Source organism: Callithrix jacchus, chromosome 8, assembly GCF_049354715.1.
Source record: "Callithrix jacchus isolate 240 chromosome 8, calJac240_pri, whole genome shotgun sequence".
Lineage (NCBI taxonomy): Eukaryota > Metazoa > Chordata > Mammalia > Primates > Cebidae > Callithrix > Callithrix jacchus.
The window spans coordinates 68,936,875-70,087,055 of NC_133509.1; the positions used below are offsets into that span (position 1 = coordinate 68,936,875).

The 1,150,181-nt window shown below is 41.8% G+C and overlaps 12 protein-coding genes, 8 long non-coding RNA genes, 6 other non-coding genes and 12 pseudogenes across 55 annotated transcripts; 16 read left to right on the top strand and 22 right to left on the bottom strand.

The window, feature by feature from the left end:
- Positions 1-14,967: 14,967 nt before the first annotated feature.
- Positions 14,968-20,473, bottom strand: LOC144577384 (importin subunit alpha-1 pseudogene; annotated as a pseudogene).
- On the bottom strand, positions 18,087-41,993 carry SPTSSA (serine palmitoyltransferase small subunit A). The gene is made up of 2 exons (XM_002753802.7): positions 41,849-41,993; positions 18,087-20,473 (listed from the first exon to the last, which is right to left on the bottom strand). The coding sequence occupies exons 1-2, from the start codon at positions 41,949-41,951 to the stop codon at positions 20,370-20,372; spliced, it is 207 nt and encodes a 68-aa protein (XP_002753848.1). The 5' UTR covers positions 41,952-41,993; the 3' UTR covers positions 18,087-20,369.
- Positions 21,492-41,764, bottom strand: LOC144577385 (uncharacterized). Its single transcript, XR_013521142.1, has 2 exons — positions 41,569-41,764; positions 21,492-40,120 (listed from the first exon to the last, which is right to left on the bottom strand). It is a non-coding gene; the product is annotated as an uncharacterized LOC144577385 (long non-coding RNA).
- Positions 41,994-55,716: 13,723 nt separating the features above from the next.
- LOC100391854 (large ribosomal subunit protein uL10 pseudogene) lies at positions 55,717-56,735 on the bottom strand (annotated as a pseudogene).
- Positions 56,736-57,453: 718 nt separating this feature from the next.
- On the top strand, positions 57,454-60,621 carry LOC144577232 (large ribosomal subunit protein uL23 pseudogene; annotated as a pseudogene).
- Positions 60,622-90,519: 29,898 nt separating this feature from the next.
- Positions 90,520-110,521, bottom strand: EAPP (E2F associated phosphoprotein). 2 transcript variants are annotated; one of them, XM_035260323.3, is made up of 6 exons: positions 110,376-110,521; positions 105,470-105,651; positions 103,160-103,255; positions 97,989-98,106; positions 95,445-95,555; positions 90,520-91,155 (listed from the first exon to the last, which is right to left on the bottom strand). In XM_035260323.3, exons 1-6 carry the CDS (start codon positions 110,447-110,449, stop codon positions 90,879-90,881), a joined length of 858 nt encoding a protein of 285 aa, XP_035116214.3. In that variant the 5' UTR covers positions 110,450-110,521; the 3' UTR covers positions 90,520-90,878. The 2 variants fall into 2 exon arrangements, with proteins under 2 accessions (XP_035116214.3, XP_078190890.1); XM_078334764.1 differs by lacking the exon at positions 97,989-98,106.
- Positions 110,522-110,566: 45 nt separating this feature from the next.
- LOC144577386 (uncharacterized) lies at positions 110,567-111,519 on the top strand. Its single transcript, XR_013521143.1, has 3 exons — positions 110,567-110,601; positions 111,241-111,321; positions 111,404-111,519. It is a non-coding gene; the product is annotated as an uncharacterized LOC144577386 (long non-coding RNA).
- Positions 111,520-113,523: 2,004 nt separating this feature from the next.
- On the bottom strand, positions 113,524-113,687 carry LOC118145445 (U1 spliceosomal RNA). The gene has a single exon (XR_004730550.1). It is a non-coding gene; the product is annotated as a U1 spliceosomal RNA (small nuclear RNA).
- A 2,799-nt stretch (positions 113,688-116,486) lies between these two features.
- Positions 116,487-116,650, top strand: LOC118145446 (U1 spliceosomal RNA). The gene has a single exon (XR_004730551.1). It is a non-coding gene; the product is annotated as a U1 spliceosomal RNA (small nuclear RNA).
- Positions 116,651-121,463: 4,813 nt separating this feature from the next.
- On the bottom strand, positions 121,464-184,810 carry SNX6 (sorting nexin 6). 3 transcript variants are annotated; one of them, XM_002753827.7, is made up of 14 exons: positions 184,773-184,810; positions 184,578-184,625; positions 164,297-164,401; positions 163,094-163,204; positions 160,023-160,144; positions 157,352-157,475; positions 152,597-152,692; positions 148,300-148,405; positions 141,718-141,793; positions 137,495-137,534; positions 132,899-132,985; positions 125,825-125,984; positions 125,488-125,573; positions 121,464-123,195 (listed from the first exon to the last, which is right to left on the bottom strand). In XM_002753827.7, the coding sequence occupies exons 1-14, from the start codon at positions 184,776-184,778 to the stop codon at positions 123,142-123,144; spliced, it is 1,221 nt and encodes a 406-aa protein (XP_002753873.4). In that variant the 5' UTR covers positions 184,779-184,810; the 3' UTR covers positions 121,464-123,141. The 3 variants fall into 3 exon arrangements, with proteins under 3 accessions (XP_002753873.4, XP_017832538.1, XP_054095842.1); XM_017977049.4 differs by lacking the exon at positions 163,094-163,204; XM_054239867.2 differs by lacking the exons at positions 121,464-123,195; positions 125,488-125,573; positions 125,825-125,984 and adding an exon at positions 128,623-129,329.
- On the top strand, positions 142,258-144,705 carry LOC118145052 (ubiquitin-conjugating enzyme E2 N pseudogene; annotated as a pseudogene).
- On the bottom strand, positions 167,221-168,207 carry LOC100397302 (V-type proton ATPase subunit G 1 pseudogene; annotated as a pseudogene). Its single transcript, XR_013521144.1, has one exon. The product of XR_013521144.1 is annotated as a V-type proton ATPase subunit G 1 pseudogene (transcript).
- Positions 184,811-205,686: 20,876 nt separating the features above from the next.
- Positions 205,687-205,827, top strand: LOC118145198 (U4 spliceosomal RNA). The gene has a single exon (XR_004730329.1). It is a non-coding gene; the product is annotated as a U4 spliceosomal RNA (small nuclear RNA).
- A 6,171-nt stretch (positions 205,828-211,998) lies between these two features.
- Positions 211,999-216,121, bottom strand: LOC128928799 (uncharacterized). The gene is made up of 2 exons (XR_008474382.2): positions 215,968-216,121; positions 211,999-213,623 (listed from the first exon to the last, which is right to left on the bottom strand). It is a non-coding gene; the product is annotated as an uncharacterized LOC128928799 (long non-coding RNA).
- A 59,103-nt stretch (positions 216,122-275,224) lies between these two features.
- Positions 275,225-279,325, bottom strand: CFL2 (cofilin 2). Its single transcript, XM_002753811.6, has 4 exons — positions 279,270-279,325; positions 277,985-278,292; positions 277,793-277,869; positions 275,225-277,711 (listed from the first exon to the last, which is right to left on the bottom strand). Exons 1-4 carry the CDS (start codon positions 279,270-279,272, stop codon positions 277,599-277,601), a joined length of 501 nt encoding a protein of 166 aa, XP_002753857.1. The 5' UTR covers positions 279,273-279,325; the 3' UTR covers positions 275,225-277,598.
- A 111-nt stretch (positions 279,326-279,436) lies between these two features.
- On the top strand, positions 279,437-571,078 carry SRP54 (signal recognition particle 54). 8 transcript variants are annotated; one of them, XM_078334776.1, is made up of 18 exons: positions 279,437-279,706; positions 296,570-296,685; positions 448,297-448,388; positions 537,947-538,057; positions 540,450-540,541; positions 541,505-541,589; positions 547,954-548,058; positions 549,228-549,294; positions 549,376-549,433; positions 552,727-552,877; positions 554,892-555,040; positions 555,349-555,449; positions 556,329-556,415; positions 560,008-560,081; positions 560,287-560,395; positions 566,951-567,121; positions 568,921-569,016; positions 570,593-571,078. In XM_078334776.1, the coding sequence occupies exons 4-18, from the start codon at positions 537,980-537,982 to the stop codon at positions 570,682-570,684; spliced, it is 1,515 nt and encodes a 504-aa protein (XP_078190902.1). In that variant the 5' UTR covers positions 279,437-279,706; positions 296,570-296,685; positions 448,297-448,388; positions 537,947-537,979; the 3' UTR covers positions 570,685-571,078. The 8 variants fall into 8 exon arrangements, with proteins under 8 accessions (XP_078190902.1, XP_035116218.1, XP_009004177.1 ...); XM_009005929.6 differs by lacking the exons at positions 279,437-279,706; positions 296,570-296,685; positions 448,297-448,388 and adding exons at positions 524,593-524,641; positions 531,157-531,293; XM_009005925.6 differs by lacking the exons at positions 279,437-279,706; positions 296,570-296,685; positions 448,297-448,388 and adding exons at positions 524,630-524,852; positions 531,157-531,293.
- LOC100398269 (small ribosomal subunit protein eS4, X isoform-like) lies at positions 290,807-291,898 on the bottom strand (annotated as a pseudogene).
- Positions 313,431-444,958, bottom strand: BAZ1A (bromodomain adjacent to zinc finger domain 1A). 6 transcript variants are annotated; one of them, XM_078334768.1, is made up of 27 exons: positions 444,898-444,958; positions 424,227-424,397; positions 412,326-412,604; positions 379,728-379,871; positions 365,941-366,042; positions 365,037-365,124; positions 360,442-360,576; positions 358,393-358,492; positions 357,201-357,367; positions 354,630-354,725; positions 353,721-353,859; positions 352,357-352,503; positions 346,405-346,500; positions 346,055-346,279; positions 344,103-344,268; positions 343,484-343,597; positions 339,941-340,065; positions 336,278-336,868; positions 334,052-334,215; positions 333,309-333,463; positions 331,159-331,307; positions 324,528-324,775; positions 324,215-324,441; positions 321,291-321,754; positions 318,315-318,457; positions 315,708-315,795; positions 313,431-314,415 (listed from the first exon to the last, which is right to left on the bottom strand). In XM_078334768.1, exons 2-27 carry the CDS (start codon positions 424,337-424,339, stop codon positions 314,219-314,221), a joined length of 4,662 nt encoding a protein of 1,553 aa, XP_078190894.1. In that variant the 5' UTR covers positions 424,340-424,397; positions 444,898-444,958; the 3' UTR covers positions 313,431-314,218. The 6 variants fall into 6 exon arrangements, with proteins under 6 accessions (XP_078190894.1, XP_078190893.1, XP_078190896.1 ...); XM_078334767.1 differs by lacking the exon at positions 444,898-444,958 and adding an exon at positions 424,874-425,092; XM_078334770.1 differs by lacking the exon at positions 346,405-346,500.
- Positions 398,762-398,826, bottom strand: LOC118145323 (U7 small nuclear RNA). Its single transcript, XR_004730445.1, has one exon. It is a non-coding gene; the product is annotated as a U7 small nuclear RNA (small nuclear RNA).
- On the bottom strand, positions 494,952-512,340 carry LOC144577389 (uncharacterized). The gene is made up of 3 exons (XR_013521147.1): positions 512,209-512,340; positions 495,346-495,447; positions 494,952-495,073 (listed from the first exon to the last, which is right to left on the bottom strand). It is a non-coding gene; the product is annotated as an uncharacterized LOC144577389 (long non-coding RNA).
- LOC144577388 (uncharacterized) lies at positions 556,813-580,657 on the bottom strand. The gene is made up of 4 exons (XR_013521146.1): positions 580,294-580,657; positions 580,144-580,214; positions 575,480-575,581; positions 556,813-556,945 (listed from the first exon to the last, which is right to left on the bottom strand). It is a non-coding gene; the product is annotated as an uncharacterized LOC144577388 (long non-coding RNA).
- Positions 580,658-580,841: 184 nt separating this feature from the next.
- On the top strand, positions 580,842-617,371 carry FAM177A1 (family with sequence similarity 177 member A1). Of its 4 annotated transcripts, XM_078334778.1 has the most exons (7): positions 580,842-580,907; positions 581,019-581,142; positions 591,702-591,875; positions 611,032-611,098; positions 611,673-611,747; positions 612,443-612,540; positions 615,488-617,371. In XM_078334778.1, exons 2-7 carry the CDS (start codon positions 581,047-581,049, stop codon positions 615,692-615,694), a joined length of 717 nt encoding a protein of 238 aa, XP_078190904.1. In that variant the 5' UTR covers positions 580,842-580,907; positions 581,019-581,046; the 3' UTR covers positions 615,695-617,371. The 4 variants fall into 4 exon arrangements, with proteins under 4 accessions (XP_078190904.1, XP_078190903.1, XP_009004171.1 ...); XM_078334777.1 differs by having other exon boundaries at positions 580,865-581,142; XM_078334779.1 differs by lacking the exons at positions 580,842-580,907; positions 581,019-581,142 and adding an exon at positions 582,009-582,117.
- Positions 583,580-584,444, bottom strand: LOC103795722 (protein PIMREG pseudogene; annotated as a pseudogene).
- A 1,660-nt stretch (positions 617,372-619,031) lies between the features above and the next one.
- On the bottom strand, positions 619,032-664,213 carry PPP2R3C (protein phosphatase 2 regulatory subunit B''gamma). Of its 3 annotated transcripts, XM_002753816.6 has the most exons (13): positions 664,091-664,213; positions 659,632-659,759; positions 639,624-639,728; positions 638,934-639,046; positions 637,299-637,396; positions 635,812-635,882; positions 630,247-630,379; positions 628,029-628,084; positions 627,878-627,953; positions 626,730-626,866; positions 623,306-623,443; positions 621,473-621,532; positions 619,032-619,347 (listed from the first exon to the last, which is right to left on the bottom strand). In XM_002753816.6, the coding sequence occupies exons 1-13, from the start codon at positions 664,146-664,148 to the stop codon at positions 619,159-619,161; spliced, it is 1,362 nt and encodes a 453-aa protein (XP_002753862.1). In that variant the 5' UTR covers positions 664,149-664,213; the 3' UTR covers positions 619,032-619,158. The 3 variants fall into 3 exon arrangements, with proteins under 3 accessions (XP_002753862.1, XP_054095846.1, XP_054095845.1); XM_054239871.2 differs by lacking the exon at positions 659,632-659,759; XM_054239870.2 differs by lacking the exons at positions 630,247-630,379; positions 635,812-635,882.
- A 313-nt stretch (positions 664,214-664,526) lies between these two features.
- PRORP (protein only RNase P catalytic subunit) lies at positions 664,527-828,947 on the top strand. Of its 4 annotated transcripts, none has more exons than XM_078334772.1 (8): positions 664,527-664,578; positions 665,139-666,415; positions 668,685-668,732; positions 669,615-669,747; positions 718,961-719,068; positions 822,254-822,402; positions 825,538-825,733; positions 828,336-828,947. In XM_078334772.1, the coding sequence occupies exons 2-8, from the start codon at positions 665,433-665,435 to the stop codon at positions 828,465-828,467; spliced, it is 1,749 nt and encodes a 582-aa protein (XP_078190898.1). In that variant the 5' UTR covers positions 664,527-664,578; positions 665,139-665,432; the 3' UTR covers positions 828,468-828,947. The 4 variants fall into 4 exon arrangements, with proteins under 4 accessions (XP_078190898.1, XP_078190897.1, XP_078190899.1 ...); XM_078334771.1 differs by lacking the exon at positions 664,527-664,578 and adding an exon at positions 664,743-664,954; XM_078334773.1 differs by lacking the exons at positions 664,527-664,578; positions 668,685-668,732 and adding an exon at positions 664,743-664,954.
- On the bottom strand, positions 701,206-702,237 carry LOC118144914 (septin-7 pseudogene; annotated as a pseudogene).
- Positions 735,775-735,913, top strand: LOC118145385 (small nucleolar RNA SNORA7). Its single transcript, XR_004730500.1, has one exon. It is a non-coding gene; the product is annotated as a small nucleolar RNA SNORA7 (small nucleolar RNA).
- Positions 817,163-818,002, top strand: LOC144577387 (large ribosomal subunit protein uL6 pseudogene; annotated as a pseudogene).
- A 6,317-nt stretch (positions 828,948-835,264) lies between the features above and the next one.
- On the top strand, positions 835,265-873,493 carry PSMA6 (proteasome 20S subunit alpha 6). Of its 2 annotated transcripts, none has more exons than XM_035260332.3 (7): positions 835,265-835,360; positions 862,059-862,153; positions 863,374-863,455; positions 867,723-867,878; positions 869,520-869,698; positions 870,918-871,012; positions 873,266-873,493. In XM_035260332.3, exons 1-7 carry the CDS (start codon positions 835,342-835,344, stop codon positions 873,321-873,323), a joined length of 684 nt encoding a protein of 227 aa, XP_035116223.1. In that variant the 5' UTR covers positions 835,265-835,341; the 3' UTR covers positions 873,324-873,493. The 2 variants fall into 2 exon arrangements, with proteins under 2 accessions (XP_035116223.1, XP_054095847.1); XM_054239872.2 differs by lacking the exon at positions 835,265-835,360 and adding an exon at positions 850,946-851,116.
- A 7,230-nt stretch (positions 873,494-880,723) lies between these two features.
- LOC108593459 (golgin subfamily A member 2) lies at positions 880,724-892,708 on the top strand. Of its 4 annotated transcripts, XM_035260333.3 has the most exons (20): positions 880,724-880,874; positions 882,538-882,657; positions 883,269-883,328; positions 883,474-883,590; positions 884,414-884,452; positions 884,711-884,740; positions 884,827-884,920; positions 885,017-885,123; positions 886,150-886,236; positions 886,344-886,451; positions 886,633-886,720; positions 887,096-887,331; positions 887,595-887,675; positions 888,822-888,897; positions 889,331-889,416; positions 889,666-889,896; positions 889,976-890,078; positions 890,173-890,255; positions 890,354-890,498; positions 890,585-892,708. In XM_035260333.3, exons 2-20 carry the CDS (start codon positions 882,553-882,555, stop codon positions 890,794-890,796), a joined length of 2,088 nt encoding a protein of 695 aa, XP_035116224.1. In that variant the 5' UTR covers positions 880,724-880,874; positions 882,538-882,552; the 3' UTR covers positions 890,797-892,708. The 4 variants fall into 4 exon arrangements, with proteins under 4 accessions (XP_035116224.1, XP_035116225.1, XP_035116226.1 ...); XM_035260334.3 differs by lacking the exon at positions 884,414-884,452; XM_035260335.3 differs by lacking the exon at positions 883,269-883,328.
- Positions 892,709-900,892: 8,184 nt separating this feature from the next.
- LOC100401908 (uncharacterized) lies at positions 900,893-902,020 on the top strand (annotated as a pseudogene).
- A 39,067-nt stretch (positions 902,021-941,087) lies between these two features.
- On the bottom strand, positions 941,088-944,746 carry LOC144577391 (uncharacterized). The gene is made up of 2 exons (XR_013521156.1): positions 944,367-944,746; positions 941,088-941,846 (listed from the first exon to the last, which is right to left on the bottom strand). It is a non-coding gene; the product is annotated as an uncharacterized LOC144577391 (long non-coding RNA).
- An 18,310-nt stretch (positions 944,747-963,056) lies between these two features.
- Positions 963,057-969,793, bottom strand: LOC100408191 (putative ribosomal protein uL10-like; annotated as a pseudogene). The gene is made up of 3 exons (XR_013521154.1): positions 969,685-969,793; positions 964,020-964,494; positions 963,057-963,715 (listed from the first exon to the last, which is right to left on the bottom strand). The product of XR_013521154.1 is annotated as a putative ribosomal protein uL10-like (transcript).
- Positions 969,794-979,057: 9,264 nt separating this feature from the next.
- Positions 979,058-982,293, bottom strand: NFKBIA (NFKB inhibitor alpha). Its single transcript, XM_002753821.6, has 6 exons — positions 981,970-982,293; positions 981,253-981,361; positions 980,712-980,922; positions 980,326-980,414; positions 979,958-980,218; positions 979,058-979,608 (listed from the first exon to the last, which is right to left on the bottom strand). Exons 1-6 carry the CDS (start codon positions 982,182-982,184, stop codon positions 979,561-979,563), a joined length of 933 nt encoding a protein of 310 aa, XP_002753867.1. The 5' UTR covers positions 982,185-982,293; the 3' UTR covers positions 979,058-979,560.
- Positions 982,294-986,773: 4,480 nt separating this feature from the next.
- LOC118145269 (U6 spliceosomal RNA) lies at positions 986,774-986,881 on the top strand. Its single transcript, XR_004730396.1, has one exon. It is a non-coding gene; the product is annotated as a U6 spliceosomal RNA (small nuclear RNA).
- Positions 986,882-988,822: 1,941 nt separating this feature from the next.
- Positions 988,823-995,290, top strand: LOC128928801 (uncharacterized). The gene is made up of 3 exons (XR_013521155.1): positions 988,823-989,010; positions 989,647-989,756; positions 992,697-995,290. It is a non-coding gene; the product is annotated as an uncharacterized LOC128928801 (long non-coding RNA).
- Positions 995,291-1,010,498: 15,208 nt separating this feature from the next.
- Positions 1,010,499-1,011,706, top strand: LOC144577392 (uncharacterized). The gene is made up of 2 exons (XR_013521157.1): positions 1,010,499-1,010,566; positions 1,011,222-1,011,706. It is a non-coding gene; the product is annotated as an uncharacterized LOC144577392 (long non-coding RNA).
- Positions 1,011,707-1,041,586: 29,880 nt separating this feature from the next.
- LOC100408561 (cAMP-dependent protein kinase catalytic subunit gamma-like) lies at positions 1,041,587-1,049,485 on the bottom strand (annotated as a pseudogene).
- Positions 1,049,486-1,150,181: the final 100,696 nt, after the last annotated feature.

The following is a 1,150,181-nucleotide window of genomic DNA, read 5'->3' on the forward strand; positions in this document are numbered from 1 at the left end:
AATAAAAAAGATACAACATATGAATATATGAATATTTTGGGATACCAACCCTCCAAAGTAAAATATAGAACCTAGAAGCCATGAAATGTGATTACATAAAAATAACATTTTTTTAAAGACGGGGTTTTCCCATGTTGGTCAGGCTGGTCTTGAACTGCCGGCCTCAGGTGATCCACCCGCCTTGGCCTCCAAAGTGCTTGGATTACAGGCGTGAGCCACCACACCCAGCCAAAAATAACATGTTATTACATAAGAATTAAAATCCTGAATATGACAATCAGGTCATACGTAGTTTGTAAAAACTGACAAGATTTCTATTTCTTTCTTTTTTTTTTTTTTTTTATACAGAGTTTTGCTCTTGTCACCCAGGCTGGTGTGCAGTGGCACAATCTCTGCTCAGTGCAACCTCCACCTCCCAGGTTCAAGTGATTCTCCTGCCTCAGTCTCCCAAGTACCTCTCCTGCCTCAGTCTCCCAAGTGCCTGGAATTACAGGCACACACCACCACGCCCTGTAATTTTTGTATTTTTTCTAGTAGAGATGGGGTTTCACCATGTTGGCCAGGCTGGTCTTGAACTCCTGACCTCAGTGATCTGCCCACCTTGGCCTCCCAAACTGCTGGGATTACAGGTGTGAGCACCATGCCCAGCCTGACAAGGTTTCTATTTCAAGACAGCACATTGCTCACACGTTAAAACATCCCCTTTTGTTTAAGAACTTAGGAATTACCACAAATAAAATAAAGAAATATTCATAATTATATGCCAAAATAATATGAGGAATCTCCATTTGATCAGAAACTAAGGAATCTCTGGAAATTGAAAACTCTGCAGGTAGCAGATGACATATAAAGGTCATTATTTCACTCTTCCTTAATCACTGAGATTTTTCAATGTGATTCAATGATAGACAAAGATTAAAGTGTAAATTTTAATGTATTTCCTTCTGAAGGTGCTTTCTTAGGATTCTGTGTGCTGAGCTTAGTAATTCTATACTTCATTTGTATCCCAGATGAACTTCAGTGGAAAATCTTTCATCTGCCTTTCAAAAACCTTGTCAAACTTTTCATTCTGCTCAACAGTCATGTAATTTTTTGTCTCCAATGATACTTTTGTGAAGAAAACGCCCTTCTTTACTTTTTCTCCTAATTCTAATGTTTAGTAGGTTTGCATAATTTACTAGTGGGTCACATTCTCAAATGTGGCATGTCTCACTGCAGCAGCCATGGACTCCTCACTCAGTTCTTTCCCCAGAAACTTGGAGAGTTTTAATACAGAACCTCTGAGATCCTTCTTCATCTCCTCATACATTATGAACTGAATGTTGAAATGGCTTTTGTGCTCATGCCAACATGTGATACGGTCAAATCAGAGGCTTCCTACCACTTTGCCTTCTAAAAACTGCTTCATAAAATCCTCAATGGTAGCTGTATGCTTACACATTGTCACCATCTTTGAAAACCGAAAATATGGGCTGGGTGCGGTGGCTCAGGCCTATCATCCCAGCACTTTGCCAAGGCAGGCAGATCATGAAATCAGGAGTTTGAGACCAGCCTGACTAACATGGTGAAACCCCATCTCTACTAAAAAAAATACAAAAATTAGCCGGGCGTGGTGGCACACACCTGTAATTCCAGCTACTCAGGAGGCTGAAGCACAAGAATCGCTTGAACCTGGGAGCCAAAGGTTGCAGAGAGCTGAGACTGCACCACTGCACGCCAGCCTGGGCGACAGAGCAAGAGACTCCGTCTCAAAAAAAAAAAAAAGAAAAGAAAAGAAAAATGAAAATATGAGCACATAGCATCCTCTGGGTTTCTGTATAGATACATCACTTTGACTTTTTTGTTCTTTATCCCTCTTGGAATCAAGTAGTATGGGAGGTGGGTGGCAAAAAGATGAGATGGTCTTTCACAAAAAAATCATGTTTTTACTGCTGTACTCAAGAAAGGGAGCTTGATACAGTGTTTCCAGATGTTCAGTTCTCTTCCAATGTTCTTCAAAATAAATCAAACTTAATATCTGCTGACACCAGACAGTTCCAGATTTGGGGTATGTGACTATGAAGACATCAACATCTCTAATTTCAAACTCATCTCAATTTTCTAAAAAGTCAGCATCAATGCTATCATATTGAAGATATTATCCTTTAAATGTTGCTAAAGATGTCTTTGTGTCTTCCATTTTTCAACTGTTTTTCAACAGAAGTTTTTCAACTTCTGTTTTTTGTTGAAAAAGCTGCCTTTGTTTTGAAATTATATCACCTGTGTTCTGAACTAAAATTATGGGAGCTCATTTTGTATTTACTTTGCAGTATCATGTAAATATGCAAATATTGAATGTAATATAGATTGTGTCCTCATTGAGTTTTTGGGTGATACAGTTTATAATTATACCAATTATACCTTCATACATTTGTCTGATTTTGAGCTTGTAAAATAACTACTTTTTACACATTTAATAAAAAAAGGTCTCTGAATTAAAAAAAAAAAAGAAAACTTAAAATCATGGTGGAAGGTGAAGGGGAAGCAGGCACAATCTTCATATGGCGGAATAGGGCAGAGAGAATACACATTCTTCCTAAGTACACATGGAACATTCTCCAGAATAGATCATATGTTAGTCCACAAAACAAGTCTTAACAAATTCAAGAAGACTGAATCTGGCCAGACACAGTGGCTCATGTCTATAATGCCAACAGGGAGGCCAAGGAGTGCAGGTCACCAGAGGTCAGGAGTTCAGGACCAGCCTGGCCAACATGGCAAAACCCTGTCTCTACTAGAAATTAAAAATTAGGCCAGGTGCGGTGGCTCACGCCTGTAATCCTAGCACTTTGGGAGGCTGAGGTGGGTGGATCACCTGAGGTCAGGAGTTCAAGACCAGCCGGACCATCATGGTGAAACCCCAACTTAAAAAAAAAAAAATTAAAAATTAGCTGTAAGTGGTGGTGCATGCCTGTAGTCCCAGCTACTGGGGAGGCTGATGCAAAAGAATCGCTTGAACCTGTAGGTTGCAGTGAGTGGAGATCACGTTATTGCACCAGCCTGAACAAGAGTGAGACTCCATCTCAAAAAAAGAAGATTGACATCACATCAATTAACTTTTCCCACCACAATGGTATAAAACCAAAAGTCAATAGGAGGAAAAGTGAAAAAATCACAAGTATGCAGAAATTAACACACTCTTAAAAGATCTCAAATAAGCAAACTATTATTAACTTTACACCTCATGGAACTGGAAAAAAAAAAAAACTAAACCCATGGTTAGCAACAGGAAGGAAATAATGAAGATTAGAGCAGAAATAAATAAAATAGAGACTAGGAAAACCACAGAAAAGAAAAACTAAGTTGGACCTTTAGCTAGACTAAGAAAAAAGAGAGATGACTCAAATAAATATAATATAAATATAAGAGGAAACATTATAACTGATACCACAGAAATACAAGTGATCATAAGAAACTACTCTTATGAAGAAGTATATGCCAACAAATTTTTAGATTTTTTCAATATATTATGAATATCTTTTCACATTATTTCAGATGGAGTTATCTAATTCTTATAATGAATAATGTTATGGCATTTCATTGTATAGATGTACTATGATTTATCTATCAATCCCTTTGATGGACATTTGAAATGTTTCCAATTTTTCACTATTAAAAGCAAGGCTGTAGACACATACGTTGCTGATAAGATTATAAATTAGCATAGTGGAATGGATAAACAAATTGCTGTGCATAGCCATAAAATGGAATAGGATATACAACAATGAAAATGAATGAATTACACCTACCTATAACAGCAGAATAAGTTATACAAACACAAGCAAAAGAAGCAAGGAGAATATGTCAAGCACTTTCCAGTTACATACATTTGAAAAATAGGCAAAATCAAAATATATTATTTTATGGGTACATACACAGGTGATCGAAATCTAAAGAAAAGGAAGAAAATCATTATCACAGAGTCAAGAGAGTGGTTACCTATAGAGCAGAGCTACCCAATGTGAAAATAATGTGAACTACAAAAGTAAGTGTAATTTTAAGTTTTCTAGTAGTCACATTAAATGAAGTAAAAAGAAATAGTTAAAATTAAATATATTTTGTTTAATGTAAGATATTCAAAATATCCTAACTTCTACACATAAATAATATTTAAAAGTGGCCAGATGCAAAGGCTCACGCCTGTAATCCCAACATTTTAGGAGGCAGAGACGAGCAGATTGCTTGAACTCAGGAGTTCAAGACCAAACTTGACAACATGGTGAAACCTCATTTCTACAAAAAAATACAAAAATTAGCCAGGCATCGTAGCCATGCCTGTAGTCCCAGCCACTCCGGAGGCCAAGGTGGAAGGATGGCTTAAACTTGGGTGGCAGAGTTTGCAGTGAACCAAGATTGCACCACCGCTCTCCAGCCTGGGTGACAGAGCTAGAATCTGTCTCAAAAAAAACTTTTTTTCAAGTATTTTCTTTTACATTTTCTTTTCACGCTAAGTCTTGAAAATCCAGGGTAAATTTTATACTTACAGAACATCTCAATTCAGACTAACCAAAATTCAAGTGCTCAGTAGTCACACATGGCTAATGCCTATCATATTAGACAGCCCATAGTTCTAGCAGACATGAGATTCAGGAAAGAGGTTACTTCTAAAGGGAGAATTATAATTGGGAAGGATACATGTTGACTTCTGAGCAACAGGCATGGTTATCTTTCTGGGTCTATGTGTTGGTTACGTGAATATTCACTTCTTAGTTGAGTCTTCAGTTCTTCATTAAACTATATATTAGAATTTAATAAACTTATTTGAATGTGTTTTACCTCATGCAAAAAAAGTTTCAAAAATACCAAATGTTCCTTCCTGTAGGAGAATAAATTAAATTTTTTTTAAATGTATTTTTTTCTATATTTATCATTATAAACTTGAGGAAGGTGTAACTACTAGATCAAATGATACAAACACTAAAACATTTAGTAACATTAAATCACCTTCCAAATGCTTGTGCTAGTTCTCATTCCCACCAATAACAATGAATAAGAATTCTCATTTATCTCCATTTGTACCATCACTGGGTTTGATCAATTTTAGGACATTTTTGACAATTACATGTAAGAAGATATTTGGAGAGTAAGGATCATTCAATGAGTATTTCAAGAAATTACAAAATATTTCATTTATTACAAATTGTCCTTTAGCATGTATAGACATTAATAATCAGGCGGTTGTTCCTTCTTATGCCTCTGAAATAGATGGGGCATCTACATTCTTGGGCTGCCATTTCTCTGCACCAGCAACTTCACCCTGCAGGTGAACAGTATGAGAACAGCCTTTCCTTGAAAATACATACCCCAATCCTCATACTGACTAAGCATTTCACCCTGCAATCCCCCACCTAAGAGCTGTTCACACTGTCAAATCTTACCTTGAGCAGTGGTCAAATGCGAAGACCTCAAAGCTGAAGATGACTCTAATACCACAGAATGTAAATCTTTCCATGTTGGTCCTAGTCCATACCTTTCTTCTCTAACATATCACCATAGTCTGTTTCCTTTTATCTGACATTTTAAAGTGTTTAAAATATATGTTTGGGATGCCACTAATAAAACTGCCTTTAGAGATGGATTATCACCCACACAAGAAAAATGGGTTTAATTACTCTATTATTATGAAATTTTCCTTCATTTGTCAAATTTTTTCTACTCTCTTTCCTGTCTCCCCTTCTTTCCTTCTTCCCTCTTTTATTCCGTAACATTGCTTAACTTAGTTCTGACCTCTTCTTCCTTTTTCTTCAACTTGAGCCCACAGCTTGAGTATCCAGAGCCTCCGCAACCAAGATCCCCAAGACCTTTAAAAGGTGGGCCACAGAGGAGCAAGGGATGCTGGAGACATATTGAGATCTTAATCACAGTCAGACTTGCCCACAGCACTATCAAGCAGCTATATGGAGGTAAGATTACATGACAATGCTGTTTGCTGGCAAAAGCAAAAACATGGGTACAAGCAACTTGGCACCCTAAGTGAAATCATCAGAAATTAAGTCAGGCTTGCTTGTACTCTTCTCTAAACTAAGGAAAGGAGGCTGATACTGTAGAATTACATGCCTCGCAGTGTAATCAACCAGTGTGGGATTCCTAGGCCCCATCACAGAGCTCCTGAATCAGAGTCATCAAGCATGATCACCTTGCTGGAAACCACCTACCAGGGGAAAGCACAGAGTTTTCCAGCCTAACAGATAAACACATAAATCTGCACCGACCCACCTACTTCAACACTTAATATGACCTTTGGAAAGTCTCAGTGAGCCTTGCTTTCTTTATCTGTAAAGAGAGATGACACCTACCACACAGGACTACATTCTGTGTGTAAAGCACTTACACATTATATTTCTCAAAAATAAGTAGTTATTATGATATTAATATGATGATTTTAACACAGTGTGATAGGTACCATCCAATTTTTCTGAAATTTGCTTTACAATAAGCTCTTGTTATTTTAAAATTAAGAAAAATAAAGCTACTTCTATTTTTGTTGTGGAATGACAGCAAATAATAAATTAGGTACTAGATACCAAAAATAAGAGATATAATTTTTTTTTTTGAGACAGGGTCTGGCTCTGTTGCCCAGGCTGGAGTGCAGTGGCATGATCTCAGTTCACTGCAATCTCTGCCTCCTGGGCTCAAACCATCCTCCCACCTCAGCCTCCCAAGTAGCTGGTAGTACAGGCCTGTGCCACCATACCTGGTTAATTTTAGGGTTTTATTTATTTGTTAGTTTGGTAGAGATGGGTTCTTACCATGTTGCTCAGGTTGGTCTCGAACTCCTGGGCTCAAGCTATCTGCTCACCTCAGCCTCCCATAGTTCTGTAGCTAGAGTACTAGCATTTTCTTGTATGCTCCAAATTTCACAGTGTAGCACAAAGAGGACATCTACACATACAGTGGGTGTCATTGTAGGAGAGGACCCCAAGCCTAAAGAACCCAAATCTTTTTATACTAAACAGTAAGTAAGCGTGCCATTTGTTTCAGAGGTAGACATTATATCTGTCTTCTAAGGCTCTAAGCGAATCTGCTTCTTTTTCTGGAAGGAGACACTATCTCTGTCTTCCAAGGCTGTTTGCTATACAAGCATCCTTGAAGAAATAGTATGGAACAAAGACAATCAGTGCCACTGTTCACAAGACATGCGGAAATGCAAGAGACCCAGAGAGAACTTCCTCCCAACAGTGGCCATAAGACTGTATGGTTTCTACACAGTGGCGGCTCCTGGAAATTTTTCCCATAATATGCCACTCCATCAGTCACTCTAATTAATTTAACAGAGACTGGGACCAAATCAATTTGTCTCACACAGCATTTAATTAAGGGCCCTATCAACAGCACTTTGTACAGCAAGATAAGGCCATCCTGCAGTATTAACCACAACCACAGCCCCCAGGGTCCTGGTCCCATCAGCCTAACAAATCCCATACACCATCATGGTTTACTTAAGAAAGCCAAGTGGCTTTCCCTTTGTTTCTATATTGACCTTTTCACTTGACCTGAGGCATTAATCCTGGCACAGCAAGATATATCAGAGATTGCACAGACTTCACCTGAGAAGTAAGTCTGGGGTAATTCTTTCATTCATAACAACACTGGCTAGTGAGCTGAGGCTGACCTGCTTTTCCTTTCAGGGTCCAGGCAGTGTCACTGAAAACTTCTGAGAAATTTTTACCACTTCACTTTTCTAATTGGATGACTGCTGTTACAGGGATAACTGCCAGCAAAGTATACATAAATAATACATGTTTGATCTTTTTTTTTTTTTTTTTTTTGAGACTGAGTCTTGCTTCTGTCATGCAGGCTAGAGTGCAATGAAGTGATCTCAGCTGGCTACAACTTCCACCTCCCAGGTTCAAGTGATTCTCCTTCCTCAGCCTCTGGAGGAGCTGGGATTACAGGCACACACCATCACAGCCAGCTGGGTTTTGTATTTTTAGTAGAGACGGGGGTTTCACCATGTTGGCCAGGTTGGTCTCGAACTCCTGACCTCAAGTGATCTTCCCACCTCTGCCTCCCAAAGTGCTGGGATTACAGGCGTAAGCCACCACGCCCAGCCTATGAATCTGTTACCTTACTGTGGAGATCCCTCCATTCCCTAAGAAAAGCCTCATTTTGGAGAGATCTTTGTGGTCATCTGAGGACCACATGATCTGTCAGTGGTGCTTCCTTAAACACTTGAAGGGATCTTATGATTACCCCTAAAGGTGTTTTTAGGGGAGACAAGCTAACTCCTGGATTCTACACAGGAAATAAAGACCTTAGGGCACACAGGGTGCCCCTGGAAAGCAAGTGTTGTTTACATTGCTGGCCTCTCTAGTGGAACATACATCATTCAGAGGGCATAGTTTGTCAGTTTCTCCAACTTGGCCCGCTGGTAAGCTGGTAACCCTTAGGGTTTCTGGTTCAGTTTGAATCATTGAGGCTAGTCCCTGTTTTTGCAGGAATTGCCTGAGGGCTGTCAGTCCAAAGTGTCTTATTTATCTATGCCATCAGACAGGTGTTGCTCATTCACCCCACAGAACGACTAAGCAATAGCTACGGGAAGGGAGGTAAGGAAGACATCCAGTGGTGTTAATCAATGTCTTGCATGGAAGATGTAAAAAATGGGGCAATCCTCTGCTTTATCTGATAGATGCTTGCTAAGGTGAAGGGGAATAATAATCAAAAGCATGCTCAGCACCATCGTGGGAGATGGCAGATTCAGCAGTTTCACCATTTAAAGTGCTTGCGACAGTTTGGGAGAGCTGCACCTGGGCATTTTTCTTCCTGAGGAAAAAACCAGGGATGGCTCTGAAGGACATTATTAGAGATGCTTCTTCCCCCTCCAAACATCTAAGATATTCTCACCTCATGTATTGGAGCTGCTCTCTCTCCATCACTATAAAATCAGCTTGTCCTATTCCAATAGTTATAATTCACCTTTTTCCAATCATCTCTACTCATACCCAGGCCTTTCATCCAAAAGAGTCAGGTACAAAAGGGATATGGCAATTTGATAAAACTTGCAGACTCATGCCACCTACTGTGGCCTGCATGAGCCACTGGGTAACTCCTGAAGCAAATTTACTCAACCAAGTGACAATTAGCCTCATGATATAGAGTCACATCAACTCAACAAGAGAATCTAGAAGCCTGAGCCAGAATTAAGTTGAAATCCCTATGCCCCCTTCTGGCTGGGCTACCAACCCACAGGGCTGGGACTGCCATTAGTGAACAGAAAGGCAGCATGGTCAGAGAGAATTTTAAAATAGCAATAGGTCATCCTGATCATCAACCAGGAAGTGGCTAAGAGATGATCTCTTTCTGAGCATAGCCACATTCAGTGACCAAATTGCCTAATTAAGGTATATGGCCCTGAAGGAGATGAGAGGGCTAGAGTAAAATTCTACTTGAATTAATTTTTGAAGAGGCCATTCAAGTATTCAATATTAGATGCTTGCGAATGATAGGGAGAATGGAATGTCCATCAGATACCTTGACTTTGTTGAGTAGCTTTTGTGATTAAAAAAAACAAGACGAAACAAACAAAAAAAAAACACTCTTTCGTCAAGCTGCAAAAGCCCAGAGGCCATACACATGACACAGGTTAGTTTCAAGGGCTACAATAGTCTAGCTGGAATCTGCTGATCAGGTTTGAACAGCAATATTGCATTGAAAGGAATGTAAAAGGCATGTTTCACATGGTGGCAGACAAGAGAAGGGAGCTTGTGCAGTGAAACTCTCCCTTGTATAATCATCACTGAAAAAGTATCAACAGCATTGCAACGCAGTGGGTAGCCCTGAGAAGAGATCAGAGGTCTAATGTAGTCACTCTGCCAAGAACATGGTGTGGGGAGGTGGAGATGATGGGCCATGCTATGCGACCCCCCTCACTGCAACACTTTAACAAGTCTGTCTTCCAGGTAGCTTCTGCATCAGAAACAGTGTCCTTTTCTTTATTTTGTGCCAAAACTATAATGGTAGATAGGTCACCATGTCCAGTACAATGATGGATCCATTCAGAAATGGTAGCAATCTGGACAGTGCAGTCTTGATCAGCAGCTTGATACCAGAGAACTGGCCCTTACTGTGGACATCTACATGAGTGACCCAACAGTTTAACTGTGATTTATTATCACATTTGGCAGCCCCAGAAAGGGTGTCTTTAACCTACCAGTCTGTAGTTTTCCAAGTGACAGACTAAACTTCCAGGCCTTTGGCTGTAGCCCAGAGGTTAGTAAAAATATAACAAGCTTTATCAAAAGGAACACTGGCCAGGAATATGAGAATAGCCTTGAGTTCTGCAAAGAGAATGGAGCAACTCCACCCATGTTTGGCTCTGCAGAGCTGGCACTGAGGCCGAACAGTGGCAGCAGCTCAATGAGCACCATCAGTTTGAAGCTTAACCGAGTCTAGGGATTTGGTGCCCTGCATCCCAGCCGCTCTAGACATGGCTGAAAGGGGCCAACATAGAACTTGGGACACAGCTTCAGAGGGTGCAATCACCAAGCTTCATCAGTTTCCACATGGTGTTGAGCCTGTGAGTGCAGAGAAGTCAAGAACTGGGGCTTGGGAACCTCTGCCTAGACACAGAGGATGTATGGAAACTCCTGGATGCCCAGGCAGATGCCCCTTCAGGGGCAGGGCCCTCATGGAGAACCTCTGCTAGGGCAGTGAGGAAGGGAAATGTGGGGTCAGAGTCCCCACCCAGAGTCCCTACTGGGGCACTGCCTAGTAGAGCTGTAAGAAGAGGGCCACCATCCTCCAAACACCCAAATGGTAGATCCACCGATGGTTTGCACTGTGTACCTGGAAAAGCCACAGACTCAATGCCAGCCCATGAAAGCAGCTAGGAAGGAGGCTGTACCCTGCAAAGTCACAGGGACGGAGCTGCCCAAGACCATGGGAGCGCCCATCTCTTGCATCAACATGACATGGATGTGTGACATGGAGTCAAAGGAGATCATTTCGGAGCTTTAAGATTTGACTGCCCTGCTGGATTTCAGACTTGCATGGGGCCTGTAGCCCCTTTGTTTTGGCCAATTTCTCCCATTTGAAATGACTGTATTTACCCAATCTCTGTACCTCCCTTGTATCTAGGAAGTGACTAATTTGCTTTTGATTTTATAGGCTCATAAGCAGAAGGGTCTTGCCTTGTCTCAGATGAGACATTGGACTGTGGACTTCTGAATTAATGCTGAAATGAGTTAAGACTTTGGGGACTGCTGGGAAGGCACGGCTTGTTTTGAAATGTGAGGACAAGATTTGGGAGGGGTCAGGGGCATAATATGGTTTGGCTCTGTCCCCCGCCAAATCTCCTCTTGAATTCCCAAGTGTGGTGGGAGGGACCCAGTGGGACATAATTGAAACATGGGGGCAGGTTTTTCCTGTGCTATTCTGATGATAGTAAGACTTATGAGATCTGATGATTATATAAAAGTAAGTTTTGCTGCACAAGCTTTCTTTTCTTGTCTGCTGCCATGTGAAACATGCCTTTCATCTTCTGCCAGGATTATGATGCCTCCCCAGCCATGTGGAACTGTAAGTCCAATTAAATCTCTTTCTTTTGTAAATTGCCCAGCCTCAGGTATGTCTTTATCAGTAGCATGAAAACAGACTAATACAGCATCTCTTCCCAATCAGTAGAATCACCTCTGGCACTTATAAACATTCAAATTTCAATCATGTAAAACATTGATACCATTTATACATTCATCAGTGGAAGCTACGATAGTACACTAAACAGGCAACAGGGTCACTTAATTCCTCTTCACTGCAAAAATTGCCCAAATCCCAGAATTAAAGTGCCCCCTCTTCCTAAGGAGCTGCAAAGGCTGGTGCCTTGAGTAGTTATATGCAACAGTGCCATAAAGTTGAATATTTTTCCTCAGAAGTTCCCCAGCATATTCAACCAAGAGCATAAGTGCATATTGGATCTTTTTTTTTTTTTTTTTGAGACAAGTTCTTGCTCTGTCACCCAGGCTGGAGTGCAGTGGTGCAAACACCACTCACTGCAATTTCAACCTCCTGGACGCAAGCAATCCTCCCACCTTACCCTCCCAAGTAGCTGGGACTACATGTGTGCACCACCATGCTTAGCTAATTTTTGTATTTTTTGTAAACATAGGATTTTACCATGCTGTTCAGGCTGGTCTCTCACACCTGAGCTCAAGTGATCCACCCACCTTAGCCTCCCTAAGTGCTGGGATTATAGGCATGAGCTATTGCGCCTGACCAGGTCTCACTCTTAATTATCTTTCTCCTTAATAAAGCTGAGGTCAGGGTAGGAGGCAAGGGAGAGATCAAGGACACAGAAGAGCAGCTTTCTTTGAGAAAATTGAGGCTTTGCATTCAATTTCATTTTCAAGTGGCCCTCACTCATGGCTCATCTGAATGAGCTTCTGAGGTTTTCAGACCACCAAAAGGTCTGTATTAAATAACATCTCCTCACTGCTCACATTATTTGTTTCCACTTTGGGGATTCCTTAGCTTAGTAGCCATAGCTACCATTGCCCCTAGTCCAGGACCATAGCACCTGTTGTCCCATTGTCATAAGATCCCTTTTTTTTTTTTTTTGAGATGGAGTTTCTCTCTTGGTACCCAGGCTAGAGTGCAATGGAGCGATCTTGGCTCACCGCAACCTCCACCTCCTGGGTTCAAACAATTCTCCTGCCTCAGCCTCCCGAGTAGCTGGGACTACAGGCGCACGCCACCAGCTAATTTTTGTATTTTTAGTAGAGATGGGGTTTCACCATGTTGACCAGGATGGTCTCGATCTCTTGACCTTGTCATCTACCCGCCTCGGCCTCCCAAAGTGCTGGGATTATAGGCATGAGCCACCGCGCCCGGCCAAGATCCCTTTTCTAACTGCCCAGAGGAGAGTAGCAACTGAGGCACCATTTAGGCAGCTGTTTCCATCCTACTTCTAAGTGCACAGCCCCTATCAATTAGAGGCTTATTAGGGGATCCTTATTCTCTTAACTCACCCAATACTTGGGCAAATGCATTTACCTCATGATCCAAGTTGTCTCATCTTCAAACCTAGTTTATGGGTTCATTATCCCTCCTCTTCCAGAAGACATCTGTCAGCACCCCATCCTCATCACCTAAACTGTCAAGAACTATGAAAAGTCTAAGTTTTTATTCTACTTGCAAGCTAGTCTGACAGTAGATGCTAGCAGAAGACATGAGATTCTGGGTAAGAGACAAAGAACTTTATTGCTCACAGCAATAGTCAAAATACCAACATTTTCTTGTTCTGTTTCCCAAGCCCCAGTTCCCACAGGGCAATGCAAAGACCAGGTGATATCCATACATGCAGATAGTTGCATTACAGGAAAGGAACGCTGAGCATAGGGAATCTAAAGTTTTTATAATGTCCTTTGGTCCAGAAAGAGACACTCTCTATCTTCCAAGGCTCTAAATAAACTTGCCCTTCATTTTGGAGGGAGACACTATCTCTATCTTTTCTATCATATAAACATCCTTGAAAAATAATGCAGTCAGTACATCTGCTTATAAGATACACAGAAACACAAGTGGTCCATGGAGAATTATCTGATTAGCTGTACCTCATTTTATTGCCCATCTCTTTGTTGTGTTTCACAGACATTGCATCTTTTACACACTGAAGGTTTGTAGCAACCCTGCCGATAGACCCTGCAAGTATATGACACCATTTTTCCAGGCTCAAGTGCTCACTTCATATCTCTGCATCACATTTTGGTAATTCCTGCAACATTTCAAATTTTCATTATTATTGTATCTGTTATGGTGATCTGTGATCAGTCATCTTTGATGTTATTGTTTTGGGGTGCCACAAACCATGCCTATGTAACAGGTGAACTCAATTGATAAATGTTGTGTATGTTCTCACTGCCCCACTGACCAGCAGTTCTTCTGTCTCTATCCCTCTCCTCAGGCCTCCTCATTCCCTAAGACATAACACTACTGAAATGAGACCAATTAATAATCCTACAATGGCCTCTAAATGTTCACATGAAAATAAGAGTCATACATCTATTTATTATTTTTTGAGATGGGGTCTTTCTCTGTCACCTAGGCTGGAGTGCAGTGGTGCAATCATGGCTGACTGCAGCCTCAACCCCCACAGGCTCAAGCGATCCCCCCAACATCAGCCTCCCAAGTTGCTGTGGCTACAGGTGCACACCACCATGCCTGGTTAAGTTTTAGTAGAAATGGGTTGTGCCATGTTGCCCAGGCTAGTCTCAAACTCCTGAGCTCAAGCAGTGCTCCCACCTCAGCCTCCCAAAGTGCTGGGATTACAGACAGAAAGCACCATGCCTGGCCACATTGCTCACTTTAAATCAAAAGCTAGAAATCTTCCAGTCTGCTGAAAGGGAAAAAATAATAAATTTTTTTAAAGCTAGAAATGCTACTCCTGTGAACACACAAATAGTAAAAAAGTATAACAGACTTATTGCTGAAAACGAATAAAGTTTTAACGGTCTGGATAAAACATCAAACCAGCCACAATATTCCCTTAAGCTAAAGTCTAATCCATAGCAAGGCCCTAACTCTCCAATTCTAGGAAGGTTGAGAGAGGTGAGGTAGCTGCAGAAGAAAAGTTTGAAGGTAGTAAAAGTTGGTTCATGAGGTTTAAGGAAAGAAGCCATCCTTTTAAAATAAAGGTGAAGCAGCAAATGCTAATATAGATTATGTGGCAAACTATGCAGCTATGGCTAAGATCACTGATGAAGATGGCTATACTAAATGAGATTTTCATTGTAGATAAAACAGCCTTATATTGGAAGACACCATCTAGAATTTACATAGCTAGAGAGAAGTCAGGGCCTAGTTTCAAAATTTCCAAGGCTGACTCTCATTAGGGGTTAATGTAGCCAGTAACTTTAAGTTGAAACTAATGTTTATTTACCATTCCAAAAATCCTAGGGCCCTTAGAATTATGCTAAATCTACTCTGCCTGTATTCTTTTTTTTTTTTTTTTTTTGGGTGGGTTTTAATGTTTATTTACAGGAGGCTGCAAGATATGAAATTCCACATAGAAATAAGAAATGTAGCCAGAGGATAAGCTTCATACAGTATGTACAGTTGGAACTGTTCAAGTATAGTTTCAGTGTAAAAAGTGCTACAATAATAAACCACATTTAGAAAGAGTTCTTCGTAGAGAAACAGGAAGACAAAATACCAAACATAGTACACAACAAATTTATACCTCAGCTACATGATCTAAAAGTTAAAGGTCCCAGGAGTCCCATCCTGAACTTGGAAGGTATAGCCTTCAGAGGTAGTTTCTGGCACAACATTTTGATCTTCCTCTTCCTCTACAGAGAAATACTTCTCAATTAAGTTTAATGAAGCCTTATACACAGACTCATTTTCATGGTTTTGTAGAGCTTCAATTTTGTCTAGGCCTCCACATCCTTCAATCATTATACTAAGATTCTCAGTTTCACCTAATTTCTCAGCAGCCTGAAAGATATTTGAAATGGCATCCAGGATAACCAGAATAATCTTGTTATCTTTTGCAGTTAAGAGGTTCATCAATGGTTCTGTTACGCCACAATGAACAAGGTACACAATCTGTTCAACTGTTCCACCACTGGTATAGTTGGTCACAGCCCATACAGCTTCCTTTTGTGTCTTAAAATCTGCCTTAGAAAGAACACTGACAAGGAATGGGACTAATCCGTGATTCACAACTTGCTGTATCTGGTCCTGACAGCCAGCCGTGATGTTTGACATTGTCCATGTAGCTTCCTTCTGAATGTTAGTTTTGGGGTTGGTGAGCAAGCTGGGAAAAATGGCAAGCGCTCCTGCATCTATCACAATCTGAGTCTGTTCATCTGTACCAGTCACAATATTCCCTATGGCTCTTAGTGCAGGAGTCACAATTGGCAATTCAGAAGCTCCTAGAAGCTTCACAAGTTGGGGCACAACTCCTGTTTTCACGACCATGTCGTGATGGTTCATTTGGACCATCAGTAAGGTAGGAAATAGCCCAGCAAGTATCTGCTAATACTTCTGGATCATCATGATGCAGGAGCCGAACTAAGGTAGGAAGAATCTGCTCAACAGCATCTAACGGGGGTGCAGGATTCTTGTTTCGGCAAAGATTTGAAAGTGTCCAGGTAAGATTACGTAAGTAACCACATGCCAGAGATGACGTATCAGGAACTGCAAGAAGAGCCAAGAGTGGGTCAACTGCACCGTACTTAATAACCAAGTCTCGGAACACTGAGCCATCACCTGCAATGTTTCCTAGAGCCCATACAGCTTGTTCACTGATGTGAGCATGGGGAGATGCCAACAGAGAAATGAATGCTGGGATGGCATCTCCATCTACCACAGCCTTGGTTTGTTCTGATGTCCCAGAAGCAATGTTAGTGAGTGCCCAAGCAGATTCAAACTGAATGGGACTACAATCAGTTCTGCCCAAGAAGAACACAAATTTTGGAATCAAACCAGCCCGGATTATGTTGTCTATGGGGGGCTGTTTTTCTCTAGAAAGTAGTTTCCTGGCAGCTTGAGTAGCTTGGAGCTGATTTTCCATGTTGTTGCTATTTATGCCTTTGACAATGTCATCAACAGACCAATTTACCGTGCCCTGGTTGTTGCGGTTTTCCTGCAGCGGAGAAGTAGCATCATCAGGAAATGAGCTTACATTTCTCCTCTTCAGCATCTGATCATCCTTCTTAGCTTTCCTCAGCTCCACATTGACTTCTATTCTGCGACGCCTCATTTCTGTACTGTCTTTTCCCTTGTTTTTGAATCTGTTAAGATGGACAGCAGGTGTATGTGCATTCTCGTTGGTGGACATGGTTATGAGACAAAGGGAGAAAGCTACGAAGCGGGCCCAGGCTTCCACAGGAGGCTTAAGCAGGGATCCGTGGAAATGGGGAAGCTGCGATAAAAACGACCACTTCGGGTTCAGCTCAAAGACCGTGTGGCCTCTGCCTGTATTCTATTAATGGAACAATAAAGACTGATGACAGCACATCTGTTTACAGCACGATGTGCTAAATATTTTAAGCCCACTGTTGAGACCTACTATTTTGAAGGTTCTCTTCAAAATATTACTGCTCATTAACAATGCATCTAGTCACACAAGAGCTCTAATGGAGATGCACAAGGAAATTAATACCATTTTCATGCCTGCCAACATATCCATTCTGTGGCCCATGGATCAAGGAGTTACTTTGACTTTGAGGTCTTTATTAAAGAAATACATTTTGTAAGGCTATAGCTGCCATTGGTAGTAATTACTCTAATGGACTCAGGCAGTCAAATGAAAACCTTCCAGAAATGATTTACCATTCTAGATGCAATTAAGATTTATGATTGGAGGGGGTCAAAGTATCAACAGTAACAGGAGTTGGAAAGAAGTCGATTGCAATTTTTATGGATGACTTGGAGAGCTTCAAAACTTCAGTGGAGGAAGTTAACTGCAGATGTGCTAAAAATAGCAAAATTACAAGTGGAGTCTAAGGATGTGACTGAATTACTGCAATCTCATGATAAAACTTGAACAGACAAGGTTTGGCCTTTAATGGATGAGCAAAGAAAGTGGTTTCTTGAGATGGTGGGTACTCCTGATGAAGATGCTATGAACAATGCTGAAATTACAACAAAGGATTTAGAATATCTTATAAAATTAGTGGGTAAAGCAGCAGCAGGGGTTGAAAGGATTGATTCCAATTTTGAAGGAAGTTCTGTTGTGGGTAAAAGGCTATCAAATAGCATTACATGCTACAGAGAAATCTTTCATGAATGGAAGAGTTAATCAACACAGCAAACTTTACTATTGTCTTATTTTAAGAAATTGCCACAGCCACCCCAACCTTCCGCAGCCATGACCCAGATCGGTCAGCAGCCATCAATATCAAGGCAAGACCCTCCAACAAAAAATTATGACTTGCTGAAGGCTCAAATAATCATTAGCTTTTTTAGCAATAAATAATTTTTTAATTAAAATAGGTATATTGGGTTTGCTTTTAAAGACATAATGTTATTACACACTTTAGACTACAGGATGGTGTAAATGTAACTTTTATATGCAGGAAAAAACCAAAAAACTTCATATGACTCACTTTATTGAGATATTCACTTTATTGCAGTGGTCTGAAACTGAACCCACAATAACTACAAGGTATGCTTATAAATACGTTATTTTAAACAAAAACTGAAAATGATTTCCCCATTTGTTATTTACTAACAAATAGATCAGACATTTGCATCAGACAATGAGCATAAACTTCCCTGATCACCTCTCAATAGACATGCTCCCATTTCCCTTTTGACTCTCCTCAAGATTTCCTGTAAGACTAAACTTTATCTTCCGTATGTCTCACAGGTCAGTGTTCATAATAACCATCAGTTATACAACAGCAATTTAATGAATTTCAGCAAAGACTGAGGACAAATTGCAGATTTCTGAATAGAAGGCCAGGATAGGTCATCTGGATAGCCACAGAAACTTGTAATTCTCAACTTCTCCTGCCTTCAACCCACCAGAGGAATATTAGACATCCACCTGTCAGTGGTTCTCTATGGGGTATAGTGGAGGAAAGCCAAATTTGGGCATTAGCAGAACATGAGGATTTATGTTAAATCCTCACGGTATTTTTCTTGAGATAGTATGACTATAGTTCAGATATGACCATATCCAATTTTTAACTACTTCAAACCAGGTAATTACATATTATTCTCACTACCTCTATCTAATTGTGATGATATAAATTGAGTCTAAAAAATATTAAACATTTATATATTACTCGAGACCTCTAAACTATAAAATACTTCAAAAGTCTAATCCTTAAAATTTAGGGCAAAAAATACCTAAATTTTGGCCAGGAACAGTGACTCATGCCTGTAATCCCAGCACTTTGGGAGGCTGAGGCAGCGGATCATTAGGTCAGGAGTTTGAGACCAGCCTGGCCAACATGGTGAAACCCTGTCTCTACTAAAGATACAAAAAATTAGCCAGGTGCGGTGGCACATGCCTGTAATCCCAGCTACTCAGGAGGCTGAGGCAGGAGAACCGCCTGAACCTGGGAGGCAGAAGTTGCAGTGAGCCAAAATTGCACCATTGCACCCCAGCCTGGGCAACAGAGTGAGACTCATCTCAAAAAAAAAACAAAAACAACCTGAATTTTAAAAATTAGCAAAACGTATACTGGAAAGCATGTTAAAACACATAATGCCTAATTTTTTTTAGTTAGTAATATTTTTATGTTGCAGGACATACAATAAGACATACTTACTGCTTTTCTGGTCCTCCACAGGCAATTCAGAAACATAAATACTAGATCAATATTTAACCACCAAGAAAAAGATATACTGCTACATCAGCTGATTTTTTTCTCTTTGCATTTAATGAATTTACATCAAAAAATTAGGTAATCATTTTACATTTAAGGAATAAAAGTCTTAAAAAAAATACAAAGAGTGAAAGGATTTTAACCAAGTTTACATTTGTTTTTGCTATAATTTTTAACAACAATTCATCTCATCATAACTTAATGCAGTGTGCAAATGCAGCACCCATTACAGTCATTAAATTTAAGGAAGTACACTGTTAACAGTGACCCTCAAAGGAAATGGATTTATCTTCTATTAAAAACTCTATGATATATAAGCATTACATAATAATGCTACTTAATTAACCACCTTTTGTCTCAAGAATTATCACCAAAGTTTTCTGGAAATAAGTGCACAAAGAATTAAATATTTAAAAGGCGAAATGTTCCTTATTATAACTTTAGCAAGATCTTTTCTTTTTCATTAAGAAATACTTTAATAGTTTTAAAGCAAAAGCTGTTAGAGTCTAGATAGCTAAAACTGTACTCCTGAGTTCAAGCTTACAGATAAGTCTTTTGTAAGTAGTTCTCAATAAAATATCTTCCCTCCCCATACCCCTACCCGAAATCTTATATTGTTCTTACAAAACTTTGGTCAAGAGTAGAAATATATCCAGGCAGATGTATATGCCATACAATAGCAAGAGCAGTAAAGCCCAACTAAGGATTTTGAGTTTTAAAAATAGAAGGCAATTAAAATGTACTCAAAGTTACATTAAGAAAAGCTTCACGGGGGTAATATTGAAACAGTCACAAAGGTTAAGAAAATACTGATATCAAAGTACAAATGGCTACAATGTTAAAATAGACAAAAATGCTATACAGGAGCCTTTTAAAAATCAAAAATAACACAACACATGAGTCAGGATGATTTTCCTGTTCTACTCATGAATTTTAGTCTTTATAAGGTTGGTTATGTTGACATTTAGTAGAGTTTATCACATCTGATGGTCTCATTCCAACTTCATAGGGTGGGTCTTCCCCAAGGAACCTCTGATCGTGGTCGCATCTCGGTCATTGCACAATTTCAAAGTAGTGCAATATCGCCATGATGTGCTGGGGCATGAAGACGTATCCTGTGTATAGTGCCATCCCCACAATGGAAACCAGCATGGAATCTGAGGTGTTGTTAAGAAAACTTATTATTCTTAATTTATTCAAAACTAAATCCCCAAATGTTTTCAATGACTCTTGTATGTTGAAGTACCCATTCGCATAGTGTTTTCTGGTTTATGTCAAGTACTGATGAAGAAGTAATAACAAGAACAATAATGCTAGCCACTAACAACCATGCCTGGCACCATTCTAAGCTGGTTTTTGTTTTGTTTTGTTTTAGCTCATTCTATCTTTACTATCACAATATAAAGTAGGTAATGTTATTCTCCCTGTATAATTGAAAACATCAGACTGCTTAAAATTTTTTTTTCTTTTCTTTTTAATAGAAACAGGGATTCATTCACCATGGTCAGGCTGGTCTCAAACTCCTGACCTCAGGTGATCCACCCCCTCAGCCTCCCAAAGTGTTGGGATCACAGGCATGAGCCACCATGCCCGGTCGGACTGCTTAAAATGAAGCATAGAATGTGATACTGTTCAACCTAAAAAATAAACACATAGAAATAAAATTCTATTTAATGACTGTAAAAGGTATACCAACTTAACTAATAAGAATGTATCATCAAAGAACTTTAGAATTAGTTAGACTAGAATGTAGCTAAAAGTATTTTTAGAGTCAGACAAAGCTAAAATCAATCATACGCTAGCTTAGGGATATAAAATGACAGCATCTGCTACTATCAAACATTTATTTATTATTATCACTATTAAACATTATTATCACTATTGCTCCTATTTGCAACAACTTCAAATAAAAGACATCTTGATAACCTAAACAATAGCCTTTCTCTACTGTGTTCCTTTCTTTTTATTATAAAAGGAACTGAAACTGTATATATAGAAGTCAACAAGAGGCCTCTCTCTGGGGCCACAAAAAATACTGCTAACAAAAATTATGTCTAAGGGCTTTTGGCTTTGCACGGTTACACGGCATGCTAACAGGAACAACTGTTTTTGAACTGGGGTCATGCTTTATTAATTTACATATTCTCATTTATTCTTTCTCCTCTTTCACTTGCCTTTTTCCTTTCTCAACTCTACATATCTTTCAGCTCTACATACTATTATTTCTAACATAACTTATATTCTTCTATGAGAAGATAGGGTTTAAATAAACAATGTGCTTACTACCAACTAATATTTGTATTACAGGTTAGTTGACAAATCTGTTCCACAATTACATTATCTTACTTAACCCTTACAGCTTTCCTATGAAATGTTTATTACGTTCATTATTAATCAGAAGCTGAGAAAATTGAGTAGCTTGTTCAGGGCCATACAGGAAGGCTGTCTTTAGAGCCAGAGGTCAAACCAAGATTGCCTGACTCAAACAATAAACTCATTCTCTTCATCCAGCAAACAAGGGCAAAAAGTCTCTCTTTTTTTTTTTTTTTTTGAGACGGAGTCTCGCTCTGTAACCAGGCTGGAGTGCTGTGGTGCCATCTTGGCTCACTGCAACCTCTGCATGATTCTCCTGCCTCAGCTTCCCATGTAACTGGGACTACAGGTATGCGCCAAGTTAATTTTTGTATTTTTAGTAGAGATGGGTTTCACCATGTTGGTCAGGATGGTCTCCCCCTCTTGACCTCATGATACACCCACCTCAGCCTCTGAAAGTGCTGGGATTACAGACATGAGCTACTGCACCCACCCCAGTCTCTTACAAACTTTTTTCACAATTTACTTTTTAACCTCCCTTAATCCAGTTCTTCTTTAAACTACTACCTTCTATTTACTAATTTCTTTTTTTAAAAAAAAAAAAAAAGAAAAATATACAGATTTGCTGTTTCTATATCATTGCCATATATCTGTTCATCACCAACACACCATCTGATTCTTACTACTCGACTGTAGGCATTGTTCTAAGCTCACTGGTGGTCTCCTATCAAATCCAAAGGCTGTTTGAATTTACAAGTGCCAGTCCTTCAAAACCCTTTCTATTTATGCCTGTAGTCCCAGCTCTCTGGAAGCTAAGGTGAGAGGATCACTTGAGCCCAGGAGTTCAAGGCTGCAGTGAGCCAGAAGGGCACCACTGCACTCCAGCCTGGGCAACACAGCCAGAGCCTGTCTCAAAAAACAAACAGAAAACAGAACAAAAAAAACCTTTCCACTCTTCAAAACTCTACTGTGGACTGAGAAACGTGTTTCTCTAAGACCCTCTTTTAATGTCTCTTACCATTTCCCTGTTTTTCACTGGCTCTTTCCTTTATGATGGATGATAGATTATTAGAGTGAACTTTGTGCTTTCCTGGCAAGCATCCACTCTACCTTGCCTTCTAGTACAGCAGCCATGCCCTTTTGGTTGGACTAACTCATCTTCATGGATAAGTCCTGACTGGTCTTAACCAATTAGAGGGGATTCCTTTTTCTTGGTAACAATGCCCTACCTCAAAACTGATTAACCAGCTCAAAGCTTAGAACTTCTGCCAGGAATTGAGGAACATAGATGCTCTCTCCTAGAATATGCAGCTTGCTGATGGAATCTTGCAATCAACTGGAGTCACTTTACCTCCATGAGGAAAGCAAGATTCAGAACAAAGCTGACTCAAGAAGGTGGCCAGACAAAAATAATCACAGAAAAAATGAGTCAGAATCCTCATTAAAAAACCCTGAAGCCCACCCTACCACTGGATGTTCACATACTAACTTAATAAATCCCCTTTACTTTTTTTTGAGACAAGGTCTCACTCTGTCATCCAGGCTGGAGTACAGTGACAATCATAGTTCACCACAGCCTCGACCTCCCAGGCTCAGGCAATCCTCCAACCTCAGCCTCCAAGTAGCTGGGACAACAAGCACACACCACCACCATGCCCAGCTGATTTATTTATTATTTTTGTAGAGAAAATAAAATAATTATTTTATTATGATGCTCCCTACGATGCTCAGGCTGGTCTTGAACTTCTGGGCACAAGGGATCCTCCCACCTCGGCCTCCCAAAGTGCTGAGATTACAGGTGTGAGCCACCACAAGTGGCTGGTCAATCCCCTTACTCTTTTTTTTCTTTTTTTTAAATAGAGATGGGGTTTCTCCATGTTGGCCAGGGTGGTCTCAAACTGCTGACCTTAGGTGATCTGCCCACCTCGGCCTCCCAAAATGCTGGGATTACAGGTGTGAGCCACCATGCCCGGCCAATCCCCTTACTCTTAAAGGAGATTTTATTGTTAGATTTTATTACTTGCCACTGAAAACATTCCAGATAACAAAATGGAATTCCCATTGTTTTGTCTTGGGCCTCACACGCTCTCATAACTTAAACAACTATAGGTTGAGTTTTCCTTATCCTAAATGCTTGAGATAAGAAGTGTTTCAAATTTCAGATTTTTTAAAATTAGAATATTTGCATCATACCCACCAGGTAAGCATATGTAATCCATCATCCAAAATGCTCCAACGGTCCTTTCCTTTGACTGTCATGTTGTTGCCCAAAAGTTTTGGATTTTGGAGCATTTCAGACTTTCGATTTTCAGATTAGAGATGTTCAATCTGTAGCTTAATGCTGTCAACCTGACCTCATCTTCCATAGTGCAGACAGATATTTCTTCCTACTTACTGTACATTTCCATCTATGACATTCAACAAGGTAACTTAAATTCAAACTGAACACATTCACCTTCTCCAACCACCTTTTTCTATGAATCCTATTTTTCCAATTGACATAACTATTTGCCAAGTCATCCAGTCTAGAAGTTTTTTTATTCCTTCTCCCATATTCAAATTACCTATGACATCTCAGTTATTTCCCAACCCCTACAAATGACTCTTAAATCTCACCTCCCCTATCCTAATCAATGATAAATGATTTGAGGCATTTATCATCCTTTAGGCTTCTAGCCACTGTCCATGCCCCTCTTTAGTAGAATTATCCTTTTTAAATCCATTAGGTTTCCAATGCCTACAGGACAGCACTTAGGATTTTAAGGCAAGTATTCAAGGATTTTTTTGATCTAGCCCCAAGTCTTAGGATCCACAGAAGTAGTTAGGGACTGAGAGAGGAAGACAAGGATTCTTGTACAAGATATTTATTGAGGGAGTGAGTACAGTAGAATAGAGCAGAGTAAATAAGCTAAGTAGGCACAGAGTCTCAGCCTTCCACAGGGTACTCTGGAGCATAAATTGTACCACACAGTTGATACTGCTTTGACACAAGGGGCCTGACCTTTTTATCTCCTTATCTGTCAATCATTGGCTATAGGGTGGAATAAGGAAACGCCACCTAAGAAAGCTGCTTGGCAGAGGACAATACTCTGGAGAAACGGGGAGCTATAAGTCATTAGCAGCCAACACTCACAGAGACTGGTGGGGTACATCAGCTATTAAAGGGGACTTAAGCTAGGTGCAGTGGCTCATGTCTGTAATTCCAGCACTTTGGGAGGCCAAGGTGGGAGGATTACTTGAACTCAGGAGTTTGAGACTAGTCTGAGTAACATAGTAAGACAATGTTGCTCTACGAAGAAAAAAAAAATTAACTTTAAAAAAAGAAAAGCCAGGCATGGTGGCTCACACCTGTAATCCCAGCACTTTGGGAGGCTGAGGCAGGCAGCTCACCTGAGGTCAGGAGTTTGAGACCAGCCTGGCCAACATGGTGAAACCCCTTCTCTACTAAAAATAAAAAATTAGCTGGGTGTGGTGGCGCACACCTGTAGTCCCAGCTACTTGGCAGTCTGAGGCAGGAGAACCGCTTGAACCCAGGAGGCGAGGTTGCAGTGAGCCCAGATCACGCCACTGCACTCCAGAGTAGGTGACAGAGTGAGACTCCATCTCAAAAAAAAGAAAAGAAAGGGGGCCTAGGTGAGGACCAACCACATCTACCATGCTACTTTTCCACTCTACTTCCCAACAGACCAAACCATTCCCTAATATACATATATCCTACTTGCAGCCATATCACAAGAGTCTCAGAAAACAGTATTATATACTTCCATACTGTTCTGGCTTTGCTTACTGTTTAATAATAACATAAGTAAGAATAATAGTGGCAGCAGCAGCTTTCACTTTGTGAATGTCTAGTGCGCGTCTGGTACTATGCTAAACACGTCATCTAGTTCCAGTCACTTCCCTAACAACAAAGTAAAGGGGCCAGCTCCAAACCAAATCGTCCAATCCCAAGTACCTGTGTTCTTAACCACGATGCCATATACTTTCCTACATATGAAAAGCCCTATTCCCCTTAGTAAAACCTAATAGTTCTAGGAGCTCAGTAGTTATTTCCTCTTGTATAACTTCCCTGGCATTCATAATTTTTCCCATTCTTACCCCACCCCGTGGCAGAACTAATTATTCCCTAATGCTCAATAAAGCTCCTGTAATACTCTGTATTAAAGTGAGTAACACAGCACTTATCACCTGACATTACCTATTTGTAGAGGTACTTATCTCACTCAAATCATTAACTCCTTAACCAGAGAAATAATATTAGTTTTGTATCTCCAACATCTAACACAAAACATACTAAATAGACATCTGCTGAATAGAGGCGTTCATTTGACTAGATTCATTATGATGCTTTCTCCATATTCCACACATTATTGTGGCTGACAAATTGGATAATGACTACAGAAAAGACAAAACCAGTTTCTAGGCAATACTATGCTTAAGAACAAAGTTTGCTTTTTATAGTTTTTATATAAACCTTATAAATTTATATACCAAACAAATGAAAACGGTATAGTAATAACCTTAAGGTCATTGGCTCAATTTCAACTCCAGCCTTTTGGATATGTATGTTACATAGTCTTTATGGTACTAATCATTCAATTAAGTATGGAGAATATATCATTTAAGGAACATGCATAAATTAGTCTAACAGAGATTATTCACTAAAAATCAAGAATCTGACAGCTAAGTTTGTGAATATTAAATTGTCAGGCTTTTAAATCTTTTATATGCATATAAAAGCATGATTTTTTTATTCTAAGTGAAACAAGAACATATCAAAACTTGAAAACGTTTTATTGCCTGGTTAAAATACAAGATACTAGAGTTCAAGACTGTATATACACTCCAGCCTGGGCAACAGAGTGAGATTCTCCATTTAAAAAAAAAAGTGGCCAGGCAAAGCAGCTCACACCTATAATCCCAACATTTGGGAACTCAAGGCAGGTGGATCACTTGAAACCAGTGAGGCAGGAAAAAATCGGCTCTGGAGGCAGGGAACATAAGGCCAATTCACACTTCAGTTATGATAGAAAATATCCTCTCCACAGGGTGTAGACCAAGTAAATTACTTTGTAACTTTTCTACATCCTCTCCATTTACATAGGGCATACTCCAGGTAACCAATGGAATCCCCCATTGGTTAAACGGCAGTTAAACTCCCAAAAATTCTGTAATGGGGCCTTAGAGCCCTTATGCTCAGCTCAGGCCCAGTCCCATATTGTGAAGAATACTTTCATTTTCAGTAAAACCCTTCATTCCTTTCTTGTTCGTTTGTGCATTTTGAACAATTCTTTGTTCAAAATGCCAAGAACCCAGACACCCTCCACAGTTAACATATTTTGGCAAGTCAGCAAGGAGGAAGAGGTAAGCCCAGATGTCAGGGTCACTGCTCATGGGGATATGTCTTGCAGACCTTGACTTCACAACAGATGAATGAAGTACACTGCCACACAGATATTATGCTTTGCCAGTTTGGCTGAGGGTCTGTGGACACTTACAGACTCCTTGGAGAGTGCGGTAAACAGTTGCAATTGCTGGTCCCTACCAGCTAGTGAGACTTGCATTTATTTAGTAAAGTTTAATTGACAAAAGCTTGAGTCAACACCACTAGAGAGAAGAGATTAAAGGACAGGTTCTAATGCCCAAAGCAAACACTATTAGAAGGTAATCTCCTTGGTCGATCTCCTCCTGGGAGGGCTATCTGGCTGAAAGGTTAGTTTTAAGACCACATGAGTAAACAAGTTAGTTAGGTAAATGCTTCCATATACCTTAGCTACTTGCTTTACTTACTAACTAAATGTAAAGGGGATTTAGGCTGCCTTCAGCTAAGAACTACAGAAAAAACTTTTAGGCCTTCCAAAAGGGTTTGAGACTATATTCTATAACTTTCCATATTGGCCAAGCCGGTCTCAAACTCCTGGCCTCAGGTGATCTGCCCACCTCGGCCTCCCAAAGTGCTGGGATTACAGGCATGAGCCACTACACCCAGCCTGGGCATTGGTTTTATTGTGACATTTGGAAGGCTGGCAAACGTGTGCCCTTTATCTTCTTAGAAGTGCTCTCACAAAGCTAAACTTATATATAACAGAGTATACCAGCTATAATTTGCTATCCAGCATAGATTTCTCAATCCATCTCATTTCACAAACCTAAACATATATATAACAGAGTATACCAACTATAATTTGCTATCTGGAACAGATTTCTTAATCCATCTCATTATGCAACAAGCCTCTCAAAATTTAAAGTATCCTTAACACACTGAATTATAAGAAATTGGTATTAGAAACAATACAACACTGGAGGAGACCCAGGTTTGAGTCATAACTCTTCCATCCCTGTGTCAAAAGCTCTCTGAATACCAGTCTCCTTATCAATAAAATGTGGACACACATCACCTATCTTTCAGAGTTGTGAGAATTCAGAATCGAATCTATTCTGCAAGAGAAGGCAATGTAATCCTCATTAAAACTGTTCTTTGAGGGTTTGCGCATTTAACATCATGACTTATACCTATGTTTGCCCAAATTCATCCTGCTACTAATTTGTTATTAATTTATAGTGTAATCCTGGGATGTCACAACCTCTCTGGACCTGAGTTCCTTCATAAAATGAGGTCCTTTCTTTCATTAACATGTTAGGATCCTGCTTGTTTGAAGAGGACATTTAGGTACCACCTCTCAATCGTCCGTAAAGCAATCTTCTGTTTCACACATACACAAAGAAAAAAATGTAAAAATGAATCAGTGTTATGCAATACACATATACTGGAAGGTAATATACAAAGTAATAATCTTTCTATTTACCAAACTCTTGTTGTTGTTTGCATAAGTATCAGTAGCTATATACAAATTAATCAGGTCTATATTCAAGAGGGGGTTCCATGACTCAAGCAATAGAACAAAGTGCAATCTAGAGTACAACCTCAAACTGAAAAATGGGCTGTTCTGTTTTGTGTTTATGACCTGTCTCTAACACCGACTTTTAAGTGTTTGATGGAGCACCTCTACTGAGCCTTTGCTTCCAGCCATAGTACACTGCTTGGTAAAAAAGGTGCTTCATGAATCATCCCAGAACTGAGCAAATAATGTGCCAGGATACTATGCAGGTGCTGAAGATAAATGTTTGTTAAAGGGCTGAATGAACAATCAGAGGTCATTTATAACCTGGGCATAACATAAATATTTTATGGGTTCCATGGACATAAAAGCAAGTAGATATGAAGGCATATATAGAATCTTTATGTTGTTTTCTCTTTCTTTAAGAGGAATTTCCTAAACATAAGCTAATTTTCCAGCTGGCTAGGAAATAAATAAGGATTTTTTTTTTTTTGCCCATAAAAAGGCCATTGTCAGCAACCTTAAAAAAATTTTTTAGAAGTCCCATAACAAAGAGAGGAAATGCTTTGAATATAAGTACAGTACATCAGAAACAAAACCACAGCAACTAACATTTCCTGTCTCAATTAGTAACTCTAAACTATCATCACCCACCTTGGTAATCTAATCACAAGACTTTTGAAAAATTAAAGGTTTCTTATTGGGAACGGTCATATAGACCTTTGTTCCAGTGGGTATGACTTATACAACTTCACTAGTCTAAACAATTTCAGTGATATCAGTCTCTGATTACACTAGCCAAATTAAAAAGCAAAGCTAAAACAACATTTAAAGCAATCCATGGCCAGTCTCAGCAGCTCACACCAGTAATCCCAGCACTTTGGGAGGCCAAGGCGAGTGGATCACCTGAGGTCAGAAGTTCAAGACTAGCCTGGCCAACATGGTAAAACCCCGTCTCTACTAAAAATACAAAAAAATTAGCTGGACACTGGTGGCAGGAGCCTGTAATCCCAGCTACTGGGGAGGCTGAGGGAAGAGAATCGCTTGAACCCGGGAGGGCAGAGGCTGCAGTGAGACGAGATCATGCCACTGCACTGCAGCCTGGGTGACAGAGCAAGTCTCTGCCTCAAAAAAATAAAAATAAAGCAATCCAATCCTATATTAATCAAATTTCTTTTGTAAAATCAATTCTAAAATGCTATTTAACCTTAGAAATACTCAAAACTTCTGACAAATCTAATTTAAGAAATCATCTTAATGAAAAAATAAAACAAAGCATTTGATGAAGTATTATCATAGGCTGTTTACGGAAAAGCAATCAAAGCCCTAAGTGAAACCAGCTGCCAGCTACTGAATGAAACCCCAAACAGGAACTCTTTCTTCCTTCCATCCAGTCTGACTATAGTTTTCTTCTCCCCTGACCTCAAAAAACTGCAGATCCTCACCAATGGAAATGTAAAGAAAGTTAATTTTTCCAGTGGGTTCGGTGGCTCATGCCTGCAATCCCAGCACTTTGGGAGGCCAAGTAGGTGGATCGCCTGAGATCAAGAGTTTGAGACCAGCCTGGCCAACATGATGAAACCCCATCTCTACTAAAAATACAAAAATTAAGTGAAACAGGATTGTGAAAAATAGGTAAAAAATATTAAAAATTTTTTTTTTAAATGCAAAGCTTAGCGCGACACGATGGCACATGCCCATAATCCCAGCTACTCGGGAGGCTGAGGCACAAGCGTTGCTTGAACCCAGGAGGCAGAAGTCGCAGTGAGCCAAGATGGTGTCACTGCATTCCAACCTGGGCGGCAGACCGAGCGAGACTCCATCTCAAAAAAAAAAAAACCAGAAAGTGAATTTTTCCTGGATATAAAAACTATCTCTTGATAACTTTTCCAGTTGCCTTATGTTGAAGCAGGTGGAAGATACTATACTGTCACAGTCCTCTGTACCAATCTGATATTCATGGATCATGTTAAAGGATATCACATCAGTATCAGAAGTTAGTGTTTAGCAAGCAAAACCCATTCTCTGAGTTTTCTATAGTGTGCTGATTATACAAACCTAAGCAAGAAGATTGTTTTTAGAAACTACAACTTGATGACGAGCTCTTTTAAAACTAAACAAACAAAGCATGCTGCGAAATGAGTAATGATCACGAACTGAAAATTTTTCAGTGTGGACTAAAATCCTGGAAATGGTTTGTAGCTCTAATCCCAGAGACACTAAGGTTATGATGTCTCTGGCACTCATTTTTTGATTTGAGTTGCTATTACCCTCTTGAAGATTTAAAGTCCCAGTGTCATGGGGAAAAAAATTCCCAGTCTGCTCTGAAATATCTGTACTGCTACAGTACATGTTTCTGTAACATCAGATAACCCACATATGACTAGTATAGTATAGGAGCTTTATTCCTTCATATGGGATATTTCATCAGTGGGAAAATAACTAAGTGACCCTTGAAAACATGAGTTTGAACTGTGCAGGTCTACTTATACATGGACTTTCTTCTGCCTCTACCACCCCTGAAACAGCAAGACCAACCCCTCCTCCTCCTCCTCCTCCTCCTCGTCCTTCTTCTTATGATTTTCTTTCCTCTAGCTTACGTTATTGTAAGAATACAGTATGTAATACATATAACACAAAAAGTATGCATTAATCGACTATTAACGTTATCAGTAACACTCCAGTCAACAGTAGACTATTAGCAAAGTTTCTGGGGACTCAAAAGTTGTACACAGATTTTCATCTGCCTGGGAGTGAGGATGAGGGCCTGGGGGCAGACCCAAGTGAATCAAGGGTCAACTGTATCACCTTCATCAGGAAACCTCTCTCAACTCAGCTGCTATACAGGCAGAAGTCCCTTTAATTCTATTTTAAGAAAATTAGAAATTCACATTTGCACCCGGTATCTCCCTTCAGAGAAAGGCACCTCCAGGGTAGCACAGCTCTCAGTCAGTGGCGGGTGGCACTGCCCCTACACTGCCTCAATGGCAGCCCACACTGTCTGCATTACATCAGCACCCACTGCTGACATTTCCATTCAACTTTGTCCATGCATTTTTGTTTTTATTTTTTTATTTTTTGTCCATGCATTTTTAATGTCCCCTCGGGCAGCTTCCAGCAAAGCTGAGCAGCCGGCCTCTCTGGGATATCCACGTTATTCCCTCAAGATGCCAAGTATTGTTTTTGCTAGTGCTTGCTTACTAAGTTGCATACATTTTTAATGGTCTGCCCCAATACTATTTTTCCATAACCCTATTATTTTGCAGTTTTTCAGAAACATATATAATATATGCTGACCAAAATCCTTGTATTTGTAAAACTTCTATTTCTCATAACTATTGATCATAAATACAATCTTTCTACCATTCCATAACTACTATTTATTGAACATTCCAATTTATATATATATATATATATATCCTCTATATATATATATATCCTCTATCAAGTACATCTTCTGGAACACATAGCTTAAATTGTTAAATTTGAGCATTTGAGGTTTGTTCTTTAAAAAAAAAAAAAAAAGGCCAGGTCCAATGGTTCACACCTGTAATCCTGGCACTTTGGGAAGCTGAGGCAGGAGGACTAGGCAACACAGCAAGACCCTGTCACTACTAGAAATTTAAAACTTAAGCATAGTCCCAGCTACTTGGGAGGCTGAGGCAGGAGAATCACTTGAACCCGGGAGGCAGAGGTTTCAGTGAACCAAGATTGCACCACTGCACTCCAGCCTGGGCAATAGAGAAAGACTCAGTCTCAAAAAAAAAAAGGAACTCATTAAGAAAAAATGTCTAGGCCGGGCATGGTGGCTCACTCTCGTAATCCCACCACTTTGGGAAGCAGAGGTAAGAAGGTCACTTAGCCCAGGAGTTCAAGACCAATCTGGGCAACATGGTGAAACCCCACCTCTAAAAAATAATTTAAAACTGTACCAGCCTAAGCAACATGGTAAAACCCTGTCTCCATTAAAAAAGAAGACAAAAATTAGCCAGGCATAGTGCTGGCTCACACCTGTAGTCCCAGTTACTCATGAGGCTGAGGCAGGAGGATTGCTTGAGTCTGGGAGGCAGAGGTTGCAATGCGCCATGATTGTGCCACAGCACTCCAGCCTAGGTTATAGAGCGAGACCTTCAGAAAAGAAAAGAAAGCAAGGAAAGGAAGGAAGGAGAAAAAAAAAGAAAGGAAGAAAGAAAAGAAAGAAAGAAGGGAGGGAGGGAGGGAGGGAGGGAAACTTAAAACTTAGGCAGGCAAGTGGTGTGTATCTATAGTCCCAGCTACTTGGGAAGCTTAGGTGGGAGGATCACTTGAGCCTGGAAGTTTAAGTGAGCTGTGATCACACCACTGTACTCACGCATGGGTGACAGAATAAGACCCTGTCTCTAAAAATAAAAGAAAGAAAAAGAGAAAGACTCTGGTGAACTGAGGTTTTAATTATAATTCCCTTTATTGACTAGCTCAGGAAAGACAGATAGTGACTTAAACATGCCCACTGACCAAACATAGGGTTTTTCTTTATCAATTTTGCTTTGTCTACTGTGTCCATTTACAAAATATACTTTACATATTAAAAAAAAAAAACAGGCAGAGATACTAATTTAATTATAGGAAATCATACCAATCATTATTAGTACCTCCCCAGGTGGCATACCAAAATATATTCCTCAAATGCCTCTTTTGGCTTATAAAAACTTTGATATCACCAAACTACACCAAAACAACACCTATTAAGAGTATTTTTTATATATTCACAGAATATCTCAGGAGATGCACAGGAAACTGCTGACACTGGTTGTCCCAGGGTGGCTTGGGTAGGGATGGAAAGAAGACTATCGCCAACTACCTTTTTGTATCTTTTGTGTTTTCAACCATAAAAATGTATAATCTATTTTATTTAGAGCTTAGAAATTCATATTTTTGAAACTCCCAAATACTTTAATTACTCTAGTATACACAGATGCAAAAAAAGGAAAAAAAGGCCTTTTGGCAGGGTATGGTGGCTCACCCCTGTAATCCCAGCACTTTGGGAGGCTGAGGTGGGCGGATGACCTGAGGTCAGGAGTTTGAGACCAGCCTGAACAATATGGTGAAACCTTGTCTTAAAAAATTGAAAAAAAAAAAAAAAGAACAAAAAAAAATGTTTATACGTTCTATTTTTGTCCATCCAAAATGAAAATAGCTTGGAGTTCCAGGGAGAAAAAAAAATTATATTTTTTAAATCATTTTATTTTATTTTTTAGAGACAGGGTCTTGCTGTGTTGCTTAGGCTGGTCTCAAACTCCTAGGCTCAAGTGATCCTCCCACCTCAGCCAACCAAGTAGCCAGTATTACAGGTGCAAGCCACTGTACCCAGTACTTATTATTATTTTATTCACCTGGCTGCAGGTGGGCTAAGGCTGAAAAGGGCTTAGCCCACTTATTATTTTTTTAATTGACACATAATAAATAATTATACCTATTGGCAGGACATCATGGCTCATGCCTGTAATCCCAGCACTTTGGAAGGCCAAGGCAGGAGGATCACTTGAGGCCAGGAGTTCAAGATCAGCCTGGCCAACATGATGAAACCCCGTCTCTACTAAAAACACAAAAATTAGTGGGCATGGTGGCAGGCACCTGCAATCCCAACTACTTGGGAGGCTGAGGCGGGAGAATCACTTGAGGAGGCAGAGGGTGAAGTGAACTGAGATCTCGCCACTGTACTCCAGCCTGGGTGACAGAGCAAGATTGCATCTCAAAGAAAAAAATATTATTATTATTATTATACCTATTTATGGAGTACAATGTGATATTTTGATATATGCATACAGTGCATAATAATCAAATTAAGATAATTAGCATATCCATCTCCTCAAATATTTATCATTTCTATGTATTGGGAACATTCTAAATCTGCTCTTTTAGCTATTTGAAAATATACAATAAATTGTTAATCAGAGTCACCCTACAGTACTATAGACACTAGAACTTATTCCTCTTACCTAGCTGTAATTTTGTATTTGAAAACCATCCTCTGTCCATCCCCTTCCCAACAAAAATGGGAAGGAGATTTCCCTTACCTTTCCCAACAAAAACGTATATTCTTATGGCTCATTTTCCTACTTTATTAAACATTAAAATGTCCATGAAAAAAAGTGTTACTGGATTTTAACCAGTAAAGGTATTGAAAAGGTCTGAGCACCTGCATTCATGTTCTCAAATCAGCCTGAGAGGCCCTTCATCATCTGACCTTTCCCACTGTTCAGACCCCACTTCATTTGGCTCCAGCCACACTGGCCTCTCTGCTATTCCTAAAACATGCCAGGCTTCCTCATGCCTCGGCATCTGCACTTCCTATGCCTTTTGCCTGGAATGCTCATTTCTCTAGACTTATCCCCCTGCTTAAATATTTCCAAATGTCCTCTCCTGACCACTCTAGCTAAAATTGAGGAGGAAAAAAAAAAAACTCAGCTGGGCATGGTGGGTGGGTCACACCTGTAATCCTAGCACTTTGGGAACCCAAGGCTGGTGACAGATCACTTGAGCCCAGCAGTGGAGACCAGCCTGGGCAACATGGCGAAACCCTGTTTCTAAAAAAAAAAGAAAAATTAGCCAGGCTCAATGGAACATGCCTGTATTCCCAGCTACTCAGGAGATTGAGATGGGAGAACAGCTTGAGTAGGAATCATGCCACTGCACTCTAGCCTGGGTGACAGAGCAAGACCCTGTCAAAAAAAGAAAGAAGGAAAGAAAAAGAAAAGAAGGAAAGGAGAGAGGGAGGGAAGGAAAGGGAAAAAAAACTCCTTCTTCCTTACTTTCCATCCTGTTCTGTTTTATTTTTATCCATAACAACAATATAATAATCTATATATTTCATTTATTTATCTAGTGGCATTAGAGGAAAAAAATTATGTTTTATTTACAGTTATAGCCCCAATTTCTAGAATAGTATCTGACAAATAGAAGGTACATAATAATACTTGCGAAGTACAGAATTCAACATATACATTATACAAATGAGCAAGCAAAGCAATGTAAATTTTGTTAACAGCTCCAAGATAAGTCAAAGAAGTTCTCCTTCACTTTGGGAGGCTAAGGTGGGAGGACCATTTGAGGCCAGGAGTTTGAAACCAGCCTGGTTTCATAGCAAGACCCTGTCTCTACTAAAAATTAAAAAGAAAAAAAAAATTACCCCAACTATTCGGGAGACTGAGGGGGAGGCTAAGGCAAGAGGATCACTTGAGCCCAAGAGTTCAAGTTTACAGTAAGCTATGATTGCACCACTACATTCCAGCATGGGTGACAGAGGAAGACCCTGTCTCTTAAAAAAATAAAATAATAACATTTTTTTTAAAGTTCTCCTATTCCCTTTAAATTTAAATTCTCTCTGATAACTGAATTTTGTTCATCAGAAACAGCCAAGCTCCAGCGCTACTCTAAAAGTGGTTTGAAAAACATGCCTGTAATCCCAGCACTTTGGGAGGGCAAGGTGGATGGATAGGTCAGGAGTTCGAAACCAGCCTGGTCAACATGGTGAAACCTTGACTCTACTAAAAATATAAAACTTAGCCAGGCATGGTGGCAGGGCTGAGGCAGGAGAATCAACTGAACCCAGGAGGCAGAGGTTGCAGTGAGCCGTGATCCCGTGACTGCACTCCAGCCTGGGTGACAGAGTAAACCTCAGTCTCCAAAAAAAAAAAAAGGTCTCTTTTCCTACTCTCAAATACTCCTGTAATTGGTTTAAAATAACAAATGGGCTAGGAGCAGTGGCTCACTCCTGTAAACCCAGCACTCTGGAAGGCTAAGGCAGGCAAATCACCTAAGGTCAGGAGTCTGAGACCAGCTGGGCCAACATGGTGGAACCCTGTCTCTATTAAAAGTACAAAAATTAGCCAGGTGTGTTGGGGCATGCCTGTAATCCCAGCTACTCAGGAGGCTGAGGCAGGAGAAGTGCTTGAATCCAGGAGGTGGAGGTTGCATTGAGCTGAGATCGCACCACTGCGCTCCAGCCTGGGCAACAGAGCAAGACTCCATCTCAAAATAAAATAAAATAGCAAATCAATGTATAAATAACTGTTTGTTTTGTTTGTTTTGAGACAGAGTCTCACTCTGTCACACAGGCTGGAGTGCAGTGGCATGATCTCAATTCACTGCAACCTCTGCCTCCTGGGTTCAAGCAATTCTCCTGCTTCAGCCTCCTGAGTAGCTGGGATTACAGGTGCCTGCCACCATGCCTGGCTAATTTTTTTTTGTATTTTTAGTAGAGATGGGGTTTCACCATATTGGCCAGGCAGGTCTTTAACTCCTATCTTTGTGATACCCCCGCCTCGGCCTCCCAAAGTGCTGGGACTACAGGTGTGAGCCACTGCACCCAGCCAATTAAACAACTGCTTTTAAAGCATTAATTGTGTGCCCAGCACTGTGGTTTAAAAGTGGGGGGGAAAAAAGTTTTCAAGACACATGAACTGTCTTTAAAGGGGAATCTAATTCCTAACATAAAGCAAAAAACTGCCCACATTCTGCTTAAAATAAAATGCCATGGAAACATCAGCAGCAGCAGAGATAGGCAAATACAGCCCAGTGATTACATACTAATATAACTTTACTTTTTTAATTAATAAAACAAGACTAGGCCAGGGGAGGTGGCTCATGCCTCTAATCCCAGCACTTTGGGAGGCCAAGGCAGGTGGATCACCTGAGGACAGGAGTTCAAGACCAGCCTAGCCAACATGGTGAAACCTTGCCTCTGCTAAAAAATACAAAAATTAGCCAGGCATGGTAGCAGACACCTGTAGTCCCAGCTACTCAGGAGGGTGAGGCGGGACAATCGCTTGAAACCAGGGGGCAGAAGTTGCAGTAAGCCATCCAAGTTCGCACCACTATACTCCAGCCTGGGCAATAGAGGGAGACTCCATCTCAGAAAAAAAAAAAAAGATTAAAATAGCATACTTCTGATTCAAATTATTATTATTTTTGTTGTTGTTACTGTTGAGACAGTATTTGCTCTGTTGCCCAGGCTGGAGTGCAATGACACGATCTTGGCTCACTGCAACCTCCGCCTCCTGGGTTCAAGCAATTCTCCCATGTAGCTGGGACTACAAGCACCGACCACCACACCCTGCTAATTTTTGTATTTTTAGTAGAGATAAGGATGCATCATGTTAGCCAAGCTGCCCTTGAACTCTTAACCTCAGGTGATCTACCCACCTTGGCTTCCCAAAGTTGATTCAAATAATTTTAACACACTATTTTTAATTTTCTCACCTCTCAACAAGCATGGTTACAATGTTATCCAGTGAGGTACTTCAGACGGTGTCTCACTGTTACAAAAGCCTGTCTTGGTCACAAAACCTGGTCTTTTCTTTCCCACCTTTGGATGCCAGTTGGGAAAGGAGGCTTTGGAAACATATGTTAAAAAGGTCCCCCCCTGAGATGAGGTCAGTGGTTCTCAGTCTAAGCAGGTCTCCTTTTACACTATATACTGTAATACTACTTAGCACTGATTAGATTCTTTGTTATTGTTATCTTTTGTCTTGATGCAGGTGTCATGTCCCATTTTTTCGTAAGATAGAAACATGTTTGCACATAGAAAAAGTTCAAATACCCCTTGACAAACCAAAAGCCAATGTATCACTTCAAATGTCTTATCAGAAGACAGATGGGGGCCAGGTGCGGTGGCTCACGCCTGTAATCCCATCACTTTGGGAGGCCTTGGCGGTGGATCACCTGAGGTCAGGAGTTCCAGAAGACAGATGGTAGCCCAGACATCATGGCTTATGCCTATAATTGATCCTAGCACTTTGGGAGGCTGAGGTGAGTAACACTTGAGGTCAGGAGTTCAAGACCTGCCTGGCCAACATGGTGAAACCGCATCTCAACTAAAAATATAAAATATTAGCTGGGCATGGTGGCACAGCCTGTAGTCCCAGCTACTTGAGAGGCTGAGGCAGGAGAATCACCTGAATCCCAGAGGCAGAGGTTGCAGTGAACCTAGATCACACCACTGCAAAAAGAAAAGAATATAAAAGAGAAGAGAAAAGAAAAGACAGATGGTAAAAGAAAACTTAGCATATAGGCCCTAGCCAGGAAGAATCTACAAAACTTACTTCTGAATCTTACTGTTTCAAGAACTATTTACAATGTGTCTGACTTGACTCAGATGCTTTTCCTTAAAAACACATCTTAAAATCTTTTTTATAAATCGCAATTTTCTAACCTAAGTTGAAAAACACATACTCACTTGAGAGTTTTTTTTCTTTTGAACAGGTTCTCGTTCTGTTGCCCAGGCTGGAGTGCGGTGGTGCCATCTGGGCTCACTGCAACCTCCGCCTCCCCAGTTCAAGAGATTCTCCTGCCTCAGCCACCCAAGTAGCTGGCGTGCACTACCACACCCAACTAATTGTGGCATTTTTAGTAGAGACGGAGTTTTGCCATGTTTCCTAGGCTGATCTCAAACTCCTGGACTCCAGCTATCTGCCCGCATCAGCCTCCCAAAGTGCTGCGATTACAAGTGTGAGCCACTGCACCAGGTTGGAGACTGACTTTCTTTTGTTTTTTTCGTTTGTTTGTTTGAGATGACGTCTCACTCTGTCGCCCATGCTAGAATGCAGTGGCACGATCTCGGCTCACTATAACCTTCGCCTCCTGGGTTCAAGCGATTCTCCTGCCTCAGCCTCCCGAGTAGCTGGGACTATAGGCGCGTGCCACCACGCCCAGTTAATTTTCGTATTTCTTCCCCCCCCCCGCCCCCCCGCGAGACGGAGTTTCGCTCTTGTTACCCAGTTTGGAGTGCAATGGCGCAATCTCGGCTCACCGCAACCTCCACCTCCTGGGTTCAGGCAATTCTCCTGCCTCAGCCTCCCGAGTAGCTGGGATTACAGGCACGCGCCACCATGCCCAGCTAATTCTTTTTTTTTTTATTTTTTAGTAGAGACGGGGTTTCACCATGTTGACCAGGATGGTCTCGATCTCTTAACCTCGTGATCCACCCACCTCGGCCTCCCAAAGTGCTGGGATTACAGGCTTGAGCCACCGCACCCGGCCTTCTTTTTTTTTCATAGAGACGGGGTTTCACCATGTTGGCCAGGCTAGTGAACCGCCACCGCACCCAGCCGAGATTGACTTTCAGTTTACAACAGCTGTTAACTAACTGCTAGCTATTTGATTTGGGAAGTGGAGAAGCAAATAATTTCTACACATCCATTCAGATGCTCAAGAATGCCCCGGAAAGCATAGTGATAGTAGGTTATCAATATCCCCTGAAATTACAATTTCAATTTTTTTTTCAACTTGGTGAAACCCCATCTCTACTAAAAATACAAAAATTAGCCACGCGTGGTGGTGGGGCGCCTGTAATCCCAGCTACTCAGGAGCTTGAGGCAGAAGAATCGCTTGAATCTCTTCAATCTTGCACTTGGAGAATTATAGCCACAATGACCTGCAGAACTTAAAATAACACGGTCTAAACAGTCACAGTTTATAAAGCACTTCACACTTAACATTTGATTCAGCCTCCCACAAAATGACCTTGAGAGGCCAATAATGAAGGCACAATTATTCCCATTTCAAAGGTGAAACTGAGACCCGGAGAGGTGATTTACCCAAGATGGGCAAAGGTTGCGGTGAGCGGCGATCACACCACTGCAGTCCAGCCGGGGCGAAAAAGCGAGACTCCGTCTTAAAAAGAAAAAAAGAAGAAAGAAATTAATCTGGCCGAGCGTGGTAGCCTGTAATCCCAGCACTTTGGGAGGCTGCCGCAGGAGGATCACTTGAGGTCAGGAGTTTGAGACCATCCTGGCCAACGTGATGAAACCCCGTCTCTACTAAAAATACAAAAATTAGCCAGACATGTTGGCATGCGCCTGAAATCCAGGCTATTCCAGAGGCTGAGGCAGGAGATCGCTTGAACTCGGCAGGCAGAGGTTGCAGTGAGCCGAGGTCGTCCCATTGCACTCCAGCCCGGCAAACAAGAGCAAAATGCAGTCACACCAAAAAAAAAAAAAAAAGAAAAAATTAATTTTAGGATGTGTTATGTCAGTCAAGATACACTTGCTTCTACTGAAAGACTTCTATTAAATATGCATTTAAGTATATATTTTACAAGGCATGACCCTGTGAGCCCTAAAGAGTGAGACTAAACTGCAGCTACAAACAAATGGTGCAAGAAATCAAAGCAAACTATATTCGGAGTCCAAATCCAAAATATGCATTCTGGTTCTTAAATTCCAGGTTTGGAAAGAAATGCCAATAGTAATAAAAAAATAAATCGCTTTGAAAGCATCTAAAATTCCTCAAAAGTGCTGAAAAGACTCAGCTTCGAGTACAACCTTATGTTATTTCAAAACAAATAAACAAATTCAATAAGGCTTGGAATAAAATCACCTCAGTCATTCACTGGAATGCAACAATGCATTCTCAAAGTTGTTCTGAAGTAAGCCACTCCAACTAAACCACACTGAAAAGGAGAGAATGTAGATAAACATGTTTTGTGAAATATCTGTTTCGTATTGGCCTGATATTTTTAAAAGTTACATTTCATTATCAGTATTTATTGTGCAAGAATATCATCAAAGGATGTCAATGCGGACAAGTAGAGACAAGAAACATCAGACTTTCAGGGAGCTTATCTTCACAATCCTGAGTTATTAATTGAAGTTCTCAAAGTTAGCTAAGATAACAGACAACTTGCTTTGCACAATTGCTTTGCTTATAGTAACCACTCAATAGTTATTAACAAGAATTTATTAACTATCCACCAAAACAGTTTCAAACCCTACCGACAACTAACCACAAAGTGCACTTCTCTGGCCCAGCTTCTACGGACTGTGCGAAGAAGCAATAAATACACTTTTGTAACTATCCACCTTGAAGACCAAAAAGATACAGTAACTTAAACTGCTTTCCAAAACTACTGGAATGTCATGCCTACAAATTCAGAACCTGGCTTAAAAGCTGGTTAACTGGTCAGAATTCTCGGTAGACCCAAAGCCAACTAAATCAGGAACACTTAAAGGTCAAAGGCGTCCAAGCCGGAGCGATGTGCTCCACTGTTACATGATCCCCGCCTCTTACAGGAACAGGGGACTGAACCAAAGGAAGGCGCGGCAGAAGTGCAGGGGACATACCGGGTTACACATCACCCTCGCGGATTTCCTCCAGGATTCAAGACGCTTCCACCTTGGGTCCAGCGACTCACGGGTGACCCCGGATCTCAAGAGTTCTCGCCTCCCCCAACCCCTACTTAACCCTGCCAGCGCAGTCCTCGGCCACCAGACCTCCCCGGCCCCCGGCTTCCGCGCGCTGAACCCGCGAGGCCAACCTCCCCCAGGCCCAGGGCCTGGGAGCTGCGGCCCCGCGGCCCGCGCCCCCACCCCGGCCCCCGCGCCCGCGGCCCGGACAGGATACTGAACACGGTCCGCTCCCAGGGCTCCAGCATGTAGAGCGCCGTGACCAGCAGGTACTGGTAGTAGAACCAGGACATCTGTTTCCAGGCCCGCGCCAGCGCCATCCCCGCCTCACGACTCCCGCGATGCAGCTTACACGTCAGTCTGTCCGGCCGGCCTCCAGCTCACGTCCTAAAGCCCCCGGCCGCCAGGCCCGCCCGCCCGCCATCCGGCGCCCATTGGCCCGCACGGCCGCGCCGTCACCCGCGGCACGCCCAGCTCCGCGCGCGCCCCGGCCGCCGGCCTCGAGCCCCGCCCGGCCCGCGCTCATTGGCCAGGCCGCTACCTCGCGTCGCGTCGTCCCCTCCCGCTTCCCGGCCCCGGCATCGCCCAAGCGAGCCGGAGAACGGTCCCAACGGGTGCCCCTGGCCGCGCCCCGCCCCGGCCGGTGGTGGGCGGGGCGACAGGGCCGGCCAGAGTCCCCCTGGGGTCCCCCCGGGTCCCCTCAGCTCAGCGGGCGCTCAGTCCATCCAGACCAGCCCAGGGCGCTTGCGGAAGAAGTATTTCTGGAACACTTGTTATGCCTCAGGCATCCTTCTGGGGAGGGGGATTGTCAGAAAGAACCGGAATGCCATCGATGGCTTACCTCTTGCAGCTGGCGGTCTAGCGAGGGAGACAGGCGTTAATCAAGTCGTGATAGGTGTAAGAGAATAAGGGGATGAGAGAGGGTGAGGAGGCGAACGCCCCTTATGGAGATTTGGAAGGCGTCTCTGTAGAAGGGATGCACACTTGGCCTCCTTCCTCCCTTCCCCCACCCATGCACACACACAAAAACACAACAACCTAAACGGACATAACCCATGCAGTCCCTAACCGAAAAACCACTTACCAAAATTATCTATCTGCCCACCTCTTAGTGGCTATAGGTAACCACCAAGTGGGTCAAGGCCAGAAGCACGCTGATCTAGTGGGTTCTGCAGATGATAGGCAGTTTGAGATTGGTGTGAGGGCTGGTCACACGCACTCCTGGATACCCAGAATTTTCCCACTGCCAAATGGGCCAGCAACACTGCACTGGCCACCTGGAGCTCCATGCACTTTTTAGCATGTGAAACGCCACAATTAAATGGCCTGCTGTTTAAATGTTAAAAGTCTTCCAGGTTAAACAGCCTACTGCTTATTAGCCAGTCTTGGTGGCTGGTGCCTGTAATCCCAGCCCTTCGGAAAGCTGAGGCAGAAGAACGGCTTGAACCCGGGAGTGGTTGCAGTGATCTGAGATCGCCCCATTATACTCTAGCCTGGGCAACAAAAGCAACACTCCAGCTAAACAAAACAAAACAGGCCGGGCTCGGTGGCTCACGCCTATAATCCCAGCACTTTGGGAGGCCAAGGCGGGTGGATCACGAGGTCAAGAGATCGAGACCATCCTGGTCAACATGGTGAAACCCCGTCTCTACTAAAAATACAAAAATTAGCTGGGCATGGTGGCGCGCGCCTGTAGTCCCAGCTACTCGGGAGACTGAGGCAGGAGAATTGCTTGAACCCAGAAGGCAGAGGTTGCGGTGAGCCAAGATCCTGCCATTGCACTCCAGCCTGGGTAACAAGAGCGAAACTCCGTCTCAAAAAAAAAAACAAAGAAAAAATAATTTGCAGCCAGGCACAGTGGCTCACACCTGTAATCCCAGCACTTTGGGAGACCGAGGCGGGCGGATCACGTGAGGTCAGGAGTTCAAGACCAGCCTGGCCAACATGGTAAAACCCCTCTAAAATAATAATAATAATAATAATAATAATTTGCTTTCAGAACAAGACTTGGGTGTGGGTAGCAGCCTGGAGGCTGCTGAGGAAAAAAACAGGTTGGGAAGACATTACAAACATAGAACCTGTAAATAGGACCTGCGTAACCCGAAATCACTTAGAACCCCCTTAGCCCTCAGAGATCCAGTTACACTTGCCCTCCTGCTTTCAAACCTAACTGTTTTGGACTTCTCTCTGTCCCTGTTCCTGTTCTGACACAGGCAAGCTCTGTTCCTTTTATGCTTTTTCTTTTTATGTCTTTTTGTTTTTTTCCTTTTTGTGGAGAACTGGGGTCCCACTATATTGCCTGGGCTCAAGCTACCCTCCCGCCTCTGCCTCCCTAAGAGCTGAGATTACAGGCGTGAGCCAAAGCGCCCAGCCACTCTGTTCCTTTTTCCTTGAGAACTGGAAGAACCTGCATCACTCAGCAGCTCGGTAAAATTTACACAAGATTGGAAGCATCACCCATAGCCACCCTTCCTTCACTGGGCCATCTTCCTAACACCATTTCTTTTTTTTTTTTTTTTTTTTTCTTTATTCTCTGTCATTAGAAGTCTGGACCCTAACACCATTTCTGCCAGGTGGTTGTCCTCACTGTTAGGAGCCCCCAATCTACTGCATGTCTCCCGGAGACCAGCCCTACCACCTCCTCTCACTAAAGTTGATAACTTAACTAGAAATGAGGGAAAAAGGCTGAGATCCTAGGTGATGACAATACAATGAATCCAAGGGAAGAAGTTTGGCTGAAAAGATATTTACTTTGTTAGGATGAAGCTCTGTCTGAGGTACATGAGGGAAATTTAACTGGAGGCGTCCAGGGGACAATTGAGTGTATGGTTTGAAACTCAGAAGTGAAGTCTGAAGAGAGCTAGAGGCTTATGAATTTTCAATATGTCCCTGGTCGTTGAAGCTAGAAGAGCACATGAGGTCACCGAAGGAAAGCACATAGTAATGGGAAGAGCAGGGTACAGAATAAACCCAGAGATTCCGGCATTTGGGGAATGAGAGTCCAAAGGAAGCCAATATGGGAAAGGAGCTACCTGAGATTTGACAGCAATGAGGAGAGACATACAGGAGAAGCTAACAGATGAAGGGACAGCCAGCAGGGAGCATAAACAAAATGATGAAGGGAAGTGCCAATTTGTTTTGTCCACATGGGGCTAGATTGATGACTCAGCATTTCATTGCGGATTGATGATAGGTCAGAAGCCAGGTTATAGAAGGTTGAGGAGAGGGCGCACGCAGTGGCTCACACCTGTAATCCCAGCACTTTGGAAGGCCCAAAATGGTGGATCACGAGGTCAAGAGATTGAGACAATCCTGGCTAACATGGTGAAACCCCATTTCTACTAAAAATACAAAAATTAGCGGGGTGTGGTGGTGCATGCCTGTAGTCCTAGCTACTCAGGAGGCTGAGGCAGCAGAATCACTTGAACCTGGGAGGCGGAGGTTGCAGTGAGTCACGATTGCCCCACTGCACTCCAGCCTGGTGACAGAACAAGACTCTATCTCAAAAAAAAAAAAAAAAAAAGAGGCCGGGAGTGGTGGCTCAAGCCTATAATCCCAGCACTTTGGGAGGCCGAGGCGGGTGGATCACGAGGTCAAGAGATCGAGACCATCCTGGTCAACATGGTGAAACCCCATCTCTACTAAAAATGCAAAAAAAATTAGCTGGGCATGGTGGTGCGTGCCTGTAATCCCAGCTACTCAGGAGGCTGAGGCAGGAGAATTGCCTGAACCCAGGAGGCGGAGGTTGCGGTGAGCCGAGGTCACGCCTGGGTAACAAGAGCGAAACTCGGTCTCAAAAAAAGAAGAAGAAGATTGAGGAGAGAACAGGAACTAAAACAGTGAAGACAGTTATGCAGGAAGCTTGCCTGTGAAGGGAAGGGGAGGGGATAGTAAAGACCACATGAAAGGTAGAGTTGTCCAGAACCATGGCAGGACTCAGTGTCGAGAAGGAAAGTCTACAAAGCAAATGTCAACGTCTTCAGTGAGCATGGAGAAAAGCTCAGGAGACAGGTGGAGGGAGGGGCTAAGCCCAGTGGCACATGGTTTTGTTAGGAGGCAGGGAGAGCAAGCAGAAAGCCAATCTCAGCCCCACTCTCAGTTCTGTGGTAGGAGGACTTAGGTCATATCCTCAGGGGAAAAGAAAGAGGTAGAGTGTTCCCGAAGGGAGTGACAGTAGAAGAGCCTTTGTTTATATAGGAAAGTGAAGTCTGGGGCAAGAAGGAGAGGGTTGGCAAGAAGGGTTCGGTTCCAGGGATGTGCCTGGAAGATGGGCAGAATGGGAAGGCAGAACATTGGTACCTTAGCAATGTAGCACTGATGGCAAGGTGGGCCAGGCTGCTGCAACATCTGACTTACAGCAGCATCAGGACAGATACCGGCAGGCCCCAGGCAGCCCATACAGGGCTATGGGGCAACCACTGCTGTCCAATCAGCAAGCCAGGACCCTGACTCACTTTTCAGCCTTTCAAATACATGTTAGTAAGAAGTCATTTTAGGCCAGGCGATGTGGCTCACACCTGTAATACCAGCACTTTGGGAGGCTGAGGCAGGCGAATCACAAGGTCAGGAGATCGAGACCATCCTGGCTAGACATAGAAACCCCATCTTGGCCGGGTGTGCTGGCTCACGCCTGTAATCCAAGCACGTTGGAGGCCAAGGTGGGCGGATCACCTGAGGTCGGGAGTTCAAGACCAGCCTGACCAACATGGTGAAACCCCATCTTTATAAAAAATTTTTTAAAAAAAATTAAAAAAAAAAAGAAACCCCATCTCTACTAAAAATACAAAAAATTAGCCAGGCATGGTGGCATACACCTGTAGTCCCGGCTACTCGGGGTGGCTGAGGTAGGAGAATCACTTGAACCTGGGAGGTGGAGGTTGCAGTGAGACAAGTTCAAGCCACTGCAGTCCAGCCTGGGCAACAGAGCAAGACTCCGTCTCAAAAAGAAAAAAAAAAAAAAAGCAGGGGGGGCCAGGTGCGGTGGTTCATGCCTGTAATCCCAGCACTTTGGGAGGCTGAGGTGGGTAGATCACAAGATCAGGAGTTCAAGACCAGCCTGACCAACATCGTGAAACCCCATCTCTACCAAAAATACAAAAATTAGCCAGGCATGGTGGCGTGTGCCTGTATCCCAGCTCAGGAGGCTGAGGTAGGAGAATCACTTGAACCCGGGAGGCAGAGGTTGCACTCCATTGCACTCCAGCCTGGGTGATAAAGCAAGACTTCATCTCAAAAAAAAAAAGTCATTTTATGTGTTAGCAAAGCTCAGCCCTGTGGCAGCAGATGAGGCAGGTGATGGAAGCAACAAATAGCCCATGAAGACTGCCCAATCTCAGGCCCTCTGCCCAGAGAGGAGAGGGGGCATTGGAAAGCATGTCAGCCCAGGGCTGCCAGCTTCTTCAAAGCAGACCCCTGGGTCAAAGCTATTGACACAATTAGGTCTGAGTTGAGTATGCAAAAAAAAAAAAAAAAAATAGAATGCCAACTGCAGCAACTTAAAAGAAACACACACATACACAGCCACATAGCTGTATTCAGAAATAAGTTCAATGCCTAGCTGAAATCTAATAAACAGACCTTAATTCAACCAGCATTTATTAAGGATCTGGTTAGTATATATTTCCAGATTTGTGTAAAAATTAACAGTTTTTAGTTGGTTATGAACAATGAATATTTGAGCCGGGCATGGTGGCTCACCCCTATAATTCAGCACTTTGGGAGGCCAAGGCAGGCGGATCACTTGAGGTCAGGTTTGAGACCAGCCTGGCCAACATAGCAAAACCTCATCTCTATTAATAATATAAAAAATAGCTGGGTATGGTGGCATGCACCTGTAGTCCCAGCTACTCTGGAGGCTGAGACACAAGAATCACTTGAACCTGGGAGACGGAGGTTGCAGTGAGCCAAGATCAGGCCACTGCACTACAGCCTGGGCAATAGAGTGAAACTGTGTCTCAAAAAAAAAAAAAAGAAAGAAAGAAAAAGAATATTTGTATTTTCCAATTTTTGTATGCTTTTTATACTACAAGAAACATTTGCTCAATATCTAGTATTTTTTTCCAGGACAATTTCACAGCCTCTCGTCTTAAACTGCCCAATTCTAGCCAATTCTCCTTTGCTCTGCACTCAGTGGGCGGCCTCCCTCCCGTCTGCCTCTCTTGTGCTCTGCCAATGCTCTGAGATCCTCCAAACATCCTTTATGAGCCCTCCCTCCCCTTCCCCACAACCATCACCACCCTACACTCACCTCACATTTTCTCCCAGCCTCTTAAGCTCGAATCTGTAAAGCTATGCCCTCCTCTTGGTCATTGTCACCTTCTGTCACAGATCAAGAGTCTCCTCTCTCTCCTCTCCCACTTTCCTGCACCTTCCAAACATTCTCAGCTAATCTTTCTGCCTTTTTTGAACTACTTCTCCCTGATTTGCTGGTCCAAATCCTTTTTTGGAATGAGAGTTAAAAAATTCTATGAAGCTATCTTTATTTGGCTGTGAAGGACCTACAGTTGTGATGATACCTAAAGCCACCATTCCTTTCATCGGGTACCTTACAACCTAGTCCCAACCACCCCTCCAAAATATACAAAATCTGGGTTCTCTCCGTCAAGCCAAAAGCAATGAAGTTTAATCACCTTCTTGGCTAGGCGCGGTGGCTCACGCCAATAATCCCAGCACTTTGGGAGGCCAAGGCGGGTGGATCACGAGGTCATGAGATCAAGACCATCCTGGTCAACATGGTAAAACCCCGTCTCTACTAAAAATACAAAAATTAGCTGGGCATGGTAGTGCAGCCTGTAGTCCCAGCTACTCGGGAGGCTGAGGCAGGAGAATCGCTTGAAACCAGAAGGCGGAAGTTACAGTGAGCCAAGTTCATGTAACTGCACTCTAGCCTGGGCAAAAGATCGAAAATCTGTCTCAATAATAATAATCACCTTCCTTACTCAACCTCTCTGCAACACATCACACTCCTAAACATTTCTTTTTTTTTTTTTTTTTTTCTTTTTTTGAGATGGAATCTCGCTCTGTCGCCCAGGCTGCAACCGCCACCTCCAGGGTTCAAATGTTCTCCTGCCTCAGACTCCCGAGTAGCTGGGACTACAGGCACACACCACCATGGCCTGGCTAATTATATATTTTTAGTAGAGACAGGGTTTCACCATATTAGCCAGGCTACTCTTGAACTCCCAAACTCAAGTGATCTGCCCGCCTCAGCCTTCCAAAGTGCCGGGATTACAGGCATGAGCCACCGCACCCGGCCACTGCTGAACATTTCTTCCTTCTGAAAACTCCCCACAGTCTTGGTTTCTACCACACTGCACTATCCAAACTTCTCTTGGAGTTCTCACTGCTCCTTGGATTCCTTTGAAAGAAACTATTTTCTTTCACATTCCTAAAAATCTGTTGGCTCCTCTGCCTCTCCCCCATTCATGCCTGCTTCCTCAGGTGACTCGGCCTTCCCTTTGCATCCCAGGTAGCACTTCAGGTCTTTATTCTACCAGCTGGCAGGATGTATTTAAATATAATTAAAATGATAATGTTATCACTAACACATTGCCATCATCTGTTCCATCCTAGTTTACAAAGTGCTTTCAGCATCTCATTTCCTCACAAAGAGCAAGTACAGCTCCTATTTAATAATTATGGACACAGCTAATTATAATTAATAATTATGGCTCATGCCGGTAATCCCAACACCTCAGAAGGCTGAGACGGGCTGATCACCCGAGGTCGGGAATTTGAGACTAGCCTGGCTAACATGGTGAAACCCCATGTTCATTCATTGTCTCTACTAAAAATATAAAGTTCAAGGACACAAACTAATCTTGCACCACAAACTAACTTATATTTCCACGTTTCTGTTTATATGGCAGAAAGAACCTTGATTTTTCAGGCCAGAAATCACATGCCAACTGTATGTCCCTTCTCCTCCCACCACTCCTTATTTCTGTTTCTGGGTGACATTGAGTCATTCCTCCAAGTGTCTCAGGTCCGCCTCCTTTGTTAGGACATGTCCCCATACAACCTCACTCTCATCAAACGCATACGCTGACTATTGTCACCCAAATGTGGCTTACCTGCTGCTGCTGGCTATCCCTGTTTATTAACCATGACTCATCTCATACTTTCAGATTCAAGAAAACTTTTATACTAACAATACTCCCAGCCTACGAGAAAAAAATGACAGGGTTTCAGAAAACAATTCCATGTGGTCTTCATCCTGAAAGTTTTCACTTAAGTTCTCTTTTCAGTTCTATTGACCCAGTAGTTCCACCCACCCCTTCACTTACTGACCACTACCATATGCCCACAATACAGCAGCTGAGCCAGTGCCAAGTTACAGAAAGACCTATGTCACATGACTTCTGCTCTCAGAGAGTCTATGGTCTAAAAAGAAATATGTTCATATGGCCTATGGAAACGATGGTATGATTAAGTTTAAGACTGTACTGGCCAGGCAGAGTGGCTCACGCCTGTAATCCCAGCACTTTGGGAAGCTGAGGCAGGTGGATCACCTGAGGTCAGGAGTTCGAGACCAGGCTGGCCAACATGGTGAAACCCCCGTCTCTACTAAAAATACAAAAATTCACCAGGCATGGTGGCGGACGCCTGTAATCCCAGCTACCTGGGAGGCTGAGGCAGGAGAATCACTTGAACCTGGGAGGCAGAGATTGCAGTGAGTAGAGATTGCGCCATGGCACTCCAGCCTGGGCAACAAGAGTGAAACTGTCTTAAAAAACAAACAAAAAAAACTGTATTAAGGGCCTACCTTTGCCAGGAGCTGTGGGAGTGGTAAGGCAGGTAGCATAGAGACAGCCCTTAAGGAGTTCACGGCCCAATGCAGGAGACATGTGCACACAGGAAGCCCACAAAACAGGGGATTCCTCCTGCCTGGTAGGTTTTCATGATGTTCTTAGATTGACAGCCACAGTAACCTCTGGGTTCTAGGCCTGAGTCCCTCCTTCATATTCCAGAAGCAGGGAAGAACTGTTTGTGGGGAATGAGAAAGAAAAGGAGGAGATGAAAACCTAGAGGGCTCTGGGGCCAGCTGATGGGAAAGCAGGGGTGACATGTGGTTCCCAGGGCAGAAAAAGTGCTGATCTGGTGGCTTGGTATAGGGAGGAAAAAGATGAACCAAGGCTAGTAAACTCGAGTATAAATGAAAGAAAACCCTAAAGATATATTATACAATGTCTCAAAACACAGTAAATGCTTGCTAAACTTTCATACATTTTTTATTATAGCAAATACTGAAAGGTACAAATAAAGAAAATAAACAGAACTATTATCAACATTTTATCCATATGTATTTTATTCAAATAGGCTCTCATTGTGGACTAAGAAGAGAGTTCAGCAAATGCATGTGCCTCAAAATGGGACAGAATCAGCCAGGGGTGATCTCATGCCTATAATCCCAGCACTTTGGGAGGCCAAGGCAGGAGGATCACTTGAGGTCAAGAGTTTGAGACCAGCCTGGCCAACATGGTGAAACCCCATCTCTACTAAAAATACAAAAAGTAGTGGTGGCATGCAACTGTAGTCCCAGCTACTCAGGAGACTGAGGAGAGAGGATCGCTTGAACCCAGGAGGTAGAGGTTGCAGTGAGCTGAGATCGTGCCACTACACTCCAGCCTGGGCACAGAGCAAGACTCTTTCTCAATTTTTAAAAAAAGGGCCGGGTGCAGTGGCTTACGCCTATAATCCCAACACTTTGGGAGGCTGAAATGGGCAGATCACGAGGTCAGGAGTTCAAGAGCAGCCCGACCAACACGGTGAAACTCCATCTCCACTAAAATTATAAAAATTGGTTGGGTATGGTGGCGGAAGCCTGTAATCCCAGCTACTTGTGAGGCTGAGGCAGGAGAATTGCATGAACCCAGGAGGTGGAGTTTGTAGTGAGTTGAGATTGCACCACTGCACTCCCCGCTGGGCAACAGAGCAAGACTCCGTCTCAAAAAAAAAGCGGTGCGGGGGGTGCAGAATCAAATTTGGAGCTTCTCTCAGCAATGTTATGTGCAAAGGTAAACACATTGAACTCTGGCTAAATATGGTAATTTCATTCAAGATAAAGGAGTTCCAAGAAGGTTAATCTAACCACCATATATACACTTAGCTACTGTTTGTCAGGTCACAATGCCTGATTTCGAATTTTTTATTTATTTATTTTGTTGAGATGGGGTCTCACTCTTGCTCAGACTGGAGTACAGGGGCGTGATCTCAGCTTACTGCAACCTCCGCCTCCCAAGTTCCAGCAATTCTCCTGCCTCAGCTTCCCAAGTAGCTGGGACTACAGGCACGTGCCACCATGCCTGGCTAATTTTTGTATTTTGTAGTACAGTGTTTCACCATGTTGGTCAGGCTGGTCTCGAACTCCTGACCTCGTGATCCACCTGCCTCAGCCTCCCAAAGTGCTAGGATTACAAGCATGAGCCACTGCACCTGGCCTCCAAGGTCTGATTGTTGACACTCTTCTTTGGCATCAGCTTACTCCCTAGTGACTTCTGAGAAATCAAGGAGCAGTTGAGGATGTCCTGGTAGACCAGGACCCCAGATGTCAGCTGAAGTCTAGGTGTCAGTCCTTTAGGTGGTTTCCTAGATGAGCCACTGGCAGTGAGGGTTTTTATCCCACCACACACGGGCTTCACTGCCAGCACCATCAGTCCCTACTCTGACCTCAAGTCTTCAGGAAAATGAAAACTTCGTTGAAAACTTGGTTTTCCTTGCAAAATGCACATCTACAGACCTGTGGGAGGAGAAGAGTGGCAGGATCTTGTCCTCCTCCGACCAGAAATAAATGCAAAGCATTCATTCAAATACCCAGATAAATCAAAAAGGAGGCTAAGGGAGGGAGGTCCAGACTGTGAAAGCCAATGAGAATGGAGGAGGCCAAGGAGCTGAGGCTCCAGATGTCAGAGATTGAGGATGCAAGGAGACAAAGAGGCTGAGACTCCAAAGACGCAGAAAAGGTTGTGGAGGTTGGAGAGGCAGAGAAGGCTGAAGAAGCTGAAGAAACCGAAGAAGCTAGTAGGCTGAAGAGGCTGAGGAGGCTGAGGCACTGAGGCTGCCGTGAGAAGGGGTGGCCTGGAGGAGCAGTGTTTGGCTGGAAGGCTGGGGTTCTGCTGTTTGGAGGAAGAGAAGTTCAAGAGCAAGAGCCAAGCATGCCCTGTCAGATGCCATCCGTCTTGAACGGGCCTGTCTCTTTAGCAAATGACTCATTCTAATTTCCAAGTCCAAATACAGTAGTGATTTCACAGTTAGCCTCCTTTATGTTGCAAATAAATAGCAGTCCATGCCCATTGTGTCATTCTTTATATCCTTTATAATAACCTCTGGGGATACATATACAATAGCATATCAAATATTTTGCTGTGAAACATGGCTGTGAAAAGTGAATCATTTTGACAGGTGACCAACAATTTTAGGGTGCTTAACTAAAGTCTAAAATTCACAATGCAGGTGATTTGGCTATTTTAGAGAGAGATGACTCGATTAGCAGTTCACCTATGAGGCAGAATTCTATAAAATAATAATTTGATAAGGTAAAAAAGTTCCCTTTTATAACTCTGAAAATTATATCAAATAGTTTTTAGACTGTGCTATTTGATCTGGACATAACTGAATCGATTTAAGGTCCTGAAAGAGTTTGTACAAATTCAAAGTGGAGGTGGTTTCCAACTATTTGCTTAAATTGCACATCTGGTCATTAAAGCAAATTAGTGTTTTGTGTCATTGATGCTAGAAAAGCCAACTGCTTTTCAACAAAGCACACAAGAACATAAATTGGGGAATGCATAACCTGTTTAATAAGTAGTGCTGGGCGAGGTCAGGAGTTTGAGATCAGCCTGGCCAACATGGTGAAACCCCCGTCTCTACTAAAAATACAAAAATTAGCCAGGTGTGGTGGCAGGCACCTGTAATGACAGCTACTTGGGAGGCTGCGGCAGGTGAATCGCTTGAACCTGGGAGGCGGAGGTTACAGTGAGCTGAGACCGTGCCATTGCACTCCAGCCTGGGCAACAGAGCAAAACTCCATCTCAAATAAATAGATAAATAAATAAATAAATGGTGCTGGGGAAACTGGCAAGCTCACAGGTAGAAGAATGAAAGTGTACCCCTATCTCTCACCTTATACAAAAATCAACTCAAGGTGGATCAAAGACTTGAACCTAAGACCTGAAATGATAAAAATTCTGGAAGACAACACTGAAAAAATTCTTCTAGACATTGGCCTAGGCAAAGAATTTATGATTGAGACCCCCAAAAGTAAAGGCAACAAAAACAAAAACAAAAATAAGGAAATGGGACCTAATTAAACTAAAAAGCTTCTGCACAGCAAAAGAAATAAGGACAGTAAACAGAAAACCCACAGAATGGGAGAAAATATTTGTAAACTATGCATGCAACAAATGACTAGTATTCAGAATCTAAAAGGAACTCAAACCAGCAAGAAGAAAACAAATAATACCATCAAAATTTGGCAATTAATATAAATTGTTTTGTTTTGTTTTTGAGACACAGTCTCACTGTGTCACCCAGGCTGGAGTGCAGTGGTGTGATCTCAGGTCACTGCTACCTCCACCACCTGGGTTCCATTGATTCTTGTGCCTCAGCCTCCTGAGTAGCTGGGACTACAGGCGCATGCCACCACACCTGGCTAATTTTTTGTATTTTTGGTAGAGACAGGGTTTCACCATGTTAGCCAGGATAGTCTCGATCTCCTGACCTTGTGATCCACCCACCTTGGCCTCGCAAAGTGCTGGGATGACAGCTGTGAGCCACTGCACTGGGCCGTGAATAGATATTTCTGAAAAAAAGACATACAAATGACCTACAAAACATATGGAAAAAATGCTCAACATCACTAATCATTAGAGAAATACATATTAGAACCACAATGAGATACCATCTTACTCCTGCAAAAAGGGCCATTATTAATAAGTAAAAAAATAATAAATGTTGGCATGAACACAGGGGAAAGGAAATGCTTATACACTGCTGGTGGGAATGTAAATTAATACAACCTCTATGGACAACATTATGGAGATTCCTTAAAGAACTAAAAGTAGGGCCAGGCACAGTGACTCACGCCTGTAATACCAGCACTTTGGGAAGCCAAGGCGGGTGGATCACAAGGTCAGAAGTTCGAGACCAGCCTGACCAACATGGTGAAAAGCTGTCTCTTAAAAAAAAAAAAAAAAAAAAAAGAACTAACAGTAAATCTTCCATTCCATCCAGCAATCCCACTACTGGGTATCTACTCAAAGGAAAAGAAGACTTTATATGAAAAAGACACTTGCACACATATATTTATAGCAGCACAATTCACAATTGCAAAGGTATGGAACCAACCGAAATGCCCATCAACTAATGCATGGATAAAGAAAATGTGGTATATATACACCATGAAATACTACTCAGCCATAAAAAAAATGAAATAATGTCTTTTGCAGCAACTTTGATGAAGCTGGAGTCATTATTCTAAGTTAGGCATTATGCTAACACAGGAATGGAAAACCAAAAACTGTATGTTCTCACTTATAAGTGGGAGTTAGGCTATGACTACGCAAAGGCATACAGAGTAACATAATGAACTTTAGAGCCTGAGAAGGGAGAGGGTAGGAGGGAGTCTAGGGCTAAAAAACTACGTATTAGGTACAATGTACACTACTCAAGTGACACGTGCACTAAAATCTCAGAATTCGCCACTACTTAATTCATCCACGTAACAGAAAACCCCAAAAGCTATTGAGATATATATATATATATATATTTTTTTTTTTTTTTTTTTTTTTTTTTTTGCAGAATCTTGCTCTGTTGTGCAGGCTGGAGTGCAGTGGTGCAATCTAGGCTCACTGCAACCTCCACCTCCGCCTCCTGGGCTCAAGCAATTCTCCTGTCTCAGCCTCCTTAGTATCTAGGATTACAGGTGCCAGCCACCATGCCTGGCAAATTTTTGTATTTTTAGTAGAAATGGGGTTTTGCCATCTTGGCCAGGCTGGTCTTGAACTCTTTTTTTTTTTTTACTTTTTAAAGAAGACTTTATTTCCTTGTTTTGCAATAAAGCTGGCTAAGTTGGTTGCTTTCTAGTGATTAGTCAAAGAAACCAAATCTCATATCCTTGTCCAACTCCTCCAACTCTTCCTTGGCTTCAACCTTAGCTGGGGCTGCAGCAGCAGCAGGAGCAGCCATGGTGGCAGCAGCCACAGGGGCAGCCGCCGCAAAGTCAGATGGATCAGCCAAGAAGGCCTTGACCTTTTCAGCAAGTGGGAAGGTGTAACCAGACAAGGTCAGGACTCGTTTGCACCCACTGATGATAGAATGGGGTACTGATGCAGCAGTTGGGTAGCCAATCTGCAGACAGACACTGGCAACATTGCGGACATGCTCCAGGAAACAAGAGTGCAGAGTTTCCTCTGTGATGTCAAGCACTTCAGGGTTGTAGATGCTGCCATTGGTGAACACCTGCTGGATGACCAGCGCAAAGGAGAAGAAAGAGATGTTGAGCATGTTCAGCAGTGTGGCTTCTCTGGCTCCCACTTTGTCTCCAGTCTTGATCGGCTGCACATCACTCAGGATTTCAATGGTGCTCCTAGAGATTTTGGTGGTGATACCTAAAGCCTGGAAAAAGGGGTCTTCTCAGGTCCCAGACCAGTGTTCTGGGCTGGCACAGTAACTTCACACGGGGCAATGGCACCAACACGGGCAGCAGCTGGGACCTTATTGGCCAGCATCATGTCCCTGATCTCAGTGAGGTCTTCCTTGGTGAACACAAAGCCCACATTCCCCCGGATATGAGGCAGCAGTTTCTCCAGAGCTGGGTTGTTTTCCAGGTGCCCTCGGATGGCCTTGTGCATCATGGTGTTCTTGCCCATCAGCACCACGGCCTTCCCATGGAGGGACATGCAGGTCTGCTGCATCTGCTTGGAGCCCACATTGTCTGCTCCCACGGTGAAGCATTTTGGATAATCATCCAATAGTTGGATGATCTTAAGGAATTAATTGGACTTCCAGGTCGCCCTGTCTTCCCTGGGCATCACGACGTGCGTCAGGGATTGCCACGCAGGGTTTAAAGACGATGTCACTTCCACGAGGACGCCTGGCGAGAGCAGTCTTGAACTCTTGACCTCAGGTGATCTGTCTGCCTTGGCCTCCCAAAGTGCTGGGATTACAGGCACAAGCCACCATGCCCAGCCTAAAAATATTTTTTAAAGAGACAGAAGCTAGAATGTGTCTAGGCAGTGGCTTATCAAAAAAAATAAAAAAAACAGAGAGAGAGAGACAGAAGCAGGCAGGGTGCAGTGGCTCGTGCCTATAATAACAGCACTTTGGGAGGCCAAGGAGGGCGGATCACCTGAGGTCAGGAGTTCGAGACCAGCCTGGCCAACATGGTGAAACCCCTTCTCTACTAGAAATACAAAAATTACCTGAGCGTGATGGTGCACACCTGTAATCTCAGCTATTCAGGAGGCTGAGACAGGAGAATCGCTTGAACCCGGGAGGCGGAGGTTGTGGTGAGCCAAGATCACACCACTGCACTCCAGCCTAGGTGAAAGAGCGAGAAGCTGGCTCAAAAAAATTAATTAATTTTAAAAAAAAAGAGGCCAGGCGTGGTGTGTCATGCCTGTAATCCCAGCACTTTGAGAAGCCAAGACGGGCGGATCACTAGGTCAGGAGTTTGAGACCAGCTTGACCAACAGGGTTTCACCTGTAATCCCAGCTACTTAGGAGGCCAAAGTGGAAGGATCACTTGAGGCCCAAAGTTCAAAAGCAGCCTGGGCAACATAGTGAGATCCTGTCTCTAAAAAATAAATAAAACTAAATGCAGCGATGTCTAAGAGGTACAGCCAAAGGCAACGGATTTGCAGAACAGGTTATACACTATGAATACATTGTCAGTGTTGTGCACTGAGGTACCCCAATGTCTTGAGCAATGTCTGGCATAAAAGAGGTACTCAGGTATTTGTTGAATGGATGAATGTTTGTTAAGAGAAAGATGTAGGAGGCCTAGAACCTTGTCTACCATTATCTCTCTTTTTTTCTTTGTAATGAAGACAGGGGTTTCACCATGTTGGTCAGGCTGGTCTTAAACACCTGACCTTGGGTGATCCGCCCGCCTTGACCACCAAAGTGCTTGGATTACAGGTGTGAGCCACCACACTCAGCCTACCATTATCTCTAGAGTCTCCCAGTGGCTGAGAAATTGCCTACGGGCCCATAGTATGTCCTTTAAAATTATATAACAGGACTGGTGAGGTAGCTTATGCCTGTAATGTCAGCACTTTGGGAGGCTAAGGCAGGAGTATCACTTGAACCTAGGAGTTCGAAACCAGCCTGGATAACATAGGAAGAGCCTGTCTCTACATAAAATTTTAAAAATTAGCCAGGCATAGTGGTACATGCCTATAATTCTAGCTACTTGGGAGGCTGAGGTGGGAGGATCAATTGAGCTCAGGAAGTCGAGGCTACATTAAGCCATGATTGTCCCACTGCACTCCAGCCTGGGTGACAGAAGGAGACCCTATCTCAAAAAGAAAAAGAAAAAAATACACAATAGTTACCAGCTACTAATCCTGACGTCAGGGATACTGAAAAAGAAAGAAAAGAGATCACTTTTTACTTTACATGATTCTATATTGTTTACCTTACAGGCATGTAATACTGTTGTGAAAATTCAGAATAGTAGAGGTGGGGAGCAGAAAGCCTGAAGTTCTGAGAAAAACATGGCTAAATAAGTATGATACCCTACAATCTTTTATACCTCAAATTGTTCTCATTTTCACTACTTCACTCAAGCCATTTTCTTCTAAACCTCTCTAGGTAATCCAGGAAAAACTAAAACTTAGCATCTGTATGACTGCTTGAGGAGGGCTGTTGCATTAAGAATCCCCTCAAGTCCACAAGTTTAAGTCTTAGGTAACAGGGATTTTTGATTATCAAATAGCCGTTATTTCTTCAATACAACAATAGCTGTATTTTACCACAGCATAAAATAACATTTGGGTATTGTTCTAAAATAACACTATTGAGTGATGTCCACAGTTCCATAGTTGAGTTTTTGGTTTTCGTTTTTGTTTTTGTTTTTAAGACAGGGTCTTTCTCTGTCACTCAGGCTAGAGAGCACTGGTACGACCATAGCTCACTGCAGCCTTCAACTCCTGGGCTTAAGTGATTCTCCCATCCTTACCTCCTGCCTCAGCCTCCCAAATAGCAGGGAATACAGGTGACCACCACACTCGAGAGTTTTCTTTTTTTCCTTTAAGTGGATTCCTGATTTGATGGCAGTAGTACAAAAGTCAACACAAAATAGAGGGAGATTTCCTGGCTCCGCTGCCCCAGTCAGTGCTAGCCTACGACCTTCAGCCACTGTGACAAGTTCTAATTCTCCTTAACTTTCCCATCAATCCCACCACACCCAGCTAATTTTTGTATTTTTAGTAGAGACAGGTTTCACCACGTTGGTCAGGCTGGTCTCAAACTCCTGAACTCAGGTGACCCTCCCACCACCTCGGCCTCCCAAAGTGCTGGGATTACAGGAGTGAGCCACCATGCCTGACCACGTGTTCTTAACCTTGGCAAAATGAACTTTCTAAATTGACTGGGACCTGTCTCAGATATCTGGGGTTTGCATTTTCAATATATAATATATATTTTCCCCCCAAATCTCCCAACTGAATCTGATGTTCCAAGGAAGACGTGAATCTATCTGGTGGTTTCAAGTCTCCCCAGCAAACAAACTGACTTAGATGCTAGTTCGAAAACCTGGCCACAGGTCTTTCCCACCTCACCTTTAGCTCTGACTTATCAAAATTTTCTGGCAATTACAGGACTCCAGGATCCATAGGCTTCAATCAATAGCTCACATCATCTCCCTAACAAATGGCTGTCCTTATCATCCCACTCAGAAAGCATAAGGGCCTCTGTTTTATTTTATTTTATACTTTTCTTTTTTTTTTTTTTTTTTTAAGACAGAGTTTCTTGTCACCCAGGCTGGAGTGCAGTGGCGCGATCTCAGCTCACTGCAACACCCCCCTTCCGGTTTCAAGCGATTCTCCTGCCTCAGCCTCCTGAGTAGCTGGGATTACAGGTGAGTGCCACCACACCCGATTGTTGTATTTTTAGTAGAGATGGGGTTTCACCAGGCTTGTTTCAAACTCCTGACCTCAGGTCATCCACCTGCCATGGGCTCCCAAAATGCTGGGATTACAGGCGTCAGCCACTGCACCTGGCCCAGGGTCCCTATTTTCTTTTGCATCTGGTAGGAATTCTTCTGTCCTTTTGAAGATCTCTACCATCAGACTGCAATCTCCTGGTTACTATAGTCCCCGCACCTGCTGGTGGCACCCACAGCCACAAAAGGCCCCTCCATTAATAAACACCACATGCTTACTCCTACCTTTATGCCTGGAATTTCTTTCCCGCTTGCCTCTAAGTGTCCAAGTTATGTTAAATCGTGTTCTAGATTTAGCTTAAATTTTCTTCTTAAATTTCAAGGAATTTTCCCTTTTCACAAGACAGAGCCAAAAGTGAAGAAGGAAGGTCCTGCCTCTCCTAAACTCAAAGCCAAGCAAAGGCTCTGAAGACCAGGAAGACAGTGTTGAAAGGTGTCCACAGCTGTGAAAAAAAAAAAGGGTCCGCACGTCACCCACCTTCCAGCAGCCTAATACACTTCGACTCCAGAGGCAGCCCAAAGATCCTCGGAAAAGCGCCCCTAGGAGAAACAAGCTTGACCACTATGCTATCAAGTTTCCCCTGAACACTAAGTCGGCCATGAAGAAGCTAGAAGACAACACCACACTTGTGTTCATCGTGGATGTTGAAGCCAACAAGCACCACATCAAATAGGCTGTGAAGAAGCTCTATGACATTGATGTGGCCAAAGGCAACACCCTGATTGGGCCTGATGGAGAGAAGGCATATGTTCAACTGGCTCCTGATTACGATGCTTTGGATGTTGCCAACAAAATTGGCATCATTAAACTGAGTCCAGCTGGCTAATTCTAAATATATGTATATCTTTTCACTATAAAAAAAATCTTTTTAATGGAATTTAATGATTCTCTGCTCTTCCAAAATGTAATAACAGCAGCAGTCTGCACCAACAATTTGGCACATCACTTATTTTTTTTTTCCTTTTTTTTTTTCCCTTGAGACAGAGTCTTGCTCTGTCACCCAGGCTGGAGTGCAGTGGCATGATCTTGGCTCATTGGAACCTCCGCCAGCCAGGTTCAAGTGATTCTTGTGCCTTAGCCTCCCTAGTAGCTGGGGTCACAGGTGTGTGCTACCAGGCCCAGCTAAATTTTTTTGTATTTTTAGTAGATATGGGTTTTCGCCATGTTGGCCAGGCTGGTCTCAAACTCCTGACCTCAGGTGATCTTGCCACCTCAGCCTCCCAAAGTGCTGGGATTACAGGCATGAGCACCACACCCAGCCTTCTCTTTTTTTTTTTTAGGCAGACTCTCACTCTGTCACCCGGGCTGGAGTGCAGTGGTGCAATCTTGGCTCACTGGAACCTCCACCTCCCAGGTTCAAGGAATTCTCCTGCCTCACCCTTCTGAGTAGCTGGGATTACAAGCCTGTGCCACCACACCCTGCTAATCTTTATATTTTTAGTAGAGATGGGGTTTCACCATATTAGCCAGCCTGGTCTCGAACTCCTGACCTGAAGCGATCCACCTGTCTTGGCCTCCCAAGTGCTGGACTATAGGTATGAGCCACTGCGTCTGGCAGACGCGCCCAACCTTTTCCTCACATTTTGGATAATGCCTTATCTCTGGTCCCTAAATCCTCAGCTAAACCATCCCAGTAGCCCTTTCCCTTCCCCCACACCCCAATTCCATCCCAAGTCTCTGTCTTAGTCCCTGTCTTGGTCCCTGTCTCCCTTGCCTTTCCAGGCCTTCCAGAGGCAATTATCCTGGCCTTGAACCCCAGTTCACCCTGCCTTCATTTCAGTGCTTCCTGATGGCTACCTGTTGCTGGTGCCAGGTGCCAAGAGGTTCTGCCCCAGGCTGGACACCTCCATGTAGCCTCCTAATGGTGGGTAGCCTCTGGGTTCCAAGTCTCTCAGACAGATGGAATGTTGGCTACTACATTTCTGAATCCTCCACAACTCAACCAAAGAAATTAAATTTATGTTGGGCCATGGTGGCTCATGGCTGTAATCCCAGCACTTCGGGAAGCCAACGTGGGAGGATCACTAGAAGCCAAGAGTTCAGTACGAGCCTGGACAGCATAGCGAGACTCCATCACTACAAAAAAAAATATTTAAAATTTAGCCAAGTGTGGGCCAGGCACAGTGGCTCATGCCTGTAATCCCAGCACTTTGGGAGGCCAAGGCAGGCAGATCGCCGGAGGTCAGGAGTTGAGGCCAGCCTGCCCAACACAGTGAAACCTCGTCTCTTCTAAAAATACAAAAATTAGCTGGGCATGATGGCGGGCACCTATAATCTTAGCTACTTGGGAGGCTGAGGCTGGAGAATCTCTTGAACTCAGGAGGCAGAGGTTGCAATGAGCTGAGGGCAATAAGAGGAAGACTCCATCTAAAAAAAAAATTAGTTAATTAATTAATTTAATTTAATAAAATGTATCCAAGTGTGGTGGCTTACACCTGTGGTCCTAGCTACTGACGAGGCTTAGGCAGGAGGGTCTCTTGAGCCCAAGCATTCAAGGCTACAAGGCTACGGTGAGCTATGATCACACTACTACACTCCAGCCTGGGTGACAGAGTGAGAAACTGTCTCAAAAAAAAAAAAAAAGCTGTATCCCAGGTGTGTGAATGATGGAAACTCAGAGATGGGTATGAGGGGCCTCCATTAAAATAATGCACAGGCTAGTAAGGAAAACCATCCAAAAGAGGCAGGGATTTTTTTTCTGCCTGGAACATCTGAGTGTTAGGAAGTTCTGATAGAAGAGATGACATTTAACATGGGCCTTGAAGGGTGTGGTGTGTAGGATTCCCAGCTTGAAGATGGAAATGGGAGGAGGGGTCGTGTGGAGACATTTCAGACAGAGGAAACTGCACGAGCCAGAGACATCTAGGTCTCGAAAGGTCCCAGCCTCTTCAGAATGGCAAGCCCATTGGATAAGCCAAAGACTGAGTTTTCACTAAATTTCTCCAATTAAGAAATGTTTTCCCATTTCCACATGAGAGAAGAAAACATTTTTTTTAAAAAAGAAAACAGAGCGTGGGCATGTTCTCTTACAAATCCTTACTGGGGGCAAAATTTACCCTTTTAAAGTAGGTCCTTTTTTATAAATATCCCAAAGTCAATTAGAGAATAATGTGGTGATTCATGTAGGTTACCAAACTGGTTCATGCTCTCTCGAATGTGTAAAAAAGATGACAAAGTAATGAAACTGATCTTGGCCCATACAGGAACTCTAAAGGCAATTTCCAAAGTTAGTGACCAAGCCGGAAGTATAGGAATTCTCCTACACTCCTCCCTCCCCCTCTCCCTTCACTTTAGATTACTGACGAAGATATATAATCATTCCCTAGCCATTGGATGACTCCTCTGTCCTGGTCACCTCCCTCCTTTCCTTCTCAGCCCATATCTTAGGTTAACCAGTGGTTCTCACCTGGATGAGCCAAAGGTGCAGTATGTGTTCTGGTTGGGTGGAAGGTGGTGGAAACTAGTTTGTCATTTTACATCTTGATGAAAAATATTTAACTGTTATGCTCTCGAAGAGCACATGGAACTGTGGGCTACATTTCAACATATATATACAGTTCCCGTAATGGATAGTTCTAACACATTTCTGAGAGTTACAATAGTTTTGCTTGTTTGTTTTTTGAGACGGAGTCTTGCTGTGTCACCCAGGCTGGAAGTATAGTGGTACAATCTCAGCTCACTGCAACCACCACCTCCTGGATTCAAGTGATTCTCCCGCCTCAGCCTCCCGAGTAGCTGGGATTATATGCATGCCCCACCAGAGCCAGCTAATTTTTATATTTTTAGTAGAGATGGGATTTCACCGTGTTGGCCAGAGTGGTCCCAAACTCTTGACCTCAGGTGATCTGCCCGCCTCAGCCTCTCAAAGTGCTGGGATTACAGGCATGAGCCACCTCACCTGTATTGTTGAAAAACAAGAGCCTTTCAACACCCTTTAGGAATCAGTGGGGGAGTGTGCCTGTTCCCCTCAGGCACCTCCCACAGAGCCTCCCCACACCCATGTTGTGCAATGAACAGCACTAGCCTCAGACCTCATCTTCCTTTCTTGTCCCCTAACCCAATCCTTCCTCTCTGCTGCCGGAGTGAATCTTCCTAGTACCTTTCTATTATTTTCCATCATCTCAGTAGGACAGGCAAGGTTATTCAAGCTTTCTTCTCCCCACCCGGCACACTGAACTATGACTCCTCTCTGTGGAACTCGCTCTTTCTCACTCCCCTGTGCCGGGAAGCACCTGAGTCCTCCTGGTGAATTCCAGCTCATCTGTTAAGAAATAGCTCCACTGCCTCCTCCTTCGTGCTGCCTTTGTTATCTCCTTCAGGCCCCAAGCAGCCCTTTCTGTCTGAACAAGGACACAGGCCCTAGCACACCCCTCCCCTGAAGCACCTGCTACCTGCATTGTCACAGTCTACCCAGGGGTTACACCCACCGTTCAGTGAGCTCCTGGATGACAAGCCCTAGACTTTTTCATCTTTATGTCCCCTGCAGTGCCTGGGGAAAATATAGATTCTCAACAAATGTTTGTCGAATTAATAAGTAAAAGAATGAACAAGGCCGGGTGTGGTGGCTCACACCTGTAATCCCAGCACTTTGGGAGGTTGAGGTAGGAGGATCGCCTGAGGTCAGGAGTTCGAGACCAGCCTGGCCAACATGTCAAAACCCCATCTCTACTAAAAATATGAAAATTAGCCAGAGGTGTGGTGACACACACCTGTAATCCCAGCTGCTTGGGAAGCTGAGGCAGAATTGCCTGAACCCAGGTGATGAAGGTTGCAGTGAGCTGATATTGCGCCACTGCACTCCAGCCTGGGCAACAGCAGAGCGGGACTCTGTCTAAAAGAAACCAAACAAACAACAACAACAACAAAAATGCTGGATCATGAGGTCAGGAGTTCAAGACCAGCCTGGCCAACAAAGTGAAACCCCGCTTCTACTAAAAATACAAAAAAAAATTAGACAGATGTGGGGTCACACACCTGTAATCCCAGCTACTCCACAGGCTGAGACAGGAAATTGCTTGAGCCCGGGAGGTGGAGGTTCTAATGAGCTGAGACTACACCACTGCACTACAGCCTGGGCAAGAGAGTGAGACTCCATCTCAGAAAAAAAAAAAAATTGGAATGAAGAGTTCTAACAATGTTTTAGCAAGAATAGCATCATAAAACTAAGCATAGTTTCCCAAAGTCATTAAGAATAAAATTATTTTGACAGTATCACCCATGATTTTGATGAACACACAATAAAATTCAAGAAACTGAAAAAAATCTCATTCATGTTTTGTAGGAAAGAAAAAAGAAAAAAAAACTTTAAAAATTCATTATTCAGATATGTATATTTTTTAAAATAGTGTCGTATTTACATCGGATGTCATGGGGGGAAAGTCATAGATTAAAAATATAAAGGTTTCAGTGACATCATCTCCTGATTTAAAAAAAAGATTAAAAATGTGTCATACTTAAATGCCTAATAGTCATGACTAATGTAAGGCCAGTTGCCTCGCCGGAAAGCCATACACACCCACCTCTGCACTCAGCACCTGAGTCTGCACCCAGCACCAGGCTCTGCAACTCAGCACCTAGCTCTGCGGCATGACTCCCCTGGAAGGCTCCGGCTGATGCATCCCTGGCCGGCTCTCGCACTGGAAAACCCGCCCAACAACCCGCCGACCAAGAGCGGCCCACCCCATCCCAATCCCACTCCCCTGGAGCCAATCAGAGCACCCAACTGTTGCTCATTCCTCATAGCCATAAAAACCCCATGCCCCAGGAAGTCAGCGCAACTTCTCCGGCTCCCTGTGTCGGACTACAGAACCTTGCCCAGGAGCCGATTAAATTTCTTTATTTCAATAACTGGCCTCAGTTGCCTCATTCGAACCTCAGTTGCCTCATTCAAACCTTATATTTGGTGCCAAAACCCGGGAGGAGCCTAGCCCCTCTTCCTTTCCCTTTTGGGAAGGGCTGGCTCCTCACCCAGAAGCTGAACCAGGAATCTGTCAACCTCCGAGGCATCATTGGTCACCAAGTGTTAAGACGCCTAAACCTGCTGCTCGGAACCGCACCCCCACCTACTTCCAGGAGCACTCCTGTCCGTAGTCACGGCCATGCCAGGAGGGCCCCTCCTCATTCCAGGTTAGAAGTTCCATGGAGACCTCCAGGAGCTTCCCCTGTCCGTTCAGAAAGCCAAAGCACCAAGGAGATGTCTTTCTGCTCTGGTCTTTCTCCGTTACCCTTGTACTCAGAACGAGAACTGGGACGCCGGTTCCCGTTCCTGACTACTCCATAGAGGTGAGTGAATTCTGAGCAGCAAATCTAGATTTGGCTGTATTCTCGGCTCCTGTTTCTGCTCCTATCTTTCTCTTTCTCTCTCTCTCTCTCTCTCTCTCTCTCTCCTCTCTCGATGGCAGCCGTTTCCCGTTTCCCTTCCCGTTTCTGTTTCTGTCTTCTCACATCCTTCTCTAAAATGGTTATCCTCCGTCTTCTCCTTCTATACTGCCCCTCAACTGTATGCCAATTGAATCCTACCCACAAATCCTCTGCCATATGTGGAACCTCAGCCCCCACCCCCTTCAGCTCCTCCTCTTCCTGGTTCCAACTTAGCCTCTCCTGTCAGTGCTCACACTCGCTCACACCGTGCTCCTAATGATAAAACCTCCTTCCTTTGCCCCCTTCTCAAGGTCGCCGGAGCGGAAGGTGATGTCCGAGCACATGTTCCCTCCTCCCTCTCTGATCTATCAACCATTAAGAAACACCTGGGGTCATTTTCCACCAATCCTACTGCTTACACCAGAAATTCCGCTACCTCACCCAGGCTTACGACCTCACCTGGCATGATACCCATGTAATTTTGTCCTCCACCCTCACTCCAGATGAGTGTGATTGCATCCTTACAGTGGCCCAGGCGCACACTGATCAGGTACATCTCACAGATAATCAGATGCCAGTAGGTGCGGCAGTGGTCCCCAAGGCCAACCCTAATTGGAACTATCAAACTGGTCAGGATGGCCGCCACTTCCAAGACCAAATGCTACAGTGCCTCATAGGGGGCATGCAAAAGGTAGTTAATTATAATAAGTTAAGGGAAATAACTCAACGTCCTACTGAAAACCCCGACGCCTTCCTCGACCAATTAACTAATGCTATAATCCTTCATACCTGGCTAGACCTGGCCTCTTTACCAGGGGCTACAATCCTAGCCACCCATTTCATCTCTCAGTCAGCAGCTGACATTAGAAGAAACTTAAAAAGGCTGAGGAGGGCCCCCAAACTCCCATATGAGACCTGGTAAACATGGCATTTAAAGTTTTTAATGGCCAAGAGGAAAAGGCTGAGGCCACCTGCCAGGCCCATCTACAGCAAAAGGTAAGCCTCCAAACCCAAGCTCTTATGGCAACCCTGAGGCCAGCAGCCCACCAGGCGCCTGATGGAGGGGGTCCATCAAAACCTGCCAAGAACTCCGGAGGCATTCTGCCTGGGCCCTGTTTCAAGTGCAGTCAGGAGGGATACTGGGCACGTCAGTGTCCATGTCCCTGACCACCTACCAAGCCCTGCCCAGACTGCAAGCAGCTTGGACATTGGCGCAGTGATTACCCGTCCCAGACTACAGGCCACACCTCTATGTGGAGGGCAGGCCGGTCCACAGGAAGCAACCCCATCACTTGAACTTCTTGGCCTTCTGGACAACTGACGCAGCCCAGATTTGAAGACCCCCATCACCCTTGCTGAGCCCAGGGTAATGCTGCAGGTAGCGGGTAAGTCCATTTCCTTCTTAGTAGAAACGGGGGCTACCAATTCTGTATCGCCTTCCTACTCAGGACCTAGCATACCTTCCCAGGTTTCAGTCATGGGAATTGACGGAAAACCTTCCTGTCCTAATCAAACCCATTCTTTAGCCTGTGTCCTCAAGGGACACCCCTTTTCCCACTCTTTTTTAATTATACCCTCGTGCCCAGTCCCCCTTTTAGGACAAGACATTCTCCAGACTGTGGGGGCCACTCTCCAACTCACTGGCCCCCCACACTCAAGCCCATCATCCGCCCACCTCCTACTGCCACTCCTAACCGACACCACGCCCTGTCTTAACTCCTGGCCCCAACCCAGAGTTCAAGACCAGCCTGGCCAACCCGGTAAAACCCTGTCTCTACTAAAAATAGAAAAATTAGCTGGGCATGGTAGTGGGTGCCTTTAATCCCAGCTACTTGAGATGCTGAGGTGGGACAATTACTTGAATCTGGGAGGTGGAGGTTGCAGTGAGCTAAGATTGCACCATTGCACTCCAGCCTGGGCGACAGAGCGAGACTCCGTCTCAAAAATAAAAAATAAAAATAAAAAGCTAGTATCGGGCCCAGACATGGTGGCTCACTCCTGTAATCCCTGTACTTTGGGAGGCTGAGGTGGGCAGATCACCTGAGATAAGGAGTTCGATTAACCTGGCCAACATAGGAAAACCCTGTCTCTACTAAAAATACAAAAATTAGCCAGGTGTGGTGGCAGGTACCTATAATCCCTGTTACTCAGGAGGCTGAGGCAGGAGAATCGCTTGAACCTGGGAGGCAGAGGTTGCAGTGAACGAAAATCAAGCCACTGCACTCTAGCCTGGGCAACAAGAGTGAAACTCTGTCACAGAAAAAAAAAAAAGTCTGGGTGCAGTGGCTCACACCTGTAACCCTAAAACTTTGAGAGGCCGAGGCAGGAGAATCACCTGAAGTCAGGAGTTTAAGACCAGCCTAGCCAACACGGAGAAACCCTATCTCTACTAAAAATACAAAAATTAGCTGGGCGTGGTGGCAGGCACCTGTAATCCCAGCTACTCAGGAGGTTGAAGCAGGAGAATCGCTTGAACTCAGGAGGCAGAGGCTGCAGTGAGCCAAGATTGCACCATTGTACTCGGGCCTGAGAGATAAAAGCAAGAATGAAACTCCATCTCACACACACACACACACACACACACACACACACACACACAAAAGCTAGTATCTGATTTACTTATATCATTCCAAGTATTTGATAGGATATTCATCAAATTTAAAGATTCTTACGGTCCTTCTTTGTCTTCTCAGTTGGCTTTTTTTTTTTTTTGAGACGGAGTTTTGCTCTTGTTACCCAGGCTGGAGTGCAATGGCACGATCTTGGCTCACTGCAACCTCCACCTCCTGGGTTCAGGCAATTCTCCTGCCTCAGCCTCCTCAGTAGCTGGGATTACAGGCACGCACCACTATGCCCAGTTAATTTTTTGTATTTTTGGTAGAGACGGGGTTTCACCATGTTGACCAGGATGGTCTCCATCTCTTGACCTCGTGATCCACCCGCCTCGGCCTCCCAAAGTGCTGGGATTACAGGTGTGAGCCACCGCGCCCGGCTGGCTTTTTTCTTCATCCTTCTCAGGTCAGCTGAACCAAGAGCTCATTTAATGACCTTTGTCCACATGCCAGACAGGCACTGTACTAGAAAAGACAGGCCTGACCGTGAAGAGGCTGGGGCTGGGAGACACCCCCTCAATGTAACTGCTCTGAAGAAGGGTCATTTTGGGGGTCACTGCAGCACAGATGGAGGCATCCAGCCCGGTGAGAAGCACCACTCATTCCCCCAAGGAGCTCATCTTATCACCTTATTTCATCAGCAGGCTGCCCTTAACTTTCACACTTCCTACTTCCACACAACTTTCATTTTTCAAGCATAAATTAATGTCCCCCAAGCAACCCTTTATGAGCAGAACTCAGCTGTCTTCCCCAGCTTGACCAACTTTATATCCTGGTACTTTTCATTCAAACAACAGAATCTTGACATCTCTTAAGCATGATTTGCTTATTCCCAACTCAGCCTCTACCCAGTCCATCTCCAAGGAAGTTTCACCCTCAGGTAGTCCCATTTATTCTCCTCTTTTTGTTTGTTTATTCAACAACAAACGATTGGCTTCAAGGCAGTCATGGGCAGATGTCCTTAGAGAAGTATTTGCATGTAAGGTTGTGATGGCCTTTGTGAAGGTTGTGGTCTTTGCAGTCTTTTGTGACAGATTTTGTTATCAGGCATAGGAACATGAGACTCTTCTCTTCCCGGCCTTCCCAGCTGTGTTTGTCAGAGGTTTTGTTTCTGTCTCTGTTTTTGTTTTAATTATAGTAACTCCGGTTTTTCTAGGGGGGCTTGGGGGAGGTTTTTTTGGTTGTTTTTTGGGTTTTTTTTGTTTTTGTTTTTGAGACAGGGTCTCACTTTGTCACCCAGGCTGGAGTGCAGTGGTGCAATCTGGGCTCACTGTAACCTCCACCTTCTGGGTTCAGGCAATACTCCTGCCTCAGCCACCTGAGTAGCTGGGATTATAGGTGCCTATCACCATGCCCAGCTAATTTTTTTTTCTTTTTTGTATTTTTAATAGAGACAGGGTTTTACCTTTTTGAACAGGCTGGTTTCGAACTCCTGACCTCAAGTGATCCATCCACATTGGCCTCCCAAAGTGCTAAGATTACAGGCGTGAGCCACTGCACCCAGTAAATATTAGTAACTCCATTTTGATTCTGACAATTTTTACGTATTCAAAACACAGTGGAGTCAGGCACTGTGGCTAACACCTGTCATCTCAGCACTTTGGGAAATCAAGGCAGGAGGATTGCTTGAGCCCCGGAGTTTGAGACTAGCCTGGGCAACCTGGCTAAACACAGTCTCTACAAAAAAAAAAAAAAAAAAAAAAATGCTGGGTATAGTGGTATACACCTGTAGCTCAGCTACCCAGGAGGTTGAGACAGGAGGATTACTTGAGCAGAGGAATTTGAGGTGGCAGTGAGCTCTGATTATACCACTGCTCCCCAACCTGGGCAACAAAACAAGACCCTGTCTCAAAAAGACAAAAGCAAAACACACTGGGGAAGGTACATTTCATGCAAGTCTGCATCATCGGTGTAACACTCTCTGGGAATCTCTAAGGAAGACACATGATATATTTTAACAGACTGTGATCCTCCCTAGGAATTATTTACTGCATGTCATACAGAGGAAAGCTGTCTTGCTGGGCATGGTGGCTCATGCTTGTAATCTAAGCACTTTGGTAGGCTGCAGAGGGCGGATTACCTGACATCAGGCGTTCAAGACCAGCCTGGCAATGTGGCAAAACCCCATCTCTACTAAAAGTACAAAAATTCAGCCAGGTGGGGTGGCTCACACCTGTAATCCCAGAACTTTGGGAGGCCAAGGTGGGTGGATCACCTGAGGTGAGGAGGTCTAGACAAGCCTGACCAACATGGAGAAACCTCATCTCTATTAAAAATGCAAAATTAGCCAGGCATGGTGGCACATGCCTGTAATGCCAGCTACTTGGGAGGCTGAGGCAGGAGAATTGCTGGAACCCAGGAAGCAGAAGCTGCAGTGAGCCAAGATTGCACCAACGCACTCTAGGCTGGGCGACAGAGGGAGACTTTGTCTCAAAAAAAAGAAGAGGCAAGCCATCTTGGTAACCTTGTGTTGCAGGGCTTAGTTCAGCTGAAGATGAAGATCTTGTGCATCCCACGGCCAAGACAACTTAGGCTCACAGACGGTTTGAAGGGCGAGTAAGGCAGGGTTTTATTAGGTAAAAAAGAAGAAAAGGAGGAAACAGGGACTGCCGCTAGGCCAGAGTCCCTGCTAGAACGCTTCCCACCCGCAGCTTGAATCTCAGGTTATACACAGGAAGAGGAGGGGCCAGGCCCTTCCCTGCTGCAAACGTTGTAAACTTCCCAAGGCTCCACCTCTGGGCAGGCTGACTGGAGTTTCTCCAAGGACCCCCTCCCACCTGGCTGTCTCACTTGTGTTATGATTACATTGTGGATGCAGGTAGTTAATAAGCAGGGACCACTATATTTGATTCAATAAAGTACTTCAGAACCGGAAGCTAAACACTTAAAAGCTGAAGTTGGCTGGGCGGTGGCTCACGCCTGTAATCCCAGCACTTTGAGAGGCCGAGGCTGGAGGATCACTTGAGGTCAGGAGTTTGAGACCAACATTGCAAAACCCCATCTATACTAAAAATACAAAAATTAGCCAGGTGTGGTGGCTCATGCCTGTAATGCCAGCTACTTGGGAGGCTGAAGCAGGAGAATCACTTGACCCTCTAGGAGGCATAGGTTGCAATGAGCCAAGATCATTCTATTGCATTCCAGCCTGGGAGACAAGAAGCGAAACTCTGGCTGGGTGCAGTGGCTCACACCTGTAATCCTAACACTTCGGCAGGCTGAGGCAGGCGGATCAAGAGGTCGGGAGTTCAAAACCAGCCTGGCTAACATGGTGAAACCCCGTCTCTACTAAAAATTCAAAAATTAGCCGGGCATGATGGTGCACCTGTAATCCTAGCTACTTGGGAGGCTGAAACAGGAGAATTGCTTGAACCTAGGAGGCAGAGGTTGCAATGAGCCAAGATCACACCACTGCACTCCAGCTCTGGGTGACAGAGCAAGGTTCCATCTTGGGGGAAAAAAAGAATAAGAAAAAGAAAGAAGAAAGAAAGAAGAAGAAGGGAAACTCCACCTAAAAAAAAAAAAAAAAAACAGCCAAAGTTACTCTATAAAGCAGCTTACTTGGTAAAAGAAGAAAAGAGATTATTCTGGCCCTAGTACCTAGAGCCCTGCAAAAACTAGCATTTCTGCACATCCATGGGAACCCTGGGGACCTCACACCTGTCGGGCAATTTAAAAACCCAGGAACAGATCCTAGCGCCTTCCTTCAGGCTCCCACCTGTAATCCCAGTACTAGGAAGCCGAGGCAGATGGATCACTTGAGGCCAGGAATTGGAGACCAGCCTGGCCAACATGGCAGAACCACGTCTCTACTAATACAACAAAAATGAGCCAGGTGTGATGCCGGTCGCCTGTAATCCCAGCTATTCAGGAGGCTGAGGCACGAGAATCACTTGAACCTGGGAGGCAGAGGTTGCAGTGAGCCAAGATGAGGTGACTGCACTCCAGCCTGGGCAACAGAGTGAAACTGTCTCAAAAAAAAAAAAAAAAAAAAAAAAAAAAAAAAAAAAACAGGAACAAGTAAGACAGGACAAGCCACTTCGTTTGAGAGCCTTTAAAGTCATTCATGTTAGCTACTCCTACTTCAGCACAGAGGAATTACAGACCCAAGTGGTCTAAGATGTTAAGAATTCATTTAAATATGAGACTGCTTCTTTTGGATTCTGTGAGTTGCTAACATTGAGAAATTCATGACTGTTGCTTACCTGTTTGCATTTTATTTAAGGATGTTCTGGAAGAGCATCATCACATTTTCCCATCAGAGCTTGTGTAAAGAGGAAGCGTTAGTGTCACATCTTCATCACTAAAGGAGAGGCCTTGCTTTAGAAGGCTGGGCCAGAGATTCTGTAAGCAGCTCAGAGCATGGCTTGAGGCTCTGCGTGAAGACTCAAGGTAGCGGATTTCGACACATACGGAAATGCAACAACCGTAGTCAATTGCGCTTTTACAGCCCTTGAGATTGTGAGGACAAGCTGGTCTGGAGACAGGCGGCACTCACTACTCTCATCTTGGATCTGTTGAGAGTTGCAGATCAGTAAAAACTTGGGAGCAACCTGGACGACTCGTCTCTGAGTTGTCTCAACAGTGTGTGCCCGGAACCAGCAGAACAAATGGACTCATCCAAAGGCCCAGCTCTCAAGACTCTCACAGCCTAGGTACGGAAGCAGATGATTACATACAATTCCATTACTCCTACAAGGCAAGCTGCTCACGCCAGCAACAGAAGCCAACCAGCCACAAGCTTCGCTCAGGCAGCTTTGGTTTTGTCTACAGATCCTTCTTCATTGTGACATGAACACTGATTGAAAAAGTAAAACTTTGGTAGGACTGAGAAAGTTAAAGATCTGCCCTGCCCAGGTTTGGATAACAGACACACATAAAGGCATCTACAAAATTAACAGGAAAGCATTTCTCCCAATGACACGTTACAGCTGTAAAGTATTGTCTTCTTTGAATGACCACTGCTCTCTTACTGAGAGCTTTTGTCTCTAAAATCACAGAGTATAGAAAATTTGCTGTTTGAAATTCTATTGGTAAGAATGAAACATTCCACTCTTGGCCAGGTGACTCTAAGTCACCTTCATATAGAGAAGCAGCCTTAATTGACAACCCAAGTCCAAGTCTTCCAAATGGGGATTTGTGGAAACAGCATTCCACATCTAAACTTTGCAGTTTCCAAAGAAACAACATTCTAAGGGCATTTTGCGGTTTTGGCCTGACAGTGATTCTTTTACACAAGCCCTGTTTTGCGCTTGTCAAAACAGTGCTTCATTTAAATTTTATCTCCACCCTTCCCCCAAATCCTACAGGAACTATCTAAACTATCCTTTGGGGCCAGGCGTGGTAGTTCACACCTGTAATCCCTCAGCACTTTGGGAAGCTGAGGCAGGTGGATCACTTGAGGTCAGAAGTTTGAGACCAGCCTGGCCAACATGGTGAAACCCCGTCTCTACTAAAAATACAAAAATTAGCCAGGCATGATGGCAGGAGCCTGTAATTCCAGCTACTCGGGAGGCTGAGGCAGGAGAATCGCTTGAACCTGGGAGGCGGAGGTTGCAGTGAGCTGAGATCACACCATTGCACTCCAGCCTGGACAAGAGCAAAACTCCGTCTCAAAAACAAAGAAACAAAACAGTCCTTTGGTCCTCTGGTATACGGTCTACCTCACTGCAACAGGTTAATGAACCTGACTTTCTGAGATTCTAAGTCTGTTCCTGAATGGGCTAGGACTGCATCACAATATATGAGAACCCTGCTGGTCTCTGAAAGTCTACATAACAAACTGTTTAGTTTACTATTTGGGATATAACTATACATGAGTGGCAGGGAAAAACATTTAGTAAATTGATTACTGAGATTCAGTTTCTTAATAAATATAGTCATTTGTTAGTTGAAACTTAATTCTGTCCTTGAATTACAATTATTAAAATGTGACAATAGCATTTTAAGAACCTTAAAATCTGCTATTAAAAAAAAAATAAAATGGTCGGATGCAGTGGCTCACACCTGTAATCCCAGCACTTTGGGAGGCCAAGACAGGTGGATCACCTGAGGTCAGGAGTTCAAGACCAGCCTGGCCAACCTAGTGAAACCCTGTTTCATTAAAAAATAAAATAAAATAATAAAAATAAATTTAAAAAATAAGATATGGAAGTAGGCATGATGCCTCACACCCGTAATCCCAGCAATTTGGGAAGCCAATGTGGGAGGATTGCTTGAGCCCAGGAATTTTTTTTTTTTTTTAAGATGGGGTTGGCCGGGCAGGGTGGCTCGAGCCTGTAATCCCAGCACTTTGGGAGGCTGAGGCGGGTGGATCACGAGGTCAAGAGATCGAGACCATCCTGGTCAACATGGTGAAACCCTGTCTCTACTAAAAATACAAAAAAGTTAGCTGGGCATGGTGGCGCGTGCCTGTAATCCCAGCTACTCAGGAGGCTGGGGCAGGAGAATTGCCTGAACCCAGGAGGCGGAGGTTGCAGTGAGCCGAGATCGTGCCATTGCACTCCAGCCTGGGTAACAAGAGCGAAACTCCATCTCAAAAAAAAAAAAGATGGGGTTTCACCATGATGGCCAGCCTGGTCTTGGACTCCTGACCTCAGGTGATCCACCCACCTCGGCCTCCCAAAGTGCTAGGATTACAGGCGTGAGCCACCATGACCGGCCTTGAGCCCAGGAATTTGAGAGCAGCCTGGGCAAAATAGTGAGACCTTGTCTCTACCAAAAAAAATTTTGTTTTAATTAAAAAGGCATGGTGGTGCACACCTATAGTCCCAGCTACTTGGAAGGCCGAGGTGGAGGATTGCTTGAGCCTGGGAGGTAGGGGCTGCAGTGAGCCATGACTGCACCACTGCACCCCAGCCTGCACAATACAGCAAGACCCTGCCTCAGATATATATATATGGAAAATTTGCATTCAGAGGAAAAAATTTCTCAGTTTGGTCAAAGAGAGCCTCACAGGGCTGAGTTCCTGGCTAATTTATACTAATCCTGTAAGACTTGGCTCAAACTTTCTGTCTTCTTGAAAGTCGTCCCTAATCCTTCTATACTCTGGTGGCACCTGGTGTTATATTTGTGCCATGGCACACGCCAACCACAATATTGGGGTTATTGGTTTACCTGTTTTCCTGTTCATTTCAACTCATTGAGAGCAGGGCCCCTGTCATTGATCTATAAATTGCACCTGGCACACAGGAGGAACTCAATTCATGATGAATAGATGAAGCTGTGAATGAAGGGGAGGTTGGGAGCAAGAAAACCAGTTGGCAGATGATTATAATGGTCCGCAAGGGATGAAAATAACCTGGACTCAGTGTTCGACTACATGAAAAAGTAGATGAGTATGGAACATTTTGTTTTATTTGTTTATTTTTGAGACGTAATTTCACTCTTGTTGCCCAGGATAGAGTGCAGTGGCATGATCTCGGCTCACTGCAACTTCTGCCTCCCAGGTCCCAGCGATTAGCCTGCCTAGCCTCCTCAGTAGCTGGGATTATAGGCGCCCGCAACCACGCCCAGTTTATTTATTTATTTATTTATTTATGAGATGGCATCTTGCTCTGTCACCCAAGCTGGAGTACAATGGCACAATCTCAGCTCATTGCAACCTCCGTCTCCCGGGTTCAAGCGATTCTCCTACCTCAGCTTCCTGAGTAGCTGGGATTACAAGCACGCACCACCAAGCCCGCCTAATTTTTGTATTTTTAGTAGAGACAGGGTTTTGCCATTTTGGCCAGTCTTGTCTTGAACTCCTGATCACAGGTGATCCACCCACCTCAGCCTCCCAAAGTGCTGGAATTACAGGGGTGAGCCACTGTGCCCAGCCTAATTTTTGTATTTTTAGTAGAGATGGGGTTTCGATATGGTGGCCAGACTGGTCTTGAACTCCTGACCTCAGGTGATCCACCTGCCCTGGCCTCCCACAGTGCTGGGATTACAGGTGTGAGCCACCGTGCCCAGCCTTGGAACATTTTAAAGGAAGAAGAGGCTGGGTGTGGTACCTCATGCCTGTAATCCCGGTACTTTGGGAGGCTGAGGTGGGAGGATCACTGAGGTCAGGAGTTCAAGATCAGCCTGACCAACATGGTGAAGCCCTGTCTCCACTAAAAATACATAAATTACCTGGACATGGTGGCAGACGCCTGTAATCCCAGCTAGTTGGGGGGCTGTGGCTAGAGAATTGCTTGAACCCAGGGGGCAGAGCTTGCAGTGAGCCAAGATCGTGCCACTGCACTCCAGCCTGGACGACAGAGGGAAACTGTGTCTCTAAAATAAAGAAATAAACACATAAATAAAGGAATATATAAAATAAATTAAAACTTGATGATGACGTGAAAGGAAGAAACAAAGAATAGAGAATCAAATTATTTTTTTTTAATGTGTAACCTACACAGATAGGAAGTAGATACTACAAATGCAATAGAGGAATCCTAGAGTAGCTATTTCGTTCATTTGCAATAAGATTTTCGAGATCCTCAGAAAACCTATTACACTTTTGGACATTCAAAATTAAAGTCAAAGCTCAAAATAGACTTAGGAGCCATTAACATTGAGGCTGAAACTTTTTTTTCTTTTTTCTTTTTTTGTGGATGTCTCATGAGATCTGATGAAACTTTTTTAAAAAGTGGATGAACTCTGTGAGAAGAGACTGTGTTGAGTACAAGGTTGAAGGACTGAAACTTGGAGAATACAAAGGTCTAAAGGAAAAGAGGAAAGGGGGAAAAGCAGCAAAGATGAGTGTATTCATGGAGAAACAGGGCAGTGCAATATCCCAGACACCAATGGAGAAGCGCTGCCTGCAGGGGAGGAGAGGAAAACCCAAGAGAATCACCTGAAAACCATTCAAACTCGAAGTTCAGCAAGGTGCTTAGTTACAAAGTATAGCAACCATTTACAATGATCGATGGCTTTCCTCCAACTATAGCCTGTTAGAAAATATAATGGACAAAAGATCCTATCTGTAATAGCAAAAGCCAAAAGATAATCATGACAGATAAACTTTTAAAATGTGTGGTACTGGGGGTGGGGGAGCGATTTAAAAAAATGTGTGGTACTTTTTAAAATATAATGGAAAAATACTATTTTCAATAGTAAACAAACAAACAAAATCCAGCCTGAGCAATATGGCAAGACCCAGTCTCTACAAAAAAAGTTTTAATTAGCTGGGTGTGGTGGTGCACACCTATGGTTCCAGCTACTCAGGAAACTGAGATGAAAGGATTGCTTGAGCCCAGGAGGTTGAGGCTGCAGTAAGCCATGATCACGCCGCTGCCCTCCAGCTTGGACAACAGAGCAAAACCCTGTCTAAAAAAAAAAAGGTGCAGTGGCTCATGCCTGTAAACCCAGGACTTTGGGAGGCCGAGGCAGGCAGATCACATGAGATCAAGAATTTGAGAGGCAGGCAGATGACCTGAGATCAGGAGTTTATGGCGAAATGCCGTCTCTACTAAAAATACAAAAACTGGCCAAATGTGGTGGTGTGCACCTGTAATCCCAGCTACTCAGGAGGCCGAGGCAGGAGAATCGCTTTAACCCCAGAGGCAAAGGTTGCAGTGAGCCAAGATCTTGCCATTGCACTCCAGCCTGGGTGACAAGAGCAAAACTCTATATATATTTTTTAAAAGCCACCAAAAATAAAAAAGAAAATGTCAAACACCTAGGAATAAACTTGTGTGGTACTTGAACTTTTATGAATATGCTACAAAAAGCATAGAAGATTTGAATAATGAGGGACATAGCAGGTGGAAAACATTATGAAGATATCAGTGCTCTCCAGATTTATACATTTAATGCAATTTCAAGCCAAAATAAATTTCAAGTGGACCAAGGAGATACACAAAAAACAAAAACAGATAAAAAAGAAAAAGAAAAGGCAAGGAAAAATGTTCTAGGCATAATCCCAAAAGTAGGACCTTAAGGAAAATGATTGATAGGTAAGATTCTGAACAAACCTGATTCCTAGAGCCCAAGACCTAGAGCTCAGGCCTTTGCAATATCATCCACAGTCCATGAATTTATGATAAGGACATTGCAATTATTCTTTCCATGATATTTCTGCCCTATACAGATGAATGTTAGCACACGATATTTCCAGGACCTTTACAGATAAGTCATCTGTCAGATTTCATCAAAGATACTCACATTCCATTCTCACTGTGGGTGAATCCACACTGTAGATCCTCAGATTCCACAACCACTCTCAAGGTATGATATAGCAAGCCCTCAGCTCTGAGCGGAGAAATAGGATCAAGAGCAAAGATCGTGCCATTTCTGGCACCAACAAGCTAAAAGCCAAAATTCCACATCATGAGTGTGCTTGGGCCTGGGCGGTTCTGGCCCTAGAAGTAGGTGAAACACACCCACTTAACTAAAAGCGGTGACCAAAAACTGGGAGGTGATAGTAGCAATTATCTGTATTAAGGTGAATATGTAAATGTTCTCCGGCTTACTTCTTCTTTGACATGCTTTTTTAGAAAATTGTGTTCTACATTAGTTCTCAAACTTTAGCATATATCAGAATCACTGAAAGACTTGTTAAAAAGAATACTGGGAGCTGGGCATAGTGGCTCATGCCTGTAATCCCAGCACTTTGGGAGGCAGGCAGGTGGATCACCTGAGGTCAGGAGTTAGAACCCAGCCTGGCTAACATAGTGAAAACCTGTCTCTACTAAAAACACAAAAAATTAGCTGGGCATGGTGGCAGGCACCTGTTAATCCCAGCTACTAGGGAGGCTGAGGCAGAATTGCTTGAACCCGGAAGGCAGAGTTTGCAGTGAGCTGAGATCTGGCAGATGCACTCATGGGCAACAAGAGCGAAACTCTGTCTCAAAAAAAAAAAAGACTGCTGGAGCCCACCCTGAATCACTCTGAATCACTGAAACAATTGGCCTGGATCTGAACCGGGTCTGCATTTCTGACAAATTCCAGTTGGTGCTGATTCTACTGGACTGGGGACCACACTATTAAGAACCACTGCACTAAGGCGGGGCGCAGTCACTCATGCCTGTAGTGCCAGCACTTTGGGAGGCCGAGGTGGCCAGATCACCTGAGGTTGGGAGTTCGAGTCCAGCCTGACCAACATGGAGAAAAATCTCTATTAAAAGTACAAAAAAATTAGCTGAGCATGGTGGTGCATGCCTGTAGTCCCAGTTACTCAGGAGGCTGAGGCAGGAGAATCACTTGAACCCGGGAGGCAGAGGTTGTGGTGAGCCGAGATGGTGCCATTACACTCCCTCCTGGGCAACAAGAGTGAAACTCCATCTCAAAAAAAAAGAACCACTGCACTACAATTGTGGTATTGGGTGTGGACCTGAAGGAAAGGCAAAAAGGAAGCTCTTGATTCTGTTTGCTCTTGACAAAGAAGTTCTTGGAAGAAGCATCTGGAGACTGAGACTACCCAGAGGGGTCGGAAAGTCTTTCAGGGTCTATGCAAGGCAATTCCTTTCTTATAAATACCCCTCCCTAAACCTTAGTAAAGTTACTACATTCAGAACATGCTTAGTTTGAGTAAAGTGTGTGTGTGTGTGTGTGTGTGTGTGTGTGTGTGTGTGAGAGAGAGAGAGAGAGAGAACTGCTGCATAGTGTCAAACCAACAAGAAAAAAACAAGAAGAGGTAATAGAACCATGGGGTAGCAATGTCAGGAATTCACTGAGCAGGGGAAAGAGTTTCAACTCTACAAAGTAGGATACAGGAGAAATTTACTAAAATCTCTAAGGGCAGGGAGATTCCAAGTGAATGTTCCAATCTCCTGATGCTTTACCTTAATTTGCATATACCTTTTCTGAGCATTCTGAATCCTCAACATATTTATCATCAACATGAATTCTTAATTTTTTCTAATTCTAAACACTATACCTAGCTGGGCATGGTGGCTCACCCTGTAATCCCAACACTTTGGGAGGCTGAGGCAGGTGGATCACCTGAGGTCAGGAGTTCAAGACCATCCTGGCCAACATGGTGAAACCCTGTCTCTACTAAAAATACAAAACAAAATTAGCCAGGTGTTCTGGCACATGCATGCAAATCCCAGATACTCGGGAGGCTGAGGCAGGAGAATCACTTAAACCCAGGAGGTGGAGGTTGCAATGAGCCAAGACGCCATTACGCTCCTGTCTGGGTAACAAGAGCAAAAACCTCTGTCACAAAAATTAAATAAATAAACACTATACCTAAAAATTCATAATCTGTAAAGAAATGTAACTGTAAAAGACTGGTCTCAAACTTAAAAGAATTAAAAGTCTCCTACATTTAAAATACTATTCTTAATTTCTCTGTTTCATACATTTGTTTGTTTTTTGTTTTTTGAGACTGAGTTTCACACTTGTTGCCCAGCGCAATGGCACGATCTCCGCTTACTGCAACCTCCTCCTCCTGGGTTCAAGTAATTCTTCTGCCTCAGCCTCCTGAGTAGCTGGGATTACAGGCATGCACAACCAATCCCAGCTAATTTTTTGTATTTAGTAGAAACGAAGTTTCACCATGTTGGTCAAGCTGGTCTCAAACTCCTGACCTCAAGTGATCTGCCTGCCTCAGCTTCCCAAAGTGCTGGGATTACAGGCATGAGTGACTGCGCCCTGCCTGTTTCATACATTCAATATTCTATAGCGATTTCACAAGGCAGCATATGTCTCTGAAATCCCTTCAAGATGATTATAAACTGTACCCTCTTTGGCCGGGCATGGTGGCTCACGCCTGTAATCTAAGCACTTTGGAGGCCAAGGCGGGCAGATCACCTGAGGTCGGGAGTTCAAGACCAGCCTGACCAACATGGTGAAACCCTGTCTTAAAAAATAAAAATAAAAGGGCCAGGCATGGTGGCTCACACCTGTAATCCCAGCACTTTGGGAGGCCGAGGCAGGTGGATCATGAGGTCAAGAGATTGAGACCATCCTGGTCAACATGGTGAAACCCCGTCTCTACTAAAAATACAAAAAATTAGCTGGGCATGGTGGCACGTGCATATAATCCCAGCTACTCAGGAGGCTGAGGCAGGAGAATTGCCTGAACCCAGGAGGTGGAGGGTGTGGTGAGCCGAGATCGAGCCATTGCACTCCAGCCTGGGTAACAAGAGCGAAACTCTGTCTCAAAATAAATAAATAAATAAATAAAAATATAAACTGTGCCCTCTTTAAAGACAGCGCCAACAGATCTACTACTTGATCCCCTATGTATTTGACTAAAGTAAAATCCTGTCAAGAACTATTTCTGCACCATGGAACTGAAGGATAACTTTGTTAAATTTCAACCCATTTTTAAAAATCCCAAAGTGTTGGGATTACAGGGCCAAGTGCAGTGGCTCATGCCTGTAATCCCAACACTTTGAGAGGCCGAGGCAGGTGGATCACAAGGTCAGGAGTTCAAGACCAGCCTAGCCAGCATGGTGAAACCCTGTTTCTACTAAAAATACAAAAATTAGCTGGGTGTGGAGGCACGCCCCTGTAATCCCAGCTACTTGGGAGGCTGAGGATCACTTGAACCTGGGAGGCAGGAGGTTGCAGTGAGCTGAGATCATGCCACTGCAATTCAGCCTGCACTACAGAGCAAGATTCTGTCTTAAATTAAAAAAAAGAACAAATTTTTTTTTCAACCAATTTTTAAATGGTGTTTCTAATTACATGAGTTTCGGATGAACTTTGAACATAGGACAAATGGAAAACTCCTCATACATTGAATAAACATCAGCATATCACATTCCCAAGGTAAGGGATCAGTTACCCTTTCAGATAAGGTTTACAAGAGTCATTACAACTTTCCGTTCAGATAAGCTGAAAGGTTATTGTAGTAGCCAGTCACCAAAGGTGCCAGTGATCCTTGCTTCCTGGAATTCACTTGCGAGTTTACACACCTTCCCACTTGTACTCTATGTTTGTACTCTATGTCCAACAGAATGAGGCAGAAGTAACAGCGTGTTGCTTCCAAGGCTAGATCATAGAAGATATTGCAGTTTGTATCTTCGTCTTGGTCTTAGATCACTTACTCCAGGGGAAGGCAGCAGTGAGGACACTCAGCAGTCCTATGGGTGAGGAGTCAATGAGAGTCCTGAAAGGCACAATCCTAAATGCCATCATCCTGAATGTTGAAATTCTGAAACATCAAAATCCTAAAAGTATAATTCTGGAAAAAATTATTTAAAAGTCTTGGCCAGGCACGGTGGCTCACACCTGTAATCCCAGCACTTTGTGAGGCCAAGGCAGGCAGATCACAAGGTCAAGAGATTGAGACCATCCTGGCCAACAAGGTGAAACCCCACCTCTACTAAAAAAAATACAAAAATTAGCTGGGCATGGTGGCGTGCGCCTGTAGTCCCAGCTACTCAGGAGGCTGAGACAGGAGAATTGCTTGAACCCGGGAGGCAGAGGTTGCAGTGAGCTGAGATTGCGCCACTGCACTCCAGCCTGGTGACAGAGCAAGGCTCTGTCTCAAAAAAAATTTTTTTTTAAGTCTTTAAGGAGGATTTATTTGAGAAATACATAAAAACACAACAGAAGGCTTCATAAACCATTTTACACAATAAAATAGGCAATAATAACATTCACTTTTTTGCAACTATAAACACTCAGATATACTAACAGTTGTGTGGCATAACAGTTATGAGCAGACAAGCCGTATTCATAAAGAAATAGGTCAAAAAAGGAAACATATAAACACACATCACTACAGTTGGTAACTGTGTGCCCCCAGCTTTATAACTGCAGTCATCTGAAATAATATGATGAACAACCTAAGTCTTTAATGAGATCCATCAAAAACCTTGATGGGTCACCACCACATATGCAGTCAGCCAAAGAGCTGAGATCTGGATGACTTTTTTTTTCTTTTGAAATGAAGTCTTGCTCTGTCCCCTGGCTAATTTTTTTTGAGATGAAGTCTTGCTCTGTTCTCCAGGCTGGAGTGCAGTGGCACAATCTCCACTCACTGCAACCTCCACCTCTAGGGTTCAAGTGATTCTCATGCCTCAGCCTCCTGAGTAGCTGGGATTACAGGCAAGCACCACCACCCTCGGCTAATTTTTGTATTTTTAGTACAGACAGGGTTTCACCATGTTGTCCAGGCTGGTCTTGAACTCCTGACCTCAGGTGATTGAACTGCCTCAACCTCCCAAAGTGCTGGGATTACAGCCGTGAGCCACTGTGACCGCTATTTTTTTGAGGCAGACTTTCGCTCTTGTTGCCCCGGCTGGAATGCAATGATGTGGTCTCGGCTTGGCTCACGGCAACCTCCAACTCCCAGGTTCAAGCAATTCTCCTGCCTCAGCCTCCCGAGTAGCTGGGATTACAGGCATGCACCACCATGCCTGGCTAATTTTGTATTTTTAGAGACAGGGTTTCTCCATGTTGACCAGGCTGGTCTCAAACTCCCAACCTCAGATGATCCACCTGCCTCAGCCTCCCAAAATGGTGGGATTACAGGCATAAGCCACCACACCATCAATCTGGAGAAACTTTATCACAAATGCAGGTGTATGAAAAGAATATCTCTTCTTTTCTCTTTTTCTTTTGAGACAGAGTCTCACATTGTCACCTAGGCTAAAGTGCAGTGGCGCCATCTCGGCTCACTGAAGCCTCTGCCTCCCGAGTTTAAGTGATTCTCCTGCCTCAGCCTCCCAAATTCCTGGGATTACAGGTGCCCGCCACCACGCCCAGCTAATTTTTGTATTTGTAGTAGAGATGGGGTTTCACCATGTTGGCCAGGCTGGTCTTGAATTCCTGACCTCAAGTGATTCTCCCTCCTCCCCCTCCAAAGTGGTAGGATTACAGGTGTGAGCCACAGCACCTGGCCATCTCTTCCTTTATTGAGGAAGTTTCAATGTTGTCACATACATGCACGCTGCTTACGTACACAAAGTCAACATTGTGGCCAGGCTTTATGGCTCACTCCTATAATCTTAGCCCTTTAGGAGGCAAAGGTGGGCAGATCAGGAGGTCAGGGGTTTGAGACTAGCCTGGCCAACATGGTGAAACCCCATCTCTACTAAAAAATACAAATATTAGCTGGGCATGATGGCAGGCGCCTGTAATCTCAGCGACTCAGGAGGCTGAGGCAACAGAATCACTGGAACCTGGGAGGAGGAAATTGCAGTAAGCCAGGATCACACCACTGCACTCCAGCCTGGGCGACAGAGTGAGACTCTGCCTCAAAAAAAAAAAAAAACTCAACATTGTGATAATACACATTCATGCAGTCAAGTTTCTGACGTCCAAGGCAGCAGAAGAAAAATCGTTCCCAGCTCTGAGAGAGACCAGTTTGGCTGCTGTATTTGTTCTCTCTGGGCCAATTGGATGGTGCCCACCAACACTGAGGGCATATCTTCCCAACCTAGTGCACTAGGATTCACACAGCAATCTTCTCTGGAAATATCCTCATAGTCACACTCAAAATAACACTTTACTGGGTTCCAAGGTATTCCTTACCAGTCAAGTTGACACCTAAAAGTAGGTTTGCCCTTTGTCAACTTGGCACCCATACACATCTACTTAAACCATACTTAATTTCCAAATAAAGACAATAACAAAGTAATAGTTCCACCTAACATCATGCAACTAACGTAATGCAACTATCCTATGGACAACTGAAAATTCACTAATTCCTTGCCCAGAATTTAGCTTTTGGGATTTTCATTTTTCAGAATTTTTATTTTCAGGATTTTTTATTTCAGGGATTTTAGACTTTAGCGATTTTGATATTTTGGGATCTCGACATTTAGAATTAGGGCATTCAAGATTCGGTCTTCTGGCTCATATCATGGCTCACACCTATAATCCCAACACTTCAAGCAGGATCTCTTGAGGCCAGGAGTGATGCCAGCCTGGGCAAAACAGTGAGATCCTGTTTCTATTTAATATATGATTATGTCTTTCAGGATTATGATCCAGACCTCTATGGATAGTCCATATAGGAAGGAACTACAGCCTCCTGCCAAAAGGCCACACCAACATGCCAGGAGATCCTCTAGCCCCAGTCAAGCCTTCAGATGACTACAGTCTTTTTTTTTTTTAATTATTTTTTTATATTTTAGGAAGGGAGGAAGGGAGGAAGGCAGAAAGGGAGGGAGGAAGGAAGGGAGGGAGGGAGGGAGGGAGAGAAGGGAAGGAAGGAAATCAAGCAATGAGAGAGACATTGCTGACCTGGATCTAGAGGTCTACAAGTTGATTTCTTTTTTTTCTTTTTTTTTGAGAGAAGGAAAGAAAAAAAAGGAGTGAAGGAGAGGAAGAAAGAGGAAGAAAAAGAGGGAGAGAAAAAGGAAATGTTGCTTTATTCTAAAAAAAAAAATGGCTATTAATAACGGCCAATCAATGTTTCATTTAAACCTATGAGTAGGTGTGATGTGGTATTGACAAGAATGTATATTTTGTGTATTTAAAGTGGAGAGCTCTATAAATATTTATTAAGTTTATTTGTTCCGGATCTGAGTTCGAGTCCTTGATATCCTTATTAATTTTCTGTCTCATTGAGTCTAAGTCTCTATGTATCTGGGTGTTAGGATCGTTAGCTCTTGTTGTTGCATTGATCCTTTTACCACTATATCTTTGTTGCTTTAAAATCTATTTCATCAGATACGAGAATTGCAACTCCTGCTTTTTATTTATTTATTTATTTTTGCTCTCCATTTGGTTGGTAAATCTTTCTCCATCCATTTGTTTTGAGTCTTTGTGTATCCTTGCATGTGAAATGGGTCTGGATGTAACATGCCGTTGGGTTTTGGCTGTATCTTTTGATTGGGGGATTTAGTTGATTTAAATTTATGATTACTGCCATTTGATGTTAACTGGCTGTTTTATCTATTTGTTGATGTAAATTCTTCTTTATGTTGATGCTCTTTACTTTTTGGTATATTTTTAGAAAGGCTAATACTGGCTGTTTCTTTCTATGTGTAATGCTTCTTTCAGAAGCTCTTGTAAAGCAGGCCTGGTGGTAATAAAATCTCTGAGTACTTGCTTATTCATAAAATTTTATTTTTCCTTCAGTTCTGAAGCTTAGTTTGGCTGGATATGAAATTCTGGGCTGAGAGTTCTGTTCTTTGAGGATGTTGAATATTGGCCCCCACTCTCTTCTGGCTTGTAGAGTTTCTGCTGAGAGATCTGCTGTAAGTCCAATAGGCTTCCCTTTGTGGGTAACCTGACCTTTCTCTCTGGCTGCCGTTAGTATATTCTCCTTCTTTTCAACCCTGGTGAATCTAACGATTATGTGCCTTGGAGTTGCTCTTCTTGAGGAATATCTTTGTGGTGTTCTCTATATTACCTGGGGTTGAATATTGTCCTGCTTTGCTAGTTTAGGAAAATTTTCCTGAATAATATCCTGAAGAGTATTTTCCAGCTTGGATTCATTCTCTCTGTCACATTCAGGTACACCTATCAAACGTAAATTTGGTCTTTTCACATAGTTCCACATTTCTTGGAGACTTTGCTCATTCCTTTTTATCCTTTTTTTCTCTAATCTTATCTTCTCGTTTTATTTCATTAAGTTGGACTTCGACCTCTGATATTCTTTCTTCTGCTTGAACAATTCGAGTGTTTAAACCTGTGCATACTTCTCAGAGTTCCTGCATTGTATTCTTCAGTTCCATTAATTCACTTATATTCCTCTCTAAGTTGTCTATTGTCATTAGGATTTTGTCAAAGCTTTTTTCAAAGTTCTTAGTTTCTTTACATCGGGCTACAACATGTTCTTTTAACTCACAGAAGTTTCTTATGATCCATCTTCTGAAGCCTGATTCTGTTAATGGGATGTGCTCCTTCTCCATCAAGTCTTGTTCCCTTATTGATGAGGAACTGTGATCCTCTTTAGAGGGAGAGGCGTTCTGATTTTGAGTATTCTCAGCCTTTTTACGCTGGTTTCTTCCCATCATTGTAAATTTATCCACCTGTCGTCTTTGTAATTACCAACTTTGAAATTAGGTCTCTGAGTGGACGTCCAAGTTGTTAATTCCCAGGGCCAAAATATGAGCAAACCACTGTGCCAGCCAAAACAGCAGCGTTAAGACTGATGGTGCTTTTCTGCCTGGGAAACTCCAGTCTAGATTCCTTCTTGAGTCCGTAATAGGCGACTCTGCCTTCCGGAGCTCCAAATCTCGGTCAGAAGGGGAAACAGTCCCGTTTACTCTGCACCAAGAGCTGCCACACCAAGGTGCCGGCACAACCGCTGCGCTGGCCACAAGAGTCGCGCTGGAGACCCGTGTGGCTCCTCCAAACCTCAGTCAGAAGGGGAACCAGTCCTGTTTACTCTGCACCGAGAGCTGCCGCGCCGAGGTGCCGGCCAGCGAAACCGCTGCGCCAGCCACAAGAGTCGCGCTGGCGACCCATGGAGCTCCTCCACTGAGAATCTTCTGCTCTGTGAGCGACCAAAATTTGTCTAAAAGTGTGGTGTCCTCTCGTTCTCTGAGCTTTCACTGGGAGCTGCAATCCCGAGATGTTAGCAATCAGCCATCTTGGATCGTTCTCCAGATGACTACAGTCTTAACCAACATTTAAACTGCACCCTGGCCAGGTGTGGTGGCTCACACTTGTAATCCCAGAACTTTGGGAGGACGAGGTAGCCAGCTCACCTGAGCTCAGGAGTTTGAGACCACCCTGGCCAATGTGATGAAACCCTCTCTCTACTAAAAATATAAAAATTAGTCAGGTATGGTAGTGCGTGCCTTTAATTCCAGCTACTCAGGAAGCTGAGGCATGAGAATCATTTGCAACTGAAAGGCAGAGGTTGCGGTGAGCCAAGATGGCACTACTGCACTTGAGCCTGGGTGACAGATTGAGACTGTCTGAAATGAATTAATTAATTAAAAATAAACTGCAACCTCTTGAGAGACCTCAGGTTAGAACTGCCAAACTAAGCCATTCCTTAAATCCCTGACCCACAGAAATCACAAGGTGACATTTGTTACTTTTTTAGTACCCTTAATTTGGGGGATAATTTGTTATACAGAAAAATATACAAAGGTAAGAGAGCCATTCAAAGGTCAAGATAAGAACATGAAACTTGCCAGGGGCGTGGTGGCTCGTGCCTGTAATCCCAGCCCTTTGGAAGGCCAAGGCAGGCAGACTGCCTGAGCTCAGGAGCTCTTGACCAGCCCAGGCAACATGGTGAAACCTTGTCTCTATTAAAAAAAAAAAGAAAGAATATGAAACTTTCATTAATATGGTTTCAGATTCCACAGTGCATCTAACCTTAAAGAAAGTAATACTTGTCAAGTTTTCATGTAGTATCAAAGCATATCAACAATTACCTGTCCGGGTGCAGTGGCACATGCCTGTAACCCCAGCACTTTGAGAAGCCAAGGCAGGCGGACAACTTGAGGTCAGGAGTTCAAGACAAGTCTGGCCAACATGGTGAAACCCTGTCTCTACTAAAAATACAAAAATTAGCAGGGCCTGGTGGTGGGCACCTTTAATTCCAGCTACTTGGTAGGCTGAGGCAGGAGAATCACTTGAACCCAGGAGGTGGAGGTTGCAGTGAGCCAAGATCATACCATTGCACTCCATCCTGGGCAACAGAGCAAGACTCTGTCTCAAAAATAAATTAATTAATTAAATAAATGGTGATATTAAAGACACAAATATTAATAACTAGATAATAAAGAAAGTCTCAAAAAATTTCAAAGAAGTTATGGCATACTAACTATGGTCTCTGTTCAAAGCAATTAAATAACGTATCAACTAGAGCCTCAAACTTCTGGGCTCAAGCAATTCTCTTGCCTCAGCCTTCTAAATACCTGAGACTATAGGTGCTTGCCACCACACCTAGCAAAAGATAGATACATTTTTAAAGTTCTATATATGTTTAGAAATTGTAAAAGAAGGCTGGGCACAGTGGCTCACACCTGTAATCCCAACAGTTTGGGAGGCTGAGGCGGGCAGATCATAAGGTCAAGAGTTTTAGACCATCCTGGCCAACATAGTGAAACCCCGTCTCTGCTAAAAATACAAAAAAAATAGCTAGGCATGGTGACTGGCACCTGTAATACCATTTACTTGGGAGGCTGAGGCAGGAGAATCACTTGAACCTGGGAGGTGGAGGTTGGATGAACTGAGATCGCACCATTGCACTGCAGCCTGGGTTACAAGCACAAAACTGTCTCAAAAAAAAAAAAAGATTAAAAATTAATGAAATAAGACTAAAATTAGATCAAGAAGAAAAGAGAAGACATAAATATTAGAAACGGAAAAGAAAGACACCACTACATATCCAGCAGAGATTAAAAGATAATGAGAAAAAGGTATGAACAACTTTATTCAACAAATTTGAAAGCACAGACAAAACGAATCCTGATAAATTGGCTGGGCGTGGCATAATCTTAGAAAATAAGAGGAGTGTAAGTTTTCTAATGCTATTTATATAGCCCAAATCATATCTTTCTTTTATTTACTTATTTTTATTTTATTTTTTTGAGATGGAGTCTTGCCCTTGTTCTCCAGGCTGGAGTGCAATGGTGCAATCTCAGCTCACCGCAACCTCCCCCGTCCAGGTTCAAGTGATTCTCCTGCATCAGCCTCCTGAGTAGCTGGAATCACAGGCACGTACCACCACAGCTGGTTGATTTTACATTTTTAATAGAGACAGGGTTTCACCATGTTGGCCAGGCTGGTCTCGAACTCCTGAACTCAAGTGATCCACCCGCCATGACCTCCCAAAGTGCTGAGACTACAGGTGCCAGCCAAGGCTACCCACCAACTCCATGCAATTGTAACAGTTACTAAATATTGTCATTCCATCATGTGGGGTGGGGGTAAATAAAGATACACCTTAGCAAAAACAATACAGACAATTCAGGAAACACTTTCCAGTTTAATTACATCAAAGCTATATCCAAAATAAAAATAACAGAAACAAAGATTGCTTATAACTCCAGAACAGTTTAATTCTAAAGAGCTTTAATAAACAAAAAGCCCCATAGTTTCCAAATGTTCATCAAAAAGAGAATATCAGTCCCATCCATACGGGGGAAAATCAAAGGAAAAAAAAGGAGAGGGTGAGAGATGAATGAAGGTTGACAACTATTCTCCTTTATAAAGAGAAAACACTGCTTCCTCAATGTCACTTAAGGATAGGAACAGGCAGGAAGAAAGTAACTGTCCATATTTGCCTTATATACGGTATTGGGTAATTAAATGCCAATTGCACTGTTTAGGAATGGCTTGCTAAAACATTGAAAAAATGAAAGACTTCATCCTTGTCATAGACTGCCACTTCAGTGGAACATTCGGTGCACATAACTGGGTAATAGATTTCTTCCACATCTGTCTCTGCCTTCTCGGCAGCATCTTCCTGGTTAGACCTCATCTTCTTATGGCCCCGCCTTTTCTTCCTGTTCTCTGAGGCTTTATATCTTAGAACCTCCTCTTTGTTAATAGAACAGTTCATCACGAACATCGCTCTATATTGAGTTTTGTACGATTCATGCCTAAGAGAAAAATAAAATGGAGAATTGGGGTGTATGCTCTATTTTAATAGTTTATCCATTTAGATAAAATTTGAGAACACAATAAACTTACTGAAATACCAACCAAAGTAAAGACATAGGAACAAAACAGCAAGTTTAAAGAAACTTTAAACAGTTGTTTTAAGAATAATTAAAATAGGCTGGGCACAGTGGCTCCTGCCTGTAATCCCAGCACTTTGGGAGGCCAAGGTGGGCTGATCACGAGGTCAGGAGATGGAGACCATCCTGGCCAACATGTGAAACCCTGTCCCTTAAAAAAAAATAATTAATTAATTAAAACTTGTGGACAAGGTGGCTTACGCCTGTAATCCCAGCACTTTGGGAGGCCGAGGCAGGCAGATCACCTGAGGTACGGAGTTCGAGACCAGCCTGACCAACATGGAGAAATCCCGTTTCTATTAAAAATACAAAAAATTAGCCAGGTGTGGTAGCGCATGCCTGTAATCCCAGCTACTCAGGAGGCTGAGGCAGGAGAATCGCTTGAACCTGGGAGGTGGAGGTTGCAGTGAGCTTAGACTGTACCATTGCACTCTAGGCTGGGCAACAAGAGCAAAACTCCATCTCAAAAAAAAAAAACTTGTGAACACAGCTCACTACAGACTTGAACTCTTAGTCTCAAGTGATCCTCCTGCCTCAGCCTCCCTAGTAGCTGGGATTACAGGCACAAGCCACTGCACCTGGCAGAAGAAACTTTTTAGTATATAATAGTATAAAGAAGAAATGTATCCTCTTGTCTACTGCTTTTTGAAAGTAACTTTTATCTCAGGGAAAAAAAAAATCATTTACTCTTCAAACTCAGACAAAAGTTGTTGGAAACTTGCCAGGTAATGTGCAGTAATCTTTGACTACTGTCTTTTCACAACGTGGCCTGAGACTTTGCCCTCTTCTCATTACAGATGGTGCCACTGTGGTCAACATTTTAGGAAAAGCTACATGTTTAATAGCTTAAGGAGCTTCTCACTTTACAATGTCTACTCTCAGCTATTATATATTTAATTAGTCTAGTGTCCGGGTCCCCAAAGCCCAGGCTGCAGACCGGTACCAGTCTGCGGCCTATTAGGAACTAGGCAGCACAGCAGGAAGTGAGCAGCAGGCAAGCGAGCATTACTGCCTAAGTTCTGCCTCCTGTTAGATCAGCAGCAGCATTAGATTCTCCTAACAGTATGAACCCTATGGTGAACTGCGCATGTGAGGGATCTGGGTTGCGTGCTCCTTATGAGAATCTAACTAATGCTTGATAATCCAAGGTGGAACAGTTTCATCCCAAAACCATCCCCCTATGTTGTTCACCTCATATATGTAATTTTCCTACTAATTTTCCCACTTAGTAAGTTGTTCTTCTTTTTTTCCCATTAGACCTCAAGCGACAAAAATACCTATCTAGCTAAAAACAGTGAACTCACACTGTGCCCTCATTAGTTCCAAATATTAATCTTTACCTTCACTATCACCATAACCACCTGGAATTAAGAATGTGTAAGTGGGCACTTCTCCAGGTAAAAATATAATCTAACCTTTCAAAATATCCTGAAACAAAAACAGTTCTAGTTTCCTGTGTATGTACTTGCATGACTATATCTGTCTCAGCTCTATAAGAATCCCTTATCATATGTTAATGTATATTTTTCCCTTTCTCTGTATCTCTTGTGCATCAGAACAAATCATTTTTCTAAACTTTTTTTCCTTTTCTTCCCACCTCAGCCTCCAAAGTAGCTGGGACTATAGCCATAGGCCAACACGCCCAACTAAGTATTTTCTGGTTTCATAGAGACAGAGTCTCACTATGTTGCAGGCTGGTCTCGAACTCCTGGCCTCAAGCCATCCCCCCGAAGTACTGGGATTACAGGTATAAGCCACTGTGCCCATGATTTTTTAAAAAATTATTTCAATCCCTTTGTTTCTGAACTGCCTGGGCTATCTTGGAGATCACTGAGTTTTCTTAAAACTGCTATTTTTAATTCTTGGTCAGAGAGCTCACATATCACAGTGTTGTTGAGTTCAGTCACTGATTCCTTGTTTTATCCCTTTGAAGAGGTCATGGTTCCATTTGCTACTGTGTCTTGTGGAGGTACATCTATGTCTTTGTATTGAAGGATTAGTTATTTATTCCAGTCTTCTCTGCTTGGCTTGTTTCGGTTATTAGATATGTTTACCTAGAGATTCTTTGCAATCTGCAGGTTGATATTCTCTTTTTTCCACTAGGTCACTGCTTCCTTTTTGGCACTAGATGGCACTTGAAGCCCTGGTTTGCCTCAGTTCAAGTAAACACTGAGAGTGCTGCCTGTCTCAAATGGGGGAGGTCCCAAAGAGGATAAGGATATCCCAGTAGGCTGGGAAGGCTGGCTAGGGGTTCACACCTCCACCCTGTGGAACAAACCTCCTATAGTGTGGTGCTGCTGAACAGACACTCTGTTGGCATTTCCTTTGGCAGAGTTAGAGTGGAGTTTCCAGGGTTGCAGATGTAGTCCTACCTACCCCTACCCTCTTTGTCTCTGGCCATCCTCAGTAATATTTTTCCCTTCAGGTACTCTCAGTTCTTCCTATGGGTTGAGGCAGGGACAGATCTCTCACCAGAGAACTCAAGAATGGAAAGAAGCTGTTTGTTCACTTCAATCTCAGTTTTTCTCATGTAAAGATCATGAGCTCAGAGGAATTTTTCTGCTCACTTGGTGCCAGGCAGCTTGTGGAGAAGAATGAGCAGATACAGAAGTCCAATTCTCTTACTGTCTGCTTTAAATTTTTTTCACTTCTTTGTGGCCCTAGAAACTGTCTCCTTATATTTAAGATCTGGGATACTGGTGGTGATAGCTTCAGTGCTATATAGTTGGTTTTGGTTTTCTGCAGGGGGAAGGAAAGCCAGTTTGCTTCCATGCTGCTATTTTGCACTAGAAAAGATACTCTTTTTTTTGAGAGATGGGGATCTCACCTTTGTTTAGTTGCCCAGGCTGCAGTGATGGTCCAGCCCACTGCAACCGTGAACTCCTGGGCTCAAGCCATCCTCTCACCTCAGCCTATTAAGTAGCTGGGTCTACAGTCTTCATCACTATACTCTGCTAATTTTTGGTTTTTTATTTTTTGTAAAGACCAGGTATCACTGTGTTGCCTAGGCTGGCCTCAAACTCCTGGGCTCAAGGGATCGCCTTAGCCTCCCATAGTACTGGGATGAAAGGCATGAGTCACTGTGCCCAGCTTAAAAAGTATAAAAGCTACTTTTTTTTGTCTAAAACAGGGTCTCACTCTGTCACCAGGGTGGAGTGCAGTGGTGCGATCTAGGCTCACTGCAACCTCTATCTCCCAGGTGCAAGTGATTCTCCTGCCTCAGCCTCCTGAGCAGCAGAGGCACGTGTCATCACGCCCAGCTAATTTTTTGTGTTTTTAGTAGAGACAGGGTTTCACCATGTTGGCCAGGATGGTCTCGATTTCTTGACCTCATGATCCACCTACCTCAGCCTCCCAAAGTGCTGGGGTTACAGGCGTGAGCCACTTGCACCCAGCATAAAAGCTACTCTTTTTTTTTTTTTTTTCTTTTTCTTTTTAAAGACAGGGTTTCACTATGTTGGTCAGGCTGGTCTTGAACTCCCAACCTCAGGTGATCTGCCTGCCTTGGCCTCCAAAGTGCTTGGATTACAGGCGTGAGCCACCACACCTGACCTTTTTTTTTTTTTTTTTTTTTTTTAATAGAGACGGGGTTTCACCTTGTTGGTCAGGGTGTTTTCGAACTCCTGACCGCAGGTGATCCACCCACCTCGGCCTCCCAAAGTGCTGGGATTACAGGTGTAAGCCACCATGCCTGGCCAAAGCTACTCTTAATAGAATTATATATAACCAAAATTCATTGTATAAAGATTAGTCACATAGTACCAAGAATATAAATACAGAACCTTATCAGAATTCCTGAGTACCACAAAAGTCTATTTCTGGGCTGGGCGCGGTAGCTCACACCCATAATCCTAGCACTCTGGGAGGCCAAGGTGGGCAGATCACTTGAGATCAGGAGTTCAAGACCAGCCTGGCCAACATGGTGAGACCCCTGTCTCTACCAAAAATTCAAAAACTAACTAGGTGTTGTGGCAGCTGCCTATAATTCCAGCTACTTGGGAGGCTGAGGCAGGAGACTCACCTGAACCCACAAGGCAGAGGTTGCAGTGAGGTAAGATTACACCACTGCACTCCAACTTGGGCAACATCTCCAAAAAACAGGTCTGTTTCTGATTTAAACAAAGTGTGTGTGTGTGTCTTTCATCCATTACCTTTGGCAATCAAGGCACAGTGTGGTCATGCAGGCAGGACAATTCAAGACAGCGTCACTATTTGGAACAGGCTGTTGTTGATGTGACCTCTGTCGTCCCAAACCATGGTAACTAGAACAGAAGAAGAAAGTGAAAGAAACATATATTAAAACCAGATCTTGGTTTCTAGTGTCATTTTCCAATAAAAAGAACGAGTCCTCTTCAGAGAAATGGCTAATTCTAGGAATCAGGAATGCAAAATGAACCTGGAGCATCTTTTAGTGCCAGAAAGGAAGGACGTATTCAAGAAAACAAAAACCAAACAATGAGGTGGTTATGACAAAGGGAAACAGGAGCCAACTAAGAGTCACCAACTGCCAAAGCTGAAACAAACTGAGCAACAAAATAAAGTAGGATTGGATTACAACCCAAAGTATAAAATAAATACCCAAGAGTCCATGCTAGCATAAATGTATTGAATAAATAAATCAATGGGGGAGAACAAATAAATCCCCACACAGAATTCTAAATGATCTATAAAGATGCTCTTCTCTCACAGTGGTGGAGTGTAACTCCCTAGTCCTTAAGTCTGGGTTGGACACAGTGACTTCCTTCCAAAGAGCACAGTATATGGTAGCGGGGTAAAAGACTAACTTCACAGAAGAGAAAGCTAACACTGGTTAGCAAGGTGATCAAGGCCAACATCAACACACAAAACTCATGCTGGTAGTATGTACTCTTAAAATAATGTGATGAAAATGGCTCTGTACTTCTGTGTTCTTCCTCATAAAAATCCATAATCTCATCCTAATTATGAGAAAAAACATCAGACAAATTCCCACAGAGGAGCCTCCTACATACACCTGACTAGTGCTCCTCAAAGTACATAAAGGCACTGAAAACAAGGGAAGTCTAAGAAACAGACGTAGTCAAGAAAAGCCTGTGGAGACATAACTAAACGTAATGTAGTATTCTACATGGGATCCGCAAACAGAAAACGAACATTACATAAAAACTAAGGAATTTTTTTTAAATTATGGACTTTGATTAACAATAATGTATCAATATTAGTCCATTGTGACAAATGTACCAAAAATAAAAGTTCATGAACTTTTTAAAAACAGTACAGCTACATTTAAAAAAGAAGCATACAGCCAGACATGGTGGCACACATCTGTAATCCCAGGCCAAGGTAGGCAGATCACTTGAGCCTAGGAGTTTGAGACCAGCCTAGGCAACATGGTGAAATCCTGTCTCTATAAAAAAAATTTTTTTAAATAAAATAAAAATAAAAATAAACAATCACACACCGGGCATGGTGGCTCACGCTTATAATCCCAGACCTTAAGGAGGCCAAGGCAGGATGGGATTGCTTGAGCCCAAGAATTTAAGACCAGCCTGGGCAACATAGCAAGACCTCGTGTCTATTAAAAATTAAATTAGAGGCCAGACACAGTGGCTCACCCCTGTAATCCCAACACTTTGGGAGGCCGAGGCGGGTGGATAACCTGAGGTCAGGAGTTTGAGACTAGCCTGACCAAAATAGTGAAACCCCGTCTCTACTAAAAACACAGGCCCAGCCGCATCTCAATTTTTAAAGATTGAATTTGTAAGTAGTTTAAATAAAAAAAATCATTTGAGTGCTAAATCCACAAAAACTTTTTTTGAGATAGGGTTTCACTCTGCCACTCAGGCTGGAGTACAGTGGCGTGATCTCGGCTCACTACAACTTCCACCTCCCAGATTAAAGCGATTCTCCCACCTCAGCCTCCTGAGCAGCTGGAATTACAGGTGTGCGCCACCACAGCCCCACTAATTTTTGTATTTTTAGTAGAGAGGGGGTTTTCACCATATTCATGAGGCTGGTCTCAAACTCCCAACCTCAGGTAAGTCGTCTGCCTCAGCCTCCCAAAGTGCTGGGATTACAGGCATAAATCACTGACACAGCTCATGCACATAACTCTTAATCTCAAAATAATTTAAAAACTACATCTGAGGCCAGGTGCAGTGGCTCACTCTTATAATCCCAGCACTTTGGAAGGCCGAGGCGGGCAGATCATGAGGTCAGGAGTTCAAGATCAGCCTGGCCAGTATGATGAAATGCTGTCTCTACTAAAAATACAAAAATGAGCTGGGCATGGTGGTGTGTGCCTGTAGTCCCAGCTACTTAGAAGGCTGAGGCAGAAGAATCTATTGAACCCAGGAGGTGGAGGTTGCAGTGAGCAGAAATTGCACTACTGCCCTCCAGCCTGGGCAACAGAGCAAGACTCTGTCTCACAAAAAATAAAAAATAAAAAAAAAACTGCATCTGAAAAAAAAATCAAGTTTTTCTTGAATGGAGAGACTGACTTAGCCTGAATCTAACAAGTTTTAAAAAAACCAACTGTCTGACTAAAATTTGTCGGTTATTTTCAAAATAAACTATTCAGCAGTTTTTTCCTCAAACTTTTTTGTTTGTGTGTGTTTGTGTAAACACATAAACATACATTCAATATATGAATGCAGTGGAAATCATCTTTCAATCATTTTTTTCTAAAGATTCTGAATATGAATTTAAGTTCTTACCCCCTTCTCTGTGCATCAACCCAGGCCTGATCTCTGTTATCTTTTTCAGGATCATATAGTAATTCATCATTTGTTGGAATCTTGTGTTGTTTCTTCTTTTTTTTCTTGGTCACCTGTACTAATTTTGAAAATGTTAGGATATGGCTAAGAATCACATCTCAAGTTCATACTTCTTTAAGAGTCTCATTTCCCAAGCTATACATTTATTTTCCTTAAAAAGTTAAAAAAGGCGTGGTGGCTCATGCCTGTAATCCCAGCACTTTGGGAGGCCAAGGCAGGTGGATCACAAGGTCAAGAGATTGAGACCATCCTGGTCAACATGGTGAAACCCTGTCTCTACTAAAAATACAAAAAATTAGCTGGGCATGGTGGCGTGTGCCTGTAATCCCAGCTACTCAGGAGGCTGAGGCAGGAGAATTGCCTGAACCCAGGAGGCGGAGGTTGCGGTGAGCCAAGATCGTGCCATTGCACTCCAGGCTGGGTAACAAGAGCAAAACTCTGTCTCAAAAAAAAGTTTAAAAAGGTGCTTAATAATGGGGAAGATTAAAAAAAGGAAAAAAGTTAAAAAAAGGGACGGACACAGTGGCTCACATGCCTATAATCCTAGAAGTTTCAGAGGCCGAGGTGGGTGGATCACCTGAGGTCAGGAGTTTGAGACCAGCCTGGCCAATATGGCAAAACTCCATCTCTACTAAAAATACAAAATTAAGGCCAGATGCATTGGCTCACACCTGTAATCCAGCACTTTGGGAGGCCCAGGTGAGCAGATGACCTGAGGTCAGAAGTTCAAGATCAGCCTGGCCAACATGGTGAAACCCTGTCTTTATTATAAAAATTAGCTGGGCATGGTAGTGGGCATCTGTAATCCCAGCTACTTGGGAGGCTGAGGCAGGGGAATCACTTGAACCCAGGAGGTAGAGGTTGCAGTGAGCCAAGATCGTGCCACTGCACTCCAGCCTGGGCAAGAAGAGCGAGACTATGTCTAAAAGAAAAAAAAATACAAAATTAGCCAGATGTGGTGGTAGGTGCCTAATCCCAGCTATTTGGGAGGCAGAGGCAGGAGAATCTCTTGAACCTGGATGGGGTCGGGGGCAGCAATGGTTGCAGTGAGCTGAGATGGCGCCATTTCACTCTAGCCTCTGTGAAAGAGTAAAAATTCTGTCTCAAAAAAAAAAGTTAAAAAAAACCCTTCATCCAAACAAGCGTTTGTCCAGGTGAGGTGCAGTAGCTCACCCTGTAATCCTAGAGCTTTGAGAGGCTGAGACAAGAGGCTCACTTGAGAGCAGGAGTTGAAGACCAGCCTGGCCAACTAATGAGACCCCATCTCTACACAAATAAAAATTAAAAATTAGCCAGACACACCTGTAGTCCTAGCTAATAGGGAAGCTGAGCTAGGAGGACGAGGATGCAGTGAGCTATAGCAGTCTGAGGAGTCTGAGGATGCAGTGAGCTATAATTGCACCATTGCATTGCTGGAGTCTGGGTGATAGAGACCTATCTCTAAAGAAGTAAAAAGTTGACAAAAATTTTAAAAATAAAGTTCTTCTCCAACTAATAAGACATTAAAATGAAAATGACAGAGGAGGCAAAAATTGTTTCTTTACCAAAAGCTGGTATCTCAAGGACTAAGTTCAAACAATGAGAATTCAGAGTCTCAAAAGAGCCACTCAAAGCAAGCCAAGAATAGAAACTGGCCGGACGTGGTGGCTCACACTTGTAATCCCAGCACTCTGGGAGGCTGAGGCGGGCATATCACCTGAGGTCAGGAGTTCAAGACCAGTCTGACCAACATGGTGAAACCCCGTCTTTAAAAAAAAAATTAAGAAAAACAAGAATAGAAACTATTTTTGATGGATGAATTCTCCACATATTCTTTTTTTTTTTTGAGACGGAGTTTCGCTGTTGTTACCCAGACTGGAGTGCAATGGCATGATCTCGGCTCACCGCAACCTCCGCCTTCTGGGTTCAAGCAATTCTCCTGCCTCAGCCTCCCAAGTAGCTGGAACTACAGGCGCGCACCAGCATGCCCAGCTAGTTTTTGTATTTTTAGTAGAGACAGGGTTTCACCTTGTTGACCAGGATGGTCTCGATCTCTTGACCTCGTGATCCACCCACCTCGGCCTCCCAAAGTGCTGGGATTATAGGCGTGAGCCACCGCGCCCAGCCCTCCACATATTTTTATATATAAAATGCTACTGAAATTAGAACAAAAATATTCCAAAAGTGAATTGAAAAAACAATCTATGTGGTCAGGCACAGTGGCTCACATCTGTAATTCCAGCACTTTGGGAGGCAGAGGCAGGAGGATTGCTTGAAGCCAGGAATTTGAGACCAGCCTTATGTAACCAAAGCAAGACCCTGTCTCAAAAAGCAAAAAAGCTAAAACAAAAAGAAAAGAAAGGAAGAGAGGAAAAAAGAAAGAAAATAGAAAAAAAACCTATGGCATCTACATACACTAGACTTTTTTGTTGTTTTTTTGAGACCAAGTTTCACTCTGTTTCCCAGGCTGGAGGGTAGTGAGGCAATCTTGGCTCACTGCAACCTCCACCTCCCAGGTTCAAGTGGTTCTCTGCTACAGCCTCCCAAGTAGCAGGCACCTGCCACCATACCTGTTTTTGTATTTTTAGTAGAGATCGGGTTTCAACATCTCAGCCAGCCTGGTCTTGAACTCTTGACCTTGTGATCCACCCACCTCAGACTCCCAAAGTACTGGGATTATAGGTGTGAGCCACCTCGCCTGGACCTACACTAGACTTTTTTTTTTTTTGACATGGAGTTTCGCTCTTGTTGCCCAAGCTTGGGTGCAATGGCTTGATCTCAGCTCACTGTAACCTCTGCCTCCCAGGTTCAAGTGATTCTCCTGCCTCAGCCTCCCAAGTAGCTGAGATTACAGGTGCATACCACGATGCCCAGCTAATTTTTTTATTTTTAGTAGAATCGGGGTTTCATTATGTTAGCAAAGCTGGTTTTGAACTCCTGACCTCAGATAATCCGCCTGCCTCAGCCTCCCAAAGTGTTGGGATTACAGGCATGAGCCACCACATTCGACCTAGACTCTTTTTTTTTTTTGAGACAGAGTTTCACCCTTGTTACCCAGGCTGGAGAGCAATGGCGTGATCTCTGCTCACCGCAACCTTTGCCTCCTGGGTTCAGGCAATTCTCCTGCCTCAGCCTCCTGAGTAGCTGGGATTATAGGCACGCGCCACCATGCCCAGCTAATTTTTTGTATTTTTAGTAGAGACGGGGTTTCACCATGTTGATGATGGTCTCGATCTCTTGACCTCGTGATCCACCCACCTCAGCCTCCCAAAGTGCTGGGATTACAGGCGTGAGCCACCGCGACCAGCTAGACTTTTTAAATGTATTCTAGCAGGCCTGGAGTGGTGGCTCATACCTGTAATCCCAGAACTTTGATAGGCCAAAGTGGGCAGACATCCTGAGGTCAAGAGTTCGAAAGCAGCCTGGTCAACATGCAAAACCCCATCTCTACTAAAAATAGAAAAAGTAGCCGGGCATGGTGGCATGCACCTGTAGTCATAGGTACTTGGGAGGCTGAAGCACCAGAATTGCTTGAACCCAGAAGGCAGAGGCTATAGTGAGCCAAGATTTTGTCACTCCTCTCCAGTCCAGATGACAGAGTGAGACTCTGCCTAAAAATATACATAAATAGGCCAGGCGTGGTGGCTCACGCCTATAATCCCAGCACTTTGGGAGGCCAGGGTGGGTGGATCACGAGGTCAAGAGATCAGGACCATCCTGGTCAACAAGGTGAAACCCCATCTCTACTAAAAATACAAAAATTAGCTGGGCATGGTGGTGCGCGCCTGTAGTCCCAGCTACTCGGGAGGTTGAGGCAGAAGAATTGCTTGAACCCAGAAGGCAGAGGTTGCGGTGAGCCGAGATTGTGCCATTGCACTCCAGTCTGGGTAACAACAGTGAAACTCCGTCTCAAAAAAAAAAAAAAAAAAAGAAAAAAAAAAATATATATATATATAAAGACATATATTTTAGCAAGTCAATATTTAAGTAATAATGCATAAAAGTATAATATTATTCTTTACCACAGAAATTTGTTATTTGAATATCTCAGTGTAATTACTCATATAATTAGTTTTAGCTCTTATCATGTTCAACTTTGCTCAAATTTTATAAAAATTCAATTTCGAAGCACATAGAGGCTGACTGAAAGCAACACTTTATGAAAAATTCTGCAGGAGGAGGCCAGGCGCAGTGGGTCACACCTGTAATCCCGACACTTTGGGAGGTTGAGGCAGGCGGATCACCTGAGATTGGGAGTTCGAGACCAGCCTGGCTAACAAGGTGAAACCCAGTTTCTACTAAAAATATAAAAAATTAGCTGGGCATGGTGGCACATACCTATAATCCCAGCTACTCAGGAGGCTGAGGCAGGAGAATCGCTTGAACCCAGATGGCAAAGGTTGTAGTGAGCCGAGATTGTACCAATGCACTCCAGCCTGGTCAACAAGGGGGAAACTCCATCTCAAAAGAAAAATACTGCAGGAGGATTAAACATAGAAAGTACTTGCAGTCATGAAAACAAATATTGCTGCTATAGAGAACCTAAAGGGGGAGGCGACAAGAGCCCTGAGGAGGGGAGGTATTAAGTTTGGAAACACTCTCATTCCCTAGGAACACCCAAGCAGCACCACTGTTGGTGCCATGTTCTCACATGCCTGCATCCCCAGCTTTTCTCATTAACCACTCCTGCTTTTGTTTTCACATCAATGGCATACAATTTCTTTTTTTCTTTTTTTGAGACAGAGTCTCACTCTGTCTCCCAGGCTGCTGGAGTGCAGTGTGGGAAATCTTGGCTCACTGCAACCTCTGCCTCCCAGGTAAAGCGATTCTCCTGCCCCAGACTCCCAAGTAGCTGGGACTACAGGCATGCACTACCACACCTGGCTAATTATTTGTATTTTCAGTAGAGACAGAGTTTCACCAAGTTGGCTAGGCTGGTTTTGGAACTCCTAACCTCAGGTAATCCACCCACCTCGGCCTCCCAAAGTGCTGGGATTAAAGTCATGAGCCACCATGCCTGGCTGCAATTTCTTAAAAGACCAAACTAGGAGGGAAATCCTAACATTCAATAATTGTTAGGTAAACCCTTTTAATAAAATGTAACTGCTAAACCTGGTAAATAGGTTACTCACCTGCTTTGTCTTCATCCTCAGAATCAGAATCAAAATATATATCATCATAGTATCTTGCTGGAGCTGTTGCAACTTTTCCATTTCCTGAGGAAGATCCTAATCAAAGTAGACGTAAAGTTTGCAGACTAAACCATACATAATTTACAAAACAAAAAACTCCATATATACTTCCATCACCTCAAAGCAATATCAACTCATTCATAGTATCATTTGATGGTGAAATATTTTCACATCAATGACTTACTTGATGTCTATGTCCTATGCAGGCACAGAGAACTGGCCCTCCTTAAAATGTTCCAAATCTTGAGAAAATTCTTCTCTCTCCCTTTCCACAAATCTCATTAAATAACATAGCCATATTTTTAGGTTGCCAGCACACATATGTCTACCTTTCAGTCATGCAGCATACTATGCAGAACAAAGAACAAACATTTTGTTCTAAAAACACTAGGAGAAAAAAGATAAGAGCCGGGCACAGTGGCTCATGCCGGTAACCCCAGCACTTTGGGAGGCCAAGGCGGGTGAATCACAAGGTCAGGAGACCAAGACTATCCTGGCTAACATGGTGAAACCCCATCTCTACTAAAAATACAAAAAAATAACTGGGTGTGGTGGCATGCGCCTGTAGTCCCAGCTACTGGGGAGGCTGGGGCAAGAGAAACACTTGAACCCTGGAGGCGGAGGTTGCAGTGAGCCGAGATGGCGCCACTGCACTCCAGCCTGGGTAACAGAGTCAGACTCCGTCTCAAAAAAAAACAAAGGATAAGAACCCTACTAAGAACCCTATAGGAAGGCAGGAGAAATGAGTCAAGGACACAGTCTTCTCCTCACTTATAACCAGATGTCATCATATGCCCACATCCCTAATTCCTCTTAATTAGCATCTGATTTAGCTTTTCTTATATTATTATATGCTTTCGGTTCTTTCCAGCTAATTGATAGTGTATCAACTGAAAATCAGTGCTGCTGAAGAGTCCTACTTTCTTTTTGAGATGGAGTCTCACTCAGCTCACTGCAACCTCTGCACCGGTCCCCACCCCCGATTCAAGAGATTCTCTTGCCTCAGCCTACCAAGTAGCTGGGATTACAGGTGCCTACCATCGCACCTGGCTAATTTTTTGTATTTTTAGTAGAGGCAGGGTTTTACCATGTTGGTCAGCTGGTCTTGAACTCCTAACATCATGATCCACCCGCCTCGGCCTCCCAAAGTGCTAGGATTACAAGTGTGAGCCACTGCGCCAGGACAGAGTCCTACTTTCACAAACCAGTTTTCAGGTTAGGTACATTTTACATAAAGACCAAGTATCAAAATGAAATATGTTTCATTACTTACTAAATGACACAGGAATCTGTGGTGATACATGATTAAAACTGCCACATATTAGTGCCATCTAACCCTGAAAATACTTCTGTAAGTTTGTGTGTTTTTTTTTTTAATCCTAGAGTAAAAACTGAAAAATAAAATTAACCAAGTAAACAGTACTAACTAATCTCTTTCCAAGAGCACAAGACAGTTCTCTGTAGTCATCAAAGTAAACTCCAGGCCAGGCACAGTAGCTCACCCCTAATCCAAGAACTTTGGGAGGCCAAGGCAGGAAGATCACTTGAGCCAGGAGTTTAAGACCAGCCTGGACAACATAGTTGAGACCCTGTCTCTATTTTTTTTTTGAGACAGAGTCTCGCTCTGTCACACAGGCTGGAGTGCAGTGGTGCAATCTCAGCTCACTGCAACCTTCATCTACCGGGTTCAAGTGATTCTCCGGCCTCAGCCTCCCCAGTAGCTGGGACCACAGGTGCGTGCCACCAAGCCCAGCTAATTTTTTATATTTTTAGTAGAAACAGGGTTTCACCATGTTGGCCAGGCTGGTCTTGAACTCCTGACCTCAAGAGATCCACCTACCTCAACCTCTCAAAGTACTGGGATTACAGACATGAGCCACCATGCCTGGCCGCTATAATTTTTTTTTTTAATTAGCTGGGCACAGTGGTACATGCCTGTGACAGGAGGCTGAGGTGGGAGGATCATTTGAGCCCAGGAGTTTTAGGCTGCAGTGAGCTATGATCACACCACTGTATTCCAGTCTGGGTGGCAGAATGAATCTAAAATAATAAATCAGTAACTTTTTTTTTAATGAGAAAAAGAAGACTAGCTCAGACTGCTAAATACATTTACTCTTTCATTCAATAAATATTTACTGAACACCTACTAAAAGTACTGGAGACACAAGAGCACAAATAAGGTTCCCACCCTTATGGAGCTTACAAATATATATATATATATATATATATATAATTGAACCAAAAGTTTACCAGTTCCCAGAGAGGATAACTTGTCCTCCATTGTTTTCATGGTAGAATTTAATTCAGCTTCCATTTCCTTTTCAAATTCATCTTCACTAGATGATTCACTTTCTCCAGTAAGACATTCTCTGATGAGTTTTCGTTTTTGGTCAGGAGTTCCATGTAAAAGCACATCCACTTCATCTTCAGAGCTAGCATACATTTTAATCAAAAAGAAGATGAATATTTTATAATTAAAATAATTTAAAACTCCCAGTATCTTACTGTCCAACAACAATTTTAAGTTTTACATGGTTGCATTTGATGTATATTACATATTGCTATTCTCAGTAGGCTAGTTCTGCATATTTCTAATCTTTTTTTAATTTTTTTTTTTGGAGATGGAATCTCACTCTGTCACCCAGGTTAGAGTGCAGAGCCATGATCTCAGCGCACTGCAACCTCCACCTCCCCAGTTCAAGTGAGCCTCCCACCTCAGCTTCCCCAGGAGCTGGGACTACGGGCACATGCCACCATGCCCAGCATTTTTTTTTTTTCTTAATTTTGTAGAGATGGGGTTTCACCATGTTGCCCAGACTGTTTTTGTTCGTTTGTTTCGAGATAGAGTCTCACTCTTGTCACTGAGGCTATAGTGCAGTGGCATGATCTCGGCTCAATGCAACCTCCGCCTCCTGGTGATTCCCCTGTCTCAGCCTTCCAAGTAGCTGGGATTACAGGATTCAGATACTCCATTTCACAAAATAAACAGAAAGATTAGATAGATAGATAGATAGATAGATAGATAGACAGATATTCTGGTTGTGATACTGCACTATAGTTTTGTAGTATGTTAACACTGGAGGAAACTAGGGAAAGGATATACAGGATCTCTCTGTATTATTTCTCTTATTCTTTAAGATAGGGCTATCACTGTGTTGCCCAAGCTGGAGTACAGTGGTGCTATCTTGGCTCACTGAAACCTCCGCCTCCCGGGCTCACGGCACCCCAACTGCCTCAGCCTCCCAATTAGCTAGGACCACAGGTATGCACCACCATACTCAGTTAATTTCTTATGTTTTTGGTAGAGACAGGATTTTACCATATTGCTCAGGCTGGTCTTGAACTCTTGAGCTCAACTGAGTCTCCTGCCTCAGCCTCCCAAAGTGCTAGGTTTACATAGGTGTGAGCCACTGCACCAGGCCTGTATTATTTCTTATAACTGAATGTGAATCTACAAAAACCTCAAAATAAAATGTTTAACTTAAACGGAATCACAAAGCAAGAGTTATTTTTTCTGCCAATTTTCTTCAATCCTTGTGATTATTTCAAGCGAAGTCTCAGTTTTCAGCACTGCTGGGAAAGGCAGTAATGCATCATGGATCTTGGATATACAAGTTAAGTATGCCAAGAATGCAAGGTTCTGACCACTGTTCACTTGAGCCATTTCTCAGGATTGTGTTTGCAGCAAACAACCTTGAGAAATGAGATAATGTCTCCTTCCAGGACAAAGAGCAGGTATATTCATTGTCTGCTATGAAAGAGGTGGATTCTCCAAGCTGAAGTATTCTTTAGCCATAATGCCAAACCACTGAACGTGCAGCATTCTTCTAGGACCCTCAGCGTAATACCTGTAGGGCTGAGAAGCAAGAGCAAGCGACACAAGCATGATGCTCAAGCTGCTTGCTGTGCTATGTGTAGTAGTCTCATGTCTTCAGTCAGTTTCTGTGAAACAGTGACAAGCTACGATGTATTAGCTTATAAATAGTGTAAAATTAAATCCTGACAGACACCTAACACTAATCTCCCTTTTTAAAATAATAAGCATTTGTCTTAGAGCCTCCAGCAAGCAATAGTCAGATAACATTGTTTTGTTTTTATAATATTCATCTTTACAGTTACCTTACCAGTAGCAACTGTCTCAGGATTATAAAGCTTCCTTAAAGAAATGTTACAATATGCCAGACTCCGTGGCTCAAGCCTCTAATCCTAGCACATTGGGAAGTCAAGGCAGATAGATCACCTGAGGTGAGGAGTTCGAGACCATTCTGGCCAACATGTTGAAACCCAATCTCTACTAAAAATACAAAAAATAAGCTGGGTGTGGTAGCACGTGCCTGCAATCCCAGCTACCCAGAAGGCTGAGTCAAGAGAATCACTGGAACCCGGGAGGCAGAGGCTACAGTGAGCCAAGATCCCACCACTGCACTCCAGCCTGGGCAACAGAGTGATACTCAGTCTCTAAATAAATAAATAAATGAGACGTGTGTGTGTGTGTGTGTGTGTGTGTGTGTGTGTGTATCCTTTCACAGACAGGACCCATACCTGAGACTCTTTTTCACAGGGAATCCTGGTATACATCCTCACTCCTCACCAAAGAAATCTTAACAGCAGTCTGATTTCCTATGTATCCAATGTCTCCCACGACAATATGAGGAAACATTGTTCTTTTAATTTTTTTTTTTTTTTTTTTAAGAAGTAAGATCTCACTATGTTGCCCAGGCTGTTCCTTTACTACTAGGCTCAAGAGATTCTCCCACCTCAGCCTCCCAAAGTCCTGGGACTACAGGCATGGGACACCACACCTGGCCAAAGTTGTTAATGAAAGCATGGCTTCACAGAAAGCTTCTTTGAACAGAATGAATGTTTTAAGCTTTAAGACTAGGATCTGGCCAGGCACAGTGGCTCATTCCTACAATCCCAACACACTGGGAGGCTAAGGCAGGCAGATCACCTGAGGTCTAGAGTTCGACATCAGCCTGACCAACATGGAGAAACTCTGTCTTTACTAAAAATAAAAAATTAGGGGCCGGGCATGGTGGCTCACGCCTATAATCCCAGCACTTTGGGAGGCCGAGGCGGGTGGATCATGAGGTCAAGAGATCGAGACCATCCTGGTCAACATGGTGAAACCCCATCACTACTAGAAATACAAAAATTAGCCGGGCGCGGTGGCTCACTTCTGTAATCCCAGCACTTTGGGAGGCCGAGGCAGGTGGATCACGAGGTCGAGATCAGGACCATCCTGGTCAACGAGGTGAAGCCCCGTCTCTACTAAAAATACAAAAATTAGCTGGGCATGGTGGTGCGTGCCTGTAGTCCCAGCCACTGGGAAGGCTGAGGCAGGAGAATTGCTTGAACCCAGAAGGCGGAGGTTGCGGTAAGCCAAGATTGTGCCACTGCACTCCAGTCTGGGTAACAACAGCGAAACTCCGTCTCAAAAAATAAATAAATTAATAAATAAAATACAAAAATTAGCTGGGTATGGTGGTGCACGCCTGTAGTCCCAGCTACTCAGGAGGCTGAGGTAGGAGAATTGCTTGAACTTCGGAGGTGGAGGCTGCGGTGAGCCAAGATTGCGCCATTGCATTCCAGCCTGGGTAACAACAGCGAAACTCCATCTCAAAAAAAAAAATACAAAATTAGCTGGGCATGGTGGCACATGCCTGTAATACCAGCTACTCAGGAGGCTGAGGTAGGATCATCACTTGAACCCAGGAGGCAGATGTTTCGGTGAGCCCAGAACACACCACTGCACTCCAGCCTGGGCAACAAGAGTGAAACTTTGTCTCAAGAAAAAAATAGAATCTGCTGACAGCTTAAGAAATAACTAGGGCCAGGCGGTAGCTCAAGCCTATAATCCCAGTGCTTTGGGAGGCCAAGGTGGGCGGATCACGAGGTCAGGAGTTCAAGACCAGACTGACCAAAATGGAGACACCCCCATCTCTACTAAATACAGAAATTAGCCAGGTATGGTGGTGCACACCTGTAATCCTAGCTACTTAGGAGGCTGAGACAGGGAATCACTTGAACCCAGGAGGCGGAGGTTGCAGTGAGCTGAGATTGTGCTACTGCACTCCAGCTTGGGCAACAGAGCAGACTCCATTTCAAAAAAAGAGAAATAACTAGGCCAGGCACAGTGGTTCACACCTGTAATTCCAGCACTGTGGGAGGCCAAGGCAAGCAGATCAGGAGGTCTAGAGTTTAACACCCCCTGACCAACATGGTGAAAACCCATCTCTACTAAAAATACAAAAGTTAGCCAGGGGTGGTGGTGCATGCCTGTAATCCTAGCTACTCAGGAGGCTGAGGCAGGAGAATTGCTTGAACCCAGGAGGGGAAGGCTGTAGTGAGCCGTGATCTCGCCACTACACTCCAGCATGGGTGACAGAGTGAGACTTTCAAAAAAAAAGAAGAAGAAAGAAAAGAAATAACTAAATTGGTGTAGAAATCTCTTAGCAACATAGCTTCAAGTTTCCCTGTAGAATAAATCACACCCTTCTAGAAATCCCACGAACTTTCATCTGTGCCTGTCTCAGGTCAATATTTTCTACAATGCTCTTCAAGATACCTACTTTATCTTATTACCCTTATCATACTACTAAGGCTCTGGAAGACAAGGACCTTATGATTTACCTCTGTAGCTAGGAGCAAAATAAAGCAGTCCCCCATGTAGGAAAAAAAAAAGTCCTGTTCAATATTCCCTTATTTCTGTTTACGGCAGTTTAGTCAAGATGGGTACTTCACATTAATTCCTATGAGCCTCTCAATAAATTTACATGTGTTATACTATGTTATGTAGCTTGTACAACTATAGGTTATTATAGTTACATTTTACAGGTAAGTAACATAAGATAAGTGACCTGTCTTCAGTCACTCTGCTGCCAAGCAGTAGAGGCAGGTTTCAGTCTCATTGCTTTTGAAGATTTACACACGTCCGGAGATTCCGGTAACCTCTCTCTTTTACAGAAAAATCGGCCCCACCTCCCCGGTAGCTGCACGACCCCATCAGGAAAGCCCTTTGGCCTCGCACAAATGACAGTGATGTACGACAGGCTCCCGAGCCGCATCTGCATAGGCTTGGCAGGCGCAACGAGTGGAGGCGACCAAGCCAGGCCTCCGCCCGAAGCCTCGGGTGCCAGGATAAGGCAGGGCCCACCTGCTCAAAGCCGGCTCCTCGTCACTAGGCTCTTCAATCGCGTAGGGGTCGTAGTCATTCGGCAGCCGGCTCATGGTGGCCTGCAGCGTCCTACACCGTCCACTGCGATCTGCACCGTCTCTGTTTACTCTGCAAGTTCCGTCCCTAAAGCGTCCCGACGCTACTTCCGCCTGCACTTCCGAGTCCCCCTTGCGCGCCTGCGCAGACGACGGAAGCGACGGGTCAGGTAAAAGGTGGGGGAGAGGTGGGGCTCATGCCTGTGATACCAACACTTTGGGAGACCAACGTAGGAAAATCACTTGAGGCCAGGAGTTCAAGACAACCCTAGGCAACAAAATGACACTCTATGTCTACAAAAGTTTAAAACATTAGCTGGGCAGGGAGGCTGACGCAGGAGAATTGCTTGAGCCCAGTAGTTCAAAGGTGCAGTGAGCTGTGATTGCCATTGTATACTCTTGCCTGGACAACAGAGTAAGACCTTTTAAAGAAAAAATGTTAACACGACCCCGCCCTCCCATCACCCTGTCTTGCCCTCCCCCGTAAAAATAAAATAATAATAAAAACGTTAACACAAATATCTAAAAACCACTGAAAAATTAGTGGATCACATAACCCGAATTCAATTTTAATTTCTGAATTGGATATTATACACAAAATTCCCACCTCATCACTGATGCTAATAATTTTTATCAAATTATCTATACCCCTTTAACTTTGAATTCTGAGGTGCTTATACACACATTTTTTCATGTCAAATTGTGTCTTACAAACTATTTACTATGGATGGGCAGTGCTAAAATAGTCACTTTTGAAGACTTTAAATTTATTATCAAATGTGGTTGTTTTTTGTTTTAATTTTTTGTAGAAACAAGTATCTCACTATGTTGCAAACTCCTGGACTCCAGTGATCCTCCTGCCTCGTTCTCCCAAGGTGTTGGAATTATAGGTGAGAGCCACTATGCCCAGCCACATGTGTTTCTTAATAGATAATTACTTAAGTAACTGTCCACGCTGTATACACTGTCCAGCCATCAACCACTAAGTAGCTGTATTGGTTGTCACATTACGGATCACAAGAAGACTGAGGTTGGCTGCGGTGGCTTACCCCTGTAATCCCAGCACTTTAGGGGGCCAGAGTGAGAAGACTGTACGAGCCCAGGAGTTCGAGGCCAGCCTGGACAACAAAGCAGGATCCTATCTCTCTTTATTTTTTTACTTTTATAAATAAAAAAGAAGATGCTCGGGGAAAACGATGTCCTGTCAAGTTGCTTGGGGAGATCTTAGAGCTTCATGTTTAACCGGGGTGGGGGGCGGAGGGGAACCCCGTAATAGTTGTGTCCTGTGGGGAAGACGTCTGTTGGGCTGGCGAAAAGAGAAGGGGCTGAAACTTGCTTTTTGCCGAAAGGAAGGTGAGCTCAAACCCAAGCCCTGCCGGGCCCAGGCGCTAGGTTCCGGGGTGGGGGGTGGGGGGTGGGGGGTGGGGGGTGGGGGGTGGGGGGTGGGGGGTGGGGGGGTGGGGCCGCGAGCTCCCTCCCCTCTCTCTCTCTCTCTCTCTCTCTCTCCTCTCTCCCCCCCCTTCCTCCCCCCCCCCGCGTCTCAAAAACAAACAAACAAAACCAACAAAAACCAATTCGTCCATTCATCAACCGTTTATTGAGCGCATAGCCTGTGCGCAGACACTGTTCTTCAGGCATCTGGGAGCAAAAAGGCCTCGGTGCCCACATTCTAGTTCGAAAAGGTAGGGGTGAGTGGCGGGGGGAGAAAATCGACCCCGGGCTCAGCAGGTAAATTAGTAGCTTAGGTGCTAAGTGCTATGAAAAAGCAAACAAACAGAGGGAAAGTGAGATAAGGAGTTGCAGCAAGGGGCAGGTGGCTGTGTTTCACCTACGAGCCTGTAAAATGAAAATCAGTTATTTACTTCCAAGGTAAAATGGGGACACAGGCATTGGGTAAACATCCCCATTACAAAAAGGGAGAAGTCAGCCAAAAGAAAAGGGCAACAGGCCCCACACAGTCTGAAACCCAACAGGACAGTCATTAAATCTTAATGCTCCAAAAGAATCTCCTAGGGTGGTCGGAAGAGGCTGTAATGAGAAGGTACCCTACGAGCAAAGGACTTGAAGCAGGTAAAGGGAGTTGGTCACGGGCCATCCCCAGCACGCAAACATCAGCTACAGCAAACGCCCAGGTAGGACTGGGTTTGGCAAGCAGCAAGGAGGCCCTGTGTCGGAGCAAAATTAAAGAGTTGTATAAAATTTCAGTCACGGCCGGGCGTGGTGGCTCACGCCTGTAATTCCAGTACTTTGGGAGGCCGAGGCGGGCGGATCACCTGAGGTCGGGAGTTCAAGACCAGCCTGACCAACATGGAGAAACCCCATCTCTACTAAAAATATGAAATTAGCCAGGCAGGGTGGCGCATGCCTGTAATCCCAGCTACTCAGGAGGCTGAGGCAGGAGAATCGCTTGAACCTGGGAGGCGGAGGTTGCGGTGAGCCGAGGTCCTGCCATTGCACTCCAGTCTGGGTAACAACAGCGAAACTCTGCCTCAAAAAAAAATTCAGTCACAGAGATGACTGGGTGGGAGTAAGATCATGAGGGTCTGGTAGACACCATAGTTAAGGCTTTAAATCTGGGTTAAACTTCAGTGCGGATGGAATGCACATTCTGACTCAGTAGATGTTGCAAAGGTGGGGCCCTAAGAGTGTGAGTTCTTAACTGAGTCACTCCAAGGTAGGTGCCAGGTGATGCTGAAGCTGCTGGTCGAGGGCCACACTGCTACTAAGTAGCAAGGTACTAAGTACTGTGGGGGGGGCGGGAGGAGAAAAAAGAGGCCGGGCACGGTGGCTCACCCCTGTAACTCCAGCACCTCGGGAGACCGAGGCGGGCGGACCACGAGGTCAGATCTAGGGCACTCAGGCCAACATGGCGGAACCCCGTCGCTACTAAAAACACAAAAATTAGGACGGAGACGAAAACTACAGCGAAACCAGACACCGGTTGGTAGTTAGGCTGGGAAAAAAACGGACGACAGCCATCCCACAATCTCCGCCAACCACAGAGACAGTGACCCGCCAACCACAACGAAAACATAACACCACTTAGAGACCACCCCAAGACCGCAATTTCTGACATTGCATGACACGAAAACCAGGGGAAAGCGCGAACGCAGTCCCCCACTACCACAAATTATGCAGTCGAGTTTCCCACATTTGGGGAAATCGCAGGGGTCAGCACATCCGGAGTGCAATGGATAAGCCTCGCCCTGGGAAAACCACCTTCGTGATCATGGTATCTCCCCTGCCAGGTAAGTATGAGTTGCTGTCTCCGCGTCCACTCCCTCCCTCGCGCCCGTCACACTCTGCACACACGGTCACTTCCCTCCCGCGACCCCAGTCCCCTCACCCTTTCGGAACTCCCTCGCTCCATCCTCTCCGCTCAGGGAAGCCACCCCGAAACCACTCCAAAGTCGCGGCGCGGGACGTGGCTGTCCCAGGCCGAGCGGGACCGGCAGCCTCCGCGCGCGTGCTTATCTGCATATGCCACGCCCTCACGGCCGGGGGACATCCCCGGCGCTTCGTTCGCTCCCCGTCGCAGACGCGAGACCTACAGAGGGCGCGCTCCGGCGCTGCGTAGGCGCCGGTCGGCGCGCGGCCGCGGGTCTGGGACCGGGGAGACGCGAGAGAGGAGCGGCGGAGAGGGGGCGGAGGAGGGCGGGGGAGGGAGCTCGCGGCCCGTGAGACATCTACTCTGACGTTCTAGTTAAAATGAGGATTATTTTGTAGCTTGAAGTTGAAAGTTAGACTGAGTCATTTGTCGTCCTATCTTTGTCTAACCTTTTTACTGTCGGAAAATCAGTCCCTTGAGCTAGTCAGGCCTCGGGTGGTGCCTCCTTTGTTTACGTTATCCTCTCCCTCCCTCTCTCATCTTTTCAGGGATTGGCTTTCTGTGTGGCAAGCCACCGCACCTGGCCACCAGTACCCTTTTTAAATAAGCTCCTATTTTTGTTGTTGTTTAATGGTTGTGTAACCACTTTTATTCCGTGAAATTGAGATCTCTACAAAGGATATCATTTTATACCTGACTAGGGTTTATCCTTTTGGTGAGTCACTGGTTTTACATATTTAGAAAATGACAGCCAGGCGCGGTGGCCCACGCCTGTAATCCCAGCACTCTGGTAGGCCGAGGCGATTGGATCATGAAATGAGGAGTTCGAGACCAGCCTCGTCAACAGTGAAACCTCGTCTGTTGTATCTGACCGAGCATAGACAGTCAACACCAGGACAAAAGTATGCCAAATTGCAGGATTTATTGCCGGCGACCACGGAAGACTCAGTCTCTCCAACCCGTGGCAGAGAAAGAAGGGTGACAAGACCTTTTTATACCCGCAAAACCGCCTTGGGAGTGGGGGTGAGGAGTGGAGATGGGAATTAAAGTCTGTAAATCACCTCTTGGGCAGAGAGCAGGGTGAGGGGGCTCCGGACATTCCAAGGACCAGGGGACTTTTGTCATTCCGATTGCCACTTAAGAGGTTTACAGAAGATAAACATTATACGTTATTTGGAGAGATGTGGGGTCCACATAATTTTAGGTTACTTAGCACCAGGCTGGAATTATCCGGGGGTGCTTACTCTGGTCAGTACTGGTAAACAGAGGCCAGCAATTCTGGCAGTTACAGATAAGAGAAGGTATGCAGCTTTACCTCTCTTTGCATTTTGCAAAGTAAACTTAGCAGTTTACAGAGGCCATGGCTAGCAGTCATTGTGAGGAGAATGGAAACAGTTTTGTCTCTTTATAAAATGGCAGTGTACAGGTTCTAACTCTAGGCTAGCTATATCACAGTCTCTACTAAAAATACAAAAATTAGGTGGGCGTGGTGGCCTAATCCCAGCTACTTGGGTGGCAGAGGCAGGGAACTGCTTGAACGCGGGAAGCAGATGTTGCAGTGAGCTGAGATCGCACCACTGCACTCCAGTCTGGGCGGCAGAGCAAGACTCCATCTCAAAAAACACATAAATACATACAAAGAAAAGGTGAAGCAAAGCCTGTAATTCTGTTACCGGAATGCCAGGGGTTCAGTTTAGGTACTGCCGCTTGCCACACAGAAAGCCAATCCCTGAGATGAGTATTGGCAAGAAAGCGTTAATTTCAGTGGCCGCGCTCTAAAGCTAAGGAGATGGCAGCTCAGTTTCAAATCCATCTCCCCATAGGAAAGAAATGCAACAATCTCTAAGAAAACAGGAACTGGGCAGGGGTGAGGAAGCAATCCTCATTAAAGAGGGGACCGCCTTTTATTTTCTGTCTGGGAAGATCTGGTGAATTTCAATTGTTTCACGCCCGTAATCCTAGCACTTACTCAGGCCCAGACAAGGAGGGGCGGGAGGGGGACGGAGGAGGGAAGGGGAGGAGGAGTCACGTGGTCAGGAGTTCGAGACCAGCCTGGCTAATATGATGAAATATCGTCTCTACTAAAGTACAAAATTTAGCTGGGCATGAGAGAGAGAGAGGAGAGGAGAGAGAGGATAACGTAAACAAAGGAGGCACCACCCGAGGCCTGACTAGCTCAAGGGACTGATTTTCCGACAGTAAAAAGGTTAGACAAAGATAGGACGACAAATGACTCAGTCTAACTTTCAACTTCAAGCTACAAAATAATCCTCATTTTAACTAGAACGTCAGAGTAGATGTCTCACGGGCCGCGAGCTCCCTCCCCCGCCCTCCTCCGCCCCCTCTCCGCCCCTCCTCTCTCGCGTCTCCCCGGTCCCAGACCCGCGGCCGCGCGCCGACCGGCGCCTACGCAGCGCCGGAGCGCGCCCTCTGTAGGTCTCGCGTCTGCGACGGGGAGCGAACGAAGCGCCGGGGATGTCCCCCGGCCGTGAGGGCGTGGCATATGCAGATAAGCACGCGCGCGGAGGCTGCCGGTCCCGCTCGGCCTGGGACAGCCACGTCCCGCGCCGCGACTTTGGAGTGGTTTCGGGGTGGCTTCCCTGAGCGGAGAGGATGGAGCGAGGGAGTTCCGAAAGGGTGAGGGGACTGGGGTCGCGGGAGGGAAGTGACCGTGTGTGCAGAGTGTGACGGGCGCGAGGGAGGGAGTGGACGCGGAGACAGCAACTCATACTTACCTGGCAGGGGAGATACCATGATCACGAAGGTGGTTTTCCCAGGGCGAGGCTTATCCATTGCACTCCGGATGTGCTGACCCCTGCGATTTCCCCAAATGTGGGAAACTCGACTGCATAATTTGTGGTAGTGGGGGACTGCGTTCGCGCTTTCCCCTGGTTTTCGTGTCATGCAATGTCAGAAATTGCGGTCTTGGGGTGGTCTCTAAGTGGTGTTATGTTTTCGTTGTGGTTGGCGGGTCACTGTCTCTGTGGTTGGCGGAGATTGTGGGATGGCTGTCGTCCGTTTTTTTCCCAGCCTAACTACCAACCGGTGTCTGGTTTCGCTGTAGTTTTCGTCTCCGTCCTAATTTTTGTGTTTTTAGTAGCGACGGGGTTCCGCCATGTTGGCCTGAGTGCCCTAGATCTGACCTCGTGGTCCGCCCGCCTCGGTCTCCCGAGGTGCTGGAGTTACAGGGGTGAGCCACCGTGCCCGGCCTCTTTTTTCTCCTCCCGCCCCCCCCACAGTACTTAGTACCTTGCTACTTAGTAGCAGTGTGGCCCTCGACCAGCAGCTTCAGCATCACCTGGCACCTTACCTTGGAGTGACTCAGTTAAGAACTCACACTCTTAGGGCCCCACCTTTGCAACATCTACTGAGTCAGAATGTGCATTCCATCCGCACTGAAGTTTAACCCAGATTTAAAGCCTTAACTATGGTGTCTACCAGACCCTCATGATCTTACTCCCACCCAGTCATCTCTGTGACTGAATTTTTTTTTGAGGCAGAGTTTCGCTGTTGTTACCCAGACTGGAGTGCAATGGCAGGACCTCGGCTCACCGCAACCTCCGCCTCCCAGGTTCAAGCGATTCTCCTGCCTCAGCCTCCTGAGTAGCTGGGATTACAGGCATGCGCCACCCTGCCTGGCTAATTTCATATTTTTAGTAGAGATGGGGTTTCTCCATGTTGGTCAGGCTGGTCTTGAACTCCCGACCTCAGGTGATCCGCCCGCCTCGGCCTCCCAAAGTACTGGAATTACAGGCGTGAGCCACCACGCCCGGCCGTGACTGAAATTTTATACAACTCTTTAATTTTGCTCCGACACAGGGCCTCCTTGCTGCTTGCCAAACCCAGTCCTACCTGGGCGTTTGCTGTAGCTGATGTTTGCGTGCTGGGGATGGCCCGTGACCAACTCCCTTTACCTGCTTCAAGTCCTTTGCTCGTAGGGTACCTTCTCATTACAGCCTCTTCCGACCACCCTAGGAGATTCTTTTGGAGCATTAAGATTTAATGACTGTCCTGTTGGGTTTCAGACTGTGTGGGGCCTGTTGCCCTTTTCTTTTGGCTGACTTCTCCCTTTTTGTAATGGGGATGTTTACCCAATGCCTGTGTCCCCATTTTACCTTGGAAGTAAATAACTGATTTTCATTTTACAGGCTCGTAGGTGAAACACAGCCACCTGCCCCTTGCTGCAACTCCTTATCTCACTTTCCCTCTGTTTGTTTGCTTTTTCATAGCACTTAGCACCTAAGCTACTAATTTACCTGCTGAGCCCGGGGTCGATTTTCTCCCCCCGCCACTCACCCCTACCTTTTCGAACTAGAATGTGGGCACCGAGGCCTTTTTGCTCCCAGATGCCTGAAGAACAGTGTCTGCGCACAGGCTATGCGCTCAATAAACGGTTGATGAATGGACGAATTGGTTTTTGTTGGTTTTGTTTGTTTGTTTTTGAGACGCGGGGGGGGGGAGGAAGGGGGGGGAGAGAGGAGAGAGAGAGAGAGAGAGAGAGAGAGGGGAGGGAGCTCGCGGCCCCACCCCCCCACCCCCCACCCCCCACCCCCCACCCCCCACCCCCCACCCCCCACCCCGGAACCTAGCGCCTGGGCCCGGCAGGGCTTGGGTTTGAGCTCACCTTCCTTTCGGCAAAAAGCAAGTTTCAGCCCCTTCTCTTTTCGCCAGCCCAACAGACGTCTTCCCCACAGGACACAACTATTACGGGGTTCCCCTCCGCCCCCCACCCCGGTTAAACATGAAGCTCTAAGATCTCCCCAAGCAACTTGACAGGACATCGTTTTCCCCGAGCATCTTCCCGGGTAGGCGGGTCAGAAATGGCAGTAACACAGCCGGCTGCGAAACCTCGGAAAACCTAAAGGAGGGGGGGCCGGGTGGGGTGTGGGGGGGAATCAAGCGTCTTACTTTGAAGGAAAGAAAATCAGGACAAACTTTGTTCACTATGCCAATCGTGCACCGGTCGGGCTGAGTGTATAACGCTAGATAACAGTTTTTAACTTGGAAATATCTGTAAATACAGTTATGTTTTATAGTCAATTCACAGGATCTGAGTTATTTATTCTGCGTAATCTGTTCAACCTTCCTTTTGTGCTTAGATGGTGAGCTATACTCCATTTTTTTTCCTTTTCTCTTTTTTCTTTTTTTTGGAGGCGGAGTCTCGCTCAGCCGCCCAGGCTGGAGTGCAGTGGCGCGATCTGCAAACCCCGCCTCCCGCGTTCTCCGGCCTCAGCCTCCAGAGTAACTGGTACTGTAGGCATGCGCCACCACCACGCCCGGCTAATTTTTGTATTTTTAGTAGAGACGGGGTTTCACCATGTTGGTCAGGCTGGTATCAAACTCCTGACCTCAGATGATCCGCCCGCCTCAGCCTTCCAAAGTGCTGGGATTACAGGCGTCAGCCAGCAACGCTGGCCTCTAATGTAAAATATTTTTTTTAAATATCTTTAGCTGTATTTTTATAACTCCCCCGTTTATTTTGAAATATTCATATGATTTCGACATTATCTCAAAATACACAGAAATTACCTGTATCTGCCTATACATTTATTACGTGCTGATGAAGAATACTTAACAATCAATATTTACGCATGCCAAATAAAACTTTTCCCAACTTTTTTTTTTTTTTTTTTGAGATGGAGTTTTGCTGTTGTTACCCAGACTGGAGTACGATGGCACGATCTCGGCTCACCGCAACCTCCGCCTTCTGGGTTCAAGCAATTCTGCTGCCTCAGCCTCCTGAGTGGCTGGGACTACAGGCGCGCACCACCATGCCCAGCTAATTTTTGTATTTTTAGGAGACGGGAGTTTCACCTTGTTGACCAGGATGGTCTCGATCTCTTAACCGCGTGATCCACCTGCCTTGGCCTCCCAAAGTGCTGGGATTATAGGCGTGAGCCACCGGGCCCGGTCCATCTTTTCCAAACATTTAAAGTTATTTTTTAAAATAAGCCAATTTATATTGGACATTTGGGTTACATGTGCATATGAAAGTCATATTCCGGCCGGGCGCGGTGGCTGATCGAGACCATCCTGGTCAACATAGTGAAACCCCGTCTCTACTAAAAATAAAAAATAAAAATTAGCTGGGCATGGTGGCGCGTGCCTGTAATTCCAGCTACTCAGGAGGCTGAGGCAGGAGAATTGCCTGAACCCAGCTGAGGCGGAGGTTGCGGTAAGCCGAGATCACGCCATTGCACTCCAGCCTGGGTAACAAGAGTGAAACTCCGTCTCAAAAAAAAAAAAAGAAAGTCATATTCCTCAACTGACCACAGATAGACTAGCATACAAGTGTCCTCCTTTCTGGATGGAATTACGTTTCAGAGGCATACATACTATGATAAAGTTTTATAAATTAGGCACACTAGAAGATTTAATAAAATAGAATTATATATGGTGTAATCGAAGCTTTTTCGATATGGTCTCTTCTTTTTTTACGCTGGCCTCGAATGTGCAGCCTTGCCTCCTCAAGCACTAGGACAACTGGCCTCAGGCACCTTGGCTCCCCGAATGTGGTCTCTTTCAAGTGCAGTGGCACAATCTTGGCTCGGTGCAACCTGTCTTCCAGGTTCAAGTGTTATTCTCCTGCCTCAGCCTGAGGAGTAGCTGGGATTACTGGCGTGCACCACCACGCCCAGCTGATTTTTGAATTTTCAGTAGAGACAGGGTTTCCCCATGTTGGCCGGGCTGGTCTTGAACTCCTGACCTCAAATAATCTGCCCACCTCTGCCTCCCAAAGTGCTGAGATTACAGGTGCGAGCCACTGTGCCCGGCCTCTCTCATAATACTGTATTGCATTCAGCCTCCTTTCTTTTGAGACGGAGTCTTGCTCTTGTCACTCAGTCTGGAGTGCAGTGGCGCGATCTCCGCCTCCTGGGTTAAAGCGATTTTCCTGCCTTAGCTGCTCGAGTAGCTGGGTCTCCAGTTGCGGCACCATGCGCAGCCAATTTTTTTTTTTTTTTTAGTAGAGACGGGGTTTCACCATGTTGGTCAGGCTAGTCTCGAGCTCCTGACCTCAGATAATCCTCTCACCTTGGCTTCCCAAAGTGGTGGGATTACAGGCATCAGCCACCAGGCCCGAAAAATTTTTTTTAATTTTCTTTTAGAGATAGCGTCTTGCTTTGTTGTCCAGGCTGGCCTCAAACTCCTGGGCTCATACAGTCCTCCCACTTTGTGTACAGCCTCCTAAAGTGCTGGGATTACAGGTGTAAACCACCACACCCAACCTCAATCTTGTTGTGATCTGTGACAACCAATACAGCTACTTAGTGGTTGATGGGTGGACAGTGTACACAGCGTGGACATACTGGACAAAGGAATGAATAACTGTTCCAGGTAGGATGGCAGGATATTTTATCACGCTACTCAGAACAGCATAAAACTTAAGACAAATTATTTCCGGAGTTTTTCATTTAATATTTTCAAATTTCAGGTGGCTGCTGTAACTGAAGGCAGGCAAAGTAAAACTGTAGAAACAGGGTGACCACTGGACTGCTGGTTTCATTCGACGCCGTTTTGAGAGTGCATTACCACAATAAGCACTCTTAACAATGTAAACCAGGGGCCAAGGGATGCAGCTTCCACTCTACCTCCTTCCCCAGGAAAGACCACCTTGGTAAATACAGAATAGCAAATGCTTAAGTGAAACACTGGAGAACTTTCGGCCCTATACTTACTATTTAACATTTACACAGCATCTTCACATTTCCAAAGCACAGTACCAACATTTATTAATCCTCACAACACCCCTGTGAGGTAGGTCAATATGCCCTTTATAGTAGAGAACTGAGGCAGAGATTGAGGAAAGCTGCCCTAGGCCACTGGGCAGCTGAGGAAGGGGCTAGACCTGGATCCAGAAGCTAGGGCTTTGGGTCCTGCATTCATCCACTGGCGGACATCACATGGGCTTATTTTTACCAGTGAATTTACGTAAAGGACAAAACACACTCAGCCAGCAACAGAAAATCAAGAGTTCAAACAGCAGTGGGGAACATGTCAGTAAACGAGACAAAACACTGACCAGCGCATACATGAGGCAAGAGAACATGCTGCTGAGGAAGGCTGGAATCATCACGACAGGTGAGAACAGGCGCTCAGGTAGGTTCAGGAAAATGTAAACAAACTAGGAACCCATCCAAGTGGTGACAGGCCCAAATGCCTATGGTCTCCAAGTCGTAGAAAAATTAGAAAAAGATAGTGGAAAAACCCAACCACTCCACCTAACTTTACACTAGGAATGACAGTAACGTTCATTAGAAAGGTCGATAATGTCTGTAATGTAACTACTGGTGATAGTATCCTATTTGTATGCCAACCTGTATCCCAAGTATTCTACTTTTCCTTCCCCACAGACAACAAGTGTTGTTCTTTACAGCAGACCTCTTTCCCTCTACATACCAATCTATACGCTGGCATAACTACTAAGTGGCTCAATGGTGTCTCGTGCTTAATTGGCTGAGCTAGGGACGGAATCTGGGAAATCCCAAGACTGTACTTTGCTCCTGTATTTCAGGAGTAACTGTCTCTAAGCTGCCTCTCTCCGATTCCACCTTTTACACACAGAGGAGCAGTTCATTCTTTTGTGAAGGGCTTGGTGGACTTTGTTCAAGATGCCATTTCAAAAGAAATGAGAAAAAAGAAAAACTAAGACCTGCAGTGTAAAGCATTACATGGGAGTAGATTTATTACAGCTACTCCACATTTTCCAGAGTGATACAATGACCACAGAGTTAAAAACTACCACTGTTATCGCTGTTTATTTTACAATAATTGGTTTAGTCTACAAGTTTAAGGCAAACATACTAATGCATTTACTTTTCTTCAGAAATCATACTTATAAAGATTACATAAAATCTGTCTCAAAACTTCTAAGAAATATTCAGTGATTAAAAATAAGTCTGATTAAGATGCTTTACCAGGATACATGAATGAACTAAGGTGGTATATAATGCTTTTAAAAATAAAATTTAAAAAAAAATTCAAAAAAGGCAATCTTTATCTTGTTTGAACAATGCATTCTGAAAAGGTTAAACTTGAAAAATTATTTAAAGGTAAGTAAGATTGGCAGCCATAAGGAATACTATTTATAAAATAAACACAGTTATAGAGGCTAGTTTAAAGAAGAATGAACTTTGGACTTCTGAGTATGACGAGTGCACGATGATGGCCCACTGTCATGGGGAACACAGTGCGGCGTCACAGCACACAGACTGGCATCGTCGGTGCTGTGTGCTGCTCTGCTCCATGGTTCTCAGAGAGGAGATGTACTTTGTCAGCTGTTTTCTGTTTGTTTCCAGTGAGCATAAATGCTTAACATCATTAAGAAAACAAAAATAAAATCTGAAGGAAGGCAGCCCTTTTTAACAGGAAGGCGGAGTGTGGCTTATGTGTCTCCATTTAACACTGCTAGGCAGTTCTGCAGCAACTGCAGGTTACCCTAAAAAAGGAAGAAAAAATAAATTATAAATTTTAGTTCAAAACAGTTTAGAAGACTCCTACTGAAACCACACTGTTAGAAACCACATAAATAACAGTGTTAGAGGTCACATAACTTTGATATATTAGAAATTTAAAAAGTCATTCATTATATACACATAAAGGCTTAAAGATATAAAATTAACATAATTTGTTTCACGTACAATACTTTTTTTTTTTTTTTTTTGAGATGAAGTCTCTCGCTCTGTCGCCCACCTAGGCTGGCGTGCAGTGGTGCAATCTCAGCTCACTGCAACCTCCACCTCCCAGGTTCAAGTAATTATCCTGCCTCAGCCTCCTGAGTAGCTAGAATTACAGGCACATACCACCATGTTTGGCTAATTTTTGTATTTTTTTAAGAGATAGGATTTTGCCATGTTGGCCAGGCTGGTCTCGAACTCCTGACCTCAGGTGATCCACCTGCCTCAGCCTCCCAAAGTGCTGGGATTACAGGCATAAGCCACTGTGCCTGGCCAATTTTTGTATTTTTAGTAGACACAGGGTTTCACCATGTTGGCCAGGATTGTCTTGATCTCCTGACCTCGAGTTCTGCCCACCTCGGCCTCCCAAAGTGCTGATATTACAGGCATGAGCCACCATGCCTGGCCAGTAGATAAATTTCTATTTAGGAAATTATTAATTTTTGGGTTACTTGACATGTTCTAGTGAGTACAAAACATGCACTTTGTGTTCAAGTTTAACTACTGAACAATTTCTGATTGTATGACAGGCTTTTTTTTTTTTTAATTGAGAAGGAGTCTCGCTCTGTCGCCCAGGCTGGAGTGCAGTGGCACAATCTTGGCTCACTGTAGTCACAATCACTTGGCTCGCAATCTTGCCTCCTAGATTCAAGCGATTCTCCTGCCTCAGCAAACTGAGTAGCTAGGACTACGGGCACTTGCCACCATGCCCAGCTAATTTTCTATTTTTAGTACAGATGGGGTTTCACCATATTGGCCAGGCTGGTCTTGAACTCCTGACCTTGTGATCCACCCGCCTTGGCCTTCCAAAGTGCTTGGATTACAGATGTGGAGCCACCATGCCACGCCCTGATTTTTAAATGTTTTTTATTAAGGAAGACTTTTTAAAAAACAACTAAAGTGATACTGCCTTCCATATTAGGTAATAGACTCTTTCAGACCTGATCATTAGAGACATTATAGATATACATTCTTAACTTAATTAAATAATCTTTAAAATCCCTCTCAATTCTAAGATTCTCTATTCTTAAAATTAAGGTTTAGGCCAGATTTTATATTAACTACAAGAGGTTTAATTCAAAGTAAACAACTAATGTAAAAAAGACCAGAGGACCAGGCATGGTGGCATACACCTATAATCCCAGCTACTTGGGAGGCTGAGGCAGGAGGATCAACTGACCTCAGGAGTTTGATGCTATACTGGACAACATAGCAAGACTCCAGCTCTAAAATATAATTAAATAAATACATTTAAAAAGCAAAACAAACAAACAAAAAGGCCAGGAATGGTGGCTGATGCCTGTAAGCCCAGCAGTTTGGGAGGCTGAGGAGGGTGGATCACCTGATGCCAGGAGTTCGAGACCAGTGTGGCTAACATGGCGAAACCCCATCTCTACTAAAAATACAAAAATTAGCCAGGTATGATGGCACGCACCTGTAGTCCCAGCTACTCAGGAGGCTGAGGCAGGAAAGCTGCTTGAACCTGAGAGGCAGAGAGAGGTTGCAGTGAGCCAAGATCACGCCACTGCACTCCAGTCTGGGCAACACGGTGAGACTCCGTCTCAAAAAAAACCTCAAGACTGGTTGGGCACAGGGGCTCAGGTCTGCAATCCCAGCACTTTGGGAGGCTGAGGCAGGAGGATCATTTGAGGTTGGGATTTTGAGGACAGACTGGCCAACACAGTAAAATACCGTCTCTGTTAAAAATACAAAATCAACTGGGTGTGGTGGCACATACCTGTAATCCCAGGTATTCAGGAGGCTAAGGCATGAGAATTACCTGAACCCAGGAGGCAGAGGTTGCAATGAGATGAAATCGTGTCACTGAACTTCAGCCTGGGCAACTCAGCAAGACTGTCTCAAAAAACAAAACAGAACAAAACACCCAAACCAACTATTTTGAAGCAGTGAAATAATCTTGTAAAATCTGATTCCAGTTCTGAAAGAGTTGTCACAGTATCCCTATGAAAACTGAGATTAAAGAATTATCAATGTCATAACTGATTCATTTCTAATTACATGTAACTTAAATTATTAACTCTTTATTACACTACCTTTGCATGCTTCAGTTCTAACTCTGCCAGTTCCACTAAATTTTTTCTGAATGCAGCAACTCTTCTTGTCTTAAAATCTATAAGTTCTGTGAACAAAAAAATTAGAATTATTTAATTTACAGAATAGTCTTTTTTTTTTTTTTTTTAAGACGAGGTTTCACCATGTTGGTCAGGCTGGTCTTGAACTCCTGACCTCAGGTGATCCACCCGCCTTGGCCTCCAAAGTGCTTGGATTATAGACGTGAGCCACCACGCCCAGCCTTTATTATTTTTATTTTACTTTTTAGAATAGTCATAAAGCATACCTTGTGATTAAAGGTTAACATAACAACAGTACCTTGTTTTGCAGACTCAGATATTTTTTCAAATTTCTGACAACATAATTGTTGGGAAGTTTCAGCCTGCAGAACATCTTTATTTTTTGCTCTTGCTTTATCCAGTGCTTTATTAGCATTTTCATAATCCACTAGTGATCTGGACCTTCGATACAGGAGATCCTGTGAAACAGAATGCTTCACAATAGTATATATACTGTATGTTTCCAGTAGTCACACCCAGCCGCCATCACCACCACCATAACCATCAGTACTAACACTTACATAGTGAACGCTACATGCCAGTTACTCTAATCTTTAAAGATTTTTGTAGAGACGGGGCCTTGCTATGTTGCCCAAGCAGGTCTCAAACTCCTGGTCTCAAAGTGATCCTCTTGTTTCAGCCTCCTAAAGTGGACTGATTACAGGCATGAGTCACTGCACTCTCCCCTTTTTTTAAATAACAGCTTTACTGAGATAATTGATATACCACATAACTCACCATTTAAAGTATGTAATTCAATGTTTTTTAGGAAGCTCACAGAATTGAGCATCACAACTTTTGGAACACTTTCATCACCCAAAGAGAAACCACATCCCCATTAACAGCCATTTGTCACTTCCCCATGTGTGCCCATCCCTAGACAACCACTAATATGCAACCTCTACAGATCTGCCTATTCTGGACATTTCATATAAATGGAATCATGTGCGCTTTTTGTGCCTGGCTTCTACCACTTAGCATGTTTCAAGTTCATCTATGTTGCAGCACAAATCAGTATGTCCGTCCTTTCTATTGCTGAATAATATTTCCCTATATGGATATATCATATTGATTTATTTATTCATGTTGATAGGCACTTGGTTTATTACCACTTTTTGGACATGATGAATAATGCTGCTGTCAACATTTGCACACAAGTGTTTATGTGGGCATGGTTTCATTTCTCTTTGATTTCTCACTATCGAGGAGTGAAACTGTTGAGTCATATGATAACTCTACACCAAACCTTTGAGAAACTGCAATATGGTTTTCCATAGCGACTGAACATTTTACATTCCGACCAGTACCATATGACAGTTCCAACTTCCTCACATCCTTGCCAATACTTATTTTAATTTTTATTTATTTTACTTAAATTCAAACATACTCCAGTATATATATATATATATATATATATTTTTTTTTTTTTTTTTTTTGAGACAAAGGCTTGCTCTGTCTCCCAGGCTGGCGTGCAGCAAGCAACATGAGCTGGGCACACTGTAACCTCCACCTCCTGGGTTCCAGCGATTATCCTCCCTCAGCCTCCCGAGTTGCAGGGATTAAAGGTGCCCGCCACCATGCCTGGCTAATTTTTGTATGTTTAGTAGAGATGAGGTTTCACCACATTGGCCAGGCTGGTCTCGAACTCCTCACCTTGTTCCCCTCAGACTCCCAAAGTGCTGCAATTATAGGCATGAGTCACCACACCCAGCCTTCTTTTTTTTTCTTTTTTTAAGATGGGGTTTCACCATGTTGGCCAGGCTGGTCTTGAACTCCTGACTTCAGGTGATCCACCCACCTTGGTATCCCAAAGTGCTAGGATTACAGGCGTGAGCCACCACGCCACCACACCTGGCCAGCCTTCCTTTTTTTTTTTTGAGATTGAGTTTCGCTCTTGTTACCCAGGCTGGAGTGCAATGGCGCAATCTCGGCTCACCGCAACCTCCGCCTCCTGAGTAGGTGGGATTACAGGCACATGCCACCATACCCAGCTAATTTTTTTTTTTTGTATTTTTAGTAGAGACGGGGTTTAACCATGTTGACCAGGATGGTCTCAATCTCTTGACCTCGTGATCCACTCGCCTCGGCCTCCCAAAGTGCGGGGATTACAAGCTTGAGCCACTGCGCCCAGCCTCTTTTTTTAAAATTAAGGTCATCTAGTGGGTATAAAGTGGTATCTCATACTTTTTTTTTTTTTTCCTGGGATGGAGTCTTGCTCTGTCATCTAGGCTGGAGTGCAGTGGTGCAATCTCGGCTCACTGCAACCTTTGCTTCCCAGGTTCAAACAATTCTCTGCCTCAACTTCCTTAGTAGCTAGGATTACAGGTGCCTGCCACCATGCCTGGCTGTTCTTTGGTCTTTTTAGTAGAAACAGCATTTCACCATGTTGGCCAGCCTGGTCTCAAACTCCTGATTTCAAGTGGTCCACCCACCTTGGCCTCCCAAAGTGTTGGGATTACAGGCGTAAACCACCATGACAGGCCTATCTGATACTTCTGATTTGCATTTCCCTGACAGCTTGTGAGCATATTTTCATGGTTTAATGGCCATTTGTGTGAGCCACAATGCCCGGCCTTGCATATTTCTTTTTCTTACTTTTCTTGAGATGGAGTCTTAGTCTACTGCCCAGGCGGGAGGTGCAGTGACATGATCTCGGTTCACTACCACCTCCACCCCTCAGGTTCAAGTAATTCTCCTACCTCAGCCTCCCAAGTATCTGGAATTACAGGCATGCACCACTGCACCCGGCTAATTTTTTAAAATATTTTTAGCAGAGACTGGGTTTTATCATATTGGCCAGGCTGGTCTCAAACTCCTGACTTCAGGTGATCCACCTGTCTCGGCCTCCCAAAGTGCTGGGATTACAGGCATGAGCCACTGCACCTGACCAGCACATTTCTTTTTATTAGGTAGTACTATTCCATTGTAAGGCTACATGATGACGTGCTTATCTCATTATCCATTAGACATTTGCATTGCCAGTTTTCAGCTAAATAAATAAATAAATAAATGTATATTTATTTATATAGTTATAAATAAAGCTGCTGTGAACATCTGTATGGACATATGCTTTTATTTATTTCTTTCCTTCTTTTTAATAGAGATAGGATCTTATTATGCTGCCAGGCTGGTCTTGAATTCCTGGCCTCCAGCCATCCTCCTGCATTTGCCTCCCAAAGTGTTGGGGTAACAGGGGAGAGCCACCACGCCCAGCCCTGCTTTCATTTCTCTTGACTAAATACCTAGGAGTGAACTGACTAGATCACAGGATAGTATATCTCACTTTTTAAGTACTATGAAAGTTTTCCAAGGTGGTGTACCACATTCCCACCAGCAGTATACGGTGGTTCCATTCGCTATGTATCTTCGCCAGAATTTTCATTTTAGCCATTCTAATTAAGGTGTGTCGTAATACTTTGTTGTAGTTTTAATTCTGACAAGTAAGTTTGAATTATTTTTTACAGTTACTAAGAAATTGTTATTGGCCGGGCACAGTGGCTCACACCTGTAATCCCAGCACTTTGGGAGGCTGAGGCGGGTGGATCATGAGGTCAAGAAATCGAGACCATCCTGGTCAACATGATGAAACCCCGTCTCTACTAAAAAAATACAAAAAATTAGCTGGGCATGGTGGTGCGTGCCTGTAGTCCCAGCTACTCAGGAGGCTGAGGCAGGAGAATTGCCTGAATCCAGGAGGCGGAGGTTGCGGTGAGCTGAGATCGCGCCATTGCACTCCAGCCTGGGTAACAAGAGCGAAACTCCATCTCAAAAAAAAAAAGAAATTGTTATCTATTAGTAACCACATTTGGCTGGGAACAGTGGCCCACATCTATAAGCCCAACACCTTGGGAGGAACAGGGAGGATCACATGAGCCCAGGAGTTTGCAACATACTGAGACACTTGTCTCAACAAAAAATTAAAACAAAAAACCCCATCACATTTGATAATAAATTTAAAGTCTTCAAAAGTGAGTATTTTAGCACTGCCCATCCAATGTAAATAGTTTGTATGACACAATTTGATATGAACAGTACATTTATAAGTACCTCAGAATTCAAAGTTGGCTGAGTGTGGTGGCTCATGCTTGTAATCTCAGCACTCTGAGAGGGTGAGGCAGGTGGATCACCTGAGGTCAGGAGTTTGAGACAAGCCTGGCCAACATGGCAAAACCCCGTCTCCACTAAAAGTGTAAAAATTAGCCTGGCCAACATGGCAAAACACCGTCTCCACTAAAAGTGTAAAAATTAGCCAGGCATGGTGGTGCGTGCCTATAATCCCAGCTTCTCAGAAGGCTGAGGCAGGAGCATCACTTGAAGCCGGGAGGCAGAGGTTGCAGTAAGCCAAGATCATGCCACTGCACTCTAGCCTGGGCAACAAGAGAAGGATTCAGTCTCAAAAAAAAAAAAAAAAATGCCAGGCGCAGTGGCTCTCGCCTATAATTCCAGTACTTTGGGAGGCCGAGGCAGGTGTTTCACGAGGTCAGAAGATTAAGACCATCCTGGATAAAATGGTGAAACCTCGTTTCTACTAAAAATACAGAAAATTAGCCAGGCATGGTGACATGTGCCTGCAGTCCCAGCTTCTCGGGAGGCTGAGGCAGGAGAACTGCTTGAACCTGGGAGGCAGAGGTTGCAGTGAGAGAGACTGCACCACCGGACTCCTGCCTGGGCGACTCTGTCGCAAAAAACAGAAACAAAAAAAGAAATCCAGCTGGGCACGGTGGCTCATGCCTACAATCCCAGCACTTTGGGAGACCAAGATAGGTGAATTGTGAGGTCAAGAGAAGGAGACCATCCTGGCCAACATGGTGAAACCCCGTCTCTACTAAAAAAAGTACAAAAAATTAGCCGGGTGTGGTGGTGGGTGCCTATAGTCCTAGCTACTTGGGAGGCTGAGGCAGAAGAATCACTTGAACCTCGGAGGTAGCGGTTGCAATGAGCTCAGATTCCACCACTGCACTCCAGCCGGGTAACAAAGCAAGATTCCGTCTCAAACAAAAAAAAAAAAGAAAAAGAAAAAAGAAATCTTTTTGCAATATGTGGCTCACGTCTGTAATCCCAGCACTTTGGGAGGCTGGAGCAGGTGAATCACCTGAGGCCAGGAGTTCAAGACTAGCCTGGCCAACATAAGGAAACCCCGTCTCTACCAAAAATACAAAAATTAGCTGGGCGTGGTGGCATTCGCCTATAATCCCAGTTACCCAGGTGGCTGTGGCAAGAAAACCACCTGAACCCAGGAAATGGAGGCTGCAGTGAGCCAAGAGACTGCACTCTAGCCTGGGTGACAGAGTGAGACTCCATCACAACAAACAACAACAACAACAACAATGGAATCCTTTCATAATACAAGGCTACGTGGCTCACGTCTTTGGGAGGCCAAGGCAGGCGGATCACCTAAGGTCAGGAGTTTGAGACCAGACTGGCCAACATAGGGAAACCCCGCCTCTACTGAAAATACAAAATTTAACTGGGCATGGTAGTTTGAGCCTGTAATCCTAGCTACTCAGGAGGCTGGGGCAAGAAAATTGCTTGAACCCTGGAGGTGGAGGTTGCAGTGAGCAGAGATACTACACTCTAGCCTGGGCGACAGAGTGAGACTCCATCTCAAAAAATAATAATAATAAATAATAATAAAAGAAATCCTTTAGCAATACAACTGTTATTTGAGGGTTTTACTTTTGTTTTCCAAGGCAGTTTACCTGAAGAAATAGACCAAATTCTTTTTTTTTTTTTTGAGACAGAGTTTCGTTCTTGTTACCCAGGCTGGAGTAAAATGGCGTGATCTCGGCTCACTGCAACCTCCGCCTCCTGGGTTCAGGCAATTCTCCTGCTTCAGCCTCCTGAGTAGCTGGAATTACAGGCATGCGCCACCATGCCCAGCTAATTTTTTTTTTTTTTTTGGTATTTTTAGCTGAGACGGGGTTTCACCATGTTGACCAGGATGGTCTCAATCTGTTGACCTCGTGATCCACCCGCCTCGGCCTCCCAAAGTGCTGGGATTACAGGCTTGAGCCACCGCGCCCGGCCTTCTTTTTCTTTTTTGAGACAGAGTATCACTCTGTTGCCCAGGCTGGAGTGCAGTGGCATGATCTTACCTCACTGCAACCTCCACCTCCCAGGTTCAAGCTATTCTCCTGCCTCGGCCTCCAGAGTAGCTGGGATTATAGGTGCCCACCACCATGCCCAGCTAATTTTTGTATTTTTAGTAGAGATGTGGTTTTGACACGTTGGCCAAGGTGGTCTCGAACTCCTGACCTTCAGGTGATCCACCCATCTCACCACCTCAGCCTCCCAAAGTGCTGGGATTACAGGCATGAGCAAGCTCCCCAGGCCTCATTTTTTTTTTTGAGTTGCAGTTTCACTCTTATCCAGGCTGGAGTGCAACGTCACTATCTCGGCTCACTGCAACCTCCACCTCCTGGGTCAAGCAATTCTCCCGCCTCAGCCTCCTGAGTAGCTGGGATTACAGGCACCTGCCACCACGCCCAGCCAATTTTTGTATTTTTAGTAGAAACAGGGTTTTGTTTTTGTTTTGAGATGGGAGTCTTGCTCTGTAGCCCAGGCTGGAGTGCAGTGGCGTGAACTCAGCTCACTGCAACCTCCACCTCCTGGGTCCTGGTTCAAGCAATTCTCCTACCTCAGCCTCCCAAGTAGCTGGGATTACAGGCACAAGCCACCATGCCCAGCTAATTTTTGTAGTTTTTTAGTAGAGACGGGGTTTCACCATGCTGGCCAGTCTGGTCTTGAACTCCTGACCTTGTGATCCACCTGCCTCGGCCTCCCAAAGTGTTGGGATTACAAGCATGAGCCACCGTGCCAGGCCTGAGACAGGGTTTTACCATGTTAGCCAGGCTGGTCTTGAACTCCTGACCTCAGGTGATCCGCCCACCTTGGCTTCCCCTAAGCATAGGGATTACAGGTATGAGCCACCACACCTGGCTGCAAATTCACCTTTTTAAAGTTCTAGATTATATCAGAAATATAATAAAGATGAAACTTTTATGTGGGGTTTCCCACATAAAATACGTACAGTTGTACACATACCTACAAATTCTAAAAGGAGAAATAAAATTTCTATTTGAAAATATAATTTAAAATCATATAAAGGAGATAAATTCATCATTAACAATCTGAAGTCTAACAAACTCTCAAGAAATGGCTGTTTGCCGGGCGCGGTGGCTCATGCCTGTAATCCCAGCATTTTGGCAGGCTGAGGCAGGTGGATCACCTGAGGTCAGGAGTTCAAGACCAACCTGACCAATATGGTGAAACCCTGTCTTTAAAAAAAAAGGCTGTTTATAAAATGGCTTATTTTAAAAAAGATTAAAATTACCTTAGCAGCTTGAGATTCTCTTAAGTAATATTTTAAAAGGTCAGAAAGTTTGAGGTCCTCATCAGCAGACACTCGGGCTTCTATTTTCTGAAAAGAAGAAAAAAATTAAGTTCTTAATCAACAACTACATTCTACTCTCAGTGGTTTCCTTCTTACCTACTTAATTTCCGACTTAATTTTAACTATTATAGTTAAAAAATTGAAGTTTTAACTATAATACCCATTCCTATTTTATCTACCTTTCCTTCCCTTTTTGCTTCTATTAGCCTGTTACTTTTCTTTGCAACTCTCACATAAAAGGAATAGAAATAAAGACCAGAGCAAACACTCATGAAATTATGGAAGGACTCTCTAATTTTTTTCTTTGAGACAGAGTCTCGCTGTCACCCAGGCTGGAATGCAGTGGTGCAATCTCTGCTCACTGCAACCTCCACCTCCCAAGTTCAAGCAATTCTCCTGCCTCAGCCTCTTCAGTAGCTTGAATTATAGGTATGCACCACCATGTCTGGCTAATTTGTGCATTTTTAGTAGAGGTGGGGTTTCACCACGTAGGCCAGGCTGGTCTTAAACTCCTGACCTCAAGAGATCCGCCTGCCTCAGCCTCCCAAAGTGGTGAGATTACAGGTGTGAACCACCACGCCCAGCCAGACTATATTTGATTCAAGTACTTTGCTATAATAAGTTTCAGTATCATCTTTAAGCTTCATTAATACTTTCTCAAGCCACTGCACTCTAGCAGTCTGTCTCAAAAAAAAAAAAAAATTTCTCTCTATGCATTTCTTGTTTCTTGAGAGGGAGTCTTGCTCTGCTGCCAGGCTGGAGTGCAGTGGTGCGATCTTGGCTCACTGCAACTCTCCCTCCTGGGTTCAAGCTATTCTCCTGCCTCAGCCTCCCAAGTAGCTGGGATTACAGGTGCATGCCACCATATTGGGCTAATTTTTTTTGTATTTTTGTAGTAGAGACAGGGTTTTGTCATGTTGGCCAGGCTGGCCTCAAACTTCTGACCTCAGATGATCCACCTGCCTTGGCCTCCCAAAGTGCTGGGACTACAGGTGTGAGCCACTGTGCCCAGCCTCTATTCATTTCAATTGTAATTGATATGTACACAGAATTTTAAAGCAAGGATGACTGGCATTGGTAGACTAGGTAATTCAATCTAATCTCCCTGCTGAGGACAACCAGAAAATTCAGTCAAAGCATTAATAAAATGTGCTTGAAGACACCACAGAACAATAAACAGATGTGGTATGTTTGAGGTGAGATGGAAGGGGAAGTAGCCAGATCAGACTAAAAAGATAGCTCTTCAGTGTGAAGGGACAGAGGATGAAGAAAAATGTATCAAGCAAATGAAATATATGGGACCTTGTTTATATCCTGACTCAAACTATACTATAAAAAGCCATTTATAAGACAATTGGTAAAATGTATACATTGGATATTTGATGATATTAAGGGGGAATCAGTAACAGTATTGACTATATTTAAAAATATATATTTTATATATATATATATATTTTTTTTTTTTTTGACAGAATTTCGCTCTTGTTGCCCAGGCTGGAGTGCAGTGGCGCGATCTCGGCTTACTGCAACCTCCACATTCCGAGTTCAAGCAATTCTCCTGCCTCAGCCTCCCGAGTAGCTGGGATTACAGGCATGAGCCACCATGCCCAGCTAATTTTGTATTTTTAGTAGAGACAGGGTTTCTCCATGTTGATCAGGCTTGTCTTGAATTCCCAACCTTAGGTGATCCACCTACCTCCGCCTCCCAAAGTGTTGGGATTACAGATACAAGCTACCATACCCGGCCAAAAATAATTCTTACACAAAAAAAAGAGACATATATGTATGAGGGACACAAAACAGAATGAAGATGGACTTTTTGGAATACAAGAACTTTAAGCAATGTAGAAAATGTTAATATTGATGAGGTGCAGTGGCTCATGTCTGTAATCCCAGTTTGGCCAACATGGTGAAACCCCATCTCTACTAAAAACACAAAAATTAGCCAGGAGTGGCAGCACACACCTGTAGTCCCAGGTACTTAGAAGGCTGAGGTAAGAGAATCCCTTGAGCCCAGGAGGTGAAGGCTGCAGTGAGCCAAGACTCTGCACCACTGCACTCCAGCCTGGGTGACAGAGCAAGACTCTGTCTTGGAGGAAAAAAAAAAAAAGAAGAAGAAAAGAAAAATGTTACTATTCAGAAACATGGTTAATACATTACAGAAATTCTTGTACTATTTCTGCAACTTTTCCGTAAGCCCAGAATTACTGTCAAGATAAAAAGTGAAAATAAGGCCGGGTGCCTTAGTAAGGCTCACATTTGTAATCCCACCACTTTGGGAGGCTGAGGTGGGTAGAACACTTGAGGTCAGGAGTTTGAGACCAGCCTGGCCAACATGGCAAAACCCCATTTCTACTAAAAGTACAAAAATCAGTCGGGCATAGTGGCTACTTGGGAGGCTGAGGCAGGAAAATCACTTGAACCTGGGAGGCAGAGGTTGCAGTGCGCTGAGATCACATCACTTCACTCCGGCCTGGACAATAGAGACTGCATCTCAAAAAAAAAAAAAAGTTAAACTAAAACAACTATACACCCAGCAGAATGGCAAAAATTAAAAAGGTAGAAAATGATGCTAAGTTTTAACAAGCTTGTAGGACAACCTAAATGCTCATATTTATTCTTGTGGGCATGCAAACTGGCACAATAATTATGGGAAACAGTTTTGCAGTTTCTGCTGAAGCTTTTCACATGGTATTCTATGATCCATCAATTCCCCTCCTAGTTATATATAGCCAACAGAGTTGTATACTTGTGTTTAGAAGGTATACAATAATAATCTTATTATAAAGAAGTACAAACTAGAAACTATCCAAGTGCCTATAACAGAACAGATAAATTAATAAAATACTATACAGCAATAAGAATAAAGGAACCAGGGCAGGTGGCTCATGCCTGTAATCCCAATGCTTTGAAAGGTGAGGCAGGAATTTCTTTTTTCTTTTTTTGAGACAGAGTTTCGCTCTTGTTACCCAGGCTGGAGTGCAATGGCACGATCTCAGCTCACCACAACCTCCGCCTCCTGGGTTCAGGCAATTCTTCTGCCTCAGCCTCCTGAGTAGCTGGGATTACAGGCACACGCCACCATGCCCAGCTAATTTTTTGTATTTTTAGTAGAGACGGGGTTTCACCATGTTGACCAGGATGGTCTCGATCTCTTGACTTCGTGATCCACCCACGTCGGCCTCCCAAAGTGCTGGGATTACAGGCGTGAGCCACCGCGCCCAGCAGGAATTTCAATAGAGGCCAGGAATTCAAGACCAGCCTGGGCAATGTAGCAAGACTCCCTCACTATAAAAATTACCAAAAATTAGCCAGGCATGGTAACCAACATCTGTAGTCCTAACTACTTGGGAGGCTGAGGCAGGAGGATGCTTGAGCTTAAGAATTTGAGGCTGCAGTGAGTTATGATCATGCAAATGTACTCCAGCCTAGGAGGCAGAGCAAGACTCCATCTCAAAAAACAACAAAACAAAAAAAAAACCCGAATGTCTACTGTTAGAAGCTAGGACAGTGTTACTCTTGTAGGAAGGCAGTGCCTTGGAAGGCAGCTGAGGAGGAGGCAGGGAATCTGCATTGCTGGTAATTTTCTATTTCTTTTCTTTTCTTTGAGATAGGGTCTCTGTCACCCAGGCTGGAGTACAGTGGCACAATCATAGCTCACTATAACCTTGACTTCCTGGGCTCAAGAATCTTCCTGCCTTAGCCTCCCAAGTAGTTAGGACTACAGTTGTATGCCACCATGCCTGGCTAATTTCTGGAAACTTTTGTATAGAGGGGGTCTTACTACACTGCCCAGGGTGGTCGAACTCCTGGCCTCTACTGATCCACCTGCCTCACCCTTCAATGTACTGGGATTATGGGCATGTGCCACCTGGCCTGGTTCCCTTATTCTTATTGCTATAAAGTATTTAATTAATTAGTTTATCTGTTCCAGGAGGTGTTTTGTTTTGTTTTGTTTTCCGAGAAACAGGGTCTCCCTGCTCTGTTGCCCAGGATGGAGTGCAATTGCACAATCATAGCTCACTGCAGCCTCAAACTCTTGAGCTCAAGCATTCTGTTGCTTCGCGCCCCAAGCAGGTCTACAGGTTTGTACCACCACACCTGAATAATTTTAAAAATTTTTGTAGAGACAGCATCTTGCTATGTTTTCCTAGGCTGATCTCAAATTCCTGGGCTCAAGAGATCCTCCTGACTCGGCTCCCAAAGTGCTGAGATTATAGAGGCATTAAGACACTGCACCCAGAAGAATATGAACTTTTATACAAATACAAAAGGCCATAACAAAAAATTGCATTTCCTGAAAAACTCCCAATGGAATTCAAATCTGTTTCATCATCCTTCTGAAACATACCATCTTGCTCAATAAAGTTAAACAGAAACACAAGTTAACTATTACCACATGCAGAGATTTAGATTGCCAGAAGATTAATAATGATTACTTTTAAAAAATTTCATGAATTGTGGTTAAAAACCTTTAACATGAACTACTCTATGGGCACAACATTATGCAGTATATCTCTATAATTTAGTACTTACTCTTGTTTTATCGAACAGTTCTGAAACTTTGAGAAAAAACCTGAAAAGGAAAATATTTTCATCATATGCTACATTCGAAGTAATTTTCCATTTCAAATGCATAAGAATATGCTCCCAAACCATATTAATAATGAATACCTTCTCTCATTATAATTATATTCAACAGCCTTATTAACTGCAGGCTTCAGTTAGTTTGACAAAAACCTCTCTGTACTTCTAACAATAAAACCGATTATTTGACATCTGTTTACAGATAGAGTCTCACTCTGTTGCCCAGGCTACAGTGCAGTGGCACAGTCTCGGCTCACTGCAACCTCTGCCTCCTGGGTTCTAGCAATTCTCCTGCCTCAGCCTCCTCAGTAGCTGGAATCACAGGCACCTGCCCCCATGGCTGGCTAATTTTTTAATTTTTAATAGAGATAAGTTTTCACCTGGTTAAAAATTAGCCAGGTGTGGTGGTGCACACCTGTAGTCCCAGCTATTCAGGCGTCTAAGATGGAATGATGGCTTGAGTCCAGGCTGATCTTGGACTCCTGACTTCAAGTGATCTGCCTGCCTCAGCCTCCCAAATTGCTGGGATTACAGGTATAAGCCACTGCGCGGTCACATTTCATTTTAAAATGACAGTCTAAGACATACATTAAACACATTTCTGTTGTTGAGACTAAGTCTCGCTCTGTTGCCCTAGCTGAAGTACAGTAGCACAATCTCGGCTCACTGCAACCTCTGCCTCCTGGGTTCAAATGATTCTCCTGCCTCAGCCTCCTTCGTAGCTGGGATTACAGGTGCCCACCACCATGCGTGACTAATTTTTGTATTTTTAGTAAAGAAAGGGTTTCACCATATTGGCCAGGTTGGTCTCAAACTCCTGACCTCAAGCAATCTGCCCACCTTGGCCTCCCAAAGTGCTGGGATTATAGGCGTGAGCCACCATACCTAGCCAACAAAATTTATCTTGATACATTTTAGCAAACAGGCTGAGGCAAACAGACCACCTGAGGCCAGTATGGGCAACACAGTGAAACCCTGTCTCTACTAAAAATACAAAAAATTAGCTGGGCGTGGTGGTGTAATCCCGTAATCAAACTACTGTTGAATAGTCTGGTGCTGGGATATTTTTAAATTGATATCAGCATTTGACAAACTCTTTAAACGTAAAAATAAATTCTTAAATAGAAATTGGCTATTCATTCTGCTTTTTTTTTTTTTTTTTTTGAGATGGGGTATTGCTCTGTCACTCAGCTCTGGAGCAAACCTGTGGTCCCAGCTACTCAGGAAGCTGAAGCAAGAGGATCACTTGAGCTCAGGAGTTCAAGGCTGTAGTGCTCTATGACTACATCTGCCAACAGATGTATGACTACATCTGCCGCTACTGTATTCCAGCCCGGGCATCACAGCAAGACTCCCCTCTCAAAAAAAGGATGCGGGTTGGAGTATTCTATAAAATATGTAGTTAAAATGACATTATAAATGAATTAGGGCAAATACTACTCAAAGCAAAAACAATTTTATGAACTTTGCTTTAAAGAACTTGCTTTGACAGGTTTATTTTAGAGAACAGATGGCAAGGTTGACTTTTCTTCTTCTTCCTGATGAGTTGAGAATTAACTCTTTGGGAAGGTGGCATGTTAATGAGTGTAAGCTATCATACCTCACTTTGATGAAAAGCTTGACTTTTAAATATCTGAGACAGAATATACTAGAGAAAAGGTCAAGGATGTGGTTTAGAGAAAGGCATAGACTATGAAAATAGTTTTCCTGCTTAAATTTTTTTTTGAGACTAAGTCTTGCTCTGTTACCTGGGGTGGAGTACAGTGGTATGATCTTGGCTCACTGCAACCTCCACCTCCCAGGTTCAAGTGATTCTGATGTCTCAGCCTCCTGAGTAGCTGGGTTTACAGGTGTGCACCACCACATCTGGCTAATTTTTGTGTTTTTAAGAGACGGGTTTTTGGCATGTTCCCAAGCTGGTCTTGAACTCCTGGGCTCAAGTGATCCACCCGCCTTGACCTCTCAATGTACTGGGATTAAAGGCATGAGTCACTGCACTCAGCCTAAAGTTAAATTTTATTTTATTTTACTCTATTTTAGAGAAGGACTCTCTGTGGCCTAGACTGATCTCAAACTCCTGTGCTCAAGTAATCCTCCTGCTTCAGCCTCCAAAAGTGCTAAGATTACAGGTACAAGGCACCATCCACAGCTAAATGATTTTTCAACTGAGAATTAGATTTAGGGCCCAGGTGACTTTCACCTATAATCCTAGCACTTTGGGATGCCGAGGCGGGTGAACTGCTTGAGATCAGGAGTTCGAGACAAGCCTGGGTAACATGGCAGAACCCCGTCTCTACAAAAAATACAAACATTAGCCAGGCATAGTGGCTCATGCCCGTGGTCTCGGCTGCTTGGGAGGCCAAAGTGAGATCGCTTGAGTCCAGGAGGTGGAAGTCGCTGTGGGCCGAGATCACACCACTATACTCCAACCTGGGTAACAGAGTGATTCTGTCTCATAAATAAATAAATAAGTTTGGCTTAAACAGTATTACAAGAGCAACTAAAATTAACTGCAGTTAGATTTAAAATGAAAAGTTAACATCAAGTAAATAAAAAACAGCTGTGTAAGCAACCTTTCAAGGAGCTTTCCATACTCACATAAACAATACCTGCTACACTGGTTTGTCTGAAGATTGCCCTAGATTCACTCAACTATAAACTCTAGGCTGGGTGCAGTAGCTCAAGCCTGTAATGCCAGCACTTTGGGAGGCTTAGGTGGGCAGATCACCTGAGGTCAGGAGTTGGGAGACTGCCCTGGCCAACATGGTGAAACCCTGTTACTATAAAAATACAAAAATTAGCTGGGTGTGGTGGTGTACACCTGTAATCCCAACTACTTGGGTAGCTAAGTCACAAGAATTGCAAGATCCAAGCACTTTGGAGGCCAAGGCAGGCGGATCACCTGAGGTCAGGAGTTCAAGACCATCCTGGTCAACATGGTGAAACCCCGTCTCTACTAAAAAATACAAAACATTAGCTGGGCATGGTGGTGTACACCTGTAATCCTGTGGTGGTGTACACCTGTGCCTGTAGTCCCAGCTACTCAGGAGGCTGAGGCAGGAGAATTGCCTGAACCCAGGAGGCGGAGGTTGCAGTGAGCCGAGATCGCGTCATTGCACTCCAGCCTGGGTAACAAGAGTGAAACTCTGTCTCAAAAAAAAAAAAAGTCAATCTGAGGTCGAGCATAGTGGCTCACGCCTGTAATCCCAGCACTTTGGGAGGCGGAGGCAGGCAGATCATGAGGTCAGGAGTTCAAGACCAGCCTGGCCAACACTGCTAAACCCCATCTCTACCAAAAAACACAAAAATTAGCCAGGTTACAGGTGTGGTGGCAGGCACCTGTAACCTCAGCTACTACTGGGAGGCTGAGGTGGAAGACTTGCTTGAACCTGGAAGGAGGAGGCTATAGCGAGCTATGGTCGTGCGACTGCACTCCAGCCCGGGTGAGAGAGTAAAATTGTGTCTCAAATCAAAAACAAAAACAAAACAAAACAAAGTATTCTGTGCATCTAGGCTGTCAACAGAAATTTTTCTCTGCTTTATTTATATTTCATATATACTTTTTGAGATAGTTTTGCTCTTGTTACCCAGGCTGGAGTACAGTGGTACATTCTCAGCTCACTGTAACCTCCACCTCCCGGGTTCAAGCAAGTCTCCTGCCTTAGCCTCCCGAGTAGCTGGGATTTCAGGCACCCACTACCATGCCCAGCTAATTTCTGTATTTTTGGTTGAGCGAGGTTTCACCATATTGGCCAGGCTGGTCTTGAATTCCTGACCGCAAGTGATCTGCCTGCTTCCTAAAGTGCTGGGATTACAGGCGTGAGCCACCAACTCCAGCCTGTTTTATTTTCTTTGGAACAGAGTTTCACTCTGTCGCCCAGGCTGGAGTGTAGTGGCGTGATCTCAGCTCACTGCAACCTCTGCCTCCCAGGTTCAGGTGGTTCTCATGTCTCAGCCTCCCAAGTAGCTAGCTGGGATTACAGGCACACACCACTCACACTTGGCTAATTTTTGTGTTTTGTGGTAGAGATGGGGTTTAGCAATGTTGGCCAGGCTGGTCTCGAACTCCTGACCTGAGATGATCCACCTGCCTTGGCCTCCTAAAGTGCTGGGATTACAGACATAAGCCACTATGCCCAGCTATATTTCATGTTTTAAATTAGAATACTTACTTGCATATATCTGTAGAATCCTGAGTTCCTAAAGCATATAAGGAAGAACCAATTCTATTGTAATCATCTGCAGCACCTAAGGAGAAAGTTTTAAGAATTTAGTATACTTTGATTTTGATTTAAAAATACTTGCTGAGCTCTTACCTGTTATACAACGTGTAATAAGAAACACTCTAGTAAACAAAATGACACAAACAATTGGCATGGTGGCTCATGCCTGTATTCCCACAACTTTGGGAGGCTGGGGCAGGCAGATTACCTGAAGTCAGGAGTTTGAGACCAGCCTGGCCAACATGGTAAAACACTATCTCTACTAAAATTACAAAAATTAGCCAGGTGTGGCGGCGCACACCTGTTATCCCAGCTACTCGGGAGGATGAGGCAGGAGAAATCACTTGAACCCAGGAGACAGAGGTTGCAGTGAGCCGAGACTGCACTACTGTACTCCAACCTGGGCGACAGAGCAAGACTCCGTCTCAAACAAACAAAAAAACAGATTGGAAAGCAAGAAGTATAACTTTTTTCATCAGTAGATGTGACATGATCATCTATGTAGAAAATCCTGGCCGGGTGTGGTGGCTCAAGCCGGTAATCCCAGCACTTTGGGAGGCCGAGGCGGGCGGATCATGAGGTCAAGAGATCGAGACCATCCTGGCCAACATGGTGAAACCCCGTCTCTACTAAAAATACAAAAATTAGCTGGGCGTGGTGGCATACACCTGTAGTCCCAGCTACTCGGGAGGCTGAGGCAGGAGAACTGCTTGAACCCGGGAGATGGAGGTTGTAGTGAGCTGGGATTACGCCATTGCACTCCAGCCTGATGCCTGGTGACAGAGTGAGACTCTGTCTCAAAAAAAAAAAAAAAAAAAAAAAAGAAAATCCTAAGGAATCTACAAAATAGTTACTACAACTAATAAATGAGTTTATTTAGCAAGGTTGCAGAATATAAGATCAATATGGAAAAAAGATGCCACATTTCTATATATTAGCAAAGAATAAAATGAAATTGAAATTTTTTTTGAGATGGGATCTTACTCTCACCAGGCTGGTGCAGTGGCGTGATCTCCACTCACTGTAACCTCCGACTCCCTGGTTCAAGTGATTCTCCTTTCTTAGCCCTGGGACTACAGGAATGCGCAACCATGCCCAACTGATTTTTTTATTTTTAAGAGACCAGGACCGTCTCAATCTCCTGACCTCATGATCCACCCGCCTCAGCCTCCCAAAATGCTAGGATTACAGGCATGAGCCACTGCGCCCAGCCCTGAAACTGAAATTTTTAAAAACATAACTTTTATTTATTTGGAGACAGTGTCTCACTCTGTTGCCCAGGCATGAGCGTGGTGGCATGATCATGGCTCACTGCAACCTCAAGCTCCTGGGCTCAGGTGATCCTCCCCGCTCAGCCTCTCGAGGAGGTGGTACCACAGGCACATGCCACCATGGGTGGCGAATTTGTTTTTATTTTTGGCAGGGAAGGGACAAGGCCTGACTCTGTCACCCTGACTCTGTCATCTTGGCTCACTGCAACCTCTGCCACCTGGGTTCAAGCAATTCTCATGCCTCAGCCTCTTGAGTAGCTGGGACTACAAGGGCATGCCACCATGCCCAGCTAATTTTTAAATTTTTAGTAGAGACGGGGTTTCATAGTGTTGGCTAGGCTGGTCTCAAACTCCTGACTTAAGGTGAGCTGCTTGCCTTGGTCTCCCAAAGCACTGGAATTACAGGCATGAGCCAACACGCCCAGACTAATTTTTTTTTTTGGCAAAGATTAGGTGTTGCCATGTTGCTCAGGCTGGTCTCGAACTCCTGAGCTCACATGATCCACCTGCCTCAGCCTCCCAAAGTGCTGAAATTACAGGTGTGAGTCACTGTGCCCAGGCTAAAAAATCGTAACATTTATAACAGCATCAAAAACCAAATAATCAGGAACCAATCTGACTAAAGATGTGTAAGATCTGTACAATAAAAACTACAAAACAGTGCTGAGATAAATTAACAAAGACTTAACTAAGTGGAGATATATTATATCAATGTATCAGAAAGATCAGTATTATTAAGACTTCAATTCTTTCCAAATTAATCTATAGAATCTACACAATCCCAATCAAAATCCCAGCAGGCACTTGCATAAAAAAAGACAACTGATTCTAAAATTCACCTGAAAATATAAAGATTCTCAGGCTGAGGGTAGTGGTTCACACCTGTAATCCCTCCCCTCCTTTGGGAGGCGGAGACACGTGGATCACTTGAGGTCAAGAGTTTGAGACCAGCCTGGCCAACATGGTAAAACCTCATCTCTACTAAAAATACAAAAATTAGCCAGGTGTGGTGGAATGCATCTATAGTCCAGCTGCTTGGGAGGCTGAGGCATGAGGACTGCCTGAACCCAAGAGGCAGCGGCTGCAGTGAGCCAAGATCACACCACTGCACTCCAGCCTCTAGCCTGGGTGACAGAGTGAAATTCTGTCTAAAAAAAAAAAGAGAGAAAGAGAGAGATGAGACCAGAGGCTGAACTTGGGTTCTGGTAAGACGGCCGGGCTGCCCCACAGAATCATCAAGGAAACCCAGCATTTGCTGGCAGAACCAGTTCCTGGTATCAAAGCAAAACCAGATGAGAGCAACACCTGTTATTTTCATGTGGTCATTGGTGGCTCTGAGGATTTCCCCTTTAAGGGAGGGACTTTTAAACTTGAACTATTCCTTCCAGAAGAATACCCAAAGGCAGCACCTAAAGTATGTTTCATGACCAAAATTTATCATCTAATGTAGACAAGTTGGGAAGAATATGTTTAGATATTTTGAAAGATAAGTGGTCCCCCAGCACTGCAGATCTGCACAGTTCTGTTATCAAGCCAGGGCTTGTTAAGTGCTCTTAATCCAGAAGATCCATCAGCAAATGATGTAGCAGAGCAGTGGAAGACCAATGAAGCCCAAGCCATAGAAACAGCTATCGCGTGGACTAGGCTATAGGCCATGAATATTTAAATTGATCCGGTTATGAAGTATGCATCACCTCTCTTGTTCTGCTAGGACTTCTTCCTTTTTGTTTGCATTTAACGGACACAGTCTTATAAACATTACAGAATAAAAAAGCCCAGACATCTTCAGTCTTTTGGTGATTAAATGCATGAAAGAAAGAAGAAAAAGGAAGAAAGGAAGGAAGGAGGGAGGGAAGGAAGGAAGAGAAAGAGAAAGAGAAAAGAAAAAGAGAAAGGAGGGAGGGAGCGAGGAAGGAGGAAGGAAAGAAGATAGAAAGAGGAAGGAAAGGAAGGAAGCAAAGGAAAGGAAGGAGAGAGTGAGGTAGGGAGGGAAGAAAACACAGACTCTAGGTCTGGGGTGGAAAGAAGGAAAGAAGGAAAGGAGGGAGGGAGGGAGGGAGGGAGGGAAGGAAGGAAGGAAGGAAGGAAGGAAGGAAGGAAGGAAGGAAGGAAGGAAGGAAGGAGAAAAAAATAGACTCTAGGGCTGGGGGCAGTGGCTCACACTTGTCATCTCAGCACTTTGGTAGTGCCAAGGTGGGCGGATCACTTCAAGCCAGGAGTTTGAGACCAGCCTGGGCAATATGGCAAAACCCCATCTCTAATAAAAATGCCAGCATTAGCTAGACATGGTAGCACACACCTGTAATCCCAGCTACTTGGGAGACTGAGGCATAAGAATCACTTGAACCCAGGAGACAGAGGTGGCAGTGAACCGAGATCATGCCACTGCACTCCAGCCTGGATGACAAAGTGAGACTGTCTCAAAAAAAAAAAATTGGAGGCTGAGCACAGTGGCTCATGCCTGAAACCCCAGCCCTTTGGGAGGCCAGAATGAGAGGACTGCTTGAATCCAGGAGTTCAAGACTAGCCTGAGCAACATAGCGAGACCCTGTCTCTATCCCCAACCCCAATAACAACAACAAAAATTAGCCAGGCGGCCAGGTGCGATGGCTCATGCCTATAATCCCAGCACTTTGGGAGGCCGAGACGGGCGGATCACAAGGTCAAGAGATGGAGACCATCCTGGCCAACATAGTGAAATCCCGCCTCTACTAAAAATACAAAAAAATTAGCTGGGTGTGGTGGTGCACACCTGTAGTCCCAGCTACTCTGGAGGCTGAGGCAGGAGAACTGCTCGAACGCAGGAGGCAGAGGTTGCAGTAAGCCGAGACTGCGCCACTGCACTCCAGCCTGGTGCCTGGCAACAGAGCGACACTCCGTCTCAAAAAAAAAAAATTAGCCGGGCATGGTGGTGTACACCTGTGGTCACGGCTACTCAGTAGGCTGAGGTGGAAGGATCAATTGAGGCTGCAAGGAGCCGTGTTTGCACCAATACAGTCATCCTGGGTGACAGAGCAAGACCCTGTCTTAAAAAAACAAAAACAAGAATAAAGCTGAATGAAGGACACAGAAAAGATGTTGAACTTTAATAGTCATTAGGTCAGTAGAAAAATAAACCGCACTGTGTTACCACCACTGACCTATTTCAATAAAGTTATAAAGACTTTGGATTGTACTGTGGGGGAAAAAAAAGACTGATTATCTTTGTTGGCAAAGATGTAGAGCAGTTGGAACTCTCATGCCCTGCTCATGGGAATGCAAAACGGTACAATCATTGTGGGAAACATTTTTGGCAGCTCTTTTTTTTTTTTTTTTTTTTTAAGGTGGGGTTTCTCCATGATGGCCAGTCTGGTCTTGAACTCCTGACCTCAGGTGATCCAGCCACCTTGGCCTCCGAAAGTGCTAGGATTTCAGGTGTGAGCCACCACGTCCGGTGAGTTTCTTAAAAAGTTAAATATTCATTTCCCATGACTCGGCCATTCTACTTCCAGGTATTACTCAAGAGAAATGAAAGCACAAGTCCATACAAAGAGTTATATACAGATGCCTCACATAAATAGTATCTGTAATAGCCAAAGCTAGAAACAAATAATTTTTGTGTATCCATACAATGGAACACTAAGCAACAAAAAGAATGAACTACCGATATACACAACAACTTGGATGAATCTCAAAATAGTTTTTTTTGAGTTTCAAAGACAGATAATAAAGAATACATACTGTATGATTCAATTTATACAAAATACTAAAAATACAAATCAATCTATAGTGACAGAAAGCAGATCAGTTGCAGTCTGGGGGTAGGGCAGGAGGTAGAGATTTCAAAGGGCCACAAGAAAACTTTGGAGGTGATGCACAGATTCATTGTTTTGATTGTGGTGAGGATTTCACACATGCTGAAACTCAAAGTGCCCACTTTGACTACTGCAGCTTACTGATATCAATTGCCCTCAATAAAGCTATTAAAAAAAAAAAAACCTCACTGGTTTATTTTGCACTTTGAGTGGTTCTCTTACATATGTGATTTTGTAGCATTATGCACTTGGCTGTTTGGAAAACACTGGTCCAATGAATTATTCAGATGTTCTAAGTGGTGACACGCTTCAATGTAGAATTTTTTCAAAAAATCACACTCACTAGTTCACCATCTAAAGACCTCTAGACAGGTCTTTATAATTACTGGGAAGCAAAATCATTGTGAGAGATGTAAAGTTTTACAAAATTCTACTTATTGCTTGAAAAACTGACTTCTCACTGGCAACAAACACTATCTCTGTTTTCCTTGAAATAATTTATTGATTTTTGGCCAGGTTCCTCTAACTTAAATAATTAGTTGATTTTTGAGAAAACATTTGCCAAATACTCATAGTTTGTCTGTCAGTCATTCTTTAAAGTAAAAGTAGTGTTCTATAAAAAAAACTAGCTAGTTCAATCATAACTCCATCACTAAAATGCTTTTCTAGAGAGAACCGTCATACTTCAGTAAGTCGCCAAAGTGCTTTATGCATACCTTCTATTTCATCACTCAGAATATTTTTAAAATGTATACTCAAAGGAAAAGATTACAATTAATTTTTACTGTTTAATCAGGGACATTCTTAAATGAAAGTCACATTTTTAAAACATTGCAAGTGCATGGCAGGAAAGAATATAGAGACTAGTCCAGTTTGTTGCCACTGCCTTGATTTGTACTTAGGCAGCACCAGCTTTATCATCCATCATTTGTGTAAATGTCAACATGGTGAAAAAAGAGAAAACTATTATACTATCATTATAAAAATAGTTGTGTTGTTGTTGTTATTGTTGTCTAGAGTCTCACTCTGTCACCCAGGCTGGAGTGTGGTGGTACAATCACAGCTCACTGCAGCCTCTACCTCCCAGGCCCAAGGCATCCTCCCACCGTAGCCTCCCTAGTAGCTGTTACCACAGCTGTGCACCACCACATCTGGCTAATTTTTTGTATTAGGTTGGTGCAATACAGAGTCTCACTCTGTTGCTCAGGCTGGTCTTTAATTCCTGAACTCAAGTGATCTTCCCGCTTCAGCCTCCAAAAGTGCTGTGATCATAGGTGTGAGCCACTGTGCTCAGCTGAAAATAATTTTGACTTCACAGACTCAATATAAAAGGGCCATGAAGCCTAGGCTCCAACTGACCACGGTTTGAGAACGACTGTTCTATATTAAGACTTTTTCAAACTATAATAGAAACTTTATAATTACTTCATTAAAAGATATAAGCTTTAGCCACAGAAAAATCTTACTTTTGTGGGATCTTGTCATTCTATCAGATTTAGCAGATGCATCCTTAACTCGGTTATGATATTCCAAAAGAAATGTTCGTTCATGCTCAAAGAAATCATCTACATCCTATAAATCAAAAGAAAATATAAACTTTCTTCACTTAATCTGCTTTAACTTAGTATGTAAATCACTTTATCATTACAAATATAAAAGACCATCAGTAAAATAGCACAGCTATCCTCTAATAATCAAATGTTATACTAATTTCACCAACAAGCTACAACTTTAATAGACATGCATTCTATCAAGAAATCATCTATGATTTTATAACTGAAGGCTTAGTGATAACCACTTTATTTTTTGTTTTTTGTTTTTTTTTTGAGACACAGTCTCACTCTGTTGCCCAGGCTGGAGTGCAGTGGCATGATCTTGGCTCACCGCAAGGTGAATCACTTCTGGGTTCAAGTGATTCTCCTGCCTCAGTGTCCCAAGTAGCTAGGACTACAGGTGCGCACCACTACAGCCAGGTCATTTTTGTATTTTTTAGTAGAGATGGGGTTTTGGCATGTTGGCGAGGCTGGTCTCAAGCTTCTGACTTAAAGTGATCTGCCCTCCTCAGCCTCCAAAGTGCTGAAGTGCTGGGATTACAGGCATGAGCCACCACACCCAGCCTCACATATTGTACCCTGAAACGTTCTGATTTGTGCTCTGCCTCTCCAATTTTGCCTCTTCAGTAAACATATTATTGCCAGCAGAAGTGATCAACTGCTTTGAAGGAAAAAGAAAAAAAAAATTCTACTGAACAGAAATGAAAACCAGTTTTTCTTGGCCTGTTAAGTATTTTATTGGCCATTCCTGAAGGCTGCCTAGCTTTAGTCATTAAGGCCCTTTCTGATTGCACTGAGGAACTATCTGAGAGCAACAATATGATTAACCATTGTCTTCAATCTTTTTTTTTAAACAAAGCTATATATACATTAAAAATAAAAATTACTATCTTCAGACAGAGTCTTGCTTTGCAATCCAGGCTGCAGTGGTGCGAACATGGCTCACTATAGCCTCAACCTCTCCACCTCAAGCAATCCTGACAGAGTATCCGGGACTACAGGTGCATGCCACCATACCAAGCTAATTTTTCTATTATTTGTAGAGACAGGGTTCTGTCATGTTGCCCAGGCTGGTCTTGAACTCCTGAGTTCAAGTGACCCATCTGCCTCAGTCTCTTAAAGTGCTGGGATTACAGGAGTAAGCCACTACACCTGGCACAAAAATAAAAATTAACAGTACTTTACCCCCTTCTACATTAAAAATCATTCACTGAAAAAGCATCAGCTGACAGGACATAACTGAAGACTCATATCAACAGAACACAAGCACCAAGAGTCATTACTGACAAAATATCATTAAAATCTGTAATTCAGCTGGGTACAAAAGTTCACACCTGTAATCCCAACATGTTGGGGAGGCTGAGGTGAGCAGATCACTTGAGCCCAGTAGGTCAGCCTGAGCAACATGGTGAAACTCTGTTTCTACAAAAAATACAAAAATTAGCTGGGTGTGGTGGCATGCCCCTATAGTTCTAGCTACTTGGGAGGCTGAGTTGGGAGGACTGCTTGAGCCTGAAAGGCAGAAGTTGCAGTGAGCTGACACTGGGCCACTGCATAGCAGCCTAAGGCGAGGCCCTATCTCAAAAAACAAAATAAAATACAAATATTAAAATAAATTCACAATATTTAACAGTCCTCTTGACTATAAAAATGTGGATACAACTAACTGGCAGAGTTGTTGTAAAGATTAAACAAGAAAATGTGGGCTACCAATCATCATAAATATTCAAAAATGTTATTACCTGGCTGGACGCGGTGGCTCACGCCTCTAATCCTAGCACTTTGGGAGGCCAAGATGAGTGGATCACCTGAGGTCAGGAGTTCAAGACCAGCCTGGCCATCATAGTGAAACCCCATTTAAGAAAAAAAAAAGTTATTACCCTACTAATAAAATTATCAAAAATCATAATCAACATAGTGGTTTTTATATTTAATAGCTAAAAAATGATATTAATGCAAAAGCAGCATCAAATGGAAGTAACGTGAGTCCTTATTGGAAAGCAGCCACAGCACATGCATTGTCAAGTATCCACTGACCTGTCCAGAGTATAAATCAAATAGTATTCTATATACCAACTTTATTATGGATGTGTCTATAAAAAGAGGCAATGATGGGCCAGGAGCAGTGGCTCATGCCTATAATCCCAGCACGTTGGAAGGCCAAGGCGGGCAGATCATGAGGTCAAGAGATTGAGACGTGGTGAAACCCCATCTCTACTAAAAATACAAAAATTAGCTGGGGGTGGTGGCGCACGCCTGTGGTCCCAGCTAGTTGGTAGGCTGAGGCAGGAGAATCACTTAAACCCAGGAGGAGGAGGTGGCAGTGAGCCTAGATCGCGCCACTGCACTCCAGCCTGGCACCTGGTGAGAGAGCGAGACTCTGTCTCAAAAAAAAGAGGCAATGACAAAGCAGCATCCCTTTTTTTCCTAGTATTTGCTTGCTAATTTAAACATTTTTCTCATTAAAAAGACTGAATGAGATAATACGTGTGGAAAACACCTAAATTTTTCTTAATGATGTTCTAAAAAATGATACAAGAGTTGATTTATCTGAAGACTCTTACCATTAAAATATAAGTCAGTAAGGGAGGTAGTATTAGTAACACCATTGTGAAAATGGAAACACTAGCCAGCTGTGGTGACTCAAGCCTGTAATCCTAGCACTTTGAGAGGCCGAGGCAGGTGGATCACGAGATCGAGAGTTTGAGACCAGCCTGGCCAACATGGTGAATACAAAAATTAGTTGAGCGTGGTGGTACGTGCCTGTCATCCCAGCTACTTGGGAGGCTGAGGCAGTAGAACTGCTTGACTCCAGGAGGTTGGAGGTTGCAGTGAGCCAAGATTGCACCACCGCACTCCAGCCTGGGCAACAGGGCAAGACTCCATCTTGAGGGGAGAAAAAAAAAAAGAAAAAGGGAAAACTGAGATCCAGAAAAAGGAAGTAACTTTTCCCAAGAACATGTAGCTCCCTTGAAGCAATACTGAAACTCAACTGGTTTTCAGTTGAGGTTTTTCCCAGGGGGGATTGGGGAGGGTCAGGGTCTCACTCTGCCACCTAGGCTGGAGTGAAGTTGCATAATCTCAGCTCACCGCAACCTCCGTTTCCTGGGTTCAAGTGATTCTCCTGCCTCAGCCTCCCAAGTAGATGGGATTACAGGCACATGCCACTACCATCCAGCTACTTTTTGTATTTTTAGTAAAGATAGGGTTTCACCATGTTGGCCAGGGTGGTCTCGAACTCCTGACGTCAAATAATCCACCCGCCTTGGCCTCCCAAAGTGTTGGGATTACAGGCATGAGCCACCATGCCCCGCCTCAACAGAGATCTTCTAACTCCAAAGCTGAACCCAGGTCCGCTCCTAACATTTCCAAGGCTAAATGTTAAATGTAAAAACAGAGACAGCACCTCTTGCTACACTCTGCAGCTCTGCCTGTCCTGCATCTAGGAGGACTTCACGTGCATATGGGTGGACATTCCAAACTGCACAATGTCCCTCCCGTCTACCTAGCTGCCCCATGGTCACCCCTTAACCATCCATGGAATACACATGAATGGCATGAACTAAGGAAGATGCCCACATAGGAGTTGCAAGGCTTGGGATTTGGGTAGGGAAATATGGGATTCCAGATACCTGGAACCTGGTCTGATGTGAAGGGAAGAGGTATGGGCTCCAACTGGGCAAATTCCCTTTGCTGAAGACTTCTAATCTCTTGCAGAAGGAAACTCTCTAAAGAGAGGAATCCAAGTCAGGGGGATTCCTCCTGTTCCTAGGGCTAAAAATTCTAACTGTCCAAACATCTTTTACTCTAATCCTGCACATTTGTTTTCATTGATTTATTTTTTAAGATGGAGTTTCGCTTCTGTTACCCAAGGTGGAGTGCAATGTGGTGATCCTGGCTCACTGCAATCTCTACCTTCCAGGTTCAAGCAATTCTCCTGCCTCAGCCTCCCAAGCAGCTGGGATTACAGGTGTGCGCTACCACGCTCAATTTATTTTTTGTATTTTTAGTAGAAACGGGGTTTTAACATGTTAGCCAGGCTGGTCTTGAACTCCTGACCTCATGATCCACCTGCCTTGGCTTCCCAAAGTGCTGGAATAAAAGGCATGAAGTATCACATCTGGCCAATTCTGCACATTTGAAATTTCAATCTATCTACCCTTTAAAGGAAGCCTCAACTAATAGCGCAGTTAATCAAATAAAATCTTACCTTTACTCCTGAAACAATTACTCCATCTGCTGATTTAACCATGTTTTTAAAGAAATCTTCAAGTTTCTCTTTTTTATTTTTTCCTCGCACACTCAACTAAAAGAAAGGTAACATAAGTTAACATTTTTTAAAGTTACAAATGGAAAGCAGTGCCTCCTTTATTCTTTGATATTTAAACAGCAAACTCAAAAGGACTCTAGTTTTTTTTTTAAGACGGACTTTTGCTCTCATTGCCCAGACTGGAGGGCAATGGCACAATCTGTGCTCACTGCAACCTCTGCCTCTTGGGTTTAAGTGATTCTCCTGACTGAGCCTCCTTAGTAGCTGGGATTACAGGCATGCATCACCAAGCCCAGATAATTTTCTATTTTTAATAGAGACAAGGTTTCTCCTTGTTGGTCAGGCTGGTCTTGAACTCCCGACCTCAAGTGATCCACCCACCTCAGCCTCCCAAAGTGCTAGGATTACAGGTGTGAGCCACAGTACCTGGCCAGGACCCTTGTTGTTGATCTTAATAAAGTAGCAATTTTATCATGTGTATCAATGATTTTCAAAGTTTAGGGCACAAAAGCTTGGTAATAATATAGATATTCAGGACTCACTTTCAAAGATTCAGGTTCAGTTGGTCTACAAGAAGGCCTAGATATTTCACATTCTATGAGCATATCTGATCATTCTGTTGCAAGCAGCTCTCTCACCATATTTTGTCAAACACTACTATATAAAATTTTAATACACAATTAAAATGTTAGCTCAGGAGTTCCTTAAAATATGTGAAATTTATTGGGGTACAACATGGCCACTGTGTAATGACGCAATAACTTTGAATATATATACTATACATTCAGAACTCTGTACTCATCCAAGTATCTCTTGTCTGGTTTTCGGGGTCAGCAATTTACAGCAACAAGGGCCACAAAAAGATGATGTTGAACAACATGAATGGTTATCCAAGGGCAAAACCAACAAGCAGCACCTAACTGACTCCTAGCACTTGCTGCATCAGGGTACCCATAAAGGAGCAACCCATCTAATTCCCATATATACTGCCATTGCTTCAATGCCCACCTTTATTAAATAACTTATAAATCTCTGTCACTACCTGCTATGGTCTGAATATCTAAGTCCCCCTAAAATTCAAATGTTGAAAATAAATTTTTTTTTGAGATGCAGTCTCCCTCTGTCATCCAGGCTGGAGTGCAGTGGCATGATCTCATCTTACCACAACCTCTGCCTCCTGGGTTCAAACAATTCCTCTGTCTCTGCCTCCCGAGTAGCTGGGACCATGGGCATGCACCATCATGTCTATTTTTATATTTTTAGTAGAGATGGGATTTCACCATGTTGGCTAGGGTGGTCTCGAACTCCTGACCTTAGGTGATCCAACCACCTTGGCCTCCCCAAAGTGATGTGATTACAGGCGTGAGCCACCGTGCCTGGCCCGTATCTTGAAAATTAATTCCCAAGGTGATATTAAGAAGAGGTAGGCCGGAGCCAGGCATAGTGGCCCGTGCCTGGAGTCCCAGCTACTTGGGAGGCTAAGGTGGGAGGATCATTTGAGGCCAGAAGTGTGAGACTGCAATGTGCTACAAATGCACCTGTGAATAGCCACTGTACAACTATTATATACACAGCTGTACACAGCTGCATATGTATAGCCCAGCCTGGGCAATACAGCAAGACTCCATCTCTTAAAAATAAGTGAGGCTTTTGAGAAGTGATTAGGACATGAGGGTGGAGGCTTCATAAATGGGATTAGTCCTTATAAAAGAGGCTGAGGGAATTTGTTAGCCTCTTGCCCCTTCCTCTGCCATGTGAGGGCACAACAAAAAGGTGCCACCTATGAAGCAGAGGGCCCTCACCAGACACCCAATCTGCTGGCACCCTAATTTTGGAATTACCAGTCTCCAGAGCTATAAATGATATACTCTGCTGTTTATAAATTACCCAGTCTAAGGTATTTTGTTATAGCAGCCAAACAGACTAGGATACTATCCATAAGCTCTTTCCTTAACCTTATATGTTATATCCAGTTGCCCACATCATTTCCTTACATAGACACTATAACTGTAACCTCATATTAGATGAGTCTAACACAGTGCTCCTTATAATCTAATATTCGCGCTGGGCATGGTGATTCATGTCTGCAATCCCAGCACTTTGGGAGGCCAAGGTAGGTGGATTACTTGAGGTCAGGAGTTGGAGACTAGCCTGGCCAACATGGTAAAACCTCGTACCTACTAAAAATACAATAATTAGCCAGGCACTGGTGGCTGGCACCTGTAATCCCAGCAATTTGGGAGGCTGAGGCGGGTGGATCACCTGAGGTCAGGAGTTCAAAATCATCCTTGACCAACATGGTAAAACCTCGTCTCTATTAAAAATTCAAAAATTAGCTGAGTGTCGTGGCAACCGCTTCTATCCCAGCTACTAAGGAGACTGACGTAGGATAATTGTTTGAACCTAGGAGGCAGAGGTTGCAGTGAGCCGAGATTGTGCCACTGCACTCTAGCCTGGGCAGCAAGAGCAAAACTCTTGTCTCAAAAAAAAAAAATTGCCAGGCATGGTGGCATGTGCCTGTAATCCCAGCTACTCAGGAGGTTGAGGCAGGAAAATCACTTGAACCTGGGAGGCAGAGGTTGAAGTGAGCCAAGATCGCACCACTGCACTCCAGCCTGGGCAACAGAGTGAGGCTCCTGTCTAAAAAAACAAAAAAATCTAATATCTAAAATTTCTGTCTTCCCCCTTTGATTTGTGACCCCTTCATCCCAACAGTCTCTCTGACTCCAACATGTTCCCTAAAATTCCATAGCTCTCATTAAATCTTGAAATATCTACAACTTCTTCCTTTCTCGCCAGCTCTAATTCTACCAGCAAATGACTGAAAACTGTCCCTTTCCACTCCCATTTTCCTAGAAGTATTCATCATCTCTTTCCTAGACTACTATATTGAACTATTAAGTTAATAATTCTCACCTTATTCCAATCCATTCTGTTACCTGAGACAGCTTTCCTAAATCAAATTTTGAGTATCTCATCCTTACACAAAAACCTTTTTTTTTTTGAGACAGAATCTCATTCCATCACCCATGCTGTGGCATGACCTTAGCTCACTGCAATCTCCGCCTTCCACATTCAAGCAATTCTTATGCTTCAGCCTCCCAAGTAGCTGGGATTACAGGCAAGCACCACCATGCCCAGCTAATGCTTGTGTTTTTAGTAGAGATGGGGGTTTCACCATGTTACCCAAACAGGTCTTGAACTCCTGGCCTCAAGGGACTGCCTTGCCTTGGCCTCCCAAAGTGTTGGGATTACAGGTGTGAGCCACCACACCCAGCTGGCCTCTTTTCCCTCCCTCACTTTCTCCTTCCCTCCCTCCCTCCCTCTTTCTCTCTTTTCTTTCTTGCTTTCTTCTTTTTTTTTCTGTTTCTTCTTTTTTTTGGAGACAAAGTCTCGCTGTTGGCCAGGCTGGAGTGCAGTGGCGTGATCTTGGCTCACTGCAACCTCCGCCTCCCAGGTTCAAGCAATTCTGCCTCAGCCTCCAGAGTAGCTGGGACTACAGGCGCCCAGGCACCCACCACCACACCCAGCTAATTTTTGTATTTTTTAGTAGAGACAGCGTTTCACCATGTTGGCCAGGATGGTCTTGATTTCTTGACTTCGTGATCCACCCACCTCAGCCTCCCAAAGTGCTGGGATTATAGGTGTGAGCCACCGCACATGGCCTTGTTTTTTTCTTTTAACAGAGACAGGGTCTCACTATGTTACCCAGGCTGGTCTGGAACTCCTGGGCTCAAACAATCCTCCTGCCTCAGCCTCCCTAAGTGCTGGGATTAACAGGTGTGAGCTATCACACCTGGCCAAAATTCTTTGATCTTGAGGTTAACCTGTAAGTAAATAAGCACTATGCTATATTTATTTTCTGCGAAAATTATGAACGAATCTTGTCATCCAAACACAGGTTCCAAGATGTGTATCAGCCAACCAGTAAAAAATGTTTCGCCAGCACTACGAACGAAGAAATCTTTAAAGCTCAACCACCTTGGCTAGATGCAGTGGCTCATGGCTGTAATCCCAGCACTCTGGGATGCTGAGGAGGGTGGATCACCTAAGGTCAGGAGTTTGAGAAAAACCTCGCTAACATGGTGAAATTCTGTCTCTACTAAAAAAAAAAAAAAAAAAAAAATTAGCTGGGCATGGCGGTGCGCACCTATAGTCCCAGCTACTCAGGAAGCCGAGGCATGAGAATCACCTGAACCCTGGAGGCAGAGGTCACAGTGAGCCGAAATTGTGCCACTGTATGTCAGCCTGGGTGACAGAGCAAGACTCTGTCTCAAAGAAAAGAAAAAAAATACAAACATTCTGGCCGAGCGCGGTCGCTCATGCCTACAATCCCAGCATTTTGGGAGGCCGAGGCGGGTGGATCACAAGGTTAAGAGATCGAGACTATCCTGGTCAACATGGTGAAACCCCGTCTCTACTAAAAATACAAAAATTAGCTGGGCATGGTGGCGCGTGCCTGCAGTCCCAGCTACATGGGAGACTGAGGCAGGAGAATTGCTTGAACCCAGGAGGCAGAGGTTGCGGGGAGCCGAGATCGCGCCATTGCACTCCAGCCTGGGTAACAAGAGTGAAACTCCATCTCAAAAAAAAAAAAATTCTAAAAAAAATGCCTTGAGCCTTTTCTAACTACTCTTGCCTTTTCCAATGACTCTCTAAAAAGAAAACTTGATCACCAATCAACTTGATACTCACATCTTGATTATATTCCAAGAAGACATGGAAATTTAAATCTTTTCTCAAAATAGGATGTGCTGCCACACGACACAGGAACACTTCATGCATCGCAACTGTCTTCTTGAATATTGCCAAATATTCACTAGAAGCAATACAGAAAATTAAAGGTAAACAAACTACATCAATTAAAAAGTCACCTGCAACAATTTTTTTCAGAAAATACTCTTTGGATGATTCCAAATGCAAAATCAGAGATACAAAGATATAATTCATGTAAACAAGGGTTTTAGTTGAACTGTCAATGAAATATATAAAACCCAGCTTTGAAAAAGATTTCATTCCAGTTAACAATATTTATATCTAAATGTTAATATTTTTAAGTTTCACAAATTTTTCTGACTATGCAAGTTGATGTTAAAGTTAACTATAGGGTTGTTTGTTTTCAGCTCTAGAGAAAGTATTCTACAAATTATCTGACAGAATCTTAATGATTCAATAAACAATTACTGCTTTTAAACAACTTAGTACAAAAAAAAAAACAAACCCAAACCTCAGTGAGCATATTTTCAACATTAATAATTATTTTCATCTAATTACCCAAACACACAAGAAACACACTATGAAGAAACTTATTTTTGTTTGCCATTACACCAAAGAATTGTGTTTAAAATATTTTAATACCAGTAATGAACCCCAGAGACCACAAAGTAATACATGTCAGTTTGAAAAACAAAACAAAACAAAATTCAAGGAAAAGGCCTGATATTCTTGCTTCAACTACGTGCAAGAAGGATAAGTTTTACATACCAGCAAACCAGCAGGACCAATGTTGGGAGAAGTTTGATCTCTGTGAGGGTAGTCATTCAGTGAAGACAAAAAAGAAGGATGCAGAGGATGGAGGTAGCAGTAGAATAAACCCAAGGTTCTCTGTTATCCAACCCCTAACCAGACCACAAAAGAATCATGATCAGGGCCTCTGGAAAATCACAGATTCTTCAATATTAATGTGCTCTGCTCATTTCCAATTTTCAGTCTTATAAACTTTGAATACATATCTGTCTGCTCTCAGACCACTGCTTGTATCCAAGACCTGCTTTACGATTTATCTTATCAAGAGTTGAGCATTCTGAAGAGAAGTCTAGCAGCAGTGTGAATATATAACTAAAAACTGAAACTAGTGGAAGACAAGAAGAAGAAATGCATGAAGGGGAGAAATGACAAGAAAAAGTGACAGAGGTGATGATAATGCAAGGAAAATTATTTCCTTGGACAACTCTCAAATATACAGCAAATCCAAAATTATTCCAAATGTTTAATAAAAGGGGAAAGATTCTGTATGCTCAGCAAATACACTAAATATGAAACATTGGTTGAGTATCCCTACCTGAAAATCTGAAATCCAAAATATGCTAAAATCTGAAATTTTTTGAAAAAAAGACACGATGCTCAAAGGAAATATTTACCAGAACATTTCAGATTTTTGGATTAGGGATGTTCAACCAGTAAGTAGAATGCAAATATTCACATATAAATAACTAAAAATCTGAAATGCACTCCCAGGCATTCTGCATAAGGGATATTCAATCTGTACATAATTTCTCTTTCTTCTTTTCTCTGCCTGTGGCTTCTGCCCAAAGGGGAAAGAATATAGAAGCGAAGTAACCAGAGAATAGTTAAAACTGTTTTCACTAAATGACTTTTAGTTTCATATATACTAGAAATGTATTAGATCCTCGCAAAAACTGTGATAATTCACACACATACATATGCGCTTTTTTTTGAGACAGTCTCTCACTGTCGCCCAGGCTGGAGTGCAATGGCATGATCTCAGCTTACTGCAACCTCCACATCCGGGTTCAAACGATTCTCCTGCCTCAGCCTCCCAAGTAGCTGGAACTACAGACGTGTGCCACCATGCCCAGCTAACTTCTATTTTTAGTAGAGACAGGGTTTCACCATGTTGGCCAGGATGGTCTCGATCTCTTGACCTCGTGATCCGCCTGCCTTGGTTTCCCAAAGTGCTGGAATTACATGCATGAGTCACTGCGCCCAGCCACATATGTATTTTTAAGAAAACAGAATATATGCAAAGTTGCTCAGTACATTCTCTTTTGAGAAATATGGTAGTTTGCACGTACTAAAAACAGAGAACTAGGTTGGTGGTGATTGAGGATTTGTAAATAGAAAAAAACAAAACAATGTCTATTTTGCTTTAAAAGGTCATGTTCTCAAGGCAGCAAATCACACTACCATGTGTGTACCTATGCAACAATCTTGCATGTTCTTCACATGTACCCCAAAACCTAAAACACAATAAAATAAATAAATTTAAAAAAAAAAAGTCATGTTCTCTATTTCTTTTTCCCCTTAAATTCAAGGATAGATTGGACCTTTTAAGTTTTTAAAAAAAGCTTTTGGATCTTCTGCTTTCAACTTTCAGGGTCTATTTAAATATGAATTTAAATAATTTTACAGTGGAGACAATTATTCTATAATTTTCCTGTAGGCTCTGATCATGATCATTAATACTGGTTGTATGACTTAAACCTGCATCTTCCAGAAATGGTCTCCGTGGTGAAACAATTAAAATGATGGCATATCAGAAAGTACCAAAAAAGGCATTAAAGCAAGCACAATTAACAGAGGCAACAACTACCACAAAAACAAAACAAAACAAAAAACCACATACGCTTCCAGTTCCTGTTTCATTTTTGTGAATTCTTCCTTTGTCATGGATCCTTCTCCTTCTCCAAGCTTCTGTAATTTTTCCCTTGAAGCATCAAAATCAGGTCTTGGTGGTGCTGGTGGAATCTGTAACAGAACCAAAACAGAACTAATTTTAAGGAACTATTTCATTTTTTGAACACTGTACTACTGCCACCATAAAAGACTGTCTGAGAAAGGTAAGGGTATCCAGAATGAGCTGAACACCAGGAATACCCAATTCATATTGGAGAACTTGACTAGTTCTAGAAATTAAGAGTTCTGAGGTCCTTTATACCAAAGAAGAAATACAGCATAGGACAACTTTCTAGTATTAGAACAACAGTTCTAATTTCAATCTGCAGACTCCTATAGCAACCCAGAGTCCTAAAATTCATGTGTGTACTAAGCTCTAACTACAGACTGAATATGTATAATACGCATATTACTTTCACAAACTATATAAATAATATGATTAAATACAAATGAATTTTTTAAAATTAATGAACTAGTAATTGCTTTATGCTTTTTTTTTTTTTTTTTTTTGAGACATAGTCTCACACTGTCACCCAGGCTGGAGTGCAGTGGTGGGATCTCAGCTCACTGCAACTTCTGCCTCCTGGGGTCAAGCGATTCTCCAGCCTCAGCCTCCCAAGTAGCTGGGCCTACAGGAGCAAACCACCACACCCAGCTAATGTTTGTATTTTTAGTAGAGATGCAGTCTCACCATGTTGGCCAGGCTGGTCTTAATCTTTTGACCTTGTGATCCCCCTGCCTCTACCTCTCAAAGTGCTGGGATTACAGGCATAAACCACTATGCCCAGCCCACTATTGTGTTTTTTAAAATTAGTAATAATTAATTAAAAAGTTTAAAATTAATGAATACATTACAGTCCAGCAAGGGATGTTAAAACAGGTCCTGGATTGGAGGAGTGTACCAGAAAGAAAAAACTGTTTTAAAAATAAAAGAACAAGGCTGGGCGCGGTGGCTCACGCCTGTAATCCCAGCACTTTGGGAAGCTGAGGTGGGTGGATTACCTGAGGTCAGGAGTTTGAGACCAGTCTGACCAACATGGCAAAACTCCGTCTCAAAATTAATTAATTAATTAATTAATAATAAAAATAAAGGAACAAGACACATTAATGAGTAACTTCATTCTATTCATCCACAGTCAGGGGGTAGGTAAGCAATTATCTTAAATAAAGATATAAGACCAAGAAGAGATATATCATTCAAGAAAAAGATACAAAAAAAAAATTATCTTAGGAGGAAAGGAGTATAAATAAGAACTGTTGGCTGGGCATGGTGGGGGCTCATGCCTGTAATCCCAGCACTTTGGGACGCCAAGGAATATCACTTGAGGCCAGCATAGGCAAAGAGTGAGACCCTTCTCTATAAAAAATTTTTGTAAATTAGCTGGGTGTAGACATCTGTAGTCTTAGCTATGGAGAAGGCTGAGGCAGGAGGATCACTTGAGCCTAGGAGTTGGAGGCTGCAGTGAGCTATGCTTAGCACTGCTATAATCCAGCCTGGGTGACAGAGCAAGACCTTGTCTCAAACAGGAAAAAAAAAAAAAAAAAGAGTGGCAGCCACAAGGATGGAGATGAAATCAGGTAATAATAATTAAAAAAAAAAAATCAAACAAAACTAAATTTTAGAAATCTGAATGTGGTTTCAGATTTCTAAACAGCTGAGACATGATAACCATCTATTCTCGATTATAACATCTGATACATATTTATTTTAATTTATTATTAAATTTTTTTTTTTTTTGGTAGAGACAGGGTTTCAACATGTGGCCCAGGCTGGTCTTGAGCTCCTGTGCTCAAGCAATCTGCCCGTATTGGCCTACCGAAGTGCTGGGATAAACAGGTGCAAGCCACCATGCCTGGCCACATCTGGTATATAATAAGATTAGGTAACCTGAGGCCGGGTGTGGTGGCACATGCCTATAATCCCAACACTCAGTGAGGCCAAGGTGGGTGGATCACCTGAAGTCAGGAGTCCAAGACCAGCCTGGTCAACATGGCGAAACCCCATCTCTAACCAAAAATTTAAAAATTAGCTAGGAGTGGAGGCATGTGCCTGTAATCCTAGTTGCTTAGGAGGCTGAGGCATGAAAATTGCTTGAAACTGGGAGGCGAATGTTGCAGTGAGCCAAGATCATACCACTGCACTCCAACCTGGGTGACAGAGGAAGATCTTTTTTTTTTTTGGAGACAGAGTCTCACTCTGTTGCCCAGGCTGCAGTAGCTGGGATTACAGGCACACACAACCACACCCAGCTAATTTCTGTATTTTTGGTAGAGACAAGGTTTCACCATGTTGGCCAGGCTGGTTTTGAACTCCTGGCCTCAAGATGATCCACTAGCCTCAGCCTCCCAAAGTGCTGGCATTATAGGCATGCCACCGCACCTGGCCTAGATAACCTCTTAAAGAGACTTCCAACTCTTAAGTATCTGTCCAACTACGGTTTTAAAACCAGTATGGTTTGTAACATCTCCTTAATCCCTAGGAAAAGCTCATTTCAATTTTAACAAACAGTTAAGAATTTAAGTTTAAATGAGGGAACATAACATACCCCCACATCCCCTAAGAAAACAATTCAGGATAAAAGGTGGTAACCAAAGATGTTTTGTAACCGGCAATTAAAAAAAATGTGACAGGCTGAGTGTGGTGACTCATGCCTGTAATCCCAGCACTTTGGGAGGCTGATGCAGGCAGATCACCTGAGGTCAGGAGTCCGAGACCAGCCTGGCCAACATGGTGAAATCCCGTGTCTACTAAATATCCAAAAAAAAGTTAGTAGGGCATGGTGGCGGGCGCCTGTAATCCCAGCTACTCAGGAGGCTGAGGCAGGAGAATCTCTTGAACCCAGGAGGCAGAGGTTGCAGTGAGCCGAGATCGTGCCATTGCACTCCAGCCTGGACGACACAAGTAAGACTGCGTCTCAAAAAAACTAACAGTTCACAAAACATGCTAAACAAGATTCCAAAACACAAACAAGTATCTAAAACCTCCTAGAAAATGGGATTAAATGGAGTCTCAATACTTACAATATAACCTGCATAGTCTTCATTTTCAACAAAGGAATCATGAAGCCAGATAAATTCCTCGTGTTGCCGAACAACGGAAAACTCGTTTTGTTTAAAATTTGGCAATGAACTCTGTAAAGATAGAGATTTTCTTGAATAAAAATCAAATTTACACTAAAAAGGTTTTTGAAACTGGGTCTTGCTCTGTCACTAGGCTGGAATGGAACAATTTCGGCTCACTGCAGCCTCAACCTCCCAGGCTCAAGCAGTCCTCCCACCTCCGCCTCCCGAGCAGCTGGGGCTACAGACACATTCCACCACACCTGGCTAATTTAATTTTTGTAAAGGTGAGGTCTAAGATGAACTCCTGGACTCAAGCGGTCATCCTGCCCTGGCCTCCCAAAGTACTGGGATTACAGGCATGAGCCACTGTGACTGGCCTTAAAAAGTTTTTAATAAATATTTTCTATCATTTAAAAAAAATTTTACCTTATTTCAAGACCATCAACGCCCTTTAAAGTATATCATAAAACCCTGAGATATCTAGACCAAATTTTCTTTGGACTGTTAAGAAAGTAGGCTGACAGACTCTTATACCGTACCGTTACCACTACAGTTACTTAAAAGTTATGTTAGGCTGAGCACAGTGGCTCATGCCTGTGATGCCAGCACTGTGGGAGACGAAGTGCATGAATCACCTGACGTCAGGAGTTCGAGACCACCCTGACCAATATGATGAAACCCCATCTCTACTAAAAATATAAAAATTAGCGGGGTGTAGTGGCTTGCACCTATAGTCACAGCTACTCAGGAGGCTGAAATAGGAGAAAGGCTTGAACCCAGGAAGCAGAGGTTGCAGTGAGCCAAGATTGTGCCACTGCACTCCAGCCTGGGCAACAGAGTGACACTCTGTCTCAAAAATAAATAAATAAAATAAAATAAATAATAATAATTTGTAAGGCAGTAATTTGACTAACAGAACAACAAAATTAAAAGTAACAAGAATGGTAAAAGCTACTAGTAAAAATCTGGAAAAAAATTACATTTGCTTTCTATCTAAGTTCTGATTCTCAGAATGCTAATCTAAAATGAAGTACATTTCCTATAACTATTTTTGTTAAAATAGTCTCTTTCCAATTACGTTTAAAACCCAAGTCCCAGTCAACATATCACATAGGTAGTTAACAAATGGCTAAAATAATGGAAGTACAACATCACGTTTACCTTTGTGTGAACAGTGAATTTTACTTTATCCCGCTCACTAAGAGCATCAGAAATGTCCACCTGCAGAGCAGCATCACTTTGAAGATCTACATTTATTGCTTTAAGCTAGGAAAAAAAAAAAACAGTATCTTAATGAAAATAATGTGCTTTTATATAATTTCATTTTTTTCTCTCAGATAGGACAATGCAAAAACAAAACAAAAATAACAAAAGATTATTAGGTCTAAAGAAGTACTCAAAACCATTTAACATACATTTTTGGAGCAGGTGCTCTGGGCAACGCGTTATCTTAATTCTACAGTATTCAATTCTAGAATTGTCATTCTATAGTATTCAACTATATTCTGCTTTATGTAACTCACTGAGCTAATCAGGATTCGTTATAGTTTAGTTATAGTTACTTATTTATTTATTTTTTTGAGATGGAATTTCGCTGTTGTTACCCAGACTGGAGTGCAAGGGCACGTTCTCGGCTCACTACAACCTCCACCTTCTGGATTCAGGCAATTCTCCTGCCTCAGCCTCCCGAGTAGCTGGGACTACAGGAGTGTACCACCATGCCCAGTTAATTTTTGTATTTTTAGTAGAGACGGGATTTCACCTTGTTGACCAGGATGGTCTCGATCTCTTGACCCCATGATCCACCCGCCTTGGCCTCCCAAAGTGCTGGGATTACAGGCGTGAACCACGCGCCCGGCCTACAGTTTAATGTAAAAAGGAAACTCTTTTCAGCCAGATGCGGTGGCTCAGGCCTGTAATCCCAGCACTTTAGGAAGCCAAGGCCAGGAGTTCAAGACCACCCCAGGGCAACCTAACAAGACCCTGTCTCTACAAAAATAAAAAATAAAAAATTAGCCAGATGTGGTGGTGTACACCTGTGGTCTCAGTACAAGGGAAGCTGAGGCAGGAGGCTTGCTTCAGCCTACGAGGTCAAGGCTACAGTGAACAGTGATCATGCCACTGCACTCCAGCCTGGATAACAGAACAAGACCTTGTCTCTCAAAAAAAAAAAAAAAGCAAACAACAACAACAAAAAACCTAAGGAAGTGGTCCATCTAAGTTCAAGAGTTCTAAAATTAAGGAACAAGTCTGCCTTGAAGCACAAGAAAATAATAAAAAGACTATCAAGCAACAATTTTAATTCTTACCTCTTTATATTCAGGAATATACATAGAAACTATCAAATATAATTAAATATATTAAAGTGCTAAGAAAGTAACTTCATAAGCTACATTTGAAGAAATGGATATGTTCCCTATTCAGTGCTTCTACTTTCTCATTTATAAGAAGACTCTTCTATTTATGATTTGTAAACTTCATCTGTTTTTCTTACTCTTTAAACAATATTTTAACTTGTTTCGGTAATTTTGCAGCTTAGGTAAAGAGTCAAAACACTAAAAGGTAAGTCTTAGCAAGCTGCAAAGACATGAAATACATTGTTTCAAAGATAGTACTCTAGGTGTAAAACCACCCCGTCTCTACTAAAAATACAAAAAATTAGCTGGGCATGGTGGCTCGTGCCTGTAATCCCAGCTACTCAGGAGGCTGAGGCTGGAGAACTGCCTGAACCCAGGAGGTGGAGGTTGCGGTGAGCCAAGATCGCGTCATTGCACTCCAGCCTGGGTAACAGGAGCGAAACTCTGTCTCAAAAAAAAAAAAATCTCACCTAGTGGGAGTGGAGCATTACACACTGGGGTTTGTTGGGGGGAAATAGGGGAGGGACAGTGGGGGTTGGGGAGATATAGCATGGGGAGAAATGCCAGATATAGGTGAAGGGGAGCAAGGCAGCAAATCACACTGCCACGTGTGTACCTATGCAATCTTGCATGTTCATCACATGTACCCCAAAACCTAAAATGTAATTAAAAAAAAAAAAAGAATCTCACCTAGTCATTAGTATCTCAAATTTTAATCACATTTTAAATGAAAAAAATGCTGAACGCAAAGCTGTTTAATCAATTATTTCAAACGTATGTTGGGGGGTGTGTGTGTGTGTGTGTGTGTGTGTGTGTGTGTGTAACATTTTACTTTGTTTTGGGGATGAGGTCTCACTCTCTTGCCCAAGTTGGGAGTGCAGTGGTGTGATCTCTGTTCACTACAACCTCTGCCTTCTGAGTTCAAGCGATTCTCCCACCTCAGATATAGGCACAGGCCCCCACACCCAGCTAATATTTGTATTTTTTGGTAGAGACAGGGTTTTGCCATGTTGGTCAGGCTGGTCTTGAACTCCTGACCTCAAGTGATCCACCAACCTTGGCATTCAAACTGTTTGACCTCAGGAACCTGAGATCAGCTTAGCTAACAAGGCAAAACCCCATCTCTACAAAAAATACAAAATTAGCTGGACATGGTGTTGCCCATCTGTAGACCCAGCTATTTGGGAGGCTGAGGTGGTGGGATGGCTTGAGCCCAAGAGGTGGAGGTTGCAGTGAGCTGAGATTGCACCACTGCACTCCAGCCTGGGCAACCAAGTCAAACCCTGTCTCCAAAAAAATTAAAAAGTAGGGCCAGACGAGGTGGCTCACGCCTATAATCCCAGCACTTTGGGAGGCCAAGGTAGGCAGATCATGAGGTCAGGAGATAAGACCATCCCGGCCAACATGGTAAAATACCATCTCTACTGAAAATACAAAAATTAGCTAGGCATGGTGGTGTGTGCCTGTAGTCCCAGGTACTTGGGGGGCTGAGGCAGGAGAACTGCTTGAACCTGGGAGGCGGAGGTTGCAATGAGCTGAGATCGCACCACTGTACTCCAGCCTGGTGACAGAGAGACTCCATCTCAAAAAAAAAAAAAAGAAAAGAGAGAGAACTCTGTTTATTTTTTTTAAATCACATTGAGGCTACTTTCTTTTTTTTCCCCTATTTCCTTTTTAAAATTTTTTTATTTTTATTTTTATTTTTTTTTGCAGGACAGAGAGTCTTCACTTTTAAATGATTATTGATACACCAAGTAATAACATGTAACAAGTTCTTGAATTCTATCATCTAGTAATTTTGGTTAAGAGAAACTAAAAGCAGCCCAATTACACTAGTATTCACTATTCTAACCATCAGCAAGAATGGACTACTTTAAGGCTGACTGCTGCTTCACACAGGTTATAAGTAACTATTTACTACTTTTTCATAGATAAAGCCCCTGACCTTCAAGAAAGTATTAGGGGAAAAAAATTATTTAATCCCTTCCTTTCTTCAAAGAATTGTTATGTGGTGTTTTTATAAAAACTAGATCTAAGAAAGAGAAAGTCAACACTGATATACATGTTGCTTGAGCCGAAAGGCATAGGAAAAAAGACAATATATGCCCATTAAATTCCTAAGAAAAATGAGGTAAAATGATGAAATTTTTAGGTAATCTAAGTCTGTACAAAAAAGCTAGATTTGCTATTCTCCAAAAAGTGGAAAGACCTACTACATAATATACAGAAATAATTTAATGCCATTTCATAAGAAGATAACTAGAGCTGTACTAAAGCTTCATATTCCATGAAGATCTAAAATGCCAATCCACAGAACAGGTGCTTCTCTCTTCTTTATCCATTTATGCGGTAGTTTTCATGGATTTCTGGCCGAATGTCACAGACAAAAGCCAAGAGATTATCCAAGACTTCATCCCTGTTCTACCGAAAGTAGGTCTGGAGGATGGTCATCTTCTCCTGGGTCTCCTTCTCCACTTCGGTGCTGCAAGTGCCATGGGATCCCAGTGCCGCAGCTTCCTTGGCCTTGAATTCTTTCTCCCTCTGCAGGCGGTACTGTTCAATTTCAGCCTGAGCTGCTGCTTTGGCCTGCTTCAGCCTCCGGTTCTTTCTTTTGCGGGCCTCAGACACCTTCTCGGCAGCCCACTTCTCGGCCGCCCGCTTCTCGGCCTGCAGCAGCTGCTGAATCCCCTGCGACTGACTGGCCATGGCGGCAGCGAGTCTGAGCAAATTTTTTTATTTTTAAATAGAGACAGGGTCTACCTATGTCACCCAAGCTGGTCCTGAACTCCTCAGCTCAAGCAATCCTTTCACCTCGGCCACCCAAAGTGCTGGGATTATATGCGTGAGCCACTGAGCCCAGCCAGTTTATTGTGATAGGCTGAATAATGGCTCCCAGGAAGTATCTATATCCAAATTCCAGGGAACAGTAAATGTTACCTTATATGTCAATAAAGGACTTTGCAGATGTCATTCAATTATGAATTTTGAGATGGAGATTTTGAGATTATCCCGGATTATCCAGGTGGGCCTTACATGCAATCACGTTTTTTTTTTTTCCCCCCTGAAATGAAGTCTCACTTTATCCCTTAGGCTGAAGTGCAGTGGCACGATCTCAGCTCACTACAACCTCGGCCTCCCAGATTCAAGTGATTCTCCTGCCTCAATCTCCCAATAGCTAGGACTACAGGGGTACACAACCATACTCAGGTAATTATTATCATTATTTTTGAGACAGACTTTTGCTCGTTGCCCAGGCTGGAATGCAAATGAGTGATCTCGGCTCACTGCGGCCTCCGCCTCCTGGGTTCGAGCAATTCTTCCTGCCTCAGCCTCCATAGTAGCTGGGATTACAGGGGTCTGCCAACACGCCCTGCTTATTTTTTTGTATTTTTAATAGAAATGAGGTTTCACTAGGTTGGCCAGGCTGGTCTCGAACTCCTGACCTCAGGCAATGCACCCACCTCAGCCTCCCAAAGTGCTGGGATTACAAACGTGAGCCACTGTGCCTGGCTTAATTTTTGCATTTTTAGTAGAGATGGGGTTTCATCATGTTGACCAGGCGGGTCTTGAACTCCTGACTTCAGGTGATCTACCCACCTCAGCCACCCAAAGTGTTGGGATTACAAGTGTGAGCCACCACGCCCGGTCAGCACAGTGGCGCAATCTTGGCTTACTGCAACCTCTGCCTCCCAGGTTCAAACAATTCTGTTGCCTCAGCCTCTCAAGTAGCTGGGAGTATAGGCGTGTGCCATCACGCCCCAGCTAGTTTTTATATTTTTGGTAGAGATGGGGTTTCATTGTATTAGCCAGGATGGTCTTGATCTTGCAATCCACCTGCCTCAGCCTCCCAAAGTGGTGGGATTACAGGCATGAGCCACTGCACCCAGCCTATTGTTTTTTTGATAGCACACTTGGCTTCTTAAATTTTAACTTTCATCTATATAAAATATCCTTGTACTATGCACATAACACTTTTATTTAGGTATTTACATACAATAAAATGCAGATTTTCAGTATATATTTGGAGAGTTTTAACAAATATATAGGCCACCTACCATACTCGCAGGCTTAAGTGATCCTCCTGCCTCAGCCTCCTAAGCAATTGGGACCACAGGTGTTCACCGCATCAGGCTAATTTATTTTTTAAGAGATGGGGTCTCCCTATGTTGGCCAGGCTGGTTTCGACCTCCTGTGCTTAAGTGATCCTCCCACTTCAGCCTCCCAAAGTGCTGGGATTATAGGCATAAGCCACTGCACCAGGCTAAATTCTCTCTTGTATACCTTATTAAAGCATGTTATCCATGAATATATTGCCTTAAGAGCTATTAACTCAATCTATCATTTGTCTTTTCCTTTTCCTTTTTTTTTTTTTTTTTTTTTTGAGACGGAGTTTTGCTCTTGTTACCCAGTCTGGAGTGCAATGGCGCGATCTCGGCTCACCGCAACCTCCGCCTCCTGGGTTCAGGTAATTCTCCTGCCTCAGCCTCCTGAGTAGCTGGGATAACAGGCATGCGCCACCGTGCCCAGCTAATTTTTTGTAATTTTTAGTAGAGACGGGGTTTCACCATGTTGACCAGGATGGTCTCGATCTGTTGACCTCGTGATCCACCCACCTCGGCCTCCCAACGTGCTGGGATTACAGGCTTGAGCCACTGCGCCCGGCCTGTTTTTTTCTTGAGACAGAGTCTCGCTGTGCTGCCCAGGTTGGAGTGCAATGGTGCAATCATGGCTCCTATAGCCTCATACTCCTGGGCTTAAGCAATCCTCCCTCCTCAGCCTCTGCAAGTGTTAGGATTAAAGGCGGGTGACCCACCTCACCTGGCCCAAGTCCTATGTTTAATAACCAAGATGTATAATGGAAAAGCCAGTCTCCAAAATAAAACCACCCGCACCATGAGCACAAAATTTAACTGAAAAGTTAATGTGCCATCATATTTCATCAGTTCTAGATGTATATTTCTTATACCTCAACATTATCTAGAACAGACATTTCTCTTCTTTTTTTCCTTTGAGACGAGTCTCACTCTGCTACAGGCTGCAGTGCAGTGGTGTGATCTCAGCTCACTGCAATCTCCTCCTCCTGCGTTCAAGCGATTCTCTTGTTAGTAGAGATGCAGTTTCATCATGTTGGCCAGGATAGTCTCGATATCCTGACTTCATGACCTGCCCACCCCAGCCTCCCAAAGTGCTAGGATTACAGGCATGAGCCGTCTTGCCGAGCCAGGAATGTCTTTGAATTGATGACAAATTACAATTTAATTTTAATTAACTAGCAACATTTTTTTTTTTTTTTTTTGAGAGGGAGTCTTGCTCGGTCCGTCAGGCTGGTGTGCAGTGGTGCGATCTCGGCTCACTGCAACCTCCACCTCCCAGGTTCAATCAATTCTCCTGCCTCAGCCTACCACGTAGCTGGGATTACAGGCACGCACCACCAGGCCCGGCTATTTTTTATATTTTTTGTAGAGATGGGGTTTGACCATGGTGGCCAGGATGGTCTCGAACTTCTGACCTCAGGTGATCTGCCCACCTCGGCCTCCCAAAATGCTGAGATTACAGGTGTGAGCCACCACGCTTGGTCCATTTTTCTTTTCTTAATGGTACATAAAAAAAGATAGTCTTTCGGGCCGGGCGCGGTGGCTCAAGCCTGTAATCCCAGCACTTTGGGAGGCCGAGGCGGGTGGATCACAAGGTCAAGAGATCGAGACCATCCTGGTCAACATGGTGAAACCCCGTCTCTACTAAAAATACAAAAAATTAGCTGGGCATGGTGGCACGTGCCTGTAATCCCAGCTACTCGGGAGGCTGAGGCAGGAGAATTGCCTGAACCTGGGAGGCGGAGATTGCGGTGAGCCGAGATCGCGCCATTGCACTCCAGCCTGGGTAACAAGAGTGAAACTCCGTCTCAAAAAAAAAAAAAAAAAAAAAAAAGATAGTCTTTCAATCAACTGCACCTCAGATTTAATGAAATATATTACAGATTTTTTAATTTTAGAGACAGAGTCTTGCACTGTTGCCCAAGCTGGAATGTGGTGGCACAATCATAGATCATTTTAACCTTGAACTCCTGGGCTCAAGTAATCATTCTGTCTCAGCCTTCCAAGTAGCTAGGACTACAGGCGCACACCACCATGCCCAGTTAATTTCTGAGATGGAATCTCACCATGCTGCACAGGCTGGTCTTGAGCTCATGGGTTTAAGTGATCCTCCCCACTACCGTGTTTGGACTCCCGAAGCACTGAGATTCCTGGTTTGAGATTCAGTGTTCATTACATAAAATGTACACAAATTATCCAGGTAGATTTTCTTCCCGGTTTAAAGAAAAGTCAATCATTTTAGAGGGTTTTATTAAGGACAAGGTCAAGCAAACAACTTGTGTTTCATAAAAATTTAACTGGCTGGGCACAGTGGCTCATGCCTATAATCCCAGCACTTTGGGAGGCTGAGGCAGGAGGTTCACAAGGTCAGGAATTCAAGACCAGCCTGGCCAAAATGGTGAAATCCCATCTCTACTAAAAATACAAAAAAAAAAAATTAGCTGGGCTTGGTGGTGGGCACCTGTAATCCCACCTACTCGGGAGGCTGAGGTAGGAGAATTGCTTGAACCCAGGAGGTGGAGGATGCAGTGGGCTGAGATCATACCACTGTCCTCCAGTCTGACAGAGTGAGACTCTGTCTCAGGAAAAGAAAAATAATAATCAATTTTCTGCAACTAGTGAGTTCAGTTTGAAGAAATTTCTAGTTAGGCTATATTCAATGGCTTAATTTTTTTCTGGGCCAATAAATATTGTACTGTCTTTTGTCAGAGGATGACTAGGTAAAACATTTGTGTTGCTGGTCAAGAGAAAGATTATGACAAAAAAAATATGGGTAAAGTAACATAAATGTAGTATCATTAGAGGAATAATTTAAAGACCCCGACCTGTTGTTCCATATATAATTACTTAGGAAAAGGCCAGGCACAGTAGCTCATGCCTGTAATCCCAGTACTTTGAGAGGCCAAGGTGGAAGGATCACTTGTGGCCAAGAGTTCAAGACCAGCATGGGCAACATAGTGAGATCTCATCTCCACAAATTTAAAAATTAGCTGGGTGTAGTGGTGCACACCTGTAGTCTCCCAGCTACTCAGGAGGCTGAGGCTACAGTGAGCTGTGATTATGCTACTGTACTCCAGCCTGGGTGACAAGGAGAAACCTGTCTCAAAAAAAGAAAAGACAAGACAGACAGACTTAGGAAGACATTCACTACTAGTTACTATACTGACTAGTGTACTATAAAGTATGCAGCACAGAACATCCCTAAAAGGTCAGTTGTTCATATTTTCCCAGAAAAGCAAATGTAGAGATGGACAAGTGGATGGGATGGGGCAAAGATGAAGGAAGAAAATGACTTACAATAGTCTCCCAACTGATGTCTTATTTCAGCCCTTGTCCCTCATAAATTCCCTAAATTTGCCCCTCATAAATGTATAGAGCCATCATTATGGTATCATTAAACTAGAAATTATTCCTCTGTAAGGAGCTTCCACTTGAAGAAAAGCTGAACATCTTACAGTGGCCTACCAGGCACTATAAAATCTCCATCTGATATCATCTGACTAATTTACCACTCCTCTAGCTCACTATAGTCCTGCAGTATGGCCTCCTTTTTTTTTTTTTTTTTTTTTTTTGTGAGACAGAGTCTCACTCTGTTCCCCAGGTTGGAGTGCAGTGGCACAGTATCGGCTCACTGCAACCTCTGCCTCCCGGGTTCAAGTACTTCTCCTGCCTCAGCCTCCCGAGTAGTTGGGATCACAGACATGAGTCACCACACCCAGCTAATTTTTGTATTTTTAGTAGAGACAGGGTTTCACCATGTTGGCCAGGCTGGTCTCAACCTCTTGACCTCAGGTGATCCATCCACCTCGGTCTCCTGAAGTACTGACGTTACAAGCATGAGCCACTGCGCCTGGCCCTCCTTGTTTTTGAACACACAAATATGCTGCTGTCTCAGGGAGTCTGCACCCACTGGTTCCCTCTGCCTGGAACACTCTGCCCCCAGATATCTTATCTGCACAGCTCACTTCCTTCAAGTTTTCAAGTCGTCCTCAGCAAGGCCTTTCCTAGCCATCCTACCTAAAAGTAAAGCTTGGCCGGGCACGGTGGCTCACGCCTATAATCCCAGCACTTTGGGAGGCCGAGACGGGTGGTCAAGAGATCAAGACAAGGTCAAGAGATCGAGACCAACCTGGTCAACACGGTGAAACCCCGTCTCTACTAAAAATACAAAAATTAGCTGGGCATGGTGGTGCATGCCTGTAGTCCCAGCTAGTCGTGAGGCTGAGGCAGGAGAATTGCTTGAACCCAGGAGGCGGAGGTTGCGGTGAGCCGAGATCGCGCCATTGCACTCCAGCCTGGGTAACAAGAGCGAAACTCCGTCTCAAAAAAAAAAAAAAGTAAAGCTTAAACCACCCTCTCTTCCTGGCCCAAAAATCCCTACTCCTCCCTCATTTTTCTTCCTAATGCTTATTCAAAACCTAATATACTTTACTTTTTTAAAATATCTCTTCATGACTATAATTCAGTTCCATGAAAACATAGATTTTTGTCTGGTTTGTTCATTGCTATACTTCCAATGATGGTTCTCAACAAATATTTGTGTACTGTAAAAGAGGGAAGAGGAAAAAAGAAAGGTGATAACCATAACTGGGCCACAAAACTATTTCCAGTTAATTATAGCACAATCAATGAAAAACCCCATGATAGAAGTAAATTTGATTGGCTGGGCACCATGGCTCATGCCTATAATCCCAGCACTTTGAGAGGCCGAGGCAGGCATGAGGTCAGGAGTTGAGACCAGTCTGGCCAACATAGTGAAACGCCATCTCTACTAGAAATACAAAAATTAGCTGGGTGTGGTGTCCGGTGCCTGCAATCCCAACTACTAGGGAGGCTGAGGCAGGAGAATCATTTGAACCTGGGAGGCAGAGGTTGCAGACAGCTGAGATCGTGCCATTGTACTCCAGCCTGAGTGACAGGGTAAGACTCCATCTCAAAAAGAAAAAAAGAAGTAAATTTGATTAAGCTCATTATTCAGGTCAAATTTCATACCTATTTAACTCCTAGTCCAGTTGTGACTTTGGAAGTCCTGTAATACATCATTTCCATCACTAATGTATGTCCTCCATACCCAGCAGTCAAATCAGTGGTTGATTATACACATATTTTCTAGAAATTGATATTTAATATCAGATTTCATCTCACACATACCAGAAACAATAAAAAATTACATTAATATCAGATTTCCTCTCACACATCATACCAGAAACAACAAAAAAAGTTTGACCTCATCAACACCTCCAGTGCTGTGACCTTTCCATTTATTTCCAGTCTGTCAACACTCTCTCTGCTTCACTCCTTTTCCAATCCACTCCACGATATGACACTCCAGTATCTTTCCTGATGGTCCCTTAAACTACCATTGCTCTTTTACCATACCTGGCTTACAAATTCCCATACTCAGGCCGGGCATGGTGGCTCACGCCTATAATCCCAGCACTTTGGAGGCCAAGGCAGGTGTATCACCTGAGGTAGGGTGTTCAAGACCAGCCTGACCAACATGGTGAAACCCTATCTTCAAAAAAAAAAAAAAAAAAAAAAATTCCCATACTCAGAATCTATTTATCTTTTATTTCACTTACTTACTTATTTATTTATTTTTGAGACCGAGTTTCGCTCTTGTTACCCAGGCTGGAGGGCAATGGTGCGATCTCGGCTCACCGCAATCTCTGCCTCCTGGGTTCAGGCAATTCTCCTGCCTCAGCCTCCTGAGTAGCTGGGATTACAGGCACGCGCCACCATGCCCAGCTAATTTTTTGTATTTTTAGTAGAGACGGGGTTTCACCATGTTGACCAGGATGGTCTTGATCTCTTGACCTCGTGATCCACCCGCCTTGGCATCCCAAAGTGCTGGGATTACAGGCGTGAGCCACTGCGCGCAGCCCAACACTATGTATTCTTAAAGCCTGCTGTTAAAATTTCTCACAAAACAATGTTTTCTTTTCTTTTCTTTTTTTGAGATGGAGATTCGTTCGTCGCCTAGGCTGGAGTGTAACAGCACGGTCTCACCTCTGTTTCCCAGGTTCAAGCAATTCTCCTGCCTCTGCCTCCCAAGCAGCTGGGATTACAGGCGCCAGCCACCATGCCAGGCTATTTTGGTATTTTTAGTAGAGATGGGGTTTCACCATATTGGCCACACTGGTCTTGAACTCCTGACCTCAGGTGATCTGCCCACCTCGGCCTCCCAAAGTGCTGGGATTACATGCATAAGCCACCGTGCCCAGCCAAAACAATATTTTGTTAGGGCAGTTAAGATTCTGTTCTACTCTAAATATCATAATAAAAATGTACAGCTGCTTAAAGATTTAAAAACACTGACATTAATTTTGCTTACTTGCTGCTTTATTTGATATGCTAGTTATTATTTTTGAATGTGCTGTCCCCTTTGTAAATCATATCAATATGTACTTCATGCTTTTTCTCTATCAACACTTTTTTTTTTTGAGATGGAGTCTCACACTGTCACCCAGGCTGGAGTGCAATGCTGTGATCTCGGCTCACTGTATCCTCGGCCTCCTGGGTTCAAGCGATTCTCCTGCCTCAGCCTCCCGAGTAGCTGGGATTATGGACACCTGCTACCACAGCCAGCTAATTTTTGTATTTTTAGTAGAGTTGGGTTCCACTAGTTGGCCAGACTGGCCTCAAACTCCTGACCTCATGATCTGCCTGCCTCAGCCTCCCAAAGCCACTGCATCCAGCCAAGACTCCCCTCCCCCATTTTTTTTTTTTTTCTGAGATGAAGTTTTGCTCTTGTTGCCCAGGCTGGAGTGCAATGGTGCAGTCTCAGCTCACCACAACCTCTGCCTCCCAGGGTCAAGCAATTCTCCTGCCTCAGCCTCCCGAGTAGCTGGGATTATAGGTACGCACCACCACACCTGGCTAATTTTGTATTTTTAGTAGAGATGGGGTTTCTCCATGCTGGTTAGGCTGATCTAGAACTCCTGACCTCAGATGATCCACAGTCCTGGGATTACAGGCGTGAGCCACCGAGCCTAGCCTAAGAGCCTAGCCTAAGACTCCCTTTCTTAAAGGTTCAACAAGATGATCTAAACTAAAAATGCAATGCCTAAAAGTTCTAATTATGGCAATCTATTTCTATCAGGACAAACACAATGTAAGGAAATTTGAACAGGCCAGATATTTCTGTTCCTGGAATGAGGAAACAGAAGGATAACTTTGTGCAGCAGTAATCAAATTTCAGCACTCAAACTCACTGGGCATTGGTTAAAAAAGCAGTTATCAGCTGGGTGTGGTGGTGCTCGCCTGTAATCCCAGCACTTTGGGAGGCGAGGCAGGTGGATCACAAGATCAAGACCATCCTGATCAACATGGTGAAACCCTGTCTCTACTAAAAATACAAAAATTAGCTGTGTGTGGTAGCATGCACCTGTAGTCCCAGCTACTCAGGAGGCTGAGGCAGAACTGCTTGAACCTGGGAGGGGGAGGCTGCAGTGAGCTGAGATCGTGCCTGTGCACTCTAGCCTGCCGACAGAGACTCCTTCTCAAAAAAAGAGAGAGAGGAAAAAAAAAAGCAGTTATCGGCTGGGTGTGGTGGCTCATGCCTGTACTCCCAGAACTTTGGGAGGCTGAAGCGGGCAGACCACTTGAGGTCAGGAGTTTGAGACCAGCCTGACCAATACGGTGAAACCCTGTCTCTACTAAATACAAAAATTAGCTGGGTGTAGTGGCATGCGCCTGTAGTCCCAGCTATCTGAGAGGCTGAGACAGGAGAAATGCTAGTACCCAGGAGGCAGAGGTTTCAGTGAGCCAAGACTGCGCCACTGCACTCCAGCCTGGGAGACAGAGTGAGACTCTGTCTTGAAAAAATAAAATAAAAATTAAAAAGCAGTTATCTGCCCTTATATAGAGGTGGAGCTGAAGACATCTAAGTGTGACTAACCATTTTCAATACTGTGTATTCCCCACCCTAAGAGATTCTGATTTAGTGAGGAGGTGAAAGCCAGAGACTTTCATTTTGATTTTCAAACACCCCAGGTAATTCCAATGCAATTACTTCAAGGCCACTTTGAGAAACAACATGCAGTGACTCTGATGTCAGAAATGTGGTTTAAAGTCCAGTTCTCCCACTCACTGCTGTGTGACCTCAGACTACTAACTTAAGTTTCTCTGCAGTTCGAATTTCTCATCAGAAAAACGGAGATACTGGCCGGGCGCGGTGGCTCAAGGACTGTAATCCCAACACTTTGGGAGGCCGAGGCGGGTGGATCACAAGGTTAAGAGATCAAGACCATCCTGGTCAACATGGTGAAACCCTGTCTCTACTAAAAATACAAAAAATGAGCTGGGCATGGTGGCACATGCCTGTAATCCCAGCTACTCAGGAGGCTGAGGCAGGAGAATTGCCTGAACCCAGGAGGCGGAGGTTGCCGAGATTGCGCCATTGCACTCCAGCCTGGGTAACGAGTGAAACTCCGTCTCAAAAAAAAAAAACGGGGCGGGGAGGGATACTAAAGGCTTTAGGGGACTGATGACAGAGAATATAATGAACCACTGTTTATGCAGTGCCCGCCTATAATTACATATTATGATTCACCCAGTTCCACCGGACAAAAATAAGAATTAGACAAGTGTACATATCCATCCTGAAGTCTAAAAGCATTCTAATTCATAACTTTTTTCCACTATCATATTAATATTTTCATCTACAGAATTCTATAAGAACATCTCAATCAGGCATGCTCTTTTATCTTCCAACTCCTTTAATTTTGTAATACATGAAAAAGTTTCTGGACAAATTATTTAAGTGCTTCCAGTTCCATGATCAAATCTTCCTAATGGCATAAAGCCATGAATATAAATATTCACCAAGAAATACTATTCACATCATCACCACACTCAAAAATTAACATTTTTACTGAACATTATAAGATCCTACAAGAAAGCAAATCCTGTTTGTGCTGGCAGATCACAAAAATAGGACACAGGCGGAACGATCCAAGATGGCCGATCGATAACAGCTCGGGATTGCAGCTCAGTCAAAGCGCACAGAACTAGAGGACGCCACACTTTCAGACAAATTCTGGTTGCTCACGGAGCAGAAGATCCCCAGTGGAGGAACCACACAGGTCGCCAGCGCGACTCTTGTGGCTGGCGCAGCGGTTTCGCCGGCACCTCAGCGCGGCAGCTCTGGGAGCAGAGTAAACAGGGCTGGCTCCCCTTCTGACCGAGGTTTGGAGGACCCACACGGGTCCCCAGCACGACTCCTGAGACCGGCGCAGCGGCTGTAATGGCACCTCAGCGCCGCAGCTCTCCGTGGAGAGTAAACGAGACTGGTTCCCCTTCTGACCGAGGTTTGGAGCCCAGGGAAGGCAGAGTCGCCCATTATGGCCACAAGAAGGAAGCCAGACAGGAGAATCCTGGGCAGAAAAGCACCATCAGTCTTAATGCCGCCGTTCTGGCCCTGGGAACTAACAACTTGGACGTCCAATCAAGAGACCTAATCTGAAAGTTGGTAATTTCAAAGAAGACAGGAGGATAAATTTACAATGATGGGAAGAAACCAGCGTAAAAAGGCTGAGAATACTCAAAATCAGAACGCCTCTCCCTCTAAAGATGAGCACAGTTCCACATCAACAATGGAACAAGGCTTGATGGAGAAGGAGCGCATCCCAATGACAGAATCACGCTTCAAGGAATGGATAATAAGAAACTTCTGTGAGTTAAAAGAACATGTTGTAGCCCAACGTAAAGAAACTAGGAACTTTGAAAAAAGGTTTGACAAAATCCTATTGAGAATAGACAACTTAAAGAGGAATATAAGTGAATTAATGGAACTGAAGAATACAATACAGGAACTCCGAGAAGTATGCACAGGTTTAAACACTCGAATTGTTCAAGCAGAAGAAAGGATAACAGAGGTCAAAGTCCAACTTAATGAAAGAAAACAAGAAGACAAAATTAGAGATAAAAGGATAAAAAGGAATGAGCAAAGTGTCCAAGAAATGTGGGACTATGTGAAAAGACCAAATTTACGTTAGATAGGTGTACCAGAATGTGACAGAGAGAATGAATCCAAGCTGGAAAATACCCTTCAGGATATTATTGAGGAAAATTTTCCTAAACTAGCAAAGCAGGTCAATATTCAACCCCAGGTAACAGAGAACACCACAAAGATATTCCTCAAGAAGAGCAACCCCAAGGCACATAATCGTTAGATTCACCAGGGTTGAAACGAAGGAGAGGATACTAAGGGCAGCCAGAGAGAAAGGTCAGATTACCCACAAAGGCAAGCCTATCAGACTTACAGCAGATCTCTCAGCAGAAACTCTACAAGCCAGAAGAGAGTGGGGGCCAATATTCAACATCCTCAAAGAACAGAACCTTCAGCCCAGAATTTCATATCCAGCCAAACTAAGCTTCACAACTGAAGGAAAAATAAAATCTTTTATGAACAAGCAAGTACTCAGAGATTTTATTACCACCAGGCCTGCTTTACAAGAGCTTCTGAAAGAGGCATTACACACAGAAAGAAACAACCAGTATTAGCCTTACTAAAAATATACCAAAAAGTAAAGAGCACCAACATAAAGAAGAATTTTCATCAACAAATGGATCAAATAGCCAGTTAACATCAAATGGCAGTAACCCTAAATTTAAATCGACTAAATCCCCCAATCAAAAGACACAGCCAAAACCCAACGGCATGTTACATCCAGACCTATTTCACATGCAAGGATACACAAAGACTCAAAACAAAGGAATGGAGAAAGATTTACCAACCAAATGGAGAGCAAAAACAAATAAATAAATAAAAAGCAGGAGTTGCAATTCTTGTATCTGATAAAATAGATTTTAAAGCAACAAAGATATAGTGGTAAAAGGATCAATACAACAACAAGAGCTAACGATCCTAACACCCAGATACATAGAGACTTAGATTCAATGACACAGAAAATTAATAAGGATATCAAGGACTCGGAACTCAGATCCGGAACAAGTAAACTTAATAAATATTTATAGAGCTCTCCACTTCAAACACATAAAATATACATTCTTGTCAATACCACATCACACCTACTCATAGGTTTAAATGAAACATTGATTGATTGGCCATTATTAATGCCCCCCTTTTTTTTTTTTTTTCCTCAGAAATTTTCGTTCACCCTCCCTCTCTCTCTTCCTCTTTCTTTCTCTCCTTTACTCATTTTTTTTTCTTTCCTTCTCTCAAAAAAAGAAATCAACTTGTAAACCTCTAGATCCAGGTCGGCAATGTCTCTCTCATTGCTTGAATTCATTCCTTCCTTCCCTTCCCTCCCTCCCTCCCTCCCCCTCTTCCTCCCTTCCTTCCTTCATCCCTTCCTTCCTCCCTCCCTTCCTCCTTCCCTCCCTAAAAAAAAAAAACCTGAAAAAAAAAAATACGTTACAAGAAAGGGATATTACACATCACTATATTTCACAAATACTGATGCAAAATTTTCTAACAATCTATTACAGATAAAATATAGTAATATACAAAAAATATTAATAGAATTTTAATAGGTTAATCCTAGGAATGCAAGCTTGGTTTGACATTTGAAAATCAATCAATGTGGCATACCATACCATAATAAGAGATTAAAAAAAAAAAACTACAGAATCAGCTCTGTGGACTCATAAAAAGCATTTGACAAAGTGCAACAACCATTTGTGATTTAAAACTTCTAGCAAATTATAAAGAGAAGGAACTTTCTTAATCTGATAAAGAGCATTTAGGAAACCTAAAATTAGCATCACAGTTAATGGTAAAAAAGTAAGTCCTTTTCCCCTCAGATTAGAGCAAATCAAGTATGTTTGCACCTCTATATATTTTACTGGGTGATTAAGTCAGCACAAGAAGAAAAAAACAAACAAACATAAAATTAACAAGAAAGAAGCCAAATTCTTTATTCACAGACAGCATGACTTTTTTTGATCCAAAATAATCTACAAAAAAAACATAACTAGCAAGATCATAGGAAACAAATTCAATATACAAAAATCCATTGTATTTCTATATACTAGCAACAAATATTTGGAAATTAAAATTTAAAAGTACTTTTTCAATAGCTTTAAAGATATGAAATACATAAGGGATACAAAATATATCCCTTATGTATTTCTCCTGCTGAGGCAGAAGAATTGCTTGAACCCAGGAGGCAGAGGTTGCAGTGAACCAGGATCGTGCCATTGCACTCCAGCCTGGGCGACAACAGCAAAACTCCATCTTAAAACAAAACTAACAAAAAAATCAAAAAACCCACAACATCAAAATTTTAAGTGCAAAACCTGTGCACTTAAAATCACAAGGGGGAAAAAAAATAGGACACAAAGTTATCTAAATTAAAAGGCCATATGCTTTATATTTAGAAAAATCAGTTTAATTGTGCTATAATCATTCCTCTCACACTAAGTAACTCTGCTAGTTTCCCCTATTTTAAAATCCAAAATGTAAGTTTTTTTTGTTTTAGAGACAGGGTCTCACTCTGTCACCCAGGCTCTCTCAAGCCATAGCTCACTGCTCTCAAGCTCTCAGCCTCCAAGTAGCTAGGACTACAGGTATATACCACCAAGCTTGCCTAAGTTTTAAAAACAAAAATTTGTTTTTTTTGTTTTTGTTTTTTTTTTGAAACAAAGTTTTGCTCTTGTTGCCCAGGCTGGAGTGCAACAGCACAATCTTGACTTACTGAAACCGCCACCTCCCGGGTTCAAGCAATTCTCCGGGCCTCAGCCTCCAGAGTAACTGGTATTATAGGCATGCGCCACCACACCCAGCTAATTTTTCTATTTTTAATAGAGATAGGGGTGTCACCATGTTGGTAAGGCTGGTCTCGAACTCAGGTGATCCACTTGCCTCAGACTCTCTAAGTGCTGGGATTATAGGCGTGAGCCACTGTGCTCGGCCTTAAAACTTTTTGGTAGAGATGGAGTGTTGCTACGTTGCCCAGGCTGATCTTGAATTCCTGCCCCAAACAATTCTCTTGCCTCCGCCTCCCAAAACGCTGGAATTACTGGTGTGAGCCACTGTGCCCGGCTGAAACTAATAATCTTGGAAAACAGCTAGTAATTCTATACGATGCTTTTGCTCTAATCTGAAATTCTAAATAACACTTTTGTTTACACTGAGAAATTAATTTATAAAAGTATGAAGCACCTTTTGCATCTTTCTTACTATTTAAAAGCTCAGCCCGGCACAGTGGCTCATGCCTATTATCCCAGCACTTCGAAAGGCAGAGAGACAGGAGGATCGCTTAGGCCCAGGACTTTGACACTGGCCTGGGCAACACGGTGAGACCCTGTACCTATAAAAACAAACAGGCCAGGCACGGTGGCTCACGCCTATAATGCCAGCACTCTGGGAGGCCGAGGCGGGTGGATCACAAGGTCAAGAGATCGAGACCATCCTGGTCAACAAGGTGAAACCCCATCTCTACTAAAAATACAACAAATTAGCTGGGCATGGTGGTGCATGCCTGTAGTCCCAGCTACTCGGGAGGCTGAGGCAGGAGAACTGCCTGAACCCAGGAGGCGCAGGTTGCGGTGAGCCGAGATCGCGCCACTGCACTCCAGCCTGGGTAACAAGAGCGAAACTCCGTCTCAGAAAACAAACAAACAAACAAAAAACCGAGCTAGGCATGGTGGCCCGTGCCAGTAGTCCCAGCTACTTAGGAGGCTGAGGTGGGAGGATCACTTCAGCCCAGGAGGTCAAGGCTGCAGTGAACTATATAATCATGCCACTGCACTCCAGCCTGGGCCACAGAAGGAGATGCTGTCTCATAAAACCAAATAAATAAATACAAGCTTTATAGAAGTCATCAGTTCATACTAACTACCGCATCTGTTATTACAAACAGCAACATCCCACAACATTTTATCACCTACCAAATAGGCACTCACAAATGCCTCTGTCACATTAAGACCGATAAGAAAAAGCAAAAGGAAAAACTGAAGTGCAGGCTGTTAAATATGAAGGAACCATGAAACCTTGCTGAATGGCAATTATCACATATCAATATTTTCCAAGTGCTCACTTGTACAAGGTACTATAAAGATCACCACCCTTCAGCCAAAGAAAAAGGAGTTGGGGAGTGGGGTGGGAGGGAGGAATCAGAGACCGGAAGGCTCTTTCTGAAGTAGAATGCAACTAACCTCAGGAGGACACCAAGGGTAGAATGGAGGTTACCAAGGGTTTGGCGGGGTGTGGGGGTGGGGGGGAGGCGTAGATGTCGGTCAAATGGTACATATTTGAAATCTGCTTAGATCTCAAATATTCTCACAAAAAAACTGGTAACCAGGTGAGGTGATGGACATGTTAGATTGACTGTGGTACTCATTTCACAATGTATTCTTGTATTAAAATATGTATGCCTTAAATATTATTATTTACTAATATACCTCAAAGAAGCTAAGGCGGAATAAAACACCAAGGGAATCCTGCCAAAACAGGATTTCTTGGATATTAGAAAAAGTAAAGATACCATTGGGTACCCACACTGCATCATCTAGTAGGGCACTGGACAAGAGTTGATTCGGCTACTGTAAAAATCCTTGCAAAATGGTAATGTGGACTAAACCTGTACTATATTTGAGAGAGAGAGAAGGGTGGGCAGGAGCAAGTTCGAGATGTCCACATTGGGAGAAAATTTAGGGTGCCGCCGGGAAGGTCCGAGAACCGGCTTTCACGGCCCCAAAGTGGGAAGGGAGGAAGGGGGCCTTCTAGCTCCCGCCTCCACTTCCACTTCGCCACCTGCACCCCGCCCCGGGTGGGGGCGGAGGTCCACCGAAGGGCCCTAGCCGTGGCGGAGGACAAGAAAGCGGCCGCGGGTCCCCGGGAATCCGAACGAGCGGCCCTCAGGGAGGAAGGGCTACAGGAGGGTGGGGCGCGGTGCAGCCAGGAAATCGAAAGGAGGACTACCGGGAGACAGCGACGCGCGCCTGGGGACTCCTCCCGTACCACACCCGGAGACCTAGGCTAGGGAGGGAGGATCCCGGGAGCGACAGGAAGGCAGAACTTACTCCGCGGTCCTCTTCCGAGAGGAAGTCGGGGCCGTCGTCCAGGCCTTCCTGCGGGGTTGGCGGACCCGGCGCGCCGGGGAAAAGGATGAGGTGGGGGAGACACAAAGGGAGACATTAGTGCCAGGCTGGCGCTGTCCCCGCGCCCGCCCCGCCGCCCCCAACGCGCGCCCAGGGCTCGGCGCCGCGAACACCCACCATCATGGCTGCTCCGAGGAGAGGGCCGGCGCAGGCGCGCGTCCCCCAGCTGCCGGAGGGCGCTGGCGATCGCGAGTGGGGCGGGGCGAGGGGAGGTGAAGGGGCGGGGCCTAGGGCTGTCCCGCCCCCTCCCCGGAGCAGAAGGCTGGAGTCTGTGAGCGAGGAAGGATAACAGGGCCCTCCGCCCAAGATCTAAGCACTGAAGTCTGGGAGAGCCTGAGGACCCAGACTTCAGGTCTGGGAGCACGTCATACCTGGCGTGCTCCGACCAGGGAAGGGCTGAAAGCCACCTAGGGAGCTCTCCAGTTCCCCTGCCCCGAGGGCTCCAGAGAAAAAACGTCCTGCTGAAGCCACAATACATCATATAGTCTTTATATTATGCCACAAGATAATTAATCACAATTAATATCATTTTGCCTTTGGAAGTTGCTGGAAACAGGACCTTCCACGCAGTCAGTAATCAGGAATGATAATCAAGCTTTTACTGCTGGCGAGATAATAACTACCTCAGAGTTTGGGGCACTAATGGTTGCGAACTATAAAAATGAGTTGTTCTCATTACAAGAATATTCCTTTCCTTTGTTCGAAGACATTTCCCCATACCTACTCTAACTGTCCAGCTGGTTAGCGTCGCACCGGATCCACAGGCATTTCAACTAACAGGAAAAAAATCGTTCTTAATCCTAGAATCCAGGTTTGGGGGTTGTTTAAAAAAAATCATTCCTCTCTCTCTCACACACACACCCCACGTTCCTGAGCTTGCATTCAGTTAAGGCACGGCATCTTCAGATATTCAGACCAGAAGCCCTTAACCCATTCCTTAACCTATTGAAATCCGTACTCTAGGGGCCGGTCGCTGTGGCTCACGCCTGTAATCCCAGCACTTTGGGAGGCCAAGGCGGGCAGATCACCTGAGGTCGGGAGTTCAAGACCAGTCTGGCCAACATGGGGAAACCCTGTCTCTACTAAAAATACAAAAATTAGCTAGGCGTGGTGGTGTGGGCCTGTAATCACAGCTACTCGGGAGACTGAGGCACGAGAATCGCTTCAACCCAGGAAGCGGAAGTTGCAGTGAGCCGAGATTGCACTACTGTACTCCAGAGCAAGACTGTCTCAAAAAAACAAAAAGAAAAGAAGAAAGAAATCCTTACTTTATCATCTTGTTTCTATAATTATCTTCCTTACCTCTTGAATTAGTCCAATTTTCCCAGTTCTCACAGCAATTACCATCAACATCTCGTCTAGACCTTTGCAATACTCTCCTGACTCTGCTAGTTTTCATCACTCTCTCCTATTTTACACACTGCTGCCAGTTTTCCTCCTAAAACACAGATATAGATGATTGTGCTATTACCCTGCTCAGTAATTTTTACAAGCCTTCATTACACAGCGATTCAATTCCTCAGCCTACTATTCCAAGCCTTCTACATTTGAATCCCTCTCTGTTAGGGAGGAGTTGTGCTGTCTCAGAAAACCCCCTCCCCACAGGCTGACCCCATCCCACTCTGATTGCTCTGCAGCTGCACTCCTAAACCTCTACCTAGGGGCCACACCAAGGCTGCCAGACAAGCGGCAATTAAGCAAAGCCTGATTACAGCCATCCGGGCAGCTCAAGGGAGGACAGGGAAAACATATGTTGGTTATCCATAGTCGTAAATTCCTGTTTGACACATATCTGTAAAAAATCCTGGTTTCGGTCCTAAAGACTGCTGCCACAAAAGTCACAGGATGATGTATTGTAGGTCTGTTGCAAGTTAATGAACTATCTCTCTGTCTGTCACCTGAAACCCCCTTATGTACCCATCACCCCATATAAACCTCTCATTTTGTAAGCTCAGAGCTGCTGCCTCCTCTGAGCAGCCCGACAGGTTAATAAACTTTCTTGCCTGACTTTGTGTCTATTCTCCTTTCTCTCGGCTACCCTTACACTCTCTACTCTGCCAGGACCTCCATCCTATTTTATTGAAGTGAAGCTCTCAAAACAATATTAAACTTAACTGATAATTTGGCCAGGCACAGTGACTCACACCTGTAATCCCAGCACTTTAGGAGGCCAAGGTGGGCAGATCACCTGAAGTCAGTAGTTCAAGACCAGCCTAGCCAACATGGTGAAACCCCATCTCTACTAAAAATACAAAAATTAGCCGGATGAGGTGGTGTGTGCCTGTAACCCCAGCTACTCGGGAAGCCAAGGCTGGAGAATTGCTTGAACCCAGGAGGCAAAGGTTGCAGTGAGCCAAGATCATGCCACCGCACTTTAGCCTGGATGACAGAGTGAGATTCTGCCTCAAAAAGAAAATAATAATAAATAAAAATTTTTAAAAACCGCTTAATTGATATTTTCATAAGACCTTCTTGTAGCTTTCATTTTCTATATAAGGAGAACTGAGGTATAGAAAGGTTAAGTTATTGCTCCAACAAAGGTTACGCTCCAAAATGCGGGGGAGAAGAACTTTATTTTTTGTCTTTTGTTTCTTGTTTCCCAGTGCATTGCGATGACTACTAAAGTAGTCTTTTTCACTGTGAGTCATGAGGCATCATGTGGTGTCATGTAGTGCGATGAAGTGTCAGGAGGAATGTTCCAGGAATTCATTACTGATTAAAAGTGCCACTATTTTCTATTGGTTTGTTTTTGGATTAAAGGTAATGTCGGTAAAGCTCTTCTGAGGTGGAGAGAAAGGAGTGGAGCTACAACAAATGAGAGGGATTTGCATACAACTGATAGGAAGGTCAAGTGCATCCTTGTGGACAAAGGTTGAGAACTGCCACAGAGAACCACCTCAAATGCTTCCTGTCATTAATCAAAAGTTTTAAATTTCAACATTTAAATAAAGTCCAGCTCAAGCGTGGTGGCTCACACCTGTAATCCCAGCACTTTAGGAGGCTTAGGTGGGAGGATTGCTTGAGCCTAGGTGTTGAAGACCAGCCTGGGCAACATGGTGAAACCCCATCTCTACAAAAAATACAAAAACTAGACAGGCATGATAGCACACACCTATGGTTCCTGCTACTTGGGAGCCTGAGGTGAGAGGATAACTTGAGCCCAGGGAGGTTGAGGCTACAGTGAGCCACAATCGAACTACTGTACTCCAGCCTGGGCAACAGAGTGAGACCCTGTCTCAAAACAAAAAAAACAAAAAAAACACACTTTAACAGGCTGGGTGTGGGGGCTCACGCCTAGCCCAGCACTTTGACAGGCCGAGGCGGGTGGATCACAAGGTCATGAGTTTGAAACCAGCCTGGCCAACATAGTGAAATCCCATCTCTACTAAAAATACAAAAAATTAGCTGGGTGTGGTGGTGGGCACCTATAATTCCAGCTACTCGGGAGGGTGAGGCAGGAGAATCACTTGAACCCAGGAGGAGAAAGTTGCAGTGAGCCAAGATCATACCATTGCACTGCAGCCCAGGTGACAGTGTGAGACTCCATCTCCCAAAAAAAAAAAAAAAAAAATTAAACAAAGTCCAGAAACTTTGTAATTCCCAAATGCCAAAACTTTAAAATCATTAATTATGAAAAAAGGAGGTAAGGTCTAAAATAAGAGAAACACAACTAAAATTACCAACAAAGACATGGTAATTATTGCAGCTATAATTCATAGCTAAACACTCACATGAGTAGAGAAACCAACCTTGAAATAATGAAGTTGTTAATTATACCACAGCTTTCCTTTCTGAGCAAAGGTCTCCAGCTATATTTTTTGAATGATAAATAGGAATTATCAGAACTGTTTCTAACAACTGTCAGAAGGCCAAGTAATAGAAATCAAGGAATTTCAGAAGAAAAGAAATTAAGACAGGTTTACATGACAGATTTTTCTACTACTGATAAAATAAGGAAGATATTAAGGCTGAACCACCTTTCTAATATTTGTAACCAAATAATCAAATTTTTACTTTGTTTTGATAGATTTCTATGAAATTATCTACCTATATACAAACATGCTGAACAAATTATGTTGGATTGCTGTCTAATTACTTAATAGATTTAGCTACCTTAAAGTAAAATGCTATGATTGTGAATAGTTAATAGTGTGCTTCAAAAACAAATGTATTGGGAGATTTTAGAGAAGAGCAAAATTTTAAAGAATTATGAATATTATTTTTAAATTTTAAAAATAAAAAATAGTATTTGCTTTGAACATTTTTGTCAAACAAAAATCAAATTTTTTTCTCAAAAAATTTTAATATAAAATAACAATTATTTAATAAGTTGTAGAAGAAAAATGTTTAATTCTTTCCTTTTATCATGTTCTGATCAAAGAACATTTCGCCAAAACATATTTTTACCAATTTCTCATTTCCTCAAATTCTAGAAGATCCCTTTTTGTTTGGGACAACCTGTGGATCCTAATTTTTTCCTCCTCCACAGGAGTTATGCTACAACAAAATTCTCTCTAGGAAGATTGCTGAACTCTGTTATTTCCAAGAGGTACTGTATCAATCAGGATGCCTTTAGCTGTAAGCAACAAATAACATTAATTCAAATAAACTTGAGCAGTAAGGAAATTTATTATTTCACCACCACCACCACAACAAAAAAAAAAATCAAGAAAAGGTGTTTCTGGGGCCGGGCGCAGTGGCTCACGCCTGTAATCCCAGCACTTTCGGAGGCCGAGGAGGGTGGATCACAAGGTCAAGGGATCGAGACCATCCTGGTCAACACGGTGAAACCCGTCTCTACTAAAAATACAAAAAATTAGCTGGGCATGGTGGCGTGTGCCTGTAATCCCAGCTACTCAGGAGGCTGAGGCAGGAGAATTGCCTGAACCCAGGAGGCGGAGGTTGCAGTGAGCCGAGATCGTGCCATTGCACTCCAGCCTGGGTAACAAGAGTGAAACTCCGTTTCAAAAAAAAAGAAAGAAAGAAAAAAGAAAAGAAAAGGTATTTCTGGGCATAGTACAACCAGTGGGTAATGATGTCATCAAGAACCCAGATTCCTTCCAACTCTCCACTCTGCCACCTTCAGTAACAACCTCATTCTACGGCTGGTTCTCTTCATGATCCAAGATGACTGGGTTTTACATCTTGACGTAACAACATCTACAAGCAGAAAAAAAACCCTGCCCAGGCCGGGCATGGTGGCTCACCCTGTAATCCCAGTACTTTGAGAGGCTGAAGTAGGTGGAGCACAAGGTCAGGAGTTCAAGATCAGTCTGGCCAACATGGTGAAACCCTGTCTGTACTGAAAATACAAAAATGAACCAGGCATGGTGGCATGCACCTGCATTCCCAGCTATTCAGGAGGCTGAGGGAAGCGAATCACTTGAACGGTGGAGGCGGAGGTTGCAGTGAGCTGAGATTGCACCACTGCACTCCAGCCTGGGTGATAGAGAGAGACTCTGTCTAAAAACAAAACAAAACAAAACAAACAAACAAAAAACTTGCCCAGAAGCCACCCCTGGCTCTCACATACTTCTCGTATTTCACAGACTAGAAACCGGTCACATCCTCACTCTTAAGCAATCCCAGGAAAGGGGACTGAAAGAACTGTGATTGGCTTAGAGTCTAAGCCTTAGCCAATCAAGATTGTTGGAGATATGATGCTCCGTGCCACAAAGAAAAATTAGCACTGAGACAAAGGATCTTTCAGCAACACAGTTTTTACTTCCTGGACTGCAGGAAGGGTACCCTCGACAGCCCTCGGGCCACGAGAGCACAATGAACAAAGGAAAACAGACATATTTATTTCTTATGCATTTGGGGTTGTCCTTACAGCTGTGTCTGATCTCCGTTTGCTGGAGCCAGACCTTACAATCTAAACTAAAACCCGATTGGCTAATAACTTAAAATTTTTCTAAACAGGTAAAAGCAATGGAAAGCTGGGACATGTCTGTGAGCACGTCCAGCGTAGATAGCTTGGTTAAAGTACAAGGACATAGAATGTACTGAGTGCCTGTAAACGTGGCATGTCTAACAGCTACATAGGACAGGGCTTAAAAAAGTTATTAGCTCTAATAGCATGAGAGGCAAGAAAAAAAGTTATTAGCACACTTATTCTTTAACAAGAAAGAAAAGTTTAAAAAGGAACTTTTCTACTTCCCACAAATATTTACCCCTATGGCTGGACGCTGTGACTCATGCCTGTAATCCTAGCTCCTTGGGAGGCTGAGGCAGGAGGATCATTTGAGTCCAGGAGTTCGAGATCAGTCTGTGCAACAAAGAGAAACCGTCTATCTATAAACAATTAGCTGAGCATAATGGTGTGCGCCTGTAGTCCCAGCTACTCAGGAGCCTGAGGTGAGAGGATCATCTGAGCCATAGTGAGCCTTGATTGCACCACTGCACTCCAGCCTGGGTGACAGAGTGAGACCTTGTAATGGATTTAGCTACATGAAAATAATTGACTTAGCTACATGAAAGTAAAATGATGGCCGAGTGCGGTGGCTCACACCTGTAATCCCAGCACTTTGGGAGGCTGAGGCGGGTGGATCACGAGGACAAGAGATCGAGACCATCCTGGTCAACATAGTGAAACCCCGTCTTTACTAAAAATACAAAAAATTAGCTGGGCATAGTGGCGCGTGCCTGTAATCCCAGCTACTCAGGAGGCTGAGGCAGAATTGCCTGAACCCAGGAGGCAGAGGTTGCAGTGAGCCGAGATCGCGCCATTGCACTCCAGCCTGCGTAAACAAGAGCGAAACTCCGTCTCAAAAAAAAAAAAAAAAGTAAAATGTTATGATTGCAAATAGTTAAGTGTGTTTTACTAGGGTTTTGTGTTTTACTTAATAGTGTTTTAAATTTTTATTATTATTTATTTCAAAATAAATACATAAGTAACTAACTTTTTTTTTTTTGAGACAGAGTCTTGTTCTGTTGCCAGGCTGGAGTGCAGTGGCACCATTTCGGCTTACTGCAACCTCCACCTCCCAGGTTCAGGCAATTCTCCTGCCTCAGCCTCCCGAGTAGCTGGGACTACAGGCGTGTGCCACCACGCCCGGCTAATTTTTTGTATTTTAGTAGAGACGGAGTTTCACCATGTTGGCCAGGATGGTCTCAATCTCCTGACTTCATGATCCACCCACCTCGGCCTCCCAAAGTGCTGGGATTACAGGCTTGAGCCACCGCGCGCGGCCATAATAGCTTTATATATTAAAGATAAAGGCGCTTTGGGCTGGGGTGGTGGCTCATGCCTGTAATCCCAGCACTTGGGAGGCTGAGGTGGAAGGATCGCTTGAACCCAGGAGTTCCGGACAAGCCTGGGCAACATAGTGAGACACCATCTCTTAAAAAAAAAATTATCTGGCAATGGTGGTATATACCTGTAGTCCTAGCTACTCAGGAGGCCAAGGTGGGAGGATTGCTTGAGCCCAGGAGGTCAAAGATGCAGTGAGCCAGGATCTCATCATTGCACTCCAACCTGAGTGACAGGGCAAGACCTTGTCTTTTGTTTAAAAACAAAACCCTTTGTTAGGTATGATAAAGTTATATTTTATTTTAATTAATTAATTTATTTTTTGAGATGGTCTTGCTCTGTCCCCCAGGATGGAGTGCCATGGTGTGATCTCAACTCACTGAAACCCCCACCTTCCAGGTTCAAGCGATTCTCCTGCCTCAGCTTCATGAGTAGCTGAGACTACAGGCACGTGCCACTATGCCTAGCTAATGTTTGTATTTTTTTAGTAGAGACGGGGTTTTACTATGTTGACCAGGCTGGCTCCAACTCCTGAGCTCAAGTGATCTTCCTGCCTCGGCCTCCTGAAGCGCTAGGATTACAGGCAGGAGCCAACACACTCAGCCGGATTTCAGGTAAACTCTTTTAAACCATGCTTTTCCTCTGCTCTCACACCACCACAACAATAATCAGCATAGAAGACTTCTATGACCAAAGTGGTTTGAGTTTTTCCTCACACACCAAGTAGTGGACACCAGCTAAATGTCCCCTAATTCAATTCTGACACTATCTACTTGGCCCACAAATTGAGGGTTCAGTCCCCAAGACCCCAGGTGCCCCAGTTGCACCTTTGGAACTTCTGACTGACTGGCTTGAAGTTGGAGTTCCCAGGAACCCCTCTTTGAGTTTAACTTATTGGAGTGGTTCACAAAACTTAGGGAAACACTTATGTTTACTGTTTTATTATAAAGGATATTTCAAAGGGTAGAGATGAAGAGATGTGTAGGGTGGGGTACGGGGAAAGGGGTGAAGAGCTTCCATGCCCTCCCTGGGCGTACCACCCTCCAGGAACCCCCACATACTTAGCTATCTGAAAGCTCTCCAAGCCCTATCCTTGTGGGTATTTATGGAGGCTTCATTACATAGGGATGATTGACAACCATGAGAAATGTGATTGAACAAAAAGCACATGATCTAAACCTAATAAGGCCTGTCCTGATTTTTCTTGGCCTTCCTGTGTAACATTCCTTCCTCTAGGGTATAGATGGGGATTCTCTCCTGAATGAGGGACTTTTAACCCACAATCAGATTAGAGTCCCGCCTTGGGCAGGTGAAAGAAGGACTGGAAAATGTCAGAGAGAGATTCTGTTTCCTGAGGCCCAACATACCCCAACATTATAACAAGGACTGTAGTAGTTAGGAGTCAGGAATCATGCATGATGTATATCCCAAAACCACAGGTGTTTTTCACATGCACGGGTTTTTAAAGTTAATGTAGTTAGATCCATCAACTTCCTTTAGAATTTTTTGTTTTTAATCTAAACCTTTTTTTTTTTTTTTGGTAGAGACAAGGTCTCTGTGTTGCCTAGGCTAATCTTCTGGCTCACATGATACTTCTGCCTCAGCCTCCCAAAGTGCTGGGTTTACAGACATGCGCCATGGCGGCCAGCCTAGATTTCTTATCTTAGTGATAATGCCGCAAAAGACCCTGCCTACTCTAAAATTACACAAATATCTACCAATTTTTCTCTAGTAACTTTTTGGATTGAACATTAGTGACCTCAGTTAATGGACCAAATCAGATGAACAAAATAATTTTGTCAACCTTATCACTCCTTGATCTCCCCCATAATTCAGACATTAAAAAATAAAAGCAAACCACATTTTTTTTTTTTTTTTTTTGAGACGGAGTTTCGCTTTTGTTACCCAGGCTGGAGTGCAATGGCGCGATCTCAGCTCACCGCAACCTCCGCCTCCTGGGTTCAGGCAATTCTCCTGCCTCAGCCTCCTGAGTAGCTGGGATTACAGCCACGCGCCACCATGCCCAGCTAATTTTTTGTATCTTTAGTAGAGACGGGGTTTCACCATGTTGACCAGGATGGTCTCGATCTCTTGACCTCGTGATCCACCCGCCTCGGCCTCCCAAAGTGCTGGGATTACAGGCTTGAGCCACCGTGCCCAGCCAACAAACCACATTTTATTTAAATAAATCAATAAGCAAGCAAGCAGTATATCTGGAAGGTCAAAAAAGTAAAAATCGGCCGGGCGCGGTGGCTCAAGCCTGTAATCCCAGCACTTTGGGAGGCCGAGGCGGGTGGATCACGAGGTCAAGAGATCGAGACCATCCTGGTCAACATGGTGAAACCCCGTCTCTACTAAAAATACAAAAAATTAGCTGGGCATGGTGGCACACTCAGCTACTCAGGAGGCTGAGGCAGGAGAATTGCCTGAACCCAGGAGGAGGAGGTTGTGGTGAGCCGAGATCATGCCATTGCACTCCAGCCTGGGTAACAAGAGCAAAACTCCATCTCAAAAAAAAAAGTAAAAATCATGTCTCAGTAGAATGAGAGTGGAAAAGCTAATGTCCCAGAGATTTAAATCAGTCTTAGAGAAATAATCAACTTCCACTTCCCTGGGATTCAGACCTAGGAATCAGCACCAATGGTGAAATAGTTTATCTTGACCATGGTGCCTGGAGACCAAGAGAAGAAGTGACCTGATCTCTACAGAAACCAAATCTTGGGGCACATGTAGATTGATTAACGTCAGTACCTCTAATTATATTTGGAAGAATTCTATCTGGAAACTAAAGACTATTGAACTGTAACACACTTCCTTTTGCCTATTTATAATAGAAGTTTCTAAAGGGAGAGACATAGACGACAGTTTAATTTTGCTTCATGCCTAGAACAGCAGCAGCATTCTATTAAATCATTTCTAGAGGAACGATCCAAGATGGCCGATCGCTAACATCCCGGGATTGCAGCTCTCAGGGAAGGCGCGGAGAACTAGAGGACGCCACACTTTCAGACAAAGTATGGTCGCTTACGGAGCAGAAGGTCCCCCAGTGGTGGAAACACACGAGTCGCCAGCGCGACTCTCGTGGTCCACGCAGCAGTTCCGCGGGCACCTCGACGCGGCAGCGCTCGGCGCAGAGTAAACGGGACGGGTTCCCCTTCTGACCGAGGTTTGGAGTCCTGGGAAGGCAGAGTTGCCCACTACGGAAACAAGAAGGAGGCCCGACAGGAGAATCCTGGGCAGAAAAGCACCATCAGTCTTAACGCCGCTGCTCTGGCCCTGGGAACTAACAACCTGGACGTCCACTTAAGAGACCTAATCTGAAAGTTGGTAATTTCAAAGACGACAGGAGGATAAATTTACAATGACGGGAAGAAACCAGCGTAAAAAAGCTGAGAATAGGCCAGGCACGGTGGCTCAAGCCTGTAATCCCAGCACTTTGGGAGGCCGAGGCGGGTGGATCATGAGGTCAAGAGATCGAGACCATCCTGGTCAATATGGTGAAACCCTGTCTCTACTAAAAATACAAAAATTAGCTGGGCATGGTGGCGCGTGCCTGTAATCCCAGCTACTCAGGAGGCTGAGGCAGGAGAATTGCCTGAACCCAGGAGGCGGAGGTTGCGGTGAGCCGAGATCGCGCCATTGCCCTCCAGCCTGGGTAACAAGAGCAAAACTCCGTCTCGGGGGAAAAAAAAAAAAAAAAAAAAAGCTGAGAATACTCAAAGTCAGAACGCCTCTCCCTCTAAAGATGATCACAGTTCCACATCAACAATGGAACAAGGCTTGATGGAGAACAGCGCCTCCTGATGACAGAATCACTCTTCAAGGAATGGATAATAACAAACTTTGGTGAGTTAAAAGAACATGTTGTAGCCCAACGTAAAGAAACTAGGAACTTTGAAAAAAGGTTTGATGAAATCCTATTGAGAATAGACAACTTAGAGAGGAGTATGAGTGAATTAATGGAACTGAAGAATACAATACAGGAACTCCGAGAAGTATGCACAGGTTTAAACACTCGAATTGTTCAAGCAGAAGAAGGGATATCAGAGGTCAAAGTCCAACTTAATGAAATAAAACGTGAAGAAAAGATTAGAGAAAAAAGGATAAAAAGGAATGAGCAAAGTCTCTAAGAAATGTGGGACTATGTGAAAAGACCAAATTTACGTTTGATAGGTGTACCTGAATGCTACGGAGAGAATGAATCCAAGCTGGAAAATACCCTTCAGGATATTATTCAGGAAAATTTTCCTAAACTAGCAAAGCAGGTCAACATTCAACCCCAGGTAATATAGAGAACACCACAAAGATATTCCTCAAGAAGAGCAACCCCAAGGCACATAATCGTTAGATTCACCAGGGTTGAAACGAAGGAGAGGATACTAAGGGCAGCCAGAGAGAAAGGTCAGATTACCCACAAAGGCAAGCCTATCAGACTTACAGCAGATCTCTCAGCAGAAACTCTACAGGCCAGAAGAGAGTGGGGGCCAATATTCAACATCCTCAAAGAACAGAACCTTCAGCCCAGAATTTCATATCCAGCCAAACTAAGCTTCACAACTGAAGGAAAAATAAAATCTTTTATGAACAAGCAAGAACTCAGAGATTTTATTACCACCAGGCCTGCTTTACAAGAGCTTCTGAAAGAAGCATTACACACAGAAAGAAACAACCAGTATTAGCCTTTCTAAAAATACACCAAAAAGTAAAGAGCACCAACATAAAGAAGAAATTACACCAACAAATGGATAAACCAGCCAGTCAACATCAAATGGCAGTAACCCTAAATTTAAATTGACTGAATTCCCAATCAAAAGACACAGCCAAAACCCAACGGCATGTTACATCCAGACCTGTTTCACGTGCAAGGATACACAAAGACTCAAAACAAAGGGATGGAGAAAGATTTACCAACCAAATGGAGAGCAAAAATAAATAATAACTAAATAAAAAGCAGGAGTTGCAATTCTTGTATCGGAAAAAATAGATTTTAAAGCAACAAAGATATAGTGGTAAAAGGATCAATGCAACAACAAGAGCTAACGATCCTAACACCCAGATAGGAGACTTAGATTCAATGAGACAGAAAATTAATAAGGATATCAAGGACTCGAACTCAGATCCAGAACAAGTAAACTTAATAAATATTCATAGAGCTCTCCACTTCAAATACACAAAATATACATTCTTGTCAATACCACATCACACCTACCCATTAGTTTAAATGAAACATTGGCCATTATTAATACCCAATTTTTTTCAAAATAAAGCAATATTTCCATTTACTCTCCCTCTTTCTCTTCCTCTTTCTTCCTCTCCTTTACTTATTATTATTATTATTATTTTCTTTCCTTCTCTCAAAAAAAAAAGAAATCAACTTGTAAACCTCTAGATCCAGGTCGGCAATGTCTCTTTCATTGCTTGATTTCCTTTCTTCCCTTCCCTCCCTCCCTCCCTCCCCGCTTCCTCCCTTCCTTCCTTCATCCCTTCCTTCCACCCTACCGTCCTTATTCCCTTCCTTCCTGCCTTCCTCCTCCCCCCCCAAAAAAAAAAATCACACACACACACAAAAAATCATTTCTAAATTACACTTCAATATTGATGATTTTATGACTTCATTCCTCCATCACAGAGCTGCAGTGGAAGCACAAGAGATAAAACCTGGAGAAATATGAAAAAGAAAGGGCCTAATACATGACGCTAATAAGTGGTCAGCAAAATTAATATAAAGGCTCAAGGCCAGGCACAGTGGCTCACGCCTGTGATCCCAGAACTTTGGGAGGCAGAGGTGGGTGGATCACTTGAGATCAGGAGTTCAAGACCAGCCTGGCCAACATGATGAAATCCTGTCTCTAATGAAAATACAAAAATAAGCTAGGTGTGTGGTGCATGCCTGTAGTCCCAGCTACTCAGGCGGAGGTTGCAGTGAGCCGAGATCAGGCCACTGTGCTCCAGCCAGGGCAACAGAGTGAGACTCCGTCTCAAAAAAAAAAAAGTGTGTGGGGCAGGGTGGGGCTCAAATTGAAGATTCCCAAAGTTCCTCAATTACCTTTCAGAAGAATTATACCCAGAAATAACTCTATTTTTTAAAGTCAGAAAAGCATCTAAAATATTTCATTTCCCAAAATTCTGTTTTTAGTCATATTGCTGAGAATATACCTACTGTGCAATATAAGAGTTAGTTGTGTTTTTTTAATCATAGGAAAAGAAGATTTTAAATTTTTACAAAATTGTTGTACTCTGTGCAGCAAGTAATCCACTATTTCTCTTTAAGAATTTTGACTGGCTAGGCATGGTGCTCACACCTGTAATCCCAGCACTTTGGGAGGCTGAGGCGGGCGGATAACAAGGTAAGGAGTTCAAGAGCAGCCTGGCCAACATGATGAAACCCTGTTTCTACTAAAGATACAAAAAATTAGCCAGGCTTGATGGCCAATGCCTGTAATCCTAGCTACTTGGGAGATTGAGGCAAGAGAATCGCTTGAACCCAGGAGGCAGAGGTTGCAGTGAGCTGAGATCACGTCATTGCACTCAAGCCTAGGTGACAGGGCAAGACTCCATCTCAAAAACAAAACAAAACAAAAAATTTCAGATTTCGACTGGGCACATGGCTAGGCACAGTGGCTCATGTGTGTAATCCCAGCACTTTGGGAGGCTGAGGTGGGTAGATCACGAGGTCAGGAGTTTGAGACCAGCCTGACCAACATGGTGAAACGCCATCTCTACTAAAAATACAAAAATCAGCTGGGCATGGTGGCACACGCCTGTAATTCCAGCTACTCAGGAGGCTGAGGCAGGAGAATCACTTGAACCCAGGAGGCAGAGGTTGCAGTGAGCCAAGATCACAACACTGTACTCCAGCCTGGGTGACAGAGCAAGACTCTGTCTCAAAAAAAAAAAAAAAAAAAAAAAAATTTCACCTGGGCACAGTGGCTCACACCTGTAATCACAGCAACTCAGGAGGCTTAGGTGAGAGGATAGCTTGAGGCCAGGAGTTAGAGGCCAGCCTAGGCCAGCTAGCGGCAGCCTAGCAAGACTCCATCTCTCTAAAATACATTTTTAAAAAATTAGCTGGGTGTAGTGACATGTACCTGTACTCCTAGCTACTTGGGAGGCCTGAGGTAGGAGGATCACTTGAGCCCAAGTTCGAGGCTTCAGTGAGCCATGATCATGATACTGCTCTCCAGTCTGAGCAACAGAATGAGACCCTGTCTCTAAAAAGAAAGAAAAAAGAATTCCTACCTTCAGAATAAAAAATACACTTCCCCCAAATAAAACATCTACTGCTTCTCTAAAGTTGTGACTTCCCCTTTTCTTTCTGTGTGTATGTGTGAAGTGTGTGTGTGTGTGTGCATGTGTGTGTGTGTGTAGCCTTTTCAACTTCCACTTTTTTCGGTATTTTGGAATCTGGATTTTTTTAAAAAAATTATCTTTATGATCACTGTCAAAAAATGAATTATTATTTTTTTTTAGACAGGGAGTTTCCCTCTGTCGCCCAGGCTGATGTGCAGTGGCACAATCTCGGCTCACCACAACCTCTGCCTCCTGGGTTCAAGCAATTTGCCTCAGCCTCCCAAGTAGCTGGGATTACGGACACCCACTACCACATCCAGCTAATTTTTGTATTTTTAGAGAGATGGAGTTTCACCATGTTGACCAGGCTGATCTCGAACTCCTGACCTTGTGATCCACCTGCCTCAGCCTCCCAAAGTGCTGGGATTACAGGTGTGAGCTGCCATGCCCAGCTGATTTAGCATAATTCTTAAAGGCCCTGGGATTTTTGGAATGGTAAATGAGCATCAGCTTCAATTGAAAGTCACCAGCTGGTTTAGTTCCTAAGAAGAGAGCTTGTCCTCTGAAGCTTTGAAGCCAGGCATTGAGTTCTCCTCTCTAGCTGTTTCTAATAGAAGTCTATTTTGTCTACACTGAATCTGTTGTTTAGTGTAACCACCTTCATTAGTTATCTGAGATCCACTGGATAACTTGCTGCTTCACTTTGCACTTTTACGTTATGAAGATGACTTGTTTCCTTAAACCTTATGAACCAACCGTGTTAGCTTAAAACTTTTCTTCTAGCCAGGTGCGGTGGCTCACACCTGTAATCCCAGCACTTTGGGAGGCTGAGATGGGTGGATCATGAGGTCAGGGGGTCAGGGGTTCGAGACCAGCCTAACCAACATGGTGAAACCCTGTCTCTACTTAAAAATACAAAAATTAGCCAGGTGTGGTGGCACACATCAGTGATCCCAGTTACTTGGGAGGCTGAGGCATGAGAATTGCTTAAACCCAGGAGGTGGAGGTTACAGTGAGCCGAGAGCTTGCCATTGCACTCCAGCCTGGTGACAGAGCGAGACTGTCTCAAAAAAAATACAGAAAAAACTTTTCTTCTGCAGCTTCCTCATCCCCTTTCAACCTTCATAGAATTGAAGAGAGTTAGGGCCTTGCTCTGGATTAGGCCTTGGCTTAAAGATAATATTATGGCTGGTTTGATCTTCCACCCAGACCCCTAAAACTTTCTCTATATTAACAATAAAGTTGCTTCACTTTCTTTTTTTGTTTGTTTGTTTGTTTTGAGACAGAGTCTTGCTCTGTCACCGAGGCTGGAGTGCAATGGCACTATTTCAGCTCACTGCAACCTCTGCCTCCCAGGTTCAAGTGATTCTCGTGCCTCAGCCTCCCAAATAGCTGGGATTACAGGCAGCTGGCATCACACCCAGATAATTTTTGTATTTTTAGTAGAGACGGGGTTTCACCATATTGCCCAGGCTGGTCTTGAACTCCTGGCCTCAAGTGATCTGCTCACCTTGGCCTACCAAAGTACTAGGATTACAGGCATGAGCCACCACACCCAATCAAGGCTGTTTCACTTTTTTTTTTTTAATCATTCATGCATTCGCTGGAGTAGTACTTTTAATTTCATTCAAGAACTTTTTTTTTGCATTCTTGGCTAAGTGTTTGACACAAGAAGCCTAGCCTTTGATTTTTCTGGGCTTTTGACATGCCTCCCTCACTAAGTTTAATTATTTCTAGTATTTTATTTAAAGTGAGAGACCTATAGCTCTTCCTTCCACTTGAACACTTAGAGGCCATTGTAGGGTTATTACTTGATCTAATTTCTTTCTCTATTTTATTTTATTTTTTTGAGACAGATTCTTGCTCTGTCACCCAGGCTGGAGTGCAGTGGTGTCATCTCAGCTCACTGCAGCCTTCGCCTCCCAGGTTGAAGCTATACTCATGCCTCAGCCTCTCAAGCAGCTGGGATTGTGGGTGCACACCGTCACACCCAGCTAATTTTTGTATTTTTAGTAGAAACAGGGTTTCACCATGTTGGCCAGGCTGGTCTCGAACTCCTGACGTCAGGTGATCTGCCTGCTTCATCCTTCCAAAGTGCTGGGATTACAAGCATAGGCCACCGAGCCCGTACTTGGCCTAATTTCAAGTCTTGAGTGTTAAAGGATAAGGAGGCCCGAGGAGAGACAGTGAGATATGGGAATGGTTGGTCAGTGAAGCAGTCAGAACACACACAACATTTATTAAGTGAGTTGTCTTATATGGGCGTGGTTCAAGGCACTTCAAAACAGTTAAAATAGTAACATCAACTAATCACAGATCACTACAACAAATATAATGAAAAAGCTTGAAATATTATGAGAATCACCAGCATGTGACACATACATATCAACTAAGCATATGCTCTTGGAAAAATGGCACCAATAGACTTGCTCGATGCAGGGTTGCCACAAACCTTCAATTTGCAAAATAAGCAAATATCTGCAAAGAGTAATAAACTGAGACATGCCTGTAAAGGTACACAGAAGAATATCTGGCACATTGCAGCAACTCATTAGGTGTTTTTTGTAGTGGTATTATTTTCTTAGAACTGTCCATCCCCCCATTCAAGGGAAAATGGGCACCCATGTTACTACTGGGGACAGTCAGTGCCTGGCCACAGCTGACTGGACTGGAGGAGAACATCTGATCCAAGCTGACTAAGCTAATCAGGTTCATTTGCTCAACAATTTTAGCAGAGACATACAGAGACTGAGAGTTAGAAGTTTAGTCACTTTAGTGGTAGTGTTCATCACAAGAGGCAAGCACCCCAAAACACTGCTGCTGAGGTTCCTGGAGCTGCCCTGACTCCAGATCTTTAAAAAGCTTGATGATTTTACTTCTCCATGTGTCAAGTGAGATACCTGAGTACTCTTACAGTAATATCTCCTTTTTTAAGTTAAGCTTTTGGTTACTTGTAAGAAAATGAAGTTTTAATTAATATGAATATGTGTTTATATTTTGTATTGTTAGCCATTATATATGTATGTGTGTGCATATATAAACACACACACATGTAATTTAATGGCAAAGAGCCATATTAGTTAAGGTAATGCTAGCTGCCTTAATAGATAAACCCAAAACCTCAATAGTGTAATCCCATCTGGTTTCTTTCTTTCTTGTTTCCTTTTTTTGAGATGAAGTCTCACTCTATTGCCCAGGCTGGAGTGCAGTGTCAGGATCTTGGCTCCCTGAAACTTATGCCTCCCAGGTTCAAGCGATTCTCCCAAGTAGCTGGGATTACAGGCTCCCAACACCACGCCTGGCTAATTTTTGTATTTTTAGTAAAGATGGAATTTTGCCATGTTGGCCAGGCTTGTCTTGAACTCCTGACCTGAGGCGATCCACCTGCCTCGGCCTCCCAAAGTGCTGGGATTACAGGGGTGAGCCACCGCCCCTGGCCTGGTTTTTTCTTACTTAGGTAAAATGTATTTGTCAGTGGGATATAGTTTGGGAGTAGACTCTCTGCTGTAGGCAGGTATTCAGGCACCCAGCTCTTCCCATCTTGTGGTCTTGCCACCCGTTTTAGAACAGTCATGGAGGCCACAAAATCCAGAGAATCCATTAACTTGAACGTGAAAAAATTTACATCTTTATTTTCTCTAGCCTTTAGGCAACAAACCACAGTGATATCAGTAGTACCCATGACTTTGTCACCAAGAGAAATTATAGATTTTTCATATTATATTACTGCTGTTGCACAATCTTGAAATAATGTTTATGCTCACCACTATTTTGAAATTTAGGTAGTTATTATAACCATTGCTAGATCTCATTATTTAATGTCTTAATAAAATAGCATATGGGCCAGGCGCAGTGGCTCAGGCCTGTAATCCCAGTACTTTGGGAGACCGAGGGGTGGATCACAAGGTGAGGAGTTCAAGACCATCCTGGCCAACATGGTGAAACTCTGTCTCTACTAAAAATACAAAAAAATTAGCCAGGAACAGTGTGGGCACCTATAATTCCAGCTACTCAGAAGGCTGAGGCAGGAGAATCACTTGAACCCAGGAGGCAGAAGTTGCAGTGAGATGAGATCATGCCACTGCACTCTAACCTGGGCAACAGAGCAAGACTCGGTCTCAAAAACAAACAAACAAACAACAAAAAAAATACGAATGATTGTATCACACTTTTAAACTATTTTATTTTATTCCCTTTTTTTTTTTTTTTTTTTGAGACAAGAGTTTTGCTCTTGTTGCCCAGGCTAGAGTGCAATAGTGTGATCTCGGCTCATTGCAACCTCTGCTTCCTGGGTTCAAGTGATTCTCCTGCCTCAGCCTCTTGAGTAGCTGGGGTTACAGGCATGTACCACCATGCCTGGCTAATTTTTTTGTATTTTTAGTAGAGACAGGGTGTCACCCTGTTGGTCAGGCTGGTCTCAAACTCCTGACATCTGGTGATCCACCGGCCTCAGCCTCCAAAAGTGCTGGGATTACAGGAGTAAGCCACCGTGCCCAGCCCATTTAATTCAATTTTGAAACAGGGGCTTGCTCTGTCATCCATGCTGGGATGCAGTGGCATGATCATGGCTCACTGTTGCCTTGATCCCTGGGCTCAAGCAATTTCCCACCTCAGTCTCCCAAGTAGCTGGAACTACAGGTGTGTGCCGCCATGCCAGTGTACTTTTCTTACTTTTGTAGAGACTGGGTCTCACTGTGTTACTGGGGCTGGTCTTGAACTCCCAGGCTCAAGTGATCCTGCCTTCTTAGCCTTCCAAGTAGCTGGGACTACAGGTGTGCAGCACCACACCTGGCATTTTTAATTAAAAAAAATATATATATATATATATATATATATATAGTTTTTATTTATATATATTTTATTTATTTTATATATAAATGTGTATATGCGTGTGTGTATATATATATATACACACACGCATATATATACATATATATACACACACACACACACACATATATATATATATATATATATATATATATATATACACACACTTTTTTTTTTTGAGACAGAGTTTCACTCTTGTTACCCAGGCTGGAGTGCAATGGCGCGATCTCAGCTCACTGCAACCTCCGCCTCCTGGGTTCAGGCAATTCTCCTGCCTCAGCCTCCCAAGTAGCTGGGATTACAGGCACGTGCCACCATGCCCAGCTAATTTTTTTTGTATCTTTAGTAGAGACGGGGTTTCACCATTTTGACCAGGATGGTATCGATCTCATGACCTCGTGATCCACCCGCCTCGGCCTCCCAAAGTGCTGGGATTACAGGCTTGAGCCACCACGCCCGGCCTATATACACATTTTTTTAAGAGACAGACTCTTAGTCTGTCACCCAGCTTGGAGTGCCATGATATGATCTTGGCTTATTGCAACCTCTGCCTCCTGGGTTCAAGTGATTCTCCTGCCTCAGCCTCCCTAGTAGCTGGGACTATAGGTGCACACCACCAACCCTGGCTAATTTTCTATTTTTGTATTTTTAATAAAGATGGGGTTTCACCATGTTGGCCAGGCTGGTTTCAAACTCCTGGGCTCAAGTGATCTACCTGCCTTGGCCTCCCAAAGTGCTGGGATTACAGGTGTGAGCCATCACGCCCAGCCTAATCTATATTTTTGTTTGTTTTTTTTTTGAGACAGAGTCTTACTCTGTCACCCAGGCTGGAAGGCAGTGGTGAGAACACAGCTCACAGCCGCCTGCACCTCCCAGGCTCAAGTGATTTTCCTACCTCAGCCTACCCAATAGTGGAGACCACAGGCACATGCCACTGCACCCAGCTAATTTTTTTTTTTTGTGACAGAGTCTCACTCTGTGGCCCAGGCTGAAGTGCAGGGGCACAATCGCAACTCACTGCAACTTCCGCATCCCAGGTTCAAGCGATTCTCACGCCTCAGCCTCCTGAGTAGCCGGGACTACAAGCATGTGCCACCATGCCCAGTTGATTTTCATATTTTTAGTAGAGATGGGGTTTCACCACGTTGGTCAGGCTGGTCTCCAACTTTTGACCTCATGGCCCATCCACCTTGGATTCCCAAAGTGCTGGGATTTGAACAAGGTATGAGCCACCATGTTCAGCCTAATTTTAAAATTTTTTGTAGAGATGGGTTTCCTTGTGTTGTTCAGATTGGTCTCTATTTCCTGGGCTCAGTCAATCCTCCCTCCTAGGCCTCCCAAAGTATGGGATTACAGGTGTGAGCCACTGTGCCTGGCCTTTTAAAATTATCTGTGAAGATTTCAATTCTCCTCAAAACTGTCAAAGTCATGAAAAAAAGGGAGGACTGAGACACTACCACAGACCAGAGGAGACAACTAAATACAATATGGTTTCTTGCACTAGATCCCAAACAGAAAAAGAACATTGGTGGAAAAGGATTCTGAATGCTTGCCCTAGAGCTGCAGATGCCGTTGAGTGATGGCACAGAGAGCACCTGGATCAAACGGACAGGGTCTCACATTAACATGGTCAGGTCTCACATTAACATTAACACCATGAGCTTTGCGCAATGGCAGTATCGTAGCCAATGAGGTTTATCTGAGGCGAGATTATTGCTAATTGAAAGCTTTTCCCAATACCTCACTGTGACGACTTGCAATACAGTCGGCACTGGTAATTTTTGACTGTCTCTACAGAGACTGATTTAAAACAAAACATAAACACCATGTTAATGTGAGACCTTGTCTCTACAAATATGTTAATACCTATATTTCCTATGATTTCCTTATTTTATAACTCAATTTTATGGCTTTAATCATTTTTCTGGAATCCTGCAAAATACCTGATCAATACTTCTCAAAACTGTCAAAGTCATGAAAAAAAAGGGAAGATTGAGACACTACTACAGACCAGAGGAGACAACTATATACAATGTGGTTTCTTGGATTAGATCCTGGAACAGAAAAAGGACATTGGTGGAAAAGCTAGTGGCAGTCTGGTGTCTAGTTAATAATAATCTAACAATGTTAGTCTTTTAATTTGGCAAATGTCCCATAGTAACGTAGGATGACCATTTTAGAGAAACTGAAACTGAGTAAGGAGCATGTGGAAACTGTACTTACTATCTTTGCAACTTGCCTGTAAATCTAAAATTATTGCAAAATAAAAAAGCTTATTTTAATTTATTTATTTTATTTTTTTAGACAGGGTCCCACTCCGTCACCCAGGCTGGAGTGCAGTGGTGCGCAATCTCACCTCACTGCAACCTCTACCTCCTGGGTTCAAGTGATTCTCCTGCTCAGCCTCCCGAGTAGCTGGGATTACAGGTGCATGCCACTACATCTGGTTAATTTTTGTATTTTTAGTAGAGACGGGGTTTCACCGTGTTGGCCAGGCTGGTCTCGAACTCCTGGCCTCAAGTGATCCGCCCGCCTCAGCCTGCCAAAGTGCTGGTATTACAGGCCTGAACCACCCCATCTGGCCTAAAAAGCTTATTTTTAAACAAGCATTATTCTGAGAATGGATTCAGGCATCTACAGCACAAAAGGATTCAGAATGCTTGTCCTAGAGGTGCAGATGCTGTTGAGCTGAGGGCAGAGAGAGCATCAGGATCAAATGGACAGTCTTGTGGGCCAAAACCTGGCAGCAGAACACCACTTGAGCCCCAGTTGGTCCTGTGGCCCTTCCTGAGGCAGCGGGTGTGGGAAATGCAACCCCTGCTCTGGGCAGCAGTAACTCTGAACTCTAGAAGGGGCACATGCCTCAGCTAGCCACCTGCCACATGAGTTCAAGTAGATCCTTTCTATCAAACAAGACTTAATAGGAAACAGATGACACTTAAATTAAGCTGATTCAAGGAGGTTCATTTACAAAGAAAAAAAGTTCAAAGTTGAAGGTGGGGATAATGCAGGAAATCAGGGTGAGCAGAAATCCCAAAGAATTTAAATCTCCTTAAGGGCAGGAATAAATTCACCATAGCAGTAGCATAGTAAGTCCTTAATGGAATCCAACAGTAGTTTTAAATGAATTGCAGTAAAATAGAATTGGCTGGGCACAGCGGCTCATGCCTATAATTCCAGCACTTTGGGAGACCAAAGGGGGTAGACTGCTTGAGCCCAGGAATTTCAGATCAGTCTGGGCAATGTGGTCCCTGTCTACAAAAAATACAAAAAATTTGATGGGGGTTGCACGCACCTGTGGTCCCTGCTACTCAGGGAGGCTGAGAGTGGGAGAATCGCTTGAATCTGGGAGGCAGAGACTGTAGTCAGCTGAGATCGCCCCACTGCACTCCAGCCTGAGCAACAGAGTGAGATCCTATCTCAACAACAACGAAAGAAGTAAAAAGCTGGGGAATATAAAGCAAGACGACCTTGAGCAGGAGAGTAAAAGAATGATTTTCTTCAAATGCAAAGACTTAAGTCAGACAAACTGCATTTGAGTCCTGGATTTGCCGCTCGTTAGTGAAACAGGACTTGTTTTTGTAAATATTAAAACAATAAATTTTTTTTTTTTTTTGAGACGGAGTTTCGCTCTTGTTACCCAGGCTGGAGTGCAATGGCGTGATCTCGGCTCACCGCAACCTCCGCCCCCTGGGTTCAGGCAATTCTCCTGCCTCAGCCTCCTGAGTAGCTGGGATTACAGGCACGCACCACCATGCCAGCTAATTTTTTGTAATTTTTAGTAGAGACGGGGGTCTCACCATGTTGACCAGGATGGTCTCGACCTCTTGACCTCGTGATCCACCGCCTCGGCCTCCCAAAGTGCTGGGATTACAGGCGTGAGCCACTGCGCCCGGCTGAATTTAAATACTTCTTCAAATTTTGTTCGATAGCTTCCTATCTCTGGACTGAAACCCTAGAGATTTACTGCCTCATGACAAGAGAGAGCAGTCACTGCCCTTTTTTGAAAGACTTCTGGGTAGTCTAGTTAGAATATCAAGCTCTGACCATTGTAAAGAAGATATTCCTGCCTCCTCCTAAGACCTTGCCCTGAGTCTAGAGAAGAGGAGGAGACAACGTTAGGTGGGGAGAAAAGGGCGAAGTGAGAGAGATAGGAAGAGGGAATGGACAGGCACAGAGATCTTGATTTCTTTAGGTCTGAAGGGAATTGGGGCATCAAACACTGTGAAGCAACTGCTGATGGTAAGGGGAGGTTCCTGCCCTGTTTCCCATTTTAGAACACAGAGATGACTTGTGTGGAGGGCTGCCCCTTTTCTAATCTGGCAGTTCAGCCCAGTCAGATAGGGGGAGATCTTGAACTTTAGCTTTCCCTGGAGTGTGACTGAGGCCCAGAAGTTTCCCAACCCTCAGCTCTTCCTTAAAATTAGAAGATAGCTGAGTTGGATGCTAGAAGGTCTTCCATATGTAAAGTTTGTAGCCAATATTAGCATTGAGTATTTCAGCTATGCAGAGATCTTCTGAGGACTGGAACAAAACTTTGAAAAGGTCTTTTCTCATCTCCATGCCTAGAGATCTTAGAATAGATCACACTTACTGGCCTTCTTGTCTCCTCCTCTCCCCGCTTCCCATCAGCTCCCCTCACCAACTGCACCTGGGATGATTTCAGTCTAGCGCTTTCAGAAGCAGAGTTCAGCCAAACAACCTCCTAAGGTTTCTTTCTCCTTTATGACTCAGAAAATGTATTGAATTACTTACTCTTTTATATTCTATAGCCACATGTTTTGGTCACTTCTCTGACCTTGCTATCTACACAATTTCCTTTGCCTTACAGTTTCTAAAAAGGACAGTAAAATAGAGTATATGTATTCTCATTTTAAAAGCATACTGGCAGCATGCAATAAATTCTAAATTATTAAAAATATCTCTGCTGGGCACAGTGGCTCATGCCTGTAATCCCAGCACTTTGGGAGGCCAAGGTGGGTGGACCACTTGAAGCCAGGAGTTTGAGACCAGCCTGGCAACATGGTAACACCCTGTCTCTACTAAAAATACAAAAATTAGCCAGGTGTGGTGGCACATGCCTGTAGTCCCAGCTACCTGGGAGGCTGAGGCAGGAGAATCACTTGAATCTGCGAGGCAGAGGTTGCAGTAAGCTGAGACTGCACCACTGCACTCCAGCCTGGGTAATAGAGGGAGACTCCGTCTCCAAAAAAGAAGAAAAAAAATCTCTTTCCCCCATTGCATTTAATCGAATGGTGTAAACATGGTATGGGAGGCTTTCAGAAATTCCAGTGAAAACCACCATCACCTGCCGCAGAACTCATTAAAAGGCTGAGACTGCAGTAGCTATAAAGGTGTGGTTCGAGGGGCTGGGCGTGGTGGCTCACGCCTGTGATCCCAGCACTTTGGGAGGCCAAGGCAGGTGGATCACGAGGCCAAGGATCGAGACCATCCTGGCCAACATGGTGAAACCCCATCTCTACTAAAATACAAAAATTAGGTGGCACGTGCCTGTAGTCCCAGCTACTTGGGAGGCTGAGGCAGGAGAATTGCTTGAACCCAGGAGGCAAGATGCAGTGGGCCAAGATCACGCCACTGCACTCCTGGCGCCTGGCAACAGCGCAAAACTCTGTCTCGGAAAAAAAAAAAAAGATGTGGTACAAGACAGGAGTGTGCTGTTCTTGAGAAGCTGAAGGATGGTCAGTCTGGCTGGTGGGATTCATGGTCTGGAAGCCTCCATGAAGGGATGTTGGGGCAACTGGCCCCAACTCTCTTTTCCTGGCCACATAAAGAGACTACATTGGCCTGGCCCCTATACAGATAGGAGTAGCTGTGTGCCTAAGTTCAATGGAACATGATTGAAGACGATATGTGCATCTATAGCAACTTACAATAACCTTAGTTACTTAAAACAACATAAATATATTCTCTATCTTTTGGAGGCCAGAAGTATGAAATGAGCTTTACAGGGCTTAAGTCAGAGTGTTGTTGGCAGGGTTCCTTCCTTCTGAAGCCCTAGGGAAGAATCCTCGCTTTTTCTGGCTTCTGGAGGTCTTCTGCTTTCCTTGGCTTCTGACTCCTTCCTTGCATTGCTCCAGTGTTTCCGATCTTCATATCTCCTACTTCTTTCTCCTTGACTTTCTTGCCTTGCTTTTATAAGGTCATTATATTTAGGGCCCATCCAGATAATCCAGGATAATATCCCCATTTTAAGACCCTTAATTTGGCCGGGCGTGGTGGCTCACGCCTGTAATCCAAGCACTTTGGAGGCCAAGGCAGGCGGATCACCTGAGGTCAGGAGTTCAAGACCAGCCTGACCAACATGGTGAAACCCTGTCCTAAAAAAAAAAAAAAAAAAAAAAAGATCTTTAATTCAATCACATCTGTAAAGTCTGTTTTGCAGTAAAGATAACAATCACAGATTCCAGAGATTAGAATGTGGACATCTTTAGGGGCCAGTATTCTGCTAACTACAGTGATCTAGACACTCCATCTCTCCACATCTGCCAGCTGAATGCAGAGAATTAGGAAGCCAAAAGAGATGGGGGGAGCCAAGCAGTAGAAGGAGCCCATGTTGCTGAATGACCAGGTAGAGCAGAGCTTCCTTGCTGACTACACTGGACTGTGAAATGAAGGAGAAAGTTAATTTATTGTGTTAAACCACTGTGGTAGGTTGGATTATTGGCCCCAATTTTTCAACACTCCCTATGTCTATATCCTTGCCATGGTCTCACTGAGGGCAGAGCAGACCTCCTGGCTCTTCACTTTAGGCTTGACCATGTGACTTGCTTTGGCTAACAGTGAGTGATTTGAAGTGACAGTGTGTCGAGGCCTTAAGACACTGCTTGTACTTCCACTTGCATTCGTTCATCTCTGCCATTGCCTCAAGCTCAGACTACATCAGCCAAACCGCGGCTGACCTACAAACCTGTGAATGATTATTGTCGTTGTGGGTTTGTTTGAGACAAAGCCTTGCTCTTGTCCCCTAGACTGGAGTGCAGTGGCCTGATCTTGGCTCACTGCAACCTCCACCTTCCAGGTTTAAGCAATTCTCCTGCCTCAGCCTCCCAAGTAGCTGGGATTACAGGCACCTGCCATCACACTCAGCTAATTTTTGTTTTTTTTTTTTTGAGACAGAGTTTCGCTGTTGTTACCCAGACTGGAGTGTAATGGCACGATCTCGGCTCACCGCAACCTCCGCCTCCTGGGTTCAGGCAATTCTCCTGCCTCAGCCTCCCGAGTAGCTGGGACTACACGCGTGCACCACCATGCCCAGCTAATTTTTTTGTATTTTTAGTAGAGACAGGGTTTCACCATGTTGACCAGGATGGTCTCCATCTCTTGACCTCGTGATCCACCCGCCTCGGCCTCCCAAAGTGCTGGGATTATAGACGTGAGCCACCATGCCCAACCTCCACTAGCACATTTAATGGAAAATTGCTTTTGTATCAATTGGCTCATTATTTCATTGTCTCCTAAATTGCAGAGACAAGAAATAGCATGAGAGTACTTTGCATATCCTCTATAGAAGTTAAGTTTTCTGATAAGGATACAATCCTGAGATAAATGAGCTTGATGTTTGAGTGCTCCTAAAAAAGGGCCTTCACATGCTTATAAACACTTCTTTCTTTCTCTCCCCCCTTTTCTTTCTTTTGACCTTGCTTTTTCTACTTGTGTAGAACTCACTTATTTCTGCAGCTCTAACGGCATCCTGAAGATAAAAAGTTCATTTTCCAACGAAGTTGCTTACATTGCCTTCTGAAACAGACTTGTTTCCTTTACTCATTATGTTTCATTTCATTTATTAATTTTTTTTAGAGCTAGGGTCTCGCTATTGTTGGCCAGGTTTGTCTTGAACACTTAGCCTCAAGCAATCCTCCTGCCTCAGCCTCCCAAAATGTTAGTGTCCGACCTACCCACTGCGGGAAGACTGAGCTCGTTCGGAAAAACCGGACCGCAGGCTAGAGGAAATTCCTTAAGTTCAGGCTTTATTGAGAGGAAAGAGCCTCTGGGCGGACCAGCCAGGAGGAAGAGGAGAATGGCCGCGCCGCTCAGAGGGGCAGGGTTATTTATAGGGGGCTGAAGGGCTGGGGGTGGGGAAGCCAAAAGCCGAGGTGGTGGGCAACTGTTGGTCAGTTTGAACTGCTGGGCGGGAAGCTGGGCAGCGGGAAGCTGGGCAGCATGAGGGCTAGGGCCGGTATCGGTATGTAAAGTGAGAGATAAGGGAGCCTCTTTGTGGGGGAGGGAAAGAGAGAGAGAGCTTTTGTGGTAGGGGCAGAGTTTTCCAAACATTCCCGACTCCTTAAAGAAAAGAAAAAGAGGGGGTCAGGGGCGTCGGTTGTCTCTCTGGCTACTTCCTGCTGACAAGGGTCGACGGGGGAGTTCTGAAGAGGTTTCTTTTCCTAAGGAGCCTGGATGGTCGGGGAGAGGTCTATTTCTTGCACTCGTTCAGGGTAGGGTTGGAGCAGCATCTGGTAGATGGTGACTCGAGTCAGTTCTTGAAAGCGCCGCTGTAGGAACTGTAGAAAGCAAGGAGCAATAAGTAAGATTAGGCAAACAGCTACTAGGGGCCCAAGCAATGGGGACAAGAGGGTATACATAGAGGAAGACCACCACGCTGTGGCTTCAGCCGAGAACTTCTGACTCTGCAGGTTAGTTTTGAGTTTCTGGAGGCTCTCGATTCGGGTTTCTACTAGGCCGGATTCATTGATGTAGTAACAGCACTCTTCTTGTAGGAAGATACAGGTCCCTCCTCGTTCAGCAGTGAGCAGGTCCAGGGCTCTTCGGTTCTGCAAGGCAACTTGGGCAACTGAGGTGATCTGTCATTGGAGTGATGCTAAAGACTCAGTAGAGTCATTAATAGCCGCTTGGAGTTGTGAGGTCAGTTGGGCTATGGCCAGGTGAGAGTGGACTAGTGCCCCTCCTCCTAATCCTGCTGCAAGTGCTGAACCAGCAAGGGAGACACCAACGGCAATGGGTAGGAAGGCAGCTCGTCGGGTGCGGCGATGGGGAGTTTGCAGCATCTGGAATTCGGCTGGGGAATATATAGTGAGTCGAGGGACTAGGGTTACCGGGAGGACTTTCTGTATTTTCAGATGGCTGGGTGGGTTGGGGAAGAGAAGCGTTGGCGTGTTCTTGGAGAAGGCTGCGAAGGAGAGTAAAGTAGGGGAGGTAGCTGTCTAGAGGAGTAGTCTCTGGCGGTGGGGGAGTTGAAAGTAGGAAGGGGCAACCATACAGCAGCTCAAATGGGCTAAGCTGTGATGGGCCCCGGGGGCCTGCTCTTACCCTGGTGAGGGTGATAGGAATTAAGGTTACCCAGGATTGGCGGAGCTCAAGCATGAGCTTAGTCAGATGCTCCTTTATTAGGCCATTGGCCCGTTCCACCTTACCAGAGGACTGAGGATGGTAGGCGGCGTGTAGCTTCCACTGAATTCCTAGAGAGGTAGAAACGGCATTAGTGACTTTGGAGATAAAGGCTGGGCCGTTGTCTGACTGTATGGTAGCCGGGAGTCCAAAGCGTGGGATGATGTCTTGAATGAGATGAGTGGCTACTGTCCCGGCAGACTCAGAGGCTGTGGGGTAAGCTTCAATCCAGCCTGAAAAAGTGTCAACAATGGTTAGCAGATGCCGGTACTGTTTGTGCTTTGGCATATGGGTGAAATCAATTTGCCAGTCTTGGCCAGGTAGGAACCTGCGTAGCTGATGAAGCTGGCGCCGGGGATGACAGGAACTCTGGGAATTAGTTTTCACGCAGACAGTACATGAGGACTGGACTTCCTGTATGGTATTGAGGAGGCGGTGGGGGTGAAAAAGTGGGTGGAGGAACTGGTATAAGGCTTTAGGCCCAATGTGGAGTGAATTATGGATGTCTTGGATTATCTGGTACCTTTGCTTTTCAGGGAGGATGAGGAGGTTATGCTTGAAGGCCCAGTCATCCTTGAACTGTACCCCGGGGGTAGACTGGAGGGTCTGGAGTTCTGAGGCAGAGTATTGAGGGCTAGGAGAAAAAGGCTGTGTGGGCTGGCGGTGGGGAAGGTTATGACGGCCTTCAGCTTTGAAAGGATGTCTCACCCCAGAAGGGGAACTGGGCAGGTGGGGATTACTAAAAAGGAGTGGGTGAAGGGAGTGGAGTTATATGAGCACATGAGTGGTGGGGTTTGATAGGGGATACTCGGGGTCCCATCGATTCCCATGACTAAGACCTGGGAAGGGGTGAGATGGCCAGAATAAGAAGGAAGTGCGGAGTAGGTAGCCCCCATGTCTTGTGACCCTAGGCTCGGCGAGGGTAACCGGAGTCGGAAAGCCAGGGCCCCGCTAGTCATCTAGCAGCCCTAGTAGACTGGGGAACGGAGCTCCCTCGGAGGTCGGCTCCTGGCAAGCAGGCTCCTCCCTACTGAGGGTGACCGCCGGCTGCGTAACGCCAGTGTGTCTGTTTTGAGGAACCGGCACCCTGGGGAAGCTGGGACAGTCTGACTTCCAGTGTCCCGGGAGCCGACAGATAGGGCAAGGCTTAGTTGGTGGCCATGGTTGTGGACAGGCTCGGGACCAGTGTCCTTCCTTTCCACATTTGAAACATGCCCCTGGAGGGGCATGGGTTTCGGCCTTGGGCTTCTGGTTCCCTGCCGGCCTTAGAGCCGCCACTAGGGCTTGGGTCTGGAGGGCAGCCTTCTGCTTCATGCGAGTTTGGCGGGCAGCCTCAGCCGCATCTTCCCTGGCATTGAATACTTTAAAGGCCATTTTTACCAGGTCTTGGATGGGAGTCTCTGGCCCCTCTTCTGCTTTCTTTAGTTTCTTTCTTATGTCGGGTGCAGATTGGGAGATAAAATGGGAGGCTAATACAGTGGCCCCATTTTGGGAGGCTGGATCTATTCGAGTGTACCGGACTAGGGCTTCTTATGTTTGAGTGAGGTATTGGAATTCTTTAATATAGGTGGACGGGTTGGCTGAGAAGGATCCTAAACGTTTCTCAATTTGGGACAGGTCTTGGAGTGAGAAAGGAACATGGACCCTGATTAAACCTTCTGCGCCTGCTACTTCTCGGAGTGGGGCCAGGATAGCTGGCTGGTGGGAGCGGGTGTGGGCCGCCACCGGAGAGGCAAGAGGAAGTGCGGCCTCTGAGGGAGGGGGCTTGGAGGGAGTAGAGGGAGAGCGAGGCATGGCCTCTGAGGTAGGAGGTGCAGAGGGAGTGGGGGAAGGGCGTGCCGTTGATGGCGAGTGGTTGCTGAGATTGGCAGGAGAGGACAGATGTTCAGGCAGATCCTCCGGTGAGGAGTAGGGAGGGGGAGAGGTAGTGGAGGAAGATTTACGGGGGGGTTCGAGATAAGAGGATTTGGTAGGTGGAGCACGAAGAACATAGGTCGGGGTGGGTACGGAGGTCCCAAAAAGCCTGGACGTAAGGAATTTCATTGTCCTTGCCCGCGCGGCGACAAAAATCGTCGAGATCTCGGAGGGTGTTGAAATCAAAAGTGCCAGTCGGGGGCCAATGTGACTGGTTACTGAGTTTGTATTGGGGCCAAGCCACGTGGGACAGGAAAATAAGCTTTTTCTTTCTGAGGGTTTGGGAATATCCCAATTTGGTAAAATTTCGCAGCAAGCACCCGAGGGGGGTGCTCAGAGGTATTTTGGACTCCGAATTTCCCATGGCAGGCGCAGCTACAGACTCTCTGGCGCGGATGGGCAGATGCAACGAAAAGGCGTCCCCGTTCGTTGCAAATTCCCCGGAGTACAATTAAGTACGGAAAGGGAAGCGGTCAGAGGGGCGTCCCCCGTCTGGCGGCTGTCCCTCGGAAGGCTCCTGGAGCGGGAATGGAAGACTACCTTGGCTCAGCCGAGACTAGGCAAGGAGTCCGTGTGGAACGCCGGAGAGGGAGCAACTGCACCATGCCGTAGGAAGAGGAGACGGGAAGCGGGGGAAGGCAAAGCAAGAAAAACTTGGCTTACCTTAATCGGAACGTGGAGGTGGCAGGGCCAGTGTTGGGTAGGTCGGGGAGGGGGGCCGTGGCCGGGCCAACGGCCCCAGCTCCCGTCCCGGGTTTCCGGCACCATTTGTCCGACCTACCCTCTGCGGGAAGACTGAGCTCGTTCGGAAAAAACCGGACCGCAGGCTAGAGGAAATTCCTTAAGTTCAGGCTTTATTGAGAGGAAAGAGCCTCCGGGCGGACCAGCCGGGAGGAAGAGGAGAATGGCCGCGCCACTCAGAGGGGCAGGGTTGTTTTATAGGGGGCTGAAGGGCTGGGGGGTGGGGAAGCCAAAAGCCGAGGTGGTGGGCAACTGTTGGTCAGTTTGAACTGCTGGGCGGGAAGCTGGGCGGCGGGAGGGCTAGGGCCAGTATGTAAAGTGAGAGATAAGGGAGCCTCCTTGTGGGGGAGGGAAAGAGAGAGAGAGCTTTTGCGGTAGGGGCAGAGTTTTCCAAACAGTTAGGATTATAGGTATGAGCCACAGTGCCCTGCCCCTTTCCTCATTATGAGATTGCAGTGGTGCATTTTTTTTTTTTTTTTGAGACGGAGTTTTGCTCCTGTTACCCAGGCTGCAGTGCAATGGTGCGATCTCGGCTTGCAGCAGGAGCGGTCATGGTTAATGGATCTCTTGGACACCAAATACAGGAGGAAGGAGTTTATTCGGCCGGGAGCAGGGTGGCATAGTTGCCTAATAGCCAAGCTCGCCTAACAAAGGAAGGTTCCTTCTTTATATAGGCTTATACTTTAGATGCTACACATGGAAGAATCTTAGGTTTATAGCTTAAGCATGAAAAGGGTCTGTTTACAGTCTCAGGAATTACATATGAAAAGGGTTTCCATTTATAGTCTTAGGAATTACATATGAAAAGGATCTCAGTTTACAGTCTCAGGAATTACATATGAAAAGGGCTTCAGTTTACAGTTTTAGGAATGAAAAGGGGAAGTTCACAGTCTTAGGAAGAAAGGGGAAGTTGATCTGAGATGCCTGGGTCTCCCTCTTCATCCCCCCCTTTGAGACCCTCACCACTTTATAATATTAGTGAGAGGTCTCACTTTCATTCTCACTTTTCAGATTTTCTGAAGAAACCGACTGATAATGTTTCATATAATACACTTATGATGTCATTTTTTTTGGCTAACTACAGTAGTGATGAATCCCCTAATCATCTGAAGGAACAGGAGGAGTAGACAAGAGAGCAGTAAACAAACACCTATTATTATTATAACACTTATGATGAGGGTTTTGAATCCTCCCAAGGATGAGAACAAACCTCCAAATAAGTTCTCAGGGTTAAATCCGTGCCACACCTGTACAGGCACGTGTGCCAGTTTGCTCATGTCTCGCACAATGTCCTCTACTGCTTGCCCCTGGTCATCTATGTGCAGATGGCAGTTGGTTAGATTGAATTTTCCACAGACTCCCCCTTCGGCTGCTAGCAAATAATCTAGGGCCAGCCAGTTCTGATAAATTGCATTTCTCATTTGAGTTTCTTGTCAGACCAAGAGGGACAGAGCTTTGCCCATTTCATTAGTGAGTATTTCCAAAATAGCTTGCAACCAGGTGATCCGGTTGAGCATGTAAATAGGGGTCCAGTATCCCCATGAGCCATCTTCAGCCCATGTGGCTGGCCCATAATACTCAATAATTATCTCCAGTGGCCACTCATCATCTGTCCAATTCCCTAGTTTTAAGTCTCTCTTCTCCCTAGCGGAGTAAACTGGATGCCCTAACAGCTCACATATCTTAACAGATAATAGGAAGAAAGGGTTTAATGATGCCGATGACACAGCTGCCTGTCCATCTCATGGATTACACACCTTCTATTGAGTGCCATTATATAAACAGGTTCCCTTCTGTGTGCCCGTACATTTATAAGAACTGCAGGACAAAAGAATGGCAGTAATTTTACATCCTACCTGGTGTACATACTGAGGGCATTCTTCAAAATTAGTTAATGTTCCTACTGTGCAAGTCCAAATATGAAGACGAACAAGTCCCATTATGAATCTCCTCATGCTTCGGCCGTGCGTGGACCAGCCAGCTTCCGGGACGAGGCTGGAGCAAGGCTTGTTGTCCTTTTAAGATGATTCTGCAGTCCTTGCCTTTTTCTAAGTCTCAGCTATTGCTGGTTTTTACACAGCTGTGGTGGATTCAGGCTGGGATTCCCTCTACCTTCACCGCTGTGGGATTGGTCAGGATCAGGTCTGAGGTCCTTTCCATTGTGGCTTTAGAGGGGCTGTACTCCCGTCCTTTATCCACACATGATTACCTAGTGAGAAAGGGTGAACTGGGGAGAAAAAGGCTTACAGGACATTTGTTATTTACTTAGGTTGAGGTATCCTAAGCGATTCTCCTTAGAGCTGGTTACTAGCATCCTAACTCAATCTCTCTCCACTCCTGAGGAGTTACTAGGAGTGCCCAAAGTAGGGGAGGGGGCCTATGGTATAAGACTTCATAGGGGAATATCCTGTTTTTCCTAGAGGGGGTGCCTCTAATTTTGAATAACACCAAGGAAAATGCCTGCACTCACTCAAATCTTGTTCCCTGACACACTTTCCCTAAGCTGTTTTTGATGGTCCGGTTCATTTTTTTTCCACTTTTCCGGAACTCTGAGGTCGGTAGGCAGTGTGCAGTTTCCAGGTGATACCCAAGCCCATTGCTGTTACAAATGCTGGTCCACTGTCTGCTCTGATGTGCAGTGGTAGACCAAACCTAGGGAGAAGATCTCAAAGCAGCACACAGTTTACTTCATGGGCTCTTTCAGTCCCATTCAGAGTATGTGCACACCAGGACCAACAAATACTTATGTCCTCCACACTTGGACATTTCATTAAAAAGACCTGAAGATCTTTAAAATGGAGCTGCTCCATAAGCTTGAATTCCAGGGGGAATAGTTGGACTCTGCCTCGAGTTGTGTTGCCGACATGTAATGCATCGCTGTGCCACAGTTTTGGTCAAGGCTGCTAAGTGTGAGATGTAAAAGTACCAGCCCAACATCTTTTCAAGTGACTCTTGACCTAAATGACTGGTCTCATGTATGGCTTGTACACCTGCTGCCCTCAGCAGCTGTGGTACTGCTATTCTTCCATCTGGCAGTTGGATCCATCCTTCTTTAATCAGTTGCCCCCCTTCTGTCTGGAGAAAGTCTCCTTCCACCTTAGAGTAAGTAGGTGTTAAGATCAGGGATCTGGGGAATCAGTGGGGCTGTAACTGCCGTTCGGTAGGGGGTAGATGCTGCCTTATGAGCTGCTGAATCCACTCGGGAATTTCCCAGGGCCACGGAGGTGTGGGCTCACTGACGTCCTCCGCAATGCACAACCGCCACCCTCCAGGGCTTCCAGACTGCTTCTAGCAGCTGCAAAATTTCATGCTGATACTTTATTTCTTTTCCCCCTGAAGTTAACAGGCCTCTCTCTTTATACAGTGGTCCATGTACTTGGAGAGTCGGGAAGGCATATCGAGAGTCAGAGTAAATGTTTACAACCTTATCTTTACTCAGCTCTAGGGCTTGAGTTAAAGCGGTGAGTTCAGCCGTCTGAGCTGAGGTGCCTTGAGGCAGGGATTCGGCCTTGATTACAGTGTCCAGAGTTACCACGGCGCGTAGCCAGCACATCTGTCCCCTCATGGATTGACAAAGCTGCTCCCATCCACATACAACTCCCAGTCTGCTACTGTCCATGGCTGATCCCAAAGATCAGGCCTGCTGGAATAGACTGTGTCCAGGACTTCAACACCGTTGTGTTCAATGGGACCCTCTGACATTGGGAGCAAAGTGGCAGGTTTTAAGGTGTTGCAGACTTCAATGGTGATGCGGGGATTTTCACATAGCAGGCCCTGGTATTTGGTCAGCCTAACATCTGATAACCATCGGTGCCCTCCGGTATTCATTAGAGTCACTACTGTGTGAGGTGCCTTGATATTTAGGCTCTGTCCCAGAGTTAGCTTATCTGCTTCTTGTGCTAGCAGAGCAGTTGCTGCCAGGGACCTTAAGCATCGGGCCCATCCTTTGGAAACTCCATCCAGCTGCTTGGAGAGGTAAGCGACAGGCCTGGGCCAAGGTCCTACTATTTGGAATAGGATCCCAACTGCCACTTTTTCTCTTTCTGCCACATATAATGTGATGGGCTTTGTTAAATCAGGCAGCCCCAAAGCTGGAGCTGACATTAGTTTTGTTTTCAGTTCCTGATAAGCCTGATGCTGCTCGGATCCCCATTCAAAGGGCTCCTTGTCTCACCTCTTTGTCACATCATAGAGGGGTTTGGCTAGTACTGCGAAGTTTGGAAATCTACAATTTACAAAACCCACCACTCCCAGGAGCTCTCTCGCCTGCTGTTTAATCTCAGGTTCTGTCACTTTGCAAGCCGCTTGCTTCCTCTCTGCTTCTAGGCTGCGTTCCCCCTTCCAGATGGTGAGCCTCAGATATTGCATTTGCTTTTTGGCAAATCTGGGCTTTCCTTTTAGACACTTTATACCCACAGTCCCCCAGGTGCCAAAGTAAGGCATTTGTTTACACATCCGACTGCCGTGGGGTGTCCCAATAAAAGGTTATCAGCATATGAGAGCAGCATGCAAGCAAGAAGCTTCTGGGGGGCAGTCATGGGCTGATGCCTCCCCAAGGATGATGAGAGTTTTTGAGCCCCTGGGAAGCTGGGTCCAGGTGTATTGATTGGTTACACCTGCTTCTGGGTTACTCCCATTGAAATGCAAATACTTTTTGACCCTCCAAGTCCAGTCCAATGCTAAGGGTATTCTTTAAGTCCAATTAAATGAACCAACTATCCTCTGCTGGCAATAATTCCAACTGCATGTATGAGTTGGGTGCAAAGCCACGCAAGCCCTGCACTGGCCTGGGCGATAATATCAGTCTTCTGCTTCTGGCTAGGAAGGCTCCACCCTCCTTCCCAAGGGACAATGAGAGCCTGGATGACCCCTGCCTGAGGCATTTTTAGCTGCTGGGAATCTCCTTTTTGAATGGGATAGTGGCCCTCGATTTTCACAACAGGTTTTGCCTGAGAAGGGGGACAGGGGCAGTCCATTAAGTACAAGAAAGTCTGTCCTCTTAACACCTTAGTAGCTCTAACAATATTGGTTCTGTTTTTTTCCATGGGTGGTTACAGGGCTGTCGTCCGGACTGTGGGCTCTTTGGGGGCATATGAGTCCAGCCCCCCTCTCTTTTAGTCCAGTGGCCCTTCCATTAGCTTGAACAGAGCCCTTTCACTTTTATCTGGATCCTCATGCTTAGGATCACCCTGTTCTCCCATTAACTGTGGGCATTTTTTTCCCCAATGTCCTATTTCTTGACAAAATGCACACTGATCGCGTTGCAGGCACAGGTGGGCAGACTGTGGGGCTTTCCAGGAACCCCCCTTTTTCCACACTCTTGGGGACGTTCCTCTCATAGCAGCAGCTATCAAGTCAGCCTTCCGTTGAGCCTGACGTTCCCTTTCCCTATGATTTTCCCTCTGGCTTACCGCCTCTTGGTTTACAAACGCCTGGTTAGCTACTTCCAATAACTGAAATATTCATGCATGCAAATCCTGCCTGTTTCTGCCACTAACTTTGCCTGGACTTGGGAGTCCGCGTTTCTCAGCGATGAGGGGGATGGTGGTTTCTAGCAGTCTATTCCTTGGTTACTTAAACAGTCACTGCCTGCTCTCTTAGCCACTTCAGAGGGTTTAACACTAACTGCAACCACGAGTCTATGTATGGAAATTGATCAAGGTGTTCCAGCTTGCCATATATAACCTCATGCCTTACTTTGGAGACAAGGGGGGCCTGTCTAGGGTCCCCTCTGGGGGCCAACCTACCCTAAATGCTGGCCAATCTTCTCTACATAAAACCCTTGATTTCTCTGGTGTCATAGTTACTTTATAATTCCCACTAAATTCCTTCTTGAAATTTTTCAGCATGGTTTCTAAAAGGGTGAAATGGCTATGGGAGTGAGCCATATTAACAATTCAAAGAAACAATTTCCACACTTAGGAGAGTATTAGCTGACTCACAGCAGTTCCCGCCTAGCAAGATGCAGCACCGAGCACTTTCCAATTTACCTTCACTTCAATTTTTTTACAACACCCAGAGACTTCTTCACTCAGCTTTATGTGGCTGTGTCTAATTTTTACAAATTGCTTGACGACACAGACACACATCCACACACACAGACACACATCTGATTGCTCTCCTTCCAATTCAAACCCATAAGTAAAAACTTCCACGGTTACAGAGAGCTACCTTTGTTATATCGAACTCAGCACAGAAAGTCAACACCAGAACAAAAGTATGCCAAATTGCAGGGTTTATTGCCGGCGACCACGGAGGACTCACGTCTCTCCAACCCGTGGCCCCGAAAGAAGAGAGACAAGACCTTTTTATATCCGCAAAACCACCTTGGGAGTTGGGGTGGAGATGGGAATGAAAGCTGTCAATCACCTCCCAGGCTAAGACGAGGGTGAGGGGCTTCAGACATTCCGAGGGCCAGTGGATTCAAGTCACCTTCTGGGCGGAGAGGAGGGTGAGGGGGTTCCGGACGTTTCAAGGGCCAGGGGACTATTTGACATTCTGATTGTTATTCAAAGGGGTTCACAGATGCTGAGATTAACATTCGTTTACACATCGTGCGGGTAGGGGCTGGGATCCATAGATTTTTAGTTGCTTGGCACCAGGATGGAATTATCTGGGGGTGCTTACTCTGGGAAATAAAGGCCAGCAATTCTGGCATTTACAGATAAGAGGAGGTATGCAGCTTTACCTCAATTTGCATCCTGCAAGTGATCTAGCAATTTACAAAAGCCAAGGTTAGCAGTCATTGTGAGGAGAATGGAATCAGTTTTGTCTTTTATAAGATGGCAGTATACAGGTTCCAACTCTAAGTTAGCTATATCACACCTTCCAAGGTGCTGATCTGGCACCCGTGGGTGATCAGGCCATGCTTCCACCCAAAACAGGGTGGGCTACTTTCCCGGGGTCAATCTTACCAAATTCAGTTGTCCAGACTTCTCCAAATGCTTGTTCCTCCTCAGTGTTCAGCCACTGGGTGGATCCACACTGCAGGGCCTCCCTGCTCTGCTCTGGCAAGGCTTTTCCACTGGGCAAAGACCTGCCCGGGAGCACTCTCAGGATGCATCACCCCAGCGAGCAGGATTCCCCCTGCAGGGATGCTCCACAGGGCTAGGCAAACCACCTAAGAGAGTTTTTCCCCGACGTCTGCTATCCGAGACCCGCTTCCTGACCAATGCACCAAAAATGTAGCAGGAGCGGCCACAGTTAATGGATCTCTCGGACACCAAATACAGGAGGAAGGAGTTTATTCAGCCGGTAGCAGGGTGGCATAGTTGCCTAACAGCCAAGCTCACCTAACAAAGGAAGGTTCCTTCTTTATATAGGCTTATACTTTAGATGTTACACGTGGAAGAATCTTAGGTTTATAGCTTAACATATGAAAAGGGTCTTAGTTTACAGTCTCAGGAATTACATATGAAAAGGGTTTTCGTTTACAGACTTAGGAATTACATATGAAAAGGATCTCAGTTTACAGTCTCAGGAATTACATATGAAAAGGGCTTCGGTTTACAGTTTTAGGAATGAAAAGGGGAAATTTACAGTCTTAGGAAAAAAGGGGAAGTTGATCTGAGATGCCTGGGTCTCCCTCTTCAGGCTCCCGGCAACCTCCTGCCTCAGCCTCCCGAGTAGCTGGGACTACAGGTGCATGCCACCATGCCCAGCTAATTTTTGTATTTTTAGTAGAGATGGGGTTTCACCATGTTGACCAGGATGGTCTTGATCTCTTGACCTTGTGATCCACCCGCCTCGGCCTCCCAAAGTGCTGGGATTATAGGCGTGAGCCACTGTGCCTGGCCCTGCAGTGGTGCATTTTTAATCCCAAACAGTGTATATGGTATGATAGGCAGAATAATGGCCCCTAAGAAGTCTGTGTTCTAATCCCTGGAATGTGGAAATATGTTACGTTACATGGCAAAAGGGAATTAAGTCAGCAGACGGAATTAAATTTGCTAATCACCTGACCTTAAGATGAGAAGATTATTGTGGATAATGTGTGAGCTCAATATGATGTAATCACAAGGATCCTTATGAGTGGAAGAGGGAACCTGAGGCCCATACCAGAGAGATGGTAGTGTGAGAGAGACAGCCCGACATTGCTGGCTTTGAAGACAGAAGAAATGCACCAAACTCCAGAAGCTGGAAAAGCCGAGGAGACAGATTCTGTCTTAGATCCTCCAGAAGGAATGCAGGCAGCCCTGTCAACATGTTGATTTTGGCTCCTTTTTCACTTCTGATCTCCCAAATGAAAGGATAATAAATATATATTGTTTTAAACCATTAAGTTTGTGGTAATTCAGCACAGTAGTAATACAAGACAAATATACGTGGCATTCTCAATTCTGTGAGCCATTCCAGGATCCCTCCAGCAAATCCTCCTTTTTCGTAAGCTAGTTTGGGTTGGATTTTGGTCTCCTCCAACTCAATTTACAAGATCTCTTATTGTAAAATAGTACTTCTCATTAGGACAACAATCAGACTTTCAGAAATAAAATACATATGTTAAACCCTAAACATGTCATGACAAGATTTCTTCTGCATGCTGAATGGATAGAAAAAATAAATTTGAAAAAGTAAAACTGTGACATGGTAATTGCCCCATAAACTGCATACCTTGACCATACCTCAGCTTTCCACTGAAACTGCTCTCTGTAACCCTAATGTGACAGGCAAGCAGTCCAAACCAACGCCATTTTGTCCCCTGTGCCATTTTAAGAAAAACTAAGACTTGTAATAAGTAACTAAGGTCTGTAATTTCCACCCTACTCAGACAACAAGTAAACTAATGCTTATCTTGACTTCTGTGAACCATTTATGTAACAATCGGAATGTCCAACGTCCCCTGGCCCTCGGAATGTCCGAAGCCCCTCACCCTCACCCCCACCCAGGAGGTGGTTTACGGGCATAAAAGGTCTTGACACCCTCCTTTCGGGCCATAAGTTAGAGAGACGTGAGTCCACCGTGGCCACCAGCAATAAAGATCCTGTAATTTGGCCTAGTCTTTGTCCCAGTGGTGACTTCCCACTCACTCGGTTACAACAAAAACTAGCATTTGACAGGTAAGATTATGTCACTGAATGAAAATATAGATAAAGGAGCCACATGTTCTAATTTCCCTCTGATTTCTTTTTTGTCCCATAGGTTTTCGGAAGTTCATGCTTGGTTTCCAGAAAGATATTCCAAATATCTTTCTGTTGTTGACTACTAATTTAATTTTATTATGTTCACAACATCCTTTGTATTATTTGAAACTTTTGTCCAGGTGGGTTGCCTCATGCCTATAATCCCAGCACTTTGGGAAGCCGAGGTGGGAGGATCACCTGAGGTCAGGAGTGGCCAACATGGTGAAACCATGTCTCTACTGAAAAAAAAAAAAAAAAAAAATAGCCAGGAGTGGTGGTGTGCACCTGTAGTCCCAGCTACTCGGGAGGCTTAGGTGGGAGAATCACTTGAACCCAGGAGGTAGAGGTTGCAATGAGCCGAGATCACACCAGTTTACTCTAGCAGCCTAAGTCACAGAGGGAGACTTAGTCTCAGGGGAAAACAAAACAAAACAAAAAGGCCAGGCACGGTGGCTCATGCCTGTAATCCCAGCACTTTGGGGGGCCAAGGCAGGAGGATCACCTGAGGTTAGGAGTTTGAGACCAGCCTGACCACCATGGTGAAAACCCATTTCTATTGAAAATGCAAAAATTAGCCAGGCGTGGTGGCAAGCACCTGTAATCCCAGCTACTCAGGAGGCTGAGGCAGGAGAATTGCTTGAACCTGGGAGGCAGAGGTTGCAGTGAGCTAAGATTGAGCCACTGCATTCCAGCCTGGGCAACAAGAGTGAGACTGTGTCTCGAAAAAAAAGGAAAAGAAAAGAAAGAAAGAAACCTATAAAATGTGTTTAGACTTGAAGCCATTATCCTCGGCAAACTAACACAGGAGCAGAAAACCAAATGCCACATGTTCTTACTTATAAGTGGGAGCTGAATGATGAGAACATGAGGACGCATGGGGTTGAACAACACACACTGGGGCCTGTTGGAGGGTGGGAGGTGGGAGGAGGGAGAGCACCAGGAAGAACAGCCAATGAATGCTGGGCTTAATACCTAGGTGATGAAATGACCTGTGCAGCAAACCACCATGGCATGTTTACCTATATAACAAACCTGCACATCCTGCACATGTACCTCTGAACTTAAATAAAAGTTGGAAATTAAAAAAAATGTATTTAGACTTGTTTTTTGACCCAGAAAATAGTCTATTTTGATAAATGTTCTGTGTGCTCTTAAAAAAGACATGTGTATTCTGAGAAGAATGTATACAGAATACAGTGTTCTATAATTGTCAGGTCACATTGGTTGATAATGTTGCTCAGTCTTGTCTACTTGTTCTATTAATCACTGAAAGAGGTGTTCAAATCTGTGACTATAATGGCGGATTTGTCTGTTTCTCATTGCAGTTCTATCAGTTTTTGCTTCATGTATTTTGAAACTCTGCTGCTAAGTGTATAAACACTTAGAATTATGTCTTCTTGAGGAATTTGATCCCCTTTTTATTATAAAGTGAACCTCTTTATTCCTGTTAATATTTTTTGCTCTGAAATCTACTTTCTTTGATATTGATGTAGCCCCTGCAGCTTTCTTTTAAATAGTGTTAACATGATATATATTTTACCATCCTTTTCTTTTAACCCGTTTGTGTCTTCATATTTGAAATGGCTTTCTTGTGGCATCATATACTTGGTTCTTGCTTTTGTATCCAAACAATCTTCTCATCTCTTCCTTTTAATTGGGATGTTTGAACCATTTATATCTAATGTGACAACTGATAGTGGATATGTTTGTAATTAAATAAACCATCTTGCTATTTGTTTTTTGTTTTCTATTTGTACCACCTGTTCTCTTTTCCCTTTCTCTCCTCTTTCTGCCTTCTTTGGGATCAATTCAGTATTTTTGTCAGCCCATCTTATCTCCTTTATTGACTTATTGGCTATTAAGTCTTTGTTTTATTTTTTTCTTAGTAGTTGCTTCAGGGTTTGCTATATTCAGAATGTTTACATTCCCCCAAACTTCATATGTTGAAATCCTTATCCCCATGGTGATAGTATTAGGAGATGGGACCTTTGGGAGACAAGCCATTATGCCAGAGCTCTCATGAATGGGATTAGTGCCCTTAGAAGAGAGAGTTGAGGCCAGGCACAGTGGTGGCTCATGCCTGTAATCCCAGCACTTTGGGAGGTCAAGGCAGGTAGATTGCTTGAGTTCAGGAATTTGAGACCACCAGGGCAACATGGTGAAACCTGGACTCTATCAAAAAGACAAAAAATTAGCCAGGTATGATGGCATGTGCCTGTGGTCCCAGCTGCTTGGGAGGCTGAGGTGGGAGGAGCTCTCAAGCCTGGGAGGTGGAGGCTGCAGTGAGCCAAGATCATGCCACTGCACTCCAGCCTGGGAAAGAGAGCCCAGTCTTTTCTCAAATAAACAAAAAACAAACGAGACTTGAGAGAGACCTCTCAGCCCTTCTACCACGTGAGGTTAGAGTGAGAAGAAGACTCTACAAGGAGGTGGCCCCTTACTACACCCTGAATCTGCCAGCACTTTGATCTTGGACTTTTCAGCCTTCGGAATGGTGAAAAATAAATTTCTTTTGTTTGTAAGCCACTCAGTCTGTGGTATTTTGTAATAGCAGTTCCAATGGACTAAAAACAGGGTTTATAATATACATCTTCAGCTTATCAATTTGACTTGAAGCAATAGTATACCACTTCACATCTAGTGTAAGGATTTTACAGCTGTGTATCTTCATTTCCTCCCTCCTAGCCTTTGTTGTCATACATTTCATTTTTGTTTGTTATAAACCTCACAGTACATAAGCAAAAATAATAAACACTGTTTATTAAAAATTGGCAGGGCGTGGTGGCTCACGTCTGTAATCCTAGCACTTTAGGAGGCCGAGGCAGGTGGATTGCCTGAGCTCAGGAGTTCAAAACCAGCCTGGGCAACATGGTGAAACCCGTCCTTACTAAAAATACATACAAATATATATATATATTAGCAGGGCTTTGTGGCCCATGCCTGTAGTCCCACCTACTCAAGAGGCTGAGACATGAGAATGCTTGAACCCAGGAGGCAGAGGTTTCAGTGAGCCGAAATTGTGCCACTGCACTCCAGCCTGGGCGACAGAACGAGACTCTGTCTCAAAAATAAATAAATAATGTCTTTTATGTTTACCCTCATATTTACAATTTTCCATTTTCTTCACCCCATTGTGTAGATCCTGATATCCATCTGGTATAATTTTCCTTCTAGCTGAAGAACTTCCTTTAACAATTTTGGTAATACTGGCATTCTGCTGATGAAATCTTTTAGCGTTTGTATATCTTTAAAAATCTTGACCAAGTATGATGGTTTATACCTGTAATCCCAGCACTTTGGGGGGACAAGGTTGGAGGATCACTTGAGCCCAGGAGTTCAAGACCAGCCTGGGCAATACAGTGAGACCTTGTTTATACAATTTTTTAAAAATTAGCTGGGTGTGGTGGCACACTTCTGTACTAACAGCTACTTGGGAGGCTGAGGTGAAAGGATTGATTGAGCCTGGGAGGCAGAGGTGGCAGTGAGTCAAAATTGCACCACTGCACTCCAGCCTGGGCAACAGAGTAAAATCCTGTCTCAAAAAAAAGAAGCAAAAACAAAAAAATATTTCCCATAGCTCACTGGTGCCTTGTCCAACTCTTTTGGTCTTTTTCTCTGAGTGTTTCATTCTGGATACTATGCCTTCAAATTCACCTCCAAATATTTTCTTCTTCGGGCCATAATCTGCAGTAATCGCATCTCAATCTCATCAGTGTAATTTTCTTTTCTTTCTTTCTTTTTTTTTTTTTTTTGGAGACAGAATTTCGCTCTTGTTACCCAGGCTGGAGTGCAATGGTGTGATCTCTGCTCACCGCAACCTCTGCCTCCTGGGTTCAGGCAATTCTCCTGCCTCAGCCTCCTGAGTAGCTGGGATTACAGGCACGCGCCACCATGCCCAGCTAATTTTTGTAGTTTTATTAGAGACGGGGTCTCACCATGTTGACCAAGATGGTCTCGAGCTCTTGACCTCATGATCCACCCGCCTGGGCCTCCCAAAGTGCTGGGATTACAGGTGTGAGCCACCGCGCCTGGCCCTCATCAGTGTAATTTTCATCTCAAATATGGTATTTTTCCATTTCCAGAAGTTTGATTTGAGTCTTTTTAATATTTTCTATGTCTCTAATTAATATTCTCACACTCTTCTACCATTTTGAACATACGGAGTACATTTATAATAGCTGTTTTAACGTCCTTGTTTACTATAGTTTTCTCATTTGTTCAATTTATATTGGCTTATTTTTCTCTTCAATATTGGTTATGGGCCGGGCGCGGTGGCTCACGCCTGTAATCCCAGCACTTTGGGAGGCCGAGGCGGGTGGATCATGAAGTCAAGAGCTCGAGACCATCTTGGTCAACATGGTGAGACCCCGTCTCTACTAAAAATACAAAAAATTAGCTGGGCATGGTGGCGTGTGCCTGTAATCCCAGCTACTCAGGAGGCTGAGGCAGGAGAATTGCCTGAACCCAGGAGGCAGAGGTTGTGGTGAGCCGAGATCGCGCCATTGCACTCCAGCCTGGGTAACAAGAGCGAAACTCCGTCTCAAAAAAAAAAAATATATATATATATATATATATATATATAGGTTATATTTTCCTTCTTTGAATAGTTGATTGGATGTTACACATAAATTTTACCTTATTGGGTGCTGGATTCTTTTGTTGTTGTTGTTGGTATTTCCATATTCCTTTAAATATTTTTCAGCTTTGTTTTTGTTTGGGTACACACCCTTCTTCAAATCACTGGCGCTCTCTCTCTTTTTCCAGCTCTCTCCCCAGTACTGGGGAGATGCCTTCGTTTTTCCAAATTATCAGTCTGGCTCCTTAACTCGGGGAGAACTCAGGGCTTCAGGACTCTACTTGGGTTCTCCGCTCTGTGCAGCTACCTGGAAACTCTCTCCAGGCGGTAAGAGAAGACAACTGTGAGGCTCATCTGTTTTGTTTCCTTTGAGGGATCACTGTCCCGTGCTACCTGTGGTCCAACGTCTGAAATTGTTGTTTCAGATATTTTGTTCAGTTTTAAAAAATTTAAAGGCAAGATGGCAAATTTCTTTTATTTTCTTTCTTTCTTTTTTTTTTTTTTTTTTTTTTTTTTTTTGAGACGGAGTTTCGCTCTTGTTAACCCAGGCTGGAGTGCTGGAGTGCAATGGCCCGATCTCAGCTCACGGCAACCTCCGCCTCCTGGGTTCAAGCAATTCTCCTGCCTCAGCCTTTCAAGTAGCTGGGATTACAGGCACGCACCGCCATGCCCAGCTAATTTTTTTTGTATTTTTAGTAGAGACCAGGATGACCAGGATGGTCTTGATCTCTTGACCTCGTGATCCACCCGCCTCGGCCTCCAAAAGTGCTGGGATTATAGGAGTGAGTCACTGCTCCTGGCCTCTTTCTTTCTTTCTTTCTTTCTTTTTTTTTTTTTTTTTGACAAGGAGTCTCACTCTGTCATCCGGGCTGGAGTGCAGTGGCACCATCTCGGTTCACTGCAACCTCCACCTCCGGGGTTAAAGCGATTCTCCCACCTCAGCCTCCCAAGTAGCTGGGATTACAGCCACGCTCCACCACACTCGACTAATTTTGTATTTTTAGTAGAGACAGGGTTTCGCCATGTTGGCCAGGCTGGTCTCAAACTCCTGACCTCAGGTGATCTGCCTGCCTTGGTCTCCCAAAGTCCTAGGATTACAGGCTTGAGTCACTGCACCCAGCCAAGATGGCAAATTTCATTTCCCTTGCTCCATTATAGCAGAAAGCAGGAGTCCCAGGAGCCATATTCTAGTTCCAGATGTGTTACTTTTTTCTCTGAGTAAGTTAGTTAATCTCTCAGATCTTACTTCCTCAAATGTTTTTAAATGATACACATGCCAGCTTCATTGAGGTTCCCAAGTCCTTTGGAATTCAAATGAGATTTGGTTCAAATACCTGTCCCATTTTCTCAGAGGATACTCTGGGGTTAGTTTCCTCTTGGCGTTCTCTGGTTCTGAAATCTTGCTTCCAGCAATGCTAGAGCTGCAGTGCTCCGTGTCTCTCCTCTCTTTTTCTCACTTTGTCCTCTCACTGGCCCTGGAGACTGCCTCAGTCTCTTCTCTGTGAAGCACCATTCATCCACACCGTATTATTATTGAAGAAAGAGAGCCATAGAAGGGGATGACATTCTAGGGCAGACTGACGTAATTTGGGTTTTAACATTTCTTAACTTAAAAATTCCTGGTCCAGGCCGGGCGTGGTGGCTCATGCCTGTAATCCCAGCACTTTGGGAGGCCGAGGCAGGAGGATTGCCTGAACTCAGGAATTCAAGACCAGCCTGGGCAACACAGTGAAACCCCATCTCTACTAAAATACAAAAAATTAGCCAGGCGTGGCAGCGTGTGCCTGTGTTCCAGTTACTCGGGAAGCTAAGGCAGGAGAATTGCAAGAACCCAGGAGGTAGAGGTTGCAGTGAGCTGAGATTGCACCACGGCACTCCAGCCTGAGAGACAGAGCAAGACTAAGTATCAAAAAAAAAAAAAAAAAAAAAATTCCTGGTTCATTCCCTTTTAAGGAGAAATCGTCTTGTGTCTTTTCCATTCAAGCTGTAACCTCTAGGCATTGTGCTGGGTCCCTCTTAAGGTCACTACTGGTCCTTATAGTGCCTTTGGGCACATTTAGAAAAAGGCACCCTAAGCCGGCACTGTGGCTCATGCCTATAATCCCAGCACTTTAGGAGGCTGAGATGGGCAGATCACCTGAGTTCAGGAGTTCAAGACCAGCCTGGCCAACATGGTCTTTACTTGCTCCAGGCCATCAAACTTACTCCTAAGGGCTTCGTTTTTATAATTAATTGTAAAATGTGCTCCTAAACCATAATAGTTCTAACTAACACTGGGATCAGTTTTGAATTTTCTTCCCCTGCTGAATGTACACCATGATGATGGCAGTGGTGAGGAAGATAATGACAACAGTCCTTAAGCCAGTATGTTTAAGTTATTATGTGAAGATCAAAAATGGCCTTTTCCAGGAAAATATATGCTGTTTTCTTTGACATGTAAGAGATTTTATGTTATACCCCTATTCACTACAAAATAGAAACTAGAGTCTCTAAAGTACTTTAAGCTCTCAAAAATAAAAATGCTTGACTCTGCAGATGCATTTGATAAATATATCTGTCTGGCAGCAAGCCAGCAAGTTCCTGAAAGACAACAGGATGTAAGCCCAGCTTTATGAAGCATATTTATTGTCAGAGTCATCACATTTTCTAACAGACCATGGGGAAGTAGGAGACATGGGCCACAGTTTTGACATAATGTTTTTCTGCAATTTTAAAATGCACCAACAGCATTTGGGAGAAACAATAAAGGGAACATGTTAAATGTTCACACCAAGTATAAGTTACATACTGATTTCAGAATTTTACAATGAGAACAATAAAAGCGTATCTTGGAAGCAGGGAGTGTAGTACTTTTTGTTTAGGTCCTCTATAGCATATTTCTCTATATCCTGAAGAAAAAGTCATTTTACTAATATTATTGCTAAATAAATGCACAATAGTCTTTAAAATAGAAACTAGAGGGCTGGGCATGGTGGCTCACACCTGTAATCCCAGCACTTTGGGAGGCCGAGGCAGGCAGATCACCTGAGGTCAGGAGTTCGAGACCAGCCTGACCAACATGGAGAAACCCCATCTCTACTAAAAATACAAAATTAGCCAAGCATGGTGGCACATGCCTCTAGTCCCACCACTCGGGAGGCTGAGGCAGGAGAATGTCTTGAACCCAGGAGGTGGAGGTTGCAGTGAGCCAAGATCGCACCACTGCACTCCAGCCTGGGCAACAGGAGCGGGGAAAAAATATATGTATAAACTAGAGAATCTGTATATTTATAACTAGATATAAAGTTGGTCTCTTTCTAGACTCCATAAAATATGGGATATGAAGAGAAAGAATTTGGAGAGGATAAGACTAGTAGAAACCATCCAACCTCTCTAAGACTCAGTTCTCTATTGTATATAATGGATAAAATAAGGCACCATTCCTATTAGGTTTGTATAATGATGAAATGAAATAATACATGTAAAATGCTTACTGGAATGCCTGAAGCTTAATACCGTCTACTCTTCCACAGAAATTCAGAAGGAATCACAAAGAGAAGACTACAGGATTATTTATTCCTGGTATTAATCCAATTAAACAAATATTTAATGATCATCAACTTTATTTTTATTTATTTATTTTTTTGAGATGGACTCTTGCTCTCTTGCCCAGGCTGGAGTGCCATGGCACAATCTCAGCTCACTGCAACCTCCACCTCTCAGATTCAGAATTAACCTGCCTCAGCCTCCAAAGGAGCTAGGATTACCAGTGTGTGCCATCATGCCCGGCTAATTTTTGTATTTTTAGTAGAGAGAGGGTTTCACCATGTTGGCCAGGCTGGTCTTGAACTCCTAACCCCAGGTGATCCACCCGCCTTGGTCTCTCAAAGTGCTGGGATTACAGGCGTGAGCCACCGCGCCCAGCTGATCATCAACTTTACGCTAAGAATTGGGCTGGGAGCAGGTATAGGAGGAAATAGAAAAGAATGCTGTGGTCAGGCAAACTGGCTAACATCTGTAATCCCAGCATTTTAGGAGGCTGAGGCCAGAGGATTGCTTCAGCCCAGAAGTTTGAGACCAGCCTGGACAACTGAATGAGACCCTTTGTCTATAACAAATTAAAATAAAAATAAATTAGTCTGGTGTGGTGGCATGCACCTGTTGTTCCAGCTACTCAGGACACAGAGGCAGGAGGATTGTTTGAGCCCAGGAGTTTAAGACTATGATTGCAGTACTGTACTCCAGCCTAGGTGACAGACTGTGATTCCATCTCTGAAAAAAAGAAAATAATACTGTGGTATCTTGTTTTAGGAAGAGGCAGCAGAGGACAAATATTGGATATATTTAATTTTATTAACTAAATCTTAAGTTTAAATATTGACAATGTCCTACCTGAATTATTGAATATATTTAACTTTATGAAGTATGTTATTTTGCTCTAAATATGCATATCTAGTTTAATGTGTATTGTTTTATGTAGATGACTTAGATATAATTTTGTGTTTGTCTGTAATTCTAACCACAGAATGTTATAGTTTTCAGTGGCACTAACACTCTCTTCTCCAAGAACATTAAAATAAGTGAGCCACTGGAATAGTCTCATCACCTCTAATTATTGGGCCTTATGAGTAAATGAATCAATTAAGAACTATACCTTACTTCTAAAATAGCAAGACATGACAGGTCCTTGTTCCTGATGACAAGGGTGAATGGCCTTGTAGAACTCTTAAAGGAGACAGCATATTAGCCTAGGTTTTGTGATAGCCAGTCTCCAAGATGGCCCTCAGTGATCTTTGCCTGTTGGTATTCATGCCCTTGTGTAGTTTCCTTCCATACTGAATTGGGGTTGGCCCTCTGTGACCAATGGAAGATAGCAGAAGTGATGGTGGGCCTTCCAAGGTTGTCATAAAATCCACTGATGCTTCTGCTTTGGTCTCTTGGATCACTCACTCTGGGAAAAGCCAGCTACAGTCCTACAAGGACTTTGAATAACCCTCGTAGAAAGGTCCATATGGAGAAGACCAAAGGTGCCCAACCAACAGTCAGCACCACTTTGCTAGTCATGTGAATTAGTCAGCTTGGAAGTGACTCCTTCAGCCCTACTCAAGCCTTGAGATGACTGCAGCCCTGGCCAAAATCTGATTGTATCCTTCTCAGAGCAAGAACTTCCAGTCAAACCCTTCCAAATTTTGTGACCCAAAGAAACCATGAGAAATAATATGTGATTATTGTTTTTCTAAGCCACTAACTAAGTTTTAAAATAACGTATTACTGATACAGAAGGTATGGAAGTGATGTGACTCATTTGAGAATTTTTTTTTTTTTTTTTTTGAGACAGGGTCTCACTCCTGTCACCCAGACTGGAGCACAGTGGTACTATCATGGCTCACTGCAACCTTGACTTCCTGGGCTCAGGTGATGCTCCCACTTCAGCCTCTCAAGTAGCTGGGACTACAGGCATGCACAACAACCCTTGGCTAATTTTTAAATTTTTTGTAGAGATGGAGTCATGCTATGTTGCCAGGGCTGGTCTGGACCGCCTGGGCTCCAGCAATCCTCCCGCCATGGCCTCCCAAAGTGCTTGGATTACAGATATGAGATGCTGCAGCCAGCCATAGACCTGCATTTTAGAAACAACTCTTCCTGAAGCCAGGCAGGATGGCTCACACCTATAATCCCAGTACTTCGGGAGTCTGAGGTGAGAGAATCACTTGAGGTCGGGAGTTCAAGACCAGGCTGGCCAGCATGCTAAAACCCCATTTCTACTAAAAATACAAAAATTAGCTGGGCGTTATGGTTCACACCTGTAGTCCCAGATACTTGGGAGGCTGAGGTAGGAGAATAGCTTGTACTCGGGAGGCAGAAGTTGCAGTAAGCCAAGATTGCACCACTATACTCCAGCCTGAGTGACACAGCATGACTCTATCTCAAAAAAAAAAAAAAATATATATATATATATATATGTACGTGTATAGTTACAATTTTTTGAAGACATCAGCAACATTGTCTGATTTTACCTATTTATTTATTATTATATAGTTTTTCTTTCTTTCTTTTTTTTTTTTTGAGACAGAGTCTCACTCTGTCGCCAGGCGCCAGGCTGGAGTGGAGTGGCACAATCTCAGCTCACTGCAATCTCCGCCCCCCCCGGGTTCAAGCAATTCTCCTGCCTCAGCCTCCCAAGTAGCTGGGACTATAGGCACATGCCACCACATCCAGCTAATTTTTGTATTTTTAGTAGAGACAGGGTTTCACCATGTCAGCCAGGATAGCCTCAATCTCTTGACCTGGCCGCCCGCCTCGGCCTCCCAAAGTGCTGGGATTACAGGCTTGAGCCACCATGCCTGGCCTATTATATAGTTTTTCATATAGAGGCAGGATATTGTTATGTTGCCCAGGCCGATCTTGAACTCCTGGCCTAAAGTTATCTTCCTGTCTTGGCCTCCCAAAGTGCTAGGGATTACAGGCATGAGCCACTGCCACAGCTCATAATCTGATTCTAAAGAGACAATTGGTTTACTAACCTGAATTTATTTTTAAATTTCATATATTTTTAAATTTTTTGAGACGGATCAAATCTTGCTCTGTCACTTAGGCTGGAATGTAGTGGTACGATCTCAACTCACTGAAACTTCTGCCTACTGGTTCAAGCGATTCTCCTGCCTCTGCCTCTTGAGTAGCTGGGATTAAAGGCACGTGCCACCATGCTTGTCTAATTTTTTTGTGTATTTTTAGTAAAGACGGAGTCTTGCCATGTTGGCCAGGCTGGTCTTGAACTCTTGACCTCAGGTGATCTGCCTACCTTGGCTTCCCAAAGCGCTGGGATTATCACACCCGGCACCCTAGTGAATTTCTTAATACACATGTTTAAATTTCAGTTTAGTAGGCCAGGCAATATGGGAATATGTCTGTTGAGAACCAACAGACATACTGATCACATTTCAAATGGTATCTGACCTGGCACATGGCTCACGCCTGTATTCCCAGGATTTTGGGAGGCTGAGGTGGGAGGATACCTTTAGCCCAGGAGATAGAGGCTGCAGTGAGCTATGATTGTGCAACTGCACACCATCCTGGGCAATGAAGCAAGCCTCTGTCTCTAAAAAGGAAATAAATAAAGTAAAACAAAACAAAATAAAATGCATCTCAGACACACTTAAAAAACATTCTACACATTCTTCAAATGTATCGGACGCACTTTTTTTTCTTTTTCTTTTTCCACAGGCTGGTGGTGTGGAATAAGACACACTTCTGACTAAGGAATCAAGTTGCTACTAAAGAATAGTCATTTTTCTCTCTTTGGGATAAGCCTTCAGAAGGTCACTCGATAAAGAAATCACAGGAGATTAAGGGTTATTATTTATGATGTTATTTCAAAAATAGTCTTTTGAAACCATCAGCTGCCTGGTTTTCAGAAGTTAAACAGCAGAGGGCACTCTAGGCTTTATGGATTGCAGAAAATGCAAGTGGATCCCTCCAGAAGTAGGGAGTTAGTGCCTTTATCTTCATAAAGATACTTTCAGATTATTATTATTTATTATTATTATTATTTTGAGACTGAGTCTCACTCTGTTGCCCAGGCTGGAGTGCAGTGGCATGATCTCGGCTTACTGCCTCCTGGGTTCAAGTGATTCTCCTGCCTCAGCCTCTTGAGTAGCTGAGATTACAGGAGCCCGCTGCCATGCCCAGCTGATTTTTGTATGTTTAGTAGAGACAGGGTTTCACCATGTTGGCCAGGCTGGTCTCAGACTCCTGACTTCAAGTGATCCACCCACTTTGGCCTCCCAAAATGTTGGGATTATACAGGTATGAGCCACTGTGCCTGGCCAATACTTTCAGTTTATGAGCTTGCCTGTTGGATAACTGTAGAACAGTTTCTTGGTAATAAAAACTGAAGCTTCTGAACTCCCAAATAGCCATGTTTATCAATATTCACAAATAATTTTGAAATAATTTCAAGAGAATGAGAAGATGAGCCACAGACTGAAAAAAAATTTGCTAAAGGCTTTTCTAATAAAAGACTTATTCAAAATATATAAAGACCTCTTAAAACACAGAATAATAAAAATAGCCTGATTAAAAAATGGGCGAAAGATCAGAACAAACTCACCAAAGAAAATATACAGGTGGCAAATAAGCAGATGAAAAGATTTTGATATGTCACTAGGGATATGCAAATTAAAACAACAATGTGATAAGACCACATGACCACACACCTATTAGAATGGCAAAAATCCAAAACATTGACATCAAATGCTGATGAGGATGTGGAACAACAGGAACTCTCATTCACTGCTGTTGGGACTGCCAAATGATATAGCCCCTTTGGAAAACAGTTTGGCTGCTTCTTACAAAACTAAATCTTACCACAAGATACAGCAATTGTGTTCTTAGGTATTTACCAAATAAGTTGAAAACTTATGTCCCCACAAAAACCTGCACAGCGATATTTATAGCAGCTTTGTTCATAATGGTCAAAACATGGAAGCAATATGAAAATGTCCTCAGCAGGTGAATGGATAATACATGGAGATAATGGAATACTATTCAGCACTGAAAATAAATGAGTTATCAAGTCATGAAAAGACATGGAGGCACCTTCAATACCTATTACTAAGTGAAAGAAGCCAATCTGAAAAAAATATTTGTATGTTTCCATACAAACCTATTGTATGATTCCAATTGTATGACATTCTAGAAAAGGCAGCCAGGCATAGTGGTGTATACCTGTAGTCCTAGTTACTTGGTAGGCTGAGGCGGGGGGATCACTTAGGCCCAGGAGTTCGAGATCAGCCTGGGCAACATAGTAAGACTCTGTTTCAAAAGAAAGAAAGAGAAAGAGAGGAAGGAAGGAAGGAAGGAAAGAAAAGAAAGAAAGAAAGAAAGAAGAAAGAAAGACAGACGAAGTCTCACTTTGTCCCCAGGCTGGAGTGTAGTGACTTGATCTTGGCTTCCTACAACCTCTGCCACCCTGGTTCAAGCAATTCTCCTGTCTCAGCCTCCCAGGTAGCTGGGATTACAGGCTCCTGCCACCGTGCTCAGCTAATTTTTGTATTTTCAGTAGAGACGAGGTTTTACCATCTTGGTCAGGCTGGTCTTGAACTCCTGACCTCATGATCCACCTGCCGCCTCAGCCTCCCAAAGTGTTGGGATTACAGGTGTGAGCCATCATGCCCGGCCATCTCTATACTTTCAACTTAATATTGCTAAGAACCTAGAACTGCTCTAGGGAATAGTCTATTAATGGTGGCTCACGCCTGTAATCCCAGCACTTTGGGAGGACAAGGCTGGCAGATTCACTTTGAGCTCCGGAGTTTGAGACCAGCCTGGGCAAAATGGCAAAACCCTGTCTCTACCAAAAAAAAAAAATACCAAAATTAGCTGAGCATGGTGTCTTGTGCCTGTAGTCCCAGCTACTCAGGAAGCTGAGATTGGAAGATCACTTGAGCCCAGGGGGTGGAGGTTGCAACAAGCCAAGATCGCGCCACTGCACACCAGCCTGGGTGCCAGAGTAAAACTCTGCCTCAAAAAAAAAAAAAAAAGAAAGAAAGAAAAGGAGTCTATTAAAAGCAATTTCTTAATCCTGAACACTGCTGAAACGAGCATGGATTATTGGAACAATACAGAGGAAATCAGCACAGATCCTGTCCAGGCTGACATGCACATTTATGAAGTGTTCCGTATTTAAAATAATAATGAGAATTCAATATTCTTTTATCTGTGTTTTCCATTATTAAATTTGTTCTTTTAATGAGTCACCTAGTGATACAGGTTTCCAGGAGATAATATACCCATGATTATCAGGATTTTTTTTGAGAGTTTCGTCTGTTGCCCAGGCTGGAGTGCAGTGGCTGGGATTATAGGCATGTGCCACCACACCCGGCTAATTTTTGTGTTTTTACACTATGCCTGGCCAGGATTTCCTTAATTATTTATTTATTTTTAATTTTTGAGACAGAGCCTTGCTCTGTTACCCAAGCTGGAGTACGGTGGCAAGATAATAGCTCACTGCATCCTCAAGCAATCTTCCCACCTCAGCCTCCCGAGTAGCTGGGACTACAGGTGCACCCTAGCACACCTGGCTAACTTTTTAAATTTCTTGTAGAAACGGGGTGTGGTCTCCCTATGTTACCCAAGTTGGTCTTGAACTCCTGGGCTCAAGTGATCCACCCACCTCGGCTTCCCGAAGTGTGGGATTACAGGCGTGAGCCACCACACCTGGTTTACCAGGATTTCTTAATCCCGAACACTCTTGCCTGAATCCACATTAATTGCCTGAACCCAAATATGGTGGAGACCTATTTTCACAACAGCATTTAATTAACCCTGCAAAGCACTGACATGCTCTGAGCAGCCTGGCAGGACAGCAAACCATGCTCTTTTTCACCTTCTATAACCAGTGTACCAAATCGGATTACCATTTCCCCACAAACATCCAGAAATAACTACAACTTTACCAGGAATAAGCTGTAGGTGCCTCAGATGCTGCAGAGTTCTTCTGGAGGTGGGAGGAAAGCGAGTATTTGCTGAAGACCTAGTATTCAGGCATTTGTTTTGCACACACAATCTCATTTCATTCCCCTGTGACCATGTCTACCTTATGGCTAGGGAAACTAAAATTGCCCAAGGATACACAGCTAGCTAGTGGCACAGGTAGAAAGATGCAAACCCAGATATTTTTGGCTCCACATACCTTTTCTTCAGAGGAGCTACCTCCATCTGCATTCAAACACTGCCGCAATTTTTCCTGGCGCTTGCTGACTTATGCTCCACAGTGGGGGCCATTTGTAGTGATTTCTGATTTTCCATATTTTAGAATTTTCCTCTTGCTTGCAATATGCCTTCTGTTCTTATGAAACTGCCCCAAACCAGGGCAATGGAGGTTAAACAACAACAACAACAAAAATAAGATAATTTTTGTTGGGGCTGGATGATGGGGGTGGAGGTTGGGTGAGGGCAATGAAGGGAGACTGGGTTTTTTATTCTGTGTACTTTCATAACGCTTGATTATTTTATGGTTAGGATGCATTTATGCATTACTTTTTTGAAAGAACAGACAAGGAAAAAAAGCAGCTTTCTAGGAAAATACACTAAAACAATGTAGAAAGAGTCACAATGCAGTATATATTCCATTTTTATGTTATATTTATAGTAGTTTAAAGATAAAGACCTCTGTTGAGAGAGAAAAAGAGGACCAAAATTTCATTATATGAATATTTGCTTCTCTTTGTCCCTCACGCCCTACACACAGAAACACAAACAAAAGCCTCTCATTGTTTCCCCTGATGGAACAACGATGACTAAGTGGCTGCATAAATCATCCAGAGTTACCACAACTTCATTCCCAGCCATTTGACACCATTTAGGGAGGACTGTGTTGGAAATGTGCAGCTGTTAAAGTCCCCAGCACCCTCACTTAAGAATTAGGTGACGTAAGAACAGGAAACCAGTCAATGCTACAGTCTCTAAATGGAATATGGGTGTTTAATTTAAACTGTCAGTCCAGCAATTTAAGGGTGAAAATATACTTCTCCTTTCCTTTGCCATAACTCAGGCACAGACTGTTTCCAAAATAAATAGAAGGCAAAAAGATTGAAAACTTTAGAGTTCAACTTGCAAATTAGAAGCCAATGAATTAATTCACAATCTTGTAAACAACTCTACAGTAAGGTTTGTGCTGGTGAACCGGAGTGCTGTGGGGTTAATTTCTCAGAGATGAAGAAGGGGTTAATCTCACCCTGATGATTCAGTATCTACTGAGAAGAGTTTACCACAGAGACGCAAGACAATAGAGACTGCATGCCACATCCCCCTCCTCTACTGCACACTCTCACTGCTTTCAAACCGTATTAATACCATGTATTGTGAATGCACTACTCATTCTAGCAAAAATTCCCTTGTTAGTTGGCAAGAGCACCTCAAACCTCTTTCAACCTTCAGCAGTTGGTACTGAACTTTCCCTTGCTCACAACACCTGAATAATCAGGAATGCTTTCACATTCATCAGTGCCTCCTTCAGGGGGCACGTTGTGTATACTAATACATAGACACACACATACACACACACATGCCTACATATATATATTTATAGGTCTATATACTTATACATATATGTGCATGCATGTGTGTGTGTGTGTGTGTGTGTGTGTGTGTAGTGTCATGCACCATATAACATTTCAGTAAACCACAAACCACATATACAACAGTGGTCCCATAAGATTATAACACCATAAACCGAACGTGGTGGCTCACACCTGTAATCCCAGCACTTTGGGAGTCCAAGGCAGGAGGATCAACTCATGTCAGGAGTTCGAGACCAACCTGGCCAACAAGCCAAAATCCTGTCTATACTAAAAATACAAAAATTAGCCTAATGTGGTGATTACACGCCTGTAATCCCAGCTACTTGGGAGGCTGAGGCAGGAGAATTGCTTGAACCAGGGAGGCAGAGGTTGCAGTGAGCTGAAATCATGCAACTGTGCTCCAGCCTGGGTAACAGAACGAAACTCCATCTCAAAAATAAATAAATAAATAAATAGATTACAATACCATATTTTTACTGCACCTTTTCTGTGTTTAGATCTGTTTAAATATACAAATACTGTGTTACAATTGCCTGCAGTATTCAGTACAGTAACATGGTGTACAGGTTTGTAGCCTAGGAGCAACAGGCTGTACCATATAGCCTAGGTGTGTAGCAGGCATACCTTCTAGGTTTGTGGTAAGTACACTTGATGATGTTCACACAAGAATGAAATTGCAGTGATGCTTTTCTCAGAATGTATTCTCCACGGTTAATACATGACTGTGGAGATATATATACATATATTCATATGTCTTAAGAAACTGAAAGTTATATAAATTTTCTCTCCTTTTTTTTTTTTTTTTTTGAGACAGAGTCTTGCTCTATTGCCCAGGCTAGAGTGCAGTGGCAGTATCTCAGCTCTCTGCAACCTCCACCTCTGAGTTCAAGCAATTTTCCTGCATCAGCCTCCCAAGTAGCTGGGAGTACAGATGCCTGCCACCACATCTGGCTAATTTTTGTATTTTTAGTCGCCGAGGAGAACATGGGACAAACATGTTGGCCAGGGTGGTCTCAAACTTTTGACCTCAGGTAATCTGACTACCTTGGCCTCCTAAAGTGGTCAGATTTTCCTTTTGCCTGCCTTTCTGTTTTTTTCTGTGATCTTTTAAAAATCGAGTTATTCATTAACAGCCTTGTTCTATATAAACATTTAAATCTAATTTTATGCTTAAGATCTACTTAATAATTTTGAGTGGATTTGCTACATTTATTGTAACTACATTAAGTTCACCTATTGGATAATTTTACTTCATTTTATTGGCTCTTAAGACTTTTCTTTTTACCTGTGCTTTTTTGGGAGTTTCCTTATTTATTGATTTAGTTGCCTCTTTTTTTTTTTTTTTAATCAATACAGAACATCACAAGAAGTAGTACAGCAGTGGGGCAGTTTTGCAGTTGGCTAACTCAGTGGTTCAGTGATGTCAAGGACACAGATTCTTTCCATTTGTTCCCTGGTCGTCCCAACCGAATTGGCTTTTGTCCTCCAGTTTGTCCCTTCATGTTCTCCTCAGCAACTTCTCTTCCTGATGATTATTCTTAGGTTTTTCCGTCTCCATAGTTCCCAGTGCCTACCCCTGTTTGCTTACCAAAAGGAGGAGTCTTGCCTCAGATCTGAGGTCTGGGTCTTTGAGCTTCTGGCCTGGCCTCCACCCTGCTTCTCCGGAGGGTTGTCTGATCTGACTCCAGCTGGCATAGCTCTGGGCCCCAAGGCCCCTCTCCTGGCCTGGTCTTGAGAATTAATTCACATCTTCTTTTTTTTTGAAACAGAGTTTCACCCTTGTTGCCCAGGCTGGAATGCAATGGCACAAACTTGACTCACTGCAACCTCCACCTCCTGGGTTCAAACAGTTCTCCAACATGAGCCTCCCAAGTAGCTGAGATTACAGGCATATGCCACCACACCCGGCTAATTTTTTATTTTTAGTAGAGACTGGGTTTCATCATGTTGACCAAGCTGGTCTTAAACCCTTGACCTCTCGTGATCCACCTGCCTCAGCCTCCCAAAGTGTTGAGATTATAGGCATGCACCACGGCACTTGACCTAATTCACATCTTGAATTAAAAACCATAAGCAGCTCAGGGATAAAATTCATTGTCTTTTCCTCATTATCTGTGCACCCATTCCTTCCTTGCCCCCTAGGACACCCCACTCCCCTGGATTTTCTGGGTCTCCAGCATACTCTGCCGCTTCTCTTCTGGCCTGGAAGTCTCCCAACATTCAGATGGGTCCTTCTCACAAAATATTCTCACCTCTGGGAGAAGTACCCATTTGTGGCTTCCCCTCTTGCTCTTTGTAGCTCCTTCTTTACCTTACCTAGGGAGAGATTCAGGTCTCATCTCCATCCACAGCTTGTCACCTGAATATTCAGTCATTACTGTGAGCTGAATGTGCCCTTAGCTGAATGCCCCCTGCCTTCCCTGCCTAGATCTGTCACTGTGTGTATGCTATGAACATTACAATTCTATTCAAATATTGTTTAAAGCTAAGAACTGAGAAATGGTGGGATTATATTCAATACAAGTCACTTCTTTTTTAAGTACATGAATCAAAAGTGAAGATATAAAATTACTGGGGCTTGTAGCTATGAGACCCACTGAAGTGAACACAAGTAATGGGAAAACAACAGCTCTAGCTCCGAAAAGAAAAGGGCTAAATTTCAGAAATTGACTAGGTCAGACATGACAATTAAATGAAATATGTGATTTTGTTTTTCTTTTTTCTTCTGGATCTTGGGTTTTAGAAATCTACAAAGGATATTATAGGAATAACTGGGAAATTCTGAATATGAACTGTATTTTCAATACAATAAAATTTCCTGAGTGAGATACGAGGAATATTACATAGGATGAATATTTTTATTCTTAGGAGATACACGCCAAAGTATTTTTGGATGAAGTGTCACAGTGTCTATAATTAACTCTTAAATGGTTCAGCAAATGATTTTTTAAAAATAGAATGTTCAATTCTAAATCTTCAAAAAAAAGGTAAATGCAGTAAAATTTAATTGATAAGTCTACATGAACATCTGGTGACATATGGTGTTCATCGTACTAGCAACTTTTCTAGCTTTGAAATTTTTCAAAATAAAAAAATTGTGAAAAAGCTGTGACAGGTGGACAGTCACTACTCTGACTTGAGGACTGTGTGTCTGTGTGTGCATGTAGGGGGTTTCACAGTTTAAGTTTATATTTAGAAACTTTAGCGGTATTATCATTCAAGAAAGAAGATCACATCATTTTCTATTTAAAACCTCCATTAACAGTCTAATGGGTGAAAGGGCTGGTGAGTGACACTGCTTCCTGAAGGCAGGGCCTGCCTCTATGCCCTCTCTGAAGCCTCCACCACTTGCAAAGGACCCTGCTTGCAGGGTACAGGCCCCACAGAATAAGTTGGCTGTGTCTCTGACTGCTGTAACTGTTCAGATATAGGCACAGTTGGCTTGCTTCTATCTCTTGGGTTGGGTCATCAAAGGAGGTGGGGAGTAGTAACATGTGGGTCCTGCCACTTGTCAGGCTCTGGTCTAGACTTTCACATATGTTCTCACATTCCATCTGCACAGCCTCCTGGTGAGGGAGGAATGATCATCCCCATCTACAAATGAGAAAACGAAGCCCAGGAGTGGTTTTCAGCCAGTCACACAGCTGGTAAGTGGTGGAGCAGGGATTCCAGTGGAATCTTTCCACCAGAGAAAACCTAACAAATACAGTTATAAAGCTGGTCTGTCTCACTCCATATGACCCTGACGGGAACACGACCTGTCAATTCCAGATAGTTTACAAAGTTATCAGCCGGGTTTCAGAACACATTTGCCAATTTGCTATGGAGAAGCTGAGGTCCTCTAAGTCCTTGTTCATCAACTAGAGGGTTGTCCAGATCCCACTGCCGCCCACTGTGATTTTGACACAAGTTAAATCAGTTTGGCTACATTGTTTCCTGCTCTTTGTCACCTTATTAAAGATTTGTGAGGGTCAAGGCTATTGCAGATGAGCTGCACTTCAGTGTATGAATCCATTCAGTGTCTGCTTCCTCACCTCTCTTTAGGCTGGCAACACCAGGTTTTTGTTGTTGTTGTTTGGGTTTATTTTTAGAAAGCCACTCAGGAATTAATTTCCTGAATGTCAATTGCCTTGCTTCCTACAGTTTGTCCTCCAGGTCCAGTAGTTTCAACATTCTGGGTATTTTTCCTTTTTGAAAATACTGAAATTGGATATGAACTTTATTTTCATTTTTTTCCTTTTCCAAGGAAAGGCTGTTTTAAAAATTTAAGGTAATACATTTATTTGTTTGTTTGTTTGTTTGTTTAGTTACTTATTTGAGATGGAGTCTTGCTCTGTGGCCCAGGCTGGAATGCAGGGGGGCAATCTCAGCTCACTGCAACCTCTGCCTTCTGGGTTCAAGCGATTCTCCTGCATCAGCCTCCTGGGTAGCTGGGATTACAGGCACGTGCCACCACAACCAGCTAATTTTCGTATTTTTAGTAGAGATGAAGTTTCTCCATGTTGGTCAGGCTGGTCTCAAACTCCTGATCTGGTGATCTGCCCACCTTGGTCTCCCAGTGTGCTGGGATCACAGGCGTGAGCCACCATGCCCAGCAAATTTCTTACCAAAAATGTGTAACCCGAAGCTAAGCGGTTATTTAGATCAAACTACCAGCTTACAGGAAATACAAGAAATAGATGAACAGGGGCAGGCCATCAGAAAGAAACCATTAGACAAATCCAGAAGGTAGGACATTCTACAGACAAACTGACTTAGTTTCTTCATCAAGTCAATGGCATTAAGAAAAAGTGGGATGAGGCGCGGTGGCTCAAGCCTGTAATCCCAGCACTTTGGGAGGCCGAGGCGGGTGGATCACGAGGTCAACAGATTGAGACCATCCTGGTCAACATGGTGAAACCCCGTCTCTACTAAAAATTACAAAAAATTAGCTGGGCACGGTGGCGCGTGCCTGTAATCCCAGCTACTCAGGAGGCTGAGGCAGGAGAATTGCCTGAACCCAGGGGGCGGAGGTTGCGGTGAGCCGAGATTGCGCCATTGCACTCCAACCTGGGTAACAAGAGCGAAACTCCGTCTCAAAAAAAAAAAAAAGAAAAAGAAAAAGTGGGAGGCTGGGGGTATTTAAGATTGTTCTAGATTATAAGAGACGTAAGCACAAAAAACAGTGTGTGGACTTTGTTAGACCCTGGTTTGAACATACAAACTGTAAAATGACACTATGGAGACAACTGGGAAAATTTGAATATAGATTAAGTATTAGATTATATTAAAAAATAGTTAATTTTGCTGGAAGTAATAATGGTCTCTCTCTGATGCACAGCCAAGGCTCAGAATCTCTGGTCTAGCTCTAGTAGGACTCAGGCAGTAGAACTGGGTGTTTGCAAGACGAAAAGTAGTCATAATCTTGCGAGATTTATCTCTGCAATGGGAAGAAAACCTCTGTTACAGAACTATCTCTGGATAAGAAGTGGCCGCTAAAGGTCTGATGCCTGAAAATTATGATTGGCAGATTTGGAATTCATAAAAATTCCAGTAAGACCAATAGCTTCTTGTAAGCATATGGATTTCATGGGAGTGAAAGTTGTTCTGGGTACCTCAAGGATCTAAAGTTAGGGTTGATTCGTTTCAAAAGTCAGTGAAAAGTAATGTGCTGCCATACTTTTCACCTGTTCAATATCATTGTCCAGAAAGAAACTGCCCCTTTCTGTTGGTGTTTTGGTAAAACTGTAGCACTGGTGAGTTCACTTATACAGTTCCTTCCTTATGTCCAGGCACTCACTCAGTAGGGGGAATGTGAAGAAGTCTGCATTAGTAAATTAGATTTTAAATTTTGCTTTACAATAGGTTTGTTTGCATATTGTGTGAGCTGAAGTTCCTGCTGCCTTGAAATGAAAAACAGTTGTGATGGTTTGGACTCTTCCCGCACCCCATGCCACCACCTGGTAATTTAACTATTCATAGAATATATTTTGCTCTTCCTAGTTATCTCACCTTAGTAAAATCAACCAGCAATTGAACCCCTGGATCATCAAGTTTGGATGGTGACTTTACCAGTTCCACTGACCTTGAGGTTTATGAATCTAATTCAGTTTTCACTTCTCTTACCTGGATGTAGAGCTTGCAGCTCCAAATCCTACATTTCTAAGTATTGAGAAAAAGAGGAGAGGAGGGAATTTACATTTCTGAGTAGCCATTATTGGCCAAGCATTATACTACTTTACCTATGTTCACTCATTTAACTGGGGAAAAATGTAATTTAGTAGGTAAGAGTGCTGGCTTTAAAAAATGAAATCAGAGAGAGAAACAGGGAATGTGAATCTGAAAAAATGTCAATAATTATTGCCTCTAAATGGAGAGATACAGGTACTCTGTACTATTCTCTCAGCTTTTGAAAATTTTCACAATAAAAATAATGTCCTCAAACAGTTAAACAGGCCAGGCACAGGGGCTCACATGTGTAATCTCAGCACCAGCACTTGGGGAGGTCGAGGTGGAAATCTCACTTGAGTTTAGGAGCTGGAGGCTACAGGGAGCTATGTTTGTACCATTGCACTCGAGCCTGGGTGAGAGAGCAAGAACCTGTCTCTTAAAAAAAAAAAAAAAAAAACATAATTATCATGTTCCTAGCATATGACAGCTAGGTACATATATTTTTAAGTTAAATGAAAACATACAACCACACATACAAACTTGTACACATTCATAACAGCATTGTGCACATATATATGTATTTATTTACTTTTCGAGATAAAGTTTTGCTCTTGTTGCCCAGACTGGAGTGCAATGGCGTGATCTTGGCTCACCACAACCTCTGCCTCCCGGTTCAAGCGATTCTCCTGCTTCAGTCTCCCAAGTAGCTGGGATCACAGGCGTGCGCCACCACGCCCAGCTAATTTTGCATTTTCTTCTCCATGTGGGTCAGACTGGTCTTGAACTCTTGACCTCAGGTGATCTGCCCACCTTAGCCTCCCAAAGTGCTGGGATTACAGGCATGAGCCACCTCGCCTGGCCCTTTTTTTTTTTCTGGGATGGAGTCTTGCACTGTTGCCTGGGTTGAATGGCACGATTTCGGCTCACTGCGGCCTCTGCCTCCTGAGTTCATGTGATTCTCCTGCCTCAGCCTCCCAAGTAGCTGGGATTACAGGGGCACACCACCACATCCAGCTAATTTTTTGTATTTTTAGTAGAGTCGGGGTTTCACTACGTTGGCCAGACTGGTCTTGAACTCCTGACCTTATGATCTGCCTGCCTGGGCCTCCCAAAGGCCTGGGATTACAGAAGTAATCCCACTTCAGCCTCCCAATGTGCCTGTAATCCCAGCCCTTTGGGAGGCTGAGGTGGGTGGATCACCTGCGGTCAGGAGTTTGAGACCAGCCTAAACAACATGGTGAAACCACATCTCTACTAAAAATACTAAAATTATTCAGGTGTGGTAGTGCACACCTATAGTCCCAACTACTTGGGAGGCTGAGGCATGAAAATTACTTGAACCTGGGAGGTTGCAGTGAACTGAGATCACGCCACTGCACTCCAGCCTGGGCGACAGAGCAAGACTCTGTTTCAAAAATAAATAAATAAACAGAGACAATGATTATGCTGTAGCACAACTTTCATAGTAATCCTCAAGAAAAAAATGTTTGAGACCAAACATCTCTGTCTTACTCTGGAATGGAGTTAGACAGAGATCGTTATGTATCAAATGCTTTAAGCAGGGGAAAAAAACACAGCATTAGTTATAATAGTGAAAAAGTGGAAACAACCCAAAAACTCATCAGCTAATGATTGGATAAACAAAATGTAGTATATCCATACAATAGAATATTATTTGGCAATAAAAAGGAATGAAATTAGGATACAGCTACAACATGGATGAACTTTGAAAACATTGTAAGTAATGATTTCATTTATAGAAATGAATTGCATTTATATAAAATGTCCACAATAGGCAAATTTATAGAACAGAAAGCAGATTAGTAGTTGGGAGTGAAGAGGTGGGGCTGGAACAATTGCTAATGGGTGTGAAATTTCTTTTAGGGAGGACAATAATGTTCTAAAAGTAAATTGTAGAGATAGTTGCACAATCCTATAAATATACTAAAAAGCCATTGGATTGTATTAATATGTTATATTTTTATTTTTTAGACAGGGTCTTGCTCTGTCCCCCAGGCTGGAGTACAGCAGCACGATCATAGCTCACTGTAGCCTCGATCTCTTGGGCTCAAGCAATCCTCCCACCTCAGCCTCCAGAGTAGTTAGGAGTACAGGTACATGCCACCACACCTGGCTATATATATATATTAGACCTTTGTTGGATGCATATATATATGTTTGTTTGTTTATTTGTTTTTAGTAGAGACAGTCTCACCATGTCGTCCAGGCTGGTCTTGAAATTCTGAGCTTAAGCAATCCTCCTTCCTCAGCCTCCCAAAGTCTGGAATTACGGGCATGAAACACTGCATCTGGCCTGTTTGTTTAATTTTTTTTTTTTTTTTAGACAGAGTCTTAGTTGTCGCCTAGGCTGGAGGGTAGTGTTGCAATCTCGGCTTGCTGCAACCTCTGCCTCCAGGATTCAAGCCACTCTCCTGCCTCAGCCTCCTGAGTAGCTGGGATTACAAGTGCCCACCACCATGCCTGGCTAATTTTAGAATTTTTAATAGAGATGGAGTTTCACCATGTTGGCCAGGCTGGTGCCTGACTTCAAGCAATCTGCCTGCCCCAACCTCCCAAAGTGTTAGGATTACAGGCGTGAGCCACCACCCTTGGCCTGGCCTGTTTTTTAATAGCCATTCTGACTGGCCTGAAATAATATCTCATTTTGGTTTTGATTTGCATTTCTCTGATGATTAGTGACGTTGAGCATTTTTTCGCGTTTGTTGGCTGCTTGCATGCCTTCTTTTGAAAAGTGTTTGTGCATGTCGTTCACCTACTTTTTCATGGGGTTGTTTTTTGCTTGTTGAATTGTGAAGTTTATTGTAGATTCTGGATATTAGACCTTTGTAGGATGCATAGTTTGTGAATATTTTCTCCCATTCTCTAGGTTGTCTGTTTACTCTGTTGATAGTTTCTTTTGCTGTGCACAAGCTCTTTAGTTTAATTAGGCCCTACTTATCAATTTTTGTTTATGTCAAAATTGCTTTTGAGACCAGCTATGGTGGCTCACACCTGTAATCCCAGCACTTTGGGAGGCTGAGGCAGGCAGATCATGAGGTCAAGAGAATGAGACCATCCTGGTCAACATGGTGAAACCCTATCTCTGCTAAACATACAAAAATTAGCTGGGCGTGGTGGCGCACACCTGTAGTTCCAGCTACGCAGGAAGCTGAGGCAGGAGAATTGCTTGAACCTGGGAGGCGGAGGTTTCGATGAACCAAGATCGTGCCATTTACTCCAGCCTGGGCAACAAGAGCGAAACTCCATCTCAAAAAAAAAGAAAGAAAGAAATAGCTTTTGAAGACTTAGTCATAAATTGTTTCCCAAGGTTGATGTGCAGAATGGTATTTCCTAGGTTTTCTTCTAGGATTCTTATAGTTTGAGGTCTGACATTTAAATTCTTAATCCTTCTTGAGTTAATTTTTCCATATACTGAAAGGTAGTGGTCCAGTTTCATTCTTCTGAACGTAGCTAGCCAGCTATCCCAGCACCATTTATTGAATAGGGAGTCCTTTCCTCATTGCTTACTTTTGTCAGTTTTGTCAAAGATCAGAAGGCAGCCATACTTCTGAGTTCTCTATTCTATTCCATTGGTCTATGTGTCTGTTTTTGTACCAGTGCTATGCTGTTTTGGTTACTGTAGTCTTACAGTTTGAAGTCAGTCAAGGTGATGCCTCCAGCTTTATTTTGCTCAGAATTGTTTTGGCTAGTCAGGTTCTTTTTTGGTTTCATATGAAATTTAGAATTTTTTTCCTAATTCTGTGGAAATAACATAGATAATTTGACCGAAGTAGCATTGAATCTGTAGTTGCTTTGGATAGAATGGCCATTTTGATGATATTGTTTCTTTTAATCCATGAGCATAGATGGTTTTTCTAGTTAACTTTTAAATTTTTCATAGAGATGGGTCTCACTAAGATACTCAGGATGGTCTGGAACTCCTGGCTTCAAGTGATCTTCCTGCCTTGGCTTCCCAAAGTGCTGGGATTACAGGCATGAGCCTCCGTGCCTGGCACTGGATTATATATTTTAAATGGGTAAAGCGTATGGCATATGAATTATATCTTAATAAGACGGTTTAAAAAAGGAAAAAGAGAGGCTGGGAGCAGTGGCTTATGCCTGTAATCACAGCACTTTGGGAGGCTGAGGCAGGAGGATCACCTGAGGTCAGGAGTTTGAGACCAGCCTGGCCAACATGGTGAAACCCCATCTCTACTGAAAATACAAAAATTAGCCAGGTGTGGTGGCGTGTGCCAGGGAGGTGGAGGTTGAAGTGAGCTGAGATGGCACCACTGCACTCTAGTCTGGGTAACAGAGTAAAACTGTCTCAAAAAAAAAAAAAAAAGAAAGAAAGAAAAAAAGAAAAGAAGAAAAAGAGAAAAAAAAATAAGAAAGAAGAGAAGAAAGAAAAGAGGTTGGATGTGATGCACCTGTAATCCTAGCACTTTGGAAGGCTGAGGCAGGTAGATCTCTTGAGCCCAGGAATTTGAGAGCAGCCTGGGCAACAGAGTGAGGCCCCATCTCTACAAAAAATGCAAAAAATTAGCTGTTCATTGTGGCATGTGTCTGTAGTTCCAGCTACTCGGGAGGCTGAGGTAGGAGGATCCAGTGAGCTGTGATCGTGCACCTGCACTACAACCTGGGAAACAGAATAAGACCCTGACTCAAAAAAAAAAAAAAGAATGACTGGAGTCACAACTGCCTGGGTTTGGATTCTGTCTCATTATTTTGTTAGTCACGTAAGCTTGGGCATGTTTATTTAACCTCTAAGCTAGTTTCTATTCTGTAAATAGAGTAAGTAGTAGCACTACTACTAACTTATTTTAGGGAAAAAGTACCCATAGTAAGTGCTCAATAAAAGTTAACTCTTATTAGCCAATATATGAGGTCAACCTAAGCATCCAATGATGAATGGACAGATTAAGAAAATGTGGCGTGGCTGAGCGCCGTGGCTCACGCCTGTAATCCCAGGACTTTGGGAGGCCAAGGTGGGCACATCACAAGGTCAAGAGATGGAGACCATCCTGGCCAACATGGTGAAACCCCATCTCTTCTAAAATACAAAAATTAGCTGGGTGTGGTGGTGTGTGCCTGTACTCCCAGCTACTCAGGAGGCTGAGGCAGGAGAATTGCTTGAACCCGGGAGGCAGAGGTTGCAGTGAGCTGAGATCATGCCACTGCACTCCAGCCTGGCACGTGGCAACAGAGTGAGACTCTGTTTCCAAAAAAAAAAAAAAAAAAAAAGAAAAGAAAACGTGGCATATGTACACAACGAAATACTATGCAGCCATAAAAATGCCCCACAAATTCTGTCATTTTCAACATGGATGAAACTGGAGGACATCATGTCAAGTGAAATAAGCCAGGCACAGAAAAATACTGCATGTTCAGGCCAGCATGTTGGCTCATATATAATAAAGCATATTTTGCTGTGTTGTATAATATATTATCTCCCCAGCTCTGTTTAAGGTAGAATGTTAAACTGCCTTCCTGCAAAACATTTAACCCTTCTTTATCGTCCCTACATTCTTAGCAAAGTTCCCAGGCATCTAGAAATTCCTGTTTTTCTTGCTGACCACCTGCAAGGTCACAGAACAAATAGAAACTGCGGAATGTGTTTCTCAAAATGTTACGTTTCAAATGTATAGTGTATCACAAGACATGTCACAAGTTGATTAACTGTTCTTTGTTCTGGCTTCTGTACCTGCTGTGTCATTCTAGGTGCATAAAAAGTACCCCATTTTCTTAGTCCTTTGCTCAGAATTAGGAAGCAATTCTGCTGAGCCCGTGATCACGTTAAATAAAACCCCCCCTGCAACCCGTTTGTCTCTCCAAATCTCTAATTTCCGCTACAAGCTGAGATCGAATCACTGCACTCCAATCTGGGTGACAGAGTGAGACCCATCAAAAAAAAAAAAAAAAAAAGAATGTTCTTGCTCATATGTGGAATCTAAAACAATTGATCTTGGTCGGGCGCGGTGGCTCATGCCTGGAATCCCAGCACTTTGGATGCCAAGGCAGGCAGATCACCTGAGGTCAGGAGTTCAAGACTAGCCTGGCCAACATGGCGAAATCCCATCTCTACTAAAATACAAAAATTAGCCAGGTGTGGTGGCAGCGGCCTGCAATCACAGTTACTTGGGAGGCTGAGAGAGGGAGAACTGCTTGAACCGGAGAGGTGGAGGTTTTAGTGAGCTGAGATCATGCCATTGCACTCCAGCTTGGGCAATGGAGAGAGACTTCATCTCAAAACAAATACAAAAACCAAAACAGTGTGTCTTACAGAAGTAGTGAATACAACAAAGTTTACCAGAGACTGGTGAGGGTAGCGGAAGGGGCAATGAGGACAGGATGTCAATCAGATACAAAGTTGTATTTAGAAAGGAAGGCTAAGTGCTAGTACCCCATTGCACAGTAAGGTGACTATAGAAAACAATAAGATACTGCATATTTCAAAACAGATGGAAGAGATAATTTTATGTTCCAACCACAAAGAAATGATAAATGTTTGAGGTGATGGATATGTTTGTCAGGTCTTTTAGGCCGACTGACTGTGCCATGAATGCTATGATGACCCCTGTGACCCGCATGTACACCTCTGGAGGGCCTTCCAGAACTAGAAAACCTGAAGTAGCTGGAAGATCATGAAAAACAGAGGAACGATCATCCCCTGGGGCGCCTAACTAACCTGACACGTTCTTCTATTATTTCTTATTCCGGCCTCAATTGACAAGGCCATTGGACTTTTGTAACTTACCTTGGTCAACCTTGGGACTCCAAACCCTATGACTCCCTCCCAGCTTGCAAATCTATGACCCCCTCTCAGCTTGCAAAAAACTGCCCTAAACTGTAACTTCTAAAACTTTCCACTGCCTACCCCAAACCTATTAAACCAACTCCTATCCCTCTGCCCTCTGCTGACTCCCTTTTCAGACTCAGCCTGCCTGTACCTGAGTGAAAAGACACTTGTTGCTCACACAAAGCCTGTTTGGTGGTGGTGGGGGTCTCTTCATTCAGAGTGCGCGTTTTAACATTTGGTGCCAAAACAGGGGACAGGGGTACTCCTTTGGGGAGACCAGCTTTCCCTCCATGAAGAGACCCACCTGAGACCTCAACACATCAGACAAGCCCAGCAGCTTGCACTTAGTGTGCCACCTTCAGATTGCCGCCTTCAGATCAGGTAAGCAGTCTCTCCCTCTTTTTCTCTCTTTTCCTTTAAATCCCAAGGAGACAAGTCTCTCCCTCTTTCTCCATCTTTTCCTTTAAATCTTTCTCTTCTAGTAGAGACAAAGGAGACACTCTGTATCCTTGTAGAGCAGAGGAGACAAGTCTTTCCCTCTCACTCAAAAACTCCAACATAGGTCATGGACTCAGGAAAACAAGACTCTTCCCTTGGTGTCTGGTCAATTTTTGGGGACGCCTGGCTTGATCACTCAGCCACGTTACAGCCCAGGATCAGTCAGGGACGCCTATTGAAAACCCTGGTAGCTGCTCACACCTTCTCTTAGTTTCTGCTCCTTTCCTTAAAACTTATCTCCTTTGCCATGGGCTATATTCTCCCTCTATTCCTCTGTCTTCGCCTCTTCACCTCTAGTCTGCATCCTAAAAAACCTAAAACCTTTTCAACTGTCGCCCGATCTAAAACCTAAAAGTCTAATTCTTTTTCAGTAACATGGCCTGGCCCCAATACAAATTAGACAATGGTTCCAAATGGCCAGAAAACGGCACTTTCAATTTTTCTGTTCTGCAAGACCTAAACAATTTTTGTCAACAAATGAGCAAATGGTCTAAGGTGCCAGACATCCAGGCATTTTTTTTACATTCTAATCCCTCCGTAATCTCTGCTCCTTTTCTCCCATCTGCCCCTCCTGCCTCTGCGGGTAACCCAGAATCCTCCTTGTCTATCTTCCCTTCCAATCTTTCTTTTTTTTTTTTTGAGACGGAGTTTCGCTCTTGTTACCCAGGCTGGAGTGCAATGGCACGATCTCGGCTCACCGCAACCTCCGCCTCCTGGGTTCAGGCAATTCTACTGCCTCAGCCTTCCGAGTAGCTGGGATTACAGGCACACGCCACCATGCCCAGCTAATTTTTAAAATATTTTTAGTAGAGACGGGGTTTCACCATGTTGACCAGGATGGTCTCGATCTCTTGACCTCGTGATCCACCCACCTCGGCCTCCCAAAGTGCTGGGATTACAGGCTTGAGCCACTGGGCCCGGCCCCCTTCCAACCTTTCTTCTCCCCACCTGTCCAAACCAGACCCTAATCGAGGCCCAACATCCCTCCCCTTCAGAGCCTTCCTCTTGTTCCTCTGCCCACACCCCACCTCCTTATGCTCCTCCTGTCACCTCCCCACCTTATACCTGGTCTGGCTTACAGTTTAGTCCTGCAGCTAACTCCTCTGACAATTCCCCCTTTGAGAGCTGGCTGAAGCCAAAGGCGCAGTTAGGGTGCACATTCCTCTCTCTTTATCAGACCTTTCCCAAATCAACCATCGGTTAGGCTCCTTTTCATCAGATCCTCCAGTACTTAACCCAGTCCTATAATCTCACCTGGAGTGACTTAAATGTCATCCTTACTTCTACTCTCACCCATGAAGAATGCTTAACATGCATTTTATCACTCAATCAGTCCCTGACATGACAAAAAAGCTACAGAAATTAGACTCCGGCCCTCAAACCCTTAACAGGAATTAATAAACCTTGCCTTCAAGGTGTTCAATAATAGGGAAGAAGCTGCCTGGCGGCAGTGCATCTCAGAACTACAGATGCTTGCCTGTGCCATAAGACACATCCCAGCCACACCACCGGCTCACAGACTTCAAAACACCCAGGCTGCAGCGTCCAGCCGCCCCTCCCAGACCTTCCTTGAAGTGTCAGAAACCTGGCCACTGGGCCAAGGAATGCCTGCAGCCCAGGATTCCTCCTAAGCCGTGTCCCATCTGTGCGGGACCCCACTGGAAGTCAGACAGCCCGGCTCAAAATGCTGTCTCTTTCCCAGATTTCCTTGGCTTAGTGGCAGAAAATTGACACTGTCCGATCGCCTTGGAAGCCCCCTGGACCATCACAGAGGTAGAGCTTCGGGTAACTCTCACAGTGGAGGGTAAGCCCGTCCCCTTCTTGATTGACATGGCGACCACCCACTCCACCTTGCCTTCTTCTGAAGGGCCTGTTTCCCTTGCCTCCATCACTGTTCTGGATACTGACGGCCAAGCCTCTAAACCTCTTAAAATTCCCCAACTTTGGTGCCAACTTGGACAGCATTCTTTTTTTTTTTTTTTTTTTTTTGAGACAGAGTTTCGCTCTTGTTACCCAGGCTGGAGTGCAATGGCGCGATTTCGGCTCACCGCAACCTCCGCCTCCTGGGTTCAGGCAATTCTCCTGCCTCAGCCTCCTGAATAGCTGGGATTACAGGCACGTGCCACCATGCCCAGCTAATTTTTTGTATTTTTAGTAGAGACGGGACTCCTTCTTAGTTATTCCTACCTGTCCAGTTCCCCTACGAGGCCAAGGCATTTTAACTAGATTATCTGCCTCTCTGACTATTCCTGGACTACAGTCGCATTTTATAGCTGCCCTTTTGCCTGATTCACAGCCTCTCTGACAGCCTCCTCTCACCTCTCCCTACTTCGACCCACGTGTATGGGACACCTCTACTCCTTCCTCAGCAGCCAATCACATGCCTCTTAGTATCCCATTAAAACCTAATCACCCTTACCCTGCTCAACGTCAGTACCCCATCCCACAACAGGCGTTAAGGGGATTAAAGCCTGTTATCACCCACCTAATACAACATGGCCTTTTAAAGCCTACAAATTCTCCTTACAACTCCCCTTCCCTACCTGTCCAAAACCCAGGCAAATTCTACAGACTAATCCAAGACCTCTGCCTCATCAATCAGATTGTACTTCCCATCTACCTGGTTGTACCAAATCCCTGTACTCTCCTATCTTCCATATTCCCTTCCACAACTCACTATTCTGTTCTTGACCTCAAAAACGCTTTATTTTCCAAAGCCCAACTTTCTTCCCCATCCATCACCTATCTTGGCATAGTCCTCAACAGAACACATGCGCTCTCCGCGCTGACTGTGTCCGGTTGATATCCCAGACGCCAACTCCTTTTACTAAACAGCAGCTCCTCTCCTTCTTAGGCGTTGTAGGGTACTTTCACTTCTGGATATCAGGTTTTGCCCCCCTAACCAAACCACTTTGTAAACTTACAAAAGGAAACTTAGCTGAACCCATAAATCCCAAATCCTTCCCCCATTCTTCCTTTCACTCTTTAAAGAAGGCCTTAGAAACAGCCCCTATACTAGCGCTTCCCAACTCCTCCCAACCCTTCTCTCTCTAGACAGCAAGAAGAAAAGGCTGTGCTGTCAGAATTCTTACACAGGAGCCGGGCCCACAGCCCAGCCTGTAGCCTTTTTATCCAAACAACTTAACCTCACAGTCCTGGGCTGGCCCTCATGCCTACGCGCAGCAGCAGCTGCGGCCCTGATAACAGCCGCAGCCCTTGCTGGTTCCCGTGGCATTTGGGTCCAAGGCCCCAGCACGCTCAGAACACTTTCTCACCTTTTCAGTTTACACTTCCAATTCTGTCTAAGCCAAGGACTTTTTTTCCCTCTGTGGATCTTCTTCTTACATCTGCCTTCCTACCAACTGGACACACACTTGTACCCTAGATTTCCTTACTCCCAAAATTCAGTTTGCCAATCGAAACAAAAACCTCCCTGTTCCCCATGTGGTCCTGACACGCCATAAGCGGGTCATTGCATTGATCCCCTTACTTGTAGGGTTAGGAATTACTACTGCACTCGGGACAGGCACAGCAGGCCTTACCACTTCAATCCTCACCTTCCCTAGCCTCTCTAATTTCTCTGCTAGCATTGTGGAATTAATCAATTACCATCCCTTCTTCAAGCTCAAGGAAATTCTCTAGCTGCAGTTGCCCTCCAAAACGGCAGAGGTCTTGATTTACTGACTGGAGGTCTTTGCCTATTCCTAAATGAAGAATGTTATTTTATGTAAACCATGCAACGACTTAAACCTTGTATCATATACAAGGCCTGACTGGTTTACATAAAAACAATTATTTATTTTTATGATTTAATTATTATTATATGATTTAATTATTTATTTACATAAAACAATTATTTATTTATATGATAGATTATTTAATCAATTAATAAAAAATTGAATAAACAATTTATTCAATTGTTTATTGGTTAAAAATAAATAATTGTTTGTTTATATGATAAATAATGGTATAAATTATTTATATGATAATTTATTTAATCAATAAACTAAAAGACAGGGCCCAAAGGCTCACCAATCAGGCAAATGGTTATTCTGTACCTGGCTGGACTGGCTGGACACTCTCTAACTGTGGGTCATGGCTTCTTCCAATCCTTAGTCCTCTGATACCTATCTTTCTCCTTCTCTTATTTGGATCCTGTGTTTTCTGATTAATCTCTCAATTCCTACAAAATCATATACAAGCAATAACCAATTGGTCAATATGGCAAATACTCCTTCTACCAACCCCACAATATCACCGTTGCCCCAGAATCTCCCAGCAGTCTAAATTCTTTCCCATTTTTAGGTTTCTGCTCCACCCCCAATCCCGCTTGAAGAAGCCCTGAGAAACATCACCCATCACCCCTCTGTGCTGGCCTTCCTAATATTCCACTGCTCTCCACTCTTCGTGTCTTTTTCCTTCATGTCTATTTCCTTTTTACTAATACATAAAGACAGGAATATAGGTCTTTTAGGCCAATGGCGCCATGAATACTATGATGACCCCCGTGACCCACACGTACATCTCTGGAGGGACTTCTGCAATTAGAAAACCTGAAGTAGCTGGAAGATCATGAAAAATGGAAGAGCAATCAACCTCTGTGGTGCCTAACTAACCTGACACATTCTTCTGTTGTTTCTTATTTCGGCCTCAATTGACAAAGCCATCGGACTTTGTAACTGACCTTGGTCAACGTCGTGACTCTAGATCCTACGACTCTCTCCCAGCTTGCAAAAAACTGCCCTAAACCATAACTTCTGTAATTTTCCACTGCCCACCCAAACCTATAAAACCAACTCCTATCCCTCTGCCCTCTGCTGACTCTCTTTTCGCACTCAGCCCACCCGCATGCGGGTAAATAAACAGCCTTGTTGCTCACACAAAGCCTATTGGGGGGGGTCTCTTCATTCAGAGTGTGCATTTTAACAATGTTAATTACTCTGCTTTGATCACTGAACAACATACAAATATCAAAACATCACATTGAACCCCATAAATATGTATGATTATTACATGTTGATTTTTTTTTTGAGAAAAGATCTTGCTTTGCTGCCCAGGCTGGAGTGTAGCTCATTGGAGCCTTGATCTCCCAAGCTCAAGTGATCCTCCTGCCTCAGCCCCCTGAGTAGGTAGGAATCCAGGTATGCATCACCATGCCCGGTTAATTTTAATTTTTATTTTTTGAGACAGGGTCTTGCTCTGTCACCCAGGTTAGAGTTCAGTGGTGCAATCTCAGCTCACTGCAGCCTCAACCTCCTGGCCTCAGGCAATCCCCCACTTCAGCCACTCCAAGTAGCTTGGTCTACAGGTGCACATCACCATGCCTAGCTAACTTTCTAACTTTTTGTAGAGACGGGATCTCTCTATGTTCCCTAGGCTGATCTCAAACTCCTGGGTTCAAGTGATTCTGTAGACTTTGCCTCCTGAATTGCTGGGATTACAGGTGTAAGCCACTGCACTCAGCCAATGTAATAGCTAGCTTTTATTGATTATCCAACAACTCTAGAGGTAGTACTATTTCTGTTTTCAGATGAGGATCTGACATCCAGAAAAGTTGACACTTTTCCCAAGGGCATGCACCTAGTATAAAGCAGGAGCAAGCATTCTAATAACACATCTGACTGCAAAAGCAAGGCTTTTCTACCAGGTAATTTTGCCTGCCAGTGTAGACATGTCTTTTGTGGTATGATAAGCATTCATAGAAGGTGCTCTAAGAATTATGTAACTGCATCAGAGAAAGAAACATGCTACAAAAATATACTTTTTTTTTTGAGATGGAGTCTCGCTCTGTCGCCCAGGCTGGAGTACAGTCATTGTGGCTCACTGTAACCTCCACCTCCTGGGTTCAAGTGATTCTCCTGCCTCAGTCTCCTGAGTAGCTAGGAATACAGGCGCACGCCCCACACCCAACTAATTTTTGTATTACAAAAAAACATTCTAATGTGACATAGCCTTTTATGACAAAGTGATATTTATTTAATATTCCCCCAATTTCTCTAGCTTGATCATTTGGTACAAAGGGGATCAATAAGATCCCAATTTGTCTTTGTGAAAAATAAATAAAATGGACTTTTCCTCTATTCATGTTGTATTTCTAAATGGCCTTGAGCGATTTACAGTCAAGTTAATGGAATTAATAATATACCATCAAAAACCATATAACGTATTATCTAAAGTGCAGCACAAACAGTTTCCTCTGTGTGGTGGCCACTGACATATATGGATGCTGCTCATTTACGATGGTGTCATGTTCGGGTAAATCCATTGTAAATTGAAAATATCGAAAGTTGAAGACTTTCAATTTATGATGGATTTATCTGGATGCAATACCATCATAAATCTAGAAGGGTTCTGAATGCGTGTCACTTTCACCATCATAAAAGTTGAAAAATCGTTTAGTCAGACCATGGTTAAACTGGGACGATCTGCATTTCTCTTCTTCTCCGAAAGCAGCTTTAGGGCAGTTAAGGATGCTACGCAGAGAATGTATTGACTAAATTGTTTTTAAATGAATGGACAAATACACGCACACCACACACTTCAACAATCATCACCTCTGATATGGCGATAGATTTTTCTACAGATTAAGTACTTCTCCCCTCCCCACCCAGATGGAGCCTTGCTCTGTCGCCCAAGCTAGAGTGCAGTGTCGTGATCTCCACTGACTGCAACCCCCACTTCCTGGGTTTAAGAGATTTTCCTGCCTCAGCCTTCGGAGTAGCTGGGATCACAGGTGTGCATTCCCACTCCCGGCTACTTTTTGTATTTTTAGTAGAGATGGGGTTTCACCATGTTGGTCAGGCTGGTCTCAAACTCCTGACCTCATGATCTGCCTGCCTCAGCCTCCCGAAGTGCTGAGATTACAGGCATGAGCCACTGTACCCAGTCCAGATTAAGTACTTTATGCTAAGAATGAGATGGAGAGTAAGGGTTGAGGTCTTCCTTACCCCAGAACAGGGCAAAAAAGCAAAAAAAATACCCTTATTGATTAAGCCATAAATTCAACCACCACTTATTTCCAAAAAGTCTGAAAGTTACCATTTAATCACCTTTCCCCACCCCTTTCCCCAAACACACACACACACACACACACACACACACACACACACACACGGATTTTCCCGTTTTCCTGCTGCTTCTTTAAACCTGTTAAAACAAACAAACAAAAAATAAACCTGTTAAACAATATCTGTTTAAGGTTAACACTCTACTATAGGATGTGCTTTAGCTGTGTAAGTGGTAGACACTGCAAAAAGTCTTCCAGTTGCTTTGACTGAAAAAGTCTGGATAGTTTTATGTGTCCCTGGAGGGAAACTAAACATCCGGAGTCAGTGCTGTGTTTGGTACATACTAAGCATTCAACAAATGTTTGCTGAATCAGTGACTGAAATTATCCACTTTTCTTTGACTCCTGATCATGTTGCCCACCTTGTATTTATGTATGTATGTCTATATGTATTTACTTGAGACAGGGTCTCACTCTGTTGCCCCAATTTTTGTATTTATTGTAGAGATGGAGTTTCACCTTGTTGCCCAGGCTGGTTTCAAATGCTTGAGCTCAAGCAATCCACCACTTCAGCCTCCCAAAGTGCTAGGATTGCAGGCATGAGCCACCATGTTCAACCATTGCCCACATTTTATATCAGCATTCTCATTTTTTTCAGGGACAGATTCGAGTTCCACTGTTTGGGCTAGGGGCAATGCTTTAGATAAGAAAAGATGAGGGATGTTTGAAAATCAGTCCAGTTAGAGAAAGAAGAAAGTGAAAAGATTTATGAACCACCAGAGTTCTTTTATGCTAAAATATTATCTTAAGGTTTGAACTCTGTGCAGGTCAATTCTCTTTCTTCTGTTGTCATGGTGATATGCAAGGGGAGTGCTGGGAAGGGAAGAGCGTGGTCCCTTTAAATGACACACAAGAGGTCATGCTCGGTGGTTTACGCCTGTAATCCCAGCACTTCGGGAGGCCGAGGTGGGTGGATCATGAGGTCAAGAGATTGAGACCATCCTGGCTAATAAGGTGAAACTCTGACTCTACTAAAAATAATTAAAAAAAATAACCGGGCTTAGTAGCGCAGGCCTGTAGTCCCAGCTACTCGAGAGGCTGAGGCAGGAGAATCGCTCGAACCTGGAGGCGGAGGTTGCAGTGAGCTGAGATCTGCCAAGGCACTCTAGCCAGGGCGACAGAGCAAGACTCTATCCCCCCTGCCCCCCCCCCCCCGCCAAAAAAAAAGACACGGAAGAAGGGAAGGGAAGTGCTGGGGAGAGGAGGGCGTGGTCCCTGGCTAGGGCTCCGCCCCTAGGGCCTAGGTAAGGGCAGGCATTTCCCAAGACCACCCTGGCCTGTCACACCCCCATCCTGTGCCCATAAAGACCCAAGACCCTAGCAAGGCGGAGACAGAAGCAGCAGCTGGAACTTGAGAGGAGCAAATCAGTGTAGGAACACACAGGTAGCTAGACGTCGAGAGGAAGGCATCGTCAGGCACCAGCACGCAGGCAGACCACTGACCAGCAAAATGAAGCGGACTTTGGAGTTTGGCTGGGTCAGTGGGAGGAGCGCTGGGGCCGCTGCCCAACTCCAGGGGAAAACCATCTCTTCTGGCTCCCCCATCTGCTGAGAGCTACTTCCACTCTATAAAACCTGATATTCTCCAAGCCCACCCGTGATCCGATTCTTCCGGTACATCAAGGTACACCGGGATACAGAAAGCCCTCTGTCCTTGAGATAAGGTAGAGAGTCTAATTGAGCTGATTAGCACAAGCTGTCTGTAGATGGCAAAACTAAAAGAGAACCCTGTAACACAAGCCCACTGGAGCTTCAGGAGCTGTAAACATTCACCCCTAGACACTGCCGTGGGGTCGGAGCCCCACAGCCTGCCTGTCTGTATGCTCCCCTAGAAGTCTGAGCACCGGGGCACTGAAAAAGCCAGGCACACCCTCTGCACGCCCTGCGAGGGGGCACAAGGAAACTTCCCGTTTCAATGGCATGGTCCCAAACCTGTCTGGTCCTTTGTTAATTAATGCCCTTGAAGAGGGAAAGGAAGGTAAACCAAGAGGCATCCGTTACCAAGATCCTATCTCAGACCAAAAAAAAGAAATCTCTGACATATTCATGTTATGTTATGTTGTTGCAGAGTATCTCCAAGTATTATTTACGTTCATCTACATATTAACTGTAGTAATCAGACTGCCAGTAAATATTATGTAATTTGTTAAAGAAACATACATATTGTGGTATCACAAGTTTTATATATTAATATAAAAAATGTGTATTAGTTCAAAAACATTATTCTGAAGAGTTCATAGTCTTTACTGGAGGGCCAGAGGATCTTTGAAAAAAGGTTAGGAAGGCCTGTAGAAACTCAGGGCTCCATGACAATACCCAGGAGGAACATGGAGTTCCCAATTGGTTTTTACTTTGACCCTAGGCCTTCTCCTAAATAATTTAATGGAAGTGGTGATTAAAAGGTCCTTTTTGTTCTTGATATTAAAGAGATTCTTAGTGAAGAAAGCCCGTTGGAACGTTTCAAATAACAATTCAAGGCTGGGCTCAGTGGCTCATGCCTGTTATCCCAGCACTTTGGGAAGCCAAGGTGGGTGGATCACTTGAGGCTGGGAGTTCAAGACCAGCTGGCCAACATGGCAAAACTCTGTCTCTATTAAAAATATAAAAATCAGCTGAGTGTGGTGGTGCACACCTGTGGTCCCAGCTACTTGGGACCGTGAGGCATGAGGATCACTTGAACCTGGGGGGCAGAGGTTGCAATGAACCAAGATGTAGCCACTGCACTACAGCCTGGGAGACAGAGCAATTCTCTGTCTCAATAAATAAATAAATAACTATATTTGAAGGGAAATGTCATTTATTTCCTCTAAGTGCTGTTTAACACTCACTTCTAGGCTGGGTGTGGTGGCTCATGCCTATAATCCCAGCACTTTGGGAGGCTGAGGTAGGATTGCTTGAGCCCAGGAGTTCAAGACCAGCCTGAGCAACAAATTGAGACCCCCATCTCTAAAAAATAAAATATAAAATTAGCCAGGCACAGTGGTGCACTTATAGTCCTAGCTACTCTGGAGGCTGAGGTGAGAAGATCATTTGAGCTGTTTAAGGTTGCAGTGAGCTGTGATGGCACAATCACACTCCAGCCTGGGTGATAGAGCAAAACTCTGTTTCAAAATGAATGAATGAATGAATGAATAAATAAATAAATGAATAAAACTCAGTTCTAGAAAATCTGTTCTCTTTTGGATCCTTATTTTTTTGTCTTGCATTCCTTGATGCTTATTCAATTGCTTATCACTGTATACTTATTAGTTTACAGGTCTATTTTGTCTTTGCAACTGGATTATAAAAGTGCCCTTGAGAAGTTTATTTCTCAGGATGACCAGAACGGTGTTCCACAAATAGACACTCCGTAAATGCTTCCTGATGAGTGCAAGGCCTCTCAGAAAAGTGAACTTATTTACCATAAAAGCAAGATGAAAAAACAATATAGTTATTTTACTACAAGGAGGTGAAAAAAGAGGAAGCTTTGATTCTGGATGGTACTTGTAAAAGGAATTGTGTATTTATAAACATTGTGTTTATAAATAACTTGGACTTACTAGTAAAAATTCAAATCTTCTTTAATAGAAAGTGATCTTTTAGATGACCTGAAAATTCCATTTTCTATCACCAGCAAAGAGGAGGCCAGGTTTTCTCTAATGAGCAGATTATATGATAAAGAACATTGCTAAATTAAGTTATTTATAAAATATTTGATACAGGGGCTGGGCACGGTGGCTCACACCTTTAATCTCAGCACTTTGGGAGGCCAAGGTGGGTGGATTACTTAAGGTTAGGAGTTCAAGACCAGTCTGATCAATATGGTGAAACACTGTCTCTACTAAAAAGACAAAAATTAGCTGGGTATCATGGTGAGCGCCTGTAATCCCAGCTACTTGAAAGACTGAGGCAGAAGAATCGCTTGAATCTGGGAGATGGAGGTTGCAGTGATTTGAGAGTGGGCTGCTGCACTCCAGCCTGGGTGACAGAGCAAAACTCTGTCTCTTTTTGAAAAAAAAATCAAGTTTCTGAAAATGTCACCAAATGGGGAAATGCTGACAATAATATGCTAGTTAAATTTAGTATTAATCCCAATGCAAAATCTGTATTAATCTCCATGATGTTAAAAATTCATAAAAACAAATTCTTGATAGAGGAATTTGGCCATGGCTTATATGTGGACAGACAAGTTTTACAGTAAAAGGAAAAACATGGAATAACAGAAAATATAACCATGATTTTGTAAACTATAGGATATTCCATTTCAAAGATGTTATAGCTATGATAGTTTAAAAAATTTCTTATCTATTGAAACCATTATTACATGTTGCTGCAAATCAGGCTTACAAATCTAAATTCGGATACAACACATGATTTTTTTTGGCCAGTGATTTACTTCATGCTATCAAAATGTTATCTTCATTAAAAATGTTTTAAATATATTTTTATTTCCACATTTATGAATTTCCTGAGCCAATTCTAAAACTTAAATGATCTTAAATTCTAAAACTTAAATGATCTTAAATGTTGGCAATACTAAAAGTATAGTCAATATCTTCCAAATAATTATTAAAGCTCTGCATCCTTTCATTTAATTATGAAATTAATCAAGTCCTGTCATTTCTCCTACATACCTCTCAAATCCACCCACCCCCAAATGAATTTACCGCTGCCTTGATTCAGGCCTCTTAATTGCCTTCAATTTCTTTTCTCCTTATGTACATTCTTATCATGGTCACAAAACAATCAGATTTGTATTTCAGAAAGATTACATCACTTCTTTGCTTAAAACCCTGAACCAGCTCCTTAGCACACAATTTCACATGGTATCCATGGCCCTCAATGATCTAGCTCATATCCACCTCTCCTGCACTCCTGTCATCACAGTACTTTACGCTTGACCCAGCAGCAGTTGTAATGAACATTTGCAAGGCATCTGCAGTTTTTCTTTCTCTAGGAAAATCCTTTCATACTGATTTCTCTATCATCCTTCACAACCCAGCTCAAACATTACTTCTGGTAGGCCTTCTCCAAGCCCATATCAACTCCAAAGTTAAGTACTCCCTCTTCTAAATCTAGTAGTAAATATGGTTGTATTTATCACATTGTATTATATCATAATTATTTGTTTATATGCTTGCTTTCCTTCCCTATATCATGGAAAGCTTTTTGAGACCAAGAAAGGTGCTTCATGTTTGTTGAACTGAATTTGATCTAATGATCTGAGCTGAGTAATTGGGAAACAGATGGGATGTTTCCAGAGTGATTCATAGTAGCCAGGATGATCATGTTTCTCCACAGCAAACATAAATCATGTTTCTTTAATCACAGGGATTACCAGACTTTCTTGGAATAGCACACAAAAGCAAACTCTCTCTTAGTTAAATGAACACTAAATATCCACGAGCAATTATTCAATATATGATCTGTGTAATTCGAACCAAATTAGTAACGATCACTTTTTAATCAAATATAATTGAGTGCTTCTGGCTTAGTGAAAAATATATACATTATGTTTTATCTTACATCTTTATATGAAAGGGACAAAGTAGATTAGAGGATGGATTATTTGCACCAGGAACTAGCAACTATTAAACTTTATCATACCAATAGAAGGGGAAAAGTAGAATCCTGATATATTGGATTTATTTTGTAAACTAATTCCTTTGGGGAACAGTACAAATCATGCACGGGATGCCTATTATCAATTCCCAGCATAACAAAAGCAGGTGGCACAAGAAACAGAAGAAAAGTTTTTGGTTTCAGATATTTATGGTAAATGGCCCTAAGTCATGCATCAAGCATTCAGGTAGGTGGAATGCATAATTTTCAAGATTCAAATCTAGGATGAAAAGTACTAAGGAATCTGCACAAACAGTATTTGAGTAAAGTTTCCATCTCACCAACATATACTGATAACTTAAAACCAGTTTAACTACAGGAGTCTTCCTATTAGTTATAATTGCTTAACACAGTAATTTGTAGTGTTTAAAACTAACTCATGATTTGGCTTTATTTGTTCTTTTCTATACTTTGCAGAGGTTCCCCACCAAACATGTGTTATTTTTGAAATAAAAATAAATACAATTTTGTGAGAGCCAGAATATTATTCATATTACTCAATTATATTAATCATATTGATCAGCCCATTTTTAGGATGTTCTTATGAGAATGTCATTAGGTTTTTTCTTTTTTTTTTTTTTCTGAGACGAAGTCTTGCTCTGCCGCCCAGGCTAGAGTGCAGTGGTATAATTTTGGCTCACGGCAACCTCCGCCTCCTGGGTTCAAGTTTCTTCCGCTTTAGCCTCCTGAGTTGCTGGGATTACCGGTGTTCACCACCATGCCCAGCTAATTTTTGTATTTTGGTAGATAGGGTTTCGCCATGTTGGCCAAGCTTGTCTCGATCTCCTGGCCTCAGGTGATCCACCTGCCTCAGCCTCCCAAAGTGCTCAGATTATAGGCGTGAGCCACCACACCTGACCAGGACATAAGGCACTTTTCATATCATCTTATATCTTGTGTGGTGCAGCTAAGTTTTATGATTTCTAGAACAAAATACTCTGCTGCCATTTCTACCTTATTTATTTATTTATTTTTGAGACAGAGTCTCGCTCTGTGGCCCAGTCTGGAGTGCAGTGGTGAGATCTCAGCTCCCTGCAACCTCCACTTCCTAGGATTGATTCTCCTGCCTCAGCCTCCCCAGTAGCCGGGATTACAGACATGGGGCACCACACCCAGCTAATTTTTGTATTTTTGTAGAGATGGGGTTTCGCCATGTTAACCAGGCTGGTGTCTAACTCCTGACATCAGGTGACCCACCTAGCTCCTGAGTAGCTGGAATTATAGGTGTGAGCCACTGTGCCTGGCCCATTTCTACTTTTTATAAAACTAGGTCTAAGCCAGGCGTGGTGGCTCACACCTGTAATTCCAGCACTTCGGGAGGCTGGGGCGGGTGGATCAACTGAGGTCAGGAGTGGTGGCACAGGCCTGTCATCCCAGCTAATTGGGAGACTGAGGCAGGAGAATCACTTGAACCTGGGAGGCAGAGGTTGCAGTGAGCTTAGATCGCACCATTGCACTCCAACATGGGCGACTGACAAGAATGAAACTCCGTCTCAAATAAACAAACAAACAAACAAGGTCTAATTATGCCAATTTGGGAACTGCCTTTCTCTTTGGTGATTTAGTTTGCAGTTAAAAAAAAAAAGTCCCCATCAGCTCACAGAAATACATATTAAGGAGGCTTTGGGCTATATGCTCAAGAATTTTGTAATTCAGTAACTATCAACTTTCCAAGGGAAATATTTGAAATTCCACTATTAAGAACACAAGAGAAAACGTGCCCCAATAATATACCATTAACATAAGTGCTTTTTCACATGTAAGAGAAAAATGACTACTCATTTGAACAAAAATCTGTTCCAAAGTTTTCTGTAATCCCAGATAAACTACTAAACTGCTATCTATGCAGAATCAAATCAGCTGTCAGAAGTCAAGAGTAAATGAAAAGTGTCTAGAGTACATGCATGAAAACCTAGCCGGGGTGCCGGGGCTCACACCTGGAATCCCAGCACTTTGGGAGGCCAAGGTGGGCGGATCACTTGAGGTCAGGAGTTCCAGACCAGCCTGGCCAACATGGTGAAACCCCGTCTCTACTAAAAATACAAAAATTAGCTTGGTGTGGTGGCATGTGCCTGTAGTCCCAGCTACTTGGGAGGCTGAGGCAGGAGAATCGAGTAAACCGGGAAGGCGGAGATTGCAGTGAGCCAAGATGGCGCCGCTGCACGCCAGCCTGGGTAATAAAGCGAGACTCGGTCTCAAAAAAATAAACAGAAAACAAATAAATAAAAATACAGAAATTAGCCGGGCATGGTGGCACACGCTTGTATTTCCAGCTACTCTAGAGGCTGAGGTGTGATAGTCTCTTGAACCCGGGAGGTGGAGGTGGCAATGAGCTCAGATTATGCCACCGTACTCCAATCTGGGGGACAGGACGAAATTATCTAAAAAAAAAAAAAAAATCTAATAAACTAAAAAAAAAGTCAACTGGGATTTTTTTCTTTTTTGAAATAGGGTCTCTGTTGCCCAGGCTGGAGTGCAGTGGCATGATGTCAGCTCTCCTGGGTTCAAGCAGTCCTCCTACCTCAGCCTCCCAAGTGCTTGGGGCCATAGGTATGCGTCACCTCGCCCAGCTAATTTCTCTATTTGTTGTAGAGATGGGGTTCTGCCATGTTGCCTACGCTGTTCTTGAACTCCTGAACTCAAGCAATCCACCTAGCTCGGTTTTCCAAAGTGCTGGGATTACAGGTGTGGGCCACCACGCCCAGCAGGCATTAATATTTTTAGAGTACTTTGCTTATCAGATCATTGTTCTTATAGCTTATTACTTGTTTCAATAATCTAAAAAAAAATCAATAAACCTTCTCTTGGCTGGGCATAGTGGGTCACACCTGCAATTCCAGCACTTTGGGAAGCTGAGGCGGGTGGATCATTTCAGGTCAGGAGTTCGAGACCAGCTTGGCCAGTATGGTGAAACCCTGTCTCTACTAAAAATATAAAAATTGGTCAGGCTTGGTGGCTCACACCTGTAATCCTAACACTTTGAGAGGCCGAGGCAGGCAGATCACATAAGGTTGGGAGTTCAAGACCAGCCTGACCAATAATGGAGAAACCCACTCTACAAAAAAAAAAAAAAAAAATTAGCCAGGCATGGTGGCGCATGCCTATAATCCCAGTTATTTGGGAGGCTAAGGCCGGAGAATCACTTGAACCTGGGAGGTGGAGGTTGCAATGAGCCGAGATTGCGCCATTGCACTCCAGCCTGGGCAACAAGAGAAAAAGAAAAAAAATTATCTGGGTGCAGTGGCGGGATCCTGTAATCCCAGCTACTCAGGAGGCTGAGGGAGGAGAATCACTTGAACCTGGAAGGTGGAGGTTACAGTGAGCTGAGATCACACCACTGCACTCCAGCCTGGGTAACACAGCGATTCCCATCTCAAAAAAAAAAAGGGAAAAAATTTCTAAATTTCTTTGTGGGCCTTTAATGATACAGGTACAGTCAACGGAGGTATGATTTCTTTAAATACTACTAATACTGCAGATGCCTCCCCGGGATACAGTAATGCCTCTTTTATTTACAGTTCAGCTGTCTTTTTAAAATAAATAAATAAATAAAAATCCCAAACCCAGAAAGTACACTACAAAATTATTTAAACAGCCCAGAAAAATAAGGTTCATGTGTTCAGCCATTTTTCTCTCAAGCTTTCACTCTGGGTCTATTTATTTGCTTATACACAATTATAACAAACCTGGTTTTCCAAATCCATGAGATGAAAAGCAACAATTAGCAGAAGCTGCTATAGATAAAACATACTAATAGTAGCAAAACGTAGTATCTGACAGTTTACAAGTATGAAAGTCAAAAGGAAAGCTATTAAAAAGGCTTAAAAAGTCAAATTTAATCTTTCCGAGGTTTACTTAATACTCATATACTTCATGAGATCCTCAAGTCAGTATGCTAATCCTTTATATAATTAAATGATCTTGAGTCTTTATAGTTCATTCTATTTTTCTGAGACACAGTCTTGCTCTGTTGCCCAGGCTGGAGTGCAGTGGCACGATCTCCACTCACTGCAACCTCCGCCACCCAGATTCAAGCAATTCTCTGCCTCAGCCTCCCGAGTATCTGGTATTACAGGTGCCTGGCACCATGCCCAGCTAATTTTTCTAATTTTAGTAGAAATGGGGTTTCACCATGTTGGCCAGGCTGGTCTTGAACTCCTGATCTCGTGATCCACTGCCTCGGCCTCCCAAAGTGCTGCGATTACAAGTGTGAGCCACTGTGCCCAGCCAGTTCATTCTATTTGAGTATTACATTTTAATACTAGCCTATACTTCTGAACCACACCTCTTGGTTTGCTTGAGATTGGCCTATCTCAAGCCTGTTGTCTTCGCATAATTAATAGCTCTCCCTTTCATTCTCAAAAAGTGTTCTGGTTTGGATTATAAATCTTAGGATTATCCTACTGAGCACTTATTATGTGCTAGGAACTATTCCAAGTACTTTCAGTTATCTTCACAATCCTGAGATGGAGTAAAATTATCTGCATTTTATAGATGTAAGCTTCCAAGAGGTTATATGATTTGTCTAACACCATTTACTATGTGTTAAAAGGCTCTATGTAAAAAAACAGGCAATCTAATGCCAAAATCCTAGGACTTAGATGCTGTAACATAAAGTACTATCTCTTCTTAAAAAGATGTGTAGGGGAGGGAGATATCCAAGTTTCTGGAAAAAAAGTAAGAGACACCAGCTTTCTGTAAATGTGTCTAAACAATCCTTGTTTCCCACAGATTCCATAAGTTGACGGTACTTAAATATTTCAGAGCGTCTTTTGAGATGTAAAACTTTTTAGATTTTTATGAGCGTGAGCTTTTTTAGAAAACAAAAACTCGTAAGACTGTTTTTCAAATATTCTTGAAAGATGCTGCTTTAAAAATAGACTAAATAGGGCTGGCCCAGTGGCTCATGCCTGTTATCCCAGCACTTTAAGAGGTGGAGGTGGCCGTATCTCCTGAGTCCGGAGTTCAAGACCAGCCTGGCCAACATAGTAAAACCCCATCTCTATATATACTAAATAGGCTCAGCCCAGTGGCTCACACCTATAATCCCAGTGCTTTGGGAGGCTGAGATGGGAGGATTGCTTAAGGCCAGAAATTCAAGACTAGCCTAGGCAACATCATCAGGCCCCGTCTTGCCAAAATTTTTTTTAAAAATTAGCTGCGCAGGCCAGGTGTGGTGGCTCAGTACTTTGAGAAGCTGAGGCAGGCAGATCACCTGAAGTCAAGAGTTTGAGACCAGCCTGGCCAACATGGTGAAACCCCATCTCTACTAAAAATACAAAAATTAGGTGTGGTAGCATGTGCCTCTAGTCCCAGCTATCTAGGAGGCTAAGGCAGAATTGCTTGAACCCAGGAGGCGGAGGTTGCGGTGAGCTGAGATCACGACACTGTACTCCAGCCTGTGTGATAACAGTGAGACTCTGTCTCAAAAAAAAAAAAAAAAAAAAAAAAAATTAGCTGGGCATGGTGGTGCATGTCTATAATCCCAGCAGGGTTGAGATGGGAGGTCATCTGAGCCCAGGAGTTCAGGGTTATAGTGAGCTATGATTGTGCCACTGCACTCTAGCCTGGGCAACAGTGAGACCCTGTCTAAAATACACACACACACACACACACACACACACACACACGGAAGTTACAAAAATAGAGGTTCAATGGTTTATAATACATCTTACTTTTAACAAAAACATTTATCTACTTATATACAGTTATTAGGAATGAGTAGTTTAAGCAGATTGTATTTACATAGCATTTTCCTGTTTTCAAAAACCATTTCCATATTTAGTGCTCAGGAAATATATGGTAGACAGATATTATCATTCCCATACGACGGGTTAAGAAACTGAGGCTCAGGCCGGGCGCGGTGGCTCAAGCCTGTAATCCCAGCACTTTGGGAGGCCGAGGCGGGCGGATCACCAGGTCGAGATCGAGACCATCCTGGCCAACATGGTGAAACTCCGTCTCTACTAAAAATACAAAAATTAGCTGGGTGTGATGGCATGTGCCTGTAGTCCCAGCTACTTGGGAGGTTGAGGCAGAATTGCTTGAACCCAGGAGGTGGAGGTTGCAGTGAGCCGAGATTGTGCCACTGCATTCCACCCTGGTGCCTGGCAACAGAGCAAGACTCTCAAAAAAAAAAAAAAGAAAAAAGAAACTGAGGCTCAGAGATTTAATTTGCCCAACTGCACTATGATAGGAAATTTAAGTGGAGGGATGATTCTTCCAATTCTACATGGAAATAAAGCAATTAGTTGGATGCTCCAGAGCAGAAGAGAAACCGCAGACTTCTTTATGGGCTGAGAGGAGACAGAGAACATCAATAAACTCATGCTATCTTCAAAAGCAGTATTTGGGCAGAGTGCGGTGGCTCACACATGCAATCCTAGCACTTTTGAGAGGCTGAGGTGGGAGCAGAGCTTGAGCCCAGGAGTTGGAGATCAGCCTGGGCAACATGGCAAAACTGAGTCTCTACAAAACAGACACAAAAATAAAACAAAGTAAAAGAAAATAATTAGGCATGGTGGTACACCTCTATAGTCTCAGCTACTTGGGAGGCTGAGGTGGTAGAATCATCTGAGCTGGGGAGGTTGAGGTTGAAGTGAGCTGAATTCCAGCCTGGGCAATAGGGTGAGACCCTGTCCAAACAAACAAACAAACAAAACCAACCAACAAAAAAAAAGGCAACATTCACTGGCACCTGCCTGCAAATCCTTAGTAGCTTTAATACTATTCATAGAAAAATGAACATTCATGTTGTTTTGCATCTCTTACTATTAAATTTGCAAGCAAAAACAGACCTATGAAGAGCAGAATGAGGTTGTTTTTTGAGTGGCAAACCTAATGAAGTGTTCTCAACCTCTCGATGATTTACCATTGTTGAGATTATTCCTTATGAAGAAAATAATTTTAAAAGAACTTCCTCCCAAAGTTTATTTGTCAGATTCCATAGATTAGCTGCTACAAATGTTCTGTATCAGAGAAACTCAAACCCAGTAAGAGCCTTCTTTTCCAATCTACGAAGAAGGCACATTTCAATACACAATGCTGGCCACACTATTTTAGATAATGATGGAAAATGACAGCTGAAAGCCAGTTTGGGCCACATGCCAACTGTTCCCATTTGTCTGAAAATGCTAAAATTAATTGCTATAATACTCAGTTTTCAAGGAAAATTGGTATCAATAAATGACAAAGTATTAACTAAAATCCTAAAAAACTGAAGATAATAATGCCTTTTTGATCTGAAATACCAGTTTTTAAACTTTTAATGTTCTGCAGTATAAGTAAACACATCTCAACAGCTTTAAATATTTTCATATATTTTATTTTTTAAACTCGTAACTTTGCAAGCTAGCAGTAAAATATTGCCTTCAATATTTTACTAATTAGCACCGTATACCTTTTAAAGCTAACTGGAACACTGATTCATTATAAATGATTCTAAAAGAAAATAATCATTTCAAATGCCAAATTAATCTCAAATAACAAGTGAACTATTAATTTTATCTTTTTTTGGCTCTATGCACAAAGATATATTTCAAAGATGAAATTAACTCTATTAATATCAGTTTTGTCAATCTAGCAAATCAAAGTATCACAGTTTAAAGCAATATTTAATCTCTGAAATTACTAGTGAGGCATACAAGAAAGTCAAGGAATCAGCTATAGAAACAAAAGATACTACATAACTGATTTATAGTCCCTTACTTTTTAAAAGTATGAGGAAATAAATGAAAAATTCCATGGTGCAAGTATCGGTTACGCATATTGTTTAGTATATGTCATTATTCTTTTTGCTTATTAGAGTTTGGCCTTACCACAAAAACCGTCGAAATGTCCAGGAAAACTCACAGGGGCAGCTGGAAGCCTGAAATAAAATTGCTCAGTGCAAAAAGATCCCAAACCATTCATATAATTTTAAGTGGACGCCTAGACATTTAAACCCTATTTTTAATGTTCATGTCTGAAAAACCTTTCAAAAATATGGAAAAAAACCTAATCATTCTCAAATTATTTCCACACATTAAAAAAAATTTTTTAAGGGATATTTTCTTTCCTGTTTTCTGATAAAAGCATTCCTCAGAGCTATGGGTTTCTGAGCCATGACTGACTGCTTACTAGCATGCCTGTTTTGCATACCAGTAGAATCAAGTCCAGTTTTGCCATTTGTGGATAACTATGACAAGATACAAAAGCATGTGTTTGCCATAAATAGCCCTGGCTAACAGCAAACCGCTCACACGGAACAGATCAAATTCTCTATAAGGAGCACAGCCTTGACCACAGCCAAATCCCACTACTAATATTTAAGACTGCTTTATCAATTCCTATTCCAATTCAATTTGCAAAATATATTCAGAAATAGGTGAAATGACTGTTCCAAAACATCAGAAATATTAAATGTGGAAGGACATTTTACAAATATTTTCATTTTGACCAAATAAGCAATGAGAGCTTCCTGCTACTATACAACTACTTATAAATGTAAATGTAAATAAAAAATAACTATGCTAATTTATCCAGAGAAATCAGATATTGAAAAGTATTTATGCCAAAGTGAAAAAAATAATTTCTGATCTTCATATTAACACATAAGGAAATAAATACACTAATGTTTATAAAAGTACCATTCTTTAACAATGGTATTTTATATTAGTTGGCTTTAAGACAGAATATTTTTTAAACCAAATAAATCCAACAAATCTGGAAAATATCACACATGAATGTTATACAAAAAAATTCTCAAATGACCAGTGCAGAGATTAATAGCTGTTCTTACCCTAGAAGTTGTTTCACATAACATTTTGCAAAATTTCCAAGGAAAACAAGGCAACGTTCTGTAATATGCCACAATTTTTATTGCAACGTGGCCATTTTTGTGAGGGTGGGGAGTTTGATCTCAAAACAATGTTCCATTTAAGGCTCTTTTATACAGAAATTGCCATCATGACTGATAATCAAAATATCTTTAGTGTTGCAGGACTCACATGGTAAACATAGAACTCCTACACTTATTCAGTAGTGTACACTCAATGGAAAACAAATAGGCATTAATAACAGCTATTTAAGAAGATATGCAGATAACAGGAATGAACACTGAGGTACTAGGATAAGTTGATGACACAGTCAACAAAACTTAATTGGCATTCCTTTTAGGGTATTAAACTTGTTACAAAAAGTGCTTTTAATGCATAGTGTTATATCCGTGCTGCCATGTCACAAAAATAGGCTTGCCAAGGCAGGTGAGGTGTATGAATGCACAAGCCTCACAGAACTGCAAACAAGTGCAACTACAAATAATACTGAAAAAAGTTGACCATCTGACCAGTGGATAACACTTTCAAGGCATTCAGTTAGCTTATCCTTTGTAGTATTCTAAGCTATTCACATTGATGATCACATTCATTGTAGTGTCTGCTGCAAGGGAGGCATATAACCAGTTGTTTTGGCTAAAATATGACAGGAAGGCATTCCTTGGGTTCTACGTAAAAGTAACAGTATTAAACAGTCTAATGGCAATCACTGATAGGCTGCTTAAATAAATGATACTTCCTTCATTATGTTGGAAGGGCCCAGTGGAAAAAGGGAAAAAAAAAAAAAAACCGAAACCTAATACTATTCCAATGGTCTGAGCTAGAGAAATGGAAGCTCCTTAAGATCCAGATGGCACTTGACTGTCATTTTACAATGGTTTTCCTTCAAGTGAAACTACTACATTGCCTCCCAATTTCTCTCCAAGTGTCGAACGGTCCTTAATATCGTCCAAGCCATTTACTTGCCACTCATGTTTAATACCTAAAAGAAAAAACATTATCCTATTACTTTATTATAATTAATAAAGAGTAATTTCTCTGCACAAAATATTCAAGTTTGTACCTGTAAATTTCTTTTTAATGGCATCTTTAGAGCTAGCGTAAATCATCTTGCTTTTTAAAGGTGCACTTTCAGGAGCCCTACAGAAAAAAAAAATTGTTTAATCCCACTTATAAGAAAAACAAAGGTATAACCGACTATGATAACAACAATCCTTGCATTTTAAAAGTACTTTTTTCTTTTGTTTTTACACACCAGAATATAAATACTAGGTCTTCTTTCTTAGACTCTTTTGTTTCGTATGTGGCATCGTACAAAGCATATCGGCAATCATTCAGAGGTAGCAACTTCACAAAAGATGTGTAGGGGTCCTCTACAGTATCACCAATGTCACCCACCAAGATCTGCTTTGCTTCCTCTACAATTATTTGTCTTTTGTCATCGCTTAAACAGAAGAGAACTGCTTTCTTTCTCTTTTTGATCTCCTCTTGCGTAGAAGATTTCCTTACTTTCATATCATTAAAAACTTTGATGACTTCATCATTCACTGTAACTCCAGAAGCCTGAAAATAAACACAGAACACTAATTCAGAACATGTATTTTGGTTTTAACCAAAATTACTGTTTTCCTAGAGAAGACTCACTTTAGTCTGGACATCAAAAATTGCACCGTACCATGTAAGTCGTCCAATCAGATTTTTTGTCACATTTTAAGAATCAGTAGACGATACAGCGAAGGAATCTAACTCATCCTGCCCATTCATCCTTCTTAAAGGGGTTTGGACGCGGAAGCGAAAGGGACAAATACAAGTTGTCCCATCCCTGAAATGTTTCCTATTTCACTGGGTGATGTCAGAGCTTCAGGAGCCGCAGCAAAAATACCTTCTGTATTGTGTCAACTCGGCTGGCCTTAAAAAAACACTTTTGGATTTCAGTTAATGCTTCTACTATTTTTTTCTTTAAAGTCATCCTAGCCACTAACGTTTCCTCATAAGGAAAGAGAATCAAGTATAAACTCCAAACCGCCCACGGCCCCACAGCTCACATGCAGACACTCCAAAACTAACGGGTCGAGTGTAAAAGCTTTTACCGCGAGAAAGCATTTTAAGAAAAGTGTTTTCCCTCTTCCTTAATCTCCCCGTAAGGGTTTCATTACAGGCCGTCCAGACCCCGACCCACACAACCTTCGCAGCACATACCAATTTTAAAGCCCCGCGTGTTAAATAAAATTAGGAAGCGAAAGCCAAAGGCGGCGCGAGCGGCTGCAGTCTGAAGACCCTCTCGCGCCTCCGGCAGCTCTGTCTTTACCCTCAACCCGCGCCGGCGCCCGAGCCCTCCCGCCCGGCAAAATCCAAAGAGCAGCGGGGCCCGGCCTCACGGCGGGAGGGCAGGCCGATAGGCTGGAGAGCAGCGGGGCCGCAGCGCAGATGCGCCCACCTTGGAGGCCAAAATCAGGTTAAAATGGCGGCCTCACTCCCCGGGCCGTGCGGGGGGCTTTTTTCGCCACGCCGCAGCCTCTCGGCCGGCGCGCCCCTCTTACCATAGTGCCCTCGGCTGTGGCTGCGGCGGCAGCTCGGGCTCCGGCTCTGTAGCACTGGGAAGAGAAGGAGGGGCAGGCTGGTGGGCAGCGGCGAGTGCGGGGCACGCCGGGAGCTGCAGCCCGAGGGAGGCGGCAGGGTTCGGCGGGCCGCAGGCGGCGGGCGGGGCAGTCACGTGGGCACGCCCGGTACCCCGCCGGCGCCGCCAGCTCCCAGGCAGGCCCTTCTGCCTTGCGGTCCCGGCCCCCCAGCTGCCCGCGTCCTCGACGTGACCCCAGAGCGCGAGTCCTGCAGGCCCGGGGAGCGACGCGGCGGTAGCGGAGTCCGGGGGTCTGGCAGAGCCGCCTTTAGCCCCCAGGCACCACCCGTCAGCCGGCGGGAGAACATGCTGGACTCCCAGAGGGGCGTTTCCACCGCCTCCGTGGGGCCCTGCGCCAGGGTGAGTGCGTGTGAGGGGAACTCCTGCGAAGGTGTCTTTCCTTATTTACCTGTGGTTTCCCCGAAAGAGGCTGGATTTCGACATTTTGAGCCTTTTTGGAAAATCCCCAGTTGTTCAGAGTTAAATGAGAATAAACACTACAAGGATTGCCCCAGTTGATAGTACTTACCTAGCAAAAACAAAATGATACGCAGTGTTGGAAAATCACTTTTTGAAACTCTAGTTGAAATAATAATGATGATTAAAAAAAATTAGGTGGTAGCATTCCTTAGTAATACTCTTTTACATTTTAGACTTCATAGGAAATAGATTGTACTCTCTTAGTCATTTCATGAAGCTCCAGCTATGACAGACAAGTAAGTCGACACAGCCTCTTCTAGTAAAGCCCATTAAACTGCGCCAAGGCAGCTTCTCTAACTTTTTTTTAAATCTTAACTCCTCCATGCTTCAGGGTTCGTCTGTAAAAGAAACTGTTATTAAATTATCGTTAAGGCCCTTTTCAGCTTTAGATTTCAGTTTCTGAGTATATCAGTGTTCAGTAGGAAATGGTGTGTTTGTGGTGGTCTCAGGATTAAGGTTAGGCATGGAGAATCATGAGATGGTGTTTGCCCTAGATTGTGTGATAACTTCTTTCAGCCAAAATTTACTGTATTTTAAATGGAACATGTTAGGCATTGAAACATAGACCTACTTTTCTATCTTATATCTTGGGTTTGTTTTCTTAATTGGAAGATAGACTTCACTTAGAGACAAAAATTGAAAAGGAATTTCCCATTGTCTAAGCATGAATCCCAAGCAAGTGAATAAAACTTCATGTCTAGCTGGCACATTATAATTCATGAAACCTTTCACTTTCTTTATCTGTTGAACTTCCAAGAAGTTATGGAGAATGGATCTCCAGAGTTCTGATTATCTGCTATGTGTAGGTATTATTAGCAAATCACTGTCCACTTCATCTTGGGGTCTCCTTCCCTTCCCGACCTCAAAGTTTTGCACCAGCCCCAGCAGAAACCAGGTCTGATGACACTGGGACCTAGAGTGGTTGTCAGACCCTCTCCCACCAAAGCTGGGGATTCCAAACATGTTAGCCCCTAGCTCGGACATCAACCCCTTTCCAAGCCTCCCATTCCCTCATACCTTCCCCAGACAGAGATTGTAATTCTCATGCTCTAGGATTCTTTTCCTGAAGATATTTTTGTCTTGCACATATTTTGTTACATTGTAATAATTTATGTCTTCTGCCACCCTGCTGAGCTGTAAGCTCCTTAAGGATCTGAGTCCTAGTTATCTTTGAATTTCTGGAACCTGTACATATTAAACAACAGTGGTGCTTAACAGATGCTGAAATAATAAATTTAAGATGCCTTAGTGGTATAAAGAGAAAAAAAAGGAAGCTTCTGAAGATTTCGAGGCCTTTCTACATGCCCTTGTGAGGATGGTGCTAAGAACCTCAGGGCCAGTAGCAGCTTTCTGTCTTCACCCCTGTGAGTAATAACCAGAACTTACCACCACTTGGTAAAGGTGCAGCATTGCCAATCATTGCTGCGTGAATTTTGGTCCCTGTGTAATGGAGGGATCTGAGTGCCAGACACCATATGTATTAGTGTTCGATTATTGCTATAACAAATTACCACAAAATTACTTGCTTAAAACAACACAAATTTGCTGGGCATGATGGCTCACACCTGTAATTCCAGCTCTTTGGGAAGCCAAGCCGGGTGGATCACCTGAGTTCAGGAGGTTTTGACACCAGCCTGGCCAACATGGAGAAACCCCATCTCTACTAAAAATACAAAAAAATTAGCTGGGCATTGTGGCAGTTGCCTGTAATCCCAGCTACTGGGGAGGCTGAGGCAAGAGAATCACTTGAACCCATGAATCAGAGTCAGAGTCAGAGGTTGCAGTTAGCTGAGGTTGTGCCACTGGCCTCCAACCTGGGCGACAGTGCGGAACTCTGTCTCAAAAAACAAAAAACAGAAAACAAAACCCACAAATTTATAATTTCTTGTCTTACAGGGTCAGAGAAATAAGTCTGTTTTTTTAAAAAGAGATAGTCGCTGATTCTGTTGCCCACCTAGGCTGCTGGAGTGCAGAGTGTGATCAGAGCTCACTGCAGCCTCAAATTCCTGGCCTCAAGTGATCCTCCTGCCTCAGCCTCCGGAATAGTTGGGATTACAGGCATGAGCCACTGCAACTGGCAGAAATAAGCCTGATGGGGGGCTAAAGTCAAAATGTCAGCAAGACTTCATTGCTTTTGGAGACTGTAGAGGGAGACTCTCTTTGCCTTTCCAACTTCTAGAGGCTGCCCATAATCTTTGGTCTGTGGCCCCAGGCAGCAATTGCATCACTCTGACCTTTGCTTCAGTCACCACATTTCCTCTGACTCTGTCTTTCCTGCCTCCATCTTTCACTTATAAGGACCATTATGGTTATTTTGGACCCTACTTGTTGGTTTAGGATAATCCCCCCTCTCAAGAGCCTTAACTTAATCACATCTGCAAAGTCCCTTTTGTCATAAAAGATAACATTCAAAGACTTTGGAGCTTAGGACAGAACATCTTGGTGAGGAGGGGATGCATTATTCTGCCTACCACACCGCAACTGTCCTGAGGAATTTCAAGCTCAAACAAATGGTTAACAGATGTGACAGAAAGACACAGTCTGGTACTAGATGCTTTTGTGCTGTAAACATCTAAGCTATATCCGTTTAACTAGACCACACTGTGGATGGCTGTAACAACTATTAAGAACTTAGTGAGAGTAACCGCTGAATGTAATCTCAGCTCAGACACTAGTAGTGGTGCAATCTCAGGCCATTGATTTAGCTGCTGTAAGGCTTGGTTTCCAAATCACGTGTGAAATAGGGATTATATGGCCTCCTCCCTGTCAGGATTATGGGGAGGACCAAGAGAGAGAATGCATGTAAAGCCCTTGTCCAGCAAACAAATAGGAACCCTGGAGCTATGATTACCCCCAGTGCAGAGTAACAATGAAAGCACTGATTTAATCAACTCATAGGCAATAGTCTTGAAGCCGTCCCAATCCTTATTGATTCTGAAAGCTTAGCTAAAATTTGTTTACTCAAGATTCTTAAAAAAAATTGGAAAAAAAATTAAAGATGAAACAAAAAAAATTGGAAAGGTGATCATCCCTTAATTTACATAATATATTTCCCCACAAAACAATCTATTTTTATTATGTATCTTTTTATTTATTACTTACTTACAGAGATGGGGGTCTTACTATGTTGACCAGGCTGGCCTCAACTCCTGGGCTCAAGCAATCCTCCCTGCTTGGCATGCTAAAGTGTTGGAATTATAGGCGTGAGCCACCACACCTGAGAAACAGTGTAGCTGGAGATTCTGTGGCATGTAAAAGTTTGAAAGAACTATCTAAAACTGAATCTGGAAGCTTATGGAGACAACTGTGTCAGCCCTACTCCCTGTCAGCAGACATCACATTCTCAGCTCCCACAGCCACTTCCTGACAAAGAAAAATGTAAGCATTTGTCTACCACTTCAAAATGTACCTTTCTACATACATGCCGTCTTCACTCTGACGTATACTTCCTAACCCACGCCTGAGCTAAAAGACTGTTGAGGAGTCAAGTCATATATTCTAAATCCAAGTTTGAATTTAGAACTAGAAAATAGACACAGTGGGAGGTGTTTTTTGGAGTCCGATCTCTGTGACTCACTCTGATCCACAAACTCACTTTGGGTTTTACGTGTCTCATCTCTGGTTCTTTCTAATTTAGGAGAATGACCTCATAGTAAAGGAATTTATCAGTAATCTGTGTCACATGAAGTGGTAATGAAGAGGTAGCAGTATTGAAATGCAATAATTAGTGAAATGTAGTTCAAAGTGGTCTCAAACTCTATAATTACCAACTTCAATGGTGTAAATACATACCAGCTTCAACTTATTAACTCAGATACAATTTATCAGATTCACTCACCAGTTATTTATAAAACTTCAATCACAATATTAACTAATAGTAATTCAATTGTGATAGTAAATAGCAACTGGTTACCTAAATTATACAAACCATATAAAACATCACCTGAGAAAAGAAACTTGCTAGTAATTTATTAAACACTCCTGTGTTTAAATTACTTTATTACAAAAGCAGTAGATTTTGACTGGGCATGATGGCTCATGCCTGTTATCCTAGCACTTTGGGAGGCCAAGGTGGGGGAATTGCTTGAGCTCAGGAGTTCGAGACCAGCCTGGGCAACATCATCATGTTGCCCATCTTCACAAAAAATACAAAAATTAGCTGGGTATTGTGGTGCACACCTGTAATCCCAGCTACTTGAGGGGCTGAGGCAGAAGGATGGTTTGAACCCAGGATGTCGAGGCTGTGGAGAGCTGAGATCGAGTCACTGCACTCCTGCCTGGGTGACAGAGCAAGACTTTCTCAAAAAACAAAAACCCAGTATATTTTATTTTTGTTTTTATTTTTAAAAATATTTGTTTATTTGAGACAGGGTCTCACTATTACCCATGCTGCAGTGCAGTGGCGTGATCACGGCTCACTGCAGGCTCAGCCTCCTGAGTAGCTGGGACTACAGGTGTGTGCTACCGTGCCCAGCTAATTTTTGTATTTTTTGTAGAGATGGAGTCTCTCTGTGTTCCCTAGTCTAGTCTTGAATTTCTGGGCTCAATGGATCCTCCTGCCTCAGCCTCCCAAATACTGGAATTACAGGCATGAGCCACTACACCTAGCCAAAAGCTGTAGATTTTAGAACAGGCTAATCATACAGACATGAAAAATGTCACATATAAAAACTGTATGTTAAGAGACATGAATAAGAGTCAGAGAGAGATCATAAAACAAATACAAGCATGAAGAATTTATAGATTCAATCCATTAATTCCTTTATTTCATTTATTGAGCACCTCTGCTGTGTGTTGGGAATGCAAAGATAAACATAGTTGCTGCCTTGAAGAAAGTCAGTCCTGTGGGAGCACAGCAAGGAAGCTGACATTTATGAAACAATTCCAGGCATGCTACAATGGCATATGCACAGGATGTCAGGTGAGCACAAAAGAGGGCCACCAGCACAGTGTGCAATGAGTTGGATCTTAAGGGACAAGTGGGCATTTACTAGGCAGATAAAGGAAGGTCACTCAAAGCAGAGGGAACCAAATGTACAAAGCTGCAGTGCATGAGTGAAGCAGAAGAAACCCCAGGTAGTTTGTTGGAGCCTCTGGGATTGGAGGGAATAAAGAAGGAGTGGTAGGAAGTGTCAGATCTTAGGAGCCTTATAGACAATCTTACAGTCAGAACTTTATTCTGCAGATGATAGAGACATGATTTTTCAAATTTTTAAAATAACAGGTATATTGAGATATTCACAGACCAAGAGTTTTGCCCTTTTAAGTGTACCATTTCATTTTTTTTTAGTATATTTAGTTTTGCAACCATCACAACTATCTAATTTTGAACCTTTTTATCACCCTGAAAGAGAAAACCCCATACCTATTAACAGTCACTTTACATTCTGTCTTCCTCTCAGCCCCTGGCAACCATTAATCTACTATCTTTGTAGATTTCCCTGTTCTGGACATTTTATATGAGTGGAATTTTATAATATGTGGTCTTTGTGACTGGCTTCTCTGACTTAGCCTAATGATTTGAAGGTTTGTCTAGTTTGTAGCATGTATCACTACTTCATTTATTTTTATGGTCAAATCATGTTGTTGCATAGCACTATCACTTCCTTTATTCATCAGTTGATGGACATTTCAGTTGTTTGTACTTTTTGGCTATTATGAATAATGCTGCCGTAAACATTCATGTACAAACTTTTGTGTGAACATATATTTTCATTTCTTTTGGGTATATACCTGCGAGTAGAATTGCTGGGTCATGGCCAGGCACAGTGGCTCACGCCTGTAATCCCAGCACTTTGGGAGACTGAGGTGGGTGGATCACAAGGTCACAAGTTCAAGACCAGGCTGGCCAACATGGTGAAACCTCGTCTCTATTAAAAACTACAATAATTAGCCAGGTACAGTGGTGGGTGCCTGTAATCTCAGCTACTTGGGAGGCTGAGGCAGGAGAATCGCTTCAACCCGGATGGCAGAGGTTGCAGTGAGCTCAGATTGCGCCACTGCACTCTAGCCTAAGTGACAGAGTGAGACTCTGTCTCAAAAAAAAAATTACTGGGCCATATGGTGACTCTATGTTTAACACTTTGGAGGGCTCTCAAACTGTTTCCAAAGTGGCTGCCCATTTTATAATCTCATTCATACATTGTATAATCTCAATGTTTGAGGATTTTACTTTCTCTACATCCTTGTCAACACTTTTTATTGTCTATCTTTTTAATTTTAGCCATCCTAATGGCTGTGAAGTGGTATCTCTTGGTGGTTTTGATTTGCATTCCCTAATGTCTAATGATGCTGGGCATTTTTTTATGTGCTTCTTGCATCTTCTTTGGAGAAATTCTTATCTTTGCTCCATTTTTAAATTGGATTGTCTTTTTATTCAGTTGTAAGAGTTCTTTATATATGCTGAATACAGGTGCCTTATTCGATATATGATTTGCAAAAAATTTTTCCCATTTTATAGGCTTTTTGCTTTCTTAATGGTGTCCTTTGAAACCAAAAAGTTTTAAATTTTGATGAAGTTCATCTAATTTTTCTTCTGTTGCTTGTGCTTTTAGTGTTATATCAAAGAAATTACTGCCTAATCTAAGGTTATAAAAATTTACTCTTATAAGAGTTTTATAGTTTTAGCTCTTACATTTAAGTCTATAACATTTTACATTAATTTTTTAATATGGTCAGGTAGTGGGACAATTTCATTCTTTTTTTTTTAGGCAAGAAGTGGGCCTGAAAGGACAACTTCATTCTTTTGCATATGGACATCCAGTTATCTTAGTACCATTCATTGAAAAGACTATTTTTTCTCTAGGTTTTTTTTTTGAGAAGGAGCCTCACTGTGTTGCCCAGGTAGAGTGCAGTCGTAGGATCTTAGCCCACTGCAACCTCCACTTCCTGGGCTCAAGTGATTCTCCTGTCTCAGCCTCCTGAGTAGCTGGGACTATAGGCACATGCCACCATGTCTGGCTAATTTTTAGTTGAGATGGGGTTTTGCCATGTTGGCCAGGTTGGTATTGAACTCATGGCCTCAAGTGATCCACACACCTCGGCCTCTCAAAATGCTAGGATTACAGGCATGAGTCACTGCATATGGCCTCTAATTTGTTTTTTTAAATGCCATTGTCGGGCATGGTGGCTCATGCCTGTAATCCCAGCACTTTGGGAGGCAGAGGCGGGTGGATCACCTGAGGTCGGGAGTTCGAGACCAGCCTGACCAACATGGAGAAACCCCGTCTCATTAAAAAAATTAATTAATTAATTGAAATGCCATTATAAGTATGCTAGCAGTCACATTCTAAGATGCCATCAATTTTTAGATGATGAACTAAACTGCTAACAAGAAAGGAATTTCTCTTGTATTTCACAACTAGATTACTTATGTGTTTGAAGATTAATTTATTAATGAATATCAAATAGAAACATATCTTTTTATTTAGTTAGTTAGTTTAGTTTTGTTTTTTTGAGATGGAGTCTCGCTCTGTTGCCCAAGCTGGAGTGCAGTGGCATGATCTCCGGTCACTGTAACCTCTGCCTCCTGGGTTCAAGTGATTTTCCTGCCTCAGCCTCCTGAGTAGCTGGGATTATAGGTGCACACCACCATGCCCAGCTAATACTTTGGATTTTTAGTAGAGATGGGGTTTCACTATGTTGACCACGCTGGTCTCAAACTCCTGACCTCAGGTGATCCACCTGCCTTGGCCTCTCAAAGTGCTAGGATTACAGGCATGAGCCACCTTGCCTGGCCAAAAACATATATATTTTTAAACCACTTGAGTTTCTACTATGTGCCTGGAACTCTGCTAGACACTGAGTGTTAAGATGGTATAGAAAACAGACACGGTTCCTGCTGTTGTGGCGCCTGTAGACTAGTGAGAGAATAACAGGTCCCTGATATAACCTCGAAGAAGTAAAGAAGGCTTATCTAGTTGAAAAGTCCTCCAAACGAAGGCAAAGCATGAAAAAAGATTGAGGAGCTTGGCTTGTTTGGGAAAATAAAAGACCAGTAGAACTGGAGTGTAGTGAACAAGAATAGCAGTAGCAGATGAGGCTGAAGAAATGGTCAGGGGTCAGTTAATGCAAGGCCTTATAAAACATGTCCCAAACTGTGTTTTGAGGCTCCCTGGGGTGTACCAGCAAACTCACCAGGACACTTTGTATATTTTTAAAATTTGAGGGAAACACAGCGACATCTGTCGAACATCATGGGAACTACTGCCTTGAGCTGGTTTCCATCTTAAATCCAGCTATATGTTCCTTTGGATGTGTTTTTTCCTCCTTGCTGTGATAAAACAAGACCTACGGGAAAATCAGCGTGGAGCAAGAGATGAGGATGGCTGTGTCCAATACAATTCTAAGGTTTCAGAAGTTATGGAGTGCCCAAAAGACACTAAGTTGTTAGGACATGAAAATTTATTGTTTGGATCTAACTACTTAGTAGACCAAAATGTTAGCTATTTCTTTTGGCCTGAGTGGGCCTTGAAAAAACTGAGACACTAAGGGCACCTTGAACCATGAAAATGTAGAGTGTTTCCTGTTAAGGAGTTTTGGGTTTTGTTCCAACGATTATAGGACGCTATGGAAGGGTATGTATGTATGTTTTTACTTGACAGGGTCTCACTCTGTCACCCAGGCTGGAATGCAGTGGTGTGATCTTGGCTCATTGCATGCAACTTCTGCCTCTTGAACATAAGCCGTTCTCCTGCCTCAGCCTCTCGAGTAGCTAGAATTACAGGTGAGTGCCACCATGCCTGGCTAATTTTTGTGTTTTTAGTAGAAACAGGGTTTTGCTATGTTGCTCAGGCTGGTCTTGAACTCTGGACTCAAGTGATATGCCCGCCCTGTCTCCCAGAGTACTGGGATTACAGGCATATAAGCCACCACGTCTGGCCTGGAAAGTTTTTTTTTTTTTTTAGATGGAGCCTCACGTTGTTGCACGGGCTTGAGTGCAGTGGTGCTATCTTGGCTCACTGCAACCTCCACCTCTGGGTTTAAGCGATTCTCCTGCCTCAGCCTTCCAAATAGCTGGGATTACAGGCACCTGTCACCACGCCCAGCTAATTTTTTATATTTTTTTAGTAGAGACGGGGTTTCACTGTGTTGGCCAGGATGGTCTCTAACTCCTGACCTTGTGATCTGCCTGCCTTGGTCTCCCAAAGTACTGGGATTATAGGCGTGAGCCACCGTGCCCAGCTGGAAAGGTTTTTTAAAAGAGGAGAGTGCTGTGGAGGCTTTAATATTTTATAGTAAAACAATATTTTAAAAATATAGACATTTTACCTAAAGTGATTTTTTGCTTTCACTTACTTGTTCAGTTATCACAAGGTCTTACTTAGGCTTGAATTTCAAAACTCTAATTAAAGGCTGTAATGTTTTCCTCCCTAACAGACAAGTTTGCCCCACGGCTAGTTAGAGACCAATCAAGAATGGAAGCAGAGGTGACTTCACTGGCTTTTAAATTGTTTCTCTTTCCACAAATTCCCTACAAAAGGGTGAGGGGCTGTGGGAAGGACTCACTACTTTTCTGATGTCCTTGGGATCACTTAAAGTCGAAAAGATGGGACAGACTTCCTAGGTAGATGAGGCCTATAAAGCTGTCTTCTTTCCAAGGTGCTTGAAATTTTTATCCTCTCAAATAATTGTTGTTGTTGTTTTTTAAAGGCAGGGTCTTCTTCTGTTGCCCAGGCTGGAATGCAGTGGTATGATTATACCTCACTGCAGCCTTGATCTCCTAGGTTCAAGTAATCCTCCTAACTCAGCCTCTCCAGTAGCTGGGACTGCAGGTACACGCCACCACCATGACTGGCTAATTTTTAATTTTTTGTAGAGACAGGGTCTCACTGTGTTGCCCTAGCTGGTCTTAAACTCCTAGTCTCAAGTGATCCTCCCACCTTGGCTCCCAAGGTGCTGAGATTGCAGATGTGAGCCACTTTGCCTGGCCCTTCTCACATGGGTTTGAAATATTATAGTAAGGCCGGGCGCGGTGGCTCAAGCCTGTAATCCCAGCACTTTGGGAGGCTGAGACGGGTGGATCATGAGGTCAAGAGATCAAGACCATCCTGGTCAACATGGTGAAACCCCGTCTCTACTAAAAATACAAAAAATTAGCTGGGCATGGTGGCACGTGCCTGTAATCCTAGCTACTCGGAAGCCTGAGGCTGGAGAATTGCCTGAACCCAGGAGGCGGAGGTTGCGGTGAGCTGAGATCGCGCCATTGCACTCCAGCCTGGGTAACAAGAACAAAAAACTCTGTCTCAAAAAAAAAAAAAATAGAAATATTATAGTAGAGATTGCTGGGACCACCAATGTCCATTCTTGCGTTGCACTTTAGTAAAAGAATATTAGTCCCCGGTTTATTTGGAGCTTATGTCCCTAGCTAAAAGACTGAATTTTCCATCCCCTCTGGTGAGATGGCTATGTGACTAATTCTTTTTTTTTTTTTCCCTTGAGATGGAGTTTCGCTCTTGTTACCCAGGCTGGAGTGCAATGGCGCTATCTCGGCTCACTGCAACCTCCGCCTCCTGGGTTCAGGCAATTCTCCTGCCTCAGCCTCCTCAGTAGCTGGGACTACAGGCACGCTCCACCATGCCCAGCTAATTTTTTGTATTTTTAGTAGAGATGGGGTTTCACCGTGTTGACCAGGATGGTCTCGATCCCTTGACCTCACGACCCACCCGCCTCGGCCTCCCAAAGTGCTGGGATTACAGGCTTGAGCCACCGTGCCCAGCCCCTATGTGACTAATTCTACCAGTATCAAGTCAATTTCCCAGAAGGCTGCCTAAAAGGAGCTGACTCAGCTGGCAGGTGTGTTCTCTCTGCCTTTCTGTCCTTCCTTCTTTTGGCTTGTGTCACAGACTTGCTGGTTAGAGGGCCATCAACTCTCTTGGACCATGAGGTGATCTTGAGAATGAATGCTAGTTGCTAGGATAATGGAGCAGAAAGAGAGAGGAAAGCCTGGATCTCGGATGATTATGGAGCCACTATGCCAGTCCTGGATGGCCTTCCTGTGGACTTTAATGTGAAAGGGATTTTTTTTTTTTTTTGCTATTAATCATGCCACATTATTTTTAATTATGTACAAAGATCTAACCCAGGGACCATTTCACCCACTGCTCTGTTTGGCTGCCAGTCTTTTGTCTCTTTCTTCAGCAATGGTGAGGCAGATACCCTTTCCTCAGGGAAGAGAAATCCATGGTTTGTTGATCTTGCCAATAACAAAAGTGTTGGAGAGTTGAGTGGTAAAGCTGTTGCCATTGTCATCTTTTATGTGAACCACATCAAAAGATCCAGGGTGCCTCTCTCTGTTGGTGATCACACCAATTCTTCCCAGGTTAGCACCTCTAGTCACCATGCACAAGTTACCAGTGTCGAACTTGATGAAATCAGTGATGTTGCCAGTCTCCAAATCAATCTGAATGGTATCATTCACCTTAATGAGGGGATCAGGGTAGCGGTTGGTGTGAGCATCATGAGTCACCAGACGAGGGATTCCTTTTGTGCCCACAAAGATTTTTCTCATTTTGCACAACTTGTACTTGGCCTCCTCAGGTGTAATATGATGTACAGCAAAGCAACCCTTGGTGTCATAGAACAGACGGAAATTCTCTCAATCATTCTCAGCATTGGCTGGTAACATCCATGAATCCAGCAGGGTAGGTTATATCACTTTGGACCTTGCCATGGATCTTAATGAACTGCTGCATGGAAATCTTCTTTACACTTGATCTTAGCCAAAAGGCTGAGAAGGAAATCTTCTTTACTTCATCTTCTGTCAGGGCACACTTAAGTCTGTTTCATAGGAAAATGATGAGGGGGAGACACTCTCTCTCAACTTGTGAGGACTGGTGGATGGACAAGGAGCAAACACACCAGTTTTTGCTCCAGCATCCAGTGCTTTGGAGCTGCTACCTTCTTAAGATGCTTCTTGGGACCATGAGCCATGGCTGTGTTAGTCAATGAAAGAGGACCTCCATCTTCTGGTGCGTGTCTTTTTTTTTTTGAGACAGAGATTTGCTTTTGTTGCCCAGGCTGGAGTGCAGTGGTGCAATCTCAGCTCACTGCAAACTTTGTCTCCCAGGTTCAAGCAGTTCTTCTGTCTCAGTTTCCTGGCTAGCTGGGATTACAGCATGTGCCATCATGCCTACCTAATTTTTGTATTTAGTGGAGACGGGGTTTCACCATGTTGGTCAAGCTGGTCTCAGACTCCTGACCTCAGGTGATCCACCTGCCTCGGCCTCCCAAAGTGCTGGAATTAAAGGCATGAGCCGTCGTGCCCGGCTGGAAAATTTATTTATTTTTATTTTTTTTACTCCTTGCAGAACTTACAGTCTGTAAAAGAAATTTCTGTCTCATTCAAGACACTGTTACTTGACTTCAACTACTCTTTGTTTTATATAAGCAGCTCTGTCTTAGTAGTGGTGATGTGGCTTCTGCCTGTAATCCCAGCACTTTGGGAGGCTGAGATGGGCAGATCACAAGTTCAAGAGATCAAGACCATCCTGGCCAACATGGTAAAACCCCTGTCTCTTCTAAAAAATACAGAAATTAGCTGGGCATGGTGGTGCACGCCTGTAGTCCCAGCTACTCAGGAAGCTGAGGCAGGAAGATCACTTGAACCCAGGAGGTGGAAGTTGCAGTGAGCCGGAATTGTGCCACTGCACTTCAGCCTGGCAACGGAGTAAGATTCCGTCTCAAAAAACAAAAAACAAAAGTTGTGATATATGATTACCTGAAATAAGGTTCTAGCCATTGAGCTCTCTGTCCTGGATGGGGACTGACACCTGAACAGATGATTTATTTAGTATTGAAGGATATTTTTTTTCTTTGGGCACTATTTCAGCCCCAAATTTATTCTCAATGTTTTTAGCCCAGGCCCTTCTTTGGCATCACTTAGGCAGTTTAGCAGAGTTAATTTTTTTCTCTCTTCCTCTCCTGATCATAGAAATAATTTCTCAATATATCAATTTTATAATCCATACTCAATAACAGTAATTCTATAGCAATCTTGAACCAGAAATGGAATTATAAATTGTAATGGATGGGAAAGGTGGATAGAGATGTAATATTTATGAGGCTTTCAGTATCATGTGGAAAGTAAAAAAGGAAAAGTAAGAACAGCTAATGTAATCTCAAAGTGAGCACATTCAATTCTAACAAGGTAGATGTTATTTCCATTTCTACAGATGAAGAAACAGGCTCAGAGAGTTAAGTAACTTGTTCGTAAAATAAATGTCCATAAAAATTTTAAACTTAAGATTGTTGGTTAAGATCTTTTTAATGTGTTACTCATGTGTTTGTAAAAATATATTGAACGATTTTTGTCATTAATTTTGACCCCTCTGTAGAGGGCTACAGAGATTATTCATGAGAATAAGATGTTGATTTCCTCAGCTGGTCGATTGGTGCACTTCCCAAATCTTATCCTGAGAGGCCCACCAGGGAACAGGAAGTGATAGTATCCTGGGGCTGGAGGGGATAGGGACAGGAAAGAACATATTTTATGTGGTACTGCGTGAAATCAGTTGTTTTCTCTTAGTCCACCCAAATTCAGAATGTGTCTTTTAATAGGAGTGCTGATAATGAAGCCTCTATAGGAATGACATTTTAAGAATATTTATGCATGAGAAAAAAGGAGAAACCTATTCCCTCACCTAAAACATGCCAAAATGGCAATTTGTCTGTTCTCACGCTGCTGATAAAGGCATACCTGAGACTGGGTAACTTATAAAGGAGAGAAGTTTAATTGACTCACCGTTCCACATGGCTGGGGAGGCCTCACAATCATGGCTGAAGGCAAATGAGGATCCAAGTGATGCCTTACATGGTCGCAGGCAAGAGAGCTTGTGCAGGGGAACTCCCTTAATAAAACCATCAGATTTCGTGACACTTATTCACTAAGTATAAGGGAAACCACCCACTATGCTTCAGTTATCTCCACCTGGCCCTGCCTTTGACACATGGGCATTATTACAATTTAAGATGAGATTTGGATGGGGACACAGCCAAACCATGGCAACAATCAGGTGTTGGTCCAATGTTTACTACGAAAAACAGACGTTTGCTCTGAATCATGGAGTACTTGACATTGTATTGTATTTCCTCAGAAAGGAAGTATCTTTTCCCATAATGCATTATTTATTTATTAAAATTTTTTTTCATAATGCATTTTTATCTCTGAAAGAAGAATTTCAGTCCTATAGATAGTTTTCACCTGAGACACACAGGCCACTGTTGAATTCCTGAGGTATTTATATTAACATCCATGTTTACTGATTGTAGTATAAATATTAAATATATAATATTTTTAAAAACAGGGTCTTGCTATTTTGCCTAGGCTGGAATGAAACTCCCAGCCTCAAGTATTCCTTTTGCCTCAGCCTCCCGGGTAGCTGAGACTATAGCCAGTGCACTGTGCTCAGCTTCAATATTATTATTGTTGTTATTTTAATAAAGAACATTCTACTATCTTCTAGGCTTTGGCAGTTCATGTTATTTAAAAATTTCTGGCCAGGCACAGTGGCTCACGCCTATAATCCCAGCACTTTGGGAGGCTGAGGTGGGTAGATCACTTGAGGTGAGGAGTTTGAGACCAGCCTAGCCAACACTGTGAAACCCGTCTCTACTAAAAATGCAAAAATTAGCCAGGCGTGGTGGCCTGAGCCTGTAATCAACCTTCTCCTGAGGCAGGAGAATTGCTTGAACTCGGGAGGCAGAGGTTGCAGTGAACTGAGATGGTACCACTGCACTCCAGCCTAGGCAACAGGGTGAGATTCCATCTAAAAAAAACAAAAATTCTTAGTAAATATTTGAATCTTTTAAAATTAGAAAATAAACATGTAATACTTTTATGAGATTAATATAATCCATATCACTAAACCGTATCCTTCCAGTCTAATTGAAACTTTGTACCCTTTGATCATCATCTCCCCTATCCCCATTCCCTTAACCCACCCATCCCACCTCTGGTCATTTTTTTTATCTGTTTTTATGAGATCAACTTTTTTTTTTGAGACGGAGTTTCGCTCTTGTTACCCAGGCTGGAGTGCAATGGCGCGATCTTGGCTCACTGCAACCTCCGCCTCCTGGGTTCAGGCAATTCTCCTGCCTCAGCCTCCTGAGTAGCTGGGATTACAGGTACGCGCCACCATGCCCAGCTAATTGTTTGTATTTTTAGTAGAGAGGGGGTTTCACCATGTTGACCGGTGAAATCCACTTTCACTCTTGACCTCGTGATCCACCCGCCTTGGCCTCCCAAAGTGCTGGAATTACAGGTTTGAGTCACCGCACCGGGCCTATGAGATCAACTTTTTTAGATTCTGCATATAAATGAGATCATACAATATTTGTCTTTCTGTGTCTGGCTTATTAACATAATGTCCTCCAGGTTCATCTATATTGTTGCAAATGACAGAATTTCCTTCTCTTTTGAGGCTAAATATTTCTTTTATGTATGTACGCACTACATTTGATTTATCCACTCATCTGTTGGTAGACACCTAGGTTGGCTTCCATATCTATAAGGCTATTGTGAATAATGCTGAAATGAACATGGAAGTGCAGATACATCTTCAACATACTGATTTCAACTCTACTAGATATATACCCAGAAGTGGGATTGCTGGATAATAAGATATTTCTATTTTTATTTTTTGAGGAACCTCCATATAGCCCTTCTAACAGGTGTGAGGTGATATCTCATGATATTATTTATGTTTCCCTATGCTTAGAGATGTTGAGTATTTTGCCCATTTATTAATTGGGTTATTTGTTTTCTTGTTATTGAATTGAGTTCCTTATATATATTGGATATTATCCCCCCTTTTTAAAAAACAAAACAAAACAAAACTAAGTTGTAAGGTAATTTTTTTTTTTTTTTTTTTGAGACAGAGTCTTATTCTGTCACCCAGGCTTGAGTGCAGTGGTGCAATATCAGCTCACTGCAACTTCCGCCTCCCAGGTTCAAGAGATTCACCTGCCTTAGCCTCCCATGTAGCTGGATTACAGATGTGTGCCACTATGCCAGGCTAATTTTTTATATTTTTAGTAGAGATGGGGTTTCACCACATTGACCAGGCTGGTCTTGAACTCCTGACCTCAAGGGTTGCGCCTGCCTCAGCTTCCCAAAGTACTGGGATTACAGGCGTGAGCCACCAGGCCCGGCCTAGCCCCTTTATAAATGTATGGTTTGAAAATACTTTTTCCAAGTTGTGTTATCTCTGCACTCTGTTAAAAGTTTCCTTTGCAGGCTGGGTGCGGTAGCTCATGCCTGTAATCCCAGCACTTTGGGAGCTGAGACAGGCAGATCACCAGGTCAGGAGCTCGAGAGCATCCTGGCCAACAGGGTGAAACCTTGTCTCTACTAAAATACAAAAAATTAGCTGGGCGTGGTGGTGGGGACCTGTAAACCCAGCTACTTGGGAGGCTGAGGCAGGGGAATTGCTTGAACCCAGGAGGCATAGGTTACAGTGAGTCAAGATTGTGCCACTGCACTCCAGCCTGGGGACAGACTGAGACTCCGTCTCAAAAAAAAAAAGTTTCCTTTGCTGTGCAGAAACTTTTTAGTTTGATATAAACCACTTGTCTATTTTTACTTTTGTTGCTTGTCCTTTTGCAGTCCTATTCAAGAAATCATTGCCCAGACCAATGTGGTGGAGCTTTTCCTCTGCTTTTTTTTTTTTCTAGTAGTTTTACAGTTTCAGGTCTTAGGTTTAAGTCTTTCATCCATCTTGAGTTTTTCTTTTTCTTTTGAGACAGGGTTTCACTGTTGTCTGGGCTGGAGTACAGTGGCAGAATCACAGCTCACTGCATCTTCAACCTCTAAGATTCAAGCAAGCCGCCTGCCTCAGCCCCCCAAGTATCTGGAATTACAGGTATGCACCACCACACCTGGCTAATTTTTGTATAAGAATGTTTGAATTAGAGATGGTTTTGCCATGTAGCCCAGGCTGGTTTCAAACCCCTGGGCTCAAGCAATCCACCCACCTTGGCCTCATAGGTGTAGCCACTGCACCTGGCTTTGAGTTGATTTTTGTGTGTAGTATGAGATAAAGGTCCAATTTCAGTTTTCTGCATGTGGATATCCAGTTTTACCAAAATCATTTATTAAACAAACTGTCATTTCCCCATTGTGTGTTCTTGGTACTTTTGTAAAAAATCAATTAACCATAAATAGTTGGGTTTATTTCTGAGCTCCCTGTTCCAGTGTAAGTGTTTTTATGCCAGTACCATGCTATTACAACAGCTTTATAACATGTTTTGAACTCAAGGAGTATAATGCCTCCAGTTTTTAAAAAAAATTTTCCCGCTCAACATTGCTTTGGCTATTTGAGGTCTTTTGTGGTTCCATTTGAATTTTAGAATTTTTTCTAATATTTATGTGAATTGGCATTGGAATTTTGATAGAGATTACACTGAATCTGTAGATTTCTTGGGTAGTGTATACATTTTAACAATATTCTTCTAATCCATGAACACCAGATATCATACCATTTATTTGTATCTTCTTCATTTTCTTTAATCAATCTTTTATTGTTCTCAGTATACAGATCTTTCATCTCTTTGGTTAAATTTACTCCTAAATTTGTTTTGGGTGCTATTGTAAATGGGATTGTTTTCATTCTTTCTTTTTTTATTGCATTTTAGGTTTTGGGGTACATGTGAAGAACATGCAAGATTGTTGCATAGGTACACACCTGGCAGTGTGATTTGCTGCCTTCCTCCCCTTCACCTATATCTGGCATTTCTCCCCATGCTATCTCTCCCCAACTCCCCAACCCCTGCTGTCACTCCCCTACTTCCTCCCAGCAGACCCCAGTGTGTAGTGCTCCCCTCCCTGTGTCCATGTGTTCTCACTGTTCAACACCTGCCTATGAGTGAGAACATGAGGTGTTTGATTTTCTGTTTTGTGTCAGTTTGCTGAGAATGATGGTTTCCAGGTTCATCCATGTCCCTACAAAGGACACAAACTTATCGTTTTTGATGGCTGCATAATATTCCATGGTGTATATGTGCCACATTTTTCCTGTTCAGTCTATCATCAATGGGCATTTGGGTTGGTTCCAAGTCTTTGCTATTGTAAACTGTGCTGCAATGGACATTCGTGTGCATGTGTCCTTATAATAGAATGATTCATAATCCTTTGGATATATACCCAGTAATGGGAGCTGGGTCAAATGGAATTTCTATTTCTAGGTCTTTGAGGAATCACCACACTGTCTTCCACAATGGTTGAACTAATTTACACTCCCACCAACAGTGTAAAACTGTTCCTATTTCTCCACATCCTCTCCAGCATCTGTCTCCAGATTTTTGAATGATCACCATTCTAACTGGCATGAGTCTCAATGTAGTTTTGATTTGCATTTCTCTAATGACCAGTGATGATGAGCATTTTTTCATATGTTTGTTGGCCTCATGTATGTCTTCTGTGGTAAAGTGTCTGTTCATATCCTTTGCCCACTTTTGAATGGGCTTGTTTGTTTTTTCTTGTAAATCTGTTTTAGTTCTTTGTAAATTCTGGATATCAGCCCTTTGTCAGATGGGTAGACTGCAAAAATTTTTTCCCATTCTGTTGGTTGCTGATTCACTCTAATGACGGTTTCTTTTGCCGTGCAGAAGCTGTGGAGTTTGATTAGGTCCCATTTGTCTATTTTGGCTTTTGTCGCCAATGCTTTTGGTGTCTTGGTCATGAAGTCCTTGCCTACGCCTATATCCTGAATGGTTTTGCCTAGATTTTCTTCTAGGGTTTTTATGGTGTTAGATCTTATGTTTAAGTCTTTAATCCATCTGGAGTTAATTTTGGTGTAAGGTGTCAGGAAGGGGTCCAGTTTCTGCTTTCTGCACATGGCTAGCCAGTTTTCCCAACACCATTTATTAAACAGGGAATCCTTTCCCCATTGCTTGTTTTGTCAGGTGTGTCAAAGATCGGATGGTTGTAGATACATTGTGTTGCCTCTAAGGCCTCTGTTCTGTTCCATTGGTCTATATCTCTGTTTTGGTACCAGTACCATGCTGTTTTGATTACCGTAGCCTTGTAGTATAGTTTGAAGTTCTGTAGTGTGATGCCTCCTGCTGTGTTCTTTTTGCTCAGAATTGACTTGGCTATGTGGGTTCTCTTTTGGTTCCATATGAAGTTTAAGGTGTTTTTTTCCCCAGTTTTGTGAAGAAGGTCATTGGTAGCTTTATGGGAATAGCGTTGAATCTGTAAATTACTTTGGGCAGTATGGCCATTTTCACGATACTGATTCTTCCTAACCATGAACATGGAATGTTTCTCCATCTGTTTGTGCCCTCTCTTATTTCGTCGAGCAGTGGTTTGTAGTTCTCCTTGAAGAGGTCCTTTACATTCCTTGTTAGTTGTATTCCTAGGTATTTTATTCTCTTTGTAGCAATTGTGAATGGCAGTTCATTCTTGATTTGTCTCTCTTTAAGTCTGTTATTGGTGTATAGGAATGCTTGTGATTTTTGCACATTGATTTTGTATCCTAAGACTTTGCTGAAGTTGCTTATCAGTTTCAGGAGATTTGGGGCTGAGATGATGGGGTCTTCTAGATATACAGTCATGTTTTCTACAAATAGAGAGAATTTGACTTCCTCCTTTCCTGTTTGAATACCCTTTATTTCTTTTTCTTGCCTGATTGCTCTGGCTAGAACGTCCAGTACTATATTGAATAGGAGTGGTGAGAGAGGGCACCCTTGTCTAGTGCCAGATTTCAAAGGGAATGCTTCCAGTTTTTGCCCATTCAGTATGATATTGGCTGTTGGTTTGTCGCAAATAGCTTTTATTATTTTGAGATACGTTCCGTCAATATCTAGTTCATTGAGGGTTTTTAGCATAAAGGGCTGTTGAATTTTGTCAAAGGCCTTCTCTGCATCAATTGAGATAATCTTGTGGTTTTTGTTTTTGGTTCTGTTGATGTGGTGAATTATGTTTATAGACTTGCGTATGTTGAACCAGCCTTGCATCCCCGGGATGAATCCTACTTGATCATGGTGGATAAGCTTTTTGATGTGCTGTTGCAATCAGCTTGCCCGTATTTTATTGAAGATTTTTGCGTCTATGTTCATCATGGATATTGGCCTGAGGTTTTCTTTTCTTGTTGAGTCTCTGCCAGGTTTTGGTATCAGGATGATGTTGGTTTCATAAAATGATTTGGGAAGGATTCCCTCTTTTTGGATTATTTGGAATAGTTTCAGAAGGAATGCTACCAGCTCCTTTTTATATGTCTGGTAGAATTCGGCTGTGAACCCATCTGGACCTGGGCTTTTTTTGTGTGGTAGGCTCTTAATTGCTGCCTCAACTTCAGACCTTGTTGTTGGTCTATTCGGGGTTTCGACTTCTTCCTGGTTTAGGCGTGGGAGGACACAAGTGTCCAGGAATTTATCCATTTCTTCCAGGTTTACTAGTTTATGTCCATAGAGTTGTTTGTAATAATCTCTGATGATGGTTTGAATTTCTGTGGAATCTGTGGTGATATCCCCTTTATCATTTTTTATTGCATCTAGTTGGTTATTCTCTCTTTTCTTTTTTATTAATCTGGCTAGTGGTCTATTTTGTTGATCTTTTCAAAAAACCAGCTCCTGGATCTATTGATTTTTTGAAGGGTTTTTTTGTGTCTCTATCTCCTTCAGTTCTGCTCTGATCTTAGTTATTTCTCGTATTCTGCTAGGTTTTGAGTTTTTTTGATCTTGTTCCTCTAGCTCTTTCAATTTTGATGATAGGGTGTCAATTTTGGATCTCTCCACTCTTCTCATGTGGGCACTTATTGCTATATATTTTCCTCTAGAGACTGCTTTAAATGTGTCCCAGAGATTCTGGTATGTTGTGTCTTCGTTCTCGTTGGTTTCGAAGAACATCTTTATTTCTGTCTTCATTTCATTGTTTATCCAGTCAACATTCAAGGGCCACTTGTTCAGTTTCCATGAAGCTGTGTGGTTCTGAGTTAGTTTCTGAATTCTGAGTTCTAACTTGATTGCACTGTGGTCTGAGAGACTGTTTGTTATGATTTCAGTTGTTTTGCATTCACTGAGGAGTGATTTACTTCCAATTATGTGTCAATTTTAGAATAGGTGTGATGTGGTGCTGAGAAGTATGTATATTGTGTGGATTTGGGGTGGAGAGTTCTGTAAATGTCTATCAGGTTTGCTTGTTCCAGGTCTGAGTTCAAGTCCTGGATATCCTTGTTAATTTTCTGTCTGGTTGATCTGTCTAATATTGACAATGGGGTGTTAAAGTCTCCCACTATTATTGTGTGGGAGTCTAAGTCTCTTTGTAAGTCATTAAGAACTTGCCTTATGTATCTGGGTGCTCCTGTATTGGGTGTGTATATATTTAGGATGGTTAGCTCTTCTTGTTGCATTGATCCTTTTACCATTATGTAATGCCCTTCTTTGTCTCTTTTGATCTTTGTTACTTTAAAGTCTATTTTATCAGAGACGAGAATTGCAACTCTTGCTTTTTTTTGCTCTCCATTTGCTTGGTAAATCTTCCTCCATCCCTTTATTTTGAGCCTTTGTGTATCCTTGCATTTGAGATGGGTTTCCTGGATATAGCACACCAATAGGTTTTGGCTTTTTATCCAATTTGCTAGTCTGTGTCTTTTGATAGGGGCATTTAGTCCATTTACATTTAGGGTTAATATTGTTATGTGTGAATTTGATACTGCCATTTTGATGCTAGCTGGCTGTTTTGCCCATGAGTTGATGCAGATTCTTCATTGTGTTGATGCTCTTTACAATTTGGTATGTTTTTGGAGTGGCCTGTACTGGTTGTTCCTTTCTATGTGTAGTGCCTCTTTTAGTAGCTCTTGTAAAGCAGGCCTGGTGGTGATGAAATCTCTGAGTACTTGCTTGTTCGCAGAGGGTTTTATTTTTCCTTCACTTATGAAGCTTAGTTTGGCTGGATGTGAAATTCTGGGTTGAAAGTTCTTTTCTTTAAGGATGTTGAATATTGGCCCCCACTCTCTTCTGGCTTGTAGTGTTTCTGCCGAGAGATCTGCTGTGAGTCTGATGGGCTTCCCTTTGTGGGTAACCTGACCTTTCTCTCTGGCTGCCCTTAGCATTTTCTCCTTCATTTCAACCCTGGTGAATCTGACGATTATGTGCCTTGGGGTTGCTCTTCTTGAGGAATATCTTTGTGGTGTTCTCTGTATTTCCTGGACTTGAATATTGGCCTGCCTTGCTAGGTTGGGGAAGTTTTCTTGGATAATATCCTGAAGAGTATTTTCCAGCTTGGCTTCATTCTGTTTGTACATTCAGGTATACCTATCAAACGTAGATTAGGTCTTTTCCCATAGTCCCATATTTCTTGGAGACTTTGTTCATTCCTTTTTACCCTTTTTTCTCTAATCTTGCCTTCTCATTTTATTTCATTGAGTTGATCTTTGACCTCTGATTCCCTTTCTTCTGCTTGGTCTATTCGGCTGTTGAAACATGTGCATGCTTTGCGAAGTTCTCGTGTTGTGTTTTTCAGCTTCATCAATTCACTTTTATTCCTCTCTAAGTTGTCCATTCTTGTTAGCATTCCTTCAAATCTTTTTTCAAGGTTCTTAGTTTCTTTCATTGGGTTAGAACATGTTCTTTTAGCTCACAGAAGTTTTTTATTACCCACCTTCTGAAGCCTGATTCTGTCAATTCATCACATTCATTCTCCATCCAGCCTTGTTCCCTTGCTGGTGAGGAGTTGTGATCCCTTGTACAAGGCGAGGTGTTCTGGTTTCAGGTGTTTTCCTCCTTTTTGCACTGGTTTCTTCCCATCTTTGTGGATTTATCCACCTGTCGTCTGTGTAGTTGTTGATTTTCAGATTGGGTCTCTGAGTGGACGTCCAGTTTGTTGATGATGAAGTTATTTCTGTTTTTTAGTTTTCCTTCTAACAGTCTGGCCCCTCTGCTGTAGGACTGCTGAGGTCCACTCCAGGCCCTGCTTGCCTGGGGATCACCTGCAGCCGCTGCATAGCAGTAAGGGTTGCTACCAGTTTCTTCTTCTGCTATCTTTGTCCCAGAAGGATACCCACCAAATGTCAGTCTGATCTCAGGATTGTTTTCTTAATTTCTCTTTCAGATAGTTTTTAGTATATAGCTATGGATATTTTTTTTTGTTTTTGAGACAGAGTTTCACCGTTGTTACCGAGACTGGAGTGCAATGGCACGATCTTGGCTCACCGCAACCTCTGCCTTCTGGGTTCAAGCAAATCTCCTGCCTCAGCCTCCCGAGTAGCTGGGACTACAGGCATGCACCACCATGCCCAGCTAATTTTTGTATTTTTAGTAGAGACGGGGGTTTCACCTTGTTGACCAGGATGGTCTCAATCTCTTGACCTCGTGATCCACCCGTCTCGGCCTCCCAAAGTGCTGGGATTATAGGCGTGAGCCACCACGCCTGGCCTGTTTTTTTTTTTAATTGAGAAAAGAATCTCGCTCTTTTGCCTGGGTTGGAGTGCAATGGTGTGCTCATGGCTCACTGCAACCTCCACCTCCTGGGTTCAAACAATCCTCCTGCCTCAGCCTACTGAGTAGCTGGAATTACAGGTTCCCATCGTCACACCTGGCTAATTTTTGTATTTTTAGTAGAGATGGGGTTTTTACCATGTTGGCCAGCCTGGTCTTGAACTCCTGACCTGGTGTTCCACCTGCCTTGGCCTCCCAAAGTGCTGGAATTAGAGGTGTGAGCCACTGCCTGGCTGAGTGACATACATTTTTAGCTCTACTAAGAAGGAGTTCAAGCTAAGAGTCTTTCTCTGATCTTCTAGAATTTCTAACACATGTGAACTCCACATGCTTTCTGTAATTCTACCAGAGGTAGCTAAATTGTTCATAGTGAGTCTAACAACTTATAACTTGCTTTAGTTACAGATCTCTTGCCTTCTATTATTGTACGGGATGGATTTTCAGATCCAGATGTTCTTTTGATTTGTGGTTTGCCTATTTTCCTCCAAGAAATTGTCAAAAATGGGCTGGACTGGTAGAACCTTTACCACAGTTTGTGCTGAGACAGCATTATTATGACAGTCAGTAAGTTAAACAAAGGCAAACTAGTTTAGACTAGAGGGAAAACAGCTGAAATGAAATAGAGGAAGAGTATTAAGGAAGAAGCATATAGCTTGGGGAAAAATATATCTATTTTTTCATTCTCTTTATTGTCTTTTTTTCCTCAATGTTTTTTTTACCTCCTCTTTGACCTGTGGATTATCTAAAACTATTTTGTTTAGTTTGGAGATGTTCCTGTTGTGTTTCCATTATTGATTTCTAGTTTGGTTTCATTGTGGCCACAGATTACACTATACATAATTTCAGTTCTTTTAAATTTGAGGTTTGTTTTATGGCCCAGGATATGATATATCTTGGTGTATGTTCTGTGGTTACTTAAAAAGAAAGTGTATTCTGTTATTGGGTGGAGTGTTTCTAAACCTGTAAGTTACTGGTTGATGTCATTGTTTAGTTATTTTATATCATTGCTGATTTTCTGCCTAGTTGTTCTAGTAATTGTTAAGAGAGAAGTGTTGAAGTCTCCATCTGTAATTGTGGGTTTGTCTCTTTCTCTTTTCAGTTCTATCAGCTTTTGCTTCATATGTTTTGCGGTCCTAAATGCATACACACTTAAGATTAACATTCTTGGTCGTACACCACTATTGCTCACGCCTGAAATTCTAGAACTGTGGGAGGCTGAGGCGAGTGGATCACTTGAGCTCAGGATTTTGAGAGCAGCCTGGGTAACATGGTGAAACCCCATCTCTATCAAAAATACAAAAATTACCCAGGTGTGGTGGCATGTGCATGTGGTCCTAGCTACTTAGGAGGCTGAGGTGGGAGGGTCACCTAAATCTGGGGAGGTTGAGGCTGCAGTGAGTGGAGACAGTGCCACTGCATTACAGCCTGGCGACAGAGTGAGACCGTGTATTAAAAAAAAAAAAAAATCCCCCCCACACTATTTATTCAGCTCTACCTCCCCACAACTCATAGTCCTTGACCAATCTCTATTTTTATTTTTATTTTGAGACAGGGTCTCTGTCTAGTGCCCAGGTTGGAGTGCTTATTTCAGCTCATTGCAACATCTACTTCTTGGGTTCAAGTGATTCTTCTACCTCAGCCTCCCGAGTAGCTGAGACCATAGGTGCTAGCGACCACTCCTGGCCAATTTTTGTATTTTTGGTAGAGATAGTGTTTCACCATATTGCCCAGGCTGATCTAGAACTCTTGAGCTCAAATGATCCTCCCACCCCAGCCTCCCAAAGTGCTGGGATTAGAGGTGTGAGCCACTCCATCCAGCCTAGATAACTTCTTCATTTTTTTTTTTTTTTGAGACCGAGTCTTGCTCTGTTGCCCAGACTGGAGTGCAATGGCGCAATCCTGGCTCACTGCAACCTCTGACTCCCAGTTTAAGCAATTCTCTTGCCTCAGCCTCTGAGTAACTGGGGTTATAGGCGATTGCTACAACACCTAGCTAATTTTTTTGTATTCTCAGTAGAGATGGGGTTTCTCCATGTTGGCCAGGCTGGTCTTGAACTCCTGACCTCAGGTGATCTGCCCGCCTCAGCGTCCCAAAGTGCTGGGATTATAGACATGAGCCACAGTGCCCAACATTTTTCTTTTCTTTTCTCCAGGTTCAAGCAGTTCTCCTGCCTCAGCCTCTCAAGTAGCTGGGATTACAGGTGCATGCCATCATGCCTGGCTAGCTTTTACATTTTTAGTAGAGACAGGTTTCACCATGTTGGCTAGGCTGGTCTCAAACTCCTGAGCTGAAGTGATCAGCCTGCCTCGGTCTCCCAAAGTGCTCAGATTACAGGCATGAGCCACTGTGGCCGGTCGACAATTTTGTTCTTGAATAAAACTTGAATAGTTTGTACCTAAAAAGTATTGTGCCTCTTCTTTCTCCCACCATTTTCTACTGTATTCTAATTGATTTCCCCTTATAGGTAAAGTAGCATTCATTTTCCACTGGCTATTTTCAGGATTTTTTGTCTTTAGTTTTCAGAAAATTAATTCTGATGTGTCTTGGCATGGATTTCTTTGAGTTTATCCTTTTCGGAGTTTGCTCAGCTTCTTGAATCTTGTGTTGTCTCTTGGGGAATTCTGAGTCATTTCTTTGAGGGTTTTGTAGCCCCACCTTTTTTCTCCTCTCCTTTGCAACTCTGATGACATGAATGTTAGTTTTTTTGTTATAGTTCCCTAAAGTCTTTTCAATTTTGTTCTGTTTTCTCTCTGTTGCTCAGATTGGGTAATATGTATAGTTCTGGTTTACAGATTGTTTCCTCTTTCCCCTCTGTTCTGCTGTTAAGTTCATCCATTGAGATTTTTATTTTGGTTATTGTGCCCTAAATTTTCCATTTGGTTCTTCTTTATATCTTCTGCATTCTGAGACTTTGTATTTCTTTGCTGAGTGTGGTAGGCAGAATGGCCCTCCAAAGATGTCCCTGGAACTGTGGCAAAAGAAACTTTAAACATGCGCTGAGGATTTGAATGGGGAGATAAATTATCATGGATTGCCTGGTGGGTGCAATCTAATTACATGGGTCCTTAAAGTCAGAGAACCTTTCCTAGTTGTGATTAGAGGAAGATGTGACAAAAAGGCACAGAGATGTAATGTTGCTGGCTTTGAAGATGGAGGAAGAGAGCCACATGCCAAGGAACATAGGTAGAAGCTGGAAGGAGCGAGGAAATGGATTCTCCCCTAGGGAATCTAGAAAGTGACACAGCCTGTGGACCACTTTAGCCCAGTTGTGACCCATGTCAGATTCTAACCTGCAGCTAACAAATCTGCATTGAGCTGGTGAATTTGTGTGATTTGTTATGGCAGCAATAAAAACTAGTATGCTGAAGCTACTTTGTTATTTGTTTCAGGGATGTTCATAATTGCTCATTGAAGCATTTTTCTATGGCTTCTTTAAAATCTTTGTCAAATTATTCTAACATATCATTTTGGTGTTGGCATCTTTTTTCTCATTCAGTTTGAGATCTTGGTTATTGGTATGAATGATTTTTGATTGAAATGCAGAAAATTTCATATTGTTTTGAGATTTTTTTTGTCACAAAAAGATAAAAATAAAGTCTCATAACAATATGAAAACGTCTGCATTTCAATCTGTCATTCAGGCTGTGGAGTACAGTGGCTTGATCTTGGCCCAGTGCAACCCCTACCTCCTGTGCTCCAGTGATTCTCTCATCTCAGCCTCCTGAGTAGCCGGGACCACAGCTGTGTGCCACCATGCCTGGCTAATTTTTGTATTTTTTGTAGAGACAGGGTTTTGCCATATTGCCCAGGCTGGTCTTGAACTCCTGGGTTCAAGTGATCTGCCCACTTTGGCCTCCCAAAATGCTGGGAATACAGGCATGAGCCACCATGCTCAGCCTATGATGAGACTTTATACCTTATTTAAACCTAGTGTTAGCTGGCTTTCTCTGACACCATTCTGGCAAAGAAATCTGAGTTGCTTCCTTGTAACTGCCAGATACAGATAGAAGTCCAAGTTCTTCTGTCAGCCTCTGTTGACATCAGAAAGGGGGTGCTCTTTGGTATTGGTGGGCAGTTGTGAGAATTAGCTCTCGAGACAGTCTGTACTGACACTGGGAGGGATTGGGGGTATCTCATGTCTGCCAGCAGGGATAAACGGCCAGGTTCCTTACTTGGTCTTCCCTGACACTCCTCCAGTGGTGCACTGTCCCACCCTCATTTTATCCTTCTGAGGATGGAAGTATAGACTCCCTACTTGTTCTTTGTTGGTGTGGATGTGGGTAGGGCCAGTTTTTTTTGTGGGATTTGGCTGGGGTTATTGTCTAGGTTTTCTGTCTTATTAGGCTGCCCCCGTCCTTGTTCTTTGGCTAGAGAGGCTTTTGTTGTAGCTTTACACTTTGTCTCTGCCTCTTGGCACTTCTAAGTTGCTTGCTACTTCAGCATCAAGTCTGGATATACGAGTCAAAAAGAAAACCTAAGGAACTTACCACTGTCTTTATTCTGGTCTTGAGCTCCTTTAGACAATCTGCCTTATTGCCACTTTTCAGTCTTATTTTTGTTTTATATAGAACATCCAGGGTTTTTAGTTATACTGAATGGGAGGAATAGGAGAAAAGATGCCTACTTTGTCTTCCCACAAGTGGAAGTCTGTCTAAAGACCACTTTCTTTCTTTTTTTTTCTGAGACGGAGTCTTGCTTGCTTTGTCGCCCAGGCTGGAGTGCAGTTACATGATCTCGGCTTACTGCAGCCTCTGCCTCCTGGGTTCAAATGATTCTCCTTCCTCCACCTCCCAAGTAGCTGGGATTACACAGGCATGCACCACCACACCTGGCTAATTTTTTATTTTTAGTAGAGATGGAGTTTCGCCATGTTGGCCAGGCTGGTCTTAAACTCCTGACCTCAGGTGATCTGCCTGCCTTGGCCTCCTAGTGCTGGGAGCCACTATGCCCAGACCTGGGACCCCTTGTTTTTCCTTTTTTAAACTGCTCTTTGTAGAGCAGGGCTATCCCATAGACAGCGAGCCCAGAGTAGCCAGAACCACTTTTTTTTTTTTTTTTTGAGACAAAGCCTCTCACTCTGTTGCCTGGCTGGAGTGCAGTAGCGCAATCTTGGCTCACTGCAACTTCCACCTTCTTGGTTCAAGTGATTCTACCTCAACCTCCCAAGTAGTTGGGACTGCAGGCGCATGCCACCATGCCTGGCTAGTTTTTTGTATTTTAGCAGAAACGGTTTCACCATGTTGGCCGGGATGGTCTCAATCTCCTGACCTCATAATTCACCCGCCTTGGCCTCCCACAGTGCTGGGATTACAGGTATGAGCCACTGTGCCTGGCCAGGACCACTTTTTAAAGCAGATTTTTTCTTCTTAGGTTTTTGGACTACATATTGGCAGATTTATTTTTCCAGCCCACATTTTCAATAAAGGTATACTCCTATGTGAGTTCTGGATTTATATGGGTTTTCAGTTCAGCCCTGATTTGAGTGATCCCAAGGGCCTATCTCCTGTCTCCACATAGGTTTTAAAATCTAAGTCCCTGGAGTGTTCAGACTAATTCTCCTTCGCAGGCTGGCAACTACCACACCACAACAAGGAGAGCGGTGGCTTCAGCTCATGTGACTTCCAGAATGGTTTTCGTCTCTCAAGTGTACTTAGCGATGCATTTTGTCAGATCAAATGCTTGTAGTATTTTACTTAGCTTTTCTAGGTATTTAAAAAATATAAATCAGGCTGGGCATGGTGACTCATACCTGTACTCCAAGCACTTTGGAAGACAGGAGGACAGCTTGAGGGGAGGAGTTCAAGACCAGCCTGGGCAACATAGCAAGACCCCATCTCTACAAAAAATCTTAAAATTAGCTGGGCATGGTGGCATACACTTTAGTCGTAGATACTGGGGAGATTGAGGCAGGAAGATTGTTTGAGCCCAGGAGTTTTGAGGCTGTAGTGAGCTATAAGTGAGCCACTGCACTCTAGCCTGGGCAGTAGAGCTAGACCATGCCTCATAAATAAATCAATACATTTACCACTTTAAATTATATATTTTTTGAGATAGGGTCTTGCTCTGTTGCCCAGGCTGGAGTACAGTGGCACTGTCACAGCTCACTGCAGCTTCAACCTCCCAGGCTCAAGTGATTCTTCCACCTCTGCCTCCTGAGTAGCTGGGATCACAGGTGTGTGCCATACCCATGATGTGCACCAAACCCTAATTTTTTGCAAAGGTAGGGTTTCAGCATATTGCCTAGGCTGATCTCAAACTCTTGGCCCACGCAATTTCCCTGCCTCAGCCTCCCAAAATGCTTGGATTACAGGTGTGATTTAATCATCTTAAAGTGTACAATTTAGTGGCATTAAGTGTACATTGTTGTGCAGCTGTCACCACTATCCATTTCCAGAACTGTCCATCATCTCAAACAAACTCTCTTCTGGATGTTTTTAAGCAAGTTTTTAGGTTATTTGCTTCCTCCTGGTGAAGTGGATGTAGAAAGGCATTTCAGGCAGAATGCACAGCAAGCGAGAAGGCATAGTCTTACAAGACTCCCAATATCTGAGAAACAACAGAGTCCAGTGAGCAGAAACCAGTACATAGCTGATATGGTGCAAGGTGATAGATGAGGCCCACAGAACAGTTTCAGATCATGCAGGCCAAGATAAATCCCATTACTGTAGATAATGGGGAAAAGAATGAATTTTACAAATAAGAAGTTGAGGCCGGGTGTGGTGACTCACACCTGTAATCCCAGCACTTTAGGAGGCCAAGGCAGGAGGATCACTTGAGCTCAGGAGTTCAAGACCAGCCTGGCCAACATGGTGAAACCCGTCTCTACTAAAAATGCAAAAAATTAGCTGGGCATGGTGGTGCACACTAGTCCCAGCTACTCGAGAGGGTGAGGCAGAAGAATCACTTGAACTGGGAGGTGGAGGTTGCAGTGAGCCGAGATCTCGCCACTGCACTATGGCCTGGATGACGGTGAGACTCCATCTCAAAAAAAAGTTGAGTTGCTTGGTTTTGTCATTTAGGAAGGTGACAGGGAAATCTTGTAGTACTTAGTCTTGCTGCCAGAGTTAGTTATTTTGTCTAATTTTTAAATTGTTTACAGCAGAATATCAAATTCTATCCCAATTCCTCCTCATGGAGGAGCTCATAGGATCAGGTAAAAGAACAAATACCAGTCACGAAAAGCTAAGCCAAGGAAGTATTTACAATCAAATGCCTATTGCTACTCTTCAGATCATTAGATCAGAAACAGCTGTTATATACATGAAATGTATTACTAACATGAGTTATAGTAGCCAAAATATCCCAAGGAAATTATAATTTTGTATGATCTAAATGTCATATGATTTCACAGTGAAAAAAAGATGTCATTTGATAACTGGTTAAATAAATGCAAGACTGAGTTATCTGAGAGAAGGGTTCCAAATGAGGTGAGATCTAGATACACTGGAGTACTGGACAGCTCACAAACAAATATATTACCAAATGAAATGTCTAACATAGGATTTCTGTACCATGATCCCATTCTGTTGAAGAAAGGAATCTGGAAAATTATACACTAAGTTTATTTCTATTTTATATATTTGTTGTTTTCTATTTTTATGGACAATCACCATTTGTTAATTTTATAACTAGAAATAAAAATTTCATTTTATTGGGGGGAAAAATATAGCTCTAATAATGGCCACAACAAAGGCTTAAGTCACAATATTAGATTTTAGAGATTTGTTCATCTATACTCAGTATTATTTTCTCAAAAATTTTTAATATAAAGTTGCTAGCTCCTAAGACAAAATGTTCACAGAGAAAAGAAATAAAGATTAGGCTGGGTACAGTGGCTCACACCTGTCATCTTAAGAGCTGTGGGAGGCTGAGGTGAGAGGATTGTCTAAGTCTAGGAGTTTCAGGTTACAAAGTTACAGTGAGCTATGATAGTGTCACAGACTGTATGCCAGCCTGGGCGACAGAGCAAGATCCTATAAGTAAATAAATAAATAAATAATTGATTGGTCATTTGCATACCAGTAAATAACATGTATATACTGATGTTTCTGTATTTTTCCCCCAATCTAGAAGTTTGCTTTAATGCTTTTAAAACCATAAACTTATTTATTTATTTTTTGAGGCAGAGTCTTGCTCTGTCACCAGGCTGTAGTGCAGAGGTGTGATCTCAGCTGACTGCAACTTCTGCCTCCTGGGTTCAAGCAATTCTCCTGCCTCAGCCTCCCGAATAGCTGGGATTACAGGTGCCTGCCACCACTGTAGGGGGCACACGGCAACATATTCAAGCTTATGTACATGGCATTTGAGGTCGGGGCATGGAAAAATACTGAGGCACCGTTTATGTTATTTGTGCATGGGAATGGAACTCCTTGACCCTGAAAACAGGACAGGGAGTGGAGTGTGTGGTGTGATAAGGAATGCTGAAAACAGCCTCCTGAGAATGCAGTTTGAGTGGTACAAGGTCACAGGTGCCTCAGCAACTCACCTCAAATGACCATCTTGTGGATGTTCGTACTTAATACAAGCCCTTTCAGTAAGTACTTGCTGGACGGATGCTGGGGTGAACTGTCTTGGAAGAACTATCCCCTAGCCCTGCTCAGCTGGAACTGTCCAAGTACTTAGTTCTTGGCATTCACTGCAAGCTGTTAAGCTCTGCAACCACACCTGGCTAATTTTTGTGTACAGGGTTTCACCATGTTGGTCAGGCTGGTCTCGAACTCCTGACCTCAGGTGTTCTGCCCACCTCAGCCTCCCAAAGTGCTGGGATTACAGGCATGAGCCACCATGCCCAGCCTAAAATGTTTAATTACTGCAGATGTGTATCGGAATAAATGATGAATTTGGCATATAAGACAATTTGGCTGTGCAGAATATAAGGTAATGTCTTGGCTGGGTGTGGTGGCTCATGCCTGTAATCCCAGCACTTTGGGAGGCTGAGGTGGGCGGATCGACTGAGGTTGGGAGTTCGAGACCAGCCTGGCCAACATGGTGAAACCCTGTCTCTTCTAAAAATACAAAAAATTAGCCAGTTATGGTGGCACATGCCTGTAATCCCAGCTACTCGGAAGGGTGAGGCAAGAGAATTGCTTGAAGTTGGGAGGTGGAGGTTGCAGTGAGCCAAGATCAGGTCACTGCACTCCAGAAGACAAAAAAAAGGTAATGTCTTAAATTTTAACTCAGTCAACTCAGTCTCAAAAAGGGTAAATAAATTGCAAGTTTTATGACTGACTTGCAGATTAAATAATTCCATAATTAGTTGGTCAGAAATGGTTCCTTAGTGTTTAGAGTGTAGAAGAAAATCTAATACAAAAGTTGCTTCTTATTAACATTAAACAATGAAGAATATTGACTGGGCACAGTGGCTCACACCTGTAATCCCAGCACCTTGGGAGTTTGAGGCAGGTGGATCACTTTGAGCTCAGGAGTTCAAGACTAGTCTTGGGCAATGCAGCAAGACCCTGTCTCTATTCTAAAAAATTAAAATTTTATTTAAAAAAAATGAAGACTAGTAATCAGATAACTCATTATTAAAATGTCACTGTATTTTCAGAAGTCTCGATATGTAAATGCTACTAAGTAAAATTATGGCATATAAAATTATACAAATTTGCCAAAAGTTACAGTTGTAGATGTATTCATGTAAAGAATCTAAAAATTGATAATCTCAAATTATATGAAAAAGAAATGAAAGAGGGGTAAACTTCCAAGGAAATTAATTAAATAATAATGCAGTATCCTCAGGATTTTAAGAAGATAGAGGGAAGGTTCTCTCCCATCTACCAGAGAGTCCCATAGAACAGGGAAGACACCTGCCTTCTGCATCCTGAAAAGTATGTTACAAAACTAAAGCCCACAGGGGTTTATGGAAGACACAGGTCTTCCATACCTAAGAAATAGCTCCTTTTATATCTGCGTGCAAACTTTAATTTCTAGAGTGTTTCTCAACGAGGTAAGTGTACTCCAAACTTTCTCTCCTGTTTTTAAATGAGAATCCATGCACATAATGTTACTGTTTTTGATTAAACAGATCTTACTCTTCAAGGGTTTGGGCAGAAAAATAAGCAAATTACTGCTATAGAGACTCAGGTACAATGAAACATTGATTCCTGTGGTCTGTTTGGATCACATGGAAAAGTCCAAATCTGATTGTAAAAACTACGGAATTCCAGATTACTTGAAAAAATGTTATTTTATTTGTACAGTTAAAAAGCTGTATATAGAAACTTATAATACAGTTCTGTAAAATTGAAAAACTGTCAGGGAAAAGGGAGGGTGTTACTTTTTTTGATTGATCATCAAGGAAGTTAGAGAAGTAAAAAACAGTAAAAAGTTGAAAACATTAAAGAACATTTATCAGGTATAAATTTTATAAATACAAAAAAAATTCACAAGTTACTTTCAATACTAAATAAATATCTAGTTAATAAACGCAGACTTAATACCTCCAGCCAGCACTGGTACAGCACTTCAAGGATATAAGATTGGATTCATTCATGTGTAGTGTTGAAAGAATGTATTCGTTAAACAATGAAGACATAAACACATTTTTCTAAACTGTGCTATAGAAGAATCATCCATGTAGATAATTCCCTCTTAATACCACAACTTTTAAAAAAATCATCAATAACAAAATAAATCATAGGTGAAAAAATATTTTCCAAGATCTCTAGACACATGAATGATCTCAAAAATGTACAAAAACCTCTGTAAACCAGTACTGTATCCAATATATCTATCAAACTTATTAGATACTGAACAAAACTGTAGCAAAGGACATCTTTCCTACATTCTCCTGAGTGCTTAATATTAAAATTGAGAATATAGTGCAGGCCACACTTTCATGTGGTCAATCAGTTGTTATTGCTTTATACATATATGTCTGCTTTAGAGAATGATTTAATGTTCCATTTTCATGAACAATTTGTTTTTCCTCATATACATCCTTTCAAAGGACAAAGTTAGATTCGTGACTTTTTCGTAGCCGGTGGTGTGCTAACTTGGTCTGCATTACTGGGTGTGACATGGAGTCCAAGCTTTTGAGCCTGAATATGAAAAAACGCTTGAAGCCTAGTTCCAGCTTTTGCTTCACTTGTGTTACGAGGGTTGTATTCAAAGCAGTTCGAAAACATTAACTCAATATCATCAATAAACTCAGCTAGAAAGGGAAAAAGAGTAAACAAGATTAGAATGAAAGTACATAAATTATAATAAAATTATTGTATCCTATCTGGAAATCTCATTAAGAAAAATGGATCCAGGGAATAGTAGCAGTTGAGGTTCCAAAAAAGAAAAAGAAAAATGGAAGCCCACATTTTCTTTAGAAAGAGAAGACTCTGCCTAGGCATGGTGGCTCAATCTGTAATCCCAGCACTTGGGAGGCTGAGGCAAGAGGATTACTTGAGCTCAGGAGTTTGGGACCATCCTGGGCAACACAGTGAAACCGTGTCTACAAAAAATACAAAAATTAACCAGGCATGGTGGTTTATGCCTGTAATCCCAGGATTTTGGGAGGCCAAGGTGGGAGGATCATTTGAGATCAGGAGTTCGAGACCAGCCTTGGCAACATGGCGAAACTGTGTCTCCACAAAAAATATAAAAAATTAGCTAGGCATGCTGGGTGCAGTGCCTCACGCCTATAATCCCAGCACTTTGGGAGGCTGAGGCAGGCAGATCACCTGAGGTCAGGAATTTGACACCAGCCTGGCCACCATGGTAAAACCCCATCTCTACTAAAAATACAAAAATAGCCCGGCATGGTGGCAGGTGCCTGTAATCCCAGCTACTGGGGAAGCTGAGGCAGAAGAATCACTTGAACCTGGGAGGCGGAGGTTGCAGTGAGCTGAGATCATGCCACTGCACTTCAGCCTGGAGACAGAGTAGACTCTGTCTCACACACCAAAAACAAACAAACAAACAAACAAAAAAAACCCGGCACGGTGGCCTCCATCTGTGGTCCTACTTTGGGAGGCTGAGGTGGGAGTACAGCTTGAGCCTGTGAGGTCAAGCCTGCAGTGAACCGAAATTTCGCCTCTGCACTTCCAGCCTGGGCAACAGAATGAGACCCTGTCTCAAAAGAAAAAGGATTCTGAAAAAAGGTAGCAGAACTGATGCTTAAAACTGTTTAATTGTAAATACTTTAAAATTGTTTTATTGAAACTATGCAATTCTGTGATCATACACATTATGTAATTAATAAAGAACTTCTTTGAGTGAGATCAGATCTATAAAATATCTTTAACTTACTTGATCCTAATCCATCGTTCATTTCCACATACACTAATAAGTACTTGTGGAACCTCATGGGATGCCATCTACACAACTGCATTAACACATGCTTTCAAAAAGAGAAAAACAGCCTCTACCTCTTTAAACAAAAATAAATATCAAAGGTGATATAACAGAATGTCTTAGAAAAATAAGTATCAAAGAAAAACATAAATTACTTACATGCTAATTTATATTCACATTTATTCACTTTTTCACGAATTATATTTAAGGCAATGGGCTTTTTGATGATGTCATAGTAGTCTGGGACCTGTAAGATAATTCAAATATCTTTCTCCACACAGAAAACTTAATTGGAAAGAACTGTTCAAATAACTAAAAGTTTTGGATTTAAAAGCAACTCAATATTAACCTCTGAATACTAGTGGTCTGCTAAAATCATGCAATATGTTTTGAGTAAATATATTATAGACGCCTAAGTGATACCACTAAAATGTTAATTTATTATGAAAAGAAAAAAAAGTATGGTCTTGCTCATGGCTCTCTCCTCTTTCTATGTATCTATACGTATACACACACCCCACTGTCACTTGTGACCAAAGAAAAAAAATTCCTTCAATCAGCATTACTGCATTTATAATAAGGAATAAAATGTATATAACAAAGTGTAACTTAGGACAAAAATTACCCAGGCAAAATGAGTCAAACAGATATAATTTTTTTGATGCTATTCAATATTAATTAATCCTTTTCATTCTTGCTCTAGAAATCTCAAAGTAGAATTCTGATGATGTCACTTTGTCATTCAGAAACCTTTCCCTCACACTGGTGAGTGAGACCCTTTATAATACAGTTGTGTCTGAGACTTTCTAACCTAACCTCATTCAAACCATACACCATTCACCATAGTCTAATTTCTGGGTGTCTACTTTATATTTCTTTTTCCCTGAAAACATCCTTAACTCCATTTCTCACTGTTGAAATTCTTTCTTCAATAACCAGTTCCAAACAGTTCTCCTTAAAAAAAATTCTAATTATTATTTGTCTCTCTGAAATGCTCAAATCAATCTGTCTTCTCTACTTCTGTAACACCATTCTAACTTCTATTATAGTACCATAACACTGTTCTACCTTTGCTATATAACACATCACATTCTGCCATACATATATAACCTAACTACTACACCATTTCATATCTTTCAATTAGGTTAGGCCATCACTGTTACCTAAGAGTATCTTTTTCTTCCCCTTTGGAGACAGGGTCTTGCTCTGTCACCCAGGCTGGAGTACAGTGGTGTTATCTCAGCTCATTGCAACCTCCCTCCACCTAGAAGCTCAAGTGATCCTCCTTCCTCAAAGTCCCGAGTAGCAGAGACTAAAGGCAAGCAACCACCACACTCGGCTCATTTTTTTTTGTTTTTGTATTTTTTGTAGAGTCAAGGTTTTACCATGTTGCTTAGGCTTGTCTCAAACTCCTGGGCTCAAGTGGCCCATCTGCCTCAGCCTCCCAAAACTGTTGGGATTACAGGTATGACACACTGCACCAGCCAGAATACCTCTTTTTTTTTTTTTTTTTTTGAGATGGAGTCTTGCCCAGGCTGGAGTGCAATGGCATGATCTTGGCTCACTGCAACCTCCACCTCTTTCAAGCGATTTTCCTGCCTCAACCTCCTGAGTAGCTGGGATTACAGGCATGCACCACCATGCCCAGCTTATTTTTACATTTTTAGTTGAGACAGGGCTTTGCCATATTGGCAAGGCTGGTCTTGAACTCCTGACCTTAGGTGATCCTTGGCCTCCCAAAGTGTTGGGATTACAGGCGTGAGCCACTACACCTGGCCCAGAATACCTTTTATATCAGTGTTTCTCAAAATGTGGTCTCTGGACGATGACCATCAACATCATCTGGGGATTTGTCAGAAATCCATGAGCTGGATATCATCCCAGACCTAATGAATCAAAAACTCAGGGGCTCAGGAATCTGTTTCAGCAAGCCCTCCAAATGATTCTGATGCATGCTGTAGTTTGAGAACCACTGCTTTACATAAAAATATGATTAATGGTACTCAATTAATTAACTCTATTCATATTCATTACATAGAACAAAAACAATGAGGTCACTATAACATACCCTCATCATTTATAAAGAATCAGTCTTGGCCAGGCATGATGGCTCACGCCTGTAATCCCAGCACTTCGGGAGGCTGAGATGTGTGGATCACCTGAGGGCAGGAGTTCAAGACCAGTCTGGCCAACGTGGCAAAACCCCATCTACACTAAAAATCCAAAAATTAGCCAGGTGTGGTGGCAGGTGCCTCTAATCCCAGCTACTCAGGAGGCTGAGGCAAGAGAATTGCTTGAACCCGAAGGAGGAGATTGCAGTGAGCAGAGATTGTGCCACTGCACTCCAGCCTGGGCAACAAGAGCAAGACTCCATCTCAGGGAAAAAAAAAAGTCACAAAATTAGAAAGGTTGAGAAAACTATTACCCAACTCTATTGTTTTCAATATAGGTACTGACCTTCAAGACCAGCCTGGCAATGAAGTGAGACCCCATCTCTTAAAAAAGAAAAAAATTAGCTGGGCATAGTGGCATGTCCTTGTAGTCCCAAATAAAGTGCCTAAGTTGGAGGATCATTTGGGCCCAGGAAGTTGAGGCTGCGTGTAGCCAAAGTCATGCCACTGCACTCCAGCCTGGGTGACAGAAACCCTGTCTCTAAAAAAAATAAATAAGAAGTAGACAGTGAGTAACAGGTATTTTGACTAAAGTTGTCATGTAGACTAAATCAGATAATGCACATGAATACATTTTATTAAGTCTGGTAATTACCTGGATTTTAGAAACAAGTTTCAAAAAAGGCCAGCTGTCATCATGTCGTACCAATTCTACAACAAGTTGTTCAAAAGCAGACAACTCATGAACTCCTCCCTGTCGGCCAGAACTCCTTCGACTCAGTGTCATAGGCGATGACTCTGAATAAATAATTTAAAAATTTTAGGTGGATAACAAAGCAAAATATTTGTTTACTATAAGCCAAACTGGATAAATAAATACCAAATTCAAACAAAAAAAGATACTCCATATACTGAGATGTTAAATATTTTCTGAGAGAGATGAAAATCTGGGCAAAATATTATTTCCTTTTGATCTTAAAAATGTCCAGTTGAGGCCGGGTGTGGTGGCTCACGCCTGTAATCCCAGCACTTTGGGAGGCTGAGGTGGGTGGATCACGAGGTCAAGAGATCAAGACCATCTTGGCCAACATGGTGAAGCTCTGTGTCTACTAAAAATACAAAAATTAGCCGGGCATGGTGGCATGTGCCTGTGGTCCCAGCTACTCGGGAGGCTGAGGCAGAAAAATTGCTTGAACCCAGGAGGTGGAGGTTGCAGTGAGCCGAGATTGGGACACTGCACTCCAGCCTGGCAACAGAGCAAGACTCTGTCTCAAAAAAAAAAAAAAAAAAAAAATGTCCAATTGAATTAAACATTCATTGGGAACAGATTTTCAGAGTGTGATGCAAAAGAAAAATCTAGAACACAAAGCTTGTGGATTATTTTTACTCAAACTTATTAAAAATACTTTTCAGCTACAGTTAACTGAAACTAAGCAATTCTCCAGTGTCTAAAGCATATTCTTTAGAAAGTAATTTCTTCAGATGTAGACACTAGGGTTATATAAAATTACCCTCCATAATGGAAAAGCAATTCTCACTAGTAAACGATTATTCTTACAGATCTTAATTTTATTTATTTATTTTAATTTTGAGACAGAGTCTTGCTTTGTTGCCCAGGCTGGAGTGCAGTGGTATGATCTCAGTTCACTGCAACCTCTGCCTCCCAGGTTTAAGAGATTCTCCTGCCTCAGCCTCACGAGTAGCTGGGATTACAGGTGCCTGCTACCACGCTCAGCTAATTGTTGTATTTTTAGTAGAGACAGGGTTTCACCATGTTGGTCAGGCTGGTCTAGAACTCCTGACCTCAAATGATCCACCTGCCGTGGCCTCCCAAAGTGCTGGGATTACAGGCGTGAGCTACCACATTTGGCCACAGATCTTAATTTTAATATCTAGAAAATGTTCTTAAACAAATGCTTTCTCACAGACCTAAGAAATGTATAGTATAATGAAATCTAAAGTATATGCAATGGTAGAAAGGGTAGTATAGTCCATATATGTATCCAGACATCTAAATTCTCTCCTGGCAGGGTAGGTCTAAATATTTCCCATTTTATTTGTCCTTAGTACAGGCTTAGCAATTTCACAAATCAATGACAAGAAATTTTTCTTCCATAGTTTTTTGAATAAAAATATTTCAATTATTATTATTTCTCCAAAATAGCTTGGAGAATTGGGGAAAGCAAAACAGATAAGGGGATAGGAAAAGCTAAATTAGATCTTTACTGGTGCAAAATTATGTGATACTTCCCCTAAAAAACGTGACAATCTCATGACTGCATAAACAGATTACATGCCATTCTTTCACCAGTTAAGTCCTTAATCCTGTTGTGTATATGAATAATGCAATATAACATACCTAAATTCTTTGAAGAACAGCGACTTTTTTGAGAAATAGTGGCATTTTTTATGTCTAAGTTCATTAAAACAACAACAAAAATAGGGCTGGGTGCAGTAGCTTACACCTGTAATCCCAACATTTGGGACACGGAGGTGGGATAGCTTTGAGCTCAGAAGTGCAAGACCAGCCTCGGCAACATGGCAAGACCCCGTCTCTACAAAAAAATACAAAAGTTAGCCAGGCTTGATGGTGCATCCTTGTAGTCCCAGCTACTTGGGAGGCTGGGGCTGGAGGATAGCCTGAGCCTGGGAAGCAGAGGTTGTAGTGAGCTCAACTCACTGCACACCAGCCTGAGCAACTGGTATACTAGTAACAATAAACTTAAAAAATCAAAATTTTATTACTAACATTTAAAACAAGGGACAGGATTGAAGAGATTATGAAATCTATGAATAAAGAGATTTGTCTATGAGTAATGATTACTATAAACAAAAATGAGAATTAAAAAGACAGCTGAGGCCAGGTGCGCTGGCTCACACCTATAATCCCAGCACTTTGGGAGGCTGAAGCAGGCAGATCACCTGAGGTCAGGAGTTCAAGACCAGCCAGGCCAACATGGCGAAACCCCGTCTCTACTAAAAATACAAAAATTAGCCAGGTGTGATGGTGCATTTCTGTAATCCTGCTATTCAGGAGGCTGAGGCAGGAGAATTACTTGAACCCAGGTGGCAAAGGTTGCAGTGAGCCGAGATCACATCAGTGCACTCCAGCCTGGTCAACAGAGAGACTCTGTCTCAAAATAAATAAATAAAATAAAAAATATAAAGACAGCTGGTCATCAGTTCCTAAAAATATTACTGCTTCCAACTCTACTCTTCCCCAAATTCAGTATTAGAGATGAGAACCTTACTAAATAACCTGATGCAGCTTGTCTAGGTAATGATGAGTATGTGCATTTTGAAGGAGGAAAAGGTAGAAGAGAGTAAAATATGTTATAATGTAGTATGCTGACACTGTTCAAATGCTGGCCAAATACTCCATTAAAAGCAGAACACCATTTTCAAGTTTATTACCCTGCTTCACTAGTAGAAAGGCTACTAATATAATTTACCTTTATTCATTAAATAGCTGCCCCTTCAACAACTATTATATTTCAGGCCAGACTATTCCCTAATAACTTTGTGTATCTTAGTGACTGTGAAAAATGATCCAAAGCATTTTAACATTCAATATGTCCAAATTATTCAATTTTCCTAGGGAAGGAAGAGTTTAAATTAGATTTCTTCATACCTGGAGATTGTCTTTTTCTGCATCTTCTTTTGGATTCATTCTCTTGGAGAGAAAGTTTTGAAGCAACATTTAAAGATCTTGATTGTTCACTTGACTTTGTGGCAATGACTCTGAAGTTAGGGAAGTTGGGGCTATTTTCTGGTGTATTATTAGCACTTCTCCTGCCTCTGCGTTTTCTGCGAGGACTAAGTAATTCCACAAATACATCTGCTTGCAGTGGGCTGTGATTGTGGCGAGTAGAACGACTAGCAATTCTTACAGATTTCGTTTCTGTAGGAGCAGCAGAGTTTATCTTTCTTAGGCTTCTACCAGTTTTAGAAGAAACAGTTGTTTTGAGTGTACTCTGCTGACTCCTTGAAGGGTATCTTCCAGGTTCTTGCTGTTGGCCACGACTTGAGAAAGAACAAAGTCTCCCTCTTGTTTTAACTGGCAATCTAACTTGTGGTCTTCCTCGTTTGGGTAGGCTTTAAATATTGTTAGAAAACACAATTATTGTACAGAGCAATGATGAACATATGATTAACTCTAATTCTCCTTGTTGTATTTAGCCAATGAGTTTATATACATTTTCTGTTTAACTGAGACTTACTCCTAGACTCAATTCCTTAAACTTAGAATCAACAGGTTTTCAAGGAAATCTTAAATGTGCTTTCATTTATTTCTCTGAAATGCAAAGAGAGTATCTGCAAAGAGAAAATTTCATATTTTCTTTCTTTTGGTGGGGGGCAGAGTATCACTGTCACCCAGGCTGGAGTGCAGCAGCACGATCATGGCTCACTGCAGCCTGACCTCCCTGTGATTAGGTGATCCTCCCATCTCAGACTCCTGAGTAGCTGGGTGTATACCACCATGCCTGGCTAATTTTTGTAGTTTTTTGTAGAGATGGGGTTTTGCCATGTTGCCCGGGGTGGTCTCAAACTCCTGGACTCAAATGGTCTGCCCACCTCGGCCTCCCAAAATGCTGGGATTACAGGCACAAGCCACAGTGTCCAACCAATATTTTCTTGGTAACTTCAGGACATCACCATGAAAAGCAAGTCCTAAATTCTGATAAATTGTAATAATATGCTCAGGAGAACCAACAAATAGACTTAGTCAATCATGTTGGAAAACTTAAGGGTAATGAACTAATCTGAAAATGAAATTCTTTTGTTTCCTTTTGCTACAGGAGACTGCCACTTTTCATTATCATTGATACTGAGGTAACCTACAGTTTTAGCCAATAGCTGCCAATGAAGTGGGCCTTAAACCCATGGTTCCTAAATACCACACCAAGAACCTCTCTGTTGTCTTCTGATTCTGACTATAAAATACAAAACTATATTTAATCTTTTAACTGCTTTTAATTAAAAGGATGTAACACCTCCATTAAGCCTCATTATCCATTTCCCCATATACCTGGACTTCAAGTTTATCCTGCGTACTTGCAAGAATTTCTCTCATTCTTTATCATCTTTATGCTGAACATAATATTGCCCTCACAAGCTACAGGGAAGATGGCTCTTCTAGCTGTTATTTCTTAAAACCTTGTTTAAAACAGATGTGGTGGTTCTACATTAACTTCTCTGACTGTGGTCCTTTCTCACTCTGACAGTTCTAGGTTACCCTTACTTCATACTCATTTTCCTGCTTCTGTAAGAATGGGGTTCAAATGTTTTAAAAAAAAGGGTATGGAGGGGAATGATAACAAGGAGCACAATGACTTCCCTGGTGTGAGGGCTATGGTCAGGCCTGCTGACAGAACACCCCTAGTAGATCTGTGTAGCTTATAGCTACTGGTTAGATACAAGCACACCTCATTTTATAATGTTTTATGCATCACTGCATGCTATAATTACAAAGTTTTCTTTTCTTTTTTTTTTTTAAACAAACTGAAGGTTTGTGTCAACTCTGCATCAAGCAAGTTTATTGGCATAATTTTTCCAACAGTATGAGCTCACTTTTTGTCTCTATGTCAGATGATTGTTAGCATTTTTTAGCAATAAATTATTTTTAAAGTATAAAAGTATAAAAATGTACTTTTTTTTTTTAAGACATGCTACTGCACACTTAGGAGACTATAATGTAAACATAATTTTATATGCCCTGGGAGACCAAAAAAATTTGGGACTTGCTTTATTGCTGTCAGCTGGAATTGAACTGGCAATATCTGTGAGGTATGCCTGTATATCTGCCTTGTGGATATAAATGTCCCTTTATTTCAGCCTCAACCAGAGGTTCAAGTAAGGGGAGACTGCCCCAGTGCTGCCACAGAAGGAAATATCCAGTCTCCATACTCATTCATTAGGCCTGAATGACACAGCATGCCAAGTTGCAGAATACTTAGTTATATGGCAGTATAGAAGCTGTTTCCAGGTGCTAATGTGGCAGGAGTATAAATATACAGTGTGCTTCCTGGCATTTATCACACTCTCTGAGATTCCCCAAATTATCAATACTACCTTGGGTATAGTTTTGAATGTTTATAATTTATAAAAATCAAGGGTAACTTCAGGCCATTACATATTAGTTTTTGTTTTGTTTTGAGATGGAGTCTCGTCTTGTCACCCAGGCTGAAGTGCAATGGCGTGATCCGTTATCCTTGGCTCACTGCAACCTCTGCCTCCTGGGTTAAAGCAATTCTCCTATGTCAGCTTCTCTGCTAGTTGGGATTAGAGGCGCCCACCACCACCTTGGCTATTTTTTGTATTTTTAGTAGAGACAGGGTTTCACTATGTTGGCCAGGATGGTCTCAAGCTCCTGACTTTAGGTGACCCACCTGCCTCAGCCTCCCAAAGGGCTGGGATTACAGGCGTGACCCTCTGCGCCCGGCCTATATATTAGTTTTAAACCAAGTTACACACCCTAACTGTTCCATTTGCATTTCAATAGTGGAGTAATTGCCTACGACTTACTGACTCATTTTATTGCATATTAGGACTTACCTGACTTCTTCCTCTTCTTGAGAGTCATCTTCATCTTGTTCTATCTCATACTCTTCCTCCTCACTTTGACCCTCTTCTTCATCACCACCAACTTCATCATCCTCACCTCCCATACTGTCTTCCACATCTTCATCACTTTCCAAGGATGGTCTCTGTCTAGAGGAGAGTCTTCTAGAACGTTGCTTTGGTCGACATTCTGGACAAAACCAATCTCCTTCAGGCACAGTCTGAATAAATGAAACAAATGATCCTTAATCATCGATTGCTCAAAATCTTAATGTCTCAATTCTAATCTGACGAGAAAAAAAAATACCTTAAGCTTTGGTCGAACACAGTAGGTATGATGACCCCTATCACAGCCATCACAAAGAACCATGTTTTCAGCATCGCCTTTCTTTCGACATATCTTGCAACGAGCATTCAGTATAGATTTAGACCACATCACACTACGATCCAAGGTGGACAGGTGAAGAAAAACTTGGGATAGACTAGCAGAAGAAAGGAGAGACTCTCTCCAACGGTCCAGAACTGTTTTATAAGAACGCCCACTGTCACTGGCATCTTAAATGAAAAGGGAGAGTGATTACCATTTTTAGGCAAACCTAGTAATCTTACTAGAAATAGTTTGTTGCTAGTTTAAATACAGGTTAGATTTTACATTTCTTCTCCTGTGATACTTAACAAAAAGACCATGCTGATATTAAAAACAAAAATCTCATGGAAAATGTTTGCTGAGCCACATCTTGTTTATGACATAAGGAATTACTTAAATCCATAAATCAAATGCTAAGGGATTTTAATAAAGACAAAAATAATTCAGACAATGAGTTCCCATTCTAGTCTGTGTATCAAATCTTAATCTTATTTAAAAAACTGGCTACATATGATTCCAAGTTTAAGTTACTATTCATTTGAATGAAGTTATGTTATTTCCTTATTTCATATAAAAGATGGATTGTTCTCCACCTTAAATATCTTCTATCTCTAAGAAAATAGTTTTTAAATTGTGGTAAATAAAAACAATGTTAATACTACCAAAAACAATTTTTTCAGCACTAACACTTACATAGAAACATTTGAAACCTTCTGTCACTCAACATCACCATTCCTTTATCTTCTGAGCTAAAAAATTTAGTCATCTGATTAAATGCTATCAATCAATGGTCATTTTACAGTGGTGTGTGATTTCCACTTCTATCTTTAATATTGTTCCACTGAATCTTCCTAAAACATTATACTTAATTCTGCAAGGTATATAAGACTCCATACATAATCTGGTTCTGTAATAACATTATTTCTTACTATTATCCTCAAATAAAACCTCTTGGGCAGTAGCATAATGATTAAGAAAATGCAGGCTTTGGAGTCAGTCTGCTCTGAGCGAAGTACTGGCTCCCCTATATGAACTTGGGCAAGTTAGCCCATCTGTCTCTCAGGTTCCTCAACTGTAATTCATGGAGAGTATCGACCTCTGTGGGTTGTTGGAAACATTAACTAATATGGATAAGGCATATAAAATGTCTGTCAGAGTAAATGCTAATATTACTATCGTTATTTGTGCACTGTATACCTCCCCCTGTATGCGGCACTTTATAAGATATGAAACTAGTCTATTCTGTGGTCCCTAACTTAAAGGAATGTTTAGTACAGCTGGAAAAGTGAAGAAATACACAATGAATTTGTTTGTATTGAAACCATAAAGCAAGAGACCTCTCAAGTATCAATCGACCTTGAGCTCCTGTTTATCAGCTGGGCAGGGTGAAAAAGACAGGACATGAAACCTGGGGCCCACAAAGGTGGCTAGCCCCTTTCTAAAAAGCTAGGACCCCAGAAGGCTACCCCTTCAAGTGTCAGGGTGGAAATAGGTGATACATAAAAAATGGGGAGCAAGAAAATAGATTCATCTGGACTTTGGCATTGGGTAGAAAGGGGAAATAAGTCTCCCTGAGGATCAAGCAAAGCCTTGAACAGGTTTAAAACTGGAAAAAAACACAGCTAAGATTTTAAAGTACTCTAGGGTTGCTAGTGACCTCAAGTGAATGGCAGAAACAAGTACAAATCTTTGCAAATTCTCTCTGAAGACATTTTCACAGATCAAGTCTGAGGAATGAGAGTTACTCAAAACCACAGGGCACATGTGGAAAAAAAACACTAAGTGAAAGCCAGCGGAATCAAACTCATTTAAGACTTCAGATATTAGAATAAGAAACAGAATATAAAATAACTGTTTTCAATATGCTTTAGTAAGTAAAAGTTTAAAATATGAATAAATAACCAGGCAGTCTGAAAAAGAACCAGTTAGAACTTTTCAAAATAATTGAGATTAAAAACTGAGGCAAAAACCCAATAGATGGGTCAAATGGCTCTTCAAAGCTGAAGAAATATTAAAGAAGTTGGGAAAATACAAAGATATTGTTTAGACTGCAGCACCAATAGTATTTTTCCATCTTTATGTTGCTTTCTTTTTGGTGTGTCTTTTGCAGTCTATAAACAGTCTATAAACCAGCTAGATTTTATGTTAATACAATCTTTTTTTTTTTTTTTTTTTTTCAATTTTATTCACTTTCCCTGCCAACCATACGTAACGGTCTCTAACTTTTAATTGGAGCTGGATGTAGTGGCTCACACCTGTAATCCCAGCAGTTTGGCAGGCTGAGGTGGGTGGATCACGTGAGGCCAGAAGTTTGAGACCAACCTTTCCAACACGGTGAAACCCCATCTCTATTAAATATACAAAAATTAGCCAGGCGTGGTGGCGAGTGCCTGTAATCCCAGCTACTTGGGAGGCTGAGGCAGGAGAACTGCTTGAACGTGGGAGGAAGAAGTTGCAGATTGTGCACTGTACTCCAGCCTGGGTGACAAGAGCAAGACTCTGTCTTTAAAAAATATATATATGTGTATATACTATATATAAATAAATTAGAAAGTACAGTCCACTTAAATGCATTTGATTTATTTCTCCCCTCTCACTGTGAGTTTTTTACTTGTCTTGGTTTTTAAAATATAAGCCTTCATAAAAAGTTCTGGCCTGAGCAGGGCCTCCAAGGAATGAGGTAGCAATATTTCAAAGATGATGATGTGTCTGGGTAAATCAGAGAATACTCTCATTGGTAATGGCAAGGAATAAGGTCGCAGAGGTCAATGAAGGAATGGGAAAAATGACAAATTATGAAGAACTTTTGGAATCTTGGAAATTAGTTTAATGATTTTTTTAATGCAAAGGTTGGTGAAATGCTATTGGGTTTGATTAACGAAGTGGTTTAAGAAAATTAAACCACTGGTAGCTCAAAGCCCAATTCTTATTCTAGTCCATAATGAATTTACCTATTTTTCTATTTTTTCATAATACTAAGTATCAGTACAAGTATAAAATACAGTATATACGATTCCATTTTTCTGTTGTTTTTTATATTAAACTTTGCTGTTGCCCCAGATGACACAACTGTAAAGGGCAGAATATGTCTTGTTTCTCTTTTATCTTCTATTATGCTAGCACAGATAAATTCCTCAAGAAATTATTACAAGGATCTTACTAATATAAAATATTGGTGGTCACATAAAATATTAACTGGGAGACTTCCTACTGTTCAATGGCCACTATACAGTAATCCATGTGACCAGAACAGGCTTCTATAGGGGACAAAACATAAAAACTCTTGCCCTATGTCTCTCCAAGCTAGGAAAAGAAAAAAAATGTTGTGAATAAAATACTTTATGTGAAACAAGTAAACGTAAGTTCCACAGCCATTCATTCTTTTCACTAAGTATATGAAGATACACCAATGTCAACTTTGTATATGCCAATTTAGAAGAGTAATTAGCTGAGGTGTGAAATACAGAAAGGAAAACGCTAGGAAGATAATATTTTTAACTTACTCCCAAGTCCATTCCCTTCAAAAAAATCAAATCCAAAGTTTTCCTTCAAAAGCTAATTATGCAAATCAGTATTCAGCCATAGAAAAAGTAAAATCATAATTTTTTTTTTTTTTTTGAGATGGAGTTTCACTCTTGTTACCCAGGCTGGAGCACAGTGGCGCAATCTCGGCTCACTGCAACCTCCGCCTCCTGGGTTCAGGCAATTCTCCTGCCTCAGCCTCCTGAGTAGCCGGGATTACAGGCACGCGCCACCATGCCCAGCTGATTTTTTGTATTTTTAGTAGAGACAGGGTTTCACCATGTTGCCCAGGATGGCCTCGATCTCTTGACCTCGTGATCCACCCACCTCGGCCTCCCAAAGTGCTGGGATTACAGGCTTGAGCCACCGCACCCGGCCAATCATAATTCTTTAAAAAGACACCACACAAAATTTCTTGAAAAAGTTAAAATTTTACCATCTCTCACATTAGATTGATCTTCCTCTCTCTTTTTCTTGTTCTTTTTTTTCCTATCTCCCTTTTGATCCTTATTAATTTCTGTTACCCAATTTCAAATTGATAAAGTTAGTTGAGGATTTTTTTTTCATAGCTTAAGTGTTTAACCATGACTTTAAAAATAATGGAATTATCAATCTTAAAAAATATCCTCATGTCTTACCTAAAACAATTAATTAAAACAAGATTTTACCTTCCCCAAATGAAAAAAGTCTACTTTTATCAGTATGATTAATCTCTAGAATAAAAGGGACATACTAGAGAAGGTAGAACTTAAGTAGAATTTTTATTTTTTACATGCTTCCTCAGGAAACTGAAATAATTTCTGCAGCTAGATTGGGAAAATGCCTACTATGGTTAATTTACTATGCTGAAATATCAGGTGAATGGAGAATTTCAATATATATTCCATCTCAAATATTCATAAAGTAAAACCGCTTTTCCCTCCCCCATTGATGATATTCTTGATTGCTTTATTTCAGATAGCCTATCTCCATCTCCTGCTGTCCTGTGCAAAACAGATCTTTCAAAGGCTTAAGTTATTCCAATAACTTTTTATGGAGCACCAACAGTAGACACCTATGTTATAAATGACCAACATTTGACTTTGACCAAAATTTAGCTTTGACACTGCCAAAGTAACAAACTTTTCTTATTTCACTTATTTCTTAAGACCCTGAATTATAATTTTTTTTTTTTGAGACAGAGTTTTGCTCTTGTTGCCCAAGCTGGAGTGCAGTGGCGCGATCTCAGCTCACCACAACCTCCACTTCTAGGATTTTCAAGCGATTCTCCTGCCTCAGCCTCCCTAGTAGCTGGGATCACAGGTGTGGACCACCACCCTTGGCTAATTTTGTATTTTTAGTAGACAGTGTTTCTCCATGTAGGTCAGACTGGTCACTGTTTCTTTGGATTTAGACAAAGAAAATACTAAGACACACTGAAGACTGGAAAATAAAAGTAACAGCAAATACCAACTCTAATACCTTTGGGAGCTGTGATTATACATATTTTATTTCTTTTTTTAAAAAAACTATTTAACTTTAGGTGCAAACTATATCTGGCATTTCTCCCATGTCATCCGTCCCCCCACCCTCTCCTCCCTCCCCACCCCCTGCTGTCTCTCCCCTACCCCCGCAACTGCCCCCAGTGTGTGGTGCTCTTCTCCCTGGGTCCACGTGTTCTCATTGTTCAACACCAACCTATGAGTGAGAACATGTGGCGTTTGGCTTTCTCTTCTTGTGTCAGTTTGATTTTACATATTTTATTTCTTATAACTGGTACTTTCAATGTGGTCAGTGCATTATTAAGCTTATGGTAGGATTATCAATTTATAAAAGTGTGAACAGACTTAATGAGATACTGGCCACGAACTCTTCAATTGAAAAGTTTACAAATATATTCACATTTTAAAACTGCTCTGATTACATTGTCTATTTATGAAAACTTTGTTCTAATACTCAATATTATTAAAAAATTATTTCTATTTTTTTGAGATAAGAGTTTCGCTTTTGTTGCCTGGGCTGGAGTATAATGGTGTAGTCTTGGCTTACTGCAACCTCTGCCTCCTAGCTTTAAGTGATTCTCCTGCCTCAGCCTGCCAGGTAGCTGGGATTACAGGCATGTGCCACCACATCCAGCTAATTTCGTATTTTCAGCAGAGACGGGGTTTCACCATGTTGGTTAGGCTGGTCTTGAACTCCTGACCTCAGGTAATCCACCCCCCTCTGCCTCCCAAAGTGTGGGATTACAGGTGTGGAGCCACCACTCCCAGCCCAAAAAATTATTTAAGGATTTTAGTCAATTCACGTAGTTCTTTCAATATGAACCAAAAAGATACGGTTTAAGAAAGTTATTTCTTCCGTGATCCCATTACAATATAAGTATCTCAATATGATGAGTTGTAAGTTAAACATCTCAAAAAGAATTTTAGAATTCTGAAACGGGTATTTTCCAAAAACATAATGATTAGGTTCCTCGATTAGTCCCTAAAAACCCAATAATTTCATAAATTGCCAAAAAGTGATACAGATAGTATTACTCCTCACTATAAAGTACAGAGCATTTCCTCATCTGTGTTTCTTTTAAAACTTGGTATTTCTAATTTAGCACTTCTTATATAGCATGTGGGTCAGTTACCCTTATCATTAAACTATGCCCCAAATGGTAATCTTTTCAGTCACTTATTTGGGGTTCTCTTTTAAATAACAGGAAAAAAAAGTTACACATAATCTTTGATTATTCAAGGTCTGACTAGTTACAGGTTTTGGTGATCTTTTTTTTTTTCTTTTAAAGAGATAGGGTCTTACACTGTCACCTAGGGCATAGTGCAATGGGATTACAGTCATGAGCCACTGTGCCTAGCTGGTAATCTTTCTTTTAATGAAACTCTTTACAAAAGACTATTATTTTAAAAATAAACCTCACTTAAAACAACTCATTTAAAAATGAAAACATAATCTCAAGTTTTTAAGATTAGTTTATCAATTTTATTATGTCAGCCAATAAAGTTCTATTAAAGGGCAACTCAAAATTACTTGTAACTTATATTTTGAAATAAAAACAGATACTTACCAAGTGGAGCTTTCAGAAAACGCCGCTCAATGCCCTGCTCTATTTGAAAGAGTGCCATTGCCAGATAATGAACCACACTGCTCACCGATTGTGGTGTACTTGCATTAGTTGATGCAGTACTTGGAGTTTCTGTTTTTATCCCCAAAAGTCTACAATTAAAACATTTAAGAGTTTATGGTACTTAAAAACAATATTAATTATAACGAGTCCATTCATTGATTCAAATGCTTATTTCCACCTTTGTAAAAAAATCACTTCCTCAATCTCAAGGAGCTACAGTAAACTAGTAGGGAAGGGAGATTCATTTAGAAGGACTAAACGTAAATATTTGAAGGAGAGAAAGTAGAAGAGGGAAGGCTTATGGGAAAGGTTTGACAGAGGTGACATTGTAATGGGCCTTAAAGCCTAAGTATCTTGGGCAGCTTATCTTTATTTCTCTTGTTTCAACATTTTTTCTTGCTTCAAATGGGTAGGATTTATTGTTACCTAACTAGTTCATTAACCTCCAGTCTTGCTCCCTCTTCATTAAATCTCCACACTCCAGTGAAAATAATCACTTTTTTTTTTTTTTTTTGTGATGGAGTCTAGCAGTGTTGCCAGGCTGGAGGGCAGTGGCATGATCTCAGCTACCTGAAACTTCTGCCTCCCAGATTCAAGCAATTCTCCTGCCTCAGCCTCCCAAGTAGCTAGGATTACAGGCGTCTGCCACTATGCCCAGCTAATTTTTTGTATTTTTAGTAGAGATGGGGTTTCACTATGTTGGCCAGGCTGGTCTTGAATGCCTGACCTCGTGATCCACCTGCTCTGGCCTCCCAAAGTGCTGGGACTACAGGCATGAGCCAACACACCCGGCTTAAAATGATCACGTTAAAGTGCAAACTCATTCACTCAAAGCCTTTGTACCTGGTTTTTCTTCCCAGTGTCCTATTCCTCAACTTTAGGGTTCAGCTTTGTGGTCATTGCCTCTTATACTTCCTTTACTATCTCCCATGTTCCCCTAAGACAAATAGCCCTCCCATGTACTTGATTTGCATGGGGTATAACCTATCAGCACCCCGTTCTAGTAAATATAATGCTAGCCTCATGTATCTCCATTGTTCCCTTCTAGATGACAAACTGCTTAAAGGCACATAATATCCAAAATAATCTTGAAAAAGAAAGTATCTATAGCTATATGGATATAGGTTCTGATTAATAATATTTAATACTTATATCTATTTATTTAGAGAAGAGGTCTCATTATGCTCAGGCTGGAGTACAGTGGCACAATCATTATTAGCTCGCTGCAGCTTTGAAGTCCTGGGATACAAAGCTGGAGTCGACGGGACTACAAGTGCATGCCAGCTGGTGGTGGTGGCTCACACCTGTAATCCCAGCACTTTGGGAGGCCGAGGCGGGTGGATCATGAGGTCAGGAGATCAAGACCATCCTGGCCAACATGGTGAAACCCTGTCTCTACTAGAAATACAAAACTTAGCTGGCCATGGTGTCGTGTGCTTGTAATCCCAGCTACTTGGGAGGCTGAGGCAGGAGAATTACTTGAACTAGGAAGTTGGAGGTAGTAGTGAGCTGAGATCGAGCCACTGCACTCCAGCCTGGTGACAGACCGAGACTCCGCCCCCATCTCCAAAAACAAAAAACAAGTGCATGCCACCATGCCCAGCTAATTTAAAAAAAAATTTTTTTTTCTTTTTTTAAAAAGAGACAGGATCTCTATGTTGCCCAGGCTGGTCTCCCAACTCCTGGTTTCAAGCAGTCTTCCTGCTTCGGCCTCCCGAGTAGCTGAGACTACAGGCCAATGCCATCTTGCCTGGCTCAAACAATATTTAAGTCTACCAGAATTTACCAAGTTTCCCTACAGAAAAGAAAAATGATAATATAGGTACTTTCTGAAATTAATAAAACCTTAAGTTCAAAGATTTTAAAAAAGTACTCGAGAAATTATCATTATTCTAATAAACTTTTGGTTGCATTAGCACAAAGTGGAGAAACAAAGATCCTGAGTCTTAGAAAATGATTATTCCAGTGGTCTTCATGACAAGTTTTAAAAATAAGAAAAAGCAACATACTTACTAAAAACAAAAAAACAAAAAAAAAACTAAATATGGCAAAGAAAAGTAATGGTTCCTTTGGAAAAAATCCTTTTGTACCTGTCTTTTACTATGACCTTTGTTTGTTCATCAATTTCCATCTCTTCCACATCTTCATTCACAGTTTTAATTATCCCATTTTCCTTGTTTTCCTCACTTAACAGCTCATACCGTCCATTTTCTAATGCTGATCTCCAGATATGTCGATCTGTAACCTGTAACAAAATTCAAACTTACTAACTATGAAAAATGGAATATATTGTTTCTGAGAGGTATGAAGTTCAATACACATAGAAAATCAATTCATGGATATTTTAGAAATGATTATGAATTAAAAAGGGATCTAAAAATTAGGTTACTAAGTGGACAAACTAGAATTCATGTTCTTCATAGATGAAAACCTTACTTTCTGTATAAATACATCTAAGATTGTTCTAAGATTGGTCACTTGATAGCAGCAAAAAAGTGGCAGATGATGGCAAAGGCATGAACAGAATACATTATCAGCCATGAATTACAGATTTTAAAAAGGTGACAAAGATACCAACAAATGAACGACTCAGCAGAGAAGGCAGGGGCTAGTCAAGGAAGAAGAAAATATCCTTATACAGTTCAACATATGACGAAAATCTCATAAAAGTATTTTGATGCAGGGGAATAAAGTTAGTTTTCATAAAAAATTTATCACTCTCTGGTGTTTATTCAAAACACACATGCCTTGTCTATGTTACGTAGATAACAAATATGACCAAAATTCTGGACCAAGCAGATCAGACAAATTAAAAAGGGGAACAGGTACAAACCTTGATTGCTCCTAATGTTCCTTGGTAGATTCTATCTTCAATATCTAAAAGAAAATCTCTCAGCCTCAATTCAAGTTGCTTTTCTGCAGACATCTGAGATGGATCATATGTACTGGAAGATCTTCCCCGACTATATGTTGGTTTGCTATCGGGCTGAGGTTTGTCTGAAATAGTAATCAAATACTTTTATCACAATTTTCTTATTAAAAACTATAATTATTCCATGTAATTGTTGATCTTGAAATAATGGATATAAAAGTGCTTTGTAAATCCTCAAGTGCCACAAATGAATGAATGAATGAATATCATTTATCTTATAAAGCCCCTTGTATAGCTATTCAGGAGGCTGAGGCAGGATTGCTTGAGCCCAGGAGTTTGAGTCTGCAGTGAAACTATGATTATGACACTGTACCCCAGCCTGGGCAACACAGTGAGACCCTGTCTCTAAATAAATAAAGCCCTTGTGTCCAGAATATATAAAGAACTTTTACAGCACAATAAAAAGACAACCCAATTTAAAAATGGGCAAAGGATCTGAAAACATATTTAAGAAAGATATACAAATGGCCAATGAGCACATGAAAAGATGCTCAACAATGGCCAGGCATGATGGCTCACGCCTGTAATCCCAGCACTTTGGGAGGCCAAGGCAGGTAGATCACCTGAAGTCAGCAGTTCAAGACCAGCCTGGCCAACATAATGAAACACAAAAGAAAGTAGAAAAAGCATTTCCCAACTATCAAACCAATCTGACAACAACCGAAACAACAGAGAAATTTAATTCCAACATATTATCAAAGTCAAGGCAGTTATCAGGGGTCCAAGCTCTTTCTGTCTTGTTTTAGGGTTTTTCTGCCCTTCTCATGTTCCAGAATGATTTATCACTATGTCTTCATTCTAGCTAGTTGGAAGTAGGTAGGAAGAAAGGGAAGCACAGCCCAGAGGGTACACACAATGCTTCTGATCCTGTATCTCTGAGCAAAGAAACCCCATTTCTATTAAAAATACAAAAAATTAGCTGGGCCTGGTGGTAGGCACCTGCTATCCCAGCTACTTGGGAGGCTGAGACAGGAGAAACATTTGAACCTGGGAGGCGGAGGTTGTAGTGAGCCGAGACCGCACCATTGCACTTGAACATGGGCAACAAGACTGAAATTCTCTCTCAAAAAAATAAATGGCTGTGTGCTGTGGCTCACACCTGTAATCCCAACGCTTTGGGAGACCAAGGTGGGCAGATCACCTGAGGTCGGGAGTTCGAGACCAGCCTGACCAACATGGAGAAACCCTGTCTCTACTAAAAATACAAAATTAGCCAGGCGTGGTGGCAAGCACCTGTAGTCTCAGCTACTCGGGAAGCTGAGGCAGGAGAATTGCTTGAACCCAGGAGGTGGAGGTTGTGGTGAGCCAAGATTGCACCATTGCACTCCAGTCTGGGTAAAAAGAGGGAAACTCTGTCTCAAAAAAAAAAAAAAAAAAAAAATATATATATATATATATATATATATTTTGTTATAAATAACAAAAAAGAATTGTGATCTGTAGTTTTTAATCCTGAAAAAAAAAAAAAAAACTAAAGTAGTCATGGTAACATACACCTAAATTTAAGCAATTCTTTCTTAAAATTTAATTTAATTAAATGTTTTTAGCTCTATTTTCTCCTCCACAGGAAACAAGTAAGCAATTCTTTACCTAGAGACTCTCATTTATTAATACAAAAACTCACATCTAAAAATGCCTTACTGCATTTTCTTATTTGTCATCACCAGACGAACCATCAAACAGGAAATGCTGCTTTCCAACCTGTCCTTGCAGCCAAGCTCCAAAGAAGTGATCATTAGTGGAACTTCCCCCTGGACTCTCAGTCAAAACCCTTAATGAGTAACCTCAGTCTCCATAATCTGTCCAAAATTGATGGCAGCCTTAAAGTCTATTCTTGGCTTTCAGAGTCTGCTGACCAAGGAACAAGAAGATCAGGAAGAATATGTATCTTGTTACACCATAGATGTGTTCCTCATAATTCAAATATAAGCCAGTGGAATTTAGATAATCTTGTTTCTATAAAGCAATACATTCCTAAACTCTAACTTGCAAACTAAGAGGATAACCTAAATTAAAGATGAGGTGTTGTAAATGTATTTCTAATAGCTTGAAAAAATGCTTAATCCTGAATGACCAGAGATTAGGGGGAGGAAAAAAAATAAAAGATAATTTTGATTGAAAATTTACCTGAAAAATGAAATTTCTCTTCAGAAAAACGGGCTAGCTGTGCACATATTCTGCTTTTCTCTTGTAACAAAGTTTCTTTTAAGGCACTTTCTCTATGTCCCCTAGAATTAAGAGCTTCAATAAGCTGGTCTAGCTGTTCACAGGAACTGTAAAAGCACCATCGATTTGGCTTATGCACTGGTTTTGGCAGCTGCACAGAATGGTCACATGGACCTTGGTCGATGTTGGAGGTAGATTCAGACGTCAAAGGCTCTCCAGTAGATACCTGAGGATCTTGAGACTGTACATTATTCTGAAATGATGAAGGTCTAGGCAACAGCATGTCTTCAGTAAGACCAGAATAATCTTCTTCAATAAACAGTCCAGGAATAGAAGGGAAAATCCAGTATCGTCTATACATGCGGTCACGACCCAAGGGAAAGATATTGGTACAGGCTATGGCACTTTGGATTTTTTCTAAGAGCTCTTTCTCTTTTCGTTGGTGTTCCTGTTTTAATGCTTCTTCCTCATCAGCAGTAAGAGGATCTCTTGTTACACAGTTGATCTCTTCTTGCCTTGTAAATTCTTTAAATCCATTTTGTCCTCTTTTCCCTAGTTAAAATAAAATGTTTCATCATCAGTATATTTCAAATTCCATTAGAAAAATATGAGATACAAAGTTAACCCAAATTATTAGGTGTTATGGACTAAACTGTGTCCCCTCCCCACTGAAGCCCTAACTTCCAATGTGACTGTATTTGGAGATAGAATCTTTAAGGAGGTAATTAAGGTCATAAAGGTGAGGCCGTAATCCAACATGATTGGTGTTACTAACACTCTGTTAGTAAGAAATCAATATAGTTATATCTAAAGGGGCATGCAAAATCTGTAATTTCTATACTGGTAAGTACAGTAGAATATGTTAGTTATCCTTCAGTAGTCATCCCAGTCCTTCCTCTATGGCAGGAATCACAGCAAACTACTTCTGGAGAGGACTAGCTTATAAATACTTGTCTTTGTGGATGTTATGGTCTTCACAGCTATTCCACTATTGTGGCCCAAGGCAATCACAGGCAACACGTAGACAACAGACAGTGAGCATAGACAATAGACAATGAGTGTGGCTATGGTTCAATGTAACTATTTATGGACAGTGAAATGTTAATTTCATATAATTTTCACTTATCACAAAGTATCATTCTTCTTTTTTTCCCACCATTTAAAATGTAGAAATCCAGCTGAGTGTGGTGGCTCATGCCTGTAATCCTAGCACTTTGGGATTACAGCTGAGGTGGGTGGATCACCTGAGGTCAGGAGTTCGAGACCAGCCTGACCAACATGGTGAAACCCCATCTTTACTAAAAATACAAAACTCAGCCAGGTGTGGTAGTATATGCCTGTAATGCCAGCTACTTGGGAGGCTGAGGCAGGAGAATCACTTGAACCCGGAAAGCAGAGGTTGCAGTGAGCCAAGATGGTACCACTTCACCCCAGCCCGGGCAACACAGCAAGACTCCATCTCAAAAAACAACAACAACAAAAAAATGGGGCAGGCCAGATTTGGCATACAAACTGTTATTTACTAACTACTGGTGTAAGGTAATAGAACTACTTGTTTTTAGCTGGGCACTTAGCAACCCAAAAGGATGTTTCTCATAGTAGGCATAACTACATGAAAATCTTTTGTTCAAAGATACAGGATCAGAAGCATTGTGTGTACCCTCTGGGCTGTGCTTCCCTTTCTTCCTACCTACTTCCAACTAGCTAGAATGAAGACATAGTGATAAATCATTCTGGAACATGAGAAGGGCAGAAAAACCCTAAGGATGGCAGTACCAACAAGACAGAAAGAACTTGGACCCCTGATAACTGCCTTGACTTTGATAATGTGTTAGAATTAAATTTCTCTGTTGTTTTGGTTGTTGTCAGATTGGTTTGGTAGTTGTGAAGTGTTTTTTCCTTCTTTTGCTTGAAAGAGTCTGTGTAAGATTGGAATTATCTGCTTTTTAAAAAATGTGGCAGAATTCACTTATAAAGTTGTCTAGGACTGATGTTTCCTCTGCAAAAAAATTTTAGTACTGATTCAAGTCCTTTAATGGTTTAAGACCATCCACATTAAAGAATTTCCTTACAAAGCCATTTTGATAATTTCTGTTTTTCTAGGATTTTATTTTTGCATATATTTTCAAATTTACTGTCAAACAATTATATATTATCTCCTTTAAATTCCTACTCTATCTATAGTTATGTTGCTCCCCTTTCAGCCCTAACTTTATTATGATCTCCCTCTTTATAAAAATCAATTTCAACAAATGTTTGTCTAGTTTGTGTCTTTCTTAAAATAACACACTTCTGCATTTGTTGTTCTCTATAATATTTTTATTTTATTTTTTTGGGGAAAGCGTCTCGCTTTCTTGCCCAGGCTGGAGTATAGTGGCATGATCAGGGCTCACTGTAGCCTTGACCTGCCAGGCTCAAGTGACCTTCTCACTTAACCTACTGAGTAGCTGGGACTACAGGTACATGCCACCATGCCCAGCATATTTTTTTGGGTACTTTTTGTAGCGAGGGGGTTTCACCATGTAGCCAAGGCCAATTTTTGAACTCCTGAGCTTAAACAGCCCGCCAACCTTAGCCTCCCAGAGTGCTAGGATTACAGGTGTGAGCCACTGCACCTGGCCCTACTATATTTTTATTTTCTATTTCTATTTCTACACTTATGTATTATTTCCTTCTAACTTGGGGGGATTATTCTTTTCCCCCACCATCTCCTTAAATGTCTAGCTCAATTTGTATTTCACCTTTTCTAGTATGTATTAAAGCTATACATTTCCCCCTAAGTAGAGGGACTATATCCAACAAGTGTTAATACACAGTAATGTTGAGTTTTAAATATTTTTTAGTTTCTGTTATGGTTTCTCCTTTGACCCAATATTTAGAAGTATGTTTTAAAGCTCTAATCATATGAGGTTTGCTTTAGAAATCAATTGCATTGTAATCAGACAATACAGCTTCCATGATACAGGAAATTTTCCATCTACTTAAGAGTAACCATTTAGAAAAAAATACAGAAAAAAGATCTCATCCAAATTATAGGCACAGAATTAACTTAAGGATTTCCTTGGATAGTCATTAAATATGATTGATTAAGGATCCTCAAAATAAATTTGTATCAACAGCTTTTAAAAGATGTATTTGCTTTGATCTAGCAATTTATAAAATAATTTTAAGGTAAGAGAGATTTCCATTTTTCAGCAATATGATACCAATTATGAGCATTATTGATCTTTATATCTCTAGCACACATGAGGCAACCAGTGCATGCTGAATACAAATTTCTATTTGGCCCAAATAAAGTAGTGAATGTAAAAATTCAACAAAACTGCTGACTAGCCAAAAATTGAAGTTATGAGAAACTGTCCTATTAAAGACATAGGCGTATTATCTCTTCTTTCTAAAGTATAAATGATGTGTAAATAATGACCCAATCATGAATGTACTAGTAAGACTTCATAACACATTTTTACAACTTGGCACAGCTATGAGGTGGGCATTTAAAAAATAAACACAGCCGAGAATCACAAATGAAAACAATCAGTATATTTCAGAGGAGCTGAATTAATAAAATGCTTTATCAGTTCAAAACAAACAAACAAGAATGCTCTTAAGAAATTTCAGTATTACCCTTTCTGCCTCTTTTATGTGATCCTGGATCATCTTCATCTTCAGTGACCATATCTTGATCTAATTCCTTTTGCTCTGTGTCTTTGCTCTCAGTGCTAGTATCAAAATCCTCCCTTTCTTCCTCCCTTTAGGATAAAAACAAAGATGACATTTACTAATGAATATATAATTTCATTTATGAAATATTTATTGCCTGCTTATGAGGTACCAGGCATTATAGGCTTAGGAAGTAGTGAACAACATGACACAGTTTATGGTCTTGCAGAGAAAACAGATAATTACACAAATCATTTAAAAAATATGTACTAAGTACTAAAACAAAAGTTCAAGGTACTGTGAAAACATTTCAAGGAGAATGAAACTGACTTAGCGATCAAAAAGGTTGGCTTGAAGAAGTGACATTTTACACTTCTTGAGAACAGAGAGATGGGGAGGAGTGTGTGCTGCAGAGGAATAACATATGCAATGGCACAGAGCTCAAGAGGATAGGGAGGAGCTTATAATTTTAAGAAAACTGTCAAGGAGAAAGCAGTAATCCAAGAGATAGATGAGAAAAAAAGGAAGGGTCAGATTAGGCTGGGCCTTGTAAGGCCTTATCCAAAAAACAGTAAGAAAAAACCAGAAGAGTTTAGAAAAGGGAAATGATATTAGAAAGTGCTGTAGCCACTGTGTGAAAAATCTTCCCGGGAAAGAAAGTAGATGAGGGGAGATCAGTAAAGAAACCAGTAATAGTAATAGATCAGTAGTGGTCTAGGTGGCTGGCTAGGCCGTGATGGTGGGGCTTAGAGTTGGAAGGAGAGAAAATGACAAATAATGGAGGAGAGAAATTCAGAAATACTAAACAGCCAGAATGAACACAATATGGATATTTAATTCATTATGTTATTCAAATTAAAACTAAAATTATATACCCTGGTTTCTCTTCAGATCGTATAAATCTTTCGCCTTTTACTAAAAACAAAACAAAACTAACTAAAATTATATAAACCTTGAAATGAATTCCACCATTATGTTCTAAATCCAAAGTCAGGTTTTGCAAGCTCTAATGTTGGAGAGCCAGGGATAATGTAAATGAGTGGGGCTGAATGAATACTTTAAAAATATGAAGACATGAAATCCATACGATGTTACTTTTTTTAAAAAAATTGAGCTTATATACCATAACAATCACCATTTTTTGATTGTACAATTTGGTGGTTGTTAGTATATTCACAAGGTTGCCCAATCATTACCACTGTCCAATTACAGAACATTTTTATCATACCAAAGGAAAAACTCCATACTCAGTAGTAGTCATTTCCCATTTCCTCTTTCCTGCTGCCCCTGGCAAATATGCATCTACTCTCTACTGATTTGCTTCTTCTGGACATTTCATATAAATGGAATCATACAACATGTGGTCTTTCGTGACTAGCGTCTTTTTTGCTTTCTGTTTTTTTTTTGAGATGGAGTCTCATGTTGCCCAGGATGGAGCACGATCTCAGCTCAATGCAACCTCCACCTCCAGGGCTCAAAGAATTCACCACCATGCTCAGCTAATTTTTTTTCTTTTTTGAGACAGAGTTTAGCTCTTGTTGCCCAGGCTGGAGTGCAGTGGTGTGATCTCGGCTCACTGCAACCTCCACCTCCCGGGTTCAAGCAATTCTCATGCCTCAGCCTCCGAGTAGCTGGGATTATAGGCATGTGCCATCATGCCCAGCTAATTTTGTATTTTTAGTAAAGACGGGGTTTCTCCATGTTGGTCTGGCTGGTCTCAATCTCCTGACCTCAGGTGATCCACCCACCTTGGCTTCCAAAGCGCTGGGATTATAGGCATGAGCTATCATGACTGGCAATTTTTTGCATTTTCAGTAGAGATGAGGTTTCACCATGTTGACCAGGTTGGTCTTGAACCCTGACCTCAGGTGATCTGCCCATCTCAGCCTCCCAAAGTGTTGGCATGAGCCACTGCACCTGGTGGTGACCAGCTTCTTTAACTAGAATGTTTTCAAAGTTCATCCACATTATAGCCTGCATTAGAACTTCATTCCTTTTTATGGTTGAATAATATTCTCCTGTTTGGACATCCCATGGAAGAGATACACCATTTGTTTATCCATTCATCAACTGATGGACATTTGGGTTGTTATCACTTCTGGCTAGTAATAATGCTGCTATGAACATTTGTGTCTAAGTTTTTGGGTGAAGGTGCACTCTTAATTCTTTCGCTTTATACCTAGGAGTACAATTGCTGGGTCATACAGTAACAAATGCTTTAATTGTTTGAAGAACTGCCAAACTGTTTTCCAAAGTAGCTGCATCATTTACATTCCCACCAGCAATGTATGAGAGTTCTGATTTCTCAAGTCCTCACCAAAACTTGTTATTCTTTGTCAATTTGATTATAGCCAGCCTACTGGGTATGTGGAAGTATTTTACTGTGGTTTTGATGTGCATTTCCCTGATGATTAATGAAGTTGAGCATCTTCTCATGTATTTATTGTATATCTTCTTTGGATAAATGTCTATTCAAATCTATTGCTCATCATCATTTTTTTTGAAACAGAGTTTCGCTCTTGTTGCCCAGGCTGGGAGTGCGATGGCACGATCTCGACTCACCACAACTTCTGCCTCCCAGATTCAAGAAATTCTGCCTCTGCCTCCCAAGTGCCTGGGAGTACAGGTGCATGCCACCACGCCCAGCTAATTTTTGTATTTTTAGTAGTGACGGGGTTTCACCACATTGACCAGGATGGTCTCAATCTCTTAATCTTGTCATCCACCCACCGTGGCCTCCCAAAGTGCTGGGATTACAGGCGTGAGCCACTGTTCCCGGCCTATTGCTCACTTTTCAATTGGGTTGTTTTTAAAAATTTTTATTATTATTATTTCTTCTTTATTTTTTGACATTTAAAAAATTAACTCCCTATTCTGAATCTTTCAGATTTTATTGTTGAGTTGTAAGAATTCTTTTACTTCTGGGCACAAATTCCTTATCAGATATATTATTTGCAAGTATTTTCTTCTATTGCAAGTTTGTGACCTAAGATCCTAAGGCTTATTAATGGGTATTTTTACATGCAAATATTAAAAAGTCAAAGTCAATATACTAATTTTGGAATATTGAGTTTTTTTCAGAACTTTCCTTTGCAGATTTCATAAAAAGGATTATTTCTGTTAAATTCCTACTTGTTTTCATAGACAATTCCATCCCAAATATTTTAAAATGCAATAAAATACTTGGGCAGTCTCTAAATTACTTAAGGTGCTGTTATCCTCTCCCCTTTATCATCTACCAAAAACAACCAATCTCAACCCTGTTCCTCTGTAACGCTCAGAAAACTCTGTGAAATAACAGTATATACCATGAGGGGAGAGTAGGGGAGAGATAAATATATTATTGGTTAAAAATAGCCTATTGAGTGTTTTTCTGGGAAATTATTATGTACCTATAATAAAAAGGCAACTTTTCTAAAAATCTGAAAGCATTTTTATAATTTAAAGTATCTGATTTTTATTCTTTACGTATGGTAAAGCATGTGAGCAGTGTGATTCAAACCATACCCAATAGATATGTCTGCCGTTGAATTTCTTTGCTCATCTTCTTTTAGTTTTTCTTGTTTCTCTTTCATTTTTTGTTCTTGCTCCTTAAGTTTTTCTTCCTTCTTTTTACGAATTCTAAAAGTTAAAATGAAATATTGTAGTCTATCTGATACATATATATACTTTCACTTTTAGCATCTTGCCTTTAATCAAATCATAGAAAGTGCTCCAGATGTTATTATAAAACTATAATGTAGTAATCATTCATAAGCTCTTTTTCTTTTTTGAGATACAGTGTCACTCTGCTGCCCAGGCCAGAGTGCAGTGTTGCGATCTCAGCTCACTACAACCTCTGCCTCCCAGGTTCAAGTGACTTTCGTGTCTCAATCTCCCAAGTAGCTGGGATTATAGACATGCACCACCACGTGCAGTTAATTTTTCTATTTTTAGTTGAGATGGGGTTTTGCTATGTTGGCCAGGCTGGTCTTGAACTCCTGACCTTAAGTGATCCACCCTGGCCTCATTCATAAGCTCTTAGTAAAGCCATCAAACATCAATATAAGCCAATGCCACATTATAGTACCATGTGAAATAAGGTTTTAAATGCAAAGAACAGCTTTCATAAACAATTATCTCTTACCTAGCAGCTGCTTCTTCCCTCTCTTTTCGATGTTGTTCTGCTTTTAACTCCCGGAACTCCTGCTTTGCCTGTCGTAATATATCAACATAATCTTCAATAAAATCCCTAGTCGAAACGAGGGTCAGTAGCTTTCCACAGAGAGCATGGAGTATCTTCATTTTTTCTCCTGTCAAAAATTGGTAAATACTTCTGTATTATCAATCAATACAAATGAATTATATTTGAAATTTTAAAATTTGTGGCTCTATGCGAAAATGCCTAATAAAGAATAGGGAGTAGTTTCTCAAACATGTCAATGACACGTCTTCAGAAAAAAGTACCTATGGGCCAGGCGCAGTGGCTCACACCTGTAACCCCAGCACTTTGGGAGGCCAAGGAGGGCAGGTCACCTGAGATCAGGAGTTCAAGAATAGCCTGGCCAACATGGTGAAACCTGGTCTCTACTAAAAATTCCAAAATTAGCTGGATGTGGTGACACATGCCTGTAGTTCCAGCTACTAGGAAGGCTGAGGCTGGAGAATCGCTTGAACCCAGGAGGCGAAGGTTGCGGTGAACCGAGATCGTGCCACTGCACTCCAGCCTGGGTGACTGAGACTCTGTCTCTCTCAAAAAAAAATAAGCAACTTTGAATCCAATTTAACAGCTACTGATATATGAGGCATTTTAAATACTAATGTCTATTTTGTATTACTAGTTCAGTAAACATGAGAAATTTTATAATTACAGAATTATTTTTCAAGTTTTATTTTATTTATTTATTAGAGATGGAGTCTTGCTCTGTCACCCAGGCTGGAGTACAGTGGCACCATCTGGGCTCACTGCAACCTCTGCCTCCTGGGTTCAAGCGATTCTCCTGCCTCAGCCTCCAGATTAGCTGGGATTACATACAGGTGCACAGCACCACACCCAGCTAATTTTTATATTTTTAGTACAGATAGGGTTTCATCATGTTGACCAGGCTGGTCTCAAACTCCTGACCTCAGGTGATCTGTCTGCCTTGGCCTCCCAATGTGCTGGAATTACAAGCATGAGCCACTGTGCCCAGCCCTCAAGTTCTAATTTTTCTACTAAGTAACTGAAGTTCAATACTAAATTATTATCACGTGAATTTTAAAACAAATGACAACAGGTAAATTGCTACTTGTCAATGAGTGCACAAAAATACCACCATAAATTATAAAGACTACAAGTGTTAGGAATTAAGGTATTCTACTTTATTGTTCTCTGAAGTATACTAAATTAAACTCTATACTTCTATATACAATTTAATAAAAAAGGAAGTGAAAAATAGCTTCATCTTAACCTTATATACTGTTTCTCATACCTTAAGTGAATGGCAGGATTTAGCAGCTATTTAGATTTAAACTTCTGATATACTAGTGAATATAAGAGAAAGCTAATTTTCTAGCTAATTCTCACCCTATTAAACTCAGTAGATGTAGGAGACTAATCATACATTTAAAAATATTAGAAAATCCAAATAAAGACAACCTAAGTAATGAAAGTTAATAAGAATAACGGGCTGGGTGCGGTGGCTCATGCCTGTAACCTCAGAACTATGGGAAGTTAAGATGGGCGGATCATGAGGTCAGGAGTTCGAGACCGCCTGGCCAACATGGTGAAACCCCATCTCTACTAAAAATACAAAAATTAGCCAGTCATGGTGGTGGGCACCTATAATCCCAGCTACTCAGGAGGCTGAGGCAGGAAAATCATTTGAACCTGGGAGGCAGAGCTTGCAGTGAGCCAAGACCATGCCATTGCACTCTAGCCTGGGCAGCAGAGCAAGACTATCTTTTAAAAAAAAAAAAAAAGAATAGTAACAATAGTTTGCTTTCTCTCCTCTTTTAATACTAATTTATCATGTAAAATTTCTCATCAGCTCCTTAGTTTTCTGGGCATAAGAGGGTAGGAGTGGGGAGGATATACAAATTCCAACTTGCAAAGCTTACCTGGTGTCAAATCATACACTGAAGTGCTTGACAGTTTCTTCAGTAGACTAGGATTGCTCAAACGAAGCTCCATACAAGCATCATCTGTAGCATCAAATCCTCCTCGTTTTTGATATCTGTACTTTGCATTTGCTGATGTTACATCAGCACCTGAAGCTAAGATGTGCAGTCTGAGGATTTCTGAAAGAGTGCAGCTATCAAGATCCAGACTTTTCAAACTGCAGCCTATAGTTGTTAAAAATTAAATAGTCATTTACAATATAAACAATAAATATTAAGGAATGTAAATGTACCTTTATAAAATTAAAAATAAAAAGCCAAACAACAAAAAAAACGAAACCCACACATACCCTGGTGTAACTGTGGCCATGCAGCTGCCAAAGATGCAACTGCAGACAGTGCAGATTTTGTGGGGTCTGCATCTTCATCCAAAGCCTCTGTTAAATCTTTAAGGAAATAAATACTTTATTCTAGTGCAAATCAAAGCTTGAATATTTGGGAATAATGCCCGTTTTAAGTGATGAAAGAAACAGCAAACAGCTTAACATTCAAAACCTCAAAGGAACAAACACTAGGTACAAGCATTATTCACAAGCTGCCTCATCGCCACCTATAGCTATAAATCCTAAATCATCCACTACACACTGACATTTTCCTAACTTAACAGAAAAGACAATTTCCAAATTACCAATCACATGTAAACAAACATCCCCCCAAAAGATAAAATGCACTTTAGAATTAAAAACAAATCCTCTCACTCAATATAACCTTAGAAAAGTCTACTGTGAAATTTGGAATCTATTTAAAGATACCCCAGTCTTTTATGAGTTGTTTTTTTTGTTTTGTTTTGTTTTTTGTTTTTTTTTGAGACGGAGTCTTGCTCTGTCACCCAGGCTGGGGTACAGTGGCACAATCTCGGCTCACTGCAACCTCTGCCTCCAGGGTTCAAGCAATTCTCCTGTCTCAGCCTCCCGAGTACCTGGGACTATAGGCGTGTGGCACCATGCATGGCTAATTTTTGTATTTTTAGTAGAAACGAGGTTTCACCTTTTTGGTCAGGCTGGTTCCAAACTCCTGACTCAGGTGACCAACCTACTTCGGTCTCCCCCATCTCTAACTAAAAAGTGCTGCAATTACGGGCATGAGCCACCATGCCCTGCCCTTTTATGAATATTTTAAGATTAAGTCATAACAAAGTATAGGTTGTAGTCATCAAAAAATCATCACAGAAAATGAGCTAAAAGAACTTATAGATGGCACTACTGTCACTTAACTATTGATTTATCTTCATTAAAATTTCACATTTTTATTTTGAAAATTTTCCAATCTAACAACCAACAGGGGCTAGGCGCTGTGGCTCATGCCTATAATTCTAGCACTTTGGGAGGGTGAAACGGGCTGATCACCTGAGGTCAGAAGTTTGAGACCCACCTGGCCAACATGGTAAAACCCCATCTCTACTAAAATACAAAAATTAGCCAGGAGTGGTGGCACATGTCTGTAGTCCCAGCTACTTGGGAGACTGAGACATTAAAATTGCTTAAACCTGGGAGGCACAGGTTGCGGTGAGCTGAGATCTCACGACTGCACTCCAGCATGGGTGATGGAGCAAGACTCTGTCTCAAAAACAAAAACAAAAAAACGAAAAGGAAGATTTCCCTGAATTTTTAAAATAAACTGTTTTTGCTTTGAAACAGTCCTTGGCTTACAAAAAGGACTAAACAATAAATGTACTGGTACAAATGTATGTAAAGCATTAGTATATCCAATTATTCCTAATTATAATACATAGATTGATGAAAGTTTCAAGCTATGAAAAACCCTTCTGTTACATCACAGTACAGTGTATACAGATTCAGACTAAGAGTCAGATAATGTGTATTCTAGTCTTAGCTATGCTAGTGCCTAGTAATGTACCCTTGAGACAAGTCACTTAATCTGGGCTTCATTTTTCTTTTTCTTTTTGAGACAGGGTCTGACTCTGTCACCCAGGCTGGAGTGCAGTGCTGCTCTCTCAGCTCATCACAACCTCTGCCTTCAGGGCTCAAGCCACCCTCCTACCTTGGCTTCCCCAGCAGTTGGGACTAAAGGCCCATGCCACCATGCCCACCTAAGTTTTGTACTTTTTGTAGGGATGGGTTTTGCCAGATTGCCCAGGCTAGTCTCAAATTCCTGAGCTCAACTGATCCGCCTGCCCTGGCTTCCTGAAGTGTTGGGATTACAGGTGTGATCCACCCTGCCCAGCCCATTTCTCTTAAAGGAATTAGTCTAGATCCACAGTTTTCAAATTCTTCAACAAAAAATATTTATTGAAAGTTCAATATAAAAGAGATTTCTTGTTAAAGTGAGATATGGAGATGAGAATTCTGCCTTTTCATCTTTCCAACTCTCCTACAGTGGCACTGAACAATTTCTGAACAACTTATAGGGTGCCTTGGATTAGAGCTGGAAAATCACTAGGCTAATCTGCTTCTGTGGTTCTTTAGCCTTCTGCTATATGACTCCCCTACCGAAGTTCACAATCTGACACAATTAACCTTAGAGAACAGTCCTTTACTAAAGGAAAAAAGCAACTCTGTGATCATATCTGATTATAATCATCAACAATTTCATGGCATTTATTACATAGGGCACACAAGAGAAGCTATCTATAAAATTTACATACATGCAAAAAGTCATTCCTACCAGACTTAATCTAGCCCAAATGACAGATACCACATTTTTCTGCAGCAGGAAAATACTAGACCTAAAATTTCCTCAATGTTCATTCTCCACATAGAGCCAAACAAACTTAATTAATGAGCACTCCAAAATTAACAACCGTCCTAGATACAAAGTAAAAGTGTTTTGGCTCTCTTCCTGCAGCAATCACTACATTCAACCTATACCATCTATAGAAAGTTATAATTTCCTAGGACAAAGGCTATATAATTTTCATTTAGGAAATGAAAAACCAATGAAGTCTATTTTTAATTGTGTTAAAGTAAAATATATTAAAATATATTCTTTAGCTCTTTATCTATCATACAGCATTCTTAAGAAACTATAAATATCACACTAGGATTTGCTTAGTGTGACGGTCACTTGAGTATATCACACCAAGAGAATAAAGCTAAACTATAACCAGTGTTTTATGACTATTTGTAACAGATACATTTATTATCATCATAATCTAGAATTAGGAGATTATAATTCTAACACTAGATAATGATATTCCAACAAATACACAAAACTATTCTATATAAATAGGATGCTCTTGTTCCCATAATTTAAAGGGCAAAAGTTCATGATATAAAACTAAAGAGAAGAACTGATGTATTGTATATAAGATTTTTAAAATTGCTAATCAAAATCTCTCACGTTTGATACAAAAACAGGGAGACCAAGGGCCAAAGAAATTAGATCTTCTCAAAGACAGATAATTTTACAGGCAATGCCAGAGAAACAAATATTCAAAAAAATATAGTACAGTCGTAATGAGTCTCTAGGCTTGAGCTTGTATCCCAACATTTCCTTATTAGCCATGTTTCTTCAAACTAAGCTTTTCTTTATATGTAAAATGCAGAAAATAATACCTACCACACAATAGTATGAAAATTAAATGAAATAATGCACAGTCTCTTACATCACTTATTAGTTACGTGATCTTCACTAACCATGTAAAATGTGGCCAATACTAAATAATAGGGAAGTGAGAAAAGAGTGAAAAATGCCAGACTTAATTTTTTTTCCTCCCCAACATTCAAATAAGTATTTTCTTTTTTAAAATTTCTCCTCTGTCCCAGGATGGCATACAATGGCACAATCACAGATCACTGCAGCCTCAAACTCCCTGGCTCAAGCAATCCTCCTACCTCAGCCTCCCAAGTAGCTGGGGCTATAGGCATGCACCACTACACCTGGCTTTTATTGACTGATTCATTGATTGATTGAGACAGAGTCTCCCTCTATTGCCCAGGCTGGAGTGCAGTGTAGCGAGATCTGTCTCCTGGGTTCAAGGATTCTCCTGCCACAGCTTCTCAAGTAGCTAGGATTACAGGCATGCGCCACTATACCTGGCTAATTTTTGTATTTTTAGTAGAGATGGAGTTTCACCATGTTGGTCAGGATGGTCTTAAATTCCTGACCTCAAGTGATCCTCAGCCTCCCAAAATGCTGGGATTACAGGCATGAGCTACTATGCCCAGCCTTGTTTTATTTTTTGTAGAGACGGGGTCTCACTATGTTGCCCAGGCTAAGTATTTTTAAACAGAGCATTAAAACTTGTATTTAGTGCCTAATACTTACTTAGAGAGAGATATCTTATATTTATACATAGTCCTATATAGAGAATAGTTATTTTAAAAAAACCCTCACAGATCAATCATGAAAGTATAATGGTTGGGCAGGGTGCGGTGGCTCACACCTGTAATCCCAGCACTTTGGGAGGCCGAGGTGGGCTGATCACAAGGGCAAGAGTTTGAAATCAGTCTGACTAACATGGTGAAACCCTGTCTCTATTAAAAATACAAAAATTAGCTGGGTGTGGTAGTGCGCACCTGTAATCCCAACTACTTAGGAGGCTGAGGCAGGAGAATTGCTTGAACCAGGGAGGTAGAAGTTGTATTAAGCCGAGATCACGCCACTGCACTGCAGCCTGGGCCACAGAGTGGGACTCAGTTTCAAAAAAAAAAAAAAAAAAAGTATAATGGCAATTCAAACACCCAACATTACTAATATAATTTTCCTCTATACTAGATAATTTTCCCATACTGTTTCCTTTTTACTCCACTTTTATCTTCCAAAACTACAAAATTCATTTGTTTCAAATCTGGAATTAAATACAGCTTTATGTCTTATATTGTTAGAATTTGATCAATAACCCTATAACGTTCTTGGCCATTAATAAATATAATAGCTAAAAGAATTATCATTTAATTGACTAAATTATCTGAGATGACAATAGGGGTCATATTGCTTAATATGGTCTTAATAAGGGACCTATGGTGGTTAGCACTCAAGCTAGAGAATATATTTTGCTTAAACTCAGGTTGTAAAATCAAAAGGCAACAAATATCGGATGCATACTCATCAATATCATGTTGCTTCAGAGACTAGGCATAAAGGAAGATGAGCTTGAATTATCTAAAGCCAACAAAACTATCTGACTGGAAGAATGTCCCATCTTTTTGTACCAATATTCTCTCATGAAGATGTCTCCTAACAGTTCTTTCTTATTGTGAATTTTTATGCAACACACTCAAGTATTGTTTAATCAAGTTTCTAGTCCTAAATCTCATATATGGCAAAGTTCAGGGCATTATTCAGGAGGCCAAATCAATCTCTTAATAGAAGAGATTTTTTTTCCTCTGAAAAAAAATCAACTTTTCCTCTGACTGAGGTAAACCCTAAACAAAATTATGAACATACTATTTTAAAAATATGAAAGGGCTTGCCCCAAGAATTATTCCTACACTAACATGTACAACACACTGACTCCGGATATTTTAGTGTTCAGAACTTAAAAGCAAATTATCCAGTTCAAACTAATAAGTAAAATAAAAAAGTAAAATTTTACTTAACTCTGATATAAAAACTGTCAGATCTAAACTGAAATCAGCAGTAGTATTTTCATTCTAAAGTATTAATTACAATTAAAGTATTTCCTGGCCAGGTGCAGTGGCTCATGCCTGTAATCCCAGCACTTTGGGAGGCCGAGGTGGGTAAATCAGATGAGGTCAGGAATTCGAGACCAGCTTGGTCAACACAGTGAAACCCTGTCTCTATTAACAAAATACAAAAATTAGCCAGGCGTAGTGGCAGGCATCTGTAATCCCAGCTACTTGGGAGGCCGAGGCAGGAGAATCACTTGAATCCAGGAGGCAGAGGTTGCAGTGAGCCAAGAGTGTGCCACTGCACTCCAGCCTGGTGACAGAGCGAAACTCCATCTCAAAAAAATAGCATATCCTTAGGTGGGGGCAAAAAAAAAAATCAGTGTTATAATGCTATTTAGCAGAATCTCTTATAATTACAGGTACTGGTCAATGAAATCTCTAATGCTCCTAAATTATAGGAAAAGTCTAAAGGAATAAAAGTAAGATACATTAAGGGAAAATATCTTTAAGGTTGTCAGACACAGGTTATATTAAAACAAAATTTTTATAAAATAATCAGTATGTTGTTAGCATATGATTCAACATCACGTAACCTGAACAACTATATTTTATAAGCATAAAAGCCAACTTAACTTAAAAATAGGCTTCAAAAATTAGTTTCACTACAAAGCTACTATGGTTCAATCAGCAATAATGTTGAACTCTGACCTTTGGTGTCAGCATCAGTTAGTTGCTCTTTGGCTACCTCCTCTTCTTCTTCAGCTATCGCCTGGAAGATTGCAGTCAGGAAGAAAAAAAGCAATTCACAGAGTGGGCCTTCACTGTCATTTCCTACAAGAGCTTCCTCTAATACTTCTGTGAATAAAATGTTTAAAACGAATTTAAAGTTCTGTTCATGTACAGAAAAACAACTCTACTGAAATAATAAACATTTAATCAACAATAGTATGTGCAACTATTTTCTTAAGCATCCATTTATGAATGTATAGCCAAGTATTATCCAAACCAAAATAAGAAACAGTTTATAATGATTACAATAAAATCATAAGCCAAAGTCACCTCATTCAAGTAAGTCAAAACAGCCTCAAAAAGATCAACATATTTCATCTAAATTTAAATTTAAAGCAGGAATTAAGGATCATTTTTAAGATTATAATTTTATTCTAATCTGAATAAAAATGCAAATATTTATTATTGTGCCACTGTTCTTGAGGGCTATGTGCAAATAGTGCATAGGAGAGGTCATTATCAGCATTAGGTTTTAATCCTAATATTGTATTTAAGTCATAAATAAATGTTTCTTATCTAATTCATCTTGCCTAAACTTGTTACCTAAACCAGCACTGTTTATACCTCCTTGATCTATAAGGCAGAATGATTCTTGCCTCATCTTTTATTTCTCATAAGGAGAAATAAAAGAATTTGAAAGCCCTCCAAAAGAATATACTTTTATTAAAATAAGAGTGGCATTATAATTTTCTATTTCCAAGACTCTACATGGATTTTAAGAAAATTATTTTATCATGTGACAGCCAAAAATTCAAAATTTGATCCAAATCTCTCCTTATATAAACCCTATTATAAATGTTTACACAAAGTAAAAGTATGTAAGTACACAGGCCAAAGAGAATTACAAAAATGGTAGGCAATAGCCTGCCTGCAAACACACATATACCACTCCCTGCTCAAGAAGTGGAACCTATTCCACCCACCACCCCACTGAATCCCAAGGTGGCCTTTCACTGCTCTGGATCAATGGAATGTGGCAGAAGTAAGGCTGTGCCAATTCCAGACCTAGGCTTTAAGAGGGCTAGCAGTTCTGCTTCTTGCTTCTTAGAGCCCTCAGGTGCCACATAAGTATGATATACTCTGATGAAATGAGAGGCCGCATGAAGAGGACCGATGCACCAGACCTGTGTGAGAAGAAGCTATTTTGAACATCTAGTCAGGCAAGCCTTCAGAGAGATTCCAACTCCAGTGACCCCATAGAACTTTAAGAGATGGCTTGTTTTTTTAAAGGCACTAATTTAAGGATGAACTATAACGTAGCAATAGCTAACTAGAGCACTTGCCTAGGGTCACTCCATCAGGAAACTCATCTTGAAGATCAAAAAGTTCCCCAAATGCATTAAGGAACTCCAAAACCATCAGAGCATCACCAAAGATTTCAGGAGGTAGTCTAGTTTTCACTGGTGTTGGTTCTGGAAGTTCCTGAAAGATTAAACAATTTAAATAATTATTTGAACCCAAGAACAGGAAAACTTAAAAGGTAGAGATGACATACTTTTTACCTAACTATTAAGAATTATTCTTTATAGGCTACTGGTTTTCAACCCTAGCTATTTATCACAATTGCCTTTGAAACTTCTAAAATTATGGTTGTCCTGAACCTATTCCAGCTTTACTAAGTCACAGTTCCTGCGCAGGGACTGGGAGAAAGGAACATTTTTCTTCTTCAAACCAAGAACATAACTTTGGGCTGAGGTGTATTTCTGACTATATTTCCTAGTAAGAGTCTCTTAACCCACATTCTGAAGTCAAATCAGCTTGAAATATACCTTCAATGTAGTATCTCCTTATGATCTGGAACATACTCTACCATCTACTGATTTAGAAATTGTTCTTTATATATCAAATTAAATGAGTTTGATTTGGACACTTATGCCATTTCTGGAAATAGGCAGAGTCCTTACCTAGCAATCAAGCTAAATGCATGCCTGGCAACAGTGGTTTTGGATTATTAAGAATCACACAAACGGACCACTTATTTCTACAGAATAAGAATCATTATCAAAGCTGGTTATAAAACACAAACAATGCTACCTTGGAATTCTAAGTGTGAACATATGCTTAACTAGCTATTTCCGTTAAATATATATAAAAAAAGAGGCTGCTATTAAATAAAAGAATGATTTCATCAGCAAAGCCACATACGGCATATAAAACCTATGTGTGCGAAACATCACATAACATGTTTATACCTTAAGGTCATCACATTCCATATCTTCTCTAGGTTTACTCCACTGTTTTAAGTATTCCACATATTTTCGCTTTTCTTCACGTAACTTCTCTCTTTCCTAAAAATTTTTAAAAGTTAGTAACAATTCATGTAAGAATATTATATGGCAGCATCAGCATCTCCTGAGAACCTGTTAGAAATGCAAATACTTGGACCTTACCCCAGACCTACTGAGGGAGGAACTATGAGGACAGGACATAGAAACTGGTGTTCTAGCAAGCCTTTCTGGTGGTTTTTAATACATGCTAAAGTTATAGAACCACTGATCAAAATAATACCTATTAAAATAATGCTGTAAAGACTGAAAATGGGCTGAGTGCAGTGGCTCACACCTGTAATCCCAGCACTTGCCTGGGCAGCTCTGTAGCTTTCCTTCTACTTCAAATCAATCAGATCCTGACAAAATAAATTGTTAGACTACCCAAAATAAAACTTCCCCTTATATCTGTAATACATTTATTATTTTCAAGATTTCATTTGAATCTGGTAACACCCTAGAGACACAAAGAGGGAACAATATTTAAAAGCAACAGTATCAGAATAGATGGACTTCTCTTGTAATTCAAGGTATTTTTCTTACTCACTTGGTCTTCTGAAGCCTTTACTTTTTGATTCTGGTGTTTGAAAAAAATGCAAGATTAACTGCTAAATGTCTTTAATAAAGCAGTGTAAATAAAATACTTCACTATTTTCCATTAAATATATTTAATATGTTATTGTTATTCTCTTCTTTGCAATTAGGAACACAGAGGTAAACAGATTTCAATATAAAATGCCTAGTTACAGAATTTACTGTGATTTGAATAGTCTGCTTAAGTAAGTTATCCACCCCCAACCTCAGAAATAATTCTTATAGGATCTAGTAAGATTAGCATTCTAATTCATTGTTGCTAACAGTGTAAGCACATGGTTGGAAAACACTTCATTATGTATATGTATACAAAGTTTTAAAAATATTCTTACCCTCTGATTTATTCTACTTCTACAAATTTATCCTGGGACATAGTCCAAAAAAGAAGACTTTATTCAGAAATTTGAACACAGCAGTATCATTTATAAGCAAAAAATTGTAAAGCACCTAGCTGTAACTGTTTAATAAATTATACAGTCATTAAAAATTCCACTTAAGATTATTTAATAACATGAAAGAATGTTTATGATCATATTAGATGAAAAAAATATAAAATTTTAAATGGTGAATAATCCATGTTTTTAAGGCACAGAATAAAGACTAGAAATAAATGAATCAAAGTGTTAATTCTATCCCTGGCCAGGCATGGTGGCTCATGCCTGTAATCCTAGCACTTTGGGAGGTTGAGGCAGGCGGATGGCTTGAGGTCAGAATTTTGAGACCAGCCTGGCCAACATGGTGAAACTCTGTCTCTACCAAAAATACAAAAATTGGCCTGGTGTGGTGGTGGGCACCTCTAATCCCAGCTATGCGAGAAGCTGAGGCAGGAGAATTGCTTGAACCTGGGAGGTAGAGGTTGCAGTCAGCACAGATCAAGGCACTGCACTTCAGCTGGTGACAGAGTGATACTTCACCTCAAAAAAAAAAAAAGTGTTAATTCTGTGTCTAAATGTTACCATCAGATTTCAGGTAATTTTTCTGTCCTCTACATTTTCTGGAGTAAACTTTTATTAGACCTCCGACACCACCTCAATGGCCTATTTGAAAAACATTCAAGGGACACTATAGACAACTAAAATGAGCACAGCATGATCCTCTAAGGCTACTTGTGAATATCCCAAGAAATCTGAAAATGACTGACTTTGGAGGAAACTAGCTATAGAATTCTATAAGGAATATATACCACTGAAGACCACAATCAAAAGATTTGCTGAAACACTATTATACACCTTACTTTTCAAATAGGACAAGAACACAGTAATACATTCTTGTTATAATATTTACTTTCTTTTTATTTATTTATTTTTGAGATGTAGACTCACTCTGCTGTGCAGGCTGGAGTGCAATGGCACGATCTCAGCTCACTGCAACCTCTGCCTCCCGTTTTCAAGTGATTCTCCTGCCTCAGTCTCATGAGTAGCTGGGATTATAGGCACACACAACCATGCCTGGCTAATTTTTGTATTTTTAGGAGAGACAGCGTTTCACCATGCTGGCCAGGCTGCTCCTGAGCTTCTGATCTTGTGATCCACCTGCCTTGGCCTTCCAAAGTACTGGGATTACAAGCATGAGCCACCATGCCTGGCCTATTTTATTTTTCAAACTGTGTATTTTACCTCTTAAAGTTTTACATATAAACTTTTACATATATCATTTTCCCTAAATTCGGGAAGTCTAAACAATGAAATCATTTAGAACTGCATTCTAAAAGAGGTTTTAAGTGAGGTGTAAATGTTAAATTTTCCAAAGCAAAAGGGAGATAAACCAATATTGTTTATCAGCTTTCTATGAACATTCATAAATGTGAATGAAAGTAGTAAAAGCATTTGAAAATCAACCATGGATATAGATATGTAATGTTACCATATATATAGAATATAGCTAATATACTCAAATGAATACCTTTTCTCTTTCTACTTTAAGCCTCTCTTTTTCTTCTTTTTTCTTTAGTCTCTCCTCTTCAACAATTTTTTTCAATTCTTCCCTCTTTTTCTCTTTATCTTCTTTTTCTTTTTTCTTCGCTTCTAAGGCATCTGCTTTTTCTCTTTTTAATTTAGCCTTTTCAAAAGCTGTGGAGAAAAATTAAACTTAGAACTACCTACAGACAAAAAATAACAGTTGGCTTTTTTAATATATATAAATAACAGAATCCTTGAAATAGTTTAAGGTTAAATGAGATTAGTAGACTCTTAAAATTCCTAGAGGGAGCCAGCAGGTGATTAAAATAGGAAAAGCAAACTGGGTAAGTTTAAGACAAACTACAGTACTGAGACAAACATATCCCTGCCTTTGAAAGCCCTAATACCCAAAGTGTGATCTGAAGACCAGCAGCAAGGTCATCATCCCCCTGTTAAAAATGCAGAATCTCATTTCCCCCACCAGATCTACTAATTTAGAATCTTCATTTTAACAAGATCCCCAAGTGATTCATATGTATATTCAAGTTTGGGAAGCAATGTTTTAAAAGGCTGTATGAATCAAACAAAATAGGCCCAGTTTGCAACCCATGGAAATTCAAACTTCTGCTTAATCTAGCACTAAGCAATTTAATAGGGAATACCCTAGACCATGAAATATCATTTTAAGAGATGAAGCAGTCTTATTTGTAAAACAAGCGAACTAACAAATACACAATAGTTATCTGATAGAAAAAATAGCTGCACCTCAAAACAATAAACCAGGCCGGGTGTGGTGGCTTGAGTGTGGTGGCTCACGCCATAATCCCAGCACTCTGGGAGGCCGAGGTGGGTTGATCACCAAGTCAGGAGATTGAGACCACCCTGGTCAACATGGTGAAACCTCGTCTCTACTAAAAAAAATACATAAAAAGTTAGCTGGGCATGATGGTGTGTGCCTGTAATCCCAGCTACTCCAGAGGCTGAGGCAAGAGAATCGCTTAAACCAGGGAGTCGGAGGTTGCAGTGAGCCAAGATCAAGCTACTGCATTCCAGCTGGGCAACAAAGCAAGACTGTCTCAATAAAATAAAATAAAATAAACCAGAAACATGCCATGTCACAAACACCCCCCAATCAGGCACAGAGAAATATTCTTTCTAATTCCAAATCAGTTTTTGGAAAGAATGTTAAAACTCACCCAGTGACTTCATTTCTTCTTGTTTCAAAAGTTTATCTCTTTCTTTAGTAGTTTTGTTCCTATAACTTGCAAGAATCTGTTTATTACCAATATTGTCCTCCTAAAAAACAAACAAAAATAGTATGCCTGGTTCTTATAGTAATAAGAAGAAAAAAATTTTAAACTTTCACCAATTACATTTTCTTTATACTAAAATGATTTTTTTTGTGAGACAGAATCTCGCTCTACCCTCCAGGCTGGAGTGCAGTGGTGTGATCTCAGCTTTCTGTAACCTCCATCTCCTATGCTCAAGTGATTCTTCTGCCTCAGCCTCCCAAGTAGCTGGGATTGCAGGCATGTGCCACCACACCCAGCTAAATTTTTTTTATTTTTAGTAGAGATGAGGTTTTGCTGTGTTGGCCAGGCTGGTCTTGAACTCCTTACCTCAAGTGGTCTGCTCACCTCAGCCTCCCAAAGCGAGCCACTGTACTCAGTCTAAAATGAGTTTTTATTCTAAAGTATAACTGGGCCTGGTACAGGCGGCTCACGCTTGTAATCTTAGAATTTTGGGTGCCGAGGCGGAAGGATAACTTGAGGTCAGGCGTTCGAGACAAGCCTCGCCAATATGGTGAAACCCCATCCCTACTAAAAATGCAAAAAATTAGCCAGCCATGGTGGCACGCACCTGTAGTCCCAATTACTCAGGAGGCTGAGGCAGAAAAACTGCTTCAACCCAGGAGGTGGAGGTTGCAGAGAGCCAAGGTCATGCCATTGCATTCTAGCATGGGTGACTGAGTGAGACTCCGTCTCAAAAAAAAAAAAAAGCATAACTGAACTATTAATAACTCTAATCTTAGTAATAAACAGAACATGAGTTAACTGTGTAGATCTATAAATTATTACAAGTCTGTCTCAGGAAAAAATGGCAATATATAGAAAGAGCCTTAAAAAATACGTTAGAAAAAGCAAACAAAAAACTTAAAACTTTAAGCTTACTTTACAAACTGGATGGTATAAGTATCAAATAAAAAAGATGCAGAATGGCTCAAGTGTGTAATCCCAGCACTTTGGGAGGCCGAGGCAGGTGGATCACGAGGTCAAGAGATTGAGACCATCCTGGTCAACATGGTGAAACCCCGTCTCTACTAAAAATACAAAAAATTAGCTGGGCATGGTGGCGCGTGCCTGTAATCCCAGCTACTCAGGGGGCTGAGGCAGGAGAATTGCCTGAACCCAGGAGGCGGAGGTTGCGGTGAGCCAAGATTGCACCATTGCACTCCAGCCTGGGTAACAAGAACGAAACTCCGTCTCAAAAAAAAAAAAAAAAAAAAAAAGATGCAGAAAAAGACATACCAGAAAAATTCTTGTGGCCAATGTTAAACAATGTCAGATTTTTATTTATTTTTTATTTCTTCTAAGAATAATTTCTCTAACCTAATTGATTTGTGTAGTTTTAAAAATTTTTTTAGATTAAGTCTTGGTTTTGTTGCTGAGGCTAAAGTGTAGTGTGGCGTGATCTTGGCTCACAGCAACCTCAGCCTCTGCCTCCCAGCTTTGAGCAATTCTTGTGCCTCAGGCTCCTGTATTTTGAGTAGAGAAAGAGTTTTGCCATGTTGGCCAGGCTAGTCTGGAACTCCTGGACTCAAATGTCCACCCACCTCAGTCTCCCAAAGTGCTGGGATTCCTGGCAAGAGCCACTGTGCCCAGCTGCATTATTGTTTTCTTTAAAGCCCCGATAACTTCCTCCGGTCACTATTTATTGCTCTTTATTTTACACTTCAATCCCATGTTTATTACCTGCTTTCCATTTCAGTAATTGCTTATAGGCTTGCTTCCACTTTGGTATAAAACCCCTATGGTATGAAGGTCATATCTAATTTACACTTGAAACCTCTACAAGCTTCACTACTGAGCAGTTATCAACATACAGTACATACTCACATATTTTTTTGTGAGGTAATGAGTTTCTTCCTCTAAGCTATGAATGTGAGGGGAGACACACATACTTCTTGATTCTGAATACTGTTTTATTAACAGTGAAAATGGAGTTTTAATCAATTCTCTACTTACCAGATTAATAGGTATTCGTTTGGGAGGTCTCCCTCTTCGTCTGTTAGCCGGACTGAAGATAAATGTGGGTGGATCATCAGGGAAGAAATAAGAAAAATCTTGTTCTGCTAATTTGTACATTGAAAGAGATGATTCCTAAATAAAACAAAGACATAGGGTACAATAATAACACATTAGTAAACAGTAAACAATATACAGATATGCCCTAACATATCATATGGCCACTATTAATGCTGTTAAAAGATCAGGATAAAAGCATTAGAATTTTATGCATTATTGTGTAGTAAAATACATTTTAGTTGGTTTAACCAATCCTTCCTTCGCTATGTAATTAATTAGCATTACCAGAAAAACCACAATTCAATAATTACCATAAAATACCTCAAGAATGGTTGTACAGTTTCCTGTATTTCAAAATTACATTTATATTATTCAATAATATGTTCTGCTTTGACTAATTTTGTCTGAGATTTGCTATGTAAATGAATAATCAATCTATATATTTAACAGTAAAAATCCACTGTATTAACTTGATAAATTTTTCTTAACCATTTCCCAAATGCTGAACATTCATTTAGATTTTCCTCCCAAGGTACAGTAATAACTTAAATACTTAATGTATCAAATTTCCTATTACATCCCTCTAGTCTTGATAAAAGCAGAAATATCTGCAAATTCCTATAATGTTTAAACAAAGAATTTAAGTTCAGAATAACTCATTCTTCCCGGAAATGGTGTGGTTCTGTAATAATTACTAAATCCAAGACTTTCTCTCCTTACCTTGTATCTATAATTTACCTTTTTAAAATTTAAAATTTTATTTATTTTGAGACAGAGTCTTGCTCTGTCACCCAGGCTAGAGTGCAGTGGCATGATCTTGGCACACTGCAACCTCTGCCTCCTAGGTCAAGTAATTTTCCTGCCTCACAGTCTCCCCAGTAGCTGAGATTACAGGTGCGCACCACCACACCTTGATAATTTTTGTATTTTTAGGAGACAGGGTCTCACCATGTTGGCTAGGCTGGTCTTGAATTCCTGACCTCAAGTGATCCTCCTACTCTGGACTTCCAAAGTGCTGGGATTACAGGTATAAGCCACTGCACCCAGTCTTGCTTACCTTTTATCCATGTGTAAACCTAGACTTTTTGTTATTTTTTACCTAATGACCAAGATTGTCATTATTCCTCTCAAAACAAACAAGTGAATGAAAACAAATGCCACTTACAGAAATTGCTTTCAAGAAATGTGAGAAAATAATGAAACAAAATATAAAAAGTTAACAAAACAGAAAAAGCTATTTTGTGTATAATTATTTTTGTAGGTAGAGCACAGCTTTAAACACCTAAAACTCAACCAGTTCTGGTCATTATAATAAATCAAGAATCTATCAAAATTTCACATTAAAGGAGGTTTCATTAAAATGATCATATTTCATCCCACATAATCTCTGATTTATGTGGGATAATTATCTACAGAATAGAATTATGTAATTGTCTACAGAACTGAACCTATAATATAAAGCACATGGGTGGTTTCCTCTCAAATATACATACACCTCAAAAAGGCCAAAATAGGTTTTAATACATGAATCGCCAAAGCGCCTATTTCACACACACAATACACAAAACCCACATTTTTGTGTACTTGTAGATTCTAACAGCAGTCTATGCTCACCAAAACTGGTTATCAAACTTTGTGTGCTTGCTCACTAAGTATTGTGCTGATATGATTTGGCTCTGTGTCCCCACCCAGATCTATGTGGAATTATACTCCTCAGTGTTAGAGGACGGGCTTGGTAAGAGGTGACTGAATCATGGCGCAGACTTCCCCCTTGCTGTTCTCATGAGGTCTGCTTGTTTGAAAGTGCATAGCACCTCCCACTTCACACACTCTCTCTCCTGTCAGCCATGTAAAGATGTGCTTGCTTTCTAGGTTTCCTGAGGCCTCCCCAGAAGCAGCAGCCTGTATAGCCCATAGAACCGTGGGCTGATTAAACCTCTTTTCTAAGTTACCCAGTCTCAGATATCTTTATAGCAGAGTGAGAATGGATTAATACACCAGCATATCCATTAATAATCTTCTATTACACTGTAAGTGAAAAATGTTTATTGTAACCTTAATTTCCATTTATTTATTAAGTAAAGTTGAGCTTCTTTCCATGTTCATTGACTTTTTTCCTTGGCGAAATACTTGCTGGTGTCTTTTATCACCATCTTTCAATTGGGTCATCTTTGCTCACTGATGTGTAAGAAATCTTTGTAAATTAGAGGAATTGGCCAACTGGCTGTTTACAATATACGTATACAACTATTCACATATATCGATTGTCCACCAAGTGCCAAGCACTGTTCTACCCATTTATCACAAGTATCTAAATCATTAAAACTTTTTGTAAGCATCATTTAATATGGGTACCTGATAATCAATGCTATAGACAGAGCAAAACTGAATCGTATCAAGGCAGATACATAATTTTTTTAAATGTAAGCATATTTATTTTTCAGATGACTTACATTTTCAAGTTTTTATATTTCATCCACTGTGAATTTTACTCATATTTATTTGACCATTTTCCTATTGGGGTAGTTATGTTTTTCTAGCTAATTTGAGTTCTTCATTGTATTTACTCAAGCTATCTTTCCTCCAGTGCTTGCCCTTGAAATCTATGCATGACTTTTTTTTTTCTTTGAGATGGAGTCTCCTTCTTTCGCCCAGGATGGAGTGCAGTGTCGTGATCTTGGCTCACTTATGCATGACATTTTAAAACCTATGTTTATGCTTGATCTCATCCTTGTTATTTTTTTTCCTATTTCTCCTGAGTACCTCATCACGTTTACCATCAAAATTTGTTTCATTTCTTTTCAGTTAGACTTAACTTTATTATTCTAATAGTTAATGAAGTGTCCATTTTTATCAATCTTGCCTCTAGAGATGTGAAATATTAACTTTTCACATAAACTCGTTCTTTTTAAGTTTCTCTTATTTTTAAACATTTATATACAGTGAAATGCACAAATCTTACACATGCAGGAGCTGATTTGTGACTAACACATACATCTCTCTAACCCATTCTATTGGCTTTTTAAACTTTTAAGTTCAGAGGTGCATTTGCAGGTTTGTTACATAGGTAAAAGTGTCTCATGGGCTTTTGTTGTGCAGATTACTTTATCACCCAGGTTTTAAGCCAAGTGACCATTAGTTATTTTTCCCCATCCTCTCCCTCCTCCCACCTTCTGATAAGCCCCAGGTGTGTGTTGTTCTTGCCCCCCCACCCCCCACCTTTTTTTTTTTCTTCAAGAGACAGGATCAGGCCGGGTGTGGTGGTTCATGCCTATAATCACAGCACTCTGGGAGGCAGGTGGATCACCTGAGGTCAAGAGTTCAAGACCAGCCCGGCCAACATGGTGAAACCCTGTCTCTACTAAAAACAGAAAAATTAGCTGGGCGTGGTGGTGCGTGCCTGTAGTCCCAGCTACTCGAGAGGCTGAGGCAGGAGAATCGATTGAACACGGGAGGCAGAGGTTGCAGTGATCTGAGATTGTGCCACTCCACTCCAGCTGGGATAACAGAGTGTGACTGTCTCAAAAGAGAGGGAGGGACTGGGGGCGGGGGGAGGATCTTGCTACATTGCCCAGGCTGGACTTGAAATCCCAGGCTCAAGTGATCCTTCCCACCTCAGCCTTCAGAGTACCTGGGAATACAGGCACACACCATCACATGAGGCTCCATTCTGTTGCTCTTTTACTTAAGAGTGTCTTTATCCCAATGAAAGTTGAGTATTTTGCATTTTTAAAAATTGCTTTGAGTTTTACTGTTTAACTTTTTACTTAGTGTGCAATGTGAAATCTCTAAGTTGACTTTTTCCTCTCAACGGCTATTAATAAAATATAATCTGTCTGCTTAGTATTAGCATGATACTTTTATTATTATTTTGAGACAGGGTCTCACTCTGTTGTCCATGCTGTAGTGCAGTGGTACAATCACAGCTCACTGCAGCCTTGACCTCCCCAGGCTCACGTGATTCTTTACCTCAGCTTCCTAGGTAGCTGGGACTGCAGTCACCCACTACCATACACAGCTAGTTTTTGTAATTTTTGACGATACAGGGTCCGCCATGTTGCCCAGGCTGGTCTCAAACTCCTGGTCTCAAGCAATATGTACATTTTGGTCTCCCAAAGTACAAGGATTATAGGCGTGAGCCACTGTGCCCAGCCAATGCTCTTTTTATTATACGTTGTTCTCTCACCTAGTAGGCTCTGTTTAGCATTGTTCTTTGAATCTATCTATTCTTTGCAAGCCAAAACCACACTACAGGTATTAGGAAGCTATAGTTGCCCCACCTGATAAACTTTTCTGTTTCCAAATTTTTTATTTTCACCTGTTCTTACTGCTCTTTTCTATAAGTGGTAGTAACTGAACTAACAATTCTAGAAATTCTTAAAGTGGTAATTAATCCAATAAATAAAGTACTAAAAATAGGCTCTAGATTAAAAGAGAGCAATCTTTAATCATCTTTGAAATAACATTTCAGCAATGTTATAACACTACCCATATTCTTTTCTGTCTTCCAACAAATAATTTCATTATTTGATTACCTTTATTTTAATGACTCCATCTTGTGGTTCACAGTGTTGCTTCAGAAAAAGCTTTAGTTTATCACGAGAAAATATGTGTTTTCTCCGGCTACAGGGGGCAAGGAAGTGAAAGACGGTTGTGATAGCATCAAAGAATTCAACCCAAACTCCATTATCTCTGTAAATTTATAACCTGAATTTCAAGCTTAGGAATCAAAGGACACTTCATCTTCTAACAGTATTAATGAAGTCACAAGAAACTTTCAGAGGTATTTATGTGGGAAGTTGTAAGATCTACATGAGTGAATCTACTATAAAAAGTCTACTACAAAAAGAATATGCATTTGTTGTTTAGGAGACACTTAGAAAACAAACTTTAAGGAAAATACGCTACAGAGAGTAAATCAAATTTTAGAAAACCAGACTATTACTCATACAGTTATATTCATTAAAATTCTCTTAAAAATTAAAATCAGCCTGGGTGCCATCATTAGTGTTAAAAAACTGAGTTATCTCATGAAGAGTATTTCATAAACAGGATCCTTTTTAATTCTTTAGATAGAAGACTATTTGCGGCTAGTTACTCATCTAAACAATGGGCTCAAGAAGTCCATTAGGATTTTTTTTTTTTTAAATAGAGACAGGGTCTTGCCCCATTGTCCAGGCTAGTCTTAAACTCCTGGCCTCAAGCAATCCTCCTGGCTTAGCCTCTCAAAGTGCTAGGATTACAGACATGAGCTACTGTGCCTGGTATCCATCAGGATTCTTAGGATTTATTTTAATCAGTCTATGAACATATACATATAAGTGTACATTTATTTTTAAAAAGGAAAGCAATCACAGTACTTTCCATTTGTTCTACATCAGACCTTCTTAATCTAACATACATAATTATTCTAAACTACTATAGAGAAGATAGTTTTACCTGATTTGTGTTGCTTTAACAATAGCAGACTCATGTAATTCTTTTTTAGTGGGTTGTACCTTATACTTGAAAAGTAAGGGATCAATTGCCTCTTTTTTCTTCCTAAAAAAAGGAGGGAAAAGACACAAACCAGAAAATGAGATTTTTAAATGGAAACCCAGTTTCTAAGAATATACTATAATAAAATCACATATTTCAAAATATTTGTTTGTTTTTGAGATGGAGTTTCGCTCTTGTTGCCCAGGCTGGAGTGCAATGGTGTGATCCTGGCTCAATGCAACCTCCGCCTCCTGGGTTCAAGCTATTCTCCCTCAGCCTCCCAAGAAGGTGAGATACAGGCATGCACCACGATGCCCAGCTAATTTTGTATTTTTTAGTAGAGACAGGGTTTCACCATGTTGGTCAGGCTGGTCTCAAACTCCTGACCTCAGGTGATCCACCCAACTTTGCCTCCCAAAGTGCTGGGATTATAGGCTTGAGACACTGTGCTTGGCCACACATTTCAAAATTTTAAAACTTTTATCATTGTTTTAGAGACAGTGTCTCACCCTGTCACCCAGGCTAGAGTGCAATGGCATCATCAAAGTTGAGTGTAGACTCAAACTCCTGGCTCCCAGAGATCCTCCTACCTTGGCCTCCCAAAGTGTTGGCATTACAGGCATGAGCATTTTTAATTTAGGGTTTTATAAGTTGCTGATCCCTGCTCTCCACCATTCTACTAGCGAAAACAGTAAAAAGAACTATTTTATTTTCGGCAGGTATTTTAGCTACTCAATACATTTTCCTTGGGTGAAGAAAGTAACTAGAGATAAAGCACAGTTCACCCAGTTTAAAGGGTAAAAAATAAAAATACATTCTTGGGCTTGCTTTTAAACTTCCTTATAGCTATATAATCCAAGAATAAAAATGGAGACAGTGTAGTTTAATTGGCAAAGAGACTACACATTTAATTCCTACTCCCCACCAACTTCACATCTTTTCTTCCCTTTGAGCGTGTATTCATGAATTTATTCAATATTTAAGAGCCTGAAATGTGCCAGAAACTATTCTAAATAGTGAAGATTCAGTAGTCAACAAAATAGAAACATAGTAAGGAGAGAGATACAGGCAAACAAAAACATATACAACAGGAGAAGTGATAAGTGCTATGAAGAGAACCAAGTGCAGGGTAGGGGAGCCACGATTTCATATAGATAATGATCTCTGCTAAGTTGACCAAGTATGCCTTCAATGAAGTTGATATTTAAGCAGAGATCGGGGAGTGTGTGTGTGGGGGGAACAAAACCAAGGGAGCAACCCATGAAAAATCTTAGGGAAATGAATTTTTTAAAAAGAGAGAAAAGAAGTAAAAACCCTGAGGTGGAAGGAGGCATGCACGATTTACACAGCAGCAGAATGAATAAGGAAAATGAAGGAAGATTTGGAGATGCAGCAGCAGTGCCAGAATATAAGACTTTGGAAATTACTCTGAGTAAAGTCACTAGAGGATTTTTAATAATAAGGTGATAATGACTTAACTTACACTTCAGAAGGATCACTCTGGCTGCTATGTGAAGACAATCTGGGGCACGAGTGTAAACAGGAATATTGGTTAGAAGGCTACTGAGAACTGACTGCATCATGGACTTAAATGGATGTAGCAGCCATAGAGAGAAGAGGTAGGATTCTGAAAATGCCACCTCTGTGCATGTAAAGAGGATGTAAGTGGGGATTATCTAGAAGAGCATAAAATGATATGCTAAGATGATTAAGAGAAGCATTGGCAATGAGAATAAGATATAGTCAAAGTTACATAAATAAAGCACATACAGAGCAGGGGAGGGGTTTAACATAAAAGGGATATGACACAAACAAGTAAAACTAGAGTATTTACCTACAATAGCATTAAATACTAAGTTGGAAGGCCAAGTATCTTTACACTAAGACCCAGTATACACATAATCCAGTAGATGTATTTAAATATGCACCTGTACTATATGGCATGTTATCTAGTATTTTCTATTCCATTACAGTTCATTATCAAGTTAATTTCACAACCTATGGCAGGGGCCATAACAACCTGCAGTCTTAAAAGCACTGTTCTAAGATAACAGATCAAAGAGAGAATTCTAAATGTTCAGAAAGAAGCAGTGGTGGCTGGGTGTGATTGCTCACACCTGTAATCCTGGCACTTTGTGAGGCCAAGGCTGGTGATCACTTGAGATGAGGAGTTTGAGAACAACCTGGGCAACATGGGGAAACCTACAAAACAAACAAACAAAAAACCTTTGTTGGAGATGGTGATATGTGTGTGTGGTCCCAGCTACTTTCTCAATAAGAAAATTTCTGCCGGGCAAGTGGCTCACACCTGTAATCCCAGCACTCTGAGAGGCAGGCAGATCATGAGGTCAGTAGTTTGAGACTAGCCTGGCCAATATAGTGAAACCCCGTCTCTACTAAAAATATAAAAACTAGCCAGCCTTGGTAGCACACACCTATAGCTACTTGGGAGGCTGAGGCAGGAGAATTGCTTGAACCCGGGAGGCGGAGGTTGCAGTGAGCTGAGATCGCGCCACTGCACTACGGCCTAGGTGACTGAGAGTCCATCTCAAAAAAAAAAAAAAGAAGAAAATTTCTTGAAATAAAGAAAAGGAAAAAGAAAATGAGTTCTAATGAATTAGCAACAGTTTAAGAACAAGAAGTAAGTTATCTTAATACTTTTTTAATAGGTCTCAACTTAGCAACTAACCACTACCATTTTATACATATAAGAGATTGATCAAGTATATTGTTACACTTAAAAAATTATTACCAGTGGCAATAATAAGTGTTACAAGGCCGGGTGCAGTGGCTCACACCTGTAATCCCAGCACTTTGGGAGGCTGAGGCTGGCGGATCATGAGGTCAAGAGATTGAGACCGTCCTGGTCAGCATGGTAAAACCCTGTCTCTACTAAAAATACAGAAGTTAGCTGAGCATGGTGGCGTGTGCCTGTGGTCCCAGCTACTCGGGAGGCTGAGGCAGGAGAATTGCTTGAACCCAGGCGGTGGAGGCTGCAGTGAGCTGAGATCCCACCACTGCACTCCAGCCTGATGCCTGGAACAGAGCAAGACTCTGTCTCAAAATAAGTAAATAAATAAATTTTACAAAAATAATTATAAATGTTAAAAAAATTTATTTTAGTATGTATTATATATTAACATATATTTTATAATCAATTAAATACATAAAAAATCTTATTTCCCCCACATTTAATAAATTATAAAATAATGAATATACTAACAGGAGAGAAAACCAAGATGTGAGTAGTAATTTCTAAAAATTTAGATTCCAACTGAGTATTCAGATATTAGTATACAGTCTAGAAAACTTGTATATGGACTTTTTTTTTTTTTGGTGGGGGAGACAGGGTCTCACTCATCCCAGGCTGGAATACAGTGACACGATCACGGCTCACTGTTGCCTCAACCTCCCAGGCTCAAGTGATCCTCCTACCTCAATATTCCGGGTAACTGGGACTACGTGTGTGCCACCCATGGCCGGCTAATTTTTTGCAGTTTTTGTAGAGACCGGGTTTCTCTACGTTGCCCAGGCTGGTTTAGAACTCCAGGGTTCAAGCAATGCTCCCACCTCAGCCTCCCAAAGTACTGAGATTACAGGTGTGAGCCACCATATAAGACCTTATCTTTTTTTTTTTTTTTTTTTTTTTGAGACAGAGTTCACTCTTGTTGCCTAGGCTGGAGAGCAATGGCGTGATCTCGGCTCAGTGCAACCTCCGGCTCCTGGGTTCAAGTGATTCTCCTGCCTCAGACTCCTGAGTAGCTGGGATTATGCCTGGCTAATTTTTTGTATTTTTAGTTTCACCACATTAGCCAGGCTGGTTTAAATTCCTGACCTCAGGTAATCTACCGCCTTGGCCTCCCAGAGTGCTGGGATTATAGGCATGAGCCACTGCACCCAGCCCCAGACCATACCTTAATGGATTTAAGGCTGTAACCTGAGTTTATATGTACAAAGAATTATCTTTTACTTTTCTTGCTGTACCATGAAATTCATTTATGAAGATAAATAGAAATTTTTTCTAATCAGTGAAAATATTCTTACTGGGGCTTTGCTATAATCCTTACACAAAATTCTATATAAAATAAAATCCTAATTGTATTCTTCCCAAAGATGTACAATTACTAGAGACCAAGAAAAACTGCTTCTTATAATACGAATTCACCTACAAACAAGATAGAAACTACAAGGATAATATTAAAAAGAACTTACATTTTAATCATTTTTCTTGCTACCAAAAGTCTTGGCCTAAATAGCTGAATCAAGTTGACTTTAGTGATCTCAATTATGACAGTGACTCACCATTTTATTACCAACAGGTACAGACCTGTATTTACTTCTACAATTAACAAGCAAATACCAAATATTGTACTTATAAAATCAGAACACCATTCTGATTATTTATTAACAAAATCTCACGAATGTATGTTTCAGTATGCCTAGTTATATATGTAAATTTTAATTCTACTTTGATTTTACCATAATGAAAGTTGGTTCTCGTATTATGAACATTTGACAATAAAGATGCAAAAAATTAAAGAATTTTCTCTATCAGCACAACAGAAATGACAAAAAAACACAACCCTATACTTTCAACATAAAGGTTCTTTTAAGAGAAAACATCAAATTGTGTTCACAACTATTCTACAGCGACAACTCACTAAATGATTAGCCACAGGTGGTTACTTATGGTGAGATATATATGTATAAATTTAAAATGCTAACATTATTTCTTGCACATTAAGTTTCCATCCATGGAACTACAAACAGCAAAACAATTAGGTCCGCTTCTTTAAAAATAACACTCATTTTCCATTATTTTACTAACAATTAGTCAAGTTATAATGAGAGCTAGAATATATTGCGTGAAAGCACATATAATATTTTGAAGGTAGATACATATCATTCCAATTGTTTTAAAACAGTTTCTCTTTGTGCTCCTGCAAATCACCTCCAGGATAGGATAAGTAACCAAAAATGTAACTTATTCATGTACTATTTTCAGGCCAGGATAAAGGATTTTTTATAATGTACTTCAACTTTTAATATCTGTTTATAGATGGTTCCATAAAACTTGATACATTGTAAAAAAAATAAGCAGCAGCCTCATTGATAGCTTTAAATCACAATAGCAGGTTATACTATGAGAAAACATCATTCACATACTAATCTGAGCTGCTACAAATACCATATTTCGTTTCTTTTACAAACTCTAAAATCAACTACACAAACTCACCTATACCTGGCACATCTGGCTACTGAATTCAGATGGTAAACTAGTGGATATTTTAGTCAGGACTGTCTTATCAATCTAGTTCAGATTCCAGAGAATATGTGATTGTAGATGAACTTCACTATTTGGCTGTTAACAGGGGAAACCTGTATCAAGTAATTACACACAATGGTGTCTCATCAAGTTGTAAGGATATCCACATGTAAATTTTCTTTAAAAATCTATTAGTAACTTTTGAGTGAAAGGAACAACAGCGGACAATACAACATTACTAAGCCCATTCTTACAACATTGCTAAGCCCATTCTTAAAGAGCAAACATTAAGAGAAGGGTAAAGAAAAAATTATTGAAAGCAGACATACAATACATACGTAAAATTTCAGAGTGAAAGATTAGGAGATAAAACCCTAATCCTCTTTATGTCAATTTTATATGGCACAAAATATTGTTTCTAAAATGCAGTCTAAACTGTTATCTAGTACTATTAAATAATAGCCAAGAAGTCAATTTTTAAATAAAATTTACTTTTATTTATAAATATAAATCAATATGCCCCCTCAAATGTATCAAGATATTGTTTTTAAAACTTTGATGATCAGAATATATTATTTGAAAACTGCATGACTTCAGCTGAGCACAGTGGTTTACGCCTATCATCTCAGCACTTTGAGAGGTCATGGCAGGCAGATTACTTGAGACCAAGAGTTTGAGACCAGCCTGGCCAACACGGTGAAACCCCATCTTTACTAAAAATACAAAAATTAGCTGGGAGTAGTGGCTCATACCTGTAATCCCAACTACTCAGGAGACTAAGACATGAGAATCGCTTGCACCTGGGAGGCGGAGGTTGCAGTGAGCCAAGATTGTGGCACTGCACTCCAGCCTGGACAAACAGAGTCAAGACTCTACCTCAAAAAAAAAAAAAGATTAAAAACAACAACAGCAACTCTGTAACTCAACAACAAAAAGTCAAACAATCTAATTTAAAAACAGGCAAAGAACTTGAATGGGTACTTCTCCAAAAAAAACAAACAGATGGCCAGTAGGCACATGAAGATACTCAACATCTTTAGGCATTAGGGAAATGCAAATTAAAACCATGAGATAGCATTTTACACCCAATAGGATGACTACAATTTTTAAAAACCAGAGTATAACAACTGATGGCAAGCATATAGTGAAATTGGAATCCTCTGATATTGTGGGTGAGAATGTAGAATGGCACAGCTACTGGGGACAGTAGTTTGGCAGTTCCTCAAAAAGTAAAGCATATGACCCAGTAATTCTACTTCTAGCCATATACCTGCATGAATTTAAAACAGGGACTCAAACAGATCCCTGTATTCCAATATTGAATGCAGCATTATTTACAGTAGCCAAAAGGTGGAAACAATCCAAATATCTATCAATAGGTGATGGGTAAACAAAATGTGATAGAAACATGCAAGGGATTATTCAGCCATAAAAAGGAATGAAGTTCCTGATTGTGCTGTGATACGGATGAACCTTGAAAACATGCTAAGTGAAATGAGCCAGGTGCAAAGGGCAAACATTACCTATTTCTATTGACATAAAATATCTAGAATAGGAAAATTCAAAGAGATAAAGTAGATCAGAGGTTCTCATGGGCTGGGGGTGGAGAAAGGCACAGTTATAACTTAATGGATACAAAATTTCTGTTTCAAAGTAACAGTGGTGATAGTTGTACAACACTGAATGTAATTGATGCCACTGAGTTACACATTTAAAAATATTTAAAATGGCATTAAATATACATTTTTTTTAATTACTAAACTTTATCGACACATAATTATCACTCAAGTGAACAGCTTACATTAGTGTTCACTCTCAGTGTTATATAGGCTATGGGTTTTAACAAATGTATAATGACAGGTATTTTCTTGTAAAAAATTCCAGAAATAAATAATTTGTAAGTTTTAAATTGCATTCCGTCCTGCTCCATCCTACCCAGCACATGCATCTTCCCTTTGTTCTACATATCATACACCACGTACACGCCAAAGAGAACACATAAATTTCAAATTCATGAAATCGTGAAGAAGGAAATGAAATCTGTGCATACTGTATGTATATAGAGTATGGTACTATCTGTGGTTTCAGGAATCCACTGAAGGTCTTGGAACATATCCCCCAGGGATATGGGAGCACTACTGTATTGTACACAATAGTCTCAATGCCCCAGAAATCCTCTGGGCTCTATTCATCCCTCCCTCTCTGAAAGCCTTTGGTAATTCACTTATCCTTTTACTGTCTCTATAGCTTTGCCTTTTCCAGAATGTCATAGTTGGAATCATACAGTATGTAGCTTTTTCAGACTGGTTCCTTTCAGTTAGTACATATGTATTTAAATTTCCCCCATGTTTATTCATGGCTTAAGAGCTCATTTCTTTTTAGTGAATACATTATCTTTATGTACCAGTTTATCCACTCACCTACTGAAGGACATCTTAGTTGCTTCGATGTTTTAGAAATTACAGATAATGCTACTATAAACATCCATGTGCGAGTTTTTGTGTGAATGTAAGTTTCCAATGCATTTGAGTAAATACCAATACATGCAACTGCTACAACATGTAAGAGTATGTTTGGTAGTATAAGAAACTGCCAGACTGTCCTCCTAAGTGGCTATGCCATTTTTCATTTCCACCAGCAATAGATGAAAGTTCCTGTTGCTCTACATGCTCACTAGGCATTTGGTGTTCAGTGTTCTGGATTTTGGCCATTCTATTAAGTACATGGTCATATCTCATTGTTGTTTTAATTTACAATTCCCTAATGACATATGATGTTGAACATCTTTTCATATGCTTACTTGCCGTCTATATGGCTTCTTTGGTTAGGTATCTGTTCACATCTTTTGCCATTTACTGGTTGGGTTGCTTTTTTTTTTTTGAGATATGGTCTGGTTCTGTCCCCCAGGCTAGAGTGCAGTGGCTCAACTGGCTCACTGCAACCTCCACCTCCTGGGTTCAAGCCATCCTCCCACCTCAGCCTCCCAAGTAACTGGGACTACAGGCATGAACCACAATACCTGGCTAATTATTTTATAGAGACAGGGGTTTCCCTATGTTGCCCAGGCTGGTCTTGAACTCCTAAACTCAAGCAGTCCTCCCCCACCTCGGTCTTCCAAAATATTGGGATTACAGGCAAGAGCCATGGTGCTTATCCCTCATTTTCTTAATACTGAGATTTAAGAGTTCTTTGTATATTTTGGATGACAATCCTTCAACAGATGTCTTTTGCAAAACATTCTGTGGCTTTACTTCTCATACTCATGTCTTTTGCAGATTAAAAGTGTTCGTAATTTTAGTGAAGTCCAGTTTATCAACTACTTCTTTCATGGATTGTGCCTTTTGTATTATATCTAAAAAGTCATCGCCATACCCAAGGTCAACTAGGTTGTCTTCTATATTTTTTCTTTTTTTGAGAAGGAGTTTCACTCTTGTTGTCCAGGCTGGAGTGCAATGGTGTGTCTTGTCTCATGGCAACCTCAGCCTCCTGAGTAGCTGGGATTACAGGCAGTCGCCACCACATCTGGCTTATTTTATATTTTTAGTAGAGATGGGGTTTCTCCATGTTAGTCAGGCTGGTCTCGAACTCCCAACCTCAGGTGATCCACCTACCTTGGCCTCCCAAAGTGTTGGAAGTACAGGAGTGAGTCACTGCGCCCAGTCTTCTGCGTTTTCTAGGGATTTTACACTTAGGTCTATAATCCATTTTAAGTTAATTTTTTGTAAAAAGTGTAAAGTCTGTCTAGATTTTTTTTTACTTTTTTACATGTGGATATCCAGATATTTCCAGCACCACTGACTGAAAAGACTATCTTTTCTCTACTGTTTGCCTTCACTGCTTTGTCAAAGGTCATATGTGAGTCTATTTCATAAGTTTTTATTCTGATCATTGATCGATTTGTCTATACTTTTGCCAATACCACACTTTCTGGATTACTGTAGTTTCATAGTAAGTCTTGAAGTTAGGTAGTGTCAGTTCTCTGACTTTGTTCTTCAATATTCTGTTGGCTATTCTGGTTCTGCTGTCTCTCCACATAAACTTTATAATCAGTTTGCTGATATCCACCAAATAACTTGTGGGGATTTTGATTGGGAATGGACTGAACCTACACATTAAGTAGGGATAAACCTATAGATCAAGATGGGAAGAACTGACATCTTGACAACACTGAGTGTATCTTGTAGACATAATGAGCTGGGCATATGTGATGCTGGGCAAATTTCCTAACTCCGAACTTTCATTTCTACTAAGTGATATGAGGATATGTCCATCTACCATTGCAGAATGATTCTAAGGAATAAAACAATTTGAATGTTGTTATAAGCCTAACATGAAAAAATGTCCAATAAATACTTGTTCCCTTCCATTTTCTTTAAACAACCTACTAAAACATGAGAAAATCCAGATTATGTTTTGTTGGCAGGGAAAATTACCTAGAAGTCAATTTATTACTCAAATTAGATAATTTTTTAAAATTAGGGAATTATTTTGGAAATATAAAGGTCCAAAGACGGCTATGTTTCACCCTTCCTGATATCTGATGGTGTCTAGATATAGCAGTAGCAATCCACAAACAAGTAGGTATTTTTTATGGTACTGATGTGTAGTGAAGGCTGAGATTCTTTATCATAGACAAATGAGTTAAAAAGTACCTGTGAATAGGCCAGGCACAATGGCTCATGCCTATAATCCCAGCACTTTGGAAGGCTGAGGAGGCGGATCACCTGAGTCCAGGAGTTCCGAGTCCAGCCTGGCCAACATGGCAAAGCCCCGTCTCTACTAAAAATACAAAAATTAGCCAGGTGTGGTAGCACATGCCTGTAATCCCAGCTACTTGGGAGGCTAAGGTGGGAGAATCGCTTGAACCAGGGAGGTGGAGGTTGCAGTGAGCTGAGATTGCACCATTGCACTCCAGCCTGGGCAACAGAGTGACACTCCATCTCAAAAAAACAAAATAAAACAAACTTGTGAATAATTGATCAGGCCAGGTGTGGGGGCTCATACCTATAATCCAAACACTTTGGGAGGTTGAGGTGGGTGAATTGCTTGAGCTTAGGAATACCAGGCCAGCCTGAGGAACATGATGAAACTCCAACTCTACCAAAAATACAAAAAATTAGCTGGGCATGGGTGCTGTGCCCCTGTAGTCCCAGTTACTAGGAAAGCTGGCTTGAGTCCAGCAGGTCGAGGATGGAGTGAGCTGAGATCACACCATTGCACACTCCAGCCTGGGTGATGGGGTGAGACCCTGTCTCAAAACAAACAAAAATAATTGATCAGCTTGTTCACTTTTCTCCTATCAAGGATCTATTCCAAGTATCTGTATACAAGGGATATGACACGGCCTATTTAGTCAGGAAATTATGACTGATTGCGCCTATGGCCAAATTCAATTATACTTTGTAGTAAACTTGCTATAAATGGCACAATAGAAGTCTTCTTCAAAATGCTACCTTATAACAGGCAAAATATTTACTAATTGAAACTCTGAATTAATATGCTTTGTATTCAAGGTTATAAATTAGCCACAAAATATGCAGGTAACTCATGTTGAAATCTAAAAAAGAAAAGGACATTCATGAACTGAGTAATAGCATGTGACCCTCAGAATCTAGACAGTCCTCATGTGAAATCACCTCATAGCACCTAAAAGAATTAGAAAAGTTTATTAAAAATTACTACACAGGGCCAGGCACAGTGGCTCACTTCTGTAATCCCAGCACATTGGGAGGTCGGTTTGGGGAGATTAACTGAGTTCAGCAGTTCAAGATCAGCCTGGCAAACATGGTAAAACCACATCTCTACTAACAAATACAAAAATTAGCTAGCCGTGGTGGCACGCACTTATAGCCCGAGCTACTTGGGAGGCTAAGGCAGAAGGATCACTTGAATCCAGGAGGCGGAGGTTGCAGTGAGCCAAGACTGCACCACTGCACTGCAGCCTGGGCAATCGAGTGAGACTCTGTCTCAAAGAAAATAAAAAGTGTATTATATGGGCTGGGTGCAGTGATTCACACCTATAATCCCAGCACTTTGGGAGGCCATGGTGGGCAAATCACTTGAGGTCAGGAGTTCAAGACCAGCCTGACCAACCTGGCAAAACCCGGTCTCTACTAAAAGTATAAAAATTAGCTGGGCATGGTGGCACACGCCTTTAATCCCAGCTACTATTGGGACTGAGGCAAGATAACCACTTGAACCCAAGAGACATGGGTTGCAATGAGCTGAGATCGTGCCGTTGCACTCTAGTCTGGGCAACAAGAGCAAAATTCCATCTAAAAAAATTTTTTTTTCAGATAAATAAATGCTTACCATGTTTAAACATAAATTTTTAAAATACCTTTTATATACAAAATCTGTATTTAATTCTTCAAGACTGGGCTTAGATTTTTTTTTAATCTTGAATTAAAAATTTCAAGAGGCATTCCAATAAATTAGAGAATTTATTTCTATTTATTATTAATGAGTACTTGCATATTTACTTATATCTGTGCCTATGTATACACTCATCTGATTTATAACTACATTTTTTAAAGGATGCAATCTTTTAATAGTCCAAACAAAACACATGAACTACTGTCAGACATGCTAAAGGACATACATTTACTACTATCATTCCCATGAATTGGCCCAGCATGGTGGCTCACGCCTGTAACCCCAGTACTTTGGGAGGCTGAGGCAGGTGAATCACCTGAGTTCAGGAGTTAGAGACCAGCCACCGTCAACATGGTGAAACCCCATCTCTACTAAAAATAAATTTAAAAAAAAAGCCAGATGTGGTAGCAGGTGCCTGTAATCCCAGCTACTAGGGAGGCTGAAGCAGTTAAATCACTTAAGCCCAGGGGGCGGAGGTTGCAGTGAGCCAAGATTGTACCATTGTACTCCAGCCTGGGAAACAAGAGCAAAGCTCCATCTCAAAACAAACAAAAATTCCCACAAATTTTGCATCCCAAGCCCTATATTTAATAGAAGACATGAACAAGTAATATAATAATTTATTTTTCTGGTTAACAGTAGCAACTTGGCCAGGCACAGTGGTTCTGCCTGTAATACCAGCACTTCAAGAGACTGAGATGGGAGGATTGCTTGAAGCCAGGCATCTGACATTAGCATGGGCAATATAGTGATACCCTCTCTACCAAAATAAATAAATAAATAAAAACTAGCCAGGCATGGTAGCATGCACCTACAGTCCTAGCCTACAGGACTACAGGAGGATGAGATGGGAGGACTGCTTGAGCCCAGGAGTTTGAAACTGCAATAAGCTATGATCTCACCACTGTACTCCAGCCTAGGCAACAGATTAAGACTCCATTCCTTAAAAATAAAAAAGAAAAGCAACTCAAGAGAGGGGAGAGAGAGAGAGAGAGAGAGAGAGAGAGAGAGAGAGAGAGAGAGAGAGAGAGAAGTATCGAAAGACTTATTATATAGGACCATGTCATGCTTCATTCACTCACCTAAAAATTATTTATTCTGTCAGGCAATGTGCTAGTTAGATGACCTTGACAAAGCCTATTAACCTTCCTAAGTCTCAGGTTTTTCCTTGTTAAATAAGAATTACAACATTCTTCCAGAACTGACAAAAATGCATATAAAGCACTTAGCACAGTGCCCCATCATAGTCAATTCTCAAATGCTAGTTATAGCTATAGTAGTTAATGACAGGAAAATTAGAACTAAAAGTTTCTGAAAGACAGAACTTGATAGATGCTGATATTTCAGGAACAAAGTAATTAAGAGAAGTAGGTGATATCAGGTTTCTCATTTAAACATTATGGTACTGTTCACTAAAAATAAGAAACCAAGAAAGACACAAAACAGGCAAGAGAAAGCATTTTGAAGTCTGAGATGCCTAAAAGGGAACAGAATGGAGGAATAACGATTTAGAACAGCCATTGTGGAGAACAGAAGAGGTTACTGAGGGAAAACATATAAAAGGACTTTTAATCAGTTGCAGACTCAGCTGAGATTTTAAATTCCTAGCTACATGTTTGATTTTTCTCCAACAGCGCTCAGCTGACACAGACCATCAGTTGTCTGAAGTTTAGGTAGTTACACTGTTTCTTTACTATGTGCGCCCAAGAGAAGGAGTGTTAAAGTAGAGAATGAAATTTATCAAGTAAACAAAAGTAGGGGCCGGGTGCAGTGGCTCACGCCTGTAATCCCGACATTTTGGGAGGAGGCTGAGGCAGGTGGATCACCTGAGGTCAGGAATTTGAGACCAGCCTGACCAACATGGTGAAACCCTGCGAGTATTAAAAATACAAAATTAGCCACGCATGGTTTGCATGTCTGTAATCCTAGCTACTTGAGAGGCTGAGGCAGGAGAACTGCTTGAACCTGGGAGGCAGAGACTGCAGTGAGCCGAGATTGCACTACTGGGTGAAGAAAGCAAAACTCCGTCTCAAAAAAAAGAAAAAAGTCATTTCAACAGAGTATCATTGGCAATCTGCTAAATAATTTAAAAATAAAAATCACTTACCCATTTTGAAAAGAACAGCTTTGTGTTTCTGAGTCATCACTATCACTGATGATAATAGTTTCTCCATCCACACTGTTAACATGTCCATTAGCAAAACCATTTTGATGTGATGGAGGGAGGACTTCTAAAATCCTACACTGCAACCTGAAATAAAACAATACATTTAAAAATGCAAATCATATGATATTTTATAGCCAAACATTTCAGAGCAACCAAATTGCTGTGAACTAAAGTTACTTTGTTTGTAGAGGTTATAGCTGATTGATGTCAACAATTTAATTAAGAAAATCTGTAACATTGAATTTAAGCAAATATTAGATATGATTTAAAGCTTAAAACTATTTTAAAACACAATTTATCAAGATTATTCACAATTATATTATTTCCTTCCTTCTGCTGGCTCTGGATTGTTTTGCTAGTTCCTTAGACTGTAAAGTTAGGTTGCTGACATGAGATCTTTCTTGTTTTGTAATGTAAAGATTTATAGCTATAAACTCCCCCCTTAGCATTGCTTTTGCTGTATCCCATAAATTTTGGTATGTTATATTTTTGTTCTCATTCATCTATAAGTTATTTTCTAATTTTCCTTAGGTTTTCTTCTTTGCTCCACTGGTTAAGAGTGTATTTTAAATTTCCACAATTTGTGAATTTTCCAGTTTTCCTTTGTTAATGATTGCTAAGTTCATGCTGCTGTGGTTAGAGAAGATACTTGTATGAGATTGTGATGGTTAATTTTAGGTGTCAACTTGACTGGATTAAGGTAAAGGTAGAAGTATTTAGTTGCTAGAAGTACTGTTTAGTCGTTAGAAATATACAGTCGCTAAAGTATTGTTGATGAGTGTTTTTTTTTGTTTTTTTTGAGACGGAGTTTCGCTCTTGTTACCCAGGCTGGAGTGCGATGACGCAATCTCAGCTCACTGCAACCTCCGCCTCCTGGGTTCAGGCAATTATCCTGCCTCAGCCTCCTGAGTAGCTGGGATTACAGGCACGCGCCACCATGCCCAGCTAATTTTTTGTATTTTTGGTAGAGACAGGGTTTCACCATGTTGACCAGGATGGTCTCGATCTCTTGACCTTGTGATCCACCCGCCTCAGCCACCCAAAGTGCTGGGATTATAGGCGTGAGCCACCACACCCGGCTGATGAGTGTTTCTATGAGGGTGTTTCCAGAGGAGAATGGTGTGTGAGTCAGTGGATTGAGTTGGGGAAGATTCTCCCTCAATGTGAGCAGGCACCATCCAATTAACTGGGGGCCCAGACAGAACAAAAAGGCAGAGAAAAGACATTCATTCTGATTGCTGGAGCTGGGACACCTCTCTTTCTCCTGCCTTTGGACATCAGCAATTCTAGGTTCTCCAGCCTTGATTTTTGGACTTGCACCAGTGTCCCCTTTTCAATACTCTCTCCCAATCCCTTCTTGTATCTCTCTTTCTCTTGATATATATCTCCCATTGGTTCTCTCTCTGGAAAATTCTGCCTAATACAGTTACCTACCTTCTAAAATCCAATGAGACTAAACTTGTGACCTAGCATAAAGTTTATCCTGGAGAATATCCCATGTGCACTTGAGAAGAATGTGTGTTGTTGTTTGGTTGAATGTTCTCTTCATGTCTGTTATGTCTAGTTGATTTATCGTGTTGTTCAGATCCTCTTTCTTAACTTCTGCCTGGTTGTTCCATCCATTATGGAAAGTGGAGTATTGAAGTCTGAAGCTATTATTGTAAAAATGTCTGCTTCTCTTAGCAATTATATTCCTAACTAAAGTTAACTGTTTAGAAAGTCAAATATGGTACAATATCTTATTATACAGGCTTTAGGACTTACACTTTTTTAAAGCATCCAATATTTTAAATTCTAAAATTCTTCAGACTATAACTTTTTTATTTTCACATTTTTTGTTGTGATTTCTGATCTCTGGAAAGCTTCCTATTCACTAACTCTATCACCCCTATTCTGGCTTCCTTTACTCTGCATACCATATCTGAATTTTATGGGCCACAAATTCAGACTCATTCAACCACAATTAAAATATTCCTTCAGCCGGGCAATAGTGGCTCACGCCTGTAATCCCAGCACTTTGGAGGCCAAGGCGGGTGGATCACCTGAGGTCGGGAGTTCAAGACCAGCCTGATCAACATGGTGAAACCTGGTCTTAAAAATAAATAAATAAAATAAAATAAAATATTCCGTCATCCCATTTCTATTGTGTCAATTTTCAATGCTAGAAAAGACAGCACCTGCTTTTTTTCCACACTCCCTCTTGTTCCAAATTCTTTACTTCCTGCCTTGAAACTATGAATTTACTATGAATTCAAAGTTAGCATCTTACTGTTATGGTTGAGATAATTTTTGTTGGTTCTCAAACAGATTTCCTCAAGTCCCAGTCTCAGTACTTTAATATTAGAAAATGAGAAAAGAGATCTTGACTTAAGACTCTTTGACTTCCTTCTCAACATCAAAAGTCCATATCCTTCAAACTGTTCATATTCTTATGTCAGAAGGGTTCCCTTCCAGCCAGTAACCTCTTCTCTTACCCAGTTTCACTGTGTTTCTCCTCCTGTGTATACTCAGTTTTCCTCTGCTAAGAAACATACTCTTCAATATCCTAGAAAGTTTATATCTATCTCTAGCTTTTTAGAGACTCCACGGTATGGACTCTTCTCACTCCCTAGAGAGACCTGGCATTGCTGAAGCCAAATTAGATTCCAAGAACAAGAAGAATCCAGTTTTTATAAATATCCTCTTATATTGGAGCATAGTGATTGCCAAAGAGGAAGAGGAAAGCGAGGCAAAGATAATTTGTATCTGAACCTGCTCTGTAGACATTCTGCTTCTTTTAAAGACCATTCCCATGCCTGTAATTCCAGTGCTTTGGGAGGGTGAGAAAGGTGGATCAATTGCTTGAGGCCAGGAGTTTAAGACCAGCTTGACCAATATGGTGAAATCCTGTCTCTATTAAAAATACAAAAGTTTGAGGTTGGGTGCAGTGGCTCACTCCTGTAATTCCAGCACTTTGGGAGGCTGTGGTGGGCAGTTCATGAGCTCAGGAGTTCAAGACCAGCCTGATCAACATGATGGAACCCCATCCCTACTAAAAATGCAAAAATTAGCCAGGCGTGGTGATATATGCCATGCCTGTAATCTCAGCTACTCAGGAGGCTGAGGCAGGAGAATCGCTTGAACCTGGAAGGTAGAGGTTATGGTGAGCTGAGATTATGCCACTGCACTGCCTGGGCAACAAAGTGAGACTTCATCTCAAAAAAAACAACAACAAAAATTAGCTGGGTGTGGTGGCACGTACCTGTAATCCCAGCTATCTGGGAGGCTGAGGCACAAGAATTGCTGGAACCTGGAAAGTGGAAATTGCAGTAAGCCAAGATTGTGCCACTGCACTCCAGCCTGGGTGACAGAGTAAGACTCTGTCTCAAAACAAACAAACAAAGCCAGGTGTGGTGGTGCTGCACACCTGTAATCCCAGCTATTTAGATCCTGCAACTGCATGCACCCCAGCTTGGGTAACAGAGCGAGACTGTCAAAAAAGAAAGACCATTTCATTGGCTAAAAAATAAACTGATAGCCGCTTCCTATCAATGTATAATCTGCTCTTTAATGTTTACCCTCTTTTCCCAGGACTTATTCACACATCAATGAAGTCTCCTCTCCCATTTACTGTCAGCTGGTTCAAAAGTATGATTTACATTGTCTCTCCACTTCTCTACCACTCTCTCAATTTTAGTCATCATATACAAAAACTTGTCCCAAGAAGTCACAATAATCTAACTATTGGTCAACAAATCCAAAGTCTTGTCTTAGTTGTCTTAATCGTCTGTAAACCATTATCCACTCCTTATTAAAAAATTCCACCTCTATTTTTATGGTCCAAAATCATCCCTATTCATCATCTCACCTAGCTCCCTGATTATACTTTTTCTCTGTCTTTGCCTGCTTCTTGTTCTTCTCATACTACCAAAATACATAGTGATTCCCCAAAGTTCTGCTGCATGTCTTCTGGTTGGTATATACTTTCCCTTGGTGTTTCATCTCAGCTCTAGATAACTGACTGTCTGACTCTCAACTTCTAGAAGTATGGTCAAAAAAATCCAATTCTCTATCTAGAGGGAGTTTATGTAACCAGTGAGGTTTCATCTCTATTAAGAGAGTCACAGTAATAGTGTTGGTGAGGATGTGGAGCCACTTTGAAAAACTGTGTGACAACTCTTCAAAGATTTACCATATGACCCTGCAATTCCACTTTTAGCTATATACCCCAGAGACATAAAATATATGTCCGCACATACTTGTACATAAATGTTCAAAACAGTATTACTTGTAATAGCCAAAAACTAAAAACAATCCAAATATCCATCAACTGATCATTTAAAATGTGGTATACACCACACAATATTTTTCAGCAAAAAAATGGGAATCAAGTACTGATACATGCTATAATATTTATGAATCTTGAAAACATTATGCTAACAAAAGGGGCCAGACACAAAAGACTGCATACCATAAATTCCACTTACATGAAATATCCAGAATAGGCAAATCCCTAGAGAGAAGATAAGGGACAGGGGGACCATAGGCAGTGACTGCTAATGGGCAAAGCTTTCTTTCTGAGGTGTTGAAAATGTTTTAAAATTGGAATTGTACATTTTAAATGGGTGAATTTTATGGTATGTGAAACATATCTCAATAAAGTCGTTAAAAAAAAGAGTTGCAAGATATAGTAGGGAGTAAATATAAAGGAGAGAGAGCATTGCTGGAATTGTATTTATGGCATCTCTACAACTCTTTTTTTTTTTTTTTTTTTTTTTGACAGAGTCTCACTATCCCCCAGGCTGGAGTGCCATGCGCGATCTTGGGTGACTGCAACCTCTACCTCTTGGGTTCACCTGATTCTCCCACCTCAGTATCCCAAGTAGATGGGACTACAGGCACACGGTGCTACGCTCAGCTAGTATTTTGTATTTTTAGTAGAGATGCAGTTTCGCCATGTTGGCCAGGCTGGAGACTCCACAACTCTTAAGCAATTCTGGAGAAGGTTTTATTAACTACAAATATTCTAAGTACATAAATACCTACTGTTGGGCTAAATCTCTATTCTCTGAGAAAAAGTGATTCAAGATTAGATACTCTGCTGACTGTATCATTCATTTAGTTATCCCATACATTAACAAGTTTTGGTATACTGTGAATACCCTGTCTCATTTACCTATTCTCCTAGGAACTTTATTCTTCTCATATTCTACCCTCTTCCACATGATTATTAGCAGAGCTGCTCTGTTTTTCCAAAACAGTGGTCAGAGTTCGCTGATGCAGGGTGGGCACTACTTTGCTGAGCTCACATATCTTTCCCAAGATTTTTAAACTTGGAATCTAGAAGGTTAAAATCAGTCCTTCTCTCCCACTGTGGAATCTGTAAGATAAAATTCTGGTGCTGTTGGCAGCCATATATCCTGCTACGTGGAGGAGGACAGTGTGCCGTGAAAGGTGGTAAAATCTGTAAGAGAGAAGAGATGGCAAGGGTCCCAGAGGCAATCAGTTCTCTTATTCTTGTTCTTCCTTAGATTTAGCTGCAACTTGCCCATTCCAGGCTTAGTTGTTTAAGCTTTCCTTCCGTTTAATAAACTAATAATTCCAAACCCAAACAAATAACTGATTCCACAGCACCCTAAGGCTTAAGAATCATCAAAATATTAGGCAGCCCCCTGGCACCAAGCAGCCTGAAAGTGCCCCAGCCCAGAAGCTAAGAATCATCAAAATGTATATTATGTGGATCAACTCAAAGTCCTCAAAGCATCTAATCTTCTACCATCACTCATTTCCTCTGAGATTTACGTAAATTCAATTAAATTTAAACATCCTACTCTTGGTCCTTTTCAAGCCACTCCTTAAAAAACTGAGAAAGAGAAAAGACTCAAATTACTACAATCAGAAGTGCAAGTGGGAATATTATTGCTGATTTTACAGGAATAAAAGAGATCATTAGAGAATACTGGCTGGGTGCGAAAGCTTAAGCCTAATCCCAGCACTTTGGCAGGCTGAGGAGGGCAGATGGCTTGAGCCAAGAGTTCAAGACCAGTCTGGCCAACATGAAGAAACCCTGCCTCCACAAAATAACAAAAATTAGCCAGGCATAGTAGTGTGCACTTGTAGTCCCAGCTATTCAGGAGGCTGAGGCTGGAGGATCACTTGAGTCCAGGAGGCAGAGGCCGTCTCAGAAAATACATGCATGTCGGTATACTTCCTAACAACAAAAAGCCCAAGAACAGATGGCTTCACTGATGAATTGTATTCAACACTCACAGAAGCATTAACATACATTATCTCAAAATATTCCAAAAAATTAAAGAAGAGGGAATACTTCCTAATTCATTCATAAGGCCAGCATTACCCTGATACCCAGGTGAACAAAGATATGGCAGAATATATGAAGAACTGTTATAACTCAAGAAAAACCCAAACACTCAATTCAAAGATGGGCAAAAGACTTAAACAGACATTTCTCCAAGAAGATACAAACAGCAATAAACACATGAAAGATGCTCAGCATCTTTTGTCAGAAGAAAACAGACAATCAATGAGATATAACTTCACACTAAGATGGCTATATATTTTTTCTTTTTTTTTTTTAAAACAAAGAAATTAGCAAGTGTTAATAAGAGAAGTGTTATATAGAGAAATTGGAACCCTAGTGCATTGCTGGTGGGAATGTAAAATGGTACAACTGCTGTGGAGAACAGTTTGGCAATTCCTCAAAAATTAAACATATCACTTTGAGAGGCCGAGGAGGGCGGATCACAAGGTCAAGAGGTCAGGCACATCCTGGCCAAGATGGTGATACCCTGTCTCTACTAAAAATACAAAAATTAGTTGGTCATGGTGGCACGTGCCTGTAGTCCCAGCTACTCAGGAGACTGAGGCAGGAGAATCACTTGAACCCAGGAGGCAGAGTGTACAGTGAGCCGAGATTGCGCTGCTGCACTCCAGCCTGGTGACAGAACAAGACTTCGTCTCAAAAAAAAATAAATAAATATAAATTTTTAAAAAGTAAATATATAATTATCATACAGCCCAGCAATTCTACTTCCAGGTATATACCTGAAATAATTGAAAACAAGAACTCAAACAGATACTTACACACCAATGCTCATAGCAGGATTATTCACAATAGCTAAAAGATGGAATCAACCCATGTGTCCAACAGATAAATTGATAAGCAAAATGTTGTATATACATAATGGAACATTCAGACATAAAAAGGAATGAAATCCTGATACATGCTACAATGTGGATGAACCGTGAAAACATGTACACAGGCTGGGCAACAGAGTAAGACCCACGACTCTACAAAAAAAAATTTTTTTAATTAGCCGGGTGTGGTGGTGCACACCAGTGGTCCCAGCTGCTAGGGAAGCTGAGATGGGAAGATTGCTTCAGCCTGGGAAGTTCAGGCTGCAGTGAGCCATGACTACACCACTACGCTTCACCATGAGTAACAGTGTGAGATGCTGTCTCAAAAAACAAACAAAAAAACCCCAAGCAAACAAAAATGAACATTTATGTTCAGTGAAATAAACCACAAAAGGACAAATATATGATTCCACTTATATGAAGTACTCAGAATAGGCAAATTCATAGAGAAAGAACATAGAATAAAGGTTACCAGAAGCTAGGGCAAGGGTAGAATGGGGAGTTATTGCTTAATAGGTACAGAGTTTCTGTTTGGGATGATGAAAAAGTTCTAGAAATTGTGGTGATATTTACACAATACTGTGTACAACATTAAGTACACTGTGAATGTACTTAATGCCCCTGAACTACATGCTTAAAATGACTAAAATAGTAAAATTTTTACATTTATTTTACTAAAATGAAAAAAAAAACCACCATTGTTTTATTCTAAGAGAAAAGCTTGAGAAGAGGCTCAATTACCAATCCTACATTGGTAACAAACGGAAATAATGTCTAAAGAACTGCAGGCTTTCACCACTAACTGGCAGAAATAAACCAGTGTTTCTCAAGAGGAACAACTACAGGAAATCATATCAAAACCTGTTAGGTAACTATGTAGCCTATTGATAAAAAGGCTCTATACTTTAATAACATGAACTGTACAAAAATATTAAAGAAATCAAATAGATCTGCCTTTGAAGGGCTTAGGTATCAGATCTATCAAGGCTCATAATATTACTAAGGCTTCCCAGAAGTAATGAAGGAAGCTTTTCAGGGACCCTATGACAAGGTTTCTCAAGTTAGAAACAGAGATGATCTTTGCTAGCAGAGCCCAGCTGAATGCCCTTTAAGTGGCAACAGTGGTGGCGGTCATGGGGCAAATACAGAGTAAATGAGTCCACTCTGAGCCCAAGTATAGTTGGTGAGGCCTAAAGTGGTCTGACAGTCATCTGTGGAAACAAGTGACCACAGTAGGTCCCACAGGGCTACAGTAATTTGAGGACTAATATATTTAAAACCAACAGAAAGAAATACAATTCCCTGACAGAGGAATTAGGGAGAAGGAAACCAGTGCAATGCAGAGACATTGCCCAAAACTAAATTATATAAATTGTAGTAGTTATTATCAATGCTACTATTAACTCTGCAGCACACCCAAACCACAGGTAGCATTCCTTGCCCATCTAATCAAGGCTAGCCCTTCCCATAGGTACTTAGCTAAACTTATGTTACTCAAGATGTCAACATCTTCTAAAAGATTTCCAGAGACTTAGTCTATGTCTTTCATAACAACTTGCTACCACTTCTTGGTTCTAGGGAGTCCAAAGTTTACAGAGGCATATGTAAAAACCAGACAAACATGAATTAAGACCCAGCTAGAGGAGCTTCAAGAGTATAGAAACTAAGGTCATAATCCATTATTTGAGAACATGGTGGAAGTTGATAATTAAGAGTCCTATTATTAGTGTGCATGCGTGCCAGATTAAATATGTAATTTATATATATATATGTCTCTCCTCATATATCAATCAACTCCACAAGTTATACATTTTCTAGAAGAGGAAATTCAGAGCCAGGTTTTGTTTTGTTTTGAGATGAGTCTCAATTTGTTGCCCAGGCTGGAATGCAATGGTGCAATCTTGGCTCACAGCAACCTTCACCTCCCAGGTTCAAGCAATTCTGCCTCAGCCTACTGAGTAGCTGGGATTACAGGCATGCGCCACCATGCCAGGCTAATTTTTGTATTTTTAGTAGAGACAGGGTTTCACCATGTTGGCCAGGCTTGGCTCAAACTCCTGACCTCAAGTGATCCGCCCGCCTTCACCTCCCAAAGTGGTAGGATTACAGATGTAAGCCACCTCACCCTGCCCAGATACAGATTTAAATAACTTGCTGTCAACAACCAGTAATGGTACAGCCAAAACTTTAACTGTGACTCTCAAACCCATATACTGGCTAATTTTCCACTCTATTACTAGAGAGACGGGAATGGAACCATTATGTTTACCCAAGGGCATCTCAGAACTTTAAGCCCAGGCAATGTAAGGCTCCTTAAAGTGCTAACGACTTAAACACATTTCAGAGTGAAATCAAGACTATGGAATGGGAGCAAGTAGAGTGTAAGGGCACAACATAAATTAGCCATAAATCTGTAATAAGTTGGACATAAAATAGGTTTTTTTTCTTTTTGAAATGGAGTTTTGCTCATTTCCCTGGCGGAAGTACAATGGCGCGATCTTAGCTCACCTCAACCTCCGCCTCCCGGGTTCCTGCGATTCTGCTGCCTCAGCCTCTTGAGTAGCTTGGATTATAGGCACCACACCTGGCTAATTTTGTATTTTCAGTAGAGATGGGGTTTCTCCATGTTGGTCAGGCTGGTGTCGAACTCCCAACCTCAGCTTATCTGCCCACCTTGGCTTCCCAAAGTGCTGGGATTACAGGCGTGAGTCACCATGCCTGGCTGGAAATAGCTTTTCATGAGACTACTCTGGAATGTATACACCTTCCCCTAAAAAGGTATTTTAAGTAGCCAGTTAAATTTATATCTCAAAAATTCAGGCTGGATACAGTGACTCATGCCTGTTATCCCAGCACTCTGGAAGGCTGAGGCAGTTGTATTACGAGGTCACAAGGTCAAGGGATTGAGACCACCCTGGCCAACATGGTGAAACGCCATCTCTATTAAAAATACAAAAATTAGCTGGGTGTAGTGGCATGTGCCTGTAATGCCAGCTACTCGAAAGGCTGAGGCAGGAGAACTGCTTGAACTCGGGAGGCAGAGGTTGCAGTGAGCTGAGATCATGCCACCACACTCCAGCCTGGCAACAGAATGAGACTCCATCTCAAAAAAAAAGAAAAAACAAAATTCAACAAACAAAAGCAAATTGTAAAACTTTCTAAAACAGACACATGCAGAATTTCTACAGGGTATTTGGGAGAGAAGGTAAATAGTCAACGGCAAAGGGAAAGAAGATCTAGAAGCCCAGGAGGACCTACTTGAAATAAGAGACCAACCCTCTCTTTGGGTCTCTAAGAATGGAATATGCTGAATCTCTAGCATAATTCACATCTGCTCCCCATTCTGCCTCATTAATCTTTATTTTCTTGTAATACAGGTGCAAGAATATTTACAAAAAATACTATGCTTGGTCAGGTGCGGTGGCTCATGCCTGTAATCCCACCATTTTGGGAGGCCAAGGCAGGCGAATCATGAGGTCAGGATTTTGAGACCAGCCTGGCCAACATGGTGAAACCTCACCTCTACTAGAAATACAAAAAATTAACTGGGTGTAGTGGTGGCGCCTATAATTCCAGGTACTTAGGAGGCTGAAGAAGGAAAATCACTTGAACCCAGGAGGTGGAGGCTGCAGTGATCTGAGATCATGCCACTGTACTCCAGCCTTGGGGATAGAGTGAGATTCCATCTCAATTAAAAAAAACAACAACAACACTATCTTGGACAATTCATTCAATATTTTCTAACGGTGAACTGATTAATTTGAAGTTTAGAGTTAAAAAACTAAGAACCTTAATTAAATTAAGGTTATGTGATACCTCATTTTAAGTGGAAGAAACCACAGCACTCAACCAAGTCAGCTATTTACACAAAAAGACTGTGAATTATGTTGATTACTTGTCAATGAGAAAAGTCAGAAAAAGAATGCTTTGTTTATAATTCCTCACTTTTTTAGAGAAATAGGTCAATGTAGCTCAAAGAATGTTTCTTTTTTGAAATTTATTATTTTTAGTAGATACAGGGTCTTGCTATGTTGCCCAGACTGGCCTCAAACTCCTGGGTTCAAACAATGCTTCCACCTTGACCTCCCAAAGTGCTGGTATTACAGGCATGAGCAACCATGCCGGGCCAAAACGAATTAACTGTTCTGAGACCCTTTATGGACTACAGAACCAGACCTTATTATTTCTCCACCTGGCATTTGACCTATTATCATAAGATAATAGGTCAGCCTAAATATCACAAGATAATAATCACTAGATTCTTACTGAAGACTAAATCCATTATTAAAAGATATATGTAGTACAAATAATAGTCTTTCTTTTTCAGACAGGGTCTCTGTTGCCCAGGCTGGAGTGCAGTGGCATGATTCTGTCTCACTGCCATTTCTGCCTCCCAGTCTCAAGCAATCCTCTAACCTCAGCCTCCCAAGTAGCTGGGACTTGGGAGGCAAATACCACCATGCCTGGCTAATTTTTTTTTTGTAGAGATGGGTTTTTGCCATGTTGCTTGGGCTGGTTTTGAAATCCTGGCCTCAAACAGTCCTCCTGCCTCAGTCTCTCTAAGTGCTGGGATTATAGGCATGAGCCACTGAGCCAAGCCCCAAAAATCTTTAGGAAGAAAATTATAGATATGAAATCCATGGATTAAACCCTACATATTTCTAATTAGTTTCCAAATATCTGGATATTATTAATATCCTGCTTAACCTCCTCAGTATTCGAAAGTATCACATTGCAGCCTTATTCATTAGTGTGGCTGCAGAATCAACCAAACTAATTAAAACTGTACTAAAAACTTTAAAATTCCAACTAGTATACTCAAATAAATAGGTATTCAGTTGTTTGTGGGCTCAGCTTTATGCCAGCCAGCATATTGGCACAAACATGTAAGATAACCTTGCTGTAAGGAGACAAGACTAACATTTTAAGATCAGAGACAACAACACTTTAAATATGAAAAGGCACCACAGATTTGACCTTTTGTTTCAACGCAGTAACAGTATTTTCAAAGTAACTGGCCTCAATGTGAAAGACGCATAGGAAAAGGCTTCTTGCCTTTCCTCTATTTTGAGCCATACTGAACAATGAAAACGACTGTTATAACATGATGATGAAGCAGAAAACAAGTAAAAGCCTGAGTTCCGGACAACTTTGTGGACCTGTCATACCAGCCCTACACTACACACTTCCGGACTCATTTTACACAAGAGAAAAACTTCCATTTTGTTTACGCCATTAACACTTTTCCATTATATGCATCCAAGGCAAATCCCACTGATAAGGAAAGGCATCTACTATTAGGTGTGCTAGATATTTATTAAACACTGATCACTTATAAACATTTTGAGTATGTTAAATTCACTTCATGAATCACAGAACCTGAATAAGGTTTTTAAATTTGAAAGTTACTGGCAATATAGATTTCAAGTCATATTTGTTTCAGAAAATTGAAAATCTGAAGAGAAAGCAATGTGAGGGAGGCTTGTAGTGATAGAAATGTTCTGTATTATGACTATATCAATGTCAATATTCTGGTTGTGATACTGTAGTATAATTTCACAAGATAACATCATGGGCGAACCTATTTTTTTCTTTAAAACAGAGTCTCACTCTATTATTCAGGCTAGAGTTCAGTGGTGTGATCCTGGCTCACTGCAAACTCCGCCTCCTGGTTCAAGTAATTCTCCTGCCTCAGCTTCCCGAGTAGCTGGAATTACAGGCACCCACCACCACGCCCAGCTCATTTTTGTATTTTTAGTAGAGATGAGGTTTTACCATATTGGCCAGGCTGATCTCAAACTCCTGACCTCAGGTGATCTGCCCACCTCAGCCTCTCAAAGTACTGGGATTACAGGTGTGAGCCACTATGCCCAGCCAGGAAACTATTATTTTACAACTACATGTGAGCCTACAGTAATCACAAAAAAAGTTTAATTTTAAAATATTAATGATAAATATTAACAAAATATTAACTCCAATTAAAAACATTCATTCCGTGAGAGAAATAATTCAATACATGATGAAAGTAACAAATATTATATAAAGCTACAGTAATGATGACACTGGAGTACTGGTGAAAGGATGGCCAAATAGATCAATGGAAGGGAATAAAGTCCAGAAATAGACCATAATTCCATTTATATTTTATTCTAGAAAAGGCAAAATTTTGAGGACAGAAATCAGATCAGTGGTTTGTCAAAGGCTAGAAGGTGAAACAAGGGTTGGCTACAAAGGGGCACAAATCAATTTTGTGGAGGGTCATAGAAACGTTGTAGGTCTTGACTGTGGTGAGCTACACAACTGTGTTAAATATCAGTACCTGTCTGGGTGCAGTAGCACACACCTGTAATCACAGCACTTTGGGAGGCTGAGGCAGGTGGATAGCTAGAGCTCAGGAGTTCGAGATCAGCAACATGGCAAAACTCATGTCTACAAAAATTACAAAATTTAGCTGGCATGGTAGCATGCACCTGTAGTGCCACCTACTTAGGAGGCTGAGGTGGGAAGATAGCTATAGCTCAGAAGGCCGAGGTTGAAGTGAGCTGAGATCACACCACTGCACTCCAGCCTGGGTGACTGAGCCAGACCCTGTCTTTAAAAAAAAAAAAAGAAAAGAAAAAAAATGAATATATGAATATTTCCTATTTTCAAAATTAATATTTAAAAAAAGAATAATTAAAAAAAAACTTTTTTAAGTCAGAACTCTACACCAAAAAGGGTGAATTTTAGCTCAGGCAAATTCTATAAATCTGATTTTTAAAATAAGAGTGAAAGTAATACATTTACCAAAGTTTTATTAAACTACTTAGAATAAAAGCTTATCTGAATACAGGTTATTATTTGATTTAAATTATTCTTTAGCTTAAAAGAAAAACAGTTACTGCTTTTCTAAAAACATGGCTAATTGAGGTAAGTCTACTTGTTAGATCTCATTGAAGTATAGACTGGTCCTGCCTATACTTATAGAAGAAAAGCCAGAGAGTTGTAATGCAAAAAATACATAAAGGGAGTCCTAAAGTTTGTCTCCATCTCAACTATAAGCATATAAAAATCAATCTTAAAATCCCTATTTTTTCCAAAAGAAGCATTATACTGGTGGGTTCTCTCTTACAACCTGAGTCAGTCAAATCAAAGTCAGGTGATTTATGCACATCAAAATAAAGTACATAAAAACAACTTAAAGAATTTACAATGAAATTATTATATACACAACTAACTAAGATGATAAAATTAGGCTTAACACAGTTGCTCACAACTGTAATCCTAGCACTTTGGGAGGCTGAGGTGGGTAGATCACCTGAGGTCAGGAGTTTGAGACCAGCCTGGCCAACATGGTGAAACCTTGTCTCTACTAAAAATGCAAAAATAGGCTGGGCACCTGTAATCTCAGATAATTGGGAAGCTGAGGCAGAAGAATCACTTAAACCCAGGAGGTGGAGGTTGCGGTGAGCTGAGATCACACCACTGCCCTACAGCCTGGGTAACAGAGTGAGACACTGTCTCGAAAAAAAAAAAATTATACTTATTACTCCCTTCTCAAATTCTTCTAACTGGCATTTTCTAGCTAGACCACCTACTTGGTTAGTTAGAAGAATTTGAGAAGGGAGTAATCAATACAACAAATCAATATATGTATTTTTTTGAGATGAAGTTTCACTCTTGTTGCCTAGGCTGAAGTGCAATGGCACAATCTAGGCTCACTGCAACCTCCGCCTCCCAGGTTCAAGTGATTCTCCTGCCTCAGCCTCCCAAGTAGGTGGGATTATAGGTGCCTGCCACCATTCCCTGCTCGTTTTATGTCTTAGTAGAGATGGGGTTTCACCATGATGGTTAGGCTGGTCTCAAACTCTTGAAAATCAATACTGTTGGCTGACTCACTGACTGGAAGGAGATGAAGAAAGCTGCATGTATCTTTGGAGAGAAAACTAAAATGTAAATATCAGCCTGTTCTAATTGCCAATCACAGCAAACTATTAATGCAGGGCTAACTTATTTGGCATTACAGTTCCCTTTATTCATTCTATTTGAATATTAGTGACATAATCACTAGCCAAGTAAGACTTATCTATGTTTTCTTTCTTTCTTTTTTTTTTTGGAGACAGAGTCTCACTGTCACCTAGGCTGAAGTACAATGGCGCAATCTCAGGTCACTGCAACCTCCACCTCCTGTGTTCAAGCGATTCTCCAACCCCAGCCTCCTGCGTAGCTGAGATTACAGACATGCGCCACCATGCCCAGCTAATTTGTGCATTTTTCGTAGAAATGGGGTTTCACCATGTTGGCCAGACTGGTCTCAAACTCCTGACGTCAAGTGACCAACCTGCCTCAGCTTCCCAAAGTGTTGGGATTACGGGCGTGAGCCTTATTTATGTGCCCAGCCTTATTTATGTGTCCTTAACACATTTACCTTATTCAGTCCTAGTCATTTATATGTATTTCACTTATCCTTGCCTTGCCAACTCTATCCCTCCTACAAATATAAACATGAATATAATGTCTGAGAACAATTAAGTACTAATCTTTTACTCATATTTAATTACCCTGTTGCATCTAGTACCATGGTTTTCAGAGAAGATATTTAATTGACTGAAATAAAAAATATATATGACTTAAGACTCCATCCTATCAAGTTTTATTTTTACAAGTTTTTTTCTATTTTTCTAATTTTTTAATTATTTGTCTGGCATGCAAACTTTTATTTTGTTTATATAGCACTAATAAATATCTAAAATTATCCTTTTCATTTGTTTTTATCTCTCCTGCACTAGAATCTAAGTCACAAGTCCTTATCTTATTTATAACCCTTTTCCCAATGCCTACAACAGCAGCAGGCACACAATACTTACTGAATGGATTATATAAAATGTGCCTACGTTAAAATACTTACTCAGAATCCTCCCTACCACCTTCAAAGAAAAAAGGCACAAACAATTGCATTTTTCATCCCTTGAAATTCAAGTCAAAACACAGAACGACAACAAATAAACGAAATCTTATTTCTCCCATGCTTGCTGTCACCTTTTGTTGCCACTAGATAGCATTCTTTCATCTGCTAGCAAAATACTGGAAAAGAAAAAAGCTTAAACATGGCAGAGTACACAAGTAAAATCATGAAGATAACCACTGATTAGCACAATGGTTAAGAATTTAAGCAGCAGGGCAACCCATTTATTGAAGCATTTTTCTCTTTGAGTCAATGGTCAGATTAAGATGCTGACTTTCCAACCCTCAACAATGTAACCTGAATCGATAAGAGTGAATGATCAAAAGCTTAATCTGACTACACTTTGACAAAAATTAGAAAATAGTCAAAGTGAAAATAGTAGGTGTTCAATAAATGCATTTAACTATCATACTATCTTTTAATCCTTCTTAACTGCTATCCTTTAGTATTGTTTTCATACTTACTTATTCCTCCCAAACAGAAGCATGGTGGTTCTGATGCTGCCTGTGCTTGAAAACATCATCACTCATGACCTTGGGCATATTTTAATTAATTAACTTCTGCGTATGGGCTCCTCAAACTGTAATGACCAAATGAGCAACTATCACATGGCTATCCTGGGAATAATAGTACATGTATGCTCTTCCAAGGCACCTAGGGCCCATTCACATTTAAGTGGTGTCCACTCAGCGAATTTATGGAAAAAAAAGGTATATGTCAAAAACCTAGAATAGTTTCTGCATATGGTCAGCTCTCAAAAGTTTACTAGTATTGTCATAATCTCACTAAAATGACATATAGCAAGCTTTCAAGAATGGTGACTATAATGTAAGAAAACTAGGAACTGGCTAGAAAAAAGATGAGTCATCACAGCTGGCAGATTCTTCACTTGTCTCTGACAAACACAAGGAAGATCTAACATTTACTGAGTCCTTTAGGTGCTAGGCACTGTGGCAAATTGTTGCAGTTATTGAACTGAATCACACCTTTCTGATCCCTTCCCACATTAACTCTGGATTTACTCATGTGACTTGCTTTGGCCACTGTAACACTAACAACATCCATCCAGCATGCTGAGGCTTGTCCTTGCTTGCATTTTGGGGCTTGCTCTCTCTTGCTGCTGCGATCTTTCTACCATCCTGTGAACAAGTTAGGTCTAGTCTCCTGTAGAATAGGTCACACGGAATTGGACTTTAGCCACCTCAGTCTGAAGCCCCAGAAGTGTAAGGCTATCCTAGATTCTAGGACCTAGACAATCTAGTCCTAGCCAGGTCAGCTCAGACTCTAAGAACATTCCAACCAACCACAGAATTGTAAGACCAATGTTTACTGATACAGGCCACTAACTTTTGGGATTGGTTTGTTATACAGCAAAAGCTAACTACAACCACCACCATATAAATATAAATATTTACTCGTTTTACATTTCAGGAAAGAAGATTCCCAAAACTACTAAGTCAGTTTGACCTCAAAGACTCTACTGTATCAAGCCACCTTTGCATGCTATACTCTAAGATTTTAGAATCTGGTGGTTTTATCCCACACCCTTATTTAAGCCTTTCCTTTGTAACAGAAGACAGAATACTATGGTCCATAGCCAAACCAACTCATCACCACTTTTTGTATGGCTCACAAGCTAAGAATGGTTTAAACACTTATTACTTGAAAAAGCAATCAAGAGAACAATAGTATAAAAATGTAAGGGCTGGGTGCAGTGGCTCACGCCTGTAATCCCAGCATTTTGGGAGGCTGAGGCGGGTGGATCACGAGGTCAAGAGATCGAGACCATCCTGGTCAACATGGTGAAACCCCGTCTCTACTAAAAATACAAAAAAATTAGCTGGGCACGGTGGCGCGTGCCTGTAATCCCAGCTACTCAGGAGGCTGAGGCAGGATAATTGCCTGAACCCAGGAGGCGGAGGTTGCGGTGAGCCGAGGTCGCGCCATTGCACTCCAGCCTGGGTAACAAGCGCGGAACTTCGTCTCAATTTAAAAAAAAAAAAAGTATATACACACACACACACAAAATACTTAGGAATAAATTTAACCAAAGAGGTGAAAGACTTGCACAATGAAAACTATTAAAACACTGATGAAAGAAATTGAAGACACAACTAATGGAAACATATTTCTATGTTTATGAACTTGAAGAGTTAATATTGTTAAAATGTCCTTACTACCCAAAACAACTTACAGATTCAATGCAGCCCCTAACAAAATTCCAATACTGGTTAGGAGCAGTTGACTCAAGCCTGTAATCCCAGCACTTTTGGGAGGTCAAGACAGAAGGATCACGTGAGCCCAGGAGTTTGAGACCAGGGAAACACTGGAGACCCCATTTCTAAAAAAAAAATTAAAAATTAGCCAGGTGTGGTAGCATACTCTATAGTCCCAGCTACTCAGGAGGATAACCTGAGCCCAGAAGCTCGAGGTTACAGTGAGCTACTGCACTCTAGCCTAGGCAACAGTGTGAACCTGTCTCCCCACCAAAAAAATTTCCAACATCATTTTGTGATATGTAAAATAATATGAAACAAATTTTAGTGTTTCTTAATAAAATATTTTTGGAATACAGCCATATTCATTCATTTCTATACTGTACATGGCTACTTTTGCATTATAATACCAGAGTTGGGCAGTTGTGACAAAGACCATATGGACCACAAAGCCTATGAGATTTACTATTTGGACCTTTGTGTTTTTTAAATGTGCCAACTCCTGCTCGGAATTATTCACAGCATATGTTTTTAATTTTAAAAGATTTTGCTCAGCCTTTCGTGATGAGTAGTTTTGTATTTTTTCATACTTTCACTACTCTTTTCATTTTATTTAAAATTATTTTACATGTTATTTCTATTATTGTTTAACATTTTTTTTGGCTGGTTGCGGGGTGGGGGGTACTTTCCAGCAAAAATGGTAAATCCTGCTAAGACAAATTCTAAAAGAATTTTAACATTTGACTAAAGAGATATGGGTGCAAAAAATTAAATAAATAAATAAATATAAAATAAAGAACCTTAACACTTTTCTCCTTTATCTTTGGATGACCTGTGAATTTGTTTTTTTGTTTAAGACGGAGTCTTGCTCTTGTTGCCCCGGTTGGAGTTCAATGGCGCGATCTGGGCTCACTGCAACCTCTGCCTTCCAGATTCAAGCAATTCTCCTGCCTTAGCCTCCTGAGTAGCTGGGATTACAGGCACCTACCACCATGATTGGCTAATTTTTGTATATTCAGTAGAGACGGAGGGTTCACCAATTTGGCCAGGCTGGTCTTGAACTCCTAACCTCGTGGTCCACCCCTGCCTACCTCAGCTTCCCAAAGTTCTGGGATTACAGGCATGAGCCACTGCACCTGGCCTGAATTTGTATAAGAAAGACAACCCTGGTTGGGTGCGGTGGTTCACACTTGTAATTGCAGCACTTTGGGAAGCTGAGGCAAGCAGATCACAAGATCAGGAGTTTGAGACAGCCTGTCCAATATGGTGAAACCCTGTTGCTACTAAAAAACTATGAAAATTAGCCAGGTGTGGTGGCATGCGCCTATAGTCCCAGCTACTCGGAGGCTGAGGCAGGAGAATCACTTGAACACAGGAGGCGGAGGTTGTGGTGAGCCAAGATTCTGCCACTGCACTTCTGGGTGACAGAGCGAGACTCCATCTCAAAAAACAAAACAAAACAAAAAAACTGTGATCTTATATTCGCCAACTGTATTGTGATGTATTATGATGGAGGCAGAAAAAGATGTAGTAGAGATATTTTATCCAGAAGAGCCTCTAATTCCTCAGATCTGAAACTGTAATATTAACCATGTAGATATGAAATTCCCAATGGGGATTTAGGTTAGAAGTAGCTGTACAATCTCATCTCTTTTGTGTGATAAGCCTATTAGAATATTTGCCTGCCACTGATAACTAAGAACTTCAGAACCATTACTATTCTACTTCACCACCCTACTGCTAATCAATTCAGAAAGACACAAAATGAAGCCAACACTGAATGTCCTTTCACATTGATGTCAACCTCAATTTACTTGCCACTCCCATTTTTATCATGTTTCTTATTATAAACAAAATCCCCACAGTAATGATCATAAGTCCTAGTGGAGACTCAGCTGACTGCATGTGGCATCCGTGTAAAGAATAAAAAAATTGCCATAAAAACTAACCACTCTTATCTGCAGCATTTGCCAAAGACTTTCTTATGAGGCATTAGACAGATGCTCCTAATAGCCACTACAATTTGAAAGCCCTGAAGAAATTTATATGGTAAGTCTAAACTTATTAAACTATTTTGTGAAGCATAAAGCAGCTGAATCCATGCAGAAACATTTACAATATAGCTTTCTATGCTATTTGAATTAAATGTTTAGAAACAGATTCATTTTCTATTTTCATTTGTTTTTGTAACTACATATGAATTTTTAGCATATAAAAAAAGGGTTTCCCAGAAATGACCCCCCAATTATACTCTTACACAAGTAAATCAGGGTTCTAAATGTTAACTGTTCAACTTGCAATGACAATCCAGGAGCCAATTAGGTTGTATTGTCTCTGGTACATACAGAAAACCCAACAATATATGCCTAAAAAACATAGTTCTTCTCTTAGATTCCAGAGAAAGAACAGTTATTCCTACCTATGTAACAAACCTGCACATCCTGCATGTGTACCTCAGAACTTAAAAAAATAAATTTAAAAATAAAACAATTTAAAAAAAACCAGTTATCCCAAATAACCCCGTTTTAAGCAATTAAAAATTGTATCAATCGGTAATACCAAGACACCACAGCTGAGGAGGAGGTAGCCTAGAAGCTTCCTTTTCCAGGTAAATGGAGAAGTAGTGTGGATTCTTTAGTGTATTCTGATAGCCATTGTTACTTCAAAAAGAAAAAAGAAAAAAAATTGTATCATTGGCCAGACACAGAGGCTCACACCTGTAATCCCAGCACTTTGGGAGGCTGAGGCATGTGGGTCACTTGAGGTCAAGAGTTTGAGACTAGCCCAGCCAACCTGGTGAAACTCTGTCTCTAGTAAAAATATAAAAATTAGCTTGGTGTGGTGGTGTGCACCTGTAATCCAAGCTACTTGGGAAGCTGGGGCACGAGAATCATTTGAACCCAGTAGGCAGAGGTTGCAGTGAGCTGAGATCACACCACTGCAAGCACTCCAGTCCAGACTGGCTGATAAGCAAGACTGAGTCTCCAAAAAAAAAAAAACAAAAACATTGTGTCATCAACATATTAGGGTCATCAGGGTTTACTGAAAACAATTCTGAGATGTTGCTTAGGACTTTTTTGTCCTGGAACTAGCAATTGTAATCTTACCAATTCAGTAGTATATACAGAAGGATTGAGAAGAAAAGGTAGTATAAGCTGACCAAATGAAAGCCTTCTTTCTGAAAAAAGAACTATATCAATTTAGTGTGCCTAAAAAATCTATACTATCTTTGAGCCTAAGTAAGAAGTCTCCGTCCTGTGATCCTTTCTGTTAATCTATATTTTTTTCTTTGTATTTCTACTCAACCCTTTCTCAAAAACTTCTACTCGATTAATCCCACATGTACCCAATCACTGGGATCCAAGCATGCATACATTTAAATCAAAATAACTATATTTGTTTCTTGACTATTTTATGTTCATCTTACCGCATCAATATATTCAGCAGCTCTCTTTTGTCTGCACATTAATGCCTTTCTAAGATTCATTAACAGCATTTGAGCTAGCAATATAAAAGAACCCAAAGATAAAACGTCAATTTTCTCATTTTTAATTCTAATATATACTAAGTACTTAACGCTCTGTATCATAGGTTATTGTGCTAATTTTCTCTCTCTCTCTCTCTCTCTCTTTTTGAGACTGGCTCTGTCACCCATGCTGGAGTGCAGTGGCACAATCTTGGCTCACTGCAACTTCTGCTTCCTGGACTCAAGCGATCCTCCCACCTCAACCTCCCAAGTACCTGGCACCACAGGCACGCACTACCAAACCCAGCTAATTTTTGTATTGTTTTAATAGAGACGGCGTTTTGCCATGTTGCCCAAGCTGCTCTTGAACTCCTGAGCACAAGGCATTCACCCACATTGGTGTTCCAAAGTGCTGGGATTACGGGTGTGAGCCATTGCACCATCTAATTTTCTTTTACTTTATTTAAATTGCTTAAAACATTCTACCAATGGAACATAGATGGTTCACAGGGAATATACTTTTAATGGTTGAATAGTTAAGAGCTCTAATTGGTTTATCATCACTTGATGCCTAAATTGACATCAGTTTATAAGATTAAAAAGAATTAAGGCCAGGCACTGTGGCTCATGCCTGTATTTCTGGCACTTTGGAGGCCAAGGCAGGTGGATCACCTGAGGTCAGGAGTTCAAGACCAGCCTGGCCAACATGGGGAAACCTCATCTCTACTAATACAAAAAATTAGCTGGATATGGTGGTTTGGGCCAGTAATCCCAGCTACTCAGGAGGCTGAGGCAGGAGAATCACTTGAACCCAGGAGGTGGAAGTTGCAGTGAGCTGAGATCACGTCACTCTAGCCTTGGAGACAAAGTGGGACTCTGTCTCAAAAAAAAAAAAAAAAAACAAAAAAACGGGGGGGATTATATAATCTTTATTTCACAAGGTAGTTCTAAAAACAATACTGAACCATAGTCTCATGCTCACTTTGACAGCACATATACCGAACCATAGTCTCTTATCCTTTATGACTTGATACCATTTTATAAATTTTAAATCCAAATACCAGGAGGATACTATTTGAGGAAAGCTAGCTATAAATGAAACTCTGGTGCAAATCCAGTTCAGCCATTTTACTGATTTAATGGGGAAAAGGTCTGTCAGTCAAAGCTGAAAGAAAATGCAGCTTATTGTCTTCAAAGAGAGAACTTACACCAGGCTAGCAAAAGAAACAACTTTATCCCTCCTCATAAAAACGTAATATTACAAGTAAGCTTTTTAGAAATAGTTCAACCAGTTCATCTAAAACCAATTAGAAACAGGACATGTGGCCAGAAACACCACATGTGTGGTGGCTCACATTTATAATTCCAACACTTTGGGAGGCTGAGGAGGATCGCATGAGGCCAGAAATTGAAGAACAGTCTGAGAAACACAGGGAGACTCTGTCTCTACAAAAATTTTTTAAAAGTAGCCATGTATGGTGGCTCATGCCTCTAGTCCCAGCTATTGGGAGGCTGAAGCAGAAGGACTGCTTGAGCTGAGGAGTTCAAAGCTGCAGTGAGCTATGATTACTGCATTCCAGACTAGGTGAGAGAGTAAGACCCTGTCTCTCAAAAGAGGGGGAAAAAAGAAAAGAAAGGGCACACATCTGTGTGTTCTGATATGAGAAGACAGCCAAACCATAACTAAGTAAAAAAGTTGCTTTCTAATTTTTTTATGTTAGTATAGTATAAAAAAAACGGTAGAGAAATACGCACTAAATTTCTGATAGTGGTTATCTCTCAATGGAGTATTTGGAAAATGAACTCCAGGCTTTCGTCTTTCGCATTTTGCTCTGATATATATATATATATACATGAATCTTTTACTTTAATAGAAAAAACAAGATTTTAAAAAATTTATAAACTTTACTTTTGTTAAGTGGAGCAAATTACATCTGAAAGTTTTGGGTCACTCATTATGATTATGAGGACTGAAACAAAAGCATCTAGCCCACTGCCTAGCATACAGGAAAAGCTCAATAAATGTTAGTGTACTTCCAGTTCTGAAATGTCTTCTAATATTACCAAGTTTTATACTGACCCATGAGTATAATTTTGTAGCTGCTGCTTATTCTAGCTTCTCCTTTGCTATTAGGTACCATTTCTTGCTATTGTCAGTATACCCACTTTTAGAAGTACCCTCTGCCACATACTGCTTCAAATCTGCCATAAACACTTTCAGCTTCCAAAACATCTTAATTGTGCCTACTGTGTCTTTTTTTTTTTTTTTTGAGACAGAGATTTGCTCTTGTTACCTAGGCTGGAGTGCAATGGTGCCATCTTGGCTCACTGCAACCTCCATCTCCCAGGTTCAAGCGATTCTCCTGCCTCAGACTCCCCAGTAGCTGGGATTATAGGCATGCACCACCACACCCAACTAATTTTTTATTTTTAATAGAGACGGGGTTTCTCTGTGTTGGTCAGGCTGGTCTCAAACTCCTGACCTCAGGTGATCCATCCCCCCTTGGCCTCTCAAAGTGGCAGAATTACAGGCATGAGCCACCACACCCAGCCAACTGTGCCTCTTTTATGGCAACTTATTCTTCAGTTATTCATAAACCTGTATTAGCTCCTTAAAACTCTGAGTGTCTGCACAGAAAAAGACTTGTATTCATTTTCGCATACCCCATCATAGCCCTACTGCAGCAGTCACTCAAATGTCTGTATGTACAAATAGACAAAAGCTATACCTGTGACAAAAAAAAGTTAAGGCCAGGCATAGTGGCTCACACCTATAATCCCAGCACTTTGGGAAGCCAAGGCAGGCAGATTGCTTGAGCCCAGGAGTTTGAGACCAGCCTGGGCAACATGGCAATACCCCATCTCTACAACAGATTTAAAAATTAGCCAGGTGTGGCGGAATAGGCTTGTAGTCCCACCTACTCTGGAGGTTGAGGTGGGAGAATCACCTGAACCCAGGAGATGGAAATCACAGTAACCTGAGATCCCACCACCACACCCCAGCCTGGGCTACAGGGCAAGACGCTGTCTCAAAAACAAACACACAAAAAGTTCAAAGAGGATCCCAAAATAACTTGAGACAGTTTAACATTAATGTTTTAATTTTAGTATAGGACTTAGGTCAATAGGTGCTTGAGTAGCTTTTATAGTCTAATCAGAGGTAAAGCACATGGATGAACACTGTGACAGTTACTTCCCTACTCAGTTTTAGATTTTCAGCTTACTTTTATGTCTAAAGTTGTATTCCAAAGAATGGGAACTATTAAGCAGTCTGTACACTAGCTTATGAAGTACAGTATTACAGAGGTTCCTTAAGGATAGTGCTGACTCTCCAAGTAGGCAAATTTTAAGAATTTCTGTCACTTTTTTTTTTTTTGAGATGGAGTCTTACTCTGTCACCCAGGCTAGAATGCAATGGTGTGATCTTGGCTTACTGCAACCTCTGCCTCCCAGGTTCAAGCAATTCTCCTGCCTCAGCCTCCCAAGTAGCTGAGACTACCGGGACGTTCCAATCACCCAGCGAATTTCTGTAGTTTTAGCAGAGATGGGGGCTTCATTGTGTTAGCCAGATGGTCTTGAACTCCTGACCTTGTGATCCGCCTGCCTCAGCCTCCCAAAGTGCTGGGATTACAGGTGTGAATCACCAAGCCCAGCCGAATCTCTGCCACTTCTCTGTAGCAAGTATCTTTTCTCTTGCACACACTCAATTTTCTCCCAAATGGAATTAGTACTCCATAGCCATTATTGTGGTTGCAAAATGTAGACTTTCACAGACCCTGAAGATATCTACATTTCAACAGAAATGTATATTCCTTCCAGACACAAAAAAACGGTAGGTAGATTTGGTAAAATAGAAGAGGTTAAAGGTGGCCAGGCACAATGGCTCACGCCTGTAATACCCGTACTTTGGGAGGCCGAGGCAGGCGGATCACAAGGTCAGGAGTTCGAGACCAGCCTGACCAGCATGGTGAAACCCTGTCTCTACTAAAAATACAAAAAATTAGCTAGGCATAGTGACATGTGCCTGTAATCCCAGCTACTCAGGAGGCTGAGGCAGGAGAATTGTGTGAACCTGGCAGGCAGAGGTTGCAGCGAGCCGAGATCATGCCATTGCACTCCAACCTGGCGACAGGAATGTCAAAAAAAAAAAAAAGAAAAAGGAGGTTAGAGGTGGAAATTGTGCAGAAAAACAGCTACCTATCCACAAATTAACCCTGTTTTGAATATCTACTTCAAAGGCTACATCAACATGCCAATTCTTATTTTTAAAAAGATGCTGGTAAAAAGGTCTGAAAATGGCCGGGTACAGTGGCTCATGCCTGTAAATTCTAGCACCTTGAGAGCCTGAGGCTGGTAGATCACTTGGGGCCAGGAGTTAAAGACCAGCCTGCCCAACATGACGAAACCCCATCTCTACTAAAAATACAAAAATTAGCTGGGCATGGTGGCACGCGCCTGTAGTTCTAGTTACTCAGGAGACTGAGACACGAGAATCACTTAAACCCAGAAGAAGGCAAAGGCTGCAGTGAGCTGGGATTACACCACTGCACTCCATACAAAGTGGAACCCTGTCTCAAACAAAATAAAAGTCTGAAAATAGGTTGCCCAAAGTGCACTTTAATTTTAAAAATTACCAAATTTGGTTAGGTTCGGTGGTTCATGCCTGTAATCCCAGCACTTTGGGAGGCTGAGGTGGGTGGATCACGAGGTCAGGAGATGGAGACCATCCTGGCCAACATGGTGAAACCCCATCTCTACTAAAAATATAAATAGCCAGGTGTGGGGGTGTTTGCCTGTAGTCCAAGCTACTCAGGAGGCTGAGGCAGGAAAATTGCTTAAACACAGGAGGCAGAGGTTGCAGTGAGTCAAGATCAGCCACTGTACTCCAGCCTGGGTGACAGACAAAATAAATAAGTAAAATAAAATAAAATGTTAAATTGCAAGTTATCTTTGAAGTTTAATTATAATACAAAATTTAATTTTCAATAGAAAATTAGAGTCAGTAACAGAAAAAAAATTAACTGCCATATAAGCCTCAAGTCAACAGCATTTTCCCCCAGTAAAATGCTACCGTATTCTATAGCAATTCAAAATGTGTACAATACACGCATACAAACATATATATATACATTTTCATTTTAATCTCACAATAACCTAAAAGGATGTAATTGTCCAACAAAGTCTAATTCTAAAGCCTGCCCTTCACTATCACTACCTGCCTCCCATAAAATTTTTCTCAAACTATAAACAAAAACCAGAGATAAAAGTATCCTATTAAAACCAAGTGTTGGCTAGGCACAGTGGCTCATGCCTGTAATCCCAGCACTTTTGGAGGCTGGGGTTGGTGAATCACCTGAGGTCAAGAGTTTGAGACCAGCCTGGCCAAGATGGTGAAATCCCATCTATACTAATAATACAAAATTAGCTGGGCATGGTGGTGTGCACCTGTAATCCCAGCTACTTAGGAGGCTGAGGCACATGTATCGCTAGAACCCTGTAAGCAGAGGTTGGAGTGAGCTGAGGTCGCAACACTGCACTCCAGCCTGGGCAACAGAGTGAAACTATGTCTCAAAAAATAATAATCAAAATAAAAACAAGGCCAGGCACTGTGGCTCACACCTGTAATCCCAGCACTTTAGGAGGCCAAGGCGGGCAGATCACCTGAAGTCAGGAGTTCCAGACCATCTTGGCCAACATAGTAAAACCCCATCTCTACTAAAAATGCAAAAATTAGCTAGGCATGGCACGCACACCTGTAAACCAAGCTACTTAGGAGGCTAAGGCAGGAGAATTGCTTGAACCCAGGAGGTGGAAATTGCAGTGAGATGAGACCACGCCATTGCACTCCAGCCTAGGTGACAGAGCAAGACTCAGTCTCAAAATAAATAATAAAATAAATAAATAAATAATAAAACCAAATGTTAAGTTTAGCCTATAAGTCTGCTCCCTCACATATTTTAAGTCCAGCCTAAAGGTTTCTCTGTACATGGTTAACTATAATCTAACTGGGTATGTAAACAGACTATAACCTACTCTTTAACAAGCAGCTAAGTCTCAGTTAATAACAGCAGCCATACTTCAACCACTCAAAGGCAACAAACTATTCAAACCATGTTCAAATAAGCCAAACACCAAGCTAAAATCAATCTGGCTGTTTCTGTACCTTACTGCTATTTTCTGCATATCTCTTTCCTTTTTCTGTTTATAAATCCTCTTCAACCACACAGCAGCACCAGAGTCACTCTGAACCTATTTCTGGTTCAGGGGGCTGCCTGATTTGCAAACTGTTCTTCGGTCAATTAAACCCTGTTAAATATAATTTGTCTTGAGTTTTTCTTTTAACACAAGTGGTGAATGCATGGATGCTTACTGTATTTTTATTTTTTATTTCTTAATTTTTTTTTACATATATTTGAAAGGTCTTAGGTCAGGCATGGTGGCTCACACCTGTAATCCCAGCATTTTGGAAACTGAGGCTGACAGACTGCTTTAGCCCAGGAAGACCAGCCTGGGCAGCACAGCAAAACCCTTCTCTACAAAATACAGAAAAATAAAAAGGTAGTTGGGCATGGTGCCACACATCTGTGGTCCCAGCTACCCCAGAGGCGAAGGTGGTAGAATCACGAGGTCAAGGCTGTAGTCAACTGTGATCATGCCACTGCACTCCAGGCCTGAGTGACAGGAATGAGACGAGACCCTATCTCCAAAAATAAATAAATAAATAAAAAGAAAAGGTCTTTTTATCCTTATTGTACACTTAAGAAAGAGAACAAAAAGGCCAGGCTCAGTGGCTCATGCCTGTAATCCAGCACTTTGGGAGGGTGAGGCGGGTGGATCATGGGGTCAGGAGTTAGAGACCAGTCTGGCCAAGATAGTGAAACACCGTCTCTACTAAAAATACAAAAAAGAAGTCGGGTGTGGTGGTGTGTGCCTTTAACCTCAGCTACTCAGGAAGTTGAGGCAGGAGAATCAACATGAACCCAGGAGGCAGAGGTTGCAGTGAGCCAAGCAAGATGACACCACTGCACTCCAGCCTGGGTAATAGTTTGAGACTCCGTCTCAAAAAAAAAAAAAAGAACAAAAACATACTTGAACAAGCAAGCTAAACAATGAGATATCATCCAATTTGGCAAAGGTTAAAAGACTTAAATACTCAGCGTTGAGTGAGTGTTGGGAACCTAAGCCTAGCCTCAATGCCACACTGAACTCGGATGCTCTTCAATTATCTTATTCATAACTTTAATATTTACCAAGTCTGCATGTTTGTCTCTCCCTTAACTGAACTCCTTAAGAATATCTTTATGTTATTTTATTTTTTTAGTGACCAGATCTCACTCACCCAGGCTGGAGCACAGTGGCACAATCATAGCTCACTGTAGCCTAGAATCCCTGGACTCAAGTGATCCTCTCACTTCAGCCTCCTGAGTAACTAAGACTACAGGCATATGCCACCATGCCTGGCTTTTTGTTGTTTTTAATTTGTGTACAGACATGTTGCCCAGGCTGCTTAGAGCATCTTAATTCTTTCCAACCCCCCCCAAATAACCAGCCCAGTATTTAGCCTGTATGAGGTACTTATGAAGCTGGGTGTGGTGGCTCACACCTTTAATCCCACCACTTTGGGAGGCCAAGGTGGGTGGATCACCTGAGGTCAGAAGTTCGAGACCAGCCTGGCCAACATGATGAAACCCCATCTCTACTAAAAATACAAAAATTAGTTGGGTGTGGTGGCAGAGACCTGTAATCCCAGCTACTCAGGAGGCTGAGGCAGGAGAATCGCTTGAACCCAAGAGGCAGAAGTTGCAGTGAATTGAGATCATGCCATTGCATTCCAGCCTGGGCAATGAGAGCAAAACTCCATCTCAAATAAATAAATAAATAAATAAATAAATAAGGCACTTATGAATAACATAAGCAACATGTCCATGAAACACAAAATCAGAGCAATCAGAAAATAACTGGGCCTGATTTGAGTGCAAAGATGGCTGAACTGATATATTACTTCCTGAGGCTTCTGCATCTTTTTTCTTCTTTTTAGAAACAGGGTCTCATTCTGTCACCCAAGTTGGGGTGTAGTTGGCATGATCATAACTCACTATAACCCTGTATTCCTGGGCTCAACTGATCCTCCTGCCTCAGCCTCCCAGGTAGTTGAGACTATAAGCATGAGCTAAGCGTCTCCATCTTACCATCCACTAGAGGCAAAAAATTGAGACATCACCCATAATTTCTCCTTTCCCACACATTCCCCTGCCCAACCCAGCATCCCTCCAATCCATGAATAAACTGTGTTAGTTCTCCATCCAAAATACCCTGAGTCCATCCGATTCTCTCCGTCTATACTGCTACCATCTGATTCAAAATTCTTATCTGCACTAGAAAGGCCTGTTGTAATAGCCTCCAAAGTGGTTCCAGGATTTCCATGCTTGACTTCCTTCCAATCATTTCACCGAACAGCAACCAGAGCAATACTTTATACCATTTCCACTTCAGGGCCTTTCCCTCTGTCTAAAGAGTTCTTGACATGTTTGGTTCCTTCTCCTTAATTCTGTTATCAGAGTAAATGTCATTTCCTCCACAGCAACATTCTCTGGCCACCCTAGCTGAAATGCCAACCACTTCCTCCCCTCCCTCTCTACCATACCACTGCCTTCCAAGCACTTCTATTTGAAATTTGTTTTGCATTGTTTATACTTTAATACCTACTCTGCTCACATACTATGTGCCATTTTAAATGCTAACAATACAGGAGTGAACAGAAACTCCTGAGCTCATGGAGCTTACATTCTGGTGGAGGAAACCACCAAAAAACAAAAGAAAGAAAGAAAATATGTTATAGCACCAAGGTGAAGAGAAAACAAAGCATGGAAGAGAAATACAAAATGTTGGGGAGGGGACTGAACTGTATTCTCAAAAACAGTTAAGATCACTAATTTTATGTTATGTGTATTTTTCCACAAAAAAAAAAAACAAACAAAAAAAACAAAAAACTATTTTTGAAATTGCTCCTGGGTTGAAACCCTAATGGGTTCAAGCAGCTCTCCCTCAGCCTCCCAAATTACAGCCACATGCCACCACACCCAGCTAATTCTTGTATTGTTTTTTTTTTTTGAGACAGAGCTTTGCTTGTTATCCAAGCTGGAGTGTAACGGCGCAATCTCTGCTCACCACAACCTCTGCCTTCCGATTCAAGCAATTCTCCTGCCTGAGCCTCGCAGTAGCTGGGATTACAGGCATGTGCCACCACGTCCAGCTAATTTTGTATCTTTAGTAGAGACGGAGCTTCTTCATGTTGGTCTGGCTGGTTACAAACTCCCAACCTCAGGTGATCCAGTCGCCTCAGCTTCTCAAAGTGCTGGGGTTACATGCATAAGCCACCCTGCTCAGCCTAGCTTTTGTATTTTTAGTAGAGATGGGGCTTCACCATATTGGCCAGGCTGGCCACCTCCTGACCTCAGGTGATCCACCCACCTCAGCCTCTCCAAGTGCTGGGATTATGGGCATGAGCCACCACTCTTGGCCCACAATTTAAAAATGTTTTAAAAGCTGGGGCAAGGGAGGGGAGGCAAAAAACAAATAAATTTAAAAATAAAATAAATAAAAGTTGGGGCAAGAAAATGCTAAATTTTAGATAGGACAGAAGGCTTCAATGAAAGTGATATAGAGGAAGACATGAAGAAGTAGAAGAACTCACTATGTTGATATCTGGGGAAAACAATTCCAGGCAAAGAGAAGAGTAATGCAAAGGTCCCGAGGCAGGGATCATGAATGGCACATTTGAGAAGCAGCAAGTATATTTGGCTTTGTGAGTGGGGGAGCCATTATATCCACAGCACCTAAATCAGTGTCTGGTGTAAAGGAACTCAAATATGTAATTATCGTATAGCAGCAAGACTGGCATATATAGGTACATTCCTTTAAAAGGTAAATTATGTTGTAATTTCACACTTCATAGTGCAATGGAGTTGTTCACAAGATTCACAGAAAAGGCCAGGTGCAGTGGCTTATATCTATAACTCTAGCACTTTGGGAAGCCAAGGTGGGATTACTGTTTGAGTTCAGGAGTTTGAGAGCAGCCTGAACAACACGGTCAGACCTCACCTATATTAAAAGATAAAAAAAAAAAAAATCATCCATTACAGGCAAATGCCTGTAATCCCAGCTACTTGGGAGGCTAAGGCAGGAGAATTGCTTGAACCTGGGAGGCAGAGGTTGCAGTGAGCCAAGATCATGCCATTGCCCTCCAGCCTGGGCAACAAGAGCAAAACTCTGTCTCAAAAAAAAAAAAAAAAAAAAAAAAAAAGAAGTGTATCATATATACATTGTATCTCAATTAAGCAGTGTGAAGAAGTACAAAAGAAAGAGAACTTAGTGGAGTATATAAAACTCAATCCTGGTTTTGTTAAATAAAAAGAGAAGGAAGGTGGTATATGTAACAATGGACTAACCTTCAAGATCTTTTAAGTGGAAAGGGATTTAGAGTATATATGTTCTTTTGCAACAAAAAGAGAAGGAATTTGTGTATGTATGTTACATAAGACACGTTATATATACACATACAGACACATGCATGTACATGTTTTTGGTGGCATATGTATAAACTGGCTTTGGAAAGATATATAAGAAACAGCTAACACCAGGGCTATATCTGTGGGTTAATAGGATAGCGGGAGCGTACTAAAAGGAAAGATTCCTTAGGTCACCATTTTGTGTGTTTTGAATTTTGAGCAATGTGAATATAAACTTACCAAGAAGAAAAATTAAAAGTACTTTACCTTGCACCATTGTTCCTAATGACTTCCACAGTTTCTTCAACAAAATATCGATCCTTGACATATGCAAAGATATCATCACAAATTTCATGCAAGCGTGAACGATGGGTAAGGTTGGTCAAGTATAAAACTGGAATAATTAGTGGTTCTGGAAAACTCTGAAGATTCTGTCTTGCTTTTTTTTCTGACTCAAGTGCTTCCTGATATGTCAGTCCAGGTCTACCCGTCACAGCACAACTCCACACAAGGCTGTTGCACAGAATGGTTCGTTCAAAAAAGTCACTGATTAAAAAACAAAAACAAAAACCATTACCTATCATTTCACAAATTTTACATTAAAAGCTGACAGCCTTATCAGCTTCTTTTTGTGCCTTTAATGCAAAATTTTATTTAGACTCACAGAACTTAAGGGTTTGGTAACTGATCAACTTATAAACATTAATACAAACGTAAGAAAAATATAAACTAAATATTTACATTTTGCAATTTAAAGGCACATTGGTCAAAACTAGACTTTGAGTTCTGTCAGTTTTGAAACTGGTAGTCCAACTGAATAAATTCATCTTTTTAAAAAAAATTAATGTTTTTGTTCCAAGGCAGTCAGAACTCTGAAGTCAATTCAAGCACTTAACTATAAATTTTTTAAAGGCTTTGACATAATTGTGAAAGATTTAAGCATTTAACAATAAGAGAAAAGCGAAATAAATTAGCGTTTCATATAATGAAAAAGCAGTCATTAAAGGGTATAAAGTTCTTAATGAACATTTCTATTACTGTTAATAGAAAAAAATACCCATTTCCAGTTTGATTGCTCCTGTATTTTCTTGAAACTATATGTTGATCTCATTTGTGTTTAAGAAAAAGAAAAAGAGGAAAGAAAATAAAAGGTACCTATAGAAGCATAGCTTTCTGGAATGTCATGCAAAAATCAAGGTAACAGGGATTAGGGATAAGACTGGGGAACCATTCTATTCAGTGCTCTTCTATTCTGCTGGAATTCCTTAATAAGACCATTTACTTATTTTCGAAAATTCTATCCATTTTGTTTTAAAATGCAAGAGATCTATATCACAGAAAGATTCCTACGGCATAATGGGTAGGAAAACACAAATCAATGAATATACAATCCCATGTACATTAATTACAATAATCACAGAAATCTATGTATTTATATACATCCTATGAAAAGATATTCCCTATAGAGAAAAGAGAAACTGGGAAGGAAGGAAAAGAAAAAGCACTTTTTTTGTGATTCTAAATACTTCCATATTGTTTGATTTTTTTTTTTTTTTTGAGAGTCTCACTCTTATTGTATTTTTAATAGAGATGGAGCTTCACCATGTTGGCCAGGCTGGTCTCAAACTCCTGGTCTCAAGCAATCACCACATCAGCCTCCCAAAGTGCTGGAATTAGAGGTGTGAGCCAGCCACCACATCTGGCCCTGTTTAAACTTTTATAATTAGCATTATTCATATATCATTTTGCAATGAAATATTTTTAAGATGTAAAAAGTTAGCTTGCTATGATGGCATGAGTCTGTAATTCCAGCTACTCTGGAGGCCAAGGTGGGAGAATCGCTTGAGTCCAGGAGTTCAATGCTACAGTGAGCCGTAATCATGCAACTGCACTCCACAGTCTGTGCAAGAGTAAAGACTGTCTGTAAAAAAGAAAAAAAAAAAAATCGAGGAGTTTCATTGTTGTTGCCCAGGCTGGAGTGCAATGGCACAACCTCAGCTCACCGCAACCTCCATCTCCCAGGTTCAAGCAATTCTCCTGCCTCAGCCTCCCGAGTAGCTGGGATTACAGGCATGTGCAACCACACCCAGCTATTTTTTGTATTTTTAGTAGAGATAGGGTTTCTACATATTGGTCAGGCTGGTCTTGAACTCCTAACTCCTGATCTGCCTGCCTTGGCCTCCCAAAGTGCTGGGATTACAGGTGTGAGCCACCATGTCAAGCCAAAAAAAAAAATATATATATATATATATATATGTATATATATACATATGTATGTATGTATATGTATATATATACGTATGTATGTATATATATACACACATATATGTATATGGTTACACATATATGTGTGTGTGTGTATATATATAATGTATATGGTTACACATATGCAAAAGGGTTAACAATGGCTGCCACTAAGTGGTAAGATGCAGGTAAAATTTTTTCCTCCTTTATACTTTGGTCTATTTTTCAATTATTATATGTAACCATACGATTCATTATTCTTCAATTTTTTCTCCTTCCTGAAATATTCACTTCTCCCATCATTCTAAAAGCACCTAAATTGCTATATGGCCTATTTCCTGGTTAGCACATCTATCTGTGTAGGTTTTCTCGGTATTAGTTTGATCTCAAAAAATCTGGGACAATTCCATTTAGATTGTTGCCTTTTGTACATGTCTATAGAACAACTTTAAAAAAAGGTATCTATGGAAATAAAGCAAGAGACATTAATCATACCTTAACATAAATGAGATCTATAGAAATAATATGCATATGCCAAGTTATATGGCTCTTAATTCAGTATGAAGATCCTCTTGAAGTGTGATTTAGTACAGGAAATGATGGGTGTACCTCATCAAAAATACAAAGTAAAAAGCAGTTATCCTTATAGGATAGAAGGCAGATATCCTACGAATTCGGAGTAAGGGAAGGGAAGAACTCAGAGAGCAAAAAAAGATTTTAAAAAATACTAGAACTTTTTTGGGGGGAAGTGATGTTAACAGGTAGGTCTTAGCCGGACAGGATGGCTCATGCCTGTAATCCCAGCACTTCAGCAGGCTGAGGAAGGAGGATCACTTGAAGCCAGGAGTTTGAGACCAGACTGGGCAATAAAGTGAGATCCTGTCTCCACCAAAAACTGAAGAAAAAACTTAGTCAGGTGGTGCACATCTATAGTCCTTGCTACTCAGCAGGCTGAGGTGGGAAGACCACCTGAACCCAGAAGTTCAAGGCTGCAGTGAGCTACAATTACACCACTGCACTCCAGCCTGAGTGACAGAGCACAACGCTGCTTCTTAAAGAAAGTTCTAGGTTGGGCACACTGGCTCACATCTGTAATCCCATCACTTTGGAAGGCTGAGGCAGGAGAAATGCTTAAGTCCAGAAGCTCAAGACCAGCTTGGGTGACATGGCAAAACCCAGTCTCTACTCCCAGTCTCTACTAAAAATATAAAAAGTAGCCAGGTCCACGTGATGGCACAGGCCTGTAGTCCTAGATATTCAGGAGGCTGAGGCAGGAGGAGCACTCTAGCTCAGGAGGCAGAGATTGCAGTGAGCAGATCGCACCATTGCACTCTAGCCTGGGTGACAGAGTAAGGCCCTGCCTCAAAAAAAAAAGAAAAAAGTTCTAACTTTATATGTTAAACAAACATATCTGTAAGATTTAGCTTCTCAAGTCAATATACAGCTAACACATAATGTATATCAGGTGTACTTTTTCCTCTTTTAAAAAATTGATATATAATAGTTGTACATATTGATACCTGTATCCAACGTGTAATGATCAAATCAGAGTAATCGGGATATCCATCACATGAAGCATACTTCTAATAACTTAAACATTACTTAGTACTGCTCAAGAAAATTATACTTCAAATCTAAATATTTTATACATTAGTCTGTAAATCATTGCTAGTAGAAATAGAATGGTCAGTCACATATAATTTTAAACTTTCTAGAGGTCACATTTAAAAATTTAAAAATAAAAATAACCCAGTATATCACAAAATAATTTCATTTCAGTATGTAATCAACATTTTAAAAATTGAGATACATTACTTACATTCTTCTTTTAAAAAAAAAATGCACCTGGCTCAGTGGCTCAAGTCAGCATTTTGGGAGGCCAATGTGGGTGGATAATGAGGTCAGGAAATTGAGACCATCCTGGCTAACACAGTGAAACCCCGTCTCTACTAAAAATACAAAAAATTAGCCGGGCATGTTGGCATACATCTATGGTCCCAGTTGCTCAGGTGGCTGAGGCAGGAGAATTGTTTGAACCCAGGAAGCAAAGGTTGCAGTGAGCCAAGATCGTGCCACTGCACTCCAGCCTGGGCAACAGAGTGAGACTGCGTCTCAAAAAAAAAAAAAAAAAAATCCAGTGTATATTTTGTGTTTGCTATCTTAATTCGGACTAATCACATTTCAAGTGCTTAATAACCCATCTGGCCAAGTACTTGCTCCTGTTCTGGACAGCACAGCTCTAGCCACAGCAGCTAAGTGCCTGGGGTACTGAGTAGGCCATGCATGGGATATTTCATGCCACCGGAGGGGAACAACTAAGTGCAAAGTGAGTTTCAACAAACACTAGATTTAACACTGCCTAAAAATACCAAGGAGAGCAATGGCACAAGTGCCACAACCAGGATGTGTAGCTGCCCTTTTATACCCACAGGTTCCTACTATCTCTTATAAAACGTTTGTGCCATTTGTTTACTTTGTGTCTATTTACAAAGTTATTGTTACATTACAGCTTTACTCTGTACAAAGACCTACCCTAAGGAGGCAGGACACGCTCTACCACAGTAGCAATTTTAATGCAAGGTAGAAAAGTCCAAGCAAGGGTCATCTCTCCCCTACTCATAACCCCACAGCAACATCTCTAACATCATAGACCTTCACTTTCTCCCACTTCAGTAATTCTGCTCACACTTGACTCATTTATCATAGAATTTAAACGTGCAGAGTTTGTTAATACTGAACTCTAGGGGGTTGGTTACAATGCTTCTTCAATTTCTACGTTGTAAGACTATAACTAATGAAACTTACAAGAAGCACATTTTACTACTGTGAGCAAAAATAACATCCAAAACATTTTTATATGAATGTAAATTTAGGCTAATACAGGTTATTAATGTCAAGATTTATGACTGCACTCCTTCAATCATCCTCTTCACTAAAAGTGGGCATCCTACTGGCCCAGAGACCAAATCCTGCCCTCCATTCATTTTTGTAGTTTTTTGGGAACACGACTATACCCATATTTTTAGGTGTTGTCAGTAACTGCTTTCTCACTACATTTGCACAGCTAGATAGGAACAAGAGAACCTATGGACAAGCAAAGCCAAAAATACTGATTATCTGGCCCTTTATGGGAAAAATTGGATGACCCTTCCTCTTTACCAACATTTCATAAGGAAAAATTGCTGAGTTACAAGGTACTTTTTAAGAATACACTTGTAATATAAAGTCAACCAACACTCTGGTGAACAAACTGAGGAACAAAGTGCAGCACACTATTAATTCGTTGGGTATTGAGAAAACTAAAAAGCTAGTAGAAGATTAAATTGTGACATAAAAATCAGAAACTGAGTACAATTCAGATAAAAACAAAGTGTCCTCTACTTAAGGGCCAAAAAACACACATTCTCTCTCTCTCTAGAGAGAGAGATATATACATTTATATATATAGAAAGAGCTATATATAGAGAGATATATATATATCTCTCTATATAGAGCAAAATATAGATATATATAGCTCTATATATAGAGCTATATATATATAGAGAGAGAGTGTACACATATCTATATAGAAAAAGTGTGTTTTTTGGCCCTTGTATACATATACATATATGTATATGTATACATTCTATATATAGATATACATATAGAGCTATATAGAGAGCATATACATATATACATATAAATATGGAGAAATACATATATATGTTTATGAAGGAGAGAGAAAAATGTCTGAATCCCAGCTTTACTTTAAGAATGCATCTTTGAGGCCGGGTGTGGTGGCTCATGCCTGTAATCCAAGCACTTTGGAGGCCAAGGCAGGCGGATCACCTGAGGTTGGGAGTTCAAGATAGCCTGACCAACACGATGAAACCCCGTCTTTAAAAAAAAAAAAAATGTAACTTTGGATAAGTTATACAACCTCTCTAAATTTGGTTCCCCTATGAATGTTAATGTGAAAATCAAATGAGATAATTCTTAGCAAATAAATGCCCCTAAAATGTAAGTGTACTCAATAAAGAGTATCAATTCTTATTGTACAGGTACCACATGTGCAGAGAAATCCTAGAATAATCAGTATGGTAGAGAAACAATGTCAGAAAAACATGTTTTCCTGAGAGAAAGTTAGACATTGTGTATGGGAGCAGGAAGAGACAGAACTATCCCAAACATCTAAAGATATTTCTTCTTGTCAGCTCCTCAGGGCAAGTGTAGGAAACAACAAATTCTACTGGCCAGCCTCGGTGGCTCACACCTGTAATCCCAACACTTTGGGAGGCCAAGGCGGGTGGATCATTGAGGTCAGGAGTTTGAGAACATCCTGGAAAACATGGTGAAACCCTGTCTCTACTAACAACACAAAAATTAGCTGGATGTGGTAGCATGTGCCTGTAATCCCACCTACTCAGGAGGCTGAGGCAGGAGAATCGCTTGAGCCTGGGAGTCTGAAAGAAAGGAAGCATTTAAAACACAGTAGTCTGCTACGTAGATAAAACTCAAAAAGAAAAGCATTTAGGAATTTCTGCTATACCATCCAGGAAAAAGAGGACTCATGGATCCAAGTATCAGGACCATGTGGCAGGCTTATTCCTTAAAGAGGAGCTTTCTTATTTAAAGACACTAGCTGGCCAGGTGTGGTGGCTCATGCCTGTAATCCCAGCACTTTGGGAGGCTAAGGCAGGTGGATCACCTGAGGCTGGAAGTTTGAGACCAGCTTAACCAACATGGAGAAACCCCATTTTAAAAATAAATAAATAAATAAATAAGACACACTAGCTATGAAAATTATCCAACTTTCCTTGAAAACCCCAAGCTCACTAAATAGCCTTTGATTATAACTAGATTTCATACATAACTGACCATTAGTACAGAAATTGGTCAGTATGAAAAATATTCTTCCCCACTACAAATTGATGGTGTTCTGGTGTGTCCACTTAATACCTAGAGCTTAATCACTTGGGGTATAAGCAGACAGTACAGTGGTATCTACACAAAGATCTAGGCAGCCAGTTTGAATTCCTGGCAATGCCCTTATTTTCTTAGTGCATACTTCAACAAATATTAGGAAGAATTTTCCATAATAAGCACTGTGTGATAGTAAACAGTAAAAAGAGCATAAATTCTAGAAGAATGATACTAGATTCTAACAATTAACAGTTACTACATAATTTTAGACACTGTAATCTTGGATTTACCCCTCCACCCCAACTTCAGTTTCCTCATCTGTAAAAAGAGGCAGCTGAAAGGATTGACTTATTAACAAGGAAGAGCATTTAAACAATGAAAACAGGATGCTTTAAAAGCTAGTCAAACTCTTTCAATGAAAAGCCAGAGTGAAACATGATTTGGACCACCTGTTAGTGATGTTGTGAGACAGTCATACATTTTGTATGGAAGCCTGGACTCATTCAAAGATGGGAAATATATCCCAATTCCAAGTGCCTACATGGCTAAAAAAAAAAAAAAAAAAATGTTATTTTGTTGATCAGATTAAATCATTAGGTAATATAACAAATCATTTTCCTATCCCTCAAGTCTAGAATTTCTGGTATTCAGACCTGACTGTTCCATTTTTTAACAATTCACAGCCAAAAATAAACAAAACTTGTCAGCTAGCCAAAATTGCAGAACATTTTTATTTTTGTAGAAACAAGGGTCTTAATGTTTTGACCTGGCTGATCTCAAACTCCTGGACTCAAGTGATCCTCCCATCTTGGCCTTCTAAAATGCTCGGATTATAGGCATGAGCCACCACACCCAGCCAGAATAAATCATATTTAAGAGGCTAAATTATGCACCTTAGCTTATGCATTTGCCTATAGTTGGTGTGCTATTGAGTCTTCTTTATCTATGAAAGCAGGTCAAACAAGAGTTAGCAATTAGTTAAGAAGAATGTAGTAAGAGGTTTGTGCTCTATAATCACTGAGGATGCATCCTGTTCATTGTCGCTGTCTCAAAGAGTTCAGGTTCTTGCAGAAGACAAAATGTGAGGAAACAGGCCAGGTGCAGTGGCTCACACCTGTAATCCCAGTACATTGGGAGGCCAAGGCCAGTGTATCACAAGGTCAGGAGATTGAGACCATCCTGGCTAACATGATGAAACCTCGTCTCTACTAAAAATACAAAAATTATCTGGGCGTTGTGGTGAGCGCCTGTAATCCCAGAGACTTGGGAGGCTGAGGCAAAGAACTGCTTGAACCTGGGAGGTGAGGTTGCAGTGAGCCAAGATCGTGCCACTGCACTCCAGCCTGGGTGACAGTGCAAGACTCCATCTCAGAAAGAAAAAAAGTGAAGCAACAAATACACACTGCATGACAAGGCAATAACAGGAGATGCTACACTAGATAAAATGGAGGGAGTGGCCATCGCTTTTTAGAAGGACAAAAAGGAAGCAGGCTATTACATCAAGTAAGATAGAGACAGAAAACTACTTAGCAATTGAAAGGTCACTGGGGGCCAGGTGCAGTGGCTCACACCTGTAATCCCAGCACTTTGGGAGGCAGAAGCAGGTGGATCACCTTTGGTCAGGGATTTGAGACCAGCCTGCCCAACATGGTGAAACCCTGTCTCTACTAAAGATATAAAAAATTAGCCGGGCATGGTGGCAGACACCTGTAATACCAGCTACTCAGGAGGCTGGGGCAGAAGAATTGCTTGAACCCAGAAGGCAGAGGTTGCAGTGAGCCAAGATCGCACCACTGCACTCCAGCCTGGCCAACAAGAGCAAAACTCCATTTCAAAAAAAAAAAAAGTCACTGGCAACCTCTACTAACCACAATTACAGGCAAGTTACTTTGTATTGTGTTGGGAAGTAAATAAGGCTAGAAGGTGTAGAAAACCTTTTTTAGACTGATTAGAGAAACATAGTTAAGAAATAAAAAATGCAAGCAAATAAGTGAGCATAGTGGTCTTCAGAGAAATACAGAAGAAAAATATCCAAAATAACACACTAAAAGGCTAGTCTTCAAACAAATTCACATAAACCAGTCGAGGATTTAACAAGTGAAAACAGGTGCTTTTGTTGTTTGTTGTTTCAGGGTGGCTATCCCATATGCAGTGTAACAGTGGCCTACAGAGGTTTCCTTCCTAGTTTTTCCTGAGTTGTTCCAAAGGTCAGATTACCATACTACAGACCACCATATATCATGTAGCAGGAATGTATTTTTGGAAAGATCTCTTTGTAATCATTTATGAGAAACAAAGTAATTCAAAATTTAACATAATGGCAGTTTTCTTCCAATTTTGTCAAAATTCTTTTTGTTCAGTCATAGAAACCTAAGAACATCAACAATACTGCTTAATTCAGGGTAAATGATCAAATACCTTTGCTTCCAAACCAATAATCTCTCTGTGGCTGCTTGTAATTTCCAAAAGCCCTACCACTTCAGCACAAGGGAAAAAACAAAAATTGAAAATAAAAATCTAGTTATTTAAATGTTTAAATGCCCTATGACTACAAAGGATACAGTTCCTTAATTTTTTTTTTTTTTTTAAGACAATGTCTTGCTCCGTGGCCCAGGCTGGAGTGCAGTGGCGCGATCTTGGCTCACTGCAACCTCTGCCTCCTGGGTTCAAGTGATTCTCCTGCCTCAGACTCCCGAGTAGCTGGGATTACAGGCGTGTGCCACCACGCCCAGCTGATTTTTTTATATTTTTAGTAGAGATTCACCATGTTAGCCAGGATGGTCTCAGTCTCCTGACCTCATGATCCACCTAACTTGGCCTCCCAAAGTGCTGGGATTACAGGTGTGCACCACTGTGCCTGGCATCAGTTCCATAATGGAAGATACGGGTGGGGGTGGTGGTTCACGCCTGCAACCCTAGCACTTTAGGAGACTGAGGCAGGCAGATCACTTGAACTCAGGAGTTCAAGACCAGCCTGGCCAACACCAGGAAACCTCATCTCTACAAAAATTAGCCAGAGTGGTGGCACACACCTGCAATCCCAGCTATTCAGGAGGCTAATAAGGTGGTAAGGTGGGGGTGGAGGAGATGGTTTGAGCCCAGGAGGCTGAGGCTGCAGTGAGCCATGATTTCGCCACTGCACTCCAGCCTGAGCGACAGAGTGAGACCCTGTCTCAAAATAAGTAAATAAATAAAAATAGTAGAAAATAGATAGTTCTAAAATTCGAAAAATCTGTATTTCAGCATTTCAGATTTCTCCATGGTTAGAGTAATTCAGCTCAAGAACCAAAGTGCATTAAGAGGGTTTAATTCCCAAAAGATAATCATATTCATCCTATCCTCTAAAGTGAGAAAAGCCTCTTAAAAGACTGCTTATATGGAAGAAAACAATTTGAAATTCAAGCTTATTTACTATTTTATTGGTACTCTTAGTTTTTTAAAAGATCATAATCGTTAGCAAGGACTGTAGCTTTAAAATCCTTAAAAAAAAAAATCCTTGTCCAATTACCTAATCCAAGTTCACTTAACTAGTTTTTGAGTAACAAAACAAGTCTCTACAGGAGGAGAGTGAGATGTGCACTCCTACTTAAAAGTACTGTCTGATGACAAGTACTCTATCTTCTCTAGATATAAGATGTTTAATGGGTAACTTTCTGTGGAGCTGAATAAAAAGGTTTACTTAAAATAAATGCTCAAAGGAACTTTTCTAACCTCACTATTCATTTCTTAGACAGGTGTTGTTTGCCCAAAACCCTCCCTCAGTCAAGCTCCCACTCAGAAAAGGTGCCTCCCTACACTCGACTTTATTTGGCTGCATTACACTTGGTTTCCAAGCCACAAAGGGATTCCTTTTGAGTGGAGAGGATAAAGCATAAGAAAAAGAGAGGATCACACTGAGTGATTAATCAATTCAGGTTCTCACTAAGAGATCCTGTTTAAACACAAGTCGCTAAAACACACCCCCTTGCCTCGTGTCACAGGACAGGATCCCTTGGGATAAATCAGGCGAAGGGCTGAAAATGTAGGCGCTGAAACTACACCAGCAGCAGCTCCGCGTTCTTATCAAAACAATAGCGAGTGGCACATGTCAAGCAGCCCACATGCGCAGGGGGATAAAGAGGCGACTGGCTGAGTCTGGAGTTGAACTTGTCTTAACCACCCCCCCCAACACCCACCGCCGCGCTCCAGGGTACGCGAAAGTGAAAACGAGGGGCACCCAAGGCCCTGTTTCTTCCCCCTTCCTCTTCCCCTCGCCCAGCCGCGACTTCTTTCTCACTGGTCTCCCGGGGGCGGAGACGCTGAGTTCCCCGGAGACCAGAGTTAGTCACCAAGAAGAGGCGGTGACAGAGAGCGCGGCTCGAGTCGTACTCCAAGGCCTAGCAGCGCGGGACCGGAGGCCCCGGCGGAGGCTCTCGCGCCCAGTACCCTCCGCCCCGGGCCCTAAGGGACGCCCCCTCCTTCCCGTCTAGAGCGAGTCTTAACTCCGCTCCTGTCCCAGGCAGCTCCAACGTCAGACCCCACTCGCAACTGAGAACACGAAGCCCAGCCCAGCCGCTTCCTGCCCACCGCCGCAGGAATTCCCTTCCCCAGCCCAGGGACCGCGGCCCCGCGTCGCTGACCCTAGCGGGGATCCCCTCGGCCGCCGGGCGGGGATCCCGGAACTGGCCCCGGAGTGCGCGTGTGGCCGCGGCGGGGAGGGGCGAGGCGGGCAGTTTCCGCCGCCCCGCGGCCGAGAGGGCGGGAGGGCGTCAGCAGCGGCCAGGAGCGGTCCCGGAGGCCGGCCGGGGACCCCAGCCTCCTGCGCCCGGACCGAGCCGCGCTCCCTACACGCGCCGCCCCCAGTTGGCCCCGCGCGTTCTCCAGGTCGAGACCAGCAGGCAGAGAACCGCGGGCCCGGGGCCACCCGTCACCTTCCAGTCGCCCCGCCAGAAGCCCCGGGCGAGGAAAAGGAAAGAGAGACAAAAGAGCGCTGGGAGGGAGTCCCCTCACCCCCCGCGGCCCCGCGCCCGGCCCGGCTCTTACTCGTAGTGGCGGAAAATCTCGTTGGTGACTTTACAGTAGAAAACTTCCTCGTCCGGCCGCAGGTCCGCGGGCGGCTTCTGTCTCACAAACGGCTTTCGGTGTAGCAGCGGCATCTCCCGTCCGCCCGCGGGCTCGCCCGGACCCTCCGCCGCCCGCGCCGGCCCCGCTTCCCTATCAGAATTGGAGGGAAAGGAAAGCCGGTAAGGTGGGGAGCGCTCGGCGGCAGCGTGGGCCGGTCCGCGCGCCGGGGAAAGAATCTCGGCTCCCCTTTTGTGTGACTGACGCGCCGCGGCCGCTACCGGGGCCGACTTCGTTCCTGCCGCCGTCCGGGCTCCCAGCGAGCGGAGCCGCCGCCGCCCTTGCCCTCCAAGCGCGCCCGACCTCCCCTCGCCCGGCCGCGGCTCACAATGGGGCAGGACGCCCCGCCGCGGGGGGCAGTGCGGGAGCGGCGGCGGCCCCCTCCCCCAGGGCCGGCTCTGTGTCCGCCGCCGCCGCCGCCGCCAGGCTCACAACGTGCTCGGCGCGCAGCCGGCCGGCCCGACGCCGCCAGGGCGCTCGCCGCGGGCGGACCCCGGCGCTGCTAGGCTTTGTTCCCGGCTCGCCTCCACTTCCCCGCCGGCGACGGCCGTCTCCCGAGCGACCCTCACCTGCGAACACGCCGATTGCCACTTGTCCACCTTCGCCACTACAAAGGCACCGAGGGGAGACCCCGTCCTCCCGGGGGACCGCCTCTTGCCGGCCCCGCCGCGCCCCCGGCTGCCGCTTCTCCCGCTGCCACTGCCCGACTCCGCGCGGGGAATCGCGTCCCACCGCCACTTCCCCGCCTCTCGGAGCTCCTGGGAAGTTTCTGATCTACTTTCGGCTCTGAAGGAGGAAGAGCTATTGGGAGGAGCTTTTCACTCATAGCTTCTACCTTTTTTTTTATTGGCTACTCGATGACTTTTACAGCCTGTCACTGATACAGGAAGAGACAGCGGAGAGCCTGGGAGAGCTACATTATTAATTAATGGAGCAACCCCTCGTGAAGATTCAGAAGCATCCTCCATGTTTGAGATTATCAGCCAAAAGATCTAGGGAAAGCGCTGGGGGTTCATAAACACATGGCTAACAAAGTAAAGCCTTCAAGTCTGGTACCGACGTTTGACTACACGATAGGAAAAGGGATTCCAATTACGATTTAACTTGTATTTTAAAGATGTGAAAATAAATGAATAAGAAAAATTTTTGCTATGTTTCTTCTTCCAAATGAGAATCCATATCTTCAAAAATACTTTGCATGTGTAAACATCCAGCTTGAACAGAAGATACCTTCACATCAGTTCTGTTTAATACTTAACGGCACTTCAGAGATTTAGGGAGCAGAGGAAAAGATTTTTTTTTTTAAGTATATGTTACAAAGTGTCATCATTGCCTGTAGGACCCCAACATTATTGAAACTAACGCACCTTTAAAAAGTAATATTTACAGGCCGGGCACGGTGGCTCAAGCCTGTAATCCCAGCACTTTGGGAGGCCGAGACGGGTGGATCATGAGGTCAAGAGATCGAGACCATCTTGGTCAACATGGTGAGACCCCCGTCTCTACTAAAAATACAAAATTTAGCTGGGCATGGTGGCGCGTGCCTGTAATCCCAGCTACTTGGGAGGCTGAGGCAGGAGAATTGCCTGAACCCAGGAGGTGGAGGTTGCGGTGAGCCAAGATTGTGCCATTGCACTCCAGCCTGGGTAGAAAAGCGAAACTGCATCTCAAAAAAAAAAAAAATAATATTTACACTGCTGTAAATGTTTGCCAAGGATCAATGTTCAATTTTAATTTTAAGGATTATGGATTTACTAGAGAAAATTCTAAAGCAACTTTCCCATATCAATAATTTTTATTTATGAAAACAATTTTAGTGTACATAATACATGTGACCTTTGAATTCAATGGAATTTAAGAAACTGGAACTGAAATTTTCACTAGCTATGTTTTAAAGCCTTTTTTGATATAGTCCTTAACATTTGCTTATTTGCAAATTAGTATGTAAGAATGAGTCTAAAAGTAAGTTTGAAGAATAGTCATTCGACAGACGTTATTTCTTATTACCAATACTGCGAAATGATAATTACACAAAAAAATGTGGGCTCAGTTTTATAACTTCTAATTTAAGTACCTTTGTACCTTGGAGCAGAAAATGTAATAAATCTAAATCAAGAGTTACTATTTTTGATCTTCTTTCAGGCTAGTCTTAACTGTTCATACAGCTAGCAAAATAAACCTTTGTGAAAGGTACTGTTCTTTGGGTGTTTTAAAATTCATTAATACTATAAATGTACCTTAACTGTACAAGTATTGAAGTCACAGAAGTTTTAAAATGCTCTCAGTAGTAAGTATATACTTTAGTCTGGATAAACTCTTTAAGAGTTTACAGATTTGGTGATTTTTTTTCTTTTTCTTTTTTTGAGACAGAGTCTTAACTTTGTTGCCCAGGCTGGAGTGCAGTGGCGTGATCTCTGCTCACTGCAACCACCGCCTCCCAGGTTCAAGCAATTCTCCTGCCTTAGCCTCCCAAGTAGCTAGGATTACAGGTGCCAAGCACCACACACGGCTATTTTTTTTTTTTTTTTGTATTTTTAGTGGACACAGGGGTCTCACCATGTTGGTCAAGCTGGTCTCAAACTCCTGATCTCAGGTGATCTGCACACCTCGGCCTCCCATAGTGCTGGGCTTACAGGAGTGAGCCACTGCACCTGGCCAAGATTTGGTGTTTAAACCCTGTCTCCAACTAGTATACTGAATGATAAGTTAGAACTCCCTGCCTAGAAATTATTTATTGATTTACCAGGTGAAAAATTTAGAGCCCACAAAGGCAAGCTCAAAAAGGGGACTGGGAGAATGGATACTTTTCAACCTATATTGAAGCATCACCCTCACAACTCAAAATCCCAACTTAACAGTTAAATTAAACACAGATGAAATTATCTCTGAATACTTCAATATTTATATTAGATCTTACTGTTTGATAAGTCATTTAAATTATTGTTAAAATCATGATCAAAAGTCATTATTATTAAATACAAACGATTAAGTTGGATTTTTTCTTATACTAACTTAAAATTTTATTCTGTTTCAGCAAAAGCTATCATACTTAGTTTTCCCATGATCATACTCAAATTTAAATACTACCATAACTAACTTCTCTTAATTATATACATAGGATTTGTTTTAATGATTTGTGACATTTAATTAATGATATACAGTTGTTCATTATTTCAGAACAATGTAAGTTTAGAAAATTATAATTAACACATTCAAAAGTTTAGTTTCAGTGTGTTTACAACACTTAATCAAATGAATATCATACCTAACCTACCTCATCAAATAACATTTCAAGTATTCTACACATTCACAACTAAAAGCTTACCTAACTTATGACCTATTTCTGTATTTTGGTATCATGATTACTTCCTTGTTTTGTTAATTATTATTTCTTGGCTTTTGAGAATAAAAAGCTCATTGCTGTATTCAGCAAGTAGTTAAAGGATACTGTCATGACATAGGACTTTGTGAAAAAAATTTTTTGGAAATACCGTCAAGGAATTGTGAAAGCTAAAGTGGCACAAAAGAGAAAGCAATGACATTAAATTTATTTATTTGAGACGGAGTCTTGCTCTGCCACTCAGGCTGGAGTTCAGTGATGCAATCTCGGCTCACTGCAACCTCTGCTTCCTGGGTTCAAGTGATTGTCCTGCCTTAGCCTCCTGAGTAGCTAGGACTACAGGCGTGTGCCACCACGCCCAGCTAATTTTTGTATTTTTTTTAACAGATGGGGTTTCACTATGTTGGCCAGGCTGGTCTTGAACTCCTCACCTCATAATCCCCCCACCTCAGTTTCCCAAAATGCTGGGATTATAGGTGTGAGCCACCACGCCAAGCTGAAATTATTTTTTAACAATTTAATTAAACATGTATCAAACTCCTTTTGTGTGCCAAGACACTGTACTAGCACAGGTAAGGGATACAATGTAAATAATGTATCCTGGCTTCAAAAAATGTATAAGCTTATAGGAAGGAGATGATGCAAATACAACCAATACAAGAATTATGTTTAGTCCTGATGATCATGAGTAATATAATGCAAAAAGAGAAGTGGAAAATATTAGAATAAAATGTAGAAGGAAGACCTCAGGATCAATCCTAAATGAAGTCATCCACAAGGCATGATTTGAAGGGCAACAGAGAACTCAATGCTCCAACATATCCTTGCCAGTCTCAAGTGGCAACCCCATAAATCTCCGTTAGTCACCCTTGTGCATGAAGACACCAGTGTAAAACGTGAATATTCTAGTTAGGCAGGACATATATTAATCTAATAGTATCAAGGCATAGTTTGATTAACATACTAGTTTTGAGACATGTTATACTGCCTTAGAAGTAAAGACAAAACAAGACTATGGGCCAGGTGTAGTGGCTCATGCCTGTAATGCCAACACTTTGGGAGGCTGAGGTGGGTGGATCACTTGAGGTCAGGAGTTCAAGACCAACTGCCCAATATGGTGAAACCCTGTCTCTACAAAAAATACAAAATTAGCCAGGTGTGGTGGCGCACTCCTGTAATCTCAGCTTCTCAGGAGACCGAGGCAGGATAATCACTTGAACCTGGGAGGCAGAGGTTGCAGTAAGCCGAGATCACGCCATTGTACTCCAGTCTGGACAACAAGAGCGAAACTCTGTCAAAAAAAAAAATGACTATGGAATATAACTTTTATTTTTAATTTTTGAGACAGAGTCTTGCTCCGTCGCCCAGGCTGGGGTACAGTGGCATGATCTCAGCTCACTGCGACCTCCAACTCCTGGATTCAAGTGATTCTCCTGCCTCAGCATCCCGAGTAGCTGGGATTATGGCACCCGCCACCACACCCAGCTAATTTTTGTATTTTAGTAGAGATAGGGGTTTCCCCATATTGGCCAGGCTGGTCTGGAACTCCTGACCTAAGGTAATCCACTCGCGTTGGCCTCCCAAAGTCCTGGGATTACAGGCATGAGCTGCCGCACCTGGCCCAGAATATAAGTTTTTAAAGTTCAGCTAGAACAATTTTCCTGCAGCTTCTATTAATATTGACTGATTAACTTAAGAAAGGCTTTAGTGGTATAGGTGGCTCAGAGAGACAGTAATTACTTACAGCTGAAAGAAACCTTTGGGAACTCTGTTAATTCCTCCATTTTGCACCTGAGAAAACTGAAGTTGGGGAACTAGAATCCAGGTCTCCTGACTCTCCTTGTCCAGTCTGTCTCTTTAGACCACACTGTTCTTTCTTTGGATTCGGTAATAGCTACTTTTCTTATATACCCTACTCACATCCCATTAATGAGCTAAAATACCATTATAAATCCTTCTTAAAGTCCTAAAATGCATATAGGGATAAGCTGTATTACTGATGATTAGAAATAATTATTTTTGTTGCAGTTGTGTCCTTAACATTAAAAAATAAAAAGTAAAGAATTATTTTTGATGTGCTGGTAGATCTGCTAAATAAAGAAATATATTATTTTTGAGAATCATCTGGGAAAGCAATAGTGTAATAAAAATCATAGGCCAGTTGTGGCTGCTCACACATGTAATCCCAGCATTTTGGGAGGCCAAGGCGGGCAGATCACCTGAGGTTGAGAGTCCGAGACCAGCCTGGCCAACATGGAGAAACCCTATCTCCACTAAAGATACAAAAATTAACCAAGTGTGGTGATGGGCGCCTGTAATCCCAGCTACTCAGGAGGCTGAGGCAGGAGAATCACTTGAACCCGGGAGGCGGAAGTTGCAGTGAGCCGAGATCTTGCCACTGCACTCCAGCCTGGGTGACAGAGCCAGACTCCATCTAAAAAAAAAACTTATATATATATATATTTGCCTGACACATAAAATACATCTGGAGGAATATATAAGAAAATAACACACTGGTTGCTTTTGTGAAAGGTGTGGCTAGGGGCTAGGAGACAGGGATGAAAGGGAAACTTTTCACTATTGAAAGACGAATAAAACATTTAAAGACACAGATATTAGAAGGTAAAGAGGCAATCAGGACAGATAGCTGATATAATAAAACCTTTCATTTCACAGTTGGAAATAAAAGGTTATAACTGCAAATAGAAAGTTAAAAAAAAATAATCTGTGTTAAATATTTTACAGGCCCTACCATAGTGTCTTTCCCAAGATAGGAGTTCAATACATATCTGTTGGGTAGATGAATGGTTACAAGTATATATAAAATACAAATGTAATTTGGTTATAGTGAGATAAATACAGTCAGATAGGCTGCTTTCATCTTAACCTGAAAATAGAACTTAGATTATACATTTCTGAAAAATTCTAGCTTGATTACCTATGCTTATAGTTATTTACCAACTTACAAAACAAATCATACTATGTTCAAACAGATAGATTTATTATTGTTTTTAAAAATAAAAATATAAGACAGACATAAAACATATAAGACAGAATAATCAGACATAAAAACTGTTTTGACTCCAATCACTTACAACGTACTTTACAAAAAAGAATCCTCACATTGCAATGCCTGTATCCACAGACTACTTGGCCATTATGGAAGGAGAGATAGAACTAAGACAGTTATAATTCAGAACCCAGGTCTGAAAGTATTTCTGCTAAATCCTAACCTAAGAGTTCCTGGTGAAACATGCTAATACTACAGGTTCCTATAGGATTAGGATTCTCTCCTTTTTATTTTTGTTGCCATCATCATACCTGGAAGCCAAAAGTCATAATAACTGCTCAATTTTCTCTAATTCATATGTTTGGGATGGGTGTGGTGGTTCACACCTGTAATCCTAAGATTTTGGGAGGCCAAGATAAGAGGATCACTTGAGGCCAGGAGTTCCAGGCCAGCTTATACAACAAAGCAAGACTCCATCACTAACTTAAAAAAAGTTTGTATCGAAACACCATCTTATTTCCTTAGCACAACTGAAGTTTCTTTTTTTCAGCTGAAAAAAGATCATTTTATTTCAAGCTACCAGTAAACTGTTTCTCAATCACTTCTCAGCATCTAGACACTACATGCATGGCCCCTAGGAGACAGTTTATCTACCAGAACAAGTATCTTGCCTGATTCAAGTACAAAAACCATATTTCTTTATAAAAAACACCTTTCTTTTTCCCATTTCAAACTCTCCTCTTTAAATAAGGACTTCACACTAAGTTCCAGTGTGGTAGGCAGAATATCGGTCTCTGGAGAAGTCCACAGCCTAATCCCTGTAACCTGTGAATGTGTTATCCTATTACAAAGAAATCTGTGGATGTGATTAAGCTGAAGAACTTTAAGATAGAGAAGCCTGTATTACCCAGGTGGACCCAATCTAATCACATACATTCTTGAACGTGGAGAACATTTCCCGACTATGGTTAGAGAGAGATGGGATGGTTAAAGAAAAGTCAGAGAGATGTGACATTGTTCCTTCTGAATGAGAAAGGGGGCCACACATCAAGGATTGCGGTGGTCTCTAGAAACTTCAAGGAAACAGATTCTCCCATAGAGGCCTCTAAGACAACAATGCCATACCTACACCTTTATTTGAACCTGTGTTGGTGGTGAAACCTGTGTTGGATTTTTGACCCACCATTAAGTTTGCGGTAATTTGTTACAACAGCAATAGAAACTAATACATCTAGTTTGCAGTCTGAAAATATTCTTAAAATCCAGCTGATTTTCATTGCAATAATAAATACCACCTTTGGACATCAATGAATGATTTAGCTCTTTTAAGCTGAGGTTACAGAAAATTTCTAGTTTCCCAAAATGCTTCATCCAGCTGCTTCCCCTTCAAGCTGCAAAAATTCATCTAGTCCTTTTATAATACACTATTACCTTAACCATATACAACCACAGTGTATACATAAAATTTGCATGTATATAGTAAGGAGATGATTATAAATGGACAAAGAGTTTTTTTCCTGATTGAATTCTATATCCTCAGACCTGTTTAGGGATCATGCTCCATCAATCAGTTGTCCTCTAACTGATCTTTCCTTCCACCCTAAAATTTCTGCCCTTAGGCTATAAACTAATGTAGGCCTATTTCATTGTGTGTGGGGGGGAATTAAGTACAATCTTCAGCACTGTTTCTGTTCTCAACCAACATTTTTAAAAAGAAATCTGTGTTATTTCTCCTTAGTTTTCAGCTCACTGTAGCCTCTCTACTCCCTAGACTCCCCTGAAACTGCTTTTGATTCTGATCCCCTAATTGACAAATCCAAAGAACTCTTCTCCAGGAAAGTCCACCTTACTCACTCAATCTGCTCCTTGGCATCTTCTACCTTGGTCTCTATGATACACACTTTCTTGATTCTCCTCCTACCCCTCTGAACTGTCCTGAGTCTCCTTAGCATCACCTCTTCCCCCAACCTATTCCCTAAACCCTGGGATTTCCCAGCTTCCTCCCATCCATTCTCTTCTCTTGTCATTCCTCAAGGAGGCCTTCCCTAAATCAACATTTCCTCCTCACGACATATTAACTGCCTCCATTCACACTGGAATATGAGTGCCTCTGGGGTCTTCTTTCCTTGAGGACTCTGCCACAGTTCCTAGAAGATTTTTTAGATGTTGAGTGACTCCCCAAACTGACATTTTATGAAGATTAATCTGGGAGGGAATGGTGTGTAAGACTGACTGGACTGGGTAGTGCCTGGAGACAGGAAAACTTGTTGAGAAGGCATAGAATACAAATGATCCAACAGGAAGTGAAAGGAAGCCAGAAGAAAAGGGAAGAAAAAACAGGAGAAATATTTCAGAGGAAATATTTAGTGACACAATTTGATGATACACTAAGGAAGAGAGAGGAAAAGTCAGAGATGATTCAAAGGTTTCAGGCTTGGGAGACTAGAAAGATAATAACATCATGAACAGAAATGGGGTAACCAGGTATTAAATTAGGTTTGGGAGGGAGATGAAGCATTCAGTTTTAGATATGAACCATCAAATCAGACCTGCCTTACAGTCAGTTGGAAGACAAGGCTCTGAAATCAAAAGAGGAATCAGATCAGGCACAGTGGCTCATGCCTGTAATCCCAGCACTTTGGGAGACCAAGGTGAGTGGATCATCTGAGGTCAGGAGTTCAAGACCAGCCTGGCCAACATGGAGAAACCCCATCTCTACTAAAAATACAAAAATTAGTCGAGTGTGGTGGCACTCCCTGTAATCCCAGTTACTTAGGACGCTGAGGCAGGAGAATCCCTTGAACCTGGGAGGTCGAGTTTGCAGTGAGCCAAGATCATGCCACTGCACTCCAGTCTGGGCAACAAGGACAAAACTCCATCTCAAAAAACAAAATAAAACACAAAACGTTTTCAGCTATGACTAATAGCTTGTGCCATTTGAGATGCTGACTTTTGAAAAATAACAAATAATCTAATACTACTTTGCCTTTATCTGTTTCCAAGGAGTTGGAATTGTAAATGCACTTAGAGTTGTCATATGATGATTATCTCTTAGTCATAAGTCAGGATTTTTCACTCTATAACAATAGCAATTATACTCATTTAAGTCTGTAAGCAAGAATCTTGGCAATTTCTATGGCAACAAACTTTGTTAGCATGAGAAGTGGGCAGTCAAGTTTTAATTTAGAAAGTGCCATGAGAACACTGCATTTTTCCATTATTAATGTAAATACAATCAATCTTACTTAAAAAATGTTTTATTTACATTTTAGAACTTTCGTTTTTTTCTTTCTTTTTTTTTTGTGTGTGTGTGTTTCATTTTAGAACTTTCTAGCAGGAAACTTAGCAATGCGTTCCCCTCTGTACTCTACACATATACCTACATTTCTCCTTCAATCATAAAAAGCTACCTCATTCCACCATAGCGACCTTCCTAACTGTTGATGAAGTTAGAGAAAACAACAGAATGTAATGCCAAGTATTTGGATATAAGGGCTAAAGAATGAAATATTTAAAACTTAAATGCATCTTTATAACTGACTTTTAGCAAAACTTATTTTAGACCGAGTGTGGTGGCTAGTGACTCTAATCCCAGCACTTTGGGAGGCCAAGGTGGGTGGATCATTTGGGGTCAGGAGTTGGAGACCAGCCTGGCAAACATAGCAAAACCCCATCTCTATTAAAAATATAAAAATTAGCCGGGCTTGTTGACAGGTGCCTGTAGTCCCAGCTACTCTGGAGGCTGAGGCATGAGAATCGCTTGAACCCGGGAGGTGAAAGTTGCAGTGAGCCAACTTACAGTAGTGCAGTTGCTACCGTACTCCAACCTGGGCAAGAGAGCGAGACTCCATCGAAAATGAAACAAAACCACTTATTTTTTGTGATTTTATAAAAATCAAATATGTATTTTATCACAACAAATGAAGGTACCACAACTAGAAAACTGCTGAAAATATTTAAAGATATTGTGATTTATAGTGAAGCAAATTTATTCCTTATGTATAAAAATCAAACAAAAAAAAAATCACAGAGCTATTTTGCCAATCACTAAGTTTAAGAACAAGAAAGTCATAATGGCTCAGATTAAAAATCTGACAGGCCATGGTGGCTCATTCTTGTAATCCCAGCACCTTGGGATGCCAAAATGGGTGGATTGCTTGAGCCTGCGAGTGCAAGACCAGTCTAGGCAACATGCCTAAGCAATTCTCCTGCATCAGCCTCCTAAGTAGCTGGGATTAAAGGCATGTGCCACCACACCCAGATGATTTTTGTATTTTTAGTACAGACAAGGTTTCACTATGTTGGCCAGGCTGGTCTCCAAATCCTGACATCAGGTGATCTACCTGTCTCATCCTCCCAAAGTGCTGAGATTACAGGCATGAGCCACCGCATCTGGCCAACATTACATACATTCTTAGACTCTTGAAATAGAATTTTGAACATAATTTTATCTTTTCTTTATTTTTTATTTTTTTAAAGACAGGGTTTCACCATGTTGGTCAGGCTGGTCTTGAACTCCGGACCTCAGGTGATCCACCCGCCTTGGCCTCCAAAGTGCTTGGATTACAGGCGTGAGCCACCACGCCTGGCCCAATTTTATCTTTTCTTAATGATTTAGAGGTAGTATAATAAACTATGTGTTTTGTTTGTTTGTTTGAGACATGATCTTGCTCTGTTTCCCAGGTTGGAGTGCAAGGGTACAATCTCAGCTCTCTGCAACCTCCACCTCCCAGGCTCAAGAGATCCTCCCACCTCAGGCTCCCAAGTAGCTGGGTCTACAGGCGTGTGCCACCACACCCAGGCAATTTTGTATTTTTTTTTTTTTTTGTAGTGATGGGGTTTTGCCTTATTGCCCAGGCTGGTCGCAAACTCTTGGGCTCAATTGATCTGCCTGCTTTAGCTTCCCAAAGTGCTGGGATTACAGGCATGAGCCACCTGGCCTGGCCTTTAGCACTGTTATTACTGGGCTTTACTACACTTGATTTATGTGGGACCTTTTGTCCTGATATTAAATGACTCCAAATGTATGCTTTTATTGTTTTGTTTTTGTTTGAGACGGAGTTTTGGTCTTGTCACCCAGGCTGGAGTACCATGGCACGATCTCAGCTCACTGCAATCTCTGCCTTCCGGGTTCAAGGGATTTTCCTGCCTCAGCCCCCTGAGTAGATGGGATTATAGGCACCAGCCACCATACCCAGCTAATTTTTTGTATTTTTAGTAGAGACGGGGTTTCATCATGTTAGCCAGGCTGATCTTGAACTCCTGACCTCGTGATCCACTCGCCTTGGCCTCCCAAAGTGCTGGGATTACAGGCCTGAGCCACTGCACCTGGCCAGAAATACCATTCTTTTAAATCCAGGATGAGGTAATCTTGGCAATCAAGGAAAGACCTTCCAAAAGTGGCCAGCATGGTTAAATTGGTGGTCATATACATTTGTAGTCCCACCATCATTATCTAAGTTCCAGTCACCAAATATCCTTACAAACAGTATTATCTGTCTTTTTAGTTCTTTTGGCATTTGTAGTAATATCTGAGTTTAAATATATCTTCCTGATTATTAATTAGGTTCATTATCTTTTTATATTGGCCATTTAGATTCTTCTTTGGTGACAGCCTCTTTACATTTAAAACATTTTGGTATCAAGTGGTTGAAATTAACAGGATAAATTTTGTTAGGTGGCAAAGGGACAAAGAACAAATATTAAAACCAGCATAACTCTTATTTTGATGCGAGACTCCAGAATGACTCTTATTTTGATGCTTATCTTGGGCAAGGCAAGAGAAGTCCAAAGTTGCTCTATATAGAATGGGAAGTCATTGTTTCTAAAGATTGAGCTTGAGGCCAACAAATATACAAAAAATATTATTTTCTCATAGGCTTTATTTTCACAGTTTAATGTGTAAATTTTATGGAATCTAAAATTAGAGCAGAGAGGCTGGAGCCAGAGAGACCTGCTGCATCCACTCCCTATCATTCCCTCGTAAGCCTCTTAAAGGAGGCAATAGCTCAACAAGTGTCTCACATTGGTTAACTAATTTTTGCCAGGACCATTATTGAAGCAAATAAATTCAACAGCCATTTGGGGGAAAAAAAAAGCAAAGAAACTTCTCTAGTCTGCAAATTGTTTGTTTTCAATGAGAAAGTTAATTGTTACCTTTCAGAAAAAGTGCTAAAGACAGTGCCTAGTCCATAATGGGCACTTAGTATCCCCCCTTCCCCTCAAGCAGTGTGTTCCTGTTTATCCAGACCCTGAAAAGCTGAGCACAGTGGCTCATGCTGTAATCCCAGCACTTCGGGAGGCCAAGGCGTGAGGATCACTTGAGACCAGGAGTTTGAGACCAGCCTGGGCAACATATAGAGATCTCATCTCTATATTTTTATTGAAAAAAAAAAAAGAAAAAAGACCCTTCAAGAGTCTTTTTTAAGACCGAGTCTCTGTCGCCCAGGCTGGAGTGCAATGGCCTGATATGGGCTCACTGTAGGGTCCGTCTCCCAGGTTCAATTGATACTGTGCCTCCGCCTCCTAAGTAGCTGGGATTACAGGTGTGTGCCACCATGCCTGGCTAATGTTTTCTATTTTTAGTAGAGATGGAGTTTCGCTATGTTGGCCAGGCTGGTCTTAAACTGCTGGGCTCAAGTGATCCTCCGGCCTCGATTTCCCAAAGTGTTGGGATTACTGGTGTGAGCCACTGTGCCCAGCCAGGAGTCTTTCTAAACAGCAGCAAAATCAAAGTGGCCAATATTTTTATTCACTCTTCCTCCAAGGGAGACTGATCATGCCTTATCTCTACAACCTGAGAGACCTCTCTTGAACTTTTAGGTTTTGATATTCTTTTTTTTTTTTTTTTTTTGAAACGCAGTTTCGCTCATGTTACCCAGGCTGGAGTGCAATGGTGCGATCTTGGCTCACCGCAACCTCCGCCTCCTAGGTTCAGGCAATTCTCCTGCCTTAGCCTCCCAAGTAGCTGGGATTACAGGCGTGCGCCACCATGCCCAGCTAATTTTTCATATTTTTAGTAGAGACGGGGTTTCATCATGTTGACCAGGATGGTCTCGATCTCTTGACCTCGTGTTCCACCTGTCTCGGCCTCACAAAGTGCTGGGATTACAGGCGTGAGCCACTGCGCCCAGCCTGATGTTCTTTTTTTAAGAGACCAGGGTGTCACTATATTCCCAGTCTCAAACTCCTTGCTTATGGCAATCCTCCCACCTTGGCCTCCCAAAGTGCTGGGAAAACAGGTGTGAGCCACCGCATGTGGCCAATTTTATTTTTAAAAAGGCTGGCTGGCTGCCCAGTATAATAGCATCTAGGACCAAATCTCTGTAAGTTATCTTGAACTTAGCCACTCAAAGTTATGGCACCACCTACACATTTAACCTCTATTGCTATGCTGTTGTTTTGGTTCTCTCCCAGAGCACAAGTAGGCCACCTAATCTCAACCTAACTCAGTAAAACATCCACTGTGATGCTTGTACGCTACAGCAATAGCAGTACTCGAGGCTTCTTTTCAGTTCTCTAGGAAGGTCCCTGGTTCATATGGTGGCTCTATCCTACTCCCTTTAAAAGTAAAATTCTGGCCGAGCACAGTGGCTCAGGCCTGTAATCCCAGCACTTTGAGAGGCCGAGGCAGGCAGATCACAAGGTCAGGAGTTCAAGACCAGCCTGGAAAACATGGTAAAACCCTGTCTCTACTAAAAATACAAAACTTCGCTGGGCATGGTGTCGGGCACCTGTAATCCCAGCTACTCAGGAGGCTGAGGCAGGAGAATCGTTTGCACCCAGGAGATGTAGGTTGCAGTGAGCCGAGATTGCGCCACTGCACTCTGACCTGGGCAACAGGGCGAGACTTCATGTCAAAAAAAAAAAATTTTTTTTTAAAAGTAAAATTCTCTGGGACTTGCTATCTATGGAGTATTTATTCTCTGTCTGCCTTAGGCAACAAGAAGCATTCTCTTTGTCTAACAAAGTAGCAAGTTGGTTTTAGCCTGAATATTTCTTCTCTAGCTTTTGAATCAGGCTCACAAATTATCTATTAGGTAACACATTACTTTCTATGTATATCCTCAAGGACAGCCCTCAAAATTTTATTTAGCTGTAATTTTGTTCTTCATAGTAAGGTGGTCACAGCTAGGTAGGCCCCTGTAATCTTCTGGAGTCCACCCCCAACTCCATGCTTCCACACTGGGAAGTTTAGTTAAACGTTAAAATTCCCAAGAGGCAATCAACAAAGAAGGTTCTCTGCAACTGGTACTCTACTTATTTCTTGCGTTATCTGGGTACAGTTTAAAGTTTGAAGCAAAGTAGCAGATCTAATAAAAAGCCAATTTTCAACTGTAGCGTTTTGTGTTTTTGTTTCTCTTAATTTGACAAACACATTCCAAAGCTGTTGCAACCAGTCTGTGCAAGAACAACAGTGTGTTGTTCCTCAGTACCTCTCAACTTCAGATAAAACATATATTGCATTATGTAGAGCTAAAATTGACAAAATTAGTAGGACCCAGAAAAACTTAAGGGGTCCCAAAGTTCTACATAATTTTAATTTGCCAGCATAAAAACTACTATTGTCTCTAAATTATATTTTGTACAAGTCAAATATCATTATGTGGACCCTCATTTTACAAATACAAATCAAGAATACATAGTAGACTAAACAGATATTTTCTTCTATAGGAAACACTTGTACTCCCAGCCCTACAAACACCCATAACATTCATGGCTTCTTTCTTGATACTCTTATTCCCCTACATATCTCCTATAACACACTGTACCAATTTGTTTATGTGTCAATAATCCTGGGATGGAGATGGGCAAGGATAGTATCTTCCTCCTCTAAAACAATATCTGACACATTGTAGTTTTTTATTTTCATCTTCTAAATAAATGAGTGAATGCTTTGAAGCATCTGGATTGTTTTTTGGGTCCTTTTTTTTTTTTAAGACTAGCTCTGTTACCTAGGCTGGAGTGCACTGGCATAATCCCAACTCACTGCACTTCACCTCCCGGATTCAAACAATTCTCATGCCTCAGCCTCCTGAGTAGTTGGGACTACACACACTCACCACCACACTAGGCTAATTTTTTTATTTTTAGTAGAGATGGGGTTTCACCAGTTTGGCCACACGGGTCTCGAACTCCTGGCCTCATATGATTCCTCCAACCTATGCCTTTCAAAGTGCTGATTATAGGCATGAGCCACTGCACCCGACTGGTGCTGACAATTCTTATGTATAATTATGTAGCCACCTCTAGCACAGTGTCCGACACACAGCAGGCCTCCAAAAATGTTTTTTTAAGGAATGAATTATTCTAGGTTCATCTTAAACTCATTCAAGCATAAAGTTTCACACATTTCTAAAATAGGTCTATTTTAAAATTTAGAAGTTTTTTTCATGGTTATTTTAAACTCCTTTGTATTTCTCTGTGGCTTGTGCCATTATTATTATTTAAATTTTTTATTTCATTTGAAATATGTAAGAGACTATTAACTAAGAACTGATTCATAGATCAAGTGGGTAGATCACAGAATTTAATTACCTATAAACTGTCTGTCAGGGGTGTTATGAACTTTAATACCCATAAAGGCTTCTACCAAGCTGGGATGAAAGACATTCATGAGTAATGAGTCAGAACCAACAGTGCAGCCACAACTTGCAAATTTAAAAATACATCTAAAATACAATATCAGGCCAGATGCAGTTGCTCATGCCTGTAATCCCAGAACTTTAGGAGGCAGAGGCAGTCAGATCAGGAGTTTGAGGTCAGGAGTTTGAGACCAGCCTGCCAACATGGTGAAACTCCATCTCTACCAAAAATATAAAAATTAGCTGGGCATGGTGGTGCTCACCTGTAATCCCAGCTATTTGGGAGGGTGAGGCAGGAGAATTGCTTGAACCTGGGAGGTGGAGGTTGCAGTGAGCTGAGACTGCGCCACTGCACTCCAGCCTGGGCGACAGTGAGACTTTGCCTCAAAAAATAAAAATTAAAATTAAATAAAATACCATTTCAGTTTTATGAGAGGACACATTAATATGGCATATCATAGCTAATAGCAAAATTAGAAATAATTTAGATTTTTACTAATGCTTCGTATAGTTAATTGTTTCCAACTAAAATATATCAAGTTTATTGATAAAACTTAATATTCAACTACATCTTAGAAAGACTTTTGTCTTGTTTTGGCAGTTGTTAATCACTTAGCACCTAAATTATCTCTAGAGCATGACTAGATTTCATGATAATACCACATTTTCCCTTAATTGCTACTATCCAATCCATAAAAATCTTGTTTTTTCTTTTAACTCTCTTAAATTTTGAGTTTCCTAATTTTCCTATCATTACTACTATCACCAATCCAATTCAAACCAATCAGCTCATGCTTGAAATAGTACCGCTTAATCTGCCTATATTTTCTTTCTTCTCTCGAGCAGCTCTCCACACTACAGTGTTGTTTTAAAAATAAAATCTAGGCCGGGCACAGTGGCTCATGCCTGTAATCCCAGCACTTTGGGAGGCCAAGGTGGGTGGATCACGAGGTCCAGAGATCGAGACCATCCTGGCCAACACGGTGAAACCCCGTCTCTACTAAAAATACAAAAAAATTATCTGGGTGTGGTGGCGCGCCCCTGTAGTCCCAGCTACTTGGGAGGCTGAAGCAAGAGAATTGCTTGAACCCGGGAGGCGGAGGTTGCAGTGAGCTGAGATCACGCCACTGCACTCCAGCCTGGCGCCTGGTGACAGAGTGAGACTCTGTCTCAAATAAATAAATAAATAATAAAATAAAATCTAATCATGTCACTGAATATAAGTCTGTAAATTCTTCCCCATTGTTGTTAAAGCTAAAACTCTTTAGGCTGGGAGTGGTGGCTGACACCTGTAATCTTAGCACTTTGAGAGGCTGAAGCAGGTCTATCACTTGAGGTCAGGAGTTTGAGACCAGCCTGGCCAACATGGTGAAACTTCATCTCTTCTAAAAATACAAAATTAGGACCAGGCATCGTGGCTCTTGCCTGTAATCCCAGTGCTTTGGGAGGCTGAGGCAGGCGGATCACAAGGTCAGGAGTTTCAGACCAGCCTGGCAAACAGGTGAAACCCTCTCTCTACTAAAAATACAAAAAATTAGCTGGGCGTGGTGGCGGGTGCCTGTAATCCCAGCTACTCAGGAGGCTTAGGCAGGAGAATCACTTGAACCTGGGAGGCAGAAGTTGCAGTGAGCCGAGACTTCACCACTGCATTCCAACCTGGGCAACAGTGAGAGACTCCATCTCAAAAAATAAATAAAATAAAATAAAATACAAAATAAAAACACAAATTAGCTGGGTGTAGTGGTGCATGCCTGTAATCCCAGCTACGTGGGAGACTGAGGCAGGAGAATCACCTGAACCCAGGAGGCAGAGGTTGCAGTGAGCCCAGATCGTGCCACTGCACTCCAGCTTGCCCGAGAGAGTGAGACCCTGTCTGAAAAACAAAAACAAACAAAAAACAACAATAGAAAAACTCTTTAGCACAGCCTTCAAAACCTTAGCCATTCTGTCTGTCATCTACTCATTAGCTTCCTGTTATAATACATTCTTTTGGCTTCCTTCTCTAGCCACGCTCTCCACTTCTCCCCCTTCTCCCTGGCTTTTTTTTTTTTCCTTTTTTTTTTTTTTGAGACAGGTTCTTACTCTGTTGCCCAAGCTGAAGTGCAGTGGTGAGATCCTGGCTCACTGTAACCTCTGCCTCCCAGGCTCAAGTAATTCTCCAGCCTCAGCCTCCCAAGTAGCTGGGACTACAGGCATGTGCCACCACATCTGGCTAGGTTTTGTTGTTGTTGTTGTTCTGTTTTGGTAGAGATGGGGAATCTCACTATGTTGGCTGGGGTGGTCTTGAATTCCTGGCCTGAAGCGATCCTTCAGCCTCGGTCCACCTAAACTCTGGGATTTCAGGAATGAGCCATCAAGCTCGGCCAATGATAACATTTTTACTAGAATACATCAATGCCACTTTGAACTGCTACTATAAAATCACAATGGAAATAGCAGATAGCAATTATTGAATGCTTACTATGTGCTAGGCACTGTGTCAAGAGCAATACATACAATACCTCTTTTAATCTTCTGAGTAAGTATTGCTAAGCCCATTTTACTAAGAAGAAAATGAAGGCTCAGAGAAGATGTCATGCTCAAAGTCATACAACTATTTTTTTTTTTTTCGAGACAGAGTTTCGCTCTTGTTACCCAGGCTGGAGTGCAATGGCGCGATCTGGGCTCACCACAACCTCCACCTCCTGGGTTCAGGCAATTCTGCTGCCTCAGCCTCCCGAGTAGCTGGGATTACAGGCACATGCCACCATGCCCAGCTAATTTTTTGTATTTTTAGTAGAGACGGGGTTTCATCATGTTGACCAGGATGGTCTCGATCTCTTGACCTCGTGATCCACCAGCCTTGGCCTCCCAAAGTGCTGGGATTATAGGCTTGAGCCACCGTGCCCGGCCGTCATACAACTATTAAGTGATAGAGACAGTATAGCCAATATTCAACCCAGGTCTATCTGACTCACTTCTGATTTCTCTCTCTGTCCTTTCTTAACCACAAGTATCTGTACGCTAGGACTCACTAGGACATCATAAGTTATTTGAGCTAATGCACCGTTAGAGAAGGAACATGGGCTTTGGTGTTAGACCAGCTTTGAATTTGAGACCCAGCTCTGGCACAGACCAGCCATTTGATCTTAGACAAGTTACATCACCCTCTCTCTCCACTCCCACCCTAAATCTTAGGTTCTATATCTATAAATTGGAAATAATATCAGCCATCTTACAAGGTTGCCATAAAAATTAGGTATAATGTATATAAAGTGCTTGGCACATCAATGGTATTCAATAAATCACTTTTTTTTTTTTGAGACGGAGTTTAGCTCTTGTTACCCAGGTTGGAGTGCAATGGTGTGATCTCGGCTCACCACAACCTCCGCCTCCTGGGTTCAAGCAATTCTCCTGCCTCAGCCTCCCAAGTAGCCGGGATTACAGGCACGCGCCACCATGCCCAGCTAATTTTTTGTATTTTGAGTAGAGACGGGGTTTCACCATGTTGACCAGGATGGTCTCGATCTCTTAACCTCATGATCCACCCGCCTCCCAAAGTGCTGGGATTACAGGCTTGAGCCACCACGCCCGGCCCTAATAAATCACTTTTTATCATTGAATTATACAATGACTTTATTTGTTCAGTAATTGATATATTTGGCAACATTATGTTTTAGATTTTGAAGGATAGTCTATTCTGTGATTCAGAAACATTGTCACCAGAGATATATTTGTCAGAGTATGTGTCCTTTTTTTTGTTTAGAGAAAAAGTATTTATTTCTCTTAAAGTGGTAAGTCTATAAAACATGCCTAATAAACCCATGATTAGTAACTGAATAATTATACAGCATAAACAAATGCATGAAGAATCCACAAGTAATCAGAAAAATATACTTTATATGAATCAGAAAGAATAAGTAGAGTTCATCAAATTACTTGAGTTTTATCTCTGATTCATTAAGTTCTGAAACATAGGTACAATTTAATGTTTACAATTTAACCAAATAATGAAAATGGAACATCCGTTGTCTGCACCCTTAAATGTAAAGTTACTGATCAAAAAGTTTTGGTCACCATTTATATAAGCAAAATAAATGAGCAAATATGTTTACTAAATGATGCACAATATATGTTCATATTCATGTGGAATTTTTTTTTAAATGTATTTAATTGAAAAGAGTAGGCCAGGTGCAGTGGCTCACGGCTGTAATCTTAGCACTCTGGGATGCCATCATGGGTGGATCACTTGAGGCCAGGAGTTTGAGACCAGCCTGGCCAACATGGTTAAACCCTGTCTCTACTAAAAATACAAAATTAATAATTCCAGCTACTTGGGAGGCTGAGGCAGGATAATCGCTTGAACCCTGAAGGGAGAGGTTGCGGTGAGCTGAGATCACACCATTGTACTCCAACCTGGGCAACAAAAGTGAAATTCCAACTCAAAAAAAAGAAGAAGGGAGAAGGAGAACAAGGAGAAGAAGAAGGAGAAGAAGGAGAAGAAGAATGGAGGATTAATGGGAAAAACAACTTCATCTGTTTCACAATTTTTCTAAAGAAATCTGGAGTAATTTATACACAGTTGATTCCAAACAGTATTCAAATAAGATAGTCAGGTCCTAAATGCCAAATACAGTTAAAGACAACAAAAGCTGTAAATAGCTAAAAAATACAAATTACCTTTTTTGGGGGGCTGTTGGAAAGTTATAGGCTGAATTTCATATTGCTGTGACTATGTTCTATTTACTGGCTTTTTCCTTTCAGCAGTTAAAAACCAGTAACCTACAGGAAAACAGTAGTATAATCTCAACATTCTATTAAACTTGGTCACGGCCAGGCTTACGCCTATAATCCTATCACTTTGGGAGGCTGAGGCAGGCAGATCACCTGAGTTCAGGGGTTCGAGACCAGCCTGGCTAACATGGCAAAACCCTGTCTCTACTAAAAATACAAAAATCAGTTGGGTGTGGTGATACATGCGTGTAATCCCAGCTACTCGGGAGGCTGAGGCAGGAGAATGGCTTGAACCCAGGTGCAAGAGGTTGCAGTGAGCGGAGATTGCACCATTGCACTAGTGGCTGAGCCACAAGTGGTAAGGTCAGTTATTGTAATTCATAGTGAAGTAAAGGTGTATGTGTGTTTTGTAAATTTTTCTTCTTTTGCATACAGACTGGGGGGTGGGGGGGTCTCACTGTGTTGCCCAAGCTGATCCCAAACTCTTGGGCTCAAGCAATCCTCATGCCTTGGTCTCCCAAAGCGCTGGGATTAGAGGCATGAGTCACCATGCCTGGCCAGGTATGGCATGCTTTTAATCCCTTTTGTTAGAGAAGATGAAATTACTGAACAATTAAATAAATTATTAGAGAAAAACATATTCTTTTTTTATTCATTATATGAATTCTAATAAATGGGCTACAATCGGGTATTGAGTTCAAAATCTGAAAATGTAAGATAGAGTACCTGGGGGAGGGTACATGTCCATAATTTCTGTCTGTTTCAGATATATGCAGGGATGCCAGGGACAGGGAAAAAAAAAGCATATATTCAAATAGGTCCTGGGGGGACAAATGAGTACATAAACCTCTCCTCAAAGAACAGAAGCCCCCTTCCTTTTTTTTTTTTTGGTTTTTATTTTTATATGTCTATGTCTTTCTAAAGCCCCATTTTCTAAAGCATGGGGCTTTAGAAAAACCACCACCACAGACACACAATAGGGATGACATTGCTTAGGGGCTTCTAAGCATCATTTCAAGTCTGAATCTGGAATATCCTCTTGGCAATTTGAAGAAAGGTAGAAAGGTGAGCTTTACCTAATAGTGTAGCAAAGAACTACAACAGATAAAAAGAGCAGTTTTTATGGTGGTCACTCATTTATTACCTGAAGTTAGGTAGGCTTGGATTTAAATCCTATCTCTGGCACTTAATGGCTACAACTAAACAGTGTGTGTATATCAGTTAATATCTCTGCCTATTTCCTGATCTGTAAATGGAGTTAATAATAGTGCCTACCTCGGAGGATTGTTCTGAGGATCAAATAAGATAGGTGCCTGGCATGAGCAAATTTTATTATTAATTATCTTCCCTACCACTGTTCTTAAGTTGGAAAAAGCAGATTTTGAGGCAGATCATAAAATATGTTACAGGTAGATATTTCTAAAGTCAAATCTACCTTTAGCATGGACTGTATGCCCTAAAACCAAAACTTACATCATAATATCAAAATGTTTAAATGGCTATCTTGTTATTTCTCTACCTTGATATAAATTGTCTTTATCTTCCATCTGCAGACTCTTTAGAAGTTTGTAAGCCAGGCAAGTCAGGCACTGTGGCTTATGCCTGTAATCCTAACACTTTGGGAGGCTGAGGCAGGAGGATTAGTTGAGCCCAGGAGTTCCATACTGGCCTGGGAAACATGGTGAGACCTTGTCTCTACAAAAAAACTTCTTAAAATTTCACCTAGTGTGGTGTTACACACCTGTAGTTCCAGCTACTTGGGAGACTGAGGTGGGAAGATCGCTTGAACCCGGGAGGTTGAGGATGCGATGAGCCAAGATCACCCCACTGAACCCCAGGTTTTACTGAGAGTAAAACCCTATCTCAAAAAAAAAAAATAAAAGAAGTTTGTAGGAAGAAATACTTCAGCAAAGAAATTGACCTACTTTTTGAGGAAAATTATATAATTTTAGCAGCTGAAAAAAAGAGCTCAGCAACTTGATTACTATATTGTTTCCATCTTCTAAGCAACAAACAATATTTTCAAGCTGGAAAAAATATCAAAATACTTCTGGGATGCTGCCGTCTAGGTACCCCAGATAAAACTCTTTAACATTGTTCATACCCCTGGGACAGATGTTAAACTTTGCATATCTATAATACCAGTGCAGTATTAGATATTCTGAACTTTAAGACCAGCTATTTTCACACACAGAAGTTCATGTGCCCCATTCCAATCCATTTCTCTCATATTACAATCAGTTTGTATTGGTTGGGGATATATTTCTCCTGCCAAATAAGAAGTAAACTCCTTTGTTATTCAACTTTGTCCAAGTTCAGCACATTATGATGCTTCGTTTATGTATGTTAAATGAACAATGTAAGATGGACTAAAAGCCCATAATACATGAAAATATGATAAATATTACCTCTCTCTTCTACAGAATTCAAGACTCCAGGACTCTGGAGATATTGAAAGAATTCGCCCAGTGATTTCAGAACCAGCATTAGTAATCTCTGAGAAATTATGTTAAGAATGAGGTAGGAGTGATCAGTTTCTGGAAAAGTGTAGACTGACAACTTTCCAAATTTTCAATAGTCTAATAGTCTTTTCCACATGGTGGAAAGTTTGAATCCAAGAGCCTGCAACATTCTGTAGCAGTTTATTAAGCATTGGCTTATGTGTATTTATAGAAGTACGCAGTCATCATTAGAAGCCAACATGGGTGGCCGGGCAAAGTGGCTCACACCTGTAATCCCAGCACTTTGGGAGGCTGAGATGGGCAGATCACCTGAGATCAGGATTTCAAGACCAGCCTGACCAACGTGGAGAAACCCCATCTCTATTAAAACTACAAAATTAGCTAGGCGTGGTGGCACATGCCTGTAATCCCAGATACTCGGGAGGCTGAGGCAGAAGAATTACTTGAACTTGGGAGGTGGAAGTTGCAGTGAGCTGAGATAGTGCCATTGCACTCTAGCCTGGGCAATAAGTGTGGAAAAAAAAAAAAAAGAAGCTGGCCGGGCGTGGTGGCTCAAGCCTATAATCCCAGCACTTTGGGAGGCTGAGGCGGGTAGATCACGAGGTCAAGAGATCAAGACCATCCTGGTCAACATGGTGAAACCCCGTCTCTACTAAAAATACAAAAATTAGGTGGGCATGGTAGTGCGTGTCTGTAATCCCAGCTACTCAGGAGGCTGAGGCGGGAGAATTGCTTGAACCCAGGAGGCGGAGGTTGTGGTGAGCAGAGATCGTGCCATTGCACTCCAGCCTGGGTAACAAGAGCGAAACTCCGTTTCAAAAAAAAAAACATGGGCGCTTAGAATTTCATTCAAAATGAATCCCTTTTCCTTTATTTTGCTAAGGTTTCTGGGTTGGCATATCAGAGGAATTCTATGGCATGCTGTCACTAATCACCATGGTGGAAGAAGAGCTGACCACTGTGATAAGACTATTTGTAAGTATGGAATTTTAACAGTACAAAAGAACAAAAATCTCCCAAACTGAAGCTGCAACTAGTAGGTGAGAGATCAAATTTAGTTGTTGTTTTTGAGACAGTGTCTTGCTCTGTTGCTCAGGCTGGAGTGCAGCAGCTCAATATCAGCTCACTAAAACCTGTGCCTCCCACGTTCAAATGTTTCTGGTGCCTCAGCCTCCCAAGTAGCTGGGACTATAGGTCGTGGGCCACCACACCCAGCTAACTTTTGCTTTAGTAGAGACAGGATTTCACCATGTTGCCCAGGCTGGTCTCAAACCCCTGGCCTCAAGTGATCCACCCACTTCAGCCTCCCAAAGTGCTGGGATTACAGGTGTGAGCTACCACACCTGGCCAGAAGGAATCAATTTATATCAGGTTTATGTACAAGAATATTTAAGTATATGTAAGGCAGAAGAACAGGAACACAGGCAGATACAAATCTGTGGCTCCTTATTAAACTGAGTAGGCAAATCACAACATTTTATTAGATGTCGGAATGAAGATGAAGAAGAGGTGGTTAAGTTATCAGAAGACAAGAGTTGTCCATTAAGGAAACCAAACAAATGGCAAGGCAAAAAGCCAAGCCAGGCAGATGCAATAGTTAAAAAGTTCTGGGGATGCAAGTTGCAGGGATGATGTTTTCAGATCACTGTTGTTTTCTGACGACACCTCATCAGATGATAAAGGCATTCTTTCTGGTTTTTAAAGTAACTAGGACCCTGACAACGGCAAGCTGTAATCCTAGAGCACTGTTTTTCAACCACGGCTGCAATTAGGGGTTTGTAAAAATACCAATGCCAAGGGTTTCAACCCCAGGCCAATTAAATCAATCTCTGGGGTTGCAACTCAGTCCTCAGTATTTTTTAAAAACTCCTCCAGGTGAATTTAATGTAAGCAAAAGTTATAGATTATTATCCTAGAGGGAAATCTCTATAGCACACTGCTTTCAAATTTTGATGTGCATACAAATTGCTTTGTGAGCCTTGTTAAAATGCAGGGTTTAAATTAATAAGCTTGAGTTACTAATCTCAGGCCTGAGATTCAGGATTTATAATAACCAAGAAATACTGGGAGGCTGGACCACAGATCACACCTAGAGTAATAAGGGTCTAAGAGATGCTGCAAGACTCCCTTTCTGGCCCTTTTTTGGTTCAGAATCTTAGATTAGATTAAGATTACAGCTTAAAAAATCTACAGGTATGGTTATTAAATATGATTATGCAAAAAGAGATGGCAAACAGTTTTAGTTTAGAATTAAGATTCAAAAATATTTTCACAAGTTGAAATAAACAAGACAAAATATACTCCTTTTTTTCTTTTTAAAAATCAATGTGATCCCAATGTTACTCCTTTACAAAAAAAAAATCAAAAAACAAAAAACTAAGTCAGGGTCTTACTGTCACCATGGCTAGGGTGCAGTGGTACAGTCATAGCTCACTATAACTTCAAACTCCTTGGCTCAAGCAATCTTCCTATGTTGGCCTCCTTAGGCACTGAGATTACAGGTGTGAACCACCATGCCTGGATCAAAATTTATTCCTTAATAGGGACAATTTAAAGTCTATCATATAAGCTAATTCTGAAAAAAAGAAGATACTAAGATATGTTATAAAGTAATAATAATTTCACAGTGTGGTAATTGGTTATAAGTAGATTAATTACATTGAATAGTTAGTAGAGAAATGCATATTAAAACAAGACATTTGGAATATGATGAAAGTGTTTAGATGAGGGAGGATTAGTCAATTAATTGAAGTGAAGCAAAAGAAAAAAATATTCATCTTGGGGGAAAAGTGAGATCCATATTTCACACCTTACCTTAGGATAAATTCCACATGGATCAAGGATTTAAGTGCAAAACAAAACTGTGGAAGTGTTAGACAAAACTATGGAAGGACTTTTTTCTGGTAGGTCTGAATGTGGAAACCCTTTCTAAACATGATACAAGGGCAAAGAGTCATAAAAGACTAAAAAATTAACCAGAAAAAAATTTGCATGGCAAAAACCTTCATATGGGAAGTTTAAAGACAAAGAACAAGCTGGGGAGAAAAGATGTTTCACTCATAGCCTAGCTCGATAATTAATTTTTCTAATTTTAAAGAGTTCCTCCAAAAGAATAATTTGAAAAAGATCTACAAGCTCCTTCCCCACAAAAGATCAACAAAGTATATGACCAAATTGTTCATAGAAAATGACATAAAACACCTCTCATAATAATTCCTATGGCAGTGTTTATTCTACTAAGGCATACTGATACAACCACTGGTTTATGGTATACTTTGTATGATCTCTAAAGAAGGCATAATTCTCATGATGCCAGGTAATTGAGCAGAGTCACAGAAAAGAGTATTTTAAAAGGAGGGAGTCCCAGGCCTGGCACGGTGGCTCACACCTGTAATCTCAACACTTTGGGAGGCTGAGGTGGGCGGATCACGAGGTCAAGAGATCGAGACCATCCTGAGTAACATGGTGAAACCCCATCTCTAATAAAAATATAAAAAATGAAGTGGGTGTGGTGGCATGCGCCTGTAGTCCCAGCTACTCAGGAGGCTGAGGCAGGAGAATTGCTTGAACTTGGGAGGCGGAGGTCGCAGTGAGCTGAGATCGAGCAACTGCACTCCAGCCTGGGCGACAGCGTGAGACTTTGTCTCGAAAATAAAATAAAAATAAAAAAAATAAAGAAAAACGCAACTTCAAAATCAAAATTGGATACTACTTCACACCTGCTAGATCAGCTAGGAAGAAAAACTCAGATAATCACAAGTATTGGTGAAATTCGAGCTCTTGTATATTAATGGTGGAAATGTAAAATTGTGCAGTTGCTTTGGAAAAGTTTGTCACTTTCTCAAAATTTAACCCTTTTCCAGCTTAGAAAAAAAAATGCAGCTGTTGCCAGTGCTCATTTAATTTTACATAAATGCGCTCTTTGAGGCTAAACAAATCTGACTGATTTTCAATGTAAAAATAAAATATAAAAACTGTTTATTTCTAAACAGTACTAATATCAGAATCATCTGAATCATCAAAATCATCTATTTCAGAAAAATCAAATCCATCAAATGAATCTTCAGCCAACATTCATTTGAATGATGCTGTGTTTTTCAGGAGTTGACATTTTCAGTGATCAAGAATTACTGTATTTTGCAAATGGAAACACAACTAAAAACAATGCTACAAATAGAATGATGTCTTTTGTTTCCAAAGTCAATAAATAGAGAAATGCAAAAATAATAATATTAATATATTTAATAATATATTAATAATACAATAATATTTTGTGGCGAAGTGATTTTGGGGTAAATGCTGCAACTGCAAGCACCGCTAGCGAGTATTCTTGGGGCAAATGGGAAAAGCGTTAAACGGAGTTATCATATGACTGAGTAATTCCACAGTTCCACCTAAGAGTATTGAAAACATATGTCCACACAAAAACTTGTACCGGAATGTTCGTAGCAACATTATTCATTATAGCCAAAAGGTGGAAACAACCCAAATGTCCGGCGACTGATGAATGGATAAATAAAATAGCATAACCACTCTGAGGTATGGTCACACAACAGAATATTATTGCACAATAAAAAGGAATGAAGTGCTGATACATACTACAACATGGATGAGCCTTGAAAACATTTTACCAAAAAAAAGTCCCATTCCAGTAAATATAGCTAAAAATAAATAAATAAATAAATAAAACATTATCCTTAATGAAAGAAGCCAGTCACAAAAGGTTACATGGTATATGATTCCATTTCTATTAAATGTCCAGAACAGGAAAATCCATAGAGATGGAAAAATAGATTAGTGGTTGTCAAGGGCTGTAGGGAGGGGAATAGGTAGTGACTGCTAAAGGATACAGGAGTGATAAGAATGTTCTGGAATTAAATAGTGGGAAAAGTTGCATTAATTTATGAATATACTAAAAAACACTGCATCGTATATTTTAAAAGATATGTTGTGGCCAGGCACATGCCTGTGGCTCATGCCTGTAATCCCAGCCCTTTGGGAGGCCAAGGCAGGCGGATCACCTGAGGTCAGGAGTTTGAGACCAGCCTGACCAACATGGAGAAACTCTGTCTCTACTAAAAATACAAAATTAGCGAGGTATGGTGGCAAATACCTGTAATCCTAGCTACTTGGGAGGGTGAGGCAGGAGAATCGCTTGAACCCGGGAGGCAGAGGTTGCAGTAAGCCGAGATTTCGCCATTACACTCCAGCCTGGGCAACGAGGGAAATTGTCTCAAAAAAAAAAAAACAAAACATTGTACACTTTAAAAGGTGAATTTTATGGGATTTTATGAGATTTGAATCATATCTCAATTTTTTTTAAGTGTTTATTGAATTTCTAAGACTTAGATGTAAGTGGCTTTGCGGAGGAATGTTAGTGGTCAAAGGCAGCTGGCACTAGACCAAAGAATGAGTGGGAAATGAAAAATAGGGAGTGTACACAATTCCTACGAGAAGGTTAGGTGAGGAGAACAGGGCAGTAGCTGAGAGATAAAAGGTCAAAAATATTACGGTTTTGTTTTTTGTTCTGATGGGAAAAGCTTAAGTAGGTTAAAATGGTGATGGATGCTGGGCATAGTGGCTCACTCCTATAATCCCAGCACTTTGGGAGGCTGAGGTAGATTGCTTGAGCTCAGTAGTTCAAGATCAGCCTGGGCAATGTGGAGAGACTCCTTCTCTACAAAATATACAAAAATTAGCTGTGTGTGGTGGTGCCTGCTGTTCCAACTACTTGGGAGGCTGAGGTGAGAGAATGGCTTGAGCTTGAAAAGTCGAGGCTGCAGTGAGTTGTAATCACACCACTGCACCAGTGGACTTGTCTCAAAAAAAAAAAACATAGTAAGATCAAATTGAAAAGAAGTCTATTGGGGAGGAGGATGTTAATAATAGAATAGAAAAAAAGAGCACAAGATAGTTGAAATGGGATGGAGAACATAAGTAACTGTTAAATAGGAAGAAAGATGCTGACCGGGGAAGTGAAATTATATATATTGAAGTAGTTTAATTTGAGGAAGTTAAGACGCATTTTATCTAGGGACATCTGTTTTCAGGTCAGCTGATGAAAAGCAAGAAAGTATAGGCAGAAGGGTCAGAAGTGCAGGAAGACTAGATGTCTGATGTGCCGGCACAATGTCTCATGCCTGTAAGTAAGTCCAGCACTTTGGGAGGCTGAGGCAGGTGGATCACTTGAGCCCAGAAGTTTGAGACCAGCCTGGGCAACATAGCAAGACCCCTTCTCTATTAAAAAGAAATCTATCTATCTAATCTACCTACCTACCTATCTATAGAAATTGCCAATTCTGGCGTTAAAACTTGAAACTTAGATTTATTTTATCTGAGTTACTTCCTCAGGAAAGGACCCCCAGGCCTCTGGGAAAGTATCAAATAACTGAGACTCACTGGATCATCTCATCCAGACAGTAAGAGGCCAGGCTCCTCATTTGACATGGTTGCTTCCTTACCCCTACCAGGGGTTTTCCTACACATGGTTGTATTTCTTACCTGCTATATAAACCCCTAATTTTAGTCAGCAGGGGGGATGGATTTGAGACTGATCTCCCATCTCCTCCAGTGCAGCACCCAATTAAAACCTTCTGCCTTGGCAATACCTGTTGTCTCAGTCACTGGCTTTCCGTGTGGCAAGCAGCAGGACCCAGACTGAACCCACGGTGTTTTGGTAACAGTCTCAGCACAAAACCACAATCTTAGGCTACTGGGACAACAGTAACTCAATCTCTAGTCCCTGATGATTTGGGAGGTTTAGGGCATCTAATCTGGTCAGTTGTCCTCTAATGTATCATTGAGTTGTATTTAAATTCCAGAAAATCCCCAGGAAATAATAATTCCAGTGAAACCAAAAACCTCATTTGTTCCTGTTACTCCTTATGCTTACGCTAATTGGAATCCACTGGTAGTACACATTGTCTGAGCCTTAACAGAACTCCTAGGAGAACCTATAATGTTTCCACCATTTTGGTGATCAGGAACCCCCACTCGCTTGAGTTGAGTCCCTTAGACCTGTGCTAGTCCTACTCTATACTTCTGGAACAACCCAGGATTCTGAAGACAGACTGGTAATTTCTCATTAGTTTAATGAACCTGTGGTTTGTACTACATGTGTCAGCCACTTTCCACTAATGTCTGAGTAGGGCTAAGCCACAGGAAAATATTATTTCAAGTATTAAAATCATACTTAAATAGGACAATAATTATTATTCTAGTTGGGCGTAATGGTGTGTGCCTATTAGTTCCAGCTACTCAGGAGGCTAAGGTGGGAGTATCACTCAGCCCAGGAGTTTGAGGCTGCAGAGAGCTATGATCATTGTGTCACTGCCTTCCAGCTTGGGTGACACAGCGAGACCCTGTCTCTAATGTAAAAAATGAATAATTATTCTAATAGGATAGAATAAAAATTATTACAATTTTTTTTATCATTTTCCATCTTGTGTTAGGCTTACATTTATATATATATCTATATTTCTCATTTTTTCTTTCTCCCTCTCCTTACCATGGTTTTTGTTTAAAACTATCTTTATTAACAACAATAATTATAAGAGTAGTATGCAATGCTTTCCAAAGCACTTACTCATCCATTATTTTACTGTACGTAAACTTCCAACTTAGCTAGGCTGGAGATGCATTATTACCTCCAGGTTGTTGATGAAGAAACAATGGTTATGCAGTGATTATTGATTTGTTCAAGATCATATAATTTGTTGGTAGGTGAGTTGTTTTTAGATTTCTTCTGTTACTTCCTAACATATACTTTCTATTCATTATAAGACTTGTGAGAATTTTGAAAAAGTTTTCCTTTTTTTTTGAGACGGAGTCTCGCCCTTGTTACCCAGGCTGGAGTGCAATGGCGCGATCTCGGCTCACCGCAACCTCCACTTCCTGGGTTCAGGCAATTCTCCTGCCTCAGCCTCCAGAGTAGCTGGGATTACAGGTACGTGCCACCATGCCCAGCTAATTTTTTGTAATTTTAGTAGAGACGGGGTTTCACCACGTTGACCAGGATGGTCTCGATCTGTTGACCTTGTGATCCACCCGCCTCGGCCTCCCAAAGTGCTGGGATTACAGGCTCAAGCCACCGCGCCTGGCCCAGGTTTCCTTTTTTTAATTAAAATTTTTTTTTTAGTCTGTGTACTGCTGAAGATAAAACTATTCTAAACAAGTTTTTTTGTTTGCTAGAAAAAGGGTTTCAATAGACTTCTTTTTTTTATTTTTTTTGAGACCGAGTCTTGCTCTGTCTCCTAGGCTGGAGTGCAGTGGCATGATCTTGGCTCGCTCCAACCTCTGCCTCCCAGGTTCAAGTGATTCTCCTGCCTCAGCCTCCCGAGTAGCTGGGATTACAGGCATGCACCACCACACCCAGCTATTTTTTTTTTTTTCAGTAGAGATGGGGTTTCACCATGTTGGCCAGCATGGTCTCAAACTCCTGACCTTGTGATCTGCCCCCTCGGCCTCCCAAAGTGCTAGGATTACAGGCATGAGCCACCACATCCAGCCCCAGACTCTTTTAAACAATCAAATCTTGTGTGATGGTGATTTGTAAATTACTAATATTTAATACTTCTCAACTTTCCAAAACAATGATAATGATGATATATTTTAATCACATAAGAGGCACTAGTTTTAACATGTCTTTACCACTTTATTTTTATTTTATTTATTTATTTTTGAGACAGAGTCTCATACTCTGTTGCTCAGGCTGGAGTGCTGTGTTTTGACCTCCCCGGGCTCAAGTGATTTTCCCACCCAGCCTCCTGAGTAGCTGGAACCACAGGCTTACACCCCTACATATGACTAATTTTTTATTTTTTTGTAGAGACAGGGTTTTGTCATGTTTGCCCAGGCTGATCTTAAACTTCTGAGCTCAAGCAGTCCTCCTTCTTGGCTTCACAAAGTGCTGGGATTACAGGCGTGAGCCACTGTGCCAGGGCTATTTTATTTTTGCAATAGGGTCTCACTCTGTCACCCAGACTGGAGTGCAGTGTCACCATCACAGCTCACTGTAGTCTCAACCTCCCCAAGCTCAGGTGATCCTCCCACTTCAGTCTCCCAAGTAGCTGGGAATACAGGCATGTGTCACCACATTTTTTATAGAGATGGGGTTTTGCCATGTTGCCTAGGGTGGTCTGGAACTCCTGGCCGCATGTGATCTGTCCACCTTGGCTTCCCAAGATGTTGGGATTACCGGCATGGGCCACTGTGCCCAGCCATTGCCTTATTTAGTGCTGACTAAACAAACTTCCCTTTGCCAAATGCAATAATAGTTTTGTGTAGACGGAGTTTCACTCTTGTTGCTGGAGTGCAATGGCACGATCTCGGCTTACTGCAACTTTTGCTTCCCAGGTTTAAACGATTCTCCTGCCTCAGCCTCCCAAGTAGCCTGGGATTGCAGGCATTTGCCACCACACCTGGCTAACTCTCTTATATTTAGTAGAGACAGGGTTTCAGCATGTTGGCCAGGCTTGTCTCAAACTCCTGACCTCAGGTGAACTGCCTGCCTCACCTTCCCAAAGTGCTGTAATTATAGGTGTGAGCCACCATGCCTGTCCAGAGTCAGCATTTGCCAATACTCACCAAGATCAAATAATCTGATTTGCTAATTTTTTTTTTGAGACAGAGTCTCACTCTGTTGCCCAGCCTGGAGTGCAATGGCGTGATCTTGGCTCACTGAAACCTTTACCTCCCACACTCAAGCGATTCTTCTGCCTCATCTCCCCGAGTAGCTGAGATTACAGGCACCCACCAACATGGCTGTTTAATTTTTGTATTTTTGCAGAGATGGGGTTTCACCATGCTGGCCAGGCTGGTCTTGAACTCCTGACCTCAGGTGATCTGCCCTCCCAAAGTGCTGAGATTACAGAAGTGAGCCACCACGCCTGGACTTTTTTTTTTTTTTTTTTGAGACAGAGTCTTGCTCTGTCACTCAGGTTAGAATACAGTGGCATGATCTTGGCTCACTGCAACCTCTGCCTCCCAGGTTCAAGCAATTCTCCTTTCTCTCCCGAGTAGGTGGGACTATAGGTGCACACCACCATGCCTGACTAATTTTTGTATTTCTGGCAGAGAAGGGGTTTTGCCACATTGACCAGGCTGGTCTCGAACTCCTGACCTCAGGTGATCTGCCCACTTCAGCTACCCAAAGTGCTGGGATTACAGGCATGAGCCACCACACCAGGCCTACTTTGCTAATTCTTAAAACATTTAAAGCTAAACCTCAAGTAGTGTGAAAAGGTGGTTAGGGTACCCATAAACAATATGGTGCTGGGGCACTTCTGACCCTGGGGAGGAATTAAGTGGCTCAGTGCTCATGTGGCTGAGAGGCATGGCCAGCAGGAACCCTGACAGTCACCTTTTTTCTTCCTTCAACCAGTCTCCAGGTTAGAAAGTGAAGGAAGTTATTTGCAGCATCATTGGCAATTTCTTTTCCATCTCCACCTGCAATAGCCAAGAGGCAACATACTGAAGAAAAGCAAAGAGGCCTGATGCTTCCGGCAAATCAGTCAGAAGAAGAATAGTATCTAAGGTAGACAAGATATCTGCTGTCTACACACACACAAACCCACAACTCTTTAACTAAATTCACATTTGTATCTGGTGTTTCCATGCCATAGTGGCTTATCTGGTAATTTAATACAAGAAACATGGAGGTCATGGAGGCTTTCAATAATAGAGCTAAGGACTCGTATTTTCTATGCTTTTAAAATTACTTTTTTAGGCTGGGCACAGTGGCTCATGTCTGTAATCCCAGCACTTTGCAAGGCTCAGGCGAGTGGATCACTTAAGCTCAGGAATTTGAGACTAGCCTGGGCAACATGGTGAAACCCCATCTCTACAAAAAATACAAAAATTAGCCAGCTGGGTGGCATAGGCCTATAGTTCCAGCTACTTGGGTCAGGGATGTGGGGTGGAGTGAAGAGGCTGGAGGATCACTTGAACCCAGAAGGTTGAGGTTCCAGTGAGTTGAGATTATGCCACTGGACACCAGCCTGGGTGACAAAATGAGACCCTGCTTCAAAAATAAAATAAAATAAACTTTGGGAGGCCAAGGTGGGTGGATCACTTGAGGTCAGGATTTTGAGACAAGCCTAGCCTCAAAATGTGAAGATGTGAAATTCCATCTCTACTAAAAATACAAAAATTGGCCAGGTGTGGTGGTGGCACCTGTAATTCCAGCTATTTGGGAGGCTGAGGCAGGAGAATCACTTGCACTGGGAGGCAGAGGTTTCAGTGAGCTAAGATCACACCCCTGCACTCCAGCTTGGGCGACAGAGTGAGACTCTGTCTCAATAATAATAATAATACAAAATTTTTTTATTTATGCTGGGCATGGTGGCTCGCACCTGTAATCCCAGCACTTTGAGAGGCCAGGGCAGGAGATCACCTGAGCCCAGGAGTTTAACATCAGCCTGGGCAACATAATGAGACCTCCTCCCTATAAAAAAATTTTAAAAAATAGCTAGGCTTGGTGGCATGTGCCTATGGTCCCAGCTATTCAGGAGGCTCAAATGGGAGGATCACTTGAGCCCATGAGGCTGCACTGAGCCATGATTGTGCCACTGCGCTCAAGTCTGGGTAACAAAGAGAGCCAGTTTCACTAAAAAAAAATTTTTTTTAATGTGGTAAAATATACATAACATTAAAATTTACCATATGCAGCTGGGGTAGGTATCATAATTCATAAACAGTACTGAGAAGTAGTCTGACAGTAATTGAAAATGAAGAGCAGAAAAAAACCTCAAAAGATTATTATGCCTACAAATGTGCTGCCAGATTGGCGAAAATTATATAAGACATACACACTTCTTGAAGACCCCTAAAAATGAAGATTTACAAGCCTATCTAATTAAGTTCCTCTATGCATTTAACTGTGTCCCATGAACCAGGTGAGGCAGCATTATGTAATGAGAAATGTCCAGGACTTAGAATCAGGGAAAGTGTAATTGTGTCCTGGTTCCTGTCTGTTTTTAAGTGGGTGATCGTAGACAAGTCACCTAATCTTTCGCACTTGTAATGTCCCCCCTGTTTTTTTTTGAGATGGAGTTTTGCTCCTTCAGGCTAAAGTGCAATGGTGTGGTCTCAGCTTACTGTAGTCTCTGCCTCCCAGGTTCAAGTGATTCTCCTGCCTCAGCCTTCTGATTAGCTGGGATTGAAGGCACATGCCACCATGCCCGGCTAATTTTTGTATTTTTAGTAGAGATGGGTTTTCACCATATTGGCCAGACTGGTCTCGAACTCTTGACCTCAGGTGATCTGCCTGCCTTGGCCTCCCAAAGTGCTGGGATTACAGGCCTGAGCTACTATGCCCAGCTGTAATTTCCTCATTTAAAAATCAGAACAATAATAGCACCAAAGTTAGAATACTGTTACAAGGAACAAATGAGGTAGAGTATAAGAATATTGTAAAGTGCTTTGTAAATGTTATTTTTCAACAAATTTATGGTTTGTATACATCTTCCACAGAAGCTTATCCCTTTTATGGCCATTTCTTCCTGTAATGGGTGTTTTTTTCTCTATTTTTTACCTTCGTAATCAACACTGCCACTTTTTCTTTTCTCTATTGGTCATTGGACATCATTTTTTTTGAAACGGAGTCTCACTCTGTCACCTAGGCTGGAGTGCAGTGACACAGTCTCAGCTCACTGCAACCTCTGCCTCCTGGTACAAGCAATTCTGCCTCAGCCTCCCAAGTAGCTGGGATTACAGGTGCCTGCCACCACGCCCAGTTAATTTTTGCATTTTTAGTAGAGACTGGGTTTTTCCATGTTGGCCAGGCTGGTCTTGAACCCCTGACCTCAGGTGATCTACCCAGCACTCCCAAAGTGCTGGGATTACAGGTGTGAGCCACTGTGCCTGGCCTAGACACCACTTTAAAATGGCTGTTTCATGTTACAGATTTAATTTGGGGGATGCCAGCCTAATGAAAACGTATTTTCTGTGAGTCATTGTATTTATAACTCAGGTACTGGCTACCAAGTGAATGGTGATGCCTGGTTTGTGGTTTTGTGAGCTTACTGTCTAGTCTATTCTCTGATCTGGGTAAGAGAATGCAGATTTGCCCACAACTCAGCCAAATTTAAAAAATCATATCTATTTATTAAAAAGTACTAAAGTCTGACCTGTTAAGCTATTAATGGCATATGTTTGGGCATCATATTCAGTAAGATTTAGAGAAGTGCAAATATATATAAGGCCTCTCTCCCTTGCTCAATTTCAACAGCTGTTTTCTTTTTGGATTCACTAAAGGGGAAAATGGTGGGGTGATCTGTCAGTGCTGGAAGGTAGTTGTTGATGGTTATGCTAATTTAGAATGGAAAATTTTATTCTAGAGAGGACAATTAATCCAATGTGCCTTTTTTTCCTCCCTAGAGACAGGGTCTCACTCTCTTGCCCAGACTGGAGTGTAGCGGTGTGATCATAGCTTATTGCAGCTCGAACTCATGGGCTTAAGCGATTGTCTCACGTCAGCTTCCTAAGCAGTGGGCACAGTGGTGTAAGCATGGTGGCGTGCACCTGTATTTTTTTGTAGAGAGGGGGTCTTGCTGTGTTGTCCAGGCTGGTCTTGAACACCTAGTCTCAAGAGATCCTCCTAAAGTGCTGGGATTACAGGCATGAACATCCATGCCTGGCCTCAACACCTTTTAATAACAACTTGCTAGAACCACAGAAGTTCTTTTGGAGTCAGAACTGGAACACTGCCCTATTAGAACGAGTGAACAGTAAAGTCAATAGAGAGCTACTAGAGTTTGCCTTCCTGAAAGCCCCAAAGAATAGGTGGGTCTAGCTGCCAACACAGAGAAGATAGGGTAGGAACAAAAAAGGGGTTGTGATGTGCTGAGAACCAGTCACTGGGATGTCAGGAAGAACATTCATATCAAGTCAGGACCAAGTGGGCCAGGAATTAAGAGAACAAAAAAGATGTCTTACCAGGTCAAAAATTAGAAACTAAGATGAGTCACGCTGCTAAGGGCAATAGAGCAAGACTCCCTCTTAAAAACAAACAAACAAAAAACCCAAAACATAAAGGGATTGATGTCATTATTTTGAGAGCGAGTTCCTTATAAAATAAGGGAACCCCTTTTGTCTTTTTCTGGCCCTCCCTTTGCACATCTACCTTCCACCGTGGGATGACACAGGATAAAGGCCCTTGCAAGATGCCAGCCCCTCAATCATGGACTTCCTAGCCTCCGCAACTGTGGGGAAATAAATTTCTGTTCTTTATAAATTACCTGGTCTGTGGTATTTTGTTATAGCAGCATGAGTAGGCTAAGACATCATCTTTACCTCTCTCTTTGACTCTGACCTACTTACAACATCACATCTCTGATTCTTCTGCCTCCTTCCATCGTTTTTTTTTTTTTTTTTTTTGTAGATGGAGTCTTGCTCTGTCACCCAGGCTGGAGTGTAGTGGTGCGATCTTGGTGATCTTGGCTCACAGCAACCTCTGCCTCCTGGAGTCAAGCAATTCGCCCACCTCAGCCTGCTGAGTAGTTGGGATTACAGGTGTCCGCCACCACACCCAGCTAATTTTTGATTTTAGTAGAGACAGGGTTTCACCATGTTGCCCAGGCTGGTCTCGAACTCCTGACCTCATGATTTGCCTGCCTCAGCCTCCCAAAGTGCTGGGATTACAGGTGAGAGCTACTGTGACCGGCCCCTTCTTTCATCTTTTAAGGACCCTTGTGATTACAATGTGCTATCTGGCTAATCCAAGATAGTCTCCTACTTTAAGATCCTTAAATTATTATATCTGCAAAGTCCCTTTTGCTGTGTAAAGTAACATACAGAGGGGTGGGTCCATGGATTAAGATGTGGACATCTTTGGGAGGCCATTTGTCTATCACACTCCTCAAAGCAGCCCATAATCCTAATGGCTAGAATGTTCTTATATTGAGATAAACTTTGTCTACATGGGAGTTTCTGAACATTGATCCAGAGGCTTTGTCCTCGGAAGTCACAAAGAGTAAATCTGGTGTCTGCCACATAACTCTCCTTCAGACATTGGAAGACATATTGATACCATCTCCACTGGCCTTTCTTCTGTGGAGAAAATGATTTCTTTAGCAATTTCATAAGACATGGTTCCAAAGTCCTATCATCCTGGTTAGCCACCTATGAATATTGATATAGTTTTTGTTTATCAAATCTCATGTTAAAATGTGACTTCCAGTATTGGAGAAGAGCCGGTGGGAGGTGTCTGGGTCATGGGAGTAGATCCTGCATGCATGGCTTTGTGCCCTTCTCCTGGTAATGAGTGAGTTCTCACTCCAAGTTCACAGAAAATTTGATTGTTTAAGAGTCTGGGGCCAGACGCGGTGGCTCATGCCTATAATCCCAACACTTTGAGAGGACAAGGTGTGGGTAGATCATCTGAGGTCAGGAGTTTGAGATCAGCCTGATCAACATGATGAAACCCCATCTCTACTAAAATACAAAAAAATTAGCTGGGCATGGTGGTGCATGCCTATAATCCCAGCTACTCGGGAGGCTAAGGCAGGAGAATTGCTTGAATCCAGGAGGCAGAGGTTGCAGTGAGCCGAGATCATGCTACTGCACTCCAGTCTGGGCAACAGAGCAAGACTCCATCTCCTTCTCTCTCCTCCTCTCTCTCTCTCTCTGTCTGTCTGTCTGTCTGTCTCTCTCTCTTTCTTGCTCCCTCTCTCACTGTGTAACATGGTGGCTCCCCTTAGCATTATGAGCCATGACTGTAAGCTTCCTGAAGCACTCAGTAGAAGCAGATGCTGGCACCATGCTTCCTGTACAGCCTGCAGAACCCATGAGCCAAAATAAATATTTCTTTATAAATTAAAATTATCCAGCCTCAGGTATTCCTTTTCTTTTCTTTCTTTCTTTCTTTTTTTTTTTTTTGAGATGAAGTTTTGTTCTTGTTGCTCAGGCTGGAATGCAACGGCACAACCTTAGCTCACTGAAACCTCTGCCTCCCAGATTCAAGCAATTCTCCCACCTCAGCCTCCTGAGTAACTGGGATTATAGGCATGTACCACCACACCTTGCTAATTCTGTATTTTTAATAGAAACAGGGTTTCACCATGTTGGTCCCGCTGGTCTCCAACTCCTGAGCGTAGGTGATCCACCTGCCTCATCCTCCCAAAGTGCTCGGAGTTCAGACATGAGCCATGGTGCCTGGCCAGGTATTCCTTTACAGCAATGCAAATGGACTAACACAGATACCTTTGGCTCATCAGCATTTCTTTGAAATTATAGTCTGGTCTGACCAAGCAAGAATAGAGAGAGACAATGTTCATTTGGTTTAGTTTTTTTTTTTTTCCTTAATTTTTTGATTATTGGTTCAGTTTTAATTAATGAAGCATAAGATTAAAGTCAGTTATAATCCTTGCCTTTCCACGTACTGCTGAAGGATATATTTACTTGAAATACATTGCACCAACTGCTTGTTTGCTTTTGTAGAGATGGTTTTGTTCTGTCATGCAGGCTGGATTGCACTGGTGTGATCATAGCTCACTGCAACCATGAACTCCTGCGCTCAAGTGATCATCCCACTTTGGCCTTCCAAAGTCCTGGGACTAGAGGTGTGAGCTACTGTGCCTGACCTGTACCATTAATTTTCTAACTTAAGTACTGAATTTCACAATTAGGCTTACTGAATAATTCTTTTTTTTGAGACAGAGTCTCGCTCTGTTACCCAGGCTGGAATGCAATGGTGCGATCTCGGCTCACCAAAACCTTCGCCTCCCTGGTTCAAGCGATTATCCTGCTCAGCCTCCCAAGTATCTGGGACTATATGTGCCTGCCACCATGCCTGGCTAATATTTGTATTTTTAGTAGAGATGGGGTTTCACCATGTTGGCCAGGATGGTCTTGATCCCTTGACCTCATGATCCACCTGCCTTGCCTCTCAAAGTGCTGGGATTACAGGTGAGCCACCACACCCCCGATTACAGGCAGGAGCCATTGTGTCCAGCCTTACTGAATAATTCTTTTTTTTTTTTGCATTTTTAGTAGAGATGGGGTTTTACCATGTTGGCCAGGATGGTCTCGATCTCCTGACCTTGTGATCTGCCCACCTTAGCCTCCCAAGTGCTGGGATTATAGGCATGAGCCACAGTGCCTCGCCATTCTTTAGTGTCAATGAATACATTAATAATACTTAACAACTACATGTGATCTACAAATTTAAAGTTATGTGATTTCAATCCAAATAATTACTAAAATATTAAATGTAATAGAGCCCATAACAGAACCTTGCAATGTAACCAAAAGCCTCAGTCTAAGGTAACATTTATCTGCTTTTGTGAGTCAAAGTCAGTCAACCAAGGTCTAACTGCATCATAATCTGGTCCACATTTTTTCATTTGGCCCACAAGGATTTCATGTTTTACATTCTTTGTATAGCATTTTCCAGACTACCAATATACTAATCTTATCTGAAAAATAAAGTTAGTGTGGCTTAACCTGTTTTTTTGGCAAACTTAGGCTGGCTGTAAATGGTCATGTCTTTTCCTTAAGTACTCTCAAATCACCTATGAAAATCCATTTGGACTTGTTCCTGGCACTGATTTCAAGTATGCCAGAATATATCTTCCTTCCTTGTCAAAAATCATGTTGTTCTGACTTTATAGTCTTTTGACCCCTCTGTTCTTAAAATTCCTCAACTATGCATCACTCTGATGACATAAGTCAGGAAATGGAAGAACTATACATTATAGCAAAAGTATTCTGCAAAGTAAAAAAAAATGCCATGTAAAAAAAGATTGATACAGCAAATATTCTTTATCTATAACTCTCTAAACACTATTATTGTACTTACTGGAGTTAATCAAAAAATTTGGTTCAGTTTGTGTGTGCAAATTTTGACTAATTTAAAAAATAGAACATAAATAATAGAAACTTTTCTCATTAAAATCTTCTTAAATAGACAAAAATAAATATTACCTATTTCAACCTTCTGCAAAGGGTCCAGAGGTCATTATGGCCCTAAGATGTTCACTTTTTCCAGGTCCCATTTTTAGTTTTAAAAATTCATGGACCCAGAACTTTGGGAGGCTGAGATGGGCAGATAATGAGGTCAGGAGATTGAGACCATCCTGGCTAAAACATGGTGAAACCCTGTCTCTACTAAAAATACAAAAAAATTAGCTAGGCACTGTGGCACACACCTGTAGTCCCAGCTACTCAGGAGTCTGAGGTGGGAGAATCGCTTGAACCCGAGAAGCAGAGGTTGCAGTGACCGAGATTACACCACTGCACTCCAGCCTGGGTGACAAAGCAAGACTCCATTAAAAAAAAAAAATTCATGGAATATTTTGAGGAAATAGACATATTAAAATGATCTTGATTGTGGTACTGATATGGGTGTATACATGTCAAAACACATCAAATTGTACAGTTTACTGCATGTCATGAGCTTAAACTTTTTTTACAATTCTACAATTTTATTGTAAAGAGATTTAAGCTCATAAAAGATGAGTGAACTGTAATTATATAAAACAACACAGATTAACTTCACAAACATAATGTTGAAAAGAAGCCAGATATAGACCGGGCATGGTGGCTCACACCTGTAATCCTAGCACTTTGGGAGGCCGAGGTAAGTGGATTACCTGAGGTCAGGAGTTTGAGACCAGCCTGGCCAACATGGTGAAACCCTGTCTCTACTAAAAATACAAAAATAGCTGGGCATGGTGGCACATGCCTGTAGTCTCAGCTACTCGGGAGGCTGAGGCAGGAGAATAATTTGAACAGGGAGGCAGAGGTTGCAGTGAGCCAAGATCGTACCATTACACTCCAGCCTGGGTGACAGAGCAAGATTCCATCTCAAAAAAATAAATAAAAATTAATAAAATTAAATTAAATACAGAAGGCGGATACAGAGTACACAATGTGTAATTCACTCTTAAAAGATGGTAGTATAAGGCAGTCTAATGGGGTGGTAGTGATTTTTTGTTTCTTGAGCTGGATTATCACACAGGTATATTTACTTCATGGAAATTCAATGAGTTGTGCAGTTATGACTTGTCCACTTTTCTGTATCTATGTTATTCAGTAAAAATTTACAAAAAGAGTGAGGGACATATGTTAAAATATAAGGGAAGGAATATGAAAATCACCTGTCTCAATAAAAAATTTACAACTGATACTGCACTATAATTACATAAGACCTGACCATTAGGATAAACTAGGTACAGAGAATCTCTTTGTATTAATTTTTCAACTTACTGTGAATATATAATTATTTCAAAATTGAAAAATACTATTAATAGTGATACTTCAGTGGGTGAATCCCAATTAAATTTTCTTTCTTTTTTTTTTTTTGAGGCGGAGTGTCGGTCTTGTTGCCCAGGCTGGAGTGGAATGGCGCAGTCTCAACTCACCGTAACTTCCACCTCCCGGGTTCAAGTGATTCTCTTGCCTCAGCCTCCCAAGTAGCTGGGATTACAGGCATGCACCACCATGCCTGCCTAATTTTGTATTTTTAGTAGAGATGGGAGTTTCTCCATGTTGATCAGGCTGGTCTTGAACTCCCAATCTCAGGTGATCCGCCCACCTCAGCCTCCCAAAGTGCTGGGATTACAGGCGTGAGCCACTGCGCCCGGCCATCCCAATTAGGTTTTCTACTTATACCCTCTTTCTAAAAATTTCCCTTTCCTGCCTACTCCTCAGAATTGTAGTGAAAATCATCATTTTCAGCACAGGTTGTCCCAAATCTAGATGACAGTTGATTAGTCCAGGGATGAACATCTGCCCCAATGTGGGTTGGCTGGAACCTTTTCCTGGGAAATGGCATTTGGACTGAGAAACAGCCATCTCTCTTCATATGTCCAGACTATAATTTGTAAACCGAAGGGCTGCCAGCATGTTCTATTTTCCATTTGTGGTTTGGGGAAGCAGGACAACCTGATGGACAGAATGAAGCTGATATACAAAGGGAGGAGGAGACATGAGACAGAGTCTCTTTGACATTCACCTTCCTGGCTCTTTATGTCCAGTTCAATTTATGACCTTGGGTTCTGTGAGACATTTCTATGTGTTTAAAATACATTCACCTCATTATCTAAGCAAGATCCAGTCACATTTCTATTACTTGCAACCATAATCCTAACTAGCACATCTAGGAAGACACACAGATTTTGTCCTGAGGGTTATACTTAGAATATGTCCATCTTTTTTTTTTTTAATTTAAGAAGTATGAGGCTGGAAGCAGTGGTCAAGCCTACAATTCTAGCATTTTAGGAGGCAGAGTCAGGAGGATCTCTTGAGCCCAAAAATTTGAGACCAGCTTGGGCAACATAGGGAGACATCGTCTCTTAAAAAAAAAAAATTAGCTGGCATGCACCTGTGGTCTCCACTACTTGGTAGGCTGAGGTGAGAGGATTCCTTGAGCCTCGGAGGTTGCAGCTACAGTGAGCCACGATTATACCACTGCACTTCAGCCTGGCAACAGAGTGAGACCCTGTCTCAAAAGACAGACAAACAAACATAAAAGAGTGTGACTTTACCGTACGTAAGATAGAGATTGGCACTCCGGCATAGTACAATCACAGAAGATATACTAAAGGTCATTTAACCCATCCCTCTTGTTTTCAGGTGAGAAAACTACAGATTAAGGACTTTAGCTAAAGTCATACAGCCAGCTGCTAGAAGCATCAGACCCAGCACCATGTCCCCTTTCCCACATCAGTAATACACAGTAAGTCCTGGAGAGAAACATCAGGATGCTCCACTGAGGGTTTTATTTGTTTGTATATAGTATACTAACTGCATAATGAATTAATCAGAACATGGTTAACAAGGACCTACTTGAGAGATCAAATGAACAAGAGATGATGTATAGGGATATAAATAGTTATAATTATAGGTACTTAATTCTAAAAACAATCTTTAACTTTTATCATTATTACTCATGGAAGCATTCCATGTGTCACTTAGAACAGATGTAGTCTATCGAGAGTTAAAAAAAACAATTTGAGGACAGATTACTCAAACAGTTTAATTCAAATAGTATCTAGAATTGAGGAAAAAAAATAAGACTATATTCAACAGGATGTAAATACTAAGTTTGACGTAAACTTCCTGAGAGGTGGAGGTTTGCTTGGAAACTTCCTGCTCGGTCATAACAGAGCTGGAACACATTAGTCTACCTCTCTTGATTTGGTCAATACTGTTGATTTAATGTACTGATTTGGAATTATTCTTAGCCAAAGTGGCCAAAGCACAGCATTGTGTTGACTATTTTGGGAGGTAACTATAAGGTGGGAAAGAAGTACTATCCAGTTTTTGGCGGGGTGTTGTGGCTCATGCCTAATTCCAGCACTTTGGGAAGCCAAGGTGGGCGGATTATGAAGTCAGGGGTTTGAGACCACCAGCCTGACCAACACATGGTAAAACCTATCTCTTCTAAAGCTACAAAAATTAGCCAGGTGTGGTGGCAGGCTCCTGTAATCCCAGCTACTCAGAAGGTGAGGCAGGAGAATTGCTTGAGCCTGGGAGGTGGAGGTTGCAGTGATCCGAGACTGTGCCACAGCACTCCAGCCAGGGCAACAGAGCGAGACTCTGTCTCAAAAAATATATATATTATCCAGTTTTTAATTTTTTCCTTTTTTTTTTGTTTTATTATCCAGTTTTTAAATATAAAGGAGTCTAATGAACATGTGACTTCCTGGAAAGCAAAGCACAGAATAGAAAATGTGTAATTTATAGCTTTCAGTTTTCTGTTCCCTTTATTGAAGTAGATGTTCCTATCAGTGCCAGTCCGTTGGCCACCCAAAGTTGTGGCTGTCTAATTTTTTTTTTTTTTTTTTGTTGAGATGAGGTCTCGCTCTGTCACCCAGGCTGGAGTGGCTGTGGATGTCCTATACCTAATCAGTCTCCAGCTACTGGACATTTAGGTGGTTTCCAATTTACTATCATTCTAAAATAACACTGCAGTAAATCATTAAACATAAATCATTTTGCAAATATCCAATTATTTTCTTAAGTTTTTAGAAATTGAACTGTTTATTCAAGGTGTTTAAACATTTTTAAGGTCTTTGTGATACTGCTGTCAGCAACAGATGAGGATTTCCTATTCTGATGGGTGGAACCTTTCTAGTGGTGGTAATATCACTTACGTGAAGACTTGTTTTGAAGATGCAGGAAGTTATACAACAGAGACTTTACTCGTTGGCATGCTGTACCAGGAAGGAGACACAATGCTCTATCCACCATAGTTGGCCAGTTTGGTATATGAATGGAAATGGCAAGTTTGTGTTTAAGGTGGTGTGTCACATTTGTGTCATGTGAGACACAATATGTAGATCAAAGAGGAGAAAAACCTTTGGGCAGTTTTATTAGTCTCCAGGGTGCTTTTGCTAAATATCTTCAATTAAGCAATCTATTACAGATGGACGGTACTGGCCTTTCTTCCCTGAATCCTCCCCTCTTCAAAGGTGATAACTAATTTCATTATTTTCATCAGGTTCTCTTTTTTTTGTGTGTGTGCCCTTCTCCTGATTGTAAAGATCAGGTTCTCAAAGATAGTTTCTTTCTTTAATTTTTAATTAATTTTTACTAAAAGAAAGAAAAAGAAAACCAAGTGGCATTAACTTTGAATGATGAGTGTTAATCATTTCCTGTTTTAATGTGTATGATACTAAGTATATCTGTCTCCATTTTTATTTTGTTTATTTTTTTGAGAAAGAGTCTAGCTCTGTCTCCCAGGCTGAAGTGCAGTGGTGCAGTCTCGACTCACCACAACTTCTGCATCTCTGTTCAAGCGATTCTCCTGCCTCAGACTCCCAAGTAGCTGGGATTACAAGTGTGTGCCACCATGCCTGGCTAATTTTTGTATATTTAATAGAAATGGGGTTTCACCATGTTGGCCAGGCTTGTCTCAAACTCCTGACCTCAGGTGATCCGCCCACCTCAGCCTCCCAAAGTGCTGGGATTATAGGCGTGAACTACCATGCCCAGACCTGTTTCAAATTTTAGTGCAATCTATCACTAAGAAATTTCAAAGCTGTTATTTAAGATGTTAATTATATAATATAAAAATATCACAGTTGTGTGGTTTCATCTGTTAAGACATTCTTAGAAAAGAGAGTGTGAGTATACTGTCACTTTATTACAAGCCTATATTGGAAGATATATGGTAATATGACACCATGGTACATATGATAACTCCCTGATAACAATAGGTCATGCATTATTGAAAAATATAATGTCAAACAACATTCCAGTTGGTAATGTATTTCATTTGTCTAGCAATCTCTACTCCATATCCCTCCCTCAAGTAGAATAAAAACTCCATAAAGACTACAAGCTTGCCTGTCTGTTCATTGCTCCATTTTTATCCTGAACATTTCCGGACATATTACTATATATCAGGTTTACATAATTTTACTATAAGTATGTAAATATTTGCTGAATGAATAAAAAAATAGAGAGATAATTTTAAAAGGTAAAAAATGTTGATTTTCAGCTTTGAAATAGAAAAAAAGGTAAAAAATGGCATTGAATTTACAAAACATAATAAACAGAAGTTCTAAATGATATTGAGTTCTAAAATCAGATTTTTCAATATTCTTCCAAGTTTAATCTAATTCCAAACTTAAAATGATAGCATGTAATATCAATTCATTAAATAATGTGGTTAGATAGTGATTGTTAAAGTTCAGAGACGAATAGCAAAGACAGAGTGGGACTTGTAATACCAGGGTCAAAGGTAGCACTTGGGGTCTGACTAAACGTTTGAAAAAGGACATCAACCCATGTGGGCAGGTGTCTATGAAGGATGAGAAAGGAGGCAACTGCAGTGGCAACTTCTTTTTTTCTGTGGTTCTGTGGGCTTCTCTTTAACGTTTGTTTTTTCACTCTTTATCACCCAAAACTAAAGGATTAATGAACTTCGGAGGATCTAAGCAACGGCTCTTCGGTAAACAGGCAACTTACACAGTCTTAGGGGAATTAATTATAGGGTATGAAAGACTTAATGGAAGCTTAGAAAACACTCTTTTTTTGGTTAACTACCATATGTACTCTATTTATTTATTTATTAAAGGCTAGTCAAGTGAAGCAGTGGGAATGGAGAAGGAACAAAGAAATCTCTAACTGGTTGTGATCAATTAGTAATAAACACCACTGCACTCGAACCAGCCCATATAGCACACTTTAAAACGTAAACTTTTTACCAAAATCTTAAATATCAGAACAAGACAAAAAGCTTGTTTGATTTTTTAACCCTTGTTTTTATTATGAAATGTATTACACATAACAAAGACTATATAAAACATATATATATAGATTAAAAAATAACTGAAGAAACATCTATGTACTCACCAGCTTAAGTTTTTGGTTGGAAACAGTGGCTCATGCCTGTAATCTCAGTATTTTGGGAGGCCGAGACTTGAGGATTACTTGAACCCTGGAGTTTGAGAGCAGCCTGGGCAACAGAGACCCCATCTCTACAAAAAATAAAATAGTAGCCGGGTGTTGTGATTCACACCTGTAATCCTAGCACTTTGGGAGGATGAGGTGGGCAGATTGCTTGAGCCCAGGAGTTTGAGACTAGCCTGAGCAACTTGATGAAACACTGTCTCTACAAAAAAATTTTAAAAATTAGCTGGGCCTGGTGGTGTGCACCTCTGGTCCCAGCTACTTGGGAGGCTGAGGCTGCAATGAGACATGATTGTGCCATGTGCCACTGCATTCCAGCCTGGCCAATAGAGACCCTGTATCAAAAGAAGGAGGAGGAGGAGGAGGAAGAGGAGGAGGAGGAAAAGGAGAGGAGGAAGAGGAAGAGAAGGAGGCGGGGAGGAAGAGGGGGAAAGGGAGGTGAGGAAGAGGGGGAAAGGGAGGTGAGGAGGAGGAGAAAGAAGAAGAAAGAAGAAGGAGGAGGAGGAGGAGGAGAGAATTTCTTAAATTAACTATGAGAATTGTCAGCTTGTCTGTTTTCCAGCTGAGTTTCACAAAATGGGGGCTGCGTAATTACATAGATTGATACACTCAAGTCCACAGTCTCTGGTAATTTGTACTAAAGAATACTTATTTCATCCAGTAATCCCAGCACTTTGGGAGGCCGAGGCGGATGGATCATGAGGTCAAGAGATCGAGACCATCCTGGTCAACACGGTGAAACCCTGTCTCTACTAAAAATGCAAAAATTAGCTGGGCATGGTGGCGTGCGCCTGTAGTCCCAGCTACTCAGGAGGCTGAGGCAGGAGAATTGCTTGAACCCAGGAGAAGGAGGTTGCGGTGAGCTGAGATTGTGCCATTGCACTCCAGCCTGGGTAACAAGAGCGAAACTCCGTCTCAAAAACAAAAAAAAGGAAAAAAAAAACCAACTATTTCCAGAACTAACCAGAGTTATCACAGAACTAGGAGTATATTATTTTACAGAATAGTGGAGAACTAATTAGGTACCTACAACTTGTGAAAATAGAACCTCATGGTTTAAAATGGAAAAGTCTGACTGGAAACTACAGTTCTTTAAGATTAATTTCTAAACTCAGAAGTGAGATTATGACACAATCAGTTGGCAAGTAGCTAAGTTTTTCCTAGGCAATGCTTTCCTTGGCTGAGTAAAGAACACATCTTCTCACATGTATATTAACTTCTTTGAGTGAAATCTGAGGTGTCAGTTAATATTTATCAAACAGAATCTGTATTAGTTATCTCTTGCTGTGTAAAAAATTATCCCAAAAGTTGGTGCCGTAAAGCAATAAACAATTATTTTCTTTTTCTTTTTTTTGAGATGGAGTGTTGCTCTATCACCCAGGCTGGAATGCAGTGGCGCAGTCTTGGCTCACTGCAACCTCCACCTCCCGGGATTCAAACGATTCTCCTGCCTCAGCCTCCTGAGTAGCTGGGATTACAGGCGCCTGCCACCACACCAGGTTAATTTTTGTTTTTTGGTGGAAATAAGGTTTCTCCATGTTGGCCAGGCTGGTCTCAGACTCCTAACCTCAGGTGATCTGCCCGCCTCGGCCTCCCAAAGTGCTGGGATGACAGGCATGAGCCACCGTGCCCGGCCTAAACAATTATTTTCTTACAGAGTCTATGAGTAAGGAAGCTAGGCAAAGCTTAGTTGGGTCTTTTGGCTCTGGGTTTCTCATAGGCTGTACAGAAGGTGTTGGGTGGGTGCCACAGTCATCTTAAGGCTTGACTAGGTGTTGATATTAGCAGGACTTAGTCCCTGTGAGGGTGTTGGACTCAGGGCCTCCATTCCTCACTGGCTGCTGACTAGAGGCTACCCTCCATTTTTTTGTCACATGGACCTATCCTTTGGGCAGTTCACAACATGGCAATTTCCTTCACTGGAATGAGCAAGTGAGAGGGAAAGACAGAGTGAGAGGAAGATGGAAGTCAATCTTTCATAACCTAATTTCAGATGTGACATTCTTTCACTTTGCCATATACATACATACATACATATATATATATTTTTTTGAGATGGAGTATCGCTCTGTCGCCCAGGCTGGCGTGCAGTGGCGTGATCTTGGCTCAGTGCAACCTCTGCCGCCCGGGTTCAAGCGATTCTCCTGCCTCAGCCTCCCAAGTAGTTGGGATTACAAGCGTCTGCCACCATGTCTGGCTAATTTTTGTAGTTTTAGTAGAGACGGGGTTTCACCATCTTAGCCAGGCTTGTCCTTGAATTCCTGACCTGTGATCCACCAACCTTGGCCTCCCAAAGTGCTGGGATTACAGGCGGGAGCCACTGCACCCAGCCAGCAATATTCTATTCTTTAGAAACAAGTCACTAGGTCCAGCCCATGAACAAGAGGAGGAAGTTACACAAGGATGTAAAGACCAAAAGGTACAGTACCTGGGAGCGATTTTAGATGCAGCCTACCATAGTAACTCTAGAAAGAAGGAAATACAAAAAGAAAAAATGCTTCAAAAGTAAGTGGTGCTAAAAAGAAAAAAATAAGAATAGAAAAAGAAAAAAGTAAAAATGCTAACTCAGCTAAGTGTCATTATAAAGGATTATCTTTTGTATGCAGACATGGCACTCCTGATGATTCCTTCGGCATATGTGGTCAGGAATGGAAAGACTGCTAATTGAAGTAAGAATGCTTTTCACAAAAAACAGACATGGATCTAAGATTCATAGCCACTGTTCACTATTTGTAGAGTTTCCTGCTGGTTTTTACTTTACAAATAATTTTTATAGTGAAGCAAACATTAAACATAAATCAGCAAAGTGGTACTGTAGCTTACAACTTAAAAACAATTCTGGGATATACCAATCAATAAGAATTTATTGGGCACCTATATGTCTAGAAAGTTACTGATACTAGAAAAGTATAAGACAGTATCTGCCCTCAACTAGTCTGTGGCAGGTCTCGAAAATCTACACAATAGGAATTAACCCCTTACTAGGGTACCGTATCAGATTCTGGGCTCTAAATTCAAGAGATGAAGAAAATAGGAAAAAAATCCAGAGGCATGATTAACCAAAGGAATAAAAATTAGAGGACAGAATTTATGTGGAAAGGTTAAAGGCACAATGCTTATTTGACCTGAGGAAGGTGAAAGTTGCTCTAGTAATCATCTTTAAGTTTACAAATAGTTACACAGAAATGGAAATAAATGTGCTCTCAATGAGAAACCTACAAGAGAACTGGATTTCTAATACAGTAAGCATATTAAAAAGTTTTAGGCCAGGCGCGGTGGCTCATGCCTGTAATCCTAGCACTTTGGGAGGCCGAGGTGGGTGGATCACCTAAGGTCAGGAGTTCAAGACCAGCCTGGTCATCATGGTGAAACCCCATCTTTAAAAAAAAAAAAGAGAAAAAAGTTTAAAAATATATATATTATAGGGAGAACTGTTTAGGAAGGGTCAAGGACTTTTTTTTTTTCTTTAGGGCTGCTTAAAAAAATGTTTCCTCATTGTTTTGACAATATTATGAAAAAAATTCAGTTTAGAATCTGGAACTGATCTGGATGGGATTCAAGGGAAGCTAGCAGGGGCTGAACAGTCCCTCTGACTCCTCCCCAACTGTGGGAGCTAAGCTACTAGAAACAGGAAGTAAGTTGGTGTCTCGAGTCAGGCAAGAAAGGGAGGCCAGGCCATAGCCGCCATGGAACTCTGGTTAGTTCTAAATGGCAACTTTTATAGGATATTTTTCTCCAGTGTCATTAAGATATTTTATGTATAGAATATAATTATACACCCAATTTTTAACAGTGGCTTCTGTCAATAACTGCAAAGGGTGTGAGATTTTTACCCTACAGGCAAGCTAGTAGTTAGCCTGCCAGTTTCATGGATGCCAGCAGAAGATACAAAGGACAATTTATTACTCAATGCAATAGTAGGGGCCAGAAAATCTATCACCATTTTCTTTCACTGGTCCTCTGGTTGTGGGATAGGTAATATTCATACAGTCCTATGGGGGTGACAGGGAGTGGCCTTGGTGGACACTGTGCATGTGAGGCGGCTGCATCACAGCGAGGAAGCCCAAGCATAGGAAACTGTAGTATTTCATAATGGACTATAAGCAAACCTGCAAGGCCTTTGCTCTGGAGGGAGACATTAACTTTATTATACAGGAAAGTAAACAAGCCTGATCTCTGCTCTGAAGGGAAATACTATCTCTAAATTAAGGCTCACCTGTAATCCCAGTGCTTTGAAAGACCAGGGCAGTGGCTGGGTGTGGTGGCTCACACCTGTTATCCCAGCACTTTGGGAGGCTGAGGCAGGAAGATGTCTTGAGCCCAGAAATTCAAGACCAGCCTCGACAACATAGGGAGACCCCATCTCAACATAAAATTTAAAAATGAGCTGGGCATGTATACATGCATATGTGTCTATAGTCCTACATACATCTGTAGTCATGCATATGTGTCTGTAGTCCTAGATACTCAGGAAGCTGAGGATTGCACCACTGTGCTCCAGCCTAGGCTTCTAAAAAATTAGAAGGCATTTGAAGAGTGAGACTATGTCTCAAAAACAAACAAACAAAACTATATTTGACTATTCTGAATATACTATATTGAGATAAACTAGCTGTTCTCAAGAGCCCCTTTACATTATAAGATCAGATAAATTGGCCAGGTGCAGTGGCTCACGCCTGTAACATAATAAATAATTAAAATTTTTTTGGCACATGTTTTCTAAAAGCCTTTGAGATATTACCTAAGTTGCTTAATTATTAGCTAGTACAACATCTTGGTAAAGTATCATGATTTTCTCATTTGTCAATTGTTCATTTTCCACCTTTCATGCTTTTCTACTTTTCCTCCAACTTATAAAATGATTCAAAAAATTAAGATGCAAAATATGTTCTTATGCAACATTTGAATTATCCATATAATTAACAAAGTATTAGGAAATTAAAACTTTATGCTGTTACTTCTGCTACCACCCAGGATGGTGTAACAGGGACCAGAATTAACCTCCCACCTAAAACAATTAAAAAACTGAGGAAAAATATATTAGTTAACTGTTTTCAAATATCAACAGCAGGCAGGGCAGGACAGTGATTTCTCAGAGAAGGAAACAAAAAAGGTGAGTCCAATGATTGCTGTGGGAGAATTTCCAGGCTGCAGCACAAGGAGGAGCAACCCAAACAGATGTAGGCCACCACTTTAGTTAAACAGTATGAAGGTCTGGAGGTGAAGCCATCGGAATTTGCAAGGTAAAAATCAGAGGAGAGAACTACACAAAAGAAGCCCTCAGAAGGGTTCTCCTTGACTCTTCAGCTGAGTTCTGATCATCAGTACATGTATGTGAAGAAAACGACCAAGATTTGAGAAAGAAGCACTGGAGAAGAACAAGTAGAACAAAACTTGGATTTAAAAAGGATCAGAAACTGTGTTCCAACCAGATCGAGTGGAAAAACCTGTAAGATGCAGGACACTGAATAGTCTTGAGAAGGTACTGCTTCAGTAGCTGAGCCAAATAAACCCCAGATTAAAGGTGGTAATGGGCCGTCCTATAAAAGACTCAAGGGCGGGCACAGTGGCTCATGCCTGTAATCCCAGCACTTTGGGAGGCTGAGGTTGGAGGATTATCTGAGGTCAGGAGGTTGAGACCAGCCTGGCCAACATGGTGAAACCCCACCTCTACTGAAAATAGAAAAATTAGCCGGGAATGGTGGCACATGCCTGTAATACCAGCTACTCAGAAGGCTGAGGCATGAGAATCACTTGAACTTGGGAGGTTGCAGTGAGCTGAGATCAGGCCACTGCACTCCAGCCTGGGTGACAGAGGGAGACTCTGTCTCAAAAAAAAGAAAGGCTAGGTGCAGTGGTTCACACTTGTAATCTGGGTGCAGTAGCTCAAACCTGTAATCCCAGCACTTTGGGAGGTTAAGGCGGGTGGATCCCCTGACGTCAGGAGTTCGAGACCAGCCTGGACAACATGACAAAACCTCATCTCTACTAAAAATACAAAAAATTAGCCAGGAGTGGTGGCACATTCCTGTAATTTCAGCTACTCAGGAGGCTGAGGCAGCAGAATTGCTTGAACCTGGGTTGCAGTGAGCTGAGATTATGCTAATTGTACTCCAGCCTAAGTGACAGAGACAGACTCTGTCTGAAACAAAAAAAAAGGATTAATAAACTTGAAGGTGTAGTAATAGAAATTATAAAAAATGAAACACAGAAATATAAAAGATTGGGTTGAAAAAAAATCAGATCTCAATGATTAGATCTCATTGCACTGTGGGAAAACATAAAGCAGCTTAATATATGTGTAGTTGGAATCTCAAAAGAGGAAGACTAAAATGGATAGATAGAAGAAATATTTCAAGAAATAATAGCCAAAACATTTTCCAAATTTGACCAAAACTATAAACCTACAGATCCAAGAAGTACAACAAACCCCAAGGGAAAGAAACACGAAATGAAACACACCAAGGCACAAATGAAAGCCACAAAAAGAATACATTAAAAGCAGGGCCAAGTGTGGTGGCTCATGCCTACAATCCCAGCACTTTGTGAGACCAAGGCAGTAAGATTGCTTGAGCCCAGGAATTCGAGACCAGTCTGGGCAACATGGTGAAAACCTATCTCTACAAATAATAATAATAATAAAATATAAAAATTAGCCAGGTGTGTTGGTGCATGTCTGCAGTCCCAGCTACTGGGGAGGCTGAGGTGGGAGGATAGCCTAAGCCTAGAAGGTCGAGGCTGCAGTGAGCCATGATCACACGACCACACTCCAGCCTGAGCAACAGAGCGAGACCCTGTCACAAAACAACAACAACAAAAAACAACAACAACAACAACAAAACAACCAGAGAAACAGCCTACAAGTGCTGAGGAACAACGGCAAGAATGACAGAACAGTGTGGCTCATGCCTGTAATCCCAGCACTCTGGGAGGCTGAGGTGGGTGGACTGCTTGAGCCCAGGAGTTCAAGCAGCCTAGGCAACATGGTGAAAGCCCATCTCTACAAAAGATACAATAATTAGCTGGGTGTGGGGATGCACATCTATGTCCCAGTGACTCAGGAGGCTGAGTTGGGAGGATCACCTAAGCCTGGAAGGTCATGGTTGCAATGAGCAATGATCACACCACTGTACTACAGCATGGGTGACAAAGAGAGACCTGGATCAAAATAAATAAATAAATAAATAAATAAATAAATAAAGTATACAATTCAGTGGTTTTTAGTATAATCAGTTGTGCAACTATCACCACAATCTAATTTTAAAACTATCACCTCAGAAAGAAATCTTGTACCTATTAGCAATCACTTCCCATCCTCTTATCCCCATCCCAGCTCTAAACAACCAGTAAGGTACTGTCTCTGTAGAATTGAGTATTCTTAACATTGCATATACATTGAATCATATAATATGATCTTTTGTGACTGGCTTCTTAGCACAATGTTTCAAGACCATTGGGTTGTAGCATACATTATTACTTTCTTTAACCTACCTAAAATTGTATTGTATGGATATACCACATTTTATTTATCCATTCATCAGCTGAGAGACATTTGTCCCCACCTCTCTTAACTTTCTGACTTTTATAAATAATGTGCTGTCAACGTTTATGTACAAGTTTTCGTGCTGGACATGTTTTCCTTTCTCTTGAGTATGTATCTAGGAGTGAGACTACTAGGTCATAGAGTAACTCTCTCTTTAGCATTTTGAGGAACTATCAAACTGTTTTCCAAAGCATGTACACCATTTTAAATTCCTACCAGCAATGTAGGAGGGTTCCAATTTCTCAACATCAACCTAAAGTAATTTTCAGGCTTCTTTTTATCCCATAAATTGTGGGTCCCATATTGTCAGAATGCAGGTAAGTTGCTTTCACTCATTTTTTGCAAAGAAGCTCCATATACAATTTTATTTTCTGTAAGAAAATGGAGTTGGACCAGTTTATTCTGAGATAGTTTCTAACTTGAAAAGTCTGCACCTTACTGAATTCAAACAGAAAGAATGGCTCTTATTTTTGTACCCCACAGTTTGACTTAAATATTAATGCCTGTTTGACAAGGAAAATAATGTTTGTTTGGCAAGGAAATGAAACAAAAGACTCCAAAAACTGAGTCATTATTTTAAGCAAATCATGTATAGTCTCTGTGAGTTGTCCTTTCCTGCCTGTTTCCAAGCCAAAAACTTGTCATATTTTCTATTTCTTTAGTTGCTTTTGAAAAGTTCAGGTATTATTTTATTAATATATGAATAATACAGTAAATGAAAAAAGGAAGAAAATGAACCCATTTTCTATTTAGGTAACTTTCAATGTAAAAACAATTACATCAGTAATTCCCATTTAGGTTATCAGGTTCATAGTATTGGATACCAGTTACAGTATTAAAGCTATGCTGTACTTCTCTTTTATTCTCAAAAGTCACAAATTTTGAACCATAACCTTATTTTTTCCTCTCAGCTTAAGCACCAGGAGATTTATAAATCATTTCATACATTTGACAATTACTCAAGCAACTCTCCCATTTTGAGGGAATGCAAAATCCAAATAAGGCAAAAACACGTTCTCTATTAGAATCTATTGATTTTGTGGTTAAGAGTAGGTTATTGAACTATAGAGGCAGTATAACAGAAGAGCATGGTCTTTGAAGTTCAGATAGGAATAAGTTGAATCCTGGCTCTGCCATTACTAACTTTTGGAAAGTTTCTTACCTTCACTAAAACTCAGTTTACTCATCTATTAAATAGGGTTAATAGCTCCTGCATCATTGGGTTGTTAGAATCAACAGCTAATGCATCTTGTATAAAATACGTGTAAACAAATTTTATGTGTTTTTCTTATTCTCTAAAAATCTTCCTCGAGGATATGGAAGCTGTTTTTTGTTTTGTTTTGTTTTGAGATGGAATCTTGCTCTGTTGCCCAGGCTGGAGTGCAGTGAGACAATCTGGGCTCACTGCAACCTCCACCTCCTGGGTGGCTAGGATTACAGGCACCTACCACCACACCTTAATTTTTGTATTTTTAGTAGAGATGGTGTTTTGCCATGTTGGCCAGGCTAGTCTTGAACTCTTGACCTCAGGTGATCTGCCCACTTCGGTCTCCCAAAGTGCTAGGATTGCGGGTAAGAGCCACTGCGCCCAGCCGTTATGGAAGCATTTTTTTTTTTTTTAAAGATGGGGTTTCACCATGATGGCCAGGCTGGTCTTGAACTCCTCACCTCAGGTGATCCACCCACTTCAGCCTCCCAAAGTGCTAGGATTACAGGCGTGAGCCACCACGCCTGGCCCATGGAAGCATTTTAACAGAGTCTGTTTGAGACGATTTTATGGCTTGTGACCTTTTTCCGTCATTAGGTACAGTTGAGATTTGACACACTTTTTTTTTTTTTTTTGAGAGGGAGTCTCGCTCTGTCACCATGCTAGAGTGCAGTGGCACAATCTCGGCTCATTGCAACCTCTGCCTCCTGAGTTCAAACGATTCTCCTGCCTCAGCCTCCCTAGTAGCTCAAATTACAGACGTGTGCCACCACACTCAGCTAATTTTTGTATTTTTAGTAGAGACGGGGTTTCACCATGTTGGCTAGGATGGTCTCGATCTTTTAACCTCATGATCTGCCTGCCTCAGCCTCCCAAAGTGCTGGGATTACAGGTGTGAGCCACCCTATGCCCAGCCGTTTTTTTTTTTTTTTTGTTGTTGTTGTTGTTTTTTTCTGAGATGGAGTTTCACTCTTTTCACCCAAGTTGCAGTGGTACAATTTTGGCTCACTGCAACCTCCGCCTCCTGTTTTCAAGTGATTCTTTTGCCTCAGCCTCCATGCCCGGCTAATTTTTTGTATTTTTAGTAGAGACTGGGTTTTACCATGTTGGCCAGGCTGGTCCTGAACTCCTGACCTCAGGTGATCCACCCGCTTCGCCCTTCCAAAGTGCTGGGATTACAGGCGTAAGCCACCTCGCCCGCGCCCGGCCATACACTTCCTTTGCTCCTTACCTCTACAGAATTATATTTTCATTGAGCCATAATCCATATTCAATTTATTCCTAAAAGATTATGTTGGGCATATTGTTTTCCTCATCTCCGTCAAAGGAAGTAGAAATCTGAGAATACTAATTAGTGTTAGACAACTTAACAACTGGATGATCACTGTTGTCGGCGAAGAGCAACTTGAAGTTGAATGCTCTTGGAAATGAGGATGCTTGATACAAATACAATTACTGTATCTATCAATGTGGTTGGGACATTTCTTCTGACAAAGAGATCAATGTCAATCTGTATTCTATGTATGTATATTTCCATGTGTGTATCTGAAGGAGTGTTTACCATCCTCAGTGTATATAACACTATTGCATTCTTGAAATTCATGTTCAGAAAAGATGAATTAACTTATTTCACGAGTGGATAAAATGGCAGCCTAAAGTGGTTGATTTGCTCAAAGCATCTGGAGAAGTCTAGGAACATAAGCAACATCCTAGGTTCCAAGGCCTGCCTAAACAATATTGTATCTAGGGAAAAAGATACTTTTAAAGTAGATATCTGGCCAGGCACAGTGGTTTAGGCGTATAATCCCAGCACTTTGGGAGGCTGGGGCAGGTGGATCATTTGAGCCCAGAAGTTTGAGACCAGTCTGAGAAACATGGTGAAATCTTCTCTCTACCAAAAAGTACAAAAATTAGCTGGGTGGTGGTGGGCACCTTTAGTCCGAGCTACTTGGAAGGCTGAGGTGGGAAGATCACCTGAGCCTGAAAGGTTCAGGCCATAGTGAGCTGAAATCATACCACTGCACTCCAGCCTGGGTGACAGAGTGAGAGCCTGTCTTTAAAAAAAAAAAAATTAAGCCAGGAGTGATGATGCCTCACACTTGTAGTGTCAGCATTTTGGAAGGCCAAGGCAGGTTGAGCGCCAGAGCTCAGGAGTTTGAGACTCCAACCTGGGCAATATAGTGAAACCCTGTCTCTACAAAAAATATGAAAAATTAGCCAGGTGCGGTGGTGTGCAACTGTAGTTCCAAGTACTTGGGGGACTGAGGCAGAAAAATTGCTTGGGTCTGGGAGGCTGAAGTTGCAGTGAGCTGAGATCACACCACTGTACTCCATCCTGGGAGACAAAGCAAGATCCTGTCTCAAAAAAAATTATAAAGAAATAAAATAGATACCTTTTACTATATTAGCATGCCCCAGTGAAACCCTTATGTTTCGTTTTCTTTTCCACAGCTAGGTTCTTATTTACAATGTTTAGAACTTTATTTTATGCCCTACCCTAATCCTCGTCTTCAATGCTTATCTCGTATGTGTGTTTCACTCTTGGCAGGTTCCTGTTCAAGCTATTGTTTTAATGTTTGCTTCTGGTATTCTTTTTTGGCCATGTACTTTAGTATTTAACTATTTATTATGTTGTTAGTATAAAATGCCATGCAGTAGATTTATTGCTATTATCTTTTGACTTAATAGATGTGCTGTAATATGTCATTGATTTCCTCAAGTCTCTTCGTAAACATAATTATTAAAACTCTATTCACTTCCAGATTTATCTACTCCCCTCAAAGTGCTGAGCCCTCCTAAATACCTCATGATTCTTTCTTTCTCCCTCCATTCCCAGTGTTGTTGCCTAAGTTCATTACTACTGGGTGTTCAGGACCACTCCAGTGGCTGACTTATTCTCTTTGCTGTTGTTTTGGCCTTTTAATCCATCCTAAATAATGCCTTCAGAATTATGTTTGCAAAGTTTTATTCTGACTATATCACTCTGCTAATGAAGCTGGGAATGGCTCCCCGCTTTCAGAATACAATGGGATCTCCTTTGTTTGCCACACCACGTCCTTCTGATCTGGCATCCATCTACCTCACCAACTTCATATAATACTAGCCTGGTCACTGGTCATACTAAAATACTCTCCTCTATGCCACTGCCTATGCTATTCCCTCTACCAGGAACATCTTTTCTTACCCCGTATCTAAACGAATGTAGCCCCTCTCTTCTTAGACTTTGAGTTCCTTCAGAGTGGAGCCAAGTGTTCCATGTTTGTATCCACAGAATCGGGCAGAGTGCTGGATAAACAGTGGGTACTTAGTACATGTTTGCAATAATTAATTAGTGCAATTAATAGCTGAATAGCTGTGGAATCCACCATCAATAAAAAATACCTTATAACGTCTACTAATTATGTTTTCATCAAATTTTGGAATGTGTAAGCTGTGGTATCCCAAAATGGGACGAGCTGGGACATCAAGGAAATCTGTATTACTACACAGCATTGGAGGCTGGGTGAGGGAATAAGGTGACAAAAAAATGAAGAAGCTGTATGAAGCTAATTTAATTCTTTTTTTTAGACAGAGTCTCAGTTGTCACCCAGGCTGGAGTGCAGTGGCCTGATCTCAGCTCACTGCAACCTCTGCCTCCTGGATTCAAGTGATTCTCACACTTCAGCCTCCTGAGTAGCTGGGACTACAGGTGCATGCCATTATGCCCAGCTAATTTTTTGTATTTTTAGTAGATACAGGGCTTCATCATGTTGGCCACAAAGGTCCTGAACTCCTGGCCTCAAGTGATCCATTGGTCTTGGCCTCTCAAAATGCTGGGATTACAGGCATGAACCACTGTACTCAGTCCTACATGAAGTTTAATAATTTTAAAGGAACATTTGCTAAAAAAAAGTTTCAAAGTTCTAATAAGCAACCTTTTTTGTTTCCTATCAATTTAATCTTTATCAAATCAATGTAAAGAGGTAAAGAGCTAAATAATTAGGACATGACTATAATCTTAATATTTTTGTTTGAGCACCAGTAATACTATACAAAAAACTGGTTTTGTTTTGTGTTTGTATTTTTCATTTGGCTGATGAAACATGAAACTATCTTAATTCTATTAGTCTCCTTCCCCACAAACCTTCTGAGATGCATTGTGTAACATTAGAGGATAGAGAGCGAGGTTGAGGTCAAGCTAAGGAATGACAAATTGTGGGAAGTATAAAACTTCCAACACTAAAATGAAAAGAAAATCAAACAAACTTCCAACACTAAAAAAATTTTCCTAAAGTAAGAAACTAGCCTTTTTTGTTTTTCTGGAGACAGTCTCACTCTGTTGCCCAGATTGGAGTGCAGTGGCACAGCTTCTGGCTTAAGTGATCCTCCCACCTCAGCCTCCCAAGCAGCTGGGACTACAGGTATGCACCACCACACCCGGCTAATTTTTGTACTTTTGGCCAGGCTGGTATGTAACTTCTGGGCTCAAGTAATCCTCCTGTCTTAGCTCCCCAACATGCTGGGATTATAGGTGTGCACCATTGCACCTAGCCTAGAAACTAGCCTTTTACAAATGACAGGCTGGGCTGGGTGGCTCAGGGTAATCTCAGCACTTTGTGAGGCCAAGGCAGGTAGATCTCCTGAGGTCAGGAGTTTGAGACCAGCCAGACCAACATGATGAAACCTCATCTCTACTAAAAATACAAAAAAATTGGCTAGATGTGGTGGCACATGCCTACAGTCCCAGTTACTAAGGAAGCTAACGCAGGAGAATCACTTGAACCCGGAAGGTTGAGGTTTCTGTGAGCCGAGATCATACTACTGCACTCCAGCCTGGGTGACAGAGTGAGACCCCCTGCCACACACATATAAAATAATTAAAAGAAATAAAATAAAATGACAGTTGTCTCTAGACAAATATATAGATATTTAAAAATTAAGTTGAATAATTCTACATACAGGCTGTTGAAGCCAGTGGTAGTAATGTCTCCTCAGTATCCTACAGTTGGAATATTCACCTCACATTTATTAATAAATATGTTAAGCATATAAAGAGATCCCCCCTTACCCAAGGTTTTGCTTGTCACAGTTTTAGTTACCTGTGATCAACTGCAATCTGAAAACAGTACATGAAAATTCCAGAAATGAATAACTCCTAAGTTTTAAATTGCATGCCATTCTCAGTAGTATGATGAAATTTTGCATCATCTTGCTCTGTCCAATCCCAGAAGTGAATCATCTCTTTATCCAGGGAATCCATACTTATCTCCACGCCCCACCTGTTAGTCACTTACTAGAGTCTTCTTTGCAAGATCAACTTTCTCCATATCGAAGGGAGTGGTCAAGTAATGTTTATTTCTTGTTTTCTTTTTTTTTCAAGCACGCTTATTTTACTTAAGAATGGCCTGAAAGCACAGAGTAGTGATGCTGACAAATTATATATGCCAGAGAAGTCATAAAGTGTTTCCTTGACTGGGGGCCAAGGCAGGTGGATCACCTGAAGTCAGGACAAAGTGAGACCCTTGAAGTTGGAGTTTGAGACCAGCCTGGTCAACATGGTGGAACACCATCTCTACTAAAAATACGAAAGTTAGCAGGGCATGGTGGCAGTGCACCTGTAATTCCTGCTACTTGGGAGGCTGAGGCAGGAGAATCACTTGAACCTGGGAGGAGGAGGTTGCAGTGAGCCCAGATCATGCCACTGTACTCCAGCCTGGGTGACGAAGTGAGACTCTGTCTCAAAAAAAAGTGCTTCCTTGAAATAAAAAGCGAAAAGTTATTGACTTAATAAAAAAAGAAATCAAATAATATGTTGAGATTCTTAAGATCTAAAGTGGAGACAAATCTATGTTTGAAATCGTGAATAAGGATTCACGATTTAATGTATGAAACATTAAACTGCAGAAGTTCTGGCTACAGTACTCAATAAGTGCATTAAATCTGTGGGTAGAAGACATGAACAGAAACAGGTTCCAACTGATGGCCATCAGATTCAGGAGTACTGGCAGTTTCAGACATCCCTGGGGGGAATGGGGAGATTACTGTACATACACATTTTCCTATATTTTACAGGAAGTTTACCTTTTCTTCCCCCCCATCAACTAAAGATCCACCATTTACTATGTCTAAAACCACAGAAGTGAAAAGATTTAAGCAACTGTCCATTTTTTTCTATAAAATTTAATCAGATATCTATGAAAACCACTTAGCTGTACTCTTAAAGAAATTTTTTTTTTTTTTTTTTAAAGACAGAGTCTCACTCTGTTGCCCACACTGGAGTGCAGTGGCATGATCTCAGCTCACTGTTAACCTTCGCCTCCTCAGTTCAAGCTATTCTCTTGCCTCAGCCTCCTGACTAGCTGGGACTATAGGTGTGTGCCACCATGCTGGCTAATTTTTTTTGTATTTTTAGTAGAGACAGGGTTTCACCGTGTTGCCCAGCGTAGTCTCGAACTCCTCAGGTGACCCCACCCACCTTGGCCTCCCAAAGTGCTGGGATTACAGGTGTGAGCCACTGAGCCTGGCCTTGTACTCTTGACTATATTCTACTAATGACAGCTGAACAGATAGCTGAATAATTATGTTTATAACTGAGAGACTGAATAATTAGAAACTATATTTACTAAAAGATCTCTCCCTGACTTGTCCAGTGTGTTGCTAGTATTATTTCTCCTTCTGTCTTGTCCAGGAGATTCTAGAATGGGAGTTCTGGCATTCACCCACACCCATACCAGAAAATTTTGCTTTAGAGGTTCATGCTTCTGAGAGGCAGTCAAACACACACTAAAACAACTGGGATTTAAAGTTTGGGAAATGCACCACTTCTTTTTTTGAGATGGAATCTTACTCTGTCCACCCAGGCTGGAGTGCAATGGCCTAATCTCGGCTTACTGTAACCTCTGCCTTCCAGGTTCAAATGATTCTCCTACCTTAACCTCCCAAGTAGCTGGGACTACAGGCACATGCCACAATGCTCGGCTAATTTTTGTATTTTGTAGAGACGAGGTTTCACCATGTTGGCCTGGCTGGTCTTGAACTTCTGACCTCAGGTGATCCACCCGCCTTGGCCTCCCAAAGTGCTGGGATTACAGGTGTGAGACATCAAGCCCGGCCTGCACTGCTTCTTAAGAAGAGGTAAAGCAACGAATGCTATATATTTGTAATTATGTGCCATACTGGTAATAAACTCATTATTTTGAAGGATGATCACTGTAATCTGATGTAATGCTTTCAATATAAGGTACAGGTAGTATTGTTTTTTCAAAATTTAAGTCCCTAAATGTACTTATAATGAACCAATAAATACATTTAATTCTTTAAGAAGTCATATTAATACCAGTGACAAGTTATTTTCAAGTATTTTAACTTCATTTTTCTCCTTTCCAATTATTCTTCACAAAATCTCAGAAAATGTTCACAGTCTCCTGGAAACATCCACTGTTACTGAGAGATGCCAGCAGCTGACAGTGACTTTTTAACTCTGCTTTATCTTCTTTTTGGGTGACTAGCACAGTAAGACTATTTAATGGGTTAACAGGAGTAAGTAATGGCTATGTGAACATGAAATTGTTGGAATTCCAGCCTTTATTCTGGTACTCAGTATTATACCAGATTCTAAATGTTAAACTTATTAGTATCAATGGCAAATGTAAAGTTCTAGCTACTGACCAGTATCACTTTTTTTTAAGAGATAGGGTCTCACTCCATCACTCAGGCTGGAGTGCAATGGCTGGATCATAGCTTACTGCAGCCTTGAATTCCTCAGATCAAGTGATCCTCCTGCTTCAGCATCCCAAGTAGCTGGGATTACAGGAAACAGGAAAGAGCCACCATACTTGGCCAGTATCTTTCTTTTTTTAAGTTAGAATTGACTGCCACTGAAAGCCATTTTTTATAAGCATGCAATGATTAAAATTATATTACACAAATCCCTTTCAAAGGATCTCCAAAAGGCATTGGAATTCCAAAATGTGGGTTAGTTTGGTTTAAAAAAATAATTTAAATAGAATACTTAAAATGAGCATACCAGAACTCATTAAGTGTTCAGGCTTTGATGTTCCACTTCATTCTTTAAAAGAAAGTTTTTGGCTGGGCACAGTGGCTCATACCTGTAATCTTGGCACTTTGGGAGGCCAGGGCTTTAGAACTGCTTGAGGCCAGGGGTTCAAGGCCAGCCTGGGCAACATAGCAAGGCTCCATTTCTCTGCAAAAAAAAAAATTTTTTTTTTAATTAGTTGGTCATAGCGGTGCATGCCAGTGGTCTTTAAAAAAGAAAAAACAAAGGTTTTCCTTTTCCTGATTTCAAAAGAAACCATCATTATTCATTATTTAAAAGTGGAAAATACAAAAGTGCATGCAAGAAAAAAATAGCTCCATCCAGCTATCTCTATATACATTTAGAGGCTGTCTTTCAAGATCATGTTTCCTAGAAACTGCAATTATTTTTAATTTTAGTCCTTTGCTAGCCTTTTAAGATAAAGATGTGTACAAGCAATTTTACAGAATAGAGATTTAATACATGGGATTCAATGGAACCTACTCTTTACCTCCACCCTTCTCTCATGATAGAAGCTACTTCTAGCCTTTTTTTTGGTCACATCTGGACTTGGCATGCAGAATTAGTGACTAAAGACAGACACACATTTATATATGTTTAACAGAATAAAAGAAACTGGGGGCTGGGCCTGGTGGTTCACGCCTATAATCCCAGGACTTTGGGAGGTCAATGTAAGTGGATTGCTTGAGCTCAGGGTTTCCAGAACAGCCTGGGCAACATGGTGAAAACCCGTATCTACAAAAATTAGCCAGGCATGGCGGCACACGTATGTAGTCCCAGTTACTTGGGAGGCTAAGGTAGGAGGATCACTTAAGCACAAGAGGCAGAGGTTACAGTGACCCAAGATCATGCCACTGCACTCCAGCTCTGGGTGACAGATTAAGACCATGTCTCAAAAAAAATTTTTTCTCAGGTAAATATTTTAATTATATTATCGCACAAGTGAGCAAAAATTATATATATATATATATATACATATTTACAAATATGTAACTATATGTACAAAGACAAGAAGTGAATATACAGAAAAATATGTATTAAAAAATTGAGGCTTGGCGTTGTGGCTCATGCATAATCCCAGCACTTTGGGAGGCTAAGGTGGGTGGATCACTCGAGATCAGAAGTTCAAGACCGGCGTGGGCAACAAAAATAACCCTAACAAAAACTGGGGTTATGTTTCTTTTCCATTATCTTATAATATACTCAACAAAACAATTAGATGGGACTATTTTGGTGCTAGACAATCTTATATAAATGAATTTGTTTAACAGCTTCTTTGTCAATATCCTTTTGTGGGTATACACCATAGCTCAATGGTACTTATTCAACTCAGGGGGATAAACGTATTAGTCTAGAAGAAGAAAGCTTGTAAGCAAAATGAAAATTGCAGAATGCTTCTATTCTCTGGAATTTCAAGATATCATCACTAACTAGTAATTGAACACAACAGATTTTTATTACAATGAACAGGACTAACTACATGGTGCCACATGATTTCTTCGTTACACAAATTTACAGATCTATGGATTTAGGGACTTAATTTATGGATTTAGGAACTTAATTTACTGATTTTGGAACTTGAAAAAATATAAAAATAATCATAAAAACTGGAGACCATATATTTCAAAAGGTATATTTTGATGAGTATACAAAAATATGATATGGTCACACCACTCATGGGGTGGGAATCTCATGGAGAGGGAATGAAGGGGGAAATAGAGAGATTAACACACCTTTTCTTTATATATCTCTGGATTATTTTCCTTGTTATAACAAGCACAGATTACTTTGATATGTTAGATGACTAATAATAATTTTTTTAAGGTATTAATAATTTTTTTTTTGAGACAGGGTCTTAACTCTGTCACCTAGGCTGGAGTGTAGTGGTACAACCACAACTCACTGCAGCCTCAAACTCCTGGGCTCAAGGGATCCTCACACCTCAGTCTTCTGAGTTAGCTGGGACTACAGGCGTGTGCCACCATGCCTGGCTAAGTTTAGTATTTTTTGTAGATATGGGGTTTCGCCACATTTCCCAGGCTGGTCTTGAATTCCTGGGCTCCAGTGATCCACCTGTCTCAGCTTCCCAAAGTGCTGGGATTACAGGTGTGAGCCACTGTGCCCAGTGTATTCTCTTTCACTTACTACAAGGTAGAATCAGTTTTGTCAGAACAATTTCAATATCAGAATGCTTTACAATCTCTTCTAAACTTAACTCTTGTACATTGACATTCACAATAAAGGTAATTTACCACAAGATACCACTTATATATAAGCTACTAGTATCTATATTCACAATTCATTGCACTAGACTAATTTAGAAGTGATTTAACTAAACCATGTGACTAATACCTATTCAGTGAATCATATAGAGTCCATGAATTAATGAACCATGATCATTTTAAAAACTACCCAAGTATGCGGTGTTTCCCATATCAAATTCACCAACAGCTTTCATCATTCTTTAGCACTAAAAACCTGTAATGACAAAAAGCTAAAAGCTAATCATACCTTGTTCACTGGAAATTATGCTTAAGGAGAGCACTATAATGAAAACAGTGTCACTCACATTGTACTGCTGATCTTCAGCCTATGACGAAAAATCATCACCCATTCTTGCTGAGCTTTGATTATATGATTAGCTTTCTGTTGAACTAGCTTCTTTTTAAATTATTTAAATGTTAATTTCATTGTGATTTTAACCTAGTATTTACTGGTAAGGGCGTGTGTGTGTGTGTGTGTGTGTGTGTGTAACAGAGAGAGAGAGTATATAAAAGGTAAAGTGGTAGCAGAATAAAGAGGTTTAGTCATTCAGGATAAGACTCAGTATTATTATTTAAAAACATTTTTTTAGAGACAAAGTCTCACTCTGTTGCCCAGCTTGGAGTGCAGTGGTGCAATCTCAGCTCAGTGCAACCTCTGCCTTCGGGGTTCAAGCAATTCTCGAAGTAGCTGGGGTTACAGGAACGCACTACGACCACAGCCAGCTAAGTTTTTTATTTTTTTGAGACGGAGTTTTGCTCTTGTTACCTAGGCTGGAGTGCAATGGCGCGATCTCGGCTCACCGCAACCTCTGCTTCCTGGGTTCAGGCAATTCTCCTGCCTCAGCCTCCTGAGTAGCTGGGATTACAGGCACACGCCACCATGCCCAGCTAATTTTTTGTATTTTTAGTAGAGACAGGGTTTTGACATGTTGGCCAGGATGGTCTCAAATTCCTGACCTCAAGTGATCTGCCCACCTCAGCCTCCCAAAGTGCTGGGATTACAGGCATAAGCCACCATGCTCAGCCTCCACTCAGTATTAAATATTTATGGTACTGATAAGAGAGGGGCAGACACATTCTATGCAGAAAAGGGTGGGTCCCTGGCAAAACTCCACCCTCAAGCCAAAAAGCCTGAAACTGCGGCCCAAAGTGAGAACTTATTTTATTATTATTATTATTGTTTTGAGATGGAATCTTGTTCTGTCACTAGGCTGGAGTGCAGTGGCATGATCTTAGCTCACCGCAACCTCTGCCTCCCAGGTTCAACCAATTCTCCTGCCTCAGCCTCCCGAGTAGCTGGGATTTCAGGCACCCACTATCATGCCCAGCTAATTTTTGCATTTTTAGTAGAGACGGGGTTTCACCATGTTGGCCAGGATGGTCTCCATCTCCCGACCTCCTGATCCACCTGCCTCGGCCTCTCAAAGTGCTGGGATTACAGGTATGAGCCACCATGTCTGGCCCAAAGTCAGAACTTAATATCCCTGCTGTTTTCTTGCTTGAATGTTGCTTTTTTCCTAAACTACATGGCCCCACACTGCCCCATCCTGTGCCTATAAAAACCCCAAATTCAGCTGGTAGATGAGACTATGGCTGGATATCTGAGAGAAGCAGCTTGACTTCAGAGGCACAGTTTCACAGTGTTACTTCAGAGAAGAATCCAGCTGGACTTTAGGGGAAGATCACCCCACCCACCCTGTCCTGTTTTCAGCTCCCCTTCTTGCTGAGAGCCATTTTGATTGGTAATAAAATCCCCTGCATTTACCATCTTTCAATTCATTCGTGTGACCTCATTTTTCCTGGATGCCAGACAAGAGCTCAGGAGCCATGAGTGAGGATACAAAAGGCTGTCACACTGGCCCTTTGCCCTTGCTGGTAGAGGGCAGCTGCCTCACATGAGAAAAGGTAAAGAGCCCACTTAGCTATTAACACTTAAGTTGTCCACGGATGGCAGAGCTTAAAAAGCACTGTAACAGGCCCTCTGGGGCTTTAGGAGTTACAGGTACCCCGACTTGGACACTGCTGTGGGGCCTACACAGAGTTCACTCCTGCCAGGGCTAAAGTGTCTGGTCAGTTCCTGCACGCACTCACCGGCACACTCCCTCCTGAGAGGGGTGGGACTCAGCTGGTCTGAGTAGAGTTTGATCCTGCCAAAGCCAGCTGGTTCCAGTGCTCATTCACTCCAGTTCCCACACTAGTTTATGTGCTATCTCCAGTGAGGAGTTGAGAGGGGCACACTGAGTAAACTAGGAACCTCTGTCATGAATCCTGCAAAGGGGGCAGGGAAATATCCTGATTCAGTATATAACTATGTGCATTTTTATTTCTACGTGATAAAAACCTTAATGATGTACCAATCCAAAAATACTAGCATAAGTCTTCTTCATATATATTAAAAGGAGCTTTCTTGTGTCTAGAATCCATATATACCATATAAAAAGTAAGAAATCAGCATGACTGATTTCAGGGTCTTAGACTACAGACTATAGGAATTTTCTAATTAAAGGATCCTATAGAAATGATCCCTGAAATGTGGGTGGATCATGAGGTCAAAGAGATCGAGACCACCCTGGTCAACATGGTGAAACCCCGTCTCTACTAAAAATACAAAAAAAATTAGCTGGGCATGGTGGCACATGCCTGTAATCCCAGCTACTCGGGAGGCTGAGGCAGGAGAATTGCCTGAACCCAAGAGGCGGAGGTTGCTGTGAGCCGAGATCGCGCCATTGCACTCCAGCCTGGGTAACAAGAGCAAAACTCCATCTTAAAAAAAAAAAAAAAAAAGGATCCTATAGGTCCTGATGCATCAATTGTGGCAGGGAAGTCAGAAATGTGATCATACAGCCGGGCGCGGTGGCTAAAGCCTGTAATCCCAGCACTTTGGGAGGCCGAGACGGGTGGATCACGAGGTCGAGAGATCGAGACCATCCTGGTCAACATGATGAAACCCCGTCTCTACTAAAAATACAAAAAATTAGCTGGGCATGGTGGCGCGTGCCTGTAATCCCAGCTACTCGGGAGGCTGAGGCAGGAGAATTGCCTGAACCCAGGAGGCGGAGGTTGCAGTGAGCTGAGATCGCGCCATTGCACTCCAGCCTGGGTAACAAGAGCAAAACTCCGTCTCAAAAAAAAAAAAAAAAAAAGAAATCTGATCATAGATTTGCTAGTTTTTCTACTACTTGAATAGCAGAATAAACTCCAGGAACCTATTATTAATATCTTAAGAACATTTTTAAAGTTCAATAATTAATCATAGTTTTCTAGGTTAATATACATATATTTTTTGACAGAGTCTCACTCTGTCACCAGGTTGCGATGCAGTGGTATAATCTCAGCTCACTGCAACCTCCACCTCCCGGGTTCAAGTGATTCTCCTGCCTCAGCCTCCCAAGTAGGATATGCCTACCTCAGCTTCCCAAAGTGCTGGGATTACAGGCATGAGCCACCAAGCCTGGCCTCCAAGTTAACATTCTTATATCTGTTTAATATTCATTTATAAGCCTTAGTTAATTCTCATTATTTTGTAACAGGATAGCAATATGATGTTATTTCACAGAAAAGAAAACTGAGCCAGAAAAGAATATGTATAGGCCGGGTACAGTGGCACACACCCAAATCCTAGCTCTCTGGGAGATGGACGCAGATAGATCACTTGAAGTTAGGAGTTCAAGACCAGCCTAGCCAACATGGTGAAACCCTGTCTCTACTAAATATGTAAAAATATGCACATGCCTGTAATCCCAGCTACCCGGGAGGCTGAGGCAGGAGATTGCTGGAACCCGGCAGGCATGGGCTGCAGTGAGCCAAGATCACACCACTGCACTCCAGCCTGGGCAGCAGAGCAAGACTCCATCTCAAAAAAAAAAAAAAAGTAAGTATAAAGGCCCACTGAGAATTGATATTTTATTGTGTCCCTCACTGCTAAGGAAATGTTAGATCATGAAGTCATTTTATCTGCCAAAAATTAGATACACAGGGTATGGTGGCTCATGCCTGTAATCCTAGCACTTTGAAAGGCCAAGGTGGGTGGATCACTTGAGGTCAAGAGTTTGAGACCAGCCTGGCCAACATGTTGAAACCCCATCTCTACTAAAAATGCAAAAAATTAGCAAGCCACAGTTGTGCATACCTGTAATCCAAAATAGTTGGGAGGCTGAGGTGGGAGAATTGCTTGAACCTCACATGCAGTGGCTGCAGTGAGCCAAGATCAAGCCACTGCACTCCAGCCTGGGTGACAGAGAGAGACTCTGCCTAAAAAAAAAAAAAAAAAATTAGATACTATGTTTTACAAAGTTAAAAAATTATATACTACATTTTACAAAATTTACTATGTTACAAAAAAATCAAGGTTTGTTTTCATTTTATAAACAGCACTTTTCATTATTAATATACTCTCCTTACAGGTGTTTGAAGAGTTGTTTTTAAAAGGTTTAACATGAAAACATTTATGCTCTACTAATCTCTTTTAATATCTTGCTGGATATATTTTAATAACAAATTTCTTGCTCGAAAAAAATCCGTACCTGGCCCGTTCTGCCTTATTAATATTTGAAGGCATCATAAATGATAACTACACCAGCATTTTACAGAAGTAAACCTGGGGTACGAATGTCAGGAAAAAGCACCTAAAAAAGAATGAGTTCATAGATGAGAACAAGGATACTACAGCATACTAGCACATAAGAACTATCTATTAGTTCACTGATGTGGTGAAGCAACATGAAACGTTAACACTCATAAAATGGGAGAGAGAATAGTATAATACTACTGCTTATGGGAGATGCTTATTATCTAGTAAAACCCATGAACCTGTCAATATTTATTTTAGAAGCAATTATTCATTTAGTCATAACTATGCTCTTTGACTTCCAGTTCAGTTTTTCCCACTGTATCACTAGTTATAACAATCAAAGCACCTGAGTTCAAATTCTGGCTCCATCACCAACTAGGTTTATACTCTTAGGTAATCAGTTTCTTCATAAATAAAATGAAATAATATGTCCTCATTCACAGAATCAATTAGGACCACATAAACATTTTAAAAATGGGTAATAAAAATCATAAAATGTTGATGTATATTAACTGGTGTTGTTTGACTTTTCACATAAAAATCACTTAAATCCTATCCCAAAAGATCCTTATTACCTATCCAAAAAAGTAAACAAAACAATTTATTTAAAAACTAGAGGAGAGGCCAGGCGCAATGGCTCATGCCTATAATCCCAGTACTTTGGGAGTTCGAGGCAGGCAGATCACTTGGGGTCAGGAGTTTGAGACCAGCCTGGCCAACATGGTAAAGCCCTGTTTCTACTAAAAATTCAAAAATTCAAAATTTAGCTAAAAATTCAAAAATTAGCTGGGTGTGGTAGTGCACATCTGTAATCTCAGCTACACAGGAGACTGAGGCAGGAGAATCACTTGAACCTGGGAGTGGAGGTTGCAGTAAGCTGTGATCGCACCTCAGCATTCCAGCCTAGGTGACAGAGTGAGACTCTGGACACTGGAGTTGGCAGAGAGATGCTCAGAGGCATGGTAAGGGCAGCAAGCCAGGTGATGTGGAGACCAGAGGGTTTGCTGTGGGAGCATTTTGTAATGGAGCACAGCCAGGGACTGCCATGACTCTAAGCTCAACTTGCTCTGACAGGAGAGTTTGGCCCTAGGGGAACTGTTGAACTTGAACTCTGAAAGGCAATCCTGTCCATCAGATGGGTACTGGAGGTGATCAGCAACTATCTGGGCTAGTGGCACAGCTGGTAAGAATTTACTCAGACAGTTACAGGTGTAGAAAGGCAGATTTAGCTAGATGCAGAGGATCAGGCCTGTAATCAGCACTTTGGGAGGCTGTGGCAGGTGGATCACCTGAGGTCAGGAGTTCGAGACCAGCCTGGCCAATGTGGTGAAACCTCATCTCTACTAAAAATACAAAATTAGCTGGGTGCAGTGGTGCATGCCTGTAATCCCAGCTACTTGGGAGGCTTAGGCAGAAGAATCCCTTGAAACTGGGAGGCACAGAGTTGGCTTTACCTAGGATTATGGGTGGTTACATGGGCCTAAGTCCCTGAATTGGGAGTTAAACAGGGCAGGGTAGCTATTGACTGGACCACAGGGGAACAGCATTTACAGCCTAAAAAGACATGCACACACGTTATGTTCACTGCAACACTATTCACAATAGCAAAGACATGGAATCAACCTAAATGTCCATCAGTGGTATGCTGGAAACAGAAAATATGGTACATATATATCAAGGAATACTACGCAGCCATAGAAAAGAACAAGATCATGTCCTTTGCAGGAACATGGATGCAGCTTGAGGCTATTATCCTTAGCAAACTAACACAAGAACAGAAAAACCACCTTCTCACAAGTGGTAGCTAAATGATAAGAACACATGGACACAGAAACAGGAACAACAGACACTGTGGCTTATTGGAGAAGAGAGGGTGGGAGGAGAAAGAAGATCAGGAAAAATAACTAATGGGTACCACACTTTCCACCTGGGTGACAAAATAATTTGTACAGAAAACCCCCATGTCACAAGTTTATCTATATAATAAACTTACACACATGTCCCTGAATTTAAAAGTTAAATAGCTCCTCCCAAAATACTATATACCTAAACAAATTAATTTAGACTACAATCAATAAATCTTGCAGACACCAGGAAAGATAGTAAGAAGAAACATATTTGCTTATGAGCAAAACAAACTTTTATTTTAAAAATAGGAGAAAAGTCTGCTTTGTATCATATGGTTTCTTTTCAAATAAGCATGTGGTCTTACAAATATAAAATATCCAAAAGGTTTTGGGGTCTGATTTTTTTTTTTTTTTTTGAGACAGAGTTTTGCTCTTGTCACCCAGGCTGGAGTGCAGTGGTGCAATCTTGGCTCATTGCAACCTCTGCCTCCTGGGTTCAAGCAGTTCTCCTGCCTCAGCCTCCCAAGTAGGGATTATAGGCACCCACCACCATGCCTGGCTAATTTTTTGTATTTTTAGTAGAGATGGGGTTTTGCCATGTTGGGCAGGCTGGTCTCAAACTCTTGACCTCAGGTGATCTGCTGGCACTGGCCTCCCAAAGTGCTGGGATTATAGGTTAGGTGTGTGCCACTGCACCTAGCCTTCTTTTTTTTTTTTTTTTTTTTAGATGGAGTTTCACTTTTGTTCTCTTGTTGCTCAGGCTGGAGTGCAATGGCACGATCTTGGCTCACTACAACCTCCATCTCCCGGGTTCAAGTGATTCTCCTGCCTCAGCCTCCAGAGTAGCTGGGATTACAGGCATATGACACTCCACCCAGCTAATTTTATGTTTTTAATAAAGACAGAGTTCACCATATTGGTCGGGCTGGTGTTGAACTCCTGACCTCAGGTGATCCATCTGCCTTGGCCTCCCAAAGTGCTGGAATTACAGGTATGAGCCACTATACCTGGCCTCGGCCTTTTTTTTTTTTTTTTTTGAGACAGAGTCTTGCTCTGTCACCCAGGCTAGAAAGCAGTGGGGTGATCTAGGCTCACTGCAACCTCTGCCTCCTGGGATAAATGATTCTCCTGCCTCAGTCTTTCAGGTAGCTAGGACTATAGGCACACACCACTGTTCTTGGCTAATTTCTGTACTTTTTTCATAGAGACAGGGTTTCACCTTGTTGGCTAGGCCGATCTCGAACTCCTGACCTCAGGTGAACCACTAGCCTTGGCCTCCCAAAGTGCTAGGATTACAGGTGGGAGCTACCATGCCTGGCCTGGGGTCTGATTTTTTAAATATTTTCCTGGGTGGGTGCGGTGGCTCATGCCTGTAATCCCAGCACTTTGCAAGGCTGAGGTGGGCAGATCAGGTCAGGAGATTGGGATCATCCTGGTCAAGATGGTAAAACCCCGTCTTCACTAGAATTACAAAAAATTAGCTGGGTGTGGTAGTTCATGCCTGTAGTCCCAGCTACTTGGGAGGCTGAGGCAGGAGAATTGCTTCACCCCAGGAGGTGGAGGTTGCAGTGAGCCAAGATTGCGCCACTGTACTCTGGCAGCAGAGTAAGACTCTGTCTCAAAAATCAATAAATATTTTCATTTTTTCTTTAAGTATTAAGAATACTAAAATGGGCCTGGTGTGGTGGCTCACGCTTGTAATCCCAACACTTTGGGAGGCTGAGGTGAGTGGATCACCTGAGGTCAGGAGTTTGAGACCAGCCTGGCTAACATGGTGAAACCCTGTCTCTAACATAAAAAAAAAACAAAACAAAAATTAGCCAGGCGTGGTGATGCACACCTATAGTCCCAGCTACTTGGGAGGCTGAGGCAGGAGAATTGCTTGAATCTGGGAGGCGGAGGTAGCAGTGAGCCGAGATCACACCACTGCACTCCAGCCTGGGTGACAGAGCAAGACTCTATATCCAAAAAAAAAAAAAAAAACCTAAAATAATAAATTTAAAGTTGGCCTGGAGCCTGTAAACACAGCTTTGCCATATTACTCAACACAAAGAGAAAGTCAGTTAATCACGTCAAACTTTTGAAACATGTATGAAAGATATGAAATAGATACGTAAATTAACTTCCTGATACACCATAGCTCTCAAACAATTCCCCCCTTTTCTTTCCCTACTCTTGTTCACTCTTTTCTTCGCATACCCCACCACTATACAGATAGTATACAAAAGAATCAAGTGGGTCAATTAAATAGGACAGACAACAGAGGTGCTCTGAAGGTCCCAGGAAAACCCAAAGGAATAGCTCTGGGCAAATTCTGGAATGCTAACAATGCAGAGGCCACAAAATAGCTCAAATCAATTTAACCAATATTTAATGGACACCTCCTATAGGCAAGATACGGTGCAGAGATATACACCATGATGAATGAGACACGATGTTTACTCTCAAATACGTTATCTGCTAAGGGGATTTTAAAAAGCTATGTTAGTAATTTCATACAGCTGGCCATCAAAGGAATAAGCCAACATCAGGTATATGAATGAGGGAAAGTTTACCTCTAGCCTGGAGTAAAGGGAAAAAAGAAGAATTTCAATCCATAGGCCTTGCCTGTAAAGACAGTAGATAAGAGACATGTATCCCAAGTAGCAGGGATTACAGGCATGCACCACTACACCTGGCTAATTTTTGTATTTTAGTAGACACAAGTTTTCACCATGTTGGTCAGGCTGGTCTCGAACTCCTGATCTCAAGTGATCTTCCTGCCTTGGCCTCCCAAAGTTCTGGAATTACAGGTGTGAGCCACTGCACCCAGCCTTAAAGATTTTATTTTTTTAAGAGACAAAGTCTCACTGTATCTAGGTTGGGCTGCAGTGGCATGACTGTAGCTCAATGAAGCCTCAAACTTCTGGACTAAAAGAGTCCTGCCTCAGCCTCCCAAGCAGCTGGGACTACCGGTGTGCACCACCATACCTAGCTAATTTTTTTTATTTTTTTGGAGAAATAGGGTCTGGCTTCCTAAGCCAGTATCAAACTCCTGGCCTCAAGCAATCCTCCCACCTTGGCCTGGCCTGTCAAGGTGCTGGGATTACAGGTGTGATGCACTGCACCTGGCCAAAGTTTTCACGGGGTTGCTGATGGCCACAGAAGCCACAAGATGGGAAAGTATGTGGATGAGTGTCTATCTGCATATTTTCCTTTGTTTTTTTTTTTTTTTTTTGAGACAGAGTTTCGCTCTTGTTACCCAGGCTGGAGTGCAATGGCGCGATCTCAGCTCACCGTTCCTCCGCCTCCTGGGTTCAGGCAATTCTCCTGCCTCAGCCTCCTGAGTAGCTGGGATTACAAGCACATGCCACCGTGCCCAGCTACTTTTTTGTATTTTTAGTAGAGACGGGGTTTCACCATGTTGACCAGGATGGTCTCGATCTGTTGACCTCGTGATCCACCCGCCTCGGCCTCCCAAAGTGCTGGGATTACAGGCTTGAGCCACCGCGCCCGGCCCAATATTTTCCTTTGAAAAGGGGTAAAAAAAATCTTTAAAAATGTAAGCAAATATGTATTTTCTACACCTTTATTATCTTCTTTAAAAAGAAATCAACAAAAATGACCTGGTTATCAATTTATAACCATGATTTTTAAGAATTCATAATTTTTAAATCTCAATGTTCGATTATATTGATTCTATTAGTTATGTGATTCTTATGCAAGAGCAAGATATTATTGTTCACTACATATGGAATGGTGAGAAAATACCATGAACTTATTACTGGACAATGAATTTACTCTGATCATTTGCCTTTCTACCTATAATATGAGCAAGTTGGGGAGAGAGGAGGTGGGAGAGAGGAGGTGGGAAAGAGGAGGGAATAAAATAATTTCCTTCTATATAGAAGGGGAAGACTAGATCCTTAATCTTACTGAGATATGTCTTTCCACATTAGATTGCACTTAACATCAGAGATGCTGAATATTTCTTTGCATTGCCATCAGAAGTATAGACTTATTAGTGAAATTATAAGGATTACTGCATTAACCAAAAAAAATTCCTTTCCCCTTATTATTTCTCTCCTTAAATACAGGAAAAAGAGAAAACTTCTGTTGTAGCCTAACCAACGGCATCATTCCCCCATGAACTGCTATTCTCTTCTTTTTTTTTTGAGACAGTTTCACTCTTGTTGCCTTGGCTCAACACTACCTCTGCCTTCTAGGTTCAAGCGATTCTCCTGCCTCAGCTTCCCAAGTAGCTGGGATTATGGGCGCGAGCCACCATGCCTGACTAATTTTGTATTTTTAGTAGAGATGGGGGTTTCTCTGTGTTGGTCAGGCTGATCTCGAACTCCTGACCTCAGGTGATCTGCCCACCTCAGCCTCCCAAAGTGCTGGGATGAAAGGCATGAGCCACTGCGCCCGGCCTTGAACTGCTATTCCGTGGCATACATAATAGCTCCTGAAAAACAGGTATTGTGAGCACTACTTATGCCTTTTGTGTATTTTCAACATTCAGAGATTAAATATATTTGCAACCAACCTCTAGAGATTCAAAAATGCTGCTACCAAACTGTATCTGGTAGGAAGAAAATTAAAAAATTTTACTTGCAATAAAATTAGGGAAGAGAGAAATATGTGAATAGGATACATTTATAACAATTCATCCCTATTAATGTTTTAAACTATTTAAGAGAATTCAATCTGTTTCCATACAATGGCAACTAAGAACAGATTTGAAAACAATGCAAACGAAATTTGGCTAAATTAAAAGGTACCTTTATTCTGTCAGTGAACAGGTATTTTTTTTATGACCATTTCCTGCAATTGGCAAAAGTCTCCATTCAATTCTACTCCATAGAATTACACTGCTGAACTGAAAAGATAACCCTAAAATAGGCCAGGTGCAATGGCTCACACCTGTAATTCCAGCACTTTGGGAGGTTGCGGTGGGTGGATCACGAGGTCAGGAGTTCAAGACCAGCCCAGCCAAGATGATGAAACCCTGTCTCTACTAAAAATACAAAAAAATTAGCCAGGAGTGGTAGTGCATGCTTGTAATCCCAGCTACTTGGGGCACTGAGGCAGAATTGTTTGAACCTGGGGGCAGAGGTTGCAGTGAGCCGAGATGGCGCCACTGCACTCCAGCCTGGGAAACAGTCTAAGACTCTTGTCTCAAAAAAAAAAAAAAAAAAGAAAACCCTAAAATAGGAAGATATGCTATGATGCAAATGAATGAACTCTTACTTGTGGGTTTATTTCTACTTAAAATTTTAAAAAATCAAACTTTAAAAAATATAATTTGGCCAGGCATGGTAGCTCATGCCTGTAATCCCAGCACTTTAAGAGGTGGATCACCTGAGGTCAGGAGTTCCAGACAAGCATGGCCAAGATGGTGAAACCCCGTATCTAGTAAAAATACAAAAAAATTAGCTGGCATGGTGGCTGGTGCCTTTAATCTCAGCTACTCGAGAGGCTGAGGCAGGAGAATTGCTTGAACCCGGGAGGCAGAGGTTTCAGTGAACCAAAATCATGCCACTGAACTCCAGCCTGAGCTACAGAGTGAGACTCTGTCTCAAAAAATGTAAACAAATAAATAAATAATTCAATAAAGTAAAAAAAAATGAAAGTAACATCTTGTAGTTTATGTAAAATTTACAACTTCCAGAATTAAAAGACCAAAGCCTTGATTATAGTTTATTAATTCCCATTATCTAAAATAGTTATATTTTTAAAGATGGATTTCCTTTCGTTTTTTTTTTTTTAAGATGGGGTTTCACCATGTTGGTCAGGCTAGTCTTGAACTCCCAACCTCAAGTGATCCACCCACCTTGGGCTCCAACGTGCTTGGAATACAGGCGTGAGCCACCACGCCCAGACAAGATGGATTTCCTTCTTTCTTTTTTTTTTTTTTTTGAGACAGGGTTTCACTCTGCTGCCTAGATTGGAATGCAGGAGAATAATCACAGCTCAGTGCAGTCTCATCTTCCCCAGGCTCAGGTTATACTCCCACCTCAGCCTCCCAAGTAGCTGAAACCAGGAGTGCACACCACCACGCTTGGCTAATTTTTGTATTGTTTTTGGAGAAAGAGAGTTTCATTCTGTTGCCTAGGTTGGTCTTGAATTCCGGGGCTCAAGTGATCCTCCAGCCTCAGCCTCCCAAAGTGCTGGGATTAAAGGCATGAGCCACTGTGCCCAGCTGGCCACATGTTTTAATAAGTCTACTAATAATGAGAAATCATATTTCAGATTTTGGTAAAACCATTTAAGAACACAAGAAATAAATACACATGATTTAATTTTATTTTATTTTTCTCAACATTTTATTGTGAAAATTTTTACAGAAAATACTGAAAAAAGTTATGAGAAACAACCAAATATTTACCATGAAGATTCTACCACTTACATCTTACCACATTTGCTTTACCACATTTTTTTTTAATTGCATTTTAGGTTTTGGGGTACATGTGCAGTACATGCAAGATAGTAGCATAGGTACACACGTGGCAGTGTGATTTTCTGCCTTCCTCCCCTTCACCCACATCTGGCATTTCTCCCCATGCTATCCCTCCCCAACTACGCCCCCTGCTGTCCCTCCCCTATTCCCCCCAATAGACCCCAGTGTGTAGTGCTCCCCTCCCTGTGTCCATGTGTTCTCATTGTTCATCTCCTGCCTATGAGTGAGAACATGCAGTATTTCATTTTCTGTTTTTGTGACAGTTTGCTGAGAATGATGTTCTCAAGATTCATCCATGTCCCTACAAAGGACATGAACTCATCGTTTTTGATGGCTGCATAATATTCCATGGTGTATATGTGCCACATTTTCCCAGTCCAGTCTATCATCAATGGGCATTTGGGTTGGTTCCAGGTCTTTGCTATTGTAAACAGTGCTGCAATGAACATTCGTGTGCATGTGTCCTTATAGTATAACGATTTATAGTTCTTTGGATATATACCCAGTAATGGGATTGCTGGGTCAAATGGAATTTCTATTTCTAGGTCATTGAGGAATTGCCACACTGTCTTCCACAATGGTTGAACTAAGTTACACTCCCACCAGCAGTGTAAAAGTGTTCCTATTTCTCCACATCCTCTCCAGCATCTGCTGTCTCCAGATTTTTTAATGATTGCCATTCTAACTGGCGTGAGATGGTATCTCAGTGGTTTTGATTTGCATTTCTCTAATGGCCAGTGATGATGAGCATTTTTTCATATGTTTGTTACCCTCATGTATGTCTTCTTTTGTAAAGTGTCTGTTCATATCCTTTGCCCACTTTTGAATGGGCTTGTTTTTTTTCTTGCAAATCTGTTTTAGTTCTTTGTAAATTCCCGATATCAGCCCTTTGTCAGATGGGCAAACTGCAAAAATTTTTTCCCATTCTGTTGGTTGCCGATTCACTCTAGTGACTGTTTCTTTTGCCGTGCAGAAGCTGTGGAGTTTGATTAGGTCCCATTTGTCTATTTTGGCTTTTGTTGCCAATGCTTTTGGTGTTTTGGTCATGAAGTCCTTGCCTACTCCTACGCCCTGAATGGTTTTGCCTAGATGTTCTTCTAGGGTTTTTATGGTGCCAGGTCTAATGTTTAAGTCTTTAATCCATCTTGAGTTAATTTTAGTGTAAGGTGTCAAGAAGGGGTCCAGTTTCTGCTTTCCGCACATGGCTAGCCAGTTTTCCCAACACCATTTATTAAACAGGGAATCCTTTCCCCATTGCTTGTTTTTGACAGGTTTATCCAAGATTGCAGGGCTGTAGATATGTTGTGTTGCCTCCGATGCCTCTGTTCTGTTCCATTGGTCTATATCTGTTTTGGTACCAGTACCATGCTGTTTTGATTACTATAGTCTTGTAGTATAGTTTGAAGCCTGGTAGTGTGATGCCTCCTGCTGTGTTCTTTTTGCTTAGAATTGACTTGGCTATGCGGGCTCTCTTTTGGTTCCTTATGAAGTTTAAGGTGGTTTTTTCCAGTTCTGTGAAGAAGGTCATTGGTAGCTTGATGGGGATAGCGTTGAATCTGTAAATTACTTTGGGCAGTATGGCCATTTTAACGATATTGATTCTTCCTAACCATGGAATGTTTCTTCATCTGTTTGTGTCCTCTCTTATTTCATTGAGCAGTGGTTTGTAGTTCTCCTTGAAGAGGTCCTTTACGTTCCTTGTGAGTTGTATTCCTAGGTATTTTATTCTCTTTGTAGCAATTGTGAATGGCAGTTCGTTCTTGATTTGGCTCTCTTTAAGTCTGTTATTGGTGTAGAGGAATGCTTGCGATTTTTGCACATTGATTTTGTATCCTGAGACTTTGCTGAAGTTGCTTATCAGTTTCAGGAGTTTTGGGGGCTGAGACGATGGGGTCTTCTAGATATACTATCATGTCATCTGCAAATAGAGAGAATTTGGCTTCCTCCTTTCCTATTTGAATACCCTTTATCTCTTTTACTTGCCTGATTCCTCTGGCTAGAACTTCCAGTACTATATTGAATAGGAGTGGTGAAAGAGGGTATCCTTGTCTAGTGCCAGATTTCAAAGGGAATGCTTCCAGTTTTTGCCCATTCAGTATGATATTGGCTGTTGGTTTGTCGTAAATAGCTTTTATTATTTTGAGATATGATCCATCAATACCGAGTTTATTGAGGGTTTTTAGCATAAAGGGCTGTTGAATTTTGTCAAAGTCCTTCTCTGCGTCAATTGAGAAAATCATGTGGTTTTTGTTTTTGGTTCTGTTTATGTGGTGAATTACATTTATAGACTTGCGTATGTTGAACCAGCCTTGCATCCCCAGGATGAATCCTACTTGATCATGATGGATAAGCTTTTTGATGTGCTGTTGCAATCGACTTGCCAGTACTTTATTGAAGATTTTTGCATCTATGTTCATCATGGATATTGGCCTAAAGTTTTCTTTTCTTGTTGAGTCTCTGCTGGGTTTTGGTATCAGGATGATGTTGGTCTCATAAAATGATGTGGGAAGGATTCCCTCTTTTTGAATTATTTGGAATAGTTTCAGAAGGAATGGTAACAGTTCCTCTTTGTGTGTCTGGTAGAATTCAGCTGTGAACCCATCTAGACCTGGGCTTTTTTTGTGTGGTAGGCTCTTAATTGCTGCCTCAACTTCAGATCTTGTTATTGGTCTATTCATAGTTTCGACTTCTTCCTGGTTTAGGCTTGTGAGGACACAAGTGTCCAGAAATTTATCCATTTCTTCCAGGTTTCCTAGTTTATGTGCACAGAGTTGTTTGTAATATTCTCTGATGATGGTTTGAATTTCTGTGGAATCTGTGATGATATCCCCTTTATCATTTTTTATTGCATCTATTTGGTTATTCTCTCTTTTCTGAGTTTACTGAGTTTTTGAAGGGTTTTTTATGTCTGTGTCTCATTCAGTTCTGCTCTGATCTTAGTTATTTCTTGTCTTCTGCTAGGTTTTGAGTTTTTTTGATCTTGCTCCTCTAGCTCTTTCAATTTTGACAATAGGGTATCAATTTTGGATCTCTCCACTCTTCTCATGGGGGCACTTATTGCTATATATTTTCCTCTAGAGACTGCTTTAAATGTGTCCCAGAGATTCTGGTATGTTGTGTCTTCCTTCTCGTTGGTTTCTGATACAATAGACTTTAAAGCAACAAAGATCAAAAGAGACAAAGAAGGACATTACATAATGGTAAAAGGATCGATGCAACAAGAAGAGCTAACGATCCTAAATATATACGCACCCAATACAGGAGCACCCAGATACATAAGGCAAGTTCTTAATGACTTACAAAGAGATTTAGACTCCCACACAATAATAGTGGGAGACTTTAACACCCCATCGTTAATATTAGACAGATCAACCAGACAGAAAATTAACAAGGATATTCAGGACTTGAACTCAGACCTAGAACAAGCAAACCTGATAGACATTTACAGAACTCTCCACCCCAAATCCACAGGATATACACATTCTTCTCAGCGCCACATCACACCTACTCTAAAATTGACCACATAATTGGAAGTAAATCACTCCTCAGCAGATGCAAAAGAACAGAAATCATAACAGTCTCTCAGACCACAGTGCAATCAAGTTAGAACTCAGAATTCAGAAACTAACTCAGAACCGCACAGCTTCATGGAAACTGAACAACTGGCTCTTGAATGTTGACTGGATCAACAATGAAATGAAGGCAGAAATAAAGAAGTTCTTCAAAACCAGCGAGAACGAAGACACAATATACCAGAATCTCTGGGACACATTTACAGCAGTCTCCAGAGGAAAATATATAGCAATAAGTGCCCACATGAGAAGAGTGGAGAGATCCAAAATTGACACCCTATCATCAAAATTAAAAGAGCTAGAGGAGCAAGATCAAAAAAACTCAAAACCTAGCAGAAGACAAGAAATAACTATGATCAGAGCAGAACTGAAGGAGATAGAGACAGGAAAAACCCTTCAAAAACTCAATAAATCCAAGAGCTAGTTTTTTGAAAAGATCAATAAAATAGACCACTAGCCAGATTAATAAAAAAGAAAAGAGAGAATAACCAAATAGATGCAATAAAAAATGATAAAGGGGAAATCACCACAGATTCCACAGAAATTGAAACCATGATTTAATTTTTAAAAACCCACATTAAAGTGATGTTTTTAGAAACAAACATTCAAACTTAGGTTCACAGAAAATTGGAGCAAGATGTGTTTTTGGATAGCATTTAGTTTGCTCATTTACAAATGAGGAACTAGAGGCCTAGAGGTGTTAAGTGGCTTGCTTATGGCCATACAGCAATATCCTAGGTCAAGTAAATTCATAGCTTTATAGGAGTTCTTATCAAAGTTCAGAATACTATTGTAGTACAGTACCAAAAAAAGAGAAGGGGTTAGAAGGCAGTAGTGACTGACAAAATAGCAAAGTGTTATAAGATAGAGTCATATGCTTTTGTTCTGTTGATATTCCTTCATTTGTGTTGCAGAGACAAAGTAGTAAAGGAAATCAAATAGCTGGTCTTTAAAATCCCAAATTCAGTTATCATTATAAACTGGAACATAAGTGTCTACCTGTGTTATATCTTATTATTCTTTTGCTTTAATAAATAAAGCCACGCTGTTACCTTGGATGTGGCAGGCAACGCTGTTGCTACCAGAAGAAAATATTTTCCAATGTTGAGTATGTCTGCAAGCTGGACTGTACCCCATAAAGGACTATGCTGGGCCTGGAGCTGATGTCAACCAAGACCTTTCCTGATAGGTCAGAGAGTACATGGTGATAAATTAATCTCATTTCCATGAGGGAGAAGTAATGAGAAATAAATCCCAGAAAATTAGAACTCTGAACATCAAATTTTGCTTGGGTATCAGTAATTGCATTCTGGACTTCTAATTCCTTAATCTATATTTCATCTATAAAGTATATTTCATGTTTTTTTCCTTAATCAATGAAAATCATCCAGAGGTTATTTAGAAAAAAATTCATGTGCAAAAAACAAAAACAAAAACCAAAAAAAGAAAAAATTCATGTAATAATTTTTTACTCATCCACTCTGACTTACATTAGAACAAATATAAGTTTCTGACATTTAAAAGGCTTTTAGGGAACAGCTACTTAGACAACCGTTTCTATTCCTGTGCCCCTTATTTCCTTCTTACTGCTGTTTGGAGGTCCTGTGTTTTCCCTTCCTCTACTTCCTGTTGCTGCCTGGGACCATGTCATAACTTCCATATCATCTGGCTTTCTCATCTTACCCCAGAACTAACCTCAGAAGTATTATGTATTGCTGCATAGACTGTGGACTACCAAATGAATGACGAGCTCTGGAGCTATGCAGGGTGGCAGGCTTAACCAACCTGGAATAGATTCTGGAGGGCAGGAGAGGAGTGGTGTGAAAGATTCACATACGCCCATAAATTGCTTTTATCCCACTTAGTTTAACTGCCACAATTTATAGCTCCCTAATCTATCTTCTCACCCTAGTTTCTGTCATGAAATATCTAAGATAGCCTGAGTCTGGTTTCTTCTGATATGTAGGTAACCCAAAGACTTACTATATCATGTTCTATGTAATAATGGTCAGGAAGAGAAGAAACCTTGGTCATAACAAACAGATGGTGAAAAGTAAAATGGAGGCAAGTGGGCTAATCCCTTGGAAGAGAATAAAAGATGTGACTTCGGAGTCATTCTTGGGGGTTGGACTGTAAGCACTGTAGTCCTCCTCTCCCTAGGATCCTCATCTTCTCTACTCTCTTTGCCACACTAGTGCTTCCTTGGGTTACCAAGTCACCACTACAGTCTTGTAGCTAGACATGCCCCTTGTCATAGAGAGGGGGAAAGTCCCTCATGGTGATAATGGTTTCAGATTCATTATAGTTCTCTGGGCTGTCCTGTTTACCCAGTCATTAAACAATAAGATTTTTAAGGGAAGATACAACCTAATCTTCAAATTTTTATCTGTCAAACATAACTCTTTTATAAATCAGATATTTTTGAAATGATGTTATATACTTTTTTTTTTTTGAGATGTTATCTTACTTTGTTGCCCACGCTTGCATGCCAGTTGCAAGATCTTGGCTCACTGCAACTTCTGCCTCCCACGTTCAAGCGATCTTTCCACCTCAGCCTCCCAGATAGTTGGGAATACAGGCATATGCCACCATACCCGGCTAATTTTTGAAATTTTAGTAGAGACAGGGTCTCGCCATGTTGGCTAGGCTGATTTTGAACTCCGGACCTCAGGTGGTCCACCTGCCTCAGCCTTCCAAAGTTAATAACTTTTTAGTGTTTCTTCTATTATTCTTACGCAAATCCTTTTCATTCTGTGAATTTTAACTACCTCAAATGGAAACTAGAAGTATTATTGAGAAATAGGATCTTAAACTAATAAATCAGAGAAGTTTAATCTCAAATTACAATATAAGTACAATGTATTTGTATTAGCTACATATTCCAAATTTGGTAGTTAATCTTTGATAACGATTTTTTTTTTTTGTGATACCCAGGCTGGAGTGCAATGGCGTGATCTCGGCTCACCACAACCTCCGCCTCCTGGGCTCAGGCAATTCTCCTGCCTCAGCCTCCTGAGTAGCTGGGATTACAGGCACGCGCCACCATGTCCAGCTAATTTTTTGTATTTTTAGTAGAGACGGGATCTCACCATGTTGACCAGGATGGTCTCAATCTCTTGACCTTGTGATCCACCCACCTCGGAGCCACCGCGCCTGGCCACATTTTTTTTTTTTTTTTTTGAGACGAGGTCTTGCATTGTTGCTCAAGCTGGAGTGCAATGGCACATTCTCAGCTTGCTGCAACCTCGTCCTCCTGGTTCAAGAGATCTTCCTGCCTCAGCCTCCCAAGTAGCTGGGATTAGAGGCATCCGCCACCACACCTGGCTAATTTTTCTTTTTTTTGTATTTTTAATAGAGACGGAGTTTCACTATGTTGGTCAGTTTGGTCTTCAACTCCTGACCTTGTGATCTGCCTGCCTCGGCCTCCCAAAGCACTGGGATGACAGGTGTCAGCCACTGTGTCTGGCCAATAATGATATTATTTAAAATCAGTAATATAAGCACAAGATTATTTATCCAGAGGGGTAGCCCACTCTATGTAATAACCCTAAATGTAAGTGTGCAGCGAGATACATGTCTAAAGCAACAGACTAGACAAGCTATCCAGTCTGAACAAAGATAGAAGAATTTCTGTCACTAGAGTTGTCCTCTAATATGGACTGGGATGCTTCAAACTGGGTCAAATTATAGCCTGAATGAATAATTTGTCAAGATTATCTATCTCTGTCTTCTGTGTCCATCCCCACTTGCCCAATAATATCTGATCTCTTAAGTAGATTTTTTTTTTTAAGACAGAGTCTTGCTCTGTCACCCGGGCTGGTGTGATCTCAACTCACTGCATCCTCCACCTCTTGGGTTCAAGTGATTCTCATGCGTCAGCCTCCTGAGTAGCTGGGATTACAGGTGTGCACCACCACCCAGCTAATTTTTGTATTTTTAGTACAAAAATACAAAAGTTGGTCAGGCTGGTCTCAAGCTCCTGGCCTGAAGAGATCCACCTGTCTTGGCCTCCCAAGTGCTGGGATTATAGGCAGCCACTGTACCCAGACAGATGTTTTTCTAAGTGACTGGGTCTCATGTGGTCCAGGCTGGAGTGCAGTGGCTATCCACAGGCCCAATCATAGTGTACTGCAGTCCTGAACTGCTGGTCTTAAGCAATCCTTCCACCTCAGCCTCCCAAGTAGCTGGGACTGCAGGTACATACCTCCATTTCCAGCTCGAATAGATGTTTTTATGGGGAGAACAGCTCAGCCTCCCTGGAAATTATATTTCTCAGTATACGGTTTATCAATCTCTGTTCAGTGTGTAGAGTATGAGTCAGTTCTGCCATATTCAGTCACCTGTGTTTAGTCTCTGAACCTTCAGAGTCACCTCTGATTAAATAGTTTCTAGATGTGAAAAACATCTCACTGCCTTACTTGACTAGGAAAAAAAAATTGTGAAAAACAGTTTCTAGGCCAGGCACGGTGGCTCAGGCCTGTAATCCCAGCACTTTGGGAGGCCGAGGAGGGCAGGTCACTTGAGGTCAGGCATTCAAGACCAGCCTGGCCAACATAGTGAAACCTCATCTCTACTAAAAATACAGAAAGATTAGCCAGGTGTAGTGGTGGGCACCTGAAATCCCAGCTACTTAGGAGGGTGAGGCACAAGAATCGCTTGACCTGGGAGGCAGAGGTTGCAGTGAACCAAGATCCCACCACTGCACTACAGCCTGGGGGATAGAGTGAGACCCAGTTTCAAAAACAAAACAAAACAGTTTCTAGATATATCCTGGGGGACATTAAGTGACCTATTCTCCTGAGATAATATTTGTTTACTCTCCCTAAATGCAGTATTTGGTAATAACCATGTCACAGGTTGGCCTTTTGCTTTCAGTAAACATCGAATAGCTTAGTCCAAAATTTGCATACTCATGACATGTAAGAAAAAACACACATAAAGTCATCAGATTTGCATACCTGAGTGCCTACCTAAAGGTGCTGTCTGGTTTGAGCTGCACATCATACAGTAATTTCTGCTCATTTTCCCTTCTGCACATAATGAATCAATAAAAGTCTTCATCATAAAGGAATGCACCAACATGAACTGTGGGTTCTGGCTACTGCTGTATCTGGTAGAAAAAAAAAAACATTGAAAGAAGCAAAGTACAAAGAAGTATCTTTTTATTGCTAAATAAAGCAAAATGTCAATGGTTTATATGCTAACATTCTGAGTGCAATAAGAAGGCACAGCAAGATACCTTTTGCTTATGCAAGTAACTGCTCTACTTTCATTTTATTTCTGAGACCCTAGCAACTTTTTGACCTGGAATCATGCAAAACAAGCATGAGAAATACATAAAATTCTAGTTGAAAGGAGTATCATAGATCATTTTGTCTCTCCTAAGCAGTATATTTTACAAATACATAGTTACCCAGAAAGATTTCTCCAAAGAAATTATATTAGGTAACGATAGGGGAAAAAGTTTAAACTAATACCAGGTCTTCTGAGTCCTACATGTCAGAGACTTACCATCAAAATATTTAATCAGTAATCTTTTCCCAGAATGCATTTTTCAAATAATGTTATTAAAACTTCATGCTTAAAAACAGTAGCCATTTATTCATATTAGTGGCATAGGATATACTGTGAAGTGGCTACAAAGAAATAAATCTTTGATTCCTTTTACCTTAACTATAATAAAGCATTCTGCTTGAATACCTAAAAATGTGCCTACATTTTAAACAAAGAAACCTTGGTTGGTATGTAAAAATCAGATATGGATATATAAGGATCAGAAAGAAATTTAAGATAAAGTTTGTTAGACGTTTGTGGGTCAATTATATTAACATACAAGGAGTACTTTTTTCACTGTATATATTGTGGATTTCATGAAACCGTTTTCAGGTTAGTGGGTGGAAATGTTTTTTTTTAAGAGATGGGGTCAGCTGGGTGCAGTGGCTCATGTCTGTAATCCTAGCACTTTGGGAGGCTGAGGTGGGTAGATCATGAGGTCAGGAGATCAATACCATCCTGGCTAACATGGTGAAACCCCGTCTCTACTAAAATAAAAAAAATTAGCAGGGCATGGTGGCACGCACCTATAGTCCCAACTACTCGGGAGGCTGAGGCAGGGGAATCACTTGAACCCGGGAGAAGGAGGTTGCAGTGAGCTGCGATTGCACCACTGCACTCCAGCCTGGCAACAGAATGAGACTCAGTCTCAAAAAATAAAAAGAGGTGGGGTCTTGCTATGTTGCCCAGGCTGGTCTTGAACTCCTAGGCTCAAATGATCTCACCTCAGCCTCTCAAAGTGCTGGGATTATAGGTATAAGCCACCACATCTGACCAAGAAGAGATTATTAGCCTTGCTTTACAAAATAATATTCATAGCATAGGTTTCCTATAAGGGTTAGAATTTGAAGGAACTTGAATGAGGGGACTGTCTGAAGAAGAAAAATGAGAACTAATTTTTTTTTTTTTTAAAGACGGGGTTTCACCATGTTGGTCAGGCTGGTCTTGAACTCCTGACCTCAGGTGATCCGCCTGCCTTGGCCTCCAAAGTGCTTGCATTACAGGTGTGAGCCACTGCGCTGGGCCCTGAGAACTAATTCTAAAAATAAGGGAATAGAAGAATAAGCAAAAGTGTAAGGGGCAAATGTAAGAGAAGGAAAAGAAAAAGGTAAGCTTCATCCTTAATAAAAGCAAGGGAAATGGAACCAGAAGGAATAAGCAAGGACAAGGATATAGTCAGGATCACATAATTGGCCCTTGTTGGGCCTTGATTGTTTTTTTCTGGAGCCTGGCAAACAGGATATTCTCAAAGAATATTAGTTGAATGAATAGTACTGATGAGTCAAAGGGTTCAGGACTCAAAAGAATTGGGGACATGGTTGAAGCACTACATGAAAAACTGTTTAAAACCAAATTTAGGGCTAATCAGGCGGGAGAGACCATGGGGTTAGGGAAGAACAGGAGAATGTTTAAGAAGCACTCAGGGTAAATTTAACATATTTACTTTCATTTATTTATTTCTCTCTTTCATGAACTATCCTCAGTCAATTCAGTCAATGTCAGACATTTACTTCTCTCTTGCATTTTGATCTAAGTGTTGCATTATCAGAATGCATATCATGTGCATTCTGGTGTGACACCAGGAGCTGAGATTTTCCCATTGCTCTTCAGTGAATGCTAACTGACCTCATCTCTTAATTTTCCTTCTGCATGCTCCTGGTAGCTTAGTCTCTGGAATCCCTCTGGTGTCGGCCAATGCTGGTAGTAGTTTTGTATAGTTGAGCGGGTCTTTGCAGCATGATAATGCTGTGGAAACAAGCTGTGGGAATGCTGTTGCTGTTATTTTTGAGGAATCAGGATGACATTCTGCCTCGGCATAAGAAAATCACTTGGGCCAGACTGCTCTCTCTCAAATGACTTCCAAGCCTCTCTGAACTTGGGTATCTCATACATTATCTTAGGGATTAAGATTAGCACAGAATCAAAATACTAAAGAAAATTGTTTATTATGAACACTATAGTCATCTGGGCTTCTTTTGTGACTGATGAATCTGAGCTATGAATGGTTGTGCAGTTCCACTAACATTAGTGAAAAGGAACCCGATGAGAGAATAGTGGCACCATCTGTACTCTTGCCATTTTAGATATATAAATAGCGATGTCAATTCAAGAGTAGCAGACATGCAGCCAGGTACAGTGGCTCACGCCTGTAATTCCAGCACTTTGGGAGGCTGAGGCGAGTGAATCATCTGAGGTCAGGAGTTTGAAAACAGACTGGTCAACATGGTGAAACCCCGTCTCTACTAAAAATACAAAAACTAGCCGTGTGTGGTGGCAGGCGCCTGTAGTCACAGCTACTCAGGAGGCTGAGGCAGGAGAGTCACTTGAACCCAGGAGGTAGAGGTTGCAGTGAGCCAAGATCGTGCCACCACTGCACTCCAGCCTGGGCAACAAGAGCAAAACTCCGTCTTAAAAAAAAAGTTATGCTGTATTTAATAACTGTATTATTCTTTTTTCTGAAATATTTTCAATTCTCTGCTGGATCAATCTACAAATGTAGAATCTGTGGATATGGAGAACCGACTGCATATCATAAGCATTTACTATGTCATTAAAATTAAAATTTGTGGAAACTTTACTATTGAAGGTGTGTAGTCTCTATTTAACCATTCACTGCTACCCTGAGACAGTTAAATATAGTTATAATTGTGAAAAACTAAGAATACTGCAACTAACATTTTGACAAACATCATCTCTTTGCATCTGATTATTTCCTTACTATAAATTCTTAGTAGTACTTCAACATTTTTAAGTATTTTTCTACATATTTGTACATTTCTTTCTTGAAGGATATCAGTGTAATAGAAATAAAAAAGAACACAAGTCTCTGGCTGGGCGCGGTGGCTCACACCTGTAATCCCAACACTTTGAGAGGCTGAGGCAGGCGGATCACTTGAGGTCAGGAGTTTGAGACCAGCCTGGCCAACATGGTTAAACCCCATCTCTACTAAAATACAAACATTAGCCAAGTGTGGTGGTGCACGCCTGTGATCCCAGTTACTCAGGAAGCTGAGGCAGAAGAGCTGCTTGAACCCAGGAGCTAGAGGTTGCAGTGAACCAAGATGATACTACTGTACTCTAGCCTGGATGTGAGACTCCCTCTCAAAAAAAAAAAAAAAAATAGACTCATCGAACCCTATTGAGTATCATCATAAAAACAAACTTGGGTGGGGTACAGTGGTTCACACCTGTAATCCCAGCACTTTGGGAGGCCAAAGCAGGTGGACTACTTGAGTCCAGGGGTTTGAGACCAGCTCAATTTCAGTGGTTTGAGACCAGCTCAATTTCAGAGGTTTGAGACCAGCCTGAGTAACTGGTGAAACCCCATCCCTATTAAAAAAAATTAAAAAGCAGCTGGGCATGGTGGTGTATGTCTGTAGTCCCAGCTACTTGGGAGGCTGAAGTGGGAGATCACCTCAGCCTGGGAAGTCAAGGCTGCAGCGAGCCGTGATCATACCATTGCACTCTAGCCTGGGGAACCAGAGTGAGATCCTATCTTTAAAAAACCAAAAAACAAAAACTGGTTGTTTTAATTAGCACTTATTTAATTACTAGTGAGGTGGAACATCTTTTAACATGTAAACAGCTATTTCAGAATGTGTGGCAATACTATGTTACTTGGAAAAAGATTAAAGGAAGGTGCTAATCAGCTGCCTAAAGGACAGTAGAGTCTTCTCAAATTACCTATGTAGGTGGGAAGGAAATGGAGAAACAAGAACTTCTATAAAGGGCAAAATCAATTCTTTAAAATTTCCTACTTACATTTGATTAAATATACGAGGAAAGAAAAGTCCCCAAAGCTGACAGCTTATGAATGAAACCTCACTTTTTGCATCTAGTCAGGTATTCAGTCCCACCACTGTCTTTTGAAACCTATTTTCCCTTCATTCCCAATTCAATTATCTCATAGCCACAGTCATCTCATACTTTGAACATGGTTACAAACTCATAATCAGCTCCTCAATATCAGCTTCTCCCTACTATAAAATACCTTGTTCACCTAAACTAATCTTCCTTAAACCTTACTTTCATATCACTCCCTCTCCTTACAATTTTTTTTTTTTTGAGACAGAGTCTTGTTCTGTGGCCCAGGCTGGAGTGCAGTGGTGTGATCTTGGCTCACTGCAACCTCTGCCTCCCAGGATCAAGCAATTCTCCTGCTTCAGCCTCCCAAGTAGCTGGGACTACAGGTGCATGCCACCACACCCAGCTAATTTTTTTTGTATTTTTAGTAGAGACGGTGTTTCACCGTGTTAGCCAGGATGATCTCCATTTCCTGACTTCGTGATCCTCCCTCCCTGACCTCCCAAAGTGCTGAGATTACAGGGGTGAGCCACCACACCCAGCCTCCTAACAAATTTTGAATGATTTTCTATTTTTCAGTGTATCAAATCTCGAGATTTTTAAGGCCCTCCATATCACAAGTCTACTCATCTATTTCCTTAAAATTTTATTTTTAATTGACAAATAATGATTGTATATACTTATGGGGTAAAAGGTACACATTGTGGAATAATCAAACCAGGCTAATTAACATATTCATCACCGCATATTTATTTGTGTTAGAGAACATTTAAAACCCACCCTCTTAACATTCTGAAATACAGTCATGTACCACATAATGATGTTTCTATCAATGACAGACTGCACGTACCATGGTGCTACATACCATAAGATTACAATGCTGTATTTTTACTGTACCTTTTCTATGTTTAGATACACAAATACCACCATTGTGTTACAACTGCCTACAGTATTCATTACATGCTGTATAGGTTTGTAGAAGGTACAACAGGCTATAACATCTAGGTTTGTTTAACTACGGTACATTCCATGATATTCGCATAACAATGAAATGACCTAACAACACATTTCTCATAACCTGTCTGTTGTTAAATGATGTATGATTATATATGTTTTAGCAAATTTGGTGAATTACATTGATTTTCTAATGTTAAACCAACAGTGCATTCCTGAGATAAGCCCACTTGCTCATGATGTATTATCCTTTTTATATATCCTCTCCATTTTTAATACACAACAAATGTGATTGAGAGGAAAGTATAATTATTTGTATTCATTTGATAGAGCCTATAAAAGCTCTGTGGCTACTGCTCAGCGACATGTTCAATTCTGCTCAATGAAGAAGTGTTTATAATAAAGGATACAGAGAATCTCCTCTAAGTTTCTAGTCGCCTACTGTTATTTTAAGTATTTGAATATTTTCTTGAGCATGGCCAGGCGCAGTGGCTCACATCTGTAATCCCAGCCCTTTGGGAGGCCAAGGTGGGCAAATCACAAGGTCAGGAGTTCAAGACCAGCCTGGCCAACACAGCAAAACCCCACTTCCACTAAAAATACAAAAATTAGCTGGGCATGGTGGTGGGCACCTGTAATCCCAGCTACTTAGGAGGCTGAGGCAGAATTGCTTGAACCCCAGCGGTGGAGGCTGCAGTGAACTGAGATCATACCATTGCACTCCAGCCTGGGCAACAAGAGCAAAACTTCATCTCAAAAAGAAAAAAAAGAGGCCTAACTGAATATTTTCTTGATTATCTGGTAATTTCCTTCCTGCAAACCTTCATTTTCTATCCTTTGTAATCTGATCCTTAATAGAAACTGTATGAGAAGTTGGGCACAATGGCCCACACCTGTAATCCTAGTGCTTTGGGAGGCTGAGGCTGGTGAATTTATTGAGCTCAGGAGTTTGAGATCAGCCTGGGCAACATGGTGAAACCCTGTCACTACCAAAAAATGCAAAAATTAGCCAGGTGTGATGGCATGCACTTGTAATCCCAGCTACTTGCAGGGCTGAGGGAAGAGGCTCACTTGAGTTTGGGAAGTTGAGGCTGCAGCGAGCCCTGTGTTCACACCACTCCACTCCAGCCTGGGTGACAGAGCAAGACTTTGTCTACAAGAAGAGGCCCATCACAGTGGCTCACGGCTAGTAATCCCAACACTTTGGGAGGCCAACACTCTGGTGAGCAGATCATTTGAGGTCAGGAGTTCAAGACCAGCCAGACCAACATGGTGAAACCCTGTCTCTACTAATACAAAAATTAGCCAGGCATGGTGGTGTACACCTGTAGTTCCAGATACTCAGGAGGCTGAGGCAGGAGAATCACCCGAACCTGGGAGGTGGAGGTTGCAGTCAGCCGAGATTGTGCCACTGTACTCCAGCCTGGACAACAGAATGAGACCCTGTCTCAAAAAAAAAAAAAAAAAAAAAAAAGAGGGAAACTGTATGAGTTATTGGTTTGATGTCCTCATTTCTATTTTGTATATCCAGGAAATACTGAGAGACTTCAGAGTAGTCTTTGTTAATAGACTGCTTTCCACTGTATTTTTTAATATGCCCTATTGGGGATACCACTTGCAGTTCCGGTTCTCAGCTCCCCTCACTTAATGGATTGAAATCAGTCTCCTGTACTTCTGAAACCTAGGTCAAGAGCCCACCTCATATGCATCAGGAAAATAGAAGGGAACAGATGCTCTGCCAGAGGATCAGAATCAATGAGTTGCAGTACTGCTGTATTTTAAACTGCTTTTTTTTTTTCCTTCTATTTTTTCTTTTTCCCAGCATTCAATTAGAGTTGGGTTTTAAACTGCTTTTTATCTTTTTTTTTGGGGGGGGGCGATATGAACTTATTTTTGCCTGCCTTCCCCCTCAGACTTGGTTTATCTTTCTGACATGAGTGCTCATTGTTTCCCAGACCTTTGGCCTAAGCTGTACCAAGAAACATCTAGGCTCCTACCTTTGTTTTATATCCTTGGTTTCTTTTTTCTTCTTGAGACAGAGTCTTGCTCTGTCGCCCAGACTGGAGTGCAGGGATGAGAACTACATCCTCGGTTTATATCAGACATTGGCATGATAGGCTCTTCTCTGGTCCAAGCTTCTGCTTCCACCAGCATGATTCTAAATGATGCCAAGTCTTGGTGTCATAATCCGACTACTTCTTTAGAAGCCATAATTTTTATTCTTTCTTTTGTGTATTTAAAATTACTATGATTTTACCTGTTAGCAATTTAGATGTTTTCTAGTTGGTTATTTTTTGAGATGAAGTCTCACTCTGTTGCCCAAGCTGGAGTGCAGTGTTGGCGATCTCTGCTCACTGCAACCTCCGCATCCCGGGTTCGAGCAATTCTCATGCCTCAGCCGCTGACCCCCAGTAGCTGGGACTACAGGTGTGCGCCACCATGCCCAACTAATTTTTTTTTGTATTTTTAGTACAGATGGGGTTTCACAATATTGGCCAGGATGGTCTCAAACTCCTGATCTCATGCCCACCTTGGCCTCCCAAAGCGTTGGGATTACAAGCATAAGCCACCACTCCCAGCCATGTTTTCTCCTTTTAATAAACACTATGAAACTCAAAACCAAAGCTATACTTAAAGTCTAGCATTGTCTCTTGCTAGTCCATCAAATGGTATAAAAATTCAAGTTATAATTTAAAGGGCTATGCAAATATCATACATTACTTAAATGACTTAATGCCAGAGATTTTAAAAAAAATTTCCCCCAGTAGAAGGAAATCTAATTAGGAAAATGAAAAATGGCTATTTAGAAGAGTTTTTTGTGCTGTACTTAGACCACTTCATAAAAAGGTACATTAAGAGTTTCCGTTTCAGAAGTTAAAAAAATTCTGGAGAATAGTGATGATGGTTACAACACAATGTGAACATATTTAATGCCACTTAACTATACACTAAAAAATGGTTAAAATGGGCTGGGCACGGTGGCTCATGCCTGTAATCCCAGCACTTTGAAAGGCCAAGGCAGGTGGATCACGAGGTCAGGTGTTCGAGACCAACTTGACCAACATGGTGAAACCCCATCTCTACTAAAGACACAAAAATTAGCTGGGCGTGGTGGTGTGTGCCTGTAATCCAAGCTACTCAGTCTAAAAAAAAAAAAAAAGGTTAAAATGGTAAACTTTATTGTATGTATATTTTACTGCAATAAAGAAGGTATACTAATACACTATTTTTTTTGGAGATGGAGTCTTGCTCTGTCACCCAGGCTGGAGTATAATCGTACAGTCTTGGTTCACTGCAACCTCCACCTCTCAGGTTCAAAGGTTTCTCCTGCCTCAGCCTCCCGTAGCTGGGATTATAGCCACCACACCTGGCTAATTTTTGTATTTTTAGTAGACAGGATTTCCCCATGTTGCTTAGAGTGGTCTTGAACTCCTGACCTCAGGTGATCCACCCACCTGGGCCTCCCAAAGTGCTGAGATTACAGGTGTGAGCTACTGCACCTGGCCTACTTTATTAAGGATTATAAATAACCATACTCTTTTACTTGAAGCTCAGTGATACTCTCACTTCCTTCTCAAAAATTTTTTTAAATTTGTTTTTTTTGAGACAGATTCTCACTATGTTGCCCAGGTTGGTCTCAGACTCCTAGACTCAGGCAATCCACCTGCCTCGGCTTCCCAAAGTGCTACGATTACAGGCATGGGCCACTGCCCAGCCTCACTTCTTAAAATACTCGTGTTAATAAACATTCTTCAGAAACTCAAGTTATTCTTTAAATTGTTTAATGAATTGCTTAAGCTTCCTCACTACAGTCTGCCGAAGAGAAGCACAGGAAGAACTTCAGGTGTGACAGCTCATGCCTCTAGGCCCAGCAGTTTTGGAAGCCAAGGTGGGATGATCTTGAGACCAGGAGTTTGGGACCACCCTGGGCAACATAGTGAGACCCTGTCTCCACAAGAAATTAAAAAAAAAAAAAAAAAAAAAAAAGCTGGGTGTGGTGGTTTGCACCATAGTCCAGCTTCTCAGGAGGTTGAGGTGGGAGGGCTGCTTAAGCCCAGGAGGTCAAAACTGGAGTGGGCTATAATGGTGCCACAGTACTCCAGCCTCTAGCCTGGGTGACAGAGTGAGACCCTGTCTCCAAAAACAACAATAAAAAGTATCTTTAAAAAAAGTAAAAATATATTCTTTAGCCAGTGATAATGGCTAGTTTTCAAAATTATCCAAAACATTCTTTAAAGTCTTCCTGATTTTGAAAAATAGAGTCTCAACTGATTATCTCTAAAATTTGAGGCTGGGTGCAGTGGCTCATGCTGTAATCTGAAGACTTTAGGAGGCTGAGGTGGGAGGACCCCTTGAGGCCAGGAGTTTAAGGCTGCAGTGAGCTATGACAGTCCCACTACACTCCAGCCTGGGTGACAAAAACCCTATCTCAAAAACAAACACACAAAAAACAGGAAAAAAAAAAATCAAGATTTAGATTGCAAATGGCTCCACAAAACAGATCTTGAGAGGGCAAGGATATTTTGGTAATTTTTAAATTGCCAGCTCTAAGTAGTATGTGACATTTTTGTAGGCACTCAGTGCTTTTTGGAATAAATGACCTTGTGCTGAAGATGTGAAAAAAGATGTAAATTGGTGTAGTTTTACTGACAAATGGGATATGAAGAATGAAATGTGCAACACAGGGTTTAGATGAAGTGATAGGAGACTCAGCATATTATGGAAATTCTTATCTTCATTATGTATGTACAGAAATAAAGCTGTATCTCTGGTTTCTATACTTTCCAGGACATATCTCGCTATCAGATGTTCCTGTTAACTTCAGTTCGACATCTTATCTAAAATGACTCCTAAAATGTTTAATAATTATAATTGTAATACCTAAATCTACTGACTGACTCTAATATCACAAAGAATTTTAAGAGGTCAAGGTTAAAAATCTAAAATTCGGAGTCATCAGCTAACAATGGCATTTCAAGTCATGACTTTGGATAAAAATAACCATGGGAATCAACATTCAGCAATAAACAGGCATAGTGGCCAGGTGTGGTGGCTCATGCCTGTAATCCCAGCACTCTCAGAGGGCAAGGCAGGCAGATCACCCGAGGTCAGCAGTTTGAGACCAGCCTGGAAAACACTAAAAATACAAATATTAACTGGGTGTGGTGGCGGATGCCTGTAATCCCAGCTACTCGGGAGGCTGAGGTAGGAGAATCGCTTGAATATGGGAGGCGGAGGTTGCAGTGAGCCAGATGGTGCCACTGTAGCCTAGCCTGGGCGAAAACAGTAAAACTCCGTCTAAAAAAAAATATATATATATATAAATATATATATATATATACACACACACACATACACATATAAATACACATATATACAGACATAGGATAGTTTGCTATAGTTACCAAACATAAGACTATCCTATTTTCTTGAGCTTTCATCAGGCTTTACTTTGCCAAAATACATCCATCCCATTTTTGAATAACTAGATTTAACTACCACATTTCCTCAGTTTTAACGTGTGTGTGTGTGTGTGTGTTTAAAGAGACAAGGTCTTGTGTCGCTCAGGCTGGAGTGCAATAGCAGGATCAAATCTCACTGCAGCCTTTTTCTGTCTATAAATCTTCTATCACTTGTCGCTGCAATCTGTGAGCCTGCCTGATTCGCGAATCATTCTTTGCTGAATTAAACTGTTAAATTTAACTTGGCTAAAATTTTTCTTTTAACACTTGCAACTAACGCTACAGCCTAAAACCTCTCCTGCAAAGTGCTTTTTCAGGTGGTAACATACCAATCCTAACAAGTTTGTGGGAGTAATAGGGAGGAAGGCTAACCCTCTATTTTCTTTCAGAAAAAGGGTTAGGCACAAGCTCTACAGGCTTATCCGAAGTCTGCTGCAAAATCACAAACTACTCAGAACCAGGTCTTTCCGCACTCAATTAATTCCAAGTGGTACTGTATCCGATTACCCCCATTTTCCAAAAGATAGTTTATTTTTTCCTGTTTTCCCCTCCCCACTACACTTCCCACTTGGCCCTTTTCGAAATGCAAAATAACCTCTCGTCTCTCTCCCTCACCAGAGCATTCTCTACAGAGCAAATTCATCTACGTGCTCACTTTTACAACTTATTTCTGCTCAGGAAGGCGCCAACTCAACTGCCGGTAGATAAGGCACCAACTAGCAGAGACCCCTGCTCTTGTTCATTTCCTCCTCTACCTTATAAAATGCTCGCTTTTTCGCTCCAAAGGCGAAAAATATTTGTGCCGCTTCCCCCAGGCTGGCTTCGGAAATAAAATCCCTCTTTTGGTACCAGGACTCGCTCTTGTTAAGTGGTCTCTAAGTGCGCTGTACAATTAACCCGCCTTTCCGTTAGAGCACTCTGAGCCCTGGTCAATCTACACCACAGGATAGCAGAGACCAGCACAGTGACCCTAAGGAAGGCTTTTGGCTTCACCTCGCCTAAGTCTCCAAAGCCAGCGCCTGCCTCAGGCTCTTGTCTCTTACACTTAAGGATAGTTCGCATCCACTGTAGCAGCGCCTGGCGGTCGGCCCGTACAACAGCGCGAAGCGGCCACATCATAACGACCGGCTCCGCAGTGGGAAATTTTAAGCTGCAGGAGCAAGCTACGCAGACACTGATTGGCATTGCGCAAGCGCTGGCAGACATCGCCCCACCTTCCGCGGAACACGTCTCTAGTCTGCGAAGCCCTAAGCCCCGCCCTCCTACGGAGGTCTCACGTGCGCCCGGGGATCCCTTCCTTCAATCACACCTCCATCTTTCATCTTGCCGCTCTTAGCTGGGAATGCTCCGCCTACTAACTTTTCTTAAGGAGTCTCGTCGAAGCCTGACTTTTTCCCCGAAATCACGTCCCTAGACAGCCTCCTATTTTACCACTAACTTTTCTACTGCAGTTATTCAGCGGTAGGAAACTGAAACCAAAACCAGCGAAAGCAAACATCTAAACTGTTTCGGGAGACGCGCAGGAGAAACGCAGCAGTGTGTCCCGGAAGCGGAAGTAGATCCTCCTCTAGAGAGGCTGGACTACGCGGAATGGTGACGTTTCCTCATTGGGCGGAAGGTTCGGTGGTAATCGTCGGTCTTCCAGCTGGTGGGAGTTGGCGACGCTGTGCTGGGCGTTGGGACCCTAGTTTATCTAGTTCGGGAAGTTGGGTTGTGGGGTGGTACCTGTCTGTCTGCTCCCAGCTTTCTAGGGTTTCTTCCCACGGCGTGGGGACTCGCTAAGGAATTCCTGGCCCCTTAGGGCCACGGCGTTAGCGGTGTCTTTTGCGGTAAGTGTCTGCTTTTTCCAGCCCCAGATTATTGAGGGGCAGCCCCAGACTACTGAGGAGCGGCCCCAGCCCTGCTCTCGAGACGAGAGACTCCGGGGGAAGTCGGCTTCCCTCGCCACCGGCGGTAGTTACCGAGACTGAGGTGCTTCTTTATCTCTTGTGGCCCTTCATCTCTTGTCTTCCATGAGAAGTTTTATTAAAAGATTCGCTGTGACCTTTTTAAGTTTTCTTCAGATTTACACCTGAGCCAAATAGATGTAGGCAATTGCAGGCCTGAGTCTTCGTTTTGCTTTCCTGAGCAAGAGTTTAGATGAGGCTACTTCCCCGAAAATCTTCTTACTTGTTCCAGACTTTATTTTCCTATGTTTGTAGTGTTTAACACGCCGTCCTGCGTGTACTAGACTTTCAGTAAATGAATACGGAATATCAGTTCAATGCCAGTGATGATTTAAGATAGACTGATGGCTCTCTCTGTACCATTTGACGCTGCTGACCATCCATTTCTTGAAACTTTCCCCTCTTGGCTTTCTTCATGCTATCCTCACCTGATTCTTTTACATGCTTATTTCAACAAAATATATTCTTGTTCTTGGCTACAGGGATACAGAAATGAATGACATTAACTCCGCCATTGAGCAGCTAATGCACGTAAATATACATTATATCAAGATGGGTAATGAGAAACACTAGTTACATATAAAGAGCTGTAGGAGCTGGTTACATATAAAGAACCGTAGAAAGCTTTGGGACAGCTAACGAGCTCCTTAGGTGATTTGTGACCCTGAGCCAGTTGCTATTCCAATCTAGCCTCAATATCCTCATCTACATAATAGGCTTGTTATGAGGAAGAAAGGAGATTAGGTAATAAGTTTGTTTTGATTTAGTGTCTAGACCATAGTAATGGTGGTGCCAAAGTTTCCCTCAAATTATTAAGCGCAATTATTGGCATAAAAGAGATTTTCAATACCCATTTTAGAATAAAGCAACATTCCTGTTCTCTCTCCCTCTTTTTCTTCCTCTTTCTTCCTCTCCTTCACTCCTTTTTTTTCTTTCTTTCCTTCTCTTCTTTTTTTTCAAGAAAAGTTTCCCTCAAATCCGTCTTCCTCAGTTTTTTGATATGGCCAGTTGGTGTTTTCTGCTTTCATATAGAGTACTATGCAAAAGCATCTTCAAGCCTTCCAGATTACTCCCTTTAATCCCATCTGTTTGGAAATCCTGGACGTGCCACAGGATTACAGTAAGATAACCATAAATGTAGCCTTTTAAAAACTGATTTTCTTCTGTGTGCCCTGGAGAAAGGGAAAGGGAATTAGTAAAAGCTTTGGTTATTTTCAGTCTTAGTTAACGTTCTCCTTTTAGTTGGCCCTTAGTCATTGCTGTAACCCATTGGCCTTCCACACGCTCTCTTTAAGACTTCTCACTTACATCCATGGCTTCCATGGCATTGTCCTTACATGCCAACCATTTACAAACCTATTCTTTTCGTTTCCAAGACTTATTCCCTTCCAGACCTTATTCATTCTGTCGCCCAGACTCGAGTGCACTGGGGCGATCTCGGCTCACTGCAGCCTCTGCCTGCCAGGTTCAAGTGATTCTCCTGTCTCAGCCTCCATGTAGCTGGGTTTACAGGTGCCTGCCACCATGCCCAGCTAATTTTTTGTATTTTTAGTAGAGACGAGGATTTCACCGTATTGGCCAGGCTGGTCTTGAGCTCATGACCTCGAGTGATCTGCCTGCTTCGGCCTCCCAAAGTGTTGGGATTACAGGCGTGAGCTACCATGCCCAGCCTGAACTTTATTCTTTAGCCTCCCTCTTGTGAAGAATAGTTCTGTACTTTCCCCTAAAATCTGCAAACTCGGTAGGTCCAAAACCAAATGTGCTGTCTTCACCTTCCATTTTTTTTCATTATGACATATGTCATGCATGCGAAAGTGTATAAAAGCAGTGATTCTTGGTGCATTTTTTAGTTTTGACCTCTTGTGAGTTAAAATTTGTGATATATGTAGGTTAAATTTTAAAAAGGATAATAAGGGCTGTGAGCAGTGGCTCACTCCAGCACTTTGGAGGGTGAAGCTGGCGGATTGCTTTAGCTTAGGAGTTCAAGACCAGCCTGGGTAACATGGCAAAACCCCTTGTCTCTACAGAAAATACAAAAATTATTTGGGCATAGTGATGCCACCTGTAGTCCCAGCTAGTTGGGAGGGATAATAAAATGAACATGAATTCATCTGTGTACACATCCATCATAAAAAGTGAAACATTAAAAATAATTTAGGTCCCTTTGATCTTTATTAACTCCTCTTTCTGACTTTGAAACCACCTTCTCTTTTTGCCTTCCATTCATTGGTTAATGGCATCACTAGCCATGTGGTTATAAAAACTAGAGATATTGGAAACATTTTTTCCTTTTTTTTCCTTCAGTCGCCATAACCATTTGGTCATTAGTTTCTGCCTCATGAGTTAGCCCTTAACCCTGGTTTCTTCTTCTGTTTCTCTACTTCAAGCCCACATCTTGTCTCAAGTAGCCTTATGGAATATGGCTAGTGCATGTAGTGTCCTGGCTGTTCAGTTTTTTCCCTCTAACGTGTTGCACTGTCTCTAAAGGTGTTTTTAAGGTAGAGAACAGATTTCTTATTCCCTGGTTTTCTTTGGGGCATGTTATTAAATATTTAATGTAGTGATTATGAACCCTGGCTGCATATCAGTATAGCTACTGAAAGTTTTCAAAACATAAATGCCTTATTTTGCTCTCCAGATTGAGAATATAGATGAGGCTAGTCCCCCTAGAATGTTTTTACCTTACTATCTTTGGAGATTCTGATTGAGCATTTAATTTTTAGCTGATAGGCATTATCTCAATATCATTGAAATAACCCATTGCTTGAGCATGTGCCGCTTATCCCTCCTTTTCCTTTTTTTTCAGTCTTCCTTTTTCTTTTCAACTTTAAGGCCAACCATTTCCAATGAATTTTTAAAAATTTTCATTTTAATTTTCCTCTTGGTAGCATTTTATGTAAAGATTCTTTTTTATGGTTGACTTCATAGCCAAAAAGTATCATAAAGAAATGATCCCCAGTGTTTTTGAGTTATTACCTCTTGTGGCTAATTGATTTTTTTTTTTTTTTGGCATACGTTTTTTGCTGCTAAACTCTGAATTGGTGCTGTGGTATTATTTTAAATATCAAAATGAGTTTTAAAATTTGAAAAACAATTGAATGAAGAATAAATTGCTTGATAGTTCTTGATATAATTGATTATAACCTTTGGTTCTAAATTAAGGCAGCGGTGGTATGATGCATAATTTATGTTTTGAAGGGAGTCTTGTGTTAAACTGTTGTATTTGATTAGGAGTTAGAACTTCTCTCATGCTGGGACAACTTCTGGAGTACATAATAGGTGTTTAATGAATGAGTAATTAATGCAGGTGGCAACTCCATCCCAACCTCTAGTCTGTTGACAAGTTGCACTCTAATGCTCACAAGGAGCACTTTGGAAAATAATTTTCCCTTGACTTAAAAAATTGATACTCTCAGTCATTACTGAAGAAAAGTAAGAAAACAAAAATTGCTAGTTATTCACCATCCAGATATGACAAATGTTATTTTAACAGTTCATTAAAGTATAATTGTTGGCCTGGCGCTGTGGTTCACATCTGTAATCCCAGCACTTTAGAAGGCTGAGGTGGGCAGATCACAAGGTCAGGAGGTCAAGACCATCCTGGCTAACATGGTGAAACCTCATCTCTACTAAAAAATACTAAAACTTAGCAGGGCATGGTGGCATGAACCTATAGTCCCAGCTACTTGGGAGGCTGAGACAGGAGAATCACTTGAACCTAGGGGGTGGAGGTTGCAGTGTGGTGAGATGGTACCACTGCACTCCTGCTTGGGCGACAGAAGGAGACTCTGTCTCAAAAAAAAAAAAAAAAAATTATACATATATATATATATATATAATTCTTATACAGTTCACCTACAGTGTACAATTTTAAAGGATTTTATTGCTTACTGATACCCCATTGTATTTTATTCCACATTTTACTTATCCATTTATAAGTTGAAGGATATTTGGATCGTTTATACTTTTGGCTATTATGAATGATGCTGCTATGACCATTCATGTACAAGTATTTGTTTGGATGATATCTCATTAGGATTTTGATTTATAATTGCTTGATGGCTAATATTCCTTTTTTTTTTTTTTTTTTTGAGACAGAGTCTTGATTGACTCCAGGTGCCAGGCTGGAGTGCAGTGGCGCAATCTTGGCTCACTGTGATCTCTGCCTCCTGGGTTGTTCAAGCAATTCTCCTGCCTCAGCCTCCCAAGTAGCTGGGACTATAGGTGTGTACCACCACGCCCAGATAATTTTTTTTTTTTGACCATGTTGGCCAGGATGGTCTCAATCTCTTGACGTCGTAATCCGTCCACCTTGGCCTCCCAAAGTGCTGAGATTACAGGCGTGAGCCAATGCACCTGGCCAATGGCTAATATTTTTTTAATACTTTTTAGACTGTGTTTAACAAAATATGGATTCTACCGCATATGCAGTTTTGTAGTCTGCCTTTTGCATTTAAGCCTGTTTTTAGCATTAGCAAGCATATTTTACAAAAGAATTTCCTTTAGTTTTGCTCTCTTTTTTCACTCCCCCCAAATCATACTTCTGGTGAAACCTTGCTTAAATTAATACACCTAGAAAATACAATCCATGGGACTATATGTTTAATTTTTATTGGTTGTTACTATGGTATGAGAGCAGGTAGAATTAGGGGAATTATATTTTCTACCTTAAATATTTCTGTAATGTTTTAACTTTTAAAATGAACGTATATCATTTTGTAATCATAGAACATAAAGGTGAATTGTTTCCTTGGAGAATAAGTAGATTCAGCATGAAAAACAATTCCTAAATTTGAAATTCATAATTAACATTATAAAGTTAGTCATTAAGATATATTTTACTAAATACAGGACCTATAGGCCATTTTGTTAAATTTACTTTTCTGTGGTCCTAGACTATGAACACATATGTTGTGTAAAATTAAGAAAAATATTTAGTATTAAAATCAGAAAAGCAAATATTGTTTATTAGCTTTTGAGTATAGAAAAGTACACAGTGTCCTGGCCGAGCATGGTGGCTGACGCCTGTAATCCAGTTTGGGAGGCCAAGGCAGGCAGATCACGAGGTGAGGAGATCGAGACCATCCTGGCCAACATAGTGAAACCCCGTCTCTACTAAAAATGCAAAAATTAGCTGGGCTTGGTGGCGTGCGCTTGTAGTTCCAGCTACTTGGGAGGCTGAGGCAGGAGAATTGCTTGAACCCTGGAGGCAGAGGTTGCAGTGAGCTGAGATCGGGCCACTGCACTCCAGCCTGGTGACAGAGTAAGACTCTGTCTCAAAAAAAAAAAAAAAAAAAGGGAAAAGAAAAGTATACAGTGTCCTTTGGTATCTGGTGGGGGAATTGATTCCAGGACCTCTCATGGATACCAAAATCAGAGGATGTTCAAGTCCCTGATGTAAAAAGCATAGTATTTGCATATAACCTATGCACATCCTCCCATGTACTTTAAAGCATCTGCAGATTACTTATAATGCATAATAGAAAATGTAAATAGTTATTATACAGTATTTATATTCCTAAGTAAATACTTGTTATACTGTATTCTTTAGGGAATAATGACAAGAAAAGTCTGTACATGTTAACTACAGACAGAATTTTTTTTCTGAATGTTTTTGATTTGTGGTTGGTTTAATCCATGGTTGTGAAGCCCCAGATACAGAAGGCTGACTGTACTATGTAGAAGTAATTTTTGTAAGTATATTTAGTTATTGAGGCTAATATTGATTCAAAAAGTCATTAACAAGCACTTAGAAGAAAGAACTTTTTTGTAGGGATTTTATTGTAATAGGATTTGACATATCTAATCATTAGACTCTGTATATCTCAGATCAGACAAATGTGATAGGAATATTTATAATTGTTTATATAGACAAAGAAGGCTTTTTGGAGACTGCAGCTTCTGTTGAATAATAATCTGGCACTTGTAATTGGCACTAAATTTTAAAGATTCAAGGAGTGATTCCTGGATGATGGACAGACACCTTAGTAAGATTGTTTAGAAAATTTCCAGCTTATTTACACTCAAGATAATGCAGAAAGAGATAGTTGGTATCATTAAAAAAAGGAAGGAAGTTAATAGTTAATATGCTAGATTTTTGAAGACAGCTTTATACATATCTCGTTTAATCCTCATAGCAGCCCTTCAGGATAACTACTTTGGTAATGGTATTATCTCCACTTTGCAGGTGAGGAAAGTAAGGCTCAGAGAGATTAAGTAACTTGCTCAAAGTAACACAGCCAGTATGTAACAGAGCTAGGATTTGAATGCAAGTCTGTCAGACTCCAAAATCTATCCTCTTTCCGGTACTTCACACTGCAGCAGGTAAGTGTGATACTTGGCCCCGTGCTTGCCTTACTTAGGGCACCCCAAACTTCAGCCTGTTTCCATTGCTCACTATCCAAATCCTAGTCAGACCCCAGTTAGAAGACTCTGACTCGAGCCGGGATCAGTCCTTATATGTACTGTTCTGATTGCAGTGATACTTATCAGTTCTTTCTGAACACTGCAATTACTCCTCCACAAAGAGACATATACATATTAAAATATGATTTCTCCTATTAGGGCATAGCAGCAAAATTTGTCCCTGCAGTTTCCAGTACATGTATTCAACCCTATAATTTAAAGCATCATTCATACTCTATGACTTAAGGCTGTGTAGCCAAAGGACTGTGGAAAGTCATTTTGCTTTTTTTTTTTTTTTTTTGGCAGAGAATGTCTGTTCTAATTTCTACCCTACTTATATCATAAAATCATTGTAAGAGTGGAGTGAGATAATAGATGTTTGACTATAGGAAGTACTATGTGGTAATCACTTACCTTTCTAAAAGCCCCATCTAAGTAGAGATTCTTCTTGTGTGAAGTTCTACCATATGCAAATTTATTTCTATAAATCTTTTTAGTTAGTCAAGAGAATCTTGAGAGTGTACTTGAATTGTAGATTACTCCAATCTGAGATGTAGGCTTAGCTATTAACACAACACAAAAGGTGTTTTCCACTTTAGCATACATATTAGAACATGGTGAGGTTAATTTTTAAATCTCTTATTGGAAATGCATGGCAGGGAAATTCTGAAGAAGAGTTACAAGTAATGACATATATTTAATGTACAGTATAAATTACCCAAGTTATTGATTTTCTTTTGATTCATTGTATTATTTCTATTGATTTATTTTAGTGGCTTTTAACAGATATTTGCAATGCCTTTCATGACTTTGGTTCTCTGGTCTTACTTTTTCTCTAAGGTCTTAAATATATCATTTCATTTATTATGTTCATTTTTGAGAAAAGTAAATTTAGTTCATTATAGAGTAAGGATTTACTTTATAAGGCTGAGGATAGATAAAACAATGAGCTCACGAGAGAGCAAAAGAGGCAAAATCCCTGCCCTCATGCAGCTTACATTTCTTTTCTTTCTTTCTTTCTTTTTTTTTTTTTTGAGATGGAGTTTTGCTCCTTTACCCAGGCTGGAGTGCAGCGGCACAGTCTCGGTTCACTGCAACTTCCACCTCCTGGGTTCAAGCCATTCTTATGCCTCAGCCTTCTAAGTGGCTGGGATCACAGACATCTGCCACCACACCTGGCTAATTTTTGTATGTTTAGTACAGATGGGGTTTTGCCATGTTGGCCAGGCTGGTCTTGAACTCCTTATCTCAGGCAGTCCACCTGCGTTGGCCTCCCAAGGTGCTGGGATTACAGGCATGAGCCACCGTGCCAGCTGCAGCTTACATTTCAACAGTGAGATTATAAATGCCAAATAATATAAATAAACCATATGTCAGTTGATCATAGAACAATAAGAAAAGAATAAAGGGGAGGGAGTTGCAGTTTTAACTAGGTGATTAGGGAAGACCTCACTGAGAAATGGGATCTGGACAAATCTGAAGGAAATGAGAGAGGGAGTTACCTCGTCAAGCAGAGGAAGAGCATGCCATCTAGTACTGATGCGCTGAGGTAGAAATGTGTAGCAGCAGTAGCAAGGAGGTCAGTATGATTAAAATCAGTCTTGTGTGCCTGTGTTTTGAGGGGGTCTTACAGTCCATTATGAGAACGTTATGTCTGTGAGCAATGAAGTCATTGAGATTTTTAGCAAAATTCTAACAAGGAGTTTTCAGGAACACGTCTTTCTTGGTCATTGTAGAGGAAACACTAAGTAAAAGGTATTGTTAAGAGTTCTTACTCCTCTACTGAAATGCAGGATTTTGTTTTATTTATTTATTTTTGAGACAGAGTTTCTCTCTTGTCCCTCAGTCTGGAGTGCAATGGCTCACTGCAACCTCCGACCTCCTGGTTCAAGCAATTCTCCTGCCTCAGCCTCCTGAAAGCTGGAATTACAGGCGCATGCCACCACACAGGCTAATTTTTGTATTTTTAGTAGAGACTGGATTTCGCCACGTTGGCCAGCCTGGTCTCGAACTCCTGACCTCAGGTGATCCACCTGCCTTGCCTTGGCCTCCCAAAGTGCTGGGATTATGGGTGTGAGCCACTGGGCCTGGCCAGATTTTGTTTTATGTATTAAAAATATATGTATTCATGTAGTATATAATAAAATATTTATTTTTTTATTTAAGGCAAAAATGTTTTAAAATACGCTGCCAGTAAGAACTTAGAAAAGGAAAAGTACATTGGAACACCTCACAGAAGTTGAAAATTTTTTTTAATTTAAAACAACCAGTTTAAATGGAAAGTTAGATTTATATTTAAAAATTAGGCTGGTCCGATGATAGTGGGTTATTAGAACTTATTAACATTAATGTCACTTAAGTTGGTATATAACCCCCCACTGCTAAATTTGACTAGCTTAAAAAAAAATTTTTTTTTAAGTTAACTAGGCAGCCATAAAAAGAATGAAATCATGTCTTTTGCAGCAACATGGATGGAGCTGGAGGCCATTATCCTCAGTGATCTATCCTCAGTGAACTAATTCAGAAACAGAAAATCAAATCTCTTGTTCTCACTTGTAAGTGGGAACTAAACAGTGGTACACATGGATATAAAGATGAAAATAACAGACCACTCCAAAATGGGGAAGATTGGGAGGGGACTGAGGATTGAAAAATTACCTTTTGGGTTCAGTGTTCAGTATTTGAGTGATGTGTACACTTTAAGTCCAATCCCCACCATTACACAGTATACCGATGTAACAAACACACACATACCCTCTGAATCTAAAATAATTTAAAAAGTAAAAGTATGCTTCCTAGAGTTGCCCTGAAAAAGTTAACTAGTATAGCTTGCTTGCTTGCTTGCTTATTTATTTATTTAAAGACGGAGTCTCACTCTGTTGCCCAGGCTGGAGTACAATGACGTGATCTCAGCTCACTGCAACCTCTGCCTCCTGGGTTCAAGCGATTTCTCCTGCCTTAGCCTCCTGAGTAGCTGGGATACAGGCATGCACCACCACTCCCTGCTAATTTTTGTGTTTTTAGTAGAGATGGAGTTTCACCATGTTGGCCAGGCTAGTCTTGAACTCCTGACCTCAAGCGATCTGCCTGCCTCAACCTCCTAATGTCCTGGGATTACAGGTGTAAGCCACAATGCCTGCATGGCCTAGTATAGCTTTTTAAATTGAAGGGTGATCTGTTTATGATATGACCTTTAAAAAAGTTAATTGTGGTGTCATAAAAGTAAGATTAGATCACTGCTAGTACCACCATGGTAAAGGAGATGAACTGAAACATCTGAATCTTATTTCTTAAATGAAGAATAATAACTTAAGGATCAGTAGTTGTTTTGTATAATAGGTATGGGATAAGAAATAAAAAGTCCTGGATCTTTTCCATGAAGTAGTTGGCTCTCAGGATAAGTAACAATGTAATTGTAAGAAAATCTTTTATGGTAAGCAATTTCTTTTTCAGTTTCATCAATTATTGGTAGTAGGTTTTTTTTCAAAGTTCTAAATTACGAAATTGTACTTGAGTGAAAGTGTAGTGTTTAATTTACAGCTCAGCCTGGAATATCTGTTTGCCAGTGATAGGTCCTCGAATGCATTTTCCCTTTCTGCCTTTTTTTGATTCACTTTCTACTTTCTCTATAGTGAATGAGTCAGCCATTTCATCTTCCTGTTTGTCTTATTTATTTATTTAGATACTGACTTTCCCTCTTGTTGCCCAGGCTGGATTGCAGTGGTGTGATCTCGGCTCACTGCAACCTCCACCTCCCAGGTTCAAGCGATTCTCCCCGTCTCAGCCTCCTGAGTAGCTGGAATTACAGGTGCCTGGCACCATGGCCAGCTAATTTTTGTTTGTATTTTTAGTAGAGACAGGGTTATGCCTTGTTCACCAGGCTGGTCTCAAACATCACCTTGGCCTCCCAAAGTGCTGGGATTACAGGCGTGAGCCACCACCCCTGGCCCTGTTTCTCTTCTTTTTAATCTCCTGTGTATTCTATAGAAGGGATCTAGCTTGGATAATCTTGGTTGATTAAGTTAGACTAGCTTAGCTTGGAAGGGTTACCAAAACAGCTGTTTTTTTTGTTTTGTTTCTTTCTGAGATGGAATCTCGCTCTGTTGCCCAGGTTGGAGTGTAGTGGCATGATCTTGGCTCACTGCAGCCTCCACCTCCCAGGTTCAAGCGATTCTCCTTCCTCAGCCTCCCGAGTAGCTGGTACTAAGGCACCCATCAGCACGCCTGGCTAATTTTTGTATTTTTAGTAGAGGCAGGGTTTTGCCATGTTGACCAAGATGGTCTTGATCTCTTGACCCTCGTGATCTACCCGCCTCAGCCTCCCAAAGTGTTGGGATTACAGGCGTGAGCCACCACACCTGGCAAAAACACTTGTTTTGAACAGTTAGCTTTTCTGCCAGTATTGTTTATATTGGAAAATTGATATTCCCTAGGCCTTGTTTTTAGAGCCGTTTGAAAGCTCTTTCCTTCTAATTGTATAGCCCTCTGTCCTAACCAGAATGTTTTGTTTCCTGTTCCATAAATAATGCCCAGTGATTTATAAGTACAGTGCATAAGTATGTCCCAGATGACTTATCTCTCTCTCCATTTCTGCTTATTCCATTTCATCTTCCTCAAATTCCCTTTTGTCTTCTCCACTTATCCAAATTCTCTTATTTCAGGACCAAATTCATACTTAGTCTTTCCAATAAAGCCCATACCACTCTGCCTTAATCTAAAATGCTTTTTCTTCCCTTTTTTGTCACCCATGCTGGAGTACAGTGGAGTGATCATGACTTCCTTGGCTCAAGCAGTTCCCCCTCAGCTTCCCGAGTAGCTGGGACTACAGGCATGTGGCACCATGCCTGGCTACTTATTTTTTTTCTTAAGAGATGAGGTCCTGCTATGTTGCCCAGGCTGGTTTCCAACTTCTGGGCACAAGTGATTCTCCTTCCCTGGCCTCCTAAACTGCTGGGATTACAGGCATGAGCCACTGTGCCTGGCCTTTGTCTTCCTATTTCTTTCTTTCTTTATTTTTTTTTCTCTCTTGTTCCAGAGAAGGAGAATCTTGGAGGGTGGATATATGTGTGTATGGCGGGGGGAGAGAGAGAGAGAGAGAGAGGGATTTATTATAAGGAATTGGCTCAGGCCATGGTGGAGACTAAGTCTCAAGACTGAAGGATGAGTTGGCAAGCTGGAGACCCAGGAGAGCACATGGTGTAGATCCAGTCTGAATCTGAAGGCCTGAGAACCCAGAGAGCCATTGGTGTAGTTTTAATCTGAAGGCTTGAGACCCACAAAGAACCAGTGTTTGTTTGAAGACAGGAAAAGCTGATGTCCCTGTTAGTAAGCCATCAGACAGGAAGAATTCTGTCTTAGTGTTTATTTTAGTGTTCATTTTTGTGCCTTGTCCTACTAGGTAGTAGATAAGCATCTTGAGGGCAGGGGCTACAAATCATATTTGCTTGTTTATCATTCATAAGCCCTTGAATTCTTGCAAGTAGTGAGTTCATCTAATATATAATACTTTATAAAACAGTAACGTTTTAGCTGGAAAGGGTTTTTGACTAGTTTAGCCTCTTATTTAACTGAAAACATAAAGTCTGTTGCATGTGACTATTTTTTGGAAGAACCAGGATTAGAATTTTTTTTCGATTCTTCATCCAGGGCTTTTTCAAATAATTCTTATTAATAATAAATGATAACTCATTATCTTATTTGAGGGTTTTCCTGGAATCAGAAACAGCTTTAAAATGGGAAGAGTACCAGCCTTGGCAACATAACATAGTGAGACTCCGTCTTTAAAATAATAAACAAAATTAGCTGGGTATGGTGGCATGCACCTGTGGTCCCAGCTACTTGGGAGGCTAAGGCAGGAGGATTGCCTATGCCCAGGAGGTTGAGGCTGCAGTCAGCTGTGATCATGCTACTGCACTGAAGCCTGGGTGACAGAGTGAGACTGTGTATCAAAAAAAAAGATAGAAGAGTAAAATAATATACCTCTTTCCTTGATGGTTAGAAGAATAAAATGAAATTATGTATGTGGAATCACTTAGTACAGTGCTATAATATAGCTAATAGCTCAACAGTTGCTTTTTTTTTGTACTAGAAAAGTTATTAATTAAAATCTGTTTTTTTCCTTTTTTGTTTTTGCTTAGGAGCAATAATCAAAATAGTTTGCAGAGTCCTTTAATGTGGAAAATTAGGCAATAATCCTGGAGATTTCACTGTTTTTCCCCTTTTAATTTAAAAATGTGCATGATACAAAATTCAGTTATTCCAGAGTATTATGCCAAAAAAAGAACATATTTAATGTGCAATTATGTCATTATTTCCTCAAAGGATATTATTTGACATGTTAAATTTGCTGATTCATATACAAGATTCCAATTAAGTATTTGAATGTAAGGCATCATAACCAAGTAGCAGTTTTATCTTTATGACATGACTTTATTGAAGCACGGGTTGAGGCTATGGAAGGTGAAATTACAGTATCTAAACACTAGAGTAATTTGAATATAAATACTCTTTAGAACTCTTTAGTCATGGGAAATGAAACTGATTATTTTCATTTAATTTTTTTTCCTTTCTAGAGTTCTTTGTAGGTACATCTTAAAGCTGTCAAGATGGTTCTAGCAGACCTTGGAAGAAAAATAACATCAGCATTACGCTCATTGAGCAATGCCACCATTATTAATGAAGAGGTATGTAAAATATTATATGAAATATATATGATTGTGTATTATCACTAGCATTGGGAAGATAGATTATTATTCCCTATATTTATTTTGATGTAGACTTAATACCTATAGATAAAAACCTAAAAGTGGATACAGTAAGTAGTGTGTTATTGAGAAATTGCCTAGAACTTCAAATTTGCTTTAACTTTCTGTGAAGAATTTTCCCAAAAAAAATCCAAAACAAAACTGACCTTAACTTACATGAAAAATAACATGTTTTATCTTTTGAAAGTGGCTTAAATCTGGAACTGTACTTTTGCTTTTTATTGATATAGATTTAAAATTTTATTATCCTGCTGCTTTCTTCTTGGCGAGGCCTCTGCTTATCTGTCCTTTTATTTATTTATTTATTTATTTATTTATTTTTCCCCACTTACTGGTATTCAATTATCAGTCCTTTTCTCTGTGACTTTTATTTAGCATTCTTATAAAAGGTTAGCATTTCCATCTTGTCTGTTTTGATTCATTTTCTTTGAAATCTTCAGTTTTTTGGAGATTTTGTAAGCTGCTCCTTAGCTATATTAAGATACTTCTTTCTCCCATTTGTCCCCCACAGATTGTATCTTAATGGCTTATTAATTGAAAAAGATGACTATGGTTCACAACTATACTTTATGTTTTGTATTAACAATGGGAAAGTACTGAATTTGGTGTTAGAAGACATTTGTTAGAGTCTCACTGCAGCAATTTAGTAGCTGTGCAATGTAAATTTGGGCATCTCAACCTTAGAATACTTAGTGTATAAAATGGGAAAATAGCATTTATCATAGAAAATGTTTTTAAGTATCAAATGAACTTTCTTACTTGGAGGTTAGAAAACAAATTCTAACGCAGAATATGATCTCGACAGTTAAATAATTTGAGACCATCTTAGAGATCATTTAGTTCAGCCTCTTGTTTAACAAAAACAGAAAGTCAGTTTATTTGGAAGAACCAGGATTAGAATATTTTTTTTCCTAATTCCTCATCCAGGGTTTTTTCTAATAATTCTTATTAAATAATAAATCACAAATCATTGTTGGGTCTTGTAATTCAGAATAAATACATCAGCTTTCCAAACTGTTTTTCCTGTTGTGTAGTAGCCCTTATGCTCTTTGTCTTTATAGTAGAAAGAAAACCAGGGGAGGAGTGCTTAGTGGAAAGTAGAGTAACATCTGCTGCTTAAATTGGCAGCTTCTCTGTTCTTGATACTGTGCTGCTAATTGATGAACAAGGAGGAAGCCCTCTAGTGAAAGATCAGTTCCAGTTTTATCAGACCCCTTTAATGAGGGATAAAGAAAATTAATAAGCCTCTGAGAAGCATACAAAGTGAGTTGAAGGAGAGGGTTCATTCAATAAATATTTGAGGGCCTGTGTTTTTATGAACAGTTTTGTTGCACCAGAGATAAAATGGTGAATAAAATAGACTAAAATTCCTACCCTCATAGAGCTTACATTCCAGTGTGTGAGCACTTCATATACATGAGTGGCTAAAGCCTCTTTTCTTAAGCCTTTTTATTTTATGACCTTTTAACTACAGTACCTTGTACTTCAACAAACGTGTGATAATAATACGTTTTTAATGGAGGATAATCTCCTTTCCAACAGTGTTGTTCTGCTCTAAGTAAAAATGGCAAGACTGGGTAACTTTCTTCTGTCACATTTACCTCTGTAGTTGTCCAATTCAGAAGAGCAAATATTGTGACTATATACCACTACATGTTAGCAACAGGAGCGCTTCAATAATGTAGGAAACATCAAAGGCAACATCTATTTTGTAGTAACTTTTTTGGCTTGAATATTTTCTTTATTATTATTATTACATTTTTTGTTGTGTTATTTTGTTTTGAGACCAAGTCTCACCCTCACCCAGGCTGGAGTGCGGTAGCATGATCTTGGCTTACTGCAGCTTCTGCCTCCTGGGTTCGTGTGATTCTCCTGCCTCAGCCTCCTAAGTAGCTGGGATTATAGGCATATGCCACCATACCCAGCGAATTTTTGTATTTTTAGTAGAGATGGCATTTCACCATGTTGACCAGGCTGGTCTTGAACTCCTGACCTCAAGTGATCTGCCCACCTCAGCTTCCCAAAGTGCTGGGATTACAGGTGTCACCCACTGTGCACGGCCTGTGATTACTTTTATATAGGAATAAAATTGTGGTAATTAATACGTGGGTGTATGAAACTAAATTGGGTTTCTTATTTTGACAAAATGACTAAACATTTAATAAAATTCTCTCTCCAGAACTAACTGAAAAGCCCAGTAGTGTGGTATTATTTTATTAAGCTATGGTTATATAAGTGATCAACTATTGTTTTTATGGAACTGAAATGATACATTGGGTACTTTAAATTTCAATTCTTTCTTTATTTTCAGGTATTGAATGCTATGCTAAAAGAAGTCTGTACCGCTTTGTTGGAAGCAGATGTTAATATTAAACTAGTGAAGCAACTAAGAGAAAATGTTAAGTAAGTTAAATTAATCAGGTAAAAAACAGGCATAGCTAAATTTAATTTATTGGAAAGAGGCACCAACTAGAAATGTTTGCTTTATCAGGAATCATTTCTGCTCTGCAGCACTGGAAAAGTGCTGGGTTAGAGCTCATATGTTGGACAAGTGCATGTGTAGTACATTTCCATAATGATGGTTCAAAAAATAAACTACATGTGATTTTCATTTCATTACCAATTTTTTTTTCTATTTTTCTAGTCTTTTATTTGGATGGATTCGATTAAATACTATATAGTCGTTTAATATTTAAAGCCTTCTAACAATTCAGGCTCTTCATAGAAAAGTACTGCCATTTTATTCTTTTTAGACTTAAGATGATATTAATCAACCTTCTTCATTATTGGAGAACTGTATTCTCTCTTGTTCTCCTTTTGGTTTCTCTGTTTCATATTTGAATGAAGAATTCATGTATGTGGTCTCAGTTATTTTATTCACTGGGCAAGGCACTGAGTTGGCCAGGACACAGAGAACAATACAGGTAGCTCAGTTGACGGCTTAATCCCTTATCATGCTTTAGACATCTCTCCTTGTATTGTTCCACTGAGATTAATTGTGGAACACCAGTATTTAAGCATTTAGAAATAAAGTAGTTCTGATTTCTGTTGTAAAGATACATAAAATATATAAGCTGCAAGAAAAGTAAATAAAACTAGTTATTTGTGGTGATATTAGGACAAATTAATATTTGTACTTTCAAGTGTAATCCTTGAAAACCAAAGTCTTGCATCCAATATTTCATGCTTAAAACTCTTTATGTTATAGACTTATGAATCTGTAGTGATTACATACATGTTAATTGGAAGACTGTTAATATGAATTACTGAATAGTCTTACATTCTTTGGAGCAGAAGCTTCTTTTTCTTAGAGTTTCTTAATTGTTTTTCTCTTCCCTACCCCAATCACCAACCACCATGATAAAGGTCTGCTATTGATCTTGAAGAGATGGCATCTGGTCTTAACAAAAGAAAAATGATTCAGCATGCTGTATTTAAAGAACTTGTGAAGGTAAAAGTATATGAAGGTTGTGCTGTGATTCTATACTCAGTGGATAAAAATATATTAGCACTACAAGTATTTCAGAATCATTTTTAATATGTTTTTATGGAATATTCATCTGTATTAAAATATTAATTAAATGATTGTTAAGTTTTCTTAGAGACCTATTTTTATTATGGACTTTACTGAATACAGAATTCTGAGTGCAGATATGAAGGTTTGTACTGTTCCTGCAAAAAATGCCAAAGCCAAGATACCATGAGTGAAACTTGACAACAGATTGATTGATGGAAGGGCCTCTCTGAGATTTTCCTCTTTCACTATCATGTTTTTCCTAGTGATGGCCCTGCTTTTATATGGCAAAGTCACATATAGCAAATATTCTTTTCTACACTATTCATTGTGTAGAGAATTCCCTTTGCAAAGATCAAGTATCACAGTTCTTGCCTAGATTACGAACAATTTCGAATTAGTGAAAATTTTATTTTCAAGTAGTAAATATAGCCTGTTGCCCTGCCTTACCTTATTGCTGATCGTGCAGATTATTGCGAAAATCTTAGAGCTTTAAAAAACATATGTTGGCTCAATTGTAGAAGAAAAAAAGAAAGGAGCTGTTTAAAAGTTACTTCAGGCACAGTGGCTCATGCCTATAATCACAGTGCTTTGGGAGGCAGAGGTGGGAGGATTGCTTGAGGTCAGGAGTTTGAGACCAACCTTGGCAACATAGCAAGAACCAGTCTCTACAAAAAAAAAAAGTTGGTAAAAAGAGCTGATGCACGCCAGGTGTGGTGGTTCACCCCTGTAATCCCACCACTTTGGGAGGCTGAGGCGGTTGAGTCACCCAAGGTCAGGCATTGGAGATCAGCTTGGCTAACATGATGAAACCCCTGTGATTGTGCCACTGCCCTCCAGACTAGGGGAAAGTGTGAGACCCTGTCTCAAAGAAAAACAACAAAAACTTTTTTTTTTTTGAGTAATAGATGCCTACTAGTTCTATGATTATTTTTTCCGCGTTGTATGAATATTTTCTTTTTTTTGAGTCTCCCTCTGTTGTCCAGGCTGAAGTGTAGTGGCATGATCTCTGCTTACTGCAACCCCTGCCTCCCAGGTTCAAACAGTTCTCCTGCCTCAGCCTCCCTAGTAATTGGGATTACAGGTGTCTGCCACCACACCTGGCTAATTTTTTTTTTTAATTTTTTAATTTTAGTTCAGATGAGGTTTCACATGTTGGCCAGGTTGGCCTCGAACTCCTGATCTCAAGTGATCCACCCACCTTGGCCTCCCAAGATGCTCGGATTACAGGCATGAGTCACCTCTCCCGGCCTGAATATTTCCATTTACTGTTTTGGTACCAACTGCACTGACAAGCTTTTGAAAAAGTTCAGTATTTCAGATGATTATGTCATTTTCGTTTACTCCACTAGGCTAATTAATAAAAAAGAAATTCAGACCTAAAATGTCAGAATTTATCCAGTTCATACTTACCAGTTTGCAGTTGAGAAAACTGAGACAGCTAGTTTGTGGCAGACCCAGGTATGATCTCCAAACTCCTTGTGTAAGACTCTTGAATTATTTTCTGATTGCCTTTCACTTAGTGTCTGAGATCAGCACAGTGTGAGTGGAATTTTTCTTTTGTTTCTTCTAAGAGACAGTCTTACTCTTACCCAGACTGGAATGCAGTGGTAACAATCATGGCTCACTGCAGCCTCAGCCTCCCAGGCTAAAACAATCCTCCTGCCTCAGCCTCCCAAGTCGCTGGGACTACAGGTACATGCCACCACACCCAGCTAGTTTTTGTAATTTTTGTAGAGGCAAGGTTTCCTCATGTTGCCCAAGCTGGTCTTGATCTCCTGAGCTCAAGTTATCCATCTGCCTCAGCCTCCCAAAGTGTTAGGATTACAGGTGTAAGCCATTATGCCTGGCCAGAAATTTTTGTTGTTAAGGTCTGGTAACTACAGGCAATTCTGGAGCATCAAGTACTTGATTAAGAAGCATTTATTGAGTACCTACTTTATTCCAGAAAGTATGCCAAATGCTACTCACAGCAGCGATAAACAAGATGGTCCTTATACTCAGATGCTTATCGTCTAGAGCAATGGTGTACAAAGCAATGTCAAAATTATTATCATGGCCTGGCTCTTTGGCTCACGTCTATAATCCCAGCACTTTGGGAGGCCGAGGTGGGTGGATCACTAGGGCAGGAGTTCAAGACCAGCCTGACCAACATGGTGAAAACCCTGTCTCTACTAAAAATCCAAAAATTAGTCAGGTATGGTGCTGCACGCCTGTAATCCCAGTTACTTGGGAGGCTGAGGCAGGAGAATCGCTTGGAACCCAGGAGCAGAGGTTGTCGTGAGCCAAGAGTGTGCCACTGCACTCCAGCCTAGGTGACAGAGTGAGACTGTCTCAAAAAAAAAAAATTATTTTCATAATAATACTGAGACACTGTTTGACTTTTTTACTATGTTGATATTTACACTGAAAACAATGGTAGGTAAAACTCCCTAGTATGAATCAAGGCAGTGGCACCAAATGATACTAGTAGTTACTGGACTCTTCATTTATTTATTATTATTATTATTATTTTTGAGACAGAGTCTCACTCTTGTTGCCCAGGCTGGAGTGCAATGGCACAATCTCGGCTCACTGCAACCTCTGCCTCCCGGGTTCAAGCAATTCTCCTGCCTCACCCTCCTGAGTAACTGGGATTACAGGCATGTGCCACCCTGCCTGGCCAATTTTTGTATTTTTAGTAGAGACAGGGTTTGTCCTTGTTGGTCAGGTTAGTCTCGAACTCTCGACCTCAGGTGATCTGCCTGCCTTGGCCTCCCAAAGTGCTGGGATTACAGGCATGAGCCACCACGCTCGACCTTTATTTTTATTTCTAAAGACAGAGTACCTGTTATTCAGGCTAGAGTGCAGTGGTATGGTCAGAACTCACTGCAGCCTCAAATTCCTGGCCTCAAGTGATCTCCTCTTGTTTTTTGAGATAGGGTTTTACTCTGTCACCTAGGCTGGAATGTGGTGGTGTGATCATGACTTGCTGCACCCTCATCCTCCCTGTGCTCAGATGATCCCTACATCTGAGCCTCCTGAGTAGAGTAGCTGCGACTACTACTCCTTGAGCCCAGGAGTTCAAGACCAGCCTGAGCAACATGGTGAAACCCCATTGCTACAAAAAAATATAAAAGTTAGCCGGGCATGGCAGCTTAGACCTGTAAACCCAGTTACTTGGGAGGGTAAGGTGGGAGAATCACTTGAATCTGGGAGGTGGAGATTGCAGTGAACAAAGATGGCGCCACTGCACTCCAGCCCCTGTGACAGAACAAGACCTATCTCCAAAAAAAAAAAAAAAAAAAGCCGACAGGCACAGTGGCACACACCTATAAATCCCAGAACTCTGGGAGGCTGAGGTGGGTGGATCACCTGAGGTCCAAAGTTTGAGACTGGCCTGATCAACATTGTGAAACCCCGTCTCTATTGAATACAGAAAATTAGCTGGGTATTGTGGCGCTTTCCTGTAGTCCCAGCTACTTGGGATGCTGAAGCAGAATTGCTTGAACCCAGGAGGCGGAGGTTGCAGTGAGCTGAGATCATGCCATTGCACTCCAGCCTGGGCAAGAAGAGCGAAACTCCGTCTAAAAAAAAAAAAACTTGTATCTATCATCTGTCTCCTCCGAGTTTGACAGTATGCCACTAATTTTTCTGATGAGTGTCAGTATTGATATTAATGAATAAAGTTTTTTGATTATGTTTAATGAAATATATCAATGATGGGAGATCTGAATAACTCAGTGAACCACCATTTTGTGAATAACTAACGTGTGGTGTTACACGATCATGTACAAGATTCATTTAAAATCCAAGATGGAATCACAGATTTTAATGTAACAGAGTATAAAAGTTTATATGGTTTTAGATTTTACATTGCAACTAACCTTTACAAACTAACATGATTATAAAGAAGTCCTGAGACCAAGAAGTTGAAAACTGCTGTTCTTGAAGGTGGGAAGAAGAGAAGATAAATTTATAAAGTAATTATTTAGTAAAACATATATGTTCCAAATAATGGGTCCATAGAGAGCTGAGAGGTCCTGCCATGACATGTAGAAAATGGAGGTGAATGTGGAGTAGCATCAGTGTACTGAAAGGATCTGTGAGGAAGAGAAGTGGATTTATGTTTAAGACAGATTTTGCCTCTTTCAGAAGTTTGCCTAAGGGTAGGTCGATGCCTAGGAAAGTATAAGAAAATGTATTTTCCTTTCTTCTCTATCTCATGGCTTTCCTTGAAATTCAGGTATCATGTGGATTATGTAATTTTTATGGTATTGTGTAGGATGGCTTGGCAGACTTTCTCTCAAAGGTTTAACTTTTGTGAACCACGTGATTTCTGTTGCAACTACTCAGCTCTGCTGTTGTGGCACAAAAGCAGTAAATGGGCTAGGCATAATGGCTTATACCTGTAATTCCAGCACTTCAGGAGGCCAAGGCTGGAGGATTGCTTGAGGCCAAGCATCCAAAACCAATCTGGGCAATATATTAATAATCAGTCTCCACAAACAAATACTAAAATTAGCCAGGCATCATGGCACATGCCTGTAGTTCCAGATCCTCAGGAGGCTGAGATGATAGGATCATTTGAGCCCAAGAGTTTGAGGCTGCAGTGAGCCGTGTTTGTACCACTGTACTCTTGCCTGGGTGACAAAGTGAGACCCCGTCTCAAAAAAAAAAAGAACCAAAAAACTAGTAAATGAATAGGCATGGCTGCATTACATTGAAACTTTTTTCAGTATAGTAACTAGAAATATAATAACTTTACAGCCTATTGCCCAGGCTGGAGTACAGTGGCCTGATCAAAGCTCATTGCAGTCTCAGACTCCTAGGCTCAAGCAATCTTCCTGCCTCAGCCTCTGATTGGCTGGGACCACAGGTACATGCCACCACACCTGGTTAATTCTTTAAATTTTAGTAGAGACAAGATCTTGCTATGTTGCCCAAGCTGGTCTCAGTTGATCCTCCTCCTTTGGCCCCCAGAAAGGGCCAGGATTATAGGCATGAGCCACCAAGCCCAGCCTCCATAGAAACTTTATTTGCACATAGTTTACCAGCCCCTGATCTAGGAGATTAACTATTATGGATTTATTATTATATCATACATTGCAAGCTTCTAACAACTGACTCCTAAGTGAATTATTTTTTAAATGTCCCATGCTCTTTTAATTTGGAGACTGTCACTATATGAACCTCAATTTTCCGCTGGCTGTCATTTTAAAGTTGGTGATTATTTTTTATTAGCCCTCTAAATATAATAACTTTACAGTAAATATTTGGCATTGGAGAATTTACAGTTTGACCTGGAAAATCTTTCACATATAATCTGTAATTTTGTTAAGTAAATATTTGTCCAATTGAATATGGACATTAGCACTCTTGAGTACAGTATCCACTAGCCACATATGGTTATTGAGCATTTATAATGTGGCTAGTCCAAACTGAGATGTGTTTTATAAATAAAATACACACCAGATTTTCAGACTTGATATGGGGAAAGGAATGTAAAATAGCTAATTAAGTTTTATATAGATTACATATGAAAATGATAATTTTTAGATATATTGGGGTAAATAGTAAAATTAGTTTCACCTATTTTTACTTTTTAAAATGTCATTACTGGAAATTTAAAAATTCATGTGTGGTCTTCACATACATTTTTGTATTACATTTCTGTAGTGCTGCTGTAGATTCCTCCTTTGGCTTAAACTTGGTTTCATGTTTTGTTTATACTCCAGGTTGTTCTAAAAAAATGTTGTGAGATCTTTATCTCTGAATTGGTTTGAAGTATAGGCTTGATTATGACTTCGCAATGCATTATTTTATGTTCTTAAATTTTACCCTGTATATACAAAGGAGAATAGTTGTATTAGAATAGCAGCATTATGGTAGCTTTTATATGAAAATGTCCGTAAATTATCTTCATAATTTAAAAGTTGTGGGAGGGCACAGTGGCTCATGTCTGAAATCCCAGCTCTTTGAGGCTGAGACAGAAGGATTGCTTGAACCCAGAAGTTGGAGAACAGCCTGGGCAACATATCAAGACTCTGTCTCTCAAAAAAAAAAAAAATTTCTTAATTAGCTAGATATGGTGGCATGTACCTATAGTCTCAGCTACTTGGGAGACTGAAGTACAAGCATCATTTGAGCCCAGGAGGTCAAGGCTACAGTGAGCTCTGATTACGCCACTATACTCCAGCCTGTGTGACAGAGTGCAACCCTGTCTCAAAAAAGGAAAGAAGTTGTGAAGTTGTAGGGGAGGAGTTTTGAATTTAAATGTATGTTAACTTGATTTTATTTTTAATTTATTTTTGTTATTTAGCTTGTAGACCCTGGAGTTAAAGCTTGGACACCCACTAAAGGAAAACAAAATGTGATTATGTTTGTTGGATTGCAAGGGAGTGGTAAAACAACAACATGTTCAAAGGTAAATTGAAGTTAATTTAAAAAGAAGTCATGGAGGATAGGTTTGTATAAATCAAGTTTTATATTAAAGCCAGGCTTTATAATATTGTTGCTTTATAAGTTTGTGTTAGTTGATATATGTTTTTAAGTAGTTTTTTTTGTAGAATAAGAAGAGAGATCCTCATAGTTTCTTATGATTTCTTTTTGTAAGAAGATAGACATCTATATGCTATTTCTTTTATTTTAAAAAAAGACGATTCCTGTCCTTTCAGGAAGTGAGTATATGATTTTTGGAGAAGAGAACATGAAGTTTACTTTATCCACTATGGCTCAGTATTCCTTTTTCAGGTTCCCACCCAGCATACTATAGATCTTTGTTTTGCATATCCTTATGCTATTTTTTTTTTAGACAGAGTCTTGCTTTGTTGCCCAAGCTGTAGTGCAGTGGCATGTGAATATGGCTCACTGTAGCCTTGACCTCTTCATGCTAATTTTTTTTTTTGCGGGGGTTGGAGTCTTGCTCTGTCACGAAGCTAGAGTACAGTGGCAAGATCTTGGCTCACTGCATCCTCTGCCTCTTGGGTTCACGAAATTCCCCTGCCTCAGTCTCCCGGGTAGCTGGGAATACAGGTGCCCCCACCACTATGCCCGGCTAATTTTCTGTATTTTAGTAGAGATGGGGTTTCACCATGTTGTCCAGGATGGTCTCGATCTCCTGACCTCATGATCCACACCCCTTAGCCTCCCAGAGTGCTGGGATTACAGGTGTGAACCACCGTGTCCAGCCCTGTGCTAATTTTTAGTTTGGTTTACTACTACTCTCTCCTGAATTGGGTGTCTCACCAGTATTACAGGATTTTTCCACAAGCTTCATCTATGTTACAGTTTGAGGGGGGAAAAGAGAAAATGATGATTTTTAGATTATTTTGTTGTTGTTTTTAATTAACATTAATAGTAGTTAACATTTTTACTATCATCATTTGCTATGTGATAATTTTATATTTGAATGCTACTGTGATAATTAGAATATAAACTTTGTAGGAGATTTGCCATATTCAAAAATTTTTAATATTTTCAGAAGAATTATGAGCAGTTTTATTTTACTCCTTAAGTAAATAAGGATAAAGAGAAGACATATGTATAGTTTATTATATTTTATGATCTTATATTTTTAAATCTTTTCTCACCCAGCTAGCATATTATTATCAGAGGAAAGGTTGGAAGACCTGTTTAATATGTGCAGACACATTCAGAGCAGGTAATGTGTTGAAATTTGAAAATCGTTTTCTGTAATTTTTTATTTTCAAGTTTGAGGATTCATGAAATCTTTATCTTCTAGGGGCTTTTGACCAACTAAAACAGAATGCTACCAAAGCAAGAATTCCTTTTTATGGAAGGTAGGTTACTGCTTTTTATTTTAATACACCCTACTCACATGCCTCTTCTTGTCTACTTTTTTTTTTTTTTTTGAAATGAAGTCTTGCTCTGTTGGCCAGGCTGGAGTACAATGGTGTGATCTCAGCTCACTGCAGCCTCCACCTCCTGGGTTCAAGCAATTCTGCTGTCTCAGCTTCCTGAGTAACTGGGATTACAGGTGCCCACCACCACACCCAGCTAATTTTTTGTATTTTTAGTAGAGACAGGGTTTCACCTCATTGGACGGACTGGTCTCAAATTCCTGACCTCAGGTGATCTGCCTGCCTTAGCCTCCCAAAGTGCTGGGATTACAAGCATGAGCCACCACACCCAGCCTGTCTGACTTTTATTTCATGCTATCTGGTTAACATATATTTAAAAGCTTTATCCTCTCTGGAATAAGTAGGGGTATAATTAGTAAATTATCATTTAGTACTATAATGTGATACTTCTGATTCAGCCTGGTACAACATTAGAGATACAGCTCAAGTTGTCTGTTCCTTTTATCCCTCTTGCAGGCTTTTTAAGTTTTCATGAGTAAAGAAGAGACTGTTTAGTAAGTGGTATTTTACAAGGATACTGGCTGAAAATCAATGATCTGTCTTTGGCTAGTAGTTCAGGTGACTATCAGCTAAATAATATCATTTGCGAATTAAAAGCCCTAAAAAGGTAACTGTTGATCCACTATTTTTTTTTTTTTTGAGACAGAGTCTCACTTTGTCGCAAGGCTGGAGTGCAGTGGCACCGTCTCAGCTCACTGCAACCTCCGCCTTCTGAGTTCAAGTGATTCTTCTGCCTCAGCCTCCCTGTTAGCTGGGATGGGACTACAGGCACACACCACCATGCCCAGCTAATTTTGTATTTGTAGTAGAAATGGGATTTTACCATGATGGCAAGGATGGTCTCAATCTCTTGACCTTGTGATGTGCCCACCTCAGACTTCTAAAGTGCTGGGATTACAGGCGTGAGCCCTGGCACCCAGCCTAGTCACTAATTTTTAAAACTATATTAGATGTGTTGTAGCTTGTTTAGAATATGTCCAGCAGGTTTTCTGGTTTTTGTTTGTTTTTTTAATACCAGAAAGTCCCCTATGCAAAAGAAAAGAAATACAGGTATTAGAAACAGTTCTTATCTTTTAAAAATCCTAACATTTTTTAATTTTAGAAATATCTTTAAAAAAATGACTGAGGCTGGACATGATGGCTCACGCCTGTAACCCTAGCACTTTGGGAGGCCGAGGTGGGAGGTTCACCTGAGGTTAGGAGTTCAACACCAACCTGGCCATCATGGTGAAACCCCATCTTAAAAAAAAGAAAAAAAAAAGTTAAAAAATGACTGAAAGAAAACAAAATTAAATTTTAAAAAATCATAGCCATTCACTAGCTTTTTTGGCTAGCCATAAAGAAAACGTCTTTTTAAATAAGGAGTCCCTTTAATCTGTTAGAAATAGCATTTAAAAAATGACTGAAAGAAAACAAAATTAAATTAAAAAAAATAGCCATTCACTAGCTTTTTTGGCTGGCCATAAAGTAAAAGTCCTTTTAAATAAGAAATCCCTCAAATAAGTCCTTTTAAATCCAGTTTAGACTGTATTCTTTTTTGAGACGGAGTCTCACTCTGTCACCCAGGCTGGAGTGCAATGGTGCGATCTCGCCTCATTGCAACCCTCGCCTCTCAGGCTCAAGCAGTTCTCCTGCCTCAACCTCCCAAGTAGCTGGGATCACAGGTGCCCGCCACCAAGCCTGACTAATTTTTGTGTTTTTAGTAGAGATGGAATTTTACCATGTTGGTCAGGTTGGTCTCAAACTCTTGACCTCAGGTGATCCACCTGCCTCGGCCTCCCAAAGTGCTAGGATTACAGGCGTGAGCCACCATGCCTGGCCATGCCCTGCTACTTTTTAAATATAATTTTATTTTAATCCTGTGTTGCCTAGGCTAGTCCTGAGGTCCTAGGCTCAAATGATCCTCCCACCTCAGCCTCTCAAAGGGCTGGATTTATAGGCTTGAGCCGCTGTCCCCAACCACACACATATTAACTGTATTTCTACCTGAGTTTTTGGTGATTGTTCTTAATTTAGGGGAAAAACTTTTTTTTTTAATGTTACATGTCTTTACTTGACAGTAGTGATCTGCATATAAAAAGTTGCCACTAATCAGAATAATGCAAATTAAAATATCTCATTTCTTGTCTTTCAAGTTGACAAAGATTTTATTAGGGATTGTGAAAATGTAGTGAAATAGAGATCAGATTAAACTTTTATGGAGGAGGTTTGCCTCATAAAAGTGAAAAGCCTTAAATGGTCATACCATTTGTTCCAAATTCAACTTATAAGAGTGTATGATAACATCGTGTCAAAGAAGAAACATTTATGTATCATTTATGTTGGCTTTATTTTTAATATCAAGAAATTGGGAAAACTGCCATGCACAGTGGCTCACCTCTGTAATCTCAGAACTTTGGGAGGCTGAGGTGGGAGGATTGCTTGAGCCCAGAAGTTGGACACTAGCCTGAGCAACATAGCAAGATCTCATCTCTACAAAAAAATAAATTAAAAAAAATTTTTTAAAGAAATTGGAAAAATATCAAATATCTAATGGTAGGGCATTATTTAATAAACGATATAGCCATCTGATACAATGCTGTAAAACTTGAAAGTTATGTTTTAACAGAAATATTTTTTTCCCCCTCTGTGTTATTTTTAAAGAGATGTGGTCTTGCTCTGTTGCCCAAGTTGGAGTGCAGTTGCATGATCATAAGCTCATTGCAGCCTCCAACTCATGGACTCAAGCAGTCTTCCTGCCTCAGCCTCCCAAGTAGCTGGGACTCTAGGTGCATTCCACTATGCCAGCTAGTTTTTAAAATTTTTGTAGTCATGGAATCTCACTATATTGCCCAGGCTTGTTACAGGAATATTTACTGGTTTTATAAAATGCTTCCAAATGGATGTTAAATGAAAAAACATGTGAAACACTGTGAACATGAGTTCAGTTATTCAAGAAGATATAAAAAATAAATTTGAAGGAGAGACAATTCATTCAGAAAAGACATAGAGTAGAATTGTACTGGGTTTTGGAATTGGAAAATCAGATAATGCTTCATGCTTTTTTAGAAGTAGATTCTGAATTTAATACTTAATAGATTTTCTTCTTCTAAATTGAAATTGGGGTCATTGTTGCTTTTTCAAAATAGCTTAAAGATAGACTAACAACTTCTGAATTAATAGTATTTGGAAGTTTTGCCATTGTTGTTAAATCATTTGTCCATGTTATGTAGCTATACAGAAATGGATCCTGTTATCATTGCTTCTGAAGGAGTAGAGAAATTTAAAAATGAAAATTTTGAAATTATTATTGTTGATACAAGTGGCCGCCACAAACAAGAAGACTCTTTGTTTGAAGAAATGCTCCAAGTTGCTAATGCTATAGTAAGTAGCTTTCAATGTATCGCCATTATTAGGACTTCGGTTAATTTATTTACAAAACCGGATTGAGTATATGACCAATATGAATTGCTCTTTGCCTGTGAGGCAGATCCCAAGTAATTTATTTTTGTTTTGGGCACCTATATCTGTATGGTAAGGACTTAATTTCTTAATTTTTGCTCTCCATTAAATATAAAATTTTCTTAAGTATGAAAAAATAATTTCCTTTCTCTCTTAATTATCCTGTTAGTAGACATAAGAAAACATTTAAAAACTAGTAATTAGCCTTTAATATCTGTTGAATTTCTTTCTTTAAATTCAGTTGGAAATAGATGAATTTTGAAAATTTTCCAAAATGAAGCATTAAAAAATATTAATGGGGCCGGATGCAGTGGCTTACGCCTGTAATCCCAGCACTTTGGGAGGCTGAGGTGGGTGGATCACGAGGTCATGAGTTCGAGACCAGCCTGACCAACATGGTGAAACCTGTCTCTACTAAAAACACAAAAATTAGCCGGGCATGGTGGCATGTGCCTATAATCGCAGCTACTTGGAGGGCTGAGGCAGGAGAATCTCTTGAACCCAGGAAGCGGAGGTTGCAGTGAGCCGAGATTGTGCCACTGCACTCTAGCCTGGGTGACAAAGTGAGATTCCATCTCAAAAAAAAAAAAAAAAAAAAAAGTTGGGCTCAGTGGCTCACACTTGTAATCCCAGCACTTTGGGAGGCCGAGGCGGGTGGATCACAAGGTAAGGAGTTCGAGACAAGCCTAACCAATATGGTGAAACCCTGTCTCTACTAAAAACACAAAAATTAGCTGGGCACCTATAATCCTAGCTACTTGGAGAGCTGAGGCAGGAGAATCTCTTGAACCCGGGAGGTGGAGGTTGCAGTGAGCCAAGATCATGCCACTGCACTCCAGCCTGGGCAACAGAGTGAGACTCTGTCTCAAAAAAAAAAAAGAAATCATCATCATTTTGTGTCTCTTTAAAAGTGTGATGAAAATAATTTAGGGGAGAAGAAGCAGTTTATAGATACTTGCAGCATATGTTATTAGGAACCCATGTCTTGCCATTGGAGTGTTAGCAGTAAATCTTTGGTTTGTGGTTAATGCTAGTAACTTTCTTTTTAGTTATGTTGTTATTTTGACCGAGTTGTGCAGATCTAAGGGAAATAGCCTCAGTGTATTTTATCTATTTTGTTTTCAGTATACACACTGCTACTTCATATTTTTTCTGATTTGCCTTTGCACTTTTTTTTTTTTTTTGCCTAGAATGCCATTCTTTCAAATCTTTGTATAACTTTTTCATCTGTATTCAGCCCTTAGCTCAAACATTAGGTCCAGAGAGGCCTTCCCTGACTACCCTACTAGAAAATGTCAAACATTAGGTCCAGAGAGGCCTTCCCTAACTTCCCTAGAAGATGCCTCCCATACTTCAAAACTGCTACTCTTTATCCCATTTTCGTTGTTGGATATCTGAAATGTTTATTTATTTATCTATGTCCTCTAACTAGAATGCAAGTTTCTTAGGACAGTGATTTTCCCATTTGCTTTTTTGTCCTCAGGACCTAGATGGTACCTAATAATACATAGTACTTCCTCAACAAATATTTATGGATTGAATACTTATTTATACTAATATTGTGGGTTTTTTTTTTTTTCCTGGAGATGGAGTTTCACTCTTGTTGCCCAGGCCTGAGTGCAGTGGCGTGACCTCAGCTCACTGTAACCTCCACCTCCTGGGTTCAAGTGATTCTCCTGCCTGAGCCTCTCAAGTAGCTGGGATTATAGGCTGGCTATTTTTTGTATTTTTAGAAGAGACAGGGTTTCACCATGTTGACCAGCCTGGTCTCATTAACCTCAGGTGATCCAACCGCCTTGGCCTCCCAAAGTGCTGGGATTACAGGCATGAGCCACAACGCCCAGCTCTAAATGTTGTTTTATAGCTTCTAATGATGACATTTGCTTAGGATCAATGCAAATCTTTTCTAAAGTATCTTTTCTATTTAAACTTCTAGCAACCTGACAATATTGTTTATGTGATGGATGCCTCCATTGGGCAGGCCTGTGAAGCCCAGGCTAAGGCTTTTAAAGATAAAGTAGACGTAGCCTCAGTAATAGTGACAAAACTTGATGGCCATGCAAAAGGAGGTGGTGCACTCAGTGCGTAAGTATCATTGATACTGTTGTCCTCTGTTTTGGGATTATATGGGGAAGGATATGTGTTTATAGCTTTCATATTGATCATTTAAAATATGTTTCATTAGTGAATCTAGTATGGTTTATAAAGGAAGTTTAAATAGAAACAGTTTTGGAGCCTGTCTGATAGTTCTTTTATAACTAGTAAAATGAAACTTGAGTTTTGTACCTTTGTCTAATTAGCTTTGGAGGCAGATTCACTTCGAATTTCAGATCTGCTGGAAATTTGTGGGGTTCTTTTGAAGTTATTTTATATTTTCTTTTTTTTTTTTTCAGAGTTGCTGCCACAAAAAGTCCTATTATTTTCATTGGTACAGGGGAACATATAGATGACTTTGAACCTTTCAAAACGCAGCCTTTTATTAGCAAACTTCTTGGTATGTACAGTGGTGGGGATATAGAAAAATCTCCGGGAAATACTATGTATCTTTAGGACAAAATAGGATTTTAATTCTGCCTCACTAATTTAAGAACATCATTTCCTTCTATGACTTATTTTCGTTACCTGTAAAATAGAGATGATGGTTATTGGCTTTCTGTGGTGGAAGTGGTAAAATGAGGTATCTAGTAGAAAGTTCTTTTTTTTTTTTGGAGGCCCCACTGGGATTTGGAAAGTTCTTTGGAAAAGCTTTAGAGCAAAATACAAAAAGAAGTGGTTTTAGTAATAGCGTAAATGTAAGGGCAATGATACTTTGGCAATGTCTCAAGGTGGTATAGTTAGAGAACATGGAATTTGGAGTTACACCCTGGGCTGGAGTCCCTGCTTTTCTACTTTGTTGCCACTTGACTGCCTTTCTTTCTTTTTTTTTTTTGAGATGGAATTTTGCTCTTGTCTCTCAGGCTGGAGTGCAGTGCTGGGATTGTGGTTCACTGAACCCTCCACCTCCCGGGTTCGAGCAATTTTCCTGCCTCAGCCTCCTTAGTAGCTGGGATTACAGGCATGCGCCATCAGGCCCAGCTAATTTTTGCATTTTTAGTAAAGACGAGGTTTCAACATGTTGGCCAGGCTGGTCTCAGACTCCTGACCTTAGGTGACCTGCCTCAGCCTCCCAAAGTGCTGGGATTACAGGCAGATTCACTGCGCCCGGTCATGCAACTTAACTTTCTTTGCTTCAGTTTTCTCATTTGTATAGTGTAGTAAGAATACCTAACCCATCATAATAACCTCACAAGATCATTATGTATGTAAATGTGTTTTGTATAATGTAAAGCAAGGTATAATCTTAGTTGTTAATTTTTCTTTTTTTATCTTATAGGTATGGGTGACATTGAAGGACTGATAGATAAAGTCAACGAGTTGAAGTTGGATGACAATGAAGCACTTATAGAGAAGTTGAAACATGGTATGAGTGACGAAAGAGAACTTGATCTCAGATGTCTTCCATTAGATTTTTTTTATAAAGTTACTATTAAGTTGTTTGAAATGTAATTTTATTAGTTATATATCTTCTGCTTATTTTAGATGATTTATATGCAAATTATTTTAAATCTCAGTCATCTGAGCAGTTACAGAATTCAATGTTTTTATTAAAATTAAGATTAAAATCAAGGCTTTCACTAGGTTCCTTGAAGTTTTTTTGTTTGTTTGTTGTAGACAGTCTCACTCTGTTAGCAGGCTGGAGTACAGTGGTGCAATCTTGGCTTACTGCAGCCGGCTGTTCACCTCCTGGTGATTTTCCTGCCTCAGCCTTCTGAGTAGCTGGGATTACAGGCACGCACCACCAGGCCCAGCTAATTTTTGCATTTTTAGTAGAGATGGGGTTTCCCCATGATGACCAGGCTGATCTCAAACTGCTAACCTCAGGTGATCCGCCCACCACAGCTTCCCAAAGTGCTGGGATTACAGGTGTGAGCCACTGCGCTCTGCTGGTTCCTTGAAGTTAAATACGTTAAAAGTAAGTTAGAACACACCCTTCTAATCTGTTTTCTTATAAATTTCTTTATATATATGCATAAGAAATGTAAATGGATGAAATTAAATATACCACATTTTCTTTACTCCACATGAAAGACCACTTCTGTAGAGAAGGATATTATTCTGATTAGGAGCTCAGGTTCTTAAATATAACATACCTGTATTTTTATCTCTGATGTATTTTTTGGCTGTATTAATGTTTTAAAATTACTTAGCCTCAATTTTGTCATCTATAAAAAGTACATAATGCTACTTCATATGGTTGTGAAGATTGCATTACCTGATACATGTACAATCTCCAGCACATCATAAACATTTAATGTATTTTATTCTTGACCATTTCGGTTTTTCTAAAAATAATCTTTTACTTTAATTACCATAGCAACTATTCTGCCTCTTTGCTTCTTCTCACTCATCTCATCAAATAATTATGCCTTTACTTTTCTCTTAAATGCTAATGTTTCTCAGGGATTATTCTAAGTCATCTTTCTTTGGAGCTTCAGACTCATATATCTGTGTTTACTAGACCATTCTTGGATGTTCCATTGATACCTCAAATTCAGCATATCCTTATCATCCCATCCCAACCTTTCACCTCGTTGTCTCATCAGTGAATGTTAACATCATTTATATTGTTGCCAGAGTCAGAAACTTGGGTGTCATTATTATTTCTTCTTCACCCTGCCCGCTCCTTTCTCCATGAGTTAACTAGTCCTAGCATTTCTACCTCCTAAATATCTCCATTCCGTCCCCTTCTCTGTAGCCGCCCTACAGCTATGCCAGTTCGTCTCTTTCCTAGATTGCTTATTGTAAGTCTTTCAGCAGATCTTCCAGCTTCTAATACTCTTCCCCTTTGATGTGTTTTTTCATAGTACAGCCAAAATGATTTTTCACAAATGCACATCTGATCCCATTACTGTTCTTCTTAAAGTTCTTTAGTGGCTTTCTATTGTCCTTATAAAATTTTTAACTGATTTTACCATCTAGCTCACATCTTCCATGTTGTGTTTTAGCACTGTTGTTCTTAGTATTCTATGTGTCAGCTATGCTGGACTTCTTTCAGTTTCTCAATTGTACACTTACTGTCTCTCACATCTGGGCTGTTGACTTTGCTAGTCCCTCTATCTCTCTTCTCACCTCTACCTTTCTCTCCTCCAGCCAATGTGGCACCCTGCTTACACTAAATGTCCTTTTTCAGGGATATTTTACTTGAACCCTAGACTGAGTTGGAACTTTCTGATAGATTTTTCTATCACTTCCTACAATTAATTTTTGTGTTATTCATCACAATTATTTGAGATCTGTTTTCTCTGCTTAAAGGTAAAAGTAGAAGTCATAGCTGTGTTACTCATCTTTTATGTTCACAGTACCTAACACAGTATCTGGCACATAGTAGGTCTTCAGTTACTATTGAATGAATGAATTTATCCTTCATTGCCTGTTTCTTTGCTCCTTTTTCTTTTTAGGTAGAGTCTTCCTCTGTTGCCCAGGCTGGAGTGCATTGACACGACCTCAGCTCACTGAAACCTCTGCCTCCCTGGTTCAAGCAGTTCTCCTGCCTCAGCCTCCCCAGTAGCTGGGACTATAGGCATGCACCACTACTCCTGACTAATTTTTGTATTTTAGTAGAGACAAGGTTTCACCATGTTGGCCAGGCTGGTCTTTAACTCCTGTCCTCAGGTGATCTGCCCACCTTGGCCTCCCAAAGTGCTGGGATTACAGGCATGAGCCACCATGCCTACCTGCTCCTTCCTTTTTCTATCTCAAATAACCCTGGTCAGGTGATTCTCCTGCCTCAGCCTTCCAAGTAGCTGGGATTACAGGTGTGTGCCACACACCCAGCTAATTTTTGTATTTATTTTTTTTTAGTGGAGACCAGGTTTCGCCCTATTTGTCAGGCTGGTCTTGAACTTCTGACCTCATGATCCACCTTCCTCTGCTTCCCAAAGTGCTGGGATTACAGGCGTGAGCCACTACGCGCAGCAAGGATACCTTTTTTTTTTTTTTTTTTTTTTTTTTGCAAATGCACAGTAACCCACACCCAATCAAGAAACAGAATGTTTTCATTACTCTAAAAGGTTTGTTTATGCCATTTTCCAGTAATGCTTCATATTATAGAATTCCTGGGCTGTGCATGGTGGCTCACACTGTAATCCTAGTGCTTTAGGAGGCCAAAGTGAGAGGATCATTTCAGGCCAGGAATTTGAGACCAGGCCGGGTAACATAGGGAGACCCCTATCTCTTAAGAAAAATCCAGTGGCATGCATCTGTAGTCTTGGGTACTCTGGACACTGAGGCAGGAGGATCACTTGAGCTCAGGATCAGACCTCAGGTTTGAGGCTACCAGTGAATTATGACTGTGCTATTGCAATCCAGTATGGGTGATAGAGCACAACCCTCTTTAAAAAAAAAAAAAAAAAAAAAAAAAAAAAGGAAATTCTGAGTATATCCTTTTTTTCTAATCTGTTTTCTTTGACTAAGCATATTTTGATATTCATTCATGTAGTTGTACTTATCTATAGTTTGTTCTTTTTATTGCTGAAAAGTATTTTTCCCATAGTGTATCATATTTTTCCCATTTTCCTGTTCATAGATAACTAAGCTATTTAAGAAACTCCAAACAATCTTCTTTTAAAGTGTTTTGCTATTTTATATTCTCACCAGCAATATATGGGAGTTCTTTGTGGCACATATCCTCTTGAACTTTTGATACTGTCAACCTGTTATAAATTTTACTTATCCTAGTAGGTCTAGTTTATGTGCCTTGTTTTCAGGTTTCTTGTGTGTTTGCATTTGTGTCTTCTCAGATAGAATGTAAGCTTCTCTGGAATAGGACCTATGTGTCTGTATATTCTCCCCAGCATTCATCCTGTCATCTTGCCCATGGTAACTGCTTAGTGAATATTTATTGATTGTGTATTTTATAAGTACACTTCAAGATGAATTCATGATTAATGAAGAAATTACTTCCATTAAATGGAAATGTACATTCTCTAATTTCCAAATTGTTTGTATTTCAGGTCAGTTTACGTTGCGAGACATGTATGAGCAATTTCAAAATATCATGAAAATGGGCCCCTTCAGTCAGATCTTGGTTAGTTATCCTTAAAAGTTTATTTATACCTTCTTTTGTTTTCATTAAAATTTCTAAGAATAAATACACTTGCTTTAATTATTTTTTACATTTGAGTAAAAATAGATATCTTAAGACTTAATGTCAAAAACCTAATTGTTAAATGTGGACATTTTGAACAGTTAATCTTAAGCTATCATTGACTTTATATTTAAATCTGTTTTAGGGGATGATCCCTGGTTTTGGAACAGATTTTATGAGCAAAGGAAATGAGCAGGAGTCAATGGCAAGGCTAAAGAAATTAATGACAATAATGGATAGTATGAATGATCAAGGTAAGATGGCAGATTATTTATCTCAGGCGACTGTGTTCTGAATATCAGTAAGTTAGTTGCGCTGTGTTCTCGTGGACAAGATGGGCAGAAATTTAGATTGAAAGAGTATTTTTACGTAGATTTATAATAGCTTGAAAGCTCTTAATTAAAGGGTTATGATTATTGGATTGCCTTCATCATTGAGAGAAATGTCTCTAGTACAGTACTTCTCCAAATGAGTTACAAGGAAAGAACACTAGTTCTTCATGTTGTTGACAGAGATAAATTAAAAGGAGAACTCTGAGTCAAATTTGGTGGAATGCTGGTTTTTAAGAGTTAAATTTGGCCAAATGAGGTGGCTCACACCTGTAATCCTAGCACTTTGGCAGGCCAAGGTGGAAGGATTACTTGAGGCCAGGAGTTTAAGACAACATAGCAAGAATCTGTCTCTATGAAAAAAAAAATTATTGAAAGTCTATTCATAGCTTTAATATTGCTAACATATATTGGGAACGTGTAAGAGATGGATAGTTTAAGCAATGCTTACAAAATTGTTTTGGTCTGAAACGTAAGGTTTTAGTTTTCTCATTATACTGCTCTGTCTCCCTGACCCTGTAAAGGCATACCTCATAGATATTGTGAGTATGGTTCTCGACCACTGCAATAAAGGAAATATCATGCAATAAAAGGAGTCATAACTAATTTTTTTGGTTTTCCAGTGTATATAAAAGTTGTTTACACATATGTATACTGTGTCTATTAAGTGTGCAGGAGCATTATGTCTAAAAAACGATGTATAAATACAACAATTAGCCAGGTGTGGTGGCGTGCACCCATAGTCCCAGCTACTTGGGACGGGAGGCAGGAGAATCACTTGAACCCGGGAGGCAGAGGTTGCAGTCAGCTGAGATTGCAACCATTGCACTCCAGCCTGGGCAAAAGAGCAAGACTCCATCTCAAAAGAAAAAAAAAGTTTGTTGCTAAAAATGCTAATGATCATCTAAAGCCTTCAGTGCATCATAATCTTTTTGCTGGTAGAGGGTCTTAACTTAATGTTGATGATGCTAACTGATTATGGTGAGGGTTGCCAAAGGTCAAGGTGGCTCTGGCAATTTCTTAAAAGACAAGAATGAAATTTGCCCCATGGATTGACTCTTCTTTTCACAAAAGGTGTCTCTGTCGTATTCAATGCTGTTCAGTAGCATTTTACCCACAGAACTTCTTTCAAAATTGGAGTCAGTTTTCTCAAACCCTGCTGCTCTTTTTCAACTAAGTTTATGTAATATTCTAACAATTTGAACAATTACTCATATCTGTGATTTATTATTTTTTTGTAGTCTCTTTTCCCTGAGCTCCAGGTTTTCATAGTAACCCCAATAAGATTTTCTTTTAAGATTATCTTTTTCATCATATCTCTAACACTGCAAAAATGTTTGCATGTAGAATTCATAATTGCAACATATCTCAAGTATCCATTCTCTGCCATGCACTGTCCTGAACACTTTACATATTTTAATTCATTTTATTATTGTGACAACTCCTATGGCATATTCAGTTATTATCTGCCTTTTTCAAATTAGGGAACTGTGGTACAGGGAAGTTGAGTAATTTGTCCAAGGTTACTAGAGAATGGAGAGGCTGGACTTGAAACCTAAGCATTCTGGTACAAGTCCACCATCTTGATAACTGCCTCTCTAGGTGCTCCTAAATGCTAGATAGACTTTTCTTCTTACATGTTTGAAAGTTTTCCAAGACATTTGGGATTCAAAAGTAGCACTTCTTCCTTGGTAAGTGATACGTCATCTATCTACCACATCACCTAAGCTAGAAACTGGGGTGAACCTAGATATATCCTTGCTGATTTTTTCTCTAGAGGTTCTATTGATTATTGATATTGAAGTATTAGAGTGACTTAACTGTTCTCCTGTCACTTGTGTCAGTTTTGCTTCATGTGTTTTCAAACTCTTTTGTTGGGTGCATTCAGATTTAGGATTTTGTCTTCTTGGTGATTGACCCTTTTATCATTATGTCACGTCCCTCTTTGTTCCTGGTCCTTTTGTTTTTGTTTTTGAGATGGAGTTTCGCTCTTGTTGCCCAGGCTGGAATGCAGTGGCGCAGTGTCGGTTCACTGCAGCCTCTGCCTTCTGGGTTCAAGTGATTCTCCTGCCTTAGCCTCCCCAGTAGCTGGGATTACAGGCATGCACCACCATGCCTGGCTAATTGTGTATTTTTAGTAGAGCTGGGGTTTCTCCATGTTGGTCAGGCTGGTCTTGAACTCCTGACCTCAGGTGGTCTGCCCACCTTGGCCTCCCAAAGCACTGGGATTACAGGTGTGAGCTACCATGCCTGGCCTTCCTTTCACTGTTTTTTGTTTGTTTGTTTTTGAGATGGAGCCTCACACTATCACCGGGGCTGGAGTGCAATGGTGTGACCTCAGCTCACTGCAACCTCCGCCTCCCAGGTTCATGTGATTCTCCTGCCTTAGCCTCTCGAGAAGCTGGGATTACAGATGCACACTACTATGCCTGAGTACTTTTTTGTATTTTTAGTAGAGACAGGGTTTTACTGTGTTGACCAGACTGGTCTCAAACTCCTGACCTCATGATCTGCCTGCCTCAGCCTTCCAAAGTGCTGGGATTACAGGCATGAGCCACAGTGCCCGACCTATTCCTTTTACTTTTAACCTACTGTCTAAGTCTGTTTGTGCTGCTATAACAAAATGCCTGAGGCTGAGAAGAGCCCAAGATTTGGTGTCTTGTGCTGCTGGTCTTGTCTCTGCCTCCAAGATGGTACCTTCTTGCTGTGTCTCCAGAGTGGCAAATGGCTGTGTCCTCACATGATGGAAGGGCAGAAGGACAAAAAGGGGCCTTGTTTCCTCCATCCCTTTTACAAGACCACTAATCTAGTGTGTGTGTGTGTGTGTGTGTGTGTGTGTGTGTGTTGAGATGGGTGTCTTACTCTGTTGGCCAGGCTGGAGTGCAGTGTTGCAATCTTGGCTCACTGCAACCTCTGCCTCCTGGACTCAAGCAATCCTCCTGCCTCAGCCTCTGACTGTAAGCATGCACCACCATGCCCAGCCAATTTTTGTATTTTTTGTAGAGTTGGGCTTTACCATGTCACCTAGGCTGGTCTTGAACTCTTGGATTCAAGTGATCTGCCCACCTTGACCTGAGATTGAGCTGGGATTACAGGCGTTAACCACCATGCCTGGCTACCAATCCATTCTTGAGAGTAGCGCCCTTATAACCTAATTACTTTCCAGAAGCCACAACTTTTAATACTGTTGCTTTAGGGATTAAGGTTCAACATGAATTTTTAGGGGACATATAACATTCAGATTATAGCACCTACTTATTCATATTTGAAGTGAGTTTCATGTTGACAGCATATAATTGGGTTATTTTAAAAAATATATTCTGATAATCTTTGTCTTTTAATGGGTGTATTATTGCTATGTTAGGATTTAGTTCTGTCATTTTATTGTTTGTTTGTTTATGCCCTCTGGACATTGAAACCTCTGATTTTTATTCTTCTGTTTCTCCTTTTTTGCTTTCCTATGAGTTACCCGAATATTAATTAGTATTTCATTTTAATGAAATTTTCATTTCATTTTACTACAATGTTTTTGAAAATATCATTTGATATCAAATGATATCATAGTGGTTGCTCTAGGCATTATACTATATGCACATGCTTAGTTATTTTTTCTTTTTTCTTTCTTTATATGAGCTGTGGTTTTGTTGTCCACATGCTTAATTAGTGCTTTTTGAGTTGGAGTTTCGCTCTGCTGCCCAGGCTGCAGTGCAGTGGTGCAATCTCGGCTCACTGCACCCTCTGCCTCCCAGGTTCAAGCAATTCTCCTGCCTCAGCCTCCCAAGCAGCTGGAATTACAGGCATGTGCCACCATGCCCAGCTAATTTTGTATTTTTACTAGAGATGGGGTTTCACCATGTTGACCAGACTGGTCTTGAACTCCTGACCTCAGGTGATTCACTTGCCTTGGCCTCCCAGAGTCCTGGGATTACAAGTGTGAGCCACCATGCCCAGCCTGCAAATGCTTAATTTATCACAGTTTACATGTATCAGTATTTTGCTACTTCAAGTGGAATGTAGAAACCTTAACATCGCCTTAGATTTGCTGAGTCATACTTCCTATATTTCTCTCATCTTCTCTTTTATATTTGTCTCTGTATTACCCTGAGTTAGTTTATATTCTTGTCATTTCTTACCTGGATTACTCCAGTAGCCTCCTCATATTTCCCCTTTCTTTATTGCATTCCTGTTTTAATCTTTCTTCTTCGGTGCCACCAGAATAGTCTTTTCAGTAATAACAATCCTGGGGTCTAAATTCTTTAGTGACTCTTTATTGTCTTCATTAATTCCAAAGTCCTGAGCCTGAATACAAGTTCTATTATAATTTTGACATTACCTGCCTTTTCAGCGTTTTAAATCCCTTAGCTCTCAGCTATGCTCAGCCCTTTTACAGAAAACTAGTTGTTTATTTTAGGAATCCATGTTTTGCTTCCGAAGTATTCCTTGCTCCTTTCTCTTCTTTGCTTTACTCACATTTGTCCTTTTAGGACTACAGCATATCTAAAGTATCTATTCTGTGCTAGGCACTGTCCTGAGCACTTTACATATATGAATTCATTTTATCATCATAACAACTTCTGTGGCATATTCAGTTATTATCTGCCTTTGTCAAATTAGGGAACTACAGTACAGGGAAGTTGAGTAATTTGACCATCATAGAATCTTTCCTGACTTTCTTCCTTCCTTTGAATTAAGGCCCCTTCCACTATTTGCTTAACTCTGTCATTGCTTGCCATAATGTGCTGCTCTTAGTTTATCTTTCATTTGATTTGAGCTGTTAGAAGGAATATTATATATATTTCATAAATATTTCATAATGAAGATGTGGCTTAAAAGCACATTTATAAAATGGATTTGGAGATTTTGACCTTAAGTTTATTTTTGAGATATTGTGTCTTTGTTAGTATTGCATTGATAATTAGATTTCACCTGGATTTCAGTTCACTTCTGGATAATATATTTAGAGGGTATAGACAATTAGAAGATACAGGAAATCAGGATGATAAATGGGGTTCTAATCCATGTTATGAGAGAAGAGTCAAGTGTTGGATATTTGCCACCCAGCAAAAATTCACAGGAGACATGGTGGCTCTTACGAGTTTGAAAGTTGGCCAGGTGCGGTGGCTCTCATCTGTAATCCCAGCCCTTTGGAAGGCCAAGGTGGGTGGATCACATGAGGTCAGGAGTTTGAGACCAGTCTGGGCAACATGGTGAAACCTATCTTTAAAAAAAAAAAAAAAACAGAATACTCAGGAGGCTGAGGCAGGAGAATTGCCTGAACCCAGGAGGCAGAGGTTGCGTTGAGCTGAGATTGTGCCATTGCACTCCAGCCTGGGTAACGAGCAAAACTCCGTTTCAAAAAAAAAACAAAAATACTAGCTGGCTATGGTGTCGTGTGCCTGTAGTACCAGCTACTTGGGAGCCTGAGGTGGGAGACTCGCTTGAACCTTGGAGGTGGAGGTTGTAGTGAGCCAAGCTTGCACCACTGCACTCCAGCCTGAGTGACAGAGCAAGACTCTGTTTCTTAAAAAAAAAAAAAGATTTTGAAAGCCTTATTTTTTATGCCTGGCAAGGAGACATATACATGAATAGGAATGGACGTGCCAGGTAAACGGACTTCAATTTAATATGTGAAAAGAAAGTATTTTTCCCTAAGTATAACAGAATGGCATAGACAGCCTTACATTAGATAGCAGGTCATCTCTCCTGGATATCAAGACCAACGCTAGATAACCATTTACCTAGGAGATATTGCAGAGGGAATGCAGACATAATGGACTAATGTCCATCCCTTCTTGAATTTGCATGCAACTGAAGCCAGAATAAATGCACTTCATATTCTAAGAGTGATCAACTGGGAATTAATTCACTGTTTATATGCTACTGAGAGAACTAAAATACTAGTAGTAGTAATTACTTGATTATAGGAAATAATTTTTCTGTTGATTACGGATAGAACCTATCTCCTGCTCACTTACATAGTCTAAATTTATGAATTAACAATTAATAGTTATTTAGGGTAGAGCTAAGGTGGGCATTTGTGTTCATTTTTGAAATATACCATATACCTCTGGTGTTTGGAGGGCCTGGAGAAGGTGGACATATGAAGTATGGAAGTGGTGAACATGGGGTCTCAAAACATTCTATTAATAGTTTACTTAATCTGTAGGGAAAGTACATGTTTGTTTGTTTATAGCTTATGAATACTGTGAATGTTCTTTAAATATATTCTGTGTTTAATTTTAAAAATCAAATGCAAACAGTGAATTATAACATTTGTTAAATCCGGGTGGTGTTCTGACTATGTATTATGTCTGTTTTTCTATAAGTAAGATATTTTATAATATAGAAAAAGAAAAGTGAGATAGTTAGCACTTTAAAAACATACCTGCTAAGCTCTCTGAAGTTATATATTGCCCATCTGCACATAACTGCTTTGATGGTGAATAATTGTCTGTGAGAGTAATTGACCCTTGTCTACAGAACTAGACAGTACGGATGGTGCCAAAGTTTTTAGTAAACAACCAGGAAGAATCCAAAGAGTAGCAAGAGGATCAGGTGTATCAACAAGAGATGTTCAAGAACTATTGACTCAATATACCAAGTTTGCACAGATGGTAAAAAAGATGGGAGGTATCAAAGGACTTTTCAAAGGTAAGAAAAATAGCTTGTTATTAGTTAACAGACTGAAAAGAAGTAAGTTGAGAAAAAAGTTAAGAGTACTGAAATTCACAGCTGAATTTCATGTTATTTTCAAGTACTTCCAGGATTGATAGAGTGACCCGTGATTTATGTTTTCATAGTCAAGTAATAAACATTAATAAAAAAAAATTACATATTTGTAGTGTGGGTAAATGAAAAAAATAAATAAATAATAAAACAATGATTTTATTTTTATGAAGACATTATATTAAATTTAGATAATATAAGGAAAAAAAAATTACCTTTACTCCCCAGAGAATCCAATGGATCCTATTGCAAATAACAGTTGCTATAACTAGGCCGGGCGCGGTGGCTCACGCCTGTAATCCAAGCACTTTGGAGGCCAAGGCGGGTGGATCACCTGAGGTCAGGAGTTCAAGACCAGCCTGACCAACATGGTGAAACCCTGTCTTTAAAAAAAAAAAACACACACACACACAAAAAAACAGTTGCTATAACTAATGTTTTCTTCTGATATATCATAACTGTTTTTTCATGTTGTCAAATAGTCTTCAAAATATAATTCTTGGCTGGGTGTGATGGCTCATGCCTATAATCCTAGCAATTTGGGAGGCCGAGAGGGGCAGATCATTTGAGGTCAGAAGTTGAAGGCCAGCCTGGCCTGCATGGTGAAACCCTGTCTTTACTTAAAATACAAAAAATAGGCCTGGCACTGTGGCTCATGCCTGTAATCCCAGCACTTTGGGAGGCCAAGGCAGGCGGATCACGAGGTCAGGAGTTCGAGACCAGCCTGGCCAAGATGGTGAAAACTCGTCTCTACTAAAAGTACAAAAATTAGCCAGGTGTGGTAGTGGGTACCTATAATCCCAGTTACTTGGGAGGCTGAGGCAGGGAGAATCACTTGAACCCAGGATGTGGAACCGAGGAGTGAGCCGAGATCATGCCAGTGCACTCTAGCCTAGGGGACAGAGCAAGACTCTGTCTAAAAAAAAGGTATAATTTTACTAATGGTGACTTATTCACAGATATAAAGTATTAGCATAAATCATAGCCTTAAGAAAGTCCTTTAAATGTCCTTTTATATAGAATTTTACATGTTTTTCAAAAAATAGTATGTAATTGAGATAAAGATTAGAAGGGAATATATTGAAATAGAAATAATTATGTTAAGAGTGATAAGATTATGTAATTTTTTCTTTGTATTTACTCTTTGTATCTCTTTGTATTTTCTTTGTATTTACTCAGTTCATCAAACTTTTTTTTATTTTTATTTAATTTATTTTTTTATTATTACTATTTTTGAGACAGAGTTTCACTCTTGTTGCCCAGGCTGGAGTGCAGTGGCACATCTCAGCTCACTGTAACCTCTGCCTCCCAGATTCAAGCGATTCTCCTACCTCAGCTTCCAGAGTAGCTGGGATTACAGGCATGCGTCACCACACCCAGCTAATTTTGTATTTTTATTAGAGATGGAGTTTTTCCATGTTGGTCAGGCTGTTCTTGAACTCCTGACCTCAGGTGATTCACCCTCTTTGGCCTCCCAAAGTGCTGGGATTACAGGTGTGAGCTACTGCGCCCAGCCAATTTTTGTATTTTTAGTAGTGACAGGGTTTCATTATGTTGACCTGGCTGGTCTCAAACTCCTGGCCTCAAGTGATCTGCCCGCCTTGGTCCCCCAAAGTGCTGGGATTACAGGCATGAGCCCCTGCGCCCAGCCCCCTCAAACTTTCTGTTATACCCTGATTATATTACCTCCCACACTGACTCAAAATCTTTTTTTTTTTTTTCAGGTGGCGATATGTCTAAGAATGTGAGCCAGTCACAGATGGCAAAATTGAACCAACAAATGGCCAAAATGATGGATCCTAGAGTTCTTCATCACATGGGTAAATACCAAGTTGTTGGCAGTTGCTAATGCAGTTTAATTTATAAGGGTTGAGTTTTAATTATAAGTTTTTTGTTGTGATATTATGAAAATCTGTTCAAAAGATGTATGATTTTAGGGAAATGGTCATCTGAATCCTAAGTTGAATTAAATTGTAGTAGTGGCTTACTAGCTGAGGTCTTATTCACTGCTCTGCTGCCATCTTTGTGATTTTCGAGCAAGCTATTTAATCATCTTTTGTTTGTTTGTTCTGGTGACTTTTACCTTGTTTTAGAACCTAGATGGATATTTTTAATGATATGACTGAGAATTTTTAACCTTAGTTCTACTTTGACTGTATAACCTTTACAAAGTTCCTTAAACTTTCTGAACCTCACTTTCCACTTCTGTAAAATCACAAATCATATCTCATCAACAAATTGTGACAATTAAATGAGATGATATATATATATGAAAACATTCAGTATGATTTCTGGGCATATAGTAGATGTTCAATAAATGAATTACTTTCTTTTTGTAAGTCCTATGAAATAATCCCCTATTGATTATTTTTTACGTAACTTAGAGGAAGACCCTTTTGGATTTATAAGAAAAAAAAATTTAGATTTTTATTTATTTATTTTTTTTGAGACAGTTTCACTCTTGTTGCCAGGCTAGAGTGCAGTGGCCAGTCTTGGCTCACTGCAACCTCCACCTCCTGGGTTCAAGAAATTCTCCTGCGTCAGCCTCCCGAGTAGCTGGGATTAGAGGCATGTGCTATCACGCCCGGCTAATTTTGTATTTTCAACAGAAACAGAGTTTCTGAGACTCCATGTTTGGATCCCCTTCCACAACACTCCCTCCGTGGGAGCTTCTCTTCTCCTCCTATACTCCATCTCTCTCTATTCCCTTCCACTCTGTGTGGAAGCTGGTTTCTTCTGCATTCTCTCACTCAGTGTGAGAGTTAGCTGTTTCTTTCTCTCTCCTTCTCCTATTTCTCTCTCTCTAAATAAATAAATCACTTTCTACAAAAATTAAAAAAAGAAAAACGGAGTTTCTCCATGTTGGTCAGGCTGTTGTTGAACTCCTGACCTCAGGTGATCTGCCCACCTCAGTTTCCAGAAGTGTTGGGATTACAGGTGTGAGCCACTGCACCCAGCTTTTAGTTTAGATTTATTGACTGTGTGATGGGTACTATCCTAAGATCTTTTTATGTATTACCTCATTATTCCTCACAATAACTCCATAAGATAGGCTATTCATTCTCTTTTATTGATGACGATACTGGTGATAATATAAATTTTTAGGTGGTATGTTCTTTAAGGCTGATGACTAAACTGCAATCAGAATTCAGTATTTTTAGAAGTACTTATTAGGTAAAAGTAATAAATGTTAGGCTGGGTGTGGTGGCTCACGCCTGTAATCCCAGCACTTTGGGAGGCTGAGGTGGGTGGATCACCTAAGGTCAAGAGTTTGAAACCACCCTGACCAACAAGGTGAAAACCCATCTCTATTTATAAAAAAAAAAAGTAATAAATGTTTTGAGTTCTGCTTAATAATTATCTGTTTTTAACTCTGTTTCCCTACTTTTGTTCTAGGTGGTATGGCAGGACTTCAATCAATGATGAGGCAGTTTCAACAGGGTGCTGCTGGCAACATGAAAGGCATGATGGGATTCAATAATATGTAAAGAAAATGCCTTAATATAAACTGACTCAGTTGAATACCTAATTTGCTGAAACCTCAAAGAGTTTCCCTTCTTTTTGAAAATTGGGGGGAAAATGTATTTTTCTTGCCTCTCATGCCCTCTTCTATTTCCCCCTCCTTTTCTTTTTCCTTCCTTTTCTTCCTTTTAATATAAGGGAGAAATATATGTTTTTTGTGGAAATCATTATATTTTTGCTTTAGATTTTTCTTCTGTTTTCACCATCATAACAAAACAAATCATGATGTAAAATTTTAGTACTTAAAGGTTTTTAATTGGCTCGAAGGCCAAGCATTAAATTTGTAAATGGTCCTGGTCAGTAGTTAATGTTTCAATTAAAGTGCTGTAAAATAAACTTCAAAGTGGTTATAAGTTAAAAGGTTGCTAACTTTCTTTATGGTTAAAATTTATCAGTTTGATTATTACATACAAAACTAAACCGAAAAGCCAATAGATAAATGTCATTTAAAACTATGTCTGGGGCTGGGTGTGGTGGCTCACACCTGTAATCCCAGCACTTTGGGAGGCCAAGGTGGGTGGGTCACCTGAGGTCAGGAGTTCCAGATCAGCCTGGCCAACAGGTGAAACCTCATCTCTACTAAAAATACAAACACTAGCCAAGTGTGTTGATGCACACCTGTAGTCCCAGCTACTTGGGATGCTGAGGCAGGAGAACTGCTTAAACCTGGGAGGCGGAGGTTGCAGTGAGCCGAGATTTACACCACTGCACTCTACCCTGGGTGACAGAGTGAGACTTGGTCACAAAACAATAACAACAAAAAAACCTATGACTGGAAATAAACCTTTAATGGGAAATACGGTAGAGTAACTTTATCATTAGAGTATTAGGAACTTTTATTTAACTTAGAATAATTAAGATAATTTTGCCATAGAAAAATCTTAGCTCTGCTATTTAAATTGAAATTAAGAGGCCAGGCACTGGGGCTCATGTCCAGGCTAGTCTGGAACTCATGAGCTCAAATGATCCACCTGTCTTCCAAAGTGCTGGGATTACAGGCGCAAACCACTGCACCCAGCCAATCATCGTTTTTTTTTTTTTTCGTTTTAAAGACAGATTCTTGCTCTGTTGCCCGGGCTGGAGTGCAGTGGCATGATCTTGGCTCACTGCAACCTCTGCCTCCCAGGTTTAAGTGATTCTTCTGCCTGAGCCTCCTGAGTTGCTGAGTCACACGACATAACACCTGGCTTTTTTTTTTTTTTTTTTTGAGACAGAGTCTCAGGCTGAAGTGCAATGGCATGATCTCAGTTCACTCAGCTTCCCTAGTAGCTGGGATTACAGGCATGCACCACCATACCAAGCTATTTTTTTTTGTATTTTTAGTAGAGATGGGGTTTCACCATGTTGGCCATGCTGGTCTTGAATTCCTGGCCTCAAGTGATGTGCCCACCTTGTCCTCCCAAAGTGCTGGATTACAGGCATGAGCCATTTAACCTAATCTTCGATTTTTTTTTTTGAGACGGAGTCTCACTCTGTTGCCCAGGCTGGAGTGCAGTGGTGTAATCTCAGCTCACTGCAACCTCCGCCTCCTGGGTTCAAGCAATTCTCCTGCCTCAGCATCCTGAGTAGTTGGGATTACAGGTTTCACAATGCTGGTCAGGATGCCTCAAACTCTGACTTTGTAATCCAGCCGCCTCAGCCTCTTAAAATGCTGGGATTAGGCTGGGCACCGGTGGCTCACGCCTATAATCCCAGCACTTTGGGAGGCCGAGGTGGGTGGATCACGAGGTCAAGAGATCGAGAACATTCTGGTCGACATGGTGAAACCCCATCTCTACTAAAAATACAAAAAAAAATTAGCTGGGCCTGGTGGCGCATGCCTGTAGTCCCAGCTACTCAGGAGGCTGAGGGAGGAGAATTGCCTGAACCCAGGAGGCGGAGGTTGCAGTGAGCCGAGATCACGCCATTGCACTCCAGCCTGGGTAACAAGAGCAAAACTCCATCTCAAAAAAACAAAATCAAAATGCTGGGATTACAGGTATGAGCCACTGTCCTGGCCTATCTTTGATTTTTTTAAAGCCATTTTTGTTATGTTTTCTACATACCAAAAATATACTTTGATGATAATAGCTAATGTATACATCTCCTAAAGGAAAAATTGCAAATATTAGGTTGTCACTATTACATATTAAAAACAATGACTTGACAGTAGTTTGAGATCAGCCTGACCAACATGGTGAAACCCTGCCTCTATTGAAAATATAAAAATTAGCTGGGTGTGGTGGCATATGCCTGTAATCTCAGCTACTTGGGAGGCTGAGATAGCGGAATCCCTTGAACCTGGGAGGTGGAGGTTGCAGTGAGCCAAGATCATGCCATTGGACTCCAGCCTGGGTGACAAGAGTGAAACTCCATCTCAAAAAGAAAAAAAAATGACCTGAACCTAAAATAAAAGTTAAAAAAATAAATATTGAGAATGGGACAAAGTTTATTTGGTTTTTGGTTACCTTGGATTGCCGTTATGAGTCATTTAGAACAATGGCTTTAAATAAGGAATTGACAGCACTCGAATAATTATTAATATTCCTGTTTATTATTGACATCAGTAAGATTATATGGTCTAACAGTGTATTTTGAGTTACTATGAACTGATCTTCAGCAAGGATTGATTTGTAGAAGTAGAGAGAATGAAAGAAACAGTTCTTCTTTTTCTTTTTTAGACGGTGTTTTGCTCTGTCACCCAGGCTGGAATGCAGTGGTGCAATCTCGGCTCACTGCAACCTCTGCTTCCCTGGTTCAGGCGATTCTCCTGCCTCAGCCTCCCGAGTAGCTGTGATTACAAACTCGTGCCACCATGCCTGGCTAATATTTTTGTATTTTTTAGTAGAGATGGGGTTTCACCACGTTAGCCAGGATAGTCTCAATCTCCTGACCTCGTGATCCACCCACCTTGGCCTCCCAAAGTGCTGGGATTACAGGGGTGAGCCACCTCGCCTGGCCTAAGAAATAGTTTTTATGGTACTAATTTTTTATGACTCGTGTTTTTAAAAAGTCTTGTAAACTGAAGTATCTTTAATAAACAATTACATAAGGAATATAACTGGGCTGGGAGTGATGGCTCATGCCTGTCATCTCAGCACTTTGGCTGAGGTGGGCAGGCGGATCACCTGAGGTCTGGAGTTTGAGGCCAGCCTGGCTAACATGGTGAAACCCCATCTCTACTAAAATTTTTTTTTTAAATTAGGGTGTGGTGGCAGGTGCTTGTAATCCCAGCTATTTGAGAGGCTGAGTCAGGAGAGTTGCTTGAACCTAGGAGGTGGAGGTTGCAATGAGCTGAGACCAGGCCACTACACTCAGCCTGGGCAACAAGAATGTGAAACTTGCTCTCAAAAAAAAAAGGATGCAATTGATTTTCTTGTTAACTTGGGCAAACGTTTTATATCCCACTAATTTTCTGCTAGCTTAAAGACTAGAATAACCCTATAGAAAATTATATACCATGTTAAAATGATGTTATCTTGTGTTCCAATAGAGAAAATACTGTTCTCCAAAGTAGTTTCTAATTAAACTGATGCATACTACCTTTTCTGGGTACACGTTTATGATTTCTATTCTCAGGGTATCAATTTTGCATATTGACAAAAAAAGGAAATTGAGACCTTTGGCCATAATAACCTTTATGGCTTCAGGCATAGTTTTAAATATTGGCATCTGACACAAACCATATTTTTCAGAGGCAGAAGCAACAGTGACAAGACAGGCATGGTGAACAAGACATTGATGCACATCTGTAGAACCAGTTACTTGTGAGGCTGAGGTGGAAGAATCAGTCAATTGCTTAAGTCCAGGAGTTGGTGGCTGCAGTGAGCTATGATCATTGATGAATAGTCACTGCTGATGAATAGCCACTGCACTCCAGCCTTGGTAACATAGCGAGACCTCCTCTAAAAAACAACTGAGTACAGTAGCTCATGCCTGTAATGCCAGCACTTTTGAGAGGCTGAGGTGGGCAGATCACTTGAACCCAGGAATTCCAAACCAGCCTGGGAAAGAAATTCTACTACTACAAAAGATACAGAAAATAGGCTGGACACAGTCTCTCATACCTGTGAAACCAGCACTTTGGGAGGCCAAGGAAGACGGGTCACTTGAGGTTAGGAGACCAGCCTAACTAACATGGTGAAACCCCGTTTTTACCAAAAATACAAAAATTAGCTGGGCATGGTGGAGGGTGCCTGTAATCCCAGCTACTTGGGAGGCTGAGGCATGAGAATCACTTGAACCTGGGAGGCAGAAGTTACAGAGAGCCCAGATCATGCCACCGCACTCCAGCCTGGGTGACAGAGTGGGACTCTCTAAATATCTCAAAAAAAAAAAAAAAAGTCAGGTGTGGTGGTGTGTGCCTGTAGTCCCAGCTTCCTAGAGGACTGAGGTGGGAGAATTGCTTGAGCCTAGGAGGTCAAGGCTGCAATGAGCCAAAATGGCACCACTGCATTCCAGCCTGGATGATGGTGAGACCCTGTCTTTAAATAAATAAATAAAACAAAGGACAACTAAAGGTTCAGGATACCTTGTTCAGCTTCCCTTTATGTTTTTCTGCTAAAATTAGGGAATTTAAAATGTTCTTTAAAATTGATTCCATTAGGTCCTCAAACTGGCATTTCAGTTACAAAAACTATCCTTCAGTTCTCACAGTTTTTATCGAGGTGATGTTTCACAGCCTAAGTACTATAGACCTGTATTAGTCTGTTTTGATGCTGTTGATAAAGACATGCCCAAGACTGGGTAATTTATAATGAAAATTAGGTTTAATGGACTTACAGTTCCAGGTGGCTGGGGAGGCCTCACAATCATGATGGAGGGCAAAAGGCACATCTTACATGGCAAGAAGAGAGAATGAGAACCAGGTGAAAGGGTTTTCCCCTTAAAAAAAAAAACATCAGATCTCATGAGATTTATTCACTCCTATGAGAACAATATAGGGGAAACTGCCTCCATAATTCATTTATATTCTACCAGGTCCACAGCCAAACCATATCATTCTGCCTGTGGCCCCTCCCAAATCTTACATTTCAAAACCAATCATGCCTTCCCAACAGTCCCCCAAAGTCTTATTTCAGCATTAATTCAAAAGTTCACAGTCCAAAGTCTCATCTGAGACAAGGCAAGTCCCTTCCACCTCTGAGCCTGTAAACCTGTAAAATCAAAAGCAAGTTAGTTACTTCCTAGATACAATGAGGGTACAGGCATTGGGTAAATACAGCCATTACAAATGGCAGAAATTGGCCAAAACAAAGGGGCTAGAGGCCCCATGCAAGTCCGAAATCCAGTGGGGCAGTCAAATCTCAAAGCTCCAAAATGATATCCTTTGATTCCATGTCACATTTCCAGGTCACACCTGATGCAAGAGCTAGGCTCCCACAGCCTTGGGCAGCTCTGCCCTGTGGCTTTGCAGGGAACAGTCTCCCTCCTGGCTACTTTCACAGGCTGATGTTGTCTGTGGCTTTTCCAGGTGCACAGTGCAAGCAGTTGGTGGATCTACCATTCTGGGGTCTGGAGGACAGTGGCCCTCTTTTCACAGCTACACTAAGTAGTGCCCCAGTGGGCTCCAACCCCACATTTCCCTTCTGGACTGCCCTAGCAGAGGTTCTCTGTGAGGGCCCTGCCCCTACAGCAATCTTGAATCCCTCTATCTGGGTGTTTTCCTTATATCCTCTGAAATCTAAGTGCAGGTTCCCAAACCACAGTTCTATACATTTGCAGGCTCAACACTGAGTGGGAGCTGCAAAGGCTTGGTACTTGCACCCTCTGAAGCCATGGCCTGAGCTGTACCTTGGCCCCTTTTAGCCATGGCTAGTGGCTGGGACACAGGGCACCAAGTCCCAAGGCTGCACACAGCAGGAGGGCCCTGAGCCCAGCCTACAAAACCATTTTTTCCTCCTAGGCCTCTAGTCCTGTGATGGGGGACACTGCTGCAAAGGTCTCTGACATGTCCTGGAGACATTTTCCCCATTGTTTTGGTGATTAACATTTGGCTTTTTTTTTTTTAGATGGAATTTTGCTCTTGCTGCCCAGGCTGGAGTGCAATGGCACAATCTCAGCTCACCACAAGCTCTGCCTCCTGGGTTCAAGCAGTTCTCCTGCCTCAACCTCCTGATTAGCTGGGATACAGCCATTTGCCACCATGCCCAGCTAATTTTGTAGTTTTAGTAGAGATGGGGTTTCTCCATGTTGGTCAGATTGGTCTCGAACTCCTGACTTCAGGTGATCCACCCATATCAGCCTCTCAAAGTGCTGGGATTACAGGCATGAGCCACCATACCAGGCAGCTCCTCATTACTTATGCAAATTTCTGCAGCCAGCTTGAATTTCTCCTCAGAAAATGGGTTTTTCTATCACATAGGCTGACAATTTTCTGAATTTTTATGCTGTTTCCCTTTTAAAACAGAATACTTTTAACAGCACCCAAGTCACCTCTTATTTTTTTAAAACAGTGTTGCATATTGACCAAGTCACCTCTTGAATGGTTTGCTGCTTAGCAATTTCTTCTGCCAGATACCCTAAATCATATCCCTTAAGTTCACAAATCTCCAGGGCAGAGGCAAAATACTGCCAGTCTTTTTGCTAAAACATAGCAAGAATCACCTTTACAAGCCAGTTCCCAACAAGTTCATCATTTCCATCTGAGATCACCTCAGCCTGGATTTCATTGTCTATATCATTATCAGCATTCTGGTCAAAGCCATTTAACAAATCTCTGGAAGTTCCAAACTTTCCCAGATTTTCCTGTCTTTTTCTGAGCCCTCCAAACTGTTACAACCTCTGCCTGTCACCCAGTTCCAAAGCTGCTTCCACCTTTTTGGGTACTTTACAGCAGCACCCCGCTCTACCAGTACCAGTTTACTGTATTAGTCTGTTTCATGCTGTCGATAAACACATACCTAAGACTGGGTAATTTATAATGAAAAAGAGGTTTATTTGACTCACAGTTCCACATGGCTGGGGAGGCCTCACAATTATGATGGAAGGTGAAAGGCACCTCTTACATGGCAGCAAGACGAGAGAATGAGAACCAAGCGAAAGGTGTTTCCCCTTATAAAACCATCAGATCTCATGAGACTTATTTGCTACCATGAGAACAGTATGAGTGAAACTGCCCTCATGATTCAATTAACTCCCACAGGTCCCTCCCACAACATGTGGGAATTATGGGAGCTACAATTCAAGATGAGATTTGGGTGGGGACACAGCTAAACCATATATCAAAATCAGATCCTTTAATAATTTGAACAAATTTCCATTTGTTTTTCACTATTGTTAAAATTGACTCCATTGTTTTTTGATATACACCCAACATAGGCCACTAGCTAGCTCTAATACTGTACAACACTGAATTCTTCCTGAATTTTATTATAATGTTAAATATATGTAACCATAAAACTAGGTATAGCTTCCTTAAGCTTACAGTGCTCATGTAATTATAAGACAAAAACAAATTTAGAAATTAAACACCAACAAACTGTAAAACCAAGAAAAAGGAAATAAGTGATTTTTAAAATTTTATTTGTTTTGACACAGGGTCTTTGCTCTGTCACCCATGCTGGAGTACAGTGGTGCAGTCATGGCTCACTGCAACCTTGACCTCAACTTAGGCAATCCTCCCACCTCAGTCTCCTGAAGAATTGGAGTATGCCACCATGCTCAGCTAATTTTTTATTTTTTGAGATGGAGTCTTACTATTATCACCCAGGCTGGAGTGCAGAGGCACAATCTCAGCTCACTGCAACCTCCACTTCCCAGATTTAAGCGATTCTCGTGCCTCAGCCTCCCAAGTAGCTCTATATATATCATTAAATGATACACATATAGCTATATATGTATCATATATACTAGGTATAGCTTCCTTAAGCTTACAGTGCTCATGTAATTATAAGACAAAAACAAATTTAGAAATTAAATACCAACAAACTGTAAAACCAAGAGGGAAAATAAGTGATTTTTTAAATTATGCATATATATTGCTATATATGTATCATTTAATGATAAATTTAGACCACGTGTTTTCAAGTGGATAAATTATCGTTAATATGAATTTATTTTTGTCATAGTGCTACAGTACTATTTCTGTTACAAAGTCAAAGAAGGAAAAATTTGGCACGTTGCCTTGGTGCCTATTTTAGTTGAGCTGTAACAGTTTGGAAATAATGACAAAAATATAAATGCCCAAAATAAAACCATTAGAATTTCTTATTTTTTATTATTATTTCCAGGCAGCTCTGAAGGAATAAAACCATTAGAATTTCTATGCTTTTATGTTGTTCTGAGTTGCTGATTTGTAATAAACTGCTCAATTGCATATTTGTGTTAAAAATATATATATTTTTGAGACAGAGTCTTGCTCTGTCACCCAGACTGGAGTGCAGTGACCTCATCTCGGCTCACTGCAACCTCCTCCTACCTGGTTCAAATGATTCTCCTGCCTCAGCCTTCCAAGTAGCTGGGACTACAGGCATGTGTTACCATACCTGGCTAATTTTTTTTTTTGTATTTTTAGTAGAGATGGGGTTTCACCGTGTTAGCCAGGATAGTCTCGATCTCCTGACCTTGTGATCTGCCCGCCTCAGCCTCCCAAAGTGCTGGGATTACAGGCGTGAGCCACCGCACCTGACAAAAATAACTTTTTAGGAAATACTTCCAGTTCATGTTGGAATATAATTTGTATTTTGAATTTTCAGTAAACTAAGAAATACATTTGTAAACTGTGAAAATATATTCTGCTTCAACAATGAAAATTGTAATTTGATATTTAATTGCCAGTTTGAAAAATAAAATCATGCATTTATAAATATTCCACAAATTTTTACTAATAAAGATTGTTGATGCCCTTCTTGCCAGTAAGAAGGAAGATATTTTGAATACATATAATGCAGAGCTGTGTTGTTTATGAATGCCAATTCATGAAGTCTTAACAATTGGTTCTTTATTTTTGTTTTCAATTTGTGTCCGAGTTTGGTTTTGCTATTTTGGACTGTTTCAATTCCCTACTACTGCCACCATACAGAATCAGATCATGTACAATTTGTTTACTTCAGCAGCAACATAGCTTGATTACCAGGATACAGAACATTATGGATTTCCAACCAGTTTTTAAGGTGTAGATGGTTTTCAAATGATTGTTTTTAAAGGTTTTGGTTTTTAGGTTCTAGTTATACATGGCATAGGAAGTGTGCAAGAACATTGGGCAGAGGGTAAGGAGAACTTTGGCACAGAACAGAAAGGAATATTTAATATTTGGGCCTAACTGATTTTGTTATGATGAAAAACATTTACGAGGTCATGTAACTTTTGGAACGATTTCTGAATTGAGACTGGTATGAAAATGGAATATCAAATGAAGCCTCCCATAGCCAAAATAATATGTGTTTTGGTTTTGATCTCTAGATATTTGTGAAAACGTTCATGCTAAAACAAAATAAACCATTTACCTGCAGAACCTCCGACTTGTTTGATGTTGAAGTCATGCAGTAATTGAAACGATTTTTTATTTTGTTGAACACTGCGAAAGACGGAAAAAGTCGGTGATATCCCCTCTAACATACACGACTCTAAAAAAACACAGATAAAACGTTCCTTACATTTGTCAAGATGGAAGCTTACTACTGTGCTTTGCTCTCCTTCGGGTGTTTTTACTGAACATATTCTACAGTTATACTTAAGTATTTCAGACAAGAGTAAGCAAAAATCACCGCTTGGGCTGTTTTTTCGAGGGTATTTTGGCTGGACCATCACCCACGTTAGGAATGGCAAGTATAACACCAGCCGTACATTTTACATTTTCAGCAACCACATCACTAGCCTTTAAAGTACAGCGACGCTGCTGTCCTCATTTTACAAGGGCAGAAACCGAGGTCCTGCGGGGGTGACCGCCCCGGACGCAGCTAGTGAGGGTCTGCGCGGAGGTCCAGACGCCCGGCGTCAGGTACGCGCACCAGGAATGACGTCACAGGCGGTGCCAGGCGGGGATCCGGGAGCTCGGGACGCGTGCCTGGCCGGAAACGACGTCCCGAGTGGCCCCGCCCCGCCTCACGCGAGCCGGTAGTTGCGCCTCCTAGACTGTGGTTGGCTGGCTCTCCGGGTCCGGGGCCAGGTGGGCGAGGCGAGGCGCGGAAGGGCCCCGCCCCTCAGGCCGGCCCCACCTCTCACGGCGGGCTAGTCTCTCTCGCTGAGACTTGGCTGGGTGCGGCGTTAGGTAGGCGCTGCGGGTGAGTCTCACTTCCCGACAGCGGGGCTTGGCCAGCGACTGGGCGGAGAGGCAGAGGATGGAAGTGGGCTTATCGGCCATTACCCTCTGTTTCGCCAGCGCCAGGAGTCCTGTGGTGGCGACGACGATGGAGCAGGAGCCAGTGGGCCGTTTGGAGCGAGGAGAAGCTGTCGCAGCCTCGGGAGCTGCAGCCGCCGCGGCGTTTGGGGAATCTACCGGGCAGGTAGGTGGGGCCGCCGAGGCTGACGTCCTGGCTGCTCTTTTGGCCTGCCCAGCCTTCTTCCGAGCAGGCCGCCCTGGTTTTAGAGTTCCTCCTCACTGCACCCCTATTTCTGCGCAATGAAACCGGCTTGTGGGAAGCAGAGGCCCCCCTCATTCACCAACCCCTTCGCTTGGCAGCACTCCAGACTCTGGGGCTGCCTCGGATTCTGGGGATGATAGTACAGCTTCTGGTCAGCCAGCTGGAAAAGGAGGGCGTATCCCCCAAAGACTCTTCTTGCAGTAGCTGGAAGCCAGGTGAGGGCGGTTTCAGCCACTTCTGTCTCTTCTAGTGCTAGCGGCGCGCTTGCCTTGGCATCTGATCTTGCTTGGCTAATAGCAACCATATGCTAATAGTTTACCGGCTTTGATAATAGTTTACCGGAATCCTTACAGTCTCCGCTCGAGGTGGGTGTTACTCCATTTCACCCTCGAGGCAACTAAGGCCCCCAGCTGCGCTGTCCAACAGAAATAGAATGCAAGCTTCATTGAAAATTGTAATTTCAATTTTCCTGTAGCCACGTTTTTTAAAAACGTGAAAAGCCAATTTTATTAATTTTAATAGCATATCTTATTTAACCCAATTTATATGAAAAAATTTCAACCCATAATTAGTATGAAAGTTATTATTATTATTTTTTTTTGAGACGGAGTTTCTCTGTTGTTACCCAGACTGGAGTGCAATGGCACGATCTAGGCTCACTGCACCCTCCGCCTCCTGGGTTCAGGCAATTCTGCCTCAGCCTCCCGAGTAGCTGGGATTACAGGCATGCGCCACCATGCCCAGCTAATTTTTTGTATTTTTAGTAGAGACGGGGTTTCACCATGTTGACCAGGATGGTCTCGATCTCTTGACCTTGTGATCCACCCGCCTCGGCCTCCCAACGTGCTGGGATTACAGGCGTGAGCCACCGCGCCCGGCCTGAAAGTTATTAATGAGGTATTTTCATTCTCTTTTTTGAGTCTTACTCTTTGAAATGCTGGGTGTATTTTACACGTACAACAAACATATCGCAGTTCTGACTGACCACATTTCAAGTGCTCATTAGCCACTTGTGTCTAGTGATTACTGTATTGGACAGGGCTGGTTTAAAGAGTTAAAGTTCTTGCAACTTTTCAGTATTTAAAAAAAGAAAATAATTGCAACTTTCTAGTGTAAAAAAAGAGAAGATATGGCCAGGCGTGGTGGCTCAGGCCTGTAATCCTAGCACTTTGGGAGGCCAAGGTGGGCAGATCACCTGAGGTCAGGAGTTTGAGACCAGCCTGGTCAACATGGTGAAACTCCATGTCTAATAAAAATGCAAAAGTTAGCTGGGCATGGTGGTATGCGCCTGTAATTCCAGCTACTGGGGAGGCTGAGGTATGAATCGCTTGAACTGGGGAGGTGGAGGTTACAGTGAGCCAAGATCAGGACATTGCACTCCAGCATGGGCAACAGAGTGAGACTTGGTCTCAAAAGAAGAAAAAAGTTTGGAGATTTGTTTTGGATTTGGTTGTCTAAATTAGCAGTTTAGGATCTTCGACTATGTAAAACCAATGAACAAATTGTTTTACATGAATCCTGCTCAGAAGTATACAGTTTTGGCTGTTAAAAATGATGAGTTGCTCATGTATAGAACTCTTCCCATCCTCCATGACAGTGAAGCTTTTTCATTGAAAAAAAAAAAGCTTTTTCAATGAAGATTTTTCGTTTTTGAGACTAAGTACCTGAATGTTAGTAAGACATTTCCCCCAATCTGTGAGTACATCCCTTTTTTTTTTTCAAAGGCAAACAGTCTTCATTATGAGAAAGCAGTGTTATCTAGGAAAGTCACATGCTGGTTTCTTTCTAATAAAATGACAAAGCAGATTTCTTAAATAATTTACAAAGGGCAGAAATTGCTCTTGAACAGGCTACCCCTCCCGGCATACCCACAGCGCTCTGCATCGAGCATATAAATAGGTACCTGTGAGCCCAGGGTCTTAAGCCTGGAAATATCTCCTATGCCTTCCTCTGAGTCCCTGGTAGGGAAAGCAGGGATGAGAGTGGGGCCCTCGGGAGCCTTGGCACCAGAAACACAGACAGTGAGTGACTCTGCGGATGACACCCCCAAAATCAGACACCTGGGTACATGGCTAAGAGCTCTCAAACATCGGATGCTAGCACTTCACGTTACACACGAGGCAAATATAAAGCTCAAAGTCAGGTGTATAGAGTTTCTAAGCTCGAGAGTCCCTTGGGAAAGCAAAAGGTACAATTCTCCCCACCTCTGCCAGACACTTTCCCCAAGACACTCTCGGGCTATGGCTGGCAGTCACCGATGGGTCCAGATGTGGCCGGAGCAGTGAGGCTCCAGGCCCCTTCTTAGTCAGGTCCTCATTAGCAGGGGCTCAGGGGTACTGATGACTCCTGAGGGCTTCCTGGAAGAAGTGCATGGGGAAGCACAGACATTCTTGGGTGTGAAGCCTTGGCGGTCAGACAGGGCTTGTTTCCTGCAGGCACTTCATCAGCCATGAATGAGAGAGACGATGTCACCACTCTCTTCTGCCATGATGGCTTCATCTAGCTCTTGGGACAGCTTCTGTAGGTGCTGAATTCCCACCCCCACAGGCTCTAGGTCGCTGTCAGACTCACTGGGAGAGCAGAGGGGCTCTGTAGAGGAGTACGGGCTCCGGAAGGCTGCCTCCCGCCTCGACCACGGTAACGGGCGGGCACATGAGCCCATCTGGGTAGAGAGGCAGTGATGCGCCTTCTCCCAGGGGCCTGCGGGTGAGTAGGCAGGGGCGGCTCCAGACAGCCGGGTGCTCTTCTGGCTCAAGCTGTGAGTTGGGGATCCACTGCCCTTCTGTGCTCCTCTCTTCCTCCTCCTGGCCTTCACCTGGGTCTCCACCAGCCACTTGGTGCCACCTTGGCAGGACTCCTGGATTCTCTGGGACATGGCACCCAAGGCACTCTTAGCTGAGCGAGCTGCTGCCTGGAGGCCCTGTTGCCCTGGCTCTGGGGTTTCCAGACGTTTCCAGGAGGGGCCTGGGCAGAGGTTGAGGTTGACGGCTTTCAGGGGCAGCCTCCTTTGGAACTGTCTGCACAGGGACCCCAGGGCCCCGGAGGAGGTCTCCTGATGGCTGGCCACAGGCTGCAGCTCCTTGCTGTCCTCCAGCTGCTCTTGGTGCCGGAGAGATCTCCGGCGCACGGAGGTCCCCATGCTCTGCCACTGAGAAGCCATCTGCCTGGCCAAGTCTTTTCTGCCCACTACACCCAGACACCAACGCTGATCACACCCGAGCACCGAGTACCTCTCTTACAGTATGATGGAGTTTGCATTGGCCAGGCGTCCTGGCTCACGCCTGTAATCCCAAAACTTTGGGAAGCTGAGGTGGGTGGGTCACCTGAGGCTGGCAGTTGGAGACCAGCCTGACCAACAAGGAGAAACCCTGTCTCTACTAAAAGTACAAAATTAGCCGGGCCTGGTGGCGCACACCGGTAATCCCAGCTGCTCGGAAAGCTGAGGCAGGAGAATCGTTTGAACCCGGGAGGCGGAGGTTGCAGTGAGCCGAGATCGAGCCATTGCTCTCCAGCCTGAGCAACAAGAGCAAAACTCCATCCCAAAAGAAAAAAAAAAAAACAACAACAAAACACAAACTTACCCAGCCTGGGCAACTGAAAAAACAAAAACAAAGAACACAATTTTCCCACATACCAGTCTCCATATGGAATTTCTTTTTTCCCTCCTACATAAGAAGGAATTCAGGGGACAACATTAATTGATTTGGAAGCCACTTTAATTTCAGTTGAGTTGAGACCTGTTGTTGGCAAGTGCACTTATACTTAACCTTTGTTAAGTCCACAGTGCTGGATATGTTTCTTTTTTTTTTTTTTTTTTTTGAGACAGAGTCTTGCTCTGTCACCAGGCTGGAGTGCAGTGGCTCAATCTCGGCTCACTGCAACCTCTGCCACCTGGGTTCAAGCGATTCTTCCGCCTCAGCCTCCTGAGTATCTGGGACCACAGGCACGTGCCACCATGCCCGGCTAATTTTTTTGTATTTTTAGTAGAGACGGGGTTTCACTGTGTTGGCCAGGATGGTCTCGATCTCTTGACTTCATGATCCACCTGCCTCGGCCTCCCAAAGTGCTGGGATTACAGGCGTGAGCCACCGTGCCTGGCCTGGATGTGTTTTCAATTTGATTTTTCCTGTTGCTACTAGAATTGTTTTTTAAAAATCACTACTTCGCTTTGGATCTAATAGAAAAGTAAACACACCTGTACTGATATACCAGCTAAATGTTGTTTGACCTGAGAGGCTCTTTGATTTGGGTTAGTGACTTGTTGTTTTCATATTCTTGTTTAACAACTACTTGAAGTGTAATGAAGGCTATAGAACAAAAGATAAAAATCAGAGGAATACCAACCCCCCCCCACCCCCCACTGTTTCCTCATGTTCTCATTCCCCAAAAGTAACTATTAAGTTTTGGTGTAGTCTCTCTGGGATTCTCTATGCAAATACTATCTCTTCTTTCTTGTTAAACACAAATGAGTTCTGCTTTTCCATTTGCCCTTTTTGGTTTTGGATTCACATTCCTGAAGCAGAAACATCTTTGGGAACTCCAGATCTATGCCCAGGGGGTTGAGCACAGTAAGAAGGAAGAGGCCAGTGAAGTGGGTATCTGGTGGGAGGAGGAGGCCCCCATCATACACTCCTTCCCAAGTTTGGCAGAACTGAGAAATCCTTAGTGCAATGTAGGGAAACGGAGTAAGAGATAGGAGATAGGGTCTAGACTTAGGCCTGCAGACAGGCCATCCAGTACCTGTTATGTCTTTTATCCAGCAGCTTCTCTGAATAGACTTAACCAGAATCTCAACCTCAGTGTTATTAAAGGAGTTAAACTTTCAATACCACTTTGTGATTGATTTATTTGGCACCTCTGGGACCAAGTACTTACTGTGTATCAGGAACTCTAGGCTGAAGGATATAGCGTGCCTACCCCCCATGTTGCTAATAATCTAATTGGGGAAGATGACACACAATAAATTCCAAGTGTAGTATGTAACTTTTTTTTTTTTTGAGACAAAGTCTTGCTCTGTCGCCAAGCACCAGGCTGGAGTGCAGTGGTGGGATCTCAGCTCACTGCAACCTCCGCCTCCCGGGTTCAAGCAATTCTCCTGCCTTAGCCTCCTGAGTAGCTGGGACTACAAGTGCGTGCCACCATGCCCAGCTAATTTTTGTATTTTTTTAGTAGAGACAGGGTTTCACCATATTGGCCAGGATGGTCTCGATCTCTTGACCTCGTGATCTGCCCGCCTCGGCCTCCCAAAGTGCTGGCATTACAGGGGTGAGCCACCGCGCCTGGTCACCCAAGTGTAGCATGTATTTTAAAGAAATCTGGGTGCTCCATCCTGATCAACTTGGTGAAACCCCATCTCTACTAAAAAAACACGAAAATTAGCTAGGTGTAGCGGTGCGCACCTGTAGTCCCAGCTACTTGGGAGGCTGATGCAGGAGAATTGCTTGAACCAGGGAGGTGGAGGTTGCAGTGAGCCGAGATCGTGCCACTGCACTCCATCCTGGGTGACAGAGTGAGACTCTGTCTCAAAAAAAAAAAAAAAAACAAAAACAAAACTGGGTGCCATGGGAGTTTATTTTTTTTAAAATGCCATTAAAACCAGATCTGCTGTGCAGTGGCTCACGCCTGTAATCCCAGCACTTTGGGAGGCAGAGGCAGGTGGGTCACTAGGTCAGGATTCAAGATCAGACTGGCCAACATGGTGAAACCCCATCTCTACTAAAAATACAGAAATTAGCTGGGTGTGGTGGCTCACGCCTGTAGTCCCAGCTATTTGGGAGGCTGAGGCAGGAGAATCGCTTGAACCCAGGAGGTGGAGCCAAGATTGCACCACTGCACTCCAGCCTGGGTGACAGAGCAAGATGTTATCTCAGAAGAAAAAAAGAAAAGAAAAAACAGATTCTGATAATAAAGATAAGCACATTTATAGTTTGGTTAACAATAAAATGGAGTTAAAACGTTAATTGACATGGTACCTCATAATTTTCTTGTGTTATAAAATGTTTTCAGAGCTTTGGAGTTCATTAATGGAATTTGCATAATTGGCAGTGAAAATTTTCTTACTTGAAGATTTATAAAATGAAGCATTTGGAAAATGCACAGTATGTTTTTTTTTTTTTGAGACAGTCTCATCTCACTTTGTTGCCCGGGCTGGAATGCATGGGGTAATCTCGGCTACCGCAACCTCTGCCTCCCAGATTTAAGCGATTCTCCTGCCTCAGCCTCCCAAGTAGCTGGGATTACAGGCATGTGCCACCACGGCCAGCTAATTTTGTGTTTTTAGTAGAGACAGGGTTTTTCCACGTTGGTCAGGCTGGTCTCGAATTCCCAACCTCCAGTGATCCACCCGCCTCACTTCCCAAAGTGCTGGGATTACAGATGTGAGGCACCATGCCTGGCTAAGAGATGGGGTTTTACCATGTTGGCCAGGCTGGTCTTTTATTCCTGACCTCAAGTGGTCTCCCAAAGTGCTGAGATTAGAGGCGTGAGCCACCGTGCCCCACCACAGTGTAACTTTTATTTGTAATTATTGGATTTCTGGTTTGAGTTGTTGTTTTAAAATTTAAAAAAACAAAAAAGAAAACTTTAAAAAAAGAAAAATGTTTTAGAACTATAATTATTGGGAATTTTATACCACATTATTTTCTGGTTGGTTTTACCTGTCAGTGCTTCCTTCATTGCCCTCCCCCCCACCCCACCCCTATCTCCCAGGTAGAGGTTAGAATCATTATCCCTAATCTGAAATACTCTAAAATCTGAACCTTTTTGAGTGCTGACGTCCCTTCCTTTGCCTGTGTCATAGAAGGAAAAAATTAAGCCAATGAGATTGCTAGAGGGAGCAGTGAGAAGCCTCTTCTGTCCTGATAGAGGTGGAGTAGGGTGGGGCATGGTGGTATACTGTGAAGGATTTGAGATCTCCATTCACTGGAGCTATTGCACTGGCATTAGATCCATCTAATTAGTAGAATGATTGGAGATCTAACAGCTCATCTATCTTTCCTTTGCATAGGAAATTAATGGATCCAAAAAGCTGAGTCATAGTCCAAAAGGAAATGTTGGTGTCAGGACAACCATAGCCAAATTTTATCTCAAGGGGAAACTTGAGATTGGGTAGGGATGGCTATCTGTGCCTGGGGACTGGTCGAGGGTGGGAACGGGAAGAAGAAAGCTAGCCTGGGTGAACTACTTGTTTATTTTGTTCATGGACACAATAAATGGCCTCATCTTTCCTTGTTAGGGGCTGGGGTTTGTTTGAACCCTCAGCACAGGCTAGAGAGAATTGTGAATTTTTTTAAAGCTAATAACATAGATAGCCTATGTTATCAAATTTTATTTTTAAAGATAGTTTGGCCGGGCGCGGTGGCTCAAGCCTGTAATCCCAGCACTTTGGGAGGCCGAGGCGGGTGGATCACGAGGTCAACAGATCGAGACCATCCTGGTCAACATGGTGAAACCCTGTCTCTACCAAAAATACAAAAAATTAGCTGGGCATGGTGGTGCGTGCCTGTAATCCCAGCTACTCAGGAAGCTGAGGCAGGAGAATTGCCTGAACCCAGGAGGTGGAGGTTGTGGTGAGCCGAGATCGCGCCATTGCACTCCAGCCTGGGTAACAAGAGCGAAACTCCGTCTCAAAATAAATAAATAAATAAAATAAAGATAGTTTATTATTTCTATATTTATTTATTTATTTAGAGATGGGGTTTCACCATGTTGGCCAGGCTGGTCTCGAACTGCTGACCTTCTAATCCGCCCACCTCAGCCTCTCAGAGTGCTGGGATTACAGACGTGAGCCACTGCGCCCGGCCTTATTTTTATTTGTTTTTTTAGATGGAGTCTCGCTCTGTCACCCAAGCTGGAGTGCAGTGGCGCAATCTCAGCTCACTGCCACCTCTGCCTCCCAGGTTCAAGTGATTCTCCTGCCTCAGCTTCCCAAGTAGATGGGACTACAGCCACATGTCACCACACCCAGCTAATTTTTGTATTTTTAGTGGAGATGGGGTTTTGCCATGTTGGCTGGGCTGGTCTTCAACTCCTGACCTCAGCTTATCCACCTGCCTTGGCCCCCTCAAAATGCTGGGATTATAGGTGTGAGCCACTTCTCCTGGCCTTATTTTTGTTTTTTTGAGACAGTCTTGCTCTTTTGCCTAGGCTGGAGTGCAGTGGTGCAATCTTGGCTCACTGCAGCCTCCACCTCCTGGGTTCAAGTGATTCTCATGCCTCAGCCTCCCAAGTAGCTGGGATTACAGACATGTAGCACTGTGCTTAGCTAAGTTTTGTATTTTTAGTAAAGATGGGGTTTGCCATGTTGGCCATCCTGGTCTTGAACTCCTGACCTCATGTGATCCTCCCACCTCAGCCTCCCAAAGTGCTGGGATTACAGGCGTAAGCCACCATGCCTGCTCTGTTATCGAATTTTCATGATCTGCAGTTTGCTATATGGCAGTTACACTTGCTGTCAGTGATGTCCATGTGGGCCATGGAGCAATGCATGTGTTATTTGGTTGGATATATTAATACTTGAATTCAAATCCTGGCTAATGACTAAACTTTCCTTCGGGAGGTAAAAGACGTTATCTGTTTTCTAAGAAGGACCTTAGAAGATTAAGAGAAAACAATGTATAAAAATAAAGTAGCAGCCAGTCTCGGTGGCGACGCCTGTAATCCCAAGCACTTTGCGAGACTGAAACGGGTAGATCATGAGGTCAGGAGATCGTGACCATCCTGGGTAACACAGTGAAACCACATCTCTAAAAATAAAAAAAATTAGCCGGGCATAGTAGCATGCGCCTGTAATCCCCGCTACTCAGGAGGCTGATGCAGGAGAACTGCTTGAACCCTGGGAGGCAGAGGTTGCAGTGAGCCGAGATTGCACTACTGCACTCCAGCCTGGGCAACAGAATGAGACCCCGCCTCAATCAATCAATCAATAAAGTAGCTTATGCTTGCATAACTGGGCAATTTTAGTTCACTGTTTTTGTCAATTTAATCCTGTCTTTGCAACAGCAATTCAAAGAGCTTTTCCAGTGGTTGAACAGCAGTCGTGGGTTTAAATTATATTTGCTTATAACCATAAGAATCCTTATAGAGAACACAATTTTTATACTCTGGACTACCTTAGAGAGTTCTACCAACATGAGCTGTAATCATGATAGCACTGTAGTCCTGCATATGCAAAAAGAATAAAAGGCCTCCTTTGACTACTCTCTCGCTTGCTCCTTCTTCCCTATCTCAGATTCTATCCATGAGGTAACCACTGTTGCCAGATTTTTCTTCACAATTGTGTGTACTGTACCTTTTTGAAATCTGGAAGTTTAAACTTAAGGTAGTTTTCCTTTTTTTTTTAAATACTTAATTTTTTCTTTTTATTTTCACTGTGGTTTGTAAACTTAAGGTAGTTTTCTTAGGGCTTTAAACTTTAGACAAGATGACAATGAAAGGAAGCTCTTCACCATCTCCTGTAATATCTATGTAACTTTGGCTGTATGTGTGAAGTAAAATTAACATTTTCCTAGGAATAAATTTGTACTAGAATTCCAGCTCAGGCACAGTGATTCATGCCTGTAATCCTAAACTTCAGGAGGCTGAGGTGGGAGGATTGCTTAAGGTCAGGAGTTGGAGACCAGCCTGGGCAACATAGCCAGACACTGTCTCTGTAGACAAAATAAAAAAAATTAGTCAGGCATGGTGATACGCTCCTATAGTCCCAGCTACTCAGGAGGTGGAGATGGGAGGATCACTTGAGGTCAGGAATTTGAGGTTGCAGTGAGTCATGATTGCACCACTGCACTTCAGCCTGGGCAACAGCCAGACCCTGTCTGGGTCTGGAAAAAAAAAGAAAATCTGGCTGGGTGAAGTGGCTCACGCCTGTAATCCCAGCACTTTGGGAGACTGAGGTGGGCAGATCATGAGGTCAGGAGATTGAGACCATCCTGGCTAACATGGTGAAACCCCATCTCTACTAAAAACACAAAGAGTTAGTCGGGCGTGGTGGCACATGCCTGTAGTCCTAGCTACTCTGGAGGCTGAAGCAGGCGAATTGCTTGAACATGGGATACGGAGGTTGTGGTGAGCTGAGATTGGGCCACTGCACTCCAGCCTGGGCGACAGAGAGAGACTCCATCTTAGAAAAAAAAAAAATCCGTAGACTACTATAGTTTAAAAACTTGTGAAATTTTTTTACTATCAGAAATCTCTGTTTTCACATATCTATTAATGATGAAGACATCTGGAAGACCAGAGATAAAACACTGATGATCTGCTTTCCGATTTTGGTTTACAGATAGGTTTTATTTGATCTGCTGTAGTCTTGCCACTGCACTTTAGCCTGGGCAACAGAGTCAGACCCTGTCTCGGAACAAACCAAAACTGCTTAAAGATTTGTTTGTTTATCTACTAAAATAAAGCTACCAAAAGTTTTTCATGTGTAATGAAAAAAAATTAATCTCACTTGAAACTCTCATTTTCTTAAAATATTGTTGATATAGATGAGTAACGAAAGAGGCTTTGAAAATGTAGAACTGGGAGTCATAGGAAAAAAGAAGAAAGTCCCAAGGAGAGTCATCCACTTTGTTAGTGGCGAAACAATGGAAGAATACAGCACAGATGAAGATGAAGTCGACAGCCTGGAGAAGAAAGATGTTTTGCCTACTGTTGATCCGGTAGGTTTGATATTGATCTTTTTTTTTCTCAGTGGGCTTTGTTTTTTATTTGTTTTCCCTAAACATTGAGTGGAAGGGACCTTTCAAAGTTTGAATCAATTATATTCTTATTATAAAATTATTTATGATGATTTTGATAGAAAATAATATTTTTACATGATATGGATGGACATATTTACAGCATTTCAGTAGCCTGAAACAGCTTGTTTTTCAGTGTCAGAGTACTTTGTTAGTGTGGAAAGATTTAAGATTTGTATTACTAAATTGAGTGCTTGAAATCCAGTTCCTTACTTCCTGTGAGGACTAAGGATAAAAACAAAAACAAACAAGAAACCCAGTTTCTTTGATTTAAGGACTGTACTGCCATGATAGTTTCCACCCAAAACTTAGGAAGTTATCAGCTTTTAAAAATATTGCCTCAAGTTTTGATTGGACGATAGGAATATACATTTCTGAACTTTGTGTGCCTTATCAACTAACTTTGACAATTTCTGAATCATATAATATGTGACTGTAGAATTATAAGACTAGCTATATATTTATAAAGAAATTTTTATATATAAAGAAATGCCCATCAAGTAATTATTTTGAAAGTCCAGGAAATCACATATTTACTGACTTTCCAACAGGTACTATTTTTTTTTTTTGAGACAGAGTCTCATTCTGTCACCCAGGCTGGAGTGCAATGGCGCGATCTCGGCTCACTGCAACCTCCGCCTCCCGGGTTCAAGCGATTCTCCTGCCTCAGCCTCCTGAGTGGCTGGGATTACAGGTGCGTGCCACTGCTCCCAGCTAATTTTTGTATTTTTAGTAGAGAGGGGGTTTCAACATTTTGGTCAGGCTGGTCTCGAACTCCTGACCCTGTGATCCGCCGGCCTCGGCTTCCCAAAGTGCTGGGGTTACAGGCATGAGCCACCGTGCCCGGCCTTTTTTTTTGTTTTTTTTAAGGTGGGGTTTCCCCATGTTGGTCAGGCTGGTCTTGTACTCCTGACCTCAGATGATCCGCCCGCCTTGGCTTCCAAAGTGCTTGGAATGCATGAGCCACCATGTCCGGCCCCAACAGGTACTATTTTAGGTGCCAGTGATATAAATTTCTGCTCTTACATACTAGGGAGAAGACAGGCAACAAATAAATATGTACTGTAATTATCAGGCTATGAAAAGTGCTATAAAGAAAATTAAGCATAGTAACAAGATAGAGAATTGTTTATATTTGACTTTGAAAATGTTACTCATTTTCATCAGATTTGGCTTTAAATATTTGGCTATTAAAAAAATCATAAGCAGGATGCTGGGAGTGGCTCATTCTTGTAATTCCAGCACTTTGGGAGGCCAAGGTGAGTGGGTCCTAAGGTCAGGAGTTAGAGACCAGCCTGGCCAACCTGGTGAAAACCTGTCTACTAAAAATATTTAAAAAAAGCCAAGTGTGGTGGCAGGTGTCTGTAATCCCTCTGGAGGCTGAGGCAGGAGAATGGGTTGAACCTGGGAGGTGGAGGTTACAGTGAGCCAAGATTGTGCCATTGCATTCCAGCTTGGGCAACAAGAATGAAACACCATCTCAAAAAAAAAAAAAACAAAAAACCAGAGGATCTGTATGTTTATAATTAGTTAGAAAGTTAGTCTCTTTCTAGACTCTATAAAATATGGAATATGAAGAAAAAGAATTTGGAGAGGATAAGACTAGCAGAGACCAACCTCTTTAAGTCTCAGTTCTCTCATGTGTATAATGGATAAAAATAAAAAAATCAGATTTTTCTCCACAGAAAATATTCAGAGGATTGTGCAGTATACTCTGAAGTTAGTTCCAAGTACAGGTAGAATATTAAAGAGGTGTTTCATGCAATGGAAGAATTATTGGAATAAATATCTTCTTTTTAAATTACTTTGAAGGGTTAATTCATGTTTATCTGTATATTTTTATTTGTATTTGCTTTTTTTTTTCCTTGAGACCAGGTCTCACTCTGGCGCTAGTCTGGAGTGCAGTGGTATGATCTCAGCTCACTGCAACCTTTGTCTCCCGGAGTCAAGTGATTTTCCTGCCTCAACCTCCCAACTAGGTGGGACTACAGCCATGTGCCACCATGCCCAGCTAATTTTTTTGTATTTTTAGTAGAGATAGCATTTCCCCATGTTGCCCAGGGTGGTCTTGATCTCTTGACCTCCTGATTTGCCCGCCTTGGCTTCCCAAAGTGCTGGGATTACAGGCGTGAGCCACTGTATCCAGCTGTATTTGCTTATGTTTTTAAAAGTCATTGTCTCCAAAGGTGGCCTGTATTTACATAGAAGCAGAATAAACACATTGTTATAAAAAGAATATCTCTTTCTTACTTTACTAAAGATTTACATTTTTTAAAAACCTTTATTGAGATACGGTTTACATACCATATAATTCAACCATTTATATCTTGTAATTTAGTGATTTTAATTATTCACAGATAATTATGTGTGCATATATATGGCACAACTTTTGCCATAGTCAATTTTAGTACATTTACATAACCGCAAAAGGAAACTTGACATTCTTAATCAGAATAAGTGAAAAATAAATGCAAAGAAACCACGTACCTTTTAGCTATTACCCTCTATCCTCCATCCCACTTGCCACCACTTTCTGTCATAGAATTTCCTATTTTACATGAAAAACTCATCAGTGGTCTGTTACTTAGCATTTTTTTTTTTTTTTTTTTTAGACAGAATCTCACTCTGTTGCCCAGGCTGTAGGACAGTGGCAGGATATTGGCTCACTGCAGTCTCTGCCTCCTGGGTTCAAGCAATTCTCCTGCCTTAGACTCCTGAGTAGCTGGGACTACAGGCATGCGACACCATGCCCAGCTAATTTTTTTGTATTTTTAGTAGAGACAGGATTTCACCATGTTGGCCAGGATGGTCTCGAACTCCTGACCTTGTGATCCGCCTGCCTTGGCTTCCTAAAGAGCTGGGATTACAGGCGTAAGCCACTGTACCCAACCAGCATAATGTTTTTAAGGGTCATCCATTTTATAGCATGTGTCAGTACTTCATTCCTTTTTATGATCAAGTAATCCATTATATAGATATATTATCCATTTTATTTATTCGTTTGGAGCTATTGGACATTTAGGTTATTTCTGACTTTTTTTTGAGATGGGTCTGGCTCTGTTGCCCAGGCTGGAATGCAGTGGCCCAATCTCAGCTCACTGCAACTTCCACCTCCCAGGTTCAAGTGATTCTCCTGCCTCAGCCTCCTCAGTAGCTGGGATTACACGTGGCCACCACTACCCCTGCCTAACTTTTTGTACTTTTAGTAGAGGTGGGATTTCACCATGTTGGTCAGGCTGGTGTCGAACTCCTGACCTCAAGTGATCCACCCTCTTTGGCCTCCCAAAGTGCCTGGGATTACAGATGTGAGCCACTGCACCCAGCATGTTTCTGCGTTTTATGAGTTTTTATGAGTAATGAGTAATGCTGCTATGAACAGTCTGATACAGGGTTTTGTTTGGATATATATTTTAATTTTTTAGGGGTACTAGGACTAGAATTGCTGGATCATGAGATAACTGTGCTTTTTGGGGTTTTTTTGAGACAGGGTCTTGCTCTGTCACTCAGGATGGAGTGTAGTGGCACAATCTTCAGCTCGCTGAAATCTCTCTGTCTCCTGGGTTTAAGCAGTTCTTGTGCCTTAGCTTCCCAAGTAACTGGGATTACAGTCATGCACCACCACGCCCAGCTAATTTTTGTATTTTTTTTTTTTAGTGGAGTTGCGGTTTCACTATGTTGGCCAAGCTGGTCTTGAACTCCTGCGTAGGTCTCCCACAGTACTGAGATTACAGGTTTTGGGAGGCAAAGCATGAACAACCGTACCCAGCAATAACTCTATGTTTAAATGTTTGGGGAACTGCCAGACTGTTTTTCAAAGTAGCTGTGCCATTTTGAATTCCTACCAGCAGTGTGTAAGGATAATGATTTTTTGACATATTCACCAACACTTGTTATGTGTCTTTTTATTTTTTTGTTCTCTTGTGCCTTGGCCTATGTATCTTCTAGATTCTAGCAATCCTAGTGAATGGGTATTTCATTGTGGTTTTGATTTACATTTTCTTGATGGTTAGTGATGCTGAGCATTTTTTCAGGTGCATGTTGGCCCTTTGTATGTCTTCATTTGCTTATTTTGATTAGGTTATTTATTTGTTTATTTATTATTTTTTTTTTGAGATGGAGTCTGGCTCTGTCACCCAGGCTGGAGTGCAGTGGTGCAATCTCCACACTGCAACCTCCACCTCCCTGGTTCAAGTGATTCTCCTTCCTCAGCCTACCGAGTAGCTGGGACTATACACACCCAACTAATTTTTTTTTTTTTTTTTTGAGACGGAGTTTCGCTCTTGTTACCCAGGCTGGAGTGCAATGGCGCAATCTCGGCTCACCGCAACCTCCGCCTCCTGGTTCCAGGCAATTCTCCTGTGTCAGCCTCCTGAGTAGCTGGGATTACAGGCATGCGCCACGATGCCCAGCTAATTTTTTTGTATTTTTAGTAGAGACGGGGTTTCACCGTGTTGACCAGGATGGTCTCGATCTCTTGACCTCATGATCCACCCGCCTCGGCCTCCCAAAGTGCTGGGATTACAGGCTTGAGCCACCGCGCCCGGCCTAATTTTTATATTTTTAGTAGACACACGGTTTCACCTTGTTGGGCAGGCCAGTCTTGAATTCCTGACCTCAAGTGATCTGCCCACCTCAGCCTCCCAAAGTGATGGAATTACAGGCGTGAGCCACTGTGCCCAGCCCTAATTATTTTTTAAATGTTCAGAAGACTTCAGCTGTGAAGCTTCCTTGACTTTTCTTTGTGGGTAGTTTTTTGATTACTAATCAGTCTCTTCACTTGCTATCGGGCTATTAAGATTGTTCCTTCTTGAGTCAGTCGTGTAGGATGCTGTCTTTCTAGGAATTTGTCCATTTTATCTGTTATCAAATTTATTGGTATACAATAGTATTTTGTTATGATTCTTTTTATTTTTCATAAGGTTGGGTTTTTTTTTTTTTTCATTTTGGCTTCTGGTTTTGGTCTTTCCTCTTTTTTTTTTTTTTTTTTTGGTAAATCTAGCTAAAGGTTTTCAAATTTTGTTGGTCTTTTCTGAGAACCAACTTTTGGTTTCATTAATTTTCTTTGTTGTTTTTCTATTGTCTATTAATTTCTGTTCTTGTCTGTATTGCTTCCTTTCTTCTGCTTGCTTTAGGTGTAGTTTGTATTTCATTTTCCATTGTCCTAGGACAAAAGGCTAGGTTATTGTTTTTTCATAACCAGGCATTTATGGATATAAGTTTTCCTTTAAGTATTGCCTTAGTTATATTCCATAAGTTTTTTTTGTTGTTGTTGTTTAGAAATGGGGTCCTGCTATATGGCCTAGGCTGGCTTCGAACTCATGGGCTCAAGCAGTCCTCTTGCTTCAGCCTCCTAAGTAGCAGGGACTACAGATGTGTGCCACCATGCCCAGCTTCCCATAAGTTTTTGTATGTTACACCTTCATTTTTGTTTTTGTTTTTGTTTTTTTTTTGAGATGGAGTCTCTCTGTTGCTCAGGCTGTAGGGCAGTGGTGTTATCTTGGCTCACTGTAACCTCCGCATCCTGGATTCAAGCAATTCTTCTGCCTCAGCATCCAGAGTAGCTGGGATTACAGGCATACGCCACCACACCAAACTAATTTTTTGTATTTTTAGTAGAGACGGGGTCTCACCATGTTGGCCAGGTCGGTCTCAAGCTCCTGCCCTTAGGTGATTCACCCACGTTGGCCTCCCAAAATGCTAGGATTACAGGCATGAGTCACTGTGCCCAGCCTATACCTTCATTTTTTTTTTAAGTATTTTCCATTTGATTTTCTTTTTTGATCCATTGGTTATTTAGAAGCACGTTGTTTACTTCCCATGTATTTGTGAGTTTGTGTATTTTTTTTCTTTTATTGATTTCTGATTTCACTTCATTGTGATCAGAGAACATACTTTATATTATCTGGTCCTTTAAATTTATTGATATTTGTTTTATAACCTGGTAGGTGGTCTGTCCTGGAGAATGTTTCATATGGACTTGAGAAGAATGTATCATCTGTTGTTGTTGAATGTAGTGTTCTATAGGTATCTGTTAGGTCTACTTGATTTTATAGTGTTGTTCAAGCTTTCTCTTTCCTTTTTGATCATCTTGCCAGTTGTCCTGTTTATTATTAAAAATGAGATATTGCAGTATTCAACTATTACTGTTGAATTGTCTATTTCTCCCTCTCTGTCAAATTTTGTTTCATGTACTTTGGTGCTCTGTTATTAAATTAACTGCATAAGTATTTATAATTTTATATCTTCCTGATGGATTGAACCTTTTATCATAATGAAATGTTCCTCTTTAGTTACGTTTTTTGTTTTAAAGTCTATTTTAGGCCAGACATGGTGGCTCATCCCTATAATCCCAGCACTTTGGGAAGCTGAGGTAGAAGGATTTCTTGAGCTCAGGAGTTTGAGACGAGCCTGGGCAATGTAGTGAGCCCTTGTCTTTACAAAAGATAAAAAAAAAAATAGCCATGCATGGTAGCACACACCTGTGGGCCTACCTACTTGGAAAGCTGAGTTGGGAGGATCCCTGAAGCCCAGAAGGTTGAAGCTGCAGTGAACTGCGATCTCACCACTACACTCCAGTCTAGGTGACAGAGCAAGACCTTGCCTCAGAAAAAAGTCTATTTTTTCTGATATTGATATTGCCATGTGAGCTTCTTGTAGTTGGTTTTGCATATCTTCCTCTGTCCCTTTTACTATCAATCTGTTTGTTATTTTTTAATTTAAAGTATCTTGTAGACAGCATTTAATTGGATCTTGTTTTTTTTATCTTACAGTCTCTGCCCTTCAACTCAGTTGTTAATCCATTCATATTTTATGTTGATTTAGTTAGATTTACATCTGTCATTTTACCTTTTATCTTCTATGTCTCATATCTTTTTGCTATTTCTCTTCTATTGGTGTCTTTTGGATTAACTGAATATTTTCTACAGAAGCATTTAGATTTCTTTCTTTCTTTCTTTTTATTTTGGCTCACTGCAACCTCCACTTCCCGGGTTCAAGCAATTCTGCCTCAGCCTCCTTGAGTAGCTGAGACTACAGGGGCATGCTACCACGCCCACCTAATTTTTGTATTTTTAGTAGAGACAGGGTTTCACCCTGTTGGCCAGGATGGTCTTGATCTCTTGACCTTGTGATCCACCCACCCTGTCCTCCCAAAGTGCTGGGATTACAGGTGTGAGCCACCATGCCCGGCTGCATTTACATTTCTTTTACTTTTTTTTTCTTAGTTGTTTTTTTCTGCTGTGTACTTTTAGTGAGGTCAATTCTCCACTCCTGTTCTTTCCTGCAAACTAGCTAACCTATAGCCTGTATTTTATTGAATCTAAGAATCTTCTCCCAGTTACAGTAGTTCCCCCATTTGTTGTTTTGCTTTTTGTGGTTACCCATAGTCAGTTGTGCTCTGAAAATATTAAATGGAAAATTCCAGAAATAAACAGTTCATACATTCTAAGTTGATCATCATTCTGAGGAGCATGATAAAATCTCATACTGTCACACTCTGTACCTCCTTCATCACAAGATAGTTTGGGAGACCACATTCACATAACTATTATTACAGTATATTGTGATAGTAGTTCTATTTTATTATTAGCTATTGTTAATCTCTTACTATGGCTAACCTATAAATTAAACTTCATCATAGGGTTCAGTATTATCCACAGTTTCAGTCATCCATGGGAGGTCTTGGAACATAGTCCCTGCAGCTTAAGGGGGACCACTGTTTCTTTTGCTACAATCTCCACTGTTTTTGAGAACAATCTTTACCTTGGAATTTTTCAGGTGTGTGGCAAATGAAGTCAGTTCCTTTGGGCAGAGGTTAGGAGTTGTCTTTCCTGTCCTGGCTGGTTTCTCCACCCAACCCTGCCCTTCTGCCTTTCACCCAGGGCAATTTCTGAGCCAGGGTTTTGGAGTTGGGGGTGGGGACAATAGCTTATTTCTGTCTGAGTGACACCTTCATTTTAGGAGCTGAGCATTTATGGAAGGTGGGGTCAGTAGCTTTAAAAATTTTGACTTGCCTCTCCTGACGTAGAACTGGATAAAGATAATCAGGGTTCTTGTATTCTCAGTAGTGCCATGTTAAAGGTAGAGCCTCCATTCTGTGAGTGGGGGCTAGTGAAAGAAGTGTCAACCATGCTTACCTGGAAATTGGCCTCAGTAATAGATGAGAATTTCTGGTTCATATCCTGCTCCTCCTGGAAAGAAAACCCAACTGGAAGCTGAGGGGATGGGGAACGCTTTATTTGTGGCTGTACCAGTCTGAAGTGCAGTGTCTGCCTTACTTTGCTGGGAGGGTGATGAGAGGGAGGGCGTGGTCTTAGCTTAGTTACCACAGATGTTTGCTTTTCTTACCAAATATTCTTATTTTTTATTTCTTACTGAGTTTTCATAGATTTTCTTGAATAGATGTTTCTTCATTTATATGCCATTAGGTCAATTTCCAGGGACTTTGAATGTTTATTTTTTATAATTTTCGTCAGTTTTACTGGGAAGTGGGTCCACAGAGCTCCTCATGCTGTTATGATAGAGGTCTATATCCACTCTTAAAATCTTTAATGACCATGTGTTTGGCATATGCATGTTGGAATTTCCCTGAATTATGAAGCCCAATTTAATAGATCCCTCGGTGATAAGAAACATGTTTATATTTTCTTAACTGAGAGGTACCATGAGACATCAGAAACTTGGTTTTTAGTTCTGGCTCTGTCCTGTAGTAGTCACCTTGCTTTGGCTTTCATTGTAATTAAAGTTCCATGATTTTAGAACTCCACTTGAGTTTGAAACCCTATAACTTAATTTTTAAGTTTTCTCTATATTTCCTATTTAGTATCATTAAAAAAATAGATCTAATCCTGTACCCAGATTTAGTATCATTTTACAGTTTATAAAATTGATTTGTTTTATGACTCCAATTTTGAAATATCAATTTTAAAGTATTAAAATTATATTTTCCCTTTTGGACCAGGCACGGTGGCTCTTGCCTGTAACCCCAGAACTTTGGGAGGCCAAGGCAGGTGGATCACCTGAGGTCAGGAGTTTGAGACCAGCCTGGCCAACATCGTGAAACCCCATCTCTACTTAAAAAAAAAAAAAAAAAAATACAAAAATTAGTCAGCTGTGGGAGCAGGTGCCTGTAATCCCAGCTACTTGGTAGCCCGAGGCAGGAGAATTACTTGAACCTGGGAGGTGGAGGTTGCAGTGAGCTGAAATCCTGCCATTGCATTCCAGCCTGGGCAACAGGATCGAAATTCTGTCTCTAAATAAATAAATATTCACCATAGTTTCTATTTAGCATCATTTTCTTTTTTAAAAAATAAATCTAGTACTATACCCAGATTTAGTATCATTTTAGAGTTTATAAAATTGATTTGTGACTCCAATTTTGAAATATCAAGTTTAAAGCTTTAAAATTATTTTTTTCTTTTCAAGGTTTAAAATTATATTTTTCTACAGGTGAGGAGGCATGGTTGCTCTCACCTGTAATCCCAGCACTTTCAGAGGCTGAAGTGGGCAGATCACTTAAGGCCAGGAGTTTGAGACCAGCCTGGCCAACATGGTGAAACCCCATCTCTAACTAAAAATACAAAAATTAGCTGGGCTTGGTGGCATGAGCCTGTAGTCCTAGCTATTCTGGAGGCTGAGGCAGAAGAATTGCTTGACCCCCAGCAGCAAAGGTTGCAGTGAGCAGAGACCACCCCGCTGTACTCCAGCCTGATGACAGAGCAAGACTCTGTCTTAAAAAAAAATTTCCCTTTTGGTACTTGATGCCTTTAAGAGTGCAGTGGGACAGGTGCAGTGGCTCACATCTGTAATCCCAGCACTTTGGGAGGCCGAGGTGGGCAGATCACTTGAGGTCAGGAGTTTGAGACCAGACTGGCCATCAGGGTGAAACCTCCTCTGTACTAAAAATACAGAAATTAGCTGGATGTGATAGCACACACCTGTAATACCAGCTACTTGGGAGGCTGACACCAGAGGATTGCTTCAACCTGGAAGGTGGAGGTTGCAGTGAACTGAGATTGAGCCACTGCATTTCAGCTTGGGCAAAAGTGCAAGACTCTGTCTCCACAAAAAAAAAAAAAGAAAAAATACTGTCAGTTGGTAGCTTTATGTTATAACTCAGCCTAAAGCTAAGAGAGAACATTTGAATTCTAAGTAAAATTTTCACAGGAAAACCAATACAATTCATGAAGAATTTATAATTAGGAAACAAGACTATCCATGTTGACTAAATTAATAATTACTTAAGTTTTTATCAAAAAGATGCCATTTATTTCTCTGATATTTTTTATAGCTGCCTGAATTGCAAATGACTTCCTCTGGTTTATTTTTTATGCATGCCTGTGTTAACATTAGTTCTTTACCATAGTTTTTGTTGTTTTTATGCTGTAGCTTAATGTAGAATTATATTCATAAAGTAAACTTCCAAATGGTTTTATTTCTCCTAAATAACTGTAATATTTTTGGAGGGAAACTAAATATTAATTGAATACGTTATGATTTAATTCAGCCACTCAGGAAATTTTTCCATTGAATTTTTTTTCTTTTGGCCAGATTTAACTTTCTCATTTCTGTTCAGAAAAGATATTTAAAGCTAACTAACCAAAGACTCTGACCTGAATAGTTTTTTTCAATTTTTCTCTGGCAAGATAAGCACATCTTACATGCCATTTAGGGAAGTTGCCAGCTATTTGATTACTTTTTGAATCATCATATATAGACAGAATGGTGCTCAGACAAAATAGTGTTTAAATAAAAATGTGTTACCTGCTGTGCATTTCCTTCAGTTTCCACCAGCAATAAATGGCTGTTAATTTTGTTTTTCATTAATGTAGACTTTGTTTTAAAAGTGTGTAACAAGCAAAGTATTTTTTTTTTTGTTTGTTTTGTTTTATTTGACTTTACATGGTGATTGTAGTTATCTGTGTAAGGGAGCAAAATATTAAAGCTATTGTCTGATAATATGAAAATCATAGGAATTCCAATCCTTTTTTTTGAGACAAGGTCTTGCTCTGTTGCCCAGGCTGTAGTACAGTGGCATGATGATGGCTCACTGTAGCCTTGACCTCCTGGGCTCAATGCTCTTCCCACCTCAGCCCCCTAAGTAGCTGGGACTACAGATATATGCCACTATGCCTGGCTGATTTTTAAAATGTTTTGTAGGGATAGGGTCTCACTATGTTGCCCAGGCTGGCTTGGACTTCTTGGCTCAAATGACCTCCTGTTTTGGCCTCCAGCATGCTGGCATTACAGCCACTAGTGCCTGGCCTCAAATTCATTTTTCTTGTGTCGTTTAAAGAAGTAAAAGAGCATCTTGATGCCAGCTTTATTTAAATGCCATTGTAATAGTTACTGGAATGTATACATAATAGAGGCTTTTGAATCATTTTTCTGTTTTTAGTAAACATATTTATTGCCTCAGGTACTTAGCATTTACTCTTCCTAATGGTAACATTGAGCTCTTGACCAGCATCTCCCCATTTCCCCTTAACCTGCAGCCTCTGGTAACCACCATTCTGCTCTCTGTTTCTATGAGTTCAGTTGTTTTGGATTCTATGTAAAAGTGAAAACATGTGGTGTTATGCCTTTCTTCTTTTTTTGAGATGGAGTTTCGCTCTTGTTACCCAGGCTGGAGTGCAATGGCACGATCTTGGCTTACCACAACCTCCGGCCTCCTGGGTTCAGGCAATTCTCCTGCCTCAGCCTCCTGAGTAGGTGGCGCATGGTAGCACGTGCCACCATGCCCAGCTAATGTTTTGTATTTTTAGTTTCACCATGTTGACCAGGACGGTCTCGATCTGTTGACCTCGTGATCCACCTGCCTTGGCCTCCCAAAGTGCTGGGATTACAGGCGTGAGCCACCGCGCCTGGCCCAGTGTTAGGCCTTTCTGTGCCTGGGTTATTTCACTAGCATAATGCCCTCCAGCTTCATCCATGGTTTACAAATGACAGAATTCCCTCTTTTTTTTTAAAAGACAGCTTTTGCTCTTGTTACCCAGGCTGGAGTGCAATGGAGCGATCCTGGCTCACTGAAACTTCCACCTCCTAGGTTCAAGCGATTCTCCTGCCTCAGTCTACCGAGTAGTTGGGATGACAGGCATGCACTACCACACCCAGCTAATTTTGTATTTTAAGTAGAGATAGGGTTTCTCCATGGTGGTCAGGCTGGTCTTGAACTCCCGACCTCAGGTGATCCGCCCTCCTCTCCCTCCCAAAGTGTTGGGATTATAGGCATGAGCCACCGTGCCTGGCCAGAATTCCCTCTTTTTTTTTTTTTTTTTTTTTTGAGACAGAGTCTCGCTGTGTCACCAGGTTGGAGTGTAGTGGTGTGATACTGGCTCACTGCAACCTCCGCCTGCCAGGTTCAAGTGATCCTGCCTCAGCCTCCTGAGTAGCTGGGACTACAGGCATGCAACGCCACGCTTGGCTAATTTTTTGTATTTTTAGTAGAGGCAGTGTTTCACCATGTTGGCCAGGACGTGATCCACCTGCCATGGCCTCACAAAGTGCTGGGATTACAGGCGTGAGCTACCACACCAGGCCAGAATTCCCTCTTTTTGAAGGCTGAATTGTATTTCATATTTTCTTTGTCCATTCATCTGATACGGACACCTAGATTGGTTCCATAATGTGGCCATTGTGAATAATGATGTAATAAACATGGGAATGCAAATATTGCTTTGATATACCAATTCCATTTCCTTTCAATAAGTGAACCTGGGTTCCCTTTTCTCTACATCCTTGCCAACATTTGTTGTCTTTTATCTTTTTGATAATACCTATTCTGATGGGTATGTGGTGATATCTCATTGTGATTTTAATTTGCCTTTCCCTAATGATTAGTGATGTCGAACATTTTTTTTTATCTGTTGACTGTTCATATGTCTTCTCTTGAGAAGTATCTGTTCGGGTCCTTAGCCTAGTTTTTAATTAATGTTGTGTTTTTGCTTTTGAGTTACTTGAGTTTTTCACATATTTTGGATATTAACCCCTTATCAAATGAATGGCTTGCAGGTATTTTCTTCCAGTCCATGGGTTGTCACTTCACTTTGTTGATTGTTTCTTTTACTGTACAGAAACTTTTGATTTTGTTGTAATCCCATTTGTCTGGTTTTGGTTTTGCTGCCTGAACTTTTGGGATCAAATCCAAAAAATTATTGCCCAGACCAGTGTCATGTAGTTTTCCACTATATTTTCTTCTAGTAGTTTCCCCCATTTTATTCTAGTAGTTTTACATGGATCATTTTTCTAATACACATTTCAGAATCTCCATAGGTGGCAATAAATAGGTTTTTTTATTGTCTAAGTAGAAAATCTTTTGCCATAGTGGAGTATGCTAACAGATAATTGGTATCTTAATGTTAGAGCATTTTGATAGCAGGTAACCATAAGACTACTTCTAATCACCATGTCCTTTCTTGTATTTGTGGATGAGGCATCATGTGAAGCTTCTGTTTGCCCCTCTAGATTTACTCTCTTATTCTCTGCATGCTGCATTGTGCTTTGGCATGGACTGTATTAGTAGACTCCCTTGTCCTCTGGCTTTCAATTGAGTTTAGCTAGTGTAAGCCACCAGCAGGAAATTAGAGGGCAGGGAATAAAACGAGGTTGTGTTATTTACTCTTCACCAACCAGATTCTGGAATTCCTTCCTTGTTATATGCCATGGTTAACTGCATTTTCTATTAAGGCCACAGCTACTATTGGGAAGCCTTTCCATTTGGGTATTCTCCTGGGGTTCCCAGTAACTGCTCTCTCTTTTTACTCCTTCAGATGTTGGATTTGTGTTAGTCCATTTTGTGCTGCTATAACAGAATACCACAGGCTAGGTAATTAATAAAGAACAAAACTTTATTGGCTTACAGTTGTAGAGGCTGGGAATTCCAAGATTGAGGGGCTGGCACCTGGCAAGGGCCTTCTTGCTGCATCATTGAACAGCAAGGCAAGAGGGGGGGGGGGCGGGGGGGAAGAGAGCGAGCGAGCGCGCTCATGATTTTATAATAAACCCACTTCCATAATGCATTAATCCATTGATGAGGCTGGAGCATCATAGCATAATCACTGCCCAATCAGTCCCATCTCCCAACACTGCTATATTAAGTTTTCAACACACGTTTTTTAGGGGACACATTTAAACAACAGCAGGGGTATTAAGAGTTTTCTCGGTGCTATTAGCCCTGGGGTACTATTGTGTTCATTGTTGGAAACCCTGTCCACATCTTTGTAGATAATATCCTATTAGCCAATTTAAAAAAAGTTTTTTGTTAATGTGTATAGCCTAAATCTCACCACTGCTAGCCAATTTGAATGTATTATTTGGTTTCCTGCCAAGACCAATACAACGGCCAATGCTTATCCATTGGAGTACTTTTTAATAACTCAAGATAGACCTGACTTCACTTAATGTCAAGAGCAGACTATTTTGTTTCCTTTTAATACATCATAAATATGTAAGACAAAGGAATTTTGAAAAGTTCCTTTATTTACATAGTAGATTTGTAAAACGGACTCAATTTTTAAAACTCAATTTTACTGTAGATGTACCTGAAGAATAAACATATTTTCTCTCATTCTCTTGCTCATTGATTTAGTTTCAGTTATGATTCCTCAAATATGTGTATATTCATGTAAGTCTGTATGTTTTAAAAATATCATTATCATTGTTACCTATATAAATAGACTGATGACTTTTCTAATATAGTCAAAACTCAAAATTATCTGGTCGCATTTTTTGCCTCAAATTTTTGTTGTTGTTGTTGTTGCCCAGGCTGGAGTGCATATAATTTGCTGGTGTGATCTCAGTTCACTGCAACCTCCGCCTCCTGGGTTCAAACACTTCTCTTGCCTCAGCCTCCCGAGTAGCTGGGATTACAGGCATGCACCACCACATCCTGCTAATTTTTGTATTTTTAGTAGAGGTGGGGTTTTGCCATGTTGGCCAGCCTGGTCTCAAACTCCTGACTTCAGGTGATCTGCCTGCCTCAACCTCCCAAAGTGCTGGGATTAGAGGCGTGAGCCACCATGCCTGGCATAATTTTTATATTTTTCATAGAGACAGGGTTTCACAATATTGGTCAGGATGTGCAAGGGCATTTGTTAGAATTGGCTCACATGATCACAAGGCAAAGTTTCACAACAGGTTGTCTGCAGGTGGGGAAGAAAGAAGCTACTAGTGGCTCAGTCCAAGTCTGAAAGCCTCAAAACCAGGAAAGCCAACAGTGTAGCCTTCAGTCTGTGGCTGAGCCTGAGACTGCCCCTCTACCCCCAGCCAGCAAACCACAGGTGTAAGTCCAAGAGTCCAAAGAACCTGGAGTCGAATATCTGAGAGCACAGGCAGAACAGCTAAAAGCACCCAGCACAGAAGAAAGAAGAAAGCCAGAAGACTCAGCAAGCTGGCTTATCCCACTTTCTTCTGCATGCTTTGTTGTAGCTGTACTGGCAGCCCATTGGATGGTGTCCACTCACATTGAGGGTGGGACTTCCTCTCCGAGTCTACCAACTCAGCTGTCAATCTTCTCTGGCAACACCTTCACAGACACAGCCAGAAACAATACTTTACCAGCCATCTAGGCATCCTTCAATCCAATCAAGTTGACACCTAATATTAATAATCACAGATACTTTACCTTTCTTTTGTTTTAAGGTGTCATAACTTTGCTTTTTCTTGAATCATATTAGAGTCTATAGCTGTGCCTTTCTTATAAGAGGTCCTGCAGCCACATAAAAGCTGCATTTTCAATACAAGATAAAAAGTTGGCTGGGTGCGGTGTCTCATGCCTGTAATCCCAGCACTTTGGGAGGCTCAGGTGGGTGGGTTAGATGAGGTCAGGAGTTGGAGACCAGCCTGGTCTACATGGTGAAACCCCATCTCTACTAAAAATACAAAAATTAGCTGGGCATGGTGGTGCACGCCTGTAATCCCAGCTACTCTGGAGGCTGAGGCAGGAGAATCACTTGAATCTGGCAGGCGGAGGTTGCAGTGAGCCAAGATCATGCCATTGCACTTCAGCGTGGGTGACAGAGAGAGACTCTGTCTCCAAAAAAAAAAAAGTTGGCTAGGCCTGGTGGTTCACACCCGTAATCCCAGCACTTTGGGAGGCTGAGGTGGGTGCATGACTTGAGTTCGGGAGTTAGAGACCAGCCTGGTGAACATGGTGAAACCTCATCTCTACTAAAAATATAAAAATTAGCTGGGCATGGTGGCAGGTACCTGTAATCCCAGCTGAGGCAGGAGAATTGCTTGAACCAGGGAGGCAGAGGTTACAGTAAGCCAAGATCGCACCACTGCACTCCAGCCTGGGTGACAGAGCGAGACTCCATCTCAAAAAAAAAAAAAAAAGATTTTGCAAAAAGTGCAAGATTTTCATGCCTACTGGCATAGCTGCAGGAACAGCTTCACAAATTTCCTTTTTTTTTTTTTTTTTTTTTTTTTCTTAACAGTGGTCCTTACACTGGATTCATTTATTTTTAAATGGCAGGTAGCTTGGCTGCAGACCTCAGTCTATGGTATATATCAGGCAATTCAGCTTTTTCTTGTAATGTCATGACTGTTTCCTGCTTCTTGGGAGCACTTCCAGCATCACTTGTGGCACTTTGTATGAGTCTTGTGGTGTTATTTAAAGTTTGTAGTATTGAATTAAACATGTTGAAAAATCTGTAAGAACCACAAGAGATCAGGTTGTACTGTGATTAATATAAAAATTTTTGTATTTTTAGTAGAGATGGGGTTTCACCATGTTGACCAGGCTGGTCTCCAACTCCTGACCTCATCTGACCCACCCACCTCAGCCTCCCAAAGTGCTGGGATTATAGGCATGAGCCACTGCACCCAGCCAACTTTTTATCTTGTATTGAAAATGCAGCTTTTATGTGGCTGCAGGACCTCTTATAAGAAAGGCATAGCTATAGACTCTAATATGATTCCAGAAAAAGCAAAGTTATGACACCTTAAAACAAAAGAAAGGCAAAGTATCTGTGATTATTAATCTAATTTGCTGGAGAGATGAACTGCTCACATAGAGATGATTAGTGTCACATGGCATTTTAACCAGATACTGGCAACCCTTGAGCTCACTGCAATAGCAGCAGGAGAAGAAATTATAGTAGTATAGTATGTACTACAGTTAATTTCATGCAGTTATGATTTAACATTGTATCCTTAAGTTTGAGTGTATCTCTCTTAACTGCAAATGGTAGCATGTATGGTCTGTTTGTGTAAAAAAGTTTTCAGAACTCTATTATAAAATGAAAAATTATGTATGTTTTATGGTAAATGATAAACTAGTATTTACATATGCATTCACATTTTTTTTCTTGATTTTTAAAAAATATTTCTAGGCTATAGGTTCATCTGAGTTTTTAAAAATTGTCACAGATTTTCAAAACAATTTCAATATATTTATTGAAAAAAAATACATATGTAAGTTGATCCACAGAGTTTAAACCTGTGTTGCTGAACTGCATACTTTCCTCCAAAGCATGCCTAGTCCTTTTCTAAATAGTTTCTTGGCCTTATCACGTATTATATGTGATCGAAATTGGTTCCCTTCCTTATACTTTGGCCACTGTTTCCATTTGCTGTAAACCATAAGATCAGAGCATCTTAAATGGAGCTCCTGAAGTAACTTTGTCCCACATAAAAGGCCCTTCTGCTCTGAATGTAGAATATATAGCGCATCTTATCCAAGGAGTCAGTAATATATAGGATTTTCTTGGTTGAATCTGTTTGCTTGGACATTGATTCTTGAGTAAGTAGAGACAATGGAGCTGCTTGCTTGTCTTCTCAGGCACAGTATTACAGAAATTGGCATATGTACTTTTTATGGCACTGCTGTGTTATATGTTGATTTCTGTTTTCACCCATACACTCAGTCTTAACAGATATTATTGTGTTTGCCTTTTTAATGTCCTTATCATCATTAGTATATGTAACAAGATGATGGACAAGTTTTTCTCTTTCTCCCCTCCTTGGAAGCAATATTACAATAGTTATTGCCCAGGTGCTGTGGCTCACTCCTGTAATCCTGGCACTTTGGGAGGCTGGGGTGGGTGAATCACATGGGGCACGGAGTTTGGGACCAGCTTGGCTAACATGGCGAAACCTCATCTATACTAATAATACAAAAATTAGTGCAATTGATGCACATCTGTAATCCCAGCTACTCGGGTGGCTGAGGCACGAGAATCGTATGAACGTGGGAGGAGGCAGAGGTTGCAGTGACCCGAGATTGCGCCACTGCACTCTAGTCTGGGTGACAGAGTGAGACTCTCTGTCTTAAAAAAACAAAAAACAATTATTAATGCATTTGATTCATTCAAGGCTTTATGTTTTCTTTTGATAAACAAAAGTTTTGGTACAATGAAGCATGCCTTTATCACTAGCTTTATCTAGAGGCAGATAACATCTGTTTGGCAAGCTTCACAAAATTCATGTGGAATTACAGAACCAAGGTTAACTATGGAGGTGTGCATTATGGATTGCATTCTGCCAGTGGCCCTGGTTTACCAAATATGCACTGAGCTTGTTTTGAGTTCTATGGTGTAGTCCTTTTTTTAAGACTAAAGGAAACAGACAAAACTTAGCTTGCCACTTATTTGGCCACCATTAAAAGCTCATTTGATGTGCCCTTACATATCTTGCTTAATCTCCCTGAACCTTAATTTCCCCGCTGTAGCACAAGTATGTCAGATGCTGTCCTTAAGTTTCTTTCTATTGACCAAACACCCTCTCTGGTGTTGTGTTTTTAAGTAGTGGAGACAAAAACGCAGGAAGACAGGAGAATGGAAGGCTCTGGATTATCAACTCATAAAATAATCCAGACTGCAATTACCAACTCCATTTCAGCAGTTGCATCTTTTTTTTGTTTTTTCTATGGGCTTCAGATGGTGGTAAATGAGTGAATGTAAAATATCTTTGCGGAATTTTAACTCTAAAGATTTTAAATTGTTGATTGGATTGCAGTCTGTTTGTAGTACTGCCTATAGAATATTCTCAGTGCCTACCAAGTATTTGACTACTTCATTCTGGCCCAAATATACGGAATGAATTTAGGTATGAATGTTGCTAACCTGATTTATTGTTGCAGACAAAACTTACCTGGGGTCCCTACTTATGGTTTTACATGCTTCGGGCTGCTACATCGACCCTCTCAGGTATTGCTTTTCTTCTTGAATATTATGTAATTGCTGTAATATGCTTCAACAACAGGAGCTTGGCTAAATGGGATGTTTCCAAACTGAAGGAGAAACATGAGGGAGTTAATTGCTGTCCTCAGGAGGTAGCTAGCATTGGAAGATAGTAACCTAACTTGTATTCACATTAGAACATTCTTCAGGTTGCAGGATTTTTTTTTTTTTTTTTTAAGGAATAAAAAATGACTATATTAGTTCCGCTATGCTTTTCAAGTTCTTAAACCCTTTAACAGCTATTTGCTACTTTGTCATTTGATGTAATTCTCATTTCTGTCTCACTGCTTATTCTAAAGTCTGTATTATAATTTATATTTCTTAAATTGAGATATGACTAAGTCATATTTGAAGGAAATGAATCATCAACTTATAACCTAATGCTAATTTAAAATATAAGTTTTAAATTATAAAGCTTTCTTCTGCTTCCATTTTTAACTCCCTCATAGCTTTTTATCACTTTCTGCTTTTTATTAGGGCTAATTGTGAATAGTAATTGATTCAACAAACATTTACTGAGCACTCACTAAAAGCTAGACAGGTTGGTGTAATGGAAAGACCATGAGCTTTAGATTCAGACCTAGCTTTGAACTTTGGATCTGCTTTATCAGTTTGGGTAAGTTCTTTAACTCTCTCTGCCTAACCTTTCACAGTGCCTGGCACATGGTAGGCACTCAGTGAGTGTTATACTATAAGCTATTCCCCTCCTCCAGCTCAGTAATATCCCATCTTTCTGAGTATACATTTTTCTTTTTTGAGGCAGTCTCGCTCTTTTACCAAGGCTGGAGTGCAGTGGTGTAATCTCGGCTCACTTCAACCTCCGCCTCCCAGTTTCAAGCTATTCATCCTGCCTCAGCCTCATGAGTAGCTGGAATTACAGGCACCTGCCACCATGCCCAGCTAATTTTTGTATTTTCAATAGAGATGAGGTTTCACCATGTTCGCCAAGCTGGTCTTGAACTGCTGACCTCGTGTGATCTGCCTGTCTTGGCCTCCCAAAGTACTGGGATTATAGGCATAAGCCACCATGGCTGGCATATACATTTTTCTTAAAGAAATAGACATATAACAGATATTCCTAGTGATAAGTGTTCTGATACAGATATGAAAAGACTTGTTGGGAGCTCTGAAACCACCAATACTTCTTAAAGAAATGAGGGAATTTATATAGAAGACAGATAATATATTGAGTTTTTATAATCTCCTTGAGAGCAGGAACAGTGACTCCTGTATTCTTACAGTGTCTTACACATAGAAAGTGCTCAAGAAATGTTTATAGAATTATTTGTCTTTTAACTTTTGTATCTTCAGTGTGTGACTTCCTTGGAGAGAAGATTGCATCTGTTTTGGGTATCAGCACCCCAAAGTACCAATATGCCATTGATGAGTATTACCGGATGAAGAAGGAGGTATGTCTCCTTTTTACATTTTCTTGATTCAGTTTGGTTTGTGTGGACTTAATGGGTTGTATAATGAGCATATGCATTTTCTAAATGCCCAACATATAGCTCTCTTGTGCTAGGCATTTCATTCTAGAGTCATTAATTTCTTTTATCTTTCTTTTTTTTTTTTTTGAGACAGAGTTTCACTCTTGTTGCCCAAGCTGGAGTACTGGGGTGCAATGGCATGATGTTGGCTTACTGTAACCTCTGCCCCCTGGGTTCAAGCTATTCTCTTGCCTCAGCCTCCTGAGTAGCTGTGATTACAGGCACACACCACCATGCTCAGCTAGTTTTTTGTATTTTTAGTAGAAATGGGGTTTCACCATGTTACCCAGGCTGGTCTTGAACTCCTGACCTCAGGTGATCTGCCCACCTCAGCCTCCCAAAGTGCTAGGGAGCTCACAGGTGTGAGCCACCACACCTGGCCTAATTTATTATCTAAATAACATACATTTTGGAATTCTTTAGAACTAGAAGTTCCCTATGATCTGTGTGCAAAACTACACTAGATTTCATTGTCTTAGTGCTATGTGAGATGCCTTACATTATTTAATCTTCACAAACCTCTCTTTGGATTATCATTCTAAAATGAAGAAACAAGATACTTAGAGCACATGGACTGGATGTAGGAAAAGTGGAGTGGGTTTGACACATAAAAATTTAAGTACGAGAAACTGGGTGCAGTGGCTCACGTCTGTAATCTTAGCACTTTAGGAAGCCGAGGCAGGTGGATCATGAGGTCAGGAGTTCGAGACCAGCCTGGCCAAGATGGTGAAACCCCGTCTCTACTAAAAATACAAAAAATTAGCTGGGCGTGGTGGTGGGCACCTGTAATCCCAGCTATTTGGGAGACTGAGGCAGGAGAATCACTTGAACCTGGGAGGCAGAGGTTGTAGTGAGCTGAGATCATGCCACTGCACTCTAGCCTGGATGACAGAGAGACTCTTGTCTCAAAAAAAAAAATTTTTAATATGAGAAATGTGTATGTGATAGGTGTTAATATGCAAAAATTTTGAGGACAGTTTAAAAGTAGTACAGTCTTAAGGTGATAGTGAAGTGAATTTAGTCTTAACAAAAAACCTGTAATCCTAGCACTTTGAGAGGCTGGGGTGGATCACCTGAGGTCAGGAGTTGAAGACCACCAGCTTAGCCAACATGGTGAAACCCCATCTCTAAAAAAAAATAATAATGATAAAAATAAAAAACTTTTAGTGCTTAAGAGCATGTGCTTAAGAACCAAAGGGCTTGAATTCAAAAATCTTTGGTGCCACTTAAAACTTTGTAACCTTGGACAAAACACTTAACGCCCCTCTATAAGCTTCAATCTCCTGATCTTTGTAATGAGAATTGCAGCATCCATGCTCCAGGGCTGCTCTACAGATTAAATACAAGATATAAAATGTTTAGAAAAGCACCTAGTGTATATCGATGAGCACAACAAATATTGGAATCTGTTATTCTTTAAGCAATTAAAGGGCACCAATTCAGGTAAAGCTAGAATGTAGAGGCATGAAGGTATATTGTGTGGTTGAGGAAATGGCAAAAATCTGTTTCTTGTCACTGGAGCATAAGGTACAATGTGGGAATGGCTGGACATGAGGCTGGAAAGGTTAGCTGACTTAACATTTGTTGTATGGTTTCAAACATGTCTTATGAGCAAATGAGTATTTCTTAACACTGTAAGTCTTACTTAGAGCCTCATTACCTCATCTGGACTATTATACTCACCTCCTAAATGGTCACTCTATGGTCAAGCAAACCCCAGAGTAATCTTCTGGGGTTACTCACTGTGTGCTGATTACTTGTTCTGACGGTCCAATACAAATGCCACCTCCTCAATGAATTTAGTAGTTGTGCAACTAGAAATTATTTACCCAAAATCTCTACATCTGTCTTAATAGGATTTTTACGTATCTTAACTTCCCTACTAAATTGTAAACTTCTTGGGGGTAGGTACTGCCTTATCTGTATAATTGGTGCTTATGGGAAAACGATGCTGTATATCATTTAGTAAATGAACCAGCCTATTCAATCGAATAGGCTGGCACCCTACAATTGAAGTGATACAGTTGAAGCTAACTTTTTATTTGGCTTAGACTCAAAATGAGAGAAATATAGTCCTTGTCAAAATTAATTCAGGTCTCACCTGAGTGAAGTAGTGCTGGACCCTGTTTTAAAAAATAACCACTTTCAGGTCAGGTACGGTGGCTCACACCTGTAATTTCAACACTTTGGGAGGCCGAGGCGGGCAGATCACTTGAGTTCAGGAGTTTGAGACCACCTTGGCCAACTTAGCTGGGTGTGGTGAAGCAGAATTGCTTGAGCCTGGGAGGTGAAGGCTGCAGTGAGCCGCTGCACTCCAGCCTGGGTGACAGAGAGAGACTGTATCTCAAAAAAACAAAAAAAAACTACTTTCCTTAAAATGTTTTACTGTAGTTATTTCATTTTGAGAGCAGAAGAAGAGATAGTATGTCTTTTTTTTTTTTTTTTTGAGGCGGAGTTTCGCTCTTTGTTACCCAGGCTGGAGTGCAATGGCACGGTCTCGGCTCACCGCAACCTCCTTCTTCTGGGTCAGGCAATTCTCCTGCCTCAGCCTCCTGAGTAGCTGGGATTACAGGTGCACACCACCATGCCCAGCTAATTTTTTATATTTTTAGTAGAGACGGGGTTTCACCATGTTGACCAGGATGGTCTCGATCTCAACCTCGTTATCCACCTGCCTTGGCCTCTTAAAGTGCTGGGATTACAGGCTTGAGCTACCGTGCCCGGCGGGATAGTATGTCTTAATTGGACCAAACTGAATTGAACATGTCACTAATGTCCTTTTTTTTTTTTTTTTAAACAAAAGCTGACAGCGGGGAAACAGCACTATACATTCATATTTCAACTATTCTTAATGTTTCCTCTTTTTTAGGAAGAAGAAGAAGAAGAAGAAAACAGGATGTCTGAAGAAGCAGAAAGACAATACCAACAGAATAAATTGCAGACTGATTCCATTGTTCAGACAGATCAACCAGAGACAGTGGTATCCAACTCATTTGTGAATCTCAATTTTGAAATGGAGGGAGACAGTGAAGTAATTATGGAAAGCAAGCAAAATCCAGTCTCTGTCCCACCATAAAATGAAATGACTATCAAGCTTCAAACTCTTTTTTTTTTTTAATACCAGAAACTTTCACATTCTTTTATTCAGTGGGACTTAATACAATTATTTATATTTTAAATTATTAAAATATCTGAAAAGGGAAAATGTTTCTTCATATTTAGGCTCTATCTAGCCAAAGTCAGATCTGAAATTCAGATATTTGTACTGTTTTTACTGTGCATAGAATTAGTGCTTTGGTTTTAAAATGATCTTTTAAAAAATTTAAGGATGTCTTAGAGCCTTAATTGTTAAGAAGAGTTAAATTATCAAGCCTGTCATTTGTGTATTTTTTTTAAAAAAAGGTAAGTTGCTGATTAAGTCTAATTGGAATTGATAATCCCCCAGTCTCAGATTGAAATGAGGATATTTTCTCCTAGATTTTCTCATGTTATGCTGTGCATTTTTATATCTAACCATTAATTTTACACTAAGGACGCTTCACCATATAATAAAAGGAGCAAGATGGAAGCACTCTGAATTTTCTTTGATTGAGAAAAACTGTTTTATGGAAGAATCTGCATTTATAACACCAGATATTAAGATAGGCTTCCATTTTTTAATGCAAGCCACTTAATCTTGTATTCTTTTTCAGGACTCAAATAACTAGCTTTAAACATAATGTTAAAAACACTACCACTACTTACGGAATAGACTTATTAATGTTATTTGTATTCAAATGGTAATACCTAGTGATTATCCATGTGGCATCCTGGTTATATTATCCATTCAGCGTTAATCTTACAGAAAAGTGGTTTGGGGGAGTTGGGGATAGTGGGACAGGTATAGATTTAATCCATCAGGAGCTAATAGATATTGTATGAGGTGCAATGATAGCCTAATGAAATTACTCGTCATTCCATTTAAAAGTAGCAACAGTAAAGCAACTACTTGAACGTAGTTGGCCACTCCTCTACCTACTTGGTTATTTGTAAGCCTTATAAAGATATATATTGTAAAGCTTATTTTGAAAATATTCCTAAATTTGGCTGGGCACGGTGCTCATGCCTGTAATCCCAGCACTTTGGGAGGCTGAGGTGGGCGGATCACCTAAGGTTGGGAGTTTGAGACCAGCTTGACCCACATGGAGAAACCCTGTCTCTACCAAAAATACCAATTAGCTGGGTGTGGTGGCACATGCCTGTAATTCCAGCTACTAGGGAGGCTGAGGCAGGAGAATCATTTGAACCTGGGAGGCAGAGGTTGCGGTGAGCCGAGATCGCGCCATTGAACTCCAGCCTGGGCGACAAGCAAAACTCCATCTCAAAAAGATTAATCTTTTGATTATATAATGTCCCATGAGTTATAGTTTACCAATAGCTCTAAAACATGCTAACCTGACCTTTTCCTTCTAGTTTTTCACTTAATTAGAGATAGTACCTTACTCACATATTTACTTGGTTATCAAGTGAAGGTAGGTGTGTCTAAAAGTGATCTGAATCCTCTCTTCCCTAGAGGTACTAGTATCTAAAGAGTTTACCCAGAAAATGTTATGATTGTAGTAAAAGGAAGTAGTGACTTATGTTTTGTTTCTTGAATTTTACTTTTGGTACTTGTCCAATAGTGGCTACTTTGTAATGTTTATAAATACAGTTAATCACTGTGCCTTAAGTTTATACTTTGTTTATGTAAAGTATAAAATTTCCCATAAATGTATTCAATGGTGTGTCTTATTTTAAGCCTCTTTCACTCACTTTTTCCTACTTCTAGTTCTGGCCAGATGTGGTGGCTCATGCCTGTAGTCCCAGCACTTTGGGAGGCTGAGGTGGGCGGATCATGAGGTCAGGAGTTGAAGACCAGCCTGGCCAACATGGTGAAACCCCATCTCTACTAAAAATACAAAAATTTTAGCCAGGCATGGTGCAGGTGTCTGTGATCCCAGCTGCTTAGGAGGCTGAAGCAGGAGAATTGCTTGAGCCTGGGAGGCAGAGGTTGGAGTGAGCCAAGATTGTGCCACTGCACTTCAGCCTCGGCAACAGAGCAAGACTCTCAAAAAAAAAAATCCAGTTCCTTCTGGATCATAGTTCATGATAGTTTACCTTCTTCTAATCTTTTAGCATCTCATAAAAATGAAATGTAATGTATAACTCAAGTCTTTACCCTGAATTAACATAAATTCTTTAACAAAAATTCTTAAAATGAAGTTCGTTTTTTGGTTTGAGACAGGGTCTTACTCTGTCATTCAAGCTGGAGTGCAGTTACTCCAGCCTCAACTTCCTGGGCTTAAGCAGTCCTCCCCCCTCAACCTCCCAAGGATCTGGGACTACAGGCGCACACGACCATGTCCAACTAATGTTGTTTATTTCTTGTAGAGACTTGGTTTTGCCGTGTTGCCCAGGCTTGGAATTAAATTTTGTAAAATGTAACTCTGGTATTGGTTAATAAAACTAGACAAATTTTTTATACCAATGATTTTCATGAAAGTAAAATATTAGTTTGAATACATTTTATTAAAACATCATATTAAAGAACAAGGCTGGGTGCAGTGGCTCAGGCCTATAATCCCAGCACTTTGGGAGGCCGAGGTGGGTGGATCACCTGAGGTCAGGAGTTTGAGACCAGCCTGACCAACATAGCGAAACCCCACCTCTACTAAAAATACAAAAATTTGCTGGGCATGGTAGTGCATGCCTCACGTCCCAGCTACTCAGGAGACTGGGGCAATAGAATCAATTGGATTGGAAACAGGAGGTGGAGGTTGCAGTGAGCAGACTGTGCCACTGCATTCCAGCCTGGGCAACAGAGGGATACTGTCTCAAAAATAAAAACAAGAAAACCAAAAAGACTGGGTGTGGTGGCTCATGCCTGTAATTCCAGCACTTTGGGATGTGGGCAGATCACTTGAGGTCAGGAGTTCGAGACCAGCCTGGCCAACATGGTGAAACTTTGTCTCTATTAAAATACAAAACTTAGCCAGACATGGTGGCGGGCACCTATAATCCCAGCTACTCAGGAGGCTGAGGCAGGAGAATCCCTTAAACCATCTCAAAAAAAAATAAAAAAAAAGTCCTAATCCTAACTCAGAAATGAAATGGCTCTACTCAAATGAATAAGAAAGTCTGTAATCTTTGAGATTATATATGTGTGTGTATATATATGCACTGTCATTCAAATATTCACATTCTGAATGACTAATGTCAGACAAATTCCATGGAAACTTCATCTTTGAAGAGTATACAGATTTAAACTGAATATCATCTACTTACAGCAAATCCTTTGAGCTAAAAGGAACCAGAACTTACCCCCTCTCCTAACAAGCAATATGTGGTCCTATTGCTTCTAAACTATTGCAACCAAAATTCCAGCAACCCAAACATTTGCTGTGTTCTCTAGGCCTATATAAGTGTTTTATTTTGACCATTTCTAAAGATTTTAAAGCCTTTAAAGGCTTTACATGCAGCATTCAAGTATCTCTTACTGAACACAGTCTAGTCTTTCAGAGATCATGTATCATCAAGGTCTGCAGAGTTTTCACTGTCATTTGCAACAAGAGCTTCTCTGTTCTCGTAAGTCCAGAAGCCATTCAAATCAATTAGAATGGTGGTAACTGTGTCTCCTTGATTACTGTTGATTAAATCCTGAAGAGAGATTTTCAAAGGATCCTTTGGTTTTACCATGTCAAAGATTTCATCCTGCAAGCGACAAAAAAAAAAAATAAATAATACAATGAAATGTAATCCACTTAATTTCTATTACACACGGTGTTGTGGGCTGTTTGCATCCACTGAAGTACAGAGGAATAAACTTGAGGGTTGCCCCTTGGCCTTATGTAAATTTTTTGTTCTACTTTTTTTCTTTTTTTTTTTGAGACAGAGTCTGTCACAGGATCTCAGCTCATTGCAACCTCCACCTCCCGGGTTCAGGGGATTCTCCTGCCTCAGCTTCCCAAGTAGCTAAGACTACAGGCACGAGCCACCACACCTGGCTAATTTTTGTATTTTTAGTAGTGATGGGGGTTTTACTGTGTTAGCCAGGATGGTCTCAATCACCTGACCTTGTGATCTACCCGCCTCAGCCTCCCAAAGTGCTGGGATTACAGGCGTGGGCCACCATGCCCGGCCTGTTCTTTTATTCTTTTCCATTTAACAGAGAGGCAATTTCCTTTTCTCAATCTACAATCACATTTTATTGGGTAACTCCTTAAGTATGTGATAATTATCCTTTGTTTTATAGATGAAGAAACCAAGGCTCAGCATCTAATCTAATCTAGCTACATAGGTAATTAGTGGCAGAACTATCTAATGCAGTGTGCTGGGACTGCATGTTAACTAATTTCTTACATATTTTTCTGTTGCCTTCTAACTGGTAGTGAAACAAGGTTTTGTCTATAGTTTTTTTGTTTTGTTTTGTTTTTTGAGATGGAGTGCCACTCTGTTGCCCAGGCTGGAGCGCAGTGGTGTGATCTTGGCTTGTCACTTCACCTCCCAGGTTCAAGCCATTCTCCTGCCTCAGCCTCCTGAGTAGCTGGGATTACAGGCGCATACCACCACACCTGACTAACAAGGATTTGGTTTAACTTTTTTAGCTAGCAATTCAGCTTAATTTATCATTTAAGGGCTGGGTGCAGTGGCTCATGCCTATAATCCCAGCACTTTGGGAGGCTGAGGCAGGCAGATCACAAGGTCAGGAGTTCGAAACCAGCCTGACCAACATGGTGAAACCCTGTCTCTACTAAATTCTAGCTATATGCCGGGCATGGTGGCATGCACCTGTAATCCCAGCTTCTCAGGAGGTTGAGGCAGGAGAATCGCTTAAGTCTGGGAGGCAGAGGTTGCAGTGACCTCCGTCTCAAAAACATCAAAACAAAAACAAAACCATTTAAATATTTCAGATAGTGACAGCTTCATTTCCAATATTGATGTCCAATAGGATGGGGGAGAGGATTTCTTTGTGGATATACATTAGTCATCCAGAAAGAAGCTAAATTATGCTAAAACTTACTGGAACGTATAGAAGAACTTCTATATTATGAAGTGTACAACATAGATCTTTACAAGGAATTAGTACATGTTTTGTAATCTTTTTGTAGTAAAATTACTATAAAATTTGTAGTAATTTTACTACAAAATTAAGGAGACTGATGTCTCCTGTAATCTAGTATCAAAGTGAGCAGGCTTTTTGAGGTAGCATACTAAAAAAAAGTGCCTGAACCTAAGCAGTTTCCAAGGTAAAAATTCAGTTTACAGTTGAATAGACTGCTGACTCTCTTCTTCTTCTTTTTTTTTTTTTTTTTGAGACAGAGTCTCCCTCTGTCTCCCAGGCTGGAGTACAGTGGTGCGATCTCGGCTCACTGCAACCTCTGCCTCCTGGGTTCAAGCGATTCTTCTGCCTCAGCATCCCAAGTAGCTAGGATTACAGACGCCGGCCACTAATTTTTGCATTTTTAGTAGAGACGGGGTTTCACCATGTTGACCAGGATGGTCTTGAACTCTTGACCTGAGATGATCCACCTGCCTGAGCTTCCAAAAGTGCTGGGATTACAGTCATGAGCCACCATGTCTGGCCTGACTCTTAATTTTCAATGAAAATGAATGCTTCCAGTAAGAACATAATGACATGCTAAAATTATAAACTATATAAATAATTAGTCCAAATGTCTCAATTTGCAATGATTTAAATATAATTTCAGAACAAATAACAGCAAATACTTGATTCAATATAAGTACTTCATTAGTTGCTTTCATATAAAATTTTATATAATACAAAATGACTATCTCATAATTATCTGGTAATATGTAAATTAAAGGAAACGATAACCTTGACATCTTGAAATGAAACAGGATCTTGTCCATGGATTTTCATTAGTTCCTGTATGGCCTGTATTTAGTAGAAATAGATCTGTAAGTTAAAAATGAAATATACAACATTCCCTCTCTTGCCCCACAACCCCTTTCTACTAATACTTCCTTTCTTATAAGACCACAAACCTCATCATTCTCTCTTGCCAATCTTAGCTTTCTTGATCTTATTCCACATTAGTCAGCAAAACCTAAATTCTTGATTGGTGTACTGACCTTTCTAGACCTATATCTTAACTATCGAGAACTTCAGGGAAAAAAAGTAAGACTACAGATTGCTGCTTCCACATAGGCATGTTCTCCAACCTCAAATGGGCCCTCAACATGGCCTCACAATTATTCTGTTTGACCTTTCACTTTCCATGAATGTTACATTCCTGCTTCACTATTCTCTTAAGATCCCCAATCTGTTGTTTCTGTTCCTACCCTACATTTTGCATTCTAAGTAATACAAGAAATGGAGGTAGACCTCCCAAAACTCTTCCTTTTTATAAACATTAACCAAAAAAAATGACTGAAGAAACTGCTGTCATCCAGTGGGACTACAAAATACTTTAGGTGAGCATTATTCACTGGGAAATGTGAAGCTTAAAATTCTTGGTGAATAGTCAACTAACTAATGCCCATTCTGTATGTGTTACCACTAATAATCAGAGTATCCATAAAGGAATCTCTTTGGAGTAGTTAAGAATATGAGTACATGCTCTGTTAATATAGTAATAGACTTGAATGGTATGATCTAGAGTGAATCATCTAGGCCCACCTTTATCACTAGGATATTAATGTCCAAACACTCTATAAACAGCCCAGGATTATAGGGCTCAGCACTGGACACTTAATACCTTATCCCATATAACCAAACCTAAATAAGCTTTGAAAAAAGGATTTTTCAAGTATTTTTAAAAACAATTTAATATCGTAAGAGTAGAAAATACTATAAAGAAATATTTATGAAGGCCAGGTGTGGTAGCTCACACCTGTAATCTCAGCACTTTGGGAGGCCAAGGCGGGCGGATCACGAGGTCAGGAGTTTGAGCCTGGCCAACATGGTGAAACCCCGTCTCTTAAAAAAAAAAAGGAAAACAAAAGAAATCTTTATGAAAAAGAGGTTCAGTGTTTACTTTCTAAAACATATATTTATTTTCCTAAGATTGGATTTTCACTTAATAGGTTTGTCTAAGCCTCAGCCTCCCTAAGTGCTAGGATTACAGGTATGAGCCACCATGCCTGGTGTGATTTTTAAATTTAATAAAAGCATTTACATAACAGATTTCAGAAGGAAATCAAGTCTGTTTTTAGTTTCTTTTTCTTTCCTATTAAAAAATTTAAATGCACTAAATCAAAGCTGATCTGATTAGATGCAGAATAAAAAAATACATAAATGTCAGGAGCTGTACTACCATTAGAAATACAAATCTGTGATAAATTCTATACTTATGAGTCTTGCTCTGCTACCCAGGCTGGAGTGCAGTGGCACGGTTTTTGCTCACTGCAACCTCCACCTCCTGGATTCAAGTGATTCTCCTGCCTCAGCCTCCTAAGTAGCTGGGATGTCAGGCATGTGGTCCCAGTTATTAGAGAGACTGAATGGGAAGACTGCCTGAGCCCAGGATTTGGAGGTTACAGTGAGCTACGATCCTGCACTCCAGCCTAGGCAACAGAGCCAGACCCTAGCTCAAGAAAGGAAAAAAATTAAAATTCACAAGTTAGGTAAAATGGTTACTAAATAATTTAAACCAAATGATATAACATATCTTAAGGGAACAATGACTCACTTGTGCAAATGACTTACCCTAAAGAAATAATTAAGTGAAAAGACATTCAGATATCCTTTGTTCTCAATGTCAAGCAATTTGAAAATATATTGTAGAGCTGCAGGTTCCTTTCTGTTTTCTAATGCAAGGACAAAGTCCAAGTAGGTCTTATAGTCCTATAGAACAGAAAATAATGTTCATTAGAGGCCTTAGTTGAAATTAAACTTTTCAGGTGAGTATCTTATGATTTGAAGCTACTTTGCAATCAAAGGTGGCAAATTTAATTTTTTTCCCTAAGTTATGAAATGATAAATCCATTCATATACTTAATATTGGCTAGTAGGAATTCTAAATGTAAGCTACACAGGACAGTTTTGAGGATTTTATTTATTTATTTATTTGTTTGTTTGTTTGTTTGAGATAGTCTTGCTCTGTCGCCCAGGCTGGAGTACAGTGGCACAATCTTGGCTCACTGAAACCTCTGCCTCCTGGTTCAAGTGATTCTCCTGTCTCAGCCTCCCAAATAGCTGGGACTACGGGTGCACACCACCATGCCCAGCTAATTTTTATATTTTTAGTAGGGATAGGATTTTGCCATGTTGGTTAAGCTAGTCTCAAAACTCCTGACCTCAAGTGACTCAGCTACTCCAGCTTCCTAAAGTTCTGGGATTACAGGCATGCACCACTGTGTCCAGCCCTAGTTCATTTTTTTTTAATGAGAGATTTGCTGTGTTAAACTCTAGTAATTTTCTTTCATTAAACTTGTTTTTGTAATGAAACTCACTTTATCAATCAGGCTGCAGTGCAGTGGTACGATCATAGTTCACTGCAACCTTGATCTCCCAGGCTCAAGCAACTTCCCATGATAGCCTCCCAGGTAGCATGCCATCACACCTGGATAATTTTTTGAATTCTTTGTAGATATGGAGTCTTCCTTGAGCTTGACACTAGTCTTGAGCTTGACACTAGTCTCAAACTCCTCGACTCAAGCAATTATCTGGCCTCACCCTCCCAAAGTGCTCGGATTAGACGGATGAGCCACTGCATCCTGCTTCATTACAATTTTGAAACTGATAAGACAGTGACTAAGCTATAAACTTTTATCTTCTTTTTGGTGCAGTTATTTTGAAAAACAGTTTTTATCTGGAATGAACAGAATAGTACACTTAAATTGCTATTCTGAAATAGTTTAAAATTTTTAATTCAGATGATTTCCAGTAAGAAGCTGTCTTGAGATTGCCAGACATTGTACAGTAAGCTGACACTATTCTCATCCATTAAAAGGCAAAATATAAAGGCCAGAAAGACATGAAGAGAACAGAAAGCCTTCCCTATAAAAACAGGATACTCGGCCAGGCACGGTAATCCCAGGCTGAGGCGGATAGATCACGACATCAGGAGTTTAAGACCAGCCCATGGTGAAACCCTGTCTCTACTAAAAATTAGCCAGGTGTGGTGGTGTGCACCTGTAATCCCAGCTGCTCTGGAGGCGGAGGCAGAGAACTGCTTGAACCCGGGAGGTGGAAGATCACGCCACTGCACTCCAGTCTGGGCAACAGACACTCCATCTCAAAAACAAAAAACCAATCAGGATACTCAGATTTTTTTTTAAATGGTAAAAAGTAGTAAAGTAATTGGGAGATTCTCACTTAGATAAAAATTTTGTATATTTAGAAAAGTTCCTTTTTGTATTAATTGCACTAAAGAGTTAAAGAATGCAGATTGTGATCTGACTTCATCCATAGTTGCAGCCTCTGATTTTCTTTGTTCACCAGGAATCATTATATTAATACTACAAGCTCCTCACTGTCTACCATTTATAGCTGTGGGAGTTACAAAGTAGACTTTCTGTGCCTTTTCCCCTCTTTTGCTGTTAATAATGGCGTTACTTAGCAAATTGTTATTGAAACTATATGATAAAATGTAAAACCCCATTCTCATGACAGTATTTCTATTAAGCATAACTGGTTTGGGAAATTTATCAGATTCTTAATTCATGTTTTTAACAGCAAAAAAATGGTGATTTTAAAATGCTGTTTAGAATTTTCCTTCTCTAGTATTCTACTTTGTCATAATAAAGGACAAGTGCATGTTAGTTATCTTTAGCTGCTCATATAGCCACTTCTAGAGACTAATAACATCTGATTCTCAGATTTAAATCATGACATGTGTTACTGCATTTGACCTGGTAATTTAATGACAAAACTATCTACATGAAAATAGCCAGTATAATTTACTAATGTTTCAGCTTTTTTTTTTTTTTCTTTTTTGAGACGGAGTTTTGCTCTTGTTACCCAGGCTGGAGTGCAATGGCGCGATCTTGGCTCACCGCAACCTCCGCCTCCTGGCTTCAGGCAATTCTCCTGCCTCAGCCTCCTGAGTAGCTGGGACTACAGGCACACACCACCATGCCCAGCTAATTTTTTGTATTTTTAGTAGAGATGGGGTTTCACCATGTTGACCAGGATGGTCTCGATCTGTTGACCTCGTGATCCACCCGCCTCGGCCTCCCTAAGTGCTGGGATTACAGGCTTGAGCCACCATGCCCGGCCCAGCTTTTTTTTTTTTTTTTGAGACAGAGTCTTGCTCTGTTGCCCAGGCTGGAGTACAGCCTCCTCATCCTAGCTCACTATACCCTCAAACTTCTGGGGTCAAGCAATCCTCCTGCCTCAGCCTCCTGAGTAGCTATACTCTAGGCACATACCACCCATGCCCAACTAATCTTTTTATTTTTTTGTAGAGACAGGATCTCGAGATACTGCTCAGGCTTGTCTTGAACTACTAGCCTTAAGTGGTTCTCTGGCCTTGGCCTCCCAAAGTGCTGGGATTACAGGCATAAACCACCAAGCCTGGCTTCAGCTTTTTTTTTTTTTTTTAAACTAGAATACACTAATGTACAATAGGTGCACTGACAATGAAATGAACAAAATATTAATCTTTTCTATCTGCCCTGAGGCCATAATGCAGCTGTTTTTGGGTGAATTTACCTTAAGACCAAAGGCTCTGAATCTCAAGTAATTTGATCAGTTTACACTGTTATACACTGATATAAATAATGCTGGGCTGGGCTTGGTAGCTCATGCCTGTAATCCCAGCACTTTGGGAGGCCAAGGCAGGTAGATCACCTGAGGTCAGGAATTTGAGACTAGCGTGGCCAAACATGGTGAAAAAATACGAAATTATTTTTGTATTTTTTCTAATACAAAAATACAAAATTAGCCGGACTCTATTAAAAATACAAAAATTGGCAGGACGGGTGGTGTGCACCTATAATCCCAGCTACTTGGGAGGCTGAGGCAGAAGAATCGCTTGAACCTGGGAGTTGAAGGTTGCAGTTAGCCAAGATCATGCCACTGCACTCTCCATGTTCAAAAAATAAAATTTTATCGTATCAAGAAAAGGGTCTGTGGAAACTGTGGGAGCCTAAACTTTTAAAACGTAGCAGCAGATTTAAACTACTACCATTTCTCCATCATAAGTGAGACACTCCTGGAAAACACGGTCTAAGAAGACATTGGTCATGGTAGCTGTTCCATAGCGTGAGAGTTCTTCTTTACTGAGCATGCCATTGTGATCTTTATCAAGATTCAAGTACTGGCCTTGGGAAGAAAGATAATAAAGACACTTATGACTATAATAAAGTTTTAATCAGAAGAATGGACTAACAAGAAGTTATTTTTATTGGTTACTATTTTGATTTTCAAACTATTCATGTTACGATTAGGGTAGTGGCCTATGTGTAATACTATCAGCTACCCTTGCAATCTTGATCAGAACAACCCTTGAGCTAGAAACAGAGAAAACCTATCATGAAGGCCATAGTTTCTGGGCTGTTTCACTTATATCATTATTTGTTTTCAGTTTGCAATCTTTTTAAACATTCCTAGGTTTCTAAATTTAATGGAGGTAGAGGTCAACAAAAAGCACTGAAATGCTAGCACTTGAAAGCAGAGATAAGAATGCCAAAAGGAGTCAAACCACCCAACAGTCTAATGTAGAATATCTCCATCTGCAGACCCTGGGAACAACATTTTATCAACAAAGCATGATGATAGCTAATGTTCATAATGATGTTCCTGAGTCAACAAGGATCAAATTACATTCTGTTCTATTGAAAAAAAAAGTAAGTGTAGTAACTTAAAAAGGGTTCTGCTGGGTGCAGTGGCTCCCAACACTTTGGTGAGGTCAGGACAGGTAGACTGCTTGAGCCCAGGAGTTTGAGACCAGCCTGGACAATACAGTGAGATCCCATATCTACAAAAAATAAAAAAATTAGGTAGGCATGGAGCCTGTAGTCCCAGTACTGGGGTGGGTGGGGATTGAGCCCCGGAGGTTAAGGCTGCACTGAGCTGTGATTATGCCACTGCACTACTGCCAGAGCAACATAGCGAGACCCTGTCTTCAAAAAGAAAAGGTTGGGGGGAGTCCAAAAAGTTAAAACATTGGTATTTAAACAAGTAAATTTTGGTAATGCAGAATACTAGAGCTTAATTAAGGTAATTAAATAGTTTGATCTTAAAGTATATCTTCCTAAGTATAAAACTGTCCTCTGAACACCAATTACCTGAAGAATGGATAATTCAAATTTTAGCATTATGATAGGAACATACCATAAACTCTTAGGGCAGAAGGAGCAGAAAACCAATTTGTTTCTTGACTCTCCTTGGACAGTTCCTCATCCCTTAGCTAATGGAAAACAAAGACATAATTAGAAGATAGCAACTGTCAAGTGATACAGTTAAGTAGTTTAAAAACATTTACCTCCAATAAATCATCTAGGAAGCTGCATGCTAAAATATCTTGAATTTTTATCTTTCCTTTAAGAACATAAAGAAACACAATTAATTTCATTTTAAGAAAAGAGCAACTTAATTAAAAAAATTTTTTTTAAACGAGCAAATCACACAATTGATAATTTAAACCTTCTAGCTCTTATGCTCCAAAGTCATTAAATATTGCTATGAAAAGGGAAATCTCGGGCGGGTACAGTGGCTCATGCCTGTAATCCCAGCACTTTGAGAGGCTGATGGGGGCGTGGATCACCTGAGGTCAGGAGTTTGAGACCAGCCTGGCCAACATGGTGAAACCCTGTCTCTACTAAAAATACAAAAAATTAGCAGGGTGTGGTGACTGGTGCCTGTAATCCCAGCTACTAGGGAGGCTGAGGCAGGAAAACTGCTTGAACTCAGGAGGTGGAGGTTGTAGTGAGCCAAGATCAAGCCATTGCACTCCAGCCTGGGCAACCGGAGCAAAACTCCATCCCCCTGCCAAAAAAAAAAAGGAAATCTATAGGCAACATTTAATAACATCTCTACTTATATACTCCGACTATATAAATCTAGGTAGTAAATTCTAAAATTACACATATGTCAGATTTTCAAAAAAGTTTGTGCTTATAGTACTGATGGTACACAAACAGGGAGACTGTCTCCATAATTTTTTTTTTGGCAGGTTCTGGACTAGAAAGCAATACACAGGTGTGGTTAAGAGTAGACAGATCAGAGTTGGTTTTCTTTTTTGTACAGAAGAGGTCTTGCTGTGTCACCAGCACTGGTCGTGAACTCCTAGGCTCAAACGATTTCTCACTTCAGCCTCCCAAATTGCTGGGATTACAGGTGTGAGCCACCACACCCAGTCCAGATGGGAGTTTGAATGCCACTTTTAAATATGTAATCTAGCTAAGTCTCAGTTGCCTTTCACATAAAATGTGGACAATAATGTAACTTCTTTTATGAGAGGAAAATGAAAGAATCCATGTAAAATGCTTAGCACATTATATAATTAACAAAACAACTGATATTATTTTGTAAAATTTGAAAGAGAAAAGATGTAAATTAATCTATAGTAGAGGAGTTCAAAAAACACTGTCAGCTACCATATGCTGTGATTGGACTCATAACTAGATTTTCTTTTCTTTTTTTTTTTTTTTGGAGACAGGTCTGGCTCTGTTGCCCAGACTGGAGTGCAGTGACATGATCTTGGCTCACTGCAATCTCTGCCTCCTGGGCTCAAGTGATCCACCTCAGCAGCTTCCCAAGTAGCTGGGACAACAGGCTCACACCACTACGCCTGGCTAATTTTTTAATTTTTTTTGTAAAGACAAAAGTTTGCCATGTTCCCCCAGGCTGATCTTGAACTCCTGAGCTCAAGTGATCCACCCAACTCAGCCTCCCAAAGTGCTGAGGTTATAGGCATGAACCACAATGCCAGGCCCATAGCTGGATTTTCAAGGACAGAAGGACAATCAGGCACTCTGATGTGGACCTTCTCTGTCCTTTCCTCTGCTCCAGTTACATATGTTTCAGTCTTGGCAGGTTTGAACAGTAATAAAACACACTGTTAATGAAGCCATATTTACCAATCCAATCCCCACAGAGAATGAGAAAAATATGCATTATTGGCTGGCTAACTCTCCTATTTCCAAACATGTATTTTTCATCCAAAAGAGAACAATTCTGCAGTATGTCACATAGCAGAGAGAGAGAGCAAATTATATCAGAATATCTGGCTTCCTAAAACTGGAAGGAGGTATTACTTTTTTTAAAAATTTTTTTTATAAGATGGGGTTTCACCATGTTGGTCAGGCTGGTCTTGAACTCCCAACCTCAGGTGATCCGCCCACCTTGGCCTCCGCAGTGCTTGAATTACAGGCATGAGCCACCACGCCCGGCCCTGGAAGGAGGCATTAATGACTGATTATCCAGTTCAAACTTCTTCACTGTTAGGTGACATCCCCCCATCTGTCACAGCAGGTTATATCAGTGCAAGTAAATCATAAAAGATCTTCAGATAAACGTAACCTAAGTACTGCTACTGTTTTGTTGTACCTTTTTATCCCCTTGAAATTCACCAAATTTTTTCAATGGCAGTGACATGTTTAGGAAAATAAATGATATTTTTCAAGACTTTTCTCTAGTTATTGAGATTTGGATACAATAATAGCCTCATAATATCTAAGTTAGATAAGATTTTCTTTTACCTGTTCTTAGAGGATCTAAAAAGAAGAAGAACTTCCTAACTGCTGTACAAACATAAAAGGAGTAGAAAGATTTTTCCAGACCATCTAATTGTGGCAATGTAGGGATAAGTTCCAATATGTAGTTTTCTAAATCCTGAAAATAAAACAAAGGGTTAAATGTCCAATCTTGATGCTTCATTAGATAGCATAATATAATTTCATTACTAAAAATTATTCAGCATTGATAAATTTGTGACTATTTTAGTGGTAAAACTACATTAAATTTTGTTTTTACTAATTTAAGTTTTAACATTTTTGAAAAGTAATAAATTCTACATCGTTTCAAATTCAAAAGGAACAAAGATAGTCATTAAAAAGCCTCCAACCACCAGGCGCGGTGGCTCATGCCTGTAATCCTAGCACTTTGGGAGGCCGAGGTGGGTGGATCACGAGGTCAAGAGATCAAGACCATCCTGGTCAATATGGTGAAACCCCGTCTCTACTAAAAATACAAAAAATTAGCTGGGCATGGTGACATGTGCCTGTAATCCCAGCTGCTCAGGAGGCTGAGGGAGGAGAATTGCCTGAAGCCAGGAGGCAGAGGTTGTGGTGAGCGGAGATCATGCCATTGCACTCCAGCCTGGGTAACAAGAGCGAAACGCCATCTCAAAAAAAAAAAAAAAAAAAAAAAAGTCTCTGACCACCAGGCATGGTGGCTCACGCCTGTAATCCCAGCACTTTGGGAGGCTGAGGCAGGCAGATTACAAGGTCAGGAGTTGAAGACCAGCCTGGTTAACATGGTGAAACCCCATCTCTACTAAAATATAAAAAAAAAAAATTAGCCGGGCACGGTGGTACGTGCCTGTAGTCCCAGCTACTCAGGAGGCTAAGGCAGGAGAATTGCCTGAACCTGGGAGATGGAGGATGCAGTGAGCTGAGATCATGCCACCACACTCCAGCCTAGGAAACTGGGTAAGACTCTGTCTCCAAAAAAAAAAAAAAAAAAAAAGGCCTCTCGCCTATTTCTTCTCCCCAGAGGTAACTTTATTATCAACTCTTCATGTAGCTTCTGAAAGGTAACAGATGCAAATATGAATGAATACATTTATATTTGTATTTATTTCCCCCCCTTTTTTTTTTTGAGACAGAGTCTGGCTGTGTCGCCAGGCTGGAGTGCCATGGCATGATCCCAGCTCACTGCAACCTCCGCCTCCCAGGTTCAAGGGATTCTCCTGTCTCAGCCTCCCAAGTAGCTGGGACTACAGGTGTGCGCCACCACGCCCAGCTAAGTTTTGTATTTTTATTAGAGATGGGGATTCGCCATGTTGGCCAGGATGGTCTCGATCTCTTGACCTTATGATCCACCCGCCTCAGCCTCCAAAGTGCTGAGATTACAGGCATGAGCCACTGCACCCGGCCTTTCTCTCTTTTTACACACAGGATATATCAGCATACTATGAAAAGTGCTTTTGTCATCCAATAATATATTTTACAGTCATTTCATAGTGACTCTCAAAGCTTCTACTCTTTAATAGCTACATATTATATCATTGTATGGATGTGGCATATTTAACTAGGCCTCTATTGGAACATTTCGTTTTTTCCTAGTATTAAGGGCTAAACTTATTCTTCATTCATAGATATTGTGAAAGAATGTAGGATACAATTTCTATAAGTGGACCTGCTGGGTTGTGGATTATGTACATAGACAATTTTGATAGACACTGGCAAACTTCCCATCTCCTGATAAATGCCATGTGAATTTTATATTCCCACCAGCAATGTGAAGGCTATTTCTACAGTTCCCAAATTCTGCATACAGGTGTCCCAGGAGCACCACAGTGAATGTACAGGGGTACATCAGGGTATTTTAAAATTTTGAGTGAAACACAGTGACATTTGTCAGATACTGCATGACAGATACTGCTTAAGCTAGAACTATGTGCTCAAGGTAGTTCACATTTTCAACACTGGATCTCAATATATTCCTTTTTTTTGAGGTAGGGTCTCACTCTGTCACACAGGCTGCTAGAATGCAGTAGCATGCTCTTGGCTCACTGTAACCTCTACCTCCCAGGCTCAAGTGATCCTCCCACCTCAGCCTCCTGAGTAGCTGGGACCAAAGACATGCCCAGTTAATTTTTTTATGTTTTTGCCAGAGATGGAATTTTACCATGTTACCCAGGCTGGTCTTGAACTCTTGAACTCAAGCATCTGCCCACCTTGGCCTCTCAGTGTTGGAATTACAAGCGTGAGCCAATGTGCCTGGATATTATTCATGAAAAAAAAATTTTTTTAAATCATCCAACCCAAACTGTCATGAATATATTCCTTTTAATGACATAAATCTTTGCAAAGCTTTATGGTTTTGATGGTTCCTGTGGTAAAGTACCATACAAAAATTAGTGAACAGGAAATGAGGATGACAAGTGTCCAACTGAATTCCCAAGTTTAAGTAGTTGAACACATCCCATTAGTAACTGTACTTAAGAATGAAATAAAAATACCTTCTTTCAATTTAAGTCTATTATTTTTTCAAATGGCTAATAAGCTTAATGAATACTCATTAAATTGTTTGAATTAACTGGTTAATAATTGAAACTGTTAGGGATTTCTTTTGGCTCAGATGCACTGTGAAAAAATTACTGAAACGCTAAAGGTGTCAATTCAAACTTTTGATCTTTGCTAATTTGATAGGTGAAAGATGGCATATTAGTGTAGATTTATCTGGCATTTCTCTTATGTGAAGTTAAAGTTGTTTCTTGTGATTAAGAAGCATTTGGATTTTACTTTTATATATTATCTATACCTTTGCCCTGTTTTCTATTGGGTCAGTGGCTTCCTTCTTGATTTCTGGGAGCTTTTTATATACTAGGGTAATTGGTCATTTGTGACCATTTCAGATATTTCCCCCAGTTTGTTGTTTTCTCTTTACTTTATCATGGGCTTTGCCCTATAGATTTTTAAAAATTTAGCTGAATTTACTGGTTTTTAGACTTCTGGGTTTTGTCCTACTTAGAAAGCTTTTAAGGATTATATATTTAAAAACCTCCCATGCTTGCTTTCCTTTTTCTTTTTCTTTTTTGAAATGGAGTCTCACTATGTCATCCAGGCTGGAGTGCAGTGGTGCAATCTCGGCTCACTGAAACCTCCACCTCTTGGGTTCAAGAGAGTCTCATGCCTCAGCCTGAGTAGCTGGGATTACAGGCATGCACCAACATGACTGGCTAATTTTTGTAGTTTTAGTAAAGATGTGGTTTTGCCATGTTGGCCAGGCTGGTCTCGAATGCCTAACCTTAAGTGATGTGCCTGCCTTGGCCTCCCAAAGTGCTGGAATTACAGGCGTGAGCCACTGAGCCCTCCCATGGTTTCCTGTATTTATTTTAACAATGTTATTTATTTTTGCTTTAACCATTTCAAATATCATATTTCTGATAGATCTGAGATACTTTTAAGTTTAGAGGACAAATGGCCTCTCAAACTTGAAGTGTCCAAAGTAGGACTCTTTTGTCATCTCCAACCTTGGTCCTCACCTGCTTCGCCCCTATTCCAACAGTTCATCAAAATAAAAATATAAGACTTGTCTTTGGCTCCTCTAGCAGTGTTTTCTTTCTGGGGAGAAGGGGAGTCCAAAATACATATTGAAATACCATCTGTTTCTGGCTTTCTCTACATCTACCAATCACCCTGGTCAGGGGCCCTATCATCTCACTTTGACTGTTGCAGTAGCTGCCCAAATATTCTGCTTCTATTCTAGTTTACTTTTTTTTTTTTTTTGAGACAGATCCTCGCTGTGTCACCCAGGCTGGAGTGCAGTGGCTCGATCTTGGCTCACTGCAACCTCTATCTCCCAGGTTCAAGCAATTCTCCTGCCTCAGCCTCTGAGTAGCTGGGATTACAGGTGCCCACCACCATGCCCAGCTAATTTTTCTTTTAGTAGAGATGGCCTTTCACCATGTTGGTGAGTCTGGTCTTGAACTCCTGACCACAAGTGATCCACCCACCTCGGCCTCTCAAAGTTGCTGGGATTACACACGTAAGACACCGTGTCTGGCTTCTCTTATATTTTCTATAAAAAAGAGGGGAAAAATCTTGGCCCTTTAAAGTATAGTGACAGTGATAGCATTCATGAATAATCAAAAGTTTTTCAATTATTTTTAAATGTTAAAATGCTATGTTCTTTTTATTTTCCCCTTTAAAGGTCCCTTTTTTAAAGGTTGAAGAAAAAGAATCTAAAAAGGAATTTGGATAGTCAATATACATTAGTAGGAAAAAAAAAAAAGAAAGAAAGACAACAACCCCAAAACAGAAACATCCTATGTCTCAACAAAAGCTATATGGAATCAACAGCACCAAGGTCTGTGGGGAAGAAAAAAAACCACTTGTTCCCTTTGCTCTGTTAGAAGTTGGAGGGTGCTAGGTCCCTGTCTAGTAGTACATAGATTTCTAGCTGTTTTCCTCTGTATATTCAGCGCAGAGTACACTGTGTCTCTATGTGAATATGGACAGTTAGCATTTACCAACATCTACCTGTCCGCTTTCTCTTGTTTAAAAAAAGAAAATAAACTTTAAACAAATGGGGTTATAGAACCACCTCTGCCTCCTGGGTTCAAGCGATTCTCCTGCCTTGGACCATTTTGTATTTGTTATTATTTTTTTTTTAAAAGAGATGAGGTTTCACCATGTTGGCCAGGATGGTCTCGATCTCCTGACCTTGTGATCCGCCCGCCTCTGCCTCCTAAAGTGCTGGGATTACAGACGTGAGCCACCACACTTGGCCCATTTTGTATTTTTAGTAGAGACAGGTTTTCTCCATGTTGGTCCAGCTGGTCTTGAACTCCCAACCTCAGGTGATCTGCTCATCTCAGCCTCCATACTTACACCAGTAAGTGCTGGGATTACTGGTGTGAGCTACCACGCTTGGCATAAATTCTCTCTTATTGATGACTTGAGCCCTGCCACTCCATGAGAGAATCAGTAGAACCTGCAGGATCTTATTTGGAATCAAAGATTCTCTATTGTAATTTTGTTGTTTATTTTTAAATCTGTTTTTTTTTTTGTTTTGTTTCACTGGAAAGATGATGTTCAATTTTAAAAGTTGAAAGTGTACAAGTTGCTTTGTTACGGAAAAACTAAAATGCACACACACAGATAGAAATAAAACAAAGTACTATAAGAATGGCCTGAGGCCAGGCGCAGTGGGTCATGCCTGTAATCCCAGCATTTTCAGGCCAAGGCAGGTGGATCACCTGAGGTTGAAAGTTTGAGACCAGCCTGACCAACATGGAGAAACCCCGTCTCTACTAAAAATACAAAATGAGCCGGATGTGGTGGCACATGCCTGTAATCCCAGCTGCTTGGGAGGCTAAGGCAGGAGAATTTCTTGAACTCGGGAGGTGGAGGTTGTGGTGAGCTGAGATCGTGGCATTGCACTCCAGCCTGGGCAACAAGATCAAAAGTCTATCTCTCTAAAAACAAACAAACAAAGAGAAAAAGAATAGCCTGTAATCCCAACACCCAGTGATAAATACTGCTGATTTTTGTATCTATATGCGTTAATATAATGTCTATAAGGTTAATACTTACAGATTCCCGAAGGTACCCCTGCCCAGCGACATCGTATAAACTGAGTCCTATTCTTGTCTGATGAAGCCAAACTGACAATAAATAAGAAAATGAAATGTAATTCTTAAGATCTATCCTTCAGATATAAAAAAGGAGATAAAAAGCTAGATTTGACAGCCGGGCGGCATGGTGGCTCAAGCCTGTAATCCCAGCACTTTGGGAGGCTGAGGTGGGTGGATCACGAGGTCAAGAGATCAAGACCATCCTGGTCAATACGGTGAAACCCCGTCTCTACTAAAAATACAAAAAATTAGCTGGGCATGGTGGCGTGTGCCTGTAATCCCAGCTACTCAGGAGGCTGAGGCAGGAGAATTTCCTGAACCCAAGAGGCGGAGGTTGCGGTGAGCCGAGATCGTGCCATTGCACTCCAGCCTGGGTAACAAGAGTGAAACTCAGTCTCAAAAAAAAGCTAGATTTGAGACAAGCTAATCAAATAATTCTAAAAACATTATTTCTCACCACAAAATTGCTTGAAATAGAGAAGAAAACCATAGGTTGGCAAAGTTCAACAATTCCACCATGACTAAAGCTATAATAAAATTGACACCTTGAAGATACTGTTCTTTACCAAGTAAACTTGGTGTTCCACCAAATAGGGACAGCTAGTATGTTATGCCTTCAATGAAGCTGCTTTTATTTCTGAGATTAATTACAGCAACCAAGTATTAAAGATTATATACAATAGGCTTTCACAGATAATTATGGCACTTTTAGGAATCATAACTCCAAGCTGTTTAATAAAAGCTCCTTGAAACTTATAGTACAGTTGTGGGTTTGAAACTAAGCTTTCAGGCAACTCAACCTGTAATATGTTGGTAAAATAAAATTATCAGTAAATTAAAATTATTTCAAATAACCATACATCAAAACTCTTGGCTCAGCTCTTAATATTTCTAGTCTACTACTATCTTTAAGATACATGAGGGTTTAAAAAAGTTTTGTTTTTTATACTAACCCAAGTTTATAGTTAAAAAAAAAAAAATCACAGCTTCTAGTAAGCTCCACAAGAGACTCAACAACAATGTAATATATCTTGGTGAAAAGACAAGAAATTCAGCCAGGTGTGGTGGCTCACACCTGTAATTCCAGCACTTTGGGAGTCCGAGACGAGTGGATCACAAGGTCAGGAGATTGAGACCATCCTGGCTAACACTCTAAAACCCCACCTCTACTAAAAGTACAAAAAATTAGTGAGGCATGGTGGTATGCACCTGTAGTCCCAGCTACTTGGGGGGCTGAGGCAGGAAAATAGCTTGAACCCAGGAGGCGTGGGTTGCAGTGAGCAGAGATCGAGTTGCACTCCAGCCTGGGTGACAGAGTGAAATATCTCAAAGAAAGATAAGAAATTCTACTATGCAAACTTACAGTGATTTCACATGGAAGAAGTACTTACAAAGGCACAGACCAAAAACCTACTTGATTCCCTGATGACAATAAAAATGAATCACCTTTCCTCATGACATAATTAAAGAACTGCATGATGGAAATTCTTCCATATGAATCTGTATGAAGGAGTTTAGCGAAGACTTTTGCTGTGAAAAATTGCCTAAGAAAAGAAAATAAAGATTTAAATGATCTGCCAACATAACAGAAAAATGACTTCTACATAAATTAGCAAACAATGACATAAATTCATATAATTAAAGATGAAAGTAAGAACAACAGAGACTGCTTATAATTCAAAAACTTAATATTGGCCAGGTGTGGTGGCTCACGCCTGTAATCCTGGCATATTGGGAAGCTGAGGCAGGTGAACTGCCTGAGCTCAGGAGTTCACCAACAGCCTAGGCAACATGGTGAAACCCTGTCTCTACTAAAAAATTACAAAAAAATAATTAACCAGATGGCGGCATCTGCCTGCAGTCCCAGCTACTCAGGAGGCTGAGGCAAGAGAATTGCTTGAACCCAGGAGGCAGAGGTTGCAGTGAGCCGAGATTGTGCCACTGCACTCCTGCCTGGGCAACAGAGCGAGACTGTCTCAACAAAACAAAATTAAAAAAACAAACAAAAAAAAAAAACTTAAAGTATTAAGTCATACTTTCTTTAGAAAAAAGAAATGAGGATATTCTCTGTTGCCCAGACTGATCTTGAATGCCCAGCCTCAAGTGATCCACCTGCCTTGGCCTCCCAAAGCACTGGAGTTACAAATGTGAGGCACCATGCCCAGCCTAAGTCATAAATCTTTGCATTCTTTTTTTTTTTTTTTTTTTTGAGATGGAGTCTCCCTGTGTCACCTAGGCTGGAGTGCAGTGGAGCGATCTTGGCTTACTGAAACTTCTGCCTCCTAAGTTCAAGCAATTCTCTGCCTCCCAGGTTCAAGCAATTCTCTGCCTCAGCCTCCCGAGTAGCTGGGATTACAAGCACCCAGCACTATGTCCGGCTAATTTTTGTATTTTTAGTAGAAATGAGGTTTCACCATCTTGGCCAGGCTGGTCTTGAACTCCTGACCTCATGATCCACCCACCTCAGTCTCCCAAAGTGCTGGGATTATAAGCGTGAGCCACTGTGCCCGGTCTTTTTTGTTTATATTTTGCAGAGATGGGCATGTGAGCCACAGTGCGTGGCCTTGCATTCTTTTATGTTTGGTTTCTTCTGTCTTAAGAATGAAGGCTGAAAGTGTCATAAACTACATTATTTCTTTTAATAACTTCATACCAATGTGATTTTTTTCACTGTAAATTTCATTAATCACTTAAATTGACTGAAATGTCATACCACTGACTTCAAATATTTGAGGCTTTATTTATTTTTTTTAAAGATGGGGTCTTGCTCTGTCACCCAGGATAGAGTGCAGTGGCTGAATCACACAGCTCATCCTCCTGGGCTCAAGCAATTCTCCCACCTCAGCCTCCCAAGCAGTTACAGGCAGATGTTCCCACACTGATAATTTTTTGATTTTTAGTAGAGACAAGATCTCCCTAAGTTGCCCAGGCTGGTCTCAAACACTCAAGCTCAAGCGATCCTCCCACTTCAGCCTCTGACAGTGTTGGGATTATAGGTATGAGCCACAGTGCCTGGCCAATATTTGAGGCATTTAAAATGCTTAACATAACACACTTCTTTGTAAATTATATTATTCTTACTTGCACTTTGCTCCAGACTTTTCACCAACCTTCAAAAAATTTTCATAATTGATCATCGCTTCCTCTCCAATCATAGGTGGTGTCTGGTGTTTGTCCAGCAAAAACCACAAGTTCTTAAGAGAATTGTGGGAATGAAGACGTTATAAGTTAACAAGATTTTAAAATGTAGTTAAATGCATGCTTTCCACTAAAATGATAGTTAGCAAAGTCAATATTAAAATGAATCATGCCCTATTATCCTTTTCATTACTAATAAAAATCACATTTATTGAGTGCCTACCAAGCTTCTGATATACACTGCCTCTTTAAACCACTTAACTCTATAATATGGTTAACTATCCCTACTTTACAGATTATAATTGAAGCCCACAGATGTTAAGTCCATTGCCTAAAGTCACATAACAGGACTGGGATTTGAACCTCTGTAGTCTGACCCTACAGCAGTGGTTTTCAACCTTGGCTGTATATTAGAATCACCTAGGGCCTTTAACAAAAACAACAAACACTGTGTTTGGGAGACATGACCTATGCAAACTCAGCAGCTGCTTCTGGTGGGAACTGCTGCTTCAGAGCCTATGCAGTACCACTCTGCAGTACTGACTCCATTAGGCACCAAGAAATCCTACATGATTTAAGCAGTACAAATAAGAAATGGTTAACATCTAAAGCAACGTTTTGCTCTGTTCTTACCTGCAATTCTTCATTATCTAACAGTTCTCTGCTTTTTCTTTGTAGAAAGACAGCTCTTGATTCCTCTCTTAATTTCTGCAGTAAGACTTCATCTTCAGCAGGCAGCTAAAAATACAACGTAAATTTCTACATGTGAATTTTAGACTACTGGATCCTGTAAAGTGTATGTGGCTAATAAAATAACTGTCTGCCACTGCCTCAAATTATTTTTTGTATTTCACCTTAATTGTGCTTAACATTTGTTTAACAAAAAGTGATCCACAGAGAATCAGTGATCAGCAAGGCTGGATCTCTGCCCTGAAAAAAACTATTTTAAATGTTAGTCTAGTCCAAGTTTCATTTTATTTTCTTAAAGCACTGTATTTCTATTGTCACCTTAGAATGATATAGAATTAAATGAGGATTAACTGAAGACTGACAGTTTTAAAACTACCTTTGCAAAAATTATAATAGAAAATGAAGACAGTGAAAGAGACCTGATCTAACCAACTCTACCTTGTTCTTATTTTTTATGTATTTTATTTATTATAATAATAATAATTATTATTATTACTTTTTGAGACGGAGTTTCGCTCTTGTTACCTAGGCTGCAGTGCAATGCGCGATCTCGGCTCACCGCAACCTCTGCCTCCTGGATTCAGGCAATTCTCTTGCCTCAACCTCCTGAGTAGCTGGGATTACAGGCACGCACCACCATGCCCAGCTAATTTTTTGTATTTTTAGTAGAGATGGGGTTTCACCATGTTGACCAGGATAATCTCGATCTCTTGACCTCGTGATCCACCCGCCTCGGCCTTCCAAAGTGCTGGGATTACAGGCTTGAGCCACCGCGCCCGGCTATTATCATTATTTTTTTATTTTATTTTATTTTTTAATTTTTTATTGCATTTTAGGTTTGGGGGTACATGTGCAGAACATGCAAGACAGTTGCATAGGTACACACATAGGAGTGTGTTTTGCTTCCTTTCTCCCCTTCACCCACATTTGGCATTTCTCCCCAGGCTATCCCTCCCCACCACCCCCTCCCGCTGGCCCTCCCCTTTTCCCCCCAATAGACCCCAGTGTTTAGTACTCCCCTCCCTGTGTCCATGTGTTCTCAATTTTCATTACCCGCCTATGAGTGAGAATATGCGGTGTTTCATTTTCTGTTCTTGTGTCAGTTTGCTGAAAATGATGTTCTCCAGATTCATCCATGTCCCTACAAACAACACAAACTCATCATTTCTGATTGCTGCATAATATTCCATAGTGTATATGTGCCACATTTTCCCAATCCAGTCTATCATCGATGGGCATTTGGGTTGGTTCCAGGTCTTTGCTATTGTAAACAGTGCTGCAATGAACATTCGTGTGCATGTGTCCTTATAGTAGAACGATTTATAGTCCTTTGGATATATACCCAGTAATGGGATTGCTGGGTCAAATGGAATTTCTATTTCTAAGGCCTTGAGGAATCGCCACACTGTCTTCCACAATGGTTGAACTAATTTACACTCCCACCAACAGTGTAAAAGTGTTCCTTCTTCTCCACATCCTCTCCAGCATCTGTTGTCTCCAGATTTTTTAATGATCCCCATTCTAACTGGCGTGAGATGGGATCTCAATGTGGTTTTGCTTTGCATCTCTCTGATGACCAGTGACGATGAGCATTTTTTCATATGATTGTTGGCCTCATATATGTCTTCTTTCGTAAAGTGTCTGTTCATATCTTTTGCCCAATTTTGAATGGGCTTGTTTGTTTTTTTCCTGTAAATCTGTTTGAGCTCTTTGTAAATTCTGGATATCAGCCCTTTGTCAGATGGGTAAACTGCAAAAATTTTCTCCCATTCTGTTGGTTGCCGATTCACTCTAGTGACTGTTTCTTTTGCTGTGCAGAAGCTGTGGAGTTTGATTAGGTCCCATTTGTCTATTTTGGCCTTTGTTGCCAATGCTTTTGGTGTTTTGTTCATGAAGTCCTTGCCTACTCCTATGTCTTGGATGGTTTTGCCTATATTTTCCTCTAGGGTTTTTATGGTGCCAGGTCTTATGTTTAAGTCTTTAATCCATCTAGAGTTAATTTTGGTGTAAGGTGTCAGGAAGGGGTCCAGTTTCTGCTTTCTACACATGGCTAGCCAGTTTTCCCAACACCATTTGTTGAACAAGGAATCCTTTCCCCATTGCTTGTTTTTGTCGGGTTTATCAAAGATTGTATGGTTGTAGATATGCTGTGTTGCCTCCGATGCCTCTGTTCTGTTCCATTGGTCTATATCTCTGTTTTGGTACCAGTACCATGCTGTTTTGATTACTGTAGCCTTGCAGTATAGTTTGAAATCCGGTAGTGTGATGCCCCCTGCTGTGTTCTTTTTGCTTAGAATTGACTTGGCTATGCAGGCTCTCTTTTGGTTCCATATGAAGTTCTTGGTGGTTTTTTCCAGTTCTGTGAAGAAAGTCAATGGTAGCTTGATGGGTATAGCATTGATTCTGTAAATTACTTTGGGCAGTATAGCCATTTTTATGATATTAATTCTTCCTAACCATGAACATGGAATGTTTCTCCATCTGTTTGTGTCCTCTCTGATTTCGTTGAGCAGTGGTTTGTACTTTTCCTTGAAGAGGTCCCTTACGTTCCTTGTGAGTTGTATTCCTAGGTATTTTATTCTATTTGTAGCAATTGTGAATGGCAGTTCATTCTTGATTTGGCTCTCTTTCAGTCTGTTATTGGTGTATAGGAATGCTTCTGATTTTTGCACATTGATTTTATATCCTGAGACTTTGCTGAAGTTACTTATCAGTTTCAGGAGTTTTTGGGCTGAGGCGATGGGGTCTTCTAGGTATACTACCATGTCGTCTGCAAATAGAGACAATTTGGCTTCCACATTTCCAATTTGAATACCCTTTATTTCTTTTTCTTGCCTGATTGCTCTGGCTAGAACTTCCAGTGCTATATTGAATAGGAGTGGTGAAAGAGGGCATCCTTGTCTAGTGCTGGATTTCAAAGGGAATGCTTCCAGTTTTTGCCCATTCACTATGGTATTGGCTGTTGGTTTGTCATAAATAGCTTTTATTACTTTGAGATACGTTCCATCGATACCGAGTTTATTGAGGGTTTTTAGCATAAAGGGCTGTTGAATTTTGTCAAATGCCTTCTCTGCATCAATTGAGATAATCATGTGGTTTTTGTTTTTGGTTCTGTTTATGTGGTGAATTACGTTTATAGACTTGCGTTTGTTGAACCAGCCTTGCCTCCCCGGGATGAATCCTACTTGATCATGATGGATAAGCTTTCTGATGTGCTGTTGCAATCGGCTTGCCAATATTTTATTCAAGATTTTTGCATCTATGTTCATCATGGATATTGGCCTGAAGTTTTCTTTTCTTGTTGGGTCTCTGTCGGGTTTTGGTATCAGGATGATATTGGTCTCATAGAATGATTTGGGAAGGATTCCCTCTTTTTGGATTATTTGGAATAGTTTCAGAAGGAATGGTACCAGCTCCTTTTTGTGTGTCTGGTAGAATTCGGCTGTGAACCCATCTGGACCTGGGCTTTTTTTGTGTGGTAGGCTCTTAATTGCTGCCTTGACTTCTGCCCTTGTTATTGGTCTATTCATAGTTTCGGCTTCCTCCTGGTTTAGGCTTGGGAGGACACAGGTGTCCAGGAATTTATCCATTTCTTCCAGGTTTATTAGTTTATGTGTATAGAGTTGTTTGTAATATTCTCTGATGATGGTTTGAATTTCTGTGGAATCTGTGGTGCTTTCCCCTTTATCATTTTTTATTGCATCTATTTGGTTGTTCTCTCTTTTCTTTTTAATCAATCTGGCTAGTGGTCTATCTATTTTGTTGATCTTTTCAAAAAACCAGCTCTTGGATTTATTGATTTTTTTTGGAGGGTTTTTCGTGTCTCAGTCTCCTTCAGTTCAGCTCTGATCTTAGTTATTTCTTGTCTTCTGCTAGGTTTTGAGTTTTTTTGATCTTGCTCCTCTAGCTCTTTTAATTTTGATGATAGGGTGTCAATTTTGGATCTCTCCATTCTTCTCATATGGGCACTTACTGCTATATACTTTCCTCTAGAGACTGCTTTAAATGTGTCCCAGAGATTCTAGCATGTTGTGTCTTCGTTCTCATTGGTTTCGAAGAACTTCTTTATTTCTGCCTTCATTTCATTGTTTATCCAGTCAACATTCAAGAGCCAGTTGTTCAGTTTCCATGAAGCTGTGTGGTTCTGGGTTGGTTTCTGAATTCTGAGTTCTAACTTGATTGCACTATGGTCTGAGAGACTGTTTGTTATGATTTCAGTTGTTCTGCATTTGCTGAGCAGTGCTTTACTTCCAATAATGTGGTCAATTTTAGAGTAGGTGTGATGTGGTGCTGAGAAGAATGTATATTCTGTGGATTTGGGGTGGAGAGTTCTGTAAATGTCTATCAGGTTTGCTTGCTCCAGGTCTGAGTTCAAGCCCTGGATATCCTTGTTGATTTTCTGTCTGGTTGATCTGTCTAATATTGACAGTGGAGTGTTAAAGTCTCCCACTATTATTGTGTGGGAGTCTACGTCTCTTTGTAAGTCGTTAAGAACTTGCCTTATGTATCTGGGTGCTCCTGTATTGGGTCCACATATGTTTAGGATCGTTAGCTCTTCTTGTTGTATTGATCCTTTTACCATTATGTAATGGCCTTCTTTGTCTCTTTTGATCTTTGTTGCTTTGAAGTCTATTTTATCAGAGATGAGAATTGCAACTCCTGCTTTTTTTTGCTCTCCATTTGCTTGGTAAATCTTCCTCCGTCCCTTTATTTTGAGCCTTTGTGTATCCTTGCATGTGAGATGGGTTTCCTGGATACAGCACACTCATGGGTTTTGGATTTTTATCGAATTTGCCAGTCTGTGTCTTTTGATTGGTGCGTTTAGTCCATTTACATTAAGGGTTAATATTGTTATGTGTGAATTTGATACTGCCATTTCGATGCTAGCTGGCTGTTTTGCCTGTTAGTTGTTGTAGATTCTTCATTATGTTGATGCTCTTTAGCATTTAGTGTGATTTTGGAATGGCTGATACTGGTTATTCCTTTCTATGTGTAGTGCCTCTTTCAGGAGCTCTTGTAAAGCAGGCCTCGTGGTGGCAAAATCTCTGAGTACTTGCTTGTTCGCAAAGGATTTTATTTTTCCTTCACTTGTGAAGCTCAGTTTGGCCGGATATGAAATTCTGGGTTGAAAGTTCTTTTCTTTAAGGATGTTTAATATTGGCCCCCACTCTCTTCTGGCTTGTAGAGTTTCTGCCGAGAGATCTGCTGTGCGTCTGATGGGCTTCCCTTTGTGGGTGACCCGACCTTTCTCTCTGGCTGCCCTTAGTATTTTCTCCTTCATTTCAACCTTGTTGAATATGATGATTATGTGCCTTGGGGTTGCTGTTCTTGTGGAGTATCTTTGTGGTGTTCTCTGTATTTCCTGCAATTGAGTGTTGGCCTGTCTTGCTAGGTGGGGGAAATTTTCCTGGATAATGTCCTGAAGAGTATTTTCCAGCTTGGATTCATTCTCTTCGTCACATTCTGGTATGCCTATCAAACATAGGTTAAGTCTCTTCACATAGTCCCACATTTCTTGGAGACTTTGTTCATTCCTTTTTGCACTTTTTTCTCTGATCTTGGTTTCTCATTTTATTTCACTGAGTTGATCTTCGACTTCTGATATTCTTTCTTCTGCTTGGTCAATTCGGCTGTTGAAACTTGTGCATGCTTCGCGGAGTTCTCGTATTGTGTTTTTCAGCTCCTTTAATTCATTCATATTCCTCTCTAAGTTATCCATTCTTGTTATCATTTCCTCAAATCTTTTTTCATATCTTTTTTCAAGGTTCTTAGTTTCTTTGCATTGATTTAAAACATGTTCTTTTAGCTCACAAAAGTTTCTCATTATCCACCTTCTGAAGTCTAATTCCGTCATTTATTTCATCACAGTCATTCTCCATCCAGCTTTGTTCCCTTGCTGGTTAGGAGTTTTAGTCCTTTCTAGGAGGCGAGGTGTTCTGGTTTCGGGTGTTTTCCTCCTTTTTGTGCTGGTTTCTTCCCATCTTTGTGGATTTATACACCTGTCGTCTGTGTAGTTGCTGACTTTTTGATTGGGTCTCTGAGTGGACGCCCAGATTGTTGATGATGAGGTATTTCTGTTACTTGGTTTTCCTTCTACCAGTCTAGCCCCTCCGCTGTACGACTGCTGAGGTCCACTCCAGGCCCTGCTTGTCTGGGGCGCACCTATAACAGCTGCGGAACAGTAAGGGATGCTACCAGTTTTTTTTTCTGCTATCTTTGTCCCAGAATGATGCCTGCCAAATGTCAGTCTTTTGGATATAGAGGGGTCAGGGAGCTGCTTGAGGAGGCAGTCTGTACTTTATAGGAGCTCAAGTGCTGAGCTGTGGGCTCTGTTGTTTATTCAGGGCTGTTAGGCTCCTATGTTTAATTCTGCTGCAACATAACTCATGACAAAACCCTTTTTTTCTCAGATGCTCTGTCTGGGGGTTGGTTGGGGCTTTCCTTGTGAGTGTTCGCTGCACTGTCCTGCCCAGCTAGGAGGCAGTCTAGCCACTATTTGCCTGCCGAGGCTCCGCCCTGTTGCTGCAGGCTCTGCCCTTCTGCTGTGGTCTCCGCCCTGCTGCCATGGGGTACGCCCTGTTGCGGAGTCTCTCTGTTGTAGCGGGTTGCCTCGGCAACGGCAGGCTGCATCAGCAATGGGCGTGTACCTCAGTAGGGGCCGTCTGCCTCGGTAATGGCGGATGCCCCTCCCCAACGGAGCTACGGCCTCAGGGAACCCCTCCACGGGGAGCATTTGGAATCGCCGTTTTGTTTGTCCCACTGCGCTACCCCAAACGCTGTCACCCTGGAATCTCCTGGGCTGGCTCACTGTCCAAGTCCCGTTCAGTCTCAAGTTCAGCCCTCCCAAGTCTCCGGTTGCCGGCCCAACAGGGCACCCGGACGAGCACGCTTTGTGCGGAGAGCTGTGTAGCACCGTCACAGCGCGGGCGGCCTCCGCACCGGCCGCCGGCTGCGCTAGCCAAAACCTCTGCCTGGCGTCCCACGTCTCCTCTATACCTAGGAATTTCCCCATTCTGTGGGCAACAAAGATCCGCCTGGAAATGCGGCCCTGACTCACTCCCTCCGTGCACTGACTGTGAGCTTCAATCCTGGGTTGTTCTCACAGTGCCATCTTGAGTCCTCCACCTATTATCATTATTTTTTTAAGATGGAGTCTTGCTCTGTCCCCAGGCTAAAGTGCATTGGCACAACCTCAGCTCACTGCAACTCCACCTCCTGGTTCAAGCAATTTTCCTGCCTCAGCCTCCTAAGTAGCTGGGACTACAGGCACGTACCACCACACCCAGCTAATTTTTGTATTTTTTTTTTTTTAGTAGAGACAGGGTTTCACCATGTTGGCCAGGATAGTTTCCATCTCTCTCTTTTTTTTTTTTTTTTTTTGAGATGGGGTTTCACTGTATTTGCCAGGATGGTCTTGATCTCTTGACCTCGTGATCTGCCCACCTTGGCCTCCCAAAGTGCTGGGATTACAGGTGTGAGCCACCGTGCCCAGCCTCTATCTTGTTTTTAACCTCCAATCTGCCCTTGGTTGTTCCTGGGCATGGGCCAAGATATTAATAAATCTGGGAGAAATTTAGTTTATGATTTAAATGATAATAGCCCATCCCAAAACTAAACTGTTTTTGTAAAACTTATGAAAGGCCACCAGGTCAGGAGGATGAGAGGGACCAGAATTCTGCTAAGATGTAGGCCAGTTAAATGATTACCAGTTATTATTCTGGAGGTCACAAAAATTTGCAACATCCTCAATTATTCCTGTAAATAGTATCATTATTGGAGTACACAAGACTGGCCTTTTGAGATGTCTTTTTTTTTTTTGAGATGGAGTTTCGCTCTTTTTACCTAGGCTGGAGTGCAATGGCGCAATCTTGGCTCACTGCAACCTCCGCCTCCTGGGTTCAGGCAATTCTCCTGCCTCAGCCTCCTGAGTAGCTGGGATTACAGGCACGTGACACCTTGCCCAGCTAATTTTTTTGTATTTTTAGTAGAGACGGGGTTTCACCATGTTGACCAGGATGGTCTTGATCTCTTTACCTTGTGATTCACCCGCCTCGGCCTCCCAAAGTGCTGGGATTACAGGCGTGAGCCACCGTGCCCAGCCCCTTTTGAGATGTCTTTTCAGGCTTTTGCATTTCTGACTACCTGATAGCCCCACTCAGACCAGCCATTCCTCTGTGGTCCCCACAGAGAAGCAGATTTAGCATGTAAGGACCAGGACTGTTTTTCTCTATTCCTGTGATTGCATCCCCAACCAATTAGCAGCACCCATTCCCTAGCTCCCTGCCTACCAAACTATCCTTGAAAAACCCTAGCCTCCAACTTTTCAGGAAGGCTGATCTGTGTAATAATAAAAGTCCTGTCTCCCATTCAGTGGGCTCTATGTGTATTAAAACTCTTTCCTATTACAATTCCCATCTTGATAAATTGGCTGTATCTGGGTAGCAGGCAGGAAGAACCCGTTGGGTGGATACAGTTTTAGAAAAGCATGCCTGTTTTGAGACCGGATCACCTTCCTTCTTGGAGATGGCCAAGGTAAAGCCTATTATGTTGGCCTCCCAGGCAAGAGGGTTTGCCAATTGGGTTGATCTCTATGAGCAGAGCTTTAGACTGACTCTTTCCAATCTGACTTAGATCAATTTGCTTTCTTTTTTTTTGAGACGGAGTTTGGCTCTTGTTACCCAGGCTGGAGCGCAATGGCGCAATCTCGGCTCACTGCAATCTCCACCTCCTGGGTTCAGGCAATTCTCCTGCCTCAGCCTCCTGAGTAACTGGGATTACAGGCACGTGCCACCATGCCCAGCTAATTTTTTGTATTTTTAGTAGAGATGGGGTTTCACTATGTTGACTAGGATGGTCTTGATCTCTTGACCTCATGATCCACCGGCCTCAGCCTCCCAAAGTGCTGGGATTACAGGCCTGAGCCACTGCGCCCGGCTCTTTTCTACATCTTTGCCCCATTAAATGTACTTCAGTAGCCCTCAAGTCAAAAATTGGGGGTTATGATTTTCATCTTCCATTTCTAAGAACTAAGATGCATCCCTCCCATCAGAAGGAACAGAGAAAGGAGTGTAAACAAAAAATAAAATTCTAAGGCTCCCCGACCATCTGAATGGACTTCCTCCTCAGTCAGGGCCCCTAAAATTTCACCTGAGAGACTGTTTCAGGCCATGATGGGAAGTGGGGGTGGTGGTAGGGGAGGGTCGAACATGCCTCATTATACCTCTCCAGCATCAACACAGACTTGAAGTCTAATAAGAAACATTTTGAACCTATTCTTTCTGAAGCCTGCTAGCTAAAGGCTGCATCTGTATGATAAAACCCTGGTGGCTACAACCTCTTATCTTAACCCAGACCTTCCCTTCTGTTTAATTCCAGGTCTTTAGACAAACTCAACCATCAACCAGAAATATTTCAAGTTACCTATAGCCTGGAAGCACTGCTTCAAATTGTCCCACCTTTCTGGACCAAACCAATGTATGTCTCAAATGTGTTTGATTGATGTCTCATGCCTCACTAAAATGTATGAAACAGCTGCACCCAAACCACCTTTGGCACATGTTCTCAGGATCTCTTGAAGGATGTGCCATGGGCCATGGTCACTCGTATATTTCTAAGAATAAGTCTCTTCAAATATTTTACAGAATTCGACTCTTTGTCAACAGAAGAAACATTAGGAGGTGCGGGAGGGGCTGGAGTTGGGGCTAAGATTGTGTTCTAGTGGCTAGTTAGCCAGCTAATTAGCCAAGGAGAGAAGTGGTGACTCAAGATAATAGATACTTCCTCTGAAGCAGTGGGACCATGGAGAGGGACAAGAAAGAAAGGAAAGGACTTTTTGCAAATCCATAGCTGCAGAAAGGAAACCATCTGAGATATAGAGGTGGCCAAATAGAGAAGAGACACGAAGACAGGAAAAAAAAGATTCCCTCAAGAACCAGAAGGAGAAGGCAAAGGTTTGGTCCTGGAAGTACAAGAAAGTTAAGTCTTGGGCTCAGGAATGGAGTCACACCATTCCTATCCAAGAGCTGTTAGGAATGAGACAAAGTAGGAATGGGGCTTGGGTCAGCTCACTCCCACTACAGCAGTCTTTCATGCATTCCCTCTGACCACAAAACCCATACCACTACCTCATGGACACCATAAAGTCTGAACCATGCCTCTTACTCAAAAAAAATTCCTATAACTAGCCTTAGGAGATAACCAAAGTTGCAGAGTGGGTGTCCCATCTAGGGAAGGAACGCCAAATAACAGACTTACAGCCTTATTGCCTCTAGCCAGACCAGGTGCCCCCCCCCCACCTCAAGACAGCCATAGCAACCAGATAATGCTGACCTGCATACCCTACCTGATCTGCTTTGCCCAGCCTAGTCTGCATACTCCACCCTGATACCAATTTCTGAGCTTAGCCTGATAAAAAGAGCTATCAGCTCTTTTCAGGTCAGAGAGTCAGGTGCTCTCTCTCCCAACTCCTCTCTCCCTTTTGCATTGAGAACCCAAGAACCTGTGTTAGATAACAGTAAGATACTATTAAATAATCCAGGTTAAACGAGATAAAGAAAACAAAGTGCTCTGTAGTGCTTAGGCAATCAATATATGTCAATTCCCTTCCCTCTCCCCTAGGTTGTCAAAAATATTCAGTTATCTAGCTGCCTCTGTTTAAGAAAAGTGTAAAATGCAAAAAACAGTAAAGGTATATATAATGTGATCTGTTTAAAAAATATATATGCATACCCACAGAAATATGTAGAAGTATTCATATAAAATGTTCTGTTTACATTGTTGGGTGATGTTGTTATGGGAAGAGATCAATTTGTTTAGCCATATTTTCTTCCATTTACATAAGAAACATAGGCTAGGATTATGGGCATATGATTCTTAAAAGGCTGAGAAGTATACAGTATTATAGGAAGGTTTACAATAAAAAATGTTCACTTGAAAAAAATTTGCACTTGAAGAAATATTTCAGTATCTGGATAACTCACTTATATGAATACATTGATCTATAAGAACACCAGCTAAATAAATGTTTACAATCTTTGCAAATAATAACAGAGTTAGAAGGTAATAGGTTCAAGGGACATCCAACTAAGATTCCAGCTAACTTCTGTATAGTGGTTACATTTTCCATAATATTAAATAGGTATTTTTTGGTAGACTTCACTTTCAGGTGCTTTTTTTTTTTTTTTTTAAAGACAGGCTGGGCTGGGCATGGTGGCTTAAGCCTGTAATCCCAGCACTTTGGTAGGCCAAGGCAGGTTGATACCTGACGTCAGGAATTCAAGACCAGCCTGGCCAACATGGTAAAACCCCGTCTCTACTAAAAATACAAAAATTAGCTGGGCATGGTGGTGCATGCCTATAATCCCAGCTACTTGGGAGGCTGAGGCAGGAGAATCACTTGAATTAGAGAGGCAGAGGTTGCAGCGAGCTAAGATTGTGCCATTGTACTCTAGCCTGGGCAACAGAATGAGACTCATCCCCCCCCCAAAAAAAAAGACGGGTCTAGGGTGGTCTCACTATATTGCCTAGCTTGGTCTCCAACTCCTGGGCTTGAGAGATTCTCCCCTCCTCACCCTCTCAGAGTAGCTAGGACTATAGGCGCATGCCCTACCATACCCAGATTGTAAACAGCTTTTTTTTCTTTTCTTTTTTATTTTCTTTTTGAGACAAGGTCTTGCTCTGCCATCCAAGCTGGAGTGCAATGGCATAATCACAGCTCACTGCAGTCTCAATCTCCTTAGCTCCTTAGCGATCCTTCTACCTCAGCATCCCAAGTAGTGGAGACTACACATATGTACCACCATGCCCAGCTAATTTTTTTTTTGGAGAGATGAGATCTCATCAAGTTGCCCAGACTGGTCTTGAACTCCTGGCCTCAAGTGATACTCCTGAGTTGGTGGCCTCCCAAAGTGGTAGGATTAAAGGCATGAGTCACACACATGAGAAGATGGCGCGGTAAGAACAACTCAGGATTGCAGCTCTTAGTGAACGCGCAGAGGATGAGTCAAAGCCGCATTTCCAGACGGATCTTTATTGCCCACAGAACGGGGAAATTCCCAGGTGTAGGAGAGACATGGGACGCCAGCGCAGCTGTTTTGGCTGGAGCGGGTGCTTCGGCCAGCGCCGCAGCACAGCGGCACTCTGCAACACTTCGCACAAAACACACTGGTCCGGGTGCCCTGTTTAATCAGCAATCTGAGATTTGGGAGGGTAGATTAGCATATCCATCTGATTAAACGGGACTTGGACAGTGAGCCAGACCAGGAGATTCCTGGTGAGCCAGTGCAGTGGGTCGCTGCAAGAAAAATCACACAGATCCCAGTGCCCTAACAGCAGGTGACTGAAACACCTGGGAGAGAGCCAACCATTCAACTTTAAAAAAAAAAAAAAAGGCGCTCTGAGGCAAGGAGCCAGGTGAACAGGCTCAGTGGGTTTCACCCACACAGGGACAAACAAAACGGCAATTCGAAACACTCCGGGTGGAGAGTTTCACTGCGGGCACAGCTGAACCCAGGACGGTGTAGCTCGGTGCGGGAGAGGCGTCCGCCATTACTGAGGCAATCCACCCCTACTGAGGTAAACTCCCATTGCTGACGCAGCCTGCCACTGCCGAGGCAACCCGCCATAACAGAGAGACTCCGCTGCAGGGTGGAGCCTGTGGCAGCAGGGCGGAGACCGCGGCTGCAGGGCAGAGCCTGCAGCAACAGGGTGGACCCCATGCCAGCAGGGCGAAGCCTCGACAGGCAAATAGTGACTAGACTGCCTCCTAGCTGGGCAGGATAGTGCAACGGACACTCATAAAGAAAGCCCCAACTCCCCGAGACAGAGCATCTAAGGAAAAAAAGGGGTTTTACGAGTTCTGCTGCAGCAGACTTAAAAGCAGCAGCCTAACAGCCCTGAATGAACAGAGCTCACAGCACAGCACTTGAGCTCCTATAAAGTACAGACCGTCTCCTCAAGCAGCTCCCTGACCCCTCTATATCCAAAGAGTCACCTCTAAAAGGACAATTCAGACTGACATTTGGCGGGCATCATTCTGGGACAACGATAGCAGAAGAAGAAACTGGTAGCATCCCTCACTGTTCCGCAGCTGCTATAGGTGCACCCCAGACAAGCAGGGCCTGGAGTGGACCTCAGCAGTCATACAGCGGAGGGGCTAGACTGGTAGAAGGAAAACCAAGTAACAGAAATACCTCATCATCAACAATCTGGGCGTCCACTCAGAGACCCAATCGAAAAGTCAGCAACTACACAGACAACAGGTGGATAAATCCACAAAGATGGGAAGAAACCAGTGCGAAAAGGAGGAAAACACCCGAAACCAGAACACCTCACCTCCTAGAAAGGACCAAAACTCCTCAATAGCAAGGGAACAAAGCTGGACGGAGAATGACTGTGACGAAATGATGGAATTAGACTTCAGAAGGTGGAGAATGAGAAACTTCTGTGAGCTAAAAGAACATGTTCTAAATCAATGCAAAGAAACTAAGAACCTTGAAAAAAGATTTGAGGAAATGATAACAAAAATGGATAACGTAGAGAGAAATATGAATGAACTGAAGGAGCTGAAAAACACAACACGAGAACTTCACGAAGCATGCACAAATTTCAACAGCCGAATTGACCAAGCAGAAGAAAAAATAACAGAAGTCGAAGATCAACTCAATGAAATGAAACAAGAAACCAAGATCAGAGAAAAAAGCGCAAAAAGAAATGAACAAAAGTCTCCAAGAAATGTGGGACTATGTGAAGAGACCTAACCTACGTTTGATAGGTGTACCAGAAGGTGATGAAGAGAATGAATTCAAGCTGGAAAATACTCTTCAGGATATTATCCAGGAAAATTTCCTCAACCTAGCAAGGCAGGCCAACACTCAAATCCAGGAAATACAGAGAACACCACAAAGATACTCCACAAGAAGAGCAACCCCAAGGCACATAATTGTCAGATTCACCAGGGTTGAAATGAAGGAGAAAATACTAAGGGCAGCCAGAGAGAAAGGTCGGGTCACCCACAAAGGGAAGCCCATCAGACTCACAGCAGATCTCTCGGCAGAAACTCTACAAGCCAGAAGACAGTGGGGGCCAATATTCAACATCCTTAAAGAAAAGAACTTTCAACCCAGAATTTCATATCCGGCCAAACTGAGCTTCACAAGTGAGGAAAAAATAAAATCCTTTGCGAACAAGCAAGTACTCAGAGAGTTTGTCACCACCAGGCCTGCTTTACAAGAGCTCCTAAAAGAGGCACTACACATAGAAAGGAACAACCAGTACCAGCCATTCCAAAATCACACTAAATGCTAAAGAGCATCAACATAATGAAGAATCTACAACAACTAACGGGTAAAACAGCCAGCTAGCATCGAAATGGCAGTATCAAATTCACACATAACAATATTAACCCTTAATGTAAATGGGCTAAACGCACCAATCAAAAGACACAGACTGGCAAATTCGATAAAAAACCAAAACTCATCAGTGTGCTGTATCCAGGAAACCCATCTCACATGCAAGGATACACAAAGGCTCAAAATAAAGGGACGGAGGAAGATTTACCAAGCAAATGGAGAGCAAAAAAAAGCAGGAGTTGCAATTCTCATCTCTGATAAAATAGACTTCAAAGCAACAAAGATCAAAAGAGACAAAGAAGGCCATTACATAATGGTAAAAGGATCAATACAACAAGAAGAGCCAATGATCCTAAATATATATGGACCCAATACAGGAGCACCCAGATATATAAGGCAAGTTCTTAATGACTTACAAAGAGACTTAAACTCCTACACAATAATAGTGGGAGACTTTAACACTCCACTGTCAATATTAAATCAACCAGACAGAAAATCAACAAGGATATCCAGGGCTTGAACTCAGACCTGGAGCAAGCAAACCTGATAGACATTTACAGAACTCTCCACCCCAAATCCACAGAATATACATTCTTCTCAGTACCACATCACACCTACTCTAAAATTGACCACATTATTGGAAGTAAAGCACTCCTCAGCAAATGCAGAACAACTGAAATCATAACAAACAGTCTCTCAGACCATAGTGCAATCCAGTTAGAACGCAGAATTCAGAAGATAACTCAGAACCGCACAGCTTCATAGAAACTGAACAACTGGCTCTTGAATGTTGACTGGATAAACAATGAAATGAAGGCAGAAATAAAGAAGTTCTTCGAAACCAATGAGAACGAAGACACAACATGCCAGAATCTCTGGGACACATTTAATGCAGTCTCTAGAGGAAAATATATAGCAGTAAGTGCCCATACGAGAAGAGAGTAGAGATCCAAAATTGACACCCTATCGTCAAAATTAAAAGAGCTAGAGGAGCAAGATCAAAAAAACTCAAAACCTAGCAGAAGACAAGAAATAACTATGATCAGAGCAGAACTGAAGGAGACTGAGACACGAAAAACCCTCCAAAAAATCAATAAATCAAATAGCTGGTTTTTTGAAAAGATCAACAAAATAGACCACTAGCCAGACTGATAAAAAAGAAAAGAGAGAACAACCAAATAGATGCAATAAAAAATGATAAAGGGGAAATCACCACAGATTCCACAGAAATTCAAACCATCATCAGAGAATATTACAAATAACTCTATGCACATAAACTAGTAAACCTAGAAGAAATGGATAAATTCCTGGACACCTGTGTCCTCCCAAGCCTAAACCAGGAGGAAGCCGAAACTATGAATAGACCAATAACAAGGTCTGAAGTCGAGGCAGCAATTAAGAGTCTACCACACAAAAAAAGCCCAGGTCTAGATGGGTTCACAGCCGAATTCTACCAGACACAAAAAGAGGAGCTGGTACCATTCCTTCTGAAACTATTCCAAATAATCCAAAAAGAGGGAATCCTTCCCAAATCATTTTATAAGACCAACATCATCCTGTTACCAAAATCCGGCAGAGACCCAATAAGAAAAGAAAACTTCAGACCAATATCCATGATGAAAACAGATGCAAAAATCTTGAATAAAATATTGGCAAGCCGATTGCAACAGCACATCAGAAAGCTTATCCATCATGATCAAGTAGGATTCATCCTGGGGATGCAAGGCTGGTTCAACATACGCAAGTCTATAAACGTAATTCACCACATAAACAGAACCAAAAGCAAAAACCACATGATTTTCTCAATTGACGCAGAGAAGGCCTTTGACAAAATTCAACAGCCCTTTATGCTAAAAACCCTCAAGAAACTCGGTATCGATGGAACGTATCTCAAAGTAATAAAAGCTATTTACGACAAACCAACAGCCAATATCATACTGAATGGGCAAAAACTGGAAGCATTCCCTTTGAAATCCGGCACTAGACAAGGATGCCCTCTTTCACCACTCCTATTCAATATAGCACTGGAAGTTCTAGCCAGAGCAATCAGGCAAGAAAAAGAAATAAAGGGTATTCAAATAGGAAATGTGGAAGCCAAATTGTCTCTATTTGCAGACAACATGATAGTATACCTACAAGACCCCATCGCCTCAGCCCAAAAACTCCTGAAACTGATAAGCAACTTCAGCAAAGTCTCAGGATATAAAATCAATATGCAAAAATCAGAAGCATTCCTATACACAGATAACAGACTTAAAGAGAGCCAAATCAAGAACAAACTGCCATTCACAATTGCTAAAAAAAGAATAAAATACCTTGGAATACAACTCACAAGGAACATAAGGGACCTCTTCAAGAAAAACTACAAAACACTGCTCAATGAAATAAGAGAGGACACAAACAGATGGAGAAACATTCCATGTTCATGGTTAGGAAGAATTAACATCATGAAAATGGCTATACTGCCCAAAGTAATTTACAGAGTCAACACTATCCCCATCAAGCTACCACTGTCTTTCTTCACAGAACTGGAAAAAACCACCATGAACTTCATATGGTACCAAAAGAGAGCCCGCAGAGCCAAGTCAATTCTAAGCAAAAAGAACACAGCAGGGGGCATCACACTACCGGATTTCAAACTATACTACAAGGCTACAGTAATCAAAACAGCATGGTACTGGTACCAAAACAGAGATATAGACCAATGGAACAGAACAGAGGCATCGGAGGCAACACACATATCTACAACCATACAATCTTTGATAAACCCGACAAAAACAAGCAATGGGGAAAGGACTCCCTGTTTAATAAATGGTGTTGGGAAAACTGGCTAGCCATGTGCAGAAAGCAGAAACTGGACCGCTTCCTGACACCTTACCCTAAAATTAACTCCAGATGGATTAAAGATTTAAACATAAGACCTAACACCATAAAAACCCTAGAGGAAAATATAGGCAAAACCATCCAAGACATAGGAGTAGGCAAGGACTTCATGAACAAAACACCAAAAGCACTGGCAACATAAGCCAAAATAGACAAATGGGACCTAATCAAACTCCACAGCTTCTGCACGGCAAAAGAAACAGTCACTAGAGTGAATCGGCAACCAACAGAATGGGAGAAAATTTTTGCAGTTTACCCATCTGACAAAGGGCTGATATCCAGAATTTTACAAAGAACTCAAACAGATTTACAGTAAAAAAAAAACAAACAAGCCCATTCAAAAGTGGGCAAAGGATATGAACAGACACTTTACGAAAGAAGACATATATAAGGCCAACAATCATATGAAAAAATGCTCATCGTCACTGGTCATCAGAGAGATGCAAATCAAAACCACATTGAGATCCCATCTCACGCCAGTTAGAATGGCGATCACTAAAAAATCTGGAGACAACAGATGCTGGAGAGGATGTGGAGAAATAGGAACAATTTTACACTGTTTGTGGGAGTGTAAATTAGTTCCACCATTGTGGAAGACAGTGTGGCGATTCCTGAAGGCCGTAGAAATAGAAATCCCATTTGACCCAGCAATCCCATTACTGGGTATATATCCAAAGGACTATAAATCGTTCTACTATAAGGACACATGCACACGAATGTTCACTGCAGCACTGTTTACAATAGCAAAGACCTGGAACCAACCCAAATGCCCATGGATTATAGACTGGATTGGGAAAATGTGGCACATATACACCATGGAATATTATGCAGCAATTAAAAATGATGAGTTTGTGTCGTTTGTAGGGACATGGATGAATCTGGAGAACATCATTCTCAGCAAACTGACGCAAGAATAGAAAATGAAACACCGCATATTCTCACTCATAGGCGGGTGATGAAAAATGAGAACACATGGACACGGGGAAGGGTGTACTAAACACTGGGATCTATTGGGGGGAATAGGGGAGGGACAGCGCGGGGGGGGAAGCTGGGGATGGATAGCCTGGGGAGAAATGCCAAATGTGGGTGAAGGGGAGGAAGGCAGTAAAACACACTGCCATGTGTGTACCTATGCAAGTGTCTTGCATGTTCTGCACATGTACCCCAAAACCTAAAATGCAACAAAAAATAAAAATAAGTAAATAAATAAATAAAGGCGTGAGTCACTGCACCTGCCCAACATTTTTTTTTTTTTGGAGATAGGGTCTTGCTCTATCACCAGGCTGGAGTGCAGTGACCCTACTGTAAATAGCTTTTCTTAAGGTTTTACTATTTTGTTTATATGCCCCTTTCTAGCCTTTTTCAGAGTTTTGGCACTAGGAAACAGTGAAGTGAAATTCTTTTTCTTGAAGCGGAGTCTTGTTGTCGCCCAGGATGGAGTGCAGTGGTGCAATATTGGCCCACTACAACCTCTGTCCCCCAGGTTCAAGCAATTCTCCTGTCTCAGCCTCCTGAGTAGCTGGGATTACAGGCGTGCGCTACCACACCTGGTTAATTTTTGTATTTTTAGTAGAGACAGGGTTTCACCATATTGGTCAGGCTAGTCTCGAATTCCTGACCTCATGATCTGCCCACCTCAGCCTCCTAAAGTTTTGGGATTACAGGCATGAGCCACGATGCCCAGCCTCAAGTGAAATTCTTTAAGTTTTCCATTCTTAATCTATTTTTCGGTTTAGCCTTGAGCAAAATTTTAAAACTTTATAACAAAGTGTTGTATACCTGATAACACAATCCAAAATGCTGTAGTACAATGCTTACTACTAATATCTGTAATAAAAATTAGGAAGAAAAAGCCCATAGTTTAAAAAAGGGGCAAGTAACAACTTTGTGTTCATATACCCACTTATGTCTAAACTCAGGATTTTATTGAGCTCAAAATGTTTTATAATAGTGATAAGACCAATTACAATAAAATAATATACAAAATTTAAAATATAATCCTTTATTTTTAAAACATAAGGTTCTGGTCCTATTTTAAAAATTACTTTTTGGGGGCGGGCAGGGGCGGGACAGGGTCTCACTCTGTTAGCCAGGCTGGAGTGCAGTGACACGATCATGGCTCACTGCAGCCTTGACCCCTTGGGCTCAAGCAATCCTCTTGCTTTATCCTCCTGAGTAGCTATGACTACAGGCATACATCACCATGTCCAACTAGTTTAAAAAATTTATTATTATTTTTATATTTTTTTGAGATGGAGTTTCACTCTCATTGCCTTGGCTGGAGTGCAGTGGCGCAATCTTGGATCACCACAACGTCTACCTCCTGGGTTCAAGCGATTCTCCTGTTTCAACCACCTGAGTAGCTGGGATTATAGCCATGCGCCACCATGCCCGGCTAATTTCGTATTTTTAGTAGAGACAGGGTTTCTCCATGTTGGTCAGGCTGGTCTCAAACTCCTGACCTCAGGTGATCCTCCCGCCTTGGCCTCCCAAAGTGCTAGGATTACAGGCGTGAGCCACTGTGCTGAGCCTAAAAAAAATTTTTTTTAAGAGATGGAGTCTTGCTATGTTGCCCTGGCTGGCCTCAAACTCCTGACTCAAGCAATCCTCCCACCTCAGCCTCCCAAAGTGTTGGAATTACAGGTATGAACCAACTTGCCTTGCCATAAATTACATTTCACGTATACACTCTGCAGGACATTTGATTAGATACCACTTACCCTATAATAAAACCGGGGAATGGTCTTATAGAATTCATTTGTGTTTTTTCTACCTCCTTTCCATTCGGAGTAATATTTCGTAAATAAATCCATTTCTTCATCTTTTAATTCTTGTTCACTTTTTTTTTCTGGTAACAAAATAGATTAAGGAAGAAAAGCACTTTTAAAATCAAGCAGTACTTTTACTTAGGTCATTGTATATATCATATTACTAGTTTAATTAAGATAGCTGCAGTGCCAAAAAGGCCTTCACAATTGTGCTTAGACACTGAGCATATTAACTTTTCTGAAATACCAAGAATCATTACCTCCCACTGAAGCAGCCTCCTCTATATCTTTAACCATTTCTCAGCATGCTCCCTCTACTTCTGTTTATTGCTAAAGCTAGTCTCTTCCTCAAGTCATTACCTCTCCTACAGAACTCTGTAGTGTTCCTAATTCATTCAATGGAAAGTATTTACTGAGCACCTATTACGTACAGAGCACTGCAGTAGACACGGAATGAAGAGTAAGCAAGACAGCCCCAGCCCCTGACCTCATGGAGTTTCAGCCTCATAATCACTGTTTCTCTACCTAATGTAGAGAAAACAAAATCACCCTCTGTCTGAAGCTCAAAACACAGGGCTCTATTACCCTGCAACTTGCCTGCTATTGGCATGTGGCTGTCTGGTTCAGCCAATTCCTTACTTATTTGTGGACTGTGGAGACTGGTGCAGTGTTCTCCACAAGGTCCTGCAATCATTTAGGACAAATAAACATTTCTGTGGGTGACCATGGGTCCTCCAGCTCTAAAGACTTTCACCTCTAGTTCATTCTGCCATTTGATTCTATGGCAAGACCACAGATCTTGTTTGTTCCTTTTCTGAAATCTTAAGCTCAAATATACTCTCAGATCATCCTTTCTGGTAATTCAAAACCTCACTTCCATATACTTCTACTTCAGCCTCACTGAGTTCCTGAATTCTGTGATCTATTTTCTCGAAAGTTATGTTATTCTCTCTGGTCTCACTTCCTTCCCAACAAGCCTGTAATAGTTTCATTGAATTCCTTTTATAACTGCATTTCTGCTGCATCTGTTAATTTTTTTTTTTTTTTGAGACAGAGTCTCACTCTGTTGCCCAGGCTGGAGTGCAGTGGCACAATCTCAGCTCACTGCAACCTCCACCTCTGGGGTTCAAGTGATTCCCCTGCCTCAGCCTCCAGAGTAGCTGGGACTACAGGCGCATGCCACCATGCCTGGCTAATTTTTTTTTTTTGTATTTTTTTTTAGTAGACACAGAGTTTCACCATGTTGGTCAGGCTGGTGGAACTCCTGACCTCAGGTGATCCACCACCTTAGCTTCCCAAAGTGCTGGGATTACAGGTGTAAGCCACTGCACCCGGCCTGTTATGTTAATTTTTAAACTTAGACCACCAAATCTGTAAGTTAATTTCTTTTACTGTGACTCAGTGCTGTTGGAGAAAACTGCAAAATTTTTCAAGTAAAATCAAGACTGACAACTGACCACTAAAGTTAACAATACGGTGGTCACTGATGACTCTTGATAAGCAGGAATTCGAAACAGGTACAGATTTAACCAACAACTCTTTTAACAAATATTGCTAAGGGGAAAGGAAAAATAAGGAATCGCGAGAGGTGGAAAATAAGCAAGTTTAAGATGGGAGAAATACCAGCATGTTTATATGCTGATGGGAATGATTAAAGAAAAACTGATGATGCAGGAGAAAGGACAACTATAAGAGTATATCCTGGCCGGGCGCGGTGGCTCAAGCCTGTAATCCCAGGACTTTGGGAGGCTGAGGCGGATGGATCACGAGGTCAAGAGATCAAGATCATCCTGGTCAACATGGTGAAACCACGTCTCTACTAAAGATACAAAAAATTAGCTGGGCATGGTGGCGCGTGCCTGTAATCCCAGCTACTCAGGAGGCTGAGGCAGGAGAATTGCCTGAACCCAGGAGGCGGAGGTTGCGGTGAGCTGAGATCGCACCATTGCACTCCAGCCTAAGTAACAAGAGCGAAACTCCATCTCAAAAAAAAAAAAAAAAGAGTATATCCTGCAGCAGGCAAAAATGGGATCTAGTACAAAGGATACAATCTAGTACACTGATGAAGGAACCAGACTTAAACAGGTGCTGTTCAACCTATATAATTTACTTATTATTTTATTATTTCCCTCCACACTAAAGTATAAGTTTTACAAAGACAGGGATTTTTGTGTGTTCTGCTATAAGCTACAATGATATTTGGCACAAACAGGCATGCAATAAATATCTGCTAAAAGAATGTAGTGGGCTCAAGAGTTAAGGGGTCAAGAAAGCACAAGTGCAGGTACCTTCTTTGTTTTCTGAGATGGAGTCTCGCTCTGTCACCCAGGCTGGCGAAAGCAGTGATGTGATCTCCACTCATTGCAAACTCTGCCGCCTGAGTTCAAGTGATCCTCCTACCTCAGCCTCCCGAGTAGCTGGGATTACAAGTGCACACCACTGTGCCCGGCTACTTTTTGTATTTTTAGTAGAGACGGGGTTTCACCATATTGGCCAGGCTGGTCTTATACTCCTGACATCAAGTGATCTGCCAACCTCAGCCTCCCAAAGTGCTGGAATTACAAGCGTGAGCCACATGCCCACCCCAAATGACTTTTTTTTTTTTTGAGACAGGATCTGGCTCTTGTCACCCAGACTGCAGTATAGTTTCATGATCATAGCTCACTGTAGCCCCGAACGCCTGGACTAAAACTCCCCTGCCTCAGCCTCTCAAGTAGCCAGGACTACAGGTTGACATAATTATCGGGGCTAATTTTTTTACTTTCTATTTTTGTAGAAACAGTGTTTCACTATGATGTCCAGGCTGGTCTCAAACTCCTGGCCTCAAGTGATCTTCCTACCTTGCCCTACCAAAGCGCTGGGGTTACATGCATGAACCACCACGCCTCCCAACACCACTCCCACCAACCCACCTTTTTAAAAGATGGGTGATATTAACAGCACGTTTGTGAAAATGACCCAGTCGAAGGAAGATCTGATGACGTATAAGAGAAAGGATGAGGCTGGAAGGACCTCACTGAATACAGGAAATAGTGCAATCAGAGGGACTCTTAAATAGGAGCATGGACAGTTCATCAATTTAACAGTGAAGCCAGAGTGTATGGGCAACTGTGGGGTTGTGGGGCTGAAAGAAATGTTAAGGGGGACAGGTGAGGTTCTCCTTTAAGTGCTTCTCTTTTCTTAATGAGATATATATTAAAAAACAAGTTAATCAGCTTAAAGTTAGAAGTGAGCAGGACAGATTGCAGGTGTAGGAGATGAGAAGAATAGAGTGCAAAAGAGTGATGCCTGGGCACTGTGGCTCATGTCTGCAATAGCGACGCTTTGGGAAGTGGAGGTAGGAAGACTGCCAGAGGCCAAGAATTCAAGACCAGCCCAGCAACATAGCAAGACCTCATCTCTAATTTAAAAATAAAAAATTAGCTGGGTGTGGTGGCTTGTGCCTGTACTCCTAGCTGCTCAGGAGACTGAGGTGGGAGAATCCCTTCAGCTCAGGAAATCGAGGTCACAGCGACACAACACTGTGCCCCAGCATTCCAGCCTGGATCAACAGAGGGAGATCCTGTCTCAACCAAAAAGAATATCTAAGGAAACACAGATTGGCAGTTTGAGAGATGAAAATTGAATGTAGGAGAATGAATGTCCAGGAAAACACGGTCAACATGACCAAAACACCTACTTTAGATTAGTGGACATGTATTAAAAGTGAGACAACTCGGCCGGGCACGCTGGCCTGTAATCCCAGCACTTTGGAAGGCTGAGGCGGGTGGATCACGAGGTCAGGAGTTCAAGACCAGCCTGGCCAGTATGGTGAAATCCCATCTCTACTAAAAATACAAAAATTAGCCGGGTGTGGTGGTGCGGGCCTGTAGTCTCAGCTACTCGGAAGGCTGTGGCAGAAGAATCGTTTCAACCCTGAAGGTGGAGGATGCAGTGAGCCGAGATCGTGCCACTGCACTCCAGCCCCGGCCACAGAGCAAGATTCCGTCATAAATGAATGAATTTTTCTCCAGCCACTCTCAACAGCCCTGAGTGCGGGTGTGGAATAGGAAAGACAGACTTAACGAGGTTAGTTAATAAGCAATGTGAAGGAGAGGAAAAAGAAAAGGAAAAATGGATCATGAAACATAAAATGGATTAGGAGGGAAGCAAAAAGCGTGACAATAAAAAGGCGGACAAAACTATGGAAGTCAGTGACTAAGGCTGTTTTTCGTTCCCGGACGTTCTGTCCCAGAAAAGTTTGGGTCAAATCTGTCAGGATCCCTAAACCACACATTCCACTCCTCCTTTGTCCGGAGATTTTACAGAGGCGGAAAGTGCGGCTCCCACTTGCTCCTCCTCCCCACTTTACTCCCATCTCTAGGAGTTTAGAGCCGGGCTATCCCAACGGGCGGCCCCTCCCAAAACTCACTGTTTGGACGGGTGTGGAGCGTAGCTAAGCGCCGACGAAGAACTTCTTTCCAGTCCATGGCCGACTCCCGCGCAGCAGCTTCTGCATTTGCTGTTTCCTACCCGCTCCACCCACTACCAGCTCGGGCGTCAGCACCGCCAGGCCCCGTAAAGGTTAGGAAGGCCACCGAACCGCCATCTTGAACTAGGGCGGAAGTCTTGACAAAAGAGGCAAAAGTGAATACTGTCGCTCCCGCGGAGAATACCGCTATCACGCTGACAGGGGGAAAAAAGCTATTAAAGAAATGGAAAATGGTCCCCTTCAGGAGGCGTCCCAAGCTCACCAAGAAAGTTTTTATCGGCCAGGATAAGCCCGCGTTTTCCTTTTTCGTGGGCCTTCGGCGCGTGCGCACCACGTGACCCAGGAATTAATTGGTTCCGGGTTGAGGGAAGCGCTTGCTTCCACAATTTCTTTTCATTGTTCATTGCAGATATCTGGAGGCCCTCCAGGTACCCTGAATGTAGTAGACGCTTCAGCAGCCATCTCTTACCCCTTTTGCCATTAAATGTTTCAAAATTGCCTTTTTCCCTTGCCGCCGGAACAGGCGGAACGCCTAAGTCCCGGTCAGTCTTGCCCGTCGACCGGGGCTGGCGCAGTGCATCGTGGGCACTGCAGTTTCCGCCGCGTTTATGGCGGTGTTAAATCTGAGTGCCGCATTGAGTTGTTGAATGAAGTGAACTTTGTCAGCGATCGGTATACAGTCAAGGCAGCGCCCTTCTTGGACCTCTCTTTCTTACCCGAGTCGTTGGCGCGGCTGACCCCCCCACCTCCTCCCTCCCATTTCCCCATCCGACGAGTTTTGCGGTCTGTGGAAAATTATGCAGGGTGAGGGCTCCTAGACTTTCGCTTTCGCTTCCATTGCTAGTGGGCTGGAGTTGGGGGCTCCTGGACACGGTTTTGGCTTTACACCCCCTTTCCAGCAAGTTTCCAGTGGGAATCTGTTCCTTTTCAGGACAGCTCTGACACACGTGAGTAAAACTGGGCGTTCCTTCTTGTGCTTTTTCCTTAGGTTCATGCACTGGAATATAACAAGCACCAGAGGATTCCTGCTCTGTCCCCTGGTTTGAGGCTTGCGACGTTGGACATCCCTGGATTGTTGTTTAACAGAGAAAACTCACCTGCCTTCCTGCGATTAAGAAGCCCCAAAAGCAGAACCTTGATTTGTCTGTAAGGAAGAAACACAAATCTCTTAAAAAGTTGCACTTCAACTCTCCACCGCCGACCCCCAATTTCTTTAATTTTGCTATAGAAGCGGGGGTTTTTCAGCACCTCTCTCACTATCTGGTGCTGATCTCACTGTATAATGACTTTCTGTTTGTTTGGTATTCAAAGCTTTCCTAAGCTTTGGAAGAGCAACCCATACCTTCAGCTAGGCTCAAGGCACTCTTATATCTCTCTCTTTCTGGCAGACCGCTGTGGCATCAGGAACCAACCGAGGTGGTTTTCTCTTAAAACAGTGTCTTCACAGGATACCAAAACAACGAATCTGGTTGCCAAGGCCAGATATCTCAGGAAATATAAGGGCAGTGATAATGAAGTTGCTTCTGATTCTCCTCATTTTTTTTCAGCTGGAGCAGCTAAGAAGAGATCACAGACGAATCCTCAAAGTAAAGATCATGACTTGTCACCTGTGAGGAACACTATTCAACTCCCAACTCAACCTTTGAATTCATTGGAGTGGGATAGACTTAAGGCAGATTACAAAGGAAAGACTCGTTTTGAAAGTTGGATCAGTTCACAGATGGCTCACTATCATAGCCCTGTAGATGTGGCTAAATCTCTGCTGGCATGGGTAGCAGCAAAAAATAATGGTATTGTAGACTATGATTTACTGGTCAGGTATTTGCATCTCTGTGTCGTTCATAAGCAGACATCTGAAGTTATTGATGTTTATGAAATTATGAAAGCCAGATACAAGATTTTAGACTCTGGAGGTTACACTCTTCTCATCCGGGGATTGATCCAGTCAGACAGATGGAGAGAAGCATTTTTGCTGTTAGAGGACCTGAAAAAAGTTATGACTCCTTCAAAGAAGAACTATGATGACTGTATCCAGGGAGCTCTCCTTCATCAAGATGTAAACACAGCTTGGAATTTGTATCAGGAATTGCTAGGTCATGATATTATTCCTATGTTGGAAACTTTAAAAGCCTTTTTTGACTTTGGAAAAGACATAAAGGATGATAACTATTCAAATAAACTACTAGATATTCTTTTGTATCTAAGAAATAATCATCTGTATCCAGGGGAATCATTTGCACACAGTATAAAAACATGGTTTGAAAGGTAATTTTGATTTTTTTATATGTATGCTATTATTTTTTAATTTTTATTTGAGACAAGGCCTTGCTCTGTTGCCCAGGATGTAGTGCAGTGATGCATTCATAACTCATGGTAACCTCAAACTTCTGGCCTCAAGTGATCCTCTTACTTCATCTCCTGAGTAGCTAAAATTACAGGTATGTGGCACCATACCTGGCTAATTATTTTTAATTTAATAAGTTTATACCTAAAAGTAGCCACTCTTTTTTGTTAGCTGCTGAGAATCATTCTATTTCTATTATACTTTTTTCCATCTCTTAGTAAGATTTATTTTCTCTTTAAAGCAATTTTCTTTTTCTTTTTTATATATTCTAACCAGTGTCATGTGATACTAAAAATTTTCTCTCTTTAAAAAAAGTAGCAGGATAAACAATTTGTGCTAATCTTTTCCATAAAATCATAAAGATAAAAATGAAATTATATAGAACTTGTAGTTTTTAGGTATCTTTTTCCTTTTAGAAGGATCATTAATTTTGTTTTCTTAGGCATCTAATATGATGTGAGTACTCATGAATACTACTTATGGCCAGCGATCATAGCAAGGAAAGGATATAGTATTTGACTGGAACTGTCTTGGGCCATATTTGTATTTTCAGAAGTTCCTGTGAAATCTAGTGACTGAGATAGTTCATCATCTTGGATTGTTAGAGTGGATGGGGAATACTGATCAAGTGTGATACATAAGCATTAAAATGGAAAATCTTCACCTTTCCAGTTTGTTTTGGATCTTTCTATCATTTGGCTGCTTTCTCTTTAAAGTGCTCTCCTTGGCTTTGCTTTTGCTTTATTCATGTGACTGGCTACATACCTGTTTATTGCTTCAGACTTTACTTTTAAATTCTTTTTTAGACTCCCCCCGGCCCCACCCACTGCTTAAAAAAAGAAAAAAAATTCTTTTTTAAATTTTTATTTATTTATTTTTAAATATTAATTTCCTTTTTTAAGAGGTGGGGGTCTCGCTGTGTTGACCAGGCTGGTCTTAAACTCCTGGTCTCAAGCGATCAGGCATGAGCCACCATGCCTAGCCATTATTTCTTCATTAATTTGCTTCCTAAAAATTTGTTCCTTCCCTCTGTTTTTCTCTTGCCTTTTTTTCTATATCATGTTTACAGAGCTTTGAAGTAGTAATTATGCTTAATTATCATAAACTTGTTGAATATCAAAGGAGGAGGAACCTAGTTGTGAAAATCTTTGAATACCAAGGAGTTTGGATTTTATTCTCTTACCAAGAATGCTGGATTTGGCTGGGTGCTGTGGCTCACCCTTTTAATGTGAGCACTTTGGGAGACTGAGGTGAGAGGATAGCTTGAGGCCAGGAGTTCAAGACTAGTCTGGGCAACATGGCGAAACCCTATCTCTATAAAAATTACAAAAATTAGCCTGGCATGGTGGTGTGTGCTTGTAGTTCCAGCTACCTGGGGGGCTGAAGCAAGAGGATCACCTGAATCCAGGAGGTCAAGGCTGCAGGGAGCTCTGATTGCACCATTCACTCCAACCTGGGCACCAGAGCAAGACCCTGTCTCAAAAAAAAAATTGCTGGATGGAGTTTTACAAAGGCAATTGCCAAAACAGTGAGAAGAGTGGATAGGAAAGGGATTAAGACTGAAAACAGGCAGAGCTGTGTGAATAAAATTTTAGGTTTAGGTGAGAGATGATGAGAATTAAGAACGGAGGAAGGAGAGAAGACGGTAGAATCATAGGAACATGTATCACATGGTAGTATGTTTAAGAGGAAGGAGGAAAGGATACGTTGATTGAACAAATAAATCAATAAATAGTTTTTTAATGCTTCCAAATAGGTTAGGTATTGCGAGTGTTTTATAAATCTATTACAGCATCAGTTTAATTGGGAATACAGTACCACACAGTGAAATAATGGGAGTGTAAGAGGTAAATTACTCTGAGCAGGAGCAATTTCTGGCAGCTTTATAGAGAAGGTAAGAATTGAGTTTGGTTTAGAGCTTATGCTATTAAGGTCAGCTGCTTTCTGTAAACTTGAAGATGAGAGTCAGTTGGTGGGAAAAGAAGCAAAGGAAAAGAGGAGATCCAGAGCAAGGTACCAGCAGCTTAACGCCATCCAGGATAGCAGCCACTTTTCTAATTAAACTATTCTATGGAAGTATCTTGAACTTTTCAGAGTTCTTGCTTATTATAATTTTTAAATATCATGAATGTCTTTCATTTCAGCAGGAATCTAACTTTCTGATGATTTGGTTTTGCAATCTTTTCATAGTGTTCCTGGAGAACAATGGAAAGGACAATTCACCACAATCCAAAAAAGGTGAAGACCAATGTTTATTTTTAACTTGTTTCATGTAGGTTTAGTAGGTTTTGTTGCTATTGATTCAAAACTATTTAAGTTCCTTAAGGATAGGATAATTACAAGTTTGTAATTAGAGTATCTGAGGAAAAAAAACCATACTTTGCCTACAGAGACTTAGCACTTATTAGTGCCCCAAATGTTTTTCCTATGAGTACTATGAGCCAATGTGAAACCTTAGAGGTGTTTTCCCCTAGAGGTTTTGGACCCAGTTGTGTTTTAGGAATTACTTCCTATTTATTTATTTATTATTTATTTCATCAATATGATATTCCACAGAATAGGAATTACTTTAAAAGTGTCATCCAAGTCAGGTGCAGTGGCTCTTGCCTGTAATCCCAGCACTTTGGGAGGCCAATGTGGGCAGATTGCTCAAGCTCAGGAGTTCAAGACCAGCCTGTACAACATTGGGAAACCTTGTCTATAGAAAAAAATACAGAAATTAGTCACCAAAATAAAAAACATTAGCTGGGCGAGGTGGCATACACCTGTTGTCCTAGCTGCTCTGGTGGTTGGGCAGGAGGATCACTTGATCCTAGGAAGTTGAGGCTGCAGTGAGCCATAATTGTAACACTGCATTCCAGTCTAGGCAACAGAGTGAGACCCTTTCTCAAAAAAAATAAAATAAAAGTCATCTAAATGACCAGTCTACTTTTTTGGGTTTTCTGGCACACTAATTTGTGATATTATCAGGTTTACAAAAAATTAGATGTAATTATCACAAAGGTTTTAATGTTCTTTTTAATTACCTTTTAATTTCCTCATTGTTCATTTTATAATTTTTTTCCCCCAGAACTTTATTTGACATATTTAAATATTATTATTTAACAATTATAATTACAGTGGTCAGTGTTCGGGCTGTGGACAAAACATAGAGTCTATTCAGCTGAGTCCAGAAGATTATGAATTTCTTAAAGGAAGAATCATGAGGGATGTGATAGATGGAGGTGACCAGTACAAAAAGACAACACCTCAGGTGAGTCTAACAGGTTTTATTGCCTTCTTGGATTGCTTGTCTATAGCAGGGGTCTGCAATCTGTGTAAAATGCCAGATAGTAAATATTTTAGGCTTTATAGGCCATTGGTCCCCATTGCAAGTTTTCAACTCTGCCGTTGTAGTTAAAACAGCCATAGGTAGGCCGGGCATGGTTGCTCACGCCTGTAATCCCAGCATTTTGGGTGGATCACGAGGTCAGGAGTTCAAGATCAGCTTGGCCAAGATAGTGAAACCCTGTCTCCACTGAAAATATAAAAATTAGCTGGGCATGGTGACGGGAACCTGTAATCCCAGCTACTCCGGAGGCTGAGGCAGAGAATTGCTTGAACCCAGGAGATGGAGGTGGCAGTGAGCCGAGATCCTGCCACTGTACTCCAGGCTAGCAGCAGAGCAAGACTCCCTCTCAAAAAAATAAAAAAAAAATTTAAAAATGATAATAATTTTTAAAAAACAGCCATAGGTAATATATAAATGAATAGACATGGCTGTGTTCCAGTAAAACTTTATTTATGAAAACAAGCAGTAGGCTGGATTTGGCCTGCTGGCTATAGTTGCCAACTTTTCAGAGAGATTGCCTTAGAATTTCATAGAATATTTAGGTTAGACCATCATCTGTTGAAGTCAATCCTATTATATCTGGGCATAATAAGTGCAGTTAAACTAAAAAGATGCTTATTCTTCTGTAAGTGCTTCCAGAAAACTATGTTTAAATAGACTTCCATGAAGACATTATGGTTTCTCACAACTTTTCTAGTCAAGAGAGTTTACAGTAATTTAAGAAGATTACAAATATTCTTAGTAACACATTGACTGATTTGTGTATGTGGAACCATCCTTATGTCCCAGGGATAAATCCCACTTGGTGATGATGAACGATCTTTTTAATGTATTGTTGAATTTGGTGTGCTAGTATTTTGTTAAGGACTTTTTCATCAATATTGATCAGAGATATTGGCCTGTAGTTTTCTTTTTCTGATAGGTCTTTGTCTGGTTTTGGTATCAGGGTAATACTAGCCTCATTGAATGAGTTTGGAAGTCTCCCTCCTCTAATTTTTGGAATAGTTTGAATAGGATTGGTATTATTCTTTAAATGTTTGGTAGAATTGAACAGTAAAGCCATCTGGTCCTGGACTTTTCTTTGCTGGGAGACTTTATTATGGCTTCAATCTCATTACTTGTTATTGGTCTCTTCAGGTTTTTTATTTCTTCATGGTTCAATCTTAATAGATTGAATGTATCTAGGAATTTGTCCATTTCTTCTAGACTTTCCAATTTATTGGTATATAGTTGCTAATAGTAGCCACTAATGATCCTTTCAATTTCTGCAGTATTTGTTATAATGTCTCCTTTTTCATCTCTGATTTTATTTATTTGGGTCTTCTCTCTTTTTTTCTTAGTCTGGCTAAAGGTTTATCAATTTTGTTTAACTTTTCAAAAAACCAACTTTTCGTTTCATTGATCTTTTGTGTGGTTTTCCTTTTTTTTGAGACAGAGTCTTGCTCTGTCACCCAGGCTGGAGTACAGTGGCGCAATCTTGGCTCACTGCAACCTTTGCCTCCTGGGTTCAAGAGATTCTCCAGCCTCAGCCTCCTGAGTAGCTGGGATTACAGGCCCTTGCCACCATGCCAGCTAATTTTTGTATTTTTAGTAGAGACGGGGTTTTACCACGTTGGTCAGGCTGGTCTTGAACTCCTGACCTTGTGATCCACCTGCCACCTCAGCCTCCCACAGTATTGGGATTACAGGCGTGAGCCACCACGCCAGGCCTTGTATGGTTTTCTTAATTTCAATTTTATTTATTTCTGCTCTGATTTTTATTATTTAGTCTCCCAATTTTTGATTTGGTTTACTCTTGCTTTTCTAGTTCTTTAAGATGTATATTTAGGTTGTTTATTTGAAGTTTTTCTTCTTTTTTTTGTTTGAGATGGAGTCTTGCTCTGTCATCCAGGCTAGAGTGCACTAGCTCGATCTTGGCTCGCTGCAACGTCCACCTCCCAGATTCAAGTGATTCTCCTGTCTCAGCCTCCCGAGTAGCTGGGATTACAGGAGTGTACCACCATGCCTGGCTAATTTTTATATTTTTAGTAGAGATGGGGTTTCACCATGTTAGTCAGGCTGGTCTCAAACCCCTGACCTCTAATTTCAAAGTGCTGGGATTACAGGCGTGAGCCACAGCACCTGGCCTCTTCTTTTTTGATATAGGCACTAATAGCTGCTTTTGTTGTATCCCACAAATTTTGGGATGTTGTGTTTCCATTATTATTTGATTCAAGAAAATTTTCAATATCCTTCTTAATCTCTTTATTGACCCACTGGTCATTCAGGAGCATATTGCTTTTTTTTGAGACAGAGTCTCGATCTCGGCTCACTGCAACCTCTGCCTCCCAGATTCAAGCGATTCTCCTGCCTCAGCCTCCCAAATACCCAGGACTACAGGTGCACGTACCACCACGCCCAGCTAATTTTTTTGTATATTTAGTAGAGACAGAGTCTTAACATGTTGGCCAGGCTGATCTTGATCTCTTGACCTTGTGAGTCACCCTCCTGGGCCTCCCAAAGTGCTGGGATTACTGGCGTGAATCACCATGCCTGCCCCAGGAGCATACTGTTTAATTTCCAATTATTTGTTTCTAAAATTCCTCTTGTTATTGATCTGTCGTTTTATCCCATTGTGATCAGAGAAGATACATATTATTTCAGATTTTTTGGATGTTTTAAGACAGCCGTTGGATGAAATGTTCTATAAATATCTATTAGATACATTTGGTCAGTAGTGCAGTTTAAGTCTATATCTCTTTGCTGATTTTCTGTTGGGATGAAAACCAACAGAAAATTGATTGGGGAAAGTGGAGTGTTGAAGTCTTTAGCTAGTATTGTATTGGTGTCTGTCTCTTTCTTTAGCTCCCATAATATTTGCTTTACATATTAGGGTGCTCCAGTTTTGGTGTCTATATATTTTCAACTGTTACATCCTCTTCTTCAGTTGACCTCTTTATTATTATTTAGTGATCTTCTTTGTCTCTTCTTATCATTTTTGTCTTGAAATCTATTTTGTCTGGGCCAAGTGTGGTGACTCACGCCTGTAATCCCAGTGCTTTGGGAGGCTGAGGTGGGCAAATCATGAGGTCAGGAGTTCAAGACCAGCCAGGCCAACATGGTGAAACCCCAGCTCTACTAAAAATACAAAAAATTAGCTGGGTGTAGTTGTGGGTGCCTGTAATCCCAGCTACTTGGGAGGATGAGGCAGGAAAATCACTGAAACTCGAGAAGTGGAGGTTGTAGTAAGCCAAGGCTGTACCACCACTGCACTCCATCCTGGGTGACAGAGTGAGACTCCATCTCAAAAAAAAAAAAAAAAAAAGAAAAGAAATCTATTTTATCTGATATAAGTATAGTGACTCCTGCTCTTTTTTGGTTTCCTTTGGCATAGAATATCTTTTTCTTTTCCTCTTTTTTCAGTCTCTGGTGTCTGTATAGTTATAGCATGTTTCTTGTAGACAACAGATCATTGGGCCTTGTTTTTTTAATCCATTCAGCCACTCTGTGCCTTTTCTCTTTTTTTTTTTTAAGAAAAAAAAATGCTAAGGAGTACTTCAGTCACAAGGAAAAGGATGGCTAGCTGTGGTGGCTCACGCCTATAATCCCAGCAGTTTAGGAGGCAATGGTGTGATCTGTGCTTACTGCAACTCCCACCTCCTGGGTTCAAGCAATTTTCCTGCCTCAGCCTCCTGAGTAGCTGGGATTACAGGCACCCACTGCCATGTCCGGCTAATTTTTTTTTTGTATTTTTAGTAGAGACAGTGTTTCACCATGTTGGCCAGGCTGGTCTTGAACTCCTGACTTCAAGTGACCCACCTGCCACAGCCTCCCAAAGTGCTGGGATTACAGTTGTGAGCCTCCACACTGGCCTTAGTATTTCTTGTAGGATAGGTCTGGTGTTGATTAAAACTCTCAGCTTTTGTTTGTCTGGGAAAATCTTTATTTTTCCTTCATGTTTGAAGGATATTTCACTGCATGTACTATTCTGGGGTAAAAGTGTTTTTCCTGCAGCACTATAAGTATGTCATGCCATTCTTTCCTGGGCCTGTAAGGTTTCTACTGAAAAGTCTGCTGCCAGATGTTATATTTATTTATTTTTCCTCTTGTTGCTTTTAGGATCCTTTTGTTGTTGTTGTTTGAGTCACAGTCTCTCTCTGTCACCCAGGCTGGAGTGCAGTGGCTCGATCTCAGCTCACTGCAACTTCTGCCTCTTGGTTCAAGTGATTCTCCTGCCTTTGCCTCTGAGTAGCTGGGATTACAGGCATGCACCACCACGCCTGGCTATCTTTTGTATTTTTAGTAGAGACAGGATTTCACCATGTTGGCCAGGCTGGTCTTGAACTCCTGACCTCAGGTGATCTGCCTGCCTCAGCCTCCCAAAGTGCTGGGATCACAGGTGCAAGCCACCTGGCTGAGACTTTCTTTTTTTTTTCAATTTAGTTTTCTCTGGAGACAGCATTTCGCTCTTGTTGCCCAGGCTGGAGTTCAATGGCATGATCTTGGGTCACCACAACTTCCACCTTCTGGGTTCAAGTGATTCTTCTGCCTCAGCCTCCAAGTAGCTGGTATTACAGTCATGTGTCACCATGCCTGGCTAATTTTGTATTTTTAGTTATGACAGGGTTTCTCCATGTTGGTCAGACTGGTCTCAAACTCCTGACTTCAGGTGATCCAACCACCTTGGCCTCCCAAAGTGCTGGGATTACAGGCATGAGCCACTGCACCCAGCTGATCCTTTCTTTACTCATTGAAAGTTGGATTATTTCCAACTGTAATCCCAGCCTTTGGTAGGCCGAGGCAGGCAGATCAATTGAGTTCAGGAGTTTGAGACCAGCCTGGTCAACATGGTGAAACCCCGTCTCTACTAAAAATAAAAAAAATTATCCAGTCCTGGTGGTGCATGCCTCTAATCCCAGCTACTGGGGAGGCTGAGGCAGGGAAGTCGTTTGAACCCAGGAGGCAGAGATTGCAGTGAGCCAAGATTGTGCCACAGTATTCCATCCTGGGCAACAGAGTGAGACTCCATCTCAAAAAAAAATTAAAAGTTGGATTATTCAATGCCTTGAGGTAATCTTCTTTGGGTTAAATCTGCTTGGTGTCCTATAACCTTTTTGTACATGGATTTCGTATTTTTCTCCAGGTTTAAGGAAGTTCTCTGGGAAGTTCTTTGTTATTACCTCTTTGAAAAAACTTTCTACTTCTCTCCCTTATCCTCTTTAAGACTAATAACTATTAGATTTGCCCTTTTGAGGCTATTTTTTAGATCCTATAGGCATGCTTCATTGTTTTTTATTCTTTTTCTTTTCTTTCCTCTGACTGTGTATTTTTAAATAGCCTGTCTTCAAGCTCACTACTTCTTTCTTCTGTTTGATCCATTTTGCTGTTAAAGGACTCTGATGCATTCAGTATGCTAGTTACATTTTTCAGCTTTAAAATTTCTGTTCAAATCTTTTTAATTTTTTTCAGTCTCTTTGTTAAATCTATCTGGTAGAATTCTGAATTCCTTCTTGGTGTAATCTGGAATTTCACTGAGTTTCCTTAACACAGCTATTTTGAATTCTCTGTCTGAAAGGTCACATATCTGTTTCTCCGGGAATGTTCCCTGCTGCCTTCTTTAGTTCATTTTGTAATGCCATATTTTCCTGGATTGTCTTGATACCATGTCTGGGCATTTAGGAGTCAGGTATTTATTGTAACGTTTGTAGTCTGGGCTTGTTTGTACCTGTCCTTCCTCAGAAGGCTTTCCAGATATTCAAAAGGACTTGGATGTTGTGATCTAAGTTGTATCTGGTTTAGGAGGCACTCAAAGCCCACTTATGCTGTGATACGAGGTACTGCCTTGATGGTATTGAACAAGATCAGGGAGAATTCTCTGGATTACTAGGCAGAAACGCTTGTTCTCTTCCCTTACTTTCTCCTAAACAAAAAAAGTCTCTCTCTCATTCTGAGCCACGTGGAGCTGAGGGTAGAGTGACACAAGTACCCCTGTGGCTACCACCACCAGGACTGTGCTGGGTCAGACCTGAATCCAGCACAGCATTGGGTCTTGCCCAAGGCCTGATTACCCTCTGGTTGTCCATGTTCACTCAAGGCCCTGGCAGGTGGCAAAGCCAGCCAGGCCTCTGTCCTTCCCATCAGGGTGACAAGTTCCCCTAGGCCTCGGCAGATACATAAGTGCCATCTGGGAGTCAGGGAATAGAGTCAAAAATTTTAGAAGTCTGCCTGGTGTTCTGTTGTACTTTGGCTGAGCTGGCATTCAAACCATAAGCCACAGTTCTTCCCTCTCTTCCCTTCCCTTTCCTGAAGCAGAGGAGCCCCACCTTGTGGCCATTGCCACCACAGGCCCACAGGGATTTCTGCCAGGCTCCCATTGATGTTCTCTTAAGCCCTAAGCACTCTTCAGTCAGCTTATCATTCATGCTGCCTGGTCTGGGACTCACCCTTGGTGCTCTACCTACCTCTGGCTGAATTGGTATCTGAAGCCAGCAAATATCAGAGTCTCACTCAAGGCCTCTGATGTACTACCTGGATATTGCTGCTGGTTATTCAGGGCCCAAGGGCTCTTCAGTCATCAGGTGATGAATCCTTCCATGACTGGGTCCTTCCCTTCAAGGCAGTGAGTTCCCTTCTGGCTCAGAGAGTGTCTAGAAATGTCTATGAGCTAGGGCCTGGGAAAAGGGGGGTGTCCTGACTCTGACTGGTACCCTATCCTGCTGTAGCTGAGCTGGTATCCAAGATGCAAGACAAAGTCCTTCCCATTCTTCCATCTCCTCTCCTCAAGCAGAAGGAGGGAATCTGTTTAAGAGACTGTGAGCCTTGTGGCCTTGGCTTTGGGAAGGTGTAGCACCAGTTCTCCCCTAGCCATCCTAGCTGGTGTCTCAGTAGATCACATGCCCCCACCAGTCCCCTGGCTCCGAGCCCAGTTCAGCACTAGGACTCACCTAGGAGTTGTAGTTCCTTGTGGCCTAGACTGTCTTTCAGATTTATTTATGGGCCTGGAGCACTTTGGCCCATAGTGGTGAGGCTGTGGGAACTCCAGTTCCAACCACGAGGATGGGCAACTTTGACAACTAAGAAATCATTGATGACCTTAGGAAGAGCAGTTTCAGTAGTTTGATGGGGGCCAAATTTAGCCAGGTTATAACAGCTGAGTGAATATGCATTGAGTGTAAACTCTACTTCTGAGAAGTTTACATAAAAATTAGATGATATAGTGGTGGCTGGAGGATGGTGGAGTCAAGGGAGGGTTTAGGAAGATAGAGAGACTTGTGCCTGTTTGAGGGATGAAGGAAAGGTGTCAATAAAGATAACAAGTATTGAGTAAACGGGATTTGAAGGAGAGAAGAAGGAATATTGCTGAGCAAAAGTAGCAGGCTGTGCCAAAAATTACAAATTGGGAGAATGGAAATGAAGGAAATCTCATTTGAGGCTGTAGAAAAGAAAGTGAGGATGGGTATGGATGATATATTGGTAGAAAGAGGGAACATTCAGAGAAGTGATAACCTGCCATGTTAAGTGGTATACAGGATGAGAGAGATGAGAGTCAAGTATTGAGTACTAGAGAGAGTGGGGAAGGTTTGGAATGGTTCTTGAGGGACGTCAAGATGCTAACTCAAGGCAAAAGGATTAAGGCAGAGAGTGGGTGCTGAGGTTTGAATCTGTGAATTTGTAGACATAACTCTGTGTGATTGTGTGATTTAATATATTTCCAACAGAGCTTGGCTCACCAAGAGCAAAAGTAGTAAGGGACAAAGCGTGGCGCTGGTCCACAGTTTGGGTTTTATTGGTTAGATGTGGCACGTGCTAGAGAGCAAGAGAAGACAGAGTAAGTAGTTAACATCATCTGCACAGGGTCCAGGCCAGAGAGGAAAGGGAGAAAGGCCAAGAGCACTATATGAGAGGATTCAAAGGACTGGTTGTCTCTTCGTGTGTGTATGTGTGTGTGTGTGTGTGTGTGTGTGTATGTGTATGTGTATGTGTGTGTGTTTCTGTTTTGGTTGGTTTTTTTTTTTTTTTTTTTTTTGGTCACCATTTGGGTATTAATTTGCTAAAGCTGCTATTACAAATACCATAGACCGGGTAGCTTTAACAGCAGAAATTCATTTTCTCACCATTCTGGATTCTAGAAGTCCAAGATCAAGGTGTTGTCAGGTTTGATTTCTCCTGATCCTTCTCTCTTTGGCTTGCTGATGGCTGCCTTCTTGTGGTATCTTCACATGGCCTTCCTCTGGTATATTCCCTGGTATCATCTTGTAAGTACAAATTTCTTATAAGGACACCCGTCAGATTTTATCAGAGTCCATCCTTATGACCTTATTTTACCTTCATCACCTCTTTAAAGGCTTATCTCCAAATACAGTCACATTCTGAAATACTACAGGTTGAGACTTCAACATATGGATTTTAGTTGGGGGACATGAGTCAGTCTATAATACCATTCATTGTAAATATGTATTAAAACTGTATTATATTCAGCATTTTAAGTTATTTTGTGTTGGCAACATTAGAAACATCTAGTCGAAGGCTGGGCACGGTGGCTCACGCCTGTAATCCTAGCACTTTGGGTGGCCGACATGGGTCGCCTGAGGTCAGGAGTTTGAGACCAGCCTGGCAAACATGGTGAAAGCCCATCTCTACTAAAAAAAAATACAAGACTTGGAACCAACCCAAATGCCCATGAAAGATAGACTGGATAGAGAAAATGTGGCGTATATATTATACACTATGGAGTACTATGCTGCCATCAAAAAGGATGAGTTTGTGTCCTTGTCAGGGACATGGATGAAGCTGGAAACCATCATTCTCAGCAAACTAACACAGGAACAGAAAACCAAACACTGCATGTTCTCACTCATAAGTGGGAGTTGAGCAATGAGAACACATGGACACAGGGAGGGGAACATCATACACTGGGGCCTGTTTGGGGTGAGAGGTTAGGGGAGGGACAGCATTAGGAGAAATACTTAATGTAGATGACAGGTTGATGGGGTGCAGCAAACCACCATGGCATGTGTGTACCTGTGTAACAAACCTGCACATTCTGCACATGTATCCCAGAACTTAAAGTATAATTTAAAAAAAAAATACAAAAAATTAGCTGGACATAGTGGCGGATGCCTGTAATCCCAGCTATTTGGGAGGCTGAGGCAGGAGAATGGCTTGAACCCAGGAGGTGGAGGTGGTAGTGAGCCAAGATTGCACCATTGCACTCTAGCCTGAGTAACAAAAGTGAAACTCCATCTAAAAACCAAAACCAAAAACGAAAAACCAGAAACATCTAGTTGACAAATAGCTGAAACTGCCTTCAATGTTGCTTTCTAAAACTTGCTTATAATTTGAGATTATGAGGCATAAACCAAGGAATAATTATTAAATCCATGTTGAATATTTTTGTCTACTTAAATTATAATGTCAGCTGACCTCCATAAGCACCTAAAATGAGTATTATAAAAGTTATTTTAGGCTTATATGTTTTCCCCAAATACTCTTTTGCTCAAAACGAAATAAATGAGATGGCATCCTCTAATGTAATGGCTTTCAACCCTGGCTGCTGGTTAGAATACCTAGGAAGTATTTAAAAATTACCGCTACCTGGACCCCAGCCATTAAAGATTTTTTATTTTAAAAGATGGAATCTCCCTCTGTCTCCCAGGCTGAAGTACATGGAGTACCGTGGCACCATCTGGGCTCACTACAACCTCTGCCTCCTGGGTTCAAGCGATTCTCCAACCTCAGCCTCCCAAGTAGCTGGGGATACAGGTGCATACCACCATGCTGGGCTAATTTTTGTATTGTTTTTGTTTGAGACAGAGTCTCACTCTATTGCCCAGGCTGGAATGCAGTGGCATGATCTCAGCTCACTGCAGCCTCTGTCTTGCAGGTTCAAGGAATTCTCCTGCCTCAGCCTCCTGAGTAGCTGAGACTACAGGCACTTGCCACCATGTCCCTCTAATTTTTGTATTTTTAGTAGAGATGGGGTTTCACCTTGTTGGCCAGGATCGTCTCGAACTCCTGACCTCAAGATCCGCCTGCCTCGGCCTCCAAAAGTGCTGGGATTACAGGCATGAGCCACCATGCCTGACATTTTTGTATTTTTTTGTAGAGACGGGGTTTCACCATGTTGTCCAGGCTGGCATTGAACTCCTGACCACAAGTGGAGCATCAGCTTCCTGAAGCACTGGGATTACAGGCATGAGCCACTGTACCCGGCCAAAGATACAGATTTTTTATACAAGTTTTTTTGGTTTTGGTTTTTAAAATTAGAGATAGTCTCACTATGTTGCTCAGGCTGGTCTTGAACTCCTGGGCTCAAGTGATCCTCCTGCCTTGGCCTCCCAAGGTGCTGGGATTATAGGTATGAGCCACTTTGCCTGGGAATATTTTGATTTTTCAAATATAGTTTTATTGACATATATTTGACATACAATAAACAGCATATATTTAAAGTATAAAACTTCATGAGTTTTGACTTATGTGTATACCTGTGGAACTGTCACTGCAGTCAAGATAATGAACATATGTATCACCCACAAAAGTTTTCTCATGCCATTTTGCCCTACCAGCCCCAGGCAACCACTATGGAATCATACAAAATATATTTTGTTTTTTGTCTGATTGTTGTATTCAGCATAATCATTTTGAGATTTCATCCCTGTTTTGTATCTCAGTCGTTCTTTCATTTTTATAATTGAGTGGTATTCCATTGTGTGACTGTTTTAGAATTTGTACATTCGTTGATGGGCATTTAGGTTATTTCCAGTTTGGTGCTATTATAAATAAAGCTGGTAAGAACAGTGTTGGACAAGTCTTTGTGGTTTGTGCTTTTGTATTGGTTTCCTAGGGCTGCCCTAACAAATTACCACAAACTGGGTAGCTTCAAATGACAGACATTTACTCTCTCACAATTCTGGAGGCTAGAAATCTGAAATCAAGGTGTTGGCAGGGTCATGCTCCTTTTTAAGCATCCAGAGAGAATCCTTCCTTCTCTTTCCTACCTTCAGAAGCCAGATGCTGGCAATTGATGATGTTCTTTGGCTTTTAGCTGCATCACTCCATTCTCAGCCTCTGTCTTCACATGGCTTTCTTTGTGTTTGTATCTCTGTGTGCCATCTCTTCTTCTTATAAGGCTATGAGTCATGAGATTTAGAGTCCACCCCAATCCAGCATGACCTCATCTTATTTCTTTTGTCTTTTCCTTTTTTTTAAAAACAGAGTCTTGCTCTGTCGCCCAGGATGGAGTGCAGTGGTGCAGTGTTGGCTCACTGTAACCTCCGTCTCCCAGGTTCAAGCAGTTCTTCTGGCTCAGCCTCCTGAGTAGCTGGGAATACAGGCGTGCGCCACCATGCCTGGCTAATTTTTGTATTTTTAGTAGCTCAGCTTCCTGAGTAGCTGGGATTACAGGCGTGCACCACCATGCCTGGCTAATTTTTGTATTTTTAGTAGAGATGGGGTTTTACCATGTTAGCCAGGCTGATCTCAAACTCTTGACATTAGGTGATTCACCTGCCTCGGCCTCCCAGAATGCTGGGATTACAAGCTTGAGCCACTGCCCCCAGCCATACCTCATCTTATTTCATTTACAAAGACCCTCTTTCTACATTCACATTCTATGTTTTCTGCTAGGCATAAATTTTGAGGTTATACTATTCAACCTACTACAGCTTTTTTTTCTCTTGGGTAACTCTCTTAGGACTGGAATGGTTGGGTCTTATGGTAGATGTTTTATGGTAGCTGTGTGTATGTTTGTAGCTTTTTCAGAAACTGCCCAGCTGTTTTCCAGAGGGGTTGTACCATTTTACATTCCTACCAGTATAGTATGAAGGTAGCTTCACATCCTGGTCAATGCATAGTATGGCTACTCTCTTTACTGTTAGCTGTTCCAATAGGTGTGAAGTGGCATCTCATTGTAATTTTAATTTACATTTTCATAATAACTAATATTGTTGAGCATCTTTTTATGTGTTTAGTTGCCATCCATATGTCTTCTTTGGTGTAATATTTGTTCAGATCTTTTGCCTATCTTAAAAATTGTTTTATTATGGAGTTGTAAGAACGGTTTCTATACTCTAGATACAAGTCCTCAGTTCAATATATTTTGCAAATATTTTCTCTCAGTCTGTAGTTGACTTTCATTTTCATAATATGGAGATTCTGATTTAATTGCTTTGGCTTGGTGGGGTCTAGGTCTTAGGATTTTCAAAAGCTTCCAGGTGATTTTTAAGTGCAGCCAGAATCAAGAACAATCGCTTCTAATATGAGATTTTGAAGAACCTTTTGTATGGCAGCTTCTTTTCTGTGGGATAATTTTGGGAGAAAAATCTCATATGAGGTAAATTTTTAGCTTTTCTGTTTTAAACATTTGTTTACTGTAATTTGGCAACATAGCCAGCAGATGGCAATAATGTAACATATAAAAATTAGGCATGACCTAGTAATTTAGGTTAAAGGATTTGTTCAACTTCTTTTTAATATTAAACTGAAAGATATTGGTCATTTGTGTGTAAGTCAGGTTAGTGATGGTAGATAGAGATGAGAATGGTATATATTAATTTCTATTTTTGTTTTTATTTATTTATTTATTTAGAGAAGGCGTTTTGTCATGTTGGCCAGGCTGGTCTCGAGCTCCTGACCTCAGGTGATCCACCCGCCTTGGCCTCCCAAAGTGCTGGAATTACAGACATGAGCCACCACGCCCGGCCTTTTTAATTTATTTCTATATTTATCTTTTGGTATATATAAATTTTGAGTGAACAAAGCAGAATCCCACATCATTTGCATCTACTGATTTAACTACTGAAACTAATTGAATGGGCATCAGTGAAGATCAAAAAGTTAATTTGGAGCTATGTGCATAGTGTTAGTTTAATGTTAATTAGTTTTTTTCCCTTCTTTTGTTGTTGTTTTGTTTTCTTTTCTGAGACAGGGTCTTACTCTGTCACCCAGGCTGGAGCACAGTGTCATGATCATAACTCATTGCAGCCTTGAACTCCTGGGCTAAAGCAATCCTCCTCCCTTAGCCTCCTGGGTAGCTAGGATTCAGGTGTATGCCATTACACCTGGCTAGTTTTATTTTTAATTTTTTTTTTTGTAGAGATGGGATCTTCCTATGTTGCCGAGGCTGGTCTTGAACTACTGGCTTCAAGTGGTCCTCCCACCTTGGCCTCCCAAAGTGCTGAGATTTCAGGTGTGAGCCACTGTGGCCAGCCATCGTTCTTGATAACAACATTAAATTACAGTCAGATTTTTAAAATATTCAACTACAAAGGTAAGAATTCAATTCTTTAATCTCTTTATTATGGAAAATTTCAAACATATGCAAAAAGAGAGACTAATTTAATGGACCCACATCCTGCATGATTATTAACTCATGAACACTTTTTTTTTTTGACAGGGTCTTGCTCTGTTACCTAAGCTAGAGTGCAGTGGCACAATCATGGCTCACTGCAGCCAGGACTTCCTGGGCTCAAGCAATCCTCCCACCTTAGCCTCCTGAGTAGCTGGGACTACAGGTGTGTGCCACCACACCTGGCTAATTTTTTATTTTATGTAGAGGTGGGGTCTCACTATGTTGCTAAGGCTGGTCTCAAACTCCTGGGCTCAAGCATTCCTCCTGCCTCAGCCTCCCAAAATGCTGGGATTATGAATATAAGCCATCACACCTGGAAGCTCATCCTGTAAATTATAAATTCATCACTTTTTTTTTTTTTGAGAGAGTCTCATTGTGTTGCCTAGGCTGGAGTGTAGTTGTGCAATCTTAGCTTGCTGCAACCTCTGCCTCCTGGGTTCAAGTGATTCTCCTGCCTCAGCCTCCCAAGTAGTTGGGACTACAGGTGCCCACCACCACGCCCAGCTAATTTTTTCTGTATTTTTCATAGAGATGGAGTTTCACTCTGTTGGCCAGGCTGGTCTTGAACTGACCTCACGATCTGCCTGCCTCAGCCTCTCAGAGTTCTAGGATTAAAGGCGTGAGCCACCACACCTGGCTGCTTTTTTTTTTTAAAGGGATGAGGGCATGGTCTTTTGCCCAGGCTGGGGTGCGATGGTGTGATCATAGCTCAATACAGCATTGAACTTCTGGGCTTGAGCAGTCCTCCCACCTCAACTTCCCAAGTAGCTAGGATTTACAGGTGCATGCCACCCTGCCCTGCTAATTTTTAAATTAAAAAATAATTTATATGGGATAGAGATGGGGTTGGGCTTGGTGGCTCATGCCTGTAAACTTAATACTTTGGGAAACTGGATTACCTGAGCTCAGGAGTTTGAGACCAGCCTGGGCAACATGACAAAACCCCATCTCTAATAAAAATGCAAAAAATTAGCAGGGCATGGTGGTACACACCTGTAGTCCCAGAGACTGAGGCAGGAGAATTGCTTGAACCCAGGAAGCCGAGGTTACGGTGAGCTGAGATCACACCACTGCATTCCAGCAGCCTGGCGACAGAAAAAAAATCTGTGGAGATGGGATCTCATGATGTTGTCCAGGCTGGTCTCGAATTCCTGGCCTCAAGTGATCCTCTTGCCTTGGCTTCCTGAAGTGCTGGGATTACAGGCATGAGCCACCATGCTTGGCCTAAATTCTCTTTTAAATAGCTTTCTTTGTTTCTCTCATTGTAAAAAATGCTTCTTTGATATTTTTCATGTAATGTAAGAAATAGTTTAGAAGTGCAGTTCTTAACCTTTTGGTCTCAGGACCCTTTTGTGTATTTAAAAATTATTGAAGATTCCAGAGAGCTTTTGTTATTTGTTTTGTTTTGGGACAGAGTCTTGCTCTGTCACTCAGGCTGGAGTGTAGTGATGCAATCTCTGCTCACTGCAACCTCTGCCTCCTGGGTTCAGTGATTCTCCTGCCTCAGCCTCCCCTGAGTAGCTGTGATTACAAGCATATGCTACTACACCCAGCTAACTTTTGTATTTTTTAGTAGAGACGGTGTTTCACTATGTTGGCCAGGCTGGTCTTGAATTCCTGACCTCAAGTGATCCACCCACCTTGGCCTCCCAAAGTGTTGGGATTACAGATGTGAGCCTCCGTGCCCGGCCAAATATGTATTAATTAATTGAAAATAATATAAAAACTATTATATAACATAAATAACATTTTTATAGAAAATAATTCTGTTGTCCAGAACAAAACCAATGTTAGTAAGAAGAGTACATTGTCTTATATTTTTGCAGATCTTTTTAATGATATGGCTTAATAGAAGACAGATAGTTTTAATAAATGGCAAAAAAAACCCTTATATTTAGAATTAGCCAGTTGGACTCAGTTTAGGTTATCCCAGTTTTGTTGACAGCATTCAAAACGTCATAGTTAGGAGCCAGTGAAACATAGGCTGTCTTCTCTCCATCAGTCCTGATTAGGGTGTTGATTGCAGCCATGTCAGTGTCACGGAACTTTATAGCCTGTTTGATCTGGTGCTTGTTGGCCTTGATATCCACAATGAACACACGTGTGGTATTGTCTCCTTCATGGTCAGCTCAGTGGTCAAGGGGAACTTGATGGCATAATAATCAAGCTTGTTTCTCCTGCAGGTTCTCTAGTGAGGATATTTGGGCTACCTTCAAAGCCAAAGTGCGTTGGGCTACTGGGACGTGGGGTAACCTGCAGACCTTTTTGTGTGTGTGACTGGATGCCTTTCAACACTGCCTTTTTGGCCTTCAAAACCTTCACTTTGGATTTGGCTTTGGGAGAGCAGGGATTTCCTTCTTTGCTTTCAGCATCATCATTTTGGTGAAAAGAGTTGACAGCTGGATTTTTACATCTGTTTCTGTACTCAGTCTGTTGTGGTATGGTGTTTTGGTTGAAGCGTATGAAGAAAATGGAAGCTCATGGAAATAGGTAGTTGGAAAAGCAAAGAGGATTTTGTTGGCTCTTGGAGATTATCATAATTGTTCTTTGATACTGTGTCCAAACTCTACTGTATACTTGTGAGTAAATGAGAATGAAAAAGGTATATAACATCTTAGCGTTATGAAAATAGTTTTAACTTTACAAATCTCCTGAGAGGATCTTGGGAATACCCAGAGGTCATTAAACCACAGTTTTAGAAAATACTCTGCTTTAGATGTGGTTTCCTTTTTCTTTTTCTTTTCTTTTTTTTTTTTTGAGACGAAGTTTCGCTCTTGTTACCCAGGTTGGAGTGCAATGGCGCCATCTCGGCTCATCGCAACCGCCGCCTCCTGGGTTCAGGCAATTCTCCTGCCTCAGCCTCCTCAGTAGCTGGGATTACAGGCATGTGCCACCATGCCCAGCTAATTTTTTGTATTTTTAATAGAGACAGGGTTTCACCATGTTGACCTCAAGCCTGTAATCCCAGCACTTTGGGAGGCTGAGGCGGGTGGATCACCAGGTCCTTTTTCTATTGTTAAAAGTTACAGTTTATTTCCGTCTATTTTATTACACAAGCATATTAACAAAGGAAGTTAAATCAAAGACAACAGTCTCACTACTCAGTATATTTTCTATTAGTTTCTTATGTTCTTTTTTAGTTCTTTTTTTGTTTAAGAGACCCTTGTTACCCAAGTGCAATGGTGTGATCATAGCTCATTGCAGCCTTAACCTCCCAGGCTCAAGTGATCCTCTTGCTTCAGCCTCCCGAGTAGCTGAGACTACAGGCACGCACCACCACAACCATCTAATTTTTAGATTTTTTGTAGAGATGAGGTCTTGCTTTGTTGCCTGGGCTTGTAGTGAACTTCTGGGCTCAAGTAATCCTTCCACCTTGGCCTCCCAAAGAGCTGGGGTTATATGCCTGAGCCACTGCACCAGGCCCTTTTTCAGTTCTTATTGAGACATCTTACTTAGTCATTTTCTTGTACTTTTCAAGATGGAAGTGGGTTTTATTCTGGTCATAATATTTATTAATTATAAAAAATTTCGTCAACACCTGTGAAAAGGGGAAACATTTTTTCCATCAGAATAGCTATAATGATAAAACAGCCTACCATGATCCATTCATTTTGAACTTTTAATGAAACTGTAATTATAATCACAGTCCCCATAATTCTGTGATTTAGAAGTTTTAAAATGAAGTTTTAATGATTTAGGATTCTCTTTCCTGAAAAAGAAAAGGAGGCAGGCAAATTGCTTGTGGTACATTTAATTGAGTTTTTAGGTTTAAGTTTAAAGCAAACCATTTGTCCTGCTTGATAATACCTCTTCAGTTAATTGAGAAAGGGGGGACCTTCTGGTGTTTCTCTAAATACAAATTTAAGACAGGACACGTAACTGAAATGAAATGTCAGTATAATAACTTGTCTAATTTAGGTCTTTAGGGATTTTTTTTTTCTTTATTTGAAGGGCAGATATCCCAACAGTGGTTTGAGAGTAGTGGTTACAAAATGAAAGATATGAACTGAGCTCTTTATCACAGTCTCCAGATCCTTTTCTTCTCTCTTTTCTGGTTTTGAAGATCTTGTCATCTCTGAAATGAACTGTGGATTTTTCCCCCCAGATTTAAATAAATGTTGTGTGGTAAACGGAAAACTTTGAGGGCTTAGTGATTTTTTTAAAAATCTGAGAAAGAAATTTATCTGTAAAATATAGTTTTAAACCATGTATTTTAAAGTATAGGCATACCTTGAAGACATTACGAGTTTGGTTCTAAGCTTTATTGTAAATATTGCAATAAAGCAGGTCACACAAATTTTTTGGTTAGCCAGGTCATGTAAAAGTTATCTTTCTTTGGCTAGTGGCTCACACCTGTAATCCCAATGTTTTGGGGCCCAGGCAGAAACACTGAGGCCAGGAGTTGGACACCCGCCTGGGCAACATAGTGAGATCCTATGTCTACAAAAAAAATTTTTTTTAATTAGCTGGACTTGGTGGTGTGTACTTGTAGTCCTAGCTACTTTGGAAAGCTGAGTTTGTAGGATCACTCGAGCCTGGGAGTTAAAGGTTGCTATAAGTTATGATTGTGCCACTGAACTCCAGCCTGGGTGACAGAGTGAGACTCTGTCTCTAAACAACAACAAAACTTATCTTTCCACTCTGCTGTAGACATATTAAGTATGCAATAGCATTATGTTTAAAAAAAACCAACATATATACATACCTTAATTTAAAAATACTTTATTGCTATAAAACAATGCTAGTGGTCATCTGAGCCTTCAGCAAGTTGTAATCTTTTTGCTGATAGGGAGTCTTGCCTTGATGTTGATGGCTGCTGACTAATCAAAGTGGTGGTGTTTGCTGAAGGCTGGGATAGCTATGACAATTTCTTTATGTTTTTGAGAAAGAATCTCACTCTGTCACCCAGACTGGAGTGCAATTGGCAAGATCATGGCTTATTAAAGTCTCCACTTCCTAGGCTCACATGATCTTCCTACCTCAGGCTCCCAAGTAGTTGCAACTACAGGCTCACATTACCATGTTTAGCTAATTTTTTCTTGAGATGATATTTTGCCACATTGCCCAGGCTGGTCTCAAACTCCGGGGCTCAAATAATCTGCCTGCCTCAGCCTCCCAAAGTGCTGAGATTACAGGCATGAGCCGTGGCATGGCAATTTCTTAAAATAAGACAATAATGAAGTTTGCCACATAAATTGACTCTTCTCATCACAAAAGGTTTTTTTACAGCATGCAGTGCTTTTTGATAGCATTTTACCACATTAGAACTTTCAAAATTGGGGTCAGTCTTCTCCAAACCTGCAGCTGCTTTGTCAACTAAGTTTATGTAATATTCTAAATTCTTTGTTGTCATTACAATATTCACAATGTGTCCACTAGGAGTAAGTTCTATCTCAAGAAACCACTTTCTTTGCTCATCCATAAGAAGTAATTCCTAATCCAAGTTTTATTATGTGATTGAAGCAATTCAGTCACATCTTCAGGCTCCACTTCTAATTCCAGTTCTCTTGCTTTTCCACCATATCTGCAGTTCCTTCTTCCACTGAAATTTTGAACCCCTTCAAGTCATCCAAGGGTTGGTGTCAACTTCTTCCTAACCTCTGTTAATGTTGATCTTTTGACTTCTTATGTGAATCACAGATGTTCTTTGTGGCATGTAGAGTGGTGAATCCTTTCCAGAAAGTTTTCAATTGACTTGGCCCAGATCCTTTAGAGCAATCACTATCTCTGACAGCTATAGCCTTATGAAACATATTTTTTCCAATAGTAATATGTGAAAGTCGAATTTACTCTTTGATCCATGGGCTTTAGAATGGATGTTATGTTGGTAGACATGAAAGCAACTTTCATCTCCTTGTACATCTCCATAAGAGCTCTTGGGTGACTAGGTACATTGTCACTGAGCAATAATATTTTGAAGAGTCTTTTTTTATGGCGCAGTAGGTCTCCACAGTGGGCTTGAAATATTCAGTAAACCATGCTGTAAACAGATGTGCTATTAGCCAGGATTTGTTCCACAGATAGAGCATAGGCAAAGGAGGTTTAGTATAATTGTTAAGGACCCTAAGATTTTTAGAATGGTAAGCTGGCATTGGCTTCAATTTAAAGTCAACTGTATTAGCCCATAATAAGAGAGTCAGCCTGTCCCATGAAGTTTTGAAGTCAGGCATTGAATTCTTTCTAGCTATGAAAGTTCTAGATGGCATTCTTCCAATAGAAGGCTGTTTTGTCTCCATGGAAAATCTGTTTAGTGTAGTCATATTCATCCATGATCTTAGATCTTCTGGATAACTTGCTGTGGCGTCTACATCAGAACTTGCTGCTTTACTGTGCACTTTTTTTGTTTCTTATTTTGGTTCTTTTGGTTCTACCTGTCTGTGCCCATAACCTTCCAGTTGCACTTTTTTTTTTTTTAATACAGTGTCTCATTCTGTCATCCAGGCTGGAGTGTGGTGGTTATGATCATAGTCCACTGGCACATCAAACTCCTGTGCTCAAGCAATCCTCCCATCTAAGCCTTCCACATAGCTGGGACTACAGGCATACCACCATACCTGGATCATTTTTAAGTTTTTTGTAGAGATAGGGTCTTGCTATGTTTCCCAGGCTGGTCTCAAACTCCTGACCTCAAGTGATCCTCTTGCTTCAGCCTCTCAAAGTACTGTAATTACAAGTATGAGCCACCATGCCTGGTACCTTGCATTTTTATATTTTGGAGACTGCTTATTTTCTTAAACTTTTTGAGCCAAATTCTGCTTACCTCCAACTTTTCTTCTGCAACTTCCTCACCTCTCTCAGCTTTGTGGAATTGAAGCATTCAGGCCTTACTCTGGATTAGGCTTTGGCTTAAGAGAATGCAATGGCTTATAGGCCGGGCACGGTGGCTCACGCCTGTAATCCCAGCACTTTAGGAGGCCGAGGCGGGTGGATCACAAGGTCGAGAGATCGAGACCATCCTGGTCAACATGGTGAAACCCTGTCTCTACTAAAAATACAAACAATTAGCTGGGCACGGTGGGGCGTGCCTGTAATCCCAGCCACTCAGGAGGCTGAGGCAGGAGAATTGCCTGAACCCAGGAGGCGGAGGTTGTGGTGAGCCGAGATCGCGCCATTGCACTCCAGCCTGGGTAACGAGCGAAACTCCGCCTCAGAAAAAAAGAGAATGCTATGGCTTATTTGATCTTGTATCCAGACCACTAAAACTTTCTTCATATCAGCAATAAGGCTGTTTTGCTTTCTTATCATTCATTTATTCACTGAAGTAGTACTTTTAGTTTCTTTTGAGGACTTGGCATTTGCAAAGTTTGATACCTAGCTTTTGGCCTATCTTAGGTCTTTTTTGGTGGCAGGGGCGGCGGGGGATACAGAGTCTTGCACTGTCATCCAGGCTGGTGTTCAGCAGCATGATCTTGGTTCACTGCAACCTTCGCCTCCCAGGTTCAATTGAGCAATCCTCATGCCTCAGCCTCCTGAGTAGCTGGGGATTTCAGGCATGTGTCACCACGCCTGGCTAAGTTTTAGTAGAGATGGGGTGTTGCCATTTTGCCCAGTCTGGTCTAGAACTCCTGGCCTCAAGTGATCCACCTACCTCAGCCTCCCAAAAATGCTGGGATTACAAGCGTGAGCCACCATGCCCAGCCCTGTCTTAGCTTTTGACATGCCATCTTCACTAAGCTTAATGATTTCTAGCTTTTGATTTAAACTGTAAGACCTGAGACTCTTCACTTGAACACCTAGAGGACATTGTAGAATTATTAATTGGTCTAATTTCAATATTGTTATGTCTCAGGTAATAGGAAGGCCTGAACAGAGGGAGAAAGATGGGGAAATGGCTGTCGTTGGAGTAATCAGAATACAAACAACATTTGTTAATTAAGTTTACTGTCTTAAAGCAGCAGAGTTTCTGGTGCCCTTAAACAATTACCATTCATGTGTGTTGGTGCAAGAATTCTGGCCAAAAATGTGAAGCTAGAAAAATCAGGGAGTTCATAGTTATAGGAAGGTTAAACATTTAAAAAGAAAAGCAGGTCACTCCTAGCAGTGGCCTTCCCAATGTCAAATGTTTTCCTTATTTCTTCGTTCTTCTTACTGTTTTTTTCTCTTTTGAAATGGAGTTTCACTGTTGTTGCCCAGGCTGGAGTGCAATGGCATGATCTCAGCTCAACACAACTTCCACCTCCTGGGATCAAGCAATTCTCCTGCCTCAGCCTCCCAAGAAGCTGCGATTACAGGCATGCTCCAGCACGCCTGGCTAATTTTGTATTTTCAGTAGAGACGGGGTTTCTCCATGTTGGTCAGGCTGGTCTTGAACTCCTGACCTCAGGTGATCCACTCATCTCGGCCTCCCAAAGTGCTGGGATTCCAGGCATGAGCCACTGTGCCTGGCCTTCTTTTCCTTTTATGTAACACTGACTGAAACAGCTGGGATCCAGTTTTTTTTAAATGAGATTCAGCTTGAAGCAGTGCACTTTCTGCCTAAAGCCTTGCTGGCTTTGGCTTTACAAGGAAATGAGAATTATGTGTGGGATGGGTGTTTGGTTGCTGCTGTTTTGGATTTAGGTTGGTGATTTTTGAACATAGAGGACGTTTTGAGAGGCTGATCTGAGGAGGGTGCTTGCGTGGATAGTTTTGTGTGGAGTAGTGTGCTAGAGACAGAGGGATAAAGTCACGTTTAGGAGGTTTAAACAAGGTGGGAATGTGCAAAGGAGACATTTGACTTATGTTTTTCTTGTGCCAAGGGCAGGAGAATCTTGTATTTCTTACAGCCTGTGATCTTTTCTCTCTCAGATTCAGGTTGGCACCATTACTATTATACTATAACCTATTGCATCATTTGGCTTGGAAACCAAGCCATTTTTAAATTAATTTGTATTTATGGAAAAAGTTTTATGAGTTCTGTATAATCATCTTATAAGTACATTTTTAGAAACAGTATTTGGAAGTTTCTAAGCCTGTAATCCCAGCACTTTGGGAGGCCGAGGCGGGTGGATCACAAGGTCAAGATATCGAGACCATCCTGGTCAACATGGTGAAACCCCGTCTCTACTAAATTAGCTGGGCATGGTGGCGCATGCCTGTAATTCCAGCTACTCAGGAGGCTGAGGCAGGAGAATTGCCTGAACCCAGGAGGCGGAGGTTGTGGTGAGCCGAGATTACGCCATTGCACTCCATCCTGGGTAACAAGAGTGAAACTCCATCTCAAAAAAAAAAAGAAAGATACTAGATTAGAAACAGCAATATTGGTGCTGAAGCCTGTCACCTTACTTCTGAAGGAAAAGAAAACTACCAGTATGAAAGAGCAGTGGTTAGGCCGGGTGTGGTGGCTCACGCCCGTAATCCCAGCACTTTGGGAGGCTGAGGCGGGTGGATCATGAGGTCAGGAGATCGAGACCATCCTGGTCAACATAGTGAAACCCCGTCTCTACTAAAAATAGAAAAATTAGCTGGGCATGATGGCGCACGCCTGTAGTCCCAGCTACTCGGGAGGCTGAGGCAGGAGAGTTGCTTGAACCTAGGAGGCGGAGGTTGTGGTGAGCCAAGATCACGCCATTGCACTCCAGCCTGGGTAACAAGAGCTAAACTATGTCTCAAAAAAAAAAAAAGTGAAAGAAAGAAAGAGCAGGAGCTGAGACATTGACAATAAAGCCTTTGATCTCCATTGAACCAAACTCCCAATCTTTATATATACATTATCGATTCCCCTCTTTCCTTCATATCCCCCCTTTAATCTGCCAGCACTCCCTGTCTTCTAGCTCTGCTTTATTTTTCTCCATAGCACTTATCTGACGTGACATACACACACACACAGACACACACACACACAGCTTTTACTATCTATCTTTTCTCTATATAGAGTGAAAGCACCACAAGGGTAGGGACTTCTGTCTGTTTAGAACACTGCTGTATCCTCATAACTTAGAAAAGTGCTTAACATAAAGATGCTCATTTGTTGCTGTATCCTCATAAGTTAGAATAGTGCTTAACATAAAGATACTCATTTGTGGAATAAATGAATAATAGTTACCATTTACTGAATTCTTAGTGTCTTGCTAAGATCTTTGTGCTAGGATCTTTGTATCAGTTATCTCTAATTTTTGTGAAAATCCTACAAGGAAGGCAGCCTCCCCTTTTTTGCTAGACCTCAGAGAGGTTAATTGATTTGCCAAGCAAGGTTTGTAAGTAACAGAATTAAAATTGGAATGCACATCTGTCTCACTCCCAAATATGAGTTCTATTCATCATGCTTCCCTGTGTTCATAATAAAAATAATGGGCCACTGAGAATTTTTTTTTTTTTTTGAGATGGAGTCTCGCTCTGTTGTCCAGGCTGGAGTGCAGTGGTGTGATCTTGGCTCACTGCAGTCTCTGCCTCCCAGGTTCAAGCAATTCTCCTGCCTCAGTCACCCTAGCAGCTGGGACTACAGGCATGTGCTATCATGCCTGACTAATTTTTGTAGTTTTAGTAGAAATAGGGTTTCACCATATTGGTCAGGCTGGTCTTGAACTCCTGACCTTGTGATCCACCTGCCTCAGCCTCCCAAAGTGCTGGGATTACAGGCGTGAACCACTGCACCCAGCTGAGAAATTTAATGAGATACTGTTCAGTGTTCTTCATTTGATAAAGAAAACTATATAGTATGTTTCTGACAACAGTTTCCATCTTGGATTATCTTGACTTTGAAAGATGAAAATTAAATAAAATTGGGTGTTTAAAGGAGCATGCTTCAGTTATCTGGAACATTTAGGTATATGTAGAGTGCATAATTCCCCAAACTGCAAAGCGGAAGGGAGTATTGTTTGTATTCTTGGAGAGGTTTAAGAGGTCCTCGCTCAAATACTAATTGTGTTTCTTAATTAAATTTTGTTTTTGAGATGGAGTCTTGTTCTTGTTGCCCAGGCTGTAGTGCAATGGTGCAACCTTAGCTCACTACTACCTCTGCCTCCCAGGTTCAAGTGATTCTTCTGCCCCAGCCTCCCAAGTAGCTAGGATTACAGGGGACCCGCCATCACACCTGGCTAATTTTTGTATTTTAAGTAGAGATGGGGTTTCACTATGTTGGCCAAGCTGGTTTTGAACTCCTGACATCAGGTGATCCACCCACCTCAGCTTCTCAAAGTGCTGAGATTACAGGCATGAGCCATCATGCCTGGGTAACTTGTTTTTTAAAAAGCAAATATTTGTATAAGGCTTATTATAAGCTAGTCACTGTTATGAGTACTTTATAAATATTAACTAACAACATATGTATTTATAATAACCTTGGGAAGGTTACTTCAGCACTTTTGTTCTTTTTCCTGGTCTTTAAACAGAGACAATTGGACCAGATGATCTCCAAAGCCCACTCCAGCTCTACAATGTTTAGGCTTTCTAACTGTTGCCACACAGACTAGTTAGTTATGTGTTAAGAAAAGTTAGATGAGGTCAGCTTTTCCTAGTGGGAGCAGAGATGAGAGTGGAGCCCAAAAGACAGTGCAGAGTAGAACAGGAAGTTTAATTTATGTGAATACAAGTGCAGTCTATATGTAGCACAGCGTCAGTTTGGTAGGGAAGGAAGACAGCATCAGGTAATTGTTGAGGTTTCGATGATGTGAAGCTCTTTAGTCTACCTCTGTCTTTCCTTAATATCTAAAGGGAGAAATTCTAAATTGTTAAGTCTTGAGCGGAGCACATAATACCTCCTTATTAACCAGTACTACTTTTTTGCTATAGGTTGAAATTTGGCTCATGGTTCCTCTTCAAGAATTTAAGAAATAGGAAATAGGAGAGTTAAGAATTTGATAAATGAAAATATCAAACCTGAATCTGATCAAGCATCTAGAGCTCACTACTAATTTACTGGAAATATAGGGGGCAGAGGAATATGTTAAATTACTCCTCAAGGATAAAATTACCAAATACCGTCTGTGGGAAACTACAAGACACACAACCCAGTTTCTTCCAATTAATCAGTCACAAGAAAAAAAAAAGAGAGATGGAGCAATGACCTATAGATAAAACCAATATGAGATAAAGCAACCATTTGCAGTATATGGATTATATTGGGCCCTTAGTTCCTGAGTTGAACAGTCAGAGGAATCTGAACACCAGTTATTGGAGTAACTAAGAAATTATTGTTGATTTTTATTTAGGTTTAATAATGTTAGTGAGTTAAAGCTCTTTTTTTTTTTTTTTGAGGTAGGGTCTCAATCTGTCACCCAGGCTGGAATGCACAGTCACAGGTCACCACAGCCTCAATCTTTTGGGCTCAGGTGATCCTCCCACCTCAGCCTCCTGAGTAGCTAGGACTACAGGTGCCTGCCACCATACCTGGCTAAGTTTTGCATTTTTTGTACAGAGGGGCTTTCACCATGTTGCCCAGGCTGGTCTCTAACTCCTGGGCTCAAGTGATCCGCCTGGTTTGGCCTCCCAAAGTGCTGGGATTACAGGCGTGAGCCACTGTGCCTGGCCCAAACTCTTTAGATTCAGAGCTAAACACTGAAATATTTATGGATGAAATGATGTGATGTCTGAGATATTTTTCAAAAATAACTGAGAAATAGGGGATGGAATAGATGGAGTTATATATGAAACAGGATTGGCCATGAGTTGATAAAGCTAGTTTATAGGTTCATGGGGATTTATTATATTATTCTGCCTACTCTTGAATATGTTTAAGATTTTCATTTTTAAAATCTTTTTTTTAAAAGCTGACAAAGGGACCAGCTATGGTGGCTCACACCTGTAATCCGAGCACTTTGGGAGGCTGAAGTGGGAGGATCACTTGAACCCAGGAGTTTGAGACAAGCCTGGGCGACATAGTGAGACCTGGTGTCTTAAAAAAAAAAAAAAATGCTGACAAATAAGTATATGCTTTCAGGATAGAAGTTATGAAAAGGGAGATTATAAAACAATGCTTTCTTAGTGATTTTCATGCAGATGCAACATCTTTCTATAGTAAAGATTTCCTCAAGTAAACATAGCATATATTCATTATAAAGGATAAAAACAATTCAGAAATATCACAATAGAGAGTGAAAGTTTTTTTCTTAAAGCAAATGATACTTTTTTTTTTTGAGAAGGAGTTTCGCTCTTGTTACCCAGGCTGGAGTGCAATGGCACTATCTCGGCTCACCGCAACCTCCGCCTCCTGGGTTCAGGCAATTCTCCTGCCTCAGCCTCCTGAGTAGCTGGGATTACAGGCACATGCCACCATGCTCAGCTAATTTTTTATATTTTTAGTAGAGATGGGGTTTCACCATGTTGACCAGGATGGTCTCGATCTCTTGACCTCGTGAGCCACCCGCCTTGGCCTCCCAAAGTGCTGGGATTATAGGTGTGAGCCACCGCGCCAGGCACAAATGATACTTTTTAAATGCTGAAAATTGTCATGTCATTTGCATGTGTTCTTCCATTTTTGGAATGTGCAAGATAGATAAAATTTCTTAATAGAGTAGAACAACTAATTTAGATCCAGAGTCAATTATATAAAGAAACTTTTCCTACTGCACTGCATTGTTTTTGCTTTGCAAAGCGGTTATTAACATTTTTTTCTGGGTTAGGGGAGGAGTTTAAAAAAAAAAATCCTGTACAGGTTAATCCATTGTGTGGTGAAAGCTATAGCTAAGGTGGCAATGTGGAATGCTGCAACGTGGAATGCTGCAGTGTGCACAACCCCTGCTTTTAGCCTGGGTGGCAACTGCAGATTAATCCTGGTGTGGTTAGGCTTTCTACAAATGGAAATTTGAACCTGAGAGCTTCTGTCCTTAACAGTGCTAATTGGGAGATGTGGAGTGAGGGGATTTCTACTCTTTGTTAATAAGATCTCCAGGCGCATTTCCTCTTTGTTTTTGCATTTTCCTTGGCTGTGAAGCAGCTGCAGGGAAGTAAAATGTGATATTCTGCATTTAGGAGTGCTGGCTTTTCTTTCAGAGACTTATAATTGGAAGGGTGGAAGGCATATGGATTGAGCTACCTACACAGCTAATTTAAACCTAGGTGGTTTACTTTTGTTTTTGTTTTTGTAAGGAGTTCACTGCATTTGTGCCGAGAGTAGATTTGTTCAGATGATTTGAATTAGCAGATAACTCAGGTTGTATCAAAAGCAGGCTTTTCTCTAGACTGATCACTGCTTTAACCGTGTGATTCTTTGCAAGCTGACTGAAAAATCACTAGTGGCAAAATTGGATTCTGTCATATTAATAAAAATACTGTAGTTCCGTTTCAGATTCATACAGCATAAATGCTTATCTTTTTGGTTGACCTGATTATTTAACCTGTAAAATTCTCCAAAATGAGAAAAAATAGGCAGAGGATGTTTTTCTAGAAAATGCAATAAAGCCATATCAAGGTGTGATGTTCCCAGATAAAATGTCAGTGGGAAGTGAAAAGAACTTATTAGTAGAGTAGATGCTCAGGAGTTGTTAGACTTAGTTGAAAGTTCTTATCATAAATTAATACTTTTTTTTGTAGTCATTGTCAATATTTCTTGCCCTAATAACGGTGGTTCATTTTTTTCAAAATATACTTATGAGCCTATCCTAAACATGGGCCAGACCTTTTGATATTTTTGATATGGTTTCTTCCCAAATCATTCACCATTGTGTTGATAGTACAAGGCTTCTTCACTTGCAGTCAGAGAAACAAATGACCGTTAGAAAACAAGAACTGATTATTAAGTACCCAATTAGCAGAGCCGAATGATCAGATCCAAAGCATAGCTTTCATTATCCCTATAAATTGTGTGATTAGTGAAGCTTAACTAGTATTTAAACCCAGGCACCCGCCATCACACTGTGGCTAATTTTTGTATTTTTAGTAGAGACGGAGTTTTACCATACTGGCCAGGCTGGTCTCAAACTTCTGAACTCAGGTGATCCACCTGCCTCAGCTTCCCAAAGTGCTGGGATTACAGGCATGAGCCATGGCACCTGGCCTGGTGTAAAACTTTTAAAGTAGAATCCTGCTATTAGTAAAGGAATGATAATGGATTTTGAGGGTAAAGGAAAGAGCCAAACTCTTCCTTGTTTTGTGATTCAACCCTGGTGTTTTTTAAGTTTTATTTTATAGGATTCTGAATCCCCAGAAATTTTGTAAAAGTTTGTGTAAATATGTGTGCAGTATTTCAAATGGGTTATGGATTAATAGGTAGATGTCACACATACATCTAGGGTTAAAATAGATTAAGTTCTTAGTTTGTTTAGCTAAGCACACTGAAATTTATCAGAAAATAGCCAGATAGAGAAGAAGCAGTTGTAATGTATTTTGGTAGTTTCTCTAGGCCTCTGGAGTCCCCAATGGGGCTGAATAGCTGCCAGTAACACTATCCACTCAAGGTAGGATCTTTCTCACTTAATTTGTGCTGCATCACACAGACTGTTTATAAACAGACTCACACTATTGTTCACAAAGACTGACACCACAATCTGCATGCCTTCTTTAAGCGGATTTTTATGAATAGCAGGCTCTCCTCTTTAAGACAAACTCCATGTCCTGTCCTCACCAGGAGGAGAAACAACTCACTCAGTCCTCATCGTACAGGATGCCCATTTTCCTGCCATGAGGGCATGTATTTTTCTTCTGGGAGAGGACCCAGAGCCTTTATCAGTGACCCTGATGGGATTTCTTCCTCAGCCTTAGCTCTACTTTCTTGTCCAAGTGACTCTCACATTATTTTCTTTCATCCTGACTACTCTTGAAATGCCAGATCAATGTAGCCAACTGATTATGAGACATTTCTATGTGAATATGCCATTATGAACTCAAATTCAGTGTGTCAAAATGAAATGACATATAAATGCTTCTTCTAGCCCCTAATACCACCATTGAGTTTCCGCTTGTGACTTTTCTTTCTCTGCCATGCAGACTGAAAAGATTAAAGCTGACTTTGTCTCCTCTCTAATACCAGTCCTATTGTGCAGCATTTCACATCTCTGACTCTGCTGTTCCATTTCCACTAATTCCATCTTGTCTAGGCATTTAGTGCATCTCAGCCTCGACTTCTGGATTACCACTGGTTTTCCTGTGTCTACATTCTCCTTCCATCCTTTTTTTTTCCCCACACTATTGCCAGGTCATTTTTTTTTTAACATCACAACATTGTTTTGTTGTATCGGACCGAGCACAGAAAGTCAACACCAAGACAGAAGTATGCCGAATTGCAGGGTTTATTGCCGGCGACCACGGAGGACTCATGTCTCTCCAACCCGTGGCAGAGAAAGAAGGGTGACAAGACCTTTTTATACCCGCAAAACCACCTTGGGAGTGGGGGTGAAGAGTAGAGATGGGAATGAAAGCTGCCAATCACCTCCTAGACTGAGACAAGGGTGAGGGGGGCTCCGGACATTCCAAGGGCCAGGGGACTTTTGTCATTCCGATTGCCACTTAAGAGGTTTACAGAAGTTAAGATAAACATTAGTTTATACATTATTTGGACAGGTGTGGGGTCCACAGATTTTTCAGTTGCTTGGCGCCAGGATGGAATTATCTGGGGGTGCTTACTCTGGTCAGTACTGGTAAACAGAGGCCAGCAATTCTGGCAGTTACAGATAAGAGAAGGTATGCAGCTTTACCTCTCTTTTCATTTTGCAAAGTAAACTTAGCAGTTTTACAGAGGCCGAGGTTAGCAGTCATTGTGAGGAGAATGGAAACAGTTTTGTCTCTTTATAAAATGGCATTGTACAGGTTCTAACTCTAGGCTGGCTATATCACAGTTTGTTATGTGAACTTTTTTTTTTTTTTGAGACAGAGTTTCGCTCTTGTTGCCCAGGCTGGAATGCAATGGCATGATCTCAGCTCGCTACACCCTCCATCTCCCGGGTTCAAGCGATTCTCCTGTCTCACTGCTTCCCTGGGATTACAGGTGCATGCCACCACGCCCAGCTAATTTTTGTATTTTTAGTAAAGACAGGGTTTCGTCATATTGGTCAGGCTGGTCTCAAACTCTTGACCTTAGGTGATCTGCCAGCCTTGGCCTCCCAAAGTGCTGGGATTACAGGCATGAGCCACCACACCCAGCCTATTACGTGAGCTTTTTACAATACAAACAAAAAATACAGAAATGAAATATATTAATACAGCTAAATGAAGAATGATGACTTTTTTCTCTTAAAGAAGCCATGATTCCCATTTTCTAATAAAATAGACTGCATATAGGTAGAAACAGGTTGGTCATTAGCTTTACAGTTTTGCCTAGAAATGAACTTTAAATTCATTTTTTCCCCTGCTACTTACCATAAAGTGCAAAAAGGGAGTTAAAGGAAAGTTTTCTTGTTGGGTTCTACCATAAGAAAGAAGCTATATTCTATTTTAGCAGGCTAATATATGGAAAATATCTAAATTAAATGCTTTTATTAAAATGAGGCAGTAATGAGATTCTAGCTAAAGAAGGCACTAAATGAGAATAGCATTATTTAAAGACTCCAAAACAAACAAATAAAAGGTTGTTATAAAAAAGCTCTAGGTCCACTGTAAGCCCATCAATTTTTTTTCCCATGCATATTTTTAAACAAAGTGTCAAAATATAGGGTCAGCTGTGTTAGGCTAAATTACATTATTGTATGTGCTGCATTGAAGGGAACCTTTGTATTATAATTATCGTAAAGAAGCATAATTTGCATCATATTGTGACAATTTATCCTCAGTGAAAACCTTCTAGAGTCCTTTTATTTTGGAATATCCTGTGAGGAGTCAAATCACCAGAACATGATTATCTTGCTTTAAACTGAAGATAGCTGTCTTTAATTAAAAAAAAAAAAAAAAATAGGAAAAGAAAATATAGGAAAGGCACTTAGAGCTATTACTTTCTTTTTTTTTTTTCTTTTTGAACCAAGTTTCACTCTTGTTGCCCAGGCTGGAGTGCAATGGCACAGTCTTGGCTCACTGCAACTTCTGTCTCCCAGGTTCAAGCAATTCTCCTGCCTCAGCCTCCTAAGTAGCTGAGATTACAGGTGCCTGCCACCATGCCTGGCTAATATTCGTAGTTTTGGTAGAGACAGGTTTTCAGTATGTTGGCCAGGCTGATCTCCAACTCCTGATCTCAGGTGCTCTGCCTATCTCGGGCTCCCAAAGTACCGGGATTACAGACGTGAGCCACCGTGCTCAGCTGTGTTATGCTACTTTTTCATTTGCTCATGGCACAGCCATTGGAACTTAGCTTCAGAGTCCTTCAGTTTTTGAACTTTTTTTTGACCTTCATCTCAAACACCTGCTCCATCTGCAGCTCCATCTTCTTCATTTTAGCTACTTGCTCCCTTCTTTCTTCTCCCATTTGTGCCAGAAGGCTCTTAGCCCTTATTTGTTGTCAACTCCATTATAAGTCACAACTGCCAGTTTTCTGCTTTCATAGTGGGCATTATTAGTAACGTCTTTCAAATATGCATGTGTTATTAACATATTTCTTAGAATTATAAAATTAGTGTTCACCATTTTCAACTTCAGCAACACCCCAAGGATACTGCCTTCCTTTAACGCTTTTGCCATTAAGTTCAGTGATACAGTATTACTACCTACCTAAGCAAGAGGTAAATGGTCCTTCATCTTTTTAACAAGCATTTGTCTTCTTCATCTGTTTCTGGAAATTTATATATTTTACATTCTTAGATTTCTTATATTATCTGTTTTAAAGTTATTACTGGTTTAAGTCCATGTCCTGAAGGAGCAACGAAGTATAAACATCCCTGCACCCTGTTATCAGGCATCTGACATCTGTTTACTCATGATTCTGCATTTAGGTAGTCCACAAATTTTCTATCAATGTAGTCAATCGCAAGCTTCCAGCAATTACTATTAACTATTGCATCTCCAAATCCTGGGGTATCAACTGTTGTCAGCAGCAACTGAACACTACCTTCTTTGATTAAAACTTTGGATTGTTCCTCCTGCACATTCTTTCTAATAATAATTCTATGAGAAAGACCTGGATACTCTGGAGATTGCAAATATAGGAATCATAAGTTGATTAATGTTGAGTTTCCCAGATTTCCCATTAGCATAAGTGTGAATTCAAACCTTCTCTTCACTGATTCTCTGGATACTTGATTTGGGAGATAGACAAATCCCACACATTTCCATCATTCCAGTGATCCAGATTCCAACAGAAGAAATCTACAGAGCAACTATGGTGCTGCAGTTGACGCCCTTCTCTTCAGCAGCAGTGGATCTCACACTCCAGGTCATTCTTTTCAAAACACCAGTGTAATCATATTACTCCCGTGCCTCAAAACCTTCAGCAGTTTCCCATTACTGCCCTGAAAGTAATTCCTCCAGTTTGGCCACAGCCTCCTTTTCAGGCCTCATCACTTACCATGCTCCTCCACAGACACCTGCTTTGGCCAGTGCCAGCTAATCAGAGGCTCTAGACTATTTTGTGTTTTCCTCGTCTTCTTTTTCCCTCATCTAAAATATACTCCTACCTCCAAATCCTGGTTTTTCCTTCATGGCTATCTCAGCCTCTTTCCTTTTTTCACCTCCGTAGTCTGCATTTTTCTTCCTTTGAACTTGCAGCATTTATTAACCCTGGCTCACATCTGGCTATAGGTCCTATACTATGTGTTCTTGTTTTAGTGTTTAGTTTTTCATATCACTATCTTTTGTTATTTCAACCAGATTAGAAACTCTGAGGGACTGGATACCCTTTTTCATATTTTCCACAATGCTTAGTTAGCATCCAGTAGGTGGGTAGTAAATATTGTTATTTATACATTAAATAATTCAGTGCTTACATTTATTGTCATAGCTACCATTTAGTTATATCAGTTAATCTTTACAGCAACTTTGAGGGAATACATATTTTCTCTACTTGACAAATGGGGAAACTGAGGTTCAGAAAAGGGTGGTAACTTGCCAGAACCTCACAGGTTAAGTGATGAAGTCAGGATTCAAACCTAAATCTTTGGACTCAGTAACACATGCTATTTAACCATACCAGTAATTCTACTTCCTTATGAGACTGATGTATATTTTTTGAGAATGGGAAATTACCTAACACTTAGCTTACTCTTATTTGCTTAATTATGGCAGAAGAAAAGGTGTGCAAACATGGATTTGTAGTGATTACTAGCAGGAATAATGAAACAGATTCAAACCGTGCCAAAGTTCACAGGAAAATAGAATTTCCCTTAATCTCATTGATTACTGGTGGAATGACTCATCTTCCAGTTGTACATTACTCTTGAGTTACTCAGACATTTGTATAAGTTAGCGGAGAAAAAAACCACGGAAGAGATGTACAAGACACGTCATTTGAGCTAATGAATGTTCCTGGGATATCCCCAAGATTTCCACCTGAGTTTTCTTGCCTGTCCTATTTACTGTTTGACTGTTTCACCTTTTGGTTTTCTTTCAGAGTAAAATCACATCCCATTTCCTTTCTGCTTTCCACTTGGATGATTTTCACAGGCTACTCTTTTACTACTGCAGTGCACGAAGATTAACTGTCTACATATTTAACATTAGTCAGATTTACTGTTGTTGAATTTATGCACTAGAAATTTCAGAATTTAAAATTTTTCATTTTTTCATTCTCTTCGCTGCTTCTCATTTTTTTTTTCACCAAAGGAGGACAAAAATAACCCAAACTATCTTTTTTTATTGAGATGGAGTCCTGCTGTGTCACCCTGGCTGGAGTGCAATGGCACGATATCAGCTCACTGCAATGTCCATCTCCTGGGTTCAAGCAATTATCCTGTCTCAGCCTCCCAAGTAGCTGGGATTACAGGTGCCTGCCACTATGCCCAGCTAATTATTGTATTTTTAGCAGAGATGGGGTTTCACCCTGTTGGTCAGGCTGGTCTTGAACTCTTGACCTTGTGATCCACCCCCCCACCCCCACCCCTGTAATCCCAAAGGATTACAGGTATGAGCCACTGCGCCCAGCCACTATTTTCTTTTTTTAAAAAATTAGCAATAGAATTGAGTATAGATGGTAGTAAATTTTGCTTCATTTCTGTGGGAACATTGAAAACTTGATAGCTTTTTCAAACAATTGATAAATTGTTTCTGCCTTATAAAGAAAGGAAATACATTCAACTCAATGAAGTCATTAGTATACTGGGAATTAGAAATAAAGATTCGGTATTTTTTTGTTGTCATTAATTTAGTCTTTCGGTCTACATCTCAGTTTTCTCACAGGATTGTTTTAAGGATAATCAGAAGACCTATGCATATTGTAAAGCAAAAGCAATCCTTAAGGATGCACTACAGGCAAGCCTCAGCTGAGAAACTTGATTTATGAACCATGCATACATGCATACTACAAAGGGATGGATCTTACCTCAGTCTAGTGCCCTTTGAAAGAGACAAGCTAAATGGTCTTTTTGGCCCTTGAATCAGAATATCTGGGAACAACTGAAATGTAGATACATTTTTCTCAATGTGGAAGCAGTTAGGTTATGGGTCCTTACAGGGAATCATCTACTCTACTGCCATGTGAAGACAGGAGCCCATTTCTGTCAGGAACAGGAAGCAGGAAAAGTTATTTTTCTAGTATTTAATGTTAAAACCCAAAGAGTTATAAATGTTGATAAACTATTGGTAAAACTTGTGGTATTATTATTTACCTAAAGCACATATAGGGGCTTTTATAGTATAGACTTTTTATAATCATATCATTTAATTTTATTGAGTCCTTAGAATAATAGCCCTTCGAAGTATGTGTTAATAGCCCTTCGAAGTATGTGTTAATAGCCCCACTTTATTCCTGAGGAACATAAGGCTCAGAAAAGTGAAGTGACTTGACCAGTGAGGGGGCTTAAATTTTCTACACATTTCCTTCCGAGGAAGAAGGGAAGTTAGGCACTGTGTTGGCGCTTTAGAGCAGGTTTTGGGTTACTTGTGAAGCAGAGGGGATTTCCAGGGTGGTAAGCATGGACAGACTCCTTGAATGAAAGCAGAATTTTTTTTAAAGTAGTTAATAGCATTTTGAGGTTTGTAGAATTCAGGCTGTGTTATTGCCTTTTTTTAATATTTTACTTTTTGGCCTGATTTGTTTCTTTCTAATTTGGGAGTAAGATTTCATAATTAAAAATATATTGCCCTTTGCCCTTTCTTTTAGCTGTTCTCTATAAATCTGTCAGAATATAGTATGAAAATGAAGGAGAGTGAGAATAAAAATAATATAGCTGATTCTGTCTAGAAATTTAATTTCTAAACCATCTTTACCTGAGTTAGATCTATTTCTCCAAAGCTGAGTCAAGACTGAAGAAATTAACTTTATATACTTGTAAGTAACTTCTGTTCTATCTGGAATTTACCGGATAATATATTAATACTTGGAAATAATACCTAATTGCTAGGGAGCATGCATCTTTAGCTCATGATTCTAGATGATTGAGAATTTTTTAGGGAAACGTTTTCAGTCCTTCATGTAGTTGATAGTGGGCTATCATTTTATATTTCAAGATTAAAAAATAGATTATTTCCTTTCTCCTTTCTCTTTCTCCTCTTCCTCTCCTCTTTTTTCTTCTTTCTAGCTGTATGGAATGACCATACTTTAATTATTCATTGAGTCTTCTTTTAGTATCTAAGTTGTTTCAAATCTTTTACTATTACAAAACTACCACAGTGAATCACCTTACACATTTGTAATTTCTCACTTACTCTAATATAGATGTAAGATAGATTCCCACAAATTGAATTGCTAGCACAGTGGAGACATACTAATTTCAACTGGCCTTCATGGAAATTTTCTCAATATATACTCTGATCAGCAAAATATGAGAATTCTTTCTCCACACCTTTACGATTCAGTGTGATATCAAACATTTTGATCTTTGCCTATATGAAGTAAAAAATAAAATTGCAGTATAGGGTTAATTTACAATTTTCTTGGAGCGTGGTGGAGTATCTTTTCATAAGTTTGAGAGTCACTTATGTTTATTATCTGTAAACTGTTTGCTTCTGTCTTGCCCATTTTTTGAGTTGTTGATTGTTTTCTTATTTATTTTAGGAGCTCTTTATTTGAAAAATTATCTGTGATTTGAATTACAATTTTTGAGGCATTACTCAAGTTTTTTTTTTCTCCATGTATATTTTAAAATATTTTAATTTATTAGACTTTGCTTTTATGGCTTCTAGGTTTCGTATCTAGAAAGACCTTTTCCCTTGCAAAGTTATTTTTTTATTTTTATTTATTTATTTAATTTTATTTACTTATTTCTTTTGAGAAAGTCTCACTCTGTCACCTAGGCTGGCGTGCAGTGGTGCGATCTCAGCTCACTGCAACCTCCGCCTTCCAGGTTCAAGCAGTTCTCTGCCTCAGCCTCCTGAGTAGCTGGGATTACAGGTGCCAGCTCCATGCCTGGCTAATTTTTGTATTTTTTGCAGAGACTAAAAGCCTCACCATCTTGGCCAGGCTTACAGGCATGAGCCACCACGCCTGGACTGCAAAGTTATTGAAAAACAAACAAACACAGCGTGGTCACCAGCATGACCAACATGGTGAAACCCCATCCCTACTAAAAAATACAAAAATTAGCCAGGCATTGTGGCATGAGCCTGTAATCCCAGCTACTTAGGACGCTAAGACAGGAGAATCGCTTGAAGCTGGGATGTGGAGGTTGCAGTGAGCCGAGATTGTGCCATTGCACTCCAGCCTGTGCAACAGAGCCAGACTCTGTCTCAAAAAAAAAAAAGAAAAGTCAACAAACAGAAATGAGGGATCTGTGGGGATCGCTCCCGTGTGAGGCCCCTAGGAAATGAGCCTTGCCGTACGGTGAGCTTGAGCCTGGACACAGATCCCCGGTTGGGGGAGTCGAGCTGAGGGAAAGCAGGAACCAAGAGAGGGACTATGCTATTCAAAATAATTAACAGACATTACTTTATGGATATGAGGACTTGGGAGGCATTGTGTCCACTTTCGGCTCCTTATGGTTTATTGCTTGATTGTGTTCATTTTGGACCCTTGTTACCTTCATTGTAAAATATTAACTTAAGTATTTACACTTGGTAACTTACCATAACTTACTGGGTGTAACTGTAACTTACCATAACTTACTGGGCGTAACCGTAACTTACTTACTGTAACTTACTGGACGTAACTGACTTAGTGGGTGTAACCTGCTTACTATAACTTAAGTATGTTGATCTGGCGTAAACAACATTAACTTCAGAAAAGTATATAATGGAACATATTGCAAAAATAAAATTGCTGCTTGGACATAGCCTAAGCCAGCCCTCCAGACTCCACTTTTCTTTTTTCTTTCACTTCCGCACACTCTCTCCCTCAGGTTGAAGGAGACATCTACGTTGGTGGTCTTGGGGACTCCTGCAGGTCGGTAGCCCCCCGGCAGATATGCTGGACCCCAACACAGAAACAAATAACTTCCTTTTGCTCCCTATACTTTTGTTGTTTTTCTCTAAATTTTTGATCCATTTAAAATTTTTTCTCATATGAGGTAAGTTCCAACTTAATTTCCTTCCCAGCTAATTAGCCAATTGTGTCAACACCATTTGTTTAACAACCCATATTTTACTAGGAATAAAGCAGGATGCTACTTTTAGCATATACCAAATTCTTCATATAAATATTTAGGTCTCTTTTTGGACTTACTGTTCTGATTCACTAATCTGGATACCTAACACTATGACACTATTTTGATTATTGTAGTTTTATGATATATCTCTTGTCTATTAGAGCTAATCTTTGTAGCTTGGGTTCTGGCACTTTCTTTAATAGACGTACCAGACGTAAATATTATAGCCTATGATAAAATGAATTAGTAATGTTCCCTGGGGCAAAATCATGTTTTATATATGTGATAGAGTCCTATTACCATTGGCTTTTAAATGCTTTTGAACACAACACAGGTACAATATACATTTTATGTAGTAACACATTTATAAATGAAAAAAGTTTTTACACATACAAAATTATGTACTCTTGCTATATTTGTTGCGCTCTATTTTAGTTCTTTTTATTTCCCCCCAAAATGCTGGTTGCAACCACATTAAACAGATCTCATGACATAGTAAGGGGTTGTGACCTGCAGTTAAAAAACACCTTATTATTTGATGTTATAATCATAGCCATTCTAACTAGTGTGAGATGGCATCTCATTGTGGTTTTAATTTGCATTTCTCTGATAATTAGTGATATTGAGCATTTTTTCATATGTTTATTAGCCACTTGCAAGGCTTCTTTTGAGAAGTGTCCATGTCTTTTGTCTGTTTTTTAATGAGGTGGTTTTTTGCTTGTTGAATTAAGTTTCTTATACATTCTGGATATTAGACCTTTGTTGGATACAGTTTGTAAATATTTTCTCCTGTAAGTTGTCCATTTACTTTGTTAACAGTTTATTTTGCTATAAGAAGATCTTTAATTAATTAATTAGGCCTCTAATTAATTTTGTTGCAATTGCTTTTGAGGAGTTAACCAAAAATTCTTTGCCAAGGCTGATGTCAAGAAGGGTAGTTTCTAGGTTTTCTTCTAGGATTTTTATAGTTTGAGGACTTACATTTAAATCTTTAATCCATCTTGAGTTAATTTTGACATGTGATGAAAGGTAAGGGTCCAGTTTCATTCTGCTACATATAACTAGCCAGTTATCCCAGCACCATTTATTAAATTAGAAGTCCTTTACCCATTGGTTGTTTTTGTTGGCCTTGTCAAAAAGCAGATGTGCAGCTTTATTTCTGAGTTTTCTATTCTGTTCCATTGGTCTATATGTCTGTTTTTGTACCAGTATGAGGCTGCAGAGAAAAGGGAACGCTTATACACTGTTGATGGTCATCTAAATTAGTTCAGCAACTGTGGAAAGCAGCTTGGAAATTTCTCAAATAAGTTAAAACAGAGCTACCATTTAATCCAGCAATCCCACTGCTGGGTATATACCCACAGGGAAATAGATGATTATACCAAAAAGACACATCCACTTGTATGTGCATTGTTTTACGACTAAAAATAGCAAAGACATGGAATCAGCCTAGTGCCAATCAGTGGTAGATCGGATAAAGAAAATGTGGCACTGTACACCTTGGAATGCTATGCAACCATAAAAAAAAAACAAAGTCATGTCCTTTGCAGCAACATGGATGGAGCTGGAGGCCATAATCCTAAGCAAATTAATGAAGGAAGAGAAAAGCAATTACTGCATGTTCTTACTTATAAATGGGAGCCAAACGTTGAGCATATATGGACATAAACATGGGAACAACAGATACTGCAGACTGCTAGAGGGGGTGGGGTATGGGTTGAAATGCCACCTATTGGGTACTAAGTTTACTACCTGGGTACAGTATACCCATGTAACAAACCTGCACATGTTCCCCCCCTATCTAAAATAAAAGTTGAAATTCCAAAATAAATAAAAATAAGGAAAAAAGGAAAATACTTCATTAGATATATCCAGGTGAAATTCCATTAGTCCTTATTAGTCTCTTTTGGGAGGGAGTAGGAGAGTGGGAATGTTGTGTCTCCTTAAATAAAATAGGGAGACCACATCAAAGAAAGTAGGATTTCTCAGCCAAAGAACTCATGGAGGACATTTGCAAAGTTTGTCTCCCATTGATTGCAGGTGCCTTGCAGGGAGGGGCAGTAGTCTTGATTGGCATGCCTTGCTTAAGAATACAGGCTGCACTATTAAAATGTACTGTATAGGAAAAAGGAAATACTATTACAGTGCATGTACCAAGAGGTTTAGGCCCTATGTGTAAATTACTCCATGATCCTTAAACATAGTTATTTTGTTGTCTTCTGGCTTTTGGGCTTGGCTTTCTAGCTTGAATTTCTTATTTTTGAGATGGGGTCTTAACTATGTTGCCCAGGCTGATCTGAAAGTCCTGGGCTCTGGCAATCTTCCTGCCTCGGCCTCCTGAGTGGCTGGGGTATAACTTGACTTTTGTTGCTCTGAGGGATAGAACAACAAGAGAATGAACTTCTGGATTTTGAACCCCAAGTCCACCATTTACTAGTTAGATGATCTGCTTAACTTCTCTGTGCTTTATTCTCCTAATCTGTTAAGTGGGAATACCTGTCATTATTAGAACAATAAGAGAATTTGTATATGTAAAGCACTTAGAATTTTTGTTTCTTAATGGCTTAGTGATCTACATGGCACAGGGAAAGCACTATATAAGTTTATGGTATTATTTATTTTACTTGGAACTATGTAGGATTTTTTTTATTTAACGTCACAATAAAAATTTTGTGGGGAGATGATTAGGTGATTTTTTTTGTTGTTTCCCTGAATCTCATGTCATGTGTCCTTTAAAATGTAAGTTTTTTTTTTTTTTTTTTTTTTGGAGATAAAGTCTTGCTTTGTTGCCCAGGCTGGAGTGAAGTGGCATGATCTTGGCTCACTGCAACCTCTACCTCCCGGGTTCAAGCAATTCTCCTGTCTCAGCCTCCTGAGTACCTGGGATTACAGGTGCACGCCACCATACCCTGTTAATTTTTGTATTTTTTATAGAGACAAGGTTTCACCATGGTTGGCCAGGCTGGTCTCAAACTCCTCCCAAAGTGCTGGGATTACAGGTATGAGCCACTGTACCTGGCCAAAAACATAGGTATTTTTAATCTTGGGGAAGTTTTATTTTTTAAAAAATGATTATTTTTGTTGTTGTTGTTTTGATTTATTCCTTGGGAACACCCTTTTGAGGCTTAAAAGTTGGATCTCTCTGTCCCTCATATCTTTTATGTTCTTTCTCTCAACATTCTTTTTCTTCTTTTCTTCTGCACAGAAGTAGAATTTCTCAAAATTTGTGCTGCATTTCATGAAATCCATGTTCTAGTATGTTAGTTCTAATCTTTACTGCTTTCAAAGCATATTTAAATTCTGCTGTTGCATTTTGTTTTGTTTTGTTTTGTTTTCCATTTTTATTTTATTTTCGCCAGATCTCTTTGCATCTCTTGCTGTCTCTCCTTAAAGCTTATTGGTGTTTCTTCATAGATGCAACTGAATTTGTCCTCTTCTTTGAGGGATCCAGGCAGAGGTCTTCTAAATTGTATTTGAGTTTCAGAACATGTTCTTTTCTGAATTTTTAAGGCAAAGCTCCTAAGATATGTTGCTGTATTTTTCTTGGCCTGTGATGGACTTTTTCACCCTATTGAATTATCCTTGAATGAAAAGAGATCCATGAATGCTCAGCATATACCATTAGGCAGATGGGTATAGTGTACTTAACCCCTTCATTGTCCCTTCAGATACTGGCAGTTTCCACCTTTTGGATCTAGTCTCATCAGGATATTAATCTAGTTTATCTAGTGAAGGTAAGCTGCATGGAGATGGGCATTTTTCCACTCTGGCTTATTGAGCCAGATATGATTTATAGTTCTTCTCTGAACAGCATCTGAAAGACTATTCCTTGGTGGGATGTATTTGTCTTGTCATACTTTCAGTCCCTTTATCTGCTCATACCACTTCTCTTTAGATGATAAAGTGTTCAGAGATGCTGTATTCTCCTAACTCTTCTGCCTTGAAGGTTATTTATTTAATTAGGATAGAAGAAGACAGCTAATGGACCACCTGGATTAAGTGGTAAAGGAAACTTGCTTGAGAGATGTTTGACATGTGGTAAGGCTATCACTGTTTTTTCTGCTTAATATAGCCCTTGTACCTAAAATTGAGTTAAAGTATTTTTTTCTGCTTTTCTTTGAGTCACCTCTACTTTTTGTGTCTCAAAAGCTGAAGAAATGTGCTAAGATAGTTTGTCTCAATAAAATACCATTGATTACCATTGGTCATTTGGTTAGGAGAACTCTCCCAAACTTCTCCTCTCTTTAGTTTACAGTACTGTTGCCAATTTAAAATAGCCTCCATGTTAGTTGTTAAAAATGATACTTTTTAGCATGTGGCTTCATTTTCCCCTAGCTACATTAAGGCAATGATGTTAATGTTCTTATTTAGGATCTATTTGGCTTCTATGGTTTAAAGAATGCATACAAAGTAATTAGATACAGAGATGCATTTTGTATTGTTGTTCTGATGTTAAGAGCAGTGCTTCCAACCAAAATAGCCAGTATTCCCCTGTTTTTCCACATCTACTGTGACTAAAGCCAGTTACTTTAATACCGAATTCAAAAAGACCTTTCTCACTTAATGTCCTACTCTAGCAACTAAGAGGAAATAAGAGGAATACAATAATGCATACTCAAAACTTTACATAAAAAGCAGTGATCTTCACATGTTAACTATATCCATGTATAGCAGACACCAGATAATATTTTCTAAGGATAAGAATAAAGGGAGTATTAAAGCAACTGGGTTTAACACCACATTTTCCCCCCATTCATTCATTAGTTAATAGACACTTAATTGTTTTCAGTTTTTGGCAATTAGGAATCAAGCGACTGTTAACGTTCACATGTAAGTCTTTGTGTGGATGTGTGTTTTTTATTTATTATTTATTTGTTTTTAAGACGGGTTTCACCATGTTGGCCAGGATGATCTTGAACTCCCAACCTCAGGTGATCCACCCACCTTGGCCTCCCAAAGTACTGGGATTACAGGAAAGAGCTACTGCACCCAGCTGGATGTGTGTTTTAATATTTCTTCTGTGAATACTCATAAATGGGATTGCTCAGTTATATGATAAATATATGCTTAACTTTATAAGAAACTGCTGAATTATTTTCCAAAGTGGTTGTACCATCCTTCATTCCAGCAATGTTTGGAAATTCCAGTTGCTCCTCACACTTGTTATGAGTCAGTCTTTTTAATTTCAGCCATTCTAGTGGGTATATAATGATATCTTGCTATGGTTCTAAGTACATTTTCCTAAAGACTAATGATGTTGAGTATTTTATAGTAGTTACTGGACCAAAGGGAGTTCTTCATCTTTGCAACATTGATATAATAAGATTATCTGATCAAGAGTTGATACCCAGGTTTTGTCACTTGTCCCAATAATGTCCTTAACAAACAAGTTTTTCCTTCCTATGGATCCAAACTATGACCACACATTGGATTTAATTGTCATGTTTCTTGGGTCTCTTTTTATCTCAGTTTTCTTTGTCTTTCTTGGACCTCAACTTAAAAAATAATAATAAAGCATAGGCCTATTCTTTTATAACATGTCTCTCAATTTGGGCTTATCTGATATTTCCTTATGATAAGATCAGGTTGGCATTTTTGGCAAGAATGTTACAAAAATTGTTGTAACCTTCTCAAAGGCATTATATCAAGGGCCTCCCATGTGAATATTAGTGGTGACTTTATGTATTGCTTAAGAAATTTTTGCCTATTCTGATGTTGCTAAGAATTCTCCTGTTTTCTTCTAGAATTTTCATAGTTTTGGCTTTTAGGTTTATGATCTATTTAGAAATAACTTTTGTGTGTGCTGTGAAATAGGGATTGAGATTCATTAATTATTTTCAAATTTTGCCTTACTAGCTTTTTCTATTTCTCTGATTTCTGCTTATTGTTATTCTAATTTCTTTGAAATTTAATTTGTTCTTTTCTACCCTTTTGAGTTGAAAACTTAGGTCAGTGTTTTTTAACCCTTCTTCTTTTTATGTAAGTGTTTAAGGCTGTATATTTCTTGCTATGTATTAGTGTATTGCATCCCATGAATTTTGATATGCAATTTTTATTATCACTTAGTTCAAAATATTTTCTAATTCCCTTGGTGATTTTTTTTGACCCTTGGGTTATTGACAAGTGTGTTTGGCAATATTTGGGGCTTTTATAGATATTTTACTGCTATTGGTTTTTTGTTTAAGTGTGTGTGTGTTTGTGTGTGTGTGTGTGTGTATGTGTGTGTGTATCAGCACATATACTCTTTAAGATCTCAGTATTTTGAAATGTATTGAAACTGATTTTATGGTTAGTCTATTCTCACACTGCTATAAAGAACTGCCCAGGCCTGGTAAATTTACAAAGCAAAGAGGTTTAATTGACTCAAGGTTCTGCATGGCTGGGGAGGCCTTAGGAAACCTACAATGAGGGCAGAAGGGGAAGCAGGCATGTCTTACATGGCAGCAGGCAATAGAGCATGTGAGAGCACAGGAAAATCTACCATTTATAAAAACTTCAGATCTCATGAGAATTCACTGACTATCACCAGAACAGCATGGAGGAAACTGCCCCCATGGTCTAATCACTTTTTACCAGGTCGCTCCTTCAACACCTGGGGATTACAATTCAAGATGAGATTTGGGTGGGGACACAAAGCCAAACCATATCAGTGGCCTAGCTTGTGGTCTGTCTTGGTAGATGTTCAGTGTGCACTTGAAAAGGAATATGTAGTCTGCTATTGCTGGGCATAGTATCCTGCGATATAGTATGGATTTGTTTTCTAAGTCCTCACTGATTTTTATCTACTTGTTCAATCAATTATGCAGAGAAGGGTGTTGAAATCTCCATCTATAATTGTAGATTTACTTATTCCTCCTTTGTTCTGTCAGCTTTTGCTTTGTCCACATCTTGGAGCTCTATTATTATATATGATATGACTTTGATATATTGATTCTGTCATCATTATGAAATGTCCCTTTTATTATTTTTTATAGCACTCCTTTTCTTCAAGTCTATTTTATCTAACATTAGTGTCATCATTCCAAGTTTCTTAAGCTTACTGATGCATGATACATATTTTCCCCTACTTTTCACCTCCCACTTATTCTGTATGAAAGATAAGTACATTTATTATAGATAGCATTTTTTTATAAGTGTGGATTTAAACATTTTATTTTGCTATTTGTCTTCTATTTATCCCATCTGTTTTTTGTTCTTCTGTTGCTCCTTTCATGTCTCCTTTTGGGTTAATCCAATTTATTTTAATTTTTCATTTAATTCTTCTATTTTATCTATACCTTTTTACATTATTTTTTTAACTTTTTAAAATTTTTATTAACTCTGGCCTACAGATCTCTGTTATTTTTTAAATGTATGATTTGGCTTTACAGTCTAAATCCTTAACTTAATTCATTCTACTTAGAGTTTATATTGAACCATATCACATGAGATATAAGAACAGTAGAATTCTATTTACCACTTCCTGGTCTTTGTGCTGTTGTTTAATTATAGCTTAAAACATATGTTATATCTGTATATGTTTTAAGCCCCATAATATAGTGCTATGATAATTTTTGCTTTAAGTAGTTGTATGTCATTTATTTATTTATGAGACAGAGTTTCACTCTTGTTGCCTATACTGGAGTGCAATGGTGTGATCTCAGCTCACCACAACCTCTGCCTCTTGGGTTCAAGCGATTCTCCTGCCTCATCCTCCCAAGAAGCTGGGATTACAGGCATGCACCATCATGCCCAGCTAATTTTGTGTTTTTAGTAGAGACAGGGTTTCTCCATGTTGGTCAGGCTGGTCTCGAACTCCCAACCTCAGATGGTCCTCCCGCCTCAGTCTCCCAAAGTTCTGGGATTATAGGCGTGAGCCACTGCCCCTGGCTGTCTTTCTTTCTTTCTTTTTTGTAGAGATAGTATCTTGCTATGTTGCCAAGGTTGGTCTTGATTTCCTGATCTGAAGTGATCCTCCTACCTGGGCCTCTCAAAATGCTGGGATTACAGGCATGAGCCATGGCACTGGCCAGCTTCAGCATTTCTTGTGTTGCAGGCTAGCTGGTGATGAGTTCTCTATTTTCATTTACCTGAATATGTCTTTATGTCACCTTAATTTTTTTTGCCTCAATTTTTGAGGGATATTTTTACTAGATATATAATTCTGGATTGAAAGCAGTTTTTGTTGTTGTTGTTATTTTATTTGTTGTCTGTCATCCTTTGAAAGATGTCCTCTGGCCCCATTGTGTCTGATGAGAACTAAACTGTCATTTGTATCATTATTCCTTTTTATGTAATATATCCCTTTTTTCTGACTGCTTTTAGATTCTTCTATTTTTGATTTTCATCTGTTTTACTAGATGTGCCTAGTTACAGTTTTACTTGTGGTTTTCTTTGTGTTTATTCTGCTTTGAGTTTGCTCTGCTTCTTGGGGAAGTTATGTATTTCATGAAATTTGGGGATGTTTTGGCCATTCAAATACTTTTTACTACTCTGTCCTTTCTATCCTTTCCTCGTAGACTGTAACTACACATGTTGATCTGTTTGATATTGTACCACAGTTTGCTGAGACCCAATTCATCCTTTTGTTTTCATCAAATTGTATAATTTTTTGTTGCTCTTTCATGTTCATTGAGTGTTTCTTCTGCCATCTCCAATCTGCTGTTAAATCCATCCTGTGAATATTTTATTTCACATTTGTGCTTTTTGGTTCTATAATGTTCATTTTGTTCATTTTCTTTGCATTCGTTATGACTATATTTACCTCTAAGTTCTCTTTGCTTTTTTTTTTTTTTTTTTTTGTGATGAAGTTTTACTCTGTTGCCCAGGCTAGAGTGTGGTGGTGCAATGTTGGCTCACTGCAACCTCAGACTCCCAAGTAGCTGGGATTACAGGTGCATGCCACTGCGCCTGGCTAAATTTTGTATTTTTAGTAGAGACAGGGTTTTGTCATGTTGGCCAGGCTGGTCTCAAACTCCTGACCTCAGGTGATCCACCCACCTCAGCTTCCCAAAGTGCTGGAATTACAGGCGTAATTTTTAAATTATATTTGCAACAGTTACTTTATAGTTCTCGTCCGCTAATTCAAGCATCTAGACCTTGGATTGGTTTCTCTTTTTTTGGAGATGGAGTTAATCTCTGTTGCCCAGGCTGGAGTGCGGTGGTGTGATCTTGGCTCATTGCAACCTTTGCTTCCTGAGATCAAGTGATTCTCTTACCTTAGCCTCCTGAGTAGCTGGGATTACAGGTGTGCACCACCATGCCTGACTAATTTTTGTATTTTTAGTAGAGATGAGGTTTCACCGTGTTGGCCAGGCTGGTCTCGAACTCCTGACATCAAGTAATCTGTCCACCTCAGCCTCCCAAAGTGCTGGGATTAAAGGCTTGGGCCACCATGCCTGGCCTGGATTGGTTTCTTTTGACTCCTTTTTTTTGACTATGGATCAGATTTTTGTATTTCTTTTTATGTTTATTAATTTTGAATTGTGTATCAGACATTGTGAATGACACATTGCAGAGGCTTAAGAGATTATCTATGTTCATCTGGAAATTACTGATTTTTTTGCTGATTTAGCAGGCTGATAAACTTCTGGAGACTAAGACTCCGAACTCTGTTTTCCTTTTAGTGGGTAGCAGCCGCAATCTCTGCTTAGGTCTTTTAAGTCTTTCAGCTATTGCTTTTTTGCTGGACTCCTTGGAATCTTCTCCAAGCATGTACAGATCATGTTTTACCCAAGGATTTTGTCAGATTTATATGCAAATTTTGTGGTTTTATCCATTTTTGGATAAAACCCTGTCATTTTCCAACCTCTGGTTGCCCCCAAACTTTGTCTTCTGTTTCATCAAACCAGGAAGTTCTGCAGCTTTCTGCTTCATTTCCAGCTGTTCCTGCTGGCCATACTGTCTGGAGAGTGCCCTCTGACCTCGGCAAATGTTACCTTGTATAATTCCCTTATTTTCTTTCCTTTTTTCCCCCCAAATATAATGGCATTAAAAACCATAATTATTTATTACTATTATTATTATTCTTTCTTATGGGTTTAGGGGTTAATGAGACTCAGTTGGTGGTTCTTGCTTGGGTCCCCTGTTATTGTAATCCAATGGGGGTGGGGGTCATCTTGAAATCCCCCTCAGTCTCATCAGTGTGGGGATCAATGCTAGCTAGCTGGCTGTTGTCTGGGACTCAACTGGACTCTCAGATGAAACACTTACATGTGACCTCTACTTGGGCATTCTCAGGATGCTGGTTTCCAAGAGCAAGCATCCTGAGAGTGAGAGTCAGATGAAAGCTGTATTATCTTTTATTTCCTACCCTCAGAAATCACATTATGTTACTTCTGCCTCATGCTGTTCTTTGAGGCAGTCACAAAGGAGAGCCCATATTTAAGCATAGGGTATTAGACACCACCTTTTGAGAGAGGAGTGTCAATTAATTTTCAAACAGATTTTAAAACTACCAAACCTTTCAGATGTCATGTCCCCTCCAGTTTCTGCCTGCTTTTGCTCATTCTTTGGTACTTCAAATAGTTGGGTATTTATCTAGAATTTATATTATTTTCTAGTAATCCAATATAAACTGTTCCGGAGGTGGATCTCCCTGCCATACTTTTTTTCTCCATAGCATTCTCACATTTAGTATTATTTATTTATTTACTTGGTTTATTTTGTGCATCCTCCCACTAAGCTCCATTAAGTTAAGAGTTTTTTGTTTTGTTTTGGTAAACTGTTAGGCATATAGTAGGTGCTCAGCAAATATTTGTTGAATCTTTACTTCTCCCAAACAGCCATAAGTAAATAAAAGCCTGTTAGTGACAAAAGAGGACCTACACATAATGTTCTTTGAGCACAGTCACACTCATAGAGTGGCATATCTAAGGTTCAATTCTCCTTGACTTACAGAACAGGACTTAAGAGATTTTGACAATTGATTCTGATCATAACTATGATATGGGCTAACTTAGAAGCCGCGGATCAAATGAAATTACATATGAAAGTGCTCTGTGAAGTGTAAAGCACCTTGAGATTATAAAATGCATTAGATAAGCCGGGCATAGTGGCTCATGCCTGTAATCCAAGCACTTTGGAGGCTAAGGTGGGCGGATCACCCGAGGTCGGGAGTTCAAGACCATCCTGACCAACATGGTGAAACCCCGTCTTTAAAAAAAAATGCATTAGATAATTGTATACAGTTGCATCCACTAGACTGGCTTTTTCAGGTTTCATTTTGAGAATTTCTGTGTGTGTGTGTGTGTGTGTGTGTGTGTGTGTATTTTTAAGGGATGAATATTTTGAATTATCAAAACAATAAAAGTCATTGTAGTGTGTTTATAATAAAGTCCTTACTAAGTTCTTGTTAATGTTTTGTCTGACTTTTCTTTTTTAGGAACTTAACAGATTTGAGAACTTTGTAAAATCTTGTCCTCCTTTTGATATTGTCATTGATGGCCTCAATGTTGCCAAAATGTTTCCTAAAGCTCGTGAATCTCAACTTGTAAGTATAAGTTTTACTTTGTTATTCCACATCTCCAGAAATGTTTATTGTCCCCATTTATGATCCTTCTTGGGGCTCTTAGCTCATCAGTTTTTCTTCCTCTAAAACTAAAGGTCCTCAGAGTGCCACAATGACCAACTGCTTGCTCCCCTAAGATTTACTGTTTTCATCACAAATAAGTCAGTCTTCAAGGCTGCTAGAAAGAGATCGAAAGTGAGGAATTAAAAGAAAGACTATAATACAGGGCCAGATTTTTTTTGTGTGTGTAACCTTTAGCTAACCTTCTCCTGGGTCCCTCCTTTCTCTTTGGGGTCATTCTGTCATTTCCCTGTGGGTCATATACTTATATTTGAAAATTATCAATATATAATATCAAGAGATATTAATCAGTCATTACATTTGTTTTTTCCAAACTGTGTGTTCAAAAATTAACCTAAGCAGTTTTTTTCCTATATGGTAACCATTTATCAATTTATAAATGCCCTCCTGGTCTCTAATAGAATGTCATTTTTCATAGCAGCAGTTAGCAGTTACTTTAATCTCTATTTTGTAGATTAAAAAATTGAGGCCAATTTTGTAAAAGGCGAAAGATTTATATGATCTGAAGAGAAACCAGAGTATGTATAGTAAATCTATAGAAAACAGTCATAACATCAAAATTAGATTGTAGAGAGCTCCTGGGTTTCAGACTTGTGGCTGTTTTCATTACAATGGCATCTCTAGCCATTCATCTGTAATTAAACTGTGTTTTAAAAATTGCTGCCGCCAGCCAGGTGCGGTGGCTCATGCCTGTAATCCTAGCACTTTGGGAGGCCGAGGCAGGTGGATCACCCGAGGTCAGGAATTCGAGACCAGCCTGGCCAACATGGTGAAACCCTGTCTCTACTAAAAATAGAAAAATTAGCTAGGTATGGTGGCACATGCCTGTAATCCCAGCTACTTGAGAGGCTGAGGCAGGAGAATTGCTTGAACCTGGGAAGTGGAGATCACAATGAACTGAGATAGTGCCACTGCACTCCAGCCTGGGTGACAGAGCAAGACTCTGTCTCAAAAAAAACAAAAAAATTAGCTACAGGACAGGCACAGTGGCTCACGCCTGTAATCCCAGCACTTTGGGAGGATGAGGTGATCACCTAAGGTTAGGAGTTCGAGACCAGCCTGGCCAACATGATGAAAACCCCCATCTCTACTAAAAAATATAAAACTTAGCTGGGTGTGATGGTGCATGCCTGTAATCCCAGCTACTCGGGAGGCTGAGGCACCAGAATCGCTTGAACCTGGGAGGTGAAGGTTGCAGTGAGCCAAGATCACACCACTGCACTCCAGCCTGGGCAACAAGAGTGAAACTGTGTCTCAAAAAAAAAAAATTGCTGCCAACGTAAAGGCTTTTTTCTCAGAAATATTACTAGTTCAGTTTGGCCATTGATACTCAGAGAAGCTTACAGATACAAAAGCCAAGTTCGATGTACAGAAACTTCTTTATATGTCTTTCTTCTTTTCTTTTTTTTTGAGACAGAGTTTCACTCTTGTTGCCCAGGCTGGAGTGCAGTGGCGCAATCACGGCTCACTACAACCTCCACCTCCTGGGTTCAAGCAGTTCTCTTGCCTCAGACTCCTGAGTAGCTGGGATTACAGGCATGCACCACCATGCCCGGCTAATTCTGTATTTTTAGTTGAGATTGGGTTTCTCCATGTTGGTCAGGTGGTTTCGAACTCCTGACCTCAAGTGATTCGCTCACCTCACCCTCCCAAAATGCTGGGATTACCGGTATAAGCCACCTCGCCCAGTCTTTAGTTTTTACTTTTAAAAAACCTTAATGTTAGCAATAGTTCTTTGACAAGTATTTGTTATTACCCAGCTCTTTAGAGCATTGTTATCTTACGGCAGTACACTGGTATTATAGTTGGGAAACCTCAGCTGAGAGATCTGCTTAGAGATGTTATCTAAATAAGGAAAGAGGAAAAAGCTTCCATTTCAAGCTGGAGATTTGTAAAAAGAAATAAGGGCATATCATATTTCCTAAAAACTCATCTTTTTTTTTTTTTTCTGATAAATCTACTTACAAGTCCTTTTTGGCTTAGTCTCGTTCTTGACTAGAACACTTTCTAGGCTGTCAGAAGTAGCTTCCCATTTCTTCTGTTCACCCATTAAATAGCACTTTAGTTTAAGAAATTGGGAATGAGGATTCTGGAACCAGATCGTTTGAGTTCCAATTCTGGCTCTGCTGCTTATTAGTTTGCATGACTTGAGAAAGTTTTTTAATCTGTCTTTGCCTTAATTTCCCAGTCTGTAAGATGGGGATATATTGTACTCATGTTATAAAAATGTTGTGATAAATTACTGAGTTTTAATATCTTGCATAGTTAGTACTTGAAAGATATTAATATAACTATTATTGTGATCACTGTTGTTATGAACTTCCCAAATGGAGCTGTAATTCTTACTTTCAACAGACCCTTATCTGACTCATTAACATTTTTTTCTTGTAGAGACTCAGGCTGGATCAGGTACTCAAATAATGATTGATTGATAATTGAAGCCATTACTGTCAAAAACATAAGAAAAATATTTAAGTATGATGAATTTAAGGAAGTTTATTTTCTTCTGATTATGAAAGTATGTTCAATGTAGAAAATTTGGAAAGCACAGAAAAGAAAACTATATGACTACCATTCAGCTGTAATCACTGGCAATATTTGTTTCCTTCTATAGTAGTATTTTTTTTCTATCTTTTATGTAATTGAACTCCAGCTGAGCAAATAATGATATATCTACATTTTAATTTACAGTTGTTGAAAACTCTTAACAAAAATATAATGATCAAAGTCATAAAATACATCTGTATTATTTTTATATTTGAAATGGGAAGGACCTTTGAAGCCTACATAAAATTTCTTCTTTTTTTTTTTAAATTTATTTTCGTCTTAGCTCCAGGTAAGATACAACATGTGACAAAGAGTAAATTTCCTGACTGTGTCAGGACTCTTATAAGCCTATAAGAAAAATGAACTGGCCGGCCATGGTAGCTCATGCTTGTAATCCCAGCACTTTGGGAGGCCAAGGCAGGCAGATTGCCTGAGGTCAGGAGTTCAAGACCAGCCTGGCCAAGGTGGTGAAACCCCATCTCTACTAAAAATACAAAAACTAGCCAGGCATGGTGGTGGACTCCTGTAATCCCAGCTACTTGGGAAGCTGAGTCAAGAGAATTGCTTGAACCTGGGATGCGGAGGTTGCAGTAAGCCTAGATCATGCCATTGCACTCCAACCTGGGTAACAGAGCAAGACTCTGTCTCAAAAAAAAGAAAAGAAAAGAAAAAATGAACCATATAGTGGAAAAGTGGTTTAACTTTATTCATAATTATAGATATACAGATTAAAATATTTATCTTCCAGATTGGCAGAGATTTAAAAGTTGGTAACATTTAGTGTTTAGAATAGTTTGAAGAGGTAAGGAGGATGATATCAATGCAGTATTTTTGGTGGATGATTTGGCTATAACTTTCAGTATCTAAAATGTTGAAATTCTGCTTGTAGGAACTGACATAGTAACAACACTAGTACATAAAGTTATATATTCAAATATGTTAATTACTGCATTATTGGTAAGCTGAAAAATCTAAGCAACCTTAATACATATCAATCTAAAGCCTGATACTTATTTAAATATCCATTTTTGTGAATAAGGTAAACCTATATGTGCGATATGGAACATTAGTCAGAATATAAGTGTAAGCAGCAAAATGAAAAACAATATGCTTAGAATTGGTCTGCTTGTATTAAAAACAAAGCAAAAAATTACTCATCCATAGAGAAATGTTTGTTTGATAAGTTTATATGTGTATACCACAAAAGAATTCTAGGAGCTTAACATACACACACCCACAAAATTTAACAGTATAGTTACCTTTAGGAGTTTGGGATAGAATACTGTATAAGAGAATGAGAAGATTTCTGGTTTTTGTTTACATTTTTTGAATTGTCTTTTACCATGAGTATATCTAACTTTAAAATTTAAAAAATATCAGGAAAAGAAAAAAGTTAAAAAGCATTTTTGGTAAGTATTTTAAAATAATTTTATAAATGTATTCATTTCATCTCAATAGTACCAAAAACAATACAGAGGAAAATTACAAAATAAAATAATTTTATAATACTCTGTGTCTTGTGGATGTAGAATAATTTTTAAATCATTTCCCTGTTGTTAGACAAATGAGGCTTTCCATTCATAATGGTAAGTAATACTTGGAAGACAACCTCTGTGCATATTTCATATGATGTCTTTGGAATAGATTTTCAGAAACAGGTCTCTTTAGTCAAAGGGTATGTATATTTTTAAACATATCATTATATATTGCCAAATTGCTTTCCAAAATGATTGTAGTAATTTATACTACTACCAACAGTGTATAATGGTGCCTAATATAACACATTTTCTTTACTCTGTCACCCGGCTGGAGTGCAGTGGTGTGATCTCCACTCACTGCAGTCTCCACCTCCCGGGTTCAAGTGATTCCCCTGCCTCAGCTTCCCATCCCAAGCAGCTGGGATTACAGGCGTGTGCTCCCATACCCAGCTAATTTTTTGTATTTTAGTAGAAATGGGATTTCACCATGTTGGCCATGATGGTCTCGATCTCCTAACCTCGTGATCTGCCTGCTTCGGCCTCCCAAAGTGCTGGGATTACAGATGTGCGCCACCACGCACGGTCAGTATAACACATTTCTTTAAGGTTGCTTGTTACATGATTGCTTCAACCACTCATCTATGCTGTGAGTCCACTAAGTGGAAAGGGCTGGATGTTTTTTTCCCCATTTTTTTAGATCAAACAGATTTTTTTTTTAATTGTGGGACAAACTTTAATGAAATAGTTCCAGAAAGGGAATATTCTTCATTGTCTGTTCTGTCTTCCTTATCTCTCTCTCAGTACAATTACCTATAAGTGTACATAAAGGAAAAATTAGGAATTCTAAGTTGTATGAGTCTTAAGTTTCTTCCATCTTTGAAGAATTTCCAGGTTTTTTTCCTGTGGAAGAATGTACATATTATTTGTGCTCTTCGTATAAATGCTCTGCATAATACATTGCAGTTTTCTTAGTCCTTTTACATTAATGGTTGATTATATATCTGGTATTATTCTCTGTCATTAGCTCATTAATGAGAAAATAACTTTTTACATTGATTATTTAAGAAGTAGCACCATTACCACACTTTTTTTTTTTTTTTTTGACAGTCTCACTCTGCCACCCAGGCTGGAGTGTGGTGGCATGATCTTGGCTCACTGTAACCTCTGCCTCCCAGGTTCAGGTGATTCTCCTGCCTCAGCCTCCTGAGTAGCTGGGATTACAGGCACATGCTACCACGCCTGGCTAGTTTTTGTATTTCAGTAGAGATGGAGCTTCACTATATTGGCCGGGCTGTTCGTGAACTCCTGACCTCGTCATCTGCCCACCTTGGCCTCCCAAAAGTGCTGGGATTACAGGTGTGAGCCACAGCACCCAGCCCATTATCACCTATCTTGATCTCAGAGCCTACAGTTTATGGGTGATAGAGACTAAGGAACTAAAAAAAGCAAGTTCTAGTTGTGAATGTATTTTATTTTCTCAATTTTCAAATGAATCTTTTTTATATTTAATTTTTCTGAAGTCTTAGTGTTATAATTGATGCTTGAGTTAGTAGACAAGAACTATAAGGCACTATTGCAAATATAATCAAGAATTACACCTGTAATCCCAGCACTTTGGGAGGCTGAGGCAGGTGGATCACCTGAGGTCAGGAGTTTGAGAGCAGCCTGGCCAAAACATGGCAAAACCTGTCTCTACTAAAAATACAAAAATTAGCCAGGTGTGGTGGCACACCCTTTTAATGCCAGCTACTTGGGAGACTGAGGCAGGAGAATTGTATGAACCTGGAAGGTGAAGATTGTAGTGAGCCAAGATTGCACCACTACACTCCAGCCTGAGCAACAGAGTGAAACCCTGATGTCAGCAGAAACTTGCCAGCCACCGTGTAGAGATTTACTGGTGACTGTCATTGCCTGGGTGTGTACAAAATTAGCTATACATAGCATATGTCTATTAATCTGTTGGCCACCTCAGTTGAATTACTTGTATTGGTAGCTTCACATACTTTTATAGTGTTTAATTTTAACCTAAATCTTTTTTTAAAAAAAACTTTTATTTTAGGCTTGGGGGTTCATGGGAAGGTTTGTTATATACGTAAACATTTGTCAAGGGGTGTTGGGGTACATGTTATTTCATCACCCAGGTATTAAGCCCAGTATCCAAGTTATCTTTTCTGCTCCTCTCCCTTCTTTTACCCTCTTCTCAAGTAAACCCCAGTGTCTGTTGTTCACAAGTTTTTATAATTTAGTTCCCACTTATAAGTGAGAACATGCAGTATTTGGTTTTCTGTTTCTGCTTTAGTTTGCTAAGAATAGTAGCTCCCAGGTCCATACATGTTCCTGCAAAAGACATGATCTTATTCTTTTTTTTTTGACTGCATAGTACTCCATGGTATATATGTACCATATTTTCTTTATCCAATCTGTCACTGACGGACATTTAGGTTGATTTCATGTCTTTGCTGTTGTGAGTAGTACTGCAATGAACATTTGTGTGCATGTGTCTTTTTTTTTTTTTTTTTTTTTTGAGACGGAGTTTCGCTCTTGTTACCCAGGCTGGAGTGCAATGGTGCGATCTTGGCTCACTGCAACCTCCGCCTCCTGGGTTCAGGCAATTCTCCTCCCTCAGCCTCCTGAGTAGCTGGGATTACAGGCACGCGCCACTGTGCCCAGCTAATTTTTAATATTTTTAGTAGAGACGGGGTTTCACCATGTTGACCAGGATGGTCTCGATCTCTTGACCTCGTGATCCACCCGCCTCAGCCTCCCAAAGTGCTGGGATTACAGGCATGAGCCACCACACCTGGCTGCATGTGTCTTTATGGTAGAATAGTTTCTACCCTTCTGGGTATATACCCAGTAATGGGATGGCTGAGTTGAATGGTAGTTCTGCTTTTAGCTGTTTGAGAAATTGCCATACTGCTTTCCACAGTGGTTGAACTCATTTACACTCCTACCAACAGTGTATAAGTGTTTCCTTTTCTCCGCAACCTCACCAGCTTGTGTTATTTTTTGACTTCAATAATGGCCATTCTGACTGGTGTGAGATGGTATCTCATTGTGGTTTTGATTTGCATTTCTCTAATGACCAGTGATACTGAGCATTTTTTCATATGCTTGTTGGCCACATGTTTGTCTTCTTTTGTGAAGTGTCTGTTCATGTCCTTTGCCCACTTTTAAATGGTGTTGTTTTTCTCTTGTAAATTTGTAATTTTAACCCAAATCTTAACTTTAAATATTTGCGAAAGGTTTCCTGACATGTAATAAAAGATAGTGGAAATTGATACTTTTCTAAGACAAAGGCACAAAATTTTATTTATTTATTTATTTATTTATTTATGAGATGGAATCTTACTCTGTTGCCCAGTCTAGAGTGCACTGGTGCAATCTTGGCTCACTGCCATCTCCGCCTCCTGGGTTCAAGCAGTTCTCCTGCCTCAGCCTCCTGAGTAGCTGGGATTACAGGGATGCACCACCACACCCGGCTTAGTTTTGTATTTTTAGTAGAAACAGGTTTCACCATGTTGGCCAGGCTGGTTGCGAACTCCTCACCTCAAGTGATTTGCCCGCCTCGGCCTCCCAAAGTTCTGGGATTACAGGTGTGAGCCACTGTGCCTGGCCAGGTACAGAATTTTAAAGCAAGAAGAGGATGTTATGACTGATTTTTGCATTTTGAAAAGTTGTCACTGAGCCTACAAACTTCTGTCTGCCAAAACCTTCCCATAGACATTCACGCAAAGTTTACTTCTAAAATGGTATACTTCAGTGAAAAAAAAAGCAGTAATTAGATGTGAAATACAGATAAACTCCAGTATTTTCCATCCTGTCTTAGTGTCGTGCTGTTGGTCCTAAAAGTATTATAAAAGTGAAGATGAAGAGCACAGGGTCTAAGGAGAGTGGTATGTAATATGTCACCATGAGATTGTACAGACCTGTAATGGCCAAAAGTGATTTAGAACAGCCTTCAACTCAGATATGAAAGTGTATACTTACATGTTAATTGTGATTCCAAAATAAGGTTAAGATGTGGAACTATATGGATTAATGTACAATTTTGTTGGTTACTGAAATAGTATACTTTTTGTTCATTTTGCTTAAAAGTTATTTATTCCTAAGTCAGTGTATCATCTCATAGTTTCTGGTATCTTAATAATGAGGAAGTATGATTACAAGATATGCTAAGTAGAACTGGGGACTATAAAGTCCCTGGGCTCAAGATACCCCTCAACTTCAGCCTCCTGAGTGGCTGGAACTATAGACACACATCACCACACCCAGCTAATTTGTGTAATTTTTTTTTTTGTAGAGACGGAGTTTTGTCATATTGCCCAGGCTGGTCTTGAACTCCTGGGCTTAAGCACTCTGCCTGCTGTGGCCTCCCAAAGTGTTGGGATTACAGGCATAAACCACCATGCCAGCTAGATTTTGCTTTTGGCACAATTTGGAGACTTGACCAAGTCATGTCTCAATTCTTTAATGTTTGCATTTTTTTTCTTTTTATTGAGAAATATAATATTTGTATACCATAATATGCACTTTTTTGAAATGTACAATTCAGTGGTTTTTAGTGTATTCACAAAGTTTTGCGATCGTCACCACTATCTAATTCGAGGACATTTTCATTTTTCTTTAAGAAATGTCATACCCATCAGCACTAGCTCCCAATTTCTTCCTTCCCTTAGTCCCTAGCAGCCACTAGTCTTTATTCTGTCTTTTTCTTGTCTTTTTCTTTTTCTTTTTTTGAGACAGTACTTGTGTTGCCTAAGGTGGAGGGTAAAGGTACAGTCATGTCTCCTTGCAGCCTTGACCTCTGGGGCTCAAGTGGTCCTCCTGCCTCAGCCTTCCAAGTAGCTAGAAGTACAGGCACATGCTACCAAGCCCAGCTAATTTTATTATTATTATTATTTTCACAGAAACAGGGTCTCACTGTGTTGATCAGGCTGCTCTTGAACTCCTGGTCTCAAGCGATCCTCCCAAAGGGCTGGGATTACAGGTGTGAGCCACCATGTCTGGGCTTCTATCTTTATGAATTTATGTATTCCAGACATTTTATATTTTCACTTAGCATAGTGTTTCAGAGTTCATCCATTTTGCAGCAGGAATCAGCATTTCATTACTTTTTATTGCCAAATAGTGTTCCATTGTATAGATATGCCATATTTTATTTATTCATTCTGTAATTGATGGACCTTTGGGTTGTTACCACTTTTTGGCTATTATGAATAATGCTACTATGAAAATTTGGGTACAAGTTTTTGTGGGGACGTATGTTTTCGTTTATTTTGGCTGTATATCTAAGAGTAGAATTGTTGGGTCATCTATTAACTCTTCGTTTAATCTTTTGAACTTGCAAACTGTTTTCCAAAGCAGCTGCACCATTTTGCATTCTCATCAGCTGGGTATAAAGATTCCAATGTCTCAACATCCTCACAAACACTTGTTATTTGTCTTTTTGATTATAGGCACCCTAGTGGTTGTGAAGTGGTATCTTTTTTTTGGTTTTGTCATGTAAGAAATGCAATAAATGGTATCTTGTCATTTTTTTTTTTTTTTTTTTAAGGATGGAATTTCACTCTGTTGCTGAGGCTGCAGTGCAGTGGCACTGTTAGAAATAGGTGCTTGGTGCCACAAAGAAAAACCAGCACTTAAACTGAAAATTTCTCAGCAAAGCAACTTTACTTCTGCAGAAGGATGCTGCTTGTTTCTGATGCAATCACAAGTGCACACCAAACAAAGGAGAGAAGGAGTTTTTATTCCTAATGCAGTTCCTTTTTCTGTGTCCTTCCCCTGTTGGCTGGGGTTGGACCATACAATCTAAGCTGATTGTGATTGGCTAAGACTTAAATTTTTCCAAATAAGGTAGTAAAATGAAAGCTTTGAAGGCCGAAGTAGTAAGTGGGAATAGAATTGATTTACAGGCTTACAACTCATAATCAGGAGGTTGAGTTTGAAGAGGAACTTAGTTGTCCCAACAGCATGATATCAGCTCACAGCAGTCTCTGCCTCCCAGGTTCAAGCAATTCTCATGGCTCAGCCTTCCAAGTAGCTGGGACTACAGTCGTGTGCCACCATGCCTGGCTAATTTTTTTTTTTTTTTGTATTTTTAGTAGAAACAGGTTTTTGCCATGTTGGCCAGGCTGGTCTTGAACTCCTGACCTCAGTTGATCCACCTGCCTTGGCATTCCAAAGTGATGTGATTACAAGGGTGAGCCACTGCACCTGGCCCAGTATCTTGTAGTTGTTTTTTTTTTTGTTGTTGTTATTTGTTTGTTTGTTTGAGACGGAGTTGTGCTCTTGCTGCCCAGGCTGGAGTGCAATGGCACAATCTTGGCTCACTGCAACCTCCACCTTCCAGGTTCAAGCAATTCTCCTGCCTCAGCCTCCTGAGTAGCTGTAACGACACGCATATGCCACCATGCCCAGCTAATTTTTGTATTTTTAGTTGAGACAGGGTTTTACCATGTTGGTCAGGCTGGTCTCAAACTCCTGACCTTGACCTCTCAAAGTACTGGGATTACAGGCGTTAGCCACCACACCTGGCCAGAAATGTCTATTTCTTTGCCCATTTTTAATTGTTTTTATTATTATTATTATTGAGTTATAATTTTTAACATACCAAATAGATTTTTATCAGATACATAATCTGCAAGTATATTCTCCCATGCTTTGGATTCTCTTTTCAGTGTTTTGATGATATCCTTTGAAGCATGAAAGTTTTAGTTTTGATGAAGTGCAATTTATTTTTTATTTTGTTTTTTGTGCTTTTGGTGTCTAAGAAATCATTGCTTAATCCAAGGTCATGAAGATTAATGCCTATGTTTCTTCTGAGAGTTTTCTAGTTTTAGTTCTTGCACTTGCAGTGTTTGCATTGTTAGGGAAACAGTTCAATCTTGAGACATGATAAATGAACATAATCTAGAATATAGTGAGATGAAAGGGGACTAGCCTTCATCCTATTTAATTTATTTGTTTAATCTGTAAATCTAGGCAGACTAATTCTTGCTACTTATCTTATAATGTTTTTCAAGTGTAAATTGTATTTTATTTGAAGTACTTTTTTTTGTTTGTTTGTTTTTTTAGAGATGGGGTCTTGCCATGTTGCCCAGGGTAGTCTCAAAGTCCTGGGCTCAAGCAATCCACTCGCCTCAGCCTCCCAAACTGCTGGGATTACAGATGTGAGCCACGGCACCCAGCCTGCATAAAGTAATATATTTACCTGGTTTCAAATTTTGAGCCTTTTTTGTTTTTAAGAAGAGGGAAGGGTTCTGAGTGACTGGAAGATTGATTATATAGCCTGCATTTTAAAAAGGACACTTATAGAAACTTGGCAGGGAATTACTATATTGATTCAATTACTGTTTCTTACCTTTTCCAAGCCAGATACTGTTTTAAGCTGTGAGGATATGACCATAGATCAGTAACAGGAATGGTAGGCATAAGGTTAGGCTAATGGTTGTGTTGTCTGAACGAGAAATGCATATTGAGCATCCTGTTATCTATTAACAATGATTCTTGTGTTCCCACATGACTCTTTTCCTTAAAGATTTACTTGAATTATCAGAATAGAAAATAATATTTACCGAAAATACATGAAATTTTTTTTTTTTTTGAGATGGAGTCTCGCTCTTGTTGCCCAGACTGGAGTGCAATGGTGCAATCTCAGCTCACTGCAACCTCCACCTCCTAGGTCCAAGCAATTCTCCTACCTCAGCCTCCCAAGTAGCTGGGATTACAGGTACCCACCACCACACCTGTCTAATTTTTGTATTTTTAGTAGAGATGAGGTTTCAACATGCTGGCCAGGCTGGTTTCCAACTCCCGACCTCAGGTGATCTGCCTGCCTCGGCCTCCCAAAGTGCTGGAATTACAGATGTGAGCCATGGCGCCAGGCCGAGATAAGATTTTTTAAAAAATAAGTATTATAAACCCAGTGCAGGGGTTCACTCCTGTAATCCCAGAACTTTGGGAGGCCAAGGCAAGTGGATTAGGAGGTCAGGAGTTTAAGACTAGCCTGGCCAAGATGCTGAAATTCTGTTTCTACTAAAAATACAAAAATTAGTCCTGTGTGGTGGCACTCACCTGTAGTCCCAGCTACTTGGGAGGCTGAGGCAGGAGAATAACTTGAACCAGGGCAGCAGCGGTTGCAGTGAGCCACGATCACACCATTGCACTCCAGCCTGGGCAACAGAGCATTATTTGGTCTCAAAAAAAAAAAAAAAAAAAAAGACTACCGCAAAATGGTTTAGTAACATTTAATTCTCTAGAATATGTTGTAATTTTGGAGAAACTATAACTAAATTTATTTTATTATTTATTTATTTATTTTTTTTTTGAGAAGGAGTCTCACTATATTGCCCAGGCTGGAGTGCAATGGCATGATCTCAGCTCACTGCAACCTCTGCCACATGGGTTCAAGTAATTCTCCTGCCTCAGCCTTCCAAGTAGCTGGGATTACAAGTGCCTGCCACTATGCCAGCTACTTTTTGTGCTTTTAGTAGAGACTGGGTTTCACCATGTTGGCCAGGCTGGTCTTGAACTCCTGACCTTGTGATCCACCCTCCTCGGCCTCCCAATGTGCTGGGATTACAGGCATGAACCACGGCACCTGGCCTATTTTTTCTTTTTATTTGAGACAGAGTCTTGCACACAGATCGGAGTGCAGTGGCATTGTTCTTGTGGCAGTGAAGAAGTCTCACAAGATCTGATGGTTTTATAAGAGATTTCCCCTTTCACTTCTCTCATTGTCTCTTGCCTGCCGCCATGTAAGACATGCCTTTTACCTTCTGCCATGATTGTGAGGCTTCCCAAGCCATGTGGAACTGTCAGTCCATTAAACCTCTTTTTCATTATAAATTACCCAGTCTTGGGTACATCTTTATCAGCAGCGTGAAAACAGACTAATACAACCTGCAACCCCAGCACTTTGGGAGGCTGAAGCAGGAGGATCACTTGAGCCCAGGAGTTCAAAACCAGCCAGGGTAGCATAGCAAGACCCTGTCTTTACAGAATATCAAAAAAATTAGCTGGATGTGGTGGCATGCACCTGTGGTTCCAGCTTCTCAGGAGGCTGAGGTAGGAGGGTTGCTTGAGCCCAGGTGTTTGAGGCTGCAGTGAGATGTGATCATGCCACTTTACTCCAGCCTGGACAACAGAGTGAGACCTTGTCTCAAAAAACAAAAACAAAAAAAATGAAACAAAAATTGGGTGGGTAATTGACAGTATTATCCACCAAATTGCTCAAGCCCAAAACCAAGGATTCCAACCTCAAGTCTCTTTCTCACTAACCTCGTGTCTAGTAGACTGACAAATTTTCTTGGCTATAATCTCCCAAAAGATCCCATGGTCTATCTAGTCACTTCTTTCTATCACCATTAACATCATCTGTCACCAAAACTCCTAAGTGGTCTCCTTGCTTTTTTTCATGCTTGCCTCAATAACTTCCCATTTCACTTATAATGAAATCCAAGTTCCTTGTCATAGATTATAACCTTATTATCTGGTCTTTACTTCTCTTTTCAACCTCATCTGGTTTTTTTCTCTTTGTCTTTCAGTGAATTATAGGTACACTAGAATTTTTCCTGTCCCTCAAACATGCCGAATTTGTTCCTGCCCCAAAATCTTTGTACTTGGTATTTCTTTAATATTCTTCCTTCTTCACATAGCTGGATTATTATCAGCACCTCAGAGGCCTTTCTTGATTCTTCCAGAGTAACCTCATTCTGCTTAGTCACTTCTGTCTGTATTTTCAGTTACATCAGGATTGTCAATTCTAGCCCAGGAACAAGAGATGAGTTTCAACATGGCAATGCAAAACTGTCTTTGCCTGGATTCTCTTTTTCAACATCAAGTTCCTTTATAGTGGTTTGATGTGTAAAGAGTCCATGCTTTTGTTGATCATTTATCCTAGAATGATCAGGGAGAGAAATCTAAGTCTCTATGTCTCATATTTTGCACATACCTCCATAACTTTCATTTCAAGAAATTAGTTTTTTTTTTTTTCAGTCATCACTAATAATTGGTACTGTGAGAACCCCCCTGAGGGGACAGGGACAACATTGTATAATAACTTTTCATTGAGAAAACAAGGGAGGGGCCAGGCGTAGTGACTCACACCTGTACTGTAATCTCGGTACTTTGGGAGGCCAAGGTGGGCAGATCACTTGAGGTCAGGAGTTCAAAACCAGTCTAACCAACATGGCAAAACCTGTCTCTGCTAACAATACAAAAATCAGCTGGGTGTGGTGGCGTATGCCTGTAATCCCAGCTACTGGGGAGACTGAGGCAGGAGAATTGCTTGAACCCAGAAGGTGGAGGTTGCAGTCAGCCAAAATCATGTCACTGCACTCTAGCCTGAGGGACAGAGAGGAGAAATAAAAAAGAAAAGGATATAAAGTGAAAAGCTTCTAATGCTGCATTTTCTCTTCCCCACACACCTACCCATGATTCAGTTCTAATGCTTTTGTTCTTTGTTCCTTTTGCAGTTTGCATTTTGGATTTTCAGTGTCCATAAGCTCTTCTAATAGAGGATGTATAGGGGAGAAAAGTTAATTCTAGTTAATTATGCTAGCTGTTCAAAATTCTGCTCCCTATTTCTGTGGATAACTGAGAATTGGTTAAAATGGCTTCAGCAGAATGAAAATTTATAATGTAATTTAAAAGAATTATGGCTGACACCAGCACTGAATGCTTTCATTCTTAGAGCATGCTTGGGGCATTGAATAGAAAGTGGTTTGGTGGAAACACTCTAGAATTTGTTTTGACTGCCATCTCTTAGTTGGTTTTACTACAGTGAGAGAAAAATGGAGGCAAGAGTGTTAGTCATTAAAGGTCATTTGGCAAAGCGTTTACTTGGCAGTGAGTTTCTATTTTTTCTGCCACTAAGTTATTTTATTTATTTCTGTTGATTTACATAACCTCTTGTAAAAGTTTCAATACCATAAAGCACCTAAGATACAATAAACTATGCTCAGTATTTTTGTGTGTATATAATCCTGGGCATTTTTTTTTTTTGCCCAAATTATAGAAATGTTACTGAGTTTCTCACTACCCATGCTTGAAATTATGTTTCAATAATGTTCAAATGGGAAGGAAACTTAGAAATACCTTATCATGTTTACAACCGGAAATATTAAGTATTGAAGTAGAATTTTTATCATATCTCCTTAACTTTTAAATACTCTTTCCCATATAATTTTTTCTCTCTCAACGTCTGGCTTTAGAGGTAGAATGTCTTTTTCCTTATGTCTCAAAACTTGGGTATCCTATTCACACTACGGTGTCCTTCTTTGAAGAACATACTGTCCTCACGTCTGCTCTGAGAAGCTGTTTGCGTAATTTTTTTCTTTTCTTTTTCACATATATATATGAGAAGCAGCATATTAGAGTTTGTATGCATGGGATGAAAGTGGAAGGATGGGATTACTCCTAGAGGCAGGCATGCTTACACTAGGCAGAAGAGAGAGACTGCTGCCTAGTGTAAGAGAAATGCTGCCTCGTTGAAAGATAAATGCTGCCATAAGAAGTCAAAAAGTCTTTCACATCCCTTCCAAGTTGTATTCCTAGGTATTTTATTCTGTTTATAGAAGTTGTGAATGGGAGTTCACTCATGATTTGGCGGTTTGTCTATTATTGGTATATAGGAGTGCAACCCAAATGCTCATCAATGATAGACTGGATAAAGAAAATGTGGCACATACATACCGTGGAATACTGTGCAGTCATAAAAAAGGATGAATTCATGTCCTTTGCAGGAACGTGGATGAAGCTGGAAATCATCATTCTCGGCAAACTAACACAGGAACAGAAAACCAAACACTGCATGTTCTCACTCATAAGTGGGAGTTGACCAATGAGAACACATGGACACAGGGAGGAGAACATCACACATTGGGGCGTGTCAGGGGATGGGGGGATAGGGGAGGGATAGCATTAGGAAAAATACCTAATGTAGATGACCGGTTGATGGGGAAAATACAACCTTCTAGATCTAGCTCAGCCTTCCAGCAAACAGCTCAGTAGCCTCAACACCCATTACTGTATTAAAGAAAGTAGCAACCAATACATAATCTTCAAAATCATAAAGAAAAAAAATTTTTTTTGAGACGGAGCCTTACTCTGTTGCCAGGCTGGAGTATAATGGTGCGATCTCAGCTCAGTGTGACCTCTGCCCCACAGGTTCAAGCGATTCTTCTGCCTCAGCCTCCCGAGTAGCTGGGATTATAGGCACTTACCACCACACCCAGCTAATTTTTGTATTTTTAGTAGAGACAGGGTTTTACCTTGTTGACCAGGATGGTCTTGATCTCTTGACCTCGTGATCCGCCCGCCTTGGCCTCCCAAAGTGCTGGGATTACAGGTGTGAGCCACCGTGCCTGGCCCATGAAGAAAATAAACTATGCCTAGTACATTCTTTTTCAGAAGATAGGCAAGTTGTGATTTCTTTTTTGAAAATTTATAATTGTAAAGAAAATCCTAAATTGTAAATATTCTGCATAATTAAGAAGGCAGGAAAATCATAATGCTTTTTAGAAAGTTTTTTTTACATATGATTTTAAGTTTTATTGTTTATCTTGAAATTCATTTATATACCTCCTGGGATTGCATCTGGAGAGTGCCTAGTATTCTGCCAGCTTTGGAAAGGGAGGGAAAGCAAGCCTGGCAGAGGCACCCATTCCATTCCCAACTTGCTCCGTAGCTGGCGATTGGAAGACACTCTGCGACAGTATTTAAAAAAAAAAGAAATTAATTTATATGAAGTGTTCAGATAAATGTAATATTAGCATATGCAGTGTTTTATTATATAAAATATTCTTATTATAGATATTAGAAAACATTAGCGAGGCACACTCTCTTATACCATAGTGGGAATGTAGTTAGTTCAGCTTCATGGAGTCAGTTTAGTACTGTATCTATTCAAAATGTACAATAATTTATCAGTTCCACTTTCAGAAATCCGTTCTGCAGAAATATTTGCACGGGTACATAAAGATACATAATTTTTGTTACATCTCCAATAGCAAAAAATTGGAAATTATACAGAAGCCAGTTGAATACTGGGGGTGAATTTACTGACATAGAAAGATACTCATGATACATAAAAAAGACAAATTGAAAACAAAATATATTGGACGATCCCAGGAAAAAAAGAATTGCTGTGCATGTGTTTATTTGTATTCATGGAAAAAAAGCCTGGAAGTAGAAATTATCTACTGACCAGTCACTTTTTCCTTTATACAGTTACATATTTTTATAAGCACTTATTATAGTTTTAAAAAAATTCACACATATTTTAAAGATAAGAAATGAAAATAAATCTAATAGTATAAACTTAATCTAATGTTTCTGCTATTCTGTAGAATATTAATTTTCAAGCTTGAGTTTGAAAAACTCAAAAACAAGCAATTTTAGAAGTCACATAGGTCTTTTAATGATTTTTAGGGTGGAAATCTTTTTTTAATTATATATGTGAAATTTAGGAAACTGGAACTTAGTTCTAAGAGTGATATACTTCTTTCATTTTCAAAATAGAAGTTTGTCATGTTTTCATAACCAATAGTTATGTTTTCAGGGAGTCACTTTAGTATTATAATAGTTTAAATTACCTAGAGTATGACTTTTAAAAACATATGCTAATTAGCCCAAGGAGAATATATAAATTCGGAAAAACCTCAGACTTAAAAGTTATTATATGTAATATCAAAGCAATGTAATTGTAAGTTTCTCCCTAGGGAATCTAAAATATCACCCAGACAAGTCACTGTTAGTGTGGATTCATGGAAGAAGATCTAAAAATAAATAAATAAATATAAGTGATAAACTTGGGCTGTGAATCTTAAAACAACTAATCAGGTAGCAACATTTAAATACTATTTCAGGCCAGGTGTGGTGGCTCATACCTGCAATCTCAACACTTTGGGAGGCCGAGGTGGGAGGAGCACTTGAGCCCAGGAAGAGACCAGCCTGGGCAACATATTGAGATACCCCCCTTGCCCCTACCCCTGCCATCTCTACAAAAATAAAAATTTTTAAATAAGCCACATCTGTAATCCCAGGACTTTGGGAGGCCAAGGAGGGTGGATCACCTGGGGGCAGAAGTTCAAGACCAGCCTGCCCAACATGGGGAAACCTGATATCTACTAAAAATACAAAAAATTAGCCGGCTGTAGTGGCACACACCTGTAATCCCAACTACTCAGAAGGCTGAGGCAGGAGAATCGCTTGAACCAGGGAGGTGGGGGTTACAGTGAGCTGAGATTGCGTCACTGCACTCCAGCCTGAGCGACAAGAGCGAAATTCTGTCTCAAAAAAATAAAAATAATAAAAGCCGGGTGTGGTAGCACACACCTGTAGTCCTATCAACTCAGGAGGCTGAGGTAGGGGGAAGATCACTTGAGCCCTGGAGATCTAGGCCACAGTGAGCCGTGATTGCACTGATGCACTCCATCCTGGGTAACAGAGTGAGACCCTGTCTCAAAACATAAATATTTCTATCACATAGGGGAAAGTAAATCTAATCATGACTCCTTAGTTTTAAGGAGTTACATCTGGGTAGTCAAAGCTGATATAAGTGACTTGAGGAAATAAATGTACATTTGTGGATGCCAATCCAGAAGTCACAAAAAAAAAAAACAGAAAAGAATGGTTCTTGGTTTTTTCTTACTGTTCATTTTTCATGACATGGCAACTCAGGGAATTCACACTGCCCTAGGTCAAACAGTGCGAGGCTGACTACTTTCTTTTGTCATGTATACTTTACCCACTCCTGCCTTGACATGTGTAAGAGTTACGTTTTGTCATGTGACTGCTGGGATAGTCTGCATCACTCAGAACTATTCTTATCAACTGCTAATGATCAACTATCAAGTGGGTTTTTAGTGAAGGGATCCAGGGCATAAGTAGCAAGAAGAGTGAAGCCAGGCAAAATTTCTATACTGATTTGGCTTCATAGTCCTTACTTTTCAAATGTCCCAGAAAGAAGCATTCTGCCTAGTGTTTGAAACAGGATTTCCCCAATTGTTGTAGTAGTCAAGTGATCCAGTATCTTAGAACAGCATTAAAAACACTGTGTTGCCAAGCTCCTGTATCTGTTTTTCTCTGGCACAATCCTAATGGCAAGTTGATTTCCCATCACTGATGTGTCATTGATAATGTTTGTGCGATAATCATTTTGGGTGTGGTAAGATTGTCTCTGTGAGTCATTATTGTGTGTATCTTGCTTCCATGACAGTATTTTAAAACACCCTCCTTGGGAATGTGGTAGGAAGAGGCCACCTATGAAAATATAACATCCATTTTAACAAAAAAAAGTTTAAATATTTGTTGTCAGTAACGTAAATAGCAATTGCAGAATGAGTAATAAATTTACTTAAACTTTTTAAAAAAGCTATATAAATTATTCTTTCCTAATTATTACAGTGGTAACACTTTATTAATCATAATTTTCTGGTAATGCTTATTTTAAAACAGCATTTTTTCCTTTTAAAATTGTTTCTATTTCACAATTTTCACGAATATAAAGGTTGGTTTTTCTCCCGGGCAAATACAATTAAGATCAGTTGATTAAAATCAGTTCAGATCTTACCTTTTTTTTTTTTTTGCAGTGAGTTAGACATGGCTTTTTTCTAGATAGTATTAGGAAGGGTACATGGTTTCTTAGAGTATTCACTCTGCCACCTCAAGTGGATACTCCTTATTGATAGATTATTTCTACCCCATTTTGTCTTATGAAAGATGTAAGATGGTTATAATAATGTATGCCATACAGAAAATAAAATAAATTTAAAACAAGTTAAAGTTAATGTAAAAAGGATACAAGGGGAAAATAAGCTTAGAGAAGTAAAAGGTTTAAGGTGGGTGCACAAAATGCATATGGTAAAGTGCTTTATTAATTTGGCTCTAAATTCTGTCAACAAACCTGAAAGATGATAACATGATCACTTAAGATCAGGAGCTCGTGCTTTGATCTGCTTGCACGTCATTTATAAGTACCTCACATTCATCATAAACATTTCTCTTTCCTAAAGAGATTATCAAAGGAGGTAGGTTGAGAGCAGGGACAGAAGACAGAGATCAAAACTTTGGAGGATGGAGAAGTTTGAAGGAACTCCCAATTCTGATATATCTTCCAAAGGAGCTATTTCCACTATAAGACTCATTAATTTATAGGATTCACATAATTCATAAGATTAAATAGAAGCAAATTGTTCAGAGAAGGTACCATTATACCTAATACTGAAACCAAAGGGATTTTTCCTGTGGACCCTCACAGGGCAGGGCCATGTGGGCACTCTGAGTACTATTTACACGTTCTTGTTACGAGCAGGTCAATGGATTGTGTAAGCATCAGCAGTAAAGGAGTCAGGAGAACAGTGGGTGAGCTTGAGAGAGGCTTCTGAAAGTACTGAACAGGCCTCAATAACTCATCAATAACTAATGCTATGAAGTTGGAGAGAAGACTAAATAGGAGGACTCCTGCCCTATGACCCTTTTGGAAAATAATTTTTTAAGCTGATTTTTCATTCAGTTCCATAGTAATCCACAGCAGTACTAGACTTTGTTTTAAAATTTTATAATATAATTTCATTGCAGTTTTTTTAAAAGTTTGGTTACAAAAAGAAGCATATGTTCCTAATATTACTGCTGTGTAGTAAGCACTCTGAAGAGGTACTTATGTGAGTTCTAGTATCAGAATTGCCTTTTATGTCTATTAGATAATTATAGTGAAGGCTGGGAACCGTAGCTCACTCCTGTAATCCCAGCACTTTGGGAGGCTGAGGTGGGTGGATCACAATGTCAAGAGATCGAGACCATCCTGGCCAATATGGTGAAACCCTGTCTCTGCTAAAAATGCAAAAGTTAGGCTGGATGCTGTGGCTCGTGCCTGTAATCCCAGCCCTTTGGGAGGCCAAGGCAGGTGGATCACCTGAGGTCAGGAGTTCGAGACCAGCCTGACCAACATGGTGAAACCCTGTCTCTACTAAAAATACAAAAAATTAGCTGGGCATGGTATCAGGTGCCTGTAATCCCAGCTACTCTGGAAGCTGAGGCAGGAGAATTGCTTGAATTTGAGAGGTGGAGGCTGCAGTAAGCCGAGATCATGCCATTGCACTCCAGTGTGAGCAACAAGAACGAAACTCCATCTAAGAAAAAAATACAAAAATTAGCTGGGCATGGTGGCATGCGCCTATAGTCCCAGTTACTTGGAAAGCTGAGGCAGGAGAATTGCTTGAACCTGGGAAGTAGAGGTTGCAGTGAGCGGAGATTGCGTGACTGGACTCCAGCCTGGCAACAGAGCAAGACTCCATCTCAAAAAAAAAAATTTATAGTGAGTACTTGCTACAGTTTGAATGTGTCCACTCCACATTCATGTTGAAACCTAATTCTCAGTGTAACAGTATTAAGAAGTGAGGTCTTAATATCCTGTATCCCAGCTACTTGGGTGGCTGAAGCAGGAGAATCACTGGAACCCAGGAGGTGGAGGCTGCAGTGAGCCAGGATCATGCCACTGCATTCCAGCTTGGGTGACAGAGCGAGGCTCCAGCTCAAAAAAAAAAAAAAAAAAAAAAAAAATGCATCCAGAACAAAACAGCAGACCTGGGAGGGAAAAAAAGAGAGAGATCCAAGATGGCTGATCACTAGCAGCTCAGGCTTGTGGCTCCCAGTGAAAGCACAGAGAACAAGAGGACGCCACACTTTCAGACAGATTTTTGTTGCTCACGGACTAGGAGATTCCCAGCGGAGGAGCCCCACGGGTTGCCAGCACAATTCTTGTGGCCGGCGCAGTGGTTCTCAGTGCAGAGTAAACAGGACTGGGTCCCCTTTTAGTCGACGTTTGGAGCTCCGCGAAGGCAGAGTCGCCCATTCAGCTGATTGAAGAAGGGATTCAGTAGGGAAGCCAGAGACTCCTGGGCAGAAAAGCACCAAGAATCTTGATGCCGCTGTGTTTTAGCTGGTGCAGTGGGTTGCTCAGATTTCGGCACTGGGAATTAACAAGTTGGACGTCCACTCAGAGACCTAATTTGAAAGTCGGTAATTACAAAGATGACAGGTGGATAAATTTACAATGATGGGAAGAATCCAGCGTAAAAAGGCTGAGAATACTCAAAATCAGAATGCCTCTCCCTCTGCAGAGGATCACAGTTCCTCATCAACAAAGGAACAAGGCCTGATGGAGAACGAGTGTGTTCCAATAACAGAATTGGGCTTCAGAAGGTGGATAACAAGAAATTTCTGTGAGTTAAAAGAACCTGTTCTATCCCAATGTAAAGAAACTAAGAACCTTGAAACAGGTTTGACGAAATCCTAATGAGAATACACAATTTAGAGAGGAATATAAGTGAATTAATGGAACTGAAGAATATAATACGAGAACTCTGCGAAGTATGCACAGGTTTTAACACTCGAATTGATCAAGCAGAAGAAAGGATATCAGAGGGCGAAGACCAACTTAATGAAATGAAACGAGAAGGCTGGGCGTGGTGGCTCACGCCTGTAATCCTGGCACTTTGGGAGGTCGAGGCGGGTGGATCACGAGGTGAAGAGATCGAGACCATCCTGGTCAACATGGTGAAACCCCGTCTCTACTAAAAATACAAAAAATTAGCTGGGCATGGTGGTGCGTGCCTGTAATCCCAGCTACTCAGGAGGCTGAGGCAGGAGAATTGCCTGAACCCAGGAGGTGGAGGTTGTGGTAAGCTGAGATGGCGCCATTGCACTCCAACCTGGGTAACGAGCGAAACTCCATTTCAAAAGAAAAAAAAAAATGAAATGAGAAGACAAGATTAGAGAAGAAAAAGTAAAAAGGAATGAGCAAAGTCTCCAAGAAATATTGGACTATGTGAAAAGACCTAATTTACATTTGATAGGTGTACCTGAATGTCATGAAGAGAATGAATCCAAGCTGGAAAATATTCTTCAGGATATTATTCAGGAAAACTTTCCTAATCTAGTAAGGCAGGACAATGCTCAACTCCAGGTAATACAGAGAACACCACAAATATATTCCTCAAGTAGAGCAACCCTAAGACACATAATTGTTACATTCACCAGGGTTGAAATAAAGGAGAAACTTCTAAGGGCAGCTAGAGAGAAAGGTCAGGTTACCCATAAAGGGAAGCCTATCAGACTTACAGCAGATCTCTCAGCAGAAACCCTACAAACTAGAAGAGTGAGGGTCAATATTCAATATCCTCAAAGAAAAGAATTTTCAATCCAGAATCTCATATCCAGCCAAACTAAGCTTTATAAATGAAGGAAAAATAAAATTTTTCACAAACACGCAAGCACTCAGAGACTTCATCACAACCAGGCCTGCTTTACAAGAGCTTCTGAAAGAAGTACTATACACAGAAAGGAACAACCAATATCAGTCATCCCAAAAACTTACCAAAAGATAAAGAGTATCTCCATAATGAAGAATCTATATCAACTAATGGGCAAAATAGCCAGCCAGCATTAAATGACAATATTAAACTCACAAATATCAATATTAATCCTAGATTTAAATGGATTAAATGCCCCAATCAAAGACATAGACACACAAACTGAGTAAAAAGTCAAAACACATTGGCATTCTGTATCCAGATCCATCCCATAAGCAAGGACACACAGACTCAAAACAAAAGGTTGGAGGAAGACTCACCAATCAAATGGAGAGAAAAAAAAAACAGGAGTTGTAACTTTCATCTCTGACAAAATAGACTTTAATAGTAACAAAGACTAAAACAAACAAGGGCATTACATAATGATAAAAGGATCAATGCAACAATAGGAGTCAATGATCATAAATATATATGCACCCAATATAGGAGCACCCAGATACATAAGACAATAATAGTGGGAGACTTTGACACTACATTGTTAATACTCAACGGATCAACAAGATAAAAAATTAACAGAGACATTTATGATGTGAACTCAGACCTGGAACAAGTAAACTTAGTGAATATTTATAGAATTCTTCACCCCAGGTCCACAGAACATACATTTTTTTTTAGTATCACATTACACCTATTTTGAAAGTGACCACATAAATGGAAGCAAATCACTCTTCAGCATTTGCATAGCATTTCACAGATTTAAATGAAATATTGGTTGGCTGTTTGTTATTTTCTTTCCTTATTCCTTCCTGTCTCCGCTGTTAAGCACAATTATCGGCATGAAAGAGGTTTTTAATACCTACTTTTAGATTGCATTCCAGCCTGGGCAATAGAGCAAGACTCATGTTCTCTCTCCCCCTTTTCTCTTTCTCTTTCTTTCATAAAAAATAAAAAAATAAATAAAAATGTTAATAATGCTGAAAAAAAAAAAGATGAGGGAAAAAAATGTATACAGATTGGGAAGAAAGAAACAACATTGTTGGCCAGTGCGGGCGGATCACGAGCTCAGGAGTTCGACACCAGCCTGTCCAAGATGGTGAAACCCAATCTCTTTAAAAAAAGAAAAAAAAAAAAGTGAGGTCTTTAGGAGGTGATTAGGTCATGAGGGCTCATCGATGGGATTAGCACCCTTATGAAAAGGCTTGAGGGAGTGAGTTCAGTCTTTTTTCCTTCTGTTCCTTTTGCCTCACTGGGTGAGGACACAGTGTTCAAGGTGCCATCTTGGAAGCAGAGACCCAAGGCCTTCACCAGATGGAGAACCTGTTGGCACCTTGATCTTAGAATTCCCAGCCTCCAGAACTCTGAGGAAACAAATTTCTGTTCTTTATAAATCACCTACTCTCAGGTGTTTTGTAGGAACAGACTGAGATTGTACCATTACTTTAATGTGAGAAAGGAAGCTTGCAAAGTCAACCTAACATTATTTAGTTTAATCAGTCTTACCTAGGTCATAAATACCTAGAAACTGCTTATACATGTAAAGTTATAGAATTAATTTAAATGGAAACTTTCCAATTATAATAGGTCTCTCCATGTTATGGTATGAAAACCTGTGTTATGTCAGGAAAACCTCTGTTGTGTCAGGAAAATCTGAAAATGTTCTTATCTCTTGAGGAAAGAGATAACAGGTAATCTTATTGGGTTTAAGCTTGGAGGAAAAATGGAAACAATAGTTTCTCTTCAGATGGCCCAAAATAATCATGCCAGATAAAAACACAGTATTTTAACAGTATTAATATTTTACCAAAAGAACTTGAAGGTGAAAATCCCAAAAGCCATGACAATTTCATGGTTGTGAAAATATTAAGTATGCAAAATTCTTAATTATTCTCCAGTATTTTGTATTAGCATTTCCATTTCTTATAGCTCATTTATACAATATTTTTAAATTAGTGTTTTTTATATATTTATACACACACACACACACACATATAAAATTTTTTTTAGAGATGGAATCTTGCTCTGTTGCCCAGGCCGAAGTGCAGTGGCATGATCTCTGCTCGCTGCAACCTCCTCTGGAGTTCAAGCAATTCTCCTGCCTCAGCCTCCCAAGTAGCTGGGACTACAGGTGTGTGCTGCCACCCCTGGCTAATTTTTTGTATTTTAGTAGAGACTGGGTTTCACTGTGTTGCCCAGGCTGATTTCGAACTCCTCAGCTCAGACAATCCACCCACCTTGGCCTCCCAAAGTGCTGGGATTACAGACGTGAGCCACCGCACTCAGCCTAGTGTTAAATTATTCTAATTAATAAGATAACTCTTCAGGAAGAACTGACTTTCATGATATTTCTTCATCCCATCTGAGTTATATATATATATAAGTTATATATATGTAAGTTATATATATATATAAGTTATATATGTAAGTTATATATATAAGTTATATATATATAAGTTATATATATGTAAGTTATATATATATAAGTTATATATATAAATAAGTTATATATATATGGTAGATTTTAAAGTTTTTTTACAATAAGACTTTTATTTTAGAATAATTTTAGATTTATAGAGAAGTTTCAAAGATAGTAGAGTTCTCATATACACCACACCCAGTTTTTTCTATCACTAACATAGTAGTATGGTACATTTGTCAAAATTAGTGAGCCAATATTGATATATTATTATTAACTAAATCCATAGTTTATTTAGATTTGCTTATTGTCTTTGTTCTCTTCTGGAATCCCATCCAGGATACCATGTTACATTTAGTCATTTTGTTTCTTTAGGCATCTCGTTCCTATGAGAGTCACTCTGACTTTTCTTCAGTTTTGATGAAGAAATTGACAATTTTGAGAATAATTTTGTAGAATGTTCCGTCAGTTGGGATTTTTATGTTGTGTTTTTCATAATTAGACTGCAGTTGTGGGTTTGGGGTAGGAAGACCACAGAGGTAAAATGCCATTCTTGTCATATCATATCAAAAGTAGATAGTATCAGCATGACTTATCACTGTTGATGTTCACCTTGATCACCTGGCTAAGGAAGTTTTGTCAGCTGTAAAGTTACTCTTTTTTTCCCCTTGCCATATTGTACCCTTCAGAAGGAAGTCACTATGTGCAGCCCTCATAAAGAGCTGGTTGGCAGAGTTATGTTTCACTTCCTTGAGAGTAGAGTATTTACATAAATTATTTGGAATTCTATGCAGGAAATTGTTCTACCTTATTTACTTATTTATTTATGGTAGTATGGACCCACGGATATTTATTTTTAATACTTTGGGTTATAATCTAATACTGCTTTATTTTGTTGCTCACAGTGTGTTCTACTTTTGGCCATTGCCAGGTTTTTGTTCCTGTAGGTGTTTTATGTTTGTTTTAGTACGTCCTTACTCTCTGGCACTTCAAAATGCTTCATTGTATACAAAATTTTATTTTTTATTTATTTATTTACTTTCTTTGAGACGGAGTCTCTCGCTCTATGGCCCAGGCTGAAGTGCAGTGGCATGATCTTGGCTCACTGCAACTTCCGCCTCCCAGGTTTAAGTAATTCTCATGCTTCAGCCTCCTGAGTAGCTGGGATTACAGGTGTGCACCACCAGGTCTGGCTAATTTTTGTATTTTTAGTAGAAATGGGGTTTCACCATGTTGGTTAGGTGGGCCTCAAAGTCCTGACTTCAGGTGATCTGCCCACCTGGGCTTCCCAAAATGCTGGATTACAGGCATGAGTCACTGTGCCCAGCCACAGAATTATTTTTTAAAAGCTAAAAAACATGATAATTAGTTAGGCTCTTCCAGTTGTCTTTCAAAGAAAAATGCTGTTCCTGTTTTGTTATTATTGAGGGCAATTAAAGGAAATGTGTTACTACTACCTAGTGTCACAATTTTGCCCAGTCACCTTATAATTTTTTTTTCAGGGGTTAATCTTATTTGTGGGTTGTCTGTTTGGAGGATTAGTATGTATTTTTGATTTTTGTTTTTGTTCTTCCTTAGCAGTGGAGTAGGAACGGCACAGATAAAAGAAGAAATGTAAGCAATTAGTATAAACTTATTTAGAGCAGCTCTCCTATTGTCTGATGTGATCGAAAGGTGGTTTTTTGTGGTTTGGTTTTTTTTATTTTTTAGAGACAGGGTTTCTTTCTATCACCCAGGCTGGAGTATAGTGACAGGATTATAGCTCACTTCAGCCTTGAACTCCTAGACTCAAGCAGTCCTCCTGCCTCAGCCTCCTGAGTAGGTAGGACAACAGGCATGGGGCACAATACTTGGCTAATTTAAAAAATTTTTTTTTTGCAGAGCTGGAGTCTTGCCATGTTGCCCAGGCTGTTCTTGAACTCCTGGCCTTAAGCAATTTCCTCACCTTAGCCTGCCAAAGTGCTGGGATTACAGACATGAGCTAGGGCACTTGGCCTGAAAAGCAGTTGTTAAAACTCAATTGATAGCACTAGTTACCTCCAAAGGGGAAGTTTAAATAAAATGTTGGTTTTTGATATTATGTATTTGTATAGTGTTTTTTTTTTTAATAACAGTTTTTTTTAATCTGGAAAATATATAAAGGTTTATTTTTAGAGTTACTGGAAATGCAAAGAAAAGAACTTACCCTTTCTGTAATTTGAAATACTTTAGAACTTGAGAATTTTTTTCCATACTTGATGCCCTCAAAAGTTTTGATTATTTTACATTAATTTTGTTTAGCTGGGCCTGTTTTTCACTAGTTTAGCTGTAATAATTAAATTGGCACTTCTGCCCAATTATTTTTATTTAATTGCAGTGATAACTTTAGCATTTGAAGAGTTCAAGATCAGCCTGGGCAACATGGCTAAACCCCATCTCTACAAAAAATACAAAAATTAGCCTGGTGTGATGGTCGGCTTCTGTATTCCTACCTACTTAGGAGGCTGGGGTGGGAGGATCACTTGACTCCAGGAAGTGGAGGCTGCGGTGAGCCAAGATCATGCCACTGCACTCCAGCCTGCACAACTCTGTCTCAAAAAAATAAAAATTAAATTAAAAGTCCAGATTTTAGTCTAAGGATATTCTTTTGATAGAACCAATCATTTTATTATTGCATTGAGCAATAACAACAAAAAATTCTCCTTTGAAGATAAAGCAAGAACATCCTAAGGTTGTTTATTGAATTGGTTCATTAAATTCTGAACCACTAAATATGTACATATTGTATAGTTATCTTGAACTTTGTATTTCACAAATGGTATCTGTTATCTCCTTTAAGTTGGCAACCACAAAAAACTTCCTGCGGAGGAACAGTTTGTCTTTTTAGGTAAAACTCTGCTTATTTACCTTTCTCCTTCAATTTTTTTTTCTTCCACTTTAAACCTTTGTCAAAGGTGATACTCATTGTCACAAGGCCATGTTACTGGAAAGTAGTGTTGGGAAAAGCTTTGAGAAAAAATGAGAAAAAAAATTTTTTTTTCTGCTTGAGAAAGAAAATAGGTCAATGAGACCACAAGACCTAACATTTCATTTTATGTGCTCAAATTGAAGATGTATGTCACGACTCCTGCCTCCCTAGTTACAAAGTTATCACCTAAGAATACTGTTCAATTTCTTTAATGAATTTCTTTACATTCTACTTTATTATTTTAATATACATTTGTAAAGATATTGCTATGCTGCAAAGTTAACTAATTTATTTAGCCTGTCTGCAGTGACCACAACTACATTGATCTGAACATCCTAATCATTTTATTCACCAAATATTTTTTAAGGGCCTCCTTGTTTTAAGGCCCTACACTTGGTGTTTCGGAAGTACAAAGGTAAAAGAAGCATAGTCTTTATCCTTAAGAGTTTTATAATCTCTTGGGGGAAATAAGAAAAAAAGATAAATATCCGTAGCAGAAGACATATCAGCAACATGTTCATTGTACCAGTAACTCTATGTACAAGAACTGCAAGTAACATTTCTTAGATTTTCTTGTAGGTCTGACTAATCTTTCTGTCCAGTTGTTCAGAAGTATTGAGCCTTTATGGTATTTCCAGTTAACTTATTCGTAATAGCCTCAACATCTTTTGCTTTTTTTTAACTAACATTTATTAAGAATTTCACGTGTACCAGCAACTGTTCTGAGTACTTTCTACACATCTCATTTAACCCTCTCAATAGTCTAATGTATTATTTTTATTTTACAGATATAAAAACTGAAAGTTAGAGAAGTCAAGATACTCACCCATGATAAATTCAGAGCTAGTAAATATCAGAGTTGGGATTCAAACCCAGATTTTATATGCCAGAACCTGAGCTTAATGATACTATTATTTTCTTTATATATAGGATTTGTCACATCTGCTCTATTTCTTAAAAAAAAAATTCACAGGTTTTTTTTTTTGAGACGGAGTCTTGCTCTGTACAGGCTGGAGTATAGTGGCACCACGTCAGCTCACTGCAACCTCCACCTCCCTGGTTCAAGAAATTCCCCTGCCTTAGCCTCCCACATAGCTGGGATGACAAGGCACACACCACTATGCCTGAATACACAAATTCAATTTTTGTATTTTTTTTTTTTTTAGTAGAGACAGGGTTTCACATGTTGGCCAGATTGGTCTCAAACTCCTGACCTCAGGCAATCCACCCACCTCGGCCTCCCAAAGTGCTGGGATTTCAGCCATGAGCCACTGTACCCAGCCTACAGTTTTAAACACAGAGACAAGGTTTCACTATGTTGCCCAGGCTGGTGTTGAACTCCTGGGCTCAAACAATCCTCCCACCTTGGCCTTCCATAGTGTTGAGATTAAAGGCATGACCCACTATACCTCATGAAAGAAAAGTTATTACTGGTTTTTGTTTTAATTGGGTATTTAAATGTTTTTGAAGTAGAAAATATTCAATCTAGCAAACAACTCAAGTTTGTACTATCACCATTGTGGCTTCGTACACACACTTTTGTTTTGTTTTTTCTGGACACCTCTCATGGATAAAAATGTAACTTTTTCATTTGGCTAATTTATTCTCACCTTTCAGGTCTCAACTTGGGGGTCCTCTCCAGGAAGACTTCCCTAATCTCCATCCCATCCCTGCCACCAACTCCTCTTCAGTCTGGGCGCTTGACCCTTCCTCTGTTCTCTCTAAGAAGCCTATTATAATCTTTCATAGCACCAGTCACACCATTGCAAAGATCTCAGCTCCTTGACAGCAGGGACTGTTCTGTGTTTTAGAAATCACAACATCCAGCACAGTGGTTGGCCTGTCATAGGTAAAAAAAAAATGTTGAATGAATGAATGTTTCAGACTTCAAAAGGAGTCACCAAGTGACTCCTTTTATTCTGTTTTTCCACCTAACATGACTCATGATAGAGTGCTGCTTATGGTGGACATTGTCCCTTTTTGATCCTCTAGTCTTTCTGGTGAAGAAGGTGTGTTTTTCATATCCCTGAATCCTTGAGGTCATTAGCTGGGAGAGGAGTGAGGGAATGCTGTTAGTGAATTCCGAGTGAGGTAGAGGACACTGTTATTCCGCTTCCTTTTTCTCCAGGTGAGAATGTGGCCAAGCTTTAGAGTTTGAAGGAAGATAATCACGATAACATTAAACCCCAGAGATTATCAGTAGTAGTTCACTGTTTATTGGTTGGGACTTCTATTTTAAGTACTGGCCAGGTCTGGTTCAGATCCATAGCTGTTTTTGTTTTTGTTTTTTGAGTCAGAGTCTTGCTCTGTTGCCAGGTGCCAGGCTGGAGTGCAGTGGCGCAATCTCGGCTCACTGCAGTCTCTGCCTCCCGGGTTCAGGCAATTCTCCTGCCTCAGCCTCCCGAGTAGTTGGGATTACAGGCCCACGCCACCATGCCTAGCTAATTTTTGTATTTTTAGTAGAGACAGGGTTTCACCATGTTGGCCAGGATGGCTTGATCTCTTGACCTTGTGATCCGCCTGCCTTGGCCTCCAAAAGTGTTGGGATTACAGGCGTGAGCCACCGTGCCCAGCCCCCCATAGCTGTTTTATACAGCTTTATATTCCCACCAACCACTGCCAGGTTTAAACTTTGTAACTCAAGATGATAGATCATTCCTAAGTGTTCACTTCTAACCTGAAATCATTTTCACTACCCTAAGTCTATAGACTAGCAACATTAGAAGGCAGGAGAACTGCACACCATCCCACCACCACTATTTATTGACAGGGTGAGCCTCTCTGGGCCTTAATCATCTCCTTTCTAAAGTGGGAGTGCTAAGATTTTATGTTCCTGATACCATGTGGCTTAAATTGGATTGTTTGTCAAGGTCCATTCCATTTCCATTTTAAGATGCAAAATTTATATGAAATATTCATCGTGTTCTAATGCTTAGTTAGAAGGACGATTAGAATTTTTCTTCTCTGTAGAGACTGCACATTTATCATTTCTTTGTAATTTAGCAGTTGACGTCTTTTTTTGTTTTTTGAGACGGAGTTTCGCTCGTTACCCAGGCTGGAGTGCAATGGCGCGATCTCGGCTCACTGCAACCTTCGCCTCCTGGGTTCAGGCAATTCTCCTCCCTCAGCCTCCTGAGTAGCTGGGACTACAGGCATGTGCCACCATGCCCAGCTAATTTTTTTGTATGTTTAATAGAAAAAATCTCTTGACCTCGTGATCCACCCGCCTCGGCCTTCTAAAGCGCTGGGATTACAGGCGTGAGCCACCGCGCCCGGCATGCAGTTGAAATCTGTTATTACAGTCAGGGTTGTGATTTTAACCCCTAAATTTTTCTTCTTCTAGGATTATTAATATGACATGGAGGCCTTTCTTTTTACATTTTTCCTCCCAAGGTGAAGGAAAATTGTATGTATGTATGTATGTATGTATGTATGTAGAGTCTCACTGTGTCTCCTGGCTGGAGTGCAGTGGTGCTATCTTTGCTTACTGCAACCTCCACCTCCCAGGTTCAAGTGATTCTCCTGCCTCAACCTCCCAAGTAGCTAGGGCTTAGGCATGTGCTACCACGCCTGACTAGTGTTTTGTATTTTAGTAGAGATGGGGTTTCACTATGTTGGCCAGGGTGGTCTCAATCTCCTGACCTTATGATCCACCCACCTTGGCCTCTGAAAGTGCCGGGATTATAGGCATGAGCCACTGCCCTTGGCCGAAAAATGTATTTATTTATTTATTTTACCATCTTTTTAATAGTAACTTTTATATAAATCCAGTGTATCTAATTCTGATTAGCCAAACTTCAAGAGCTCAGGGATAGTAATATGTAGCTAGTGGCTTCCATATTAGACAGCAGTTCTAGACCTTCAAACATAAGGACTACATTCCTCCTCATAAATTTACATATTCTATATATACTGATTTAGCAGCCAAATATTTTAATAAATGCAAAAGAAGTAGTGATGTTCGTCACAGCAAGCCCTTTATACTATTTCATGTTGAGGTCAGTTTTAATGTTAGTTTCCTTGTCACAAACTTCTTAGGATTTTGTTTTCCTTTAGTCATTTCTCTTGATTTCTTTTTTGTTTTGTTTTTTGAGGCAGGGTCTCACTCTGTTGCCTAGGCTGGAGTGCAGTGGCTGCAACCTCTCCTTCCCAGGTTCAAGCAATTCTCCTGCCACAGCCTCCCGAGTAGCTGGGATTATAGGCTGTGCCACCACACCTGGCTAATTTTTGTATTTTTGATAGAGATAGTTTTACCATGTTGGTCCAGGCTACTCTCAAACTCCTGACCTCAGGTAATCTGCCCTCCTCAGCCTCCCAAAGTGTTGGGATTACAGTCGAGAGCCACCTTGCCCAGCCTCTCTTGATTTCTTGACATATATGCTCAGTTGAATTACGTTCCCTCTACTAATGTTGAGTTATTTTATTACTGGTTGTCCGTCCTTCCTCTAGTTTCATACCCCACCAGTATATCTTCTCTTATTTTTGCTAGAGCACTCTCTAAATGAGATAAGATCTTTAAGTTTCTCTTACAAAAATAAAAACACATGCTAGTGTTAAAATATTAATCAGCATAGTATTGTAAAAATTAAAACTAACAGTAAAATTGTTCTGTGTCCTAATTGTCGTGGTCATTAAAATCCATAAAACTGCACACATACTCACAAATGGAAAAAAAAAGAACTTGGTTAGGCATTATGAATTGAAGTTTTTACTTTTTTAGACTAGAAGAAAGACCTTTGGCTGAGTTACTGGAAAAATATTCCTACCTATAAAGTGTAAACTCAGTCCCTAGTAATTATTTGTCAAAAAACCTCTATATTCTTCTTTTCTCCACTAACAAAATGGTTAATTTTGGATCATGAATATGTTTCATCTTATTCTCTGTTTTGAATTATATTTCATCAAGAAAATGAGGTAAAAGTCATATAAAATATACCTGACTTTAGATACATCTTAGTTGTTTTTCTTTTTAACTTTTAGTTTGTAGTTAGGAGTTTTAATCAGCCCATAGAAAAAGATTTATACAGGGAAGTCAGCAAGAGTGGCAAGAATAGCTAGTATTCTGAGAGAATACTAGTCGCAGAATTTTGCAGGAAGAGGCTCATGTTGATAAGTATCAGTTATCTTGAAAATCAACACGTGACTAGCTAGAAATACCTAAGTTGCCTAATTTAGTTACTAGATAAATAATTTAGATATCTGGAATACTAAGATATGCCTGTTGGGCTTCTGGAGAAGTTTTCTTTTTCTTTTTCCTTTTTTTTTTTTTGAGACAAGGTCCCTCTCAGTTTCCCAGGCTGGAGTGCAATAGTATGAAATGGCTCACTGCTGCCTTGATTTCCCAGACTCAAGCCATCTTTCCACCTCAGCCTCCCAAGTAGCTGAGACTATAGGTGCATGCTATCACACCTGGATAATTTTTTAAAATTTATTTTTCATAGAGACACAGGGTCTTACTGTGTTGCCCAGGCTGGTCTTGAACTGCTAGGCTCAAGCGATCCTTCCACCTCAGCCTCCCAAAGTGTTAAGATTACAGGTGTGAGGCACCACACCTGGTCCAAACAGTTACTGTAGGGTACCATAGTGGAACTGGTGAACATTTTTAGTGGGGAACACTATAGAGATACTTTTAAAGTTTTTTTCATATATTACCTGTTTTATTATCTTCTCAGCACTTCTCAAATACCTTATTTTTTTGTTTCTGTTTACTAACAACTTTCTACCTCTAAAGCACGCAAGTTTCATGAGAGCCAGAGGCCTTGCCTGTTTTATTTACTGCTATGTTCCCAACACCTAAAACCATGCCTTGCATATAATAGCTGCTCAGTAAATATTTGCAGAAGAATGAATTATTCTTGTTTTTATAGATTCATCAATAGACAAATAACTATCAGCCAAGAAGTACAGGTATACTGCACAGATATCGCAAGGTTGGTTCCAAACCACTGCAATAAAAAGAGTCACACAGGTTTTTTGGTTTCCCAGTGCATGTAAAAATTATGTTTATATTATACTATAGTCTATTATGTGTGCAACAACATTATGTCTAAAACTAATGGACCTACCTAATTTAAAAATACTTTATTGCCTTTGGGAGGCCGAGGCGGGTGGATCACGAGGTCAAGAGATCGAGACCATCCTGGTCAACACGGTGAAACCCCGTCTCTACTAAAAATACAAAAAATTAGCTGGGCATGGTGGTGTGTGCTTGTAATCCCAGCAACTCAGGAGGCTGAGGCAGGAGAATTGCCTGAACCCAGGAGGTGGAGGTTGAAGTGAGCTGAGATCACGCCATTGCACTCCAGCCTGGGTAACAAGAGCGAAACTGTCTCAAAAAAAAAAAAAGAAAAGAAAAATACTTTATTGCTAAAAAAATGTTAAAATCACCTGAGCCTTCAGGGCATCCTAATATTTTTTTTCTGGTGGAGGGTCTTGGTCTCAGTATTGATGGCTGTTGATCAGGGTGGTTGTTGCTGACAGTTGAGGTGGCTGTGGCGATTTCTTTTTGTGTGTGTGATGGAGTCTTGCTCTGTCACCCAGGCTGGAGTGCAGTGGCACAATCCCAGCTCACAGCATCCTCCAGTGCCCAGGTTAAGCAACTCCCCTGCCTCAGCCTCCTGAGTAGCTGGGACTACAGGCGTGTGCCACCATGCCCAGCTAATATTTTTGTATTTTAGTAGAGACAGTGTTTCACCATGTTTGCCAGGATGGTCTCTATATCCTGACCTCATGATCTGCCCACCTCGGCCTCCCAAAGTGCTGGGATTACAGGTGTGAGCCACCACACCCAGTGGCGATTTCTTGAAGATAACAATGAAGTTTGCTGCATCGATTGACTCTTCCTTTCACAAAAGATTTCTCTGTAGCATGCAATGCTGTTTGATAGCATTTTTACCCACTGGAGGACTTCTTTGAAAGTCAGAGTCAATCCTCTTAAACCCTGACACTTGCTATATCAACTAAGCTTATGGACCATTCCATATCCTTTATCATTGCAACAATGTTCACAGCATCTTCCCCAGGAGCAGATTTAGATTCTGTCTCAAGAAACTATTTTCTTTGTTTCTCCATAATAAGCAGCTCCTCATAGTTCAAGTTTTATTATGAGGTTGCAGCAATTCAGTCCCATCTTCAGGCTTTCCTTCTAATTCTAGTTCTCTTGCTGTTCCCACCACATCTGCAGTGACTTCCTCCACTGAATTTTTGAATCCCATCAAGTCATCCATGAGGACTGGAATCCACACCTTCCAAACTCCTGTTACTATTGGTATTTTGTTGCACAGCTATTGCTCCTCTCATGAATCACAAATGTTCTTAGTGATGTGTAGAATGGTGACTCTTTTCCAAAATGTTTTCAATTGACTTTGCTTAGATCCCTCAGAGGAGTCACTATGGCAGCTACAGCCTTATGAAATGTATTTCTGAAATAAGACTCGAAAGACTCTAAATTACTCCTTGAGCTATGGGCTTCAGAATGGATGTTGTGTTCACAGGCATCAAAACAGCATTCATCTCCTTGTACATCTCCATCAGAGCTCTTGCTTAACTAGGTGCATTGTCAATGAGCAGGAATATTTTGAAAGGAATCTCTTTCTGAGCTCTTTTTCTGGGCTTAAAATATTCAGTAAATCATGCTGTAAACATATGTGCCCTCATCCAGGCTTTGTTGTTCCACTGATAATGCACAGGCAGGGGAGATTTAGCATAATTCTTAAGAGCCCTAGGATTTTTGGAATGGCAAATGAGCATTAGCTTCAACTTGAAGGCAACAGCTACATTAGCCCCTGCAAGAGAGTCAGCCTGTCCTTTGAAGCTTTGAAGCCAGGCGTTGACTTCTCTTCTCTAGTTATGAAAGTCCTAGATGGCATTTTCTAATAGAAGGCTTTTTTGTCTCCATTGACAGTCTGTTGTTTAGCATACCCACCTTTATCAATGATCTTAGCTAGGTCTTCAGAATAACTCACTGCAGCTTCTCCATCAGCACCTGCTACTTAATCTTTTTGTCATAGAGATGCCTACTTTCTTTTCTTTTTCTTTTTCTTTCTTTTTGAGACAGAGTCTTGCTTTGTTCTGTTGCCAGGCTGGAGTGCAGTGGCAATCACAGCTCACTGCAACCTCTGCCTCCTGGGTTCAAGCGATTCTCCTGCCTCAGCTTCCCAAGTAGCTGAGATTACAGGTGCGTGCCACCATGTCCAGCTAATTTTTGTATTTTTAGTAGAGATGGCCAGGATGGTCTCCAAATCATGACCTTGTGATGTGCCCACCTCAGCCTCCCAGAGTGCTGGGATTACAGGCATGAGCCACTGTGCCCAGCTGATGCCTATTTTTTTTAAACCTCATGAGCCAACCTCTGTTAACTTCTAGCTTTTCTTCTACAGCTTTCTTGCCTCTCTCAGCCTTCATAGAATTGAAGAAAGTTTAGGACCTTGCTCTGGATTAGGTTTTGGCATAAGGGCATGTTGTGGCTGGTGTTACCCAGGCCATAAAAACTTCAAATAGCTATAAGACTGGTTTGCTTTCTTTATCACTTGCATATTCACTGGTGTAACACTTTAAATTTCCTTCAAGATCTTTTCCTGGTTAGGCATGGTGGCTCCTGCCTGTAGTCCTAGCTTGGAAGGCTGGTGGGACGATCACTTGAGCCCAGGAGTTCAAGGCTGCAGTGAGCCGTGATGGTGCAATTGCACTCCAGTCTGCAGAGTGAGACCCTGTCTCCTCAAAAAAAAAAAAAAATAGGAGGGAGGGACTCAAGGTGGCACGGTGAGAACAACCCAGGATTGAAGCTCTCGGTGAACGCGCGGAGGGTGAGTCAGGGCCGCATTTCCAGACGGATCTTTGTTGCCCACAGAACGGGGAAATTCCCAGATATAAAAGAGACGCGGGACGCCAGGCAGAGGTTTTGGCTGGTGCAGCTGGCAGCCAGTGCACCCGGCAGCTGGCACTGTAGCGCAGCAGTGCTCCACAGAGCTCCGCACAAAGCGCACTGATCTGGGTGCTCTGTTGAACCGGCAATCTGAGACTTGAGAGGTCAGATTGGCATATCCATCTGATTGAACAGGACTTGGACAGTGAGCCAAGCCAGGAGATTCCAGGGAAACGGTGTTTGGGGTAGCGCAGTGGGACAAACAAAACGGCGATTCCAAATGCTCCGGGTGGAGAGTTTCATTGTGGGCACAGCTGAACCCAAGACAGTGCAGCTCACTGGGGGAGGGGCGTCCGCCATTACCGAGGCAATCCGCCCCTACTGAGGAACACGCCCATTGCTGATGGAGCCCGCCATTGCTGAGGGAACCCGCCACAACAGAGAGACTCCGCCGCAGGGCGTAGCCCATGGCAGCAGGGCAGAGACCGCAGCAGCAGGGCGGAGACTGCAGCAGCAGCAGGGTAGAGCCTGCAGCAACAGGGCGAACCTCACACCAGCAGGGCGGAGCCTCGGCAGGCAAATAGTGACTAGACTGCCTCCTAGCTGGGCAGGACAGCACAACAGATACTCACAAAGAAAGCCCCAACCACCCCCCCCAGACAGAGCATCTGAGAAAAAAAGGGGTTTTTTATGAGTCTGCTGCAGCAGAATTAAACATAGCAGCCTAACAGCCCTGAATGAACAACAGAGCTCACGGCTCAGCACTTAAGCTCCTATAAAGTACAGACTGTCTCCTCAAGCAGTTCCCTGACCCCTCTATATCCAAAAGACTGACATTTGGCAGGCATCATTCTGGGACAAAGACAGCAGAAAAAGAAACTGGTAGCATCCCTCACTGTTCCGCAGCTGCTATAGGTGCACCCCAGACAAGCAGGGCCTGGAGTGGACCTCAGCAGTCGTACAGTGGAGGGGCTAGACTGGTAGAAGGAAAACCAAGTAACAGAAATACCTCATCATCAACAATCTGGGCGTCCACTCAGAGACCCAATCGAAAAGTCAGCAACTACACAGACGACAGGTGGATAAATCCACAAAGATGGGAAGAAACCAGTGCAAAAAGGAGGAAAACACCCGAAACCAGAACACCTCGCCTCCTACAAAGGACCAAAACTCTTAACCAGCAAGGGAACAAAGCTGGACGGAGAATGACTGACGAAATGACAGAATCAGACTTCAGAAGGTGGATAATGAGAAACTTTTGTGAGCTAAAAGAACATGTTTTAAATCAATGCAAAGAAACTAAGAACCTTGAAAAAAGATTTGAAAAAAGATTTGAGGAAATGATAACAAGAATGGATAACTTGGAGAGGAATATGAATGAATTAAAGGAGCTGAAAAATACAATATAAGAACTTCACGAAGCATGCACAAGTTTCAACAGCCGAATTGATCAAGCTGAAGAAAGAATATCAGAAGTCGAAGATCAACTCAATGAAATAAAACGAGAAACCAAGATCAGAGAAAAAAGCGCAAAAAGGAATGAACAAAGTCTCCAAGAAATGTGGGACTATGTGAAGAGACCTAACCTACGTTTGATAGGCGTACCAGAATGTGACCAAGAGAATGAATCCAAGCTGGAAAATACTCTTCAGGACATTATCCAGGAAAATTTCCCCCACCTAGCAAGACAGGCCAACACTCAAATGCAGGAAATACAGAGAACACCACAAAGATATTCCGCAAGAAGAGCAACCCCAAGGCTCATAATCGTCAGATTCAACAAGGTTGAAATAAAGGAGAAAATACTAAGGGCAGTCAGAGAGAAAGGTCAGGTCACCCACAAAGGGAAGCCCATCAGACTCACAGCAGATCTCTCGGCAGAAACACTACAAGCCAGAAGACAGTGGGGCCAATATTCAACATCCTTAAAGAAAAGAACTTTCAACCCAGAATTTCATATCCAGCCTAACTGAGCTTCATAAGTGAAGGAAAAATAAAATCTTTTGCGAACAAGCAAGTACTCAGAGATTTTGTCACCACCAGGCCTGCTTTACAAGAGCTCCTGAAAGAGGCACTACACATAGAAAGGAACAACCGGTACCAGCCATTCCAAAAACACACTAAATGCTAAAGAGCATCAACAAAATGAAGAATCTACAACAACTAACGAACAAAATAGCCAGCTAGCATCAAAATGGCAGTATCAAATTCACACATAAGAATATTAACCCTAAATGTAAATGGACTAAATGCACCAATCAAAAGACACAGACTGGCAGATAGGATAAAAATCCAAAACTCATCAGTGTGCTGTATCCAGGAAACCCATCTCACATGCAAGGATACACAAAGGCTCAAAATAAAGGGCTGGAGGAAGATTTACCAAGCAAATGGAGAGCAAAAAAAAGCAGGAGTTGCAATTCTCATCTCTGATAAAATAGACTTTAAAGCAACAAAGATCAAAAGAGACAAAGAAGGCCATTACATAATGGTAAAAGGATCGATACAACAAGAAGAGCTAACGATCCTAAACATATATGGACCCAATACAGGAGCACCCAGATACATAAGGCAAGTTCTTAACAACTTACAAAGAGACTTAGACTCCCACACAATAATAGTGGGAGACTTTAACACTCCACTGTCAATATTAGACAGATCAACCAGACAGAAAATCAACAAGGATATCCAGGGCTTGAACTCAGACATGGAGCAAGCAAACCTAATAGACATTTACAGAACTCTCCACCCCAAATCCACAGAATATACATTCTTCTCAGCACCACATCACACCTACTCTAAAATTGACCACATAATTGGAAGTAAAGCACTCCTCAGCAAATGCAAAACAACTGAAATCGTAACAAATAGTCTCTCAGACCATAGTGCAATCAAGTTAGAACTCAGAATTCAGAAACCAACCCAGAACCACACAGCTTCATGGAAACTGAACAACTGGCTCTTGAATGTTGACTGGATAAACAATGAAATGAAGGCAGAAATAAAGAAGTTCTTCGAAACCAATGAGAACGAAGACACAACATGCCAGAATCTCTGGGACACATTTAAAGCAGTCTCTAGAGGAAAATATATAGCAATAAGTGCCCATATGAGGAGAATGGAGAAATCCAAAATTGACACCCTATCGTCAAAATTGAAAGAGCTAGAGGAGCAAGATCAAAAAAACTCAAAACCCAGCAGAAGACAAGAAATAACTAAGATCAGAGCTGAACTGAAGGAGACAGAGACACGAAAAACCCTTCAGAAAATCAATAAATGCAAGAACCGGTTTTTTGAAAAGATCAACAAAATAGGCAGACCACTAGCCAGATTGATTAAAAAGAAAAGAGAGAACAACCAAATAGATGCAATAAAAAACGTTAAAGGGGCAATCACCACAGATTCCACAGAAATTCAAACCATCATCAGAGAATATTACAAACAACTCTATGCACATAAACTAGTAAACCTGGAAGAAATGTATAAATTCCTGGACTCCTGTGTCCTCCCAAGCCTAAACCAGGAGGAAGCCGAAACTATGAATAGACCAATAACAAGGTCAGAAGTCGAGGCAGCAATTAAGAGCCTACCACACAAAAAAAGCTCAGGTCCAGACGGGTTCACAGCCAAATTCTACCAGACACACAAAGAGGAGCTGGTACCATTACTTCTGAAACTATTCCAAATAATCCAAAAAGAGGGAATCCTTCCCAAATCATTTTATGAGACCAATATCATCCTGATCCCAAAACCCGGCAGAGACCCAACAAGAAAAGAAAACTTCAGGCCAATATCTATGATGAACATAGATGCAAAAATCTTCAATAAAATATTGGCAAGCCAATTGCAACAGCAAATCAAAAAACTTATCCATCATGATCAAGTAGGATTCATCCTGGGGATGCAAGGCTGGTTCAACATAGGCAAGTTTATAAACGTAATTCACCACATAAACAGAACAAAAAACAAAAACCACATGATTATCTCAATTGACGCAGAGAAGGCATTCGACAAAATTCAACAGCCCTTTATGCTAAAAACCCTTAATAAACTCGGTATCGATGGAATGTATCTCAAAGTAATAAAAGCTATTTACGACAAACCAACAGCCAATATCATACTGAATGGGCAAAAACTGAAAGCATTTCCTTTGAAATTCAGCACTAGACAAGGATGCCCTCTTTCACCACTCCTATTCAATATAGTACTGTAAGTTCTAACCAGAGCAATCAGGCAAGAAAAAGAAATAAAGGGTATTCAAATAGGAAAGGTGGGAGCCAAATTGTCTCTATTTGCAGACGACATGATAGTATACCTAGAAGACGCCATCGCCTCAGCCCAAAAACTCCTGAAACTGATAAGCGACTTCAGCAAAGTCTCAGGATATAAAATCAGTGCAAAAATCACAAGCATTTCTCTACACCAATAACAGACTTAAAGAAAGCCAAATCAAGAACAAACTGCCATTCACAATTGCTACAAAAAGAATAAAACACCTAGGAATACAACTCACAAGGAATGTAAGGGACCTCTTCAAGGAAAACTACAAACCACTGCTCAACGAAATAAGAGAGGACACAAACAAATGGAGAAACATTCCATGTTCATGGTTAGGAAGAATTAATATCGTGAAAATGGCTATACTGCCCAAAGTAATTTACAGAATCAACGCTGTAACCATCAAGCTACCATTGACTTTCTTCACAGAACTGGACAAAACCACCATGAACTTCATGTGGAACCAAAAGAGAGCCCGCATAGCCAAGTCAATTCTAGGCAAAAAGAACACAGCGGGGGGCATCACACTACCGGATTTCAAACTATACTACAAGGCTACAGTAATCAAAACAGCATGGTACTGGTACCAAAACAGAGATATAGACCAATGGAACAAAACAGAGGCATCGGAGGCAACACAACATATCTACAACCGTACAATCTTTGATAAACCTGACAAAAACAAGCAATGGGGAAAGAATTCCCTATTTAATAAATGGTGTTGGGAAAACTGGCTAGCCATATGCAGAAAGCAGAATCTGGACCCCTTCCTGACAACTTACACTAAAATTAACTCCAGATGGATTAAAGACTTAAACATAAGACCTGGCACCATAAAAATCCTAGGAGGAAATCTAGGCAAAACCATCCAGGACCTAAGAGTAGGCAAGGACTTCATGACCAAAACACCAAAAGCATTGGCAACAAAAGCCAAAATAGACAAATGGGACCTAATGAAACTCCACAGCTTCTGCACAGCAAAATAAACGGTCACTAGAGTGAATCGGCAACCAACAGAATGGGAAAAAATTTTTGCAGTTTACCCATCTGACAAAGGGCTGATATTCAGAATTTACAAAGAACTCAAACAGATTTACAGGAAAAAAACAAGCCCATTCAAAAATGGGCAAAGGATATCAACAGACACTTTACTAAAGAAGACATATATGAGGCCAACAATCATATGAAAAAATGCTCATCGTCACTGGTCATCAGAGAGATGCAAATCAAAACCACATTGAGATCCCATCTCACGCCAATTAGAATGGCGATCATTAAAAAATCTGGAGACAACAGATGCTGGAGAGGATGTGGAGAAAAAGGAACACTTTTACACTGTTGGTGGGAGTGTAAATTAGTTCAACCATTGTGGAAGACAGTGTGGCGATTTCTCAAGGCCTTAGAAACAGAAATCCCATTTGACCCAGCAATCCCATTACTGGGTATATATCCAAAGGACTATAAATCATTCTACTATAAGGACACATGCACACGAATGTTCATTGCAGCACTGTTTACAATAGCAAAGACCTGGAATCAACCCAAATGCCCATCGATGATAGACTGGATTGGGAAAATGTGGCACATATACACCATGGAATATTATGCAGCAATCAGAAATGATGAGTTCGTGTCGTTTGTAGGGACATGGATGAATCTGGAGAACATCATTCTCAGCAAACTGACATAAGAACAGAAAATGAAACACCGCATATTCTCACTCATAGGCGGGTGATGAAAAATGAGAACACATGGACACAGGGAGGGGAGTACTAAACACTGGGGTCTATTGGGGGGAAAAGGGGAGGGCCAGCGAGGGGGGGGAGCTGCGGAGGGATAGCCTGGGGAGAAATGCCAAATGTGGGTGAAGGGGAGAAAGGAAGCAAAACACTGCCATGTGTGTACCTATGCAACTGTCTTGCATGTTCTGCACATGTACCCCAAAACCTAAAATGCAATAAAAAAATTAAAGAAAAAAAAAAGGAAAAGACTTTTCCTTTGCATTCACAACTTGCATAACAGGCACCCTAGCTTTTGACCAATCTTGGCCTTCAACATGCCCTCCTCACCAATCGTCTCTAGCTTTTTATTTAAGGTAGGAGATGTGCAACTCTTCCTTTCACTTTTGAACACTTAGCGGTCATCATAGGGTTAATTGGCCTAATTTTAATATTATTATTATTATGTCTCAGGGAAAGGGAAGAGAGGGAGAGAGATGGAAGAACAGCTGATGGGTGGAGCAGTCAGAATACATACTACATTTATTGATTAGATTCTGCATCTTATGTGGGTGTGGTTCATGGCACCCCAAAATATTTACAGTAGTAACATCAAAGATCACAGATCACCATAACAGATATAATAATAATGACAAATTGGAAATATTGTGAGAATTACCAAAATGTGACGTAAAGACAAGAAATGAGCATATGCTGTTGGAAAAATGGTACTAATAGACTTGCTAAACACAGGATTACCACCAGTCTTCAATTTGTATAAAATGAATATCTGTAAAGCAATGTGCAATAAAATACTGTGTACCTGTATCATATCCCTTGTGCATCTGCTTAGTACACTTTGAAAACTGTTAATGGTGATGATGATAAAAGCCACATATTCTTTATTCATCACTTTTCAGATGTTCATTTGTTTATTTTAGTCAGTCATCCTTCAAATAAGAGGAAAACAGCATGTTCTTTCAAAGAATACTGTCTGGGAAGCAAGGGTACTTCTCAGATATAGGAGCAGGAGAATTAGAAAAGCTGAAATGACAAGCCCTATATTATTTTTGGAGAAGAGTTGTGTAGTATTTTTTATGAATAGCCATTTTTAAACCAGCCAAATAATGAAATTGTAGGACTTTAGAGTAATATCCTGGTATATCAGGTCAAGTATATGAACAGAAGCCTCACACAAATATTGAGTGTATTCTCATTAAGATTTTGTTTTCTAAAATTAAATGGAATGATGATACACTTGTCTTCTATTGCATCTTAGAAGGATATATTGTTAATAGACAAATGCAGAGATCGTGTGGTTTTATAAATTCTTTATTACTCTGACTTGTCAAGCAACAGGGCAAGAGTGGACATGTCTTTCTAAAATAAGACTTTTCTCTATCTTACATGGATGTGGTTCCTGGCACCCCAAAACCAAGTTGGGGCTGGGGGCAGTGGCTCACGCCTATAATCCCAACACTTTGGGAGGCTGAGATGGGTAAATCATCTGAGGTCAGAATTTTGAGACCACCCTGGCCAACATGATGAAATCCCATCTCTACTAAAAATACAAAAATTTTCTGGGTGTGGTGACGCAGACCTGTGATCCCAGCTACTCGGGTGGCTGAGGCAGGAGAATCGCATGAACCTGGAAGGCAGAGGTTTCAGTGAGCTGGAGTGCCAACTATACTCCAGCCTGGACAACAGAGCAAGACTCCCATCTCAAAACAAAACACAGCAAAGGTGGGTGTCTTGAGTGCCTTTTGAGTATAGGCCTTCAGACATACTGAGGATTTGGGAAATCATTTTTTTTAGCCTTAAAATGTTTATTGAATAAAGAATGGCAAAGTCAGAAAAATAAGTTCTGGTTAGGATTTGATGTGGAGCTTCATTCTCAGCTCTGGTGCTGCCTCCTTTTATGATCTTGGGTGGTCTCCTATTGAACCTGTTTCCTTATTTATAAGGAATAATGAGGAGACCAGACTTAATCTCTAAAGATTCTTTCAGCTCTAAAACTTCATGATTCAAGCAGGTTGCCTGTGAAGAACAATGCATTTCTTCCAAAAGAGGGTGCTGTGGTATTTCTCAGTACTTTAGCATCTTGAAAGAAACTGAACAAAGGTAGATTCCCAGCTTAATTTTGTGTCTTCAGACTCCTGACCTTTGAAAAATAGTGTCTGATTCCTTACTTTATTTAGATGAGATGATGTAAACCAATTCCTGATATTACTGACACTTTAAGTAAGTTTCAAAGGAAAAAAAATACATAGAATTCTACCAGGCAAGTATAGACAGTTTTGTCAGAAGTGGTGGCTCCCAGCACTGGAGGATCACTTGAGGCTGGTAGTTCAAAACTAGCCTGAGCAACAAAGTGACCCTGACTCTAAAAAAAATTAAAAATTATCCAGGAATGGTGGCATGTACCTATAGTCCTAGCTGTTTGGGCAGTTGCGAGGCAGGAGGATTGCCTGAGCCCAGGAATTCAAGGTTTCAGTGAGCTATGATTCAGCAATTACTTCACCACTGCACTCCAGCCCAGGTGACAGAGTAAGACTCTATCTCTAAAAAAATACATATACGGAGAGAGAAGGAGAGAGAAAGAGAGACATTTTTAACATTTTGATATATTTTCACTCTCATTCAACTTTGTCCTATAAGATTGAGAAAATATATAAATTATGTGTATATATAATTTTATTTGTTTTTGTCTTTTGCTTTTCTGTTTTTTGTTTCTGAGACAAGGTCTTGTTCTGTTGCCCAGGCTGGACTCTGGACTACAGTGGCATGATCACAGCCCACTGCTTAATCTCCTGGGCTCAAGCAATCCTCCCACCTCAGCTTCCCGAGTAGCTGCAACCACAGGCACGTGCCACCACACCTGGCTAATTTTTTTATTTTTAGTAGAGATGAGGTCTCACTATGTTGTCCAGGCTGGTTATACCACATTTTATTTATCCATCAGTTGAGTTGTTCCTACTTTTTGGCTATCATGAATAATATTGTTGTATGAACATTTGTGTGCCTGTTTCTGTGTTAACATGGGTTTTTATTTCTCTTTGGTATATAGGTAGGAGTAGAATTGTTGGTTCATATAATAACTCTTCTGTTGAGTTTTTGAGAAACGGTAAGACTTGTTTCTTCAAAGGGCTGTACCATTTTACATTGTCACTAGCAGTATATAAAGGATCTAATTTCTCCATATCCTTGCTAGCACTAGTTGTTAACTGTCTTTTTTATTATAGTCATACCAATAGGTGTGAAGTAGTATCACAAGTGATTTTTGACTCATATTTCTCTGATAGATAATGATATTGAGCATCTTTTAATAAGCTTATTAGCCATTTGTGTACATTCTATGGAGAAATGTCCATTCAGGTCCTTTGCTTATTTTTAAATTGGATTAATTTTATTATTGAATTATAAGAATGTTTTATGTATTTTGGATATTAGGTTCTTATCAGATATATATTTTGTAAAAATTTCCTCCCATTCTGTTTTTGGCTTCACTTTCTTGAAATGACTTTTGAAGCACAAAAGTTTTTAATTATGATGATGTCCAATCTATTTTTTTCTTCTTTTGTAACTTGTCCTTTTGGTTTTGTACCTTAAGAAACCATTGTCGGCCAGGCATAGTGGCTCATGCCTGTAATCCCAGCACTTTGGGAGGCCATGGTGGGCAGATCACAAGGTTAAAACATTGAGACCATCCTGGCCAATATGGTGAAACCCCGTCTCTACTAAGAATACAAAAATTAGCTGGGCATGGTAGCACGTGCCTGGAGTCCCAACTATTTGAGAGGCTGAGACAGGGGAATTGCTTGAACCCAGGAGATGGAGATTGTGAGCCGAGATCGCACCACTGCACTCCAGCCTGGTGACAGAGCGAGACGATGTCTCCAAAAAAAAAAAAAGAAAAGAAAAGAAAAAGAAACCACTGTCTAGGCCAGGTGCGATGGCTCACGCCTGTAATCCTAGCACTTTGGGATGCCAGGGTAGGCAGATCAGTTGAGGTCAGGAGTTCGAGACCAGCCTGGCCAACATGGTGAAACCCTGTCTCTACTGAAAATACAAAAATTAGCCAGGTGTGGTAGCAGGCACCTGTAATCCCAGGGGAGGAGTGAGACAGGAGAATCACTTGAACTGCACCTTTGCACTCCAGCCTAGGTGACAGAGCAAGACTCCATCTCAAAAAAAAAAAAAAGAAAGAAAGAAAAGAAAAGAAACCATTGTCTAATCCAAGGCAGCAAGGATTTATACCTTTTTTTCCCTAAGAGTTTTATAGTTTTATAATTAGGTTTTTTATCTCTTTGAGTTGATTTTTGTGCATCAACTCAAAGTATAAGGTATGAATCCAACTTTACTTGTTAGTTTATGGATATCTAGTTGTCCTGGCACCATTTGTTGAAAAGACTATTTTTCCTCTACTTGAATTATCTTGGCACCCTTCTTAAAAATGAGTTCACCATAAATGTGAAGGTTTAATTCTGGACTCTCAATTCTATTCCATTAATCTACTTGTCTATCTTTACGCAGTACCACATAGTCTTGATTAGTGCAGCTTTGTAGCAAGTTTTGAAGTCAGAAAGTGTAAGTCCTCCAACTTTGTTCCTTTGCTAGGTTGTTTTGGCTATTCTAAGTCCCTTGAATTTCCATGTCAATTTTAGAATGAGCCTGTCAGTTTCTTCAAAGAAGCCAGCAGAGATTTTGATAGAAATTACATTAAATCCAGGGCATGTTGTTTTAATTTACATTTTAAAAATAAATAATGAGGCTTTTTTCAAATGTTTAGTAGTTTGTATTTCTTCTGGAAGTTCATATCATTTCTATACTTTATATTGTTTGTATTTTTTTATGTTGGGTTTGATATTTGTTTTGTTGGTAGTGTTCTTTATAAAGTAAGAAGATTGGCCCTGTGTTTTTTGCAAATATTTCCCAGTTTGCCTTTTAATGTTATTTATGATCTTTGGTATATAGAAATTTTGAATTTTTAAGTGGCCAAATCTTTTTTTTTTAATCCAGAAAATTCTGCCCTTCCTAAATTCAATCTTCTTGGGAAATTAGATGAACTTTAGTTGCCTTGGTTCAGAAAGCCACATTAGGTAATTTTTTTTTTTTAAGACAGGGTCTCTGTCACCTAGGATAGAATACAGTGGCATGATCATGGTTCACTGCAGCCTTGAATTCCTAGGCTCAATTGAACCTCCCGCCTCAGCCTCCTAGTAGCTGGGACTACAGGCATGCACTGCCGTATCCAGCTTATTTTAAAAAAATATTTTTTCGTAGAGACAGGATCTTACCATGTTGCCCAGGCTGGTATCAAACTCCTGGACTCAGGCGGTCTTCCTGCCACAGTCTCTCAAAGTGCTAGGATTATAGGCATGAGCCATTATGCCTGGCCCACATTTGGTAAACTTAATCTACAGGAAGATTTCATCTGTGACCCAGGAAATTACAGGATTTAATCTGTGACTCAGGAAATCTCTGATATCCTCCTGTCAGACCAAAGACTGGCCAAGCACAGTGACTCATGCTTGTAATCCCAGCACTTTGGAAGGCCAAGGTGGGTAGATCAACTAAGGTCAGGAGTTCAAGACCAGCCTGGCCAACATGGTGAAACCCCAACTCTAAAACAAAACAAAAAAGATAACTCCCTCTTTATACTCATTTATTTAAATATATATATATATTGCATATATACAACACAGAACTGTCACATTAGTTCTAAGACAACAAAATTATAAATGCTTTACAACATTTATGTAACAGATATTCTCTATATAATCCCTTGGGATTTTTTTTTTCACAACCCTAGCAAGGAATACAGTACTTTGCTATAAATTGTTACATTTACTTAATGTAAATGTGGATGTCTCTGGGTATTCACATTCCTGATATCTGGCTATCTCTAGGAAAAGTAGCCTTGATTCCTTTATTTCCACTTTTGGCTATTCTAAGAAAGACTTTCATTTACTTTTCTTTCTCTATGCCTTCTATTCCTGCTTCTTAGCATGTATCAGAAACTGTAAGAGTGGCTATTCTTTTTTCTCCCTCCTTTCTTTTTTAAAATTTTTATCTTTCCAATTACCAGCTTCAGGTTACAAAGTTTCTTTTCTTTCACTGGTGAATATTTTATCTTATACCTTTTCATCTTCTTTCTGATCCTTTCTCTGAAAGTATAATATTCTTGCTTCTACCTTGACTAGGAGTGTTGAAACCAAATAGAACAGCCCAAGGTTCTCAACCTTGGAGTATAGTGGTGCAATCTCGGTTCACTGCAACCTCCGTCTCCAGGTTCAAATGATTCTTGTGCCTCAGCCTCCCAAGTAGCTGGGATTACAGGTGTGTGTTACCATGCCAGGCTAATTTTTTTGAATTATTTATACATTTTAAGTAGAGACCGGGTTTCATCATGTTGGCCAGGTTGGTCTTGAACTCCTGACCTCAGGTGATCCACCTACCTCAGCTTCCCAAAGTGCTGGGATTAAAAGCGTGGGCACTGAGCCTGGCCAAACTAGATAATTCTTTGTTGTGAGTTTGTGCTATTTATTATAAGCTGTTTAGCAGGATCCCTGGCCTTTACCCACTTAGATTCAGGTAACATTCCCAACCTTCCCCAGTTGTGAAAACCACAAATGTCTCTAGACATTGCCAGATATCATGGGAGCAAAATCATCCTTTTAAGGACCTAGAAAGTTACAAATACAAACCAGCTATTCTGATTTCAAGATATAAATCCCTATACCAATCCTATCTTATTCACGGGTTTTTTCTCTATTCTCCAACCTAGAGCCAAAGAAAATTCTTCCTTTACACCCCAGTAGACCTATAGTTTGGTGCCCTTTGAAAAACATCTCTTATATTTTATTTATTTATTTGTTGATGTTTTAACTAAGCAAAATATACTTCATATTATCCATAGCATATACAGGTATCATGTGCCGTACCCATGAGCCATCATTTATTAATTGTGTGACCTTAAATCTCTCTTATTACTTCATCTACAAAAGGGGGGGATAAATCCCTAACCATTGGCTTTTACTGAGAAGTAAATCAAATAATACAATTGAAATGTTGAACGCATCATAAGTGTACAATTAATAGTTGATGTTTCATAATCATCATCACTCCATTGCCCACCTTTTCTATTGAACTGACTGTCAGGTATTACATAGGCATATCTCAAAAACCTTCCCTAATTCCACCGCTCTACTCTTATTTCAAGCTAAAAGAAGTGATGGAATTCTTACACTATTTTTTCTAGTTTTCTTGTAGCACTTGCCACTTCTACCTCGTGTTTTCATTATGTATATGTCTTTTCTCCTCCACTAGTCACTTTGTTCCTTGCAGGTCTCAATGCATTTTTCACACAATACACTTATATTAAATGTATTGAATAACTAAATAAATTTAGAAACCAGTGGACACGCTCAGGATAGGCTGTTAACAGCAATAGAATAATAACTTGGGAGACAGTATGAGAGAGCAGTTAAGAGCTCGAAAGCAAAAGTATCTGGCTTTGGATCAACCACTTATTCTCCATATGCCACCCCACTTTATCACACACTAAGCTGTTTCATATAGTGGTTTTGTGATCAACAAATAAAACTTTCACTGGCAGAGAAAAAATATTCCTTTGCATTCAAGTTATTGTGTATTGTAAAAACAATTTTGAGATGTAAAAAACAATATTTGGTGCCATATAATCAGGATGTATTCCTTTTAGTTACCCTATCCCCCTTTTCAGTTGGGGGATAGGATAAAATTGGAGCATCATTCTTTTGGGGTATTCATGTTTTCTTTAAAAACTTGCGGTGTACTCACAGATTTTCTCTTTTTTTAATAGCTGTTTGGGATGTTAAATTGTATTTCAAAAAAGCTATTTTTAAAAAAAAAATACACATTATTTAACAGTTCTGATAAATACCTTTTTACATTTAAGTGCCCACTTTTAGTAGTCAAATCCCAGAAGAAAGTGCTATTTTTATTTTTTTCTTTTTTGAGACAAGGTCTTACTCTGTTGGCCAGGCTGGAGTACAGTAGCACAATCTCAGCTCACTGAAGCCTCAACCTCCTGGGCTCCTGTAATCCTCCACCTCAGTCTCCTGGCTAGCTGGGACTACGAGTGCAACTCACCATGCCTGGCTAAGTTTTTTTTTTCTTTTTTTGGCACAGGCGGGGTTTTGCTTTATGGCCCAGGCTGGTTTCAAACTCCTGGACTCAAGCAATCCTCCTGTCTTGGCCTCCCAAAGTGCTGGGATTACAGTGGTAAGCCACCACATCCAGCCGAAAGTGCTATTTTTTTTTTTTTTTTCTTTTTTTGAGACGGAGTTTCGCTCTTGTTACCCAGGCTGGAGTGCAATGGCGCGATCTCGGCTCACTGCAACCTCTGCCTCCTTGGTTCAGGCAATTCTCCTGCCTCAGCCTCCTGAGTAGCTGGGATTACAGCCATGCGCCACCATGCCCAGCTAATTTTTTCTATTTTTTTAGTAGAGACGGGGTTTCACCATGTTGATCAGGATGTTCTCCATCTCTTGACCTCGTGATCCACCTGCCTCGGCCTCCCAAAGTGCTGGGATTACAGGCTTGAGCCACCACGCCCGGCCGAAAGTGCTATTTTTAAGCGTATGTTTAGGCAGTTGTTCCTGGCAGAGGCAAGTAGACTAATGTTTTATGATAAAGCCCCATCAAGTATCTCATACTTAAGCCAGGTCTTCAAATCATAGTTTATAGCTTTATTGCAGTTTTTGTTCAAAATAAGTTTTGTATCTTCCGTAACCCAGGAAATTCCTGATATCCTCCTTTCGAGCTAAAGAAAAAAGAAACACAATAGAGCCGGGTATGGTGGCTCCTGCATATAATCTCAGTACTTTGGGAAGCCGAGGTGGGAAGATCACTTGAGCCTAGGAGTTCGAGACCAGCCTGGGCAACTTAGTAAGACCCCGTCTCTACAAAAATAAAAATAAAAATAAAGAAATAGCCCGATGTGGTGGTGTGCACTTGTAGTCCCAGCTACTGTGGATGCTGAGATGGGAGGATCACTTGAGCCCAGGAGGTCAACGCTGCAGTAAGCTGTGATTGCACCACAGCACAGTAACCTGGGCAACAGAGCAAGATCCTGTCTAAAAAAAAAAAAACCAACAACACAACAGAACATTGATTGTGCTTTTTTTTTGAAATGGAGTCTTGCTCTGCTGAAGTGCAATGGCACAATCTCGGTTTACTGCAATCTCTGTCTCCTGGGTTCAACTGATTCTCCTGCTTCAGCCTGCCAAGTAGCTGGGACGACAGGCACACGCCACCACGCTCAGCTGATTTTTGTATTTTTAGTAGTGATGGGATTTCATGTTGGCCAGGATGATCTCTATCTTTTGACCTCGTGATCTGCCCGCCTTGGCCTCCCAAAGTGCTGGGATTACAGGCATGAGCCCCCACGCCCAGCCCCTATTCAGATTTTCTAAGCCCATTCTGTAAAATTAATAGCAAGATAAAGGTAGGTGAGATAGGCCTATGGAGACATTTTTTCTACAAAGGGACATGAAGCATTTATTAAAGCTGTTGGCCCACATGTGACAGTGTTTAGGTACTGAGAACTTGAAAAGTATTTGGTAGCCACTGAAAAAGCATACCTTGCCCCTTACCTGCATGATTTGGATTTGCTGTCATTCTCCAAATGACCATGACATTTGGGGGTACCTAATGGCACCCTACATGTTGGACACAGCTTCACGCATTGGTTAGAGATAGGCTGGTACTGAGAAATTTATAACATTGCTACTTAATTTGCTGGCAGATTCTTGTATGCCTACTTAATATTTGCTTGTATCAAAATACATCCCTCTTTATTGCCTAGAGAGTAGAGATGTTGGTTTCTGGAAACATTACAGAAAACTTTCTTAGCTTTTGTATCGTCTGGTTGTTTTCCACTAGGCAGGAAATGGCTAGAAAAAGTTTCTTAAATTTAGAAGGTCTTAAAGTCTACTTGTCTGAATTCCCTGCCTCCATCTTCACACAGCTGCTTTCTCTGTGTGTTGTCTCTTTCTGTCTCATAAGGTCATTGGATTTAATACCCACATGGGTAGTCTAAGAAGATCTCATCTTGAGTCCTTACCTTGATTGCATTTGAAAAGATCCTTTTCAAATAAGGTCACTTTCAAAGGTTCTGGGTGTTAGGACATAGACATATATTTTTGAAGTTCACCCTTCAACCCACAATACCGTCATATCCCCATCTCACTCCCCTTTCTGCCAGATTCACTTTACAACACTCCAAACAAGGAGTTTCAGGTTTGTAGTTATGGCACATTAGTCATTTTATGTCAATATATGCTGTTTATGAATAGATCTAAAGGTCAAAAATTATTTCTTATATTGAGCTAAATCTATTCTGGGATAATATTTGAGAATCTGTTCTAGATCTCTCCTGCACAGTTAATAGGGGATAAGAAAGACTAGTCCCATGATTCTCAGGTTGAGGGAGAATAACACATACACTGCTTCTCCACCATTCTGATACAGCATTATAGGAGGTATAAGATCCTTTCCAAAACCAGCCCCCCGCAAAAAACCTCAGACTTAATGAACAATTCATGACATTGTGAGCCAGTTGTGATGGAAATGTAATGAATTCCCTCCAGGAGGGTTGGGAGCAAACAAAATTTCAGTCTTCTTCCTGATAGCCATTTCGATTAAGACAACTACTATATTTTTCTGAGTCTGTTCTTTTCTCAGATCAACACTTTTAATTTTAATTATTTCCCTAGGACATGGCTTTTATTCTATTCATTCAGCAGGTATTTATTGAGGGCCTAATATGTGCCAGGCAGTCTATTAGGTATTAGAATGATGCAGAGATGGGTATCCTAGAATCCATGTCATCTAAGATTGTAATCTGGGGGATGATGTAAACAAATAAATTGCAAGACACTGTGATAAGTATTTAGATAATGTTAAGTACAGGATGCTAAGAGAGCAGAAGCAGAGATTCCTAAGCCAGTGTTAAAGACCTGAATATCAAGAAGAGAACAGGGAGGCAGGACAGATTCACATTCCAGGTAGAGGGAGCAGCTGGTACAAGTGCCCACATATAAAAACAATCCACTGTCATTCTCTATGTGACCATGACATTTGGGGGTACCTAATGGCACAGGTACAGTGGATGCAAATGTAGTGAATATTTGCTGGGCTTCTAGCTGTCCAGAGTCCACATCCACTTCCTGTTTGAGAGCCTCGCTTCCCATTGGGGAGAATTTAAGATGGTTCCAGGCAATTGTGCAGGACTGGGACTAGGGTGAGGAGAGTGAGGCACTTGCCTCAGCTGTAACATGTAAGGGGATACCAAAAATCTTATAATTAAGATAAAGAATATTGTAATGCAGTGTTTATTAAAATCATATTTGATGCAAAAAAAATCCATGATGAACAAAATATCAGAACTTTAAAGAAAGACATGAATCAGTATAATTGGTTTTTCCTTTTGCCGCAAGCTCTAATATGGATTGGTATGGCACTGCTGTTGATTCTTCCTTTAAATTTTTCTATTTTATTTCATCATGGATTTTTTTACAGTTTTTTTTTTTTTTTTTTTTGAGACAGAGTCTCGCTGTTTCCAGGTGCCAGGGTGGAGTGCAGTGGTGCGATCTTGGCTCACTGCAACCTCTGCCTCCTGGGTTTAAGCAATTCTCCTGCCTCAGCCTTCCAAGTTGCTGGGAGTACAGGTGCGTGCCACCATGCCCAGCTAATTTTTTTATTTTAGTAGAGACGGGGTTTCACCATGTTGGCCAGGATGGTCTCGATCTCTTGACCTTGTGATCCACCCACCTCAGTCTCCCAAAGTGCTGGGATTATAGGTGTGAGCCACGGCGCCTGACCTAATTTTTATTTTTTGAAATATTGTTTATCTCGATTGGTGAGTTTTTTGGTGCTTCTTTAAATTTTGTACCAAAAAATGAGTGCCTTAATCAACTCACCCTGGCCTAACCCCTACAACGAGGACATACGCACAAAATCTATGCTCCGCTAGTTGGGCTACCTCTCCTGGGGCTTTGACCCTGGAGCATTAATGTGGTTAGAAACATTTCACAGTGGCAGCAGCAGAGGTTAGTATCTTAGTATCTTACTATGACTGTGGGGTGGATGTGTGTATGTATGTTCATGTATATGTGTTTGTGTGAGAGAATGTGCTTATATATGAATGGTATATGAGGCTTCAGCCGCAGGGGCCCCAGAGGCAATCTAATTAGCCACATCTGTGGCATGACCTTGGCCTCCCATGGTCATGCCCATTTTCTGAGCTGTTGTTCTGATATTCAACATACATATTTTCCTCCGTTTTGAAAATCACAGTCATCTGTTTTTAATCTTCAGATTTCTATTCTTCGCATTCTTCCTTCTTTAGAGATAACCAGTACATGCAAGCTTTCTTGGTATCTGAGGAGGAAATTTATCCAGGTATAGCAAAATGAACTCATTGGAAGTAACTATTTTTTTTCAGTCACTTCACTTGTCTTGTACTTCTTTTCCCATTTAATCTTTCTCTACCATTTCCAACCTGAATATAACCTTGAAGACTTATTTTTAGTTGTCATTTCTTAATATTATATTAACCTATCCAAACACAAAAATACTTTCTGTTATCTTTAGCTTAGCAAGAATAATAATAACAGTCACTGAACCTGAACACACGAACAACAGAGATTAAAGGATGCCAGATTCAGAGGCCCTCACTAAAAGCAAGTGCCAGAGGCACCCATAAAGAAAACAATGTTCACCAAGATAACAACTGTAAGATTTAGAGATGTTATTCATTAAGAACCCATACCCAAACTCCAGTCTTTAGAAAGAATGGCCTCAAAAACTGTCATCTTTCCATCAGTACTACAGACTTAGTTCAAGAACCTCAGCAAAACTCAAGAAATGGAAGTACAACCATATTCAATAAAAGCAACTTAATAACAATTACTTTAGGGAAGAGTTGAGAGAAATATTGGCACACCACCCAGATCCACTGCTGGTGCCAGCCCTGCCTCCCCAGTTTCTATAAATCATCTGGCATCGTCAGTCCAAGTTACTGTTTCCCAATTTTATGGTCCACATAGATTACTCTGTCGGCTATAAAATACCCTATTATGGCTACTGCCAAGACCCTAATATATACTGCCTCTTCCCCATGTTGGATTCCCAAGTTCTTGTCCAATTTCTAATACTTTGGTCTCTTCACCTAGGTGGAACTTAACTGGCAGTTCTGACTTGCAAGAGAGAAAAATGATCAATAGTGTGGCCAAAAAGTATTTACCTCATGCTGGGCGTTACCTTTCCTGATCATTTAGTGGAGTTTGTGCCACTCTTTGCAGTTATCCTATAATAAATGAATCCCTACCTGTTTTTGTTTTGTTTTATTGCATCTCTTCATTTTTCCCCATCAGTCAGTTATATTACAATTTTGTTTTTGAAGCCTTACCTTCTGTCTGTCTTGGGTTACACTCCCCGTTATAGTTTCCGACTTAGAATTACCCATCCTACCTCTGAATGCTTGAAATTTACTCTCTTAGGGTCAAGATTCCAGGTTTCCTTCCTTTGCTATTATAAAAATCCAAGCTAACAAACATACCGTCTTTTTTTTAAACCTCTTGTCACCCCACATCACCTACAGTTTCCTCCTTGTCAGTCATTATAGTCTTGAAAAGCAGCTCTCTTTGTTGTTTTCTCCACTTTCTGAGAAATGAAATTGTCAATGTGGTATCACCTTATCAGGTGCTCTTCCTTTACCAGAATGAAACCTCTCCCCAATGCTGGGAGAGGTGATGTTTCCTGTTACTATTGTATATTGTGTCCATATCTGTTTTGTAATCTGTATTAGGAAATCATCACTATATCAATCTCAACAGTACCACTAGAATAGAACATACTTTTCTAATGTCATGAGCCATAGTGACACTTGCCTCCTTGTATTAACCTTCTAAGTGTACTTTAGACTTTAACTTCTAAGCGTACATTGTTCAGGTTCCAGAAATTGTTAGGAATGAGACCAGTAGCTTATTTTCCATCTACTTGAGTTTTTGCTGATAAATTATTAGAAGATTCTACTACTATTGTTATTATTTACGTATCATACCAGCACCTCTAGCACCTCTATGTGGAAGTTCTGCTCAGTTTTAGATAATCTTATGGGACTTCAAATTCTATCTCATCACTGGCTTTAATGCCTACTGTCATATATCTAATAAGGGAAGTGATATATTCCTCTTCCTCTCTCATAAGGCATGGCAGACCTGGAGGAGATGAACACTTAAGGAATCTGAGCAAGTGGTATATTGTTTATCTTTTAGCTAGCATTGTAAAGACAGAGATATGAATCGTAGGGAAAAGAAAAGGACAAAAAAAGCAGTGCTTCTTCAAATATAGAAAACTTTTTTTTTAAGTTCCACCTATTGTCATCATAATACTATATATATCTGGAGATATTCTCTGTCATGAGTAAAAATTTGTCTTAGATAAATATCTAAATTATCAAGGATTTTATTTAGCAGATATATAGAGCTCACTGTGGGATATATGTTCAAAGTGCTTTATCAGCAGTAATTTATTGAATACTTATAACAAGTGGAATCTCCTATCAGATAGGAACTACTACTAGTTCCCATTTTACTAAATGGATGAGGAAACTGAGGCTTAGAGAGGTTAAGTAACATCCCTAAGGTCTGGAATTTGAATTCAAGAAACCTGGCTTCAGAGTCTATGCCCTAAACACTACTTAAGCAGCCTCTCCAATATATTTTCATCCTAAAGTGCCAATGATTCAACTCATACTAAAAAAGACTTAATAAGCATGAAACATTATTTTTGTTTAAAATAACTAATTAAGGACTGTGTCAGATGTATAACACTTTAAACTTCTTAGTTTTTTAGCTTTGCCAAAAGCCACTTAGTTAAAACAATGTTCCTTCCACATTATTATTGTCTGCTTGGCCTCCCACCTATTTCCTAAAATTCAAATTAGACAGTTGGTCTCTAGCTCTTATTTGTGTATATTTGACCATGAACTCCTTTTTGTTGGTCACATGTATTGTGAGATTGTAGAAAGTTTATTGATTGTATCCAGGGTTAGACAAATGATGTCCTTTAATCTAATTCTCTTTTACCTTAATTATATTTCTGACCTGCTAATTATTTCTACCTATCCATGTTCATATCCAGTCTTCTCTTCCGTGTAAGTGTTGCTAGTATCAGTATTTTTTCCCATGTTTGCATAGGTTTTCTTTGATTCTTTCCTAAATATATTAATCTTTATTGTTTCAAGAGAAACTCCATTATAGTTAATATAGTATGATATACCACATACATACATTTACTAGGACTTCTGAATACATTTACTGAGAATTTGAATACTTTCATGTAAGAGATGTTTCTCCTGTAATAAAGGAAGCCCCAAGAAACTAAATCAGTAAAAAAAAGCTAAGGATTCTGTTTAAAACTTGCTTTTCTACCCAACACTATGTGTGTTTTTTTAATTGGGTTTTTTAGTTTAGTTTAGTTTTTGGTTGTTTTTTTTTTGAGATGGAGTTTTTCTCTTATTGCCCAAGCTGGAGTGCAATGGCATGATCTCAACTCACTGCAGCCTCTACCTCCCAGGTTCAAGTGATTCTCCTGCCTTAGCCTCCTGAGTGGCTGGGATTACAGGTGCCTGCCACCATGCACAGCTAATTTTTGTATTTTTAGTAGACATGGGGTTTCACAATATTGACCGGGCTGATCTCGAACTCCTGACCTAAGGTGATCCACCTGCCTCGGCCTCCCAAAGTGCTGAGATTACAGGTGTGAGCCACCTACCTGGCCCATTTGGTGTATTTTAAAATGTGTTTATGCTTTCCTTTTTGGTAGTCGTGACATCTCCCTGACAACTGTACAACCTGTCTAATCTATAAATTAGAGTGAAGATTAGAAAACAGCTTAGGGCTGGGCACACTGGCTCACACCTGTAAGCCCAGCACTTTGTGAAACCAAGATGGGCAGATTGCTTGAGCTTAGGAGTTCAAGACCAGCCTGGGCAACATAATGAAACCTCATGTTTAAGAAAAGTAAAAATAAAAACAAATAAATAAATAAAATAAAAGAACTTAAGAAGTATAGCTCCTAAATCTCTTGCCTCTAGCCTAACCAAAGCTGTAACATTAACTTTTCACTAGATTTCTGGTGACTTAATGATACCAGTTACTACTCTCATAAAAACCACCAGCTTAAGTATGTATATTTTACTAAGGTTGCTATAGATTCTAGATTTCCTAGTCCGAGAAATATTTAACAAAGACCCTCTGTTGTTAATATTTGTGCCATGGGCGGGGTACGATGGCTCACGCCTGTAATCCCAGCACTTTGGGAGGTCGATGAGATCAAGAGATTGAGACCATCTTGGCCAACATGGTGAAACCCTGTCTTTACTAAAAATACAAAAATTAGCTGGGTGTGGTGGCATGTGTCTGTACTCCCAGCTACTCGGGAGGCTGAGGTAGGAGAATTGCCCGAACCTGGGAGGGGGAGGTTGCAGTGAGCTGAGATCGCACCACTGTACTCCAGCCTGGCACCTGGTGACAGAGCAAGACTGTGTCTCAAAAAAAAAAAATTTGTGCCATGATGTTTCTCAAATTAACTATTTGGTGTGCTGTTAGCCATGTAAATTTTCAAATACAAACATTCAATATTCATTAAATCTTTATTGACTCCCTGTCATGTGCCAGGCTCTGTGCTAGTTGCAAAGATGAATAACATGTAGTTCCTTTATTTGTCTAGGGGTCTATAATCCCACAAATACCTACATCATTAATATGTAGAATATTTACAAGGGCTGTAAGAAATGTTTAGGCGAAGAGCTAAAACATTCATACATAAGAAATGTTTAGGCGAAGAGCTAAGAAAAACTATTTCTAGCTAAGGATGGATTAAAGAATTCTTTATGGGGAAATTGGCATTTAATCTGGATCTTGACAGGTTAGATTTTGATACTCAGATTTGGGGAGTGGAAGAGGGGTTGATTCCATATCTAGACAACAGTTTTCAGACAGCACCACATAATAAAGTAGTAATTTGGAAATAGGTAGTAGTGGGTGGGGGGAAGGTTATAAATACTGCCTAACTTTGTTCTGTTATGAAACTTGTGGCAACTTTACTGTGATGAAATTTGAGGAGAAAGAGAAAATTTAATACCCCATGGAAAATAGTTGGTTAAACAAACAAAAATTGTTGTTATTATTATTATTAATTTGAGACAGGATCTCTCTGTATTATCCCAGGCTCAGGCAATCCTCCCACCTCAACCTCCCAAGTAGCTGGGACTAGAGATGTGTACTACCACACCTGGCTAATTTTTGGATATTTTGAAGAGACAGGGTTTCTCCATGTTGCCCAGGCTGGTCCTGAACTCCTGAGCTCAAGCAATCCACCTGCCTCTGACTGCCAAAGTTCTGGGTTACGAGTGTGAGCCACCATGTCTGACCCCAACAAAATTCTTACTGTCCTTGTGATATTGATTAATTTTGGTTATCTCTAAAATCAGATTTCTTCCTTTTGATTACAAGAAACAGTTTTAAGAATTCCACTTGCTTTCCTTAAAAGTTATGTTATGACAATACAACACATTGGCATAATATCCCCTTAGAAGCTTGAAAATCGGCCGGGGGCGGTGGCTCACACTTATAATCCCAGCACTTTGGGAGGCCAAGGCAGGTGGATCACAAGGTCAAGAGATCGAGACCATCCTGGTCAACATGGTGAAACCCTGACTCTACTAAAAATACTAAAAAATTAGCTGGGCATGGTGGCACACGCCTGTAGTCCCAGCTACTTGGGATGCTGAGGCAGAAGAACTGCCTGAACTCGGGAGGCGGAGGTTGCAGTGTACCAAGATTGCGCCATTGTGCTCCAGCCTGGGTAACAAGAATGAAACTCCGTCTCAAAAAAAAAAAAAGAAGAAGCATGAAAATCATCTGTGCTTTCCTTCATTCAGGTTTCTCCAGCTTGGGCCTATAAATCTGAACCAGTCCATTAGCATTTAATGTTCTTCCTCTTCCATCCTGGTCTTTCCTTACGTAAGAGGAATCCCACCAAAAATAAGCCTACTTCTCCCAGGGTCTCTCTACTTTTCAGAGTCACAGTTTATATCTTACAGCAAAATGAAATAAATAGGAATTTTGGGTGTATTTTAAACATTTCTTTAAAATTTTAGTTTAAAATTATAATTTTTTTCTTTATTGTTCATAGTTAAGTTACAAGTAGTTTTTTTGCACAAGCCCCATAAATATGTAACAGGTAATTTAAAGACTTAAAATCATAAGTGCTAGCTTTACAATATTAATTTTTAAAGGTAATAGCTGGCCCATTGAGCATTATTGCCTTTCCTTGTGTGTGAAAAAGAGAAAACATAACATGTCACTGTGAATAAATGTAGAGTTTAAAACAGAATAATTTCAACTTTTATTTTAGATTCTGGGGGTACATGTGCAGATTTGCTACATAGATATATTGCATGATGCTGAGGTTTGGATTACGAATGATCCCCTCACCCAGGTAGTGAGCATAGTACCCAATAGTTAGTTTTTTCAACCCTTGCCCTCCTACCTCCATCTTCCCACTAGTAGTCCCAGTGTCTGTTATTGCCATCTTTATGTCCATGAGTACCCAATGTTTATCTTTTACTTATAAGTGAGAACATGTGGTATTTAGCTTTATGTTCCTGTGTTAATTTGCATAGGATAACTGCCTCTGGCTATATCCATGTTGCTGCAAAGGACATGATTTTTCTTTACTATGGCCACATAGTATTCTATGGTGCATATATACCATCTTTTCTTTATCCAGTCCACCACTGATGGGCATCTAGGTTGAGCCCATGTCTTTGCTGTTGTGAATAGTACTGTGATGAACATATGAGTTCATATATCTTTTGGTAGAATGATTTTATTTTGAATATATACCCAGTAATGGGATTGCTATGTTGAATGGTAGTTCTCTTTTATTTGAGAATTCTCCAAACTGCTTTCCCCAGTGACTGATCCGACCTGTATTCCTACCAACAATGTATGAGCATTTCCTTTTCTCCACAGCCTTGCCAGCATCTGTGTTTTACTTTTTAATAATATCCATTCTGACTAGTGTGAGATGGGATCTCATTATGGTTTTGATGTATAGTTCTCTGATGATTAGTGACACTGACATTTTTTCATGTTTGTTGGCTACTTGTATCTTCTTTTGAGAACTCTCTGTTCATGTCTTTTGCCTACTTTGTAATTGGACTATTTGTTTTTTGCTTGTTAAATTGTTCAAGCTCCTTATAGATTCCCAGATATTAGATTTTTGTTGGATGCATAGTTTGCAAATATTTGCTCCTATCTGTAGGTTGTCTGTTTCTTCTGTTGATAGTTTCTTTTGTTGGGCAGAAGCTCTTTAGTTTAATTAGATCCCACTTGTTGATTTTTGTTTCTGTTGCATTTGCTTCTGGGGACTTAGTCATAAATTCTTTCTGAAGATCCAGAATGGTGTTTACTAGGTTTCTTTTAGGATTTCTATAGTTTGAGAATGTTTAATATTTACATCTTTAATCCATCTTGACTTAATTTTTGTATATGGTGAAAGGTAAGGGTCCAGTTTCATTCTTCTGCTATGATGAGCCAGCCATCCCAGCACCATTTATTGAATAGGGAGTCTTTTCCCCATTAATGCTGATATTTTAAAAGGGCATGAAGATGTTAGCCTGTAGTATGCCAGCCTTTTCATTTCATTTATCCCCACCCCTCATAAAATACTTTGTTTCCTTTGTGCCCTGTAGATGGCAGTACTTATATGGAAAATGTAAGTTTAGAAAGAGATTTGAGAATGATTAGCAGATGGGGTCTTTAATGAGTAAGGTTTAATTGAAACATTTTTTGTCAGTTTTTTTCATTCACTGGATTTTTTTCAATCACAAACTTTCGTTATCACTCATGATGTTTCCGTTGAGTTTTCTTTCACTATCACCTGACCTCCCTAGCCCCCACTTTTGTTTTAGAAATCACATATTATACAATCATTTTCTCTTTAGAGGGCAGTGATTAGAAACTAGGTGATTACATATATGATAGGATCCTGTGTAAAGTTCTGAGTACATATTTTTTTCTCAAGAAGGTCGAGTGCCAGCCTTTGAGACCGCGTCTTGCTCTGTGGCCCAGGCTGGAGTACAGTGGTGCACTCTCTGCTCACTGCAACCTCTGCCTGCCAGGTTCAAGTAGTTCTCCTGCCTTAGCCTCCGTAATGGCTTAGATTACGGGTATGTGCCACAATGCCTGACTAGTTTTTGTATTTTTAGTAGAAAAGCGTTTTCGCCATGTTGCCCAGGCTCGTCTCTAACTCCTGCGCTCAAGCAATCCACCTGCCTCAGCTTCCCAAAGTGCTGGAATTACAGGCATGAGCCACCATACCCAACCCATTACTGTAAATTCTGATAGGGACAGGGAAAGCAGTATCACATATGTTTCAAATATGCTTTCATCACAAATCTGTAATTATAGGGTCAATCAAATATATCTTTTGAGTGGGAGAAAGTAACTCATTCAGGAATATGAAAAGCTATCTTGTTCTCCCTAAACATTGGGGATTTTGACTGTGGGATTCGTTTAGTAAGTATTTATTGAGTGTTTATATGCTAGGCACTGTGCTGGGTGGCATGCTGCATTACAATTATGAAAAGACATAGTCCCTATTCTGAGACATGCCTTTTCAAGTTAGTGAAATGTGGTGATTCTTATAAGAGAGGTATGTGGAAGACACAGTAAAAGCATAGAATAGGAAGAGATGGTTATGGCAGATGTTACCAATTAATTACAACACACTTTCCTTCCAAGTCTGCTGGTATCAAACTCCTTCACAACACTTGAGAAGCTGGTATTATTCAATCAAAAAACACATGCAGGAACCCAGTTGCCTAAACATGGCATGGTAGAGTAGTACCTAGAAGTGTTATGCAGTATGCTACCAATTGTGTAAAGACGGGAAAAGCGAACACACACACACACACACACACACACACACACTTGTTTGTTGTTGTCTAGTTTCTAGAAGGCTATCCAAGAAATGGATAATACTGGTTGCCTCTGGGGACAACAGCTAGGTGGCTGCGGGATAGAGTGGGAGAGAACCTTTTTTTTTTTGAGACGGAGTTTCACTCTTGTTACCCAGGCTGGAGTGCAATGGCGTGATCTCGGCTCACCGCAACCTCCGCCTCCTGGGTTCAGGCAATTCTCCTGCCTTAGACTCCTGAGTAGGTGGGATTACAGGCACGTGCCACCATGCCCAGCTAATTTTTTGTATTTTTAGTAGAGACAGGTTTCACCATGTTGACGAGGATGGTCTCGATCTCTTGACCTCATGATCCACCCGCCTCGGCCTCCCAAAGTGTTGGGATTACAGGCGTGAGCCACCGCGCTCGGCCGAGAAACTTTTTATTGAATATCATTTGGTTTCTTTTGGAGTTTGAACCATGTGAATTTATTACCCATACAAACATAAAGTTCAAGGTTTACTACCTTACATCACATTACCATATCTGAGCAGAATATATACCAGTTGTCTTTTATTTGGTGGGTTGCATAATCTACTAAACTCCTAAACATATACTAAGTAGAATAGAATTGCCAGAGATCATTTAAGTATCCGTAACACTTTGTTTTGGTTATGGGGAATTTTCCAGTTTTTATTTTTCATGCCTCTCAACTAGTATATCCTGATAAACCTTGACTAGCTGTGTGAGTGGGAGTGGTTCTTCCCACAAAAGCCAACTGTAGATTTTTTTTATGTACAGCAAACAGCTATGTGTTTGTGTATTTGTTTGGCTTTGTTGTTGTAATGGAAATTATGCATGAGGTGTGCCAGATAATCCTGGCAGAAAACAGATTGTGAACAGAAAACATATGGTTAGTAAGTCCATTTGCATTGCTCAGAATTTAGAGCAAATTAGCATATTTCCTTGTAGAGATGAATTGGAGTAGTCATAGTAGGACAGATAGAGGCACCAACTCTCTTGAAATAAATCTTTATAGCTGAAATTTAAAAATACTGGGGGCCGGGCACAGTGGCTTAGCAGATGGGATCTTTATAGCTGAAATTTAAAAATACTGGGGGCCGGGCACAGTGGCTTAGCAGATGGGGTCTTTAATGAGTAATCCCAGCACTTTGGAAGGCCGAGGTGGGCGGATCACCTGAGGTCAGGAGTTCGAGACCAGCCTGGCCAACATGGAGAAACCCCATCTCTTAAAAAAAAAAAATACTGGGAATGTGAAAAGAAAGTTCTTAGAATCAGCCTTACCCCAGGGGTCCTTAGAAATTCAATGTATGGGCTGGGCGTGGTGGCTCATGCCTATAATCTAAGCACTTTGGAGGCCAAGGCGGGCAGATTACCTGAGGTCAGAAGTTCAAGACCAGACTGACCAACATGGTGAAACCCCATCTTAAAAAAATAAAAAGAAAAAAGAAAATAAATTCAATATATATTTATGGATCATGTAAAGATGATGTTGAGGGTTGTAAAGTATAGGTTTATAACCTAAGGAACTTTAAATCTAGTTGAAACCTGATAAATAGAATAAAAGTCAAGTATACTCAAGGAATTGTATAAGTTATTAACTTTATATTCATGTATACTTGCTAAAGCACAATTTATAGTCAGTAGATATAAATTAGCTGGTTAATCTTTATGAACTCTTTCTGTTAATTGGATAATAACAGCTAATATCATGGTAGCATATAGCAGTTTACAGATCACTTCTGCAGTGTTTATCTCACTTAATCATAGGTTCAAGATTTTTTTAATCTTTGGGAGATGGTTTATAACAATGTAAATCGTATCTTTTATTCTGACATCCATCTTCCTGTTTGGTATAGCCAGCCATGTGGTTTTTTTGCATTTTGGAGTTTTTTTTAGACAGGGTCTTGCGTTTTCACCCAGACTGGAGTGCAGTGGCACAATCATAACTTACTGCAGCCTCAGACTCCTAGGATCAATCCTCTCACCTCAGCCACCCAAGTAGCTTGAATTATAGGCATGCACCACCACGCCTAGCTAATTAAAAAAAAACAATTGTAGAGATGGGATCTTGCTGTATTACCCAGGTTAGTTTCTAACTCCTGGCCTCAAGCGATTCTCCTGCCTCAACCCATATAGATGTTTTTCATAGAAAAACTGCAATTGCATAAACCTTTCCTGACACACTTAGCCTGTCAACTAAGAAGAAAATCTCCATGTATGCTAACATGGTGTTTCCACTTCTTTTGTTCCATAATCTTTGCATGGTCCATAGAAAGTCCATGCCAACACATGGTAAAATCTGGCAAGATGTCCCAAATGGTTTCTATCATTCCTTCTCCCTCCTCTTTTATAACAGGTAGGAATTTCATTCCAAGGTTCTAGATTTTTGGACTCACTCTCTTAATCTCTTTCAGTTGTAAGAAATCCATCTCTCTTCTGTGCTCTCAAATTTTAGTTTCCCCTTTTCTTTTCATTCATTAACCCATTCAGCAAATGCTTACTGATCATCTTAAGCAGCAGGCCCTGTCTTTTGTGCCAGGGATACACCAATGAATTAAACAGAAAATTTCCTTCCCTTATGGAGCTTACATTGTTTCTGATAGATACTTACCATTGGCTACTGCATTGCATAACTCCACAGGGCACCATTCATGTTGTAGTCTGTGTGAATATTGCCTCTAGAATTGTTCAGTGCACAGCCAGCTTAATTCTATACAGTAGTCTTCTCTACTGTGCTTAATTAGGATGTTTGTCAAAACTGATTTCCTATAGTAAAATCAGTCAACTTCCACATTGCAACAATTGCCAAAGCGCAATCCCTTCCTTTAAGAAAAACATGCAGTCCTCTCCATGGGGTGGAAGAGGATTTTGTGGAGAAACCATCCTTTGTATTTCTTCAGATTACCTGTGTTAGGCCACCCTAAAATTTGCTTACTGCTTCTTTCTTTACTTTCAGCAGTATTGAAGAATTTTTTTTCCTGTGCCTTTAAGTAGTTCTCTACTTTTTTTCTTTTCCGTTTTTTCTTTCTTTTTTTTCTTTGAACAACAAAACAATGATTTTTGTTCACAGTTCTTTTCCCTTACTATGATTACAGTATGTTTTTTTCCTGAGCTGTGCAGTGGTTCTTCCACCTTGATTTGTGGTCAGTAAATGTGCAATTGGTAGGAAGTCTGTGCTCTGCATTTTGAAGACAAAGTTACAATTCATTAGGAAGAGAGATGTAGAAAAATAATACCATTAGATTCCACTATATTTTCTTGCTTCATTACTCCGCTGAGTCCTCTTAAGTTCGTTAAAGCTCAGGCTTTGTGACCAAAATATGGACCTGAAAAGCACGTATTAATACTACTTATTCTTCCCCTCTCATATTGAAAATAACTCTGAATTCGTCTAAGAAATCATGTCAAGACGCATCTTACAATGAAATGTGTGCTTGAAGAGAGTAATTCTTTGTGCATGTAGGGTTGGAAAAGTTGAGAAGTATGTTTACTTGCACGTCACTGTAGTTGAAATCAGATGGAAAGGTTTAGAGATTGTGCAATTAGGGAATGTTTTCTACTCACAGATTCTCTAGCTGTGTGTTTCACATTCGTTAACAGTTAGGCCCAAGGATATTTGGAATCAAATCTGCTTTGGGAACTATTTTTCCAAATACTGTTGTTTCCTAGATCTTTACTGAAATGATTAACATTAGGTATGAACTGCACCAACTTTCCTCTTTAAGGAAGCTTTATTTGTCCTTTGATCTTTTTTGTCAATGTTTGGCCTCTTAAAACCACCTCTGCTGCAAATCTAATCTTATATGGTGCAGTGAGGCACTCAATTTCAAGTAATTTTTGGATATATGCTAATCATATATGAGACACAAAGGCTCCTACTCCCCTAGCCTCACTTCCCTCTTGGCACTTGTACTTACTTCATTTTTTTTTTAACTTCAATATGATTAACTCTCTCAAATCCTTTCCTCTTTCAACTGTTGTTCCTTTTTTTTCTAGAGATGGGGTCTCACTGTTTCACCTAGGTTAGAGTGCCGTAGTGTGATTGTAGCTCACTGCAGCCTCTGAACTGCTGGGCTCAAGCAGTCCTCCCACCCAGCTTCTGGAGTAGCTGAGGCTACAGGCGCATACCACCATGCCCAACTAATTTTTTTAATGTTTTTGTAGAGGCAGAATCTCGCTTTGTTGCCCAGGCTGGTCTTAAATTCCTGGCTTCAGGTGATTCTCCCACCTTGGCCTCCAAAGTGCTGGGATTACATGAGCCACCATACCTGTTCCCTGTTTTTAATATTTTATAAGTGAATGCTTTAATCCTGGACAACTTAGGATACATCTTCACTGCTGAATTGAAATGACCCTCTTCAATATTACCAGTAATTTCCAGGGGAAACGGAAGCTAATATATTTTTTGAAGGAAAATTTGTATTATTTTAATTATGTACAGAAAACTCAAAAACAGTGTCCATTTAACCCAGTTTAGTGGGAAGTTCTTTAGCCTTTCCCTTTTTGAGCTTGGCAATGCAAGCCAGAGACTTGGGACCCAGGACATTGCCTCCCCAGTGACGGTGGATCTCATTGTATCTGTCATTGTAATTGGTCCTGATAGCTTTCACCAGCTTAGCCAAAGCGCCTTTGTCTTCTGAGTTAACCTGTGTGAAGGCAACAGTGGTGTAGGTCTTCCTGTGGACTAGACGTCCCAGTCTTGCTTTCCCCTGGATAATGCAGTAAGAGACCTCCATTTTATGACATGGTAGGCAAGAAGACAACCAGCTTGATGGGATCCACGTCGTGTGCAGTCACCACCAGGTGAGCTTTCTTGTTCTCCACCAAGATGGTGATGGTGATCACTCCTGCTGGAAGAATCAGTGGTCTCTTAGTGGGGACGTCCCCTTTCTCAGCCCAGGCCAACAGCCTCTGCTTCTTCTGTTGAGAAGCTAATATTGTTTTAGTACCTTCTGTAGACCAAGCAAAAGTTGGCAATGCTAGACACTTGTATATGGAATACCTCATTTAATTCTTACCGCAGTTATTGGTATGACCTCCTTAAGAATATGGAAACTAGCCAGGCAAGGTGGCTCATACCTGTAATCCCAGCAGTTTGGGAAGCTGACTGGTATATTGCTTGAGCTCAGGAGATTGAGACCAGCCTGGGCAAGATGACAAACCTATCTCTCCAAAAAAAAAAACCCTACAAAAAACACAAAACAAAAAATTAGCCAGGAATGGTGGTACACACATAATCCCAGCTACTGGGGAGGCTGAGATGGGAGGATCTCTTGAGCCAGAGAGGCGGAGATTGCAGTGAGCTGAGATTGCACCACTGCACTCCAACCTGGGCAACAGAGCAAGACACCGTCTCAAAAAAGAAAAAAAAGAACAAAAAAAAAAGAATAAGGAAACTAAGACCCAGAAAAGGTTAAGTAACTTGTCTCATAGCTAGTAAATAGCAAAGTCACAGGATTAGACATGTCTCATTCCAAAATCCATGTTCTTTCCCTGTACCACACTGTTCTTTATATTTTAACCTACTAATCTATTTATCTATTTTCTTGAAATACCACTGTAGACTCTTTGATACATGCTTTTTGATTCAATTGGATCTCCATTGCTTTAATCACTAACTCATAAGTAGCTACCTTGCTCTAGTTTCTTTCCTCCTCCTCTAAACTTCTCAAAAGACTGGTATACTATCTTTTTTCTTGCTGTCCATTTGCTTCCTAACCCCTAAGCCCATTGAAGTCTGGCTTAGTCTCCATTACTGCATTGGAAATGCTCTCTCTCAGGCCATCAGTAATTTTCTAATTGCCAATTTTGATGAACATATTTTAGTCTTTATCACTTCTTCTACATTTAATACTTTATTCTTTTCTTCTTGAAATTGTTTATGTTTTTGAATTATGTGATTTCACACTCATATTCCTCTCATTAAACTCTCTGACCATTCCTTGTTCTCTCTTATTTTTGAACTTCCCTTCCTCTCTTATTCCTTAAATGTTGGTCTCTGATGTTCTTTCTGAGATGCCACCTTGGCTGATCTCATCTACTTTCTTTTTTTTTCTTTTCTTCTTCTTTTCTTTTTTTTTTTAACCACTCCGAGAGATAAATTACTCATGATCATCTACTTTCTCCAGTACTTTTCTACTTAACAAAGTTCTAAATCTACGTCTTTGCCTTAGACAGGTACTTCAAACTAAATACTGTGTGTCCAAAACTGAACTCAGCATCTTCCTGCCAGACATCTACACCCATGGGTGGTACCAGTCATTCACCAAGTCTTGCCAATTTTGTCTCCTAATTATTTCTCTTCTCTTCTTCCTTTCTTTCTTTTGTTCTTTCTTTCTTTTCTTTCTTTCTTCTTCCTCTTCCTCTTCTTCCTTTTCTTCCTCCTCCTCTTCTCTTCTTCCTCCTCTTCCTCCTCTTATTCCTCCTCCTCCTCTTCCTCCTGCTCTTCCTCTTTTTCTTTCTTCTTCTTCCTCCTTCTTTTTCTTCTTCTCCTCCTCCTCCTCCTCCTCCTCCTCCTCCTTCTTCTTCTTCTCTTTCTTCTTCTTCTTCTTCTCCTCTTTCTTCTTTTCGTCTCACTCTGTCACCCAGGCTACAGTGCAGTGGCGCTATCACAGCTCACTGCAACCTTGAACTCCTGGACTGAAATGATCCTCCTGCCTTTGCAGGACCACAGGTGTGCGCCACCACTTTAGATGTTTTGTAGAGACAAAGTCTCCCTACGTTGCCCAGGCTAATCTCAAACTCACAGACTGAAGCAATCCTCCCACCTAGACCTCCCAAAGTGCTGGGATTATAGGCATGAACCACCATGCCCAGCTCTTTTTCTCAAATCCATTCGCTTCTCTTCCTCTCTTACCATATCCTTCTCATCATATCCTTATTACTACCTGCTTATGTTCCTACCACAGCCTCCTAACTGGTTTCCCATCTTCAGTTTTGTTTCTTTCAAATCTATCCTTTTCCACAGGCAAAAGTGTCCATGTAACTTAAATCAATTTACAGTTAATGCTTTGACTAGGGAGATAACTGAATATATTAAAATATTTATAGTTCCCCTTTCCAATTGTGACTTTTTACCTTCTTAAACTTTTTTTCCTTGAGCATCTGATTCCATAAACTTTTAAATTAGATATATCTGTTCATTAAGTAAAACAAACAAAATTCTAAATACAATGCACATAGCCATTATAAGTTAACACATCTTTTTTTTTCTCTGCGTTTTATGTGAAGGGTCAGAAACAGAACACTCTATTAAAGCTGGACACTGTGCTTAAGCAATCCTATGAAGTAATTAGATGCTCATTTTACAAATGAGAAAACTGAGGTGCAATTAAGTCACTTCCCTGAGATCATTAATACGAGTAACAGAATCAGAATTGAAATGCCAATCTGACACCAAAGTCCATGGTCCTTTCCTGTGCCACACTATCATGCCCTATGGTATGCATTTGTAATTCCCAAACCCACATAGGTACCCACTCACCAGGTATTTCTCTGGATTTGTTTACACCTGTAGGTTTGGACAGTTTACCAATGCCAGAAATTAGGATTTGGAGGATGAGTTTGTATAGGAAAATGACACAAAGAAAGTAAGGTTGTAGGAAAGGTAATCTGGCAATGTCACAGGAAGAACAGCACTGAGAGACCAACCAAAAGACCTAATGACATCTTGAACTAAAGTGATGACAGTGGAATCTAAAAAAGAGGACAAGAATGTGCTTAAAGGAATTAAAGTTGAGGACTTTGGGAAAAATATGTCAACTCTATTTTCATAAAACCTCTTAGTTCTCTTAAAGTCTTAACCTTCTTAAGGCATATCAAAGCTATATATAAATGTATCACATTGTGCTTTCGCAAACAATGGGTAGTCTTTTACAGATTGTAGAGCCCTTTTGTAAATATTAAGTGATTTGATCCTCACATGTCCCTATGGACTAAGTAGTTGTATTTTTCTTACTTTACATAAAGGAAACTGGCTTAAAAGGCTGTGACTTGCCCAGAAGTAACAGCTCTCAAAACACTATACTAGGCCAGGCAGTGTGGCTCACACCTGTAATCCTAGCATTTTGGGAGACGAGGTGGGTGGATCACTTGAGGTCAGGAGTTCAAAACCAGCCTGGGCAACATGGTGAAACCCTGTCTCTACTAAAAGTACAAAGAAAAAAAAATTAGCCAGGTGTGGTGACAGGCGCATGTAATCCCAGCTACTTGGGAAACTGAGGCAGGAGAACCCAGGTCGTGGAGGTTGCAATGAGCTGAGATCGTGCCACTGCACTCCAGCCTGGGTGATGGAGTGAGACTCCATCTCAAAAAAAAAAACCTACACTAAATCCACTTCCTATGCTTTCTCCAGAGATATCTGCTTCCCCCAAAACAATATTTTTCCAAGCACATGATCAAACTGGAGCCCCTTTTGTTCTCGGCATTTGAATACCAGCTTATAAATAAGAGTTTATTAGATTAGGTAATGAGCTGGTGAAGAACAAGAACAGACTACTGTATAGTGTGCCTAAAATTAGATGGCTGGTCTAAATTTTGCAAACAAGATTCTTGTGACCCTTGGCAGGTTACATGTACATGACACATTGTTTCTTTGGCATTTCGAACATTGCCTGCGAGCATTATGTGAATGAAGCCATACCAGTGTCATGCCAACTCATGAACTGTCCTGCCCCTTATAACTGAAGAAAACCAAGGGTTTTCTGCTCTGGCCTTTATAGAAAAAAAATTAGAAAAGTTGGCCAGGCACGGCAGCTCATGCCTGTAATCTCAGCACTTTGGGAGGCGGAGGCAGGCAGATCACCTGTGGTCAGGAGTTGGCCAGGAGCCTGGCCAACATGGTGAATCCTCATCTCTACTAAAAATACAAAAAGTAGCTGGCTGTGGTGGCACGTACCCGTAGTCCCAGCTACTCAGGAAGCTGAGACAGGAAAATCCCTTGAACCCAGGAGACAGAGGTAGCAGTGAGCCAAGATCACACCATTGCACTCCAGCCTGGGTGACAGAGTGAGACTTTGTCTTAAAAACATGAAAATATTAGAAAAGTTTTTGAAACAGAGGGCTTAGTAGTAATGTTGTACTGATTGGCGTTAGAGTTGGTGGTTCATCAGGCATTTCACTACCACCAAAGTTATGCCTGTTTCTTTGCATTCTGCATATACACATTTTTATTTTAGCTTTCTTTAGAAGTACTGTGGCTACTGCTTCCTGGGTAGTGGTCAGCTTTTAAACTATCTTTTTTTTGTTGTTTAAAATTTATGCAGGTGAGTTTTCTTGGTCTTTGTTTGTTTACCCCTATCCATAGCTATGTGGGTCTGCACACGTGCAGGTAATCACAGCCATTTCCAAGGCAACCAACTGTGTTTTGAGACAGCAAATAATTTCAGGGACAGCTGTGGTGCCTCCCACCTTATTTTAGTGGTGTCACTTTTTCTATGCTGTATTAGCTATACAGGTGCTGGAAAAGAACCAACATTTAGTTCAAGTAAACATCCTTGAACTGGCATGTAAAGTCAGACTGCATCTCCTCATTTTTTTTAATTCTATAACATATCAGAAATTGATAGCAGTTTTCTGGCTATTAGATTGTTCTTAGAATTAGTATCTTCACTTATTGAATGAAGATGATTTTGATGAAATCTTAAAATCCCTCTTCTTCTAGCTGGATGTGTATTTTCAAAATAGGGTAATTGAATATATCATTTTATATTAGATTTTCTTCTTCAAAAATACTGACAAGTATGACTGTGCTGTTAATGCAAGAAATAGTTGCTTTAGAGGTGTAATGTGCAGCCTCACATACCTGTTTCATTTGTTTAATTTTTTAAAATTTTTTATTGTTTTGGAGATGAGGTCTCTCTGTGTCACCCAGGCTATAGTGCCCTGCAAACTCCGCCTCCCGGGCTCAAGCGATTCTTGTGCCTCAGCCTTCGAGAAGTTGGAATTACAGGTGTACACTACCATGCACAGCTAATTTTTGTATTTTCAATAGAGACGGTTTCACTGTGTTGGTCAGGCTGGTCTCAAACTCCTGGCCTCAAGTGATTTGCCCACCTCAGCCTCCCAAAGTGCTGGGATTACAGGCATGAGCTACCATGCCCGGCCTGTTTTTTTTGTTTTGTTTCGACACATGTCAGTGCAAAAATACTTTGCAGTGAATGAAAAGAAAGAAAAACTTTATCTTCCATGGCTCATCCTTCTTTTTTGTCAAATTCCCACTAAAGTATCTTTAGGAAAGGGTTGGCATCAAAGAGATCTAGATCAACATTCTGGCTCTGTCACTTACTAGCTAGATTTTCTTGGGCAAATTACTTCATGCTCAAGCATTTCAGAGTTAAGAAACTAAAATCAAACTTTTTATCTTCTCCTTCTCCTTCCTCAGACCTGTTCTTCTTTCTATATCCCCTATTTAATATGCTGGTACCACCCTCCATCAGATTACCCAAGCCAGTGATCACAGTGATTTCTGCCTCCTTGTTCCTCCCCTGCATTGTCTAAATCAACACATGGGGCTGATATTGCCTCCTCAGTTAGTCCCTCTGGTCCTGCACTGTCCAATATGGTAGCTACCAGCTAGTGTGTCTATGGAGCCCTTTAAATGTGGCTAACCAAACTGAGATGTGCTGTGTGAAACACAGTCAGCCCTCCATATTTGTGGGTTCCCCTTGTCCATGGATTCAACCAACTGCAGATAGAAAATATTTGAAAAAAATTGTTATACAGGTTTTTTCCTTGTCATCATTCCCTAAATAATACAGTATAACCACTACTTAGATTTCATTTACATTATATTAACTACTATAAGTAATCTAGAGATGATTTAAAATATATGGGAGGGAAGGCTGGGCACAGTGACTCACATCTGTAATCCTAGCACTTTGGGAGGCCGGGGCAGGAGCATCACTTGAGGTCAGGAGTTCGACACCAGACTGGCCAACATGGTGAAACCCCGTCTCTACTAAAAATACAAAACTTAGTGGGGCATGGTGGCATGTGCCTGTAATCTCAGCTACTCAGGGAGCTGAGGTAGGAGAATCGCTTGAACTCAGGAAGTGGAGGTTGCAGTGAGCTGAGACCGTGCCACTGCACTCCAGCCTGGGTGACAGAGAGAGACTACATCTCAAAAAAAAAAACCATAAGAGGATGGCAATTTTATAACAGGGATTTGAGTATCCAAATTTACAGTTAAACTTTTGGCTCTTATTTGTAGCTCACATTATATTTCTCTTGGACAGAGTTCATCTCTCACTGTTGCTGAAGTCTAATAATTGGCCTCAATACATTCTTTTTTTTTTTTTTGAGACTGCGTTTCACTCTTGTTACCCAGGCTGGAGTGCAATGGCGCGATCTCGGCTCACCACAACCTCCGCCTCCTGGGTTCAGGCAATTCTCCTGCCTCAGCCTCCTGAGTAGCTGGGATTACAGGCACGCACCACCATGCCCAGCTAAGTTTTTGTATTTTTAGTAGAGATGGGGTTTCACCATGTTGACCAGGATGGTCTAGATCTCTTGACCTGGTGATCCACCCGCCTCAGCCTCCCAAAGTGCTGGGATTACAGGCGTGAGCCACTGTGCCTGGCGGCCTCAATACATTCTGAACCTCAGTGAGAATGTTCTTTCTGAAATGGACTTCTGAAAGTTTCACTTTCCTGCTACTACCACGCATCAGAGGCTTCTCATCACAAAACCCAAGATCCTGTATGCCTTATGCAAGAGTCCTGCCTACCTCCCAGCTACTCCACTCTCCCTCTCCTTGGCTTCTCCTCTCTCCCACCCTGCACTGTACACTCCACTGGTCCTAAAATTTTTTTTTTTTTTTTGAGCTGGAGTCTCACCCTGTCACTGTGGCTGGAGTGCAGTGACATGATCTCGGCTCACTGCAACCTCCGCCTCCTGGGTTCAAGTGATTCTCCTGCCTCAGCCTCCCAAGTAGCTGAGGTTACAGACATGTGCCACCACGCCCAGCTAATTTTTTTATTTTTAGTAGAGATAGGGTTTCACCATGTTGGTCAGGATGGTCTCGATCTCTTGATCTTGTGATCCACCCACCTCAGCCTACCAAAGTGCAGGGATTACAGGTGTGAGCCACTGCGCCTGGCCTGGTCCTAAAATTCTTGTTATTCTCTCAACATACCATGCTGTTTCACTTATTTGTGCCTTTGCATTTGCTGATTCTTTTTTTTTTTTTTTTGAGTCAGAGTCCTGCTCTGTCATGCAGGCTAGAGTGCAGTAGCATGATCTCAGCTCACTGCCACCTCTGTCTCCTGGATTCAGGTGATTCTCCTTCCTCAACCTCCTGAGTAGCTGGGATTACAGGCACCTGTCACTGCCCCTCACTAATTTTCGTATTTATAGTAGAGACAGGCTTTCACCATCTTGGCCAGGCTGGTCTTGAACTCCTGATCTCATGATCCACCCACCTTGGCCCCCCAAAGTGCTGGGATTACAGGCATGAGCCACTGCGCCCAGCTCTTGCATTTGCTAATTCTTTAATCTAGAGAAGATTAAAGAAGTTCCAAACTGGGGAGTTCCATTTTAGCTTTCAAAACTTTTCATAGGCAAAAAAAAAAAAAAAAAAAAAAACACCTTTTCATAGGCTTCTCTTTTCTCCTACCCTGGCAATTCTACCAACACCTTTTATTTACTCCCAATGGGCTCTAAACTCACTAAGGGCAGGGACCATGTCTTGTTTACCCTTATGTCAACCTGTGCTTCAGTAGTACCCGGAGCAGAAAAGGAACACCCAGTTAGTAAATTTGTATATTATTTGTATTGTATTAGAATAATATGCATTACAGGAATTTATTTGTGTCTTCCTACTATGGAATGAATTGATAGAAAGATTTAAATATTCCTGCACCTCAAGTAGCACCTATCATATTTGGATACCATATAGATATTTGTGTTGAATTTAATAAACTCAGGCTGAACCTGCTCTGCATATATTGTGATGACTTTCAGATTAACCTTTAGTCACAGGGTTACTACTGTCTTGGAAGATCTCTGGGGATCCTTATTTATTTTTAGTCTTTGGGGTTATTGTATGTTCTTCTGTTGGTGTTTTTTACATTTGGGTGTTGTTTTCCTTCCTTTACAAAGATAGTGTACATGTTTATTGTTGGGAAGGAGTCAAATAATATCAAATGATAGAAAATGAAAGCCCTCTCCTAGTCCTATTCCCCAGAAGAAACCACCAATAACAGTGTAGTATTTATCTTTTAAGACTATTTTCAGCACATACATACATAAGTATTTTGCACAAATATGGCATAATTAAATATACTGTTCTAAAATTTACATTTCATATATATATATTATATATATATAATATATTTCCAAGTGCAGTATTTCGGAAGTTTTGAATAGATTAGTGCCATATTTGATATTGTGACTTTGTTCCTGACCTGGGTCTAGTGCTGTGCTTAGCTGACATATTTTACAATCCAGTGATTACTCCTCAACTATTTGCAAAGTGCTCTTACCAGCAGAGGAGAAAGAGCTCCTATCCCCAAAGACTGAAGCAAACAACCCTGAGGGAAGTGGAAAATGTCTTTGGAGTGATACTTCTCTTATCTTAAAATTTACTGCAGATCTTGCATTCGGAGACATCGTGGTTGTCTTTGTTGTGGATATCTGTGTTGTCTCCTTTGTTTTCACAAGGAGTTTCTCCCAAACAACCAAACCTGAAGTAATGGTTGCTCCAGGAACTTGTGTCTTGTTTATCTTATGGCTTCAAGTACCTTCAATGTATTGCCAAGTACTGCTCATGTACATCCCAGCTGAGAAATATAGTGTTAGGTTTCCAACAAAAGTACCTAAGGATTTCCCACAGTTCACTTAAGAAGGATGCAAAAGATGTTACTGGAATAATCATAGTTGCAGTTAGCTGTAGAATAAGGGACAGGGCCGGGTGCTGTGGCTCATGCCTGTAATCCCAGCACTTTGGGAGGAGGAGACAGGGAGATCTCTCAAGCCCAGGAGTTGGACACCAGCCTATGAGCAACAGAGTGAGATTCTGGTCTCTACAAAAATCAGCCAGGCGTGGTGTTACACCCCTGTGGTCCCAGCTACTTGGGAGGCTGAGGCAGGAGGATGGCTTGAGCCCAGGAGATTGAGTCTACAATGAGCCGTGATCACACCACTGTGATCCAGCCTGGGCAATAGAGACCATGTCTTAAAAAAAAAAATAATAATAAGGGATAGGTTTAATAAGGGAATGTTTTAAAAGAAAGGAGTTAAAATAGAGTTATATACTACAGAGAGTGACTGACTAAGAATGTGGGTTTGTGGTTAGAATTGCCTATGTTTGAAACCTAGCTCTGCTACTTACTGGCCTGTAACTTTGAACTAGTTCCTTAACCTTGCTGTGGCTCAGTTTTCTCATAAGTAAAAGGGAAGTAGAAGTGGGTGGTCATAATGGTACCAAATTCATAAGGGTGTCTCTGAGGATTAAATGGTGATGTGTATAAACACATTAATATGTAAAGTACTTTTGACACATCATAATTGCCTAGTAATTAGCTAAAGGGGGAAAAAAATGGAAGATTCTTCTTTTTGGTTTAGGTCACTTTTTAATCTACATGCCTAAAAAAAGAGGCTTAAAACAGCTCTTCTACCAAGAGCCAAGTCAGTCTGTCCCTGTTTCTGCCTTGATTCAAGTATATTGAATACATTTGTCTCATTTCATATTCTAATTTCCTCAGATCAATCCCCATTATTGCTTCCCACCATTTCCACTTTCTGTTTCCCATTTCTGCCAAGAAAAGTGGAAGTAAGGAAGATGTGAGGATTTGAGGAGTTCTAAAAACTTTTCATAAGTCCTTATTGGTATGTTATATTAAACTACAGTTATGTCAATACAATATTTGCCAAATCTTCCCTCTGAGAAACGTAAAGAATTTCCTCTATTAGAGACTAACATTTTAACTTTTTAGAGGACAGGTATTACAGTGTTACATACATAATATGAGAGTTACACAATTATGAGAGTTAAATAAAATTCAATGCAGAAATCCACTTTTTTGTTAATTCTTTTTTTCCCTATATTTACTTTTCTTGGATGTCATCTCTTTTTTTTTAACTCCATTTTGCACATGGGGGAACGTAGTCTCTTAATTTGCCTCGAAGGTAGAAAGTACATTACTGAGCCTGAATGATCAGATTTAAACATATGAGGTTGCTGTTTTTGTACATCAAAAATGGTAGAATATTGGCAATTTTATGTGGTTTTCTAAAAAATACAAAGCCTTTATGTGTACACATAAAATGTATCATGTATAAAGATTGTTTAAATGTACTTGTGTAGTTTAAAGAGTAATACTAAAACTAGCAACTTTGTACCCACCAGTTGGGTTAAGAAGCTGCTTATATGTCCTGTTTAACCTCTTCTAACCTCGTCTCCTTTCTCCTACTAACCTCTTCATCTCCAACTCTTTAACCCAGTCAGGTAACATAATCCTGACTTCTGTGTAAATAATTTTCTTTCTTTTCTTTTTTTTTTTTTTTTATTGGAGTCTTACTCTTTCGCCCAGGCTGGAGTGCAGTGGCACAATCTCAACTCACTGCAGCCTCTGCCTCCCACGTTCAATAGATTCTCCTGCCTCAGCCTCTTGGGTAGCTGGGGTTACAGGTGTGTGCTACCACACCTGGCTAATTTTTGCATTTTTAGTGCAGATGGGTTTCTCCATTTTGGTCAGTCTGATCTCGAACTCCTGACCTCGTGAACCACCTGTCTTGACCTCCCAGAGTGCTGCGATTACAGACATGAGCCACCATGCCTGGCTGTGTAAATAATTTTCTTGCTTTTTACTTTTTATGATTGAAAAACTGAGGAGCAAGCTCAACTCTAGCTATGTGAGGAAGGGGCAAGATTGTCGCTATCAGATGAAAGCTCCCTTGAGAAGATGAGCTGAGCAAGGTCTTTGGTTTATGATCTGATTTTATTCTTCGGGAGCCCCTTCTGGGGAAATCAAAGTTCAAGGTCAAGTCTTAGGAAACAGAGGGTTTACCGAAGTCAGAGCTGTAGTTTGGACCCGGTACCCAATATCATCCAAAAGAGAATGTGGTCAAACAGAACAAGCTGCTGTTTTTCTGCCTCTAAACTTAGGCCTCCAGTTTTCAGGAGGAGGTCAAAGCAAAAATTTCTTACTTTTCAGTAGAATGCAAGTCTTCACTGATTAAGGTTCCACGGGATGTTAGACAGTATGGAAACTCTGGACTATGGGCATGGTGGTGCACGCCTGTAGTCCCAGCTACTCGGGAGGCTGAGGCAGGAGAATTGCTTGAACCCAGGAGGCGGAGGTTGCGGTGAGCCGAGATTGCTCCATTGCACTTCAGTCTGGGTAACAACAGTGAAACTCCATCTCAAAAAAAAAAAAAGCCAAGTACAGACTCACTCAGGCATTCTATGCTCTGGTTAAAATGGTGGCCATGTGCAGTGGCTCACACCTCTAATAATAACACTTTGGGAGGCCAAGGTGGGCGGATTGCTTGAGTCCAGGAGTTCAAGACAAGCCTGGACAACATGGTGAGACCCCCATCTCTTCTGAAAATACAAGTGTGGTGGTACAAACCTGTAGTCCCAGCTACTTGAGGGGCTGGAGGCAGACGGATCACTTGAGTCCAGGAGGTCAAGGTTGCAGTGGGCCCTGATAGTGCCACTTGCACTCTAGCCTAAGAAACAGAATGAGACCCTGTCTCAAAAAAATAGTAAAGTGATGACAGTGGGGATCTTGATGATGACAGTATGCAATGTGGCTATCTCTTGGGTCACTTTTCAATGTGGACTCATTGCCCTCTCTCTCTGATACACAGCCGTCATCCTGAGATCTCCCTTTACCATCTTCTGGGGGATTCTCATTACCTCTCTCCTGTATTGGAGCTCCTATTTCCTGTCTTCCTCTTTCTTGGATTAACCTCTTTAGTGAAAAATTCTCCAGGAGCTTCTCAAAGAAGGGTACATGGGAGGTAAAATTTTTGTGAGCTTCCATGTCTGAAATGTCTTTATATTATTCTTACACGTGATGATATAGCTGAAAATAGATCTCAGGTTAGAAATAATCTTTCAGAATTTTGAAAGCAGTGTTTTATGCTCCCAGTGTTACTCTTGAAGTCTGAAGACATTCTGGCTCCTTATCTTTTGTATATTATCTGCTTTATTCTCTCTGGAAGCTTTTGGAGTCTTCTTTTTTGTCTCCAGTGTTTTTAAAATTGTGTAGTGCTGTGACATTATATGGTCTATTTTCATCCATTGAGTTGAACATGCAGTAGACTATTTCATTCTAGAAACTGATATCTTCTTACTTGAAGAAATGTTCGTTGGTTATTTTGTTGATGATTCTTTCCCCTCTGTTTCCTGGTTCTCTCTCTCTAAACTCAAATAATGAATCTTCAAATTTCTGTCTCCTACCCCAGCAAAAGCAATATGTAGTTGAGGGGGCAAGGGTATGTGAGTCTAGGAATCTAATGTTTCTTCAGCAGTTTTCCCCACTTCTCCTTAGTTCAGCCACACACTTCTATTAAGCCTTACTCCTTTACTTCCAGTTCTGTAGTCTTGAAAATTGGGTTGGTTCTTAGCTTACCTCTCTTGAGATCTGACTTGTTGAATCTGTAAAGTCAGTTACCACTTGTGCTTCTGCTTTCCAGCTTCCAAAATTTTGTTGCTGCTGTCTCCAAAGTCGTTGTGGATTTGTCATTTTAGAAGGTCTGTATTACAGTTTTAATGGAATTTCAAGTGGGTTAAGATTAGATGCCTGTGTTCAGTTTGCCTTAACCTGAAAGTTTATGTTCTACTCTTACCAAGTGTTGACACACAGATTATTACAGAAACCACCCAAATCTGTGAAAATGCCAAAAGAAACCTTTTTTTTCTGCCTTTTGTTTTACTCTTTTCTTTTTTGCTCTTTGTTTAGGAGGTGGGGAGAATATAGTAAGGCTTGGGAACTCTAAATTCCAGTCTCTATTGTGTAGTAATAGCTAACATTGATTATTTTCCCATGTGGTTTGTGTCTACATACATTATCTAAAGTAATCCTCATAATAACGCAGTCATGATTTCCACTTTACCAATGATGAAACAGGCTCAGAGAGAGAAATGAACTTCCCAAGGTCACACAGTTAGTATATAGTAGAATTAGAATTTGAACCCAGGCAGCCTGATGTCAAAGCTTATGCTCTTAATTACAATTATTAAACTATTAAATAATACAAGTTGGAAAGGTCTCTATTATGTATCTATCCAGTTTCATTTATGTGTGAGTCCTTCCACTGCAGAGCTGCATAAATGGCTTAAAACATGAACTGGAGATGTCTAAGATGTCCCTTCCTCTCTTCTTCCCTCCCTTCATTTCTCTTATTATTATTTTTTCTGCATCCAGTCATCCATTATAAGGTACCTTTTTATATAGCCAGGTATTTTATATAGTTTGAACAGACAGTACTTTACCAGAAAACAGAATCAATAACCATAGTGTACAATTGTGTGTGGCTTTGTAGCAAGACAAAAGATGTGTGAATTAGTGCAGCTGTGGCGAGGCTAACCAAATTTTCAAGCTTCTGAGCTCCCCACTCATCTTACTCTTTCTCTTCTAGTCATGAAATGGAGCCCTTTGATCCTGACAGTATTCATGTACTTTCCCAGAGTGAGCAAATTATTCCCTATACATGGACTGGACCTAGAACCCTAGGGGGAATTTTCAGTAAACCTTTTGAGAATGAAAATTTAAGTGTATCAAAATAAGTTAGTTTAATCTTCCCGAAATTAGTTTTTGGTCTTCAAAATACCTATCCTTTCTTGCCTCGCAGGATAAGAAGGGAACACAGGTATCTACAGAGAAACTAAAAAAACCAAATGCATGTAAATGTTCGGAGAAAAGTCACACTATGAGTCAGGAGGCAAATCTTCTGGCTTTTAGACAGCTTTGACTCTCAGCTAGCTGGGGAAATCCATCTAGGCCAACAATTTAATAGTTTTCTAAAAGGCTGGATGACTGTGTGGGTGCTAATGGCATCACAGAAGATAGTGGTGAGCAGGAAACATCCCACACTTGACAGGATGTTCCCAAAGCAGGAAGGGCATTTCTCTTCCTCTGTAGAATTGTTTCACTGACTGAGGACAAGATGAGATAATTGAAATTCCCTAAAATACCAAAGACAGACCAAAGCAGGATATAGGACATGGTGGGTCTAATGTAAACCGGTGGGATCATTTATGACATTATAATGAAGAAATAGTATTTTGTATATATCCATAGATTCGTTTTTTTCCCCAAGAGATTCAAAGTGCTTTATATAGTGAGTCAGTCAACAAATACTTTCAGATCTGTGTACAAAGAGGTAGAAGTAGGACTCTTGCTCAGTCAGCCTCAGCCTCTTTCCTCTGGATACACCCCAGACTTAAAAGCTTGCAGCCCTTAAAATATCACCTGGTGAAAGCTTCTTTTTCTCATCTTCCAATTCTCTCATTTTCATTAAGTTCTAATCTGTCTGTTGTATGGTATATATATAATATATAATATAATTAGTTCCAGCAAGACAATATGATTAAGCTTCCTTTAAATAAATCATGATCTCCTCTCACTCTGCAAGCAGCAACAGCTGTCAAAGGTATAACTGAGGCCAGGGCAGCACCAATGGAGCAGCCAAGTAATGAAAATACGACAAGTGTATTTGAAGCTTGAAGCTTCAAGCCACAACTTTGTTATGTTTTCTGCACTCCCCATTGGTGGCATTTTCAGAGGTACACAGAAAAATGTTGAATATAGCAGTCATTTGAGAAATACAGAGTCACTCTATGTCTAGGACAGGGATTCTCTTCCCAAAACTTAGCTCATGAGAAAAGCAAGAGGAATGAAGACAAAGAAGGGACTAAAACTGGGTATTAGCTAACCTGCAGAGAGTAATAGCATCATAAAAACAAGTGGAAAACTCCACTGGGCTAGTGTAAGTTAAGACTTCCCTGTTTTTTCCGCTGTCAATTTTGTGGCGAGTACAACGCATCAATTTCAGGCATTATGTTTGTGATCTCCTGAGTTCTGGAACACCGCCTCAAGAGAGTTCATCAATCATTGTGTTTGTCCCTGAAGTGGTCTTGCATTCTCTCAGTTTGTGGGAAATAATTGTCAAAATTAATAAATGGACATGAAAGAATGTTTACTTTTCTTGCTTTCTCTTGTCTGCTTTTGACTTAGCCCCATTATATCCTCAAATCCAGCCAGACTCAAATAGGAAAATTCCTACCCAGGACAATTAATTCCAGTTCAAGCCCCAAATTACTATGAGGTTATCCTTAGTGAGGTAATCACATAAAAAGTGAAGATGGGCTAGGCATAGTGGCTTGTACCTATAATCTCAGCACTTTGGGAAGCAGAGGCAGGAAGATTGCTTGAACCCAGGAGTTCAAGACCAGCCTGGGCAACATCATGAGACCCTATCTCTAAAAAAAAAAAAAGCTCCTGCAAGGCTGAGGTGGGAGGATTGTTTGCGCCTGAGAGATTGAGACCACAATAAGCCATCATTATGTCACTGCACTGCAGCCTGGATAACAGAACAAGACCAAAAAAATGAAGATAAATTTCCTGGCTTTTTTTTTCTTAAAGACCAGTGTGATAGTATATATCCTGGCTTTAGTCTCCCAAACAATTATGGAACTGGTATTAGAAATCCTTCATGTCCGAACACTATGTGGGTTACCTATGGTTACTTTAAGAACTTCCTTTTTTTTATGGAATTTTAAATATCTCAGCTTATAACTAAAGATACTGTCTGAAAGGAGAGCAAATTAATTTTAAATATATGATGAACTATAGCTATGTGAATATGTAAAGAGGAGTCAGGTCAAAGACTAAATCACTTTACATCTTTCCTGGTGTGCACCCTCACATGGTTTTATCCGAGAAAAGGGACCAGGCACAGTGGCTCATGCCTGTAATCCCAGCACTTTGGGAGGTCCAGGTGGGCAGATCACTTGAGGTCAGGAGTTTGAGACCAGCCTGGGCAACGTGGCGAAACCCTGTCTGTACCAAAAATACAAAAAAATAGCCAGGCATGGTGGCACATGCCTATGGTCCCAGCTACTCGGGAGGCTGAGTCAGGAGAATCACCTGAACCCAGTGAGACAAGATCACACCACTGCAGTCTAGCCTGGGTAACAGAGCAAGACTCGGTCTCAAAAAAAAAAGATAGCTGAGCTCGGAGTCTCACGCTGGTAATCCCAGCACTTTGGGAGGCTGAGGCCAAGGCAGGCGGATCATGAGTTCAGGAGATCAAGACCAGCCTGGCCAACATGGTGAAACTCCATCTCTACTAAAATACAAAAAATTAGTTGGGTGTGGTGGCACATGCCTGTAGTCTCAGCTACTCTGGAGGCTGAGGCAGGCAAATTGCTTGAATCTGGGAGGTGGAGGTTGCAGTGAGCCAAGATTGTGGCACTACGTGCCAGCCTAGTGACAAAGCAAGACTCCGTCTCAAAAAAAAAGAAAAAATGTCTTACACCCTTCAAATGCATGGTGCCTTGCTCAGCAAACACCCTACCTCCTCCCAATTTGGACTAATAACAGCTACTGACCATTTTCAGGGAGAACAGTTTCTACTTTAATCAGACTCTCCTTCTACAACAGGTCCTTTAGAGAGAAGAAAATTATTATTGAGTTTAGGGATCTGTGAACATCCTCTGGTTCCTGAAGAGCTATTTACACTGATTCATTTCACACATAGAATAATAACATCAGAAGCTGCCAGGGAATGACACTGATGCATTATCCAAGCAGTGTCAGACTACTGAATATAATTGGGGCCTGCCCCTAACAAAGGCTCAGATAAAGTGCAGCTTCTCCTCACCATCCCTGGACTGATTCATTAAAGGGAGGTAAGTTAACCAGAAGGTAGAGAGGTAGATTGAGGAAGGAAATGGACTTAAGCACTCACACATGGCCTCCCTGAACCACCTTATCAAATAGGCCTCTGTTTGTTTCCTGAAGTCATTAAAAGAATGAGATATTGCCAGAGAGAACTTGCCTTGAGAGCCAGGTGGTTTTGAGATTCTTTATTTTTTGGGGGATGACTAATCTCCATTTTCTTTCTTTTTTTCTTTAATTTTTTATTTCCATAGGTTATTGGGGAAAAGGTGGTGTTTAGTTCATGATTAAGTTCTTTTTTTTTTTTTTTTTTTGAGACAGAGTCTCACTTTGTCACCAGGCGCCAGGCTTGAGTGCAGTAGTGCGATTTCGGCTGACTGCAACCTCTGCCTCCCGGGTTCAAGCAATTCTCCTGCCTCAGCCTTCCGAGTAGCTGGGACTACAGGCGCACACCACCACACCCAGCTAATTTTTGTTATTTTTAGTGGAGACGGGGTTTCACTATGTTGGCCAAGATGGTCTCGATCTTTTGACCTCATGATCCACCCGCCTCGGCCTCCCAAAGTGCTGGGATTACAGGTGTGAGCTACCACGCCCGGCTCTTTTTTCTTTTTCTTTTTTTTCTTTTCTTTTCTTTTTTTTTTTTTTTGAGATGGAGTTTCGCTGTTGTTACCCAGACTGGAGTGCAATGGCACAATCTCGGCTCACCGCAACCTCCGCCTCCTGGGTTCAAGCAATTCTCCTGCCTCAACCTCTCGAGTAGCTGGGACTACAGGCGCGCACCACCATGCCCAGCTAATTTTTGTATTTTTAGTAGAGACGGGGTTTCACCTTGTTGACCAGGATGGTCTCGATCTCTTGACCTCATGATCCACCCGCCTCGGCCTCCCAAAGTGCTGGGATTATAGGCGTGAGCCACCGTGCCCCACTCTTTTTTCTTTTTCTTTTTTTTTTAGAATAAAAAACACAACCTCACTGAAGACATGATTAAGTTCTTTAGTGGTGATTTGTGAGATTTTGGTTCACCCATCACTGCACACAATTTGTAGTTTTTTTATCCCTTAACCCCTTCCCACTCTTTCCCCCTAAATCCCCAAAGTCCACTGTGTCATTGTTTTGCCTTTGCATTTTCATAGCTTAGCTCCCACTTGTGAGTGAGAACATTTGATGATTGGTTTTCCATTCTTGAGTTATTTCACTTAGAATAGTCATCTCCAATTTCATCCATGTCGCTGATAATGCCATTAATTCATTCCTTTTTATGGCTGAGTAGTGTTCCATAATATATATATATATATATATATATATATATATATATATATATATATATATATACACACCACAGTTGCTTTATCTACCTGTCGATTGATGGGCATGGAAGTCATTATGTGAAAAAGATACTTGTGCATGCAAGTTTATAGCAGCACAATTCACAATTGCAAAAACAAGATCCTTTATTTAATTACCACGTAGCAACACCTTGACTAAGTCCCTAATTTCTCTTTCCTTTAGCTTCCTTATTGTCTAAATGAGAAAACACTGCTGACTTCCCTCATAAATTGCTGTGAGAAATAATAGAAAACGATCAAAGATAATTTCATCTTTACAAAAAAATGTATGTGAATAATGTTCAATATTTTTGTTAATGATGACTTGATTTTTTTTTTCCCCCCCAAGACAGAGTCTTGCTCTGTTGTCCAGGCTGGAGTGCAGTGGCACAATCTCGGCTCATTTCAATCTCCACCTCCCAGGTTCAAGCAATTCTTCTGCCTCAGCTTCCCGAGTAGCTGGGATTGCAGGCACTGCCACCATGCCTGGCTAATTTTTGTATTTTTAGTAGAGTCGGGGTATCACCATGTTGGCCAGGCTGATTTCCTAACCTCGTGATCCACCCGCTTCAGCCTCCCAAAGTGCTGGGATTATAGGCGTGAGCCATCGCTCTTGGAGACTTGATAAATTTTAATAACACTATAAGGTTAGTGGAGGAGTAGGGGAGGCACAGGTGCAGGCAAGACGGTACTTGAGGAATCCTACCTTGGACCAGAACACAAAACCACGGATCCTAAACTGATGTAAATATAAATTTAGAATCGTATCTCCAATTACTAATAGTAAATAAATAGGAAGAATGATATTAGATGACAGATGTTTCAATTATGTTTCTACTAGAAAGTACAAATATTTTGGTCAAATATTAACATGAAATCAGAATATTATTTTGGTCAAATGTTAACATGAAACCAGAAGTCAATCATGGCCCACACTTTGGGAGGCCGAGGTGGGAGGATTGCTTAAGCCTAGGAGTTCAAGTCTAGCCTGAGTAACATGGTGAGACCTCATTTCTAAAAAAGAAAAAAATTAGCCGGGTATAGGGGCACATGCCTGTGGTCCCAGCTCCTCAGGAGGCTGAAGCAGGAGGATGGTTTGAGCCCAGGACATAGAGGTAGGGGTAGGGGAGTGAGCCATGTTTGTGCCACTGCTATACTCCAGCCTGGGTGACAGAGTGAAACCCTGTTTCAAACACAAAACAGAACAAAAAAATAAAAAGAAAGTAGTCATTATCTTCACTGGCTGTCTTTCAGTTGCCTTCTTTCATGGTGCAGGCAGGATGCTGAGCCCTGTAAATCTCCCACTGGGCTAACTGCTACTTCCTGTAGGCGTGACTGCTCTCCAGCCATGCCTGGGCTTTACCCTCTACGTGTCTGCAGTCAGCTCCCTCTCCCAGTCCCCACACCAACTATATCTCATCTGCACTGTTGCCCTCAAGCCTCCTACTCCACCCCCTCCACCATCCCTCTGCCGATGACTTGCCTCCTGTTGCACACAGAAAATAGAAAATATCAGGATAAACGAGTTCACATGTCTACATACACACACCTACACACAAACCACACAATCAGACTCTCCTGTGTCTAGACCCACCCTTATCCTTCCATCTCGGTGGCAAGAAGTGTTCTCTCTACCTGTTCTCTAGATTGTGTCCCCTGCTTTCTCACGAACCTTGTTTTCCTTTCTGTCCCCATATCCTCAGCATCTACCTTGCTACTTGCTTTTTCTGATCAGAATATAAATATTCTCAAGTCTCTTCCATCCTTAAAAAAATCTAGAAACTTTCTGCTGCTCCGGTGCAGTGGCTCACACCTGTAATCCCAGTACCTTGGGAGGCCAAGGCAGGCAGACTGCTTGAGATCAGGAAGTCCAGACCAGCCTAGGCAACATGGTGAAACCCCATCTCTACAAATTATGCAAAAATTAGCCAGATATTGTGGTGTGCACCTAAGCCTCCTGAGTCCCAGCTACTCAGGAGGCTTAGGCGAGAGAATCACTTGAGCCCAGGAGGTTGAGCTGTGAGTGAGCTGCAGTGAGCTATGATTTGTTCATTGCAGTCCTCCAGCCTGGACAACAGAATGAGACTGTTTCAAAAGAAAAAACCAACCTTTCTCCCTTCACAGTAAAGCTTCTGGGGGTTGGATTTGGAAGAGGCCACAACACTAAGTATCTGAAATGAAGAGCAGAACTGATTGTTTGCTCAGACAAAATAGAGCTGTACTTGTAGGACAGAGTCTCTCCAGGCAAAGCAAACTGTGCATCCTTATATAGGATTTAGGGAACCAACTTGAATCTCACTCCTGCCCCCTGGTCACAGGCCACACATTGGTTCTTATCTTACATGGTGTCCCCGTAGCACTGCTACACAGCTGCTCCCTCCTTCTTGAAATGCTCCTTATAGTCTCTCTCTGAGAGACCACTATCTCCTGGTTTTTTATCTTTTTGGTCATGCCTTAGTCTCTGTTATAAGCTTTTCTTAGCACCCCTTCCTTTAAATAATGGTATTCCAATGGTGTCATCCTTCACTATCTTCCCTCCAGATTTTTAACCTATCCTGTTACTGCTCATCTACTCTCTGATGGCACCTGCCATTGTGTGTTCCCTGAATGACTCCCAAATGTTTATCTGCAGCCCAGATCCCTCTACTAAGTGGTAGAGCCACATAACTGGCTGCCTACTAGATCTCTCCCACCTTGGGATATGAAAAGCTCCTCCTCTCATAGACTGTGTCTTCGTACCATCATCTATCCAGCTGTCCAAACTGTCTTGCTTTGTCCCTCTCCTTATTTCCCACATCCAGTCAGTGACTAAGCCTGCTCAGCTCTGCTTTACTAACTCCCAGAGGGGTCTGTTCTCTTCCTCTTTATAGCCAATTTTCTCATTATCTCTTGCCTGCATTACTGCAGAAGCCTCCTAATTGATCTCCCTTTTCTAGCCCAGCCTTCATGCAGTCCACAATCTAAAATGGTAGTCATGTCACTCTTCTGTTTTAAATCCTTTGATTCCGCCGCTTCCCCCATCTCCCGCCCCTCGGCCCCGGCAACATTGCTTTCAGGCAGGAAAAGACTTCTTATAAAGACCCCTGAGATCTAACCCTTGCATTCATTACCAGTCTTATTTCTGGCACGTCCCCTGCCATCCTCCCACACTTCTGCTTGAGTCACATTTAGACACCTTGCAGTTCCTTTATTAGTGTGCTAATAAAGAGCCCCCACCTTCAACTTGCTGTTCTTGTCCTTGGAAATTCCCATTCCTTGCTGAGCTAGTTCATCTGAAAACTCAGCTCAGCTGTCACTTCCTCTGTGATGATTTCCTGGCCACCCTCATCATCCACAGTCTGATTGAAGTACAATCCTTTGTGTTCCATTTTAATGCATTCATTATGTTATAATCATTTGACTGCAAAGTCCTTGAGGTTAGGGATAATTGTGTTTTTATATCTGTATCCCAAATGCTCCATGCCTAGAGACTTACAGAGGAGGTTCTTGTTAATGTTTGATAAGTGAACTGGACTTTTCACTTCATCAGGACCATAATATTTTATTTTATTAAGAGATAGGGTCGTCTTGTGTTGCTCAGGCTACATTTGAACTGCAGGGCTCAAGCAATCCTCCTACCTCAGCATCCCAAGTAGCTGGGACTACACGCATGCACCACCAAACCCAGCCTCTAGATTCAACTACCAGTTTACCAGAAGCATAGAAGACTGTAGACTCTGTTATGTGATACTTTAGGGATGTAATCAGTCAAATCTAAATGGAGGAAATTCTGTATAAGCAAACATATGCCTTAAACTATAAGGGAGAAAACATAAATGGAGAAAGAGCTTATACAGAATCTTAAAAGAGATATCAGGCAATTTCAATGTATGGGACTTTTTTAGATGCTTATTCAAAAACAACTGTGACTCAAATATGAGTTACAATTGTTACATATAATATTTATGTTACATAAATTTTATGTTAAATATATTTTACAACAATAAAATATTTTATCAGGATGGGCACAGTGGCTCACGCCTGTAATCCCAGCTGTTTGGGAGGCTGAGGCATAAGAATCACTTGAACCCAGGAGGCAGAGGTTGCAGTGAGCCGAGATCATGCCACTGCACTCCAGCCTGGGTGAGAGAGTGAAACTCCGTCTCAAAAAAAAAAAAAGAAAAAGAAATATGAACACTGATTGGATATTTGAAATTAAGGAATTGTTCATTTTTTAAGATGTGATATTATTGTACTTATCTTTTTTTTTTCTTTGAGACGAAATCTCTCTCTGTTGCCCAGGCTAGAGTGCAGTGGCGCAATCTCGGCTTACTGCAATCTCTGTCTCCAAAGTTCAAGCGATTCTCCTGCCTCAGGCTCCTGAGTAGCTGGAATTATGGGCGCACGCCACCACACCCAGCTAATTATTTTGTATTTTTAGTAGAGATGAGGTTTCACCAAATTGGCCAGGCTGGCCTCAAACTCTTGACCTCAAGTGATCTGCCTGCCTCGTCCTCCCAAAGAGCTGGGATTACAGGCGAGAGCCACTGAGCATGGCCTGTGCTTAGCCTTTTTTTTTGAGACAGAGTCTTGCTGCGTTGCCCATGCAGGAGTGCAATGGCACAATCTTGGCTCACTGCAACCTCTGCCTTCCAGGCTCAAGTGATTCTCCTGCCTCAGCCTCCTGAGCAGCTGGAATTACAGGTGCCCACCACCACGCCCAGCTAATTTTTGTATTTTTAGTAGAGATGGGATTTTACCATGTTGGCCAGGCCACCTCAGCCTCCCAAAGTGCTGGGATTACAGGCATGAGCCACCACACCCAGCCCTGTGCTTATCTTTTAAAGCATTCTTATATTTAGAAATGCATTCCAACATATTTACAGGTAAAATGATGTGTCTGGGATTTGTTTCAAAATCATCTGGGGGAAGGAAGTGAATGGGTATATAGTTGAAATTGGATTGGCCATGAGCTGATAATTATTGCAGCTGAGTGATGGGTACATGGCAGTTCATTATGCTAGTCTGCCAACTTTTGTTTATACTTAAAATTTTTACGGTAAAGTCTTTTTTTTCTGTTTTGAGACTGAGTCTCACTTTGTTGCTCAGGCTACAGTGTAGGGGCACCATCTCCGTTTACTGCAACCTCCTCCTCCCAGGTTTAAGCAATTCTCCTGCCTCAGCCTCCCAAGTATCTGGAACTACAGGCGCCTGCCACCATACCCAGCTAATTTTTTTGTATTTTTAGTAGGGACTGGATTCCACCATGTTGGCCAGGCTGGTCTCAAACTCCTGACCTCAAGTGATTCACCCACCTCAGCCTCCCAAAGTGCTGGCATTACAGGCGTGAGCCACCGCCTCTGGCCTGATAAAATCTTTTACTGTTGTAAAATATATTTAACATAAAACTGACCATTTTAACTTTTTCAGTACAGTTAGTTCAGTGGCATTTAAGTACTTCATGTTGTTGTGCAACTATTGCCGCCATTCACCTTCAGACTTTTCTCATCTTCCCAAACTGAAACTCTGTATCACTTAAACAATAGCTCCTCATTCTCCTCTCCCTGCTGCACCTTACAACCACCATTCTATGCTGTCTCTATGAATTTGACTACTTTAGGTAACTTATATAAGTAGAATCATTCAATATCTGTCTGTTAGTGTCTGGCTTCTTTCACATAGTTTTCACTTAGTTCATCCATGTTGTAGCATGTATTAGAATTTCATTCCTTTCTAAGGCTGAATAATAATCTACTATATGTATATACCACATTTTATTGATCGATTCATCTTTCAGAAATCGACATTTGGGTTGCTTCTAAAACAGTTTTTAAGTTCTTTCCTGGAGGTATCCCATAATGAATGTTCTTATAAATGAGATATATTGATAGTTATCTTGCTGAGGAACTGACATAGAATTTCTAATTTCTATAGACATCAGATCCCAAAGGCTTTAGAGTTTTTGAACAGCTACACTCCACACAACCCCAGGAAGTGCCATAGACTGCAGAGGAGGAGGTGAAAAGATATAAGCACAGGGAAAGGAAGTTAACAGTTGCTGTTTAGGATTATTCAGAAAAGCTCTTGCTCTCACTAGCCTCTCTTACCTCCCAGGCAGCTTTTCTATTTCCGGAGCATCCCTACAGTTATTTCTGACCCATGTAGCCCTGCCAACTCTATTTTTACCCTAAGCTCAGGAACTACTTTTCATCAGTTTCATGCCAAAAGTTAATGTGTCAGATATGAATACAAAAAAAAACCCTCCTATCTCCTTCTACTGGAGATAAGCCAAATTACAGCAGAAGCCAAACCAGAAAAAGTTTACACCAAATATTAATCTGAAATATGTTTGTTTTTTTGAGACAGGGTCTCACTATGTTGCTCAGGCTGGTCTCGAACTCCTGGGTTCAAGCAGTCCTCCCACCTTGGCTTCTCAAAGCTGGGATTACAGGCATGAGCCACCATACCTGACAAATACGTTTTTATTCTTCTGGTTTTCAGAATTATCCTTAATCATCTTGAGGAAAAACAGTAGACAGAAAATTAAAATTTAACCCTGCTAGTAATCTGAATAAAGAAACTACAGTGGTGAAAAGAGACATATTTCAAGGAAAAATGATTTCGTGGAAAGGAAAGGTAAAATAGTTGGAAATATTGTAAACAAAACCCCAAATCAGAAGAGAGAAAAAAAAGAATTCTAAGATGATGAGTCTGGCTTGAGAAAGCCTCCATCTTCCCATTCCAGAAGTCTGGGCCAAGTGTACTCCTTATCAGTAAGGGAAGGTATCACTATGGAGGACCAGTGATGTCTTGTGTGGGATGGGGCAGATGGTGGGGGTGGGGGGGGTGCGGGGCAGAGTGGTATCTTATTTTAGATTAAGCTTGGGGTATTGGGAACTCAGGAGGCATTAGTTCTGGGATCAGTTTGGAATTTTAGATATGCTCTAGAATGAACCACGTACAGTTTATTTTGTTCTGCTATGTGGTCCAATCTCCAGAATGTATCCTTCCACTGTTATCAGACAATTTAGATTACCATAGCTGTGTTAGAAGGACTAAAATGAGGTAGACTGATTTTTCAACTTCATCCTTTCTTTTCAAAATGGTTTTATCTATTCTACTTCCTTTGCCTTTACGGCTATAGCTTTCCAATTCATGAACTGGATGGTGATGCTGAGTTCTTCTAGATACTTGCTGATTTCCTGTATGGTTGTTCTCTCAATTGTTGACAGAGGAGTGTTGAGGTCTCCAACTGTAATTGTAGATTTGGCTATTTCTCCTTTTGGTTCTGTCAGCTTTTGCTTTCACAAATGTATAGCTCTTGTCTGGTACACACATTTAAGATTGCTATGTTTTCTTGGTGACAACCCAAGTTGGAAAAAAAATTAAAAGACAAAAAAAAAGATTGCTATGTTTTCTTAGATTGACCCTTTTAGGGTCATCATCATTATATAATGAAAGACATCATTATATAATGACTTTTGTGTCTCTGGTAATTTTCTCTGTTCTGAAGTCTATACAATATTGTAGCCATTCCAGCTTTCCTTTCATCATTTGCATGTGCTATTTAACTTTTTCCATTCTTCTACTTTTCACCAGTCTATATAGTTAATTCGAAGTGAGTTTCTTTTAGATAGCATGTAGTTGGGTCATGTTTTTTAATACACTCTGCCAGCCTCTGTATTTTAATTTATATATGTAGACATTTTATTTTATTTTGTGTTGAAGTCTCGCTCTGTCGCCCACGCTGGAGTGCAGTGGCGTGATCTTGGCTCACTGCAACCTCTGTCTCATGGGTTCAAGCAATTCTCCTGCCTCAGCCTCCAGAGTAGCTCGGACCACAGGCGTGCACCATTTGCATGCATTTGACTAAGTTTTTGTATTTTTAGTAGAGACAGTGTTTCACCATGTTGGCCAGGCTGGTCTTGAACTCCTGACCTGAGGTGATCTGCCTACCTCAGCCTCCCAAAGTGTGGGATTACAGACGTGAGCCACCGTGCCTGGCCAAGTAGTATATGTAGACTTTTTCTACGTCATATTGTTATTGATATGTTAGGGCTTCTACTTGCCATTTATTTTTTGTTTTCTGTGTTTTGTCTCTGCTTTACTTTTCCTTCCTTCCTGTGGACTACTGAACTTTTTTAGAATTCCATTTTTATTTCTCTATGATGGCTTTTTAAAATCTGTAGTGTTTTTGGCTGGGCACAGTGGCTCACGTCTGTAATCCCACACTTTGGGAGGCTGAGGCTGGCAGATCACCTGAGGTCAGGAGTTCAAGACCAGCCTGGCCAATATGGTGAAACTCTGTCTCTACTAAAAATACCAAAAAAAAAAAAAAAAAAAAAAAAAAATGACTGGGCATGGTGCTGCATGCCTGTAATCCCAGCTATTTGGGAGGCTGAGGTAAGAAAATTACTTGAACCCAGGAGGTGGAGGTTGCAGTGAGCTGAGATTACACCTGTGCACTCCAGCCTGGGGGACAGTGAGATTCTGTCTCAAAAAATAAATAAAATAAAACAAAATATATAGTATTTTTGAGTGTATCTCTTTGTATAGTATTTTTAATAATGGTCATTATAGGTGTTTTTGTTTTTGTTTTTTTTGGTGGGGTTTTTTCAGATAGGATCTCACTCTGTTGCACAGGCTGGAGTTTGGTGGCATTATCATAGCTCACTGCAGCATTGATCTACTGGGCCCAAGGGATCCTCCCACTTCAGCCTCCAGAGTAGCTGGGACCACAGGTGCACACCACCATGCCCAACTAATTTTTTTTATTTTTAGTAGAGACAAGGTCTTGCTTTGTTTCCCAGGCTGGTCTCAAACTCCTGAACTCAAGCAATCCACCCAACTTGTCCTCCCAAAGTGTGGGATTACAGGTATGAACTACCGTGCCCAGCCAACTCTAGTTGTTTTATATACACACAGATACACACACATACACAGCATCATAGTCTACTGATGTTATTATTATTTTTTTTTTTTACCAAGTTTTCTGACTAAGACTGCCTCTTTCCTGGTCTTTTGACTAGAGAGAACAAGGCTTTGTTAGTTTTTTGCTGGTGGTGGTGGTGGTGGTTTTTTTGAGACTGAGTCTTGCTCTGTCACCCAGGCTGGAGTGCAGTGACACAATCTCGATTTACTGCAACCTTCGCCTCCCAGGTTCAAGCCATTCTCCTGCCTCAGCCTCTCAAGTAGCTAGGACTACAGGCACATGCTGCCACACCCAGCTAATTTTTGTATTTTTAGTAGAGATAGGGTTTCACCATGTTGGCCAGGATGGTCTTAATCTCCTGACCTCATGATCCGCCTGCCTTGTCCTCCCAAAGTGCTGGAATTACAGGCGTGAGCCACCACTCCTGGCCTGCTGGGTTTTTTTTGTCTGTACACATTGTCATTTCTAGGTTGACAGCTGCTTCAGCTCTATTTCTGGGATATATATGGCAAAAAGAAAACCCAGGGAACTCATCACCATGTCAGTTCTTGTGTATTGAGGTCCCCAGCCAGTTTGCCAGTTTTCCCTCTATCTTTCAAAGTCTTCTTAAGTTTATTTTATATATAGTGTCGAAGGTTTTTAGTTACACTTAGTGGGAGACAAAAGGAGAAGTACATCTACTCCATTTTCCTTCCTGGTTTTATTTTTGATCTAAGATAGAATTTTAAGTTGAATTTTCTCTCCTTTTAAAAAAACTATTTTAAATATACCTGTGACCCTGACTCAGCCCACTGGATCCAGCCTTGGAATTTACCCCAGAGGAAGTGGGTTCATGGCTGGACTCTCATGGAGTTTCAGGCCAGTGCCTTTTTGCTGCACACTCATCTTTTTCCCCGTGTCTTTCACTTATTTTCCTTTGTTTTCATTGAGCTGCTTTGACTGGAGACTTCTCAGCCACAAGATGGTGCCCCACAGTAGTTCAAGATAGGTTTTTCTGCTCTTCCTTGGGCCCTGTCTTTAATATATTATTAGTAAACTCAAAGCCATTTATCTGAACCAGGATATAGCTATGAAGACCCAACTGTATTTATCTTTAAGCCGTGTTTTCCCAGTTGCCTGGAAACTTAAGCAATCAGTATCAGAAATAGATTTTGTTTGAAATTTTTTAATAATTGTATTATTATTATCGTTATTTAGAGACGGGGGTCTTGCTGTGTTGCCCAGGCTGGTCTTGAACTCCTGGCCTCAAGCAGTCCTCTTGCCTAGGTCTCCTAAAGTGCTGGGATTACAGGCCTGAGCCACCACACCCAGCCTATGTCTTTCGAGCTATTTGAATCCATGAATCAAAGTTTACTAGTGTAGATGTTTGCTTGTGATTACTAGCCCAACTTGTAAAACAGCTTATAATACTATGTTTGAAAATACATGGAATAGCTGCCTTTGCCATGTCTACTGTGAGAATGAATACCATTCTCAGCAATCAGACTTGACATTCCAGAAAATGGTGACATTACTCTGAAGGGACACATGGTTATTGTGAAAGGCCCCAGAGGAACCCTGCAGAGGGACTTCAATCACATCAATGTAGAACTCAGCCTTCTTCGAAAGGAAAAAAGAGGCTCTGGGGAAACAGAAAGGAACTGGCTGCTGTTCAGACTATTTGTATTCATGTACAGAACATGATCACAGGTGTTACGCTGGGCTACCCTTACAAGATGAGGTCTCTTATGCTCACTTCCCCATCAACATTGTTATTCACGAGAATGGGTCTCTTGTTGAAATCTGAAATTCCTTGGATGAAAAATATATCCGCAGGGTTCGGATGAGACCACATGTTGCTTGTTCAGTAACTCAAGCCCAGAAAGATGAATTAATTCTTGAAGGAAATGACATTGAGCTTGTTTCAAATTCAGAGGCTTTGATTCAGCAAGCCACAACAGTTAAAAACAAGGGTATCAGGAAAATTTTGGATGGTATCTATGTCTCTGAAAAAGGAACTGTTCAGCAAGCTAATGAATAAGATCTAAGAGTTGTCCAGCTACGGAAACAAGATGCCAGATGATTCCTAAGACCTATTTGTGTTATTTAAATGATGTAAAAGACCTATTGATTTGTAAAAAATAAAAATACATAGAACAGAAAGACTGGTAAATAGACATTAACAATCTTTGGGTAGTGAGCTGTGAGCAGTTTGTTCTTTCATTTTTCAAGTTTTCAAATATGAGCTACTTTATGATGGATGAAAATAAATGTTGGGCATATTCTTCAGCTAACTATGAAATATTTATTAACGGAAAAAAAAATGTATAACCCATCCAATAGTGTAGAGCCAGGATATATGTTTTCTTAGTCTTGATAGTTACATAAGAAAATATTGGGGGCTGGGCACGGTGGCTCATGACTGTAATCCCAACACTTTGGGTGGCTGAGGTGGGCAGATCACCTGAGGTCAAGAGTTTGAGACCAGCCTGGCCAACATGGTGAAACCCTCTCTCTACTAAAAATACAAAACTTAACCAGGCGTGGTCACAGGCACCTGTAATCCAAGGTATTCAGGAGGCTAAGGCAGGATAATTGCTTGAACCTGGGAGGCGGAGGTTGCAGTGAGCCAAAATTGTGCCACTGCACTCCAGCCTGAGTGACAAAATAAAGGGGGGTACTCCCTTACTAAAGGCAGGGACTATGGCTTAAAATTCTGTGGCTGTGATACCTACCATATGCTTTACACATAGGGAGGTCCAGGAAATAACTGCTTGAACACAGAAACCACTACCCCTAGCTTTGAAGGAAAGAACTATATTTTACTAGTTGTAAATCTTTGGGTTTGGTGTCCTTAAGGTAATTACCTGCTTGAGTGTTAGCTCACATGAAGTGGGCAAGTTGTGTCCATTCTTTTTTTTTTTTTTTTGAGACGGAGTTTCGTTCTTGTTACCCAGGCTGGAGTGCAATGGCGCGATCTCGGCTCACCACAACCTCCGCCTCCTGGGTTCAGGCAATTCTCCTGCCTCAGCCTCCGGAGTAGCTGGGATTACAGGCACGCGCCACCGTGCCCAGCTAATTTTTTGTATTTTTAGTAGAGACGGGGTTTCACCATGTTGATCAGGATGGTCTCGATCTGTTGACCTTGTGATCCACCCGCCTCGGCCTCCCAAAGTGCTGGGATTACAGGCTTGAGCCACCGCGCCCGGCCTCTTTTTTTTTTTTAATTTAAGAGATGGTATCTCACTCGGTCACCCAGAAGTGCAGTGGTGTAATTGTAGCTTACTGTAGCCTTGAACTCCTCAAACAGTCCTCCTGCCTCAGCCTCTCAGGTAGCCAAGACCACAGGTGCATGCCACTATGCCTGGTTAATTTTTATTTATTTTTAAAATTTATTTATTCATTTATTTTTTTGAGATGGAATCTTGCTCTGTCACTCAGGCTGGAGTGCAGTGGTGTGATCTTAGCTCACTGCAACCTCTGCCTTTTGGGTTCAAGCACTTCTTCTGCCTCAGCCTCCTGGTAGCTGGGATTACAGGCGTGCACCACCATGCCCAGCTAATTTTTGCATTTTTAGTAGAGACGGGGTTTCACCATGTTGGCCAGGCTAGTCTCAAACTCCTGACCTCAAGTGATCCACTCACTTTAGCCTTCCTAAGTGCTGGGATTACAGGTGACAGGCACCACACCTGGCTTAATTTTTTTTTAATAGAGATAGGATCTGGCAATGTTGTCCAGGCTGGTCTAAAACTTCTGGCCTCAAGCAGTCCTCCAGTCTCAGCCTCCCACAGTGCTAAGATTACAAATGTGAGCTGCGATACCCAGCCCATTCTATGTCTTAATTGTAGAACTAATAATTTTGGATAAAAGTCCAGGCACAGTGGCTCATGCCTGTAATCCCAGCACTTTGGGAGGCCAAGGCAAGCAGAGGTCAGGAGTTCAAGACCAGCCTGGTCAACATAGTGAAACCCCGTCTCTACTAAAAATATAAAAATTAGCCAAGCATGGTGGTGCACACCTATAGTCCCAGCTACTCGAGAAGCTAAGACAGGAGAATTGCTTGAACCCAGGAGGCGGAGGCTGTGGCAAGCTGAGATTGCACCACTGCACTCTGGCCTGGGCAACAGAGCAAGACTTTGCCTCAAAAAAAAATAATAATAATAATTAGGGATTTTAAAAAGCCAATTTTTTTCTTATTAGGGATAAGACAAAATAATAATTTTTGTCTTATAATAATAAAAATAATCATAATTAGGGATAAAAAGCCAATTTTTTCTTATTAGAGATAAAAAAATAATTTTTGTCTTATAATAATAATAAAAATAATAATAATTAGGGATAAAAGAAGCCAATTTTTGTCCACTCATTGCTAATCTTATTATTTCCTTACAGACAAAAATTCATTATCAGTTCAAAGCATTAAACAGTAATATTTTTAAAATTCAGCTGGCCAGGCGTGGTGGCTCACTCCTGTAATCCCAGCACTTTAGGAGGCCGAAGCAGGTGGATCACAAGGTCAGGAGTTCAAGACCAGCCTGGCCAATATGGTAAAACCCTGTCTCTATTAAAAATACAAAAATTAGCCAGGTGTGGTGGCATGCACCTGTAGTCCCAGCTGCTCAGGAGGCTGAGGCAGAAGAATCGCTTGAACCTTGGAGGCAGAGGTTGCAGTGAGCCGAGATTGCATCAATGCACTCCAGCCTGAGTGACAGAGCAAGACTCTGTCTCAAAAAAAAAAAAAGAGGCCAGGCAGGGTGGCTCATGCCTGTAATCCCAGCACTTTGGGTGGCTGAGGCGGGCGGATTATGAGGTCAAGAGACCGAGACCATCATGGCCAACCTGATGAAAGCCGGTTTCTGCTAAAAATACAAAAATTAGCTGGCATGGTGGTGCACGCGTGTAGTCCCAGCTACTCAGGAGGCTGAGGCAGGAGAATTGTTTGAATCCAGGAAGCAGAGGTTGCAGTGAGCCCAAATTGTGCCACTGCATTCCAGCCTGGCGACAGAGCAAGATTCTGTTTAAAATAAATAAATAAATAAATAGGAATTCAGTCCTTGCTAATTCATTATTAGATCATCAGAGACTACATGTGTATTAGATATAACAGGTACTAATGTAATATTTGATACTGGATTAAATAAATGAATTAATTTTATTGATTATAGGACTTTAAATAATGTCCTGAAAATCTACAGAGGAGGAACTCATGAGTAAACAGGAGCTAGACTATAATGAATACCTTTTCTAACCAAGACCCAAGAAAATTAAGGATTTCTGTAAGACCTTTCAACTTGTGATTTTTGTGGGCCCAGTAATTCTTACGAATTAAAGATCTTTCATAGTTCTGATACATGATTATATAACATGTTATAATTTTTCAGCTTTTGTTTTACTTAGTAATATCCATTTATAGCTTAGTTTAATAGTTGGTACATGAAAGTAATTTGTGTATTTTTCCTTATGAAAAATTGAGTATGGGCAAGCTCACCAAAGTACTAGATTTCTAAAAACCCAAGTCTAGACCTCTGAGGAGTTCATGTGCACACAAGCCGGTGGGAAGTAGAGAGAATAGGGATCAAGTAACTGGCTGGAAAGTAGCTATAGGGTAGAAATCAACAGATCTTTAGTAGAAAGGGATTTCAATGAAAGGCAATAAAATCATAATATGGAAAAGTCATGTCTAATGATTTACAAATTTAAAAAGCAGTAGAATCCTTTGTTAAAATCAAAACTTTTGTAGAATACCAATATTATAAATATATAAAGGTTGGGCTGTTTGGGTTGAAACAAGGTTTGACATGTATGTATAGGAAACAAAATGCCATCCCTCTTGAGCCTCTCTATCTCTATGCTAGTGGGCCCTACAGAGTACAGTTTAAAACAGCTGAACTAGACGGGGCGTAGTGGCTCACAACTGTAATCCCAGTGCTTTGGGAGGTCAAGGCAGGAGAATTTCTTGAGGCCAGACACTGAAGACCAGCCTGGCCAGCATAGTGAGATCCCATCTCTATCAAAAAAAAAAAAGTAGCCAGATGTGATGGCACACATCTGTGTTCCCAACTACTCAAGAGGCTGAAGTGGGAAGATGCGTGGGCCCAGGAATTCAAGCCTGCAGTGAGCTATGATCGCACCTGTGCACTCTAGTCTGAACAACAGAATGAGACCCTGTCCTTCCCACAAGAAAAGAAAAACCCCTCTGCAATGTAGCCTGACAAATAGGAAACGTTAAGACATTAATATATAATAGGAAAGCATTTTCTTCAGGCTTTCAAAGACGTGAAATTGTTATGGACTGTTTTCTTACTCCTTACCAGAAAAGAGTGCTTCACCATTGAGGTGCCTGCTAGAAAAATCACTCCACTTATTTGAGAATCTTCCCTTGACCTTTTGTGGTGCTGGCTTTGTGTTTTTTAGTTGTTGAATGTCGTCTCTCAACTAGCCAAACAGAATCTGCGCCTGCTGGTCCTAGGACGGAAGCATATGTTAAGAAAGAGTTCCCAGTGGAGAAAGGATGAGATGGAAGAGGTACAAAAGCAAGCCCGCTGTTTTTTTGCTGATAACATGTAAGTGTTGAAGGTAATAGGTGAATTGTATTGTGCTCCAGACATCTGCTTGTTAGTTACCTAATTTAAAACCTATTTTTTAAATGCAGGTGTATATGTATACTCACTCTCATTAAAAAAAAAAAAAAAAGATTTGAGACAACTTATGAAACTAGTTTCTTCTAAAAAGAAAAAACAATACAGCTTCCATGGCAGGATAAACTTAAACAGATGAGGAAATCAGGATAAAGCAGAAGTGGAGGGAAGGTAAGTCAGGAGTGAGATTAGTACACAGAATACATAAGACCCTAAGTAGATTGTTTAGCAAATACTTGACAAAGAGGAGCACCTTCTATGTACTGGAGAAAGACAGTGAAAAAGACAAAGTCCCTGCCCTCTTAGAATTTACAATAAAAAGATAAACAAACAGGTAATGTCATTCCAGGTAGTGATCAATAGTATGGGGACAATAAAGCAAGGTAGATAGAAAGGGTTTAGGTAAGGGTTAGTCAGAGGGTAGTGAATGGGGTGGTCAAAATCGGCCTTACTGAGGTGGGCAAATTCAGTGAGGAGTGAGTTGAGAAAGGGGGAGGGGTAGTGGGAAGAACATCCCAAATAACAAGAAGTATTTTAAAAGCCCTGAGGCAGGCATAAGCTTGGCGTGTGCTTGAGGAAAGCAAGAAGGCCAGTTCGGCTATAATAGCAAGAGGGAAAATAATAAATTCTGAGATTATAGAGAAGGCAGAGACCACAATACAGAGGACCTTTAGGGTCCTGGTAGATAAGCAGGAGGCCTAGATTTTATTCTAAATATAAGGAGAAAATTGCTCTTAGGCTGCAGCTTCCCCGGAAGCCAAAGGAACATGGTAAACATGGTCACTAACAAAACCTGCAGTGGGCCAGCCACGGTGGCTAATGCCTACAATCCCAGCACTTTGGGATGCCAAGGCAGGCGGATCACTTGAGGTCAGGAGTTTGAGACCAGCCTGGCCAACATAGCAAAACCCCACCTCTACTAAAAATACAATTAGTCTGGTGTGGTGGTGCACACCTGTAGTCCCAGCTACTCGTGAGGTTGAGGCAGCAGACTCACTTGAACCTGGGAAGCAGAGATTGCAGTGAGCCAAGATCTCCCCACTGCACTCCAGCCTGGATTACAGAGTGAGACTCTGTCTCAAAAAAAAAAAAAAAAAAAAAACACCACAAACCTACAGTAGCCATAAAGTAAGAAGAAAACAGCTAATTAGGAGAAGTACATATCCACAACAGCACATACTTACTCTTAATTTACATTGAGGTTTTCATATTGTTTATGCTAACAAAACTTTATTTCCAACTTTGCTTAGATAGAGTGTATATGCCTCAGACCCAAATCTAGGTTTCATTAGTCTGAATGTGACAACTTCAAGATTTGTCAGTATTCCCTAAATCATTTATTATTTAAAAAGCACAGTGGCTCTCAATGCATTAAGCAAGGGGGAAGCTAACCTCTCAGCCAGTGCCCAAACTACATCCCTTTTTCAGGCTGGAAGATGGTGCTTCCATTTCTCTAAAGAGCAGGAGACCTCATGGCAACATTGACAGATTTCAGGCTTGGGAATTAGTTTACCCAGGTTGAGATCATGGCCCTGCCACTCCCTGTCTGGGAAAGGTTTTTCCTTTCTCTGTGTCTTCCTTATCTCCTGTGTAACTTTTATGGGGTTGTTTTAAGGATTAAATAAGATAATATGTGTAAATATCTCATGTAAAACTCTTGGCACAACACCAAGTACATGGAAAACATGTATGTTAGTCACTATCATGATCGTTATTATTTTTCTTATATGGAAGAATTAGATAAATTTGAAGTGTTAGGACCAAGAAGCCTGTTGGAAAGTGGTCTCACTGCTTGGTTTGGGGTCTGTATTTATTGCATCAGCTGAAATTCCAAAGTCAGTTGTAAGGATCGATTCACTGACCTTCTATGGCTTTGGATTTGAATATTTAAATACTTAACACCAAATTTGTTTTCCACTAATGTGCCAAAGAAGCTTTTCAAACGTACACTAGAGAAAATAGATTAGTGAATAGTGAGTCCCCATGTTGCTATTTTTGTTCCATAAACCCCACACATTTTTTCTTTTTCTTCTTTCCTGGAGAGTTATAAGGCAAATTTTGTCATTTTATAATTTCACTTGAAATACTTCAGTATAAAGTAAATTTTAAATGTCCTATGTAAGATCATTTGGATCAAGGCATAGGGCAAATCACAAGTTGCAGTCTGAATCTCCTAAAGCAAGGTCGTTAGTGTCATTTTTACAGCACATTTATTAAAATGATAAATGCCGGCCAGGTGCAGTGGCTCACGCCTATAATCCTAGCAAATCACAAGGTCAGGAGTTCAAGACTAGCTTGGCCAACATGGTGAAACCCCGTCTCTACTAAAAATACAAAAAATTTGCTGAGTATAGTGGTGGGCACCTATAATCCCAACTACTCTGGAGGCGGAGGCAGGAGAATCACTTGAACCCAGGAGGCGGAGGTTGCAGTGAGCTGAGACTGTACTGCACTCTAGCCTGGGCAACAGAGCAAAACTTCATCTCAAAATAAAATGATAAGTGCTAAGGTTGATGGTCTGTTGGAGGCTCTGAGTCACTAGTTCTTACCAAAGAAGATGATTTTGGATGCTGATCCAGGTGGCTGTCTAGAAGATGCTCTGAAATACTAGTTCAGCTTTAGGGGCAGCCAGTTATTTGGTGGCTTGTAAAAGTCTCATCCTGTCCTGGTAGTATTTTAGGTGTTTCTTGAATTTGAGTGAAGAGAGTGGCAAAAGGTATGCTCTGTGGTAGATAAGGCAAATAGAAAAAATGCCCAAAAAGAAGCAACTTTTGAGTGTGAGGAGAGCATTGTTAGAATTCATCATTCTAGTGAAAGAGCCCAGTGAGCTGTGAGACTCCAAGGCATTAGAATTTCGTTCCCCTCAGCTTTCCATTTGTGTTCTAGATAGTATTGCTTACCAGCCAAGGACTTCCAGGTGGTTCTTAAGTATCACTAGGATCATGCTGGTCAAGAATTAAGAGGCACCTCCAAGGCAAGTAAATAAAAAGCATGGTGAAAAACACTATCCTCTGCCTCTTCAGCTGTTCTTGATTGTGTCCTTTCTTATGCCTGGTTCAGCTCAAAGGATGATCCATTCCTTCTGTATGCCACACTGCACTCTGGAAATCACTGCAAGTTTATCACAAAAGACCTGATGCGGGACCACAAGGCCTGTCTGCCTGATGCCAAGACCCAACGCCTGTTTTTTAAGTGGCAGCAGGGACATCAGCTGGCAATTATAAATGGGTTTCCAGGATCAAAACTAACCTTTCAGGTAATGGTATCTGTTCTCTATGTAATATTAACAGAGTCAAGTACACAGTAAGAATGTGGCATAGAAAAAGAGTGTCAACTAATTAAAGGTTCTAAATGCTTTATTTTTCTCAATTTTAGGTTAGTATTTGGAACTAGCCAGTTCCTAGAAAGAGTCTACCAGGGCTGAAGTTTTCATAGGCCAACCCCAAATTAATTAAAACATTTAGGATGTCATCAACTGTGACTTCAATTATGTCATAAATTATGACTTCTTACATGTTTTTTATTTTTGTTTGTTTGCATTAGTTCAAATTCCTTATAGTTTGTTATACTTCTGCTAATTCATTTTTTCTGTTTAATTCATTTCTATGACAGTCTCAATTGACTTGTCCTTTGACTCTAGTTAAGATATCTATAAGGATGCATCTGGTGTGAAAGCAAAGGGAGAGAATCCAAAGTAAGTTATTACAGAAAAGTACACTGCCCCGTGGTATAATAAATATGTTTCAGTAATCAAAAAATATTGGTCAGGTGTGGTGGCTCGCGCCTATAATCCCAGTACTTTGAGAGGCCAAGATGAGTGAATCGCCTGAGGTCAGGAGTTGAAGATCAGCTTGGCCAACATGATGAAACCTCGTCTCTACTAAAAATACAAAAATCAGCCAGGCATGGCAGCATACATCTCTAATCTCAGCTACAAGGGAGGCTGAGGTACAAGAAGCAGTTGAACCTGGGAGGCAGAGGTTGCAGTGAGCTGAGATCATGCCAGTGCACTCCAGCCTGGGTGACAGAGCAAGAATCTGTCTTTAAGAAAAAACAAAAACAGGTTTGGGGGAGTGGGCAGATGTTGGTCAAAGGAGAATAAATTTCAGTTAGATAAGAAGAATAAGTTCCATGATGAGTATAGTTAATAACAATGTACTATATCCTTGAAAATTGCTAAGAGTAGATTTTAAGTGTTCTTACCACAAAAATTATAAGTATATAAAGTAATGCTCATGTTAATTAGCTCAATTTAACTATTCTACAATGTATACATGTTTCAGAAACATGCTGTATATGACAAATATATATAATTGTTATTTGTCAATTTAAAAATAAATAAGAATGGCTGGGTGAAGTGGCTCACTTGTGTAATCCCAGCACTTTGGGAGGCCGAAGCAGGAGGATTGCCTGAGCCCAGGAGTTTAAGACTAGCCTGGGTAACATGGTAAGACCCCATCTCTATAAAAGTAAATAAATAAGAATATCCAAAACAATAGGTTTATGGTAAATATGGTATCAAATGATACCATAGTGATGTAAGATAAAGTTGAAGAACTATTAATTCTTAAGTATAATAAAGGCATAAAGGTATTGATCTTACATTTGCAAAATAGAACCTTATTTCTTAGAGATACATACTGAAATAGAAGAAATTACCTATCGGGGGTGGGGGGCAGCGTATGGATGAAATAAGACTAGAGATGAATTGATAATGGCTGAAGCTAGGTGATGAGTACGTGGAAGCTCATTATACCATTTCTCTACTTTTGTAAACAGTTGTCCCTTGGTATCCGTGACTAATTGGTTTCAGGACCTCTCACAGATACTAAAATCCTCAAACGCTCAAGTCCCTTAAATAAAATGGCATAGTATTTGCATATAACCAACCTACACATATCCTCCCGTATACTTTGAATCATCTCTAGATTATTTATAATACCTAATACAAAGTAAATGCTATATAAATAGTTTCTGTATTGTTTAGGGAATAATGCCAAGAAAAGAAGTCTGTACATGTTCAGAACACGGCTTTTTTTTTCCCCCCAAATATTTTCCGTGGTTGTTTGCCAGGGATGCAGAACCTGCAGTTATGGAAGACTGACTGTATTTGAAACTTTTCACTTTCACACAAAACTGATAGAGGCAAGAAAAGAACATCTGTATTACATAAGTGTAATACTTTTTTTTTTTTTGAGATGGAGTCTTGCTCTGTCACCCAGGCTGGAGTGCAATGGCACAATCTTAGCTCACTGCAACCTCCACCTCCCAGGTTCAAGCAGTTATCCTGCTTCAGCCTTCTAAGTAGCTGGGATTACAGGAACATGCCACTACATCCAACTAATTTTTGTATTTTTAGTAGAGGCAGGGTTTCACCATGTTGGCCAGGCTGGTCTCAAAGTCATGACCTCAGGTGATGTGCCTGCCTCAGCCTTTCTTGTAGCTGGGATTACAGGCGTGAGCCACTGCACCTGCTTGTAATACTTCTATAGAGGGTCTTTAGACTTAAAAATGAACCCCCCCGCCGCCAGAAAAACAAACTCCTGGCCGGGCACAGTGGCTCACGCCTGTAATCCTAGCACTTTGGGAGCCCCAGGTGGGTGGATCACCTGAGGGCAGGAGTTCAAGACCAGCCTGGCCATCATGGTGAAACCCCATCTTTAAAAAAAAACAAAAACAACTCCTAATATTAGGGCTCATCTTCACAATGGTAGCCTCTCTTTGAAAATCCATTATTAAGTAAGAAAATTCATTATTAATACTCTTCTGAAGCAAACTTGACAAGTGTCAGAAAGCGAAATGGCCAGGTAGCCCTTTAGTGTTATTCTCAATGTTTTGTTCTCTTTTTAATTCAACAGCGTATTCTCAGCTATGACACAGTGGTGCAAACAACTGGAGACTCGTGGCACATACCATATGATGAAGACCTGGTAGAAAGATATTCCTATGAAGTACCAACCAAATGGCTTTGCCTCCACCGAAAGACATAAAGACTCTTACCTCTGCTGAGTTTGTGTTTGGGTACCCTCTTGGCTGGCGTAAGAGGCTCTTGAGTTGATGTTTGTTTAGGGCATTGCCTCTGTCCTGAAGATAAAAGGATTCTATTAACAGTGATGAAGTTGGTTTTATAATGAAATGAGATGTAATATGTTTTCATAATCAGCTGTATTTTTTTCCCTAACATTTCTTTTTGGAAGCTTATCTAGAGTTGGAGAACTCGGTGCAGAGTGAATCCTCCATTTCTCCTACTAGGCCAGCTATTCACAAGTAGTGCTTTTGGTATCCATTTTGCTACTTCTGACCTTGCCTTCCAGGCCTACCGATAGCAGAACCAATCCATCTGTCCCTGGGCTACTCATGTTTCAAATCCCTTCTCCCATTTCTGACATAGTCTCATTTTCTGTATGTTATGCTCTATTCACATGGAATCATTTATGGTCCTCTGTAATTAAACTGGCCAAGATACTAAAGGCTTACTATTAATTGCAGTTTTTAATTACTTATCCAGTGATTTAGATTGGAGAAGAGGGGCATTCACTCCTCTTTTTCTTATTTATTTGGAAATAGAGTCTCAGCTTACTCTGTCACCCGGACTGGAGTACAGTGATGCAGTCACAGCTCACTGCAGCCTCAAACTCCCAGGCTCAAACAATCCTCCTACCTCAGCCCTCCTGAGTAGTTGGGACTACAGGCATGTACCACCAGGCTTGTTTTTTTTTTTGTTTTGTTTGTTTGTTTTTTTGTAGAGATGGCAGTCTAACTACATTGACAAGATTGGTCTCCAACCCCTGGCCTCATTCAATCCCCAGCATGTTGGGAGGTTGAGATGGGAGGATCACTTGAATCTAGGAGTTCAAGACCAGCCTAGGCAACATAGTGAGATCTCATTTCTACAGAAAATGTAAAAATTAGCCAGCATGGTAGTGTGCACACATATTCCCAGCTACTTGGGACACTGAGGTGGGAGGATTGCCTGAGCCTCAGAGGTCAAAGCTGCAATGAACCAATGTTGCACCACTACACTCTAGCCTGGGTGACAAAGCGAGACCCTGTTTCAAAACAAAACAAAATGCTGGGATTACAGGCTTGAGCCACAGTGCTGAGCCTCACTTCTCTTTAGACTGTGATGGTTTTTATGTCATTCTATAATCCCTTTTCCCAATTGGTTCAACATTTTGTGAACCCTATTAATTTCATCATTCAGTATATGTGTGCTTTCTAAAATAGGCATTTTTTTTCCACTCAATCAAGTTTGACTTAGTGTAACAAAGTGATTATTTTTTAATAGTTGCATTTCTGTTTTGTCCACTCACTAGCTAGCTTACACTTTATTAGCCTTTGATTTTGGCTGAAAATATTCATGTCTTCACTCCTTTATGATAGTTCTTTCTTTACCTGTACATACTGTATGATTCAATATTCAAGAACAAGCAAAACCTATTCTATTGTGATAAAAATCAGAATAGTAGTTTCCTGCAAAAAGGAATACAAGAGAACTTTCTAGGGGTGATGGAAAGTTTCTTATATTGATTTGGGTAATAGTAACATAGCTATATGTATATATTAGTTAAAATTCCTCCCATTACACATTTTAAATTGATACATTTACATTTATGACAATATACCTAAAAAAGGACTTTAGGGTAAAAAAAGGTAATTGTTTTCATGAAATAAACAATGACCTCATCTACATCAAACCATATACATGTACATAAATAGGGTAAGTATTATGCACAGAGAAACAATTCAGGAAAATCCAAGGAGGGGACGTTTCATCGTCTTACCCATTTACTGAATTCAACATGACTGCACACCAAGACAAAAGAGCTTTCCAGGAAAACATAGGATATATCGAGAGCATTATAAGATATTGAGAAAGCTCTCATAGATTCAGCCTGCTTGTTTTCCAAATTTCATAAACTATCTACTTAGAAAACTGTGCCTTCAGCAAACTAAACTTCTTTTTTAAGGAACTATCATAGTTTTAAGAAAACCTTTTAAGAAGACAAAAAGTATTGATTAAGCCCATCTAAAGGCCTAATGCAAACTCCCAACGTAGAACACATAGAGATAGAGGAGGAGGCCGTCATGGTGGCTCAAGTATGTTAATTCTAGTACTTTGGGAGGCCGAGACAGGAGGATCACTTTAGGCCCAGAGTTGGAGACCAGCCTGGGCAACATAGTAAGATCCTGTCTCTCTCTATTAAAAAAAAAAAAAATGAGAGAAGATACAGGAAGAAACCTAGAACTTTTTTTTTTAGATGAAGTTTCGCTCTTTGTTCCCCAGGCTGGAGTGCAGTAGCATGATCTCAGCTCACTGCAACCTCCGCCTCCCAGGATCAAGTGATTTTCCTGTCTCTGCCTCCTGAGTAGCTGGGATTACAGGCGCCCACCACCACACCCAGCTAATTTTTGTGTTTTTAATAGAGACGGGGTTTCACCGCGTTGTCCGGGCTGGTCTCGAACTGCTGACCTCAGGTGATCTGCCCACCCCGGCCTCCCACAGTGCTGGGATTTACAGGTGTGAGCCACCGCGCCCAGCCACAAAATCCAAACTTCTGCTTGAGATAAACTGAGGTGCATCTGTCCCCTGTCCAGGAGTGAGAACATTGTGGGGTTACTCAGAGTAAGTCGCGCTGCCACAGTGACCTTGGAGAGTGCAGGGATTCTCTGAAGGAAGCAGCTGGTACCAGACACTTAGGCTGCCCATTAGTGTTCTGATCACTTGAGTGAAAAACAGCTACCTATCAAGCAAACTCCTGGACACAGCGAGAAGAAGGAATTCTTTTAAAAGCTGTGCTCTTAAATTGTTAGTAACTTTAAAATCAGTTGTGAACAATGAAGGATTTGAAAGAACATTGACTTTGCCACCTAAAAGTATTTCTAAAGTACTTCGTGCTTCCCCCTGGCATTCTGAATTTATACTATCTTTTCCTCCTGCTGTTCTCAGACCCAGTGAAAAGAAAATCTCAAGGGTGAAGGCTGAGTTTATTCTCTCAGGGCTCTGTTGGGACTACCTCAATTGAGGTGGATTGCTCTTCATATGAAATATTTTTTTTCCTCAAGTCTGCACTTAAATGTAATTATTGCCTCCTTGGTTCTCTAGCAGATTTGCAGATTTCTCACTCTTTTTTTAGATAGAGTCTTGACCTTTCATCCAGGCTGGAGTACTATGGTATGATCTCAGCTCACTGCAACCTCCACCTTCTGGGTTCAAGCGATTCTCCTGCCACAGAATCCTGAGTAGCTAGGATTACAGGTGCCCACCATGTCTGGCTAATTTTTTTTTTCTTTTTTGGAGAAACAGGGTTTCACCATGTTGGCCAGGCTGGTCTCGAACCCCTGACCTCAGGTGATCCACCCACCTTAGCCTCCTAAAGTGCTGGGATTACAGGCCAGAGGCACCATGCCCAGCCGATTTCTCACTTTTTAAAAACTGTCCTAAGGTACTGTAAAATGCATTCTTTTGGTCATGTGTGGTGGCTCATTCCTATAATCCCAGCACTTTGAAAGGCTGAGGTGAGCAGATCTCCTGAGCCTAGGAATTTGAGACCAGCCTGAGCAACATGGGGAGACTTTCTCTACAAATGATTAAAAAATTAGCCAGGTGTCATGGCGCAAGCGTGTAGTCCCAGCTACTTGGGAGGCTGAGGTGAGAGGATTGCTTAAGCCTAGGTGGCTAAGGCTGCAGTGAGCCGTGATCATGCCACTGCACTCCAGCAACAGAGTGAGACCCTGTCTCAAAAACAAAAATCAAACAAAAAAAAAGACTATACTACACATACAACTTGTTCACATTAGAGCTCTTCTTCCCTGATAGCTTCATTCTAAACTGGAATGGAAAGGAAGGGTGTATTATATAGGCACCTGAATTCTGGTTCATCACAGCCTTACCTTCATTTGCTAAATGTCAAAATTATTGGGGTACTTGGGGGCAAAGCTAAATGAAGTCCATATCTGGTATTTTGCCCATCCTTCATAATTAAGAATTAACAGAGTGAAAAATGCCTAAAGAAGCCTTTGTGGGAATGACTTGGAGTATGGGAACATAGACCACTGGGATGAAATGTCTGTATTTTGATTTGGGCATTCTTTCAAGCAGGGAACTTAAGCAGATAGAATTTTCAGTAATAGTGACCAGGCAGCTGCTGGAGCTTCCTGTAGCCTATAAGGAAGGAATAAGGTTGCCAAATAAAATACAGGACTCCAAGTTAAATTTGAATTTCAGATAGATAACAGAACTTTTTAGTTTAAGCATATCCCAAGTATTGCAGGGACATATACGGAAAATATTCATCATCTATCTGAAATTCACATTCAGGTCTGGCGCTATGTCTCAGGCCTATAATCCCAACACTTTGGGAGACTGAAGCAGGCAGCTTGCAGCCAGGAGTTCAAAGCCAGCCTGGTCAACATAAAGAGACCTCATCTCTACAAAAACTTTTTTAAAAAATTAGCCAGCATGGTGGTACATGCTTGTAGTCCCAGCTACTCAGGAGGCTGAGGCAGGAGGATCATTTAAGCCACGAGTTTGAAGTTGCAGTGAGGTATGTTTGTGCCACTGCACTCCAGCATGGGTGACAAATCAACACGTAGCCTCAAAAAAATAAAAAATATTGAAATTCGCATTTAACTGGACATTCTGTATTTTATTTACGAAATTTGGCAATCCAAGGTGGGAATTACATGGGAGGATGAGGGGTAGTGGGAAATGAGGCATTTCTCTTTTTGTTTTTTGTTTTAAACCACTTTTTTTTTTAATTGTTTAATGCTTCATTTTTAGAGTTTTTAATATCAGTCATTACATTTACATTCTATGAGCAAAATTTTTCCAGAACAGTGTAGAATAGTTCTGAATTATGGTATTGTACAGATAGAAAAAAGTCCAAATGCCTTTAAAAAAGTTTACCTCTTACTCCACCCAACATGTTTGCAAAGCAGGAATTCTTTGTACAAAATCCTTCAATTCTATAGCAGAGGAAATAAGATCCCCTGGAAGCCCAAGGGCTCCCCTTCACATTGCTAGTTCATGACAGACCCAGCTGTGCTTTGTTAGAGATAAAATGCATTCCCTTTGATATCATGGGAAGTTACTGGGGATGACTTGGCCTCATTACTTAGCTAATGAGTGGATACAATTTCTTAATTATTTAAAGTAACATTGTATTTGTGTTTGCATTTTTAATTTGAATAGAAAATAATCCATTTTCAACCCATTTATTCAAATTTTTAATGTTTCTTTAGAGCTGTGTAACCATAGTTTAAACTAGCAAGGAAGTCATTGTTTTGACAACTAGAAATTATGCTTTTCTGATGCACATAGTATTAATTGTGAAGGGCAGTCACATCCAACTTTAATAAAATATGGTGGTCTTTCTTTTTCTTTTTAATATATATTTTATTGTACTTTAGGTTCTGGTGTTTTTTGTTTTTTTTTTTAGACAGAGTTTCACTCTTGTTGCCCAGGCTGGAGTGCAATGGTGCAATCTTGGCTCACTGCAACTTCCACCTCCCAGGTTCAAGCCATTCTCCTGCCTCAGCCTCCCAGGTAGCTGGGACTACAGGCATGCACCACCATGACCAGCTAATTTTGTATCTTCAATAGAGACGGGATTTCATCATGTTGGTCAGGCTGGTCTCGAACCCCTGACCTCAGGTGACTCACCCGCCTCGACCTCACAAAGTGCTGGGATTACAGGTGTGAGCCACCGCACCCGGCCCAAAATGAGCCATCTCTATAGCCCAGCAGCCCTACAGGAGGCAGGAGGGGAGCAAGAATAAGAAAGGAAATTAGTAAAAAGCACTTAGGAAGTAAGCAGAAAGGAAATAGGACCAGCTTTTCCCTGCCCAGTCCTGGTCAGTGACAGCAGTCTGCTTGAGTCTATACTAAATAAAGAAGTTCCATTTAGAGATCTACATAGAGGGAGCCATAGAAAATAACAGGATGAAAGAAAATACACGGGACAGGCACACAGATGAACAAATACAACAAAATTTGAGAAGTAACCTTTAATTTTCTTTCATTATCTCTATTTATGCTTTTTTCATTATTTCCTGATGTTCTCTCTCCCCAAGTTTTGTTTTGTTTTTTTTTTTTGGCATTATTTGAGCTGACGAGTGCTTCCAGAGGCTGTACTGCATACACAGCTTGCTTTTAACTGGGAATTGAAATGAACAGGAAGACAATTATCTAGTCACTGATGGCAGCTAAAAATAGTTTTACTACCAGAGTGCCCTTAGAAGTACAGTCTTATCTAATGGATTGAGTTTTATGATAACCATGATAATTTGTTTTTGTTTTTTTTTTTATTGGTGACATATTTTATTTTATTTTTTAATTTTTTATTGGATTTTAGGTTTTGGGGTAATAATTTGTTATTATAAATAACAGTAACATGGGAAGGTTTTTTGGTAACTTCTGACAAGAAATTTGATGTACAGAGTTAATTTTGAGCACATGAAAGTGACTACCTCAGTCATCTCTTCAGTGCTATTTAAATGTCAGCCCAAGAAGCAAGTATTTGAGAAATCATTACTAGGGGCTTTAATTTCTAATATGTTAGACATTAATTCATTTTAATGAGACCAGGTCAGATTGCCTCATCACTCTCAGATGGACTAGAACATTATAATAGGTATCAAGTTCTAGGTATCACATCTAAATGTTTAAAGTCTATTATTAAAAGAGGTTTCCTGTGCTTTCTATGACTGCATCAGAACAGAGAATGTCAGTATCCAATAGGGTGCCAAAGGAATTCCCTGACAATTCCATCCATGTGGCTCTGCTGAAGCATGGTAGTGTCCTAGGCTCGGAGAATAGGATGGAGCCTCCACCTCGTGAAGTAGCTTCCTTTGGAGGTGGCTATGGAAGGTCTTCGGAGAGGTAAGTCCCTCACCAGACTTGTTGCTTGAGATGTACTATATTACTAATTCTTTGAAAATAAATCATTCTTATATTTGCTTCCTCTTTTCAATGACCTTGCCCTAGAATCCAAAGCTGCTGCTTTTTCTAGCCTGTGTTCCATGGCTGAGCAGTCTATTGCTATTAAGTTGTTATGTGTATATTTTTCTATACATATACTCATTTTATTTATACACACACACACACACACACACACACACACATATTCTCTATGAACTCTTTTGTAACATGTTTTTTTCACCTGACAGAAAATGAAAAATTTTCCCTGTTCTTACAGTCACTTCTTCCTCATGTATTCTAATAACTCATAATGTAAATTCGGCGGGCGCCACAGCTCACACCTATAATCCCAGCACCTTGGGAGGCCGAGGCGGGCAGATCATGAGGTCAAGAGATCGAGACCATCCTGGCCAACATGGCAAAACCCTGTCTCTACTAAAAAAAAATACAAAAATTAGCTGGCATGGTGGTGTGCCCCTGTAGTCCCCCCTACTCGGGAGGCTGAGGCAGGAGAATTGCTTGAACCCGGGAGGCGGAGCTGGAGCAAGCCAAGATTGTGCCACTGCACTCCAGCCTGGCACCTGGCGACAAAGTGAGACTCTGTCTCAAAAAAAAAATGTAAATTCATAAAAAGGGGCAGCCAGCTTAAACTAGAGCATTGCTGGACACCATAAAATACTACCTGCATAGCTATATACTCACAAACTTCTACTCAAGGCTTGCTTGTGTTCAGAAGGAAATGTGTTCCCAGAAGCTGATAATACCTATTGGCCACGTCCTTTGGCACTTGGTGCTATTCTGGCAGGAGTGGTCAAATCCTTGATATAATGGGTCTTTTCTAAGTCAGGCCCTCTGATCTCCGACTCCTAAAGGAATAAACTGGTTAGACCACGTTTTTGAAGAGAACATCTAAGGAGGAATTGCTGCTTTACACAGATAAAGAGCTTTTTATTTTTTTAAGGCAAATCATGTAACTCTTTGTTCATCAACACACCAAGGGAAGTTAATGTGAGGAAATCAGTACTGAACAGTTTGTACTTTATAAATGTCATAAGAATGTACTTTGCTTCCACTCCCAATGCCAATATCACCAGAAATTCCAACTCCATCCACATTTTGGTCTCATTGTTCTTTTTATTTTTTGAGATGGAGTCTCACTCTGTCACCCAGGCTAGAGAGTGCAGTGGCCTGATCTCAGCTCACTGCAACCTCCACCTCCCAGATTCAAGCGATTCTCATGCCTCAGCCTCCCAAGTAGCTGGAATTACAGGCACGTGTCACCATGCCCAGCTAGTTTTTGTATTTTTAGTAGAGACAGGGTTTCTCCATATTGGCCAAGCTGGTCTTGCCTGACCTCAAGTGATCCACCCACCTCAGCCTCCCAAAGTGCTAGAATTACAGGCATGAGCCACTGCACCCAGCTTTGTCTCATTGTTTCTTAACTCTGGTCTCATGGCTTGTTGTTGTTGTTATTGTTTCTAGAAATGGGGGTCTCACTATGTTGCTGAGGCTGGAGTGCGGTAGCTATTCACAGGTGTCGTCATAGCTCACTGCATCCTCAAACTCCTTGGCTCAAATGATCCTCCTGCCTCAGCCTCCCAAGTTGCTGGGATTACATGCACTGACCACCATGCCCACCTGATTTTGTGATTTTTGGCTCCCTGTGAGATGGCCAGCATTTTTAATTAGTTTCAGGATTTTAAACTTTCAAGTTCCTCATTTTGACCACAACCTCCTTACCTGTCTCACTCCTTTAAGCCAACCACCTTTGCATTAAACCACCATTGACCTGTTCTTGGACCTATCCCTCCCTTACCTAGGAGACCCCTATTGCCCTTTCCCATTTGGCTTTGCTTGCCTTCCTCCCTATCCCACCTCTCAAAGCACCCATGGGAGGATGGTTTCAATAGCAGTGCAAATTATTTCAGACTTTTTACCTCCTGTGGTGTCCGTCCTTTCAGTTCTAAACCTAATTTTGAGTAGCCACAGACCATTCCACTTTTTCTGTGTGCCATAGTGTTGTTAGAAAAGTCATGAAATTCCCGTTAATTTCTTGAAGGAGCTCTCCCAACCTTTACAGTCTTAATTTGCAAAGCTAAGTTGCAAACAGCTAATCTCCTGGAGCCTTTATTTCCTTTTCTGTTAAGTGGGGAAGATGGGCTTCTTAAACTTAGTGGGCATAGAATCACCTGGGAATCCCACTTAAAATGCCAGTTCTGATTCAGGTCTGACATACCTGGTAATTCCAACACTGCAGACTGCAATTTGAGAAGTAAAGGCCTCAATGAGCTCCACGATTATATAAAAAATCATGAGACTGATTCAGGACTTGTCAGTCTCATTCTCACTCTTAGAAGACTTAACTGGAAACTAAAAGCCATCTGTTAAAAACCTCTTCATCAATGTTTGCTCTTTCCAATAATTTTCCTCTCCTGCATCTTTTCTCCCTTTTCTTTCCTAAAAAAACAAAAAACTTCAAATTAGTCTCGAACTCCTGGCCTCTTATCAATCCTCCTGCCTTGGCCTCTCAAGGTGCTGGGATTATAGGTATGCTGATACCTGCACCCAGCCCTAGGTTACTCTTTCTGCCTACTTCCATACTGTACCTTCTTGCTGAATTGGGATTTTGTTCTCAGTTAATTTCTTTCCTCCAGCTCTTTCCTATTTACTAACAAGTAACTTTAGGCTTCTGACCAGACAAAACTGTGCTTCCCCAGGGATAGTTTCATAGCAAAATTCTCAAAAGAAGGTGCCATCTCTGCCACTGGTTTGTTTCCGGTTCCACATTTGCAGCTGAGCAACTTCATCTGAGTAGCAACTTCACCTGAGACACTCAAACTGAACCACTTTGAAACAGCTTACTCATTCATAATAAAGTAATTGACCAGAATGCAATTGGAAGTAACTAAACATTCAAAATAAGGGAAGAAGTAAATAGCTATAATTTAATGTTTTATTTTTGGGACAGGGGCCTGCTCTGTCACCCAGGCTGGAGTACAGCAGTGTGCAGTCTTGACCTCCTGGGCTCAAGCAATCCTCCTACCTAAGCCTCCTGAGTAGCTGGTACTACTGGCGCACTCTACCATGCCCAGCTAATTTTCTAGCTTATTTGTAAATTTAAAAAAATTGTTTTTGAAACTGAGCCTTGCTTAGTCACCCAGGCTGGAGTGCAGTGGTGCAATCTTGGCTTGCCACAACCTCCACCTCCTGGGTTCAAGTGATTCTCCTGCCTCAGCCTCCTGAGTAGCTGGGACTACTAGCATGTGCCATCATGCCTGGCTAATTGTTTTGTTGTTGTGTTTTTTTTTTTTTTTTTTTTTGGTAGAAATGGGGTTTCACTGTGTTAGCCAGGATGGTCTCCATCTCCTGACCTCATGATCCACCTGCCTCCGCCTCCCAAAGTGCTGGGATTACAGGCGTGAGCCACTGCGCCAGGCCTAAAAAAATTTTTTTAGAGACAGGGTCTCATCATGTTCCCCAGGATAGTGTCGAACTCCTGGCCTAAGCAATCCACTCATCTTGGCCTTCCAAAGCGCTGGGATTACAGGAATGAGCCACTGCACCTAACCTAAACATAACTTTTAATGTTGCAGTGATTATAATGGTATTTTGCACTTTGGGAGATTAAGGCAGGAGGATTTCTTGCATCCAGGAGTTTGAGACCAACCTGGGCATCATGGTGAGATCCCCCCATCTCTAACAAAAAAATACAAAAATTAGCTGAGCACAGTGGCATATGCCTGTCGTCTCAGCTACTCTGGAGGCTGAGGTGACAGGTTGCTTGAGCCTGTGGAGGTTGCAGTGAGCTGAGATCATTCCATTGCACTCCAGCCTGGGCGAAAGAGCAGAAAAAAAAAGAAAAAGTAAAAAAAGACACTTTTTGTGAGATGGAGTCTTGCTCTGTTGCCCAGGCTCGTGGGCACAGAGTCTCGTGATTTCAACTCACTGCAACCTCTGCCTCCCTGCCTCAGCCTCCGAGTAGCTGGGATTACAGGCCCACACCACCACACCCAGCTAATTTTTTGTATTTTTTAGTGGAGACAGGGTTTCACCATGTTGGCCAGGCTGGTCTTGAACCCCTCACCTCAGGTGATCCACTCACCTTGGCCTCCGAAAGCGCTGGGATTACAGGCATGAACTATTTGCAGCCGATGCTTTGTATATTGGCGTATAATAAATTGAAAGGCAGCTCCAAAATGGTATGTCTAATAAGATCCCATTTTTTTAAATAGGAAGGAAAGAAAATACTTGGATGGCCAGGTGTGGTGGCTCACACCTGTAAGCCTAACACTTGGGGAGGCTGAGGTGGGAGAATCTTTTGAGCCCAGGAGTACAAGACCAGCCTGGGCAACATAGGGAGACTCTATCACTACAGAAAGAAAAGAAAGAAGAAAGAGGGAGGGAGGGAGGGAGGGAAGGAGGGAGGGAAGAAAAAGAAAATACTTGGAAAATGTCTGAAAGGAATAACATTTCATTGATTCCACGATGTTAATAAGTATCTGCGTGTTGGGTTGTGGATGATTTTTACTTAATCTTCATTCTCTGCACAGTCTAACATTTTTACAATAGGTTTAATAGGATGTTAGACTACTTATTTTTTTTGAGACTGAGTTTTGCTCTTGTTGCCCAGGCTGGAGTGCAGTGGCGCGATCTCGGCTCACCGCAACCTCTGCCTCATGGGTTCAAGCTATTCTCCTGCCTCAGCCTCTCGAATAGCTGGGATTACAGGCATGTGTCACCACACCCAGCAATTTTGTATTTTTAGTAGAGACAGGGTTTCTCCATGTTGGTCTGGTTGGTCTTGAATTCCTCAGGTGATCTGCCCGCCTTAGCCTCCCAAAGTGCTAGGATTACAGACATGAGCCACTTCGCCCAGATTTTCTCTCTTTTTTTTTTTTTTAGGTGATGTGATTTCAGTCTGTTGCCCAGGCTGGAGTGTTGTGATCCAATCATGGCTCACTGCAGCCTTGACCATTGGGCTCAAGCAGTCCTCCTGCCTCAGCCTCCCAAGTAATTGGGACCATTGGCACGCACCCTATAGGTGGACACCACCACACCTGGTTAATTTTTATTTTTTGTAGATACAGGGTTTTGCCATGATGCCCAAGCTATCTCAAACTCCTGGGCTCAAGCAGTCCTCCCAACTCGGCCTCCCAAAGTGCTGGGAATATTAGACGGGCATGAGCCACCACGTCCAGCCTTTAAAAATTTCTTGCAGATATTCTCTTCTTTCCATTCTTATTGCTACTACCCCAGTTTAGGCCTTCAAAAACTTTCACTTGGTCTATTAGCAATAGCCTCCTGGCTGACATCCCCAATGACAGTTCCTCATAAATGCAGCCACCAGGTTTATCTTCTCAAAGCATAATTCTAGTCTTGCCACTCTACTTGCTCAAAAACATTAAATATCTCCCCATAGCCTTCCAACTAGATAGAGCATAAATTCCTTAGCTTAGTATCCAAGCCTGGCTCCTTTCATTTGTACCCTAACCCAAAATATTTCTTGTGTCCTAGTTAAGTTGCCCATTGCCTACCTTGCCCTAAACACAGGCTCTTTTTTTATTCCTCTGCTTATTTATGCCACTCCCATTTCATGTTGCACTGTGGTGCCCCCCACATTACTCCTAGCATTGTGCTCTACACACCTGTTAAGAGTCCTCCCTGTCCTAAGCTGAGCTTGGACATGGGTCATCCAACAGGTAGTTTTACATTCCCTCTAGCCCATACGCATATAAGGTCATTTTTCTCATCTGCGCTGCTGTTACACATTTCCTTGTATATTACAGACTGCCTCATGTTAGCTTTGCTTTCATTCATGTTTCATCTTCCTCCTGGAACTTTGGTTCTGTGTTCATCAGTTCATCTGTGTGTCTCCCAGAGCAGCTAGCCCAGCTTCTTGCCCATAGAGGAGGCTCAGTAAATGCTGAATTACTTTGGAGAAGTTGTTTTTTTTTTGAGACGGAGTTTCACTCTTGTTACCCAGGCTGGAGTGCAATGGCGCAATCTCAGCTCACTGCAACCTCCGCCTCCTGGGTTCAGGCAATTCTCCTGCCTCAGCCTCCTGAGTAGCTGGGATTACAGGCATGCGCTACCGTGCCCAGCCAATTTTTTGTATTTTTAGTAGAGACGGGGTTTCACCATGTTGACCAGGAGGATGGTCTCAAGCTCTTGACCTCGTGATCCACCCGCCTCGGCCTCCCAAAGTGCTGAGATTACAGGCTTGAGCCACCGCGCCCGGCCTGGAGAAGTTGTTTGAAAATGTCTTCCTGATTTTTATCTCTAATGCCTACTTCTCCTTTGAATTCCCCTCTTGCTCCTTAGTATTTTGTGTATGAGCTGGCTAAGTGGGAACTTAATCTGTGGTGTTCTGATGCCTCACTGATCCTCAAAAAATAGTAACTTCTCAATGCCATCCTCTATAATCATACCATATCTTCAGTGAATTATAGATTTATTCATTAGACATTTACTCTGTACATGGTACTTTGGTAACTGGAATAAAACTTGCTATGTATTTGTAAGACATCATTCCAGAGTTTTTAATCTTTGGAATGTTTTAATGCCTAAATCTGCTGTCTGTGGTTGATTTTTGGAACTTGCATTTATTTCACCATTATGGATGAAATGCATTTTGAATGAAGTTTGGGGATCTCAGCTGAGGTTCATCAAATCATTCCAAAGCAAGTAGAAAATAAAACTGGAGTCAGGCACAGTGATTACAATCACCATGTTTCAGTGTAATCCCAGTATTTTGGGAGGCCAAGACAGGAGGATCACTTGAGCCCAGGAATTCAAGACCAGCTGGGCAATATAGGGAGACATTATATCTACAAAAAGATTAAAAATCAGCCAAGTGTGATGGCACATGCTTATTGTCCCAGCTACTTGGGAGGCTGGGATGGGAGGACTGCCTGGGAGACAGAGGTTGCAGTGACCCAAGATCATGCCGCTGCACTCTAGCCAGGGTGACAGAGCAAAACTCTGTCTCAAAAAAATAAAATAAAACTGTAGTAACCTCTTGCTTTTCTATCAATAACTGGGCTCTGAAGAACTAGTTTCTAAATTAGTGACTGAAAATATTGGTAAAAATGATCAGAAATCTCATTCATTTGCATTTTCTCTCTCCCTCTCTCCAATACCCTCAAGAGAATTTGGTTCCTTCTGAGCACCACAGATGACTTAATTTTGTGGTAAGAAAATAGGAATTAGAGTAAGCCAAATAGGAAACCTCAAAGAAGAGGAAGTGTCTCTAGGCTAAAGGGAAGGCTGTGGAGTCTTATTTCCTCTCTGTTCTTGACTCACTTTCTTAGTGATTGGCCAATCTCTGCACCTCCCTTTCCCCACACTCAGGGAGCTGGGGGCGGGGGTGGGGAATAGAGTGAATAAAGTCTAAAGTTCATAAAGATCCCAAGATGCAGGGAGAGACCATGAAATAATTGATCTTGTGTCCCATCTCCCATCAACATTCATGCACCCATGCTACATATGTGTGTGACGAGATAGGTAAGAATTAGCTGCTTTCCAAATTCCAGAGTGAGTTTCACTTCTGAATGATAGCAGTGTGCAGTGCAGGCACATGCAGTACCAATTTGGTAAGGATAGAACAAAGCAAAGTAGCCGACAATCCAGGCCTTATTCATCAGTGCGTCCCCCTCCTTTCACAAAGAAGCTGAGTTCCAGTCTGATTGGAAGTGGTTTAATTTCACCTTAGTGGACTCTATGCCTTTTAAAGTGGGTAGAGCATACTTACCTGTTTGAGAGAAGAAGAAACTGAGATCATGGTCACCAACTAGTCTGTGGCAAAGCTCAGATTCAAACCCAGTGCTGCTGACACTCAGAGCAGAACTTGGCCATTTTCAAATTTCTGGATGTGACTGTTCCCTTCTCCCACCCTTCCTCATCTTATTTTTCACTGGAACATTTGCTGTTTTCTCAAGCTATGAAGGGCTTCCTGTGTTAAGTTGCCTAAGGGAAAGCTGTATGTTAAAAATCACCAACGGTTAAGCCCACGCCAGCTGGGGTCTTCCATTGTTTCTTCCAGTATTGTAGGAAGACCCATGAGAATTCTCAGTGTTTTTCAAACTTCTTGGCTTCCAGAAACAAGAAGCTAAGCATAGGGTTTTCATTTAAGGCAGAGCTTGGAAAAAACAAGAGAAACATCAAAAGTCATAAAAGGATAATACTGAAGTTATTATAGCTAAAAAAACAAGGGTGAACTGAAAAGCTAAAAGTTTTGGCTCTATAGAGGGGTTCATACACAGTTGTATTTAAATGTCCTTTAGGTTGAAGTGATACAAGTTTATTCCCTCTCAAACCAAAGGACAGCATTTATTTTGAGGAACAGCTGAGAGAATCCAGGCACAGAACTAAATTGACTGGTTAGGAAGGGGATGGCACAGAAGGGAAATAATGATAGCTGTGTGACTGCTATGTTGTAAACACTGTATTGCATTCACCATTGGTACCAGAGGGTAAAAGAACCACACTAGGAGGCAGAGGAGTGTTGCTTTATTGGAATCTGGGGTTTGAAGGGCTTTGAAGGATTTCAAAGGGTTTGAAGGACTTATGAGAAGCATAACTTGAAGTCACAGAAGTCACACCCCATCCCACATTTAGTGCCCCATTTGTCCCTCTCCTTTACCCATAAATTATAGAACTAGAGTAGAGAAAGTACTCTTTTCTCCTTCAGCACTCATCCAGAATGGCTGAAGTCCTAGGTAGCCAACCATAGTTACTGGGGTGCAGGAAGAACTGCAGGATCTGAGAAAGATAAAAAAGGGAAAGACACAGAGCCAGGTTCTTGTCCGCCCGGAGGAAGCTCTGGATTAGTGAAAATCAGGCCAGAGAGCTGGGCAGAGTCCTGTGTCCCTTTCTTTACCCAGAACTGCTACTTCCCTACCTCTGTCCTTGCCACAGCTGTTCTTTGGGGTCCCTTAAAATCAGGAAATCCCAACTCCCCTAAGATGCTGTATTGCAAATAGCCAACTCACAGGGCACTGTGTTTCAACACCTGCTAATATCACATAGAAACACAGATAGGCTTCATTTTTCTATTCCCTGGCTCACTGAAACTGCCTGCAGAGCATCTTGAGCTAAGGGATACATTCTTATCTTGCCTTTAAACACCATGTGATTCACATGTCTGCAGTCTCTGAGAATCTACACTGCCACTTTCCACCTTTGCCTTGTGGGTAACCCCTACCTTCCACCTACCTCCTCCCCCAGGGGAGAATGTGGGCTTTGCCAAACGGAGGCCCCCAGGAGATTTTCCAAGACTCACGAGATGTCAAGTCATCTCTAAATTTTTTCAAAAAACCAGAAAGTCATTTCAAAAAGTCTAACTTGATGGCCCCACAGAGAGGAAGACAAACTTTCCACACAGACACAGCAAGTCTGTCACCCCGGCTAGTGTTAGAGCAGGAGTATTAGTACCCAGACATTGCTGAAAGCTCCCTGACCCACGGGAAAGTCCAGCTGAGTGAGTAGTTTAGCTGTTGCCTGGAGTCCGATGGCACACATTCATGAAGATGGCTTCCAGGGGATTTCCCTTTGCAATGGAATTGGTAAAGATTTTGTCTTTCTGAAAGATTTCCCAGAGGAATTAATTTGCCTATGTGGAAAAATCTCAAATTCTAATATAAAATCTCTGATCTTTTAGGGTTTTGAGATTTGGATCTTTCAATTTACTGACAAATCCTTTTGAATAAAGAAAATTACACATAATAGAAAACACAAACAGTGAGAATGTGTATTCAACAAATGATCTAAGTGCTTACCTCAGGCTAGGCACTGTTTGGTATTGAGGATACAATGGTGAACAAAACAGATGTGGCTAGTTGGGCACTGTGGCTCCCGCCTGTGATCCCAGCATTTGGGAGCCCAAGATAGGCGAATCACTTGAGGCCAGGAGTTCAAGACCAGACTGGCCAACATGGCAAAACTGTCTCGACTAAAAATTTAAAAATTAGCCAGGTATGGTGGTGCATGCCTGTAATTCCAGCTCCTCAGGAGGCTGAGGCACGAGAATCACCTGAACCCAGGAGGCAGAAGTTGCAATGAGCCGAGATTGCACCACTGCACTCCAGCCTAGGTGACAGAGCAAGACTCTGTCTCACAAAAAAACCAAAAACAACAACAACGAAAAACATGTGGCCTCCGCCATCAAGAAGGCTGATTTTTAATCCTAGCTTTCAATTTATGTTTGTGTTGAAAATGAAGTTGATTCCTTCCAGGAAGTATCCTTAAGAGTATTAAAATATGTATACCATCCAAAATCCAATGCCCAGCTTAAATCCTTCAAGAGGGGATCAAGATCTGTTTGAATATGTGAAATAATTCTCATAGACTGCAGGATGCATGATATGTGTGATTGAAATACCCTAACACAGGCCAGGCATGCTGGCTCACACCTCTAATCCCATCACTTTGGGAGGCCAAGGCAGGAGGATTGCTTAAACTAAGCTTGTCCAACCCACCACCTGCTTTTTTTTTTTTTTTTTTTTTAGCCATCAGTTATCATTAGTGTTAATGTAGTTTATGTGTGGCCCATGACAATTCTTCTTCCAATGTGGCCCAGGGAAGCCAAAAGATTAGACACTCCTGGCTTAAGACCAGGAGTTTGATACCAACCTAGGCAACTACAAGACAATGGACATCCAGTCATGCCTACATGGGAAACAAAAGATTGTAGGTATGAAAACATCTCTCAGTTGTTCCCTTTATTTCTACAACTTTCAGTTCAATTTAACAGTCTTTTTTTTTTAGAGACAGGGTTGTCACCAAGACTGGAATGCAGTGGTATAATCATAGCTCCCTGTAGCCTCAAACTCATGGGCTCAAGTGATCCTCCAGCCTCAGACTCCCAAGCAGCTAGGACTATAGGGTTACAACACTGTGCCCTGCGAACTTTTTTAAATTTTCCATTGAGATGTGGTCTCATTTTGTTGTCTAGACTGGTCTGGAACTCCTGTGATGGGATATTTCAAATCACACATATCATGCACCTTGCAGTCTATGACAATTATTTCACACATTGCTTCAAGCAATCCTCCCACCTTGGCCTCCCAAAGCTTTGGGATTACAGGTATGAGCCACCACACCCAGTCAACAGTTTTGTTTTTGGTGTTTGGCTTTTTTTGAGAACCTCACTCTGTCACTGAGGCTGGAGTGCAGTGGTGCCACCACTGCATCCCTCACCTCCTAGGATCAAGCAATTCTCCTGCCTCAGCCTCCTTAGTAATTGGGATTACAGGTTTGCGCTACCACACCCAACTAATTTTTGTATTGTTTTTAGTAGAGACATGGTTTCACCACGTTGGCCAGGCGGGTCTCAAACTCCTGACCTCAGGTGATCCATCTGCCTTGGTCTCCCAAAGTGCTGGGATTACAGGTGTGAACCACTGCACCTGGCCACCCAGCCAACAGTTATTATTGAACTTTTATGAGCCAAGCCCCATAACAGGGGTAGTGAAGAATACAGAGATGAAAAGTACACAGACTGTGCCCTGTCAATCTTTGGTAAGGCTGAGATACACAACTTTTTTTTTTTCTTTTGAGACAGAGTCTCACTCTGTTGCCCAGGCTGGAGTACAGTGGCACGATCTCGGCTCACTGCAACCTCCACCTCCTGGGTTCAAAATATTCTCATGCCTCAGCCTCTGGAGTAACCAGGATTATAGGGACACACCACCACACCCGGCTAATTTTAGTATTTTTTAGAGACAGGGTTTCACCATGTTGGGCAGGCTGGTCTCAAATTCCTGATCTCAAGTGATCCGCCCACCTCAGCCTCCCAAAGTGCTGGGATTATAGGCATCAACCATGGCACCCAGCCGACAACTCTTTAAGTATTTAATTGCCAATATTTGACCTACAAACATGGCCATTTCATTTGGGTCAAGCTAATAAAAGATTCAGATTATATGCACTAAACATATATGGGAGAAACAGACAGATAGCAGATTTGCTATCTTATAAGAGGAGATGGGAATGGGATAGTCCTTACAGAAAAGAGAAAGACATGGGAGAGTTTGAGGTATGATCAGGCAGTGCTGCTCAGAGCAGTGCCATGGAACTCCTTATCTCATCTCTTCCCTCTCAAGTTCTGGAATAGAAACAGGAGGATGAAGTGGAAGAGAAGTTTGAAAAGATAGGTAGAGATCAACTTGTAGACAGCTTTAACACTAACCTAAAGATTAGATTTTATTCAGAGGATAAACCTGAAAAATATGGTATAAAACCCAAACAGATGTAGACAGAGAAGTAATCCAATGCTCTAAAAAACAAAAAAGAGTGAGATGGATCACTAAGAGGAGACTGTACTGTGCCAGAGTAAATTGTAAAAGGGGTCTAAATTTGAACAGTGGAATAGGAATGAAGAGTAGGCGGGAGAGTCATTCCATAGGAATAATTGACAGCACTCAGTAACTGACCAAATGGGAACACAATAATAATAACCACCATTTGATGAATGTTTTTTATGTGCTAGGTTCTGTTTGGTACTTACCTTCCTTCTCTTATTTAATACCGCAGCCCCTATAAAGTGGATCTTACTCTCCAAATTTAACAGATAGAGGAATCTAGACTTAAGAAGTCTGCATAAGGTCACATAATCTAGTAACTGTCAAAAATTGAATTTAAATTCAGGTTTAAATAGAAAAGGATGAACTCCTAACTCCCAGGCCATAGGGATTCATTCATTCAACTAATATTTATTGAGCACTTAATATATGCTGGGCATTGTTCAAGTTGCCTGAGCTGTATCAGTGAGCAAAACGAAAATCCTTGCCATCACAGAGGTTAAATTGGGGGTGGGAATGAGGGACAATAAAACAGTGAACAAATTTATGAATTTTTTTTTTTAGACAGGGGCCTCACTCTATCACCCAGACTGCCGTGCGGTGGCATGATCTCAGCTCACTGCAACCTCCACCTCTCAGGCTTAAAAGATTCTCCTGCCTCAGCCTCCTGAGTAGCTGGGATCATAGGTGCACACCACTAGTGCCTGGCTCATTTTTGTATTTTTAGTAGAGACAGGGTTTCACCATGTTGGCCAGGCTGGTCTTTAACTCCTGACCTCAAATGATCCACCCTCCTTGGCCTCCCAAAGTGCTGGGATTACAGGTGTGAGCCACCATGCCCAGCCTAAATTTATGAATTATATAGCAGAAAGAAAAAAGATACTCAGGAGGCTAAGGCCAAAGGATCCCTTGAGGCCAGGAGTTTGAGGCCACCCTGGACAATGCAGTGAGACCTAGTCTCTAAAAAAATGTTTTTAAACTAGCCAGGAGTGTTGGTGTGCAGCTGCAGTCCCAGCTACTTGGGAGGCTGAGGCCAGAGGATCACTTGAGCACAGGAGTTCAAGGCTGCAGTGATCATGCCACTGTACTCCAGTCTGGGTGACAGAGCAACATTCCATTTCCTTTAAAAAAAAAAAAAAAGCAGAATAACAGAGCAGGAACAAATTAAGACAGAGCGAAGTGTTAAGGAATTAAGACTACTGCAAAATTTGGCTCTAAACACTTGGAAAACATGGTACAAGGGGAAGGAATTGGTTTAAGAGGGAAGAGATGAGATAAGGAGTTCTCTTTTAAATAGGTTGGGTTTTGAGGTGCCAAATATCTCAATGTGGAAAATATCCCATTGGCAATTAGAGAAGATTCAGCTCCAGAGAAGGGTCCAGCTAGAGACCTAATTTGGGGGATACCAGTATAAGCCAGCTGTTGAGGCTGTGGGACTAAGTTCACTCTCCTAACAGCCTTACCAAGAACTCTGTCTATGAGTATGCAGGCAAACAGTGGGAATTACAGTATACCAGGCTCTTTCAGAGTCTGAGAAAACAAAAGTCTTCAAAAGGTCAAGAGGAGTTGGTCCTGAGAGTAGGGACCTGAACCAGAAGCAAGGGAAAACTTTTATCAGTCCACTTGGGAACTAGCCAGTGCTGGAAAGTACCCTTTGTGCCAGAGATGCTGTTTGCGTTTACCGTTTTCTTAACCATGTTTCAGTTTTGGATTTTTCAGGTTAATAAAATTGAAATTCATTTTTAAAACAACACTCTTAAGAAATTGGAATTGTCTTATGAGGGTCTTATAATATTTTTCCTTTAAAATAGAAAGTGAGTTTAGGAAATACATTGAAGAGGTAAGAATCCCTACTTCAGTATGTCAGCAGGCATTACGGTGCTGCAAACATTAGTGTATCTTGCCTTCCTTGTAACACAAACCATCTTTATCTGGGAAGAAAAACAACAATCCTAACATTATGTTTTGCATTTTATATTCATTAAACAGGAGTGTGCCTTGGGGAAAGGCAAAATAGGCACAAATTTGCGACCTCGCCAGCTTGAAATTACTCTCATTAATCCATGCAACACTAGCTGCCATAAGCCCCATCTCCTCAGTTCTAGTTCATTATTCATCAAGGCTGCTTAACCTCATTCCCCATTACCCGTATTTCAACCTCAGTTCCACCTTTTTTTTTTTTTAGACAGATCTTCCTCTGTTACCCAGGCTGGAATACAGTGGCGTGATCATAGCTCACTGCAGCCTGGATCTCCTGGGCTCAACCCATCCTTCCACCTCTGTCCCCCAAGCAGCTGAGACTACTGGCGTTGGCCACTAGGCCCACCTAATTTTATTTTTTTGTAGAGATGGGGCCTTCCTATGTTGGCCAGGCTGGAGTTCCACTTTGAAGACTAAAACTTGGTCGGGCTCGGTGGCACACGCCTGTAATCCCAGCACTTTGAGAAGCCAAGGTGGGTGGATCATTTGCGGTCAGGAGTTCGAGAGCGGCCTGACAAGCATGGTGAAACCCCCTCTCTACTAAAAATACAAAATTAGCCGGGCATGGTGGCACATGCCTGTAATTCCAGCTACTCAGGAGGCTGAGGCAGGAGAATTCCTTGAACCTGGGAGGCAGAGGTTGCAGTGAGCCGAGATCGCGCCCACTGCACTCCAGCCTGTGCCACAAGAGGTAAATTCCTTCTCAAAAAAAAAAAAAAAAAAGGCTAAAAATTGTCGGGGCTGCTGATCAAAGGAAGATTTTGCCCGGCTGTCAGAAAATAATGTTCTTTCCAGCGGCTCCTTGAACCCGCTCCCTTCAGTGCCTAAATTTAACGGCTGCAGCTGCCGCAGCTGCAACCTATTTCCCTAGTAATAGAAAGAAAGTGGCGGGTTAAAGCGGTTAGGAAGAAGGCAAGCCAGCTGTCTAACCAGACACAGGATGCATGTAAGAGACTTGTAAATTACACGGTCTATTTAGGTCACATTGATAGGCAAATCACTATTCTGGGCCCCGAGGAAGCCTTTTCGTTCTTGCTATAGTCAATTTATTCTCCAGATGAAAGCCTCAAACCGCCACGACCCAACTTTCACCTCGTACCTTCAACCCGCTCAAGATGCAAACTTGGCGCAGGCGCACACCTTCGAAGTCCTCCCGCCCTCACTCTGCGGCCCCCATAGTGGGCGGGGCCTCAGAGCTCGGCGCTCGAACTAGCTCCAGCGCGGTGAGTTTGGCGTGCAAGAGCGGAAGAAATGCGGCTGGTACCCCGGAAGAAGTCGCTGCAACTTCCGGGAGGGACTTGTACGCTTAGTGCGGGAGCTGCGGGGTCCAGAGATAGTGTTTGAAGTAGCGGTTCTACCAACATGTCCCGTGGTTCCAGCGCCGGTTTTGACCGCCACATTACCATTTTTTCACCCGAGGGTCGGCTCTACCAAGTAGGTGAGTGAACCAGGTCCGTCTGTGGTCCACCTGAATTGCCCTGTCATGGTACGGCCCGGAGCGAACAGACGCGGCCAGAGTTTAGTCTGGGGTCGAAGCTGGGCCTGAGCTGGGAAGGGTGAGCGGCTGACACTAGGTTGAGCTCTGTGGTGTTTGCAGCCCTGTCTTGACGCAGGGATCTGGGGACTGAAGGCCTGGCTCTCTGCAGGGCGAACAGCCGCACTGCCCAGACCCAATGGAGAGTTCAGGAAGTTAGGGCTGACTCTGGCTTCACGAGGCCCCGTCAGTTATTGCATTGTGCCCTGACTAGGTACAAGATCTGTTTCTAAAGGGTAATTGATTCCTTAACGTCTCAACTAAAATGCCTCCTCTCCGTTTTCCTTTGTTTGCAGCATGGACTTCCTTGTCCTGTGGTTAATTCCACACAGGCATTCCGAGCCTGCTCTGTGCTAGTCCTAACAGATAAAAAGATGAATGAATGTCACACCCTCTTCCATATTGAAGCTCACAGCTTATAAGAGAGTGACAGGTTAAACAAACGGATAAAAAAATGAAAAGGACCAATTTACAAGTATCTACACAGTTTAAGATATCTTTGGGAAACTGATAGAATGAGTGGCTCTCAATTGTAGAGCTGCTCTTGAAATTGGCATCCTCTTTTTAGCCACATCTGTTTGAATGCTCCCATAGTTTAAATGCTGGTTCTGAGTTGTAGATGCGGTACTGTGTACTAATTGCATACTGAAGAACACCTGTACTGGAAAGAAACTAATTATCAGTTAATTCGGTATAGTAATGAATTTTGTTCCGTTGAAATGGTGTGAAGGTTTAGGTTATGATTATAAGCCAGACTCTTGACCTCTTGCCACAGAGAATTTAGTGTCAGGAGAGCTTGATTTACATCTGGTCCATGATAGTTTTATTTTATTTTATTGTTTTGAGCCGGAGTCTTGCTCTGTCCTAGGCTAGAGTGCAGTGGTGCAATCTCCGGTCACCGCAACCTCCACCTCCTGGGTTCAAGCGATTCTCCTGACTCAGCCTTCCGAGTAGCTGGGATTACAGGCGTGGGCCACCTCGCCCAGCTAATTTTGTATCTTTAGTAGAGACGGTTTCACCATGTTGGCAAGGCTGGTCTCGAACTCCTGACCTCGTGATCCGTCGGCCTCGGCCTCCCAAAGTGCTGGGATTACAGGCGTAAGCCACTGCTCCCGGCCATTGAATGAGTTTAGTAGCTCCGTGCTTGCACAGTAATACAATCACCTGCGCTTGGAATCATAAGGAGAGACTTAGTCTGTAAATGAGCTTCTCTTCACCTGTAAATTTTAGAAATAGAGTTAAAGATAACTTGCAATTAAATTGTTCAGTGTATTACTGTACAGTGTATATAGTATAGCAAGAAACAGCATCATGTTGGATAATTCAGTAGCCCTTTTAATTTGTATCCAGTTGAAAAACGTGATTAAAGACTAAACAAAGAGATAACTATCCTCAAGGAATTTTCATCTTTTTGTGTTTTATTCCTGAGTTTTAAATAATTTTCTTATATTAGACTACTGCTTTCAGTGTTTTATTCGTGATTTTTAATATGTGAACAGGAAAAGTCATTCTGAGAACTACACTTTGCGTCTATATACTATATTGTGAAATCCATCCATAAAGCGTAATTGTTCATGGTTCCCAGATTCGGTGAGTAGAAAGGCTGGATACAGTGTCATTGTGATACTTTTTAAAGTATTTGAAAGAGAACATCTATCTGAAAACAAGTTCATTATCTAGACAGAATGATTTTAATCTCTGAATAACACACTCTATCTGCTATTCAGGGCATTAATTAGACATTGTTAGGAAAAAGAAAGTGAAAGAATAGTTAGTATGAGCAAGCAGTATAGTGGTGAAGAGCTCAGGTCCTGGAGCCATACCTGGATTCAGATCTCTGCCCTGCTCTATACTAGCTGATCTGGGCACTTTCCAGGTATGTAACCTTAGCTTTAGTTTCTGTTTGCAAAATTGGACTCATAATAATTCTTCCTTAAATGGTTGTTTTGGGGATTAACTAAGGCAACGTATGTAGACTGCTTAACGTGTTTCTGCCACATAGCAAATGTTCAGTAAATGTTACTAGATGCTTGTTTGATTCTTTGGCTCATTTTTTTTGGTCTATTAGATTAGAAGCTCTGTATGGAATATTTCCCTTTCTATGGGTCCCTTCATGTTTAGTTCTCCAGTAAAATATATACATAATCATAATCTAAACACTGTTTATAAACTAGAATCCTCCAAAGACAAAGCATGGAAGGATTATAGGATTCAAGTGTTAACACTGACAGTAGGAAAATAATATTTAAAAAATGGGATGATGATGAGGGGAGATCAATGGGAGGTAAGTATGCTCCTCATCTTCCGTACTTAGGACTCAAAAGATTAATGTAATCTGAAGTTGATCAAAAAATAAAGGTATATGGGCCGGGCACGGTGGCTCAAGCCTGTAATCCAAGCACTTTAGGAGGCTGAGGTGGGTGGATCATGAGGTCAAGAGATTGAGACCATTCTGGTCAACATGGTGAAACCCTGTCTCTACTAAAAATACAAAAAAATTAGCTGGGCACAGTGGCATGTGCCTGTAATCCCAGCTACTCAGGAGGCTGAGGCAGGAGAATTGCCTGAACCCAGGAGGCGGAGGTTGCGGTGAGCCAAGATCGCACCATTGCACTCCAGCCTGGGTAACAAGAGTGAAACTCCGTCTCAAAAAAAAAAAATAGAGGTATACATATAAAGTTATAATGCTTGGCCAGGTGCAATGGCTCACACCTGGAATCCTAGCACTTTGGGAGGCTGAGGCAGGCGGATGACCTGGCGTCAGGAGTTGAAGACCAGCCGGACTAACATGATGCAACCCCGTCTCTACTAAAAAATACAAATAATTAGCTGTGTGTGCTGACGTGCCTGTAGTCCCCGCTTCTCTGGAGGCTGAGACACAAGGATTGCTTGAACCCAGGAGTTGGAGGTTGCAGTGAGCCAAAACTGTGCCACTGTATTTCAGGCCGGGTGATAGAGCCAGACTCTGTCTAAAAATAAAAATAAAGTTATGCTAACCATAATTATATAAACATAATTTATAATTATTAAGAACATATTATTGGTGGTTTGCTCCCAGGGAGTAGAGAGACTTTTCATTTTATGCCTTTTAGTAACTATTGAAATATTTCTCTTAATGTACATATGCAAGTTGTATGTGTGTACATGTCTTCATGTGTTAAAAATTGTAGCTTTGAAATCTGTTTTTGGGAATTGCCCAAGTTACTAGAGGGAGGACGTGCGTTGGGGATCGGGGAATAGGACTGAGGCCCTAGTTGGCCAAATACAGCCTGGCTACTTTTAGGACCTTCTCTTCTAATTGCTGATCCTTTGCTGAATAAGTCTGGCAAAGGAGAAGAGGGGTAGTTTTTGGGATTTGCTTGCCAGGTGGATGTGAGCACTGCCTGATTGCTGCAGAGAAGGGAGCATGCTAATAGGGAACTAGAAAGAAATGGACTGGTGGAGACATACTGGAAATTAAATGTAGAAGTGGCATTGTGTATTGAAGCCAGAATTCCTGAGTTCAAGTCCTTGCTGCATACCAACTCTAAGAACTGTCTATCTGTAAAATAAAGATAATAACCACCTACCTTATAGGGCTTTGAGGATTTAATTAGTTAATAGATATAAAGCACTTAGAACAGTGCCTGGTGTAGATAGTAAGCACTCAATTAGTGGGGTTTTGTTTGTTTGTTTTTGAGATGAGTCTTGCTCTGGCGCCCAGGCTAGAGTGCAATAGCGTGATCTCGGCTCACTGCAACCTCCACCTCCCAGGTTCAAGTGATTCTGCTGCCTCAGCCTCCCAATAGCTGGGATTACAGGCGCACAACCACCACACCTAGCTAATTTTTGTGCTTTTACTACAGACGGTGTTTCACCATGTTGCCCAGGTTGGTCTCAAACTCCTAACCTCATGATCTGCCCACCTCAGCCTACCAAAGTGCTGGGATTACAGTCGTGAGCCAGCCCAGCCTTCAGTTAGTGTTTTCTGTAGGGGATGCGGTCAAGAAGAAACAAATTGCTGATGTCAATGAAGTCAGAAATTTCACAAATGACTAAGAAGTACTTACTATTTGCCTCTTTTGCAATTGAAAACTATTCTTATTTTAATGCAGTATTTCTCAACCCAGGCTTCTCATGCCCTCCTTGAATCTGATTTGAAATTCAATGCATACACAAATGCATACATGTGCATATATACATAAATAACCTATATAACTAAAAAGTGTTTGGATCAAATACTGCTGTATTTTCAAACCTCATATTCTCCCTCCCTCTCCCCCAGTGTTAAGATTTCTAATGACCCCACCCCTTTGAGGAATCACTGTTCTAACGAGTAGGTTTGGAGGCACTTAGTGAACCACACGTCTCAACTATGTAGTCTACAAGTTTAGGGAAAAGCAAATAAGCAGTTTCAAAAAATCTTAACGTAAGTTTTTTTTGGTCACACAGCATTGAAATTGAATATGAATATGCTTTCCTTGCCCCAGTAGAACATCCCTTGTTGTTTAATAACTAAACTCATAGAACATGTATCTCTCAATTCATTTTTATTTTTCAAGCCCATGTTTATTTGGGAGAAAATCATATACCCCAAAACTCTACAGCATTCTAAACAAAATTATGGGTGGGAAAAGTCTTGAGTTGCAGTCCTAATAATTGGTAGGACCTCAGAATCACCTGTAGATGCTTTGCAAAGCCTGGTGAGTGACATAAAGGGATATACATCTCTGCTGTTGTTCTCACAGCCTGAGCTGCGCCTACTATGAGCCATTGTCTTTCTTGCATTGTATCTTTGTCCTGAACATTTTGCTGCCGTTCCTTTTATGTTTAGCCCCTGTATTTTTCTTTCTTTCTTTCTTTTTTTTTTTTTTTTTTTTTTAAAGACGGAGTCTTAGTCTGTTGCCAGGCTGGAGTGCAGTGGTGCTATCTCAGGTCACTGCAACCTCTGCCTCCCAGGTTCAAGCAATTCTCCTGCCTCAGCCTTCCGAGTAGCTGGGATTACAAGCAGGCACCACCACACCCAGCTAATTTTTGTGTTTTTAGTAGAGACGGGGTTTCACCATATTGGCCAGGATGGTCTCAATCTCTTGACTCATGATCCACCTGCCTTAGCCTCCCAAAGTGCTGGGATTACAGGCATGCACCACCACACCATCTTTAGCCCCTGTATTTTTCTAGTATTCTACAAAGAAATCCCAGAAAAGTTGGGTGAGTGTTGGGAAGGCTATAGGGAAGGAAACAAAGCAAATAAGATATTACTACGGAAAAGACATCTTTACATACAAAACAACTGTTTATAACATTTTGTTTGAGCAGCAGTTTACTCCTAACCTAATGGTGTGTTGTTGGGTTGAATCATGAAACTGCTGGTCTTTGGCTATTTTTTAACCTGTAAAACTGGCAGTTTCATGTGTTTTAACCTAATACTTAGTTATTTTACTGTGTCTTCAAGATTTAGAAAATTGGGAGTTGGAGCAAGTGTAATGCATTATAATTTTTCCCATTTGAAAAATGGAAAATGAGACCAGGCACAGTGGCTCACACCTGTAATCCCAGCACTTTGGGAAGCCGACGCAGGTGGATCACCTTAGGTTAGGAATTCAAGACCAGCCTGGCCAACGTGGTGAAACCCCGGCTCTACTAAAAAATACAAAAATTAGCTGGGCATGGTGGTGTGCATCCAGATACTAGGGAGGCTGAAAAATTAGCTGGGCGTGATGGTAGTCCCAGATAGTAGGGAGGTCGAGGCAGAAGAATTGCTTGAGCCCGGGAGGCAGAGGTTGCAGTGAGTCAAGATCGCACCACTGCACTCCAGCCTAGGAGACAGAGCGAGACTAAACAAAACAAAACCAGATTACTCAGTTTTGTAAGTTTCCAAAATTTTAGCCCAAACCAAAATCTTTGGTGATGTAAATAGTGTTTAAGTACTGTTGCCAACATTTGAATCCTGACTTTAAAAAATAAATATCCCTTGGCAAGTACTAGAGCCCAAAAAAAGAAAAAATAAGTAAGTAAATATCCTTTTAAAATGCTGCCCGTAACTATTCTTGTTATCTTTCTTTCTTATTTTTTGGAGACAGAGTTTCAGATTAACCTGATTCTCCTGCCTCAGCCTCCCAAGTAGCTGGGATTACAGGCACCCACCATCATGCCCGGCTAATTTTTGTATTTTTAGTAGAGAGAGAGTTTCACCATGTTGACCAGACTGGTCTTAAACTCCTGACCTCAAGTGATCTGCCTACCTCAGCCTCCTGAAGTGCTGGGATTATAGGCATGAGCCACCAAGTCCATCTGTGTATTTTTTGAGACAGGGTCTCATTCTACCATCCAGGCTAGAATGCACTGGTGTGTTCATAGCTCACAATAGCCTTGAACTCTTGGGCTCAAGAAATTCTTCTCCTTCAGCCTCTCAAGCAGCTGGGACTACAGGTGCACATCACCATGCTCAGCTAGCTTTTTATTTTTAGTAGAGATGATATCTTGCTGTTTGCCCAGGTCATGAACTCCTGCGCCCAAGTGATCCTTCTGCCTCTACTTCTTAAAGTGCTGGCATTACAGGTGTGAGCAATAGCACCCAGCCTCTTTTTTCTTAGTTGGCCTTCATGTGCTGTAAGTTGTCTGTCTTTGCTCTCAACTGTGATACTACTTTTTACCCTGCCAGTGTTTCCTTAAAGGATATTCTTTAGGTGTTGAGTTGTCTCTAGATTCTTTGCCCTGGCAGTTTCCATTTTCTGGGAATTGTTATAAAACATTTCATAGTGATAGTGTTAACATGGGGATTCATTGGCCAGGCACAGTGGCTCACGCATGTAATCCCAACACTTTGGGAAGCCGAGGTGGGCAGATCACTTGAGGTCAGGAGTTTGAGACCAGCCTAGCCAACATGGTAAAACTCCATCTCTACTAAAAATACAAAAAAATTAGCTGGGCATAGTAGTGCACACCTATAATTCCAGCTACTTGGGAGGCTGAGGCAGGAGAATTGCTTGATCCCAGGAGGCTTGAACCTGGAGGCCGCAGTGAGCCAAGATTGCGCCACTGCACTCCAGCATGGCAACAGCGAGACTCTGTCTCAAAAGAAAGGATTCATTTATACAAGCCTTTATTGAAATTATAGTGCAGCTTGGCGGCTAGTAAAATAATAGTACAAAAAAAGGTACTATGGGAAGTGACTGCTTAGGAGAGTTGGGAAAGGCTTCTCAGAGGTTAATTGGCCCAGATGAAGATTAGGTAAGGAAATTTGGGGAATCAGTGCATATATCAGTCAGCGTGGATGGAGTATAGACAGTAACAACTGGAAGAGTAAATCATAGCAATATTTTGAAGGGGCTTGAGTACCGTGCTAGAGTTTGGACTTTGTTCCATGGGTTTTGGACAGAGCTAGCAGGGGTCTTTAAGAATGGTAAGGTAATTAAGTAACATAATGGGAGAGTTGAGTGTAGAAATGGGATTAGAAAGGGACTGATGGTTCACACCTGGAATCCCAACAGTTTGGGAGGTTAACGCAGGAGTATTGCCTGAGACCAGTAGTTCAAGACCAGCCTGGACAAAATAACAAGACCTTGTCTCTGCAGAGTATATAAAATGAAGTTAGCCAGGTGTAGTTGTGCACACCTGTCGTCCCATGTACTCTGGAGGCTGAGGTAGGATGATTGCTTGAGCAGAGAAGTTTCAGGTTACAATGAGCTATGATCACACCACTGCACTCCAGCCTGGACAACACAGTGAGACCTTATCCAGAAAAGAAAATAAAATGGGGACTGGTGGCAGGAAGAACAATTAGAAGAGGTTTGTTCAGTATCAGTAATTCATATAAACCCTAATGAGTGAATTAAGGTAATAAGTGAGAAAGGGTGGAGGAGTCCCTTGAGCTTATTTTTCAAATTTTTATTACAGAAAACTTTAGACAAATGTAGATAGATGCTGTCTCATAATAATAATAATAGGGCCGGGTGTGGTGGCTCACGCCTATAATCCCAACACTTTGGGAGGCCAGGCAGGCGGATCACGAGGTCAGGAGTTTGAAACCAGCCTGACCAACATGGTGAAACCCCATCTCTACTAAAAATACAAAAATTAACCCGGCGTGGTGGAGGTGTGTGCCTGTAATACCAGCCACTCCAGAGGCTGAGGCAGGAGAATCGCTTGAACCCGGGAGGCAGAGGTTACAGTGAGCCGAGATTGCGCCACTGCACTCCAGTCTGGACAACAGAGCGAGACTCCATCTCAAAAGTAATAATAATAAAACCAGTTAAATCCAAGCCATATTTGAGGATTTCTTTTTTTTTTTTTTCCCCATATTGAAATAGGATCTTGCTCTGTTGCCCAGGCTGGAGTGCAGTGGTGTGAGCACACGGCTCACTGCAGCCTTGACTTTCCTGGGCTCAAGCAATCCTGCTTGATTCCAAGGAACTGGGACCGTAGGTGTGCACTGCCATGCCTAGCTAACATTTTTTTTTATAGACAGTCTCACCATGTTGCCCAGGGTGGCCTCAGACTCTGGGCTCAAACAGTGTTCCCGCCTTGGCTTCCCAAATCGCTAGGATTACACCAAGCTGAGGATTTCCTTTAAGGTGATTTTTCTAGAATCATTTTTGCTCTTTTGTTCTCTCTTAAATATTTAGCCATTTAGAAATATTTGATTTTTTACAGTTTTTGTTTTGTTTTGTTTTGTTTTTTGACGGAGTCTCGCTCTGTCACCCAGACTGGAGTGCAGTGGCGTGATCTCAGCTCACTGCCAACCTCCGCCTCCCAAGTTCTAGCGATTCTCCTGCCTTAGCCTCCGGAGTAGCTGGGACTACAGGCATGCACCACCACACCCAGCTAATTTTTTGTAATTTAGTAGAGATGGAGTTTCATCATATTGGTCAGTCTGGCCTCAAACTCCTGACCTCAGGTGATCTGCCCACCTTGGTCTCCCAGAGTGCTGGGATTACAGGCGTGAGCCACTGCACTGGGCCCAAATTTTTTATTTAAAAAACATTTTTAGTAGAGACAAGGTCTCATTATGTTGCCCAGGCTGGTCTTGAACTCTTGAGTTCAAGTGATCCTCCCATATCAGCATTCCAAACTGCTGAGATTACAGGTGTGAGCCACTAGGCTGATTTCAGGTGGATCACCTGAAGTCAGGAGTTCCAGACCAGCCTGTCCAACGTAGTGGAACCCTGTCTCTAATGAAAATACAAAAACTAGCTGGGTTTGATGGCAGTCACCTGTAGTAATCCCAGCTACTCAGGAGGCTGAGAATCACTTGAGCTCGGGAGGCAGAGGTTGCAGTGAACTGAGATGGTGCCACTGTACTCTAGCCTGGGTGACAGAGCGAGACTTCATCTCTAAAATAAAAAATAAAATAAAATAAAAATTTGCAGAAATATATGGCATGTAAATTGGTAGTGTCATCTGTAATCTTACTGTCCAAAGACAATGATTATCAATTATACTACATGGTTCCAAAAGTAGTTTTTTTGTAAGCTACCATTTTGATCCTAGTGTTTTAACCAATGGAAGGGATTGACAGCACCTTGAAGGGCACAAGCTGACGTTTTTTACAGATACAGTAATATGTTATAGGTAATATAAAAATTGCAAAAAGTGTGATTAAGAAAAATTCAACTTGGTAGACAAAAATCAGTGCAGGCTGGGCACAGAGGCTCAGACCTGTAATCGCAGCACTTTGAGAGGTCGAGGTGGGCAATCACGAGGTCAGGAGATCAAGACTATCCTGGTCAACATGGTGAAACCCCATTTCTACTAAAAATACAAAAATTAGCTGGGCGTGGGGATGCACACCTGTAATCCCAGCTACGCGGGAGGATGAGGCAGGAGAATTGCTTGAACCCAAGAGGCAGAGGTTGCAGTGAGCTAAGATTGTGTTACTGTACTCTAGCCTGAGCGACAGAGCAAGACTGCATCTTCAAAAAAAAAAATCAGTGCAAAATAAACAGGAATTAAAACTGCATGTGGTCAAATTAGTTACTGACCAAAAGTTAACAGAATATTAAGTCTAGAAAGAATTTAGAGAAGCTAACTGAACTGGGAAAACCAGAGTTAGAAATAGTGGCTAGAAAAAGCTTTTTAAATGACAAAACATCATGATAAAGATTTAGTATGATCAAAATTAAATTTAAACTTTACTGTGGCTGGGAGTGCAGTGTCTCACACCTGTAATCCCAGCACTTTGAGAGGCTGAGGCAGGCAGATCACCTGAAGTCAGGAGTTCAAGACTAGCCTGGCTGCAGCCAGGTACAGTGGCTCACACCTGTAATCCCAGCACTTTGGGAGGCTGAGGTGGGCGGATCACCTGAGGTCAGGAGTTCAAGACCAGCCTGGCCAACATGGTGAAACCCCATCTCAAAAAAAAAAAGAAAAGACTAGCCTGGCTAACATGGTGAAACCCCGTCTCTACTAAAAATAAAAAAATTATCCAGGCGTGGTGGTGCACACCTGTAATTCCAGCTACTTGGGAGGCTGAGGCAGGAGAATAGCATTCACCTGGCAGGCAGAGGTTGTAGTGAGCCGAGATCGCACCACTGTACTCCGGCCTTGGTGACAGTGAGACTTTGTCTTTTTTTTTTTTTTCTTTTTTAATTTAGAGCCTCTGGAAATCAAAGACTTTGTCTTTTAAAAAACCAACAAAAATGTTTTGGAAATTTGAAATAATTTCAGTAAAATAAAAATGGAAGAAATTGAGTTAGTTTAACTGTGACTTATGGTCATTATTATTATTTTGATTTTCATATCTTGGAATGCTGTATAAACCTTATGTGTTCATATAGCTCTTTCTCATTCTTTTTAATGACTTTATTATTTCATTGCAAGAATCTACAATAATTTATTCCAACTTAAAAACTGTTCTGTTTTCCAGAATATGCTTTTAAGGCTATTAACCAGGGTGGCCTTACATCCGTAGCTGTCAGAGGGAAAGACTGTGCAGTAATTGTCACACAGAAGAAAGTACCTGTAAGTAATGATGCCCAAATAGTCAATAATTACAGAATATAAGAATTTTTTCATGGGTTTGTAGAAAAGTATGTGTTTATATACAAATATTAACATGATTCTTGCTTTGACTCTGCTTTCCTGTCAGCCAAGAAGTGTCTGTTGAATGTTTATGTACAGTTCAGCTCTGTGAACAGAATTAACATATTGAACTTGGTGATGTGATTAGAAGCATCATGGGATTTCTAAGTCGAGTAAGCTATAGTTTGTCCACAGGAAAAGTTATCATCTAGAAAAGGAAAATAGCCAGGTGTGGCAGCATGCACCTGTAATCCCAGCTACTAGGGAGGCTGAGGCAGGAAAATCTCTTGAACCCAGGAGGCAGTGGCTGCAGTGAACCGAAATCGCACCATTGCACTCCAGCCTGAGTGACAGAGTGCGACTCCGTCTGAAAAAAAAGAAAAAGAAAAAAGGAAAGTAGAGCCTCTTAAAACCCACCACCACCCCAACCCACCCCCGCTTTTTTTTTTTTGAGACGGAGTTTTGCTCATTGCCCAGGCTGGAGTGCATTGGTGAGGTCTCGGCTCACCGCAACCTCTGCCTCCTGTCTTCCTGTGATCCTCCTGCCTCAGCCTTCTGAGTAGATGGAATTACAGGTATGCGTCGTGCATCACCACACCCAGCTAATTCGAAACCCTTTTTAAAAATTTGATTTCAACTATAAAATGATCAGAAGACATTTATTATATAGTTTATTTTTATAGTTCCATAGTATTACTTTTCTTCAAGAAACAGGGCAAATCAAAAATAAAAATATGGGCCAGGTACGGTGGCTCATGCCTGTAATCCCAGCACTTTGGGAGGCTAAGGCAGGCGGATCACGAGACCAAGACATAGAGACAGTCCTGGCCAACGTGGTAAAACCCCGTCTCTACTAAAAATACAAAAATTAGCTGGGTGTGGTGGCACACGCCTGTAATCCCAGCTACTCTGGAAGCTGAGGCAGGAGAATCGCTTGAATCCAGGAGGCAGAGGTTTCAGCGACCTGAGATTACAGGGAGCCAAGATTGCGCCACTGCACTCCATCCTGGTGACAGAGCAAGACTCTGTCTCAAAATAAATAAATAAAAACGTAATTTTATTTTATAGCTCTACAGAAACCTATAAGTTTAAATATATGTGTGTGTGTGTGTGTGTGTATATATATATATATATATATATATCTTTATTTTGTTCATTAGGACAAATTATTGGATTCCAGCACAGTGACTCACTTATTCAAGATAACTGAAAACATTGGTTGTGTGATGACCGGAATGACAGGTAATTAGCTAGGTATCTACATAGATATACAAGCCTTTTGTTATTTTCTGCACATTATTTTGAGTTTTGTATTAATTTTAAACTTCTCTTATTGCCTGGTTTTCAGGTGCCATGAGTGGATTTGCAGTCTTCTAAGACTATTATCAATATTTTAAGAGTATTGTGAGCTTTTTTGAAATTATACATATAATTTATATATAATTATATTTATATATAACATAATTATTAAACGTGTGTGTGTATATATATATAAAACAATTTTTAAATTTGTTATAATACATATAACAAATTTAAAAATTAGCTGGGGGCTGGGCACAGTGGCTCACACCTTTAATCCCAGCACTTTGGGAGGCCGAGACAGGCAGATCACTTGAGTTTAGGAATTCGAGACCAGCCTGGCAAACATGGTGAAACTCCGTCTGTACTAAAAATACAGAAAAAGCCAGGTGCAGTGGCTCACACCTGTAATCCCAGCACTTTGGGTTGCCGAGATAGTAGGATCATTTGAGGTTAGACGTTCAAGACCAGCATGGCCAATGTGGTGAAACCCCCATTTCTACTAAAAATATAAAAATTAGTTGGGCATGGTGGCACACACCTGTAATCCCAGCTACTCAGGAGGCTGAAGCAGGAAATGCTTGAACCCAATAGGTGGAGGTTGCAGAGAGCCAAGATTGTACCACTGCACTCTAGCCTGGGCAACAGGCTAGACTCTGTCTCAGAAAATAAAAATACAAACAAATTTAGCTGGCTGTGGTGGTGGCTGCCTGTAATCTCAGCTACTTGATAGGCTGAGGTAGGAGAATTGCTTGAACCCAGGAGGCAGAGGTTGCAGTGGGCCGAGATCGTGCCACTGTACTGCAGCCTGGGCAATAATAAGATGTGATCTGGAAAAACAAAAATTAGCTGGTATGGTAGCACATGCATGTAGTCCTGCCTACTCAGGAGGCTAAAGTAGGAGGATCACTTGAGCCAAGGAATTCAAGGCTGCAGTGAGCTATGATGGCTCACTGGGTGCCATTCCAAGACCCCATCTCTAAAAAAGAAATGAAAAACTAAGCCTAAAAAATATTAAGAAAGATTATTCTGTTTTCTTAATGCTTTTTTTTTTCTTTGAGACAGAGTTTCACTTTGTTGCCCAGACTGCCTCTGCCTCCTGGGTTCAAGCAATTCTCATGCCTCAACCTCCTGGGTAGTTGGGACTGCAGGCATGCACCACCACGCCCAGCTAATTTTTGTATTTTTAGTAGAGACAGGCTTTTGCCATATTGGCCAGCCTAGTTTCGAATTCCTGGCCTTAAGTGATCCTCCTGTCTTGGCCTCCCAAGGGGTTGTGATTACAGGTGTGAGACACCATGCCCAGCTTCCTTAATGCTTACTCTTTGGGGAGTTACTGGACACTTGTAGAAACTATTTTGACTGCTGATGAAAGGCTCGGAATAGAGGAGATCGATCCAAGATGGCCGACCACTAACAGCTCAGGATTGTAGCTCCCAGTGAAAGCTCAGAGAACGAGACGATGCCACATCTTTAGACGAATTTTCGTCACTCACTGATTAGCCGATTCCCAGTGGAGGAGCCCCACGGGTCGCCAGCGCGACTCTTGTGGCCGCCGCAGCGGTTTTGCTGGCGTCTCGGCGCAGCAGCTCTTCATGCAGAGCCAACGGGACTGCTTCCCCTATTGACCGGAGTTTGGAGCTCCGGGAAGTCAGAGCTGCTTGTTGCGGACTCAAGAGGGAAGCCAGACCAGAGATTCCCGGGCAGAAGAGCACCATCAGTCTTATCGCTGCTATTTAGGCTGCCACAGTGGGTTGCTCGGATCCCAGCACTGGGAATCAATAAGTCGGACGTCGACTCAGAAACCTAATTAGAAAGGCGGTTCATCTACAATGAAGGGGAAAAAACAGCCTAAGAACGCCGAGTATACTCAAAATCAGAACCCATCAGCAACGGAACAAGCCCTGATGGAAAAGGACTGTGTTCCATTATCTGAAGTAGGCTTTAAAAGGTGGATGATAAGAAACTTCTGGGAGTTAAAGGAACTTGTTCTAACCCAATGTAAAGAAACTAAGAACTTGGAAAAAAGGTTAGATGAAATGTTGAAAAGAATAGACAACATAGAGAGGAGTACAAATGAACTTATGGAGTTGAAAAATACAACACGAGAACTTAGTGAAATATGTACAAGCTTAAACAGCCGAATGGATCAAGCAGAAGAAAGGATATCAGAGGTCGAAGACCAACTTAATGAAACAAAATGACAAGACAAGAATAGAGAAAAAAGGATAAAAAGGAATGAGCAAAGTCTCCAAGCAATATGGGACTATGTGAAAAGACCTAATATACGCTTGATTGGTGTACCTGAATGTGACGGAGAGAATGAATTCAAGCTGGAAAATACTCTCCAGGACATTATCCAGGAAAATTTTCCTAATTTAGCAAAGCAGGACACTATTCAACCCCAGGCAATACAGAGAACACCACAAAGATATTCCTCAAGAAGACCAACCCCAAGGCACATAATCGTTAGATTCACCAAGATCGAAACGAAGGAGAAAATATTAAGGGCAGCCAGAGAGAAAGATCAAGTTACCCATAAAGGTAAACCTATTAGGCTTACAGCAGATCTCTCAACGGAAACCCTACAAGCTAGAAGAGAGTGGGGGCCAATATTCAATATACTTAATCAACAGAACTTTCAGCCCAGAAGTTCATATCCTGCCAATTTAAGCTTTACATTTGAAGGAAAAATAAAATCTTTTAGGAACAAGCAAGTACTCAGAGATTTTATTACCACCAGGCCTGCTTTACAAGAACTTCTAAAAGAAGCATTATACACAGAAAGGAACAACCAGTATGACCCTTTCTAAAAATACACCAAAAAGTAAAGAGCATTAACATAAAGAAGAATTTTTATCAACGAAAGGGCAAAATAGCCAGTTAATATCAAATGGCAGCAACCCTAAATTTAAATCGACCAAATCTCCCAATCAAAAGATACAGACAAAATCTAACGGTATATCCAAAGATATACATAGACTCAAAATAAAGGGTTGGGAAAAAAAAAAAAAGTACCAACCAAATGGAGAGCAAAAATAAATAAATAAAAAGCAGGAGTTGCAATTTTCACATTTGACAAAATAGATTTCAAAGCTACAAGGATACAAGGGTAAAAGGATTAATGTAATAATAAGAGATCTTAACACCCAGATACATAAGACCCATAATGAGATTTAGATTCAACGAGACAGAAAATTGATAACGATATCCGGGACTGGAACTAAGATTCAGAACAAATAAACTCAATAGAGCTCTCCATTTTAAACACACAAAATACACATTATCCACAAAATCTAACTATATATCTAAAGATATACAAAGACTGAAAACAAGGGGATGGAAAAAAACTCACCAACCAAATGGAGAGCAAAAATAAATAAATAAAAAGCAGGAGTTGCAATTCTCACACTTAATAAAATAGATTTCAAAGCTACAAGGATGCAAGGGTAAAAGGATTAATGTAACAATAAGAGATCTTAACACCCAGATACATAAGACACATAATGAGAATTAGATTCAACGAGACAACAAATTGATAACGATATCCAGGACTTGAACGCAGAGCCAGAACAAATAAACACAATAGAGGTCTCCATTTTAAACACATAAAATATGCATTAACCACTTTAAACACTCAAAATATTGATCGGCCATTATTGAAACCCATTTTAGGAATGAAGTAATATTCCTTTTTCCCTCTTTTTCTTTTTTTCCCCTTCAAAAAAAAAAAAAATAAATGGAAGAGTTACAAATAAAAGTTGAATTGTTAAGAAAACATCTGAAAATATATGATAATCTCTATCATAATACAATAACAGTTCAGAACATATGCAAATTGTAAAGGTCTAAAGTGTCTGAAGAAACCACACAAGTCAGAAAAGTTTTGAGATACATAAAATGTTCTTTTTACTGTTCTTTAAAGATAAGTAGAACCAATGCTGATCTATATATAGCACATTTTAAAAGGTTAAAAAAAAAAAAGGCTCGGAATAATAGGGCAGTACTGTGTAGACAGCTTCATGTTTTTAAATTTTTTCATAAACTTTTTGACCAGTTATTTAGTATTCGTTGGGGGAGAAAAAGGCATAGTAGACCCCTTGTCTTTTTAACTCATGTATTTTCCCACTATATAGATGGGAAAAGAACCTGACTTTCAGGTTCATTCTTTCCTTCTAACCAGGGAAACCTTTGTTTTTTATGCTATAAGCTGACAGCAGATCCCAGGTGCAGAGGGCACGCTATGAGGCAGCTAACTGGAAATACAAGTATGGCTATGAGATTCCCGTGGACATGCTGTGTAAAAGAATTGCTGATATTTCTCAGGTCTACACACAGAATGCTGAAATGAGGCCTCTTGGTTGTTGTAAGTATCCTAAGAAGTCTCCCAAATAATCAGCGAATTGTAACTTTTTATAGAACATGCATAGAGAAAGTTATTTCAGTAACACTTGAGTTCTGAACATATGGTTTAGAAATTATATAAGGTGGGAAAATCTTTACTATAAATCAGAGCTAAAGGATAGGTTTCACAACAGCATGTCAGGCATTATCTTTAAAGCTTTAGATGCTATTAGACTTCGTATCAACATATTTCTATTTGGAGTATGTGATTTGAAAGATCCAAGTCCTGATTTTATTGGGATGTTGTAATGAGGTTCTACTGCAATTCCAGATTATTAATTCTGTAGAAATGCCTCCATCAGGCATCTTAATGTAGCTGTTTCTTTTGACCACCCTTAGGAATTAGGATCACACACAGGTCTGTGATTCACATTTTTAGAATAAATTTCTATCTTTGAAAACAAGTAAAATTGTATTGAGAGAGGGATGAGATTTACAGATTTTTAGCTGTAATGTAATAAATTAGCCTGAAAAATGTAATGCCTGTTTGTTTCTGGCATTGTATCATTCATTTATGAGCATGAAAGCAGTCAGCGTAATGATTTCTGTTTAGCATCTGACCCTCTTGACTTCCTACTTAAAAATCACTTAAATCCTATTCATCTTGCAAGACCTAGGAGTAAAGAAGTATTTGTTGTTTCCCCAAGCAGTGAGTGGGTACCTTTTTGTGTTGCCCTCATACTTTGTATATATCAAATATAAGAAAGCAGTTAAACCATTCCTTAAGTACTTTGTTAGCTGCTCTACCGAGTAGAAAGAAATTTAATGATGGCGTTTATTTTAATTTAATGCCTATAATATGGTAACACTAGAATTGTAGTGACAAAGTTATATGTATAGAATTTAGAGCTTGGTTTGTGTGACTTATTAGAGGAGTGTATACCAACAGTATTGAAGATGGGCAGTGTATAGGTGAGCAGGTAGCCCATAAGTGTATTGCAGTTTGTGCCGGCATTCCCAAAGTATGCCCATATACTATTCCCTGGAACTTTAATAGTATTTAAAAAAAATTTTTTTTTTTAAAAGGTATTTCTGTTTCTTAATCAAACTGAAGAACTACTGAGTTAAATAGGTCAATCTACAAAATAATGTTTCAGAGTATTTAATATGCTATTATTTATTGTTTCCAGAAGAGGTATATGAAAGTGTCTTTGGGCCAGGTGCAGTGGTGCACACCTGTAACCCAGCACTTTGGGAGGCCAAGGCACGAGGATCACTTGAACTCAGGAGTTTGAGATTAGCCTGGGGAACATAGCGAGACCTCATCTCTAAAAAAGAAGGTGTTTTTGAAATGTATTTGAATAGGCAGCATCTTGAAGGATTAGGGTTCAAATAAACATGCTTGGATAACAGCAAGGATTGGAAATCCTGTTTTTAAATTGTATTTGTAATTATTCAAACTTTTTTTTTAATCTGATAAATTCTTTTGTGAAATGGGAATTTTTCTGTTACCTAATTTACCTGTGGTGATATTTTATGAGTTTTCTTTAAGGAAAAGGCATATTCTAAAATTGATGGCCAAAGTAATGATTAATAACAGCTATGTGACACCACCAAGAAAGAGGAGAAAAGATATTTAATTAGGGTCTTTCTCTCTTTTTAGGTATGATTTTAATTGGTATAGATGAAGAGCAAGGCCCTCAGGTATATAAGTGTGATCCCGCAGGTTACTACTGTGGGTTTAAAGCCACTGCGGCAGGAGTTAAACAGACTGAGTCAACCAGCTTCCTTGAAAAAAAAGTGAAGAAGAAATTTGATTGGACATTTGAACAGACAGTGGAAGTAAGTCAACCAAAAAGGAGCTGACTTTTTTGATGCTATGTAGAACAGTGAGGATCTTTGCATAACTGACATTGTATAAATGCTCTTCCTGAATTACATCACAAGAATCAAGTTTGTCAACTTAATAATGAAATTGGTATCATACAGCTGACATAGGAAAATTTGGGTTGCTTTTATTAATTTAATTTCTTATTTCATAGTATATTTGAGCTGGCATTTAACAAAACACACATAATAAAATAAGATTTGCTTGAGTCCAAGTGTTCAAGCCAGTTCCATTTACCACCAAGAAATTAAAAACAAAAATTTTAGTAGATTTTGGGTGTAAGAGTCAGAGATTAAAGCCATTGAGAGGATGCTAACAACATGCTTCCGATAAATGGCTAAAGAAAAATTACCATCTAATGCTTTTATGTTTGGTTTGGCAGTATGCCTAAAGGAGATACAAAGCTAATTAATGTTCAGGAAGTACTGGGCTGTGTCTAAATGTTTCTTAAAGATTCTTTATTGCAATTCATAATTAGTTACATAATTAACCACGTCAGGTATATAAACACTTAAGGCCAGGCGTGGTGGCTCAGCACTTTGGGAGGCAGGCAGATCACCTGCGGTTAGGAGTTCAAGACCACCCTGGCCAACATGGCAAAACCCGTCTCTACTAAAAATACAAAAAGTGAGCCAAGCATGGTGGCAGGCGCCTGTAATCCCAGCTACTCAGGAGACTGAGGCAGGAAAATCCCTTGAACCCAGGAGGTGGACGTTGCAGTGAGTCAAGATGGAGCCACTGCACTCCAGAATGGGCGACAGAGTGAGACTTCATCTCAAAAAAATAAAACAAAAAAAACCTTAAAACATTCTTAAATAGTTTGTACTGTAAATTCCTTGAAGGTGCAGAGTGTATCATGTATCTTTATTCTTTCCCCATTTCACCCCAAGTGCCAAGTGAAGACTAGTGCCTGGGTCATGAAGCTAATAAACTGTTTTGTATAAATCATCCTATTTTGATTAATGGACCCCTTTATTATTTGACTTGGTAGAAACGAGTTTATCATTGGCGGGCAATACATTAGAGTTAAGCAGTCTGTTAGTAACATTGCACTGCCTCGTTGAAATATGGAGCCTCCTGATCGACTCATGATTTATATTGAATAAGCTAGAAATGAGAAAACCTTGGAATCTCTTAAAAAATACTCTATTTTAAAATGATACTTTTTTTCAGACTGCAATTACATGCTTGTCTACTGTTTTATCAATTGATTTCAAACCTTCAGAAATAGAAGTTGGAGTAGTGACAGTTGAAAATCCTAAATTCAGGTGAGTTATATTGTGGGCCAAGGTGAAGGTATGTGAGTCCATTTGTCCTATAACTTGTGGGGGAAACTTTTTTACTTTTAAAAATTTATCAAATTTTTCTTTTTTCTTTATTGGTACAAAAGTAACATTTTTTTTTTTTTTAACTAACATTATAGTTTTGTTTTGTTTTTTCCCCAAGCACCTGAGATCTGTTTTAAAACTTGTTGGACTCTCTTTAAGAGTCAGATATGAAAGCTTTTCTCCTTATTTCAAAGTTATATCTAACACCAAGTAATCTTTATGTAAGGAATAAAGTAAGAATAAGTGTTCTCTTTTTTTAGTTTAAGGCCAATACAAATTTAATTCCCAAAATAGGAGCTTGCAAGTTTTTCAGATAGAACTTTGGTTATTTAGTGGTTCTCTAAGTAGAACTGTGAGGAGCAATATGAGCTACTGATATATGTCAGACCCTTATCCGGAGATCTTTGGAAAGCCCAAATTTTGAATACAGCTATGCAGATGCTAGATGTGTGTATGTTCTTACTCACTAAGTGACTAACTCCCACGCATTAGCCTTATAGCTTCCATTATTCAAACCCATACTGAGTGGTCCACATTATCATCTCATTTAATCCTCCCAGCAGCCCTATGAGGCAGCTGATATACCACAGACTAGAATGCACTTATATTTAACTGTAATGAAAATACTGCAGTGAAATCCACAGATACCAGGAAGTATAGGAGACGGTTTTTTTTCCTATAGAAAGAAGTCTTATAACTTGGGTGGTGGCGGGGATCAAGTTACTTTTGAAAAAGGTGTTTTGTTGTTTTTTAAGCAGTAAAATTTTAGCAGGAGTAATTTAAAAATCTTTCTAAAGAACCTATAATTAGTTCTTGTTTTCTGTTTGGAGACTTGCCATCTTTAAAATTTTTATTTGCATTTATTTCTAAAATTGGTAAGAAACAAAAAATCTTGTCTTCAAAAATAAATTCTGTGAAAGTAAATAATTAGAATATATAACATAGCATCAATTATTTAAATGCTTAACATTGCCTTCAGTTGCACTAAAAAATGACCTTTTGACAAATCTCACTTTGTAGAAGTCTAGTAGTAATAGTTCACTTTAACAAGGTTGTCAAAGAATTGATTCCTTTCGAGGCAAACATCATGTAGAACATGCATGTGTTCTAGGCTGCACACAGTGGCTCACACCTATAATCCTAGTACCTTGGGAGGCCGTGGCAGGCAGATCACTTGAGGTCTGGTGTTTGAGACCAGCCTGGCCCACATGGTGAAACCTCGTCTTTATTAAAAATACAAATATTAGCAGGATGTGGTCATGGGCGCTTGTGATCCCAGCTCCTTAGGAGGCTGAGGCAGGAGAATTGCTTGAACCCGGGAGGTTGCAGTGAGTCAAGACTGTGCCACTGCACTCCAGTCTGGGCAACAGAGCCAGACTCCATCTCAAAGAAAGAAAAAAATGTATGTTAAACATGGAGCACTCTCTGGCTGGTAGACTGTTCATAGAATGACAACTTTATTTTCATGAACTTCTGCTGAATCTGAACACTTTAATATACTTAAAATTTCTCTGAATTTTTATCTTTGAGCTGACATAAACTTGAGTTATACTACATATAAATGCATTTTGATGGCTGGGCCCAGTGGCTCATACCTGTAATCCCAGCACTTTGGGAGGCCAAGCCAGGTGGATCACGAGGTCAGGAGTTTAAGACCAGCCTGGCCAATATGGTGAAACCCTGTCTGTCTGTCTCTACTAAAAATAGGAAAATTAGCCAGGTGTGGTAGCACAGGCCTATAGTCCCAGCTACTCAGGAGGCTGAGGCAGAAGAATCGCTTGAACCAGGGAGGCGGAAGTTGTGGTAAGCCGAGATCACATCACTCTAGCCTGGGCAACAGCACGAGACTCTGCCTCAAAATAAATAAATAAATGCATTTTGACATAGAAGCTAAATAGAATATGTACAATTTAGCTTTCTTTATATTCATTTGAAATATTTTCTATCTTAGCTGCAGATAAAGAATTTTAAGAGACAGTTCTAAATCTGTTAAAGAAGTAAACGTTTTTGTATACAGGTGAAGGTGATATCGTATCTGGGAGGATAAGTATGTGTATGGACTTTTTAAAAATTGGTTTATAAATTGATAATTGTTGAAGAAGGTCCATAGGTATATGGCAGTTTATTATACTATCCTACTTTTATATGTGTTTGAAATTTTTTTAACAGTTTTTTTCCCCTTTTGCCTTCTAGGATTCTTACAGAAGCAGAGATTGATGCTCACCTTGTTGCTCTAGCAGAGAGAGACTAAACATTGTCCTTAGTCTGCCAGATCCATGATGTCACTTACCTGTGTGTTTGGTAACAACAAACCAACATTACGGAGCGGAGATCCCCGGATTGAAAAACGAGCCTCTCCCATTCCTCCTACCACTGAAGTGGTTAGGACTCTATATAAATAAAAACAGTGCTTTTGGGAAATAATTGCATCCTGTTGTTTTCACCTCCTATTTTAAAATTTATTTTTTATATATAATGTACATATTTATGGGGCACAGTGTGATGTTTCAATACATGTTTACATTATAATTATCAAATAAAGGTGATTAGCACATCCATCACCTGAAACACCATGTTTTTGTGGTCAGAACATTTAAAATTCTTTCCTAGCTATTTTGAGGTTCATAATACCTTATTTTTAACTTTTTAATTTTTTTTTGCTCACCTTCAACTGTCTTGATCGAGTTACATTATTTTTTGTTTTTTAAAACGGTCTTGCTCTGTTGCCCAAGCTAGAGTGCAGTCCCATGATCATGGCTCACTGTAGCCTTGAACTCCCTGGCTCAAGTAACCCACCTCAGCCTCCTTAAGAGCTGATACTACAGGCATACACCATTGCACCCAGCTAATTTTATTTTTTGTACAGATGGGGTCTTACTATGTTGCATAGGCTGGTCTCAGACTCCTGGCTGGCATTAAGCAGTCCCCTTGCCTCAGCCTCCCAGAATGCTGGGAGGCATGAGCCATGGTTCCTGGACCCAGAATACCTTACTGTTGACTGTAGTCACTCTGCTGTGCAATAGGATACCAAATCAACCTCAAATTCCTGGAGGTGCTGCCACCTTAGCCTCCCAGGTAGCTAGGACTATGGGCATGTATCACCAAGACTGGCTAATTATCTTTTAGAAAGATAAAAAAAATTGACATAGGGGTCTCCCAGTGTCACCAAGGCTGGTCTTAAACAAACTCCTGGTCTCCAGCAGTCCTATCTCAGGCTCCCAAAGTGCTGAGATTACAAGTGTAAGTCACTGCACTGGGCCCTTCCTCTCCAATTGTAACTTTTTAGCCGTTCACCAACTTCACTCCATCCTTTCCACTACCACCTCCAGTCCCTGGTAACCACTGTTCTATTCACTATTTACAGATTAACATTTTTAGATTGGGCATGTAAGTGAAAATGTGGCATTTGTCTTTCTGTATCTGGCTTATTTTCACAGAATGTATTGTCCTCTAGGTTTATCCATGTTATAAATGACAGGATTTCATTCTTTTTAACCACTGTGTAGCATTTGTGTGTAGACATAACATTTTCTTTATTAATTCACTGTTGAACACTTAAGGCAATTATATCTTGGCTATTGTACATACTCCTGCAATAAACATAGGATTGCAGACATCTCTTCAACATATGGACTTCACTTCCTTTGAATACATACCAAGGAGTCCAGTTGTTGGGTCACAGAGTAATTCTATTTAATTTTTTGAGGAACATTCATACTGTTTTCTATAATGGCTAGACTAATGTACATTCCCCTTAATTGTAAGGGTTCCCTTTTCTCCGCATCCTCATCAACACTAGTTACATTTTATCTTTTTGATAATAGTCATGCTAATGAATCAGGTGATATCTCATTGTGGTTTACCTACAGTTAAGTATTAAGCCTTTGGTATATGCAGACAGATATTCACCATCTAAACATTGTAGCTTTGGTGATTTTGCTGACACCTATACTAGTTTACTTGGTTTAAGAAATTTCAGCCAGCACCAGGTGTGCTGTCTCGCACCTGTAATCCCAGCACTTTGGGAGACCTAGGCTGGCAGATCGTTTGAGCTCAGGAGTTTGAGACCATCCTGGGGAACATGGTGAAACGTTGTCTCTACCAAAAATGTAAAAACTTACCAGGGTGTGGTGGTGCACATCTGTGGTCCCAGCCACTTAGGATGCTGAGGTGGAAGAATTGCTTGAGCTCGGAGTAGAGCTTGCAGTGAGTGGAGATTGTGCCACTGCTCTCCTGCCTGGGTGACAGAAATTCCATCTCAAAAAAATAATTTATAGCCAGAAATGTAAACTGTAGCTATAGGATATAATTAAATAACAAACTACAACTTTGGTTTTGAAACCTACTCTGGCCAGGTGCTGTGCCTCACACTTATAATCCCAGCACTTTGGGAGGCTGAAGCGGGAGGATTGCTTGAGGCTAGAAGTTTGTGATGAGCCTGGGCAACATAGCAAGACCTCATCTCTACAAAAAAAAAAAGTTTGCTTAATTAGTTGGACATGATAAACCTGCACCTGTAGTCCCAGCTACTCAGGAGGCTGAGGCAGGAGGATCACTTGAGCCCAGGAGTTTGATGAGGCAGTGAATTGTGATTGTGCCACTGCACTTCAGCTTGGGTGATAGAGCAAGACCCTGTCTCCAAAAAGAAATCTGCTCTGACTGTAAGTTGGCATGTGAAGCAAGGCCTATATTTTACAATTCCTCATTCAAAGAGGGTATTACTGAATGTGAACTCCAAGTCCCATTGGATGCTTTAACTATATAGTAAAAGGATTAGTATGATCTTTAGTATTTTGAGAAAAACATTTATACTCAGTAAGAACTAGTATTTTCAAGAGTAGAAACTTACTTACCTTGAGGAAACAGGGCTAGAAAAATCATAGAATGTATACATTTTCTGTGCCTCCTTAATAATAAATACTTGAAGGTGACATTAAGGAATTGGTTTATATTAAAGTTTAGAAAACCACCATCACAATGTTAAGGAAAAAAGAAAACCATATTTTCATAGTAACCTCTGTTTTTAAATGTACAGGATTTTTCAAAATCCCAGACTGGTGACCTGAGCCACTGATTAGACATGATTTAAAAATCCTGGAAAGTAAAAAAAAAAAAAAAAAATCTTGGAAAGCCTAAGGCTAATACATTTTATGCCCTGTTTTGCACTGAGCAAGTCTGGTGCTGTTGACCTCCTGCAGGTGAGTGTGGCTGCTAGTCTCATGCCAGGTGAAGTAAGAGTTGCCCCTGTTTCTGCAGCCACCAGGCCCACACAACGGGAGGGCACGTAACCATGTGACCACCAGAAGCAGGAAACTTCACCAACCACATCCTCTTCAGAGCTGTCAGGAGTAGTAAAGTTTCCTAACAAGGAAGCAAGTTTCTTGCAGTTCAGAGATTATTGTTCTGGGACTACCCATTTGAATCTACCAGGCTAATCCTCTAAAGACAAGCTGATGCATTTCCACACCCTTTCAGCCTTGACTGATTCCACCCTCCTAGAATCAGTGGATGAGAGACGAGCAAATAATTCGTTTTTATTATTAGAGGATCCTTTTAGGGGTAAAAAACTAAAATTCTGCAATTTGTTAGAAAAGTTCTTACATTATAAGGCAAAATCTAGATGAATTCGAATAGTTTTAAATATTGGTTATTTATGCTTAAGTAAAAGAATAGGAGGAGGAATAGAAGAGGTCAATTCAAATAGGTGAACATTAGGCTGGGTGCGGTAGCTCATGCCTATAACCCCCAATACATTTGGAGGCCAAGACCAGCGTGGCAGTAATATCTCGTCTGTACAGAAATTTTTTTTAAAATTAGTCAAGTGTGATAGTGCTTACATACCTAGAGTCCTGGCTACTTGGGTGGCTGAGGTGGCAGGGTCACTTGAGCCCAGGAGTCGAAGGCTGCAGTAAACTATAATCGCAACACTGCACTACAGCCTTGGTGACAGAGCAAGACCCCTTCTCTAAAAATGAAAATAAAAGGGTAGACATTAAATACTCTAATTATGTTTCTTGTTTTGTGTTTTAAACAAACTGCCTGGGATGGATAAAAAGGGTTAATGCAGAAAGGTTATACAAAATGCCAAGAAAAATGCCTGAAATCTTTAAATGTCTTTACTCAAAGGCCGGGCACAGTGGCTCACACCTGTAATCCCAGCACTTTGGGAGGCCAAGGTGGGCAGATCGGTTGAGGTCAGGAGTTCAAGACCAGCCTGGCCAACATGGCAAAACCCTCTATCTACAAAAATTAGCTAGATATGGTGGCGCAAACCTGTAATTCCAGCTACTCAGGAGGCTGAGGCAGGAGAATCACTGGAACCCCAGAGGCCAAAGTTATAGTGAGCCAAGATTGTGCCACTCCAGCTTGGGCAACAGAGTGAGACTCCATCTCAAAAATAATAAGAGGAATACAGATATGAGGCCAGGTACAATGGTTTTTGCCAGTAATCCTGGCACTTTGGGAGACCATGGCAGGTTGGATCAATTGAGGTCAGAAGCTCAAGACCAGCCTGGCCAACATGGCAAACCCCGTCTCTATGAGAAAATACCAATATTAGCCAGGCGTGGTGGTGCACACCTGTAGTCCCAGCTACTTGGGAGGCTGAGGCAGGAGAATCGCTTGAACCTGGGAGGTAGAGGTTGCCGTGAGCTGAGATCCGGCCACTGCACTCCGGCCTTGGCAATAAGTGAGACTTTGTCTCAAAAAAAAAAAAAAAAAAAAATACACACACACACAGATACGATTTTTTAAATATGAGAAATATAATTCTGACAATCATAGGGATATGTCCAGACATTCATGAATGTGAAGCTAATTGGGCAGACATGAGGCTTTCCTTCTCTTGATACCTCATTTTTCACAAACAGTATTGTTATTGTACCATTTAGGTTACAAATCAACAACCAACCAGGTACTCAGCTCCCTCACTAGCCTCCAAATGCAACATCCAGACCTGTGCCACAACCAAATTACTACATTAAATCTTCACATAGGGCCACATACCTGTAGTCTAGCTACTCAGGAAGCTGAGGTGAGAGGATCACTTGAGCCCAGGAGGTAGAGGCTGTGGTAAGCTGTGTTCATGCCACTACACTCTAGCCTATATATTGTATTTTTTTATACACACACACAAGAAAAGAATGGATAAAAACCATGAAGGAAAAGAATCTGGGGGACAAAATGAGACCCACCCTTTCTAAAAAAAAAAAAAAAAAAATCTAGGCTGGGCATGGTGGCTCACGCCTGTAATGCAAGCACATTGCAGGCCAAGGCTGGTGGATCACCTGAGGTCGGGAGTTCAAGACCAGCCTGACCAACACAGTGAACCCTCATCTTAAAAAAAAAAAATCTAAAATGACAGCTAAGCTAATTAACATCATAATGGTGAATTAGTTTACTTTTTTGTTTATATTTGTAGAGATGGGGGTCTCACCATGTTGCCCAGGCTGGTCTCGAACTCCCAGGCTCAAGCCATCCTCCCACCTCAGCCTCCCAAAGTGTTGGGATTACAGCCACCATAAATTAGAAGGTAGAAGCTCCAAGATGGCTTCTAACTCCATTTATTTTACATTCTGGAAAATCCAGCTAATACAATAAGAAATGAAATTAAGAGGTATTGCAATGGAGATAGAATTATAATTGCTATTTAGATTGTTTATCTAAAAATAAGAAAATGACCTAATAAAGTGTTAGTCTTCATTGGGACAGGCCCTGTTTTAGATACAATATCCTTTAAACTGGTTTAACATTTATAATTTGCTTGTCTACAGTTCCAAAATTCAGGAAGTTCTTAAACTCACTTGGCAGCAAATCTGGCCTATACTGATGTAAAGCTTTTTATACTCTCTTTATCTCACTTTATTTCTGCAGAAAGATGAATGTACTTAAGTATAGGGTGCTGGCCCAGACTCCAGTGGTAGAGTCATGGAATATATGGTTTAGGCATCAGATCATCTTTCTAAAATCCAAAATACATTCTATTCCAAAACGCATCTGGACCAGGTGCAGTGGCTCACACCTGTAATCTTAGCACTTTGGGAGGCGAGGTGGGCAGACTGCCTGAGCTCAGGAGTTCGAGACCAGCCTGGGCAACATAGCAAAAACCCATCTCTATTAAAAATACACACACAAAAAATAGCTAAGCATGTTGGCACATGCCTGTACTTCCAGCTACTCAGGTGGCTGAGGCACCAGAATTGCTTGCCCCCCGGGAGGCAGAGGTTGCAGTGAGCCAAGATTGCACCACTGCACTCCAGCCTAGGAGACAAAGTAAAACTGTCTTAAAAAAAAATAGAAGAACCTGGCCCCATGCCTTTTGGGTAAAGAATAATAGACTTATACTATTATCCCCTGTTGCAGGTAAAAACAAACAAACAACAACAAAAACCGAGTCCAAGTTATTGGGCCAGGATCAGTGTGACAAGACTAGAACACACAACAGTCTGACTTCCAAATGCATCTCTGTCAGGACATTAGATGAACTCTACAATCACTTTTTCTCAGATTGGCCCCTCCCCAGCCATCCCAGTAATGTCTAAAAAGTAAATATTTTCCTATATTACCAGGAATAAATGTTTAGAAAATTATATAAGTATGGCACAATAGCAACAAAACATGAATAGGGGTCGGGTGCGATGGCTCATGCCTGTAATCCCAGCAGTTTGGGGGGCCAAGGCAGGCGGATCACAAGGTCAAGAGATCCAGACCATCCTGGCCAACGTGGTAGAAACCATGTCTCTACTAAAAATACAAAAATCAGCCGGGTGTGGTGGCGTGCGCCTGTAGTCCTAGCTACTCGGGAGGCTGAGACAGGAGAATCGCCTGAACCTGGGAGGTGGAGGTTGCAGTGAGCCAAGATCGTGCTACTGCACTCCAGACTGGCAACAGAACGAAACTCCATCTCAAAAAAAAAAAAGAAAGAAAAAATATATAAATGGGAATAGAAATAGTCCTAACTGGAACTATTGACCCATGTGGGGAAAGTAAACAACTTGACTGTGAGACCGCCTGTTGCTAGATCGAAGTGCTATTGTAAAGTTAGTTCTCTTCCAAACTAATGTGTAGACTTAGTTATTCTAGTCAAAATACTAAAAAAAAAAAAAAAATTTTAACTTAGAATTGCCAAGCAACAGACCTTAGCATATGTAAGAATTTAATATATGATAAAATTAGCACCACAAATCAACGGGAAAATAATTCTAGGGAAAAAATAACTATGTAGGAAAAAATATTCCTCGTCTTCCATCTTACATCAAAATGAAATCTAGGTGGTTTAGCAAGGTAATTAAAAAATATATATTTTAAAAGAGAGCTAGAAGAAGGAAAAAGAGACAGAAAATAAAACAGGTGAAAAACAGATCTCCATGTGGTAATCCACTTCCTTTTTTTTTTAAAGTATACAGACATATATGTTTTAAAGTTTATTTTTTAAAGCTTTTAAAGGAAAAGCCGACCCCTCCCTCCTCCCGGAGTGGGCGGCCCCTCCCCTCTCTGAGTGGGCGGAGACAGCAGTTTCTTGGGCAGCTTCCCGCATGACACCACTGGTCCTGTGGTCCCTTTCATCTTTCTGATTGACCAATGGGCTTGGAGCATTAAGGCCACGCCCCCTATTTATGTTCTAGTGGGGCCCTGGTTACGCCTCCCTGGCTCAGTCACACAGCTGCCTGGTAGGTGACTGGAGCTGTTTACCAGTGCTTGCCTGATTTTGCTGATGTGACCCCAACCCCGCCTCCCTCCCCACCCCGCGATATCAACGTCCACAAAGTCTCGAGATAGCCAATTGGCAGAGCCAAAAAAAAAGGTAAGACGTACCAGGTCATGGCCCCCCAACCCAGCCACAGATCCCCTCCGATGGCAAGACTGCTGCCAGAGTCCATACCACTCCTGAGGCACACGGGACTGGGCCCCCCAACCTTGGAGCCTCTGAGCTCCCCCCACCAAAGTCTTGTCAGTCCAACCCATCCTTTCAGCAAGCAGCCCCGTCCCTGCCATCGCCAATCACCCCAGAGTGACTTTGGGCGGGTGACTCCTGGGACTCCCCACTCCATACGTGGCCCTTGCTTCCTGCCTCCCCAGGATCAACCTCCCTGGGCTCCTTGGGCTTGTGTCTCCAAGGACGTGGGTCCCCCAGCCCTAGGCCCCACCCTCACCAGTCATCCCTGGGTGACTTTGGGCTGGTGACTCCTGGGGCTCCCTGCTGCAGACTCTGCGCTCCCCTCCTGCTTCTCCAACCTCAACCTTCCAGGGCTATTTCAGCTGGCCTCTCCAAAGACCTGGGTCCCAACCCTGTGTTTCCCTCCCCATCATGGAGCAGCAACTCTGGCGTGGCACTGATGTGGTCCCCTCCCCCTGGAGTAGAATGTAATGATGTCACCATCCCTCTACGAACTGTCATTACTGTTGCAAGACCTGGCTTTGATCTTATGACCCAGTCCCCTAAGGGTTCTCATCCCATTTCTGGTTCCTCTTGTCACAGAACACATTTCCAGCTGGCAGGGGAGTGGAGACTATGGGACCTAAGAGCAAGAGCTTTCAGGCTGCCTCACTCCCTTAACATAGACATTGACAGTGTGAGAAGCCTACACTTCCCCTGTGAGCTCAAAATGTTAACAGTTTCTCTGGGTGGCAATGGAAGAATGGGTTTGGCTTGGTTTTCTTCCAGGCTTCTGCTCTCCAGAGAGACTTTAACATTTTGCTCTGAGTTCTCCACCTCATATTCGAATTCTCCATAGTTCTGGGACCAACTGCCCTTCAGTCAGTGGTCTCTGGAATGAGATCTCCTCATCTTCTACTGAATAGATCTTGGGAAACAACTTGACAGCTTGAATCTTCCTCATATCATCTCAACCTGGGGTACTTCTGAGTGCCACAGGAAAACTGTGGGATATCTTTCTGAAGTATCAGTTTCTCTTGAGTCTCTTGAGAAAGGAAAAAACAATAATGTACTTAGGGAGGACAGTCACATGGGTTTCTAAGAGTATACCCGACTTCTCTCTGAAATGAGGCTTGGGCTGTCATCTTGCTGAGAAATACCCAGATTTAACAGAAACGCTGCCTTCTGCCATGACGACACATCGATATAAAAGTGTGAGCAGTACTGGCGCACTTCTAACACCAACAGATGTGTGAAGGTGTATGACTGTAAAACATACAGTGTACAGGTCCTGCTACTTAATGTTGAGTTTTTCTACCTCTGCCTCTGGTTTTGGTCCCTGGAAGCTGCTGATTCATGGGAAAATCCCAGAGCTTGGAGTCAGAAGACTGAGTTTAAGTTCCAGTATTGCCTTTTTTTTTCTTTTTGCCATATCAGTCCCTCTCAGTCTCTGATTGCGACAACACCTTGTACAGTTGTTGGTGGCATTAAATCAGATGGTGTATAAGAGTGTATTGTAAAAACTGTAAAGGGGGATGTGGCTGTTGGGGCTGGTGGTTCTCATGAGTATTACTGCTCTTCTTTCCCACAGTTAAAAGAATATCAGATGAGGAAGAGATCTGGTGTTGACGAAGGAGCGAAAAGAAAATTGAACAAAAAGGCCAGTAGCCCTGAGTCAGCCGCCTATGGTGGTTGCCAGTCACCTGGGGATGTGAGTCTTGGCCAGCCAGTCTCCTGGGGATGGGGGGAGAGGGGATGCCCAAGGGGCAGTGGAGGGTAATTGCTAAGATTGTGGATGGACTGTCAGGTACTGGTTAAGAATTCTGGGTTTGAATCCTGCCTCTCCATCTGCTAGGGATACGATTTAGGCAAGTTTCTTGAGCTCTTTGGGCCTCTCTTTTCACATCTGTAAAATACAAGCGGCATTGTTTGAATTCTATTTGTGAAGTTTAAGTGAGATTTGTGATTGTCAGTGTTTTTATGTTAATCTCCAGTACATGGCCTGCTGTAAAGAGCCAGGACACCCAGGAAATGGTCGTTGCTGTTTGATTTTCCTCATCCTCAGTCTCAAGGGGAAGCCAGGCCAATGAGAACAGCCACTTCCCATCAGCCTGTCCCTTCAGCAGTCACTGAAAGAGCCCCAGAGTGGGAGGGTGGGGAGATAAGAACCACGAGAAAAGCTGGCACAAAGGGGTTATGGGACAAAGGGTCCGAGATAGGCAGAACAGAAAATTTTGCCAGTTGATGGGAAAGAAAGGAAGTCAGAGGTCTTAGACACTGAGGGGGACAGAACATTTCCATGCACACTTTCATCTCTTGTAGTCAGAAATGGGTATGCACACAGAGGGCCCTGTGTCATGTACTGCTGCGAAAGATATGGAGGTAAGAGGCCCTGCGCCGAGGTGCAGTGACCCTGCAGGCCAGCCCTCCAGCCTCCTTCCACAGCGGGGGCTGGGTGCCCTTCTGCCAGCTGAGACAGCCCCCATACACCATAGCCCTAATGATTGTTCTCTCTACCTCCCCCAAGTTCTCCTCCAACTCCTCATCTCTGCATGCACCTCGGAGGCACTACCAAGAAACAGCAGTAACCCTGGACTTTAGCTCCAGAACAATCTGTCAACTGAATGACACCATTCAGTTATTGGTAAGAGTCCACTGGGGTCTCCTGATTCCACACTGCCAATCCTGGGCTCCAGTTTCCCCTTGGGGCCCTTAAAAAGGGGCTGCGGGACCGTGGTGCCAAGGGTAAGTGGGGAGCTGGGGCACCCAGGCCTCACCTGGAGGGACCCAGAACAGGGACATGCAGCATGGCTCTTCTGCTGCTGCCCTCTTTGCCGACTCTCTCTTCTCCAGACACCCCTGCTCAGGTCCTTGCCACACATGCCCTGGGGCTGTCACCTGACTAGTGGTCAGGGGCCCTGTATTCCTGCTGTGACTCAGTCCCTAATTTGCTATTTGACTCTGAACAAGCCGCCTTTCCTCCTCGGGCTCCTGTTTCCACAGGAGGTCAAGAGTCTCAGAGGTCTCTGTTAGCTCTGAGAGTCTGAGGTTTAAAGGCCCCTTAGAATGGAAACCTCAGGGCCAAGGGCTCCTGTCCTTTTCTGTCCCACATCTCTGCTGTGAAGAACTGTACCTGGCCCATATTTGCTCAGTAAACATCTATTGAATGAATAGTTTTCTAAATCACAAGCTGACAGAAGGGGGCCCTTTCTCAGACTTCATCTCTAGAGGTTTATGTCACTGTCCTTTCGAGAGAATCCCGATTCAGACTTTGAGTTCTGTGGCTGTGGGCAAAAGCCAACAAAGACTCTCTGTCCTTGGGAGCTTCAGGAGAGTTGACCAGTTTGTGTTCCCATTGGGTCTGAGAAATGTGCCTTCAAAATCCATTCCTGGCCCCTGTCTACCACTTCCTGGTGTGGAGAATAGAGTGGAGGGGCCACCCTCGGTCACCTTGACTCTTCCCACAGAAACAACAGAAGGAAGGCCTGGAACAACAGCTGAGAGAAGTAACGTGATTTGTTTGCCCGTGACATGACTGTGGGGTTTGGGGGGCACTCAGATGTAGAGATGCCAGTCTCATCTCACCCACTCCCAGCCTGGGGAAGAAGGCTTGCCCCTCAGATTCCACCCCATCCCCACAGGGTCCCTGATAACCTGGTCCCATGGGTGGATCTGTCCTGGGGCATTGGTGACATTCCTGGGGCATGTCTCTTGTGCCATCTCTGCCGCCCCCTGCTAAGAGCTCTGTCTTCCTCTTCCTATAGGAAAAGAAAATGCAAAGGGAGCAGTTAGAGGTGAGTGGAGGGAGAAGTGTTCTCCTGTCCTTCGGAGAATGCTTCTTTCCTTCTCTTTCAGCACTTGCTTGGCTTTTCTACCAAAGGGTCACATCCAGACAATCAACATCCTCACGTCTGAGAATGGGCGGTTGAAAACTGCCCTATACCACATGGGCCGTGCCGCCAGGCACTTTGAAGGTGAGAATCTGGGCACCCCATTATCCTTCAACCTGGCACTTTGACAGGTCTTTAGTGGGAGTCCTTAGGGCCCCATCTCAATCTCTCTCATTCCAGAAGAGTCGAGTAAATTGGCCGGCTGCCTGCAGAAGGCCTTGCAGCAGAGAGAGGAGTTGGAGCGAACTCTCTCTGCTGTCTCCTCCCAGCAGGACAAGGCGGACAGGGTGAGTCCAACCACCTGCCCCATCCCCTGGCAGCCTGGCTTCCCAGATGGAGGAGTGAACCTAAAGGTGCCTTCTGCAGGATGGAGTGTCTGCCTAGAAGGCAGCATGGCCATTTCTCACTGCTTTTGTATGCGGTTGTTAGAGGCAGCCTGGGGACAAGTCAGCTGCTGTTGGTGAGTTAGGGGGCACTGTCAGGAGTGAGCACTGGATGCAGAGCTCCGAGGCTAAGTGCCTGCCCCGTCCTTGGCGAAGTCCTCAGCGGGAAATTGGGTACTTGTACTGTGAAGGTACAAAAGAGTGCCTTTAGTATGTTACCATTTGTGTAGAGAGAGGAAACGTGTGTGTGTGTGTGTGTCTGTGTGTGTGTGTGTGTGTGTACTATAATATACATAAAACGTGTCTGCAAGGGCTCAAAAAAAACTCAGGAGAAAGCAACCGGGTGATTGGGAGGTACTTCCTTACTGTACCTTCTGAGTTTTAGACTATGTGAATGTATCATTTTTTCAAAAACTGAACAAAAGATTAACTTCCCCCTTGCTATCTGTGCTTCCAGGCCCAGCAAGAAAAATGGGCTTAGAGCATCAGCTACATCTGGGTGTTCAAATCCCAGCTGTCTCAGTGATCTTATGCAAGCACTTAACCTCTAATACTCCATGTTTTCCATCTACGCAATAGAAGTAATCATAGCAACTGTCTCATATGGTGGTGGTGAGGATCAAATGGGATAGTGAGCACAGCACCTGGTGAAGCTCAGTAAAGGTTCAAACAGTGGTAGTCATAAGAGTAATACCAAGAGCAGTATGATGTCATCTCTCTGAGCCTGCGTTAGCCAGCTGTCACTTGGATCTCTTTCCCCGTCCATTCCAACTTTTCTAAGTGCTTTTCAAAACCAGACCACGGGCTTGGACATGCCCTTATGTTTACTGACCGAGTTGTATATTGAGCCTAGCCCCAGCCCTTTGAAGGGGTATTGTGTGGAATGGCCCAGGCTCCCCTGATCGAAACTTCTCACTCTTCACCATCCAGTCCTCACCCCACTGTGAAGCAGTCCTCGAACGGCAGTTACAGCACTCCAGAAAGGAGCTGGCACTGCTAAAAGCACACATGACACAGGTGGGGCTTTGCAGAGGGAGGGATGTGGAAGGAAGATGACCCCAGGTGGCCATGAGCAGGTGAGGACCAGTGACAGCTCTTCCTAACTTCTGTGTTCATTTTGACAGATGACGGCATCACTTCACCAGGTGCAGCTCGAGAGAGATGAGTGTTGTCAACATCTTAAAGGAGAGAGGTTCCGGTGGCAGCAGGGGATGCGGAAAATATCACAGGAGGTGAGACCTGACCCTTCAGACCCTGAATTAAGATAGGTCACTGGATCTTTCTGGGCGTCTGTGAAATAGGAATTGCACAGCCAGAGGTGACCATGAGTCTGGGCTTTGTGGAGGTGGGGCAGAGAGGGTGTCCAGCCACCAGCCCCTCTCTTCAGGGCCCTTTCCCCCGTGCTTTGGGCAGGTTCTCACACTGAAGCTTGAGAAGAGGCAGGATGCACATCACATGCAGGAGCTGGAAAGGAGCCTTGCCCACCTCAGGAACCAGCTGGGTAAGATGTGACTGGCGTGACCTGGGAGCAGGACTGGCACCAGAGGGCTGTGGGGGTGGTTTGGAATGTCCTAGGGAGGTGGGTGGATGGAAGGGCTTTGAGACAGAGGAAAAGAGGTCTGTGCTGGGAGATGACAAGTCCTGTAATCTCCATAAGCCTCAGTGTCTCTGTCAACAAAGAGGGAGGAGAGCCCGTTGTCAGCCACCCACAGTGCTCTCTATCTGAAAGTGGCTTGGAAGTCTGCTACCACCGGGTGCAAAGAATCGTCAGCAGTGAGGCCAAGTTTAGGGAGCGTGAAAGCTGTGCACCAAAAGGAGGGTTTTTTGTTTTTTTCTTTAGAAGCCAGAGGACCTTATATTCTGCTTCCTTTTTCAGCTGAAGCCCCAGGTACAGAGCCCCCAGTAGGGCCCTTGGTGGCAGAACAACAGCTAAAATTTGAGACCAACCTTCTGAGGAAAAATCTGGAGAGTTTGACAGAGCAGCTGCAAGCTCAGGTGAAAAACAATGAGAACTTGAATCGCCTGAGCTCTGAGCAGAAAAAAAGGCTGCGGCAGCAGGAGGAGTCTTTGCAAGAGCAGAAAGAGAGGATGCGGCTGCAGGAGGAGGAGCTGGTGCGCTGACCCACCTGGGGAGCCTGTTCTTCGAGCCCTCAATGTGTTTGTTTCCCCACCTGTAAAATGGGGGAATGTAGCCCTCATGTGAAATGGTACTTCTAAAGGCACCTGTGAACCAGAGTCCTGCTCTGATGGCTGTGGGAGAAAGGGGATGATTTTTCTAACCTGTCTCTACCCTTCCCGGTGCCTTGGGAGGCAGACACCGAGTTCTGGGGTCTCTAGCTGCAGTGGGTGTCCACTGATTGCTTCTCTCTGTCCAGAACAATGAGAAAAAGAACACACTGCAGTTGGTACAGCAAATAAAGGAGCTGCAGGAGAAGCTGCACAACCAGAAGATGACGGTAACCTCTGCCCCATCCAAGAAGGGCTGGGAGGCAGGCAGCAGCCTCTAAGTAGGGGAGGGGCAAAGCCAAAGGCAGCTCCAGCCTGAGGGCAGGTGACCCCAGCACCCTTCAGGACAGTCCTGTCACTGTTTCTTGCTTTCTGCCCTCTTTTAGAGGTGGGTGGCCCTGGGCTCCTCCCAGGTCTACACATTTTCATCCCAGCTAGAGGCATGGAACCCCCCAATCACAGGAAAAGAGGCAGTGGTGTAAGAGGCTCCTTATGCTAGGCATGGTGGCACATGCCTGTAATCCCAGCTACTCAGTAGGCTGAGGCACAAAATCGCTTGAGCCCAGGAGGAGAAGGTTGCAGTGAGCTGAGATTGCACCACTGCCCTCCAGAGTGTCCAGAGTGATACTCTGTCTCAAAACAAAACACAAAAGAGGCTTCTTAGATTCAAGCTGGATTCCGGCGTTGGTTCCGCTGGTCACCACTGACCTTCTTTGCATCTCTAAGTCTCTGTTTCTTTCATTTCAAAAGGAAGTTAGTGTTTTCCTTGTGGAGATGCTGAGGATTAAACATGATAATATGTGAAAAGCATTAGGCATGTAGCACACTTAGCACATGGTGGTTGGCTCCCTCTGCTTTTCCACCAGTCTGTGGCCTACAGTTTCACTGGTGGGAAGGAGGACATGAGATTTGAGGCTGGGGAAGGAGGGACGGGATTCTAGGCAACGGAGGCAGTCTCTTGGGCCTGGAGCCAGGGGCCTGGTCACAGCCCCATAGTGCCTTGGCTACCCTATGAATGGACCCAAATCTGGGAGCCAGCCACCACACACTGTCACACCCAGGGTCTTCCTGCAGGTAGAGCTGAAAAGCCAAGAGGCTCAGAGTCTGCAGCAGCAGTGAGACCAGTACCCGGGCAGCAGTATGTGGCCACCTATCAGCAGCTGACCTCTGAGAAGGAGGCACTGCCCAGGCAGTTACTGCTACAGACCCAGCTCATGAACCAGCTGCGGCAGCAGGAAGCTCGGGGCAAAGCAGTAGCCGAGATGGCCCGCCAAAAGTTGCAGGAGACCCAGGGGAGGGAGTTTCTGAGGATGGGGCCCCGAGGGGAATGACGTGGCAACCTCTGTGTCTTCTCACTTCCTTTCCTGGCCCCTTAGGAGCACCTGGAAGCTGCCACCCAGGAGAACCAGCAGCCACAGGACCAGCTGGGCCTCACGACTCTTCCTGGGGAAGGTATGGGAAACCACTCAGAGGAAGAGGAGAGAGCCCCAAGAGGAAGGGGGACTGTTAGCAGCACAGGATTGAGGCGTTGGAAGAGACCTTTAGAACAGCTGGTCATTATGCTGACCAGGTGTCTGCACTAAGTTCGGCATCAATATGGTGACCACCTGGAAGTGGGTGGGGGCCACCAGGTTGCCTAAGGAAGGGTGAACTGGCCCAGATCAGAAAGGGAGCGGGTCAGAACTCCACACCGATTGGTAGTGGGACTGTGCCTGGAAAGTACAGCAAGATCTCGGTTCTTAAAAGTAAAAAAAGAACAGTAGCTCATTCCTCTGTGGGGAGGGGCTGGCTCAGGGTTACACGGTGAGGGTGGAGGCAGAGGTGGGCCCACAGAAGTACCTCCCTTGTTGGGTTGTGTGCGGACCCCTCTGGCCACACCCCACAGGAGATGGAGGAGGACATCTGGACAGTGAGGAGGAGGAGGAGCCTCGGCCCAGCATTGCAGAGGCCCTGGAGAGCCGAGAGGCCATGGTGAGCCTGACTCCCCCTGCCCCTCCTTTGCCACCTTCCTCTGTGGTCCCTCCCAGACCTTCTTATGCTCTTGGTTTCTTCACCTTCTGATTTCTCTGGACACTCACCTCTTCTGGGAGCCAGTGCTCAGACACCATTTCACCTGTGACCGACAGTGCTCTGAGGCCCCAAGGGTTGGGGCTGCATTCTGCCTCCCTGCCCGTTTGTTCTGTGTTTGCCCCTACAAGAATGTTCACCTCTTGTGATCAGGTTGCATTTTTCAACTCGGCTGGGGCCAGTGCCCAGGAGGAGCAGGAACAACTGTGTATGCAGCCTCAGGAACGAAGGGTGTGCTACCAGCACCTGGCTCACCCGGTGGCCTCAGTGCAGGAGCCAGCGGCGGTGGCCCCAGCCCCAGCCCAGGCCTCAGGGACTGAGAGTCAGTCTGTGTGTGTGGAGACCAATCAGGAGGCACTGCAGGGAGCCATAGAGAAGCTGCAGGTGAGTCCTGGCATAGGCCAAGAAAGGTGGGGGCAGGGCAGGTCACTGCTGAGATGTGACCCCATTATTTTTACTTCAGAGCGGCTTTATGACCCTCCGAAAGGAGGAGGTGGACCTGAAGGAGCGGGTAGAGAAACTAGAGCTTCTATTCATCAGGCTCTCTGAAGAGACAGACACGATGAGTGAGCGGGAGGCCAGGGCACGGCACGGGGAGCTGCAGGGTGGTCAGAGGGTCCCCAGTGTCTGAGCCTGTCTGTGAGCCCTGTCCTTTCGCAGGAAAGGACATCAAATCATATGAGCAGCAGAAGGCAGTCCCAAAACCCTGGCACCAGGAGGAGGTGGAAAAGCGGGAGATAAAGGTAAGGCGAGCAGCATCTCTGCGGGGGTGAGGGGGTTGGGAGTGGGCATGAGTGTGGGTGCTGGGACCAGCGTGGCAGCTGAGCACCCCTCTCTCCAGCTGGAGCAGCAGGAGCCGGTGTTTCCAATTCTGGGTGACAACGAGGGCCATGCCACATTCCTGGCCACGGCCAAGAATCACGTTGATGAGCCCGCTCCGGGGACCCCAGCCCCCCAGGAGCTTGAGACTGTCAACAAGCAGGGCGGTGAGTGGAGCCCTCAGGTGGGGTGGGCAGGCAGGAGCAGGGGAAATTCACCCTGAGCTGAGATCCCCACCTCCCTCTCTCCAAAGATCTTTGTGAGGTGAGTCTGGCAGACAGCATGGAGCCTGCAAGAGATGCCAGGGAGGGTTCTCCCCAGGGCAACCCCACTGTAGGAAACATCGAGCAGCCGGTTTGTGAAAGGAAGACTTTCCAGGAGCACCCAGGCTTGGGCAGCAACCCCTACGTGCCATTCTTTTACCAGGCTGCCAAGAACAGGGAGATCAGCATCACCATCTTCTAAGAGCTGGGCAAGAATTTTTTTTTTTTTTTTTTAACTAGGCAAAGAAAGTTATTAACCTTGGTTTCAAACTTGATTCCCAGTTTTCTTCGGCTTAATTAGCTGCAAACAATGAATTGTGTATAAGCAAAAAACTGAAAAGAGCTGCAGTGTCCAAGGGGCTTGGACTTAAAAATATTAGAGATCTAGATTTTATCAGATCCATAAACAAAAAATTCTTAAAAAGCAGTCATAATATAAAATAGCAGCTCCCAGTAACTTCTTCAAGAAATGTAAAAACCAAAACAAAGTTATGGGGTTAATCTACACAATTCATTAACTTTATTTGGCCGTTAGAGCCACTCATGCTTATTTGTGTTTCTCATTTATAAACTTATTTGTAAAAAGTTAAGGTAGAGTGGGTCTCTGTGTGGCTTTCTCTGATATTCACTCTGGCATCCTTTAGCGTTTTTCTGGCTTGGTAAGTGGAGGTCAATAGCAGACATATCGAGTTCGGCCTTACGTGGTGGGAGTTCAAACACACAAAGACCCACTCTTTGCACCAAACTCTTTTTGCTGGTTTGGAATAGGATGCCATGCTTTTTCAATGTTACTGCGGCATGTATACTTACTACGGAATTCAGATACAATTTATGTTCTGCTGTCATAGTTGATCGCATCCTAATCACAGTGAGCTCTTAGTCAGCTCAATATGTGGTTTGCCCTCAAGTGTGCAGTTTGTTACTTTGTAAGATGCCACTATGAGTGCTGACATTTAGAGTTGCTGAAAGGCCGAGAACTGGAAACAGCCTTTCCCCTGTTTTCAGTGTCTTTGGGATGGGAGTAATAACATTTTGCGGAGCTTTTTAAATCTCACAGAAGAAAGTGGCTGCTCTGGCAGGTATGTGTAGAATAACAGAGTAAGCGTTATTGGTTCCCAAGCCAAGAATGAGCACTGTACTATGGTAGTTCCCTTAGGATTTTTCTGTGCTCTGGGCTCATGAAGATATTGCATCAGGAGCTGCAGCAGCTGTACTCATTTTCAATGACCTAAAAAGGGATGATTTCTGAGGAATCAAAGGCTCCTATTGTTGACTGTAGATGTGAAAAACCTTTCCTAGAGTATTTATATCTATAATACATTTTAAAGTCAGAGTTCATGTTACCCGTTTTAACCACATAACCACATGTCCCAGTACACAAAAGGGCTCTGGTTTGCATTCTTAATGTACTTAATAAAGATCATAAATCCTTTAAGAGATGGGGATGGTCTAGTAAGTAGTGATCTTCCGTACCTTCCCCAGGGAGAGTTACTAGACCATCTAGTAACTTTAAGAGTTTAAATGTCCCTGAAACAGGCATGCAAGTTTTTGTCAAGAATGAATTAGAGTAAAGGAAAGCTGAGTGACATCTGGCATTCCTCTGTGTTCATGAAGCTTCTTTGAGGCTAGAAGATTGATTTGACCATCCAGACTTCTCTGGCTAATACCTATTCTTCAAGTAACCACATTGGTTACTCTGACACAGGAATTGACTTCTTTTTCGTGAATAAAAAACACTTCAAAAAGAATCACAGACATTATTATAAACTAATATACGTGAGATTACTTGGTTGAAACAAAAAGGAGTTTCAGAAGACAGTATACTATATTTGAACGTCAAGGAGAAGTTTATGGACTTAAAATGTTTGCAATCTACTGTTTGTGAACGTCAGACTCTTATCAGGAAAAGTGTCTATGCAACCACAGAGTTCTGTCTCCTCACCAAATTCTTTACAAAGAGTGAAGTATGTTTTTATATCTCTTGGTTTCAGTTAGAGGCACATTTTGTGCAATATTTATGGTAATGTGCCTATACCTCATGAATTATTTCAGTCATACATGGCCTAACTCATAACTTTATGATGCTTGAGAAATAATCAACAGTGAAAACTTCATGAAATTCTAATGTCTTTGTTCCAGAATAAGTCCCACAATTAGAATGGAGGGAGATATGTATGTGTGCTCCCTGGGTGGGGATTTCTAGTTACTAGGCCATCTCCATTTTTAGCATTTGGCCTCCTCATGATACTTTTATAAATATGACATTAATAACAGAGCAATAATATGATTGTACAGATGGAATAACAGATTGCCCTGCATTCACTGAAAGAGTGCAAATATTGGGTCCTGGTGACGTCAACTGACTCTTCCAAATTGTATGAATTTAACCATGTATCAGAGAAACACAATTTCAGAATTATCAAGAAAAAATGTTAGACCAAATAATGTGGCTAATGAACAGCGGTACAGCTTCTAGCCTGAGGTTTAAAATGGACTTAAAAGTACTGTCTTTAAACTGAACTTGAAGAATGCAAAAGCGTCAAGTTCAGGAAAAAAAGGGCAAGAACAGAACTTTACGTCCATTTTGAAATCTCGGGCCAGAAATCATACCACTCTTAATTAGCCATATTATTTGGTGGGGGCCAGGGACCTGCCTTCAGTCACAGACTAGCAGCTCTGATGGCACCTGGGAGGGAGGGAAGGAAGCCGTGTGTCCTGCCTGGCCTGTGAGGTGTGTTGTGGGATGACTGTGTGTATAGCACTCTCCAGCTTTTACCCGAGATCACCACTGGATTATTACCAGCAGATAGAGGAGATGGGACCCTGACTATCACCTGTTCTGCAGTGGATCTGGCTCTCGGCACTCCTAGGCTGGGAGCTGGATGCCCTGCACTGGCAGCATGACTCAATGCACAACAGGCATCCAGAGGCCCAGCATGACGTTCCTAGGCCTCTGGCCCCCTTAGAGTCCAGCCCCCTCCAAGCTCCCAGCCCCAACACCATAAACCATGAGCTCTCTGCCCACTGTGATGGCCAAGGAGAGCACCCACATCTGCCAGCTTGAGCATGTAGCCTGTTCCAAGAGCCCCAGGCTCAGCCACGGAGGCCTTGGGCAGTGGCACTGAGTCCCGAGGCTCACAAAGAAGGGAGGTGAGAGAGACAGTGGCATGAGGACAGAAAAAGGAAGAAGCCTGCAGCTCCAGAAGGCAGGGGCGGGGAGCCTGGCTCTTAGGTCTCAGGTTTGCCCCCTGTGTGGAGCTGGTGCAGTGGGGCAGGCACACCATTCATACAGCAGGCGGTGAAGCTTGTGCCTACCATGGCTGACGCTCCTCAGAGGTCACTGATAGTGACGACAGCATGAAAAGACAGCATGAAACCAACATGGCAGCTCCCACGCATGGGTGGGGCAGGCCTGGAGGGTACACATGCAAACATCCAGGTGTGCACACATGCACTGTGAGGCCCCATGGCCCGCATGCACACACTAACACACATGCCCACAAACACCACAAACAACACACCTCCTTCCCCTCCACCTCCCAATGCCCAGCACCCTCACTGGCCAGCACATGCAACACAGGTCTGGGGCGTGCAGCTACTCGGCATGCTGAAGCACACGCGTGGGCAGAGTTACAATACAGAAGCACACCTGCACACAGAGGCATTTGCACCAGCTGACTGCCCATGTGTGCCTGGCATGCTCAAAGGACCACCCATGCTGCTCATGGAGACAGGACTTGCTCGCTAATGTCCAGCTGTCATTTCTCCACCTGCAAGCCTTCCATGGCTCCCTACTACCTACAGGATAGAACCCCAACAAGTCAAACTCTGGACTTTGAAGGTTCACCCTAGACCTCACCCTCCCCATAGAGCTCTTCCTCATTCTGTCTCTGTTCCCTGCTTTGGCCAGTGGCTGTCCTCCATGTGGCCCACACTACACCTCTGCCCACATTGCAGCTCTTTACCCAGATACCCTCCAATTCCTCACCATGTAAGCCTATCTCAGTCATGCCCCAGACCACAGAGAAGTCAGGCTGCCTTGAAGAAACTCTCCCAGACTGCTCTTTTCCCCAAGGCAGGGTCATGATTTGTGAAACATTTCACGGGTGTTACCAAGATTAGAGTTGGGGCAGGCATCAAACCTTACATCCCATATGTCACACCTCACCATAGACCTGGGTGCCCAAAACTCTGAAGAGTCTGAACTCACGTTGGCAGTTGGCAAAGTGCTCCTATGGCCACATCTGCTGTTAACACAGCATCCCTATGGCCACTGTCTCCCTTGATCTTCATAACCACCCTGGGAGAAAGGCAGAACATCATCATTTGATAGAAGAGATGCTGAGGCTCTGGGAGGGAAAGGGATTTGCTTAAAGGCCCAGGGTGAGGCAGCATCTCTGGACTCCCAGTGCAGTGCTCTTGCCCAATACCATGCTGCTTGCCTCTACCCATCTATGTTGGACATCAGCACATCCTAGGGCAAGCCCAATCCCTCCCTTATTTTGGTTATATGGGCACTGGACCCACAGCCCCACCCTCCAGCCAATGGAAGATGCCATTGTTCTTCCATAGAGAATGTGGCCAGTGGAAACAGGGCACACTGGGAATCAGAGTGAACATCCTTGAAAGAGGGCCATGGGTCAACAGGGCCAAGCCAAAGGGTGCAGTAGAACGCCTTTCCTTAGAAATCTTTGGGAGTGAAGAAGGCTTCAGCTGCTCCCATCTCTGCCCCTGCAGCCACCCCTACCACATCGGTGTAGACCAGGTAGGGTGGGCCAGGGCGGTGAGGTGCAGGAAAAAAATCAGTTTGCCTACGGCCCCCAGGCTCCTTCCCCAGCTGCTTCTGTTCCAGCCCGGGACTGGTGTCATTTTTACACTCTCACACTCGTGTGCACACACACACATCACATACCTTGTTGGTCACACAGTCACAGCCTGCCCTCTGCGCCTGTGGGCCAGTGGCAGAAAGCCACTGGGATGGCTCAAAGGAGTCAGGACTTGGAAATGCAGACATCAGGGTAGCTGAAAGAAATCCACACACCCAGAGCAGACTGGGGTTCAGACTCTCAGGCCTGAGGAAGGCTCCCTGAGGACAGAATGGAGGATGGAGGACAGCAAGAAGAAGAAAGGAGGAGGAATGCAGCCAGCGCTCGATGACAGGTCCCGCCAGCCTTGTGACTTGATTTCTAAGCCTGTTTCTTTCTCTGCAAAACAGTGGGGAAATCCAACAGGGATGTTGTAAGACAGATTCCAAACTAGACTTCAGGTTGAATCCAACAATAAAGACATGTTACATTTGGTCCATAGTGTTTTAAAAAATTTTAATGCTACATTTAAAAGTCAGATTCATCAAAATAGAGACAACCAGTTTATGGGAAAGTCAAAAGATCCACCAACTCTGGCCACACACTTTTTCTTGGCAACAATCAGCTAGTGACCACTTCTTTCAGAGAGGCATCTACTCTGCAGTTCAGAAGCCATTACCTTTCCTTCCTCCTCCTCTGCTCATTTATGTTACCTCAGGCCCCTGTGGGGATTGAGTTTGTAACCCATTTTAAAGATTAAGAACACAATTAATGGTTGTGCTCAGTGAAAATGCTTATTAAAGCAGCTATTATCATTACTCACTAGTTAAGTTTGGTGCTGAGCCTGGCTGGAGTCCTACTACTTTATCATGCTCCTCCACTTTTCCCTTCACGGGCACTGGTTTCTGCTCTACAGTGAAAGAAAAGCCCACGGAACCATTCCTTTATCAAATGCCTATGGCCTAACCCAAACTGCCAACATTCCCACCATCATTCACCACAGGCATCAGCTCTCCAACCTCCAACATGCTGCACAGGCTGGCACAACCTCCCTCCCACTCGCAGGAGCCTAGGCCAGGGAGTTTATAAGACAAGCCATTCGGAGCGGGGAGGCCAAGTATTTTTTTTTTTTTTTTTTTTTGAGACGGAATTTCGCTCTTGTTACCCAGGCTGGAGTGCAATGGCGCGATCTTGGCTCACTACAACCTCCACCTCCTGGGTTCAGGCAATTCTCCTGCCTCAGCCTCCTGAGCAGCTGGGATTACAGGCACGCGCCACCATGTCCAGCTAATTTTTTGTATTTTTAGTAGAGACGGGGTTTCACCATGTTGACCAGGATGCTCTCGATCTCTTGACCTCGCGATCCACCCGCCTCGGCCTCCCAAAGTGCTGGGATTACAGGCTTGAGCCACCGCACCCGGCCGCCAAGTATTTTTATAGGTAATCCACTTTCTAAACAACAACGGTGTACTTTAGGAGGCCAAGGTGGGCAGATCAGCTGAGGTCAGGAGTTTGAGACCTGCCCTGAAACCCCATCTCTACTAAAAATACAAAAAATTAGCCCAGCATTATGGCAGATGCCTGTAATTCCAGCTATTCAGGAGGCTGAGGCAGGAGAATTGCTTGAACCTGGGAGAGGTTGCAGTGACCCAAGATCGCACCATTGTATTCCAGCCTGGGTGACAACAGCAAAACTCTGTCTCAAATAAAATAAAATAAATAAATAATAACAATGGATAAAAATCATGAAAGGGAAAAAAATCTGTATATATCACTAGTTAAGAATGTAAAATTTTGATAACGAAACACCATAAACAAAGTTCAAATAGTAAGAAAACACTAACACATGCATAGAAAAATATACGGGGAGCTGCGGTGGCTCCGGCCAGTTGTCCTGGCGCTTGAGGAGGCGAGGCTATGAGTTCAAGGCCAACCTGAGCAACATAACAAGCGCTCATTGATTAACAAAAAAAAAAAAGAAAGAGAAAAGAAAAATATACCAACAATAAAGACAAGTCATGTACATTTTCTAGTTTAAACCTGAAAAAACAACTTTGTAATTTTAATATGAAAATTACAAGATATTTGATATTTTCTATCAAATGACTAAAACTGTTACATTAAAATAATAGCACATAATATACTTGGTATATTGCAAGTGTTTCATTAAGTATTTGTTGTATGGGGAATGATGAAGTACATTAAAAGTTAGCTACTCCAGGCTGCTTGCGATGGCTCACACCTGTAATCCCAGCACTTTGGGAGGCCAAGGCAGGGAGAATCGCTTGAAGCTAGGAGTCTGAGACCAAGCTTGGGCAACACTACAAGACCCCATCTCTACAAAAAAAAAAAAAAAAAAAAGTAACCAGGCAAGGTGGTGTGTGCCTGAGGTCTCAGCAACATGGGAGGCCGAGGCAAGAGGATAGCATGACTTCAGGAAGTCAAGGCTGCAGTGACCTATGATCACACCATTGCACTTCAGCCTGGGTGACAGGCCCTGTCTCTTAAAAACAAAACAAAACAAAAAACAAACAAACAAACAAAACCACTAATAAAATGGCATCAAAAACATTTATGACACAATTGGGGGAAATCAGGATGTAAGATTGTTTACAAAGTCTATGATGTCCACAATGTAAACAAGGCATGAGGAAGAAGCTCCTGGAACTAATAAACGTTTACAGGAAGGATGCAAGACATGAAGGTAATATATAAAAGTTAACCATTCCTATATACCAGCAATGAACAATCTGAATTTGAAACTAAAAACACAATTTACATTAGCACTAGCAAAATAAAAGACAAGAACAGATTAAAAGGACAGAATAAAAATCCCAGAAATAGACCCACAAACACATAATCAACTGAACTTTGACAAAGGAGCAATCGCAATTCAATGGAGAAAAAATGGAATTTTTGATAAATAGTGCTGTAACAATTGGACAGTCACATGGAAAAACATGAATCTAGACACAGATCTTACACTTTTCACAAAAATTAACTCCAAGTGGATTTTGGACCTAATGTAAAACATCACATTGTGAAACTTTCAGATAACAATACAAGAAGAAATCTAGGTGACTTGGGTTTGGCAATGAGTTTTAGTTACGACACCAGCAGCACAATCCAGGACACAGCAAAAATGAGGAATTGAACTTCATTAAATTAAGAACGTGTACACTGTGAAAAAACATTAAGAGAATGAAAAGAGAAGCTATTGATTGGGATAAAATATTTACAAAACACATATGTGATAACTGGTATCCAAAATATACGAAGGATTCCTAAAATTCAACAATGAGAAAATAACCCAAATTAAAAATTGGCAAAAGATCTAAACAGACCGCTCACCATAGAAGACAGCAGATGGAAAATAAGTATATGAAAAGATGCTCTACATAATAGGCCATCAGGAATTGCAATAAAACAACATTGAAGGGGGAGAAAAAAATAGAAATATATAAATAAAATAAAACAACATGGAGATTCCACTACATATCTATTAGAATGGCCCCAAAACAAGTTTTTTTTTTCTTTGAGACAGAGTTTCACTCTTGTTGCCCAGGCTGGAGTGCAATGGCACAATCTTCATCTGCAACCTCTGCCTCCCAGGTTCAAGTGATTCTGCTGCCTTAGTCTCTTGAGTAGCTGGGGTTACAGGCATGTGCCACCATGCCCTGCTAATTTTGTATTTTTTTTTTAAGTAGAGACCGGGTTTCTCCAAGTTGGTCAGGCTGATCTCGAACTCCTGATCTCAGGTGATCTGCCTGCCTCGGCCTCCCAAAGCACTGGAATTACAGGCATGAGCCACTGCACCCGACCTAAAAAATGTTTTTAATAACAGTACCAAATACTACTAGCAAGGGTGCAGGGCAGCAGTAACTGGTGGGAATGCAAAATGGTACAGCCATCTGGAAGACAGCTGAGCAGTTCTTACAAAGCTAAACACAATTTAGTGTAAGATCCAGTTTATACCCACACAAACCTCACAAATGTTTATAAAGCAGCTTTTTTCATAATTGCAAAAAATCAGGCTGGGCGAGGTGACTCAGGCCTGTAATCCCAGCACTTTGGGAGGCCAAGGCAGCCAGATCACTTGAGGCCAGGAAGTCGAGACCAGCCTGGCCAACATAGCAAAACCTCGTCTCTACTAAAAATACCAAAATTAACCAGGTGTAGTGGTGCATGCCTGTAGTTCCAGCTACTTGGGGAGGCTGAGGCAGGAGAATCGCTGGAACCTGGGAGGCAGAAGTTGCAGTGAGTGGAGCTTGCATCACTGCACTCTAGCCTGGGCGACAGAGTGAGACCCTATCCCACAACAAAACAGAAGAGAATGACAATAACAATTGCCAAAGCCAGAAGCAAGCAAGATGTCCTTCAACAGGTGAGTGGAAAACAAACTGCTGTACATCTACACAACGGAATATTATTCATCACGAAAATAAAATGAGTTATCAAGCCACAAAAAGCCATGGAAAAATCTTAACTGCGTATCGTAGGTGAAAGAAGCCAATCTGAGAAGGTTACTTACTGTGTGAATCCAACTATATGACTTTCTGGAAAAGCAAAAACTATACACACAGTAAAAAGATAGGTTGCTGGGAGTTCAGAATGGAGGTGGGGAAAATGGGCAGTAGAGAGGGATGAATAAGGGAAGCACAAGTTTAGGGCATGAAACTTTGGTTTGGTTTGGTCATCGTGGATGCATGGCATTTGCCTTTGTCAAAATCCGCAGAAATACACAACAACAACAACAATACGGACTTTGGCCAGGCATGGTGGCTCACGCCTGTAATCCCAGCACTTTCGGAGAGTGAGGCGGACGGATCACCTGAGGTTGGGAGTTTGAAGCCAGCCTGACCAATGTGGAGAAACCTCTTTTTCTTCCTTTTTTTTTTTTTTTTTTTTTGAGATTAAGTTTCACTCTTGTTGCCCAGGCTGGAGTTCAGTGGTGCCATCTCGACTCACTGCAACCTCAGCCTCCCAGGTTCCAGCAGTTCTCCTGCCTCAGCCTCCTGAGTAGCTAGAACTACAGGCAGGTGCCACAGCACCCAGATAATTGAGAAACCCTGTTTCTACTAAAAATAAAAAAATTAGCCGGATGTGGTGGCACATGCCTGTAATCCCAGCTACTTGGGAGGCTGAGGCAGGGGAATCGCTGGAACCTGGGAGGCAGAAGTTGCAGTGAGCTGAGGTCGCATCCCTGCACTCTAGCCTGGGCAACAAGAGTGAAACGCTGTCTCAAAATAAATAAATAAAATAAAATACGGACTTTAATAATAATGTGTCAGTATTAGTTCGTGAATTGTAACAAATGTGCCACCCCAACACAAGATATTGATAATAGAGAAAGTTGACGTGGGATGGTGAACTCTCCATACAATCTGCTCAATTTAAATGGGCACGGTGCGCTCTTTTCCTCCCCGGCTGTCTAAGTATAGGCAGCCATCATGAACAACACAGTGACTATCCGCACTAGAAAGTTCATGACCGGGGAAAGTACATATCTGGGAGCAGCAGGCGGCTCCGCGCTTGCACTCCCGCTCCTCCGCCCGACCCCTCCTGCTGCAGCCCCAGGGCCCCTCGCTGCTGCCACCATGGACGCAATCAAGAAGAAGATGCAGATGCTGAAGCTCGACAAGGAGAACGCCTTGGATTGAGCTGAGCAGGCGGAGGCCGACAAGAAGGCGGCGGAAGACAGGAGCAAGCAGCTGGAATATGAGCTGGTGTCGCTGCAAAAGAAACTCAAGGGCACCGAAGATGACTGGACAAATACTCTGAGGCTCTCAAAGATGCCCAGGAGAAGCTGGAGCTGGCAGAGAAAAAGGCCACCGATGCTGAAGCTGACGTAGCTTCTCTGAACAGACACATCCAGCTGGTTGAGGAAGAGTTGGATCATGCCCAGGAGCGTCTGGCAATCGCTTTGCAGAAGCTGGAGGAAGCTGAGAAGGCAGCAGGTGAGAGTGAGAGAGGCATGAAAGTCATTGAAAGTCGAGCCCAAAAGGATGAAGAGAAAATGGAAATTCAGGAGATCCAACTGAAAGAGGCCAAGCACAATGCTGAGGATGCCGACCGCAAATATGAAGAGGTGGCCCGTATGCTCGTCATCATTGAGAACGACCTGGAACGTGCAGAAGAGCCGGCTGGGCTCTCAGAAGGCCAGGTCCGACGACTGGAAGAACAATTAAGAATAATGGATCAGACCTTGAAAGCATTAATGGCTGCAGAGGATAAGTACTCGCAGAAGGAAGACAAATATGAGGAAGAGATCAAGGTCCTTTCCGACAAGCTGAAGGAGGCTGAGACTCGGGCTGAGTTTGCGGAGAAGTCAGTAACTAAATTGGCGAAAAGCATTCATGACTTAGAAGAGAAAGTGGCTCATGCCAAAGAAGAAAACCTTAGTATGCATCAGATGCTGGATCAGACTTTACTAGAGTTAAACACCATGTGAAACCTCCTTAGCCGCGACCACATTCTTTCATTTTTTTTGTTTTGTTTTTAAACAACTGCTTACCCCTTAAATGCATTTTTATTTACTTTTACCACTGTCACAGAAACATCCACAAAATACCAGCTAGGTCAGGGGGTGGGGAAAATACACAAAAAGGCAAACCCATGTCAGGGTGATAATGGTTTAAATGTGCCATTTCCCAGGTTGATGTTGCCACACTTTGTAGAGTTTAGCAACACAGTATGCTTATTCAGCGTAGGAACCCTCACGAAAGCAGAAAAAGTTCCATTCAAAGTGCCAATGATAGAGTCAACAGGAAGATTAATGTTGGAAACACAAGGAGGTGTGGATTGGTGCTACTTTAAACGAAAGGTCCCCCTGTGGTCTTTTGTTCAATATTGTACAATGTAGAACTCTGTCCAATGCTAATTTATTTTGTCTTGAGTTTTACTATGAGATGAGACTGTGGATCCTGCATGCCTGAATTCACTGAAGCCTAGGGTCTGTAAGCCACGCTGCTCTTCTGAGACTTGCATTCCTTTCTGATTGGCACACGTGCAGCTCATGACAGTCCACAGGATAATAATCAATGTGGATTTCCACTCTTCAGTTCTTCATGTTAAAGAGAAAGATTTAGACACTACATAAAATTGGTAAAGGACATTTTCTGGAGAGTTATAACTATATGTAAACATTGTATAATGATATGGAATAAAATGCACATTGTAGGACCTTTTCTAAAAAAAGAAAAAAAAAAAGAAAGTTCATGACCAACCGACTACTTCAGAGGAAACATGGTCATTGATGTCCTTCACCCCGAGAAGGCAACAGTGCCTAAGACAGAAATTCGGCAAAAACTAGCCAAAATGTACAAGACCACACCGGATGTCATCTTTGTATCTGGATTCAGAACTCATTTTGGTGGTGGCAAGACAACTAGCTCTGGTATGATTTATGATTCCCTGGATTACGCAAAGAAAAATGAACCCAAACATAGACTTGCAAGACATGGCCTGTATGAGAAGAAAAAGACCTCAGGAAAGCAACGAAAGGAACACGAGAACAGAATGAAGAAAGTCAGGGGACTGCAAAGGCCAATGTCGGTGCTGGCAAAAAGTGAGCTGGAGACTGGGTCACAGCCAAAGGAGCCAAGGTGCTGCAATGATGTTATCTATGGCCGTTGTGGGTTTTTCACAAGAAGCTTATTAATAAACTAAAAACTTGTGTGTGTAAAAAAAAAATGGGCACAGTGTCTCACGCCTCTAATCCTAGCACTTTGGGAGGCCGAGGCGAGGGAATCTCTTGAGTCCAGGAGCTCAAGGCTAGCCCGGGCAACACAGGGAGACCTGTTTCTTTCTTTCTTTTTTTAAATATATTTTTCCCCGGACCCTTCCCCTACTTTTTTTTTTTTTTTTTTGAGACAGCGTTTTGCTCTTGTTGCCCAGGCTAGTGTGCAATGACAAAATCTCAGTTCACCGCAATCTCTACCTCCCGGGTTCAAGCAATTCTCCTGCCTCAGCCTCCCGAGTAGCTGAGATTACAGGCATGCACCACCAGGCCAGGCTAATTTTGCATTTTTAGTAGAGACAGGGTTTCTCCATTTTGGTCAGGCTGGTCTTGAACTCCCGACCTCAGATGATCCTTCCGCCTTGACCTCCCGAAGTGCTGTGATTACAGGTGTGAGCCACCAAGCCTGGCCAGAGAGACTCTGTTTCTACAAAATATTAAAATTTTAGCAGGGCACAGTGGCACGTGCCTGTAGTCCCAGCTCATCGGGAGGCTGAGGTGGGAGAATTGCTTGAGCCCAGGAGTTCCAGGCTGTACAGCTCCAGGCCCCAGCCCTAGTCTATCAAATTCCAGTATCCCAGTACACTGCTCTGGGCATGAGTCTTTTGAGAGTGCGCGCCGGTCAGGCCTGGCATTTGCCGCTGCTTGGAAAGCACTGTGTGCAGCGGCTGCAGGTGTCATGATCACCATCAAGTATATTTGGGGCTCCTTCACCTATGCTGCTCTTTTGGTCAGTGGACAACTTATTTCTGGTGTGCTGAGGAGTGAAAAGGGTTTTCAGAAAGTGACCCTGCACCTTAGGCTATGTCATCTGTGCCTTTGCTGATGTCATCCTCGGCGCCAGCAGCCAGACCGGAGGATAGCAAATGCAAATGTCTAACAATAATTAACTCTCAGTAGCAACCTCAGCTTGGGGCTCCCCTTTCAAGGGCTTTCAGCAGCTCCCCCAGGCCCTCCTGCAGCCCCTTGTCACTGAGAGGCCTCTCCCACATCCAGAGATACAGGAGAATGCAGGGAAATGTGCATTTAGATGAAGGAAATCCACTGTCCCAAATGGCAAGTAGAGTGGTGTGATTTTGGTGAAGTTGCCGACATCCCTTTTGAGCAGTTACCATAAGAAGATAATTTGGATTAGGGACATCCTCCCCACTGACATCAGCATCTGGCCTCATTGCAGGGGGGTGAACTGTAAACCTCAGAGTTAGTGCAATGGTTTAGATTTTACCAAGTGTACTGCGGTGATTACATCTCCACTGCAGAGTGGAATGAGGAAGAAGAGGAGAAGCAGAAGCAGAACAGGAAAGACCTGTTCGCTGGTTCCCTGGGCAGAGGAGGGATGACCAGGGGAGACCCCCAGCAAACAGCCCCACAGTGCCAGGCACAGCTGGGGTTTTCCAGGGATGAGGCTGTGAGCAGCACCGCTTGATAATGACCTCAGTAAAGCTGGGGACAGGTGGCTTGGACAGACTCCAGGCGCCTGGCTGCCACTTCTTTTTTTTTTTTTTTTTAAGCCAGAGTCTTGCTCTGTCACCCAGGCTGGAGTGCAATGGTGTGATCTTGGCTCACCGTAACCTCCACCTCCCGGGTTCAAGCGATTCTCCTGCCTCAGCCTCCCGAGTAGCTGGGATTACAGGCTCATGCCACCATGACTGGCTAATTTTTTGTTTTTTAGTAGAGATGGGATTTCACCATGTTAGCCAGGATAGTCTCGATCTCCTGACTTGTGATCCACCCACCTCGGTCTCCCAAAGTGCTGGGATTAGAGGTGTGAGCCACCGTGTCCGGCGCTTGTTGCCACTTTTTCTTCGAGCTCATACAAATCCTCATCAAGAGGGAAGACAGAAAGTGTCAGTGAAGATGGCTGTGCTGGCATTCTGTAAGTGACAGTGGTCAAGCTCTAAGTTATGGATGGACACAGCAGGGGTCCTCTAAAAATCACCTCCTCTAAAAAATGGCTTAGCAATCCTAACAGATTGGCTGTGGAGACTCATTATGTCATGGGGACCTGGGAAGGCTGCCTGCTTCTCTGTGCCTGTGTCCCCAGCCACCTGGGAAAATGTGCTTCAGGAGGGAATCCAGGGAAGAAGGCTGTGCAAGGGCCAAATTATTGCACCATTTCCTGTCAATTCAGGAAAGATTTTCTTAATACTTCTTATTGCTCGGCGAATATTTTTGAGCCCCTCCTATAAGTCAGACGCTGCTCTGGGGCACAGGGTGATGGGCAAGGCAGACTAAGTCTCCCAGGGGCTAAGAATTTAGGCCCTTGCAGAGTATCTCCTCCACGTCATTGAGCTGCCACTGAGATATGTGTGGCCACGTTGCATCCTGTCTACATCCAGCAGGGTGGCCGTCTCGGCCTTTATAGAAGCAGATTGGGTGTGAAGACATTTCTTGTGAAAAACCAGCTTCCAGGCCTCCTTCCTGGGAGGAACTCTGTGAGGGCCACCCCCGGGGCCCCACACCACGTCCTGAGCAGATGCCTCTAATGATTCAAAGCTACCAAAAATACCGTCACAGGCCCCTTTCCTGCCACAGACGGCTAGGAGATCCCTTCTGGGTTTTTCTCTTTTTCTTTTTTCTTTCTCTGTGAAGTTTACTTAAAAAAACAAAAGGTCATTGTAAAACAGGGTATTTTGCTGTTTCTTCTAAAGCAGAAAGAGCTGCAGGTGCTCATAGCCAATTTCCCATTTCTGAAAAACCTCAGTTCCAGGCCTACCTTGAAGGGAGACACTTCCGGGAAGGGAGGTAAGTAGTCCTCTGAGGCCCCATCCACACACTGGCGCACCAGACCAACCAGCAGCGCTGCGCGGGGAGGACCTGCTCAGCAGGGCATGGCCAACAGCTCCAGGCGTCTGCATGTTAGCACCATGCCCCAGGCCTGCACTTGCTCGGTTTCAAGTCTGGCCTCAGCAGCCCCAGGTGACAAGAGCCCTGACTACAGCGGTGTGGAACCGAGCACCCGCATCCCCAGGCTTCCAGCCGCTAGATTCAAGTGCTGGGACTCCCAGCTCTCCCAGTCAGCCTGACTGAATTCTCAGTCCACAGCTGAGTAATGTACAGCCTCAGCTTTCTCTTCAGAAAAAATGGGTATAAACCACAGGATCCATCTCAAAGAAGCGCCATGAGGAATAAATAGCATAATGCATTTAGAGTGCTGAAGCCCCAGCGACTCTGGGGCAGCAGGGTGTGCTAGCAAGTTTCCATGGCATCCTGACCAGTCACAACCAAAATGGGATTTCCTGCGAACATTTTCACCCAAGCAGTAGGGTCAGGCAGGCAGAAGCCAGCCTGAAGTTTAAAACGGTCCCTCTTCAGCCAGGGCAGAGCGGGTGAGGCTCTGCGTAACCTGCGAAACCTGAGTAAGGCTTGTGGTTCAGCCGGACGGACAACTTCCCACTCCTTTCTGGGTGACCGAGTTCTTCCTGGGTGCTCCGTCACTCATTTCCTCATGACACCCATAGGCGGCAGCTTTTCCCTGTGGGGGTCCCTGGTCTTCAGGGCAAGTCCCACCCTCCCTGGCTAGAGCCCTGGAGGAGCACACATGATGGCACCAAGCTGCTCTGACCCTGCCAGGAGCCAAAACAATCTGTGGAACTCCAAGGGGCACCCCGGGCTCAGGGTCATCTCCCATGCCTTCCCTTCCCATCCCGAGGTCTGCAGAGCCGGTGGTCCTGGCTCAGCTGGACCCCAGTACAGATGGGGAAGCCTCTGACCTGCACCCAGAGCCTGCCTCCCAGGGCTTTTTCACCCCAGTGTCCTGGGAGGGGGCGGTGCAGATAGAGAGAGGCCAGAGGCTGCTGCTCAGGAGTGTGTGAGTCAAGCCTTGCTCGGGTGGTAGGGGCTAAGGTGGAGGTGCCCAGTGTCCAGGAGAAAGGGGAGGAGAGACTGGGAAACAAAACCCTTCCTGGGCTGCCAGTACCTCTCTATAGCTTTGGGCTATGCCAGGGGCCTCTGAAGTGAGTCAGCCCCTACAGAAAGCCCAGGGCTCTTCCACCTTCTTTTCACATTCTTTTTTAAAAAATTTTGCAGGTGTATATATACATGGGGTACATGAAATATTTTGATACAGACCTACGATGTATAATAATCGCATCAGGGTACATGGGGTATCCATCACCTCAAGAATTCATCATTTGTGTTATAAACAATCCAATTATACTATTCCAGTTATTTTAGGATGTACATAAATTATGTTATCAAACACTAGATCTTATTCAATCTACCATTTCACATTCTTATTGAGAGAGTATAGCCTCCTGAAGCCTACTGGTGCAGGAGGGATTCTGCAACCTTCCTGTGGCTTTTGTCACCCATGGAAAACTCCAAACCAGCTTGCCTATCAGGTGATGGGAACCAGGAGGATTACCGGCCTTGGGTCTGGAAATCCTATCCCATGTGGCTTCCTCCCTCTCTCCCTTCCTACTTCCCTCCCTTTCTCAATTCTTCCCTCCCTTACTTCTTTCCTCCTTTCCTTTGGTCCTTTCTTCCCCTGACTGGGCCTCAGAGGGGTCAGGAGGCCTTCCTGGGCTGGGCACTGGGGTTCCTGGGCTCCCAGCCAAGTGTCCAGAGGACACTTCTCCTGGCATCTGGATCCTTCTTATTTCCTGAGGCATGGGAGACAACTTTCCTGCTCTGGAGACGACCGAAGGGAAAACACCTGCATTTCCAGGGCCCTGGAAACAGCCTGCTCCAGCCAGCCTTCCCAGGAGAAACTGAGAAAGGACACCGGCCCAAAGCGTTTCTCTTTTGCTTTGTGCTGCACTGAGCCCATCCTCCTGTGACACGGCCCTCCCCAACCGAGGACTGAACGAAAGAGGCTCTGTGCAAACCTGCCCAGCACACAGCAGGTGCCTCGTGGATGTTCCTCCCCAAGGCCCCAGGCCAACCGAGCACTGCGTTACCCAGATTTGGCTGAACTTTTGAACGTAGGCTTCTGAACTGTCACAGTTTGTTTATGTTTTTGGTTTTTTTGAGATGGAGTTTTGCTCTTATGGCCCAGGCTAGAAGGCTGGAGTGCAGTGGTGCCATCTCAGTTCACTGCAGCCTCCACCTCCTGGGTTTAAGTGATTCTCCTGCCTCAGCCTCCCAAGTAGCCGGGATTACAGGCACCCGCCACCATGCCCAGCTAATTTTTGTATTTTTAGTAGAGACAGGGTTTCACCATGTTGGCCAGGCTGGTCTCAAGCTCCTGACCTCAGGTGATCCACCTGCCTCGGCCTCCCAAAGTGCTGGGATTATAGCCGTGAGGTACTGTGCCGGCCCGCAGTTCTTAAATTCAAAATCTTGATATGCTGGGGGAATGTGGTTTGATTTCTTTAAGCCAACATGGCCTGACTTTTTCAGACTCAGCCTGTGTTGGAGGGCTGTTGGATGTTCTTTCTCTGCCGAAAATAGGTCTGCCTTCCTCCATTTTCTAATCGCCCCCCCATCCCTGCCCAACACACACACACACACACACACACACACACACACACACACACACACACACAGTTACACCGGGTCCAGCCACCCAGGAACAAAGTGGAAAGTCAGGGCTGGGGCTCCGTTCCCCTCCCCTCCCCTTGAAGCTGTTTGGTTTGCTCTTGCCCCGGCCCCTGACTGAGCCACTAGCCCAGAGCAGGGGCGGCCTCCCCCGTGCAGTCAGGCTAGAGGAGCACAATGTCCCCACACTGGTGCAGGCTTAGGTGCAGGAGCATCGGGAATTTTCCATCTTGCTCTGCAGCCTGGCTTCTTAGGTCACCGTGCGGCTGCTGGCATAGCCTGGGTTGGGTGAGTTTCCTGCAGGTCAGTGAGGGCATGGAGGCAGCGACTGGGCCTGCTCAAGGCCAGGCTTCTCGCCTGCCACCAGGAAGGCTGGAGGAGGGGTTCCCGGCCTCAGCTATCTCTCAGCTCAGAGCCTCAGGCCAAGCAGCCTCTGCCTCTGCCCAGACCTGTTTCCTCCCGGCCTCCTGCTCTCCTGTTTTCAAAGGCCTTCCCTCTGGGTGGCTCCCGGTTCTTCCAGAAATCCCCTCCAGGAAATTTGCTTGTTGCCATAAAATAATGCAAATCTGTTCCCAGGGCGCCCAGGCAACCTGCAGTCTCCGTCTCCCCAAGACCTGAAGGGGGCGTGGCAGGCCCTGTGCCCGTCACAGTCCCTTTTCCAGCCATCCCCATAGGGACAAAGAATAAGCTGCACCCGCATCAGCGTTGTGTCGGGTGCAAGAGACAGGCCCTGGCTTTGCCTCTCAGGGACTCGGCTCCACCCAGGGGAAGCCCACACAGATCCCTCAAAGGCCCCAAGATCTTTTTTTCTGTTTAATGTATACACCGTCTGTGTGTATTACAGTTTATGTTCATGTTGGCATTTATCTCTGTTTATGGAACGTAAACCCCCGTGCCCTGTCTGGAGCAGAAGAAAGTGAAGGCCCATGATAACACTTCTGTGCGCCACAGTTCTGGGTGGTGACCAATGCAGGGATGCACGGGTGCCATGTGGCCTTCTACAGGCCACGCCCCACAGAGACCCACAGTCAAGGTGACATGGCATGAGACCTTGAACAGGGAGCTTGTGGCCAGAGAAAGGCTAAATGCAGCACCCTTACCATCAGGGCCCCACCTAATGCCCTTACCTGGGTCCCCAAGGCCATCTGTGGGTGGGCTGGGGAGGGAACAGACCAGCCTGATGTAAAACCCTCTCAGTCCCCTGACTGCTGCAGCCCTCCCCACCCCTGTCCACACAGTGTTAGGGACAGGCTATCTTAGAAAACCCCCTCTGCTCAAGCTAACCTTACATTTTGGTGCTGAAACCCAGGATGGGGTAGGCTCTGACTGGGTGCCCTTAAAGGGCGCTCTCTCTCTTTTTCTCTCCGTCTATCCCTCCCTCCCTCTTCTATCACTTCTCTCCCAGCCTTCCTCCCCTTCCTGAACCTGCTGAAGACCTGGAGGATCTCCCAGACTCTCCCATTGCTGGTGACCTCATCCACCATCAGAGACTTGGCCGGGGTGAGTAAGAGACTCTTGCTGTTTACTGCGAACCCTTGACCATCTCTGCCTTCTTGAAAGAACCAGCACCAGGCCAAGGGCTTCCTCTGGCCTCCAGGCCTCCGGTTCCTCAGTTTCGGGGAGTCTGACTCGGCGGCTACCTCCTCTATTCCGGACAAGGCCTGTGGGACAGGGGACGCCCTTGTCGATCGGCAGTCTCTTCTTCCTCTCCCTCCCTCCCCTGTCTGTATAGGAGCTCCTCAGTCTACCCCTTCCAAAACTAGCCCCTTGAGTGTCTCCTGCCTAATCTCAATGCTCTTGGCCTGCATTCAAAGGTCTGTCCTAAGAGGCTTATCTTTTATTGTAATACTGCTTGGCCTCAATACAAATTAGACATGGCTCCCAATGGCCCCAAAATGGCACTTCTGATTTCAATATACTTAGAAACTTAGACAACTTTTGCCATCGCAATGGGAAATAGTCTGAGACTCCTTATGTTCGGGCTTTCCTCACCCTCCATAGCTGTCCTGCCCTCTGTCAGTCCTGTTCTACTTTCCAGATTCTCCTCGCTCACTCCAAACCCGACCCTCCCCGTCACCCTCCCCACAGCCCTGGGCAATGACTCCTCTTGGACCCTGCTGATTTTCCTCCTCCTCAAAAGCATCATAATCCTCCACCGTATGCCTCCGCTCCAGCCCTACCCCTTTCTCCCTCTCTCCCCACTCACCCTCTCTGGCTCTGAGTCCTCCCCGTCCCCACCCCTTACGGGCTCTCAAGCCCAACATGCCCAGCAACCAGCTCCCTTGCTTCCTCACTGGGAAGTGGCAGGGACCAAAGGATCATCCGTGCCATGTCCCTTCTCCCTCTCCGATCTCTCCCAAATTGAAAAGCGTCTCGGATCCTTCTTCTCCAATCCCAATGCTTATATGAAATAATTTAAATGTCTCGCTCAGTCTTATGAACTCACTCGGCATGATCTCTGCATTACCATCTCTCCTACCCTCCTTCCAGAAGAGAAGGAAAGAGCGTGGCTCCCAGCCCAGGCACATGCTGACAGTCTTCATCGGCAAGATCCTGCTAAGCCCATAGGCGCCGTTGCCATCATCCGGGAGAAGCCTTCCTGGGGGTACCAACCCACAGACCCCGGCTGGGCGTCCTATAACCATATGATTACTTGCCTTATTGCAGGCCTTCAGAAAGCTGCCCATAAGACTGTAAATTTCAAAGCACCTTAAGGAAATTTCCCAAAAAGCAGATGAAAATCTTGCCCAATTCCTTTTCTGCCTCAGAGAGGCTCTCCTAAAATACACTCGTGTCAACACTTCCACTGCAGAAGGAACTATTGTTCTTAATACCCATTTTATCTCCCAATCTACCCTGACATCCAGCGCAAACTTAAAAAAGCTAAAGATGGCCCTGAAACCCCACAAAAAGACCTCCTTAACCTGGCTTCAAAGTCTTCAGCAAAAGGGATAAGCAAAGTAAATTAGATAAAGCCCAAAAAGATCGTGCTATGTACCAGCTTCTAACTGTGGCTATCCATCAGCCTAGCCATAGTACGCAAGGGCACAAAAGACCGAACAGCAGTGACCCTCCTGGGCCTTATTTTAAATGGGGCAAAAAAGGCCACTGGGTGTGGGCATGTCCTAACCCACTAGTGCCAAAGAGCCCTTGCCCAGTCTGCCAGCAGATAGGCCACTGGAAATCTAACTATCCTGTCAACACACGGACGGAAAAGCCTGCATCTCAGAGCCACCACCCCCTAAGCAACATGCAAAGTGAAGAATCATTTGCACTCCCACAGCTCCTCCGCCTAGCCACCGAGGACTGCTGAGGCCCAGGGCGCTGCTGCCTCTGCCAGCACTGCGTGGGAGCACAGTGTGGGAGCACAGCGTAACTCTACTCATAGCAGGTAAGCCCATCTCTTTTTTAACCAATACTGCGGCCATCTACTCGGCTTTGCCTGAATTCTCATCCCCTCAGGTCTCAGTTGTGGGGGTGACAGACTCATCTCACTCCCACGTGCCACCAGACCTCTTACTTGCTCCCTATTTAATCTGGTTTTCTCACACTCTTTCCTTATTATGCCTCATTGCCCTACCCCCATCCTAGGCAGAGACTTCCTAACCAGCTTCAAAGCTTCCACCACCTTTTGTTCCCCACAACTAGATTCTCTCCTACTCCTCTCTGACACCATGCCAGCCCTCCTCCCTCCCCCAATGTCCACTACCCGCTTATCTCTCTCTCTTTTTTTTTTTTTTTTTTTTTTTTACAAGATGGGGTTTCACCATGATGGCCAGGCAGCTCTTAAACTCCTGACCTCAGATGATCCACCCACCTCGGCCTCCCAAAGGGCTAGGATTACAGGCGTGAGCCACCGTGCCCGGCCTTCTCTTGTTAATCTAATAGTGTGGGACACCACTACCCCTTCTCTAATAACTCACCATGATCCTATCAAATTCCAGCTAAAAGACCCCTCCAAATTTTTTAATGTCTCTCAGGATCCCATTTCATTAATGCACTTAAAAGGCTTAGGACCCATCATAAACAGACTTCTCTCCCAAGGTCACCTTGGGCTAATCACTCTTCACACAACACCCCAATGCCCCCTCTCATGAAGGCTAAGAGCTCTTATTGGCTAGTCCAAGATCTCTGGGCTATCAATCAGGCCGTCCTTTCCATCCATCCGGTAGTTCCCAACCCCTACACACTCCTTTCCCTCTCCCTCCAGACACAACCCTTTACACTGTAATAGACCTAAAAGATGTTTTTTTTTTTTTTTTTTTTTTAGCCATTCCTCTTTACCCTGACTCCCAAGATTTCTTTGCTTTCACATGGACTGACCCTGAAACCCTCCAGTCACAACCATTTACTAGGACAGTCCTCCCGCAAGACTTTAGAGATAGCCCCCGTTTCTTTGGACAAGCTCTAGCTCAAGACCTCACCTCCCTAGACCGCTCTCCTGGCTGATTCCTTCAGTATGTAGATGACCTCCTCCTCTGCCCTTCCCTAGAGGACTCTCAGACTCAAAATATTACCCTTCTAAACTTTCTTGCTAGCAAAGGATACAGGCTTTCCCCCTCCAAAGCACAACTCTCCACTCCAACAGCAGTGATGTACTCAGGAGTCCAGCTCTCCCCCGGGCTGAGCCATAACCCCAGCCCGGCAGCACTGATAGACAGCCTGCCCCACCCACCTCTAAAGGTGAAATCCTTTCTTTCCTAGGACAGCAGGCTTCTTCAGAATAGGAATTCCCAATTTTGCCCTCCTACCCCGCCCTCGATATGAAGCAGCTAAAGGCCCTCTAAATAAGCCCCTAAATCCTTCACACAGCACAATCCCTAACTTCCACAAACTTAAAGCCGCCCTCATAACCGCTCTTGCTCTATCTTTGCCTGACATCTCTCAGTCCTTCATTCTCTACACAGTTGAAAACCATGGAATAGCCCCTGGTGACCTTGGCCAACCAAAAGGAAGTCCTCCTTCCTTCGCTACCACAGCTTATCTATCTAAACAACTAGATTAACACCCCCCTCCCCAGGGTGGCCGACCTGCCTTAGAGCCCCGGCAGCAGCCACCACCCTAACCTTAGCGTAAACTAACATTCGGTCAAGACACCACAGTCTGCAGCCCACACAATCTACAAGATCTCCACTCCTCCAGAGCACCAAGCACACTTCCTCCTCCTCGTATCCAACTACTCCATGCCCTCTTTCTTCAAAACCCTGAGTTCTGTCTGCCTCTCCAAAAGTGCTCCCCTCAGTCCTGCGTCTCTGCTTCCAGTATCTTCCTCCTCTCCTACCCGCTCCTGTACTGAAACCCTTAATCACCTGCAGCCTCATTTCCATAATACCTCCCCCAATCCTGACAACCAGTTATGTATAGACGGCTCCTCTTCCAAGTCAGTCAGCTCCCATGAAATTGCTGGGTATGCAGTCGTCTCCCTTAACCGAGGAGTTAAAGCTAACCCCCCAGGGACCTGACCCTCTCCAAATGACTCAACATTTTTACCAACTCCAAATATGCCTGTCACATTCCCCAGTCTCACGCCACCATCTTGCCAGAGAGAGGATTTCTTATTGCCAAAGGAACCCCCATCACTAATGGCCCCTTGTTTAGCAACTCCTCCGAGCTGCACACCTCCTGGCTAAAGCAGGAGTTACACGCTGCTGAGGACACCAAACAGGATCAGATGAGATCTCAAGAGGAAACAGAAAGTCCGAGGAGGCAGCAAAAGCAGCCTCCCTTTCTTCTGCCCCTGCCCCCTCCTCATTACCCCCCCAGTCTAACCCCAATACTCCCCCACTGAAAAGGCTTCACTGCTACAAGAGGCCACCCTGCCATGTAACCCCTCTCAACGCCTTCTCCCAAATACAGACTCTGATTCTTCCTCAAGTTCCTAACTCTTACCAGTCAGCCCCACTGCCTCTGCTCCCTTAGAGTCCCTTCTCACTTCCCCAAGGCTGGAACAATCTCAGTCACTCCTTGTTACTGCGCTCCAGCTCTACACTTGTCTCCCGTGGCTGGACCTGTTGTTCCCTTTCCTCTACTGCCTACTCAGCCATCCCAGTTTGTCAGCCCTGGGACCATATTCCCATCCGCTTTTTCTACACTGTCTACAAGGCTCTGCCTTTGCAGACAAAGCCCTCACCGGCACTGGGAACTATCGCACTGCCCTTGCTAACAGAGCTTCATACTTCTCTTGATATACGCCACCAATTATGACAATGCAAAAGTCCCTCACCCTGCTTTCCAAGGTCCCATTCTTTTGTTTGGTTTTTTTTTTTTTTTTTTTTGACATGGAGTCTTTCTCTGTCATCCAGGCTGGAACGTAGTGGCGCAATCTCGGCTCACTGCAACCTCTGCCTCCCAGGTTCAAGAGATTTTTCCGCCTCAGCCTCCAATCCCTCAGCAGCTGGGATTACAGTCATGCGCCACCACGCCTGGCTAATTTTTGTATTTCTAGTAGAGACAGGTTTTCACCATGTTGGTCAGGCTGGTCTGGAATTCCTGACCTCAGGTGATCCACCCGCCATGGCCTCCCAAAGTGCTGGGATTACAGGTGTGAGCGACTGCGCCCAGCCCCAAGGTCCCATTCTGATGTGTCACCTCTTCCAGTGGACACATATACGCAGGCACCATCCCTCCCTCTGCCTGTGGCTCAACTCAACCCTCTCTCATCCCTCTTCCCATACCTCACTCCAAGTAGCTTATTCTGTTTCCCCTGAAGCTAACGGCCTCTTAATCCATCACCACCTGCCTCAAATAGGGAAACCCATTCCCCAGACAGGAATTCTCAAAGGCGTCTCTCCCTCCTCCTCACTCTGGGTTGCTGAAGCTGAACCGAGTCCCTCCAAATGAGGAATCTACACACGACAACACCTATTCTCAATCCACTTGTCTGTTAGCATTAACACCGCAGGCATCTTCTTCCTCGGCGGATCCACAGCCTACTTCTGCCTGCCTACCAACAGGACAGGTACCTGTACCCTGGTCTACCTTACCCCAACATGAGCCCTGTCCCTCTGGGCCAAGAACTGCCTGCCCCTGCTATGTCACATGCTCGCTCAAAGAGGGTTACCCTTCATTTCCTTATTAGTAGCCCCTAAAGTCACAACTAGTGTGAGGTTAAAAGCAGGAAGCCCAGGAACCTCATTATAATATTCCCAGTCACTCTCACTAGAAAAAATAGCAGACTGTCACTCAACTCCAAAACCAACTAGACTCTTCAGCAGCAGTCACCCTACAAAACTGCAAAGGCCTAAATCTCGTCACTGCTGAAAAAGGAGGTCTGTGCCTCTCTCTAGATGGACAATGCTGTTTCTACCTCAATGGGTCTGGGTTAGTACTAAATGCTGTCCAAAAGCTCAAAGACCAAGCACAAAACCATAAAGACAGTCAATTCTCCTGGCCCCAGTGGTTCCGTAACTCCTGGCCACCCTGGCTGCTGCCCTCCTAGGTCTTGCCATAACCCTTTCCTCCTTCTAGCATTTGGCCCTTGTCTCTTACGACTCCTCAGCCAGTTTTTACAGGACCGTATTAAAGCTTTCACCCATGGAACGATACAAGATATGCCACTGCTCCAAGAACACCGACAGTTCCAGGAACGACAGTCCCTGCTGTCTAGCCTCCCCTCCAAAAACATCGTCCCTGTCTAGCAAGCAGCAGCCAAATGACAATGGTGCCCCTCTTTTATTACCTTTTTTTTTTTTTAATTTTTTTGAGATGGAGTCTTGCTCTGTCGCCAGGCTGGAGTGCACTGGCATGATGTCAGCTCACTGCAACCTCTGCCTCCCGGGTTCAAGTGATTCCCCTGCCTCAGCCTCCCGAGTAGATGGATTACAGGCATGTGCCACCACGCCCAGCTAGTTTTTTGTATTTTAGTAGAGATGGGGTTTCACCACGTTGGCCAGGATGGTCTTGATCTCCTGACCTTGTGATCCACCTGGCTCTGCCTCCCAAAGTGCTGGGATTACAGGTGTGAGCCACTGAGACCGGCCCTTCTATTAAAAGCCTGGAATGTTAGGGATAATCTGCCTCAGAAATCCCCTCTGTGCCAGCTGATCCCCGCCTCTGATTGCTCCGCAGCTGCATTCCTGACACCTGTCTAGGTGCTACAATGAAGCAAAGCCTGATTACAGCCACCTGGACAGCTAGGGCGGCCAGGGAAAACTAGTGCTTGTTTTCCGTACTTGTAAATTCCCATTTTACACATACCTGTAAAATCCTGTTTTTTTAAAACTGCCGCCACAAAAGTCGCAGGATGATGTATTGTAAGTCTGTCACAAGTTAACAAACTATCTCTGCCTGTTACAAGCTGATAGATGATCTCAGTCCTGAAACTCCCTATGCCCCGTCACCGCACATACACCCCTCGTTCTGTAAGCTCGGGGCTGCCTCCTCTGATTGTTACAGGGCAGCCCAGCAGGTTAATAAAACTTGCTTGCCTGACTTAGGGTCTATTCTCCTTTCTCTCAGCTAACCTTCCACGCAGCACTTGTGTTGCTGGGCTGGGGGTCTGGTAAGAACATCGCTTGCTCTTTCCTCCCTTCCTGTCTTGTTACTGCTGCTTCCCGAGGTCAGGCTGTGATTACTACTCAGGAAAGGAATGGCATCCCAGCAGCTCCTGCTCCTAATGAAGGAGAAGTGGGAGGGGCACACGCCGAGCCGACCGGCTCCCAGGTGCCAGGCCCTCGGGGTGCTTGAATACCACCTCCTTGACTGTCAGTAGCAATCCTATGAGGCGGATGTTTTCTTGCCCAACAGATGGGATTCTGAGGCTCAGAGACGCTGGTGACTGAGGTCAAGCCGACGGCAGGTGGTGACTGAAGGTCTGTGTGCAATTAACTGACCATGGCATCTTGCCTGTCGCACAGGGCTTCCGCGTCACACACAGCCCTTGCTTTGTGAAATCCAGCACAGTTCACCCACATTCTCACCCAAATCCAAACTCCAAGTTTCAGAGCTTCTTTGAGGCCCCTTGAGGCCTCAGAAAGGACACAGACCAAATGAAGCTTATGGCCTAATAAGCAAATCAAAGTAACAATGCTTTATGATTTAAAAGTAGTAATTGGGCCAGGTGCAGTGGCTCACATCTGTAATCCTAGCACTTTGGGAGGCCGAGGCAGTTGGATCACCTGAGGTCAGGAGTTCAAGAGCAGCCTAGCCAATATGGCAAAACCCTGTCTCTACTAAAAATACAAACAGCCAGGCATGGTTGTTTACAGGCTCGCACCTGTAATCCCAGCTACCCAGGAAGCTGAGGCAGGAGAATCACTGGAATCTGGGAGGTGAAGTTGCAGTGAGCCGAGATTGTGCCACTGCACTCCAGCCTGGGTGACAGAGTGAGACTCTGTCTAAATAAATACATAAAATAAAATTGCCTCCTAGCGGATGGCATTATCCAGCTAATTTATTCACTGTGGTTAGTTATTTGGGGTTTTGTTTTGTTTTGTTTTTCGGGATGCAGTATCACTCTGTTGCCCAGGCTGGAGTGCAGTGGCACAATCTCAGCTCACTGAGATCTCCACCTCCCAAGTTCAAGCAGTTCTCCTGCCTGAGCCTCCTGAGTAGCTGGGATTACAGGTGTCTGCCGCCACGCCCAGCTAGTTTTTTGTAGTTTTAGTAGAGACAGGGCTTCACCATGTTAGTCAGGATGGTCGTGATCTGCCCACCTCAGCCTCCCAAATCACTGGGATTACAGGCTTGAGCTACCACGCCTGGCCGGCTACGTGTGTCTTACAGGTAGGGGTTCAGGGCTCTGGGGCTGGGCCCGTGGACCTGTCTCCCACCTTCTAATCTTGTTAGAAGGCAGGGCAGCCCCTTCTAACCTTGTCACATGGCAACTTTTGTGGGATGCAAGTCCACAAGCCAGAGCAGAGCTAGGATTGGGCTGGGCCGGGGAGGATTATCAGGGGAAAACCTCTGTCTCCCACAGAGGATACTGAGCTACAGCACTGGTGCAGTTCTGCAAGTCCTAACACTGTCCTCATTGTCCCCAGCCCCTCAGCGAGGGCCTTGGGACGGCCCCACAGATGGGCACCTCCACCTCATCCCCGGGCTGCAGTTCAGGATCTAGAAGACAGAACGCTGAGGGTGACTAAGACCCTTAATTGAGCGCTGCAAGCTTGTGGGATGAGCCTGTCTACCTGCTAACAAGCACCACGTGCCTCTGCTGGCTTGGCCTCTGACCCTGGAGAGCATGGTTGGTTGAGGGCCACGTCCTTGACCTGCCTGAGCTCCTGCCTGGGTCCTGCACTTCATGCTGCCCTTTCTCAGCAACCAGGTGCACACCCCTTCCTTGGAATCGGCAGCCCCATATTCACAGCTGTAGGATTTGCCGCGCGCGGTGGCTCACACCTGTAATCCCAGTACTTTGGGAGGCCAAGGTGGGCAGATCACGAGGTCAAGTGAGCAAGACCATCCTGGCCAACATGGTGAAACCCCGTCTCTACTAAAAATACAAAAAATAATGAGCTGGGCATGGTGGCGTGTGCCTGTAGACCCAGCTACTCGGGAGGCTGAGGCAGGAGAATTGCTTGAACCCAGGAGGCAGAGGTTATGGTGAGCTGAGATGATGCCACTGCACTCCAGACTGGGCAACAGAGCGAGACTCCATCTCAAAAAAAAAACTGTGGGATAGGCAAAGAATGTGTGCCTTACTGCCACCAGGTTCTTAGCAGCTGTAAGCTCTGTCACCTGGCTGGTTTCAAGGGTTTCTCCTGGAATATTTATTCTTGTCCACCGACTCCACCACCATAAGCTGTAAACGCTAAGAGGCCAAGGACTTAGGTACAGGTAAAATGCATGTCGGCCTTGGAGACCCAGACTGACCTGTAGTTATCCTCGTGTCTGCTCTGTTTAGGCTATTTTCCTGCCGGAAAGACTATGATTGCTGACTTGGGGAGAGGGCTCTCAAGCCTCCATCAATGCCTTTGCTTCAGCTGTGGGTGCACAGGGAGAGCTGGTGGGATACAGGGGAAGACCCTTTTGAGGTTTTGTGGTGGGGGAGGAGGAGGCCTGATACTCACCAGAGGAACAGATCTGGGGTCTCTGGAGCTGCTATGCCCCACAGTGGGCCACCAGCTCCCAGCCTTCCCAGTGGCTGTGGGCCAGCCCACCTGGCACCTGTATCACAGCATCGCCTGGGTCATAGCCTGAGTTTGAGAACCATCACCCTGCACAGGCCGACCAGCACAAACTAGCGGCAGGTCTGTGCACTGAGCCTACTTCCTCTTCCCTACATGGCTCCTTCCCCGCCCGCATTTCTGTGTTCACGGCCAGAAATTCCGCAGCAGCTGCACTTCTCAGTATCTGGGTGATCTCTGTAGAAGAACAAGCCTCTAGGCCTGAGGAGCAGCAGCCTCCTTCCAGGGGCCCCTCTCAGAGCCTGCTCCCCTCCCCAGAACCTCAGCAGAACTTTGCTCTTTGGGACTCTGGCCAGGTTGACAGCGTGGGAAAACCCTGAGGAAGCTGCAGAGGTGGTGGGGAGGAGGAGGTGCCACAGAAGGCTGGTGTTTGCCCTTTGTGCTGGTGGGCTGCCCCCACCACCCGGGTAGAGGCCCTGGGTCTGCTCCTTGGCACAGACTCAGGCCTCTCCCCTCGGGTGCCTGCTGTACCCCGTCCCAGGCACCCACGTCCTCTGGTTCCCAGATCAGCCTCTGCTCCGTCCTCTGTACCTCTGTGCCAGGTGGGCCTCCCCAGCCTGCAAATTTGGATTTATCTTCAAAACCATCCTCAGCTCCTTCATATTTCCAGGAATACTTGTCTCCCTGAGAGAGAAATTTTTTTTTGAGATGGAGTCTCGCTGTGTCCCCCAGGCTGGAGTGCAGTGGCCGATCTCAGCTTACTGCAACCTCTGCCTCCCAGGTCCAGGTGATTCTCCTGCCTCAGCCTCCTGAGTAGCTGGGATTACAGGTGCATTCCACCACGCCCAGCTAATTTGTGTATTTTTAGTAGAGATGGGGTTTCACCATGTTGGCCAGGGTGGTCTTGAACCCTCCCAATATGCTGGGATTACAGGCATGCGCCACCATGCCCGGCCATGAAAAGGGCTTTGAGGTTCCTTTCTGGAAATCTAAAACCCTTGTGAATTATGGTAGGGCAGGAATGAAATTCAATAGTTGGTCCTGCCCCAACATACTTATTTGACGGCTAATTTGCCCTCATGGTCTATATTTTTTCAGGTCAAAAGCAGGTGTCACACTGACTTATGGCCTTGACTTCCGCAGCGTCATTCCACTCAAGATGAAATGTGATTGGTTCCTAAGGTGACCCTGCCTCAGTGACAGAAGTGAGTCTGCAGGCAGTGAAGTGTGTGGAGGCAGACACCCTGGGAGGGGAAGGAGGCCTGCCTTTCCTAGTCACCGGCCCAGGGCTCCCTGCAGACCTGCCGGTCCCCTCTGGGCTGAGCCTTCATCCCAGGAGCCTGATGCGCTGGTGCCCAGGTCAGATGTGACCCCTCCTCTGAGGAAGGGCACCCGAGGCCTGAAGCCTCCCCAGTGCACAGGGCTGGTTTCTGATGAGCTGTCCCCTGAGGCTGGCCTGGCAACACCAGGTACTGACCCACACAGGGCCCTGGTGTGATTTGGAAAAAGGTGACTCGTTGTTCGGATGGACACAACCCGACCCCCAGGCCTCAGCCCACACCTGCACACTGTACCTAGCACCCTGACCCCAGGAAAGTCCCTAAGATTTGTAGGAAAAAGGAAAGACAGACACAGGACATGCTCCACCAGGCCCTTTCTCCAGGGCCTCCTTAGCACACCCCGTCTCTTCCTGGCTCCACTGGAACCCAGCTGGGTGAGCCTCAGGCCCCTCCTTCTCCTAGTGAGACCCTGGGTCTTGGAGGGGGCTGGACTTGCCCCTCACCCTGAGATTCTAGGTCAAGTTCTTAGCGCCTGGCTCCTCTTCAAGGCCTGGCTGGGTCTCCTCCTCCTGCTCCGCCCTTCTGTCCCCTCCCACAGAGTCCACCACACAGGAGGCAAGGCCAGCCGGCTGGGAAGTCCCCGCAGTGCCTGGCAGCTCAGTAATCGGCCCTGCCTGCTCCCACAGAGGCGAGGCTGCCTGCCAAGGCCCTACCTTCCACTGCTGTTGGCAGCTCCTAGGGCAACAGCAAAACCTCCCAGCCTCCCTCCACTGGGGGCGAAGCATGAGCCGAAAACAAAAGAAGAGGGGATTAGAGCTCAGATGGAGTGGCCTGAGCTTGGGGCGAGGTCCCCAGGGGCACCCCTTGTCCTGAGCCCTTCGGCGCTTGCCCTCAGCCGTCTCTGCCCTTGCCAGCCACAGCTGCCCTTGCCAGCCAGTGGTTTCTGCTGCAGGAGCCTCTCGTGCTGTGGGGGGCTGGCCGCAGGGCCCCAGCATCCTGCACAATGGGTTTCAAATGGTTTTGCTTTTTTTTTTGAGACAGTTTCGCACTTGTTACCCAGGCTGGAGTGCAATGGCGCCATCTCGGCTCACCGCAACTTCTGCCTCCTGCGTTCAGGCAATTCTCCTGCCTCAGCCTCCTGAGTAGCTGGGATTACAGGCACGTGCCACCATGCCCAGCTAATTTTTTGTATTTTTAGTAGAGACCGGGCTTCACCATGTTGACCAGAATGGTCTTGATCTCTTGATCAAGCACTTTTGGCCTCCCAAAGTGCTGGGATTACAGGCTTGAGCCACCGTGCCTGGCCCATGGTTTTGCTTTTGAGGAACCTGCCGGCCCAGAACTTCAAGCGCCTCTGCTGACCCACGTGTGTCCCCAGGCATCCACTGCAGCCCCATTCCCACAGAGCCCCTGGTTCCTGTCCACTTATGGCTGGTCCTGGGCTCCCGTGGCCAAGGAGAGTTGGGCAGACTTGGCAGATGTGTTTCCTTTGTCCCTGGAGTGATTCCAGGCCCGGCTGAAACTCTGAAAGGCCAGGCCAGCCAACGCTGTCTTGGAGGCCCGAGCGTCCAGCCGGTCATTCCCCAGCAATGACATCCAAGGCCTCCAGTGCTCACCAGCGCCTCATATGTCCCCCAAGAACCCTGGCCTACTGTGGGAACACTGGCCCATAGCTTGTGACTTCAACCATATGGAAGAGAACAGGAGCAGACCCGTCTCACCATTGGGGCCGCTGTGGACCTCACCGGTCTATCTCGGTTCCAGCCAGGCTCCCGCCTTGTGCAGCCAGGGTGCCATGCCTGCCCGGGCCAGATTTTCAAACCCCTGAGGTACTGGGAGCCACCACAATCCTGGTTGTCCTCTGGAGCTCATAACTTCCCCTACTTCCAGCCTGAGAGCTCTGGTCCATTGGGGAATGTGAGCTTTGAGAGCCTTGGCCCTGTGAGCATCTTAACCTCAGGAGTTTTGTTTTGTTGACATGATTTCCCCCCATCCAGCACAGGGCACAGCACATAGTAGGTGCTCAATAAACATTTGTTGGGCCAGGTGTGGTGGCTCATGCCTGTAATCCCATCACTGTTGGGGGCCACAGCAGGAGGATTTCTTGAGCCCAGGAGTTTGAGACCAGCCTGGCCAACATGACGAAAACCTGTATCTACTAAAAATACAAAACATTAGCTGCATATGGTGGTGGGTGCCTATAATCTCACCCACTCAGGAGGCTGAGGCAGGAGAATCACTTGAACCCAGAAGGCTGAGATTACAGTGAGCCAAGAAACGTGCCACTGCACTCCAACCTGGGCGACAGAGCGAGACTGCCTCAAAGTGATAAAATAAAATAAAGTAAAAACTAAATAAACGTTTGTTGAATAAATGAAGTGCCAATGCGTTTTTGAGCCCATGCCCCAGCCCTATCCCATCAGCCAGGAGCAGGCTTGGATCACTTGGACCTCAGGAGATTCATTTGAAAATAGCCACTCTATTCCAGAGAGGATCTTCTTACCACTGAGGCTGCTGTAGGGAAGGGACTTTCCCTCTGTTTTTCTTACAGGTGTGACTTTAGCAAGGAGCAGTCTGGGGCTCCCAGGCATCGTATGTCACCCGCGGGATGCTGGAAGGGGCTGCTGACCACTCAGCCCGAATTCCTGCTGAGAAATACCCCATCTGCCCAGCACTGGTCTTGAGGTCAAGAACCAAGCTTCCCGTTGGCAGCCCCTCTCCTCTCCCAGCCTTTGTGTGTGTGAATGGGAAGGGCGGCCACTTCCTTTATGGTTTGTCTGACTTCTCCCTGAGATTCGGTTCAACTTGAGCTTTAGCATTCAAGGCAAGACCGGAGAGAGCAAGGGAGTGCTGATCTAGAATGTTCTGTTCCAGGGCTATCTCAGCCCCTCAGAATTGATCACAGCAGGATGGTCTCGGTGGTGAGAAGCTATCCACTGGGTATCTTGGAAACACACTAAGCTTTACAAACACGTCTGAAGAGCGTTCTGGCCAGGGTTTGCCTGTGTGCAAGAAGTCTTGGGGGCTGGAAGGAAGGACCTAATCCTTCCCATTCTGGGGTATAGAATCTCCCCTGAAAACAGAACCAGAGGAGGCCGAATGCTGGGCCTTGGTGACGCCCCGCCTGAGACACGGGTCCTGACTCAACTCACCACCCCCACCCCCTCGGGAGGCAGGTGGCATCATCGAAATGCAGAAAGGAAACGTTTCCTATCATGAGCTTCCTCCCTGGGGCCAGACTTCTGTCACTGCCACGGGGACTGGTTAACCCCCAATCAACCCAGGCTCCACCAGATCCTGCCAGTTTTCTCCTCGGCCCCCCATGTGATCAATCTTCCTTAGCATTCAAGTCGAGTCACCTCATTCTCTTGTTCAAAACCCCAGTGCCCCAGTGGGCACAGTACTGCCTCGTACACAATAGCTCAACTCTTCAGCCTCATGTCAAAGCTTCTCCTTAGCTGGGTATGGTGGCTCACCGCTGTAATCCCAGCACTTTAGGAGGCTGAGGCAGGAGGATTGCTTGAGCCCAGGAGTTCAAGACCAGTCTGGCCAACATGGCAAAACCCTGTCTCTACTAAAAACACAAAAATTAGCCAGGCCTGGTGATGGGTGCCTGTAGTCCCAGGTACTCTGGAGGCTGAAGTGGGAGGAAAGTTTGAGCCTTGGGAGTTCCAGGCTGCAGTGAACTGTGATTGTGGCACTGCACTGCCGCCCGGGTGACAGAGCCAGATGATCCTGTCTTAAAAAAAAACAACCTTTCCTGCACAGCCCAAACCGAACCTTCTTTTTAATCTTGTCACCAGCTCTCCTGTCCATTGGCCAGTGTGTCCTTCTGGTTTGTCCATCCACTCATTCATCTGTATTTATCGTGAATTGAGGCTGATAAGGACGAAAATCATCTCTCCATTTGTGAAGCCGCAAGGACAAGGAACAAGGAGGTGACCCGCATTCCCCTTGACAGATGCTGACAGAGGCAGTGGCCTTGGACTTAAAACATATTTAAGCATTTATTTTCTAAGATTTTCCTTTAATTATATTGGTGAGCTTATAAATTAACACAGTCAAAAATAAAAAATAGGGGCCAGGCACACTGGCTCACGTGGAAATCCCAGCACTTTGGGAGGCCAAGGCGAGTGGATTATCTGAGGTCAGGAGTTTGAGACCAGCCTGCCTAACATGGAGAAACCCTGTGTCTACTAAAAATACAAAGTTAGCTGGGTATGTCGTCTCAAAAAGAACAACAAAAAACACAAAAATAGATAATAAATAAATGAATAAACACAGATGTGTTCCAATAAAAATTTAATAATTTTTAAAATCAAAAATTATTTTAAAAGATTATATGTGCATTAGAGCAAATAAAATGTATTTCTATTGGTTATCTCAATATTTAAAAAGAAAAAAGAAAATCACTATTCTTGGTACATATTCCTGTGCTTTAATTACTTTCTTTTTTCTTTTTGTTGAGATGGAGTCTCACTCTTGTTGCCCAGGTTGGAGTGCAGTGGCGCAATCTTGGCTCACTGCAACATCCGCCTCCTATGTTCAAGTGAATCTCCTGTCTCAGCCTCCTCAGTAGCTGGGATTACAGATGCCTGCCACCATGCCCAGCTAATTTTTGTATTTTTAGTAGAGACGCAGTTTCGCCACATTGGCCAGGCTGGTCTCAAACTCCTGATCTCAGGTGATCTGCCCACCTCAGCCTCCCAAAGTGCTGGGATTACAGGTGTGAGCCACTGCCCAGCCTACTTTAATCACTTTCTTAACCATATCTGACTCTAAATACCATGGCACCGATATTTTTCTGAAAAATGCATTGCTTTTAAACATGGATTTATTATTTTTAATTTTTTATAAAATTGCCTGCAATCCTCTTTAAAGTTGCATTTTAAAGTTAATAGATTTTACATTTTTGATACTTAATAGACTCTTCGTCATAGAAAATAATCTGAAATGAGAATTTACCCTCTGTGTAAGTGCTAAGATATCTGGCAAGAAGCTCAGAGAAAATTCTGCTAAATAGAGGATATCTTCAATTCTAATTTTTAAAAATAATTTAATTATTATTTTTGAGACAGAGTCTCACTCTTGCCCAGGCTGGAGTACAGTGGCATGATTTTGGCTCACTGCAACCTCCATCTCCTAGGTTCAAGTGATTCTCCTGCCTCAGCCTCCCGAGTAGCTGGGATTACAGATGTGCACCACCATACTTGACTAATTTTTGTATTTTCAGTAGAGATGGGTTTTCACCATGTTGATCAGGCTGGTCTCGAACTCCTGACCTCTTGATCCGCCTGCCTTGACCTCCCAAAGTGCTAGGATTACAGGCATGAGCCACTGTGCCCAGCCTAATTCTAATTGTTTTATGTTGCAACTTATAAATTTTTCATGGGTTCTGAGTTTCTGTTTTTATTTTATTTTTGTAGACACGGTATTTCACTATGTTGACCAGGCTGGTCTCAAACTCCTGGCCTCAAGCAATCCTCCCACCTCAGCCTCCTAAAGCGCTGGGGTTCCAGGCATGAGCCACCTTGCCCAGTCATGCTCTGAGTTTCTAAAAGAACATTTAGCAGCTGGGAGGGGTGCAGCAGTGAGAGTGTGGGGCTTGGAGGCTGTGTGGCCTTGGGCAGGCAGCTTCAGCCCTCCGAGCTTTAGTCCCCTCCTCTGTTAGACAAGGTCAACTCCACCAGCCTGCTTGCATGGTGAGGGTTTAAGGACAATGGACACAGCAGGTCCCACACATTTTTGACACTTACAATAGTGTCCTTGTAATGAGCCTGCCACGCCCCATGCTGCTTCTCAGCTACAGGCCAAGTGAGGCTTAGCTTATCCTTGGGCCTTATCTGTAGACTGCTTCTTTATATTTAATTTCATTTACTTATTTTTTCAAAAGATTTCAGTGTGTACGGCCGGGCCCAGTGGCTCATTCCTGTAATCCCAGCACTTTGGGAGGCCAAGACGGGTGGATCACGTCAGGAGATCAAGACCATCCCGGCCAACATAATGAAACCTCGTCTTTAAAAAAAAAAAAAAGATTTCAAGGTGTACAAAAAGGCAGTGAAAAGCTTCTCTCCCTCTCATGAACATCCAGTTCTCCCCACAGGCAACTGTCAAAATAGTTTTTGGTGGGTTTTTAAAAATTGTGGTTAAATACGTATAGCATAAAATTGAGCGTTTCAGCCACTTTTAAGTGCACGGTTCAGTGGTGTGAGGTACATTCACACCGTGTGCAACCATCGCCAACAACCATCTCCAGAGCTTTCTCATCTTCCCCAGGTGAGTTTACCCAGGAAATAAACATTCTCTGAAATGGGTTTTTGTGAATCCTTCAAGCAAATACATGTAAATATTCTTCCTTTAAAAACATACAAATTATTATTTTTAAAAACACTGAGGCTGGGCATGATGGCTCATGCCTATAATCACAGCTACTTGGGAGCCTGAGGCAGAAGAATCCCTTGAACCCTGGAGGCAGAGGTTGCAGTGAGCCGAGATCATGCCACTGCACTCCAGCCTGGGTGACAGAGAGGGACTCGTCTCAAAATAAATAAATAAATAAAAAATTGGGGTTGGGGGGGCAGGCCTAGTGGCTCATACCTGTAATCCCAGCACTTTGGGAGGCTGAGTCAGGAGGATCACTTGAACCCAGGAGTTGAAGACCTGCCTGGGCAGCATAAGGAGACCTTGTCTCCACAAGAAATTTAAAAATTAGCCAGGTGTAGTTCCAGCTGCTTGGGAGGCTGAGGTGGGAGGATCACTCGAGCCCAGGAGGTCAACGCTGCAGTGAGCCATGAACACGCCATTGTACTCCAACCTGGGTGACAAGGGGAGACCTTGTCTCAATAAAAAAAAAAATTCTAAGCAACCCTACCAACAATACATAATACAGATTCGCATCTTTCTGTTCAGCCACCCATTGTGTGAATACTGGTATGTATGTAGCCTTTCCCACATGGAGCGTAACTGAGGGTGTTTGCAGTGCTTCGCTGTACAGATAGCACCAGTCAATTCTGTTTGCTTCTAACCTCCTGTGTCCTCTCCTGGCTCAGGGCCTGCATCTCCCTGCAAGGTAGATCCCCAGTCCATGACCTCATCAAGGCCTCAGGCCCTCAGGCTTTCCTGACTCCCTGGTGCTAGACTTGCTGTCTCCTCTCAGGAGACTCCCTGTCCCTTCATTTCTGGCTCCGCAGGGGGCTCAGCACATCTCCTTGGGGTCCTGCCTCCTGGGCCATTGGCCTGTGTTCCAAATGTGACAAACCACAGCGACACAGACAGTGAAGAGGGTACCAATTGCCCGTGTATTGTTGGGTAGGGTCAGAGGCTTGGGGAGCGCCTACAGGGCATCTGCGGGGGGCAGGGCTGGGCTGTTGTCCATGGAGACCAAGAGCCCTGCACCAGGTTTCCAAGCTTTATTCCTTCAGCTCTGAATCTGCTGGCACCCACCCTCGGAGGCCAGGCTGCTGGTAGCCTGCTCCTCTTTCCTTCCACACCCTAAACTGCATTCCTCTCCAACACTGCCAACCAGCATCCTCACCTTCTTTTTTTTCTCCTCTTCCACGCCCCCATACTCACCTTCAAATTTAAAAAAAGAATTAATTCCTTCTGGTAAGACACAGAAAAAAAGAAGAATTACATTAAAAAGAGAAAAAATGGTAGAGAAATCCCTCATCCTCCCAAGAAATATGAGACTCAAGATTTACACTAGATGAGGCAGGGTCAGTGACAATGAATAATGCTTTTCATGCAATACTAACAATAACTGATGGCACATATATCTTTTTTTTTTTAAGAGAGAAAAATCCTGCTCTTTTGCCCAGGCTGGAGTGCAGTGGTGCGATCATAGCTCACTGCAGACTCAAACTCTGAGGCTCAAGCAATCCTCTTGCCTCAGTCTCTCGAGTAGTTAGGACTACAAATACGTGCCACCACATCCAGATAATTTTATTATTGTTTTTATTTTTATTTATTTATTTATTTTGAGACAGAGTCTTGCTCCGTCACCTAGGCTGGAGTGATGAGACTCAGCTCACTGCAACCTCTGCCTCCCGGCTTCAAGCGATTCTCCTGCCTCAGCCTCAACAGTAGCTGGGACTACAGGAGCGTGCCCAACACCTGGCTAACTATTTGTATTTTTAGTAGAGGTGGGGTTTCACCGTAATAGCCAGGATGGTCTCAATCTCCTGACCTCATGATCTGCCCGCCTCAGCTTCCCAAAGTGCTAGGACTACAGGCATGAGCCACCGCGCCCAGCCTATTGTTTTTATTTTGTATAGGGATGGGGGAGTCTCACTTTGTTGTCCAGACTGATCTCAATCTCCTGAGCTCAAGCAATCCTCCTGCCTCAGCCTCCCAAAGTGCTGGGATCACAGGCTTGTGCTGCTGTGGTTGGCCAGCACATATGTTTTATAAATACACATGCCCATGGAGCTTTCCACCCTGCGAGGTTCATACTGTGTTTTTCACCATTTTACTGATGAAGAAAGAGGCTCAGAGAAGCCAAGGGACCAGCCAGTCAATGCCAGAAATGGGACTGGATCTGCCTCCTGACCCCAAAGCTCCACGAATGTGTATAGTTCAGAGATGTGTTTGATCAGAGGCCCCTAAGACAAGCCTACTGGTGGAGCTCAGAGATGCCAGAGAAGAGAGGATTAACATATAAGAACTGGAAGTAGCAAGGTCCTGGGAGTAATCAGCACAGATGCAAGGACGGGGCCAACACAACTAGCTCAGGTTGCAGAGTGAGCTCATGGGGGATGCTGGAGGGGACAATTAGAAATGGCTGGAGATGGTGTGGCAAGGTGGCTCACGCCTATAATTCTAGCACTTTGTAATCCCAGCACTTTGGGAGGCTGAGAGGGGTGGATCACCTGAGATCAGGAGTTTGAGATCAGCCTGGCCAAATGGTGAAATCCCGTCTCTACTAAAAATACAAAAATTAGCCGGATGAGGTGGTGCCTGCCTTAATCCCAGCTACTTGGGAGGCTGATGCTGGAGAATAGTTTGAATCCGGGAGGTGGAGGCTGCCTCACTGCACTCCAGACCAGGCGACAGAGTAAGACTCTGTCTCAAAAAAAAAAAAAAAAAAAAAGAAGTGGCTGGAGATAAAGAGGCAAGCTGTCCTGAGAGATGGCCCTGCCCCGTCTGCCTCCACGTGCAGGTAGCTGGATCCACTGCAGTCTCCCCTTTCAGGAAATGTGACCCCCACAGAAAGAACTTAGTCCCTTAGGACTAAAAGGTTTGACGATGGAGCCTTGATTCTGTGGGAGGCAGCGCAAAGGAGGAACCAGGGAGTGCAGTTCCTTCCTCACAGGACAAACACACTGTGAGGAAGGAATTCAGTTGTGTCTGTAACCGAATGCAGAGCGCCTCTCCTACAGCTTCCTTTCTGTGCACTCAGGGCTGGGGCCACTGGTGCTGCTGGGGCCCTTTTACACTCTCCAGCCTCCTGGCCCAAAGAAACCCAGCAAAGCAGGAATGGAGGCTGCGGGTCAATGCACTGGGCTGGGGAGGCCTCATGCACAGAGAAAAGCACTCTCTGGAGAAACCCTCTCCCCACCCTGGTTCCTTGAGAGTGAACTGACAAAAGCCTTTGGGAGGAAGGCAGAAGCCTGAGAGGCCTTTTGGGGACACTCAGAAGCCCCTCCCTTCCAGGCCTTCTTGGAGAGCACTAAAGACAAGCACAGCCCAGCTGTTAAACCGGCGGGCACCTGCATGCCACGCACCTGACTGAGGGCGCAGATGCGCAGGCTCATCACCTGATGCCAAGGAGGAGAGCTGGGCAGATCAGCACCCCCACAGGGCTTTCCGGGGTGGTGGTGGGGGAGCAGCACAGCAAGTGCACAGCCTACCACGGCCCCAGGGCTAATGGGCTTCACATCTGGCTGGGCTCTCCTCCCGGGATATCCTTCCAGCTTCGGCCTCTCCCCTCCCCAGAAACCACATACACAGACACATACACACTCACACTCACACAAACACACTCACTCACACACCCTCACACATACACACACAGGCCTCGCGCCTGGCTGGGCTCTCCTCCTGGGATGTCCTTCCAGCTTCAGCCTCTCCCCTCCCCAGGAACTACATACACAGACACATACACACTCACACACACACACTCATACACACTGACACATATACACTCAGACACATATATAGACATACTCATACACACTGACACGCATGCACGTACACACACACACATGCACTCACACACTACTCACACTCAGACATGCTCACATATATGCACTTACACACACAGACATGCTCAAACACACACATGCACACACACACTCATGCACACACAGACAGTCTCATACACACACGTACATGCGCTTCCTTTTCTGGCTATTCCCTGCCATAGGGAAGAGAGATGAGAGTAGACAGAGGAGAAAAGTACAGAATGAGTCTTCTGGAACTCTGAGTTTCTGAATTCTGACTCCTTAGACGGGTGTAAAAGACAAGAACAGATTTGGGAAGCTGCCTGACAAGAAATAGTGAGATTTCCCAGCCTCTGCAACTAGAGAGGCCCTGGGCTTGGGAGGAGGCCAGAGCAGCGGGGTCACGACATTCCTGAGAATGGGCCCCTGTCTGAGTTTCCTGGGAAGAGTCTGGGGGGTGGCAAAGGTCTAGGTGAGAAGTGGCCATGTGGTGTGTCCAGGCAGACACAGCTCTGCACCACTGCAGGCTGCACAGGGAGTCCTGTGTCTTCAGGAGTGCATGGGCACCGACCACCTCTGTGGTTCCAGCAACTTGGGAGGCTGAGGCAGGAAGATCGCCTGAGCCTAGGAATTTGAGACCAGCCTGGCCAGCACAGTGAGACCCTATCTCTAAAAAAATAAAAATACAAATACAAATAAGTTCTTAACACTCGACACACATTTCTCAACCATAATTTGAGAAATGCAAATTAAAACCACAGTGAGATTCCATTTTTCACCGATCATGGGGCAAAGGCTTACCAGTTAATCAAGTATGATGCTGGTGAGAGGGCAGGGAAGCAGCTTCTTTTGAGAGCTGGTGACAGGAGAGTGAGTTGGCACAGCCTCCTGGGAGAGCCATTTGGCAATATCTTTCCAAATTAAAGTTCACGTGTTCTTTGTCCTGCCGCTCCAGTTCCACTTACAGCCACACATCCACAAGGATGTTTGTTCAAGTGGCCCTGTTTGTAATGGCAAAAAAGGGAAACAACTCAAATATCTGTTAATAGGGGACTGGATAATAAATAAGTACAGTCACCCCCCTATTCTTGAGGGACTGATTCCTGGAAACCCCCGACCACTACACTGTAGATACCACCATCCACGATGCTCATGTCCCTGATATAAACGAGGTAGTATTTGCATATAACCTATGCACATGTTCCCACACTTTAAACCACCTCTAGATTACCTACAACCCTTAAAATGATATAAATACTATGTAGATAGTTGTTATAGTGTATTATTGTTTTAATTTGTATTCTTTTTTGTTGTATTGTTAGTGTGTGTGTGTGTGTGTGTGACTATATGTGTGTGTTTTGAGCAGGGTCTTGCTGTGTTGCCTAGGCTGCTCTTAAAAGAGTTTGGGTTTTGTTTTGTTTTGTTTCAGATGGAGTATCACTCTTGTCATCCAGGCTGGAGTGCAGTGGTACAATCTTGGCTCGCTTCGACCTCCATCTCCTGGGTTCAAGTGATTCTCCTGCCTCAGCCTTCCAAGTAGCTGGGAGTACAGGTGCGCACCATCATGCCAGGCTACTTTTGTTTGTATTTTTAGTGGAGACGAGGTTTTACCATGTTGGCCAGGCTGGTCTCAAACCCCTAACCTCAGGTGATCCACCCACCTCTGCCTCCCAAAGTGCTTGGATTACAAGGGTGAGCCACTGCGCCTGGTCTAAAGAATATTTTCTGTCCTGCAGTTGGATGAACTCTTGGATGCAGAGATGGCAGGTATGGAGAGCTGACTGTAATGACACATCAGTGGAATAGATGTGGTCTTTTCTTTTCTTTTCTGTTTTTGAGACAGCCTTGCTCTTATTGCCCAGTGCAACAATGCAATGGGCAGGAGAGGAAAGGAGAGTGCAATGGCACGACTCAGCTCACCGCAACCTCCACCTCCTGGGTTCAAACGATTCTCCTGTCTCAGCCTCCTGAGTAGCTGGGATTACAGGTGGCTGCCACCTTGCCCAGCTAATTTTTTGTATTTTTAGTAAAGATGGGGTTTCACTGTGTTGGCCAGGCTGGTCTCAAACTCCTGACCTCAGGCAATCCACCTGCTTCAGACTCCCAAAGTGCTGAGATTACAGATGTGAGCCACTGTGCCCAGCCTGTATTTGTGGCCATTTCAAATGAAATAGATCTCATATGCTGATATGAACAGATCTCTGAGAAACATTACTTTTTTTAAAAGGTGAGGTGTAGAATACTATATGTAGTTGTTTTCCATTTGCATTTTTTAAAAAAGAATCTATATACAAATACATGTATGTTTATGTGCAAACATTTCTTTTTTTTTTTTTGAGATGGAGTCTCGCTCTGTTGCTCAGGCTGGAGTGCAGTGGCACAATCGTGGCTCACTGCAACCTCTGCCTCCCGGGTTTAAGCAATTATCCTGCCTCAGCCTCCTGAGTACCTGGGATTAAAGGTGCACGCCACCATGCCCAGCTAATTTTTTATATTTTTGGTAGAGACAGGGTTTCACCATGTTGGCCAGGCTAGTCTTGAACTCCTGACCTCAAGTGATCCGCCCACCTCAGCCTGCTAAAGTTTTGGGATTGCAGATGTGAGCCACCATGCCTGGTATGCACAAACACTTCTAAAAGAAATCTCTAAACAGATTAAAAAATCTATACCCAGGCTGAGTGTGGTGGCTCATGACTAATCTGAAGCACTTTGAGAGGCTAAGGCAGGAGGATAGCTTGAGTCTAGGAGTTCAAGACTAGCCTGGCAACAGAGTGAGATCCTGTCTCTAAAAAGAATAAGATGCGGCCGGGCACGGTGGCTCACGCCTGTAATCCCAGCACTTTGGGAGGCCAAGATGGGCATATTACTTGAGGTCAGGAGTTTGAGACCAGCCTGGCCAACATGGCAAAATCCCGTCTCTGTAAAAAATACAAAAATAAGCCAGGTGTGGTGGTGCGCACCTGTAGTCCCAGCTACTTGGGAGGCTGACACACATGAATTGCTTGAACCTGGCAGGCGGAGGTTGCAGTGAGCCAAGATCACACCACTGCACTCCAACCTGGGTGGCAGAGCAAGACCCTATCTCAACAAGGAAAAAAAAAAACCAATCCAGCATGGTGGTACTTGTTTGTAGTCCCAGCTTGGAGAGAGGCTGAGGTGAAGGATCACTTGAGCCCAGGAGTTAGATGCTGCAAGGAGCCAAGGCCACACCACTGGCACTCCAGCATGGGTGACAGAGCAAGACCTGGTCTCTAAAATCTGTATCTGTCTATTCTCATGGCGTGATGTAGCGCTATTTGAATGGTTAGCATCTGTGGCTGTTCTATCTTTCTGATGGCACAAAAAAGACGGGAATGAGCAGCAGCAGATGCACAGTGGAAGGAAGGCACAGCAAGCCCTTCTGCGGGCCCAGAGCCAAGGCTGTGGCAGGTTTGTGAGGGGAATCAGTACTTTCCCGTGGACAACCTTAGACACCAGGGGCTGAGTCATAGCCACCCTAGAGGCTGTGACAAAAGTCCACAAGCTTTCAATGGCTGACGTGTTCTAGAACAGTTTATCCTTAAGGAAGGAGCACTTGCAAGGCTCTAGGTGGGACTGGGAGGGCCTGAGAAGGAGGTGTCTGTAGGGAGAGGCAGAGAATCAGCCCTCTTGTCACTGGCTGGGTTGTTGTCACCCTGCCAGGTACCACAGGGATCGTGACAACGATTCCAGATAGGCCTGCACTGCTCCGGAAATGGAAACTCCTATTTCTCAACAAAATCTACCTAAGCTAAAAGATGAAATCAACAAAGAGTTTTAAAGATTATTTTAGATTACTATGAAGAAAGATGCAAATGATTGCACAAGCCTAAAGAAGAAAGTCAAAGTCCAGTAACATATGTGTAATGAGGAAACTAAAATCACAAATTCAAAAAGAACCAATTCACACTCAAACAAGGAGATCCCACTTTCCACTTGTCAGATTAGCAAAAATGTTAAGGATTGCTACTACTCAGTGTTAGTGAGGGTGTGGGGAAACCGGCGTTCTCAGGCTCCACTGGGGAGAGTGAAAATCAGCTCAATCTATTTGGAGAACATTTAGTCGGCAATAACATGTCAAATATGGATTCACTCTGATTCAAAAATTCTATTTTTGGGAATCCACCCTCCGACATTATTACCCAAGGCATATGCAAGGATGCTTGCCGAGGTGATGTTTAACTAGTAAAATGCTGGAAACAACTTAGCTATCCATTAGAGACCAGATAAATAACTTATAGGATATCCACACCGTGGAACCCTTGAAAGACTGAGGTAGATTAATATACACTGACATGGAAGATCTCTAAGAAATATTGACAAGTGAAATTAACAAGTCAAAATATGACACATTAGTATAATTATATATATATATATATTTAAAGTCCGTCCCAAATCTTAAGTCTATATCATTCATAGAAACAGGTCAGAAGTCTGGGTGCAGTGGCTCATACCTGTAATTCCAACACTTTGGGAGGCTGAGGTGGGAGGATCGCTTGAGATCAGGAGTTCTAGACTAGCTTGGGCAGCATAGCAAGACCCCATCTCTCTAGTTTTAAAATAAATCCACGAAACAGTGTAAAAAAAAAAGAGTTTTGGAAGGAGACACACAATGAAGAGTGGTTACCTCGAAGGGGAAAGGAGAATTGGAAGGAGGTGATAAATGGGGATTATAAATTTTAATCCATATATTTCTGTGTTGGATTTTTAATTTTATCTTATTTAATTTTCATTTCTTTGAGACAAGATCTCAGTTCTGTCACTCAGGCTGGAGTGCTGTGGCATGATCATGGCTCACTGCAGCCTCAATCTCCTGGGCTCAAGTGATCCTTCCACCTCAGCCCCCTGCTTAGCTGGAACTACAGGCACACACACCTATACCTGGCTAATATTTTTATTTTTTGTGAAGCTGAAGTCTCACTATGTTGCCCAGGCTGGTATCGAACTCCTAGGCTCAAGGGATCCACCCCTCAGCTTCCCTAAGTGTTGGGATTACAGGCATGAGCTTTTGTACCTGGTCTGTCTTTGTTTTTGAACCATGCACGTGCATTCATGCATTACTTAGCAGCAGTATAAATGGTCATGGTGTTCAGTGGAGACCCTGACTTCATTAGTTACTAGATGTGTAAGAGGTAAAGAAAAAAAAAATCTCAATATGCCTTACTCTTTTTCTACGAAAATAAAACTAATAAGAGGCTTGTTGTGAAGATTAAATAAATTGATAGAAGCAAAATGCTTGAAACATTGCATATAGTAAGTGTTCCAAGTATTATGAGTTGTATAATTAAATGTAAGCTTTCACAAATAGGCTGTGTTGGCTTGGATGAGGAAGCCCACACTAGTAAGGCCAACGCTCACATGAGCACAAACTTGAGAAGAGAGGGAAATTCTTGTTGCCCATGTCGGCATTGGGAGGAGATGCACATCCTCCTGGAGGGTAGGACTCCAGGCTGGGAAGACACAGACGAACCACTCTCTGTCTGGTACTGGGCTCTTCTGCAGGACATCATCACACTGATGTGAATTCACACTGAGCTTTGCTGAAGCATCTGAGGTTGGCATCACTGACCACAGCAGCTAGAGCCCATCAGCTCTGAGACACAGTTCTAGGAAGACACTGAGGCGCATTTGACTTTGGAGGGTGGACAAATGTGTTCAGGCCCCTCCTGTAGGCTCCAGTCCAGAGCCTCTACCACCCAGCACCAGGAAAGAGATGCTGGGAGCAAAGTGAGCCAGGCCTTGGACCAAGAGAGTGGCTCACGTAACTCGTGTGCTTTGGTGACTCATAGAGACTGCTGTGTTCCATCAGCAACACATTCCAATGACAACTTAGGACATTTCCAGTTGTTTGTAAAATTTGATGACATTTTCTCTTTCCATTGATAGTAATTAAGCACATTGTTTTTTTCCTCTTCACAAACAATATTCTTCTGGAAAGAAAGTTCTTCACTGGGGGTGCTAGCCCTCCCTGGAATAAGGATTGAGAAATACGTGCAGAGTTGGAGTGAGAAGAGAAGCAAGAAGGAGGCTAGAAGGGTCTATGTGATAGTGAATTAGACTTGGAGGCATCAGTAATAACTTGTGTTTAGCTTAAGATAGACAAAAATGTGACTGGGCAAGGTGGCTCACACCTGTAATCCCAGCACTTTGGGAGGCCAAGGTGGGCAGATGGCTTGAGGCCAGGAGTTTGAGACCAGCCTGGGCAACATGGTGAAACCCTGTCTCCACTGAAAATATGAAAATTAGCCAGGTTTGGTGGTGCGGTCTTAGCCACTCAGGAGGCTGAGTTGGGAGGATGACTTGAATCTGGGAGGTTAAGGCTGCAGTGAGCCAAGATTTTGCCACTGCACTCCAGTCTGGGTGACAGAGTGAGACCCTGTCTCAAAAATATACATGTATATGGACAAAGATGGCTACATATAGAAATGTGTATATATGTGTTAGTAAATGCATGTATATATATTTCTTTACTCTGTCACCCAAGAGTCTGAGGAATGGCACCCTAGTAGCAATGAGCACATCTAGCACCCAGATCTCGGGTTTGTAACACCATTCTCCAAAGATACCAGTCTCCTTTGATAACCGGCTGATTCAAGGATTGGAGTAGAAAATATACAAGATGAGCCTAGAGTATCTTGTAGTGCCAGAAGGTAAGAAAAATTGCTCAACAAATAAAGACATTGATGCGGTATGTCAAAGGGGCACAGCAGCAATGGAGCAAAAGAGACATATCTTCTGTGTAGAACAATTTATAACCAGAAATGCATGCAAAGTTCAGAAATGCTCAAAACAAGGTCCTGCCATTTTCACAATATCTATAAATATATATGAAATATTACATTAAATATAAGTTTACATATTATATATAAACTTATATTTAATATAATATACCAAGTAATATATTTTAACATATTAAATACATAAATGTACATGTGGTATGGTTTGGCTATGTATCCCCACCTAAATCTCATCTCAAATTGTAATCCCCATGTGTCAGAGGAGGAGCCTGGTGGGAGGTGATAGGATCATGGGGGCAGACTTACCCTTGCTGTTCTGGTGAGAGTGAGTTCTCACGAAATCCGATGGTTGGAAAGTGCGTGGTGCTTCCCCCTTCTCTCTCTCTTTCTCCTGCCACCATGTGAAGAAGATGCTTGAATCCCCTTCACCTTCCACCAGGATTGCAAGTTTCCTGAGGCCTTCCAGTCATGCTTCTTGTTAAGACTGAGAGGCAATTAAACCTCTTTTCTTCATAAATTATCCAGTCTCAGGTAGTTCTTCTTTTTTTAAGACAGAGCTGCACTCACTCTGTTGCCCAGGCTGGAGTGCTGTGGCACGATGTGGGCCCATTGCAACTTCCACCTGCTGGGTTCAAGTGAGTTCCCTGCCTCAGTCTCCCAAGTAGCAGGGATTAGAGGCATCTGCCACCAAACCTGGCTAATTTTTGTATTTTCAGTAGAGACCAGGTTTCACCATGTTGGCCAGGCTGGTCTCAAACTCCTCATCTCAGGTGATCTGTCCGCCTCGGCCTCCCAAACTGCTGGAGTTACAGATGTGAGCCATCACACCCAGCCTCAGGTAGTTCTTTACAGCAGTGTGAGAATGGACTAATACAATGTGTTTGTGTGTGAATGTATACACACACACACACACACACACACACACACACACACAGGTCTGCGATGCTCAACACCTGTTGGAAAAATCTTCTTAGTTCCAGCTACTCAGGAGGCTGGCACGTGAGATTGCTTGGGCTTGGGAGGCAGAAGTTGCAGTGAGCCGAGATTACACCACTGCATTTGAGCCTGGGCAACTGAGCAAGACCGTCTCAAAAAAGAAAAAAAGAAAAAGAAAAAATGTTCTGTGACTGTTGCTGTGATGTTCTGTAGCAGCACTTTAAAAAGTCTCCTAAGGACCAGTGAACCCGGATTCAAACTTGAACAGTGTCCATCCAGGCCTCAGTCTGCACTGACGCCTGACCCTCCCACGACTCACACATCCTATTCAAAATTTCCCTTTCTATCACATAGCCACCCATCTGACTATCTCAAGTGAGTGCTAGAAAGCCCCTGTGGTGTGCCTTTCTATGAAGTGCAGGATTTTAAAAGGTCAAGCAGCACTCAGAAAATAGCTGCTTAAAAAGCAAAACAGGGTCGGGCAGGATGGCTGATGGCTCACACCTGTAATCCCAGAACTTTGGGAGGCTGAGCCAGGTGAATCCCTTGAGGTCAGGAATTTCAGACCAGCCTGGGCAACATAGAGAAAGCTCATCTCTATTTTTTTTTTTTAAAGCAAAAGCGTTTTTCAGGGAGATGCTTGGATTTTTCTGGAGAACCCAAGAATCTAGACACCCACACACTGGGCTAGTTTACTTCCAGTCCCTTTCGGGGAAAGGGGGCTGAGCAAGAGACCTTCATAGTTTGGTAAAAGGTTGAAGTGGGGCTGGGACCAGGGGTATCATTTCAAGGTTACTACCTAGGGTGGCCCTGCCTTGTAAACAGAGGTCGGGCCCAGATGGAGCTGGGAGCGTTCTAGAGGCCACATTTTAAAAACAAGTGAAACAGGCCAGGCACGGTGGCTCATGCCTATAATCCCAGCACTTTGGGAGGCTGAGATGGGAGGATCACCTGAGGTGAGATCAGCCTGACCAACATGGTGAAACCCCGTCTCTACTAAGATACAAAAATTAACTGAGCGTGGTGGTGGGGGCCTGTAATCTCAGCTACTCAAGAGGCTGAGGCAGGAGAATTGCTTGAACCCAGGAAGTGGAGGTTGCAGTGAGCCAAGATTGCGCCATTGCATTCTACCCTGGGCAACAGAGCGAGACTCCCTCTCAAAAAATGAAAAATAAATAAAAACAGGTGAAACAAATTATGATCTATTTTGCTTAATAAAAAATCATGAAAAGATTTTTTTTTTTTAATTCTTTTTAAAGATGGGATTTCACCATGATGGCCAGGCTGGTCTTGAACTCCTGACCTCAGGTGATCCACCCACCTCAGCCTCCCATAGTGCTAGGATTACAGGCATGAGCCACCACACCCAGCCAAAAGATTATTATTTCAATATGTAACTGATGGCAATGATTGTTACTTATTTTACAGATCCCTTTCCTCACTGAGCCTTTGAAACCCAGTGTGTATTTTACACTTACAGTGAATCCTGTTTCAGACCATCCACATTTTGGTGCCCACTAGCGCTATGTGGTCAGTGGACAGCACAGATCTAGAACGTTGATATCTCCCTTTCTTTTTTCTTTATTTTTCCCTTTTCCCCCTTCCTCCCTTCCTTTCTCCTTTCTTAGAAAATCAGACTATTTTTCAGAAATTGAGGCAGATTTTCATGCTGCTGATAAAGAGAAAAAAAAAATAAGAAATTGAGGCTGATGTCTACCTGCCAACAACATTCACCCAGGCAGATGATGCTGGGAAACCTTATTTCCTGTCTCTGCTCCCTCCTGGCTAACTGCAGGCACTTCTTTGGGCTTCTGGCAGGCCCCAGGTTAGCAGGCACAAAGGTCTCCCCTGGACACATTCAGCCTCCCACGGGCTCATCCTGCATGGTTGTGGGGGACCACAGTGAACCGTCTCTGTCTCCATGGAGTGATGGGGGCAGGCTTGTGTGGGGCCCTTCTTTTCTAGCAGTGGCTTCAGTATTTGCCAAGACGCCTCACGTCTTTTTTGTGTGCCTGGAGTTTCACTCTGCATGGGTGGCTGGTAGCCAGAAGGCCCTTCCACTATGGAGAGTACCTGCATCCGTCTCTGGGCTTAGGGACAACTTTAAGCCCCAAAGTCGGGCTCTCATGGAAGTAATTCCATTGTCACATGTCCTGCAGCAATCCTGGAATACCGCTCTGGGAAAGAAGCTCCTGGAAAAAAAATCTTGGGAGGAATTTTGAGGAGGTGAGTGGGCTAGAGAGTAGGAAAGAAGTCATCTTTTAGGCATAAATTTACCAGAAGCCATTATTTCTTTATTTGCATTTCCTTTCATTATCAAGCAAAGTAAAACACACACACACACACACACACACACACACACACACACACCCCGCTTACAGTTGTGCAATGGTTTACACAGCTGCTGTGAGCCCAGAAGCACTTGTCTGAGAGTGCACATCCCTGGCTCCCTGCTCTAAGGGCAATGGGAGGCAGTGGGAATTTCTCAGATGTTCACAAGAATGTCGAGAGGGTGTTCTGAGTAATCACAACTCCTTGAACTTGTGGGAAAATGCAGTCCCAATTTCCTTTCGAGACAATGGTCTTTTAAAGCTGTATGCCAGGAGAGTTTTCATTTGTTTATGGTTAGAGAATGGTAAAATGCACGTCTGTGAAAGGCCCCGGGAGTGAGAAATCCTGCCTCAGGGACAGGGCCAGGCAAACTTGGATTCTCGGATTCTCCCTTTAGCAAAAATGCCTGCTGCATCACTGACCCGCTCAGCTTCAATGTTGTGGCCATTAGTGTGATCAGTCTGACAAAACCATTAAACCATTCTCCTTATACCCTTTTCTCTCTCGTAAGGAGCCAACCCTCGGTGTCTTCTTCTGCTTCCGTTCTCTTGTGCCCCTCAGTGGAAGCTCCCAGATGGACACTCGGACACAGAGGGTCCAGGGAGACCCGTGGATCTGCCGCTGTGTGGGTGGACCAAGCTCTGGCCTCCATTGGAAGACTCTGTCCAGTGCCACATCCTCCCTGGGTTCCAGTCCTCACCTGCCAGGTGGACAATTAGGCAATTTGATTTACTAAGGAGAAGACAAAGCAAAGGAAAGAGAAAAGGAGAAATACTTCAAGAAAAAAAAAAAGACTTTGTGAAAAAGAAAAAGTGAAATCATAGGAAATATAGAAAACAAAAATCCAAATCAGGAGAGAGAAATAAAGAATTCTGGGATGATGAGCCGGGCTCGAGGAAGCCTCCACCTCCTGACTCCAGAAGTCTGGGCCAAGTGGACTCCTTACTATGAAGGGAGGTGTCTCTATGGAGGCCCGATGATGTCTCAAGAACGGGTGGGCAGGCAGAGAAGGGGGCCGGGGCGGAGTGCTATCACAGGTTAAGCTTTTAGGTACTGGTTACCCAGGAAGTCTCATTCATTCTGGAATAATTTTGGAATTTTAGACACGCTCGAGAATCAGCTGTGTACTGTTTATCTTGCTGTACCATGTGGTCCAGATTTCAGATCCCAGAGCCCTTAGGCAAGCCTAGAACTGTCCCCACAATCTCTGGGTGACAGCTGCCCCAACCATAGCTGTCCAACCTACAGGAGCAACTAAAGGTGGGGATTCTCAGCCAGGGAGGAGGTGCAGTAGGGTGGGGAACCTGCAGCATGGATAGATACCACCTCCATCCACTCTGTCAGGACAGCCTGACTGAGGCCCACGGATCTAGATTGGGCTCTTAGCATCTATCACCAGGCCTTTGTTGTTGTAAGGAGCACAATAATAATAATTAAAAAAATATATATATATATATTAGTTTGGCCAGGCACGGTGGCTCACGCCTGTTATCCCAGTGCTTCAGGAGGCCAAGGTGAGCAGATCACTTGAGGCCAGGAGTTCGAGACCAGCCTGGCCAACACGGTGAAACCCCGTCTCTACCAAAAATACAAAAATTAACTGGGTATAGAGATGGAGGCCTGTAATCCCAGCTATTCAGGAGGCTGAGGCACATAAATCCCTTGAAACTGGGAGGTGGAGGTTGCAATGAGCCAAGATCGTGTCACTGCATTCTAGCCTGGACGACAGTGGAACTCTGTCTCAAAAAAAAAAAAAATTAGCCAGGTGTGATGGCATAGGACCATAGTTCCAGCTACTTGGAAGGCTGAGGCATAAGAATCACTTGAACCCGGGAGGCAGAGGTTGCAGTGAGCCAAGATCTTGCCACTGCACTCTAGCCTGGATAACAGATCAGGATTCTATCTCAAAAAATAAATGAATAGGCCAGGCACAGTGGCTCATGCCTGCAGTCTAAGCACTTTGGAAGGCTGAGGCGGGTGGATCATGACGTTGGGAGTTCAAGACCAGCATGGCCAAGACGGTGAAACCCTGTCTCTACTAAAAATACAAAAATTAGCCAGCACGGTGACAGACACCTGTAATCCCAGCTATTCGGGAGGCTGAGGCAGGAGAATTGCTTGAACCCGGGGGGATGGAGGTTGCCGTGAGTCAAGATCACGTGCCACTGCACTCCAGACTGGGTGACAGACTCTGTCTCAAAAATAAATAAATGAATAAAGATAAAAATAAGTAAAAACCTCATTTGAGCCAGGCACAGTGGCTCATGCCTGTAATCCCAGTACTTTGGGAGGCTCAGACAGGAGGATCACTTGAAGGCAGGAGTTCGAGACCATCCTGAGCAACATAGTGACATTCTGTCTCAATAAATAAAAAGTAAATAAATGAAATTCCTTTGAGGATCACAAACAACATGAGCTATTTATAATTCTGGAAATAGCCCAGATACCAAGTGGCCCTATCCCCTCAAAGGATTTCAGGACAGCTCCCACCTTCTTAGAGGGATGTGGAAGGAGAGCCAAGCCTGGGCACATAGCTTCTGTGCCCTCAGCCAGTGTCAGCTCACGGAGGTCCAGCCTCCATCCCAAGGGTCACATAAACATCCCTCCTCTTCCCTGAGAAGCAAGAACACAGAGAACATCTACATCATAAGGAGGAGCTTTAGAGTTTTGTACCAGCTTCACTTCATTTCTTCTGTTGTTCATTCATTCATCTAACAGACATTTATTGAAATCCTAGGGGGTGGGGACCCAGAACCGAACTCTTCTGGTCCTGGCCCTGAGGGGCCCCTGCCTGGACGGCTTGAACATGGGATGGCCAGGCCTACGTCCCACAGCCCCAGTTTCCCCTCTGGGAGGTGGGCAGTGCTCACTTGGAAAAGTGCCTGCAGAGCAGTTTCGTCCCTTTGTGAATGAGCTTCCGCAAGCACAGGGATGAGTCACAGCCTTGGTGACACAGAACACATGACTTCAAATTGCCCAGAAGTATGACTGGTGCCCTGGCCTGTGCTTCCCCACCCCAAGGGGCCCACCCCAAGGGATCATCCAAAGATGACCTTTCTTGTTTTCCAAAGGCCTGCTGTCTGCTGTGGCCTTTCAAGGGCCTGTATATCCATGGTGAATTCCTGGAAGGCAGCTTGAAATAAACACTGAATGGGTTTGATTTCTCTTTTTTTTTAAAATTATCTAAGCAAACACCTTTCTCCAAAAAGAGCAAATTCACCTGCGGCTCTCCTGTGGGAAGCTGGAAAATGTTCTTCCTTGGGAGTAGAAGATGGGGAGAGCGGGCCCAGCTCCAATAGCTTGCTGGTGCCACGGAGGTTGCTGAGCCTGGAGGCTCCCGACTTGCTCCAGAGCTGGCGAAGGGTCTGTCTCAGTCACAGTTCTCCCCAGTGATGACCCAGAACCGCTCTCAGTTCCTGACGTGTTCTGGGTCCAGTGTGACCCACAGTCTGCCTAGCCCATTGCCTCGGCGGGTGCACCTCTCCTAGTGCAGGAATAAGCAGAAATGGGGGAAGCCAGTGGGTGCCGCTCCTGTGTCCACCAAGTCAGCTGGGAGCCATGCAGCTGGTGGCTTGTCAGTGGCAGGCCAAGGCCTGAGTCATGTACCCGTCACAGCCTTCGTTGGAGGGCTGACCCACAGGAAATTACACAGCATCTGTGGCCCATGGTGGAAGCAGGGGCTTTTCCAAGGGCATCAACTGGGAAGGCAGAAAGAAGTCATCACCCACGCTGCAATCTAAGGCTTGGGGACCCCCACTTACTGCAGGGGAGGGGGCCTGGTGACCCTGGGGACAGCGAGGCCTGTGTAAACCTCTTCCACAGCCTTCCACTGGCCAGCTGGGCACCCACAGTATTGACCCATGTGTGACAGCACTGCACGCCCACCAAGCCAGCCTCCCCCCACACGGGTCCTTGGGCTGTAGCCTGAAGTCCATCCACAGCCTTTTACCCAGATCCACCCCAGCCCCAACCCTCAGTCAGAAAACACAGCACCTCCAATGGAGCCAGAGGCCACCCCTCTCAGAGAGCTGTGTGATTCTGGCAACTAGATTAAACTTTGTGCTTCAGTCTCTTCATCTGTAAAATGGGTCTTGAACACCTACCTGACCAAGTTATGGTGAAGATGAAATGAGACTATTCAAAGGCCTGGCACAGAGCCAGGCACAGTGGGTGCTCTGACATGGTCCTCGCTCTCCGCCTGCTCTGATGCAAAATCCAGGTTGGCACCACCCCCCAGGGTTCAGCCCTCAGCGTTATCCCTGTCCTTCTCCATACTCAGTCTCCCAACTCTTCGTGCAAGTGTGTGGTGGAGGAGACTGAACTCCACATCAGAATGGAGGGGTTGACTCCTCTGGCTAGTGAAGGGTCAACCTGGCTTGAGTCACTGGAAGACTGTCTTCCAGCCTCTCCTTGCCTGCTCCAGACCTGACACCCCAGGGTCACCCTGCAGGGAGCCTGACATGGAGGGGCCCAGCTACCTGTCTCCAAATGTGGAGGAGGACAGGTTGGTTGGCAAAAAGGAGGGAGAAGTGACAAGGCGCCCCAGGCCCTGCACCTGGAATCAAAGGGTCCAGCTCCGGGAGAACCTTCACCCCTGTGGAGACTTGGCAGTAGAATGTTTGCCTGGAACCCAGCCCACCAGGGCTGACACCTGTGGTGAGGGCTGCCCTGCCACGCCCCTCCCACGCCAGGGGCGCTGCGCTGGGATTGCTGTGGCCAGTTATGGGAGGCCTGCAAGTGTGGGCAGCTGAGGTCATGCCTGTCAAGGAGGTGCCTGGTGAACAGATCAAGCAGGTGTGCATTTCAGCTTGTGGTGGGGCCAGACACAGGTGTGTGTGTGTGTGTGTGTGTGTGTGTGTGTGTAGCAATATTCACTGTGCACCTACCGTGTGGCAAGTCAGTGCTAGGCCCTGTACTTGTAGTGTTTCATTTAATGAGTTTAATTTGCATGGCTGCTTCTGCGGCATTCCAGAGTGACTTTTCACACATTCTTCGGCTGGGGTGGAGGTGGGGAGAACTCTATTTCTATTTTTATCTTCCCATGGTGGGTACTCTGCTCATGGGGCCCCTTATCTCCCCCGACACTTTCCCCTACATCCGGCTGCAACTGGCAGCTTTCGATATGCAAAGGGAACTTGCAGCTTCACATCAGCCACCTCACCTGCCTCCTCCCCGCCTTCATGGGACTCAGGCCCCCTCTTCCCCAGGACCCTTCTTCTTCTCTTCTGGGATGGATGGAGGCATGATCTATGCTTCTTCCTGGAACCTGGGAACCACCTGGGAGGGGACATATTTTCCATTCACCCCCTTCCCCTTGCAGCTCAAGGGTTCATTTGGATGAATGGCCCCTCCCTGTAGCAGCCTGGCACGGGGGCAAACCCAGACTCCACATGGCTAAGGAGCTCCCCTGGGCCCCTGCACTCCATTGGGGTTGACTTATTTTAGCTCATTGCACTCCCAGCTAAGCCTTAGAGGGTGAGGCTAGCGGGTAGCCTTGGAGTTGGAGGTACAGTAGGGACTCTGCATTGTGACTTGACATCTGGGAAGAGCTCATTCTGAATGTAATCTTTACAACCACCCTGACACTGGTCCCTAAAGCTGTGCACTGGAAATGAGTCCGTGTCCTCAGTGTGTTTCCTCATCCCTCTGCTTACGAACAAAGGTGCACTTTTACTTGGTAGGTACAGTTGTGGGTGGTTTGATTTTGTAAAAGCAAAACTCTTTGTAATATTTTATGATACTGGGATGTAAAGTGTATTTATTCTCATTTCTTTTTCTTTTGTTTCCTCCCTCACCCCAGAGAGGTGAATGGTGTCACTGCACTCCCACTGTTAAGCAATAGGCCGCCATTGTGCCTTCCTTTAGCTGTAATGTGTAAAAAGTGGCTGGCTGAAGAATCAATGACAGGCAGCTTACATTTCTAAGGGGTGTCAGGGTGGAACGTGTGATTCAGAGCTTGCTCCCACTCCAGGGGCTTTCCTGGACAGAGCGCCTGGCCTGCCCAGCCCTCCCGGGTGACCATGGGGGCAGGAGGGCAAATGCCTGGGGACACCCACCCAGACTCTGCCAGAAAGAAGCCCGCAAACCTGGTGCAGGGCATCTGGGATGAGATTCTTTTAACTCTTGAGATATTGGAATGCAGCTATTTTTCACATGGTTATCTTTAAATTGCAAAGACAAAAGAAAACCACTTAAACATCAGCTAGCTGTGCTGACATTTGTCCCTCTGGCCACATCTTGGGGACAGTGGTGCTGCAGCTTTGGCCAGTGGGATTCTGGCTGTGCTCAGCCTAGGGAAACGCGGCAAAGATGGGCGGTGCGAAGATGTGAGGCGGAGGGTGAGCAAGGTTGGGATTTACTCCCTGGCCTCCCTGCGGGCTCTTCACAGGCGTTGCGGGTCACCTGAGGGCCGCACCGCACCCACGCCCGCACCCATGCCCTCACCCCTCTTTCTTTTTCTCCCTGGGTTATCTTTGGGTTCAGGCTCCCGCCAGGGCCAGGTGGGATCCAGGCAGCTGCCACAAGCCCCATGTCCAGCACCAACCCTCGTGGCCGCCTCGCACTGGGCCCTCCTGGCCTTTGTAAATGGTTCCTTTATTAAACACTCTCCAAATACCCACCATGTGCGTGTGACAGCAGACTCTGGCCTGTCACACTAGCGATTTGCACAAAAGGTCTCTCAGACCCTCTCCTCACCCCACCTGATCTTGTCAGAAAGGCCTCCATGAACACCACCCTCCATGCTGGGGTCTCAGGGCCTGGAAGATCTCAGCTCAGCATATTTGAAGGAACTGATGGGCCAGGAGTCTGGCAGTGTGAATGAATACATTCTGGGAGCAGGCCCTGCCACGAACTCCCGTGTTTCAGATCCATGGATGTGCCAAGCACATTATTCCCCAGGTTGGGCCTCTGGAGGCACCAGGAATCATCATGGATCTGACTGAGACCTCTGATGTACCAGGCCGGGTGCTGGGACACTTGGGCACACAGTTGCCCTGCAGGTGTGGCTGGGCTGCAGGTGTGGCTGGGCTGTGGCCCTCCTTCCACACCAGCTCCACCCATGGGACGACAGTGATGACACCTCTCAGCTCTTGGGCCAGACGCCAATAAGCGGACCGGGGCCACACCCAGTCCTAGAAGACACAGGGGTGGCCGAGGGCCTGGGCAGATCAGGAGATGCATGCATGGCATGCATGGCCCGGGAATGCTGACAGCCAGTCAGCTTTCGGAGAAACAGGAAATGCTTGCAGGCTGGTCCATGCTTGGCACTCTTGTTTTCTTCCAGGTCCAGAGAGCAGCATGAAATGCATCCTGTTACCGTAACATGAGTCAGATGAATCTCGTGGCATCTTCTCCAGGTGTCCAGATGTACAAGCCGGGTCGGGGCGGGGACTGGAATGCAAAGGAAACTAGACTTTGCAAGCTAGAGGAGAGGTTGGGGAGCTTCTGACCAATTCCCTAATCACCCGAATTTCACAGACCAGGAAGGGGCCTAGGAGTTGGAACTTGCTCATGAGTTGCAAAGCTGGACTAGAACCCAGGAGTCCCAGCGTGGTACAGTGCCCTCCCCTCTCATCCTGCTCTTCTGGCACTTGGCATTCTCTGAGCAGCTTTTCTAAACCCTTTGCCAAAAGCCTGGAGTCGCAGACCAAAGAGACTTCATTGAAAACTGGTTGTCCAGAAGCTGGGGAGGGGTGATCCTCGGCATATTAAGGAAAGTAAATGCCACCTCTTCCTGAAGCTGAAACTGCCTTTGAAAACACTTTAACGGTGAGTAAATGATGACAGTGAAAGGCATCTGACCTAACGAACTCCATCCTGCCTTTCACCTCCAAAGTGCCCTTGGAGTGCTCATTCACAACTAAGAATGAGCCAAGGTACCTCTGGGAGAAACGTAGTTTATAGTTTAAATGATAATAGCTCTTCTCCAAAATTAAACCACTTTTGTAAAACCAATAAAAGGCCACCAGGTTAGGAGGATGCGAGGGGCCTGAGCTCTGCTACGATGTACACATAGTTCAATGATTACCAGCCATTATTCCAGAAGTCACAAGATTTGCAACTTCTCCAACTACTTTCTTATATCACATACATCACTACTGTAGAAACTGAGACTGGCCTTCTGAGATAACTTTTCAGCCATCTGCATTTCTGAAGACCAGGCCTCTTGACCCAACTTTTCTGTGGCCCATACCCAGAAATAGACTCAGTGCAAGAAGACCATTTCCCACACCACTATGATTATATCCCCAGCCATCCAGCAGTACCGATTCCCTAGCCCCCTGCCCACCGAGCTATTCTTGAAAACTCCTAGCCTCTGAGTCTTCAGAGACTGATTTAGTAGTAGTAAAATTGTGGTCTTTTATTTTGTCAGCTCTTGGTGTACTACACTCTCTATTGCAGTTTTCCTGTCTTGATAAATTGGCTCTATCTGGGCACCAGAGAAGAACCTGTTGGATGTTACAAAGCCCTCCCTGATAACCCTTATGGGAGTGGTGACTGTTCCCGACTCTGAGATGCCATCTCTTAGGATCTTCCAAAGTGGGGTGGAAATACAGGTATCAATCCACATTGACTGTGTGATGCCAGTGTTCCTTTTTCCTGCATAGTACACAGATTCCTGAGCAACCTTCCACCTCCCGATTCATGCCTAACCTGAGGAGTGTGTGCTGAATGTGGACAGTCATTCCAGGATAGAAGCCACAGAAACCCAAGGACTGGAGTGAAGGTCTAGGTGCTGTGTCCCCAGCCTACTGGCTGAGACAAGGCCTTCTGCAGCCCAGGTGAGGGTGGTGTGAGTGTTGACTCCAATTAGTGGGACCAATTTTCTGAAACAGGGCAGATAAAAAGTCTTCATAGGCCTGGTGTGGTGGGTCATGCCTGTAATCCTAGCACTTTGAGAAGCCAAGGCGGGCAGATCACTTGAGGTCAGGAGTTCGAGATCAGCCTGGCCAATCTGGTGAAACCCTGTCTCTACTAAAAATACAAAAAATGGGGCCAGGCGCGGTGGCTCACACCTGCAATCCCTGGACTTTGGGAGGCCGAGGCGGGAGGATCACGAGGTCAGGAGTTCGAGGTCAGAAGTTCGAGGCCAGGCTGAACAACATGATGAAACCCCATCTCTACTAAAAATGCAAAAATTAGCTGGGTGTGGTGGTGCACACCTGTAATCCCAGCTACTCAGGAGGCTGAGGCAGGAGAATCACCTGAATCTGGGAGGCGGAGGTTGCAGTGAGCTGAGATCATGCCACTGCTCTCCAGCCTGGGTGACACAGTGAGACTCTGTCTCAAAAACAAAAAACAAAAAAACAAAAAATTAGCCAGGTGTGGTGGCACGCACCTGCAGTCCCAGCTACTCAGAGGCTGAGGTGGAAGAATCGCTTAAACCCAGGAAGCAGAGGTTGCACTGAGTTGTGCCATTGCACTCCAGCCTGGGCGACAGAGCAAGACTCTGTCTCAAAAAACAAAAAAAAATTTTTTTTAAAGTTAATCTTTAAAGGTTGGGCAAGGTGGCTCACGCCTGTAATCCCAGCACTTTGGGAGGCTGAGGCAGGTGGATTGCCTGAGGTCAGGAGTTTGAGACCATCCTGGCGACATAGCGAAATCTCATCTCTACTAAAAATATAAAAAATCAAGGGGGCGTGGTGACCAACACCTGTAATCCCAGCTACTAGGGAAGCTGAGGCAGGAGAATCACTTGAACCCTGGAGGCGAAAGTTGCCGTAAGCCAAGATCGTGCCATTGTACTCTAGGCTGGGCAAAAAGAGCTAAACTCTGTCTCAAAAAAAATAACAAAAACAAAAAAAGGCTGCGCATAGTGGCTCACGCCTGTAATCTCAGCACTTTGAGAGGCCGAGGTAGACAGATCATGAGGTCAGAAGCTCAAGGGATGTGTCCAGCTGGACCCTGGGCCCAATCCTGTTGCTGCCTGCTGGAGGGTAGGTCATAGAATTCTCACCAGGAGCTTGGTTGTTCAGACTGCTCAACAATGAGGGTGGGCTGGGCGCAGTGGCTCATGCCTGTCATCCCAGCACTTTGGGAGGCAAAACCAAGAGGAATGCTTGAGCCCAAGAGTTTGAGAACAGCCTGGGCAACACAGTGGGACCCTGTGTCTACAAAAAAGAAAAAAGAGCCAGGTGTGGTGGCATGCACTTGCAGTCCCGGCTACTCAGAAGCCTGAGGTAGGAGAATTGCTTGAGCTCGGAAGGTTGAGCCCGGAAGGTTGAGGCTGCTGCAGTGAGATGTGATTGCACCACTGCACTCCAGCCTCGGAGATAGAGTGAGACCCTGTCTCAGACAAAGCAAAAACAGTAAGGCTGGAAGGAAGCCACGATGCAGGACCAGCAAGCCAGAAACAGTAGCAAAAGTGCCTTCCCTCATCAGGATATGGGAGGCCTGGAGCACTGAGCAGCAGGAAATAAAAGTTCCAATTAAGATGAAGTGGCCTTTTGAAGCAGACCATTTGGGCAGAAAGTCAACAGTGTGTGTGCAACTGGCCCCTCTTTTCCCAGAAAGGGTCCCAGCCGGCAGTCTTTCCCACATCTGTGAATGGAGCCCTTAGCAAATAGAAGGGCAGGTTCTGGGCCAGGTGCGGTGGCTCACACCTGTAAACCCAGAACTTTGGGAGGCCCACGCAGGAGGATCGGAATTCAAGACCAGCCTGGGCAACATATTATAGACCTCATATCTAAAAGAAGAAAAGAAGAAGAAGAAGAAGAGGAGGAGGAGGAGGAGGAAGAAAAAGAGGAAGAAGAAGGAGGAGGAGGAGGAGGAGGAGGAGGAGGAGGAGGAGGAGGAGGAGGAGGAGGAGGAGGAGGAGAAAGCAAGGAAAAAGAGAAAGGAAGGAAGGTGGTTCTGTTTCAAAGCTCCCTGCACTGCACCTGAAGGAGTCTCAGCTGTAAACACCCATGTCTCCCTACCTTTTGTGATATTTACTAGGCTACTCTTTTTTTTTTTTTTTTTGAGACAGGGTCTGCTCTGTCACCCAGGCTGGAGTACAGTGGCACAATCTCAGCTCACTGCAACCTCCACCTCCCAGGTTCAAACAATTCTCCTGCCTCAGCCTCCCAAGTAGCTGGGACTACAGGCATGCACCACACCGCCCAGCTAATTGTTTTGCATTTTTTTGTAAAGAAGGTGTTTCACCATGTGACCCAGGCTGGTTTCAAACTCCTAAGCTCAAATGATCTTCCTTCCTTGGCCTCCCAAAGTGCTGGGCTTACAGGTGAGAGCCATCACGCCCGGCCTGCACTCATTTCTTAATCAAGGAAAAATGAATATAAAAGGAATCTTGGGAAATCTGGGAAGCTCATTACAAGAATTCCTCATAGAGGTGACTCAGCAGTTCATTTCATAAGGAGAACCACAAGTGTTGCAAACACAATTGTTCCCTCTAAAGAGGCAGATTGAATCCAGATCCTCCTCCTAAACTCTGCAGAAGACACGGGCTCAGTTACAAAGGACTCTGGGTTGGCAGAAAGAGTGCTCTCACTTTTTCAGAAATAATTGGGTCTGGAACGGCTGAATTACATGATATGCTTCTTCGAGAGGATGGCAGACTAGCTGGGGCCAGGTAGCCAGGTAGCCAGGGCGTTCTTCTGAAACACCAGGAAATAACTATTAGTTCATCTCATGAACCAGAAGCAATGGTGCTAACAGAAAATTTGCCTATAAATAGGTTGTGAAATCCCAGCCAAACTTTCACACACAACACGATCAATGGCGTCCTAGTTTTTTCATTAATATTCATTTGCTCTTATAAATAGATATAAAATGTATATGAACATTAACTATAATTAGTCAAGAAATTGAAAGGATGGAATGTCTTTATAGTAGCTTGTTTTACCAAATTACTTAAGTTTAAAAAATATTTGTTAAGTACTTACGAGGCTGGGTGCAGTGGCTTCATCTGTAACCCTAGCACTTTGGGAGGCGGAGGTGGGTGGATCACGTGAGGTGTTAGGAACAAGCTGCCTCAGAAACCCCCTCCACGCCAGCTGATCCCCGCCTCCGATTGCTCCGCAGCTGCATTCCTGACTCCTGTCTAGGTGCTACAATGAAGCAAAGCCTGATTACAGCCACCTGGGCAGCTGGGGAGGAAAGGGAAAACAAGTGCTTTTATCCATACTTGTAAATTCCTGTTTTACACATACCTATAAAATCCTGTTTAAAAACTGCCGCCACAAAAGTCGCAGGATGATGTATTGTAAGTCTGTCATAAGTTACAAACTATCTCTGTGCCTGTTACAAGCTGATAGATGATCTCAGTCCTGAAACTCCCTTATGCCCCTGTCACTACACATACACCCCTCGTATTGTAACCTCGGGGCTGCCTCCTCTGATTGTTACGGGGCAGCCCAGCAGGTTAATAAAACTTGCTTGTGGCCGGCCGCGGTGGCTCAAGCCTGTAATCCCAGCACTTTGGGAGGCCGAGACGGGTGGATCACGAGGTCAAGAAATCGAGACCATCCTGGTCAACATGGTGAAACCCCGTCTCTACTAAAAATACAAAAAATTAGCTGGGCATGGTGGCGCGTGCCTGTAATCCCAGCTACTCAGGAGGCTGAGGCAGGAGAACTGCCTGAACCCAGGAGGCAGAGGTTGCGGTGAGCTGAGATCGCGCCATTGCACTCCAGCCTGGGTAACAAGAGCGAAACTTCGTCTTAAATTAAAAAAAACAACAACAACAACAAAAAAAAAACAACTTGCTTGTCTGACTTTGGGTCTATTCTCCTTTCTCTCAGCTAAGCTTACAGTAAGGAGTTCAAGGCCAGCCTGGCCAGCATGAGGAAACTCCATCTCTACAAAATACAAAAATTAGCCAGGCGTGGTAGCACATGCCTGTAATCCCAGCTACGTGGGAGGCTGAGGTAGAACCGCTTAAACCCAGGAGGTGGAGGTTGCAGTGAGCCAAGATTGTGCCATTCTACACCAGCCTGGGCAACAACAGCAAAACTCCGTCTCAAAAGAAAAAAAAGAAAAGAAAATGAGCCCCAAATTATTTTCCTTTCTAACAAAGAGCCGCCTGTAAAATCTAGCTGCAGACATAGATGCTGGCAGTTGTGCCACTCTTGTTCAAGAAGGCGGGCCCATCTTCCCTGCTCTTTATCAGCCAGGTGTACAGTAAGGAGCAGAAAAGATGGCGCTGGTCAACGAGAGAGTTCATTTGCTTGACAAGATCAGGGCCAGGCGGCCAGGCTTCCCCTTGCTATGTAAATGTCATACCTGATGGAACCAATCTGTGAGCCCTATGTAAATGAGACACCGCCTCCTCAAACCTGCCTATAAAATCCGCTGGTTTTCTCCGCTAAGTAGGGAGACCCCTACTTAGAGACAGAGCTGTTTCTCTTTCTCTTCTTTTCTGCCCATTAAACCTCTGCTCCTGAACTCCTCTTGTGTGTCCTATGCTGTTTCCCTGGCACAAGATGAAGAACCCCAGGGTATGTACCCTACACAACGCAGCCGCTTCAAAAGTAAGCAGCGGTCATCATATCATATAAAGTCATCCCAATTTTAGTACTTATCCCCAAAAGAGGACTGTGCCATTGTACACCAGCTGTAAGGACTGTAATTTAAATATATAACCTTTGGCAGGGCATGGTGGCTCATGCCTGTAATCTCAGCGCTTTGGGAGGCCAAGGCAGGCAGATCACTTGAGGCTGGATCACTTGAGTCTGAGAGGTCGAGGCTACAGTGAGCCAGTCAGGAGTTCGAGACCAGCCTGGCCAGCATGGTGAAACCTTGTCTCTACTAAAAATACAAAAATTAGCTAGGTGTGGTTGTGGGTGCCTGTAATCCCAGCTACTCAGGAGGTTGAGGCAGGAGAGTAGCTTGAACCCAGGAGGCAGAGGCTGCAGTGAGCCAAGATTGTGCCCTGGGAAACAGAGTGAGACTCCATCTCAAAAATAAATAAATAAATAAATAAATAAAAGACTCTGGTTGAGCATGGTAGCTCATACCTGTAATCCCAGGACTTTGAGAGGTTGAGGTGGGAGAATTGCTTGAACCCAGGAGTTCAAGACCAGCCTAGGCAACATGATGAGATTCCATCTCTACAAAAAAATTTAAAAAATTAGCCAGGCATGGTGGCACATGCCTGTAGCCCCAACTACTCAGGAGGCTGAGATGGAAGGATCACTTGAGTCTGGGAGGTCAAGGCTACAGTGAGCCGTGACTGCACCACTGCACTCCAGCCTGAGCAACAAGAACAAGACTCTGTCTTGGGGGAAAATAAAAGAAAGAAAAAATCTGGTAAACGATATTGACAGACATGGTGACAAAGAGTTGAAATTTGTACTATAAGATTAAATTCTAAAGAAAAATAATGTTACTCCAAGATATGTAAAGAATGAGTAGATAAATCACATACAAAAAAACCACAACTGATTATGAAACCACTGAAAAAAAATATAATCAGGCCAGGCGCGGTGGCTCACACCTAGAATCCCAGCACTTTGGGAGGTGGAGGCAGGCGGATCACAGGAAGCCAGGAATTCAGGACCAGCCTGGCCAACATGGCAAAACCCCATCTCTACTAAAAATACAAAAATTAGCCAGGTGTGGTGGCACGCGCCTGTAATCCCAGCTACTCGGGAGACTGAGGCAAAAGAATCACTTGAACTCAGGTTGCAGTAGCCAAGGTCATGCTACTGCACTGTAGTCTGGGTAATGGAGCAAGACTCTGTCTCAAAAAAAAAAAAAGGAAAAAAGAGAACAAAATATATAATTAAAGAAATACGTATTTAAAATAAGATCTATTTAACAATGTATAGCATCCAGGGTTACAGAAAGTGCTGTTGTGGAACATGTGTCCTCACTAAGCCACTGCTGGGAGCAGTGCTTGCTTGGATAAAGTGGACTGATTTCAAAATGTGTGTAAGGAACCTTAGCAACCTCATGCCCTTTGGCCCAGTAAGTGCTCTTATGAAACTCCAGGTGTGGTGGCTCATACCTGTAATCCCAGCACTTTGGGAAGCTAAGGCGGGTGGATCACCTGAGGTCAGGAGTTGGAGACCAGCCTGGCCAATGTGGTGAAACCCCATCTCTACTAAAAATACAAAAATTAGCTGGGCATGGTGGTTGGTGCCTGTAATCCCAGCTACTAGGGAGGCTTAAGCAGAATTGCTTGAACCCAGGAGGTGGAGGTTCACTTGGCTATTATGAAGCCATTAAGATTTATGCTTAAATAACTTTTATAATATGGAAACTGCTTATATTATAATGTTATGTATAAAAATGTCTGCAGTGATACCTAGTAATCACTTCATTACCTGGGATTTGGCAATTTGATTTATTCCTGCTGGCAGAGGGGGGTTATTTACAGTCATTTCATTTTGTATTTTTCAAACTATGGTCAAATGTTCTCCAAAAGATCAGCAGGACTGACGACGCTGGATGAGGAGCAGAGAGTTGCAGGGGAGAGTGAAAAGGGGTAGATGTGAATTTAAAACCTAGAACTCAGGCTGGGTGCAGTGGCTCACATCTGTAATCCTAGCAATTTGGGAGACCAAGGTGGGAGGATTGCTTGAGTCCAAGAGTTCAAGACCAGCCTGGGCAACATAGTGAGACAGAAAAACATTTTTTAAATTAGCCAGACGTGGTGGTGCATGCCTGTAGTCTCAGCTAGTTGATAGGCTGAGGTGAGAGGATGGCTTGAGCCCAGGAGGTTGAGGCTGCAGTGAGCCAAGATTGCACCACTGCACTCCAGCCTGGGTGACAGAGTGAGACCCTCTTTCAAAAGATAAAACAAAAATAAATATAAAACCTAGAACTCAAAAAAAGGCAGGACATTAGGGAGACGAAGGTGGGAAGGGAGTCCTGTAATTGGGTGTGGATGACATTTTCAATGGAAATACTGAAAATGAGTCTTGACTCATGCAAATATTCATTCAAAAATATGTCTCTAGCTCCTAATTGGGAACGCAGAGCAGAAAAACACAGGTTCTGCCCTTTGAGGAGGGAGGCACAGGGGTGACAGAGGAGTGGTCGCTGCACAGCCTATGGATCACCCAGAGGGTGCTCAGCAGAAAAGCAAAGGCCTGGAATGGCACCTGAAGCCCAACGACACTCCTGTCAACCGGACGAAAACTGATACTGCCCAAGGCTGCGCCAGGCACTGGATGTGGAGGCACAGGTGTGTAAACGAAGCTGGAATGGATTGGAAAATGACACACCAAATTCAGGAAAAGTGCTACCTGCAAAAACGGGAGGGGGAACGGGATGGAACCAGGAGTGATCATTAAAAGGGAAAAAAGGACTGCAAGCAAATGACACAAAATATGATATTTCTGGGCAGAATAAACGCATTGGTTGAGACCTGTACAAACGTGGTGGGATCAAGGAGAAGGAGTGTTTAGGAACCTGAGGAGGGAGAGGGGTGACCTGCAGCTGAGGAGGGGTTGGCCAGCCCCAGCCTGACCAGAGGGCTGGTGGGTGGGGTTCAGAGGCCTTTCAGGCAAAAGCACTCCAAAAGTAAGGGTGTGCCTGCCGTGGGAGAGACTGTGGCAAGGAGGCGTGGCAGGTGCATGAAAGGCCCGGGAGCCCTGGAAGGACATTAGGCTTCACTCTGAGGGAGATGGGAGGCTTGTTTGGGGCAGTATGAAGGGTAACTGAGGGAGGGACTTACAGAGCCAGGACCTTCCTCAGTGCTCTGGAAGCCCGGAGGCCAGCATACCCAGTTGCTGTCTGCAGCAGCACTGGGTGCAGCACAAATTGGGGAGAAGCCCGGGGGGAGTAGTTTCAGGAGAGGAAGAGAGTGGGGAGAGGGCTTAGTGAGTTGGGGAACCAGTGGCTTGGCGGCAAGGCCAGGTGGAGGCTGCTGTATTTTAGGGGTGTCCAGTGCCCCATCTTAAGAGTACCCTGATCTCCTTGGAGGAGATCGCCTCATACCTGCTTCCCTCAAGGAGAGCCAAAGGGGTCACATCCTTCCCAGCTTGCCCCAGCCTGGAGGGACAGGAATGTGGCATCTCGTGGCCAATTGGCCATTCTCATCTAGGGCTTTGGCTCCTGAGTGAGCTGAGGACATTGGTGGTGACAGGTCCTTTACAAAAGCAGGTGCAGGAGGGGTGGCTGAGACCCAGGGTCCTGGCCACGACTGGCTTCTGCCCCCAGAGCCCTCACTTCCTGACTTTTCCAAGCCTGGTTTCCCCATCTACTGTCAGTTCTGTGAGCTCTCCCCACTGTGGGCTTCCATTAAATTCCCGTCTGCTTAGAGTAGCCGGAGCCGGTTTCCTGCTCCCAGACACAAGCATGGGCCTGAGTCAGCCGCTCATCTGCCAGTTGGCCAGGGTGTCAGCCAGAGTCTCCGCAGTCAGCTCCTCACAGTGCATCTTGCACCTGATTCATTCCCCTGATGTCTCTCCAGATCTGCATTTTCTCACTCTTGGGCAGCTGCAGCTGTTTCCAGCCTGGGCTACCTCCCAGCTCTCTACATCCTAAGTTCCCTTACGTATCACTGTTGGACTTTTATCCTGAGACTTCCTGCTCAAGAAGTTCATGTGGCTCCCCATTGCCCAGAGGTCAAGTCCAGTGTCCATAACTTTCTGTAGTCAGGCCATGCCCCCTGCCACCTGACTGGAGAAGCCCTGTGTTCTCCTTGAGGGGCAGCAGGCCACCTTGAGGCCTTCTTCCGATGGAAAGCCTGTCCTAAACCTTGGTGAGAGTTCAGGGTGGGGGTTGGCTCTCTGGGTCAGTGTCAGTGCCCCAGGCACCTCCCTTAGTTTGGGGCGGTCACTGACCCCCCTGGGTTTGCTGCCATCTTCGGAAGGCCTGGGCTGGGTCAGGTGGCCGCTGTTACTCCTCTCAGTGGAACAGATGCTCTGCAAAGGCCCTCCTGACTTTGTTCACTTCTTCCCTTTGTGAGGCCCAGCCCTGGCAGAGGTCATGGAGGGGCCAGCCAAAGCCCCCCTTTCTCCACCTCCTGCCTTCATCATTGCAATCCCATGAGCCAGAGGGACACAGGCAGCTTGCACTGTGGCACTTCAGAAAAAAGGAGGCATTGATGCCAGGCCCACAGAGGCAGAGAGCTCTTCCTTGGCACCTGCTGTGTGGACAAAGGCCTGGCCAGTGTGTGGAGTCCAGGGTCCTGTAATGCCTCGGGCCCTGCCTGTGTGAGTCGCTGCCTGCAGGGCCTCCCGCCCCTTATAGCCGCATCACCTCCTGACCACTGCAGGCAACCAACAGAGCTCTCGAGCTCTCGTGTAGGTGTGCACCCTGGGCTGTCTCTCCAGCTTACAAGAATGGCCCCTTTTCAGGTCATTGTCTTGAGCTGTCTAGACCCATCCACGGTTTCAGCACAGGGCTCTCGGGAGTTAAACATGCTGTGAAACATGCCCCACTTCCCAGGATATAATTAGACCAGAGTCCTCTCCCTGGCGGAGTGTGTGTGTGTGTGTGTGTGTGTGTGTGTGAGAGAGAGAGAGAGAGAGAGAGAGAGAGAGAAAGAGGAGAGAGAGAGCGGGAGAGAGAGGGAGAGAGAGAAAGATGAGGGAGAGAGAGGGAGAGAGAGGGGGGTGGGGAGAGAGAGGGAGAGAGAGAGAGAGACAGACAGACAGACGGAGGGAGGGAGGGAGAGAGGGGAAGGGAGGGAGTTGGAGATTGGCTGAGGGCCTACCTCCGGTTCAGGGCTTGTCACCCAGGAGCAGCTTGGCTCCCTGCCATGCTCTCTCGCCTCTTGCCTCTTGCCATTGGCAAGATACATGGAGGAAGGCTCCTGCAGAGCAGGCAGACAGGCAACGCTGCTTAGGGGGAAGCTGGCCCAGAGGCCCAGGCCTACCCACACTTCACTGTCCTGGCTCCAAGACCCTCCTCACCCTTTGCTGCAGGGCTCACCCATCCCCACTGGATTAGGCTGTGTCCCAGAAAGGCCAGCCGGGGACATTTTTCCTCTGGGTATTTGGGCATACTCACCTGTGGACTGTTTTTGAGACTAAATTTCAAGCATTAATAGCCTTTTTTTCCTGATAAAGTAATAGAGAAAAACATTTTTTAAAAAAAGAGTAAATCTTCCTGTTTGTTTTGTTTTGAGGGTCTGGCTCTGTCGCCCAGGCTGGAGTATACTGTTGTGATCTCAGCTCTCTGCAGCTTTGACTTCCTGGGCTCAAGGGATCCTCCCACCTCAGCCTCTTGGACTAAAGGCGCGCGTCGCCACACTCAGCTAATTTTGTTTAGTTTTTGTAGAGAGGAGGTCTCACTACGTTGTCCAGGCTGGTCTCAAACTCCTGAGCCCAAGCAATCCTCCCACCTTGGCCTCCCAAAGTTCTGGGATGACAGGCAGGAGCCAAGGTGCCTGGCCTATTTTTAGTGTTTTAGAGTGTGATTGTAGAATTAAGTTACATTTTTATTTTTGTTTATTAAAGAAGGTAGGGGGAGGGAAAGAGAGAAAGGGGGTAAACATTATATTTTTATTATTTTATTTTTGAGATGGAGTCTCTGTCGCCCAGATTGGAGTGCAGTGGTGCCATTTCAGCTCACTACAACCTCCACCTCCCAGGTTCAAGCGATTCTCCTGCCTCAGCCTCCCGAGTAGCTGGGATAACAGGCATCCATCACCACACCTGGCTAATTTTTGTATTTTTAGTAGAGACAGGCTTTCATCATGTTGGTCAGGCTGGTCTCCTGATCTGCCCACTTCAGCCTCCCAAAGTGTTGGGATTACAGGCGTGAGCCACTATGCCCAGCCATATTTTATTTTTTTTTGAGACAAGTCTCACCTTGTTGCCCAGGCTGGAGTGCAGTGGCTCACTGCAACCTCCTCCTCCCGGGTTCAAATGGTTCTCCTGCCTCAACCTCCAGAGTAGCTGGGATTACAGGCATCCACCACCATGTCCAGCTAATTTTTGTGTTTTTCAGTAGAGACACGGTTTCACCATGTTGACCAGGCTAGTCTTGAATTCCTGATCTCGTGATCCACCTGCCTCGGCCTCCCAAAGTGCAGGGATTACAGGCGTGAGCCACGATGCTCTGCCAAAGGTTATATTTTTAAAGTACAGTCATTCTCTTTTAGGGATAAGTACTAAAATTGGGAAGACTTTATATGCTATGACAACTGCTGCTTACTTTTGAAGCAGCTGTTTTCTGCCGTACATACCCTGGGTTCTTCATCTTGTGCCAGGAAAATTTAGGACATGGACGCACACGAAGACTTTAGAAGCAGAGGTTAAACAGGCAGGACGAGAAAGAGAAACAGCTCTTTCTGTATAGAGAGGACGGGTCTCCCAACGGAAAAGACTGGCAGGTGGTGGACATGCCAGGTTTTATAGGCAGGTTTGAGGAGGCGGTGTCTCATTTACATAGGACTCACAGATTGGTTCCATCAGGTATGACATTTACATAGCACGGGGAAGGCTGGCCGCCCCGCCCTACCCTTATTATGCAAATAAACTCTCTCGTTGACCAGGGCCATTTTGTTTGCTCCTTACTGTACACCTGGCTGATAAAGAGCAGAGAAGATGGGCCCGTCATCTTGAACATGCGTGGCACAACTGCCAGCATCTAAGTGTGCAGCTAGATTTTACAGGCGACTCTTTGTTAGAAAGGAAAATAATTTGGCCCTGCTGCTTTTTTTTTTTTTAATTGGAGTGCAGTGGCTGATCTTGACTCACTGCAACCTCCGCCTCCCAGGTTCAAGCGATTCTCCTGCCTTAGCCTCTCGTGGGGCTGCTTTTCATGAAAAGGAACGCTTTACCAAGGCCTTCCCTATCTTCACTATCTGCAGTTAATAATTTCTTCTTAACTCCTGTATCACTTTGAAATGGGGAGAGAGAAATGGATAGAAGAATAAATGAAATAAAATTGCTCTGAGGATACAGGAAAAAAACAAAACAAAGTATCTCCCCATTTTCTCACTAAACACAGATACTTCAGTGACCAGATGCGTGGGAGCATCTCCCCAGACCTAGCAAGCCGCAGAATTCAGCTGGATTCTGACACTGTCTACCTGAGAAACAGCGTCAAATCCCGCGGGTTGGAGGCTGAGTCCCACAGGACTTCAGACACCAATCGCAAACCCCAGATTGCTTTGCTTGTGCTTCTGACGGACAGCTTTAAATCTGGGTTTCCAAGACCCCCCCCCTTTTTTTTTTTTTTTTTTTTTAAGACAGAGTCTTGCTTTTTTTGTCCAGGCTACAGTGCAATGACGCAATCTCAGCTCACTGCAAACTTCACCTCCTGGGTTCAAGTGATTCTCCTGCCTCAGCTCCCCGAGTAGCCGGGATTACAGGTGCCCGCCGTCATGCCTAGCTAATTATTTGTATTTTTAGTAGAAACAGGGTTTTACCATGTTAGCCAGGCTGGTCTCCAACTGCTGACCTCAGGTGATCTGCCTGCCTTGGCCTCCCAAAGTACTGGGATTACAGGCGTGAGCCATGGTGTCCGGCCAACCCTGTCCTTGAGTTCAACTAATTTGCTAGAATGCCTCACAGAACTCAAATAAACACTTTACTTATATTATCGGTTTATGATAAAGGATATTAAGATAAAGAGATTCGCAGGGCCAGGCACGTGGAAAGGGGTGTGGGGCTTCCATGCCCTACCTGGGCACAGTACCCTCTAGAAACTTCCATGTGTTCAGTTATTTGGAGGCTCCCCAAAGCCCATATTTTTGGTTTGTATGGAAGCGTCATTACATAGGCATGATTGATTAAACCATGGCCATTGGTGATCAACTTGACTTTCAGCCCCTCTTCCTTCCCTGGAGGTTGGGTGGGGGTGGGGCTGAAGTCCCAACCCTCTGATCCTTCCCAGTCTTTCCAGTGACCAGTAAGCTGCTAGACGTAGCCAGCCACCAGTCAACTCATTAGTATACAGAAAAAGGCACTTTAGAGATTCTAGAATTTTAGGAGCTATATCCCAGGAAACCGGATGAAAATCAAATATATATATATATATATATATATATATATATATAATATATATATATGTGTGTGTGTGTGTGTGTATATGTGTATATATTGCATTTTGTTTTAAAAGAAGTAAGCCAATATTTTCTTGTTTTGCAAATAAAGCTGGCTGAGTTGGTTGATTAATTTTTGGCGATTAGTCAAGGTCACGAAATCCCATATTCTCATCCAACTCCTCCAACTCCTCCTTGGCATCAACCCTAGCTGGGGCTGCCGCAGCAGCAAAAGCAGCCTTGGTGGCGGTGGCCACAGGGGCAGCAGCCACAAAGGCAGATGGATCAGCCAAGAAGGCCTTGACCTCTTTAGCAGGCGAGAAGGTGTAATCAGTCTCCACAGACGGAGCCAGGACTCGTTTGTACCCACTGGTGATAGAATGGGGTACTGATACAACAGGTGGGTAGCCAGTCTGCAGACAGACACACACTGGCATCATCGCGGACGCACCTCCTGGAAGCCAGAATGCAGAGTTTCCTCTGTTATGTCAAGCACTTCACAGTTGTAGAGGCTGCCACTGTTGAACACCTGCTGGATGAGCAGCCCGAAGAAGGGAGAGATGTTGGCATGCTCAGCAGTGTGGCTTTGCTGGCTCCCACTTTGTCTTCAGTCTGATCAGCTGCACATCACTCAGGATGTCATTGATGCCCCTGGAGATTTTAGTGGTAATGCCTAAAGCCTGGAAAAAGGAAAGCTTCCTTTTTTTTGAAGACTCAGTCTCGCTTTTGTCCACCAGGCTGGAGTGCAATGGCACGATCTTGGCTCACTGCAACCTACGCCTCCCAGGTTCAAGCAATCTTCCTGCCTCAGCCTCCCAAGTAGCTGGGATTACAGGCACCTGCCAACAAGCCCTGATACTTTTTGTATTTTTAGTAGAGATGGGGTTTCACCATGTTGGCCAGGCTGATCTTGAACTCCTGACCTCAGGTGATCCACCGGCCTCAGACTCCCAAAGTGCTGGGATTACAGGCATGAGCCACCACACCCGGCTGGAAAAAGGAAATCTTCTCGGGCCCCAGAGCAGTGTTCTGGGCTGGCACAGTGACTTCACATGGGGCAGTGGCACCAGCACAGGCAGCAGCTGGCACCTTATTGGCCAGGAGCAGGTCCCTGATCTCAGTGAGGTCCTCCTTGGTGAACGCAAAGCCCATATTCCCCCAAATAGGAGGCAACAGTCTCTCCAGAGCTGGGCTGTTTCCCAGGTGTCCTTGCGCATCATGGTGTTCCTGCCCATCAGCACCATAGCCTTCCTTTGGAGAGACACACAGATCTGCTGCATCTGCTTGGAGCCCACCATGTCTGCTCCCACGATGAGACATTTCACATAATCATCCAAAAGCTGGATGATCTTACGGAAGTAGTTGTATTTCCAGGTCGCCCTGTCTTCCCTGCGCATCATGGCGTGCGTCAGGGATTGTCATACAGGGTTTAAACACAATGTCACTTCCACAAGGACGCCTAGTGAGAGAAGGCCAAATATATATTTCACAATATCACAATTGCCTGTGAACTGATAACGACGCTGGAGATTGTATCTGTTTTAATATTGTATCTAAATACTTTTTTTAAAACACCTTAGAAGACAACCACCTGGCAATAACCGCTGTTGACATCTTGAGACATTTGTTACTCAAATCCGTCATCTGAACCCATTTCCTATGTTTAGGGGGTGCACTGACTTGAAGCACAACTTCAAGACACTCGCTTTCCCTTGTGTGGCATCTGACCAAGGCTGTCCAGACCTTGAATCAGATGCTAATAATGGGAAGGCCTGTATGTAGTGCATTCTGGGCACAGCATGAGGGGCTGCAGGAGGTCGGCTGTAGGGGTGAGCTCAGGGGACCTCTCTTGCTCTCCAAGTAAGCTCAACATTCTTAGGGTTCCCCCAAATCCTTTTTGCAAATCTCTTTTCTGGTTTTGTTTTGTTTTTTTGAGATGGAGTCTCATGTGCGATTTTGACTCATTGCAACATCTGCCTCCCAGGTTCAAGTGATTCTCTTGCCTCAGCCTCTCTCCCAAGTAACTGAGATTACAGGTGCCCACGACCACACCAGCTAATTTTTTTTTTTTTTTTTTTTTTGAGACAGACTCTTGCTCTGTCACCCAGGCTGGAGTGCAATGGCACGATCTTGGCTCACTGCAATTTCCGCCTTCCGGATTCAAGCAATTCTCCTGCCTCAGCCTCCCAAGTAGCTGAGATTACCTGTGTCTGCCACCAAACCCAGCTAATTTTTTTGTATTTTCAGTAGAGATGGGGTTTCACCAGGTTGGCCAGGCTGGTCTCAAATTTCCGACCTCAAGTGATCCACCTGCCTCGGCCTCCCAAAGCACTGGGATTACAGGCGTGAGCCACCATGCCTGGCCAATTTTTTGTATTTTTAATAGAGATGGGTTTTGTCATGTTGGCCAGGATGGTTTCGAACTCCTGACCTTAAGTGATCTACCCACCTCAGCCTCCCAAAGTGCTGGGATTACAGGCAGGAGCCACCGGGCCAAGCCAGAATTGCACTATTCTCTCGGTGCTGAGTTTTCCCCTTCTGCTGAATAGCAAAACACAAGGAGGGACGTTTGTGGGATGCAGCCCTCCTCCCTCCCTCATTCTCTCCCAGCTAGTGCTGCCACTGGAACAAGGCTCTCTCCTTCCCTGCCTTTCCCACCAGTGGTAGAAGACAAGGACAGTGTCTATAATAAAAGCTCTCTTTCTGCATTACAGAGGCAGGATGGGGAAGGCTGAGGGCCAGAGGTTCTGCCCAATTTGGTTCCAACTCACAGAGGGCTCCGGGCAAGGTCCCAGGAGCGGGTGTTCATCTCTCTCTTTAACCAGGTCGGGCTTCCCTACTGAGCTGTATCCCAGTTACCATCAGCGATCTGCCACCTAACCTACTGCTGACCACAGGAGCAGAGGCTTCTCTCACCTTCCATGACTTGAGGGGATTCCCAGAGGTCCAGGGCCTTCCAGGCTTGCACCCGGGGTGGGCCATGGCAGCCCTCAGTTTCCTGCCTCTGCCTGGTGGATCAGGGCTCAAGGCAGCTCCTGTGGGTCAGGGCTGTGCTGAGCAGGTGTTGGAGGCTGGGAAGGGCCTGGGGAAGGGGGCTTCCCTCAGGCAAGCGACAAGGTCAGTGAGGGTCATGAGGGAAGGCTAGATGTTCCAGTTTGTCCTTAGAGGATCTGATTCCTCAGGTCCTGGTTACCCTGTGAGTAGGGGAACAGGAATTGCTGGCTTGCAGGGAACAACATGCCTACAGGGAATGCTGTCAGCTGCTCTTCACATTAGTGATAATTAATCAACCTAATCGAAGCTGTCACCTACTGAGCACCTACTATGTGTCAGGCTGTTTGTCAGAGCTTTACAGACATCATGAGTGATAACGAAGCCTCACAGCCACTCTTCAAGGCAGCTGCAGTCACCCTGCTCTAGAGATGAGGAATTGAGTCTCAGAGAGGTTAAGCAACTAGCCCAGGGTCACGTGGTGTAGAGATTAGGGCCTCCAGTGGGACGCAGGTTGGTCTGAACCACAAATGGAGAGTGATTGATTGCTCTGAAGGCTGCCTCTGTCATGAGAGCCACCCAGGGTGTCCCTGGTTGTTGGCCTTCCCAGGACCCCTCAGATAGGCCTTGCAGGCATCTTCCTTCTGTACCCATCTCCACCCTAGTGGGTCAGCTGGAAATGGGCTCAAAGCTTAATCACACAATTACCTCAGCCATGGCTTCCCTGCAGCCTCTGAGGAGGCAGAGTTTTTCTTCTTTGCTGGGGGCTTCTGCTGCCAAAACCATCCCAGGGCTGGGCATGGTGGCTTACTTCTATAATCCCAGCACTTTGGGAGGCCAAGGTGGGAGGATCACTTCAGGTCAGGAGTTTGAGACCAGCCTGGCCAACGTGGTGAAACCCCTTCTCTACTAAAAATACAAAAATTAAGGGGACATGGTGGCAGGCACCAATCCCAGCTACTCAGGAGGCGGAGGCAGGAGAATTGCTTGAACCTGGGAGGTGGAGGCTGCAGTGAGCTGAGATTGTGTCACTGTACTGCAGCCTGGGCAACAGAGAGAGACTCTGTCTCAAATAAAAAAAAAAAAATTAGCCAGGCTTGGTGACATGCACCTGGGATCGTAGCTACTCAGGAGGCTGAGGTGGGAGTATCATTTAAACCCAGGAGGCCGAGGTTACATTAAGCTGTGATTGTGCCACTGCACTCCAGCCTGGGTAACAGAGTGAGACCCTGTCTCCAAAAAGCAAAAAAACCCTCCTGGCATAGTCCCCTAAGCTGAGACCAGAGCTGGCTGGAGACTCTTTGCCAGCAGCCAGTAGGCCTTTCCTTTACTGAAGCCTGGTATATACCGGTCGTATCCCAGTTACCATAAGTGACCTGCCACCTAACCCACTGCTGACCACAGGAGCCGAGGCTTCTCTCACCTAAGGCTATTGCAATGAACTGAATGTTAGTGTCCCTTCAAAATCCATATGCTGAAATCTGAATCCCCAAGGTGATGGTGTCAGGTGGGGCCTTGGGAAGTGATCAGGTCATAAGGATGGAGCCCTCATGAATGGGATTAGTGCCCTTATAGAAGAAGCCCCAGCAAACTAGCCTTTCAACCATGTGCAGACACAGCAAGAAGGCACCATCTTCAAACAGAAAGTTGGCCCTCACCAGACACAGAATCTGCTAGCATCTTGATCTTGGACTTCTCAGCCTCCAGAACTGTGGAGAAATAAATTCCTATTGTTCATAAGCAACCCAGTCTATGGAATTTGGTTGTAGCAGCCTGAACAGTCTAAGACAGCTGTGCTCATGCCATTTCCTATGGACTTACAGCAACTGTCACTTACTTTTCACACACTCCTATGAAGTATCTTTTCAATTTTTCCTAAGAGGAAATTTTACACAATAGCAACAGTAGCAAATGATTTCACGGAGTAAAATAAGTTTACTTGGTGGCCAGAGCTATGTAAGATTAACACCAGCCTTGCTGGAAAATGGCAGCTGTTGAGAAACCTTGAACATATTCAGAAAAACGAGGAGGCTAACCCTGACCAGTTTGGAAACAAAGAGCTTTGGAGCCAAAGGGAGCAGGTTTGAGTCCCAGGATAGCCACTTTTCCTGGCTTCATCACCTCAGACAAGTTACAAAGCCTCGCTGAACCTTAGTTTCCTCAGTAATGCCCTCCTGCGATGACCACATATGCCTGGCATATAGTCATTGTTTCATAAGTGGTACCTACTACTGTTATTATTCACCCATACCTGGATTACCTGGGTCCTCTGCAGTGTGAATTATAGTGTGATGGGATTGGAGCGAAGGCTGGTCACTGATAGGTGAGATTCTAGAACACGTAAAGCTTTTTTAGTACAACCTTCCTCCATGCTTCCTGTCCTGTTTAGCAGACCCCCAACATTGTCATGGATCCATGTCCTGAACTTTTTTTTTTTTTTGGAGAAACAGTCTTGCACTGTCACCTGAGCTGGAGTGCAATGGTTCAATCTTGGCTCACTGCAACCTCCGCCTCCCGGGTTCAAGTGATTCTCCTGCCTCAACCTCCAGAGTAGCTGGGATTACAGGCACCCACCACCACACCCAGCTAATTTTTTGTATTTTTCGCTATGTTGGTCAGGTTGGTCTCGAACAACTGACCTCGTAATCCACCCACCTAAGCCTCCCAAAGTTCTTGGATTACAGGCATGAGCCGCTGCGCCCAGCCCCATGTCCTGAATTTTTAACCTTTTTAATTTATCAAAATATACTTGACATGTGTCTTAGTCCTCAGGTCTTTAGGCCTAATGACTAGTCAGATTGAGGCAGAAACTATCCCCTTCCACCCCCATGTTTATTTTCTGCATTAACATGACTTTTTTCTTCAGTTGTCTTTGGTACAATAACTTTACTATTCCAAGAGACTCTTCCCCAGGCAAATAACCTGATTGTTTATTACAGGAATTTCCCAAGAGGCCCATCAATTCTTTAATAGATGAGTTTTATTTAATAGAAGCATCGACATTTCACATCTAAGACACTTCAAACCCCTTGCCTAGTTGTTTCCACCTGAAACTGCTCTATCCGGACCTCCCCCAATCCCAAGCAAGCCCCTGCATTGACACGCCTTCCTTAATCCAATCTTGAAATTCTCAGTGAGATCCCAGGCTCTCCGCTTTCCCTGGCAACTGCAATGGAGGCTCTTGGAGGGGCTATTCTCCCTCTTCCATAAGTAATGAACTCAGCTCTGCCTGCCACCATCCCCAGAACAGAAATTGTGGTGCACTCCTTCCAGAAAGCGCTTTTGGTGTGACTGACTCAATCCGAGGAGCCAGGAGGCCCCAGGGCCAGGTTGACTCTGGGTGTCCTTTCCATCCTTCTGTGTGTGTAGAGCTGGTCCCACTGTGGGGACCATGGGTGGAGGGCCTTGTGCACAGAGTCCCTTGAGACGATCCTTGCACACATTTCAGGCCTGGGAAGTTCTCTGCACACACAGAGCCCTTCATGGTCAGTCTGCTGGAGGTACTGTTGTTATTCCTGGTTTTAGCCTCTAAGAAGTGAAAGCTTTCCACTCCCATTTCACTTATAGATTGCAGGATATTTGCATATTTAATGCTTGGGTCTCTCCTTCAACCAGAGAAAAGAATAATTTTGAGAAAAGAATAATCGAATTTCTGTACCTGTAGTAGTCTGTAGAGCCAGCTGCCCAGTAGCTAGGCCACACACAGTGGGCCATACGACCGGGTCCCAGGTGGGGAAATTGCCTCTCAATGATGAAGATCGGAAGGCCTGTGAAGGAGAACGTTAAAAATCAACTTAAAAGTGATCCGGTACTAAAACATTTCACCTGAAAAAAGTTCATTCACGGATCCTTACAAAGTTGTATTTGCTTGTTTGTTTGGGGCCTCCCCAGAGATGAATATTAAAATACTGTGACGTTTTTAAAAGTTTACTGTGGTGACTTTGGGTAGATCTGAGCCTCAGTGAGAACCAAACCCACACCGCACAACTGGAAACTCCTGGAAGCAAAGACACAGCTCACTTCCTTTATTTAGCACCATATTAAATAACACTAAAGATTTCAGAGGAGATGAAGTAGGATATCTGTCTGTGTCCCACAGGATTGTTCAGCTTACTGCAGTCTCTGGAGATCTCAGATCGTGCATTTTCTGCAGTATTATATAGTTTCCATGAGACAGTGTTCCATGAACAAAAAACATCAGAAATTCCAACCATCCTTTGTAATATTTGCCCAAGTTTGGTAGGATAGCAACAGATACACAAGGAACATAGTGACAATTGAGTATCTGAAAACACTTTTGTTAGTGGGAATTCCTGTGCATGCTTGGACGCTGTCTTTTTTTTTTTTTTTTTAACCCCTGACAGGGTTTTGCTCTGTTGCTCAGGCTGGAGTACAGTGGCACCATCTTGGCTCACTGCAACCTCCACCTCTTGGGCTCAAGCAATCCCCTCGCTTTAGCCTCCTGAGTAGCTGGGACTACAGGCATGCACCGCCCCTCCCCCGACGCCAGCTAATTTTTTGTATTTTTGTAGAGGTGGAGTTTTACTGTTGTCCAGGCTGGTCTCGAACTCCTGGGCTCAAGCAATCTGCATGCCTCAGACTTCCAAAGTGCTGAGATTACAGGAGTGAGCCACTACACCCAGCCTGGAAGCTGCTTTATCCCCAGGTTAGGAACATGAACCTAGAGCACCCCAAGCCTGGCTCTGCCATTTACTGACTATGTGACCCAGGCTGAGTTTCTTAACTTTGCTATGCTTCAATTTCCTTACTTAAAAATATGAAAATAGCCGGGCACAGTGGCTCACGCCTGTATTCCCAGCACTTTGGGAGGCTAAGGCGGGTGGATCACATGGTCAGGAGTTCAAGTTCAGCCTGATCAGGATGGTGAAACCCCATCTCTACTAAAAATACAAAAAATTAGCCAGGCATGGTGGTGTGAACTTGTAGTCCCAGCTACTCAGAAGGCTGCGGCAGGAGAATGGCTTGAACCTGTGAGGCAGAGGTTGCAGTGAGCTGAGATTGCACCACTGCACTTCAGCCTGGGTGACAGAGTGAGACGACATCTCAAAAAAAAAAAAAAAAAAAAGGAAAATAAAATAATAGTACCCACTTCACAAGATGGTTTGAGGATTACAGTAGTTAATATTTACAAGCTACTTAAAATAGTGTCTGGTACATAGTAATCATTATACACGTTTAATAAATAAAAAGTAAAATTATTATTTTATTCCATGATGTAGTGTCATAAATTAAATAACATTGTGAATAAAATATTGTACAAATGAAAATATGGCAATTTAAAAGTTCTAAAAAGTTATTTATATTATTTTTTTTTTTGAGACAGAGTCCTGCTCTGTTGCCCAAGCTGGAGTGCAGTGGCACGATCTCAGCTCACTGCTACCTCCACCTCCTGGGTTCAAGTGATTCTCTTGCCTCAGCCTCCCGAGTAGCTGGGATTACAGGCTCATACCGCCATGCCTGGCTAATTTTTTTGTATTTCTAGTAGAGACAAGGTTTCTCCATGTTGGCCAGTCTGGTCTCAAATTCCTGACCGAAGGTGATCTGCCCACCTCGGCCCCCCAAAGTGCTGGGATTACAGGCATGAGCCATAGTGCCTGGCCTTTATTATTTATTTATATTTTTTGAGATGGAGTCTCACTCTCGTTGCCCATGCTGGAGTACAATGGCGTGATCTCGGCTCACTGCAACCTCCGCCTCCCAGGTCCAAGTGATTCTCCTACCTCAGCCTCCCAAGTAGCTAGGATTACAGGCATGCACCACCACATTTGGCTAATTTTTTGTATTTTTAGTAGAGACAGGGTTTCTCCATGTTGGTCAGGCTGGTCTCAAACTCTCGACCTCAGATAATCTGCCCACCTCAGCCTCCCAAAGTGCTGGGATTACAGGCGTTAACCACTGCGCCCAGCCGTCCAGCCTTTATTCATATATATATATATATATATATATATATATATTTATTTAAAGGTAGAGACAGAGTCTCACTGCATTGCCCAGGCTGGTCTGCAACTCCTGGGCTCAAGCAATCCTTCTGCCTCAGCTTCCCAAAGTGCTGGGATTATAGGCATGAGCCACCACACCTGGCCAATTTAAAAGTTTTTTAAAAGTTTTTTAAAACTTTACCTTGGAGGCCAGGCACGGTGGCTCATACCTGTACTCTCAGTCCTTTGGAAGGCTGAGGTGGGAGGATAGCTTGAGTCCAGGAGTTGGAGATCAGCTGGGGCAACATGGCAAAACCCCATCTCTACAATAAATACAAAAAATAGCCCTGTGTGGTGGCATGTGTCTGTAATCCCAGCTACTTGGGAGGCTGAGGTGGGAGGATCACCTAAGCCTGGGAGGTCCAGGCTGCAGTTAGCTGTGATTGTGCCACTGCACCTCAGCCTGGTTGACAAAATGAGACTCTGTTTAAAAAAAATAAGTAAATGAGGCTGGGCATGGTGGCTCACGCCTGTAATCCCAGCACTTTGGGAGGCCAAGGCTGGCAGATCATGAGGTCAGGAATTAGAGATCAACCTGGCCAACACAGTGAAATCCCATCTCTACTAAAAATACAAAAATTAGCTGGGCATGGTGGCCCATGCCTATAGTCCCAGCTACTCAGGAGGCTGAGGCAGGGGAATTGCTTGAACCCAGGAAGCGGAGGTTGTGGTGAGCCAAGATCTCGCCACTGCACTCCAGCCTGAGCGACAGAGTGATACTCTGTTTCAAAAAAAAAAAAAAAAGTAAATAAAATAAAAGCTAACCAAAGCTAACCTTTAAGTAGCTATTTTCTGTATGGGTTATACTTAAGACATTTAAAAAATATACAAAATTATAGCAACATTAAAGAGGAAATTATTTTATTTTTATTTTTGAGATGGAGTTTTGTTCTTGTTGCCCAGGCTAGAGTTGCGGTGAGTGGAGATTGCACCACTGCAATCTCCACTCACCGCAACCTCTGCCTCCTGGGTTCAAGCAATTCTCCTGCTTCAGCCTCCCAAGTTGCTGGGATTACAGGCATGCACCACCATGCCTGGCTAATTTTTTGTATTTTTAGTAGAGATGGGGTTTCTCTCTGTTGGTCAGGCTGGTCTGGTCTCGAACTCCCGACCTCAGGTGATCCTCCCACCTTGGCCTCCCAAAGTACTGAGATTACAGGCATGAGCCACTGTGCCTGGCCCAAAATTATTATTATTATTATTTGAGATGGAGTCTTGCTCTGTTGCCAGGCTGGAGTGCAGTGGCACCATCTCAGCTCACTGCAACATCTGCCTCCTGGGTTTAAGCAATTCTCCTGCCTCAGCCTCCCAAGTAGCTGAGATTATAGGCGCGCACCACCACACCCGGTTAATTTTTGTATTTTTAGTAAATATGGGGTTTCACCATGTAGGCCAGGATGGCCTCAATCTCCTGACCTCGTGATCTGCCTGCCTTGGCCTCCCAAAGTGCTGGGATTACAGGTGTGAGCCACCACACCTGGCCCCAAAATTATTCTTTAAGTTTTCTCTGATGCATTTTAGTCAACTGCTTGTGGGCTTCTCATATTCTCGTACATGCAGTGGGGACTCAGTCATAGAGAGGGAGTCTCTGCCTCTCCACTCATTCCAGTTCCGAGGCCTGGTTAGGGGCTGGCCTGCACACCACAGCAATCCCCTACCACAAGTACAAATCAGCTCATTTTAAAACCAGGTTTTCATCCTTCAAGTACATTTCCTTCAGGATTTTGTTCCTTTCTTGGATCCCTGATGGTTATGACTTTGGTCTTGTGCTGTGTCAGCCATCTCCCTTATTACACTTAGCTGGGGTTTTAAAAAATTTTTTCATATATATACATATATGTATACACACACACACACACACACACACACACTTTTTTTTTTTTATAGTCTTGCTCTGTTGCCCAGGCTGAAGTGCAGTGGTGTGATCTCAGCTCATTGCAGCCAACCTCTCCTGGGTTCAAGCGATTCTCCTGCCTCACCCTCCCAAGTAGCTGGGATTACAGGCATGCACCACCATGCCTAGCTAATTTTTGTATTTTTAGTAGAGATCGAGTTTCACCATGTTGGTCAGGCTGGTCTCGAACTCCTGACCTCAAGTGATCCTCCTGCCTCGGCCTCCCAAAGTGCTGGGATTACAGGCATGAGCCAGCACTCCTGGCCTTAATGAATTTTTTTGTAGAGATGGGCTCTTCCTAGAATTGCCCAGGCTAGTCTTAAACTCCTGGGCTGAAATGATCCTCTTGCCTCAGCTTCCCATGGTGCTGGGATTATAGGTGTAAACCACCGCACCTGGTCACACTTACCTGGATGGATGGCTGGTTTGTGGGCCTTGGCCCTATTTTCATGTCAGTGTTTAGGGTCCAGTCCTACTTTTCAAAGACTCAGATTGGCTGATGCTGGGTCATCCTTCCTGCCCCCTCTGAAAAAGGGTGCCTGCCACAGTCACTTGGGGTATGGGCTAAGATAATGTAGTACTGGCAGGTAAATAGCTAACTGGAATATAAGCTCTGGACCTGTCTCTCCCACCCCAACGCTGCACTGATGCCTGGGCTTTCATCTCATCATGCTCTTCCCTGGGCTTGTCTGTCTCCCTCTCTACCTAAGCAAGGCGCTCTTTGGGGCATGGACTGTGTGGCTTATTCCTCTTTGTCAGGAGGCCTGAAGAATAGTTCTTTTTGATGCAGATGAATGAATGGGACTGAGAGCTGCTCTTCTCTGGGAGGGAAACACAGGTAAGGTCCAGTTTCAGTTTCTGTAATGCTCCCTTTCATAGGGAAACAACCTGGAATATTCTTGTCCAGGCACCAGAGGTCAGGGAATGTTTCTTGGGCATGTTGCAGCCTGGAGTTCCACAGCTGAGACCTTTCTTGCCAAATGATATTTCAGCTACACTTAAGGCAAGTTAATGAAAATCTGGCAGAAAGTCAGGGGTAGGAAGTGGGGAGGAAGGAAGGCCCATCTCACAGTCTCAATTCTGTCACCACTAAATCATTTCCAGTAGCAATTGAACTTCCTAGGCAAATCCACCCAAGCTCCCAGCCTTCTGAATTTCCAGGCCCCAGGGGAAGGTCTTCAGATTGCTCAGACTAGTTTGTTCCCTCTTTAAAGAAAAACCCTTACTTTCTGGAAGGACTTGGTACACGTGGCCTCTACAGGAAATTTATCCTGATGGATGAGGCAGGCAGAAGGAATCAAGAAACCGAATTTAAGGAAGTTGCTGACGCGATGTATTATTTCCCCCTTGTATCACTTCCCTCTTTCCCCAGGCGCTCTTAGTTCCTACCTGTCCCTGCACGACCTGTAACTTCTTGGAGGAAATCAAAGTGCATTAAAGAAGGCTCTCCTTCTGCTGGCCTATTTGCTTTGAGAGCTTTTTCTCTTGTTTGCCTAGGAATTTGATGACTTTCTACAGATTAGAATGTTTACTTCTAAAATTTTCCTTTAGGTAACTCTAACCAACAGGGCAGAAAAGTAATAAATTTAAAACAAAAAGAAAAGAAAAGCAGGGAGGGCAGGGTGTGGTGACTCACCCCTGTAATCCCAGCAGTGTGGGAGGACAAGGCGGGCGGATCACCTGAGGTTCAGGAGTCTGAGACCAGCCTGGCCAACACAGTGAAACCCTGTCTCTACTAAAAATATAAAAATTAGCCAGGTGTGGTGGCATGCACTTATAATCCCAGCTACGCAGGAAGCTGATGCAGCAGAATCACTTGAGTCCAGGAGGCAGAGGTTGCAGTAAACTGAGATTGCACTACTGCACTTCAGCAAGGGCAAGAGAATGTGACCCTATCTCCAAGAAAGAAAAAGAAAAGGAGATGAGAAATGGGAAGAACCACTGCAGCCTTCAGTCCTTAACTGGACCCAGCTACCTCGAGATTTATGCAGATAACAGACCTTTAACAAGGTTTGGGATCTAGAAAGAAAAAAAGCTGAAGCCAAGAAAGGTGGGAGTCTGGGCCCAAGTGGGTGAGAAGGAGCCCTCTCCTGCTATGACCATGGAGGGTGATGCCCCTATGCAAGAACTGACCGCTAAGGAGATTGGGGATGGGGGGATGGCACATTTTGTCCTGTTTCTCCAACCTAACACAAAACTAAAGACTGTGTTTGGGTGAATTGGCACAAATTAACCCCTTTTTCAGAGGAAAGAAGAATCATGTTTGAGAAAGAAGCACTAAGGGCATCATTCCAAAATTGGGGAGTCAAGTTTTCAACCATTGTTCTTTTGAGGATGAGGATGGGGATATTGCCCCCACTCCCATCTTACCTCTGCCACTTAGCTGAGAGCTGAACCTAACTAACCTAATTCCTATGGTTGGTCATTTAACATCTGTGTTGAGGTGCTTGGGGATGGACAAGGAATTTAAATGAAGAACTTGGGCTTTGACAGCAAATAAGACTGCTAGAGGGACTGCCAGTGCAGGGTTCTAGATGGACTGACACTATAGAAATGGGGCAGAGCCAGGTGTGGTGGCTCAAGCCTGTAATCCCAGCACTTTGGGAGGTCGAGGTGGGTGGATCACCTGAGGTAAAGAGCTCAAGACCAACCTGGCCAACATAGTGAAATCCCCGTCTCTACTAAAAATACAAAAATTAGCTGGATGTGGTGGTGGGTCCCTGTAATCCCAGCTACTTGGGAGGCTGAGGCAGGGAGAATCACTTGAACCAGGGAGGTGAAAGTTGCAGTGAGCTGAGATCATGCCATTGCACTCCAGCCTAGGCGACAGAAAAAATTAAAAAGAAAAGCAAAAAAGGTCGGGCGCAGTGGCTCAAGCCTGTAATCCCAGCACTTTGGGAGGCCGAGGCGGGTGAATCACGAGGTCAAGAGATTGAGACCATCCTGGTCAAAATGGTGAAACCCCGTCTCTACTAAAAATACAAAAAATCAGCTGGGCATGGTGGCCTGTGCCTGTAATCCCAGCTACTCAGGAGGCTGAGGCAGGAGAATTGCCTGAACCCAGGAGGCGGAGGTTGCGGTGAGCCCAGATTGCGCCATTGCACTCCAGCCTGGGTAACAAGAGCGAAACTCCGTCTCAAAAAAAAAAAAAAGAAGGCCAAGCATGGTGGCTCATGCCTGTAATCCCAGCACTTTGGGAGGCTGAGGTGGGCAGACCACAAAGTCAGGAGTTTGAGACCAGCCTGGCCAACATGGTGAAACCCCATCTCTACTAACATGACAAAAATTAGCTGGGTGTGGTGGTGGGTGCCTGTATTCCCAGCTACTCAGCATATTCTTCTTGGCCAAAATAATTTCCTAAAGTGGAAATTAGAGTCCTGGAACAGTTTAAGTCAAGGGGATGAAAATGGCAACAGAGAGCTCTCCAACCACAGGCCAGCTATCAAGGGATTACGGACACCTTGATTGCTCGCTCGTTCAATCAAGATAGAGCATTGATTGAGCCTGGGAGGTGGAGGGTACAGTGAGCCAAGATCTCACCACTGCACTCCAGCCTGGGTAACAGAGCAAGACTCTATCTCAGGGAAAAAAAAATTGGGGCAGAACTGGCTTTAACCAGTCTGTAGTAACACTCCTTATATGTGGAAAAGCACTAAACATTGGCTCCTTTTTGGTCCAAGGTGACCATATTCTTTTGACTTTGACATCGTTTGTGGATCAGGAAAGGGATAATGTAGTAACTTTTTCTTAGGTATAAGTCAAGGACATGAATTGCATTTATATACTACTCTGCATTTTCTAGAATGGGTAACTTCACTTTTTCCCCTTTTTAAAATATTTTGGCTGGGTGTGGTGGCTCAGACCTGTAATCCTAATGCTTTGGGAGGCCACAGTGGGTGGATCTCTTGAGCCCAGGAGTTCTAGACCAGCCTGGGCAACATAGGGAAAGCCTGTCTTTACAAATGAAAAAATTAGGCATGGTGGTGCATGCTTGTAGTTCCAGGTACTCAGGAGGCTGGGCTGGGAGGATCACTTGGGCCCAGGAGTTTGAGGCTGCAGTGAGCTGTGATTGCACCATTGCACCCCAGCCCGGGCAACAGAGTAAGACCCCATCTAAAAAATAATTTTTTTAATAAAAATGTTTACAGGGTCCAAATGCAGATTTCTTACTGTATAATGGTACAGTCTGTGCTTTTAGTGTATCCATCTTTACTCTTCTTTCTACCTAGGCAAGAGAGGCATTTTAGGGATGAAAACCTCAAGACAGAATCTAAGCCAAGTTTCACATTACTGATTTCTTGTGATATTTGCTTCTGTAGAATCATTCAGTACAGTCAGTAGACTGAACTGACAAAACCCTTCAAGCCTTTGTTACCACTTTTCTACTACAGCCAGTAGCAAAACACAGATTTAGAGATGGACTGCTCTTAAAAGATGTTCAACCACCCAATCTTAAAAGATTGGTAGGTAGTTAACCACCTTCCTCTCCTGCAAGGTGACCCTGGACAGGACATTCTCTGGACTTGTTTCTCTTGGCATGACATACAGGATGTTGTGTAACACCTTGTTTTTCTTTAGCACTACATGCCTCCTCTCTGCTATGCATTTTATGTGGATTGTCCTGTGTAATTTTCACAATAGCCCAGATAATAAATGAGAAAACTAAGTCTCAGAGGAGAGCACCTGCTAACAAATGTCAGTGCAGTCTGATTTCTGAGCCTATGTCCTTAGGAACTTCCTGTACTATAAGTGAGATCTTTCCCAGCTATATATAATATGAATTCAGCATATTCTTCTCGGCCAAAATGATTTCCTGAAGTGGAAGTTAGGGTCCTGGAACAGTTTAAATCAAGGGGATGACAGGATGACAACAGAGAGCTCTCCAACCACAGGCCGAGCAGCAAACTTCCACTCCTAGCCTGAAACTGGCATTTCCTATAACCTTGCAATAGCCTCCCTCCCACACATACACTGTGCCCAGGCTGCCTGCAAAGCTTTGCTGGAGGTTGGGTGTCAGGTGTGAGAAGCTGCTGGCCGCTCCCTGCTCCCCTACAATGATCTACCTTCACCTCTGCCAGAGGATGGAACCACTCAGAACAGGAGGCCCATGGCAGCTCAAAGAAATTGATCAGAATAACTCATTTGTAAAAATCTGTTTAATAAATATACATAATAAAAGTACCAAAATAATTACCAACAATACACTATGTACACCATTTACAGGAGGGTAACACAAACCTTGACAGGTAGCAACTTTTAACCCCACACCACTGAAGGTTTAACACTCCTGGCTGTTACATGTCACAGGATACCACTGGGGTTAGTCACTCAAAGCACAATAAATATAAAATGTGGTCCTTCCATGAAATTTTTGATAACATTATCCAAACTCCCACAAAGGTAAAGCTTAAAAGAAGTTTTCTTGGAATTTCAATGATCTTTCTTGTCCCCTACAAAAAGTTCACGAAAGTAACAAAACGAGGGCTGATCCCACCACAGTAAAATGTTTTGGGCCAGGCAGTGTGCAGTATGGATATAAGTACACCCTTTAAATTTTTTTTTTTTTTTTTTTTTTTTAAGAAAAATAAAACTCTCTTTTTGTACAAATATACAAGTCCACGTTCTTTCAGACCCTTTGTGCTCATAATGTCAGACGCTGGCCTGCAAACACACAGTCATCATAGGGGAGCTGAAAACAAAGGGAAAAAAAGAACGTTAAACTTCTGGAGCTCTGCCAAGCTATTGGGATGGGGAAGCTGCTACTGGAAATAACACTTGGACTCCATTCTCCGTAGCCCAAATATAGTGAACTTTACAGGTTGAGGGAGTTTGCCTTTAATGCTTCTCTTTTAAAAAAAACAGTGCGCTATTAAAAAAAAAAAAAGGCACATTCTTGGGATACTGGTTATACACAGAAATTTGAGAGATTCATTACATGGACATTCCTCTAATGAAGAGCAGCTCTAGGGGACTGGGAGGGTGAAGGGAAAGCCCCCCCGCCATTAATTTCACAGAATACTGAAGCAGTTCAGACTCACCTCATCCTCCGTGAATTCTGACTCTGTGTCATAGCTCTCCTCATCCTCACTCTCTGGCAGCATCTGAAGGTTTTCTAGTGTCAGCTGGCCCAGCTGCTGCTGTATCCGGGTGCTTGGGCGACCCCAGGTAAGCTGGTAAGGGGAGTAGCCCTGGTAGGTAACTCTGTTGACATCAGCCCCACACTTCAGCAGGAGCGACACCAAGTCAGGATTCTGCAGGTCCACTGCGAGGTGAAGGGCAGTCCGGCCATTACAGGGCTCCTGAAACCAAAAGGAATTTGAGATGCCTATGGCTGCGTTTGGAATTTCTGCTTGCAACACAAGCACGAGGAGCTTGACTCAGAACATGGGAGGCAGGAAGCACTCACCTGAGCATTGACATCAGCACCCAAGGATACCAAAAGCTCCACGATGCCCAGGTAGCCATGGATAGAAGCTAAGTGCAGACACGTGTGGCCTGGAAGAACAAAAGGAAAAAAGCATAACCATTTGTTTCAACCCTCCTAAAGCAGCACCTTTCACCTATTCTTTTATGGGACAAACAGTCATGTCTTCTGAATTTTAAGAACCCCAGTCTGGGTTCTGAAGGGACTTTTAAAATGTATCCAATAGGCATATTGCACACATCTTTTCTCGATCTTTCACAGGTTGGGAGTTTAAGCTCTTTCCTGGACTCCCTAAGTTGGCCCACGTGCCCTTTCTGCATGTCACCTGCCCTCTGAGGGGGTGGGGCAGGGCAGGAAGGCAGACATACCATTGTAGTTGGTAGCTTTCAGGATGGAGTGGAGGTGTGGGGTGGTGCAGGCCTGAGTCAGGACTCCCACGCTGGCCAGGCAGCCCTGCTCACAGGCAAGGTGTAGGGGGGTATTTCCTCGAAAGTCTCGGAGCTCAGGATCACAGCCAGCTCCCAGAAGTGCCTCAGCAATTTCTGGCTGGTTGGTGATCACAGCCAAGTGTAGTGGAGTCTACCAGTGCAAGAGAAACCAGAGAGAGTAAGCCATGAATCAAACCCACACCCCGAGTTCCCCGGATCCCCAATGTCTCCTGGTTGGGTGCTGCTCCTCCCAGGTGGGAGGGTGGGGAGGGCTGGCAAATAGCAGAGGCTCCAGGTGGGTCATAAAGACCTCACCAAATCCATAGAATTTCCTTCCCTCTCTAGGATGGGGGCTGATGCGAAGTAAACGGCAGGGGTGAATAATGCCCAGTGGCCCTTAATTCAGAAAGGATCTGGGGTGACTCTGCTACATCAGCTCTGTCCCAGGGTCAAAGAAAGCCCGGGCCAGGCACGTGCGCACCTGCTGCAGGTTGTTCTGGAAGTTGAGGAAGGCCACGTCTCCCTTCACCTGGCGGATTACTTCCATGGTAAGTGCCTTTTCTTCATGGATGATGGCCAAGTGCAGGAACCTGTGGGGAAGAGGGAAAAACCCCCAGGGGTGGTGAGTGCACCGCGTGGGGCCCAGGGAGGCGCGGGCTGCGGGGGATTGCGCAAGGCCGGGGTTTCTGGAGGCCGAGGCCGCGGTGTTTTCCGCGAGGTTATTATGAGCTGAGTGTTCCTGGCAGGCGCCCAGGGACTTTCCGCCCCCCTCCTTCAGGCCTCGGCGGGCGCCGGCCAGACCGCCCCGCCCTCCCGCCGGCTCGGAACGCCCTGTACTTCCCCTCCCGGCTGCAAGGCGCCCGCCAGCGGCCAGAAACTCCCGCCCCGCCTTATGCAACCGGGGACTTCGCGTCCCCACCGCCGCCCCGCCCCCGGCCTAGAGGACGGATGGGGGGGAGGGGGCGTGTGGCGACGCTGCGGTCCACCAGAGCCGAGCCTCTGCCCCTCCTAGTCCAGCCGGAGTCCCGCGCGGCCCTGCGGCCCTGCAGCGTTCGGCGCCGTGCAGGAGCCCCGGGGCGCCGCGGTGCTGGCCCGGCTGCAGCGCTGGTCCCCGGGCTCGGGCTGCAGGCCCAGCACCCCCCAAGCCCCGCCTGCGCGCGTCCGGTCCTCCCAACGACCCCTGGCCCGCGCCACTTACGAGTCCCCGTCCTCGGTGAGCTGCTGCTTCCAGGGCTCGGCGCCGTGCTGCGCCTCCTGCGGCTCTAGGCGGATCTCCCGCAGCTCCTTGACCATCTGCTCGTACTCCTCGTCCTTCATAGAGTCCAGGCCGCTGTCGTGGCGGTCGTCCAGCAGCCGCTCCTTCTTCAGCCCATCGCGGAGGCCCTCCATGGCCCACTCGGCTGCCTGGAACATTGCTCGGGCGAGCTGTGGGTGCTGCTGCGGGTGCGCTGGGCCGCGGGCTGCGCGCTGCTTCCTCGCTGGAGCGCTGGCGAACGGTACGGCGGCGCGGGCTGCTGTGGGCTCTGCAGCGCCGCCCCAACGCCCTTATAAACGCTGGCTGGGGATTTCTCTGGGGCGGGGTCAGGCGCGGGGAATTTCCAAGCCAGTCAGACCAGAAAAGAGAACTGGCTTCGTCCTCTGCTAGGGGGAAAAAGAAGCCTAAACCCTGAGCTGGGGTTCATCGGAGAAACTCCCTGCGATGAGGCACTGGGGTCACGGACAGGGAACTTTTTGATGAGCGCCGAGTGGCTGGAAAGTCCTTCCTACCAGGCCCCCTGCCCCCGGTACTTCCCTGCAGCCTGCACCCTGTAATCCTGTCCCTCTGCAAGTTAACCATTTTTCCCTGGGGTTTCCCACGATCGCTTTGAATTGGGGTCGTCGGCTGCTGAGATCCCAAGGACGCCGACCTGATGGGCAGTCCTTCTTTGGGGTTTGCCAACCTGCCGGTCTTTTCCGTTTTTTGATCTTTTGAAAACGCAAGAGTGGAAATGATGGCTGGGTGTAGGGATTTGCTTTCCGCAGACTTCTCTCTAAGGGGAAGGACGCACTGTGATTAGAAGGCTGCAGGCCGCCGACGTGTTTCTACCAATACCAGGCTCTTTGCAGCACCGGGACGCTTAGCTTCTCCACCCCCACCCCCACCCCCACCCCCACCCCCACCCCCACCCCCACCCCCACCCCCACCCCCACCCCCGCACACCCCGCCAGATAGAAGTTGTGAAAGCTTTGGAGTGAAAACCTAAATCCTTGGAGAACTCTCAAATAAGTTCCTATGGAAGAAGAGCTCTGTTGACTGGGGGAGGGGTGAACTCTCCCTGTACGGGGGAAACTGCTAAATAGGACCAGGATTTTCTTCCCCCTAAGTAAAGCTAGGTGCTAATCTTTGTAGTAGTGGTTGTGGATACTTTGCAATAACAAAATAACTATTGTGTTCCTAAGTAGCGATTTTGTTCATGCTCTCTGACCTACATTGTGCTGCTGCAGAGAATGGATCCTGAGCCTACTTCTGGGTGCAAACTGAGCAATTCTCCAGGAACACTTGGAGAAGGAGACTGAAGAATGAGTTTAGTTAGTACCTTAAACCGCGCTTGGACCGTAAGGACCACTAAGAAACTAGTTGCCAGGCATCCTGCGGGAGGCTGAAGGCAGTCTGGTCCTGCCCGCCCCTCCTTGCTCCATTGTCCGGGGGGACGGTAGCAGTTGGACTCATTCATGCCACCCAGGTAGAAAGGGGTTTGGGCTCACTGTGCTCTGGTTTTACCTGCAGAAATAGAATTTTTGCTCTCCACCCCATCTCCACCTCCAAGTCTACAAGTCATGGACTGAATTCTACTTGATAGAGTTGGTATAGGCAAAAGAAAGCAAACTTCAATCAGAGCTCTTCAGGATTAGTCCCGGGAGGCCTCTATAGTTCTGCAGAGATTTCTGGTGATTATTGCAGTCATCTTTACCTTGACTGGCCATGTACTAACCAATCCTTCCCCTCTCTTCAAATCTCCACCTTTCCCCCAATATTAGAATATAAGAAATCTGACTCAACAGAGATAGACCAAGTGTGAAGGAAAAAAAATTAAAATCAGATAGAACCTCCAGGGTAGTAATGATCACATGTTACAATGAAAACTTCCCAGGGATAGACACCATTGTCTCTGTAGGCTTATGATATGCAAATACACAATGATTGCGGCAAGATGAAACGTGACTGCAGTCGGAGCATCTCAATTCTGGGTTCTGTCTTTACTGAACTGCACATTAGTTGGAGAGATCAGTTAACATTTTTGTGGTATACTTACTTTTTTTTTTTTTTTTGGTATACTTACTTTTATAATAAGATTGCTTCTTAAGGTCTTTTCTAGCTTTAAAGTCGTATTACTTGTCTACAAATGCATGCCTGACTCTGCTTCTGTAAGGGTGACTATGGCTTTTGGAAATGCCATAAATTTTTGAAAGAACTCCAGCACTTTATGCATCACATTGTTAGTTCTCAGAAGTAATCCTGTAAGATAGATATTGTTCCTACTTTCCTAAAAAGAAACTGAAATGCATAGAAATTTACCCAGAAACCCCTTGGCAGTATATTAATCATTTGGCCAAAGCAGTCTTAGTATTAACACTTTTGAAAACACACTGTGAAAATCAGACCGACTACCCTATAATTTGGAATACACTCAAAACGATTTTCTACTCCGTTAGGGAAAATAAAGGGTGGATGTCCCCCAACCCCCATCTGGGGATATTCATTTCTTTTAAATATGTACAGAAACATCAAACTCTAAATGTCCCTCTTATAGAGGATACATCAGAAGAAGATATTTGGCTGAAGGCATAAAAATGGTTGTAAAAAATAAAAACATAAAATAATTTAAAAAATAAATAAATAAAAATAAGGTTTTTTTGCTACCACCTTCTATAGTTTTTATATTTCTGGAAGCCTTCAGGATTTGGTGGTCTTTATTCCTAATTGTTTCGTGTGACACCTAGTGGTAAGAGTAAGGCATTCCTTGATTTGTCACCGTGCCTTCTGAAAAAATTGGGAGGTACTGAGCCTTGATGAGTTGTCCCTACAGTGGAGATTCCCAAGGAGGTATCTTTTGTTTTCCTGCAACTTTAGGAAATAGTTTTGAATAATCTGATCCAACAGGTTTTCTCCCCATCATCTATAGTGCTATATGGTTTAAGTCAACAAACTTTACAATATCAGTAAAAAAGAATATACACTTGGAAATTAGAACCATGAGCAGATTGGGCAGAACACATGGAAAGGGTCTGATTTTGATTTGGAAAGACCTTTATGGGTCGGGAATGGTGGCTCACTCCTGTAATTTCAGCACTTTGGGAGGCTGAGGCGGGAGGATTGCTTGCCACCCAGGAGTTGGAGACCAGTCCGGGCAACAAAGTGAAACTCTGTTGCTACAAAAAACACAATTAGCAGAGTGTGGTAGCAGGTGCCTGTAGTCCCAGCTACTTGGGAGGCAGAAGTGGGTGAATCGCTCAAGCCAGGGAGATGGAGTTTGCAGTGAGCCGTGATGGCACCACTGCACTCCAGCTTGAACAACAACCGAGACCCTGTCTCAAAAAAAAAGACCTTTAAGCTACATATCTTTTCCCACAGAAAAACAAGGCTGGGTGTGGTGCCTCACACCTGTAATCCCAGCATTTTGAGAGGCCAAGGTGGGCAGATCACCTGAGGTCAGGAGTTCAGCACTGATTTTCTCAGATTTTTCTTCTCCTTGTTGTCAAACATTTTAGCTAACCATAACCATTTTTAAAAACGTTAAAACTTTAGGCTGGGTGCAGTGGCTCACACCTGTAATCCCAGCACTTTGGTGGGTGGCTCATGAGGTCAGGAGTTCAAGACCAGCCTGGCCAACACAGTGAAACCCTGTCTCTAATAAAGATACAAAAAATTAGCCAGGCGTGGTGGTGCATGCCTATAATCCCAGCTACTCGGGAGGCAGGAGAATTGCTTGAACCCAGGAGGCAGAGATTGAAGTGAGCCAAGATTGCACCATTGCATTTCAGCCTGGGTGACAGGGCGAGTCTCCGTCTCAAAAAACAAATTAAAAAATGTAGAGAACTAAATTTTTTTAATGGTTAGAACTAATTTTTAATATCATTTGGCCTTTTTAATGCATAAGGCAAAATAATAAGTTGCACCTCAAAGTTGCACCTTTGTATTTTGGCCCAGGATGCAGCCATAGGAAATGACAGGATGGCCAGTGATGCTCCAGGAGCACCCCCAGGGGAGAAGGAGCATCACCAGGGCCCGGTTTGTCTGCAGCCACTTCAGGCACTCCTCCTTCATGGAACATACACAATATGGACAAAACCTATTGCCTGAAGCGCTGGTGGTCTGGCAGCATGCAGAGGGTCTACAGATCCAGGCAGGTGATGCAACATCCTCAGGTTTTCTTGATATCATGAGCAGGGTGGCAGTGCCAACTGGCCTGGCCAATTTAAACAATTGTTTTGGCCCCAGCAAATTCAACTCTGGAATCAGGATAGCCATTGCTCAGTGCAGCTAGGCTGGAAGAGAGACGAGCCATGACAGAGTTCCTGAAGAGCAAGCAAGGGAGGTGCACTCCTGACTGGCAGCCCCACTGTGAAATTCTCAACTTATATTCTGCTTTCAATCTCAGGCTGTTTTCTTCCTGCTATAGTGGTAGAAACTGTCTGCATCCTCTTCAGAACATGGAGCCCCCAAGCTACATATGTTTTCCCATAGAAAAACAAGGCTGGGTGTAGTGCCTCCTGCCTGTAATCCCAGCACTTTGGGAAGCCAAGGTGGGCGGATCACCTGAGGTCAGGAGTTTGAGACCAGCCTGGCTAACATGGTGAAACCCTGTCTCTACTCAAAATACAAAAATTAGCTGGCACAGTGGTGCGCATCTGTAATCCCAGCTACTTGAGAGGCTGAGGCAGGAGAATCACTTGAACCCAGGAAGTAGAGGTTGCCCTCCAGCCTGGGCAGCAGAGAAACTCTGTCTCAAAAAAAAACAACAGTGCTCGCTTTGGCAGCACATATACTAAAATTGGAACGATACAGAGAAGATTAGCATGGCCCCCGCACATGGATGACACTTCTTTAATAAAAACAACACCAAAAAGAAAAACCACCACCACAACAAAAACAAAAAAACCAAACCAGCTGTCAAGGACCTTTATCTGTAGTGAAAATAGACTGCCAAATCCTTAATGTGTTTGCTTCTCTATAAATTCTGCAATTTAATGTGAATCAAAGCTTTAAAGGATCTCAAACTCAAATACTTACGCATAGGGAGCAGGCAGGTTTCATAGATGAGTGAAGCAGACCATTTGAGTCCAAAAGGAGTGGGATCTCCACCATCTTAGCTCAGACAACTTTGGCCATGTATTACTTTTGGTTCAGTAGTGACCTTCCTTTTTTTTTCATTTTTTTTTATGGTGCCGTGACTTGGAACCATTGTTAAAGAAAAAAAAAATTGGCCCAGCTCCATGGCTCATGCCTGCAATCCCAACACTTTGAGAGGCCAAGGCAGGAGGAGTTTGAGACCAGCCTGGGCAACATAGTGAGACCCTATATCTATAAAAATAAAAATAGCCGGCTCTGTGGCTCATGCCTGTAATCCCAGCACTTTGGAAGGCTGAGGCAGGTGGATCACGAGGTCAGGAGTTAAGACCAGCCTGGCCAAGATGGTGAAACCCCATCTCTACTAAAAATACAAAAAGTAGCCAAGTGTGGTAGTAGGTGCCTGTAATCCCAGCTATTTGGGAGGCTAAGGCAGGAGAATTGCTTGAACCCAGGTGGCAGAGGTTGCAGTGAGCCAAGATCGCACCACTGCACTCCAGCCGGGGTGACAGAGTGAGACTGTGTCTCAAAAAAAAAAAAAAAGGAAAGTAAAAATAATAAAAATAAATAAATAAATTAAAAAGTTAGCCAGGTGTGGTGGCACACGTCTGTAGTCCTAGCTACTTGAGAGACTGAGGTGGGATAATTGCTTAATCCTGGGATGTTGAGGCTGCAGTGAGCCGTGCTTGTGTCACTGAGCTCCAGCCTGGGCAACAGAGTGAGATCTTGACTCAAACAAACAAACCAACATGAAAACATTATGGAAACTAAACACAATAAACATTTCTGCATCTATTGGCTAAACAGCGCCTCCAAGCTTCTAGTTTACAACCTCTTTTTCATCCAAGGTCTGTTTTCATTGCATTTTGCTGGAGGCACAACCCTCTGCTCTTGGCATCACTGGGTCTCTGCTCCTATGTAACGAGACTGGGGACAAACTGTGTCCATCCCTGATATGCAGGACTGCTCTTGCCAGGCAGGATTGGAATTAGGGGCTCTAACCTCTGAAAAGTGAGTTTTTCCTCCCTCAAAGCAATTATTTATTTATTTTTTTTGTTTTAAGATGGAGTTTCTCTCTTGTTGCCCAGGCTGGAGTGCAATGGTACAATCTTGGCTCACTGCAACCTCTGCCTCCAGGGTTCAAGTGATTCTCCTGCCTCAGCCTCCTGAGTAGCTGGGATTGCAGGCACCTGCCACCATGACTGGCTAAGTTTTTGTACTTTTAGTAGAGATGGGGTTTCACTATGTTGGCCAGACTGGTCCGAAACTCCTGACCTCAAGTGATTCACCTGCCTTGGCCTCCCAAAGTGCTGGGATTATAGGCATGAGCCACCATGCCCAGCCCATTTGTTTTTTGAGACAAAGTCTTGCTGAGTCACCTAGGCTGGAGTGCTGTGTCATGATCACAGTTCACTCTAGCCTTAATCTCCTCTGATCAAGCAATCCTCCCACCTCAGCCTCCCATGCAGTGGGACCACAGGCACACGCCACTGTGCCTAGCTAATTTTTAAAATTTTTTGTGGAGATGAGTCTCTTTGTGCTGCCCAGCCTGGTTTTGAGCTTCTGGGTTCAAGTGAGCTTCACCTTCCAAAATGCTGAGATTATGGGTGTGAGCCACTGCACCCTGCCCCAAAGCAATTTTTAAACACTACACTGTAAAATAAGCATAATAAGTCCAACAAAGTTCTGATTTTTCTCATGATGACTACTTATGTTGTTTTAAGGAATCAGATTACATGAGTAAACATCTCTGGAGGTGTACCTGCTCTGCTGGTGCTCTAACCGCATACCCGTCTGCCTCTTGGGTAACCTGCTGTGAGGGAAGGAGGAAGCCTGCACGTGTCACCCGTGGCCAGAATTCCTGGCTCTCCCTCTTCATGGTTGTTGACAATAACCAAGCAATATTTATAGGTGTGTAGCATTGTTCATGGCCTGCTGTGTTCGGGGAGGAGTAGTTGGATCAGGAAGGTGGTAGAGGCTTAGCACAGTTTCCCCTGCATGCTAGCGCATTTGCTATTTTGTCTTGGGTATAAATTCATTCTGAGTTTAGTCAGGGTATGAGAATACTTAGCACTAGGGAACTTCCACACAAGAGCCTGGTACTTGGCAGGAGATGAGACAAATTATATGGGGTCCTTGTTCTTTGGTACATTAGGCTCATGATCCTTCTCAGCTGGGGGCGGGGGCTAAGCTGAATCCACCAACAGAAACCACATGGAGAGGTAGACACTTCCCCACTACAGTCTAAGGTCTTGGGAATAGTTTAGGAAAAAGGAAAACAGAATCAGAGCTGCTAAGAGAGAGAGACAGATACAAACAGAGTAAGGATTTAGGAAGCTTGATCTTGAGACTTTTCTTGTAAGCACTAAAATAATGCCTTTCCCAGACTTCCTTTTAGAGCCTCTATTCTCTGGAGTAAAACCTCAGAGTATTTGGATAAGTATTAGAAATTGAGATTGGTTTCTGAGGTTATTACTGGGGAAGGGTACCACAATAATACAGTTTCTGAAAGTTTTTCTTAGGTTAATTTTTTTTCTTTTGAGACAGGATCTCACTCTGTCACCCAGGCTGGGGCACAATCACAGCTTACTGCAGTCTTGACCTTCTGGGCCTACACAATCCTTCTGCCTCAGCCTCCCATGCAGCTGGAATTACAGGTACGTGCCATCACACCAGGCTAATTTTTGTATTTTTAGTAGAGATGTTGGCCAGGCTGGTCTCCAACTCCTGATCTCAGGTGATCCACCTGCCTCAGCCTCCCAAAGTGTTGGGATTATAGGCGCAAGCCATCACGCCTGGCCTGGCCAGGTTTATTTATTTTTTTGACACAGGGTCTCACTTTGTTGCCTAGGCTGAGTGCAGTGGCACGATCTCGGCTCACTGCAACCTCCGCCTCCTGGGTTCAAGTGATTCTCATGGCTCAGCCTCCTTAGTAGCTGGGACTACAGGTACCTTCCAGCATGCCTGGCTTATTTTTGTATTATTGGTTAAAATGGGGTTTTGCCATGTTGGCCACGCTGGTCTCAAACTCCAGAACTCAAATGATCTGCTGCCTCCCAAAGTGCTGGGATTACAGGTGTGAACCATCTTGCCTGGCCTATTTTTAAACACTGAAAGCAAATGAGAAACAGTGAGAAGGATCACAAATAGAAGTCATGAGCAGGAAAAAAGGGGAGAAATTGACCTGCAACATTTTTTCTTTGTTACTAGGTCTTTTTTTTTTTTTTAAGACGGGGTTTCACCATGTTGGTCAGGCTGTTCTTGAACTCCCAACTTCAGGTGATCTGCCCGCCTTGGCATCCAAAGTGCTTGATTACAGGCGTGAGCCACCATGGCGCCCGGCCTTAGCTGTCAGAGTCCAGTCCCATGACTGTGACATAGTCCCTCTGGATAAGTCACTTAGCTTGACTTAGGAATGTTCATCATTTCCTATATCTCAGGGCTGTTTATAGGGTAACGTGTAGTAATTATTTTGCTAAAAACACTACTATTTTCAGAAAGTGAGTCAAAGTAATGCATCACCAAATCTTTAAATGCTAATATTTGAAAATTGGGCCAGTTTGGAAGAGTGTGAGAAAAGAGGGAATAAAGTGTCTGTCCCTGTACTCACTGATTGAAACTCAAGCGGCTAGGCGGAAATGGGTGAGGTTGACAGCCCAGTATAAAGTTTTGCTAGAAATCTAAATGAACATTATGAAGAGAGAACAGGGAAGCACATAGATAACCCAGTCTCAATGTTGTCAGGGCATCAGAAAAACATTGTGCTGGATTTCAGAGCAAGGGGATGGGAGTCACAGGGTAAAGGGAGGAGACTGCGCAGAGCAGGAGCAGGGGCTACCGGAGTCCGGAAGGAAGGGAGCCAAGGGGGAATTTTCCCTTCACAAATGGCAGGGCGGAACACTAACACAAGGATCACAGTATATGCATGGTGCTGTCTGCAGTGACATCTTCTGGCCATTTGTGGAAGAAGTTTTCTCTGAGACATCACCGATTCTTGAGAAAAGGAATTTAGGAAAGTTGGGTTGAGGATGTACACTGGACTGGATATGGATTTTTGTGATTGTGGTACATCACTTAATATAGTTCCAAGAGAAAGACCCCCACTTTTTCTGTGACTGTTACTTTTCCTTCAGTCCCTGTAGCCAGTCAGCTCAGTGCATCCTGCTATTGAAATAACACCTGGATCATACTCTTCCTTCCATCTTCACTGTCCCCACAGTAGTGCAGACTGTCTTGTACCATGGTAGCTTCTTGGTACGTTTTTTTGAGGGGGGGCGGAGTCTTATTCTGTCGCCCAGGCTGGAGTGCAGTGGCACAATCTTGGCTCACTGCAACCTATGCCTCCCAGGTTCAAGCAATTCTGCCTCAGCCTCCCGAGTGTGCTGGGACTACAGGTGTGCATGCCACCACGCCTGGCTAATTTTTTATTTTTAGTTGAGATGGGGTTTCACCATGTAGGCCTGGCTGGTGTCGAACTCCTGACCTCAGGTAATCCACCTGCCTCAGCCTCCCAAAGTGCTGGGCTTACAAGTGTGAGCCACCAACGCTGGCTGGTACTTATTATTTATATTGTTCACTAGGACAGGGATTTGATATAATTATCTTATTTAATCTTCATGAACATTCTACTGGGGAGGGGATCATTTTAAAGGAAATTGTATTCATTTTAAAGGAGGTTGAGTTTCAGAAAGTTTCAGTAACTCACTTGGAAGGCAGTAGCTGGGAAATCTCAGATCCCACATTCTGATCCATCACCCTACACTGCTCCTCCTGTGGCTCCCCTCCATGCCCTACAGAGCTTGACTGCTCCTATTTTTAAAATTTTCAAAGGTTTTGGCATGGGGAGAAATAACACTGGGAGAAATGCCTGATGTAGGTGACGAGGGGATGGAGACAGCAAACCACCATGGCGTGTATGTACCTATGCAACAGTCCTGAAAGGTCTGTACATGTACCCCAGAACTTAAAGTACAATTTTAAAAAAAAGAAAAAAATGGTATTGGCATAAATCATACATTATACATAGTTTCAAAAATGATATATATCATATAAAATATTTATTATGTTATATAGTTCATATATACATAATTATATATACATGTGTACATGCATGCAAGCGTGCGTGCACGCGCGCGCGCGCGCACACACACACACACACACACACACACACAGTTAAAAATGAATTAATTTTTTTTTTTGTTTTGGATGGAGTTTTGCTCTTGTTGCCCAGGCTGGAGTGCAATAGCAAAATCTCAGTTTACTGCAACCTCCTCTACCCGGGTTCAAGCAATTCTCCTGCCTCAGCCTCCCCAGTAGCTGGGATTACAGATGCCCGCCATCAGACCCAGCTAATTTTTGTATTTTTAGTAGAGATGAAGTTTCACCATGTTGGCCAGGCTGGTCTCAAATTCCTGGCCACAGGCAATCCAGCCCCCTCAGCCCCCCAAAGTGCTGGGATTAGAGGTGCAAGCCCAGCAAAAATGAATTAATTTTTAAGTGGAAACGTAATACCTTCATGTGGTTAAAAAAAAAAACAAGCAGTCTAAAAAGGTTGCAATTACACAATTAAATCTCTCCTCATTTTTTTTGTTGCCCAGGCTGGAGTGCAACTGCATGATCTCAGCTCACTTCAACCTCCCTGTCCCAGATACAAGCGATTCACCTGCCTCAGCCTCCTGAGTAGCTGGGATTACAGGCATGTACCACCATGCCCAGCTGATTTTTTTTATTTTTAGTAGAGACGGAGCTCCACCATATTGGTCAGGCTGGTCTTAAATCCTGACCTCAGGTGATCCACACGCCTCGGCTTCCCAATGTGCTGGGATTACAGGTGTGAGGCACAGTGCCTGGCCTAAATTTGTTTTCACTGAGTCTTCTAATACACGTTTTCATCATATCATTTCCTGTAACTGAGTCTCTGTTGACCTACCATGGCCTGCAGGAAACAGTCTGAATTCCTCAGCTGCATTTAAAGCCCTCCAGAGTCAGACTCCATTTGCCCAGCCATTCCTCATTGCCATTTCCCCCCAGCACCAACACTTTGTGCCAGCTGCTCTGGCCTTCGTGCAGGCCTCTCCCTCCCTGTTCAAGGACCGCCTTCTTTCAGCTTCCTCACCAGAGCCCACCCTTTCCAAAACCCCTTTGCTGTCTTCTTGGAGCACTCTGCCTTCTTCTGAATCCTTCTAGTTCTTATAGCTTGTCTTGAATATTGGGCCACATATTGTCTTATACTGCTTAGTTGTTGCTTGTGTCATATTTTGACCCCTAGTTAAACATGGAATAGTGCTGGGTGGAGTGGGGCTGCTGGGTGGGGAGGAGACATTCATTTCTCCTGTCTGCCTTATTCTGGGTTTCCCTTGCCATAGTTTCAGGCATGAGTATCCCCTTTGCTTCATAATTCATAATTTGTCATACTTTTTCTTGGACCTCCTTCTCTGTTAACACCTTACTTTGCATGCAGTCAATTTCCTTCTTTTCTATGTAGAAATTATCTCAAGAGGTCTATTGGGTCCAACTTCTGCTTTCAGTGAGTAAAGTGTTATCATTCCCATTTTATAAAGGACGCAGACACTCTGAAATAAAGGCTATTAGGAGGATGGGGGCAAACCAAAGCTACCATATCCCAACCTGTCCTAGAGGAATGAAACATTAGTAGGAGAAGTGAACAGATTATAAATAGACCTAGATAGTGTCCTCCTTCCCTTTTCTTTTCTGTTGCCTGAGAGTAACCTCTGGGGTGGAACCCAGGGTAGTAGGGAAGGCTCCTTTTCAAACCTTCAGTTAAGGAGATAGGTGAGGTCCTGGAGGCTTGCTTAGTCCAGCTCTCCAGGGCAAGAGATTAACAGGAAATTAGGGCAGAAGCTCTAGTTTAGAGGAATAGATTAGCATTTGCTTGGAGTATTCCCATGTTAGAAATTCACTGGGAACATAGAATGGTGGGAGGGAAGCAGAATGAGAATGAGTGTGGTTGGTTGACAGGCCATCTGACAAGGTGTTGCATACTTAGACCTCTCATTGAGGACTGCAAGGCTAATGCCCATGGACATGTGACTGGCTGGCCCAGGTAGGTGTGTGGTGGCTAAGGCTCACCAGTTGCCCTTCTGGGGCACTCTTTAATGGCTTTCAGAAGCAGAGGTATTTTCAACACCAAAATTTCATGAGCTCAAGAGCTTGACCCAGTTGAACAGAGTATACATAGACTAATACAATCAATATTTAAAATAAGCCCATGGTGTACAAAGAATGATGTATGCTTTGCAGCCTGTCTGACTAAGGCAACATCTGGAACAATTTGTTTCCCAGGAAAGTTTCCCTTGAACAGGAAACCCTAGGCAGTTTAGATTATCCAGGTAGACTCCACATCTTGGACTTTGATCACAGAGAACTTCATTCAAATACGATTACATTTGAACATACACTAAATTGTTTTATAAAAGTAGTACAGGAGGCTATTAGATGTATTGAGCATCAGGGCATCACTGCAGCTTTCCACTGTTAAAGGCCTTAACCCTCTCACTTTTTTTTTTTTTTCTCTCAACATTGAGTCTAGCGATTTGTCAGGCCAGCTCGGGGTTATTATATCAGTGACAAGACTGGAAATTAACACAGAGTTATATGGGAGGGCTGTTGTCTGCAGAGTGTTGAACTGAAGCTAAAAATAGGTGGGGATTCCTGGGGCAGACTCCTTCATGGTCACAGACACCACAAAAGGAAAACTCAGCAGGGAAATTTGCTTTCAAGCCCTGCCCACAAGGGAGGGTAAAAGCCCCCACCTCTGTCATTCCCCACAGCTTCTGCTCCACAGGAAAAGCTCAGGACCACAGTGACTTTGGTGCTTTCAAAATGTCAGGGCTCTCACAGACAGGTTGTCACCCCTTCCCGCCCCCGGATTTCTGATCAAAGGTTTTCCCTCTGGGTAAATTCACTTTCTTAGTTCAAGCTCACATGTCTGTTCCTGACTGCCTGTAGCTATGTTTTATCACAGGCCTGATTAAGATAAAGGGAATGTGAAATATTGACACACAGGGTTAATGTGGAAAAAAAAAAGAAACTCTAAAGAAGAAAAGCTCTGTAGGTAGAGAAAAAAAACCTCATTAATTTGTCGTTTTCTTAAGCACTTTTTTTTTGGTGCCAGGCATTACACTGGGATATGGAGCATAATAAAAATAAATTTTTATTTGCAAAATAAAAATATATATGATTCCTGCTGTCAAGGCGCTTCTAGGCTGGTGAGAAGACCAGCAGGTAAATGAGTGATTCTAGTAGGGAGGGATCAGAGATGTGGCTGAGGCCTGAACAAGTGTCCTGGGAGCATGAAGCAGGGGAAGCAATGCCACACTGTTAGGGATGGTCCAGGGCAGCTGTTGAAAGACAAGTCAGAGTCAGGAGGGGGAAGAAGGATGTGCAGGCAGAGGGTTAAGCCTGTGGTGGGCCTGGAGGTGTGAATGCAGCAGCTCCACAGGGCTTGCTGTGTGGGAGAGGGAGATGAGTAGGCAGGAAAGACACAGCACATAGCCATGTGAACGAGCCAAGAAGCTGGACCTGGCCCTGAAAACTGTGGAGGGTCACTAATCAGGTGCTTTAGGAGACAGTATGGCAAATAGACTGGAGTGAGTTAGGCCTGAGGCTGGTGGCTGGTTAAAGACAGTGACTGGAGGCCACTCTCAATGGCTTGTGCCTGTAATCCCAGCACTTTGGGAGACTGAGGCGAGTGGATCACCTGAGGTCAGGATTTTGAGACCAGAGTAGCCAACATGATGAAACCCATCTCTACTAAAAATACAAAAATTAGTTGAATGCAGTGGCATGTGCCTGTAATGACATAGAGCGAAACTCTGTCTCCAAAAAAAAAAAAAAAGTGACTGGAAAGTGACATGACTACAGAGAGATCTAAGAACAAGAATTTACAGGTCTGAGTAACTGACTGGATGTAAAGGAAACAGGGAAGAATCTAGGAGCTCTGTTTCTGACTTTGGTTACTTAATGGAAAAACAGGAAGAAGAGCAGGTTGAGGGGAAGATGGTGGGTCCAATCTTAGACACATTAATTTAAAGAGCCTGGTAGATCCAAACAGCCAGTTTAATGAGAAGAGTTCTAAAAGCATGCAATATATTGGGAGTCATTGACATTTGAGAAACGGACAAGGCCACCCAGGAATTGTGCATAGAAGTTCAAACACCAAGACTGGGAACACCTAGAAGTGAGCTTGGCTGAGAAGCTGGCAAAGGAAACTGAGAGGTGGGGGGAAAAGCAGAAGAGAGGGCTGCCCAAAAGCTGAAGACCAAGAGAAGTACAAGAAAGCGTCTTCGTAAAGAGTGTCAAGTGTTGCAAGATTGCATGTCTATATGAAATTGCACAGATATGCTAAAGCTCGTAAATTCAGGCTAACTTGAGAATAAAAAGGCTGGGCTGAAAAAAAAGTTATATTTAAGATATGATGTTTAATAACTTTTAAATACACAATTACAAGACTAACTAAAAGGCTCCTTCAGGGCTGTGATTCAAAGACTTACCATTATTTCATTAAAAGCATATAATGAAAATGCGGCATCTCCTTCATTTAAAAACCCAAATCTCTAGATATTGAGCCTGGTGCTTCTTCCTCTATCAGTGGTGGGTTCCCAAACTTTGCCTTGTATGAGAGTCACCTGGAGAGTTTTTTAAACCATAGCTTTCTAGGCCCCACCCCAGATATTTTTATTCAGTAAATCTGGGTTGGTGCCTGAGAATGCCTCTCTTAGCGGTTCCAGGTTACCTATGGCTTCTGGCCCAGGACCACATTGAGGACCACTGCTGTCTATAAGCCTCTTTATCTCTAACACTTAAAGTACTCAAGGATTCTAGAAAGCAGTTAGGTCTTTCAGGTTGCTTAATTATTTTCTTAGAAACCCTCCTTATATTATTATTTTGCTTAAAAAGAATATTTTCTTCATGAAAACAGTTTCCTTGTGAAAAGTATGAATATGGATCTGAACTTTATTCATTGAAAACACTCAAGCTGTTCTAGATATACATTGTTCTGGGCATTAAAGATATAGTAAAAGACTTTGCCCTCAGAGGGCAGGCGCGGCTGCTCACACCTGTAATCCCTAATCCCAACATTTTGGGAGGCTGAGGTGGGAGGATTGCTTGAGCCCAGGAATCTGAGACCAGCCTGGGCAACATGGTCTCTACAAAACCCATCTCTACAAAAAACCCATCTCTACAAAAACTACACAAATAAGCCAGGAGTGGTGGCGTGTACCTGTAGTCCCAGCTACTTGGGAGGCTGAGGCATAAGAATCACCTGAGCCTAAGAGGTCAAGGCTGCTGTGAGCTGCGATCGCATCACTGCACTACAGCCTGGGTGACAGAGTGAGACCTTGTCTCAAAAAAAAAAAAAAAAAAACCCAAAACTCAAAGCAACAAAAACAAAAAACCCAACCCCCTCCCTGCAAAAAAACCTTTGCCCTCACAGAGTTTATCTTATGCAGGAGATACAAATGACACAAAATAAAAAAGTATGTTAGTGAGAGTGCTAAGGAGGAAAAAAGAAATCAAGGAAAAGTGTAGAAATGTAGGGCAGGTGAGCACCTTGACATTTTAGGTGGGCTGGCCAGAGAAGATGAGAGGGCAACAATGAAGTCAAGACTTTTTTTTTTCCAAGACAAGGTCTCACTCTTACCCAGGCTAGAGTGCAGTGGGGCAATCTTGGCTCACTGCAGCCTTGACTTCCTGGGCTCAAACGATCCTCCCACCTTAGCCTCCCAAGTAGCTGAGACTACCACAGGCATGCATCTGCACGCCCGGCTAATTATTATTATTATTATTTTGTATTTTTAGTGTAGGTGGGGCCTCACCACCTTGCTCTGGCTGGTCTTCAATTTCTGGGCTCAAGCAATCCGCCTGTGAGCCACCAGGCCTAGCTGAAGTAAAGACCTGAATGAAGAGCATGAGCTGTGTGGCTGTCCAGGAAAGATGGGCCAGGCGGTCTTCAGTGAGTGCAGAGGCCCTGAGAAGGAAGCATTCTCAGGGACAGCAGGGAGTCAGCATGGGGGAGGTCATGTGAGTCAGGGGAGTAATAGGAAATGAAGTCAGAGGTAACAGAATGCCAGATTAATTCTGGGATCTTAGGAACTGATTTTGACAATATTTAGTAAATTTCCCTAGAAAATCTCACTCAATTTCTATTGCTTTAAGACGTACTTTTGAGAGAACTTTAGGTCCCAGCCTTGAGTGGGCCCCAGGAGTTCATGAAGGTGTGTCCCAATCCTGAAGGGTACAGAAGTTCCCTCCACAAAGTGGCTGATCAGTGTGTCAAGATGCTTGTTTTCCCAAAGCAACGGAGTACAGACCAGTATGAAAAGACAGGTATGGAAGGAAATAGGTTTCTTTGGCCACCTTTTATGTATAAATGTGCCCTACTCTATCCTCCCCCAACCCATGCCCAACTCCTATCCTCATCTTCTTCATTAAATTCCAAGTGAATTGCCCAGGCAATGTCTGCTTCATTTTTTCTGTTTTACAAATTTCATTGTTTACACCTCTGGGAAAAATGAACCCCACCCTTATGAGTTATGAGCTGTGGCTCAGACCTTCAGTTCTTTTTATCGTCAAGCTTTTGGGTCTTGGCCCACCTACAAGCACCTGTAATGGGGAAAAAAAGTCATTAATACATTAAAGGACTTTTTGTTATCCTGGAAGGTTACTGAACTTATATTCAAACAAATAGAAATCTTCAAAGTATAATAGTTGCCACTGTGAAAAGCAGATTACTAGGCTGAATAGATCATTGGTCTAAGAAAGTTGTGGGAAAAAATCATGTCCTTTGCAGCGACACAGATGCAGCTGGAGGTTATTATCCTAAGTCAATTAGTGCAGGAAGAGAAAACCAAATGCTGTGTGTTATCACTTCTAAGTGGGAGCTAAACACTGGGCCACATGGACATAAAGATGGGAACAGTAGACACTGGGGACTACAGAAGGGGTAGCGAGGGAGGGGAGCAAAGACTGGAAAACTAGCTCCTGGTACTATGCTCACTGCCTGGGTGACAGGCTCCAGCATACTCCAAACCTCAACATCATGCAATACACTCTTGTCACAAAAGTGCACACATACCCCCTGAATCTAGTACTTCACTATGTTGTCTTGGAACCTGGAGCTAGGTCCTGCAAAATGCATGGGACTGTAAAGATGCAGTTCTGAACTATAAGAAGCTATATTCTAAAATAAAATGTCTTAGACCTCTGAGAATGTAGGGATATTTGTGAAGATTAACGTTTTCCTGTTGGCATATGATATTTTCCAGCAGAACAACAACAAGTTCACTGTAGGTGAACTTGCCAACCTCTCTAGAGCAGGCCCCTCTGCTCCACTCAGAAAAATGTAATCACATGCGGGTTACTTCAAGATCCTAGCTGCTTCTGCTACTAGGATCTGACAGTTCTTTGGGATAAGGACATTTTTTTGCTGTTATTGATCTCTAAACTCTTAGACTATAAGAGCTAGAAGTGACCTTTAAGGTCATGTAGTCCAACAGTTCCTTTTATACTTAAAGCAAGTCTGTAACATCCGTGCCAAGGGCTCCAGCAATTTTGGTCAAACCCCTCCATCTAGTGTTTACACTCAGGAATAATATTAGGTGAGAACAAAGACCCTGATTCCATTTACTGAGGAAGGCCTTTGTGCAGGAGGTAAGTTTTGGTGTGGTTAATATATTCAATTTAAATGTAATTTCAGTTCAATTAAAAAAGATGAAAAGGAAACTTGGCTAATGCTTTTTTTTTTTTTTTGGCCAAATGAAACAATATTGTGGATGAATAATCAAGAATATTTCTTTGGAATACAGATAAATGGAAAACACTAATCCTAAATATCCATCATATTTCCCATCCTAATTTTAAAAATCCCAAATGCCAGACCACAATAGCAAAATGCTTAATAGTGCTGCCCACCCCAGTAAGCCATCATGCCTTGTCTCCACCAACACAAACAGATTTTATGGCCCAGTCTTTACATGAATCACTTTGTGAAAATGATAGCAAATGTAATAACCCCAGACAGCTGCAATTATCTAAATGTCTCCCTATTAGCCATTTGAATGGCTGAAGCCTTATAATCAAATTAGAGTGAATGCTAATTGAAATCTAATAGAGCTTACATCCATGTGATTAGATATCAGAATTTGATTCCAATATTGTTAAATTACAGACAGGACGCATCAAGTCACACTAAAATGCGGTAACCTCAATGACAAAAGGAGATGGATTCTTTCAATAAAGAGATCAAGCTGGAACCGGTTTTTATTGTGTTACCGCCACCTACTGGTACTTAGTGGAACAACAGAGACACTTTTTCCTTTGACGTGAGCACAACCATTTTGTTCTTTTTCTTTTATTTCTTTGTTGAGACAGTACAATTACTGGATTACAATCACTTTCAAGACAATTTGTCTAAATACATATTTACAAATTTATGAGATTTAGACAAATTGTCTTGAAAGTGATTGTGCTAATTTACACTCTTTTTTTTTAGACTGAGTCTGGCTCTGTCGCCCAGGCTGGAGTGCAGTGGCACGATCTCAGCTCACTGCAACCTCTGACTCCTGGGTTCAAGTGATTCACCTGCCTCAGCCTCCTGAGTAGCTGGGATTACAGGCGTACACCATCACACCCAGCTGATTTTTGTATTTTTAGTAGAGATGGGGTTTCACCATATTGGTCAGGCTAGTCTTGAACTCCTGACCTGTGATCTGCCCACCTTGGCCTCCCAAAGTGCTGGGATTACAGGCATGAGCCAACACCCCCAGACTAGCTAATTTACATTCTTCAATATCATTTCTGTTTACAGATTTTTAACGAAGTGGTAACTGTTTTCATAGAGAAGCTTTACTTTTTGTTGTCGTTTTAAAATAATTTCAACTTTTATTTTAGATTCAGGGAGTGCATGTGCAGGTTTGTTACATGGGTACATTGCTTGATGTTGAGGTGTGGGGTACAAATGATCTTGTCACCCCAGATAGTGAGTATAGTACCCAATAGGTCCGTTTTTCTATTCTTGCCCCCTTCCCAACTCACTGCTCCAGTAGTACCATGTCTGTTGTTTCCATCTTCATGTCCATGAGTTGCTGATGTTTAACTCCCATTTATAAGTGAGAACATGGCATATTTGGTTTTCTGTTCCTGTGTTAGTTCGGAGAAGCTGTACATTTTAATGTAGTTTAATTTAATACTTGTGTTTGTTTTATGCCTTTCATCTTGTGTCCAGAGGCCATAGAGAATCTCCTAAATTGTCTTCTAATTACTTGAAATTTTCATTTTTCCCAATTAGGTCTTTAAACATCTAAAATTAATCTCAGCATAGTAGTGCTTTTTTCTGACCCAGCCTTGCTAAAGAGATAGGGCTCTTGACAACTTTAAAGAACCTAGGTGGTCTCCTAAAAGCTAAATTCAAGCAGTGTCATTTTAGGTGCAGATATGTTGTTGGTGATGGGGTATGAGAGGGTGGCGATGGGTAATATGTGCATGGTTTAAAAAGAAAAATTAAGCGTCTTGCCCTGTGGCCTGTTGTTCCAACCACCTGGGGGGTTAGGGAGTGGTGGGGGGGCGGGCGTCTGAGGCAGGATTACTTAAGCCCAGGTGTTTGAGCCTTTGAATAACCATTGCATTCAGCCTGGGCAACATAATGAAACCCTTTCTCTTAAACCAAAACAATCAAACATCCAACAGGCTTACAATAATGAAAAACAGATTTATTTTAAGATTAATAGGGGAGAAATTGGCACTGTGTTTTCTACAGTTCTTTTATTTATAGTGCTGTGGATTTTGTGATTTTTTATTGATTGACTGATTGAGACAGGCTTTGTTGCCCAGACTGGAGTGCAGTAGCTCAATCATGGCTCAATGCAGCCTTAACCTCACTTTTTGTAGACAGTGGGTTTCACTATGTTACCAAGGCTGGTCTTGAACTCCTGGGCTCAAGTGATCCACTTGCCTTGGCCTCCCAAAGTGCTGGGATTGCAGGTGTGAGCTACCGTACCTGGCCTCTTCTGACCTCTATTTTAGGGCACCATGGATGCCATTATATGTGGGTCCTATTAAACACTCAGGCTATGAAAATTGCACTATTTAAAAATACATTGCTTGCACATATGGGATTTTTAGTACAAAATCCAAGAAAATATGGCTTGAGGGGGTAATTTGTAGTTTACTGGGGAAGAGCCTTCTTATATTTTCAGCTGATCCCAGATGATTCCCCATTCTAATCCTGTGGCTGGAACAATGCTGAGCACATAGTAAGTGCTTTATAAGTGTTGATTCACTGATAGATTACAGAAGGTGCTGAACTACCCAAACTTTTGACTCTGACTTCTACCTAGAAGTGCTTGTCCTGTAGAGGAAAGCTGAGATCCTGTATTAATGTATCCTATAGAGCAACAGTTTATCAAGTCTGCCTACCTGCTATTTTAAGTATTAAAACTGCAACAATCAGTGCTTTGGAATGATTTATAAGTATATAATTTGTACATTAATATTTTTAGGCATAGATTTTAATTCAATATACTTTGTGTTAAGTTCAGTTCAAAGAGAATTTTTGTGAACTTACTGTGTGCTTCACTAACTTCTGAGGGCACAATGATGAGTATGACACAATCCCTGCTTTAACTTAATCAGGATGATGCTCTCTCTCTCTCTGTATTATAAATATGGCAAACAAAGCCTATCTAATCTTAGTCCATTGTTGAAATGAGGTTGGGAGATATGTCTTGCAAAATTCTTACCTTAGATTAAAAAAACCCACAAAGTCTTTAATCATATGTCTGAGCCCAAAACAATATTCCCAGTAGGCCTTATGGAATTGGGTAAAGGATTCAACAATAAGGGAAGCAATGTTTCAGAGGGCAGAAGTGAGGTGCATGTTGGTTTATGGAACATGAAGGGAACAGCAGGAAGCAGATATTAATCTAACGACACCATTCCACATACACAGCCTGGAAGGAGTCTCCCTGACTAGGGAGTGGCGTCGCAGGGCTCCCCCATCTACTGGTAAGTCAAATGTGCTCGTCAAGGGTGGTCTATTGTCTTCTTTTTTCTGTAGTGTGCACCAGCACCCTTCCACTCACCACCCAGTTCTCCCTGTACTTTTGTTTTGCTTTGCCTGGCTCAATTCAGGGCTTTGTAATATAATGTCTAGAGGTTTAGTTTTGTCACTATAGAAATCAAATGAGCCTAGAGGTTATTTGGTTTTAATTATCATTCACGAAACAATCAATGTAGAGGATTTACTCATTCAAATGGTTACTGGAGGGACATTTAGGTAATTGCAACTGTTGAATGTTCTCTCTTCTGCTAATTGTTTTTATTGAACAAGATTTATATCTAGGTATTGAAGAGAAGTTGTAGCTGTGAGTATCGCAGGCCAACATTTTGGAAGGAAGTGGTGGGAAGGAGATCTGGGCCCTAAGCTTGGCTTTGCTTTTCACTCTTTTTAAAAAATTTTTATTTTTTTGAGACAAAGTCTTATTGACACCCAGGCTGCAGTGCAATGGCATGATTTTGGCTCACTGCAACCTCTGCCTCCTGGGTTCAAGTGATTCTCCTGAGTAGCTGGGATTACAAGTGCCCACCACCCCACTCAGCTAATTTTTATTTTTTAATTTTTAGTAGAGATGGGGGGTTTTCATCATGTTGGCCAGGCTGGTCTCTAACTCCTGACTGCAAGTAATCTGCCCGCCTCAGCCTCTCGAAGTGCTGAAATTACAGGCATGAGCCACCACACCCAGCCTTCACTTTTTTGTAAATACCTCACTTCTAGGTTTTCAAAATGTCATGTAAGTATATAGTCTAATGTCTGTCCTCACAAACATGTACATTTATTTGGCCATGTTTCTGTGCTTAGTTGCTGTAATAGACACTTTTAAAAATTATTTATTTATTTATTTTTGTTCTTTCTCTTTAGGGCTGAACAACATAACAGACATTTTTCAGATTATATAAAATAATATGCACTGCCGTAAATGATATTTTCTGAGTGTAGTGTTTTGATTGGCTTTTCAATTTCTTATGTAAGCACCTAAGGTTACCACTCTATGTCATACTCCTCAGGATGAAAAACATTTTGTCTACCCACCTAGTTTCAGTGAATGAGGACTGCAGATTTAACTGACTAAAGACAGAGTAACAGGAAAAAAGATATGATTTTTATTGATATTAATATACTTTTAAATGCAGTTGGGCACAGTGGCTCACGCCTGTAATCATAGCACTTTGGGAGGCTGAGGCGGGTAGGTCACCTGAGGTTAGGAGTTGGAGACCAGCCTGGCCAACATGGTGAAACCCCGTCTCTAATAAAAATACAAAAATTAGCTGGATGTGGTAGTGGGTGCCGGTAATCCCAGCTACTGAGGAGGCTGAGGCAGGAGAATTGCTTGAATCCAGGAGGTGGAGTTGCAGTGAGCCAAAATCACTCCATTGCACTGCAGCCTGAGCAACAAGAGCAAGACTGTCTTAAAAACAAAAAGCAAAAACTTTTAAGTGCATGGGAGCTTCACAGAGATGATGTGAAAACTCAAAGATGTGCTCTGAACCTGGATTTTTTTTTTTAGATGGAGTTTCACTCTGTCTCCCAGACTGGAGTGCAGTGGTGTAATCTCAGCTCACTGCAGCCTCTGCCTCCCAGGTTCAAGCAATTCTCCTGTCTCAGTCTCCCAAGTAGGTGAGACTAAAGGCATGTGACACCATGCCCTACTAATTTTTGTATTTTTTTATTTTAGTAGAGTTGGGGTTTTACCATGTTGGCCAGACTGGTCTCAAACTCCTGACCTCAAGGGATCCACCCACTGCAAGATTCTTTGAACTGACGGCACCATGGACTACACCATAGTCAGGCCACAGTGACCCCTGTGACCCACATATACACCTCCAGATGGCCTCCCAGAGCCAGAAAGTCTGAGATAATAAGAAAACCACAAAAGGAGAGGGATAGCTAGCTTCTGCCTTGCCTGATTAACCAACCTTGTGACATTCTACCATTGTTCTGCCTCAACTGATAAGTCGACCTTGTGACACTGGACCCTGTGGTCTGATTAACCAATCTTGTGACATTGTACCATTGTTTCTGCCTCAACTGATAAATCAAACTTGTGACACTGGACCCTGTTACACCCCCACCCCTGCTTGCAAAAAAACGCCCTAAACTGTAACTTTCCATTACCTGCCCCCAACCTATGCAACCAGCTCTTGTTCCGCCACCCTCTACTGACTCAGCCCACTCACACCCGGGTGAATAAATAGCCTTAATGCTCACAAAAAGCCTGTTTAGGTGGTCTCTTCATTCAGAGCGCACTTAACATTTGGTGCCAAAACCTGGGACAGGGTACTCTTTTGGGAGACCAGCCCTCTGTTCCTGCGTTCCCTCTGTGAAGAGACCCACCTGCAACCTCAGCACATCAGACAAGCCCAACAACCCTCTTACCACCTTCAGATTGGGTAAGCAGCCTCTCCCTCTCTCTCTTTTCCTTTTAATCCTTCTCCTTCTAGAGACACAGGAGACACTCTTTGTCCATGTGCTCAAAAATCCAGTGTTGGTCATGGACTCGGGAAGACAGACTTCCCTTGGTGTCTGGTCAATAGCAGGGACGCCTGCTTTGATCACATTACAACCTAGAACTCAGTCAGGGACGCCTACTGAAAACCCTGCTAGCTGCTCTCATTCTCCTTGTCTCTACTTCTTAAAACTTACTTCCTTCACTATGGGAAATATTCTGTCCTCTATTCCTCAGTCTTCATTTCTAGCCTGCATCCTAAGAAACCTAAAACCTCTTCAACTGTTGCTTGATCTGAAACCTAAACAACTCATTTTTTTCTGCAATACAGCCAATACAAATTAGACAATGGTTCCAAATGGCTAGAAAATGGCACTTTCAATTTTTCTATTCTGCGGGACCTAGACAATTTTTGTTGACAAATGGACAAATGGTCTAAAGTGCCATATGTCCAGGCATTTTTTACACTTAGATCCCTCCCTAATCTCTGCTCTCAATGTGACCCATCCCAAATTTTCCTTCTCTCCCTTCCATCTGCGCCTCCTGTCTCCACCAGTGACTCAGAATCCTCCTTGTCCATTAACCCTTTCAACCTTTCTCTTCTCCGCCTGTCTGAATCAGGCGCTAATCAAGTCCCTTAAACCACCCCTCTCTCTGACAGAGCCTTCTTTCTCTTCCTCTGCCCACAACCCACTTCCTTATGCCTCTCCTGTCACCTCCCTACCTCATACCCGTCTGGATTACAGTTTAGTCTGGTGGCTAACTCCTTCACCCCTGCCCAACAATTTCCCCTTTGAGAGGTGGCTGGAGCCAAATACATTTTTAGGTGCACGTTCCTTTCTTTTTATCTGACCTTTCCCAAATCGGCCAATGGTTAGGCTCCTTTTCATCAGATCCTACTAAATGTATACAAAAATTTCAATACTTAACCCAGTATTTTTTTTTTTGAGACGAAGTTTTGTTCTTGTTGCCCAGGTTGGAGTGCAGTGGCATGATCTTGGCTCACTGCAACCTCCGCCTCACAGGCTCAAGTGATTCTCCTGCCTCTGCCCCCCAAGTAGCTAGGATTACAGGCGTGCACCACCATGCCTGGCTAATTTTGTATTTTTAGTAGAGACGGGGTTTCGCCATATTGGCCAGGTTGTTTTCGAACTCTTGACCTCAGATGATCCACCCGCCTTGTCCTCCCAAAATGCTGGGATTACAGGCATGAGCCACCGCACCCGGCCTTAACCCAGTTTTATAATCTCACCTGGAGTAACTTAAATGTCATCCTTACTTCTCTCACTCCTGAAAAACGCTTAATATGCATTTTATCACTCAATCAGCCCCTGACATGACAAAAAGCTACATAAATTAGAATCTGGCCCTCAAACCCCTCAACAGGAATTAATCAACTTGTCTTCAAGGTATTCAATAATAGGGAAGAAGCTGCCTGGCGGCAGTGCATCTCAGAACTACAGATGCTTGCCTGTGCCATAAGACACATCCCAGCCACACCACTGGCTCACAAATACTTCAAAATGCCCAGGCTGCAGTGTCCAGCCGCCCCTCTCAGATCTTGCTTCAAGTGTCAGAAACCTGGCCACTGGGCCAAGGAATGCCTGCAGCCCAGGATTTCTCCTAAGCCCTGTGTGGGGGCCCCACGGAAAGTCAGACTGTCTGACTCATGTTGCTGCTCCCAGAGCTCCTGGGACTGAATCCTTCCCAGATCTCCTCGGCTTGCCAGCTAAAGACTGACGCTGCCCGAGCATCTCAGAGGCCCCCTAGACCATCACACAGACGCCGAGCTTCGGGTAACTCTTACAGTGGAGGGTAAGTCCAATCCCTTCTTAGTCAAAATGGAGGCCACCCACTCCATGCTGCCTTCTTTTCAAGGACCGGTCTCCTTGGACTCTGTAACTGTTATGGGAATTGACAGCAAGGTTTTCAGGCCTCTCAAAGCTCCCTAAGTCTGGTGTCAACTAGGCCAGCACTTCTTTCCACATTCTTTCCTAATCACCCCGACTTGTTCAGTTCCCCTGTTAGGCCAAGATATCCTAACAAAATTGTCTGTCTCCTTAACTATTCCTGGGCTACAGCCACACCTTATTGCTGCCCTCGTCCCCGAACCCATACCTCCCTCAATAGCTCCCCTATGTCCTCTTACCTTAACCCTGGGGTGTGGAACACCGCCTCCCCATCCCTTGCTACAAGTCAGTTACCCCTCATCATCCCCCTGAAACCTAACCACCCTTATCCGACTCAGCACCAGTACCCCATCCCAGCACAAGCCTTGAAAGGCCTAAAGCCTGTTACTACTCGCTTACTACAACAAGGCCTTTTAGTTCCCACGAACTCTCTCTACAACACCCCCATCCTACCTGTCCAACAACTGGACAAGTCCTACAGGCTAGTCCAAGACCTTTGCCTTATTAATCAGATAATGCTCCCTATCCATCCTGTAGTGCCAAACCCCTATAGTCTCCCCAACTTCTCTGAAACTTACCCGAATTCCTGAGGAAACTTAAATGCCCTGCTCCTGTCTATCTTGCCACTTCTCCCTCTTCCTCCATTCTGTGTGCCAAGACATTTCCTGGTTCCACTCCTAGGCTGCCACCCTTAACTCTCTTCTAAAGTGAATAAATAACCTTCTTTCCCAAGGTACCCTGTGTAACTTCTCCCCTGATAAAGTATAACTGTTTACTTTCTTCCTCATTCTTTGTCTGCCTATTCCTCCTGCTCCCATGGCTGCTTCACATAATTGCACCTCCCCTTCCTATTATTCCCAACTGTCTCTACAAAACCCTTAATCCATTCTTTGCTAAACCAATCCAACCCAACCCTAGCAAAAGGTTGCTGGCTTTGCATCTCTCTATCAGCTACAACTTATAGTGCCACTCCCATCCCTGCAAAGTCTTGGGTTCTTACTTGCCTAACCTATCTCCCTTGCTATGAAGGAAAAAGCCCCTTCAACTTTTAAACATGCAGTCACTAGCCGAGTTTTCCATCACTAACACGACCAAACGGGACGTGCAGTACAGCTTCTGTGCTCCTACATTTCCATCCTCACTCCATATACTGGTAATAACAAACCCATACATGGTTCTGTGACCACAAATACTAATTTAACTTTTCAGGCTCCTTTATGCTTCCAATGCAATCCATCCTCAGGCTTACCTCTTGGCCACCTACTGCCGCATCAATGCAACTTTATCTTACCACTCCAAGCCCCAACCATCAAAACTTTCTAGTCACTCAAACTGCTTCATTTAGCCCACCTGTCTGCTTTGCAGGACTCCGAAAAGTCAATACCACCTCTCTGCTTAACAGACAATCAGGGTTTTGTGTTGGTAGACATACCCCTTGCACAACTATTCAGCCCTGGACCCCTTGTAACACAGCTCCCACAACCAATGAATGCCTTCTTATACCCACTTTTAATCACTCCTCTGAATGGCTTCTAGTAGATACAAAATGGTAACTCCTCTGGTGGAAAAACAAAACAAATGGAGCCGTTCACATTACCCCAACAACCACTTTCCAGCCACTCACTGGACCCTAGGCATATAGGAACATGAAAATAATAAACTCACACACCTCTTCAATATACACAACCAGTTCTGCTCACCCAGCCAAGGAATATTTTTCTTGTTCAGAACCTCAACTTACCTCTACACTCCACTAACTGGACCAGCACCTACACCCTACTGTTTCAAAGCCCCAAAATAGACATTGCCCCAGGGAACCAAATTTTACCAGTCCCCATTAAATCCCAGGTCTGTCAGCGCAGAGCTGTGCAGCTAATACCCCTGCTAATAGGACTAGGAATTGCCACTGCTACAGGGACAGGAATAGCAGGGCTGTCCATATTACATACCATCAACCTAACCCATTCTCTCCTTTCAAACCCTTCCTTAGCCAGAGATTGCTGGCTATGCATTTCCCTCTCCTCTTCCTCTTACACAGCCGTCCCTGCCCTATCAGCTGACTGGGCAAACTCTCCCATCTCTTCATATCTCTGGATTTCCTTCAACAACCCCCCTGTACCCCCCAGAAGAACTCCTCTACTTCCTAGAAAGATTCAACAAAACATCCCAGGTACCTCATGCCAACAGGCTGCTGCTTTTCTTTGCACCTACCTATGTAATCTTTCCCCTTGTGTCAACTCCACACCCCCGTTTTTGGACCACTAACCACACAAACAACTATCCCTATTGCTGCTCCATTATGCATTTCCCAGCAACCACCTAATGGATTTCCCCAGGAGACTTCCTACCCTCTTCGTGTTCCTTTACACTTCACCTCCAAGGCCCTGTCACCCACGTTAACCAAGAAATAGGAACATACCAGCTTTGCATTATGAAAAGGGCCTCCCTCATTACTAGCACTCTTAAGAATGCCAATAGCAAGTTTTGCCTAGGTAGGCATTTACCCTGTCTCTCACTCCTTCCTTGGCTGCTCTCCCCTTGTTCATCAGACTGTCCTCCAGACCCTCTTCCTGCCTGCTCACACCTAACCTTGTCAATGAAAGTGAACAGTTACTCATAGATACCAAATGCTTTCTCATATACCATGAAAGCAAGACCTCTCCTTTCACATAATTACCCTACCAAACCCCACTGCAACCTCTAACAGCCATGGCCCTTGCTGGTTCCCTTGGTATCTGGGTATAAGACCCCAGCCCCCACAAAACACTTTCTTACCTTTCCAGTTTACATTTCCAGTTCTGCTTAAGCCAAGGACTTTTTTTTTTTAACCTCTGTGGCTCTTCCACCTACATCTGCTTTATGACTAACTGGACAGACAGCTTTACCTTAATATTTCTTACTCCCAAAATCCAGTTTGTCAATGGAAATGAACACCTCCCTGTCCCCCTTGTAACTTCTACACAACAAAAAAAAGAGTCATTCCATTCATCTCCTTGCTTGTAGGATTAGGAGTCTTCACTGCTGCAATCGGGACAGGTATGGCCGAACTTACTCCTTCCATCACCACATTCCACAATCTCTAATGATTTCTCTGCCAGCATTACTCAAACACTATCTGTCCTCCAAGCCCAAGTTAATTCCCTGGCTGTGGTTGTCCTACAAAATCACCAAGTCCTCCATCTACTAACTGCTAAGAAAGGAGTACTCTGCCTATTCCTAAATGAAAAATGCTTTTATCTAAACCAATTTGGCCTTGTATATGATGCCATCAAAAGACTTAAAGACAGGACCCAAAAGCTCGCTAATCAGGCAAACGATTATTCTGGACCTAGCTGGCCACTCTCTAACTGGATATCATGGCTCCTTCATTAGCAGACCCCTTAATAGCTACCTTTTCCTTCTCTTATTTGGATCTTGTCTTTTCCAACTAATCTCTCAATTCCTACAAAATTGTATCCAAGCTATAACCAATCAGTCAATCCAGCTAATGCTCCTTCTAACAACCCCACAATATCACCCCTTGCCCCAAAATCTCTTGGCCCATTTTAAGTTTCCACGCTGCCCCCAATCCTGCCCTAAGAAGCCCTGAGAAATGTCATCCATCACCCCTCTGTACTGCCCCCCAAATTTCACTAACTCCCTGCTTTTTCTAGTTTTTACTTTTTTACCTTTATATTATTAATATAAAAAGGCAGGAATGCAAGCTTCTTTGAACTGACTGCACCATGGACTACACCATAGTCAAGCCGCGGTGACCCCTGTGACCCACATGTACACCTCCAGATGGCCTCCTGGAGCCAGAAAATCTGAGATAACAAGAAAACCACAAAAGGAGAAGAATAGCTAGCTCCTGCGGTGCCCGATTAACCAACCTTGGGACAGTCCATAATTGTTCTGCCTCAACTGATAAGTCGACCTTGTGACACTGGACCCTGTGGCCTGATTAACTGACTTTGTGACATTCTACCATTGTTCCTGCCTCAACTGATAAGTCAACCTTGTGACACTGGATCCTGTGACCCTCCCTACCCCTGCTCCCTGCCATGCTTGCACAAAACCACCCTAAACTGACTTTCCATTACTTACTCCCAACCCTATAAAACAAGCAACTATCCTGCCACCCTCTGCTGACTCAGTCCACTCACACCTGGGTGAATAAACAGCCTTGTTGCTCACACAAAGCCTATTTAGGTGATCTCTCATTCAGAGTGTGCTTAACACCTGCCTCAGCCTCCCAAAGTGCTGGGATTACAGGTGTGAGCCACTACACCTGGCCAGAACCTGGAATTTACATACCCTTCTTAACAAAAGAAGAAGGGTTTGGCCTTCAAGGGACAAATATTGTGGGAAGTGACTAGAAAATATGTGAAGGAAACTAATGGAAGATAAGGGTTATTTTAGTAGGGCTTGTTTATGAGGAGTCATCTTGGTGTGACATCTCTGGTAATGAGTCATTTTCATTTTCCTGACACAGAGGGGTACCTTCCTTAAAGGAAAATTTATGCTCTGTTTTTAGGGAGATAAAGGGAGGGCAGAGAACTTTTCCTGCATCAATTGCCTTCAGCTCAAAATAATCTTTATGCCAAAGTGACATATTTTGGGATACATATACTGATCTCTTTCAGTACACCTCCCCATTTTCAAAAAGAAAGAAATGGAGGTCTAGAAAGGTTAAAGGATGTACCTCTAGTCACATGACATATTAGTGGTTTAGCTGGAACCAGAATCCCAATCTTCTGATTATGAGTCTTATAGTTACTTTTATCGTCTGAAGGTCAGGACCCAACAGATGCTTTGGTTGGCAACAGAAGTGTAATTCAGGGTATATAGCCTTTAGTAACCAATTCCTCCCAAACAAATGGGTGTTTACATTTTCAGTCTCAATGAAGGTTAAATTTTAGCATGTAACTACATTGAAGAAGGTTATGTACATGTTCTCCTTTTTCTTTATTAAGGAAATGTACACACACACACACACACACACACACAGACACACAAACAAAGAAAAAAACACAACCCTTTATAATCCTATGACTCTGAAATAATGCAATTCCCACTGAAATAGTTATTTTGAGTTATCTTTGAAAGGAATTTTTTACTGGCTCAGTTATTTGTTCCCAGATAATTATACCTCTTTCTCTACTTTTCAAGTAATTTAGTATCTTTTTTTCTGGATATGAAAGTTCTAAGTGCTGTTTATTAACATTTCAAACATTACAGATATGTACAACATGGATATTAACAATATACTGTGTCTACCACCCTCAGAGATAATCACTACCAATTACTTAATGTATGTCTCTCCAGGTTTTTTCTTCTATGTACATACTAAAAAATATTCTTTTTTTCACAAAAAATGGGATCACGTTATTGATACTGTTTTTTAAAATTTGAAGTAAGATCTGTACAACATAAAATGTATTATTTTAGCCATTTTAAACTGTACAATTCAGTGGTTTTTTAGTATAGTTACAATGTTATGCAACTAATGACCACTATTTAATTCCAGAATATTTTTGTCACCCCATTAACACCACCATGCCATATTCATACAGCTTTGCATTTTGCTTTCTTACTTTATGCATCCTTCTATTTTAAGATATGTCATATACTATTTCATAGCATTTCTGTAGCATTTCATTATAAGCACCATAGTTATTTAAACACCCTCAATTAATGGGCAGTTGGGTTATTCCACCTGGCATACAGGTTTTTTTTTTTTTTTTTTTTTTGTAGAGATGGGGTTTCTCCATGTTGCCCATGTCACCCAGGCTGGTCTCAACTCAAGGAATCCACCTGCCTCATCCCCCGAAAAGTGCTGGGATTACAGGTGTGAGCCACTGTGCCTGGCCTATTCTAGGTTTTTAAAGTATTATAAGCAGGGTGGGTTCAGTGGCTCACACCTGTAGTCCTAGCACTTTGGGAGGTGAAGGCAAGTGGATCACCTGAGGTCAGGGGTTCGAGACCAGCCTGGCCAACATCGTGGAACCTTGTCTCTACTAATAATACAAAAAATTAGCCAGGTGCGATGGTGGGCGTCTATAATCTCAGCTACTTGGGAGGCTGAGGCAAGAGAATCACTTGAACCTGGGAGGCTGAGGTTGCAGTGAGCCAAAACCATGCTATTGTACTCCAGCCTGGGTGACAGAGTGAGAGTCCATCTAAAAAAAAAAATTATGAACAATCTATACTAAATATCAAGCATCGCACTTTTGTGAGATAAATTATTAGAAATAAAAATGTTGAGTCAAAGGGCATGAACATTAAAAATGCAATAAAAATTGTTTTGTTTCTCTCCAAAAAAGTTGTACTAATTAACAATCCCAGTGAGGGTATTTCCCGGTTTGTGTTTTCCAGTCCTCTTGTCAGCCCTGAATATTATCCATTATAAAGTCTTTTCCAATCTGATAGAGATAATCACCTTATTGTTTTAGTGTTTGATTAATTATAAGGGAGGTTGGGCATCTCTTAACGTTTCTAGCAATCTGTATTGTGTATGTAACTTGCCTGTTCATGCTTTTTGCCCATAGTTCTATTGACTTTTCTTTTTCTTATTGATTTTTAGTTAATAAGAAATGTTTATTTTGAAAGATCTTTTTGGTTCTCATTTTATTATTATTTTTTGAGACGGAGTCTCGCTCTGTCTCCCAGGCTGGAGTGCATTGGGGCAACATTGGCTCACTGCAACCTTCTCCTTCTGGGTTCAAGCAATTCTCCGGCCTCAGCCTCCTGAATAGCTGGGATTACAGGTGCATACCACCACACCTGGCTAATTTTTGTATTTTTAGTAGAGATGAGGTTTTACTATGTTGGTCAGGCTGGTCTCAAACTCCTGACCTCATGATCCACCCGTCTCAGCCTCCCAAAGTGCTGGGATTACAATTTTCTTCAGCTGATAAAGAAGAATCAACTTTATTCTTCCTGCTCAGAAACAAATTTTCTTTGAGTCATCTGTGTTAAGAGCTTCCAGGCCATTTAGTCAATGAAACCTTTTCCTGACAAAGAGGGCTTGGCCTGTGATCATCAAAAGGATAATAACACCCTATTTCCCTTTCCTTTAGAGCTACCATCCTCCTTTTTTTCTCACATTAATTGCTTTGTGTTTTCCCTGCTTGATGCAGGGAAATGACCTCAGGTTTTTCATGTAGTCCTTCCTTGCTAATGTCCAGCTGTGTTTTTCTTTTTTTTTGACAGAGTCTCACTCTGTCACCCAGGCAGGAGTGAGTGCAGTGGCATGATCTCAGCTCACTGCAACCTCCACCTCCTGGGCTCAAATGATTCTCTAGAATCACTTGATTCTACACCCAGGTAGCTACTCAGCTACATCCGAGTAGCTGAGGCAGCTGAAAAAGACCTGCATTTCAGCTACCAGGTGGTACCGAGGTCAGGAGTTTGAGACTAGCCTGGCCAACATGGCAAAACCCTGTCTCTACCAAAAATACAAAAATTTAGCTGGGCATGGTGGCATATACGTGTAGTCCCAGCTACTCAGGAAGTTGAGGCATGAGAATCACTTGAAGTCGGGAGGTGGAGGGTGCAGTGAGCCAAGATCACACCACTGCTCTCCAGCCTGGGTGACAGAGTGAGACTTTGTCTCAAAAAAAATTTTATTCTTTGGAGTCTACCTGTTCTAAATGTTTTTTGGACTCAGAGTGAAGCCGTCACCTCAAAGCCAATGACAGCCATTAATTCTTTGTCAGTGTCAGAATGCTTGCCTAAATTCCAGGTTAGCTGGTCATATGCAATTTTCCTGAGCTGCCTATAGTGGAAACCCCCCCGCCCTTTTTTTTTTTAGACAAAAATCTCACTCTGTTGCCCAGGCTGAGTTCAGTAGTGCTATCTTGGTTCAATTACAGGTGCGGGCCACTGCACCCAGCCTCTACTTCTTTCTTTTGTTTTAATAAATTATTTGTTTATTTGATTTAGTAGAGACAGGGTCTTGCTATGTTGCCCAGGCTGGTTTCATACTCCTGGCCTCAAGGGATTCTCCTGCTTCAGCCTTCAGTGCTGGGACTATAGGCATGAATTACCAGGTCTGGCCCCTCCTCTCCTTCCTAATTCAGAGGACTGTTCCAGGTATCTGTGTGCTATCAGGTAGTAGTGCTTTGCCCCAGAAGCAGCAGCAGTGACCTCCGGGGCTAGATTATTAATGAAGCCCTGTGGGATCCTTTGCAAAAGAAGAGTTGGTATAAATGGGAGGTGTGTTCTACATGGGTCTCAGGGGAGCCAAAAACAAACCAAGGATGAAAAAATGCTGCCACAGCTGCTACTGCCTATGACTAATGTGAGGGTGAAGTGTTGACAACACAGATTCCCCAGAGGAACCCCAGGGTTGACAGAGTCACAATACTGCCATGCTTTTTTCATGGTCTTAGCATTGATTTTCAAATTACACATTCACCTAAAGCCTAACTTGACCACTCTGGGGTGTGAGATTGGGTGGCTATGCAAGGCCCACAGCAGCTTTATTTTCTCCACTACAAGCATCAGTGTGGGAACAAGTCAGGCATTCTAGGTCCTTTTCAGCTACCAGGTGGCCAATGAACTTCATTCAGAGATGAGGCAAGCCAGCAAGGATTTTCCCTTCCATGCCTTTGACAATGTATAGAATGAAGTTTTATTCTGTTTTCAAGAGAGAGCACAATATTACTCAGCATCTCTCTTATACTAACCTCCACTTCCAAAGGGAGAGAACAAGTACTCATTTGGTTCTTTTATATGGTTAGTTATGCCACTAGTACCTTCAGAAATATTAGCACCCACCTTTATTTCTTCCTGAATGTTGCTGAGGTCTTTAATTAGCATGATCAATTTTTTTAGGGTCTTAAATTTTGTTATATAACTAACATTTCCTCAATTATATACATTACACATATTACTGGTAGAAACATCTGGAAAAGCATAAAAGAATGAAAAGCAACTGCATTCTAGAAAGAAATAAAAGAAAGAAAGAAGAAAGAAAAAGAAAGAAAGAGAAAAGAAACCACTATGATTATCTTGATATATATCTTTCCATGTTGTATATACATATATAGTTGATTTTCATTATCTTGGTAGTCAAGCTCTATGAAGGCATTGGGAGCAATGAATTAGCAAATAGTGAGCCATTGTTCCTAGGGGAAGTATAGAGTTAGGTCCCTGTAAGCCTCTGGTCATAACATTTTCATCAATTAACTGATCAATACATAACCTTGATTATCTGTGTATTTCTGTTTAAAGACACTAATATATTGTTGATTCATTAACATTGTTAATGATTCGTTAACACTGAACTCATGGCTAATAGCACTGTCACTCACGCCTGAATGAAACTTATCTTAACACAGGTATTTTCTCTGTAAAGTACAACATAGATTCTTTTTTTTTTAGACTAAGTCTTGCTCTGTCTCCCAAGCTGGAGTGCAGTGGCGTCATCTTGGCTCACTGCAACCTCTGCCTCCTAGTTTTAAGTAATTCTCCTGCCTCAGCCTCCTGAGTAGCTGGGCTACAGCCACATGCTACCATGCCCAGCTAAGTTTCATATTTTTAGTAGAGACAGGGTTTCACTATGTTGACCTGGCTGGTCTCGAACTCCTGACCTCGTGATCCACCCACCTTGGCCTCCCAAAGTGCTGGGATTACAGGCATGAGCCACTATGCCCAGCCACATCATAGACTCTTTAACTGAGAAACACTAGACAGTACCTCAGCACTAAGCTTGGGGGCATTTTATTTATTTTTTGAGGCAGGGTCTCACTGTCACCCAGGCTGGAGTGCAGTGGCGTGATCACAGACCACTGCAGACTCAACCTCATGGCTCAAGAGACTCTCCCACCTGTAGTAGCCTCCCATGTAGCTACTACAGGCATGCACCACCACATCTGGCTAATTTTTTTTTGTTTTTAAGTAGAGATGGGGTCTCAAACTCCTGAGCTCAAGCAATCCTCCTGCCTTGGCCTCCCAAAATATTGGGATTATAGGTGTGAAGCACTGTGCCTGGCCGGCATTTTTTTTTTTTTTTGAGACAGTGTCTCACTCTGTTGCCCAGGCTGGAGAGCAGTGGTGTGATCTTGGCTCACTGCAATCTCCATCTCCCAGGTTCAAGTGATTCTCATGTTTCAGCTTCTTGAGCAGCTGGGATTACAAGTGTATGCTCCACACCCAGCTAATTTTTATATTTTTAGTAGAGGTGGGGTTTCGCCATGTTTGGCAAGACTGGTCTCGGGCTCTTGACCTCTCAGGTGATTCACCTGCCTCAGCCTCCCAAGTGCTGGGGTTATAGGCATGAGCCACTGTGTCAGGCCCTGGCCAGCATTTTAAACAGCAACCTAATCAACAAAAAGCACAAAAATGTGAAATACAAGGCACTAAATAAACCATAAAAAGGAGTATTTATGCTATAAGAGCTGAAACAAGAAAGCAAAGTATCACCTTGTTTGACTTCAGCTGGGAATTGCACATCAGGTGATGCAAAATTTTTGGCACTTTATGCAAGTCTGCAAATTACCACAAAAGCGCTGAAAGTATTGATTTTGGAGTCACAAAGAAGTTTTAGTGATTAGATTAATTTACAAATGCAGAATCTGTGAATAATGAATATCAACTACATTGTGAAATACTTTTTCACTTACCAATATATGATTTTTTTTTTGAGACAGAGTCTTGCTGTGTTGCCCAGGATGGAGCACAGTGGCACAATCTCAGCTCATTGCAACCTCTGCCCCACAAGGTTCAGGTGATTTCTCATATTTCAGCCTCCCAAGTAGCCAGGATTACAGGCGCCCACCACCACGTCCAGCTAATTTTTGTATTTTTAGTAGAGACAGGGTTTTGCCATGTTGGCCAGGCTGATCTTGAACTCCTGACCTCAAGTGATTCACCCACCTCGGCCTCTCAAAGTGCTAGTATTACAGGCATGGACCACCATGCCCACTATATGAATTTTAATAGCTATATAGTAGTCCAAGATATGGATGTGTCATGATTTATTTAACCATTTTCCTAATCTTGAACCTTGCATTTGTTTTCAACTTTTTTTACTGTCATCCTTGAATGTAGATCTTGTTCATATCTGTTATTTACATGGATATATTCCTAGAAGAGAAATTTTGGTTCCAGTCATTTTTCTTCCCTTTTTTTTTCCTGAAGACAGGGTCTCACTTTGTCACCCAGACTGGAGTGCAGTGGCGTAATCACAGCTTACCTCTGCCTCCCAGGGTCAAGTGATCCTCCCGTCTCAGCCTCCCAAGTAGCTGGGATTACAGGTGAGTGCCACCACACCTGGCTAATTTTTGTATTTTTAGTAGGGAGATGGGGTTTTGCCATGTTGGCCAGGCTGAAAGTGCAGAGGGTGAGTGGATGCCAAATTTCCAGGCGGATCTTTATTGCCCACAGACCAGGAGACTCCCAGGTAGAGGAGCCCCACGGGTCGCCAGCACAGCTATTTTGGCCAGGGCGGCTATTTTGCTGGCACCCAGGCGCGGTGGTTCTCCATACAAAATACTCTGGTCTGGTTGCTCTTTTAAGCTGGCAATTGGAGCTCTGGGAAGGCAGAGTCGCCCATTCATCTGATTAAACAAGGGACAGAAACAGGGAGCCAGGCCAGGAGATTCCTGGGCAGTGCCGTTGTTTCAGCTGGTGCAGTGGGTCACCGCAAGGGAAATCACACAGATACCAGCGTCTTTTCAGCAGGAAACTGGAACACCTGGGAGAGAGTCAACCATCAACTTAAAAAAAAAAAAGGCTCTGAGGCAGGGAGCTAGGTGATCAGGCTCGGTGGGTCCCACCCAAAAAAAACAGCAATTGTAAACACCCTGGGTTGAGAGTGTCATGGCAAGCACAGCTGAAGCTGGGACAGTCCAGCTCTGCGGGGGAGGGGTGTCTGCCATTACCGAGGCACTCCACCCCTACGGAGGTAGTCCACCATTGCTGAGGCAGCCTGCCATTGCCAAGGCAATCCGCCATTGCCAAGGCAACCCGCCACCACAGAGATAGTCCGCCATTAAAGAGGTGGGCCACCATTGCTGAGGCAGTTCTAACCACACCCATATAAACAGGACTGCAGGGAAGTTCACACAGCAGCAGGGCAGAGCCCACAGCAGCTCAGCAAAGCCTCTGCAGGCAGACAGTGACTAGGCTGCCTCCTTGCAGGGCAGGGCAGCCTTGAAAAAAAAGGCACAACAGAAACTCATAAATAAAGCCCTAATTCCCAGGGACAGAGCACCTGGGGGAAAAACAGGGGTTTATGAGTTCTGCTGCAGCAGACTTAAACATACCTGCCTAACAGCTCTCAGTGAACAATGGAGCTCACAGCTCAGCACTTGAGCTCCTATAAAGGACAGACTGTCTCCTAAAGCAGCTTCCTGACCCCCATATATCCAAAGAGTCACCTCACACAGGACTGATCGGACTGCCATTTGGTGGGCATCATTCTGGGGCAAAGATAGCAGAAGAAAAAACTGGTAGCAACCCTTAATGTTCTGCAGCTGCTGCAGGTGATCCCCAGGCAAGCAGAGCCTGGAGTGGACCTCAGCGGTCCTACAGCAGAGGGGCCAGACTGTTAGAAGAAAAAATACAGAACAGAAATAACTTCATCATCAACTGGACATCCACTCAGAGACCCAATCTGAAAATCAGCAACTACAAAGATGACAGGTGGAAAAATCCACAATGTTGGGAAGAAACCAGCGCAAAAAGGAGGAAAACACCTCTCCTCCTATAAGGAATCACAATTCCTCACCAGCAAGGGAACAAGGCTGGACGGAGAATGAGTGTGATGAAATGATAGAATCAGACTTCAGAAGGTGAGTAATGAGAAATTTCTGTGAGTTAAAAGAACATGTTCTAACCCAATGCAAAGAAACTAAGAACTTTGAAAGAAGATTTGACAAAATGATAATGAGAATGGACAACTTAGAGAGGAATATAAGTGAATTGATGGAGCTGAAAAACACAACACAAGAACTTTGTGAAGCATGCACAAGTTTGAACAGCCAAATTGACCAAGCAGAAGAAAGGATATCAGAGGTCGAGGATCAACTCAACGAAATAAAATGAGAAGGCTAGATTAGAGAAAAAAGAGCAAAAAGGAATGAACAAAGTCTCCAAGAAATATGGGACTCTGTGAAAAGACCTAATCTACGTTTGATAGGTATACCTGAATGTGACAAAGAGAATGAATCCAAACTGGAAAATACTCTTCAGGATATTGTCCAGGAAAACTTTCCCAACCTAGCAAGGCAGGCCAATATTCAAGTCCAGGATATACAGAGAACACCACAAAGATATTCCTCAAGAAGAACAACCCCAAGGCATATAATCATCAGATTCACCAGGGTTGAAATGAAGGAGAAAATGCTAAGGGCAGCCAGAGAGAAAGGTTGTGTTACCCACAAAGGGAAGCCCATCAGACTCACAGCAGATCTCTCAGCAGAAACCCTACAAGCCAGAAGAGAGTGAGGGCCAATATTCAACATCCTTAAAGAAAAGAACTTTCACCCAGAATTTCATATCCAGCCAAACTAAGCTTCATAAGTGAAGGAAAAATAAAATCCTTTGCGAACAAGCAAGTACTCAGAGATTTTGTCACCACCAGGCCTGCTCTACAAGAGCTCCTGAAAGAGGCACTACACATAGAAAGGAACAACCAGTACCCACCACTCCAAAAACATACCAAATGGTAAATAAAGAACATAAACAAAATGAAGAATCTGCATTAACTAACGGGCAAAACAGCCAGCTACCATCAAAATGGCCATATCATATTCACATATAACAACATTAACCCTAAATGTAAATGGACTGAATGCCCCAATCAAAAGACACAGACTGGCAAATTGGATAAAAAGCCAAAACCCATCGATGTACTATATTCAGGAAACCCATCTCACATGCAAGGATACACAAAGGCTCAGAATAAAGGGATGGAGGAAGATTTACCAAGCAAATGGAGAGCAAAAGAAAAAAAGCAGGAGTTGCAATTCTCGTCTCTGATGAGATAGACTTTAAAGCAACAAAGATCAAAAGAGACAAAGAAGGACATTACATAATGGTAAAAGGATCAACGCAATAAGAAGAGCTAATAATCCTAAATATATATGCAGCCAATACAAGAGCACCCAGATACATAAGGCAAGTTCTTAATGACTTACAAAGAGACTTAGACTCCCACATAATAATAGTGGAAGACTTTAACACCCCATTGTCAATATTAGACAGATCAACCAGACAGAAAATTAACAAGGATACCCAGGACTTGAACTCAGACCCGGAACAAGCAGACCTAATAGACATTTACAGAACTCTCCACCCCAAATCCACAGAATATACATTCTTCTCAGCACCACATCACACCTACTCTAAAACTGACCACATAATTGGAAGTAAATCACTCCTGAGCAAATGCAAAATAATGGAAATCATAACAAACAGTCTTGCACAGTGCAATCAAATTAGAAATCAGAATTCAGAAGCTAACTCAGAAATGCACAGCTTCATAGAAACTGAACAACTGGCTCTTGAATGTTGACTGGATAAACAATGAAATGAAGGCAGAAATAAAGATGTTCTTTGAAACCAACGAGAATGAAGACACAACATACCAGAATCTCTGGGACACATTTCAAGCAGTCTCTAGAGAAAAATATATAGAAATAAGTGCCCACATGAGAAGCAAGGAGAGATCCAAAACTGACACCCTATCGTCAAAATTGAAAGAGCTACAGGAGCAAGATTAAAAAAAAAAAAACTCAAAACCTAGCAGAAGACAAGAAATAACTAAGATTAGAGCAGAACTGAAGGAGATACAGACATAAAAAAACCTGTCAAAAATTCAATAAATCCAGGAGTTGGTTTTTTGAAAAGATCAACAAAATAGACAGACCACTAGCCATATTAATAAAAAAGAAAAGAGAGAATAACCAAATAGATGCAATAAAAAACAATAAAGGGGATATCACCACAGATTCCACAGAAATTCAAACCATCATCAGAGATTATTACAAACAACTCTATGCACATAAACCAGTAAACCTGGAAGAAATGGATAAATCCTGGACACTTGCCTCCTCCCAAGCCTAAACCAGGAAGAAGTCGAAATCCTGAATAGACCAATAACAAGATCTGAAGTTAAGGCAGCAATAAAGAGCCTACCACACAAAAAAGCCCCAGTCCAGATGGGTTCACAGCCAAATTCTACCAGACATACAAAGAAGAGCTGGTACCACTCCTTCTGAAACTATTCCAAACAATCCAAAAAGAGGGAATCCTTCCCAAATCATTTTATGAGACCAACATCATCCTGATACCAAAACCTGGCAGAGACTCAACAAGAAAAGAAAACTTCAGGCCAATATCCATGATGAAAATAGACGCAAAAATCTTCAATAAAATACTGGCAAGCCAATTGCGATAGCATATAAAGCTTATCCACCATGATCAAGTAGGATTCATCCCGGGGATGCAAGGCTGGTTCAACATATGCAAGTCTATCAGTGTAATTCACTGCATAAACAGAACCAAAGATAAAAACCACATGATTATCTCAATTGATGCAGAGAAGGCCTTTGACAAAATTCAACAGCCCTTTATGCTAAAAACCCTCAATAAACTAGGTATCGATGGAATGTATCTCAAAATAATAAAAGCTATTTACGACAAACCAACAGCCAATATCATACTGAATGGGTAGAAACTGGAAGCATTCCATTTGAAATCTGGCACTAGACAAGGATGCCCTCTCTCACCACTCCTATTCAATATAGTACTGGAAGTTCTAGCCAGAGCAGTCAGGCAAGAAAAAGAAATAAAGGCTATTTGAATAGGAAAGGAGGAAGCCAAATTGTCTCTATTTGCAGACGACATGATTGTATATCTAGAAGATCCCATTGCCTCAGCCCAAAATCTCCTGAAACTGATAAGCCACTTCAGCAAAGTCTCAGGATATAAAATCAATGTGAAAAAACCACAAGCATTCCTATACACAAATAACAGACTTAAAGAGAGCCAAATCAAGAATGAACTGCCATTCACAATGGCAGTTGTGATACCTAGGAATACAACTCACAAGGAATGTAAGGGACCTCTTCAAGGAGAACTACAAACCACTGCTCAACGAAATAAGAGAGGACACAAACAGTTGGAGAAACATTCCATGTTCATGGTTAGGAAGAATCAATATCGTGAAAATGGCCATACTGCCCAAAGTAATTACAGATTCAATGCTATCCCCATCAAACTACCAATGACCTTCTTCACAGAACTAGAAAAAACCACCTTAAACTTCATATGGAACCAAAAGAGAGCCCACATAGCCAAGTCAATTCTAAGCAAAAAGAACACAGCAGGAGGCATCACACTACTGGACTTCAAACTATACTACAAGGCTACAGTAATCAAAACAGCATGGCACTGGTACCAAAATAGAGATATAGACCAATGGAACAGAACAGAGGCATTGGAGGCAACACAACATATCTACAACCATCTGATCTTTGACAAATCTGACAAAAACAAGCAACGGGGAAAGGATTCCCTGTTTAATAAATGGTGTTGGGAAAACTGGCTAGCTATGTGCAGAAAGCAGAAACTGGACCCCTTCCTGACACCTTACACTAAAATTAACTCCAGATGGATTAAAGACTTAAACATAAGACCTAACACCATAAAAACCCTAGAAGAAAATCTAGGCAAAACCATTCAGGACATAGGAGTAGGCAAGGACTTCGTGACCAAAAACACCAAAAGCATTGGCAACAAAAGCCAAAATAGACAAATGGGACCTAATCAAACCCCACAGCTTCTGCACAGCAAAAGAAACAAACAGTTATTAGAGTGAATCGGCAACCAACAGAATGGGAAAAAATTTTTGCAGTTTACCTATCTGACAAAGGGCTGATATCCAGAATTTACAAAGAACTAAAACAGATTTACAAGAAAAAAACAAACAAGCCCATTCAAAAGTGGGCAAAGGATATGAATAGACACTTTACAAAAGAAGACATACATGAGGCTAACAAACATATGAAAAAATGCTCATCATCACTGGTCATTAGAGAAATGCAAATCAAAACTACATTGAGGTACCATCTCACGCCAGTTAGAATGGCAATCATTAAAAAATCTGGACAACAGATGCTGGAGAGGATGTGGAAAAATAGGAACACTTTAAATTGCTGGTGGGAGTGTAAATTAGTTAAACCACTGTGGAAGACAGTGTGGTGATTCCTCAAGGACCTAGAAATAGAAATTCCATTTGAACTGGGTATATATCCAAAGGATTATAAATCATTCTACTATAAGGACACATGCACACGAATGTTCATTGCAGCACTATTTACAATAGCAAAGACCTGGAACCAACCCAAATGCCCACTGATGATAGACTGGACAGGGAAAATGTGGCATACACACACCATGGAATATTATGTAGCCATCAAAAACAATGAGTTCATGTCCTTTGTAGGGACATAGATGAATCTGGAGACCATCATTCTTAGCAAACTGACAAGAACAGAAAATGAAATACCGCATGTTCTCACTCATACGTGGGTGTTGAACAACGAGAACACATGGACACAGGGAGGGGAGCACTACACACTGGGGTCTGTTGGGGGGAATAGGGGAGGGACAGCGGGGGATGGGGAGTTGGGGAGAGAAAGCATGGGGAGAAATGCCAGATATAGGTGAAGGGGAGGAAGGCAGCAAATCACACTGCCATGTGTGTACCTATGCAACTATCTTGCATGTTCTTCAGATGTAGCCCAAAACCTAAAATGCGATTAAAAAAAAAAAGAATATTTGTCTAGAGCAGGTTACTAGATTTTGTCCCTGGAAATTATGATCATAGATCTAGGTGTGCACGCAGGAATCTGGGTTGTTTCTTCAGAGAGGCTTGGGAAGCACTGGCCTAGGATTTGTGAAAAAATAGTTCTGGCTGAGGTTGAAAGTGTTGATCTTTTCCATGAAAAGGCATTGTGGGTTGAAGGAAATTAACATTATAGCATGGGTGAAAAGTCTCTTTAATTTGCTGAATAGCTTGACTTTATCCATCCAAGGAACCTTGAATAGATTCAACATCAGCAGGGTAGTCACACAGATGAAATGTGGGATGAATCCAAGGACCTTCTATACTTCCTTAATGATTTGAAAAGAGGGATGCTTCTTTAGGACTGTGAAAATCTTTGTTGGCATCAATAATCTGAACTTGAATTAGCAAACAATATGCCCTAAGAACCTCTCTCAACCAGCTCCTATAAGCATTTCTTCTAGTGTGTACTCACAGAGGCAACACCCTAGATGATGTTAACTGAGGGTTTGTTATAACGTTAGATCTGGGGAGTAAACGTGTCATGTAAATGAGTAGGCATGTGTTAAAACAAAAAGATATCCTGGTTAAGAATCCTTGCTTTTGAGAAATCTGTGGCCTCAACTTGAGATTTATGATAACTCGCTACAGACCCAGCCTTGCCTGACTTTCCATAATTCTCTTGTTTTCTCTCTCCTACTTCTCTAATACTTTAGCGGACTGGCATCTGGATTGAATAGATTCCCTGACCATGTCCTTCATCTGCTATGACTTGTATGGGGCATTTTGATATTCCTTTAGTTTGGGTTGGCCTAGCAATTCTGGTAGTACCTGCTCTCAGAAGCAGATTTGACTGGATCAGCTTATTGTCCTAGGCTTTCCCCCATTCTTCTACTCCAGTGTCAAAAAGCCAGGTCCTAGGAGGTTAAATTGGCATTCAAGGTTTTATTAGGGTTCTCTAGAGAGAAAGGACTAATAGGATATATATATATGACAGGGAGTTTATTAAAGAGTATTGACTCACACAATCACAAGATGAAGTCCCATAATAGGTCATCTGCAAGCTGAGGAGCAAGGAAGCCAGTCTGAGACCCAAAACCTCAAGAGTAGGGAGGCCAACAGTGTAGCCTTTGGCCTGTGGTTGATGGCTGGAGAGCCCCTGGCAAACCACGGGTGTAAGTCCAAGAGTCTAAAAGCTGAGGAACTTGGAGTCCGATGTTTGAAGGCAGGAAGCATCCAGCACAGGAGAAAGATGAAGACTGGTTGCTGAATTAACCAGTCTAGTCCTTCCATGTTCCCCTGCCTGCTTTTATCCTAACCATGCTTGCAACTGATTAGATGGGGCCCACGCAGATTGAGGGTGGGTCTGCCTCTCCCAGTCCACTGACTTAAATGTTAATCTCCTTTGGCAACACTCTCACAGACACACCCAACAACAATACTTTGCATCCTTCAATCCAATCAAATTGACACTCAGTATTAACTTGAGTTAATATCTGCAGCCTGCCTTACACAAAAGTCTTCAACAGATCCTAATTGACCTGTCTTAAGTTTTTCACCCCCCCAGTCTCTCATGAGAAGTCTTGGCATGTGAAGACTGGCTCAGTCAATTGCACCCAGACAGTGTCTAACCCATTGTCATCCTTTTTTCACCACACATATTTGGAAAGCCCCTTCCCCTTTGATGAATCTATCTACACTGTTTTTTTTTTTTTTTTTTTTTGAGACAGAGTCTCACTTTGTCACCCAGGCTGGAATGCAGTGGCATCATCTTGGCTCACTGCAACTTTCACCTGCTGGGTTCAAGTGATTCTAATGCCTCAGCCCCCTGAGTAGCTGGAAGTACAGGTGCATGCCACCATGCCTCACTACTCACTAATTTTTGTATTTTTAGTAGAGACAGAGTTTCATCATATTGACCAGACTCAAACTCTTGACCTCAAGTCATCTATCTACCTCGGTCTCCCAAAGTGCTAGGATTACAGGCATAAGCCACCATGCCTGGCCTCCTCTGGTTTTAGAATAACTTTTGTTTTTCATTATAAAATTATTACATGTTTACTGTAGCTAGTTTGAAAAACATGGTAAGTAATGGAGTAAACAATATAGAAAAGATAACCCAAGTTAGGAAAAAAGGTTGTTTCTTCCAATCTTTTTTCCTATGTGCACAAATGCAAATGTGGAATTAATAGTTATTGATAATATGAGTAGTTTCGTGTGTGTGTATCTAGATATACACAAAGTTATACATATACATATATATATATATATATATATATATATATATATATATATATACATAATTTTATGGAGACAGAGTCTTGCTCTGTTGCCCACGCTGGAGTGCAGTGGTGTGATCTCAGCTCACTGCAACCTCTGCCTCCCGAGTTCAAGCAATTCTTCTTCCTCAGCCTCCCAAGTAGCTGGGACTACAGGCATATGATGCCACACCTGGCTAATTTTTTTTGTATTTTAGTAGAGACGGGGTTTTATCATGTTGCCCAGGCTGCTCTCAAAATCCTGAGCTCAGGCAATTCACCCACCTCAGCCTTCCAAGTAGCTGGGACCACAAGTGCATGCCACCACATTTGGCTAATTTTTAAATTTTTGCAGAGACGGTCTCACTGTGTTGCCCAGGCTGATCTTGAACTCCTGAGCTCAAGTGACCCTCTTGCCTCAGCCTCCCAAAGTGCTGGCATGAGCCCCCATGCCCAGCCCAGGCTAGAGTGCAGTGGTGCAATCTCAGGTGTAATCACACTAGGATTACAGGTGTGAGTCACCACACCTGGCCTATATATTGTTTTTCTTTTCCACTTAATAGTTCTCAATCCTTTCTCTCCCTCTCCAGAGCAACAGTTTCCTCAGTAAATCTCATGCAAGGCATTCTAACCTTTCTTTAATACCTTAGGGGCTCCATCTTCTTTGGATACTATGCAAAGAAAATTTGTATGTAAAAACAGTTTCAGTCTTGTTGCCTAGGCTGGAGTGCAATAGTGCTATCTTGGCTCACCACAACCTCCGCCTCCTGGGTTCAAGCTATTCTACTGCCTCAGTCTCCTGAGTAGCTGGGATTACAGGTACCTAACACCATGTCCAGCTAATTTTTGTATTTTTAGTAGAGACGGGGTTTCACCATGTTGGCCAGGCTGGTCTTGAACTCCTGACCTCAAGTGATCTGCCAGCTTTGGCCTCTCAAAGTGCTGGGATTACAGGTGTGAGCCATGGTGCCTGGCCAAAAATGTAATTTTCTTTTCTCTTTTTTTGAGATGGAGTTTCATTGATGTTGCCCAGGCTGGAGTTCAATGGCACAATCTCGGCTCACTGCAACCTCCACTGCCCAGGTTCAAGGCATTTTGTTGCCTCAGCCTCCCAAGTAGCTGGAATTATAGGCATGCACCATCATGCCTGGCTAATTTTGTATTTTTAGTAGAGCTGGGGTTTCACCATGTTGTTCAGGCTTGTCTCGAACTCCTGACCACAAAAATGTAATTTCATAATTATATATTCCATCATTTAAATTAAGTACTAAAGATAATTAAATCATATTACTTAAACTCCCTAAGCTATTGATGGGGCCTGGATCCAAACACTGCTTGTCTAGATCTAGAGAAGATACCATAGTTGCATACTTAGATATCTAACTTTTTTTTTTTTTTGAGACGGAGTTTCACTCTTGTTACCCAGGCTGGAGTGCAATGGCGCAATCTTGGCTCACCACACCCTCCGCCTCCTGGGTTCAGGCAATTCTCCTGCCTCAGCCTCCTGAGTAGCTGGGATTACAAGCATGGCCACCATGCCCAGCTAATTTTTTGTATTTTTAATAGAGACGGGGTTTTACCATGTTGACCAGAATGGTCTCGATCTCTTGACCTCATGATCCACCCGCCTCGGCCTCCCAAAGTGCTGGGATTACAGGCTTGAGCCACTGGCGCCCGGCCCCTAACTTTTTTTTTTTTTAAACTCAGAGAAAGGTATTTACTGTGTGTATTTAAAATTGACTCGGCCAGGCACAGTGGCTCACACCTGTAATCCAGGACTTTGGGAGACCCAGGTGGGCGGATCACCTGAGATCAGGAGTTCGAGACCAGCCTGGCTAACATGGTGAAACCCCTCATCTCTACTAAAAATACAAAAATTAGCTGGGCGTGGTGGTGGGCGCTGGTAATCCCAACTACTCAGGAGGCTGAGGCAGGAGAATCAGTGCCTGCAATCCCAGTTACTCGGGAGGCTGAGGCATGAGAATCACTTGAACCTGGGAGGTGGAGGTTGCAGTTAGCTGAGATTGCGCCACTGCACTCTATCCTGGGTAACGGAATGAGACTCCATCTCAAGAAAAAAAGTACAATTAAGTTATTCTTGACTATAGTCACCCTATTGTGCTATCAAATAGTAAGATCTTATTCTATTTTTTTTTTTTGTATCCATTAACCATCTCCACTTCCCCCGCAATCCCCCATGACCCCTCCCAGCTGCTGGTAAACATCCTTCTACTCTATATCCATGAGTTTAATAGTTTCGATGTTTAGAGCCCATAAATAAATGAGAACATGCAATGTTTGTCTTTCTGTGAATGGCTGGTGTCACTTCACAGAGTGTCCTCCAGTTCCATCCTTGTTGTTGCAAATGACCAGATCTCATTCTTTTTTATGGCTGAACAGAACTCCACTGTGTCTAAGTACCACCTTTCAAAATTTACCTATTGATGGACACTTAGGTTGCTCCCAAATCTTGGCAATTGTGAACATATTTGCAACAAAAATGGGAATGCAGATATCTCTTGGACATACGGATTTAATTTCCTTTGGATATATAACCAGTAGTAGGATTGCTAAATCATATGGCAGTTCTATGCTGAATTTTTTGAGGAACCTCAAAGCTGTTCTCCATAGTGATTGTACTAATTTACATTCCCACCAACAGTGTACAAGGGTTCCCTTTTCTCCACATCCTTGTCAGCATTTGTTATTGCCCATCTTTTGATTAGAAGCCACTTTAACTGTGGTAAGATGCTATCTCATTGTAGTTTTGATTTGCATTACTCTGATCAGTCACGTTGAGCACCTTTTCATAAGTCTGTTTGCCATTTTTTTGTTTTTTATTTCAATAGTTTTTGGAGAACAGGTAGTGTTTGGTTACATGAATAAGTTATCAGTCACGTTGAGCACCTTTTCATAAGTCTCTTTGCCATTTTTTTGTTTTTTATTTCAATAGTTTTTGGAGAACAGGTAGTGTTTGGTTACATGAATAAGTTCTTTAGTGGTGATTTCTGAGATTTTGGTGAGCTCATCACTTAAGCAGTGTACACTGTACCCAGTCTTTTATACCTCCCTCCTACTCCTGCAAGTCCCCAAAGTCCATTGTATCATTCTATGCCTTTGCATCCTCATATCTTAGCTCCCAGGATTTTTAACTTTTTGTTTTGTTTTGTTTTGAGAGGGAGTCTCTCTCTGTTGCCAGGCTGGAGTACAGTGGCGTGATCTCGGCTCACTGCAACCTCCACCTCCTGGGTTCAAGCGATTCTCCTGCCTCAACCTCCCAAGTAGCTGGGACTACAGGCATGCGCCACCACGCCCAGCTAATTTTGTTTTGTATTTTTAGTAGAGACGGGTTTCACCATATTGACCAGGCTGGGCTCGAATTCCTGACCTTGTGATTCACCTGCCTCGGCCTCCTACAGTGCTGGGATCACAGGCATGAGCCACCGTGCCCTGCCTGATTTTTAACATTTTAACAATATCTGAATAAGCCATTTATTTTCTATTCACCTCAACTTCTCACCAGTTGATCTCTCCACGATTATTTCTATCTCATTCTGTTTTTGATTAGTATAGTAGGACCTCCAATAATGTGATTTGGTTATAACATTGATGAGAAAAATGGATTCCCAGCTGGGACCACTAACTGTGTGGAGTTTGCTTGTTTCCCCCTTGTCTGCATGAGTTTTCTCCAGGTGCAATTTCCTCCTACATTCCGAAGACATGTATGTTAGGTGAATTGGCATGTCTAAATGGTTCCAGTCTGAGTGAATGTGGAAGTGTGAGAGTGCCCTGTGATGGAATGGTGTCCCGTCCAGGTGGGTTTCTGCTTTGCGGACTGAGCTGCTGGGATAAGCTCTGGCCAGACATGGCCCTGAACTAGAATAAGCAGGTTGGAAAATGAATGAATGAGTAAATACAAATAATAATTATTATGAGACAGGGTCTTGCTCTGTTGCTGAGGCTAGAATGTAGTGGTGATGCATCCCAACTCACTGCAGCCTCCATCTCCTTCCTGAGATCAAGTGATCCTCTCACCTCAGCCTCCTGAGTAGCTGGGACTACAGGCATATGCCATCATGCCCAGCTAATTAAAGAAAATTCTTTTTGTAGAGATAGGGTCTCCCTATGTTTCCAGGCTGGTCTTGAACTCCTGAGGTCAAGTGCTCCTCCTGCCTCGGCCTCCTAAAGTGCTGGGATTATAGGCATGAGCCACACTGCACATGGCCCAAACTCTTTTGGTTACTACAGGTTTGCAATATAATTAAAAATCGTATTGTGATAACTCCAACTTTTTCTTTCTCAGGATTGTTTTAGCTAATAGAGGGTCTTTTATATTTCCATACAGTTTTTAGGCTTGTTTCTTCTATTTCTGTGAATGCCATTGGGATTTAGATAGAGGTTGTGTTGAATCTGTATATTGCCTTGGGCAGTATGGACATTTTAACAATATTAATTATCCTGCTGAATAGGCATGGGATACTTTCCCAAACATTTGTGTCATCTTCAATTTATTTCATTAATGTTTTGTAGTTTCTGATGTACAGATCTTTCACTTCTTTTTAAACATTTATTCCTGAGTATGTTGTTTTGTTTTTTGATGCTATCACAAATGGGAATGTTTTCTCTTGATTTATTTTTCAGTTAGGTCATTACTTGTGTATTAAGATACTACTGATGTATGTTGATTTTGTATCCAGCAAACTTACTGAATTCCTGTATTAATTCTAAGAGATTTTCGTGGAATCTTTGAAGTTTTTTACATATAGGACAATGTCATCTGCAAACAGACATAATTTTACTTTTTCACTTCTGATTTGTATGCTTTTTATTTCTTTTTCTTATCTGATTGTTCTTGCTAGTACTTCTAGCACAATGTTGAGTAGAAGAGGTGAGAGTGGGCATTCTTGCTTTGTACTGAATCTTAGTGGGAAAGCGTTCAGTTTTTTCTCATTGACTATGATGTTACCTGTGGGTTTTTCATAAAAGGCCTTTATGATGTTGAGGACCTTTTCTTCTATACCTAAACTACCAAGAGTTTTTATCAAGAAAGGATGTTAGACTTTGCAAAATGATTTTCTGCATCGGTTGAGATGATCACATGGTTTTAATCTTTTATTTTGTCAATGTGGTGTATTACATTGATTTGCATATGTTAAACTAGTCTTGTTTGCCAGAGATAAATCCAACTTGGGTCATGATGTATAATATTTTTCATATGTTGTTCAATTCTGTTTGCTGATATTTTGTTGAGGATTTTTGCATCAATGTTCATCAGGGAGACTGGCCTATAATTTTCTTTACTTATGAAGTCTTTGTTTGCCTTAGATATGAAGGTAATGCTGGCCTCATAAAATGTGTTTGGAAGTATTTCTTCTATCTCTATTTTTCGAAGTCTTTAATAGGTATTGCTATTAATTCTTCTCTGAATGTTTTGATAGACTTCAGCTGTGAAGCTGTCTAGTCTTGGGTTTTTCCTTGTTGGGAGATTTTTTTTTTTTACAGGGTCTCACTCTGCTACCCAGGCTGGAGTGCAGTGGTGCCATTATGGCTCATTGCAGCCTCAACTTCCCAGGCTCAAGCAATCCTCTAGCCTCAGCTTCCTGAGTAGCTAGGTCTACTATTAGGAACATACCACCATGCCCAGGTAATTTTTTGTTTTGTAGACAGGGTTCCACTACTTTGCCCAGGCTGGTCTTGAACTCCTGGGCTCAAAGCATCCTGCCACTTCAGCCTCCCAAAGTGCTGAGATTACAGGTGTGAGCTACTGTGCCTGGCATGTTGGGAGGTTTTTTATTACCTCTTTATTATCTTTGTTATTGGTCTGTTCAGGTTTTCTATTTCTTCCTGACTCAATCTTGGTAGAAATTTCTTTTCTTCTAAGAATTTATCCAGTACTCTAGGTTACACAATTTGTTGGCATATAATTGTTCATAATAGTCTTTTTTTTTCTTTTTTTGAGACAGGGTCTCATTCTGTTACCCAGGTTGGAGTGCAATGGCATGATCACAGCCCCCTGCAGCCTCAACCTCCTGGGCTCAGGTGATCCTTCCACGTCAGCATCCTAAGTAGCTGGGACTACAGGTGCACACCTCTATCCCTGTTTTTTTTTTTTTAGACAGAGTCTTGCTTTGTCACCAGGCTGGAGTGCAGTGGCATGATCTTGGTTCACTGCAACCTCCGACTCCCTGGTTCAAGTGCTTCTCCTACATCAGCCTCCCAAGTAGCTGGGATTACAGGCATGTGCCACCATGCCCAGCTAATTTTTGTATTTTTAGTAGAGATGGGGTTTCACCATGTTGGCCAGGCTGGTCTTGATCTCCTGACCTCATGATCTGCCCACCTCAGCCTCTCAATGTCCTGGGATTACAGGCATGTGCCACCACGCCGGGCCAATTTTTTGTTTTTTATAATAGTAGAGACGGGTTTTTGCCATATTGCCCAGGCCAGTCTCCAACTCCTGGGATCAAGCAATCTGCCCTGCCTGGGCTTCCCAAACTGCTGGGTTTATAGGAGTGAGCCACTGCACCCAGTCCATAATAAACCTTTATGATCCTTTTTATTTCTTAGGCATATGTTGTAATTTCTTCACTTTCACTTTTGATTTTATTTGGTCTCTTTTTGAAATGTTTTCTTTTTTTCTTACAATAGCCAATAATTCCATTTTATTTTTGCCAAAAAACAAAACTCTTGGTTTTATTGATTCTTTACATGGTTTTTCTCTTCTCTATTAGATTTAGTTCTGTCTGATTTTTGTTATTTCCTTCCTTCTTCTAATTTTGAGTTTAGTTTGTTCTTTTTTTCATGCATTGAGGTGTCTTAAATTATTTATTTGTGATCCATCTTCTTTATAAACTTCTCTCTTAGAACTATGTTTGCTATATCCCATAGGGTTTTGTTTGTTGTGTTTTCCTTGTTTGTCTCAATACATTTTCAAATTTCCCTTTTGATTTCTTCTTTGACCCATTCATTGGTTGTTTATGAGCATGTTGTTTAATTTCCACATGTTTATGAATTTTCTAAATTCCTCCTTTTATCGATTTCTAATTTTATACCACTGTGGTCTGAAACAGTACTAGATACAATTTCAGTTTTCTTAAATTTGTTACAACTTGTTTTGTGGCCTAACATGTGGTCTATCCTGAAGAACATTCCATGTGCACTACAGAAAAATGTGTATTCTGCTGCTGTTGGATGTGAAGTTCTATATATATCTGTTAGGTCTATTTGGTCAAAAGTGCAATTCAAGTCCAGTACTTCCTTATTAATTTTCTGTTTGGTTGATCTATCCATTGTTGAAAGTGGATTATTTAAGTCTCTCTGTTGTGGTATTACTGTCTATTTCTCCCTTCAAGTCAATTAGTATTTATGTATTTAGATGCTCTAATATTGGGTGCATATATATTTATAATGGTTCTGTTCTCTCAATGAATTGACCCCTTTATCATTTAAATTATAACTTTGTTTCTTAAGACAGTTTTTTGTTTTGTTTTGTTTTGTTTTGAGACAGGGTCTTGCACTGTTACCCAGGCTGGAGTGCAGCGGTATGATTAGGGTTCACTGAAGATTCAAACTCCTGGGCTCAAGTGATCTTCCCACTTCAGTCTCTCCAGTAGCTATGACTGCAGATGTGCACTACCCATGCCTGGGTAATTTTAAATTTTTTGTAGAGATAAGGTCTTGCTATGTTGCCCAGATTGGTCTTGAACTTTTGGCCTCAAGTGATCTTCTTCCCTTGACCTAAAATCCTAGGATTACAGGCATAAGCCAGTGAGCCTGGCCCTTATGACAGTTTTTGACTTGAAGTCTATTTTATTAGATAGAATTATAGCCACCTCTAATCTCTTTTGGTTATCATTTGCATGAAATATCTTCTTCCATTCCTTTACTTTCACCCTGTGTGTCCTTGAAGCTTAAGTGAGCCTCTTGTAGGTAGCATATGATTGGATCTTCTTTTTAAAATATATTCAGCTACTCTGTCTTTTGATTGGAGAATTTAATCTATTTACATTCAGGGTTATTACTGATAGGCAAGGACTTAGTATTGCCATTTTGTTATCTGTTTTCTGGTTGTTTTTTAGTTCCTTCATTCCTTTCTCTTTTGTCTACCTTTGTGGTTTGATAATTTTCTGTAATGCTAAACTTTGATTCCTTTTATCATTTGTATGTCTGTTGCAGTTTTTGTTTTGTGGTTACCATGATGCTTACATCAAACATTTTACAGTTATAATCAACTATTTCAAGGTGATAATAACTTTCATCACATACAAAGGCTCTAGACTTTTCCCCTTTCCACCCACCATGTATATCTATATCTATATCTATATATAGATATATATTTTTTTCTTTTTTGAGGTGGAGTCTCACTCTGTCACCCAGGCCAGAGTGCAGTGGCACAACCTCAGCTCACTGGAACCTCTACCTCCTGGAGGGTTCAAGCAATTCCCCACCTCATCCTCCTGAGTAGCTGGGATTACAGGCACATGCTACCATGCCCAGCTAATTTTTGTATTTTTAGTAGAGAGGGGTTCACCATCTTGGCCAGACTGGTCTTGAACTCCTGACCTCGTGTTCCACCCACCTTGGCCTCCCAAAGAGCTGGGATTACAGGCATAAGCCACTGTGCCCGGCCACAATTTATGTTTTTGATGTCACAATTTACATATTTTTGTATAATTTTTTTTTTTTTTGAGACAGAGTCTCACTCTGTCACTCAGGCTGGAGTGCAGTGGCATGATCTTGGCTTACTACAACCTCTGCCTCCTGGCATAGTTGTGCCATCAAGTGATTCTCCTGCCTCAGCCTCCCAAGTAGTTGGGATTACAGGTGTGCACCACCATGCCCAGCTGATTTTTAAATTTTTTTTTTAGTAGAGATGGGGTTTCACCCTGTTGGCCAGAGTGTTCTAGAACTCCTGATCTCAAGTAATCTGCCCACTGTGGCCTCCCAAAATGCTGGAATTATTAGGTGTGAGCCACCACATCCAGCCTACATCTTTTTATATTGTGTATTTCTTAACAATGTATTGTAGCATTAGTAATTTTTGACCATTTTGACTTTTAACCTTCATACTAGAGAAATGTATGATTTGTACACTACCATTGCAGTATTGGAGTATTCTGGATTTGACTATGTATTTACCTCTACCAGTGAGTTTTATACTTTCATATGTATTTATGATAGCAATTATGTTTCTTTCATTTCCACTTGAAGAACTTCCTTAGGTATTTCTTGTGAGGCAGGTCTAATGGTGATAAATTTCTTCAGTTTTTGCTTATCTGGTAGACTTTATTTCTCCTTCATTTCTGAGGGAAAGCTTTGTTGGGTAGAGTATTTTTGGTTGACAATTTTTTTTTCTTTCAGCACTCTGACAATATCGTCCCATTCTCTTCTGGCCTGCCATTCCTGGATCCTTGCTGCTGCTGCTGCACCCAGCCTCACATAACCTGGGCTACTACCAGGTTCTACCACCCCAGGGTTCAGAGTCACCACTGCATGGTAACTCATCTCCAGAGCCTGGACAGCTGCCATGTTCTGTTGGTTCTCAGTCCCAAATTGCAGCTGTTTCCTTCTCCCTGGGCCTGTGCCTCTGAAGCACCCCTTCTTTCCCAGAGTCATGCCAATGCTGTACCCTGCCCCCTAGGGTCAGAACCATAGCAATATTCTAGCCCCCTGGGCCTGAGTGGCTGGGGTGTGCCTCAGAGAAACAGATTCTGGTTTAGTGGGAGAATTGCATCCATTTGGGCCTTGGAAAGTGAACCTGCACCTCAAGTCTCAGGTGTTACAGTAGTTTCACAAGATCCTGTCTTGGGGTGGTGCACTACTGGGTAGAAGTGTTACAGTGGCAGCAAAGATTCAGGGATGGAGGGTGCAATGGCTACTTGTTCCCAGAATGGGATGCATTATAGCAGGGGTTCCCATTCCAAGATGGTGCAGAGTAATGGCAGCATGGGACACACATGGCCAGGTGCAGCATTGGCTCCTTCTCTGGGAGTAGCTGAGTGTGTGAACTCCAAGGAGCTCCCTCAGATGGGCTTGATCCTGTGAGGACTGATGGAGACTCCAGTAGTGAAGATTGCAGGTGTTTGCAGTGGTGATGGGGGATGATAGAGTCCTCTTGCTTACCTTTACCCCTGCAGGAATAAGTCTCTCCTGATTCCAAGATGATTCTGACTAGGGGTATGGGGTAGAAGACTCAAGGTACTCCCTTCCCTATGGGGCTATCTTGGATTTCTGTGCTCTACGGGTTTCTGCTGCTTTTTGTTGTTGTTTTCCTCTGGAGCTCTCCTTATTTTGGTCAATATGTATGTAGTTGTTTATTCATTGTTTTGGATTTTGTTGTGGTGGGGAGATGAATAGGAACTTCTAGTTGGCCATCTTGGTGATGCCACTTTCTTCATAAATTATTTTTTTAAAGTGATGCACTGCCACATTTCTTCTCACACATTGCTTCCCTGTGAGTCCTCCTCATCATGAACTCAGCTCTTCATGTGAGTTGGGGTTGGGGACAGAGAGACGGGATAATAATGAAGGGAGATGGATAAACTTCCTGAACCAGGCAACCTTTGTGCTATGGTCTGCTGTCACTCTGCATTTGCTCACTTGCATTTTCTGATAATAACTCTGACTGGCTTAGAAATGTCAGAGGCAGCTGTGGTTGAATCAAACTAAATAGTGAGGCCTCTGTCAATGGCCTGTTTTTCTTGCTTTCCTCTAGGGAGACACACTTTAGATGTGCCTGAATTGCATTTTTTGGCAGATTGTTACAGTAGAATATTGACTCTCTGATCTGAAGCCAGGCTTGTCCCAGAGATTGTCTGCTTTTCTAAGAGCTAATAATGAGAATTGATCAATGGTTGTGGAGGGGAGTGTAGGTGAAGGGAGAAAGAAGAAAAAACCCTGATCACTGTTCAGAGAACACTAGATTCTGAAGCTATTTGGCAATTTATTTCTATTATTTTGCCTTATTTTTTTTCTCATCAGAAATAAGGGAAGTTTTTAGTGGACATAGTACAATTGAATTAAGACAAAGCAAAGTGAGCAAAGCAAATTTAAATGCTGTCATTTTCTTTCTGTGAATTTCCCTATTCTTTAGTTCTCATCATCACCATATCCACACAGGTCAAGTCTGACTGCAACTAACCCTATAGGGAGTTACATCATTTTCAGTATAATGGAATTTCATTATTGCAATAGGAAGCCTGGGAAGAAGGAAGATTGGATCCCAATCCATCCCCTGGGAAAAGCAAGATAAATACCTTTGCTTCTTATTAATTATTATTCTCTACCCCAAAACAACAGCCAAAGGAAATCCATATGCAGAGAAGAGGACAGGTGGTGATGCAAAGCCATAATGATTTCTTTTTTAAATTGAAACTTCCTTTCTTTGATAAGTGATCTTCTTCCTGTGAGATTTTGGTCAGTTTTGCTTTATTTTAAAGCAGTGCTTCCCTACCCACTGCCTAATGCAAGCCCTTTTGTTAAAGGTAACTCATCCCATCTGTCCTACTGCTCATCTTCAAATTCTGATAGGACTCTAAAATGGCATGCCCTTTTTGGGAAGCACTGCATCTTATATGTATCACCACTACTCAAAATAATTTTCTTGAGCTTTACTTTCTTCACATTATGTGAATTATATGTTGCTTTCTCCTAGATATAAAATTATAATATTGTTGATCAAGTGCTTTTTCAAATTACACATGCTTCTCTTCTTTGCCAGCCCTCCACATCCTAAGATGATGGTAAGCCCTCCAGTATACTTCTCAGAAGAAAAATATTGTCTTGAAGAAACTTTTTTTTTAGTGTGTATGTGTGTGTATGGCTTATAGACAAAGTTTCTGTTTTTATATTCTTCCTTGGAGTCTATGCCACACATACATATACAATATTTAAAACTTACTGGGTACTTTATATGAGTGGGCATGGAATGATTTAATTTAATTTAAATATTTAATTAAGTATATTTAATTTAATACACATAACCATCCTAGGAGGTAGGTATTATTATTATCCCCATTTTAAGATGAAGAAACAAGCACTCAGAAATAAACTCATTTACCCAAAGTCACATAATTAGTAAGTGGTAGAGTCAGGACATAAAACCCTGACTTGAGAGCCCATGCTTTTGACCTCTCTACTATCTTGTGTAGTCTACAACTAGGGAAAAACCCATTGTGCAGACACTAATAATTTAGATCAAATAAAAAAGTATAAATAACATTAAAACAAAATTTTCTTTCTGACCAAAGGTTTCAAACTTAAATTGTTAGCTAATACATTCCAAGCAGTATTAATTAAACACATTCCTAGTACAGAAAACATGATAAAATGGTTAGAAGTCTTTCAGAACTTCTTGAAGTGGAATTTGGCTATGTGAATTATACTGTTTTGTCTTTTTCTGTCACCTAGATTGGAGTGCAGTGACGTCATCATAGCTCACTGGAGCCTCAAACTCCTGGGCACAAGGGATCCTTCTGCCTCAGCCTCCCGAGTGGCTAGAACTACAAGCATGTGCCTGGCCAATCAAAAAAAAATTTTTTTTGGTAGAGATAGGTTCTTGCTATGTTGCCCAGGCTGTTCTCAAACTTCTGGCCTCAAGTGATCCTCCCATCTCAGCCTCCCAAAGGATTATGAGCCACCATGCCAGGGCTCATATAATATTTTAGTGAAGATGTGATTATAGCAAAATTACCTGTACTCTTTTTTTTAAGAGACTAGACTCTTTAGCATTATGGTATTCACTCTAATAGGATTTTTTTTCTTTTTCTTTCTTTTTTTTTTTGAGACAGAGTCTTGCTCTGTTGCCCCAGCTGGAGTGCAGTGGCATGATCTTGACTCATGGCAACCTCTGCCTCCCAGGTTTCCTGTTTCAGCCTCCCAAGTAGCTGGGACTACAGGCACACACTACCATGCTTGGCTAATTTTTGTATGTTTTGTAGAGATGAGATTTTACCATATTGGTCAGGCTGGTCTTAAACTCCTGACCTCAGATGATCCACTCATGTCAGCCTCCCAAAGTGCTGGGATTACAGGCATGAGCCACTGCACCTGGCTCTAATGGGATTTTTAAAGAGCCAATTACTTAAGCCTAGAAATCTTAAAATTTTGAAGCGAACAATTATTTTGGATTTAAACATTGAGCCAGTAAAATTTTATAAATAAATGATTAAAATAATGATTCAGAATTCATTATAGTTAAGTGATAGAAAGGATCACAGAGAACATGTGTGCATGTGGCTGAAGATGAAAAGGTTCACAATAAAGAATTACTTTCTCATATCTAGCCCATATGCCTGGTTCCTATCCTGTACCTTAATCACTGCTTTCAGTTTTCTCTGAATCTTTCCAGAGTTTTTACATATACAAATATGTATGAATATGTATTCCCCTACTCTTTTTAAATTTTTTTATTTTTACTTTTTTTTGTTTGTACAAACTAAGAAATGGCATTAATGCTCCCCCCCCCTTTTTTTTTTTACATAAAAGATAGCATTATTTTACACTTAAAAAAAAAACAGGCCAGGGGCAGTGGCTCACACCTGTAATCCTAGCACGTTGGGAGGCTGATGCGGGCAGATTATGGGTCAGGAGATCAAGACCATCCTGGCTAACACGGTGAAACCCTGTCTCTTCTAAAAATGCAAAAAAAAAAAAAAAAAATTAGCCGGGTATGGTGGCACACGCCTGTAGTCACAGTTACTTGGGAGGCTGAGGCAGGTGAATCCCTTGAACCCAGGAGGCACAGGTTGCAATGAGCTGAGATCATGCCACTGCACTCCAGCCTGGATGACAGAGTGAGACTCTGTCTCAAAAAACAAAACAAAAAAGCCCCACCAAACTTTTTACATTCTGAAGATTTTTTATATCAATATATAGAGCTTTCTTATTTTTTTTGCATTTTATTGAAGATCTGCAAAATATCTCATTTAATAAATGTAGCATAATGTATTTAGTTAATTTACTATTAATGGAATTTAGATTGTTTTCCAGTCTTTTATTTATTTATTTATCTTTTTTGTGATTACAGTTTTATTATAAAGCATACAAATCTGAACCAGCCATAGGAAGAGAGACATAGGATGAGCTCTGAGAGGGTCCAAAAAAATAAGAAAGAAAAGAAAACCCACAGGGGGCACAAGCACACCCCTAAAACTCAGAAAACTCGTTGGCACACTTTTCATTGATGGAGATCTGGATCTCTTCCTCTCACAGTTGTCAAAGTTACTGGCATCCCCAGGGCCTGCGAACTTCGGGATGAAGGGAGCTTTCACCTTCTTCTTATAGATGGCGATCCAATTGGTTGTGGCGAACCACTTGTGGTTCTTGATGTCACTGACCTCGTTCCAGAGGTTCCCGAAGCACCTGGTGAGGTCCACCTGCAGCAGGTTCCACAGCAGGTCCCTGAGGTCAGAGCTGACATGGGAGGGGAACCGCACCTTCCCAGTGATGATGTTTTGGAAGACCTGGATCTGCTGGTTGGTGTAGAAGGGCGGGAAGCCCATGGCCATCTTGTAGATGAGCACCCCCAGGGCCCACCAGTCCACGGCCTTGTTGTAGCCTTTGCTAAGGATGATCTCGGGGGCCAGGTACTTGGGGCTCCCACACAGGGTCCAGTCGCTGCCCCTCATGCGTTTGGTGAAACCAAAGTCTGTCACCCGCAGGTAGCCCTGCTGGTCGATGAGGATGTTCTCGGGCTTCAGGTTGCGGTGGATGAGGTCGAGCGAGTGCAAGTACTGGAAGGCCAGGACGATCTGGGTGTCATAGAAACAGGCATGGGGCTCTCTGAACCTTCCGACGCACTGTAGGTGGGAGAACATCTCCCCAACCGGCACATAGTCCATCACCAGGTACAGGTTGGAGTTGTCCCTGAAGGAGAAATGGAGCTTGACGAGGATCGCCTGCAGGTTGCGCTTCTTGTTCGGGACATGCTCGACCTGCTGCAGCTTCACCACCTTCTCCTTGTTGAGGATCTTCATGGCGTAGTGGCTGCCGCTCTCCTGGTGACTCACCAGGACCACCTGCCTGAAGGAGCTGGTGCCCAGCGTCTTCAGCAGTTTAAACTGATCCAAGCTGGCGGTGTTCTGAACAAGGTGTTCCCATCTGTAGAGGAAATTTTCTTTGGCTCTGGCTAGGAACTCTTTCACGACCTTCTGCTTGGTGTCCTTCTTGGCAGGGACGTTGCCATGGTGGTTGTGGCAGCGGCCGCGGGGTTCTGGCAGCGGCTGTGGACTAACAACTGCAGACTAATGGCGGCGGGGGTCTTGCTATAGCCGTTTTCCAGTCTTTTATTAATACATTGTTTCAGGGTCTTCCAAGATTGAGCGGTAGGAACAACTCGGGATTACAGCTCTCATTGAAGGCACAGAGGGTGAGTCCTAGCCACATTCCCAGACGGATCTTTGTTGCCTACAGAATGGGGAAATTCCCAGGTGTAGGAGAGTCACGGGAAGCCAGCGCAGCCCTCTTGGCTTGCGCCCCGCACAAAACGTGCTGATCTGGGTGCCCTGTTAAACCAGCAATCTGAAATTTGGGAGGGCAGATTAGCATATCCAGCTGATTAAACGGGACTTGGACAGTGAGCCAGACAAGGAGATTCCCGGGAAGTGACATTTGAGCCAGTGCAGTGGGCCCCTGCACGGGAAATCACACAGTTCCCGGTACCCTACCAGCAGGCGACTAAAACACCTGGGAGAGAGTCATCCATTCAACTTAAAAAAAAAAAAAGAGGGAGAAAGGGCTCTGAGGCAGGGAGCCAGGTGATCAAGCTCGGCAGGTCCCACCCCCACAGGGACAAATTAAATGGCGATTCCAAACGCTCTGGGTTTAGAGTTTCACTGCCGGCACAGCTGAATACAGGACAGTGCAGCTCCGTGGGGGAGGGGCGTCTGCCACTACCAAGGCATTCCACCCCTACTGAGGTACACGCCCATTGCTGATTCAGCCTGCCGTTGCCGAGGCAACCTGCCATAACAGATAGACTCCGCCAACAGGGTGGAGCACACAACAGCAGGGTAGAGCCTGGGCAACAGGGCGGAGCCCACAGCAGCAGGGACTGGAGTGGACCTCAGCAGTCATACAGCAGAGGGGCTAGACTGTTAAAAGAAAAACTAAGTAACAGAAATACCTCAGCATCAACAATCTGGGTGTACACTCAGAGACGCAATCGAAAAGCCAGCAACTACTCAGACGACAGGTGGATAAATCCACAAAGATGGGAAGAAACCAGCACAAAAAGGAGGAAAAAACCTGAAACCAAAACACCTCATCTCCTACAAAGGACCAAAACTCCTCACCAGCAAGAGAACAAAGCTGGACACAGAATGAGTGTGATGAAATGACGGAGTCAGACTTCAGAAGGTGGATAATGAGAAACTTCTGTGAGCTAAAAGAACATGTTCTAAATCAATGCAAAGCAACTAAGAACCTTGAAAAAAGATTCGAAAAAAGATTCGAGGAAATGATAACAAGAATGGACAAATTAGAGAGGAATATGAATGAATTGAAGGAGCTGAAAAACACAACAAGAGCACTTCGCGAACATGCACAAGTTTCAACAGCCAAATTGACCAAGCAGAAGAAAGAATATCAGAAGTCGAAGATCAACTCAATGAAATAAAAAAGGAATGAACAAAGTCTCCAAGAAATGTGGGACTATGTGAAGAGACCTAACCTACGTTTGATAGGTGTAGCAGAATGTGACAAAGAGAATGAATCCAAGCTGGAAAATACTCTTCAGGATATTATCCAGGAAAATTTTCCCAACCTAGCAAGGCAGGCCAATATCCAAGTCCAGGAAATACAGAGAACACCACAAAGATATTCCGCAAGAAGAGCAACCCCAAGGCACATAATTGTCAGATTCACCAGGGTTGAATGAAGGAGAAAATACTAAAAGCAGCCAGAGAGAAAGGTCGGGTCACCCACAAAGGAAAGCCCATCAGACTCATAGCAGATTTCTCGGCAGAAACTCTACAAGCCAGAAGAGAGTGGGAGCCAATATTCAACATCCTTAAAGAAAAGAACTTTCAACCCAGAATCTCATATCCAGCCAAACTGAGCTTCATAACTGAAGGAAAAATAAAATCCTTTGCAAACAAGCAAGTACTCAGAGATTTTGTCACCACCAGGCCTGCTTTACAAGAGCTCCTGAAAGAGGCACTATACATAGAAAGGAACAACCAGTACCAGCCATTCTAAAAACATACCAAATGCTAAAGAGCATTAACAAAAAGAATAATCTGCATCAACTAATGGGCAAAACAGCCAGCTATCATCAAAATGGCAGTATCAAATTCACACATAACAATATTAAGCATAAATGTAAATGGGCTAAATGCACCAATCCAAAGACACAGACAGGCAAATTGGATAAAAATCCAAAACCCATCGGTGTGCTGTATCTAGGAAACCCGTCTCACATGCAAGGATACACAAAGGCTCAAAATAAAGAGATGGAGGGGCCAGGCATGGTGGCTCAAGCCTGTAATCCCAGCACTTTGGGAGGCCGAGGCAGGTGGATCACGAGGTTGAGATATTGGGACCAACCTGGTCAACATGGTGAAACCCCGTCTCTACTAAAAATACAAAAAATTAGCTGGGCATGGTGGTGCATTCCTGTAATTCCAGCTACTTAGGAGGCTGAGGCAGGAGAATTGCCTGAACCAGGAGGTGGAGGTTGTGGTGAGCAGAGATCGCGCCATTGCACTCCAGCCTGGGTAACAAGAGCAAAACTCCAACTCAATAAATATAAATAAATAAATAAATAAATAAATAAATAAATAAAATTTAAAAATAAAAGGATGGAGGAAGATTTACCAAGCAATTGGAAAGCAAAAAAAAAAAAAAAAAAAAAAAGCAGGAGTTGCAATTCTCGTCTCTGATAAAATAGACTTTAAAGCAACAAAGATCAAAAGAGACAAAGAAGGTCATTACATAATGGTAAAAGGATCGATACAACAAGAAGAGCTAATGATCCTAAATATATATGGACCCAATACAGGAGCCCCCAGATATATAATGCAAGTTCTTAATGACTTACAAAGAGACTTAGACTCCCACACAATAATAGTGGGAGATTTTAACACTCCACTGTCAATATTAGACAGATCAACCAGACAGAAAATCAACAAGGATATCCAGGGCTTGAACTCAGGCCTGGAACAAGCAAACTTGATAGACATTTACAGAATTCTCCACCCCAAAACCACAGAATATACATTCTTCTCAGCACCACATCACACCTACTCTAAAATTGACCACATAATAGGAAGTAAAGCACTCCTCAGCAAATGCATAACAACTGAAATCATAACAAACAGTCTCTCAGACCATAGAGCAATCAAGTTAGAACTCAGAATTCAGAAACTAACTCAGAACCACACAGCTTCATGGAAACTGAACAACTGGCTCTTGAATGTTGATTGGATAAACAATGAAATGAAGGCAGAAATAAAGAAGTTCTTTGAAACCAACGAGAACGAAGACACAACATACCAGAATCTCTGGGACACATTTCAAGCAGTCTCTAGAGGAAAATATATAGCAATAAGTGCCCACATGAGAATAGTGGAGAGATCCAAAATTGACACCCTACCATCAAAATTGAAAGAGCTAGAGGAGCAAGATCAAAAAAACTCAAAACCTAGCAGAAGACAAGAAATAACTAAGGTTAGAGCAGAACTGAAGGAGATAGAGACACAAAAAACCCTTCAAAAAATCAATAAATCCAAGAGCTGGTTTTTTGAAAAGATCAACAAAATAGACAGACCACTAGCCAGACTGATAAAAAAGAAAAGAGAAAACAACCAAATAGATGCAATAAAAAATGATAAAGGGGAAATCACCACAGATTCCACAGAAATTCAAACCAACATCAGAGAATACTACAAACAACTCTATGCACATAAACTAGTAAACCTAGAAGAAATGGATAAATTCCTGGACACCTGTGTCCTCCCAAGCCTAAGCCAGGAGGAAGCCAAAACTATGAATAGACCAATAACAAGGTCTGAAGTTGAGGCAGCAATTAAGAGCCTACCACACAAAGAAAGCCCAGGTCCAGATGGGTTCATAGCTGAATTCTACCAGACACAAAAAGAGGAGCTGGTACCATTCCTTCTGAAACTATTCCAAATAATCCAAAAAGAGGGAATCCTTCCCAAATCATTTTATGGACCAACATCATCCTGATACCAAAACCCGGCAGAGACTCAACAAGAAAAGAAAACTTCAGGCCAATATCCATGATGAACATAGATGCAAAAATCTTCAATAAAATACTGGCAAACTGACTGCAACAGCACATCAAAAAACTTATCCATCATGATCAAGTAGGATTCATCCCGGGGATGCAAGGCTGGTTCAACATATGCAAGTCTATAAACGTAATTCACCACATAAACAGAACCAAAAACAAAACCACATGATTATCTCAATTGATGCAGAGAAGGCATTTGACAAAATTCAACAGCCCTTTATGCTAAAAACCCTCAATAAACTCGGTATTGATGGAACGAATCTCAAAGTAATAAAAGCTATTAACGACAAACCAACAGCCAATATCATACTGAATGGACAAAAACTGGAAGCATTCCATTTGAAATCTGGCACTAGACAAGGATGCCCTCTTTCACCACTCCTATTCAATATAGTACTGGAAGTTCTAGCCACAGCAATCAGGCAAGAAAAAGAAATAAAGGGTATTCAAATAGGAAAGGAGGAAGCCAAATTGTCTCTATTTGCAGACGACATGATAGTATACCTAGAAGACCCCATTGCCTCAGCCCCAAAACTCCTAAAACTGATAAGCAACTTCAGCAAAGTCTCAGGATATAAAGTCAATGTGCAAAAATCACAAGCATTCCTATACACCAATAACAGACTTAAAGAGAGCCAAATCAAGAACGAACTGCCATTCACAATTGCTACAAAAACAATAAAATACCTAGGAATACAACTTACAAAGAACGTAAGGGACCTCTTCAAGGAAAACTACAAACCACTGCTCAACGAAATAAGAGAGGACACAAACAGATGGAGAAACATTCCATGTTCATGGTTAGGAAGAATCAATATCATGAAAATGGCTATACTGCCCAAAGTAATTTACAGAATCAATGGTATCCCCATCAAGCTACCATTGACTTTCTTCACAGAATTGGAAAGATCCACCATGAACTTCATATGGAACCAAAAGATAGCCCGCATAGCCAAGTCAATTCTAAGCAAAAAGAACACAGCAGGAGGCATCACACTACCAGACTTCAAACTATACTACAAGGCTACAGTAATCAAAACAGCATGGTGCTGGTACCAAAACAGAAATATAGACCAATGGAACAGAACAGAGGCATCGGAGGCAACACAACATATCTACAACCATACGATCTTTGATAAACCTGACAAAGACAAGCAATGGGGAAAGGATTCCCTGTTTAATAAATGGTGTTGAGAAAACTGGCTAGCCATGTGTAGAAAGCAGAAACTGGACCCCTTCCTGACACCTTACACTAAAATTAACTCCAGATGGATTAAAGACTTAAACATAAGACCTGGCACCATAAAAACCCTAGAAGAAAATCTAGGCAAAGCCATTAAGGACATAGGAGTAGGCCAGGACTTCATGACCAAAACACCAAAAGCATTGGCAACAAAAGCCAAAATAAACAAATGGGACCTAATCAAGCTCCACAGCTTCTGCATGTCAAAAGAAACAGTCACTAGAGTGAATCGGCAACCAACAGAATGGGAAAAAGATTTTTGCAGTTTACCTATCTGACAAAGGGCTGATATCCAGAATTTACAAAGAACTAAAACAGATTTACAGGAAAAAAACAAGCCCATTCAAAAATGGGCAAAGAATATGAACAGACACTTTACAAAAGAAGACATACATGAGGCCAACAAACACATGAAAAATGCTCATCATCACTGGTCATTAGAGAGATGCAAATCAAAACCACACTGAGATACCATCTCATGCCAGTTAGAATGGCAATCGTTAAAAAATCTGGAGACAACAAATGCTGGTGAGGATGTGGAAAAATAGGAACACTTTAAATTGCTGGTGGGAGTGTAAATTAGTTCAACCATTGTGGAAGACAGTGTGGCGATTCCTCAATGCCTTAGAAATAGAAATTCCATATGACCCAGCAATCCCATTACTGGGTATATACCCAAAGGACTATAAATAGTTCTACTATAAGGACACATGCACACGAATATTCATTGCAGCACTGTTTACAATAGCAAAGACCTGGAACCAACCCAAATGCCCATCGATGATAGACTGGACTGGGAAAATGTGGCACATATACACCATGGAATACTATGCAGCAATCAAAAACTCACCTTACAAAGGTGAGTTCGTGTCCTTTGTAAGGACATGGATGAAACTGGAGAACATCATTCTCAGCAAACTGACACAAGAACAGAAAATGAAATACCACATATTCTCACTCATAGGCGGGTGAGGAAAAACTAGAACACATGGACACAGGGAAGGGAGTACTACACATAGGGGTCTATTGGGGGGAATGGGGAGGGATAGCGGTTGGGGGAGCTGGGGAGGGATAGCCTGGGGAGAAATGCCAAATGTGGATGAGGGGCAGGAAGGCAGCAAAACACACTGCCATGTGTGTACCTATGCAACTATTTTGCACGTTCTGCACATGTACCCCCAAACCTAAAATGCAATAAAAAAGAAAAAAAAATATGTTGTTTCAGTGCATAATAACCGATGCCAATATAGGTATAAGATAAATTCCCAGAAGTGGATTTGCTTAGTCAAAGGACTTACACATTTATAATTTGTATAGATATGGCAAATTGCCCTCCATAGGTGTTGTACTAATTTATTCTTTCACCAGCAATGTAGGAGAGTGCCTGTTTCTCTGCAGCTTTGCCAACAGTGTACATTTTCAAACCTAATAGCTGAGAAATGATTACGGCAGTGTAGTTTTAATTTGCAACTTTCTTATTAGGAGTGAGGGTAGGTATCCTTCTCTATGTCCAAAAAATGTTTTTATTTTTTTGTGAGCTGTTACCATTCTTAGCTCATTTTACTGTTAATTTGGGTTGTCTTTTTCCTATTTCTACTTATAGGTGCGCCTTCTAGATAGGGGAGATTTGACTTTGGTCTATGTAAAGAATTATCAACATTTCCCTCCAATTTACAATTGTCTTTCAATATCACATATAGTATTTTTTGCCATGTAGAATTTAAAAATATTTTTATGTAGTTAAATTTATCAATAATTTCTTTAGTGACTTCTGGATTTCAGTTCATAGTAAAAAGTGTTCTTCCCTATTCCAAGGTTTTAAAGGAATTCTTCTTTCTTTTAGTAGTTTTGTCTTTTTTAAAGTTCTATTTATAATTGACACATAATTGTATGTATTTATGGGGTACAGTGTGATGATTCAATGCATGTATACATTGCGTAATAATCAAATCAGGGTAATTAACATTTCCATTACTTTAAACATTTGTCATTTCTTTGTGGTGATAACATTCAAATACCTCTTTTTCTTTTAGTAGTTTTGTAGTTATCTTTTCCTTTCCTTCCTTCTTTTCTTCTTCCTCTCTCTCCCCCTAGGCTCCCCACCCCCATTTGGGATATTCCAAGTGTATGGTATGAGGTATGGATAATATTTTAGGAAATCAGCTTGTTTCCATCCATGTATATTCTTTTTATACTTCCCCCATTTAAAGTAAATAGGTGGTTCAGTGTCTCTATAGAACAGAAGTCAGAGATATTATGCAACATTTTCCGGTTTTTGTTTCCAAAAATTTAAGCCCCTGGGAAGATTTAGAAAGTTTGTGGAAAAGAAAAAAGGGAGAAGGAGATTTTCAGATATAGGTAGAGTGTCCTAGGGAAGTAGGGCAGAGAGGTGTGGTTGGTAGAAAGTGAGGTTTCTCCCACCACTTCTCTCCAACACACACACACACACACACACACACACACACACCCCTCCATAGGAGGAAAACAAGAGACAAGTCTGTAAATTCTTGATATGGTTTGTATTTGTGTCCCTGCCCAAATCTCATGTCAAATTGTAATCCCCAGTGTTGAAGGAGGGGCCTGGTGGGAGGTGATTAGATCATGGAGGAGATTTCCCCTTGCTGTTCTCATGATAGTGAGTGAATTCTCCTGAGATCTGGTTGTTTAAAATGTGTGACACCTCCCCCTTCTCTCTCTTCCTCCTTTTTTGGCCATGTAAGGCATGCCTGCTTCCCTGTCATCTTCTGCTGTGATTGTAAGTTTCCTGAGGCCTCCACAGCCATGCTTCCTGCACTGCCTGTGGAACTGTGAATCAATTAAGTCTGTCTCTCTCTCTCTTTTTTTTTTTTTTTTGAGACAGAATCTTACTCTGTCACCCAGGCTGGAGTGTAGTGGCATGGTCTTGGCTCACTGCAACCTCTGCCTCCTGGGTTCAAATGATTCTCCTGTCTTAGCTTCCAGAGTAGCCAGGTCCAGGAGGAGTCATCTGGTAGTCAGAAAGGCAAAAGTGTGACAAGATGTTTAAAGGGCCAATCTTGCTTGGGCCCAGTGGCTCATGCCTGTAATCCCAGCACTTTGGGAGGACGAGGCGGGTGGATCACATGTCAAGAGATTGAAACCATCCTGGCCAATATGGTGAAACCTGTCTCTACTAAAAATACAAACATTAACTAGGCATGGTGGCGCACCCCTGTAATCCCAGCTCCTTAGGAGGTTGAGGCAGGAGAATCACTTGAACCTGGGAGGCGGAGCTTGCAGGGAGCCAAGATTGTGCCACTGCACTCCAGCCTGGTGACAGAGACTCTGTCTCAAAAAAAAGGGGCCAATTTTAGGTTCTACAGTTGTAATGTTATTTATGGCAGTAATTGGGGAAGTTGCAAATCTTCCTGTAAATGCTATATTGCCAGAAAAATGGCTGGTAATCATTGAACTATGACTACATCTTAGTAGAATTTAGGCCCCTCTCATCCTCTGAACCTGGTGGCAATGCCAGGCTATTTTTTGTATTTTTAGTAGAGACAGGGTTTCACCATGTTTGCCAGGCTGACCTCAAACTCCTGGCCTCAGGTCATCTACCCACCGCAGCCTCTCAAAGTGCTGAGATTACAGGCATGAGCCACTGTGCCCAGCCAATTCTTTTCTTTATAAATTACCCAGTCTCAGGTAGTTCTTCAGAGCAATGTGAGAACAGACTAATACAATTCTAGAGCATCAATTTCCCAGTTTTGGCTTCTTGGCGGCACCTGGGGAGGAGTAAGATCTGTTGCCTCCAGGCATATGGAATTTAGTCAGTTGAAAAAAAAAAACAAACCAAAAACAAAAACCCAAGTCCCAAATTTGTTGATGAAGTAGAAGGAACTACTGATCCTGAAGGTTCTGTTTAGACAAGACAATGGAAGATTCAGTGGTAACCTGTTTACAGAAGTGATTAATTGCTAGAACCAGCACACCCTAATTTGCCCCATGCCAAAATGCAAAAGATGAGAATCTTAACCTGACTCAGAAAAAGTGGGTAAAGGCATTTAAAAAGTAACCTTGTTTTTTTCCCACTAGCCCAGGAGAATAGGGGAAATCAATTTTTACATAAAGTAACAGTCTTATGTACCTGACCATACCCACTACATATTAATAGTCTTGGTCTGTTCTGGCTGTTATAACAAAAATACCATAAACTAGGTGACTATTAAATGACTCATTTATTTCTCACAGTTCTGGAGGCTGAGAAGTCCAAGATCAAGGTGCCAGCAGATTTGGTGTCAGGTGTAACTGCCAAGTGGGTTCATTGTGGCTTGCTGCCCATATAGAGCTGATTTATCAAGGCAGGGGAACTGCAATAGAGAAACAGTTTAATATAGGTAGAACCAGCTAAACAGAAGACCAGAGTTTTGTTATTACTCAAATCAGCCTCCCTGAGAATTCAGAGGCTAGGGTTTTTCAAGGACAGTTTGGTAGGCGGGGAACTAGGGAATGGGTGCTGCTGTTTGGATTGAGATTACTCATAGGGGTGTGGAAAACAGTTGTCATGTGCTGAGTCCACCTCTGGGTAGGGGCCACAGCAAAGTTGGTGATCCAGGTAAAGTCATCTGGTAGTCAGAAGTGTAAAAGTCTGAAAAGACGTTTAAAAGGCCAATCTTAGGTTCTACAATTGTGATGTTATTTATAATAGCAATTGGGGAAGTTGCAAATCTTCCTGAAAATGCTATACCTCCAGAAAAATAGCGGGTAATCATTGAACTATGACTACATCTTAGCAGAATTTAGGCCCCTCTCATCTTCTGTACTTGGTGGCCTTTCATTAGTTTTACAAAGGTGGTTTACTTTGGGGAGGGGCTATTATCACTTAAACTTTAAACTAAATTTCTCCCAGCTTTAGCTTGGCCCACACCTAGGAATGACCAAGAGCAGTTTAGAGGTTAAAGTCAAGATGGAGTTTGTTAGGTCCGATCTCTTTCACTATCATCATTTTCTCACTGCTATAATTTTTGCAAGACAGTTTCACTGGTGGGGGTCTGCTTTCTGGTTTATAGGTGGTACCTTCTACCTATGCCCTCACACGGTGGAAAGGAAGAACTCTTGTTTCTGTAGCCCCTTATAAGAGCACTAATCCCATTCATGAGGGCTCTGTCCTCATGACCTAATTATCTCCCAAAGGCCTCACCTCCTAATACCATCAACTTGAGGGTAGGATTTCAACATATGAATTTTGGCAGGCCACAAACATTCAGACCATAGCATATATAGTATGGTGTCTATAATTTAGGTATGTACCATTTGTGATTAAACTGCTACCTTATTACTAACAACACTTAAAACAAAAGTTTAGTAAATTCCACTTTTGAGATGTCATGAACTTAGTTTCAGCCTTGTGGGACCTCATATACCAATGTGTCCTTGAATGCTACTGGGCCACAGGTTTGTATTTGTTTTTTTATTTTTGGCAAGGGAAAGTGGGTGGGTAAAGGAAATATTAGGTGTACAGAACTGAATTAATCAGAATCATCACTTCTTGGCACACAATGATGATTCTGTGTAACATTCTCCTGTTTGATTTTGTTATTTTCCCCTTAATTCTGTCTTATTCCCATTCTCTTCAAAGGTATCCAGTCTAGAGGGTTTTCCCATGCTTACCCATAAAGCCTTGGAACAGCCCAACTGTCACTTAGAAAAACAACTGCTGTTGACTAATATAGATATTTGTGGAACAAGAAACAGGAGTATAACAAGCAAGTTACAAAAGAGTATAACTGGAGTTAGACAGTTTTCTGGTAGACTTTCTTTGCCTATAAAAATGAAGTTAGACCCTGTCACAACAAAAAAATTTTTTAAACAATTAGCCTAGCATGATAGCGCATGCCTGTGGTCCCAGCTACTGGGGAGGCTAACGCGGGAGAATCATTTATGCTTGGGAGGTAGAGGCTGCAGCGAGTCATGATTGCATCACTGCACTTCAGCCTGGGTGAAAGAGCAAGATCCTGTTTCAAAAAGAAAAACACTGGGAAAAGTGAAGTATGGCTGACCTGTGGCTCGGTCCCAGGGAGAAGTGAGAATTCTGAGATCCTCCAGAGAGCCGAGCAGCACCCACCCCTACTTCGGGCCAGTGGCTTCAGGTTCTACCGGGGACCTGTAAGCTGGCCTAATGTGATGGCCTGCAAGCGAGGCCACCCATGAGCAGCACAGATGAGCTCCAAAGCCAGGTCAGGCTTCCGAGGCCACAAACAGCCTCAGACCCAGGCACTGATTGTGGCTCGGGGCCACTACCCAAAGGCCCAAGACCTAGTTACCCAGAGAGTGAGAAGCCCCAAGAAGGCAGAAAGTTGGGAGCATGGCAGAGAGGGAAGGGAAAGATTTCAGGGAAAAAAAATGTGTCACATGTCTTTAGAAGCAAGTTAGGTTTCATGTCACTGAGTGTCTTCTTGCACGTCCAAAAGTAGCCCAGGGCTGTAGCACAGGCTTAACAGTGATTGTGTGTTCAGCCATGAGTCACACTACATGACCCCCTGAAGCTGGGCATTGGTGAAGTCCAAGCTGTCCTTGAGTAATAAAAACATATGTTGCAAAAAAAAAAAAAAGCTCGATATGTAACAAGAACATACAATATACAATAAAGCAAAAATGACAGTGGATCATACCTGTAATCTCAACACTTTGGGAAGCTGAGATGGGAGAATCGCTTGAGGCCAGGAGTTTGAGACCAGCTTGGTCAACACAGTCTCTACAAATTTTTTTTTTTTTTAATTAGCCAGGCAGGGTGGTTTATACCTGTAGTCCCAGTTACTTGAGAGGCTGAGGCAGTGGGGGGTGGGGCACAGGGGATCACTTGAGTACAGGAGTTCGAGACTGCAGTGAGCTATGATGGCACCACTGTACTCCAGCTTGAGTGAAAGTAAAAAAACCAAAATCAAAACCCCTTTTGGCTCTGAGAAGCACCATGGCAGTTGGCAAGCACAAGCACCTTTGAAAGGTGGCAAAAGAGGGAGCCAAGAAGAAAGTGGTTGATCCATTTTCTAAGAAAGATTGGTATGATGTGAAAGCACTGGCTATGTTCAATATATGAAACATTGGAAAGATGCTGGTAACCAGGACTCAGGGAACCAAAATTGCATCTGATGGCCTCAAGGGTCATGTATTTGAAGTGAGTCTTGCTGCTCTGCAGAATGATGAAGGTGCATTTAGAAAATGCAAGATGATTACTGATGATGTTCAGGCAAAACATGCCTGACTAACTTCTGTGGCATGGATTTCACCTGTGACAAAATGTGCTCCATGGTCAAAAAATGACAGATCATGATTGAAGCTCATGTTGATGTCAAGACTACTGATGGTTATTTGCTTCAGCTGTTCTGTATTGGTTATACTTAAAAATGCAATCAATACAGATACAGATATTCACCACCAACAGGCTTGCCAAATCTAGGAGAAGATGATGCAAATCATGACCCAAGAGGTGCAGACAAATGACTTAAAAGCCGTGGTAAATAAATTGATTGGAAAAGACATATAAAAGCGTTGCCAATCTATTTATCCTTTCCATGATGTCTTCATTAGAAAAGTAAAAATGCTAAAGAAGCCCAAGTTTGAATTAGTAAAACTCATGGAGCTTCATGGTGAAGGTAGTAGCTCTGAGAAAGGTACTGGGCATGAGACAGGTGCCAAAGTCAAAGGAGCTGATGAATATGAACTCACTGGTCCTAGCATCTGTTTAAAGTTCAGACTTTTAATAGTGGCAAATAAAAAGTTCTATTTGTGAAAAAAAATGATTTTATAATGCTTATTATTTTGAAGATAAAAGTTATACAAGTATTAGATCATGTTTAAATCTAGAATAAGCTGAAAAAAGCAGCAGAAATCTTTGCATATTAATAGAAAGATCTCAGAAGTCTTTATTTATTGGCATGTTAGCTACTCTAAGGTTGTGAGGGTAACTTACTGACCTGAAAAAACACATTTTAAACCAGTGTGAGATGTGGCTAATTGACTAATCAGAGTAGGAAAGATCCAGATGACTTTCTAGAATAATTCAGATCAGAGTGAATAGCAACAGAGCAGATGGTGAACGGCCTTGAAAGGCAATGCCTTAATTTATTTACTGTTTGTTTTCCAGTTTCTGTAATTTTAATTAAAGTGAGTAGAAATAAAATTTTGTCTAAGCATTTTTGTTCCCAATATGAAAGGTGTTGACACATTATATCACTGAGTTGGAAAGATAAAGACAAGGGAAAGGATTAGAATTTGGTGTGAATTAACATATCACAGGACTCTTGTGTCTGTAAAAGGTGAGGAAACAAACACATGTGTTAATGTAACTCCAACTGCAAAGGAAGGCTGTCAAGGCATGTGGCTTTGCTTGGCCAAAAGCTGTTGATTCCAAAAATGTAATTTCATTTATTGGATTGTATTGTAATTAACACAGGGAGTTGCACTAGCTCAGAAATCTTATCTTTATTATCTTGGGAGAAGAAATTATGAAATGTGTGCACTTACAAAATATAATTCATATTTTGCAGAGGGTTATAATGCTAATGGGTCTTGGGAACCTTCTGGGATTATGAATTCAAGTTTACAATTAGGGTTTTTGCTTTGCAATCTCAAGTGCGGTTTACCTGGAGCATTTAGCATTTTGTGTTAAATGGTATTTAATAGAACTTGGGAGCTCTTCAGAGCAGGAACTTCAATTTTTATTGTTGTTGTTGTTGTTACCTATTGCAAAGCACTAAGCTCACTGCTAGAGAAAACTAGCGGTCACTTTTTATGTTTACATCTGGTTGTTCTTTATAATCAAGTAGAGATCATCTCTAACATTTAACAATTCGAAAAGGCATAATACCTCACTAATGTGTGTAGAGGATTCACTATTTTAATAATTAAGCAAAATCTTTGATACTTGTATGGACATAAGGTAGACAGCATAAAAGACAGAAAAACTAATTTATGGATTTCTTTAAATAGTAGGTAGGGACAATTCATTTCCTCAGATATTTGTAATAAAATCTTAGAACCAGAAAGTATCTACCTAGGAATACTAAAGCTCAAGCTTTAGCATGAGATTTATCTGCAAGAATGAGCTCAGCTACCAACTTATATACTGTCAAAGCAGAGACTGCCCTTTCAAACCTCTCCTTGGGAAACTAATTAGCAGAATAATAAAAAGGCAAGATCAACTCTTGTCTTCCTTGTTGGGGATATTAAAAAAAACAGTAGTTCTAATTAGCAATAATTAAAATTTAATTAAGAAGCTCTTTGCAATCCTCCTCCCTGCTTCCTGAACTAGTGCTTGCCAGCTCTTCGTTGTGGAGCTGTTTTTATTCCTGTGGTGCTGAATCATGGCTTAATCACAAAGCCCTAGATCACAGCTTATCCAGCCCTGAGCGCTCATCACCACAGCCTTCTAAGAGTAACAAGTATATATTCTAGATTTTATAACCCAAGTGATTACTTTCTTCAGTTTTATAATAATGAATTATGACTCTTTTTACTTTTTAAGCAGCTGTTACAGATGCCATTGCTTTTTATTTTTAAACTTTTCTTCTTCCTATTTGTTCCCTTAGTTCTACTGCTCGTTGCAACAAGAGGAAGGAGACCTCCAAGAATATTAAATATTTGAACCCAAATTTCTACTTCTATGTTTTAAAGTAAAGCAGGTACCTAGCTTAAGTATAAAAAACTAAAATATTGGTGAAACCCCAGATTTTAAAAATAAAAGTGTTTGATTATTTAAAAATAAAACAATAAATTGTAGATGAGGGTTAAGGAAAGTAAATGTAGTACTTGATGGTTCTTACAAAGCTTATATAATATTCTAAGTATTAATCTGAGTTTAGAATATTTCAACTTGTAAATGGAATCCCACTTAATTGTGCATTTTAATGTGGTTATAATGGTTAATTTTATATCATATGAATTTTATCTCACTAGAAAAAGGAACTCAAACTCTGACTTTGTCCTAGTTTTGGGTATGAGGATTAATCATAGTTTACAGAGAGGGAAAAAAAACCCCAAGATTTGATAGTTCATTATGAGCAAAAGAAAAAGGAAATAATCAAGAACAGAGGGAAATTAGTTTTTTAAAAGCCACTGAACTAAGAAATATAACCCTGGTTCTTTAATTATTAAGGAAAGGGCTCTGAATCTGCTCCATTATCTTAATTATGCTTCTGGAGCAAACATTATTTCAATGTGATAAAAGATGACATGACACTAAAGGTAAAGCCTGAGCAGATGTTACATGAGTAACAAGCCAATAGGCCCACATTCTGGTAATTTCTTCCCCACTAGACATGTTCTCATTAATCTGTGATTAATAGGATTCGAGTATAGTAAATGATGATGATCTATTGTCTGTCTTTGTCGAGCACCATGGAGGGAGTAATTTGTCAGCTCAGCTTTTGTGTGACTATTTAATAGCAAAGAGGGAGAGAGAAAAGACACTAATCTTCTAATTGGCATCTACAGAGAAGGTTTAGGAGAATATTTCCTCTGTGGAAATAGCCAGTGTAATTCCTATGCCTAAGGAAAGCAAATGCAGACTCTATGTATTTGTTATGTAACTAATTGTGCCTTCTATAGAACAAAAGGTAGGGATGGGGATAAAGAAAAAACGGCAACAAAAAAGTCTTAAGAGATCATAAGGTAACATTTATTAACTTGTAAGGTAACATTTGTTAATTTAGATGTGAGGCTTTTTCAACTACAGTAACTTGCCAAAAAAGTGGGCAAAAGAAAAAAATTACTTTTGGTTAAAAAAATCTTGCTCAGATGTACCAAAATAACAACTTATACTAAAAGGCCAGCATCATCATCAGTACCACCACTAGCAACACAGAATGCCCTGATGTTATGATGGTAAAAATTTTAATCAATAAATCAGCTGTTTTGAATGAAAATAATTTGATGATTAGTCCTGTCAAGTCTACTGTAAAACCTTCTTCAAATGGCTATATCTTGGTCAGAATGATATGTGAAACTGTTCTCTTCCTTTTTCCCCCTCTCTCTCTTTGTATCTTTAAAAATTTTTGGCCAGGCATGGTGGCTCACACCTGTAATCCCAGCACTTTGGGAAGCTGAGGCGGGTGGACTGCTTGAGCTAAGGAACTCAAGACCAGCCTGGGCAACATGGTGAAACCCCATCTCTACAAAAATTACAAAAAATTAGCCAGACGTTGTGGTGTGCACCTGTAATACCAGCTACCCAAGAGGCTGATGTGGGAAGATCATCTGAGCCTGGGGTGATTGAGGATGCATTGAGCTGTGATTATGCCACAGCACTCCAGCCTGGGCTACCAAAAAAAAAAAAAAACCCATCTAAAATTTTTTTTTCTTCTGCACACTTATCTATATTTTAGGTTCTAGGTACTTTTCTGTTTGGTGGAAATGAAAAAGACAAGGTCTCACTGGGAGAAGATATTTGCAATGCATACAACCAACAAATAATTAGTATATGCAGAGTATATAGGAAAAGACTGCTGATCAACCTTAAAGAGAAATTGGTGAAGAATAAAAACAGGCAGTTGACAGAAGAGGAAATCCGATAGGGGCAATGAACATATTACAGATGTTTAATATAATTAATTCAGGACTATTTAAGTCAAAAGAATAATATGCCATCCACACCCATCAGATTAGCCAAAATTTGAAAGATTGACTAGACCACATGGGACTTAAATATGGGTGGGAGTAAAACTCAGACAACCATTTTAGAATGCAGTTTGTCAATATCAAGTAATTCATTTTCAGTTTGTCAATATATATGGCAGTTGTACTTCTTGAACAATACCCCAAAGAAACCCTTGCACATGTGCACAGAGATATCTAGAAGAATATTTACAGCATTGTTTATAATAGTGAAAAATGAAAACGACCTACATATTCACCAGTGATGTGTTCATACTATAGAATTCTATATAGTAGTTTGAATGAATGAATAAATGAATGATTATTATCAACATGGATAAGCCTTAAAACTCAGAGTAAGTGAAGAAAATTTAGCAAATTTAAGAATAGAGTATGCCACCACTGAAATAGTTTTAAAGTATATGCAAAACAATAAAATGCATATATATTAAAATATGGATACATACATATGTATAAGACTGTAAAAACATGCATGGGAATGACATAAAACCAAATCCTGGATAGCGATTATCTCTATGAAGGGAGGGAAGAAAATGAATTTGGAAGGTTTCAACAGTATTTCTGGTGTTTCATTTTTTTAAATAAAATGCAACAAATGTTACAAAATATTAAGATTTGGTAATGCTGGATTTTAAATCTTTGTTATATTATTCTGTATATTTTTATATTTTATTATTCTCTATATTTTTGAGAATATTTTGAAATAGTTCATAGTTTCAAAAGTGGAAAAATGCACAAGGTAAGGAAAAAACACATGGTCCAGGTACTACTATTGTGTCAGGTGAATAGACAATTCAGAAATTCAGAAATAGCTATAATGTAGTTTGATGTGTTTCAATGTGGCCACAGAGTGCTATATGTAGATACAGACACACACACACACACACACACACACACACACACATACATACACACACACACTTTAAGATATATATATGCTGCTAAGACATATGAACAGATTCTTTTGGTATCAAGTAGTTGAACCAAAAAATATAGTTGACTTTTAAATGTCTCTTCAAATTCAGACAGAAAAAATGTGGTATAGTAGTTTCTTTCTTTTTTTTTTTTTTTGGCAAAAGGACATAAATTAGCTTATAAGAACAGTGTTAAAATCATTAGATAGATTTCTTGTCCCTTTAACTTTAGTGCTTTCACAAACTTGAAAAGTTAATTTCTTTGGCTTCAGTTTATTTGTAAAAAAAACAAAAAACAAAAAACAAAAGTAGTGGGGGGAGGCAATGGGGTTTTTATAAAGAATCTTTTAAGATCTTTTACAGTTTGAAAAACTTAAGACTCTATTTTTTTTCTTGAAACATTAACCCCAATTTATATGAATAAGATTTTCCAAGATTTTTCCTGTTAGTTATAAAAGTGCATTTATTCATAAAATATTGTAGTTGTCATCACAAGGCAAAGAAAAACTTTCATAAAATCAGAAGCAAACCATTCTTTATTCTTTCTTTCTTTTTAGCTCTGTCACCCAGGCTGGAATACAGTGGCATGATGTTGGCTCACTGCAACCTCTGCCCCCTGGGTTCAAGTGATTTTCGTGTTTCAGCCTCCCTAGCAGCTGGAATTACAGGCATGAGCTACTATGCCCAGCTAATTTTTGTATTTTTTTTTTTTTTTAGTAGAGATGGGGTTCTGCCATGTTAACCAGGCTGGTCTCAAATTTCTGACCTCAGGTGATCTGCCTACTTCAGCCTCCCAAAGGGCTGGAATTACTGTGAGCCACCGTGCCTGGCCCTTTTTTTTTTTTTTTTTTTTTTTTTTTTGAGATGGAGTGTAGTGGCACAATCTTGGCTCACTGAAACCTCTGCCTCCTAGGTTCAAGTGATTCTCCTGCCTCAGCCTCCTGAGTAGCAGGGATTACAGGTGTACACCACCACACCTGGCTAATTTTTGTATTTTGAAAAATATATAATATATATATTTCTTTATTCAAGGAGTACAAGGAGAGGGCTGGAGAGATGCATCAGAGTTTAGACTATAGTATCTGCAGACATAAATTTGTAAAATTGGGACTTCTGAGATAGGTAGAAACATTTTATCTTATATGTTACATTTCTGAACCTAACAGGATTCTGCATCAAGGATGATTATTTTTAGATCAGGCAATGAGCTGAACTTCTTTGGTCCCACATGCTGAGCTGCAAATATACTCCCTAGTGACTTTTTATCACTTTAGGTATTCTGCAACATATTCTCTAATCTTCCTAAAAATACTAATCTTGAGTACAACATGAAGGGATCAGAAAGCAAAATGTGTCTTTTTGTCAACAATATAATAAATATAGTCTCTGCTCCCTAATAAGAATCTGGCTGGTAATAAACCTTTGATGTCCTCTGATCCTGGCCCTTCAGGATGTTGATTTCTGGTTGGAAAAATTAATTCTTCTGGAGGACAATGAGTTAGAGAAAGACAGAGTCTTCTGTTTACATTCCTCTTGCAGCCAGGTTCAAACATTAAGGTATAACACCTCCCAAATCTCCTCAAACTGTGTTTGTTTTTGTTTGCTACAGCCTAAAAAGGGATCATTCCTTTTTATTTTATTTCAGAAGGCTTTTCCATTTTGGTTGGTATGGATTATAAAGCTAAGAAAATACTGTGGATTATTTGGGTTTAGTTGGAAAAAGAGACTATTTTCCATCTCTTTCCTTCTTTAATCTCTTGGTTTTTGGCTCTTATCCTCACCACTCTACAGAAAATATTCTAAAATTAACTGCTCCTGGCTAAACCTAATAGTCTTTTCTCCCCCTTGGCACAGTTTTTTTTTCTTTTTCTTTTGAAATAATTATAGATTCATAGGAAGTCATGAAAAATAGTACAGACAGATCCTGTATATCCCTTCCCCAGTTTCTCCCAATAGTAACATCTGACATAATGAAATCTTATATCCTCTTACATAATGAAACTGAGATTTTACCAGTTTTACATGCATTCATTTATGTGTGTGAGTGTATGTGGTAGTTCCATGGAATTTTATGTGTGCAGGTTTGTGTTAACACTACCACAATCAAGAAACAGAACTGTTCTATTGCCACAAAGATCCCTATGCTATCCCCTTTACAGCTATACCCACTCCTTTTCCTCTCTACAACCCCAGGAAACCACTCATATGTTCTCCATCTCCATAATTTTATCATTTTGAGAATGTTGTATAAATTGAATCATATAAGTATGTAACCTTTTGAGGTGGGCTTTAGTCTCTCAGCATAATTCTTGAGAGCCATTCAAATTCTTGCATATAATACTAGTTTATTCATTTTGATTGGTGAGTAGTATTTTCTGGTTTGTTTAATCAACCACCATTTGAAAAGCATTTGGGTTATTTCCAGTTTTTGGCTATTATGAATAAAGCTACTATGAACTTTCATGTACAGGTTTTTGTGTGATGAATAGTCTTTTGAAATCTTGAACTCCTCTCTGCTTTCACTATTATTGCTATTCTGTTCTTATACAAAACCAAACCCTCGTTGTCAAATATTGTTTCTCTTTAACTCTTTTTTTTTTTTTAATTTTTTATTGGATTATAGGTTTTGGGGTACATGAGCAGAGCATGCAAGACAGTTGCGTAGGTACACACATGGCAGTGTGCTTTGCTTTTCTTCTCCCCTTCACCCACATTTGGCATTTCTCCCCAGGCTATCCCTCCCCACCTCCACCTCCCACTGGCCCTCCCCTTTTCCCCCCAATAGACCCCAGTGTTTAGTACTCCCCTTTCTGTGTCCATGTGTTCTCATTTTTCATCACCCACCTATGAGTGAGAATATGCGGTGTTTCATTTTCTGTTCTTGTGTCAGTTTGCTGAGGATGATGTTCTCCAGATTCATCCATGTCCCTACAAACGACATGAAATCATCATTTCTGATTGCTGCATAATATTCCATGGTGTATATGTGCCACATTTTTCCAATCCAGTCTATTATCAATGGGCATTTGGGTTGATTCCAGGTCTTTGCTATTGTAAACAGTGCTGCAATGAACATTCGTGTACATGTGTCCTTATAGTAGAACGATTTATAGTCTTTTGGATATATACCCAGTAATGGGATTGCTGGATCAAATGGAATTTCTATTTCTAAGGCCTTGAGGAATCGCCACACTGTCTTCCACAATGGTTGAACTAATTTACACTCCCACCAACAGTGTAAAAGTGTTCCTTTTTCTCCACATCCTCTCCAGCATCTGTTGTCTCCAGATTTTTTAATGATCGCCATTCTAACTGGCGTGAGATGGTATCTCAATGTGGTTTTGATTTGCATCTCTCTGATGACCAGTGACGATGAGCATTTTTTCATATGATTGTTGGCCTCATATATGTCTTCTTTCGTAAAGTATCTGTTCATATCCTTTGCCCACTTTTGAATGGGCTTGTTTGTTTTTTTCCTGTAAATCTGTTTGAGTTCTTTGTAAATTCTGGATATCAGCCCTTTGTCAGATGGGTAGACTGCGAAAATTTTTTCCCATTCTGTTGGTTGCCGATCCACTCTAGTGACTGTTTCTTTTGCCGTGCAGAAGCTGTGGAGTTTGATTAGGTCCCATTTGTCTATTTTGGCTTTTGTTGCCAATGCTTTTGGTGTTTTGTTCATGAAGTCCTTGCCTACTCCTATGTCCTGGATAGTTTTGCCTAGATTTCCTTCTAGGGTTTTTATGGTGCCAGGTCTTATGTTTAAGTCTTTAATCCATCTGGAGTTCTCTTTACCTCTTATGCTAGCTACCTGACCTGAGATTCTACATGACCTGAGATTCTACAGAGATTCTACAAGGCTCAGACCTTGGTCCTCAAAGGGAAACTACTTTTGAGGAAAGGTTATGTACTCTCATAGTTTCTAATGCCATTTTTGTGCCTCATAGATGTAATCTATAGATAACTAGCTATATGGTAGTATGTCTACTTGTATACCCCATTCTCACCATTCTCCTGGTTTTCTATGATCATAGTCTTATAATTGCTTTTGACTATTCCTTTTCCTTAGCTTTCCATGTTCCATTATTTACCAAATTCTGAGGTCACCTTTTAATGAGCATTCACACAGGACACAAATATCTAACATTCTTTGCACACTTAGAGAGATCTATTCATGTATCTCTTCTCCAGACCTTCTTGTCACCAATTTTTCCAGTCATGTTCCTTTCAAGTCACTGGTCATCCAGCCAACCATTGGCTGTAGCACATAAATCCATATACACTCATACTGTTGGCCGTTTCTCCTTCTAAGAAAAATGAAAAACTAGTACACTGCTCAAAGTTCTACCTTCCGGGAGGATTTACCTTCACCGTCATCCTTCGGGGTGTCCCAGAAGGGACTGTCTTGTGTAGTTGTCCATTTGTGGGTTGTATTGCATATTGGGCAGGAACATCTATAAATCAGGCCTGAATTTTCTCTTCCTCAGTAAACTGTAAGGAACTCTCCATGGGGCCATAGATAAGGGGTCTTCTATTGCAAAGAACACTCAGCAGAATTCAGGGGTTCAATGCTCTAAGTTTCATTAGGGTCATCTCATATGTTCCCATTTCAATTATTTATTTTGGAAAAGATAAAAATTACTTGACATAACCTGATATCATTGAAATTGTGTGTGTGAGAGAGAAGGTAATGCAGCAGGAGTGGAGCCATGGGTATTTGGGTCACTTTGTCATGTAACTTGTGCATTCAGGGCTTGCTTGAGCTGAATTTCATATATACCACTTCCATCTGACAGGACACAACCAAATTTATGACTTGTTGGTTCAGATAACACCCAGTTTGTGATGGACGGCTCAGATCAGTAACTTGATGGCAGAAAACAGATGGATCTTGGAGAATGACAGTGGATTATTGTTAAGCTTAACCAGGTGCTAGCTCCAAATGTGGCTGCTGTTTCAGCTGTGGTTTCATTGCTTGAGCAAATGAACATATATTCTGATACCCAATACACGGCTATTGATCTGGTAATGCTTTCTTCTTGATACCTGGTAGATTTTAGTGATGTTTTGGGTCTCCTAGAATAAGTTTTATTTTAGAGTTAGTGTTCAGTAATCCCTACAAAGTCAGATTATTTTCCTTGGGAGGAGGCTGGAAGAACAATTAATGGTAATTTTTTTTTTTTTTTAATCGGGAAGCCTCCAGAGCCACAGTAGGCTCAGAGAGACTTCCAACTGTATAAATTTTTGGCAGTGTAGCAGAGTCCTTTCTCAAGGGACTTATTCTCTCCTTCAGTCAAGGGGTTCTGAGTCTGTAAACTTACCCTTATCTCTGGAATTGACTGAGGAACTGTGACTCTCTATTTTGATGATTCAAGTTAGAGTACTTAAAAGATGCTGAGCCCCCCTCACAAATATCTTTCTCACAGTCATGGTGAAAGGTGTAGCCTCTGGACCCTCCTGGGGTGAGCAAGCAGGTATACATGATAACTAACATTCCAATAACCCTAAGTCTTTGGATATATCTCTCTGCAGTAGTCCAAGGTGATTCTGGAATTTCTACTTCACTTAGTATAGACAATCTATTATTGGTCCATGTTTCAACCACCCAACCAAATAACCTGTTATAGCCCTTTCAAGACCCTTGAGCTAAAACACTGAACCCAGAATCTTTGCTTAGGGGGCTTATATGAATAAATTTGGCCTCATCCAGTTTTATGTTCCTTGTGCCATTATCCCACACCCTTAATATCTGTTCCTACACATATTCTCCAGGTTTCTATCTGTATAAATTAGAAAAATGATGCAGTTTTTTCAGTGTGTTGCATACTTCCTCATGGGTTATACTTTGTACCCTTTGGGACCTAACCTGAATGTAGTTATAAATTTAGAAGCAAACAGGGTGGCAGGGTAAGTCCTGAGAATACTTAGTGGTGTTTTAAAAGACAGCTACTGGCTGGGTGTGGTGGCTTACGCCTGTAATCCCAGCACTTTGGGAGGCCAAGGTGGGTAGATCATGAGGTCAAGAGATCAAGACCATCATGGCAAATATGGTGAAACCCCATCTCTACTAAAACTACAAAAATTATCCAGGCATAGTGGCAAGCACCTGTAGTCCCAGCTGCTTGGGAGGCTGAGGCAGGAGAATTGCTTGAACCCAGGAGGCAGAGGTTGCAGTGAGCCACTGAACTCCTGCCTGGCGACAGAGTGAGACTCTTGTCTCAAAAAAAAAAAAAGACAGGTACTTCAGGGGAGGTCATTACAGATTCCTCAGACATGGGGAGAAGGATTCTTCTACTACAAAGAACACTCAGCAGAATTTAGGGGTTCAATGCTCCCAGTTTCATCAGGGTCTTCTCATATGTTCCCATTTCAAATACTCATTTTAGAAAAGCTGGAAATTACTTGACATAACCTGATATCATTGAAAATGTGAGAAAATTTGCCCTCTGTCACTGTCAACATGAATACAAATTACATTTCTGGAGGGCAGTATGGCAATATATATCATAATCTTAAATTGGAGTAATCTTTGATTCAGTAATACTTTCAGGAATGTGTCTTAAAACTTCCCAATAATGTATAATGGCAAAATAAAAATGGAAATGTCTTAAATGTCCACCAACAGATGGTTATATGGGGGAAAAAAAGATACATTTATACACTGTGTACTGTCAATAATTAAAAATGGGTAAGTAGATCTCATCTATTGATATGAAAAAATATTTAGAATGTTGTTTAGTAAAAAATGCCAGATAGTTTTTAAAATGATAAAGCTTTGTGTGTGTTGTGCACGTGTGTGTGCAAGTGTATGGGCTTTGAGAAATTCTGAAAGGAGCAGTGGTTTGCCGTAGGTGCTGGGAGTTCTAGTATATTATACTTCGTTCTTTATATTTTATAGTTATATTTTGCTGTCCTACCAGAATGTATCATTCTTAGAATCAGAAAAAGAACTATTTTCACTAAAAATTTAATTCCAGCCATCACTAAAGAAAATCTCAGGCCGGACATGATGGCTCATGCCTGTAATCCCAGCACTTTAGGAGGCTGAGGCAGGTGGATCACTTGAACCCAGGAGTTCAGGTCCAACCTGGGCAACATAGTGAGACCCTGCTTCTACAAAAAAAGAGATTAGCTTGGTATGGTGGCATATGCCTATGGTCTCAGCTACTCCGGAAGCTGAGGTGGGAGCATTGCTTGAGCCTGGGAGGTTGATGCTGCAGTGAGCCGTGACCGCACCACTGCACTCCAGCCTGGGCAATACAGTGAGAGCCTGTCTCATAGACACACAAATAAAATCTCAAAGATTATTCATAGTATACTCCTTAATATACAAATTGCATAAATGCAAATGCAAGATAACAGTTAATGCCATCTTTTGGTCACCTAAATAGTGCCTAAACAAGTATTGTACTTGTTCAAACATTTCTTCTGTGTTACTATAATTATATGCCGAGATAATACAGAATGTTTTACCCTGCAGTACCCCACCAAAGAGTTTTATTACCATGAAGCGACATGATGTAAGATAGTAGAGACGGTGTCAGGTCTCTCTGGCTGGGAAATCTTAGGTAAGTTACTTAGCTTCTCTGAATCTTAGCTTCTTCATTTGTAAAAAAAAAAAAAATTCTGTATTACCCATTTGACTGAGTTGTAAGGATCAAATGAGATGTACATGACAACACTGTCTAAACTCTAATATGCAGGTGCAGTTCTATTATTAACATCATGTTTATTAAAATAAGTAAAACTACCATTAACAATTAAGGCTACCTGGGGATAAAATGTGCTCTCAGATAGGTCCAACATATATAAATAAGCTATGTGGCTGAGATCATGTTTCCTTTGCTATGACTAAACAAATCGTTTTATATAGCATACCAGGCTGAAATGTTCTGAAGTGACAGCTGTTGTTTCTTTTTTAAGAAACCACTAACTAATATACTAGTAAATCAGCAGCTCCTCTAAAAAATTAGGGTTACCTTTCTGCAGGGATATCTGATTTTTCTCTTGCTGAAACTTCTAGGCCAGGCACAGTGGCTCATTCCTGTAATCCCAGCAATTTGAGCCCAGGAGTTTGAGACCAGCCTGGGCAACGTAGTGAGACTCTGTCTCTACAAAAATAAAAACAGAAACAAAAACAACAACAAATTCCAGAGGCTGTTTTCCTTTTTTTCATCAATTCGTGGCACTGCTCAACTCCAAAGTGTAGCATATCAATATACAGTCATGTGTTGCACTGCATAATGACGTTTCAGTTAACAATGGGCCATACATACAATGGTGGTCGCATAAGATTATAATGGAGTTGAGGCCCAGTGCGGTGGCTCAATTCTGTAATCCCAGCACTTTGGGAGGCTGAGGCGGGTGGATCACAAGGTCAAGAGATCGAGACCATCCTGGTCAACATGGTGAAACCCTGTCTCTACTAAAAATACAAAAAATTAGCTGGGCATGGTGGCGCGTGCCTGTAATCCCAGCTACTCAGGAGGCTGAGGCAGGCTAATTGCCTGAACCCAGGAGGTGGAGATTGCGGTGAGCTGAGATCACGCCATTGCACTCCAGCTTGGGTAACAAGAGCGAATCTCTGTCTCAAAAAAAAAAAAAAGATTATAATGGAGTTGAAAAATTTCTATCTTGTGACATTATCACTATTGTAATGTCTAGCACGATGTATTATTCATAAGTTTGTGGTGATGCTGGTGTAAACCAACCTACTGCACTGCCAGTAGTATAAAAGTATGGCATATACAATTATGTATATTACCTAACATCTGATAATGATAATAAATTACTATGTCACTTGTTTATGTATACCATCTAAGTTTGTGTAAGTACACTCTGATGTTTGAACAATGACAAAATCGCCTGAGGACACATTTCTCAGAATGTACCCCTGTCATTATGTGATGCATGACTGTGCCAGTGTAACTTTCAACACAGAATGAGAACTGAAACCTTTGTCTTTTCCCCCAGATGACTTGTCTCTAGTTGGTAAAGTTGTTGCCAGAACCGTGATTTGCCTTTTTTTTTTTAATTGTAGTTTAGGTTCTGGGGTACATCTGCAGATAATGTAGGATAGGTACACACAAGGCAATGTGGTTTGCTGCCTCCATTTCCTGTCACCCACATCTGGCATTTCTCTCCATGTTATCCCTCCCTGACCTCCCCACCCTCCCCCACTGCCCCTCCCTTGGCTCCCCCCAACAGACCCCAATGTGTGATGCTCTCCTCCCTGTGCCCATGTGTTCTTATTGTTCAACACTGGCCTATGAGTGAGAACAAGCGGTGTTTGATTTTCTGTTCTTGTATCAGTTTGCTGAGAATGATGGTTTCCAGATTTATCTATGTCCCTACAAAGGACACGAATTCATAGTTTCTTATGGCTGCATAGTATTCCATGGTGTATATGTGCCACATTTTCCTTGTCCAGTCTATCATCAGTGGGCATTTGGGTTGGTTCCAGGTCTTTGCCATTGTAAACAGTGCCGCTATGAACATACGTGTGCATGTGTCCTTATAATAGAATGATTTATAACCCTTTGGGTATATACCCAAAAATGAGATTGCTGAGTCAAATGGAATTTCTATTTCTAGGTCCTTGAGGAAGCACCACACTGTCTTCCACAATGGTTGAACTAGTTTACACTCCCACCAACAGTGTAAAAGTATTCCTGTTTCTCCACATCCTCTCCAGCATCTGTTGTCTCCATATTTTTTAATGATCGCCATTCTAATTGGCATGAGGTGGTATCTCAATGTGGTTTTGATTTGCATTTCTCTGATAATCAGTGATGATGAGCATTTTTTCATGTTTGTTGGCATCATATATGTCTTCTTTTGTAAAGTGTCTGTTCATATCCTTCTCCCACTTTTGGATGGGTTTGTTTATTTTTTTTCTTGTAAATCTGTTTTTGTTCTTTGCAGATTCTGGATATTAGCCCTTTGTCAGATGGGTAGATTGCAAAAATTTTTCCCCATTCTGTTGGTTGCCAGTTCACTCTAATGATGTTTCTTTTGCTGTACAGAAGCTCTGGAGTTTAATTAGGCCCGATCTGTCAATTTTGGCTTTTGTTGCCAATGTTTTTGGTGTTTTAGTCATGAAGTCCTTGCCTACGCTTATGTCCTGAATGGTTTTGCCTACGTTTTCTTCCAGGGTTTTTATGGTGTTAGGTCTTATTGTTTAAATCTTTAATCCATCTGGAGTTAATTTTAGTGTAAGGTGTCAGGAAGGGGTCTAGTTTCTGCTTTCTGCACACTGCTAGCCAGTTTTCCCAACACCATTTATTAAATACGGAATCCTTTCCCCATTGCTTGTTTTTGTCGGGTTTGTCAAAGGTTAGATGGGTGTAGACGTGTGGCATTGCCTCCAAGGCCTCTGTTCTGTTCCATTGGTCTATATCTCTGTTTTGGTACAAGTACCATGCTGTTTTGATTACACTGTAGCCTTGTAGTATAGTTTGAAATCAGGTAGCGTGATGCTTCCAGCTTTGTTTTTTTTTGCTTAGGATTGTCTTGGCTATGTGGGCTCTTTTTTGGTTCCATTTGAAGTTGAAGGTGTTTTTTTCCAGTTCTGTGAAGAAGGTCATTGGTAGCTTGATGAAGATAGCATTGAATCTATAAATTACTTTGGGCAATATGGCCATTTTCACGATATTGATTCTTCCTAACCATGAGCATGAAACCTTTCTCCATTTGTTTGTGTCCTCTCTTATTTCCTTGAGCAGTGATTTGTAGTTCTCCTTGAAGAGGTCCTTTACATTCTTTGTTCGTTGTATTCCTAGGTATTTTATTCTCTTTACAGCAATTGTGAATGGGAGTTCGCTCATGATTTGGCTCTCTTAATCTGTTATTAGTGTATTTGGGCTGAGATGATAGGGTCTTCTAAATATACAATCATGTCATCTGCAAATAGAGACAATTTGACTTCCTCTTTTCCTAATGGAATACACTTTATTTTTTTTCTTGCCCAATTGCTCTGGCTAGAACTTCCAATACTATACTGAATAGGAGTGGTGACAGAGGGTATCTTTGTCTAGTGCTGGATTTCAAAGGGAATGCTTCCAGTTTTTGCCCATGAAGTATGTTATTGGCTGTAGGTTTGTCATAAATAGCTTTTATTATTTTGAAATATGTTCCTTTGATACCTAGTTTATTGAGAGTTTTTAGCATAAAGGGCTGTTGAATTTTGTTGAAGGCCTTCTCTGCATCTATTGAGATAATCATGTGGTTTTTGTCTTTGGTTCTGTTTATGTGGTGGATTATGTTTACAGACTTGCGTATGTTGAACCAGCCTTGCATCCTCGGAATAAAGCCTACTTGATTGTGGTGGATAAGCTTTTTGATGTGCTGTTGTAATCGGCTTGCCAGTATTTTATTGAAGATTTTTGCATCTACATTCATCATGGATATTGGCCTGAAGTTTTCTTTTCTTGTTGAGTCTCTGCTGGGTTTTGGTATCAGGATGATGTTGGTCTCATAAAATGACTTGGGAAGGATTCCCTCTTTTTGGATTATTTGGAATAGTTTCAGAAGGAATGGTAGCAGCTCCTCTTCGTACACCTCATAAAATTCAGATGTGAATCCGTCTGGACCTGGACTTTTTTGGTTGTTAGGCTATTAACTGCTGCCTCAACTTCAGCCCTTGTTATTGGTCTGTTCAAGGTTTCAACTTCTTCCTGGGTTAGGCTTGGGATGGTGCAAGTGTCCAGGAATTCATCCATTTCTTCCAGGTTTCCTGGTTTATGTGCATAAAGTTGTTTGTAGTAATCTCTGATTGTAATTTGTATTTCTATGGAGTCAGTGGTGATAATCCCCTTTATCGTTTTTTATTGCATCTATTTGATTTTTCTCTTGTCTTTTTTATTAATCTAGCTAGTGGTCTGTCTATTTTGCTGATCTTTTCAAAAACCAGCTCCTGGGTTTATTATTTTTTGAAGAATTTTTGGTGTCTCTATCTCCTTCAGTTCTGCTCTGATCTTAGTTATTTCTTTTCTGCTAGGTTTTGAGTTTTTTTGATCTTGCTCCTCTAGCTCTTTTATTTGAAGACAGGATGTCGATTTTAGATCTTTCCTCTCTTCTCTGGTGGGCATTTATTGCTATAAATTTCCCTCTAGACACTGCTTTAACTGTGTCCCAGAGATTCTGGTACATTGTGTCTTCATTCTTGTTGGTTTTGAAGAACATCTTTATTTCTGGCTTCATTTCATTGTTTATCCATTTGACATTCAGGAGCCAGCTGTTCAGTTTCCATGAAGTTGTGCGGTTCTGAGTTAGTTTCTTTTCTGAGTTCTAATTTGATTGCACTGTGGTCTGAGAGACTGTTTGTTATGATTTCCATTCTTCTGCATTTGTGGAGGAGTGATTTACTTCCAATTATGCAGTCAATTTTAGAGTAGGTGCCATATGGTGCTGAGAAGAATGTATATTCTGTGGATTTGGGGTGGAGATTTCTGTAGATGTCTATTAGGTCCGCTTGGTCCAGATCTGAGTTCAAGTCCTGGATATCCTTGTTAATTTTCTGTCTCGTTGATCTAATATTGACAGTGGAGTGTTAAAGTCTCCCATTATTATTGTGTGGCAGTCTAAGTCTCTTTGTAGGTCGTTAAGCACTTGCTTTATGAACCTGGGTGCTCCTGTATTGGGTGCATATATATTTAGGATCGTTAGCTCTTCTTGATGCATTGATCCTTTTACCATTATGTAATGCCCTTCATCTCTTTTGATCTATATTGGTTTAATGTCCATTTTGTCAGAGACTAGGATTGCAACTCCTGCTTTTTTTTTGCTCTCCATTTGCTTGATAAACCTTCCTCCATCCCTTTATTTTGAGCCTATGTGTGTCCTTGCACATGAGATGGATTTCCTGAATACAGCACACCGATGGGTTTTGACTTTTTATCCAATTTCCCAGTCTGTGTCTTTTGATTGGGGCATTTAGCCCCAATGTTATGTGTGAATTTGATCCTGCCATATTGATGGTAGCTGGTGGTTTTGCCCGTTGGTTGACACGGTTTCTTCATTGTGTCAATGGTCTTTACCATTTGGTATGTTTTGGGAGTGGCTGGTACTGGTTGTTCCTTTCTTTGTTTATTGCTTCTTTCAGGAGCTCTTGTAAAGCAGGCCTGGTGGTGATGAAATCTCTCAGCAATTGCTTGTCCATAAGATTTTCTGTCTCCTTCGCTTATGAAGCTTAGTTTGGCTGGATATGAAATTCTAGGTTGAACGTTCTTTTCTTTAAGGATGTTGAATATTGGCCCCCACTCTCTTCTGGCTTGTAGGATTTCTGCCAAGAGATCTGCTGTGAGTCTGATGGGCTTCCCTTTGTGGGTAATTTGACCTTTCTCTCTTGCTGCCCTTAAGCATTTTTTCCTTCATTTCAACCCTGGCGAATCTGACAATTATGTGCCTTGGGATTGCTCTTCTTGAGGAATATCTTTGTGGTGTTCTCTGTATTTCCTGGACTTGAATGTTGGCCTGCCTTGCTAGGTTGGACAAGTTCTCCTGGATAATATTCTGAAGAGTGTTTTCCAGCTTGGATTCATTCTCTCCATCACATTCAGGTACACCTATCAAATGTAGATTAGGTCTTTTCACATAATCCCATATTTCTTGGAGACTTTGTTCATTTCTTTTCACTCTTTTTTCTCTATTCTTGCCTTCTCATTTTATTTAATTGAGTTGATCTTCAATCTCTGATATCCTTTCTTCTGCTTGGTTGATTTGGCTATTGAAGCTTGTGTATGCTTCACAAAGTTCTCATGCTCTGTTTTTCAGCTCCATCAAGTCATTTATATTCTTCTCTAAGCTGTTTATCCTAGTTAGCATCTCATCTAACCTTTTTTCTAGGTTCTTAGTTTCTTTGCATTGGGTTAGAACATGTTCTTTTAGCTTTGAGAAGTTTGTTATTACCCACCTTCTGAAGCCTGTTTCTGTTACTTCATCCGATTCATTCTCCATCCATCTTTGATCCCTAGCTGGTGAAGAGTTGTGATTCCTTGGAGGAGAAGATGCACTCTGGTTTTTGGTGTTTTCCTCCTTTTTGTGCTGGTTTCTTCCCATCTTAGTGGTTTTATCTACCTGTGGTCTTTGTAGTTGGTGACTTTTGGATGGAGTCTATGAGTGGAAATCCTTTTTGTTGATGTTGAAGCTATTTCTTTCTGCTTCTTTGTTTTCCTTCTAACAGTCAGGCTTCTCTGCTGCAGGACCACTGTAAGTCCACTCCAGACCCTGCTTGCCTGGGGATTGCCTGTGGGGGCTGCAGAACAGCAAGGGTTGCCTCAGGTTTCTTCTTCTGCTATCCTCGTCCCAGATGGGTACCCCCCCCAGATGTTGGCCTGAGTTCCCCTTTATGAGGTGTCTCTTGGTATATGGGGTTTGGGGAGCTGCTTGAGGAGAGAGTCTGTCCCTTATGGGAGCTCATGTGCTATGCTGGGAGCTCCACTGCTCCATGCAGAGATGCTGGGCAGGTACTTTTTAGTCTGCTGCAGCTGAACTCATAACCGTCTCTTTTCCCAGGTGCTCTGTCCTAGGAAGGTCGGCTTTATTTATAAGTCCCTGTTGTGCTGCTGCCTTTTTGTTATAGATGTCCTGCCTGGTATGGAGTAGTCTAGTCACCACCTGCCTGCAGAGGCCTTGTTGAGCTGCTGCAGGCTCTGCCCTGCGCTGTGTGAACTGCCTTGGTAGTGGGGGATGCCCTTTCCCTGACTGAGCTGGACGGTCCTGGGTCCAGCTGTTTGCTGCGAAACTCAATCCAGTGAATTTCAGATTGCTTGTTTTGTGGGGGTGGTGCTCATGGAGCCAGATCCCCTGGCTCCCTGTCTTAGCCGCCTCCCTTTCAGTTGAATGGGTGGTTCTGTCTCTGAGGCATTCTGGGTGCTGCCTGAAAAGGCAGCCCAGACTCGTGTAAGTTTCTGTGCACCGATGCCACAGGGGCTACTATCACCACGCTGAAAACTTGTGGTGCTTTTTGGCCCAGGAATCTGCTGGTCTGTGGGCAGTGAAAACTTGTTTGGAAATGCAGTGAGCACTCACCCTCTATGCTGTTCTCACTGGGAACTGCAGTCCAAAGTTGTTCCTATTCAGCCATCTTGGATCCTGAGACCGCCTTTTATTTTCTTTTTTCTTTTTGAGACAGAGGTTTGCTCTACTGCCCAGGCTAGAGCGCAGTGGCGCAATTTTGGCTCACTGCAACCTCCACCTCCTGGGTCAAGTGATTCTCCTGACTCAGCCTCCTGAGTAGCTGGGATTACAGGCCTGCCACTGCGCCTGGCTAATTTTTGTATTTTTTTAGTAGAGAAGGGTTTTCACCATCTTGGCCAGGCTGATCTTGAACTCCTGACCTTGGTCACCCAGGCTGGAGTTTAGTGGTGTGATTTCAGCTCACTGCAACATCTACCTCCTGGGTTCAAGTGATTCTCCTGCCTCAGCCTCCTGAGCAGCTGGGATTATAGGTGCACAGCACAAAACCTGGCTAATTTTTGTATGTTTAGTAGAGACAGGGTTTCACCATGTTGGTCAGGCTGATCTCGAAATCTGACCTCAAGTAATCCACCACCTCAGCCTCCCAAAGTGCTGGGATTATAGGCGTGAGCCACTGAGCCCAGCCATGATTTGCTTTTCAGTGTTACAATTTTGTATTCTCATTTGTAAGAACTACAGATCCAAAAGTGAATGAACTGATTTTAAAGTATCTATGGCCATAGTTATCCTTCCTATTACATATCTTCTGCTGAAGTAACCAGGAGGTAGGGCTGATATGGGTGATAGTGTAGCCCATGTGGATGAAATATCAAATGCCTTTATAGGACCTGGTTTAAGATTCTGAGTTTTACATTTTTACATAAGAATAAGTGAGGCTATGCAAAATGTAATCTTGTTTCAGAAATAGCATCTGGTGAAATTATTGCCATTAGATAAAAGTATTTCAACAGTGTCAGTCTCATTTGAATTGGCTAAGGCAAGAGAATAGAGATAGGTAAGGTCAGATGACTGCTTTTCTGGTACTAATGTCATATTCTAAATCAATAATTATCTTTTGCCTTTTGGTGAACTAAGGCTTTGGATTACAGGTTGATTTTTCTTTTATGGAGATGAGGAAGATAGGTACTATCACATTTAAAATAGTATCAAGCCTAGAAGTTTGGAAGAAACTTAAATGGGAAGAATAATCCTTAAATCCATAATTGGGATCCAACTTTAAACTCTGACATTCTTTCTACTGAAAATTATAGAATCATATTTTGATAGTTTGAACCAAATAAAACACAGAAGCAATTGCCAAGTGTTGATAGGCAAAGGACAATAATGTAATTCAGTCTACTAGGAAGATTTTAATTTAAAATGAAACAGTTGTTTTCCCCCTAGTAGTCAGGCAGAAATCTAATTACTCTTGTTTGGTCACCTATGGAGAGGTAAACATGAGAGGTATAAATTATAGACAGTTTTATGGATTTTAATCTTAGAAATCAACAAGTAAAGATTTTAAACTTACACATATTTACTTAACTGGTGTTAAGAATAAAACTTAATCTATAATGATAATTTTTGTTTTATTGTGATTTGCTCTAGTTTCAGTTATGATATTAGCTATTTCATCGTCCCTTTCTTTATATGAATGCTTTAAAGATAATCTCTCTCTAGTTGAGGGTTTAATGTGGGACTATGTTTCATTTTATACAATGTCTCAGAAACAATACCAGAATAAAGGAAACTTAATAAAGACAAGTTCCAGGAAGGTCGGAAAGAGAGATGAACTAAAATGAGTCTCTTTTCTTTTAAGTTGTGTCAGTCCTCATTACTGTTCGAATAGTTCAATCCAACAAAGCATGGGAATGAGATAAAGCATATGTACACAACAGGTAAAAAGTAGAATACTCTCCTTCCCTCTTGCTTTCATTTGCAAAATGGTGCAGTCAGAAAACCTAGGTTCTGGATCTTGATCTCGAGACTAACAGTTCCTTTGTGAAAGTATATTGAAAAAGCACTTTGAAAACTGACAAATGCTATAAAAATTTCAACTACCGTTACTATTATTATTATTATAGTCCTCAGCAAGGAAAAAAAAATCTGTTATTTCCCAATGCTCTTTGTAGACAAGTTCCACTTATTCTTCATTAATATAGTAACTGTCTACATTTCCACAAAAAGGCACCATTAGTGGCCCTATTGCCATGATTGTCAGAAAGTTATTTGCCAAGTTGATGACAGGTCCAAGAGGAAAACAAAACGAAGTTAACTTTTCTTACTATTCTCTTAGGATCTAATAAAATTCCAGTGTGTTAAGAAAATCATACATTTTATCATGTGTGGGAATCACTGCACTGCTCACAACTTGCATTATAATAGGTCTCTTGGGAAGGGTCACTCTTTACTGATGACTCCACTGCTTTGCCTCTTTTTATGCACACAGGCAGGGCACACACAACCTGTTTGTCAACTTCACAAGCAGTCAGTTGTAAACAACGACCCTAAGATTATATTGGTAGTTGGTGTGTCCTGAAACATAAGACTGTTTTTTCCCCAGCTCCCTCACTCCTGAATGACTGGCCACTTCTTTAGAAGAGGCTGCTGCCCTTTCTCTTATATAAAGGTTATCAAAACATTCATCATCCAATTCTATGTCTTCCTTGTGGCCGTAACTACTATTAAAACAACCTTCTGGGCTGGGCACCGTGGCTCAAGCCTGTAATCCCAGCACTTTGGGAGGCCAAGGTGGGTGGATCACGAGGTAAAGAGATCGACACCATCCTGGTCAACATGGTGAAACCCTGTCTTTACTAAAAATACAAAAATTAGCTGGGCATGGTGGTGCACGCCTGTAGTCCCAGCTTCTCGGGAGGCTGAGGCAGGAGAATTGCTTGAACCCAGGAGGCGGAGGTTGCGGTGAGCTGAGATCGTGCCATTGTACTCCAGCCTGGGTAACAAGAGTGAAACTCCGTCTCAAAAAAACAAAACAAAACAAAACCTTCTTATGAGCATATAATAACAAACAGTAGAGAAAACGAGGCAAAACTTCATTCCCACATTCTGACTAGGACTATGTGGTTACATCTTTTCTCAACCAAATGTTACTAATGATATTTTCTAGGCTATGTTGCTTCCCAAGAGTCAAATTATCAAATACAGCATTTTGTTAGTTCTCACGACCCTCATGCATTCTGATCCCCATGTATTTAGTGGTGAAGACTGAGGGAATTCTCAGCAGGCCAGTAATAGAAAGCATTAGGAAAAGCTCTGGACTGAGAAATCTGATTACATGCCATTCTACTGTACTTTGCATGTCACAAGTGACCTTTTTTAGTGTCTCAAGTTTCTTTCTCCATAAAAAAAAGAATGTACCTTTCAGGGTTCTAAACAAAATGAGTGAAATATATCTAAAGTTGTATATGTGATCCACATTGGCTCACAATTGTTTTGTTACAATGATATGCCAACAGATTTCCTCTTCCTAAATTTCTTTTTAAAAGTCTGGTTGCTCAGAAGCAGTATGAACATTGTCAGCTACAGGCCTTAAGAGCTATCTGGTCCCATTTTGAGACCTGGGTCTTGCTTATTCTTATCCAAAAGACTTGAGAGCAGGTCTCAAGTCTTTTGATGAAGTCTCAAAGTATGGAGCAATCTTATTCATTAAAGCCAGAAGTAGAGGTCAATCCAAAATTTGGAGGAAGGCCATATGGGCGTTGCCACTACTTTCATAGGATCTTTAAATATGTTGTTAGGTTATTATATAATATTTATTATATATAAATACAAGATTAGATTATTAAAGAAATTATGTTTATCCAAAGCCCCAAAACAACTAGTCATGTTTTTTTCCTCTAAAATTAAAAATTATTTTATTCTTTGTATTCTATATCTCAAATAACTATGATTTTTTAAGATAATAATTTTTTATTTCCTACATGAATAACCTTGCAGTAGTGACAGATTAAAATACTTAAAAATCTCACCTCACATGAAATCAACAGTTTTAGTTCACATGAAATCAATAGTTTCTATGTTCATTTCTGTACTGGACTATATGTATATATAATTTTATGCAATTGAGGCCACTTCATAAATCTGATTTTATATGCTTTTTTTTCCTTCAGGGAGAAAAAAAATGGACATTTATGTAGCATCTACTAGGGTAGGGCACTATTTAGACTCATGATTATATATTTTATTTCTCAGTAAGGCATATATATTATTATTCTCTTGTTTATGTATTATTATTCTCTTGTTATGAGATCACACTGAAAGGCAGAAGGGCCAATAATCAAAGAGACTTCAAACTTATACTTTTTTCTTTTTATTATTATTATTATTATTTTGCATTTTAGGTTTTGGGGTACATGTGCAGAACATGCAAGATAGTTGCATAGGTACACACATGGAAGTGTGTTTTGCTGCCTTCCTCCCCTTCACCCACATCTGGCATTTCTCCCCATGCTATCCCTCTCCAGCTCCCCCTGGCACTGTCCCTCCCCTATTCCCCCCAATAGACCCCAGTGTGTAGTACTCCCTTCCCTGTGTCCATGTGTTCTCATTGTCCATCACCCGCCTATGAGTGAGAATATGCGGTATTTCATTTTCTGTTCTTATGTCAGTTTGATGAGAATGATGTTCTCCAGATTAATCCATGTCCCTACAAAGGACACGAACTTATCATTTTTGATTGCTGCATAATATTCCATGGTGTATATGTGCCATATTTTCCCAATCCAGTCTATCATCGATGGGCATTTGGTTGGTTCCAGGTCTTTGCTATTGTAAACGGTGCTGCAATGAACATTCGTGTGCATGTGTCCTTATAGTAGAACGATTTTTAGTCCTTTGAGTATATACCCAGTAATGGGATTGCTGGGTCAAATGGAATTTCTATTTCTAAGCCTTGAGAAATCGCCACACTGTCTTCCACAATGGTTGAACTAATTTACACTCCCACCAGCAGTGTAAAAGTGTTCCTATTTCTCCACATCCTCTATAGCATCTGTTGTCTCCAGATTTTTTAATAATCGCCATTCTAACTGGTGTGAGATGGTATCTCAATGTGGTTTTGATTTGCATCTCTCTAATGACCAGTGATGATGAGCATTTTTTCATATGTTTGATAGCCTCATGTATGTCTTCTTTTGTAAAGTGTCTGTTCATATCCTTTGCCCATTTTTGGATGGGCTTGTTTGTTTTTTTCCTGTAAATCTGTTTGAGTTCTTTGTAAATTCTGGATATCAGCCCTTTGTCAGATGGGTAAACCGCAAAATTTTTTTCCCATTCTATTGGTTGCCGATTCACTCTAGTGACTGTTTCTTTTGCCATGCAGAAGCTGTGGAGCTTGATTAGGTCCCATTTGTCTATTTTGGCTTTAGTTGCCGATGCTTTTGGTGTTTTGTTCATGAAGTCCTTGCCTACTCCTATGTCCTGAATGGGTTTGCCTAGATTTTCTTCTAGGGTTTTTATGGTGCCAGGTCTTATGTTTAAGTCTTTAATCCATCTAGAGTTAATTTTAGTGTAATGTGTCAGGAAGGGGTCCAGTTTCTGCTTTCTGCACATGGCTAGCCAGTTTTCCCAACACCATTTATTAAACAGGGAATCCTTTCCCCATTGCTTGTTTTTGTCAGATTTATCAAAGATCGTATGGTTGTAGATATGTTGTGTTGCCTCCGATGCCTCTGTTCTGTTCCATTGGTCTATATGTCTGTTTTCGTACCAGTACCATGCTGTTTTGATTACTGTAGCCCTGTAGTATAGTTTGAAGTCAGATAGTGTGATGCCTCCTGCTGTGTTCTTTTTGCTTAGAATTGACTTGGCTATGCGGGCTCTCTTCTGGTTCCATATGAAGTTCGTGGTGGTTTTTTCCAGTTCTGTGAAGAAAGTCAATGGTAGCTTGATGGGGATAGTGTGGATTCTGTAAATTACTTTGGGCAGTATAGCCATTTTCATAATATTGATTCTTCCTAACCATGAACATGGAATGTTTCTCCATCTGTTTGTGTCCTCTCTTATTTCGTTGAGCAGTGGTTTGTAGTTTTCCTTGAAGAGGTCCCTTACATTCCTTGTGAGTTGTATTCCTAGGTATTTTATTCTCTTTGTAGCAATTGCGAATGGAAGTTCATTCTTGATTTGGCTCTCTTTAAGTTTGTTATTTGTGAATAGGAATACTTGTGATTTTTGCACGTTGATTTTATATCCTAAGACTTTGCTGAAGTTGCTTATCAGTTTCAGAAGTTTTTGGGCTGAGGCGATGGGGTCTTCTAGGTATACTATCATGTCGTCTGCAAATAGAGACAATTTGGCTTCCTCCTTTCCTATTCAAATACCCTTTATTTCTTTTTCTTGCCTGATTGCTCTGGCTAGAACTTCTAGTACTATATTGAATAGGAGGGGTGAGAGAGAGTATCCTTGTCTAGTGCTGGATTTCAAAGGGAATGCTTCCAGTTTTTGCCCATTCAGTATGATATTGGCTGTTGGTTTGTCATGAATAGCTTTTATTACTTTGAGATATGTTCCATCAATGCCGAGTTTATTGAGGGTTTTTAGCATAAAGGGCTGTTGAATTTTGTCAAAGGCCTTCTCTGCGTCAATTGAGATAATCATGTGGTTTTTGTTTTTGGTTCTGTTTATGTGGTGAATTACATTTATAGACTTGCATATGTTGAACCAGCCTTGCATCCCCGGGACGAATCCTACTTGATTGTGGTGGATAAGCTTTTTGATGTGCTGTTATAATCAGCTTGCCAGTATTTTATTGAAGATTTTTGCGTCTATGTTCATCATGGATATTGGCCTGAAGTTTTCTTTTCTTGTTGAGTCTCTGCTGGGTTTTGGTATCAGGATGATGTTGGTATCATAAAATGATTTGGCAAGGATTCCCTCTTTTTGGATTATTTGGAATAGTTTCAGAAGGAATGGTAACAGTTCCTCTTTGTGTGTCTGGTAGAATTTGGCTGTGAACCCACCGGGACCTGGGCTTTTTTTGTGTGGTAGGCTCTTTATTGCTGCCTCGACTTCAGACGTTGTTATTGGTCTGTTCATAGTTTTGGCTTCCTCCTGGTTTAGGCTTGGGAGGACACAGGTGTCCAGGAATTTATCCATTTCTTCCAGATTTACTAGTTTATGTGCATAGAGTTGTTTGTAATATTCTCTGATGATGGTTTGAATTTCTGTGGAATCTGTGGTGATTTCCCCTTTATTGTTTTTTATTGCATCTATTTGGTTGTTCTCTCTTTTCTTTCTTATCAGTCTGACTAGTGGTCTATTTTGTTGATCTTTTCAAAAAACCAGCTCTTGGATTTATTGATTTTTTGAAGGGTTTTTCGTGTCTCTATCTCCTTCAGTTCTGCTCTAATCTTAGTTATTTCTTGTCTTCTGCTAGGTTTTGAGTTTTTTTGATCTTGCTCCTCTAGCTCTTTCAATTTTGATGGTAGGGTGTCAATTTTGGATCTCTCCACTCTTCTCATATGGGCACTTATTGCTATATATTTTCCTCTAGAGACTGCTTGAAATGTGTCCCAGAGATTCTGGTATGTTGTGTCTTCGTTCTCGTTGGTTTCAAAGAACTTCTTTATTTCTGCCTTCATTTCATTGTTTATCCAATCAACATTCAAGAGCCAGTTGTTCAGTTTCCATGAAGCTGTGTGGTTCTGAGTTAGTTTCTGAATTCTGAGTTCTAACTTGATTGCTCTATGGTCTGAGAGACTGTTTGTTATGATTTCAGTTGTTATGCATTTGCTGAGGAGTGCTTTACTTCCTATTATGTGGTCAATTTTAGAGTAGGTGTGATGTGGTGCTGAGAAGAATGTATATTCTGTGGATTTGGGGTGGAGAGTTCTGTAAATGTCTATCAGGTTTGCTTGTTCCAGGTCTGAGTTCAAGCGCTGGATATCCTTGTTAATTTTCTGTCTGGTTGATTTGTCTAATATTGACAGTGGAGCGTTAAAGTCTCCCACTATTATTGTGTGGGAGTCTAAGTCTCTTTGTAAGTCATTAAGAACTTGCCTTATGTATCTGGGTGCTCTTATATTGGCTGCATATATATTTAGGATCATTAGCTCTTCTTATTGCATTGATCCTTTTACCATTATGTAATGTCCTTCTTTGTCTCTTTTGATCTTTGTTGCTTTAAAGTCTATCTTATGAGATGAGAATTGCAACTCCTGCTTTCTTTTGCTCTCCATTTGCTTGGTAAATCTTCCTCCATCCCTTTATTTTGAGCCTTTGTGTATCCTTGCATGTGAGATGGGTTTCCTGGATACAGCACACTGATGGGTTTTGGTTTTTTATCCAATTTGCCAGTCTGTGTCTTTTGATTGGTGCATTTAGCTCATTTACATTTAGGGTTAATATTGTTATGTGTGAATTTCATACTGCCATTTTGATGCTAGCTGGCTGCTTTGCCCATTAGTTGATGCAGATTCTTCATTTTGTTGATGCTCTTTAGCATTTGGTATGTTTTTGGAGTGGTTGGTACTGGTTGTTCCTTTCTATGTGTAGTGCCTCTTTCAGGAGCTCTTGTAAAGCAGGCCTGGTGGTAACGAAATCTCTGAGTACTTCCTTGATTGCAAAGGATTTTATTTTTCCTTCACTTCTGAAGCTCAGTTAGGCTGGATATGAAATTCAGGGTTGAAAGTTCTTTTCTTTAAGGATGTTGAATATTGGCCCCCACTCTCTTCTGGCTTGTAGGGTTTCTGCCGAGAGATCTGCTGTGAGTCTGATGGGTTTCCCTTTGTGGGTGACCCGACCTTTCTCTCTGGCTGCCCTTAGCATTTTCTCCTTCATTTCAACCCTGGTGAATCTGATGATTATGTGCCTTGGGGTTGCTCTTCTTGCAGCATATCTTTGTGGTGTTCTCTGTATTTCCTGGACTTGGATATTGGCCTGCCTTGCTAGGTTAGGGAAATTTTCATGGATAATATCTTGAAGAGTATTTTCCAGCTTGGATTCATTCTCTTTGTCACATTCTGCTACACCTATCAAATGTAGATTAGGTCTCTTCACAAAGTCCCACATTTCTTGGAGACTTTGTTCATTCCTTTTTACACTTTTTTCTCTAATCTTGGTTTCTCATTTTATTTCATTGAGTTGATCTTCGACTTCTGATATCCTTTCTTCTGCTTGGTCAATTCGTCTGTTGAAACTTGTACATGTTCGCGAAGTTCTCGTGTTGTGTTTTTCAGCTCCTTCAATTCATTCATATTCCTCTCTAAGTTGTCCTTTCTTGTTATCATTTCCTTGAATATTTTTTCAAATCTTTTTTCAAGGTTCTTAGTTTCTTTGCATTGATTTAGAACATGTTTTTTTAGCTCACGGAAGTTTCTCATTACCCACCTTCTGAAGTGTGATTCCATCATTTCATCACACTCATTCTCCATCCAGCTTTGTTCCCTTGCTGGTGAGGAGTTTTGGTCCTTTGTAGGAGGTGATGTGTTCTGGTTTTGGGTGTTTTCCTCCTTTTTGCACTGGTTTCTTCCCATCTTTGTGGATTTATCCACCTGTCGTCTGTGTAGTTGCTGACTTTTCGATTGGGTCTCTGAATGGGTGCCCAGATTGTTGATGATGAAGTATTTCTGTTACTTAGTTTTTCTTTCAACAGTCTAGCCCCTCTTCTGTAAGACTGCTGAGGTCCACTCCAGGCCCTGCTTGTCTGGGGTACACCTGTAGCCGCTGCAGAACAGTGAGGGATGCTACCAGTTTCTTCTTCTGCTATCTTTGTCCCAGAAGGATGCCCGCCAAATGTCAGTCTGATCAGTCCTTTTTGAGGTGACTCTTTGGATATACGGGGGTCAGGGAGCTGCTTGAGGAGATGGTCTGTACTTTATAGGAGCTTAAGTGCTGAGCTGTGAGCTCTGTCATTCATTCAGGGCTGTTAGGCAGGTATGTTTAAGTCTGCTGTAGCAGAACTCATAAAACCCCTTTTTTTACTCAGATGCTCTGTCTCGGGGAGTTAGGGCTTTATTTGTGAGTATCTGTTGCACTTTCCTGCCCAGCTAGGAGGCAGTCTAGTCACTATTTGCCTGTTGAGGCTCCACCCTGCTACCGTGGGGTCCGCCCTGTTGCCGTGGGCTCTGCCCTGCTGCTGTGGGCTCTGCCCTATTGCCATGGGCTCTGCCCTGCTGTTGCGGGCTCTGCCCTGTTGCCATGGGCTCTGCCCTGCTGCCAAGTGTAATTCCCTGTAGTCCTGTTTATATGGGTGTGGTTAAAACTGCTGTGGTGATGGTGGCCTGCCTCTGTATTGGCAGAGTCTCTCTGTTATGGTGGGTTGCCTCGGCAACGGCAGGCTGTGTCAGCAATGGGAATGTACCTCAGTAGGGTCGGTATGCCTCGGTAATGGCGGACGCCCCTCCCCCACCGAGCTGCACTGTCCTGGATTCAGCTGTGCCTGCAGTAAAACTCTCAACCCTGAGCGTTTCCAATCGCTGTTTTGTTTGTTCCTGTGAGGGTGGGACCCACCGAGCCTGATCACCTGGCTCCCTGCCTCAGAGCCCACTTTTTTTTTTTTTTAAGTTGAACGGTTGACTCTCTCCCAGGTGATTCAGACGCCTGCTGATAGGGCACTGGGATCTGTGTGATTTCCCGTGCAGTGACCCACTGTGCCAGATCAAACGTCACTTCCCGGGAATCTCCTGGCCTGGCTCACTGTCTAAGTCCCATTTAATCAGATGGATATGCTTATCTGCCCTCCCAAATCTCAAATTGCCAGCTTAACAGGGCACCCAGACCAGTGCGTTTTGTGTGGAGTGCTGCTGCACTGCGGTGCCGGCCAAAACGGCCGCACCAGCAGAAACAGCTGTGTTGGCATCCCATGTCTCTCCTACACCTGGGAATTTCCCCATTCTGTGGGCAACAAAGATCCATCTGGAAATGCGGCTTGCACTCACCCTCTGTGCCTTCACTGAGGGCTGCAATCCTTAGTTGCTCCTACTGCGCCATCTTCCCCCACTCTCGGAGCTCCATTTTTTTTTTCACTTTTTTTTCATTATACAATGCTGCCTCGCTTGTTTTTTCCCCCCTATAATTTACTATAAAGTTGTTGGTTTCTTTTCTTTTTTTTAGACAGAGTTACTCTGTCACCCAGGCTAGAGTGCAGTGGTGGAGCAATCTAAGCTCACTGCAGCCTCTGTTTCCTGGGTTCGAGCGATTCTGGTTTAAGTGGTGTCTCCACTTCCCAAGCAGCTGGGACTACACTACCATGCCTGGCTAATTTTTTGTATTTTTAGTAGAGAAAGGTTTTCACCATGCTGGTCAGGCTGGTCTCGAATTTCTGGCTTCAAGAAAATCTGCATGCTTTGGCCTCCCAGAGTGCTGGGATTATAGGCATGAGCCACCATGCCCAGTCTACTACAAAGTTTTAATTTTAATAGCCTCTTAAGATTTAATTAGATTGTAAGCTCCCTGAATAAGTCTCATTTCTATCCTCAGCACTCAATAGATGTTCAATAAATATTTATTCAATAACACAAACCTCTATTCACTCAATTCATTCTCTTTTCCCTATTCCTTGGGATGAAAAGCTCTGACATGGGACACTGAGACCCATATCATAGATTTTATCCCTTATATGTATTTGGCTTTTTCTCATTTGGTCCTTATAACAACCAGTAAGATATGTACTATAATCACCCTTATTTTACATATAAGCAAACCACTGCACTGGAAATAAACTTGAGGGTTGGGGACTCCAAAGTCCAAACCTTTAACTATTATACTATTTTATTCCACATAGATTTATTATTCAGAGTTGCAAGTAAATCACATTTATATGTAATATATAACTTAAATGCACCCAAAGAGCTTGTTTTATGTAAGAATTATGTCATGAAATTTTTTTTTGAGACAGGGTCTTACTCTACTACCCAGGCTGAATGCAGTGGCATGATCATGGCTCACTGCAGCCTCAACCTCCTAGGCTCAAGTGATCTTCCCACCTCAGCCTTCTCCCAAAGTAGCTGGGACTACAGGCATTTGCCATCATACCCAGATAATTAAAAAAAATTTTTTTAGAGATGAGGTCTGTATGCTGCTCAGGCTAATCTTGAACTCCTGGACTCAAACAATCCTCCTGCCTTGGCCTCCCAAAGTGCTAGGACTAACTGTGTGAGCCACCGTGTCTGGCCTGAAAGCAAAATAATACCTTCTAAATTATCTAGCTGAGTCCAGATTTTCTTAAGACATTAAATTTTCTTACAGTAATGAGTTTTTAAAATTCAGCAAATATTGAGTACCTACTGTGTGCCAGATATTTTGAATAGAATGGTGGGTAAATTGTACATAGTTTTTAACCTCTTGGAACTTATAGTCTAGAGTTGTGTGTTACCTCTAGGCTTCTTTGAGTATCCTTATCTTATCATCTGCTTGGGCGTTTTCTTTGTGCTACTGTAACACTGTAACATCCTGCCTTTATTATATACTTTAAAATGTTTTGTTCATTTTAAATGATGTCCCTTGAGTCATGCTTTATTATAAATATTAAGATAAAATTAGAGTATAAAAATATACTAAAATATCCATGTCCCCATCATACAGTTGTATATACGATCTTACCCATAGAATATAACCAATGAAACCCTCTCCCCAATTGTATTCAATTCCCTTTCTCATAGAAAGGAAAGCATTATCCTGATGAGAGCCATTAACTATTATGGTAACATGTATATATATATGTTATGGGGGCGCAGATAAACTGTTTTGTTTTGTTTTGTTTTTTTGAGACGGAGTCTTGCTCCATTGCCAGGCTGGAGTGCAGTGGTCTGATCTTGGCTCACTGCAACCTCCAACTCCCAGGTTCAAGCAATTCTCCTGCCTCAGCCTCCTGAGTAGCTGGGATTACAGGCACATGCTACCACACCCAGTTAATTTTTGCATTTTTAGTAGAGATGAGGTTTCACCATGTTGACCAGGATGGTCTCCATCTCTTGACCCTCGTGATCCGCCTACCTCAGTCTCTCAATGTGCTGGAATTACAGGCATGAGCCACTGCACTTGGCTCATATTTTCTTTAATGATAATTTGATCTTGTATTTATATATAATATACATAGAAAATTGTCACTTTAACCATTTTTAAGTGTTCAGTTCAGTGCCATTAATTACATTCACAATGTTGTGCAACGATCACCACAGTCTATTTTGAAATCTTTTTCATCACCCCAAACAGAAATTCTGCAATCAATAAGCAGTAAGTTCCCGTTCTCTCCTCCATCCAGCTCTTGGTAATTTCTAATATATTTCCTGTCTCTATGAAGTTGCCTATTCTACATATTTCATATAAGTGGAATCATAGACTATTTTGTCTCTGGCTTATTTCACTTAACATATATATGTGTATAATTTTTTTTTTTGAGACAGAATTTCACTCTGTTGTCTGGGCTGGAGTGCAGTGCCGCGATCTCGGCTCACTGCAACCCCCACCTCCCAGGTTCAAGTGATTCTCCTGCCTCAGCCTCCCAAGGTGCTGGGATTACAGGTGTGTGCCAACACACCAAGCTAATTTTTGTATTTTTAGTAGAAGTGGGGTTTCACAATGTTGGCTAGGCTGGTTTTGAACTCCTGACCTCAGATGATCCACCTGCCTTGGTCTTCCAAAGTGCTGGGATTACAGGCATGAGCCTGTGCCCAGCCTAGCATAATGTTTTAAAGTTTCATCCATATTGTAGCATGCATGGGAACTTCACTCCTTTTTAAGGCTGAATAATATTCTGTTATATTATTATATATACAATATATATATATATTCACTTTGTTTATCCCTTCATCTGTTGATTGTATTGTTTCCATCTTTTGGTTCTTGTGAAAAATGCTGCAGTGAACACTGGCATACAAATATCTGAATCTCTGTTTTTAATTCTGTTGGCTATGTAGCTAGAAGTGGAATTGCTGGGTTGTATGGTAATTGTATGTTTAGCTTTCTGAGGAACTGTCAAACTGTTTTCCACAGCAGCTGCATAATTTTACATTTCCACCAGCAATACATAAAGGTTCTAATTTTTCCACATACTTGTCAACACTTGTTATTTTCTGTTTTACAGAAAGAATTATAGCAATACTGATAGGTTTAAAGTGATATTTCATTGTAGTTTTGATTTGCATTTTCCTACTGACTAATAATGATATTGAGTGTCTTTTCACATGCTTATTGGCCACTTGTGTATCTTCTTTGGAAAAATATCAATTCACTTGTTTTTTTTTGAGACAGAGTTTCGCTCTTTTGCCCAGGCTGGAGTGCAGTGGCACCATCTCAGCTCACTGCAACCTCTGCCTTCTGGTTTCAAGTGATTCTCCTGCCTCAGCCTCCCGAGTACCTGAGATTGCTGGCACCGCTACCACACCCGGCTAATTTTTTTTTTTTGTATTTTTAGTAGGGATGGGGTTTTACCATGTTGGCCAGGCTGGCCTCGAGTTCCTGACCTTGTGATTCACTCACCTTGGTCTCCCAAAGTGCCGGGATTACAGGCATGAGCCACTGTGCCTGGCCTCAATTCAGTTCTTTTGTATGTTTCTGAATTAGATTGTCTTTTTCTTGTTGAGTTACAGTAGTGCTGTGCATGTGTGTGTGTGTGTGTGTGTGTGTTTTTCCCCTTGAGATGGAGTCTGACTCTGTTGCTCAGGCTGGAGTGCAGGGGTGCAACCTTTGCCTCCTGGGTTCAGCGACTCTCCTGCCTCAGGCTCCGGAGTGGCTGGGACTATAGGCGCATGCCACCAGCCTGCAAATTTTTTGTATTTTTAGTAGAGACGGGGTTTCACCATGTCAGCCAGGATGAACTCTATCTCCTGACTTCAGTGATCCACGCGCCTTAGCCTCCCAAAGTGCTGGGATTACAGGCGTGAGCCACTGAGCCCGGCCAGAAGTTTTTTAAATGTTCTGGATTTTACATACTTATTAGATGTATGACTTGCAAATACTTTCTACCTTCTGTAGATTGTCTTTTCATTTCCTTGATAATGTTATTTGATACAGACAATTTTTAATTTTGATGAAGTCCAACTTCTTTTTTTCTTTTGTTGCTTGGGTTTTGGTATCATATGTAATAATCCATTGCCAAATTCAAGATAATGAAAATTTACTCTTATGTTTTCTCTTAAGAGTTGTATGGTCTTGGCTGGGCGCAGTGGCTCACGCCTGTAATCCCGGCACTTTGGAAGGCTGAGGCAAGTAGATTACCTGAAGTTGGGAGTTTGAGAGTCTGACCAACACGGCAAAACCCCGTCTCTACTAAAAATACAAAATTAGCTGGGAGGCATAGGTTGCAATGAGCTGAGATTGTGCCATTGCACTCTAGGCTGGGCAGTAAGAGAGAAATTCCATCTAAAAAAAAAAAGAGTTGTATGGTTTTCTCTCCTATATTTTAGATCATTGCTCCATTTTGAGTTAACTTTTGTATACAATATGAGGTAGGAAGCCCATTTTATCCTTTTGCACATGTATATCCAATTGTCCTGGTCCCATTTGTTGAAATAACTATGTTTTCCCCATTGAGTTGTCTTTGTAATCTTGTCAAAAATCAATTGACCATAAATGTAAGAGTTTATGTCTGGGGTCCTTTATTCTATTCATATATATATATATGATATGTATGTGTGTGTGTATATATATATATATATATATATATATACACACACACACATACACACCCCAATATAAATAAATAAATATATATATATACACACACAAGGCAATATAAATATATATATATTTATAAATTAAAAAATAAATATAATTATAAATATATATATATTTGGCCAGGTGTGGTGGCTCATGCCTGTAATCCCAGCACTTTGGGAGGCCAAGGTGGGTGGATCACCTGAGCTCAGGAGTGACCAGCCTGGCCAATATGGTGAAACTCCATCTGTACTAAAAATACAAAATTTAGCTGGTGTGGTGGCACATGCCTGTAATCCCAGCTACTTGGGAGGTTGAGGCAGGAGAATTGCTTGACCCAGGAAGTGGAGTTTGCAGTGAGCCGAGATTGTGCCACTGCACTCCAGCTTGGACAACAGAGTAAGACTCCATCTCAGAAAAACAAAACAAAACAAAACATAAATTTATATGTAAGTAAGTATATATTTATCCTTATACCAGTATCACAATTTTTTGATTACTGTAGCTTTATAATAAATTTTGAAATTGGGATATGTGAGGTCTCCAAAACTGTTAATTTTCAAGGCTCTTATAGGCTATTCAGGGTCCCATGCAATTCTGTATAAATTTGAAAATCAGCTTTTCCATTTTTGCAAAAAAAGGCTGTTGCTTTTTTTTGGAGACAGGGACTCACTCTGTTGCCCAGACTAGATTATAGTGGCATGATTTTGGCTCACTGCAGCCACAATCTCCCCAGTTCAGGTGATCATTTCACCTCAGCTTCCTGGGTAGCAGGAACTATAGGCATGCACCACCACACGTGGCTAATTTAATTTTTTGTATTATTTTGTAGAGATGGGATTTTATCATGTTGCCCAGGCTGGTCTTGAACTTCTGGGCTCAAGTGAACTTCCTGACTTATCCTCCCAAAGTGCTGGAATTACAGGTGAGAACAACTGCAAAGCTGTTGAAATTTTGATAGTGATTGTATTGAATCTCTAGATCACCTTGGGTAATGATTCCCCCCCCGCCACACACACAGGGTTTGGCTCTGTCACTCAGGCTTGAGTGCAGTGGCATGATCTCGGGTCATAGCAACCTCCATCTCCTTGGCTCAAGTATTCCCACTTCAGCCTCTGCCACCACACTCAGTTATGTTTTGTATTTTTTGTAGAGATGGAGTTTTGCCATGTTGCCCAAACTGGGCTCAAACTCCTGGAATTGAGTGATCTTCCTGTTTCAGCCTTCCAAAGTGTTGGGATTACAGTTGTCAGCCACCATGCCTGGCCACATTGATTTTCTTATGTTGAGCCACTCTTGCATTTCCTAGGATAAATCCCACTTGGTTATGGTATATAATCATTTTAATATACTGTTGGATAAGGTTTGCTGGTGTTTCATTGCATATTTTTACATTATATTCATAAAGTCTTTTCTTGTTATGTCTTTATCTGGCTTTGGTATCAGGGTAATGCTGGCCTCAAAGAATGGATTTTGTCTTCATTTTTTTTGGAAGAGTTTGAGAAGAAATGGTATCAATTATTTTTTTAACTGCTTGGTAAAATTCACCACTAAAACCATCTGCTAGTGGACTCTTCTTTGCCTTTCATCATATTTGGGAAGTTTTTAGCCATTATTTCTTCAAATAATCTCTCTGTATTTTTCTCTATCTTCTCCTTCTGGAACTCCCATAATACATATTATGGTCAGTTTGGTGGTTTCCCACGAGTCCCATAGGCTCTGTTCAGTTTTCTTCATTCTTTTGTTTTTCTGCGCCTCACTCAATAATTTGGATTATCCTATATTCAAGTTCCCCGATTCTTTCTTTTGCCTGCTTAAATCTGGTATAGTGAAGCTTTTATTTCAGTTATTGTATTTTGTAGTTCCAGAATTTCTGTTTGGTTCCTTTTTGTAATTTCTATCTTTGTTGATATTCTTATTTTATTCATAAATCATTTTCCTGATTTTCTTTAGTTTTTTGTCCATGTTTTCCCTTAGCAATTTTAGTGTATTTAAGACAGTGTTTTGAAGTCTTTATCTAGTAAGTCCAATGCCTGTACTTCTTCAGGGATAATTTCATCAATTTAGTTTGTTCCTTTGAATGGGCTATACTTTTCTGTGTGTTTTTTTTTTTTTTTAGATGAAGTCTTGCTCTGTCATCCAGACTGGAGTGCAGTGGTACAGTCTCAGCTCACTGCAACATCTGCTTCCTGGGTTCAACCAATTCTCCTGCCCCAGCCTCCCAAGTAGATGGGACTACAGCCATGCCTGGCTAATTTTTGTATTTTTAGTAGAGATGAGGCTTCATGATGTTGGCCAGGTTGGTCTTGAATTCCTGACTTCAAGTGATCCACCCACCTTGGCCTCGCAAAGTGCTGAGATTACAGGTGTGAACCACCACGCCTGTCCACTTCCTTGTATTTTCTTTTCTTTTCTTTTTTAGATGGAGTCTTGCTCTGTTGCCCAAGCTGGAGTGCAGTGGTATGATCTTGGCTCACTGCAAACTCCACCTCCTGGGTTCAAGTGATTCTTCTGCCTCAGCCGTCCAAGTCGCTGCGATTACAGGCACCTGCCACCATGTACAACTAATTTTTGTGTTTTTAGTAGAGAGAGAGTTTCACCATGTTGGCCTGGCTGGTCTTGAACTCCTGACCTTAGGTGATCCACCTGCCTTGGCCTCCCAAAGTGCTGGGATAACAGGTGTGAGCCACTGTGGTTTTTTTTGTTTTATGTTTTTTTTTTTTTTTTTGATAATTGAAAGCCATAGTAGTATAGTTGTTTAGTGACTTTTCCAGATTATTTTTGCAAAGATGACTATACTCTTTGTTGTGTGTGATCTTTTAAAGATTTCCTTGAAGGTCAAAAGCTAATAAATACAATGAACAAAATAAAATAAATACCACCCTCCCCCAAAAAATAGTAAAGAAAAACAAAAATATTAAAAAAATGAAACAAAACCCTAACAACTCTCCCATTCTTTGCAAATTAACTCTGTGGTGGGGCATTCCAACATGTATATAGGCTTGCACTGAAGCTAGGGATCAACGTGAAGTGAAAGCTTAGGGTCTTCTCAGGCCTTTTCTGAGCATTCATCTTGTTCTGGGCATGTGTGTCACTTTCTGAATTTGCCCATATATTTCTCATGTATATAAGTACTTCTGAAAGTTCTTATTTCTCACAGATTTTTTTAAATCTCCCTCAGATTTTCCTCCTAGGACTTAAGTGGTCTACTGTATCTGTAATACTTTAATCCAGGCAAACGTGGTTTGTTAGTTTGTCTTGTAGTTTTCGAAACATTGTGTGGCTTTTATGCCCTGAGTTCTGACTTAGGTGAAACACAGACACACCTTGAGGCAGTCCTTCAGGTAGACCCCAGAGACACTGGAAAAGACATACACAACACTTTGCAAGGTGGGCTCTGTTCCTCTGGAATCAGGATTCAGGATCCACACTAGGAACAAAGGCTGTTGCTGTTCCAACTTTGACACCATCTAGACTGGAGGCAGAGCAAGAGCAAATAGATTCCACAAATGTTTCCTACTGCTTTCAAGTTGCCTTTTTCTTGATTCAATATTCATTTGGTTGATGTAACTTTGACTATTTTCCAGTATTCTGACAAAGTTGGTTTTTAGCATTTCTGCTTGTTTTTCAGTATTTCTGTGGGTGGACAAGAGAGCTTAGAGCTACTTACTCCATTATTTTGCTGACATCACTGCCATTAACTTTTAATTCACAATAACTTATGGTTACAAAGCACCTCAAATTTCTGTAATGACTCAGTGTTTCTGGAGTATTTTGAGATCTACTTGTTTGTCCAATTTATTTCTACTCTTAATGACAGATGTTGTTCTCAATCATGACCATAATTTCTGTATTTAGGTTTCTCTAAGTCAGTAGTTCTCAATCTTTGCTGCATATTAGACTCACCTATCATGTTTACACAAAATAGAGATGCTGAGGAGGAGGCAGAACAAAATGGTCAGTGGCAGCATCCACCAACTGTCCTCTCTACAAGAACACCAGATCGAACAACTAAAAAAAACAAAAAAGCACTGTCATAAGAACAAAAAATCAGGTGAGTGATCACAGTACCTGGCTTTAACTTCATATCGCTGAAAGAGACATTGAAGATAATAGAAAAGATAGTCTTGAATTACCAATGCCCATCCCCTGGAAGCAGCCATGTGGCACAAAGAGAGAATTTGTGTATTTAGCGGAGGGAAGAGCACAGTAACTATGGGATTTAGCATAGGAACTCAGTGCAAGACCAGGCAGAACTCAACTGGCACTCATGGAGGGAGCATTTAGATAACTCATAGCCAGAGGGGAATTATGCACCCTAGCAGTCAGAACCTGAGTTCCAAAAGCCTGCCACTGTGGGCTAAAGTGCTCTGGGGCTCTAAATTTGAAAGGCAGTTTAGGCCAGAGGGACTGCAATTCCTGGGCAAGTCCTGGTGCTGTGCTGGGCTACAAGCCACTGGACTTGGGGTACATATGATCTAATGAGATTCCACCAAGGGTGCCCAAATGAGTGTTTGCACCACCCCTCCCCCAACCCTAGGCAGCGTATCTTGCAGCTCTGGGAGAGACTTCTTCCCTTTGCTGGGGGAGAGGAAAGTAAAGAGCAAAGAGGATTTTGTCTTGCAACTTGGATACCAGCTCAGCCACAGTAAGTCAGGGAACCAGTCAGAGTCCTGAGGCCCCCATTCCAGGCCCTAGCTCCTGGATGATATTTCTACACACACCTTAGGCCAGCAGGGTACCTGCTGCCTTGAAGGGAAGGATCCGTCACTTACTGAATAAAGAGGTATTGGGCCCCAAATAATCAGCAGTGGTATCCAGGCAGTACTCAAATTGGCCTTGGGTAAGACTCAGAGACATACTGATTTCAGGTGTGACCCATCACATTATCTGCTGTTGGCTATGGGGAGGGACTCCTTCTACTTGAGAAAAGGAGAGGGAAGAGTAATGGGGACTTTGTCTTGCAGCTTGGGTACCAGCTCAGCCACAGTAGGGTAGAGTGCCAAGTGGACTCTTGAGGTTCCTAATTCTAGGTCTTGGTTCTTAAATGGCATTTCTGGACCTGCCATGGGTCATAGGGGAGCCCAATTCCCTGAAGGGACAGTGCTAGGCCTGGCAGCATTCACCACAAGCTAACTGAAGAGCCCTTAGGCCTTGAATGAACATCAGTGATAGCTAGGATGTACTCACCATATGCCTCAGGGGATGGTGGCCATACAGAGAGTCTCCTCTGCTTGGGGAAAAGGGGAGGAAAGAGGGGAAAGAATTTGTCTTGTGTGGCCTTGGGTGCCAACACCAGGTAGAGTACTAAAGTTGCCAACTCTAGGCCTTGGTTTCCAGACACCATCTCTGAACAACTTAGGACCAGGGGAACTCATTGCCCTGAAGGGAAAGAAACCTGGCTGGCTTTGCTCCCTGCTGACTGTAAAGCTCTAGGGCCTTCAGTGAACATAGGTGGTAGCCAATAGTGGTAACTGAAGACCTTGGGGGTGACCCAGTGCTGTCCTGTCTTCAGGTTTGACCCAGCAGAGTTTCAGTAGTAGTAGCCACAGGAGTGCTTGTGTCACTGCTTCCCCAGCTTCAGGAAGCTCAGCACAAACACACAGTTTGTTTGGGAGAAAGTAAGGAAAGAGAACAAGAGTTTCTGCCTGGTAATCCAGAGAATTCTTCTGGATCTTATCCAAGAACACCAAGGCAATACCTCTATGAGTGCAAAAGTCACAGTGTTACTGGGCTTGGGGTGCCTCTATTTCATGAAAATACGGCTGCAATGACCAATAACTTAGGTAACAATACCCAAGTTCTTTCAAATACCTGGAAAGCCTTCCCAGGAAGGACAAGCACAAACATACCTAGACTGTGAAGACTAAAATAAATACCTAACTTTTCAATGTCCACACACTGATGAACATCTATAAGCATCAAGACCATCCGGGAAAACATGACCTCACCAAATAAACTAAGTAAGGCACTAGTGACAAATTCCAGAGAGACAGAGATATGTGACCTTTCTGACAGATAATTCAAAATAGCTGGGTTGAAGAAACTTGACAAAATTCAAGATAATGCAGAGAAGAAATTCAGAATCCTATCAGATAAATTTAACAAGAGATTGAAATAATTAATAATAATCAAGCAGACATTGTGGAGCTGAAAAATGCAATTGCCATATTGAAGATATGAGTATGGCAGATAGATAGAGTCTCACACTGTCACCCAAGCTGGAGTGCAGTGGTGTAATCTTGGCTCACTATAACCTCTTTCTCTCCCAGTTCAAGCAATTCTCCTGCTTCAGCCTCCTGAGTGGCTGGAATTACAGGCATGTGCCACCATGCCCAGCTAATTTTTTTTTTTTTGGAGACAGAGTTTCACTCTTGTTACCCAGGCTGGCGTGCAAAGGTGTAATCTCAGCTCACTGCAACCTCCGCCTCCTGGGTTCAGGCAATTCTCCTGCCTCAGCCTCCCGAGTAGCTGGGATTACAGGCACGTGCCACCATGCCCAGCTAATTTTTTGTATTTTTAGTAGAGACAGGGTTTCACCATGTTGACCAGGATGGTCTCGATCTCTTGACCTTGTGATCCATCTGCCTTGGCCTCCCAAAGTGCTGGGATTACAGGCTTGAGCCACCACGCCCGGCCTTTGTTTGTATTTTTAATAGAGACAGGGTTTCATCATGTTGGGCAGGCTAGTCTCAAACTCCTGAACTCAAGTGATCTGCCTGCCTCAGCTTCCCAAAGTGTTGAGATTACAGGTGTGAGCCACCATGCCACCTACATCAGAGTCTCTTAACAGCAGAATTAGTTAAGCAGAAAAAAGAATTAGTGAGCTTGAAGACAGGCTATTTGAAAATACACAGAGGAGACAAAAGAAAAAAGAATGAGGCATGCATACAAGATCTAGAAAACAGCCTCTAAAGGGAAAATCTGAGTTATTGGCCTTAAAACGAGGTAGAAAGAGGATCAGGGTAGAAAGTTTATTCAAAGGGATAATAACTGGTAACTTCCCAAACCTAGAGACAGATACCAATATTTGAATACAAAAATGTTGTAGAACACCACACAGATATAACCTAAAGAAGGCTATATCAAGGCATTTAGTAATCAGATACCCAAAGTCAAGAATTAAGAAAGCATACTAAAAGCAGCAAGAAGAAATAATAATAATAAAAAAAAACATACAGTGGAGCTCCAATACATCCAGAAGCAGACTTCTTAGTAGAAATCTTACAGGCCAGGAGAGAGTGGTATGACATATTAAAAAAGTGCTAAAGGAAAAAAAAATTTATCATAGAATACTATATCCATCCAGTGAAAATATCCTTCAAACATGGAGGAGAAATAGGGACTTTGCAAGAGAAACAAAAGCTGAGGGATTTTATCAATACCAGAAGTGTCCTACAAGAAATGCTAAAGAGAATTCCTCCTTCCCTCCCTCCCTCCCTCCCTCCCTTCCTCCCTCCCTTCTTCCTTTCCTCCTTTCTTTCTCTTTCTCTCTTTCTTTCGGAATTTTGCTGTTGGCCAGGCTGGAGTGCAATGGCATGATCTAGGCTCACTGCAACCTCTCCCTCCTAAGTTCAAATGATTCTCCTGCCTCAGCCTCCCAAGTAGCTGGGATTACAAGCACCTTCCACCATGCCCAGCTTATTTTTCTATTTTTAGCAGATATGATGGTTCACCATAGTGGCCAGGCTGGTCTTGAACTCTTGAGCTCAGGTGATCCACCCACCTTGGCCTCCTAAAGTGCTAGGATTACAGATGTGAGCCACCACACCAGCCTGGAAATTCTTCAATCTCAAAGAAAAGGATATTAATAAGCAATAAGAAATCATCTGAAGATACAAAACTCACTGGTAATAGTGAGTAGATAGAATATTATAACACTGTAATTGTGGTGTGTAAACTACTCATATCTTGAGTAGAAAGACTAAAAGATGAGCTGATCAAAAATAATAATTACAACAACTTTTCAAGATTTAGACAGTATAATAAGATCTAAATAGAAACAACAAGTTAAAGCAGGAAAACAAATTAAAAATGTAGAGTTTTTATTAGTTTTCTCTTTGCTTGTTTGTCAGTTTGTTTATGCAATCAGTGTTAAGTTGTCATCAGTTTAAAATAATGAGACAGTATTTGCAACATAAGATAGTATTTGCAAGTCTCATGGTAACTTGAAATAAAAAAACGTACATCATATACACAACAAATAAAAGCAAGAAATTAAAACATACTACCAGAGTAAAACACCATAACTAAAAGGAATACAGGAAGGAAGAAAGAAGGAAAAGAAAACCACAAGACAACCAGAAGACAAATAACAAGGTGGAAGGGGTAAGTCCTTACATGTCATAATAACATTGAATGTAAATGTACCCCAGTCGAAAGATAGAGTGGCTAAATGGATAAAAAACACAGACTCAATGATCTGCTGCCCACACGAAACACATTTCACCTGTAAAGACATACAGAGACTGAAAATAAAGGGATGGAAAAATATATTCCATGCAAATACAGGAAGGGTATAGAATGGAAACAAACAAACAAACACACACACACACACACACACACACACACACAAGCAGGAATAGCTATATTTATATCAGATAAAATAGATTTTAAGACAAAAAATTATAAAAAGTAATAAAGAAGGTCATTATATAATGATAAAGGGATCATTTCAGCAAGAAGATATGATTGTAAATATATATGCATTTAACACTGCAGCACCCAGATATATAAAGCAAATATTATTCAAGCTAAAGGGAGAGATAGACCCAACACAATAATAGCTGGAAACTTTAACCCTGCACTTTCAGCATTGGAGAGATCACACAGACAAAAAATAAACAAGGAAACATCAGTCTTAATCTGCACTATAAACCCAATGGACCTAATAGATATTTAGAGAACATTTCTTTCAATGGGTACAGAATATATTCTTCTCTTCAGCAGGTAGCTCATTCTCACAGACTATATGTTACACCACAAAACAAGTCTTAAAAAAGTAAAAAAAAAATTAAATTACATCAAGTTTCTTCTCTGACCACAGTGAAATAAAATTAGAAATCAATAACAAGAGGAATTTTGGAAATTATACAAACACATGAAATTAAACAACATGCTTCTAAATGACCAGTGGGTCAAAGATAAATTAAGAAGAAAATTTAAAAATAGGCTGGGTGCAGTGGCTCACGCCTGTAATCCCAGCACTTTGGGAGGCCGAGGTGGGCGGATCATGAGGTCAGGAGATAGAGACCATCCTGGCCAACATGGTGAAACCCCATCCCTACTAAAATACAAAAAATTAGCTGGGCATGGTGGCAAATGCCTGTAGTCCCAGCTACTCGGGAGGTGGAGGCTGCAGTAAGCCAAGATTGCATCACTGCGCTCCAGCCTGGTGACAGAGCAAGATTCCATCTCAAAATAAATAAATAAATAAATAAAGTAACACAAATGATAATAGAAACACAACATACCAAAACCTATGTGATACTGGTCAGGACAGTGGCTCACACCTGTAATCCCAGCACTTTGGGAGGCTAAAATGGGCAGATCACTTGAGGCCAGGAGTTCAAAACCAGCCTGGCCAACATGGTGAAACCCTGTCTCTACTAAAAATACAAAAATTAGCCAGGCATGGTGGCACACACCTATAGTCTCAGCTTCTCAGGAAGCTGAGGCAGGAGAATTGCTTGAACCTGGAAGGTAGAAGTTGAAGTGAACTGAGATCAAACCTCTGCACTTTAGCCCGGGCAACAGAGTGAGACTCCATCTCAAAAACAAAAACAAATAAAAACTTGTGCGATACAGGGAAGGCAGTACTAAAAGGGAAATTTGTAGCTATAAGTGCCAAAATTTTAAAAAGTAGAAAAACTTTAAATAACCTAACAATACATCTTAAATAACTAGAAAAGCAGGAATAAACCACACTCAAAATTAGAAGAGAAGAAATAAAGACCAGAACGCAAATAAATAAAATTGAAATAAAGAAAATAATAGAAAAGTCAACAAAACAAAAAGCTCATTGTTTTTGGAAAAGATACACAAAATTGACAAACCATTAGCTAGACTAAGAAAAAAGGAGTAGACTCAAATAAATAATACCAGAGGGAGGACTCAAGATGGCGCTGTGAGAACAACCCAGGATTGAAGCTCTCGCTGGACGCATGGAGAGGGTGAGTCGGGGAAGCATTTCCAGACGGATCTTAGTTGCCCACAGAACGGGGAAATTCCCAGGTATAAAAGAGACGCGGGACGCCAGGCAGAGGTCTCCGCTGGCGTAGCCGGCAGCCGGTGCGGCTCCGGCCTGTGCCGGAGCACAGAGGCGCTCCACAGCGCTCCATACAAAAGCGCACTGTTATGGGTGCCCTGTTGAACCGGTAAACTAAGACCCGAGAGGGCTGAACTTGAGACTGAATGGGTCTTGAACTGTGACCCAGCCCAGGAAATCCCAGGGACTCAGCGTTTGGGGGAGCGCAGTGCGACAAACAAAACGGCGATTCAAAACGCTCCCGGTGAATAGGTGTTTTTTTTAAAGTGCAGCTCTGTGGGGGAGGGGCGTCAGCCATTACCGAGGCTATCAGCCCCTACTGAGGTACACGCCCATTGCTGAGCAGCCTGCCGCTGCCTAGGCACCCCGGTACAACAGAGAGACTCTGCCGCGGGGCGTAGCCTGAGGCAACAGGGCGGAGACCACAGCAGAAGGGCGGAGCCTGCAGGAAAAGAGCAAACCTCACACCAGCAGGGCGGAGCCTCGGCAGGCAAAAAGTGACTAGACTGCCTCCTAGCTGGGCAGGACAGTGAGGCGGACACTCACAAGGAAAGCCCCAACCCCCCCCCAGACAGAGCATCTGAGGAAAAAAAAGGGGTTTTCTTACGAGTTAGGTTGCAGCAGAACTAAACATAGCAGCCTAGCAGCCCTGAATGAACAACAGAGCTCACAGCTCAGCACTTGAGCTCCTACAGACTGTCTTCTCAAGCAACTCCCTGACCCCTCTATATCCATAAGACTGACATTCGGCAGACATCATCCTGGGACAAAGATAGCAGAAAAAGAAACTGGTAGCATCCCTCGCTGTTCCACAGCCGCTACAGGTGCACCCAGACAAGCAGGGCCTGGAGTGGACCTCAGTGGTCGTACAGCGAAGGGGCTAGACTGGTAGAAGGAAAACCAAGTAACAGAAATACTCCATCATCAACAATCTGGGTGTCCACTCAGAGATCCAATCAAAAAGTCAGTAACTACACAGACGACAGGTGGACAAATCCACAAAGATGGGAAGAAACCAGCGCAAAAAGGAGGAAAACACCCGAAACCAGAACACCTCGCCACCTAGAAAGGACCAAAACTCCTCACCAGCAAGGGAACAAAGCTGGACGGAGAATGACTGTGACGAAATGACGGAATTAGACTTCAGAAGGTGGATAATGAGAAACTTTTGTGACCTAAAAGAACATGTTTTAAATCAACGTAAAGAAACTAAGAACCTTGAAAAAAGATTTGAAAAAAGATTTGAGGAAATGATAACAAGAATGGATACCTTAGAGAGGAATATGAATGAATTAAAGGAGCTGAAAAACACAATACGAGAACTTCGCGAAACATGCACAAGTTTCAATAGCCGAATTGACCAAGCAGAAGAAAGAATATCAGAAGTCGAGGATCAACTCAATGAAATAAAACGAGAAACCAAGATCAGAGAAAAAAGCGCAAAAAGGAATGAACAAAGTCTCCAAGAAATGTGGGACTATGTGAAGAGACCTAACCTACGTTTGATAGGCATACTAGAATGTGATGAAGAGAATGAATCCAAGCTGGAAAATACTCTGCAGGACATTATCCATGAAAATTTCCCCCACCTAGCAAGACAGGCCAACACTCAAATGCAGGAAATACAGAGAACACCACAGAGATATTCCGCAAGAAGAGCAACCCCAAGGCACATAATCGTCAGATTCAACAAGGTTGAAATAAAGGAGAAAATACTAAGGGCAGCCAGAGAGAATGGTCGGGTCACCCACAAAGGGAAGCCCATCAGACTCACAGCAGATCTCTCGGCAGAAACTCTACAAGCCAGAAGAGAGTGGGGGCCAATATTCAACATCCTTAAAGAAAATAACTTTCAACCCAGAATTTCACATCCAGCCAAACTGAGCTTCAGAAGTGAAGGAAAAATAAAATCCTTTGCGAACAAGCAAGCACTCAGAGATTATGTCACCACCAGCCCTGCTTTACAAGAGCTCCTGAAAGAGGCACTACACATAGAAAGGAACAACCAGTACCAGCCATTCCAAAATCACACTAAATGCTAAAGAGCATCAACATAATGAAGAATCTACAACAACTAACGGGCAAAACAGCCAGCTAGCATCAAAATGGCAGTGTCAAACTCACACATAACAATATTAACCCTAAATGTAAATGGACTAAATGCACCAATCAAAAGACACAGACTGGCAAATTGGATAAAAAGCCAAAACCCAGCAGTGTGCTGTATCCAGGAAACCCATCTCACATGCAAGGATACACAAAGACTCAAAATAAAGGGATGGAGGAAGATTTACCAAGCAAATGGAGAGCAAAAGAAAGCAGGAGTTGCAATCCTCATCTCTGATAAAATAGACTTTAAAGCAACAAAGATCAAAAGAGACAAAGAAGGCCATTACATAATGGTAAAAGGATCGATACAACAAGAAGAGCTAACGATCCTAAACATATATGGACCCAATACAGGAGCACCCAGATACATAAGGCAAGTTCTTAACAACTTACAAAGAGACTTAGACTCCCACACAATAATAGTGGGAGACTTTAACACTCCACTGTCAATATTAGACAGATCAACCAGACAGAAAATCAACAAGGATATCCAGGGCTTGAACTCAGACCTGGAGCAAGCAAACCTGATAGACATTTACAGAACTCTCCACCCCAAATCCACAGAATATACATTCTTCTCAGCACCACATCACACCTACTCTAAAATTGACCACATAATTGGAAGTAAAGCACTGCTCAGCAAATGCGAAACAACTGAAATCATAACAAACAGCCTCTCAGACCATAGTGCAATCAAGTTAGAACTCAGAATTCAGAAACCAACCCAGAACCGCACAGCTTCATGGAAACTGAACAACTGGCTCCTGAATGTTGACTGGATAAACAACGAAATGAAGGCAGAAATAAAGAAGTTCTTCAAAACCAATGAGAACGAAGACACAACATGCCAGAATCTCTGGGACACATTTAAAGCAGTCTCTAGAGGAAAGTATATAGCAATAAGTGCCCATATGAGAAGAATGGAGAGATCCAAAATTGACACCCTATCATCAAAATTGAAAGAGCTAGAGGAGCAAGATCAAAAAAACTCAAAACCCAGCAGAAGACAAGAAATAACTAAGATCAGAGCTGAACTGAAGGAGATTGAGACACGAAAAACCCTCCAAAAAATCAATAAATCCAAGAGCTGGTTTTTTGAAAAGATCAACAAAATAGACAGACCACTAGCCAGATTGATTAAAAAGAAAAGAGAGAACAACCAAATAGATGCAATAAAAAATGATAAAGGGGAAATCACCACAGATTCCACAGAAATTCAAACCATCATCAGAGAATATTACAAACAACTCTATGCACATAAACTAGTAAACCTGGAAGAAATGGATAAATTCCTGGACTCCTGTGTCCTCCCAAGCCTAAACCAGGAAGAAGCTGAAACTATGAATAGACCAATAACAAGGGCAGAAGTCGAGGCAGCAATTAAGAGCCTACCACACACAAAAAGCCCAGGTCCAGACGGGTTCACAGCCGAATTCTACCAGACACACAAAGAGGAGCTGGTACCATTTCTTCTGAAACTATTCCAAATAATCCAAAATGAAGGAATCCTACCCAAATCATTCTACGAGACCAATATCATCCTGATACCAAAACCCGGCAGAGACCCAACAAGAAAAGAAAACTTCAGGCCAATATCCATGATGAACATAGATGCAAAAATCTTCAATAAAATATTGGCAAGCCGATTGCAACAGCAAATCAAAAAACTTATTCACCATGATCAAGTAGGATTCATCCCGGGGATGCAAGGCTGGTTCAACATACGCAAGTCTATAAACGTAATTCACCTCATAAACAGAACCAAAAACAAAAACCACATGATTATCTCAATTGATGCAGAGAAGGCATTTGACAAAATTCAACATCCCTTTATGCTAAAAACCCTCAATAAACTCGGTATCGATGGAACGTATCTCAAAGTAATAAAAGCTATTTATGACAAACCAACAGCCAATATCATACTGAATGGGCAAAAACTGGAAGCATTCCCTTTGAAATCCGGCACTAGACAAGGATGCCCTCTGTCACCACTCCTATTCAGTATAGTACTGGAAGTTCTAGCCACAGCAATCCGGCAAGAAAAAGAAATAAAGGGTATTCAAATAGGAAAGGTGGAAGCCAAATTGTCTCTATTTGCAGACGACATGATAATATACCTAGAAGACCCCATCGCCTCAGCCCAAAAACTCCTGAAACTGATAAGCAACTTCAGCAAAGTCTCAGGATATAAAATCAATGTGCAAAAATCACAAGCCTTCCTCTACACCAATAACAGACTTAAAGAGAGCCAAATCAAGAATGAACTGCCATTCACAATTGCTACAAAAAGAATAAAATACCTTGGAATACAACTCACAAGGAACGTAAGGGACCTCTTCAGGGAAAACTACAAACCACTGCTCAACGAAATCAGAGAGGACACAAACAGATGGAGAAACATTCCATGTTCATGGTTAGGAAGAATTAATATCGTGAAAATGGCTATACTGCCCAAAGTAATTTACAGAATCAACGCTATCCCCATCAAGCTACCATTGACTTTCTTCACAGAACTGGAAAAAACCACCTTGAACTTCATATGGAACCAAAAAGAGAGCCCGCATAGCCAAGTCAATTCTAAGCAAAAAGAACACAGCGGGGGGCATCACACTACCGGATTTCAAACTATACTATAAGGCTACAGTAATCAAAACAGTATGGTACTGGTACCAAAACAGAGATATAGATCAATGGAACAGAACAGAGGCATCAGAGGCAACACAACATAGCTACAACCATACAATCTTTGATAAACCTGACAAAAACAAGCAATGGGGAAAGGATTCCCTGTTCAACAAATGGTGTTGGGAAAACTGGCTAGCCATGTGTAGAAAGCAGAAACTGGACCCCTTCCTGACACCTTACACCAAAATTAACTCCAGATGGATTAAAGACTTAAACATAAGACCCGGCACCATAAAAACCCTAGAAGGAAATTTAGGCAAAACCATCCAGGACATAGGAGTAGGCAAGGACTTCATGAACAAAACACCAAAAGCATTGGCAACAAAAGCCAAAATAGACAAATGGGACCTAATGAAACTCCACAGCTTCTGCACAGCGAAAGAAACAGTCTCTAGTGTGAATTGGCAACCAACAGAATGGGAAAAAATTTTTGCAGTTTACCCATCTGACAAAGGGCTGATATCCAGAATTTACAAAGAACTCAAACGGATTTACAGGAAAAAAACAAACAAGCCCATTCAAAAGTGGTCAAAGGATATGAACAGACACTTTACGAAAGAAGACATATATGAGGCCAACAATCATTTGAAAAAATGCTCATCGTCACTGGTCATCAGAGAGATGCAAATCAAAACCACATTGAGATACCATCTCACGCCAGTTAGAATGGTGATCATTAAAAAATCTGGAGACAACAGATGCTGGAGAGGATGTGGAGAAAAAGGAACACTTTTACACTGTTAGTGGGAGTGTAAATTAGTCCAACCATTGTGGAAGACGGTGTGGCGATTCCTCAAGGCCTTAGAAATAGAAATCCCATTTGACCCAGCAATCCCATTACTGGGTATATATCCAAAGGACTATAAATCGTTCCACTACAAGGACACATGCACACGAATGTTCATTGCAGCACTGTTTACAATAGCAAAGACCTGGAATCAACTCAAATGCCCATCAATGATAGACCGGATTGGGAAAACGTGGCACATATACACCATGGAATATTATGCAGCAATCAGAAATGATGAGTTCGTGTCGTTTATAGGGACATGGATGAATCTGGAGAACATCATTCTCAGCAAACTGACACAAGAACAGAAAATGAAACACCGCATATTCTCACTCATAGGTGGGTGATGAAAAATGAGAACACATGGACACAGAGAGGGGAGTACTAAACACTGGGGTCTCTAGGGGGAAAAGGGGAGGGCCAGTGGGAGGGGGAGGTGGGGAGGGATTGCCAGGGGAGAAATACCAAATGTGGGTGAAGGGGAGAAAGCAAACAAAACACACTGCCTGGTGTGTACCTATGCAAATGTATTGCATGCTCTGCACATGTACCCCAAAACCTAAAATGCAATAAAAAAAAAAGATTAAAAAAAAAAATTTATATATATATATATATAAATAAATAATACCAGAGATGGAAAAGAAGACATTACAGCTATGTTGCAGAAATTCAAAGGATCATTAGAGGCTACTATGAGCAATAAACAGGAAAATGAAGAAGAAATGAATAAATTCCTAGACTATAAAATCAACCAATATTGAACCATGAAGAAATCCAAAGCCCGAACAGGCCAATGGCAAATAATGAGACTGAAACCATAACAAAAAGTCTCCCAGGCTGGACATGATAGTTCACACCTGTAATCCTAGCACTTAGGGAGGCCAATGTGGGCTGATCACCTGAGGTCAGGAGTTTGAGACCAGCCTGGCCAACATGGTGAAATTCTATCTCTGCTAAAATATAAAAATTAGCTGGGCATGGTGGCGAGCACCTGTAATCCCAGCTACTCAGGAGGTTGAAGCAGGAGAATTGCTTGAACCCAGGAGGCAGTTGTTACAGTGAGCCAAGATCGCACCATTGCACTCCAGCCTGCACAACAGAGTGAGACTGTCTCAAAAAAAAAAAAAAAAAAAAGTCTCCCAGTTCTTCCTCCCTTCCTTTCTCCCCTTCTTCTCCAAAAAAAGGAAAAAGAAAAAAGTCTCCCCATAAAGAAAAGTCTACCCAGGATCTGATGGCTTCACTGCTGAATTTTACCAAGCATTTATTTGTTTTATTTTATTTTATATTTTTTGAGTTGGAACTTCTGCTCTTGTTGCCCAAGCTGGAGTGCAATGGCGTGATCTTGGCTCACTGAAACCTCCACCTCCCAGGTTCAAGTGATTATCTTGCCTCAGCTTCCTGAGTAGCTGGGATTACAGGCATGCGCCACCATGCCCGGCCAAATTTTACCAAGCATTTAAAGAACTAATACCAATCCTACTCACACTATTCTGAAAATAGCAGAGGAGGAAATACTTCCAAATTAATTCTATAAGGTAAGTATTACCTTGATACCAAAACCAGACAAGGACACATCAAAAAGGAAAACTACAGGCCAATATTCCTGATGAACACTGGCAACAATAGGTTAAAAAGATCATTCACTGCCAGGCGTGGTGGCTCACGCCTGTAATTCCAGCATTTTGGGAGGCCAAGGCGGGCGGATCACCTGAGGTCAAGAGTTCAAGACCAGCCTGGCCAATATGGTGAAACCTTGTCTCTACTAAAAATACAAAAATTAGCCGGGCACCTGTAGTCCCAGCTACTCGAGAGGCTGAGACAGGAGAATTGCTTGAACTCAGGAGGTGGAGGTTGCACTGAGCTGAGATTGCACCACAGCACTCCAGCCCGGGCAACAGAGCGAGACACCATCTCAAAAAAAAAAAAAGATCATTCATCATGACCAAGGGGGATTTATCCCGGGGATGCAAGGATGGTTCAACATAACACAAATCAATCAGTGTAATCCATAATATCAACAGAATGAAGTACAAAAACCATATGATCATTTCAATTGATGCTGAAAAAGCATTTGATAAAATTCAGCATCCCTTCATGATAAAATCCCTCAAAAAAGTGGGTATAAAAAGAACATACCTCAACATAATAAAAGTCATATGTGAACAGACCCACAGCTGCCATCATATGGAATGGGGAAAAACTGAAATACTTTCCTCTAAGATCTAGAACACAAGGATGCTTACTTTGATCAACATAGTACTGGAAGTCCTAGTTAGAGCAATCAGACAAGAAAAGAAATAAATGGCTAGGCACAGCCATTACTGGCTCACACCTGTAATCCCAGGACTTTGAGAATCCAAGGTGGGTGTATCACTTGAACCCAGGAGTTTGAGAACAGCCTGGACAACACAGTGAGATCCCCATTTCTACAGAAAAATTAGCCAGGTGTCATATCACATGCCTGTAGTCCCACCTATTTGGAAAGCTGAGGTAGGAGGATGAATTGAAGCCGGGAGGTCAAGGCTGCAGTGAATTATGATCATACCAAAGCATTCCAGCCTGGGTGGCAGAGTAAGGCCCTACCTCAAATAAATAAATAAATGGCATCCATATTGGAAGGGAAGAAGTCAAATTATCCTTGTTTGCAGATAATACAATCTTATATCTGGAAACACTTCAAGATACCATCAAAAAACTATTAGAATTGACAAATTCAGTAAAGTTGCAGGATACAAAATCAACATATGAAAATCAGTAACATTTTTATATGCCAACAGTGAACAATCTGAAAAAGAAATTAAGAAAATAATCCCATGTACCATAGCTACAAATAAAATATGTAGAAATTAACTTAACCAAAGATGTGAAAGATCCTGCAATGAAAAATAAAACATTGATGCAAAAAATTAAAGAGAATATAAAAAATGAAAAGAGATTCCATGTTCCTGAATTGCAAGAATGAATATTGTTAAAATGTCCATACTACCCAAAGCAATCTACAAATTCAACACAATCCCTATTAAAATACTAATGACATTCTTCACAGAGATAGAAAAAACAATTCTGAAATTTATAGAAAACCACAAATGACCCAGAATAGCCAAAGCTATCCCACAAAAGTAGAACTGGAGGAATCATGTTACCTGAGTTTATACTACAGAGCTGTACTAGTATAGTTTAAAAACTATACAACTATATTATTATGGTATATGGCATGGTACTGGCATAAAAAGCAGACACACAGATCACTGGAACAAAGAGAGAACCCAGAAACAAAGCCACACACCTACAGTGAACTTGTTTTCAACAAAGGTGCCAAGGACATATATTGAAGAAAGAAGAGTCTCTTCAATAAATGGTGCTGAGAACACCGGATATCCTTATACAGAAAAATGAAACTAGACTCCTATCTCTCGTGATATACAAAAGTCAAATCAAAATGGATTAAAAACTTAAATCTAAGACTTCAAACTATGAAACTACTATAGAAAAACACTGGGGAAACTCTCCAGGACATTGAACTGGGGAAAGATTCTTGAGTAATACCCCACAAGCACAAGCAACCAATACGAAAATGGACAAACGGGTTCCCATCAAGTTAAAATGCTTCTGCACAGCAAAGGAAACAATCCACAAAGTGAAGAGAAAACCTACAGAATGGGAGAAAATATTTGCAAACACTCCCTCTGACAAGGGATAAATAACCAGAATATAAAGGAGCTCAAACAACTTTATAGGAAAAAACTCCTAATAATCCAATTTAAAAATAGGCAAAATATCTGAATAGACATTTCTCAAAGGAAGACATACAAATGGCAAACAGGTATATAAAAAGTGCTCAACACCACTGATCATCAGAGAAATGCAAATCAAAACTACAGTGAGATAACATCTTACCCCAGTTAAAATGGTTTTTATCCAAAAGATAGGCAATAACAAATGCTGGTGAGAATGTGGAGAAAAGGACCCTTGCTCACTGTTGTTGGGAATGTAAGTTAGTGTAACTACAATGGAAAATAGTTTGGAGGTTCCTCAAAAAACTAAAAACAGTACTACCATATAATCCAGCAATCCCATTACTAGATATATACCCAAAAGAAAGGTATACGGGTCGGGGGGTGTGGGTGGGACCCAAGATGGCCAAGAGAAGCCAGCACTGGAATCCAGCTCCCAGCGAATCAAAGAGAGAGGGCTAGAGAACTTCATGATTCCAAATGAGGTGCCCGGTTCGTTTCTGAGGGACTGATAGGGCTCTGAAAATAGGCCCAGGGAAGGAGCCGCAGGGCGAGAGCCACCCAGGGGGGCAAATCGAGACAGGGGTGTGTGTCCCCACCTGAAACGTGCAGCTGGCTTGGAGGGTGGGGGGACTTAACCCCATCGGTGCTCCAATTCTGATTCTGTGCTTACCTCATCCCTCGTGCAACCCATGGTCCATGAGAGCCCTGCCAGACAGCGGGGCACTGTGGATAGTCGATGCAAATCTGAGCAGCGGCTACTGCGAGGTGGGGAAGGTTGCCGCAGGGACCTGGACGGGAGTTTAGACTAAGGCCAGCAGGATGGACCGTCCCACAGAGAGAGGCAGAGTTGAAAGCAGGGAAACAGACCATAAGGCCTGGCAGGCCCCACCTCCACAGAACTCAAACTGAAGCCCTGGCTAGAGAGCTTGGTGGCAAATACACCAGCTTGACCCCAACCAGGAAGATCCAGCTGGGGAAGGAGAGATGCGACTGGGAAGGCGGGGCCCATATCACCGGCAAACAAACTCCAGGGAAGGACCACCCACCCAGCAACCTGAATGAATCCTAGAGAGCCCAGCAACGCCCTCTACAGGCCTAAAAAGATACACCTCGAACCTCAACAGAAAAAAACGTGCACTCAGAGACTCCTCCTGAAATCACCAACTTTGAAGATTAAAGGGAGGTAAATCCACGAAGATGGGAAAAAAGCAGCACAAAAAGGATGAAACCATCAAAGAACATAAATAACACTTCTTTTCCTCCCAGGGATTACAACTCCTCACCATCAGGGGAATAAAAAAGACAGAATGAACCTGACGAATTGACAGAAACAGACTTCAGAAGGTGGGTAATAACAAACTTCTCTGAGATAAAAGACCATGTTTTAACCCAATGCAAAGAAACTAAGAACCTTAAAACAAGGTTAGACGAACTGCTAACTAGAATAACCAGCTTAGAGAAGAACATAAATGACTTGATGGAGCTGAAAAACACAGTATGAGAACTTCATGAGGCATACACAAGTTTCAACAGCCGAATCGATCAAGCAGAAGAAAGGATAACAGAGATAGAAGATCAAATCAATGAAATAAAATGAGAAGGCAAGATTAGAGAAAAAGGTGAAAAGAAATGAACAAAGCCTCCAAGAACTATGGGATTGTGTGAAAAGACCTAATCTACGCTTGATCGGTGTACCTGAATGTGACAGAGAGAATGAATCCAAGTTGGAAAACACTCTTCCAGATACTATCCAAGAGAACTTTCCAAACCTAGCAAGGCAGGCCAACATTCAAATCCAGGAAATACAGACAACACCACAAAGATATTCCTCAAGAACAGCAACCCCAAGGCACATAGTTGTCAGATTCACCAGGGTTGAAATGAAGAAAAAAATCCTAAGGGCAGCCAGAGAGAAAGGTTGAGCCACCCACAAAGGAAAGACCATCAGACTCACAGTGGATCTCTTGGCAGAAACCTGAAAGCTAGAAGGGAGTGGGGCCAATATTCAACATCATTAAAGAAAAGAACTTTCAACCCAGAATTTCATGACTGGCCAAACTAAGCTTCATAAATGAAGGAGAAATAAAATCCTTCATGGACAAGCAATTGCTGAGAGATTTTGTTGCTACAAGACCTGCTTTACAATAGCTACTGAAGGAAGTACTAAACAGGGAAAAGAATAACCAGTACCAGCCACTGCAAAAATGTACCAAATGGTAAAGAACAGTGATGCAATGAAGAAGCCACGTCAACTAACAGGCAAAACAACCAGCCAGTAACAAAATGGCAGGATCAAATTCAAACATAACAATATTAATGTTGAATGTAAATGGCCTAAATGCCCAAATCAAAAGACACAGACTGGCAAATTGGATAAAAAGTCAAGACCCATTGGCGTGCTGTATTCAGGAGACCCATCTCACATGCAAAGACTCACATAGACTCAAAATAAAGGGATGGAAGATTTACCAAGCAAATGGAGAGCAAAAAAAAGCAGAGGTAGCAATCCTAGTTTCTGATAAAACCGACTTTAAACCAACAAAGAGCAAAAGAGACAAAGAAGGGCATTAACAATGGTAAAAGGATCAATGCAACAAAAGAGCTATCCTAAATATACATGCACCCAATGCAGGAGCACCCAGATACATAAAGGAGGTTCTTAAAGACCTACAAAGAGACTTAGACTTCTGCACAATAATAGTGGGAGACTTTAACATTCCACTGCAATATTGGACAGATCAACAAGACAGAAAGTCAACAAGGATATCCAGGACTTGAATACAGATTTGGACCAAATGGACCTATAGACATATACAGGACACTCTACCCCAAATCCACAGAGTACACATTCTTCTCAGCACCACATTGCACTTACTCCAAAACTGACCACATAATTGGAAGTAAATCACTCCTCAGCATATGCAAAAGAATGGAAATCATAACAGTGTCTCAGACCACAGAACAATCAAATAAGAAATAAGCATTAAGAAAAGCACTCAAAACCATGCAATCACATAGAAACTGAAAAACTTGCTCCTGAATGACGAATGGCTAAACAATGAAATGAAGGCAGAAATAAAAATGTTCTTTGAAACCAACGAGAATGAAGACACAATGTACCAGATCCTATGGGATACATTTGAAGCAGTGTCTAGAGGGAAATTTATAGCAATAAATGCCCACATGAGAAAAAAGGAAAGATCTAAAATCAACACTCTATTGTCAAAATTGAAAGAGCTAGAGGAACAAGATAAAAAAACTTAAAAGCAAGCAGAAGACAAGAAATAACTAAGATCAGAGCAGAACTGAAGGCAATAGAGACACAAAAAAACCTTCAAAAAATCAATAAATCTAGGAGCTGTTTTTTTTCTTAAAAAGATCAACAAAATAGACAGACCACTAGCCAGATTAATAAAAAAGAAAAGAGAGAAGAATTGAATAGATGCAATAAAAAACACTAAAGGGGAGATCACCACTGATTCCTTGGAAATACAAACTACCATTAGAGTTTGTATTTCCAAGGAATACAAACTACAAACAACCACATAATTGGAAGTAAATCACTCCAGTGATTTACTTGCACATAAAGCAGTAAATCTGAAAGAAATGGATAACATCCTGGACACTTGCACACTCCCAAGACTAAGCCAAGAAGAAGTTGAAACCCTGAATAGACCAATAACAAGGTATGAAATCGAGGCAGCAATTAATAGCCTACTGACAAAAAAAAAGTCCAGGTCCAGAAGGGTTCACAGCTGAATTCTACCAGACATACAAAGAGGAGCTGGTACCATTCCCATTGAAACTATTCCAAACAATACAAAAAGAGAGAATCCTCCCTAACTCTTTCTATGAGACCAACATCATCCTGATACCTAAATCTGGCAGAGACACTACTATAAAAGAAAACTATAGGCCAATATCCAGGATGAACACTGATGCAAAAATCTGCAATAAAATACTGGCAAACCAAATCCAACAGCACATCAAAAAACTTATCCACCACGATCGAGTAGGCATCATCCCAGGGATGCAAGTCTGGTTCAACATAAGCAAATCTATAAATGTAATTCACCACATAAATAGAACCAAAGACAAAAATCACATGATTATCTCGATAGATGCAGAGAAGGCCTTCAACAAAATTCAACAGCCCTTTATGCTAAAAACCCTCAATAAACTAGGTATCGATGGAATGTATCTCAAAATAATAAAAGCTATTTATGACAAGCCCACAGCCAACATCATACTGAATGGGCAAAAATTAGAAGCATTCCCTTTAAAAACTGGCACTAGACAAGGATGCCCTCTCTTGCCATTCCTATTCAATATAGTATTGAATAGGAATAGTTCTAGCCAGAGCAATTAGGCAAGAAAAAGAAATAAAGGGCATTCAATTAGGAAAAGTAGAAGTCAAATTGTCCCTATTTGCAGACAACATGATCGTATATTTAGAAGACTCCATCATCTCAGCCTAAAACCTCCTGAAGTTGATAAGCAACTTCAGCAAAGTCTCAGGATACAAAAATCAATGTGCAGAAATCACAAGCATTCCTATACACCAATAACAGCCAAATCATGAGCGAACTCCCATTTACAATTGCTACAAAGGGAATAAAATACCTAGGAATACAACTAACAAAGGAGGTAAAAGATCTCTTCAAAGAGAACTACAAACCACTGATCAAGGAAGTAAGAGAGGACACAAACAGATGGAAAAACATTCCATGTTCATGGTTAGGAAGAATCAGTATTGTGAAAATGACCATACTGCGCAAAGTAATTTACAGATTCAATGCTACCTCCATCAAGATACCACTGACCTTCACAGAACTGGAAAAAAAAACCACCTTAAACTTCATATGGAACCAAAAGAGGCCCACATAGCCAAGACAATCCCAAGCAAAAAGAACAAAGCTGGAGGCATCACGCTACCTGACTTCAAACTATACTACAAGGCTACAGTAATCAAAACAGCATAGTACTTGTACCAAAACAGAGATATAGACCAATGGAACAGAACAGAGGCCTCGGAAGCAATGCCACACATCTACAACCATCTGATTTTTGATAAACCAGACATAAACAAGCAATGGGGAAAGAATACCATGTTTAATAAATGGTGTTGGGAAAACGAGCTAGCCATATGCAGGAAGCTGAAAGTGGACCACTTCCTTATACCTTATACAAAATTAACTCCAGATGGATTAAAGATTTAAACATGAGACCTAATACCATAAAAACCTTAGAAGAAAACCTAGGCAAAACCATTCAGTACGTAGGCACAGGCAAGGACTTCAATGACTAAAACACCAAAAGCATTGGCAACAAAAGCCAAAATAGACAAATTGGAACTAATTAAACTTAAGAGCTTCTGCACAGCAAAAGAAACAATCATTAGAGTAAACCGGCAACCAACAGAACAGGAAAAAATTTTCGCAATCTACCCATCAGACCAAGGGCTAATATCCAGAATCTGCAAAGAACTAAAACAGATTTACAAGAAAAAAACAAATAAACCCATTCAAAAGTGGGCAAAGGATATGAACAGACACTTTTCACAAGAAGACAAATATGTAACCAACAAACATGAAAAAATGCTCATCATCAGTGGTATTACAGAAATGCAAATCAAAACCACATTGAGATACCATCTCACACCAGTTAAAATGGTGATCATTAAAAAATCTGGAGACAACAGATGCTGGAGAGGATGTGGCGATAAAGGAACATTTTTATACTGTTGGTGGGAGTGTAAATTAGTTCAGCCATTATGGAAGACAGTATGGTGATTCCTCAAGAATCTAGAAATAGAAATTCCATTTGACCTAGCAATCCCATTACTGGGTATATACTCAAAGGATTATAAATCGTTCTATCATAAAGACACATGCACATGCATGTTCATTGCAGCACTGTTTACAATAGCAAAGACCTGGAACCAACCGAAATGCCCATCTATGATAGAATGGACAAAAAAACTGTGGCACATATACACCATGAAATACTATGCAGCCATAAAAAATGATGAGTTCGTGTCCTTTGTAGAGTTATGGATGAACCTAGAAACCATAATTCTCAGCAAACTGTCACAAGAACAGAAAACCAAACACCGCATATTTTCATTCATAGGCGGGTGATGAACAATGAGAACACTTGGGCACAGGAAAGGGAACAATACTCACAGGGCTAGGTTGGGGGAGAGGGGAGAGGAGGGACAGCAGGGGGTGGTGCTGGGAGGATGGGGAGGGATAACATTGGTAGAAATGCCTGACATAGGCAATGGGAAGGTGGGGGAGGATGGAGACAGCAAACCACCATGGCATATATGTACCTATTCAACAATCCTGCAGGATGCAGGATGTGCTCATGCACCCCAGAGCCCAAATACAATTAAAAAAGGAAAAGAAAAAGATAAAGGTATACTGAAGAGATAGCTACACTCCCATGTTTATTGCAGCACTATTCACAATAGCCAAGATTTGGAAGCAACTTAAATGTCCATTGGCAAATGAATGGATAAAGAAATATGGTTCATATACACAAGGGACTATGAGATCCTGGCATTTGCAACAATATGGATGGAACTGGCAGACATTATGCTAAGTGAAATAAGCCAGTCACAGAAAGACAAATTTTGCATGTTCTCACTCATTTGTGGGACACAGAGAGTAGAATGATGGTTACCAGAGGCTGGAAAGGATAGTAGGGAGTAGGAAGGAAGTTGAGATGGTTAATGGGTACAAAAATATATTTAGAAAGACTGAATAAGAGCTAGTGTTCGATAACACAACAGGGTGACTACAGTCAACAATGATTTATTGTACACTTAAAAATAACTAAAACAGTATAATTGGATAGTTTGTAACACAAAGAAAGCATAAATACTTCAGGGGATGGATACCCCATTTATCCTGATGTGATTATTATGCCTTGTATGCCTGTATCAAAATCTCATAGGAACCCTAAATATATATCTACTATATGCAAACAAAAATAAAAATTAAAAAAACAGAGATACTCAGAGATTCTCAGACTTGGAGAATCAGAAACTTTGAGGGCAAGTAGAAAAAGGAAGAAACTAGCAACTATAACTCTAGAGTTCAATAATCAAGGATAATATATATTTTTGACATTGAGTAAACCATTATGGATGGCATTACAGTAAAGTGTAAGCATAGATCCTTCTTGAATAATGAAATTAAAATTTACTTATGGGAATTCTAATATTTTTATTCTTATGTATTTTCCTCATTAATGGCAGACCACGCTATTTAAAGTAAATAATGATAGACTTTCACAATAGTAAGGTACACACCTGATTAGTTTTTCTAATTACATATTTATTACATATACATATATGTATCTCTAGGTCTATCCATTTATATACATAATTAAGCACATGGGTTTTCTAAAATTAGGGTCTTTAAAGCATTTAATGTAATGTTTAATTTTTCATTACTATACCTTAATAGAAAAAATGGAATAAAGTATATCTTTAAATATAAAGTTCCATGGTCAGTAGTATTAAGACAATATTGTTTACTTATTTAGAGCTCATCAGCTTAGGATTTTTTAACTGTCAGGAAACACCAGCCTAAAGTAAATTATTAATTCAAGGATGCTAGATGAAGATTCTTAATGAAAAAGAAATGCTAAACCCTGCTGTGTTGCAGGCTCTCAAACTGCTCCTCAAAATTTCCTAACACTGCTCACCGCACTAATTTTTTTTCCTTTGTCATCTCCCTTTCTACAGTCAAAAGCTATGTAGTCCCTCCCTCTTTAGTTTAGTCTCCAGGGAAAAGGTGTTAGCTCCTTTACTTGTCATTATTGAGTTTCTTTCTTTCCCACAGAAGCCAGTCTATTTATCATTCTTTTTTTTGGGCTTAGACAAAATAGATAAGACTTTAAACTTTCTTTTTAAAGCAGAGGCACATTAATATTAAATCCCTTAAGCAGGAATTTCAAGGAGAATGTCTCAGAACAACATTTAAACCAATGTCATAAATGCTTCCTCCTTTTAATAAAAGAAATTCCCTTAAATAATGCTGTCCTCAAGAAGGTCATCTGATAGTTTTGGTACTATCTTCTCATTTTTAGTATCTTTGTATAATTATTGTGGCGAAAAGCATTAGAGAAATAGATGCTCTACACAAAATCTTCACAATATGGTCAACTTCCCTTCCCCTTCAAGCCTACCTTTCATGCATGTACACATCTGTGCTTTGTTTTTAACTTCTATATTAGATTTTTATTCTTTTTATTGAATGAAGCTCTGATTGGTTTACTATATGACAAATATTCTTTGTATTTTAGGAATCTCAAGTAGCTCTTGATCTTTTTTCATGTTGGTTAGAGAAGCAGGGATCAAAGTACAAAACTGGGACAGTCACTGCTTATGTTTGCGCTTTATCTCATTAAGTGCTGATCACCAGGAAGGCAAACAGCCTGTCATGAAATTTGCCTTGCAAAGAATATAACAAAGAAATCTTATGAAAAGAGGCTGAACAGAGGTGTGTTTAATTTGTTGTAATGTTGGTTAGCCCCAGTTTCAGACCAAGAGTGATGATACTTGGAAAAAATATTGGGAGTCTGCCTGCGGGCAACATTTACCCCTGATGTAGAGATTGCTACAGAAACCTATCCATGGGAAGTTTTCAACACATAAGTAAGGATTTATTAAAGGAATTAATATCTTTGAAGGCTCAAAAAGCAATCCTATTTTCCTACAAGATGGATGAAAGGCAAAGATTTCAAAACATTTGCTAGAAAACATCAATAGCCGATCCTGCTGATTTAATTTTTTCAATCCCTCAGGCATCAAAAGAAGTTGTGACTTGTCTACATTTGCCTCGAAAGCAAAGCAATATTGTAAATTAAAAATGACTGGAGCTTAGCTGGCTGTATTTCATGTTTAATTAGTTGAATTTTCAAATATTTATCAATGTTTCTTAAGCTCAGAATCTAAAGAACTTCCCCTCACATTTTTTGTGAAGAGGGTTGGTGATAATCACTTATGTGTCAAGGAAAAAGTTCTTAAATTTAGCTATCATAAATACTAAAAGAAATGATATTTAGTCATCTCCATTTCTCTTCTTTTTTATTGTTGAGCAAGCAGAGACTTCCTATTCTTTTTAACCAGTTGGGAACTCACAAAACATAAACTCAGAGTTTGATGCTAAAAATCAAAACAGATTCTTACAACATGTAACATCCCAATCACAAAAGTGTAACAAAGGCAACTGATTTTGCACTCATAAGTGTAGTAGTGTAGTAGTGAGAAACAACAACAACAAAAAAAAAAACCCACAATTTTTTTTAAAGCAGCTAGTTTTGCTTTAGGCATTTCGTTGAGGTGTGTGGTTAATTCATAACAGGCAGGGGCAAGAGGGCCCCAGATTTTGGAATTGATTTCCCTTTGAGAATAAAAATAAAAATGAAAATAAAAATGTAATATATGAGGCTAATCATCTATTCAAAAAATATATTTAATTGACTACTCTTTTATGCCAGTCACTATTTTAAGCACCCGGGATAAAGTGGTAAATCAGAAATCAAGGTCCCTGACATCATGAAGCTTATATTTATTTACAGAAATATTTAGTTCTAACCAATATCTGTAAATGCTAGAGTTCTAGGAGCATCTAAACTCTATTCAAGTATATTTTCAAGAAAATATGTCTGTATTAGTATATCTAATCTTTAACCTTATCAATTATATTTAATCTTAACCGAAAAATATGTTAAAAAGAAGACTAGAAAAAGGAGAGGCCAAGAGCAGGAATTTTTCAGTGTGTCCTCAGCATAGCCCTGGGCAGAGGGAGCAAATTCCACTCCCCTTAGCAGCTTCCAATGCCCTTTGCAAGTCTATCCTCAACAGTGAAGATGGATATATCAGAAAAACTTGATGCCATTAGTAAGGGTGATCCAACTAACTCTCATTGCATGAATAAGAAGTGATCAAGCAGCCTTTGGTTATGGCGTGGCTTCCCGTATGGATTTTCCCACAGAGAAAGGATATGCTCTCTATAGCCCCAAGGAACCCAGTTAAAGCTATAGTTCTTGGTGTAAATCAGTCAGCATTCGAGTTTACATTTAAGTATCTTAGGGGCTTTTTGACTATTCTGACAAAACTGAATTTCTACAATAATAAAGTTTCAGCTCAGACCCTCGAACAGTATTTCTCCAAGCAAAGTTAAAATTCATGGCATGAGAATCATCTAGGGAGTTTGTTAAACATACAGATTCCTGAGACTCATACTATACTTATACGAAATCAGAATATTTAAACATGAAGCTCAAGATTTGCATTTTACCAAGGTTTCCAAATGATTCTGATGTGCAATAAAGCTGGAAAGTCACTGTTTGAGAAGCAAGGGATCATCACATCCAAGGAAGCTCTATTTGGGCATTTAGTCAGTTTCTGAGACAAAGTCTCCATCTTTATACATTGTAACAAAGTGTTTCAAGCGAATTCTTGTCAAGGCTTGGTGTCTTTCACAATCTGGCCTCACTTTTCCAGTCTCATTTCTCACCTTCCCTCTCAATTACTTTATGCTTCAACACTCTGAATACATGACTTTCATGGCTCTAGGCCTCTACATTACTTGAGGATTTTTCTTTTTGGGGGAGTGTATGTCGGGGGGTGGGGGTGGATAATAAATAACATCCTAATCCCTTTCCTGAGTTCTAAACCAACTGACAGAGGTTGTTTGAGAACAAAATATCACTATTATTACTGACCATGGCTAGATTGGAGAATGTGGCTTAGATATGGAAACTAAAAGCCTTCTTAATTCTGAAGCCCAGAATTAGACATACTTACCAATCCTATCTCAGGAAGAACAGGATCCTATCCTGTGTCAGGAACAATAGGATAACTACTGGCCTCATCTCACATAAGCAACCAATTATTTCTAAGCTTATGTAAGGCCAAGAGCAGACCAGGTCTATCAGACAGAGGAGGGAGAAAGGAAGCAGCTGAGCCAAGCATACCAAGTTCTTGCTCCCTAACTCATTAGTTAAAATAAGCAATTCCTTTACAACTGGGAAGAAATGATGAGTGAAGGGATGAAAAGAGTTCAGAATCATCACTGTAATGGATGTCCCTTGACAAGAAAGAAAACAGCTGGAGTGGAGAGTAATGCTCTCCCCATGACAGCATGCCCTGCTTTTGGTGCCTGAGGTAATTACTCTCCAATCCTTTCTCGTATTTTGACTACTTTATTCCTATTCATCTTTCAAGATACAGCACAAATGTTCACTCCTCTGTGAAGTTTGAGGAACTGAGGGGAGTATTTCCACCCTAATGCTGTCATAGAACTTCAAATGAGTTTTATTATGGTACTTGTCATGTAATGCACTTAGCTATTTTCTTTCTCTTATGAGTGCAGGGATTGTGTCTCATATATCTTTATATTTCTACAGTAGGTGTTTGATGAATTTTTGCTGAATGCCTGTGAAAAAGATGATAAATTCAAATATTTTTAAAGCTTGGTATTTTTAAGCCTGCTTATAACACCAAGACCAACAAGAAGACTACTAATTATTTTCCTTCATAGGATTTTCTTTTCTGAAAAAATTGACTAACAAACCTGGTCAAGACTGATATTGCCTATTTAAGCCCCATCATAGAAATCCAACTAGCATCATCTTATTAACATGTCATGTATGACTGATGATCCTAAAACATGCCCTCTTTCAGTTAGTGTAGCTTTACCTACTCAGGATAAACTAGTAGGTAATAATCACTTTAAAAAATGTTCCAATGAAGTAGAAACTACTAATAGAGAAGTTATTTCAAGGTAAAATTTCAAAGTTCAATTATAAATTTATATTATGATTTAATGATTTGCATGTATGTTTTATAATGGGAATGTTTCTCTCTCTCTCTTTCTTTCTTTTCTTTTTTTTGTTTTGAGACAGAGTCTTGCTCTGTTGCCCAGGCTGGAGTGTAGTAGCAGGATCTTGGCTCACTACAACCAACACCACCTGGGTTCAAGTGATTCTCATGCCTCAGCTTCCCAAGTAGCTGGGATTACAGGCACCCCTACCATGCCTGGTAATTTTTGTATTTTTAGTAGAGATGGGGTTTCTCTATGCTGGCCAGGCTGGTCTCAAACTCCTGATCTCAGGTTATCTACCCACTTTGGCCTCTCAAATACTTTTTCTTTTTCTCTCCAAGCATATATGTTGCCTCTAATTGTGTAAAGAAAGGATAAAAGGCATTTTACTTTTAAATTTAAACACTACAGGCCAGACATGGCGGCATTCCTGTAATCCCAGCACTTTGGGAGGCTGAGATGGAAGGATCACTTCAGGGCAAGAGTCCCAGGCCAGCCTGGGTAACATAGTAGGAACATAGGAGAAAAACTACAAAAAAAAGTTTGTAGTTTTTCTACAAAACAGAAAATATTACCTGGCACAGTGGTGCGTGCCTGTAATCCTAGCTACTTGAAAAGCTGAATGCAGGAAAATCACTTGAGCCCAGGAGTTCGAGGCTACAGTGAGCTATAATCATGCCACTGTACTCTAGCATGGGTGACAGAGTGAGACCTTGCATCCAAAAAAAAAAAAGTTCAATACTATATGTTTTTATAGCAGGGATTATTTATAATTATTAAATGGAGTTATGAAATAGAACATAAGATTTTCAGCTTTAATTGATAGTACCAATTTATAAATCCTTATCAATAACACAAAAAGTTATTTCTGTGGTACTCTTAATTTTAAGATGAACATTTGATGTTAGAGAATATATAATTGTCTCTGTGTAATACTGGTTTCTTTTCAAACTTACCTTTTGTTTCAGTAATTAGTTGTGGTAAATCTCCCAAATGATTCATAAATAGCATGTATTAAGTAGTAAAATGCACTGAGCTAGGATCTGCTCAAGGCTACATCTCTCCCTATTCATTAAGAATAACAAAAAACAAAAAACAAGACAAAACATATTAGGTAGAAAGACCAGGAACTCTTGTCTGTAATCCCTGCACTTTGAGAAGCCTAGGTGGGCAGATCCTTTGAGCTCAGGAGTCGGAGACCAGCCTGGCCAACAAGGCAAAACCCAGTGTCTACCAAAACCAAAAGCTCCACAAAACCTAGCTGGATGTGGTGGTGCATGCCTGCAGTCCCAGCTACTTGGGGGCTGAGATGGGAGGATCACCTGAACCCTTAGAAGCTGAGGCTGCAGTTAGCCGTGATTGCACCACCACACTCCAGCCTGGGTGACACAGTGTGGCCCTGTCTCAAAAGAAGAGAGAGAGAGAGAGAGAGAGAGAGAGAGAGAGAGAGAGAGAGAAGAAGAAGAAGAAGAAGAAGAAGAAGAAGAAGAAGAAGGAGGAGGAGGAGGAGGAGGAGGAGGAGGAGGAGGAGGAGGAGGAGGAGGAGGAGGAGGAGGAGGAAGAAGAAGAAGAAGAAGAAGAAGAAGAGAGAGAAGAGAAGAGAAGAGAAGAGAAGAGAAGAGAAGAGAAGAGAAGAGAAGAGAAGAGAGATACAACTACTTAAAGAATGTCCTAGCAAGAGATACATTTGACCTGTTCTGTCAAACAGAACAGGTCCATTGGGAATGGATAGGACAATCGAATAATTTTCAAAATAAGTCTCTAATGTCATTTTAATACATTTATTTCTATTGCTATAATCTAAGATATTCTTTAATTCTGTTTCAAACAGGTGTCTGTTAGTGTATTTTCTTCTGTTTAGGACCTACTGTAAACTAAAAATTGAGCTGTTTTGTCAGTCAGCATCTGTTAAACTCTGGGTCTATATTTCAGAAACTGTGCTTCTGTTTAACTATCTTTTTACAGTCATAAGAGAAATAAACATATAAAATAAATGCATCTCAATGCATAGCTGTGCAGGGGTACAGATGTTTTATTAATGAAAATGAATCTAGCTTTTTGTAAGTCATGGCAGCAATATAACATTACATTGTTTGGTTCTGTGCTAGACAGTCCCTGCTGTTTCTACATAGAAATTCCTGTAATGCTTAATGGACATCTGGAAGAATTCAGCCAATTAATCGAATTCATGTAGGAGCTATGCTAATGGCTGTCTGAAAGGCAGATTACATTAAATCAAACTTGCAATATGAATGAAAGCACTTAATCATACATGCAACATTCATTAGATGTGACACAGCAAGTGTTTTGATTACTTTAATGAAAGATCAGGTAAAGTGCATCAGCTGAACAGATTGAAAAGACAGCATGCTTACAAATGTTTGATTATGCTGAATATCAACAGAAACAGTGCCAGTAATTTATAGCAAAACATATTTGTAAGTGTCTAGAGCTAGTGAACTCAGTAAAATTCAGAGCCCATGCTCAAAACAATAATTAATACCCATATATGATAAAACTTTAATTAGATGTCAGGAAAAGAGACAGATTGCCAGAAGTTTAGTAATTTATAGTCACTGGGTACCTTCATATTTTGAATGGCTTGAAATCTCTTTGAACCTCAATTTCATTTACTTTGAGGTACATAGTTCTTGAGTCATGAGATGTTACTAGACTAAAAATACTGTACTAAAAGAGGAATTTAATTTGTATGTTTGGCTTTAAAATCTCATGCCAGGGAAGAAAGATCCAAGATGGCTGACCACTAGCAGCTCAGGCTTGTAGCTCCCAGTGAAAGCGCAGAGAACGAGAGGATGCCACACTTTCAGACGAATCTTACTTGCACAAGGACCAGGAGATTCCCAGCGGAGGAGCCCCACGGGTTGCCAGCACAACTCTTGCAGCCGGCTCTGCGGTTTTGCCCGAGCCCCGGCACAGCCGTTCTTGGTGCAGAGTAAACGGGACTGGTTCCCCTTTTGGCTGACATTTGGAGTTGATTGAAGAAGGGATTCAGGAGGGAAGCCGGACGGGAGACTCCTAGACAGAAAAGCACCAAGAATCTTGATGCCACTGTTTTAGCCAGCGCAGTGGGTTGCTCACATTTCGGCCCTGGGAATTAACAAGTTGGACGTCCACTAAGAGACCTAATTTGAAAGTTGGTAATTACAAGGACGACAGGTGGATAAATTTACAACGATGGGAAGAAACCAGCGTAAAAAGGCTGAGAATACTCAAAATCAGAATGCCTCTCCCTCTACAGAGGATCACAGTTCCTCATCAACAAGGGAACAAGCTGATGGAAAATGAGTGCATTCCAGTAACAGAATTAGGCTTCAGAAGATGGATAATAAGAAACTTCTGTGAGTTAAAAGAACATGTTCTAGTCCAATGTAAAGAAACTAAGAACTTTGAAAAAAGAGTTGATGAATTCCTAATGAGAATAGACAATTTAGAGAGGAATATAAGTGAATTAATGGAACTGAAGAATAGTATAGGAGAACTCCGAGAAGTATGCACAGGTCTTAACACTCGAACTGATCAAGCAGAAGAAAGGATATCAGAGGTCGAAGACCAACTTAATGAAATGAAACGAGAAGACGAGATTAGAGAAGAAAAAGTAAAAAGGAATGAGCAAAGTCTCCAAGAAATATGGGACTATGTGAAAAGACCTAATTTACATTTGATAGGTGTACCTGAATGTCATGAAGAGAATGAATCCAAGCTGGAAAGTATTCTTCAGGATATTATTCAGGAAAACTTCCCTAACCTAGTAAGGTGGGACAATACTCATCTCCCCAGGGTTGAAATAAAAGAGAAAATTCTAAGGGCAGCTAGAGAGAAAGGTCAGGTTACCCATAAAGGGAAGCCTATCAGACTTACAGCAGATCTCTCAGCAGAAACCCTACAAGCTAGAAGAGAGTGGGGGTTAATATTCAATATTCTCAAAGAAAAGAATTTTCAACTCAGAATCTCATATCCAGCCAAACTAAGCTTTATAAATGAAGGAAAAATAAAATTTTTCACGAACAAGCAAGCATTCACAGATTTCATCACCACCAGGCCTGCTTTACAAGAGCTTCTGAAAGAAGCACTACACACAGAAAGGAACAACCAGTATCAGTCATCCCAAAAACTTACCAAAAGATAAAGAGTATCTTCATAATGAAGTATTTATATCAACTAATGGGCAAAATAACCAGCCAGCATTAAAGGACAATATTAAACTCACAAATATCAATATTAATCCTGAATTTAAATGGATTAAATGCCCCAATCAAAGACACAGACACGCAAACTGAATTAAAAAGTCAAAACACTTCGGCACTCTGTATCCAGATCCATCTCATAAGCAAGGACAACAAAGACTCAAAACAAAAGGTTGGAGGAAGACTCACCAATCAAATGGAGAGGAAAGAAAAACAAAACAAACAAACAAAAAAACAGGAGTCGTAACTTTCGTCTCTGACAAAATAGAGTACAATAGTAACCAAGACTAAAAGAAACAAAGAAGGACATTACATAATGATAAAAAGATCAATGCAACAATAGGAGTCAATGATTATAAATATATATGTACCCAATATAGGGGCACCCAGATATATAAGACAAGTTTTCAATGACTTATAAAGAGACTTGGACTCCTGCACTAATAGCGGGAGACTTTGACACCACATTGTTAATATTCGATGGATCAATGAGATAGAAAATTAACAGACATTTATGATTTGAACTCAGACCTGGAACAAGTAAACTCAGTGAATATTTATAGAATTCTACACTCCAGGTCCACAGAACATACATTTTTTTAAGTTTCACATTACACCTGTTTTGAAAGTGACCACATAAATGGAAGCAAATCACTCTTCAGCACTTGCACAGCATTTCACAGATTTAAACGAAATATTGGTTGGCTGTTTGTTTGTTATTTTTTTTCCTTATTCCTTCCTGTCTCCGCTGTTAAGCACAATCATCCACATAAAAGAGGTTTTTAATACCTATTTCTAGATTGCATTCCAGCCTGGGCAATAGAGCAAGACTCCTGTTCTCTCTCCCCCTTTTCTCTTTCTCTTTCTTTCTTTCTTTAAGAAAAAAAATAAATAAAATCTCATGCCAGGAATTAAAATGCTATTTTTAATAGTTGTTTCTGCCTATTTTATGAATATTTCCACTTTTCCTTATTAATTATCTCACTGATTTTTCCCTAATATTCTATAGAAAGAAAGGCTATAAAGTACATTTTCTATATAATATTATTAGTATTATAAGTCTTGTAACATAGCAAATGCTATTTGCAGCTTTTTGGATAAAATAAAAACAAAATAAAGCAGTGGTCCCCTACCTTTTCGACACAAGGACCAGTTTCATAGAAGACAATTTTTCCATGGACAGGGGTGGGGTTGGGAATGGTTTCAGGATGACACTGTTCCACCTCAGATCATCAGGCATTAGATTCTCATAAGGAGTAAAAACCTAGATCCCTCACATGTGCTGTTCACAACAGGGTTCATGATCCTATGTGAATTTAATACCACTGCTGATCTGATAGGAGACAGAGCTCAGGTGGTAATGCTTGCTTGCCTGCTGCACAACTCCTGCCTGTGTGGCCCGGGTCCATAGCCCTTGGGTTGGGGACCCCTGAGATAAAGGATATATGTATCCTTTTATATTTCATATATCATTTTAAATACTTATTTTATAATTAATAAAATTATAAAATGTATATTTTACATAATTTTCCATATATAAAATTTCCTTTCTGTTCTCTTTTTTTTCCCCAGAGATGGGATGGGTCTTATTATGTTCCTTAGGCTGGTCGTGAACTCCTGACCTCAAGTAATCCTCCTGCCTCAGCCTCCTGAGTAGCTGAAATTATAGGCACCATCCAACACACCCAGCTTTCTTTTTGTTGTTGTTGTTGTTTTGAGATGTAGTCTTACTCTGTCACCTAGGGACTGGTAGTTGGTAGAGAAGGTGGTGGAGCAAGTGGAGACTGCAGTGGCACAATCTTTGCTCACTGCAGCCTCCACCTCCCAGGTTCAAGTGATCCTTCTGCCTCAGCCTCCCAAGTAGCTAGGACTACAGGCATGTACCATCACACTTGGCTCATTTTTATATTTTTAGTAGAGACAGGATTGTACCATGTTGGCCAGGCTGGTCTGGAACTCCTGACTTCAAGTGACCTGCCTGCCTCAGCCTCCCAAAGTGCTGGGATTACAGGCGCGAGCCACCATGCCTGGACACTCAACTTTCTGTAAGTACTTTTAATAATAGACAGGAGTGACTTTAAAGGGGTGGAAACCACTTTTTCTTAGAGTTTAACAGAAGGACGGTTTTTTGTTTTTGTTTTTAACCTCTGAACTTTTTATTGGATTTCTGTTCCCCAAAGGGCACCCTGTTTCTGCTGGCTCAGGGTCTCAGAACTTCAGTGTCATTGGTCTCAGACACCACTTTGCTGTCCACTATCCTCCAGGTGGTGGTCTTGTGGATGGTTTGCTTGGAGTTTCTGCTGTCCAGGACATCATCAAGAATGAAGTCCTTGCTGTCTTGCAGCAGGTGGCAGTAGGTGGTATTGTCAGCCTCCAGCTTGACCTTGATGTTCAGCAGGGCCTTGTATTCCTGGGCCTGGCGCTGCCCTTCTGCCAGGGTCTGTGCCAGCAAGACCCCCACTGAGCTGCTCCATCTACATGGGTTAGGTGCCTCTACCTCCCTCAGCCTATTCTCCAAGCTGGGCTTCAGATTTCTCATTGGGTCCAGGTCAATCTCCAAGGACTGGACGGTATGTCTCAGCTCCATGAGTGTATTCTCAGCAGCTCTGATCTCAGCAAACTGCGTGGTGACCACTGTGGTGCTCGCCTCAAACTGCTGGGCCAGTGCTTGTCTAGCTCCCCTTAGTTCTTCTGAGCCAGCTGGTCGTATTGGGCTCAGATGTCTGCCATGATCTTGCTGAGGTCCTGAGATTTGGGGGCATCTACCTCACTGGTTGACCCAGAGCTGGCAATATTGGCTTATAGGCTTTTTACTTCCTCTTGGTAGTTCTTCATGAAAAGCAGCTGCTCCTTGAAAGCCTCCATCTCTATCTCCAACTGCAGCCAAGTAACACTGGTATCATCAATGACCTTGCAGAGCCCATGGATGTCACTCTTCACAGATTGGCAGATGGACAGTTCTGTCTCATACTTGACTCCAAAGTCATCAGCAGCAAGAAGGGCATTGTCAATCTGCAGAATGATGCAGGCAAGGTCCACAGTATTTGCATAGATCTGAGCCCTCAGATCCTTGATGGTCTTGAAGTAATGCCCCCAGTTTCTGACCTCAGGCCCCTTCTTCTGCAGGTGCTCCTGAATTTTGCTCTCCAGCTTCTGATTTTTTGGTCTCCACGCTTCTCACTCTGTCCAGGTAGTAGGCCAGGCAGTTGTTCAGGCCTTGCTTGGTTTCCTTCTTGTTCTGGATGCCCTCCACTTCTGCCAGACCCCTGGCCATTCCCATAGCCAGGCCCCAGACCCCTGGTGGAGGGGGACATGGAGATCTGAGAGCCCAAGCCCCCGGCACCTGCATAGACACTGGTTGTGCTGCTGACTGGCAGGGCGTCATACATAGCTGGGCGGCTGGATAGAGCCCAGGGATTGGTAGTTAGTAGAGAAGGCGGTAGAGCAAGTGGTAAAGCTCATACTGTCTGGGGAGGAAAGTGAGAGGACAGAACTCAGGTTTTGCTGAGGTCCAGAAGGACTAGTTTTTATCTCTCTGGATTGATATAAGTGTGATTCTGAAAAAAGAGAAATGGACATAGAATCTTTCAAGTCCTTTTTAGATATTTTCTTCAACTCAAGCCAATGAATATGCATTAAGCACTTAATTGTTTTAGGTGCTGTCAGGATGTGAGATAGATGTTTGCAGATACAAGTAGTTTAAAATACTCTATTCACCAAAACAACACAAAGAAAAATAAAAGAAACAGCAAAAACAAACACAAAATGTACAATATATTCAAGAAGTAGAATATAAAGTACAGATTTATAAATTTTGTAGAAAATTAAAGAAGAGCTAAAATGAGGAGGAAGTTTGCGTTTGAACTGCTTAATTCACTTGATAAGAGATACAGTTTAAAAGAATTAAAATTTCATTACTCTAGAATTAAGTATGTCTTAGTCTATTTGGCTGCTATAACAAAATGCCATGTACTGGGTAGCTTTCAAAGAACAGAAACTTATTTGTCACATTTCTGAAAACTGGGAAATCAAAGATTGACTCCAGTAGACTCAGCATCTGGTGAGGCCCCACTTTCTGGTTCACAGATGGAGATGGTGTCTTCTGGCTGTATCCTTACAAGGTGGAAGGGATAAATGAGTTCCCTTGGGCCCATTTTATAAGGGTACTAATCCCATTAAAAGGCTCCACTCTCATGACCTAATTACCTCTTAAAAGGCCTCACCTCCTAATACCATCACCTGGGGGGTAAACATTCAGATCATAGCAAAGCATTACTAAAAAATCTATGAATACTGTTTTGTTTTCTTACAGAGATTTTAAAAAATTGAGTGTATCTTCAAGCATTTTTCAAACATCAAATTGGACAACATATTTTTAGGTTAAATGAGTTGACTGTTTTTACAACAGGCTAGAAATTCTTTCTCTTAATTTCCTTCCATTATACATGCATTCCAAAAAAGGGAAAGAAGAACTAGCTGGCTCAGAATATGACCGTTGTTTATAGTCTATCCATCAAATAATTCTTTTTCTACCTATGACCTCTTGAACCTTAGTAACATACTAAGAAAATAAGTAAAAGGAAAGCCTCATGCAATGCTACTTAAGCCTTCTTAAAACATTTAGCTCAGTTACTTCAAAATGTCTATTGTTAGTTACTTAAACTTTATATAATCACACATCATATAATACTTTTTCAGTCAATGGACCACTTATACAATGGAGATCTCATAAGCTTATAATACTATATTTTTACCGTACCCTTTCTATGTTTAGATTGCCTACAGTATTCAGTACAGTAACATGCTGTACAGGTTTGTAGCCTAGGAACAGTTGGCTATGCTATATAGTTTAGATGTGTAATAGGCTATACCATCTAAGTTTGTGTAAGTAAACTCTGTGATGTTTGCACAAAGATGAAATTGTCAAACAATGCATTTTTCAGAATCTATGCACTTCATTAAGTGGTACATGACTGTAAAGTAAAAAAACAGCATCCCAGTGTGGTGGCTCATAGGTGTAATCCCAGTACTTTGGGAGGCCGAGGCAGGAGGATCAAGACCACCCTGGGCAACATAGTGAGACACCATTGCTAGAAAAAATAAAGAAAATTAGCTAGGTGAAGTGGTCTACACCTATAGCCCTAGCTACTCAGGAAGCTGAGGTGGGAGGATTGCTTGAGTCCAGGAGTTTGAGGCTGCAGTGAGCTATGATGCTGCAGTGAGCATTATGCCACTGGACTCTGGCCTGGGCAACAGAGCAAGACCCTGACTCTAACAAAAGAAATAGCATTGTCATTCTGAACTGTCTTCTCTGTCCCATTTATTTGTCCCCATCTTTTATTACAAATGGTCAAATACTCTAATCTCAGAATTTCAAGTTGTTAATGCTCTGTTTGAAAATGTAATAATTATTTGTATTAGCTCAAGTAGGTAGAGAGAAACTAAAACACTTTATATTTCTCTCCACTGGCAAACCCTCACCTATTTCTTTGACTGATTGATCAGGAACTGTCACTTCAAATATATTTTTAATCTCTTTTGGAGCATTAAGTTTGACATCATTCACCCTGGAGAATCCTCCTATGATGGGATTTCACTAATAGTAATTCCTATATGTCCGTTTATTAGTCCACCTATCTATCCAGCTATCTGTCTGCCTGTATCTTTAATTTTTCTAAGATGAATTTGTTCCTCAAGCAGTTTAGAGGGAAAAAGAAGCTATATGTATTTACTCCCATTTGGATTTGTGATAATCTTTTCCAGAAATTTGTGCTCATATGTAAGATGCCTGAAAGACATTTTCCATCTAAAATATAGTCTTTTATATTCCTCCAATGATTTTTTAAAAAGGCTGAAGAGGCAGAGTTATTATGCATCCTTTTATCTGTGTCTAAGGACTGCCCATTTTTCCAGATTTCTGAAAGAAAACATTACTCCAGTGTAGAATGTATTATTTAGTACTAATTCCTACATAGAACCTACAGGAATAAGATGTAGAAATTTTGTAATCAGAGCAAACGTTTGCCTCATTGCACTCTTTCTTATTTAAACTAGCTAGATAATCCAAGGACTTGTGATATCTAGTGATCCTCTTTCCCAAAGAGCATCTCAATGACAAAGTGGAAGGCATTTTATTTCAAACTCAGTGGTTTTATTATTCTTGATTTATAATTCTTCTACCAAAGGCTTCACCCTCTGAATTCAACTAAGAGTGAGATAGGATAGAGAAAGTTGTCATTTCCCGCCTAAGCAATGAAAAGACTCCTTGTTGTTCAATCTATTAGCCTTTCTCTAGGACTATTTTCAGTAGTACTTTGTCTTTATTTTGGTCAGGGTAACTCTTCCGTTGTTCATTTTCAAAAAAAATTTCCATGATGTGTTTTCTAATAATGTGTTTTCTACCTTTTATTGAGGTATTATCTACATTGGGCCAGGCATGTGTAGTATTGTTTACAGTAAATGATCTTCACAACTTTCCAAGGAGAGTTTTTGTTTAAGGATGAAGATCTAGAGATTCAGAAAGGTTAGGTAAGCCACTCCCTGTAACACAGCTAGCAAGTTGCCCAGCAAGGTGGATCTGTCTAGCTTTAAGGCCTCTCTAGCTAACTAATTGACTCAACATCATCTTTTTATCGTATACTTTGTGTGTTCCTTTATTTAATTTGAATTGTGTTTTCATTATGTACTTTTATGTATTCTAAGAGTACATTTCTGGATAAATAGTTATATAATAGAAAAGGGGATCATATCTTTAAATCTTATAATGGAATCCTCTATTAGCAGCTCCAGAGAGAAGGATTCAGTCAAGGCTTGCAGATAGATAAAAATGATCCAGATTAACTTCTAGGGCCTTGTCAAGCAGTTCTCACAATTGAAATTACTTTCGATTTGGAAATAAAGGGCAGCAGCATCTCTAGGCTCAGTTTGATTTGGCTCCAATGATTTCTGCAGTATAGCTATCTAAGAAAGCATAACATTTAGTTTTATTTAATTACTTTGAATCATTTACTGAATACTTACTATAAGTAAAACATTGTGCTAGGTACTTTGTAGATAGACCCAGTCACTTCTCTTAAGGGTGTTCACAATTTAATGAGAGATAATATGTTCATTAATACAAATATATAACCAGTGGTTGGAGAAAATGAATATAAGGTCACAGAGTGGCATTAGTGGCAACAGTGCCCATAACACCCTCATGAAGTCTTAAATTTTGAATTAGTATTTGGGAGGTTCCTTAGTTGTAAGATTAGACTATATCCAGGTGTGTTAGCTATAAAACAGATCATACTTGACTCAGTTTAGGGAAACAATAATTCTACAGTAGTGAAACCAGAAGGGGCTCACAAAAAAATAAAAACAGAAGTTGAAGGAAATAAAACTAAATTTTAATATTCAATAGCATTATATATTTTCTTGACATCCAAACAACAGCAACCAAACAAAAAAGAAAATGGCCAATTTGAAAGAAACTGGAAGAATAGATGACAATACAATTTTTATTTCCATTAGCCTTCATATCTAAGGTTTCTAAAGTACTTTACAAAAGATTATGCCTCACAATATCGTTATGAGTGAGGCAAGTGCTATTATCTCCATATAAAGGTAGGAAAAAGAAGAAGGCACAGAGGTTTGCTTCTTTTATGCCAAGTGAGGCCAAATATTTTGTGGAGTATTTGAAATGAAACCTGAAAATAGAGAAGCAAAGAGCGAGAAGGCTGGAAGAATTTGTAATTGAGGGGCATAATTTCACACCACATAAGTGTCTAGAGAACGTTAATATAGTGAATCTTCATTTCCAGTGAAGTGGAATGAAAGCCTTGAATTGCTTCAATGCACCACATCGTGCAAATAGCAATTTCAGTTTCAGAAAATCCTCCACTCATGGTAAAGTTGTTCAGTGAAAATGGTCATGAGGCTTTCTCACATAATTGTCCAATATATGTTCATAGTTGTACCCTACACACACACACACACACACACACACACACACACACACAAACATCCTTACTTGAAATATTAAATATTTATGGGGCATTGTGTAGCCTCTTGAAATACACTAATGGATATCTAATATGTTTTGGGTCCACTATGTTATTCATTCACAGATTTTCTTTTTCTTCCCCCACTTGCCTTCTTATCTACTGCTTTTCTGTGTTCTCTTTTGTTGTCACTTTCTTTAGGGGGTTCTTCCCAGGGAAGACAGATATAATAGCTCAATAAGAATAGATATTGCAGTCCTGTTTCTTATTTCTTTACTTATTTAGACAGAGTCTTGCTCCCATCACCCAGGCCAGAGTGCAGTGGACCAATCACAACTCACTGCAGCCTGGATTTCTGGGGCTCAGGTGATTCTCCCACCTCAGCCCCTTGAATAGTTTGGACCACAGGCATGTGCCACCCAGATAACTTTTTGCATTTTCAGTAGAGATGGGGTTTCACCACATTGCCCAGGCTGGTCTCAAACTCCTGGCCTTAAGCGATCTGCCTGCCTCGGCCTCCCAAAGTGCTGGGATTACAGGCGTGAGCCACTGTACCCAGCTCTAGTTTTTTTATTTATTTAAAAACCAATGAATACATATTGATTTTCTTTAAGTAAAGACTTCAATTCCCAGTGAAAAAGGTGGTGCTTATAGTTATTTGTTCTTTCACATATATCTATTTTTTTTCAAGACATGGTCTCACTCTGTCATCCAGGCTCGAGTGCAGTGGCAAGATCATAGCTCACTGCAGCCTCAATTTCCTGGGCTCAAGCTATTCTTCTGCCTCAGCCTTGGGAGTAGCTGGGACTACAGAAGCATGCCACCTCACCCAGATTATTATTTTTTTTTTTGAGACAGAGTCTCGCTTTGTCACCCAGGCTGGAGTGCGGAGTCACAATCACAACTTACTCTAGTCTCAACCTTGCAGGTTTAAGAGATCCTCGTGCCTCAGTCTTCTGAGTAGCTGGGATCATAGACGTGCACTACCATCCCTGGCTTATTTTTTATTATAATTATTTGTAGAGAGGAGGTCTTGCTATGTTGCCCAGGCTGTTTTTGTTGTTGTTGTTTAGTAGAGATGAGGTCTTACTATGTTGCCTGGGCTTGTTCTTATATTTTTTCAATCAAGTAGTTGAAGTTGAAAACTTTAAAAAGTTATGTTGTCTATCACTAAGTTGCTGACCAAACTAGGAAAATCCTATTGATTTTGAGACCAAGTTAGGACTTTTTAAGCACTGAAAATCAATTGACTATTACTGAATATACCACGTGGCTCTTTTCTTAATTAACTAGCACTCTAATTCTTGTTCCATAAAATATTTGCGATAACAACGTGGCTTTAATTGTTAAACACATTTCAAAGGTTAATCACAATTAACCTTTTCAGGGAGCAAACCAATTTGTTTATTCATAATAGACTTTATAAGATTTTATTTTATTATTTTATTTTATTGAGATGGAGTCTTGCTCAGTCACCCAGCTTGGAGTGCAGTGGCACAATCTTGGCTCACTGCAACCTCCACTTCCCAGGTTCAAGCAATTCTCTGCCTCAGCCTCCCGAGTAGCTGGGATTACAGGGCCCGCCACCATGCCCGACTATTTGTTGTATTTTTAGTAGAGATGGGGTTTCACCATCTTGGCCAGGTTGTTCTTGAACACCTGACCTCGTGATCCACCCGCCTCAGCCTCCTAAAGGGCTGGGATTACAGGCGTGAGCCACTGAGCCCAGCTGACTTTATAAGAATAATAGAAATTATCAAAGCTGCTTATGTCTGAGTTTCATCTATATTTTGAGGTTATAATGTACTATTTAAGGAATTATGTTTAAATATAGTAGTAAGACTTTCTTGACTGGCTTGAAGGAAAATTAAGTCCTGGTGCTCTAAAGAATCTATTGTATATAACAAATTTAACTTCTCTCCTGTGCATCTAGAATGGCACTAGTTATGTGCCATCCTTGGGAGAAGGGAGAAAGAGTCAAGTAATTTTCTATATATTGCAGTTCAGGTGAGAAATCTTGGTTTACAATGTTAAAGTTTTAAAATTCTCTTGGTTTAGCCTTTTTTACGTTTCTACTATCTCTTAACAACCTCCTCTACCTGCAAAACATTAACAACAAATAAGCCTTTGAGGAAATCTGCTTATTGTAAAGCATAACATTCTTTACATATAAGCAACATAGATACAATGTAGCAAGGCAGGAAGTAAAGGAAATGTAGCTGATATTTTCTGTCCCGTTCTCTTACAATAATACCGTCCTCTTTAATAAACATTTCCAACATACCCCTGCCAAAACACACTGCACTTGATGTCTTCCACCAAATTAGCATGGTTGATATTTAAGCAGAAAAAAATAAAAGAACAAGAAATATATTATTATAATTGATCCCATGAGCTATCATGTCCTTAATTTAAAAAAAAGAACCAACAAAACAGTTAAGATTAGAGGACATAATGATTTAATGTTGCAGATAATTTCCTCTACTCTGCTCATGTTTCTCCTGGGTTTTGATTAATTCATTATTGAATAGAGAAATAACTATATTAGTAAAGGAGATACTTTTAATGAGTAAATAATGACAATTTTTTTTTTTTGAGACAAAGTCTTGCTCTGTTGCCAGGCTGGAGTGCAGTGGTGTGATCTTGGCTTACTGCAACCTCCACCTCCCAGGTTCAAGGGATGCTGCCCTCAGCCTCCCAAGTAGCTGGGATTACAGGTGCCCACCACTGCGCCCAGCTAATTTTTGTATTTTTAGTAGAGACAGGCTTTCACCATCTTGGCCAGGCTGGTCTCCAACTCTTGACCTCAGGATCCACCTGCTTTGGCCTCCCAAAGTGCTGGGATTACAGGAATGAGGCAACGCGCCTGGCCTAATGACAGTTTTTAAAAACTTACTTTATTTATGCTGCCTTGTAGTATCCTCTCTCAAGTTACTGTTTCATGAGCTATGTGCATTTGGTGTTATAAATGCTGATCAAAATGGCTCCCAAGCAAAAAATTTATATATACATTCTCCCAGTGGGCAAATTATTCCCTGGTATTATGATTGAATGTTAAAATCTGGGTTGGTTTTGTTGTTTTAAACATTTATAACAAAAGTAGAACATCAGGGAACCTGTACGTGTCAGTTTAGGCTGAGCCTGGTTGAAATTAAAGTATAGGAATATCACCAAGGGTATAGTGAGCTGTGATCATGCCACTGCACTCCATCCTGGGCAACAGAGCAAGACCCTATCTCTTAAAAAAATAAAAAAAGATACAGAAACACCAAAGGGAAGTAGGTTCTTCATCTCTCCTAGAAATAATGCTTTGTAAATCCATTACATTTGTTAGCTAGTCAGTTAGCCTAGCGCCTCTTTTGATTTTCCCAAAGTTAACATAGAGTTTAAGGCAAATGCTACTTATGGAAATAAGCCACAAACTTCAAAAGCCCTCATATAATTGTAAGAGAAATAGCATCAACAAATTTACCTATTTTGTGTAATGACATGATAAGCAATGAATAAAGTTTTTGTTCATTTACCTTGAAATATAGGATAACTATCATTTTTCTTGGATGAAGCACAATGATCATTCTGCTGTAGTATAATATATAACAATTTTTCTAATGAAATAATTTCATATCCAGTTTATCTCATTATTAACTTCTGATATAAAACTCAATTTTAACTAAATCTAACTATGTAGCATGGAGTCCTGTGTTAATGTGTACTGTAAGTACATATAAAGGAAATATTTTTTTTGGCCTATATTTCCTATTGATGTAACAAAACACTACTTATGACATCCAGTATAATGCTTTAGGTAATAATTTCACTAGTTAAAACTATGACATTGATATAATACATAGTTTCAATTAGTTATCAGATACAAATCTTCAGGAAACTAGACTTTATTAGTTCAGATACTTGCCTGCTTGTTTCACAGAACATTTTGTTAAGTGAAAAGAAAAATAATGTCTCCAATTGAAAAACACAGGGAGTTTGGGGCTGGCAGAATGCAATTGCCCAAGTTAGAGGGAACCAAATTGATCTGAAATCATTTAGATAACAATGTGATGGGCAGAGGACAGTATTTGTTTATGAAGACAAATCATGTCAGGCAAATCTGATTTGTTTGGTCTTACAAAATTACTCAATAAGTTTGTGGATAAAGAAAACTCCATGGACAAACAATATATCTAAATGTTTGTAAAAGCCTTTGATGTGGTTCTGCATGAGATTAGGATAATTGAAATGCTGGGAAGATATTGCCTGGATAATAATGGAATGGTGTGGTTATCAGATTTAAAACAGAATAATCATAAAGAATAGATCATAATATCTAATTGATACATCTGGCAGAAGACCATAAAAGAGCTAGTATCTTTCTAGGTCCATATGGTAAGCAAGTATGAAAATGACTTAGTCCAGAAAATTAACCTACTCTGTTTTCAGGAGGTACACATATCATAAGCAAAAATTATTTCAATGTTTTACTACTTGACCAAAATGAACTATTAATTCATTTTGGCATCTGCTATTAATAAGAATTGGAATATATGATGTCTGCCAAAAGCATTAAAATAGGTAAGTTTGATAAATGTGTAAAGCATAGTAAAATTCAATGAAAAGGCTACGTAGGTTTGTGAATAAATTCCTTTGTAGATTTTTAAAAGCTGAGAGATAATTTAAAACAAAATAGCTATAATAGTAGTAATGATTTTGGGAGAAATAGCAACCAATTATAAGTAAACATTAAGAAAAGAGAATTTGGAAGGAAAAAGGAATACAGTTGGATGCATTTTAAAGTCTTACTGGCTCATGTCTGTAATCCCAGCACTCTGGGAGGTGGATTGCTTGAGCCCAGGAGTTTGAGACCAGCCTGGGCAACATAGGAAGACCCCCATCTCTACAAAAAAAATTTAAAAATTAGCCAAGTATGGTGGCTTGTCCCTGTGGTCCCAGTTACTGGAGAGGCTAAGGTGGAAGGATCACTTGAGCCAGAGAAGTCAAGGCTTCAGTGAGCCATGATTGTGCCACTACACTCCAGCCTGGGTGACAAGGTGAGACTGTTTCTTAATCAATCAATAAGTCGGTCAGTTGGTCTATTGTCAAATGGGAAAAATACTTTATATATCCACAGGGGTTATGTTAAAATACTTAACAATATTATGAAATAGTTACTGACCAGTCAAAATTGATAATGGCCATACAGCTGAAGCAGGGCCCTAGAGACCCATTGGTATGTTGGGCATTAACTCTTTAGCTGACGGATAGTAGGGAGGTGGATAATGAAGAGGCTGCAATACCTGACCAGAGTCAAGGGGAAGAGCATTTGGAAAGGTAGTGGTTATTTGCTGTCATGGAAGTATTTTAATATTTTAATAACTGACATGGTTTCTGTGGTGGTACCAGCTGTATAATAGACAAAGGACTCTAAGAAAAATAACAGAAATATTGAATAGGATAAATTACAAAGGGTAAAATACAATTTCAATAAATAGATATAAGATAAGATTACAAATTTATTTTAATGAAACAACACTTTTATTATTATTATTATTATTTGAGAGGGAGTCTTGCTCTGTTGCCCAGGCTGGAGTGCAGTGGTGCAATCTTGGCTTACTACAACCTTCGCCTCCTGGGTTCAAGCAATTTTCCTGCCTCAGCCTCCCGAGTAGCTGGGACTACAGGTGTGCACCACCATGCCTGGCTAATTTTTGTACTTTTAGTAGAGACGGAGTTTCACCATGTTGGCCATGCTGGTCTCAAACTCCTGACCTCAAATGATCCTCCCGCCTTGGCCTTCTGAAGTGCTGGGATTACAGGCTTGAGCCACTGTACCTGGCTACACTTTTTACTTATCTAATTGGCAACATTTTTTCTCATGTATGACAGAACATAGCTGAGAGAATAGAAAAAATTGCACTCCTATGCCTACTGACAGAAGTATAAATAGGAACAAACATTGTGAAGGATAGCTTTGTAATAATTATCAAAAACTTTAAAAATGCTGCTCTGTTTTAATGGTTCTGGTAATGTTAGGCTAAATTAAGTAAATAAATCCTCCCAGTGAAAATAACTAAAAGAGTTGTATTTTAAAAATATTCTTAAAGCATAAAAGGGTATGAAAGATAGTAAAGAATTACTTGACTAAAGGTGAAGGAAAAATGGGAACCCAAATATGGAGGCTGTTCTGCCCTGGGGAAATTTTCTAACTCATGACAATTAGAATCTTCATCCTGATAGACTTGCAGGGCAAAGGAGACAGAAAGCAAAGCCCAAGACATGTATAAGACAGAAAATCTAATAGAAGATCCTCCCCAACAAGATACTGGGACTCAAAGCCCTTGAGTGTTTACTGCTTGTATTCAAACTGCCTGGGTTAGTAAATTTCAAGCCTTGAACTTGGGTTAAAGTCATTCTAAATTAGTAGTGCCAGAGCAAATACACATCTTCTTTGAAATAGGATACATTTATCATAGGCCTAAAATCATTTCTAGAAGTAATTCTTCCAATGTAATGTTCAGCACATAATCAAAGAAACCAGATACACAAGGAAACTAGATTAAATGGGCAAGAATCAGCAGAGACAATAGACAATAAAAACAGACTCACAAAGACCTCAAATATTGAATATATCAGACTCAGAGTATAAAATAAGACTACAAAACAATTATGAAGAGTGTGTTTAAAGACAAAAGACCAACTTGATGCTATCTATAGAGAACAGAAAACCACAAAGAGTAATGTAGCAAGTTGACTTTGAAAAAAGAAGCAGATAGAATTTTATTGTGATTTAAAATATATTTATATTTTATAAATAAAAATAAATTTTATAGCTAAAGTTTTAAAATAAAAATTTAAAATCCAACAGATTTTAAATGTATATTACATTAGACAAACTTCAAGATTTAGTGAACCTGAAGAATCAGAAGAAATATTCCAGAGGCAAGAAAAGAAAAAAGTATATATAAGAAGGTAAAAGACACAGAAGATATAGTGAGAATGTCTAACATAGGTTTGGCCAGGGTTCTAGAAGGAGAAAAAAGATTATCTGAAAAGTTAACTGCTGAGGATTTTTCAAGCTGACATGACTTCAAGGCACTGATTTTAAGAAGTCCTATGAACTGAAAGCATAATAAATGAAAAGCAATTCATACCTAAGTTCACTAAAACAAAATTTCTTAAAACTGAAGACTAAGAAACATTAAAAAGGTCCAGGCCAAGTGCAGTGGGCCACGCCTGTAATCCCAGAATTTTGGGAGGCCAAGGTGGGTGGATCACCTAAAATCAGGAGTTCAAGTCCAGCCTGGCCAACATGGCAAAACCCCGTCTCTACTAAAAATACAAAAATTAGCTGGGCATGCTGGTGGGTGCCTGTAATCCCAGCTACTCTGAAGGCTGAGGCAGAATAATCACTTGAACCTGGGAGGCAGAGAGGTTGCAGTGATCTGAGATGAGCCTGGGTGACAAGAGTGAAACTCTGTCTCCAAATGAATGAATGAATGAATGAATGAATCCAGAGAAAATAAAACTACTTTCAAAAGAGCAATAATATACTAACAGCTAACTTTCCACTAGTAAAAATGGGTAAGAGGAGACAGTGGAATATTATTTTCAATGTGCTGAAACAAAACAGTTACCAACCTAAAATCAGTATATAAAATAATGACATTTGAGATACACTAGAGGAGACATATTTTGCCACTATCAAATCTACAATGACAGAAATTTTAAGGCATGTATTTCAGGTAAGAGGAGAAAAAATTCACTTGGAAAGTCTTAGATACAAGGAATTAAGAGCAAAGAAAATGGAAAAGGTTTAAGTAAATCCAATGTTTAAGTGTATAAAATAATAATAATATCATCTTGTGGACTTTAAAAAATACAAACTTAAAATACACAACAGTAGCATATAAATCAGGAAAGAATATATGGAGTTCAAGTGTTCTGATTTCCTTATATTATTAATGATAAATTTTGATAAATTAAAAATGTATAATATAACTTTAAAGGTAATCAATAAAATAATACAAAGGATATGATTTAAAACTGGTAAAGAGGAGGATTTGATACATAAAAATCAGATATCAATTTAAAGGAGAACAAAAAGGAGAGAAGAAGAAATGTAATAGATCAGACAAATGAAATCACTTTTGAAGATGGCATATTTAATTCTAAATATAGTAGTAAGAAATGTAAAAGGATTAAATGGTCTGGTTAAAAGTTAAAGATCCCAGCCCTTTGGGAGGCTGAGGCGGGTGGATCACGAGGTCAAGAGATCGAGACCATCCTGGTCAACATGGTGAAACCCCGTCTCTACTAAAAATACAAAAAATTAGCTGGGCATGGTGGCGCGTGCCTGTAATCCCAGCTACTCGGGAGGCTGAGGCAGGAGAATTGCCTGAACCCAGGAGTTGGAGGTTGTGGTGAGCTGAGATCGCGCCATTGCACTCCAGCCTGGGTAACAAGAGAGAAACTCCGTCTCAAAAAAAAAAAAAAAAAGTTAAAGATTGACTATTAAAAAAAATCCAACTGCTATTAATAGGAGACACATTTGAAATATAATAATAAAGGTTGAAATTAAAAGGAAAATACATACCTTGTAAATACCAACCAAAAGAAAGCTGATACGTCTAGAGGAAAACATCAGACAAAACACTTTAAGGCAGAAAGCATTACTACAGATAAAGAGGGATACTTTATACTTATGAGAGGTTTCAATTAGCCAAATGGATATTGTTTTTCATTCACGTGAATCTTAAGACTATGAGAAAGTCTCAAGATTTTAGATAGCAAAAGTTGAGAGACTACAAAGAGAAATAACATAAATTACCATATATGTGTAGAGGTGAGCATATTATAAATTTGGTATGTACAACTGCAAAATATACATTCTTCTCAAGCATATGAATGGAATTTTAAATACAAATATATAGATAAAGATAAAAATTGACAAGGCTTTTCCCCCTCCCAGCTAGGTAGCGATTTTCATTATTCCAAAGTTCATTTGGAACACACATAACACATTATCTGTGTACATAAAAGCAGGTTAGATAGTCAGGCTCCACTTGAGTTTTATAAGCAATGCAAACACACCAATATTGGGCACTAGTAAGAGCCAACTCTGTAGAGAATCTATCAGATAAACTAGTTTATCTCCTTTAATTTAATTCTCATTCTGTCAGTATTGTTATGCCTAATTTGGAAAAAAGAACTAACACTCAGAGAGATTAAAAAAATTTTAAGATCATCTTTTTTTTTTTGAGATGAAGTATCACTCTGTCACCCAGGCTGGAGTGCAGTGGTGCAATTTCAGCTCACTGCAACCACCGCCTCCTCAGTTCAAGTGATTGTTCTGCCTCAGCCTCCTGAGTAGCTTGGATTACAGGCAAGTGCCACCACATCCGGCTAATTTTTATATTTTTTGTAGAGATGGGGTTTGACCATGTTGGCCAGGCTGGTCTTGAACTCCTGACTTCAGGTGATCCACACCCATCTCGACCTCCCAAAGTGCTGTGTTTACAGGCATGAGCCACTGCACCCAGCCAAAGATTCACCTCGTTAGTAAATGACAGTGCTAGGATTCAAATCTACTCTTTATTAGCAATGAGCCAGCTCCAGAAAATACTTATTCATTTGAGGGTGGAAGTAGGGCGGTAAGCATTCTTATAGAAGGATCTCTAATAATATTAGGAAGCTATCTTTGTACAACATTGACAAACATTTAAGTGTCTGCAATATAGTGGAATTACATATTGAGCCAAAGAAGTGGCTAAAATAGTTTGAGAGAGGCTTAGAAGACAGAGTTAGTACTAGTGATTTGTAATGTGAGAATGGTTGAGGGTAAAGAACTATCATGTATCCAGCACAAAGAAATTAAAAAGCCTCTTCTATTTGACATCTTATGCTGTTGAAAATCCTTTTCTTCTAGTTCAAGTTCACTATTTTCCCATTGCTTGTAGGTCTTGAAATGAATTACAATCTCGACCATCTTTCATGATCAAATGAAAGTCCATATACATTCCCTCGGCTTTCAAGTTTTTAGAATGTGTATTATCTATTTTACTGCTCAATACAGGGAGGAAAACATAGATAAGTATAATTATAGGGTGTATCAGTCAATTATTTAAATCTATTAAATATCTGAATAATTAGGCCCATTTCATCTTCTATCAACTATTTTAATATTTGTTCAGCTGAACTCCATGCCTCAAGTCTCATACCACTCTCTTACCTTTTCCACACCTTTCCCTCAACCTCACAGCTGCATTGCTCCAACACAGCCATTACAGTTATTGTCTCAAAGCAAGTATTTAATTATATCATTTAAATGCTTTAAAAAAATTAGTAGCTTTCCCTTGAAAATATCCACACTCAACTTACTGTGGTTATAATGGGCTTTGCAATCTCACTCCAGTTTATCTTTCCAGTCTCAGCTTCTCCATTCCTCACACCCTCTTAGGACAAAATTAACAGACTGATGGCCCATTTAGGTAGAGTACTGCACTGTGTTGTCATGCCTGTGTGATAAGAAACTGAAGCCAGCAAGGCTAAACAGCCTATTTAAGTCACACAGTAAGAAAATGGCAGACCTAGGATTCAAACTCAGATCTGACTGACTCCATCATGAGCATAACCCAGTATACTACATTGCCTTCTTCTGTCTTTTACATGTTTTGTGAATTTTGCTTTAACCATATGAAACAAAATTAATTTTGAGCATATTAAATGGTATGCATAATCACTACTGTCTTGCATCATATTGGATATAAAAATAAGCCAGTCATCCAAGAAATTATTCTGTTATTTCTGTAGAATTTAGAGTTGCCATTAGTGTCAGTAGTCTTTCTTCACCTTAGACACTTAATAATACCTTCTTTTAAGACTCACTATGTGCCATGCATTGTGATAAGTATTTTATATACACAATATGTAATGCCCAAAGTACCCTATGAGATAATTATTTCTTTTTCCATTTTTGATGAGGAAACTGAGGATTAAAAAGGCTAAATAAATTTCTTAAGATTAAACAGCTAGTAGTGGAGCAGGAACTCTACTGAACTCAAAACCGTCTCACTTTAAAGTCTGTGCCCTCAACTAACTACCCTATATAATCTCTCTTTAAATGTCCTAGATTGAACTTGTCAATAAACTTGATCCTATCCTCTTCATCGTATGCCTAAAATTCCTTGTTTCTTAAACATGCAGTTTTTCTCTTGCAGTCTTTCCTACTAAGTAGCTGACCAGCTTCTTTCTGCTCCCATTCTTCTAGTATCCTAGGTACTAAACAGCTTAAAATAGCAGACTCCTGTCATGAGTTGGGGTTTATTTACCCTATAGGAAATGGCTTCAGAGGAAGAAAATGGGAGTGATCTAAGCCATGGGTCAAGTTGCTGAGGTGGGAAGAAAAGATTTCCAAGGGCGTATGATAGAAGAAAGGCTTTCCTATTCCTTTCATTTGCCTGCACTAAGACTCCCAAATGCCTAGGATCTAGAACTCCTTATGACTTTGTTTACTCTCTTTTGTACTCAGGCAGGGTGGGCTTCAGATCTGTGGATTGCAGCAACAGAAACTGTGATACTTTTTAAAAAAAATTTGGTAGCTCACTATTTTAGACATCAATTCATTTACAGATGTCAGGCATTGATCTAGATACTGGATCAAAACAAAGCTGAGAACAAAACAAAGAACCTACCTTCCTGGATTTTATAGCTTGCTGAGAGACAACAGACAATTAACAAATACATAATATAGTGGCAAATAGTGATAAATGCTATGAAGAAAAATAAAGTAGGGTAAAGGGACAGAAAATGATGAAGGTATCCTTTGGGCAGAAGAGAAAAAAAAAGAAAATGATGAAGGGTGATGGTGGGGTAGGGCTGCTAATTTAGTTTGGGTGGTCAGGAAAGATCCTTCTGAGGTGGTATTTGAGTAAGATCCACAAATAAATTTGAGAAACAAGATGTCAGCATATCCGAAGAAAAAACATTCTGGCAGAATATACAGCCTTGAGGTGGAAGTGAGCTTGTCATGTTCGAAGAAAATAAGGAGTCCATGTAGATGGAGCAGACTGAATGAGGAAAAGAGTAGTGGGAGATGTGGTTTAAGACTATCCAGGGACCAAGGGAAGCCACTTGAAGATTCTGAACAAAAGAGTGAAAGAGTCAAATTTATATTCAAATAGGATAGATATGTCTTGCTGCTGAATAAAGTACACAATATAAGGAGGCAAGGATGGAAGCAAGAGACCAAATAGCATAACAGTGGTAGAGAATTTGAGAAGATTCAGATTCAGGAAATCCTTTGAAGATAGAGCTAATAAGAACTGCTAATGGATTGAATATGGAGTGTTCAGCTTTAGCCAAAAGTCTTTGGGTTTTGGCTGAGGCAGCTAATTGAATGAAGGTGCCATTTACTGGGATGAAGAAAACTGAGATGGGGATTAAGTTTAGGAGAGGAAAATAAGAGTTTGGTTTTAGATTTGTGAGAGACTGACTTTCAAGTTCTTGGGGAGAATGGGCCTCTAGTAGCTGCAGCTGGTGTTAACCTTTTACAGGGGCATGTCTAAGCGGAGGTGAGGGGGCAGAGAAACAGAAGAAATAAAGTTCCCTTTGAGTAATCTCCCAGATATTCAAGTGATAAAAAAAAGCAGGTTAGTCATCTCAGCCTGACTTATACACACTGATTTCAGGGCAAGAAAAAATCTCTTCTCTCTTCAAAAAATATTCCAATTTCTATTGTTTCAAAATTTCTGAATTTAAATTAAGTTTATCCCACAATTAGCGGTAGCATAAAATGTAAATAGCTTGAGAGAGAATCCAATGTGTATGAGTTTTTATCAAAGTATAACTGAGAGCAGATGAAGTCCCAAATGTTTAAAATAAGAAAATGTTTTTGTGAAGAGAAAGGATGTAGATATTAAATAAAACAAAGATTTTATTATTTTGCTTTGGCACTGCCCTATTTATCATAATTTTTAAGTGAGAAACTACAGAGTGTTTGTATCTTGAAGTATCATCTAAGTTTATACCCAAGGGGGGGATTATGCATTTAAATTGTTTCTCTTCCTCACATTTTATTCCTTTCTATCCTTTAACCTTTACTCTTTTCCCAAAAATGTTCTTCAACTAGAAGTCCTGTGGCTTGATTGAGACTTGTTACCTCTCTTCTAGGGCCAGATATCAAACAGGTGGCCCCTGGAGAATGCTACTTATCTGTGCAGTTCTCCATTTGATGTTGCAGTGTGCTGGTATCCTAGGGGAAGGGTACCACATTTAACACCAGAAAGGATTTAAGGCAGCTTTGCAATTTTTTTCTAATTATCAGAGTAACATAAGATTATTGCAAAATATTTCAACAAAAAAGTAAAAAAAAAAAAAAAAGAGAGAGAGAGACTATTTGAATTCCTACTTACTAGAGGCAATCCCAACATTTTGGCATATTTCCTTCCACTGTCTTATGCATTTTGTTTTTTTCATAACTGAGCTCTTTATTGTATAGGCATTTTTGTTACCTGCTGTTTTTGCTTAATTATTGTATATATGTTTGCCCCTATCATTACATTTTTTTAGCTACACAATCACCCATAACATCGCTACACCATAGTTTACTCAAGGTGGCTTCTGATTATTTATAATTACAAATAATACTGCGATAAATAGCTTTGTGCATAAATCTTCACTTTTCTTTTGGATGACTAAAGGAGGAATTGGTAAATTAAATGTATACTTTTTGTAAAGCTTCTGATACAAATTGTTACAATGATTTCTAGAAAGGTTGTTAAATTATACTTGGGAAGGGAAGGAGAGAGCTATTGGAACTATTGGATCTGGTAGAAAATATCTGACAGCAATTCTTACAAAGTACTATGCCCCTGGAAGAACTCTTTCTCTCTCTGGAAAAGGGATTATTTTAAAGTATTAAAATTATTACATCAGATTTGCCACACCACACAATATATATGGGTCGTCAGGCAGAAAGGAGAATTCAGAATTTGAATTAGAAGTCATACATAAGCTGACACATCAGAAATGACCAACTTGGGAAACTAACACTGTTAAAGGACTCAACTATTTTAAGCGGTGGTTCAGATATTAATTTTGATTATACAGTATCAGGTTTAATTTTGTATGATTTCATGCTATTTAATGAGAGACAATGAGTGTTTTTCAAACTGTGGTTCCTAATCCATTTGTAAATTATAAAATCAATGTATTTTCTATGTTATTTTTAAAAAACAAAATAGAATGAAAAAATATGAGAATGCACTGCGATCATTTCAATGTGTGATTTCATAATTTACAAATGGATTAGGACCCACAGTATTATTCTGTGATACTTTTGTTTCAGTTACATGTGTATATATTATAGAACACATTTATTACTGTGGGATGTGATTAAGGACAAAAATAGTTTGAAGCTACTGGGCTTTGGAATTAGCCAGAGCAAGTTTGAATCAGAGCTCTGCATGGCTTTTACCCATTATCTAACTTCTAAATGACTCAATCACCACATTGAAAAAAGAGAGTAATAATATATCCTTTCTGGTTTGTGTGTGTGCATGTTGCGTGTGTGTATGAAGATTACATATTACTTAAGCAGAATGCCTAAAATATAGTCAATGATTAATATATAATTACTTCCAAATCTTTTCCCAAATAATGTCCTCCTTGTAAAAGTACTTCCTTCACTGAAGGAAGACAAGGTGTTTTATTGATGACTACATCTGTTATGCTACAGTCTACTTTTAAAACACCTCTGTCAGTCTTTTTCTCCAATTTGGTTTAGTAGAAAGATGAGCACATAGTTCTTTCCCCTTCCTGTTCTCTCATTGTACTTAACTATATTATGGATTTTGGCTCTTTACATCTGTTATAGATGGTCTAATTGTTGCCTAGATCAGTTACCAAACACTTTCAAACCTCATCTAGTTCTTAAAATAGTGGCGGGCGCATTGCAGGGTGCCAGATGAAAATCGGTTGAGTTTGCTCTACAGCACACCTTTTGCAAAGTATCACTTGTGGTGTACCGGGAAGCAGCTGTAATGCTGATTCCGCCGGCATTTCTCACTCAATCTACTCCATGCTAAACAGGCCAGTTAGGCATTAAGTCATGCTCTGGGTAGTACAAGTGGAAAGTGTGAACAGAGAAACCACTTTAGGTGAGGACAGTGGAAAATGAGATCCTCCTTTCCTCTCCCCACTCCTGGTCCCATCCAGGAGGGGCACTTAAGAGTGCGGAGGCCCAGGGACCAGCCGCGCACGGGCGTCCCAGCTTGGAGGCTGGCGGCGGGCAGGCACGCTCTCCTGCGCTGAGAGCCCTTCTGAGGAGATGAACTCTCGAGTGCCGCCGCCGCGCGCGGGCCCGATCGATAACCGGCGGGCAGACGTGCTCCCGC

Coding starts and splice junctions, on each gene's coding strand:
- SPTSSA (XM_002753802.7), bottom strand. CDS start 41,951: ATGGCGCTGGCGCGGGCCTGGAAACAGATGTCCTGGTTCTACTACCAG. Junction 20,474..41,848: donor CTGGGAGCGGACCGTGTTCA/GTATCCTGTCCG, acceptor ACAACACCTCAG/ATTCCATGCTGGTTTCCATT.
- EAPP (XM_035260323.3), bottom strand. CDS start 110,449: ATGAGCCGGCTGCCGAATGACTACGACCCCTACGCGATTGAAGAGCCT. Junction 103,256..105,469: donor GTTATCCTCTCTGGGAACTG/GTAAACTTTTGG, acceptor TACTTTGATTAG/GATCTTCCTCAGGAAATGGA. Junction 91,156..95,444: donor CTGTGCCTTGATTGCCAAAG/GTAATGGATGAA, acceptor TTTTTCTCTTAG/GCATGAATCGTACAAAACTC.
- SNX6 (XM_002753827.7), bottom strand. Junction 164,402..184,577: donor TCTCGGAAGAGGACCGCGGA/GTAAGTTCTGCC, acceptor TTTTTTTCCTAG/CTTAAAGCAATAAATGTAGA. Junction 141,794..148,299: donor AATGACAAGATCCCACAAAA/GTAAGATTTTTC, acceptor CTTTCTCCTTAG/GTGCTGCAGATGATTACAAT.
- CFL2 (XM_002753811.6), bottom strand. Junction 277,870..277,984: donor GACCTAGTATTTATATTCTG/GTGTGTAAAAAC, acceptor TTTTTTCTGTAG/GGCTCCTGAAAGTGCACCTT. Junction 277,712..277,792: donor CATTAAAAAGAAATTTACAG/GTACAAACTTGA, acceptor TTTTTCTTTTAG/GTATTAAACATGAGTGGCAA.
- BAZ1A (XM_078334768.1), bottom strand. CDS start 424,339: ATGCCGCTGCTACACCGAAAGCCGTTTGTGAGACAGAAGCCGCCCGCG. Junction 344,269..346,054: donor AGTGTATGATTTGACACCAG/GTAAGCTTTGCA, acceptor AATTTTTGACAG/GAGAAAAAATGAAGATACTC. Junction 314,416..315,707: donor ATGTGAATATAAATTAGCAT/GTAAGTAATTTA, acceptor TTCCCTTTCTAG/CTGAGTTTATTGATGATATT.
- SRP54 (XM_078334776.1), top strand. CDS start 537,980: ATGGTTCTAGCAGACCTTGGAAGAAAAATAACATCAGCATTACGCTCA. Junction 556,416..560,007: donor TATAGAGAAGTTGAAACATG/GTATGAGTGACG, acceptor TTTGTATTTCAG/GTCAGTTTACGTTGCGAGAC. Junction 560,396..566,950: donor GGATAGTATGAATGATCAAG/GTAAGATGGCAG, acceptor CCTTGTCTACAG/AACTAGACAGTACGGATGGT.
- FAM177A1 (XM_078334777.1), top strand. CDS start 580,978: ATGGAAGTGGGCTTATCGGCCATTACCCTCTGTTTCGCCAGCGCCAGG. Junction 591,876..611,031: donor TTTTGCCTACTGTTGATCCG/GTAGGTTTGATA, acceptor TTATTGTTGCAG/ACAAAACTTACCTGGGGTCC. Junction 611,748..612,442: donor GATCTGCTTTATCAGTTTGG/GTAAGTTCTTTA, acceptor TTGTATCTTCAG/TGTGTGACTTCCTTGGAGAG.
- PPP2R3C (XM_002753816.6), bottom strand. CDS start 664,148: ATGGACTGGAAAGAAGTTCTTCGTCGGCGCTTAGCTACGCTCCACACC. Junction 659,760..664,090: donor GCTCCACACCCGTCCAAACA/GTGAGTTTTGGG, acceptor TTTTGTTACCAG/AAAAAAAAAGTGAACAAGAA. Junction 639,047..639,623: donor TAGATAATGAAGAATTGCAG/GTAAGAACAGAG, acceptor AATTCTCTTAAG/AACTTGTGGTTTTTGCTGGA.
- PRORP (XM_078334772.1), top strand. CDS start 665,433: ATGACTTTCTGTTTGTTTGGTATTCAAAGCTTTCCTAAGCTTTGGAAG. Junction 666,416..668,684: donor ATAAAAACATGGTTTGAAAG/GTAATTTTGATT, acceptor ATCTTTTCATAG/TGTTCCTGGAGAACAATGGA. Junction 668,733..669,614: donor TTCACCACAATCCAAAAAAG/GTGAAGACCAAT, acceptor TTATAATTACAG/TGGTCAGTGTTCGGGCTGTG.
- PSMA6 (XM_054239872.2), top strand. CDS start 851,041: ATGTCCCGTGGTTCCAGCGCCGGTTTTGACCGCCACATTACCATTTTT. Junction 851,117..862,058: donor GGGTCGGCTCTACCAAGTAG/GTGAGTGAACCA, acceptor TCTGTTTTCCAG/AATATGCTTTTAAGGCTATT. Junction 862,154..863,373: donor TCACACAGAAGAAAGTACCT/GTAAGTAATGAT, acceptor TTTGTTCATTAG/GACAAATTATTGGATTCCAG.
- LOC108593459 (XM_035260333.3), top strand. CDS start 882,553: ATGAGGAAGAGATCTGGTGTTGACGAAGGAGCGAAAAGAAAATTGAAC. Junction 887,332..887,594: donor GGCTGCAGGAGGAGGAGCTG/GTGCGCTGACCC, acceptor CTCTCTGTCCAG/AACAATGAGAAAAAGAACAC. Junction 890,499..890,584: donor GACTGTCAACAAGCAGGGCG/GTGAGTGGAGCC, acceptor CTCTCTCCAAAG/ATCTTTGTGAGGTGAGTCTG.
- NFKBIA (XM_002753821.6), bottom strand. CDS start 982,184: ATGTTCCAGGCAGCCGAGTGGGCCATGGAGGGCCTCCGCGATGGGCTG. Junction 981,362..981,969: donor CTCACCGAGGACGGGGACTC/GTAAGTGGCGCG, acceptor TCTTCCCCACAG/GTTCCTGCACTTGGCCATCA. Junction 980,415..980,711: donor GAAAGCTACCAACTACAATG/GTATGTCTGCCT, acceptor TTGTTCTTCCAG/GCCACACGTGTCTGCACTTA.